At 38.7% G+C, this 1,153,433-nt stretch overlaps 10 protein-coding genes and 1 long non-coding RNA gene across 24 annotated transcripts; 4 read left to right on the top strand and 7 right to left on the bottom strand.

Moving 5' to 3' along the window:
* Window positions 1-63,816: 63,816 nt before the first annotated feature.
* TRMT44 (tRNA methyltransferase 44 homolog) lies at window positions 63,817-79,810 on the bottom strand. The gene is made up of 11 exons (XM_056489531.1): window positions 79,408-79,810; window positions 77,990-78,107; window positions 76,928-77,147; window positions 75,791-75,859; window positions 73,541-73,648; window positions 72,059-72,130; window positions 69,363-69,469; window positions 68,572-68,755; window positions 67,582-67,972; window positions 66,669-66,785; window positions 63,817-64,265 (listed from the first exon to the last, which is right to left on the bottom strand). Exons 1-11 carry the CDS (start codon window positions 79,808-79,810, stop codon window positions 64,033-64,035), a joined length of 2,022 nt encoding a protein of 673 aa, XP_056345506.1. The 3' UTR covers window positions 63,817-64,032.
* ACOX3 (acyl-CoA oxidase 3, pristanoyl) lies at window positions 79,810-112,382 on the top strand. Its single transcript, XM_056489530.1, has 18 exons — window positions 79,810-79,894; window positions 81,995-82,172; window positions 83,605-83,838; window positions 84,560-84,631; window positions 85,333-85,422; window positions 85,884-86,027; window positions 86,830-86,918; window positions 97,772-97,868; window positions 98,276-98,458; window positions 99,700-99,822; window positions 101,404-101,524; window positions 102,003-102,122; window positions 103,292-103,405; window positions 104,803-104,918; window positions 107,389-107,563; window positions 108,035-108,102; window positions 108,790-108,876; window positions 111,961-112,382. Exons 2-18 carry the CDS (start codon window positions 82,005-82,007, stop codon window positions 112,078-112,080), a joined length of 2,121 nt encoding a protein of 706 aa, XP_056345505.1. The 5' UTR covers window positions 79,810-79,894; window positions 81,995-82,004; the 3' UTR covers window positions 112,081-112,382.
* Window positions 112,383-164,435: 52,053 nt separating this feature from the next.
* On the bottom strand, window positions 164,436-189,521 carry HTRA3 (HtrA serine peptidase 3). Its single transcript, XM_056489119.1, has 9 exons — window positions 188,735-189,521; window positions 180,758-180,857; window positions 178,889-179,111; window positions 178,043-178,237; window positions 175,469-175,501; window positions 174,698-174,812; window positions 168,381-168,429; window positions 166,643-166,738; window positions 164,436-165,423 (listed from the first exon to the last, which is right to left on the bottom strand). Exons 1-9 carry the CDS (start codon window positions 189,156-189,158, stop codon window positions 165,258-165,260), a joined length of 1,401 nt encoding a protein of 466 aa, XP_056345094.1. The 5' UTR covers window positions 189,159-189,521; the 3' UTR covers window positions 164,436-165,257.
* Window positions 189,522-218,529: 29,008 nt separating this feature from the next.
* SH3TC1 (SH3 domain and tetratricopeptide repeats 1) lies at window positions 218,530-246,200 on the bottom strand. 3 transcript variants are annotated; one of them, XM_056489116.1, is made up of 18 exons: window positions 246,044-246,200; window positions 240,643-240,894; window positions 238,613-238,687; window positions 236,354-236,481; window positions 233,746-233,851; window positions 233,396-233,539; window positions 232,549-232,723; window positions 232,143-232,216; window positions 231,123-231,318; window positions 230,041-230,168; window positions 227,896-227,937; window positions 224,689-226,374; window positions 224,153-224,333; window positions 222,153-222,303; window positions 220,855-220,977; window positions 220,413-220,563; window positions 219,330-219,526; window positions 218,530-219,111 (listed from the first exon to the last, which is right to left on the bottom strand). In XM_056489116.1, the coding sequence occupies exons 2-18, from the start codon at window positions 240,848-240,850 to the stop codon at window positions 218,881-218,883; spliced, it is 3,996 nt and encodes a 1,331-aa protein (XP_056345091.1). In that variant the 5' UTR covers window positions 240,851-240,894; window positions 246,044-246,200; the 3' UTR covers window positions 218,530-218,880. The 3 variants fall into 3 exon arrangements, with proteins under 3 accessions (XP_056345091.1, XP_056345093.1, XP_056345092.1); XM_056489117.1 differs by lacking the exons at window positions 218,530-219,111; window positions 219,330-219,526 and having other exon boundaries at window positions 220,423-220,558; window positions 246,044-246,128; XM_056489118.1 differs by lacking the exons at window positions 233,396-233,539; window positions 233,746-233,851; window positions 236,354-236,481; ... (1 more) ...; window positions 240,643-240,894; window positions 246,044-246,200 and having other exon boundaries at window positions 232,545-232,667.
* An 11,946-nt stretch (window positions 246,201-258,146) lies between these two features.
* On the top strand, window positions 258,147-381,125 carry ABLIM2 (actin binding LIM protein family member 2). Of its 7 annotated transcripts, XM_056489107.1 has the most exons (21): window positions 258,147-258,251; window positions 292,890-293,033; window positions 302,688-302,871; window positions 311,032-311,147; window positions 314,962-315,088; window positions 317,008-317,101; window positions 332,129-332,216; window positions 334,922-334,980; window positions 337,835-337,912; window positions 342,421-342,567; window positions 347,065-347,185; window positions 348,880-348,978; window positions 354,344-354,445; window positions 355,715-355,768; window positions 359,283-359,335; window positions 359,945-360,074; window positions 364,070-364,128; window positions 366,064-366,118; window positions 367,390-367,454; window positions 367,626-367,706; window positions 379,386-381,125. In XM_056489107.1, exons 1-21 carry the CDS (start codon window positions 258,236-258,238, stop codon window positions 379,497-379,499), a joined length of 1,986 nt encoding a protein of 661 aa, XP_056345082.1. In that variant the 5' UTR covers window positions 258,147-258,235; the 3' UTR covers window positions 379,500-381,125. The 7 variants fall into 7 exon arrangements, with proteins under 7 accessions (XP_056345082.1, XP_056345084.1, XP_056345083.1 ...); XM_056489109.1 differs by lacking the exon at window positions 342,421-342,567; XM_056489108.1 differs by lacking the exon at window positions 348,880-348,978.
* A 9,789-nt stretch (window positions 381,126-390,914) lies between these two features.
* AFAP1 (actin filament associated protein 1) lies at window positions 390,915-501,651 on the top strand. Of its 4 annotated transcripts, none has more exons than XM_056490134.1 (18): window positions 390,915-391,103; window positions 437,382-437,510; window positions 442,626-442,723; window positions 456,392-456,500; window positions 461,241-461,452; window positions 464,460-464,639; window positions 473,833-473,925; window positions 475,345-475,429; window positions 478,546-478,695; window positions 481,938-482,149; window positions 483,576-483,721; window positions 487,208-487,325; window positions 488,752-489,009; window positions 490,898-491,012; window positions 492,038-492,202; window positions 492,791-492,981; window positions 493,707-493,868; window positions 498,167-501,651. In XM_056490134.1, the coding sequence occupies exons 2-18, from the start codon at window positions 437,384-437,386 to the stop codon at window positions 498,191-498,193; spliced, it is 2,448 nt and encodes an 815-aa protein (XP_056346109.1). In that variant the 5' UTR covers window positions 390,915-391,103; window positions 437,382-437,383; the 3' UTR covers window positions 498,194-501,651. The 4 variants fall into 4 exon arrangements, with proteins under 4 accessions (XP_056346109.1, XP_056346110.1, XP_056346106.1 ...); XM_056490131.1 differs by lacking the exon at window positions 390,915-391,103 and adding an exon at window positions 391,125-391,851; XM_056490135.1 differs by lacking the exon at window positions 488,752-489,009 and having other exon boundaries at window positions 390,984-391,103.
* LOC130252521 (uncharacterized) lies at window positions 413,955-416,259 on the bottom strand. Its single transcript, XR_008840372.1, has 2 exons — window positions 414,403-416,259; window positions 413,955-414,366 (listed from the first exon to the last, which is right to left on the bottom strand). It is a non-coding gene; the product is annotated as an uncharacterized LOC130252521 (long non-coding RNA).
* A 3,915-nt stretch (window positions 501,652-505,566) lies between the features above and the next one.
* Window positions 505,567-1,029,473, bottom strand: SORCS2 (sortilin related VPS10 domain containing receptor 2). The gene is made up of 28 exons (XM_056490195.1): window positions 1,029,351-1,029,473; window positions 859,671-859,738; window positions 738,916-739,015; window positions 617,264-617,428; window positions 612,514-612,587; window positions 602,747-602,811; window positions 600,214-600,332; window positions 596,877-596,966; window positions 586,802-586,981; window positions 581,446-581,592; window positions 580,032-580,134; window positions 570,921-570,997; window positions 564,987-565,078; window positions 563,464-563,571; window positions 550,289-550,409; window positions 548,875-549,008; window positions 548,138-548,266; window positions 546,312-546,483; window positions 542,555-542,741; window positions 538,617-538,750; window positions 537,357-537,480; window positions 535,524-535,636; window positions 533,825-533,950; window positions 529,112-529,211; window positions 527,551-527,653; window positions 518,549-518,706; window positions 516,337-516,416; window positions 505,567-515,998 (listed from the first exon to the last, which is right to left on the bottom strand). The coding sequence occupies exons 1-28, from the start codon at window positions 1,029,378-1,029,380 to the stop codon at window positions 515,975-515,977; spliced, it is 3,123 nt and encodes a 1,040-aa protein (XP_056346170.1). The 5' UTR covers window positions 1,029,381-1,029,473; the 3' UTR covers window positions 505,567-515,974.
* A 47,943-nt stretch (window positions 1,029,474-1,077,416) lies between these two features.
* On the top strand, window positions 1,077,417-1,083,469 carry GRPEL1 (GrpE like 1, mitochondrial). Its single transcript, XM_056489101.1, has 4 exons — window positions 1,077,417-1,077,550; window positions 1,078,306-1,078,474; window positions 1,079,982-1,080,063; window positions 1,082,555-1,083,469. Exons 1-4 carry the CDS (start codon window positions 1,077,480-1,077,482, stop codon window positions 1,082,899-1,082,901), a joined length of 669 nt encoding a protein of 222 aa, XP_056345076.1. The 5' UTR covers window positions 1,077,417-1,077,479; the 3' UTR covers window positions 1,082,902-1,083,469.
* A 1,809-nt stretch (window positions 1,083,470-1,085,278) lies between these two features.
* On the bottom strand, window positions 1,085,279-1,091,353 carry TADA2B (transcriptional adaptor 2B). The gene is made up of 2 exons (XM_056489100.1): window positions 1,091,034-1,091,353; window positions 1,085,279-1,089,863 (listed from the first exon to the last, which is right to left on the bottom strand). The coding sequence occupies exons 1-2, from the start codon at window positions 1,091,301-1,091,303 to the stop codon at window positions 1,088,871-1,088,873; spliced, it is 1,263 nt and encodes a 420-aa protein (XP_056345075.1). The 5' UTR covers window positions 1,091,304-1,091,353; the 3' UTR covers window positions 1,085,279-1,088,870.
* Window positions 1,091,354-1,092,606: 1,253 nt separating this feature from the next.
* Window positions 1,092,607-1,152,457, bottom strand: TBC1D14 (TBC1 domain family member 14). Of its 3 annotated transcripts, XM_056489931.1 has the most exons (14): window positions 1,152,154-1,152,457; window positions 1,146,157-1,146,889; window positions 1,133,863-1,133,983; window positions 1,119,146-1,119,264; window positions 1,116,472-1,116,554; window positions 1,114,884-1,115,001; window positions 1,113,277-1,113,383; window positions 1,112,360-1,112,440; window positions 1,110,855-1,110,949; window positions 1,109,803-1,109,874; window positions 1,108,411-1,108,539; window positions 1,105,410-1,105,519; window positions 1,097,126-1,097,384; window positions 1,092,607-1,095,896 (listed from the first exon to the last, which is right to left on the bottom strand). In XM_056489931.1, exons 1-14 carry the CDS (start codon window positions 1,152,194-1,152,196, stop codon window positions 1,095,831-1,095,833), a joined length of 2,136 nt encoding a protein of 711 aa, XP_056345906.1. In that variant the 5' UTR covers window positions 1,152,197-1,152,457; the 3' UTR covers window positions 1,092,607-1,095,830. The 3 variants fall into 3 exon arrangements, with proteins under 3 accessions (XP_056345906.1, XP_056345907.1, XP_056345908.1); XM_056489932.1 differs by lacking the exon at window positions 1,109,803-1,109,874 and having other exon boundaries at window positions 1,152,154-1,152,449; XM_056489933.1 differs by lacking the exons at window positions 1,133,863-1,133,983; window positions 1,146,157-1,146,889; window positions 1,152,154-1,152,457 and adding an exon at window positions 1,123,293-1,123,415.
* Window positions 1,152,458-1,153,433: the final 976 nt, after the last annotated feature.

The following is a 1,153,433-nucleotide window of genomic DNA, read 5'->3' as shown; positions in this document are numbered from 1 at the left end:
TCACAAGCACAGAAGCCACCTCTTTGCAGAGGTTGGTGTCACGCTAGCACAGCTGGGCTCCAGGCTGCACCAGCATCTTTTTCTGTGCTCTCTCACCCTGGTGAACACCCCTGAATCTTTCTCAGAACAAGGCATCCTTGACCTGCTTAATTAATTTATCCCCTTTACATCCAGTTTATGTAAAAATTCTCATCTCCCCTTATCTAGCTAATCACTTCATGCAGTCTAAACACTTTGCTAATGTGTCAAAAGGCAGATTTACAGTATATTCTGTACATATATTACATATATTACATATATTACATATATTACATATATTACATATATTCTGTACAAACCTCAACCACTAGTTTAGAAAAGAGAGACACCCAAGCAGCTGAGCACAGACAAAACTAGGGACACCCACTCATCATTCTGTCCTTTTTGCCAAAGAGCTTTGCAGTTTTCTGTGTCACACTCCTCTGTGTCAGTAGATGTGTACAAAAACAACAAATGGTTGGGCTTTGTTCTTTTGCTCCTGAATTTGCACTGTGGCTTCTTGATCTCCACACAGAAAATTTGAGGAGCCTGTTGTGCTCACCAGTCAGTCCTGTGCTTTAATAACTTGTTCCTCTTCAGGTGCAAATTATGGTTTTTGGAAGAGGTGATTTCAATTGCCTCCAGCTGCTCTCATGCCCACTCCAGGCACATCCAGCCCCTGCCTGCTCCCACACACCCTTCAACCACCTCTCACACTGTGTCTGGCAGGGCAAAGGGGGCTCAAGCATGACTCACAGCCTAATGGAGTAGTTCTAGCCTCAAGAAAACCCTGATGTGTGTTTGGGGGTGTAGTGAATTTATCACTAGAGAAACCAAAGTAGCATTCCAGGTGCCAAATCCACCCTCCAACTGCTGGCAGTCACATAAACATATATTTTTTTGTGCCTTCTGAAGTACTAGTACGTTTACCAATGTGTACAAAATATTATTCCACACCTTATGAAAAACTCAGGATGTTTTAAAATAAATTTTTCCCTAAAGAGGCAACAAAGAACAGCTAATTAGGAGAAAATTTTTCTTTTGTGGTGTTACTCATAGTAGCCTTAGAGTGCTTCATAGACATGTAAGAATTACAGTGCAAATAATTATTTTCCAAATGATAGATGACATCAACCAGTTCCTTTTGTTTCTCCAGATGACTTAGAGCTTTCATTCCATATTTGTACTTTTTCTACTCAGAAATAGAGCAGCTTTGTTTAAATGAATAGTGCCAGTAATTTTTGTTACTTGTTACCCGAGGATCCATGCAGATCCTGTGCATTCAGTATTAGCTCCAAGCAGAGATGGAACATTAGCTGCACCTATTGAAGAACCTAATTGAAGAACCATGTTATATTATTTACTGTTCAAAATTATATATAGATATGGTTCATGATTCAATTTTTTTAGCTATAACAAAGTCTGCTGCATTAGATTCAAAATGATTATCTTAAGCTCCTTAATTATGACTTGAAGAGCATAACTGCCAAAATCTGCCAGCAAAAAACAGTCATAATCTATATAGTGACTTGTGAATTAAATGCTTTGTCAACAAAAGCCAATATCATGTCATTAAAAGTGCTGCTGAATTAGAGATGGAAGTTACTATTCAGCAGGAACTCATAGCAACAAAACACGTGTGTGTCTTTCTCTGGCTTTATCATTGATTTCAGGAGTGAATTTTGCATGGTTTGCTAGCTTCCCTATCTATTTGCAGAGGTTTTGGAAATTAGCTGAAGCTCTTAAAGTTCCTATTAATGGAACTGAGCATACAGGAACTACTGATTTAATGAAGTGATAAAATTTATGTTCAGTATTTTTCAGCAAAATAGATTAAGGAACAAAAAGTGCAGCAATTCAGTAGTTTAAATTGAAAGAAAGAATTGAATCCTATATCTAAGAAGAAACTTATGTGTCACATTACCCTTCTGCTTTAAGCCTCTTTCCTGACTCCTTGACTTTCTTTTAAAATAGTAGCTGTCAGGACATCATCACTCAAGGAAGGTTCTTGTTAATCTGACAGTCATTATAATCTGCTCACATTTCAGAGCTGCACAGTTTATTGTGCCAGATTATATTTTATTTTAATTCCTATATGCTCACTCGTAACAACAGGTCCCTCAAAATGGCTGTATATATTTCTAATTTTTACAGTGCTGGCAGTCTTTTGGCACAGGCTAGTTAAAACCAAGAAATACAACCTAAGAACTCACATGACCTAATTATTGCTGACTCAAAGCAGAAAAAATCTTGAAGCTGACAAGTCAACCTGATCTGAAAACTGACAACCATGTAGACCAGCTCAGGTAGTTTTGTGGCAATCATACCAATGAATTGTCTCTAGGGCTAAATATTAATTGTTTGTGAAGTGGTTTAGAAGTCAATACCACATTCATCACATTAAATCTGGAGGATTTAACTATTCTTTGAAAACTATCTTATAATGAAACATTATAGCTCTTGTAACTAAGTCTAAGCACTGTGATACTGCTGGAGTAATACCAAATAAATCACTGTTAGTCTGAGCTCAATACATTAAAAAAAAAGTATTTTGTCCTAGCAATATGAAAAAGTCATAGGATGTTATAATGGATTTCACTATAAAGAATTGAAATGGGATTTAATACTTGACTTACATGTGAATTCATTTTTTAGCAGCTGCAAAAGCTCATTTCTGCCATTTGGTTGTAACACATTCACTGTACTCCCTCAATTATTTGACTTCCCACAGTTTCTAGGTCATCACTGCTGAGGCAGAAGTGCAACCAGGATGGAATCTGCCCAAAGTTTTAGAGCTTCTGTGGGATATTTGGGAGCAACAGTGTTGGAGCTGGACCTAAGTCTTTAACACAGGTCTATGGGCCATCCTGGAGACAGGGCCAAACCTAGGACTAAAGACAGATCCACCTACAGCAGAACTCAGGTCAGGGCCAAGTCTAAGCCTAAATGAGATCCCTGGGTCCATGGTCAGGGGCTGGGGAGAGGTCCTAGGTGGGGCTGGTCAGGCCATTAGGGCCATTCCTACTCTTGGGGCAACAGGAAGAATTTATGAAGAATTGTGTGTCTGGGTAGTAAACCTGGAAAAAAAGGTAAGGCATACCTTGTGGAGATCTCAAATGAGCAAGAAGGACTCAGAGGGGATGCCAAAATCCATGAAAGAAAGATGACACATAAGGTCATCAAGTAAAAAAAAAAAAAGGGGGTTAAAAATCCCCAACAGTACAGCTAAAAACTAAAGAATGGAGTTGGATATGCAAACTGCCCCAGGGAGGAAAGCAAGACTAATGGTGCAATGCAGAGGTAAGGCTGAAACACTCAAGAGAAGCTCAGACATGAGCAGATTTGAGCTGTGAAACCATGCTCTCTCTCTCTCTCTCTCTCTCAAAGTCTGCAGGTTTCTTGTCTCTCTTCTCACTTTGTTGTTGGGAGTCTAGTGGTGTGTCATATTGTCTCTCCAGAGATGGTCCCCAAATAAGCTACCAAAACAGCACTCTCATGTGACAGAGAGCAGAGCAGTAATTGTATAGACTGCAATTTGTGATGACTGAGGTGAAGGTCAATTTTATATTTTTAAGTTTTCACCTTTTCTTTTTTTTTTAGAACAAAAATCAGCCTTTATTAAAATGGAAAGATGAAATGTATTCAATGGTTATGAAAATCTAACACTTAGTTTGCTGTGCCACTCATTCTGGTTATCTTCATCCCATGAGTCCATGGTTTATGATACATGGATAATTACATGATGAAACAAACCATCCTTTTACCCACATCATGCTCCATCAACACATTCGTGGGTCATTTCTGCTGACTGCTCCCTACTGCTCTGCTCATTTGTTAGATGGCAAAAGGCATGAGAGGAATGTTATTCCTTTGGTCAAAGGAAAGTAAATTTGTCCCCAGCAGTTGTTCTCAGATATGCTGAGCAAGTCAATCCTGCCTTTTGCCTTAAGCTTGTTTTTACATTTGGGGCCTATGCTCTCTATCAGTAATCTGGAAATAAGAGAATGATGTTGCTGCAGGAGATGTACAAGATGGTTTGGGGTTTTTGCTGGGGTTTGGATTTTTTTTTTCAAGGATGCTTTTTTTCCTTCCCAATGCAGATTCAGTCACAAATCACAGAATATGCTGAGCTGGAAGGGACCCACAAGAAAAACTGAAGCTTACTGATGAGCACTAACTGTGTTCTATCCAGATTCAAGAAGGAATCTGGGGGAAAAGCATCTTTATGTGTTTTATCTGACTAACACTCATTAAAGAAAAGCTATTCACCAGGACCTGAACTGAGAATGCACAGGCAATTTTGTTCTGCTGAGTGTCTGACTCCACTATCTACATAATGTTACTCTGACCATTTATTTGGCTTTATGATGTACCTGATGTGCTCTTCTAGGCACTTACAATAGGATTAATGTACCTCTATCTGAAGCTGGTGAGCCCTTCAAATATACTTATTAAGGTTAACAAGATGGCTTATTTGAATTAAAATTTCATGAACAAAGGAATGCTATTCAGACCTCACATTATATAACAGTTATCTTCTTCCAAATACTTTCAGAAATGTATCTAACTGTGGAACATTTTTAGAGAACCTTGCTGCTTCTAAAAAACATTAAGAAGTTTTCAAAGTTTGTAAATGGAATTTGAGCTCAATAAGCCCTCTCATTTTAAAAGGTTCAGTAAAAAGTAGAAGGCTGCAGGATTGAGAACTACATTTTTGTCTTGCAAAGACTTCCTTCCCATTGACTTGTGATGAGTCTGAGTTGCCTGTCAAATTAATATACACTTCCTACATGGACTTCATTAATCTGCACAGAATAGATAGTCCATCAATATTAAAAGTACCTTAACAAGGAGAGGGGGTGGACAGGGAGCAGGGTTGTGTCTCATCAATTGCTGTGTAGTGGGTCAACATCAATAAATGATTATGGCAAGGAACAGGCCATTTGTACAGCAGGGCTGTTCCTAAACCCATTAATTTAGGGAGTAAGAATGAAATGCAATTTTTTTATTACTTATCCTTATCTCTACTTGGTTTAATTTTACTTTTCTCTCTCCATCTATTCTCCTCTGCCCTCCTCAGCAGTTGTCATTTCTGTCTGGAAAATATATGTGCTGGAGATTCAGCTTTTGACATTCTCTTTTCTCTTTTTTTCCTCTCTTTTCCTTTTCCTTCACAATACTTTTTATCTTTGCTTTGTAATACACTTCAGCTTCACTTTTACTTTGGTTTTTTACACCCTCCTTTGCAGCTTCTTCCCTCCCTTTGCAGATTTTTCCCTCCCTCTTTTGCAGTTTCCTCCATCCCTTATGTATTTTTCCTCCCTTGTTTCTGATTAAATAATCATTGTACTTTTATAAAATACAGGTGATTTACTTATTTTTTGAAAGATCTGACTGATGTATAATTTTGGTCTGATTTTTAGGTTGTAGTAAATCAGCAAAATTTTTTCATCACATTTGAATTCTCTAAGTTTTCCTTTTATTTTTCTTTTTTTTTTTTTTTTCCCTGGATCTATCTAGATATGTCCATTAAAAAAAAAAAAAAAAAAAAAAAACGAAACACAACAGCTATATTTTAGTGCAAATTTTCCATTCTTTGGCCAACGTCCCTCTTGGCTGAACATTTTCAGAAGAGGAAATGATTTTTCTCATTGAACAGTGAGTAACTGTGGGGATGCTATTGTCCCAGCCCAGGGTATCCTGGAATGGAAAGGGAACATGATAAACCTTGCATCAAAAGCAGTTTGCTGTGAACTCCCAAAGACTTAGAAAGGGGAGAAGATTACAACCACCTGAATGCTGATTCATCAGGCTTAATTAGAATCAAACTCTTTAGTACTGAGAGCTGTCTTCAGAAGGGAAAGAGAAAAGAAACCCCATGAGTATTCTCACTTCTTTTTCATAATTTCCCTGGAACTTCCACAGGGCAAAACTGAGCATGATGAAACAAATAATAAAGGCATCCACCCAGTCAGTGAATGTGGAGAGGGAGGAGCATGATTGCTGCCTTGATGGATTAAAAATGCTTGAGATAACAAAAGAGGATGGGAGGTGGGAAGGAAAGTTTCTAAGGACAGGCTTCTATTAACAATTCAAGTTCTTTATTCTTTTCAGAATGAGATTGATCCTGCTATCCAAATTTCAAAGGTAAGGACTATCTCCCCTAGCAGAACAGAAACCAAGCTGTCCAACAAGTGATAATTTTGAAAATGAGCATTTTCCACTGTGCTTTTTCACTTACTTTCTGCCATAAAGGAGAACTAATTGTAGATGAAGGTTGAGTTCACAGAGTGTACATGCATATTTACACTGTGTCTGTGCTGGAAATATGCACTCCAAAGGGGTTCAAGTCTAAGCCCACCAGAGCAGCAAACTGTGTTTCACTGTGTGTGCAAGCCTGGGGAGGGCAGCTCCTTGTGGTGGTGGTTTATTAGAAGATACAGGATGAGCTCTTCAAACCAAACAATACAAAAATCTTTCCAAGCTACTTTTCATTAATTAAATAATACCAGAAATTTTTCAATTTTCTTTTGATACTACCAAAGTTAGACTCTACTAATGCTACTTCATGAGATCCATTTGAAAAAAAAAAAAAAAAAAAAAAAAAAAAAGCTATTTTTTATATCCCATTTCTACACAAAATAAATTGCACTGTGCTTGGTCTCCCTGGTTTCCATATCCACTGTCACAACAGATGGATGGGTGACAGGGCAGATCATGTTCTCCCTTCCAGCTTAGCTGCTGTAGCCCCCTGATCTGAGTGGGCAGCCAGTGTTTGGGACCTTCCTGGGGGTTTCTGTCATTAAATGAGACTAATGACACATGCTCCTATCTCTGATGTCATCTGAGGTGACAAAGCATGCTTGTGTGTACACTTCTGCTTCCCTGCATACAAGAGAAAAACACAGGTTTGCCTCCCACACAGGTTTTTTCCTGATCATTACGAGGTAAGGAGATGCAGGAAGGGAGCAGAGGAGAAGGAGAGGAGAGAAAGTCTTTTGTTCTCTGGGCAAGACTCTCCAGTAAGAGCAGCAACCTGCATGTGCTCACAGCCTGCTGCAAAGCTGTCAGTCCCCAGGGCAGTCTGGCTCCAGCTCTGACAGCAGCACATGGCCAGAGGGCACAGAATAACTCCTTGCTGCACATTAGCTCTGATTTGTGCCCCTTCAACCTCAGCAGATAACAGGTACAGCTTGCTCACATAAAAAGGCAAGTGGTGCCTTTCCCTGCCATCATCATTTCCTACGTGTGATGAAACTTGGCCAGCTAAGTGTGTTCAGCTGGACACTGCTCTTTTGATAAAGGCATTAAAATGTAGCAATTAGTGACAGTCTAGGCTAGAATAAATTCTTGCATGGAGCATTAGGGCAAGGCATAAACTTAAAAAAATTGTGCTCCACACCTGTAACTAGAGCAGAGGAAAAATACCTTGGAAAGATCATGCAATCACTGAAGTTGCTACTTCATGGATCTTTAATACAAGGCACTTAAAACTCTGTGTAAAAAAGGAGTTTTGTGATATTGCAGCCAACAATCTAGTGCTAATATGTAAAATGTTTCCAACACACCCAAGTTTTCCTTTCAGCTGACTTTTTAGGAAATGTTTTTGAACAAGTATTCTATCTGATGTTACATTTTCAGGCTAGACTACAGAGGGATTATCCACTTGTTGTTTTAGCTTCCCCTCAGAGACTTCTGCAATGTTTCATAAATCCAGATGATCAGTACAGGTCCCAGGGAAGGTGTAATTTGGCACAGGGAATATATTCTTAGAAGAGATGGTAGACTTCCAAGATGCTGCTAAGAAAAACGATGTCTGAAAAGCTGTTTAGGTCTGTGGGAGTTGATCTGTCATCTTCTCAGGTTCTTATAAATTGCTGCAGGTGAAAATCACAGTAAAATGTTAAAATTTGTCCAGAGCATCTTAAAAGTCACTTTTAGGAAGTGGCTTAGAAGTTTAAGCTTTTAAATCTGGTAATCACCTGTCAAAAGTTTCTCTAGTCTGACTTCCTTGAATTAATAGAAAAGTCTTTATTTATTTACCAGAAGCAAAAAAGTGCTTACCTTTGGCCACAAAGCTTTGTTGAAATGTTGTCTATGAAATGTAAGACTTGGAAGAGGCTTGCTGGCCTGAGAAGGGATGGTAATGGGTAAATGCTCTGACCTTTATTTAGTGATTAAGTTTGAAACTAAGCATGGAAGGAAAATGCTCTGGTCTCAGGAAAGAAGCAGTGAACACAGGAATTATTTTTCCTTCTTCCAGAATCTGTGCCAGTAACAGGAATTTCTTCAAGCAGTTCCATCACAGCAGATTAGGAGTTTATATTAAATATTCTTGTCTGGGCTGCAAACCAAATCTCATCCTTCTTGCCATTATTTAATATGTTGGCCATCACAGATTAATTTAAGGAATGAAATATTAAGTCAGCTTCTTACTGTCCTTTTGTGATACAAGGCTGTACATTGGTGGAAGGACAAAGATATGATACATGAAACCATAACTTTTGTTTCCAAGTTTCTGTTGTATGTCAGCTTGAACATTGAGGTATCACACTCACCACCCAGTCACAGAAATTCCATGGAGATCCTGCATGTGCAGCAATGTTTTGGGCTTTCCCTGAAGGCTGTGGAAACACACCAGCTGATCCCAGGAAAAGCCTTGAATGTGTGAAATTTTGAAAAAAGGTTTTCTGAACTCTAAAAGGGAGAAAAAAAGAAAAAGAAAAAGCTGAGGAATCTGGGGACTCTGGGAGATATCTCTCTAAGTGGTCTTTATTAATAATAGTTTCATGCTGTGATTATTTGCATACATTTACTGAGTACAGCAGAGCTATTTCCCTTCTTCTGGTTTTGTCCTAGAAAACCATGAAACACTGATGAGAAACAATTTATCTAAAAGCAAGGTGGTTTAATTATGCTTATGCTTTATCTTTAATAGGTAGGTTTAGGATAAGCATTTTTGTTTTGTAGCAACTTTCAATTTCCTTTTCCTTTGCCACAGTAGCAGTTAATTGCTCATGTGCTTGTTACCTGTCATATGAACACACAGCTCTACAGAGGGATGGGAAAGGTTGTGCTCAGAAACAGTCAATGTATTTGGGAGACTCAGCAAAATACCCAGGAGTCTGTTTTTTAAGCTGATTTATGACAACAGGCAGATCCTCATACAGTGGGGAGCAGTAGTGTGCTGATCTCAACACAGCTAATTGGCTTGGTGGGGGCTAAAAATCTGGACCTGTGTGTGTGTGTGTGTGTGTGTGTGTGTGATTCTCTCCTGGTGCTGATGCAATTATCACCACTGTGCTAACTGGGAAAGGTTGTCTTTGTCTCCTACTCTTCTCTCTTTACAGCCCAGTGTCCCTACAGGGCACTGCCTCTTTGCTGTTGTTGAAGGTTTCCATGCTGGGGGGGCCAAGCTGCATTTCTGGCTGGGTGTCACTCACTGGGAGCTCTGATGCCACAGGCTTGGTGGTAACATTGCACAGTGGCACTGGCATTGCTGTATGTGAGGTTAAGAACCTCCAGTGCTGTAGGCACGTTGGGTTATTTTCTAAAATGAGTGAAGCAGTTAATAGTTGCTAAAAGGTTATTTATTGCAGGAGCACATCAGTCTCAAAAGGCACAGTCACAGACATCAAAGTCCATGCTAAGTTTTGGTATAAAGTCCCAAACAGAAGTAGAAGCTGCTCTAGTCAAAGGTCCTGGGAAGCTGATGTTACTGTGGCAGCTCCTATTTTCTTCTTGGGTGTTGACTGATGATGGTGAGCAAAAGCAAAAAGAAAAGCAATGGCAGGAAAAGCAGAAAAGTGATGGCAAAAAGCACTCACAAAAAACCCCAATACAAACTCTTATATAGAATCTTCCCAACAAGCTAAGACACAAACTCCAATCCCCACTCCTTAACCTGTTAGAATTCTAGTTTCTTAACACTCCAGGTTACGTATAGACTATGCATATGACCCATCTTGTTCTATCTGGAAAATGTAAGCAATATTCTTACTATAGCTCTATTATGTCTAAACACTGTCTACAGTTACAATCCTGGAGCCTCTACTGAAAACATCAGCATGTTCTTCAGCCTTCACTAGAACTCACACTTCTACTTTGGTATCTAAACCTTTTACTTACTAAAAGCTTTAGAGCTCATACTGAAACTTACTTATCCTAAAACTTAAACTTAAACCTCTACCTTATGTGTGAGTGGCTTAATGTACTTCAATCCATCCACAGGCTTTAATCCAGTCCCTGCACTCTGATTTCTCTCTGCAGAATTCAGAGACCCCTGACTCACTCACTGCAGCAGCTCAGCCTTGCTCCTTGCCCTGAGCTCCCCTGGCTTGTCCAGCCCAGCCCTCACTGCCAGCCCAGCTGCTGCTGGCACCCAGGCTGGGTTTGTCTCTGCACACCCAGAGGATGCTTCCCCTCCCTGCAGCACGGTGTGCTGGGGAGACAGGAGTGTCTCTGAGCTGTGTTTCCCTGCCAGCCCATCATGCTCTATTGACCTGGCTTGTTCCTTACACAGGGCAGCAGGAAACCAATCCCCGTGCTGCTGCAATAATTTATAACTTTATATGCAGGGTCCATCAGACTAGCACTCCATCTGGGCAGCTCTACATCTTCAGCTGTAAATGTAGGTCAGCTGGCTGCCATTGCAGTATGTTTGCTATCCTTTAGAGCATGGGTCCTCACACACACACTCACTGTGCATTGCATTTGCCCATCCTTTAAAAAAATCTTATTGAGCCAGTGGCTCAGCTGCTTGTGGCTTTAGCAGTCCTACCAGCACTGCAACAGAAAATTCTTCAGTCTAAGTATTGCACACTCATAATGAGGATGTTTTCAATTGTTTCACCTGAGGGTTTTTCTGACATTGTTCTCTTAAGGAGACACTGATCTCAGCCCTATCAGTGAAATTCATTATCAAGTGACATTTGATGTCCATAAATCAAAGCAAGTCCTTCAGCTTTTCTGCTGTGCTCAGAGACTGTCTTCAGATGCAAAACCTAAGATTTGTTCATTCCTGAGTTCTCCACAGCCTATCATCAGACTTTTGGTGCTTACATAAGAAAAGTACTCTAAGAAGCTTGCACAAGCCATTTTGGTTCAGATGAAATGCCTGCTCTTTGCTTTATCGTCTAGATTTCTACATTGCTCAAATAGGGGAGAGAGTGGTTTACATGTGCATGCTTGCAGTCTTTAATCTTAGATATGATGCTTTATATGCAGTGAAACTGTTTTGCATGAATTTCTAAAAAATTGAGGCTTATGCAATCCTGATGTCCCAAAGGATTGTCCAGAAAAGTTAGCATGAACCAGCCAGTGGGGTCACAAATCAGAAGATTTATTTTGAGATAAGCTTTACAGAGAAGGGGAGCTGTGTGGAGTGAACTCTGCATGAGTCTGCAGGGACTGTCCTGCTGCCTGTTGGATCATGACATGGTACAGACAAGGTGGGTGCTGCAGAGCTCACTTCAGCCAAGGCTGGGTCTTCCTGCAGCCCTTAGGGAAATGTCCTGACATTGCCCAGCCCAGAGGCAGGGAACAGTCTGTACTGGGAACTCCTTTTATTCTGGTCAAGAGCTGAGGTGAAAATAAATGGAACAATCAACCCCATGAAGCTCCTGCCTCCCTGGGCTCCCCCAGAATCACACTAAGAATGTCCATCCATAATCTTCCTGACAGCCAACCTGGGTCCACCATGTCACCATCACCAGAAATGCTCTGCCTGTTGTGCCAAGGTTGTTGCCAGGAGCTTGTGTGGCACCCAGGGAAGGAGGGTGTGGAGCTGCAGTGCTCTCAGGGGAGCATCCATCTCCCAGTCAGACCAGGACAGGAGAGGCTGCATTGGGCTGTATTACCTGCCCAACAGTGCATTGGCTGTTTCCATTGGAGGGGCCAAGGAGGGAAGGGACAGGTGTGTGCATGGTTTGGCAACATCTCTGTCACCTCTGGCTGTAAGAGGAGAATTAACAAAGAGTGACCTTCCCTATGACCATGAGCAGCCCCTGCCTCCCTGCAGGGGAGTGAGTGCCCAGGCTCACCCTGAGGCTGTCCATGTCTCCTCTCCCTGACCAACAGGGGACACCCAGCCCATGCTAACCCTGTCACCCGCCCCACTGCAGCTTGGGCTGTCACCAGAAAAAGCTGAAATATCTCTGAAAAATCTCCTTCAGGATGTACAAAATTAAAACCATTATATTGTCTCAAGTACTGATCTATCCAACGTGTCAATATTTATTCATCATAACAAATTTCTAAATTATGCTTTATTTTTCTCTGTTTCCCTCCTATTGACTTTAATCCATTACAAAAAATTTGAGCTGGAGAAGACAGCAGTCTGATGACTTAGACTGAGGGATATATTTGTGAAATACATAGTTTATCTAGAAGCTGGAGAATATCTTTTAGAAAGAAACAATTATTAAGTTAGAGAGACAAATCCTGAGGTGAGTTTCTTCTAAGTTTAACTGTTATCCTGATTAAAGATGCATACATTATTTCTTGTCTGAATGAATTTAACTTCAGCTAGATCTGGCTGTCAGACACTGTTAAAACTTTTCTTCTAAAATAGAAAGTCTTATTGTACCAGGAATATTTCTTTCTCTCTGGATAATTCTAGGCTGTGATCATATTAACCTCCCCTTTGCTAAACTGCTACCTGAGCTATTGTAAACTCACTGAAAGGAGATGAGACTTGCTCCTCAAGCCCTGGTACAAAGCTACCCTGGAATATTTACTACATTTTTGCAAATGAAAAAATACTCATAAAGAGTATTCTGGATTATTTTTTCTTCCTTTTAGAGGCTTTCTTTTCCTCCTCTCACTATCCACATGTCCAATTCCTGTATCTTGGTTGCCCAGGCAACCTCTGCTGGCTGAGCCCTGGGTGCAGGGCTGGGTTTCACTTCTCTGCATGGAGGAGGAGGATGTGAGAGATGTAGGAGCAGGTAACAAGCTTAAGTGGGATAGGAGAGCCCAGTAGATGACTGATGGCACTAATGGGAGCTTTACTTAAAGGTTAAGAGTGCTAATAAATGCAGTTATCCCAATAGTTTAAAAAGTCCTATGACTTGCAGGAAATAGGAGGGGGAGATTTTACATCAGTGCATTTCTAATATCAGATGCAGTGTAATAGCTAAAAGTTATACAAAGACATGAGTGACATTTGATAAGCATGTTGCTGAAACTGAAACTGATACAGCTCTTGCTTTCCTTTGCATTTGGAAAGCATGATCAGAAACTACCACCCAGGCAAAATAAGAGCATTTAAAACATTCTGAAAGTGCCTCAAGACTTCACTTAGATGTAAAAATCACAAACAATAGCTTATATCAAGCCACTTCAGGTGAATCACAGAGGTTCATTTGCCACACTGAATTTGCTTTTCATTGCCTATCAGTAGATATTACTCTACAGCTCCAAACTGACATTTGCTTGCTTTTATAAATGTAGCTGGTCAGGAGACTACTCACTCCAACAGAGGAAAAATTCAAACATTTCAAAAGCCCCAAAAGGATGTTCTCACACTAAAACTTTCTTCTTATGTGGATTTCAGTGTTTCTTAAGCAGGCAGCTTTCCTTTGGCCCAACAGAGTTGAATTACATGTAAATAACTCACCTCCAAGTAGTCAGACTTGGCTCTGGATGCAAATGGGGACTAGGTCAGTTTGTACCCCTGTGTCACTGACTTGGGGTGGTGGCAATGACAGTGAGCTCCTGGTGTTGCAGGCTCCTGGTATGTAGGTAGAGTGTAGACTTTGAATTGTAAGTCTCAAAAGCTTTTGACATTTTGCACCTCCCACTGATAGATGTGGGCATGGCACTTCAAAGATCATTTGTCTCACTGTTTGTTAGAAGAACAGGTGACTTATTCTAACATGGAAGGAAAAAAAATCAGAGTTAAAGTAATTTAAAAATCTCTAATCAATAAAATAGAAGAGATAACAAGCACATTTCTAAAATAAAGCCATGCTGAAGATCATTTTATGGTGTTAAAAATACTACCAAAGCAGGGAAAAAGGGAATCTGCATCAGACCTTATACCACCTGAATTAAAATATTCCTCCTACAAAATAGTTCATTTTCTCAGTACAAAATAATCAAGACTACTTCCACTTTTCTTGAAGGAGCTCACAGACTCAGAAGGTTTTGAGGGATACAGCATTAGAAAGATTCTAGCAAATATTCAGGAACACAAGAATCTTCACACAGCTGGGTTTTTACTGAGAGCTGAATTTCTAAAATGTTTGACCACCAAAAAAATGCTCTGGAAATGTTACTGTGCTGCTACAGCTACCACTGCCAGATCATACAGCAATGAGGATTTATTTATTCTGAGATTCTGTGATTTCTGCTATGAGGAATGATAGGCTATACCTACAGCTGTAAACAGGAATTATCAGAGGAAATGTTCAAGAGGAAAGGAGGAGGATGCAGAAGTACACAGAGCAAGTAAAAAATGCAGATGTTTTTGAAATAAAACCATGGAGGATAGTTACAGATATTATTGCAGCATTGTCAGCCTCAGGGGTATGTACCCTGGGGGAGACTGAGATCAAAAATAGTTCTCTCCCAAATAACAAGTAGGTGCTAGATGGGGAACAAAGACAAAGCAGCTGTGGCAACAAAAAGTCAGCAGAAGAGAGTTTTCAGTGAAAACTTGTATTTCAGCCATCCCAGGCTCAAAGCACAGGCAGCAGCAGCCTCTCTTCAAGGGCAGAGGGGAAGATGCTGCTGTGATCAGGGCTGGTTTGGGGACCACACTGGGAGACCCCAGCCACCCTCATCTCCCCAGGCTCTCACAAACACTGCCCCAGCCTCATTTTTAGGGTGGCATTGTCTCCAGAGATGGATCTGAGACTCTCAGAGGCTGCTCAGGCTCCTGAGGCAGATGAGAAAATCCTGAGCTGCTTTTCCCAAGGACCCAAACTGAAAGTGCCCCAAAAGGCTCCCAGTGCACAGGGAATGTTTGCTCCTCCCAGGAGCTCAGAGACAGCCCCTTCTGTCCAGATTCCTCCTGCCTGCCTCTGTTCCTGTGCCCCTTTGCACCTGCACCCCAGTGATGCAGCTGATCCAGGCCAGGCTGTCTCCCCTCCTTCCACTGCACTTGAATTTGACACACAGCTCTTTTGAGAACCTTTCCCTACAGTCTTTTATCCCATAGGAATGCTGTTTTGGAAAATGAGGAAGATTTCTTTAAGATTGATCTTTCACTGCTAGATTTGGTTAAAATTTCATAGTGATAAAAATTATTTTATTAGAGCTCCCAGAAACCAAAAAAAAATTCATACTGTCTTGGCTCTCGTGAGGAAATGAAAGATTTAGCTTCTGGAAGTTTCAGTGAAAACTAAAGAGAAACTAAACTAAATTAAACTAAACCAAACTAAACTAAAACTAAGCTAAACTAAACTAGAAAAGAAGCTAAAATTAAATTAGGAATGGTCATTAGTGTGTGACTTGCAAAGTTGACCTATTATATGCATTACTGGTTTGCTCCAATATGCTGGAAAAAATCAAAGTTGAGTTGTTTACCCCTTCTTGCTACAAGTCCTTACAATAATAACCAAAGATAATTCACAAGTTTAAATGCAGTTAATGAATTAATTTTAAAAGACCAGATTTTTCATAGTTTCTGATCAGTAACCTTTCAGTCTCAAATTTGGAGGTTGAAGGGGTGAAAGATTTTTACTTCCAATCTTCAGTTTCTCTTTTAACTGTCTTCATTGTAATAGGGAAATTCAGAGGGGGAACAGAGAAAACCAAAATCTAAAATGAAACCAGGAAATTTAATTCTTCTGTAGTTTGGTCTTAATTTTAATTGTAGTGAAAATTCACTTTAAGTGAAAAGAACTGCATCATTTCTAAAGCATTTTAAAAGTTTTGAGTAAAATTTTATTCCATTTTCCTCTGATTAACAGTGTAGTTTGGATTTAATATTTCCTCAACCTTTAGTTGCTATTTGTCCCTTTCTAAATTTTCAGCAGTTACTTGATGATGACAATTTCCTAAGACTTCAGATTGCTGATTACATTTTGAATGATTGGTTGATTAAAAATGAATTTTACAATAATTCCTTTAAAAATTCTTTAACTAGATGCAAAATTGCTCATAATCAAGGCATGCATTTTCCAAAACCTGTCTTTATTAGCAAGGTTTGCAAACTTTCTGATCTGCTGTTCCTCTATAGTTCCCACTATAAATTAAAGGGGGTCCCTCTGTGTTTGAGCTCTTTGGTAGTTAGGCATTTTTCAGGTACTTTTTTTCCTTGCTTTTTATAGCAGAATTTAAGCAGTCAAATTTTCAAGACTACCATTCAACACACTATTTAAAAGTGGTCTTGGTGTTTCTCTGTCAACCTAGACTAGAGTGAAAACCACACAGATGTGTTTGTTCACTCTCAGAACATAAAAGGTCAAAACTGGATGTGATCATCCTCCAAAAACAGGAGGAGAAGAACTGTTTCTATTAAAGGCTAATACTGACAGAGGAATAAACAGATTAAAAGATACCATAAATAGGTTCTGAATGCATTTATGCTGGAAATAGGATGAAATTTCCTAAGTGCTAGAGGAGGAAGAGTCTGGTCTGATCAGTGCCCAAGGAGCAAGATCTGAATTAGTCTGAGGACAGAACAGGTGCAGAATAATCTCTGATATGTTAGAAATTTGTAATTGTAGCACAATAAACGCACAAATGCCTAACAGAAACTATCTGGTATGACTGTGGGAATGGAGTAGTTGATGTGATTATTTCCTTTTTCTGGTTTTATTGTAATCTCAGTCCCAAAAAAGGTAATTTCAGAAGCACCTTAAAACATGTATCTGACTCAGGGTCTGCTTAAAATATTGTCTGGGCCCAGGAGAAAAATCTTCCTTTAAAAGTGGTGGGACTCTATGATGCCTCCCACATCATAAACAAACATTTCTCCTGTTAGTCCCTAGCTGCTGAATTTTATTTTCAGAGGTTACAGAAGTGCTCTCTACAAAGCAACCAACCCATCCATGTGTTTCCCATGAAGGTTCTCCTCTCTGTGCCCAAGCTTTGCCTGGTCAGAAAAGGAAAATCTCCCCAAGCACCTGGAGATCCAGGGAGAGAAATCCCTCTGCTGCTGCAGGATGGTGTGTCTGGAGATCCTCAAGGAATGGCCTGGCTGATGGGATTCATGTGTTCACTGCATTTTGCAAGCCCAGAAAGAAACTCTTGTACAAAGCCAGTCAGAAATGTGAGCTGAAACCTCTGAACTTGCTCAGGTGGGAGGAGAGGGAGGAGTGGTGGGGAAGGGATGGGGAAAAAACAGAATGCAAAGACAGCTTCTATTTATCTTTTGTTTTGGGAGTGCTGGAAACTCTTTGAGGCATTTTAACATCCTAGAAGCAGCTGTGGTTTATGTGCAGAGTGTGGGAACTGGAGTCAGGCTTCGAGACAGAACCATTGCACAGCTGCCTGGGGCACATGCTAAATGTTTATGGACATGCCAGTCTAGAAGCAGTGGCATTTCCAGGTAAAAAATGCAATGAGCATATCCTTATCAAACAGCTCCAGTAATAACCTTTCCTAGCCACCATTGTGCTCGCTTTCTTTTTTTTTTTTTCTTTCATGAATTTTTATGTGACTTGCAGTGTTTTGTCCTCTGGATTGTAAAGGAAAATTGACAGCTATACAATTATAAGCTGAGGAAAGCAGCTCTAAATTTTCATCTTAAAAGAAGTAGAAGATATCTAGAAACACCTCAAGGCATGTTCCTGTGGGGATGTTATTTAAAGACCCATTTTTTAAATCCACTTTCTCAAGATAGAACATCTACACAGAGCTAAAACATAGCAGATCCTTCTGTGATAAGTCTTGATCAGGATTAATGGAAATAGTGAAATTCTGTGTTAATCTAGATTCTTCCCCTTCTCCTTATAATAGTATTTTTTTTCTTCTGTTTTCATTAAATATTCTTTTTTTCCTTCCGGCAGACAAAACAGTAGCACATTCTGCAGACAAAGTGTGGAGGTGTGTTGCCAAGGACAACAGTTTCAGACATAAATTGCTTTTGAACCACAAGCCCTTTCATTGCTCGTTATTGAAGGGCACCTGAGCGCTGTTATGTTAATTGAAGGTTTCAGCCAGCCCCTCTGGGCACAGGGATTGTGTGTTAGCAAACACCAGGTCACAGCCCTTCCACAGGGTGGGGCACCGACTCTCACTGCAGAGAGGTGTGTCCCAGCACAAGTTAAGGTTCAAAACTTTATAAACGAGGAGAAAACTGTTCCTGAAGGAGTAGCTCCTTAAATGCTGCTAAAAGAGAATTAAAGGAAGCTGGCAAAAAAAAAAAAAAAAAAATACAACTAATGATTTCATCTTATTAAGTGTACATAAGAGAAATAAAGCAGAATGCATTGCCCAAGATTGCCCACTTTCCAAATTACAATTTCACAGTGGTTGCCTAGATTCAATCCTTCATCACTATCAATTTGATCTTTGCCTTCTCCTAATGAAGGTGGTGGAGCTTAAATGAGTTTCACATTTGCAGAACTTTGGACTATTTTACAAAAAAAAAAAAAATTCCCTGACAATATGAAAACATCAGTCAATTGGAAAGAAAAGTTATCAAGGCAGAAAGTTCCTTTTGCTTTGCCATCAGCCTTGTCCCTTGACATTGACTGAAGGTGAAAATGAGTCAGGTTCTCAGGGAAAGAGTGTAATTGATGGCTCTATGAAGTTGCACTGACTTCTGCCAACCTGGCTGTTGCTCTTTGTTTTGTTTTTTTAGTAGTCACAAGTGTAATCTGTGTCTGCCTGGATCCAATTACAAACTTTCAGGTACATAAACCACATGGCTTTTGCTCCTTTTATGTTCTCAAAGACACTTTTGATGCTCAATCACTTATAAACATTTTAATATTAATGGTTTAGTCACAGAATTGCTGCAGATTTTCAAACACTAACATCAGAAAGAAGTTTAATTAAATTGTTTAAGTCCATCCATCATTCAGCCCTCAGACCTAAGATGCTATTTTTTGGGAGATAAAAAAAAGGCTGATTGGCTGATAACAACACTGTACATAGAAATATCCAATATCCATAGAAGAGCAGTGCTTCAAAGGAAACCCTTGAATTATGGCAGCAAAGAAGGGATGGCAAAATGCACAATTTTTGAATCTGACACCTAAATTTATGTTTGCTGAGATGTTCCTGTTCTCTTAAACACCTGAGGAAGTTCAGACAGAGATCCCAGCTGGTCTCTCAGCAGCTGATAACCCTCCCCAAGGAGCCAGGGCAGCTCTCCCTGGCTGTGTGGATCTGAGCACCAGCCTCAACACATACACACCACATATTGCTGAGGGCAGCCCCTCTCATAAAGAACACAACTCCCTGGAAATGAGAACTGTGACTGAAAATAGCCCAGAGAAGCAGATCCTCTCTCAAAATGACCCCATCTCTTTTTAACTTGTATTTCCCAAGATCTTGAGAAAGATGTAAGTTTGGCCATCAAGCCTCTTTGAGGTGAGATTGCAGTACATGCTACAGCCACATCCTTGGGTTTCTGTTGTGACATTTAGGGACAGCTGGTTCTCAACAAATATTTTACAATTTTCTTTTTTTGTTGTCTAAACAGATGAATGCAACCATATCATAAAGATACTTAAAATACATTTAGAATAACCATTTCAACTCTGAGGGCAATAAATAACAGGACAAAGACTCTTTGCTCACCTTGCAGACCAGAGACTGGAGGGTGTCTCAGCCCCTGCTGATCTCTCCTTCCTGCAGCATTTGGCCCTTAAGCCCCAGAGCTCCTACACCCCACAAGTGCAGTGCTCTGAGAGCCCCAGGCTTTCAAGCACTCTTCACAAAAGTTACCTGCTCACCCAGGACCAAGTGCTCTGTGATTTAAGGCACAGAGACTCCCAAAACCTTCATTTTTCAGCCTGTGGTAACTGAGTCCCTGAAAGGTTGAGTTCCTGGCCAAATATTCTTTAACAGGAATTTAACCCATCTGTCCAAAGAGCTGATTTAAGGCTCTGGTTACTGGGTTCTATATTGGTGTCTCTGTTTCTCTTATCTTACAGCAAAAGTCAGGAAATCTCAGTGATCAAATATCCAGTCCCTGCCCTCCCCCCAGGATGCAGAGTACAGCAGGTAATTCAAGTTAATAAAAGATAAGGCAAATAGAAATATCTCATGCTTGGTAGATAAGGAAAAATGACTGCAACAGATAGGATAGAAAACAAGGAAAAGAGAATATCCCAACATAGCAATAAGATTTCTAGTGTCAGAATAAGAAAAGGTGCTGGGCTGGTAGATTGTCAGCAGTGTATGTGCATCCAGATGTCTGTGGAGGTCAATTTATTTATCAAAAGGTGAATGAAAACATAAGGTAGAAAAAATTACAGTATTTGAAAGGGTTAGAAAGATAAAAATATATGTATGGGTGTACAAGATTATTGGGGAAAGACTTGCAGAAGTATCATTTGGAAAGGGTTTATAAAGAATAAAAAATACAACAAAAGGTATGCAAAGTTACTTTGTGTTTCTGGAGTATCTTGGATAAAATTGTATAAATTATACAATTACACAAAGTTGTGTAACTTTTTATGTGGCTATTATCAGGACAGCTTACATCTTTCATGTGCACATAGAGAAATCCTATATTTCAAATAATTTTTCAAATGAGCTGTTTGAAAAGGAATTTCAAAATAATAAGAAAGAAAAATGCTTGCATTTATCTCAGCAGAGATGAAATCTGAGGGATTTGAGGGATTTCCCTAATTCACACCAGTGAAAAGGATCACTTGCTGACCCATGCTTAACTCATTTGATGAAGCAGAACTCCCTAAATAAATGGCTCTACAAGGCTGGGTTGACTTAACTATTTAAACAAAGGAGATGAATCATCAATGATACAACTCTAAGTAACAGAAGGTAGGAAACACAGAGATTACTTTTCATAAAAAAAGTCATGGTGACATGGGCATTAGCCAGTCATAGAAGCAAAAGCGTATTCAGTAAAAATTAGACTGTAAAATACAATAAGTGGTCAGAAAGTGAAATCCAGCACTTGTGCATTGGCAAGGACACAGCAGAGAAACAATCTCTTTTCCAGCTCTGTTGCTTGCCAGTTTTCTTTAGCAAACCCTTCAAGCTCAGAACTAACACACATCTTGCATCTCCTCTTCGGTTGTACTAGAAACATGACAGCTTTTATCTGTGAAAATCCATTTCTTCCTTTGTCCTTCCAAGTCCTGTATTTTCACAGTGCTCATCATGGTAAAATATAAGCCCTCCTAAAGTGAGTTAGATCTGTATCACATGAGCTTTTAATATTTCCAAGTAAAACAACATAAATCACTGTGATATTTTAATAAATATCTAAATCTCTTTTTCAGCCATCCCCAGCTTTTGAAGAAAGGTGAGAAGCTTAGAAATAATTGATTTCTGAGGGTTTTATGTAAATAAAAACAAACAAAACACAACAAAAAAAAGTTATAAGTGGTTTTGGTTTTTTAGCAGAACAGCCACAAATACCTTTCTCATCAGCTGAGACAGCTAATGGAGACTACAACAAATTTCCATCTCCTGTACTTGGGGGCTTATTCTTATTTTAATTTATTTAGGAAAATATAAAAGCAAATGTCATGTGGAAATGTGTGGACTTACTCTAAGTGCTCAAGTAAATTTTTTCCTGCTCTTTACCTCTGCATAGTCAAAGCAATGTGAATGCTAGCTAAGCCCATTTTCCTATTTTATGATTCCACTTTTACAACATGGTGCAAATAACCCAAATTTTCCTCCAGGAAAGGAAGCACAGACTCCCACATAAGACTTTCCCCAGTTTCTTCTCCTGGCCCAAAATCAGACTTCACCTCATGAGTCAGAAGTTCTTCACACATTGAACTCTTTGGCATTTGCTTGGAAAGAGACAGCACAAACCAGTCAGGACTGTGGAGGAAAATCCAATGACAAATCCAATGACAACAGTGACAAAATTCCTTTCCTGAGGCCTCTGTTGTGATTGATATTGCCTGGAGCTGTTGTGCTGCATTTTGGGAGCTAATAACTAGTGCTGAATCCAAATCTCTCGTGCAACAAAGGTTTTGTACATCTAGAAGAAAGACTAGCAGCTGTTCCTCATTTTGACCCATTCAGGGACCTGCTTGTCAGAGTCCTGGGGAGGGAAGCTGGGTCCTGGTGATTTGGTTTCTGCTGCTGTTCAAAGGAGCTCAAGGGGATGAAGAAATGTGCCAAAGGAAATCTCACTACATTAAATCAAGGGAAATAAAAAATCTACCTGGGGGGAATAGCCCCATGTACCAAAGCAGGCTGGAGGCCAGGCAGATAGAAAACTCTGCAGAAAAGGGTCTGAGCACAGGGGCTGGTGGGCACCAAGCTGGCCACGAGCCAGCCATGCATCCTCACCCTGCCAGCCCTGGCAACTCTGTAATTGTTTTATGCTGACATATTTTCACATCCTCATGAAACATTTCATGTCACATTTTCCCCAGACTTGGCATGAATCTATCAGGTGTCCCTTCTGCCAGCTGGGTGAGGCAATAGGCTGAGAACAAGAGGGACTTTCACCCATTCTTTTTCACCTCTATGTAACTGGATGTGAGTCTGTGATGCTCCCACACTGGTTAGTTACTCTGTAATGCAGGTCCTAAGCACCACAAGCATATGAATTAGAACATTTGTAAGTACAATAAGCTTGGCAGAGAAATTATAATGATGTGGACTGATCAAAAGATGACTTTCATTGTGCAGCTGAGAATACTGCAATTCAAAAGAAATTAAAGTCTTCAAAGTTGTGGCTGTGCTGCTTAACAGATGGGCTTCTTCAAAGATTCATTATTAATCTAACAGAAACTATAAATACCAGAGTGTGAATTGAACAACCAAACCACACACCTGCTGGTTTAAATCCATCAGGAATATGATCAGATCTCTGCAGCAAGAACAATGGAGGAAAAAAGCCAAATCCCTGTTGGCTAAAGAGAGCAATATCAAGCACCTTGTCTTGATAGGTGAGACACAATTGTTGTTTTCACCATTAAAATGATTACAGTAAATGGGATATAATTAAATTTCATGCCATTTTTAGAAAAAGAAAAACATGAATGAAAACATATTTTTATTCAGAGGTTGTCAATCTTGGGAACAAGGAATCTTTAAAACCTGTGATTATTCTATGCAGAAAAATTTCAGACACTTTTCAGTACTGTTCTTCATCCTCCCTTCCCTGCATAACTCATGCCTCTGCTTCTGGTGCTCAGATCATTTTTAGAAAATGGCTGCTTCTTTTAGGTCTGAGAAAAGCAAAGCTGAAAAGGGAAACCCAGAAAGGCTGTGTAGCAACACAGCATTTCTAGATATACCAAGGGTAGGTAGATGCCAGTTAAAAGGAAAAGTGAATACAATAGGATTCTTCAAATGGCCTCCTGCTTTGGGTTTAGAGGAGCCCATCCTGACTCCTGTGCTGCTGTGCCTGCCCAGCTGTCAGCACCCTCCCCACCTAAATCAGCACCAGCTGCTGCCCTGGCACGTGTTGAAATCTCACCAGCAGTTGTCATTAACCTCAATAAACCTCTGTTCTCAGGAGCACAAAGAGTAAAAGCAGGAGAACAGCCATTTGTATTGGACCTTGCTGTGAATGGACATGGAAGTTTGTGACCAAGAACAAGCTTGGAGCTGATGGGATGCTCCAAAAGCAGGCATGGTGATATTAACTCCCTGCTGGGCTCTTTGCCACTCCCCTGGACAATGAGGGAAGGTCTGTTCATCCTGGTGCAGAATATCCCTTTGGCTGCACAAGAAAGTTTTCAAAATCACTGGGTGTCCCTTGCACTCTGTAGTTACCTACAGAGGAGGTAAGATACCAGCCTGGTGTTGTGCTGAAAAGGCTCCTCCTTGCTTTGAAATGCTAAATCCCCCTGGATAATTCAGCATTTCTAATCTGAGCTGCCATGCATACAGGTGGTTCAAGAAGCTTACTCATCAATGGATGTAAAAGACCACACAGGCATCCTCTGTCACCTGGGCTCTGACTGTCCAGCTGTAAAATACAAATAAATTGTCCTTTTCTCTGAGGTCTTGTAAGGATTGCTCTACTGAAAATATTTATGTACTCAGCTAATATGGAAATATAAATATGGTTAGTAAAAAAATAATATTTATTATTATAAGTAAAATTGCATTTAGATGCTGTGAAGCCTGATTCAGGTGCAGACATTGAAAATTCACAGAATCATAGAACATTTTGGGTTGGATGGGACCCACAAGGATCATCAAGTCCAACTCTTAAATAATTAAACCCATGATCTTGGCATGGATTTAAACCCATGACCTTCATGCTCAAACCACCTGAGATAATCCCAGGGCCTTTTAGAGATTTATATTTGATTTTGTAGCTGGCTGGGAATCAGCTGTCTCTAAACCCTGGGGTGTGGAACCCCAGCCATGGTAGGAGTGCTGTGACTTTTCCCTCCATCTCTACCATGACTGTTCACACTCCCATGGCTCAGGCTGTGCTGCTGCACAGGTTTGGCAGGAATCCTGGAGGAAAACAGAGGCTGCCATTTGACAGGGAAGAGAAGCATGGCAAATTTTTATGTAACTTGTATTTCCACCAAGACATGTCACATCCCAGTTCCTGTCCCCATGATGTGCTTTTTCTGACTGACACCATCATTCTGCTCCCTTGCAGGGAGGAAATGTGCAATAAATAAATAAACATTAGTGAGAAATTTCTAGCTGGGATTTTAATTTTTTTTTTCTTTGAAACAGCTTTTTCACAGCTCCCTATGCTCATGCAGGGTTAAGGTTATCACAAGTGTGGGAAAAAAAGAAAAGAAGTTTTGTGCAAACAGTGTAGGCAGGGAGAGCAAATGAAATTGGCTGTTTGAACTCAAAGCTGCTCATTACTTTGGAGGAGAACAAAATTAAAGACACAAGAGTAAAAGGACCAGAAGTTCCTGAAGCATGCTGTGTACATTTATCCCCCAGAGCCTCCTCCAGCCCAGGTTTTGTTTGGAAGGTGGGCACACACTGCTTTCACTGGAGAGAAAAAGTAAGATGACAAATTGATAAATTAACAATCATCTGAAGTTAAAAATTATTTTACTGAAAAGTAAAGATATATTCCTTTGCTTCACATGAAAATAGACCCATGAACCTGCAGAGATCTAGTCTTCTATGTAAACTGCTTGAGCTCTGGTATGTCAAAAGCCACCACAGTGACTCATTTCAGGCAGTGTTATTCTAGCAATGTACTATTCAATAATATACTTTTTATCTTTTCTTGGTTTTTGAGTGCTCCAAACAATATATACACTACCTGGTGAACAATGCAGACATCATTTTAAGAGAAGCTGAAATTAATGTTTCTTTCTTCCAATTATCTTTTAGCTTTTATTTTTAATAAAACAGTTGTGATTTTTCTCTTGAGGTGCTTCATATATTCTGACAAGAATATTCTCAGACAGAAAGGGGCAAATTCTTTCTTCAGGAGCACATTTAGTAAGGTTCCCAGTTAATTTTTGATTGAGAAGTGGAGAAGTTTTGCTGACAAGAAAAAGAGCCCTCAGTGGCTCTTGGAAATGTGGGAGTACATCACAAGCATAACAATAATCTTTGGAAGTCACACTCAGTCAGCAATACTTGTCTGAACCCAGTACATGTAATTGCTGAACAGGGTAGAGGGACCATTTTATTTTCAGAGTTCCTGGAGAAGCTTAAAATCTCCTCTAAAGTTCATCATTCCTCAGGCTCCTGTGCTTCACAATATTCAGCAGTTGTGTATCCCATAAATCAGCAAGTCTTGATGAGATTTGAAAAGCCCTGGGTGGAGCTTTTGAGAGAGCTGGCTGTGTTCTTTGGTTCTTGCCCCTGCTTCCAGAAGGTAACACACCTTTAAAGACATTACATACCTTTCCACCCACAACATAAATAATAAACACAACCCATGCTAAAATTTCTAACAAAATCAAGGACCAGAAGTTAACAAATGTGAAAAGGCAGGGTCACCAAAGAGTGTCATCTCTGGCTGGCAGCACATTCCTCACAAAGGGCTTCCAGCTCCTTTCCTCCTCCCCAGCCTGAGAGCAGCACCATTCTTTGGCAGACACCTGAGTCCACCTCTGTGCTAGTTTTGTCCATGGTTTTGCTTCACCTGCTCAAAGCCAGCCCAGGCCAGCTTGAAGCAGAAGATGCTCAAGGGACCCCTTTCCACTGAGCTGACACCACCTATTGCCATCTTCAGCTGGGGCAGTTCTTTGCCAGTCTGGTAGCACTTATACATTAAAGAATTACCCCTATTCTGTACTCAGAATTCAATACTCAGAGCAGCCTTAGGCCAGGTCTGCACAGACTGACTGCACATATTTGCAGAACCAGTTTCATTCATTACACCTCACTGTAGAAAATCTGTGCTAGTCTGCAGCATGCACAGAAAAAACTTTTGCTTCCTAGAATCCTTATATAGAAACATCCTCTTGTTTTATATGGTTTAGCTTTTGTTTATGATGCTGAACACAAATTTCCATAATGGCATTGATATATCACTGTCTATAAGCCATTACCATGACTGAGTTATTTATGCCCCTAAATGTTTAGGTATTCCATTTCAACCACAAAGCATTTATCAAACAAAGGCAATCACTGTGAAACAAACTCAGCCTTTTGCTTGTGAAGAATGATCCAAGTATAAGCACGCTCTTCCGACTACACATTAATCTTCTATAAAATAAAAAGTCTGTCCCTTTTTCCAAGCCAGGAGCAGCAAAATGATCTCAGGATGAATTTTTTAACTACTCTGTAGAAAATTGTTCTTTTGAGAAATCCTGGTCAATGTATTTAGTTCCATATGCACATTTCAAAGCATAATAGATTGGTATTAAAGGTACATAACAGCAGCATAAGAAAAATAGTTATTAAAAGAGCAGTAGTTACTTACTTGATAGCAATTTGCCTTCAAAGAGTAATGTATAATCAGTTATTACTTTATGTGCAAAACTCATCCTATTTCTATTTTATTGGTCAAGATAATGTGTTTTAGTTTTTTTAAGGGTTGAATTGTTCATCAAGAGCTTAACAAAGGGCAGAGAATAAGACTGAATTCCCTGGAGCTGGGCCCAGCTTTTGTTCTGGCTGAATAATCTGCAGTCATCCTGCAGATTCTGTGCCAAACTGGACCCTGCAGGCTGATTTTGCTACTAATAATTTCAACATGGTTTGCTTGGACCATCACTTCCAGGCTGTCCTGCACTGCTTACAAATCTACTGCCTGCAGAGGGTGTCCCAGAAAACAGAGACCTCCCAGGTCCATCCCTTTGTGCTAAGGCAAGATCATCCAGATTTAAATCATTCCCCACAGCTTTTGTCCCAACAGTTCTTTAAAAAGTCTCAGTAATAGAAGTCACACCAGCCATGCCACTGGTGACAACACACTTCTCTGATTGCTAACAGCAGTGTTAAACACTGCATTTATACCAAATGCTGAAGTAATTTTGATAAAAGTTAAGAATTTAATACTCCAAATCACTTAAAACTTAATGGCACACTGTTTTAGATGTAGTTCAAAAAGCAATCTTGGCACAGGAATGTTTTTTAGCAATTGCTATTTTATTCAGTATATTTTTCTAGCAGCTAAGTTTGATTGGCCCTGCTCCTAAAACAAACATTTATCCCTTCATGAAAATAATGTGAGGTACTATCTCTGTAGTACAAACCACAATAACTGAGGCTATAAAACATACGTACAGACCTGCACCATAAAGTTCATGGCCAGATTAATCTCTGAGTTGCTGTTTGTCCACACAAAATACTCTTCTACTGATTTGCATATGAGCAACATACACATTTCTGGATTTTATTGTCATCATCTGTTTACTGGCAACTAGGAAATATGAAAGCACTGAATTCAATGAATAAATTATTTGCTGTCAACAGTCCACCAAGCAGCCATTTCTTGTTAGAACTAGAATACCATTGGTTAGCTTCAAAGGAATTCTTTTTCTCTAATTTTTCTTTTTTCTCTTGAGCGGATCAAATTTCTAGAATAAATCAGCTAGAGGAAACAAAACAAAACCAAATAAAAAGCCACAGAAACGATCATCCTGTGGTGTCTTGGGCAAAACAAGGTGTGTCAGCCTAAAAGTAGGCTGGCAATGTTCCTTTGCCAGGTGTGCCCTGGGCCAGCCACTCCAGCTGGCAGCAGGATCCTGATCCCTGCTAAATTCCCCAGCAGGAACAGGGATCCCCAGTAAGGGCTCTCCCCACAGATATTTATACGACAGAAAACCAAAAACAAGGCAGCCTTTGCTGTGACCACTCACATCAGTCCCCAGAGAGCTGCAGAAGTACAAAGCAGCTGATAAAATGAAGACAAAAAGTCAAGAGGCTTTGGAAGCCTAGGAACATTTTGCCTAATAAACAAACAAAGGAAGTTTGTGGTGGGAAGTCACAGGGTAAGAAATGGGGCTGGAAAAAACCACCTCCAATTGCACATGAGCATCAGTGCATCATCAGGGGCAGTGTTTCTTTCAGCTCTGTACAAGCCTGTCATGCTCCAAAGACACAAGTCCTAAGCAATAGGTTGTGACTTCCACTGCCCCAAGAAGACGGTAACAAGTTGGAATTTTTGTCTGAGATGTCCTTAGAAAGCTGAGGACCCAGCAGGCAGTGGTGAATAAATGAAGCTGGGACACCACTTGACAAGAGATGACAGCTTTTCCAGTGCCCAGCTGCAGCACTGATGTCCACCAGACCCAGAAAACCACGTCACCACCAGAGTGTCTTAGGGCTCAGCTACTCAAGCTAAGCTTTGCTAGTTAGATTTAGAGACACAGCCACATAGTCACAGTCAAGGGTGGTTTTAATTGCAATCCAAATCTATTAAGGGTTGTTTAATTGCTATTCATCTCCTGAGCACAGGGAGCTCAGCTAATCCAAACCATTTCAGGGCTTTTTTTGGCTGTGCTGTCTTTGAACAGAAGTAGGGAAGCAAAAAGTATGTGACCTATCTGTGTGGCTCAGCTTGAGACAGTTCCTCCAGACAAGGTACAAGCTAAGGACAATGTTCCTTAAACTGTTCTCACTACTGAAAAGGACCTGGCCTGGCAGATGGATTGGAAACATCTGAACGTTTGAAAATATAGATTATGTGAGACTTTGCTTTTTAATTACTTTTTCCTAAATTTGGCTGGAAAAGGAAGATTTGGGAAGCTATCCAGGCAACAGACTAGGATAGGAAATTTTGGAAGCAAACCACGGAATACAGACATGTGTTGTGCATGTCTTGTTAGCACCATGCCAAATCCAAAGGTCTTCATCAGACTCCTTGGCTCTGAGGGATTAATTAACAGTTGCTGCTAATGAAGAGCTGCATGATAGTATATCCCATATAATAGCATGATATCCCATTTCTCTTGTAGCAATGTGAGCTTATTTCAGTGAGTCCTACTTTGTTTTATATCTACTTTTCAGGAACTGAGAAACATATATGCTTGCTCAAGCTCACAAAGCAATTTTGTTTGTTCTGGTAAAAGAACAAGGATGAAGCAGGCTTACCTGCAAACAATTTCTTTTTCTTTTATCAGTTCCACATTTTCCACGGATTACTTGTCACAATACCAGAAAGGCACAACTTGAAAAAAAAAAGAAGAAAAGAGGAGCCTGACTCAGGCATTGTACTGCTGAGATAACACTGCAGAATTGGGTTCAGGAGAAAATAAAAGCAAGATAACATATCTGGAGTTCAGCTTGCTAAAGTTTAGCTATTATTTTGTGGTCCTAAAATACTTCACACTTTAGATACCTTACAATTAAAAATAATGGAAATGCATTTTAAATGTGTGTTTGACACTGTCAATATAAGTATCAGAGTTGCTCAAGAGTACTTGAAATCTTTTGCAAATATTAGTGGGATAGCATCTTCCTTTTAGTACAATTTTTATATGTGGCTTTTCCAGGTAACATTAAGAATGTTTGCAACCAAAACAGGAAATCAACTTTTTTTTTTTTTTTTTTTAATCTAACAAATACATTTGAGATTTACTTCTCATCTCTTGTTCCATGTTGGGGCAACACAGATCACCTCTTATAGCTTACTCTAAAAAAAATGAGTTAAATTACTTGAATAATGATCTCAAATTTTTAATTCAAAGTAGCTCACATTGACTCTTTAATGTAATTATGATAAAAGGATAAATAAAAGCACACCTCTTGAAAGCTAATTTAATAATTTAAAGCAATTATTTCAGTTTACATATGCATGGAATTAATTTTCTTACACAAAATTTAAAAATAATTTTAAAGCATTAAATTAAAAAGTAGGCTATAAATTATGTTATATAGTTACATTATGCATAAATATAATACTATATTATATAGTGAATTTATATTACAAAATACTGAGGTAGTGATGTTTAAAAACTTGAAAACCGAAGCAAGTATGTTCCCATCCTGATAAATTCATGCTGAATTTAGGTTTTAGCATGGTTCAATGGGTTGAAAAGCAACAAATTAGCCCTAGAAAAATGGGTGGATGTCTTAAAAGAATAAACTATATAGACACACTCCTTGCTCTTCAGATTCCTTTCTGACTTACATTTTGGTGGTGTGCACTGCTCTCAGCCCACCTGAGTGGATGGCAGACTGCAGGTTAACCCTTGCTGTGCCTCTTCCCAAGGAAGGAGCAAAGCAGCCCCTGACAAAGGGAAATGATGTCCTGCAGAGGAGGCTCCAGCAGCTCTGAGTGGGGCAGGAACACCCAGGAATTGAATGAAGTAAAATCCAGAGAGAAGAGGATTCTGGCTGGAAACCTGCCCAGGGATTGTTTAGAGAGGATGAAAAAAAAATAAATTCAATAATTCCCAGAGACATACTGGTACAAAAATCTTTGTGCTATTCAATTCCCACTCAATTTCAAATTTCACTATGCTGAAATTTTAGCATGTCATACTAAATCTGTTTTCTCACTCTCTCTTCTACCCAGCTGTCTCTGGTAGATGCCTGTGAAGTTTTATTTCCACTGAAGGATCTGGTTACCCCCTGCCCTGGCAGGAGCTCAGCTGGGTGAAAAGGTGACATCCCCCAGCTCAGCAATAGCTTCTCACATTCCTCCCTGGGAAACACTGGCACAGTTTCAGATCACTCACTGCAAACTGCTCAGCATACAGCTCCCTAACCTGATTCAGTCACACCCGTCAGGCTCAGTTAAACCAAAATCAAAAACACCCCCCCAGGCCAGGGAGTTGTCAACCCCAGCCCCTTCCACTGTTCCCACCCACCTACCAGAGGTCACCAGAGCTCCCACTTTGACTGATGGATTTGGAGGTTTTTAAATACCAATAATTGCAGAGGGGTGGTTTGTTTTTTTTTAATGCAGCACAGTGAAAAGAAGAAACCAGCTCAAAATAGAAATGAGGGGAGAGGGATGACTTCTGGGCATCCTTGTAGGCAAAGATGGGTGGCAGCTGAAGCCCCTCAGCAAACCTGCCACTGCTTCTGCAGAGCTGCAGCTCCTCTCCTAACCCAGATTGCTGCAGGGAGCTTTGCTTCCAGGGTGCTCAGGGTGATGGGCTTTTCCACTTCTTGAGCTGGCCAAACAGCCAAACACCCCCTTCCAGAAGAAATTTGAATGGTTTTATAGACTGCTCAGATTTCAGGAACACTAGTAATGCATTCTTTCCATATATGGGGGTTTTTTTTCTCTTCACCCAGAAAAAGGGATTTAAAGACTAATACTGAAGATGCAGTGACTATTTTAAAGCAGCCTGGTCAGAACTGTAACAGCTATTTCTGCCTATAAGGTGACATGTTGAGATGATAAAGAAGGAAAGGACTGTAGTTATTATGCAAACACAGAGGAAAGGGACTTGGGGAAGGGAATGAATTATCACCCTGAAATTCAAGGACAAGATAAGATATCCCTAAATCTTAAAAAGTGAAAGCTATTTAAGAAGAATTATGGCTTTGTACTTTTCCCTGGTTTTGCAGTCCCTGTCAATAGTTATATTTTATTTAGTAAAAATCATTTTTCAATTTGCATTTTGTGTATTTGCAGACTGATCTGATGTTACATTCCCCTTTAAAAAAACCCAAAACCACCAAAGGAAGTGCCCACCACCTGTCCTCCCACTACTGGCTAACAAATCTCATTCAGCCTGGGTTATTTTCTTTGTACCTTACAGACTCACTTTTACCACCTCCACTTCTCTCAGTAGCTCCTCAATATTGTCAGGCTACACTGTGTTTATTTAGCTGCTAGCACCAGAAAGGAGGAATCTGACTTAAATCTTTACTGTAGGTTTCTTTGCAATTTAACCCAAAATAGCAATGGGGCATGCTTTTCTAATTAAGACATTAATTTTACCAGGCAAATGTGATTCTCTGATCTGCAAAATAGCTATAAAAGTAGCAAATGCTAGCTGTGTGGTCCATGTTCTGTGCTTGTCAGTCCAAAAGAGAATGGCTCTCATACTTGCCATTCCATTACTGAGCTATTTGCTGCTGCTAACTTTTGTAGAGCCTTTTCCTTCTGCTGGAACCAAGATATGAAAAAAGAGACAAGCAACACTGCCAGCACTGAGCCAGCAGGCAGAGCACATTCCACTGAAAAAAAGAAAAAATCCTACAAAATATGGTTAAAGCAAGACATCTTTCCAAAGCTGGATCTGCACAGAATAAATGCATGGAGTATTTCTGAATAGTTATCCTGGAATAACCTCTTGTGCAGACACCATGGATTCCTCTGCACCAAGAAGAGCAGGCGTGCAGTCAGATTCACAAGCTGTCACAAGCACACAAACCTCAGTCTGCTCTCAGTTTTAAAATATGGCTTCATGTACCAAGGCAGTTTCCAGCTAGTTCAGAACTCCATTCTCCTTCATCCTTAATTCCAGTGCTAATTTTTTACCATCAAACTAATTCACCTACTCTCCCCTGTACCTCCCCCAGCTGCATCCCAGCTCCACTCCATGATGTTTTCCAGATTTTGATTATTTATTTTCAGTTTCTGTTATACCTCAGATGGCAACAGTTTTATTCTTAACTATTATTCCAGACAGAGCCTAAAAGGCAACCAGGTTCAGGCTTACAAAAACAACACAGCCATTTGGGGCTGCACTGCAGAGTGTCCCTAGCTCCAAGCCACTCCTAGAGCCAGCTCTGTACAGTAGTGAAAGTGTGAAACATCCTTTGTTTTTTTAAATTTACCCAAATGAGAAAGACCCCACTATCTTTATGCATATTAAGAAATTGCAAACATACACAACAGAGCCTGTAGAAACTATGATCTCATAATGTAAAGAAAAATCACTGGGAATCCCAAAATCAAAATGACTCCAGGAAATTTATAAAGACTGCAGAGACTGGTTCTTAGATATTTTAATAACCCTTTGTACAAAACTGAGGTAAAACATGGGATAAAGAGATATGGTCATCAAAGGTTCCAGCAAAGAAGCAGCATCTCAGAGAGCTGTTTCTTTTTGTTTAGCTAGGTCACTAAAAACAGTTCTTGTGAATAAGTTGAAGGATTCTCCTTTCTTCTGAGCCAATGAATCCATCAGGAGCTAAAAATTTGGGCAGGACTCTCTAGTTTTCCTGAAGAATTGTCTGAGGCCTGAAGATACATGAGTTTGAAAGAGGCAGGCAGGTTTACAAAGGGTAGGTACCACCAATAAATCCTCTCAGTCTGGGATTTCTAGAACATGTGGCTTCAAGAAATGAAAGCAAGTCGTGGTGCTAAAGGTTTCTGTTGTGCTGCTCTTCCTTTTGACATGATCATTTTGCATCAACTTTCCAACAGTGCCTGTGTTCCTCCCTAACAAGGTAGAAAAATAAACTTTGGTCTACCAGTAAATTGAGCCCAAGCTGTTTCCTTTCCATTATGGCAGGAAAAAAATCCACATTTTCTTCAGAAAGTAGAAAATTTCACCAAAAAAAAGGAAAAAAAAAAACAAAACTAAAAAACCTCAACCAAACAAAAATAAACAAAACTCCAAAAACACACTTCAAATGTGGCCAGGTGGCTCTGTCATGCTGTCATGAAGTGGCTGTGGCTCAGCCTTGGGTATCACTGCAGCATCAATACCTGCACTTGCATTTAGAGATCCCAAAAACACAGCCCTTCTCATCAGGGGTTCGGTCTTACTCCAGGCAGCAGAACTCATTCTGGAGATTTCCTTCCCCTGAATCAGTAAAGAATATCCCAGAATCACTAAGAAGAGTAGCTAGAAAATTGCTACAAGGGCAGAAAGTTTAATAAATCACGCAGCTAAGTCAGGGGGAAAATGTTTACTTCCTCTTACAAGCCATGACAAGCAGGAAAACATGATACTCTCAGAAAAATTGGCTTTGTCCATTCCCACTTTGGCACTCATAGCCCTTCTCTGCTGAAAAGATGTGTTTCTGTGTTATAAACAGGGGTTTTTAAGCTTCTGAAACAAATTGGTCTTGCAGCTCTCACTGCTTGTCGTAATAACCAAAGAAGAATAATTCCTGAGAAAAGTACAAGCTAAATCTTTTAAAAGGAGAAGAAAATGTCCCCTTTGTTGTTGGAAAATGTCAGCCTGATGTGCAACTGAAAAAGTCAAGGCTAAAGATGCTTATTGCCAAGCCACAAAAAAAAAATTACTGAAATTGTGTTTTCTAGTTAGTGTCTCCACAGATGTTTACTTTAGTTTTATAATAAATGAAAAATTAACACAAAAGCTGTAATTCTTCAGTGCTAAATAAAGCATTTCATTGGTATGTCTAATGCATTAGGGTTCTGTTTAATGTAAATAAATGTATCAAAATTTGTCTGTTGCCAACAGCAGCAACAACACACCAAGGGAAAGCTCCTGCTCCCTGTCACTTTACCAAGTCACTTTGCTGCTGCACTGGAATTATTGCTAATTAACAGAGGCATGACTGAGAAGAAAATTAGGCCTCATCTCTAATGTGGATCTCAAACATATTGCTGTTGCTTAACATATAAGTTTAGTTAAGAGAAACTAATTTTCTTCCTCTATACAACCACTCTTGCTAAATACATACTTGTAAATGTCAGGCTCCCTGATGAAGTAAATACAGTGTGAGTCATAAGCTTCTTTAAATGCAATGCCAGCATACTGAAAAAACTGGAAATGGCTTTTAATTTTCCCTTTAATGGCACTGAAGGGTGCATATCTGTGAGATGGCCAAGTCTGACACCTGAGGCAGAAGATCAGATGCAGTTTCTTTCCTATTGTCTGTAAATCACCATCCATCCAGTATTTCTTATTCTACCATATTCCCTTAGCTTTTTTCTTCCCAAAATTCAATAAATCATATAATGAGATTTAATCACAGCTTTCTGTATGAGTTATGAAATAATCATTGTCTGCTACATTATTTTTCCTTGATAACTTTGTTGCATAGTAGAACTCCAGACAATGTCCTTTGCTTCAAATAGCTAATTCTTTATTAACAGAGAAACAACAGCAGCAGCCCATAATAATCCCTTTCATTATGCTCCAACACCCCAGAAAGTCCTTGGTGTTTATTTGCATTTTAAAACTCAGATACAGAATAAGGAGATCTCTCATGAGACTGCCAAGAAATAAAGAAAAAAAAAAAAAAAAAAAAAAAAAAGTGGGGGTAGGAGGGAAGAGGAACAGAAAACATATATTACTGGAGTTTAAACCTGGAGTTTAGTATCATGGACTAGAAGAATTATAAGAATTATTTTCCTCCTGAGATCAAGTTCTAGAGCTGATCCAAAGCACAGTGGACTTCTTGTCTGGACAGGAAAACCTGATTTCCCCAGAGCTGCCTGTTCACCTTCCACAAGGACAAGGAGCTTCTCAGGGCTTGCAGCCTGCCTGGCTGGAGCCACAGCTCTGGCACAGCAGCCCTGCTGGAGAGGCTGAGTCCAGCCAGGCTGCAAACAGGGCAGCTGAAGGGACCAGCCCAGGGGAAGCCAGCTCTGCTTCCTTTGGGTCCTTGCAGGGCAGTCCAGGCAATGGACAGAGCAGTGACCCAAGCAGCTGCAAAACTCTGGGTTTGCATTTCCCTGGGATGTCTGTGTATGATGCTAGACTATTATTCTGACTGGTAAAGACAAGGCATTACTCTGCATCTAGTGGAAGTGTTGCCTAGAAAGAAAGGTAAAACAGGAGCAGACAACTAAATTTTTTTACATGCACTCTCCTAAATTTCATCCCAACTTTCAAGCCATTTACAACTTTGCTGATGTCTTATCTGTCCTTCCAGCTTTGTTTCTGGTTTGTTTTTGCTCCTTTCTCTATCTTTATGTTCCTGTTGTTCCTTTAACAGCTTGGTTTATGCTGGCTCATTCTGCTTCTATCATTGCTATTCTTGTTTGTTTGTTTTTCTCTCAGCTTTCCAATGTTCTGTGTGTCTCTGACTAGTTGCCAGTGAACAGTTGTATTCTGTGCAATTCAGGTGCCTCCTTACATAAGAATCCTCTGTGAAATATTTGTTTCTCCAGTTACACCTGGGAAGCTCAAACTATACACAGTTCTGTTCTAGAGTAAAAGATAGGAAGCTTGAAACATCTATTTTGCTTGAAACAAAAGAGGATTTAAAGAATCACCAAAATTAGCTGGTTTATGGAAATAGTTTGTATGGTCAAGACAACTACATTAGTTGCTGTCTTTCTCCATTGCATCTCAAATGAAACACAACACATTCTTTGGCACTCCACCACCACCTCACAATTATTTTCTGCTACTGTAACTCTGCTACCTTTAACTAAGGTAGCACTGATTCATCCTGCATGGGAGTGAAAGAATGAGGATAAAATGTTCTCTAGATTTACCAGAAGATATTTCCATGGATCTCATTTTGTGGTGACATCAGAAGCCAGCTGTGGCTGGATGGCCATCATGGAGTTAAAATAGATTGACATTTGAAAATAAAAGATGTAAATTACACAGAGATGCTCTTTTAAAAATCTATTTGCTACAGAGACTTGAAAGGTTTTACTGCAGCAACTGAACAGCCTTGAAAGAATCCTGTGCCTGCTCATTTCACAGCTACCATGACACATATGGGGACTCAAATAAAAAGTGACCATGACACACAGCAACATGAAGTTCCAGAACTAAAAGAAGGACTTGTGGAGTGCTCATGTTTCAAAATATAATTTTTGTCAGTCTTGCTAAAGAAATGCATATTTGCAAACTGTGGCCACACATTCTTTACACTCAGTTTGCTAGAACAGCATTTTATCTGTGTATACTTTAATACTGGGAACAGATGGGGCTTCTGCTATGCTAAAAAGGGAGCTGGTGGTTCAACTGTTGTCAGTAGAACTGGGTGCCAGCTCCACTGCTCTGTTTTGGGACTGCTTCTCCACAATTCCAGGCTTCCTCAGTGACAGTGTAGACAGAACTCTGCATTCAGAAGTTCAAGGGGAGCTGCATTCTCCTGGGATAGCCTGTCCCTTTCAACTATTCAATGACAGTTCCTTGTTAGGGGAAATAACCAAAAGGAGCTATTTGAAATAACATTTTCTTACAAAGAAAACAAACAATTTAACAGAGAATGAGAGTGACAAGACTGAAAGCTCATCTATTTGGGAGCAGTAAAGAAAGTCAGTCTGAATTAGTGAAGGCTCTCAACACACAGGTGAGGTACAAGGGGTGAGATGCTGTGAATTTAGAGGCAGACTTTGCATCTTTGTGCCACCCAGAAAATGGAAGATAATTTACCCCTTTTACCCACTTTTTATCTCAGTGTGAGTACACAGACAGCTGCCTCTGGTTTTTAAATTCTGCCTTGCCAAGCAGTAATATCTGGATATGGTGCACACCTACTGCTGTAAAGTGACTACACATTAAACTCCTGTGCCAGGAACTCTGCATTTTAATAGGAATTGAAATGTTATTTCAATTTAGTATAATTAACATTCCTTGTAAGGTGACCAAAGGCTACTTTTTAATTCAATCAGTATTAAGTGCCAGTGGAGCTGGGGTTCTGCTGCTAACAAGCCCTCAGAAATCATCACATACAAGTACTCATAAGAAAAAGCAGGCTGCATGTGCTAGCTGAACTCCCTCATGTTATCTGCTAAATTATGGTGTCCTATTAAAACATTTCATGTTGTTTGACAGTTAACAGAGTTATGTAAGAACCAGATTTGTGAGACATCCTCATACTTCTTTTGCTTAAGTATTTAATTAAGTGCAAACCAGCCATGAAGCCCTGGACTTGTGGATAAATAAAGGTTAAAGAAAGAAAAGTAAATATCAAATGGAAATTAAATGCAATAAAGGGGGGTTTTATTCATTGTGGTATTTTCCCAGGTTAAGCTTTTGTGAATTTCGTAAATGGCATCATCTGTTAACTACTTAAGCCAGATAGCAACTAAGGATATCCTAACAAAATTCTACAAAAATTTACCAGAACTATGAAAAATTGAGTGGTACTGAAATGAAATGGAATTTTCTCCCACACATACTACCTGCATGCACCCTGACAAATGGACTAAGGTGGAGGCCACCAGTGCAGTTGGCATTTTTGGAAGCACATAAGTACTTTAGAAGCAATAGTATAACTGAAAAGTTTCCCTGGTGTTTTCTCAAGCCATAAGAATAGTACTGAAGAGTGCATCCTCCAGAAAGACAGGCTCAGCTCTTCAGATCAAAGAGGTTTGGAAAGCCATCTGCTCAGCACACAACTGTACTATGTCTAATCAGGCACCAAAAACCTTCATGAAATCTCAATTTCCCCACAGGGTGACTTGTCAAGGCCATGCCAGGACACACACCTTGGTGAAACCACCAGCTGCTCATGGGAAGATTGATGGCACAGAAGATACCCACAGTAAGTGGTTCAGAGTGTGCTGTCACTATTATGACTGCCTGGGGATTTTTTAACAAATCAGTTTTGGCTTGGATGAAGTCTGCTTGTCAAAAGCCAAGCTACCCACTGAAACATGACCATCAATTGAACAGGAGCTGCACTCCCAAGAGACATTTCCTTTGCTCTAGAATAGCTCATGGGCAGTCCTGTGACAGGGACATCTGTCTCAGATCCAAACAGACAAATGTTTTCCCTGCTGTTCTGAGGTTCTTCCTTGATTTGAGCATGGTCCTCATGGCAAGGCAGTAGGAATGAGTTGCTCCCAGGTCCAGCCATGCAGGATGGAGGTCTTTGTCCAGGTGTTCTGCTGCCCTGCTGCTCCAGGGAGCTGTGTGCTCACCTCTGCCTGCCCACCCACTTGTGTGATGGGGTCACTCAAAACCAGTTCTGCAAAACTGCTGTTCAAATCATTTTCTTCTCTTTCATTAAAATTAAAATTAAAAGGCAGCAACTCCACAAATATCTTGAGCAGGAGACTTCAGGCACCAGCAGCTGAAGGTTGCTGGCATCAGCCAAGACCTGAAGCAGAGCTGACACCTCCTGTGTCCAAAGATGCCAGCCCAGCCTCCCAGCTCCTCTGCATGAGCTTCTTCCTACTTTCCTTCCTCCTTGCAGGAAGGAAAGATTTACTTAATAGACACAGTCAGTCAACCCTCAGCACCACTCTGCCACACCAATCAAAAGATTTTTTTTCTATATGAGAGTATATTTTTCTGGCTAAATGAATATTTATTTAGATAGCATTAAGTGACACAGCTCAGAAAGTAGAAATGAAGGAACCAGCAAACCTAGAATTTGGTAATTATTGACACAATTTCAAGTTTTTCAGGCCTTAGAAATGTATTTTTTACCTTCTCAGCTTACAGTATGATCTATAGCTTCAGTCAATTACCTTGAGTTTCTGAAACTCAAGCAGGTACTAATTATGTAGTCAAACGCACCATTTTATTGTTGCTATCCATTAATCCATTTAATTATACCATCACTATTCCTTCTTGAGGCTCATCTCCCCCTTTCCTTCCCCAAAGCTACAGAGCTGATTTATAAAAGCCTTTCAGTTCCTATCTGTAGCATACAAAATCCTTTAAAAAGCTAATCTCAGGTTTTGTTTCATTTGACATTAACACATTAAGCCTCTGAGAACTCTCTGTATTGTGCTGTCAGCTCACATTTCTTAGTGTTATAGGACTGAAAAGATGAAAATTAAGTGGCAAGCCTGGGCTCCCTCCACCAGCACTGGTAGGTAACTGGTTCAGTCTCACCTCTTCAGCCCATTTTTGAAGGCAGCTGAACAGACTTTCTCCCTCTATGGGCCCAAATTCCATTTTCTCTGTAGCTGTAACACATCCCTGCTCTGAGGTCCCACCAGCATTGCACTCAACTTGCAGGAACATCCCAGGCTTTCAGTTCAGGCTGTGGGTACCAGCTCACATCAACATCAGCCACATCTCTCCCATGCTGAGGGAAACAGCAGCTTTTAATGCTTCTGTCAGGCTGCAGTGTTGTTTGCTCCCAGCCAGACACAGGACCCAGGCATATTTGCTTTTGTCACTCATGACAACAGCCTGCAGCTGATAAAAGATTGTATTTTCAAGGGGTTTTTTCTTCTGTTCAAACTGCTTTCACAGCATGGACACTCTGTTCCACCCCTCTGCCTGTGCACTGGGCTCTATCATGTGAGACAGGAGGTGGTTTGTGCAGCCCAAGTCCATTTTTGAATCTGATGGTCCATGGCCTGACATCACACACCAGTGAAACAGAGCAAACACGTGCCAGACCCTTCAACTGCTGAAAACAGAATTTTACAGAAACTTTGAGCTTGCACAAACTCCTGTAAGAGATGCAGAACTGTGCAAGAGAGACAAACTTCTTGTGCTTAGTGTTTTCTTGCTGAGGGGGTGGAAGGGATGTCTATGCTCTGTGCTATGTCTATGCTGTGGCATTTCAATACTCATATTGGTTTCCCTGCTCAGCACAAATAAAAAGATAAAATCAGATTAATTTTATTTGAGTACTCAAAACTTCCCCTTGAAAAGCTGCTTACAGAAACCTGAACTAGCATGTAAAAAATAACACAAGTAGAGAAAATAGAAAAATGTATTTAATAATATGCATAATTCTGTATGCATAATGCATACAGCAAATGTATTCAAATGGCATCAATGTTCCTATAATCAGAATATAAATCAAGAATTTTTATGATGGATTGTCCTGTGATTGCTTGAAAGTCAGCCAGTAGCTACAGGGAAGTTAAGAATAACTAATTTACAGTGCATTTCTAAGTAAACTATCCATACCTACACACACACATAAATATTCACACACATGTATATAAAATGCCAAGAAAATACACATTATAAACAGCCTGTGTAACAAACTAACCTGTTTTTAGATATTAACTTGAAAAATCACACAGAGATAATAATCAGTAAGTGCATAATTCCTGTATTGTATTCCTTTGAGACCTTTATTTGTAGAATTTTCAGATGTATAAACACTTGGTCAATGTTTATAATATGCAAGGAACAATAATTTCTACAAATAGTTATGCTAATATCATAAAAATACAGGTAGATCCTGAAAAATGGATCTCAGTATAATCTCCTAATCCAAAACTAATTGTGGTCAAGTCACAGATCACATTAGTGGGTAGGTTGCTTTAACTTACAAAAATAAGCAATCCCTTTTCTACAATGTCTCATGATGAAATGCTTACTCTGCAGGAATTAATGATGCATCAGTGGGCTTAAAATACAAACAGTGTCTAGATTCTAAAACTGCTGTGACTTTTACAGAATTCATTGCAAGAAAAACAGTGTTATGACTAATTCTTGCCAGATGCAGTCCTTTTGTTTACCCAACTTAAACTGAATGGAGGCACTCTGAATATTGATGACTGTGAAAAGGACTTTGCAAACATTTTCATTGCATGAGAACATCACTCATTTCTCTCCTAAGGGATTTTTGGCTTCTTTTCCTATTCTTAAATGTATCTACAGGAAGGAAAAGTGAGTTGTTTCTCTAGAGAATCTCAAGAGGCAGGCGCTGCTATCCTTGGTGACACAGCAGCACCTGAGCCAGGCACCACACAATTCATTCAGAGCTAATGCAGAAAATCAGGCACTTCAGGAACACATTCCCTTTCACCCAGTAGCAGACAGCTTATCCACTCTGCAGAACCCTCCCTTTAAAGTGTTCACTGCTCCCCATTCCTTGGAAAAGGAATTTAGGGGAGCCAGCTCTTATGGTGGTCATTATAAACAGCAATCAGCCCTGGTGGATCCCCAGAACTGCTGCCCAGTTTAATGAACCTGGTTACCCATTTTCATTAGGCTCTTGTAAAGAGCCTAAAAGCTGCTCTTAGCAGCAAACTCTGAGATGCTTTTTGGCCTCTCAGCAGTGGGTGGGAGCCAGAAGGAGCCAGCACTGTCAGGGCAGCCAGTTTGCCACTGTGCCTCATCCTGTGCCCCACAGGATGGACTTGGAGAGTCACCTTTACACACCAGGGCAGCAACATTTTCATTGCCTGGGGAGAAACCAGCAGAAAAGAGGCACAAAAGGCTGTTTACAAGCACACAGAAGAGGGCTGCTCTGGCAGACCTTGGGAAAACAGTTGGGATTGGAGTCTGAGGGAGGAGGAAAAGGCAAAGAAGCACTGAAGGACCCTGATCTCCAGCAGTGAACAGACCTAAGGCAAGCCCCAGCTTTCACATCTGACCAACAAATTATTTGTATTAAGCATGTTTACCTCTAGTATATATTCAATCATTAAAAGCTCTTGATGTGATAAATATTTTGTTTCTGGTACAGCCAGATCTCAAACTACACTAAAACCATTTATTGCTGTTCTTTAATGTTCCTTAAATAACCCTGCATGTTTAATAGTGCCAGTGATTTTAAATATTATGATTACCTGTGACATTTTCAGAGTGTTCCCCTGCTAGGAAAGACTGCCTGGGAGTAGTTAGAGAGCAGCCACCAGGTCCTGTTCATTCAAAGTGGCACAAGTCCAGGAGAAGGGGAATCAACTTGAACCTTTGTACTAGGCTTGGAACAATATTTTGAAAGGAGGTTTATCCTGACATGAACTTCCTTCAAAATGTAGAGTTTCTGATCCCAAGTGAATTAGCTTTGACATTTAATCAAATTCAATTTTTAGGAGAGTTTATACAAGATTTGAATAGACAAATAAAAATATTTTTCTCTCCATACACCCTTACTCAGTCTCACCAAAAATTTATTTCATTTGGCTACAGAGCTGTATCTAACTCCACCAAAGTGTATCAGGCAAAAAGCTAGGACAAGAAGAGCACCTTCTCTTATTTTGAATATATGGCTTCAGCTTGGACTGCAGGACTACATTTTGTCTTTGAGGACAGAGATTTGCATGGCTTCATCTGCATGCACTAGAGCACATTCACTTTTTTGACTCTCTGAAGTAGATGAGAAGTTTCAGAATGGAAAGGCACAAGCTGTACCCTAGAGTTAAAATCTCCAAGTGCTGTAGCACAGATAATTTTATTTTGTATGGCCTTGGAATTGCCATTTTACACAATCTGCAATACAAATTCCCTCTCAAGTTTTCATTCCACCACACTCAGGACACATGGATGCTCTGCACCTGGGTAATGCAGTCCCAGGAGATTCACTGTCACAGTCCCATCACCTCATCCCCACCCAGGCAGGAGGATGTGCTGTGATAAGGCTCTGCTCATCTGTCTGTGGGTGATATTCAAATTCAGCACGATCTGGGACATGATTCAGTGAATTTCTTCCTGGCAGAAGGATGCAGAAAGATCTAAGCCAAAGCCTTTCCCATCACTTCACCTGAATATCTAATGAGAAGGTGGCAGGTGCTGAGAGAGTGAAGCAGCATAAGAAATAAAGTATCTTTCCTTGAAGGAAGACAAACAGAAAAAAAGTTTGTGCTGCTTTTCTGCTTTAAATCCACACAAAGAGGTTTGTAATCTCTGTAAGTTCTGTATCCACTACAGTTAGCAGAAAAAGCCACTAACTACTAAAATACATGGCTTTGGAATATGTTAGGATGTGTGCAAGACACAAGACAGAACAGGGAAATACCTGCCTTGCTCTCCCTCCCCAAGGATCCATTAGAACCACAGTCTGAGCAAGACAGTTCTTTAGTTTGAACTCAGATTGTGCCTCTTAAATTCTGATCAAGAGATCAGAATTATTAACAATTAACTATTAGTTAATATGTTATGTTCTCAGACTTACATCTTGAAAAGATAAATAGATGCTGGAAATCACCAATGATCAAGGCTGAGCATTTTTTCTCCAAGAGAATTCCATCCTAACTGCAGCTTGGGCCAAGATGTTTTAAATATTTAATTTTAGAGACCAGATTTTATGATCTAATCCTCCAGGTATAGGTCCCTTTAAATCTCATTTTAATTAACAGATGGTGATTGAATACACTAGTAAAATATTACTACTAGTAATGTCTTACTGCTCCTTCTTGACTGCACTGAAGCAAATAGATTTTCTGTAGGCTCAGAACCCAGCCCCATGACTCTTTTATAGCTGAACAGAATAATATACAAGAGATAGAGGTCATGCTGACAGGTCTGAGGACAATACTATTTCTTATTGATTTCTTTCATCTAAAAAAAACCCAAAAAAACCTAGTCCACTAGCCAAATGTTTGATCTAGCCAGAATAACACTACAGTAGTTGAATAAATGACCCATAAATTTTCAGTAATTTACACTCATTTTATGTTAAAAGTCCTCATATAAAATTTCATTATCCCATAACTTTTCTGCAGTATGTTGGTTAATGCAAGAAGAGCTCTAGCCAAGTAAAATACAGCTATGTGTTTTTTATTATTCCCCTTCAAATAACCAGGCATAACATTCAGCCCTGATGTAAGAGGGCATATCTTAATCACAGTCATTAGGTCTGTCTTTAGCTCTTGACTTTGAAAGCTAGAAAGATGAAATCTGTTAGATGAAAGAGAATGTCAGTGCTTGATGTATAAGCCTCCTTTCTTTCTCATTCCTTGACCATAAAATTTAAATCCATGGAAAATCAGAACATTTTTCTAGCACTATTATCAAGCTTTTATTCCCCAAGCTTTCACGTGAGAAATTATGAGGCTAATTTCTATTTACTCTAAATCAATATGTTAATTACTCTACAGTCCTTATGTGTCTAACAGAATTAATGAGAAAAAGAAAACACATCTCTCAACCTCTTTATTTTTTCCACACTAAATGTCTGCAGAGTTGTTTAAATGAAACAAAAGGAAGAATAATTTTAGAAATATCGGTTAATGTGCAGAGGTCTCTGAAGTCAGAAAATCTATTCCTTGATTATTTATATATAAACACAGATATATATATATATATATATATATATATATATATATATATATATTTCTCTGGATGAGGATTCAGAGAGATGTGCACAGTGACCCAGCAAAATAAGCTCCTGGTCACAAGACACCAGTATCAATAAAGCTGCAGGAATGTTTCCATTTCCCACATCCTTTTCTGTGGAAGAAGAGAAGAACATTCATGTTGACAATCAGTTCCACAATCACCCAATTGTGAACTCTCAAACTCACATCTTTTAGGATGGTACATCAGCAAAAGGAGGAGCAGAAATCATCTTTATTATTGATTTGCTATGTACCACAGATGACTGCACACACAGACAGGATCAGTCACTGTGCATCAGCTGCAGATCCACCACTGAGCAGGCTCACCATTCTGTTTGCAAATACTGCCTGTTCTCTGATTTTCTCACCTTCTCATGTCATTGGATGATTGTTAAATACAAAGTAGAATGACTCCAAACCATGACCTTCAGACAAAGAACTCTTCATCTCTTTCCTCCAAATTGGAAGCAGATGTGGGTTCAAATATCTCTTTCAAATTAGTCCAGGAAGAGCCTGGACCAGCCTTAAACTCCTGGGAATTTCCTCATGGGGAGGTTTAATGGCTATTCTAAGAGTCCCTTTTTCCTTATGGAAGGAGAAACAAGATTTAAGCAGAAGAACTTAAGCAGGACTTTAGCCAAGATAAAATCTGAATAAATCTGTTGGTTTCTGTCTGGACATCCTAAGAGCTTTTAAATCCATGCTCCACCTGGTCTAAGTTAACTCAGTTGGATTTGAGGCTACACCTATAATAATAAAAAAATAAAAACCAAACCAAGTTTGCCATATTTTCTGATTTTGCTAAACCTTTGGCTTCTCTAGTGCAGCTTTGTCCAATGCTAACTATAAACCTCACAGAAATTGTCCAGGTTGTGAAATAGGTGAGGCCACACTGGGGAGGGGAAAGAGCTGGATGCAAAAGGTGCCATGTCATTTTCCATTCAAGCCACTATCAAGGTCCTTGCACACTTGTTTACTAAAACAAGTGTAGCTAGCCTGTCTTTGCTTGGGTATTTTTCACTGTACTAGTCCCTCTCTACAAGGCAAGAGGTGATCTAGAAATTCAGTCCTGTAAAAGATAAATATCTGCAGCAAACCAGTGTTTACTTTCTCTGTGTTTTCCCTCATGCTATGTAAAATGGGATAAACTTCATTTCTTTTTCCCTTTATTTGTATAAATAGGCACTCTGCACAGAGATGCATACCCAACATGTGGCAATAACCAAGTCATGTAGAAAAACAGGTGAAAAATTATTCTCAGGAATATGGGTATATATTATCTTTAGGTCTTGGGTTTCCATGTGACCTAAACTTATCATTTGCTTTAGATGCAACGAAAAATCCTTGAATATGCATTTATACACAAGAAAAAGGTGGTCAAATAACATGATGCTTTTATATTAGCCCTTTGTTGGATCACATATAAAGGTATGTTTGATAGAATAAACAAGTACTATTGATCACAAGAGAAAAAGAAAGGAGCACTTTACACCCAAGGACATTTGCCAGTGTTACCTTGGATTAGAAAAAACGAATATTCAATATGGGGAAAACAGGTTTCACTGGGAGCACGCCAACAAAACGAAATTAAAACAGCAAGAGTTTCAAGGAAGCTTCAACAAATCACCAAGTGAGAAAAGGCAGCACCTTCTCATCTGTGAGGCTGCCATCTGGTGAAGATTTTTATCCCCTTCCTTTGCCTGTCTTTAAAGCAACAAAAGATTTTGAAATGCTGTCTGAGAAAGCAAAGAGACAGTAATGACTGTCCCTGCACAATGCAAGCTGTGCTTGCAGGAGCACTGCCCAGGACCCTCCTTGCTGAGACAGCAAGGGACCAGCTTCTGGGGAAGGAAGATGTGCAATTTGTGCTCCTGAGCAGTGCCTGGGGACACAACACTGCCTGTTTCACACATTTCTCTGCATATCACTGTGAGGCACAGTAATGGTCAAGTCCTAAACCATGGTTAGAAGCTCAGCTCAATGCTCTTACAAAGGGGAGAGAGCAAGGGAGAGCATGGCATGTCAGGTAAGTAGGAAATCCTATCCTCTGCAGTGACAAAATGGTCCCAGCAGGCAGAAGAAAGTGGGAATTAATAAGTGGGAATGAGTATTATATTGAAACATTACAGGTCTTTTTTCTTTTTTTTTTTTTTTTAACGTTTTAAACATTCTTTCATGAGATTTCTTACTAGTAGATCTAAAATAGACCAAATCAAATTTAGATCTTGTGGAGGAAAAAAGAACTGTAGATTATTTCCTTTCTAATTCCTCAGAGGTAAAACAATATTGAAAATTAACTGTATATTTTTAATATTAAGTAGAAAAACACCAAAAAGGACCGAAAGAACACCTGTAGACAGATGACAGACACCACACTTACTGAACAAAGCAAATTTCAATCCAAGTTTCTGCTCAGACTGAGCATATCAGGTCAGGTCACATCCATGAACACAAAAAGTGCTCTAGACAAAAGGCCACTGTCTCCTCCAGGGGTAAAAGCCTTTCCTGCAAACTTTGCAGCAGTAATCTTGGCTACCTTGAAGGCAATCCCTCTACTGAAACTGAATAACACAAGCAACAGAGTGTTATTTGACACATATAAACCAACATTGCATAGGAGATGCTGGGTGTTAACAATCTGAAACTTTGAATTTGAAGTTGTTAATTATCACAAAGTATTCTTAGCACAAATATTTTTAATCTCTTTTCCTAATTCTGGACTTTATTTTTTTTTTTTTTTCTGCTTAAGTTACTGAAAAAGTCTGTTTATTTTTGATATTGTCATGTCCAGATCTGAAACACAAAGACTTTTGGTCCCAAGAAATCACAAAAAAAGCAAACATATCTTCTCAATCCAAGGGTAAGGAGCCCCTTTTACTAGTGGAGACATATAAAAAAGGCCTTTCTGGCCATAATTCACTGTAAACTCCATTTTTTTTTATTTCTAGTGAAACTGAACAGTTCTAGTGTTAAAATTTGTATCAGCACTAAAGTAACACAACTTCTTTTGCTGACATGCCAAAGAGGAACTTCTGGCTTCAGTCCAGAAGAGCTGCCCTGGCCTCTCTTGATGAATGCCTTTTGGAAGAGCTTGTCTGGTTTAAGCCAAAAAATTGCCTCTCTTGGGAATGCTCTGCTCTATGAAGACTATATCTACATGTGTACCAGCTTCTCAGCTGGAAAATCTATAAAATAATGTCATGGTGTTATAACAATGTACTGTGAGGATAATTTCTCTACTATTTTGAATTTGGGTGAGTACTGCTACAAAAACCATTAGAGAAATTTAATCATAAAATAAATGTGCTTGTTAGTCTGCCATTCAGTGTTTAGTATAAAATTTTTTCCTACCACTGATTTTTCCATTGTCTGGACTATTTATTTTTCCTCTTGTGTTTGACTGTATGGAATCAACTCTTTTCTGTCCTCTGCAGGCATTCTGAATTGCTCTCATTTTCCTGTTTCAGTACTTTTCTCTCTCTTTCAAATTTCAAGGTATCTGCAAATATCATTAACACTGTAGATTTCCCTTTTATTTGTAAAACATGCAGGACAAAAATACATGTACTTGAAGAAGAACACATAAAATAATAACTTCCATGAAAAAAGGAACTCAATTCACAATATAACAATGACTCAAAATATTTCTGGTACTGCACAAGAATCCTGGACATACAGAAACTGTTGAGATGAACACCAGAACTGAGTAGAGTACACAGACCCATTTATTACCTGGCAAGATCTGATCCATGGGTCTGAGCCAAGGATAAACCTAGTCAAGCACATCTTGCTGACATCCACTGGAATTCTGGGGTTATATATTTACCATCTGTTGAAATTATTTTATTACATAAGAATATCCAAAGCTTCTAGGGAGCAGTACATTAAATTTATCAGCACACATGTTCAAAGAATTTAGGGACAGAGATTCTGTAAATAATGAAAGCACATCATTTATTTAGTGAATTAAATGTCATTTGTTGAAGCTGGTTCTTCTATCAAAGCCTATGACTCTTAGATACTAAACTAAGCACTGCAAATCTTATTTTGAAATGGACTTCAAAGGGCCTCTGTCTTGTGTCCCAAACTAGTAAGGCAGAACTAAGAGCACAAAACAAAATTAGTTTCAAATATTTGTTTGAAACTTCTTATATTACTTCAAATATTATTTTACATTTTTGAATCACAAGGTTTATTGTTCCTGCATAATTTGTGTTGTCCTTTGAATCAACAATGGAAGCTGCAATCATAAGGAAATAAAATTAATTTTGGCTTAAAGTAAATTAGAGACAAAGATTATTTTGCCTCTTTTTCCACTACCTTAGCTGCACAAGTCCATTGCATAGTGCTGACTTCTTTTCTCCTGTTGTTAACTAGGTAAACATGATGTAGTATATGGGGTCATTTTGCAAAGAAATAATGGTGCAAAAATGTAAACTAGAATCTGCTCACAAAGCAGGACTGATCTTTGTAAATTGTGGGTGTATTTGACCTTGCTAGATATTTGTGACAGCCTGTCATCTCACTCTGGACAATTAACTCTGAAGCAATTCTAGACACAATGTCATCCGGTGGCAATTAAATAAGATCAAGCAAGTAATAGTGCACATGATAAACTTCATAACATATTTATTGCTATCTAATAAGTACTGTAGAGGAAATAGAACAAAATTCTGAGAAAAAATATCTTGTTCTGACTCTGATACCCTCTTGATGCCCTCTCTTTTTTTTAAGTACTGCTTTATCAATGCTCATTTTAATTATTTCAGAATTATTTCAATTATGATCGAACAAGACAGAAGTGAATGTAATTGCTTTATTGCTTTAAGTTTTAGATGAGCTCTGGAAGCATCTGAATGCACATTCTTTCCTGTTTTCTCCTTGCTCCCTGTGAGGAGGGAGTTACCTGCCAGCCTCACCCAGCAATAAATTAAGGAACCCCCCCTACTGTCACAACAGTTCTGAAAATTGCTTCTTCACCACATTATTCCAGAAAGAGTAAACAGGTGCATATGAGTGAAACAGGATATTTGAATAAGTCACAAAAAAGTGTATGTGTTTCTCAAGTTGAACAAGGTTGCTCTTACAGAATTTATCATCATAAACATCATAATTATTGGCATACAGAAGCATGTCTCCTTGATCCTGGAACACATAGCGCAGACTTTGATCATTCCTTCTCTGCTGTGGTTTCTTGGGACTGGGCTGCTGTGGGCTCTGTGCCTTGGAGAATCTCCATTTCCCGAAGCCAACATGACACTCCATACATGTGTCCATATCCTGGCATGCAAAGGACACAGCCTACCACCCTCAGAGCTTTCTCCTTGTTCTGAACACAGGTGACCTGCTTATGGCTGTTTCTCTTCCTGCTGGGAAGCTTCCATCAAGAATTGCAGCCAGATTAATTTTGTGATTTAAACTCTTCCCTTTCCAGATCTGCAGGAGCTCTGGGTTCATCTTCCCCACGCACATTTCTGCCATGCTCTTCCTTCCCATGTTTGTTTAAGGATTTCCCATTGATGCTCTTTTTTATCTTGATAAGGCACCAGATCTCTTGGTTTAGATAATTCCTTCAGCTGTCTGACAGCTGCAGCTTGAACACAGCTGTCTCTGGGGGCTGTGTTTCCACTCAGCTCCAGGCTGCCCCTCAGCCACCTCTGACAATGCCTCCCTTCTGCCTCTTCCTTCTCAGCCATAAGCTGTTGAATTCCCCTGCCTCTTTCTGGTTACAGTAGGTTCAGCTTTATTTTCTGCCAAGACAAAGAATGAGGTTGCCACTCTTACCAGATGCTCAATCTGTCCTTGAACCAAGGACAAATGCTCTGAATTTCAATCATACACAGGTTGATTTCACTTCTAAGGGGCATGAAAATGTGGACAAAACCAATAATTATATCACCTGCCCACTTCCTGTTCTATCATGGTGATTTAACTAGTGATTTGATGCAAATTGTATTTAATTTGCCTTAGCTACACAAGACAAAGGATTTCATTGAGAGGAGGAGATGTTTTGGTTAAGCTCACATTAAGCAAACACATTAACTACAACCTGAATAGCACTTCATTTAATTTTTTCTTCCATTGAAAACTATTAAAGTAAAAAAGGCCTCATGTGGCAAAAATAATTTCTCCAGATTAGCCTTTTTCAATGATAAAATATTTTGACAACATGCTCAAAATTTTTCTTACACTTCAGTGACAGGCTACAGCTTCCTAATGAGGTAGCTGCCTCTGCTGTATATTTTTAACAAATTCAGAAGATTGTTAATTGGTGCCCATACCTTCAAGAAAAGCAGGTAAGACAGTCAGCATGACTACAAGCCAGTCAATTTAACATGGACAAATTCTCAAATTCTCTATCAGTTCATCAATTAGATATAAATGCTGGTATATTATCACAGCCAAGCATGATGATTTCATAGAAAACAGACATGGACCAAATCTTATTTACTTATTTGATGAGGTCAAAATTTACTTTAAAAAAAGATGTCTGTGAGGATGTATTTAAACTTTTATAAGGCATTTGACTGATACATAACTAACTGAACATTGGATCTAAAAATTAACACTATGCTTTATTAATAAAGCACATAATAAGAGAACTTAAAAGTGACCCACGAACCCCTAGAAATAGTCATGAAAGATAAAACACCATGGAACTCAAGTAATTTTAATATGATCCCTCAGGGTTGGTGCTGGATTTTGGAATATATGACATTTTCATATACGGTTTTGAAATAAGGCTAATGCAATCTTAGAACAATTACAGCTGACAAAAACAGATGGGATGATAAAGAGCAAAGATGGAAGAGTTATATAGAATGATCTGAAGTAATTCAGCATATGAAACAATTAAGCCCACAAAATATTTTAGTAAAATCACATTCACATTATAACCATAGAAAGAAAAGTGCAAATCATGCCTACAGAGGGAAGGGTGTAGTGGCAAAGCAGTGACTTAGAAAGAATCTAGAGTTAAAATGGACAAAAAATGATAAACAGAATTATCTTATCATTAGTCTCAATGCTATAAAGACACAAGGAAGGTTATCATACTCCTTCAGTATATGAACCTGGGATAACTTCAGTGCATTTTTTGGTGGCACTGGCATGGAAATTATGCTTCCAGTTCTGGTGCCCACATTTGGAAAGTCATGGCACAAAACTGAAGAGAGAAAAATGAACAAATTAAAGCCATACTGCCTATCTTTTCAAGAAGAGACCTACAAGGATGCTGAGTCATTCCAGGAAAACCAGGAAGCAGAGGAATACAGGTCAAGTTGAGCACATGCAAATTGGAAACTCAACTAATTTTCAACTGCAAGAGTGATGAAGCACCAAGACCTTCAAATCAAGACAGAGTACATCTTTGGAAGAAAGTCACAGACCTTTTACAGCCCTTGGTTCTATCCATTTATTATAGCTTAATGAACAACCTGTCAAAAGTAATAGGAAACCAGCTTGAAGCTCATTGTCATCTATGACATCTCCCATTGAGCTAAGGACCACAAAAAAACCCTGTGACATTTACAAAGTTTTTAAACCTTTGAAGTAACACTTGAAATTGAAACAGAACGGTTCCCTTCAGCCCAACAAATTCTCTTTCCTGCCTTGGGGCACTTATTTGCAAAGAGCTTTAAGAAAAGATCACAGCATAAATGACACACAGACTCTACTCTGTGTATAACAAAAATAGATTAGGCCAGATCTTCTATTAGCATAAATCACTGAAAACACCTTTTTTTGGCTCAGTCTCACAGGAGAGGAGGAAATTCCAAAAAGCAGGGTCTTGACAGACACGATTTTCAGATAACCTAAAGAAGCATGAACATATTGCTCAAATAATTGCAAGACGATTCAAAAATATTTTGTGATGGTGTTCAAACGGCTTGGAAAGGCTCTCCAGGTTAGAAAGTGTGAAAGAAGCTACAAAAAGTTTTAAAATGTGCATAGGATCTATAAATTCAACCAAAAAATCCAATTCAGTTTACTGCTTCTCACTTCTTTAAAGCTGAGATTACATCAGAAACATCCCACATCTGATGTTTAACTTGCACTTTAAAAAGTGCAGAAGTAAAAATCTTCTCAGCATTCCATTTTGGTCTATTTAATTCTTATATAATGTGTTTACTCCAAGGAAGGATATAAGGAAGATCACTAAAGGTGAAAAACTAGTTTCTCCCTTCAGAAGATAACATTTCTTAGGAGAAATCAGCTGAAGCTTACATATCTTGTCACTAGAATGTTGCTGCAACAGCATTAAGCTATTAAAATGAGTCACTGGCAATTCCAGAGAGCAACATGTAGGCTTGGGGGGAAAAACGAACTACAAAAATTTAATCATGGTATTAAATCAGCTGCGTTGAGGATCCGCACAAGCAGACTAGTGCACAGCCTTGCTGGGAAAGCCATCCATTACAAATCAGGGCAGAAGCTCCCAATCTTGTTTCCCCAGCTGAGTTTTGATAAATGACAGACAGCAGCACAGTCACCACACCAGCCACACTCAGGTGAGTCCCAAAAACCTTCACAGATTTCCAGAAAATCAGCTTCTCTGAGCAGTCTCTAACCTGTTGCTCCTGCCTCTTGGTTGCCATCTCCTCATGGCAAACTGTGGCAGTACATGGAGAAGCCTGGGAGCAAATTTGCCTGTGAATAGTGAGGAAAAGTGGTCTTGAGAATTTCAGTTTTCTCCCCACTGTCTCTTATTAGGCTCTTGTTTACCAACTTATTTTCCTAAATTTCCATAAGCAGCTAGCATAATTTTTGAATTTATTCTTACCATCCTTAATGTCCCCTGCTGGTTTTAGCTGTAGCTGGGCATTGTAATTTATAATTTTGTACCTAAGTACCCAAGCAATGTTTTTGCATTCTTCTTTTGCTGTTTTTCTTTACTGATGTCCACCTTTTCCTAGATCAAACCTTGGAGAAACCTTCCCTCAATTCATTCTCTAAGGGAAATTAAACACATAACCACATAAAGAATGTTGAAACAACAGATCATGCTCAGCAGACAGACATGAATACACAGACAAAAATAGAATCTTGCCTTTGCTGTTTTTTTTTAAAATAGCCCTTTCAAGTCACCTTTACATGAGTTAGCTGCAGGAGCACAGAATTCAAATTAGGGAAAAGCAGCATTGCCAGACTCACTGAGAGCTGAGTCCATCTGCTCCAACATCCTCCATCTGACAAGGGTTAACAGGAGATCTTTCAAAGTCAGACAAGCCCACTAAGGGCAACCACAGGACAACAGGAGCTTTGATAAATCAGCTTCCTCCACCCAGACATATGAAGGGTGCTTTCTTTCTTGAAGCATGTAACTTTTTGTAGTTTTTTTCTTCCTACAGTCTTTTTTATTTTCATCTCCTCTGATACATCAGGAGATTTTCTCATTATCCATTAACCTTTTTTTGATCCTATTAAGCTTCTGGCAGCAATGATATCAAGAGACAGTAAGGTTCAGAGGTTAATTGTGACTTGTATTTAAAAAGTACTTCCTTTTTCCATTTTAACTGTGTTCCTTTTTAAATAATGCTAAAATAGAAAGTGAAAAAAAAATCTATAGCACAGTTTAAAATTAAAATGAAAGGAGAGAGAGTTAAATTATGACACTCAAATAATTCTTTCCTGTAAGCCCTGAGGGAAAACTGATGTAACTGAGAACTTAATGTAAATTGCTACTGTTAAGGTTAGATTAGAAAGAAAATTTTAAAAATAAGTCATTTAATCAGCTCCTCAGCTGGTGTGAATCAGTTCAGTTCTTTGGGAGGTTTCGAGCCTGGAGTGATTTATATCACTTAAAGATCATGCCCTTTGATCTTTAAATATGTAATAATTTTTATGGATCTCCTGCAGCCTTCTTTTTTTAAATCATGGTGTACAGAACCAGACCTTCTACTTCACCTGTGGCCTCATCTCCTTCTTCCTATGCCTCATCCTCTTGTTCATAAAACCCAGAATTAGATTTATCCCTCTTTTGCAGATCCTTATTTAGTTTGTGATCCATCCAAGATCATCACCTAGTGAGTAACTCAACTGGGCTGTATTTTTAATGCTCCCTGCCTACCTACAAACACACCTCCCCCCATGTATTGAGCATCTGAATTTACTAAATTTCATCTCACTGATTTCAAATCATTTATGCAGCTAATCAAGACAATTTTGAATTGTAATTGTGTGTCTCATTTTTCCTTCAGGCACTGCCTCCTGCCAGCCAGAGACTGTCTTTTTTAGCTCCAAACTCAGTTCTGCATCAAAATAACTTAATTCAAGCAATGTAACAAGTAGCCCAGCCCTGGCATACTGCTGACTACAGAGCCACCTTAGGACTTGCTGCACCAAAGCTCAAACCCAAAGACTTCAAGATTTACTTTCCTCTTTCATAATATACATATCACTGCATTGTCTATAATAAACCTACTACATAATGTTTTATTATTTAGCATGGTTGAATTGGATGATCTCAAATGTCTTTTACATTAAATTTAAAATTACCCCAGTTGAAACCAGCACAGTACATCATGTTTACACAACTTTATAATTCTTCATATATTTTCCTGTCTTATTATAAATATCACAGAATCACAGAATAAGCTGAGTTGGAAGGGACCCACGGGGATTATCAAGTTGTACTCCTAGCCCTGCACAGATCCATCTCCAAGAATCACACCATGTTCCCAGGAGTATTGTCCAAACTCTTCTTGAACTCTGTCAGCTTTGGTGCTGTGACCACCTCCCAGGGGAACCTGTTCCACTGCCCAGTCACCCTCTGAGCAAAAAATATGTTGGTGACTGTCATGCCATGTGTCAGTGGTTGCTTATGCATAAGCCTGGATTGATGTGAAGGTTGCTTCCATATGGAGGAAGATTGTATTGCAGCTACACTCCTCTTTTCTGAAAGCAATGGTTTTATACCTTCCATTTGCTTTTGACAGCTAATGAGTCAAAGGAGCATTGCTCAAAGCTGCTTGACTTATGCTAAAAAAAAAAAGCCTTAAAAAGAACTGAGCATACACAGAACTCATCTCTGCCTAAACACCTTCCACTTTTTTAGGGAAAATGCAGAAAAGGTTGACACATTCACTAACAAAAGGTACAGTCTATTTTCAGTGCCAGGCAGCCAGCAAACAGAACTAATCTTGTGGACATATACTATGCAATGCAGGCAGCAATTATTTCTTTCAGAAGGATCCAAGGAATACAAGTGCTATCCTGCTTTTCATCCTCTAAAAACCATTGGTTGTGTTCACCTACTGGGATTTATCTTACCTCCCTTTCTCTTCAACACCCACTTGCAGAAGGATACACAACCTATAGGCTTCTCTGTCAAGAATATATAGTTGATTCACCATTTGACTCCACAGATGTAAACACTGCTATCTGTAAGATGTCACAGTGCTTGGCAGAAATTAATTACTGTGCAAAGAGCAGCAAATTTCTCCTGACCCTACAGATGGTTGGACAATGATCCAGAGAGTAAAGTACTTCAAAGAAGCAGCTGGAGCATAACCTGATTTTTCTTTAGTCAGAAGCATCAGTGCCCTATTTGTAAGAATCGACCACTGATTAAGCTTTGACAAGTCAAAGGAGAAAACACACATAAAAAGCCATTTTTCATCAGGACACACATTTAAGAATAGTATTTGCGGCCAAAGCTGATTGCCTGTTGACAAAATTACAAAACACATCAGGATTTCCCAAAATTAAGCCCACAATCTACTAAGTACAGAGATGCAGTGCTGTGATAGATGAGCAGTGATAGTGAAGGTGCTCAAAGGAACCTGTAACTGATCAAGGCTTGGTCCTGTATCTCAAAAAATAGGCTGTTGTAGGGTCTTAATAAAGGGTCCTTTATTTGGAGGAGAAAAGAGGTGATTTTCCTTTTTTCCATAACACCAGAATATGGCTGTAAATAAAGGAGGCATGGGAGTGGTGGGGCATCCTGTGCAGCTGCAGAGATGGCTCTGCCCTGTGACCAAAGTGTCTGAGTCCAGCTGGGATGCACAGGTAGGGTTCTGTGGACCTGCCTCCAGGTTGACAGTGCTGTGTAATAAATCATCATTGGAACTTTCTTTCATGACCATAAAGTGCTATTTATTTGGCTCAATGTATTTCTTCTTGTTATTAGAGTTAGATGTCTCTACCTAAAGATCATTCTTTGTTAAATTGCTGTCCAGGAAAGTTCCTTCTCTGTTCTCCATTTGCCCAGGAGAGGGTTGCTAGTGCTTGGTTGGCTGCTCTTACAGTAGCCAACATTAACACTATATATTTTCTTTCATTTTCCTCATCATACTAATGCTGCTGAGTCTTTTTATGGACATTTCCAAAGTGTGAGCAGCACTGCCATATGACAGAGTATCATCACAGAAATAAAAAACACATGGTAGTACAAACTGAAGGACCTCCCTTAATCCAAAGAATAAATATTTTCTGAGGAAAGCATCAATGCTTAAAGAGAGAGAGTGCTTCAGTGACTGAGACACCACACAAATCAGCTTTGCAAGCCCTGTGTCAGATGCAAATTGGTGTTAAATATCTGGTGGCAATGAGTGAGAAAGATGACAAGCTCTTTTATTCAGGAACTTGAGCTACAAGTAATTACATGCCTGACACTCATTTTAAGAATGTAACTGGCTGTGTTCAGTTGGCACCTTGCTGATCACCCTTTCTTGTTGAATGCCCATAAGGTACATTTATTATTATTATTTTTACTGAGACACTTCAAGTTGGCTATTCATTTAGTTTTGTAGTATTCTTTTGATGGCACAAGGTTAAAAAACATCTTTAAAACACCTTTTTCTGTAATAATGATTTTACCTCCAAAAGCTGACACAGCAAGGAAAGAAAGAAAAAAAAAAGTGTTCACAAAGGCACTTAACTTCACCATAAAGACACTTCTCCACATAGGGACCCCCACAGACTCTAATTTGTACCAGTATGAAGCATTTTCGTGATTTGTTTTGGCCACTACAGTTACAGAGATTCCAAGAAGCCTTTAAAAATAAAGATTTTGACAGCTCTCTGTTTATCAGGAGGCAATCAGGAATTACAAGCTTACTAGAAGAGGAGAGCTGGCAAAAAACATCATTATTTCCTTCTACTGCAACACCTAGAATACCACAGGCATTTTTAAAAAGTAATGTAACGTTTCAGAGGGAGGAAAAAAAAGATGGAACATTAAATACCCACCTTCTTAATAATAATTTGCATTTCAGTTTGCCAAAAGACGACTTGACTAGTCTCTTTCGTGTGATTAGGGCAATTATCAAAATAATGCCACTTGTGGAATACTTGAGTTACTTCACCTGGTGATATATTCAGATACTCATGTTTATTCAGAAGGAAGATCCTAGAGAGAAGTAAATGCCGGTTCTATTTTAAAGGGAGAAATACAGGAACATTGAAAGAAATATTCAAGGCTCAGCTGTCTATATCACCTAAGGAAACTCAACGCAGCCAACCAGCCCAATTCCCCCGCTGGAGAAGCAGCCCCGGGAGCCGCAGCCCCTGCTGCGCTCTCCGCTGCCTTGTCCCTTTCCCCACCTGCTGGTCACGACGGAAAGCAGCACAGCACCCTGGAACGGGAAAATATCCAACTCACGTCTGTCCTCGCACCCAGCTACTTCCACGGGCCACTGATATAATTGTTCTGCTATTTTTTTTACTGTTAAAATTGAGATTAGAATCTCTGATGAGACATTTGAGTAAAAAACAAATAAACAAAAAAAAAAAAAAAAAAAGAAGAAAATGCAAAATATCCGATCAGTGAAGTTTTTCAGAGAAGACAAGACTTCTTCCACTTGAAAGCATTCCCCATCTGCTTCGTTTCCAGATACAAGAAGGAATATGACTGCTGGGCTGAACTCTGTAACTATGCTCACAGCACTGTCAGATCATAGCTAGCAGGTGATGTGTTCACTGTGGGATTTAAAGTCCCAGAAATAATCTGCCAAAACAAACATTAAATAAAAATAAAACAAAACAAAAAAGTCAAACAAATAAACCAACAAAAACAACAAAACAAACCTAAATTGTTATGTCTATACTGTTCCACAGCACAACAAAGATAAGGATAGCAATGTCTCTGCACCAGATAGATTTTCTCACAATGTACCAAAGGCCAGGGAAAATACACCTTGCTGGTGGAAAGCAAAAGTGCTGCTCCTAGGAAGGCTACACAGTCAAAGGAAAGAAAAAAGTGTGATGTACTGACAAAAGACAGACATCTTGAAAAACCTCTGCTCTCTCAATATTTTGTACCTGAGAAAAGGGCAAACAATTTTCCCTTCCTCTCCCAGCTCCATTTTTTTTTTTTTTTATTAAAACCTTCTAACATGCAACAAAAAGACAAAGCAAAGCAAGAAGGCTGTAATTTCACAACAGTTGTATCTCTGTGGATACCCCACTCATAATGTAAATTATCAGTGAGGGCACTTCCCTTATTGCTTATTCAGGACAGGCTTTCCAGAAGACTGTTTGGGTTTTGTGTGCAGTGTCTGGCCAGCTGTCAGACAAGAAGACTGACTGGCAGCTCGAAGGAGGGTGCTCTCACAGCATGACAGGTGCATCCAGCTTCAGCAGCCAAGTGCTGCTCCCTGGGCATCCACCCACAGCCCCCCATGCCTGAGAAAGGCTGGATATGGCTCTGAGCCAAGCACAGGAGGGCTCACAGAGAAATTAATGCAGGTGATTAATGTACTGATCTCTGAACAAAAATTTGCTGTGATGCTCCTGCCACAAAGGCAACCGAAGCTACACTCACCTATTTAGAGCTGCTAAAACCTGCTACAATAAAATTGCAGAGGAAAGAGAGGAGCTGTGCTGCAATTGCCAAGCAGTTTTCATCTAGCAGTATTGTAACTGCACCCAGTCAGAACTGGCCTGCAGCAGAGTCTAAGAGATGGTAAATGAGCACTAACACCTACACTCAGGTTTGAATGTCAGTGTTCTCTGAAACCTGCTTCCAGCACACAAAACTCCCCATGAAACCACTGCCTTGTGAGCACAGTGCTGCTGCACCAGGCTCCCACAAGAGAAATGTGCCAACACCTCACAGAAAAATTGTAAGATGCTACTCACAGTTCCAGCACTATACAACAGCAGAAAATCTTGATTGTGAAAATTATTCCTTGTGGTTTTGTGTCAGCATTACATTCTGTGTGAATTCCCAGTTAACCACAATTTTTAAATGAAAATACACTTTCAGTGACATAAACAGAAGTAATCAGCAATAACAAAACATATTGTCTGACATCAGTTGATGCCAAATGTTTAGACATTTTAGTGGACACCTGCCTCATTATTTTTTTTAGCTGTCACTTGGTAGGACTGTTACAGTTTTTATATTTCAGCTCTGTTGATTCTCAAATATCTACCATTACTATGTCCTAAGGAAGGCTATTGATTGCACACTCTTGCCTATTTTATACAAATAAAGCTAGATTCCAGCTTATAAAAATATGGTAAGATCTCCAAAGACAAAGTGTTAAGGGGGATGTACACTACCAAGCTTGAGAGTTGGGCATGTGCAAACCTCAAGAAGTTCAACAAGTACAGTCTATTCAAGCTAGCATTTAAAACTTTAAATCTGAACAAACAAGCCCCAAAACCTGTAAGCAGCAGCCTGATTTTATTACCAAGCATAGCTACAAACCTGTATTTACTGTCAGCAAGCTGTAAGACTTCCTCTAGAAATTGCTCTACATCTGGGCTAATAATTGAAGTACTGACAGTAATATTATAAACAGACAATCCAAATAATAAACACAAAGAAAATCTTCTGGTTTGAGATGTATTAAAAAATTAACTGTTCTGAGGCTATACAGATATATTCCACAAGTAAAAATATAGTCTTGGAATTTGCTGTCAGTTTAGGGATGAGCAAATAAACATTGTCCTTTACTGTTTAAGGGCAAAGACAATCACATAGTTCTTTGTTACTTATTTCTTCAGCCTTAATGAAACTGTAGCTAATGTACAGATGGAAAGACAAAATCTCTAAATGGCAGAAGTTTTTATTGACATCTAACTTCTCTTATACTCTCACTTGCATGAGATATCTACACAGCAAGAATTTATCCTCTATAAAATAGGCTTCAAGTAAAGCTGAATTAACTAATGGGTAGTGACTAAAACTTTTTTCCTTAGTGAAAAAACTAAAGAGGATAACAATAGCACCACGTGAACAATAATCATCCTTTGATTACATTCAAGTTCATGCAATTTCCTCTCTTTTCTCAACTCCTGCTGTCTCAAAAAGCAAAACTGTAACAGTAACTACCCTATCAGCTGTGTTCCCTTTCTGTGCAGTCCTGCCTCATGGGAGTTGCAGTTTCTCTGATTTATTTTGTTCTTTCCCTTAGTCCAATAACCTTCACTGAACAACATCCAACATGTCCTTTAGTAGGAAATTCACCTCAGGGTACTTTTTCCTTTCCTGAAATCTGCAAATTCTGTACTGTCTGTAACACAGCACTGATTAGAGCTGAACTCAGGATCTGATACCCAACACAACACTGCAGATGAGAGCTACAGGAAAGGAAATGCACACCAGCTCCTGGCAGTGGAAGGCCAGGTACCTGTACTACTTATCATATTGGACAACCTGGTATCTATGTCAGTGCTCTCACCTCCACATTTCTTCCTTAGTAACTTTTATCTATAATTTTAATCTTGCCCTTTCTCCAGTAGGTTTTGTAATCAAAGTCTTGTCTCAGCAGATCAGAGCAGAGTTTCTATACTATCAATGTACAAACTGAGCCAGAACACAAGTCCTTGTCACAGAGCTTGTACAGCACATATTGAATTTTACAAGTACCTAACAGGTATGAACTATGACACCAGTTCAATGACTGTCACTGAGTAATAACTGGGTTCACTGGTAAGTTGATAGAATCATAGAATTGGTTAGATTGGGAAAGATCTTTAAGGTCATTGAGTCCAACGATTTACCCAGCACTGTCAGGTTCACCACCCGGTGCCTAAATGCCACACCCACACATCTTTAAACACCTCCAGGCATAGTGGAGTGATTCCACCCTTTCCCTGGGCAGCCTGTTGCAATGCTTGACACATCTTTTGGTGAAGACGTTTTTCCCAATATCCAATCTAAAAATCTCCTGGTGCAACTTGAAGCCATTTTCTTTTAACCTGTCACTTGTTACTTGGGAGAAGAGACTGATCCCCACCTGACCACAATCTCCTTTCAGGTTGCAGAGTAATAAGAGCCCTCTGAGCTTCCTTTTCACCAGGGAAAAAACCCCAGTTCCCTGAGTTGCTTCTCACAGGACATGTTCACTAGACCCTTCATCAGCTTCATTATTCTTAGGATGGGCATTTAAAAGTTAAACCTTTTCAAGAAAATAAGAGTCTAACAAAGAAAATCATAATTTGCTCAAGGTACTACGTGTTCCTCTGCTTTGATACTCAGAAACCCCATCATCCCAATATTATTAAACACATTTTCTCTTTTTACTCTCTTACTCCTTACTTTGAAAATAAGAAAAGGAAAGGCCAGTTGGATGAGGCTTTGAGGAATCTGATATAGTGAAAGATGTGCCTGGCCATGGCAGGGGAGTTGGAACTAGATGATCTTTAAGGTTGCTCCCTACGCAACCCAGTCTATGAATTTATGACACCATGGCCTACAAACCCTTAAAAAGCTACACCTGCATCTGAAGACTTTCACAGTAGTTTTCCAGAAAGTTGTTCCTGCAAACCAATTACTTTGAATCAATAAAATGAGCAAGGAAAGGACTAGGAAGGGTATTATACAGTATTACTACATAGTAACATGAAAAGGAAGCTATCCAACATGAAACCTCTCTCATTTCTGACTCCCAAGAGTCACTATGATTTATAAGAAAACCATAAAACCTCCTGTTGAGGAACACACTCAGTGCAGGTAGGAAGGTGAGCAGCTGCAGTGTGAGCTGCAGGTTGGGCTCTGGGTGGTGGGAGCTCCAGGCAAGAGGCTGAGAAATGCCACTCTTTACATAGGAAAGGACCTGGGGACCTGTGGCACCACTGGACACTCATGGATGAGGCAAGAGCTGAGGACACCCAGACTTCATGTGATGGGCCTGAGTGTATAAATGCCCAGGAGTTTCTTTGTACAAGGTCCCTCATCAGAGGGAGCAGCTTGAGCTGTTATTTTGTTGTTGCACCAAGTTTAAATTATTTTAAGGATTGAGATGTGCGACTGTGCTATGGGAATCTCGGGGCCAGGGAGTAAAGGAACCTTGTCTGACTGCATGAGTGTGGGGGTGTAGGGAGTCAGGCAGGGCAGCCATGGCTCACTGGAGCTGCCTGCTTTGAAGGGGCTTCAGTCCCAGCTCAGGTGCTGTGGGTGTGGCTGTCAGAGTGGCACGTGGATGGTGGGACAGAGAAGTTTCCTAACACTCCCTGAAAATGCGGAACAAAACAGGCTCATTTTCAGGGTTTGAAAATACTGCATCATGTACTTTTGAACTGATTAAGTATCATGACGAGTTTCCCAGGAAATTAAGTTTTTTAACTTTTCTACTTATGCAAATGCACGCTAGATAAGCCATGACAAATCCAAAAATATATACATACTTTACTATATCTATTCTCTGTCAATAAAAAAAATAAAGAATTAGAAATACAGAACTTGTAAACCAACTGCAAAATAAGATGCACAAAAATGAGGAAAATCCCTCCATACTGTACAGATGTTCACTCACTAGGCAGTCCCAAAGTCAATCATAGATTCTGTTATGTACATAACCCTAAACACAAGTTGCAACATTTTATTACTGTACATGTTTTTTCTTTTTAATTATCTGAGACTGCCTTAGCTCCTCAGTCCCATGGGCATATGGACAAGCTTCAGAAGGTAAAGAGCAACCATCAGGATGATGAACAAAAAACCAGCAGAGGCGTGTTTTAAATGCTTCAGCTGAAAGGCGCCATTTCACTTCAGGTTTAGTTTTACTTGGTGGTTTCTCTTTTCTCCAGTCACGAATATGAACTTTTCCATTCAGAACTAAGATTTAAAAACAAACAAAAATGCAGCTGTTAGTAGACAGCCATGGCAATTATATTGGGAAAAAACTGCAGTGACTTTCTGTGAATAAAAAGCATTATACAAATGGATCACTCAGGCAAAACCAGATGAGCCATTTGTACAGAAACAGAAAGAAGTACACAACAAACCAAGACAATGTAGACACAGCACAAAGAAGACTTGACTGATTTTCTTGAGAGATGTTTTACTGGAATGCTGAATAGTTTGAGGCACTTTTGCATCATCTTTGTAAAAGTTTGTTAGGTCATTTTAAATATAGCAGTTGGGATCATTTAGACTAAAATTACAAGTTTGAACAAAAGAAATTTCAACTTCAAGAACTGTAATTCTTCCCATGTTTGTAACTTTATGATTCCACATTTAAAATGCGACTACCAGCAAGTATCTTGTACTACTTTCACTGACCCAAAAAAGCATTGCACTGAGGAGATGACAAGCCTAACCCTTCATGTGAACCAACACTGAATTATCATTGGTTAATAAAGATTCAGCACTTTGAGCTTTTCAAATGCATTTGTTTTGTTAGGTCATAAACTGCACATGCACACACTTGTGAATCTGTCAACTCCTTAAACAAGTAAACAAAATAGATGAAAGAAAGTTAGCCAGAGAGGAAGAAATAAACAGACAACAAACAACAGTGAAAATGAAGAGGGAAGAATCTGCCACTTTTAAGTTACCATACTCTATTTTCATATTCTGCTTCAATCACACCTTCTGTATCAGACACTTGTAGCTTGGGATAGTCAACCAATACCATTCTGCATTTGATAATTGCTACCAAAAAAGTAACAAGTCCAGTGAAAGCTGAATATCACACAATCGGCACTGGATGAATTAATGTCTTCAGGCTTCCTTGTGATACAGACAGGTCTGAACTCATACTAAGCCAATCAAGAAGCAATTTCAGCTGAGCATTAAAATCCCTTGCAAAAGATGAAGAAAGATCAGCAGCTATTTATGGTCAAGCATAATTTTTCCCTAGAAAAATCAGTCTTATTGGACAAGATACCTGATCTAAAGAAACCACTACCGATCAGTTATTCTAAGAACCACTTTTTGTTTGGTGTGTGTGTGTACATTCATTTATTTCCATATTTTAAAAGAAAAACAATTCAATAAGGATGACAAAAGAGTTGCAGTCATGTTCTTCTCTGTCCTCCTGGGCAGGAGCAATGTCCATGGAGACCACCAAAAGTTTCTTGTTATGGTGACATGCTACTAAGAGAAGATTCACATGATCTCTCCCCAAGCCCTGGGGAATATCCCTGTGACATAAATTACTGAGATAGAATAGATTAAGTCAGACATTTCTTTATAGGTAATGTGCACGTAGCCTCCAAGCCGATTTAAAATGCTCATTCCATTTACAATGTCACAGCTTGCAAAATGTATTTCACCTATTCCTAATGATAGGGGGCCAAATTCAGACACACAACAAACTCCATGCAACCAAGTCTTTTTAATGGATGGCAATTCAGGAGGATTTTAATAGCCAAGTGTACAGAAATCTTTAGTGGATGCTAAACTTGCTTAAAATGACCACTGGGAACAAACAGGTTGCATACTCAGGATTACTTGCCATGGATTAGTTGATCAATATTTTACAGGAGACTTAGAACTGTTATGACATAACACACTTTGAAGCAGCTTTAATACCGATAAAATCTTGAAGATCTTGTATTACTGCAAAGCTACATTTTAGTTTTGCAAAACTTCACACTGACAAAAAAGCCCCAAACCAATTACATAAAGCATACTGTCACCACACATCACAACAGGGAAAAAAAGCCCCAAGCCCAAAAAACTGCCATCAACAAACCCAGCCAGCCATGGAGACCTGCTACTGAGTTCCCTCTGCTATGCTACCACAAGCTACACAAGCACAAGCTACCACAGCAACATAAACACATTAAGCCTCACAATTATAGGTTCCTAAGGAGGCTAATTTTGTTTCATGTCAGCACTTACACTTTGGGGCTTGGTACAGTCACACTAAGCCTCAGTTAAATGCTTTACTAAAGTTGCTCTGTATTTGACAGCCTCAAAACCAGGAAAAAATAAAAATAAAAGGTCAAAAAATAGCATCAAATTAGCCCCTCAAACTAAAGGTTTGTCTTTTCAGATACATCCAGTGCAGAATATTTTGCTGATAGACGCCTTACCAATCTCATTCATAAGAGCTTTACTAACAATATCTTGGAAAAATGGGCACATACAGACTATTCAGCTTTCCACAAAGATACAAAAAGCAGTTAAAAAAGACATCACCATAGTAATTTTTCAGTTAAGTTTAACTGAAGAGCAGACAGAATAAATGATTAAGGTAAAAAAAAAAATCAAAACTCAAAACTCCTTTACTTTCAAATACTTGATGATTGTTCTTGAGTAGTGTCTGCAAGCCTCCATATTCACTTTTCAGCTTTTTTAAAGTCTCTTTATTCAAGTGTTCTGCCACTTCTCTTAAGGAAAGGCTTTCTGCAAGAAAAAATGGTAGAATTATTAAAAATTTTTATATATAAAACCTTAACACAATTCAGCTTCTATATGAGGTAATGATATGAGCAGAATGTCGGAATTATCTACCAGTACTGCAGCAAACTTTTTCTTACAATATGATATATTGTATATATTTTACATGTATATTGTTTGCAAAACAGCAGCTTTCATTTTACAGGACTGAGGTCAGAATTTCCACTGTAAGACACACTTTTTATTTGCTCTGCTTTTTTTTTTACAGTAGCATGTAACCCTCATTGCAATAAGCACTGCTAATAAGCATGTAGCATGCAACAATATGATAAATTACAGTAAGTAAATAATAAAAACAGATGGAAGAAAATGGAAAGATGGTAGTAGTGAGAACTGACTACTTATACAATTAACAGCAGCTTAACATTCTTTTTGTTCCTAAAACTAAAAATTCCTAATCATGTTGTAACTTAATGGTACTTTGAAGCACTTCTTACAAACTCTTACAGTGTTACAGCTAATTATTATGTTAATATTCTAAACCATAGTATTTTCTCCAAAAAGACTAGAGTTGTGGGTTTAGTTGGGTTTGGTTTAATAAAAATGGATACTTTAATAGTATTTAAGTGTAAACCAGGGAAAAAGCTTACAGCAATTTCAGAAGATTCTTCTATGTGCAATAAAACAGTGGAAAAAAAAGCACCTTTGATTACGACTGCATTGTTCTCAGTGTTTCCTAAAAATCTATTCACAAACAGTTAAATTTGCTGGAAAAGATAGTGTAAAGGAAAGATAACCTCACCTCCTTGATTCCAGGTATTCATATTTCCACCCTGCTTATCAGAACATGATTTTTGGGGGGCTGCATTTAACAGCAAGTTTGCTACATTGAGAACCACTTCATCTACAAAATCCCGAGGGAGAGAAGCACAATTTCTGATTTGTTCTACTTTTTCTCTGGGTTGAAATCCAGGCATCCAAACTGTACCAGCTGTCTCAGTCTCATCTTCAGGAGGTTCTGAGCCTGCTTCTTTACACAGACCACCACAGTGATCCTTGTGGTTAAATCCAACCCTTCTGTCACACGTGGCCACAGCACAGGTCCGACGACTGTTAATAAACTGTGTTATCTGCTTGTCAATCAGAGCACGTTCTGCAGCTGGGTAGGTCCTGCTTTTCCCAATAAAGCTGACCTATTTTAGCAAAAACAGGTAAATCACTAGCAGAGTCTTGTACTTACACCCAGCCCCACAACCTCCACATGTTTATTCAGGCTTCTCAATGCCTATGATAAAATCCAATACCAACTCAATGCTCAGTAACACCTGAGGGGTTTTTAATTCCAGTCTTTGAATATTGGTGCCCCAGAAGAAATCCAGTAAACAAATCATAATCCTAAAAACAAATAGCATAATCACATGCTATAGAATCACACAGCAGAAATATTGTTCCTGACCCTCAGATTATTTAAAGCTGGACTTTTCTTCCTACTCTAAGAACATTTCACTTCAAATTTCATTGGACAAGAAAAACAGCAAAATTAAGTACAAAAAAGTAGGACAGGCAGCTAGAAAAATTAAGGCAAAAATAAGGTTTTTTAAGTTTTCCATCATATAGTGACATTAGAGAAAATCGTGAAAGATTTCATTTTTTCCTGTTTTAGGACTGTACCTATAACATTAAGAGTAGACTTCCCAAGAAAACAATGAGTATTTTCAAAGTCTTTTCAGAGCCTACTGTATCAGATTAAAAAAAAAAAAAAAGACAGAAGCCCTGCAGAGGCCAAAATTACCCTTTTTGTTGACGGAATTCTAAGGCAATCTTCTTCCACATGAAAGCCACATACAAATCCCACTTGGGCAACAAAATCAAGATATTCTCTGTATTGAGTTTTCTTGCTTTGTCTTCGCCTGTATTTTCCATGGAAATCAAAGAAGCAGCATGGCAGCACAAAGTAGCAACATGAATAGGAAGACCTACAAGAAGGATAACAAACTGCTGAACAGTAAGTTGTTTCAAAACACAAAAATTTAACAAACAACCTATCAGATAAAAGTAACAATGGGATTTTTTTATTAAGCAACAGAGCTTCATGCAATAATATTTACATTTTGCCCCCAATTGAACTATTGGTTTAGTCTGAAGTATTAGATGTAGCAACCTACTTTGCAGAAGTAAAATTCTAAATTACTGCTGCTGGCTGTAAAGAGCACAACAGCTCAAGGCAAGGCACAACCATAAGCTGGTATTTACAAAAAAAAAAAAAAAAACCACAACAAAAAAAATAGCTTGACATACAAGGAATAAAAAACAGTTTTGAATTTCAAAAGCAAAATCCTGCACTGAATTCTAAGAGAAAGTAAATACTGCATCTGTGCTTCTCCACAGAAAGAGAAACACTTTGTAAAAATCCTCAACTTGCATCAAAAGTAGCCAGTCTTACAAGAACAACAGGTGTGGAACTTAAGCTGACAGTTTTGACCAAGCCCACATAGGTAATAATGGAGGGGCTGGCTGTTATTTTCCTGCCTGTTTGTTTCTTTAATTCCTTCCATCCCACTCCCCTCCTTCTGCAAAAAATACCTAGCTGCAATTACAGGTATCCATGGTGTCAACTCATCTGAATGGTTTCCTATGAGCCAGTCAGTGTCTGGAAAGAGATGACTGTCACCTGGAATGATACTAGCTTCCTAAAAAACAGAACAACATAGTAAATGAATCCTATTACAGGTTTCTTTGAAGCATTTTATTTAAAGCATTAAGCAATAATATAAAGTAATACCAGCTGACAAATACAAGGTGAATGAGCACCACAGACACCAACGTTCTCCTCAGTTAGCAATTTTTTATCACTACAGAGAAGTAGTTAAGCAACAAACATCCACAAAACATGGGTCACAAAAAAAGTGGAACAACTACTCTGATTAAAATACTTAGCATTTAAATATTAAAATACAAACATATAATATATATTAATATATTAATATAAAAATATAACAAATACACTGAATTATGATTTCTTGCCAATCTCCTTCTGTCACTTGTATGCCTGAACTCAGTTTTTCAGAAAGGCACTTAATTTGCTGTCTTGTAGCCTACACGACTCACACAGCAATTACTCAGAACACAGCTTCATTGTTATTTTCTCCTCCTTCACAGATGCTGCCCAAATCAAATCCTAGTACACAGAACACCACTCTGCACATGCTATCATTCACATACAATAAAACAATAATAAACAAAAGAAATCCCAAATAAAACCAACAGGATGAATTCTTCATACAGGTTAAATTCAAATGTTCTACAATGCCAATAATGTTTGTGCCTCACAAGTAAGTTTTTTCACTTTGAACTAAGTTCAGCAGAGAAAGTACTGAAAGACACTAAGTTGACACTAGAGTAAGTAGACACTCTTCCCTGAAAATGTGTATGAATATTAAAAGAATTATTGGGCAATTTATACAGAAAATATAAGGTTTAAAGAGCTTAAAATTCACATGTACATGCAAAGCAGTATCTGTATAGGAATTAAAGAATAAAATAAAACAAAACCACTTATTAGGGAATTTCAGACTATCCTGGTCACTTTCCAAATCCTTCTTAAGGATCAATATGGTGATTGTTCACTTTAAATTGTTCACTTTAAATACTACAGCTGATTTTTAGATATGTATCAATATTTCTAGATAACGAATGTAACAAGTTGGTCTTTTTTGGCAGGTTACTGGATGTTAAATTACCAAACCTTTGGTAAGTCTTTTCTTAAGGTTGACTAAATACATTACTCATACTTTACATTACAGTTTTGATCATTCAATTTAGGCATAGTAGGAATTATCAATGCCACACTGCCCATTTTGACAGTCACCTGTAACCAAATTTGTATTAACCATGTCTGACAGCAGTTTGGATACACAGAGTGCCACCTGTTACATCCATTTACATTGTTAGTATTGTACCGAACCACACAGGTGGCAACATCCACCCTGCAACTCATGCTGTAAGTAAAGATCAAAACAGAATTAGCTTCAGGGGTAACAACAGGCTGTGAGCAGCTGGTTTTTCCTTCTGTGGCTCCTATGGCTACAGGAGCCTTGCAAAATAATTTCCCTTTACTGTTCACTGTCTAACTCCCACTAGCACAAATCATCACTTTCCTTAGCATATATTTTTATTGTTTCTTTCTGAGCAGAAAAAGGAACATGTAACACAAAGATAAAGAGACAATGCTGTCCAGCATGATCAGATGTGACTTAATACAGTACAAATGGAGCGATGGAGCACCACAGCTTCATGTTTGGGTTGTTTGCTGAAGCTTTTCAGTAAGATCTGCTTGCAGACGGCAGCAAAGGAACACAGTTTTGGCAACCTGTACCCAAAATGGCAGGGTGGCATAGAGAAGGCCACACAACACTGAAATCTGTGATCTCCCATCTGTGAAAACTGATGTTCTTTCCTAATTTAATGTGTTAGCATCCAAAGATATGTTGAATGTACTTTAAACAACACTACTAGAGAACAATCACAGGTGGAAAATTATTTTACTATATTAGGAGCTGACAATTTTTGACAGAACAGAGTAAGAAATTTTAGACCTGCAGAACAAGAAACCAGGAACACCTCACCTCCAAAGAGCACCTGCTCATTGGCACTACATTTTAACGAGTACCAGATTAAGAATGCCTGGAAGCAAAGTGAATGTTCCTGTTCTGAAATTGTTCATAAAAATGCTAACATTAAACTTGAAATATAATCCTTTTTTTGCAGATTTATTTTCCTGTTCATTTTTGAAGGCTATTATTGCAATTATTTAGGTTGGCTCCTGTGAGGTTCAACAACAATTTTGCCCCCAAAACAGAACATAGCACTAAAAGGTCAAAATCACTTTCAAGAAAAAAATCCAAAATTATGACTGGCTTTATTATTTTTTATGAACTAGTGGTGCAAACAAAGCTGCTTAATATTGATCCTCTGGTAAAAAGAAATCTTGTTTCATGGTGTGCATATCTGTACATGTAGTGACAATCATGCTAGTGGTTCTTGGCTGAGATATAAGCCAGTTGCAAATATGCAAGGGTACAATACACTATTTTTGTCATAATTCCCTTTACAACTTACTTCACCCCCAAGAGATATGGGTAGCATCATACCAAACCCATGGGCCCCTTCAGACAACTGTACCCAGTATGCTTCCTTAGACTTGCACCAATACAACCTGAAACAATGAACAAATGAATAAATGGACAAATCAGTAAAACTGACATACATTTCCATAATACCTCTAAATGTGTCTCTGGTCCATACATGTCCCATATTTTTCTTCTCCTCACATCAATTCCTCTGCCTGAATGCTGAAATATTTGAACAACAGAAAGATTCAGTATAAGAACAATTTTTAGCAGAAATTTCAAATAGGTTCAGTAAATGTACATATTAACTTTGATTATTTCATTCATGCTAAATTTTAGACACATAACAAAATCCAGCTTTGCCCTTTCAGGCAGAAGCTGAATACTTTCATTCCCTTTCTTCCCTTTGAAATATGAAGGGAATTACTAGGAAACCTTAAAAATATATCTGGTTCAAAATTTTACCTGGGCACATCTACTGAGACTACTCTTGAAAATCTGTATCTCTACAAATGTAAAAGCAAAGTATCATTTTTTGGTTTGTTTGTTTTTAATATATCAAAACCTTTCACAAGGTGAGTCCTACTGCAGGGACCACAGGGCTCAAAGAAGAATGCTACTCTAAGCAGTCCTTAGAGGAGAACCAGTTTTTAACTACTGAAGACCAAATAGTTTTACCCTGTTTGAATTAAAGGGAAGAGGAAATAGACTGGAAACTAAAGAAGGAAATGAAGAATATGTAGTACTTGAAATTCAAGAACCTTGTGCAGAACTAAGCAAATCAATTACTAAAAAGCCACATAAAACTCTCATACATTATTTTTTGACAGTCAATGTTTGTCAGCACTGAATGAATGAATGACTGACTCACTGAATGAAAAGTCCACACAGAAAACAGCAGCATGTATTACATAAAAGTTTTCTGGCCACACAAGAATAGAAACCTTGTGCTAGGAGAACTTGGAACATTTTCCTACTCCCCCAATGACATCCCTTTATCTAATAAGAGATATTCATTTCCTCTATAAATTTTCCGATGTTCTCCCAAAAGTGGAAAATGCAATTTTCTGAAACAGACAGACCCAACTTAAATGGGTTTTGTTTAGTCTCACTTTTCTTTTGTTGCTATTTCAGAAACTATGCTTCAAGAAACTGAATTATGCTGTTGCCACATTTTTACTCCCACAAGTACAGTATGCTGTTACACATTTTTAATTAAGAAATCTCAGGATTGCTTTCAAAGATATAGAAAAACATTTTCAGAACACCACAAGTAGAATTGAGTTTGAATAAAAATAAGTTCATGAACACATCTTATGAGAGAGAATCTATGGAATAAAAATTGCACATTCCTTTTTGCATAACTAAAATACTCCATTACTTTTTCTTTTTCCTCTTAGTTTCTTAGCTCAGAAAAAATAGCTCTGAATTTAAATGAAATAAGCTAATTAGGATAAATATTTTAATGGTTTCTAATCCTCTGGTAGGATTTTCTGCTAGTAACTAGACAAAAATCCTATTTTAGCAACATGAATTAATTTACTTGGCTATTTGCATACCAGACAAAATGAAAGTATAACAAGAATACTGACACTAGTTTTTAATAAATATTTTAAAAAGTATTCTATTTACCCCTTCATTGTTTAGAATATGAACCAGCAAACCATTTCCACATCCAAGATCCACAAATGACTGTTTCTTGGTCAACCCTTTTTCTTTTCTCTCTTCTTCCCAAATAATCTAAGACAAGAAAACAGAACATATTAGACTTCTGCTCTCAAGTTTCCCTATAAGAAACCATCAAAGGTTATTGGAGATGATAGGAGAGATCTGGAAAAGAAAACTTGAGAGAAAACATTCACTGCACCCACAGGTAAAATAACTTCAGAAAAAAAAAACCAACAAAAGACAAAACACTGTTTATGCAGTAGAACAAGACTTATTTTGCCAAATATCAATAGTTTTCTAAGTGCTAAGCACATCCTCCACTCCATTTTGAGTCATTGGGAGTTGAAATTAATCAGGGCTTTACAACTATGAGCATAAAAGTAAAATAAATTGCTAAAACAACGGCTTCAAGAGAAAAACAGTGGAAAGCAAGGGAAGTATCAAGTAAACTTCATCAGTGTCTCTGCAAGTAAAACCACAGATGCATTTTTATCCACTGTATTAAAGAAAGCATTGATGGCAGAGCTGAAAATAAACCCCAAAATATTCTTTGTAATCACCTGGTGATACAAAGGTACATGTAACATCCCTTTTACTGAACAAAGCAAGTATTACCTAGCAAGTTAACTGCCCCAAATTCTACACCAGCTAAGGGACCCCAAACCTTTTAGCCAAATTCTAGTCCCTGATCTGTACATAAGTAGGTACTTTTTCACAGCTACGTAATCCATAACTAATAAGTGTCTGTTTCTCTGCAGAACATGGATTAACCTTTACAACTTTCTAACTCTTTTTCCTTCAATGAGAAGTTAGAGACCACACATTCATAACTCTGCACCCTGATTTTTCACTATGACTTCCAAAAATCCTGAAGAGTATTTAACTATGAAAACTGGTATTTGTAACATCGTCACTTTTGAATATCAGTTCTGCTAAAGGGAAAGAAGATGAAGATAAACATAGTCTGCTAATCTCATGGATTATGTTTTTAGATTTACCAATCACTGCACTTTGGCTCTAGGCAGTATCCCAGAAATCCTTAATTACCTCCTTCACAGATCCTACCTATTTTCCAATTCCTGCAGAGTTTTTCACAACACAAACTCAACAGCTACGCCCTTGGCCATGCCCCTGGACAGTGGGTGATCTCAACATGATTGCAGAATAAAATGAGGTCACATGTAGATTCCATAAACCCATAATAACACTGGACCTACCTTCCTTAATCACCTGTGTAATGTACTTCTAAATGATGAGTTTCATACACCACCATATTGAACATTTTGCTGCAGGTTAGGTTATTAATGCCATGCTTTAGGTTTTTTTCACATATGGAAGCTGCATATTAAGTGACTTTAATAACTTTCTACTGCTATATTAGCCAAACCATTATCACTGTAAACCAACATTCACCTGTATAAAAATGCTATCACTCCAGAATTTTCTTGTGGCTACACTAAATTCCTAATTTTCAACACTGAATATTAAGTTGGTGGTAAAAGTGGTAAAGATGAGTCTATTACATAGCTCTTTCCACAAGCCAGAATCTAAGACTCTAAGCAGTTAAATACTTATTTATTAAAATAAATTAGTCCTCAATGAGTACTGTAAACGAGCTAACGTACAAATACTGATTTAGTTAAGATGCTACAAGTATAGTTCAATGTAGACATGCTCTTACCACACTCTGAATGGCAAACAAAAGTATTTATGAGCCTGCCTTTTAAAAACCTGAAGTTTCAGGGAACTGCAGGTGGCAAAATTTTCATAGAATCTTAAGTAGGTAGAAAACTTGAGAAAACTGCACCAAGCATTTTTCTGCACTCCTAGCATCTGCAGTTGACCTTAATATACTTGAAGATGGGATTTGAGATGAAATTTTATAAAGAAAAGGCACAGCAGTGAAAAACCATAGGTTTTTATTTATTCATAGTATAAAACGAACAAGTAATAGAAAAATTTATAAAACAATGAATCCTAACCTCCAACTGATCCATCTTATCACTTCTACATTTCTTCTTTTGCCTTTTTCACTTAGAAATAAATATATCTTGTGTATGTAGATTATATATTTCCTGTGACAGAAGACTGCAAATCTTCATCATATCTTCATGAAGAAGTTTTTATTTACCTCCAAATTTATCATCTTTAGAGAGGTTCAATTATCAGGAAGTATAATCTTACAGCATATTATTAGGTAAAGCAGATCCCTACCAGCAAGTAAGTGGCAATGGCAACATCTTCATAAACAAATTTCTCAGGATCTGTAACTTCAGGCCACACCTTCAGGAAAAAAAAAATAGAATGGAAAAATATGTAAAAATTTATTTTCTGCATCATCTGAAATAACCTCAAAAACGCTCAGACACAGCAATTTGTATACTCACTTCAGTAGGTTTCTGGACTTCACAAATTTTGCATTTTAAAGTCATTAAAATATACCCAGAGAAAATAAAGGCTTTTGATTCAACCAAACAATAAAGTTTCTAAGAACATTTTGGCTCCACATATATAGGTCACAAGTAAACAGCTGCATCTGTTCTCTAACAGACCACTGTATCTTTTGCTTAACTTTCTCACAAGAAAAATCTTATCTATACCTCTGCAACAATGAGAACATGAACACTTGGAAATTTCACAAGGGAACAGACCTATAATTACCCTGGCACAGCAGAACATGAAGAACCAAAATCTGAAGTAGGAAGACAGAAAGAGCAAGTATTATTCCCAAGTGTTACTTTGTAAATGAAGAATTGAAACAGACTAAAATACTCATCACCAGCAATTGTACTGACCAACTAAAGGCAGAATTGCTGCCTTACCAAAATCTCTAATCCTCCACTCCTATGTATCTTCATGTTAGTACAAAAATATTAACATTAAAACCTTTCAGCCTTCTCACTGTGTTTTACAAACGCATTTACCATTTTTTTTGCTTGCAGCTGGAACCAAATTTGCAAGAATACAGACATTGCATCATACAGCACTCTGTTGCTGTTCAGGATCTTCAATATAAGAAAAAAAATTACAAAACTGCTCCTTTAACTCAAACACATATTAAGATAATATCCAAAAGTTTTGGAGAAGGAGGTGTTATATTTTTGCCTTCGAAAATGTGGATGACTATTTACTCTGCTAACCTGCTGCTTTCCTTTTTGTCACAAGTGATACATCTTGGAAAATGACTGATTCCTCCAAGGACTAAACTGTTTTTATTCTGCATATATACAAAAAAAAAAAAAAAAAAAAAGCCCCAAACATTAAAAAAAAAAAAGCATACATTATAATTCAATTGTTTCTTTTACTAAAGAAAAGGAAGGATAATATTACTGCACTTACTGCTAAACTTACCTTTACCATCTCTTTGTACTTTTCTTTGAGGTCCTGATAAACCTTGCTGTATTTTGCTACTGAAATGAGTGAGAGTGTACTTTTAAACTCACTGGGCTTTTGCTCCACAGACCATTTAGCCAGTTTGGACAAAAGTTCTTTTCCAAGCCATGCTAGTTTGGCGTACACAATTCCATCTGAAAACCAGTCTTCTGGAAATGGAGCTACAACAGATATAGACCTTAAAAACAAACAAATAATTTAGCATAAATACAATATTTATTATTTCAGCTACCTCAAGGACAGAGAAAACAAAGATTAAGTGGAGAAAATCAGCAGATCAGTGCTATAAAACCAGACTGGGGGATAAGTAAATATGTAGAGAAACAAAAGGAAAATAAACCAGTGAAGTTACTGAATAATGGAACAGTTTCCCCTGAATTTTTTAGCTCATTATCTTTTAATTCAAACACTGTACATAAGAGTCCATGCTGCATTTAACACAATAAAAGAGGACTCCTGTACGATGAGCAGCCTGATTTCACAAGATAGTCAAAGGATAAACAGTGAAAGTCAACTTATGAAATTCCTGAAAAATAACAGGAAATTTTAGGAGAAAAATATACCATTGTCACAACTCATTATTTCATAATCACTAACTTTATTCAGATTTTATTAGAGCTACATCCCCAGATGCTCAGGACAAAACTGAATGGTCTACATTTCAGTGACTGAATCTCAGTGGGTTTACAGCAATTTTTTACTTCAATTTGACCCCCACCCTTACTCACACCCACAGAACCTTTCTCATCCTCCTGATCAGAAGAGGCATTTTTTTTCTAGACCACACATGGGTACAGTCAATGTTTACATTCAAAGGTGAAACAGGCTTGATTCACATTATTGTAAGCATTGTAAATGTTTCTTTTCAGAGAATATCATGGACTCTTATCACACTACTATTGTAATTTACTAACCAAGCAGAAAATCATAAAATTTAAATTGTCTACATACCAATACTAAACCACTGTGTGACTCTTGCATTAACTTACATTTTGCTTCTTCTTTCACTCCCACACTTACCATTCCTCATCTTTTATGTGTTTAAGTTGAATTTGATAAATATTGCACTTTTTAACCAGGTATTTTCCTTCATTGTTTTCTTCCAAAGGCAGAAAGGTCACAGTTCCATTGTAAACATCTGAAAAGATATGCAAATAGGGGTTTATTATTCCATGGGTTACACCACATTACATTTGGTTAGTACCAAAATGAACTTCTGCCTACAAATCAGTGAGGAGAGATGTAAGGCAATAGAGAAAGAACCACAATGCCAGGAATAGATCTGTTTCTTGGTGCTACTGACATCTGAAACTACCAGACTATTTGAATTCTCCAAATCTGGCATTCTATTGCAAGATGCTTCCAAAATATCTAGGGTCAACCAAGAGTATTCATTTTTATCAAACATTACTAGTTTAGTAAAGTAAAAACTAAACAACAAGATTTTCCTAGTATAGGATTTTTGCTTCTCCATATCCCACAGCAAATCCAGAGTCCTGGAAAGCAGGAGTGTATGCAGAATTACTTCCTCTAAAAATTAAAAAATCTTTTTTTATTGTTTACCCAGGGCAGATTCTTCAGAATAACTTATTAAATTCTCAATTTAGAAAATGGTTTTCAAATTATCATAAAAAAAATATTCTTGCAATTAAAAATTTCTGGAATTCTGACTCTTTCCAAAACATTAGTATTGGAATTCAATCCAATATCAACTTTTTTTCCAAAACTTATCTTAAAAACGGTGTCAAGTTCTTATGTAAGTTTCTTTATATTGGCAGGATTTGTTGGAGCGTATTACCATCATACAGTGTAAAAAATCATGTTGAAGCATGACAAAAACAAAACAAAGGAAAAAAATAAAAGCAAAAAGCCCACAAAAAAAAAAAAAAAAAAAAAAAAAAAAAAAAAAAAAAAAAAAAAGAATAAAAGGAAAAAAGGTTGAGCTTCTTTCTTAAGCAATACGAAACATGGAGAAAGTCGATACAAACATTTCCACTTGGCCAGGCAGGTGCCACAGCCACAGCTGCCTTTTACTCTTTTCAATAATTATCTCTGCACTACGAGCAGCGTTTGTGCGTGGGCAGCTCACTCGTGACAGCAGCTCCTGAGTGCCACAGGTCTTTGGCCTCTGTAATTTGTATTTTAACTGCTGAAACTTCAATGCTTCCTAGCGCAACAACAAATGCTAAAAATAAACCCTAAGCACACGATCGGGACACAAGTCCATCTTCATTCCCACAAATATGGGGGGGAAAGCAGCATTTCTCTCCTCTAGAGACAATCTCAGCGGGGACAGGCCCGCGGCACCGCAGCCCCTCACACGCTGCGCTCCGGGCCCGGCCCTCACACGGCCCTCACACGGCCCTCACACGGCCCTCACACGGCCCTCACACCGCTCCCCCGCCGCTCCCCCGCCGCTCCACCGCCGCCCCGCTCACCTTGCACCGCCAGCTCCCGGGCCGGGGCCGCGGCGGGCCGGCCCCGGGGCAGCAGCGCCCTCAGCACGGCGCGGAGCTCGCCGGGCCCGCCCCAGGCCGTGAGGGGCGGCGGCAAAGGCAGAGCCAGCTGGTCCCGCACCTCCCTCCAGAGCCGGCCCAGCTCCGCGGCCCCCGCCGCTCGCCCCTCCTGGCCGCCCCCGCCTGCTCCCACGGCGGCGAAGCATGGGGATATCTGCCCGCCCTCGCCGAGCGGCACCGGCCCCTCCGCCTGCACAGCGGCGCCGCTCAGCCTCCTGTTGGCCACCTGCGGCTTCTCCAGCCACACGCGCACGGCCGCCCAGAAGCCGCCGGGCAGCGCGGCGCCGCCCGGGTCCCGCACGGCCGCCGTCCCCACCGGCCCCATCCGCCGTCCGTGCCGTGCCGGGAGGCGGAGCGCGTCGCAGGCTGCTCCCGTCAGTTCCCGAGGCGGAGACGGCGGCGGCCGCAGGTACGTAGCGGGTCCCCTCGCCCGGCCTGCGGCTCTGCGGCTCCCAGAGACCGCTGCGGTGCCGTCCTGCGGCCGAAAACACGGGGAGCCGCCGGCTCCCAGCAGGGCGTGAGGCTGGAGGGTCGTCACCGCATGGGCAGCTCTGTCTGGGGAGGGTCTGTGCCGCTGGGGCAGCGGGTGCAGAAGAGCTGAAAACGCTTCCTGAGAGCAAACTCCAGACACCGGACAGTCAGCCCGGCCCGGCAGGGGGACATCTCGGTCCCCTTTCTGTAGCAAACAGCAGTACGTTTTGTAGCCTGTTTTTGCCTTGTGTGGGCTGTAGCGGGGCTCGGCCGTGCGCTGAAGCCGCACAGGAGCGTTCGTGCCCTGCCTTTACCTGCTCTGCGCGACTGCCAGCTGCAGAGTGCTCGGAAACGCAGAGCCGTTAGAAAATAAAATAAAATAAACCACTGGTTATGTCGTCTCTTAGCCTTAAGGGTACAGTGTGATTATTCTTTATAGCTACCGAGTGTCTGATCCGTATCATTGTTCCGTAAGGTGAGGCTAGTACCTGCAAACTGACCTTTTCCCTCGTGATCTGTGACCCGTTTTTGGTGCCCGGGTATGAATTTGAATTACTAGCAGGAGCACTTTCCACGGGAAAAGGTTTCCAACTCAGCATTTCGCAGTGAAACTGCAGCAGTTCTTTGCAAATTGAAAACAATGTGGTTTTTACTTCCACCTTCACACACGTTTCAAAATTTCAGACCAAGGCTGAAGTTGCCACTGAAGTTTTAGGGCAGCCCGTTGTTACTTTCCTATTGTAACCACGTGTTTTGATTTCTTAATTAGTTTTGAAACTGTTGACTTGGAGCCAATTATATTAAAACATTATGTGAAGTCAGAGGATTTGTAATGTATTTTAAGTTCAGAACTTTTTTTATAATGAACTCTTGGGTTCTCTTATTTGTGTAATATCACTGATTTACAATGTAAATAAAGTTAGGTGTAATAGCTGCAATATTGCAATGTAATTTTTTTTCTCTTTTATGAGTGGAAAGCCTCCAACTGCTGCCTGATTTACCTGTTTTCCAGTTAGAAGTGTAGTATCTGTTTATTTGGCTGGAGTGTGAAACACCTTCTCGATATCTTTCCCCCCTGCCCCTCTTTCCAAACCTGTTACTCAGTACTGGAGCTGCATCTTCCTAGAACTCATTTGGAAGTCACATGCAGAAACTCTATCCTGCTGTTATCTTCTACTATGTACCGTTCAGACCTAGAGGATGACCTCCATAAAAGTGTAAGGTTGAAAGAAAAGAGAGGTATCAAGGAGACATATTGAGATGATGAGGGGAAAAAGGAGACTGCTGAAGTTCTGTACTTCATTATGTTCGAGGTCTGTTCTGAGTCCTTGGCCAGCCCTGGGCCAGGATGTTCCACTTAAACCTTTGAGCTGCTTCTTTTAGCCAGTGCCATTAAATCTGCTGGATTTTGCACCCTCCAGGCTCTGCAGAGACCTCTTGTCTGGTGGCAGGGATTGCTGGTTGTGCTGTGAGCTCTCCAACACCAGCTTCTGGAACTAGCAGAGGATCAGCCTCTGCTTCTCTGGGCCAGGTTCTAGTGAAAAGCAAGGTTCTCCTCTCCTGAACCAGCTGTACCTACTGACAGGGAAATCCTGCAGGGTCTGAGCAGTTTTGTAGTGCTCTTGCCTGACCCATAGATGCACACAACAAGTTGCAGCAGACTTTGTGGGGCCTTGCTCCATTTGTTGTTTAAGACATGGTATTTTCTCACCTGGGTCTTTTATCATCCCCTTTCTTATCGCATGATATGGTGATAACCAGTGGTGTTCCTGCTTCATATTTAGCTCATATTTTAATAACAAAGGCAATGTAATTAGTTTACATTGGATCAAAGGCATTTTTTCTTACTTTGTACCAAGCCAGTTGAATTAGAAAAAGGAAAGGGCTAGTTTTTAGTTGCCTCTGCAGTGCTGTACTCATACATTTAAACAAGTCAACGGATTTAATTAACAACTCTTTTAATTTCTTTTTATAATTAAAAAAAAGCAGACATCTGTGGTGCTTTAGTTTGCATTTTATTTTTTCTTGTTTGCTGCAGTTAGCTAACAATGGCATCCACACTGAATCAGAAAGAAATGACTGGCAACCAAAATTCATGGGATAGTTTGCTACCAGACTTACCTAAGGGCCCACTTTCCACATATCGTAAGAAAGCTTCTTTCAACTGGAAGGAGATGGCAGTGTTCATAGATGGTGAAGATATCATCCAGCTGAAGGTAAATTTTGCAAGAATTGTAAGCATGTTTTGATTGTAGAGATATCAGTAGAAGTGAGTATGTTGTTTTTTTTTTTAAAGGGAGTATAGTTAATAATAGTCTGTAAATATGGAGCAAGAAGAAATTTGATTTGCAGCCAGTTTTCTGAACAGAGCTGAAATTTTAAGCAATCTACTCTGCTGTATCATAAGACTCATTTAATTACTCAACATCAGTACAGGAGAGACCAGCAGGTGCTACATTTCAGAACCTAACTGCTCATTTCAAACTGAGAAAGAGCTATATTCTACCATATTTCTTTACTGTTTGCATTAAATCACAGATCTCATGGTTTTGCAGGGCACTTATGCAGAGCTAAGGTCAAACCTCTGTCAAACAGTATTTCTGTCATACTTTGACCCAATTTTCTACAAAGTTCTGTGCTTGCATTAGTGCTTATTTGGCATTGTAGTTGGAGATTAGCATGCAAACCTTGCTGAAAGCTAACCCTAGCAAGAAAAGAGATTAATTGCAGCACAAGAGATGGTGAGGAAATGCATGACTTGGAGATATAGGAGGAGAAAGAACCAGCTTTCTGAAGGAGGTGGAGATGGACATGGATTTAAGCTATTCTTGAATCTTCACCATAATTATAGAAATCCTAGGAGGTAGATGAGGGAAATCAAAAAGGCCTGGTTCTGCATCTAAGGGGTATGTGTTAGAGCACAGAAAAAACCACAAGTGCTCTGTGTGTGAGGGAGTTTCAAAGCTTTGTGATCATGTAGAGTTGTTCACACAGAGAAAGGGAATGGCTGCCCTTCAAAGAAAAGCACAGGAAGTGTGGGTTTCTTCCTTCTTGTGTGAAAGACAATTAAGAAGATGTGAATATCTTGAAGACACAGCTCTGGGATAAAAAACCACCATAATATATTATATAATACAAAAAGAATCCAAATTAGTTTAAAAGACGCACATCCCCACATTGAAGGGCTGCATATGATGGTTCCATTAAATGGAGCCTTTTTTAGCTTCCATGTGGGAACAGAGCAGTTGTGGTAGCTTAATGGCTTTACCAGCATGGAATATTTCTAACTGAATGTAAGCCCTGGAGTTTTGCCTTTATCCTCAGACTGGGGGATCTTTGCCCCTTAGATCCTGCCAGCAGCTTCATCTATTGAGATAGTGAAGCCTGCTGCACAAAGCAAGTAAGTTTTATCATACTGTTCTTGTAGATTCAGAATAATCAGTGAGTCACTTCATGGTGAAGGAGATATCATAACATTTAGCTGCATGAGCTGTATATATGACAGACCATTTAAATATATTTTCTAATTCTCTGGAATTTTTGCTTGATAAGTTTATGGCTTCCACCAAATAATTGTAATTTGAGACCCAGTGTTACTCTAGAAGAAAATTAACTGTTTTTGTTAATGTCAGTTTTTTCCCCTTCAAGAACAGGATCTTCTCTGCTCTGGAAAATGATCCTCTCTTTGCACATCATCCTGGAGAAGATTTGTGCCGTGAGAAATACCAGGAGCTGACATTCCTGCGCTCTAAAAGGCTCTTTGAGTATGACTTTCTCACTCAGCAAGAGGCAATGGAGAACCCATTAAAGATTTTTAATGTGGTGCTCTCATTAGGAATGTATGATTGGTCTCTATCTATCCAGCTTTGCTTACATTGTGGTGTAAGTACAGTTCAAGGGCTGTAGTGGTATATGTTTGAATTTAAGTAACTTCTAAAATTGTAATTCTGTTGCTTTATGCCTATTTCATTAAAGCTTGATCTTTTCCTTTCTTTTCAAAAATGGTATTAAGTGTTTAGAAGAGTCAGAGAGGTGTGAGTAATCTTTGTTGTTAACCCCATCTCCACTGGGATGGGTCTCTCACAAAGAATGGTCAACAGAACTGGTCATATTATCAGTGGAATTAATTAATTTATTATTTTGATTATTATTATTATTCTTCACATAGCTGGGGAGCATCTAGCAATTAAGAGTTTTGTTGTGTGAATATCTGTGTAGAGAAATTGAAGGTAGCTTTCAAATCAGCTTTCTTGTTTGATCTTAAGCAGCTACTTTCAGTTCCCAATCTGTTTGCAGTAAAATGAACTAAAATAGTCTTTAAGTTTTCCTTTGGTCAAGGGAACATCACTAAGGACAAGTGGAAAGTATTTTTAAGCTTCAATGAAGGCTTGGAGAGGTTAGAGCTGAGACAAGTTCAGTCATCTGTAAAGGGGCCTTGACAAGATCAAATCCTGACTTGCCTTCCCCAGCTATAGTCTAATTATAGTTTACTATGCAGCCTGCTTTTCTTGGTCTCTTTACTGGACATCACTGTTAAAAATCATGTGCAATTCTTGCTTTTCATCACAGGGCACTGATTTCATTTATTATTCTGTTTTTACAGGTATTTGCAGGTCCAATTATGAGTGCTTCTAAGAGATTTGGACACATTTTGAAACAAATTTATAACATGGAGGTAATCTTTATAAAAATTTGTAAGAAATGGACTCTATTAGAACTGTGTCACTATTTTGAGTTTTGTGTTATTTCTGATCTCTTAATATACCTAAGTACTTCTAAATAGCAAAAGAAAAGACCATGGAGCAGATTCAAGCATTGAGCTCATAAACCACTTCCTAGACATGTTTTAGACTGTCCAAGTTAATATGCAGGCAAAATTAGGGAACTTTCCAAAAAGGCAATGTAGATGACATTACACTAGTTTAGGTTCTGTCCAGAGTCATTGAAGAGTATCCTACTAGGATGCTCTCAACTTTGATGTGTTGCAGTAAAGATTCCATTCTAATGCTATAAAATGGAAAATAATGCCAAAGAAATACCACATGGAGTGCAGTGGGGCCTAAGGACCAAGTACTCTGCAGAATAAATGCAACCTGTCTGATACAGAAGGTGCCAGTCCTAGACAGTTTCTACAGTCTAGGTCATGTGGGCAGCATTCACTGTCTGGCCAGACCCTCTTTGATTTTGCAAGATAAATATTCTGAGTGCACTTAAACTGAGCTTGTTGCTTTTGTTGCTCTTTATTGCTTCCATGTTTTGTTTTGGAGTTTTTTTGCCAAGTTACTCTCCAATAGCTGAATTTGAAATAATTTGAAAGTCTTGCAGTTTTAATTAATGTAATAAAGTGTGAATTGTGCCCTGTATCTCCTTATTTAGATTTTTGGATGCTTTGCTCTGACTGAACTCAGCCACGGAACTAACACCAAAGGCATACGGACTACGGCCACATTTGATCCTAGCTCTCAGGTCAGTCCTTGATGCACCCTGTCAACCAGGCTTCCTTTCCATACAAAACTCTGTGAGAAGGAGTTGGTCCTGCATAAGCTTCACAGCTGAAGCTCTCACAGCTGAAACAGCTCTCTCAGTTCTTTACTGGAACTCACAGCTCAATTTAACCTAAGATCTAGGAAATGCTTCCCATTTCCATTAACCTGCCTTTTTTAACTGCTTAAATGAGCAATTAAAAAAGCTTAGTTTCAGCCTTTACAGTGAGGAAATGAGCTTTTTGAATTCTAAATGTTTTCCTTATTACATGTGTTCTCTCCAAAGTTGAACACAATAAGAGAGATCTCAGATGCTGGAATACAGTACAGAATAAAGTCCTGGCAGTTAATGACTGTTGTCAAAACATTGCCAGGGTGATAATAAAATAGCTATGACCTGATTTTTATTATTTATATAATTTTCTTTTTCGTTCCTGGCTACAGGAATTTGTCATCAATACACCTGACTTTGAAGCTGCAAAGTTCTGGGTTGGTAATATGGGAAAACATGCTACTCATGCAGTTTTGTATGCCCAGCTCTATACTCCTGATGGACAGTGCCAAGGATTGCATTCCTTTATTGTACAGGTAGGCTGGAAATATTGCTAGCATTTTATTCTTTTGGGGAGGAGTGGGTTCAAATTAAAGACTTTGTTATGCTGTTATTTATACCTGACAGTGGATTCTTTATTTAATGCCTTCACAGTTTATTGCAATTGTAACCAGGATACCTTTTTTTTAAATGTTCACTGATTTTATGAAGGTTGTAGAGCTAGTTTTATACTGCCAGTTTACTGCAAAAGCTTCTGAAAATACAAAAGAGCTGAAAAGTCTCCTGATGATCATGGTACTTATATAGTTAGAACTCATCTGTGTTGTATGAAATCCTGAAAGTCTTGCACAGAACGATTTATGTCTACCAATGCTGCAGGCTGATCTGCGTGAAATCTGCAAACTTCTACCACAGAAAAAATTTTATAAGATTAAAGTCATTGGAAAATGTCAGTGCAATAGAAAATTTGCACATAGTTGTAGACTGAACAAAGTTTATTACAGAATTGGGGAATATCTCAAAGCTGATTATTACATAAAAATTCCATTGGTTTCTGCTGTGTCTGTGTACACCTAAAGGAGGTTTCAGTGCTAGTCATCAGTGTTAAGGGATATTTAACACAGTTATGTAATTAGTGTCATCTTCCAAAGTAATTTTTGTTGAAGTATCTATGTCCTGAATGAGAGAATGCATAAGTACAAGTTATATCCAGGATTATGTGCTTGAAAGAAACAGAGAGATCTCTTTATCATTAGTAATAATTTTCAGCCTTTGAAAAATTCAGCCAATAACTTTCATTGTTCCATTACTGGAATGTTTTGTTTCACTTCTCTACAGATTCGAGATACAAAAACTCTCCTACCAATGCCAGGTGTGATGGTAGGTGACATAGGAAAGAAACTTGGGCAGAATGGGTTGGATAATGGGTAAGTCAATACATTTGAAAGAGAAAGCATTCTAAGTTATATCACAATGTAGTGGTACAAAGATCCCCCTGTATCTGTTTTGTCTTTACTCCTGAAGTGTTCTCTATTGGTTTTAAATAGTTGATTTCAAAAAAAAAAAAAAACCAAAAATGCAGACTGAAAGATCTTGAATTCAGTATTTTTTATCTGAATAAACAGCCTTTCAGCCTTTCTCACTCTTTAAATGTGAAGTGCTCCTCGTATTCTGCAAATATCCCCAGGCACTCTTGCAGCTATAGACTCTTCAACAATAATAATGGAAAAAAAATCTAGTAAGTTCTGAGTAAAGAACTTTATCAGCCTCTGCACCCATCTGGGTGTAAGACTTTAATTATTTTTTCTGTTGATTTCCAGCCCACAGGAAGGTTAGTGGTGGTCCCCAGACAAGATTTATTTTCAGTAAATATTTAGATTAATAAGCTCAAAGAGAGAAACTATATATCTTGTTTAAACCATGGGATTTCTAGACTTCACCAAGAAAGAGGCTAGTTATTTTCTTCTGTATTATGTATGTACAGTTGAAATAAATAAAAAGTTCCTGGCTCCATTTCTTAGTCATGGATTCCTAGGGCCTTTCTGTACTAAACAAAGGTGTCTGATGGGGAGGATATAGTCAAGAAACAGAGGTAGATTTCTGCATTAAAACAGTCATGATGTAAAAATCATTTAAACTCTTGCATTAGTTACATAGCTCTGTGTAAAGATATAAACTTTAAACAATAAAGAAGAGTTTCACTTATTTATGCCTCAGATTTTCTTCTCTCTGTTGATTCAGTTCACTACAGGTTTATGTATGTCCTTCAAAACAGACCATTGCAGTAAACATATAAATGCAGTGTAGACTTCTTAAAGTATCCTGGTTTCATATATTATGGCTCTGATTGTCTTTCCAGAAGGTTGTAGGAATGTTATGGTTATTTAGCTCATTATCATCAATTCTCTGTTTCCTGAAGACACAGAAGAAATAAATTTTAAAAACCTGAATCAACCCAAAATTAATTTATAGAGGAAAACTGAGACTTTGGTGGGTTTTTCCTGCTTCTGCATTACAGACTAGTAACCAGCAGATGGCACAGCAGCATGGGCCTGAGTAATCTAAATGTTTTTCCACTTCATATTTTTGTAGAAGTGTTTAAATTCTGGTGTTCATTCTTACATTGTGATATAGATTTATGTGCAAAACAGGACAGAAGAGTATGCTTGTTATATGACCTTAAAATGTACATAATTTTAAATCCAGTTCTCTATTATCTACTGGGAAAAATAAAGTATTTCTTAAAATATTGATAATAATTGAATAATTTGAAATTATAATCCATGAAATACCCTTTAAAGGAGATACCAGTGACTTCCTATCTTATTGTCGGATAGAGTCCCTTATCTTATTTGATATTATATGTCATTTAAAGCAGTGGTAGGGCATTCCTGTTTATTCTATTATATGTTATTTTAAAAAAACTTTTATGATGTTCAAACAGCCATAGGTATAGATCTCTTAAGTATGCATTAAGACAGTCCCTGCATTAGAAACCTTAAGACAGCACTTGGATATTGAGAGAAGGATGAGGGAGCCCAAGGTTACCAATAGATACCTCTCATTTAGCTAAAACTCATTTAGCTAAAAACTGAGTTCCTGAACTACCTCAGCTCCTTTTTTTTTTTTTTTTTTTTTTTTTTTTTTGGAGAGGTCTAAGACTAGAGGCAGGCCAACATTGTTCTCAAGAACCAGGGAACCTGGTTTGTTCTGCAACCTTCCTGCTCACACTGAGATGTCAGAAGTGTCAGGGCTTGTAGATGTCTGCTGTCAGAGGTACCTGAAGGTCAGGCTGGGGACTGGAGGGGCAGTTCTGCATTTGTTTGCAGAGACAACAAGCCATGCCACCCTAGAAAGTGGGCTCTTGGTTGTATGATCTGCAAAATCCCAGGATCCAGAAGGAGGTATTTCACCAGATACTGCCTTGTCAAGGTGTTCTCCTTGGCTGTTTAGCAACCTTACATCCATCATCATTTATCCCAGAGAAAGCATGGACCTGTATGTGGAGAGGAGAAAACATTCCCCTATGCTGTGTCTCCACTACATGCATTGCCAGGTTTTTCTGAATGTGTGTGTGAAGTCGGGTTCAACTAGCCTGAACACTTAGTAAATCAGGTGTTCTTCCATGTAGTTACACTCAGGATATGTGGTCGCAGTGGGGATCAGTCTGACATCTCTGACAGAGATGTTTGATTTTTTTCCTGTGCTTTAAGAAATTTATGCTAATATTTTTCAATATGGATACAGAGAGTTAAGTTCCTGGGCACTAATGAAGGTCATGGGGAAGAAATTCCAGAGCCTCCTTGGAAAACACTATTGATTTATGCTGTGTAAGAAAACAGAGTAGTTGATTATAGTTGTCCATTCTGGCTTTGAAAAACAATTAATCTCTTCTTGTTTGGCTGAAAGCTGGCTTCCTGCTAATGTAGAGTGTGATGTTTTTAGTAAGAGAAAGAATTTCAGACTAATGTGGGAATTTTTGCAGTGTAAATCCATTTCTAAAATTATCTTTCCAAATAATTCTCATAGTTTTGTAATTTGAATGTCCAAAAATCACATGGTGTTTGTAGGTGGTTCACACAGAATCATAGAATCACTACATTGGAAGAGACCTTCAAGGTCATGGAGTCCAACCCATGCCCGAACACCTCAACTAGACTATGGCACCAGTCTTTTTTTAAACATATCCAAGGATGATGGCCCCACCACCTCCCCAGGCAGATCATTCCAGTACTTTATCACTTTCTGTAAAAATTTTTTTCCCAATATCCAGCCTGTATCTCCCCTGGTGCAGCTTGAGACTGTCCTCTTTCTGTCAGTTGCTGCCTGGACAAAGGGACCAACCCCCACCTGGCTACAGCCACCTTTCAGGAAGTTGCAAAGAGTGATAAGGTCACCCCTAAGTCTCCTTTTCTCCAGGCTGAACACCCTCAGCTCCCTCAGCCATTCCTCACAGGGTTTGTGTTCCAAGCCCCTACCAGCCTTGTTCCCTCCTCTGGATGCGCTCAATGTCTCAATGTACTCCCTGAACTGAGGGGACAGAACTGGACACAGCACTCGAGGTGTGTCCTCACCAGTGCTGAGTACAGGGGAGAATGACCTCCCTGCTCCTGCTGGCCATACTGTTCCTGATCCAGGGGCCATTGGCCTTCTTGGCCACCAGGGCACACTCCTGGCTCATGTTCAGTCAGCTGTTGACCAGCACCCCCAGGTCCCTTCCTGCTTGGGCACTGTCCTGCCTCACCATCCCCAGCCTGTGGCACTGCAGGGGGTTATTGTGGCCAAAATGCAGGACTTGGCACTTGGACTTTTTAAAGCTCATCTTGTTGGACTCTGCCCATCCCTCCAACCGTTCCAAGTCTCTTGCAGAGCCCTCCCACCTTCCCACAGATCAACATATGCTCCCAGCTTAGTGTCATCTGCAAATTTACTGATGAAAGACTCAATTCCCTCATCCATGTCATCAATAGAAATATTGAACAGACCCCTGGGGGACACCACTGGTGTCTGAGCCCCAGCTGGATGCAGCACTGTTTACCACCACTCTCTGTGCCCGGCCATCCAGCCAGTTCTTAACCCAGAACAGAGTTCTTCTGTCCAAGCTACAGGCTGCAGCTTTTCCAGGAGTGTGCTGTGGGAGACAGTGTCAAAAGCCTTGCTAAAGTCCAGGTACACAACATCCACAGCCTTTCCTGCATCCACCAGGCAGATTACCTGGTCATATAAGGAGACCAGTTAGGTCAAACAAGACCTGCCCCTCCTGAACCCATGCTGGCTGGTTCAGGTACCCTGGCTATGCTCTAAGTGCTGCATGATAACACTCAGTATAAACTGTTCTATGTGTAACTGTAGCTACCCTGACCCAAAAAAAAAAAAAAAAAAAGACAAAATCACTGTAAAATATTTTTAAATACTTTTCTTTCTCTAGGAAATTTAGAATAATTTGTGTAATCAATGCATAAAGGGGTAAAAATAGAGCTCTCTTTTTTCTTATGGAGAGTTTAGACTGGTTTTGTTAGCAAAGTTAAATCAGACTGCCACCAGGGGATGCAAATGCTTTAGTCTTTATTTTATAATATTAAAATGTCCACCTGTTGCTAGTGCTCTGTCAGTCTGTGAAATATGCAGTTCACTGAGGACCCAAAATGGTACTAGCTGAGGAAAAAAAAGAAAAACTAATGAAAAAATCATTGAGTATCTGAGATTCCAGGGGCTTTTCAGTAAAATGCATGGCAGGCATAAGGAATAGGGGGTGGTGACACACAAGTAAAGCTGGAGCTGACTGTGTGTTGATGTGCATTTCTGTTTCCTTCCTTTGGTATGGGTTTTTTTTGTTGGGGTTTTTGTTTTGGTTTGGGTTTTTTTGGGTGGGCAGGGGAAGGATGTACCTTAGATACTGAAACATTGCCCAAATTACCCATTACTTCCATGCACATCAGTAAATGATTCACATCACACTGAATTGGTGGTGAACCAGTTTCATGTGCAGTTTTAACTACTACCAAATTTCTGCTTTCCCCTCTCCAGAGATGGAAAAGATGCCCAACTGAATCTGCATGAGGAAGAGTGAAAATCAGCTATAATTGTATTTCTGACGTGGTGCTCACCATGCCTGTCTTTGTAAAACGTGTTCTGAGCTCATTAGGCTGTGTCCACTGATAACGTTTGTTGAGCAGATAAAACTTTTTGTAAGGGAAGAACTAGAGAAATGAAACTATCATCTTACCTTAAGTCTTTGTAGGAGAGAAATGGGTCTTTCTGGAGGAGGAATTGTTAGCTGGATCTAATGATAATTGTGGGCTTGGGAAAACTGATAGGGTTTGGTAGCTGTGTAGCCTTTCATGTACAATTAAAATGTGGTCAATCTTTGCACACATACAACACACTAAGATGTTCAGCATGTTCTCTAGCAATCAGTGAGGCCAGGTTGAGTTTTCTGGATATTGAAAAGAAAACAAAATGCCCAAGAATAAATGGGTAAAGGGGATTTATTGGACAGAAAATCAATAAACTGTGTGAAATAATCCCTTCTGGAACGAGATGGTTTAGAAAGCCCTCACTATAATTCTTGTATATTGGCAAAGATGGGATACATCACATGACTTCCAAGCTGTTGCAAATTGCTTTTAAATGGTTAATTCATCATTTGTTTATTTGTTACTATTGCCAATAATACATTATGATTCTGCTACTGCTAGTTTAAGGGCAGAACAAATGGAAGTATAGTCCTTTTTGTCTTCTACTATTTATCTTCTTCATGCTCATTTAGATTTTGCAACTGTCGCAGTTATTTCACTAGGAAGATAGGAGCTATAATACATGGTTGAAGCCTAAATAGTCTTTGGAGCTTCATCTTTCAATCTGAAACAGTAGTTCAGTGAAGATAACATCCATAATCAGCTTCTTTGGTTATTTGCTTCTACTCCCACACTGCCTTTTTCTTTCTGCTGCAATGAACATTTATGAAGCTGTAGGGGACTCAGCTAGGAAACTGGAACTGCCTGAAAACTAATGAAAAAAAAAAGCCCATCAATATTTGCTGTCTTCAGTCAGATAATTTGTCAGGTCTGGTTCACTGCAAGGCCTTATGAGTGGCTGTTTCAGTACAGGAAAAAGAAGAGAGATGTAAGAAATCGAGTGTAAAAATCAGTCCTGCTTCCCAAATAAACAAGCTTGGGCTTGTTTAATATTTTTTATTGACTTACAGCCTCTGACCTAAGTTTCAAACAATTGCAGTAGCAATGAAGTGGTTATAGAAAAAAAAGAAGAATGTTAAAATGTCTCTGCCTGTATTTATGTTATCTGAATATACCATGAATACTTTAGTCCTTGTGAAAAGTGCCACTTCCACAGTTAAAATAGGTATTTTGCAAGCATATCTTGCATGTATACAGTTTTAAGTTAAAGCCATGGTTTTTGCAGCAGTCATTGGCATTTCCCTGCTTTGCCCTGTCACGTAGGTTGTGCAGTCAGGGTTGGACACTGTGGGTGTGTTCAGTGCTGTGTGTGTTACTGGGCCGTGGTCACACTGCTGCAGAGTGCTGCCTTATCCCCCCATTTCTGTCAGGTTCTTGTGCCTCAAAACTCTACAGCCATAGCTGCTGCACACTGAAAGGCACTTGGTGTGGGTGAAAATGGGGAAAGGTAGATTTAGATCTAGTCACACATTTGTTTTGTGACCCACAGAAATACAGCCTCACATCTGCAGTGAACTTCAACCAACCATTTTTGTTCCTTAGCAGGGCTCTGTCAGCTCTCAGCAGCTGCAGGAGTCTGCACATCCAGCTTCTTGCAGAACTGGCACTTGGACTGTAAGAGCTTTAGTGTGAGTGGGTCTTTATGTCCCTGTGAAGTCTATTAGGTTAGGATTAGGAAACCTATAAAATGCTATGTTGTTTTATCATTGCCATTGAGCAATACTGTACAGAGCTGCATTCTTAGATTAGAGCCTCAAATGTAGAAAATAAAACTAAAATACTGCCATGCAGTTTTCCCCAGTTTCACTGTAACTCTTTTCAGCTCAACCTTTCTGTGAGCTTCATTCCAGAATATGTGGCAATTTTCTTTCCTTCTGCAAGTTTTTCATCAAACCTCTGAAATGTTATTCTTCCCAAGGTTTACTGTATCCCATAAACAGCCCTGATATCAACTGACTCACAGCCTTCCAATACCATTCACCTGCTTTCTGTTTCTGGCTGGAAGTCTGATGATTGCACTGTCTCTAATGTAGGCAGTAACAAAAGCTGGCAGAGAAGGCATTTTAGTGAGTCTGAAGTTCACCAAAGCATATTTGAGCTATTTGTACTATAGGTAACAGTTTATTACTATAGTACTGGCAAAAGGAGCTCGTAGCTTTTCCAGCTGTTCCTCTTTTATCAGCGTTACTGCACACCAGATGAATTACTATTGCATGATTTAAAGTCAGTGAGATTAACTTAGTTTGAAATGTTCCCTTAACTATTGGCCAAAGAGCCCAAACAAGAATGCTACTATTGGAATGACACTTCACTCTGCTCAGCTGCTTCTGGTAGAAATCCATGTGATATAGGTTTTTTTAAATCTGTGCTAAAAGATGTGTCTACACATAGCCCTGTGATATCTATTTAAAGTGACAGCTGTCTGTCTGTCCTGCTGAGAGGTCTTAATCTCAGTCACGCTCTTTGCTGTGCTGAAGAGGCCCTAAGTAGGGCAGCTTTCAAACCTCTGCTCTTGTCATCACTGTGTGAAATTTAGCCATTTTCCAAACTTGCTGGTACATGATATCCCCATGACTGTGTATACAGTTCCATTATGGTAAGATATTTCTTCAATTCTTTAAGGAGATTTTTCCCCTTAATGTGTTGACAGCTGTGGGCCAAGTCTGTGCTTTCTAAGCTAATAACCGGTAAAAACGTGATCATTGACTTCATTAAATCTTACTATTTATTTTTAATATGTTCCAATATCAAGTTCCAATTGGCCAGTACGTCTTATAATTCCCAACAGCAAAGTTCTTGGAGAAGAAGCATAACAGCAGTTGGCAGCAATCTCACAAGGTCACTTAACCCACCAGTCCTGTGAGGTTCTGCTTTTATTTTCAACATTTGTGCTTATAGGCAAAATATCTTATTTCTTTACACATGGAATTTTTCTGTTGAATTTTTAATTGCTAGTTCTGCCTCTCTGCTTTGCTTCTTAAAGCTTTTCTCATCTGATATGCATATCCACATATCTTTATATAATGTATCTGCAATGGATAATATCAAGGGAAAAAATTAAACTTTCAAAACCTATTACTTGAATTCATTTTGATTTTAGGAAAATAGGCTATCATATAATGATAGGAAATTCAGTATTCTGGTTCACTAGCTGTGAAAGAATTTATTAAAGAAGGGTGTGCTTGTAGTTTTTAATCATAATAATTTTAGGTCATCTTTTATATGTTATAGAATTAGCTTCCTTATATTTGTGCACGACAGATTATAATAAAACTTTCTTCAAGGTTTTTCACTGTTTCCAACAGAAGACTTAGATTTAACTGTTTGGGATTGTATCACTGCACGTAAAAGTGGGTAAAATAGTTTAGGTCATCTTGGGAACTTTTTTGTATAGCACACATCTGTCACATGTTCATTATGAGTAGGCTTGGAATTCCTAGAAGTAGGCAATTGATATATAGATTTATAAAGTAGTAGCTTTCAATTTGCTTTTTATGAATAATTGAGTTTCAAGAACAAGTCAATATAAAAAAATTTCCTACAACTGCACAACTTTGCTCTGTGAATTGAACTAATCACTACAGTATAAAACAGAACACATAACAGAGGATAATTTGCCATTTTGTTCAGTCATTATCTCCCAGGTAACAAATGACACAACAAAAGGAAGTGTCCTCAAGTTGTACCAAGGGAGGTTTAGGTTAGATACTGGGAAAAATGTCTTCACTGAAAGACTGTTCAGACATTGAGACAGGCTGCCCAGGGAAAAGAGGTGGAATCATCATCCCTGGAAGTGTTCAGAAGATGTGTGGATGTCGTACCTGGGGATATGGTTTAGTGGTGAACATGGTGCTGCTGTGGTAGAGGTTGTACTCTGATACTGGAGGTGTTTTCCATCCTAGTGACTCTATGAATGCTGCCATGAAATCTTACCATTAATCACATGCAGGGCTAAGCTTGTTCCAGATATGTATTTGCAGAGCGAAAGCCAAAGAATTGGAGCCCTTTGAAATACTGTCCTAATATGTGCCCCAAAGATTGTATCTCTCTGTTAGGTCAGCTCTTCCTTTAGTCTGACTTATAATTCCAGTTTTTATCACCCATTCAATAGCTTTTAAAAATAATATTTCATTGATTTCTTCCATGCCTCCCTTCCTTTTTGAGAGGGATCCTCATAAACGTCCATGGAGCTCCCTTGCTTTCATCTGATTTTTACTTCAAATTCTCATTTGCTCTAATGGCTTGTAAAAAGTGCAATTGATGAGCTGCTGATGTGCTGTGACTGGCAGGCATCTTGTCAGGAAAATATTCTTCAGTAATTAGTGTCTGCTTCACTGTTTGAGCATATTTGTAGCTTCCTGCCTTTTGCTTGCATTGTAAGGTCCTAGGGGGAAGCACCTTCTTGGAATTCTATGGATGGACAGCAGCTGTGAAAAAAAGATGGTAAACTAGAAACGTAAACCTTGCCACACACACTCTTCTGTAATTAAAGTAATGATTAATAATAATTAACAAGTTCAAGTTCTTTCTAAGATGCATGCTGTTGCTTAAAAATATTGGTTGTTGTACAGTTTTAGTTGTGATTCTGTTTGGGGTATAGGGAGCAGGGAATGTGAATTTAGCCAGAAGATCTTTCTAAAAAGAGATTTTTTATTTTCAGTGTTATGAAAAAAAAATATTAACATAGATGGAAATCAGATTTTTGGAAAATCTATATTTGTTTCTATTACAAAGTAGTGTAGTCTCACTGAAATTGGCATTTAACAAAGCACTTATTAGCCCTGTTGAGGCAGCTGGTTCTTGGTTAGGATAGCACACCTTTCTCCATGTCTAAGTCTGAAAATACTGTGTATCTCTAAGGCTGAATAAATTCAGTATTCAGATATGTTTCCTTGGAAACAACTCATAATTTAAAAGCACATGCAGCAATGCAGCCCTTATGTAATTTATTAATGTGAAAAATCTGGCTCTCACGAGCTATATTAAATAGATCAGCCTTTATTGGCAGGAAAAAGGAATTTTCTTTGATTAAAAATACAGCCTTTCAAGTTCTATTAGATAGATATTCGTGAGTGGGGTTGATACTGCTGCTATTGTGCCAAATTGTGTTGCCCATTTGGGTGAAACAGTTCAATCCCTTTCTTCCTGAAGAATATGAATACTCAGGGCATTCTCTCTATCTTAAGACCTTCCCTCTTTATTGCTGCTAGAGTGCTGCAATTTAAAAGGGTTAGCCTGCTCTTCCTTTTCTTTCAGGGAACAGAATTCCTAATTTGATTTTAAACAAAGGAAAATTTTCTTTTCAGTACTTTTGTGCTTTTCATAGCACTATTTCAGCTATGTCCTTATTTGTATTGCAGTAGAATGAGTGATCCTCACAGATCTATATTTTAGACTCATAAAAATATATAGTGTCTCTATTCCAAAGCAGTCTCCAGACTGGACTAAACAGCACCTCAGTTATGAATATAATGACCTCTGCAGAATTGTTTGAGGCAGGGAATTATTTGGAATCAGAATGACCTAGTCCCATTCTAGGCAGCAGAAGGAAGTTGTTCATCTTCTCAAGCTTTTTGACAGCTAAGATACCAACCTAGGCAACCTAAGTCATTCAGTTCAGCTTTCTGAGGTGCCAGTGAAAGTACCTGTCAAACTGCCTGTGTGCAAGGTCTCTAATAAGTAACTTGTCCCTTCCCTCAACCAGAATATCATTGCTCATCCTTCCATTACTTTTTTGTACTTCTTTCCTTACAAAGCTGCTGAAATGGTCTCCTAGAATCAATGAAGTGGTTTTTTGGTTTTGTAAACATAATCTTTTTAAAGCAAAAAATAAAAAATCAGAAGTCGTAAAAAATAATTTCTCTTCTTGAATTTGTTGTACTGCTCTGAGTCTGAAAGTCTTTGTTGGCCCAGGCATACTTCCCTAAAATTGCCTACATGGCTTGGCAGGCACTGTTTTCAGTTCACTGACATGCCTGAGATAATTTTGCAATCTATTCTTCTTATGACCTTTTTTCTGTAATATAAACACCTCAGAGTATGTAGACATCGATTTTATACTGTTTGTGTGCTTGTTTAAACAGATTTGCCATGTTCCACAATGTCAGAATACCAAAAGAAAACATACTGAATATAGCTGGAGATGTCACAGCTGAGGGGAAGTACTCAAGTTCTATCAAGGTAGGAAACAAGGTCTTTTTCATTAAATATATAAAGATATATGTAGGTTGAGAGACAGAGTAATGTGCCTCTTCTGTCAGGAAGTACTGAATGCCTGAACTTAAGAAGGCTATTGATAGTTTCATATGAGGTATGAATGTTGTTTTTTTAATTGCATTTTAGAGATGTCTCAACTCACACTGCTGACTTTACTGATCTTCATGCTCTTTGCATGACCCCAGTGATCCGAAGAGTTTAGAGTTTGACTGTGTTCAAGCAAGGCTGCTCTGAGTTTTGCCTGAATTCCTCATCTGGACGAGTCAAGAAACAAAATAAGCTTCCGGTCATACTACCAAGTTGCATCTTCATGGGGGTAAAATGAAATGTTAGCCTCATTAGCACTCATTCTGTGCTTTCTATTCATTCAGGAGGTTAAAGAACGTTTCAGTGCAGCTCTGGGATCCTTGTCCTCTGGCAGAATTATGATCACAGGAATTTCCATGACCAATTTAAAGCTTGCCTTGGCAGTAGCCATTCGCTTCTCAGCAGCTCGCCGTCAGTTCGGACCAACTGAGGATGAAGAAATACCTGTCCTTGAGTACCAAACACAGGTAAATACTTTAGAATTCCATCTACAGACTTCTAGATGATGAAACTCACATTCAGAGCTACTGCAGATCATGGTAGTGACCCTGAAGTTAGTGAAATTAAAGTTGTCTGTGTCACCTGAAGCGTCATTCTAGTAAAGCTGTGGGGGTTCATTCCAACTCAAAACCTTCTCCTGGCATGGCCAGGCTTTTAACACAAGTTCTTGGAACAGCAAAACCAAAAAAAGAAGACATTTGTCTTCTAAAATAGTAACCTTTTAAGAGAAAATCTGTTTTACTGCACATGTGAAAGTACTGCAGTGTAGAAAGTAGCATTTGTTTCAAAATATCACTGCTTCTTTTGTTGCTACACTAAGTTTCTCATTTGTAGCCTCTATGCTTTAAAAGTACAGAACTCAGTGACATTCATTGTGTAGAAGTCTCAAGCTAATACTGATTTAAGGGGATTATAACCAAGATTTACCTGCAGTTTATGCAGATGAAAAACAGTTTTTGCTCTGAAAAAAATAGATAAAATGTATATAGAATAACTGGGGAAAAAGGAAAACTCAGATCTGTTGAATGACCAAGAAGTGCTGAAAACAGACCTGCCCAGTTGAATTGTGGGTGCCTTTTTCCAGGTTGACACTTGTCTTGCAATGTTGAAAGATTTCATAAGATTCTGCAAATTGGTGGTAGATGCCTTCCTTCCACCATTTCAGAATAAGCCAGGATCTGCTTTCTACTATTTGAGTCTCTCAATTTTCCCCACTTTTGGCTTGTTCTGTGGGTTCTGCTTGCTGAAACTCTCATTCTCTTTTTCCTTTACCACAAAGACTTTCAAGCAGTTCTTCTTTTCCTTCATGAGCCCCATGAAATGGTTACAACCTCTGTCGTGTTTGTGCTGAAGCAGCTTATGAATCATGATTGCCCCTGGCATGCCAGACATTTTATAAACACATGGCAAAAATATGTCTTTAGTCCCCAAACCTTCAGTGAACTTTTTCCCTGGTTAAACAGAATGCTTATCACAAATTCATTAAATGTGAGAACTAAAACAATGCAACCATAACTTGTATAGAGAGAACAATAACCAGCTGTAACATAATTAAATGTAATTAAATTACATTTTAGGTGGTTATTGTTCTCTTCTCCATTAAGCAGATTTCCATTTTGAACACAGTAAAAATCGAGTTGGTTCAATATAATAACTATTTAAAACATCTATAAATTTGTGATCAATTTATTTCTTTTTTTTTTTCCAGCAATGGCGTCTTTTACCTTATCTGGCTGCTGCATATGCCTTAGATTATTTCTCAAAGTCCGTGTTTGAGAACTTTGTAGAGTTTTTTGCAGGTGTGTTGACAAAGCAAAGGAATCAGAGACAGGTGAGATGTTTACATATTTCCTCTTCACTGAGTTCTTACTGTAATAAACTGTAAACTGTTAAGTGGAAGACCTATTTAGAAGGCTTAGACTCTCTTACAATCAAGAATGATAGAGCAATGTCTCAGAAATATGAGGCATATGAAGTACTGATGAAAGTAACATTTAGAAAAGCATTGAAATTAGTTTTGATGGAGTTATTAAAGATTTATTGATTTCTGTAGGATTGAAGGTTATGTTCTCTTGCATATTTTTTTAATCATAAATATATTATGATGGTGTAAATTTAGCTTATAACTGTTGTAAATGATTCTATAGGGAGCACATATCAAAGATTTTCTGAAAATATACTAATCTTAATTCCTGCACAGACTCTTTGAGTGTGGCTTGAGTTTGCAATTCAAATTTATGAATTAAAATGAATACTTTTAGTGAAAAAAGTTGACTTTTGAGTCTTAATGCTGAATTTTTCATCCACAATCAGCCCACTGAAAGTCATGCCTTTACAGAGGAAATAGTTTATTCTATCAGTCTCTGTGGACTGATTCTTAATCAAATTAACTTCAGTATTGTGTTTTTACAGCATATGAATTTTATAATTTTTATAATTTTTGGCAATAAAATTTTTAGGGCCTGCATGTTGGTTGTGTATTGCTCAGGTCCTCAAGCTTTTTTTTATCTGAAGTAAAGCTCATGAAATAATTTTTAATAATGACAGGATATTTTAATTTTTCCTCTCTACACAAAACATGGAAGAATCTATTTGATCGTTTTACCTTACACATCTTCTCTGGGGATCTGCAGTGCAGTCACTAATCTTAGGGAAAACAGTGGCTATCAAGAAAAAGTCATGATAGGAAAGAATCTCATTATTGAAAATTTTAAGAACGTAATCCTTATGGATTCCTTTTGTTCTACAAGATCATTGACCAACAACACCATTTAGGGAGGTGCTGTTAATCAAGCTTTGGTTGTATCAAGCCCCTGTCTCCAGAAACCAGAATTCCAAATGCATTGGCAAAGGAAGGTCAACAGAGTTAGTGTAAATGCAGGCTACTGTGATTCTCTGGAGTCTCTGAGGATGTACATAAAAGTTTTCCTGCTCTTTGCAAAACTGATGGTTAAAAGATCAGTGAAAACTGTGTAAGGCAATAAATATATCCTATTGCTGGCTGGAGAGAGATATTGCTTATGTCACAGAGGGGATAGAAGCTTTTGTCTGGACAGGCCACCCTCAACCACCTCCTTCTCCATTTTTGGGAGGGAAAGCTTGGCAGGTGAACTCACTCAATGCTGTGCCAGCTGGTACAGCTGAGCTGAGATGCACCCATGTGCCCATTATCTGGCACATTTATTTCTGTCTCATAAAAGAAAGTTGGTGCTGAAGGTTCCTCAGTTGTGGCAGTGTTTCTCTATAGCACCAAAGAATAGGCTTTGCACTTACATTGGCCTCCAAGTTGTGTGCTTATATTGCCAGTTGCTGTTTATTATAAAGCAGTACATGTATCTATGGTTTTAGCTGGTCACCAGCTTAATTTCTCTAGAAGAAGTTATTCCCCATTTATAATTTGTTTTTCACAAAGGCTGATTTGGGACGTGAGATTCATGCTTTGTCTGCTGCCAGCAAACCGCTGACGTCTTGGACTGCTCAGCAGGCAGCCCAGGAGTGCCGAGAGGCTTGTGGAGGGCATGGTTACCTTGCCAGTAAGTTACACACACTGCATGCACTGATCAGAAAGAGAATGGTTTTTTGTGTATTCTTTGACTGCTGTTGTGCTATGATTTCTGAATTTTAGCTATGTGTTTTGAAAGTATTTTATCTTCATATCCATATTTTTAAATCTTATTTCGTACCTGAAGTCACAAAAAAACCTCCCTGAACCCATACAGGATCTGCACCAGTATTTGAACAGACTGTACAAGTAGTTCAGTCTCAGTTTCAAATATAAAGATGCAGACTTTATAGACGAAAATTTCTCCTGTAAGTTTAATGCCACACTTTTCTAAAATCTTTGCTGTACAAGGTAATCAGTGAATTTTCAAGCTCATCTCTTTGTAACAATAGTTTTACATACAGGAATGGATAGCTCTCTTGCATTTTGTCCCAGAATAATTATTTAATCTGTGTCAGCTTCTACTAATATGTTTCAATATATTAAACTGTGCACTTGTTCTTCTGAAGTGAATCGTCTGGGTGAAATCCGAAATGACAATGATCCAAACTGCACGTATGAGGGAGATAACAATGTCCTGCTTCAGCAAACCAGCAACTACTTAATGAGCTGGATGGATTGCATAAGAGGTTTGTTTTCATTATGGAATCTTATCCTGCACCCAACAATGTGTAGCTAATGGAATTAGGAGGTAATTTCATACTGAAAGCATTGACAGTCATTTAATACTTTTGTGGAGCATAAATAATGTGCTGCAGACTCCATCATACAGTACATTCACAATACAGAAATATTTACTGCAAGAAATATTCTTCTGTCTTGCTAGATGTTTTGCCATCCCTAATCAGGTTAAGCCATATCTTGCTCCCTGAGATGTGCACTTTAGTTTGATGAAATTACCTCAATATTGCATCCAGGTCTGGGGTCCTAAGCAAAAGAAAGTTGCGGACCCATTAGAGAGGGTCTAGAGGAGGCCACGTCTGCTGTGAAGACAGGCTGGGTATCTTTAGCCTAGAGAAGAGAAGGTTAGTTATGGTCTTCCAGTACTTATAAAAAAGTACTTATAAAAAATTTTTACATTACTTTTTTTTTTTTTTTTTTTTTTTTTTTTTTTTTTTAAAAAAAACTTTTTCCAGATAGTCATGAGGCAAAAGGGAATGGCTTTAAACCAAAAGATGAGAGATTTAGATTAGATGTTCAGAAGAAATTTTCTCTGCAAGGGTGGTGAGACACTGGCACAAGTTGACCAGTTGCAGATGCCCCATCCATGGAACTGTTCAACACCAGGCTGGATAGGGCTTGGAGCAACCTGGTCTAGTGGAAGATATCCTTGTCCAGGGTGGGAGGGTTAGAACAAGATCATGTTTAAGTTCCCTTCCAGCCCAAACCATTCTGTAATTTTGTCACTCTGTATTGGTAAAGTCATCATTAGTCTGTTTATTGTACTTGGAACAGTTCATATCACCTGACTTGGTAGCAATATCCATCACCACATCTTGTAGTTCTCTAGATTTTGTTTTAGTTTTCCAGCAATGAGTTCCACTAGCATCTTACAGAGCTGGAAAACTCAGCAGTTGGAGTTGAATCTTATGGGGAATAATTATAGGCAGTGATGTCAGGTTTTTCCACACTTGTCCACCAGTCCTCTTTTGGCTGGACTAGGCCATAATAAAATAAGTATTATGGCCTAATTGCATCTGGCCTGTCAAGTGTATGCATGGCTTTGTAATAGGCTTTTAGTTCCAAAAAGTCTGATTTCTTTTCTCATAAATCATTTTTATTTTCTCTGGTATTTCAGATAAAGCTCCTTTTGAATCCCCTTTGGGAACAATAAACTTTTTGCAAGACTACCATCATATCCTTGGCTGGAAATTCACAGCCATTAGTGTTGAAGATTGTATGGACTCCTCAGGTAGGCTTCTACTGCTATTAAACTGATTATAGAATTTTAAATTCTTTTCCGAAGGAAAGGATCCAGAGATCTGAGATTCAGCCTCTGCTACTTATTAGATATTTGTCATATTTGCTGACATTTTTGTATTACATGCATTTTTCTTTCATAAGAGCGTAGTTTGCATTTCAAAATACATTCAATTTTCCCAAAATACATTTCTGAAATGGAGGATAGCATCAGATATTATTTTTTTCTTCTGCTCCTCTAAAATAACATCTCTCAGGTAGGATTTTTCTCTACTGTATTGCTGTTTTCCAGTACAAAAGGGATTGATTGCCACTACCTTCTATCACTAAAATAGCTTCTTTTAGAAAACCATACAAGGGATTTACAAGTATGTTGAAAAGGCATGAAGTTCATCTGCTTGTGACAGTTGCTTTTAGTTGTATGGAGAAAAATGAGTAATGGTGGAAAAAGAGTTCCCTGTAGTTTTCCTGCTTTACTCAGCTATAATCAAGTCAAGTGTGACATTAGATGCTGTTCCCATTTGTGCATCACTGTGAGCCCAGATTGGCTGTTGTACACAAGTTAAAAAGAATACCAACACATAATGAGAGAGCAACAGCACATATTCTGTCCTCTCATGTGATACCTACTGAACCAGCTCATAATTTAAAAAACACCTGAATCTCTTTATTGATCCATTCTGTTAGAAACTGGACTGTTAATTTAGGCAGCATGTAAACACCTCCTGTATCCTGAGGTATGCTCTACATTAAACCTTTAGCTAAGAGACAAACAAGCAGGATTCATGCAAGGACTTTATGCTGAGTAACTTCTTACCTTAATAGTCCTAGGCTGCTCTTAGAAATATGATACAATTATGTACAAAAATAGTAATTTAAATGTGATTACATTCAGCCACCAGTGAAAACAATGTTACAAGTCACATGCTTCCAGTAATTGTGGACTGTCTTCTGTTCTTGTATTCTCAGAAGAGACTTCATACTTTGCAGGTAGAAGTCTTAATGTGGAAAAAAAACAAACAAAGAAAAACAAAACAAAACAAAAAAAAAAACCAAAACCCCCCCAAAAAAAACTAAACTAAAAAAATTATTCAAGTAAGAAGTCTAAACTGAACTGTGAATATACCTTGTCTCCCAGCTTGGGGTCAGTTTGAAGTAGGGTATGGCCAGACATGGTTATATCTTCACTGTACACTCACAATCTGACAGTTCTCCCCAGATATTTATTGCATCTACATTAATGGACAAAGTGGCATGTCAATGGATTGATTAATTAATGCTTTCACTTTTCATCTCAAGTAGCACAATCTGGACTGCAGTAGAATTTTCACATGACTTCTTGCATCATAAGTGTAAATGTTAAGAATTTTCCTTTTTTATTTTTCACAGTTCCTTTAGCAGCTTATAAATGGCTGGTTTGCTACCTGCTGCGAGAAAGTGACTTAAAAATGAATAAGGAGAAGCAGGCTGGACGAAGTGACTTTGAGGCAAAAAACAACTGTCAGGTAATGCTCATTAATCTTTCATATTTTATTTATTTATTTTCATCCAAGTCTGTCAGTTTCTGTTAGTTTTATCTTCTTGTGCCATAAAGAACAATTTCCTGAACCATAAAGCAGCAAGTCAAATAACTAATAAAACTTAATACCTGACCATGTGCATTGCATAGAACATGATAGCATGAGGACAGTTACCATCAGCAGAAGTCTTCCAGGATATATTTAGGATATATTTCCCTTCATAAAAGTTGCAGGCATGTGCTGTGTGATATCTGCAATTTTGATAGCACAGCTTCTGAAGACTAAATCTGTGAGTATTAAATACATGGCAGCATCTGATTATTGCTTCTCCATCTGTGCTTGTGGCCAAATACATAGCATAGGAAAGAATCTTGCTCTGGCAGGTAGGTAAGCTAGATGACCTAATGGGTCTTTTTCATCTCTAATTCCTATAGTGCAAAGTACTCATGAAAGATACCAGACTGACAGCATTGGAACCTGAAAAGGAAACATTGACAATTTACATATAGCAGATCCACTCTCTCACCAGAGAGCTTTAACAGCTAGGAATGGCTTAACTCCAAATTTCAGTATTTATTCTCAAGCTCACCAGATTCCTCTGCTACCTCCATGAGAAAAATTGGCTCACATGCCAAGAATGAACACTTGTAATTTTTCACTGAGAAAGGTCTGCTCCCTGAAGATGGTCAGTGTCATTTACCTTACCTGCAAAGCAAAAAAAAGCAGGAAGGAATAGTCAACAGTTGACTCTGCACCTAGAAAGACCCAGTATGGCTTCAACATGGGATGATCTGTGTGAAACCACTGGTAGAGGGGAGAAAATCTTTCCTAATTTTACCCTAGAAGCAGCTTATTAGAGAAACTTACAGGGTCAAATCCAGAATGGGAATTGCCAGAAACTCTAGCCTGATTGCCTGTCAGCCAGATTTTGGTGAAGATGGTGCTGGGGCCAGTGCATTAGAGAGAATGGTGAGCTAAGTATGAAGATTGTCTTTTCTATTATATTTTAAACTCAAAGAGGTTCAAGCACACAACTGCTTTTGAGACAGGCATTGATATACTTTAGGTCATTAGTTCTTCTTTTCTCCCTATAATTCATCCTCAGGACAGCAGGATATTTTATTTTAAATGTCATGCCTCAAAAACATCTGAAAATTATTTACAAGCTGTGCTTTGAAGACATGTACATACTTGATTTAAAACTTTCTGGGCATGAAGAAACACTTTCTGTCAGCCCAGTGGTTGACTAATACAAAATATTTGTTCATGCTATGGGGGATCTGGAAGAGATTCCTAGCCTATCCCTAGGTTATTTTGGTGCGAGCGCTGGTAAAGAGGAAAGTAGAATTAGAGAGGAGAATAACAGGAAAATACTGTTTCGTTTGTGATGTTAAGACTTATTTCATTCTGGCTAGGGAATTAGCATATCTAAAAAAAACTTCTAGTAAGGAGGCAGTCCTCCATAATTCTGCAGAGAATAGATGATGTCTATTTTGCTGTTCATATATGTATCTGTGTGCCACTGGGCAGCTGCTGTTGAGAGAGACAGTGATCTTAGGAATATGCCTTTTTTACATGCTGCAGTTGATCTAAATGAAAGGATAATGCAAGCATTTGAAAGAAAAAAATTAAAACTAATCAAGTAATTCTACATGAAAAAAAATTAAACACCCAAACCTTAACAAAACAAACTAAAACTAAACATGAATTACATCATTGCAACAAGTCAGGCAGGACAGCAATGGCAGCATATTCCCCTTCTGTTCACCAGCTAGAATGTTGTCAGTCAGCAATCTATTCCAGAGGAGCAGGTATAGCAAAGTCAAAATATATAATTGTAGACAAATGCTTCTATATAAATACATACAATCACTTAAGGTTTTATACTCTGCAGTAACAGTAACTGGTGTCTTGTCTTTCTCATCAGATAGTTGGCAAGGACTAGTTGCATAGTTCCTTCAAAACATACTGCAATCTATTGCAATCCATCAACAGAATCCACTTCTGGTGCCATGATCAGATTTTTATTATTTGAAGGGATTGTAATAATTTTTCAATAGGAAGATTTTTATTCTCTGATCATATTAAATAAATATAAACCTACCTTTTTCTTCTTAGATTCATGTAGGTTTCTTGACAATCCTAAAATCAGCAGACCTGATTTTACATTGTCTTCTCTCTGATGTAGATTCTTGATCCCATAAAGCCTGGGTGAAACTGCCAAATTACACTGGTAATAGGCATTCAGTCTTCTAAGAGGCATTTCAAAACTAACCTTTGCACAGATGTTGTGGAAAGTGTTTTCTCCTATTGTTTCTTAGAATTTCTCAAGCTGTGTCATCACACCTAAATCAGCAGAACTCCACTAGCTTCACCAGAGCAGTGCCATTCTGCTCAGGCTGAGGAGTGTATCTTTGTATTTTGTTACTCAGTGTCCTTGCTCCTGTCTCCTAAGGTGTACTACTGCCGGTCCCTGGCCATTGCTTTTATTGAGCAAACAGCCTTACAGCGCTACCACGACTACACCCACAGCCCCAGCGTCCCGGCGGCTCTGCAGCCAGTGCTGAGGAACCTCAGTGCTCTCTATGGGCTCTGGTCCTTGAGTAAACACCTGGCTGTGCTCTACCAAGGTGAGATCAGATCCCTGAGTGTGCTGTGCATGTCACTTTATAAAGTCCTGCCTTGGCCAGGGCAGGGAATCCTAACAACAATTTATGTTACTGTGTTTTCTTATTGCTTGTTTAATACAAAACAATCATTCTCGACCAAATTTTCTGGAGCAGGAATCTGCAGTGAAAAATTAACCCAAAAGGCTCTCTTACCTCAGAGGTGGTGGAGAGATCACAGGTTTTGCTGTGATCCAGTGCTTGTGTGAGAGATTGAGGGATAGGCAGCAAGACACTGTAGTGTAGCTCATTACTGCAGAAGGTTCTGCATATCTTAGATTAAGAGTTTTGCAGTTAGCTCATTAATGAAAGACTGTCAGTTCAATTATACAGCTGCATCTACTTAGTCTTGACTGCTCAACTCATGAACTTGGCAAAAAGTTTGTATCAGTTTAATCTTCTCTGTTATAAGCTTCTCTGTGAATTTTTTTAAAGGTGGCTATGCTTCAGGTGAACAGCCTGGAAAGTTTATTCAGGATGCTATTTTGGAGCTCTGCTACAGGGTAAGCCTGTTTATTGTGATTAAATATCTACTATATAAATACTAAAAAAGAGATACATGGTTTATAGTCATCAGATTACTCTGTACTTCAAGGGGTAAGTCAGCAGGATATTATGTTAATGGTTTCTGAATAATTTTCTGTAAAGTTTAGCAACTCGTTGCCCCTGAATCTAGTCTTACTTTATTTATCAATAACTGGAAAACACTGCGTCCTACCAAATAACACCACAACACTTGTGGCCTTGCAGTCTTCATTGGAAAGCCAGTGAAATATTTCAATCCAGTTGTTTTTATTTCATTATTGAGCTAGTTTGTGATTTTTTTTTCCTTATCACAAAAGCTTTCCAAACTACAACATATTCTTTACAGGTCAGGAAAATTTCAAAGAAAATTCTGGTCATTATGTTTTTAAAGTGCAAAAATATATGTATTTATTTGTGTAGACAGGACCATATTGGTTAAAATGTGTTTAAAACCCCCTTGGTAAAGGAGGAAAATATTTGAAATACAGTCTCTTGTGGCAGTACCCTGGGAGTGAAAAAAATCAAAATAAAACTAGCTACTTATTGTGGATTTCTCTTAAATTACCAAAGCTGGTGCTTTATAAAAATATTTTTTATACTTCTCTGTAGTTCAGCTGTAGATAACTACAGAAGTTGTCAAATGCATGTCTTTTGGTTTTAAACAGTTGAAAGATGATGCAGTTGCCTTGGTTGATGTCTTTGCTCCTCCCGACTTCATTCTCAATTCTGCCATTGGTAAAGCAAGTGGAGAGGTAAGAAAACCCATTCTAAAATTTGTAAGTTTAATCATGAAGAATATTATTGCCTGCAATTAGCCTTAACATATTCAAGGCATTTCATGAGTACAAAAGAAAAGAAAGACAAATTTTCAGTGGAAAATACTACCAGAGTTAAATTGATGTCAGCAGAAAATGAACTTTTCATTTACTGGAGATAAGCTTCAATGGGAAACTTGTACAGTAATTGTACAGTAAGTTGTAGTTTGCTGTTATGGACATCTGTGCACTGAACCAAAAAAGGGCTGAGAGAAATTTTTTGGTGTAGTTACACAAAGCAAGAGTTAAGAGCATAAAAAGGGCCATACTGGATTCAGTTCACAGAATACTCTGTGACTGACAGGGATGGATGGCCAAAGAGAACACTGTGAAACAGATGAAACAGCAAGATGTTCTTTTCCTGATGTCTCAGCTGTTGGCAGTTTAAGAAATTTCTCATGCCATAGATTCTGTTTGTTTCATTCTGTTTAGTAGCCACAGATGTGTCTATTCTCCATTTTTTCCATCCATTTTCAAATTCAGCTGTCGTTTGGCTTATATCACACCATCATTTCTACAATTTAATCATGACTATTGTGAGAAAATACTTCCTAGTCCCAGTCCATATCTATTTACTGTCTGTGGGAGCCTTTTCATTCCTCTGACAGACCTAGTTTTCCTTCTCTGTGTTTTTTCTGCTCCTGTCATATCCTTTCTGAAGTGGCATAACCAGACCTACAAGCAGGACTTGGGATGTGGGTGCACCATGGAGTTGGCTATAACAGCTCCTGATCCCTCCCTGCCTTTTTCTGACATATTTCAAGATCTGTATTTTATTCCTAAGTCTGAGCAAACCAAAATTCTCGCTTAGTTGGCCAAGCCTACTCACCAGGGCCAAGCTGGGATAACTGTTCTGTAGAGACCAGTCACAGTAGAGTAGTCAAGGTTGGGGTGGATGGACACTGCAGACCATCCCTGGAGCCTGGGGAGCCTGCCAGGATGTTTGACAGGAATGCTGCATCACACTCCGTGGTTTTCAGTACTTCCCGTGACTTCTTGTCTGAAGCTGCTCCTTGTTCCCATGGTGATCCAGCAATACAGAGGGCAGGACAGATGTTTCCAGGCTGACCTAACACAATGATTACTCTGTTAGCACAGTCTTTGCAAATGAGGCAGAAAGGGTGGCTGTACCTCTCCAGCCATCTCCTAGAGGGTTGTAATCATCACTGGAAACTTTGTTTTTGAGGATTAAATTAATGCAAGAGGTCATGGCAGGGAACCTCCAGAGGTAACTCTTCAGAGAAGGAACTTAGTTTGTTAGAATGAGTATCTGTATTGGCCAAAAGCCCGTTTTAGCACATTTTTCTGTCTCTAGCAGAAGCTGTGAGCAGATGCTATAGACAGAAATATAAAATATGGTACAAGTACACAGTGATCCATTCCTAGAATAGTATCCCCTTTCTAGCAGTCACCTGGAAATTTCTCATCAGAAGCTGATAAAGCTGTCATGATGGATTTGGCTGGCTCCTCATTGGGTAGCTCTTAGCTCTTGCAAGTGCAGAAGTCACAGACTTATTAATATTAGATACTAATATTAGGAGTATAATATGTGAGAAATGCACGTAGGAATCTAAACACTTCCTCATATACTTAATTTTTATATAAATTCATTGAAGCATTGAGAAAATAATTTTAACCAGTCCTATTCAACCCATATTCTGTAGAATTCTGTAGGAAGGTTTTGTGAACTGCCTGTAAGTCTGTGGTTTTCAAATTGTGTAAATATTTTCAACTGAAGTTCAAAAAAGGCTGCCAATCCCTCAAAGAAAATACTTACTAAAGCTCCTTGTCTCCTGGCTGTCTGCATTTAATTCTCTATTCATTGCTATCTTTGCACCTTCTAAGAACCAGTGCAAACATTTTAGTAAGAATTAGAGTATTGTAAAGAATAGATTATCCAAGTATAACAAAAAGGTGAATTTAATTCAGGATAAGTTGTGTTGTGCAGGGGAGTGCCTTGCACCATAAGCCACAGATCATAGCTGGAGCTGAGGAAAAGTTTCAGATTTTTTTATAAGCAGCTTTAAGCCCTAAAAGAAGAATTCAGATTCTCTTTAAAAGGAATTTCAATGGTGTGGACATAATTTCTCCATAAAAGTTTTGACCATCTCAGCCTAAGTCTGTGAAGGTATTGCCACATTTATTTCAGGATTAATTAAAAATATTTAGAAAATATTTAATCAAAATTAAATTGAAATGCATAGTTAAAATTAACCCATGTGATCAAGCTAAAATATATGCAATATTAAATATATTATATTTCAATATATATTTAAGTGAGCACAGATAATTAGGACCACAGCACCTTTTGATGAAGAATAAAGGCATTTCACTTTGCCTCACTGACTGCTTTCAAAGTACATTAATATTTTGTTACACTGCACTCTCTTACTGCTGAAAATATGTTCTTTCTTTCCTGATTCTACTATAAAGTTATTTAAAGTTTCACACTTTTGTTAATTATGAATTGACACATATTGCTAAAATAATAATTTTGCAAAATTTGCTTCTTTTTAACTTTTCCACAAAAAATTGCAAATTGGCAAAATGACAAATAAACAATCTGCTCTTGAGAGAAGGATTTCTTATGCTCAACCAAAGAGTTCATGCTGGGAGAGAAGTTCTGTTACTTTGCAGAAGTGTGTTCAAGCAGAGATAACAGCAGCCATCCTTGAGTGCTTTCAGACAGTCCTCAGGTTTGGACAGAACAAAGATTAGCTTAATGTAATCTTGTTTCCAATTTTCTACCTTTGATAGTACAACTCCAGTCGAATTGAAAAAGAGAAATAATAAAGGTTACTGGTTTTCTGCTCTTATGCCAAGTATGGTCTAATGTTTACAGTACTTTGAAATTTTGTGTTTATTCTTCTGTTTGTTCTTGCCTGTACATAATTATTCACAGTTGCTGTCTAGAAATTTAATCAAAATCTCATTTCAGCCAGTAAGTTAACTTAATAATTTATCTTGCAGATATTTTGTTTCTTCTCTATGCATTAACCCTTTTTTACTATTATTTTGCAGTTATATAAAAATATCTGGGGAGAGATCCTTCAAGGCAACAAAGCCCTGAACAGAGCTTCATGGTGGGCAGAATTTTGCATTAATAAACCTGTTATAGGCAGGCTGAGGTCAAGATTGTAAACCAAACAACTTTTAAGAACCTGGATGGGCCTGAGATGGATACCTTGTTATAAACATCAGGAGGAAATGAGCCCACATGTCTAACGCTGAAAATGGAAGAGATTTTCATTGAGAGGTGCCAAGTTTTAAAATAACTTTGAAATCAAGTCCAGCTTGATCTGAGGGACTGTTAACATAATAATGACAAGAGCAAGAGCAACACATCTGCACACTATACATATTTACTCAATTAAATTTTTAAAATATGAAGATTTATTATAATCGCCGCTTTGCGAAGTTTATATTAAAAAAATTCCAATTAGTTTCTTGTCATTGCTTCTATATTACAGAAGGTAAATAATTTTAAAATATTTTTCCCCAGGGATTATGAATAAGCTGATAAAAGAGAAAAAAATTAGGCCTGGACAAAACCTGTATTAACTATGATTATGGTGGGAGAATATTGGGGGAGCATTTTTCCATCTGCTCTACTATCCTCAGATTGCAGAGAACCAACCTATACTGCCTTTGAGGGGAAAAAAAAAAAAGAAAAGGAAGAGGTAAGGAAAAGCAAAAAAGCAATCATTTCAGTATTAACAAAGGCAGGTGTCCATCCCTGGAGGCACAGGATGCCTTTGGGACCTTGCTAGCTGCCCCTGTTCTGAGGAACCAAGCAGTGAGTGACCTGGCAATATGAAAAGATGGCTCTGATTAGTGGCACACCCTGTGTTGTCTTAGCTCAGAGGTGGGAAGTTGGAAACAATCACACTGTTAGCTTTTAGCTGAAAGGAATGTTCTTTTAGTAAAGATAACTTCTTAGCCAGACTGAGAGCAGTCTTAAACGTTAATAATTTTACCACCACAAGTTCAAGGTCAATTAAAAACGATTACCCTCAACACACTTCAGTTAAAAAAAAGAAAAACAAAAAAAACCCCTGAAATTCAATGGCTATTGTTTATAGTCCCGTTGGAAAAATGGATAAAAGCTGAAAAGTTAAACTGTATTTTTTTCCTTAATTTCTTTTTCTTCACCAGAGATAGTCAGTGTTGCCTGGGGTTTTTCTGCCTTTATTCTTTTTTCTTTCCTAATGAGGTAGCATAACTCAAGATGTCCCTATAGGAGTTCTTTTTCTTGCAATTGAACTGTAGGAAAATTTAACCTTCTTTTCTAAAAAAAACCCAACCCAGTATAAAGTATTTATTTTCTTTGAACTGTTTTGCTTCTTTTAATAAAGCCCAATAGGTGGCATCGTCCTATGGGAAAAAATAGATCAGTACAGCTGAACACCTACCATTAGATGTTATGGAGTCATGGGGCCTCATTATTATCTTTAGGAATTTTCCATATCAATAGGGAATCCAATGAGTGTCTCTGAAGGAAAGAGGCAGGGCTCTATGCCCAGTATCCAGTGTGAACACCAGGGACTTTGGCAGTGGAAAAGGCAAATGGGGAAGAGATGCTGCATTAAATGCAGCAGCATTGATCTGTCAGGCCCCATTTTGCACTATCAGTGTTGGTCAGGAGCATTATTTCACAGTAATACATGTGTGATTGATTTCACCATCACCTCTGATTTGGTCTTTTCTTGCCTCCTTCCCCACAGCTGGGAAACAGCTGTGTGTAAATCTTGCATATGAACCATGTCTGTTTATGAGGCCTTGGTAGCTCAGAAGAAAACACAAAGGTGTTTGGCATAGAGCTTAAGCCACCATCATCCCAATAAAAAAACCACAGCAAAACTGTGTCACAGTAGCACAGACCTGGAGACCTGATGAGCCACAAGGATACTCACCAAACACATGACAGGATAAACAGACACCCTGTAAAAATATATCCCTTAGCCTTAGTTCCTGCTAATCTTACTTATTATGACTATGCCAGCAGTAGCCAAACTCCATGATAAAAGCTGAGCCTTCTCTGCTGATAAGGACAATACAAACTGGCAGGAAAAAGTGCTGTTTGTTCTGAAAAGCTTCTAACTTCACCTAGAGCAAGCACAGCAGAGGCTGCACCAGCAAGGACAAGATTATGGGCATGCAAAGTGGGATACTCAGTTAAATAGCACAGTTATGGACCCTAAATACGAAATGTCACACAGCCTGCAGTGAGCTTAGAGCTTCGTGGGACCCTTGGATATCTGGTTGATGGCTGGAGCCACAGACCTGAGCACCAAAGCTGAAATAAGTAGAAGCACTGTGAGGCCTTGGGCATTTACTCTAAATGATTCCTGCATCCCCAGCCACTGGGTGCTGGTGGCTGCTCACCAGGGCTGTGTGCAGGCTCAGTGCAGGTGTTCAGCAGCTGTCAGGCTCACATGCTGCAGCAAAGGCTGTCACTCTTTACTCTCACACCCAGTACAAAGCTATGGTGCAGCAAAGGCAGCCTCATTCTATGGGCCAAAGCCACTCTGCACTCAACATTATCAAAAGGAGTATTTTCTGTATGAATAAATACATAAATGTGATCAGCTTCTTTAATCAGGTATGACTATGGATTCCTGACCTTTTAACCAAATCTGTGTAATCAAATGAGCAAATACATCCTTTTCCTCTGAAGTCAACAGCCAGAGGTTCCAGAGTTCTCCTACATCCAGCTCCTCAGAGCAGCAGAATTTGTAACTTTGAACTTGCAGAACTGCAGCATGGAAAGAGAGACATGTCATGAAATTTGGCATCCAATTATCTCCTAAATCAAGGGGCAATAATTCAACAACTACCACAAGATGTCATTATTATATGCAGTTTCTTCCTCTTTGTAGAACATTAAATAAAATAGGCCTCTGGCATAACAGAGAAGTAATTTCCCTCCCACTTCAAATGCCAAATAAAGTTGGATGTGTCATTTCATCTTGGTTGGGGAGCTGGGTCAAAGTCAGTCAAATAGCTTCAGTCCAAAACAATTTAGCCTCAGAAATCTGTCCTTTTAAGCTGCCATGTGAAGGCACCAGAAAGCTGAATCCAAGTAGGTCTGAAAGAGCCCTAGCACTGCTTCCCCTGTGCCCTGTGCTCTGCTTTTCTCCTGGAGAGTGGCAGTTTTCTGCTTTGTGACTGTCAAACCATCTACCTGCCCAGGGTATTTCAATCCATCTATTTCTTCTATGGTAAAATATTTCTGCTGATGTGACTCAAAAGCAAAAAGGTTCTAACAGAAAGAATGAAATTGTTTATGTGCATTAGAACACTGAATGCACACACCTCCCTTGCTGGTGGGCAAGATAAATACATGAATATTTCCCATCACCTTTTTAGGAGTGGTAATTTCAGGAGGAATGCTTTGTGGGGCAGGTGGAAGCCCTGCCATGCTTTACATCTGCAATTCCATGGATGTGGATTCAGAGGTGCTTGTTTTCTGCAGGAATAGATGGACTCATATGCTGCTATTTCTGTCACAAATTGATTTATCACATATTCTGCAGGGATGCAAGTTCCTCTTGTGTTTGTTCATGTATTTTCTTTACTGGCTCAGTGTGTTTTCAAGTGCTAGTGGTGATTTCATACCAGCCCGTGCTACCAGCAGGACCAGTCTCTGTTCCAGCCATATGGGCATCCCAGAGGCCTGTGTGTCCTCTGGCAGCACCCTACCTTCACAGGCCTCAAGTGATTTGTTATTCCCCCCTCTCATTAGCCTGAGATCAGAGTGAGATCAGTTTAACTCGCTTCAGTGGCCTGAGCAGCCCCTGGGCAGAGGGGAGCTGGCTGCATGAGACACCCATGTGATGGCATCATCAGAGGGCTCAGCTGCACCCCAGCAGGCTCCCACACCACTGGCACTGGCAATCAAACAGAAAGCTTCCTTCTTCTCCAAGCAAGTCACAGGTTTATGGAACACAAGCAGAGCATTTCACTTCAGTTCCTTTCAAGGCAGAGAGAGAGGTAAATGCTGAGAACAGCAGTTCTGCTGACTACCTTGCCTTGTTTTTTCTCAAATGTTTGCAGCCTGGTTGTGTTTGTTCAGCACTGCCACAGCATGAATCTCTCTTGAATAAATTCAAGTTCCATCAAGAATGTCTTCATTGTGTTTGTCAAATAATAGACTAGTAAGTATGTAGCTAGAAAATTCCCAGTGTATTTCCTGAAGACAATTTTTAACATTTTTTTGTTTGGTCAGCTTTAGTGTAGAACATCTGAGATTTGCATCAGTCTCCAAAGACCCAGCATCACTGGGCATTAGCTGACTTCACTTGCCCATGTTCTTCCATCCTCCTGCGCTTCCCAACTCATTTCACTTTTCATCTCTCTACTCAGGGCTTCGCTAAATAATTTTTTTTTTCCAAATTATAAAATAATCATTGTTATTCATCCTTTTAAGCAAAGGATATTTTTAAACTACATGTTCTTGGGTAGAAAAAATGCCTCAATTCATAATGTCAGGTTTTTTTGGAAGGGCAGTTGCCTTGCAGCATATTTGCCATGGAGAGATAACCAGGAGTTAGAAAACAACCTGTGGAAGGACCAGCATGGATCTGGAGTTTGTCCCATGGCTGGGACTGGGATGTGACTCATGCTTTGTGATCCATGGGCCAGGACAGGTTCCAGGGCATGCAGAGGAAAGCCACCATGCTGCCCCTGCATTGTGCAGCATATACTGCACTTACCACCTCCTTACCTCTCCACAGGGCTTTTTGGGACAGCCTGGCTGAGAGTGAAACCTCTTTTAACAGTGTGATTTTGTTCTTTTTTTTTTTTTTTTTTAATTTAAGAATCAAAACAAGAATCTATAGAGAGACATCATTTCCTTTTGCAAAAGTATGAGCTTCAATGACAAAATTGTTTATAAAGAGGCAGAAGAAGTATTCAACAAGTGGTTCTGCACTGAGTTTTATTTAATGTTCTTATCACTGGGATGTGATGAAACACTTTCCAATCCCTCAGTAACCCAGAAAGCTGTTAAGAAACACATGCTATGGTAAGCACTAAAACCAGCAGTGCCATGTAACAAAAGATGGTGAAGACTTGACTGGCCTAAGCATACTCACTTCTCTTATATTTAACAGTATCAAAGAAATTCCACCAGAATTGAAAACCAGATAGAGTTTTCTGTTCTACCAAGATTTTAAAAGGAAGAAAAGTGGCAAAATTGATTCTATAACAAACAAACTTATGGAAAACCTGAAGGGGGATTAAGTTAGTAAAATAATTAGCATTTAGTAATACACAAAATATTAATCAGAAATTTTACAGAAAATACAGTGTGTCAGACAAACATGACTTCATTCCAGGTATTCTCAAACTCTGATTTTTCCATATATGTGATGTGCAACATAAACATTTAACTCTAACACACCATATTTAGTGTCTCATGACACTGAGTTGAAAAAATCAGCATTCTCTCTATCAGTAAAAACACTTGAATTGTATTAGGAGCTTCTTGTCTGACAAGATCTCAGGGAGCCATCAGTGCAGAAATCATTCTCTGTGCTTTAGGGATGTTGTTAAGGATAATCCTAGACCTGCCACTGCTTATTATTTTCCCCAGTGATCTGGAAGTAATTTTAAAATCTCTTCTATTAAAATGTTCAGAATTGGTGGACTGGTAAATTGGGTGAAAACAGATACAATCTGAAATGCTTAATAAGTTTAAACCAGACTGGTTTCACTGACCCAAGTATGCAACATCTCCTTCAATAATGTAGGGATAAACAGAGATTTTGTCATCCTAGGCCAGACAGAGCTGAGAGAAGATGAGTGGTTTTTTTCTGGTTGCTCTCATTAAGGACTGACCTCAACTGATGTACTTGGGAGAGAATTGAAATTTTTCTAAATGCCACAGGAGTGTCACAGGAAGACTGAGACAATGGGAGATCATTATAACCTTAATATGATCAGAGAATTGATTCTTGTCCAGTCCTCCTGTTAGAAAAGCCAGCTCCAAATGCCAGCCTGCCTAGAAAATGGAAACTGTGTTGTGTGTGACTATTCATCTGTGCTTGCAGAAACTATATGCCAAAGTCCTGCTTTCCTTACAGGGCACAAAGTAACAGAAAGGAGCAAAAATACTGAATTAAAAGCTAGAGAAGAGTGGTACAACAGGAAACTGAGCAAACTCAATGTTTAGCACATCAAAGAGGAGCTTTAAATTTGGAGCAATTGCAGTATTATAGGCTTCTCCAAAGTGGAGCAAAATGTTGTATGTCAAAACAAATATAATTTGTGCCTGATCACTGAGGAGAGGTTTAAGGGTATGGTTTACTTTGAAGGAGGGTTTGTGCATATACACATTATTTGGAATGACCAAACCATGGTCTATGGTTTTCTTACATGCTGTATCAAGATCCTTTAAATCAGAACAGCTGGTGCCATATGAACTGCCCTCCAAAAACATACTTGACTGAGTGTCATTAAATAATGATTTTTTTTCTAAGCCCACACAAACACTTGGCTTTTTCCATCCAGTTTATCAATGATGAGTGTTTGCAAAGTCCAGAACTGAGCACTGGCTGTGTTTCACTAGTGTGAGGGAGAAGCCAGGAAAAACATATCTCCTGGGGAGTATTCCCAGCTGTAAATTTATTTTTGACACATATAGGATGGAATGGGGTTTCTGTGCTTGTTTTGATCTCCTTACAAATTCTTATTAAAGGGATGTCTTCCAGCCCTGCAGAACTGTGTATCTTGTTCCAGTCCTAAATCTGTGGGTGAGTCCTGCAGCCAGAAGTGTGGGGCAGTGGGACAAACACACAAGTGCCTCAGACACTCAGCAAGCAGCAGCCCAGTTCTTTGCTCAGTACACAAATATTTGCATGGCTGAGCTGTGCTCCACAGCAGATGAAAACCATGTATTTTTTCACAGTTGCACTCAGTGTTGCTCATGCAAGGCACAGCCCATGGGCACAGATCCAGCCTCTCTTTGCTCTCCCTGCTGGGCTCTGTTCCCTGTGGCCTGTGCAGCCACCAGGTGATCCTTTGGAGGTGGTGCAGGGCTGTCCTGCTGGGTTCTGCTGCAGCACAAGGAACAGATTCTCAGCCTGCACAACCCATTGTGGTTACACAGACAACATGTCTTCAGGGATTGTCCCTCTATCTTTTAGGATCACTTTTTCATTTGGGTTTAATTTTGGTTCTTTTGATGGAGAGGGAGAATTCAAGAAAATTTTACCTTTCTGATGACCAGGTTGTCTGTTTTGACAATAAGGAAGGCAATAGGCATGGAATTGCTTAGCTATGTTATGGTTTCTCCACCTCAGTGTCCAAATTTCTGGTGTCTTCTCATTACACTTCAGCTGTGAGGACAGTTCAACAGCAAAAGTTGGAGCATTTGCAGTTTTATTTCTGTTGCCAGGCTCCCTGTTCTTTGTGGGAGGATTCCATATGCAACCAGATATGATTTTCCTCTGTGTTAAGAAATAGTCCTGGCAGTAAACTCTTTGAGTCATCTTTCTGTTTGCTTGACTTCTCCCATAATAATATTATTCAAAACTTGATTCACTTACTAATCTCACAAGACAGGATTTTAGATGTTTAAAGAAAAAAAATCTTTTCTTGTGGCTTTTTTTTTTTTTTTCATTTTGACCTAAGAAAGGCTCATGCTGTATTTCGCTTTAATTGGGTAGAGTGTAAAAAAATTCTACAGAAAGGCACATTTCTTAGAAGGTCAATCTGTGCCATGATTGATTACAGCTTGTTTTAATAGGGAGGAATATGGCAGCATCATCATTAGTAGTGAGGTGTGTCTCACCACTTCTCAGAACCATCATTTCACCCCTGAACTTGCAGAGAGATTCCCTTGTGTATTCAAATTCCCACTCAGGGATGCAACCAAGAAAAACAATTAGGAGGTCCAGTAAAGACTCACTCATAGATGTTCCCACATCACAGGAACTGAAACAGCTCTAGTGCCAGGTCAAGTGCTGTTCTTCAAGGCAAGATTAATGGTTGCAGTGTTAGTCCTGAAATCTCACACTTTCTTCAACACAGATCCAATGTCAAATTGTAATTTACTTCCTGGAGCAGGCAGGCATGGATCTTGTTTTAGAAATCTAATACTTTTTCATCACATGTTTTTGTAGATTCTTGGTGGACTTGTAAAGCATGAGAGAGGAAATCACAGCCCAGGGTCCCACCATCCTAAGTGCTGTTCACAAATAGATCTCCATAACACTGCAATTTAAAGAGAAGACAAGAAATTATGCACTTTGAACAGATCAATATGTCAGTACTGGCTAGCACTACATGCAGCAATCTCAATGCTCCATTTGCCATTTTTAGCCAAAATTTTCTGAGGCCTTCCTAATTTGGAAAAGAAGCTTACATGAAAAATGGTAGCCAGTGCTCAGCATCCAGAATAGCATCGTGGAGTCTGGAGCAAATATCCCATCAGTGATTAAAAGGTTTCAAATTTAGGATTACACTATGATGAGTCCTGAGAGTGAAGACCAAGGGTTTACACTTAATGTGGGAATGAACTCAGTGGAGAGACAAAGAAAACAAGGGACAGTGCCAAGCCCTGTGCTAAAAGAAAATGCAAATAATGTCTTGTATTTGGCATGGAAATGATAAGGACAGATGTGTGTTTTCCAAGGACAGAGAAAAAGGAATAATGGGTGCATACTTCTATAAGTATGTTTTTCTCTTTGAGAGGGAAGTCAATAGCTTTTTACAGAGAACTCTGAAGATTTTTAAAGTCTCAAGATAGTTTGGACATAAGAACAAGACTGGCTGATGGTGAGCTTTCATCCACACTGGAAATCTCTCCCTAAACCACTGCTTTAAGTAATTACATCTGTTAAAATTTTTATTCAGTTATTTTGCTTCCATATGTATCTAGGCAACACCTGGAATAATATTATTTTCTAAAAACTTCTAAAACCCAGTGGTTCATTGCAATATGTTGCAGTGTTTCCATGTACAGATTTCATACACAGACACTTATTTACAAAACTCAACCCACACATGTGTGTTCAGAAGCAAAAATAAACAATTTTAAGCAGGCTTATGGAAATCATTGTCTTTCTGGGTGCTACTTCTTTCTGTCAAAATTCAGCCAGAAATAAATGTCTAAATCTAGGCTAGCATGTATGTTTTTATAAGAGTCATAACATTATCACAGTAATCATCTCCTTATGAAAGTGTAAAGAATGGCAAAGAGACAATAAGGAGCTATTTGTAATTTAGTATATTAATTAGAATCATAATAAAAGTTAATAAGATCATTATATCAAGAGTTACACTATAAAGTGCAGGGGAAGGAATTCTCTTATTATAGTCAAGAATTACAGCAGAACTATGAGCATATTTTACATTCTAAGTTCATACAAAAAGAATAATTCAGTAAATCTAATTTTTGTAATGAAGTTACAGTTATATTTTGGACTCACATAGGGGAATTCCTGCTATTTTATCAAATGCATCTTACAGAAGATATTACCACTTTAATTACCTCAAGATGTTTAGAGACATATCCTCTTAATTAAAAATCAGAGGACCTAATGGCAGTGGTATGCCTAAGAGCCCAGGGAAATCATTTGTTGATCTGTGGTTGCTATGGGGCTGTTGAGAGCTATAGATTGTCTGTGGATTAACATATAGCTATGTAAACTATAAATGGTTAGAAAAGCTTGATGGTTTCATGCAAACTCCATGTCAACACATACACTCTCTCTGATTACTGAGGCAATAAAATGTGTTTTAAATTATTTCACTGTACTGTTTCCACACTTCAAAGGCAAATTCTGTCTTAGCCCATTCCTTGAATTTGAGACCTATGCAAACTCTGACATGTCTCATGCAGGTTATGGTGTCTGTCCATGGCACAGCAAGTAAGTCAGTGGTTAAACCACACAAAAAAAAATCCAAAAACCAACATTGAATAGTCTAGAGTAAGCAGTGGTCTCTGAGCCAGAGGGTTTCAGCTCATGAAGCTGAAAGAAGACGCAGCAGGCAGTGCTCTGTGCACCCCACGCTGCCTCCCCAGCACCAGGGGTGTGCAGGAACCTGTGGGCAGAAAACCCAGGGCAACAGCTCCTCCAAAGGGTCCCCTAGCTGGGCCAGGCAGGGACAGGCCACACTGCTGAGTCACCTGGACTTGCAGTTTGGGAAGTGCTGCTTTGGTTAGAAACGTCGTGAGGTGCCTGAGAAAAAGTGATGAATTCTGTCAAAGATCACAGGTGTGGCTCAAACCTGAGCAGCACTTTGTGAGAGTCACAGGGGAGCACTGAGAGGATGAGCTGTGGTCTAGCCTGGCTCCAAGCCTAAGCCTAAGGCATGGCCTGAGCCCAGCTGCCCAGCCCTGGGGTGTGACAGCACCTGCCCTTCCAGCGGTGCAGACAAGCAACATCTGTCTGCAACATCTGTGTCCCTGCACAAACACAGCTCACCAGCACTGCCAAACTGCCACAGCAGCCTGGGATTCAAGAGCAGGACTTATGCTGAAAGCAGAGCAAGAGTGTACAAGAAAAACCTTTTTATTTACAACAACGTGTGACCAGAAGTATATTTATAATTGCTCTAAATTGTTTACACAGCAAAGTAACAACTGCAACTGACACAGCTGTTTCCTCCTACTACCAAATTCCATTTTTTTTTTTTCCTTTTCACTATTTCAACATTTCGGTTATTTTGGTGAAATACATTTTACCATATTATTTTGATGAAATACAGTTTGCCATATTGCTTTACTGTCCCCCTTGTTTTGCTTCAAGATTTAAAAACCCTGTGAAATGGCTTAAGTCATGTGGATGAATTGGCACATGCACCATGCATCTTCCTCAACAGGGATTTACAGACGGAATGCATCCTTTCCAGGAAGCTCTGCAGAGCACAGGAAGAAAGCTCTGGTTAGAGCTGCCACTTCACAAAACCAAGCAATGTCCTCCAACAGCATTGCACCAGAGGCTCTGTGTGATGAAGCAAAGTCCTGCCTTTCCTATCACCTCTCTTAAAAATATTCCTATCTCCAGGAAACAACATCTCAGGAAGAGCCATCCCTCTGTTGCCAGCTGGCATTTTTGACTCAGTAGAAGAGCCAGAAGACAGACACAAAGGCTGAAAATCAAGATTTTTGGTCAGTGCTCAGTTTAGGTCCAATTTGGGCAGTTATTGTGGGTTTGTTTCTTTTTTAATTTCCCACAAAGAATTCTTCAGAAAATTAGCTGCAGAAACAATGTTGCATTCTATTCCATAAACTGTATTCCAGAATCCTCCTACTCCTTTGAGTGCTGTGTCACAGGATCTCAAAGGTGTTACATGCAGGTGAAATGTGGACATGAGAAAATGTTCAGCCTCTTTCTTCTCTCTTCCCTTCATCACATGCTCCCATTTTTCTGCAATCTCATCTTCCTCTCCCACAGCAATATAGAGGGCAGAGTTGTATCCATCATTGTCAGTGGTCCACAGGCTTATGCAGTTTAGCTCTAGTCTTTCTTGCAGCAAGGTTTCTTCTGCTGGAGCCTTAATCTACCCTGCCACACCCGACCTAAACCTTTAAATTCCCAGCACAAGTCATTTGTATGCAAAGTGACATAATGAGGTGGCCCTGTGGGAGAGCTGTGCCTCAGAGCAGGTGACAAGCACACCTATGAGCCTGCCTAGTCACAGGGGGACCAAGAAATATCATCATGTGATGATGAAAGGACATCACAGAAGGTTTGCAATGCTGCACTGAGGTTTTGGGAGATGCACTGACAGATCTCTGAGTGAGTGAGTGTGTCAGCCTGGATTCCTGTACTGAACCTGTATTTTGTATCAGGAGTGCTCATGCCTGATCTATATGAAATAGAAAAGAAAGAAATTCAGTCCCCATAGGGCTAGCAGATGCCACAAAACCATTGGGTGGCAGGTAGTCACACTCTTCAGCTACTAGCCCAGAGGCTTGAGTATGTCACAGCAAGTACAACACACTTGACATCATCTTGCTTTATTTTCTATCAAAACAAGTCCTCTTTCAAGATGATGTGATGCTCTCAACCTCTCTTCTGTGCCTCTAAGCAAAGCCCAGAGTTCCCACAGGTTGTCTCTCATCCCACAACATTTTCTGTTTCCCCTATTTTCTTCTGCTCCACGATGTTCCCTATTCTCCTCCCCACAAACACTGTCTGACATTCACTCTGTTCTTGTGCCACTCTGAGTGCCACTGTGCTTTTTGGCACAAATTTTGAATTAAATTAACATACTGGGAATCCTCCTTTGACTCAAGTGCTTTTACAGCCAGAGGCTCCTCTTTATCCTTTCCTGGCTCTGGGGTTTTTCCAGTGGGACAATTAACATTGCCACAGGTGCCCTTGAGTCAGAGGGTATGAGGTGGCCAGTGCCCTTCTCCACTGGCAGGTGACATTAAGCAGCTCAGCTCTTCCCTGGGCACTGTGTTTGATATGGTTTCCCCAAAGCCCTAAAGACATCAGTATCATCACCCTGTACACATAAATAAATAATAATGCAACCTGTGAAAAAGCCATTGCAATTTTTCTTTCTACTTCCACCCACTGTGAGCAGCTAGCAAAGAAAGGACCTCCCAAATGTCCTTCTGCTAGCACTGAGAAACCCTTATCCTCTTACAGATCTTCCTCATATTAGAAGTTCTGCAGGTGTGTTGATCTGAATTATGTACTCACGTTCAAAAAGTACAGACACAAGTTAGGTGTCAGTTCTGAATGGCAGTGGAATAATTACCATCACAAGAGGGTTTTTCAGCCTCTTAAAGAAGCTGATGACTTGGGCTAAGAGTACATCAATTGATAGTTTCTATGGCAAGATGCTTTTTTATCCAAGATAAAGGTCAAGCACATCTGGAAGATATAATAGCTGCGTCCTATAGAGACAAAATCAACTATCTTGCTGCCAAAATCTACTATAAACAAGCACAAAGGGCCAATCTGCTGATTTTCCCAGCTGTCACTGGTTTATTTAAGGGGCTTAGCCAGTTTTCAATTGTTGTTCTGTTAAGAAAAAATTAAATCTGTTGTGTAAGTTCTGTGTCAAATTACCATTGCTGCATGCTATGGTTCCTTAAGTTTTGAAAAGCTATTTCTTTTCTACTTATCTGCTTGGACTGTACATAATTATTAAATGGTCCCTAAAATTTTTAGCTTTTTTACATAAAAAAAAAATTAAACTTATTTTCATAAAATAATTATAACAAGAAATCTGCTTAGAGTGGGACAACCATTTGCTGTCCCAACCCAAATTGTCTGATGCACCTTTTAAATGTGCCAATATTAATTTTTACTTTATTTTTGAAGTGCTAAACGAACTCACTGTAATCAGATTACTTAAAACTGCATGGGATATCTGTGGGTGGAAAATGCAAGAGCTCAAGTACAAGCAGATGTATATATTGTAAGCAAGAGAGGTGCAGGACTTGGTGATAGGAGACATGCTGCAGGCAGGTGCATCTAGAGCCCTGCTCCTCTCTGAGTCCAATTTGGGATGGTGACGAGCATCAGGAGAGTGCAGAGCCCACAGCCCCCTCTGTGGGTAAGGCTGAGCCTTTATAAGCACACTGCAGCAAAGAGGTGCCTGATTCAGAGAAGGCAAGGACAGCATCGAGCTCCCTTCTCAGCATCACCTGCCCTTCCCTGGGAAGAGCCTTCCCCACTTGCTGCTGATTGAAACAAGCTGAAATCAGGCCTGGATGCATCCCGAGGTGTCAGAAGGAAAGCTGCACCCAAAAGTAGAAGTTTAGGCTTGGTACATGGCTCCCAGCTCCTTCTGTGCTCCACAAAGCCCCCAGCACAAAAACTGCTGAGATGTCCTTGGCTGCAGCTGAGGAGGAGTGTGGACATCTGCAGCTCATCCTCAGTGACCAGGGAAACCACCACTGCAGTGCTGTCAGCTCACATTCCCCACACTGGGTACTCCTGTGTCTACAAGGAAAGTTACTCTGATACTGGGCTGTCTGTATCATTAACCACCTTAATTGCTGCTTCAGAGCTTAAATTAGCAGACATATTTAATGCAGAGAAGTATTAAAATGGCTGGGCTTGTAGCAGCTGGATTGGATGGACAGGCAGGAGGTGAAGCATCAGAGGTTGTTTTTTGTCTTTACTGCTGGAATCAGAGGAAGTGGAAACTGCCGTTGCTGTTGCTTCTTTTGCACAAGCAATCTTCCTTAGAGAGCTAAAGTAAGAATAGAGATAAAGAAGTAGAGAATTGAGGAGTCAAATAAATTTTTACTTCTAATTTACTCCACTAATTAAAGGTAGACACAACATTTGGTGATAAATCTACCACAATGAGTTTGTTAGGGATTTTTGCCAGGGATTCACAGCACTTGGCTGTGCAGTGGCTGCCTTCAAACTGACTTGCTCATGGTCTCAGGTAAGTTTCAAAGTGCTGTCTTCTTAATTTAGACCTTAATGGACTTCTCTTTATCTGCAGACTTAATTGTTTGACCAGCCTTGTAGATATAATGAAAGCATGATCACACTGAGATTAGATAGATAGATAGATAGATAGATAGATAGATAGATAGATAGATAGATAGATAAGGAACTTTTCTACCAAGTACTGGTCAATGCCCCTCTAGTTTTGGTTACACTTTGCTGAAGCAGGATAAATTTGACAGTGTATGTACAGTATATTTATAAAAATCTTTTTCTACTCTTCTCCTTTTTTTATAGACTGGGTCAAGTTAAACATTTGTGAAAAAGATGATTCAGCTCCTTTATTTATGTGGAGCTTTTGCAGCTCACCAGAGGTGGAGGACAATTAAATGCTTGCTTTATGAGGTCATTCATGAAGGATGATTTGTTTTCCTGGGAACCCTGTGCTGTTAGAGGTGATAAGGTCTGGAGAAACTCCAGGACAAAGGGAGAGACTGCTCCAGCACATAATGGGAGAGGCTCTGATGAGTCAGCACCTCTGAGACCACAGAAAACCCAGACCACAACCAGGATGCTGACAGGGACCTGTCCGAGGAGCAGGTGCACGTTAGTCAGCATCTACCAGGAATATTCACAAATGCAGTCCCCAGTGCACTTCTCTGGGCACAACCCCAGCTCTTGAAAAACTTGAAAATGCTGATTCTGGGACTGGAACATGTAGGTCTTCCTCAAAAACAAGTATAAGAAAAACTTGGGCTCAGTCTGCAAGCTGAGCATTGGCCAAAGGGTGCTGAATACATCGAGGTGGAGAGAGACAAGTAGGAGAAACAGAAGATTTGATCTCAGATTTTTCTCTGTAGGAAGTACCTGTGTGATACAACCTGTGATACTTCATCAAGTGATGAGCTGAGCATTCCCCACCCAGACATACATTCATCAGGGGATTGGTGTCTGAACCAGCCTCCCCTGGCCTTAGATACCTATTGAAGGTGCAGCTGAGGTGATCATCTGGAATTCCCTTATAATCACTGGATAGAAACTGGGTCTTGCAGGGTACAGTTCATAGCAGCTGTTTCAGAGGTCTGTGGTGGGGTGAGATGAACCACATTTTCTGCAGACACTAAAATGTAATTTGTTTCCAGACTAGAATATTTGTTAGGGCACATATCTGTAGCTTATTTCACATGTCCCCAGATCTGCTGCATTTGCACCCAACCAGCTCTGGTGAGATCCAGAAAAAAGCCTGTGGGTCTCTACATACAGCCTTCCAGCCATCACAGGGAGAAAGAAGAGTATCCCACTGATGGAGTGATGGCCCCTCTTCTCCTGACTGACAAAAACTATCACCATGAGTAAGAGAGTGAGAAAGAGGACAAGAACCATGACATTTTAGATTAGGAAACTTCTTGTGTCTCAGGAAATGAAACTAGCCAACAACCAAGATTGTTTGGATGGGGGATATTTATTTAATTAAATCCTACATTGGGTATTAGACACATCAGTCAAACTGCAAGCTCTGTAGGAAACATCCTGTTTATCCAGAGTCTAACACAAGAGGGATGAAGCAATGCTGCTCCTCTTTAAGTGGTGGTAGCACCAGGGGAATGGCCCCAGGAGCTGCAGGGGAGAGCTGCCTGTCCCTGCCACCCAGCCCTGCCACTGCTCTGGCAGCTCAGCCCCATGCCCAGCACTGTCTCATTATTTGTAGGAATTTAATGGGTGGGTGAAAATAGGAGAGAAAAATTTAGGAAGAATGAATAAAAATCAAAATCATACTTTGACCTTTCCCTTGGACAACAACCACAACAAAAAGATTTAAGCAGGAATTTTTCAAAATTTAGCAAACCATGGCAGATTGGCTTATTCTTAAGAAGTGCTGAAAGGAGAAATCTCTATTCTATAGAAATACTCTTAAATTCACTGGAGTCATCAGAGATGGCAAAAGGTAAAGGACTGTCTTAATAGAGTGCAAAGGTGCCTCAATTTAAGAGCTGGAAAAATAGACAGTGCTCCAGATGGGAAAGTGATTGAAAACCATTATTTGTTTATATTTATTTACTCAATTTCATGGTGTCCTTGGTTGCCCAGAGGAGCTACTGAGAGTAGTTTCTACTGTGCTGTTGGTCAGAGTTATGTTACACACACTTTTAGAAATTCAGCTGCCTGCCACTAATGAATTGCTCAGTGTAGCTCGAGGGTAGTGATGCAATTAGCAAAAGTAAGCCAAATCTGTCCCAGGTGAAACTCTACTGATGTCAGTGGCTTTATTTGGGATGATGTGCTTATTCCAGTGTGTGCAGGGACAGTATGTAAAAACAAGAATCTTGAAAAAGGACTTAGATGGATTTCATTTGTCTCTTCTGACAGCAATCCTGCATTACATTGAATAAAAAGCCCAAACACAACATTTGCATTGAGGCAGCAGTGCATTTCTGTGGGCCAGCTCACAGGCTCAGTGCATTAATGCAGAAACCTGATCCAGAGGGTGACATCCCTGCCCATGGTGGGGGGTGGGATAAGATGATCTTTAAGATCCCTCCCAAACTAAATCGAGATTTATAAATCTGTGATTCTAGGTTTAGTAATTATTTTATATTTGTAATAGTGTCCTTTAAAACTCTTCACAGAAACATGTAAAATAACAGTTCTTCCATTCCCTGATGACATGTTGCCTTTTCAAATTTGCAAAAGTAAAAGAAGTACTTGAAGTCCTTATTTTACTCCTTATCCCTGGCTGCTCAGGAGTGAATTTGCTTCAGAGGACACCACAGTAAGTGCATGGCAGACAAAATAAGGGTGAATTGTGCCTTCACTTCCCTCCTGATTAGAACACTGTGAAACACATAGCAATAACCTTTCCTTGGCCAAAAGGCTTTTTAAATCTGTTCCACCAATTAAAGATATGTTTTGCTGCAATGACGTTGCCAGGGTTTCATGGCTGCTGCCCTGATAACTGAGAAACAAAATAAAGACCAAAACTGAAGGCACAAAGCAGCTATTCCACCCAGGTTGTACAGGAAATCTGTGTCACAGTTCCCAAATCATTCTGATTCAGGGTTACTCAATTATTTTTTCTGGACTTTGCTGGAAAATTCTGGACTCTGCTGTCCCCTTGGTAGAAAGCAAAGCCTTGATGCAGGTCTCCCCAGCCAGAAAACTCTCCAACTGGCCTGCATGAGCATGGGAGACATCCACATCTGTGACTGACAAAATCTCAGTGAATCATGCTCCTGCTCAAGATTTTGTCCAGAAATCATCAGCCCTGGTTGTTGTCCTAAATAAAGAGCCATCCTTCCTCCTGTTGCTTTCAAAACAATGAGGGCAAATCTATGACTAGCAGAATAGTCCACTTGGTAGTAACATAAAGAGCACAACCTACAGTCCTCAGTCTTATTATCTCTGGAAAAAAGTGGTTTTTTAATGGGTCTGCTTAAGAGTGACCTCTTAAATGATCTCTGCTAGTGGGTTGTAGCAACAGTTCCCCAGCTGTGCTGTTATTCATAAGTAACCATAGAAATTAAAGTGCTGCCAAGTATGTGCTCTTTGTTTTTTTCTAAGGGCTGAAAGATGATGCAGTGATGTCTTTGCCCCTCCTGACTGAATTCTGAACTCACCCCCTGGCAGCCCTGATGGAGAGGTGAGGATGAGACTTGCTGTTATTGGAAAGCTCTGTCACCAGAGAGCTCAGACAGCAATGCCACTTCTGCCACTGGGATGCTGGTGCATTTTCAAAAGGCCTGCAGCTAGAAATAGGATGTGGTGGGAAGTTATATCCTGTTATTCAGTAATTGCTGGTTTTAATGAAAAATATTTTTTTGTTTGTTTCTACTGAGATTGAACTGAAGCAGTGTTGGTATCTTCAGCCAAATAATTTGTTTTGGAAAGAAAAGGTTGTCTAAAATCTCTTCTACAGGGACACTTTCAAGTTATTTATTGGCCCACATTGATCTTTGAGTTTTTCTGAGTAATTCTGTTCCTCCAATAGGATTCTCTGTCTCTGAACTGGCATCTAGGCTTTTTCAGTATCCACTAGAGTGGCATACTTCCAATGGGCAGTACTAATCCTGTATTACAATGGGATTAATCCTCTTTCTCCCAGTCTTAGAGGGATACAATTAGCTGAGACCTGAATCCTGTTTTATAGGCAGCTGCAGCTAGGTGACAGGAGGATTCTCATTGTTTTACTGCCCATTTACTGGGAAATTTAAGGACTAATAAACCTTGGTGTTTTGTTTTTTTTACCCTGGTTCCTTTTCTGCCACGCCTTGCACTGCCCACAGCAGCCAGGTGTCCATGGGCAGTGACAGCCCAATGTGCCTTTGCTCTTCATTGACTGGACAACATCTGCCCCTCAGGAAAGGAGACTGCTTCCCACTTGTCCAGGAGAATTTAGAGAACTTCCACAGTGTGGTGCAGTGATTTCTTCAAGAGCTTTTCTAGGGGGAAATCACAGAAGAGGACATTCCAGCCTGGCATGGCATCAATGAATTTTGCACAGCAGACTCAGCTGTCTCTGAGCACTTCTGGCTTGGCATCACTGTGGGAGGAAATAACTCATGTCTCTCTACAAATAGAGTGGAAGAATCACCACCCCAGACCTATTAATCAAAATTAAACAAAGCTAATAAATTTGGCAAAAAATGTTATTTCCCTCTGTCACCCATTGAGGGGTTCACTACTGCCCAGTTTGATTTCATCACAGGAACTTTGTCTAAGGGAAAAAAAATCTGATTTTAAAATTTGACTTGTACTTGCCAGATATTCCATGCTGGTGTGTACCAAAAATGTTGGATCATCGAAATGCTTGCAGTCTGGAAAAAAAGAAATAAAACCACTTCATGTTGGTTCAAATAAGGAAATCATACAAATACTATAAAGACAGAATTGCCAGCTCCAGAGTCCAAATTAATTTAGAAGCCTATATTTAGCTCCTACTATTTCTGTTTCAATTATAAAACATTTCTTGTTAAGTACACACCATCATCTCAAATGCTACACTCAGTGCAGTTACTTGGAGCCCCATAATTCATCTCTATTTTTAGTTTGCTCACAAATGAAGGAGAGGCAAAGGACAGCAAGTAAATGATTTAGGCTGGTGTTTTGACAGGACCCTCACAGCTGCTGCTCTAGGAATTGCTCTGGAAAAAATCCAATCTTGCCCAACTCCTGTTAAACAACTTCTCTCATAAAGTGTCAGTTTTTAAGCAACCCTTTCCCTGCTTTTGGAAAGAGCAGGAGAAAAGGGTACATGAATCCTCAATAAAGCAGAAGGACTGGATTTTCAAAGTGTACAAATGGTATAAATGTTGCTTTGTGGCTATGGAAGGGAGAATGAAAAGGATCACACCTTGAAAGAGAGGGATGCTTAATTTAAATGCCAGGCCTGGATATTACTAGGGGAATTAGGCTGTTGGAATTTTTTATCCGAATTATTTGGATTTTCTTGAAAGATTTGTAATTCCCTAATTGCACATTCAAAACAAAAGTGTTTCCATCTTCTAATAAATGCTAAATTTCTTTCCAGAGTCCATTCAAAATGTTCAGCATCTGTTCCATATGCCCTGCTGTCTGCCACAGAGCATTCCAAATTTGCCTCTAGCCCAGATTCAGGAAGTGAAAAAGGGAGAGGAAATGCAGAAACATGATTCAGTCCCACTTGTAGTAAATAACAATAGAGGGATTTATTTCATTTTAAATAGAAAAAAAATCAACATTTTTATCAGGTTGTAGAAAAAAAATAATCAGACTGATAGAAAATCTGGATGGACAGTGGAGATGTGGGCTCAGGCTGTCATGTTCCCTCAGGTCCATGCCAGGATCAGGGTCAGGTCTCAGCAAACCCACTGGACACTGTTGGGGAATGTCTGTCACATGCATGGTGCTTTTCCAAGCTCAGGGGGAGTTAGACTAAGCCAACACCAATTTGGCTGAATGAGAATTGGCTTACTTGCTTGGTATAATTAAATGGGCTCTCACAGGACAAAGTTAGGAAAAAGGGAAATTTAAACTGGAATACAACTTATAGCATGAACAAAATAGGAGGTGAAGCCATGCCATAAGGAAAGAGGCTGTTTCTTGTGTCCAAAGTCTTTTAAAACTGGACCACACAAAATCCTAAGTACTTCTCCCAGGAGCAACCATCCACTGGTGGGAAGGTGGAAGGGATGAGGTAATATAAGATAGATATTAAACCCCTCTTTGAGGTACAAAAAGGGAGAGATATATCCTCAATACAGAGAAAAATACAGGCAGAGGGGTTAAAGGCTAACTCCAAAGGAGTCAGCTATAGTTGAATAGTAATATAAGTTTTTAAGTGTAATGTGGAAAAGTCTCATTCAGCTGCTGTCAATCCTGGAACAAGCTACATTTTACTGGTAGGTCACTTTCTCTGTAAAGCCTTCACTTGCACATCCATGCTTGCCTCAACACAATGCCACAAGGCAAAGCCCAGCCAGGAGCCCTCCTAGGCTGAAGGAATAATGGAATATCCCCAAAACAATTAAAAAATACATAAATAAATAAAAAAGGAGAGGGAGAAAGAGAGAGAGAGAGAGAGAGAGAGAAATCACCCAACCTCTTTCATATTTTGGCTCAATTTGTAATCATTAGAATATGACCTAAAAGGCCAGTTTTACCTCTGCCTACTCCTTCTTTCACTCCAACTATTCTTTGAATGTCATCTCTGAGTTGAGCCTTTGAAAAGTGAGTGTCTGTGCTAGGACACAAGCCCAGATGATCCCCTGGGTGGGATGACAGCTGCTCCCAGTGTCCTGGGTGCAGAGCTGTCCTGGACCAAGGACACAAAGGTGTTCCAGTGGACACAAGGCTGTTAATAACAGGGTGATGCCTGCACAGCTGGGTCCCCAGAGGCTGGACCCCAGCCCTTCAGAGACAGGCTATGCCATGCTTCCTCCTTACTGTGGCCAAATTTTGGTGAATTCATTAGGAAATCTGCAATTTCTGCCTCAAATTAGCTACTCTATCAAGAGCTACAGGCAGGAGCAGACACAGCATTGTCACATGTCCAAACTCAGTTCCAAACATTAAACTAGTTAATTATACTGAAGCCTGTTTACACAAGCTGACTGGAAGGTAGAATATAAATGTTAATGTCTTCATGTTTATATAAGGGTAATATCAGTTTCTTCATGCATGGAAGAACAGTTTGAAAATTACAACACAGAATAAAAAATTAGCGCAAGTGTGAGGATTTTTAAAATTAAATATTTATATCAGGAGGTTACCCAATTTGATTAGAAGGATTTTAGAAAGTAGAATTGGCTTGAAATTGCTGCATGTCAAACAGCTACTCTCTCAAACTAAATTAATGAATAAAATGTGAAGTCACTCTGTGACACAAATATGGTTCAACATGACCCATAAAGAAAATGGCTCAATTATTCTCTTCAATGCTAGAGGATATTTAAATATAGAACTATTTTTAAAACATTGAAAACAAAGAGAAGTTTGACACTGGAGCATTTTGCATAGCAATAGCTTTGCAGCAGTATATCTCATAAAAACAGCAGGAAAATGAGAAGACTTTCTATGAAACATCAAAGACAGTGTTAAGAAAAGCAACTCACAAGAAAAAAGAAGGAACAAGGGAAAACAAAACTGACAACTTTCTTGTGACCACAAGCTTTGATTAAATGCTGAATTTGCACTTGCAAAGACATTTGTTTTGCAAAGTATAAAATTTACTGCCTGTTCTGAGCTGCCTGTGTCTTGTTTTATCAGTGGTCAAATAGCATCTGATGCTGCTGATCCCTTGGAAGATATTTGTTTCACACACCCAGTGATGTCTAGTTGGTTCCTTCTCCTAGGAGAGATGAGTATTCATTTGTTGCAGCAAATTCCCAAAAACCTACAGTGAGCTGGAAATCATCCTAACTCAACTGTGTCTTCTCAGAATGACGTGTACAGACTGGCTGCAGCAAGATGAACTGAAAATACATAACCTCATTTAGTGCTGGTGGTCCCAAATGTCCTTGGGACAATTCTCTAGTGATTTTTATTCTCCTTAAACTGATATCACACTTTCATGCCATCTCAGAGTGTGAAGTTTGAGCAATATAATGAATCATGGAAGCTGAGGCATTGCAAATACACACTTACTAAGATGTTGGAGAGACATCCCATGATAAATAACAAAGAAGAATCTACAGACTTTAATGAACTTTGGGTCAAGCCTTAAAAAGCACTGACTTCTCCAATAACCAGCAAATTAAAAACAATTAATTGGATTCACATCTAACTTATATCCATTTCTTAGAACAGAAACAAGATCATTTTCTAGTTAAGAGAAAAATTTCCACTGCTTTAGAAGATGCATTTCTTTACCAATAAACACATTCCCAGCCAATTTCCCCTAACAATTAATGGATCATCTGAGTTGAGAGTAATGTCATGGATGGACAGGCAACCAGCTCAATCAATAGATTGTTCAGAAATGTCTGTGTTGTATCTTTTGGCTGTGTATTTTTAATTATTTTGACATGAAACTTTTGCTTCTGGTTCTAAATTAACTCTGTGTGTTAGTACAGAAGTTACTACCTGGTTTACAGTGCTCTCCCATGGGATGGTGGTCACCAAGAGCCCACGTGTGAGGTGGCCAGTCCATGTCCAGGTTGTGATCAGAGGGCTGGAGCATGTCTCCTGTGAAGACAGTCAGAGATTTGGAGTTGTTCAGCCCAGAGAGGAGAACTTAGGGCAGCTCCCAGTGCCTCAAGGGATCAAGGAGAGCTGGAGAGGGGCTTTTGGCAAGGGCTTGTAGTGATGGACAAATGGGGATGGCTTTAAACTGAAAGAGGGGATTGGATTGGATTGGATTGGATTGGATTGGATTGGATTGGATTGGATTGGATTGGATTGGATTGGATTGGATTGATTGGGTTGGGTTGGGTTGATTGGATTGGGTTGGATTGGATTGGATAAAAGGAAGAAATTCTTCATTGTGAGGGTGGTGAGACACTGGGACAGGTTTCCCAGAGAGGCTGTGGACTGCCCATCCCTGGATATGTTCATGACCAGGCTGGATGGGGCTCTGAACAACCTGATCTGGTAGGAGGTGTCACTGTCCATGGCAGGGGATTGGAACTAGATGAAACCGAAATAAGAAAGGCCTTGACTGAAGTTTGATGATGTTGTCATCTTTCTTCTAAAGTACTACAACATCAAGGATTCATCAAAGCATGGAAACATTGGTGTTATCCAAAACCAGCCCAAACAATACATTTCTAAGCTCTCCTGTCAGAAAACCAACATCAAACACTTGGCATGCTTGAGACAACTGGTTTTTGAAAGACACTGCACAAAAGCCCCAAATGTTTCCAGTGTCTCTGTTGGAAGTACAACATCTCTTTTAAATATGTTCACTTAAGGATTATTCCCCAAACATAGAGGAGTAATTTACAATTTGTTTACAAAAGAGGGTCAGATCTCTAAACATCAAGGCTGGTGCCATTTTGGTGTGCTCTGAAGAGTTGAAGGGCTTGGGTTTGCCTGTACAAGAGGCTTCAACTGCAGCTGGTGATGGTATAAACACAGTTGTGCTTATATACATATGCTTATACTTGTGTAGCTGATTTTGGCCAGGCAAGGAATTATACTGGTAAAAAAGTATTTATTAATATACATTCATGACTGTATCCAAAGCAGCATAATGCCAGCATATATACACTGGAAAAATAATAATACTCTTAAACAATTCCAGCTACACAACTATAAGCACTGCCTGACTTCTCAAATGGATTTATCCTTCTTCAGAACACTTACTATAAGGATGAAACATATAAAAGTGGATTGCAGTCTCTTTCCTGCAGAAAATGTAGTGTATGGTCGATTTGACATCTTGAAATAACATTAAGCGAACCAAGAAACCTGAAAGTTGGATTTGGCATGTGACATATTTGTAAATCAGCTTTCCATTGCATCAAATCCTCCATTATTTTTAATAATGAAATCGGTGTTGCAGCTTTAGCTAAGTAAAACATTCACTTAACACCACTGAATCTTTCAAATGATTATTCAGGGCAGGAGCTGGTCTGTTATGCTCCTTATGCTGTGCTTGGAAGCCAAGGAAGGTCTCAAAGGAGGGTAAGTCAGTAAGAGCCTTCCCAGAGGACTCTGGAGGTTTTAGCAGCTATTCTGCAGAGTAGGTGCCATCAGGTGTATGCATCTAGGAGAATTCCCAGGGCAGAGCACACAGAAAGCTCCATCTCACTCTTGCTTGCTTGTTCTACTCTCAGAAGTATTTTTACAGATAAAGGTGATTCCACAACTCTTTTAATTATCTGCAAGGATTTAAAATTGTATAAAAGTCAAGTGTACATATGTAGTCTAAACCTTTACTTACCAGTTTGGAGGGTTATTTTCTAAGGGTTCTTGGCAAATTAGGAAACTCCTGCTGCAGCTGTGAGTACTTTTTATTTAAACATCTGAAATTCCACAGCTATCAGCACATTAGCTTGAGCTTCAGTGACTCGTAAATCTTTCTCAGCATCTTATTTCATGAGGTCTAGTTCAAGCATTAGATGGAAATTGCATTTTTCAGAGACCATATTTGAGTGCATTACTGAAAGAGAAGCAAATGGATTTTTATTTTAGCAGTAGTCCAGGTAGATACTGGAGAGTGTTCAAAAAATCACGAATCTGGTTTGAGCTAGACAGCAGGTTTTTAATAGAAATAAAAGGCAGAGATATTTTTTACCATTAGAAATGACATGAAACATCAGGGATATCTGGAGATCTGAGACAAGAACACAGTGTCTGAAAATGCAGACTTGAAGGCAGGCACAGCCTTGACACAGCAGCTACCTTGCCAAAAGCTGGTGACAAGGGACCCACCCACCCCAAGAATGCTGTTTCGATTCCATTTCTTCAGCCTCTCTCTGAGCACACCCTGCAGACAATGGCAGGGCTGCTTGCAGTGTAATGAAGCTATCAAGTGCAACCTGAGCCTGCAAAGAGCTTTTTAAACATCCATCTAGGACTGGCCTGTGACACAGGTAATGGTACACCTAGTTAAGAAACAAGAAAACTCTTTTGATGAGGTTCCAGATGGTTTTCACGTGTTTGCCACCCAGGCATCCACCTTTCATCATCCTTAAAGCCATGGCCTATTTGTGCTGCTGAGAGACCCAATATTTCTCTGCATCACAAGATACTGTGTGGGTACTTTAACTCAGACTAGCATAGCACCTGTACTGGTGGTTAAGAGCTCCTGCTCAGTCCTGCTCCATGATCTAAAACTTCCCAAATTTTAGAGAGCCTAGGACAGATATGCTGCTTTCCATTCCATCATTATTCTATGGACTGCTTGTCACATCCCTGAAAATGCAAGGGCTTCATACCCTTACTTAAGACCTGGTATGACTTTTGCCTTGAATGAGGCCCCATCTTAACCCAGCACTTTTCTCACAGAGTGAAGATGCAAATCTCCCTCAGTGCCAAACATCCACATGGTTGCAGAGTCATGCAGGCAGAGGAGCCTCGTTTGTATTGCCCATAAACTGGGCACAGTGCCTTGCCAGTGAAAACAGAGAGAATTTTCACCACTTTCCTCCACCACCCAGTGATTATACAACAGCTTCTGCACAGTGAAATTATCCATTGAGAAACCTCAAGAGGACAAAGTCAGCCTGGGCACCAACAGCCCCATGGTCTGGATCCCCTGCTGGCAGACCAGTGAGCACTCAGAAATGCACTTATTCTTCTGTGGAAGGTGCTCACTAAAGACTGAGGGGAGCTACAGACAGGAGAGGCTTCACTGACCTGTATGAAAGGTCTCAGCAAATACATCTGGACCAACTAGACATGGGGAAAATTTTTGTGCATGGAGTATCTTCTTCATTGCATTGCCAAAGACTAGAGATTTTACCTCCTTGTCCCAGCTTTTCTCCAGGCAGCACTGGAACATGTCCTGAGAGTGTGTCCCAGGGGACAGGGACATCATGAGGAAGACTGACAAAACCTGTGGAGCTTAGGAACCCTGAGAGGACTTAGATACTGATCTGCTATCAGGATTTTGAAAGAAATCCATATTTCCAACACCAGAAATGTAGACATCTAGACATGTTCACTGATGGGAATTCCATTTCTTTGAAAGGTATGAAAAAATTCAAGGATCTATGTTTTGGATTTAAGTACCTTAAGCTCCTTTGCAGATCTTGGCCTTTCTTTTTTATCTCTGACACTGATGTCATTCATGGCTTGTGCATTGCTACAGAGCAAGCGACATAACAGTCTACTACAGTCAGTCAATAAAAATCCAAATAGAGCTGCAAAAAGCAAAAGGCTCCTTTTTTTAAAACCCTAAACAGGAATTGTGTGTTGTTTAATGGACTACCTGCAGTGTAGGGAATTGCTTTGGGCCAGGTAGAAATGGGGTTCAGAAGTCCCGAGTATAGTCAAAGCAAATAGTTTCCAGACAGTGACAAGGTTCCCAGGATTAATAACACAGGTGATGTAGTGCAAATAGGCAGCCTGCAGAGACACCAGTCCTCCACTCCTGCTTCCTGAAAATCAGCTCTGGAGATTTTATTGTCTGTGTGACTGCTCTTTTCCAGCAAATTCCCAGGCAGATGCTGCTGTCAGCACATTGTGTTTTCAGAATTGCCAATAAAAAGTCAGATGTGTGGCACAGGCTGTGTGACTGCAGAATGGTAGCTCCTCAAAGTCTGCATTTCCACCAGGAACATGCACCCAGTCAGCACCAGCCAGGTAAGCTGTAGCACTGACAGCACAGAAAAGCCCAGCACATCAGTTACATCAGAAGACTGTGACTATTCTCCTACCTCTCTTATATGTTGCAGGTTTTTTCAGCATGTCTACTGAATAGGATTTTTCATGGCAATGCCAGCAAAGGTTTTGGCAGTTGTGTTGTTCTGTCATCTGTTAACACAGTGGGCAGAGCACTCATGCAGCCTGTGGAAAACCTATTTCCAGTTGTTTACTTAGCCTAAAGAATATCAAATTCACATGTCCTAGGAATGGGATCTAAACATTGAACTGTTGGAGGATGACTTCATGCACCCTTCTAGACAGCCAGCTTTCACTGGAGTTATAAAAGATTCACTAGGCCAAGAGATAATCCTTCTTTTTTCAGTTTAAAATATTCCTTTATGAGGGCAGACTTGTGTTCCAGTCCTTGTTGTAAGACCTGGTTAAATATCTTGTCCAATTTCTATGGTTACTGTAGAAATAGGATGCAAAACTCCCAAATGCAGTAAAATTAGAAGAGCGTGTTTGCATCTTTCAGGGAAACCACTAAATTAGAGTGTTGATTTCATTGCTTCTTCTGTCTCATTCATTATTCCTTGATCAAAACTTAATAGTACCCTTGATGAAAAAAAATCTTTTATTCTGACTTTAGTGGGCCACATCCTTATTTCACTTCATTTCTGATTTGCCCACAACATTGGCAGCATAGGAACACACTCTACAATGTGCACTTATTCTTTTGTAAACCAGTTAAAAAAACCAAACCAGCAACTTCAAAAGCACAACTCATGCTAGTTGTCTTCCATCTTCTTTTTGGCAAAACCAAATTCTGAGTCTGAAGAAATTTAGTATCAAGCAATAGTTTTAATGTTCAGCTTAATGTTACACTGAGTTCATCCTCCTTACTCATGCCCCTTGGGCTATCACTCCTCTTGCTGTTTTCATCTTTAATGAACACTTCTAGCAGTTTTCTTCTCTTTATTATTCATAATTTGGCAAAAAAACCCCTTTTTTTGAACTTCCAATGCTTTGTTAAACTAACTCGTTGCCTTTTAATTCAATAATGTTAACTCTTCAAATTCAACATGCATTTCTTTACTGTAATTAAATTATTTAATACCTATCTGAAATTTACATATGAAGCACAAAACCACTTGGTTATGGAACTCTTCAACGTTAAAAGATGGTTTTCACTTCTGGATTTGTGTTAAAATTTCTTCATTGACACCACGATTTCAAAATACCTTTCTCCAGCTCTATATCTCATTCCAAAGAAAATCCAGTAGAGAACATATTTTAACATTTTTCCATATTTAATAGCATTTATTTATCCTGAAAGTACTTCAGTGATGTGACTACTAGGATCATCTGGACTTTTCCTAAATGTGTGGAAAAGTGTTTCCAAACAGTAAATCCTTCCTCTTAACTTTGTCACTTTTTGAGGTAAGTTTTTATCTTCTTCTTCTTTTTTTTTTTTTTTCCAAGAAAATTTACAAAAATTAAAATGTTCTCAGCAAGTAGGACTCAGATAGATTAAGCTAGGCAAGATGTCTTCTCCCTCTTCTGTAGATTTTGGCAAGGTCTGACTTCACTGTTCCTTAGTTTCCATTAACATAATAAATAATGGCTTTAAGTAAAGCTGGGCCTAGCACCAGTTCTTGTAATACTCCTTATGCTCATCTTCCCTTCCAAACTGGAACATTGCCATTATCATTAACCTTGATTTATGGTCTCCTGTCTGCTTGCCAGCCTACTTGAAAGTGTAGTTATCCTACTCCTTTTTAATTCATTTCTGAAATGGGACTCCATGCCATGCTGTTATGAAGTCCAGATTCAGAAAATATTCTGAATTCCAATTGTGTATTAATCCTGCCACTCCATTTAACCAGAGATGTCACTTCCAGGAGAATGCAAAGCCCAAGGAGTGCTAAGAATGAGCATTCCTAGCACCACAAGAATAGGGAAAATAGGACTGGCAGGTTGAAGAGATGACTCTGGATTTCAGGAATTCTCATATCCCTTTTCAGCACAGGAGTACAGACCTTCTGTTTTATCATTATGCCAAGGAGCCAGCAGGAAATTGTCTTTATTCATTTTCCTCAATAATTCAAAAGAATGGACTTCATTCATCTGCATTATTAGAAAAATAATTCTGTTCTATCATTATTCATCTTCTAAATATCTTCAGGAAAGTTGGCATTCTGAGGGGGAACTGATTTAGTGTGATCATCCTTGATGTGTTCAATACAGTTCCATTGTGTTCTAAGGACTAAAACCTGCTCTTTTTCAAAAGTTTTTTTTTTTTAAATAGTGTTAAAATAGTGTTTGTTCTCACTCTGTAATCATCAAAGGGGTAGTTAAGCTTCTCCATTGGCTGAAAATTTGTTTCTCCTTGATTCCTTTCCACCTTTGTCTTTACTGATAAGAGGAGTGGAGGCAACTGAGAATCTGATTCATAGAGGCAGGAATTCTGAATCTAGATAAGGAAAAGCCTCCTCTGCACTGGGCAAACAACCCATTAACCCACAAAAGAACATCTGAGGAGCAATGCAGGGGCAGAAATTATTTCCATCAAATGCAATTCGAAATCTCTCATAATTTCTTAAATATAACAAGGAATGTAAGTAAGAGTAGCAATAAATTATCTAGCCAAACTTTATTTAATGGTATTAATTTCTTCTTCCCTCTGTCCCTGTCAGCACTGTTGAACAGGAAAAGCCCACTGAGAGACTTTTAGGTGGTGTAAAATACAGTCTACAACTTCTTCAGGAAGGAAAATAATTATCAGCAAAGCTTGGAGCTGAAGAATTCATTCATTTTCTAATTTTGATTCTGCAGAATAAACCCCCAACACTGGCAAGAAGTAAAGAGCAATAGTCTCAGTTGCTAACCCCTAGTTTCCATCTCCCTCTAGGGCATCTAAAAGCTCAAAATCTCTTCAGACACACTCTGATACAATAAACTGATGCTTCTGCTGTGACCTTGTAGCTGGTGCTTACAGCTGTGTCTGGGCACTAAGATAACAAAAGCAATATAGCAGCCTGAGGTAGACAAAATACTCCTTTAAAGCAACCAAAATTGTCACACAAAAACATAAAGAAAGGGAAAATGTACATGAGAAAAGACAAGACATTAAGAATTTCTGAGAGGACTGGGGATTAGCTAAAGTTGGTAGAAGAACTTTATATGGTTTCTTTGGACCTGGGGAACAGAGAAGTGGAAGGGTATTTTTACTGATCATAAAGTGTAAAGATGAAGGTGTTGTAGCTATGTGAATTAGGTTATGGGCATTTCAAGATATTTAATTCTCTTTTCTCCACGTTTTGATTCCCCACCCCACCCCCCAAAGAATTCTAGATGTAAAAAAAGAGGAACACAGAAAAAAACAACTTTTTCTGCTAATGAAACCCGTTTTGATCCCTGACATTTCATTCTGTTCCCCATTTTCTTGCCTACTGAGAATTCAACATAAACTTTGGAAGACATTAGTGCACCTATTTGTCTGAAACAACTGTGCTCTTTTCTTCTTTGTTTTAATCCCTTTAACAGCTGCTTTCCAACAACCTAGAAAGAATTTAGGTCTGCTAGATATTAATTATTAGGCTGCTTGCCTACTCCCCCTGCCATGTGTACACCCTGATCCTGTTCTCCATCATAAAAACACAACAAACTGCACTACACACATTACAGTAAAAACAGGGTAGCATTACAGTAAAAACATTTCTGCACACTGAGGTCCTTATCTAGTTACTGCTCAACACTCTCTTGGGGAAATTTGACTTCAGTGGGAGCAGAGATTTCAGGTCATGAACTGCAGAGCACAGAACTCCCACGGAAATTTTACGTAGCAGATCAAGGTAGTGAAGCCCTGCCAGCACAGCCTTGTGGGAATACTGACACCACAACTGGAAAGTGTTGACTTCTGCCTCCACTTAGGATATACTGCAAGATAGAACCTACATTTATATATCAGCTTAAGGCTGTAAAGCCTTTCATGGCACTTCAAGCTTGATAAAAAAAATGTTTGTCACTGTTTTAATATTACTTTTAGTGTGATCTTATTTATAGACCTAGTAGTCAATTTAAGATATCCTAGAGGTGGAGTTGGTAGCACTGCCTACTGTTAAACATTACTAACACTTCCACTTACAAGGCTCTGTGCTCAACAGCATATAGCTTTGCCAGACCTGGATGGTTTGAGCTGCAGTTCTACATGTAGCTCAGAAAATATAGCCTTAGGCTGAATTTTATTGGCAAGTATCAGCCAAAATTGTGCAAAAGTCCAGATTTCTTCAAGAGCAAAACTGAGAAAATTAAATATTTTTTGCAATGTTAAAGACATTTTCTTGGAGGAGCTGGAAGCCTGTGCTACAAGATATGTTGGAAACACAGTGAAAATTATGCTTCCCTACATGAAGCATGTTTTCACTTCTTTCCACCAAATCTGGACAAAGTTTTACAAGATAAACTTCTATGATATCATAGATTAAATGGGCTCAGCAGAAGCTAAAGTTTTAGAAGCTAAACAGCACCAGTTCTGTCCTCAGTGAGCAGCCTTAATCTTCTCTCATCTCCTGTAGTGCTGGTCTCTCAGAGCTGGAAATAGGGCATCTTCCAGATTTCCTCTCTTTGGAGACAGACTTCTTGCTATAGAAACTAGGCAATAAAAATCAAGCTGAAACAAGGACTTGGATGGGAGGAAGCACAGAGGAGAAATGGTCTATTAAGAACTGGAGAAGGGGCAAAGACAGACCAGTGAAGAGAATGACACTCTGAAAATGAGTGAATAAAGATTTAAATATTTTCTGGAGGATGGATAGTGGGCCTGGATTAATTACTTGGAATTAGAGACCCAGAAACATCAATGCAGTCATAGGAACATGCTGGAGAAGGTGAGACATGAAGTGACAAGTTGAGAGTCATAACATACTTTTTTTAGCCTGCAATTGATACCCAGCTCCCTAAGCCTCATCCTCTGCTGTTGCCAGAGAGTAGCTGTGAAACCCATTGGTGATCTAGAATGCATTTTTCTTCTTCACAGCTGGTCCCTATAAATTATGTCAATTTATTTCTGCTATAAATTATTTAACTGCCTGACAGCACCCTGCTGTGCTCAGCAATGATATATGATGAAATACTTCTATTTTTTTACAAGCAATATGAAATCAGGCCTGGTCAGAAATGGGTACTGTGGTTTAAGATGACACTAGCCAGAAATTTGTTTTCCTCTGGTGGTTTAACTTTACCAATGGTTCCAGCATCTCTAAATGAAGCCTAAAAATGTCTCTTCCATAATCAGTGTGAATTCTTCTGAGGTTTTGGTGAAAAATGCTAGGGCATGGCCTAAACCACAATGAAAGAATTTGAATACTTCAAAGCCTAAAAATCTTTATTTGGTACAAAAACATTAAATAGGCAAGTCTTCGTTAATTTATTTGGTATAATGATGATGAGGTGGGTTTGTGAAAAATGCTGCTTGATATCAATGGAAGGCAAATGCTTGTGATCAAATATTGGTTTCTTAAGATTTCAGTGCCTGATTTTAGTTTCTAGATTTGCCTGTGTAATTTCAAAAGATTCTGCATGTGCTGACTCATATAATTCCCTAAAATATGAAATGTTCCTGGGGATCTAAGAAATCCTGATCTAAGAAACTTTCTTCTGGATACCAGGATTAATATGACCCATAGTTTAGTTCAGTGTTCAGTTCTTTATTTTTGAAACCAAGGAAGAAAATTACAAACCTTTCTGGATACTTCTTCTGGATTTGGTATACTGAACCAAAAAAGCACAGATATTTGTTTGTGGTTGGAAAAACCCAAGGTGCTATTGAGGTTCTATTTCACCTACAGGTGAGGTTGGGAAGAGTCAGTCACTGTTTTTTCCAGCTTGGCTTGGCCTCCAACATTGTACAGTCACTCTGTGTCACACCAGTGCCAGCAAAGCTTCCCTTTTCACTCAGCATCAAACACCAAAACCTCAGCTCCATGGAATTAAGTTCTTCCTCTTCCTCAGCAGAAAAGTTGAACAAGTAGGGAATATTTTGTCTTTGCTCTCCAAGGCTTTCTACAGCAAAGCTGAGAGAAAAGTGACTTGTTAGAATTCTGATCAAGCACTGCTGGTTTAGGATTATCTTAGAAAATCTTTTCACCTTTCTGAAATGGAGGAAATCTATGGAGATCAATTTTTCAGAGGAGGAAATGGTTCACAAAGTTAGGAGTCCTCAGGCTTCAGCTTAAAGCAATGGCTGTAAGAGAGATCATATTGGCTGTAGGCCAGACTGAGGAGGTCTGGATTCAGTCCTTGGTTTAAATAGAGCAGATTTAGGCCAATCTCTGACAGCTATAGCCAGTGAGGAACTTAGACCATGACCAGAGGACTTTGGTAGAGAGGTACCAATGCACAAATGTCTCAGGCTAGCTGCTTCCTGCCCTGTGCCTACCTGGGATACAGGCAGAAGCCATTCCTCCAGCTTTGCCCAAAGAATTCCATTTTAGAGAAATTCCTAATCTTGAAGAAGTCAGAATACTATTTATGCATGCAGTATAAGTTTTCCTTCCTAATTCTCTTCAAAAAATTGTCAGTGCAGATTTTATCTGAGCTAGAGTGGACCAAAACACAGGACTGCCTCCCCCACAGCAGCCACAATTTGCATTCTCCTGGCTTTGTTCCCTGCTGGACCTTGGACTCCTGTGGGCTCAGTGGAGAGGGAGAGCTGCAGCTCTGCCAGCCCAGCCCAGAGACCAGAGCACAGCTCTGTGCCATGAGCAGCACAGCTGGGTGCCCCTCACTCAGTGCCTGCCTGGCCAGCTCCTCACCTGGTAAGAGCTTAAAGACTCATAAAACAAGAGAACAACTTTTGTCTTGAGGAGTACTGTTTTTAAAGAAAAGCATGAAGCTTTATTCTTTCAAAAACCAGATGTAAATCTCTAGCCACAGAAGACCCTCTAAACTCTAAAATGTATGGATACATCATTCTGTAGGCTTGAATCCAGAGTCTATGCTCTGGAGAGGGATAGTATTCATAACACATAAAAACCCCAGTCTTAGTTTTTCCTATTGGTAAGCATTAAGCTTCTCCTTGTTTAATACATGTGTTATGTGTTTTCCAAGATGTCCAGCTTCCCCCCTGCTCTTCAAAGGGAGCCTATGTACTTTCATACACAATTATTCTTTGCACTCAGAGGGTGAAGAAGTTAAATATGGTGATGCATCAAAGTTGTCTTAGGAAAACAACCTATAGGCTAGATCCAGATAATTAAATTTCTGGTCTGTGTAAGTAACAAAATTTGGTGTCTGAATTTACTTGGCCTATTTGAAACATCCAGACACCCAAAACTTACCCTCACAATAGAAAAACCATTTATAGTGTGACAAGCAGAATGTTTATAAAACACATTACAGAATCAAAACACTGATTTTTCTGGATACAGAAATGGAGACTTAAAGGCTCTGTCTAACAGAGCCATGGAAAACCACTGCCTGGACTGCTGCACTTTGTGATTCCAAATTAATACTTTTTTCTCCAGCCACTGAAGCCACCAAGCACATTCTGACGAAATCTTGCAACTGATTTGCCAATAGAAGTGGAAGAACTAGCTCAGTCTATACTCACTTCTCCTTAGTGTGAATGGGATTAGAGACAAACATGCACATTGGCATTTTCCAGTTTTTGTCCTAAGTGTTGCTGATGCCTTGCCACAGGAAACAAAATTTCTGTTAGGATTCCCTCAACCACATCAGTTATCACTGAATGATAGAAACATATAACCTGAATCTCCAATTCCCTAAGTCATGGGGGAATATTTTCCTGGTAGAATAATATAGGGACTACATAGTACTGATTATTTGCCCTTTTCCTACCCTATTTAAGGTTACTTTAAAGTACAGAATACTTTGCCACAAAGACCTTTGCTTTTTCTGTGCCATCTGAAGTCTTTTTTTTACCTGTTGGCTATGAGGAAATGCTAACACATTTGGGATTGCTCAGCCTGGAGAAGGCATCAGGGTGAGCTAATTGTGGCTTTCTGATACCTGAAGGAGACCTACAAGGAAGATTGAGAGAAACTACAGGAGCTTGTAGTGACAGGACCAGGGAGAATGGCTTTGAGCTGCAGGAGAGTGGGTTAAGTTATAGTGTTTGGAAGAACTTTTCTGTGAGGGTGGTGAGACACTGAAATACACTGCACAGACAAGCTGTGGATCCCTGGAAACGTTCAAGAAGACTTTAGAGCTTTGAGCAACCAGGTCTAGTGAAAGACATCACTGTCTGTGGCAGGGGGGTTGGAAATAGAAGATCCCTTCCAACTCAAGTCATTCTACAATGCATTCTACCATCTGCCTTTTTGTTCTAAAAACCAACAGATCACCCACTACCACCAAATCCATTTGTAGCACAATCTTTGATCTCATACTTTCAAGAAAGTTACATGTTCCAAAGTATGAAATCTTAATTGCATGGATCAAGAAAGAAAAAGAGGCTTAGACATTTAAGGCCATGTATTTTCGGGCTACCATCAGCTTCAACCTTCTACATTGTTGGCTGTTCTGGGTTGTCTTCAAATCTCACTGTGCTTCAAACCTCTACTTCAAAGCCTTAGTAATCAACTACTTAGACATATTTCAAGAATATATGTCTAATACATGTCATGCCAATAGGCATTAAAAAATATCCAGTTAAAAATTAGAATTGCATCATCACACACTTGAGTTGCACAAGTTAAAATAATTAGCCTTTTGCACTATAGAGAATTGTAGAAGGGGAAGAAAAGATGTCTAACACCTTTAAAATGGTGAAACAACAATTGTTTCACTTCCAATACTTTGAAAGGCAAACAACAGCACTTCAGCTTTGAATATACTGGGTGTTTATAAAAACTATGAACACAAAAAAACTGTCAGATTCTCTTGCATCATTTTCATCTCTCTGTGCTAGTATTGTTTATACACCCATTGGTTTCTCTCCCTGACTCAGACATGCATCATCACTATTTCTGGGAAAATATTATTGACATTTTGTCTTTGGGTGTCTGTTGCTTCTGGGGGAAGGGCAGGGTGAGACTATCTAATGCATGGAATGTAGGTCATAAAAATCTGAGGGCACTCATGATGTTTTTAAACCAGAAAACAGACTTTACTGGAACGGGAAAATAAGAAATTAGATGGCTTCATGTGATTTAATTTTAGATGCTTCACTGAAACACCACAGCTGCTTTGCTGGTAACATCTTTTCTGGAGAAAATGAGCTGAATGTCCTAACAGTGGCTTAGTGCTGGTAGGCAAACCGGGAAAAAATCAGCAATTAAATAGAATTTCTTTTTTCCATCTGCAGAAGTATTGTGGAACTCCACTTTCCTCCAATTCAGCTTGCTCATGCATGGAAGCTGCAAGGTACAAGCTGAAGCTTAGACACTACCTCACCACCTCCAGCCCATCCAAGGCAATTGCTAAAGAGCGTTCACGTTACTGACAAAGGAATTTGGGACAGTTGGAAAACTTCACAAGTTTTTTCCATTCCAATTCTTCACTCTGGGCGGTCCTTACCAGACCCTGCTCTGTGTTTTGGCTCTTCTCTACCCAAGGCTAGCCAGAATAATTTCAGTTATATAACATTTGCCAGAGACTCCTCTATTCTTCAGCTTGTCTCTTTCACCACATGACCCCAGATTTCCAATTTGCCCCTTTCTACTTTATCAAATTCTCTCCTTGATTGTCACTATCTCTGTGGGAATCTCTACAAATATTTAAAACTATTTCATATCCCTAACTCCAACTTCAGAACTCAGAATTTAATACAAAATGCTGCACTCTCCCTTGTCAGAGGTGAAATGGGCACCCAACAAGAGTTACAAAGGGAGATACTCATATCTCAGCCATTGGAATCTTTCTTAGGAAGCTCTCATTTCCCATGGAGTCAGTGGAGAATGCTGTTTTTTCTAACTTGGGTACAAGTACTAGGCATAGGGAATATTTTAATTCTAAATACGTGACAGAGGCTTTAGAAGCATTCATGTATGAAACATAATTTTCTACTATGAAAGCAGAAACGTCTTTTATGGTTCTGCAATCCACCTAAGTTTTTGAGGAACTAGGAGGGGTGATGACTTTCAGGGCATAAAAACACTGCTGTTGATCTGTGTTATTGGTCCTTTTGATATTCTGCTCCCCTCCCTCTGCCCTTACCCAGTGCTGTGTGATGAGCAGGTGCTGGTCACAGCCTGGGCACGATCCTGAGCCCACACCTCACTTGTGCCCTGAAGCTGGCCTGGCATGTTTATTCCCTAGTGGTATTCCAGGTGGTTACTGAGCATCTTGAAGGCTACTGACCCCAGTGATTTCCAAACCAATATTTATGCAAATGGGAGGCACAGGATGTTTAATGTCTGTCTGCTACACTTCTAGTGTAATCACCAGAAACCATGCAAACCTCTATCATTATTTAATAGCCCATTTGAGGATAGCAGAGTGATTCCCCTTTCAACAGTTGTGGCTCAGAAAATGCAAGATTACACTACTTCAGTCACCTCTTGACAGCTTAAAAGAAAGTAAGTTTAAAAGGGCTTTGTGGGGTTGGAAATTCCTGATTGCAGAAGCCCAATCTTAAATGAAACACCATAAAACACTACTAGGGAATAAAAGACATTCTTTCAGCGTTACAGAAAATGCACATTGCAGGTAATTTCTCAGTAAAAGTGCCTACTAGGAATCCTCAATTTTGTCTGCAAATGTAATAAAGTCCAGGAGAGGAAGCAGTGTTGGAGATAAATGATGCAGAAGGATCTCTGCAGTGGCAATGAGAAAAAAGACACAATTTGAAAATATATGATCTTATTCCATCTGATTTTTAACAGTAATGGGAAAGAATTAAGACGAATAAATTTCAAAGTGCCAATTCAAATGTACATATATTGCAGTAGATATAATTAGCCCTCATAAAGACTTGAAGGGAACAGTTGCAAATGGTAGATCAGAGCAGAACTTTATCAAAAAGGAGAAAAAAAAAAAATTGTGTATAAAAATCTCACCTGAAAATAACATATTCACGGCCCAGACATTCTGGATTTTCCTGTAATATCCAAAGCAGAGAAAAAATTTAGATGGATGCACTGGCTGAACATAATAGAACTTCAGATATGAGTGAGGCTGTCAGGGTAAGTTTTCCTGAGTAATTAATCACAGAGAAGGAAAATTCAGAGGTCAATCAATTAGGAATATCTGCACCAAATTGGAGAGACAAGTTAAATCAGATATTTCAATTACTGACATGACTGTATTTCACATGTACTTCATCACTTGGTTTACTATCAATAAGTAAATAAAACTATTAAGGACAGTAGAGAATACAAAATAAACCTTCACTGAAGAAACCAAACAACTTTAAATCCAATTCAGCTAAGGCTTAATACTGAAAAGCATCAGACTGTTAACTTCTTTCCCAGTCATTCAGTTAGAGCCTGAATGGCAATGTTTGAAAATTAACAGACTCCCACAGGAACACAAAATTTCAAAATACAGTACTGTTGCATGTCTTTTTCCACTTGATCTACCTGATATAAAGCTAGTAGAATAAGGACAGATTGCAAATGACTCTGAATTTTTAAAATCTGGATATGTTATTAAATGCAGGCAATAAGCAGTAGTAAGCACACAGGGAAAATTCTACACTTCAAGCCATGATTTTTCTTTTCAATAACATTTTTGCAGGTCTGCTCTTTATATAAACTGTGACTCCTCAAGTTCCATCTGCCCCTTCTGCAATTCTCAGATGACACAGTCTGCAAACCAGATAAGTACCAAAGCCCTCAAATATACATCCCAGTCCTTTGCTTTGAAAAGCAAAGCCTCTTTCAGCTTTTCTGACAAGACCAAGTGAGACAGACACTGCAGCTTCTCAGACCTGAGAAAGGGCTTTTTGAAACAAAGCATATGAGTATAGCAAATATCCAAAATGAGACTGCAGCACATACAGACTGCCTGAAAATTAGGCACAAATCAGACCTGTGACACCTATAGTGGTATTTGTATTACATAGGCAGTATTAGCAACTGGCAGCATCTCGGTTTAAACAATCAATCAGCCATCTCTTTGACTTGGCTCACTATCAGGTGACTTAGTTAAAAAAAGTAAGTCCCTGAAAGACTGAAAAATTCTCAAATTAATAAGATGTTTACAATTAAAACCAATTCACAGCAGATTTTGCCACACAGTAGATAACTTGCCTATCTGTGAATGGCATATGTCACTCCTTGACGGTTTCAGTCAATTATATACTCTCTTTTGAGAAAAATAGGAACAGATTTTTAAAGCTTTATCTCTAGAAACTTTCTGCTTTCCAATGGCTTTATTTGTGAAGGAAACAGAAATCTGCTTTCCACCAGAAAGGAAGGCAGATGGGGTGACAGTATACATCTGAGACTCTAAAAAAAGACTGGAAAAGAAAGATATTGCCTGGTCAGTATTGCAGTTGCCCTCCATTTTTACATTTTTCCTCCATAATAAGTCTGAAAGCCACTGAGAAGATCTCTCCCTGACTGCATGCTCTATCTGTGCTATGGAATGAATACAATCACTAGAGCAGAAAGATTGGACACAGCTCTCATGCTGATCCTAATGAGGTTCCTGGTATAATTTCCATACCCCCTCTAAGCTGCTGCTATAAATAACAATCAATGCAACCTTACATGGCTAAGTCTTGATAAAGTTTCTGATGGTGCCAAAATATCCTATTTCTCTGCTTGCCAGCTGCTTTCAATAAAGTGCCTTCCATCTTATGGAGCTGTGTTTGCATTACCCTCCTCCCCCTGAGCTGCTTACAGTGCTGCTTACAGTTGGGTCAAACTTTTTCCCCTGTCTTGCCCTTTTGCCTCTGTATAAAAAGTAGGCTCGTTATTCTCTGGAGCCACCCACAAAGAAGAAAGGATATGTATATACCACCTCTTTCTGAAAGCATTTCACATTGATTTAAGACTTTCTTCCATTCAGGGCTCACTTGCCCTGCTCTTAGTGAAAGCTCTCTAAAAATGGCCAGTAATTAACAACAAATAAAAAGAAAATTGAGTGGAAAGAAAAGAGCTCTAAAGCTGACAATTATACAGGGAACTTTTTTTCTAGTCCCATCACAGCTGCATTGACATTGGATAGATGCAGAGGGGCAGCTGCAAGTTGAATTTTGGGTGTTTCTCAGGATTGATGGCACTTGAGAAGCATTTCCATATTGCAGTACTAAACTCCTGTATCTAGTCTCAGTTCAGACTTATTTCTGACAGCTTCTCAGACCCCAGTTCTCTTAATTCATTCAAGTTTTTGGGTTTTTCCCTTGAGGCAGGAATCATAAGACACTGAGTAAGAAAATCCAGTTTTCCCAGTTCTTATTTCCAGTACAATTAGATAATGTATTAGTTATAATTCATGAGAGAGATCTGTTCAGAGCTTAAAGGTCAACTGGTCTGAATGGAACTAAATTCTTGCCCTGTGTGGAAAGGAAGAAATAAAAGACATGGAAAAAAACAACCAACAAGGCAACCAAAAAAACCTGAACCTTTCCATAGTATACAAGTTCCAGTAAGTACAAAAGTGAAGCAATTGCTGTCCCTTCTTCCTCTTAGTGAGTAAGCACAAGGCAGAGTGCAGCACCTCTGCTGGATGGGCTGGTCTTGCAGACACTGCTGGGATAACAGTGCCCACACTGGGATAAAGATCAAGGAGGCTGAGGTGGAGATGAGGGTTCCCATACAACCCATGGGGCTGACCCCAGAACTGCTCAGTCCATGACTGACTTGACACCTTCACCTTCTGTGGCTCCTGTTAGAAAATTTCACAGATGAAGTCTTTTACTATTGATGAAGGAGAAATAGTTAAAAAAAAAAAAGTGTATTCCAACACTTTTGCTTGTGCATTAAGCCGTATGCCAGGCAGGCAAAAAATCTCGGACTAAATTCTCGAAGCTTTTGGGAAATCTATCAAACCACAAACCCAGGCTAAGTCAGAGTGAGTGTGTGAGTCAATGCACTTATTTAGAGCTGGGCTACAGGCTGTGCTCACAGAGAGAGGAGTCAGTTGTTGCTCTGAAGCTGTTCCAGTCTGCAGTAGGAAAGGAGACCCAATTCACCATGGTACATGAAGCAGTAAATGTTTAGTTTTTTAAAGGGAATTTGAATTTATTTATGCCCTAGAAAGGAAAATCCTAATAATAGTCTTATCAGAACTATGTCTACTTTATTTGGAACTGGAAAGTAGAGTTGTAAGGGTTATTTTGTGAGATCTGATAACTCTTCCTAAAGGGTAGAATTTTATTACTTGCTATTGAGGATTGGATTAAAGCTATTCTATTGGAGTCTTCTTAAACTTCCATTATTGGTCATACTACCTTCTGTATCACCATAAATGGGTTTAGGAAAGTAACTGGAAAAAGATCTCATCTAATTGCAGAAGTAAGTACAGGCTCAAGATTCAAGGCTGTGATGTTATGGGTTACTTTTTCAGTTTTCAGCCAAAGACTTTAAAAATCATCCTTACAAAAGGCCACCACTAATTGGGAGATTCTCCCAGAGGAACAAAATATCTGCTGCAACAAAACAGTTGCCACAATTTGTAGAGTTAAGAAGATATATCTGTTTCATATTCAATTCCTGTTTGAACAATGAAATAGTTTCAAGAGATGTTATAAGAATTATTTCACTGTGTATTAAAAAATGTGTCTCCAGGATATAAGAGGCAAGGGGCAACACTGAAGTTGAATGTTTCTATCAGTACATCCAGCTCCAAAGTAAATGTTATGAAACTGGCTGTGGTGTGATTAAATTTTATCTTACTGCTGTATCGAAAATATGATTTTGTTAGTTCTGTATTTATACATCAGAGGTAGACTGACAATCTCTCACAATATTTGAGACTGAAACAAGGTTTTCTATTGCATCTTATTCCATTGATACATTGGATCTGGTATTTTGAATTGAAGGCTATTATTTTGATTCTTGAGATACCCCTCAATTAACCTAAAAACATCTAGGCTGTTTCTGTGGATCTGTGTGCTCTGTTTTCTCTTTCAAGTAATTACAGTTACTTGTGGCTTTATATTTCTCACTTCAACAGCAGCAAGGGCCCTCTGTTTAGTCTAAAAGCTTTCACCATGAGTAAATGCTGATTCTCTGTACTCAGCACTGGTGAGGTCACATCTCAGGTTCTGTGTCCAGTTTTGGGCTCCTCACAACCAGAAAGACACTGAGGTGCTGGAGAGTGGCCAGAGAAGGAGCTGGGGAAGGGTTTGGAGCACAAGTGTGATGGAGCAGCTGAGGGAGCTGGGGATGTTCAGTCTGGAGAAGAGAAGGCTCAGGGGGGACCCTGTCACTCACTAAAACCACTGAAAGGAGGTTGTAGCCAGGGGGGTTCAGTCCCTTCTCCCAGATAACCAGTTACAGGACAAGAGGAAAAAGCCTTAAGGGATTCCACAGGATGTTTAGATTGAATATTAGGAACTATTTCATCATGGAAAGGGTTATAAAGCACTGAAAGTGGCAACCCAGAGAGTTACCATCCCTGGAGATACTTTAAAAAAGTGTAGATGTGGCACTCCTGGCCTTGGCAGTGCTGGGTTAGTGGTTGGACTCAATGGTCTTGGAGGATTTTTCCAACCTTAGTGATCCTTTGAATCTATGATTAAAATTTGGGATATGCCTAAGCTTTTCTGAAATTCATCCTGCTCAGGGTAAAACTCTGATTTGAGGACACTTTCTTAGACATTAAACTTACTCTGTTTTATTTAGCTAAGAAGTACAGACCATTACATAATCCCATTATTTTTACCACCTGTGTGCATTCCTTGAGAAGAGCATTAGAGGATAGCAGAGAGTGACTGCATAGTCACATTTTTATTTATTACCACAGTAAGGTCAAGTCAGGTGAGGACAGAATTGAAAAACATAAAATAGAAAAGGATTGCATTGAATAGGAAAGGCCAAGCCAGGCCAGGCAAGGCCAGAACCAGATTGTCCTCCATTTGGTTTGAGACACTGTATCTGTATATTTGATATACATGTATATATGTATATTTGATACACCTGTTTGGTATACCTGTCATTGGATTCTGCAATGTTTCAAAGGAATCTGAACACTTCTAGCTTTGTTTCTTCAGGAGAAGTCAACTTAGTAATTTATACAGTTCCTAAAACTGGCAGTGCATTTTCCATCTGGCCACTTGGCTCAAATCCAGGTCACTCCTTAACATAAATTTATAGCTATTTCGTGACAGATGCAAAAGGGCTTTGTTGCTCTTAGACAAGATCTTAACAACTTGTAACTTACCACAAAACCTTGTTTGTATTTGCAATAAATATGGAAGGGATTGACTTGTGTCTAGATTTACTCCTTGCCTTATTCATACTGCTTCTCAGAGTCATGACTGAAAATAAAGTCCACCAACATGTATCAGATAATGATTTTTTTCCCCCAAAAGTAAAAGTTTATTTTAGGAAAATACTGGTTTCCAACATGAATAAAAGCTTTCTTATTTACCTACATTTCATGATAAGCTAATGAATAAATCTTGCCTCACTACATCTTTCTCCTGGGATTTACAATATTTCATATAGACAATAAAAGTGTAGCTATTCTTGTTAAAAAGTTAGAATTTCTTGGATTTTTCTGTTCATAAATCCTCCTTTTCTTTGCTTGATGTTTCCCCAAGCTTGCCTGCTGCCTTTATTTGGAAAAGTCAAATTGGCAAAAAGCAAAGGCTGGGAGTAGAAAGACAGGAATAAAAATGACAGAGTTTATTTAATTTGACAAGCTGACCTTAGTGGTGAATCACAGAACACACAGCTCTAGTATGAGCCCTAAAGGGTCTTCTGAAGGCTTTAGTAGCAGAAAGGCTGGATGCTTTTTTATATCTTGAGGTATCAAAGAAAATGGAATCAATCTTGTCTTCTATTTTCCCCCTCAAAACTGCCCTTCTCAGAAGCCTTGCCAGTATCCAAATAGCTGCCTGATGAGTTTATACTGTATAAAGTGCACAGATTACTTGACTTATGTTAAAATCACCTCCTGCTATATTATTGCATGCCTAAAAATAGGGAATGTCAGCCAGCCTGTGCAGATTCTGCTTTCAGACAGATTTACAGGGAGGCTGACAGGTAGTATGTAGTTAACCCTCAGCTGCTTTTCATATTCAAACACCCCAACAGCTCCCAGGTATTTCAGCCCTTCCAGAACCAAGCACATTGTTAATGCACAAGGGTGTTTATGGGGATTTTTCCTGTTCCTAGTTGCTGTAATGTTGAGTTAATTTGTTGGTGGCTGATAATGAAGGCAGTCTCCAAAAAATTCCTGATCCTTTCAGAAAAAACATTTGCTGTGGTTGTGCAGGTAAGATCTGTCAACACAGGCAACAATTTTTGCACTTGGAGTTTTTTCTTCCAATCCCTCTAAAAATTGGAGAGCATCCTTGTGCTTGAACTTCTCTGAGTTTTGACACAAGCACCAGTCACTTCCCCTCAGAAGGTAAAAGCAAGGCAGGATTAGTCTTGTTTTGATATATTACCTTTGAGATTTTCTTATGGTATGAAGTATGGCCCTAACTTATTAAGAAATCATCTAATTATCTATTAATGTTATATTTACTGTCTTTTCATTATAAGAGCCTTAATTCCTAAGACAGTGTTCTAGTTGAGACTTGACACACAAAGGAAACATATATAAAAAATCAAAACAAAACAAAACAAACAAAACAAAAGAAAGCCACCAGCACTGCCTCTTTCTGATAAAGGAGAAACAGAGTATGACTTTAAACCAGAAAAACAAAATGTGTTGGAGAACAGAAGGTGACTTATCAGGATTAAAAAATGATTAAAATATAAACCATCAGCTGAAAAATCAGTGCAAATGAAACTTTCTGAAGCTTAGAGACAACACCCTGACTAATTGGGCATGTTGTCTTTAGCCTGCTGAGACACTGAATTCAGACATCTATAAAAGCACATGTTGACATCCATGAGCTAAGATTTCAGTGAGGAGACAGAATGTCAGAGAGGAGCCAGTGTCTATTGAGTCCTGTCTTCTTGCAAACATTGAGTAGTGTTGTTTTAAATCATATACAGACAGAATTTGCAATTTGATAGCATAATCTTATTTTCCTTAGTTTTCAGAATGGTTTGTGTTAGCATTGCTACCAGTTCCATCTAATAGATGCAGGAACTGAAGCAGAGGAGTTAAACAACCAGTCCACCATCAATCACAGTCTGGAATAGATTTAAACTGCAAAATCCCCTTACTTTTCAAGTTAGTTGCAGAAAACTTGCTATCTGTATAAAGTCAGGGCTTATTTACCACAGCCACCTCCTCCCTTGCCCTCTTCCTGCCACGTGATTCTCATTCCTGGGAGATTCTCACTCTTGATCAGATTTTTTTGTGTCTGCTAGCCACAAAATTCATCTGTGATTTCCCAGGTGAATTCTTCTACAGTTTTTATATTCTCCTTTATATTAATTCCTACTTTTCATGTCTTATATTTGCACACACAACATGAATGCATCATGTGTATTTTGGGGTATATATAACCTGGAATTCATTAGAAGTGTGTGCTGTGTCTTCATCTCTCATAAGATCAAGGCTGCTATGAACTTGCTACCTATGGCAGATGAAATGTGCTGGACTGGCAAATTGTGATTACTCATTTGCAAAGATTTGGAGGGATTTTTTAATACTGGACACAAGAGAATTCCAGCATGGACTAGATTTCAGTGTTCACTAATACACTAATCTTGTGCTCAACTTCAAGCCCATGTTTTTTTTCCCAGATTTTAGGATCAGGCCCTGGGTTTCTATGATGTATTTGTGCTGAATCCACAGACAGATTATTTGTTAAGCAGACACAACTCCTGTGCCTGGAACTGAGGAGCAGATGAGTATTAATTTCAGGGATAATTAATCTACCTGTTTTCTCTTTCAGGATTTTAGTTACCTTACACTGTCAATCACTCCCCTGTTTCAAATGAGCCAATATGGTGTCTAGCAAAGCCATTGAGACTTAGCATGGAAAATGAGCAGAGTTATTCTGATTCATTGTTGTAACAGACTATAAACTTCTCCTCTGTTTTTAGAAACATTTACCATAGCAGCTGAAAAATGATTTTTCAAAATACTATTGCTACAGCCATGGGATTAGATTTTGGGTTTAACCCAGAACATCCTCTATGCCACTAACACCCCCTTCTCTATCTCCTAATCTCTGCACACACACAGAAGTAATTTAAATTAGAGTGGCTCAGTTTTTCTTCTGTGTTTTTAGGGCTAACCTATCCTGTGTAGTACATTATAATCACTATGACTTTCTACTTGATAAAGTTGGCACATTAGAGGTGGATAATTATCAGTGAAAACAAGCTGCTGCTACACATCAGAAAGCAGTTAGTCTTAATGTCATGCAGATCTTTCCTATTTTGTTTGAATTTAAATGAAGTAGTTTCTCAAAATGGTGTGATTTTAGCTAAAGATGCTTAATATGGAGCAAAACCCACAATTTAAAACAAGTTACACATAGCTGCCACTAAAAATTTGAAAAATTTCCTTCTTCTTGACAGCTTCTGGACACTCTATGTGCCCTGTGATGCAAAATATTTTATTTTCTTTCTGTCTGACCTGTTGATGTGTTTTTAGGGAGATAAATGAACCTCAAAATGTGCCTCTGTAATTAGAAGCATCGAGATGAACCTGAGGGAAGCCTTTTCTCCAATAAAGATGTTTACATTCTGATGCTTTCTCCCCTAAATCAGGACACAAACCAGTGCTGTGGTGTTAGATACTGCCACACACATATAAATTTTGTCTTATGGCCAGTCTCTAGGATATAAAGTACCACACACAGTGAATCATGTCATCTGTAAGGTATTCATGAAATACCACCTACATCATCTGGAGAATGTGGACCTCAAATGCCATGGGAATGGGGCTGTGTAAAGACAGATTTATAGACAGGAAAGAAACAGCTTTGGTGGTAAAACAGATAGAAAGGCAAGTGTAATTAATGCATTTCAAACACTGATCAGATAACTTAGGTAGGTGACTGTGGTGGGCACGTCATGGGGGAATGAGCTTAACATCTAAACAAGCCAGGAACCAACATTTTGCTGCCTTCAGTAGAAAAACCTACTCCATTGCTCTTGTAGATAAATCTACACAATGCCATGAATAATCACCTGTTACTATATTCAAAAAGTACATTTCTCACCTTGTTACAGAACTTTATGTCTTACCTCTGCTAGACAAGAAAAAAAGTTGAGGTTTTGTTTTTTTCACTCATTCAAAATTAGGATTGAACATAAGCTAGTAATCAAAGGTGAAATTTTCATTATTCTGAATCTGTCTTATGATTATAAGGTTATTTATATTCGTTGAAGGTCATCTCATCTAACTTGGGATTTATACAGTGCAGTCATGTACATCAGTTCAGGTTATCTGAGGCCTCTTCAGAGGAAGGAGGTTTTATTGTAAAGATTTTTAGGATACAACCTTTTGGACTTGTTTTGAATTCTACTTTCTAAGAACAGGGAAGCCACTGTTTCTTTCTCTTGATGTTAAGGAGCATCTAGGCAGGTAGCTCAGATGGAATGACCAGCAGTCCATGTGACACCAACCCTGAGGGGAACTTCTTCCTACAGAAGGAGAACAGAGCAGCTGGCACTACTCTTGTAGTGCTGCACATCTTCTTGACCAACAAAGATGTCAGAAAATCATCATCAAAAGCATTAGCACTATACTCTCTAATTTCATGATCTCTCTTTGACATTTAGGATCTGACTGAGAAGACACATGAAGGCTTTTTGTTTTCTTGTTGTGTGCTGGGTCAGTTGTTAGGGTTTGGTTGTGTTTTTGCTTTTTCCCAAGCTGCTTCTGGGACTGCAAGCAGAAAAGCATCCTGCCCTGCTATTTATAGTAATGGAGGTAAGAATCACTTCAAGAGTGGAGCACAACTTCAGAAGGAGGCAATGGAGAGTCACTGAACTCAGCAGCTGTGCAGCTGCGTCACCAAAACCCAATTATTTTCCTTGGCCACTGCTGCCTTTAAGAACTTGTTTTTTCCTGACTATGCTTCAGTTGGCTGTTTGTGAAGGTCTGGCTGGTGTTTGTTGAAGAAAGAAAGAGCAAGAAGTTGCTTCTGTTATTCTCCAGAGATCTTTATAGGGAAAATGCTGTTTAATATTGACATATTCTCACAGTCTCTGGGGGAGAGAGTAAGGGAGGGGAAGAGGAAGGGGGGATGGGGGGAGCACTGTCTGACCTCTCTCCCCAGAGGATAAACATCAAAGGAGGAAAAAACCCAAATATATATTTGCTTTTTTGTTTTTTGTCTGTGATTGTTGCAGGCTGAAGTTCCTCTCCTGTATCTGTGTTCTGTTCTTCGTGAGCATTAGTTCACTTTTAGCAAATATAATCTGCATTTTTGAATATAAAAATGCAATATAGCATATTTCTATACTGTTTGACAGAAGACAGAGACCAACAAGGTCTCCTAAACAACTCTGCCATAATTGAAAGTAGGTTCTTCTTTCAGCCTCATATTGCAGCCCATGGCATCACCTGCCAAGTTCTTCTACAGAAAAAGTCCACCAAGCTGTTCTGATGACACTAGCACTGGGAAAGCCTGGATAAAAGACCAAATCTACTATTTACAGAACAGCAAATTTGCAAAAATAATCTGCTACTGTTGGAATAAGGATCAGAATAAACACAGACCTGGAGGCTTTCCCTGGGCACATCAATTAAATGAAGATTACAGATAGCCAAGTAAATAAATGGAATAATATTTTTTTTAAAAAAAAGCTAAACAGCCTTTTCCTTCCCTTTTAAAGTTTTCTTCCTACTTCAAAGCAATCCTCAGACCTTAGTCCTGTATGTGGGCACAGAAAGCACACCCATAGTGTCCATACACGCCCTCCCTGGGTAAGCCCTCAGCCTTGTTTATCTACAAACACCAGTTCCTGCCTGGTGGCACCAGAGGCAGCATCACCTATATCCTGCAGTGTCCTGTGGTTAAATAAACTTCTCATCAACCCAGTGCCTTAGTATTTTGCTATGGACTTGAAATGTTCAGCACAGCACTCCAGACTCCAGAGCTTGGGAAGAAAGAAATAAAAATTCCTCCTTCTTCCTTATTTCTGCTAAAACAACAAAGCCTCAAGCAAGAAGCAAGCAGTCAAAACAAATTTTAGAGTGTGAGGCAGCTGTCTGGGATGTATGGAGTTATGGCAGAGCTGGTGCAAAGCCATCAGAGAAGGGCAAACAGAGCAGCTGCTGCAGAGGGCCAAATGCAGAGGTGTACAAGCCCCTGTGGCAGATGCTTTGGCAAGAGCTTTGCACTGAATGAGTGATGCAGAGGCAGTCCCAGGACATGCACAGAAAGGAGGGACTGTTGGCTGGTTATGCAGAATGTGCACAACAGCACTCAGAGAGCAGGTTGTGCAGAAGAGCTGCCTTGCACTGATTTTCTTTGTGAACACTGGAGTTTCCCAGTAATTCATATTTCTGCTGCCTTTTCAAGCCTTTTCAGATCACCACAGTCCAAAATTCCTGGAGTGACAGCAGATACAACTGCTCTGGACAGCACAGCAGCCACAGCCTACAAATCTCGAGCCTGCTATTACACATTGCACATTATGTTACACATATGTAACAAACCCCGAGGCTCATGCACATCTTCAGTCATGTACAGTTCCTTCACAGGTGCTGGATTCCCTTGTTTGCAAATACAAAGTGCCTTTCTTTCCCTCCCAGTGATGTTTTTTAGCTGATACCAGAGTACAAATGTGTTAGAGCACTCATAGAGTGGTGGAGCAGAGAGCTACAATCAGCCATGGGAGCTCTGTGGGGCTCAGGGAAGATGACAAAGTGTGTGGTACACTGACTCATCCTAAAGGCTCTCTCTCCATTACTGGCTCCTTTTGGGGAGAGTCACTGATGTTCTGGGATGAGGGTAGTTGTAAGGTGCATCCCTGCAGAAAGGGGCCTTCGAGTCCTTGGCAGCTGTACAGCAGTCTGGCCCAGTGTCATGCTCATCTAGTTATATAAAAGAAATTAACAGGCATACCTTCTTTTAATTTTTTTCCTCGGGATATGGTTATTTTCTTTCTGTTGTGTGTTGTTTTTTTGTTTCCTGCTCCACCCATAGCTTGTCTTCCAAACAGCCACAATCTCCGTTTATGACTGGTATTTTATTGTGCATGGTGTGTTCTCATTCCTGTTTTGTACCAAATGTTAAGCCTACAGAGTTGTGATTACCTTGCTCAGCCTCACAGTGGGCACACATGAGCAGGAAAGGTGAGAGGGAGCTCCCCCACAGGGCTTAGCTTGGCTAGGGCTGAGCAGCAACCACAGATGACCTTGCTGGGCTGCAGCATACAAGTGCCCTGAAATACTCATGTGTCTTTCTTACAGCAACTGGAGGTCTCTCCTTATTTTGCTGATTAGGCCTTGCAGAAATGATGAGGTCAATGACCAGCTGTAGCTGCCAGTCCAGTTCTTTTGAGAAATCAAGGTCTTTTTTTTCCCCTAAGAGGCACAGCCAGAAATCTTTCTGCTTTCTGGCAGAAAGACTGCCAGAATATTTTGTTTTAAAAAGACACCACCTGCCATTTTACTTCCTTTTATCCAAGAAACAGAGATATCAAGTTTGGGTCATAAACTTAATGCTAACTGCTGGCTTCAGAAGATGCTGACCCTATCTTTGAGTAATTACCCTTTGCAGCTCTGGCTAATGTCAGGGGGACAAGTGGAAATCAATAAAGTCTACTCATATCTCAGCAGACAAGGGTCACACCACAGCTGAAATGACACAGATGCTCCTGCAGCCAAAGGGAATGACAATACTTTCTTTCTAAAGCACCTCAGCTGACCTTTATTTCCTCAGAGGGAGATCTGCTACATGCAGCAGCACTTGCAGACCACTGAATGTGAGGTGCGAGTTCATCAAGGTTTACAGACACAGTTTACAAAAAACTAGGGACTGCTGGTAGAATGCAACATTTTTTGATGAATAAGGAAATAGCATTTCCCTCCCTACACAGTGACTTGATTAAAAGGCCAAGGCATTTGGCAAGCACTAACAACAGTGTTTTCAATTGTTAATACTGCCGTGTCACTTCCAGTCTCTATCCCATATTGCTGTACTAGGAGTTTTGTGCAATTTATTTCAAAATCAAAATTTTTTTAAACTGGAAGACAAAAAGCTTCTTTTACAGGAAAAGCAGCTAATCACTCTCTAGGCTTTCTTAGCAAACAACTTCATGGCCAAGACCTGAAAAATTAGTAACAAACTCAGAAATAATTTCATTTCTTTTGTATTAATCAACGGTTACAAACAGACACCCCTCACAAACTGTAAAATGTTGGTACTAACATGGTACACGTGGATAAACAGGGCTTAACTTTGGCCAAGACAGCATCCTTCTTGCATCCATAGCTACCCTAAGTTCAGAACACAAGTAGGCTTTTTGCAAGTCTTGATGCTAAGGCTGTATCTTAACACAAAAGAATTGGAATAGTCAACAGGTACAACTAAACATCTTTGGTCTGTGGTGTGAAAACAGCTCTTTGTTTAGTGACAGCAGCAGGGTGAAGCCATCACTCAGGCACATCACATTTCTGTGACAGAAAGTAACACTGGTCATTTTTAAGAGGAAGGTACCCCCTCCACCTCTGAACTTTATAGCTTCAGTCCCAGCAAGCAGGGAACAGACTGAGCTTTTCTGCATGTAGGGCACTGCACAATCTGAAGATGCAAGGTTTGTCACACAAGTGAGTTGGTACAACCAGACAGTCTAGGCATGATGGCAACCTCAAGGGAACTGCTCCAAAGATTAATTCCCTTTTGCATCAGTATAACAAAGACATAAGAAACAGGTCTAGAAGGCACAGCTTGATGTGGAAAATGCTCCAGATAGAAACATTCTTCTGACTCTCTAGGAAATGAAGCAATATTCACTAAGGGAGAAGATACTTGTTTGGTCTGGGGTACCTAGGAGATCTGGATTCAGCTCTTAGGAATTTCTCTCCTGGGTTTATTACACAGAAGTCTCACATGCTCTATCTGTAAAACAGGGTTACTGGTGCTTCCTTTCTGCTTCTCATCACATACAGACAGAACTGAGGACAACAGGATCCCAACTTTGAGTATCAAGTGACATCAAAGCACAATTCATAAATATGGAAAAAATACAGTGAAAATAAACGACTTGTCTGCAAAGCATTTCTAAACATAGTCTAAATAAGGGCAGAATAATTATATCATCGGATGCAAAGGGTTTTCATAACATCAGGACCCAATTTTCTGTACGAAAATTTTCTCTTGGGAAAGCCTTTTCCAGTCAGACAGAAGAAGCAGGAAAGATGTATTTGTTTAAAAAGAGGTTTACATCAAGAGATTATTTGTGTAAACTTTAATCTCCTTACAGTAGAAACATACACAGACAAAGCCAAAAGTAGTGTAACAATTTTACAGCAAAGCTTACCAGTAAAAATGCAAAACAATTTTGTATCAAATTCTTAAAAAACTGTGCATTTTCTCAAACTTAACTTTGTTCAGCACATCGTTTTGATTTATATATAAGGCATTAATTCTATAAGAATCATTTACTATATTCCAAAAATCGCATGACCTAGGTGTAACACTCTATAGCCTGACACCATTTTCCTTCCTTTCAATATTTACAGATTTCATCTACCTGCATTGACATGGAGCACAGAAGCACTAAGAACAAATACAAGCTTTGCCAATAATAGGCTCACATTGAAAAAGTGATGGGAAAAAAAAAAAAAAGCGCTCAATCTTAAATTGCAATAGCTTGGGTCTGCTGCAGCCATGACTATAGTTTAAGAATAATTCCCCCATTTATATACTTGCTCACTTCCAGTAGTATTTGGATCTTTCAATATACAGAACTGAATCTGCTCTGCATCTGCAGGTACAGGAAATTGTACCCATTCCTACCAGCTACTCAAAATTTGTTTTTCTCCTTCTCCTCAGAACACAGCTTTTAGTTTCTCTGAAATTTAGATCTTCTATAAATGGCATCTTTGAAGTCATTCTAGCTACTATGTACAGAAATGGCTCAGGCAATTAAGTTAGTCCACCTTGTCATTAGTCAACAGGAAGTATAATTACTGTAGCTGTAAAGGAGGTATCTAGTGTTCCACAATAAGTGAGTTTAATTATGGTGAGAGCTTTCTCAATTCTATTTACATGACAACTTCAGGCTCAATGTTAAATAGCAAGTCATCATTTCCTCTTCGAACTTCAAGTAGTAGAGGTGATTCATTCATCACAGCCTCTTGCAAGTCACTGGAAGTCATCAAAGGACGCCCATTGACTTTCACAATAATATCTCCATCTTGGATCCCTCCTCTGCAAAGACAAGAAAATGGCAGTAAGGATGCATTCCATGCAGAGGAAAAGCACAAAGGCTATTCACCACCTCTTTTGCAAATGCAATCAATTTGTGTTTTAGTCTCCACTGAAGAGAAATTCCAGCGTTCTGTCTGTGAAAGAATAGCAGGTAGCACTTGCTAAATGCAAATAAGGCTCAAGTTATTTCACTGAGGATTTTCTTCTTAAACAACAACAACAAAAAATTTCTTATGTCTTCTACAAAACTACAATTGAGAAACAGAAAAGGCTTTTATCTATTATTGATTCACTTAATACTCAGTCCATTTGCAAGACCATGGTTTTATGCCACCAATACGTATTTCAAGAATTGAAAATTACAACCTCAACATTTCAAAACAAGTGATGTGCACCAGCTAAAGTATTGGGAAATTATTTCTCTTGCTGTTCAAATGTAATCCTGAATAGCTGCATTTATTACTTTCTTGAGATTCCTAAAATAATTTTTTGCAACTATTCTGTAGAACAGCCTCTTCCTTTAAGATTAAGCACTGTCTCAGATAACAGCTCTAACAGTGCCTTATGTGAATGCTATTCTGTTTCTTGCTTAAACTTAATCCAGGTTTCTGTTTATTAATATTCAACATACTTCACAAAACTCCTCAAATTAGTTCATTGTATTTGGGGTGTTCTTTTCATTTGCACACTGTTAGTGTTTCACAATGTCATTAAAGGTTGTAGTGAGGTAGGTGGGAGTCTCTTTTACCAAGAAACGAGTGACAGGACAAAATATGGCCTTAAGTTGTCCAAGGGGAAGTTTAGATTGGATAATAGGAAAAATTCCTTCACAAAAAGGGTTTTCAAACACTGCAAAAGGTTGCCCAGCAAAGTGGTGGTGTCACCATTATGGAGGTATTTAAAAGATGTGTAGAAGTAGGATTTAGGCACAGGGTTTAGTGGTGGCCTTGGCAGTTCTGGGTTCATGGTTGGACTTTATCTTAAGGGTCATTTACAAACTAATCAATCCCATAATTTAAATAGTTCTGAAATGATTCATTTTTGTAAAGGTGAGCAGAATCTTAGCACAAATATTTTAAACCTAAAGGCACAATTTTTAATTGTTTAAATTCAGATCAAACCTGGTATGAGAAAATCCTTGAACATAAAAAGAAGTATTACCTTCTAGTATCTCTTTGGATGTTTATTTGTTGTGAAGAAAATAATGTGCTCTACCTACCTATGAGAAGGTGAGTTTGGAACAACTTCGTGTACATAAATTCCACTTCTGACATCAGGAAAATCAGCATTAGTGTGCTTCAGTTCCTCCACCAAGCTAAAAGAAGAATAAAGTTATACAAAAATTGATTGCACTAAAATAGAATATATTCTTATTTATTTCAGCTTTTTGGGACAAAAAGTGAAAGACTTAATCATTTGCCTGTTGTTTTGTAATGAAAATGTAGGGGATTTGAACTTGGATGTAAAAAAATTACATAGATTTTTAAGAGAGGCAAAACTCCTTACTTGTGCAAAGCATGCTAAACTTAATGGTCTTGTACATCTCCTGCAATAATCTGACTTTGGCTCTTTGCACAGAGGGCCTTGTTCATGAGCACAACAGGAGCACTCTCAGGGACAAAAGGTTTTTCTGCCCAAAGAATTCATGCTGGTGACAGGGCAGAAATTTGCTAACTTTTTTGTTTCTTTTATTTTGCAAGTCATTCTTAATTTGTCTTTATCTAGAACAATAGAGTTTTTGATAACTCCAGAGAGAAGACATATCAGAGCTGGAAACTTCATTTTCCACAGGTTGTCATCAGCAATTTTTTGTGCATCACTTTCTAAAGAAAGAAGACAGGAACCCACTGCAAAATAGAGCCTCTACAAACATCCCCTCGTTTCAGAGATGATGGCATCATTTCAGTGATGACAATTGTGTACAGTATGGGTTAAAATCCATTTCTAGAAAGAAACATTTTAAATAAGGATGGATTACTGAGCTGTCTACCATGAAAAACCTGGAAAGCAAAATGGCTACACAGCTTATCTTCACTTGAATTAAGTACTGAGGAAGCAAACACAACAAGGGAAGTGGTCTTTTTCTGAAAACAGGCCTGCAGACATTTTACATGGCTTCCTTAGATGCTCCAAAAGCAGTAAAATCTCACATAGCGTTCACAATTCTGCAGAGAAACATTCTGAGCTTCTCTCCATCAGTGATGTTATTGCCATTACACTGATTCATTCCAGCTGAGGATCTGACCCTTCAGGGAGGACTGCAGGAGTGTAACTCAAGAAAAAAAGATGGCTTTACTACAGCCCCAGCTGGAAATTGTCTTGCTTAGTTTTGCAGTCTACTGCCACATTGGAAGCATGCCTACTGCTGGGAAAGAACATCAGCATAAGAGCCCTCATTTATTATCCAAGAATAAATCTGGGTAACAGCAAGCCACAAAGTGATGTGAGAGGGAAAATGCAGCAAAGAGCCAGAGGAGGGTGTCCATTTCTGGCTTTGTTAACATGGAGGTACAAAGCTTTAGTTTGGAACTCAAGCAACTCTTTCTAGTTAATGGTTAGGCACCAAACGGCTTCCACTGGCACTGATAAAACACCACCAGAGCCTCCATCAGCTGATCTGTCAGTGGCAGTCACCTGAAAGCACTGTTTTGTTTACATGTCACTTAAAACCTGGTGTAACTCCAGGTGTCCTTGTCAAGAACCAAAATCTGTGTTCAAGCTCCTCCTATTGTCCCTCAACTATCAGCAGGACATCCACCACTATCAGTATTTAGAGAATTTCCATGTATCAGAATATAGATTTCACCTACATCATTTAAATCCCTGCAGATTTCCTATAAGCCAGTGCCCACTTCTGGACCTCTGGAGATTTGTGATGAAAGCTGAATGAAGTCCTGAACCACTACAAACCACCTCTTGTGTGCATGAGCAATCAATCACCTCTCTGAGATACTTACGCAGGTGTTATCGTGAGCATTCTGATGCCAATGAAACGTTTCTTCCCATCTGAAAGGAACACAGAGGATATTTAAGAAACTTAGGCAAACACTGACAAAACTAACTACTCTGATGACCCAAAATACCTGAAAATTAAAACAAAATGTATCAGATTTTAACTAAACAACATCATGCACATCTGTACTAAAGTTTTTTGTTTTTTTTTTTAATTAGCCTTGGTGTACAGAATGACAATCCCTCTCCCTGCAACTAAGGGTAAGAGAGAAAGCTCATTTACACTCTACAAGTTTTTCATTCAGGAAGTTGCTGGATTCAGTCTCACATGAATTCAGTAAATAGGAAATTTTGTAACCAACAACCATTTAATCTGAAACCGGCCAAGACAATTTAAGCATATGATGTTCTTATTAAAATGTAGAAATGGAATCTAAACACATTAAAATTTCCACTTTTCAGAGAAATGGCAATCAAAATACTCACACTGATTATAATGCAAATGGCTTTTTATTTCTACCCCAAAGAATAAAAAGCAAGTTAAAAAAAAAACCCAAAACATGTAGACTTTTGTCAAAATGATCACAAAAGTACTCAGAGGGCTGGAGCACTGCTCTGGGCTCTGTTATGAAGATGGACTGAGGTAGCTGGGGTTGTTCAGCCTAGAGAAGAGAAGGCTCCAGGGACACCTTAATGAGATCTTTCAGTATTTAAAGGGGGCTTATAATAGAGGACAAAGGGTAATGCTTTCAAACTATAAGAGGGTAGATTGGCAGTAGGCATCAGGAAGAATTTTTTATGATGAGATTGGTAACACATTGAAACATGCTGCCCAGAGAAGTGGCAGGTGCCCCAGCTGTCAACATGTGAGGTTGGATGGGGCTGTGAGAGAAACCTGATGTAATGAAAGGTGTCCCTGATCAGTGCACAGAGGTTGGATTAGATGACCTGCAAAGGTCCCTTCCAACAGAAACTATTCTATACTTCTGGGATTCGCCAGGGCTCTGTGGAACTTTTAATGGTGAGGAGTCACTCCTCTAAGAACACCACATTTCTGAAGTTGGCTTTTAGTAAGTCATGATATTGCACAGCTGTGTTCTGAAAAAAAATGCAGTTTGATGACTTCCTGAAGTGAGTGCTGCAGTACTCAGTTACATCCGGCACGAAACAATATTTCCCCAAACTTGTTCCAGCACAATGACTTCACAAGATCTTTGAGTTTCTCCAGGTTCTCATATGAGGAAAAAGGAGATGTACACAGTCTTCTCTAGCTCTTACTCTTTCCAAGAAAAATATTCCCAAGTAGAGGACTTAGTTCTGAATATTATGCATGCCAAATATTCCCATTGGGGTCACTGAAAATGTTGACTACTAAACACTGGATTTACTGCACTCTGAACAATCCTGTATCTGTAACTGTCATCCATACTTTGCCCTGAAATGTTTGGCTCTCCACTATTTAAAAGTAAAATTGCAAGATCAAAATCAGCTATAGTAAGGGTGTCAAGAAGTTAAATTGCTCAGATTTGAAGTCTGAAGAGCTTTGGGCATCACCATGAACTAGCTCATGGTGCTCCTCCAGTTCCCGTGGCAGAAATGCAATTTTTCACTTTTTAAAAATACACAAAAATGATAATCCTCCCACCTGAAAAATAATCCCCTTGTCTAAGCAATGTGGACAGTTAAATAATGAAATTCCCTGAGTTAGGAATGTTTACATGAATGAAAAATGAAAATTAAAGAAGAGACAAAAGAAATTGACTTGGAAGAAACAAAACAGTAAGAATGAAAACCACAGAAGAAATGGCATTAGTGATAAAGGGAATTATTTTCCCAGTGGCTAAAGATTATATATAAACATAAAGCTTTAGAGAAAAAAATAAATCTTGCATCTACAGATTTATTCCTAACCAAAATTCTAATTCTACCTTCAGCTTCAGGCAGATCGAAGTATTATTTCACTCCTGTTCACACACTGAAATCCAAAAAAGCCTTCTTCCCTCTCTCTGCAGTAAGTTTGCCATACTGCAAATAGCAATTCATAACATAAGAGTAGGAGGCTATTGTATAAAGTAAAACTAAAAACTATGAACCATGCATTACTTTAGCAGAGGAGTACACTTTCCTCTCTTTCCCCTCTCCAGATATTTTGTGTAAAGTAAAAAAAATTAAAAAAATAAAAAAATAAATCAGTGCTTTTGTTTTACTAAAGTCCATTCCACTGAATTTAACCCAAGTCAAACACCTTCAACAAAAGCCAAAGTCTTTAGTAACAATGATCAGTGGGAATATAACTTTCCATCTTATTAGAAGTATCAGCAGAGACTGAACAGGCACAGACAAACAGTAGTAGTGTTCCATTCCCAAAGCAGAGGCAAGTGATGCTGGGGCTATGTCACATTGGGAGAACAGTATGTAGCACCTGGAACTGCCACTGTCATATTACATCTGCTCTGTGAAAAGAAAGTCTCAAAATCTGTCATTCTGGAAATTTGTGTAATCACAAGGTAAAAGAAAAAATAATTAGGAGAACTAGAATGAAGTGATGCCATAAATCTAAGAAGCACATCACAAGAGTGAAGTCCCAGCGTAGTTAAAAGAAGGTTCATATATTAGAAGAATCAGATTTTACAAATGTGAAACCATTGTGGCTTAAAGCTGGAGCACAGCACAGAAGAGAAAGACTCAAATCTCATCTCATTTTTTGTAAAAACCAGGCCAGGTTAAGCACTAATTCCAGAGGTACAAAGTAAAGCAAACCAGCCCCCAACCACAAGTTTAAACTTAAATCTGCTTAGTGTTAATAGAAAGTCACAAGCAGCTGACCCCAAGCATCTAGAAGCAGTTCACTATTCACAGAAATTTCTGTTCCACAGTAAGGAAAGCACTTGCCTTGCTGTTGAACTTAATTTATTTTATTTATTTATTTACAATAGAGATACAAACCAATTGAAGGCAGAAATGTTTATGACTTAAACTGTAGCAAAAAGAACTGATAAATCCAAATTAAGGGGTCATGTTCTCAAACTCCTATGGGCTTGAGTAACTCTGGTACAACATTTTACCAAATACAGCTTATTTCAGTGGGGCCATGATATCACCAGGACTTCCAAGTGAAGAAATGGATCCTGCACTTCTTATTCCAGTGCCAGGCAAAACTTCTACTTTTCTGTTAATTCCTTTTGCACCTAGCTCATCTTGCAGATTACATGAGCAGCCCTGAAAGCATTCAAGAAAGATATTCTACTGCCAAGCAGAAAACATGAAAACAGCTCAAGCTTATAATGCTGGACTGTGTGCAGTGTCCCTTTCATATAAACTGCACAGCTGAATTTAATCAGTGCTCTGAATCTATACTCAGCAAGGCTCCTAAGCAACCCTCGAGATTTGTGGTAATTATTAGGAGTAATAATCATTCAAATACAAAGGTAAGCATATTGTTTCAACACAACTAATACAAGGTCCTGGGGATATAAAATGAGGATTCATGTAAATAAGTTGTTGGGTGTGGCCAATGCAGAAGTCACCCATTTCCCCTTGTCCATCTGAAACAAGGTTTATTCACTCTTATGTTTACACTACATTAGAAGCCAAGCTGACATTTTAGGATGGATCTTCTCTTTAATATTTTGTCAAATTGCTGACTTATTACATTCTACTTTAAAGCATCTGTGTCTAAAAGACTTCTTAATTTTACTGTTCTGCTCAAGTCTAAACTAGGAATAGATAGAGCCAAGACCAAAATGGAGAAATTCCTTATAAAAATAACAAAAAAAAAAAATAAAAAAAAAAAAATAATTCAGTCAATGTTAAGTATGTAGTTAACTTCCAGAGGTAAACACAGAATACACAGCTGGTTAACACTGAGATACAGATGGAGACACTTAAGTTCATGCAGCAATTTAAGACTTTTAACTATAAGAGGGCATTAACCTTATTACTAGTAACCTCAAAATCAGCAAAGGCTTTCAGAACATTCAACAGACATCTCCATGAAGGCTGTGGCCAATCTTTGATCAAAAATACATTAAGTGCTATTATATATTACCAATGCATTAGGTAATATAGAATGTATAGATAACATAATCAGTGCAAATTCTTCATTTAAATTACATTCTCTTTTTCCCTGCTCTCCACTCCTGTTATTTAATAGATCAGATATTTGCAGTTATATATAATGAATGAGATTTTAAAAAATATATGCCTTCTTTATAAAACAGTTATCTGATCAACTGAGATTCAAAAGACTAGGGTCCAGCTTATTAAACAATTGAGTATCTACTATGCCAGAATAAATTTGGAAAGAGTGGTGTCCTAAGGGAGTGTTATCTTCAGGCAATATGATATTAAAATAAAAATGGTAATACCTATAAATGTCTTTCTATGACCTAATTGTACCATAAGGGAGGATCCCACTAAAAATACTGAAGCATAACTGGAAGAAAAGAAAACATGATAAAACAACCCTAAAATTCTGCTTACATAAGTTCATTATGCCAAAAAATATCAACTCTACAATAAACTTGAGAACTATTACTAAAGGCCTAAAAAATGCAAACTAAGTCTCAAATATGTGGTGAAAATATCTCCTAGAAACTTTCACTATGCATCAAGGGCTATAAATGACTGTTCTGCCATAGCAAAATAAAACATACTTCAAAGAAACAAAAGCTAAAAAAAATTGAAAAATAAAATAAATAATAAAATTGCCTGTGCCTCAGGATATTTGAAGCAGTGACAATCACACTGACACTAAGAAAATGTGAATCCTTTTGATTAGGGAATTATGTAACATGATTTAAAAAATTTTTGTACAATCATGGTATAAATGTAAATCTTTCAGTTTTTTCTTAGGGTTCTTCCATGGGCAAAGCTTAGCTGGGCTCATCATTCTGCGGAGATAAAGGTGCCTGAAGGAGCAAGGCAACTGATTTCAGTGGTGACATCCCTAAGCTTGACTGACTTTCCAGCCCCAGTTACCAGGAGATGGTGGGCTCTGCATAAGGCTTGAGTTCATGCCTCTAGGCCAGGCCTGCAGGCTGAGCCATTGCTTCTCCCTGGATTGGGAGGAGCAGTCTGGTTCTAAAGAATAACATCACTAATGAAACACCTGTTTGTTTCAGAAACCAGCAGTAAGTTAGAACAGGGAGAATAAATAAGTTTTTTTTGACATGTTGACTGAAGATAAATTACATCAGCTACTTTAAAATGTACTTCTCAGCATATAATTAACAACTTTTTTTTTATCTACTCCTCCCCCTGCCCCCAAATCAACAGTGAAACAATATAATTTGTGGAATTCAGCAAAACACAGAGGGGACCCATCAGGTTTGTGATTCTCATATATACAAGCAGATGCATCACTTAAAAGTGCTGATTAAGGAAAGTTTCTGAAATAACAGTATCTGAAGGCAAGAGTGTATGAAACAACCCTGGCATCAGGAACTGAGTGAACTCAGGAGAAGACAAGATTAATAACAGAAGATTCAAGAGAAGAAGCAGCAGCAGCCAACACTAATGATAAAAGATGAGTAGTAGGGTGTGGACAGATAAATTGGCAAGCAAAAGAGTAAGGAAGGTTTGGCCAGGATGAAGCACTGCTAGATCAACTTTGGCTGTGCAGCCTGTAGTATGACATCTAGAACAGGGTGACAGATGTGGTGCAAGCACATTAAAAAAAAAAGTCTAAAGTACTGCAGTTGTCATTGCCAATATACTTAGATTTATATGCTCTCTGGTGCAGAAGGCTTTCTTTCTTTCTGCCTCTCTCCCACCTTCCCATGCATTTCTTCATGAGTTAGTAACAGCCCTTCTTTCACCAGGGCCTGAGAGTCTGTCACAATATCTGACTGTATAGCACTGACATACATGACCATGATAAAATATAAGTCAGGTTCCATGGACTACACCTCACCTGTGGACAGGTGCTTAAAAAGATTTTTACCTTATTTTCTACAGTATACCTTAATCTTTTTGCTTGGACAATAAATGAAAAAGAAAAAAAAGAGAATAAAACTCCTTAAACAAGTGATTATCTGTTCCCAAGATCATTTGAGACTGTGATGATTCATCTGTGTCCTCACTATTCTCAGAGGCCCTATTTCCCATGTTTATACAGATACTGCCTGCTCTTTGGGGGTGTGAGTAATAAAAAGTCTCTCCCACTTCTGTGAGATTGTTTTCTATTTCCCAGTCTGTGATGCTTTGTAATGGAAAAGGCTGCTTCTCCTTTCAGTAACAGGATCCCAGACCCATGTCTTTTGGCACTTCACATGGATCAGGATAATAATTGGAAGCTGTCACTGTTCCTTGCAGACCTTACCTTTACTTTGTTTGTCCTGTGACTCTGTGAGAAACTGAGTGATACGGTCTGAAGGAATAGCAAAAGAAATTCCAGCTGTGACCTTCAAGGTGTTAATCCCAATCACTTCACCATCCTGTTGAGAGACAACACCCAATTAAATTTGTTCCTAAGTACAGGATTCAGCTCCCTGTCTAGCATTTCTTGTTAAAAGCTGGTGTAAGAAATTTTAGAGTGTTGTAATCACTCAAGAAATAAACACAGCTTATAAGGGAGGATCTGGGCTTTGATTCATGATCCATTTCACATTTAACTGTGGTGGCCAGAGAGATTACAGTACAGTGTGTTCATCCAAGGTCCATCCCACCACTCAGCAAGAGATTCCCTCTGCCAAGTGGGCAGTGAAGTCACTACTGCCAGTACAGCCACAGGCCACTGACCTGCAAAACCAGTGCTGATTTAAAGCAGTCTACTTTGAAAGAGGTGTGTGGGTTAACCAGGTCCCATCTCTGTTGTGCATCACAGGTTTCACAGTGTGAACAAGTGTAACTGCTCCTTCCAGAGCCCATATTCCTCACTGCTATGTAAAATTTTCTGTGCTCAATGGGGAAATGTTTTCCTATGATGTATGAACTAAGACCTAATTTGCATATTCTGAGTTAGCTTCAGGCTATCTGCCTACCATTAGCTAAATGACTGGAAGCTGGAATTACCTATGAATCTTTCCAAAAGAACAGTCTCCCACTAAATTGACACTAGCTCTTGAAACAAAACCAAGTGACATGGACTTACCAGATTAACTAGAGGTCCTCCAGAGTTGCCATACTGTAAAAATGACATAAGGGAACAATAAATTAATACTTTACTGTTGGAAATGCAATTCTCATTACAAACAGTACTTTTTTTGCAAGTAAATGAAAGAGAGGAGGTCATTTCCTAGGCAGCACTGACAGACACAATACCAATTACAGATGATTACAAGTAGGTCTTATCCTACCCCTTCAGCCCTCTCATGATTATAGGTTTTTCTCTTTCCAGAAGCAGGCCCTAAGTTAGGAGCCACTCTAAATAAGCAGACCCTAAGTTTAAGACATTGAATAGCTAAAACTAGTATTTTGATTCTCCTAAAGCCTGTCAGAACAAGGTTTTGAAATAATTAATTGTTATTTAAAGTTATACTTCAGTGACGTGCTCCTACAGTTTTTGTTTCATTCATCACTGTGGTTTGTAACACTGTCAGTCTCTCCTTCTCCACTGGAGCAGAATACAGTGTTTTACATATTTAATCACAGCATATTGCTATGAGGTAGCTACTACATAAGGATTGATTTAGTAACCACAGACACGTATGCCTCTTTAGGGAAAGCATAGAGCAGCTCTGAGAAGCCCAAAATTACCTAATACCTAATGGCCTTTAAAGGAAACATGCAACAGGACCACAGGAAATGAGAGTTGGGGAGGTTGCTTGTCCATCTTCATGCTGGCTCAACAATTTGTTTTTGAGTGAGGCCAGAGTTTTCGAGTAGGTTTGCAAAACAGCCAAGAGCAGCAACTTACCACTCAAAAGAAACAAAAGCTAAGTGATGTATGACAGAAAAGTGAGACACAAACTGTTTATACTTAGATAGCACTGGGCAAACTTTATAGATTCTTAGGAGAATAAAACAGACATTCAAGTTTATAAAACAGCTTCAAAGCTCAAATTTAAACAAATAGATCCATTCCTTATACTGGATCTCTCCAGTTACCAGAGGCTGCATGCTTGAAACCAAGAGAATGATTTTTCAGCCTTGCTTAGCACATCTTTCATTCACTTGTCTTCTGCTTGAAGGAAGTGAAAGACCTTCAGCACATGCAAGATAGCTCCATTTAGAACCTTATGGCACTTTTTTCTCCTGCCCTATGTTACTGCTGTCCCAACATTCCTCAAAAGGCAGCTGCATGCACATTCCTGCAGGAAAGTCTTGGCTGAGCCACAGGAATGCTCTGAACAGACCAACTCTCAAACTCCTCCCATTCTCAGGAGAAAACGAGTGCATTAGCTAAGCACAAAACATTCTTATGCCAGGGACCATCTTCATATTTTGGAGCCTCAGATGGCAAAGCAATTCAAACTTAGTATCATTTTCCTCACCTCATCTGCTATTACTCTTCCTTTGGTCCAGTGTTTTCTGACATTCTCCTATCCTTGTCTAAACCTGCTCATTAGCTTTGGAGGGCAGAAAATGTCTAAGTACATACACAAGGAAGGAGTCTGAACTCAAAAAATGTGTATAGGCAAGAAGTCAAGAATCCCATGCTCTAATTCTGTCTCCACCACCAATTTAGTGTGTGCTCCCAACTAACCCATTTTGCCTAAGTTTTCCTTATTCTCCTTCACAGCTGAAGAGAGTAATTCCAATTAAATATCTGGACAGGTTCAGTTCTGGGGTCATACAAAAGCTTTTTGAAAAAGCTCACTTTTATGTCATATCTTAGCACAAAAAACAATTACCCTCTTTTTTCCTCCCCACACAATTTCTTTCAAGTCTGTGACAATAACCATTTATAAAGCACTTTGTGTGTTAAAACACTCAGTTTTATTTCTTGTTATGTCAAATTTGACATTAAAGTGCAACAAATAAATCCTGAAGATGTTTTGTATCAAAGTGTAACAGATTTAAAGTATAAAATTTCAGGCCATTTCCCACCTCAGATGTGTGCAGTGCTCTTTTTAGGAGCAGTACAAGCTAAACACACACAAAGACTTCACTTAAGCTCGTTGGATCACTCCAAGCTGCTCTGAATGAATATTATTTTAATGTGTTTCTATATAACTTGCAATGCTAGGACCCTTAGCTCCAAACTGTACCTCAAACTTTGTTATTTTACACCTTGATTCTATAACAGCAACAGAACGCCCAGTCCTCTCCTTGTGTTCTTACCTGGGTGTCCTGTCATTAAATTGAAGCACGTACTCTCAGTTTGACTACTCCATCTGGTTCTAATGGATGGAGATGAAAGCAATTTTGGCTCTATTCTACAGTTTCCTTGACCAGAGCAACTCAGCAAGCAGATAGAGAAATGTTTTGATTTATTTCTTGTTGATACAACCATGTTATTGCATGAGATTTACAGAATTAAAAGGGTCTGGCCTATGCAGCATCCTCACAGACAATCTCTAAGGGAGAACTTTTGTTCATCATGCCCTTCACAACACTGCCTGAACACAAATTACAGACTCTGCACAGGCTTTTAAAAAAGAAGAGTTTCACTGGCGTTAAACAAAGCTGCTTGTATTTAGTGGGCTCATCTCTCCGGGCAGGCAGTTCCATGCTGCACATGTGGGGAGGGACTGAAGTGAACTCACACACATCTCATGCTCACATTAATGATGGCATCTGTCTGGATGTAATCCATGTCCGAGTCCCGCAGGCCCAGCTCTTTGCCATCTCGCTGAGCAGTGCTGACAATACCTGTGGTCACAGTGTTCTGCAAGGCAAATGGACTTCCAATTGCCACCACAAATTCTCCTGGCCTCAGATCAGCAGAGTGTCCCAGTAACAATACTGGTAGTTTTTTCTTAAGTAAACACAGAGAGAAAGAAATAACATTAGTTCATACTTGAAAATTATCTGGTTGCAAAGATCAAAAACTAGCAAAAAGTTAGGAACAAACACATTCCATTACATTAAAGAAAGAGCCACTCACTATCCTAAACCCAAAACTTATGCTAGGAAGGTTGCTGCTTTAAACTGTCTTCAAAAACAAACAGCTATCTGTAGTTCCTTGCAAATTCACTAAGGAAAAAAAAGGCATCAAAATTTCCCTGTTTTCCAGCAGATTGCTCCCTCCTGCTAGAAACAGCATACAAACCAATCATTGACCAGTTGTTGACTGCCACTCTCTCTGCACTATGCCCCACCATGCAGTCCATGCAAACTGGTACAAAGCTTAGAAAGATTAGCCTGGGTATTTAGGAAAAGATAGCAAAATTTTGCTACATATTAAATGAGTGCCTTTTTTTTTTTTCTTAGTTTTTTTACAGTTTCTAGCTCAGAAAGTAATTTAATTCCAAGATATGAAAAATTTTCAGGCCTGTATTTCAGTACATTGTTTTCCACAGATATTTCTAAGGAATCCTTAAACACATATTTTAGCCAATCACTTTGTACAAAGTGAAAATAAAATAGAGTTCCCAAATGAAGTAGTTCTTCTGTTTATGTCACTCACCTTAGGGTGAATCTTTATTGTTGCAATGTCAGATTTCTTGTCAATGTCTTTGATGGTTGCTTCATAGGTATCTCCATTCTGGAGCTGGACCTTCAGTTGTTGTCTCCCTGATATTGCATTTGTGCTTGACACCACGTGGGCATTAGTCACAATTAAACCAGAATCAGACATAATAAACCCAGATCCACTGGAAAGGGGGACATTTCGACCAAAGAGAGGGTGCCTGTACAAAAATCAAGTAATTCTGTGTCATAAGGGAAATCAACTTAAGATTATATTAGACATCATTTACCACCTCTCACCCTGAGAATTACATTTTTTTTAAAAATTACATAGAATGAATCCCTTCCTGAAAATGGTGACTGGTTTTAGTCAGTCAAAGAGATAGGAACTGAGATTTACAGACAATCAGCAGTGTCCTTTCCTTTGGTTTCCAAATCTATCTTTATAGACTACCTTGCACAGAGGGTAGGTGATAAAGGAAGGAGAAGGAGCCCATCTGATCCCACTGGTTATCATTCTATACTGGAAGAGAACCGTGACAGGAAAAAATGAACTGATTGTCTAATGGGAAAAGGGGAAGAAGGTGCCTTGCATCTAGACAGTGTCATAAAGGAAGAGATGAGGTCTAAGAGGATCATGAAGCCCAAATGCAGACTGGCTAGAAAAAGCATGTCTGGAAACCAAAAAGACTAGGAATGTGAAAGAAAAAATAAAAACCACTAAAAATGGGTAATAGTGGTGGGAAGCATACTGTAATACAGACAGATAAGATATTATACAAACTGTTCAAGACATTATTAATTTTCTCTGTGAACAGCTGCTGTGATAACCTTAGATTATAAGGGGAACATAAAGTGCCTGTGTAGCAGAAGACAAGAAAAGACCCACAGTCTTTCTTCGAAGACATGGTCCCTGGTTAGGATATTATTTGAAAGTTCTGGGCTATTTAGCAGTGAACAATTGGAGCCAATCCCAGGAAAAATATCAAAATTAGCACCCAGCAAGCTGCTGGGCAAACATTTACTTATAGGAAAACAACAAACAATCTTAACTACATATGCAAAGATCTTAAGCATCTTCAGCTGTAACATCCTCTCAAAGGACCAATCACCACATGCATAAAACTATGTCTTCTGATATACTTGTATACCTTGATTTTGCATATTAAAAAAGCCTACAAAAATTATTATATCTGTGGAAATTGAGAGGACTCCAGGAAGAAAGGTATTCACATGACAGAGGACATGCAATATTTGTAGTAATTGGTTCTGACAGCAGATTGTTCTGAGGACTCATATTTAAACTTCTCAGGTTGTTTTGAGCACTCAGTGTTGATCTTGCCACCTCAGCTGCAGCTTCAGCATCCTGAATATTGGTAGTATTCTGGTCAAGAAATTTAGTGCATCTCTTCCTATCAGAAATAATTTCTGTGCTTATATAGGCTAAATGTCCTCGACATTCTACCTCTTAATGCTCTTCCTGCCAAAATAAAATCATCTCTCATTCAAAGCTGAAAAAGTAACAACAAGCCATTTTTATTCAGCTTACCATCTGAATATATACATATAGAGATATATATATGCATGTATATATTTAAACTGAGATAACAAACACAGTCCAACAAGCAAAACATTTTAGTGAAGGCTGAAGAGACCTCCAAAGATGAGATCTGTTTTAGGGTAGACAATATATATTGCATAGTATTTTAAGCCCATTAGAATAGGTCTACTGAACATGAAAAAAACACTGGAGAAATGGGTTTATGTTTTAGAATATTTTGTGAATGTCACAAATTCAAAAGGAAAGTTAGTACACTGTAGAGCTTTGTTAAACAATGTAACTAAAACAAAGAATTGAGTGTGTTACCTGAGGAAAAGTTCAATGTGCACAACTGCAGGCGCAATCTTTTCTACCACATCAGCTATGAAGTTGAATTTGTATCTCGGGCTGCTGGACTGTAGGTGACCTATACTAGCAGAAAGAATTGTTAAATATGTTAATATGTTAATAAGACAATACATTTTTTTATCAAGTAGGCAAGATGAACCTGCCTTGAATTGGTTTGTTTAGAACAGTTTCCAAACAGTACTGGAAAAGAAATCAAAGTCGTTAGGATTGTTCAAAACTTATCTTGCATTCTGCATGATCCTGAGAAAATTAAACATAAGCATCACTTAGCTATAAGTTATTTTCTTTGGAAGTCTACAAGCTCTGTCTTAAGCATTTTTCTGAGGACAACTACTTGTTATTATCCAAGACATATAGGGTCATAAGGTAGGCCAGGCTGGAAAGAGCCTTAGGAGGGCTCTAAGCTCTACCTCCTGCTCAAAGCTGCATCAGCTACAAAGGGAAAATGAGCTGGAACCTGCAAAACTCCAAGGATGGGCACTCCAGAAACTGCCTGGGGAATCTGTCCCACTGCTTCCCTGTCCCCCATGATGTCTGTTTTTGTTTTCTCAAGTCTGAACTTAAGCTCATGTTCCAGCTCATGCCTCTTGTCTCATCCTCCCATTATGCCCCTCTGTATGGATCCAGCACACAGACAGGCTGCTCTCAGGTGCTCCTGAAGCCCAGTACCTTCAGTTTCTCCTCACTGGAGATATGTCCAGTTCCCCCCAGCCATCCTCACATCCTTCTAAACTCACTCCAGTTTGTCAATGCCTTTCTTGTATTGAGAGATCCAAATCTGAATGCAGTATTCCAGATGTGGTCTAATGAGTGCAGAGTAACACAGCTGCAGAATTTGGGAGCCACAATTAGAACTTCATTTCTAATTTTTTATGTAGACACATCAGAAATCTGCTTTAAATTATAACATTTACACCTAAAACCTGCAAATTCACATTTAAGCTCGGCCCAGCAATAGATTACTAAAACATCTGACAAAAGCCAGTATTTTGCTACATTAAACAGTACTATACACAGCATTCATTAAGAGTGAATATTATAGTGGGAAATTAAGATCTTAAAGTAGAGGAGAGAGGAATAGATAGCACTGCTTGTTCTAAATGTCATATTCTCTGCAGTCCCTGATACACAGAATCAGTTATATCAGCACACATTCAAAGCATATTGTAGGGGAAGTATCACCACACTCAAATAGCAATCTTTCTTGTTCACACCCTGAACTTTAACTATGGGATCTACCAAAGGGAGCAAATGACTTGAAGAAACCAGACCAAGAAGATTAGGAATTTCTTCACAGAAGCCTGCAAGTTCTTTATCCTGTTACTGGACATGAGATTTACTTCTGAATGAAACAAAACCCTGCCTAAATTTAGCAAGCTAGATTTATGTGATTCCAAATAAACAAAAGGAACAGCTTGGCAGGACTAGATTCAGTCTATTATTTCTATGTACATTCTCATGCACTCTGAAAAATCCCTCCAGCCAATTGAATGTGCTTGTTCCAGTGCTTAGTTTAAAAGAGACACCACAAACAAAAATCACAGAGGACAGTCAAATGTAAGCACTGTTATTTGCTTTGCTCACTAGGCCACTGAAGAGTTATCTTACCTTCAGTTCCCAAGCAGCTTGCCTGCTTATGCAGTATATCCTTTGAAGCCTACTGACATGACTTTGAGCACTTGCCTACACAGCAAGTGTTCACTGACAGGATGTAACATTGCCATCACACTGATCTTAACAGACATGACCGTGCATCAGCTGGCAGCTGATGAACTAGCACAGAACTGGGGGAAAACTGGGGATGAATGCAGCCTTTCAGTTGGTGTAAATCAGCATAGCTCTGTGTGAGTCAGGGCAGCTAAAGCCATTTACATCTTCTAAGTGCTCAACTGTTCTGCTCAGGCCAACTGGATACAGCACTGTACATAGTCAAAAAGCACAGGAGCATGGCTGCCAAAAACCTCAGGTGTGGACCACTCCTGAATAGCCACCAGGCAAACATCATGGGTGGCAGTGGCTTTCCAGGTGGGATTTGGTGGAGGCAGACAGAAAGTATCTGAAAGAAGTAGTGGATGAAACATGAAAAAAGGTGAAGAAAATGAAATTCAGCAATACACAGAAGAGACTAAAACTGAAACTATGCTTGTCCTCTTTTCATACCACAGTGAAAATACTTCTCTGTCTGAGAAGAAGCCTGGAACCTCCCTGCTGGGTTTAGAAGACAAGAATGCTCAAACCTGAAAGAAAATCCAAATCTACACCAATATTAAAGGGAAATCTGAAACAAAGGAGGATCAAGAATAACAGACACCCAGGCTTTGACAAAAGGCATGCCTGAAGATCTGGGCAGATCAGAGATGAGCTGTTTTTCCTCTTGTGGTGGGGACCAAACACTGGTGAAAACTGACTTACAAAGATGAGATGCCTTCATAGAACCTGATCTTTCTTGAATCCTTTTCTGCAAGCTGGCAATAATGAGAACCTTTAAACACATTAGATGATGTGCCAGGAACTCAAACTATGGACGTGGAAGATGTAACTGCACTCACATTTGCTCCCATATACAGCACTATTTAAGTGAGTTGAAGTGCTGGTTATTATTAACAGCATTTTAATGCATAATTGCTAAACTGATGGTTTTCACCAGAAGTTCTCAATACACTTCAAAGGGAAGAAGCCTGGGAAGCTGAAGAAGGAGGCAACATCCAACACTGACTATACTGTATAATGTCACCCTGAACACAAGTGTTGTAACTGTAAAGGTAGAACCCACTCTATAATTTGTATTGGTTGCTAAACACTAGCTGCTGCTACTGTCCTTACTAAAAGAGAAAGTTAAATATTTATCTCCCTCCTTCATAGTCCTGCTGCCTTGTGAAGCCCCACACAGCCCTCAGATCTCTGCTGCACTGAGCATGTAACAGCTCTGAGCTCACAGCACCTTTGTGGGTTTTGACCCATTGACTCTCTGAGATTTGTCACATAGTTCTTCAAAGGTCTCTCAATAACATGCATTATTCTCCATGTTATTACTGAGTATTCAAAATCATCTCACACGAAGGAAATCTAATTTATCTTGGCAAAAAGACATAATTTAATCCAATTAACCATCTGTTGCATAACCAAGATTTCAAAGGTGCTGCAACCAGGCTGTACTTGAAATAAAACCCAATTTATGCTGTATAAGTGCTTAGCTATCTATGCACTTCTTTGCCAAAAAAACCTAGATTTCCCCAGTCTGCTCCATAGCCACAAATCAACCAGATTTTCATCAGCCTTGAACTTTAAGCCTATCATTTCAAGTGATTATATCTTCAGGTCTCCAGCTCCCTTTGCAGAACACTCAAAATCCAGATTTCAGGTAAATGCATAAAACTGGAGCTGAAAATTTTCATTTTCTAAAATGTCATCTTATATTTCCAATTTTATGGGCTCCAACTACACTGAATTCAAATGGAAAAATCTAAATCCCTTTCAGGTAGAAGTAGTCTTATTATCAGTTTAAGATTTTTCCTGGACAGTGATGTTATCTACAGCTATGGGTTCATTTAATAGAGGTTTATTTACTTCCTTGCAGAGACAATAGACTCATTCCAATCTCATTAACACTGCTGTAAACCAGGAAAAATGCCAACAAATCTGTAGAGTTAACCTAGTATGAAGAGAACTGGAAAAAAATTCAGCAGAAATAATCATTATAATCCCACTGAAGACAATAAAGCCAGACTAATTTACATTTGCAAAAGACTGAACATTTCTGACTATCTGCCAACTTAGTCCCTGTAGAATTAAATCAAATCACATTCACTGCTTCCTTAAAGACAATACATTGTATTAAAATCCACAATTTTATATTCATTAAGAATTTGTGAGCCTGGGAAACTCATTCTTTTAAGGCTGTTTCCCCATCCCCCTTTTAAAACCAGCTTCAGAAAAGATCTGTGCACTCAGCAAAATTATTATGTCTAAGGGAGGACTGCAACCTGGCAGATCTGATCACCAGGGATAAACACTGTCCCTACTGTGCTTTCATGGAAAGAAATGAAAGACAAATAAAAGATTATAATGTCTCTGCTTAAAAAACAGAAACATCTGCTGGAAACATAGGTTCATGGGCAGCTTTTCTGATGAATTCAGCATTAAGATCAAGTTGCATAGCTGTGCACTGACCATAAAGCCTTGGTGAGTTTAATGCCACATTATGGTTCAGGCAACTTGTTTGTACAATGGATGTCTACTGTGCACAGATGAAAACAATTTGGTGAACCAACACCAAAGTGGCTTTCTTGTGCAATTCAGCAATCACAAGGGCCAGACAGCAACAGACTGGCACAAGCCTTCTAGCACAGCCACCACTCTGGCTTTACAGGCTTGGTATTCCTCCCTTCCAAGTGACCCTCACGAGGAGATGCAATAAAATATCCATTTCCTGTTACCTATCCTTTACAAAGCAGTGAAGGGCTCTACTCTGAATTGTACACCAAATACTGTACACTACCATCCTCACCTTCAGTAACTCAAACCAACTCAGGCATAAGGAAAACAACCAGTGCAGGAATGTGACTGAAGTTTGTATTTCCAGCTAATACCTTGCAGTACATTTCCCTAAATACAGCTGCAGGCAGCTTTAAGGCTTTGATGACAAAAACACCAGCAGGAGACTTCTATTCCTTACTTGGCCAAAAGTAATCATAGACCCAGTTGTTTCTCTGTATCTTCAAGGTTATGTACAGGCACACTCCAGACATCTCACATAGAACTGTGTGCAATGACCCAAATGTTGTCTTAGCAAAATGAACTTTCAGGTTCATATCTTGCAAAGATCTGACTGACTTGGGTGAGTCTTAACATCATGACCCCTTTCTGAGAATGACCTCAGGTTAAGAGTGCAGAGGACAGTAAATGGTGTCAAGTCCAGCCTTAAAGGTTTTCCTATTAAGCTTTTTATTTTCCTTGTTCCATTGACAAAAGAGAACCTGTATTTAAAAAAAAAATAATAATTTTTGCTTCCATATCTTAGGTAAGAAAATACAAATCTTTTGACGTTTAAACTCTTTTCACAGAAGCTATTTGCAAAATAACCTTGCAGGGAATTTAACTGCACTAAGTTGTACTGAGAGATCAAAACCAGTCCTTTGTTCAAGAAACAAGTTGATTGAATGTAGATTGCAGGTGACAAAGTGAATCCTTTGAGATGTTTGACATCTTAGCAGATTGATACGTGGCATTGTTAAAAGCTACACTTGCTGCCCTGAGAAACAGGGCTGTATAAGAATAGATCTTTAATTACAGAGGTTGTCCTCCATAAGTATTTCTTCAGTTACTTACATGCTAGCTTGTAATAGCTTGTCATTACCACAGTAGGTGACAGAAGGCATAAAAAAACCAACTGCTTAGCAATATATTCCCAAACATAAAAGTCTCTAGTGTTGAAAAAAAATTTTTAAAAACCCAGTATTTGTAGCAGGGAGTTTAACTTTGCTCAGGATTTCTGCAGACTGCTCCTATTAGTATTTCTGAGAAGCTCCTGGGCACTGGAATACTGCAGAGCATCAGTTATGGAGCTCCTGAACCTCCATGTAGTACACACCCCATTTAGTCCACTTTGTGTAGGACTTGCAATTTGGCATGGTGCTCTTCAACCTAATCCAGGACTTCAACAAGGAAAAAAATATTCTAAATTCTGACAATTTTTCAATTACTATTCAGTAACCTTGTCTACCTCCTTCCTCCATCCTTTACTACCCATGTTTCATGCATCCCTATTCACCTGACTGCTGTCACTAGGAAACCATGGCTAAGTTTCTCAGTCTGCCTGGGTTTATCACAGCCAGAATCCAACTCAGCATCAACATAAGCAACTGAAAAAGGAGAGAAGTAGACATTTCAGGAGCAACTCTGGGTCTGTGCATGTTCTAAAAAGGGCCCAAATCATACTATGTGAGGCTTCTGTTATTTGAGGTTATTTTAATACAGAGATGGTTAAGTAAAACTGCATTTACTTCATAACGAGCTTATCCCTTCAAACTCTGAGTCATCTGAGGCCAGGCAAGAACAGGAGAAAGAGAAATTTGACAGCAATTTTAAACTGTCAACTTTCTTCCAAGCCTCTCATTACAGCCATTGCACGTTATTGTTTAAACAAAACAAAACAAACAAAAAAAAAAATACCATAATTGAGTTCTATTCCTGGCTCAACCACCAACTCAGTCTGACCTTGGGCAAGACACTCGGTTTCTTTGAGCTTCAGTTTGTGCAGCTGTAGAACTGAATAAAAAAAATTAAATCTTAACAGAGAACCACATGCTTCATCTAAACTGAGGTTTTCTGAGACAAAAAAATAAATCCAAAATAAAGTGAACACTAAAAGAGTTGCTTGGGAAGAAAAAAAAAGCTCCTGTGCCCCACAGCTTCAAATTCCTAAGCCTATTAACATTAGATTTGGGTGGATTCCTTAAAGAAAATGTCATATATACCAAATGCTGAGCACTCAGCCAGCTCTCAGATGCAGGCCAGCTCACACATTTTGGTTAAATATTTTGATTATTTCACGTGGGTCAGTTTCAACCAAGTTTTACGAGTACTAAAGTTAAGAGATGCTGATGTGAAAAGGTACAGGCAAAAAACAACTCGTAACTACAAAATACTGAAGAGATTGAACATTGCAGCTTCAGGCTGGCATCTGGAACAATTTTTGGCTCTGACAAGATACTCTGGAAGGAACTCCAGGAATATCATCTGAATATCCTCCCGCTCTGAACTGGTTTTCCCTTTCCAAAGATCAGGATGTATATGAAGATCCCCTATTCACAGAAAGCCTGCAACAGTAGCCCTTATTCCTTCTGAGTCCTCCAAATCATTTTAGCCATGTTTGCTATGAATAAACAAGATGGTGAGTGATTCACCTGACATAATGAAAACATTAATGCATGTTTTAAAACTCCTCTTCTATGGGAAATGTAGCAGAAGCAAACCCTTAGAACAATGTATCAGTAAGTATATGGAAAGATACTGCCAGTATTAACACTTCCATAAAGAGACACCTTTTAATACTAATAGGAAATTACTAGCATAAGAGATTACTAAACTTCCCGAAGTTAAATCACCAAGCCTGAAGTTGTCATAGCATATCACAGCATCTGAGCAAAAGCCTCAACACTTTACTACAACCGGACCATTTGATAACCCGAGTATCAATATTTTACACTATAAAGGAGGTTCTCAGGCTTTTATGTCCCTACTTTGGGCTCTACAAGACTACAAAACGCTTAGGGGAAGAAAGCAAACCAGGCAGAAGACTATGTTTTAGGTGGTTTATCTAATACTCAGTGTTTTTTCTGCTCTGACAGGCTTTAAGAGGCATTTCCTGATCGGCCTGCCGGGTGAATGCGATAACACCCGGCCGGTGCCGGGGCTCAGGTGCTCAGTTCGCGCTCCGTGCGCCCCGCACGGTGATTATCCCCAGCACCGCCCGTGTGCGGAGCGGTGGCACCGGCAGGACGGTGCCCTGCCTCGGAAAAGCTCTGTCCTGCCCTGCTCTGTCCTGCCCTGCCAGCCCAGCCACCTCTGCCCATCTCGCTCCCATCTGGCGAGCGCGTCCGCCTCTTGCCCCAGCAGCAACCTGCGCCTCACCGGGGCAGCCCCAGCCGCGCTGCCAGGGAAAACCTCCCAAACCCAGCCCAACTCCCAAACCTCCCAAACCCAGCCCAACTCCCAAACCCAGCCCAAGCGCACACCGAGCACGGAGAAGTTCTGCTGCTCGGAAAGCACCTGAGCATCCATTCCGCACACCGCCGGTGTCATTAGCAGCTGGGTGAAGTGCCATGTCCTTGGAGGTTTTCAGGGTCCCTACAGCCACCCAGGCCACTGAAAGTCATGACTTTCTTCACCCTGGAAGCCACCCCCGCCCCGCGGCAGGTCCCACCATGCTCCTACCCGATTCACAGGCTCCCTTCTGGACCTGGGCGACGGCGGGCAGCCCGTGCTGCAGCGCCTTGCGGCTCACCGCCTTCAGCTGGCAGATGTTGTCGTAGGTGCGGCCGTCGCTGCCGCACACCTGGGCGCTCAGCTTGCACTGGCAGACGCCCTTGGCGAAGCGCTTGCCCATGGGGTAGCGGCAGTCGAGGCTGTCCCCGCAGGGCGGGTCCTCCTTGCGGCCGCAGGAGTCCCCCTCGCCCGCGGCGCAGATGAGGCAGCAGCCGCAGCGGTCGGGGACATACCCGCTGGGGCAGCTGGGGCTGGGGCACTTGGAGACATCGCAGCGGGCCGGGCACTTGGCGCGGCCGAGCGGCAGCTCCGCGGCGTGCGGGCCGGCGCTGAGGGACAGCAGCAGCAGCGGGCTCAGCAGCGACACCCGCATCCTCGGCGGGACAGCGGCGGCGGAGCGCGGAGCGAGCCCGCCCGGCCGCGGGGCAGGAGGCGGGAAGGTGCGAGCGCGGCGAGGGGAGGGGAAGGCGGGCTCTGTGCACACTCAGGACAGCGCCCGCTGCCCGGCAGCGCTTCGGCGGGGCAGGCCCGAGGGCAGGCCGCAGCACAGGGCCGCGGAGTCGCGGGCCCTGCCGGACGGGCTCCCGGGGCTCAGCTGGCCGGGCTGAGGCGCCGAGCCATGGCACGGAGCGCCGGGGCAGCGGAGCGGGACGCAGCGGGGAGGCGGAGGCGCGGCAGGTTTTATGTGGGACGGGCCCGCCGCCCCAGCACAGCGGCAGCCGCGGGCGGGCAGGCTCCACCCCGGGCGGGACGGACGGACAGACGGACGGAGCGGGGAGGGTCCGCTCCCCTCATGTGGGCGCTGCGGGGCAGAGCCGCCCCTGTGCTGGTAAATCACCGCCCCGAGCGGGAGAGCCCCGGCGGGAGGCTGAGGATGTGCCCCCATCCCGGGACACGGGGGCTGTGGGGGCCCGGCGTGGCATGAACAAACGTGGATGTGTTACATGTGAGCGCCTGTGACCTCTGGGTGCAGGGCTAGAAAACCATCAGCCGCTTTGCCTTCCCTCGTACGTGCCTTTAATGTCACCGTTAATAAGGCATTGTCGCCACTGCCACCCAAGGCAGTGCAGCATCGAAGTTTGGCCTCTCTTAGTTTGATCTCTGTTGTAAAGTTAAACACGCTCTTGGACACAAATCCCTATTCGCAGGTGTCGGAGCAGAGACCCGAGTAGCTGAACATAGTCCTTGTAGCCACTTTTTCTGCAAGGCATCATGGCATATTGCACTTTCCAGCTGCCAAAGTGGATCTACGGGGCTCCCCACCATCATTTGCTTCAACAAAAGTTTGAAAGTATTTGGAAGTATTGCCAGAGCCTTAATACTTGAGGTTTGGAGGTTTTAAAATCTATTATTAATTACAATGTATTCAGTAAGACTGTCAGGTGGAAGAGAGCATCTGTCGAGCTCTGTCAACTGGTCACCTCCACAGTCTTCATAACATACAGAGAGTAAATCTTGACCATGCATGCCATCTTTATCAAGAAAATACTCACTTTTGTTCTAAGGTAATCACAACCTTTACTAGATATAGCTTTCAAAATAGGTAATCCAAGTATGGGTTGAGCTGGCTTTCAAAAAAGTTAAGCTGACTTCAGAAAAAGTACCTCTGACATAGCTCACCCAGAGACTATAACAAACTTCGAAAGTCTTACTTGCTGCATATGACACATCCAACCTTGGCTTCTGCCTGCAGTTCCCCTTTCCCTCTTTTTCATGCAAGGGATAAAACTCATGAAGTCCTGCAAGGTACTGCCTCAGGCCTTCTGAGGGGATGCTGTGAACTAGGCTTAAGTAGGCACAATTTACTGAGCTGCATCAGGGTCGAAATCACCATACTGTGTTCTAAGGACCTCTTGAATGCAAGAGGCAGCAGCCAGAATCCCCCACTACAGTTAGTGAGTCCCTCTGTTATAGGGACTGAGTTGCCCCAAGCTTGGATTTTCCAAGCAGCAGCAGTCTCACTTATGATAAAAAAGGTATACATCATAGCTAAAGAAGTCTTGTGAAAGATTTTTGCTGTAGCACACATTTTGCCACACTTTGAAAAGTTAAGGTTTACCTAAATGATTTTATAGTGCAATATCTAAAATAAGAAAAATGTCAGTGTGTTGATGTAAACTTGCCCTTTAAGGAAACAAACTAATAAAAGTAAAAAGTGTTTGGCCTGAAGCATGGATCAGAAGGAAACAAGAGCACTGTGTATAGGTTAGGTGAATATTTTTGTTATTTACAATAACAGTTACAAGGAAGAGGTTGGGGAAAATGTTTCAAATTACAAAGTAGTAAATAGTAAATACAAAATAATCTGTGAAGAACTGCTGGTATTAGTGTTGGACTGCAGACTATTCCATCTTTCTGTTGGATTCCTGTTGTTACCTCTGTAGTCACAGTTGGAGACCTCAAACACAATATAAGAAAACAAGGTGAGTATCAAAAGGTAAATACAGCCACCTTAACTGGAGAGAGTTTGGCAAATAGGATGGCTGTAAGGAGTTTCTTTCATAATTAACTTATCAGTCTACATTTTGTTCATTTAGGATTTAAAAAAAAACAAATAAATCTGAAAGGCATTTTCTGCAGACTGATGTCTTGTAGCCAAAATATAACAGATGAAATTATTTCTCTCAGATAAGCATAGGTGTAGTATGGGATACTTTTTCCCTCAAAACTCATTTTTCCAAAAAAAGACAGTGGTGCAGAGAGTAAGGATAGGAATGAAAATGAAACTCTCAACAAGTATTGGGTGTGTTCCTCTTTGGGAATAGTGAGTAAAGTTTCTTGGCTCAATGACACTTGTTGAACACCTTTCACTAGAATTTTAATTAATTCAGAATTCAAATGTGCACTAAAAGCTGTTTCAATGATAACTCATTCATTAACAGTTGTCCAAGACTTGGAAAAATGACTGGGTTCATGGGTTCTGAATCACATCTGTCTGATGGAAATGATGCTGTACTGCAGAACTGGAAGGGAAGGGAGGTGCCTCAAGACAAATCCAAAGCAGTGCAGCAAATGTTACTGGTGACTCAGTGGGTCTCTGTTTTCTCTCTTGAGGGCCAAATTGTTTTTGCAAATCCCAAAGGACAGCAGAGCATGCTGCCACCATGTCCTTAACAGAATATCAAGAGTTAGCTCCAAAACTCACCTACTGCATTCTGAACTCTCCTCTTTTCTTTCTCACAATAGAAAAGAAATTCTTGTTGTCTTTTTATGTAGCTAATTGTCCTTTTGTGCTTGCTTGTTTGCATCTCCTGGCACACATGCAGGGCAGGTCCTGTCTCTTCCTACTTGTACCTGACAGCATATGTGCCATCAGAGCTGTGGATGCTGGGCTCCTCTGTGCTGTGTAGGCTACATAGCCATGATAGAGAAATAGGGTGGCACATGACCTTACACTGAATTAAAAGTTAAATGATACTTTAGTGCTTTTCTGGGGATCTAGATGCTGCTGATAATGGAAGTGCCATTTGAATGATATCTAAATCTAAATCTATGAGCCCATAACCATTAAAATGCATACTTAGTTGCTTGAGTAGAAGAATATTTTCACTCAGTCTTGTCCCAATCCATACTGGATCTCTTTAAATCTCTATGTGTCTCTTAGTTAAAGTTACAAAGCATTCCAATTCACACACAGTCCTAAATCCTATTATTCTAATTCATCTTGGTGTATTCATAAGTCTTGTAAGTTTCTTTGGAGTGAATTTCTATGTTATTCATATTTCTTGTTGTTTCTTTAGTATGGTTAAAGATCAGAAACACTCACTGCTGTTACAACCTAACTATACAAATTGTGTAAGTTAAAGACCCTCTGACCTTGCCATTGAGGTCTCTAAATTAGGAGCACATGTTTAATATTCATCCTCAGTTCCTTGTAGATGTATTTTGAAAAGAAATACAAAGCACACTTTAAACTGGAGTAATAAACACTGTTTATTTATCAGATTGTCTGCATCTCATTTCCTGAACTAAACAGCAAAAGTCTGTTTGTATTCCTGACATTGCAAGTCTCACAAGCTGATCCAAGAGCACATCTGTCAGTTTGTTTTCAAACTGGACACTGCGGAAGAAAAGAAGAGGTGGGAGGAGAAATAAGACTTTCACAAACACATCAGTTCAAACAAAGTGAGAACTTTCTCAGCTGTCTCCATAAGCAAGGCAAGCTGCACCCTGGAAATATACTTCTAAGGAAAATTTATTTCTCTTTCCTCCATCCCCTAATAGTAATTGAAAAGGAGAAGTTATTTTTATTTTTTGTGTTCTGCCTGGAACTGATGCCAATAAATAATCTTAGGAAATGTTAATGAATCCAAAAGTCTATTCAAGAAATGCTCAGAAAGTATACTGAAAGCAAAGTAAAAAATCCAGAGCTTTTTCTCCTCTTACATGTATTCAGCTATTCTGAACTCATTGCATTTGGTGCAGGAGAAAAAAAGGTAGGCTTTTGGCACAGAGGCAGGATGATCTGAAGGAAATGCCACAGCCTGCTCTGTTCTGCACTCCCTTTCCAGCCAAAAGAACAGTTTGTGTTACTCTGTTTAAAGAGAGGAAGTTGACACTGTTAATAACAGAACTGGCCTAGAAATCATAAGCTATAAATTTTGTCAGTCTTTACAGGATTTTTTGTAGCTGTGGAAGGGGGAATTGTATCTCAAACTTTATTGTTAAGTTAGTCTGCAGTCAAAAGATAAGTGTATTTTTGAGCAGGTGTTTGGGAACAAAATAAGAATCTGCTTTTTTATTGGAAAATACAGATTCATAAAAATGAAAGGTCTTCAGAGGAACAAAGCAAGATGACTTGTGTTTTGAAGATCTGTTTGATGTGTGCGGGTGTTTATAAGGAGACAAGGATAGGTCAAAATATGTGTTTGAAGAGGGAAGAATGGAGAAGAAAAGAAAAGACCTCGTTGTTTTTTCCCTCCATGAAATCTAAGTAGCAAAATTTCGGTCTTTTTTCATGTGCTGTAGGAGACAATTTCAATTCTCTGATCTTTCTGGTCAAAAACAGGCTTTGGTGTTTTCGTGTTGCAGGTAAATAGTCTATCTACACTGAAAAATTCAGTTTTCTTATATAGCGTTAGAAACTTCTGGTTTTTTTATAGAAGCAAAAAGATGGAAAAGATCAAACCCACCTAGGAGTGCAGGTTTCCTGCTTTGCAGCCCCCTCTCCTCACTGCACTGTGTGAGCTCAGGTGGCTGCTGAGGGAGCTTGAAGTGGCTCGGCAGACCTAAGGCAGAGTCACTGCTCAGCAGAATGCCAAAGTTTGTAGTTCTCTAAAAGTACTGATCTGTGTGTCCTCACCTCCTGCTGGCCTCCAAAGGGAGAGTGGTGGCACCAGCTACTATCAGTTCAGTACATGAAGAGCTATCTGAAAGAAAGAGGAATCTCCTTGGAATTCTGTTGTCCAAATAGTCGTCAGTCCTTTAAAGTCTATCACAAATTATGTTGGATACTTCTATAGGAACATGTCTTGAGCCCAGCACTGTTGTTATGGTTCCTTCAGCTGAGTGCAAGACAAAAGAATAGAAAAATTGAAATTTACAATTTTTTATTTAAATGGTTTCGGTAAATAAGATGCAATTCAACAAGAGCAACTGCAGAGTACTGCAGTTTGGCACAAGCAATGAGCAATTGAGTAGTGAAACAGATTGAACTGTACTGACTGAACTGTCTCAGTACAGTTCCCCATATAAGTTTGCAAGCCTGTGAGAGACCCCACCACCTAACCTCTCCTGTTTCCTCTTTCCTCACTGCTTCTAAGTTCTCTGTTGGAATTCAGTGTCTAGATTTGTCTTTGCTGCTTAAAATGTAGTACATTAATCAGTTGGAGAAAACCCACAAGAATGAAATCACTAAAATAATTAGAGCTTTAGAAATATGACTTAAAGCTAAGCTTTAAAGACCTGAAATTGTTTAGTCTAGGACAATAAAGACAGAAAAGGGAGTATCCAGATATGTAAAAGATTGCTGAAAGAGAGTAACAAGCTGTTATATGTGTTCACTGGGATGGGTCAAGAAGAAAAAGAATCAATATGTTGCTAGGGAATTTTAGAACTGGTACTACAAAGATTGTCTTCAGTATAAAGTGATTTTTAAATATAAAGAGAGCAAAGGACTGGAACTGACTTTCTGGGCAATATGTGGGATCTCTGTTTTTAAAGACCCTGTTTATAAGAAAGCTTATATATTTATTGTTCAGAAATTACTATAGAAAGAACAGATCCTGTCTTGGATAGGTAGGATCTTGAACTCCCTACTTTATTTCTATAATGCAGATAATCAAATCAGCCTGATTAAAGAGTATATGATTGGAGAGCCATAGTCCTTGAATGAGTTCAGGAAGCCCACTCATATTTTCAAGATCAAAGAAAGAGAGAGACAGATTGGAATTAGAGATGAAGGAGGATTCCACTAAGACTGTTGCAGTACTGTGGTAAAACCACAAGGCAAAACCCAAAGCGAAATACAGTGAGGCTGAAAGTGAAAATGGTTGTACAGCCAGAGCCTGAGGTCTAGGGATGATCAGAGGAAAAAGTGCTGAGGGTGAGGGATCAAAGAGAAATATATAACAGATGGGAGGGTGGGGGAAAGAGAAACATTTCCTCCAGATGACATGTATCATCTCCTGGAAGGATTGGCAAGATTAGAGAATCTTTCCAAGAGGAGGATATATTGAGAATGGAGCTGTACTAACTGTATTATATTAAATTCTATTTAGCAGGTAAGAAAAGACTTCTTGTAGATTAGTTACTTTTTCAGAAATGCAGATTCTATGTATTAACCCAACTTGCTCCTTTTGTACTGTCATTATTGGCATCACTCTCTATTCAGTATATAACTGCATATTTTCTAAAACATCCCAAAATTAACCTTCTGTTTTCCATCTCTTCCCTAATGTCTTTTTTTTCTTGATACCATCCCATTTTATGTGACTGGCTTTTTCCTTGTTGGCAGAGTAACAAGGTTCAGAGGCCTGCAGATTTTATGAATCTTTTTATGGTGGCTTGGCTTTGTGGAAGGATGGTGTGGATGTCACTGGATATCAGCCAATCTTTCTGTGAGAGTGTCTGCAGGGTGGGTGCCAAGAGGGATGGGGATTGGAAGACTGAAACAGAATTTTAGAATTAATTAGAGAAACAAATACAGAATTAATTCTAGAAATCAAAGTTAAAAATTTAAATTTATGAAGAAACCTTTCTTCTCTTTAATTAATGAAAAGACAAATTGTTCCATTTAACTTGGAAAGGGTTAGGGGATTTACCATAAAAATGGTGCTTGCCTAGAGTATGTGATGCTTTTCTCATCATATTTTTCTAATTAAACAATCAGTCCAAAGGAAAATTGCTGAGGAAAGGTGGGTTTAAGAGCCTTTCCGACCTCAAGTTTTCAAACTCCTGAGCCTTTTTTTTCTAGTTACGAATTTAAAAATTAATAACCAATATTTGGGGGCAGTGTGTTTATGGTCTTCTTTTTATAAGCCTGGGAGTTGTGTTCTTGAGCTTCCATCTGTGAAATGAGAACTGGAAAATTGTTTTATTATGGAACAGAAAGTCTCCAATTACTGCAGAAGTTAATATTTGAAGAAAAATACCACATTTTCAAGATTTGCCATAAAATTATAAGACCTGGAAATCTTGGGTTAAGTCAGAGGCCTAAAACTTAAAGGTAAGTAGAACTACTTCTGAGGAATTAAAAAAAAAGCAACAATAAGCACAATGAGTAAAATTATAAAGCAGCCTCAGTTTTCCCTGAAAGATGGAATGATGGCAGAAGAGAGGAGCTAGCAGAGCTCAAAAGCCAGGGTGGGAGGTTGATAGGATGAGAGAAACCATAAAGAGAACATGGGGACAAGTGTGGAGAAGATAAGGTCAGTCCAAAGAGCCAGTGTTCTCTCATTTATGGTGACTAAAAACAGGTGCTTGGAAGAAAGTAAAGAAAGTGACACTTCCCATGGTAGGTGGTGCTGCTGATTTGGAAGCAGCAGTTTTCTCACATCCTGTCTTTACTGTTTTAAACTGGAGCTCTCAGCCCAACCATGTGATTCAGGATAGCTTTGAGCTAAAGGGCCGGTTGCAGAGGTGGTTGTTACACATTCTCACCCAAGCTATGCACATTTTTATTAGCTCAGTCCTGTGAAATAATGGGCCAGAGCAAGTTGAGAAGACAGATGTTACTGTTGGTCCGAGCTGTTTGCCACAGGGTTGCATTTGCTTACCCTGGCACGTTTCTTGTGATGTCAGCACACAGAGAATGTTTCTGCAGATAAAGCAAACAGCAAATGATTTCATGAGCTGGTTTGTGACAGATGTGTGCAGTGTGAAGAAACATTATAGCACAAACTATAGTACTCCTCAAGATTGTGTTATTCCAGCTCATTAATCACTTTTCTCTGGTTTGTCTCCACGGATGACTATCTGTGAAAACTCACCAGTGCTCACGACAAGGCTTTCTGCTTGCCACCCCTCCACATGGAGGCCTATTGAAATTCTGTGTGTCCTTATCAAAGCCCCACTGAAAGACAGATGGGGGCTGTACTTTCACGTCTGCTTCACACTCATCTTCCACTTGGGGCCAAGAGCTGCCTTGTATAGGAAACCTCCCACAATGTTTCATGCTGAAAAATATAATGGGTTTAATCAGTATTCTCACAAATTCTTTTATCAGTGTGCTTGATCCAAATAAGTTAAAACCATCATGGCTTTTTTTGGCGATGACTGGGTAAAAGAAGAATAAATAATAGGCACTCTAAATTAGAGGAATTTGCATAATGAAATTACGGAATCATATTGCTACAGAGAAATTGTAGCATAAAACGTGAGTGTTTTAAGGGTTTTTTTTTTTACGTGAGGGAGGAAAAAAGAAGAGATGCTTGTCTTCTCTCCACTCCAGAGAACCCAAGGGAATGTATATTTACTGCTATCCCCAGGACTTCTCTGTGCTCCTGGCTCAGTCTTTGGAAAATTTTACTAGTCAAGGAGTCATGCATGCCTGTTTCCTCATCCTTTACTTGTCATGGAGCAGCTGCATTTCAGAGTTGTTAGGAAAGAGCAGTGACTACATATGGAAGAGAACAAAATAAATATATCAGTATTTGCAGTTGAGATCAAAATTGAAAATTAACAAGTAATGTGATGTTTGTTGTTGCAAGGGAGAACAGGGATTCAAAAATTCCCTCTCTATTGGTGCACAAACTCATGAACCTTTTCCGCCGACAAATCTTTTAACATTGGACATTTTTGGCAGGTTGAGTTGCAAGGGCAGTTCTTTTATGGTTCTACCAGTTTCTTGGTGTTCAGGAACAGCAGCAGTGAACCACTCAGGTCCCAAATGGAATGTACTTTTGTCCATTCAGTCAGGTCAAAGAGCCTCCAGGTTCCAGTCCCACTCTCCCAAGCCCTTCTTGCTATCCTTAGGGAAGGAAGAAGGCACTGCACCCTTAGTAGGATTAGAATGAGCTTGAGCTTTCCAAGCCAGTAGATGAGGTGATTGGTGTTACACAGTGCTACAAAGACATAAGCAATGGAGAGGGAATGGAATTCCTCACAACCAAGTGGGTGAAAATCCCTGAAACAGGCCAAGTGTGACATTGCCAGGTGAGAGTCACTGCAGTGAAACAAACCCAGGACTGAAATAACTTCTCACTGAGGCATCTGGGTGTAATCCCTGACTGTGCATTGGCCTACACCTTCTCTTTAGAAGATCTGAAGGAGACTAAAATTTCATCATATTTTATATAGCTGTATAAAGATTGGAGAACTCATCCTGAAAACAAGGAAAAGAACTGGGTGCCATTCTCACCCAGAGGGTGAGAGGACCTCCTCCTTGCTCTCCATCTAACTTGTCAATAGCAACAAGTTCTTGAGAGGTTGTCTCATCAGAACTACTTTGTTTAATGTTACCTTTGTCTCTCATCTGGCTTCTCTCTCCTCGTTTCTTCCAGTCATCCCCTGCCTCATTCACCCCCCGCATTTAAAGCGGTGACTCTTACACCAGACATCTGATTTGAATGTGATGAACTTCACTCACATGAACTACATATTTTATCAAGTGGTCGAGTTCCCTTCCCCAAGATTTCCCCAATCTTTTCCCCAAGAGCTTCTCTCAATGCATTCTCCTTCCAACCCATATTTGGATTGGAAATGCAGTCAAGTCTGTCTGTTGTATCCACAGGGTATAACAAACCCAGTGAATTGTGATGAAGTTGTCCCTACATATCACACTTAATTCTTATATAAACCAATCTGCCCTTCCTATTGTTTTTCTCCTGTTAAGTGTTCCCTACCTTTTAATATGTTTCAAAAAAACCTTTTAGATGAAAGCATTTATCCTATTGCTTTTATTAACAAATGGGAAGTCATGTGGTATCAATATTTAGTAAATAAGTATGATTTAGCAACACCAAAATGTTTTTCCCCATTTTTGTAACTCTCTTTTCTTAACATGCACAAAGTGCCAACAATCTGTTTTTCTTTTGTAGTTAATGTTTTCTTCTACAGTCTTTTCGATGGCCACGGTCTAAAAACATCTGCTCACAAACAGGATCACTTGGGATTTTGGTTAGTTTTTTGATTTCCACTACAGTCTTTGGAGTTCAAATTACTCCCACTCACCTGACAGCATCAAAACCAAGCCAGAACAAAAGCCCATCTGCTGTGGGTGAATTTCCCAATGCACAGCTGACAGCAGATTTAGAAGGGAGCTGAACTTGGGGCTAAGTCCAACACAGCTTTTGGTTTGTAGAGCTTGTTTGAATCCAGAGCACATCAGGAGAAATACTGGCACCAAACACTGAGTGAAGAATGCAAAACTAGACCCAAAATGTTCTGGACTTGGTTTTACTAGTGTAATATAACCCATACAGGACACTGAGGTCAGTGACTTTTCCTTTGTGAAGTGTTCAATAAGATCTTTACCACAGGCCACCAAGAGTCAGGTTTATCTTTTTCAGCAGTACAGTATTTTATAATACTGCCTCTTTGAAGCACAATGGTCACTTGGAGGAACACTGCCTTCTGAATCACTTCCACCCTTTCACTGCAGCATCCAGCAGTCCTTTGAGATCACAGCTGCCATCCAGATTTTAGCCACTCTGAGCCTGCATTGCTCTACAAAATATGGAGAGATGATAACCTAAGTTTGTGTAGTGTCTGAGTTGAAAGCACCTCACAATTTCAGAAACCTTTAAATCTGATAAGTAGGCTCTTTACTATGCAGGCAGGCTGAAATTTCCACAATACACAAACTTCCAGAATACAAATAAAGCTTTCAAGACACAACTAGAGAGATCAAACTGAGTTAGCTAGTGAAAAGGTAAAAAATGTATGGGGAACTTAGATGTTATGTTAGAAAGTCCATCTCTTCAGTTTGAATGGTCCCTCTTAGATACAGAAGTCTATGGTTACAATGAAACAGTTTTACACAATTTGCAGGAGATATAGAAAATTATATGATTTGGAGAGCCATTCCAGTTCTCTGGGGAGAGTAAACCCTTATGGATCAACCTGGCAGAAAAATGAAAATTTCAACTCAGTGTTGGTTATCAAACACAATAAAGAGGCTATTTAACTTTTTATTGTTACAGACTTTGAGTTATAGAACAGTAGAATCTTTAGTTCAAGACAAGCAGAAAATTTAGTTCATTTCATGAATATCATGCATTGAATTCAAGGTGCAATTAATTCCATCAAATATGGGTGTCTACTTTCAGGTTAGAGAAATAATTCAATGTATTTTACTGACACATTAACTCCATTGATATTTAGGTTAGCCTGGATATTTGAGTTACATTTAGACATGTCCTTTGCAACTACTTATGGCTCAATCCAGTTGCACATACATGGATCTGCTGCCATCTCAGCTGCATTCTATCTGGCCTGCAAAAGGGCACTGGCACTGCAGAAGAGCATAGCTCTCTCATATACCCCATTTTTCCTGGCAGCCTTGCAAACGTCTTGAATATATTAAAGTGCTGAAAATCACAGTCTGCACTGATACTTTGTTGAATTCAAACCTTGAAGTTAGGGCAGAGGGATCACATGCATTGTGTCTTGTTTCATTTGAGAGTTTGAAAAGTATTTAGTTCATCTTTCAGAAGACACTATCAATTTTTCCCTTGGTTCAGATGGGAATCAGATAAGCTATATATAGTAAAGGTAACAGCTTGGGAGACTGAATAGCCCTCCAAAATGACACTATCCAGACTGCATTTTTTCATTTCAAATAAAAGCGAGGCTGGTCACAATAAAAACTTATGCTCATCGAATGGCTGGTTTTTTTCTTGGTCCTGTAGATAGATATCTACATCCCTGATAAAACTGGTGAAGTTGATACTAGATATGTTTCCAAGACCCAGATTTTATAATACTGCTGAAGCAGTTTGGTTCAGTTAGCGAGCTCCAGAGCTCTGCAGTGGGAAGGTACTTTGTAGTCTCAGTAGAGACTACAGAGTAAAGGCAAAGCAGATCTGGCAATTGCAGATTGGCAGCTGGGGGTTGAGGCTGGGCAGTCACCACAGCAGTCAGAGTGGAGAAACGCTTTACAGTGCGAAGATCTTGTTGTGATGGGTGCTGATGAACATTTTCAAGAATTCCTGCCAGGCACTGAGCATCCACACTGCTTATCAGATTCAAAGAGGTTGGACTGGGGTCTAGAGCATTCCTAAATCATGCTGGACAATCCAGGATATCCACAGCAGTGGAGGTGTTCCTGCTGACTCCAACATCAACAGAAGAGGGACTCAAAGCTGCCAGAACTCTCAGAGCAGAAGCTCTTTACAATAAAAAACAGTGCATTTATGAGCTGACATGCAATACGTATAATTTTCCTGTTAAAACTTCCTTACACATCTAAAGCTTTGCTTCTTGGCCTGCATACAGTTGTCCTGTCCTGCTCAAGCTGGGTATCAAGTTACCTGCTCTCCAGTAAAGCCCATGACCATCCACACTGTCGGTATCTTTATGCCAAATTCTTCTGATAAGTGTGTTTCACTAGGCATTTCATGTACACACAGAGAGCAGTGACCAGCAGGCATCTTATATTAATTCATTTATCCTAAATTCATGCAAAGACTCAAAGAATATGCTTTTAGAAGGAGACCAATATCTCTTTTTCCTGTTGTTTTTCAAATTTGGTTTCCCTTAGAGAGCAAAGAGAACGTGGGGTTTAAGGACTGTTGCTAGCAAACTTGTGTTTCATCTTTTTAGCTAGATATTCCCATTTGAAAATAACATCTGCTCCTTCCCTCTTTCTCAGTAAGACTTTTTAGAAAGAGATTAGATGCAATCATTTTCTAAAATCCCAATATAATGAAACAGCTGAAAGAGAAGCTTAAAAGAAGGCAACTGAAAAAGAAATATATTCCCCAATATGATCATAACTCATAGCTATGTGTTGTGAGAACTCTAACAAGCTAATTCTCCTGGTTTTGGTTTTCAGTCATAGATGAACTAACAGCCTCTCATTTAAGTTACTGCATGGAACCACTGTGAGCTTAAGAAGCATTAGTCATTTTATTTGCATTCAAAGGATTGTGTTTTTTAAAATGTAAGGAGTATCCCTTTCCTTTAGAAAGTAACATAACCTGCATAGCAAGGATTTGCAGAGAGGCAGAAAAATCTGTGTTAGCTAAAAATTGTTTACATAGACTCATTGGGGTTGGGCAAGGATCCTTCTGTGTCATCAATTCCATTCCCCTTCACCAGCACCAAACTGATGATACCAATCAGATTGTGGGATGGAAGAAAGTATCATTTCAGAAACGAAGAACCTAAAATTATTTCAGTGTATGTGTATGAAATTAAGGACCTTGAACTATTCAGATCTCTCTCCTGTACAAAACACAAGCAAGATTTGCATTATTTTTGCCAACTTTATCTTGAATACCCTCAGTATGATAACCATTGATACACATTTTGATTCTAAATATTTGTTGTTTCTTTTCTCACTGCTTCTTTCAAGAAGTCCTTCAGGAAGTAGTTAAAAGCAGATTACATGAGATTTAGCAACCATGCTTTTGCCATGTAGCAAATGTAATAATATAGGGTCTTCAGCTTGTCTGCTTCATTAAGGCCTGTAGCAGTTAATGAAAACTTCTAATTGTGGAAATATGCTTCTATTCAAGGGAAGCCATATGAAAATGAAACAACTTTGTTCACAACAGGCTTCTTTTTTCAAGAACTCATTCAAGTTTTTTGTAGTTTTTACTGCTTCCATTTGGCAATGAGTCAGGCCTCTTCAATGATGAGTTTGAAACCCTCATAGATAGGAGAATATTCTATGCAATAGTAATTCAAAGAAATTACCATGCTACAGAGGAGCATATTGGAAAATTTTGCTGTAGTAGGAATTCTAGTCTTTCATTTTGGTTTTGACCTAGAAATTATCTGACGTGCTATAGACAGATAAATTGTTACCATTTTTTGATTGTATACATAGCTTGAAATAAGCTCAAGTAGCTGGTTTTCAGTATGCTTTCTATTTTTTTTTTATATTAGTCCCATTATCCCTTACTCCAGTGCTATCACTAAAGATTTCATAGAAAGGCAGAGATTATTTAAAAAAAATTGAACTACATTATCCTTAACTCACTGGCAACGATTTTTTTTTTTTTTTTGTTACAGTCTGGGGTTTTTAAAATTTGTTTGTTTAATTATGTAGTTTTTATTATTTAGAAGCTTCTGTATGGTGTCACTTTTTCTGTGGCCTACATTTATCATTAGCTATTGTTTATAACTCTTACTAGTTCTGTCACTTTTTCTATTAGACTATAAAATTTTGGGGAAGAGGATTATGGTCTTCTAGAGACATAACTTTGTCTACACACACGAGAGTATATAGATGTATGTGTGAAGGAATTCATTTTCAGACCTCCTTGGAGCAATTTATGGTTCTTGGTTTATGGCTTTGAGGATATGATCTCTGTGGTGTCTGCTCTGTTACAGTCTGGGTAATACTGATATGGATCCCAGAAGCTGTTTATGTGAGAGGTTAGAAACTCATTTACACAAGTTGTTGTTCTCCCAACCAGCTTAATAGTTCTCTCCTACTTCTCTCCTAGAAAAATGGGACTTGTTTTGCTTTCCCTTAGGCCTCATGACATAGGTCGAGATTTTCCTTGGACAAATACAATCATAACTCAAAATGCCTCATAAATCCACAGAAATTTTCCATTAGTAAGAGATAAATTTACATCAGAAATCTGTTTTTATGAAACCCTCAGACAAAATATTCTTGAAGTCATCTCCCTTTATAGCATGGTAATAGCCATTTTGCCTTGAGGTGAATTTGGAATTATTGAATATTCAATTTGAAATTTAATGAAAAACGTAACTTACTGATCTCACTCTTTTTTCCTCACCAAGTCACTGGTCCTACAGAAAGAGGAAAAATTATGCATGTTTCTAAAATTAAAAATTGTACTAAATATTTTATCTTCCCAGTATTTTATATTCTTTACTTTTTCACCAAAAGGAAAGTAATTTTTAATTAAAAAAATATTTAATAATTTCCAATCCATACTGCTTATACTGATGGGCTGGCTATTCTTAATAACAGAACCAGGGCTACATTTTGCCTGATGGCATATAAGGGCAAACATGAGGGTTGGAAACCACAGCCTTAGTGTTGTCTTTTCAGTCCACTAGTCTCAAGCACAAATATGGCTATCCATTAAAATTAAAGTTGTTCAGCAAGAGTAATCAGAAGATAGCAATTAGGACCAAGGTCTGTTTACAGGCATATTCTGTAAATAACAGCAAATAGAAATAAAAAATGTGTGCTGTCATTTAAAAGAATTCAATTGCTAAATTATGTCTAGCACCTGTGGAAGACAGCAGTCAGCACCCAGCCTATAAATTTAACATTTTTTGTTCACATAAGCAAGTCTCAGTTCTTGCAGACTTGCTTCTGAGCTGTGCCATTACCTCACTGAGGATTTGTGCTCACTGGTGTGTTTGTGTTTGTGTAGCAGTGGAAATTTTTTTTCAGCAAGTATGAGGAAAAAGCCTGCATGTTTTTCAGTTTTGAAAATATTATCCTTGGCAATGAAAGTGATAAACCGAGTGGCTAAAAATGGTGTACTTTCTAGGGTATATTTCTTGGTTTATATCTGAAATAGGACACCAAACTCAATTACAACAAATCTCTCAGGTGACAAAATTAGCACAGTAGCACCTTGCCAATTAACCATGAGAAGGCTCTCATTAATCTGGATTTTTGGAGTTATGGAGTGATACAAATAATTTATTGCACATATTAATGATTTGATACCATGGAATGGTTGTGTGCACCTTTGTAACTTTTGCAGTATTGCTGGAGAAATACTGTAGTCATTGGAAAAGCAGCTGTCTTTTAGTCTTCAGGGTACTTGCTTGAGTTTTCCTCAAATTTTAACCAAAGTGCCCAAAGCTGGAAGGCCAAAATAGGGCAGTCAACAAGTCAATTGGATGTGTAATAGAAGTTTCCAACACTGGGATCTTTTACTTCACACACAGCTAAGACCCAGCAAAAGCAGGTATATGGAAATGACCTCACTGTTTTACAGGTGGGACTTCCTCTTCCAGTAGAAAACCTTTATTCCAATAAGGACCTACTTTTGGAACTGCAAAGCCCACATATGATTATCTGGGGCCTTCAGATAAATACTAAGATTTTCATTAATTGTATCCATCAGGTTGTGGGAAACCACAAAGCCAGAGAAGCCCTGTGTGATTTTACAGTCTTATTGACCTGTTTGAAACATTGTGTTACAACTTCCTTCATTTTGTATTACCCCTTCCCTAAAATTAATAGTGCCTGATGATTAGGGAGGGCAACCTGTTGCTGTTACTCTTTTTAAAAGACTGATTTGTTAAGGAACTTTGAAACTGCTTTCTGGATTGAGCTGTCAATCAAAATTGCAAAGGAATATCTTGTTAACAGATTCTGATGAGACTTAAATTTGAGGTTTGAACTATTCATGATATAGAAACTAAGGTTATATGACAGGAAGAACATCAGTCAAGAGAATCCAATGGCCAAAATTTTAAGTGTCTAGGGGTTTCAGATTGCTTTGAGCAGCTGACAAGCATGAGTTTGTTCTGGACCTTTGGTGTCAGGTGCTGAATATCTGACCATTCATCTGTCTTGATCACACAATAGTTCTTCAAAGTATTTTCATTGAGGGCAGTGGACAGAAAAGCGACATAAGCCAGAAGAAACAAATAACAAGAAAAATTACTGGAAAATATTGTGTCATGCTTCACCCACTATTACATCTGATTCTTCCTGATAAAAATTGTAAAATTTTGCAAGTAGCTTCGTTTTTCAGTTACTATTAGGGAGTCTTACATTCAGCTGAAATAAAAATCTGCATATAAAACAATTCTGCCTATAAAAATGTTTTAGTAGTGGAAATGAATTTCTGAACAGACCAGTAACAGGCAATTGATGTAACATTTCTGTTCTAAATTCTGGGTTTATAGTCCAAGTTGTTAGTGACAGCTGTTCATTGGCCTGCACTCCTCTCCCAGTCTCTTTTCCCAGTGGACAGGCACCCGTAGCAGAATCATCAGACTTGGTAAGTAATTGTTTCTACATCAGCCTGGAGACTAAACTATCCTCCCATAAACTGAGAAAGCCTTTTAGCATCATGTATTTCATACTGTGCCTGTGCTGTGCCTGTACAGATAAAGAAATGATGTCTGTCTCTTTTGCTGTCATATTCATTCACAAGCACTAAGCTTGTCTGAGCACAAGAATAATACAATGGAAAAGTTAAATCTTCCAAAAAGACTTTTTATTGTTTAGCTTGGGTTTACCAAAGCCCATTCAGTCACTGTAGGAAAACATCATTCCTTACTAAGCATCTATCTGGTGTTTTGGTATAACCACCATTCAAAATCTCTCCTGAACTCTTCAAACTGATTAAATCCCATGACACTTACAGCTTTGTCACTGGTCACAAGCACATTAGGACTGACAGTGCTAAAGATATGGCTATGGCCTAAAAAACCTGAAAGAAAACAGGTTCCACTATCTCTTGCTGTAGTGATGTAATCATGGTTTATTCCTACAGGGCACAACCAAGTGAAATAATGCCTTTTTAGTTAGTGGTTGGACAACTAGACATGAAAGAGTCTGAATCACCATGTTTGGCTTTTGTTCACTATAGTCTGGGACGTTTACAGATGGAAGGCTTTTGATCCCTCCAGCTAAAGCTGTTCCTTTTTGTCAAATTAAATCCTGAATGCATGCAAATGCAAAGGATCAGAAGGATCCCTAGAGATCCTAGTGCAACCCTGGTGCCCTGAGGCAGAAATACCTACAGCCAGGACACCAAATATTAAAAAAATATTTATCTAATTTGTTTTTAACAAGTTCAATGAACAAGACCATCAGTTTGTGATAGATCTTGGTATTTTAATGAAGTACTCCTTCTATTATGAAAATATACAGTATAAATTGTTTTCCTTTCCCCTGCAGATGAGAGGAGCCATCCTCTTTGTAAAAGGCTTTTACATTGTCAAGCCTGTTACATCTGCTCTCAGTCTGTTGTAGACTAAACAAACATTGCTCCTTCCACAAAGTTCATATTTTCTAAACTTCTTATCAGTTTTATTGCTCCTCGTTGTACTCTAATTTGTCAACATGTTTCTTGTGCTGAATTGTGCCTAAACTGGATACAGTCCCAAGATCTCACTGGACAGGGAATAAATTTATCTCTTTTGTCCATGACACTTCTACTGATTTGAAGTTTGCCATTTTTGTACTAGAGCCAGAATGTTTATTAATGTCTGACTTGTCACCCATCACAATCCCCCATCCACTTCTGTTACCCAATTAGCTATTCCCCATTCCACATCTATTTTCCTTAACACAGGTCCTTAACACAAGTTTCCTTTCTCAAAGAGATCTAAATTCTGATTCTGCTCTCAGTATTGCATTTAGCCCCTTCCAGTTTGCCATTAAAGGCAAATTATATACATCCAGATTTCGTGATGCTTGAAATCCTTTCCATTTTGATAGTATGAAGTCCCAGCTGCTTGTTTTCAAATTCTTTATAAATCACATATTTACATCATGTACAAGAGTATGTATGAAGTGACACTGTTGAACAAAATTTGTCATTTTTTACTTCACCTCCATCCACTGTCCCATTAAGAACTTATCCTGGGAAAACTCTGACATGTGATCTCAAAGACACTTTACCATCATCTTGGGTACTTGCTACTGCCAATTTTATGCCAGTGGCACATATTATGCCTTTGTTTTATTAAATCCCACTTCTGAGATCCTTGGCTGCTACAGGTTTCTCAAAGTATGAGGATAATGGCAATCCAAGAATTGCAAATTTGTTCTCAAATCTAAGCTGCAGAGACTTTGTGCTTTTCTGCTGGACTCTCCTTAATAACAAAGAATTCCATCCAAGAGTAGGGTCTTAGGATTAAACCAAATATATATGTTCTTTGGAAAAAGATGTGTGAAATAAATTTGTTACAAGATCTTTGCTTTTAATAAGTCCAATTATAAATACATAAACCTACTTCTGAGTCATGATTTAAGCCTCTGCAATAATGAAAATTTATTTGCATGGTGCTTTATTCCAGAGATTTTGTTAATTTGTTTTCATTCATGAAAGATGAATTTAAAGAATGAACATGATTTTAATGTGCAAAGGAGTACAAACCAAATGAAAAATTATACTTAACTCCACCCAGCAAAGAGCTACACCTGCCCTTAGGAGACTGAGAATTTGAAAGAAAGAAAATAGCTTCAGGTTGGTTTCAAATATTCTCTAAAGTTGGATGAATTTAACCCATTTTGTTTTCCACCATTTCTCAGAAGTATTGCCTCAAGATATGAATTATTTCAAGCATTGATATTCTACCATACCCTGTAATACAGGACACAGAAACAAACACCATAGTAAAAATTAACAGATTCTTCTTCCTTATGCCTGAATTCAGATATTTGCCAAGACTGTGAACATATCTGAGACATTCACACTCAGTTCACTGAACCTAAGGATCTGGGGAACTCAAAGGTTGTAACTGTGGTACTTTATGAGGTCTAACAAGTAATTATCTCTGTTTCATGTATCTTCCATAGTGTTCCAATCCTCCTTGTATTGTATCAAAATTAATTCTTCAGGCAACTTAAGCAAAATAAAAATAGGGCTAAAATCTTAACATGAATTGTATCTTTGCAAAAAACTGTAACCTAAAGAATTTCTGATCTGCAGTAAAGTAATAAAGGTACCTAAGAAATGTAAAATAGGCATATTATACAAAATTTTAATTCTGCAGTCTTCCATCTTTTCACAATTCTTTTGGTACTTTTTCATGTATATTTATTATTTTTTTTGATGCATTTAATTTTTACCAAGGACTTCCTATGGGAATGTAGCTAAGGAATTGTTGAATCTTATTGGCATGCAGATCTTCAGTAACTAATTTGAGACTCTTTGCTTAAGCTGTGTTACTGGTAGCTCAGAAGGGAGTTTAATGGCTTTATCTTTAGTTACTATGGCACAACTAATCAATGCAATGACCAAAAAAAAGCACTTTTGAAGATGCAATGAATATATTAACAATTCATTGCAGTCCTGTCCTTGTTCAGTGCACAGATTTAATTTCTCTGTTGTTGTTCTCTGAAAGAACTGGTTGCATAATTTATTCTAGAGATTATGGTTGGGTTTCTTGCAGGGTAAAATCATTAAAAGCAGTGTAGTAACACTGTATTAGATTTAAAAAAAATGCTAAAAAAGAGGATCTACAAATCTCATGAGACTGATTCTGCTATGCTGGAATTCTCCAAACTACTTTGACCATAGAGGAGAATATCCCATATGCACTGGTACTTAAATTAAAACCTAGATGCATATTTAGTTGGATCTTTCCAGAGTATTTTATATTACCTGAGTCATATGGAAAATACATGTGCTTGCCTAATCAAAACATTTTTATTAAGGTGTTTCAGCTTTAAGTTGCAATTTCTGAAATTATGAAAGGATGGGTGAAAATATGGGTTGATACAACTTTTGAGAAATAAAAATCATTCACAGTTTCCCTTATATTTTTCCGCATTTCAGGAAAACTGAAGGCTCTGTTTTAAATTTTCCTGACTCCTCAGTACTGAAAATAAAATGAAGAATTAAAATTATCTTCTCATTAATAGTCTCTCATGCAGTCTAACTGATAGACTAACTGTGGAAGGTTTCTGCACAAGATGAAAAATTAAGGGAGAATCCAAGCAGAAATTGTCAAACTCATATTCTAGAAAAATCATGAAGATATTATCTTCATGGAAGTACAAAGAAAGCAGACAATAACTTGGCTTAGAAATTGTGGAATGGGAGAAGACTCTAATTGCAGAAATATGAATCAGCCACTAAGGGATATTGGATTTTTTTTTTTTTTTAAGAAGATAAAAAAGCTGTAAGGTGTTGAACTCTAGAGAAAGTGAGAGACTGGTTTTAGAGAATGCACTTGTGATCTTCTTCCAAAATCAGACCTCTCTAATGGGTCTTATAAAGCAAATCCTGTAAAATACATCCCACTCTGCAACCCACTTTCCAGTAGAACCTTTAATATTTTGCAGAGCAGTAAAGGAGAGGGGAAGGTCACTGAAAGGACAAACAAGAAGGATGTGTAGGAATATGCCAAAACTTTTACATCCTGTGGAGAAGTGCTCCTCATGGTTTAGTGCAAACACAACGATGAGGAAATCTCTCCCATTCATCCCTGCCCACGTAACCCACTTCTCCAGACTCTCACACGGGAAAACACACTCCAGAGCTGCTCCCAGATGGGAGGAAGCTTCAGCCTCAGCTCACATTCACTGTTTCCATGATTCCATTCAACTTGAGCCCTTCTGCAGGACCTCAGCATTCAGCTTTTATCTCCCATGGCAAGGGAATGTTTGGCTACATATAGACCTTTAGCCAATCTCAAATTCTTAATTTGACCCAGATCTAGGGCTTTAATTTAATGGAGCTTGGCTGATTTATGTGAACTGAGAATGTGGCTTATTGTCCAAATCAGAATTCCATGTCTCAGCAACTGAGTAAAATAAAACCTTAACTTGTGAACACAGAGGTCCAAAGGCAGCAATATAAATATTTTTAAATACTCAAAGTTTATATTAGATTTAACTTGCTATAGACCATATCTAGCATATTTAATATAGGATTCGTTCATAAAAAATAATTTTAAAATAGAACACAATTCAGAAAAGATCAACAAATACATTTGGGCAATCCAGGTGTAGATTTTAAAGGAAAATTGATGAGCACTAAAAAAAACAGCTTGCAAAACTGCAGTTATTAACAAAGAACAAAACCATAGAGAAATGTGCTCAATGCACTGCTTTTAAATTTTACCCCTTGCCAATTAGAAAGAATGTGTCTAACAAAAACCAGCAAAGAACCCTGAATCTGTGTAACTGCTGTGAGTATGGGAGACTGGACATTATGTAGCAGTATCTTCAAATGTACTTCCCGTGGCATTTTTCCTCACTTTAAGTAGAAGATAAGTCTTGTTCATACTTCTCACACTTTTCTCTTACTTTCTCTTGGAAGCCTTTTCAGGGCACAGAGTGTGCACATGGCAGAGCCTGCTCACCCCTGCAAAATGCAAGTAGATGAAGCTTGCTCAGTAGGCATAGAATTTTGGTAGCATGCTTCAAAACATCTTCCCCACACGAGTTAAAATGCTTTAAAAGTTTATGACAGGAATAATTTTTGATAGGAGAAAGCACACTGTTAAAGAAACCTCTGCTTTCCTGGCAAATCATTGTTCCTGGTAACTAAAGCTTAATAGTGAACAGGTAACCAGACTTTGCTTGGTCTAAAATAAACATTGACCAATTAGTACACTTTTCTCTAGACTCATTCTTAGAAATAGGATTGATTATTTTCCAGCATTAACTGGTATGTGGCAGACACCCAGGAACCAGCAAGAGTGCTGAAAAGCCTAGCAGACATAAAAGTAAAAATGATGTCTAAAAAAGGAAAGCAATAGAGCAAACATAATTGTCAAAAGATGCAATAAGGACAACTTTTCTCTGATCTAGTAAAAAAGTGTGCCATCTTTTTAATGACCCAGAAAGTCACAGATGCAACTTTATACATTGATCAAAAGGTAAGCAGAATGTAACAGCAAAGTGATTCTACATAAAAATTCCAATGCAAGAGAAAAAATATGTCAGAAACAAAGACATTCATTACAACTCATTAGTAAAGGACAGAGTTTTAGACTAAGATACTTTTTGACATATACCTCAATTTTCTTGAAATTTCCCGTAGCTGCAAGTATTTCAAGCTTTTAAAAAACCTGAAGTTACCAATAAGTTAAAATAAATGGGATATCTTGGATAATAAAAAAATAAGAATAATCATCTAATTATCATCATTTCATGCTGAACGGTTTATTTACTCAGCTGTATGTTTGCATGTCGGACTGCTGTTATCTCTGGTATGCAGAAAGAACAGAAAAAATAACTTTTATATAGTGTATAATTGACAGACCTACAGCAGAGCATAAAAGAAAAACAGTTTGAAGATCACTTAGTAAGCAATTTACAAGTGTTTTCTCTTGAGTTCAATTCATCAGTATTAGAATGCATGATTTTAACCATGTCTTTATACAACATAAGTCTTGAACAATATGAGACAAAAATTCAAGATTTAAAGGAATTTGCAGTGCATATCACTTTAATCTACCAAGGAAATAGCTACAGATTTATGCCAAGAATTAAAAAGCCAAAAGAAATAGTTTCTAGGGAATAGCTTTATGGATAGTGTGGATGTATTTATTTCACTACCCTGTGTCTCAACAATTTGGGTCTTTCTGTATGGTTAGTACTAATTTTACAGGAAGTTCCACCTAAATATGAGGAAAAACTCCTTTACTGTACAGGTTTCAGAACACTGGAATAGGTTGCTCAAAGAGGATGTGGAGTCTCCCTTGCTGGAGATACTCAAGAACTGTCTGGACACAATCCTGTGCAATGTATTGTCACTTGACTCTGCTTGTGCAGGGAGGTTGGGCCAGATGCCCCACGTCCAACCTCACCCATTCTGCTATTATGTGAATATCAACTCTGAAAACATAAGACAAATCCCGACCACATTTTACTTTTATGATCAGAAATTTAAGTCTAAATTAAGAAGAGAAGACTGAGAAGAGAACTGATCACTGCACACAAATATCTCAAAAGCAGATTCCAGACTCTTTTCAGTGGTGCCCAGTGACAGGACAAGCCACAATGGACATAAAATACAACACAAGAAGTTCCTCCTCAGCATGAGGAAGAACTTCTTGACACTGAGGGAGGCAGAGCACTGGCACAGCTGCCCAGGGAGGTCATGGAGTCTCCCTCTCTGGAGACATTCCAAACCAAAACGTGTTCCTGCGTAACCTGCACTGGGTCACCCTGTCTTGGCAGAGGGCTGGACTGGATGATCTCCAGAGCTCCCTTCCAATCCTACCAACCCTGTGATTCTGTGAATTGGGAGTAAAATTGCCTCAATAAACAATAGATTGTTCAAGGCTGAAGGTATGTTTTAAAGGAATGCAGACTAAAAGTGATTAATTTACACTTGTATTTCAAGGAAACACAGATGCTTTGCTGCATGGCCACTGATGAAAAGCATATCTGGATTTGGAAGGTTTTGTATGTTGTTACATGGATAAGAATTGCTAAAGAGAAATTCTAGAAAAGTGCAGAAAACAACTTGGGGGGTTGGTGTATTAGATCTAAGCCCCCAGTTATCTTAAAGACATCCTCCCCCACCCATTCATGACCAAAGGGCATAGTGTACCAGAACTCCAGAAAAGGAGCCAATATTAGGGTTCATGTCCAGTTTCAGTCACTTCTTAGGTGTTCACTTGCACCTCCTAATAGCCATAACACTCTTGCTCTCCTGCTTTTTAAATTACAAAAAAACACACTGTTGTACTGACACTGGTTTAAATCTTCTTCTTGAGGGAGAGAAAGAAGCATCTGTGTTGTATCTCAAACATGCACCCATGGCATATATCAGCAAAGGCAGGCACAAAAAAAAATGTGTCTTCATCTTAATCAAAATACAAACAGAAAGATAGTGATCCATGATTCTTTGTAAAGTCTTTCCCCAGCTTGGGAATGCATTGGATCTTAAGGAGTTTCTCTCTCCCTCAGTGTATAACCTTACTGATAGAATACAGGTATCTAATACCAGCCCACAGTGTTAAATATACTTCAGGAAAGATTCAGAGAGAGCCAGTGTTGTTTTAAGAAAAGCAAAAATGTTCCATTTATTATGCTCATTCCAACTTCGAGAAAATTAGATATTTTCCATGCAATGGTGAAATTCCCTTCTGTTGACTTGGCAAAGTAAAGCTACTTTGAGCAGATTTTGTACATCTGCTACATCAGGAAAAACACCTGCTGACAATTTTTGAGAGTTTCCCAGCACATAACTCTCTAGAGTAATTCAGCATCTAAATGGCATACAAGTTTCATAATATTGTAAGTCATAGTAATTGTGTTTAATTTGCTTTTTCATGGAAAGATACAAACCATTTAGTATGTCAGTGCTAAAACAATTTAACCTGCCACCCTGTGATTAAAATGCCAGAGCAGGATAGATATTCATGAAATTAAACATTTTTCTTACCTTTATTACCTGAAATGGCCAAATGAAGGCAGCAAATCATTAGGAGCAAAATCTTTAGAGGAATATTTCCAGCAGAGAAGAACACCAGCCAGGCAATTTGTATTAACTGGGAAAGCAGCTACTAACCACTAACATCTTTGGTACAGCTTCAGAAAAAGTTTCTCAGTTCGTTAGATTAGGTATTTTAAATATCACTGCCTAGACTACTGTAGCACCAGGTTCATACAAAGAATTCATGGGGCATTTCTCTTGGCAAAACAAGTAGATGTCAAAAGTTGACCACTTAAAAATAATACGAGGAGTTTTGAGCGTGTGCCTGCATCCAACCTCATTTATTTGGTTTCTTCTTTACCACAGCAGTGTTCCTGTTACAAAATAAACCTGCATAGTACCTCAGAGCAGCCAACTTTCACTAGATTGTTTGTGGATGAATCAGTTAAAGGCATTTCAAAGTAGCTTAGAATGATTATCCTCAATTCTTTTTACTCCCTGCAAATGCTCTTTGGCTTTCTCAGAGTTTATTTCTTTTGCAATAGAGGCTGGCTGGTGAAAGGTCTGTTTTGCTTGCCCTGGTAAAAGGTCTTGAAGTGTTTTAAGCTCATTCGTTTTTGGAAGGTTTATTTGAGTGGGTCATGGGATTGTTAGGGTTATTTTTGCTTTGTTTTAAGACATTTCAGCTGAATGGGAAGGGTAATGGAGAAAGTGGGGTACTTTTGCAAGTTGGTGGACTCCGTTGTTAGGCTGGCAGGAGGGAAGGCACTGATGCGAAGTTAGACATTGCCACCCCGTGGCCAGAGGCGCTCGGCTGCCCAACGCTGGGGCTGGGCAAGGAAAGCCAGGAGTGTTCAGAGCAAATTAGAAAAGCCAACGTGAAGAGGGCTCAACTTCTCCAAGCAGGCCAAAGCCGTAAAAATGGGGACATGTACCCCCAGCATCTATTATTCCAAAGTGAGCTGCTTGTCCATGAGAGGGGACAGGACTGCGCTCCCTTGCACAGGCACACACAGAATATGCAGAGTTTGAAGTGTCCTTTTACTGAACTAGGAGAGAGGCAGAAGACAGCCCCCTAACTGCCTGAGTACAGTACTCTATTTTCCTCTTTGGAAAAATGAGCTTCTACAGGAGGACATCCTTTTCAGTAATTAAGTATTCTGTACCATGGTACCATCACTACGATTTTCTTCTCTGCAATCCCATTTTTAAAATGAATGGGTGATACTTGGGAACATGTCATTCCTGGATGAGAGAGCACCACAAGCATCTGGCTCTGTATCTGACAAAATTCTAGATGTAGAAATGCTCACAGGCACCAGTTCAGGAAGCAGAACATTGTTATTTCAAATCAAGCAGAAATACCTACACTGTGTCAGCTCCTGCAGAGCTTTTAACAGCTCAGTAGCACTTTTTGGCTCATTAAGAGTATCAAAATTTTCTACTGATCAGCTACATAACTCATTCTGGGTGGAAGCCCTCTGAATCTTCATGTGCTTCCTAGGTCTGTTTGTCATTTCTCATTCAAACATCCTATTCCTCACTGTCTTTTCTAACAAACAGACTCTACAGTGGTATGATTTTATACCCTATCTAGGAGGCATCTAGACTCCATGCTGTTCAGCCCTTTTGCTTCATTATGCTGAAAGAATGTTCTACCAGTTATCAGGCCAAAATTGATAATTTACATAACAGTTATGGGAAAATGGTTTTATAATAATCATATTTCCATTAAATTAAGACTTATACCAGGAAGCTCATGAAGTAAGATTCATCTCATGCACCTCTGGATGCTACATGTAGCATGGTGTACATTGCAGACCATTCTCTGATGCTAAAGAGACTAGGGCCACGTAACAGGTGTCTCCTGCAGGGAGGATGAATCCTGATGGGATGAACAAGGCTCAACAGTGCAATCACTTTATCCAGATTCAGTTCCTCACAGAACTTGTCAATTCCAGATTTGCTGTCAAGTGCATTGATTGTATTTGTTATCTCAGAATCATAAAATGATGTTGTGCTCCCTGGAGAAAAAGATGTATTTAAAGATCTAAAGGTTTTGAAGCAGCTTTTAAAAATTAAACATGCCATTTATATATATAGTTCTTTGAAATCCTCTGCCTGTGATGTACTTTAACCACATGCAGTAGCAAAACAGAACTCCCATGTCAACAGAGCAAGGAGAGAACTCAGATCCTGCCTTTCCAAAAACCAGATTGATTTTTATATACTGCTGCTCTACTGAATTCAAGGGAATGGTCAAGAAATTCCATGTACTATACAGTATTAAAGCACAGTTTAAGACTAAAGGGTAAATGAATAACATAGAACTAGATTGCTATGAAAGCAAAAATTCTGTGGAATCAAGGCAACAAGATGAAGTAGCCATGCACTAAAGAAGATAGGCCTTATCAGCAGAATTGAAATCCAGATAAAGTGCAGCTTCTCTTCCCAGAATACAGAGACAGCCTGTGATTGCAGCAGTCAGAATCAGCAAGAGGTTATAAATTTAGCTCCTCTGAAAACCAAATGAAATGGAAAATAGAATGTCAAGCACTGAAAAGCAAGTTAATGAACAGAGAGCACCATCCACAATTGTCACAGCTCTGCAGAGATCATACAGGACTTTTGTTGAGTTTTCAGGTCAAGACAATGAAGAGCATATGGGATAATTAATTTCCCATGCTTAATGGAACAATATGACACCAGCATGAATCTGTCATCCAGTCATTCCTAAGACATCATTACAATAAAGCTTTCAAATTTACAGTGTCAGAAGAGAAAACAAGAAAACAAAATGCTTATTGTGTAGAGTCTTCTAGAAATAGCAAATACAAAGTGTTTAATCTCAAAGGAACAGCACTGAAATGCTACTTCACTTTCTATACCTTGAGCTAAGAGCAGGACCATAATGAGTTACCTTGACCACCTAAGTCATCACACTGCTTCAAGGTAATTAAAAGGTTACAGTTCTCATGATAGTGGCAATTATCTGCTATATAGACCATGGGAAGACCAATTAACAAATGCACTTCCCCTTTCCCTGGAGAGTATCTCAGTTATATCCAGATCTATATATTTACAGACATAGATATATAATACACAGATGATACATATATATATATTAATATATATATGTGTATGTATGTATGTATATATGTATATTCATTGTCTTCCTGCAGGAAATAAGTAAAACTGACAAAAAATTCTAAAGTTCAAAAACACAACAAAAATCAGATACCTGAATGTATATATAAAAAGAATTCAGAGCATCCTTTGAATGACAGATTTTAGGAAAAGTAACATTCTTAGGCAAAAAAAAACCCAAGGCAATGAGATTCAATAGCTATAGAGGTCTGAAAAAAAATGAAGGTGTGTTTTTACCTTTCCCTTGACAATATAAACAAACATAATATGTAGCCAACAGCCCCATCTGGTTTCTGAGACTGTATGTGCAATTTCCAAAAACATCCATACTTCCATTCTTTGCAATATCCCTTAAATATAAAATAAATCAGCAGTTTCTGTAGAGAGTTCTTGAGAGAATGAAAAGGCATAATCTCAAAATGAATCGGAATATGATCTGTCATTTCTACCATAGCTTCAGTACAAAAATGTTCTGAAACACAAAGATTTAGAAGTATCAAAATTAACAATACAAAAAGATTTTCTGGAACGAAAGAGAAATGATAAAGTTTCCTGAAAAGTATTTAGTTCTATGTAACACAGTAGGAAAAGCTGTAATAAGACAATCATTGCAGGCAAGAGTGACAGTTCTGAAAAGGGCCCTTAATCAAATTGTCTTTGAAAACATGGAAGGAGGGCCTTGACATAACCACTGAAATCCACAAAACTACTACTCACATGAGAGCCTTCAGTTCTACAAACCAGTTAGTTCTTATTACAATAGGTATGTAAGTATTCTTGAATTAGAAGATAAATCCTAGCTAGTGCCCATTAGGACTGCAGTAGATAAATTTGACAGAAAATGAGGAGTGGTGTCTGGGGAGCTGGGTCAAACCAATACTCATGCCCATCTAACATGCTTGTGCAAATGCATTTACTTGTCAAAAATAGTAATAAAGCTAGGTCAGGCAAAGAAAGCCACAATTCATATTGAGTGGTTTTTCTTCTTTAACACTTTATTAAATATTTTTCATTGCATCTATGCATTAATCATTTTCCAGTATCCATCAAGGCAGAAAGATATAGCAAAGAAAATTGTAGTTTAAAAAAGAGGCTTAGGTTTTGGTTTTAGTTCACAGACTGATCCTTAAACAACAAGTACAAGATTGTTTCTTAAAGACAATGAAATGTAGTTCACTGTCATATAAAATGGTAAATTAGTCTGGGATGAGGAGCACACAGATAATGAGTCATTGAATGCAGCCTGCATCCTCCTGCAAAGGCAGTGCAGTATTTCCTTAGGTACTTCTGCAGTAGTTGAGCTGAGCTTTCCAAAAATGTTTATGAACTCTTATAACACTGATTAGGAGCTAAATTTATTCTTCTTACATTCAGCTCTGCTGCAAAGGTTCTTGCCTTTTGGTAGAAGAAGAGAGACATTTCCCTATCCACGAGGAAGTTATGGTAGATCACAGCAAGTCTGGTGTAAATCTTCAGTTGAGCTCTTTTATTGCCCAGGTCCATGGCAGCAGCAAGTGCCAAGTGGTAATAGCCAGCTGCATCAAAGGGATCCTGAAATAAGAGGCTCAAAGATAGTACAACCAGTGCAAGAGGACTGCAGAGCTCAGGTTTGTGAGGATCTAGCAAGAATAATACAGATTCTGAGCTCCTGAGGTTTTGCCACTTTACAGTTTACATTCCAAACCACAAAACCAGAAAATGGCAAAATCTGATTCTATGAAATATTACTCAGTGTAAAAATTTGCTAAGAAGTTATTAAAATTTCTTACCTTAAGGTCATAGAATATGATGTCTCCTAAAACTGAGTACACCTTGACATAATAGAGTGTTTCCTCCTCATACTCCAGAGGAGAGGAACAGAGGGACAAGGCCTTTAAATAGAAGTGTTCAGCTAGTTCACAGTGGCCCAAATGGTGATGGATGGCTGCCAGGCGATGGTAAGCTATTCTTTCATTTAGCTGATTTCCTAATGAGATAACATATGAGTCAGGATAAAAACAGAGAGACAAAGTACTCAAAACTATGCTACTTAAAAAAAAAAAAAAAATCTGTATTGAATTTGCTGAGCTTTTATTGAAAAAAAAAACACATTTGCTGAAAAGATACATGGTAAAAACCTGCAATTCAAGAAAAATCCTATGGAATTTCTGAATTTTCTCCCATAGGATTTGACAGTGTCTGGGATTTTAGGAAGTAACTACATTCATCTCTCATGTGTGTATTACAATACACACACACAGTGCATACTTAAAAAGAATACAAATAGATTATTATGAAAGAAACTAAAGAAAGAAAGTTAATGGCAATAAAGACTCCCTTGGCCATCCCAATATATATTTGACATGAAAATTTACTGCAAAAAGATTATTTTCAGACTGATCAAAATGACTTGTCTGTGCTTGTACAGAAGGTTAAGAAGCTTCTTAATCAGTTGAACAGCTCCCAGATTTGAAGAATAGTAATTTTGAAACAAGACCTATAATTTTTGATTTTTCTGTCTTATGTTGGTTCACAATCAAGGCTGTGGGCAAATCTGAAAGTATATGACACTCAAAAGCCTCTTAGGACTACATTATTAATGAGTATTGTATCTTAGCTCTTAGAAGCACACTCAGTTTGGACCTAAAATTCCAGGATTGATTCAGTGCTTTAACAAAGGTTTTCCATTTGATCCTAAGTTGGAAGAGGAAGCAAGAAATTGCTCATTCTTGAATAGAAGCAAAAAATAGCAATTATAGTAGTGTTATGAAATCCTGACAAGAAATGGCTGAATGCAAGGGAGGAAAATTTAGAGTTCTGTTGTGTTTTTAGAGGCATCACTCATACTCAGCTGTAATGGAAATTGTTCTTACCTAAATTTACACTGAGGACAAGGGCTACTCTCGCATATTCCAGACTTTCCTCATAAGCCTTCAGATTCATCAGCAATTCCACCAACTTGTTGCATAATCTGAGTTCAGTGGTTTTGTTGCCAGTCTGAACAGCAAATGGGAGAGCCCTGTCCTGAAACACACAACATCAGCTTAGGAATGGCTGAATGAACACCAAGATGTGCACTGACAGGCTCCCATTTCTATCAAATGAGGTAATTTCTGGTTTCATTTTGCTCTTTGCTTAAAAGTTCTTGCAACCAGAAGAATTTTGAAACAAGTGATATCTACTAACATCATGACAAAGCACACAACAGGTTATAAAGAGTTTGCTGAGAGGTTCAGCTTTTGGTTCAGCATTTGCAGAATATCTGCTATGGTAGGAGGTACATAACTATCAATGCAGCAGAAAAACTGCACAAACCCTGTAGAAAGTCACTGCTTTCTCCTTTTCCCAAGTACCATTGAAAAATATGTCTCCAGCAGCTTCAAACAATTCCATTCCTAAATTTGGATCTCCTGTGCAAAGAGCAGCATCCTGAGCAACCTGAAAAGAAAACAAGGAATGGGGAAGGAAAGAAAGAAATTAAATCTTGTTTACTTCATGGCTACAAAATCATAAGTATTAGCAATTAAAAAAATATTTTTATTATGTTTCCTAATATAATGATGAGAAAGGCTATATTTGATGTGAACATGCTCCTTTTTGGTACCCTGTCTTTGAACAAGCCAGTGGCAGGTGCTGGAGAAGAAACAAAAGCCTGGTTTCCTTTTTCTGGCCCTAGTATCCTGCTATCTTTGTCAGCACATGGCATTCTAAAAACAACAGTGTATTTGATAGCTGCCACATAGTAAATTTGAATTAGATCAAACATATCATAGAAATAAATTGAAATTGCAAGTTAGATATTGCTAACTGCAGATTTAAAAGTCTGTGAACTGATTTCTGTAAATAAATGCAAGGCTACTGTACTATTCATGTATATAAATACATGTCTTCTTAGCAAAAAGGATTTAATGAAAGACAGCATGCAAAGCAAGAATATCAGGATCCTCAGTTATGGACAGAGAAAATAACAATGAAAATGTGCCTTTTACGTAATGCAAGGTTAAGAATCTTGTTCTGGCTTTGTCTACTTTAGTTTTCAAATTGAATTCAGTTAATACAAGTCCTTCTTTCTACTTGGGCACAGAGATGTGTGGGACACGTGCCTCTGCTCTCACAGGTGAATAGACAGCAGCAGCTCCAGCTGGCTCTGTGTCATACTAGGCATGGCCAAAGAAGGAAAGATTCAGATGCTTTTGAAATGCTTCCTAAAGAAGCTACTCTGTTTTCCTGGGAATCTGGCCCAGAAGCCAGCATGCTAAGGTGATTATTCTCTGTTACCAACCAGCATGTAGCATGCATGTGTTACATAATTGCTGCGGTGCTGTAGAGCTGTTTCTTCAATGGTGTTGAGGAAACACTCAGAATTAACAGGAACTAAGAAAGGTCACTGCCCAAAATCCTTCCAGAATCAAGCAACGGATTAAAATGGATTACCAGTGGAAAATGCTGAGACTTTCCCTTCACCTGCCGAGCATTACATGAACAGTGGCACTAAATGATCAGAACATTAATTGGCAAAATATATGGAATTTTTATATCCATTTAACATACTCTTACCATGCCACTGCACAACACTGATACCATGTCCATGCCTGTAAGTGTTGACAACATACCTGAATATAAAGATCCACAAGCTCATTCTGCCTCAGAACATAATATATTTTTCCTGCCCGGAGCCAAGCATATGCCTCCTTCTCTTTTTTCTGGAGATCTATAAATATTCCAAGGCTTCTTTTGGTATATTCCAGAGCTGCCCTGTAGGCCCTGAAACAGGGAAAAGTGTTAATCACAGAAGGGTTCTTCAGAATTGCAAATGGCTTTCTTCATAGCAAGAAATGTTACATTCTGTTTCTCCAATTTATGTCACAATTATAATTTCTCAGCTGTATTACACAAGTAACTAAAGAATTTTTTTTTTTAAACCATCTATGTTTCCTGTTAGATTGTTAACTGTTATAACATTATATAAATATGTCATATATATATATGTATATATAATTATATATATTATTATATTTGTTATTGATACATTTTTCCTGTTATATTTCACATTATTTAAAGATGGTTTATGTGTCCTTCCTCTGCCTCAAACTTGTGCGAAGTAGAAAAGTCTTTCCTCACCTTTAAGTCTTCTATTATTTATGGGTTTTTCCTAAAAATGTCAAAGAAATTGCATTTTTTAACCATCTAGACATCTGACTTAAGTGCCAATCAGACTAAACGGCAATTGTTGAAAAATAAAGGAGAAACTGGGAGGATATTTGTAGGGAGAGGAGAATTGGACATGTGATGTTCTAGGAGCACTTAAATTACCAGATTTATTGAAGTTATGATGCTCTCTACCAGACATATAAACCCCAGATGTCTTAAATCTTTCTCCATCTTGTGCTACACTCCCATCACCTTGACTCAATGCATTTTCTTCTGAGCACAAGACACAACATATTAAAATAGAATGTGACCTGCACAGTTATGGTGTCAGGAGATCTGGGTTTCCCTGTTCCTCAGGGCAGCTAACACAAAGAATACTGAGATGCTGTGGTCTAATACCATATTGAGTTTGTGCTATTTGGTAGCATGCTAAGGTTGTACAGTCAGCATCTGGGAGCCAGGCTCCTGGGATATACAGTTTCCATGTATACAAGCACATGTATACTACAAGCACAAAAAGCAGCAGCTTCTCCAGCTAGTGAAGTTTTTCTGCAAATCCAGGCAGATTGAAATCTTAACCAACTCCTTTGTCTTCAGTCTGAAGACAAGTCCAAAGGATGGTCACCAACTATGCCATTAAAAAGCCCCAACAAAGAAAAATAAATTGGGTGACCTATTAAGCATATTAGGTGCTCAGACTACAAATAGGCATTTGTTCTTTTTCCATGACTGAGAATATTTTTTGCATCCTTACTGAGGCAAGCTTGAAAATACCTGGATCTAAAGTAACTCCTTGAAGTACAGCAAATAAAAAACCAGACAAAGCAGCCTTAAAAACAGACTTTAAACATTCTTAGAGAAAACCAAGTTTCCTCAGCCCTTGCTGGGATAATTTAACTTGTGCAGTTTATTATTTCAATAGATCAGAGCAAAAAACTGGTATTTGGAAAATAAGAGCAATGGAGAAATTGCAGAAAAGTAAAATTATGCAGGTTTGCATATTGGCTTCATACTTATGTAAGTTTTGAAAAAAGCCTTTCCTCAAGAAAGCCAATATGCTTAGAAGCAATTTAATGCCTAACCTGTTTGGAATATGTACTTTACTGTCTTAAAACAAAAGTCTTGCAAAAAACATTGAAAACAAATCTGATGTAGCAGGCATCCAGAGTTGCATAATGTACAATAGGTTTAAAATGTATTTACATGGATTCTAAAAATGAATTGGCTTTTGAAGTAGTGCTAATCCCTGCAGAACATCTTGTCTCTCTTGAGAGATTATAGTTACTTAAAAAGAAACAAGAAAATTCTCCATTAGCACTGGACTTCTCAATTCTGATCAGAGAAGCAGAGAGAGAAAAAAAAAAAAAAATCAGTCACATTCAGCTTTTGCACAAATTGAGATCCTTTGCAGAATGGAAAAGTTAAAATCAGAATGAAAGGAAAGTCATTGAGCATGTCTTACCTTTCTGTTCCTAAAGACAAATAAAGCTGACTAATGGTTTCCAAAATTTGTCCCTCCAGAACTTTGTTGGACATCTTTCTGGCTAAAGATAGTTGATATTCATTGTAGATGACACACTGAGTCTCATTGGGAGCAACTGTACTGTAGAACTGACACAGCAGTTTAATTGCTTGTAGTTGACCTAGGAGAATAGATTGGAAATATGAATATGAATCTCTGTTTTAAAATGAAAATTGATTAATTTAAAAATTATTCATTTTCACCATTTCACAAGTTACAGCACAGACAATGAAAAATATAGAAACCATAACAAGAATATCCCACTGCCTTTTCATTCACCCCCAAAGTTAACAAAGGCTAGAGGTTGCTTCCATTCCCAAAATGGTAAGAGTCACCTTACCTGCATAAGCTGCCTTAGTCATGGTAGAAAGAATAACAAAATAATATATGCATCTTCTAAATACAGATGTAACATACATGCATTGCTTAAATTCCCAAACAGAGTACATTTTGTGACTTATAAAAGATATACTTACTCTCCAGATGACTTGTCTCCATTGCAACTAAAAGAGCCCATTCATAGTAAAATCTGCCTTTCTCTCTTTCAGTTCCACCAACATAATAACATCCCAGCTGAAGGAGGACTTGGATAAAATCTTGACCACAGTCCATAATTGGAAGCTTGGAGAATAGCTTAACTGCCCTGATAAAATAATGTTCTGCCAGCTTGCTGGCTGCTGCATGCAGGCAGAGTACCCCAAAATTAGCCAGGGCTATGGCTTGGTTATGGGTCATCTCAGTCTCTTCTGACAGACACAGTGCTTTGTAGTAGCTCTCAGCAGCTGCTTTGGTGTTGTTTGTCCTTTTCAAAGCAATGGCAAGCATGTTATAAGCAATGCCGAGCTGCTGAGGATTGCTCCATGCAGAGCCTACAACAGCATTTAAAATGGCTAAAGCCACATCATATTGCTTGTAAAGAATGTATAGCCAAGCAAGTGAAATCAAATAGTTGATGGTTTCCTCTGGCTTAGCAGAAGCAGAGTCCAGTGCTTTCATCATGTAAGCAATGGCTTTCCTGTACTGTTTGTGGTGGCTGTACAGCTTTGCTAAGCTGAGATAGATAGTGCTGCACAGTCCTTCCTCCTCATCTGTAAACACAGAAGAAAGTGCTTGTATGAGGTAAGGTGCAATTTGGGATGGGAATATTTGTCTGACTTTTCTCAGGCCGCATAGTTTGGGAGCATTTTTGATGACTAAATCAATCCTTTTCAGGGAATCCATTAAGGTACTGGAGCTCTGGGGAGAGGTGACCTTTATGCAACTTAATACAATGTGTGGCAAACACTTTTCGTGGTAGGACTCTGCCAATTTGAAGTAACAGTTGTTGGATAAGCTGTTTTGTAAGCCCAGGTGATTGAGCAAGAGCTGAAACCTTTCCAAGAACGGCAGTGCCTCTTGGTGCTGCTTGCGTGCACTGCAGTGTTTTGCCAGCAGAAAGCATGCCCTTGCCTCTGCATGTTTGTCCTGGCTCAGAACTGTCCTCTTCAGAGCATACTTCAGTATGTCTGACTCCAGGTCAGCACTGCAAATGTAGTTGGGAATTCCCATGAGAAGAGATGCAGCCTTGTCAAAGATATGAGTACACTTTTCTTTGTTCTTCTGGGTCAAGTAGATGACTGTTAGATTTGTATAAAGAGCAATCACAAAGTACAAATCACTAAACTCTCCAGCTACTGCTCTCAATGCTTCCTCAAAATACACCCGAGCTTGGGAAAACTTCAGCTTTTTGACACTGAGCCTGCCTAAGAGAAAGCACAGCCTTGCTAGTGCCCAGGACAGGCCTGCTTTCTTTGCTGCTTCCCTTGCTAAACTTAAAAAACTAACCAGTTCTTCTTCTTCTGAAAATCCATAAAACATGCTATTGGTGAATGAGTAAGAGAAATCATACAGGCTTTTGAAGTTGCTCTCATACTCTTTCCTATTTAAGAAGAGTAACAATGGCTCAAAGATGTCAGATGCTTGAATATCTTCTTTACATATGTGGAAACAAGGCCCTTCAGGTAGAGGCAATACTTCAGTCTTTGAAGAGCCAGCAGATTCCTTCCCTTCAGCAGCTGCTTCTTCAGCTTGAGTGGCCTCCAAGTTCTTGAAGTTCTTCAGCAATTCTTCTATCTTGCCATTCTTGCTAGTAGATCCTGGGCTAGAAGGTGAGTGTGGGATTTCTGAAATTTAAGAATAAATTACAGATCACAACTTCTTGTATGCATGCACACAAAGACCTTTGATAGACCAACTACAAAATTTTTTAGTGAAGATGCTGTTACAAAAACATTATGTAAACATACCATGATTTCTTAACAGTATATCTAGGAGACAAGGCAAAGGTGTAAAAAGTAGCAAGGAGGATGAAGAAGTGTAGGAGACTGGAGGAGTGGGAATAAACAGAACTTGCCACATTTAAGCAGTTTAGTGATCAGTAAACTTGTCTAGCCAGGCCCTGGGCCTGACCCAACACTAATCCAGATGAAGCTCAGAATTAACTCAAACTGCCTTTTATCTGTGTATACTCAAAAAACACAGTCAGTGTATATTCTCTGTTCTCTCCATGTGTATGTGAACAAGAGACCTGCCAAAAAACACAAATCAGACTAGCTGGTAAGATCTTTAAGGAGATCTAGGAAGATCCAAGGTCTGAAGTGGAGGCTGAGTGAAGGGCCAGGGTCAGGGCATGGATGCTGGTTGGACTCAGTGTGGGGGAAATGGGAATTCAGCCATTCAAGCACAGTAAGGGTATGCCTATGTCCTGGCAGCATGTTAAGGCAGGTCAGCCAGGGCAGGGAGTAGGACTGTGCTGTTTGAGCTGGTAAAGTTTCACACAGGTGCATGCAAAACTGTCCTGTATAATAAGATTTCTCCTATCATTCTCTGCTGGCACAGATTATCTTCCACAAAATTACTAATTTGCAGCAACTGGCAAATGTGGTGTGGCTCTTGATTTAAATTCTCCTAGTGACAACATCACTGAACACCTTACAGATATAATAAAGACAGATATGCCATCAATTCTTACTCCTCCTACTGTTTTCCAGCCCAGTAATAGGGCAGGGATTAGGGCTGAAATATACAGTCAAAGTCAGTTCTTAAGTTTACAGCTGCAGATCAACAGGAGCTTGTTGAAGTTACAGATTTAGAGCTCAATTCCCTTAGAATCGTTTCTGAAACTGCAGCAGAATCATAAATATAAAAATTGTTGTTTAGGAAAATGTAGTACAATATGAATAATGATAGTGACAGCTTTGCAACAAAATGCCAAAGGGAAATAATTCTGCATCCTCAACAAAATATCTCCTTTGGGAAATCTATTTCTGGGACGAAGTTTTCTAGCAGACAAAAAAATCTGCTGGAATTCAAACTCAGCAGTTGCCAGGTGCCCAATAAGCAGTATTCTTATATGTGGAGGGGCTGGGAGGTGATGCATGTGTGTCACATCAGTGAAAGTAAGTCATACAATTTGCAGTTGGATAGCAAATCCCGAGAAAGACATTTAATATCAGTGAAAACTCACAGTGTCTAACAGAAAACCTAGTAAGAAGAGGTTAAAGCAAAATCTCAGAAAGCAAAAAATGAGAGAAGAAAATTAGCATGTGAAAAGACATTAGAAGGCAAATAGCTGGCAAAACCACCAAAAATATCAGAAGTCTCATTAATTTTATGTAAAAAATTGTATGTGTATGAAGTATTACCACATTCATGGGCTTTCTGAAATTCAGGTTCTTCCAATTCATCTGTAAGAAATAAAAAATAAAAAAAAAATCTTATTAGCTACAGTATCTTGCTATTTTTCAGCTTTAAATCTCCTAAAATGAGGGTTTATTTAGTTGATGATTCTTTAGGTCAGAAAAATTTGATACATCCTGGAAATTTAGAAGGAAAGAAGTAATTCTTAGACCCAAAGCTAAGAGGCACTTACCCTCCAGTTAACAGAATTCACTGCTTCTACATGGCTATCATCAAGCAGCTACCTCTGCTCAGAGATGTGGGGAGCATATCACAGTCAGAATTTAAGCCAACCTGTCCTGCAGGGGGGAGGCATTTCTGCTGCATTTAAATACAAGTGGGCAGCAAAGATATGACCATTCTCCACAACCCATTCACAAAATGATATTTTAATATTTTTCATGTCACTCCCTGGGTAATGGGGAAAGGGGTGGGAAGTTGTTTAGCATTGTTTGTGTAGATAAGTGTCAGACTTTTGTAGCCATTCCAATAGCAGGTGGGTAAAAAAAAAAATCACTTAATTTAAAAGATTTATCTTAATTCTGTAGACATTATAACTATAGATCTAGCTTTACATTTAAACATAGCACATCTGTAGAGCATTTAAGAATTGCTATTTTGTATAGCAGATATTCCTCAGTTGTCATGCTGCATTTCAGGAATATTTTCACTGTCTTTCATACCCTTGATGTAGCAGAAGTGGTACTGAGGGTATGAAAGATATATACAAAAGCAGAGGCTCACAGACCTATTTAACATCTATTTAAGCTGGTGGAAAGCTACTTTACCTGCCTCTTAGAATGACCTCTCACTGACTGTTTACTTCTGGATCTCCCTTTTTTAAATGCTTTCCTGACTTTGGTGGATGAAAGCCACAGATGTTTATAGTAGTTATAACTTAATGCTCTAAATATCTAATCAGGGAAGTGCTCATAAGTAAATACTTTTCAGTAGATTGATGTAGAATTGAAAATCCAAGTGGTCAGATCACACAGCAAAGTACCAAGTGAACATCAATTGAGCTGTTTAAGAGAAAAGTGGAAAAGATGGTACTATGAACTGGGGAAGATGCAAAAGAAGGTGCTACTTACAAAGATTAGAGAGGAGATGAAAAATGCACAACCACAAAACCAGCAGTGTCTCCATTAAGCCCATGACATGCATTAGTACCTTGGAGCTTTGAGCTGTTGTTCCCAGATTCTCATTAGAGCACAGGAGGGGAGATGTGGAGGCAATTTGCACATTGCCAGGGCAGGTGTGACATGCCCTAGTTACTGTTCACACTCACACACACGCTCTGAGTGGCAGAATTCAAACCAACACACCCAACCCCAGCCTACACAGCAGCTCCTTTCAACCTGGAGCCCACAGGTCTGTCTCTCAGGGTGGCACTAATGGAGATAAAATTTTGTCAGATATTGAACAAGCATATGCATCACCAACAACCTGTGGTGGAATAAGAAATCACTGCCTCTCTTCAGTTCAGCAAGACTATTACATCACCCTGCCTCACAGTGAGTCTATAAAGGTGGAACCTCAGTTATCCCAATTGTTTATGCACAGCAGAGAGAGAGAACAGCTGTTATCAGAGATGTTTCTACAGCTAGATTTTACTACTTTTCTATACCTTTGAAAATTAAATCAAGCATGAAGAGGTGTGTGTTTGCATTAGCTGTCAATAATTATTATGCTGTGCTGCCTTTCCCAAGATGCAAAGCCAGCAGTGTTTGGGTGAACATACTGCTTTTTATAATGCAGCCATGTGACATTACAATTTATAATTCAGTCATGTAAAAGCTTGGAGATCTGTACTTGGAGAACTCTCAATAAGAGATTTTTTTAAAAGACTGTTGTTTAAATTCCCACAGGAAAAAGAAGAAAAGACAAAAGATTTACAAATCCTCTGCTGGGAGAAGACTTGAAACAGCAGAAAAATAGCAAAGATAATACAAAGAATTTTTTATATGACATATCAAAGATCCAATTGAATACCAACATATTTTGAAATGGGTGTAAATGCTGGGATGTCATTGAAAAAATAATTTTCTAACAGGGGTATAGGAATTACACATGTATCTCGTGCAGTAAAAAGGAATAAAACTCATACTTACCTATTCTATACACAGAGCAAACATCTGTGATGGAGGTCTGTTTCAACAAATGTACTACTTCTTCAAAATTTTTTTCTTTTGAAAAAAATAATAACTCTTCTGCTTCAAGAAAATCCAGATCTTGTGGTCTAGCAAGGAAAGGAGTAATTTTGAAAGTGCCTGAAATCAGATTTGGCTTGAGGAGCTCACTGCATCAGTCAAATATAAACTTGTTAGAGAAACTAATATAAACTTTACATTATAGGTTGTGGTGTACTCAAAATTGGTTTCAGTCAATTTATAAGCATACATATAAACTGGTAGTAACTACCCTTACAGCTAACAGTTTCTGCCATATCAAAGTAAGCTTTTTGTCAGTGTCTTTGTATTTTATGAGAGTATTTGTTAGAAGCATGAGTCTTGAAGGACTTTATGGTATGGATTTTCTAATATAGGCTTTAAGTTACACATGAAATGGACCTGCAAGCAGCATTTAAGAATTCCTTGTTTCAGCGTGCAAACAGTTTAGGCATATGAATAAGAGTAGCCTATTTACATGGTGCCAATGCATGATGAAATACACCCTTTTTAGAAGTTTCAATCTGCATTATTAGCAGTCATTACAAGTAAGTTAAGGCATATAACTGAGGGTACTAGAAAAAAAAAACAAAGCAGTTCTTGGATGCTTTAACATGGATCTTGAGACATCAGCAAGAAAACCTTCTGCAAGGGTAAAGCTGCTTGGATCTTGTGAGCCAAAGAATAGAAACTGAACCAATATAATAAGGCCAGCAACCTCTTTTCCCAAGAAGAAACTCAGCTACAAACTAATAATATTTTGCAACATTTAAAACTTCATACCCCAATTCTTTTGCACTTTTGATTGAATGTGCTATGACAACTTACATTAAAACAACAAAAACCCCCAAATTAAACCAACGAAACAAAAACCCCAAAAGAACCCCAAAACACAAGAAAAACCCCCTAAAACGACAACAACAAAACCCCAAAACCACACCCTGAATTTTATGTTCAGCATTTTAAAGCTGAGACCAAGAGACTAGGTGCTTTTTGTTTATGAGATATAAATATGTATCACTCACTTATTTTTAGATAAGTCCAGTTGAACATGACCTGTCTTTACAAAACCTATTTGGCCAGTAAACACATGTCTTCCAAGAAACCATTCCATGCACTCAATGAAGTAACCAAGGATCTCAATTTTGTCCCCTTCCTGGAAACTCAGCTCTTCCAACACAATACTTTCATAATTCGTCACAGCTAGACAGGATCCCACTGCTGTGCAATAAGGAGATAGATAATATTTGCAGATAAACTCATTTAACAATAGAAATGCACTTAATAGAATAGCAACTCAGCAGAATATATTTAACAAAAGATATTCCTGGAATCTGTGAGTAGAATATCTGCTGTGACAAGATTTAAAGCATTCAAATCTCATTGGTTTGGTTTGATGATTAGATCTGTAAATAGCATGAAAATCCTCATTTCCTGTTAGAAAGCAAAGCTTAAAATATTCTCACAATTCTACCAGATTTTCTCATGGAGCAGCAAAAAGAATTGTTTTAAGTCCTTACTTTCCCTCTTACAAAGGGCTCTGAACTTGGGCTAGAGTGAAGCACTTGAATTGCTTTTGAACCAATTTAAATGATCCCTATGGGATAAATATGGATATATACCAGTCAGTACAGTATTTAAACTGACATCATGGAAGAAAATAAGCCATATTTACTCCCTAACTTCAAATCATCTGTAGAAGTTTTATTTTTCTGGTAGTATGAGATAAAGCAGCCATACATGTGGAAGATCTAGAATTACATTGGTGCATTTTCTGAGGCATCCTCAACTCAATTACTTGGTACTCCTTTGTGTAGTATTTAGAAGGAAAAAGGGGAAAGACAAGACTTTTTAGTTTGACTCTTTAGTGTTTAATCTTAGACAAATTTATACTCTCACTAATTTTACTGTAAACTAATTTTGAAAGCTGTTTCCCCACTCCAATACAATGGACAAAAAGTTATTGAACCTTTAGTCTGTTCTAGCAGCAGCATAGAGTACATTTGAGATTATTCTAATACTGATATTTGAATGAAGTTTCTTACCAACTTTTTTTATGGATTTAGATTCATTTTTAAAGGAAAAATCAATGGGATTAGAGTACCCTTTAAGAAACCATCTGAAAGCAGAAAAAGAAATTGAAGTTAGTGTATAGAACACTTCACTAAATGTTGTGACAGTACCAGTCATATTTAAAATATATATGAAAACTGATCTCTCCCACAATTAGCTTTCAATTCCAGGACTGCCCATACACTTCAGACAAACTTATGTTTAGCTTAATATTATAGTTAAAGTATTATATTAAAGTATTATAGTTAAAGTACTGTTGCTTCAGGAAAACAAACCAAACTGAGAAAGTCATGCTATTTTTGCCTGGCCCAGGTAGAGGCATCTCTAAGCAGACAGATGAGTCAGATGTACATGAAATAGGGAGAGTCAGGTACCTACTGATGGAAAGGCTCCAATGGCTCCAGAGAAGCATTAGACCACAAGGGCCTGTCACTCTCCACAGATCCACCTGTTACATCTTCAGTAAATGCCCCAGCTTCAAAAGAAGTTGTTTCACTATCTGTAACCATCATCTTTCGTATTGTGTTATCAGGATATAAAACAAAAAAAGATCCTAAAACAAAAGCAGTTGAGCAAATGTCACTTTATGTCATGTTTTAGTCTCATATAAACCTTTAAACTGGCTTCAAGAACAGTCATATTCATTTAGAAATAGAAAATATAATCTTTGTCAAGAATTTTCTTGCTGATCATCAGATATTTATACATTTCTGTCTAGTGTCTAGTCTTTGAGTAACAGAATTTAAAAAAAAAAAAGAAAAAAAGAAGATGATGTATTAATGAAGCACAGAGCCTCTGCTGCAGTTCTGCATATTCCTATTACAGAAACAAATCATCCACCTATCCTGTCACCCTGTCTCTGGCAGTACCAGCAGGTGATGCTGTTTAGGAGAAGCACATGAGTCTGGCAGCTGTTTATAATCCTTCTCCTGCACATCTCCAGAGCATGCAATAACATCAAGTGAGTTGGAATGTACATCACTCCCTAATCCTTTTGGTATTCATTTATGTACCAGGTGCACATTAATTTCTTCAATCCCTTCATGATCTCACTGAACCTAATCTGTGTTTGTTCCTTTCTTTTCTCTTTACAATGTGCATTTGGACTGAGTAAATTGAAACTTCAACTTCATTAAGTAATTAAGTAGGTCTTAATGTCTGATTTGGGGATTTTAAATAAAGATGCTTCCCTGAACCCAGCCTTAGCATGTACAATCTTACTTACCTTCCTGTACTAGCAGACTTCTGTACATCAAATTCAATGATTTTTCATTTATACAGACTTGAATGCCTGTGTCTTCCTTCTCTTGGGAATATAGCCAGAAAGACTGGTCTAGGAATAAATTCTCCATGCAATGATTTATAAAACCTAGGAAAAAGAAAATCCAATTTCTTTTCTTTGCCATTTTACAGTGTTACACAATAAAACAAACTTTCAGAGAGTTAGAGACTACTCCATTATTACTTAATGCGCAGTGTATAAGTCACAAAATTGTGTTCAACAATTTCCCAGAAATTGCATGCAGCTGGATACAAATTAACATACTAAACTATTGTATGGTGAAACAACTTTACCCAGTGAATGGTAGGTTAGAAACTTCCATATTTCTTCAAAAGTTTTAAATGTCACCACAATTAAATCTTGATCACTGTGAATAGACAGGAGTCTGGCAGAAAGCTCCTAAAAATCAAAAACAATACTTTATTTACAATTACACCAGATTCAAGCACAATTTTTCACTAGGTAAAACTTAGGCTAAAATACTATGCATTAAGAAGGATTGAAAAAATAATCCAGGATTTTATCTGTATGAGATATCTGTTCTTCAACATACACCTAAAACATGCAGGGAGCCAAATTTTCATCTGACTCTTGCTTAGCAATTGTACCAACAGTTTCAGTGAGGTTAATTTACAGAGGAAATAAAGAGCACACTGAGTGAGACTGAAGGTTTGTCTAGCTCAGAAATGTCTGTGTATAGTCATGCATATCACCATATAGGCAAATGTATACATACAGGCAAGCACATAGTAGTTGTTTCCAAGAATAACCTCTGCACAGAGTGGTTCATAGCTTGGGAACTGCCTTTGCCAGACATGTGGGAATTAATATTAAATAGTGGAAAGGAGCTAGTTTGGGGTTTTTTTAACTAGAAATTTCTCACTTGATCACTGCAAATTTTTAGGTTCTGCAACCTCCTGATGTAGATTACCCTGAGAGCTCTGTACACATACATGATGTAACTTTGAACCTGCTTTCTGGTATTTTCAGTCTTTATCCAGAAGAGATATTGAATAATTCTTTCCCAGTTCACTCTTTTTTGGTTAAAACAAATATACTGAAGTACTATTTTTCTTTTTTTAAATATGTAGTAAGGTCTTTTTATCTCATTTGTACTGGTTCCCATTGCTGGAATAGCATTAAATTACACTTTTAACGAATATAAGCAGTGGTTGTTGTGATAATGATGAATTTTAAACTATTTTAAACTATTCCAGAAATGCTAAAAGGAACAACTACATAAACCTTCAAATAAGTGAAAGAAACACACATTTTGATGAATTCTAGACAGAGAGGGGTAATAGTCTGGTTGCACTCCAGTTTGTAGCTTAAAAACAGGGCTCCCCAGTGATGGAGGCTATTGCCTTTCAGGGAAATACAAAGAACTGTGTAATTTATGAGACAACTATCTGAATCACTATCTCAGAGAATAAATCAAATGTAAAGCTAACAGGTATGAAGTTACTGTACCCTTGCTCCCATCACATTAAAACTGAAATACAGCTTGAAAAAATTGAAGTACTGATCAAAAAATTGATTCTAACTCTAGGCAGCAGGGAAGAAATTCACCTCAAATCTTTTCTATTATCTGAGTAAGATGGATCTGATCCACTGGTTTTATGATTTTTACAGCACAATTTTAAAATATCTCTGAATTAATTCTGTTCAACATCCGTATTTTCAACTCACACAATCTGAACACATCAAAATATAAAATTCCAACCTAGGCTTTTTGACCAAGCATATCTCATCACTGCTTTGATCTTCTGCATGCACCTTCCTACACTAGATTACATATTAATGAGAGCCTGAAATCTATTAATAAATTGCCAACACATGCTAAAGTATGTCAGCCTCAGGGGCTTCATGCACTGCCGAATATTAAAACAACATTCTAACAAAACTTAACATTATCAATCTTGTTTGCTTCAAAACCTTTTCCAATCTCTTTCTAGAAAAGTCACAGATCTAGCCCATTTGTTTGCTCTTTTCCATTGTCTCTCAATCCCATCTTCCTTCCTCCATCTCCCTCTAAACATAATGCAGAGCAGAGAAGTACAGTCTGTCTGCACAGCCACAGAGTCAGCAGCCTGGTGGTGGGGTGGTCACAACACATGAAAGGAAAATGGTGTAGAAACATGGGTCTGTATTAGACAAAACCATACCAAATTAAGATTTCAGTAGTTTTGTTTGCTGGTGAAGGAGGCTGGAACCCATAGCACAGAGAAAAAAAACCAAAAAAATAAAAAAAAAGGCACACCAAAGGTTAAATGGTATGATTCTGATCTTTTCTTCAATAGGGAGGAAGAGACTTTTTGCATTTATGCAAAGAGACTTACGTTTAATCAAAGTAAACTTCATTGGTTGTTGAGGACAGGTTTCCCATACACAAAAAAATTAAAGACACTAATAAAATTTGGCCAACAATTGTATGCTATCTAAAGTTATGGCCATTTAGCCCTAGGAAGTCCAGTGCTTAGGCTATTCTCTTTCAGACTTCCTCTTTGGCTTAGCAGTGAGCTTCCCAGGAAATTAGCATGCCAAGTAACTCCAAGTGTCTAGAAACTGAAAGGATGAGTCAATACAAGGGCAAATTAAAATAAATCAAATCCTTATTATTTCCCTTGATGTAAATGAAAGCAGAAAAAATTTTAAATAAACTCATTTAATTACTTATTAAAGTGGGTTTATTTATTTTACATCAATTTGATGTTCCAGTCTTTTTCAATAGTTCAATATTTATAAAGTCTCTAAATATTTTTGGGCCACAGAAAACTGGTCACTCAAATTCAAGCACCCAGCATGTAGATGGAAATAGGACCCAAATATCTTGCAGACCATTTCAGTGGCACAGGGGGTATAATCTGAATAAACAAAACAATTTCCAAGCAGCTGACTTACACTGAAGACAGTCATCACCTCCTTGCTGTCATTTTCCAGAAGTCGGAGCTGCCCTCTGAGATGTCTTTGGAGCTTGGGATCAGGACATCCACTCTTCCTCTTTACCATTGTTAACTTCAAGGAGATATCTGGAGGAGGATATCCATTTTCATTACTGCAAGCTTTGTGAATCAGATTTGGAGAACCAGAAAATGCCTCAAAATCATAGAATACACATTCAGGTATATTTTTTTCAGCTTCAGAGACAGACACACAGAACACTGATCTACTGCATGGTTCTTTTACATTTTTATTATTCTGTAGACACAGGAGCCTAGCATGAAACAATTTTGAGAGACAACAGATAATTATAGAGAAAGAAAAAAAAAAAAGAAAAAAAGCAAGTAGATTGGTCATTTGTTAATTTAGACAGCTTTGGGCATTGCAAACATGCCCAGGTTTCCAAATAATCCATGCATATCAAAAATCAAAGTAAACTGATACTGTCATCACCAAAAAAAGCCCTGAACAACAACAGACAGTTCAGCATGTTACAACCCTTCATACTAATCTTCAATTGATAGCTATCTGGAATGTCACCCCCATTGCTTCAGAAAGCTTCTATAAATCAAATATTGTAAAAGCTGGTTCTCGGCTGAGCTGGTTGAACAGTACCAACCAAGTCAAATGCTCCAACTAAAGCTCACTTAGATGATTTTCCCAGCACATCTGAAAGCAGCTAGATACCTATTCCCAAGCTCTGGGCATCTGTTCATGAGAACCTTTTACTACAGCTGGGGCTACAGCCCCAGCCAGCTTCTCTCTCATAAAGAGGATCTTTGATAAAGCTGCTTTCATTCCACATTACTTCATTAATTTAGCTCAATAACAGTAAATCATAGGTTTTCAGACTCCCAGATGGGCACATATAAGCCAATAATACCCAGTCAGGAGGAATTCCAATTGCAAAGTATGTAACTAGGTCACACTTTCAGCAATATGGGACTGTTGTGCATACTAAAATATTCCACCTCCTCTGAGTTTCATGTTTTAATCTGGTAAAATAGATGCTTTTCACATTCTAGTTTAATATGCTGTATCTTAATCTGTTTTCAGAGGGCTTTCTATGCATGTCTCCAGGAGTTTTACTATGGCTTGCACCTAAATTACTCATTACTTTAAGGTCAAGAAGGTGGCTCAGAAATATAAACCCATGTTACTGAATTACAAGGCCTCTTTCTTTAAGCTGTGGTCATATAGTCAATTGTCAGTGGAAAGAACATAAGAGAGTCTCTGAATGTTGTTCAGATCACTGCTGGAGCAGAATTATTGACCTTTTCATTCTACCTGAAAACATAAAACATACTGAACTAACTTAATGTATATGTTCATTTTACATAATCAAATTAGTTCTGAGGTATACATGTAATGGTAGACACACAATCTAACTTTTACAGAAGGTTAATGTTAATGAAATAATTATTATATTGAATTAAAACAACAGAAATACTGCTACTTCTGTAAAAAAAATCCTATAATGCCTTATAGAGATGAAATATGGTCTAAAACCCCATTAAAATCTCCTGTCTGCTTCTGTGAGCCCTGACCCACACCTCCAGTTCCAAAGAACCCAAATTCTGTACAGAGCAAGACAAGCAGGTACATAAAGCACTAATAATTTAACTAGAAATAACCATATGCCTGGGAAGGCTGTCTGCCACTGATGTGCTTTGTCAGGTCAAGCCAGAGAGCAGGGAACAGCTCAGTGCTGGTTTTGAGGGCACAAGAAGGGAAATGTGCCAAGACCCTCAATTCACAGTGCCTGCCATGAGCTCTCCAGAGGTGAAGCCTCCTGAGCTCACTTACTGAAGAACTGCACCCAACTGACACTTCACTGAAAATACAGCATTAAAAACAATAAAAACAGGTACTTTGAAATGCCACAAACTTTAAAAGCTAAAAAATTTGAAGGACTGAAAGGGATATGTAAAATAAGCCATGAACTTTTTATTTGCTTAGAGCTCACTCTTTTTTTTTTTTTTAATGAGTATACAACATAGTACATAAATTTTTTCTGGTTTTTATAGCAGTTGCTCCCCCTTTTTATGAGACATTCTTAATAAATCTTATGTACAAGTTGGTCACTTCACAGCTACATTATAAACCTTACAGGAGTAATGACTGCAAATGTTGACATAGTTGAGTTGTCTCAAAAATAAAAAGTAAGCAATGAGAAAAGCATTATAATATAAAGATAGGATGAGAGAAAAAATTCCTTACCAGTTGGAAAATTCTCTGCCTGACTGGGAAGGGTCCTTGAACTGACATTCATGCATTTTTCACTTGGAGAACATTCTATTATGATAAATGAAAGCCATGGTTATGTGCCTTTTCTCAGTCATATAAATCACACTGAAAAAAACCCCAACAAAATACCCCATGCTTTCAAAGCATTTGATGAACCAGATAATTCCTAAGAGAGAATAAATATTTTCTCCCCTTCTTGCTATATAATTCCCAAACCTCACAAAAAGTATCTCAAGAATATTTCTTTGCTCCTGGGGTAGAGAGGGAAGTTAAAGCTTTATAACATCATTTTGATGTGAAATTTCAAGATGGAGAATTGGTGGAAAGGCAGTTCTTCAGGAAACAGAATTCTCATTTGGGAGGGAGCAAGGATCAGATCTAATTGTCTCTTCCCTTGCACCTGTACTGAAAATGGCTCCCACTGATGCTTCAGTGGTATAAATTGCTGTGCTATGTAATAATTAACACATGAAGAAAAATAACTCTTTTCTTTATCTGTTACATGTGTATGTAATACTTGTGAGGGTGTACTGTAAAATCAAATGATTTGAAGTTTCAGAAAAATATCACAAATAAGGTATGTTTTGTATTAATAGTAATCTGCTTTTTCACTTTGCCCATATTTCTTCCTGTCCTTTGTGGAATGATATTTTCATGCTGATAAAACACCCACTGCAACCACTTCCATGTTCTCAAGGCTCCCTGGGCAAATGTCAGTGAAGACAAGGCTTCATATTTCTAAGAATAAAAGCAAGAGAAATAGATTTTAATATGAACTATGTGATGTTTGTTTTTAAATAGAAATTTGATAGTAATCTCACTGCAGTGCAGGCTGACTGTGTTTAGGAAACATTCTAAATTTACATCCCCTAGAGCTTCTGGGGTTAGATTTACCTGTAGTTCTCTTTTTCTGGTTTAATCACAGTTATAAACACAGAAGTTGTCAAAACTTTAAGAACATGCTAACATTTAATAGTTGACAAGGACAATAAATTATTATATGTTTTTGATATGCAAACTATTATCACTATTATTTTGATATTAAAAACTATAACTTCCCTTGAAAGGTAATTATCAAGACATTGACATCCATTTCTGTGACTTTTAGGAAAAGTCAGAGGCTATCAGCAAGCATTTGAATTACTCATCAGATTAATTTAAAATAATAGTTTGCTGGTAAATTTGAGTAAAAGGGTAAGAGTTAGCATAAATACAGTTTGAATATGTTTAAACTATTTAAAGCACTATAACTAGGTTCAAAAACTTAATATGAATTCCTTCTTGATGGTATGTCTTGCATACATCTTGGAAGCTAAAGAGCAAATTTATACTGCCCTGGGATGCTTATACCTGGTCTTTGATGTCAAAAGTGTTGCAGTTGTGAACAGAAAGACATTGTGCAAGTCACAGGATTTTAAATGAAATCGTTTTTTTTCCATGATTGTTTGAAGTATTTTCACATCAAGAAAGCTCTTGAGCTACTGTAAACTAAGAGCCTGGCTGTTGCCACCTACCTATGTCACTCCACTCCTCTACCCAAAAGGTCCTTCTGACTTGCATGATTTTACCCCACAAAGTAGATTCTCTTCTGCACAAAGGCAGTACTACATCTCTGATAAAAAAGAAACTTAAAAAATTTATTAAAATAGAAACTTGGCTTCTGATTCTTACAGATATTGCAAAAAGTGCTAGAAAAAGAACTTATATTTCAGTACCCTGGATATTGGGTTCTGATCATTTTCATCTCCTTTTATTTTATAGTAAGATAATCCATTTGCTGGCCAAGTGAATGTCGGTGTAGATTGTTCAATTATCCAATCTTTTCAGTGTTTCTATGGAGGAAACATAGCCTGTTGTATTTCAAAAAAAGCCCATCTAAGTTCTCTGATTCTGTGAAAAACACATGGCTGTTCTCAGTTTGTTCACCATTTAAAAAGCACAGTAATTCAAGCAAAGGAGAAGTTGGAAGCAGAGGCACCAGGATGTATTGTTGGAGGTCTTACCTGTTTGTTCTTGCAATGTGTCCATCCCAGCTGCATCCCTGAGAGTGCTGATGGCAGCATTGCTCTCCACATGTTTGCAGTCACACCTGCACATTCCCTGCTCTGTTTCTTCCCTCTCCAAGTTCCTGTCTTGCTCTCCCTCCAGAGCAGGGACAATGGTGCTCATGCTGAGCATAGATGTGCCACCTGCCACTGCCAAACTCTCCATAATTTGAAGTTCTTCACAGTGACACAATTAGCATTATCAACAACCTGAAAGGGGAAAAAAAAACAAACCCAATACTTTTTTTAAAAAGCATCAGAAAAGATGATCACATTCAAGAGCCCTCCCTCTCCTGCAGGAGTTATTTTTAATTGCAATATGGATTAGAGAATTTCCTATATGCTTCTGTCAGAAAACTGTTGTGTAACACCCAAATTTATCCCAGAAAAATCTCCTGCAATGAGGTGGCATCACTGCTTTAGGAACAAAGCAATAGACTTGGCTAACAGCAACAATCCAAGGCCTGAAGTGAAATGTACTTGTGCCCACTGCTAATTATTCATTCTTGGCCAGCTGTAAAGCAGAGCCTCCCAGGGATAACATCATTCACATTAACAGAGGAATTGCAGGGGGAAAAACATCATTTTCTAAAGGTGACAAGAATGGAACAAGTACTGCATGCTGAATTCAAACAACAAAGAAGGTTTATATAAATTCAGCTAAAGAATGGATCCTCCACAGGAACCCACTGTTCAGGAAGACATCCAAGGATCCAAGTATTACTTTGCAGCAAAGCAGAAAAATGCAGCCCTACTGAAGCTACAGCCTGAGTCTGGCAGCAAGACTCCACTTGGCATGATCAAGAAGAAGGAACAGAAATGGAAGTAGAGCACAAGGAGCTTCTGCTTCCCTGCTCCCTCCAGTCACTGAGCTGGGGCATCCTGCAATCCCATTTCTTGGGAACAAGCTACTTCAGGGTCAGGAAGATGCAGCCAGACCACCAGCCAAAGCATCCACAAAGGACATGATTCACATAGCCAGAACATGCCCACTGATATTTACACCCTTTTCCTCAGTGGGCTTTCACATGTCTCTAAATGATTTTGCTTTAGCCCTGTCCTTTGGATTTAATCTGAATTCCTCTGTTTACTCCAGCCATACTAATTAACGAGCTACATTGTGATCTTCGGGAAAATTCATCTAATTTGTTTTCCAGCAGAAATTGGTTGAATTTGAAGCTGTAGATTAAAGATGCACTTCTGCTCTGTAAAATCCTCAGACTAATGCCTGGTCACTTAGTATCCACTTGTGATCTGCCTTTAGTCTGGTCAAAAAACATCTTGCTTTTCCATTTACCATCCAATGGGGTGTCCCAAAGTACGTGGATCTGGCTTTTTTCTTCTCAATCCCACCTTCCAACACTTCTTGCCCATCAAGCTTCACATCATAGATCCCTAAACCTGAGCAGACCAAGTACCAACAGCTGCCAGCAGCCTGCCATGGTAGGTAGGGAGGCACAGGACAAGGCAGGATCTGTCTGCACAACTTTCCACTCTTAAGTCATTGAAACCTTTACCCCAAATGAGCACTTCTTGAAAAAACAGTGAACTATATATAGACTGAGGCAAGTTATGCAATTATAGAAAATTAATGAGGTATAGTTACAGGTTGTATGAGCAGCTCAGAGAATTAAATCATAACCATGTCTACCACAAGTTAATGAAGTATGAAGAAATCTAGGCTGGATTTTGCTTTAATGTTTTCATTGTCCCATTTTGCCATTTATCCAAAAGTGCCTTTCAGAGTGCTGAGGCTGACTTTCAAAATATGCTTTTGGTGCTGCATCACAGCTCTCTATTTAAAGCTGTGTGTAAAAATTCATGTATACACCTACAAAACACAGGTGGTAACTCAAACACAAGAAATTTTTATCCCTTCTCTCACAAAAGAACATTTTCATGAACATCTTTGGCTGACACTGAAAAACTGCCTATCAGACCTGATGACCTAGTTATAAATGATTAAAAATACAGGCCCTGCCAAAGGCCAAGCTCACTTTGCCAGGGATTCGTTTTTCTATTTATACAGCTTGTCTTTTCCTTGAAGGAATGACAGTAGGTAACACCATTTTTTCATTACTGCACCAGGATTATATGTAATGCATTCCAATTTTCTCACTTAGAAATTAAATACTTTTCTGCACATATTTTGTAAATAGTATCTCCTGCTGATGAAGATGTAAATATTTTTGTATCAATGACAGTTTAATTCCAAAGGAGGTTGTTTAAATTACATTGTTCTATGAATCCAAAGCCAGTTGTTATTTTTAGATCAGGATTACCCTTAATCCCAGAAATGAAATTCAGTGTTCAGATTATTCTTTTTTTTTTTCCATAAGCTCCTATCCACAAGCAAAATTATCATCCTTCACAAAATTTAGGAAAACAAACATACTCTGACTGGAATTATTAGAATTCCATTGAATTGGAGAAGAGACACTAATAAAATTGTTCATGTCTTCTGCATCATCTTCTGCTGGAAAGGGTAACATATATGCAGGTCTGTGAATGAACTTAGAAAACTTGGTGCTGTAAGAGCAAGTAGGACATCTGAGCAAATCAAAATGGATATAATAAGTTTATTAAGAAGATTCAGTCATAGAGCCTGAGCCAAGGGAAAAAAACCATCAGAATGAATGAAAGAAAAGCAAAACAGGTATGTATGCCCTTTTGTTTTATCTGGGCTCTTCCAAGAAGAAAACAGAAGAAAAACTCAAACCTCAAACATTTTTAGCAGCCTTGTTCTTCTCTACAGATTTCTTTTCCATTTTTAATGTTTGCCTTAACCACCAAATGTCAGCCCATGTGGCTTTGGGTAAGTACTGAGAACAAAATAGTAAATTTCCCTGTAGCTAGGGCTCTCATCTACCTAGGACATTCTGCATTTTTATCTGGTAACTAACTGTATCCTAACTGACACAAATTGGGTCCCAAGAGACAAAGATTTCATAGATATTTACATTACATCTCTGTACTTTTATTATTTGCCTTGAACTATCATGTAAGTACTCAAAGATACATAAGCAAAGTTACAGTATAATTACCCTATTTATTATGCTGATGCTTTCTCAATTATTAAACTTTTCCACCACAAATTAAAGCAGATTTAATGGCACAGAGCAAGAGAAAAACATTCATGCAATATAAAACAGCTTTAGAGAATATTAAACTGCAGTGCTTGAGTCACTCTCATTATTAGAGATTTTTTCATAAACCTATAATGCTAGTAAGTATAATGGTTAGTTGCTAACTTACCATTTGTTGATAGCAACAAATACAAGATTAGGATCTTCAAGACTGAAGATCTAGCACTCACTAAATAAAGTTTGTCATCTCTAACTTGTTCTCACAATCTATATTTATATGTAAATTACATGTACTGACTAAGCATTTTTTTTGTAATTTATATAAAATTATTTTTCTCATGCTCCTCGAGGCTTGACCAAAAAATTCCTATTTGGTGCAGGATGTTGGCCATAAAACTTAATGATCTTCCTATTTTTCTGGACCCAGAGCCAATCTCTACCCAAACTAAAAGCCATGTGGTCAAGGGGGGCACTCCCCAGTGCTCAGGGGATGCTCAGTTTCTGGGGCAGCAGAGAGAGGAGCAGCAGATGCTGGACAGCTCAGCACCTGGGGTGCTCCTGGGTGCACTGGTGTCCCCCTCCCTCCCTGTGGCCCGAGCCCCCTGGACACTGGGAGTGTCCCTGCCAGCTCTGTGTGCTGCCCCACGCCCTGCCCAGGCTTGTGAGGCTCACAAGGTCACTCCACCTTCCCTGCCCCTTCTCAGGGCACAGCAGGCAGGAAAGGACAATATCCAGCTGTTGAACATCAGGTGGAAGTGAGACACTGTTTTTCCTTCTGGAAGTTAAATATAATAATTCCTTTATCATGCTTTTCTGTGTGTTGCTGCTTCCTTTTTGCTGAGTGTTTTCAAAGCCCAGCTAATCAGAAAAAAAACATATAGCTTGAGATTTTCCATGAGGCTGAGGGTTGTTTTTCTTCCCTGCTTTTTATTATTTTAAAAGGTATTGCGAATGACAGGAACACAGATTCGTTCCCATTTAAAGGGTGTTAAATAATAACATTCACTGAACCAGATTCTCTCTCTCCCTCTAAAGTTATATTGTTGAGACTAAGACCTGGTATACAAGAATGGGCTTTATTTAAAGTAGCTGCCTGAAACCTGCATGCAATACAATATATTTTTCATTCATCTTCCTCCCTCTAGGAGCCTCAGGACAATGTACTAATGACTTACTAAAGACCTGTCTTGCAACCATACTGCCCTAAGTTAATCTAGGTCATTTTCCCAAACTGATGCTGGGGTAGTTATTTTATTCCTTCCTTCCAGTTTCAATTAACATATCACATATTCTGTATTAGGCTAAAAACATCTTAAAGCCAGGATCTTTACAAACATTTATCCGTGGAGAGTAAATCACAAACTTGATCTCTATGAAATTCAGTCACAGGCACGAATGTAAGAAAAAAAAAAAAACCCATATAAGGCTCTATAGGCAACAATTTTTATGCATTCCACAGAAAGGTAAGTAAATCTACAATCAGGGTAAACAAACTTAGGAATCTGAGTGCTTTCCAAAAATGGAAGATTGACTCCTTTATCACGGAAGTAACTTCAGGTTAGTTAGCAATTCTTAGTAAACAGTGTTGCAAGAGGTATCATTGTTCCCAGCTGATCTACAAACAAAACAGACCCAGCAGGATTCAGAGATGTAATAGATGCCTTTCAAACTTTAGCCCTCTCTATGACTAATTTTCTTTTTATCTCAGTAGTACTGAAATATATATTCCTTCCTCAACACAGCTCTAAAAAGGCACCTTAAGTCCAAAATTTCCAAGTTTAGATATGGAAAATTGGAGACTAAAATCCTCAATCTCATAACTGCTTAAAAATAAGCATAAATTTTAGGTATGCCTTAAAACAAAAAACAGATCTCTGTTAGAAAACTATAAAAGGCATCTGTGAATCTCAGCACTTCATTCTGAGTGCTAGATGTGACAGAATTTGGCCTGTGGCAGATAATGCAGAGGAATAAAGTAGGAGCTGTTGCTACTGAATTGCAGCTCAGCTGACACCACACTGCCTAGAAGAGGGAAGCAGAGCAGCACAGAAAATCCCAGCAGGTTCTCATAACTGTGACAGATCACATTTACACATATTTTCCAGTGATTTCATTCTGGACACACCAAAGAGCAGAATATTACCGAAATTACCTGTTTAACTGGCTGCAATTCCAACACATTGACAATAGACCCACAGTCAAATACCAGACCACAAGTACCTAAAACAGAGCAAAAGAGGGAGATGTAGGCACAGAGCACAGGACTTTCCTACCTTTTCCAGGTCTGATCCACTGCAACATGCTGGTAAAGAGCAGGCAGATCCCTGCCTTTCCCAGCTCTGCTCAAATCTGACTCCAGCTCAGCTCTTCCTGTTTGACCTTCTTATCTTTCCTGTTGATTGCACAGCCTGGCTTGGATGTGGCCAGTACAAAAAGTTGTCTATTAACCAATACTGTTAATTCCAAAACTTTTTTCTTTTTTTAAAGAAAGAAACATTCCTGAGAATGGAGTTGAGTTCATTATGCAAAGCAGAAAAGTATCAAGGGTGCTGGAAGGTTCATTCACACACTCCAGCTTTTCAAAATTCATTGTGGCATTTTGCATTGGTGGCTAAAAGGCTCCAAGTGACACATCCAGGCCATTGTGTTAAAAAAAACATTATTTAGAAAAAAGTAACAAACAGTCCTTCAGATATAGTACAGGGCTTTGTCACCCCTTTGCTTTTGATTGCAAAATTAGATTTCTTGTTATCATTACAGCTGGAAAAAAATAACAAAAAAATTGTTTGACAAAAATTTACACCAATATGCTCAGAGTTAAATTGCAGAAGTGTATTACCTAGCAGATCTATCATGCACCATGCAGCACTAAATATCAGTTTGGGGAGCTGAGCAAGGCTGTTATGGAATGCAGACAGAGTTTATATTCTGTGTAACAAGGCTGATCCATGTGCCATATCCTAAATTACCCACAAAAGCAGTGGGGTGTGAGGGGATGGGCTGTCCCCACTGCACTGCTGCCCTCCTGCAGCTCTTGCCAGCAGGAGTACCAAAGCCAGACCCTTCAGACTGCCTTAGTCATGACTCCTGCCAGTCTATCTCAAGGAACATGCACTTAAGAGTTGTTTTCAAATCCTAGAAATCAGGTATTAATTATAAATCATGCTCTTATTTACCTTTCTCCACCCCATCACACCACATACACATGAATTATAAATGCTGCTTCACACTGATAGGGAAATCTGTCCCTGCAGTGTACTTGGGGACTCTCCATCTTACCAGAAATTATGAAGTTGGAAGGTACAAAAGCAATCATGCAAACCACAACCAACCAATCATCCCAGAGGGAATTAATTTGATATTGCACTATAATGCAGTACACAAAGCATACCACTTCAGGAGTAATTAATTTATGTAGTAACTATGCCAACAGTAGGAAATACCACATTTCTGTCACCACTTCCCTGACTAATTTTCCACGAGTTTCAAAAATGTCTAAGTCTTTTCATCACATTTATTTTATATGTATATTTTAAGATAATATTTGGTTACATTTTTATTACATCAGTTCTTCACTAGTATTTCTTTTTTTTTATGTGAATCAAAGTAGTTTTAAAAAAAAACCTCAAACAATCATCTAAGCCTATATTTTTACCAATGGATAATAATCTTTTAGTCTCTATTTCTGAGTCCCAAGCATTGTAGAATCTACCACTGTCCCTAAAATCTTAAAAGATACAACTTATTTCTATTTTAGAGTTCTGAAATTAGGAGAAAAGCAACTCACTTCAAGAAACACATAACAAAATAGCACCAACTGAACTCCAGGCTCCTTAGTTCCCATTTCCATACTGTCATGAAATAGTTTGGGTTGGAAGGGACCTTTAAAAGTTGTCACCCAACCCCTCCCTGCAATCTTCAACCATTTCAGAAATCTTCAGCTTCCTCTGTGACTTTACTCTGAAGTCATGTTCCATGGTATTTCATCACACCACAGCCAGTACTTCCATTCTTGGTGGTTTATATGGACATGTATTTTAGGTGGAAACAAGAAAAATAAAGTTTTCAACTTCAATGTAATGACATCAAAAGTTGGCCCTGGACTTCCTGTTTTCTTATTTGAACAGTACTAATCTGCATTACAAAAATCTAGGTGAATAACCTTACTGGACAGCTGCTCTCATGAAATAACTCCAGAGAACAATATATTGCAGCAAACAGGAAAAAAACAGAGGTAGCACAGATTGGTTTCCATAGTGGTAATAACTACATTCTAATTAGTATGAATTGTGCTACCTGTTTCAGGTTTCCTTTTGCTAAAAATAGGCTTCAAAGTTGTTTCTTCCAGTCAGTTCTTTAACTAGTAAAATTACATGAAGACTTGATGATCCTGATTATGTTGGGCTGTCCCTGATCTCTTCAGAATTATTAAAAGAAGCTGACAGGAGGCTGGGGAGGACATTGTGTCACATACAAAACACTTCCTCTAATTGTCTCTCTCAGGAATTGCTTTTCATCATCCTGTTTGTCTGTCCTTCTACAACTGCATGTTTGCTTGACCATTTTTCACTGCAGCAGCTTGTCTTAGGGAAAACAACACATTTTAATATTAAGGACAAGTTATACCTTCCAGTGGAACTATTATTCCATCACAGTTGGGGAAATAGCTATGAAAGAACAGTCCACTGCCAAAGACTAACTCTAACTTGTAAAAACATTGGGTCATAACTCATCTGATTATTCACTGACAAGTCACAGAAGTACCAGTTTTAGGTGAAAAGGGACCTTTCTACACATTTTACTAAAATCCTGTCTGACTTCTTTCATCCCAAGTCCAATATATGTTAACAAGCTTATTGCCCCTTGCTGGAACTGATCATAAAAATATCCTGTTTGTTCCATGTTCTGCTGAAACTGGCATTCTCCACTATTTACATCTAGCATAGTAAATTTGAAACCACACAAGATACTGACTGCTGTCTTGGCTAAATTACTCTGTTAGATCCTCTTTCATCTAGTAATTGAGGAACTCCCCCCTAAAAAGAAATGTAATATTATACAATCTGTATTGCAAAGTCAAAAAAAAAAAAAAAAAAAAAAAAAATCAATTGAGCCTCTAGATGTGGAAAAACATTCAGATTGAAGTACTAACTCACAGTGGTAACATTTTAGCAAACTTACCCAGTTCTATTAATTCTAGCTAGATTATCAGCATGCATGGATATCAGTTGTGTTAGGTTCATGCTATTTGATTACACACAACTTCCACAGACACAGGTTTAGCCACATGTTTCCTTTTGATTAGCATGTTATCTCTCCACAGCAACTGCAACTGCATATAGAGCTAGCTAAAGTGCTTTCTTCTGGTCTCCTGTCATCTTTGCATCTGCCTGCTGGAAACCCAGATAGCTTTACTTCCCCCAGGTCTTGGAAAAAACACCATCCCAGCTCCACAGCCAGGTTCAGAAAGGAAAAACAGAAAACACGAGAAGATAAATACACTGCACCCATCTGCAGGGAAATGCTGTCGCCTTGCAGTCTGCAGGCAAGTGCTGAGTCAGAACATGCAGCTGCTGCACCACTTACCCAGTTCCTGAGCTGTTCACACAGCCCATACACAATGGCTAAGCTTGCTTACAGTTACCAAGTGCTAACAATAGATGTTACTGAGCTTGTTATTGCCAAGCACAAGAAGGACCATGGCACACACCTGACAGAGCTTCCTCCTCTCTTGAAAACACTTATCTGCAGAAAAAAAGTCAACACACCCCTAACCAAGGGAGCCCATATTCAAACCTCAGCAGCAAAAGGAGATCCACTCATGACTGGAGCCACAATTCTGTCTCAGCTACAGCATGGATCCCACAGCAGAGAAGGGGAAAACTTCTAAAAATGTCTCATCAACTTAGAATAAAAATTGCCATTATCACTTACCACTTGGAATCACTAATACTTAGATTAATAATTTAATTTCTATACTTTTCAGCTGAGAAGGATTTATTTTCTGCCCCACAGGAATAACAGCCTCCCCAAATCAAGCACAAACTTTGGAGTTCTCTGTAGCACAGAAAGCATATTACTTCTCAATCACCCCAAACCAAATTCACTGAGAGAATTTGTATTCACAAGCTTCAGCATTGGAAATGAGCTTTCCCTATTTTTCTCTCATCTTGCAAGAGGAATTAAACTCCTCTTATCTACTGGAATTAACAAATCACTTGGCAAATACAGCCTCTAAAACATCCAAGTGTCAAGAAATTAGGAAATACGTGTTAACATGGAAACAATAATTCTGTTAATCTACAAACCTCCAACTATTAAAATGAGAAAAAATATCTGTATTCCAGACACTTTAAACTTAAACTCCCATAGAACACACTTTTTTTTTTTTTTAATGTTTTTTTTACCCTTGACAGGCTAAATCCCCACCTTTCACAGCATTACAGAGGAATTAAAAGAAAAACAGGTACTTCCTTTTATAATTGGGTGAAGTGGTTTTTAATTAAAGGTTAACTATTTTCAGCTGCTTGAAGTTTGCAGGTAGAAAAAAGAATTTATTCTTAAGGAAAACTTCTTATAGGTAGCTAGGATATGATTATATATTATAATCACATATTGAGTTGAGATTATTAGTTATGCTGTTCAAATGGATTTGATATCTCTTTTCCTTCAGAGGACTCTTTTCTCAGGGGCACATGTCCATCAAGATTGGAAGAGATCTTCAAGACCTAGTCCCACATTAAGCATTTAGAAAAAGGCACCACTCAAGGCTTTTCCCTGGAATAAGATTTCTTGCTGAGGTTGTCACAGCTTTTCTGCTGTCCTTTAAAGCAAAGAAAACTATGTCAGTATATCTAAAACTGTTTACTCTGAGTAGAAAGCCACAGCTCCTTGATCTTAAAAAAGAAGGGGGAGGAGCAGAGGCAATGAATATTTAGTTCTGCTTCAATCCCTTCTCCCTTCTGAGGATTTGCATAAATGTGTACTATTTGAAATGTATTTTTATATTTCTATATACATATTCAACTCTTTTCTTTACTAGCATGCCAGAGCACTTCTGGGATGGATTAAAAGACTTTCAAGAAAGAATCATTTACAATCCTTAGCCACACACTGAAAAAATTAATTTGCAGAACTGAAATTTTACCCATCTGTTTGGTGATTCTGCTTAGTGCTAAAAAGTGCAGGGCCATGAAAATTTATTTATAGGAGGTTGAATATATGTGGAATACAGATATCTCCTGAGCTAGTTTTGGCATTGAGAAAGTAAATTTTGACTTCCTTAGGCATTCAAGAAGTGGAGAAAAGATATTTTGATATGGATTCAGTAGAAATGAAGGCTTGCTTTTGGCTTTCCTAATGCTCCATGGAAGAACATGCCTGAAGGAATAACTGGAAGACCAAAACCAATAGATAGCCATCAGGATAGAAACAATCACAGAATTTCAATTTATCATCATATAAGCTCTGTTCCATTCACTCTGTGCAACTTGGTTTAGTGTCAGTAGTTTTCCCTTTGATCAAGGTAACCCAAAATGCTGTCTTCCTATAGTTTGGGATTAGCATTTCCAGCCACCAAAATGTCTACAGCACAGAAAATCCTATAGTGATAGTAATGACTTCAACAAATAACTATAAAAGTCTGACTTCACATAAAACTAGCAAAATAATTGGAATTTTTCCAAATTACTGCTGCCCTCTAGTTGAGACCTGAATAAAGGTTTACATGTCCATTGTTTGCAGCTTTAACTGTAAATCTAAGTTATATTTTCTAGTAGCAACTTTCCTCTCACATTTATCTTTTTAGACCATTTGGCCACAGCTACCAGAACTAAGTATATTAAGAGGTGTTTATAAATATAACAAACACAATATTTTATCCTTAAGTATCCAGCCTTGTATGCTTGAGGATATATTTCTTGTAAGAAGAATAAAATCTTTAAAGGGTATAGTGCAACCATCGATCTTGAGAAATATGAGAAAGATTTTCTCTTTATTGAGACAGTGGAACTTTCATCAATATGGATCTGAAAATCATGAAAACTCTAGATGCTTTCTGTCTGAAATTTGGTATTGGAACCATCTTACAATTCCATTCATGGACATTTGATTAAATGACTGTACATGCACTGACCACCACAGACAATAAAGTGTTAAGGTGTGAATGTGGGGGGAGATGCTATAAAAAGATTCCTACTAAGTTTAAGGCTGTGCAGCTAAACACAAAAATTTTAATAAGCATTAACATATTTTAGACCCACTCCAATAAATGCACAGCATGTTTCATGTTCATTAATTATATTCAGTTATATTTTTTCCACTAATAAAAATAACAAAATAATAAATAATTTAAAAAAGAGTTTCCATTCCTTTTTTTTAATTTTTTTCCTAGTTGACACCTATGCATATGCTATACACAATCCCATGTAAACTTTAAGTTCTCTTTTAGGTAGGGCTTGGTCCAGGCTGTTTCATACTGACTGAGACCTTCCCCTAGTGAAGCCTGGAAAGCAGCACTGATAGCACAGGACAGCTTTGTTACAGCTGGGGTCACAGAGAGAAGTATCAGTCACAGCTGCATTTTCTAGGGCCTGATGTCTCAGGAATGTTCACTGCCAGAGGGGGCTGAAAGCTCCTGAAAACTGTCACACATCTTCCCAGGCAAAGCCTCACTTAGACAGAGAATTTTATCGCCTCAGAAGAGTTTATTTTCTGCTGGCATGAGGCTGTATTGTATATTTTTTTTAAGAACAGTGTTAGATATGCAGTGTAGGGTAAGGAATGAGAAATCAGAACACATCAGCCTGGGCTGCAAAACAGAGTTAAATTGACTCAGGGCCTTGAATTGTAATATCATCTGCTCCAAGGGAGAAGCTGTATCTTCATGTCAGGAGTGGTTTTCCAAGAAGTCACATTTGCAAGGGATCACAATATGCTTAATAAGTGTTCACCTCTCTGCAACAAAAGGGACACATTATCCTTCTTCCTGCCACATTATCCTTCTTCCTGTTTACTACAGAAAGCACAGCATTATGTAAACATTTACACATTTACTGTCATAAGTATTGATATCAGTGGTTGCTCAGACTGTGTGACATTACACTGAAATCCTTGCAGGCTTCATCTGCCATTCCCAAATTAAAATTAAATTTTTGCCAATGTTTTTTGCAAGTGTAGTGACTTTTATATTATTCATGCTTTGTTTTGGCTCTTCCCCAAACCCTTCTCTGCATTTGTATTTCTGCCCATTTCATTGCTGTAACCTTGGATTTTGTCATCCTTGTGTCTGAGTTCTATATGGATGCTCATCATTACCTGTTAGACTTCCTGCCATGTGCAGCAGCCTGAGATATAAAAATTTATTTGTTCTGACCAACTTTCCAAAAGCTGACTGCTGACATGAGAGAACAGTCCTTGATTGTCTCACTGTAACAAAGATTTCTTTCATCCTCAGCCATTGCTCCCTTTGATGTTATTTCATGCTTTCTGTTTTCAAAGTTTGCCTGGGAGTTTCATTTGACCTACTGATCATAATGCATTGAGGTTTGTGATGGGTAATGGATGCCTAAGTTATAGCTGCTGATGCAGTGTTTATATTCTTCCTGCAGTGTGAGAGGAGCTTTGTATAAAAGTTATTACTGACATCTTGATAGTGCAACTCAGACATCTTAATATAGTGCCATGTTATTATTTCATTATGGCTGCTTCACACTAATTCATTATTTATAAACACGTGTGCTTCTGGCTCAGTGAGTAGCTGGCAATTTATTCCCATACCCAGGATCTCATTTTAAGATCCCAGTTTCTGGAACTTCAGACTTGCCTTACATTTTATTTATTATCAATGTCATTCCAATGCAACAAACAGAATAAGGTGGTGAAGAGGTAACTGTTGTCACTGGTTGCAAACACAAGGGTGGCTTATTTTGGCATCTGCCCCATACCAGTAATTCTATGATATAGTAATTTTAATGTTAAAAAGCTCATCACTCGATATGGAATTAGTCATAAAAAAACAGAAGTTCAAGTCTAGTTACAGGACTGTAACCCAGAGAAAGTATCCCAGCCCTGAATTCATAAGAGGTATATGACACAAGAAAAAATAAAAGTATAAATGTTTTTAGCACAGAGATTTTTAGGAAGGCTTCTTCAGACAAAAGAGAATCAGTAAAAAGTAAAAGAGGGGTCATGACAGCATGTCATGTCAGGTTCTTAATCTGTGATACAAAAGAATTTCTATTTTTGAATCAATAGGAAAATGACATATTTCTGTACATTTATAGAATGCGATTGAAGAATAATTTGTCATTTAAAACATAAGCACTTCAATATACGTTACTGTAAATTGCAAGTTTTCTTTTGTCTTCCAGAAGACATAACAGCTGTCGAAAGACAGCAGCTCAGATTGAAAATCAGTCTATAAAGTAGATTTCAGGCTAAAAAAGTAAAAATTACTGTAGATTCTTAGGAGCTTAAATTCAGTTTTCAGGACTATATAATAGAACTTAATGGCATGAAATACAGAGCTGCACAGTAAGATTTACAAAAGCAGGTCTAATTTATGTGATTTTTTTCTGATTTTGATTTTCCATGCGATATCCATTTAGGACAACTTCAGAAGGGTTTCAACAGCTAATAACATAGCTGGCACAAACTAATTGTTATTTTAACTTTCTCTCCAAGTTGGTATTTGATCCAAATCCTTGTGATACTGTATCAGCTTTGAACATGAAGCCAAGGGAAAATTTCACCAGGTTAAATAATTGCTTGGATTTGTAGTTTTGTATAATCTGGATTAGCATGTAAATCACTTCTGGCAACTGGATGGATAATTACTTCTTTTTCCTGACTTTGTTTGTTGTTGTTTTGGTTTGTTTGTTTGTTTGTATATTTGGGTTAGTTTGTTTTGTTGGATTTTTTGGGAAGAGATAAAGGTTCTGGTTCATTCCCAGTGCATAAATTCTAGTTCCTCTCTCTCTTGCTGGACCCTCCATCACTGAAGTGCTTTTAAAATATGACCCCTCTCATATGGCAATGACCTAAAAAACAGTGCAGACAAATAATCCAATAGGAGTAATAATTTTATTGTCCTGGAAGACCATGACAACCCTGAAGTTGGAAACTTCAGAAATATTAGAAACAATCCTTTTGTTCTTGTTTCAGCTGGACCTTTTTTAACAGAAGACACACTATATTGAATTTTTTCTATACATTTACAGTGCTCACTCTTTTTTTCTTTACATGAAAACACATTCCCTTACTTGAGAGAATAAAGAATATATTCCTTTATGTGAGGAAGATGCATTTTTGATAACTGGGATGGTTACAGATTCAGTAGATAGTGAAGATTTTATTTTCCTGACACAGCTAATACAATAGAGCAAGACACAAAGATGTACTTAAGACATACAGTTTAAATACACATGGAGAGTAAAATGCAAAGTTCTTCCATAATGCAGTCCAAATAATATTAGTGGAGAAATTTTAGAAAACACTTCTTAGCTAAAAAGTAAATTTGTCTTGCATAGCATTTTTCAAGCTCCTCTTCCTAAAAAAAATAAAATACCAATGCTCTTAGAAGAATTCAGGATGACACTGAGGACCTGAAGGAAGAAACAGGATATTCAGGTTTGCCAGGCACCAATTAATTCCCAGAAATGACAGAAGTGATGCAAAGTGCTGACAGGTCAAAGGCTGACTTTTCAGCCTTCTTTACAGTAGCTGAATAAGCTGATTGCTTCCAAAAATGAAAATCAAGAGATGATTGCTCACGAGCCTGAGATTGGTAACAAGAGCCTGAACATTACAGTGCTCCAAAAAGTGTATCTGCCCAGTCTCAGGATGGATCCTGGAAGATTTGAGCTATTTCCTCTGTGAGACTGGGTGCTCAGTTTAAATTGTTTAGTAAAAGACTTCTTGGCAACTCTTTCTGGATGGTTTCACTTTGACTGTGAAGCCAAGAGTTTCACCACACTTTTGCTATAAACCCTTTCAAGGCCAGCTTCTCAGAGAAAAAGACAATGTCTTTCTGGAGAGCAAGGATAACATCAAAGCCAACTGAATTCATAATAAACTCTGGCAACTATTTTTGCCAAAGACCACTCATGCACTGAGATGTGACCTCTTCCCAAGGAATGCTTGTATCATCTGTGTCATCATGATACTGAACTATCTCCAAAAGTCATTGAAGCAGAGCTTTTCCTGGCTAAACCTGGAGATCTTTTTTAGACAGGAGACCTTTTAAGTGCTGATTACTCCCTTTTTCATTGGTTGGAGTAATGGGATCTCACCAGAAGCAGACTGATTTTTCCAGTGGTTCATAAGAGCTTTTAATCAAGCTTGTGGCAGGTGGCATTACCCTAAACAAGGGGAAATTTGAAGGCCATGGCCTGTTTCTCACAGTGTTCCCTAAGATATGGCATCATGTGGGCACTTTGGGCATCGGTGTAGCAACCTCGACCTTTAAGTTGTCTCAATTACTTGTAGGGAACACTTCTAAAAACCTCTTATGGCCCTGGGGTTCTCATTGCAATAAATTATGAAAGGCTTAAGCATGCATGCTCCTCTTGCACTGCCACCCAGCTGAAGGGTCAAACTATCTTTTAACAGCCTTCAAGCCCAAGGCAGTTTCCTTTTCATTGCCTCCAATATAGATTGCACACCCACCATGTTCAAGACAAGAGCTCTGTCTAATTTAGCTTTTAATGCAACACTTATGCATAGCCACAGGGTTTGTATCACTAGCATCACTCAGAGATTGCCTTGAACTCATGGTGATTATTATATACAAAGACACTTCATGATTAAAGCCAAAGTTGATAATCAAACAATAAAACTCCAGAACAAATGACAAAAAGTGACAGATAACAGCATGGTACTGAAGTAACAAGTCACCCATTTTAAGGAGTGACTAACCAGAGTAGGAGTGAAGGGTGGAATCTGATAGAGCAGTGCAAATTCATAAATGACACAAAGAAAGTGAACAGGGAATTATATGTTTGTTTTCTCTTATAGTACTAGAATGAGCAGGTATCAAGTAAAACCAGCAAAAGGCAGGCTCAAAAAAACAGCAGATAGTCCTTCACACCAGACAGTTTGGCTGTGAAATTCCCTTCACAGGATGCTGGACAACAAGCTACAACTGGACAAGACAACAGAAGAAAATCCACAGAAGGTTCTTCTAAGCAAAGAACACACATCAGGCTCAGGAAATCCCCTCAGCAGATACTCACTGATGGGGGCTATGGGAATGGGATGTTACTTGTTTGGATTGTCTGATCCTGTATTGCAGGTCCACATTCTTTCCTGGTGGCAGTGATTAGGTCCAGGGGCCATGCACATCAGTACATAAGGTACTGCTATCCCTACACAGGGCCAAGGACCATGAATCTCTATCAAAGTGTGAAGTGTAAGCACTGCTGCAGAGCTCATCTCTCTTCAGTTTCAGGTGTAGGTTGGGAAAGCTGTGTAGGTTTTATGCTTACAACTGTTAATTAAGATATTACTTTTAGGCAACTGTCAGTGGAGTAGAGAGTAATCAACAGACTGATACTAATGCAAATCGAGTCTTCACGTCCCATTTCCTCACGCTGTTACTGTAACCCCAAGCTGCCCTGAGCCCAGTCTGAAATCAGCATCAGAGCAGCTGTGCAGTACAACATGTTTATGCAACCACGCTGGCTGCTTGTGTATTTGTTGAAACAGATGTTTGTTTTTTTTAAAAGAATCCCATTAATTCTCACAGAAATAAAATAGGTTTTCAGGTTGATGAAATACTGAATAAATCGGTACTTAATAAACAAATGGCTTTAACAGTAATTGTGTGTCCTTGTACTTTCCAATCCAAAGGACTGGTTAAAGTTCACCTTATCCAGAAAGCACAGCTTTGCCCTGCTGAACGCCCGGACTTGCTGCCAGCACCTCCGGTGCGGTGCAGCGCTGCCGGGGAGCCTGGGCTGCGCTGAGCACAGCGCAAGCATCCTCCTGGTCACCGCCGGGGCGCTCCGGGGACAAGCGGAGCACCTGTGCTCCTCACCGCCAGCCGAGCACAGCGGGACGGGAAAACGCAGAGGGAGATCCCAGCCGCAGGGCGAGGCAGGCCGGACAGGTGGGAGCGGGCTGCGGCTCCAGCCCAGAGCGGGGGAGAAGTTTCTGCGGGGCGGGGGGAGCGCAGCAGCTCTGCCCGCAGCGGCGGCGGGGCCGGAGCCGCCCCCGGCCGCAGCAAGGCACGGAGGGGGATGTAGTCCGCGGGCGGCGGCGCGGGGCTGCCTACACTTCCCAAGGTGCCGCCGTGCCGAGCCGAGCCGAGCCGGGCCGGGCCGGGCCGGGCCGGGACTGCGGTGCCGGCACCTGCGCGGGGCGGAGCGCGGCCCCGCTGCGCGGCGGGCGGGGCTGGAGCGGGGCTGGAGCGGGGCTGGAGCGGCGCTGGGGACGGGCGGCGGCGGCGGCGCCTCGTCCTGCGCGCCATGAGCACCGGCACAGGTAGGCGGGCGCGGGGGGCGGCCGGGACCCCCGTGTTTTGGGACACCTTTGCCGCTGCCCAGCTCGGGGTAAAAATTGCTCACCTAAAACCACCCGAAAATACGAGAATCTGTGTGCGCGCCTGTCGCGGGGGGAGCTGCCGCAGCCTCGGGCGCTGCCGGGCGGGAGGGGCTGCGGACCCTGCGGACTCTGCGAGCCCCGCAGGACGGACCGGAGCCCCGAGCCCCGGCCGGAGCCCCGCAGATCGGGCCGGACCGGCCGCGGCTCGGCCGCCCCGTGTCCATCCCCCGCTGGTACCCAGCGCTCGGCGGTCTCGCCAGCCCCGCAGCCGGTGGCGTTGGTGGCATCGGTGGCATCATCCCGGGTGGGAGCACACAGATTTTCAGGCGGGGACATTTGGGTTAAAAGCCCGGCCTTTTCTGCTGGTCGAGATACTGTGGTGATAAAGAAGGTGGATATTGAGGATGTGCAGCGGAGCCCAAGCTAGGATTGCCGCCCGGAGGAATACAGTTGCCCAGGGCAATACTAAAGTAATTTATCCTGTGATATATGCAGGATTTGAGAACTGACTTGAAACTGTATTTTTTAGCGATTTCAGTATTCATCTGCGTTGTGTGTCGGCAGAGGGTGGTTACTTCAGAGCACAGCTGATGGCAAAATATTACAGGCAAATGCAGGGCTGTGCACAGAGGAGAGGGGACTGTGGGAGTTGGTTGTGTATTTCGTTTCTGAGGGGAGCTGTAGTGCTAAATATACGCTCTATCACAACAACAGGGAGAGGCTGAATAGCTACAATTATGTGGTGACTGTGTATGTCAACATGCTTAATCATAGCACATCCTCGCACCAGCCAGAGGGAAGCCTGGTGCAAACAGAGAGAACGAGCTCCCGGCTGGGACAGTGAGTGACCTGGGGTCACGCACCTGCTGCAGGTTTCAGCTGAAAACCTAGTCTGGCATTTCCTCCTGTTTGTTGGTGGTGTAAGTGCTTTCATGTGTGCTGCTTGTCCACGTTCTCACACGGTCTGTGGGTGAAACATGTCCTGCCAGCACGTCCATGCTCTCTGTGGAAGAGCCAAGGCAGGTGTGCAGGTGAGAGCACAGCAGGTGTTGCAGGGTGTTTGATAGAAATCCCAAATCTGTCTCTTGTCTTTAATTAGCACTGAGGTAGTTCAGAGGGATGGTAACATCTCCTTTGGCACTGGTGAAATGCCAGTACAGAATCCTTTCCATGGTCGCCTGGCTCTGATTTTGAACTGAAGAACATGAAACTCTGGGAAATGCTTAAATTCTATTGTGGTAGAACTGAGCCTGGTACAGGAAATATTAAAGTCCAAATTTTTCTCTCTGTAATATTTTAGATATCAATTAAATAGATTCTAAAGCTATAAACCCAACAAAGGAGTAAGTGCAGAGGAGACTTGACACAATTCTCTCTCAGTAATTGCTCCAAACACGGTGTAAATTAAATAGCAAAAATGAACAGTGCCAAGATAAAAATAACATCCTGGGAAAAAAGGGAGTGGAAAAAACCCTGAGAGTTCTTATGTCTCATTTAAAAGAATAACTGGCAGTTTTAGGAGTTTTGGTTTTAGGTTTACGGTTAGCTTTGATCTTTCCAGATTTTGATTTTGTGTGTCTGTCTGGGCTGTGTAAACAACCTGCAGTCAATTCTCATGATAAATTAAATGTGAGAAGCCCATATCTACTCAGTAAAATCAATGGAAATTTTCCATTAACACGATGGGACAAGTATTGTACAACAAGTTCAATGCCACGGTTTGTCTAAAATTGCTGTTCCCAAAAGATTTCAACTAAAATTACTATGGAAAGGCTTTAACTTAAAGTTTGCTGTTTACTGTAACAGAAAGATATTTCTGGTTCTGCAAGGAAAACAAGGGTGCAGTGGGGTGTTAAAATCGGCCCCACACAAGATCCAATTAATTTCTGCATAGTTTGGTAATGTAGGAAAAATCCCCGATGTTTTTTTCCTCTTGAGATGGAGCAAACCATGTGGATCTGCCTTATTGCTTCAGAAACTTTTGCTCAGTCTGTGTCCCCTCTTGCACCAAGGCAGCAATGTCTATTTCAAGAGGGTCTCAGGCAGTGCTGTGATACTGCTTTGCCACTTTAACCATAATATTTGCCATTAGACATAGAAATGCTTGTATTTGATAAACATAGTGTAGCTTCTAATATATTGATGTAGGTAATACCATTTGAAACTGTTTAATAGTACATGCATTGAGCCATTGTCCTAATTAATGGACTGAAGACTCATGCTATAATTTTAAATCTAGAAAGCACATGATCATGGTGTAGTACAACACAGCTCAGGTGCATTATTACATATGTTGTAATTAGATTTTTCCACACATGATTTTCTCCAGCTGCCTTCTATATACTTACCACTGATCTTGTCTCAAACTATTTCTAAGAAAGAGCCTATTCATAGTTTTTTGTACTGGGAGATTTACGTGAAACAGTTGTGCTTCTAGGATACTAAAGGTATTTTAAGAGTTTATAATAGGGTTTTCAGTCTAATAATTCAGTTATTTGCCATCTTGAAATCATAGCAAGAAGAACAGAATAGGTTAAGTATTTGAGATTGTGAAAATGAGGTTCTCCTCAATTCTCAGAAATAGGGTAGCATGATGTCTACCATTTAAGTGCAAAAAAGGGAATCACAGAGCTAATTACATACTAGGTGAGTTAGATTAGATTAAATTAAATGTCATGACACAAATTCACACAGCTATTTAGTCTTTAAACTATTATATTAAAGGGACAATTTGGTTGCATGGATCAGAGAGCAGCAAATTGAGTGTCACAGCCCAAATGGGGCAGGAATGTAGTGGCTCTGGTTACAAAAGAGGTTACTCAGTTTGGTCACACAGGGTCCAGCTCAGCTTGGAGATGATTAATTCCTTTTCAAAGTTCACATGCAACTATGCTGATAAGAATCCTCCCTAGAGACAGTAGTTATGATTGTTTCAGACTGTGCTATATTTTATACTTATTTTATACAGCATTTTTCTTTCAGCCCTTCTTTCTGAGCATTGAATTACTAGCAGGAGCACCAGGAGATCAACTTGCTTTGGAGTTTGCCAGCTAATGAATGTGTTCACCTTATAAAATGCAATCCTACATGTTTCAAATTAAACAAAAGCAGAATTACTTAATTTCATTGCCATTTTAGCCAAGTTTCCCTGAAAAAATAAGCAATGACATATATCTCCTGATGGTGTTTTCTTCCTCTGAGGTTGAATTGCAAAGATTCTGTTTATTAGACTGTGAAAAACAGGAAGCTGTATCTTGGGATTAGTTTTGGGGGATTCTTCACAACTCTTAAGAAAATGGTTTCAGCTCAGTGTATGTATATTTTAAATGGCAGCATGTTCTTGGATGGTGGAAACACCCAGCACAGTTAGGAGAGGGTGAAGTAGGTCAGAAGAGATTCTCAGGTGATGTCACATCAGCTGGTAGCTCCTGACTGCAGGACATCCTGTATCCTATTGGACCAAGTGCTGCAGCCCAGCTGTGGAAGGTGGCTAGTTTTGCTTAACAAAATCCAGATATTTGGTTTTCTGAGGGAGGTCTCCTTCTTGCCCACTTGCCTGTTTTAAGTGCAGCTCTGTCCAGTGCTGAGCACCCTTCTGGGCTGTTCACATCTGCAGTACCATGTACTCTGCTTTCAGTTTTACTCCTCAGAACATTATTGCTTGTGTACTTAATCACCAATTATCTTTGACATAAAAACATAGAGGGCTAAGAAATGTAGAGAAGATTGAGAAATACAAGTGTGGCTACTAAGGTAAGAAATTTTATCTCTTCTGTGCATTGGGATGGCCAACATTCAAGGAGAAGTGAAGAAATCCTGATTTTAGTTTTGCTTGATTTGACAAACAATTCTCCTCTACACTACACAAATTAAGGCTTTAGCAGTGGACTGACTGTTAATTGTAAGCTGTCTGCTGCATTTTCCAGTCCTGTAGGGTTTGCTGGTGCCATTAACTCACCTTTGGACCTTGGGTTCTCCAACCAAGCACCCATCAATAATAATGAGTAAAGCATCTTTGTGTTAAAAGGGCTTGTGCTGCATGGGGCTGTAAGAAAGAGAGCTCTGGAAGTGCCAGGATGAAAGGGGGCCCAGGCAGCACAAGCCCAGCATCAGATGGAGGGTGGTTCATGGGCCTTGGAGATTATTGGACAATTTGCTGGCTTGCTCTCTGCATGCTTAAATATAACCTTAAGGCAGACTTTTCTGCATTTAGAATATTCCCTGTGTCAAGATCCATTAGCAGCGTGTCAAGGTCCACAACTGTTACCATCTGAAACACTGGAATGTTTTTTTTCACAGCTTATTAGTTGATCTTCATGCACTGAAATCTAGTGGAGTATTGTTCTGCATGAAGCATGGTTATTTATTTTTCCATTTCCAGATGAGAAATGTGAGATGAATAAAAACTTTGTTCAGTGAATATTTCTGTAGCTTTAGGAGCAATTTTTTTCCCCTTTCTCTGTAAAATCAAATCCTTCTACTGGCATTAGTCAAATTGATCATTAACTGTATTTTGAAGAATCTCCCTGATCTTATAGGAAAAGTTTCTTGGTCTGTAGATGAAAGAAAACAAAGTCTAAATGCAGTTGACCGAGAAAAATACACATTCCTGAATTGCAGGAGATCACTAGTGATGTTTTGAAAATACTTCAATGTTCTTAAATACAGGTTGTTTTCTTTCTACTTAGAAACTGTTATTTTTAGGTTTAAGTAATGCTGTCATTGTGAAACAGTAACAGCTTGCAGTTGCTCCTCATGGTGGCTATGAAGAACAAATGTGTAATCTTGGTTGTTACTGCATAGTAGCTGCTCACAAATACAGCATCCTTGGGAAGTTTTCAAGTACCTCTTCTGTCAGTTCATTTCTAGCAATTTCTAGCATGAGGCACTGTCATACTTCAGAAGAGGATGAAACTTGGTTCTTCCTTTTCCCTTTTGCCAAGTTCATTTGCACTTCAGTGGGAAAAAAAAATCCCTCACCTGTATTGGTTTATGGAGTGGAATAGCAGGGTATGGTGTACAAAAGGAGAGCAATTAGCACTCAGTAGTTGTGTTTCTTCAAGTCTGTTTCAGGCACTGGCAAAATAAGATTGAATTGCTGTGATACTGTTTGTATGGTAAAATTCATGGTGAAGTAAGAGTTAAAGTTTGGTTCATATCATATGAAGAAAAAGCCACAGAACCTGTTCTGCATAAGTGTCAGGCAAGAGTTCTTGTCACTTTAAAAAATAGGTCATTTGCTCCTCCTCCTCCTAAGTATATGACTTAGAGATTATATGACATAGAGTATATGACTTAGGATAAAGGGAATTTCAGAAGTGATTCATAAGGCAGTTTACTAGTTGATATCTAAATATATACTGGGATCTTCTCTGATGAGCAGAGAATGAATGGGCAGCCTTGTATGCAGGGATTCCTTTGGAGAGTTCTTGATCAGAGGCCACTTTGTTTTGTTCTGGACTTAGTTTTATCTCTGTCAAGAGAGTTTACTGAGGTACATTTATAAATCCTAGATTGCTATAAATGTTGTAGTTTAAAATAGTGTGATTGCTCTAAAAGTCATGAAAGTCATACTTTTTACAGTTTCCTTTTTGTTTTTGTCTGCTGTGCTCTATTTACAAGTTCTTCCCCTCTTTTTTCATGTTGGTGTTCTTGGTATTGCAAACTCAGCTGGGACCTGCGAGTCAGACAGGCTTTTTCTGTTCTTTACCTTGTAAGAGCCCGCTGAGGATATTCTATTAAGTTCAGCTGGGAAGCTTGGCTTTGTGAGCCTTGTCGGGTTTTCTGCGGTTTTCCTTTGGCCGTGCAGATAGGCAATCGCTTGGTTACAGTTCAGATGCAGCACAGATACAGAGGATCTAATCGTTAAGGTCACACGTACAATTGTGAACCGACACCAAAGGAAGCCATGGAAATAGTGTTGCCACTCTTACCCTTTGTGGGAGGACGATGGGAATGGAAAGGGGTGTGCAGCCAAATACCGAGGGGCAGGAGGCAGAGGGGAGCAGCTGGGCTGTGTCTGTGCCCCGGCTGGGCTGGCTCTGCACCTCTCCCTGTGGCTGGCACATATGCTCCTGTTCTCCTGCTAACCTGGCTGCCAACTGCAGGGCAGACACCCTGCTGTGCTCTGAGCCTCGGCTTGCTCAGCAGCTCCTGCCCTGCTCAGACCAAGCCCTGTGCTGTGCTGTGTGTGACAGACAGTCCTGGGTGCAGGTGATGGGTGAAGAGTGTGAGAAGGGAGGAGAGTTCTGCACTGACCCCCCCATGACTAACAGTGATGTTAGTGTTGTTCTGTGATGTTCCCACCCACTTGGTGAGTAGAGTGGATCTACCAGGGCTGGTGCAGTGAGCAGGTGGGAGAAGCTGCTGTGCACTCCTGGGAGTGTGGCAGGCAGGGAGAGGGACTGGAGAGCTCTGCTCTGGATCCACCTGGAGAAGAGGAGACAAGATAGAGGGGAGTTGAATTGTGTTTTTCAACCCCCTGACGAGTGGGTGAAGGAGAGGTGAAGCCAAGCTCCTCTCACAAAGGCACAGAAAAAGAGCAAGAAGCAACAGTCAGATGGGGGAGCAGGAGGAGTTTGTGCATGTTTGCAAGGAAAAGTGAAATCCCAGTGGAAGTGTTTGAACCAAGAAGGGTGGCAGAGGGGCTATGAAATCTCCAGCCTCTGAGATTTTCAAAATTTAATAGGCCAGGTTGTTCCAGCACTTGCCAAACTGAAGTTTGACCTGCATTCAGCTGGATCTCTGGGCATCTGGTCCAGAGTTGATGGTGGGTATTTGAAACCATCCTTAACCATAACTGCAGAGCATCTGTTGTGCTGCTACAGAGATCCACAGGCAGATTAATCTTGAATGTTTTTTGTGGCCATTTACCAACCAGTCTTCCTGGACATGTTTTGATGGCTCATTCCTGCCTTGGAAAAATGGAGAAAAACTAGTGTCAGCTGCATGCTATGAGGGTTGGTAAGCTTTCCTGAACCAGACCCCATGGAGAAACAGGGTTTATGTATCACAAATCTGTTGAACAATTGCCTAAAGATGCAGACCTGTGCTGGGGGTTATGTATGTGCAGCTGCAGAACCCCTCCTCAGCTGGGATGTGTGAAAGCCTGACTTCTCCACTGCTGAGACTTTGAGAAATTCTGAGTGCCATCACCCATGGGTGGGATCACTGTGAACTGCAGTGCTTTGTCTCTTTGAAACCAGGGCATTTATTTATGTGCCTTTGTACAGAATTAGGTGCAATCATTTCAGCATCTTTGTTCTAACAGCCACAGCTTTTCATGGTACCAAACTAAGGTAACAACCATCTCACAGATTGCCTAATGTGTTGTCAGTGAGAGCATAACCAAAGCTTTTCTAGCATCTTCTTTATGGCTTCAGTCTGTATGAGCCATGGGACCTTTAGTAATGATAAAACACAATAGATTGTGCTTCAGTTTGCTGACATTTATTGTCATTATTTGAGATCATTAGACTGTACCAGCTTGGATTGAATGCCTGTGTGGCCCAGCAGTTTGTTTCCAGCTGTGCCCATTGTCCTGACCTGGGAACTGAGGATGACAGTGGCTATGTCCATCTTGGTCTTGTATGTTTTTCAAGATGGTACTAAGGGATCATCACCTCAGATGATGACTTTTAGCTTCTTTTTGGTAGTGTGGCCTAAATTTCATTGAATGCAGAAAACCAGCTTAACAAAGTTCTATTTATATCTTATTAGAGCTACCCTCTGATTGGGTAGCTGTAGATTTGGTTGTTATATTATTAATAGGATTTGACCTAAGACTAAAGCCTAGGTCGTTCTGAGAACTCTTAACTTCCATTACTGCTAAACTTTAGGGTTAAATCATCTTTCTGGTCTGAAGTCATGTGATAAATTTTCAGAAAAACTGCTGAAGCAAGAGGCATGTTCTGCATTTCTTTCCATAGATCTATAATTTTAACTTGTGATACGCCTGAGTTTTTTCCCAAGGTCAAAGCTGACTTTTGATGGGAACAGCTCAGGCTGTGTCCTGTGAAGTTTGAGATTGACATTAGGGGAGTGCTGCCAGCTCTGAGGGAATGCTCTGCTGAGCTTTCTGTGTCTTGTCTCTGAAGCACAGAAGGTCTACATAGATCTAGAAGTGTGCCATAGTTGTGCCTATTTTAGAAAGCAGCAAACAGCACGAGCTGCAAATTTAAGTTGGCAGAAGAAGCCTGGCTGTTAAGCTGAAGCTGTCAGAAGCTGCCACAATGTTGGTTGGATGCTTGACTTACCTGTCCTGCTAAGAATTAGAAAGATAAAGCTTCTCAGACCTTTTCTAAATACAAGGGTAAATAGTATTTTTGGAAATTTATAGAAATCCTATATATTGGAGGCAGTCCCAGTTTCCATCCTAGTAATTTTGCTATCATACATGTATTTTATATGGTCAGTAATTATGTATTTATTAGAGTGGTGGATGCTTTCAGTATAGCTGTTTGCACTGTGGGCATCAAAAAGCACAAATATTTCAGTCTGAGTTCCATCTTTAATTCTAGTTACTTGCATAAACTATTTTTAAGACATTGTCTAAGTTATGGGTCAAATTCAGTAGCTAAAACATCTAATCCTCTCCTCCTTCTCTGTAGAAGTGGTTGTTTTCACTCATGTATCCCAACACTGAGTTGCTTGCAAAAGCCAAGTGTGTTCTTTCAAGACAGTGAAAGGTGTTGAACCTGTCACTTCTCCTGGTAGTCCATTTCTGAGCTAGTTATACTGTGTGCTTTTAAAATGTTGTACTGCTTTACATTTTTGCAATAAAAAAATAGTTTTCTTTTTTCCTGAAGTGAACCTGTGACTCTGTTTCAAGGAGTTGCTCATCCATTGTTGCTCAGAGAGACCTTAACAGTGGGTAAACAACAAACCTTGACATTTTAAAGAGATTCCTACCCTTAGCTTGCCTTGTGGCTCTGTGCTGTGGATCTGGAAGGCAAATTATGTCTCTTTGTGCTGGAAGGCAAAGGACTGAAATTTGGATAGCCTCTGTGAAGGGAAATCATTGTAACTGTGCTGTGGAAAAAAATATTATGTGGAGATTATTTCCATTGCATTGATATTATTGGTACCATAAAGAATCAACATGGGTCACAGGCTGCCTGGCATTTCACCTTGGCAGCTCTGTAGCACTGGAGCAGTGGGGAGGGAGCACTTTGGGTGGGCAGTGGGAGCTGCACATCCACAAATCCATGGTACTGACTCATAAAAAAGTCACCCTACGTGTTCCACTCCTTCCTGTCTCTAGGCTGCTTCCAACATGGCTCTTGAATCTCACTGTCTGTGTTAAAATCTCTTTTTATCCATTTATTTCAACTTTTTATTGCATACTTCTCTGTAAGCATCCTGAAATGGTATGGCTTAAAGAAAGCAATAATGGAGTAAATGATTGAAAATTTTAAAATACAAATAATGTAATTATTATGAGAATTGCTGTTATATTATTCCCTGTATTTTTACTGACTGCAGTTCATATAGTTTGTGAATTGTTGGAAGGAGATGTTGTCTCTTGCTTTGTGTTAAGATAAACAGTTGTACTATTTTTAATCCCAAACTAAAAGATAACATCTTTAGGAAAAATTTGCCATATATTGCAGGAACCTCTTTTTTGTGATCTTACCTTTTTTGGCAGAATGTGTCACATTTATGTTCTCTGATGTCAGGTTCTGTTTGGTAGAATTTCGTGATACTATGCTGGTGCCCATATTTTTGTAAATGTATTTAGCTTTCTAAAGTATTTTTTGTCAATTGACTGCAAATCCCTCCCAAGTGAAGGGGATTTTCTTGTGCATGCAGAACTGGGAAGAGATTTGTGACTTGGATAGGATTAGTCAAGACAAGAAGAGTCTGAAATACCAGTCTGAATTAAATGTTCCTTCTGTTAGGTCACTCTGACTTTACATGTGTAAGACTTAATGTATTTTGGGTTATTTTTGGCATTGGCATGAAGGGCTGACATTTGTCTGTAGATGTAAGAAAGGAAAATGAAAGGTTAATTTGTTTGTCATCTTTCTGTAAGTTTTGAAAATAATGTCTGGTCCTTAGCTTGTCCAGTGGCTCAAGGAGGGAGGGAAGAGTTGGGCTTGAGAAAACCAACTGCAACAAAGCCAGTTTCCTGCTGCTGCCTTCATGCCTCTGGCAGCCTAAATATCCCTGCCCTTGATTTTTGTTTCTCTCTGGATCATATCCATGAGGAGTTTTCATTGCAAAAAGAAACCAAGATTGCAGCTGATGTCACCCATCAGATAAAACTTCACATGTAAAATACTTAAAAAAAATTCCTAGAACCTAACCCTGGAAAAAGTTTTTGGTTTTTTTTTTTAAACTTTATTTTTGCATGCTAGGAAAAGGCAGCATGTGCTGGCACCCAAGCTGTGAGTGTGCAGCCCCACCAAGGAATCTGTGCAGCCTGTCCCAGCAGACCCCTGCCAGCAGCTGTCACTGTCACTTGCCAGTTCTTTAAACCTCTTTAAAGGTGGCATAACGTGGCAAAGAGATAACGTGCAGCTTTTTCCTCTAGAGGCAGGCTTAAGTTAGTATTTCCCCAAAGGCCATTGTTATGGATAAGTGCAGCAAAGTGGAAAGGCTCTGGGTTTCTCTCTGCTCACCCATCTCCCTTTCCCAGCTGGGTAAAGGAGCTGGGGTTTGAGGCAACTTTCCAATTTTTCAATTCCTGCAGCTTTCATCAGTTGCAATCACATGGATTCAGTAGGGAATTTAGAAAATATCTGTGACCCATTCCAGGTCACACTGATAGCACATGTCAGCTTCTGTATCCCCAGTGACCTGAGAGCTGAATTGTTGGGATGAAGATTAGTTCAGTTCCAAGGCTGGTACTGAGTCAAGCTTCTTTACTGAGTATGTTTGTCTAGATAAACCTGCTCCAAGCCACACATGGCAATCCTCTTCAAAAGGCATTGGGACAACCAAGTCCATTTTAAAAGAGTGTGACCAAAGTGAGCTGTGTTGATTGTGCCCTCTTGCTCTCTGTTTGGCAGCAGCAGATTCCTGTGTTCCTCTCTGTGTCGGCAGGTTTTGATCATTTCATCATTGCAGAAGTGCCACTGCTGGTATAATTTAATTGTGGGGGGCAGAGCATTTGTATAATGAGAGCTATTCCAAGGAGAGGAGGAGCAGAGGCCACACCAGGGGTGCCTGCTGGGGACCAGCACAGGTTGCTGAACACTCTCCTTCCAGCTTTTTTGTTGTTAGAAGCTTTTGATGCCATTGGCCTTGTTCCAGAGGAGTCTCTCAGTGGGCTGTACCTGCACCATTGTGCAATGGGCCACTGCAGGCTCAGGGAGGAGTGCTTGCCCACCATCAAGCCAGATGAGCCTGCTGTACAGGAAAAGGCAGGCAGGTGTTTCTTTGCAGGGATTCCTCTGTGTATACAGCATTATCCCTTAACTGGGTGTGCAAGCATGGAAGCATGTTTCAGAAGCTGTATTTTAAAAACTGCACTGCACCATTTTGATTTTGCATTGCAGTTTAAGATGTTGGTGAGGATTTTTTCAGAGCTCTGCCTGTAGGAAAGGTCTGTCAGAGCAGTGCCTAACCCAGGTCAACAAGGTAAGGCACTGGCAAACTAAATGTGTCTTACTTGTGCCCAGAGTCTCAAGGAGCCAGAATAGCTAATGCAAGGGATGCTGACTTATCAAAGGGCTGCAGCTACATGCTAGAGGATTATTTTTACTAATACATGCTTGGAGTTTGTCAGGTTAATAAGGCTCTGCAACATCTCTTGTGAATGCACAGAAAAGTTCAGGAGACTTCATATTGCTCCTTCAGTTTGAAATGTGCAGCGTTCATCTTTACAGCTTGGAATTCCTCATTTGTACTGCTCATCATAATGTTTTAAAAATGATTCTAAAATTTATTCCTTAAAAGTTTTTGGGATTAATAATGTTCAGGTTCAAGACTAGCTGTACTATCATGTATAATCCAGTTGAAGCATAAGGAACTATGTATTTTTATACAAAATAAAACTTCATTCTGTAGTTATTAAAATCTACTCTTACCTTAGAATTAAAATTCTGAAGAATATTTTTTGGAAAAGTTTGATTCAAATAAGAATATTTAGATTTCAGATTTTAAAACTATTACTCAGAGATACATTGCAATTATAGTTTTAGTCAGCTTTCTTATGCAGACACAGAAATTAATCAGTTATTCCTTAAACCCTCAGAGCCCCCTCATTTATGAATTATTGTGCTGCAGATTGTTAATGGAATATATTATACTGGAAGTTTTATCTCTGTCTGTCTTATGTAATTTAATGCAATAACTTGTAAATAAAATATCTTAGGACGTTAAATGTTTATTTGTGATAATAGTTTGTTTATTCAGCTTGAGGAAACTGGAGGTGAAGTTAAGAGTAAGTACACTTAAAAGGAAGCAAGTAAACATATTTTAATTACGATTTAAAGTAAAGCAAGCAAATAAGTCTAAAATGGAATGATAAAAGGTTATTGTAGGTTGCTGCAGTGGTACATTAACATACTAAACTATTTAGAGTGTCACACATTTTCCACATCAGAATTAAACAAATAGCAGCTTAATACATTAATTCATTTCAGTGACATCTGCTCTGTCAGTTGCCTAGGGGCTGGAAAACAAAGTATTATAGCAGAAGATACACAGATGGATCCAGCAGCTCAGGATTGCTCCAAGTGATGGACTGGGGCCAGTTCTGGATCCTTGGTACCAGCCGTGTTGGTGAGATGCTTTTGGCCCCTGCCTTGGTTTGGTACAAGATGTTCAGCTGTGGGCATTGTTGCCTCTGCACTGTTTCCCCCACCACATCCATAAAATCAGTGAGTGGAACCAAGAGGCCATTTCTGCTGTTTCCAAGAGGAATATCACTTGCTGTGGTACTATTTTTCTTTTGTCTCCTCTTTTCCTGAATGTTTTTTCCTTTCCTTGGGGCTGTACTGGTGAGTGGAACTGCCCTGTCAGCTCTTCCCAACACCCTGGGAAGGTTACTTCAGCCAAAACTCATGTGATTGGTGTTCTTTCTTCAAAGCAAGGTGTGTATCTCTAGAACTTATAAAAAAATACATACAAATATTTTGTATTTTTAGAAAAAATACTACAGTATCATCGATTTACTAGACAGTATACAAACAGAAACCAAAACCTTGTGCATATCCCTGAGATCTATAAATTAGGCTGTGTACATACACAAGAGCATTAAGGGCAAAATCACAAGCACTGTCATCCATAATCATAAACTGGAAAAGAAATTGGAGCCTCTTTTTTACCATTTGCATGTTTTTTATGTTGTTCGTACTGTAAAGGGATGAGAAGACTTTCCAGAATGTTAAAAACTTTTAACCTTTTTCTGCAACTATGACAACTAGAGCCAAATTAATCTAATAAAAAACTCAAGAACAGATTGCTGCACAGTGACATATCTCTGAGGGATGGTACTTAATTTAAAACAACAAGTATTTCAAGGCTGTGATAGAACTTTGAGGCTTAACAATACTTCTTATATTGCAGTCAAAACTCCCAGAGCTCCCATATGGAAGAGTCAGCCAAAATTCACAGTGCAGCCAGATTAGCAGTGTTAATCACATTGCCTGTTCTTTAAATTGCAAGGAACCTGGGCAGGGTGCAGAGGCTGGAAACTGGATGCCTGTGCAGTAATGCCTGTGATCCTGAGGATATGTTGTTGGGTGGGATTGGTATTTATGGTCTCAACAAAATCTCTACTTCTAAGGCAAATTGTAGTGTTGAATGTGTTACTTTGTAAACTGCCTTGGTTTCTTTCTATGTTTGGTCTGTGCATAGATTTAAAAACTGTTTGGCTGCTCTACCTCTGCTGTGAATTTTTGATGGTGGGTTCACCAAGGTCACTAATATCTAATATTTGGTTTATAGGGTTAGTCTTTGGGTTAGGCTGCTGCAAATCTACATATTTGTTGTGAGTGATAACGCTGTGGGACAATGGATTAATTATGGCATTTGCATCTATAAAAAAGGCATTTATTTAGCCATTTAAACATGAGTGTAATATTAGTTGCTATTGTTTTAGAATCCAGTGGTCTAAAGCTACATGTTCAGAGGAGAAATGTTGACAGCCCCCTCAGTTCCCTTATGGAAGATTCAGATAGAAAAGTTTTCCATTGTTACTTATGATACATGATACTGTGATGGAATGTGGCTGTGTAAAAAAGCCTGGATGGGCAAGATGCTGTGAGTTAAAGGTGCTCAGCAGCACTGAACCCTGGGTCAGCTTTCAAATGATACAAAATATGGGTTTGGAAGGCTAATTTTAGCCACCCTGCTTAAAATTTGTGTCCTCACTGACCTGTGGTGGTGTTCATGTTGGAGGGGGATTTTAGAGAGATCTGCTTTGCTGTTGTGGCAGGTTCTGGCTCTGGGAAGAAGTGGAGCTGGGCTGTGGGCAGGCTGGATGGGCAGAGGCTGGAGGTGCAGGGGGCTCTGCAGGAACCAGGATCCTTTGGGAGCCTGGGGGAGAGCATCAGTGTCCTCATGTCCCACTGCTGGGCTGGAGAGAGGATGGACCCAGCTCTGCTCAGGTGCATGGAGAAGGACAGGAATCAACCCATGGCAGGTTCTGGTTAGGTACAAGAGGAAACAAAATTCCTGAGAGGATTGTAGAGCATTGGAGCAGGGCAGGAGGCAGCCTTACATCCCTGGAGGTTTGAGATTTGGACAGGATGAGGCCCTGGGCAACCTGATCTGGTGGGATCTGTGCAGAGGAGGAGGCTGGACTGAATGACCTCCAGAGGTGCCTTCCAACCAAAATTATTCTGGTTCTAAATTTAGCGCGTGGGAGTGCTAAATTTGACTTTGGCATGATTGAAATTACATTTAAAGCTAAAGCAGGACAGCAAGACAATGCTCCTGGGACTCCTGTGCAGCACTTCCAAAAAACACAGGCTCACACACATTTGCAATGGAAGCTCAGTTATTCTGAAGTACAGAGTTGCATGGTGCCTTCAAAACCAAAGCTGTGCCTCAGAGTGTGTGTGGTGCTTACATGGGCTTTGTAAGAGGTCAGATTTATTTCCAGAGGTCACAAACTGAACAGCTGAATGGATTCGAGGCTCCTAACTCCCATTCTGTGACAGATAATTAAAAGATCTAATCTCTTGTACAGCTGACCTGAGAATAAATTTCTAATAGTCTGTGGATTTGCTGCACAGCAGAGTATGCAGCTTCTCATTATAATTTTATATGTTGTTAGTACAGCTAGGCCAATTTTTGTCTTGATTTAAAGTTGAATTCTGGGACCATTATTTTCTTTTTGAGTGAATGTAAAATATATAAGAAATTCCTAGATCAGAGAGGTATAATCTCAGTAGTATAAAACTGTCTGTAAAATGATAGCAAAACATACTGAGAAAAAGGAGCTCATATTTAAAGACAGAGCAATTTCAAGTTTAAAAAAGCAAACTTTCTTTTATTAAATTTTCTAATTATGTCCATACCTAATCATACAACCAATAAATGGATTTATATGTGCCAAAGTTGAGGTTTAGCATATAAGTATTAAGGCTTTTGAGTAGGTCTGAATGTGTTTGAAAGGTTTGGATCAGTACTTTAAATAAAATTAATTAAATCTTACTGTGTGAGTAGAATAATAAACTTTCAAGTCATTGTTATAATTCAACCTTTGTACAAATGTAATCTCACTGATTGAAAAGAGGACATAAAAAAATAAATGGAAAACTCCATCTCAGTAGGTTTCAGAGTGATAATGATGAGTTTATTTTCTGTCTTTTTCCAATTGCTGGTAATTATTAACAGACCAAATGTGGAAATGGGAACTCTTTCAGTCTGCTGGAGCATCTTTGGGGACTGCTGCTGTAGTGCTGTGGAGTTGGACACTTGGGCTGCTGTCTGGAGCACAGAGAGATGACTTGCAGCAATTTTCCTTTACCCTTACCTGATGCCAAGTGGAGCTCACAGCAGAAATTAACCTAATCAATTTCTAAATAAGTGTTGATTGCACCACCCTAGCAGACTGTCAGTAATGGGGAGGCAGGAATGGGGTGGCAGATTTGACCTGCATTTGGAAAGGAAGTTAAATAAAGGTTTAAAAGAAGCGATTTGTGAAGTGCAGTAGAAAACATTCTTGAATTAGAGGTCCAGGGATTGTGCTGCTTTCTGAAGAGGCCTTGTGTTACTGATGTATTTCTAAATCAAGATAATATTATATTAGGTATAGAAAACCTCCATGACACTATCTTGACAAAAGAATATTTATAAATAAGAAATCCTGTATTTTTAGATGTCAATTGTAGAATGACACAGTATTACTAATTTTTTTCCCAAAATGGTTGGTTAGTCCTTGGGGCAGTTTTTATTATTTTGGTTAAGAGGAAGAATTGACAGCAGATATTCCTTGCAAAATTATATTTTCTCAAGCAAATAATATGAAGAAAGGTCTATTTTGTGTGGATAGCAAGGCCCAAGATCAGGCAGAGATCTCTTGCTGTTTCTCCACTCTACAGAACCTGTTGTTGTTCTACTATTGAAAATAGTAGTTGGTGAGGTTTGTGTTTCTCCTCATCATTTTCTTTCCTCAGTACCACATCTGTGCTGGCCAGCAGTTCCCGTGTATTTGTATGAGGGGTTTTCTATTGTTTTGCAAATCTTCCCCTAAAAGAGGCAGCTTTGTTGTTTTTTCTTTGTTTTTCTTCTTCTTCTTTTGGTTTTCACTTAGCTTGTAAAGTTTTGATATGAGTCTACATTAAAGATACAGTTTGCACATTTATTTAATGTTTGGTTATATCCTGAACTTGTGTAATGAGCATCTGGAAGTAAGAGTTTGTAACATTTTGAAAATAATCAGAAAGAGAATTTCTTCTTCCAGTGCCTAATTTTAAAGCTAGAGATTAAAGATGTTTCATTTTTATTATGCAATACCACACATTGTTAATTTTTGCCCAAGAGAAATGCTTAAACAGTTAAATATTACATTTTTGCTTCGAATAGAATATATTTGCACATTGTTTCATATACAGTGAGTGATTTTGTTTGGGAATTACTAACTCTTCTGATAAAATTTGCATTGCTATTGGCAGTAGCATTTCAGGAAACTGTAGCAAACAATGGAAGGCTGAACTGTTACCTGATCTCTCTGCTTGTATAAAGCTCGTGTTTACATAGAGGGAAGAGCTGAAAACTTGTTCCTTTGAAGATTAGAGCTCCACTGGAGAAGATGCCATGTCAGTCTTAGAGTGCTGTGGAAATATGAAGGTGCATTAAAGCATTGTGGTTATCAGCTCAGTGGTGCAATGCAAGGCAGCAAAACCTGCCTGCCCTGGGCTCCAGCAGGGTGTCAGGCAGGGAACCTGTGACATGGGGGTTCATCAGGCTTGTATGGCTTGGAGCAGAAGTGGAATTCATGGTTCTGTGCCAGACTGAAATTCAGACCAGAGTTTTCAGCTCCGTTTCAGCTCAGCGTGGGAAGAGAACTAAAATTGAGATAGCAGAATTTCTAATGCTTAGTGATACAGCAAATGTTGCTAACAGAGGCACTTTAAGAGTTGGGACTGATTTGTGATTGACAGTTTGAAAAATGTTGTCAGTGAATGAGTCTGGAAGCTAGGTCAGATTAAGGATTTCTGCAAGTCATGGTGGCTAATTGAGTTTTCTGCTTTTGGCACCCAAGGTCTCACTGGTTGGGTGAGCTAGTTGGTTGTCATAGAGAGAAGCATTTCCACAAGATGTCATGTTTTCCACAGCCCCAGTGACAGTTGTAGCTAAAATTACTACAGAGGTAAGGATTGGATTGCATTAAGGAATTATTCCTGTTTCTCTGTTTGTTGAACACATTAGCCCTTACTATGTGCTTTTCCTAGCTCTTATGTAAGAAACTGTATTGCTGGGATAATTCAATTGCATCATATAATTTTTTAATACCCTGTGGAACCCATCAGTCTTTTCATGGAATTGCATATTGTGCTTTGAATATGAAATTAATACTCATTGCTTCCACCTTGGTCAGTGTAACTTTATTAGACTATGTTTTCCTTAGGTACCTCTCAGTGCTACAGTCACATCTGTATTTTAAGAGAGCACCTTGAAAAGCAAAATAACTTTTTGAAATTCAGGCCTGTTTCTACAGAAACACTATTAAAATGAAGAAGTTTTAAAGTCCAGATAATAATAGTGCTTAGCAGTACAGAAAAACAAGTCATACAGAAGAGAATGTTGGTTTCATTCATTACAAAGCAGAATTGTCCTTCATTAATTCATTGAGAGCAGGGCTGTCACTCCAAGTGATAGAAGTGGGATGTGATAGAAAGGGTATCTGAGTCATCATTTGCTTTAGGAGTATTTGGACTGGGAGGAGATTTATCTTTGTTTATCTTCTGTTTTGGAAATAAACACTGGAAATGTGCTGTGGTACCATGGATCACTTGTTGTTTAATGTGTTGCATTAAACTAAAGTTGGGCTTCTCTTTAATGCAAACTTATTTTTCTGTGATGCTCTGGGAGTAGAGCAGTGCCAGACTGTGCTCGGATGCTCCTTTGGTACCTGGTCAGCAGTGGGGAAGGGTGAGCAGAGCTCCCAGCCCTGGGAAATAGCAAGGGAGACACTTCCTCCAACAACATGATGGAAGGAATGTTTGGAGAAACTGTGTGCCCAGGAGAAGGGAGATGCCCAGGAGAAGGATTGAAAGGAAAAAGGAGATGTTAAGGGCAGTCAGGGAGGAGCATTTGTGGGAAAATAGATTAGAAGTAAATGGACCTGGTTGTAAATAGACTGGCCATGGGGTATTGTCCTGCTCTGGGTGAGCCCAGTACCTCATGGCCATAGCTTGTCCTCTGTTCTTAAACTGTGTGGGGGTTTGGTGGGGCTGCACTGGGCTCTTGCTGGCTGTGTGTGGGCAATCCCTGCATCCCATGGTCCCCAGATTTGGCTGTGCACAGTTTGTCCTGCTTCCACATAGACCCAACGTCCTGAAGAGCAGCTGTCAGCACAAAGACCAAACCCATCAGGTGTGGGAAGTGCTTGGGGTGGGAGGGCTGTGGGCTCAAACAGCCTCAGAGCCACAAGAAGGGGATGTGCTGGTGTGCTGTGGCTCAAGCTGGCTCCTTGGGCAGCTGTGTCTGTGCTGGCCCAAGAGCCCAGCCCTGTCTGCAGCGGGATGTGGGTCACAGGGCAGCACCTGCATCACTGCCCTCTTAGGGGCTGTTATTAAAGACTGGAACTGGTGGGATTATTGGCAATTGGAGCAGCTTGCAGTGGATGGAGCTCCTGGTTTCCTTGGGAGGAGGAGGAGGAGGAGTGACCTATATCTGCCCAGGGGCTGCCAGGCTCCACGTTGCAGTGACTTGCCAGGCTTCTCTCTGTTAGAGACAGAGATAAAGGCTTCTCTTGAGACACAGGGAAGTAAAGGGTCTCAGTGTTCACCAGGCCTGGGCTACAATTTTAGATTAATTGTATGTTTTGTGTAGAATGTGAGGAACTAACCAGGTTCAGAGGCTGGATGGGGAATAGTGTGCTTCAGGATCTCCTGACCACACTACTGCTCACTTGACACAATAAAGATACTTCATATTTCAGCCCCTTTGAAATCAAGAGAGAGAGGTTTGTGTGGAATTTGGCATTGGATTTTCATCTGTCCTTCACTGAATTGCATTTCTGTACATTACCTGGGGAAAATGCTGTACAATATGTTTCTTTTTATAATACATGATTTTATCAGATGATGTTGCTGCTTCCCCTTCTGTCTATAAAAGATGAATATAAAGCTTCAGAACAAAATATTTATTTTGAACTTGAACTCATTTGCTGTTTGAATGAGGTAGTGGTTTGCAAATTAAGCAACTCAAAACTTGATCTAAAAGCATGTTGTATAGATACCCCAAAAATGTTCCTGTTGGTAATAGAACTGTGCAAGCTACTTCACTGCAGCTGAGGGCTCTGGGGTCATGTTTGTGTGAATGTAACACATTTCTGCTATGAATGCAGTGTCAAGGAATAATTCATTGCAGGAATTGTGTAGCCTGAGTGTGAAAAGGGCAGCAGCATGCTGGTGTGTCTGATAGGAATGAAGCAGAATTAGATTTGTATGGGTGTAACTGAATCTAAGAAGAAATTCTTACACTGTGACAAAGTCACCAAAGATAGCTAATTTGCACTGTTTGAGATACTGTGACTTTAGCACCAGGACTTCAGTCACATCAATATCTATGTATATTTAAATTAACTCTATGATTGCAATAAAACAAGAGCTAATCCCTTTGTAATGCAAAATTAAGCAGAGCAAGTAAAAGCAGGAGTTCAGTTTTATATTTCAAAGTAATTATTTTAGACATAAAAATGTCTAAAAATTAGTAAATTATATTAATTATTTTAATTAATATAAAATATATATTAAAATATGTTAATAATGATTGGGGGTGATACATTGCAACTTGACTAGCAAAATGAACTACTGCTTTCTGTATTATTTTATCTTGCTTCTGCTTTTTGGTGTTGCTGTAACAAACAGGCATCATTGTTACTATTATTACTCTGTTTGTACCAAGGAATGGAAAGACAAATGAGCCGTGGAAATTCCTTCTATGCTGTTTTTCCCCAGTTGCAAACATTTGCTCATTTCCAAGCCAGGGAATGTGCTTGTCCCCCTCCCCTGTTTGAGGATGCAGATGGAGCAGATGCCAGTGTGAAGAGTGATGCAGAGCAGGGTGCACCCAGCAGGTGCTACAGACCTGGGGGCAGGAAACAGCACCACAGTGACAGCTTCTCAAAAAAAGAATGCCCTAAAGGTGAGGGGACTGGCAGGAATATGGTTTGGGTAACTGGTAGAGGTGCTAGAAGTGATCATCAGGCAGCCAGGGAGTGCAGAACAGTAACAGATATAGAGTCCAGTGATTTTCTTAAAGTTGATTCTTAAGATTTTGGAGCTGCTTACAGTAGAACTAAGCAATAAAGAATATCCATTAATTTAGACATGCTCCAAGAAAAAAAAGAATCTGCTTTGTTTTTGGTATTAAAGTGAGCTCAGAGACATAATTGCATTTCAGATGATGGGAAATTGTAACCTCAGGCAAGCAGGGAAAAGGCTGAACTTTCTGGTTGTGATGAGCCAACTGCTAAGATCAAAACTTGACAGAATTAAGAAATGAATGCTGATGAAATTATTCTACCCAGATCAATAATGGTTTTACTGGTGGGCTTTACTAGGAACAGGGTTAAGTGTAAGAGCATCACATTTCCAATTATGACTTCTTTTTTACTTTCAGAACAGTACTCCACATTGTTGACAAATTCCTCAGTGATTATCAATCAAAATGAATGCATTTAAGTAGGATTTGGATCTGACCTGCTGCTTTGCAGCTACATCCCTTCACAGAGAATGGGATTTGGATAGCAGGCAGAAGAATGTTCTCTGGCATGGTCAGTGTGGGCTGAAGGCAAGGATTAAAGTGCTGGGAGCTGTGTGTGTGTGCAGGACACAGTGCTGCAGATGAGGATGATCTGAAATCCCCACTCCCCTCTGGGGCAGGTTTCTTCTTCAGGGCTTTTCACTTGGGATTTGAGGTCCAGATCCTAAATAGGACTTTCAGTGTCTCTCCCCTTCACAAAGCTGAGCAGAGCTGTCTGTGCAAACACCAGGGTTGGACTTGCAGCTGCTTGGGCCTCTGAGGAAGAGGAATTGGCACCCCTGGTTCTCTATTGGATCTGTTGGTGTAAAACTCACCTTGCCACTCGTTCAGGTGGCCCCAATCTGAAGATGGTAGTCAGCTTTTTTTGCACAGGCTGGTCTCTGCATGGCCATCTCTAAACTGTCCTGGTTGTGCCATCACCATAGCTGGACTGAGCTGCAGGGTTTGTGGAAAGGCATCCCAGGCTGTGGGATGAGTGTATCCAACAAATGTGACAAGGATTCACAAAGGTCTCTATGGTCACAGAGTTGTTCCTGGAAAACAAGGAAGGGAACTCTTCAAATGGAAACTTCTCAGATCTGCTGAGTGACACTGGGTAAAGCACTCAGTACCCACACTCACAAAGGACACAAGCTATGAACAAGCACACACAGCTGTTCCCACCACATGTGGAAGCCAAAGGTGCTTTCCCACAGTCAGCCATGGACAGCTGGGAAGTGAAAAATCAGCTTGCCCTGCCTTTGGATGTGTTGAGGAGTTTCCAGCCTTGCAGCTTTGGGCTTATGTGTGTGGCATTTCAGGCACATGAGTTCTCTTAGACACAGACCCAGGCCTCTTGCCTCTCCAAATGTCCCATTCTGGGGGGGGATGATGGGGGTGGGGTTTTGAATTTTATTTTTTTGTAAGAAACTCTCAAAGTTATATTTATTGATTCTAATTAAAACACATGAGAGGTTGAATCTTTTTTTTTTTCTGGATAGCACCAACCCACATCATCATTTGATAATTTTGTGTGATAGGTAGCTGGTGATTGCAGATTTATGACAATGTGTGCATAACTTCTCAGAAGACAGCAGTGCAGTGAAGGACCTTTAAGTCTGTCTAATTCTTTAGGTAACACTTCTGTTAAATCTCTATTTAAGCACTTGAAATTTCCATTGATTAAAAATCCAGACAGTTTAATTATATATATATGAAACAATGATAAATTAAAATTTAGTAATCTCTTTCTCTCTTTGTGTGCATGAAGCATCAGCCCACACAGAAGAATCCTCCCTTAAAAACCTTCTCTATGCCTTAATTTAGTCCCAAAAGAAATACCCCAAAATTTTCTTGGCATCTATGTAGTGCCTGTCATATTTCTTGCACCACTCATGATCCCCTAAATGTTGAATTCACACTGTAATTTAAATCTTCCTGTATTCAAATATATAAATGAGATTTTCTAACTCTCATGCCTACCACGATTTCTGGCCAGACCAACTGACATTTATTGCCTTGTTCTGCTTCTTTGATTTCCCTCCCATAAAATGCTGGGCTTGGGTTCTAGTTTTTTCCTGGCTGGTTCTTGTTACAGTACCTTTTCTGTTGCAGCCAGGATACCTTCCCTTATTACAATGAATCCCATTATCCCAGCTCACCACTGGGTGTACAGTTTCCCTCTTGCTTTCTGAAGTCCTTTCTGTGACAGGTCCCTTGTAGTGCCTGACCTTTTAGAAATGAATACCTTTTGTTAATTGCTTGCCATATCCTTATTACACGACAGGTTTTCTCTGAGCTAAATTGAAGTCTGTGACCTCTACTTGAGCAGATCTTTCCTTATCTGAGGTGTGGCAATCCCCATGAGTTTCCCAAGGCCAGCAGGGTCCCTGCATGGCAGGTTCTTTCCTGAAGGTGTGTGACCTGCAGGAGCATTGCTGTGGCTCTCATTGTCTCTGCTGCTAACCAGACCTATCCCTTTATCCTCTGGGTCACTTTGCAGACTGAATTCTGGACGTGCTCTCACCTCATCGTGGGGCAGGGTTTGGTTTTTTCAGTTTTTTAAGCATTTTCTTGCACCCTGTTTTTTTGGGTTTGATACACCACTGTTTCCCATTATAAAATCTCTGCTAAAGGTTTGTAGGGTTTCTGTTTGATTTCTGCTCACTATTTTGGGTGCACAGTTTTCTGAAGAATATTAGATGGTGCTTTCATTCCAGTTAGGGGAGCACAGGGGGCTGATGCCAGCTTTGGTCGGGATCTAGGTCTGCCCTAGAGTGGTGCCCCTTGGAAAACAGGAGCTGGCAGTGGGAGAAGTTCTGCTTTCATTCATTCAACTTGCTGGCCAGCAGACAAGGGCTGTCATCATGGATTTCAGGGCTGAAGGAAGCTCTTTATTCCCAGGAGATAGCAAGGAGCAGAGTGGGACTCATGACCCAGTTACCTCTGGAGCAAGCACAGCTGCCTGCTCTCTGACACAGCTCAGAGTGGATTCTCAGCCTGATTTTTCCTGCTTCAGAAATATGCAGGATTCACAGAACCACAGAGGGGTTGAGGTTGGAAGGGACCTCTGGAGTTCATCTAGCCCAAGCTCCCTGCTAAGGCAAGTTGTGTTCTTCAGTGCCTTATACAAAAGCCCACTGTCTCTGACCTGCATGTGTTTCAATTAAACGTGACTGTGCATGTGGCTCATTGCTGTGCAGTTAATGAGAAGTGTATCTCCTGCATGGAGTTGAGAATGGAGCTGTTTGAGAGCCAGAAGTTTAACCTCAGGCTGTTTCTGAGCAGGACAGAGACATGCAGCAGGTCACTGAGGGCAGAGTTGGGTGGTTTTACAAGTCCCAGCAGAAATGGGATTCATGCAAGAGAGGCTGGGCAGAAGGTTGGAAGACATGAGTTTATTTGTAGAGGCATTATTTACCCAACTCATTGACTTTTCCTGCTTGTTTTCACTTCTGCCTTGGGTTTGTCCTTTTTTGTTTCTGTCACAATTGCCTGGGGACATGGGCCATTCAGCACTTGTTCCATCTTCAGACCCAGCTGCTAGGAATACATCAGTTCAGTTAATACATTGTGATAGTTGAAAGGAAACATCTGTTACTTAATATCATTATATATAGAGGTATATTTAATTTTATTGCATTTTTTAGTATAATTGAATATCCTGAGATGGAAAGGACACACAAGGATCCCCAGGAGTCACATTGTGTGCCCAAGAGCATTGTCCAAACTCTTGAACTCTGTCAGGCTTCATGCTGTGACCTCTTCCCTGGAGAGCTGTTCCAGTGCCCAACCACCCCCTGGGTGAAGAACCTTTTTCTAATATCCAACCTAAACCTTCTCTGACACAGCTTCAGGCCATTCCCTGGGATCCTGTCACTGTCACCACAGAGCAGAGCAGTGCTTCTCTTTGAATGTGATCTTATTATCCCCAGTAGAAGATCCAAGTTAACATTTACTTGGATCAAAACTACCAAAAGCAAAAATAAGATGAAGCAGCACTGCAACCAGTTTTAGCAACTTAGAAGAAAATGCATCTAAAAATGTACTGAGAAAATCTGTGAAATATGATGATTGCTTGTATTTTGCAGCATTTTCAAAGTAAAATGCATTAATTAGAGATTATTTATTAAAAGTTAGTATCTTAATCAATATTGAGACTAGACTCTATAGTCCCCATTTGCTGTTAAACAGGCATTTATACAATTGGGTAGAATTGGATGAGCCACTTAAAATCCAGGGACATAGTTTTATAAAATCATAAAGGCTCCTGTGTTTGAGGGGACCATGAAGATTGTTGAGTTCAGCTCCTGACTCCACACAAGGCAACCTAAAATTTAAACCAATATGCCAATCCCAAGCAACATAAGAGCTGCTGCAAGCTAACAGGTATCTGTTGAATATTGCAAAGTCCTTGAATCTCAGGTGGTATTATAACTCTGATTTTTTTTTAAAAATTAGTTAGAAAATGCTTCCATATTTTATAGGGAAGAACAAACTCCATTCTTCTACTTTTAATAATATAATTGTTCCAAAACCTTTTCAGAGACAGACAGTGGAAAAAAGCTCGAAACAGGCTTAGTGAAGTGCAAGAAGAACAGGAGTGGAGGTAGATGTACTGTCACCTTCCTAGAGTCATAGAATTCTATTGGAATATCTCAGACTGGAAGGGACCCATGAGGATCATCAGGTGTAACTCCTTTTTCCTTGCAGGAACTACCTAAAACTAAACTGTAACCAGTCCAGTTACTGCTAACGTTCACTTCAGCTCACACTGGGGAAGAGGGCAGTGAGTACAGGAAAATACTGAGTTAATTAGGAATGGGTCTGAAATATTTTTAAAATGTCCTTTATAACTTGTGGTACCGCAGGTTATAAAGATTTTTCAGCCAACTAATCCATTTCAGAGTGGCCTAAATTGGTTGCAGTCTGGTTGCTGTTTGTGAAGATGTTGGTGACAGCATTGACCTGGGTAATGTAACCTTGGAAAAAGCAAACCTGAAACAGGGGATGGGCGAGAGCACTGCTGGGGCTACCAGGACTTCACTGAGGTTTTAAGAGGAGCCACGTGCCCTGTCCTTTTCTGTGGCCAGGGCAATGTGCTGTCATTGAACAGTGGAGTTGCAGGTGTTTGGTCTGTGTTGAGTTGGGAAATCAGGTTAAAGCTGTGGTTTTGTGGATCATTTGCAGCAGGGGGTCTCTGATCTCTGGGCTGTGCTGCTGTCCCTTGTCACGCTCCCAGTCAGCCCATCGTGCTGCTGAGGTGCAGTGCCTCGTGCTTTGTGCCTGGGAAGCTCATGAGTGGTGATGGAGTTTCTGGGAAACACCACAAAACCCTCTGAGCTCCTCGGGTGAGATTTCTGTTTTGCTGTGTCCGAGTGGTGAGACTGCAGGGGAGGCTCAGGGCTCACACCTCAGACTGTAAATACAGAGCAGTGCACTGTGTGACTGCATTATGATCATACAGCCCTAAAATGCAAGTTTAGCCTGGGAAGCCTGGCAAGAGTGTGTTAGAGTGAAAGCCCTTTCACTTTTCCTGCCCATTAATTTACGTGCCTTCAGAGTGTTGCCATTTAGCAAAGTGCCTTTTGTGTTTCTGCCAAGCTGAAGTAGCCTCTGGGAAAACCTAAGTAGGCCAAATCCTGCAGATATCTGGAGAGCTCTGCCAGGGTGGCTGATGGTGATCCAAGAGTGTGGGGATGGGTTTGGCTTCATGCAGGCAGCACAACAATACTGAACAAAATAAAAAACTGATGCAAGAGTTTCATGTCAAAAGACAGTTGCTGCAAGATAATGCATACAGAATATTTTTTAAAATTGACTAGCTCATAGTTTTGATTCAGAGCCTGGGATCTTCAGATCTGTGCCCTAGGTCTTAGACCATGTCAGCTGAGGGCTATTTAAAGTTATAGAACGTGTCTGGCATGGCCCAGGCCAGTGGTGTACTCACCATATAGATTTCTGAAGTCAGAGTCCTTATAGAAAGGCTCATTCTGTTCCCATGTAGTGCTTTAAATAGCTCAACACATCACTGCTATTCCAGTGGTACACATGCCAGCTCCATATGAGCAATCAGGAGAGGTTTTGGCTGCCAGGTGTCTCACAGTGAGAGCATCTCACTGCTTTACATCATCTCCTCCTGACATCAGTGCTGTGCGCTCCTGCAGCAGGGCAGGGAGTGCTGTGTTTGGGGGATGTCTAGAGGGGTTCCCTGCCACCTCAGCCTGCATTCTGTTTTATGGCAGGGAGTTTGCAGGTTGTAGTCCTTTCAGCCTCTGTCCCCAGGTGCCCAGCAGCACCCTGCAGTGCCTGTGGTGTCACCTGTGCAGGGACACCCCTTGGTGGCACGTCCTGCCTGCGGTCCCTGCTGGGGGTGTCACCCCCTGGATGTGGCAGTGTCACCCCCTGGATGTGGCAGTGTCACCCCCTGCCTGTGGCAGTGTCACCCCCGGCCGTGGCAGTGTCACCCCCGGCTCTAGCAGTGCCACCCCGGCCGTGGCAGTGTCACCCCAGCCGTGGCAGTGTCACCCCCGGCTCTAGCAGTGCCACCCCGGCCGTGGCAGTGTCACCCCCGGCTCTAGCAGTGTCACCCCGGCCGTGGCAGTGTCACCCCCTGCCTGTAGCAGTGTCACCCCAGCCGTGGCAGTGCCACCCCAGCCGTGGCAGTGTCACTTCTGGCTCTAGCAGTGTCACCCCGGCCGTGGCAGTGTCACCCCTGCCTGTGGCAGTGCCACCCCCTGCCTGTGGCAGTGTCACCCCCGGCCGTGGCAGTGTCACCCCCGGCTCTAGCAGTGTCACCCCCGGCTCTAGCAGTGCCACCCCGGCCGTGGCAGTGTCACCCCCTGCCTGTAGCAGTGTCACCCCGGCCGTGGCAGTGTCACCCCAGCCGTGGCAGTGTCACCCCCGGCTCTAGCAGTGCCACCCCGGCCGTGGCAGTGTCACCCCCTGCCTGTAGCAGTGTCACCCCGGCCGTGGCAGTGTCACCCCCGGCTCTAGCAGTGTCACCCCCGGCTCTAGCAGTGTCACCCCCGGCTCTAGCAGTGTCACCCCGGCCGTGGCAGTGTCACCCCCGGCTCTAGCAGTGTCACCCCGGCCGTGGCAGTGTCACCCCAGCCGTGGCAGTGTCACCCCTGGCTCTAGCAGTGTCACCCCCGGCTCTAGCAGTGTCACCCCGGCCGTGGCAGTGCTCCTGCTCCTGCAGGACGCTATTTTTACCGCTGGTGACGCCCGGCTGGCTCTGCTCCCCCTGAGCGGGGTGTGCAGGAGTCATCTGACCCTGCCCGGGCTGGGTGGCACTGCTGGCTCTGGGCTGTGGCACTGAGGATCCTGCTCCCGCTGGCAGCAGAGCTCCTGGGAGATCCCCTCTGGGAGGGACTGCGTGCAGCCATGCCTGAGGATACAGGTACAGGGAGATGACTCCACGTTTTGGTCAGCCTGGACCTAAAATGGCTTGTTTGTCACCTGGGGCTGTGGTAACTAAATCACTGATGCTTCATGAGAGCCACAGCTCTGTGTTTGTGTGCAAACGCAGCAGAGTGGGAAAGATGGTTAAACAGTTATTGTGAATTATGCTTTGTGTTCTTTTAATTATATAAATGATTATTTGGAAATGAGAATGACTCTGGTAGTTAGCGGACAGCTCAATTTGAAAACTTTCCTCATTCTTTTAAATTGAAATTGATTTCAGAGTTTATATTGGACTATAATGGGAAAAAGTCCCTATTTCTTCATGCAGATATCTTGGACTGTTGTTTCTGTATCCTGTCTCACTGCAATCTAGCTAAACCTGTACAAAAATAGCCCTTGCAATGCTGCAGTAGCAGTTACTCCAACTCAGCAGAGATTTTTATGAACTTTCTGTGTTTGAATTCAGTAAATATTTTATTATAATAACAAGGGCAGGAGGTTAGCTTGTGCTAGGTTTGTTTATGTGATGTGAATTTCACACAGAGCATGTGGTGCGATTTGAAGCTCTTGTGTGAGTACTCAGGCTGTGTTGCACCTCTTGTGCATGGTTTATTCACATCCTGCTGGATAACACCTCTCTTTTGCCTCTGGTCCCATAAATTCTGTAACTGGCAGTAAAAGCAGGGGTCACCTCAGTTGGCTGTGTGCCCTGTATCAGCTGTGGGTTTCTGCTTTGATGGTGATGAGTAGGAAGTGCTGGGAAAGGCATGCTTTGGAAAGGCACTGTAGGAGTGGTTGTGTGTATGTAGTAGAAGTAGGTGTACATTTCAAAAAGGAGCACAGTTCTTGAAGCATTTTACTTTGTATTTTTGGACAATGTGGAAGAATTGAGACCTATTAATGTAGAGATTTATTGAATTTGGTGAATATTTTCTCTTACAATGAAGGAACTGAAGAGAGAAGTAACAGTGCTTTGCTGTAGGAGCCACCACAGAGGTCCTGGAAAGAGCAGTGAGCACTTCTGGGGTGTGCCTGGGCCCTCTTGGTGCAGAAAAGCACTTTTGGGAAAGACAGGCAGTGAGTTTGTGTGCTGGCCTCTGTGTGGCCAGCTGGAGGGCTCAAGGAACCACATAATATGGACCTTGACAGCAAAACTTCCTTCCCTTTATCCTCCTGATCTTCTGGTTTCTCGTGGGACATTCAGAAGAACAGGGCATTATAGTGAGAATGCACCATAAAGCAGGGAAACACATTTGTAAAGTCATTTAACACGAGGTGCTAATTGAGAAGCAGGATAAACCAGGTCACCACCAGTTATTTAATTCTGTTCCAGAACATCTAGCACATCCACTCCTCAGGCAGGGCTGGAGCCAAGGACTTGCTCTTCCCCACTGCAGAGTGGGGTTGGCAGGATGGATGGGAAGAGCCTGTGGAGTTCCATTACACAATTATTAATTTTTCATCTTTTCTGTGGAAAGACCCAGTGGGGTCTCAGGACCCTGCAAGGCTCCATGATGAACCCCTGGTTCTAAGGAATAAAAAAAAAAAAAAAAATCAATCCCCTTATCTAAATTAAATGTACAGCTGACACAGCTGATCACTGCATGTATTACTATATTATGTATTTATCCTCACATCAGCAAAGCTCCTCATCACTAGATTTTAAACACAGACACAAGACAGAGAGGGAGCAGGGGCCAGCTCTACAGTAGGAATAAAGCTTCACTGGGATGTTTAGAGGCACTTAAATGCTTCATTCCTTTGTTTTCATCTGGATGTTTTTAAATTCAGCTCTGAGTGTTTTGACTCAGTTGACACAAGAAGGGTTTGTTAAAACAAGAATTTAAACTCCAATCTCTAATTCCAGCAGTACTTGTGTGCGTCTCCTTTAATCCTGCTCCAGGAAGATTGCAAATTTAATTCCCCTCTGGGCTGCTGTGAGCCTCACCCTCCCCAAATCACTTGATACAGCATGTCAGCAATCAATAATGCTGTCCTGTTTCTCAAATACTTAGTGAGTAAATGGCATTTGGGTCTCATATTTATTTATTTTGATTTTTAGTAACCACTTCTAGCTATAGAGACTAAAGGTTTCAGTGTCAACAAAAAGATAATTTGCTGGTAATTCCTTCATGCAGAATAATATCCCTTACCAGTGCTGTGTGGTTTTGATTCAGAGTTGGAATGTGGCCTTTGCCTTTGTTGAAAAAGCTGAACATTATTATGAACTAAACAGCTGATAATTACAGTTTTAAATATTGATGTCTTTTCCTCTCAAAAGTATGTTTTCATCTCCTGAAGCAAAAGCTTATGGATTTATAGAGGAGCCTGTAGTGCTGATAGTTGCTAAAGAAAATGGTTGTGTCTTTTCTGCTGATGGAGGGTTGCTGTTGCAGGCCAGTGGTGCTGTACTTGTATGAGCCTGAAATGAAAGGCTGTCACTTTTTTAACCCAACCTCCAGAACACAATAAAAAAAAAAAAAAAGAAAAACAACCTACAAAAAGGACAGGGAAGGTCCTCCCCACCCCCCAGGCTCTTTATTTTTCCTTTCATTGCTGCCTTTAGGCTCTGGTTCTGCACTATCCTTCCAGGAACCTTGGTGAGGAATTACTGCTTTCCCTACATTGAGAGGTAATTAGGGGAATTGCAAATATTAGGAATAAAATTTCTTTTCACATGACTCTTGTCTCTCCACTCAGATTACACCTTTCTTTTGATCACAGTACTCTTTAAAATGCCTGTGTCACAGAAGGACAGGTTGGATGGGGCTTTGAGCCATGTAATGTAGGGGAAGGTGTCCTGTGGTACATGCATGCAAGTGCACATCTAGAGTAAGTATGGAAGTAAATCTGAGAAGTTTTCCAGCAAACTGTTGCTGGTTAATGTGCCCTACTTGGTCCAGAACCAAGCAGAATTATCTGCTGTGTAGCCTGGTGGAGACAGGCTGAGTCTCGACATCAGAGATGTGTGAGCACTGGACAGTTGGCAAGAAAATTGGCAGGGATGTCCCCAGCAGACAAGTCTTGCACAAAGAAGTCCTGTGGAAACTGCTTGTTCATTCCTTGCCAGGTTTTGTCCTTGTCAAGAAGTGAGGCAGTTGGATCCTTTTAGGGTTTAAGGATTCATGAGGATGCCTCTGCTGCAGCAGAATGTAGTCTGGTGAAAGGCAAATTTAGAGAATCAGGTATTCAATTGTATGGTGGTTTAGAAAAAGTAACTTGAAGTTAAGAAGGAAATTTCTACAAATTGTGATATATTGGAGGCATTTAATTTTTAATGAACTCTTTAATTAGTTAATATCCAATGAGTAGTCTCAGATCATTAAATTCCATCAGTAATTCATTATTTCACTTATTAAATATGTTGATTGTTTCTACTACTTTGGAGACTGATTTTGATACATAAAGACCTAAAGGTAGAATGCTGAAAATTGCCATGTAAACTTATCTCCTTAAATATGGTTTGAAACATAAGTTCAAATGTAAAGTTCCCTAATAGAATAAGTTTCTCAGAATTGTCAGCAGTTGAAATTTCAACCTAAATCATATTATGTGTCAGAGTTTAAAAATATAAACGAATATGTGATTAACTATATTAATTATATTGCTATATTTTATATATATATATTCATAAATATTATTTATACTAATTATGTAATTTTGTTGTGCTAGATGGAAGAGTGTCTTAAACTGTCTTTAAAGGAGCTCTTTGTAAAGATATCAGATGCACTGTATTCCCACTGGGGTTTTGTGTGAAATACTTAGTAGCTTAGTTCTGAACTGAGAGAAAGGAAAAAGAATTACTTCTTTGTCTGCAGTGTGTATTTTAAATATGCTTTGTGTTACTTCAAGATTAATAAGAAAATTCCAAAGGAAATTTCAAAGAAGAATTAAAAAAAAACCCCAAAATATTTTTTGTTGTAATTTCTTTTTTAGCTGATTTTTTTTAATTCTGAACCTTGATTTAGAGACCCAAGAGAAGGAAACGTATGAAGTCCTGCCATGTAACTCTGGACACTGAGTGCCAAATACATTGTGAAAAACAATTTTTTCTGTTTTCTGCCACATTTTCAGTTTGCAGCCATTACCAGAAACCAAAAAAACCCAACTTTGCAACAATTTTCGATGTTTGCTGCTTTGCAAAAAGTGCGGTGCTGGGCTCCCAGGGGCAGGAAAGCAAATAGGAGAGCAGTGTTTTCTCTGGAAATGTGAGGTCCTGTCCCTTTAGGGATGGGGGTGTTTTTGGGGAGTGGCAGTGCTCCTGGGCTGCTCCTGGCCCTGCTCTGCCCTGTGGCTGGAATTCCTAGTTTCCTGATCCATGGGACACACCACAGCATGGGCTGGCAGCTTTCTGCACTGGCCAGGCATGGAGAGATCTCTCTGGAGAGATGCTGCTCTGAAAGGCTGAAACATGGGAAGGGTTGAGGGAGAAGAAAAGTCAATTGTTTAATTGTTCCAATCAGAATTTTATATTTCAAATGCTACTGGTTTAGGCTCAAATATTCTGGCTGTGGTCAGCTCCTTTTAAGTCATTCATGAGTTATATGCTACGAGTTTGATGCTTGTTAGCAAATCTGGAGAGAGCAAACCTTTGTAGCTGCAAATTTTTGGCAGCCACTCTAGTAACTAACTCGGGAAAACACTTTGTTTTGCTTTCTTACAGGGTTGATTCTTTTTCAGGGTGGGTCGTTTGTTTTGGGCAGGTTGCAGTACAGAGAGATTCTTGTGTCAAAAGTAAAGTATTGCAAAGTTCAGAATTTCCTCTGTTTTTGTTTGAGGAATAAATCAGACCCTCATAGTAGCCTCAATGATCTTTTTTATTTTCTCTGTGTAAGTTTGGGCATCCGCCTTTCTATAAACTTCCAGTTGCCTGTCATGCTTATGTTGTTTTTATTGGAGATGTCCTTAATTATAACCAGGCCTTCAGTAATTGCTCCAAAGTTCACAATGCCTTGAGCAGGACATTTTTGACCATCAGAGAACATGTAATTTTAGCAGACAAGACAAAATGCTAGTGGGTGGAGAATAATGCCATGAGAAGCTCAAGCACATGTATCTTCTGGGTAAAAAAAAAAAAAAAACCCAAACCACTTCAGTTCAGGAGTAGAAAGTGCTGTTTTGGGTGAAACTTGCAGCAAGTCCCCTGGCAGAGTGTGTGGGAGGGGAAGCTTAGCATCCATGAAATAGTGACTCCAGCTCAGTGGGTGTGGGAAGCCCTTTTTTGCTTAAGCCTGTTGGTGTATGAGAGGTTGCTCCATCTTGACTGGTTGGTTGGCTGGTGAGTTTGTTTTGTAGCTAAAATTTAAACAAAGTCACTTTGAAATAAGCACTCCAGCCTTTGAGCAAGCATGGCACATGGCAGAAATGTCATTAAATATGTAATTTACTTAGAATGCCTTATGTGCTTTCCTGTTATTAGTTCTTCACACAGGGAAAAAAACAGATCTCTTGAGTTACAGTACAGCTCCTTTATAATTAACTGCCTTGATGTTTCCTCTCTTGACTCCTAAGTACACTGTGATAAAAAATTAATGCCTGTGCTGCAGCAGGATTGCAAGAATAAGGTCAGATCTCACTTGTTCCATATAACACGTCGAGATGCCAACTTATCTCGTGTTATCAACAGCACAATAAATGCAATTTCTAATTTACATCACAAGATGGCAGCAAATTTTAAATTCACTTAATTTTCATTAACCTAGATTAACCTAACCTCTTGAAATTGTGGTTTCCTTACAAAATGACAGAAAACTTTGTTTAATGATCAGTTATGTGTGCTATTTACAGGGATGTTAATGTTTCAGAAGTACTCAAAGCATCTGCAGAACTACATTTCTGCCTTAAAATCAGTTAAAAGAGGCATTTAGTATAAACTTTAAAGATCAGTAGCTTACAGTGTAAGAGTTACCAAGTCCCATTAAAGATATTTTGAATAAAATCTATGGCTTTTATCTATAGTTTTTGATTTCTTGAAGAGAAAATATGACAAAGCATTTTTTTGAAATTCAGGCCAAGGCTCTCAAGACTTGATCATGTGGATTCTTTCCTCTAGAAGGATTTCTGATTTTTTTTTTTTTTAAAGTATGTTCAGTCAAAAGCTTTCAAAGTTATGAAATGTCAGGGTTGGCTTGGCTCAGCTCCTTTTGGCAGATCTTTTCTCCTGTGCTGGCCAATCCCAGAAGTTAAAATTTTAATCTGCTTGACCTGATTTGTCCTAGGTATTAATTATCATTGCTTGTGTATCTTACAGGATATGCATCTATGGCCTTTAAAATGCTCTATTTTCTGATTTTTTTGCAGTTTCACAACCACAGGCTGTACATAGCCAGCTGGAGAAGCCATCCAGTACTGCAATTCTCTGCAATACCTGTGGAAAACCATGCAAAGGAGAAGTTTTGAGAGTTCAGAACAAATACTTCCATATTAAATGCTTTGTTTGCAAAGGTAAGTGTGACTGCTGCTTCCATGAGTAGAGCATTAGCAATGGTGTGTGACTTAATGATCCTGCAAACTTCACAAGCATGTTTTACAGTCCAATACTTGCCTGAAAGGATTTACTGTGAATCTTTACTCCTTACTGTAAGTTTATAAACATCTAAGTCCCAAAACTGGAGTTTGTTTTCAATGGATATAAAGCTGCTTATATCCATATTGGAGTTTACTATAGAGTTGGGATGGAAGAAGAGCAGTTTGGGAGGAGTGCAGGGCTAAGAGAGAATTAACATTTGCAAAGAAACTCAGAGGTTCTCTGTGTTCCAGCTCTGTAATTTATGCCCTGGCTGAGCCATGGCCACATCTGCTCAGGCTCTCTTGTGTTGGACTGTGGTCTTTAAATTCCAGTGTGACCCTCTGTGCTTTTCTACTCTTTGGGAATGACTTGGTTTGCTCCAGGTTGGTGCCTGGTGGTCTAATATTGTCACATGAATAGCAAAAGGATGGTCAAAAGAAAAGGGAATTATTTGATGCAGCACCCATTCTGTAGATACTTGCTTATTTGAAAACCTGTCTGGAAGCTGCAAATATCTAATTTGCTTTAAATGTACAAGCACATAAATGGTAACTGATGTTTATTGAACATTATTAATAAACTGATGTTTATTAACCAGTGTTTCAAATGACATTTATTAATCCTTGTAGCTCAGTCTAGAAACATGAGCATGTCTCTAGTTCCAGATGTGTTGCTGTAACTATTTCTACTCCTCTTTAGAGGAAATACTGGAAAGAGAACTGTCACTATCTGTTAGCTATACTGATATTTTTTGAAATCCCACAGGATTAAGTACATACTATCAATAACTGAGGCAATCTTTAATGAGTTAGGCAGACAGGACTTAATGTTCAGCTCAATAATTGTGTCCTTTTCAAAATTGCACAGCAAGCAAAATAAGCATACTGCACTTTCTTACACAGCAAAAAATAATTTGGTCATCTATTCAGAAGATATTAGTATTTTGAGCAGAGCACAGCCCATACATGCATCTTTTAAGTTCTTTTAAAGCCAACCGTTCCTACAGCAAATTTCACTATTAAATCAGTTTGTCAGACCTAACTCAGGAAAAGAGCAGCTGATCTTTTATTCAGGAGTCTTGTCTCTTTCAGGAAGCCTTAGTAGCATTCTGGTATTTGCTTCATGTTATTATCTTGATGAAATCCAAGCCCCCTTTATTTTTAACAGATTTGCTCTGAGAAAAGACAAATCCTACAGAGGTAGTAAGACAGAATGATACATCCAGTTTTTGGTTTATAGGCCACCTCCATTTCAGTGATGCCAGATCACCATCAAGTGCAGCACGTGGTCACTGAACAGATTCATTATCCCAAATTTAGGCAATGCAGAGGGATTTTTCTCACCCCCATGAAGAGGAGGATGATGAATGCACTGTAGAAGCTGCATTGCCCCATCTGAAGAGATAAAGAGGAGTTTGTTGTGGCAGATCCTGAATAAAATGAGGGTAAAATCACAGTGTTAACTAGGTAGCAGGGAAGCATCTGTCAGGCACTGTCAGTCTCTCAGCTGGCACAGGAGTGTCACAGAGGTGCTGCTTGGTGTCAGGGCCCTTGGACTCCTCCTTACTAAACATTTTGCTAAGTGCTGGGTTTGCACACAGGGATGGTTTGAGGGTTTTCTCTCATTATTTAAATGCCATAATTTCTTTTATCATCTCTCAAGGGTTTCAATCAATTTTCTGGCATTCTTCTGGTATCTGTTTTTGCTTTGTTTCTGGATTTTATTTGTTACTTAAGTAGCATAAATTGCTTTATAATATGGATTTGCCATGTTGTTACATGAGAAGAGCTTTGGAACAGAACAGAGCACTGAATATGCATTTCATTAGCTATATAAAAGGAGAAAAATCAGGTTAGGCAAATGTGATTTAGATTTTTAAATTAATGGATGAAGGAATACAGGTAGTGTGTTAGAATTTAGCAAAAAATGATATTCAGTTCTGATCAGTCAGTCAATTTGCTTTCAGCCTTGGAGGAGAGTTTTGTGCCATGACCCTGCTGTGCATGGGCAGAGTGATGATTCTGGGAGTGTATTTATCTTCCTGTTCATTCCTCCCTGTGGTGCATTTATTTTGATGCTACTCAGCAATGCAGTTTGTCCTGCATTGTCCTGCTCATCCCCCAAAGATAGCACGTGGAAAGGGGCTGTGTGTGCTGTGTCAGTGCAGTGCAGGATGGCCAGGACAGATAATCCCATGTGTGGGCTGGCTGCATTGCCCTGCTGAGATGCCTGGTTCACTGCCTGTGTTAAATCATCTTGTAGCCTGCATCAGAAAGCATTTAATATTCATAGAGCTGCAGGAAATTTTGGTCCCTCTCTCACAATGCATGGCTGTACAGTGATGGAAAATGCAAACTGACAAAGAGCCCATGGATAAGAATGAGAAATGACCATGGTGTGGTGTCTAGAGGTATTTGAGGTCTGTTTGAATGACCTCATCAGTGACAGATGATATTACACTGGAAGAAGTCACACCTTTTTGAATACATGTGAAATTTGAAACTATTTCTTCAGTAGTTTTGGATAAATTATGAGGGTCAAATACATTGAATTGTCTTTTTTTTTTTTTTTTTTTTTTTTTGGTCAGGTAGAAAGGTAGTTTTGTGTATTGCCATACTGCTGTCTGATTATTCAACTATATAGATGACTTTTGTATGAAAATTTAATTACATAATCAAGAAAGGTTAGTATAAAGTCACAAATTCCCATGCAATTCTTCTTTCATTCCCCAGATAATGATTCTAAACAAGTCAGAGTGAATAAGTCATTTATTATTCAACACTAAGAGACACAGCCAGATAAAAAATTTTACAGCAGTACTGAGAGCATCTGCTAGTTTTGCTCAGTATCAAAGTTTAATAGGACCTATGAAGGTAAATAAGCATTATAAATAAGGTTTATACTGATATATATTTGTACATGTTATTTCCTGTTTAGCTGCACATCTAATCTGCTAATAAAATGCCATCTAACCTCACTTCAAATTTTTACTTAATTTTAAATTTAAAATATATACCATTTTAATCAGGCTTTATAAAAGTACTGTTACAATGAATCAGATGTGTTTGATATAACAAGGCAAAGTTTCATTAGGCTTCAAGCGCTGATATTCCCATGTTTGCTAATTCTTTTTTTTATTTGTTACCACTGTAATAAAAGCACTAAGGAAAATTATGAAAGTGATACAATATTAATGACTTAGACTGCCAAAATAAAAAAAAAAAGTGTTGAATATAAGCTATTCTAAGGGTCTTTCAGGTCAGGACTGTATTTAATGGAGTGGATGGTATTAAACAAATATTAACTTAGAACTTGTTTACAACAGTGTGATTTAGTAGACCCAACAGAGACAGGTGAACATAGAATTGTAGATAGGAGGCATGTATGTGCTGTAATTATATTGTCTTGGGCAGCCTCTTAGATCTTTGATAAGGATAGAAATTACCCAGTTTTACTGGTATTTGGCAAGTATTTAATTTTCTGTCTTTTGATAGTATCCTGACATTTCAAAAGTGGCAGTGACCAATTTCAATGAGAGAATCCATACCATCTAAAAAGTATTCTCTAAACACTCTAAGTACATATGTGAGAACTGTAACTCACATCTGTGTCCTTTCCTGGTTTGTCTTGAAAGGAAACAAACTTCCAGTCTGAGCCATGGAGGTGAAAAGGAGACCCATGTGCTTCATTTACCCCTAATCAAAATTCTGCAGATTGCTGTCTTGCTGTGGGTGCAGCACATGCAGTCTTCCCTGCTGGCACAGCTAGCAGTTGCAAATATATTTTCCCCCCCATTAATTTTCATGTTTTTTAAAATTAATCTGCTAGAATTTATCACATCTTCATCTTAGAATGGGATGTGTGCCTTTGGGGATCAGAATTTCTGTGACCCTGCAGTGTCCTGGGAATTGGGAAGAAGCCCAGCTCTGGATATATCACTTCTATACCATTTTTTCAATAGAACATGCAGCAGAACCCAGAGCTGTATCATTTATCAGGAAATCCTGTTAATGGGAGGGGCTAAGACAAAATATTTTTTAAAGTGGAATAACTTGGCAATCGGATTTATTTCTTTTATTAGATCAAATGTATCTGCTAGGATATAAATATGTTCAAAGCTACACTGAGCAATCTGAGGGACTCACATTTGGACATAGCTACAGGGTTTCACCTTTCAGAATGGGAGTCATTTACGGGAAGCTCATTTGCAAATTTCCGAGTCCCAGATTTTTTGCCAGGCAGTAGCAATTTCTGGTATTTGTGGTGTCATGGGCACTGGGGATTAGTGCAGGGACTCTGATTCATCAGGAACTCTCAGCAATGTGTCCCACACTTCCTGAGTCCTTCAGGAGTTTGCAATCCCAGATCAGTATAACAGGAAAAACTGCTTCCAATGTAATGCTCACCAAGGCTGCAGAGAGTAGTAGGTTTAGGGCTGCCTTATCAGCTTGCCTCAGTTAACTTGTAATTTTTATTTCATTGAAATGATGATGATAATAATAATCACTTTTACCAGTGCAAAAGTAATTTAATGTAGCAGCCAAATGGTTCTATGTTGGAGTTTTAAAACCTGAACTGTAAAATTTTTAAACACTAATTTTTTAAGAAAAACCTCAATATTTAAAGCATGAACAAATTTTGGTCAGTTAATTTGCTTGCACTATTACAAAGTAATGGATAATGTTCCTTTTTTATAATCATGTTCGTGTTGCAACCTTTCCTTGCATTCATTGAGAATTTTCTGCAGCCCCTCATGTCCTGGCCATATACCCATCACATCAGCACTCTAGCAACGTGGCATGTATTTCAACAGAGTCTGATGAATCCTTTTTTAAGAGTATCTTTTGCAAATTTCATAAATATATAATATTAGTAAAGCATGGTGAAATGGACAGGGAGGAATCATGGTTATGAGTACTGGTAAAGGAATATCTTAATTATTAGCTAATTAACCACCAAAGGAAGCCAAACTTATGTTGCTTCTGTTTTCCAATTTTTTTACTCCTTATTTGCATTCTTCTGGTCCATAGAATGAGAAGGTATAGTAGAAAGCTAAGTGCTCATTAGAGGATAGGATTTTCAAATTTGTGTAAGATTTGCAGGCAGTAATACTATTCATATAAAGAAGTTTTGAATGTACATAATTTCAGCTCACATTAGATAAGGTCACAGTGTTGTTATTATTAACAAAAGTCTGTAAATGTTTTTAATTACTCAAGTTCTCTTTTTGGATAAGTTTTCCCTGTGCCAAAAAAGCCAGTGCAGTGATGCCTTTGTGCAGGGGACTTCCAGACTATGTGATGCTCTTTCCCTTGAGTACACAGCAGGGATACAGCAGCACTCTGTAGGAGCTACTGGGCATTTCAGTGCACTCAGGTGATGTGATGCCTGCACTGAGACCCAGAGAGAGTTGTTGCATAAAATTCATCACTGCCACAGTGGTGTTATTCCACCTCCCACTTTCTGCAACTCATTAACACAAGACCATCTGCCATATCTGTGAATAGAGCAGGGACTTAATTTGCAAACCTGGAACTGGCACCCAAAGCACTGTAAAAAAAAAATCTGAAAATATTTGGTGGTGTTGCTTTGCATGTTGGGGTTTTTTTGGGTTGTGGGTTTTATTTTATTTTATTGTTTTTAAAAACCTGTTTTAATTAGTCTGGCAAATGACAGCAGTATTTTATCATAAACACTTAAGATGCCATTAGGTTGCAAATGGGTTAAAGCACATTACTCTGTTCCTTAAATTTCCTTAGCATACTTGTAAATTTTAAATAACCAGACTGAGTCCTTAAAGCAAGGAATTAATATAAATGAGACATGTTTTCATGGAGATTATTTTGAAACAGCCCCATACTTAATGCTGTGAGGACCTTGCTCACCTCTAAGACTATGGGAGAGCTTTGATAGGGCAGTAATCACTGTCTCTAAGCTATTGGGTAACTATGGTCTCCAGAAGGAAAATGGAAATATACTTTCCAATGAAAAATTACTTCATGTGAAGTTTCCATTTATTATAGGAATCAAGATACATAGTGTGCAGGAAAGTTCCCAAGGTCTCCTTCATTTTAATGGGTACATTCTGATGTTTTGTCAATCTCTTAAGAGCATTCTGAATCTCAAAGGGCTTTCCTGCACTGAAGTGTTTACTTCACAAATTTATTTATGGGCATCATGGCCAGTGTAGCCTGGGAGCTTGTGTAGGTGCACTGTATTCTGTATCCTTTATAGCTTTATCAGTGCTACATATGCATGTCAGGTGTTGCAGGATATGAGATATCCCCACAGTTCTCTGTATCTTTTCTGCTCCCAAAAGTTGCTGGTTTTCTTCCATCAGCCCTGTCTGCCTTCCTGCATTTCCTGGTTGGAAGCTGGAGAAGAGGCCAGCAGGGCTGTCCAAGACTTTTCTGGGGCTGCCTGCTGCTTTTGTTTGCCCTGGATAATAACAAAATGAGGTGTCACTCAAGTCCTTGAGATTATAGATGGTGTTTTTGATATTATTGCTAATACACTGCCAATGACTGACAGGCTTGAGTATTCCTGATTTCACAGATGTTTTTGGAAAGGCAGTTGATATGATCACTCGTGCATAGGTGGTGATTGGATTGTGTGGTTTATATACCCCACTGCAAGGTTCCTTCTGTCTCACTGCTGCTCACCTATCAACTGAAGGTTCAGGTGTGAATTAACTAAGAGATGATATTCCCATGCCAATACTTGTATGGCCAACAAACTTGGAGCTGGGAAAGAATTTCCTAAAAGCTTTGTGAAAAGTTATCTGGGCTTATCAGACCACAGTCACAGCCATCTGCTGGAAATGAGCTTGGACTGCTTCAGATTAATTGCAGTTCAGTTTGAACTTAAGTCAAAGCTGTAGCAGTGGAAGTTTGCCAGGTGGTTGTGGTTCCTGCTCACAGGCATAGTGGCCAGGAGAAATGTTCCACATATAATTATGAGCTTTTGGAGAGTGGGATCCCAGACTTCATCAATGGTGCATGAAGACATACAATTTAGCAGAGTACTACGTGTCATTCTTGGGATCTTAGTCAGCCAGCAGCATCCATCTTATGGATGGAGAAAAATACCAGAAATGGACATAAAACCACAGTGCTGAGCAAGAAAAACTTTATTTAACTTACATCAGGAAGGAAATGGGAGGGGAAAGTACAGACTTGTTACATGCAGTTGTGTGTAAGCAAACCACTTGATTGTCTGGCACGTTGGCAGCAGAGCAGCACTGTTGGGATGGCAAGAGCTGCAGTGCATGCTGCTGCAGCCTGCTGTAATCTGCAGCAGCACAGCAAGTGTAGCATCCCCCAGGCAGCTCAGGACACAGCTGGCTTTTAGGCCCCAGCATGCAGCCAAAAAATTTATCTACCTTCAGAAGGCTCATTTGCCAGCACAGAAAATAGATGCATTTTATATTTGTACCCTGTAAATGGAATACTGATGGCATACAGTAGTGGAATAGCAACATGCTGAAAGTGCATTGAATAATTGATTTACTGCTACTTATTTTTTAAAAATCATAGAATAATGGAAGGGACACTTAAAGGTCATCTAGTCCAAACCCCCCTGGAATGAGCAGTGACATTTTCAAGTAAATCAGGTTGTTCAGGGGCCTGTCCAATCTGACCTAAAGTTTTTCCAGAGATGGACCATCTACCACCTCTCTGGACAGCCTGTTCCAGTGTCTTGCCAGCCTCACTGTAAAAATTATTCCATGTATCCTTTCTAAATTTCAACTCTCTTAGTTTAAAACCATTACCATTACACACTGCATAAATTTCAGTGCTTCACATGCTGTTACAGCATCATACTAGGGGAAAAAGTAGTAGTAGAGAAACCCATTTCATCTATATATGAATTATTTTTGTGTCAGATAACTGCAAACCATCTTGAAAAGTGGAATTATCCATCTGTAAGTATGTATCTGTGTATCTCAGCACCCTGAGATACCCACCCCTAAAAATGATGTGGATATTGTCCCTCTCAAGTACTAGCTTGCTACTAAATACCATAAGAAGAAGAGCCAAACACTTACTTATTCACTACTTACAAATTCATCCTGAAGCTTATAACTGCTCAGAAAAAGCCTGTGAGATAGAGAACATATACAGTGTATAATCCATGTTGTCCATGACACATGCAATAAAATTGGAGCTATTTTGAATTATAGGAAAGATCAGAACCCATAGTTTTTCAGTTCTTGACCATGCACTAATACAATTCTAGCATGATTATTGTTTTCTGACTCAGCAGTCAGGGCAATCTCCAGGGACAATGATGGGAACAGAAATCCCACACAGGGATGAGCCCACAGAGGGTTCAAAGAGGGCCTTGAGCCCAGATCTCCTGAGCTACAGTTAACAAAGACTATAAAAAAGAGAGAGTGATTGGATGTCATTTTGAATGAATGATCTGGATCATCTGCTTTCTTGGGGTTTCTGAGCTGTATGTGTCACTTTGGGCACCTCTGTTGGACTCTTTTCTTGTAGCTCAGGTGCAAGATGACTGATTGTGACACTGCAAACAGCCTTGGGTGAGAGTTGACACACTTTGTTTAGAAACCACAGTGCCTGTGGACTCTCAGGTACCTAAGTGTAAATCTCAGTCTTGAATTTTAGAAGCGTGGATACTTCTTCTATTTTGGGGTTGAGGCACTGAGCAACTCTGCAATGTTTTGTACATGCAACCCAAATTTAATAAGCAACATTCCCACTCCTTTTCTGTGGGCTGTATGTGAGTAGTGACACTGCTGTGGTTCAGCAGTTTGACTGTAAACACCATTTGCTGATGGGAACACATTCCTACATGAGCATCCCCAGGAGCAGAAGTATGTAGTAACAAGTGTGGTGCTGTGATCTGCAGTAGAGTAGTGAACACAGCAGCAAAGTCACCACTTTGAAGTCCAGTTCTTTTTTAAATCAAGTTTTCAAAGATCCTGATCAGTGTGGATGGTGGTCATGCTCTACATATCTGCTATTTCTGTATGACTTCTCCAGGCCATTATCCAGGCTATTTATCTATTTTGCCAGGAGCAGATGAATCTGGAGATGCCTCCTGATGTTCATCAGGTAAACATGAGAGCTGATTTAGGCTGATTTAACTTGTGAAAACTTGCAGGAGTTGCCATGACCATCAGCCCCTTTAGGGCTGATGATATTTTCCCAGGAGGAATATCAAACACTTGTAACCTGTCAGAGATGTTTCTTTGTGACACTGGTGCTTTACATTTATATCCTTTGTATGTTTCTTCTAACCTGTTAAATACGTTGGATGTTGTATATGGTAACCCCGAATTCAACTCCTACAGATTTTAACTTTGTACTCACAGCTGCTGCACTGAGGTTGACATTTTTACATTAAGTAAGTCCAGGTTATTTATTAGTGTCCAAAACACATGACTGGTGTAATTTACTGTAAGAGTAGTGTCTTTCAGATGCACATCTGTTCTGTGAGCATAAGCCCATGCACTGAAGTGCTTAAATGCTCCACAGGAACCAGTCAGACCACAGGTGGAAAATCAGCCTAATCTTAGAGCATTTGTTTCTTGCCTTCTGAGTCTGCCTTTTCTCTTTCTGCAGCTTGTGGATGTGACCTGGCTCAAGGAGGATTTTTTGTGAGGCAGGGAGACTACATCTGTACTTTGGACTACCAGAGACTCTATGGCACACGATGCTTCAGTTGTGATGAATTCATTGAGGGAGAAGTGGTCTCAGCACTGGGCAAAACCTATCACCCAGACTGTTTTGTGTGTGCTGTCTGCAGGTAGGTTTTCTACTTGAAGAATCTGTTTAAATTGCAGCTCTGTGAAATTATTTATGCTGCAAATACCATGTGTGATGAAGATGTGGTAAAGTTTTTAAAAATTAAGTTCCTGATACAATAATATATATAAAAAATAAAATCAGAGATATTCCCTGACTTTTTGTGTAACTAAATAGTTGCATTAAATGCTATTTTACTGTTTCTCATTGTTCAGTAGAGAGACCCCAATCTGCTTCTGTTGCTTTTCTTGGAAGGACACACAAATTCATATTGTCTTCATCAGAGCCAGCTAATGCCCTGCTGACTAGCAGGATTCAATTAGTGTCTCCCAGGGGGGTTGTAACACTGATTTGTGGTGCAGAGCAGCAGAAGAATCCTGTCATGTGTTTATATGCTTTAAATCAGCTTCAATTACCCCTGTCATTGGAAGCCAGACATAACCTGTGTTTTTTATGGGGAAGAGTGTCCTATTTAAACATCATCAGTATTTATTTTATTCAGTGATGTCCTCAGTAAAAATAAGGTTGGTAGACTATAAGGACATGTTTAAAACAAAAGAAGGAATGTTTTTTGTTCATTAAAAAAACAGTAATAATAAATGGGGGAGAAGGTGTTAAGCTCTCTACCTTAATATTTTCCTTGGTGGGAAGAGTCAGGAGAACCATTTGTGTCCTCATTTCTTACAGATAGGCAGAAACCTTAAATACTGGGCCAAAGCATACTGTCAGTAGTTGGTGGATGATGCCAACTGTATTTGGCATTACCTTTTACAGCCAGACTTCAGTGTGGGTGCTGTGTTAGAAATCTAACCTCCAGAATGGTGTGAATTTGAGAGGTGGTGACTGCCTGCTGGTGGGGCTGATCCTGCTCTCATGGAAAGAAACCAAGCCAGGCTCTTACATCTTACTGGCAGCAGAAGGCATTTTGCACTCATGACACATTTCTCCAGAATGCTGCAGAATGGTTAAATTCTTTTAAATGAGCACTTCTTCCACCCCTATTTCTGTAGCTGCTGAAGTAACACTTCTAAGCTGTTTCTACATTGCATAGTAAACCAGTGTCAGTAGCAACTCATTTTTCCCCCTTATTTTCAGAGAAGATAAGGTTTGAATAGAAACAAGTGGGAAGTGTGTGGTAGCATCAGTGAAAAGCCTAGCTAGCAGGAGCAGTGGGGAAAAGTCAGCACTCCAAGCCCAGTTTGGATTTACTGTCATTACTGCTGTTGGGTGCCACATAGCCCTGTGTCACAGGGAGCTGTGTTACCTGTGCCCTCTCTACTGCCTTTGTAACCTGCTGCCCTCCTCTGTGAAACAGCTGGAGTGTCAGAATTCCAGCTCATCCCTGGGCATCACTTGGGAGTCAGATGCTGACACAAGCTAAAGTCTGAAAAAAAATCAGTATTCTGAGAAAATGTGGTAAAATTACAATATATTGTGCCATCCTATTTTATTGTTTCTCTATGTCTTGTGTTAACCAAGTGACTCTTAAAAAAATCAGGTTTCAATTGTGTTTGCTCTGCTGGAATAAAGATAGAGGGCTTAATCCCTTCTTCTTCCACTGCTGTTCATAGTCTAGTGAAACCTTTTTTCTGCTGTTGTGTTTTGTGATGATAATGGCTACAACTAGGAATGAGTGAAAGAATAACAATAGATTGAAAACTTGTGGATTAAATGCTTACTCTTCTTACAGCTTCAGTAATTGGAAGTAGCTCTGTTCTCCAGAGAGCTACCAAAGACATTTCCTTCAGAAACTTCATGTGTTTGTAAAAGTGGAATAGAAAGAGGGAGAAAATTGAGGCTGACTGTAGTAATAGAAGCTTAGTTTTATTAAAATTGTGCACATACTTCTTACATGGCTCTCATAGTCAGGACAGTTTGGCTCTTATTTAGGATGGGAAAGGGCAAGACATTGAGTTTTTCAGAAAGAAATGAGTTGTCATACCTGTGGTAATACTCTGGAAGTGGAATTTTCAGGAGATGTCTTAGTGTTTGGATTAGTCACATAGATTTAGTAAGCATTTATAAGATGTATGGTCTGTCTAATGTGGTACCTAGAGTATGATTTCTGTTACTTGTGGGCTGTGTGTTCACTGAATATCAAAAAACTGGAATTTGATTTTGTGGTATTATTGAAATTAGTAAAGTTGGAGGGGTTGGTGTTAATGTGCCCAGTTGGAGGAGTGTATGATATAGTTACCCCTTTAGTTTCAGTATTCTTATACTTAAAAGTTTGAAAGAAACTGTGACATGTAAATGGTAAAGAGAGGACAACTTGACCCTTAGGTGGAGGATAGATTTGCACATTCATCCTAGATTAATAAGGAAACAGGTTTGTGTTTGCTTTGCAGAATTTTTATATTTAAGTTCTTCTGAGCTCAGGAAGTTTTCTTTTGAAACAGCATCTTGACAGAAATGGAATATGTGCCATGTAGATGTGAATAGTATGTGGAGGGGAAAGAGGCAGATACATATTCCTCAAGGGGCTGCCTGCCAAACCCAGCTATAAAACCTTTTTCAACCCATTTGTATTTTTACTGTCTTCAAGAAGGTAATTCACTTTGGCCAGGCAGTTGAATATAAAAGATCAGAAAGCTGAAATCCTTTTTTTTTGCTCAACAGAAGATTGTGTAGTCCTACATATATAACACTACTGCTTCTGGAAAGAACTGAGAGTCATCTTGCACTGAACACTGCTAGGTATTGCAGAAACCTAGGGTGTTGAGCCCAAGATTCTGAAATCGGCCTGAGTGCTCTTGGCATTTTGATTCTAAACCAAATATGTTTATCACTATGTGGTCCTTCTTGGCCAAAGGGGTGGTGGTGTGCTGCTCCTCAGGTTAGGTCTGCTGCTCTTCAGAGGGAGGGTTTGGGGCACAAGTCCTGTGAGGAGCAGCTGAGAGTACTGGGGTTGTTTATCTGAAGAAAAGGAGGCTCAGGGGCACTTACCTACTGCTCTCTAAACTGCCTGAAAAGAGGGGTAGTGAGCTGGGGTTGGTTTCTTCTCCCAGATATCCAGTGATAAGACAAGGGGAAATATCTTTATCTTTATGCTGTGCTGAAAGAGGTTCAGATTGGATATTAGGAAAATCTTTGCTGAGAAGGGAGTTAAGCATTGGAACAGGGTGCCCAGGGAAGTGATAAGGTCACCATCTCTGGCAGTGTTCATGAAATCAGTAGACATGGCACTATGTGACATGAGCATGGTGGTGTTTGGTCAAAGATTGGACTTGATGATCTTGGAGGCCTTTTACAAATTAGTGATTCTAGGATTCTTTTGTTCTATATGGAGCATCCCCATAGCCCTAGAATAATGTAGGATGGAAGGGAATCTGTGGTGCTCCTGTGGTCCAGCCCCTGGCTCAAAGTAAGTCCAGTTTGTAGACAGATGATGGCATTCCTTCAACATATCTCCAGGGAGATCCAGCAGACTCTCTGAACAGTGTGTTCCAGCATTCAGCAAGCTCGTGGTAATTTTTTTTCCTTATATTGAGTTGACATTTCCCATGTTCCAGCTTATGCCTGCTTCCTCTAGTCCTTTCACTCTTTCCCTCTGAGAAGAGCATGGCTCCCATTTTGTGTAAATGCCATCAGGTGGTTTTAGACAGCAGTGTGATCTCCCCTGAGCAGGTGCATGTCCTGCAGCCCCTGCTGCCCGTGTGTGCCGTGCTGCAGCTCTGACCTGGCCACCTTCCCTCATCTCCCTCCAGTAAATCCTGTCCTGAGGAGCCCAGGGAGGTGCCTGCTGCAGTCTCAGAGGATGAGCAGCAGGGAAGATCACATCCCTGGCTCTGCTGGCTGCACTGGTGCCTCCCAGGGTGTGGCTGCTCAGTTCTGCTGGCCCATGTCCCACATAGTGTCCACTGGCACCTCCACACCTTCTTAAGCTTTCCAGCTGGTTAACCCCTGTGGGGCACTGCTGCATGGGCTGTTCCTCAGTGCTTGCAGGATTTAGCACTTTCCCTTGCTGGAATTTGTGTAGATAGCACTCAATGTCCACTTGTATCATCATTTTAATCCACAAGGATTCATCCCTATGGAGCACCTTGAGGGATGTGATTGTACCAGGCTCAAGTTAGAGCACAATTTGATCCTCCTGGTCCTTAGGCTGCAGTCTGACATTACACCTGACCTGGTGTAACAGCAGCCAGCTGCTGAAATGAATAGCTTTGCTCTCTCCCCAACCTGACTACAGGTTTCTGTTAAATTTCATATATCAAATTTTGTTGACTGTCAGCCACAGAGTAGGATCAGCAATTTAAAGAATAGATGGCCATCCATCTGCTCTGGAAAAAAAAAAAAAAAAAAAGAATGTTTTCTTTTGTCCCTCCCAGAAAGCTTGAATGACTTGCCCACAGCTCCATAGATTGAGGTGTAGTGCAGAGGGAGACAAGACCAGGACCTGACCTTTTGGTATCAGCACATGGTTACCCTGGAATAGGCTGATGGTGATTTGATGTTTTACAATATAGATTGGTCACCTCCAGATTTTTTTTTGGGTTTGCAAATATTGTAGGCAGGTGGATAAAACAAAATTTCTTGGGAGATGAATCATAGATGTATTAAAATTCTGCAAGTCATTTGAGAGAGCTGCTTTAAAAATGCTTCTAATTCTCATTTTAAAAATAGATTATCCAACTGTGAAAATCTCACTGAATATTTATTAAAGGATAAGTAGCTAATTAAAACCCTGTCCTGGTTTTTGCAATACCTAGCAGTGTTCAGTGGGTGACTGGTGGTGAGATATCATTGTATTTGAAGGCAGATATGCTGCTCTTAGCCTAAAGTTCTATATATAGTTCTGCTCACAACTTGGAGAGCTCAGAAACTGACACCTTGTTAATTGACTGCTACCACCTTCTGTTGTGCCTTCACTCATACTGGCACTGAAATGCTTGAGCAGAGCTGCTTGTGAGAGGGAGAGGTCAGCTGGTGCAGCAACACTGACAAATGTCTTGGGTATGAATTCCCAGTGAACAAGACAGCAAAACAAACCTTGAGACTTATTTATGGGTTTAGAAGACCTGTAAAGGAAGGACACACATGTCTGTACCTTGGGGGGGACAGCTCCAAGGAATATCTCTCTGGGGTTTTTTTAGAGCAAGATGTCTTGCATATTTGGAGAAGAATAAAGAATTGTTGCCCTCTCCCATTGGAATGGAAAGACATGATGATCAGCTACTGAACTCTTAGAAAATAAACAAAGTACAGGGTTTTTATGGGCTACTCCCTATGTGCCCTCCCATCTAAGGAGGCTCTGTGATTGCTGTGGTGCCTGTGAGCTTTGGCATGTTGGGAGTTGTCATCTGCCTGGTTCTGTCTTTGTGCCATAAGAGGTCTGTAATCCTGGTCTTCTCTTCTGGTTCTGACAGATTTCCTTTTAGATGGTCTGATTGCTTAGACAGTGATGAGATGAGCCAATTGGAAGTGGGTGGTCCCTGCTTCTCCTTTTGCTGCTGATTGGTGCATCTGTTCTGGGCTCAGGTGGAAGTTCAGCTGGACCTTTATTAGGTACAAATACCTAATAAATGCCTAATATAAATACCTAATATAAATAATATATTCCTAATATAAATACCTTCCTGAGTCAGGTAGATATATTTACCTTACCCCTCCCCACTGCTCCTCATATACTACATACAAGGCTGTTCAGTAGTCACAGTCATTCCTTGGAGCAGTGAATTGTGCACAGCTCCAGCATGTCACCATGCCCAGGATTATTAATGGTGCAAAGGCTGCAGTTTCACTGAGACATCTCATGAGAGCCCAGCTGGGTCATGAGTTGAGCCCAGCCTTGTTTCCTGTAGAGACTGTGGCCAAACACAGCTGAAGGTACTGTCCTGCCCAGGGCATGAACTGTGCATAGGAGTGAAAGATGCCAGGGTGGTTGTGTGGCACTGAGGGTGGTTCTGTGATGCATCAGTGGAGCAGGGTGCTGGTTTTGTGGAGCTTTATTTTGGAGCAGATTACCAGTGGTTATAATATGTCTGTGTGTCTCTAAATCAGGATGAGATGTCTTCCTGAAAACATGCAGGACATCAATTACAAGTTCTTGTCTCAGTTCTGGAATGGTTGAAATCCCTTGGCTTGTGACTTTCCAGGTCAATTAGTGGTGCTAAGTTCTAGGCTTGCTTTTGTAATATTTTGCTAAAATGAAAACATTATTAAATGATTTCTTTCACATTTGCAGTAGAAAGCCAGGATAGCGTTTAAATAGTATCACTCCACTTTCGAGACATTTTTGGTAGTTAGTCACTATATAGAAGTGTATCACATTTACTGATTTTCATTTAAATATATGTATTATGTATATGTAAATATATGTATTATGTATATATGTATATGTATATAAATATATGTATATGTATATTATTCATTTGAATAAACTTTGGGTTGGTCCAGATGACCTTCAGAGATTCTTTCCAACCTCAACTCTTCTGTGAGTTCATAAAACTATTTTAATTTTCTACGTATTTGAAGTGTCTCTGACTTCAAAAAGTATCAAAATCTGTTGCAGATGACAGTTATGACCTAAAAAGATAGCATTGGGAGTTTTTTGAATATAACACAGGAGTTTGCTGCTGCTGCATTGCTGCTAGACAGGACAGGTTTGCTCACTGGAGTGCAGCTCCATCACAGCCTGTCTGCCACACTAGAGACAGTTGTCTTCTGGTTAGGTTATTGAGTAAATTTCATGGTACAATATCCTCTTTGAAACAGATGGAAATTTATATTTCCATCTGGATCTATACTAATATGGTGTTGGACCTCATTGTACCAGAGTCATGCACTGATCATTTAGTTGGATCAGAGAGTAAAGCAGTATTAAAAGCTATTTTCATAAATTATTTTTCTGTATCATAACTTTAGGTAAGTGATAAGGTAGGAACATTTTGGGCTATAAAAACCTGGGAAAGTAAAAAAAAAAAAAAAAAGTGAATTCATTATCAGATATCAAAAAAGATAATATTGACACCCCGTGTATCCTCATGATTTTTTAAATTATCACCAATGGTCTGGAATGGATGGCAGTGTTGAACATTTACTATGCTGGTTCAGAAACAAAGGACAGCATTGCTTTTGTTCTTTTTCCAAGTAATAAAAAATTCTTTTAAATGTAATTCAAGTGTAGAATAAACTTATTTTAATCAATTTAGGGAGAAAAATGATGTTTAAGTTTAGCACAAAGTATCTGTGTAGCTTTTGTAGTGGAGACAACCTTGCAATTGGTATGAATTTGATAGCATTTGTGGGAGAATGCCATGCAGAGTTTTAATGACATGTTGATGCAATAGTGTGATCAGATGGACTGCACCATGAGGCAGAGGGTGTGTGTTGTGTTTGGGCCCCATTAAGCCATATTTTGATAGCTTGGATAGGGATTTAGTTGGACATGAGCTTTGGGTGGAGTGAAATGTGCTCTAAATCCCCACCATCCTTGCTGCATATCAAGTGATTTGTCCATCTGGCTCCCTTAGAGAAAAAGGCTCAGTGGTTTCTGTGCCCAGACAAGGAAGGCACAGCAGAGAGCTTTTGTTTTAAGAACATTGATAAGAGGGAAAGATTTAATCAAGTGTAAGGAGAGATGTTGTTGGGTAGGGAAAGCAAGTAATGTAGACACTGTGGGTTTTATAACTGGGATAGGTTTTTCCCTTTGAGAATTCACTAACATTTGCTTTCTGAGCACAAAGATTAAGAGAGACTTTGATGTGGTAAAAAGTTGTGAGGACAAGTGCTGGTTTTTAATGTATAGAAGTCATCACTCTCATGCGGCTATTTAACAACATAAAAGCAGCTGCATTTGCCTCTACTTAACTCCCTGTAATGCCAATTTTATTTTCCTTCTGTAACTGATCCTGTTAGTGATGAACTCTGGCTGATACTACATTTCTTAGATACACAACAATTTGGACTCGGGTGCTCACTGTGTTTTTGTATCTTTAGATATTATTTTTTTCCCTGAGAAGCTGTAACCATTTGCATTTGAAGTTGCCTGTTTGATGCATCCCTTTGATACTTAAGCCTGTGAGTGACTGGAAAACTGAATGAGAACTGGGCAGGCAGAGGACAAGAAGCCAGAGTATAATCAGTTCCTTTATGGAAAGATATTTAATTCTGATAAAGGCATGAGACTGTAACCAGTTTGCTTTTGTTTCTGTTGCAGGTTGCCTTTCCCCGCGGGTGACCGGGTAACTTTCAATGGGAAGGAATGCATCTGCCAGAAATGTTCCCTGCCCCCGTCCAGCAGCACCGGCTCCTTCCCTGTGCAGAACCTGCGGAGTAAGTACAGAGTTCTGCTCTTCCCAGTCCTTGCTTCTTAGTCTGCACAGGTTTAAAAAACAGAATTTTACACTGGTATTTACACCTGGAACTCTGCTGCATAAGAGGTGTCGTAAAATAGCCACGTGAAAAAGTTATAAGGTGGTTTTTCAAGAAAGTCTGATATTAAATAAAAACAAAGATGGTGCCATTGTAGGATTAACAATACATTGAACCTCTCAAAAATTTGATTAAAATGAACTAAATCAAATTATTTGGAGAAAAACATAATATAGATGTTAATATTTTTTAGGCTTTAGTCCAAGTCCAGCCGAAATAAAATCCAGTGTGAGATTTAATGATTTGTAAGTGTTCCAGTATTGCTTCAGAAAATACCAGTGGCAGGATTGCATGGCTGAATACTACACAGGAAGGGGTTAATTGTGTGAAATGTCACAGGGGGACATTCACCTTTTCCTCAGGCTGTTGTACACTATCAGAAGATACAAACACTCTGGGAAAGAAATGTGGTCTTTTTCCACCAACCTTTTTGCAGTAGATCGTAGAGAGGTGGTGTTGCTCTGTGCTCTGTTCCTCTGCACTTTTGCTCATGAAGTGCTGCCATGCTTTAGGAGTCCACCACTGCTGTAATTAAACAGCAGCAGCAATTCCATGAAACAGCAAAGACAGAAAAACATTTAATATTACATCAAGCTGGATTCAGCATAGCTGGGGAAGGGCCCCATGGGTTGCACATCTTCCTGCATGAGGAATCTAACCCAGAGAAATCTCTCATTTTTTATTCTGTTTTCTTTTTCCCCACATTTCTTCACAGAAGTTTTCACCATCTCGTTTCTACACTTCACCAGCAAAGGCTGCTGTGTGATGCTCTGTGAGATGCTCCACTGCTTCCTCTTGCTAATGCCATTCTCTCTTGGGGGCAGCTTGGTCCCCTCTGTTAGGTGCTTTCTGTTGTCACTTATTCCAGAGATGGATCCTCCTTGGCCATCTTTGCTGTCTCCTTGTCATATGTGAAAAGTGCCTTTGGCTATAATGGACATTATTTGCCTGGTTGGGTACTGACAGAACAAATTCATTTGATTATCTGTGATACAGAATCCTTTAATGTATTTACATTTCCTTTCTCTGTGCCCACGCAGACTGTGGAGAGTTTTTCTTGTCACTGCACTTCCCCAGCTCTCTCGTGTCACTGCACTGAGCCTTCCCAGAGCAGAGGTACCTGCAAACCTCAGCAAACCACTTGTCTCAGAGGGAAACAGCACTGGGAGCACATCTTTGAGGCAAAGCCTGACCTTGGAAAATTAAAGTTTATTATCTTTTCCCCGAATTACATAGAGCAGTGAATGGTGTATCTCCTGAAAACAGCTGTCTTGGAAAAAACCTTAATGCTTTAAGCAAATGACTCTTGTTAGTGTGCACAAAAACATATGCTTCAGGCAAGCTCTTTCAAGGAAAGAGTGTACATTGACCCATTGGGCTTGTTCCTGTCTCAGAAGTGTCTGATGTGTACCATGTGTGCTGTTGCTGTTTATCTCAGCAGTGCTCTCAGAACATCTCTTGGGGGCTCACTGAGCTCCCAACATCACTGCCCCCCCTCTGACATGTGCTTCTATTTTCATCCTCCCCTTTTGCTTCTCACCTCCTTCGTGCATTCCATTTGGAAGAAATGAAGAATTTAAAATACTTGCTTTCTGCCTGAGTCCTTGAATTTCTTATTATATAAGTACCCACCTCTTTTTTTGTTTGGTTTTATAAAACAGTAGCTCTGAAAACCTCTTGTGACTGTTGATTTTGAGAGAGCACTCAAGAAAAAATGTCAACATGTAGCAGCAAATTGATGTGTTCTGCAGAGTTATTGCTTGAAATTAGTTGAGTCACCAAAGGATGCTCCATCCAAGATAGGAAGACAAGGACACTGCATTAGTAGGCACTGTTGGCATAGCAACCACAATATTTGTTTGTAATTATCTGGCACTTTACAGAGAAAACAGCAGTTGGGAATAAAAAAAAAAGCAGCTCAAAAATGGTGCATTTCTGCCCACCCAGGCTTAAACCAGATGAAAGGTGAATGACATCTGAGCACATGATGTTGCATTCAGTTTGTGAAATAAACCCTCAAGCAATGAGATTAAATTAGATTTCCAGATGAATCCCCAGTACAGGGGAGATCACAAACAAATTTCTGACTGCAGTTAAACAACAGATACTGGAGAATACTGCAGGGACTGAAACCAGGCACACACCCAAATGTTCTTTTTTATTAGCAAAACTCAAATGTTCTGATCTGTAGAGCACAAGCTTTTGTGCTAGGCTTGTTTCCACGTATTGGTGCTGGAGAGGGTAACATTAAAGAGACACATTATTGCTCCCTCAATACATTCCAGATCACTAAAGGAAAATAAAAACTGTGCTTTATCATTGTGTGCTCAGATGTGAAACATTTATAATTTCACTTACACTGTCTCATTAGGGTCATGTAACCAACTAAATACAGTCTTAAATCAGAAAGTTTTTAAGAGGACTGTTTAAATGTTTTAATGAGTTCCTAGGTTGAGAGTTCTTTCTTAATAGCTAGGTAAATCTTTCTAATGTTTTTGCATAGCTTTCTCTTCTATGTAAGACATTGTTATGTTTTTTTTTCTCTCTTCACCTTTCTGAATGGTTAAATGTCTTTCAGGTATTGTCTTTTCTCTAGAAAATTGTTGGTATACCTGAAGAATTCCTAAAAATGCTATATATTTTTCCACATGAGATGGAAGATGTTTTATGAAGGATTAGAAGGATTACTGAGATATTGGTATTAGAATCAATTTATCAGTGGCATTTATCCCTTTTTTTCCACATATTCTGACTATTTAAACATTTAGTAGGAAAATCATACATAGGCAGGAAATCTGTAGAGTGAAGAGTGGATGAGAGATGGAGCTTGTAGGGTATTAGAGGGTTCACTCAGGATTTAGAGAACCAGATCCAAATCCCATGTCAATGTAACATCTCTAAAGAGAGCACTCACTGGTGGACTGTTCACATGGAAACTGAGTGTAGGTTTGGCATTTACTAGCCTAGTCAAAATCTTCCATTGTTTAAAAAAAGGCAACCAAACCCCCAGTCCTGTTCTCAGTTACTCCTTCTGGGGATTATAGTTAGTTCACCTACAGCCTGTTCAACCATCACAGACTCACCTCTGTAACCCACTTATTGCATGTTTTACCTGCATTTTTTGTTAGCACCACTTGGAGCTTTACATAAGTGAATTTTTATAGAGAATAAATACATAGTCTGCCATCACTTTCACATATTGAAATGTCACTAATGTCTCTTAAGTATTGGAGTGTTCTTACTGGTTACAGGAAATTTCGTGTCAGAATTTCAGCTTGAGTTTTTTCATGGTTGCAAAAAGAATTTTGAAATAAGTAGAGCTTGCAGATCCAAAGGCAAAGGCCAATGTGAAGAATCAGTTATTTATTTTACTCTTTGTTTTTTTATTTCTTTTATTGGGCTGACTTGTGATGCTTGAAAAATTAATCAGCAAAACTTGGGTTTTTTTAAACACAGTATAAATTAATTAAAATAAAGCCTAAGTCACTAGAAAACTGAAGTCATCAGCTTTTTTTCTTTGAATGATGCATGTCTTGCAGCAATGTCAGAGGTTCCTAAGGGCAGCAGCCCTTGCCATCCACCAGTGAGCAGTGAGTGAGCTATGGAGCCCTTGAGAGCTGATACTGGGACACTGATGGAGCTTGTTCTGCCATAACCAACTGCTGCATGACCACCTGAAGAATAGGATTCACTCATTTGGGTTTTTCTCTTGCAGATTGTGGGGGCTGTGGTTCAGAAATAAAAAATGGTCAGTCCTTGGTTGCCTTGGACAAGCACTGGCATTTGGGCTGTTTTAAGTGCAATACATGTGGCAAGCTACTGAATGCAGAGTATATCAGCAAGTAAGTAGAACAGTATTTTCACCTCTTTTCAGCATTCTTTTAATGCAAAATAATTAATTTATCATTGCATACCCTTTTATGTTTATATATATATGTTCTGAGGTATATAAGATATTAGAGATTATTGTCTAAATTATTATCTGGATTGTATTTAAAAATGGTATGGAGAAAAGTAGAAGTCACGTTTTTCCATTTACCTGGACTGGGAATTGACAAAGTAGCAGCAGGTGGAATGTGTTTCCAAGACCCAAAGGTATGCTCTTTTTACCTGTGGTTTTGCTCTCTGTGATGCTGTAAAGTCAACAAGCAGGTACTGTCTTTTCTGTATATGTTACATAAGAAGAAATGTCAGCCAGAAATCCATTAAAGATGTAAATACCATTCTTTTGTGCTGCTCCAGACCCTCATGCTGTCAGGTTGGGACTGAAAGTGATGCCAGCACTAAGGAGCAGCACAAAGTATGCACACAGACCACATCCCATGTCATCACCTTCATCAGGCCAGTGACATGCAGGTCTTTCACTGGCCAAAGCACCTGGGATTAATTTCTGCTTCAGAGAAGTGTGTTATGTTGAAATTTTCTTAAGCAGCAAAGTAATTCCATCACCAGTGCCCAGAGATGATGACATTTCAGATCCTGAACTGACTTTCAACAATTCTTTGGATTTCCATTAACACAAATACAACATTTAATTTCACATGCTGGAAAAAAATGTTTATTAACAGAGTGTTCTTAAATAAGGTTTTGCATTGTCTCAATGTCGTGCTAGTGTGCTGTATTTCAGTACAGTGCTTTTTTTTGCTTTTTATTTAATATGACCCCTCCCATAAAATGTAAAGATTAATTATTACAAAATCTTCTTTATAAAAAAGCTAAATGCCAAACAAAATAACTGAAGAAAAGAAACATCCTGCCTTTCATTAATTAATTACTGTGATAACTTATAGGTTAGTCTCTAAGAAATCCAACTTCCATGCTATAAAATTATTTTCTATGTTTCTCCAGGGAAATGTCTGATAAAATTATGTCTCTGCTAATAAATCTGTCTGATCATGGTACAACAAATGAAACATATTTAACTGTGTTTAACTTGAACTTTGAAACACAAGAGAAGTCTCCAGTTTCTCCTTGGAGCAATTTGTTTTTATTCATCAGTTTAATGGTCTACATGTACAACTTAGTAAAATATAAAATTAACAGATTCTTCTCAAGACAATAGGGTATTTTATGGTCTTGATGTTTTAAAATAAAAACTGAGACTCCAGATTTTTTTCTTCATATTTTCAAATTGTGTCTTAACTCAATGGTGGGGATGAATTAGCTGGACACATTATGCATGAACACACTGCTGCTCAGGCTGAGTTCTTGCAGTCATTGCTGGCCTCTGTGGAGCACATTCCCAAGATGTTTGATCCATGACTGTCTTTAAGCAAGTCCAGTCAAGAGTGCCAGTAGATTTAAATGTTTATCAAAACTTGGTTTACAGACAAGGTATTTGAGAAATTACGCTCTGCAGGCTCAGCTAAAGGATTAGGTCATACATATATTGGATAATACATCAATTGGAGGAATTAGAAGATAAGAGGGGAAGAGTAATGTGTAGAAATAACTGTCTTCCACAGAGGAGAAAACATGTGAAACAAGTGAATGGGTAATAGGATTAAACAGTTGGTGTGAGGGTCACAGAGGCTGAGTGTAGTTATAAGGCTGTTACATGGATGAGTTTAGCAGCAGAGGAGAAAAGTGGTCCAATGCAGCTGTTTGTTACTATTCAGCTTTTTACAATATTAATAAAAATGAGATACTTGGGGGGCAGGAAAGCCCATAAATACCCTATAAAGTGTTGAAACACTGACAAATTTTAGATGCATTGTCTCCTAGTAAAGCAACACCTGTGCAGCCTGTTGTTCTTCCCTAGGGATGGGGTTCCGTACTGCGAATCGGACTATCACGCCAAGTTTGGGATCAGGTGTGACAACTGTGAAAAGTACATCACAGGAAGAGTGCTGGAGGTAAGGAAAGCCTGTATTCAAACACATCTCCAAACAAAAAAAGTAGCTCTTTGGGTTTAGTCCTCTACTCACAAATGAGTGTTAATGCAACAGCTAATACCAGGAACTTTTTCTGTAATTAGATTTTGTGTTTCTTCTGTTAATGATTTGGTAATACACAAACTCCCTAAATGGATATTTATGGTACTGGAAAATGTTCAGGCAGCAGGAGTAATAAATGAACGTGTTATCAGGCACATTTTAAAACTTGCACTAAATTCATTTGTAATTTCTGCTTTTTTATGTTCCCCAAAGATAGAATGAAGTTGTTGAAAAGTAAAATGAATGATTTGAACTGTTTTTGCACCCATAAATGAACCATGTGGCAGAGATTATTTTGTGCTTGTTGTTCTAAGAAGCAGGAGGTTGTTTAGTGGAGGTGTATGTTTATACATTATGCAAAAATTCCCATATAACTGACCCAGTGTCACAAAATGAATATATTCCTTTGATCTGAATAAGATTTATCCTTGGATCTAAGTGTATTGTTACCCTATCAGTGTCATCAATTATCTGCTTTTTCTTTCTGCTTTTCCCTGTGAAGTTCAAGCAGTGCTGGAGTTAGGGAGAGTTGCTCAGTTCACTCTCTTCATCAGCTGAGAAAGCCTGGAGAAGTCCCAAAGGGCTTCCACCAGAGAAAGGTCTGCTTGGAGTCACACAAAGACTGCCCAAGTGGTGGACAGTTACAACTTGTTAGGAACTGATGAGCAAGTATCCATACTAGATGGGAATCTGTATTGGATGGGATGATATGATGTTAACATAGGCATGAGAAACTTCCATTAACAAATGTTTTTACAGATCTCTCTGAAAAGAGATTTCTAAAAGGGAATTTGTAAGAATATAAAGACAGCTTTCTCACTTTTTTTTGCACACAATTGTCTCAGCTGGAAGAGACAAAACAAAAGAAGACATCTTAAAACCTTCAAAAATGTAAAAGGTGACCAGTGGAAGCTGTTACGTGTTTTCAGAGATGTTAACCATTGACACTGAATGAAAAGGAGTAAAAGGGGGTGAGATTTGAAAGTGATGGTAATTAGGAGAGGTGAATGCAGAGAGAAGAGTTAAAGCTGTGGCAAATTTGGAGTGCACTTACTCAGAGCAGTTTACAAGGAATGATTAATACTGAGATAGGAGAAGAACAGAAGCTCCAGTTTCTGTACTGACTCTTGGATTCACAGTATTGTGTCTTTCTGTCCTGGTTCTTGCCTTGAAATATGTGCAAGAATGCTCTTTTTATGTGGTAATATTTTACCTGCAGTCTGGTTAAACAATAGCGTGTGGTGTGATTAAGAACTGGATCCTTGCTGTCTCTATGGGTAATAAAAAGAAAATAAATGTTAAAAGTATGCACAGTAACAGTACCAAGTGTGATTTATGGGACCTGGGAGCACATGTGACTGTGGTTGATTCTCCTGACTGCTTGGTGAGAGTGTACTGAATAGGAAGACAGTTCCTTGTTTTTATTGTAGATGGGCCAGTAACAAACTTGGGAAAAGCTAATTTTTGAAAGCTGTTGTAAGAATTTTACCATGAGAGGTTACATATGATGGTTTTGGTCAGTGTGTGTGTGTGTCCCTCTCCTGTCCTTTCCCCAGAGTTGCTCTAAGCAGCACTACAGCTCTGTAGCACTGATTCTCATCCTGCTTTGGTACTGGCTCAGGCTGGAGGCTGCTTTCATTGGTCTGTGGCAATTAACTGTGGAAAAAATACTGATGCAAGATTCCAAAACATTTAAAAAAATAGATGAGGAGAATGGACTTTCACCATCTGTAAAAGCACAGGTTATATCATTGTGAAGCAGGAAACATAGGTTGATGTTAGGATGGAGCAGGACATGGATTTGAATGGTTACAATGACATTTAATGTCTGGACACTTGTTGGAACAAGTGCACAAGTTGGAACAAACCTGGAAATTTTATGATTTGTAAACTTTTTTTCCTATGGAGTTGTACAAAGCATTTGTTGATTTGTGTGCAAGAAAGCTAATGAAGCTTGAACACGGGTGCATGTCACATGTCCTGGCATTCTGCTGTCACAGGAGATCCTGTTCCTCAGGACATCTCCCATCCCCTCTGTTTTTCCATGACATATCTCTGGAGCTTTCTGTAGTTCTCACTGCCTGTTTACAAGCAGTGGCTCACATTGTGAGCCTTCTTGCACAGGATCAGCCTGGATTTCCATGAGTCTTTGGAACTCTGTGAGGGATCACTTAAAGCAGCCATTGAGTTTCTGTGTGGACCATGGAGAGCAGCTGGATGAGGGGGCAGTGCACACACCTTGTGTAGGAAGCCAAGCAAAGTCCTGGGCTGAGCAAACAGGTTGGAAAGGATGCAGAGAATGTGTCTGTAGCTAATGTGGTTAAGGCATTTGTTGTTTGTGTTTTTGTTCAAAAGGCTTGAGCTGGGGCTGATCTTTTCCTCTCTCTGGTCTTGGTATTGTGCTCAATGCCTGTTTGTCACCAGCAGGCTCATAGATATTTTGTGTATCTCCTGGTCAGGAGCACAAAAAAAATACAGGGTTGTCATGCCTGTTCTTTTGTTGTAGGGCATATTATTATTTATGGAACTATCTGGAATACTGACACGTTTTCCAAAACATCAGTATTGTTTTTTACCACCTTAAGTATTATCTGGAGAAACACAGAAATAATAGGGCAAATTGCTCCTAAAGTGGGGGGAAATCTTGACAGCAAGACTTATTAGGCAGAGGAATACTCTCCCAAGGGAGCTGCTGGAAACTATCACTTAGAAAGTCTTGTAACAAGATTGGACAAGACACTGGAGAATCTATGTTAGGGAGCAGTTCTGCAATGACAAAGGGAGGGACTGTATGACCTAACAGGATTTTTTCCATCTCTGATTTTTATGATAATGTCAGGAGGACAGCTGCTTCCACAGTTGTTCTGTGCCCAGATTTTATAATATTGTCTCCCTTTCCAACACTTGTTCATTTTAAGTGTTTATTCAGCAGAAAGGAAGAGAGAGTCAACCAGTGTGACTTACTGATAAGTTATAAAAATATGGCTGTTTTTGTAGGTTGTCAGCCAAATACAATGAAGATTTAGTTACCTGAATTCTTCTCTCAGCCCATTTTCTGGGGGCCAGATTCATTCCTTGTAGTAAATGGGCTTAAACACAAGATATCTTTGTTTATAATTCCTTTCTAGTTCCTTTCTTCCTCTCCAGTCCACCTTGGCTTGCACCCACTCTCCCAGGGAACTTGTACTGGAAAAACTGTACAAGGGGCTGAGCAGTTCATTTATGGAGATGATAAATTTTATTACTTTTAAAAGCAATGATTTTTCTGCTTGGTTTGTTTGTTTTTTGTTTTATCACTGCCCACCAGTGCATTTATGGACAAGATTTGCTTTGTTTGTGATGCATACAGAATACTCTTAAATACAAATCAGTCCTCTCCTAGAAGTTGTGTTATGTTATCCCTGACCATGTACATGTATATTGATAAACCTGCCAGCTTAAGGGAAGAGCAAGAGTTTACTTTCATAGTTTGACTTAAAATGCACTGTGAAAACCTTTAGGGAGAGAAGGGGTTTACTTCAGTGCTTGTGCTGTATATCTGCTGCCAATCCTGCAATAGTTATGATCATGCAATAACACACATTTTAAAATAACAAGCCATTGATTTTTATGACCAGCCATTTCCCTTTTGTCATGTTGCAATCTATTTCTCTGCACTTAGCACTAAAAATGTTTTTCTCCGTTTTTTTTTCTATTACAAGCAGTAATTTATTAGTTAAAATTTAAACTTGTGCTATTCAGCATATATCATAAAGAAGTTATTGTTTGTTTTTTTTTAACTGTATTTCTGATGATAATTCAGAGCCTGCTTTAAACCCCTTTCATTCAAGAAAAAACTTTCCATTTGTTTCCTCATTTTTAATCAGTCATATAGCTGCTTTTTGCTGGGGGAGGCAGAGATGTGTTGTCTGTCTCCCAGTCCTTCCCACACAGCAGGTTGTGTAAAAGGTTTAGAAAGCTGTTGAGGTGCATGACAAAACTGTGACAGCCAATGACTCCTCTTGTCCTCTCCTGGAAGGCATGTCTGGGTTTCCTTAACATCTGACACTTAGAAATATCATCTCAATTCCAGCATCTCTCTGTTTTAAAGTGGTAAGATTGATTTTTAGATTTTTTTAAGTGTTGTCCCTTTTAACTGATGAACTCTAAGGAGAATTTATAGAGAATAGTCTTAGTTCTTCTCAACTTTTATTTTACAAAACTGAGTGAACCCAGTTCTCCTCTGCTCACGAAGTCAGCTCCAGCTTTTCTGGTGGTGCTGGCAGACCTTTCACAGTGGGTTTCCAGCTGGAACCACCTTCTCAGCATGGAGAAGCAGAGAGCACCTCATCACTATCTTGTGCACTGATAGCAACCCCTTCCACCTTTTCTAGATAAAGTACTGTCCTGGTTTATCCCACACTGGTGCAGTTTTTTTCTGTGAGTTCTTTAACACTGACAGCCCATAGCAAGGTAGTACTTTGAGGGGAGGGGTTCTCTTCATCTGCTGTTTCAGCTGGTGCTTCCCTACATTGTTAGAGGAAGCCTCCACATCCAAAGATAACCTTCTGGGGATGTTTTAATGTAGGCTGTGAGGGGGTCATGTTTACTTGGATATGCAACTGCATCCCATCAGTGGCCAAAATACCCCTCAGGGGTATTTTCAGAACTCCACTTTATCTACAACTGTCCCATGATTCACAGCTACATGACTCTGGTGTAAATGTGTCTTAAAAGTGCTGTTGAAAATCACTTAGAGCAGTTGGAACCATCTTTATGTTTAGTATCTGACACCCTAACATAGCAGCACTCAGTTTATGTGGGGGAAGAAAGTTACCATTTTATTAGTTTTCATGTATGTGTAAATGTCTAGAAATCCTAATCAATATGTATGTTTAAAATCTATTAATCAACCATATGTTAGTTTGAAATAAGGGAACAAATGCATGTACTAGCCATGAATGAGACTAGAAATGTCAGTCAGTTATGTCAATTAAATGTCACTTATACCTCAGTGACTTATTAATTAAAACATGAATCATATTTTTCATGGTTTGTTTTTGGCTTTGCCCTAGGGTTGAGCTGATTCTGTTTGCAGCCATATCTACTGTGTAAATCGATTGCCTTTCCCTTTGCAAGAGCCTCAGTGTAGCAGAGACGATACTAATTCTTTGCAGCAGGGAGTACAAATTTCTGCCTGCAGTGTGGAAGAATGGTTCATTCTGCAATGCCTGTTACCCTGCTGATCATTAACAACAGGACCTACTGATGTGTGAAAGGACCTTGAGCAGCTTATTAAATAGGCATTAATAGAGGAACATGCAATAAAGGGGCTCTGTCTGCACGGGCAGAGGGTTCCCTGTGCATGGGCAGCCTCGGGAGGGCTCTCAGAGGATCCAGTGTCAGTGCTGCCTTCCTTAGAAACTGCTCTCTACACCAGGTTTCTCCCTACAGCAGAGAAGAAAGAAAACTGTTGGAAAGACACATCCAAATAAATCAGCGTTAGCTTTTGCAAAAGGAGACCATCTAAGGTAGGAAACATTAAGCAGCACTTGCAATGCATAATGTTTGCTGGGGTGCAAGGCATTCTGAAGCTTGGGAATGGTTGTTGCCACTTCCATTTATCTGGGGCTGCTGGCTTGCAAAGGCAGGTTAATCATCAGTGCATTGTATCTGAATTTGGCTAGGTAAGTGTTGACAGATGACCTAGACTTTCTGCTTTAAAACAGGCATCATTAAAAATACTATCAGCAAGCAAATAAATAGTAATGCAAATGCTTTTCTTCCTTATCTTTTAGTTTTTTCTGTAGCCCAGTTATGTTGGTCTAGATTAATTTAACTCATCTTTCTCCCACTTTCAGCCTTTCCGTTTTTAGCCACTTCTTCTCTCCAGAAATACTGAGCTATGTCTATCTGTATTTATTATCTGAACTGCTAAAAACTCAGAAATTGTTCGTGTATCAGGAGAAAACTATACACTAAACCAAACTCTTTGTATAGCTTTTACCCTGTAAATAATTTGCTAGGTTTATTGAAGAGCACTGAGTATCATTTGATGATAGCTTAAGACTTATATTTTTACCAAAGTAAGGGGTTCTGCAAACTATTTCTGAATAACATCCAAAAGTTTGGGATTTGCAGGAAACTGGTTGATAAAGAAGAATGACTATTGCAGGTTTTTTGAGGATTTTTTTTCATTCTTTTCTCAGCTGCTTACTTGCTTTTTTTTGTTGAGAATTCCTCCCACATGTGTGGGGAAAGTCCTCAGTAGTGCTGCTGTGAGTTTGTGCTTGTGTGGGTTTGTATGTGTTAGTTTTAGTGCATAGTTTGTTTTTTGAGCCTGGCAGTGTTATGGTGTCCATTGCCTTTCCTCATGCAAAAATGTACTACAAGTTAACTGTCTTAAATTACCTGAATTGACTGACTTAGGGGTCAGAGGAGTGATTCCAGGAGTCACCCTGGTACCTCTGAGCCTCAGACCCCAGCACACACTCTGCCAGCGACACTCCCTCTCTAAGCCATGTGTTGCTGTGATGATGCATCAATACCCAGTGCTATTTGCCAGCATTTGTGTGTTCTTACAAAGTGAAAAATTGCCCCATCATGGATGTCTTCAGTCCCTCCTCCAATTATTTGGTGTGTTGTTTTGTTCCTGGTGGTTCTCTGATCCACACCAGGGAGATGCTGCAGCTCTGCAAAGCCCCAGACCTCCCCTGACCCAGCCAGCAGCACAAGCCCCTGCCTCCAGCTCTGTCCTGTAGCCATGGCAGTGCTGCAGCAGCAAGTTGCTTTTGTTGATAAAGTGTCTCCAGGATGCTCTGGCCCATGTGAAAACAGTTCAGTGTGTCTGCTAATAGCAGGAGAGCAGCCTGTGACTCATTTCTTGTAGGTTTAGGATTTTTTCATCCTAGTAGCCTTCAACATTTTTTGTACTTTTTCAAATTTCTTCTCCCTCCTCTACAAGTAAGAACTTCTGAATGGTACATTGATCTGGAAGTATGTGGATTAGATTTGAAAGTAGAAACTTCCTACTTTCAGGAAGGATTATTGGTGTCAGTTCTGCATGTGACAGCAGCATTTCCACTCCCAGGTAAATCTAGTGATCCAGAACAGCAGTCCTTACTCAGGCACAGAGTGAGAGACAGCTTCTGTTCTTATGTGTTTACAGCCCAGATCCCCACATTCAGCTTGAAAAGAGCTGTGCTGGCTTCCTCTGATAAATCAGGCAGTTTCTCCAGGGCTGATCAGTGTTGCTTGAGCTTCATTCTTCCCATCTGAAATGGGTGTGCTAAATACACAGCTGCAAAGTTGAAAATTAAGGGGAATATGTCTGCAAGTCATCTTTCTCCTTCTGCACTCCCTCTCTCCTATCATGAGCTGGCATAAGTGAGAGCCAGCTGCAGCTTGTCTTGGCCCCTAGGTGGGTTTTAAAGAGTAGGAAAGGAAAGAGGAAAAGAAATAAAGATTTGTTGAGCAGATGGAAAACAGAAGCCTCTTCCAGTCTCAGTAGGTGGCAAGAAAAATTGCAAAGCTGAGAAGAAAAAGACAAAAGAGGCAGATCACTTGCTCCATAACAGAAACAACTGAGTGCAAAATCAGTGGTGTTAGGTATGACAGACCATTTTGCTTTACAAGAACATTTACCAAATTCCGTAGAAAAAAATGCACTTTGGTCCTTTTCCAGATTTTACCTGATTGTGGCAGGGCTGAATTCTCTCCTGAGCCAGAACTTGTTTGCAGATGTCACAGAATGAGATTACAGTTGCAATAGTGCTATTTTTCCTTCTTTTATTTTTTTTTCTCTTAAAAATGAAAACCCTTATGGTTTTTAAATTACTTTTATTTTATTTTCTCCCACAACCATTAGAAACTTCTTCTTTGAGAGTCCAGTATTATAGTAAGTTGTTATCATTCTGAGATGAATGTTCTTGTTGGTACATTTGATCTGCACCTTATACCTGGAAGAATAAGAAATGTGGGAAGCAATTAAAATGACTCAGAGGTGGGTGGGAATTCTCAAGGCTCTGGAAAGCACAGCAGGATGAGCCAGAACCAAAACAACATGAAATAACTGTACATGTGAGATTGCTAGAGCTGTAGGTAATGCTGCAGGTGTGTGTAGTGAACATTTCATGTGACTGTTTCTTGGCGTGCAGTAGGATGATTAATGAATCCAGTAAGGAGAAGATGAGGAGAATGATTGATACAAAGCATTACACTGCATTTACAGTGGTGTAAATCCTGATGAAAAGGGTTCATTTGCCTTGGCAGGCTGTTGGAGTGAGTCACTGGTGAGTCAGGTCCACTGTGACTAAGAGAATTAGTGAGAGTTTTTCTCTACAGAATTCTGTCTTTAACTTCTGGCTCTCACACTTATTTCTCCTCAACACTGTTGTATGACATAAACAGTAGATATTTTGCCAAATACCTCTGCCTTGACAATGCTGGCTGTCCCTTCAAACCCAGTAGATGATATGACAGCTGTTTACTAACTTAACCATTACTGTATACAACTATTCCTGAGTAATTCTTCAAGTCCTTCTGTTGCATATGCAAAACTCTGGCTTTCCTAGAAATGTGAGTGGAGATTTTATGTGATTCCACTTAAAGCTGGTAACTGAGCAGAGTGTTCTATTCCAAGCACAAAGGTTATTCTCTGAATAGCATCACTCCAATTTGAATATACCCCTTAGAATTTATTTTATGGAAGCCAGTATAGTCCCTGCAACATGGCACAGTGTGGATGCAGTGGCAGAGTTATCAGTGTGTTCATCCATTGGCAACACTTGATGGTGCAGTGCTGTGTACCTTCTTCATGGTACTCCTGAGAAAAGGCAAGACAAACATCTTAGCCCTAGATTTTACACAGCCTTTTGGATTGAATTGTGCCATGTGGGTTGAAGCACTGGCCAAGAGCAGGAGGATTGTATTAACACGTGGGAATAAGCAAGAACAACCCCTGATTGGGTTTGCCTAATTGGTGGAATAACTTGATAGGAAAAGTTTTCTAGGCCAGTTCTGTGCTGTTAGGTCAGAGAGTTATTAGATAACATCTAATGTAGTTCTGGAAGCAGGAATTAAAACCTTATCCCAGCCAAAGTCAGGGAACTGCATTTACTTACAGAAATTGTTAATCTGCCTTTATAAATCAATGTAGTGACTGATTGGGCTTTTTAACAACAAAGTGCTGCATCTCATTCAAAAACTTTATTAAATTTCATAAAGGTAAATGTGTGGAGTTCCTTTTTATACCTGTGCTTCATTAGCAGTTTCCTGTACATTCCTGGCACATAAGAAAAGGCACAGTTCATTCACATAATGGCTTAATATCTCAGTAAAAACAATCATTTGGGGAATGAATGAAGAAGTATAAACAGAATGAATTAAATATCCACTAAAGGAGTTCAGTGATTTTCTACCTTTTTTATTTATATACTCTGAAAAAAATATTCCCACTGAAAGTACATGCTCCTCAATGTTGAGTGTAAAATGATAGGTAATGAAGCAGATATGAAATGATAGATAATGGGAGCAGAACAGAGCCAGCAGATTTTAAGGAGGTCTCCCACAGAGTGCAAGAACTAGCAATGTGAATTTGGTAGAGGACAGTCATGATAGTTGAGGGGTGGAGCATATATCCTGAGGAGATGCTCAGGGAGCTGAACTTGTTCAGCCCAGGAAAATGATGGCTTTAATGGGAATTAATTGTAGTGTTCCCATACCTTGAGGATGTGGACAAAATGACCTTACTGAGGCACATGGTGGGAGGGCAGGAGACAACTGTCACAGATTTAAAGAAGAGAGGTTCTGACTGGATATAAAAGGAAAAAAAAAATCACTAAGAATAACTAAGAATAGCTACTATCCATCGGAGGAATATTCTCAGAGGTTGTTCAGTCTCCATCCTTTGAAGGTTTACATATTCAACTGAAAAAATTCCTGGGCAGAATTTGCTATCAACCCTGCTTTGAGCAGGAGGTTGGATTAGATGAAGTATTCTATCATCCTGTGGTCACTTCCTGGCTTTAAACTGAATTATATTTCTGTTGCCTGTACTATGAAGTTTACCTGAAGGACGATCAGTGCCCTTTAATGAGCAAATGGGAATGTCCATGTGAATGGACATTACTCATGAAATGGAGACAAAATATATACAAAAGAGAATAATTTATTGTCTAATCAAAGTTTTACACTTTCACCCATCCCTACATTCACTAAATGTTTTTCCCCTTCCCATCCCATATAAATAGTAATTTCCCTCCAGTTCAAAAGCAGCAGCAGTCAAGTCATATGTCTTCTATAAGATCTTCAATACTTCAGTTTGAGAAGCTGCCTGGTGGGATGGCTCATTGACTGTCAGTGGTTTTGTGCTTTATTCTGTTTCTCTTTGCTTGGGCAGGTGGTTGTCTGGTGATGACACAACTCTCCAACAAATTTGTTCCATGTGAAAAGCTTTTAACTAAGAATGCTTTATTCTGTGGGCTTTGTTTGTGGGTCAGGCAGCTGCACCATGCCTTGGCAAACCCACCAGCTCAGTGTTTTGTAGTCTGTTTTTCATTATTTCTATTCAGGGTAGGGTACAGTTAGGACTTGGTTTGGGGATTTTAGAGTATGAGGTTGGCAGGATTTGTTGTCTGCTTCAATAGACAACACTTAATGGTAGTGAGGAACTATTATAGCAACTATATTGTATTATACACTCAAAATGGAAAATGTGCTTTGATATGCATTGCAGCAGTCTAACCTTTTGTCACTTCCACAAACTCTTTACTCCCAGCAATAAAATATATCAATTACCCCTATGCCATTTGATAATAAGATTGATATTTTTATTATTATTATTTATTGTTTTTGCAGGAAAAAGTTTACTGATAGCTTTTAAGTCGCAGGAAAATAATGAGATAGTTGTAAGTTTATTCAGTATATTAAATGATTTTCTGTACTTTCTGTCTTCCCTTTACTAACTACTTCATTGAGTAGTGCAGTGAGATAGGATGTGCTTAGACTTCAGTGATGAACCAGACATAGAAGTCTTGATTCTTCATTCCAGGACTCAGCTCACACTCTGAGCTTTAGGCTGCTCAGTTTCTCCTGTGCCAATCCCTCAGCAATTGTCACTCATCAACTGCAGTAAAAAATTGTATCAATCACACTTCTAGAAACAGCACGGGAGACCAGACAAGCAATGTCATTGTGATAGAGTTACACTTATTGTGCATATCATCTTTTATATATTCTACCATTTCATCAGTTATGGCAGCCATAGCCAGAAAATGAGCAGAGTTTTTTGCTGAGCTGTCTGCAGTAATGTAATATATTTTTCCTGGGTGATGACAGCTAATTTAAAACTCAAACTTAGCTAGTTAAGGTTATTCCTTTTGGTATGAATTACTCTAGTTTTGCTAGCACTGCATGTTTTCCAAGCCTGGTGATCAAACTGCTCTGAAAACTTTCGAATAACACCCCTTACTGTTTTCAAATTGTGCTTTGAACGATTTAATTCACATTTGCCACATCAGCTTTATTCTCTTTCAAGCCCTCAAGTCATGAGAAATGAGAAGAGCTGGTTGTATGTTCTTTGTTGCAGAGCTGTCTGGTCCTGCTGTAAGTGAAGCATGGGTTTGTCTGTTGTGCTGTGGGACAGGTTGAACACTGTGATGGTCCCTGTGCTCAGGGCAGGCAGTGCAGGAGGTCCATGGCTCCCCTGGTAAAACATTCCTGATCAGCCCAGAAGGATCTTCCTTCTCTGCAGAGGAGACTTCACATTCAAAGGGGTCCCTTTATAACTAAAGGGAAAGAATTAGCTCATAGCACTTAGTCTCAGAGTGTTGAGGACTGTTTGACTCCATTTAAATTGCACTCTTGGAGTGCAGCTTGGTGATGGTGGAAAGCTGGTTCATCGTCAGCTGAAGAAAAATTAAATTGTTGGTAATGTACTATATTACTAAGGACACACTTTGCAGTTTTGAGGTAGTCTCAGCTGAAAATTAGTGTTCAAATTGATCTTCACAATAATGCTATCTTCACATCTGGATTCCTGGGCACAAAGACCTGGTGCAGTCTTGAAGCAAATGTAGGATATTGAGGAGGTTTTTTAGAACCTGTCACTTCAACTGTAAGACATCTCTCAGAGATGAATGTCACTTCTTCTGTGCTGTGTGTGTTGGTATTTTATTAAACACTGAGACAACAATCTGGCAAACTGAGCTTTCAAACTGTGCAAAGAAGTAACCATATGGTTAGGAATTTGTGAACTACCTCACATCAATATAAGGAAGAAGAGAAAAAATGATGAGGCCTTTATTACAGCTACCAAAACCATACAGTATTTTCTGCCCTGAGCTTGTAAAATAGCTGGGTTCTACTGGAACCAGTTGTTCATCTATGACATTAAGCCCCTGAAACTGAGGGGACAGGAGAAAGGAGCACTGATGAAAACCTCCTTGGCATTTACTCAAGGGACTTTATGATTCAGACTCAGGTCCTAGGTTTGAATGTAATTTATGCTATCTAATCAGAGTAGCTGCATATACATGTCAATAAATAGTATTAATTAATTCCTGCATCAGCTGCCTAGCCTCAGGTTCAGCTAGCACCTCTCATTTAGAAATATGGTGTAGTCTTCTTAAAATACTTCCAAGTGATGAAGTGCCTGCTATGTCTTGTCTTCAGTGCTTTGATTAGAAGAAAAAAAAAAAAGTAAATAAAAAAAAATAAAAGGAGCAACAAAAACCATTGTCAGCACTTAGACTTATATGGAAATTTTTGAATTTGTGCCATTTTAATTCAGAGATAATTATGCAAAATCCATTTGGGCTCTCCTGGTGTGATCATCAGCAACAGGATCACTACACTTTTCTCTCCTAATTTTTCTATTACAGGTGTGTGTATATCATAAAAGAGGTCTTTCTGTGCCATTCTATACCTAGTTGATGTTCCTGACTATGCAAGTGAATTCACTAAGTGAACTAAAATAATATATTTGATTGTACTGTTAAATTTAGGGAAATAGACTTTGTTCTGTGATGCATCCAGGTTATCTGAGAATCTGTCCTGGCAGTTTATTTTAGCAAAGAAGTAATTGAATTCTCTTAGAGAATGTTAGTCAGGGAATTGTATCATCTGTGCTAAATGAGTTGAATTATTGAGCCTATGCATTCCATTAGCAATGCTTGTGCACTTCCAAGGGAAATTATATTTCTTTTCAATTTGGTATGCCAGACATAAGTTTATCTGGTGATAACTAAATACTTTTCTGTGCTTGAGCACCTGCACTAAGGGAAGCAATTTTAAACCTGAAGTTTAAGCTCAATACTAATACTTTGTGGTCTGGTTCTTTAAAGGTATCATCACAGATAGTAGTGACCATCTTCCATGTCTGAAATGGCAAAGATCACTCTGAAATCTGCACAAATGATAACATAAAAAGAGTGAACTGGAGCAGAGCTGTTTTCAAAATGGCAATCCTGATGGGATGTGTTGCTCTTTATTGTCAATCTGGAGTGCTGCCACAGGTTTTCAGGAATGAATCAAGTTAACACTGATGCAGTAAAACCAGAGATGCTTTAACCTAGATTTACTGCATTCCTATAACTGGTATTGTGAATGGCAAAATAGCTGCCATACACAGGTTACATTCTTTACTATAAATGCATCTGAAAACTTTGAAACTTAGTGAATAGGAAAGAGTTAGGAAAGTCATCTTTGTAGCAACAGGGCTAAATTTCTAGATTGATGGAAGGGGATTTACAGTGCAGTGCTGTGAGAGCCTGTTTACATGCTGAAGGCAGTGGGCAATAGTTGATAGCAGTTTCTTAAAGGTAGCCACAATCCTAGTAGCACTTTCAATGTTTTTGAGGTAAGCAAGTTATGAGACATTTTCCATGGACCAAAGTTGGCATATTTTTAACTTCAGGAGAATTTCTACTGAAGTCAGGCTTTGCTTAAATTAAGCCTAGTTTACTTTAGCTCTAAGCTGTAGAGTTACTTGGTGTCCTGGCTTTTGTTCCTGGTGGAAATGTCATTGACCTTGAGCCATTTGAACCACGGGCAGTTCTGTCTAGCATGGAGGAGTGTGGGGTCAAAGAGGAGAAAGGAGATGCCAAGACCTGGCTTTCAGTTCCATAGGGATTTTGAGGAGTGAGGAGTGCTGGGACCATGTGCAAGGGCTGTCTTTGGGATGTTGAACTCTGTTTTTTGAGTGCCAGCTGAAAGATGGGGTGGCAGTGCAGTTTGGAGGGTCTGGCCCCTGTTGTTCACTCAGGAGAGCACAACTCCACAAGTGCCCTTTTTGTCATGGCCCAAGCCAAAAGAGCAGGTAATTGAGAATTTAAATATATGAAAATTGGTGAGTTACTAAGCAGTTCTGAGCAAATTGAGGGCTCAGTCCTGTTCCCATTCCAGTCACTGATTTAACACAAATTATGTGTATTAATCTCTGAACAGATGACAAAACTCTTGGCCTATCCATGCAAGGGTGTCAGTGCACAGTACCCCAGACTGCCTGCTCTGGATTTACAGCCCCATAGGCAGGCTGCACACATTCCTCTTGGAAACTCTTCAGTACAAGTTACCTGCAGGACACTCTCAAAGCTGCAAACATGGTTTGCACAGAATGGTTTTAGGATTATTTATTCAGTTGACACATGATGAACATATGGTTGAGTTGCAAATCTGTGCTCAAGGTAAGTCCTAAGCTACCCTGCACTTGGTTTACAGGGAAAATGTGTTCATTGCATAAATTTATTTCTATCCTGTAAATAGAGACTTAGCTATTGCACATAAACTTTGTGTAGGCAAGACCATAATTACATTTTAAAGCATTGTCTAGAATGAAAAATTAGCACTGTGGTTGTAGGAGACTGTTGAACTAATTGTTATTAACTAATTATTTGTATTCAAGAGAATGAAAGAAAAACTGCTAAATTGATCAATATACTTAATCATCTGTACCTTCTTTCCAAACAGGCAGGAGAAAAGCATTATCACCCAACCTGTGCACGATGTGTCAGGTGCAATCAGATGTTTGCAGAAGGAGAAGAAATGTATCTTCAAGGTAAATTAAACAAACAAAAAATAAACACTTGGCTCTCTTGCCCACACCAGCTTGCCCACGCCATAGACTTGCACAGGAGAAATTCAGTGTTACAGAAGGACTTGTGCAATAAAGTATGCAATGGGAAGAAGTGTCATTTAATATAAATATGACCTGAAATCTTCATATGTTGTAACTTCTAGCTCTACTAAACTGATCAAAGAAAGCTGCTTACACAGTTAAATACAGGGAAAAACATGAGAGAAAATAAAAGCTGTTGCATATGTCTTTGTCTGGCAGTATCTTTTCAAAGGAGAACAGAAAAGAGAAACTCAGTAGGATGTGGGAACAGCAAGACTGGTGTATTATCCTAAAATCACATGCCTGCCCAGGTCTGTGTTTACAACTTTGCAATTGTCCATGGTTTTCTATAAGTATACTTTTAAATTTTTCCTTAAGCTGGAAAAGTTAGACTTTATTTAAAAAACAACAGTGGTCTCAGTAAGATCTAATTATGGTTTAGTACTTTATTTTAAATGACAATTTTATTGTCACTTTGGTTTGCAACAAGAACTAGTTCATTAAAGGACATACTGATACTTGTCTGTGCTCATGAATTTTCCCTCAGGAGCCAAAAAGTCTGCAGTTCTGGTTGAAAAGGATCTTAGCAGTTCTAAAATCCCATATGAAATCAGTGCTTTAAAAAGTACATCAAACTACAGATTTGTTTCTTGATTTCAACCCTTCTGAAACATGTTTGCCAGTCAGTCTTCTTTTTAAGTTCCATTTTTTGTAAGAGTGGACATTTGTTAGGTGCTGTTCTGATTATTAGTTCAAATAATAGCAAGGTATGCTCGGGTTTTATGGATTTGGATCCATCTTACTGTATTTTCTGATGCATGGAATGTTTACACCAGATTACTATCATACCCTTTTTCTCTTCACATGGAGAGCAGTTTCCATTAGAACCTGGATTTATTGCCATGAAAGATCTATGATCAGTTATTTGGACTGCCTAACTCGTAAAATACTAGAAAATGTTGGAGCCCAGAGTTTTATAATGTGTTCTTCATCCTCTTAATAAACTACTGTAAAGTTGCTTTAGGTGTTGCATGTTCCTTAGCAGAAATCTTCATTGATCATCCAACAGACAGCTTTTGGGTGAAAGGACTTTCTTTTCTACAGTATGAAAAAGTTTTCCACACAGTGTTGCTTGGCTATAGACAGGAATAGTTAAAAACAAAGCAACAAAAAAAAAAAAAAAAAAAAAAAAAAAAAAAAAAAAAAAAAAAAAAAAAAAGTGATCTAAATACTTAAATCCATTGGGACAATTTGAAGCAGTTTATGGGGCAAATGGGGCAAGCTCAGATCCCTTGTAAGTGGAAAACAACTTAGCATTAAATTTAGAGGTGCTATAAAAATGTTCCTTAGTCATTCAGTAACAAAAAAAAAATCATTACCTTAGTAAACTTAATTTATTTGGTCTGTACTTAAAGGTACTCTTTTACTGCAACAGTCTGGGTTCATTTGGGTTATTTTTGTGAAATAAATTCTAATGATCTCCATCTGTCTTCTGGGAAATAGACTTTCTGTTTCTATCTTTTTTCCAAAATCCACTAGTTAGAAAACTATCAAACTGCTGTGAAAACAAAGCATTTCCAATAACTCTTCTTGATACTCTCCACCCAGTATAAACATTAAATATTTATCATGCAAAGGTTCTCAGATTCCAGTTTATTCAGGCAGAAGTTGCAGTGCACTCACATTGTTTAACTCTGGAGCTTTTATCTGTGGCATGTCTGAGCTCAGAATGGCATAAACATAAAGATTCCTTCTTACTATTAAAACTTGCAAATAATTATTTTATTTTACATCATTATGCACATTCCACTTCTACTGGACGCTATTTTGAACATCATGTTCAACTTTTTGAAATAATTTTTTTCCTTTGTGACTAGTGCAAAACTATTCAAGTTTGTATCTCACACTCATTGTTCACTTGTATCTTGTCAAGATCCTCATTTCAATACCTGTGTGCAACAGAGGATTGGTCATTCAGTATCTCCTGCTTCCTCCAGGATGGACATTCCCCTGATTTATGCAGTTCCTTAGTAGCTGACTTAGAAGAGACAAAATATGAGAACTGCAAGATTGGAACAGTGAATAAATGGTAGACAGGCTGGATTTTTAGCTAGGGTTACATGGTACAGTACTATTCCATCCCACTATGGTGTGCTACTGTGTATGACCCAAACCTGAATATTGCAAAAATATGTATCATAAGAGTGCAGAAAATTCTAACTCTATATAAAGAAATAAAATTGCCATGAAACAGGTTGCCCAGAGAAGTGGTGGAAACTCCATCCTTGGAGAAAGGCCCTGCTGGACACAGCCCTGCTGTAGTGCCCTGCCCTGAGCAGGAGGTTGGACTGGTGGAGCTCCAGAGATCCCACATCCCACTTCTCAGGACTCAGATTTTGATGTTGGTCTGCCATACTGAAGTACAAGTAGCTTTCTGAAGCCTTTCAAATGCCTGTGATCAGGCTCACTGGTACTGAGGGGTTGTGATCTTGACCTCTGAAAGTATCCTGCACTAGCAGGGGAAGTAGTCAGAAACCTATGTCCTATAAAACCTTGTAGGAGGGTTTTATAAAGTTCTTATTTTGAACTTTTTAAGGTTCTTATCATGGAACTGTGTTAAGCAGAACTTTAAATTTACTTTACAGGAACATCCATTTGGCATCCAGTTTGTAGACAGGCTGCAAAGGCTGAAGAAAAAAACAAGGTAAAAAACTGTATTTTTACCCAGTGTTATTTGATTGACATATTCTCTTTCAGGTTTTTATGCAGCAGCAGGCATGGATGGAAGGGTTTGGAAATTTTTCACTGCTGTAATTTTAAATTTTAAATGATGGGAATCTAGTTGGCTAATGAAATGTAATCATGTAATATAAATATTCTGCTTTTAATCAGTGATTAAAGCTTCAGGTTAAGGATAATGTTGACCTAAGAGTTATATATATATAAGCTGAATAAGGAAAAATGTGAACATATGAATAAGAGGAAAAAGTTAAAAATTAACTTCTGTCTGATTATGGTGTTATCAGTTCATGACCTCTTCTTTTTTTCATGTGGCTCTGAACTTAAAAGATCAGAGGACTTTCACTATATTGTTTTTACAAGAAAGAAATCTCCTTGGAGTTTCCATTTTATTATTTGTTTCTAAAATGTTGGCAAGCCAGCCACAATTGAATTTAATCTCTGGCTTTAAGTATCTCCTTAAGTTGGATGATTGTGCACCTCTCTGTGTGCAAGGGGAAAAGAGGGGAATTCTGGCAACTTGAATAATTACAAGATTAGCAGATAAATAAACTGTCCCTAGGACATGAAGAATTAATGATCCTTCTGAAGTGGTGGGAATGAGTTACAACTGTCTCATTTAATGCAGAGGCCAAGTGTGGGTTTTTCACTTCTGATGTTCTCTGATGCTCCAAGTGGTACCCTTGGTGTCCTTGTTCAGAAAAGCTCTGCTTTGGTTCAAGGCTTGGAGGAAGGCACATGGGACAAGTCAGAACAGCAGGCAGCATCCATAAAAAGCTTGTTAAATCTGGTGTGTTAGAAAGTCCAACTTTGACTAAATTACAGTTTGAAAAAGATAAAATTTGTTTGGTCTTTACCCTAAAGGATCTTGGCTGTAGTTTTTGTGCCCATGTGTTTGGGAAGTGATTGCTCTGATGTTCTTTATGACAAGCTCTGAATATCAAATAATTTTCCTGAGCCTAGCAGTTTTTCTTTTCCTTTGAGTTTTTCATATTTTCTGATCTTTATATTCATTAATGAAAAAATCAAACCAGAAGGAAGGATGCCATTTCAAAGAGAGTAATAATGAACTTTTCAACATAACTTGCAAAGCCTGGAATGGATCTACTGCCTGAGAAATTTGCTGTTCGACCTTGCAGTTTGTTGTTTTTAAGTTATCTTCCTATATATAGATATATGAACAGCATGTAATTAAAGTAGGTGATAAAGGCAAAAGGAGAAAGTGGCAGCATGCTCCAAAACTTTGGAGATGGAGTAGAGGGGAAAAAGAAGTTGTGAAAGAGAGTGACAGCATAAAGAAAGATGATGGGAGAGTGAGATTTTAAGCAGAAGGGAGGAAACTGGAAAAGACAGGAGAAATCAAAGCAACAAGGGAAAGTAAGTTTTATATAAAGGCATATAGGGAAATGAGGTAAGTGGAAGAAAAAGAAAAATGTATAGTACAGAAAATGCACTAACAGAGGCAATAGAGTCAACAAAAGGTGTGAGGTTTTATTGAAAAAGCTGGGAGATGATGTGGAGCAGGCATGGATGGGGATGCTAAAAGGGGTAATGGATCATGAAGAGAATAAAGAGCATGAGTGAGATGTGGGATGGCTCATATCCAATTCTTTAGCCATCAGTATCCTCCAAGTCCTTCTTCTCCCTTCACCACCCAGTTTGTGGAGGTGGCATTGGAGATTGCCCCGACCCATGTGCAGGACCTTGCACTTGGCCTTGTTGAATTTTGAGAGGTTTGCATGGCCCCACTTCCCAAGCCTCTAGGATCCCTCTGGATGGCATCCCTTCCCTCCAGCTGGGTGTCATCTGCAGGTTTGCCAGGATGTGCTCAATTCCACTCTCTGGGTCATGGGTGCTCCCAGTACAGACCCTTGGAGAACACCACTTGGTACTGGTTTCCACTTGGGCAGTTCAAAGCAGTTACTGAAAACGTGCAAGGCTCATACTGGGAATGCAGTAACCAAGGGAATGCCCTGATGCTCTTGCAAGGGGGGACAGGAAGAAATGACTCACCCCTTGTCTGCCCTTGGAAAGACCCAGAGCTTGAAGGGAACCTCTGGATGTCATCTTGTCCAGCCCCTCTGCTCAAACTCAGCTGCCTGGGGCCAGACCCCCGTGACCACTTTCAGGACACAGAAAGAAGCTCTGAAGCTTTATCTGGGAATCCTGAGTGTAATCCAAAACTGGCTTTAACAGGGTTCAAAGCATTGGAATAGCATAATTTTCTAAAGTTATTTTTCTCTTTTGCATTGAGTAGGGACCTCATGAAAAAGAAATATGGTTTGTACATTACATCAGTGTATTGGTGACACTTTTATGTCATTTACACAAGTTCTGGAAAACTGAAAAGTGCAGAAGAAGTGTTTAATTAAACTGTCTGTCTTAAATGATCATTCCCCAGGTCCTTTTCCATGTTGTGTTGCTGTGAGTGATTGGCTTGGCAGACACAATGTAGAGTGGTTTGACAGCATAACCTTGCAGTAAAAATATTGTCACTGTATCCTCTTGTCACTTGACCTGTCTCTGATAGTGGCCCAAGGCTGTCCTGGCAACCCAGAAATGCTCTGGGCCATTTTGTTCTGAAGAGCAGGGATAAGAAAGCCATGTGTGAAACAATTCTTGGATTTTTAAAAGGTTAAATTTATTGTCTGCAAGTGTTCTTTTATTTTTAACTCCATGTTTTGAGCTCTCTATAATATGTTACTTTTGAGTGGTAAAGACTGATTAAATTAAATGTTTAGTTTGCTTTTCTTGAAATAGCAGTTATATTATCTTTGACTCTCCTGTATTTCCTATCTATTTCACTTCTCCTGCCATAGGAAACTAGAACTTCCTCTGAGAGTATTATTTCTGTACCTGCTTCAAGTACATCAGGTTCCCCAAGCCGTGTGATCTATGTGAGTATTTCCCAGTGAAATTTGTCCTGTGGGATGTGGAAAACCTTGTGCTTCCTCCTACAATTTAGCACATTATATGGAAAGTTAGTGTCTCCAAACCGCTGCAGCTGGTGATTCCTCTAAAATGGAATTATTTTCTCACGTTTAAAATACTTGAATACTGCATTTTCTGTAACAGAATTGTGGCATTTTCCTCCTATTTTTTGTGGAGTATTTTTAGCACTTACTTACACTAGAGCTAGAGCTGGCTTATACCAAAGCATGCAGAATACCACATTTCTTTCTGAAAAGAAAGGTTTAAGTAAACAGTACAGCCCACAGGTAGATTACAAGCTTAGATTTGAACACAACTTGTTTAAATTGAGCTCCTGAACCTGCATCTGATTGCTTATGAAAACACTAATGTGTGTGATTGCAGGGCTCTGCCCTTGCCAAATGCCAGTCCCTCACTCAGAGGACCTTTGATGTGTTCATAGTTTATTAAGTGCTCTGGAAAGCTCATTGAGAGAATTTAAAATAACAAGTATAATAAATTCTTAGGAATTTATTTTTTTAATACAAGATCAAAAATTGCTGTAGTGCAGTTTTCATGGCCAAATTCTCAAGGTTACCAGCAACAGATAAAAAATGTAAGTGTGGTATAATCTATACAGATACCTCTTGCAGGACTTCAGCATTTCCAGGGCTTTTCTTTCTCCTGGCCAAGTATCCCTCAGGTAGGCAGGGCATCCTCATCAGTTAGAGCCATGTACTGAGAAAATTGCTGGAGATGCAATTGACTTCCAGAGAGGTTATTATACAAATATTAAGGGCTTTTATCTCCTACACTGAGACAAGCAAAAGGGTGCTTTGGATCCAAACTTGGTTTTTTTCCTCAAATAAAAGTTAAATACAATATTCACTTTATCTGAGTAAGATTGAACAAGTGCCCCTTCTCTCAATGCTTATCAGTGATTCTCAGTGCTGGTGAATACCAGTGGTCTATTAGCAGCCAGGAAATGTCATTATGAAGACAGTTCATTGTGCTGGGAGCCTATTATCATGTAAGCACTTTCCTTGGCCAGATGAGCTCTTTTTTCTCAGGCATGCACCATCTCATTGTGTTTTTAAGCATGTGAATTCTCTTAAGATTTATATATTTTTGGAGACATTTGTCTAACTGCAGGTACTGTTTTTATTGATGTTTGTGGTTACAACTTTAAATCCACTTCACTGGCTGTTAAGTCAAGGACAAACCTCAATTCTCCATTTCTGTTTTTGTTTGTTTATTTGTTTTAAAGGCTATAACTAAATCAGGACACAACTCTGATGTTGGTACTGCAATATACAAAGTTGTCTAGCAAATGAGTCAGTCAGAAAAAAAGATTCCCCAGGGGAGTGCAAGTTCTTGTTCTATCTGTCCCATCTCTCTGTGCATAATTATGAAAACTTGATTTTAGTTGATTGATTAAATGCTATTTTGGCTTTCACAAACAGGAAAATAAAGAATTCAAAACATGTTACTGACTTCTATATTGTCACAGTGGTCCCTTGGCTATCTGTTTTTACATGTGTTTTCTGTTTACAGAGATGTTATGACATACAGACATGCTCAAGATTTGTCTTGAGGGCCTTTGTGGTTGGTTTTGCCAGACCTAAATTCTTGCTGCCACTGAAAGGAAGGTCCCACCCACGTGTGGCCCTGTTCCTCTCTGGCCATGTCTTCCCATCTCCTCTTTGCTGCAAATAATAGTGTGTACACAGAGATATGCAGTCAAATTTGAGGCTGAGCTAAACAATAACCCAGGAAAAACCTCCAGACAACCAAAGAGGCAAAAAGAAAAAAAAAATCCCAACTGTCCACATGACCTCTAATGGTGATGTAGGAGGCAGAGCAGGGTGGGATGGTGCACACAGGGCAGCAGCTTTCAGCAGTAGCAGAGATTCAGATCATGAAACCCATGGTAAAATCACACCTTACCAGCTGGTGAGCTCTGTGAAGTACTTAATGTACAGAAGAGTTTGGAGAAAACAGTTCAGTCTTGGGAACTGTGAGCTGATGGGGCTTACACTGCCAGAGCCATCCAGAGCAATGCTGGACATCATCATGGACTCCACCCCATGGCAGGGCAGGTGTGGTCACACAGGGAAAGGGGAAGAAAGGTTTGTTTTACATAACTGTGAATGTGCTTCATACAGATGGTTTACTAAAGCCATACCACTTCTTCCTCATCTACTGATGACAGACTTTGGTGTCTTCTTGCAGAGAGAGGGCACAGGCCAGTGCCTTTGAAGGTGATGGGCATCTTTTCATGACCTGTTGGGATGACTTCATATCCAGACTGAAATTTGCCCCAGTGCTGGCAACCCTTCAGAGTCCCTAATTAAGAATTTGTTGATTTCTTAATTATGCCATTAAATAAGGTTTAAAAATACTTTATACTTTGCTTAATTTTATTAAGACATGACTAGGTGTTCCAAACTAATATATCTGACTGGAAGGCTTACATTAGTTTACATAGCTGTGCTATATGTGCTCTCATACAAGGAACAGAAATCACACTATATTTTTATACAGATCACATTCACAATTACAGGATTGTAAAATTACATATTCCAAATGAAATAGATACTCTATACTTAAAGCATGGTTTTACCAGAGTCCAAAATACCAAATTACTGAAGAAATGGCTTGAAGCCTCTCAGATGTAATTTGAGTTTTCCTGAGCAGATTTGAACTCCATTCACATAATTGAATGTAGGTGAAACAAATAAAATAAAAATACAGTGTAGCCTCAATATTTGGAGAATTGAGTGCTTAGAAAGCAACTCTATCCCTAAGGTGTTTCTTCATCCAAATTTGCCCACACTGTTATATCTAAACTGAAAGGAATTACAAAACAAGATAAGCTTTACTCCTCTGAAAGATCTGAAATCTAAGGGGAAGTTGCACATCTAGATGGAAAGCCAAAATGAATGTAATTCACATTTAAATATTCCCATTTCTGAACTGCTTTGGATTCACTAGTATAATGGCCAAAAGCCTGGGTACCTTAACTGAAATCACAGCCTCTGGCCTTCCCTGTAGGTGTAATGCTGCCCAAAGTATTTCTGGGACAGATGGCACAGCCAGATTCTTTACCTTTGCATTACCTGTCTCTGCATCAGAGCTCTCCTCTGGCTTCTCAGTAGGGACAGATTTATTTTCATTAAGGGACTATTTCATTGCTCTTTAGCTTCTTAAACGAACTGCAAACAAAGTCAGATCTTTAGAGTGCTGGAGTCACATGCTTGGTTAAAACACATATTTTCGTTAGTTTTGAGGATGGGAATATGTGATGGTTATGGCAGCTTGTTCTACTTTCTTATTGAAGAGTAATCTTCCTTCTTTTCCTGTAGTTTATGTTTGCATAAATCCGTGCATTGTTTTAGAAAAAGGGATAACTGAATGTTGTCAGACTTAATTATTCCTGGATTATTAACCTGATAGAAAACTCCCCTGGAAAACCTATTGAACTTTTCTTAGCTCATACTAAGTGTCCTGGTTTGAAAAACAGAATTACTGCACATGTAAATTCTGGATGCTTTTGTACTTTTGTGGAAAACATTATTGCAGTTTTATAGTTGATCATACTGAGATTTTCAGAGCACAGCAAGAGTCACTCATCATTTTGTTGCCAACAAAGAGCTTATCATTCTGCAGAACTTGAAGTGGGAACAAGACAATTATAGACAATTATACTGCCCCTTTCTCCACTCTGAATGTGGCCAACTTGTCATCATATCTACAGCATAGTATGTGCTGGATACAGTTTTGGTGCAATTATCCTAAGGATAATCTGTGCAAATGTGGCAGCTTGATAATAAATTAGGCTTTTGGAATATGTGTAGTAGGAGGAAAACAGGGACCAGCACAGTGTCCTTTTCCTCTCCTGATTGTGTGAGTCTCATGGGAGGATTTGAACTTTGAGTGACATCTGTGATCTTCCACCGTGGTGCAAATCCATCATCTGCTGGTTTGTACCCCATAATTAAGGGCTGTGTAGACATAGTCAGGAAAGGAGGTGAAGCTGTGGGACATGACTGAATGGGAAAGATCAAAGAGGTGATTGATGCTTTTCAGCATCTGGAGAGTATATGCTGAAATACATATTTGATTATTCACTACTGCTTACAGCAGGGGAATTCTGCACACCAAAACCACTTCAAAATTCAGTGTGTTTTGCCTGAAAAAGACTACAGGATCTGTTTCCTATATCTATTTGTGCATCCAAAGGAGTAAGTGGGGTATAACCAGGGAAATGGAATGATGCCATGCTCTTCCTGTTAGCCAAATGCCAGTGACAAGGTAGAAACAGCAGTAATATTTGGCATTATGTAGTAAATACAAGAGATTTAAATGTTCACAAACACAAAAAGTTGGTTTATTATGGTTATGACTTTCCTACCTACATTTACCTTTCCTTGTCTGATTGCATCCTGCTCATATTCTTTCTTATTCTCACTGCTTTCTTTCCTCCTTTTCTTAGGCAAAGCTTGGAGATGAAATTCTTGACTACAGGGACTTGGCTGCTCTTCCTAAAAATAAAGCCATCTATAACATTGACCGCCCAGATATGATCTCCTATTCTCCATATATCAGTTACTCTTCAGATGACAGGCATAGTTATGGGGAGGTACTGAAACATGGGTATTTTTTTTTACTATGAGTTTCAGGTTTTATGTGCATCATTGTACATGTTGCCAAAAACTATTACCATGTGCATAACTTTTTTTAAAAAAAATGTAACTTTTATAGCTCTAGTTAATTGAGTCAATGTCATCCATTCATTCACAACGCCTTCCAAAAAAGAAAAAAAAACAAGAACAACCAAACCCAAGATGTTCATTTCTGTTCATTTCATTTTTTAGTTTGTAGAAATTTAAGAATTGCTTTCTGTGATCATTTTTTAAATAGATGACATGTAATTAAAATGTTTTCCATGGGAGCAGTTCTGCATGCAGAACGAAACAGGAGCCATTGTTAATTATAATGCAAAAATGAGAAGCAAAGCCAAATGTCTTACTCTTTTTTTTTTTTAAATCAAAGTGTACCATGTTATTTTGGTAACACAACAATGATTTCACTTTCCTGTATACAAATTTCTTTCAAGTGTCCCTTACTTAACTTCATCCTTGTGTCATGCATGAACTTCAGCCTTTTCATATGCAGAGCTGATATGATACAGTTTGTGCTAATGAAATCTAATTTGCTATAATACTAACATACTAATAACTAGTACTAATTCTGGGCTTTGTGAAACATACTTTTATATAACTCCTGTCATGCAAGTTAGCTTTCCTTCTCTGAACATACCTACATTTCATTTGACTTTCTTATTGCTTTTATAATTTTAGCTAATTTTTTACAAATGAAGCCTTTACTGTGTGCTTGATATGATCAAGATACATACAATCCAGCATGGAAGTCTGCTTTGTTTCCTCCAGGTGTAAGTGAATGGGCACAAATAAATGCTGTAATTAATAGTCATGATATTTATAATAGCCCTAGTCATGCTATCCCTTGCACCTTTTACACTTAATCAGTACCACTGAGGTCTCAGTGCCACTGTCAGGTGAAGTGCAGTGCATATGGAAGGTTTTGCAGACTTTCTTCCAATCCCTCTCTGCACAGTGCTGAACCATGGTAGTTCCATTGTAAGGTATTGAAAAATAATCAAATTGTATTTGGTAAAGGATTTGAATGTATTCAGGTTTCTGATTTCACCAAATCAAAAGCTGCTGCCTCACCCTGAACCTGAGGAGCACAATCACTTCCTTTCTATGTCAAAATTTGTTGGTGCTGATGATGGTTGTGGCCCTCCTCGAGTGCCTGGTGACATCCACACCTGGCAGAGGTGCACAGACCAAACATGGACTGTGTTTGCAATCCAACATGTGCATTTCCCAGTGCACCAAATATTTATTATCCTAGATGTTACCAGGGGAAAAAAATCCTGTCTCCCAAATTTCAGCATCCTGGTTTCTTACCTGCAGCTGCAATACTTTCAGTCGATTTTTCTCAATTAACCAAACATACTGTTTGATTTGGAAAGGAGAATGAGCAATAGGTTGTCAAATTACATGATGTTTAATTGAAAATAAATAGTGCAGAAATTTTTCTTTCCCATAAAATGGTCAGCTCTGGTCCTGATTTTGGAGGTTGTTCAATGCAGATTTAATTATGGCCTGTGTGTAATTTCAGGCAGTTGCTTTAACTAGAAGTTCCCTCCTCTGTGGCACAGGACTGGTCTCACCACACTGCAAGATTTTGTAGTAGAGAAATCACTCAAAGACTAATATGAAATTATTTCTATATTAGTCCTTTTGTACTTAATTAAAAACAGATAATAAGAAAAATTGCCCTAACTTAATTGACAGGTGTTTTTCCTAACTGTATCATGTGTTATACATGGATAGTGATATTTTAAAAGTAATTCTTCTCACAAGTAACATCATGCATGAATTTGTATCACTAATTTGTTGTGTGTTGCTGTTTGCAGTCACCTCAGTTGCTCTCTCCAACACCTACTGAGGTAATCCCCAATGCCTTTGTTCTCCTATTCTGACCCATTTTGTGATGCATAATCCTGGTCATATTGATAACCAGCAGTGTCTGAACTGTGGGGTTCACCCCTTGCCTCTACAGTGCATGGGGTTTATAATTTATGGTTTTCAGTGTTACTTGTGTTCAATACGTGCTCTGCTTCTGGATTGTCATCTGTATACATCTGTCTCCACTGTCATCCATGTTTCTCCTTTCCAAAATAAAGGTTGTATGGTGGTCACTTCTTCAAGCTCTACTAAATAAATTATATTGGGAAATATGATTTATGTTCACATTTAAAGCTGTGAGCTGATCCGAATTAATGCTCATAGATTTCACTTCTTTTTTTCTTCTCATTTTTTTATTTCACAAATAGTTAAGCTACTTATACTATTTGTGCACACCTACTGTTTAATCATTTGCACATACCTGAACTTCTAGGTCTGTGTATTTTGATGTGCATTAATTATTAATGAATAATAGTCATTGTTCAAGAAACATCTCTTTGGAAGCAGTGAAAGCATATAATGTATTGTCCCATACAGTAACTCAATTATATATCATGGGTCTGGCTAATTTCTCCATTATCTCCATTTTATGTATTGCAAAATTTTGGTAATTATGGAGAATTAAGGATTGTAAATAATTTTAAGAACTGGTTAACAGAGAAGTTAACCCTTGGAGATGTAATTTATTTGACAGTTTAAAAATAAAAGTGTGTTTTATGTAATATTTGGTTACATGAACTAGGCTGTTCCTTGCAGAGACACAAGATACACAAAGGTAAGGTCTGAAACAATATGAAAATTTGATGTTTTGGAAGATCATAATCATATCCTTTAAATTCAGTTACCAAACTGCCAATATTAGGTTCCAAAAGTGATTCTGGTGTGGAGGTTGGGACTGCCATGCTTTGTGTATACTCCCATGTTATCCAGCTTCTCTGTGCTTGCTGTCTCTTTTTAAAGAGTTCATGATCAGGTGCTTGGGCATCATCATCTGCAAACTTGTCACCAGTTTGGTTGCAGGGATTTTTTGGAGGAGAGTTCCACTGTGTCTTACAATTGTACACATCACAGACCATTAGCTGACACTCATGTGATGTTTAAATGTTATTACAAGGCTTTGTAAAGCCATTGCAATACTGCTTGTAATTCTCTTCAGGAAGGTAGAGTGAGTATTACACAATGTAGGTACATTGGGAAGGAAACATCTCGAGCTGGACATGGAGGGGTTGGTGGCAGGATGCAGAACACTGCACACTTGGGAAGGCATGGCTTGTTCTTTGCTTTTTGTATCATTACTTCTGAACTTGATACTCAAGCAGTAATGCTGCTGGCCACTATACTAAACTGATTTTCCACTTCTGAAATTGCAGCTGGTGGGTCTGGGGTAACGTTGAAGGGACAGAGCATATCTTGTCCACAGGAAAAACCTCATGATAATGAGGAGGATATTGTATGTCTCTGTAGAGTGAAGGATAGTCCCAGAGAAGCCAAATTCATCTAAAGATGAATGTATGGACATAATTAAGTTGTTCTGATAGGAATTTGGGAGATGATGGTAGGGCTTAGTCAGATGTACAGTTTGTTTAAATGATGAATGATCCAGTGGAAACCACACAGATGCCTAAAGGCATCCCCAAATTCATGATAAGTGACTGACACTTGATACACTATAGCATATCTTCATGCTTTTCTACTGGAATAGGAAAGGGAAAGCATTTTTGAGAATGACTTTACATCAAAGAGCATCTGCAGGTTACATTGATTCATTCTAATACGAAGTTGTTAACTCAAGCCAATTCTCATGTGTCTTCGAAAAGGGGAAATTTGTATTTTCCTTTATAGCTAGTTTACACGAAGTTACTTCCCCATCTATTTAACTCAGTAGTGCTTTTACTGTTAAGAAGACCCTTGCAAATTGCACTTGTAGTTTAACAAGCTGTTGAAAATTAAAGGCTTAGAATGTGTGTACGTGGTTTAACTGGTTGAAGCCAAGGATTCAGTGGGAATTTGATTGTATTACTGACTCTGCACAATGGTGCAGTATTAATGCTAGTGCTACAGGAGTGTTAATATTGGGTTTCTCAGGGTAATGACCATGTTATAGTGTGGCACACTGGGCACTTTATGCACAGTGAGTTTCATGATGTAGTGAAACCAGCAAATGCTGATTTTTGTGTTGTCTGTAACCATTACACATCTGTTCATATGGGTACAAAGTCACCGTAATACTGTCATGCTGACCTGAGCTCATCTTCCACCTACTTTTATTTGTTCAGGAAATTACACTGTCCTGAAACAACACTTTCACAGTCCTTTTCAAATTAAATTGTAATTTTAAATTTATGTATGTGCTGACTTTCCTGGCAACATGACCGTTCTCTGGTGCTTGGCAGAGCACTTTCAGTCACACTGGGGGTGGAGGTGCTGAAAGCCAACTCATTTCATTGGGATTGCATGGAATCTTAGGGCAGCATGGACTCCCATCCACACAGCACAGGAACACACGAGATGGCGAATTCTGCCTGTTTGAGAAGTTACTTCTCTTCCCTAATGATGTGTATTTCCTCTCTTCCTCTAAGGGTGACCAGGATGACAGATCTTTCAAGCAGTACAGGACATCGAGTCCCAGCTCTGCTGGCTCCCTGGGCTATGGTCGGTACACCCCCACCTCCCATTCTCCTCAGCACTACAGCAGGCCAGGTAATCCAAAAGCAGCCTTGCTTATTCTCCAGATTTTTCCATTCTTTTGTTATGTTGTAAGTGGAATTGACTCCAGCAGACAGGATTTTAAGGTGGAATAGCAGTTCATTGCAGTGATTTATTTATGGTGAACAGTGAGTTCCGTGGGGAGAAAGAAAACAAATGCTTCAGGAGTGTGCAGCCAAGAAAACAAAACAAGGCATTTCAGAAAAATTGATTTTATGTAGACACAAGATAGGAGGGTTTAAGGAAATTAATCCTGGTCTCATCCTGCTGAAGATACACATTCAATCCACAGCTCTTGCAAGGGGTGGCACAGTAGCAGTGAATGCACAGAAAGCCGAGAGGGTGATGGAGTCACTTCGTGTTGTGTTCTTGTACCACACATTGTGGTTCATGTACCCTCTCCACAGTGCAAGAGCTGGAGGAATGATTGATTCTGAGGGCCTGATTTTGAAGGCCAAGTTGCTTTAGTTGAGAAGTTTAACAGTGTTTTTTGCAGCTTTGGGCTGTAGTAGCAGCTGTGTTGGTGCTCTTGTCACACAGACAGGAGGAATCATCTCCTTTTGACCTTTGCATGGGAATGCTTTACAAAACCTCATTCATATTTGGGCTCTGTACAGAGTTTTATCCTTGGAAATAATCAGTGGAATTGCTCAAAATTAATTGTATTTTTTTTCTCTACTCCATAGTTCAGGTGAAGAACACAGAGCATTTGTATTATTTTTTTGTTGTCTTTTAATTTTATATGGGATACATTATAATTCTAAACTAGTTTTGAAATTTGTGAGTTCTTAATCTTTCTGGGGAAATGAAGATCTTAGAGGTAACAGAAACAGTTTTTACAGGAATTGAATATTTGTACTATACAAAGTCTGACAAAATGGAAATGAGGTGGAGTGTAAAAAAATCTATTAGAGTGACATTAATCTCTGCTGAAGGTCTGGTAGCTGTCATGCCTGATCTTAGTAGCACAATGTTAAAGCAAGGAGGAAAGACAATTCCAAAGGAATTCCAAATAAATTCTAATGCTTTAAAATTCAGAAGATAATCTTCATAATCGCCATTTTTAATAATTGCCACTTGTCCTCCAAACTGTGTTATCAGGACATTATTGCAGCAAAGCAGAGATGACTTGAGAATATTTTTCAAGGTACTTAATTGCATGTCTAACTTTCAGAGCTCAAATAACTTCAGGATGTTTCTTCAAATACTTAAATTAGCTGTGCACTGGAGTGCCCTGGTGCATTGTGAATTAATCCTGCCAGTGTGCAGCGCCGACAGTGAGAACTGGACCCAGTTCTCTGCAGAGATAAGGCTCTTCCCATTTCATTTCATTAAATCCATTATGAGCATTTCTCATTCCCTCTTGCAGCTTTTTAATATGCAGGTTTTCCCCTGAGTGCAGCCATGCTTTTTGTGGTGCCTTTTCTGGAATATTTTCTGATGCATTTTTGGGTGATGCCCTTTCTGTCTGCAGACAGCCCCTGTCCCTTGGCCAACCCCAGAGCCTGGCCACTGGCATGTTTGCAGCAATAACCAGAGAAAGATGAAGACTTAAATGTAAACTGTATATTTTCTAAGCATCAGGAGGAAAATGTTCCTGAAAAAAAATAAAAGGATGGCATTGTAATTTGTGGCTTTCAGTAAGTGAACTAAATAGTTTATTTTCACTTACTCTCTGTTGCCCCCAGCTGGTACTCACAGTCTTGGTACCAGTAGCTGCATCTCCCTGCCCCAACACCCAAGCCTTACATCTACATTCAGACATCATTACATCCCTTTCTTCAAAGGTAAGGTCCAAGAATGCAAAACCGTGCTGTGATAATGTAGATTTATTCAGCTGTGTTTCACTTTTATGTCTGTGCAAGCATGGCTTCCACTTGGATAAAATTGTCTTAATTTTGTGCAAGTGCTTCCTTGATGTACTGTGTAAGTTTTACAAACTGAGTGGGTATGAGGTGTTTTATTTTTGCTTTTTCAGTGACTGTTCAGTGTCTTTCAGAGGGGTAGAGGGAAGAAATTAGTTTTCATAATGAAACTGAAGAAGGAAAATATTTGGAAGTCTTAGTTCTGAAATACCTTTACCCATTTTGTTGATGCTAAATAGTATAATAAGCTTACACATTCGATACAACACAGGGTGATCAGTTTCTAACCTTGCAACCTACATTTAGACATTCTTTGTATTATTTGTAGCATTGCTAAAAGTTATGACAGCTGGTTACATCAGTGCAGCTGCACTGACTGTCAATTCATCTGTGCCATATCTTATAAACAGTAACTAAATCTGTTCTCCTTGCAATTAGTTTTTTTGCAGTGGATTTTAACTTCTAGCAGCCTTCATGCTGTGGATGAGACAGTGCTGAAAGAATGCCAAGAACTTTGAGGCAAAGGCTTTTTTCTCACCAGTTGGTTAAATGTCTGAGAGAGAAGGCATTCACCTATCACATTTGTCTTCCCTGAGTCTGTCTTCTCTGGTAACAATATGAGCTGTGAGGCCACATGAATGGCAAACACTTGCAGTGCCTTTTCCTTGACTATCATATACTCTGATATAAAGTAAAACTGTTGTTCTTGAGGTTGTAACCAGTAAAGAAAAGGGAATGACCTTCTGCAGGAGCCAAACTTGCACATTCAAATGAATAGCAGGTACTCAGTGCCTTTGAAATAATAAATATTGCATCTTTGTTGGGCCCTGATGCTGCCCAATATCAGCTGAATTTCACTGGGATAAACAGGAACAGAATCAAGCTTGAGACATCCAAATATGATCCTTGAGAGAAAATTTTGGAGGAAAGAGTGATGAGATTAAACTGTTCATTGTTTTAGAGGCTACCTGCAAAACTCCTTTCCATGACCAGAAGCAATCTGCCTCCCACACACTTCTTGAAAGGTTGGCAAAATCCCTGATATTCTCTGAGGCACTGCTTGAACTGGTTTTTAATCTGTCCACCTATTTTTGGATGGTATTATCCAACCTGATGTACTAAGAGGAACTTCCTTGGTGTGCTGCAGCACAAGATTTCAGTGTATGGAAAGCTGCTTCTCAAAGTTGCTTGGCAGCACTCCTGGGTAATTGAGTTTCTGCTCAGTGCTACCTGCTGTTTCTCAGAGCAGCACCAATTATTAAGTGCTGCTGTTTGTGCCCAAATAATTATTAGTAATGTGATCAAAAATATGGTATTTTGCAATTCTGCAGCCCTTTTTTATTAAGGAGCTAAAATATTTTTCAGGCAGTACCTTGCAATGTTTCTGTGAAACAGGTGAACCTTTTTATACTTTTCCTAAGTAGGTAATCCTGAGCCCTGCCAAGATTGAATAGATTATTCACTGGTTTACACTGAGTTAATGTCTCTGTTCCAAATGAGTCAAAAGATTTGCTTCATCCTCTTCAAGGTCTCTAAATTCCAGAGTTCCAGAATGTGGTTTTTTCCTTATCTTAAGGAGCCTTTTGATGGTGGATGTGCTCTTTTTTTTCTCTTCTAAGTGGTTAGTGTGGGAAGAGTGGGATTGTAGCAATAGTTGGTTTGTGTTTCAGACCAACCTTCATGTTGCCACTTCAGTTTTAAGGGAGTGAAATCCTGCTTATTTTATATATATATATATATATATTTGTAAGATCCAAAAATAATATACTGCTTTTACTATACTAGAAGTAATCTTTTAAAAACAGCACTCCACATATGTCATAAAAGAAATTTATTTATGCTTCCAGTAGACAGATACATTACTACCCTAGGGAAATTAAGACAAGCAAAATCTCCTTTTGATTTCACTGAGGTTGCCTCATATTCTTCCTGAGAATGACAGGGTCCATAATTTTTTCCAGTGACAAATATGATTACTAAGTTCCTGTTCTTCCATCAGTGTTCTGCAGTCTAGCTCCCATGAAATGTAACAGGATGAGCTGTGATTTATCATGAAGGAAAATGATTTGGCTGTGCTCTTTTAAGTCCTCAAATAAGTCCTGTGACAACCTCACTTAAAGAAAGCTTCACAGTTCATGCCACAGTGATATTCTGTGATATTCCAAGCACCTGTGCTTGGTGTAGTAGTTCCTCTTGAGGTGATGGAGTCTTGGAGTGTGCTTAGCTCTGCTGAAAAAATGTTTGCTTAAAACATGGAAATTATCTTGCCTTTCTAGTGCAGTAGCACAGCTTCCAAAGCCCCTTTTTTTTCTTTGAAAACTTGAAAAGAATTAGTCATCAAACTTCAAAAAACTTTCTATAAATAGTGCACCATGGGCAGAGATATTAAAGGGTCCAGTTTTGTGAGTAGGATTGAACAGCTCCCTCATTCAGCCAGTAACATCTTCAGTCCAGTCCAGTTTATTTTTCAGTCCTGAATTTAGACAGCTCTTACTGTAACTTATTATAAAATGTCCCATCCTCACAGATAAGATAAAAGCTGAATAAATAGGAGATAAGAGCAATATTACACTTTTCCTGACAGTCCCTTGAAAATGGAGCGTGGTCTGAGCCCTGGTCAGTTGGCTCTGTGCACACAGGGTTAAAAGTACACAGCCTGCCCTGTCAGCAGCCAGAAAACACAAGGAAGCTTTTGTGGTTTACACTCAAGTTCAAAGCAAGCCTTCCCAGATTCTTTCCAAGTTAAACAACATCCAGGGAAGAGTTCAAGATTCTGGTTTTTGGCTCTTCACTGATCAGCAGAGAAGATCACAGCCTGTGGCTGCTTATGGCAGAAGGCAAACCCAAAAGTTTGAAAAATTGCTCTTCTCTGGTAGTTGTCTTTTCTGTGAGAATTTATTTGAAGTTCTTCTTCAGTCTATACTGGGCAAACCTAAGAGAAAGAGATAGTTTATTGGCAAAGTCTAATTTTAGAGTTTTAAATTATAGCCTAGCTTAAGCAGCTGTCTTGTAGTTCCTACTCATTAACTTTCTACATGGGTCTTCAGTTTGCTTTATTATTAAACAATTATTTTTGTATGCAAAATGTGAAATACAGCTACTCACATGTTTGTCCAAATCAATGGCAGAATTAAAGTTCAATTGTGCATCAGTTTGTATGAGGAGGGTCCAAGAAGAACCAAGAAGAACCTTTTCCATCATTTCATCCTTAATTCTTCCATTTTCAGCAAGTTAGGGGTGATGGCTTTGCAAACTGCTCCACACAGATGATCCTTGCACTGGGCAATTTTTAAATTCCCTGTCCCCTGTTGCACTTACATCTTCTGTTCCTACAAGTTTGTTCCTCTTAATTAATGCTTCATTCTGATTCCTTGCTGACACTCTATCACTTAAGAATGACTTTCTGTGTGTGTACAATACCAGCACCTTGGGTCACTGCTCAATGTGATTATTCATTCAGATCATATATGAGTAGACATTTTAATAATATGCTAATTTTTAAATAAATGAGGAATTAATGCACTGTGGAAACACCTTGAGAACTTTCATTTTCTGTTTAAATTAGAAAATTCCAATAACAATATCTTACTTGAGTGAAGGACATTACAAAATTTTAAAGAATTTGGGAGGTGTAAGGGACATTATTTTAAGTAAGGGGCATTACTAGTAAGTATCTACCAGTAACATTGAGGCTTCTTCTATTTAATAGGGATGGGCAGGAATCTGGGCAGCAAGCAGCAAAGAAAGAGGGAATTCATAAATTTTCCTTCCAAGAGCAAAGTGGGAATCAAGAAACTGAATAACTGTGTAGTTTCTTGTCTGAGGACTACTTGCCTGCAAGATTGGGTGATGCACCAGATCCTTAGTAATTCCATAATTTTTTCTTAACATTTTGGAAGGACCATAGGCTACCAGCACCTGTAGCTGGGATTTCAATCTCCCAACCTCCCAGATTACACTTTTTCAACAAGAAATCACTGTACTGAGTGGTCGCAGCTGAATAGCTTTTGAGTTTTAACTTTTCATCTACTGTGAGCACTGCAGACACAAAATTGAGGATGGATTAGTTAGTGTTTTGTCATGGGATAACACAGCACTCTCTTCTGGCCTCGTCTGTCCTGTCTCTGCTCCTGCTGAGCTCGGTGGCACTGTCCCCTTGGCCTCAGTGGGGCATGGCAAGGCTGGCTGTGGTGGCAGTGGGGTGGCCAAGCTCCCACTGCTTCCAGCAGAGCCCTCCATGGGCATGGCCTCCACAGCTCTGGGGACCCAGGAGCTCTGTGGTTATCAGAAATCCCTTTCATGAGGGCAGAACTCAGTTGCAGGTCTAATCCCCTGAGCTGCTGCACTTTCTTTACCCTGAGAAACTTGCTACAACTTCATCGTTACCAGCCATTAAATTTGTGCTTCATCCATACTACAGCAATAACAGCAAATTAACCATCATTTGATGTAAGAATAAATGTCATGTTTGCTTCCAGTTGCTTAACAGTGCTGTAAACTAAAAGGATTTTACAAGTCCCAAAAAAGTAGAGCTTTACTTTTTTGTTTGCCTAGCAGTACTATAATGCCATAGAGGGTGCTTCAGGGAAATAAGCCAAAAGGAGATGAATGGCACCTAATAAACATTTGACAAAACAAGTGGAAAAGTGAATATGGAAAAATCCTATGTATATCTTGAAATATGGTGAAGTGACTATGGCATTATAGATCCATGACTTGATAATCCAACCTTGTTTGCATAAAAATGCTGTGGCATGTTACCTGTGGGAAAAGTTTGCAATTGAAAGCCAAATTTCAACATCTCTTTTTGTCACTGATATATGCAGGATTTTTTGACTTAACCATAATGTTTATATTTTGGTCTAGTCCTGCTTTGAGATAATTTAAACACTACTGAATTATGTATTAATAGTTCTAGAGGCAGGCTACGAGCCATAGCATTAAACTTTTAAAACACTTGAACAGTGGATTATTCAGTTAAGGCTATGCAAAACACATTGCAAGATTCTGGATGTTCTTATCCTTTGATTTTCTTTTTTAAAGTATCATTAAAGGAGAAGTTTTCACTTCAAAGTAGGGCATCTTAATCTGATATCTATCAGTAATTTTTGATGAGGTGTTTGGAGTCTGAGTCAATATATTATGCTGAAAAATAATGGGTTTTTCAAAAACATATATTTAAAATTGTTGGATTAACAAGTCATTCTGAACAAGCTTTTATGCTTGAAATACTCTACTTTGCTTTCCATTTTTCTTTTATCTGCTTTCTTTGCTCTTCCCCTTGGAGGCAGTGAAAGTGGTCGGAGCACTCCAAGCTTATCCATGTATTCTGACAGCAAATCTTCACCTTCTGTCTATCAGCAGGCTCCTAGGCATTTCCATATTCCAGGTAGGCATTAACTGCTTAGCTTTTGATCTTCAATTTCTGGCACCTGCTTATTCTCTTCTGAATGTGATGTTTTTGGGGTTTTTTTGGGTGAATTTTGAAGTGCAGAAAGAAAAAAATGTCTGCTGAGTGAATATCTGTTGTTAAACTTAATCTCTGAAATAAAAGAGATCTGTGTGCTCATGAACCTGTATGTTAAAAATATTGCTTTACAGAAGGCACAGAATGAAAGATGTTCCCAAGAGCACAAAGTTACATCAGCACTGGGTTAGTGGCTGAACTAGATGATCTTAGAGGTCTTTTTCAGCCTTAATGATTCTAAGATCCTATGATTTATGGTGCCATAACTGCATAGATGTATTGAATTTGTGTGCAGGAGGAATCACTGAAGGGGTTCTTGTTGTTTGTTTGTTTTTCCTATCAGTCTATTATCTGAATTTAAGTGATATTAACATAAAATTTAAAAGAAGCTGGAAGACTTCAGAACTGCAGGAGCATTGTGGCTATTTTTATTTATGTACTCTACTGTTTTCAAGTTCAGTCAACAAGTACATTAAACTCACATGCACACTGCTTAGCTTTTTAATTTCTAAACACATCTACCTCTTCACTGTAATTGTTTATTCACATTTAGCTTCTGTAGTTAATATTTCTGTAAACAGACCACAATTAGGAATTGTATCTGCTTGGCTCCATAGTACTGAGTAAATCTGATATCTGTAAAATGTGATATGGGAACCCTAGACTGTGGCTCTGAGGGCTTCCAGAAAATTCCTGGAAGGTCAAGTTAGCTATACAATTCAAAGAAAAGACAAATTATAGGATTTCCTAAAAGTACAGTTTGTATTTCCATTATAAAGATTCTTACCTGAACACATACAATTTATTTGTAAATAGTGTGTGACAGTCTGTTGTACTCCTATATGAATGTTAAATAGTAGCAAGTGTGCCAGTTTCTTTTCTTGTCTATGAAGTATGTTCTGGTAGTGCAGATGAAACCACCTACATCTCACCAAATGGATGCCACTCAAATTGTCTTGGAGCATTTTGAGGGACTTGGGGGATTATGCTGCATAGGTAGGTATAAAGGTTTTCAGCATAGGATGGATAAAGTTCCATTCTCTTTTAATAACCAGTGAATGGCAAACCACTGAATGAATGCATAGTCTTTGCTGAAGTTCTTGCATTGGAATTGTTGAGGAGACAAGAACAGCATGGTCTGAACTGCTTGCTTACTCTTTCATTCTTTCCTTTCTCTTTCCTCTTCCTCAGACACTGGTGCAAAAGATAACATCTATAGGAAACCTCCTATCTACAAACAGCATGGTACAGTCTGCTTTTCTCTCTTGCACTTTTATCTATGTGTCATTGCAAAAAAAATGTGTATTTACTCCCAAATTCGTTTATTGTAGTCTTTGCATTTCATTATGTACCTATAACCTCAAATAGAAAAGGAAAAAAAAGTAACATGAAAATGAAAAAGCATTTTGTATAACATGATGTCCAAGGAAGCAGTAAGTTCTCCAGAACTGGGATACTGATATTTTGATATGTTGTGATGATGCAGAGCTGACAATAAGAGCCACATAAAATACTGTGCCCTGACTGCTGTTCCATGGCCTGTTTGCCCTCTCCTGCCCCTCTGTGCCTGCTCCTCAAGATAAATCATTATACACAGCTTCTCAGGCTGAGCAAAAAAAAAAAAAAAAAAAGACAATAAAAAGTGTTGAATATTGTAATGGTGTTTGGAAAAATCATGAACAAATGCAAAGTAACAATTATCTAGTGTAAACATAGTTTCACTCACTTACAGAAGCTGATAATAGGACTCTGATATCCTGTATCCTGGCTGTGTAATTTAATTTTATAGATATTTTTGCTTTGCAAAGAGGATTCTAAGCAACAGCTTTATATTTGCAGGCTGGGCATTTTTATATCAGCTTGCTGTCTGCTGAAGTCTGGATTATGTCAGTTTTGCACTGCTGTATGGAGTTGTCCTAATCACTGAAGTGAGCAGAGAATTAAACTAGCAAGTCAGCAATCTCAATAGATTAACAAGAATATATGTTTTAAACTTCCTTTTCTGGGTTATAGATGTTCTGAAAGATTGTGTTGGAAATACTTTTTTTACCCTTCCAGAGGGCAAAACATAATTTACTCTAATTAAAAAAAAAAAAACAAAACAACAAAACAAAACAAAACAAACAAACAAACAAACAAAAAAACCCCACAAAATCCAGAAACAACAACAACAAAAATCAATAAACTTTCCTTCCAATAAAAATAATATAAATTAAAATCAAATTTAAAAAGATTTATCTTTTGTTCTGGAAGGACTCCCAGCTAAAGCATGAACACATGAGCAGCTGATGATTCAGCTCCTCAAGCTAATGGGACACTGAACTAATTCATGCTGAAAAGGAGCCAGAGAACATTCCTTTGTTGAAGAGACCAAGTTTGAACAAACAACACAAAAATGTTCTTTAAAACAAGAAGTGGAAGAAACTCTTTCAAAACATTTGGCTTTAAAAGGTTTTTGTTACATCACAGGTTTAGTTACAGATTTGCTGTAGCTACAGCTTCTGTGTTTCTGTTATAAACAACCAACTTCAGAATGAGAAAAAGGTGGTGGAAAAATGGGACATGCAAGAGATCAGGCTCAGAACTAGAGTTGGAAAGAGTGTTGGAGCCTGCATGGTTGTGTGTGTATTGATTGTGTTTTAGAAATATTTGAACATCATTTAGAGTTACTAAAAAGTTTGGAAATCACATTGGGATTCATGGCAGAACCAAGTATCCCTTGTAGAGGTGAAGCTAATGCTCACTCCTGAGGAAATTCAGGGCACTTGGATTTATCTGCCAGCAGTGTCTTACATGAAACCTCTTGGGAACTTGGGAGGGGCTGGCCTTCATGGCCCTCACTGATTTTGGTTGTAAATCCTCTGCATCTCTGTGAAGTCAGATGCTCTTAAGATCTTGTAGAACTTTTGAAATTTCAGAATAGAAATCATGAATCAAGCATGACATTTTTTACTTTGAAAGCATCAATGTCTTGAAACAAAAATAAAATTTCCAAAAAAGCATCAGATCCTCTATTGGTTTCTGATTTAATGAGAGCAAAATCTGTACACATAACCTGGAATAGCTTGTTGACTCACAGTTTGAAGTGTGCTCCCAAAATATCTGTGAACCAGGTTTAGGTCCTTCCTGTAGTGTAGGGCTTTTATTCATCATCTGTCATATTTGAGTATTCCTTCCTATTTATTCATCAGAGAAGCAGCTTGCCATCTTGGGAAAATACCCTTGTCAGGATGCTATGAGCTAACTGTGAAAATCTTGTGGTTTTTCATAATGCTGTTCATATTTTCTAACCCAGCTTTTTTTAATTTTTTTTATTTTCCCCCACACTAAATTGAAGGAGCAGGGTGGGAAGCAGCCAAACCCTCTACACTTCCAGATTTTCACCTCTGACTTACAGATATTTTCCTTATGGCAATTTGTCATTTTTTCTACCACCTCCTCAGCAGCACCAGTTAAGGTCTGGATGTAAACCATGTGATGGCACCAGAAATTGCATCAGAATAACTCTGAAATGTTTTTGGTGGTGCCTTTCACCTGTGTTGTTTAGATGCAGGGCAGATCTGCAGACGTGGTTGCTGTGGAACTGGAGAGGGCAGAGTTTTTCCCAACTTGCTGGGAGTTTTGCAGCACTTCTAATGGTGCAATTTAATCTCTTCTCCATCTCTGAGAATCTCATCTGAGCCTTAACTTTTGAATTATTAACTCTTTCTCTTAATAATAATTATGTTTTCTGTCTACATTGCATTGCACAGGGCCATTTTTCTCAGGCTTTGCAGAAAACCCCCTTTTACATTCATTTCTCATGGGCTTAAAGTTATGCTGTATCCTTACGTTATTCCAGTTTTGCACCATTAAAACTCTTCCCCAGACTACCTAGAGGGATACAAAGGCAAGTAGGGCTCAAATTTTAAGAATTTACCTGAAATTGTGATATTTGGCACAAAACTTTCTGTAAGATTCTCAAGTGTAACTCAATATCTGGAACAATACCCTGGAAAATAAAAGACAAGGAAAAAGGCATTTGAAGGTTGAGAACTATGTAATGAGCTTTTAGGTTTTCAGTTTTTTCTTCTCAGCAAGTTGGAAAGTTACAAGGAAATAACCCAATGGCAAAATATCAGAAGCTTTTTTGGGGAAACACTCTTTAGAAGGACAATATGGGCAGAAGAAGAAAATACAGTCATAAAAACCGGTTGGTTAAGAATTTTGAATTTTAGAATCTGACACAATCTCTCTTGCAGATTTTATGTAACTTGGCAATGCCAAGTTTGTTCATAATTTTCTTTACCATGATTGTCTGCCCTTTTTGTGAACCCAGGAGATCCAGGTGTGCTGACTACAAAATACCTCTGTGACTTATTTGTATTTTCATGGTCATTGTTACACAGAAGGGGGAAATGGCTTCCCTGTGAGAGGTGGCCATAGAAATTTGTCTCTGGGTTATGATGTACAATTCTTTTTCCCACCAATCATTCCCCAAAAATTTCTTCCTGAAAATGCAGGTTCAAAATCCAGCAGGAATACATCCTCTAAATTCACTCTCTACGTGAAGGATGAGTATTACTGTAATTATTCAAAATTATTTTAATTAATTCTGTGAAGCCATAGCTATACACATCAAATTTTCTGTCAAACTTTATTTTTTAAAATTGATTTTCTATCCCTCTTAAAAATATTTGGAACATAACTACAGTCAAAACAGAAGACAAAAAATAAGATGTACTCTGTTCAAATTTTTAAAATTTACTTAATCTTACAGCAGCAAGAAGATCAGAAGGGGAGGATGGAAGCTTGGATCAGGACAATAAGAAGGTAATGATCAGAAAGAACAAAAGGAAGTATTGATCATTCTTGAAGTTACTGGTCTTTAAAACACGTTAATATGTAAAGGTGTTCTTTTAAATAATTGAAATAATCATTACTACTTTTAGGTCTTTCCAAAAAGACACAGAAAAGCTTAATCTCTCACCCAGAAGGTTTAGAATGTACATTCTACAGTAAAGAGAAATAGGGATATTGAGATTAATAGCAATAAACTCATGGATTTTCCCTCAGTGTCAATATCTACCCTGGTGATTCAGCTAATCCTGCAGACTGAGGGTGCATATTAACCTAGAAGAAAAATGTCAGGAGTAGATTAACTATAAGAAAATTACATAGGGCATCTTCTAAAGTGGGGCAGCTTGATGAACAGAGAAACTACCCTCAGCCCAGCTAAAAATTGAAAGTTTCTTTCATTCTGGTGATGTCTGAGTCACATAATCACACACCAATATCATAATAATCATATAGTCAGCTTTCATAATTTGATAAAGGCCGGTACAAGCTGCAGTGAGCAGGAGCAGACAAGCAGTTCACAAGGTGGGAGAGCTGCCTTCAGGTGTTAAATCCTGTATCTATAACAGCTTTTCCCCCCTGCAGCTGAAGACCAGCTGGCTGATTCTGAAGGGGGAGCTGGACCCCAGGGCCAACTCGCCGGACTCGGAGACGCGGTCGCTGTCGCTGGCTGCGGGCAGCGAGCGGGCGCAGGAGGGCACGGCCGGCTTCTCCCGTGAGTGCTGCCAGCACGGAGGTGGCCCTGCTCAGCCCCTGCCGTGCTTTGAAACCCACAGCTGCCTCTGTGCCTCACCTCTGCCTTGACTGCACCCATTTGTCACTTTGCTCTGCCGTGGCTTTGATGATGACACTATTTATAGTTTCATGTTGGTGAAGGAAGCACTTAGCCTGTGTAAATGAGCTGCTGTCTCTTTGGAGAGCAGAGATTCCTTACCACAAAAACCCTCTCCTCATAAAAGTGCCCATTTATTATATGATACCTATTTCTTGTAGACAGGATGGCAGTATCAATTTCATTTGTGCTAATTAGTCCTTGACACAAACTATGTATTTTGAATGTTGATGGAGCCATTTCATCTCTATCATGATATGCATAAAGATTTCATTGGTCCAGAGATTAACTTAAGCTTTTTTTTTTTGGTTAACACTCACAGTTATAAGGTCACAGAAATATTCCAGGTGGGAAAGGGAATAATTTTGTAACTGAATACTGGCCTGGAGATCATATGCCCTTGCTAGCTGTCAGTACCAAAAGCATGTTCTACACATTTCATATTACACATTTCAGCAAGTCAGAAGCATCAGTATTGGGCCTGAATTTTACTTATAAGTTACATATGTGACAAAAAATAGTTTAATGAATTTTAAGAGGTAACTTGCTCTCCCTGCCTCCTCCACTTTACACCATGCAGCAGTAGCAGGTCATCCAGGGTAAACAAGTTGGGGAAGCAGTTTTCCAAAAGAATGCGCCCAATGCAAGGCGTGTTGGGCAGCAGGGCTAGGATGTCAGTCTTGTGGGCATGGTAATGTGATAGTTGGCTCCATCAACTTGTATTAAGGAAATTATGGCTTAGCTATGCAAGGAAGAGGGAAAACAGATGCTACAAAGTCTGTCACAAGGCTGTAACAAGATAAAGAAGAAAACTTATTTTAGATCATCAGTCTCACTGGTCTAGCTGAAAGGGATTTGATAACTTAATCCTCACTAGAAATCACAAACATGTGCACAAGGTGTATTGCAGGATTCCCTGTGCAGGGGAAACCAAGTCTGAGCACCTCACACACTTAACATCTGTAAATCATTGCCCAGGAATGAGCACCTAAACCTTTCATTGTCATACACATATGGGGTAGGTCTGGAAGCTTTATAGAGTAGATCTGATGCTCTCCTACACATTTGGAGAGACCAGTCCTTAAGTGCAGATTTTAAGCAGGGAGAAATACATTGCAGTCCAAGAGCTGTTCTACAGGAACATCATATGGTGCTCATGTCTTCCCCTGAGAATGTTGCTATAACTGTCACTTAGCTATACTAGCATTTCTTTCATATTTTTTATTATCTTGGGAATGTGGAACTGTTAAAACTAGAAATGCAATAGATAATTCACACCTCTGTGTTAGGGTCAGTATCACATTTGTGCCAATATAGGTTCTATAGTTCATTTTCCATTGCTTTTTAGCAGCATTTCTCTGTCTCTCATGAAAGTTGACTCCATTACCCCATTAGCAGCTACATAGAAATGACATTGAGGAAGTTTTGTCTTCCTGAAATTTACACTTTTTTTTTTCTTTATGCTTTTATTCACTTACCTGACTGTTTTAATACCTGTGGACATCCTAAGTAATTCCTTCTCTATTCAGTGTTTCCCTATTTAGTTCTGAATATTTATAGTCTGTCATATGGCCCCCATTGGCCACAGAAAAGTGGCATCTCTACCTCTTGCACTGATGCTTGAGAACTCTGGATTTCAGTCCCATCCCTGTTGCATAGTCAGTGACTATCAAAGAAAATAAATTTGTTAGGTGTAGGTTTGGTGCCAGGTGGTTGCATGCAGAGTGGAGGGAGTTATCAGGCTGTGAATTGGTAGTGGTGTTTCCAGATATACTGAGCAAAAAGCCCTGCATTTTTCTGCCCAGCCTCTGAGCAAACCAGACAGGGGTTGTTTTGCTCTAGAAGACTTTTTGCCACATGACATTACTTAAAAGCCCAGAAGACAAGAAACAACACAGCACATGAGTGTGAGGCTTGTGCATGTGTGTTTGGGAAAGCAGACAAGTAGGAAGGCGTGTAACCCTTGCTGTCCATGATGCTGAGGGGCAGCTTCAGACTGGGGTGAGTGTCATAGTGGTGAAAGCAGGAGCTGTACCCCTGCAGATGTGGCTGATGGCCAGGCAGTGCTGATTACACAGGGAGGTTGCAGGGGTCAGTGCTGTGAGGTTTGGGCTGTTCAGGCTGTGCTCTGCACTCTGGTTCTCCAAGGTGGCCTCGTGAGCACAGCTCAGCCTGGTGGGGCTCCAGGGCAGCTCCACACCTGGCTGGGTGTCTCTGCTGCCAGAATGTCCTTACCTTGGGCATTGTTCCTCAGTGACTGAGTATTATTTAGTGACAGAACAAAACTCACACCCATCTTCTCTGTGGCCAAAAGGCTAAGAGATCAGTCTCCACACTGATGTCCAACATAGCAGCTTTTCCAGGCAGGAGCAGAGGACAGCTTTGCTGCAGATACAGCATTCTGCTGCACAGGTGTTACACTCTGCTCTCTGGTGGCACTACCATTCACATAACAGACAATTATAAGATTTTTATTTTGGTTTTTTTTCCTCTCTTAAGTGCAAAAACTACAGTTGCCTGTTTGTAATGGTAGGAGGTATTTGGCTTGCTATTCAATATGATCTTACTGCTCCCTGTTTAAGTACCTTAAGTCCTTTGAATTTTTTTTCCATCACCACAGTGATTCACTGGCCTGCCCTTACTCCATTAGCTTTTCATCCTTGCTCAGTACTCCACTCTCTGTTCCATGGATGAAGTACTCCTTCAGTGCTCGAGCCCTACCTGGGTTGTCTTTCACCTTTGCTGAGTGCTGAGTCCTGACACAGTGCAACTCTCAGTGATCCCATTTCTTCTTTCCTTGTTCTCTTTTTATTTGGATAGCTGGAGAAACTTTTGCTATTTGTTTTAATATCATTTTCAGTGTTTAACTCAGCTTGACTTCTGGCAGTTTTCAGTTTATCTCAGCACATTTTGAGCTCTCTTCTGATCCATCTTTTGTTTTTTCTTTCTCTGTGTTTATTCCTAATAATCTCCTTAGGGTATTTATTAATCCAGTGGGGTCTGGATTCCCTTCCTGCATTCTTCTTTGGACACATACTGCTAACAATTTGGACAGAAAGAAGTATTGTATATTCAGTTCTTTTACCTACCTGACTTCTGTAACATTTTGCATCAGTTTTACAGAATTTCCTATAGTGGAATGAGAAATGTTTGTTATACATGTGCTTGTTCTTCTACTGTTTAACTTTTAAACTTTTTTACTAGAGTCCTAATACTAAAATTAAGGCATTTATGTTGTGCCATAATGACCACACACAGTTTCATCACTGTATTACATCATTTATTCATGGTAACACCACTTTGCCAGTTTTCTTTATCTTAAAACTTTCTTTCACTTGGTTGTATATACTCTGACTGATTTACTTTATCCTCTGATACATCTTCATTTTTGCTTTTTTCCAAGTTTTACAGAAAGAAAAAAAAAGGTTTTTATTTTTTTTAAGTGGTAGGGTATCAACCCATCTTATTTAAGAAAATAAACCATAACCCAGAACTCATATAGCACATTCAGAAGTGATGTTCTAAATCCCTTTAATCCAAATTTCAGGTCATGATTTAACACCAAGTTGAAAGGCAGAGATTTCACAAACTCTCAAATCACAAGCTTTGCATCACATAGGTGCAGCAGGCTTCCATAAGTCCCACAACTCCCTCCACGTTGTGCCCCTGGCATGCTGCTGTTTCTAGATATTGTTACACATGTTCTTGTGCCTGAAATATGGAGAAAAGATGAGCATAGGTCAGTTATATTCATCTCATTGATAGAATATTTGCATTGATCTTGTAATTGCTGTTTCTGGATGTTTTCTTGGATTCCCTGTTTTAGTGGGCTGCAATAGATTTGCAAAAAATATAGCTGGATATTATGTCTTTTACAGGATTTCCATATTCTAAGTCTGCTTCTCTACCTGGCTATGGAAAGAATGGCTTACACCAGGTAGGTACACATTTAAACACATTCTCCAGGAAATCAGGTCTCATAAACAGACAACTCAGTAACTAGTTGAAAATCTGCACAGTAATAACACTTCAAAGGTGTTTTGGCTGCCAGCCCTGTCTGACAGATTTATTTCCTATGAGTTAGTTTGTCTCTCTGAAAGGGTAAGACTGACTGAGGCTTCTCCTTTTAATTATGTGCATTGTGAGCATTGGGAATCTTACCAAGATCTAAAATGTAAGGCTGCACTTATTAATTATAGGATAGCTTGAATTAATGATGGAGACAGGCCTATAATTAGGCAAGTAATGATCTTAGAGCAAAGGTGGAACAGCTCACATCCATTGTATTCCTTGAACTGTCTCTGTTTTTTTCAGTATGAATGTGTGTCAGTGTGTGGTATGTGTATTCACACACAGCCATTGTAATTTTAAGGCAGGGAGGTGTCAATGAATATTGAATGACAAGCAGCAATCTAGAAAGATGATCAGAAGAGACTAGGAATTATTTTTTAATCCTTTTTTGCAACTTTTATTAGTCTTTAATATAAAGGAAGCTTTGAAAATGTGGCCTCTCTCTCTCTCTGGCATCTAGCATTATGGATTCTCAGTTCATGGCTTATACTATAAGGTGAAAAACCACTATGGTTTATAGTCATGAGCTGTCAATACATAGATGCATGTGCACCTTATGAAGAATTGATTTGTGTCCAAATTGCATGGAGAGGATCTCCTTCAAATTCCCTGCTTTCTCCAAAGGAAGATGTGAAACCTGCAAAACCACATGAGGAAGATTAAACTTCCCCAGGGACAAGAGTCAAACTGAGAGTCATATGGAAGGACCTACAAGAAAGAAATTGTCAAGGAGTAGCTAAATGGATTTTTTGGTAGCTGCTGAAACGTCCACCCCTTTTGAGTTAATATTACAGGACTATTTATGCCTGTGTTGCTTCAACACCTGTTTTCTTGAATTCTTCTCTGAAGAAAGGAATGACACTGGTTTCTTGAATTCTTCTCTGAAGAAAGGAATGACACTGAAATTTTATCTCATAATATTTAGGACTTTTCAATGGTCCATATAAAAATAATCCCACCTATGAGTCAAGAGAGGTTTTTCTGACTTTCCAGAATAGGTGTTGCCAGTAACCTGAAGTGAACAAGACACTGATTTGTGCCCAGCCACTGCACTGGTGAGGCACCAAAACCAGAGATGAGGATGCCTTGCAATGTGATGGGAAAGCAGCAGATGGCAGCATCTGTACCATATAAAGAATCCTAAACCTGTATAAGAGTTGAAAAGGTTGCTCATGGTCAAATCCTAGAGGCCAAAATTCCTCTCAAAATGGATGTCCTCTGTTTGGATTGTAGATTCATACCAGCTTTTGTGGTTTGTTATTTTTAATCAAACATCCTAGTGCTGCATAAATAAAACCCCAAAAGCAAACAACAGGGAGCCTTGCAGGTTATTGTGGGCATAGATGTGCACACCATTGATACAATAGTGGGCAAAAATGAGACTTGGGGGAAAAAAAAATCATGTAATAGTGCTTTTCTGATTTCCTGTACTGTTTTTCATCATAGCATTTGTCAGCAAAGGAAGAAGACAGTGGTTCAAACAAAGCACATATGGCACATGTAGATGTCTCCCTGGTCAGTGGCATCAGCAGTGTGAAGCAGAAGGCAGAAGGAGAAAAGTTGCAGTGCAGCAGAAGTGATTTGTGATGATGGCAGTAACACATCAGCATCACAGAAAAGTGACAGTTTCAGTGTTACCTTGCTAACTTGAGCAATTAGGTCAACTTTGAATGAGACTTATTTCTTTTTCTCTCATGCAAGGTTCTATTTTGGTTCTGTGTCTTTCTTTTTTCTCTCAACAATGTTCAGAGTGGGGTTTTGTGTATTTTGCTGCTACATTGCTTCTTTCTTTCTCTGTCAGCCTGAAACTATGGGCCAATATGAAACGGACCAGGAGGCAAGCTGGGGGATGAAAGGTACATGATTTTTGCAATATAATTTCCATTCCCCTTGTTTTTTCACCCTTTGAGGATTTTAATTAACATATTGCCATAAATGTTACTCTTCTGAGCTTTTCCTGTAGTTCACATAATAATGACAGCTCAGTATTGTGTTTATCACAGAGAATCTTCTTTTTCCTTAGCCCAACCTAAAGGCCTGATAGAAGTCTTGCATCATAGGGTGGTGCAACCAGGCTGAGTCAATAGCAGGATCCTTGATATGTGGCAACAGCCTTGTGGTGTTGGTCTCATATCAGGGATATTTAAGATAATCATTCCTTCATGTCTGGTTGGAAAAAGTCCATTGTGCTTCCTGCTTGTGCTACAGTGTGTTTAAAATGTGCAGAGTTCAAAAAGCAGAATTTATTTGAGTGTTGTCTTTTAGTGCAGTTTTAAGTGAACTGTGCACTTAATATGGAACTTGGTTTGGAATTTTCAAAAGAGCTGAAAAATTTTTTTAACTCATTTTAAAAAATCTTTCTATAATGCTTCACTTCAAGACTCTGTGTTGATAAAAGTCTTTGTCTCTATGTTTGAATAGGTTAAAGTACAGGTTTTGAAAAGTAGATTCAATCTCTGATTTAATTTCAGACCATAAAGAGGTCTCTGAAAACATTTTGCCTATCCTGGTTGCATTTAATCACCGTTGGGAATAGATAGTATTGTGGTAGTCATATAGTCATACACTGACCTAACTTGAATTCCCTTGTGCTAGTGTAGATCCAGGAGTCATTGTTACCACATCCCCAAATAATCTTTTTTCCCTATTGTTATTCCACTGCAGTCAGCCCAAGTGCAGGGTGTCAGCATCTTGTAATATCATATTATCTCGGTGGTTTTCATATGTGTTTCCAAACTGACATGCCTTTAATAATCCATATATTTTATATTTTAACTATTTTCAGTAAAGAACAATAAGGGCAGGAGTTTTGGATGACAGACTGACTTAACTCTGCCTCCTGTAAAAAGAGATACCCAATTTTGCCAGCCATACTCACCGTGTAACCCAATGGCATCAGGAGATGGATTTTCTGTAATAAGGACAATTTCTTTGGTAATAGACAGTGTTATAGGCATTCAAGGCATGGGGGTCAAATTCTTACTATGCATGCAGTTATTCAACATCTACTGAGAAGAGAGAAATGCAGTAGCATAGCACATTTGTGATGTACCTAAATGTTCATTATGATGACACCAAAAGACAGCTATAAATTCTAAACTGTCAACCTGTTCTCATTCTTTTGCAGAATACAAGGTAAGAAGGGCTTTTCCAACACTGGAAGAACAATCAGATTCAGCACTTCCTAGCAAGGTTACATGGGTTCCTTTCTTTTATTTTATTTTGTTAATTTTTGTCCCAGTGAAATATTTATCAAATCAGGATGCAAGTATGTACCATTTTTTAGTAAGTTCCCCACACCACCATTTCCATGCCTCAGAACTGGATTCAGCTGGAGTTCACATGCTCTTGTCTTTTTAACAGATTTATCCTTATGAAACACTTATTGTAACAAACCGAGTCCGTGTGAAATTGCCTAAGGATGTGGACAGGACCAGGCTGGAGGTAGGAATGATATTTGCTTGACATTTCTCCTGTTTGGTTACTATCCTGGATATCCCTCTGCCTCAGTAATATCAACAGAGAAGAGAGGAATAACATTTTGTATTATATATATATTTTTTAAAGTCAGTATGTAGGTAATTTAACTAAAAAATTGTCAGAAACCTGGAAATTGCTTGACCAAATGGTGTTTTACAAAGATACTGATGAAACACATCAGTTTTGGGTGATTTTCCAGTGTATTGGAAGTTCAGGTGAGTAATGGGAAAATGTGGAGTTTGTTTTGGTCTGAATTCATATAACAAACATCCTCATAGAATAACCTAAGTGTTACAAAACCACTCCATTTATCCAGAAAATACATGGACCTATGTTTGGTCCATTGTCTTATTTAGCCTCTCCTTTGGCTGTGTGATCTGTGGTCACTCTCCTACAGCTTTGCTGTACCATCCACATCTCAGATAGAGAAATGCAGGTATAATTTATCATAAGAGGAAGCTGAGTTTCCAAAGATCAAATCCTGAAGTTGATGTTCAAGCAAAATTCCCATGGTTGATTTTTTTGACTGATCAATGATAGGACTGAATAAAGACTCACCTTAACTAACCTATCTTTCTGTGAACTACTATTAAGAAGAAGAGATAGTTCAATAAAAAAATATGTGATAACAATATTGGACTTTCAGGGAGATTTATATTTTAATAAATTTACTGTATTTTGAAGATGATAATATGACAAGAAAAGAAGAAAGAAAAATTACTTTTAAAACAAGAGAAGAAAAATTTTGAAGGAGCAGAAAGTTTCTCATTAAAGATTAGTTTTTGAAAACAATTAATTTCCCAAATTTGCATACATGTTTTGAAATTGGTGCTGTGCTCTTAAATACTTGAATGTGCTTGTCACTTGATTTCCCAACAAGTGGTGTAGATTTGATTGTCAGGAAAAGAGAGCCTCAATTATGTGCTGTTTAAGTGTGGTTTATAGCAAGGCATGATAGCAATACTGAAAAGCATGATGAGTCTGGAAAAAGGAGCAGGGAGTTGGAGGGATGCTCCTCTGGACATATCCTGTAAAGGACTCTTTCATATGTACACGTGTGTATATGTGTGTTAAAGAATAGAGTCTTTGTTTAAACACAGCAGACTGGTCTGAATAGCAAGTGCAGCTCTAAATTGCTTTTTTAAGACAACTTGTAGTTTGCTTTGGATGGATCTTGCCTGCCCTGGCTGCCATTATCTGTATCTCATACACCATCCTCAGCTGGGATTGCTGTTTGTTTAACTTTGGAGCTGTTCAGTCTGCCTCACACCAGGTGCAGCACAGGGCCTGTTGGCTCAAGGAGCCCAACCACTTCAAAGAACTCAACAGAGGTTTGCAAAAAAAGAACAATAAACAAGATATGCTCCAAACCTGCACCAGAAAAGCAGTGAGGCAAATCCTGCTGATTGCTGCACTATGCTAAACACATGTCTGTAGGAACAATTCTTTATAGGCTGCCTTATATTTAATACAGATTGGTAGTTTTTTAAACAATTGAATTAGCAGAGTTTTAATAGCACTTTAACTACTGTAAGAACAGAGGCAGCTGCTCATCCACACATTCAAACCATATGCAGCATTGAGTGGCAGGCACAAAGCATTGCCTTCCCTGTCAGCCTCTTCCCCTCTTTCCTGACCCTTTCTGCATTACAGAATTCCTGGAAATAAGTAGCTTTGCATAGAAAGCAGCTTATCATTATTTCCCTTTTGTGGCAGAAGTAGAAGATAGTAACCTAATTATTGACTTGTGCACTCAGCAGATTTCAGGCTTGGCAGGACCCAGGACTCAGGGAGCCCAGGATTGTGTGGGTTTATAGGTTTGCACAGAATCAGACCAGGCTTAGAAATGTGGATACAGACAATTGTCTCTTAGTACAGGGCCCACTTAACATATCTTGGTATCTTCAAGCTTTTGAGGACAGCACTGGGAATACTGAAAGCAAGTACTAAGGTTATATTCCACTCTTTCTTGAGGTCCATTTCACACTTGCTAGAGGGTGTGTTCAGTGCTTGGGATCCATAAGAGGCAAGTGTTCTTTCCAATCTGAGTTGGTTTCCAGCTGATGTTCTGTTTCCATCCTGCACATCCAATACTTGTGAAAGGGCTGGATTTTACCTATGGGAATGGCAGCAGTGCTAAGTCCATGTATTATCCAGACTGTAGAGTGATATATCTAGGAAAATCTCCTAAGAAAAAATCCATGTTCTAATACACCAGTTTTATTCTGATTATTTCTGTGTGCTGGAACCCCACCTTGCTGTTGCTGCTGTAAATCAGAGCAATCTCCTGGGTGTGATGGCTGTGGCCAGGGCACAGGTGATGCCAGTGAAAGGAGACCTAGACCTTTATTTAACAGCTATCTCACAATTTGACTTGAAGCATCCTCCTCTTTGTGAAACAGTTTGTTGTGAACTTTGTGTGATCCATCAGAGATGTCATGGAAGGGGCACTATTGTTTGTCTATGATTCACTCTTCCAAGGAAAGTCTCTTATATTGAGTGTTCCTCATGAAAAGTGAACTCAAGTCAATGGTATTAGCTCCTGGGGTCAAACTAAGGGAGGCTACAGTGAAACCTTGGCTAATGTTCAGGACCACAGGAGGGTGGGGGTTTAATGGGTGGCAATGTTTTCCTAACTTGACTCCCATTGTGAGTATTTTTTAGATTACACTGTTGTGCAAGAAATTTATTTTAAGGATTATAAAAAATATTTTCCTGTAAAAATGCGTATTTTTCTAAGCTCAAGGAGTATCTAGAGATTAGGAAGGCTCAACTGGTAATAGATGCATTCAAATAATAGTCATTCTTTCCTCAAAAGTACATGTAGCTAAGTGTAAAAACACTCAGCATGTTTTTGTTTTCTTGTCTTAACTCAGCAGTGAGACAGTACCCAGCTCCTTGTGCTCTTCCAAGGAGATGTTTATGCCAACAGTGAACTAATACATGCAGCACCAAGAACTGGTTATAATGAGCAGCCTGCTGGTTTTTAAATATATTACTGGCAGTTTGGTTTTTGAATAAATAGTCTGGATCTCACTTTTGTATAAGCTGATTAGAAATGCAAGGAATTTACAGTAGATAAGGATTTGGCCAAGGAATATTTTTAGGAGTTTCTCTCTACCACAGTGCTGTTTATTGTAACATTAGATGAACAGAGCAGCATTCCCATGAGCTATTCTAACAGGAAATGGTGGAGAACAAGTTCATTCACATAACACTGCAGAACAGCAAAGCAGTAACACAGGGGTGGATTTTACAACCTGGTGTAGAAGAGGAATTGCACCCTCACCATGTTGCAGATAACATGAACTCAAGGGAACTGCAGCTGAGGCTCAGGTGAGCAGAGTCTCTGTTCAGAGACCTGGCCAGGCTGCAGGGATGGTTGACAGACACTTGAAATTCACTGAAGATAAATCCACGTTCTTGCACTTGTGACCAAGAAATGCTATTCATCAGAACAAGATGGGGGAGCAGCTCTGAGGAGAAGTACCTGGTGATGCTGATGGAAAACAAGCTGAAAATGAGTCAGCAGCTCACCTTCCTAGTGAAGGGCTTGTAGGGCAGAACATTCCCTTCCCTGAATGTGGCACTGGAAAGCCAAGAGGCAGCAGGCACAAGTTGCAGGAAAGGAAACTACAATTGGATATGAGGGGAGTGTTCCTCACTGGAAGAGCAGTGCAGTGAACAGGTTGCCCAAGAGGCTGTAGAGTGTCTCTCCCTGCAGGTATGCAGAACACAGCTGGACAAGGTCTCAGGAACATGGTCTGTTTTATCTTTATGGTCTTCATGGTCTTTAGAACTGGCCCTGCTTTGAAGACCTCTGTAAGTCTCTAATTTGCCTAGATTGGTATATTCTGTGAAGATACAGTATAATTACAAAACATGACTATTTGGTGAGTTTGCTGCAATAGCATTTAAAAAAAATATAGACAATTTAGATTATCTTGGAACTTTTTATCAGGTTTGGTTTTTTTTAAATGCAATAGTTAAAATATAAATGTCCTGGTCCAAAGTTCCCTGTTTTGGACAACTTAAGTTCTGAGTTTTTAGGACTAAGACATCACCTTTGGATGGTACACATTGGCACATTCCTTACCTGCTGCTTCTCAAAGGAAGTTGGGCTTACAGACACTTTCAAACATTTTGAAACCTCTTTTAAGTACTTGAATACTTTTATCATTTGAGCCCTGGGCTCCTAACAGCATGCACTTGATACCTTTATCTTAGGTTTGATATTGTTTGCCTCTTTTTCAGTCACAGCAGTGTGCTTCAGGGCTTGCACATTCAAATTGATAGCTCATGCCCAACTGCATAGATTTATATTTTTTCTTCTAATGCAGCTGCTTTTATCACAGAGTATAAGATTTCTTTTCTGGTCACGGACTAGAAGTTTTGAAAGCCAATATAGTTAGAATCTTCCATTTGGAAACCATGTTTTAGTGTTTTCATTTGATTTCCTTATCTAAATGTATCTCAGTTTTTCTAGCTGTTTCTTTTGAATGTCAAGGCTTAAAAGCATTATCCATTCATGCCTATCAAATGCAGTAGAAAGTAAATTATTCTACTTTTTGTTTGAGCCTGTTCATTCTTTGTTTAACCGAGACGAGGAAAAAGTACTCAGGAATGTCAAGTAGCAAACTTTAATTTGCTACCTTGTTCTCTTCTAAACAGAAATGAGAGATTTAAACATGGGTGTGGTCTTATTTGAACAGAGCACTCACTTAAGTCAAACATGCTTTTCCTCCTGGAACTGCTTGTCTGGATTTGCTTTAGGGATGACATTTTTTCCACTATTTTTCATTCAACAATCACCCTGGGTTCCAGCCATTTGGGCTCCAACCATTTTAGGACTTGTTTCCAGTAACTGAGCCTGAATTTTTAAGAGCCCAAGCTCCTGGATGTCATTCATACAAGTAGCATGGTGTGTCCCAGCTCCTCTGGAGCTCAGATGGGGGAAAGGAGAGCAAAACTGGAATGCTGTGTGTTGTACAGTTTGCAGTCTGGGGCTGGGCTTGAGGCTACAGGCTCACTTCACAATAAAACTCATAACCTGGGGTGGAAAAGTGTGGGTCACTGACTTCAGCAGAACTACTTCACACTGTTTAACTTGAAAAATACATGTGTGGTGTTTCTCATTCCAGGCATGTGCTTGTGTTGTGATCAGTGAAGCATGTTTATATCAGATTTCAAAGCTTTTTACAAAAGGAGCCATTATAAAGTGGAAATATGCATTAGAATTGATATGATATGATGTGAAAAGTAATTTCTGTGTGAGTGGAAACACTGTAGGAGTGAACAGAGATTAGATGAGGAATATTTGTATTACAGGTGCACTAAATCCAAACTAAGGGAAACTAGAAAAATCTGCTTTAAGAATAAGGGTTTTTGTGCCTAAAATAAATGAACTTTTTGAAACTCATAATCTTCTTTATATTTTTATAATTTATTATTGATTCAAAGTTTTGTTTTTGTGTATGAATTATTTTCTTAATTATACAGAAATTTTTATCAGCTGTCAGCTGGAGGCAATGACTTATGTCAATGTCAGTAAAGAAAAAGCTTGTTTGAATGACAGGATGGTGACACAGATTATCATCAGAGATGTTCTGTGTGTATGTTACTTAGATAACATATTCATATACCTGAGAGAAATACATCATCCCAGCTTTTTGTACCTTTATGGATGACTCAGCTGGGAAAAACATTGACTGTACAATCTTCCTGCTGAAGATTTTCTGTGTGCCTTGTGGTATTTCCCAGGAGGTTAGATTGTACTGGTAGTGCTGAGTGGAATGCAGCTTCTCTGAGAGACTTCATGGTACCCTGAAATGCTGGGTGAGATGCAGGCACAGATGCAGGAGCCTTGCAGGGGTGCTTGGGGTGATCTGGGCATGGGGAAGGGTCTCAGACTCCTTTCCTCATTGCTTCTATTCCACTGCTTTCCCTGGGGACCTTTCTGGGGACCCACATTGCTGTGTGGAGGGGGATTTACAGCTCCTGCAAGGCTTGGCTGCACCAGGGCTCTAACTATTTGTGTTGCTACTAATTGTCCTTATCTGGGCTAACTGCAGGTGCCTGCTGCCTTATCCTCTGATCAGCAGAGCTGCCCTAGTCATCTTTTAAGTTCATTAGGTTGCAATTCATGCCATTTCTTAACTTTCCCTCCCCAATCACATAATTACTTAATAGTTTCAAATATTTATTGAGCATGAAGCTTAATTAGGCTGTAGATGAGCATAACATTCAATACTCCCTTGGGAATGTGGCACATGGCTAATTACAGCTTTGTAATTAGCCATGCAGCAGGCTTAGAAGGAACCTTTGAAAAGCCTGCTGAGCCCCAGCAGTGCAACAGAAAGAGGGGTGAAGAGTGCAAACATTGTGAAAGCAAAATGAGGATTCAAAAGTCAATAGAAAAAAAATTTCCAGCAAATTTTGATGGGCCATCTGAGAGTTTTATTTGGGCTAACCTTGAGAGGCATGAGAGAAGGGAGTGGAAGGGCAGTGAAGAAGAGACAAACTGGAGAGGGGAAGAGGCTATTATTTTCTAAGTGTTGAGATACTTCCACAATCCTGAATCTTACTACAGGAAAAGATTGTATCTCAGCAGCAAAGCTTGTGCACCAACTTGAAGAGCTAAGGTTTGGTTATTTACATGAACACTCACCTGAATAAACCTTAAAAAGGTGAATAAGCCTTTCTCAATAAGTGTCCTTGTTTATTCTGAGTATTTCTCATACTGAAATCTCTGAAGAAGATCCTGTAGCTTTTATTTCTGTATTTTGTGGATCAGAAGTTAGAAGTGTTGCAGGACTTTGAATAAAACAAATTGAAGTAGACAGCTGCTTATAATTACACTCTATAAAACTTAATGCACAGTAGTGCCTCAGAGAGACTGGCTGAAAGAGTCACTACAGATTCAAGCAAAGACAGTGTAGTGCTCAGCTGTCATTTCCCATGAATATAACAAAACAAAGAGCAAAAGAGAAACAAACCTGAGGTTTTAAATTCCTCTGGGAATTAGGACCTTGATTTTTCTGGTCTGCAACTCATCACGTGCTGCCACCCACTGAGTTCTTTCATAGGTTCAGTATTGACTCATGAGGAAGTGGGATATCCTTTGAGTCTCCTACATCAGCAGGTTTTCAGGTGAGGACTCCCATCCAGTTACTGACTCAGGACAGAAATGCTTGTGAAGCACCCCCTGGTCACCATGAGCTGCAGGTGGACTGCAGCTTTATCTTCTGTGACTTATTTGTACTAATGCCATGTTCCTAAGTGTTGGTTTTGGCTGGGGTCATTTTCTTCACAGTGGCTGCTATGGGGCTGTGTTTTGGATTTGTACTGAACACAGGTTGATAATATAGAGATGTTTTTGTTATTGCTGAGCAGAGCTTACACAGAGCCAAGGCCTTTTCTGCTTTTCACACTCCACTCTGGCAGGGAAATTGGAGATAAATGGAAGGCTGGGAGGAGACACAGCCAGGACAGGTGACCCAAACTGACCAAAAGGATGTTCCAGACCATGTGACATCATGCTCAGTACATAAGTGAAGGGTAGGGGAACATTTGGAGGTTTTTGTCTTCCTGAGTAACTGCTCTGCATGATGGGCCCTGCTCTCCTGGAGATGGCTGAGCACCTCCCTGCCCATGTGCAGCACAGAATTAATTCCTTGCTTTGCTTTGCTTGTGTGTGTGGCTTTATCTTTCCTATTAAACTATCTTTATCTCAACACATGAGTTTTCCAGCTTTCACCCTTCCAATTCTTTCCTTGATCCCACTAGTGGGGGAGTGAGTGAATGGCTGTGTGAGTTGCCAATTGGGGTGAAACCACGACACTGTGTATTAGTTTTGAGCATCTCTGAGTTTCATGGAACACTAAATTATTCATGGAGACAGGAAATCTCATTGAATTTAATAAAGATTATAACTCTATTTATAATTGTTGCTGGCTTTTTAGCAGGCCACAGAAATAGAGACAAGCCTCATTAATTTATAGTGAAAAGCACCACTTCTTTCTGAGATAACACTGTGGAGCAAGTATTTGAATGTGCAATTAATTACTTTTGTTCTGAGAGTAAAAAATGAGGTCATGTCTGTTCTGCTCATTTTGATGTTCATGTTTCATAGAGGATGATGATTTTCTGTTCTAGTGGTTCTGTTCTAGTTGGAGAGGTTTAGCTCAGCCCTTGCTTAGTTCTGTATATCCGAGTAAAAGCCTCAGATTAATACAAATAAAAATTTATCAAAACAACATGATGCCATAGTCCTTTCTGTTGTGGCAATATGAGACTTAATTTTATCACAAATGCTGATATTCTGATGCTGTGAAGTCCAGTATAGCAGTCATTGTGAAGAATCATCTTTAAACTGCTTCCCTTATCTTTTAGCAAGGTTTTCAGGTAGCATCATGCTAACATCATTATGTAGCTTCCAAAATGACCTTATTTACATACACTGAGTTCAGAGTGTGGGCAGGACAGGACCTTGGTAGGTCCTCTCTACTCTCCTCAGTGTCTGCAACGTGCCCAACCTTGCTGTTGATGCAGAGCAGAGGAGATTGAGTTAAGCTGCCTGAATGTGGCCAAACTGTCACAAAGGGAATTAGGAATCACTTACTAGCACACTGTAAAACACACAGACTTCCTATGTAAACAAGGCCAACTCTAGTTGAAAAAAGGAATTAATGTTGCTTTTACTAGTGAGTTTGGCCATTCCTTCCTTTAATGGCCCAGTGATGCATTATTAACATAGCTGGATATTTTGAGGTGATCCTTTACTGAAAAAAAGAAAAAGGAATCATGTTCTTGGCCTTGTAAAGCATAGCTTCACACATATTCTCTCACACCTCAAGATAAATATCTTTCATATTCCCTGCTCACAATTTTTGATTTGCTTTCTTTTGTTTGACTAATGAGGTAAGGTAATGCTTCAGTTAAGACAAATTAATATTCCAATATTCTGAGAAGAAAGGTGAATCAGGCCAGGATTTCCTACTGGTGCATTTTTTTTTTGCCTTTAGATTGGTGAAGAGCTCTAGGTTTTAAAGCTTTAAGGAAAGCTGTTAGGAAAGTCCAACAATAGTGCAGGTAAAATTTGGCATCACATACACATGGAAAAGTGTGACCAAAAACTCCTGACAATGGTGTATTCCCCTGGAGTTTAGACCCTTCATGTACTTGTTGGTATTACCATGTTTTACCTTAGTCATCATTTGGCTGAGCTTAGACATACTTAAGCCTTGTAGTCTTTCCTCATAAATCAAACTGCAACCCATGATTACTTCCATTGCTTTAATCTGAAGCTTTGCCATTTGATGACATCTTTCTGGGACCAAGGTTTTATTCCAAATTTGAAGACAGAATTCATTACTACTTCTAGGGTCAGTCCCAAATCTAGAGCCCATGGTGCTTAAGAAGGGTATGGTGAAAGCTTCTAAGATGTAGGGACAACAGCAGAAAATGTGTTGCACTGGGGACAGGCTGCCATTCTCAGAGTTCAGACCAAAAGGAAAATGTTCCCTTCTACCAGAATTATTTTTGCATGTGGATAAAGCATTGATGGAGTAAGGAACTGCTAATATGGGAAGTCAGTTTGTTAGTCCTTGAGATGAGGGCATATGTGGAAGAAAATTAAAAGCAAAGAAACCCTCTAATTGAATGGATGTGGAAATAAGTGAGCTCATGCTTTCCCATCTCAGTCACTTTGTCCCTGGACTGGAAACTGTCAACTCCTTTTGGACCAGACAGCACCAAATGAGACCTTCTGTGAGGAGGAAAAAACTGGTGCTGCTATAATACAAAACTTAGGTGTAGGAAATAGAAGATGAGTGTATGCAAAGAACAAAGGTGGTGTCATCTGAGCACAGGGAGAGGAGCACAGTGCACAACTAATTCATTCTGGCTTGGATAGCTGCATGTGGATTGAAAGCTCACTAAGCCTGAGGCAAAGCAAAAGGATAAATGGCAAAGCACAGCATTGGAGAGGGAAGGGGCAATTGCACAGCTTGTGCTGAGATGGGTGGCAAGCTTCCTTAGGAGGGGGAGATGTAGCAAAGGTTTGGCACCCTGGAGGAAAAGGGTGATTTAGGGATCCTTGAGTTTTCCGCCACTGACCTTCAGTACTGGAACAGATCTAATGAGATTGCAGCAGTTTCTCACAGTACATGGTGTAAATTACCTCAGGAAAAGAAAAATGGTGAAAACATAGTCCTTTTAATGTTTTATGTAATTTTCTATGGTTTTGGAAGTGGCTTTACCTGCAAGGGTATATAGGCTTTCTCCTTTTCTCTTTGAGTAACAACTACAGTTTGCCACTGCTTTCTCCTGAGTGAGGAGATGTCATCAGTCTTACCCACAATCTAGAAAGTAAAATAAAATAAAATACTCCACACTTTGCTCATTCAGACTTCTTTTTCAATCCTACAGCCTACAGACATGTTCCTTGCTGTGGGAAGTTGCTGAAGTTAAACTTAATTTCATTTATCCACTGGATTACCAGGAAAATATTCTTTAAAAACCAAAGCACAGAGAAGTTACTTTTTCTTTCTGAGCCCAATTAAATTTTGTCAATGAGAAGTTGTTTCTAAAATGCATTGTCAGGTGTTGCTCATTTTCCTGTGAAAAATGATCTCCTTTGCTAAATATGCATGGTCTCTTTGTTCCATGTTACTAGCAGCTCCTATGGTGGGTTGCTGTCAAATGAAAAGTGAAGGCTCAGTTCCAAGATCTTAGTCACTGTTGTTCTGAATATGTGGAATCTCAAGGGAAAAAAAAAACCAAGGCTGTCCTTTCCTAAGAAACAAGGACCCATGATAACCATTCAAAGTAATTATACATAATGACTTCCTAAAATTTCTTTAGTTTTCTTGAGTAAATTACAATAAAAAGATGAAGTCTTTGTTAATAAATGGAAAGTAAAATTTACTTCCAAATTCATTCAGGTGTTCACCTTTTCTACCTTTTCTGTGTGGATGCTAATAATTGCTAGGGACTTGTTATCCTTCCTCCTTCCAATTCTTTATGTTAGATTTCTTCTCTTTTCCTCAATCTCTATTTTCTTTTAATATTAAAGTCTGAAAACATCAAATAGAAGCATATTTCTTGACATTTAAAAACCCCCTACTTTATCCAGCTTGAACTTCTGACTAGAGTCTCTCCCCATGGATAAGCACATTTTGGATTTCAGAATTTAGCAGTATGATCTCTGCTGTGTTACAAGATTGCTATTAGTGGACCAGTGTGGTGTCCACTGCTGTCATTAAAGATCAAGGCATAACAAATCCAACTCTAAAATTAAATTGTTATCAATCTCTTTAAAGTCCTGGAATAATTTTAATTTGTCTGATTGTGCTCTGTCATCAGGAACCCTGAATAAACATACTTTTCCCCAAAAACCATAGCTTCTGCTCAGTTGAATATTGAAAATATTGCTGTTTTTCAAAAGTCACTACTGCCATCAATAATTTAATTTCCCAGCTACTCTGAGCTCATTTGGTTTCGATGCAATCTTTTCCAGAAACAATTTTGGAATTTAAATGCAAACCCTAATGCATTATTTTGTGGTGTGTTTTAAAACTTAGGGCAGAAATATTCCTGTGCACAGACAAGCTTAATGATATCTTTTGTATTTTCATTTTCAAGAGGCATTTGTCCCCTGAAGAGTTCCAGGAAGTCTTCAAAATGAGTATTGAGGAATTTGATCGTCTGGCACTTTGGAAGCGGAATGACCTGAAGAAAAAGGCCCTGCTTTTCTAAACCCTCCCAGATGAAATATGTGCTTAATCAAAACAAAAATAGTCTTGCCAGAACTATCACATGCACTTGCTGTTGAACCATTGTCCAGCTTCATTGTGTTAGTATGTGTTGGGGAAACAAGACAGATTAGATGGTAATATGTTGGGATACAGACAATTTGCTAATCTTGCATTTCCAGCTGGTTTTGTCAGTAACTCCTGGTCCTACCCACTTTACAATGAGCAAAAAATCTAGCTTTAAATTTATTGTTGCTTGCATTTGTTGCTTGATGCAAATGGAAATTCTGAAAGGAAGAGAAGAAAGTGTAGCTGTACACAGGAAATGCATCCAATATTTTGTTCCATTCAGTTTTATAATACAATTTTTACAAAATCAAGTAAGTAATTATTATAGAAATTTTCCAGCGTGGGATCAGATGCTATTGAAAATATGGTAAAAGCCAAAGAAAAGCATATCTGCAAGCAATTATTGCAATTGTTTATCTGTGGTACTTTTTAAGAATGAAAGCAGAAATATGGAAGCACCTTAATTCTACTTCTTATATTTAAACACAGCGTACTCTTTAAAAGATCATATTTGTCTAGAAGGTAACTTGCTATCTTTAATTACAACACCAGAGTTTTTATTTTGTTAAGAATATATTGTGACATAAAATGGTTATAATTACTAAAATGTATACAGACCTACTAAGATTTAGTTCCATTCATCAGGAAAACTGAAGCCTTATACAAAACTGGTTTAAGAGTGTATTGTGCCAGTTGACTGTGGTTTCCTGCTAGTTTGGGGTGTTTGAAGAATGGGTTTTTTTACATTTAATGCTGATAAAATACCATGTAATCTTAATTACTATGTAGATAGATATATCTATCTATAAAATAATTCTTTTCATTAATATATGTCCTAAGTGAAGGCATTCTTACTTTCTCAGCTTTACACAGTAAGCCATGATGGCATTTGATAGATGTGGAAATGGAACAGTTCAGCATAAAATGTAACAAAAAAAGCTTGGTGTGCTCTATCAGTAATACAGACAATTAGAATCAAATACATAAAACCCTCATGCATTACTATTTGCATGTTTCTGTACAAGTCAATTTGAAAAAAAAACAAACTATGTGATACCGGTGCAGTACCTTGAAACTATCTTAAATAACAAGCAAAGCTAACAAAATCTAAGCATTTGATATAAGTGTTAGACCTTAATATCTCTTCCAGCTGAAAGACTGCATTAAATTTAATAGTTTCATTTGGTCAGAGGTATGGTTGCTGACAAAGAATGTTTTAAAGTGAGTTGCTAGTTTTGTGTGATACTAAATGAGCATTACAAAAAGTACATTTTCCAGCCATGTGTCAGTATTCTGCATTTTTACTGCCTTGGATGTTTGTACTCACCTCCTACTTCACTATGTCTTTTTGCATTTCCCTAAGGTAACTGGTTAATATATGCACTACAACACACTATTTCAACTGACCCAGCATTGGAAAAATCATAGCATTGAACATGCCTTCTTCCAACTAACTTTCAAAGTCCATGCTGTTGGAAATAAATATTTTCTCATGACCTAAATGTTTTGTCTGATGATACAAATGTTTAAAAAAATTCATTAAAAGAAAGACATAACTGAATGACTTTGCTAATGTGTGTATAATTTTTTAGATCATATTGCTGCTCTGGATAAGGTCTTCCTGTGATATTAATGTAAATAATGTCTAATTTGCATTAAATTTGCTCACTGAGGAGAGCATTGAGTGTACCTTTGAATGTAAAGTTACTGTAAAGTTGGTCTTGATTTAAACAATCCACCAAGCAGCTGTCACATCTCACCAGGCAAAGGTTCCTTCCCTGGTGATGTGCAGAGCCTTCAGCCTGTGTAGAGAACCATTAACCAGTTTCAAATGAGAGCTCCTGATCCCATCTGGACAACATCCATGATGCTCTTCAGCCTCAGAAGATCTTGTTGCACTATTTTGTGAAAACTGGCAGCCCATTGAAATGGGCCAATCCTAAATGTGACCAGCAGGGTCCATTGCAACCATGAAAAACTAAATCCAGGAGAACAATTGGTTGTAGAACTATTATGAGGAAGTTTGGTGTTGGCAATGACCACTCTTGTCATCCACACATTTCTGGGACATCACATTGCTTACAGGCATCTTCTCAGCACCTAAAAACTAAAAAGGTTGATCAAAGAAATCCATGTATCAGTGCAGATCAGGTTCAGCATGGATTTTCATAAATAATTTGAAAATATCTTAACCACAGCAGCTTCCGTACTGGTGTGGGGTTCAACCTGTGCTGTAAGGAAAAACTGCATTACTGAGCACCACAGACAATCAACAGCTCTGTGCTGCTCTCCTGCTTTCACTAGCAAAAAGTGAGGATGATGAGCTCATGTGAGCTGTTTGAACCATTTACACTGTTTTCAGACATTTCATCTGTTAAAATGTCAAGCCTTAAAAAGTGTCTCTTGAAGGTCCTTGTCCTACCTCAGCTAAATCAGGTACAACTCTTGTTTTGCATACCTCAATCTAGACTTTTTAGCTCACGAGCATCAGTTCTTATCTCAATGCCCAATTCTATTAGGAGTTGTACCCCTTCCTCTTTCTGTATTTGCTAACAAATTCCTTTGTCATTCTGTGCTTCCTTTTATGGTCAGTGAAGAGAAAAAACTCTTAATTCACATCCTAATTTTCAAAATGTGAAATGAATTTCCCTTATCATATTCTTGTCCACTGAATAAAAAGAAAGCAGTCCCTCTGCAGAAGTACACATTGCAGGCTATCTAATCTTGGATGAAATGAATTCTATGTCTACAGTCTGTTGGGGGAAATAAGCCAGTTTTTACCAAGTCAGTGGAATAACAGTCTTAAAACTACTGGCAGTTCCTAGACCATGTTACCAAATCACTTTCAAGCTATCAGGAAAGTACTTTGAGTTGCACAGATCTCAGAAAACTCCCTAACACAGTAATTTTTTGTGCTCATTATACTATTCACTAAACAGGCATGCATTCAATGCCAAACACACAAAAATGTTTTAGAAGACAGTCAGTTTATCAACTTACGTTCCTACTACTAGCCAAAACCAAAAAGGAATTTTGGCTTCCATACACAAAACCTTTGCTGACTTTAGATGAACAAGTACTCTTGTGTGTCCTTATTTCATTTCCATGAAAGTATGAAATGGTCTGTAGATGTCTGTTCTGTGCAAAGGTGGCACAGCTCAGTAAGCTGTTTGTTTTTTCATGTGATACATGCCAATGTATCACTCTATATTTAAAGCATCTGTGTCATGCTATGTGCAGTGACTTATTCATTTATGCTCTCCAGCCTAACTAAATTCACATTTATGGTATCATATTGTGTGCTGGATTTGGCACCAGCCAAATATACCAGTGTAAAAGGGCCATAAAATGAGTAGCATTGTAATTTACTTCACTACAAAGTTTTCTGTACATCATCTAAACTCCATAAAACAGACCATTGTATACCAGGGAAGACAAATTTCTAAAATCTGTCATGCTTTCACCATTTAAAAATTGCAAATTGAAATTTTAGTCATGTAGTTTTCTTTTAGGAACTTTGAGTGTCTAATTAAAGTGGGTAGACTGAGATATGCATAGAAATATTCAGGTCTATTTTAATAGGGTTCCATATGCTAATCTTATATGGTATTACGAAATGGAAAAGGCATTCAGAGTAATGAGATAAGACTTTGCCAGAATGTTCCATCTGATAGTGTGGTCTGGTGCTGGCAGTAAAAAACTGAGTCTTGACTCATAGGCTGTTTTTCAGATAATGCTCTTTAGAGTTATTAAGTTACTATTCTATAGTCTTGCTTTCAAGGACATTTTCAGCATTTTCATAAGTATGGACGTGGCTATGCAGCTCAAAAGGATCAATACAGCTCTTGGAGAAACTTATTTTGATACGTAAACAAGAAGCAGGGGAATTCTGTCAGTGAATTCATTTTCATTCTTGGATCTGAGCTGCATGTCTCAGCTTCTCATGCCAACCCTATGTAGGACCTAATCCTCACCTCATGTATTCTAAAGAAGAAGTCTGAAAGTGAGCAATGAAAGAGCCAGCATTTCATCATCACAGTCTTTGAGACAAAGGAATATGTGGGGTTTTGTGGTTGCTGAAGGAATATCTGACCAACTCCAGATAGGAAATCAGGCATGCCAGGTTACCATTATAGCTGCCTGAGAAGACTGGACATTTTTGTCTACCCTTCTGGTATTTCTTTTCCTTATGGTTCAGGGGAGAGCTCTGAAACCTGTAATTGCAGAAACAAGAAAATACATAGTTGTGAGACAGTACCTGGAATCTAATAACCCTCTGAAACAAGGCTAATATTACATGGGCAAAAAAGATATAGTTCAGACCAAGAGAGACCAGAGGCCTGATCTTACATTGTGCATTTTGATTTTGAGGAACTATCTATTTGACATTTCCCAAGTGTGACCAAGACAGACCAATTATTTTACTAACCTTTTCACACACCTGCAGGAAAATGCTGTTCTGTTATTTGCAGATGAGCTAGATGAGATCCCAGGCACTTCTGTCTGGCACTCAACTCTGGAGCATGAGCTTAAGAGTGTCCTTACATTCATATTCTCCTGCCCCTTGATTTGTGTGTGAGGAAAAGGACAGGGTTATTTTATAAGCTTCCTAAGACCTCAGCTGACATTTGACCAATGTGATTACATGATAGGTCTCAGTTGTGGCTGCCATTTTTCATGTATCTTGAGTATCTGAAAACAAAACAAAACAAAACAAAAAAAAAACAAAAAAAACCCAAAAAAAACAAACAAAAAAAAAAAAAAAAAGATGACTGTTATTAATATAACAATGACAGATGTGACTCTCTTGTACATGTAAATTTATACAGGATACTTGCATCCCTTCTTCATATCCAGGCTGCCTCTGAGGAATGGCTAAATCTTTAAAAGCTCATAGGAGGTGCTGGCTCAGGCTTTTTGAGTTTTTGTATTCCTTCTCACTTTTTGTAGTTTGTGAAAAACCATATTAGAGAAGGTGGTACTCAGTAAAAGTGCATGGCCATGAATAGCAATATCTCAGTGGTTTAACTCCCAGGTAATGAAGCACCCACAGCAAATTGCAGTTTGTTGTGTTATTGCAGCAGGTTATTATTCCTTCTTCACAACCACCATCTCTGTGAGTTCCAGCTCAGAGAAGTTAGTTTTAAATGCTGCTGCTTTTCATGGTTAGGACATTGTTCCTTCCCCTCGGTGTGACATCTGTGCACACAGGGACGAGTGAGTTTGTGTGAGTTCCGTGTGTGCAGTGCTTGGACAGACTCTGCAGCACACAAGCAGCTGGGACCTGCCAGTCGGGACAAGCAGTGATCAGGAGGAAACCAAAACCAGGCAAAAGCAACGGGTCCCACACAGGTAAATGTATCATAATTTGGGTTCAGTGTCCCAGCTATTATGTATTCGTCTTTTGTTACAAGTCTGGTTACTGCTGATTTCTGGTTTTGAATCTGGTTACATTTGTGTCACGGATGATTTGCTGTTAACCTGTTTCTTTCATTTGCTATGATACATTCTTTTATTACATCCTCGAAGTCATCTCTCCACTAAAAATTGCAATGTTTTTTATTTCTTGTAGATTAAAACCTTTCTTTGCCCTTGGTAGTTCTGCTAATTTCTCTCAGCCCATTGTACCTTGTGTTCAGGAGTGGTCTGACAGAATAAAAGTTTCCTATTTGCCATGTTATGTCAAGCACATTAACTTTTCTTTTTTCTTTTTTTTGGTGGGGGAGGTGTGGAAGAAGAAAACTAAGAATGTCTGACTTTTATTACAAATCTACATTATGCTGATGCCTTGCTTGACCTAAGCTCACTCTTGCAAATTGCTGGAGGTTTTTTCCACCCAAGTGGACATGATTCTGAAATCTGACATGAGTCATTATTATTTCTCACACTACTACTATAATTTTTTTTCTATTAACTGATAATTAAGAAGGCACCGTAATTGATAGCAAATTAAACAACTGAGGTTGTTAATGGTCTGTCTGAACTCCCTTTCAGTTCTCTGACCTGTAATAATTCACTTGAGGAGCAGGGTTAAAATGCTTCATGTCACTTGGCATTTTGCTAGTCACACTTTAAAAAAAATTCTCTTAATTTATGGATGTGGAGCATAAACACTCTGAGCTCCCCATTTTTTCCCAATTTTGTACTGGACATTTTTCATCTGACAATTAATTTTTGACAGATGGAAGTGCCAAGATGACTGTATGAGTTGCTGTATAAGAATCAAATTCTTCAAATTGCATTTTTTTGTCTTAATCCCTTTTTTGAGTATGATAACTGATTATTTTTATAGTGCAATAAAAATAATATAATTGAATCAAAGACTACTGAAATAATTTACTCCATTTTAAATGGCACAGGAGACAATATAAGTACAGAATAGAAGCTAAAATTTATCTTCCAATAAGATTCCATTTTTGGCCCAGTGGTCCTTGAACTTAAAGAAAGCAGGGGCAAGGAGGCAAGAATTAGAGGAAATCTGCCCCTATTGTATTAAACTTTAATATAAAATTGGAATTTATAAGAAGTAAAATTACAAGAACAGGATTTTTTTTCAATTTAGTAATACCCAAAGGCAGAGCTACTTTTTAGTGATTCTGAGGGTTTAATATGCATTTAATAAAAGGATGTTAGCATAGTATTTTGAAAATGTCAGTAACTAAATGCTAGTCCCACTGAAATCACTGGCATTCGTACCTGCACCAGAAAAGGTCAAGTTACACAGAATTTCTTCCAAAACTGAAATCAAAAGGAAAGATTGTTTGCTTATGTTTAGTTCAAACAGAAGAATATAAATGGAAAGTAACTATTTTTACCTGCACATTAAGATTCTGTAAAATGTATATTATTATTTTTTATATATTCCTTCCTTTGCCCTGATTCAAAACCAATAACCTAATTTAAGGTATTTACATCCCTTTGAATTTACTTGCAGATGGATTTGTTACACAGATGACCTGTCTATGTGGAGAATAAGGAGAGGCCTGTGTGTTACAGAAAAGCAGCACATTCCTTGTTCTTGAAGTTTCTATAATGCACACTTTTTCAATTTTTTTTTTTGCACAAAGGTGAATGGCATATCTGCTGTGTAAGTCCTTTTGGGACATATATGCACTCAGCACTATAAGATTCCTGAAACAAGTTTTTCAAGTGTGTCTAAAATATAATTATTTTTTCCCCAGTGAACCTGGAAATTATATGGGACCCAAGAAGGAATAACTCATGATACTCTAAAAAAAAAAAGAAAATATGCTGAATATTAGGTTCTTAATAACAATATGTTCTTCTGCAACAGTATGACAGTATACAATAAGAAAGGGAAAAAGACCCTATCTTTATCAAGAGCTTTTTTCTATTTGTAAAATACATTTATTCCTAGTCTGTAAATGCCTCAGTGTGTGAGACAACTGCAGAAACAGTGATGTTTTCCTTACTGAAAAATTGCAAAGTAACAGCAGAATATTTCTGTTCTAAAAATCCATAACTTGCCTCCTGCTTTTGAAATCCTGCCATCAATATGTTTTGCTGACAGCCCAGACTGCACAGTATTTTTGCCTGCTTTTCCCTCTTCCTGAGACCATCCATGATGGGAGGGCAAGAGGTGGGACACACCAGTGGCAGTGTGGGGTCTCACATGAAGTCAACATTTTGCCAATACTAGGCTTTTTTTGTCTGCTCAACCCTGCTTCCTAAGAAAAAAACAATCCAAAGAGGCAAATTATTTTACAGTCTTTCTGATAACAGTATCAGAAGTATCAACAACATACAGGCTTTACCTTACTGCTGTGATTTCACTTTAAGGTCCTGAAATAAAGGAACATAATCTTGTACAGGAGCCTTGAAAGGTGAATGGTCTTCTTGAAAAGTATTGAGCAGACTTTCAGGGAATACCAGTCATCACTTATAGCATCCAATATGTTTTCTTACACTTTTTTTCTCAATAGGATGTTGCTGAGTTTTTGGGGCCTCTTAAACTAGTGAGTTGTCAGGTTATGTACTCAGTCCAAGGCAGATTTGAAGTGGAATTGAGTGTATCTTTAAAAACTGACCCATACTTCTAAATGCCTAAAGTACTGTTTTCCTGCCTTTTTACATTACTTAAGTGAGCCAAATCCAAATTGCTTGGAGTACCTTACAAGACATAAATCACAACAAATGGTTGGAGATTTTTTTTCTCATGCCTGTGTTTCTCAGATTTCATCCAATGTTGATTTTCCAGAGGAAAAAATATCTTAAATAGGCATAAATACCTCATTTAAGCACATCCTAAAGATAATAAATATGGTCTGTCATTGTCATGACTTTTCTGTTTCAACACACTACAGATTATCTGATGGTTAAAGTCCCAGTCTTGTAAACAACTCTATTTGGATACTTTACTGCTGGGACTATTTGATTATTTTATTTTTCTTGGGTCTGATTATTTTCTTCTCTTTTGTGATAAGCAGTGCTGAGAAGATTACAAGAAGATAAGGGAACTCTATGACTAATCTTCACCAAGTCCTGCCTGAAGCTTGTGAAGATTATTTCTACAGTAATGAAGTTACCCTTGATAGGGTGAAACTGTATAGTGAATTATTGGGAATAAAGACAGTTTGGAACACTGCATGAATATTTTGTCTTAAAGCTAAAAAGTGCTTTTTCAAGCTGGAGGACATGTATTTCAAATAGGGACATTGGCTCTCTGCTACTTTGTGTTAAAAGATTATTAGTTTAAGAAGTTTATTGGATGCAAAGTATGATGTACAGTTACTGTGGACCACAGATTTCCTAACAATGATGTGACTTCAGTTTCCATGCAAGCAATTCTTTAGGAATCACTTGATTTATTTTGATGATAATGTGTTCTAGGTGAATTATATGCTGTTCTTTTTAATTGTATAAAATAGAATTTGTATTTAAGAAGTGCCCTTAGAGATTAATGGGAAGAAATTCAATGAATCACTAAGTTGTATTTTACAGCTGAAGTAGCTTATGGAATGCATATGTACAAACTAAAAAGTGGGGGAGTAAGGCCATTTTGAAATGTAGCATTGTGAAAACTAAGAATTCAAATAAGAAAAGAGTCCTTTTGAGCCCTTCAGCCTGAGAGAGGGTTTTTCCATGAGGAACAGCTTGTGCTGTCTGATGATTGTCTTCATGATAGACAGCCCATTATTTGGTCCCTGTGGAGTTACCACCACAAGACATGAAGTCTTTACCAATCTCTCCAACAGCCTAAGGACAAACCCTTAGGTTATCTCACTTTCATATCTGACAGAGGGCATAAAGTGCTTATTTTCTTGCTGGTCTTGTGATAATTCTCTCTCATCTGTGTTTCTCTGCTGATCAGCTTCCTAACTTCTTCAGGACATTTATGTGGAAGAAATACTCTGAAGTGTTGCTAGAACCAAGAGCCCTGTTTACAGACCACAGCATGTCTTAGGGCAGGCAGAGACTGAAGTGTTACTTAATGTGATGTGTGCATTAAAATTTAAAAAAACCCAAAAAAACTAGAGGCAGTAAAGCCAGCAAATACTGGAAGTGCTCACTGCAAGCATACAAGTCAATGGTACTGTCAGATTACACTGCATGTGCTACAGAAGCCAAGGGCTGTGCTTGTACAGTGAAGTACTGGATTGTTCTCCCTAGAGATCATATTTTACAGGTCATGATACAAATTAAGTAGCTCAAAGAGAGCAATAGCTGCAAGCAATTGAACCATGGAGAAGAGGAGCTATGGTTTAATTTTTTCAAGACTGGCTAAGCACTTTACTATTGCCTGAAAAATCACTACTTCTAAGTACTTCAGAGCTCTCCCTGCCAACTCCCAAGAAGCAGAATACAAAAAAGGCAGGTAGAAGCAGGCTGCTGCTGTAATAGCTCATCCAGTGGGCAAGTCCTTCCCTGCCCATACCCAAAGGCATACAAGAAAGAGAACAGCTGAAAGCGAGATTCTAGGCTAAGTAACACTTGTTGAAAAGATTAGGCTGTGAATTTAGCTCTCCTGTTTTAGGCTACAGAGATCTCATGCATATCCTAAGTGGCCACACAGTGTACATGCTGACTAAATAGAATTTTCCCTGGTCAAACCTGTTACATTTAGTATCACCATCTTGGAATAACTGAGGATGATGAAACATCAGGACAGAAGAGCATATTAAATCTGGCCAGAACAAACCAAATTTTATTAATCAAAATTTAAGGTGCTTAACAAGTTGTACAGTCTGTGGTACAAAGTCAGCTACAAGCTTGTACAGAATTATGCACTTACATGTCCAATGTTCCCTAAATATTTCTCACAAGAGCACACTTGTGCATCCAACTGTTAGAGCTGAAGTTAAAGGAGTTGTGACACCCAGCTGGACTAAAGACAAAGTTGCCTTAACTAATGGTTTTCCTTTAGTGACATTCTTCTGTGACCTCAGATTTCCAGTTTCTCTATGGAAAGGGAGGAAAATAATTTAATTTCTCGAAGTTGGAACATGTTTACCCAGGTTGTCCCTAAGCAAACTTGCCCTGGTGCAGCAATTTTGCTACAAACTGAAGTCTGCAGGTTTAATCAATATAAACCTTAGTCTCACCTTGATTTAGATCTGGCTTGTATCAAGCTAAACTAAAATGATGGCACCAGGTGTTAATCCTTGTTGGGTTTGTGCATTATTTTACATGATTTCAACAAAAGAGGTTAAATTTTAGATAAATGCAGACATGCTCATTATGCCCCAAGATATTCCTCCACGGCTCAGTGCCCAGATCACAGCATCTCCTGGGCAGGACTGGGAGGGCATGGGCTGCACTGAGGCTCCTGCTGTGATATAGCAGTATTACCAGGGGAACAAGCCTCCGACTCCAGGGAGGCTTTTCTTTCATCTGGGGCAAGAAGCCCAGGTTGCATCTGCCTCGCAAGGAGCACGTGGGCTCACCTGCCCCATCCTGCCCGGGGGCTGCTGCGCACACCTGCCCCATCCTGCCCGGGGGATGCTGTGCACACCTGCCCCATCCTGGGGGTTGCTGCACACACCTGCCCCATCCTGGGGGATGCTGTGCACACCTGCCCCATCCTGGGGGTTGCTGCACACACCTGCCCCATCCTGCCCGGGGGCTGCTGCGCACACCTGCCCCATCCTGCCCGGGGGATGCTGCGCACACCTGCCCCATCCTGCCCGGGGGATGCTGTGCACACCTGCCCCATCCTGGGGGATGCTGTGCACACCTGCCCCATCCTGCCCCTGCCCGGGGGATGCTGTGCACACCTGCCCCATCCTGCCCGTGCTCCGGGGCTCCGCAGCCCCCCCGCCTTTGTTCCGCTGGCTCCGCCTCGGCGCTGTCCCCTCCCCGCGGGGCGGGCCCGGCGGCGGTGGGAGCGGAGGGCTGCTCCCCTCCCTCCCGGCTGCTCCCCTCCCTCCCGGCTGCTCCCCTCCCTCCCGGCTGCTCCCGCCCCGCCGTCCCTCCGGCCGGCGCTGGCTGCGCTCCGCGGCAGAGCGGGTGCGGGGGGAGCCGCGGGAGGAGCCGCGCTCTGCCGCTTTGTGCCGGCAGCCGCCGCAGCACGGCCGCAAAGGTAGGAGGGCTCCGGGCCCGCCGCTCCCCGCCCGGCCCGGCAGCATCCCCGCCGGGCTCCGCGGGCGGAGAGGAGCGCAGGAGGGAAGGAGAGGAAGGGGAAGGGTTGGATGCAGAAATGGGCTTTTCCAGCTGCTGCTCTGCTGCTGCTCCGGGCAGCACCGTGCTAGGAACGCTGTGGGCTTACCGAAGGCGAAAGAAAAAAAAAAAAAAAAAAAAAAAAAGGTCTGGCTCGTTTTCTTGGCTGGGAGCAGCACATGGAAAGAGCTGGGAGGGATCCCGGTTGTCGGGCGCTGGCGGCTCCTGCCCGGGCTTTGGAAGGGCAGCAGCCGGGCTGGGATCCTCCGGCACTGCCCTCCCTCCGCCATCCCCAAACTCGCATCCCCTCCCGGGAGCGGCACCGGCCCGGCAGCCGCCCGCTGCTTTGTGCCGCCTGAGCTTCCTCATTCTCTGGGTGGGCAGCGGTGGTCTCCCGGCAGGCTTGGCCACTTGGTCCTGTTTCATCATAGCCGAGAGATTGCATCATGTTTCAGTCCTGGAGTCGGTCAGGGCAGAGGGAACAGAACCATCCTTCCAGAGCCATCCCTTGGCTTCCCGGGCCGACCGCTCGTTGATTTCCTGTGGAACGGAGGTTCGAGCTGAGAGCAGCCTGCCATTGGAGGCTGGGGGGGACAGGTCACAGCGACGTGGTTCGATTTCTTCCACTGAGAGGTTTTTTTGGAAACTCAAGTTCGTCGGTTTTACGCGCGGTATGTCTTGTGTAGGGGAAACTTGCCAAAGATTTGGGCGGTAGGAAAATAATGGGCGGCAAAAGAGCCAGAAGCGGGAGTCGCTCCACAGCCCGAGCGCTCTGGGGTGGCAGGAGCTGAGTGGACTCAGGCATCCCTCGGCATTCACCTGCCCTAAGGGACAGTGCAGCTGAGAAAATGCACACTCCGAAAGGCAAGACAAGGCTCATGCGAGAAACAGAGAAGTATTTAGCTTATCTCTCCTCCGGATCCTTTATGATCAGCTGGATGCAAACACTTGGTGTGCCTGTGCCTGTTCTGTTTATTGTATTACTGAAGTTTGTGGCCGAGATCCAGCTATAAAATGATAAATCTCAAAGCCAAAGAGATCCAATTAAATAATGTACTTCAGTCCAGGGCTTCTTAAGACGACAGATTCTGCTGCTCTTTGTGCAGCTCTTTGTTTTGTTCCATAGGGAAAAAAATGTCATGGCACGGCTTGGTTCAATTCTCAAAGGTATCCATAACAATTAATGATTATTCCATAACTAGTGTCTTGCCCTTGTATGTGCTCTGCTACTGTTTCCTCCAGGTGTTACAGGGCCACTCTTTTCGTTCATGGAAATAATAGTGTTATGAACCTTTTTTGTGTGCCTTTCTGAGAATGGTCGGTGCAGGGGCACAAGGGAGCAGCTTGGCAGCCAGATGGATCTATCCATCAGTGCTCTCCTGTATGGGCACTTGGTGCCCTTCCATCATCCCTCGTGCCTCCTGGTGGTTTCCATGGGAAGAACTGCACAATTACTTACTTGTTTTGAACAAACCCTTTTTCCTTTTAGAACTGGCATAAAAGAAGAGCAAATTCTACATTAGAGCCAGAGGGAGAGCATCCTGTCTTTCTGGGGCTACAGGGCACCACATGGGTTTAAGAAGAATTTGAAATGGATTTGAAAAAGAAGGATCTCCAGTTTTCTTTGTGTCTCAGCCACTGATTGCAGTCACAAGCCGGCAAACAGAACAATGAGCAGATACTGCCTTTGGTGAAACGTGGCACTGTTTGGTGTTTCCTAGGAAATTTGTCATCCAAAGTGTTATGTTGTGTTCCTGTGTCTTGGGTAGATTTTTAGATGAAGGGATTTGGAAGGTCTGCAGGGTTAAAATTGCAGTATTGAAGCAGTGCCAATGAGGAGAGGGTAAAATGCAAGACTTCAATAGATCAGCCACTCACACTATTTTAAAATTTTGCAGTCTTAGTGAAGAATGATTTTCCTTTTCCTCTCCTAAAGCTCTCAGAGTTGGATAGATACTGTCTGAGACATAAAAGCCAAAATCAAATATTGAAGTCTCAGTGCGACAGGCTGTATTTGGTACACGTGTGACTAATTGTACTATTCCTTTCAGTGGTGCAGAGACAACTTGCTGTAAGACCAGGAATTGTGTTGCCCTGCTGCTTGCTGCCATCTCCCTTGTGACATTGCCTCAGGACAAAGAGCCAGCGTTCAGGGCTGCTTGATGCTATCTGGAGTCCACCGATTTAATTTCCATCCATTTTCAGAAGTTTTGTGCCTGATAGGTCAGTCAGTGGAGTGTGGTATCCAGGAGCCTGCCTGGTTAACTGCTTTGTTCAAGGCTGTGCTCTTTGTTTCCTGAGGAGGAGGAAGGATGTACTTTATATTCATTTGCAGGAGATCTGCTGAGCTGGGAGAGTGGGATGCAAGGACTTGCATCCAAACTCCTGTACAGTTTAGTCCACTCTGTGCTGTTATGGGTTAGTCACAGTAAAGCAAACTCTGGCAATTTTTCAAAAAAATTATGCATCCCTTCCAGCTATGCAGTTGTACTGGTTTTAGATGTGAATGACACCTAGCTACTGGTATGGATCTGACTTCCCTGACTCATCACTTCGTTGACAAATAGTGTTTCATATGGTATAGAAACTGTCTGTCTGGGCTGGGCGGGTGACTGTGTTACACACTCAGTAGGAATTATTCCAAATTAATATACTTCTAATGTAAAGTGTTCTTAGGATCACAGTTGAATTCTTAATAGTCAAACCCAACAAGAGTAATAGAAATGTGGAAGTCAGCCAGAGGACTGCAGGTCCTGTGAACTCTGAGCTTTTAGTGAAGGACTGAAAAAGCCAGATCTTGAAAGTACTCCTCTATCTATAAGGGTTGTCTAGGAGGAATTAGTTTTAGGAATTAGTTTTCCTACTATGAAGCAACCTAAGCTGACCTTAGAGCAAGTTAAGTTTTCAAGGCCATACCAGAAGTCTTTTTGGGGAGTGTCTGCATGAAGTGATACTGAGAACAGTCTGTCAACACACTGTGAGCAGGTAGAAAGACATGTAGCTGCAGTGGCACGGGGTGACCCTGAGCTCAGTGCAGGGGTTACACCTGCAAGACTGTCTCACTGCACCAACCTGTCCATGCACGCTTGAAAATCTCCCTTTTGTAGTGCATCAGTGCTATAAAACACTATGTGTAGATTAAATTGCTCTTATATTAAATGATCTTTAAGGTCCCTCCCACCCCAAACTGTTCTATAATACTCTGTGGTCAGAAGTGAACTCTTGACTCTCCAGGTCATAAAAGACTTGCTGCTGTGAGTAATGGTAATGGATATTATTGCAGGAACATAACTTAGGTTTGTACAGTGGGGGATATTGAATAGCAAGTAACAGTCTTTTGGGACATAATCTCTATTTTCCAGAGATATGGCAACAAATTAAATCAGAATGGCAGAATTGCTATCAGTTTGCCCTTTGCCATGCCAGCAAAAAGTCATTCATGAGTTAGTGTGTGTAGTCAGATTTGGCTGCCAAAGGTGCTGAGCACCCTTAACACAGCAATGTCCAGATGAGCTGCTGGTGGTTGCCTCTCTTAGAGTATGCCTTGGAGAATACAGGAGGCTGTGAAAAGGATAAATCAATATCTATTGTATATTTTGCCAGTGTTCATCAAGAAATCTAGGAAAGAAAGTCCTAAGAGGATTTTTTTAATCAGTTGGATCTTGTATAGATACTGTGCTTTACATGTATTGTTTTAAAAATTGATGGTGTATGTTTGGCAGTAAAAGGAGCAAACTGATAGACCTGCCTTTTCTAAATCTCTTTCCTAAACTGAAAAAGAAAAAAAAAATTACTGTATTGCTCCTTTTATGGTGACATAGTGGTGGGATTTTTTGACTGTCTAGGGGATTTCTGCTGCCAACATCTCTCTGCCATTATGTAGTTTTGAGCTGAGTGATAAAGACTGTCTTTCTCTAAGACAGATGTTGGTAATGGCCTTGTTGTGCCAAAATCTTTGTGAGTACAAAATGCTGAATAAAAATATTTCCATCCACTAATAGTGAGTGCCAGAAAAGAGTACACAAGTGGTTTCAAATTTAATCTGCAATGTAGCTGATGTCTCAAAGATAAAAACATCTCTCCCCCAAGAAATACAGCACTGTATGTGAGGTAATTGCTATGAGTTACACTGAATATATATTATTCATTAGGGGACTGTCATTATATCATGCTTGTGAATTCCCCAAAGTCTCTTATCAGTGTCCTCATCACATCTCAACGTTTATGGAAAAGAGGATTTTGGTGTCCCACTTGACTGACTGGTGCTCTGGCTTGCTAGTAGCCACTTCTAGTGAACATGCTTGCCTTGTTCATTTAAAATGAAAAGACTTTGGGAAGGGAGTTGAGTTCATATATTCCCATTATCAGAGATAGCACTCCTTCACAGGGAATATGTAGTGATATGTTATGTCAGTTTTGCAGAAGAGCAAATAATAAAAACTCTTTCACATGCAGCTATCATGCTAAACTACTCTGCACTCTCTTCAAGGTATAAAGGCTCAATATTTGGCCGGTTGCTGTGGGTAGGTTTTTAGGTTGTTTTTTTTTTGGTCTGTTAAAGGATGTTTAAGTATCTCTTTGAAACTTATCTGCTCTCTCATCGGTTACACATGCTTATGGCATGCCTGTTAGAAATGGAAAGAGAGGGGAAGGCGAGGTAAGGATGGAATTTCCCTGTTATTGGCAATTAGCAGATCGAGATTTTATTCTCCTCTACCATTTTTTGCCAGGAGCAGCTGCAAAGAGAGAATGAGAATTACATTGTGACCTTCACAGCACTTCCTAGTGCCGTCATCAATCAGATCTGGCAGGAGCTTTATCACATCTATCAGTGTGGCTCATAAGCCACATGCTGTCTAGTCTGGGGGGAGAAACAAACAAACAATGGGAGCTACTGTAGGGTTTGTTTAAAATAAACAACCAGGAGTGAGCTTTTCCCATATGTGCCAGCTTTGTAGGGAGATTTCTGGTTTTGCCATGTGCTGTTGGGCTGATTAATAAAACATGATGATTGAAAAGCAGTGGAAGAGATTTTCACTACATTTCAATGGCACTGGCAACTCATTCACAAGCAATTGCAGCTTTAGTCTTTCTCAGGTGATGCTCTTCAGTCCCATTCTAATCCTCAGCATTATTTTTACAAAGGAATTCATGCAGTTAGATTAATTTGGGAGTTTTCTACACAGGTAAATGTTAAAGAATAAATAAGCATTTTCAGACTTCTCTGATTCTTAACATTATTAACACCCTGTTGATTGGTTGGTTTTCCCTATTGACCTTGGTCTGATTATGGAGTTTGCTAAAATTTAAAACATTTTGTGTCCTTACACTTTTTTATTGTTACACTAAGTGCACTGCCATTTTCAAATTCCTTTGCTCTCTGTTTCTTGCCACCTGCAATAGATAAAACTTGCTTTCCTTTCCTGGGCTCAGTACAGTGACATTTTGACAGGTTGTCACTTCATGCCTGACTTGCTTGCAGGCACAATTCTTTCCTGACAGGTAGATGGGAGAGCAAGAAGCAGTGGTGCCAGGCAGAATTGTTACTGTATGTATATTCTAGCTGCCTTCATGGTTATATGTTTGTGTGGATATGTGATATATACAAATGAATATATATCTTGCAAGTGGTTAACTTTTTTCTTTTGCCTTTACTCAGAGTTAGGATTGAATGCTCAAGAGATGGATTTCTTGTTCGGACTTGGTTGTTTATTAAATCTTGCCTAAAATACAGAGAGTTTTGCAACACTTCTAGCTATCAAGCTAAAAGTGAGAAAATGGAGGTGCATTTAGTTAGTTATAAGGGTTTTTAAAGGCTAACTATTTAATTAAGAGCTAACATCTATATTATTTATACTTTTGACTTAATAACCAAACACATGTGACCTGCACTATGGTACTAACTATCCAATCCAAAAACTACTACCTGAAATCATGAAGAAGAAGGAACCAGAAGGAAGGAAGAAACAATGCCTAAGAACGTCCAGCTTGTCCTCATACTTATTTTTATATTCTAAAACCCCAAATTCAAAACCTTTTACCATGTGAAATTACACACTTCTATTCTAATTACACACCATTGATTCTAACTCCATCACACAAATTTGGAAGCCTTTTCCAAAGCCTCAAGTGAAAAGCAGTGTTCTCCTGGGGGTCAGTGTCAGAAAGCACAGAAAGCCCAAAATTCCAGGTTTCTGGTTCCAACATATGTAGATAGATAAATAAAGGGTGTGTATATGTGTAGGTGATATGTTAGAGCTACCTTTGTCACACAGGTTTTCTGAGAAGAATGGCTAATTGCTAATTAATAAATAAATGCTCTGTTATACTTTTGAGTAAAAGATTAAGGCCTTGAGCTTCAAACTGTTAATGTTGATGGCCAACAGCAGGGTGTGATCTGTAATTTCTGTGTTTTTTAATCAGCCAGTTCTTGGCTGAAGCCATCCTTGTACCAGGTCTGGGCAGGGAAGTCTGAAATGCCATATGAAATGAGCAATAGCATGTGCCAGGAAAATGGGCATAAAATGTGACATACATTTAGCAAAAGGTTATCTACTCTGTCAGGAAAAAAGAATCATGTGAGCTGGCTAGGTGGTGATGGAAATAATGACTTTTGTGTTTTTCCTCAGTGTGTTCTGTCAGTTTGACAGGCTCTGGAGCCCCAGCTGCTGCACTGGCACTAGGCAGGGCAGAGGCTGCATTGCTCAGTCCCTCCCAAAACTCTACTGCCTCTTCTGGTTCCAGCAACTGGGCACCACAGCTGCACAAACACTTGGCAGAGAGTTTGAAGAGTCCAAAGCCATCAGCAGGGCCATTTCAGCAGCAGGATGAGGAGGAGAGGGAAAGCTGCCAGCAGGAATTGGTCTGGGATGCTGAGTCCTGTGTCATTGTTTGGGGGCTCCTGCTTCAGGAGGATGCAGCAAACCAGCTGGCTGCCTGCTGTGGGTCAGACCAAACAAAAAGACATGGTTTCAGCCCTGAAAAAAAGGTGGGCTGTAATGAGGGAGTAAAAAAATGGCAGGAGCTGAAAATAGGAGGTGATGCAGAAGGCAGAGGGATGGGTTAAGGAGCAGGGTTTGCTGAGTGTCACTGGGCAGTGATGGTTGGGAGCTGAGCTGCAGAGGGGCCACTGTGCTGCTGTTCTACTGCTGCATCTTAGCATAGATCAAACAGAAAGAAATTGCCTCTTGGAGAGTGGGATTTATTCATGTAATGCAGTCCATGCTATGGAATAGAGTGAAATACTGGATTTGTCACTGGCTGTAAGAGATCAGGCTGAAGAAAGTAAATACCTGAAAACATTAGGAAGCTCAGTGATTCTCAGCTCTGTTAATACATAGCATTATCAAAAGAATACCCTTTGGAAAATTAAAAGATCTGGCTCTTGGAAGGGGGAAAAAGCATTCACACTTCTGAGAATATACAGAACTCTTCTTGCCTGATCCCCCTTGTCTGCACCATGTGTTTGTCATTAGGACCATGAAAAGTCTCCTTAGAGGGGGAATGATGGGTGCATGGTGGGTCCTGCAGGAAGAACCAGGAGAGCTGAGATGAGACAAGGGGCTAGGTCAGGCCACAGCATTTTGTTTTGAGCTTAACAGGAATGAAATCCACCCTGAAGAGTCTTGGGGAAAATTCTGGATGAGAGCCAGTATGAATAATGCTGAGTGCAGATGGGTGGGACCCCACCTGGTTACAAAAACAATTCTATTTCCAAGGTTAGCAATTTCTGCTGATAAAGGGGATATTTAACAAGTTAGGTTTCTTTTAAAAGGAAAAAAAAAAAACCAATTGGAGACCTTAAAAAAACAAACTCAAATCAAAAGTCTAAAAGTCTCTCACTTCAGAAATTAATGAAAACAAGCCCCCAAACATGCAGACAGCTGAAAGCACACACCAAGAACCTCAGATAAACAAAACAAGTGTCCTCTGGGGAAAGGAAGAGTTGTTCCTTCTCTGGGAAAGTTTGTCTGTTCCTGTGGCTTGTGAACTTTTCATCTTCTCTGGGGCTTTCTGCTGTCCTTGCTTTGCTTTTTTCAGCTTCTTGGTCTTCTTTCCCTGGAGCCCAGAAAAGTGCTTATGTGAGCACCAGACTTCAAGTAAATGGATGACAAGTGCTGTTCCTCAGGGGGTGGTTTTGGGACCAGTCTGGTTTGACTTTTTGCCAGTGACATGGGCAGTGGGACTGGGTGCAACTCAGCATGCAGTAGCCTCTACTGCAGCTTGTGGCCATCAGGACACCTTTCCCCTTGTGACAGCCCCATCCTGGACATTATTCCAGAGCTAATCTGAGTAAACTGTATTCAACAAGCCTCAAAAATGCAACAGTTAATTTTAATCTGACTCAAGTGTCTATTAGTCTCCAATTGACTACTGCTCCTGTCTGTCTCTGCAATGACTGAGCCTCACAGCCTCTCATCACTGCAGTTTCCTTCCCATCCCTTTGGATCTTCCTCTTTATTGTTGTTTGCAAAACACTGAGTCTGAATTTTGCATGTGGAAAATCTTGCTGAGAGCTGTCCCCCCTTTGACCTCATTTTTTCAGATCTCTCATTTTTCTGTCCTCTTGCTTATAGTTCAACTATGTAACTTTTAAAAGTGGTCTGAGTGTAAAAAATAAATTGTAGTGAAGGCTTGTCTGTAAACAGTAGCTCTCTCTACAAGCCAAGGGCAAAGAGATATGTGTGTAGAAGGCCCAACTGACTGACTGTCCCAGAGAAACAACTAAAATACTGATTGGATTTAAAGGAAAGCAGAAGTTGTCTTGAAGAGGTATGATGTTTGGGGATTTCTAGACTTCCTCAACCCTTTTTAAATCCTTCAAAAAATTTTTTTTCTACCACAATAACATCTTTTAAGCATTATGGAACTAGTTCTGCTGTTCTTGCACTTGGGATTCCTGTCTGGTTTATGGTCAGCACATCTACAGGCTCCAGGATATAAGTGCAAACTCTGATTGCCCTGAAGTTTATTGTACTTTATGGGAACAAAGAGTGAAATCCATCTTGGAGATTTGGGGTCATTTGGGCTTCAGGTTTCCTGACATACCAGCTCTTACTAAAAACCCAGCTGTTCTGGGGTTTTCTGCCGGCTTTAAAGAAAAACCAAATTAAGAAAAAGTACTCTGCCAAATAGGGATCAAACCTTAGCTTAGTTTGAGTGTGCTTTAAGTAGTCTCAGTCTTTGCATTGACACTAGTTAAGTTCTTTTGCTTCAGGGAGGTAACTTGGAAGCAGAATTTGTGAATGAGTCTGGCTTTTTCCTGCACATTGCTGTAGGGAAGGGCTGTTTCCTACCCAGCTCGAAGTGTTTCCCTCTGTGAGACAGGATCTGAACAACCCAGAGCAAGACCTACATCTAAATAATGTGACAGCAAAGATACATGGAATGATGCTGCTTCCCAAGGTGTGGCTGCAGGGTGGTTCTTGGCCAGGAGGTGTCACCTGGACTGAGGTGCCCAGAGACAGCACTGCAGGAACATGCCCTTCTCAAGCTATGGTTTGAGCTATGTACAGAGAGCATAAGACACACAGCCCTTCTAGCAAGTTGTCATCAGTGACTTATAAAGCACTCAGTACCTTAGAGCAGCTCTTTATATGTTAATAACTCATTAAAATCTAATGACTTCATGAAATTGGACTAGCAGTAGGAACTGGAAATGGCAGATGTTCAGGGTGTGAAGGGAAGGAGAGAACTGACAGGCTGAAAGAAATGCATAATAAAGTTGTAAGGATTTTTGGTCACCTCTCATCAGCCCTGCTAGTGCCTCAGCACTCCTGAGATTTCAGTACTAACCCACAATCTTCACTAATGAAGTGCAAGGAAGGGACAGAAACATGTAAGAATCCTTTAGCATCTTTTCCATTTATTTGTGTTGCCACCCCTATTTTTTAAGCTTTCTTTTTAACTCTTGCAATACTACTGAGTTTAGGAACACTGCTAAATTCTGGGATAAACAAGCTTTTATCTACTTTACTTGGAAACCTTTAGGACATAGTGCCAGGTTTTACATCCCTAAGACCTTTGAACTGTGGTTTGCAAGGATTACCTCACCTGCCCCTTGTGCCAAGCAGTCTGCAAACATCTCACCTGCTGCTTCACACTCCTTGCTCTGCTGTTTGCTGTTTGCTGACCATCCTGGATCAGTTCATTTCATGCCAAAACAATCCTTCCCCTATTCAGTCCAGCTGCACACAGTGCACAGGAGCAACAAAAATTATGTGTGTGATTCCAGAGGGCTCTTAGCAGCTCTAGGAGGGGTGGAGTGAGGCATGGCTCTGTGTGTACCATGGCACTTCACTGAGTTGTTTTGTTACAATCAGTAATAAAGAGCATTTTTGTATAGTTCAGTAATATAAAAGTAATATTGAGCAACTGCACCTTGTGATGAGAGTTGCCAGGGTGTAACTACATGAAAGCAGACAAAGGGCATGGCAAGAAGGTTTTTTGTTTGGATTGGAGAAATCATTATTAGAGGCATAATTCTCCAAAATTGTAGTTGTTGGTCTGTCTGAAGTCAGCCTGCCTAGGAAAATATTTAATTCCTTTTGCCACTGTTTCTTTATTAAAGTGAGAATTTCTTCCTGGTGAGATTTTTGTAAGGAGGAAATTTCACATACACCAGTGGAAGTTGTCCAAAGCAGAAGGGGAAAATGCCGTTTCAAACTGTTAAGTACAGAATTAATAAAGGCCATCTGGAAAAATAAGTGTTCATTGGTTGCTGATTTTGCATGTAAAGTGCATTTTCTTATGGAATTATTATTTATACTGTAGTAAACCCAAATCAGAATTGAATAATTTTATTCAGTTTTTAATTTGGCATTATAACCAGGTGATGGCCTCTTCTTTCCTATGCTTAAGAATTAACTTTCTTGTCTGCAGTTAACTCTTTGTCTGCCTGTAGGAAAGTGAATTTTTGTCATTGACTGATATCAGAAAGATCAGGGGCTTGGGGCCCTGATAGTTGGGCTGCTGGGAAACACTGAACACCAGCAGAGAGCACTTTGAGTGGAGAGGATTGAGAATTTTCATTGTCTGTTGCCATTATCTTGTTTTACACTTCTTGTCAGCCAGCTTGTTACTAGTAACAAAGATTACTAGAATCTGGGCTTTTGAAAATCCCATTATTTTCCTTTCTTTATCTGATCACACCATAGAATTATGTCACTGAATTCAAATTCTGACAGTGGTAGACTTTGTGTCCTGGATGATTAAACATTTTGCCAGCATAAAGTTTCTAAATTAAGGATCAGAGGGCTGCATCCTATCTGCTCAGTGTGAGGGCTAAGAAACAGCATTATTAAGCTAGCTAGCAAAACAACTATAAAATGTGTATTAAGACTAGCAAGTGGATTAATTTAGGTAGTTTCCTATTGCCCTAGCTTCTTTATCTCCCCAGAGGGTTCTTTTCTGTCTTCATATATGCATCCATTTTCAGGATCTCTCAAAGCAAGAACTGTGTATTTTGGATAAATAATGTGCCACTGCTCTTTTTCTATTATTATAGTTATTATAGGATTTTTACTTGTTAGGTCAGATCAGTTTAATTTTCCATATTAAAAATAGTAACTTCTGAAGGGAAGATTTAGAATGATGTATTCATTGTGACTGATAGCTGCTTTACCAAATGATCATCTATCAGCATCTACTCATACAGGGCTCTTGGCAGCATAGAATGACCTTAATCTAGCTCCAAGTCCAAAGATGACAATATATCTGCTGGACTTGAAAAATATTAAACTGGTTTGTCTGCACACTTCACTTGAAAATATCCTGCCCCAAAACAACCATATTTGTTATTGTTTATGCTTGTTTTTAAGCAGCAGCCTGCCCCACACTGGAGGTATTTTGGATCCACATCTGAATGGTACCCTATCCTCTCTTTTGCCATCCTGTTTTTTTAGCCTTGCCTTACTCTTTGATTGAGTACCTGTGTTTGCTGTTAATTTTCATGTGTGATGAGTTTTGGATAGGGTCAGTATCCTGACAAATTGCTTTAGAAGACAAATGGTGAGCAATGTCCCCATTGTAAGAAATGGGACCAAGGTGCTCCATCATGGAGATTTTCAGCCCCTCAATACAGAATCTTGCTGATGGGAACTTGTTTGGGTCTTCTTTCTTATCAGAAGATCAAGAGCAGAAATTATGTAGAGGATTTCATTTCAATCACTGTCCTTCAAAGATAGAATGCAACTTGACATGTGCAGCCAAAGGCAAAGTGAAACAGAAGGCAACCAACTTGGACATTGATTAAAGACATGAATGACTGCAAATAGTAATAAGGTTTGTGAAATAAGATGCTTATCTAAATCAGGTGTAGAAGAGCAGTAGTGGGATGCAGAGGGGTGGTAAAAGGATATTTAACTGCATTATTCAGTGCACTCTGGGGCTGGAACTAAACTGCTGTGGCTGGACTGGTGTTGGTTAGGAAAAGCAAAGGCACTGAGTACAGTGCAAGCCCTGCTTATCTGTGGGACTTGAGGGATAGGCATGCTGTTTGTTAAAAGCATTTTCATTATGTTTGTGGTGGCCTGTCCTGTTTGCTGTTCTTGATAGATGGGTGTCAGCTATGAGCCAAAAGTGCTTGCTCTCTGTCCTCCCTTTTCTTAGGACAGGGGGATGAAATCTTTCATATAAACATCACATCTGTTATGTTTTTCATACCAGTTTTGAGGCATGGAGAAAAAGACCATGATGAGTCTGTGACAGGAGGAAGCCAAAGTGAAATGAGAATGTATTTTTAATGAAGCTATGTTACATTTACTGATTTTGAAGATTAGCATTTGGAAATGTGCTTCTTAACTGAGGATAAACAGTTTGTTTTAATCTATTCACATCTAAATTAGGACTCAACTATTGGTACTTGCAAGCACTAAGAAAAGCACTCACTCAGACCATCTGCTGAGAAAAGGGGAGTATGAAGCTAAGTGTCATCATATGTTCACAAGTCTTGCCTGTCCCTGGTGCTTGTAACAGCAGCCTCATGTGAGTGCTGAGTGAGGCTGAAACTGAGGAGGCTCTCTGGGATCTCCACTGTGGCTCTGTGGTGCCAGTTAATGGGTTCTTCAGAAAATGCAATATAGATATTTCTCCCACTTCTGTTCTCAGCAAAAATGGTTAAGCACGGTTAAAAGATGACATGAAAATGATAAATAATAACAGCACAATTAAATACATGTGAGTATAACATATCACTAAACAACTGTCTCTATATATTTAAATATGCTACTGTAATGAGAAAGCTCTTTTTCACTTTCATTTTAGTAAACATGGGATCAGATTTCCAAATGAGAGGCATGAAAGCTGATAGGCACTTAGAGTGGGATGCATTCTGCCTGACCTGAGCCACACATGGCAGAGCAGGTCTGCAGCTGAGCTCCTTCCCAGTAGACCTTCTGTACAATCAGGGGATACAAATTGGCTTCTCTAGGATGTAATTAATCTGATCTGTTCTAGACATCTATTTTAGGAAGCCTAAATTTCTCCATTGACTGTGCATTGAGCCTAGGGCAACTAGCTGAGATACAGATGAGTGCTTTGTAAGCACTGGCATTTAGTCAGAGCAATGTCACTGCTAAAGCTCAAATGGCCTGCCTCAGCTTTCAACCCTATAAAATGAGTCATTCTTCTGAATTAAAGGAATTTATTCAGGAGGCTTAAAGCAAGATGATAATTCTTTTCATTTGCATATATAAGTGTACTCCTACTTTGGGTTTAGTTAGTGCTTACAAAAAGGTCTGTCACAACATCTTCTCATGGCTCTTTCAGGGCTTTGATGGCTTATGGTATTCAGGGAGAACATATTTGGAAAGAGACTGGAAATGCAGGAAGGATGACAGAGACAGATTCTCAGTAAATGAGGTTTATAATATAAAATTCTTAGTGGTGTTCTTCTGGGCATTGCTGTATAATTTTAGTTTTATAACTAGATTTATGAGTAGTTTGCCATATTGGTCACATATAAAATTATTTGCATACCAAATGTGAGTTCATTCAGCTGTGAGATTTTTATTTAGGCTGCTGCTCTCTGTGCCTAACTAATTAAGATGTCATGCATTTGAGTAACTGAGGTTCTTAATCTTCAATAAGCTAAAAATAATTAGTTCTATTGCCACAGTTTAAAATTTTAAAACAACAAAAAAAAGTGCCATCAAAATAAAACATGTTCTCAAGACAGGGAAAGAAATTGTGTAGTGGCTTGGAAGCCATCACATGGGAAACTACAGATAGTATTTGGGAAAATTTTTTCCTTATCTTTGAAAAAAGTGCACACTATAGCTCATAACTTCAGGGAAGTTGAAGTATCTGGATTTAACTAGTAATTTACTAATCAGTTTAAAGATGAATCTTACATTTAAACAATATCAGGGATTTGGGATTTTGATAAGAAGCTCAGGGAGGATCCCAGTGGCTTGGATTTATTTCCAAAACCTGATTCTTTTTATAAGTATATTTCAAGTTTGGCCAGGAAGTATAGATATAGATAATTAAGAAATATGCCTTTTTCCAACAGAAATCTATATACAAAATACTGTATTGTAAGGTGATCTCCTTAAAGGCTGCTTTTTAATCAAACTCAATTGTTTTGGGTTTTTTATTATATGCTATATTATATTACATATTGAATACATTTAATATAGTTATCATTCTGAGGTAGTGTAATAGAGCAATAATTTCCATAGAATGCAGAAGAGCTTTAAATAGAGATGGCTGGAAACTGTAAACCTGCAGCAGCACTCAAATGACTCCAGTGGGAAATGAACACCTATAAAAATGGGTTTGCCCATGGGATGCAATCAGGCAGAGGTCATCACACGTGTGTTTGCATTGAGTCCAGTGGAGAAGTTCAGAGATTTAAACATGTCTGTTGCCATGCCAAAAGTCCCCGTGGAACTGCAGACCTCTGAAGATGCAGAGCACCTTGTGAAGCTCCTTCATTTACCCCTAAGGCAGACAGTGCACACAACCCATGCTCTCTGTTTCTTTGTTGATATTTGTTGACTGGTATCAGCCTTTGTCTGACTCCTTGTTGCTGTTTAACTCTTAAAAGTAGTTCAAAGACTTAGTAAGCTGAAGCTGTTTTTGTAAGGAATGTAGTTCTTCATCAGTGCTGCAGGCTGAATAATTGCTGTGTGGCTGCATGTTGCTTGCATGGTAGGTGACCTCCCAGAAAGATTCATTAGTGTTTGGAATGTGATGATTATTCCTGTATTGTTTTCCCTAAATAGTTTTTGTTGAAAGAAAGAGATAAGTTAAATATTATTAGAAGTTGGAGAGGTAGAGTGTATTTTAGAAAGTGCTTTCATAAACACATGACATTCACTCAGTGCAGACCACCACGTGGATGCTGTTTAATTTAGGCAAGTGTCCATTCATGTGTTCTTTACAAGGGCCTGTGATACACTGAGCAGCTGGAGTTTTTGTTAGCTTTCTATATTAACCAGAAAGGCAAGGTAGAACTAAATGAGAGCATCAAGCCTTGGTGAATACTTCTGTGCTTTCTTCAAAACTGTGTTCAGGATCCTTAGCAAAATACCACAAGGTGCTGCAGGCATTGGTAGGAAGAGATTGGTTTTAAATACATTTACACAGCTCTCCTTACATTTCTGTCCAGTGAACTGCTGATTTCTTTGACAGTTAAAGACCTTAAATGCAACCAAATGTAAAGGACTGGGCAGGCATTAAGGATTTTAAGTGCAAGGAGCAGCCCTCTGGGATGCCTCCCTTTCAGTATTTATCTTGATTTAGAAGAAATTGGTTTGAGCTAGTCACCATATAGCACATAGGTACTTACACCTCTTCACAAGGATACTAACAAATGCAACATTGGATAGGATTTCTTGACTTAAAACTGATTTGTAGCTAGTCTTCTCCCCTGCAAAGTAGTGAGGTCTGACCTAATCTAGTGAAATGTATTGAAAGTGTAGTTCTGGAGTAAAACCACATAGTGTTCAACAAGTCTACATTGAGAGACCTCTCAGTTGCAAAATGGTGTCAACTTCTAAATTTTTTAATTCAAGCAATCTCATTTGCTGATCCCAAATATATCTGGAGAAAATTGACCCCAGCTTTTTAAAATATGAATTGCTGGTGCCCATCACTCCTTTTGTTGCTATTCTGATATTCTACAGAATATGCTTGTATTTATCTATCTTGCCATGTATATGTATATAAATATCTAAGTATACACCAGTTGTTCTTTGTGGGTCAGTGGAGGATGTTTTAGAGAAGCCATGAAAAGGACACTCAAATCTGTGTCTACCTCACCCCTAGCACTGAGGTTCCTGTGTGACACAGACCCCTGGGTCTTTGCAGGGGATCTGATGCTTCTCTGATTAATTTAGGGAAGCTTGACCAATTTCCTGAGTCCTGGTGAGGATCTTCAGCTTTTCCTGGGCTGTTGGATTTTGCTGTAGAAACAGAAGCACTAAGTAAACTAGGTAGTGCTTCCAGTTGCTGAACTGGTTTAGCTGAGTGCAAGTTGTGGGGTAGAAAAGACAAAGGTACTTAAACTGTGTTATGGACAGCAGGTCGTATATATGAATATATATAAATACAATAAATGTATTTATACATTTATTGTATATTATATATACAATATATAGAAATACAATACATGTAATCTGTTGTAGGGGAATTCTGAAAGCCTGAAGGAGAGATTTCTTCCTATTGCTCCAGATGCATTTCCATTTTTCCCATAAACTGGAAACACCAAAACTTTCTACCTTTCCATACTCCATCCTTAAAGAGGATGGATTCTTTCTGAACTGAGTGTTGGGGTTTATTGTTTCTTTGTGGGTTTGTTTTGGGGCTTTTTTGTAGTTTTGTTTTGTTTTGTTATTTTTTTTTCTGTTGTTGTTTTTGGGGTTTTTTTTTGTGATGGTGTGGGTTAGGGTTGGTTTTGATTTTTGTTTAATACTTTCATTTGCCATGCTGTTTGTGGATTTCAAAACCTTGCCAGAAGGTATTTTTAAAACTGGTCACTCCTCTTGGTTGTCACGTCAGCACAAATCAAAATACTTGACAGCTATTTTTCCAATGAACTTTATTAAATTCGTTAATGAGCTTTATTAAATTAATCTTACAGTGTAAGGCTTTGTATATAGTCTGCTTCTGTAAGGGTTGAATAATATGCTTGGATCTTTTTTCTAGGAAAAGAGACTGTAGAATTGAGAATTGTAATGTATTCAATTTCACCTGGAGAACAATATTCTGAAGGTTAAAATACATCAAAAAGCTAAACTGTTCCCTTTGGAATGTTAGATGAGGATAGCTGTGTCCATTCCTCTGTTACAACTTTTATGTATCCAGTTGCACTCTCTTCTGTTTAATTATCAGGTAGGAGCACAAATCAAAAAATATAAAAAGGAAAGGGTAGTTAGGATATCCAATTGATTCATTATTTATGTAAGAAAATATAGTCTCTACTGATGCTGTATTTATTGACCTTAAACCAAATTTCTGAAGGCAAAATAAACAATGTCCCTAATGTAAAACATGAAAGACTACAGGACTGTTTAATTCTCGCAGAATTATTCAGAATGAACTTTCCCTCTCTTTGCATGGTTGCCTTTAGTCTTTAAAAGCACAGTGCAGCATTGTTACCAGAGAAAATAATCTTTCCTCAGAGATGCAGGATAACACCCCTGCCAGGAATGCACTGCCCCAGGGGGAGAAAGCTAAAGGTGAGCCTGCTTGCAGCTTTTGCTTTCATTTGAACAGAATCATAACATTTAGGCTATTGGTGACATTGCCTCTGATAATTCCAGCAGGTTAGAGCATCTGAGTCTGTTTCACATGTAACACACAGAAGTATTTTGCATTTGTTTTTAATAATTGCCATTTTTTCCTTTGGGTGTTTTATTACAACATGTTCTATGGAGCCCCAAATTTCTCTGTCTAAATCACACATGCTGCATGAAGCTGAGCATACTGCATAAAAAAAACAGCCTTGTTTTTGCTCCCACAGAGCTACTGAGTCCTTCAGATAAACAAGGGAAGCCCCACAGGAATAGGGGCTGTTCTCTGAGGAGCTGGGGGTGAGCTGCAGCCTTCCTGCCATACCCTGAGTGCCTGACCCAGGGGACAGAGATGTTTGATCCCAGCCCTTGTCCTCTGGTTGCTGTCATGCTTTTACCCATATCTATATCTATATCTATATCTATATCATCTATATCTATATCTATATCTATATCTATATCTATCTATATATATCTATATCTATATCTATATCTATATCTATATCTATATCTATATCTATATCTATATCTATATCTATATCTATATCTATCTATATCTATATCTATATCTATATCTATCTATATCTATATCTATCATCTATCTATCTATCTATCTGTATGTATGTATATGTAGGTATATATATATATATGTATGTACATCTTTATACACACATATGTCTAGGACTAGACCATGTGCAGTGTTACCATTGTGTGACATCTACACCAGAGATGTTTCACAGTGATTTTAAGTCTAAATGTAGGCTGCTGCTTACTACAAGATATGATGCAGCTCTTGGATTGTCCCTTCCTTGCTCTTGCCCTGCAGACACTCCAGCAGAAGCTCTCACTGGCACATGGTGAGCTGGCTCTATTCCCTCCTCTGGCTCACCCATGGCCCAGAAATGCTAATTTTGTCCCAAAGGAAATCATGGAAATGAGGGATCAGGGATGACATCAGTCCCTCTCAGCAGCAGCCTGGGTTAACTTTAACTTTTTGTAAAACCACAGCTTTCAGGAAAGGCAGGGATGGAAAAAAAAAAGAAAGCCAGAAATGACCATCTGATTTGAAATACCTACTTTCATACTTGTGTGTGTTTCTTTCACTTGTACAGACTGCACTGAAAGTCATCTCAGTATCCCAGAAAGTGACTGTCCTGTTATTGTTTTCTCAGTGTTGGTGACTCATTTCAAGGAGAACATCCAGCCTGGCCTAAGGGATTGCAAGTTCTCTAATCAGGAAATAGTTAAGATGAAAGCACCCTTTGAGCATCTTGGAGAAGGGAAGGGGGGAAGTAGAGAGAACATCACCAGGAGTTTTTTATTTATATTCAATTGTACATCTTGTCCTCTCACAGAGTATATGATTTATCTCATGCCAGTCTAAAAAGAGAAGTAGAAGAATACCTTTGGAATTTAAACTCTTAATAATGTCAGAATTGTCCTGACTTTTCCAGATTTTTTATTATTTTTATTATATTTACATGCTACAGCAACTCTCTAAATTAAACTGCTACTCCTTGACATGCATCAAAGAGATTCCTTAAGAGCTTGATTTTCTTTCCACTTTAATATAACACAACATGACTAGATCTCAATCTTTAATGAAGATCACTTATTTCCTGTGAAAAATGATAAACTAAGAACAAAGAAAATTAGTATCTTAGGACAAGCTCTGCACAGGCTTCTTTACTGCTAAGCTTGTCAAACACTTGGTTAGGAGCTCTGGTGTGCCCTTCTTGGCCAGCTGCAGTTAATTCATGGCTGAGCTACTTGTGATTCAGCTGCTGAGTTCCTTGGCATTTAAATACTAACAAGAAGCAGGGATCTTTTGCATTAACATGACTCTTCTGCCACAATGGCTCAGCAGATGAAATAAGACTGGTTCACTTCCATGCCTGGGGAGGAGGGGGAGGGATGTCCTTGGCAGCAGTGCCATGGTATGTGCAGGTCCTAAGAGATCTGTGCCATTCTGTTGGGATGAGCTGACTGTGAAGGGTCTGTGTAGGGTCTCTTCCTTCTGCCTTTTCTTCTCCTGCCTGAACTTAAGTAACAATTCAGGACTGACAGAAGGGAGCCAATAATCCATCATTTCTGCTCCATAATTAGACTTTGTCGTGTGTCCACTTCTTTACAGCCTCCTAATTTGTCATATTAGCAGAGCTGTTTCCTCATCACAACTTTTTTTTATCATGAAAGGATAAGGTCAGCTGAGCTATATCTGTATTGTCACTGCTAATACTTCAGGCAGACACAGAGCTATTTCTCTGATTAAAGTGATGTTCAGCAATATCAGGAGAGGTTGGGTTGTGTCACGTTTTCCACCTGTGCTGACACTTACCCAAACAGTACTTGAGCAGAAGCATGGCAAGTCCAGTCTGAAAGTTCTTCCTGGACTCCTGAGCACTTCATTTGTATCATCCCCTTGCAAATCCTTCCCTTTCCATCATTCTGCTTCTCATAAAATTGAATTTTAGTACATGGAGGAGGAGTTGGCAAGCCTTCTCCAGAATCTTGGCATGTGGGAAGGGGTCTCCAAGCCTGGAGCAAAGCAGTTTGTTCAGGCAGCCACCAGCTGGGATGTTTGCAGCTTTTTGTCATCTTGTCTCATGCCCAGATGACAGAAAGGTTTATTATTTTAGGCAATTAGGGTGAATGTTCCCCACTTGTTTTTCATCTTTGGTATGATAAATTTGGTGATGAAACCCTGAAGAATTTTTTAATGGTGTTTTTTTTTTTTCCTTATGCAGAGGCTGAAGGCTAATAACATTATAAAATGTCATCCCTGCCCTCCCTTACCCATGTTTAATAGAAATAATTTAAAGTAAAAGCATTACCTTTCATGTTGTTGCATTACCTACAGCAAGAATCAAATAACTCTATGCACTGTAAGGTGTGAGATGTGGTGGCCAAGGCTGAAGGACTGATGGCAAGCCTCTGGCAGGGTAACAGGCAAACACTTTACTGGGAATATTGTCTGGAAAAGATATCAAATAATCCTCAGGGCCCAAATAATCTTGAGAAGCCTCATCTAGAGCAGTGTCTCATGAGGGGCACTGTACTTGAGAGATAATTTGGACCAGAAAAGAGATTTCAGTAGAAAAGGAATATTCAAAAGTTCTGAGGATACAACCTGTGAGAGGTTGGGGAAGGGATTTCAGTTGTTTAGCAGAGAGAAAAAGGAGGAGAGACATCATGATAGTCTTTGGGTGTGTTAAGGCTGCAGTAAAGAGAAAATCAGTGTGTTCCACATATATTCTGTGGGTACAACCAGAGAGGATGTAAGACTCAGAAAAGATTAATAATGCATGTTAGAAGCACTCCTTCTTATGTTATCAGACTGAAGGTTGGGTTTGATTGCCAGGTGAAAGTTTGGACTGATTTCCATAAGGAATGAGAAAGCTGGTCTCACCTAGGATGAGGATGATGCATCACTTCCTCAATGTTACTTTCAGCCATATTCTTTGATTGAACACAAACTATTTATGTTGTGTGCATTCTCATATTTTTTAACTCTTTCCCACGTAGAAGATTGATCTTTCCTCATGCTGATGCTTAATAATGCCTAAACAAAGTAAACTTAAACAGTAAAGGACATTTTTCATGAGGGTAGCTTGGATTTCCTGGCTGCTCTCTTCAGTGACCTGACAGCTTCTGTTTCTCCATCTTAAATACATTATGATGGTCATACAGTAAGTAACTAATGAAAAATAGTTTTGACCTCTTGGAAGCTTTAAATGCTAAAATACCATTTCTTCACTTATCATATTCATAGTTCTTTTCAAATCTTGGTTTCATGTTCACCCAAAGCTGCTCTTCCATAAAATTCTTTTTTTGGAATTGTTCTGTTCTTTTTCTTCTTTTATTGTGTTGAAATTCAATTTTACAGTTGTATCAAAATTGACATGTACTTCACCTATTCACCCTTGAAAGCAGCTGCAGGATTGCTTGCTTTGTGACCTCTTCTCTTCAGCAATACCTTCTCTTTTCTCTCCCTCCCCTTTGCCTCTCAAATGGCCAGAATTTGAAAACCATCTGCTGTCAGGCTGGGAGGTGCTTGCTGTTTTATTCCAGTTTGTAGCTGCTGGCACTTTTCTCTCCATGGCTGTCCTGAGTCAGCTCCACACTCCTGAGACCCAGCCTGGGAGAACTTGCAGAAGTCAGTCTGCTCAGAGTGGTGTGGAAGTCTGAGCTTGTTAAAGCCTGAGTCTTCAGGAGGAAAATGCCCAAGTGAGTGTTTAAAGGAGGGAGTGTTGGAGAGGCTCTGGCTGAGCAGACATCTCCTTCTGGCTTTGTGGTCTGTCCCTCCTCCCCCTGCTTCTGTTGTCTCATCCTGCTTCCTCTGATGGCTGCTGCCTTAGAAGTGGCTTTAGCACAAAAAGGGTTTGCTTTGAAGTACTGTGGAAATACCATTTCTAAGAAAATATGACCAGCAAAACCCCAGCTTTCTTTTTCAGCTACCTGGTTAGAGCACAGCACCAATATCTGTGTTTCTCCTCTTCTGGTGTAATATGAAAACTTTCAGTGACTTTTATGGTTCAATTGCTTTTGGCAAACTTGGGTTCTCCATCTTAAACCCACGCACTTGTATAAACATAACTGGCTTCAAGCTGTGTCAAATATAATCACTTAGCTACAAAAACAAAAACACCCAGTTATAATGGCTAAGATTCCACTTTTTATAAACATTTTAGACTGAAAATTAGAATTTGGAGTGGCAGTCACACCCTACTTGCTAGTATTTTTCCCTTTTTGGTTCTCCCATTCATTTTTCCCTATTGTCATGCTCTTTCTATTTGCTAAAAGCACATTTTTTCTGCTCTGAGCCCCACAGAAATATATTCTGCCTAAATTGTGTCTTAAAAAAACCACAGAGACACATGACAATGGGAAATGCAAAGCAAAAGCTGAAATATGACACCACCATTGCTTAGGGAGAGGAATACTGAATATTAAGTGAAATCCTGAAGTTTCTTGCACTGCTCCCTAAAAGCAGCTTGATATGGGTGGTGAGCATTAAAAACCAAACTATGTTGTGGAAGGAATAGAGTCAGCAAAACAATTCAAAGAATGTTGTTTCTGTTTGAGAGTAAATATTTGTTCTACATTACAGTCAAATAGGAAAAAAGAAACTAAAAAATCATTTTAAAAAAATCAGTGTGCTGGCAAAAACAAAGCCACAAGTGGTGGGGCAAAAGAGATTGCAGGGTTTATTTTGAAGAGGATCTTGGGATATTTTTTAGCAACACCTCCCTCCCACACAGTGCTCCAAAGCAATGGATCACTTTTGGCTTTGTTTGAAAGTTACAAATACTAACAAAAAAAAAAAAAAAAAACCAAAAAAAAACTCCCTCTGCTTTTTTGAAAACTGAGAGCAAAAGCATGGAAGTGCTGTTCTGTACAAAGGAGGTCAAAACAGCCCTCACTCCCCCAGCACTACCCAAACTTGAACTCTCTGGAAGACTCTTCCTGAAATTCAGAAAACACAGTTCCACTTTACATGAACATCACAAGCTGTAATAAGAATTCAACTTGTTTTATACTTGTCTGTAATTCCAGCCTTAAGTTTAAACAAAAAACCCCAACCAAACAAACAAAGAACCAAACAAACAGAAACAAAAACCCAACAACTCTGCCAAACAAATATTAAGCCTTGTGTTACCTTCCACTAAGCTGCAGCTCTGGGACTGCTGAGGCTCCAGAAGGGCAGATGAGCATGAATTAGCTGCTGATCCTTTTGCAGGCTTCACTCCTACACTTCCCCAGGTATTATTGTCTAGTTCCCTTCCCAAACACACTTCCCAAAACCCTCTGAGTGGAGCTTGGAGCTGCTTTCAGGGTAGGCAGGGGCAGGTAAGGGAAGAGCTGAGTGGGACATTGGTGTGAGCTGCTGTTCTTGCTGCTTCCCAGCAGGATGGGGCTGGGCTACAGAGGAGTTGTTACTCTGCCTGTGCATTCCCAGAATTTCCTCTGTGTGCCTGAAGGCAGACTGTGAACCTATGGAGATAAACTCCCAGAATCTCTTGCAAAGCTTATCTGGAAAGGCAGGAATTATCTTATGTGTACATGATAGAGATCCCACACCTGAACTGGGTTAGTCTGCTGAGCACCTGCAGCAAAAGACATGTTTTGTCAAATATTTAAGTGTGAGTATCATGATGGTTGCTTGGTTGATTATATGGACTATATTAACTACTGAACAGCTTGTAAATACTTGCTAGGCTGTAAAACTCAGAGAAAACTGAAATGTTCAGAATAAGCTTCAAAAAAACCCTTGAGAATCTTCTATAGCTCTTTGTACAACCTGGGTATAAATTCAGCTGTAACTTACATTATTGTCTTCTCAAATGATAGAACTAGTCCAAATTTAATAGTAATACAGCTGAATTGTTGAGAATTCCAGAGGTTTGTGTTCTCTGTGGTCCAATTTGCTCTGTTGACAAAGAGAAAAGTGTGTGGTTAATATTACTAGAGAAAGTACACACTTTTATTGATGGAACTGCTTTCATTTACTTGGTTTTGGAATACATGGGTTTACTTAGGGAAAAGCCAGATGCAGATGATTAGATGAAAGGGAAAAGCACCAAAAACAATAGGATGAGACTAAATCTGTGGAGCCACCATAATATATCTGCATATCTGGATTGCTATTTTCTCCTAATGAGTAACAGGACCCGGAAACCCTTTAACACATGTTACATTCACAGTGAATCAGCTCAAGGTTTTACTCATATCCTTTTTATACTTTTATAAAACAAAATTTGGATCTCGTTCCAGCAATTTAGAAATGTTTTATGGCAACTGAGTCAAAGAGTTTGGCAGGTTTTGCAGTTTGGAAGGCCATTGGAATGTTTTGAAAAAGCCATTCTAATGTCTTAGTAATAATGAGGTAAGAGTAATAAATTTTTAATAGCAAAAAGTAGGATTCTAATTTTTATTTGAATAGTTAAAGAATATTCACTCTCTAGGATATTCCTGTCGTTTTTGCTTTTCAAATGATAGATTCTCTGTAAGGAAGGAATTGTCCATGGGGAACCTTCTGACTTTTTTCTGTATTTGCATGTAGATGGATGGTTTGATTTGATATAAAGAGATGAACTGCCCTGTTTTGTTAATGGCTTTGTTTAGATAAACTTGTTTAGAAATAATTGCAAAAATTGGTGGTCTCTTTCCTTATAAAATTGCAGAAAAACAGTTACAAATACATCTTGGTTTTCTAATATCAAGCATATTTTTTCAGGGAGGTGACAGAAAGACAATGTAGGATGGAGTTTTGATGTTCAGTATAAGGGCCAAGAAGGTACCTAGTGCTCCCTGGAAATTATGAGAGTGTAATAGCATAAAAAAAAATTACACCCCTCTTTCTTAAATATTTAGATGTCAATGGGAACCACCAAGTCAAAATGTTTAATGGGGTCTACATGATTCTGGCACAAATAATATTTTAAAATATTAATATAAAATAAAAATAGTGATATTTTTATTAAGCTTGCAGCCTAGCAAAATATGTGTGTGGGTTTTTTGGCAGTAAGCATTAACAATTCCTAACAAACAGGAACTTGTCACTGGTGCTGCGCTTTCCCAGGAGGACCAGGTGAGGAATGAAAGAACACACAAGTGCAAAGAGTTGAGGAACTGGTTTCTTGCTGCCACGGTATTGTGTTAGGTATTTTAGGAATATAGTTGGATCTTCTTGTAAATCAGTGTAAAGTAAGGAGTAAATGCATGAAAGTTAACAGAAGGTGGTTAAAATCGTTGTCTTCCAAGTGTTGGTGTGTTAACTCCATGATGTCAGCTGACTTGGCACATGGGAATTTGCACAGGAATTGTTGGATCGTTTTGTTTGTGCAGAAGTTACACTGTCAGTGGTTTGGCTCTGGTGTCCTTCCTGAGAATCAGGCTGTGCTAGGTGTTGCATGTGATGGTTTGAAGAGGCACCTTGGCAGTCTGACCACTTCCATCAGTAATCAGAGCACTTCAGTGTACTGCAGCGCTTGTGAAAAGGTGTCAATGTGTCACAGTTGTCAGAGACCTTAAACAAAGTAAACATAGGCTGTACTGGAAGGGTGTGAGGAACCTGAGACTAAAATGTTGCAATCTGAATTTCCAGCCTCCCCTGTCTGATCAGTGAAGCCGCTGGTTCCTGACCTACAGTGGAATGAAGCTTGAAAACCACCAGGAGCTCAGCAGGGTTATCCCACCTTTGATCAGCTCACAGAGCAGGAGTACACTGGGCTCTTGTCACTGAGGCTCACTCCTGGCTACCAGCAGAGGAACAATCTTTGTGTGGCTCTCTTAGACCTTGAAAATGAGCAAAAACCTTGAGATTTTGATTTTCTTGTTAAGCAGTATCTGTCTGATATGTGTGCCACTGGGACACGTATGGGATGCCTTTGGGGTTTAATACACCTTCCCATGTGCTACTGTGATTAAAATACACTTGTAACACTGGTCTGCAGGGCAGGTGTCCCATCTGCCAGGCTGTTGTGAGCAGCAAATGTGTATGGGCACAGTTATGCAATACAGAGAAGTGGTTTCTCGTTTGTGGTTTTTTAAAATTAAGAGAACTCTGGGGAAAAACAATATTTACTCAGCATATTTGTATTTTGTCATAAACTGTTATTGCCTTTAGTCCAGATATGATGATAAATTATTAATTATTCACCGTTTTGTGCTTTTTTGTGTCTTCACATTGTATGGGTAGCTTGTTTCTCACTGAGGCATTAAGAAGACAATGCATCTGGTAATAGCCAAACTTTCATAAATTTGATACAAATTAAGTTAGGGAAAACAAGAGCAAGCAATCATAGACTATTAGTGTTTAAAGAAAGCTGTACTTTCTTCAAAATTTGTCATTTAAAATATGTATTTGTAGATCATAATCTCTTAATTTTTTGGTTGTATTTTTAGGTTTGATTTCTCCACTTTTGGTGTCATAAAAACAGCAGTTATTTTAACTAGCAGTCACATCATTAACAATCTTTGTAGGTTTTTTATTGTTGTAGCTCATACTTACCAAACTCTTTTTTTTTTCCTCCTAAAAGCTATTTACTCATAAATTATTTACCTGTATAAAATAGTGAATAATGAAATAGTCTGTGTACTTTTCCAGTAGATGCTGAAGAGTAAGAAAGGAAAGTTGGACCACGCAGTCACCACTGGCATCTGTTAGGATTATTATCCTGTATAACAGCTTGCTTTTACTAAGTATCTTTTTGATTGGCCACCAAGCCTTTTCTGGACTTTTAAAATTTGATAGTTGAGTCAAGCATGTAATTTCAAAGATTATAGTAGAAATCTGGACTTGGATTACAATTTTATGTGTGTTTGACTTCATGGCAATTCTAATTTTCAGACTGTTCTTGAAACTAATAAATCTACTATTTAGTTCAGACAGATGCCAAATAAATGGCTTCTGCCAGCCTGGCTAATTTTTTCCTTTTTGCTCTTTGAATACAAAGATAAGTATTCTGTTAGTGTTCATTTGAAGGGACACATTTGAAGTAATTGGATATGTACCTCTATTCATCTTTAGGTTATTAGTTGAAATTCAGCCAACCTCAAAGTCATTAACATGACTGAGGCTGTTTCTAGCTAATGTGAAATGAGCTGGAAGTCTTATCTAATTATTGCTAGGCATCTATAGTAAAATGCTTTTGCTGTAACTAATGCAGAAAATATATCTGTAGTGGGCACAATTAAGTATATAAATAAAAAATAATGTAACTTGGTGATTGGTGTATTTTGCTTAGTATCTTGTAGGAGCAAACCTTAACAGCTGGTAAGGCTGAAGGCTCCCCAGGTGTCATCTACCCTGCAGCAAGTCTCCCCCAAAATCTCTCAGATCAAATTCTATTACTGTTTTGAAACTACGCTTTTCACTTTGAGATATCTTTTTTTCCTGCTTTATTTTTCTTAGCAACTTCATCACTGACAAAAAAAAAAAAAAAAAAAAAAAAAAAAAAAAAAAAAAAAAAAAAAAGGCAGCACTGGCCCTGCAGCACAAAGGGTGCCAGGCCATGGCTGTGTCTTTGTGCATGAAGTGCTCAGAAGGGTCTGTGGGAGAGAGGCTCAGCTTCCAGCAGAGTTGTTTTGTGCTTCAGGAAATGCAGCCTGTGCCATCATCAGGTCTGTAGTTCCAAGGGACAGTGGCCTAATATAAAAGCACTAGCAGGAAGTATTTAATGAAAATCTAGAAGTCACTTCCATGGTGACAGCTCTGAATTTTCTATATCATAAAGATAGCAAAGCATTCTCTTGAAATAAGAGTGACTTGTTGAATGTATAAATGGATTTTGTGATTAAATCTGACTATTGAAAGATTGTATTTTCAACCTCAGAGAAGAACATTAGCAAGAGGGACAAAATGCAGTTGGAAATTGAGTTGCTCCAGAGTAATTTTAAAATTAAAGTCAGCAGCCCTGAATATTACAGCACCTGACTGGATTGTTTTACCAGGGACTGGTTGGATTCATGATGAATGCACCAGATCTGAGGGTTGTGCAGCTGCAGGGTGAGATGTCTCTTACTCAAGAAAAAGGAATCCTTCCTTTTGCACTCATTTGAGGTGCACTCCACTGCTGTCTCAAATCCTTGATGGAGTGAAAAGCCAGAAACCCACAGCAGAAAGTGGGGACAGGGCAGCTCCACCCTGTCCCAGAATCAGACTGGGGTAGGAGCAAGGAATTGCATTTTCTAGCCAGATGTGCCAGAGGAAAGGGATCCAGGTTAACTTTTGTGTTTGTTGTAGGTTCTGCAGGTCTGTCCAGTGACATTTCCCACATGCCTGAAAGCAAGGAGGCATTTTAGGAGTGTTTCTACTATTACAGTTGTCTCTGATATAACGGGGACTTTTTTTCATATGAAATCATATAAAAGCAGTACGTTATGGCATTGACATTGATGTTTTGATGTTTTTGTATTATTTGAAAAATGTTCCAAGCCAAAGGAAAAATGCCCCAAATTAGCTTAGAAAAAATATAGCCCAAAGAAAAAATGGTCTCCTGGATAAAATCCAACTCTGGAAACAGAAAGAATTAGATTGTCATCCTGACTGGCACCAGCTCCTGCACTGCATTTGGCAGATTACTTTGGTCAGATTATAACAGATTAAGTGAAGAGGTTCTGGTTTCCAAACAGGTTAATATATAATGATATTTTAACTGATAATAAGGGCCAATTCTCAAAAGTTCTGAAAACTTTGAAGTTTTATGGATTTTAAAAACAATCAACAAAATTCTTGTGTGGAAATGTATGTAAAATAATGATGTAAAGACACAGACTTAGTGTCTATTTGCAAAATTACTTTAAGGATTTCTAATGCCAGAAATTAATAGGCATTTGAAAAGAATGAAATGCATGACTGTTATAAAGGCACAAAATAGATTAAAATAACAGCAGTGTTCATTTTTTAACCTCCAAAATTAAATATCTTGTGTTCATCATAAATACTACAATTGAGAAGATAGTGCAAGTTACAAAAGCTCTTTTTACTTTGTTTTGAATGCAATTGGAATTTATTTCTGCTTCAGAACAAGAGCTTAGAGGAGAAAAAAAAGAAGTTTCCTATGACAGATGATTTTAATTTACTTCTAATAAATCTGACTTGTATTGTACTCATTCTCCTGAGCTCTTATTGGAAACTGCCTGAGCAGAAAGTTCATTTTTCCTGAAAAGTCACACTTCCTCCTGGATGTGAGTAATAACGTGCATGTTTATTTAGTAATTTATTTTTTTTTAAACTAAATAAAAGACCTCTCCAAATACTCAAGGCTGCCAAGAAGTAGATATTTGCTGGTAATTTTCATGGTAAGTTTCCAGAGCTTCTTTTTCTACCGTACAACACCGTGTTATTCTGAGGTATAATAGAAGGTTCTTGTGCTTTTAAAGCATTGAGAAGCACTGGCTGTAAATGAGAGGACCTCTGGCTCTTATCTCAGTACCTCAGGTTGGTGGGACACTTACATTGTTTCTTGATAAAGGCTCCTGAGCAGGTCTGTGGTTCTCAGAGGGAGGGATCTCTCACTAGTGGTATTTGTTCTGCATATTGAAAATCTTGCCTCTTGCTGTGGCAATTTCTCAGGGTCTTGAGGAGAAGAGAGAGGAAGGGTTGAGGAGGTGCAGAATGCACTGGATCTTCATCCTAGCATTTGATTCTTGCTGAGGAAATGGCCATTTAACCCTTCACAACCTGCTCCTTCTAGTAAAATTGCACCAAGACATAACTCCATCAGTCTGACCTTGGCAGTGATCTGTGTGTTCATATGAACCTTTCACTGGAGGCTCAGTTAACAGGAATGGGATGTTACAAACAGGGAAACTTCAGTTCTGGGATTGGAGCTCCTTTTTTTTCCACCTCTCTTGCTGCCATGGTGAAGCTGGTGGCTCTGGCAACACAGTTAAGCATCTTTTTGTGAAAAGCACATCTGGACAGCTGCACTCCCAGCAGACTATTACATTAATATTCACCAAAATTATGCTTTACCTAAATTCTGCTATAAAGGAGACTTCTATTTTGAGGAATACAGCATATTCTTATACAATGCCAAAATAAATAGGGGGTAGGAGACAGGGATGAAACAGAGCTAATGAAGATTTTCTGCTGAGTGAATGTTTGGACTGTGAACTCTGCAGGGGTTTGGGCTGTGTATACACACTTGTGTTCTGAGGAGGCTGATGTCAACACCAGTGTCCAACAATAAATAAGATTTTGCAAAGAGGATAAATAAGATTGTGAGAAGACAGATAAAGCTGCAGCCTGTCCAAAACCAAAAGGCAGAAGAGAGGCTCATTGTGAGGTGCTGAACCTGTAAGAAAACATGAAGATTCAATGCCCTTGGAAAACAGCATTTTAAAAGACACAAACAATATCATTTTTATCTCCAATGACAAGGCAATAAAAAGCCCCAGAGGAGGTATTCACTTCAGTGCATCTCATGGGCCCATGAGGAGCCAGAAGCATGTCTGCTTGTCTCTGGTTTCTTTCTTCTGGTCCTCTAATTTTGGAGGATCAGAGGTGGGGGGCACAGTATATTATCTGTCTGCTTCCTAGGCTGTCCATGCAGGCTTTGAGCCAGGATTGTTTATTCTGGTATTGAATGGGATGGTATGGAATTCTGGTATTCTGGATGGTATTCTGGTATGGAATGAGATGGTATTGAAGCTTTTTGAGGCAAAACTGTCACCCTGGTGTGTAAGCTTCTCTAGCTTACCCTTCCACAGGTGCCTGTCTCTAACTTACACACTAAGAGGTGTTTGCTGTGCTGTCCTCAGCTGCAAATTCTGCAAATCAGAATGTATGGAGCTTGCAAGACATTCCCTGACAAAATGTTGCTTTCCAAAGTTGATATATATTCTGAAAAATGCCAGCTGACTGTGATGATTGCCAAAGAGCAGTGTTTTTAAGGCACCATTGCTGAACCTAAAATTTATGTCAAGAGCTCAATGAACCCTTTTCTTTTAGCTTTTAATCTGAAGCTCTGCTGACAGCACTGCTCCATTGATCTGCTGCATGGATCACTGAACTGTGGCCTTGCAGAGCAAGCTTTGGGAAGCTGTTAGCAGAGCTCCAAAGAGTGATATTATTAGCTCAACATTTGCTACACTTAAGTAGTGCTCCCAAAGGAGCAGGGTACTGGATGAGTTTTCAGAGTTCTGAATTCACCTCTGTTTTTGCCATTTATTTTTGTAGTGGTCTTGGGCAATTGCTTTTCTCCACAGTCAGTTAGTTGTTGCTCTTTTTACCTTAGAGAAGGATAATTGGTAAAAGTCTTGATGAGACTATGGAGAAAGATCAATCCTCAAGTTCCACTTAGATGTTTGAAACTGGGCTTTTATGCCTTATTTTTTTATCCAGAAAGGGAAGATACCAATACTCAAACCTGAAGCTTCCTAAGCTGGGAGGCTTAATGAATATTCATGCAGTGCTCTGAAGAGTAAGTGCCTAAGAATTTTCCAAATAATAATTACACCTGCTGACTTTTATTTCAAGCCCCCTTCCACCCTTGCTCCTTCATTATTTTAACATACAATCTCTCAAGGGCTGTGGAACTGAGACCATTGGAATTTCATAATGAACATTTCAGAGTTGTGCATGCAGTTTGCTTGAATATGATGATAATTTTCACCTATTGTTTTATTTCTCCATGTTCTTCTTGTTTCAGGCTTTTAGGATGAGCTGTTATAGTGGGATACAGCTTCACTGTAGACTCTGATATAACTTTTTGCTAGTGCCATGGTGTCAGAGGGTGACACTATCCACATATGGCCAGGCTGTGCCCTGCATCTGCAGCCACCAGTGGGGGTGATGTGTTGGCATGGTTGAGTATTTTTATTCTGAATCATTTATTCTTTCTCAGTATGAGAGGTTAAAAAATGAAATCCGAGTAGTTTTAATTAATCCATGCTGCAAATAATCTCTGCCTTGGCTTGCAATCCAGTCCTCTTCCTCCCTGCTCCTGGACTTAGGCAATCCTGCAGGCTAGTGCAAGCCAGGAATGTAGGTCTGGAGTGACCTGTGATTGTCCTTCCAGGCCAGACTCCTGGGGCTGGGGGGTTGGGTGTCCCTCTGAGCCCACACCTCCTGCTTGGCAGTGGCTCAGCATCCCCTGCTCCATGTCAGGATAATGAGGTGAGGGGCCCAGGGCTGAGAGCACTGCCAGGATGGCTGTCAGCCCCTGACTGCTCGCCAGCCATCTGAGCAGCTTTGGCATTGTGCATCCAGGAGGGGCTGGAAATGGAAAGTCATGAATGCTGACATGGTTCTGCCATCATCATCATCATCGTTATTATTATTTATTAACATCTGCACATCTGGTCAGGCCATGGCTTGTGCAGAGGCAGCTCCTGCCAGTGGGATCTGCCTCCATCCACAGGGCTGCAAAGTCAGGGAAACCTGCACAGTTGTGTAGAAACTTCTTAGTAAAATTTAATGTCATTAAAGTTATTAATAGCATAGTAGTTATGTTAGTGATTTGATACATTTAATGATTTAATAATGATAGTTAATTATTTACTATATAGGAGTTTGGGCTTTTTTAAGATTAACAAAATGTTTCTCTTCAATACATCATTAAGAACTTTCCACTGCATTCAGGTCACATGGTTTAGATCCACATTTTCATTACAAAGCCAAAGACAAAAATAGACAACACTGTCAAAAAAGGATAAAATTAGTCACATTATCTTGAGAGGGCCACAGCTTGATTTGGATTTTCAGATGTGCTAAGAGTTAGATTATCTCAGCAGCTGTTGACACTGGGAGAACTTTACCATTAATGGGAATCATTAGACAAAGGATTTTTGGATCTGAGATTGTGTCTCAAACATTTAGTGTTGCACACTCACCATGTATATATTTGGTCTGTAGGGCTAATTTGGTGTTATAGCACAGCAGTTAGATTGACACCAGATTTGTGGATTTAGAGAACTGCAGAACATGAAATTTTTCCCATTTTTGACTGATGTCCCCATGAGGGAAATACCAGGGTGTGCACAGAATTGCCCCAACATGCAGTGTGGTTGGGAGATCAATGTATCCTGTCACTCCTTGTGATTTATCAGGAAACAGGACACAGAGGATGGCATGATTCTTTCATTACCCCAGTATTGCCTGATCATAGGGAAAAAGGGATTTCAAAACAGCCTGAGTTTGTCCCTAGAGCTCCATGAGCTTCATGGAGCATTAATGTAGGTACAGGTATGTCTATGGTCGTGTTCCACCATAAAGTTACTCCAGCATGAGTGGATATTGCTCTTAAAAACTCTCAGACCCTGCTTCAGTCCATCCTGTGGCTGCACAAGCACACATGCCAGCCCAGAGGAGAGGCAGAAGTGAGCCTGGCTCTGGGGAAAGCTGTGGTTTGGGAGAGGTGCCCATGGCTGCTTCTCTGGGTGGCAGTGCCAAGTTCCACTCTGTGAGTCTCTGTGCTGCCTCAGTTTCCCATCTGTGAACCACAGAGTGCTGCTTTGGAGCCCAAAAGGAGGGTAGGAAAATGGAGTGAATAGTCTCCAGTGCCTTGAGAATGAACATTGCTTTCTAAAAGTTGGGATATCTTTGCTCTCCTGTTTCTCTGACTTGAAAAATTGCAAAGGCTTTTTTTAGAATCCATGCCTTCATCATCATCATTTCTTGATTTAGCTATTAGTCAGTTTTCATCACTTTGCCATCTGGAGTGAAAAGAAAGCCTAAGCTGATTCTGCCTTTCTGTGCATTTCTCTTAAGGAAAATTGTGGTTAAAAAAAAAGTTTAATCATGAAAAAACAGATTGAAGAAGCAAAGAAGACAAAAAGCCTTACCCCAAGCACACATTTGCTTCTTTGCTATAAACAGCCTATTTAACTGAGATAAATCTTTCTGTTTTTGTTCAAGGAATGCTGTAAAGGTTCATGGACTGTGAATGACCTATCTTTCTCTTGTTTTTCTTCTCATGTTCCTTCTGTTTCATCAGGACCACCTGGCCTTTTTGAACCACCTTTCTGCCATTTTCAAATGCTCCAAAACAAGGGCTTATTTAAATAATTTATATTTTTCTCCTGGTCTTTTCTGCCTTTTGCCAATTGTCTGTCCTTGTCTTGCTTCTAGGACATGAACAAGGCTGCCTAGCATTATTTTATTGCTAATGTATATATCTGTGCTGAGCCCCTACAAATATGGGAACAGATCTAGAAATGATGGAACATTTTATCCTTTCTAATGTTGTTTGGGTTTGGATTTTTAGTTTTTTTTGGCTTTTTTTCTTTTTTAGTTTTAGAAGTTTATTTGCTATAGCCATGGTTCTCAAACTGTAGCTTGACAAATAAAATGGTTGCAAACATTCATCTTAACAGTTTCTTCATTTTCAAAGCACTTTGACCAGAAGGAAAGTGGTTTGGGCTTTGGTTTTTTGTAGATAGATATATTTTGCTAGAATTCCCTTAAAACCTGCTAAAGTGGATTTGACTGCTTGCTTTCTTATTGTAAATAATTTCTAAATTGAATGATGAAAAATACATGTAGGGCAACATACATTTCACTAGGAGGCTTTTAAAAATGCTCAATTTTTTGATGTTCCTGTAAGAAGTGTCTAATGTGTCTTCCATGGAAAGGAAGTGAACAGATTTCTTTCTCACATTATTGCCCCTGAAGCCTGTGAAATTAATCCTTCTCTAAAATCAGTATGCTGCAATTTATGTGTAGGGAATGTCTCAGACTTTCTCTGGATTAAAGGCCACAGAGCTAATATTTGTATGAGAATTGAAACATCAATATATATGCTTGATTCTTCTCACATTTTGCTTTTCTTCATGCAGTGTAAATCAGATGCAAATAGGAAAGTATTAGGAGTAAAAGATCAAGATGATAAAATGCAATTTCACTTAGCAGCCATGAACAGCACCTAGAAATTGGACTGGGACATATAATTTACACAAGCAAGACCAGTCCTGAGCTTTCTGTACTTTTGCTTGGGAAAGACCTTATGTTCTTTGAAATAGATGTGTACTTTATTAATTTACTTGTTAACTCTGATGAAAATGTATGGGGAAAGAAGGGGAAAGTAAGGGAAGACTAGGAGGAAGATTCAGTCCAGTTTGTTTCAGGGTCTGCAATTTGGTCTGTCTTGATGGAGGACAGATGCTGTCAGATTAGAGGCCACTGTCACCCCATCTCAGTTGCAAAGAGGGTTGCATGAGTAGTCTAATAATGACCTAATGAGGACAGATGCAGCATTAGCTTCTGGCTCAAGCAGCCACTGTATTAATTTTGAAGTGAGCAGCAGCAGCAGCAGCAGATGGTGAGATGAGGCAGGGATGCAAATGCTTGCCATGGACAGCTTTTATCTCTGTGCTTTGGCTGCAGTGGGTGCTGGTCAGTCCAGGGAGGGATCCTCACTGGGCTCAGCTGCCAGACACGGGCTGACACCACTCCTTTGTGCTGTGATGCAATGGGATAGCTTTTATGGAGAGTCAGCACATTTGAGATAATAACCGAGACCAGCAGATGCATCAGTCTGTGGCTTCCTAGTTAGGTTGTGAGTCTGTGAAAAACAGAACACATACACTCAGGAAAATGTGCAAACTTGCTATAAACTCTAATCACTGCTGTGTTGCTTTTTTCCTTGAGGGAGGGTGCTGGGATTTTGCCCTGGAGATGTCAGTGGGAGGACATTTGGCAGTGCATCTTCTTTGTTACTGAGGAATACAGGAAGAGCTAGGAAACACCTTTTGGCAAATGTGGTTAAACAAACCATCCAGGATCTCATCCAGGCAAACAAGGCACTGGATTGATGGCACACCCAGCCTTTGGTGAAGCTCATGTTGATCATGGCATTCTCTCAGCTGTGACTGAAGTTTGGTGAGAGCAAAGGGACGTGCAGTGAACCTCTCAGTCGTAAAATGCAGCTTCCCTGCCCAAGTGATACTGCTGAAGGGCAGAGATAATTTGTGCTTGCTGTGGAGTTTGAATATAGGGTTTTGTTCTGAACCCAATGGTCCATTATTTTGTCTTTATGGTATCCATCAGCTGGCACAAATGAGCAGTCATGAGGAGAGAATATGCTGAGGATGTAGGCAAAGTGCTTTTCTTCTTCCCTCCTATGGCCTGACAGGAAGTTTTTAGATGCTGTAGCAGTGAGGAGCTGGTGTTGCTTGTGCTGTTTGGTCCCATGGCAGCACTTTTCACAAAAAATAAATTATCTCCTTGACCTGAAGAAATGCAGCCAGACTCAGATGAGTGAGAGCCACTGGTAATGGTGACATTTTGGACATATGTCCTCAGAGCTTAGAAATATACTCTGAATGCGGAATAATAATTTTATTTTTTTGTAAATACCACCTCTGTTGGAAAGGGCCAGGTGTGAGGACAGGATGGAGCTGGCACAGCTGGCCAGGCAGTGCCCATGCTGGTGCCAGGATATGTTCTGCCAGCTGCCCTGGTCTCCCATCCTCAGAGCTGCATTCTCCCACTGCTGGCAGGAGGAACAGAGCTCTGACTGTTTGTCTGCTTTACTCCTTTTGCACAGGAATGAAATCAGTGCCTTTTAGATGTTAATAACTAAAACACTTTTTTTTTTTTTTTTTCCTGTCTCTCTGAACTCATCCTGCTGCTTTGGTTAGTGAAACTAATCAGAAGGATTGGGAGTTTTTTTACCATGGGAAAACATTTGCGGGGTCTGACCCAAAGGTAGATAAAAAAACCAGCTGCATGACGAGACATGGTGCAACTGTTGGTCAAGGAGGAATGTGAGGATTATTGCTGAAGGGAATGCTGAAAGAAAGAGGGATTTCATGGGAGAGAGGGAGGCTGCTTGGCAGGGAAGAGAAAGGCTGTTCCAAACATATGGGGCAGTGTGACCAGATGTAAAAAAACCAGATAATGTCCAGAAAACAGAAAATGGTGCAAGCCATGGAGGTAGATTTTCCCTGGGATGTTGTAGGTAAGTCTGTCTAGCACAGTCTGTATTCCAAAGAGGTGCAAGGCTGATGGGATAGAGGAGGAAAGGTGGCTGGAGCAGCCTGAGAGAAAGGTGTTGACAGCAGTTTATTACTGTTTCTTAAACATATGTTTTCTGGTTTCATGATAAATTCAGAGCACAGCCATAGTTAAAATGAAATTCTGTAAAATCCAAGTACTTGCTGCATGTCCAGGGTTGCAGTAAATTAATTGGGCTTTAGTGAAACTGCACAAAGGTGTCAGGTAAAGAACCAAAGTTTTGAATAAGGGTTGTTGTCTTCTTTCTTTGTTTTTTTTTTTGTTTTTTTTTTGTCTTCTGAATATGTCTTGTTTTGTGGGTGATCAGTACTGCAGATGAAAATCACCAGGGAGGGTTGCACAGGGAACCTTGGTCAGTCTCATTTGGCTTGCTGCAGTGATGTGCTGAGTGAAGGAACTGAAAGGAATAATTTACTTCAGGCTGACTGAGCTCAGGTTTTTCTTTCTAATTTATTTTTTTTATTTGTTTCCAAAAACTATAACATTAAAAGTTTATTTAATTTCCTTGTCTTCATAGTAATCATGAAGAAGAACCAGGAGGAAGAATCAGAGAGACATTGGTGTATTTCAGAGAATTAACCTGAGGGGTAGAGGGAATTGAAATTCTCCATTTTAGAATTACAGCTTTCCTACTTTATCACAGCTAGCTGAATCCCCTGTTGAAAGGCATATATTGCTGTTTTCAATGGAGAATATATTTCATGCATTTATGGATCATGTGTGTCATCTGTATCACAGTGTACATCTATTAATAGAAATTTTCAAAAGCCTGACAGAAAAAGCAGAACATGCTTCTCTCCTTGGGGAAAGCATCAGACAGTAATCAATGTATGGCAGAAGTTACTCATTGCATAATGAACCCAGCAGTGAGAGCTGTCTTATAAAAAAATGTTGTAGGACAGGAAAAAAAAGGGGTTCTTTTCCATCTTCACATCCAAATGTGAGAATTTCTGGATCTATTCTTATAAAAAGCAATATTATCTCATTTCTGGCTCTAATTTAGCTGCACACTGGAAGTCTGGAGCTCCAGATTCACAGAATGAAAACTTTCAGTTGTACTGCTCATATGGATGACATGATCAGACTCCAGACTTGAACAATTTATAAGTTTGCTGTTTGACGTGGATAATAAAATTGTTGCTCAATACAGAAATGCCAAATTACAATGTGTGGTTCCTACCATTGCCATATTTGTATTTCTCTGTCATTGTTTTGCTATTCTGTTTCTCCATTCTATTAATTTCCTTAATTTGCTGTCTCACATTTCTTCTGGATTTGTAATTATTCATAACTTTGGAAGAGATTCTACCCTGAGAAGGGATCTGTGTTCAGCTGAGGACCTGAGTGGAGAACTCCCAAGAGGTGCTGCAGTGCTTCTCTTTGTTTTTACTGCCACAGGTCACTTGTTTCTGTGTGTCTCAGCCTTATCTGAGCCCCATTTCCCCTGGGATTTGGAGACAGGCAGAGACTTTCACCTCCTGCCACAGATTTTCTGTCTTCATCATCAGAGAGATGCTTTCCTTTTGTGCAATCTCAGCCTGTCCATTAATTCTGTAGTGGCTGCTTATCTTTTGTGGTCTGGGGAGAGGGAGGAGGTGAGATGATGCAGGAGCCAGCAGGCAGGACCTGGAATCTCTTGTCCTGGTGGGACAATGTCAGCTGATGCTTTCTGAGATGGTTAAATGCAAGAAATTTCATTGTCCTTCTGCAGAAGGGTAATGGGGTCCAAAAAGGAAACTCAACCTGAGTGCCCACAGAGAGGCAGGAGGGTGAGACTTTCTCAGCCTGCTGGGCATCCAGTGAGGCTAAAATCCATGTTCATGTGCTTACAAAGTATGTTACATTTATTTTGGGAACAAAGGAAATCTCATATGGAAAGCATACTTTTAGATAAAGTCTTGAACAACTTTATAAAGTCCACTGCAAGTTTATATAGTTAGTTATCAGCTTTTTTTTTCTTTTCTTTTTGGCCAGCATATTGAGTTCTATGTAATAATTGGTACTTAAATAAAAATATATGTCTTTAAGACTAATATTTTTTCTTCTTTTTTTGGTTCTTTTGTTTAGTTCTTTTATCTCTTATTTCTCCTTTTTTCATTCTTCCTTCTCTGTTTTATTTTTAGGTTTGTTTTTTTCTATGAGTCTGTGAACTTCCTTAGAAGTAGATGTTCCACTCCAAAGTCTGTGGCATTGCTTAAACACTGGTCTGCCCCTTAAAAAATATAAATGCTTAATCCATCCACCCTGTGCTAATGGATACACCCCAGCATTGCTGTCACTCATTGCATGGCTGTAGGATTCATTGATGGAGCAGGATTTTTGGCAGCTTGTTTCTTGTCCAAACATTCCTTAATGCCTTCCCACCTCTCGTTTTGTCACCCAGGTATTGGAGCAGTAGCTTTTGGAACTCTGATAACTTTGTTGGAAATACAGTTTTTTTAAAAGCCAATTCCTTGGGAACTGAAGCAGAGAGAAGAAGGAAAAAGAGGAATACAAGTGGGTTGTGCTGAAGTGATCCCTTGACATTCACTGAGGTTGATATAAATATGCATGAGGCAGTAGGATTTTCTAGGAGATGAGTTTTGCCTCTCTTGCCCCAAGCTATCTGGGAAGAACCTTTGTTACAGGCCAAGGAGTGCCAGATTTTAAACAAAATATGTTTTTTGTCAGTTTTTAGAGAGGTGTAATTGTTTTTATGCTAAAAAACTCTAATGGAAATCCTTATATATGTTTTACTTGCTTCATACTCATTCTTCATCTCTAGGGCTTCATTTTCTGTTTAGGGTTCACCCTTTTTAAACACACTACAATTCTTTACTGTAATGCCATGTATCCCCAAGCTGGTCATCACTTTCTAAAGCAGGATCTAGCATATTTCTCAGGTAGGATCCATCACACCTTGTACATGGTGGTTCTCAGGCCAGCAGAGAAGGGCAACCAAGAGAAAACTCAAGTCTTGTCTCATCACTGGGTGTTCCTCATGCAGCAAGACTTTTCATTTCTTGGGGAAGGAGATTTCAATAAAATTTTCAAACATGTCAACTAGTTTCTGGGAGCATATTTAAAAAAATAAAAACTTTTTCTTCTGCTAAATATGCTTTCACTGCATGCTTACAGATTTTATGTGCTTCTGTGGGAAAATCTTTTCCTGGATAATGGTAAAATAGTCATGAAAGGAGCTTTTTTATTAATTGCTGGATACAGGATATTTGTAACTGTATTATAGGATTGAGTGAAAGTGAGTCAAAGTGATTTTATTTTTTTCTTCATAAAGATTTTTGTCTTCTTTGCTCTGCATTCATTGTAGTGTCCCTGATTTTTATAGCTTTATAAAAAACAGCCATGGTTTCCTCAGCAGTAGTCTGTTATGAGCATTTCATTAAAATATTCAAATTACAGCATCCAAAACTAAGGATAGTGACACTATTTCAAGAGAAATGGATGTAAACATGAAGTTCACATTCTGCTTTTTATTTTAAATGAGAACATATTTCTGGTTTCTATAATGTTGCTTGTGTACCCAAATACCAGTGAGGTTTTTTGAAAGATTGGGAGGGTCTCTGTTTCAAGAAGTTTTTTTATATATAGGTTGAAGATTATCCAATACTACCCATTAATCCAATCAAATTTGTTTGGGGAGGTCAAGTGGGATCACCTCCCATGAAAGTAGGGCTCAAAATGCTGATGTAGATTTTTTGCTTTCCTGGAAGATGTACTTCAGGAAAAGACACATCTCTCCACAAACAGAGGGGTAGCAAGGTGAAAGTCTCTGGCCTGTACTGTATACAAAGTCAGATTAGGTGATTTCTTGTAGTGGGTCTCTGTTCTTGCCTTCCACTTCTACAAATGACAAACAAAACAGAGAACAAAATATCTAAGCACAGAGAAATTTAATTCAGCAATGTTCAAGGAACTGATCAATAGGATCTTCTAAAAAATTTTAGCTCAATTAAAATTCATATTTCTATGATAAATTTGATACTTATGTATTTTCATAAATGCATTTATAGCAGACATGCAAGTATGGAAGTGAAGTTACTCTGTGTGGGAGTTTTGTGCTGTATGGAAAAGTCAATAATTAATAAACATACTTCCTTTCCTCCTTCCTGGGCTTGCATTTATTTTTCTTTAAAAGTTCTTTAGTGTAAATTAGTCAACGGAAAAATCATTTTCAGGTCATTTGTGCTATGGCAAATTTAAGAAATACTGTAATTGCTAGGACTAACCAAAAATAATCTGATCATTTTTCTAATGAGCTCATTCTTGTCATTTCTTCTGGTTTAAGCAACCATGAAATCATGTATGTGGTATGGAACTGCCCCTACGATTTTTTTCTAATCAACTGGAAGTGAAAACTATATTCTTTTAAAAAATAGTTATAGATTAGTACCCATAAACATAGATTTGGAATAATTGCATCATCATGCATTTTTAGTCCCATTTGGTTTTAATTCTGGTTTGGAACAAAGTCTGCAGTGTGATGTAATTGCCTTCCTCTGATTATTTTTTACCTTGGTGTATTCTGTTGCTGGCTTGTGTATGTATGATATAGTTTTTATGCCCTGCCATTTGAAAAACTTACAAACTCCTGAGAGCTGATCTTGGAAAACCTTCTGGACTTATCATTGTTTTTTTATTTGTGCATGGCAATTACAGCAGCCCATTAGGGGCCTATAATTCCTATTGAGCATAGAATGGACTTCTCATGATTTAATATGGAATATGATTCTGCTCCTCAGTCAAGCTAAAATCCTCTTACTGTTGTGATTAGAATCCCTGGGCTCCACCCTGCCTTTCACCACCTGCCACTTACCAGTAATTCCTTTGGCAATGAGAATACAGCCAAAACTGTCAAATAAATTGCCCCTTTTTGAGAGCCTTCTTCTGATTATTATTCTTTCTTTGTGGTGATGTCAGATTTCCAAGGGTAATCTCTCACTGGAAGAGTATGTTTTTCTTTGGGACTTGCTTCACCCGCTCCTTTTGAGTCTCCATTTAAGAAATAATGATTGCTTACTGAAAATATGTAGATTTTTTTTTTTTTTTTTTTTTTTTCTTTTGGTGAGCACATCATCACATTTCTAGGAAGGTGAAAATAAGATTTTTGAATCCAGAAAATCAGTCAAAAATTGACAACAGGGAAACTTGTTTCTTCCCCTGAACATCGAAGTTTATTTGTTTGCCATCTTGGAAAAAAGAGTTTTCAGTACTTTATTTCAATACACTCTGTGACAGTATTTCTGTTCATTATATAAGCAGCAAAAGTACTAGTAGAGGAAAGTATGCTTTTAAGATTTTGTGGAAAGTGTTTCTGGCTAGCTGGGAGTAGTGTTTCCCTTCTTTCCTTTTGGATGTTTGACATCAATACATACATGAAGTGAAATTCAGAACTCTCTTCCATTACACTTTGCTATTTATGATGCTATTAACTCCCACAAAAGAAAATACATCCCTAATTTAATCCTGGTAGAAACAACATCTCCATGTTCACATCTAGCATTTTCTAATGCTGCTGACAATTTCACTCTGTTGTCACACTAAAATTGTGGATCAGCATTCATGGCTGCTTGCTTGGAGTGAGTGCCATACTGACAAAGTTCACACCTGTGAGCTTTGCAAGGCAGGAGGAGCAAGTCTTGCCATGCTCTGTATTCCTTGGTGGTTCCTTGAACCTCAGTGCTGGACAGCAGGCCCAGGAGACATGCAGTGAATGTGAATGTGAATGTGTTGCTAAGGCTCTGTTTTGGCAGGTTTTCAAGTATTGCCTCACTGCTATCAGGTTCATCTTCCCATCCTCTTGGCCATCTCAGCCAAAGCTTTGTTTTTTCAGTCCTCTGCTGGGGCAGTTAAGTTGCTGCCAGTACCTTTGGTGGGCTGGTCATTGTAGGTCAGTGGGAAGGGGTCACCAGGGGCTGCTGCAATGCAGATGTTCTCCAAAGACACAGAGAAAAGCCACACGTTTATGGAGGCAATCAGGAGAGATCTGGGCTGGTGCCAGCTCCCAGAAGTCTCTCCAGCAGTGGTTTCCTATCTCTTGTCTTCTTGCTTCCCTGTCTCCTTCCCTGGTAACTCCCTCTTGCTCTGTTTTCATTTCTCATTGTGCAATCCGTTTATATTAGTTTATAAGATCTTGAGATAAAGGATCTGATAATTTTTAATAACTTAACACAGTTGTGTACACTTTGCATATCAAAGGTATCTGATGCTTTCATCCTTTCTTCTCTTCCTAGTAGAGGAGGTTCTCAGCAAAGAAATGAGGTGACTGTGGCATGCAGTATTCCATGGTGAAGAGGTGAAGGGAGAGCTCCCTTTCAGCCTATTTACAGTCACTTGCCTTTTTAAAGAAATCAGCAAACATGGCATTGCAAAGAAATGTTAGTGCAGTAATATATGCAATTACTAACAGTAATTGCAATTGCTAACAAATACAGCTGTAGAACTACATGAAAAATATACATTTCTTGTACTGCATACTGATTAGGTTTCATGATTGCCTAGATTGTATGCTAATGATATCTTTTGAAAGCATATATCCTATCCAGTAACTATTAAAATATTCATATATTCTGTAACTAAAATGAACAGTATTAATGCATTTTATATTCAAAGCATACTTAAAAGCTAGAGACCACTGTACACAGAATGGAATATACATCTTCTCTCTAAACTGTATAATTTGAGAAAAAAATAAGAGCTGGTTATTTGGGCATTTTTATTTTATTTTTTTGTTATATAGCCTTTTTATTTCCCCTAGAGTCCATGACACTTACCACTTTGCAAATGTGAACCTATGCCTTTGTGCTTCAAAAAGCTCTATGCTGTATGTATGTTGTTGCTTCATAATTTGAACAACTCTGGAAGTAATAGGGTTGTTGTGAAATACTTTGGATTTCTGACAGACTTCTAGAGTGTTTAGACAGTTACAAATGTGATGGCAAAAAAAATTACCATTCTAGCTGTGGAGTGTTTTTCATGAGCTGCATTGTGAAGTGATGCAGACAGTTTTCCTGTCATTTTAAATACCCTCTTTCTGCCAATATATTGTGAAAATCTTTGGGAAGCATAGTTCCTGAAAATGTGGAGAGTTTATGCAATGACAGTGCTACTGCTCAGTTGAATAAAAGAATATCATCACCAAGAATAACTTGGGCAGGATGGAATTATATGTACAAATGAATGGTGTCTTTGAGAAAATTCAGGGTTAAGGGTTTGGAGCACAAGTCTTAAGGAGCAGTATCTAAGGGAGCTGAGACTTCAGACTGGAGAAAATGGGACTCAGGGTGGACATTGTCTACAATTACCTGAGAGGAGGTTGTAGGGAGGTGGTGTCAGTGTTTTCCCCCAAGTAGCAAGTGACAGGACTGGAGGAAATGCTCTCAATTTGCAGCAGGGGATGTTTAGATTGGATATTATGAAAAATTTCTTCCATGAAAAGATGGTCAAACACTGGAACAGGCTGCCCAGCAAAGTGGTGTAGTCACTGTCCTTGATAAACACGTGGATATGGTGCTCAGGGATGTGGTTTAGTGGTGCACTTGACAGTGCTGTGGTTGGACTTGATGATCTTAGAAGTCTCTTACAGCCTAAATGATTCTATGAAAATACTTACCCAAGCACATTTCTTCAGGAATTTCTTGTTAAGAAGTTTTCATGCCCTGGTATTGCTGACTGGCACAACTTCTGTGTTTGCTGCTGGTTTGTTTGCATTGCCAGAGCAGTCAGACTAGGTACAGTCTCCAAATGCATGGGAAAATCCGCATTTCTTGGAGACAAGAATAGGCCAAGAGTCCCTTGCTGGAGTGTAGCTGACATCTGCAGGCTTCCCTGCACTGTGCTGTTGTCAAAGGTGGGATAAAGCAAATGCATCTCACATAAGGGTTGTTTAAACTTCAGACACATTCTCAGAAATGGAAGAAAGGATTCCAGGTTCACTTGGGTAAACAATTGTGTCAGAAAGGTTTTAGGAGTAGGGAAGAGCTGGTAAGGGAGTAAGCAGCAAAGAATGTACCTTTTAGAGGTCTGAAGGGGCTTAGCAGCAGTTGCCCAGTTAGGCCTTGAAAAGGCTATAAAAACAAATATGATTAAGTAGAGAAAAATTTAAGTGGAGGCATTTTGGAATGAGGATACAAAACTATAAATAGAACATCCCCTTAAGCAAAGGGACCAAAGAATCTCAGAATTATGAGAAAACTGAAGCATGAAAATGTGGTTTAGTACCATGGGTTTCCTCATAAACCTGCTGAAGAGATATCATATGATCAGGCTGTAACAAAGGTGTTTTATGTATGGTCTGAACTGCTGCAGTTCTTAGAGTGATGCAAGACTTTAGGGATAACTTGAAAGGAAAAAAATGGAACTCTGCTTATGAAGTTCATTGATAAAAAAAATTAAGAAGCACTGGGAATAGAGAGAAGGAATGTAATTTTTTCTAGAGTGAGATGGAAAGCAAGATCTGGAATAACAGAATAGGATAAAATGTGAAATGTATCACGTGGAATCTGGGGAGCAATAAGAAAATATGTGAGAGAAGAAGAGTACCTTCTCTTTCTTGCCACAGCAAACAGAAGAAAAAAGATGAAGGAAAGATTAATTAAAATACCAGTGGTATCTAGAATCTTTACCAAGCCTTAAATTTGTTCTGCAGTTAGAAAATATTGCTAAAGGGAGGGGAACCAGAGTGGCAGTGGTAGAAAAGCCAGGGGCTACCATTACTGCACATAACTTGTCTGGTGCTGGCTTCATCATGTGGCATGGGAAAATATATGTGTTTCAGTTTGGAAATAAATGTTATAAATGCCAGCAGTGCTTACTAATGTATTATTCTGTTAGTTCTATTAATGTTTAATAATGTTAAAGTCTTTTCTCATCAGGGAGGATGATACACTTTTAAGAAATACTAGAAAATAACTATGAATGTGGATAAATGAGAACTAACTCTTATCTCTATTTCCCAATGGGACTTTTCAGAAAAAGTAATGCTACTTTTTTTCTCTTTCAGCCATGGAAGAGTTAATAGTTGAGCTGCGCCTGTTTCTTGAACTTCTGGACCATGAATATCTAACTTCCACTGTCAGGGAGAAGAAGGCAGTAATAACTAACATTCTCCTGAGGATACAGTCATCAAAAGGTCAGTGCTGGGGTGTGTTTTCTCACTTGCAGAAGGCACAGAATAAGTCTGTGCTCAGTGAAATAACTTTAAGAGCTGAAGACAAGCCCTAAATTGAAGAAAGACAGAAAGACAGGGTGAAGCCAAGGTGCAACTTTCCTGAATGCTTTCCTTTGTGTCCAGCAGTAAAATACAGCAAGAGGTGCACTTAGAGTGTGCTGGGTGCACATGGGTGAACCCAGCCAAAGAGTTATTTCCTAGGTAGAATGTTTTCACTTCTGCTGGTAGAGTGGCTACTTCATTAAATTGTGCCAGTAATGCTGTTTGTGAGTTTTGATGTCAGGGAGTGCTGGCCATAGCACCATTCCATCTGTGTCAGATGCCCTGAATCCATCAAAAGGCTTGATACTGAGCTGGAGTCTGGTGCATAACTGATACAGGAGTGCCAAGCCAGAGATAGGAAATGGTTGTCAGAATGTTTGGATTGCATTTTGCAGTTAGACTCACATTCTTGTTTTCCTCCTATCTAAAACTGTTTTTATTGCACAATTGCTTGTCTCCATCAAGATTATGGACCTAAGTGCAGCAAAAGTGATTCACTGTGTACAGGAACCTTTCCACAGAGATTTAGTGAAGAACATTCCTCACTGTTTTTTCTAGCAGTACCCTTACATTTTTTAGCACACTTGTCTGTATGCTGTGACATCTGGGCTCTAAGACCTGTCTCCTCTACATTAGACAGAAGTACTGCCAGTGTAAACCCCCAGTTTAGATTTTTGAAAAATTTTGAGTATGTTGAAGAAAAATGCCACACTGTGAGCAGCTGTGTTTCTCATGATTTGTTTGTTCTCTGGTGCTAGAAGAATATGGTCTTGCTTGATGGAGTGTTGCTCCCATTTATTAAAGAAATAGTTTTTGCCATGGGATTCAAGTCCAAGGTGATCTTTAAAGTAATGATTGTCCTCTTTTCCATTTCAACATTCTTAAAGACCCACCACTATTTCAATTTCATACTGACAGAACAAGGCAGATACTAATTTCTCATATTGTGGAAGGAGTCTTCATGCTCCATCAAATTACACCAAACTCCCCCAAAAACTTATAGGAGTGAACCTGCAATTTGATATGCTTAGAAACAGCTGTATTTTACTAGGGTTCAAAATAACCTCAGCAATGCTGAGCTGACACGGCATGTTCTCCTTGCAATCTTTAGGACTAGATTTATAAAGACAAACATTTGACTTTTTCTAGAAGTCAGGTGTCATTCTGTTGCCAACTTTGAAAACATTGGGTAAGGTTGTCACATTTTTTCTTTTGGGATTGTGGATGGTGTTCCAGGGTAAAAAACCCTCCATTTTACAGTGCTGAGTATGTTTCTGGGCTCTAGAGCTCATTTATGCTGTTCAGTTGTGGAGTGATCCTTGCATTGGTTTGGCCTGAGCTGACTTGTCTCCTCCATCAGTTCCTAGGCATGATGTGGGAGTTAGCTCTGGCAAAGACCTGCTCCAATGCACTGTTCAAAGTCACTTTGAGGGTGAGAGGCCTTAACTGTGTGAATATCAACTTCTGTGTGCCAGGGCACCTTCCTAGGTGTGCTCAGTCCATGTCTCTACATGTGGTGACCCCAGAACCATGGCTTTCCACTATTCAGCACTTACCATTTAGGTTTCAAAGCCTGTTGCAGGCTCTGTAACAAGATCCATTTAATCCAATTACAGGATCCATCCATCACCAAGATCCCTATAAGGTTCATGTATTAAGTGGTAGGGCTTTGCTCAGTGCAGTTGTTACTGGAACATTTTACTCACCTTTAGTGCCTTTGTTCAAGGAGACCAAATGTAGACATTTCAAAGAAAAGCTGTAAAAGTGATTAAAGGATCCAGAAATATGCCTTCAAATTATCCAAAATGAGGTGTCATAATTAATCTTTATATAGAAAAGGAATGACTGAGAACAAGCTCCTAGACTTACACAACAGTAAGTGCAATGGCTGAATGTTTCAAAGTGGAAATAAAGCACATGTTTTGAGCATTGAAGCTATGAACTAATGGAAGAACTTAGTGAGTTCTGCATGCCATTGCTGGCATCTTATCAAGATGGAATATTTTGCTAAAAGATATGCTCTAGTTCAAACTAGAATTAAGGAAACCCTATAGTTCAGTTAAATAAGAGGTCATAGGACTGTGCTTTATATGTCTGTAAACTCTAGTTTATGTAATTGAATAGGATTTAAGCCAGCATGGCCTCTAAAAAAGCATCCAGTTTCTCTCCCCAGGATACTCATGTATTGTCTCTTCCTTTCTGCTAGCACAAACATTATTTGCTTTTCTTTGCTGGTTTAGTCCTAGCCAGTGTCACTTCCCTGGTCTGGTTCAACCTAAGGCCACACACATGCTTATGCTGGCTCAAAGTTGAGGTTGGTGCAGGGACAGGAACAAGGCAGGGAAGGAGAGGAGCTGCCTCCTTGGGAGCTGTGCCATCACATCCTGGCCTTGAGCATTTGTGAAACTACCCAGGGAGTCATGTACTTTACTGGAGCCTACCCTGCTGCTTTTTTTATCAGTTATAGCATTCAGAACTCCCATCCCTTTGAAACTATTCATCTCTTCATTAAAATTAAAAGCAATAAAAGATGCATAAACCCACAGAGCTCTGTAACTAAGATGAACTATCGTTTGGAGTCTGTTTTTCAAATTGTTGTTTTACTCCACCCACACAACTCCACGAGAGCTCTTGGGTTCTGGCACAGTTTAAGAGGCTTGAGGACTATGCTGAGTTCAAGCTCCTTAGCTGCATTTGCAAAAATCAACAGGGTGAATTCAACAGGATTTTTTGATTGCTGGAGAAAACCATGTAAGATCAATGGAGAATGGTAATGATGGATCTGGGGAACTGGGAACTAGGTGGCTTCATTAGAATGTCTGGAAATTAACAATTTTGTGGGTTTTTTTTTAAAGGTGTGGAAATTATTGTGATGAACTGGTTGGGTTTCAGTAAAATACTTAAAACTGAGTGAGTTCTTACTTGGGGAATTCTTTAGGAATCTTCTGCCTTGTTTTGTTCCATCTCCCTTGAATGCACACTGTGTTCTTCATCTAATATCTCTCAAGCAGAGAGAACTGAGCCAGGCAGATGTGTTCTTCAGGTTGTAGCTGCTTGGCCTCAACCTGCCCTGCATCCAAACCAGTGGTTATTCTGAATAGCTGGCAAAACTATAAACCTTGTTTTTCTTCCTTAGCCTTGGCATGCAGGATTGTAGGTCTGAAGAAAACACTTGGCATTTAATTCTAAAACTCAAACTTTCTTCTAAAAAACAAAGACACAAAGAGTTTATTTTGGATGAAGAACTGTTGCTGGATATAGTGATTTAATGTGACTGTCAACATTGCCTGTTTTCCTTAACAGGACCTGATGCCCTAAACCTGTAGTATTCCTTTTGCAGTGTAAGTTGGTAGAAGAAATTAAATGTTAGAGCAGGTTCTTGTTTAAGCACACATACATGAAAACTGGGGGAAAATTAATTTTACAGAGTCACAAGTATTAATATTTTAATGGAATATTTTTATGGAATATTTTAATATTTTTATGGAATATTTTGGAGTTTTTTTCAGTAAAATTCCCTTTATGTATGCCTTCTGGTTGTTATGGAAAGCATGGGAGACTTGGATATGGATGGCAGTCATGATATGGACTCATCACTCATACTATGTAAAGAGCAACGAGTGAAAGTTATACTGGAAAAAAAAGAAAAAAGGAATGTTTCCCAAGACTAATCACTCTCTTGATTTGTAGGAAGAAAGAAGAATCTGTAGTCTTTAGAGACAGTTTAATAAATTAGTGTTGCATATCAACCAATGACTTCAGAGCCAGTGGGACTGGGATATTATGACAAGAAGTGTTTCATCATTGATTACATTTTTGAGAATTACATGATCTCGACTGAAAGGCATCCATTTGACTATGTAAATATATATTTTAAAAAAGCAGCAAAACACTAGAAACTAAATTCAGTCTAGGGTTAAGCAGGGTACAGTCCATGGACTGAACTTTTGCCAGAACCTTGAGGAGATGCACCCTAAACTTCTTTTGTTATTTAGAAGAATAAATAGTATCCTGTTTCTATGAAGGGAGTTCAACTTGGATTTAAATTACTGTGCCAAAAACACAGAGTGAGTTGATCATGCCTCTTTTCTTCTGTGGGGGAGATGCAACAATGACACAAAGGGCTCTCAAAGCAGCTTTTACATTAATTCTTTTCCCTTTCCAAATTCACCTGGAAAACTACAAGGTTATTAAAATAAAAAATTAATGAGAAGGAAATGGTGGGACAATATGCTCGGTGTGCATTTCTGTTAATGGTGGATGGGCTGGGGCAGTGTGCCTCAGCAGAGCTCCAGGCTGGGCTGTCACAGCATCCTGCACCCCTGGCACTTGGGCTCACACCACAGCTCCATGGGCAGAGGTGCTGGTGGCAGCAGGGAGCCCAGGGAGCATGGGCACTGTGGGCTTGCCAGGGAGCTGTCACCATCACTTCCAGAAAAAGAAGGCAGGCAGGGGCTCTTCTTCTACCCTCTTCTGCATTGTTTGGCATGAAGGATGGTTTGGGGATCATTTCTGCATGATGGCCTTGCCCATCCAAAATGTGCCACGGGAGCAACTGTTGATGATCTCCACTGAAAAAGGCAGCTGGTCACACACTGCCCACAGGCTGTGTTTTAGTCACTGTATGGTGCCACTGGGATGTTTTCAAACATGGTATATTCCCCAAATAAATGTTTTTATCTGGCAGGCACCTGGCAGCGTGTTTGAATGTTGTTCAAGTCTTTGAGTTTGAGATGGATGGGCAGTTCAGAATGATTTCCTGTAATTTTTTTCAGTGTCTGGTATTTGTTGATCCAAACAGCATATATGTCATTATCATATAGAGCAAGTATGTGTTTGCTCTGCTTGATTAAATTCCTGAATTCCCAGCATTCTTCCACTCCTGCCTCAGTGACTGCATTTGGGAGGTGGGCTGTGATCAGAACTGTGTCCCAGATTTCAGTGTGTGACAGTCAGACATGGGATCCACATGTGGAAAAAAGTATCCCATTTGCATCCACCAAGGTATTAAGTGATGTTTGTTGCTCTTCCCAGGTTTAGAAATAAAAGAACATGTCCAGAAGCAAGAAGTTGCCAACAGTTTGCCAGCACCTCCTCAAATGCCTCTGCCAGAAATACCTCAGCAGTGGCTGGTGAGTGTTATCTTTAATTATGTAAATATACACAAGAGAGAATGTATTTATGGTAAGTCCTAACAGAAATGGTTACAAGGGAAAAGAGTCTGCAAGTCCAGGGAAATCATTATTCCTCTCACCTCTGCTTTGGTTGAGGGAATTTGGTTCAGCCTGCAGAAGAAACATAAAAAAATTCTGTGTGGTGAAATAAGCCTGGGAATAGGTCACCTGAAAAGGCTGTGGAGTGGCAATTCTTGGAGATCTTCAAAATTCAGACAAAAGTCTGAGCAGCATAGCCTTACTTTGAAAGATTGATCTGTCCAGTGTTGGAGGCTGGCCTGGCCAAGCCCACAGGTCCCAGACTGTTTCTTACACTTTTTTTTGGTAACATTTCCTGGAGAAAGCCTAAGGAGAAGACTCCTTCCAGTAACTGAAAAATGAAGTGCAGAGTTTTAAAATGAAGGAAGAATACTTTCTATTTTTTGAATCAAGTCTTTAGTGCCTTTCCTGCCCAGTCTCTGGGTAGGAAATTCTCTTCAGATCAAGCAGATGCACTCACTCTTAGAGGTGTTTATAGCAAAGATACTGATTGAGATCTGTAACTCAATCCTCCAGTTGGGAGCAGCTGTCTTGTTAGAGAAAAAAACTGTAAACAAGTTTCAGTGCTTCTCTCATACTGACCTTACAGTAGATATGATGAAGAAAACATTTTCAACATTTTTGTAGAGAAGTGTAAGCATAAGCATGCAGTGGTTTATCCTGTTGAAGGTTGAACTGATAAAGTATCCATCTCTTTATTCTTGTGTGGAAAATTTTGTGCACAATGATAAGGACCATCCATGGAGACCCAGATTCATTGAATCAAGAAGGACAGATGCAGCTCCTGGCCAACCTTTTGTAAAATGCTATGGACTGCAGAAAAAAGTAAAAAAAACCACAACAACATATATTGTATGGAATACCTTCATTTTACTTTCTCTCTAAGCAATGTCAGCTTTAGGTTTGTGACTGTAAATTAATTATGCATATATTTAATGGATGCAAAAGAACTCCTATTAATATGCAGTGAAACTTAGAGAATCCATTTCATGGTTAACAGTGCCAGAAACTGATTATTTTTATTTAATTCAAAATACATACAGCATAAATTAGAAGGGAAAGGGTTCAGAAGAAGCTGGAAAATTATGCAAAATGCATTTGCCTTTGAAATGTAGACTTCAGGTACCACCTTCATAAACTGAAACCAAATTCTTTTCTATTTGTGTGGGTTCAGTTTGGCTCTGAAGATTCAAGTTGTTTTCCTTAGGACGACTCGTCTCCTTTTCCTTTCTCATACACTAATGTGTAAATTCCCCTAAAGTTGGTACAGCTGCAGCAAGTTAAATGGTGTGAAGTATGAATTAGGTCCAGAAGGTCAGCACTGATTTTTTGCAGTTAGTTATTGGATTTTTTAGTAACAAAAATATTTCCCTGAGATACTGTGGGAATTACTATGGAAGTTGACTCAGTTAGAGCTGGCTGGTCTGTGGTGTGGTCTTCCCATGCTGAGCCTGGCAAAGTAGAGTTTGAACATGGCCCTCCCTTGTGATCTGCTGTAACACTGCAGATGTTTTCACCTCAGTGAATTCATCAAGTTTTTCCATAGTGTTAGAAGCTGATTTTTGCCAGTGTTCCTGCAATTCTGTTGCTGCTGTCAGGCAGTGGTGCATTTCACCTCCCTTTCTGGTGTCAGTGCCACTATGACAGGAGCCAGGAGATGTCCCAAGCCTCTCAGTGTCTTGCAATATCCAAATGCAGGTTATGAGTGGTGATATTTTAATATGGTAGCACATTGTATTTTGTGAAAAAGATGACAGACTACTGCTGTCCTGCAAAAGACCAGGAGGAATCAGAAGGGAAAGACAAAACCATCAGCTTTTTGTCCTTTGGACACTATGGTAAGCTCAGACCCCAGTCTGACTTTGAATTCTTCCCCTGAAGTCACACTGATATGATGGAATTGATCATTAGCTGTTTCTTGGAAACCTTTCACTATTAGATATCTCTTTGCTAGACCCTTATTATTGTTACTGATACATTCAGACCTGTCATACTATCTTTCTTTTCATACACAGGACATTAGTGGCCAGGATCTAATTCTCCCATCCATTACTGCTCTTGCATGGGGATTTTCAATCCACCCTGTATCAGTGGAGTCCTAAAAATTTGTAGCTGATGCCAGTCTCTATGAAAACTGTGCATAATCACAGTGTTATAAATACTGAGCTACCTTTCCTAGCCACTTCTCATAGACTGTGAGACATAGACTGTGTTTTCATAGCTGAGTGGAAAAAAATTCCCTGGGCCCAACAGAGGCTGGAATATCCAACTGCTGGTTGCCCTTCTTCACATGGCAAATTGGAAGTCATTCTGTATGGCACCTCTTTTTGACAGCTATTCAGGACAGAAGGTTTTTTCCACTTGCTAAGTAACATCTAGTGATTGTCTCAGCCTCCAGTGAAAACACATTGTGCTGATGGAGCATAGGAATTTACTAAAAGTGGGAATCAATAACTTCAAATAAACTATACACTGTTTTAAAATCTCTGGGTTTAGCCCATCAGTTATTGAGTGTGATGAAAATTAAAGGTTCATTTACACCACTGTTTCTCTTTATGTCACTCAAGGATTTCTGCATTCAAAAATGTTTAGTCTGAATTGGTGTTGAAGTTTCTACTTATGTAAAGATGTGTGGGTGGGAAGGAATTCAATACTCCTTAAAGTAGTGCCAGGAGCCAGAATTATGTGTGGGCAGGTGCTGTGCAAGGTTTCCTTTGTAAATCTGTAAATAGACCTGCATATTTGCTCAGGCCAAATCTATCAGTTTCGTTATTCATCAGCCCATGAACAAAGAGTATAAAATTCATTTTATTAAGAGACAGACTGTTAACAGTTTAAACAAAGTCTCCAGGTATTAAAACACATTAGAGCCTGGAGAGTTTTTCTGGACTCAGTGGGCTTTGAAGAGACAAAGTTGAGGGACAAAGTTGGGCCTTAGGTATTCTTGAATTAAGAAAATCACTAACCACACAATCTTTGAGTAATTCTCTTTTGTATGCATTTCCTTGGCTACATCTGGTCCAGCAGACTTTCTGTCAGGTGTAGAAAGCTCTTATTCCCTCTTGATTCAATCAGCTAAAGGGTGTGCAGCTCTTCTGGGCATCAGGTAAAGTAAATGCTGCAGATAAAGGATGTGAAGGAAGGGCAGCACTGAGTCCCTCTGCAGGGCTGAGTCTCCACTTGTCAGTGCCAGCAGGGATGCAGGACCAGCAGGGATGCAGTGGCAGCAGGGATGCAGTGCCAGCAGGGATGCAGTGCCAGCAGGGATGCAGGACGAGCAGGGATGCAGTGCCAGCAGGGATGCAGGACCAGCAGGGATGCAGGACCAGCAGGGATGCAGTACCAGCAGGGATGCAGGACCAGCAGAGATGCAGTGCCAGATGCAGTGCCAGCAGGGATGCAGTGCCAGCAGGGATGCAGTGCCAGATGCAGTACCAGCAGAGATGCAGTGCCAGATGCAGTACCAGCAGGGATGCAGAGCCAGCAGGGATGCAGTGCCAGATGCAGTACCAGCAGGGATGCAGGACCAGCAGGGATGCAGAGCTAGCAGGGATGCAGAGCTAGCAGGGATGCAGAGCCAGCAGGGATGCAGTGCCAGATGCAGTGCCAGCAGGGATGCAGTACCAGCAGGGATGCAGTACCAGCAGGGATGCAGGACCAGCAGGGATGCAGTGCCAGATGCAGTACCAGCAGGGATGCAGAGCCAGCAGGGATGCAGTGCCAGATGCAGTACCAGCAGGGATGCAGGACCAGCAGGGATGCAGAGCTAGCAGGGATGCAGAGCCAGCAGGGATGCAGAGCCAGCAGGGATGCAGTGCCAGATGCAGGACCAGCAGGGATGCAGGACCAGCAGGGATGCAGAGCTAGCAGGGATGCAGAGCCAGCAGGGATGCAGTGCCAGATGCAGTGCCAGCAGGGATGCAGTACCAGCAGGGATGCAGTGGCAGCAGGGATGCAGTGGCAGCAGGGATGCAGTGCCAGCAGGGATGCAGTGGCAGCAGGGATGCAGTGCCAGATGCAGTACCAGCAGGGATGCAGGACCAGCAGGGATGCAGTGCCAGCAGGGATGCAGAGCCTGCACTCTGAAGCTTTGTTTGGGCCAGCTGCAGAGCAGGGGGTCAGTGTGTTGGAGATGGGCTCCTGTCTGTTCTCCTGAACCTGCTCACTGCCAGGGCTTGTCTTCAGCCTGCCTCATCCACCTCTACACCAACAGCTGCTGCTGTGGCTCTCCCCTGCTCTTGACAGGCACGAGGCAGTGCTCAGGGATGGCTTTGGAGGAATAACAGAGCCAAGGCTCTGTGCATGCTCCAAAGTGCTGCTGGTGGTTTAGCACCTGGGATCCCATCATTGCACTATTATCACCAAGTTGCCTTGAAGCACATTTTCCACTGAGGCAGCAGGATAATATCTAGTGTGTCCCACTGCTCAGATGCCTGAGGATTAATGGCATAAATCATCCTCAGCATGACAGTGACAGAATACTTCCAGCCTCTGAGCATTTGGTTGTCATATTACATCTGACAGTAGGTGATTTCATTGCCCTGTGCTGTCCAACAAAATCAAACACTGACAGCACTCTTAGCTATTTTGCATGGTTTTCATGGTGAAATCGAGTGTATGCTTTGTTTTTCTTGGAATATTGACAATTTAATAATTATTTAACTGCAACAAATGTTCAGCATCATTCCAGAACCCTGCAGATATGAATCAAAAGAATGGGTCATCTTTCTCCAACCCATTCCTGCACAATACACAGTCACTCTGTAGGAGTGCTTCATATAAATGGGTTTCCTATTGAGAAGTGATATGACAGCCTCCCTTTATCTGGCTGCCTGGCAGGTAAACTCTTAGATATTTATTAGAAAATGCTGGAAAGAGACAGTGTCCTTGGAGAAGAAAAATCACCTGGAAATCAAAAGAATTCTGGAGGTGATATATCACCAATTATATTAATCATTCTTTGCATCCAAAAAATACCAGTGTTTTTGCCTCTTCTAAAGTGTGCCTTGAAAAAAGCGCCGTAACAGAAGCAAGGGGTCCATGTGTCAGGTGGACACTTGGGAGTCTCTGCTCATCTACTTTTTCTTCTAACACTGAAGAACAGCTGTTATTCTCTGTTCTTCTTAAAGAGGGTCTTAAGACAGTGTTAATTTTCAGATTCTTTCCTTAAAGAAGAGTCAAAAGCCACAAAAATAAATTTAAAAAATATTCATTTGTTTCATTCAGAGCTGGTTATACCTTCAGCTTGAACAGGTCTGAGCAAGTTCTTCCATAATGAAGGAACAAGTAAAGAGGCCTTTTAAAATTATCAGTGCAGTTACTCTTACTGCAGGCAATGACAAAATATTAACCCTTTGAGAAACCTAACAAAATCTCTTTACTAGCATTTGGGTTTCTTTAACCCACCATTTCAGTTTTAAAGTTGTTCCCCCATCCCAGTGTTCATTGCCAGTCTTTGTGTGTTTAAGTAGGTCACTTTCCTTTCACCATGGTACGTGTGCTTCAGATGTCCTCTGTAATCCCAGTCATATTCCTCTCATGTTTCATTTCATTCCCCTGTGTATAAGAAATGTCTGTATCTGTGGGTTTCATTCTGAGCTATGGTTTAATGCTAGTGAGCAATACCAGGATTTCTCCCGAGCTCCTGCTGTAAGGATCATGTACTTGGATCATAAGTGACCAGAACAGCAATCTTCTGGACACAGAATCAGAACCATTTACATTGGAAAAGACCCTTCAGATCACTGAGTCCAACTGTTTGCCTAAAGCTACCACTAAGCCATGTCCCCATGTGCCACATCTACATGACTTTAAATAGCTCCAGTGGTGGTGGCTTCACTGCTTCCCTGGGCAGCCTGTTTCAGTGCTTGACACCCTCCTAACACCTGAACCTCCCCTGGCTTGACTTGAGACTGTCACATTTGTTCTGTTCATTGTTACTTTGGAGAACAGACTGACCTCACCTGGCTACAATCTCCTTTCAGGTGAGGGATGGGGTCCCTCCTGAGCCTCCTTTTCTCCAGTCTAAACACTCCCACCTCCCTCAGCCTCTAAGACTTGTGTTCCAGACCCTTTTCCAGCTCTGTTACCCTTCTCTGGGCTCACTCCAGCACCTCAGGGTCTTTCTTGTTGTGAGCAGCCCAAAAGGATTTGAGGTGTGACCTCACCAGTGCTGAGAACAGGGTGACAGTCACTGCTCTGGTTCTGCTAGCCACACTATTGCTGATCCAGGCCAGGTGTCATTCCAATGCCATTGACATTCTTGGCCACCTGGGCACACTGGGATTGTGGAATATTACGTGTGATTGCATAAGGAATAAGGATGAAGAAATGTGTACCACCTCTTTTCTGTGTTAGCAGTGTCTTGCAGGACACTCTAGTTGCCATTCCCATTTTCCATGGTTGAGGTTGGTGAATTTCTGCTGATGATTTATTTCACGTTTGCAAATGGTGCCACAGAAAAGTTTTACTTAATGCAATTACCTTCTCAATTAATTTATAGTATATCTTTATAGCAATATACATCACCATATTTCAAAACTTTCCTCATATGTAAGCTGCCAGAATGAGCTGTTCTCAGCTGCCTTTAAGTGGAATTTGCATTTAAACTGAATAAGTTAGTTGAACTTCTTTACCAAGTTCTTTTCTGATCATTGTAAAACTATTTGCCCTTTTGTGTTTTTTAACTAGATACTGATAATCTTTGACCTTCTTATAAGAAAAATTATTAAAATTACTTTTAAGAAATTTATTAAATTACTGGAAAATTATTAAAATTACTTATAAGAAATTTATTAAACAGATCTCATAAGATATTGTCCCACCATTTACTGTAGCATGCTCACACTTCTGACCTCAGGTTTTTAATTTCTTGTTTCCATGCTGTACCTGTCCTTATAACCCCCTCCCTGTGTTGAGAGTTAGGGACCAGATTTTTTTGCTTTCCTGATAATGCCATTAATGTTCTGTGCACAAATACATGGGGAAGGAATTAGGGCAGCAAGCACCAAGTCTCCTCTTGTTTTAATTTGATGCAGTGCTCAGGCCCTTAGACAATATTGTTCCAGTGGAAATGGCATTGCCTACACTTTAATCACTGAACTGCCTTGTCCTCACTGCCATGTCACACACTTGGATGAGTTTATTAACTCCTGTGAAAGAGAAAGGTGATTTTGTTTTTTCTGGGGAATAGAGACACCTCTTTGAGCACAGTCATAGTAAACAACTCTGACTGAGAGCCCCATGCTGCTTAAAATTCAGATTAATCTTTCTCATGTAATATGTATGAAAGTGTTCCCTAGCATTAATTAAAGCCCATTTCATTTCTTTGTATACACAGACCCTTTGCTTGACATTAGTCAAGTCTGTTGTTTTGTCTGAGTGATGGCTGTGTAATAATCTTTTATTATAAATTATGAATGGTACAGAAATACCTTGGTTTTGTTTCTGGCTCATTTGCTTTCTCTTTTAATTATTTTGTTAGATCTTGTGTTCCTTCCATTGAGTCTAGTGTTTGTTTTCATCTCAGTCTTCCACAGAGTTTGGGTGTAACTCTTTCCAGCTATTTGTACCTTCAGTGGTGCATTCTGTGCTCCAGTCTTTTTGTTTTTATTTACTATCTGAAGTGTAATTACATACAGCAGCAAGAACTGAGACAATTTGTGTCTGGACACAGACTGACAGTGCCACCAGAGGTGCAAGAACCTGAGTTTTCTACTTGGTCAATATACTGTGTTTTTCTGTAACTATTTCCTCTTCATTGCCATCTTTGCCTTCCTGTTTCTTAGGTGAAAGGGTTATTCAGGTACCTGAGCAGAAGTGTTGTTATCTCATGAAACAGTAACTCAGCTCTGAGGTAGATGTGTAAATGCTCTCCAGACAATCTTCAGATCACACTGTGGAGCCACAGGACGCCCTGATTCACTCTTTAATGCTAGCAAGTCTGCTCAGATCTCTCAGATCATCAGGCTGTGCTTTCTGAGGCTGTGCTGTGTTTGTAGTCACTGTACATAGTAAGCACTCTCCACTGATACCTCTAATTAGGAGTTCACCCCCAGCCAGCAGACATGCTCTCAGCTGTGCCAGATGTTCCTCCCCTCCCTGGAGGACAGGGTGCCAAGTGTGTGCCTTCTCTTCTTAACCTTAAGCCTGCTCAAGTCCCTGTTCAGGATAAGGAGAAGCTCCACTTGAGCTGACACTCATCCTCTGCCTGGTGATACTTGCACTGCTTTGCCCCTTGCCCTCGTCTGTTCAGCACTGCAGGAGCTGCTGGGTGACTGCTCTGCTGCTCATGGGATTCATATTGCTGGGCCTCCCATCATGTCAAACTCTGGTTGTTGATTTTCCAGAGAATTCCTTCTTTTTTTGCCTGGTAGCACTGGCACTGTAGAGGTGTGTGCTGTAATTACATGGGCAATCAGAGATGGTTGGGTGGGACTACAGCAGCAGCCCATGTGTGGCCCTGTTACCCCCTTCTGGTGGGACTGCAAGGTTACTCCATTCCAAAAAGTCGAGTTTTGTAGCTGTCTGACTGGTTTTGTTGTCTTTTGTGCTCAGAAGCTGGATGGATAAGTTGTTAGACTTCCTTCACATTGTTTGGCTCCTGATTTTGTGGGCTCCAGCTGCTAAGCTCAGAAATAATAACCTTATAATACAAAGCAGCGGTCAAATGAAGAATATTTCTCAGCTTTTCCTTGTGTACACTCAGGCTAATATTGCACAGCTCAATATGATCTTAATGGCCCACAAAGTCAGCAGTTTTCATCTAAATGAATCCAAGGTCCTCAACTGCTGGCAAAAATAGTGATTTCTCTTTAGCACAATTTTGAATTTATTTAAGGGCTGTCATACCAAGTGCATGGCAAGTACTAATACCCACTTTCCAACCCTTACAATATTGCAAAAACAGCCTGATTGAAATGTATGCTCAGTAATTTTGTGAATTGTATTTTACTCAGTTTGTTGGTTCATCTTGCTTCCTGGACATCCATTTTTTCTCATGTGGAGTTTAGGATCATAGATGTGTGTGCTCTCAATCCCCCCATCCAGGCTGAAGATGCTGCAGGGTTGTACAGAGGTCAGGTCTAAGCTTGCTCCAGAGCAAATGACTTGTCCCATGCCAAAGTTTCTTCTTGTCACCCCAGGTTTGCCTGCTGGCTCCTGAGCAGCTTTCTTAGACACCCCCAGTGTGTGACCCCATTTCTGCTCTGCTGTGCTGCCTTCAGCACACAGGGGCTTGTTCCAGCTGCATCATCTGGCTCTGAGTCCAGCTGGATCCAAACTGGGCTTGATGTAATAACACACATGTGAGTGTGGCACTTGAGCTGCTGGCAGTGTTTGCCAGACAGGTTACTGACAGACTCTGCTGTGCACTGGAAATCTCCACATCCTAAATCATTGCATAAAGGAAGAGATTTCTTTCTGTTTTCTACAGAGTGTGAGTCTTCATTGGGGTACAAAGAGATTTTATATCCTCAGGCTCTATACATTGACATTTTCCTTTGTGTTTCAGGCTGTTTTCCTTATTGTCACCAGATTATCAGGTCGAGCATCCTTAAAATAAAAGTTACTGTCTATCTTGCTTAGTACTGAGACAGAAGGGGGAAATAAAGTAGCTTAGGATACTTTAGATACTTTTAAAATACTTTTTAGATACTTTTTAGGTACTTTTAAGATACTTTTAAGATACTTCTAAGATACTTTTAAGATACTTTTTATACTAAATATATGGTGTAGGGTGTTCTTCTTAGCTTAAAGGAAGAAAGAATTTATTTGTGGTCTGTGGAATACAGGCGGGCAGCTGGAGGGGAAGATCATAATACACTATTAAATTAAAATGTCCATATAAGTCTGTTTCAGAGTCCAGTAGGATAACAATTTTTACCATTTTGTTTCTTTCTCTTAACAGTCAATCCTGTAAACTGGAATTGGGCATCCCATGCACAATCCAGTCTCTAATCTCATCAGAGATCTCAGCTCTGTAGTGTAATGATCACCTCATCTGCTTCTTGGTTTTAATTAAAGCATCTCTCAGTTGATCTCAACCCCAGGACCTAACAAATGTCTTCATCAGTACTGTTTCATTATTGCTGTTATTATTCTGGATAACAGCATACTACATCTTTGTCCCTTTTCCCAGATAAAAGTAATGTGAATTTCTTTTCTCAGTTCTTATTCCTGTGACTTAGAGAGGTGTTGGTTTTGAGAGGTTTCTTCTCTGTTGCCTGTCATTAAAATAAAACAAAATCAAAACAAAAAAGGAAAAAAGAGAGAAATTAATGCTAATGCCATCTTTGCAGGTTGCCAGGTTTTTCCTCCTGATGCCGCTCAAGCTAAACATGTTCTAGTGTTCTTTTAGATTTAATCTTTTTACAGAATATGTAAATAATTTTGTGGGGGTTTATGACCTTTTATTTTTTCAGGTAAACTGTTGAAAAGTTATTGAATAAAGACTTAATTCATAGCTTCACAAAATTCTTCCAGTAAAAATTCCTGAGTGGAAAGAATGAAACAATACAACTAGCAGTAGTAATAATACTAAAGAATGATAAATATTAGTAACTAATACCAGAATGCACACATCTATGTTTTTATGGATCTTGGTGGTCAAACTTGTATACTCCATAGCTGCCAAAAGATGTAGTTGTTTATGGTACAGATTTGAATGAGATAGTTTTATTTTGTATTTAGTCAATTGCAGTTTTTTTAAACATTAAAGCAGCTATGCTTCTATCAGAAAGTACTTAATGTTGGATGTTTCTGTTTCTGCCTTTTTAAAAAAATATTTTTTTATAATTGTTTTCAACTTTGTTATGGCAAGCACTGCAAAATGCATTTGAGAGAGGAGGGCCCAGTTAATTCAGCAATGGATTCCATCTGTGTTGACGTTGGCTGCACAGCCCAGCCTGCCCCAGCTGTGTGAAGTGACTGGTGCTCCAGCAGGGTCGAAATCAGACAAGTACCATTTGTGTTTCATTTCCTTTTTTCTTTCTTTCTGAATAACATTTTGTCTAAAAAAAAAAAGATTTTTTTTTTCTCCTGATCTTTTTTGGAATCTCTCATTTGTCCCTAGATAAAATACAGCTTTGAAACCTCAGTGCTGTGTCAAGTCAAAATTGGAATGACTCAGGACATGTATTTCCTGGGTGAATGAAGTTCAATAATGATAGGAATTTCATATATTTTATGCACCTGATGGGAAAAATGGTTAAAGGCTAGACCAAGAAATTTATTTGTCTAATGAAAAGGGTGGTATGAATCTATACTGCCCCAGGAACAAATTGTGACCCTAACTAAAGAGAACAAGGTTCTACCCACTTGTAGAAGGGGAAAAACCAACTCTCTGGGGGCAGTTCCTCCTCCTGTGCTAGCACTTCACACAGAGATGGGATGTGTAGAGCAATTCATAATTGCTGTCAATTTTCCAACAGTAAGGAACATATAATAATTTTTAATGTCCCTTATGCCTGTTGTGCAGCAGCAGCTAAACTTGAAAGACTCATTTATTTTGTTATGATGTTCAGTTTGATTTTTTTCAGCAAAGTTACAGGGTCACTACACTAAAAGCCATATTTTTTCTTTATTTTGCTTCTTTGCTAGCCAGTTTCTCTAGCAAAGCTGCTCTGTGAGGAAATCTCATTTGGTTCACATTGTAGGTAACAGTAATTGCCAACTGTAATTTATAATTGATTGTGACATAAGAAGTTGGCTGTATCATTTGGTAATAGAAGTACTATTATTGTAAATTTCAGTCTGACCAGGAATTTCTGTGTTCAGTGATGAATCAGTTCATTGTCCATGAGAAGGTTTCTGGTTTTACTTGGTGAAGGTAAAGTCAATGCTGGATGAGCTGAAGGGCAGGGTTAGTCACTAGCTCCCTGCCTTCCTGCACACTGGGAGTGCACAAGCTCTTACCTGCAAGGTGGAATAACCTACTTGATACAAATTTAACTACACAGCACTCTAAGGGTGGGACTCATCTTAGGGATGGTGTTAAGAATCAGGGGACTGGCGTAGGTGTGTAATCAGCAATGAGATTTGGAGATGTCTAGCTTTGAAATATTCAAAGATGAATCCAGCCCTGAAAGTGCCCACAGAAGTAATTTCACTGCAGTTAATGGCACATGTTATTAAAGCTCAGGCTCCTCCCAGGTAACTCAGGTCTGCAGCAGAAGGGGAGCATAGTCCTATGGCCTCATCTGTGTGATGTGGAAGGAGGCTCTGCTAGACTGGTCAGCCCACCTGAGTCCAAAAGTGTCTGTGTCTGACCAGTTTCTCACTTCAGTATCTCCATTCATTCCCTTTACAATGAATCAGTCCAGTACAGACCAACACCACTGCATCTCTGTCAGAACATGAAAAAAAAAAAGAAAATTAAAAAAGAAACGCGAACTGAAAAAGTGTTACTGTGGAAATGTGACTCTGCTTGCAAGTTACATTTTTGTAATCATGCAATAAACTATTGGTGCTGAAAAAAGACTTCAGTATTTTCTCTAACACATAAATATGAAACTAAAACCTGTGGCAAATATGAATGGGTTCCATAAAATACAGTTGTTTTGGTACTTGTTAAGGAAATAGAACAGTAAAGTCATATGGAAGAAGTCACAGAGTACTAAATTTACTTTGTTGTTATATCAACATACCAAGAGTTGGTCAGTTTTAAATTTAAAACAGGTATTTAAAAGAAGCATTTTAGAATTTGAATTAATATTTGACATATTTAGTTTATCATGTAATAGTTTCTTGATGTTTCAAACTTTTGTTTGTAGCTCACTTTTCACTATGTAGAAATAGCATTATAAACATTAATATGTATATTAAGAATTGATTAGCCTTGAAAAAACACCTATCATGAAAATATGGTTAAATTTTCTGTTCTTAGTCTCTGCCAGGCTATTTAACTTTTCTAGTGTCCAACCAAACTGCTGTTTGCTGCTGTAATGTGAATTATTTTGTGTGTAAAACACTAATAAATAAGCCTTAACACTGTAAAGTGGTCTATACATAGAAATCTTTTTCTTACATAGATCCATTAGATTTCCAGTTCTTAAATGGAGAAGTATATATTTTCAGCATTTTTACACTTAATGCTGTTGAAGAGAAAAATTCTTTTAATGTAGCTGTTATATTGATTTTGATCCTTAGCAATGGCAAGTAGGATTCTACAGTGTTTATCATCTCCAAAGGACTCAGTTGGAGGATGTGCAAGAAGGTTTTGTTTCCTTATGTTTTCTTAAAGGTCTGGGTGATAATGATAGATTTAAAAATTCATCAGTATGTTATGAAGCATAATTATGTTTCTTTACTGCTTCTAGTCTCAACCTTTAATTATTACTGTTTAATAATAACAACATATGAGGAACTTGAGATTTGAATTTGCTTCTCATCTAAAAGATACTACCTTGCAGAACATTTAATTGAGCCCTCCAGAGCCTTGCCTTTAGAGATAGCTAACATAAGAAATAGTCACAAGAGCAGGATTTATGAAGCTGGCTGCACTGGCACTGATCATGAGCAGATGTTCTGTCCATGTTTAATTGAACACCTTGTTGGTCTGTATTCACTTTTTCCATTTTGTTCATTCAGCCACCAGACAATGGGCCTCCACCACTGCCAACATCCTCCCTTCCTGAAGGCTATTATGAAGAGGCAGTACCACTTAGTCCTGGCAAGGCTCCTGAGTACATCACTTCCAGTGAGTAAGATATTGCCAGGCAGTTTCTGAGCAATTGGTAATTCCAGTGTCCTTCAGCATTTTTAGTTTTTGAGAGCTCCATCTCCGTGGTGATGTGTCATAGGTGTTGCTTTTGGAGTTTGGGTCAGTTCTGGTTATCCTCACTGGCCATGCATTGGATTGATTTGCAGAACTGTTTTGGTGTGCTCAAACCAGGCTCCTTTTACAGAAAACTAAACTTGGTGCTCAGTGAGAAGCACATAAACAGGTCTCAGCAGCTATTGGAGACAGAAAGTCCAAATTAGCCATTGACCTTTTAAACTGCTCTGAACCACAGAGAATGGGGGCATTGGACCAGGAGTCCAGAGTTAAATATTGCCCAGAGTAAATCCCTCTAAAATGATCACACTGTGGATGTGGGGGTCTCAGAAACTGGTACTGACCTGCACATCTGCCTGCTGTGCCTCTATTGCACTGAACTGCTTGCTAAAATAGACAAATAGAAGGGGAAAAAAAAAAAAGGAATTATTGGAAAGATGTGATTTGCAGCATTTCTGATGACACATTGTGGAAAGGGATGGTCACAGCAGCTCCCACAAGCCATGTGTGATGCCCATGACAGTACTTCTGTGACAGTATTTCTGTGACAGTACTTCTGTGACACTCATTCAGGGCAGTAGGCAGAGGGCTGCCTCTGGCTGTCTACCAGAATGTCCTTCTGCAACCAAATGTTCTTTCTCACACCCAAATACTTCCCCAAAGACCTGTGCACTTCAGAGGAGCTGTGCTGAGAGCACCCTGATGAAACACTGAAATGACTGCTCTGCCCTTTAAACAGGGTCAGTCAACAGCATTTATGAACATCTTTTTGCTGCTTTTTTGTTGGCTGGGGTAATTTATTACTTGTGTTGGGCTGATTTATCATTAATCATTATTTTCTATGGTCCAAAGATTAAAGGCATATCTTCCCTTATTTTATAGCCATTTTAATTATTTTAAATTATCTCTCTGTTCTTAAAACATGCGTAGAAGTCACCCTAAAACTAAAATACCATTCATCTGAACACTGCACAAACTGATGTTATCTTATGGCTTTTAATTAACCTGAGAAATTCAAGGTAAGAAGGAGTTTCATGTACTGGAAAGCAGATGAAAGAACATATGGACTTAGAAGAGCAGCAGAATCACTCTTCTCTCCATTTCCTCCCTCAAAATGCTGCAGGGTGGTCCTGCTACACCCTGGAACCCAGTGAGATTCTGACTTGGGTTTTGTCTTTAAACAAGAGCCATGCTCAGGCAGAAAAATGTTAATAGTGCAAATATTAATAGCACTGCTAAAAAACCTGGGGAAAAACAAGACAAAGTATGAAGCTGATTTCTTACTGTACTTAAGCATTTAAATGCATTTTTAAAAATAATGAATGAATTAATAATCCCATAGTTTAAGTATATATATGTATATATATACATACATCCAGACATTTAAAGCTCTGTTAGTGTGAATTAGCACCTCTCTTGGTGAGGTTTTGTTGTACTTTCTTATCTGAACTTTATCATATCTCAAAAATTGTGTGAAAAGAATTCCTCTCTTCACAGGTAATGAAGTTGCTTTTAAATTCAATGTGCAATTAGTAATACATCTTCACTCATGTGAAACATCCACTAAATCCTGTGGTAATTAATATCAGCTACCAAAGCATATTAAAAGATATAACCTTAGCTGACTGGAGTATTTGAGATAGAAAAACAATAGAAAAAAAATGCCTGAAGTAGAAAAAGTGCAGGAATGCATCTATTGAAATAGATGTAATTATTTAAAGTAAATATTCCTATGGAATAATTTTACAATGTCAATAATACCAAAGGGACTTACATACCATGTGCCTTACCTGAAGAAAAATTGCACATGGTCATGAACATGGTCATGAACATGGTCATGAAAATGAAATATCCATAACTTTCCCACTATTGCAAATAATTTGTCCACTGTGATTTTCTCCCCATAACAGTGGAACATTTTTATTAACATGAAGGTGAAAAGCCAATGTCTAAAGAAGTCAGATTAATGAGAAAGTGCAAAACATGCCAAACCTGATAGATCAGCAGCATCAGAACATGTTGTATCAGTGCATCCTTACCCTCTGAGACTTTAACAGACTTAATAAATGCACTGTGTTTTGGAGAGAGAGACCTTTTTCTCCACTTGCTAGTTTGTGTCTCAGAGCCTGGAAACCTTGTTTTGGATGTGATGGAGCAATTTGGAGGTTGAGCAGTAGAGGCAGGATGTGGTGAAGAGGAGCCAAGTTTCATCAGGGCTGATATGAGCATTTCAGGGTGAGCATCCTTCCTGATGTGAGTCACACAAGGAGTTCTTCATCTGGCCAAGAGTCCCACAAACAGAAGGGAGACATGAGGAGTATTTAATGGGCAGGATATGGCAGCAGGTCCCCAAAGATCCCATTAGCCTGGGTCAGGATGGAGTCTCAGAAGCTCCTGTTGGCTTTCAGCCTCCTAGAAACAGAGATTTGGATAAAACTGCAACTGCAGTGCCAGCAGAGTCCCTGTGCTGAGCATACAGCTTATGGCTAGCAGGAAATCTGCACTTGGAATGCTTGCAGGCCACAGAGGAAATACCTGTAGGGTGTTAAACATGCAGAATTTCAGTTTTTCTGTGAAGTCCCAATCAGCACTTTCCACACCTATTTTTTTTCTGGAAACTAGTAGAACTTGCTGTAAAAAAATAAATAATAGGCTTCAATGTTGTGAGGCAAAACTAATGATTTAACCAAGTAAATTTGCTAATAATAAGGCAAGATTTTTGCATGGGCTTATAGTCAGAAGAAAATCAACTTTCCTGTATAGGGCAAAGGGATGACCTGTAATTTTATCCGTGGTGAAACATTCTTTACTCCAATATGAAAAAGTTAAATCATGTTTTCAACAGGGAAGAAAAACAGTGTGTTGAAACAGATTCAATTTTTTCATGCTTTTCATTGATGCACTTAGAAGTATGATAGAAAAGTCTCTGTCATGCAAACTTCCCATCTTCAGATGGGAAAATGACCCATCTCCACTCTCTTAGAATATGCTTGAACATTGTCCTTCCTGTACAGTTAAGTTTCAAATTCATCTGATAAAATTTAACCCCCAGACATTCTTGCATTCAAAATATAGTTTCTTAATGGAAAAATCTCATTAGTAATGATACAGAGAAATCCCACCAGAACAGTGTATCCAGCATATGAGCAGTGAGTTCTTCTGGATTTGAGGGGTTTTTGTTTAGGCTTCTTTGCCTTCTTCAGGGGTAGGAAGGATGAGGCAGCAAGTTCTAGTAGATCTTATATATTCTTTTAAATAAACATGCAAAAATAAATACTCCAGAATAAACATTTCCAAATCTGTCAGTTTAAATATTTATCCGAAGTTTTTCCATCCTCCTCTTGATTTTTGTGAAGCAAGTGAAAAACTGGAGTGTTTTCCCACTGATAATCATCTGAGGCTTTTACCACTTGCCATAGAAGCTGCCCCAAACCAAACACCCTGTAGCAGAATTGACCAGAAAATGGCAATTCAATTTTAAAAATAAGCTTCCAGGGCTTTAAGTTTTACTTTCATTTCATTTTGGAATGAAGGTATATTGTTTCATCCACTTTTATGAAAACAGAAATTGTACTAGATTATCTAATTTTGATTCAGAGATGTATGTTCCATTCTGACTTCACATAGGGGAGGAGCTGATGCAAAATGAGCTTTCCAGCAATCTATATCTTGTCCTCTTCCCAGTCTTTGTAGTTCTCCTCCTACATCTCACATCTTTCCTGATTGCCTAGCTAAAGCAAACAAGAGTTTTCTTCTACCTTCTGGCCTAAAAATATATCAAAGTCTACATTAAATATTTAGATGAAATTTCATCATTTAAAAATATTCCAGTCAGTGTTCCTCCATGTGGGCATGTGCCAGTGGATAACAGGCTTTCTGGTGTTACCTGAAGGGCTTTATGTATTTATACCCACATAACCAAGTAAGTATGTGGGAGAGAGGGATCTGTGATAATGGCAAAATTGTTTGCTAGTTGAGGGTACTGCTAGGTCTGCCTGCATTGTTGAAAATGAAAGGCCTGAAGAAAAATGATTTAATTAAAATGGAAGCTTGCCATTCTATCAGACTTCTACCAGACTTGGAGAAGGATTAAGCAGCTGAGGCTAAGCACAGAACAAAAGGTTTTTGCACAATTCTTTTACCTCCATTCAGAATCTGTAGTTCAGGGGACAGCACTGTCTGTTGAATGCTAATTGTAGCAGTACAGGGGCTGTATTTGGGAATTATATGAAATATTATGGTGGGTTGATACTGCCCCATAAAGTATTCTTCTCCATATGGGGTGTTTGTTTCTTGATGTGATGTACTAAAGCAAGATGAAGATGTTTCTCTTCAGAAACTGCAAAAAATGAAGCTGTTTGTCACATAATTCTTCAAAAATAATGAAACACTACCTGAAACTCTAGCTATGTATTCCCAGCTTATTGTTTTATTAAAATTCACAAGGTGTCTGTATGGGTCTTCTACAAAGTTTCATATTGGCAAAGTATCTTTAATTTAGTTTAATTAATGCATTGATGTTACTGAGCACTGAAACAATAACTTGTTCATGGCTGATTTTCAAAAGCTTTCACTTACAATGAAAAGTCTTGAGGTTTTCTGTTATTTTAATATACTTCATGGCTAAGTGTTTTAACCTAACACTTTTACACTTTTTTTAAGATTATGACTCAGATGCCATGAGCAGCTCTTATGAATCCTACGATGAAGAGGAGGAGGATGGAAAGGGGAAGAAAATGAGACATCAGTGGCCTTCTGAGGAAGCCTCTATGGATCTGGTGAAGGATGCCAAAATCTGTGCCTTCCTTCTTAGAAAAAAACGATTTGGGCAATGGACCAAACTACTGTGTGTTATCAAAGAAAACAAACTACTGGTAACTCTTATTTTTAGCTAGCTGTATTTTCTTTGTACCTTTTAGATGATGTATTTATTTTTACAGGAATCTGATTTTTGGAATATGTTCTGCAAACTGTGGCCAAGTCTGCAGTAACCTTACCAAAGAGTTCAGTCATGATTTACCCAGGAAGCAGAAAAGAACTGAAATTTTAAGTGTATTATTTAGCTACTTAGAACTTTGATTTTTATTTCACTTAAGCTTGAACCCCAGCAGTTCTCTGGTACTGGAAAAAATGTCTGGCCCATTATCTTCTAAAATATTTAATTTGGAAAAAAAAAAAAGTTGCTGAAACTGTAAATCCAATCTTTCATTCCCTGCGGACAAAAAACCTCATAGGGAGCTCTGTGTGTGTGTGAACTGTTGGATCAGACTGCTGGAGAAAAAGTCCCTTGTTGGGCTGAGAATTCACTTGGCAGCATATGCTGTGGTAATGTATACACTTTAAACTAAACCTTTGCCATCTGTTCTGCAGTAATTATGGTGCAGTATTCACATGATGCACAGCTGCATTATAAAAGGGATAGAAACAAGTGGATGTATTTATTCCTTAAGCAAATCTGGTTGTGCTTCTTTCTGATTGGAGCCACCAGTGAAAGATTCCGTGAATTATCCGCTCATAAATGTATTTTTGTTTTCTGAAAAGAGACCTTAATGGGGGGAAACACTTCCTATGTGTCCTTATGAGCAAGCTAATGCTTATATTAATCAATAAGTTGGGGTCACTGGTGTTCCTGCCTTCCTATATGATGCTTCCAACCATTGTCCCTAATTGCATAACTAACAATTACTGCAATATCTCAAATGTTAAAAGCTGGTTAACAGGTCACAGAACATTTTCTGTAGAACCTCTCTGTCCTACAATGGTGCAATGTAGTTTAGGTGTGTTCACTCTCCAGGTACATTTGTGCTCATGGCAGTATAGAAAATAGCACAGTATGAAATGGAGGTAAGAGATTTCTGAAAATACAGTTGGAATGAATTTGCTAGTTTGCAGTAGCTTTCATTTTTGTATCCTGCTGTATTTAAATGTTGAAAAAAAAAAAAAAAGTTCTTTTTGATGCAGCTTTTATTCTATTCTTATAATGCCATTATCCATTATGGACATTTTTTCCCCCATATATCAGTATCATATCAATGTTCAGAACCATCTGATAACAACTTGAAGAAAGAAAAAAAGAGACAGAGAAACAGATTTTTCCCTGAAGTCATACAGCATTTGTTCTACAATTACATTCATTGTTCCATATAAAAATAAGTTATTTTTTATATTTTCATTTCCTTTACCCACATGTGTGGTCCAAAAAGCTTTTTTTTTTCCTTACTGGGATTGTCTTTCAGTAATTCTATAATGGGGATTAAGAAAATAAAAATCACAATAGGAGTCTAACGACCAAGTTACACAAGATTGGTTTATTGTTTGAAGGAGGACTTGGACAGTTAACTTATGAGATATGCAAGTAAAACAAATATGTGTTCTTGGGGATTAGTAATTGCTTGTGTCATAAATGCAGCTGTCATCATAAAACAAAAATGTTTTAATTAGAATTAGGCATTAGAAATAACTTTTAGTAGGAAATTGCTTTTCACTTAAAATCCATTAGGGACTCATTTTTCACCTGAAGTATTTTAATATATACATACTTCAGTTTTAGCAATGTATAATTATAAATAAAATATTTAGGTTAATATAAAAGGAATTACAGGCTGTTTATTGGTTCTTAAAATGAGTAACAATGTCTATTTTCAAGATTTCATAGCTTGAAAATTTAGTGTTTTTTAGATGTTGAAAATTTAAAATGTGTGAACAAATTTCAGAAACTTTAGTACAATGGAATTTGGAGAGGGAAACCTTGTCAGTGATCTACAGAGGCTGGTTTAGAGTTGGCTGTATTTGCTAGCCTAACTTGTAATGTTTATAATATAATTTTATCAGCTACTGTCTTCCTGACAATTGCATCCTGGCATGAGTACTGCTGCAGACATGCAGAAGTTCATGTGTTTTTCTTTATTCATATAAATGCTCATCTATTCTTTGTATGCAGATACTAGTTAGTCTTATTGATTGTCAGAGACTCTTTTATTATCAGATGTCTTTTTAGCCTTAGTGCTTATTTGAGTGAGTGAAAGCCCAGTTTACACAAGTATATAAAATAGCTGGACATTCATATAGAGAGTTAAACATTGTTCTGCAGTCTGGCACTGCTGCAGCTTTGGGAGCCTCAGCTGTACTGATGTGCTGGAAGGTGGGAATGGAGGCTGGGTCTGTAGGACAAGTGATGTAAAGAGGTGATCTCTGTCTTCAGATCACCAGTTCCAGCAGAGAACAGGTCATCAGTGAGCCAGCATGGAATGGCTGCTCATTGACAGCATTTACCAATGAGGGGAAAGAATGTAAGTACATCATTGTAGCCAGGAGCTTACAGAATGAAGTAACATGGAAATTTGTGCAGGGAATATTTGACTGTATTAACTGAAAAAGTGTGATTTTACCCACTTTCTATGATTTTTTTTAAAACTTATCTCAAGAAAATGAACAGTTGAGTAAGGCATCTTTGGAATTGCAGTGTCTAGGCACTGATGTAGATTTGCCTTCATATGCTGGTATGTCACTGGAGGGCAAGGTAAACATCTGGGCTTTAAAATTTTTAAGTTACAAGTTTATTCTGCTGCTGCATGTGAACAGATATCCTAAATCACCCTCTTCCTACCTGAGCAAGGTCAAGGTTGAGTCACTTAATGCTCTCCATATGTTGTACCTGTCCTGCAATAAAAGACATCTATTACTGTCAGTCTGGAAGTAATTTTGCTTTACAGAGTTGATGAGCTTGCTCTGGCTGAACTCTATGGTATGTGGTAAAGGGATGTGTAAAATTTATTCAAAATTTTATGAATTAAAATTATATCATTTCTTAATAATAAGAGCTTTCCCCCAAGGTTCAGAAAGGTAATGTCTAACTCTGGAACTTCCCTTATGTTTATTTAGTGTTACAAAAGCTCCAAGGACCAGCAGCCCCAGATGGAGCTGCTCCTGAATGACTGCAGTATCACCTATATTCCCAAAGACAGCAAAAAGAAGAAGCATGAGCTGAAGATCTCTCACCAAGGAGCAGATGCCCTGGTTCTGGCAGTGCAGAGCAAAGAGCAGGCAGAACAGTGGCTAAAGGTAAGGGGGGTTTCTGACCAGGACTTTTTCTACCCACTAAGTGCTCACATTGCTCAGTTGCTGTTACAAACTGAGACACAGACAGCAGCTTCCACCCAAATCCAGACCACTTAAATCCCATCTAACTTGGGACTGCAGAAATGCAGACTTTAAGTTCAGGCCTTGAAGTAATTCCTCAGGGTTAACCCAGTGCTGCTGCTGTGATGGTTTTCACTACTAATAGCACAATAATCTGGCACAGAGAGGAGAAGTAGCAAATTCCCTTCCATCTTCTTCTCCAGTTCTTTTCAGAAAGATTTGGTGCTTAGGGCACACTGGTGGTGAGTGGAAGGTTCAAATTCCCTCAGGTGGAGGCAGCTGGCACCCATATTATTTTTGGCATGGTGTCACCTTTTTAAAAGGAAGATTCTCTGAGGAGATACTTGTTTGAATTGCTCTGGAAGGAGATAAGTCCTTCAGCTTCCTGAAGGCCATTCAGGTTTCCTAATTCTGGTTTAGCAACATATCATCTGTTATGGTTTGTCCTGGGAATGCAGACTTGTGAGAAAACATGACTTTGTCATCTATTCCTCTCTGTTCAATGTCTGCAAACATGGAAAATCCCAAGGCAAGGGCTGCAGTTACAGATCCTAACCAGATTACCAGTATTTATGTTGGACTTTGCCAGTCTCAAAGGTGGAGGTCAGTGAAGTAGTGTGGGAAACTATCACTGCAGTTGCAGTAGCAACTGTTTTAAGACCTTGAAATCCAGCCTTTTAAATACATGTGTAAGTCTGAATGCATCAGACTCATCAGGCATTCTCCATGCTGTGCTCTGCTCTAGCCTTATATGGTACTTATTTTTCTAAGAATAAATTGTATTTTTCCAAATACAATTGAATTAAACACATAGGAATTTCCTGATGGCAGATAATTTTTCAGCAGAAGAGGGAGACATAAAATGCAGCTTAAGCAGTATAAATTCTGCTGTGGGCTAATGTACTAAATGGAAAATTAATCTGTAATTTCCTATTTTGCAATATACCTTTTGGGGGTTTGTGGTTTATGTGTGTTTGGTTTTGACTGACTTTGTATCCTGGCTTAGAAAATGCTTTCTCTATTGTCATTTTAATGGCAACTAATCCCAGCCATGTATTTGATAGGCTTCTCCTAACATCAGTATCTTGTTCTAAGTTTTAAAGCCATGTAAGTGTCCCACTAGTTCAGCTAGCATTTCAAAACCACTGATTGGAATGAAAAGAAGTTCATCAGTCATGTTCCCTTCCAAGGGAATTCTGCTGTAATTAGATCATAGTAACTGCACCCTGATTTCCTGTGTTGTTCTAAATTCGGGTTTAGTAACACTGAATCCATTGGCATCTATCAGACTTTCTTTCATAAAAATTGATTTATTTTTTAAATTGTGTATAAAGCATCCCCACACAGGCAGTACCAGATTTTTCCATACCCCAGATGCACTCCTGCTGCTTCAAAATGAGAAAAAAGGAGGGATTTTGTGCAGTTGCATGTTCACACAGTTGTATTCTGTGTGTCTGCAGAGCATTTGGAGGCAGTCTGACAGCACTTTATTTAGCTCCTTTGTGCTGCAAAGCTCTCTAATAATGAAATCCTTCAAGTGCATGGCAGAGTTGCTGTACTCACTTCCAAGTCCTCAGTGCTGCTTCAGCTCTTTACTCCTGCAGTACAAATTGCCTATCCCAGAAATTATCTGGGCAGCTCTTGCAACACCTCCAATGTTTTCCAAAAGAAGTATGGTCTTTGGAGAAATAAAATAAGCCTTGCTTTCTGTATTTGTTAAAATGCACCAAAATTTAAGGCTCTTTTTTATTATGTAAGCAATTATGTTTTGATCATTCAAGCCTTACTCAGAATTAGCTTCTGAAAATCATGTGTGGCTTTGTGTAGGACATTCTTTCACAGTGAAAGAGGTCACTGCTTCATCTTGGGAGATTTTAGCTTTCCCAGCCTGTCAGTCAGAGGGCCAGGGTCATTCCCAGTGCTCTATCCCTTACATGTGATTTCTGTGCTTAATAAAATGGGCAGATCCAGGGACTGCCAATGAGAAAGAATCTGCAACCACATTTTTAGAGCAAAGATACTTTTAGGTCAAAGATACTGCATCAGTATGTGCCACTTGAGGCAGGTTATCACCCTGGAGCAATGGGTTCTCATGAATTTAAATGTTAAATATCACATTAAAGCTTTACACTTGATCCTAAAAGGCTCAAAATGTTTTTGGAGGCCAGATTGTCCTTTGAAAGCTAAACCAAATTATTTTTTTCCAATTCATGTATGTAATCAGTACAGAATATATTTATTAAAGGAAAGATACCTATTGGAAGACAAATTCTTAATCGATGCAAAATATTTTAGACCTTTTTTTTGTAAAGATGACACCAAGAAAGCACCAGCTGATAAACATGGTGCAAATTGAAGTCTAGACTGGAAACCACAAAGGGAGTTTCAGATTTACCAGCTAACAACTGCTTGATGAAAACAGATAGCTGATGTCACCAAAGAGCCTGTCAAGATTTCAGAGGAAGGAGCAAAGCTAAATTCAGGCTAGAGCTGAGATCATCTCAGTAATATGGTGGGCAACAAAAAGTGGTGGAATTTTCCAGACTTGAGTCCTGAAATGTTCCCACAAAAATGTACATAAAAAATGTGTGCAGTTACACACTCTGACCCAAAATTGATCTTTTTCCATGTGTGCTTGAGTATACATGCATCTGTGCACCCTTTTGTGGTCAATTGAGCTCTTAAATTTTCCTGTTTGTCTCAGCACATCCAAGAGACTGGTAAAACTGCATTTATTGGTCAGCATCCCTGGGAAATGCTGCATTAGAAATAAAAGGACTAGTAAGACTGTGACCTTACAAGAAGATGCTTGTTCAGGGGCTTCACAGATGAATGTGGTCTGTGTGCAGAACTCTCAGACTAAGCCACAGAAAACTGCATCAATATTAAAAATACATGGGTGCCAAAGAAATTAGGTTGAGGTAACTTGCTGTAGAAGGCTGGTAGAAGAAGGAAATGGTCACAGTGACTGGTCCCAAGGCCTTCTCTTCCACCTAACATTCCTCCTGCAAAAATGTGCTTCTGATTTATCATGCATGACATGTAATCTATCATTCCTGGAGTACTGGCCTTGATTTTCATTTTTCCCTAACATTAGGCACCCTTTTTTAACTTCTCTTCATTTTATGGTGCTCTGCCACTGTGCAGCAATTTCTTCAGCTGAGGGTCTGTAATTGAGCAGTGAATCTTCCAGCCATAGGGAGACATTTCTTCATCTGTCATTCTGACAATGCTCAGTCAGTTCTGAACTTGTGGTAATAAGGGGGATGTTTTGCCCTGAAGAGAGAATAAAATCATGGCTGGGACTTTATGCAGTGATTCAAAGGCCCTGCAGCATTCCTTGTAGGGCTGTTTAGCTGGTTCACCTACCCAGTTTTTCTCTCTGATTAACTGCGTGTTGTCTCTTATGGAAGTCTGTGAAAACATCTCTTTTTTTCACTGCCCTGAACTTGGTGAAGGGAGTCAAATAACTTCTGGCCTCCAGTCTTTATGTGGACAGTTTTCCTGAAGAGTAAACTATTGACAGAGCTGTTCTTTAGCCAGTTTATATCAGCATAAAATTGAGCTTCTAACTGTAAACATTGTGTGTCTGTTTTTGCTTTCTATGGGAATTTCCAGCTAGAGATCTTCAACACTTCAGGCATTGCTTTCTTGGCTTATGTAGTGCTCCCCAAAGAGGTTATTATCTCCATTTTGTAGCTGAGTAGAGTCAAGTGCTGGATGGCCAAGCCTTAAAACTGACTAAAAAAAGGTTTTGGGGATGCATACTTGGTACTAGTGATTTCCATGCTGTGTTTGTTAATTTGTAAGAAACTTAAAAAATGTACTCTGACCCAAGACAGTCAGGCCAGGTTCTTTCTCCACTGCCCATCACCACCAGCAGTGAAGGCTGTGTAAACTGAATTAAACCTCCCCTGTTGTCTCAAACAGATGGTTTAAAATACCTGGTTCAAGACACAGCAAGGTCAGTGAGATTGCATAGGAGCTATTCAGGACCTCACCTGCAGAGGTGATGGACCAAGCTGCACATGGGAGTTCTGTCCAGTCTGCAGGACTCTGCCAGTGGGCAGAGCCAGAGCATCCCAGTCTGGCTGTGAGCCAGGGTCTGTGTGTGTGACCAGCAACATGGAAAACAATACATTATTTAAAAGAACCAGATGTATATGTAAGTTAAAAAAACCCAGCCAAACCACCCATGAATACAGAACCACAAACATCCTACTGTGTTCTCAGTGATAACTTTTTCTGGCTAAAATCACAAATGCTATCTGTCACAGTCAGAGCAGAACCCAGGAGGGCTGGGACTTTGACCATTAGATACTATTCCTCCTGTTTCCTACTCACAGCTTTGGATGGAAAATCATTTAAATCACACCTAGCTCAGACTCAGCCTAAAGTGAGAAGTGATCTCCACAGTACCCAGGATGGGGATGCAGCTCTCCTGGCACCTCTGCCCTGGGAGCAGCAGTGCCTCCTGTCACTCCCAGCCTCTGGGGAGTGCCTCCTCCCTGGGCTCTGCCTCATCCATGGCCATCTGTGCCAATGGGCTTCATGGCAATAATGCAGGAGAAATTATACAGGGCTTGTCTTGGTTAAGTCAGAAAATTATTTCTAAGGGGATGCACAGGCACTAAGGACAGGCTTACTGACTGCTTGTCTGCCAGAATCTCATCATCACTTTGCTCAGACAAATGGCAGTAAGGCAGAAAGATTAATCTTTCCAGACTAAGGGATACCTGAGAATAATGTTTTCCAGTACAGAAGGTAAAGGGGGTTTCTTTTTGGGACTTAAAGTGTAGGCTATGGTGGGAATAATATCTGTCTTTCCTGCCTAAGATTTTCCTCTAGGTAAACTCCTTGGGGCATTTCTTCTCTGTGAAACACTAAGAAGAGTTTTGCTGCTTTCCTAAGGAGGAGGGTATTGACACTAACATATGTCATATGAAAGAGTCCACAAGAGAGAGAAAATGAGGATAGTCATGCCAAAATGACAGAGAGTCCCAGAAAGTCAGTACTCTTCCAGCAGTGAAAAAGGAGTGTTTCAGGAGAGGGAAATGCTGACTTACATCTGGAACCAAACCCTTTTCCCTCTGCTGTGTTGTACTTAAGCAGATTTCAGCTTTGTCATATTCCTATTTCCAGAGTGAAGGGCAGAGCCAGGGGATACAGCCCATCCCATTTCTAGCAATTCCAGTGTTTGCTGAACATGTGGGCAGAGGAGGATGAGTGGGTGGCTGGCTGGCTTTCTGGCCTGATTACATGAAAGAAAGCAAACGTGCAGTCAGGCTGTGAGCTTCCTGCCTTGAACTTGATCATGTTAAAAGTGTGAGTTTCTCCTGTGAGTTCCATAAGAACCCAAGATGTTACAAAATGCTGTAATCCCATCCCTCTGGTGAGGGGGCTGTAGCTTGAGCTCATCCATGGTATCCACCAGGAGAGAGGTCTGCAAGCTCCTCCAGCACAGGACAACTTCTAGTCTTATTCCTTAACAGATGCCAAAGAGATCAGCCATAAGGAACTATCTACAAATGTACTTTTACTCAGAATTTGGTTTCTGTGTAGGGACTGGCTGGCAGGCAGCTGCCTTGCTGGTTTTACCACAGAGCCAGTGCTTTTTATCTGGAGCTTGGAACTTTAAAGTAGCTAGAATAATCTACTTTACTTTTTCTGACTTCACATGTAGAAAGAATAAATGTTGGGCAAGTATTTTGCCTCCAGTTCTGGTGTGTCTTTTAAAATAAGATACAAGAATTATAGAAATTTGTAGGTGAATGCAGGTATGAAGTTTTTTATAGTAAATGTTAGTGTTTCTGTAGTAAGATAGTTTCAAAGAGAGAACTATTCCAGACACACCATGTGGCAGAAATTCCACTGACTTCACCCATGGCTCAGGGCAGGGAATCTTTCCAGCTTCCTACCTGCAAATATTTCCCCTCTGAGCCTTATGTCAGTGCACTCAGTGCTGAGCTCTGATACATATCCTGATCCACCTGGGGATTCCAGGGCTAAAGCCCAGGTCTGGTTAGGAGCAGCTGAGGGAGCTGGGGCTGTTTAACCTGGAGAAAAGGAGGTTCAGGGGGCACCTTTGTGTTCTCTGCAGCTCCCTGAAAGGAGGCTGCACCCAGCTGGGGATGGTCTCTTCTCCCAGGTGACATGTGAGAGAAAAAAACTCAGGTTTCACCAGAGGAGTTTTAGATTGGATATTAGGAAAAATTCCTTCACTGAAAGGAACAAGCTGCCAAGGAAAGTGATGGAGTCAGTCCCTAGAGATATTTAAAACACTGTGTAGATGTGGCACTTAGGGACATGGTTTAGTGGTGGGTGTGGCAGGGGTTACCAGTTGGACTCAATCTTTGGGCTGTTTTCCAACTAAATGATTCTATAATTCTATAAATAAGGAATAATAGTACAGTTCAGATTGCAGAAGCTTTTTCCAGGTCTGCAGTTGAAAGTGGTTCTGAGGTTTGCTAATAGTAATATTGTAATGGTAATTGTGGTACTTAAGATTCTTGCAATGGAATAACAAAAGATTATTTTAAACATATTTATTTTTGAGGCTATCCAAAGAAATACAGGGTCCTCTGTTTTCTGATTACATTTGCTCATACATTTTAAATATTTTAAATAATTATGATCCCAGTTTGATTTTCCTGGCAGATCATACAGTGTTTGTGTACATCTAATGAACAAAGGCATTTGTGGTGAGGAAAAGAGAATTATTTCCTTCCTCTAATGTGTGAGAAAACTTAAGCTATTATTGGAATATTTGCCATTATGAGGTATTCTCAGTGCAGCCTTCCACATGATGCCATTTTATTAAAAATAACACTTTTGGGGATTCCTTTTTTCTTTCTTTTATGGTTTTGGAGCTATTGAGATACATTTATTCATATTTTTACACATTTTATTGCAATGGATAAAAATTTGCTGTACTCCATTCCTCACTCTCACTCACAATTACTTTTTAATGAAAATAGTGATCTTTTGTTTTCATATGGCTCCAGAAGATGGAATATAGAAAAAACTGACGAGAACTTTTGAGTCTTTTGATTGAAATTATGCAAGTTGGCAGTACTGGTGGAATGTTTTATCCTTAAAATTTTGAGCTAAAGCTATATGCATGTGAAAACCAGATTTTTAATGGCAGCTGTCTGCAAATGTAATTACAGAGAGTGCATCCAGGCAACCATTATGTATTAAAGACATTTCATCCTGGTGAGGTGGAGAACAATGAGTTTTGTGCTGTGCCTTGAACTCAATTATATTGCATATTATATATAGAAGGTGATGAGCAAGTCTTTGCCAGTGAACCTTTTGAACCCAAATGAAGTGTTGGACCCTTTAATATGCATTTATTTTAGATCTTTCCACCAACTCCCTTTGGACAATGTGTCATTTTTAAAATCAAAATTTAATTACAACCCAATTAAACACTTCAGCTTCTCCTTAAATATGTGGGGTATGATAAGAACTGGATTTACTTGAGTGCATGACTTAGCACATACTGCTGAGTTAGTGCTGCCAAATCATTTCCCTCTGTTCTGTCTGTAACTTCCATTACAATCTGCCTTTGCCAAAATTAACTAACTGTGTGGTGTGAGCAGATGCTGAAAACATAAGCCATTGAATCAGGGTCATGCAGGAGACAGAAATGAATGTTCCCAGCAACTGTACAGTCACATTTCTCTAGGAAGAAAAGAGCAGTGTATTTACACCAGACTGAGGACCAGCAATTGAGAAAAAACCAAAAAACAAAAACAGACACATTAAAAAATCTTATGATTTTAGGGAAATCAGGGCTTTGTTTAACTCTGAGGTGCAAATGCTCTGCCACAGATACATCTACATTTTGTGTTCCAAAGAACAGCAAGTGCCATGAAATGCTGTTTTTTTTCTGGAACAAAATATAGGGTAGGTCAGATAGTCAGGAAAGGATGCTGAAGTATTCTGAGATTCTAGCTCAGACATAAAAGTATAGGTTCATCTCCCAGCTTTGCTTAGATTTTTTATGTGTCATTGAGTGAGTAATTTCATCATTCTTTTGTTCTTGGGTTCTCCCTCTGTAAAATGGGGCTGGTGCTCTTCCTTCCTTTATGGAGTATAATGCCTGTAATTTATGATGTGCTCCTGAGTAGCATAAGGATCTTTGTAAGCCCATAAACATTTCAGTGGTTTTACTTGCACCCTTAAAGGCAGCTTAAGTGCTGGGAAAGGACTGTTTAGTGCCATCCTTTTCTTTTTAGTAGTTTCCACATCAAAATTGTTCCATTTGGAACTCAGCATGAGTTTAAATTCGAGTCTGTTCTCATCAGCACAAGCAATTTCAGGCTGATAATGGGGTGGTGGAAACCTTGCATAAAAATAAAATAGATAAAAGAGATAAAAACCTTAGTTATGACCAAGGGGGATCATCAAACATCTTTACTCGTGTATTTTGTTTCACTTATGTAATTTCAGGTTTTAAAGTTCTTCAGATTCCATCAAAATATCAGGAAATTCCCTGTTCAAGATTTTTCTTTAACTTTTTAGGAACAGAAAGTGCCATTTCCATTTGCTACAAACATGTTTACAATTACTTTGACCTTTAACTCTTAAGTTAATGTGCAATTATGATAAAAAAATGCCACAAAATTCCACTGTGCAGTATTAACTCTAAGTTGATCAGCACTTCATTAGTTGTCTGATAGAAGGAAAAGAGCATCTGTGTAGTGTATTATACAAAACTCTTGTCTATTGGCTTGAGGTACCTCAGGTCCTGTTTTCTCATGGTTGTCATGAAATTGATTTGGTGGTGTCAGCTGAGTTCATATTGCAAAATTAGCTCATGGAAATGAGCAGTGCTCTTGATTTCTTTACTTAGGAGAGCCTTGGAGCTTAGTGTGTCTAGAAACTGAAACCTTCCACCTCTAGACTTTATGTCTCCTACAGGTCATATATGAAATGACTCAGGAGGGAACATAGAGAAGTTGCTGTAGTGTCAGGCTGCCTGACACCTGCCCACCTAGTAAATGTGTGTGTGATTCTCCTTCCCATCTCCTTTCTCATCCATATGTAATTTCTAATCTCTCTGATTTGTATTTATGAATAATTAATAAGTTTGGCCTTGTCTCCTAAGGTTATCAAAGATGTGTGCAGCAACTGTACAGGAGCTGTAGACTCTGATGGGCCTTTGTCTGGTTCTCCAGTGCACAAAGTGGAGCTGGAAAAGGTAAAGTTACCAAAATGGTGAATGCAAAACTCCTTATGGTACTTAAAGAGACACTGGTAGGCACTGGGTGTTAATTCCTGCTGCCTTGTGTTGCTGTTTCAGACAGTCCCTGTGTTGTGTTGGTTTGTTTGGATATGTGCACACATCCTGCAGTTGAGGTTTCTGCCATGTCAGTGTTTGGCCACAGAAGGGTGCAGATTAATGGGTCTGATTTGTGTGCTGAGATGCAGAGCTGGTCCCCAGCACAAAGAGCAAGCAGGGCTGTCACTCTTGGGGCAGAATAGATGAAGGTTATACCAGGGTTTGAAGGGAAAGTCTCTTATTTTGGGGAGTTTAGTCCTTGAAGAGCTCCCTGGGCACGGTGAGGTCACTGTTTTGGCAGGCACTTCCAAGCATTCCTGTCTCAATAGAGAAACTTGGCTACTCACACGTGGTACTTGGCTACTCCCTGCCTTGACTCAGCAGGATGTGAGAGCAGGAATTTGGGAAGTGAGCAGCTTTGCAGTGATTGATTGGTGCATTACCAACACCAGTTTGAGCTCCTGCTCCATTAATGCATCCATGTGAGCAAATCTCTCTGCAGACCCTGCTTAAAAATCCCACTGACAGAGACTTCCTCACCCAGGTCCTAATGGCAAGTGCCACCCCTCTGGTGGCAGGGCACCTCTACCTGTGCTGTTCCCTTGCTTTGATCCTGGGACTGTTCCAGGACAGCCCAGACTTCTGCTTTCACAGGCAAAAGCTGTTGTGTTTGCAATACTGCACAGTATTGACAAAGTAACTTCAAGTGTTGAAAAATAGGGTTTTTTTCTAAAATGCATGCCATGAATAGGTGTAATTTATCTTGTCATTTGTTCTTTTTTTGTGATAATCAGCATGGCTTCACCACTTCTGAGTGATGTGGTCATCAAAGCTGTGCTGTCATAAGCTCTATCTACTTGGACCCAGACTTCATGCAGAACTCTTGCAGAACAATCAGTGCTAATAATTTATTTCAAAAGCCTTTTTTGCACATATTGAAAGTACTGAAGCACCTTGTAGGAATATACTATTTTCTGATAAATTGCAAATGCATGTATGAAGCATTCTATAAAGATACAGCTTTTACCCTACTCCTATCTGATCCATGTAGTTCTTTATTGCAACATTTATAGTCCAGAATTACATTAAAATATATGGCAAATTATGAATATTTCACTGTTTTTAATACATTTTCAAATATATATTATTTTATTGTTTCTGTGCTTTTCTAAAGCCTCTAAAACTGAAGTTTTTACCATCTCCTAATTCTCTTCCAAGTGGATGAGAGCTTGAAAGTGTGTTTTATTTCGTAGTAATTATATTTTTAAAGGGACTCACGACAATTGATTTTATGAAGGTGCAAACATTGTGTGTCAGCTGATCTCTTTGCCCCTGCAGAAGTTGTCATTTGAGAGGCCAAGCTCAGATGGGGAAGGTGCTGTGGAAAATGGCATCACTACTGTGTGCAATGGTAAAGAACAAGGTATGTCTGGTGTGAGTAATGTGTGCTTTGACAAAGGGAAATACATCACTTTTATCTTTCCAAAAATGTCATGTTTTTGAATGGTTTTATTAGGATTCAATTTAACTTGAAAGCTGAACTATCTCAAGAAGGCTTCCTTAAATTTTGGCAGTAACAGAAAGCATTGTGCAGGTAAAATCAGTATAATTAGTATAGGGAAACAGAATATAGAAATTTTGATTTGGCCTTTTCTGTGTTCAAAAGTAAATTTTTCAAAGCTTGAGCGACCACTAACAGATTTTTTAGTAACTGTGTAGTGGCAATATAAATAGTGTTGTAAACCTTCTAAGCAAAAAAGTTATGATTAAATACTAGATGGAAAGAATCATGCATATTTTTATACATGTTTTATATATGTGTGTGTGTGTGTGTGTGCACAGATACCTTCATATATAAACTATCATACTACATATGATTATATTAAAAAATAAATATATGGTCATGCAATATCAGTGAATTTTTGAGTATATATGAATATAATTTTGCATATGCTACTTTGGAGCTGTATGTTCTGTAGTCCTTATAATCTAACAAAGGTAAATCCCAAATCCAGAGGAAATTCTGGCCAAGTTATATCTAATACACTCAGCCTTAGCTTGCCATGTAGCAGTGTAGCTTGGATGAGGCATTTTTCTGCTGCTGTCAAGTGAAGGGTAACGTGAGCTGCAGTGAGCACAATGTCAATACTGGCCTTGGTGCCAGCACTGTCTCACCTTTTGACTCATTTCCCTTATCTCCTCCCTGGCTCATATTCCAGCATTTCCTGGCTATACAGATCTCTGAACAATATGGAGCAATTTCATGGTTTGTGGTTTCCTGAAAGTCGTGGTACATTTTTACTTTTTTTTTTTTTTTTTTTTTTAACATTTTAAAATCTTCTATTAAGCTTTCATAAAACTTTGAAACCTGTGGAGAATCATCTGTGACCCAAAACCTGTGTTGACCACAATGTCCAGAAGTGGCTCAGGCACCCTGCAGAAGGTGTGATGATGCAGCCCAGCTTAGGTGCCTCGAGGAGGGTCATTTAAAATACCAGTGGCTTTTGAAAACTGACTTCCAATACACAGCAGAAAAAATAATGGGCATTAATGACTGCAAGAAGACTGATGTGTCCTTGATGAAGTTATGCTATGTGTTTTTAAAAAGTCTGGGGAGTGTTGAAGGGAGGCTTCAGAGAGTGATCATCTGCAGCTGGCACCAACCACCAGCCCCTGCTCTCTTAACCAGCTGCTTACTTTGCTGAGGGGAAGGAAATGAGAATAAAAGGCTTTTGTGACAAAAATCACTGGCAGTTGGGCAATTAGTATATTCTTTAGACTGAAAAAGATGAAGTAATGAAGGCCTTTTTTCTGCTGCCTGTCAGTTCTGCAGGAATGTCAAAGGAAGACAGGACAGAAAAAACAAACACTAGAATGGGCTTATTCCACTGTGGGAATGATTCCCTTGGGCTTCTGTCTCACAGAAATGAGATTTTCTGTCTCTGGCTTTTTTCAATTCTTTTCACCTGCCCTTCAGTAGCCACAGCCAGCCTTTGGCTGCTGCTGTGTGGGATGGGATGGGATGGGATGGGATGGGATGGGATGGGATGGGATGGGATGGGATGGGATGGGATGGGATTCCTCCCTCCAGCAAGGGGCCTGCTGCATGTTTAGAGAGCACAGTGTGAGCTGTGAACACCCTTCCCTTGAAAGAGATAATTGGAGCTGGATGTGTTGGAATTGGCTGGGGGCAGCTGTTGGCACTTGCAGAGCTGCTTTCCCCTCAGCCCTGGCAGATTTGTACAGTCTTGGCTACAGATACAATTTCTAAATAATGTTCCATGATTGCTAACAATTAAACTAAATGTGATAAATTATACCATGGTGAGTCCCAAATTGCTTCTCTATTTTCTGGGCATGCTTCTTCCCAGCTCATCATTCGTGCAGTCATTTCTCATGTGAACATTTTGCCCATTTTTTCCCTCGGTTTGTGCAAGTCCATAACCACTAAGTGTTCCCTGTTGCAAAAGGAATTGATATGTTGGGGATAAAGACAGAGCAATTCAATTAATAAATATTTTAAATGAATTGTTCATCAGAATCACATATCAGGGCAAGTTGATGGAATTTTTGCTGCCAGTTAGCAAAGACTTTTGCTGTATTGCTCAAATCCAGTTTAGGCCAATTGAATGTTGTTTCTGAAGTTTATTTTGTTTGTTCTGTTTTGCAAATAAAAGGCCTGTTTTTTTCTGAACCTATTTAATCTTAGAAACTCTTTTTTTAAAAAAAAGGTATTAGGATTTTTATCATGTAGGCACTTTCAAAAACCATATCCACTGTCCTTGCCATATTGCATTCAGCAGCTGAACATGCTTCAGTTCTCACAGTAATAATATTCCTAGTATCAAATGAAGTTGGTGGAAGCACAGACTGGGTGTTAGCAAAATACCTCTTTGCAGGAGATCTTTTTCTTTCCAGTGGTTACAGCTCTTGAATATTCATACCAATCCCACTAATTTCTTAGTAGTTAATTCATAAGAATTGTCTTTCTAAAATGTCCATTGTGATAAGATCTCTTAACCTAACTGTACGTAGAAGTAATTTTGCTAAGCAAGCATATTCTGCCTTTTTTTGTAATTATTGAAGTATTTTGAGAAAAATGTTTAGGAACATTGAAGAAAACAATGAAGAAATGTCTGGCTGGATTTTTTTTGCTGTGTATGTGAGCTAAATTTATATACAGGTACTTCATACATACTCTTAAATTATATGATGGCTGCTGTGGAAAGAGACTTGAAGATTGATTAGATTAAAATTGCAAGATTGATTTTTGTTTTTATTATCCTTCAGAATGCCATGATTTTTATAGCACAGATAATTATATACATTTTATATAAATATATATATATATAATTATATATAATTAGAGAAATATATAATTATATTAGGACATATAATTGTCTCATTGAAATCTGCAACTTTTGTACCAATGTTTGTCTTGCATGGGATATTTTTGTCTGAACTTCTGTTTTTATTCAGGTTCTTGCTATTGGTTGGTGTACCCACACTACTAAATACACACTTCTGCTTTCTTGATAGTGAAGAGGAAAAAAAGTTCAAAAACAGAAGCCAAGGGCACTGTGACTAAAGTAACAGGGAAAAAAATAACGAAGATCATTGGTTTAGGGAAGAAAAAGCCATCAACAGATGAACAGACCTCATCAGCTGAAGAAGATGTTCCAACATGTGGTAAGTGATTTTTTTTTTCCTTGAGTCTTAAATGCACATTGCTATTAAAACTTTATAGCATTCTAGCCTAAGAATTTCTCTAAAATTGCTTTTATTGCAATAATTGTTCCACCAACATTGGAAGGATGCACCCAGACTGCAAGAGGAGTAATCAAGTGTTTGTCATTTGCAAAGAGACTAAAATAATTTGATTTAAAAAAAAAAGGTAATACAGGGTCAGGTATCACTGCTTTTTGCAGAAGTGAGGAGGAAGAGAAATGTGAACAAGAAGCATAAAGAAACAAGTGCTTTTCTCAAAGGAATTGTTATAAAATTAATTTAGGCTGTACTATGAAATAAATTGAGTCTAAAAAGTAGAGGAAGGTTTTTGGAAAGTGGTCAGGTCTTTTTTAGTAGATTGTGGTTAAGGCTTTATGGAATAGCAGACAGCAGTCAACTGGCCTCAACCAAATGATTTGAGTTTAATTATGGGTTCCTAAAGTGGTACATATTGAATAAAATGTAGTAAAAAATTTAAAAGTAAGATGGTAAATAATAAATAGTAAAAGTAAAGTTTAAAAGCAAATAAAAAGTAATCTTTTTAAACTCTTAATTTTGACTATTCCATATGACATCTGTAGTATGCAAGGAAGTGTATAAAAAGTCATGCAGAAAATACTTGTGTTTATATCATTGCTGTGAAGATTTGCTCACAATTTAAGACCTTGTGCCATGTAAGTACTTTGTGTAATGTACTTAGCTGATGTCCTCACAGCTTTGCTGTTTTAATACAATTGCATTGTATTTACATTCTCCAGTTTATCTTTTGGTGCTCCAGTATTAGGTAACACTTCCATACATGAGTAAGATTGAACTCACCCTTCACCCAATCCCTTCTAAAAACAGATTTCCTTGGAAAGCTTTGAAGCAGTTGCACCAGATCCTGAGTTTGGATTTTACCCTTTAATTGACTAGAAAAACTTAGGGAAACCCAGAAGTCTGTGATTAGGGAGCAGTTGTCAGAACTGATGGAGCATGAAGTGTGATGGATGCCTGCCCAAGGTGATGGGAGCAGGTCCCTGGACCACCAGAGAGAACTTCATAGATTACAGGTGGCTTTCAGGCCACATTTTGGGAATCATTCACATAAGAAAACTTTGATTAAGTAAGTGTATGTATATGTGTCTATACATCAGCTAAGTACAGATGTGATTTATTGACAAAAGAACAGCTGGGAAAAGCTGTGTCCAGCCAGATGTATTGTCCAAAGCATCTGGCCTCCATAAGGGCTCAAACATCCAGGCTCTCATACTCTGTTGATTATTCTGCATTATGTGAGACATTAACCACAGCTGTACAATCTAATTCCTCATATTTCTATCATTAGTTTGGGCATGGACATAAATACAGATTCAGCCATTACTGTTTGCCTGCATTTGGCTCTACTCAACACCACTTGCAGATTTTAAAGGAAAATATATAAATGTCTGGGCTTTGGTCATTGCAGGAAGCCTTGGCTAGAAGGAGTTTCTCACCACCAGCAGTTTGGTTCAGTTCAGTGCCCTCTGGGAGGCTGAAAGTTTTTACACTTTAGAAGGCTCTACCTCCCATGAACAAAGGGAAGATCCCAGCAGGGCTGCAGGTGTCACCCAGCTAGAGTGGAAACTAAAATCCACCTACACTGGAGTTATGGCAAAGCTCTTGCCTACATCACTGCTCCTAGACTGCCTGCACTAAGCTGAAGTGCTGATGTCCCAAAAGGGAACACACTAGAGCTTGTGAAGGTTTAAGCACAGATATGTAGGGAAAGTGGGATCCTGCATAGTTCAACTCTGAAGCAGGAAGTTTTGCAAGAGCTTTTTTGAGAGGTGCACTGGGGGCAGAGAGGGAAAACTGTCTGAAAGAAAGGCCTCTCACTCCAAAACAAGCTGTATCTGGATTGCACAGGAAGGTTTTTTTCATTTCTAGGGATTGCAATGCACAGTGATACAGGGTTTTTTTAAAGGAGGAGGGAGGAGAGCTGAAGAGTGTGATTGTCACAAGGAGCCAAAACCAGAGGATTAAGCACATCCTCATTTTTTATAGCACCTTCCAAGATGTGCACAATTCTGATCTGCTATATCCTGTTGGATCACACTTTGACATTGGAACCATAATGTTGGAAGGAAAACCCAGAAAAATGAATAATAAGTCATAGTTTTAATGAAAACCAAAGGGAGAGCTCTCCACCAGGATTAAATGAAAATCATGTCTGAGAGAGAAGACAACTTTTTAACCTCACTTCTGGCTTTTGCAAGATATCATCTATTTCCCTCTTCATAGCCTGTTTGGAAGCAGCAACAGGCTGAATTTATGTATTATTTGTAGTGTGGAAGAAAAAGTAAAAGGTTTTGGTTTGTTTCTTTTCTATTTCCAAACTATACTAAGGCAGAAAAAATGGGCATTGCTTTGATTGTAATGTTTGAGTCTGAAATGATTGTTGCTATGGCACAGAGAAGAAAAACCACAAAACTGTCTATTTAATTATATTATATGCCAAGACACTATTTTGATACAGAGCATGATAAAAGTGGGTGGATTTAAAAGAAATTTTAATGACATTTTAATGTGTAAGAGTACTGTATCATGATTACTTCCTGAATTTTAAATCAATATGAATTTTATTTCTGTTTGCATAGGTAACAGTCTTCTAAGTTCTGGTTTGCAAGTGCTGCAAACCAGATGTGCATTCTTCTTTCCAGATGTAATTAGAACATAGACCATCAACACATAGTAGGACTTTTAAGCACTGCCTTGGGATGTTACACAAGGTAGCTCAATACATACTCATATAACATGAGCTGTGATTTTCCCAGAAAGGTTTGGTCAGCCACAGTTATCAAAGTCATTCCTCACAGAGAGGCAGAAGGAGCACATCAGCTGTGTATGTAAATTGCTTTATCAGTGTCCCTCTCCCATTCTTACTGGGGTCCTGGGGACCTGTGTGCTCCTGCACATCCAGCTGCTGCAGGGGCTGACACAAAACAGCTGTTTGCACGTGAGCTGATCACATATTTATATGCTTTTTCTAGGTTATTGGCACAGTGAAAGTTTTCATTAAAAGAAGTGGGGTAGGGTCATTTACTTGTCTTCCTAAAATCCATCTGGACTTTCTATTAGAAGAGGAACAAGTTACTTAAAGGCTAGCATTACACTGAGAAGTTTCTTTTTCTCTTTTCACAAAAAGCCAGGAGTAAAACGTCTCACACTTCGTTTTATTGCAGGATATCTCAACGTGCTGTCTAACAACCGCTGGCGTGAGCGCTGGTGCAGAGTGAAGGACAACAAGCTCATTTTGCACAAGGACAGGACAGACCTGAAGACACACATTGTTTCCATCCCCCTCCGGGGCTGTGAAGTCATCCTGGGGCTGGATTCGAAGCATCCCCTGACCTTCCGCCTGCTCCGCAACGGGCAGGAGGTGGCTGTGCTCGAGGTACAGCAGCTCTCACTTCTAGCAGCTCCCACAAGCTGAATTAGAGAGGCACTTTCATGCAACCTGTGCCTGTCCATTCTAAAAAAAATATATCTTTGGAGTAATATTGTTGCAGAGATGAACAATAAATATTGGAAGGAGAAAAAAGTAGTGAGTATTGTAGACAAAGAAAGAACTGAGATTAGGTGTAGCTCAGAAATCTTCTCAGTAAAATATTTTGCTCTGCACTGACCTCCCCTTGGCCTGGTCCTAAAATATCCCTGCTCCTTCTCTAAGCCCACAGGAATATAATTACTTTGGGTAAATAACTTGGCAATTATTAAACAATGGTTTACTGTTGATGGGAGCTCTAAAACTCCTAACTTTAATTTATCTGCTATTTATGGGAGCTCCTTTTGCTCAGTCTGTGTCTATATCAATACAGTTAAAATGCAGTGTGCCAGCAGCCTGGTGTGTCTCTTGACTCTCCTCATGTGCACACACTTTGGCCTGTGTTAGGTGGGTTGGGTTTTTTTATAGGGATTTTATTAATCATCTTTTAAAACCTGAAATGAGAAGACACTTAAAGCCAAGTATAATGAGCAAGAGGCAGCCTTCACTTTTAGAGTCAGGACAGGCACTTTGACTATTTTGGGTTTCTGTCTACAGGTCATGTCTCCTGTCCTTGCAACCAAGCTTGTTCTCTGAGAGCAGTTCAGAGAACTTGAAAATCTAGAAAACAGCTCAAGGAACTGTGAAAAGCAATGAAATACATAAAAATAAGAAATTTAGAAACCATTAAAATTGTTAATGACAAATTGTTGCCTTTTCCCTGCTACTTCTATCCAATATTTCTTTTGCTACTGTGTAACTTTTAAATTGGTTATTTGAAGCAAAATATGAAAAAAACTGTAATTAATAGTATTAATGCTTTTGCATGTGTTATCAGGAAGATGAATGCCATCATCTAGACAAATGTAGCAAAATTTTTCAAAAAGTAATGTTAAAATCTCTTAACTATTTTGTTCCCTCTTTCCTCTTGTTCCTGTTTAACAGTTTCTTCTCAGGAATCCTATCTAAAAATCCCCCAGCCTAAGAGAGGAAAATAATTATGTTGAAGCTTTCAATATTCTGAAGTCTAAAATAAGCATTACTTGACTCTAAATCCACTGGCCTTAAACAATTATTTTTTCTTCTTTTTAGTGGATTGCCCACTTTGTATTACATCATAACTGATGAGCACATAGTTTACTTAAAGTGCCCTCCTTCTAGCAAAGCAGATTTAATACAAAATCCTGGAGTTTTTAAGAGTTCAGCAGAATGAAACCAGAACCTCTGGTACAATGTGGTAGCAATTTGTCAGCCAAGAAGAATGTGAATTTTGCAGTGATGCTCAGCCCAGTGGCAGAGCAAAGACCTGACCTGTGTTCATGCCCTCTCCCCACAGGCCTCCTCCTCTGAAGACATGGGCAGATGGATAGGAATTCTGCTGGCAGAAACAGGCTCTTCCACAGACCCTGGAGCTCTGCACTACGACTACATCGACGTGGAGATGACGGCCAGCGTGATCCAGGCTGCGAAACAAACCTTCTGGTGAGAGCTGCTCCCAGTGCTCTGGGAGTTCTGAACCCCATGCCAGCACAGCTTAGCAGAACCCCTTTGCCAGATACTGACCCCCTGAAGTGTTTCAGCACTGCAGCAAGTTAGATGTGTTAAGATTGTGTTGGAATCCTGCTAAGTTCTCTAAAAGATGGAAGGCACTATGCAACTTTACTGAAATCTTTACTAACTTTTTTTTCAGTAAGTCCTGTTATCAAATGGTATATTTTAATCTTCTATTTTGCCTAAAGTCAAAATCTTTCCAGCTATCCCTGGAAGAGAACAAATATTCTGAAATATGCAGCTATGTAATTTACATTTATTGGCTCTATTTGCTATGCATATAGGTATATATACAGCAGGTTATTGATCAATATATGGTGCACATGTGTATAGAAAATTTAAATCCTGGACAGTCACACATAATCAGTGTTTCTTTCTCAAGTTCTTTCTGATTAATTGAAAACTTCATCAAACTCACCCCAGTTCAGTTAATTCCAGGTGTTTAATATAGGAGGTGGAAATTGGGAAAGTGTCTAGAGGGTGCAGCATGGAAACAGTTTAAATTACAAATCAATAAAGTGAATACCCCGTTACTGATCCTGTGCTAAAAGGAGAAATGCATACTTAGTAGATACAGTGATTTACATGTTGAAATCATTTGAGGCATTAAAGCAGTCCTTGTTGGGAAAAGACCATCATTTTTCCTTGGCTAGATGAGGTTTTTAGAAACAGGAGTGAAACAACAGTGGGACAGGGGGATGCCCTGCTGCAGTTGTTCCCCGTGGTCAGAAAGTGGGTGGCCTGAGAAGACAGCTGGCAAAGGCATCATCCCTCATCCCACTGCAAAATGACACTCCCTAGACTAATTTGGAATTTGTCTGTGACTTAATACATTAAAGAATCACACCCCATGTGCCCATCATGACTTTTAACAGATAGAAAATGAAGAGAAAAAAAAAAAAGGAAGAAAGTTTTGGAGTTTTCCAAAAGGAGATTCTATTGCCATTAGCAAGCTGCCAAGAGAAGTTAACAAGGGAGAATGTCCAGCTTTAATCAGTCTGGTTTGAATGACTTCTAATAGAAATCAAAGTGATTCAGTGTTGACATAAGTCAAATTTTGTGAAAACCAAATAATTTTGATAGAATTAAAATGCACTTAGCATGCAGACTTATGTTAATATTTGTTTAGAAGTTAGTAGGGCTCAAAAAGTTTATTCTGTGTTGACATGTATTTTTTGCTTCAGTCAGCATCTAGCAATAACCACATTTAAGAGAAATAGAATGGTAACCTTTTTCCCCCTGAATTCAGTGTGGCTTTCCTTTTCTGCACAAATGTGGTACTAATTGGAGCCAAGTGAAAAAACATATGCAACTAGACCACATGTTAAAAAGTAATGTCATACAACTTGCAAAATAGCAGAATTTCCCTGTCAAGAATTAATTAAAATTCAGTGGGTGTCTTTTAAGAGCCTGTGAGGGCTTGCTGATAAGCAATAGAGTAGCTGTCTGCTGATTTTCAGCTACTGCTAGAAAATGAGGAGAAATTACAATGATACTTAAGTGATAATGAACTGCTACATTTGGCCTTTATAGAATGAATATCAGTATTCCAAATTAAATACAGTTACCATTAAAGCTCAGTCACTTTACATTATTGGTTATTCACTTACAAAGACTGATGCTTTGCAAAACTATTGGCTCCTCATTAACAGTCCCATCAATTTCCTTCATCTAAATCATTAGGTATGGAAGAAAAGCTGAAGAAAAAAGTGCTTCCAGGAAAGTTTCTCCATTTTCCTTCTAGCAGTTTCTGAATACAATTAACTTGCATGGATGCACCTGAAAACGTGATTAATGAGGATTACTGAAATAATTATTATGAATTGTTTGCAACTACTGAGATAAATCTTGCCTTCCTTTGGTAGTGGAAATAGTTACTACAGGTGCATCAGATGCCACTAATGAATATCACAGTTTTCAGATATGGGTATTATATATTGCTGTAATTGGAGCCTCTTAACTAGAAAGAAATAGAGCAGAACCTTCAAACTCAGTTCTTCAGACCAACCAGAAACTCTTATAATGCTCCTCTTTAAGAACAGTAAACAAATGAAGCCCTCTAATAATGTCTAATAAGGTATGAGTTACAATAAATTTAAAAACATCTTTATCATGGAATTTTCCTTGGGCTTTTTGCTGTTAGTTTGTTTGAAGTTAGAAAAGCTGCTTTCTAATGGTTTTTCCATCCCCACACTGCCCTGAAATTTTCACACTGAGCTGGGCAGGTTTGTCCCTCCTGTGAGCCCAGGTTTCCCGTGGCTCAGGTGAGCCTCAGTTCTCCCTCTGAATGAGAAATTCAGTGAACTCCATGTTATTCCAAAGCCAAAAGAAAGCAACTGTTGAAACCACAACATTCCTGAGCTCCTGCCAGCACTACAGAAGACCCTCTCTGCTTTAGCAGTGCTTTATCATATTTTATGAATGTCAGCACAGACACTGAATAGTTCCATTGTTTGGGATGGAAAATATTGTTTTCCCATTCACATACACCTGAAACTGTAGGAAGGGAATTATTTTGGATCTCACTCTGTACCTTATTCAATTCCAGCAGTTCCTACAAAAGAAAACTCACCCTTGGGGTCATTATTGCTGTCAGGCATGACTCTGCCATTTTCTGCATTGTTAGACCTTTGCAAACCTGGTGTAGTTCTTGATATCTCATGTAACTTCTGCAGAATTCCAGTTAAACAAGCAACAATGTTGACTGGGACAGGATAAGGGGGAATAAATTGAAATATATTATATATATGTATATCCCAATTGAAGTTTCCAGAGGACTCAGGTCCACATGTGTAACAGAATGAGAATGAGGATATAGAAGATTTGCATGTACAATTACCTAGAGAGATTTGGGAAGCATAGTGCCATAGCCAGCCAAAATTCCTGATATAAAAAAGAATTCTCAGGTTTTGAGGAAGTAATTATTCAGGAAATTTTGATAAATATGTTAATTTGGATTTCATTGAAATTATGTGTGTTTTTTTTAAATTTTGCTGGATTTTATTCTTTGTTCTCTCATTTCCTAAGTTTGCATACCCCTGGGCATGCATGCACACAAACACCTGCTTCTCCCCAGTGCAGACAACAAGGGAACGTTTCTGGGAGCCTGTCAGGCTGGTGTATAACAGAGACCAGCAGGTTCCTGTGTAAACATGCCACTGAGCAATTACAGCTGTTGCCCTCCCGGCCTTCACACAGTCATATCCCCACTGTAAGAATGGAGAGCAGGAACATATGTTGTGTTACTGGCTGTAGCAGCAATGTGTGAGCAGCAAAGAAAGAAAAAACCGCCCTGCAGAAAGTGAGAAGCTCTTTTCTTCCAAGCTACATAACCAGGCATGGGGAATATATCACTGAATCACCACTTGTGCTGAGGTTTGAGTGCTGGTTGTGATTGTTTTTGCTTTGCATGCTCAGTTTCATGAACAGGCGGGTCGTGTCCAGCAGTCCGTACCGGGGAAGCGCTGCCAACGGCTACGCCTGTCCCAGCGGAATGGCGCTGCATTACGACGACGTGCCCTGCATCAACGGCTCGGTAAGGGCTGCAGCTGCACTCACCAAATGGTCTGCATGTGCTGGATGTGGACACCTGAAAATTATGTTGTCTAAAGGTCCTCACTGGGTAGCTTCCAGATTGACTCATATTTTTTTGATTGGGGGTTGCAAACTGCTCTCACGCCTATAGAATATAAGGGCATGGGACATATTGTTTACATTAACCTGCATCTGAGCCAATCTGCATTTGATGATATGTTGCCAAGTCCTTGAATATAATACTCGCTCAAGGAGGAATTTTTTTACATCACACTGGAAAGGGCAAAATTAAGGACCAGGTACTTTTTGATGTCTGCTGAAAAAACACCAAAACCCAGACAGTTCTCAGTCCCTGCAGGACTGTAGGTGCTGCTTGTCCCAAAGGAGAGCCACAGTGGTCACTTCCATCTTCATAAATTGCAGAGCTGATTATAGGCAGATATGTAATAGGATTTAACATCTAGTGCATGCTAACCAATAGCAATATGGGGTCCTTAGGAAAATTTACATGGGAGCTACAGCCCATGTCAGCTCTTAATTTGGGCTGTTGTATAAAGGCCCCTCTAAGGGCGAACTCAAGAGAAATTAAGGGTTTCAAAGTGTGAAATGGACTGGACATTCAGTCCTCCAGTGTGTCAGTAATGTCCAAAAGATGTTAGAAATCCCCTCCTGGGAACAGTGCATGATCAGTTGTGTGGAGAACAGTCTCTGTGTAGTGCTTAGTTGTGCTCATGCCTTTGTTTGAATAATGTACTACCATGACCAGGATGGGTTAAGGAAGGATATTTAGCAGTCAGGTTGGTTTCTTTTAAGGTTAATCAGATGAATCACTGGAGGCCTATTGTTGAGCTTTCCATTTTTCTAAAAATTAAAAAAAAAAATAAAAATAGTTATTTTAGTTCTTGTAGCTCAGCATAATAAATCTCCGTCGAATCAAATGTGCTAGCATATCAGCAGCTGAATTCGTGGGAAAGACATGTAGCCTGAAGAAATAATTTAAAAAAAAAACCCTAGAAAAAACTTGGCTTCTCATAACTGCTAGGCTGTATTACTTTTAACAGCTCATGTACCAGATGTAATCCTATGGATCCATCTGTGTAAACTGCTAGTATCCCCCTGCTAAGACAGTCTGCCCGTGCCCCCTTGGTGCTCGAGCTACCAGCTGAAGGTGCAGTCCATGAAACAGTGAGGGTGATGGGTTTGCTTAGGCTGTGGAACATGCTCAGGGCTGAGGCTGTGAGCCATGGAATGCAGTGCTTGCTTTCCACACAGTGTCCTCCTCCACTTTCTAAGTAAATGTAAGCAGTGTGTATGCTCACTGAGACTGAGGGCTTGCTGCAGGGCGAAGCATCACTAATGTTTGAATTTCACTTGGGAGGTTGTGCATGGTGCATTGTTCACTAACTGCTGAGGTGTGTGTGTTGCAGTGGGAACCAGAAGATGGCTTTCCTTCCTCTCGTAGCAGGAACATTGGAGAAGAAATGCTTTATGATAACGCAGGCCTGTACGATAACTTGCCGTCCCCCAAAATCTTTGCGCGCTATCCGCCAGCTGACAGGAAAGCCACTAGGTTATCTGCTGACAAACTGTCCTCTAACCATTACAAACACCCTGTCTCATCCAGTCTGTCTTCTGCTCAGTCTGTCACTAATACCTCTGCTGTGGGGAGGGGATCTGGCTCACAGGTACTGTACTGTTTAATACCTAACAAAGCTTTTTATTTGTTGGCTGTTGTGTTTGTCTGTTGTTACCTGAAGGGACTGATAGAGTCCCTTAATGTTAGCACTGAAGTGCCTGCAGTTTAGCTGTGAGCCCACTGCAAATGAAGCAGGTTTGCAAAGTTATAAATTCCAATGTGGAGGTAGTGGTACTTGTGAAAGGCTTTACCCACATGTTCTTGATTACTTCCAAATTGTGAATAACTAGAAAAAAATAAATGTGACCTTCCACACTTAACCTGAATGCATGTCTAGCTACCTTCTGGCTCCTCAGGCAGAGATGTCTTTGAAAAAAACCCCAGAATTGATAGGTGACACATGGCCTGACTGTGACAGCAAATTTGGCTCTTTAGATTTGTACTAACCTATATATCAAGCATACTGTGGTTATATATTTTGAATATGAATATATATGTGAATATGCATATGTATAATAACTTGCTGTTGTATATTTAGTAAATTATGTTGTATATATTCATATATACCATCTTTCTATTGCTGCCTGTTATTTTCTTCCCCATAAAAATATATAAGCCTATGTCTCTGCTGATTTCTGAGGGTGGCTCAGGCTTTTGTACCTCAAACATGAACCTACAGAGCAGATGAAGTCCTGTGAGCTCAGCATGGAAGCAGATGGGCACAACCCATCAGGGGAGCAGAGCAAGCCTTGCTCACAGCCATGCCAGGAACCTTCTGAGAGCCCTTAGCTGGTCTCTAAAAGGTGGCCATTGGCTTAAACCAGTATATCACAGTGTGAATATATCACAGTGATGGGTGGTTTTCCATCTAGTCTGACATGAAACAGTTAAGATAAATGTTTCCCTTGTGTAAGGTACCTGTCATAATGTGTGTTAATGCACTTAACCCTTACCAAAACCCCTTATTGGAATATTAGAATTCAGTGCAGTTGCAGAATTGGAAGGGAACATGAGCAATAAATTACTGCAGCAGCAAGCTTCTTGGTGCACTCCAAATTAATTCCTCAAAAAATTTTGGAAGCAGAAAAACAGAGCATGGCACACATATGCCCTGTGCTTGGCTGGAGCATCCTCCATGGAAACACTATGAGTAGGCAGGACAGGGTTATCTTCCCTGGGTACAGTTCACTGCTGTGAGCCCTCTACATGGAAACCCTTGAACATGAGATATTCTGCTCCTGGGAACCATGTGAGCTTCTCTGGCTATTATGAGAGGTTTTTTTAAGCAAAAAAAGCTTTTAGGTAGTAGCTAGAAGTTGTATAAGGAGAGAATGATACGTTAACTCCTAGCACTTAAAAACATGTAGTAATCATATTTTTAAAAAAAATATAGTCATATAGTAAATAAGGCCATATAATAAATAGAAGGTCATATAGTAAAAGGTCATATAGTAAATAAGGTCATACAGTAAATATGATCATATAGTCAAGGTCATATAGTAAATAAGAAATAGTGTTCAATTTTTGTGTGGCAAACCCTGGTAGGTTTTACTGTGTGAAATTAAATCTGAAAAACTTGTGTTTCAAGAGTCTTTACTGTAAAAAAATTTTCAAAGGTGCTTTTTTTTCTGCCTTACAATGGCTTTCTTAATGCTGTAAGTGCCAGGGTTCTAAACTCATTGGAAACCATGATGGCCCCAGAAACAGGGAGTTCATCCCTTGTTATCTTGTGATTGCTGGCACACTCCTGCTGAGCAGGCAGCCCCCAGAGGCATCTCTGGAGGAAGTGCTGTCTCCAGCCCAATCAATGTGCTCTATTAAGGCTCTCTGATGTAGCAAACAGCTTTCTGTCAAGCTCTGCCCTTGATGAAAGGGTGAAAGTAATGCCAGTGGCACGGGAATAGCTGGAGCCCATTTATCCTTTTGTTTTCAAACAGTTTAAAGGCAAGAAGCCTCCTGTGACTACTAATGGGATCACTGGAAAAGCAAGAACTTTAAATAGCCAGCCAAAGAAATCTGAAACAGTTTCCTGTGTGAAGCGCACTGCATCCAGTGAGTATCTGTCCTCCCTGCCTTCCTCCTGGAGTCAGGAATGGTAAATGTGAAATGTGGACCCATGGCTGCTGCAAAGTCATGAGGACAGCAGGGAAAAGAGAATAATGATTCCTCATTTGGAGCAGAGAGGAATTGCATCTTCCTCTTGGAAAAGGAGGATGAGGAGCTGGTATAGATGTAAGAGAGCTGTGTTGCTCAAAAGTGGACTTACAATGAAGTCTTATTTAAGAAACCATGGATTTAATGGCAACAAGAGAAATTTGTGCAAGACTGGCTTAACAACTCTTTGTCAGGAATGACTTCCTATCATAGAGTATGCCTCCAGATATGTGGCAGACAAAGTGACCTCTTAGCTGACCTATCTTCTTTGAGTCTGCAACTGGAGCAGAGCTATAGAGGGGCCTGTGATATGAATTAGATCACAAACGTATGTGAGCTATCAAATGAAAGCATTTGTATGGGAAATTAAAAAAGAAAGCTGTCAAGAATCAAAGAAGTGTGAATGTCTTTGTATTCTCTTATGTAAGGTGAGAAAAGATGTGCACTTGAAGTAGGAATGAAAGCCAGGCAAAAGGCCAAGCAGTTGGTTTTTCCTCTGACCCTTCCAATTAGAAATGAAGGGTTCATAGCTAGAGAGTAGCCTCCTTTCCAGCTTCTGAACTACAGAGAAAGATGAGGATGTTTTTCAAAACCAGTGTGCTGTAAGGCAACTGGTATTTCTCATTTTCCTCATGTAAATATAAAGAACAAACTCTCTCCCATATCATTGTAGCTGCAGAACTTGGCAGAAATCATGGACTTTGAGAAAGAGCCAATGGAAGAGGAATGCCAAACCTTTTTCTCAAACCATAGAATTATAGAATGGTTTGGGTTGGAAGGGAGCCTTGAAGACCATCCAGTTGCAGCCCCCCTGCCTTGGGGAGCCGTGACATGCTTCAAGTCATGTTTAGTCTCAGGGACTAGTTCAGAGTTGTTTAAACTGTTAGTTTAAACCCTAGTTAACTCCAATCTGACACCTGCAGATGCAGAGCAGTACAAATACGGCAAGAATCGTGTGGAGGCAGATGCAAAGAGATTACAAAGCAAAGAGGAGGAGCTGCTGAAGAAAAAAGAATCCCTGAGGAATAGGCTGGCCCAGCTCCGGAAAGAGAGGAAAGATCTGCGTGCTGCCATTGAAGTCAATGCTGGTAGGAGCTGCTTTCTCTGCTCAGCTCTCACCTGAGAATCAGGCTCAGTTATCCAAACAGCTTTGTATTCTGTGCTGAAGACATGTCACCCTAAACAAGGTTTGGTTTTGATGCTTAGCAGTGCTCTGTAATGTCTGTATTTGCTTCCTGTATAGATACAAAATGTATAAGACAAAAATATATGTGTGTATATACATATGTGTATGTATATACTTATTGTATATATGCATGTGTATATATACACATACCTGAGGAATTACACTGGTGAGAGCTTCACATAAGCAGAACATAGGAATATTTTTTTTCACTACCTAAATATATTTTCATGATATGGAAATTATAAAAAAAAAACCAATACTGATTTGAAACCAGACTAGATATCTAGGAATGTCACTTGATATAAATAAATTAATTTATCCTACTAAACTTTTCACATGAAAAAACTGTTTTATGCAAAATACCTATTATTTTTTTCATGTCACTGATATGTAGAGACCTTGTTTCCTTACTTTTTAGAAAAAAATCATTTCTCTAAGTGTCAATTTAATGTTGTTACTATTGAAATAATAAAATTGCTGTGAATGACAGGCAGGAAGACCCAAGTGATTCTTGAAGACAAGTTAAAGAAGCTGGAAGAGGAGTGTAAGCAGAAGGAGGCTGAGCGTGTAAACCTGGAGCTAGAACTGACTGAGGTGAAGGAGAGCCTTAAGAAAGCCTTGGCTGGGGGCATCACCCTGGGCTTGGCTATTGAACCCAAGTCAGGAACTTCAAGTCCACAGGTATGCAAAGCCATAGAGCATGCAAATCCCAGTACCAAGGGCTGGGAGTGCTCAGCCTTCCCAGCTCCAGCAAAAATGAGCAGGAACTGAGAGTTTTATAATGGTTTATTAAGCCCAAGAAATAAGAGCAGAATTAAATGCCTTGCTGTGTTATTTTCATTTCCTACAGCAGCAGGGAGCAGGTAGACATGGGTATCACAGCAGGATGTGTTAGGATAATGTGCAAAAGGCCAACACCTGGTGCTCAGTGGTTGTAGAAGTGCAAACTGAGACATTGATCCAGCCCAGGGAGATTTAAATGCACCAAGTCATCGTGCAGTGATGGAGACCTGCTTGTGCTGGTCCCCTGTCAGTTGTGTCACACTTGGCAAGGGCTGCATCTCACCTTCAGGGTGGAGCTTGGCAGTCCTGGCTTGTGCTATAGATCTGTGTCTGAAGCAGCAATCACAAAAAGATGAGGGAGGGATACATCAATTCCTCTGGATTATCCATAGTTGTTTAATCAGACCCATAGTTGTTTAACAGAAAAGAAGCTTTAATTTTCATCTCAGAACACACATGCACATTGTTTTGTTTCTTTTGTTCTAATCTCTTTTTCATTTTCTCATCATTATTATGAATATAGTTTCTTTTAAAGAGAGTTCTGCAGCTCTGAATCTAAAGTAGAAAATACTGCACGTGAGTACTTGGAGCAAACTCATTATGGGCTTTTCACTCTTTACTAGTCTCCAATTTTCAAGCACCGAACTTTGGAAAACTCTCCAATCTCCAGCTGTGATACCAGTGATACTGAATGCTCCATCCCTGTGAACAGTGCTGCAGCTCTGAAGAGACCTCCCTCATCAAACAATTCTCCATGTAGAGGCCATGTCCTTCGAAAAGCAAAGGTGAGAGAACTGATGTCTTAATTTTCTTTTTCTGTGCTTTTTCATGCTTTGTTACAAAGTCTTACTTTGCCTTAAGAAGAGAATATCTAAATTATTCATATTACTACATAAATACTGCTGGTTTGGGGAACCTTTTGCAGAATTGGTAAGTATGGGAGACAGATTTGATTCTACTCTGATTCCATGTTTTTCTCTGCTGCTTTATAGATTTAATTTGCAAGGTAAGTTGTCTGTGGTGTAGACAGTCCATGTGTCCACTATTCTGTGTAGCAGAGAAGTGGTTAAAAGAGCAGTTATAGTGAGTGATTAGAAATGGCACAAGATTGGGTGTTTTCCAGCCACTGCAAGAACAGAATAGATGTACATTATAATTATTGACAATGTGTTGTGCAAGTATCTACTCAATGTACATTTAAAGTAAAAGTTGAGTACCAGGCTGAAATTTGCTGTCCTCTTGTATTGTTACAGTTTTCTAATTTTTGTGGTTTAGTTTAACTGGGATTTGAATGACCATTCTTCTGGGCTAAATTTGCTGGCAACATAAGCATGTGGGCAACACATAAGCAAGGGTGACAACAATAGTGTTGGGCCCAAGCTTTTGTTTATTTAGTAGTTCACTGCTAGTTGTAATTATGAACAGCAATAATCATAAACACTTGTTTTTCATGAAGGCTATTTCCCTTTTTCAGTCTTCTGTACTGGGATTTCTTCAAGTAACTTTTGTTACATGTATTCATTGATTATATACATTTCCAGTGTCTGAATATAAGCCTGGAACCTAAATGTTGTGGATACTGAAAAACCAGCATCTCAAAAATTATTTTATTATTAAATTATCATAGCAGAATTATTTTTCCTGATATACAATTTATGAGAGCTTTCTCACCCTTCTTCTACACCCTGTGCATGGATATCAACTGCTTTTTCCTGCCAGTTAGCCTGATTCATTTAAAGCCAACTAAGAATAATTACACTCAGCTAATAGGTTTCAGTTCTAATCAACTTTGAAGTTTACAGCTTGTGTTTCAAACCTGAGGAAGGATTTATGTGCTCTAAAGCTTATCTGCATATTCCAATTATACCCTAATTTGTGCCATAATGATACCATCTCTAACTATACACTTTGTCTTAGATATTAGCTCAGCAATACTCAGTGAATGTGGTCTAGCAGACAACAGTCCATGCAAATGGGAGCCTGGATTTTTGCTGGACGGGCACATAAAATCCAGGCATCTAATCATTACAGCTGGAGAAACCTAAACATTTTTGGTGTAAAGAATACCTTCCTGTAGTACATTTTTTATGCTCAGCATATACCATACAGGAAAACCCTGCTGTGTTGTTTGGTGTCAGTGTGCTTTGGATGGCACAGTAAGCTGGTCAAGCTTTTTGGCAGAGGATATAGGATTAGGCTGATCAAAAAGGATATGGAGCAACTAAGCATATTTTTCCCATGCTGGGAAAAACAACTCAAAGTATCCAATTCAGCTTTAACAGCTTTTTCCTAAAACCTCATGCGCTAAATATGGAGAGTGAAATTTTGCTGAATTGGACAGTGCAGCCCAGGGTGTTCTCAGCCCACTGGCAGCCACAGCTGCCATCAGGTGCACATCTGCCCCTTGGTGGAATTTGGCTCTCAGTTCTTTTGGCCCTTTGCAGTTGAGAGTGAGCCCAGGGCTTGTGGATGTGACTCAGGGAAGGGTGTCACACGTGAGTTTCCCAGAGCAGAGCTTGGCTCTCCACACATGGATGTCAGTACAGCTTGTGGGAGTGAGATGGATCCCATGTCTGTGCCTGCACTTGCATCTCCAGCAGCTGGCACACCTCCCAATGCTGTGAGGGAGTTGTATAAACCTTCAAAATGTCAGAATATGGTTATTTCCCCTAGTATGTATTTGAATGCACTGAATGCCTCCCTTTTTGCCCTTTTCCTTGCACAGAGGATGCTGAGCCTGTCCCCTGCCAGCCTTGTGCTCACAGGCAGTCACACTGTGCTCCCCAGGCTGCAGTGCAGGGAGTGTGCAGGGACAGCTGCTGCTGCTGCACCTGGGACAGCAGGCTTGGAAACTCTGCCACCAAAAGCTTTCTCCTCTCAGATGCACTGACATTAGAAGGAAATACAGAGGGAAGCAGTAAGATCTAGTGTTATACAAAGAACAGCAATTTGGGGATTGGCTGTTTGGAACAATGCTGTGCATACACACATGTATGCATACATACATTTGAATTTTTACCTTTTCTTTTTGCAGGTATCTTTAAAATTTTTTTCCAGAAAGTAATGATGCATATTTTTAAGAAGCCAGGAGGCATTTTAATTGCAGTTTTGTCTAATCTTTACTTGGCTAGAAATGGAGACTCTAATTAAAATACAGAAAGCAATATTCTGCGTCAGTAGTCCTAGAGAAGTAAAAAGATTCAAATATCCTTGCTGCACAGCAATTATTTAAACATTTCACATATTCATTTAAATATCAAATTAGTTTCTAAAACCAAATGGTTATGTGCTGCAAGAAAACTGAAATTAGAATTTCTGATTTGTTTTTGAAACTAGTGGGCTGGTGAATGTCAGCATCTTACATCTTGCTTATGTTCAAGGACTGGAGAAGAAAAGGAACTGTCCCAGTTTCCCAGATCCCAGTCAGGCTGTCAGTGTTGATGTAGACATTCTTTCCTTGGTGTGAACCTGCAGGAGCAGTGGAAAGAAAGAAGTTCCTTTTGCACCTGCAAAAGAAGCTTCTGCTTTCAAGGCTTATTTAACACTTAAAAAAATTCTCCTCCCAGTTGCTTAGCCAAGGATTTCCTTTATAGCTTTGGGAGCATATCCATAGAGAATATACATTTAATAGAGTTTTAAAAGTAATCTGATTTTTACCAGTACTGTGTTTTAACTTTAAAATTACCCTAATTTGAAGAGTAAAACTGAATATTTAAAATACACTGCATTTTAGTAAAAGCACCATTTAAATGAAAAACAAATAAACACAAGTTTAGAAACAAAGTAAATGATTGTCTACCTTGAAACCCAGGGGTTTTTTCCTTACATTGCTAAAGCAGCTATCAAATGTGACCTTTACTGTTATTTTACAACAGCTGAGGAGGTGTCATGGTCATACAGCTGTTCAGCCAAGCCAGTGCTCTTACTGCTTTCAGCAGCAGAAACAGCCATTTATGTGCATAAGTAATGGGTTTCAGTCAGAGCTCTTAAATGTGGTGGAATGAGTGTTAAAGTCAGGAATTCAGGTTGGAAGCCAAGCCAGCAGGCTGCCTGCAGAGTGTCTCTGCAGAGTGGATGGGTCAGGGAGGGATCTGCAGCCCCCAGTGCCTGGCAGGAGCAGCTGGGTGGTTGCTCCTCTGGGATTGCTGGAGCCAGAGGCCACCTGTGGATCTTCAGTAGTTCCTGCTGGCTGTAAGGGTGAGGTTCAGGGAGTGGTACAGGGTGCATGTCCTAAGGTGAGCCCATCCTGCTTCAGCCCTTCTGCTGCTAAGTGCTGTTAGGAAATGCTGTAGGTGTCATTCAGTAGCTGCAGGTTTTGCTGAACTGGGTGTTCAGCTGCTGCAATCTCACAATTTTCACTTATGTGGCAGAAGAAATGTCAATACCTTGCCCTGAGATGTATGACCAAAAGTTTTATATACATGTTTTGCTGTTTCCTTGTCCTCAGCTAACAGGTGGGGAAACTGAGGCACAGAAAGCAATTTCTTTAACTTGCTAGGCAATGGCTCAATTTGGATTATCTATACTATAAGGGAAAGAAATGCAATGCAAACTGACTTGTTTTTCTTAACCTCTCCTGTTAGTCTCTCTGCTAAGTTGCTCTTTTTAGCCATAGAATTATGTTTTTGCCATGAGTTTAATAATAAAAAAAAATGAAGAGCAGTAAAGCAATCACTTGCTGTCAGCTCTGAGAGATATTGAGGGCTTCCTGCTGTCTCACACAAGTCATTTGGAGAGCTCTGTGTGCTTGAATCAGCCTCTCCCTTACTCAGGGAGAGCTGAGTGCTTTGCACCAGCTGTGGGGTGGGAATTGCTCCAGAAGTCCCCTCTGCAGAGTACAAACATGGCTTATTTGCTCTGCACTAGAAAATAGCTTGCTATATATTGTTGTGGAAGGGTGGATGCTGTGCACAGACTATCAGAACATACTTGTTAGCATTCCCTGACTTGTGGGCTGAATCCAGCAAAGTTAATGGAAAAACTGTTATTGATCCCAGTTGTGGCTTAGCAGATATGATGACTACAGTGAAATATCCTGATTTCTTTTAACATTTTCTGTATCTTTTTTTTCCCCCCTTTCCAGGAATGGGAGATGAAAAATGGGACATAAACATAGCAAAGCCACTCACTTTCCATAAAGGCCTTACCTACTACAGACCAAGACATAGGCTGCAAAGGACTCACCTGAAAGGTCACATCAAGTGATGAAACATAGGAAGTTTTGTAACTCTGTTAAGTTAATGGTAGCTTGGAGCTAATTTGCCTGTATTCCCTCTACTGTATTGCTGTGTAACTACGTGTGCCCCTTTTTATTAGCTGTAACTCCTTGTTTCCAACTTCACTGGTAAAGAAAGTGAAAACCAAAAAAACCCCAACCCTAGGAATTAAAAAGGAGCATAAAGTCACAGTTGAAAGTTTACTTTGCTGAGCCAGCAAAGGACCAGGAATGTTAATTATAGTGCATCAGACGGCCGGAACGCTGCTGAAGACTGGTGTGAAATCTTCACTCTTACAGGTCAGACTGCCTCTGAACACTGCCACAGAGCAGGTCCAGCTCCTCTGAACACTGCCACAGAGCAGGTCCAGCTCCTCTGAACACTGCCACAGAGCAGGTCCAACTCCTCAGCAGAGGCTGTGCTGGTATCTGCTCTCATGGCAAAACAAAACTGAGGAAATGAGCAGTGCCTGCTCTGCCCAGGAGCTCTGCAGGGCACGACAACGACTCGTGGGTGAAGCGTTTTTTGGATATTTTTAGACAGATGCTTTTGTCATTGGGAGATAAAAAGCTGCCAAACTTGGAGACAGATGTGTTTTTGTATGTTCTCTTTATTGCTGTTCTGAAGCACCAGTCATTTTCAAAGGTCATGTTCTTGAACTATGACTTGTTCCTGATTTTTTTAAAAGGCAAACAGGTATTTTTAGATACTGCTTCTTTTCTATACATTTTGAAAAAGAAAAAGAAAACAAGTGAAATTAGTCCTCAACAGATAATGGCAACTCAGAATAACTTTTGCAGTCAGTCTTGTTTTGTTTTATATGATATAGTATTGTTAAACTTGAGGTATAGAACACTGCTGTACTTAGTTTCCTTTATCTTTTCAGACCTCAGCTATTATTTTTGAGGAAGATGGACTGAAAAGCTGATAATTTTCAGACTCTTTTATAAACAGTTTAACAAATAATTGGGGATTTTCTCAAACAGGAGCCCATTTCTGTTTAGTAGGAAACAGCCTCTTCCATTTTAGTCTGTAAAATTATAAAAAAATCTGTTTTTCTTTGTCTCCATCCATGTCATTGCCAAGAAATTACATGCAGTAAATTGCCACTGAAGCCCTTCAAAATACCAAGATTGGTTTTAAAAAATCAGGAGGAGGTTGGGGGGAGAATGTGTAATAAGATGGCTTCTTTTTCTCTTTTCTTTTTTTAGGCCTTTGGAGAGCTTTCAGTCATACCCTCAAGATATTTTTCCTCCTCAACTGTGAGGAGTAGAAATTAATTTTAAAAATTACCTCAAAATATGAGTAGTATTTTAATCACAGATATTAGGGCTGGAGTCTTGATAATTACTTAAGACTGCAATTAAAATCACAGAAGTTGGCAAGACAGCAGTTATCAAGGATCACATCCTTCATGGCCAAGCTTGCAGGTAATCTCACCTTTAGGAAGGGTGTGTGCAGCTCCTGGAGGGTACACTGGGATTCTCAGCTGAGCTGGGTGCCAGGGGACTTCTGCAGGAGCCTGTGGGGTTTGAAGGCACAGAACTGTCAAAAATCCCTGACAGCTGCCAGGAGACAGGGCTGTGTCCTGTTCCCAAATGCATTTAGGGCCAGGGATCCCACTGACCTGAGCAGTGCAGAAATGGGGCCCAGCATGAGAAAAGGCTCTTTGCTTGGTACAAAGTGCCACAGGAATGCTGATACAGTAGGAAAGCAAGTGTCAGTGTGGTTTTCACTGAAAACACAATTTTTTAATATTAGTTTAGGTCACTTACTTATTAACTCTCTAACTAGAGGGCACATTCTGTACTGTATGACTATGGACTAAACAGCATCAAATTCCCATAAATAATAGCAGAAACAAATTTGAAGCAAAAGTAAGTTCATTTAGGCTTTTTATTTCAAATTAAGTTATTTATTTGTATATTTCAATAAATATTTAATTTATATCTGTACATATTTATAATGCAAATTAGGCTTCTAGTCAACGTTAGCAATGATGTAACAGTTGCCATTAAGAAGTGGTCCCACATCAAGTAAAGCAGAGTAGTCAAAAGCCAGATCACTTGTCTTGTTTACCCAGTATTGGCATTGTCTCTTTCCACACCCTTATCCCATGGTAAAAAAAAAAAGAAAAATACCTTGGCAAGGGCAGGTTTTAGTCCCTGGCTGAGGCAGATGTGGGTAAATCTCTGCCCAGGCAAACAGAAATGGTGTGGTACAGCTCCCCTCAGCTCTGCTGTAGGTGCAGGTGTCCTTCAGCACCTACAGCATCCTGGGCTCCTTCAGTGCCTGCTGCACAGGGGCTGCCACCCAGAATAAACATCTTTCACTCTTCCTCCAGCAGAGGCTCCACAAAGCCACCCCTGCTTTACTCTATTCTGTATAACAGCCAAGGTTTTGGAAGGAGGAAAACCAAAAAGCTTGGGAAATAGCCTTTCTCTACAGACCACTCAGTGCTGTGAAATGTACTCTGTTGCCTTGAATAGCACTATTGCTGCACAGTTTTTTATAAAGAGCAACAGAGTTTGTATTTTCACCGTTTTTAGATTTCAGGATCACCAGGCAAACTCAGCCATAGAGCAGCATGACTTTTGTTTTAAAGGAAAACTCCTATTTTGAACCATTTCTATGTCTTCTAAGAAAATGTTACTCTTATGCTTCCTCACCAAATGCCTGTTACTGTACCAGGTGCTTTTTAAAAATTGTTTTGTTTGGTATTTTTTAAATGGGTGATGCTTTTTTAAAAAAAACCCAGATCATAACTTTGGGGGATCAAGGGTATTTTTTTTTTAATGAGATGATTGTGGCAATTTGATTTTTCAAATGGAGAATATTAATTTAGTATCAAGTTTTGTTAGACACTTTCAAATTAATTGGCCCAGGGTGTATGTTGTATGATAATGTTCTCATATTAAGAATGTAATTATTTCCTTATTGTATTTTTTAAAAAACAAAATCATATTTAAAAAAAAAAATCTCTGTGAAAAAAAGCATGATAGAAACATGAAAAAAAAGGTTTTGTTTTATTTTTGTTATTGGATATGTTGGCAGTGCCCATTATAATTGACTGTAAATATAGCCTTTCTACTGTATTTCTCAGTGTATTTAAGTTTTTTTGACACACATTCATGGACACTTCTGTTAAAAAAAAAAAAAAAAAACAAAAAAGTCAAAATAGACTCACCTTCAAATGTGTGTCTTAGTAGCTTCAACTAACTTTATGCCTTTCTAGTTTATTCTTCAGAAAGTCTTGCAAAGTGTGAAAAAAGACTGGCACCTGGTAGGTGTGACAGATCCGAGACCATTATTAATAAAGTTACCTGTCAAAAAAAGGATTTGTGTTGTTGTTTCTTGGTGTTTGTCAGTTCCAGAAGCACCTTAGGGTGCTAAGGTGGCACCTCAGCAGGTCTCCTGCAGTACCCTCAGCTGAGAAGCATTCTTCTGTGCCAGTCAGCTGAAAAATGTTTGAACATTAATATGAATTTTTTTTTTTTTTTCCCCATTTAACTGAGCAATGACCTCCTGGAACTTGAATGCAGCCTGAGGACTCTCTTGGCAATGGAAATGTGGAATTTGATGTATTTAGCAGCACTTATCCCTTGCCTTTTGCATCTGCATCAGTTTGCTTAGATGTCAACTCCACTAATAAATTATGCAATATGTAAAACATTAAAAATTATCTCTAAGAAGTGAAAGTGGATTAAAATTAAACTGAGCTGATTATCAGATGAATGTAGCAATTTCTTATAGATGACTGACAGATAAGATTGAGAAGTGTTAAGCTGTAATTACTCCTTGCTGCTTTTCTTAGATTGTGCTCTTGCTCCTGTTACACCACAATTATTACCAAATTTATGAAGTAGAAAGCTTAAATAGAATATACATTTCATTTTCTCAAACTGAGGAAAGCAGTATTCTAAAGTAGTTAATTGGTTTCTTTTCTTTAGTTGCAGCCTCCAAGATCATAATAGAGTTATAATAGGTAGGTCTGTGTACTGTGTATTAACAACAGTTAAACACAAAATATATGAAAACAAACAAAAACTAACCTTAAAACACAACAGGGAAAATAAAAGTAACAAACCTGACATAATCCTGTAGTCTAAAATGCAGCAAGTATCTCTAGGCTCTGCGTGATTCACAAAACTTGCAGAAGCAAATGAAAAAAAAAACAAAAAAAAAAAACCATTACCACCTGCATTGCTGGTGCTGGTGTCTCAGTCATCTACTTTTGGACCTCTACAACATTATCCAGAGTCTGGGCACTGACTGTCATAAATAGATAAACTCTGTGGGTGATGGTACAAGGGGCACAGCAATTCCTCCAGATAAGGAAAAATCCTATTCATATTACCATGTAGTTCAAGGGAAAAACAAGGATGAGGTCATTCCAGTGTGGGAAAAAAAAAAAAAATCATCTTGAGGAGGGCACTGTGTTAATAGGTTATAAAAATGGGGAAACAAAAGAGTCCCTGCCACTAACAGTACAACACTGAGGGCATCAAAATTAATGATCAGGTTCAAAACAACTGCCCAATTCAGCTGCAGAACTTGTCACAGCATTTTATTGATGCTAAAAGCTTATATGGGTCCATAAACAATAAACAAAATTCGTGGCAGAAAGTAATTGCTTAAAGCTATAAACACAAAGCAGAAGAGTCCAGCTCCAGGAAGGCTGGAAGTGTGTTCAGTTTGAGTGTCCTTGTGTGCTTCCCCCTGCTCCTGATTGCTACTGATAAGTGAAACTGTTTTCTTTCACAGAAAAATACTTTTTTATTTTTTTTTCCCCACACCAGCAGTTACAAAAACATTCCCTTCTATAAAGCAGTGTATCATATTCTTTTCAATTTATCTTCTAAAGCAAGCATCTCTCTTTTAAGATCAAGGCAATGCAAAAATTATTCCTTCACAATTTATTAGATAACAAAAAATTTAAATCTTACCAAGGGTATTCTTAGATTTTGTAGAACCAGCAGAGTTACAGCTATGAGGTCCTGAGCTGAACATAAGCTTAATTCCTAATTTTTAACTATTAATTAATTAATTACTAATTTTTAAATAGACTGTTAATTGCCCTCACTGAATTATTCCTAACAATTTTTACTTTCTTACTTTTTTGCATGTACTCCTAATTTTGAAATTTTTTTTGAGACCAGCTTTTGGTCTGATGCTGTAATGGCAAGAATGGATCCTTTTCTCATTTTCAAAATACACTGGGCAGCATTTGGACTATTTTGCTTCAGCTTTTAAAAACCATGAGGGTCAGAGTACAGTAACGTTTTCTCCACAGCAGCTGGATCCATAAGAAAGCAAAACATCTTTCAAGGCATAAATCATAAAAAGAAAGATAAAGAAAATAAAGAAAATAAATCAGCGTCTTAATGGAAAACAGGAAAAATATTGGTTGTTTTTTATGCCTCAGAAGTTTTATTATAGAGACATGACTTATGATGATGTTGAAACCAGTTAAGCTTCAAAATAGGATGACAATTAATATGACTTTGATGATGACAGCGAATGAAACAGAAGTGAAACTATTATTCTTTTATTTCCACGGAAATCAGTTTCTGAAGTAGCCCTTTAGGTTAAGTATTAGCAAATTTTATTTGGTGTCTCATTTATGGGAACAGCTTGGCTGTGTCTGTTCTCACTCCTGACCTTCCAAATCAGGAGCTTTCCTTGGAAAGAACTATTGGAACATCATTAAAAATCAGAGACTTTAGAATTTCTTTGAGTTTTGCTTTTATTTATATCAGAGTACTAAATTTGGAAAATGAGATGTCATTTGAGATTCCACTTTTGTGGAGATGAACTGCAGTTTAAAGTCTCAGCTAGCCACAATACGGGATTAGAGAAGCTAAAATGACAAACTGCAATGTTTCCTAGCTGAGCTGCACAAGCAGGAGAAGCCTCAAGCTTCATTCCAGCCTCACATTTAGCATGGTGTGCCACAGGGTAGGGTCAGAGTGCCCACAGCCTTCCTCCAGCTGCCAGCTCCTTCACAGGCACCATGAGAAAGTGCTGAACCAGGGCAGGCTGAGAAAATTCAGTTTAATCTTGTCTGAGTTATTATTCCTTTTAATTTCCCATCTTTAGATCCTCAAAATATAGCCACTGTGTGAATAAGTAATCCATTTGTAGCCCTATTAAAACTTCATTGCAGTCTATATAGCTAACTAAAAAATCAGTAGATAATAATTCATGTTGCTGCTTTATCCCAGTATGAGGTTTAATAAGACTTGACATGGCACATCCACAACCACAACAATTAGCAACACCTCTGTTCTTCCCTTGTGAGCAACAGGCAGTGGAAAGAACCAAGTTTTTATTGTACCAGTGTCAGACTTTCCATGGGAAGGCACCAAGCTACACAGCAGCAACCACCTCTCAGCAAACCATAAACTCTGTTCCAGCCTGAAATATGAGCTACACCAAAAGCAGCTCATCTCTAAACTCTGAAGCAGGAAGGAATGCCCAATCTATAGGGATGCAAGGGATATTCTGACTTTAGCAATTCAGTGACCTGTGCAAAGACAGAGAGCACTTGCCAGGACCAGTAGGAGTCCAAAGACTGTATGCAGAGTGAAACAAATATTGTACGTAGTAGCTGGGCATGTCCAATGGACACAATTCTGAGGATTTTGGTTTTGCTGGCTAAATATGATTGAATATCGTTTGGAGCTGAGTTTTGAGTCAGGGCCTGATCCTTGCACACAGCTACATCCATCTTAAGGGCTGATTTTGACTTACAGACCCCTCAGTTTTGCAAAGAGAATGCAGCTTCTACAGCACTGGCAACTCCTTAGGAAAAGAGTGGGATAAAGGAAGGACAATTAATAAAAGAAAAGAAGAGTTTGGAATAAAGGCACGGGAACACACACATACCTTTGTTGTGTTGATGGCGCTCTGCCATAGGGAGATAATTCTTGAGCTGGACAGAAATAACTCAGTGACTGCACAGCTTCTGTCTCACCACAGGATGTCACCCAACACCAGCTACACTGCAGCACTCAGCTCCCAGGGAAAAGGAAAAAGAACTTTCCCTTTTTCCTTAGGAATGGAGTCGAGCAGTGTAGGAGGATGGAGTGGAGTGGCTGAAGAGGAGGAGGATGAAGGTTTGCTGCAGCCTTTCAGCTCAGTGTTGCTGAGTAGTTTGCTGCTAAATACACACACACACACACAAACTCTGGCGACTGGTTAAACCATTTCCCCTCCACAAAAAGCTTCCCCCAGTGAAAAGCTTCAAAAGAAAAACAAAGCAATCAAGAGTTTAGAACCAAATTTTATTAAAGAAAAACCTGGAGTGCAGGTTCTCAGGACAAATGCATACCTTTGGATGCAGTGGAGTACACAGGTACGTATACAGTAGTTTGCCTGCTACATGTTTGGAAGCTGAAAGAGACCGTGATAATCTGTACTGCACAGTTCATCACCATTGTTAACAGTTGCCAAAAACTTGCTTGTGGATCGCTAACAGATACTTGGTTATGAGTGTGCACTACATATTGCACAAGACTTTTTGATTAAGCTATTACTTGTGCAATTGAATCACAGTTAAGTGTTACGTCAAGCATATTCAAACATATATTTGTTTCTTTTTCTCAAAAACAGCACATCACTACAAAACTGCCATTAAATGTTACATATTTACAAAAATATACAAATAACACTTTTCCCCATTTATGACAATGCACCAATTATGGATTTATTTCATTCTGCACTTGAGCCCTGTTACTGTATACAAAGAAACCTGCTTAAGGTCAAGGTCACCTGAAACAAAATTAGGAGAAGGCATGTTCTGTTTTCACAAATACTAGAATGTGCAAAGGCAGGAGAGGGCTGTGTGGTCATGTATGTTAAAGGTAGGGGTTATAGAATACTGATGACTGCTAAGAACCCTCATGGAGTGGAATAACTCCTTGGTCAAAAATCCAGTTGGATACAGTGTTAAGATTTGCTGACCAAGCAGTCATAAAGCAGTTTAAAAATTCAGTTCTACCTTGGTTGTAATTACCTTACATCTATCCAAAGAACTCTCATGCTAGCAGTGGGAATAAAAATTATGGTGAAAATCAGTAACCTGTGTAAGCACAGGTGCATTGAGAAGAAGGCTGAATTTAACCTGCAGCTGCTTTTCAAATTCACCGTGTATGAAATTCTGTAACACAAAACTGAGCTGATAATGTCTGTGGAACTGCATGGCCATAAGTTAGGGTAGAATTTGGCCCTGCAATGCCAAATAAATGATGTTCCACATTAACAACAGCATTGTGAATCTTCACAAGGCATATGTCAAGTCCAGTCTTTATTTTATAGACTTTCATATACTTACCAAGACATGCAGCTCTAATTGCCCACAAAATATTATTTAAGCTTGGTTTAATTACAATTTTTTCCCTTTTGTTTTCATGGATAATGCCAACAAAATCTATATTTATCTATCTGTATCTGGTTTAAGAGACTTTGCACCCACTTGTGCTGGAGCAGCCACAGATGCACTGTAAATAAGGCTTCCATCCTTTACTCTTAAAAAGGAAAATTCTCCCATTCCAATTCTCATCTCTCCAAATATTCCTCCAATCTAGGATGAAGTAATATTCCTAGTGCTGCTTCATAAATACAGAGCAATTGCACCAAGTAAATTTTATTTAGGCAAGGAAGGGCAATACCTGATGCCTCCTAAACCCACACTTGCAACACCCTAGGGCATTTAAAACCACCTTCTGTCAAAGAAACCTATCAAAGTTTAATGGAAAGGTAAATCACAGGTGCTGTACACATTTGTAAAAATAAGTGATAAGTAAAACATAAAAAGTGGCAGCTTCCCAAAGCACTCTGCTGGATGATCAAGTTTCCCACCCCCTTCCAATCTGCTATTCCTCTGCAAACTTCTTGTATTCATTTTTCCTCAGCCACATGGAAGAGGATGAAAATGAGTTAATCACCTTTTAACATCAACCCAGTTTATTGGCAGAATGACAATCAGAGAAAAGCAACTCAGAGAAGATTGGGATCAAGAGAGAATTCAAGTACACTTCTCCATTTGGTTATGTTTTCCCTCCAGAGCCTTCTGCAGTGCAGCAAGTGCAACCCATGACTTTACACCCATGAGGAAATAAATCACAGCCTGTCAGTGACAAATGGAAAAAAGGATCTGTACTCAAAGGCCTGGTGTGTATATGAAATGGAGGAACTCTCTGTTCCTAAAATTAAAATTTCTAGTCACATGTTCAGCAAACTCCAGTCACTGGTGTTTACCCTCAGGAATATTACACCAGCTCCATTCATCTTCTTTATACATTATAAAATTACAGCTCATAGAGGCATTCTAGCAAATTACATTTAAGCAGTATAAATGCAAGACACGGGCTCTATAAAATAATTCTTTTCCCTTGTCTCCTAGCTCAGTGCTGTGCTAGGGAGGAACACCATCAGTAAGTGACCCACAATCATCTGGAGCACACGTACAGGCATCTCAGCTCTGAAAGCAATATCTTTTCCATGCACCTCAGGTGAGATGCTGCAAGTCAGATCTGTCTTAAATTATAGCAGAGATGGTGATAATTTTGCATGTTTCTCATGCTGCATCATTTTAGAGCCATGGTTTAAAGTCTCTGCATGCAACCAACAAAATAAAATCGTTGCCATTAAAAATTAAAGTAAGCTTCAAGACTCAAGCTAAACAAAATCAACAACATGTGGTAAAGCCATACACACTGCTAACACTGACTTTCTCCCTGCTTTTCCTTGTCCTGTTTAGTCCTGTGCTCCCTCCCACATCTCTCACATACACTCCCCAAGACAGGCTGAACCCTTCCAGGATACTGCTGAGCTTTTCAGTGGTTTTACTCCCATTAAATTCTCCAAGCTCCTCTGGCATCTTTCTGCCAAATCCATCTGGTGACTTTGCTTAAATTTATATTTTATGGAACTTGAACCCAAGCCATTTTCCCCAGCCTCTAGGAGAGGTTTCATACAGACCCATTCCATAAACCTGTCAAGTCAAATTGCTCCCAACCCACTATTAACAAAAAATTCTCTTTACTTCACCTATTCTTCAGCTTTGGGTTGTAACAATTTCTCTAAAAGGCTGAGTCTGAGCTTGGGTCTCAGCATTTCCCATACTGGAATACAAATGCAGCACAGTGGTCTGGCAAGGTGTCTCTACCCAGCCCTGCTGCAATTCTGTACCTGCCAGAGTCCAAGGCTGGCCAAGCAAGCCAGCCTTTGCTGTGCTCCAGGAAACTCATGGGAACACCATGTCTCAGCCTGTAACCCAGAAAGAGGCAGAGAAAGATATTTGAGAGAAAACAGATAACCATCTCTGCAATTAAATACATAATTTCACTACAGATCATCAGCAAAATCAATATATACACTGGTGAGAGAGGAAATTCTGGTTTTTACTCTTTCAGGGAGTATAACACTCATCCACATCTCCCTCAAACTAGAAGCATGTGCTCTCTGGGATGAACATCTGAGAAAAGTTCTTGAAAAGTAAAAGATAAGAGTTCCAGAAAGATTTAGAGAAAATAACAGCCAAACTGAAGATGAAAGGATTAAAGATACTAAAGTGGAAAAGAAACAGAAAGGATGGACTGCAGTGACAAAAAGCACAGGAAACCTCATCGACTCAGATAATCCAGCAGAGCTTAGAGGAGAGGCAGGAATGGGGAAGAGACTGTGATTCCTCTTGCTACCAGTTGGGACACAGTAGGGTGCATACCCCAATAAAAACACAGACAGAAACATAAAGCAGAACAAAAAGCAAGGAAGAAAAAGTGGACAGTAGAGAAATGTCATCTGGAGAAGTCAGGCAAGGCAGAGCCAGCCACAAACAGAAGCAATAATGAAAGAGAAGAAAAGGGCTACAAACCAAGGGGTGGGGGGGAAAAGGAGGAGAAACACAAAAGAGTAGAAATTTGGGCTTTTTTTTCTATAGTTTCACAAACTACTTGGCAAATATTTGGAAGCATTAAACAATGCAAGTGATTTAATGAACATTGCTACTCAGCATCTCAAAAGATTACCCCAAAGAGAGGAGTGTATTCACAAGTAAATGGAGCCAGTGAATTTGGGATTTCCCTGGGCATCTTGTTTTGAAGATATTCTATAATTTTAACCATTTAAAGGTGCTAATGTGAACCTGAAACATAGAGGTTGTGTATTACAATATTCTCCTTTGGACTAGTTTTACCATTTGCAAACTGCCTATGTGCATGTTGCTGATGTTTGGGATTAGGTTTCTTCTGCACAGTCCTTTCTATTCAAAATCCATAACAAAAATATCTCCAAAGCCACATGGATATAAGCCTCATGTTTCCCTGTATGAGCTATCCTCATTAAAAGTATCTCTTTCACCATTTCAGAAAGATTTCCTTTTAAAACTCTTTTTAATCAATAAGCAGTGTGAATTAATACTTTTTCTAAAAAGTGAATAAGCCAATTCATTTGCTTTGATCTGCAGGAGCAGACACTGCCAGTAAGAACTAAATATAAGTATCAAAAGCTGGCTAAAATTAGCAGCAAATAACATAGAAATATAAGACATGCTTAGAAAGTTATTCAGAATGCCTGGCCTTTCTGGTGATTAATATACTTATTATACCATTAAAAATACATGAGAAAAAGGCATATTATTTAAGCAGTTCCAGGTACTGCTAGTTGTATTATTGCTGCCAAACAAGGCTTTATATCCACTATATTGCAAGTAATCATTGTAAAGATGCAAATTCTACAGAAACTCAGAAATCAAGGCTGATCAAGATAGATGAAGTTTGTGAGAAATGCAAGTGTTGCAAGGAAAAAATATTAAGCAAAATTACTTGTGTAAGGGAAAGAATGCACTTCCTTTCAGGGGCAGTAAATGTTGCTTCTGAAAGAAAATCAATCTGGAAGGAGAGAGAGGCAAAGAGTTTGCAATTAAATTTTTAGATATACTATTAGAAAGTATTTAATGCAAACCATAACAGCTCTTTGATAAGGATTTTTTCACACAGCTATGTCATATTTCAGAGTACATATTTCTAAGCCTTCCACTAATTCTTATGTTAGATACCATCTTACAGAATATTATCTCAGCTACCAGCATATAAACTAGCTGAAAACATTAATGCTGACAAGCTTCACATAAGGTAAAAAAAAGGGATGAAAAGAATGGAAGTCATACATGGCTCCACAATTCATTGTTTAAGTAATTTGCTACTCCATTTAACAGAAGGAAAAAAGCTGGGACTGAAGACTTACAGAAATGAGATCTCATATTAAAAATCATGAAACTAACTTACTATTCATATTGATTTCAATGAAAAAATATTCCAAGAGGATGCATTCTTTAGCCTCCAGAGCAGCCTGAAGTACCACTACAGGTTTTTCTTTCCCCAGTAATATACACCTTATGCAGCATACTTGAAAAGAAGGAACAAATAAGAACTTTGCGTGGCATTCCCATCAGATTTGGGAAATGGGCTGTCCTGGACTGTGTGCACCCCCTCCAGTCTGAGCATGCACAGACAATGCTCCTGAGGTGATCTGTTGGTAGAAGGGTTGGCTTGGGACAGAAGATTAAAAATTACAGAGGGCACAGCTTGACATTTCCCCAAGACTGCAGGGTTAGGCTATTAATTGCAAAAGCTAACCAGGGGTCTGAGTTATTGTCACTTTGATGATTACAGTCTAAAAATAAGTCAAAAAACATTACAGGAATAAAAATGCATTTAAATGGCACTGAGAGGGTAAATGCTAAGACACTGAAAGGAAATACAGAACACGAAATATAAACTTAGCATTAAGAAAATTATCTAAGCAGACCTTACTTATAGTCAATTAAATGCCATTCTAATGAAAGTAGGTTTTGTCAGACTAGTACTGGCTATGTGCCAGTCTCTTGATGAGAGTTGTAGAAGCAATGTGCAACTGGGATTAAAACAGAGAAAATGAGCCAGGAAGCAGCTTTTTGGATGGACTTAAAAGACAAAACAAAATTTTGCAACTCAAAAATCAATATTTATAAAGGTAAATGCTTATAAATTTCATCCTGGTAGAAATCCAATATTTTGATAGGAATTGGCACTTTCATCTAAAATGCTGAAATAAAAATGAATATGGAAACAATACAGTGGTATCAATCAATATACCATAAAACAACTATAATAGCTCCAACTGGCAGGGACTGTGCAATGAAATAAAATGTTTAGTCTCTCTTTTCCCTCGAAGTCTCATTAATGAAAAATTACAAAACTCTTTTAATAGGAAACATAGGAAAAATCCATGACTGAAATTGTCATTGATTCTATCTATTTAGGAACATTGATTTGAAAAAACACTAGAAATTCAAAACTTATCAGAACCTCTGGTTCATCATCAAAAAGCTACTGCAACTGAATGCATGTATTTATTTCTTATAAAGATTTTCTTTTCCCTACACATTTCTTTGAGCATGTATTTGTGTAAGGAGGATGGAAATTACTGCAGTTCCATTCTATTAAAGACACAGCATAGAGTAACAGAGTCTCTCCACTAAAAGAAGATCTCTGGACTGAAAACATAGCTAACCTTGATAATCATGCCAGATGAAACCTGGTTTGCACTAGGAACTATTAATGGCAAAGCACTGATTTGTTTTTGTCTACAGGACAGTTAGTTAATAAATCATCTACTTTATATGAATAAACAGTTTATTCCTCATTACACCAGTCATTGAAAGAAGAAAACTCATCAAGAAGGATATAATTCAATGAGAATATCATAAAAGAGTCCCAAGAAATTGGATGTGAATTGTGGATAACAACATCTTGCCTCAGCCTGATACCTTCTATTTCTTCACAGGCATTTCCACCACCCTTTTCAACAGAGTATAAAAATATACACTGGTTTATATTGCTTATATCATTGAAAAATTAATCAACACTGTGTGCATTTTCCCTAATTGTCCTCTGAGCATTTCTGAGTACTTTATATGGATGGGCTGCTCCAAAATCATATAAAACATTCAATGTCAAAAGAGAAAGCAAAGAAAACAGCTGTAAATCTTGATGGTTCTGTTAGAATGTTTCAGATCATACTGTTTGGAGCACTCTGAAAAGTACAGAATGTTGTTGAAATTGCAAATACTTCAGATTTTAAGAAGGCCAAAAGAGGCCAATGAGGCCAGTGCACTGCCAGTTTTTTTGGATTCAGTATAGTTCAATATCACTGCTGATGAATCTCACTGCACCCATTTTTATAAGGTTTTTGATCAAATAACAATGAAGAGAGGTGAGTTGACAATTCTACTGTAACAGCAAAATCACAGCCAATGTTGCAGTGCTACCACATAACAGTTGCAATAGCAGTGTTTCAATGAAAGTACCTTTTTTTTTCCTTTTTTACTAGAGAAGCACTTTTTTTGGATTATACATTTTTTACATTTATACATAATTGCCGCTGGTTTCAATAGAAAACTGTTAAGAACAGTGATAATTACAAGTAAAACAAAGAGAGTTAAACATAAATTAATAATTTATGCTCACAAAATTCTTAGGCTCTGATGATCCTGAACAAACAGTAATTAATTTAGCCTCACAACACCCCTGTGAGGTAGGTAATTACTATCAGACCTATTTTATAGGTGGGGAAACTGGAGCACGTACAAGGGAAGTAACTTGCTCAAAGTCCGGGTACAGAATCCAGGTATGTGACAGTCATCTTCTGTTTCTTAGCCACAACATCACCCTTCCCCACTGAAAAACTTCACTAAAATATGTACAGATACTGCATGTGTGCATGCACACATGTGTGATTAGCACTTGTGCATAGAAGCAACTCTGTGTTTCTGAACACCCATGTATCAGGATTTTAGATACATATAAAGGATAAAAAGTTTAAAGAAGATAAAAGATAAAAGAAGATATCATGGATGTAGTGCAAGAGATTTGAAAACTAGCACTAGTGAGTCTTTTCATTTACAGATAAACCAAGACACCATGAATGAGAAAATGGTAATAGTACTTTCTCAGTTTTAAAAGAATTCATTTTATAGTTCAAAGGCTTCCTTTATTATCTGCTGGGTATTAGTAATACAGTTATGGCAATACCAACACATCTTTAGAAAACAGTGTTTTCAAGACATGACAAACCAACCTCACAGGAGCACTGCATGAATCAAATTAATAAGCATCAGAAAAAATTATTACAGGCACTACATTGTGCTGTGTTAATTAGAGTATGAAGCAGTTAAATATTCTACCATGTTCCAAAAGACTCCTGTGATCAGAGACACAAATCACCCTGAATTAAATGTATAAAAGTAGCTGTTAAAGCATAAATTAGATGTGTGACCTTTGCCAATCAAACTAACCATGTGAGAACAACCCCAGGCTGGAGCTTCCATCCCATTCCTTGTTCATGAAGCTGGTTTGCCACTCACTTGCCCTCTACAACAAACCTATTTCAGATTTATTTCACAGGAACAAGTAAGATGTTAGCAATGTTATTTTATTCTCTGCTCCAGCTCATTTCCACTAGAAAAAGCAAGAAGAGCTGGTGAGGAGGGAAAGCCCCTGGTGCAATGATCCCAGAGTTTCCAATTCACAGCATGTTTTGTGTATCCACTTATCTTCAAGAAATCCAGACTCAGATACATTTAAGACCTTGGATTTCCACAGTCTGGCATACAACAGTCAGCCAGGGCATTGCTTCTTTGCTAATAAGTTTACATGGCACAATACAACTAAATAGGAAGAAATTTTTGAACGATTTTTGTAATTCGTTTCCTGAGCAGTTTGCAAGTGCTTTTCAGAATCTTCTCTAACTTTTCCACCTAGTTTCTTACTTACAGTAAGTTTATAATCTAAATTTTCTTGTGCTTTACACATACATCCTATGTGGTTCATGAGAGCCTACAGCACTACACTGAATTACTACATCCCAATCTGTTGCATTTGATGATAATATGCTCTGTATTCACAGCTACATGGAAGAATGATTCCAGTGCATACACTGATTTTAAGACAGTTCTTTTCTATTTGACTAGCATTCATTGTTTTCTGCTTGCATATTCTGGACAATGAGCTACCTGTATCCTTCTTAAACAAGGTGGTGTGCGAGCTTGTCACTAGCATCAGTATGACATTCAGTGAGTACAGAGTTCTTTATTCTCTATCAAAGGCAAAAAGTGAAGAGATTATATAGGTTTCTGAGAGAAGCATCCTAATCCCAGGCAGCTGTGACACTCAGGATGCCAGACATTTAAACTCACCACACTACACTTGTTTTCCTAAATTGGTAAAATAAACCAGAGAGAAAAGACAAGAGGAGTGTGGATTCACTGCATTGCCATCTGGGGATGCAGAGGATGAGAGCAGGAAACGCTGACCCAACTGACAAAACTGGGATTAGGAAACAAGGACCTGACTCAAAAGCCTTTCTGCAGGCAGCTCCTCCAGAGCCCTTCCCCTGCCCTCCCTGCAGAAAAGGGCTGAGACACCCTGTGGTGGTGGGAAGGGAACAGGAAGCCCTAAATCCCTTCCCATCATCCCCATGACCCTTTGCATTGCCAAACCAACCCAAGCAGAAAAGGTCAGGCTGGGGTTTGCCCACTCCTGCCAGCAAGGGCAGGTGCCAGGGGAAACCCCAAACAGGGATGCTGTGGGAAGGACAGGCAGTGCTACCCAGCCCCTCCCAGAGCAGAGCTCTGACCCACCCTGCACAGCTGCCCTCATAGGAAGTTTTAAAAAAATAACCATACAAAGAAAGCTGCATAAAAGAGGTATTTACACTCTGGAAATTTAAAAAAGAGACAGGCCACCAGCCTAGGGCTTAAGAGGATAACTCATCTGGCAGCTGCCATCATCCTAGAGGGGCTTGCTCAGGAGAAAAGAAAAGAGCAACTAAAATGACTGTCTGCAAGTGAAGGCACCTGGTCTGGAATAGCATCAAGCTGGTGTTTTTCTTTCACATGTGGTGGGATTGGGGGAGATACTGGTGCTGTCGTTTGTCAGGACTTGCTACACTTACAAGAGCATTATTGTATATTACAAGATATCCTAATTAACATTTTACTTCTTTTAATCCTCAGAAGGGCCTAAGACTAAATTTGTTAGATTGTCTCACACATGTTTAAGTTAAGAGCTTGTCTCAACTAGGAGTGCATTTGTCCCTCACTCAGTCCTTTTCCAGTACAGAAACACTTAACCTCCTAAAAAAATTGTCATTGTGATCAACCAACCATCTCTTCTGGTCTAGTCACTTGTGTAAAAATCACCTTTTTGGGCTGAAGACTCCCAGCCTTCCACTGAATACCTCAATTAAAAATATAATTACAAAGTTCAGTCAATCATTCTGAAAATAAACATAAAGAAATAGAGCATATACAGAAAAGAAACAAGGTGGCATTGAAGGTGCCTAGGGCTACAAATTTTGCTACTACAGTTTGAGTTTCAATCATAATGAGTTCCCAGGCCATAGAGTGAATACAAGACAAGTTATCCTTCACCCTTGGTAACTGATGATGGATGCTTTTTTCCACAGGACTGATAAGAAACCTCCTCTCCATCAGCATTTACAGCCATATTTGCAATTTTGGGACATCACCAGGGAAAAATAAAACGGTACAGAGAAGAGTCTTTCGGTTTTTGTGTTCAGCTGCAAATATCAGCTAACCAGGTAACTGTGCATCTCTCTGGAGTTGATGCTCAAAACCACGCCTGAGTGATTGCCTAGGAAAATACAGAAACAAAAGGCCAGCATTAGTGCATTTCAGGAACTCCACAATAAATCCCCCTTTTATTGCAGAGACAAGTCAATTGCACAAGAGAGTGTCTTTATCAAACAACAGGTCAGGTGAAGGTTGGTGCAACAGCTCCATGTACCTACAGCACACTTTTGCACAAAGCTTTTGCTCATGGTGGTGGTTTTGTGGTGAATTCCTAGGGTTTCTATCCCAGTGACAGCATAAGTTGGTTCTCTTTGTGGCTTATAAAGGTGTAGTTGTCTCGAGGGGTGCAGGTGAGGGAGGAGAATGGAACCTGAGGCGTCCATTCGACATGCCACTGACCTGGGACTGGACACTGACCGGCATCAGCAATAAGGGAACTCTGTAGCTGCTCAAGTTGCCACTTCTCCCAGAAGGAGTCACTGCAAGGTAATGGTGTTGAGGAGTCCCAAGGTGGGGGTTGCGATAAAGTAGGCAACATAAAATATATAGAAAACAAAAAAAGTGGATGGGTGAGTCTGGAAATACTGTACTGTGGAAATTCAAAAGTTATGAGAAGAGAGAGAACAAACAGAAACCCAGGCCTGTAACTCCCTGCTGTGCATGGAGCAGAGGCGGCTCCTGACATCTCCCAAGAGGGAGGGAGACAGCTCACCAGAACCAGAAAGGATCTCCATAGCATAGGAACCTTCTGCAAATAATGTTGTAAACCAGAATTTAATATAAGGCAGGGATTATAACATGCTTCATACTCCAGCCAGATAAAATAGAATATCATTAACAGGAATATTTTCTTGGCAGTAGTGAGCAATACCGGAGCTAGTGGAAAGTATTGCAAATAACAGAACAGTAGAGCGAGCAGGAGTGTCGTTTTATGTATTAAATAACATCTTCTGTCTAAAAGCTGTACAGTAGCTGACAAATATGGATGATTATGATCCACAAAAATGAGCTTTATACACTCTCCTGGAAAGTCTACTGCTGCAGACAACCTGGAAGCACAAATCACCTCGAAATCACATTTACATTCTTATGTCATCAAAACATCATGGTCTTGTACTCTTTAACCAAAAAATAATGCTCTGCTCAGATGGGAAGATTTTTGTTTTCTCTGAGTAACAAGTGCTGGGCAAGCAGAGATTAATTCTAAATGTGTTATAAATCAGGATAGCATTTCTTTATTAGAGCATCCAAAGCTGCCTTCTTTCAAATAAACCATGAGAGATTTTCCTACCCTTAAATAAAGCTATGCTTATGTACATTACTAGAGGTGTTTGAATGCTCCACTTCAATAGACATGTCTGCAAGCATTCAGGTTCTCCTCAAAGGACCCTGGAGATAAGATGACCAAACAAATTTAACACAGACTTTGTTTTTGCAAGTTTGTTTTTGTTTTTTTTTTTTTCTTTTTAATTAACTCTGGTAAATTCAGGAGAGCAACAAAGGTTGTCTTGCAAAATCAGAATGAAAGCAGGGATACTCAAGGTTGTCAAAGAAGAGATAGAAATACACAAAGCAAAGCAAGAGGCTGGATTCTTCCCTTGAGTTCAAAGCTAACTCCTCCAAGAACCTAGAAGCAGCACAAAGTTCAGCAAATGAAAATAAAGACATCGACAACAAACAAAAAAGGTGAAACCCAAGATAAAGAAATCTCTTCTCAGATCAGGTTCTGTCTTGCCCAGGCTACCTTGGGTGCAGCCAAAACGTATCTTCTTCCTTGGGGTTCATTAAGATATTTTAATTGCCTTTCACACCATCAGTCTAGTGCTGCAAATCCCAAAAGCTTTGGATCATCTGATTCATTTTCACAAATTTCCAGAAATGGAACTGGGTGTTTCTAACACTGTCCTACAATTTTCAGACTGTGACCTGAAAGCAGTCTGAAGACAATGTAATATAGATCAGAAGTCCATGTTGCATTAAAACTAACCAGAGGGTGCCAGGATATATATTTCCACCTGAAATCATTTGCACTGAGAGATACTTACAGAAAATTTCCCTCATGGGTTCTTTATAACCACCTCATGAATACTAGAAAATCAACAACTAAATTAAGGAAGACTTATGATACTTTTTATACATGAATAAATTTAATGTTTCTAATCACAAAAACTTTAAATGCCACTGGAATATAAAGGCAAAAAAAAGCCATGGATCCCCCTCCAATCCATCTGAAATCACAGAAGCATTGACTCTACAAATCCTTCCAGCCTGAACTCAATTTTCCACTAATTTAGGGGATTATTGAGTGAACTCAACTGTTGCACATTATATCCCATTCTACCAAATATAACTTATCTCCAAAATTGTCCAAGTCTGTCTCCTGACACTAAACTACTATCTCAGTACTCATGCTCTATATAGCACATCACCCATACATTAGCCTGTATCTCAAGCAAGCCAAAAGAAGGTGATTGAGATAATCCCTTGTTAGTGGTGTTACCACTTACATCTTCTCGAGACTGAACAGAAAATGAAAGAGAACTAAAATGAAAGCAAACATCAATTTAAAATCAACTACTTATGAAAATGTAGAAGCTAAAAACGAAGTTACCTCTTGCGTTACCTAGAGTTTGAGAGTCCAGATCATCATCAATAAACTCCTCACCCTGGATGATGTTCTGGGTGTCCTCACTGTGATTAACAGGGCTTGTCATCTCCTGCTCTTTTTCATTGTGCATCTGGGCGTAGACATTTCTGCCTGGCAGTTTCCTACATGGGACAAGAAGAAAAGTTTTGGGATGGAATTCTTTTGTGTCACACATACACTGGCATCAGAGCAGAGCTCCAGCAGGGCAAAGTTGTTCCAGAACAAAAAATCATTACCAACCCCAACCTTCCTTAATTTTGTGATCACAACCTAAACTTATCCACTCTTTGTTCCCCATCAGGGTTTTATTTAACCACCTTATCAGGATCTTCATACTAACATAATATTTAAGCATCCATTTCTAAGATTAACAGACAATGAGCAACGTTGAAAAAAACTACTAAAGCCACAGAAAACCTGTCTTAATTATTCAAGCAACAAAAGGGCCCAGTGGGTGTTCATTCTTGGTCCCAGGTGCCTTCACATACATGAAGCTGGGCTGCAATCATCATCACATATCCCTGAGCATGTGGGCTGGCATTGAAGTGTGATAGCATCAGATGGCACTCATGGTCAATCAGGGTCAGGGAAAAAAGTCAGGAGAAGTTCAGGAGACAGGGAATGGAAAGGAGCAGAGAGTGAAGAGCCAGGAGGCCAGGACCAAGGGGTAAGGAGTGAGAAGGAAAACAGGCATTGATAAGAGTACAAGACAGGGGAGGTTGGTTAAGGTAAGCAGGCAGCACTGAAGGAGACAGTATAAACTTTGGACTGGGAACTTATGAATTAGACAAACTCTACAAGAGACAATAATTCACTCACTCTGACTGGAATCTAGAGAAACAAAAACCACCTTATTAAATGCCTCTAATGGACAATTAGCACCATGGCTGAGACTAGGAGGCTTACGACTTAATATTGATAAAAGGTTCTTAACTAGATTAATTTAAATTAGACTTTGTAAACTCAAAGGGAAAAAAATCAGGGACTGCTAGCTTTGCAACAGATTTTATGGTTTAAACATTCCTCAAGAGCCATACCCTTTGTGCTGTAGCTGTGTTCACCTGCAGTCTGCCCAGGCACATGAGGACATCCTTTCCCAAGCACCAAGCAGATTAGGGAGCTGCAGGCTCTAAGCTCCATTTCCTGCAGTGCCAGAAGCTGCTTGACAGCTTGAGCAGCATGACAGCAGATCATGGCTGTCAAAGTCTGTGCTTACAGCCAGATTATTACTATGGGCAGACAACAGGAAGAAAAGGAAAAACAGGGTTGAACAGCTGTGGTTTTTGTTGAGCCCCTTTAGACAGTGAGAAAATAGAAAAAGTGACACTAATTTTTAGGCATCTCTCTAAAAGCAACCATCTCCTCCTCCATATTATGGCAGCAGTTTAAAAGCTGGATAAATACACAGATTATTTTCTCTATGCTCTTGAACATCTATTTTAAATGCCATTTCACAAGAAGGTTTCTTTAGCAAGGGGCATCATTTTAGTTTGAGATAAAAAAAAGTTACTGCAACAAACTATTCTGAAGAACAACTTCCATTGCATCAAAGTAATGAAAATAAATGGAAATTACAAAGAAACTAAAGATGAAGACAATCTCCTCCCTTTAATCTGAACAATCCAAAAGATAAATTGAGTCCTATATATCTACACAAACACACATATCTGTATAGATATGTGTATACACACACACACACACACACACACACACAATTATATCTCTAAATAAAAATTAGGTACTTTATCCCATTATTTATAAGCTGTACAAAGCCAAAAGGAAAAGGACAAGGATGGAAAGAAGGTCTGATGACACAATGCTGTGCTATTTATGATCACTAAACAGGTCTGAGGGCTCCTCCAACAGACACATAAAGCCAAGCCCTGCATCACTCTCCTTTCATTATATGGATTATAAAAAGCCATTTTGCAAGAGGGAAGGACATTCCTCATTACCAAAACAAATACATTAGGTAATTAATTTTGATTTTTTTTCTCTAGGGCCAGTAACTCCAGACTGTTTTTTAATGTGTCTGGTAATGAAACTGGTCATGTGGAAAACTATTCTCTCAATCAGACCTGCATCAAACCTGTCAAACTGCTCACTTTCAGTCCACCATCAAATGCCTAAGGGAGACAAAACCCAGAAGAATGTCTCTGTAACACATCTGCAGAATTAGCACATATGTTTCTACAATAATTATAATAACCTTCTCAGAACTATTTCTGACAGTTTAGAGAAGCATCATTGGCATTATCAAAACAATTTTGACATAATAAAAACGTTAAGCATCTCAAACCCATATGGCACATCAGACCTTTGCAGTCAAGTAAAGGGAGAAGAGCTGCTAGTGTGACTGCTGCCTGGACCTGTGTGAAACCAGCTCAACCAAGTGTGGCTTTGGTGTCAATCCTGAGGCTTCAACTCACAGCTCCTGCATGACTTCCTAGTTAGAGATAACCATGAGCATAACACATACTAAACATACTCATGAAGAATGGAGAAACCTCTCAAATTCACAAATAACCATTCAATGTATTGTTGCTGAGAGCATTTCCTTATATTCTAAGAATAAAAAGATGAAAAAAAAAAGTGTGAGCTGTTATTTCTTGCTTGTCTTATCTTGCCCAATTCTGCTAAGTACAGATCCTTTGGGGAAGGTATAAAGCTGAGATACTCAGTACTCCACACTTTCCTTTGCTCCTCACTTGCATGGGAAAGACTGTAACATTGAATGGACTGGAGGAAGGAGAATATCACAGGCCTTGAGAAGATAAGGACTGTAAATATTAGACTTCATATACACTACAGAGATCTCTCTGTGTTTGAGTTTGGTTGAGTTTTTTTCAAGAACCATTTTTAACACACGTGCTGGATATTCTGTTTGCAAGGGACAGCCACACTGTGGGATGAAACAGGCTGTGGATTCTGGAGCCTTGCTAAAGATGGGCCTGATTCTGGCACTTTTGCTTCTCACTGCTCTAACAGGCAGGAAGGAGGCTGCTACTCCTACTTACACAGAGTAAAACTCTAGTGTACCCTGATGTGCTTTGCTTTTCTTCAAGAAGCAGTTGAGTCCAACATAACTGTTTGAAGCAGGCAGAGCAGAAATTCTTGGGTCTACATAAAAGACTACTGTGAAAACATGACAAGACACGAAATTTGACCCAAAAGATTTGTATCAGCAATATGAAAATTGAAAGCACATTTAGAAGAACAGGCAAGGAGATTATGCAATAGTTTCTTTGGGGCTTTACTCTTCATCTGCAAAATGCATGTGCTTAACATCCATCACTGGAGACAATTAGCTCTGCTGAGCAGCACTCCATGGTTTACATTTTCAGCTCTTTTTGTTTTTCCTGTAGCATTTTATTTCCATCATGAAAAAGAAGAAATACTATGCCTGCTTTGAGCACCATAAAAATACAAGCTAGAGAAGTGATTCTGCACAGCACTACTAAAGAATATCACAGCACATGATTTTCACCAGCTCTCCAGGTCCCACTCCTTTTAGAAGATATTCCAGGAAGTACTTTGTTTTCCTTCCTTTATTCACAAATTCTAATCAATTCATACCCCAAACTGTTAGCACTTAAAAATGTTCAGCAGGAAGGAACAGCAGGAGGGGGATGCAATATTGATTCCTACTCATTTATGCTCTAGTTTATTTGGCTTTCAATTCCTTCTTTGTGGAAAAAAATATTCATTTGCCTTTATGAAACTTCATTTATTTTCCAGAGGCTTGATTAAAATTCCTTTTAGTATAAAAAAATAGGAAACATATTCACATGGCAAAGAATATGGAATAATGTAGCATTCTCTTGGAACTTAAATAAAAATAACAACAATAATAAACCATTAAATAGAATACTTTATTGTGGTGTTGACTTTATTATGTTTGGATTAATGTTCAGATGACTGACTTCTTTGTGCTTTAAGGCACTCCTGATATACTTGCCTCTTTACTTTCCAAAATCTTTTCTGCATGCTATTACTTTGATTTCTGAGGATGTTTTTACAAAATATTATGGAACATTAAATTAGTGCCTGGTTTTTTATCACTAAAAGGCATGGATTGGGACTAAGCTTGCTCTCATGGAACATAAAAGTAGTATAAGCAAGGTGAGGAAAAAAGATAGCTTTTCTTCAGAGACTGAAAATGAGATAGTAAGTCAATGAGGCAGAAAGATAACACAGTTCTGCTCCAGATTGTGGAAAACACCCAGGAGGGGGTTCATTTACCAAAATTGGTACTTGATAGTAGCAGGAAAAAAGGAATACACACAAAATGGTATAAATCTGGGTGAAGAGGATTCATGGTGATTTGTGAAAACAATGTATGCAGCTTTAAATATACCAGCAGTAGTTTTGCATAAAAATTAAAAGATGAAGATTTTTATACTCCTTCAGAGAATCAAATTTGCTGCAATTAACCAGGTCAAATACATAAGCCTAAGAGCAAGCTATTTGCTCTGGTTTGGCTACTCTAATATCCTGCTATCATACAGAAATGAAACATAAGAAAATGATGATTTCAGATCTTTCACTAATAGCATGATGATTACATGGCAGCTTTGAAGTGGCTAAAATAAAATTTTCCTTTCCTCCACTTCTCCTGGTGCAGACAGTACTATTTCCCTTCTCTCTACTGTTGCCCAGGATCCCACACCATAAACCTTCTTCTGAAAGGATGAAGAAATCTTTTCTGGATGGCAGCTTGAAAACCACAAAAAATACAAACATTGTTTCAAACTGAACGGAAAAAGTGTGTTTTTACTGAACCAAATCTAGTAAAGATGGTATGGTATAGGAAAAATATGCACAGATCCCAGATCTGCATAAAGAAATAGCCCTGGATTTTTCAAAAATATTTTCCAGATGCTTCATATTGTTGTGGGCAAAAGAAGCAGCTGCAGTCCATTTTACCTGGATGCTTAAACAACTGGAGCATACTAGTGAGCATTGCAATATGTTTGCTTGAGGCACCCTTTGCTTGGTGAGAGCAGAGCAGAGCAAAGGCTCTTTACTTGTGGCTTGCCCAGCACCCACATTGCTGAGAGCACTGCTCCTCCTCAGAGCCACAGCTGGCTCACCTGTGAGGAATGACCCCTTGCTTCTGTTGCCATGCTCAAAATTCCTCCCCTAAACTATCCAAACCAATAGACAAACAAAACAGCTCATTTGTTGAATGCCATTGCACTTAGTTTTAAAAAATCCATCACATTTATAATTTAAAATTTACTTGCCATATACAGAGTAAAAACAGCCCTACTCTGAATTCCTTATCTACTCTGATCACAAAGGATCAAACCCAGTGTTTCTCAAAACATTTTGGTTTCTTCCTTTTATTTTTTTCTTCTTTTGTTTAAAGCAAACATGAGCATGCTTGGGATTGCCAGGAGTCACTTGATGATCTCTGGGGCTTCCAGCACCAGTTTTTCAAGAAGTGGCTGGATACACAAAGAAACCATCAGATAAAGTGGGAGGTGCATGAGGCTGAGGAATGGGGACATGAAATGATAAATACTTGCAATTTTACATGTAAAAACAGAGGGCAGCAGTCTTCCTAGTCAATGCTTAAGTATTTGGGATTAGGGCATATAAAAACAGATGTGACCTAGCTAGACAGCCATGACAGCTCTGGTTATCCAGCAGATCATAACATTTTAGACTTGATCAGAGCAGTGAGCAATTATACCATTTACATATTTTTTATTTAATGGGCATTCCTTGAAGAGGGATGAGGTGGCATTGGTTTGTACTATGCTTATAAAATCAGCCAAAATTCCACTACCTCTACATGAATCTGCCACTGTTTTTCCCCTACCCACCCTTGTCTAATTAAAAGAAATAATCTTGTCTTTTTCTGCATATGAAGCATTGGACAAAAAAATCTTATGCAGGATTGTTATTCTTAGATCACAGCTCTCTCCCAAACTAATTTTGTTAGATTTATTTCTTGTCAAGGACACCAATATTTAGTACTGAATATTGCAGTTTTCAAAAAATGAGGAATTAAATAGGAGCATCAAGTTTCATTACTTATGAAAGATTCATTAAAAAAAGAGGTATTGGATTAGTTTCTGATGTCTTGTCAACACCATCTTTCATTTCCCAGCTCAGTCTGACAAAAATTAGTGTAAATTAGTAACCAAGGTCTTATGACATGCACTTCAGGAATAATTTGGGCAGATGACCATGCTTGGGGACAAGTAGCCTCAGAAAGCTTGGGGCAGCTTGAGCATGTTTTGCCATTTTCTACCAAAGCTGTAGGTCTACACAAAAGCCTGATATTTTCTCTCCTTTTCTCATCACAAGTCCTGAACTCTGTCATTGCAAATAGATGACAGGCACTCCTGTATGAAGCTGTAACCTCTCTGCCAGTCCAGTTACCTGATTTTGCAAGCCAGTTTTTCCATCTTGCATCTTTGCAGGTATCAAACTTAACTTTGAGCCAGAGAAAACAAAGAGAGAGAAAGAGAGAGAGCAGCCCAAGACATGTTCATACAATCTCTTGCAAACCATCTGCTTTGTATGTGCTCCAATGCCAGGTCCTGTACACCCAACCAGTCTAGTGATAAAACTAAGATCAAAAAAATTTCACTGGTGTAGGGAAAAAGGAGTTTTAACTTTTCTATTAAGCTATATGAATGAAGGGAAAGCATCACCAAATATCTTTCATCTACTCTTTATATTTGTAAATCATACATTATAATTAAGGACAGTATTATCTTTTCAACACTTTTCACATCTGTAATTTCTGTTTGGAATTTAATCATAATTTTATCTCCCCAAGTTATCTGAGTTACCATAGGCCAGAGTAATTCTGAAATTATCACCGAAAATTGCACATTTTTTATTGCCTAGGGCATTCTTTCAGCAAATTAATTTTTAATACCCAGGCACATAATATTGAAAAGTTGGCTTCATGCATTATAACTTGCAACTTTTAGTTCTACAAAGGACACTCATTCTTAGCCTCAGCCCCTGTGGACCAGTTTGTAAACTCATGTACTCACTGTACTGACTTTAAAGGGCCTGTACTCCCAACAAGTATTCCATGGGGATCCAGCAATGCATCAACCATCTCCACAAACTCAGGAAAGACTTTTTAAAAGGGATTAAAGATTTTGGTGGGACAGGAGTTTTCACAGGGAGCCCATGAGGAAAAAGTCATTTTTGAAACATAGCACTGATTAGGTACTCAATATTCTTTGAAGAAGAAATTGCAAATGAAGGATGCAACAAAAAAAAAAAGTCAATTTTGAAAAGCTTAGCAGGAATATTTAAAAAGGATTCTGTCAAATATCTCAGAAACAGATAAGATACAGGTTAAAATTGAATACTGCTGCTTGGTCCTTCATCAATGCCAGCAGCAGTTTTTAGGCTACTGACAAACTTTTGAATATATCTCACAATAGTCCTCACTTGCATCTAAATTACCCCCCACCCCCAAATGTAAATGCAAATGATTTTCACAAATTATATACAGAAGTGTGAGAGACATTAAAGCTCACAATTTGGAAATTGTACTATATTTTCCTTCTTAATAAAAGCTCTACTTATAAAGCAATGGTTCATTGGGTATTTTAGAAAGAACTCAAGGAAGATTATGTTTTTATTCCTTTCCTGAATATTTTATACTTCTTCTACCATGCAGTAATTGTGTCTGTTATTTAATTGTTCTCATTTAAGAGCTAATAAAAGATATAAATCAGATAGCTTTTAAAAGATATCACAAGGAAGTTTTATTATCAAAACCATAAACAGAAAATCCTCCATTGTATTGCTATTGAAATAATATAATTACATCACATCAACTACTTTTACGTTTTTCCTCGCTTCAGGCACCTAAAATAGCAAAATGGATTTTTATTCTGTTGTAGACAGTCTGATATAGCATTCTGTGCATTGTCCTTTAAAGCAATCAGTCACTATGAATTCTAAAAAACCTAGGTTCTTGAAGAAAAAGGGGTTTTTCTCTATTGACATAAAAATACTTCAGCTAAACAAACTCTTACTTAATGCTAGCTACATTTACTGCTGTCACAAACTTCATGCTGCTCCTAGTTCAATAAACTTATATTTACTTTAAATAAGAATCACCCTTTTGAAAATGAGGCAAATCATTAAGAATCCTCCCTGAGGAAGGACAACAGGAGATAATGATGATGATGATGATGATGATGATGATGATGATGATGATGATGATGATAATGAGGATGGCTTGTTTCCAGTATGCTCAAACCCAACAGCTTCTGAATGCCCCAGAGATACAGAAATGCCAGTAGGACACACAATGATAGCACTGTCCCACAAACAAGAACAAATTATTTAAATTGCTCAGCAGCTTGGATTAAAATCAATTGCAGACTAAAGACACATTGGACTGTCCAAGGCTAGCATTGTCAGTTTTGAGAATGTGCTCCACACAAGGGCCACTTGTAGAAGTATTCCTCCCCCCACACACACTCTAGTGCCAAATTAACACTAATCTCTTCCTGTCAGTCACTCTCCATGGCATTGCCTCAGCAATTAAAATGTAATGTGTGCAAAGAGAAGCCCCAGAGCATTACAGGCTTTGATAAAACTACTATTTTAAGCAAATCAGCATTGCAGATTCACTCCCTGTCCCAATAGTTTTACCTTATTCATAACTGTTAGCAGTAATGAGAAGGGAATTAATCAGGAATAATATTTTAGTTCAGCTCTGATTCTTGATGCTATTATTTAGACAAACTGAACAAACTCTCCATAGTTGCCATACTGTTGATATTTATCTTGGAACATGGCAAGTGAAACAAGCATCAGTGCAGTACCTTGATGTCTGAAAAGTTCAGAAAAATAAAACTTTCAAAGACTTTCAATTCTTCAAGAAATCTTCTTTACAAATAACAAATTCCCTCTTGCTAATCTATTAATAAATCTAGTTATTAAAATGCATACATTGATTAAAGTTTACTTGCCTTTTGAACTTGTAGAGGATGAAAGCCCCAACTGCAACTAAACAAATAACAAAGAGAACCACAATAGCCCAGTAGCCACTGCCTCCTCCAATCCTCTGGGAGTCTGAAAAACAAATGAAAGAACAGTTTTGTAATTTCCCTTCCACATCATTCACCTTCTTGAGTGCTCTTTTCTACTTAATTGTCAGGTCAAAAACATTGGTCATTATTTTTGCACTCTTCACTCTGTGGCTTCTTCAGGAAGGCAAAACCAAAAAATTAATTGGTGACTTGTTACTGAAGGACAGAGGACCCATTTTAAAAAAAGAAAGGAACAAACACCAAAACCCAAGATCCTGAATATTTAATTATTTGCATACTCAGTGGTTGTTTGGGTTTTTTTCAGGGAATCTGAAGTTATCATAGTAAATGATCACACATTTACTAAGTACATGCTTTGCAAAAGCAGGGATGTATTAATTTCACAGATGGAGAAACTAAGGCTCTGAACAACAAATGGACTCATCAGTCATGCATTGGTAAAGGCTGGAATGAACATGGACTTCTTTCAATCCCTTTTGTCTTGGCAAAGAAATGTCAGCCCTTTACACCAGACAGGATACCACAGTGAGACTGTAACACAATTCTACATTAGCAACTAGATAAAAGAGCTTTGTCTTCTACAGAGAGCTGACAGATAAAATATCACACCAGCATTTACATAAATTGATAGTGTCTGGCTAAAGCTGTTCTCCCACAACACACTGAAATAAATAAGGAAGGATATATTATGGGAGATAATACACAAACAAAAATTACAGGACATTCTCATAAAAGATTTAAGTCAAAGCTGGATTCAAGTCAAAACATCATTTTAATGTCTCTCTGTTCAAAATATACACATATATGCACACTTACTCTCTTCAACCAGTTTCCATCAACAGTGAATCCAGGGAAGCAGGAAATGTACACAACAAATGTCCCCACCCTGTTTCCACTTGTTTTAAACAGAGAAAAAGCATAATTTATCTCAGAACAGGACTAGCAAAGTAGGAGACCCTACAGCAACCTTCCCATTAGTTGACCAGAAGATCAGAGATACATGGCAGAGATGCAGCAAGCCTTGTGTTATACCCAGGTAGTTACAGCAGCAGAGTTAATGGCTGATATATGGCAAAGAAGTTCTAGATCACCAGATCATGAGTTTTTTGAAGTCTGGTTGGCTCATCCTTCAGGACACTATTTTGTACAATGGAGATATTTACTTTATGTGTGGTTACACAGGAAAAACAAGGAGCTTGTGATACAAATTGCAAGGTATGACAAAATAAAAACATCAAAAAAATATTTATTTGGTTGTGACTGTTAATAATGACCAAATAGAGATGTATACATATATATATTTTATATACATATATTTAATCACATATATGTGTGTCAATTTATATGTAACAAGTACCAAGTATATACATACATGTTATATGTATACATCTATATTGACATAAAGATTTTCTCCTTAAATTATCAGAACTTGAACAGGCATCCAAAAGTTGATCTATTGATAGCTTTTTAATATATTTACCTGAACTGGAGTCAGCCAAAGTCACTAAGACCCAGTATCCTCCCCTCAGAAAGAAACTGATGTTGTGTGCATTCAGGGCCTGCTTTATAGCTGCTATTCTCTGAAAATTCAACAGAGAGAATGTCAGTTGTCTTGTACTCTGTTCCACTTTGAGACACCCAATGTTTTAAAAAGGAAAACCTCTGGTTCTTTCACCAAGTGCTGGTGAAACCACTTGTCAATGATGAGCTGAAATCCAAAAGAAATTCAATATGTAAAAACCAAGCAAAACTTCAGAAGGCATATAAGCTGAAAATGTCACAATTTTATAAGCAAATCTTTCTTTTGGATTACCCAAGTCTTTACATTTACCCAGTATGTCACAGACAGTAAGCAATTTGCACACACTATTGGGTTTACCTGGGTCATAACTCACACAATGCATAATCCATATTAAAAACCTCCCATTCTTCTAACCTATCAGAAGAAAACCTGTGATGTCACTTTGGATTTCTTGCCATGAAAAGTAGCTACTATTTAATAATGAACTGCATGTCATAATTTACCTTACCTCCTTACACAGAATGGAATGAATTCCATTTATAGCTAATTTTTAACAATACTCCCAGAAATATATACATTCATCCATGTGGAAAAAAATCAGTATTCCTCCCATTTTCCTCCAGTGGATAGAGCATAGTGAAATATGGTCTCTCATATTTTTATGGAGCAGAACCATTAAATATACCCTCACATCCTAACCCCAGATGACAAATTGTCTGAATTATACTTTCTACTTGCTTGTGTCTTCAACATGGTCAATTTTCTAAAAGATCAAAGATAGTTTTATACTCTATGCCTTATAATTTGGGACACAACTTCCCAGAGGATGCCAAATTAGAAATTTGCTTTATATCCATGAAACATTCACAAGTAACTCCTTTTACAATATTATCAATTACGGCGCTCATCTTTGACAAGCTTTTGAAGTATAATGGATAAAAATCCCTGTAGTCCCCCTCATATTATGGGCAGACACTATACAAAAGTTCAAATATCATCATTCTTTTTGAGGAATACCTAAGTTCTGAAGCTATTGCACTGACTTTATTAAATTTTTTAATGTGGGAATGACTCAATGTAAGGGTGAAGTGAGCATGGCTTCAGTTATTTCACAAGACAATTACAGCAGACAGCTCCTAAGTATTTATCTTGTTGCCCAAAGCCTGAAAAGAAAATGGATATGACAAATCCACTGATTAGGAGGCTTTGAAGTGATGCTTCTATCAATGAAATAAAGTTTCTTTGTATCAATCCAGGTTCATTCATATGTTCATGGTATACAGTGTAAGAGAGACAACTGCTTTAGGTTAATCTGAATTACAGCCAGTAAATCAAATTTCTGAGATTCATAACTTTTGATTCTTTATATTTTCCTGGCAGGTTCGTAAGGAACCCAATATTTGGTGTAGTTTTTGCTTAAGTCATGAAGACTTTTTTGCTATTTAATTCCCCAAAGCTGGCTTGGTACCCAAATCTATATGAACAACATGTCCTCAGGTCAAAAATTTCAATCTCATGTGAATCCAGCCAAAGTTTCTGGCTTATTTATTTCACTGATAGACTGATGTTTTTTTCAGTGCTCATGGCTTTTGTTTTTTTCTCTGCCTCAAAGTATTTATTGGGTGTGGTGCTGCCACCTCTCCAGCATTCTAAAAAACAAAAGTGGCCTTTGAAGCTCCTCTCTAGACTTCTTAAGTTAAGGTTCATATACCAGCATTTGAATTTTCTACCTTCTTTTTCTACATCCTTTACAATGACAATATTTGAAAATGTGGACACAATGGCTCCTGTGTTATAAGATTTAAAAGAATGAAAAATAATGACACTATTCAAACTCACTTACACATCTTGGGTTCTGAGTTTTCCTTTTTGTCAAAGCAACTCACTGGGAATTTTTGTGAAGTAGTTTGTCTGGATAGAAATCTTCCTCAGAGCCCCTGTCTTCCAGATTATAGTTTAATTGCACTTTAATTGACTCCTTCAACTGGACTTATCCCACCTGACATTAGATATGCAATAGATGTGCATAAATTAAGCAACCAAGTCTTCTCTGGAGTCAATAATTAGAATGGAATACTTTTGAAATTTCTCTGTTCTTGAAAGCAGGTTCAATCACAGTCAGCTTTTATTTCTCCCTGCATATACTTGAAACAAAAAGGGCTCTTGTCAGAATGGAATAAAATTTCAGAATTTTCCAAAAGGCTCCTCCTACTGCACTGTCAGCTTACTTACCATCTTTGTTATTGATGGCTACTTTTATCAGTAATGATTCATATTCTACATGACTAGCCTAATAAACAGTATCACATCCCAACACTCCCTGTAAAGCACCAACAAAAACTCCAGCAAGCAGGTGTTTTCTGCCTGAGCAAGAAATAACTGCCTCTAATCTTTCTGAAATAATGTAATATTCCCAAATATAAAAGGTTTTCAGCTGAGAACAAAGAGGTTCTCTTTAAGGAAAGACATTTTATAACTAAGTTAAGGGTATCAGGGACACCTCCTCCCAATGTGCAGAAAACATTGTTCATTGCTGAGTCCTCACAAAAGTGTCACAACACTGACTTTGAGAACTGGTATGAGCAGTGAGACCAAGCACATCCTTCCAGTGATTTATGATAAAATCCTCCAGGATTCTCTTCTAGTAACAGCAGGGAATGTAAGGAATCTTTAAACATATGACAATATGAGTATTTTCTAGTTGACTTACCAGAAGCTATTGCTTCTAAGTTTATTTATATAGAGTATATTTTCAGGATATTTCTCAAGTCACAATTGATTCTGACATAACACATTCTATCAAAATTTTTGCCATTCAAGTCTAAACCAACAAACTTATATGTACTTATCAATATCTAAAACAATGTCCATTAGCAATAATATAAAAACAGAAATGTAGACAGTAGTCATAAGAAGACTGGCTGTACATTTCTACAGCACTGTATTCTATAAAACAACTGGTGTTGAGATGTGAGACTGGTGCACCTGACTCATTATCACTGCACAGCACAGGCTGCTGTAATTGCTCCTGTCTCCCTTGTTTCTGCTCCAGCCCCAGACACCATGGTCTGTCCTGGTTCATCCTAGCAATGTCAGAAATGTACACCTATTCTCTAGATTATACAATTACTTTCCCCTCCCTGTGCTCCTCTAGTTCCAGAAAACTTTTGCAGGCTCCTACTGGAGAACTAATTACAAAACTGTGTCCTGCTACACTACTGTGACATCCCAATAGCCCCACTGAATGGAAGCTTTCCCAAATAATTTCCAGCATGTGATTACTCCTCTTTATGCTTCAAAGTAACTCACAGGATGTTTCATACACAAACATAAAAAAAACCTTGAGACAGCATTTTAACTGATTTTAACTGATACTCTTTAAGCTGCCTTGAAGGACAGCACTAATACAGAAATTGAGATTTAAAGGGAACTAATATGCATAACACTTTACACTGAAGTAAAATGTTTGTACAACCAAAAGAATCTAACACCATTAGTTTCCTTAAATTATTGAACACATCCATTCCCCAGAGGCTCAGAATAAGGAATTTCTTTCAGAAGCTTCACCTTGCTTCTTCAAGAAACGGAAATTTTCAAATAATTTTGAAGTGGTAATATTCCCCTGGCTGAAAGGCTTAGTTCATTAATTGATCTCTACAAAAGAAACAACCTGCTGAAATTAAATATTTCCAGCAACATAATCTGGAATTCAGACTCCCACGAATTCTCACTATGATTACATGAAAGAACAGTAAGGGTTTCTGCCAAAAAGTGGAAAACTTTGTGCATCCACACCACATTCTGTACATTTTCATGTCAGACACCTGTTCAAACACTTGGACAACTTCAACATACTTCTTTGGACCTTCCAAAGGTTCTCATGAACTCCAAACACAATCTATTTGGTTTGTGTTAATATGAAGAGCTTTGTCTTACCTACTTCTCCAGCTGTTTGGAGACTGTGACCTTGTCTTAAAAAGCTGTAAAATGCCCTTCTAAATTAAGGATACCTTACACTGATTCTTTGTAACTGGCAGGACATGAACTGCAAGGAACAGGCACAGAGCTGGGATTTGTTTCTTCTCTATCACAGCAAAAGGACAAATATAATAAATTGTAAGTGCCAAACAGTCTTCTGGTTTTCAACTGCCATGAAGTATTTTGCTATGAAAGAAACAGGATTTGAAAACAACTAGGGAGAAACTAATGTCTGATTTTCAATCCTGTGTTTACTAAATTTGTTTCTTACCAATTGAAAAGGACATTTTCTTACAAGGGCAGAAAATGCTTGATGCTCTGTACACTGTGGGTCAAAGACTAAGGTACTGGGATTGTTTGGACCTGAAATCTTATTTCCTTCTGAAGACAGTGCAGAGACTCTTTGCTATACTGGATCTTCATAGAATGACATGCATCACTGCTGTTTCTGTTTAAAACACAGACCAATATTAAAAATTCTTGAGAAATTAATTCCAGAAAGATTTAGGCCTGTACACTGTCAAACACAGCAGACACAGCTGTAGCATTCACATGTATCTTGTCAGGTGGGAGTGAGATCTTTACACAGGCAGGGATCACCTCTTAATTTCACAGAAAGACAATGAGAGCACAGCCACTTATTGCAAAACAGGAAGAAGACTGGTCTAGGCAGATGTGCCTTGCTCTGGTTACCTTGTCACTGGTTATGCTTCTCTTCTTTTTTGGTTGATTTGCTGGTAGTAGCACATGCAAGTCAGCAGCTGTGGGCAGGCCAGGTTTCACAACTGTCATGAGTGTTTCCTCAGGTATATTGGTCTCCTGTGAAGACAACAAAGGCACACTTTGTGTTTTATATAAAATACATAAATAACTCCACATATGGCTTTTAGACTTCGGTGCTCAGATGCTCAATATTTAAAGGGAATTCCACTAGAAGCTGAAACATGAACAAAGCATATGAACAACACATAAATGTACTGAAATGTGAGCTGCTCTTTGAATATTGAAAGATTTAAGTCTTGTTATTGCATTAAAGTAATTCAGTGGCATCACAAAAAGAAGCAAAACAAAGAGGTTTTCAGGTTTTGTCAAAATTCTGCAATGGCTGAGCACTTCTGAGGTAACATAAAAAAAAAATTCCTAAGTTATTTAGGATCCTTTGTGGGCCACTCAGACACAGGATGGACTTAGAAGTGTGTATTCATTAGAGCTAACTTTAGCTTTTGAAGGTTACTTAAGAAGGTGCTTAATGGACAGAGTGAAGTCTTCCAATGTGAGACTAACACTCAGGTTCAATTCCTGAAATTGTAATGAATACCTTCATACCCTCCTGAAAGACAAGTGTAACTCATTTCATAATAGTTTGGCTTTTAGTCCCAAATTTCTCCATGTTTTGTACAATGCAGCCACACAATTCTAAAAACCATACCCTGGGCCTTTTCCTTAACCTTCCTCAAACAGATGCTGAAACTCCATTAAATTGTTCATATACTTTGGTAAATGTTTTAGTAATTATTAAAATGAGAGAGCTATTTTATAGGGGGAGTCAAATATTTTTTGACTGACACTGTGGAACTCATTATGAAATGAGTTTAAGTAGAAAAAAGCAAGAAATTAATTTGACATTTGATAAAAATCCCAAAAAAATAAAAGCAGGAACTGCTATAAAGTCAAAAAGTTTAGAACCTGATTTGCACAATTGCAAATCCAGGAAAAGCAAAGTGATTTAAAATTCAAATATTTTATAAAAAATATCAAGCTGTATCTCAGTGCTACTGCCCTCATGAAAGCCATGTGTGCACCCTCAGTTGCTGGCAGTGTGTGCCTGAAGAGCCACAGCACTACTGCATAGTTTGTATTTGATTTAACCTACAGGATTCAGCTGTTCCCAAGCCACATTTCTTTTGTGAACATGCTCTAAAAAAACAGCTGTACAAATTGTGTGCCTATATATTATACATAATTTTCAAAGTTACAGAACAAGCACTGTAAATATTTTCTTTCTGCTTTGTTTTTACACAATGATGATGTCTTTTATATTACACATTGCTTAGCTTCTAAATCTCTCACATTTAAGCTACTTAACTCTTCCTGCTTTGGATCAGCAGTGTTTGCTGATATGTCTATCCCTAATCCCAGGGAGCAGTACTTAGTATTAATTGCCAATTAGGCAGTGTTAGACCTAAACTGTCTGTGTCACAACATCTTGGGGACAGCTTGCACTTAAACGTGACACTAGGCTCAAACCTGCTTGAAATATGGCTCATGAGGTTCAATTTATTATTTTGCTCTGCCTCCATTTTAAAATACCTTCTAAATGAGAAGGTATTAACTTAACCATCAGTCTTTATGACTGGTGAGGGAACACATCAGGACCAATCTGAACGAGCACCTTTGCGAGAAGTCGCGTCACAACCCGCCCAATGTCCTCCCTCCACTCCGGGATGTCGGGGTTGTACATGTCCAGATGCTTTGTAAACTTCAGAGGAAGAATATGAAAATGATCTAGGAAAACAAACAGAAACAGCAAGAAATAAACCAGACTGCAAAAGGGGTTTGATGGTTTGATAGAGCTAAAAGTCTCTATTTAGCACTTTTTGCTGCGCAGCGCTGCAGTATCCAGGACCCCTGCTGCTCTCTGTTGTCAGGCACTCAATTTCTTTCTGTATTTTTACCAACATCATCAAAATTCTGCCCAAAGACTACAAAAGGAGGAAGAAAAGGAAATAAAGCAGACTTACTTACATGTTCTGGGGTCAAAATGTTCCCAATAATTTTCCCTAGGTCAATCAGGGAGTATTAAAAAGAAGTCATTTATTTGAAATTATAATGTACCAATGGATTTTGTTCTTGCTGAATCATAAGCATGTGGGGTTTTTTCCACTACATGTTTCTGTTTTCCATATAAAATGAATGTGTTATGCCATAAATTAGATATGAAAGCAAGAATATAACTGTTATGACAAAGACTAAAAACTTCCCTCTTTGAAGAAAAAATAAAACAAAGGTACACCCACAATATTTCTCTGGATATTGTCAAAAAAATCCAAAATACCAGAAATGGGTTGATCCTCAGAAAGTACTGTCTAAAATCTTCCCTTTCTCCCTTCAGGATTATTGGATGAAAACCTAGGGAACTTAATGCAAAGCAGGGATAGAGAACCTTTGAAATGCAAGTCAAACCTGCTTCCCCCAGTATTTCCAACAGAATTTTGTTTTAAGATGGCTTTCTTTTTCAAAAGTTGCTTTATTTTCCTGATGGCCAGCACTTTCATGCTCTTGATATCAGGATTGGCAAAAGGAGCACTGAAATGATAAAGCCATTGATGTAGTCACACTAAGAGGGTTATACTTCTAAAGATTTCTAAAAAAGCTGATGTATTTATAAGTGGCAGCATAAATGTTGTATCCATTTATCTTGGAAAAGGAGAAGGTTCATAAAAGCTCCATTTAGCATAAGTAGGAGTTTTGTCATTATTTCAAATTAGCAAGTGTACTAAAAGCAAAAATAGCAGAATCTTCTTCAGACAATAGAGATGTATCACATCTTGTATTGCATGATATCTGAAGGCTTTTAGCTCTGCATTAAAATAAAAGCTTTTATACTTATCACAATTCCCACATGTGACAGCACAAATACAAATGCAAATAATTTCCCAGCACTGCATTTTCCACAGTATATTATGCCTTGTCACCACATCATAAAACACAAAAAAGCCACACCAGGGTACAGTGTAGAACAAGAGCTGAAGGGTTATTTAATAATTACAGCAGAGCTATATTTGATCCAAAATCTCAGATAAACATCAAGGTAACAGTGACATATTGTGATAAAAGGCAATTATTTGATGTGGTTTTCAATGCTGAGAGCATATACCCAACTAAATTTTCTTTTTTTTCAGAGGTATTTAGACTACCTTACTTACAAATTCTGGGAAACTTACTAGTCACAGGCCAAAATACTACTTGAACACATAACATCTGGGAACCAAAGTAACATTTAAAATAAGTGATGGAAACAAAATGTTTGAGATTGCACCTCCCATACAATCTCACTGTTCAGCTTTGTGGAGTTATTTCGTGACCATTCATGCCTCTAATTATAACAATTAAATCTAGCATTGGATATAATTTTACAATAGGTACACTTGTTGTAGGGCTGGTTTTAGAGGTCCAATAAAAATACATATGAAACAATAAAAAGGAAAAAAGACAAATGTCTCACCAAAAACATGGACAACTTTTGAGTCCTGAAGCATAGAGCTCCCACAGGAAACTTGTACTGTAACTCTGACATCACCTGTCTCAGCAAATGTTGTCACCAGAAAACTCTCCAATGTAAGCAGAGGCTTTGAAAAAACAAAGAACAGTTGAAAACAGAATTTCAGCAAGAGCCATGAGAACAGTGTTGGAAGAGACTTGTTAAAAATACCACCAAAAAAATTTCACATAAAATTTAAATTTTTCAATATTTTATCAAATTAATCAAATATAATTTTCAATATAGAATTTTTCTTTCCCTAAAAGCATCCTGTATAATCAGAATAGTAGCCAGATGAGGAAAATATTTACTTTAGAGTAATTGGTTGAATATTAGGTTTTCAGTTAGGTCCCACTAGAATTAATGGAGTCTGAGGGAGACTCAACAATCTCTACAAGATTATATGAAGCAAGTAATTCACCTCAAAAATGTAGGTTATGTCAGGGTCAAAAGGATTAATGCTGACAGCTTAGAGCACCAGCCCACAGTAACCTCTAAGGTGGAGCTGAGATACTCTGTTCCCTTATCACGTCCTTCAGAATCACAAAACCCTTCACAAGAGCCTCTGCCTGTTCTTGCAATGGCAAAGTCAATAATGATGAACAGATACAGGCTGGGATTATGGTAGACAGCACATTCACAAGAAGGAAGTTCACTGCTCTTATTTGAAGCATTCCTCTGTCACACTTAGTCTGCCTCATAAAGAAAATATTTTACTTATCTGTTACTGAAAAAATTACTTTAAAAGAAATTAACCCAGCTAGACAATAAATATTCCCAATAGAAATACTTGGATATTTAATGCTCTAGGACATTTTTATATAGACTTTGATCCCCAAATGAATAACACTAGATTTTTGAGTGCCCTCAATGCTTTGCCTACCCTTTAAGATAGCACATTTATTTTTGATATGACAGCTATTTTAGACTCCCAGAAAATAGTTATACAATGAAAAAATCAAACCAAAAACCTATTTATTTATTTATTTAGCACTTTAATTTACATCACATTATTAGCTAGGAACTGCATAAATCCAAATTTTATCATTCACCAGTTATGATCCCAAATCCATCCCCTTCTAGTAGCTGGGTTTTTTTCACAGGTAACAAAGTAGAATAAATTGTTGTTTCCCCCCACCAAGAAAACAGTTTAGAAATTGAATGAAAGGGACAAACTTAACTGGAAAGAGATTGAAATAATTTCAGTCAAAACCATTTGTGTACCTGAAGATTGTTTCCTATCCACCAGTAGAAAACTGTCAGATTAGGGTTCTTAGGCAGTATGATGGCTGTCAGGTTCACCTCCTGGTTTCTCCCAATGACTGGAACCACTTCTAAATTTAAAGCCTGGAGCGGAGCTGAACAAAGTTCCAAAAATATCATTGAACAAGAATCCATTTATTAACATCTCCTTCCCCAGAAACCTCCCACCTGTCCACCATAAGGTCCTGAATTTATTTTTCCCTCCCTTCTTTTCTTCCCTCTTTTACATCCGTGTTGAAAGCTATGGACATAATTTTAAATACCCAATTTCAACCAAAAAAACATCCCCCAGATCACCCAAACCCTTCATACAAAATCTTAAAGCAGTAAGACAGATCAACAAAATGCACTTCTCTCATGCCCAATTCACGTCCAATTCTAGAACACATAAGCAAATATTCCAGTCAAAAAGTGTAAAAGGCAATCTCAGCTTTTTTTTCCTTTTTAACTTAGTAACAAAAGATCAAATGAATAGAAATCTAACAAATCTCAAATTGCTAAGGGAAAAGCAGAAAACTGAAAAAGAATGCTGCTGACTACTCATTTTCATTATAAAATATCAGCTGTTAGGCTCACACCACACAAAAAATCTCATTAATGCATGCTTTAAAATAGATGTGTACATCAGGGGAGCATTTATTTGCAAATCAAAATGGATAACCTCTGGACTCCAAAATGTGCCTTAGAGTAAGTTTATTCCTTTCTGAACTACCAAAACCATAAACATTATTATTTGTTTAAAAGAAATGCATCATTACAACAGTTTTATCTGCTTGTAAGTGTTGTGTTTATTAGTGTTTTGCTGTTTCACAGTACAATAACTGTGTTGAAAGAAAATCTTTCCCTCAGAGGTTTCCCAGTATATCTTTATCAGAATGTCTGAAGGTAAAAGCTTTTTAACAGTAAATGTGATAACTAGAATTTCTTAACTTCTTCACCTGCACCAACCACCTGGGATAAAAAACCACTGTATAGCTCAACACTCATTCATTACACAGAATGAATACTAATCCATTTCTGTTCCATTCTAAGTATCTTTTAATTCATTCAAGGTTTTTGCATCTCAGGGCAAACTTATAGGTCTAAAGTATTTCTCTTATTTTGTATCAGGAACTGAGTCATTGCTTGTTCACTTCTAATTCACTTTGACTAAACTGACTGAACTTCTGAGAGCAAGTTGTCCAAACTCCTTTTCCACCTCACTTCACCTGTCTGTGTGGTGCTTCATCCAAATGTAAGGCTCTACTTTCACTCTGCATTTTCTCCAATAACTCTTTAACCACCTACATGAATTCAAGAAATGTTGGATGCTTTACCAAATTATTTCTCCAGTACCTTCCAGAGGAGCAAAAATGCTTCTCCAGTGATGGTGTTTTGAAGAAAATTCAGAAATGTTAGGAATTTAATTAAATTTTTTCTTCCTAGATATAGATCTTCCTTCTGGAAGGATCTGAGAAACAATTTTGCTTTTGCCATAAAGTTGTGTTTCCACAGAGGAAACTGATCACCTTGAGATATGGCTTTGCTCCTGAGGAAGATTAGTTTCTTTTCCAGAACTTTTAGAGGCCAAGTTTTTTTGGTACTTGAATGATGACTGTAATTTTAAGTTTATTGTTTCTACTGCAAATCCTTCTGCTTGTCTCTGTCACTCAATTCCATAATGCATCTGAACAAGCTTCATAGCACCCTTAAGTGTGTACAATTAAGACTGAAGTTAAATGATTTCTATTTAACTAAATTAAAATTTCAGTAGTTTTCAAAGTTCCACACTATAAAGGCCATGGTTCCATGAAAAATAAAATGCATTCAGCATATATATTAATGTATGTAGTTCTTCTTCAGTCCTTTTTATTCTGAGTTCTTGGGCCTTTATAGTTGCCTACTCTCATTTATGCTAATTCTAATTTGTAATTTCTCTTTGAGTTCATTAGAAAGTTGTAGATTGTTTAATCTGCATCAGAAAGCATGATTTGGATGACAGGCCAAAAGTCTTATAATTATCCTGCATTACAGAGTATCCCATAGCAACCTGGCAGGAGTGAAAAATATTTCCTCTACCATTTGCCTCTGAAAAAAATTCCCTGGGAATAATACATCAGTTGGAGAGTGCTGACTCCTGGAAGCAGGATTCTATAGAGATTTCTGCTTTCATGGTATTCCACAGTGAAAAATGTCCCTTAATGGCTATTAGTTTTCACTAAAATGTAGAAATTGCAGTTTAATTAGTGCCAACTAATTTCCTCAAATCTTGCAATTTACCTGAAAAAATTTAAACAGATCAAATCACACGGAAGGCATTTGCCCAAGCAGGCTGTGTAACACACTTCCATGAGTCTGCCAGTCCCTGTGCAGCATCCACAGGCAGGCTCAGGAAGGGATCACATCTGCCCCAGGGCTTTGCTGCCTCTGCACTTCAGCACCCGTCCCCCTAATGCACCAGTCATCTACTTGTGTAGAATAACTGCTTTCTGCAATTTTAAAATCTGCTGCACAGAAGAAAATCAACATTTTTTAGTTTTACTGTCTATCCTAACATAGGCCATATTAAAAGCACACTTTCAGTAAGTCTTCTGCTTTCTATCAGGGCTTGCTACTTCTTGTCATTCTCTGAAGTTATTCTTGTTATTAGAAGTTATTCTTGGAGAGAAGGATGTCACACAGAGTTTTTTCCATTCATTGCTTGTACAGATCTACTATTTCTTTGCCTACTCCACTTCTCAGCACCTAGAAGCTTCTAAAAAGTAACAGTGAAGCCCTAAGTAATTTATCTGAGCTCTCTGGAGTTGTCAAATGATTTAAAAAACAAACACAACAGAGAAAGAGATAATGAAACTGAGGTGTAAAATCTGATTCTGATTCTTTCTGCTTGATATTAACAGGAGGTTGGTCTTCAGCATGAATGTGTTTGGCTTCACCTGCTAATCAAACAAGAACTGGAAACTCTGAACTCAAGGACACTGACTAGCAAAATAAATAAATATCAGCAGTCACTAGAAAAGCTGACATAAAGCAGATGGCTCTGTGCACAACCTGGTATATGGCTCCAGTGATTTCCTCTGCTTTGGGATTAGGATGGAAGACACACCACTCACAACAGAGGGAAACAGACACCTGGAGAATGCAAGATGAGTATCTTTTCCTTTGATGTTACTAGTTTCTGAATTTTTGACACATCTGAAAACAGGCAATAGCTGTCTTGATTCTCAAAGGAAGAGGAAAAATCAGTTCCACTTTTGAGTTCTCCTCTTCATTGCAGTTATGAGATGACTGAGGTACATTAAGCTTGCAATGGTGCATGATATTCCCTGGGCAGTGCTATTCTTTATTTTATATCTGTTTGATTGGGGTTTTTCAGTCTTAATTAAGGAGAGGAAGAGAAGTATAAGTCAAGTAATACTGCCTGCAAACATGAAGTCATATCCAAGCACCACTTAAAACTCTGTGAGAATAAACTACCTAAAATTTAGATTTAGAACCATTGAAATTTCGACTACATTTTAAAATCACACAAGAGCTCATACGTTTCCCAACACGTCTGTTAACCTGCTTTACACTGCAACTGGAAGCTTTACAAAGACACAGTTTGAAGTACTAAATTTTCACTTCTAAGACTGACAAGGGGTTTTGAATCAGGAAGATGGATCAAAACTGAAATTTATACTGAGACATGGTTGTTATTTAAAGGATTAGTAAACCATCCTTCTGCCAAATCCAAACAAAACTAATTCTGACCTCCTACTGGATTAGGTTTACGAGCCTCTGCATTAACAACACACAGGAGGATATTGAAAAAAATTTGCTTTCTCCTAATTGTGACTAGTCACTTTCTTTCCTACTTCACAGCTGACATGAGGTTTTCCCAGAAAGGCACAAGTGGGAAAACCGAGGAGCTGACTCACAGCTGACTTGGACGAAGAGCACGGCCTCGGCGTGGCCGGCCGCGTTGTCAGCGCGCACCGACACGCGGTAGACGCCGGGGCTCTCGTAGCGGTGCCGGATGGGCTCCCCCGTCATCGTCAGGTTCACGTAGATCGCCTTGAAGCCGTCCCCAAGATCCACCTGGTACTTGGTACTCAATACATCACCCTAACAGGAAAACACATCAGGAATATCTGAAGTGGCCACAACCAAAATAGACACGTGTTCATATTCTTTTATGGAATCACAACAGTATTTTCTGCCCCAGCCAGATATCTTGACCCAATTGCAACAGCTGCAGCAAAACCACTACTGCCATGGCAATTACATTAGTGCAACAGATGCTGTGTGCACTAATAGAGATAATACCATGTTTACAGAGCAAGGTGCTACCTTAATATTATATATCCCAGACCACTAACCAAGTTGTATGGCACAGAAACCATCACTCCTCTCTTAATGCAGCTGGACATTATGTAACACAATGATGCAGGGCAGCCCCCGGTTCAAAAGTTATGCTCATGTGATTGTAAGCAACTGAAGATTGCTATTTTAGCAATTTACTACTCATCCCACAAGCTTCTAGCCTTTGCAATTATAAAATAAAATTAATTGGCTTAGACACCTTCCAGCCACACCTTCTTAGTGTTAACCATGTGGCCTTTAAGACCTAAGCTGGGATCTTCACACAGGGGTAGAGCATTATACCAAGCTAAAAGCATGCCAAGAACTAACATGCTCTAGTGCAAAATTAGATGCATGCTTAATGAATCAGATCACTGACCTGAGTTTGGGAAACAGTTTAAAAGTCCAGTCAAATAATTCTGTCATGTCAAACATCTCATGGAATTTTATAATTAATCACACTTCTGCTAAGTGCTCCTTTAAGTGACACTGTATTCCTAAACTCAGGCCTAAAGTACCACAAGACTGATACCACTGTCAAAGGACAAACATGACCATCATTCATGTTATGGCATGGCTGCTCAAGAGACACATCAGGCCTGTGCCACATGAACTGGTGATTTGGATGCAGTCAAAGGAAAATTAATTTTAGCTGTGAGCAGCAACACTTTCTCAATACTACTGGCATCACTGCCTGAGTGAGTTCCCTGCTTCCTTATGTCCAGCAGTGTGGATGCTCCTGCTTGCTTGCAGGATCATGGACATCACAGCCATGCAATTCAGACAGGCTGCAGGACCAGGCTTCATAGAAAAGCCTCTTTGTTGTGAAAACAAGAATTGATTTCAAAAACTTCCCTGTCTCTAGGAAAGGAATATATACACCCAAATGCTGGTCAAGTGACATAGAAGACCGTCAAAGCAGAAAAGGATTGACATTAAAGTACTCAAAAACCACTTAATTTCTCCAAAAGCCACTCTCTGAAATTGCTTTATTTCAAAATTTAATCCTAAAAGGCAGCACTTATGTAATTCTTCTCACAATGACAACGATCAGTGATTGCAATAATCTCCTCACTGGTGAATTACTCAGAGTTGGACACTTCTAAGATTTAGCAGGACAGGTACCCTGTCTTATACTTTTCCAAGAGAGGTTGGACCAGATGATCTTTGAGGTCCCTTCCAACCTGTCAGTCTATATTTCTATGATTCTTTGAAAATCAAAAGAGGTATCATGCCTAGGACCTATGTACCTTTCCATTACAAAAGGAAGGAAAACATACTATTATTTCCTCCTTTTATTAGTTTCCAGTATTTATTTGATTTTTTTCCGTGTTTCATCATATGAAACAACATTGCATGTAATGTAAAAAATACCCTTAATAAGAAACATGTAGGATTATCAAATACCTAAGAACTACATTTCAAGACACATAAAGGACTGTGAAAGCCTCTTCACTATGAATAGTTTTCCCAAATAACATCTTTCCTTTGACAACAGAAGAGTAGAATTTTGCAGAGGAGATAGTATATTATTAAAGTTTAAAGCAAAAGAGATATCTCCTTGCCAGCAATGTGTTGGTAAGTGGAATCTCTTTAGATGACATTAGCTTGCATACAGTTCTTGTGCACTTATGCTAACAAGTATACACACATATTTTTCCCAGATGAGACAGAAACCAGCATTGAAAGACAGCAGAGGAAGGTCTCTTAGTGTTTTATTCTAATAGCTTCTTTGGTGTGCCATCTTCAAAATGCCAAGGTATTTCTATTTCCTAACCAGTAAAGACAGAGAGAATGGAGAGACAGCAAAACACTGACAAAGGGAAAAGGCAGCTAAATCTATAAGGAATTGGGGTTTCCAGTTCCATAAAATATAGGAAATTTTCAGAACATTATTTATTCATATATTTATCCAACAACATTTGGGAAAAATTTTGATCATGATATGTATTTATTTGTTATTATTATTTATAAGGAAAGTTGCAAACTGCCCAAATGCACCAGAAGCCTGTTTCCTTCACTCTCTGATGTCTGGTATTCTTGCACCTAACAACATACATTCTCAGAAACCAGCAAATTAATTTTGCTCACCAGAGAAAGTAATGTGTTTTGGTTTGTTGTAGTAGAGCTGTTTCTTAAACTCAGTAATTGTTATGAATTCTCATTAGACTTTGACATACAGATTAAGTTCTAAACAATGCTCAGGATATTTGAGTTTCAATAATATTCTTAGCCATAGAGGGCACCAAACTGCTACATTTCTTCTAAATCTGTCTTTGTCTTTGATATATGGAGCAAAGACTACACCAAAAAACACAGCAAGGGATTCTCTTAAAAATCCCTTACTTCTGAAGATTTGTGAATAATTTTAAATGTTTTTCATATTGCCACAGAGATTCATGAAAGCTTCAGTAGGAAAAAAGTCAAAATGCCAATCAAAATCATTAGAATCCAAATTATAACCAAATGCTCTAGGCTTACAATAAACATTTCCAAACAAACTCTAAAAGGAGAAGGCAGCAGAACTTGCCACACAAAGTGCTGGGGCACTGCACGCACTGGGACACAGAGCCTGTGAAGCATTAAGCAGCCCAGTGCTCTGCACGTAACCCTCTTGATTCTATTACAGAAACAAATCCCAAGGGCTTGATTTATAGAGCACAGGTTGGCCAGAATGTGTGAACTTTCTTCAAGTTCTTGCAAACCAGTGGGGTTAGCCAGGATTACAAGACTCTGGTAACCTGAGCAGAGCAGTTATAGCCTAATGGTAAAAAACGAGCGTGAGAAAACAAACCCATGGCAAAAAATTCATCCAAAAGTTACTTGCTGCTGTTGGTCAGGGCCTTAGGGCATTGTCTCTCAATAAATAGAAAACCCCCCGTATCTAGTGGCAACACAACATTTATAATAAATATTCTTATGCTCAGCTATTTGTTGATTTTTATAAAGATTTGCCTCATTCCTCTCTGAAAGGCTGATTCTCAAAAATATCCAAACCCGAGTATTAAATGTTCTCTGCATATCTATTCTTCTCTGATACAGCAGCTGAAATTTTCAGTCCAAGAAGACTTTTGTAATCCAGTTACTCTGAGTTTCCAAGAAACCACTGCCTTTTCTGCTAAGGAGACAAATCCTGCTCTGTGGGTAGAATCTGGATGTTCTCTGAGTTTACTGGCTTGTCTCATTCACTTGAAATCAAGTCTCACTATTTAGAAAGCTGTTAATCTTTGTCTCAAGCACAAAATATTCTTCATTCAGCAGCAAAACAGGTAGGAATGAAACTAACCCTAAAATCAGTGACTGAACTTCCATGTAGCCAATGGTCATTACTACCTGCTCTTGTTGGACAATGAAGGTGATATCTTCCCCAGGCCTGACAGCCAGACTTTCTCCTCTGATGCTGATCTGAAGTCCCTTGGGAGCAGTCAATGGACACATATGGTGTGCTAAGTTCTGCTGCAGGTCTACTCCACCTTCACACACATTAGAAACAACTTTCCTGTACCTGCAAAAACAGTAAACAGTGGACACAGTGAATTGGAGGTAAGCAAAAGAATGCCAGCAAAGGCACCAAATACATGTGTGATTTTAGCTACTACATTTTCCTTGGGTTCACAGACAGACAAGACTGCAAATGATTTAAAGCCAATTCACAATGCAAGTACTTTCATTGGAGGCATTGCCTTTACTGGGAGAAACCTGATGAAGAAACAGGAGCATGATGAGAATTTCACTTGAATGCATTGGAAGAGTTGTTTTCCAACTTAGAAACATGCCTGACTAGCCCTCGGGGACCTACACAGTCTGCTGTCCTCTCTGCCATCCCCTTTTCTGGCATCCAAGTCTTCAATGCTCTTGGTTCAAATCCCAAAGATCAGAGAAATTAGACCAAACAGCTTCTGCATTAACCCAGAACTAATTGCTTAACAGCTGCTTTCAAATCTATTCATTCCTTAAAACACTTAAAGCATTTGTTTAATATAACAGTATAAAAGAGTGCAAGGACTCACACTTTTAAAGTGCTAATAATGAAACAGTCGGATGTGTACAGTAATTATTTACAGATTGCTTTCACACAGGTGTGTTATTTTTAAATATCCTTTAAAATCAGAGTCATGTTTCATTCTTTTGAATTCCCATTCTGTATATCACAGCTGTCAGCCACAACCCAAAAGGCAGCATTTCCTCAGAAAGGTAAATATACACAGACTGTGACTCTATTGCCAGATTGGACATTTCAGCATTTGGTTCTCATCTCCACAACTGACTGTGATGGTGTTATGATAAGCCAGAATAGATGCCAGCTGCAAGTTATTCTCAGCACAGACGTCAGACTACATTGTAGTGTATATTCTATGCAGTATTGTTTATAGTTACTAAAGCTTTCCTTTGATTCTGAGTGTCCCATATGATCAGGAAGAGAATCTATTCTCCACAGACTTCCTTACCCTATGGAAGTGAAAAACTTGGAAATTCTGTGAGAATATTGCCAGTTCCTCAAAGTAGTTCATTGGATCCAAACTGAAAATTACTCTGAACCCAAAAACCAAAAAAAATTCTGAAAAGACAGCTCCTCTTCTTCTCAAATGAATTCATTTTTGAACTGCTGTGAGCATGCAAAGTATTATATTTCTTTCATTAGTCTGTAGAAAGCTTCTGTTCATGCTCTAAGTCAGAATCAGAACTTTTCCATTTCCCAGTTTTTATAGTTTGCCTTATTTACATTTCATAGAATCATAGACTGGTTTGGGTTGGCAAAGACCTTAAAGATGATCTTGTTCCAACTCCCCTGTCATGTACAGGGCCACTTTCCATTAGACCAGGTTTCTCAAAGCCCCATCCAATCTGGCCTTCAACACTTCCAGAGATGAGGAATCCACAGCTTCTCTGGGCAACTTGTGACAGTGTCTCAACCCCTCTCACAGCAAAGAATTTTTTCCTAATTATCTAATCTAAACCTTCCCTCCTTCAGTCTAAGCCATTCCCCCTTGTCCTATCACTACATGTCCTTGTATAAAGTCCCTCTCCATCTCTCTTGTAGACTCCATTTAAGTATTTAAATGCCAACTTCTTTGAAACCACATGTGGGGCTGCTGTTTCAAATATTGTCCTCCTCTTTGGAAGCCTCATCAAGCCCTTGAAAGGCAAAATCAGCTTACCCAGTGCTGCTGGTGTATGCCTGCCCCAGCACACAGTCTTCAGGAGGTGCTTCTGGGTTAAACCAAAAGTCAGCAAAGCATTTGCTCGACTCCGACTTCAGAGGTGCAGAGCGCTCAAACCCATAATCACTGAAAAACATCAACACCAAAAGTGGTACTATCCCTGCTTCACTCTGCAATCCAGCTTGGGGTGAATGAAACTACATTTTTCAAAGTCAATATATTTTTCAGTGTTATTCTACTAGATGAACATACAAGTCGATGAAGCCAATTGTGTTCTAATTTCAATGGGAGTTGTGTGAACTTGGGGGAAAAACTGGTTGCAATTACTTTGTCAGTTCTGCAAAATTACCTCCCTTGATAAAAAAATAAAAGGTTTTTTTAAAGGTTTCCTTTGACACCTTTGACACTCAGACAAACTTTTTTTTTTATTCTTTTTTTTTTTAAGTAGAAAGGGTTTGCTTGCCTTTAAAACTAATTCCATGGTAATTTCTCAAGTTTTGATCAATAGAGAAAAACAACAATTTTTTTTTCAGTCAGGTGAAACAAGTACTTAAAAATGGCAACATTTTTAAACAAATGCAGGTGTAAAAGAAACCCATTATTCAATATCAGGTTGCCTATTTGCTAATAGATGACTAAGTAGGAGCAGAGGCAAAAGGAGGAAAATAAACCCATCTCAAACTCTAAGTAAATATTCATTAGCAAGAAGTCAAAAGGCCCACAGAGAGACTCACCATAAGAAATCAGTGTTCACACATTCACAAACTTTGGATGTGAGAGCTGATGTGAAACTTTTGCCTTTGATGCACCATGATGAAATCTTCCTCTTCCGAAAGCTTCTCTGCTGGCCCATGATGCAACGATCACCCTGAATGTCACAGCACAGGACTTAGTGCAAGGGAACCTCCACCACACAGGCCTTGTGCTGTACCAAGAAAGGCTGGTCTTGCTGCCAAGACTATAAACTTGATCAACCCTCTGATCTCAGATATATAGGCATAGAGAGCCCTCACACCAATTGCTGTCTACTAACAGGTCATTATAGAGTTGTAACATAGCCTATATTTCCAGGACACAAATCTGAAGATGCACATGAAAATGCAAGTACAATTTATTTTTCATGAGTGCTCAACCTGTGTACAAAGCTCTGAATGGCCATTTAAAAATTTCATCTGACTGCCAAATTCAGATAGCTGAATTTCTCTAAATCATCATATCTCGTGTTGGTTGTCCACAAGAAGCACCAACCATGCAGACACAGAATGAACTCCCTCCATACACACTCCACTGGTAACTGGGCAGCTGCAAGTACTCTGTCAAAGTCACTTTAGTAATTTCTAATTTCTGAAAGACATTTCAATGCCAGTATCCCAAGATACTGTTATTCTTTAGGCTCAGATCTGCATAACATTCTTTGTATACACACAGCAGTCACAACCACGAGGTGTAAAATTAGGCATGAGAACTAGCAAATGAGAGCTCGAGTAACACTGAGTAGTATGCAAAAAATAAACTGACCCTGGTGGAAGAAGCAGAACATAATAATTAGAATGATTATGAATAAATATGATGGATTCCATTTAATAAAACAAATCCACCTCATATTGGTCTCTTTAATCAGTACACTGTACAGAGAATTTAGCTTCTGAAAAGTGGATTTGGCCAAAGCATGAGGATTAGCACAGCCTTAGTGCATTACTGCAGAAAGGGTATTACCCAAAACAACTGGACTCCATTATGTGATTGGTCCACTGAGATCCTAAACTACTTCTGGAATGGACTTATGGCAATTTATATATGAGTATGGTATGCAGTCAGGAAGTTGGCAGAACACAACTGCATGCTGAAATTGCTTCAATCAATATTTTACACACTTCATTTTATGGAATATACTTCCCAATTCAGCAGGACCACCTCTTACTATGGCAGACCCCCAGATATACTTCCACATTTTTGGGACACAGATCACACAACCAAAGGGAACACAAAATCCTCTCCCACTTTAAACTCTTGTAAAATCAGCATAAGGAAATTAAGCTGGGGATGTAGCATCCAAACTCAATTTGGAAACATTTTCTCAGCACACAACTCTACATGAATCTGAAAGCTATGGAAAAGTTTTGTCAGTTAACATAAAACCATGAATACCTGTAGATTTGTGAGGTCCCAAGACTCGTAGTCTTCATCAGTGCACTCCCTGGGGAAGGATGGTCTGAAGTCCACCTTCACCAGTTCCCAGTCTGAACGGTAGCTGATATGCCCAAAGACTCTGAACAAAAACCAAAAGTAAACTCTTACTGCTAAGAAATACCATACAGCTGAGATTCAAAATTTCAGTCCTATCTTTTCCTATACACAGTCATAGTTCTCTGCTAAAAGGTTCCAGATTAATTTTTCTTCCACTTTTATTCCTCTTCTATGTACAACGAGTCTAGTTAGGAAATAGTAGACAATTGTATGAAACTTTACAATGAAGAGATATAACTCATATATTGAAGGGTTTTTTTTCTGTAGCAAACTATCCAGAAATTTAATGGGAAATAATATTTTCTAATTTAGAATCAAAATTTTTTGTCGATTATCTTGCTGTATGAAACGGACAGAGCTCTGAGATTTTGGCAGGAAATTCAGATCAGGGAGCAGAATCCCAGATCACCAGAGTCACTCATTCCAGCTCTATCACTCATTCCTTATCATTTGCAATTACTTCAGGTGTTTTTGTTGCAGGATTTTGTGCTAATTCCTACAGTCTTCAAATGGCAATGTGCTATTGTCAAACTCACAGCATTATCATGATACTGTATTAATTTCTAAGGAATACACTACATTGTGCTCGAGAACTCAGAGCCTCTTCTTCATATCAGATAATTCAATATATAACAAAACTCAGCCACAAACTGTAGAATTTTTGTGGGGAGAAAAAATTAAAAAAAAAAAAAGAAATCTCATCACTTTAAGAACCAAGCTGTACTTTCGAAGCAGCCAACATTTTCTAAGTCAGAATTTTTATTTCCAAAACAAAATGGGTACGTGTGACATCCAGCAACAAATTAGAAAGGATAAAGACTCTATTTGGGCATAAGGAAAACGTATTTGTGGTTTGTATCAGGCTTATGTGACTTACTTGCCAAAGAATTTAAGGTTAATTTTGAAGCCAACAATTTCTGTGCAGTTCATACTGCACAGAGTTCATATTCCAAGCTTTAGTATCATTCTCCAAAGTAATTAATTCCTTTTGTTTTGCCCTCAGTTTTGTCCAAATCCAGACACAGCAGGAACAGTACAGTTTTACTAAAAGCATTGTGCAATGCCCAGTCATTTCTCTTGCCCTGAATACCAGGTTCAGATTGGAACTGGAGTGGAGCAGAAGTGGTTGATTCTGTACAGCACAGAGGCAATACAAGAAGCATGTTCCCTGGTAAAAGGCTTACAGCTCTGAAATCTAACAAAACGGCTGAAAAATGGTTCACAGAGACAAGATTTCCCTCCTTTCCTTTCTAATGTCTACTTCTCCTCCACAGCAGAGAGATGTAGATATCAAAAGGTTATTGCCCACACTGCTCACATTATAATGTCTGGACAACCCACGCTTACAGGAAACCACACCACCAGCCCTGCAGTTAATTAAACACAAACACATGCATTTACTCATTGCATGTCTTACTCTTTTCTTGTAGGGCTCTGAGATTAAAGGACTTGGATCATCTAATTCCTTTCCTTCTAAAAGCACCCATGGCTCAGAAGTAGAAGCAACACACACAAACTAAAAAATGTGGCTCAGTCCACTGGCTGCATGTGCACATAGGTGTGTGGTCCCACTTCTCTCATTGAGCCTAAGGGTTTGGTTCCTTTTTCTGGTTCAGCTGGATCCTGAGAGCTGCTGTCACCATATAATCTTATTCACTATTGAGTAGTTATATACTCAATAAAATATCTACTTAGGTGGTCTCTTGCTTTTTTCATAATGCCTGTTTCAATATGACTGGGTTTGTTGACAGACATGAAGTGTCTTTTGCATGCAAAATACCTGTACTTCTTTCCTAAAATCTTTGTTTCTCCATACAAGGTACTAACATAAGGCAGACCTCACCATGTGCTTATGCAACCACCTACCTCAGTGACTGCTGCTCCAGACATCACAAAACTCCACAAATTTACTACATTTCTTTTGTTAACTCATTTATTAAAAAATACATTCAAGTGCAAGCAGCCAAGTCCTTTTAAAGCTTCACTCCTGCCTCAAGAAAAGTATTATCTACAGAACAAATGAAATTGTCTCCATTTGTGTTAGCTATCCCAGGCAGATTAGTCAAGGAGAGAGGAAGAAAGGAGATGGTGTTTTGAGTTCAAGGCAGAACAGAATAATGACATTCTCCTGAAAACATAATCTCTGAACTATAATTAATGATCTTTGAAACCTCATGAGGGTGATTCCAAATAACTATGGCAAAGGAAACATGTTGCTTATATATATAAATATGCATACACAACCACACATACACATTTATGTGTGTATATATAACCAGAGATATAAAACAGCAAAACAGAGCTCAGAGAGTTAGGGAATTAATTTTGATATCCACAGAGATATCAAACAAATTATTGAGCTATCCACTTTTAAGCACCTTGGAGATAATTAAAATGATAGCAAACAGCTACTAGGATTTATCAAAACCAAATCATGTCAAACTAATGTAATTTCCTCCTTTTACAGGATAACTGGCTTAGTGGATAAAGGAAAGGAAAAAATGTAGCATATTTTGACCTTTGTTAGAACTGTTACACATTTTTAGCTGACATTGTTCTCAATGTAAAAAAGAATGCATCAGTGCAGATAAAATCACTGTGAAGAGGAATGGAAATACATACTGAATTAAAAGAATCCATTTTCAAAAGGTGGTTATCAAATAAAAAATATTTTGAGATCTGTATCACAAAGATATGATGGTTCCACAGTCAATATTTTCATTAACAGTTGTGGTCAAATAAAAACGACAAAAAATTTTGCAGGTAACACATAAGGAAGGGAGTGGACTTTGATGGAAGCAATATTCAGAAATCAAAATTATTAAATACATCAAAACCAAGAGCAGAAAGTACTCCTTGGGACAAAAGAAACCCAAACCCACATAAAAAGTGGAAACAAAAATGGGGAATAACTTTCAAATATCAAATAAAAGACTTGGGGAATTTTGTGGAATTAAAACAAGAATGCAGTCTTGCTGCAAAATAAGAAAGACTAATTCTAGATTATATTGAAAATAGAAGACATGGAGGTAATTATTTTTACAAACTTGGCACTGGTGAAACCTCTGGAAGAATATTGTGCCTAATTTTGGATGTTATATGCATATTTACAGACCCACTAAAAATTAAGTTGAAGAGGGGCAAAATGACTCATAAGCTGCTTAGAAAATGCAACCAATGAAGAATGATTGAAAGAATTGGGTTTTTCACTGGAATAGATAAAGCTGAGAAGTACAACAAAATATATGCAGAGTCTTGTTATAGAGTAAAGAGCTGTCTTCAAAGAGACCTGGAGGAAGGGCAAGAAAGACGAAGGACAAGGAAAAACTTAAAAGATACAGCCACATGATTCTCTAATTCCTTCTCCTCAGTGCTGGGGAATTTGCATGGGCTCAATTCTGGGCTCCCCTGAGAGAGATGGAACTGGAGGGGGTCCAACAAAAGGCTGTGAAGGTGATGAAGGGGCTGGAGCAGCTCTTGGGAGAGGAGAGGAAGAGACAAGTGGGACTTTCAGCCCAAAGGAAAGGCTTGGGGGAAACTGTCAAAGTCTATAAATTCCTGGAGGGAAGGTACAAAGAAGATTCTTTGCTAGGATTGGAGCCAGGTCTTCACTGGTGCCCAGTGACAGGACCAGAGGCAACAGACTCCAAATGAAACCCAGGAAGTTTTCTCTGAACACCAGAATTCAACATTTCTGCTGTGAGGGTGCACTGTTACAGGTGCCCAGAGAGGTTCTGACTCTCCACCCTTGGAGATATTCAAAAGCCATCTGGGAATAGCTCTGTGTGATTGGCTCTGGGTGGGTCTGTGTGAGCTAATGGGTTTAACCAGATCATCTCCAGAGGTCACTTCTGGCCTCAATGATTCCATGATTCTAGAGTTCTGTTGAAGTAATGATTCAAGATGTTGAAGTTGCTTATTCTGACCCACTAGAGTGAGAAATTAGAAAATATCAGGATTATAGATAGAGATTAGGTAAATATTGCCCAATTCCACACCCTATAATGATAGAAAAACTATTGAAATTACTCTGGAAATTATGCAAAATCTACTAAGATAATATAGCAGCTGTGTACAAACCATACGTACAAACAGCAAAGTCACTGCTTCAGGGGGTGAACTGTAACATTCTCTTCTGTGGATTTTTAGCAAAAGACTGAAATAACATTTCTGCATGTTTGTCCAGCCTCTTGGGAAAATAACCAAAAACAAAACAACAAAAACCAACAACTCCTCCCCCACCCCAACCCATTTCTTCATGGCTGTTCTGATTTTACAGACTGAAGACCACTCTGTGGTCTCACAGAGCACAGCAATGACACCAGTGTTCCAAACATTCTCTGGCTTAAATAAAATCTCAAGATTTAAGAAAGTGTCCCAGCACAGTGACAAATTCCATTAAAAATGCAGACAGATAGCTTTGTAATTCCTGGGGTAAATTTTCCAAGGAATGAGGCATTTTACACACATCCACTTTAGCAAACTATTTGAAAAAAGAGTCTTAATGCTTATTAATGCTATTGCTGCAGTAGCATGTGTTGCAGACACCTTGGACATTCAAAAGTACTGCTAAAGATCACTAGAATAAAAAAGTAGCATTTTTTCAAAGTAACAAAGGCATGTATTATGTAGGATTCAATGGATTAGACAAAAAATATGAGCTACAATAAAGCAATACATAACAGCAATCACAATATAATTGCTCAGGTGCAAAATATATAATATATATGATGAATAAAATCGTATGAATGAAAAAAATTGGAATGGTGCAGCAAGTGTAACTGATGATTAGAAGTTATATATCAAGATGATAGCAATTCATAAGCTACTAAAACCTTCCTCTTGATTAACTATATTTCATTAGAAAGACATCAAATCAATTCTGGTGAAACTATAAAAGATGATGCTGTGATAAATAATTTTGGAAGAAATTCCAATTACCTTGGAAATTAATTTACTTTTATTTGCAAGAATTTAGGATTCATACTTTTAACTTCAGCCTTTCAGTTGCCATAACAACTTTGTACATTTGTTCCTAGTTTATTTATGAGCACATAATTTTTTAATTTGATTGCATCATTTGATAGATAAGACAGTTTAATGCAGTTTTTAGGCTAACTCATTTAAACTATTTGCTATAGGATTGCTGGTTATTTCTGTTCCTGATAAAGCTCATAATCAGGCAGAGTTAATTTAACAGAAATTATATGCAATGATAATCTTTTCCAGTTAATTCTATTCAATAGACAAGACCTATTCAATAGAGACTCCTTGCTCAGATGACAGTAGTGGCTGTGTCATCTCCTGTCTGTGTGTTTTGCTTTACTCATGAATACCTGAGAACAATCAGAGATCTCAGAGTGTTGGGAGTGATCCTGCAGCATCTTCCCACCAAGGTCACAAAGGTCACATGGGGAATTTATTCTGATGTTTAATGTAGCAACTAAAACTGTGCAAGCTTTGCAGTTGTGCTGAGGAGTAGTGATGACAATTGTGTGATGCACAGTTACTTTTGTTTGAAATCAGAAGCCTCTTTAATTCTAGACTCACTGCCTTAACCTTCCAGGTGCTGCACTGGCTTTTGCTCTCCACTACATGGGTTTGCATCAACTCTGATGTTCAAAACAGGGCACTGTGGCAGTGTGTGCACAGTGATGAACTGCCCTATGGGCACACTCTGCTAACTTCATATGCCACTGGGGATGGAGCAGAGCCTCTAGTTTTTTCGAAAGAGGCTTCAAAAGTATAGAGCTATTGACAGTAAAACCAGGATTTGAATCAGGGGCAGTTGAGGGCCCCACATACAGGTGATATGGGCAGTCTCAAGGGCTTTCTCTTGGATAATTGGTCTAAATTCCTCTGCACAGTACCTAAGCAAACTGCCCAAGCATGCACCCAAAATTCTTTACAGATCTAAACTTCAGTAGCTAACAGTGAGTATATTATCAAGCTGGGAAAGGAAAACACACTATCAGAGATGCTAGTTAATTATTTTAACAATTATTTCTGTCTTTTTTAAAATGAAAGCAGTCACCGAGCTTTTTTAAAAAGTTATATTTATACCTTGTTCCATATATGAGATCTCCTTTCCAGTAATACATCATATTAGAAGAAAATAGAATGATCAGTAAACTTACTGTATAGTCAAAATATTATTTAACTCTCAGACCTCTCTGCTAATTTTTATAACACAATTGCAATTTCAGATTTAGTATTCAATCTACCTTAAAGTTCACCAGATACCAAAAGCCATTTACATTAAAAAAACAGCATCTTTCTCAGTTGTCTTCTACATAAAAGGATTAGTTAGAAATCTCTTGTCAATTTATGGTGAGTTCAAAGAGCTGAGTCCTTATCTTCAAGGAGACCTTTACTATAAATGATGACAATATCCCTGAAAAAGCAAATAAATGTGACAATCTTCTTTTTGTTCTGCCTATTGTAGTTCATATTATTACAGTGTCTTTGAACATACAGCAAGACACACCACATCTGTGCAGAAATTACCTAGCTGAGGAGTAAAGTGATGAGATGGTGGCATGGAAGGATGTACTTTAGTATAGCCACTGCCAAAGGGTAGTGCTCTCCTTAACTCACAGGAAAAATGTTATTAATGAAAGATTTTCCAGGGGGATATGGGTTAGCAAAGGCAGTTAGCCATGACTATGTACTACAGTGATATTTAAAGCCTACTGTTTTTAAAAGACAAAATGACAAGTGAATCTTTATTAGATGAGCTTTCCTTCCAACAGTTGTCTTTGCTTCCATTACACCATTGTAAAATCAACAAAACCTAGATAAGTCAGAGGGTTCCTTCTGGTAAAATGGATGAAAGTAATGTGAGATTCAAGCTGAAGTCTGTTACACATCAAGATTATAATTCAGCATATTTTTCTAATTCTCCAAAAGAACATAACAGAGGTCACATTTCAGTGGCCTTCCTAAATTGCAACTACAGAAATGATGAATGCTTCCATGTGCAAAAGTAGACACCTGCCTACATACAGCAACTGCACATAAAAAGTGCTTGTGTATACAGGAGATCATGTGCAAATATGCTGAGACATTTATGATTTAAAATGCCTGAAACTACAAACACATGCATATACTTAATGCACTGAAAAGAAGAGTAGGGTTTCTTGGTTGGGCTGGGTTGCTTTTTCTTTTTTTTTTCTTTTTTTTTTTTTTTTTTTTTTTTTTAGGTTGGGTTTCTTTCGGCTGCCAAAGTGAAAAATGAAAGGAGGAAACAATTTAGTTGAAATTGAACCAAAATATGTTTTTTCATTGTTTCCTGCTCCCATAAGCTAATAATTGCCATTCATTCTTTAGTGCCAAAATATCTTGGTTTTAGCTCTTTTGGGGAAAAGGAACGGAAATGAATGCTCAGGTTCTGAGAAGTGCTAGGGCAAGCAGAATGAGGGTGTTTCCACTTCATTCAGGAGTTCAGTGGCTCCATGATATTTGTGAATTACATCCAATATTTTTTCCCATCTATTTGAAATCTTCCTGTCCAAGAACAACCTCTTAACACGTATGCTGTTTGGAAAACATTGCAGATTTACTGCCTAGCCTAATGTCTTATGCAGAAGTAAATAGAAGACGGACAGTGAACAAAACTGTTTAAAGAGAAACATATGACACTGTAGAGGATAGCTTTTACTTCAACTCTCTATTTTCATCTTATTTGAAGATCAAATTAATCTGGGATACTTGCAAAATTTTATAATTCTTTAGCTAAAACTCTCTCCTACTCTAATATTTAAAATGCAAGTGTAATCACAATTAGAAATTCTTCATTCAGACTTCACCTGGCAGAGCTAAAGTTAATAGTCTACAGTCATCTAAATTGTTGTTCCTTCATTTTAAGAACAAAATATAGTCCAAGGCCCCAGTCAAAAGTAAATAAAGTGTTTTAAAAATGTAGTCATTGACTAAGTTTGTAATGGTTATTTATTTGAAATAGAAACTAAAAATGGAAGCATAGAGGACCAAACCTTCAGGCACTCACTCTGTGACAGGGGCTCAAAATGACACAAAGTCAGTTCTGAAAAAGTCACATCACTCTTTTCCTGTCCTCTTATCCTGCAAATATAGGGACAAGGTGATAACAGATTCATACAGAACATGGATTTCTAACCTTTCAGTTCTCTTATTCAAATATATTAACAGATCTGTCCTAACAATGTATTGAATATGAGCTATAAAGTGACACTGAAAGCATCCTGTTCCTGTGCTTCTGATTACAATATGAAACTGTAAGGAAAGAAATTATAAAACCAAACTTTGCCCACCAAACTTCTTTGGAGGAGAGGGAGAGACCAGGGTAGTGCCAGGTCCTGACTCCAAGGTCACAATTTGGTGGTGAAAATGCAATGCTTTGACTTGCTCTGCTAACATCTGTGTCCACAGAGATGACAGCAAAAGCATCAGGCTTGCTACTAAAGAGAGATCTGTACATCTGCATTAGCTGATATCTAGATTAGATTGGAATAGAAGAAGCAGTTTGCTTTTCCAATGCTTTTCTCGCCACGTTTTCTCTACCTGCTCTATGTTTTCTCATGCAGAGAGCAGAACAACCATTTCACAACTGAGCTATGATTCTCATATATTAACTAGCTGAAGAGAAAACCTAGAATTTGCCTTCAGAAATCAGCTATTCTCCTACATAATGAGGCTTTATCTACCTTTTATAAGTGTTTCAGTATGAGAAAGTCAGTAGAGAAGAATTCAAAACATAGAGAAGTACCTCTACCTAATAAGATACTCAAAGAGAACAGGAAAAGGAGTGTGCTGCCATGTGTGACAATAAGCTCCACAAAGTAAATGTAATGGTGACTATTATTGATTTTGTTAAAAATGAGGTTGACATTCCTAGCAGAACCAACAGTTAAAAAATCCAGACAGCTCTGCCTAATATCTAACAACTGTTAATAATCATCTGGTTTTCAGAAAGTTTAAATTAGACTATCTCCCTCTTTCCATGATCACCCAGGAACCCAAAAGGAGCACAACAATGGGCATTTAAGACAGCAAAACATGTATGTAGGAGTTCTGCAGTTCAGAGATGTCATAAAGTTCCCAGCAGCATCCAAAGCTGTTATTCTATAAGACATTACAAAAAAAATAACCCTCTGGAAAAAAATGAAATTACCCACAAGGAAGATTTTGATTCTACCTGACATAAAGAAAAGCAGTTCTTTTATGAACCCTCTTATTGGCCTTTTAAAAGGAGCCATGGTCTGTGGTACCATGGTTATTGTGCCTACTGGGTTTACACTGCAATCTAAATAACCTGGTTTGGGAAACACTCCCAGAAGCTGAGATGTGATTTAGAAGCAATTTCAACAGGTTTGAAACTTTCATTACATTAACTATTTCTTCTGAAGGGGAACACAAAAATTATTCTTTTTGCACTGAGTTAGGCCGTTATTCAATCCTAATTTTTCTACAATAAAATATTGTACAGTATAACATTGGTTTCCAGTAACTTTCATTGTTACAAATTTAGAACAAAATAAAACCTACTAGTCCATGCACTATTTTGGTGAAAATATATTAGTTGAGAAAATTTCTTAGCAAACCTTATCTATTCATTTAGCAATAAATACTGGATTTGAGCTCCTCATTAGAAGTTGATTTTTACACATATCAAGTTTCCTAAAATTTATGAATACTTTATTGCTTATATTTCCTAAACTCCTAACGAGGTCTCTTTAGAAATGGAAATCTATACACATTAAAAACAGAAGAAGTTTCCTAAAGTTTTTTACTACTAAAAATCCTAAAAATCTTAACTAAGCCTTTTGCAGAGAACAATGGGATAAAATATATTTTCCTTGGCTTTTGTATGAACATATCATAAATACTGCAGGGGATTTCGATGAATGCTTTAGATTAATGTTGACTGACAGATGACAACTGAGATTTATGAAAACTTTTGACAAGTGAACATTTGGCTTTCCTCTCTGTTTTGGAGAAAACACAAAACTTTCTGAAATGAAGACTTGAAGCAAGCAGGTTCACATTTTCCTGTTTCTTCAGTAAAGCTTTCTAGATCACTTCATTTTGGAATGGAAAACAGTTATGAGTGACATTCCTTCGAGGTCACTATTGGGCCTAATGCTGTTTAACACCTTTGCTGGAACATGGACAGTGATCAAACACCAAACTGTGGTGCAGTCAGCACACTGGAGGGAAGGGATGCCATCCAGAGGGACCTTGACAGGCTTGGGAGGCAGGCCTGTGGGAACTTCATGTTCAACAACCCCAAGTGCAAGGTCCTGCACCTGGTTTTGGGTCAATCCCAAGCACAAACACAGGCTGGGTGGAAGAATGAGTTAAAAACGGCCCTGATGAGAAGGAGTGGGGGGTGTTGGTTGCAAAGAAGTTCAACATGAGCCAGCTGTGTGTGCTCACAGCCCAGAAAGCCAAATTTGTCCTGGGCTGCATCCAAATCCCAGGGAAGGGAAGGGATTCAGCCACTCTGTCCACCTCATGAGACCCCACCCATAGTGGGGTCCCCAGCATAAGAAGGATGTGCTGGACCATGTGCAGAGAAGCTGTGGATACTCCATCCCTGGAAGTGTTCAAGGCCAGGCTGGATGGGGCTTTGAGTAACCTGCTCTAGTTGGTGTCCCTGCCCATGAGAGGAGGGGTGGAACTAAATGGCCTCAAAGGTCCCTTCCAACCTAAACCGTTCTGTGATTTTGGATAAATTAGGACAGAACTAGAATTCAAATGCAAGCCACATGCAAGCCTGGTCAATGTCTCAGATACCATGCTGGAGAATGAGAAGTCTCTTACAGGCTGACTTCAGTGGAACCAGGATTTTACCATAACAATTACTTTCAGTGCACGTAAAATATTCTTTGACTCTTTTGTGAGTGTATTCTAGAAACTTTAAATGAAATACCATCTGTTCCTTAATTTTGCTGCACATTTTTTCAGTTATTACCTTCTCACTTCAGATTTATGCTCTCTCTCCTAATTTTGACATTGCACTCTTTATTCAGTCTTTATTCAAGCACATTCCATACCAAAGGAAGAAAATCAAATTCCTGTACTAGTAAAAAATGTTATACTAGGTCCTTGGCAATGGATTCGGGGATTCCTCAAGGTGAAAGGCACTACTAATTTATCTCCATTACCATTTACAAGTTCATCATACCATGTTCTACTTGAAAGAAAATTCTATCTAACAAAATGAATAGAAGGCATAGTTGATTTCTGTTTTTTTTTCCAAGGACTTTATATTTCTCAAAAGCAACAAATCACTGTAGATTAAGTCAAGCACAATACTTAATACAAGAATAAGTTTGCAGGAAAAATGAACTAAGCCAGACAGAATGACAAAAGGTCTTGACATAAAGTCAGACAGGGCACCACTGGGCTGACAGCATCACCCTGAAGGTAAAACAGTCAAAAGCAGCAGGAGGGACAAGGAAGTTGATACAATGGCAACGATGAAACCCACACTGCAGGTTTATTCTCACTGTCTTTGGAATCTGGTAGGAAATTTGCATGTGTCTTCAGGGCCAGTCTGTGCTATTAAATGTTTGATGCCCTCCATGCTCAGTAAAACTAGCTAAAAAGTAAGATCCTACAAGCCTGGCAATACACACTAGAGTCAGACTCTTGATGTGCCTTTAGAAGTAGGTCACATGATGCTTTTGTTGTCAATTTGGGCTCATGCACCAATTATAGCTGCAGCTCTGTGTATTTTAGATAGATTATTTTAGAAAGGCATCATGTATTACAAGAGCTTTTAGCCCATTCAGCCAGATATTTAATCACTTCTTCACAGAATCAGTGTTTTTAATGATACTTAATAAGAAAAAAAAAGCCCAAGCCCAGAGCATGCAGTCACCAAGCATCATTTTATCTGCCAGTAAGTACAGTTTGGAATAAGCTCTTGATCTGTCTGATTTTACTGAAATCAATGGAAATCCTTCATTCAGAGGCATAAGTGTCTCCATGTGGCATATATAATAAATAAAGCTGTATTTGAGAGAAGGGGAAGATGAGGGGATGATACTGTTCTCAGGTCAAAGATGTATAATGGAGGAAAAATGGGGCAGAGGAGAAAGAGAGGAAAAAACCAACAGCCTAAATCCCCCTCTGCACAGTGCATCACTATGAACTTGGCACAACACTCTGAAGTACACTGGGTAGAATTTCTGTTTTGCTGAGGATCCTTTATACACTAGGCTATTAATTTATTTTTCACTGAGGAAAATGCTACTGGTGTATGCCAAAGGCAGCTCTATTTGTAACTTCTAGGAGAAAAAGCTTGTCACAAGCACACTGAGCTCCAATATAAGGAATCACACAAACTTCTGCAATAGGAACACACCCAAGAACCTGTATGCATTGCCCTGTGTGCATTCCCCTTTCTGGCTGCAGGCAGCACATGCCTTTCTCCCTGACTGGACAGGCATTTTTTTTACTCTCAGATACATCCAAAATTCTAGCATTTATCCTACAGATGGAGCAGAATGTGCAGCTCAGATCCAGATGTCCCTGGTCCTTTGGAAAAAGACAGATAAACACGATAAACAATTCTGAGTTGCAGAATTTGGTTATTTTTAACTCTATTCACAGCATCTGCCTCTGTCACTATACAGAATAATAACAAATATTTGATAGCATAGTACACCAAGTACTGCAATGCTATTTACTAAGACAACTCTATAGTTATCTTCACTGTGAAAACAATAGATGTTTAACATTTTTGATGTCTGACTAAAAATCGGTAGAAAACAAAAGAAAACCCAAGAGGAAATAGTTATTTTTTCCCTGCATCTTTCAGATTTGTAAAGTAGTCCTATTATTCCACTCTCCCCAGTGGTAACATTGCAAGATTTCATTTGAACATAATACTTCCTTAAAATCTGAAATAAGTCAGATGATTTCAAAGACAGATTGCATACCAGGGAGGTTCAGACATCAGTGTGCCTGTGAGACTGTGAGAAGCAAAAGCCACTGGTTCAAGGACCATCTCAAGCATGCACAGCTGAAAATCCATGCAAATGCATAAACAGAGAGCCCTGAAAACAGAAGTGAAACCAAAACCTTACGTCATGACCAGTGTCTCATCTCCAGGTTCACTAAGTAGTCCATCCACAAAGACAGAAGTGCTGGTGAAATTATGTGTGCTCCAGGTCTGGCCTTCATCTATGCTGAACCTGTAAAAAAAAGCAGGAAGGGTTTTCATTTACAGCTACTGGTACACAAAGCAGAATGGACTTTAAAAAATCCCACCACTACTAAAGTTTAGGATTTTTGATCACAAAAATGCATAGACAGTGCATGATATTAATGTGATCTTCTCCTCAGCAACTTATCCATGGATTCACATCCTTATGAGAAGGTGGAATAAATTTTCCACAACAATAAAATTCCTCAGGCCAATTAAAAACTGAGCTCTGTTAACAAACTATCTTGCTACCTTGAAGATTCAAAAGCAAGCTAATTCACATTTCATTCTCTCTAGTAGTCTCTGAGCTGTAGACCTGTTAAGCAGAGGCCAAGTGCTAAAGCATGGGAGGTGCACTAGCTGCAGGCATCAGCATGAGCATGGCCCTCAGGGCTGCTACCATCCACTTAAACATTTGCAAAAAATACTGATGAATCAGCAAAACATACTTTAAAATATATTTCAAATGTACATCAAAAACTTGTAAGTCAAAGTCTCTTTTTTTCTGTAGGTTAATGATGGCTTTCACTCCAGATAACCAGGTACAGAGCCTTGCTCCTATTCATATATATAAAACAAAATTCATATATATGCAACACAATTCTACAAAAATGAGCCAATTCACAAGTGATAAAGATTTCTTACAGTTTTTTTATGCTGAAGATTATAGTTCTGTGTGTCATTACACAAGGTTACCATGTGTTGCTGCATGATCATCCTGTCTAAAACTTGATATTTTATAACAAAATTATTTGATAACAAACCTTTTCTGCCAAACTGAGAAGACTATTCCCTGCATTGTTACTATATGAGAGGATCCATGCACACTGCAGTTAATTTGTGCATGAATATCTCAGATGGGCTGTGATTCTGGCACACCAAATTGCACAGCACATAAGCACAAACGGGTCCTTTGCCTGTTGGCTCCCAAACTCTGCATTAAATTGCTCTTGCCAGAGAAATTCAGGGCGATTCTCCAATTTCCCTATGGCCCTTGGAGAGGAAAGAGACTTTACAGTAATAATGAACCCTCCTGACTGCACGTCTAAACCACACACACAGCACAGGCTGAGCATCACTGGCATGTACTGCTGGTGCCAGCCAGAAGCAGATAAACAATTATGCTACTGCAGAGTTCCAGAACAGTCTTTTAAGCAAAAAATGCCTACACTAATGCAAAACAATCTTATTATGATTAATGCATGATGCCATGGTACCTTCAGCACCATGAAGTAATCTTAAAGTAATCATCCAATTGCATTTTGTTGACTCAATGAATGTTAAATTAAGCTGACTCCACCTGTGTTTCATACATGATCAGATTGAAATGCTTATCTTAAACTCTGAACTTTGTCTGAGGTCTTGAATACACAACAGCTTTACTCTAATTGACTGTAGAATTACTTGAGTATTTTCAGAGGGATAGAGGTGTCTTTGATAGCCACAATAACTCCACCATGGTCCAAGTACAAGATGTGGTGCTCTTCTTCAAAGACCTGTAAATAGACAAAGAAAGGCCAGCTAAGCAAATGTACAAAACAGGTGAAATAAAATGAACAAGCAAACAAGAATTAGGAGACTTATGTTTTGTAATGTTCACACTTCAAACTGAAAAGGACATAAAAGTCAGGTTAACTCTTATATTTCTCCCAGCTGTAAAAGAAAAGAAAGTTAAGCAGGTGAATCAGAAAATGTTCAGGTTCAAATCACAGTCAGATTAAACTGCCTAAAGTGATTTTAGCCCAAGCTTACATTTCTCATAGTATGCATTCTGCATTCCTTCCTGTTATATATCACCAAGTGACCCATCACCTTACTTTGCTGTATGCCATATTCTGTGTATCCTGCAGAACAAAATGCTTTGTAGTCTAATTCTAAGAAAAAAATGAAAATACTGCTGTCTGTGACTTTCTCACATACTCCCCAGAACCTACAGAATATGAAATGATTGGTGCAAGCATGTTTCCCACATTTCCAGTGTGAGTGTGATGTCCCTTGGAGGCCACTGTGAGTGTGGAATCAAGATGCATGTAATATTGGTATAATAGCATAAAGAATTAAAAATTTCATAAATTATTTTAATTCCTTTCCTAGAGGTTATCAGCGCTGCTAAAATAAAAGCACAGGTAGACATCTTTCCTGTTTTATATCTAAAATCTGGTTTAAGACAGGATTTACTTATGTTATTAACCTGTGAAAGGTTCATTGAACACAAGACCAAGTGATATGTGAGAATTACACACACTTAGCATTTACAGACAAACATACAGTCTCCTGTATGCTTTGCTTTATTTTGACTTGTAATTAAAAAAATAAATAGTGACAATACTAATTTTTTTTTTTTTTTTTTTTTTTTTTTTGCAAAACTGAATGCTACATTTAGAGGATTTCTCAGCAAGACTGAACCACAGCTGGGGTGAAAGTGTCTTCCAGCACACTCACAATTACTTCAAAAATAGGAAGCATTTAATTTGGGTTGAGAACTCAGTTTTCCTCTCATCTAGTAAGAACATATTTTATGGGAATCCTAGGGCTTCAAGTGTCTGATCAGATTTTCCAGAGTTACCAATTTACAGGCAAGCCCTGATATGAGGCATTTATAGTCTGAGCCACTCATTCACCCAGCTGTGTATTATTTTAGAAGAGAATTCAGTAAAGGACAGACATTAATTTTAGATGCACTTCAAAAGGATGAGATCAGCTGGAGTCAGATAAGCAAGCAGAGTTTTGATCCTCCTCTAAACTTTGTTTGAACTTTCCCTCAAACCAAAATGCAACAGTGTGCTGGGACACCAAGTCTCCCATAGCTTCACCACCAAAGATAAAGGAAGCTGATACCACTTAATGCAAATCAGCCTTTCCCAGAAAAGCAGCATGGTAGGTATTCATGTGCCATTTTAATAACTCTGCTTCAGCACACTATAAAGCACAGAGGACACATTACAGACACATTAATGCTGCTGTTATTTCATGCTCTTCTGGCACACACTTCAATCTTTTTATAAACAAAACGTATGAAAGCTTTATGAAAACAATTTTTCATCTTCAATGCATTGAAAAGAATGAACAGTTTCATGCCTGTTTATCACAAAAGCAAATATTTATCTCTACTTTCTGGAAACAAAGCCAAGACAAACATTTTGTAAAGGATTGAGGCAAAGGTAGTCCCAGTGTGAGAGATGAAGTTCTAGGAAGATGAGTTCACAGCAGGCCATGAATTCTGATATACATCTCTTCACAAACTAAAAAAGGCAATAAATCTATTCTGATCCTTACTAGTGACCAGCCACTACAGAAAAAGATTTTTATAACCTATTTCTGTAATTTTTTGTGCACATTTTATGCTTTATAATCACAATGTCAGCTTCTATTCTATCCTCTTCCTTCTGTTCTAAATGCTTTTCTTCCTATGTCTGTCCCAACAACTTCAGCATCTATTTCAGGTCAGAATAGCTTTGGAAGAAATTGACACAGCTTCATGAAATTAGTGAGAGCAGATTTAAGTGGTCCTAGAGAAATATATGCCATACAATTTCACTTCGCAATACAGAAGCTGTAAAAATAAATAAAAATTCCTGAGATTATTTTTTTTCATCAAGTGATATCCATTACTAAATTCAAATCTGACAACAGAAGCTTTTCTACACAGAATGAGCTAGTTGGACCTTTTTAGGGCTGGAAGGCTGGAATTGCATCTTTTTGTTGTGCTTAGAAGTGTTACCATCTATCTCCTAAGATGCCTGCAGGAAAACATGTATTCTCACTTAACTGAAGGTTTTCCAAGTCGCTTTGATACACAAGGATTTGACACAGATAAATAATATTCCAACAAAAAAACCACCAGACTAAAGCTCCAGAGATCTAGATTTAGCTCCTAGACATCCAAAAGGCTTTCTGTGTAACCTCATTAGCTTAACTGAACATTTTGTTGCTGCAAGAGCTCCTCTGGTAGCAGATCAAATGTGAAAGCTTTATTGTGGCTGACTTTTTTCTTTTATTTATGTCTTTTTTTTTTGAAAGCCAGACCTTCCTCTTACTCTTTTCTGTACAAATACTTTGCTGTATTTCAAGTACAGTGTTGTAACAGATGCTGTTGAAATAACAATGGCAACCAGAATTGTGAACAGAAATCAGTACGAAAACAAAATAAAAACACTCATATGTATACATTAGGTAATCATTAACACTTAAGAGCATTCTAATATTTAATGTTCATTAATACCTTTTATTGTATTGCTTTCCTAGTATAATAGACAGAGAAATCTTTCAAATAAACATGAGCTCACCTCAGGCTACATCTTCATGGTCCACCTGGCACTCAAGTTAATGGTTAGATTTAGTGTCTAAAGTGTCTTTTCTAACTTTGATGATTCTATGATTCTAAGCCCCTATATTTCATGATAATGGCAGGTGAAATTCCTTTCTTCTACAGTCCAGTTCATGGCATGGATGTTTAAACTACTTGCCAATCAGCTCCTAAAGCACTGCTATTTACAGTGCAGTGTTGTAGAGTACATAGACACAATTTTCAGTTTTCCTCAAACAAAGAGAGATGGTTTCAAGATATACCAACAAGCAGCTCAGCCATGCAACAGAAAGCTAGAAGAACAACTGGAACCAGCACAAGTGGCATTGTGGTTATTTATAATAACAATTCTTAGTTTTGCTTTTTGTGTGAGGTGGCACAGGCAGGAATAGGAACAACCACAAATCCACAGATGAAATACCATAATAAATTTATTCTCATTCCCTGGCCAACTGGGGGAGCCCTGAAGCATCACCTGGGCAGAGACATACAAATGGGGCTGCAGAGACTGAAGAGCTCAGTCCATGCCAGAGGATCACCCAGCCTACTGTATTGCAGGGCTTTGCACAGGCATCATTTACCACTTTGCTTTGGTCTGCAGCAGCAGGGCAGGGATCTCAAGCATGTTTGATAATGTGCCTCTATCACAGGCCTATGTTATCTAAACACAGGTGCTCGACTTGTCCAACATAGAAGACAAAAAAATTAATAATATGATATATGTGGGTTTTGACAGCTGAACTGCACATCACTTGACTATGTTTACAGTCCTCCTCACCAACCTTCTGATTTTTTTCCCCAAACATTTCCTTTAATCAGAATTTACTTAATTTCAAAACCTCTTACTTAGGCATTAATTGCTACCTATGAACTCTGGCTGTGTTTATAGGTAAGTCTTCCTGAACCCTTATGTGACCACACCAAATGCAAGCTGTGGAAGGTTTGATGCTGTCTCAGAGCACACCATTTAATTACAGGATATTTGACCTTCCCACTGTCCTATAATCCACAGTCCTATGAACCAACATTGCTATTATTTCAAGAAAGGTTTCATTAGTTCCTTGCACTACATTTTCCCCTAAATCTCTTATGTTTGCTTTTCTTCATTCTGTCTCTATCCACAAGCACAGCCTGCTCCTCTTCTCCTGTGTAAACAGCTCAGCAGCATCATGTGAGCTTGTGAGAAAGGTGCCAGGCCCTCATTAGTGACAACCACAAAGTCTCCAAGGCAGAGACTTAAACCCAAAGTGTTGTGCCAAAGCACAGGATTTCACCAGCTCACAAGACCTGCAATTTACTGAATTATCTAAATTCCTCTATCACCTGACTGAAGCCTTCTCTTTTGTTGTAAGAACTCCAGCAGAGAAAGGAACTGTGCTGATGTCCTCTGCAAGAATCCTTTAATTGTGAACAGGGAGGCCATAAAATACATAAAATAATCACTTCATTTCGACCACAAATATTAGAATTGAGTAGGCTCTTTCAAGGCCTTCATAGGAGTTTTAATTAAAATAAAGCTAGCAATGTTGTTTGCCTTTTTGACTGTCACAATGAGGGATCAGTTTGTGGTTGATTTTACAGCATAATCAGGCACCTTAGAGTCAAGTTGCAACACATATAATTTACCTGTGTGTCTCTACAAATATAAAGCAGTGAAAACACAAATTTGATCTCATTCCTCTTTTCTTCTTATTTTTCACCCCTGAAAAACTATAAGACTTTGGCAAATGCTGACAAGAAATTATGAGAGTCCTCTAAGAAGTATTAAACAACACAGTACCCACTCCAAATCCTGTAAGGCTTTTGCATTTAAACCTATTTATTGTATGCTAGATTTCAAGATGGAATTTGGTATAAAATTTTATCTTTTAAACATCAAAGGACATTATCATTAGAAAAATAGCCCATTTAATTTTTAAAGTGCTTGGTGGAGTACTAATGGCATCCTACCACAGGAAAAAAAGAAACTGTATTTTTCTCTTTTAACCTCAGATTCCCCAAGCTCAGAAACATTACTGAGAACATTTCCACACTTAATGGTTTTAAGAAAAAAATAAAATTTTATTTCAGCTGAACACTACAACACTATTTTAGCCGAAATTATATTATTTTTTTAAAACCCTTTGGCCCTTTGAGGATGTTTTTTTTTTATCCTGGATATAAATCATAATCTATATGATATTGTGTATTGTTGCTATATATATATATACAGAGAAAGAAAATATCTCTATTTGGTTTGCACAGTAAGGTTTTGGTAGCAAGTTATTCTATTTGGGTGGCTTCTTTGAGACACTTCTAGAGAAGCTTTCCCACATCCTACAGCCAACACCAGGCAGCTTCAAGATGCCCTGCAGCCCTGCAGACACCAAGGTCAGTGCAGAAGGAGGGGCAGGAGATGCTCCAAGTGCCAGAGCAGAGATTCCCCTGCAGCCCCCAGTGCAGCCCATGGAGAGGCAGCTGTGCCCCTGCAGCCCATGGATGTCCAGGATGGAGCAGAGATGCCCCTGCACTGTTCTCTTTTTAATACTTTGGTATTTTTGGTCCCTGAATTTACTAAATCACTCCAAAAGATGCTAAAAATTATTATTTTTGCAAATCTCTTTTCACTGTCTGTTTCAATGAAGAGAAATTTTCTGCTTAAGTAAAAGCTTTCAGACTATGAAGCAGAAGAATTTTTGCCGTTCTACCTAAGCCATGTCTTTTAGGTCAGATTGTTTGTACTGCAAGATCTAGTGCAGGTCTACTTCACCATTAGCATAGGAAGATTACCTAAATTATTAAAAAACCTAAACAGACACTACTTTTTTGCATAAGATACTTATAAGATCTTTAAAGAGACCAAAATATTTTAACTTCAGCAGCCTGATCAATTTGAGTTTTAGAAAATCACCTTCTTAATCTCTTAGTTTCCAAGCAAACTGAAGATAATAATAACATCTCCTTCAAAAGAGTACCTAAAGATTAGTTAAGCATTACATAATCCATCACATTAAAATTATTTCCAGGTCCCTTTGATGATTCATGCCTCCTACCTGACGCCATGTCTTCCCACAGTCAGATGTTATGTACATCTCTTCTTTATACTCAACCAGCTGGGACCCCAGGTTACCTGTCACAAAAAAGGAGAAAACAAGGGTTGCATCCACATGAGCAAGAGAGATTGGACCTAGTCCTGATGCCAGTCCGAGAAAGAAGTTTCCAGGTCAGAACAAGAACTAAACACTTTTGAACAGGCTTACTTCATTTCTGGTAGAACCACCAAAATCCTCTAAAAACACATATGTACAATTTCAGAGTCTTCCTTTCCATTGCTAGGTTTTCTATAGGTAGAAGCAATGAGGCTTTATTCTAATACCAAATGCAGAAGTCAGACCAATGTTTTAGTTCTGTTGCTGCATGCTGAAAAATTATTATGAAACAACATGCATTTAAGTTGTAAGTATAAAACATCCATAAACTCAGAAGCTTTAATCTTAACCTTAATCATACTTTGTGAAGTTACTCATATTGAACCCAAACTGTTAAAATGAAATATTTAATCTTTAAGACTTGATGAAGCTCTAGCTAGACTAGAATCTGGTGAAACATGCAACATGAAAAGAGGGGACAGGGATTTTTAAAAAGAGCAAATACAAAAGAATTGAAAGCAGAATTATTTGATTTACCTAAATACTAACCAGAAAGTTACTGAACATTTTGGCAAATAGCACTGAGGAGAATTCAGGTCCCAGCAAAGTCAACAGAAGTGATGAACTTGGGGAAGATGATAGCAGATGCAGAGATCTCCATATTTTAACATGCAGTATTTCAAACAGCAAATTATTAAGCCACCAGGCAGCTTAGTGTTCTAGGGGAGAATCATTCATTGCACAATATTCCTTTTAAATGATATCCTCCTGGGAGATTTTGACTTAAATATATGGTTTACATGTTTTCACAGTAGAAATAAGATGAAAATTATCAGATCCTCTTAAGCAGAAGAGACAGTGAAAGAAAACACTTGAGATTAGAATAGCACTATGAAATTTCACTTGTGCTTTATATAAATAGCTGGTTTTTAACCACTAAACCAGATCTGTTTATGCAGAGAGGTTTATGCTGAAATGTTCCCAAGAGGAGCAACAGCACCCACTGCCCAAAATACACACTCTATTTGGACCATCAAGGTTGCAAGTGCTCCACTCTTTAAAAGGAAACTCTACATCATTTAACCCTAAATACATCCTGGATGGGATTGGAATATTTACATTGAATCAGGGAATTTATAGGAGTCAGTTAATTCCTTTACATTGCATGTAACAGTTCAGAAGATGCCACTTCCTATTCTTGGGCTTTTCTTGGGTTTTCATCTTTCCATTTCATCTCATTTATCAGATAATTCAGCAAGATTTAGTTGGTCATAGAATCATAGAATATGTTGAGTTGGAAGGGACCCATTGAGATCAGTGAATCCAATTCCTGGCCCTGCACAGGACACCCCAAGAGTCACACCCTGTGCCTGAGAGCATTGTCCAAATGCTTCCTGAGCTCTGTCAGGCTGGTGCTGAGACCCTTTCCCTGGGAAGCTGTGCCAGTGCCCAGCCACCCTCTGGGTGAAGAACATTTTCCTGACATCCAACCTACACCTCCCATGAATATAACCAAATTAAATAGTTCCGAAAGGAAAGCTTCACACATGAATTTGGTTATACTTTCTCCCAAAATACAGCTTTATGATTAATCTGATCACTAGAAGGAAATATGAATGAGAAATCACCTTCTCAGGGCTGAAGAAAGGGAAGAAAGATTTGATTAACTGTGTATACAAAATACATTTCTTTTGCTATTCTCTCCTCTGTTATACTTTTCACTGCTATATCACCCATGAATGGATATGTTCTTGTGCTTCTACAGGTAATCACAGAATATTTTCTATAGGACAGCTGAAAACAGAAATATTTATTTGTTTCCTAGAATTTAATATACTGCTGTCAGTCTACACTCTTCTTTACACAGAGAACTTTAATGAATGCAGTGTTAGTTCTGCTCCTGAATAAATGCTGTTTACTCCTTTTCACCACTTACTGAGTTCTACTTGAGTAGGTCTTTATTTTGAGCATTGCTAGGGATCTGCACTTTAAAGAATTCAGCGGTAAATTGCCTTGGTAATGGAAAATTAGTCTGTAAACTAAACAGCATTTACTTGTGCTTCATTAAAAAGCCTTTTCTATCCAGCTGATTTAGTAATGATATTCACAACAGTGTTGTAATTGCATCTCTGTCAAGAGACAGACATGACTTCTAATTCTGATTTTACCTTTATTGTCTTTTCTTGGTAAAAGAGCAAAAGGAGTTGGTGGGCTCAGTTATAATTCCAGAGACTTTTCATTCTGCCTAAAACACAACTGATGCCAGCAGGAACAGAATCTGGGACACTGTTTAGGGAAACAGGACTTCAGTGATGTTTGACCTTTGAAAACAGTCCATGCATGGGCCAAGGGTGGAAGCCCAGAAGTGGCACATGCAGGACCTGCTGATTGCTGACACAATGTTTAATTGTCTCATTACTGAAGGCTGTAATTTTCATTACTTCCAGATATTTTGGGACACACAATTATATGACATAATTTTGCAAACTTTGTAAAATGAAGTCTTCAAACATAAAAAAAAAAAAAATAAAACACCTTTCTGTAAGGAAGAATAAAACTTATCAGTGCAGTTGGAGTTTGCTCTGTGGGTCCTGCAGACCATGACTTGCTGAAAAAGAGCATCAGTGGATTCAGAAAGTAAAAGCAAGTGAGGCCAAAAGAAAGGAAGCTGCAGCACCAGGGGAGGCAGGCAGGCTCCTGCAATGTGCAGTGGGAAGCACCCATGCAACCAAATCTGAGATGTGACAGACAGAAGGAAATTTCCACAGGAACACATAGTGATGCACAAGGTTTATAAGCCACAGAAAAGCCACTCTGAAAGCTGTTAGCCTGACAAAGCAGAACTGGAACAAAACCAAATCCTTCAAAGATCTAAGTGAACTCCCCCTACTTTTACTAGTAAACCTTTCTATTCAACATGTGATACAAGTGTTATGAGTTTTCTCTAATTAAATAGTTACATTGTTTTAGCTTTATTCTTCAATATGCTAATAAAAAAATAACTTCAAAAATTTGGAGCATTTTGTTCTTCTTGAAATTTAAAATAAGGTGCATAATTTTAGGCTCCAGCTACCTTGCAGAGTGTTGTGTCCTGGATAAGGCAGCTAATTTAACACAGTGTGTGTAATGGCACCCCATAAACCCCTTTACAGCAGCTCCAATTGGCATCAAATGAAATGCAAAACACCCTGACATTAATAACACTGCAAACAAACAACTACAAAGCCACAGCAGCACTCAAAGCACTGAACCTTTCCATGACATATCTGAGGAACATTATAAAACATATTTGTGGTTAAGTGTGGCAGCCAATAACATGTGAGCACAACTGATATTGTGATGAAGTGACACAAGAAGGTGAGAAAAAAACAAGTATGCTCAGCCCAAGACTGGAAGCCAACAATGTTAAAGCACCATTCCCACCATGTCCTGAAGTGTTTGGACTATACCATACCCCCCAAATATCAGTGTAATACTTTGGTGGGCCACACCAAAATCTGTTCTTATTACAGCTGTAAATATCTGCAGTAACTCCTCAGGTGTGCCACTACAGAACAACAGAAACTTTTCTATCATTTTAGTGGGTCTGTGTTAGATCTCAAAATCTGTCTGGGGGAACAAGTAAATGTAATTTAATACACTGAAGGCAACTCAAGTTCATACTAAAAAAAGTTACTGCAACTGGAAGGGTAATCAGCTGCAGGCATTTGGTGTTTGGGCTGTGGTACAGTTAATTTTCTTCACAGCACCTGGTACAGGGCTGTATTTTGGACTTGTACTGAAAAGGGTGTTAATGACAATACAAAGACTTTTTTCAGTTCTGCTGGGCAGTGCTTACACAGAGTCAAGGCATTTTCTGCTCCTCACCCCACTCCACCAGTGAGGAGGCAGGGGCTGCACAAGGAATTGGAAATGGGCACAGCTAGGACAACTGACCCTGGGGGTATTCCAGGCCCTATGTCACATGGTTCAGCAATAAACTGGGGGAGAGGTTGGTGCAGGGGCAGTGCTCAGGGACAGGCTGGCACCAGGTGGTTGGAGGTGAGCAACTGTTTTAATTTCATTCATTTCATCACTTCTCTTCCTTGGGTTTCATTTCTCTCTGTCCATTTTATTTTCATTAAAATTATTATTATTATTGTTATCATCATCATAATCATCATCGTTATTATTATCATTATTATTATTATATTTCAGTTATTAAGCTGTTCTTATCTCAGTCCATGAATTTCCTTGCCTTTACCCTCAAATTTCTTCCCCCCATCCTTCTGGAGGGAAAGTGAGCAAGGAGATATGTGATGCTGAGCTGCTGGCTGGACTTAAACCATGCCAAGGCTATATTAGCCACAGTTACAAATGGTACCATTCTAACATGACTTCTGATCTGAGTGCCCTGAAAACTCCTATGACACATGACACAGAGTGTTTGCCATCCAGTGTCATGAAGTTTTGTTGGTAATACAGAAATTTCTAGGGTTTTTTTACAATATTTTGTATTCTTTTTGTAACTAAATGCCTAGGAGATTATAATACACCTGAATTGTCCTTAAACACTCTGCCAAAGGTTTTTGTCATCAACACAGCCAGGATACTGTGCTAGATGGACTCAGCCTGAGTCAGTTTTGCTCTGCTTCTATTTAAGGAGCAAAGGAAAACGTTTTGACATGCATTTTCGCTTTTTGATTAAGAATAGCCATTTTTCAATTCCATTACTTGCATTCTTAGAAACCTTTTCAAACTGTGTTTTGGGATACATGAAATCTTCTTCTGTTTCTTCACTTGTCCTGAGTAAAGCCTGATTTTAAGTAACTGCATAAAATCACATGTTCCATCCTTGCAAGAGTGTCAGTACCAAAAACTGGGATACAGAGGCACTAACTACTGTTCAACACACTTCTCCAAGCTTTCTGAAACTCTGCAGGTGACAGTTTAGCAGCTGGTAGCACAGGGATGTAAAAGAAAGCAATGTTTTCCAGTGATGTCTGGTGGCCAGCAAAGTTCTCTGGAAAGGTGGCATAGCTGTGAGAAACACAGCTCTCAATACAAGTCTCCAGAGTTGGGCATTTTGGCAGGTTCTTCCTGGGTCACAAAATATATGGAAGACTACTTAATTTAAAATTTACCATCAATTTATATGTTTTAAGTGCTAGTTATCGCTGTGTTTACCCATATTTTTGTGACTTTGGACATGTTTACAGTAAAAATAAATAATCCCCATATGCAAAGCTTAGATAATCCTTCTAATATGGAAAATCTTTTCCAGTCACTTAAATTTAGCATACAGGCAAACACCTACTCCAAAAAGAGAGATGTGCCTTGCCTGGATTACTGGTAATTAATACAGTTGTAACATGTCTTTGGGCCATGCACAATAAGTTAAAATTTCATGGTTTGCAGTCTTGTAGTCACAGTATAGAACAAATATATATACAACCAATTTGTATTTAAATCTCCCAGACAAACAGTTTTGCCTGGCAAGCTGAAGACATGCTCAGATGAGGGAGTGGGGAATGAGAAGTGAGGAATATAAACCAAAATTTAGAGGAATTTCAGGATGTTTGCTCCATAATGTACTAGGAAACACTCAATCATCTCCCTGTTCCCTTATCCTTTTTTTTATAAAGGCATCCTAGTATGCTGCTTCTGTGAAAAATGACAGACATTCATCACAATGTGTGCAATTATATTTGGTCCTGATATGACAAAAAGTAAACAGAACTTTTCCAACACTTCCTCAATTTGTTTGAATGTGTAGAATTTACTGCTTGCTTGATTTGCCATCTGGATTGAAAGCTAAAGAGGCAATTATTGTAAACTAGCACCTGAAAAAGCTACACTTCTCTAAACATTTTTCATAGAAAAGTCCTTAGCAAGTTTATAGTAAAAATTTACACATCAATTGACACACATTTCATAGCTGATGCTGTGAGAAATAGAAGTTGTTGCCAAGATTAAAATGCACAAAAATCAAATGTAAATGCAAAATCCTATTGCATTTCTTAAAGAGAGCAAAGCAGTTATTTAAAACACCACTTTTGTATGCAGCTAGAAAATTTAATATTCTGTCTGAACAATTTATAAATAGGCATAAGTTAAAAATATGCATTCCTGAGAACTATTTATGCAAGTTTAACAGACTGGGATTTTTATTTGTAAACATTTGTTTAAAAGGATGCAATTTTAACATCTTATTAAAGATGTTAAATTTTCCCAATTTTCTAGGTGTTAATGCAGTTCACCATATAATTATTCCTTTTTAAAATTAAAACAATATTCAGTAGTCTCTGATCTCTGATTTTTCCGGCATTTTCCATATCAAAATTGTACTTAACCCCTAGAATAGCTTTTCCATTACCACAAGCAACTGTGTTGGATAAGCTTCCTAGAAAGAAGCCAAAATTCACTTTTTAAAGGGATTTTTTTTTTTTTTTAAATTTTGATCAATAGGGTCCTTATGCTTAGAAATCATATTTCTAGTTCTTTTGCACTTGTTTACATCACTTGTTTCTACCCCGTGGTTACAATTCCAGGAAAAAAAACCAAACATATTCTATATAGTCCTTTAGTTTTTCAGCTAATGGGGGTTTTCTTGCAAATATTCTCTATTTCCCTCAAGTGCCAAAGAGGCCTTATTAGCACCTGCTCACTGGTCCTGAAAATTGATTATCAGAATTGTACACAGTCGTATTCATAATGTCACTGTACAATATTTTGCTAGAGTATTAATATTTCCCTCTCTCTGTTCCCAATTATTTACCTATTTCATCCTGAGAATAATTTTACTTTTTACAGCACAAGGCACTGATGATTCCTAGACATGCTCTGATCAACTGACATTCATGGATCTTTATCCTCTTCAGTCATTTCCAGAGGATGTGCTCTCCCTAAGTCTAACAGTAAAATTCCAATAGTGTGTGATGTGGCCCAAATAATCTGATTCCTGGATGTACTAAGAACCTAATACTTATGTTGATTTGTATAGGATTATCAGTTTCAAGGATCAGGCCAAAGGAAATTCAAGTTCACTCTATGTAAAGTATTTCTGATAAGAAGTGTAAGTTTACAAGGGTATCAGGTTTGTCAGATAAGACTCAACACATGCACTGAATCCAGATGACCTGGGCATCCAAATAATGTAAATGCAAGTCAAAATCTGAGTTGATTCAGGTCATCTTTTGGCAAGGTGATATAGTTGCTCTACAGAATTTTTAAAGTTCCAAAATAGACATCTTTGCTCTCATTTCAGCTACAGAAGCTTTTCTTCTACCAGAAAAAGGACACACTGCACTCTCTTGGACAAATTTTTCCCACTTTCACACCACCCCTCCCAGTTTTTAGGTCTCTAAAAGCAAGGTGGCTTGCAACTGAGCAAGGGTGCCTTCTACCATCCCCATTACATTGCTGGTTGCTCCACAAGCAAGACTAATTTAACATTTTAGTTCGGTGCTTCATGATATCAGGATGTTATCAAAACCACTCCCTCCTGATCACATTGAGGAAAGCTGTTGACAAGTTCTCTACCTGGCAGAGTAAGACAATGTCACAGTGGTACAATGTCACCCCATTCTAGAAAGGAATTGAGGGCAAAACACTCTTCTACAATCTGCCCTCCCTAATGTCATCTCAGAGAACAGTACACTTAAAAAAATCTACAAACCCCAAACAAAAAAAAACAACCCAACATCCCAACAAATAGGTGTTCAACACATCAGAGTCTAGTGCAAAGAGAAAGAAAAATTAAATAGGAATAATCAACTAATTAAATCTCACTGCTTAATTTACTACAGGAAGGCATTTAAGTATGATATGATGAGGCTAAAATAGAGAGTGTATGTTTTGAGTGCTTTCATGAAAAAATGAGACATTTGAAATGGAAGATTTTTTTGAAACATTTGAATTCTTAAAGATTGACCTGAAGACATATTAGGAATCTGTCTGCAAGGGCACTGCATAAATTCTTAGTCTCATTTGTACCAATAAAAACCTAGCAGCATTTCAGCAGGTAGGTTGTCTCCAGTAAAATACTTTAAACTCTCTTTGAATTACAGAAAAACTTGAAGTCTTCAATTATATTGAACATTACCATACTGGCAGCTGTCCTTCTCTTTAAACAGCAAATATTCTCACCTTGACATTCTCAGGAAACTTTCAACTTAGTCTCTGTTTGTCAGAGACTAGTGTAAGATAAAGTAGAAGCCATTATTCATTAAAAACAGATATACTTTTATGAAAAGAGAAGCCTACATGTGTGTATTTCACCTGAACATTAACCATAACATAGGAATAGGAATAAAATATAATATTTTTAAAAGCTTTTAGAATCATAAACATTTAGACAATTTTGAAACAAAGAAACAGAAATTAAATAAAATTAATAGATGGATTACAAAGATACAAATCAAAACTGAATTATGTGAATATTTTTCTTGATGAGTGCTCAACACTGCAATGAAATTTCCTTTATTAAATTCCACTTCATAGTGACATGACTCCATATGTAAGTTATAATGGAGAAGCCACACCCAGCATTGTTCCCAACACAGCCACGCATTTGCCTCTTTTAATCCATCTCTTTAGGCAGAAAGGAATTGATAAAAATTACAAGACAAATTATCTATATCCAGCTGAAAGAACAAAGGTTTGATCACTGTTTTACTGGGTTATTCATGATGCCGAAGGGCCTAAAAATTATTTCCAGAGAAAAAGAAAGCAGGACCTGTCCTTCAGCCACCACCACACCTCCCCAGCACCCTAATGGGGAAGGAGGTACTGCAGAGCACAGCAGAGCATGGTGTGCCCAGGTGACTGATCCAGCTCTGCCTGAGAAGACACAGCTCTGGGCCTTCCACCAATTTATATTGAATTGTTTGATCAAAAGATTCCATAAAGGATTATCCTTCAGGAAAGCCTTATTGTGGCAAAGTTTGTAGCATGGCATTCTCACCAATCCAAAGACTAGATCTTCAAAGAACCCCTGCCACATTTCATGCCTTAAAAAGCAAGTCATGCACTCACCTGCCCCCATGATGAGCCCTGGAGCAGTGTCCTTGGTGTGCACTGTGCCTGACACATAGGGATTGTCTGCCCACCGCAGATGGAGGTGAAGGAAACAGTCAGGCTTGGGGGGAAGAGACAGAGGACACGTGTAAAAATCAGTTATGCTCCAACAGTAAGTGAAAGCCCAGACTAGGAGCAGCTTCTGCAATGTATGTCTTCATAAAGAAAAAGAATGGCTGCTTCCCATGGAGCCAAATTCCAGCCTGAAGTATCAGTCCTCACTTTATAACAAGAATCTCTGGTGATGTCTGCATAATGTGCCACTAACTCAACAAAAAGATTTCCAAACTCAGAAGTCAGCATTATTATATAAACCCCCTTCTGACAGAGGTAAATCTTAAAATTATGATTAAAAACAACTCTTTGGGCTCAAATGCCTTTTTTAGTAAGAAAAAGTGGCATGAATAATAGCATAATGACTTCAGGACACATCATGCCTCCTTGCTAAGCAGCTTACTGCCTCTTGGCCTTGGTGCAGTGCACTCCAAGGTCATATTGCTCACAGCAATGTGACCAGGAGCTTTACCAGGAGCCAGCTGCCAGCACCACCAGGGAGCTGCTGCCACTGCAATCACCCCACTCATCTCAGACTGATCTGCACCAGACCCTGCAGGTGGAACCCTGCAGCACAGCCAGGAACTCTTCAAAAGGGAGCCAGCAGCTCCAGCCTTCCACTTCTGCATGTGGAGAGGGAGTAAAGGGAGCCCTTCCATTTCTGGCAGTGGCAGGACTACAAGCATTTATTTTGCCCACCAATGCAGAGCTCTGAGTCCCCAGGAGCAGAGGGTCAGTGAGAAAAATACAAGGTTTTCAGTACATCCTTGCAAATAACTAAATACTATGGGCACTTGGGACATCTAAACAAACAGAAATAATATCTTACAAAGAGAAAGGAATAGTTTATGCAAGCTACTGTGGTATTTATTTTCAAGCAACTGTCAGAGGTTCCCTTTAACAGGGAACCAAGGGTTACCTTGGTTTATTAGGAAACAAAAATACAAAGAGATGGAAAGAGAAAAATTATTGGTAATCTCTGTTTTATGATGTGCCCCATATATCCAGACACAAATGACTGTCATGATTATTCTGAACTGGGTTGTGTGGTTGACACACAAGAAATGTGTCCTTTTTGTGTCAGAGTGATCTCAAATACAAAATGCAGTGCACAGAAAGCCCTGACTACCCACTCTGTACAATGACTGGACTAAGAGCCTGTGGAACCAGAGTTCATGCAATGCAAGTACATTTGCCTGCTAGTTTGGCTGGCAAACTCAGCATAAAGCTCTTGGGCTGCTGGAACTACTGCACATCCTACCATGCAAATAACTCTTGCAGACTTTAGAGGGAGGATACACCAAAAGGAGCCACTTACAGGTTTGCAGTTGGTTGGTTTGCCATTCATATCAATGTCTGGAGGGGTTAGGAAATCCCAGTCACGGCCTTTGTTGTAGGTTATCAGAGTTGTAACTTTCCCATCAATTTTCTGGTTGGCCAAAAAGACTCCTTTTACACCTCTGACCTGAAACATAGAGAAGAAAATGTAGTATCCAGCACATACACATTTTTTTCAACAAGGATTATCCCTGATTAACTGTTCTTTTGTGGCTCTGAACTGTGTATCTCAGGTAGTTTCTCCTGGAAACTAAAAGGAAAGTGGATGATACATTAAAAAAAATATGAGGAAGGCAAAAAGATAAGAGGAAAGGGAGAAAGGGGGAAGGCAAGGACAATTACAAACTGATTTTTATTTCTAAATGTATTTGAAAATGATATGCAGTTCTCTCCATGTCAAAAGGCTAATCAAATTACATGTTTAATATAGCAAAACATAATAGTTTATATAGCAAAATATAAAAATCATGATAGCATGGCCTCACCATTAAAATTTCCCATCTGCATTTCTTTAAATATGAACATCTTTAAAATGCTATTCTACAAATTGTGTAAGCAATTTTAAATAACCATCTAACTTCTACACTGAATTTCTATGCCCATATCATATAAATATCACAAATAGACTACAATCACACAAGACAGTATTATATCTTTTAAAATAACACTGGATTGGGAAGCACTTTTGTCCTTCACAGGAAATAAATACAGATGGATCATCTGAGGAAGAAACACTGAGGGCTGAATCACCCTCTCAAGCATCTGAAATTATTCCAGACTCCTGTTAGCCACCCTGCACCTGTTTAACCTCTAGAGAGAAAATAATAACAAAAAAATTACCCTTTTCTCTTGGGCTGTTATTTTATTTCATTTGTATTAGAAAATTATTACAACTCAAAATGTTAAAGTTAATGGGTATAATTTTAGAAGCAAACTGACAGTAATTATACATTAATATGTTTAGTTCTAGCCCTAACATTTATGTTATTAACATATTACTGTATATTCCACCTAAGGGCATGAGATGAGATCTTCTATCAAAAGTGAATGTTTCCTTAAGAGTGCTCTTGTTTCCATTGCCATTATTTATGAGACTTTCTGAATTTTTGAAAAATTCTGGATAACATATATAAACTGATAAACATTTCCAGCACAGTACAGCTTGCTCATCTCCTTGGGTGCTGACTCTTAACAAAACTGAACCATTCATTACAAATGAATGCACAAGACAATCAGATCTGTGAATGATCAGGAATATTTGCCTCCTGATAACAATGCACTTCTGAACTTTTATTTTTCAAATGAAATATTTACTGTTCCCTTCTTTTTCCAACTCCCATTTATTAACTCAATATAACATTCATTTAGCAGAAGTCTGCACTGAAGGTGAAAAGAAGGCATCCCCACCAGCAGCCTACAGATTTGATACTCACTGTTTATAAATATGGGAAGGATTTGATCCAAATCTACAGAGAATTAGAATGTTCTGCTGGTTATGGTAACAGCCTTGGAAATATATATATAAGTTTATATTAAAAAAACCCAACTGTATAAACATTTAAATACTCTCTCACAAGGTTCTTCTCCTATGCATATATGGTTGGGTTACTTATCCAGGATGCTGAAAGCTCAGAATCACCTCCAAGTCAAACATGCCATAAAAGTTAAATAATTTGCATTGCAGGTGAGAAAAGGAAAGGAAGGGAAAAAATTATGAACCTGCTTTCTTTAGTTTCAAAGTGTTTTAATCTTGCTGTGGATTTTTTACATAGTCTACCAGCTCAGCCATGAAAAGCCTGGCAGTTCAAATATTTACGTGGGAAGGCAGATTTGGGGTAAAATTTCTGTGTGTGCCTTTCTTCCAGTGAACACAATATTAAATATTTAAACAATAATTAGATCTGGGACTGCAATTGAGGTTTCCCTCTTCATTTTTGGATGGCAAAACCAGTGTTGCATCTTGATTATTTTTCTTTCTCTTTCCTCTTCCTACCTCCTTGTTTAATGAATATTTAATAATTTAATAATTCCATATAATCATCAAATGGGAGTCAGGCTAAAACTTTTCTCCACTCCCATCTCTAATCTAACCAAGCTCTAGGGTAACTTCTCCTCTGCAGAATATGGGACATAAGTGTTTGAATCTCTCAAACATTGAAAGGTTATGAAAACATTTTTTCCAGAGTCTCAGTTAACTTCTCTCACTGATGCTTTAAAAGATAAAACCCGACCAGCACTTCACAGCAGTTGTATTTTGAATGAAAAGCATAAATCCTGCTTGAAATAATAAATAGGTTTCAGGCATCTATCTTCAGAAAAGTTCAGAAATATCATGTTTGGAGTGATGCATTAGCCTAAAACCCAATAACTAACACAAAATTATGGTGTGTAAAAAAATGGCATCTTTAAAACATCCCACCCCTGCTGTAGCATTTTCCATTTCATTTATCCTGTGGCCTATACAAATACACACCTGACTCTGTAAATACTGGAAATCAAGTGTGTCAAATCTACCTCCTGGTTTAGACTGTGATGCCAAGGCACCCAAATTCTTCTGTACATTCTATTCCTTGACTTAGCTCCCTAATCTAAAATCGCAAGATAAGTATCTTTCCATCAAGAAAGGAAAAGATTCACATTAATAATAAGTTGCTATGGAAAAGAAGACATTTCAACATTGTGCAGTGCTCAGTTACTTTGATGAACAGTCCAGGAGCCACTCAAGGCAGCTGAACATGAGGAAATTCAAAGTACCCTTCTGCTGATTTTTTTGAACTTTGAGCTTAGTTCTCAGAGTACCTATTTTCTTAAACAGCTCAGGGCATAGCTATTCCCCAGTACACTTAGAAAAGCACTTTGTACCTTCTAAAATTATTTTCTGAGATTTTTCTGCTGTGACTTATTAATTACTCCTTGTTACATTTCTAATATTCCATCCCAACAATATTCTGTTTAGTTGTAGCAAGAAGCAAGTTCAGATGGTCCCACAGTGTTTATTAGCAGCAGTCGTAGAAATTAGAAAAATGTAGAAATTACTGCTATATAATATATGTTTGTGACTAAGATTTAAGTATGTACAATTTGGTGCTTGGGGGAAAAAGACATGAAGAAAGTGTACTGCAACTTGTGTAACTCATCTACATAAGGAGTCACAGCAGAAAGCAATGTAGAGGTATTGCATTAATATAACCATTCTGCAAATATGCCCATGTCAGATTTGTGACTCCTTCACACTGGCAGCACTTGATGCAATCTCAAGGACATGCTGCTTATATACAGCCACATCATTCAAGGGCATGCTCCTTTTGGATAGTCATTTAGTACTTAACCTTTATTTTTTTCTCTGCTTTAAATAAATATTTGGAAATTGTTCCCTTTTACATTGCAACTTGAGAAGAAATACAGTGTGAAAAAAGATAAAGCATATAAAAGAAAATGAATACAGACAGGCAGACACCTATTAAAAATTTTATAGCAGATGTACAAGTAAAAGATGAAGTGCAGTCAGCAGAAGATAACAAAGATGAACATTACAAATTTTAAGGAGAATTATGCACTGACAGAAAGAGAAATTTTCCACCACAGAGGACTCTGTTGTACTGAAGGTTCACCTTCCCAAAATGGGATACTTGCATTAAAATATCCAACAAAGAAAACCCAGATTAGACCAAAAAAATCCCATCTTCAAGGGCTGCAATATATGTTTCATTTATTAGCAATTCTATACTGAGTAAACAACCCACACTTTATGAGTACGTGGTCCCATTTTAGTAAACAAGATGAGCACTAATTATTTATCATGCAAGTTATCTGGAAACCATCAGTGCTCTCCCATAAAGCAACTCAATTTCAAAAGCAGCTTTAAAAATTGAATTGTATGGTTCCATGTGTATTTTCCTTATCATGTGTACATTTCATTTTTGATATAACCCTACAGATTGATCCAGCACACAATGAACTACTATTGCATTATCTAATATGCCCTTGGTAACATTGGGAAATTATGAAACAATCAGTGTAACTGAATTAAGTTAATAATTCTTGTAGACAAAATCATAGCCAGAGGCAGCATCTCTGTACAACTTATCTGAAATTACATACTACAGGTGATGCAAGGAGTAGAGATTGCACCTGCCTGCCTTTTAGCTTTGCTTGATCACAGGGGTGACCAAGAGTAAAATGCTGCAAACTAATGCTGTCAATAAATCACCCTGTGGGAACGTGGCTACACACAATGTGTACCTTCACCCATTAGGAAGCCTCATTTCTAAAAAAGTAGAGTCTAGAAAATAATCACTGGTAATGAGAGACCTTTTTGTTTTACTAGAGCCATTTAAAAAGAAAAAGCTAAAGAAAGATGGAGGAGATAAGGAGGAAGAAAACGCCATCATTTTTCCCCACCAAGAAGTGTCTAATTACAGCCAGTTAACAGGTCTGTCAGTGTGTGCCTTGTACCCAGAATTACTGCAAACCTTTGCCAAAGAATTCTGGTGCACCTTTAAAGTTTTGGATTGTTTTTTTTTTTAACACCAGGCAAATTACAGTGTAATGGGACAAACTGAGTCAGACCAAAGCTCTGCCAGTTTAATGTTCTGATAATGGCCAGAAAGAACAGAAACAGAGCAAACGTACACCTTATTACATTGAAATTCACTACATTGAAATTCCATTCCCTAAACAGGAATGGAACTGATAACAGTCTGTGATACTCTTCCAAAACACTATAACTTTTTATTTTGCCAAGTGCACTGATGTTAAAACACAAGATAGATTTGTTTACAGCCGAGTTTGTCTCACAGAAAATGCTGTTGGCACAAGACATGTACTGAAAGCAAGTAGGATTGCTGTCCAATATCTAATTTTGTTGGCTCTTAGCCTTTCAGAGCTGACAAAACCTAGCACATGGCTTGCAGGATTACTACTTAAAACTCTACTGGCTAAAAGATGTCGTGCTCTTAAGTCAGGAAATGCACCACTGAGTCACCTAGAAGAAAAAAGCTGTGCATAGACTGCTGCATAACTTTTTACTTCAATAATAAATTGTGCTTCAAAATTCACTTTTCAATACCTTAAAAAAAAAAACTTAGCAAGTTTTGGATTTGCACATCCATAGAACCCCATCCCAAGTACTTAGTTAGAGTGAACAACACATTAGTAGGGCAAGAGGGAAACATATAAGTAGTAACAATGTGCTACAAATAAGACAAAAATCCTAGACTTTTTACTTTTTTTAAATATAACTGTGAAAATACATTAATTTAAAATTAATTATACGGATCATTTTTAAAAATAGCCCTTCACACAGGCCACACATAATGGAAAATATAAAGATCTACCTCCAGAATGTCTATCAGGACATTCTCTTCTGGCTGCTTCGTGCTCCGGACGTTCTCCAGCAGGATGGAGTAATAAACACCTTGTGGGTCAGACTGGTACAGGTTGTATGTGTCTGTCTGGTACCACTCCTGTACAGCCACAAACACCTGGTTTTCATCTGTACTGATTATCTGTAAATCCTGCAGGAACATAAGATACATAATGACTAATTTTTTACATAATTTCTGTTTTACAAACAGTACATCGTTCAGGAGAGTTTAATACTGGGGGAGGGGAAACATCTAAATGTCTAAAAACAATAATCTCCCAACATAATACTAATCAGCATGCTACATCCCACTGCTACAAGGTGTTTCCTCACTGCCTTCTGACAGTGCAAACCACCTTAGAGAAGAAAAAAATAATAAATTTGCAATAGCTGAATCTGCTTCGATTTTAGCAGGAAATGACTTCTTGAAAGGAAAAATAAGGAAAGAAAAAAAAAACAAAAACCAAGTGACTGACTTTCCAAGATCTGGATAAGAGTCAATGGAAGACTGAAACAACACTAACAAAGGTAACATAAAAAAATAATCTTTAAGTAATAGAGAAATGAAAATTAGGTAAAAAAATAGCATAGCACAAAGAGAATCAGATATAATGTACAGCAGTTCACACAGGAATTAGCACTTATCATGCACACAGCTCATGTATTATAGTAGATTACATTAATTTGTCTATCTATGTCTACAGAACCACTTAGATATTCAACAGTGGTAACAGTATTCAACAATAGCAGTGTTCAGAATTCATTTCCCAAGAATTTCAGGCATGGCTATTGCTACAGCTTGCTTTCAGTTTTCCCAGCTTCTTCACTCCAAATGTCTCAGACAAATAAAGCACAGCTGGGGAAAATAATTTAACACTAATATTAAACAGAAGAAATAAATCAGGAAGGAGCAACACAACTAAGCTTAGGAAAGAGAATAAAGAGACATGAGTTTGCAACACGATGTGACAGCACAAAGGCAGATGTTGGGCTATGTAAGAAATGACAGCAAGTCACAGAGACTGAAAGCTTGTAAACTCTTCATGACCTTTGCACTTAACTGGGATACTGTATTCAGTCCTGGTCACCTTATTACTGGAAAAGTACTAAGGAAATGGAGTGAATATTAAACAAAGCTACAAGAATGTCAAGAGAATATAAATTTAGGATGAATTGTCTTAAACAACAACAACAACAACAAAAAAAAAAAAAAAAAAAAAAAAAAGAAAGAAATCAAGAAAACTATGTTTTAGAACTCAAGGAGACAAATAAACTGAATTTGTAAGAATCCAGTTAAGACTGAGGAAAGTGTGAGTGACAGAACAACACTCAGTACTCAGCAAAGCATGGCAGTCACACTGTAGGCAATATGCAGTGGCTGAGGCACTTAGATTAAAAAAAGATATGTGTAGAAGTAAAATAATGCAATGAAAAGATTTTTAATATGAACAGAGGAAGGTTATTAAATACTAATAATGAAGTTAAATTTAAAGTATTTTTGCACATGTGACATCTCAACACAAATGAATCCAAGTGAAATTTCCTATCAATGACAGCTCAATCCTGTTTCCAAAGAACATTTTCATTTGAACTTAGTAGTAAAGTAGATTTTTGTCTAGCATCCCAGGAACAGGTTTTTTTTTTGGTACTGACAATTACTCCAAAGCAGAGAGTCTGGCAGAAATGCCAGCAAAACACACAGCAACTGATCACAACAGTTCTTTTAAAAGCCTCTTTAGTGTACAGAATGTTTCATCTCCTGCCTTAACCCAGGGCAACATGAGGCTTGGTAGCCCACATTATACCACATGGAAAGTTCCCACGACTGTCTGATAATAAGGATGGAAGAGAAGCAGAATTAAAAGGAATAAAGAAACTTTTTTTTTTTTAATGTGAAAACCTCTAGAAAACCATTAATCTTCCAGGAAGCCAGGAGCTTACTGCAAAATTGGCATCTGCATTATTACAATAAAACATTTCTACAGTGCCACAGACAAATGCAAAACTGCAGGGAATGTAGGCAAGGCACTTTCCATGCCCCAGTGCTCTCCCACTCCATGTTTTCCCTGGTGAGGTGGCAGTGGTAGCAGGGGTGGCCCTTGGAGGCACAGGTAAGAGCTGAGGATGGGCTCAGCTCTGGATTTCCCATCCCAGGGTGGAGTAGGAGCAGCTGAGCCATCAGAAGCAAAGAGCCAAAACATGCAGTGCACAAGGACAGGGAGATTAATTTGGGGCAGGGGTCAGGTGAGGGAAAGAAGGGTTGGATGCAAATGTTTGCTCAGCAAATGAGAATTCACTTTTCTATTGGCAGTGGCTGTTACTAATAAAGATGTTTGTTCACTCAGGCTGCTGGTTGGCAACTTTGCTGAGGCAAGAGCTTAGCAGATCCTGGTCTTAGCAAGTGAAATTACCCTTGCACTGCCTTGAACTTTGTTCCTTCCTTTAAGGATTTACACTTTCAGATTTCCAGTTCAGACTTACAGCTATTTTCCTTTCACAGTGATTTCTTTCCCTTCAAGAAACAAATCAGTCCTTCTGTTATACGACCTTGCAACAGCCCTGTGCAGCATTTCCTGCCCAGTGCTTTCTGATACAATCCTTTGGGAAAAGCAATTGACAATGTCAGGAAAACTGCAAATTTCATGCCCAATTCTTCAACTCATCTTTCAAAATCCTGCATGATACAAACTGCTGAAAATCTAGTTAAAAAGGTAAATGTTCATGTCACTCTTGTAGTATTCCTATACTGAAAGGTGAATTTAAAAAGAAGAAATTAATTGCCAAATGCAGGGGATGGGTTGTCAGGAGGACAAGTTCATTCCTTCATCCCACCTACCACTGCTCAAGAGGTGAGAAGCTCATGGAGAGGAGACATCAGCAAATATTGCCAGACAGAACCTACTGTCTGTCACCTAAGAGTTAATAAGAAGGATGCCTGAGGAAAAAAAAATCTTGATGGAGGGAATGCACGTTTTTACTGCTTTATCTAATTCATGGACACACATATAACATAGGCTGTAACCTCAGCAGATCCTATAAGAAAAGCATTTATTCTTTTATGATTTCACGCTTGGACTACAGCAATTGCCTTCTTGCTGGTCCTCCTGCTTTATCTCTCTCTACATCCTGCAGGCTACTCAAAGTGCCATTGATCATCTCATTTTTCTGTAATTATGCCATTCACACACAATTTATTCAAATTAATTTATAAAAACCTTTATTGATGCTAGAGATCTGCAGGGTTTGGAACATTTTTTATTGTCTCTATTCAGATTTTTGGTATATCAAGGCTGTATTTTCATATTCACTCAGTATTTAAGATCTTGTGGCTTTCTTTCACTTCCATGCTTAAATGGGAGTCCATGCCCTTCCAGATGTCCCAAGGCAGAACTTTCTCCCCAGTTTGCCATAGCCACCATGCTGTTTCCTCTGTGGTGTGCTCATTTTTCCATGGACATCCTTCTCTTATCTCTGCTACTTTACTTTTTCCCTCTCAAGTCTGCCATGCCTGCTCTGTTCTATCTCTTGCTGACTCAAGTATCCATGCTCTTGCTATTTTCACTTTCCTCTTTCTCTCTTTGTTTTTGCAAAGCTCACCACTGTCAGTTAGTATCAGCCCTAGACTGTGATTCCCAAATACCAGCACTCTCCCTTTATCTCCTCTTCCTAGGTTGTAAGTTTTTGCACAGTTCTGAGGTTCTATGAGCCCCATGAGGTTTCTCTGTTCAGTTTACTAAGGTGCTCCTTGTGCCCTGTATTTTGCAGATTCCTTTGTTACAATTTTTCCTTCATCCTTCCCTCTTCACTGGGACATGTTACACCACACTAAACACAGAAATCTGTATATTTATCACTAAAAATCTGTGAAACTACTCATAGGTCCAAGGCAGTGAACCAGCCCATGGAATTAGAATTATGGACAGCTGGAGATCTGTGGAATCAGAATTACTTTTCTATAAAAAGTGCTAAATGAATCCTGATCAAAGACTTCATATTAAAATTTGGCATGATTGAGTTAGGCATGCAGTGAGAGGTCATGTCACTCCTGCTCTCTCAGAGACTTGTAAGCTGCTATGTTTGCACTACATCAATAACAGAAAACATAATTAGCAAACAAATAACACAAAAACAGTTTCAAAGTGACATCCAAAATAATTAGGCATTTACAGAAGGCCAACTTGTGCCAAAAAGATGAGCACCACTTCAAAGAAACTCCATATGACATGGACAGACAGAGTCTGATAAATAAATGAGTCTGAGGGTGCTCACAAGGCATTGAAAGAAGTGTGCAAGTTCAGCCACGACCTGGAACACAAGCATCCAAAAACTTTTCCAGCAAGTACAGACACAATCAATTATTTCTTCTTGAAAGAACTGCTTAAGAATTATTTCTTTACTTCTAACACAGAGATAACAACGTGATCAGTCTTTCCATAATTAATTACCTGCTTTTAATGTAGTCAAGTCTTTTATCACATAAAGCTGAATGAACACCCAATCAAAAGTTGGTCCAAACAGCCCAAAGCTATTAAACAGTTGGGATATGGGGGGGAGGGGAGGAGTTGTGGATAGCAGGAAAGAAGGAAAGAAGTTTAAAGGAGAAAGGGAAGAGAAATGAGTTGTTTGCATTTTATACAGTCACATGACATCTACATTCAGTAACTGATGAGCCTATAAGTCTACAAATACTTTACAGAATTTTATACTCAAGAAATGTTCAGTATGGTTTACCCTGTGATAAGAAACTCTGACACAAATAAGTACAATTACAGCTTGAAGATAGAAGGCTATAAAAGATGACATAGATTGTAGAGCCTGTCTGTGCTCGTTTTTCTACAATGTACTGATGGCACAGAAAGTATAATTCAGTGAAAATACTGTAGTATATTGATACACAGGCAGGACTGTGCTGCTTCAGTCCATAAGGCATATAAAAGAGAACCTCAAAATTCTTGGATTTCAAATCTTCCAATTTTTGGTCATATGCCAGAATTTTGCCCCTTTGCAATCTTTCAGTGCTGTGGTTGAGCAAAATGTTAACAAGAAATAAGGAATGTATTAAACAGAGAATTGTGAGGAGTAAATGTATCAGTAGTGGAACAGATGTAAGCACTCAAGGCTCTGTAGTCTGTCCTGACCTCCAGATGTACCACATTTATACCCCTGTAATCTCACAGGCACAATCAAGGTAACTGGATGGCACATATCCCAAAGATAATCCTCCTAATCTTCCTTGCCTGGCCGAGTTAAAAAAGTTCATGGAGAGAAATCAATAAGTTGCACAGCGAAGAAAAGAACAGTTCCTTGAATCCTCCTCAGATGGATTTGTGCAAGCAGCAGGTCAGACAGCTGCTATAGCTCAGGTTCACTGGCTGCTGTGGGAAAGGAGTATTTCCCCTGCATCAAATGCCACTGCTACCTGCATTTCTACTTTGTTCCCTTTTTTCCTTTGCTCAACAGCCACTTCAGCCTTTCCAGAAGAATGGGGCTGCAGCTGAAATTGCTCTTCTGCCTGGTGCAGGGGAACAACCTCAGCCAAAGCATCCCAGGGTGGTGAGTGGCAGAGGTGCTGAAGGGCCTTCCCAAGTGGAACAACAATTATTGGGAGACTAAGAGCCTTGCTAAATGAACTGTCATAGACTCCACAGTTTGCAATGCACCCATTAGGCAGCCAAATCCTTAGAGAACATCACATGAAAGGGCTGCAGGAACCTTCCATCATTTTTGCTGCAAATGGATAGGCCCATTTAAGGATCATTTTATTTCTATTATTGAATGATATAGACAATTTCAGAAGTCTATTGTTAAAACAGTGATGTATATTCAGACTCAGGCAAGGAAGAGGTGGGCATTCTTTGAGGTGAATTGGTCATAATCAAACAAAAAGAATGCATGTATCTGATAAAAGATGTCTATAGGAGATTCATATTACCATGACTAAAGTACAGACTTCAACCTATTTCTAAGGCAATGGGATTTTTATTTCTTTTGGTTTTTTTTTTTTTGCTCCTCCCCTATACATCCATGTATCTTGGTTACCTGAAAGTTTTACATTATTGCCTATTTCACAAGATTGAAAACACGTACAGAGATTGAAAAAGATGAAAGAAGCATTTTCCACACCATATCTTTTCAGAACTAAACTTTCCCAATTGCAGCAGGATACAACAGACAATAGAGCTCTTGCATCATTAGGATTTTGTAGGAAGCATGAATGCATGCAGAATCAATCAATGCCTTGTATCAGTTCTTAAAAGGAGACCATTGTCAATGGAATTTATTTAAGAGAGATGGGAAGAGGATGCAGAATAATTAAATTATTCCAAATTGCAGTAGTAAAATTGCTGTAATTTGTAGCAGTTTCCTTGGCTTAGTAAAAAATTTAGTTAATTTTTTTTGCTTAAACTCTCAGAATGAACTAGTTCCCAGTCTGTTACCCACATCAAAGCATGACTCAAATACCTGAATAAGGATCAGATCCAATGTACTCCTCCCTCTCTCCCTCTCCAGATTGCATTCTCAAGGCAAGGGCAATCAGAGCTGCAGGAAGTTTGTGCAATACACAAACACTGTGTGCTGACAGTCTGGATGAGACTTCAGCCTCTGCCCCTGGGCAGACTTGCCCTCCCAGCAGTGGCAGCTGAGCCTCTGCTCCAGGATGAGAACAGCCCAAGGGGGATTGCTGGTTCCCCCAGGACACTGCTGGATGCAAAACCAGCCAAGCTGACACTCAAATGCAGTCTTGCTGCTCTTGACTTGATTTTGGTATTTGCTTCCTAAGAGTTCCTAACTTTTGATTTAATTTTAGCACCACTGAACAAGCAATCTTGCTAAAATGGAATATAGTATAAAAAACAGTTCAATCTTAAAACAACAGTTTGAAAACAACAGTTTGAAAATTCCTCTTTTGTTTTGGAGGAGTATACAAACAACCTCTGATATGGTCTCATCAGCCTTTGCTACCTCCCTTCTTGGCAGCAGCCAGCACTTGTCAAATGCAGGAGACAGCTGTGGGATTCCAGGCAATGTCAGTATCAAAACCAGTGTTTAAAAAAAAATAAGGAAAAAATCTCTCAACAGCACAGAAAAAAGGTTTAAAAAATTATCTGAATCCTGATGGCCCCCAATGGCTCCTCTGTCTATACACACACAGAGCTATGATGTGTTACAAAAAGGTGATCTCAGTGGCACTGTGGAGCTGGAGCCCAGAAATTTAACAGAGGTAAAGCTTGGCTGGAAGCTGCCTTTAGCAGCCTTTCATTCACAAGTAAGGAGGACTGTAGATAAGTCCAAAGACATATTATTCTTTTCTAGGTTTCTCTTTGGGGATGCATTTGGACTAATACAAGCACAAATGCAAATGCAAACAATATTAAAAAAAAAAAAAAAAAAAAAAAAAGATAATACCTCCTTTGCAGATTTCCAGCCTTTTCATATTGAAAGGAAAATGAGACATCAAAAACATTTTCTAACTATTCAGTTAGAAATAGTTAACTATTCCAACTCATTCTATCTCTACATGCAAAATCATCATGAAAGGAATCTATGCAGCAAGAGTAACATCTGAAGACCCAGTCCTGCTCCCTAAGGCTACAGGCTGCATTTTGGCACAGCTCTCCTGATGTTGTATGACACATCCTTGACCAGTCTGCAGCAACTTTTGACTTGGCTACAGATTTCCTTCCCTGCATACAATCACTCTTCAAAAATTCTGTCCAGAGACCACTTGGAAAGAGATTTTTTTGACACCTCATTTCATACTATTGAGAAAAAAATGAAATATAGCCTGTTATAGTCATGCTTCATCTCTTGGTTAGGCAAAATCTAATATTTAAAACTCTCTGAGACTGAGATCTTTCAAAAGCTATTGGTTTTAATCAATCTTAAAAAAAATCCTTTCAAAAATTCATCCATTCTGTTTATCTCCTACCACCATAATAGAAGCAATTCCACAGTCACATGTTCTAGATGTCCTTTTAATGTTCCAGGTTCTTTGCTGATATCCTGTGCCTTTCCAAAGTTCCATGATCCAATTCTATTGCACTTGGATGATTCTCACTGAAATACTGTGCAGTGAAAAATTTCAGAGCTATGTTCTTATTTGCTTCAGTATGTAAAATTTCTGTTGTGAGGATACCAAATCATCAAAAAAAAAAAAAAAAAAAAGTATCTTTCTCAGAAAAGGTTAAAATCTTTCATATTCACCACTATTCTAATGTTCTAAAGCTATGTCTGGCTTCCAGGCCCTGTTACTGAAATTTTCAGTTTTGTGCAGATACCAAAGAAACTTCTGGAAGCATTGTCAAAATGCTGAAGAGATAATATTTACTTCATTCCTCTTGTTGGGTATTGCCTGAACTAGGAAGAGTACAAAAACATCCCTTTCAAAATGACACAGTCAACCTGCTCCTAGATAGAATCTATCCAAAATAAAACAATTAACTTCTAATTTGTTTATTCAGTCAGGCCTGGGGTAATCCACTTAGCAAGAAAAAAAAAGAAAAACAAAAGCCATATTTTCCAAGGCAAAGAATTGAGCATGCAGCACTATTTCAAACAATCCAGACTCCATATGACAGAAATACCAGAGAATTGTGACTGACACTTTATGAATGTGTCAGAAGCTCCTTGTTTACTCTCTGCTTCCCTGCCTTGCTCCTTAGTTGCTTATTTGTGTCCCAGTGCAGGGTCCAATGGATTGCAGTCCCTTGAGGTCCCCATGTTTGGCATATTTTAACATTCAAAAGCTGGATATTCTCCTGCTGTTTTCCTGACTACAATTCCCCCCAAGAAAGCATAAAGGTTGCCTTGAAGGTTTGAAAAACATGGAAATAATTTTGTGGAAGGATTGGTCTATATACCTGTCTTTGACTGTACATTTCTTGACAAGATAGAGAGATAGAGATAGGTAGACAGATTAGATAGATGATAGATAGATAGATAGATAGATAGATAGATAGATAGATAGATAGATAGATATTTCTGTAGTGCTACTAAAAGCATATCCGAGTTACAGATTCCTGTTCAACTAATACCTGAGGATTTGATCTGAGATTCTGGTAATATGTTGAACATTTAAAATGAGAAGTCTTCAGATCACCACTTATACTCACATAAAAAAAAAAAAAAAAAAAAAGTCTAAGATAAAAACCCCTGATATTAGCGTGCTTGCTTTATAACAATAACAGCAAGAGGAAATAAATTGCACCCTAATGTCCTTCATTAGATGAGCAATGAATTAAACCAGTGAAATTCAAGACATACAAAGAAAACAAGTTCTCTGCTAAGTGAAAGAATCACAGAGAATCACATCAAAAAGTAGGAACCTGTAAGGCCAGAGCTGGTTATTGAGGGTTTTATCCAGCTGGGTCCTTCAAACTTCCAAGTTATTTTTCTTCAGGACTGCAGAAACCTTCTAACTGTAAAGTTAGGAAACACACTGTGTGCAGCACAAAAAATTCAACTGCATCAGTTAGACCATATTCAAATTTCTGTGCTTAATTGCTGATTTACTATGGAAATACAGAAACCCTATAACTGAGAAAATATCACTAGAAAGACTAAAGAAACCTCTCACCAAATCTTGCAATTTCATTGAGCAATCAAAGTCCACACTGGGATTTTTTAATGAAGTAGAGCACCACCAAGTAGCAAAATTCTCTTATATTAGTATTCATGCTTATACCAGAAAACAACATGTGGAATTAAAATCTAATTGATTCTTGAAAGAACACTTGCTCTGTATTATTCCATTGCCTTTGGGTGCACAGACTGCCTCATGGAAGCAAAGCTCAAAAACTGCTGCAGTAACTGATGACAAACCAGCTGTTGTACATTATTCCTCTCTACTATGAGTTAATGAGTATCACATTAATGGAATAAAAATAAAAGCAGTATTCAAAATAAAAATAAAGATTCAAAAATCCTTACAAGGAGAAATTATGAACTCCGAATCATGAGGTTTGAAAAAGAGCAGAACAAAACTAGTGTAGGTAGAAAGAGAAGATGACAAATGCAAAAAGAGAAAGAAAAGCATGCACACTTACTTTTGGCAATGCATATTTTGGCAACTTCATCTGCACAAAGCCATTCCGACGGTACGACACGTAATACTTGGTCCGGTTTGCTGATGTTGTCTACACAAAGGAGAAACAGAACTCTGTGACAGCTTATGTTAAATTTAAAGAACCTGAGATGGAAGACTCTTTTGCTTTTAACCTTTAACTGAAATATGTAGTCATTACTTTTAATGAAAAGTTCCAAAGTACCAAAAGGAATATTCCAAATAAACATCAGTGAAAATAGTCAACTCTCAACATCTCTGGATTTTCTAATCAGAAATGTAACACCAACGTTGGCATAACTCCAACTAAACCTTTGAGCACCACTGGAACATATCAGTAAATAAAAGTTAGCCTTTAGTAATATTTCACTTTTTTTTCACATTGACACTCAACTTCTTTCTTTGACTTGGGAAATTAATTTTAAATCCTACCCAATCCCCCTATTTTTGTGCTAAATTTTTATGTTTAAAAAGGGAACCTGCGTTGAAAAACAGCCTATCTTAAAAAATGAAAACTTGCTTGAGCTTGGTAAAAATAAAGTTGATGTATGAAAGCAGGTCCACCTGCCTGAATATTTTAAAGGTAACAAAGTATTTAATACTGCATGCATTTTTTGTGGTATAAAGAATGTGATGCCTTTAGGAATGTGATTTGTTAAATGATGATGGATCAAACCAAAAACCTCATCATTAGTTTAACTAGTGCTAAATGGCAGTCTTACCCATCTGTTCACAGCCCTTTTTTTAAATGCATGTTGTAACATCATTCATTTTAAATGACTGGAGATGATGCAAGGCAGAGGAAAATTGGAGTTGAAGCACCTAGTCATGTCAAGCCTCACTGGTATTAAAGGCTGGTCTGTGCTTAAGAACAGCATTGAAACTTTAATCCTCCCACTAAAATCACCTCTGAAACTGTCTGACTGTCAGTGCAAACTGGGAAAAAAATGAGTCTTAGAACGTTTCTAATCTTTGTGGATATAGATATACTAAGAAATGTGGCTGAGATCTTCCTCCAAGATGGCAAAAATCTACAAAATAGACTTGGGCCAGGATTAGCAGTGCAGACCTGCAGCACTCTGATTCACACCTGCACAGCTCAGGGAATATGGACAATGCTAGGGGCAGGGAGACAATCCAAACTCTCCTCTCTTTTTGCACAGAGGATTCTGTCCTGTTCTCTTTCTGAAAGGCATTGCTGTGATATCATGAGGAGCCTCTGGTCTGTACTTTAGTGCAGTGATAAAATAATTTCTACATGGTTTCAAAAGTATGCTGTTTCTCAGGTGTGCTGCTGCTGTATGGTTTCACTGGAAAGGTTTCACTGGAACAGGTGAATGCTGTCCTGCCTCACACCTCTGGGGTGGCTGTGCTTCAGATGTGGTTACAGGATCCCAGAGTCACCTTCTATCCTCCAGTAATACAGATATGGCTAACTGCAAAACAATTTAGCAATAAGATATGCATTACATATGGTGGTTTACTGCAGAGAAGTCCAAAATAAAAAGACTAGAGATGTTTCCTCTTCATGTGGAACACAGGAACATCTCTGGCACTGACATGTCTCAGATCTACAGAGATCAAATTACCAAAGGCATCATTGAGTAGCAACTGTCTATTACTTATTACTTATATTTCCACTTCCATTTTGTGTTTGCTCATGTCTGTCATGAAAGGGAGTAACAGCTCAGGATGCAGTGGCACACAACATCCAGCAAAGCAAAATGTTTGATGAGGAAGCAGCCAGTGTTTTGCTGAGCACAGCAGTCTGGAAGTTTGCATGGTGAGAAGCAGTTCTCAGCATCTACACACCATTAAATGGATTTTAGACTGTGCCTGGGGGGAATCACATATAATAACAGCCTTGAGCAAAATGCATGCCATGAGTGCTAGATCTGATCTGAAAAATGCCTGCTTTAGTCCAAAAGTTCTTTCCCAACGCCATTGTTTGCATTTTAGTTTTGGGTTTTAGTTTTAATTTTAGTTTTAGGTTTCAGTTTTGGGGGTTTTTGGGTTCTTTTTTGTTTTTGGAGGTTTTTTTGTTGTTGCTGTTGTATTTGTTTGTTTGCTTGTTTTGTTTTTTATTTTGGTTGGTGTGTGGTTTTTTGTTGGTCTTTTTTGTTTTGTTTTGTTTTGGTTTTTTTTTTTGTTTTTTTGGGTTGGTTGGTTGGGTTTTTTGTTTGGCTTTTTTTTTAGTACTAATTCTTCTAAGCCATGTGGGTCCTTAAAACCACTATGCCGAACAAGAGGAGAACAGATCCTTTGTGACCCCATTAATTTACAGGTTCTTGTGGAAGAAACAAGCTCAAGGGGGGAGAGTTGGAAAGGAGCCAATCTGAGGTGCTGGTGGGGAGGAGTATCCATTGCCATGAAATAGCTTTCCTGCAAAAGTCAATAAATAGATAAGCCTTGCAGCAAAAAAATCTCATCAAAGTAATGGAAAAATGATAGCCAAGCACTAAGGAAAGCACAAGCAACTTCCCTAGTAAAATCTAATAAAACAAAGAGGACATAACTGCTCCTTGAGAAGTTTGCAGCTCTGATAGATTCAAACCTTAACCAGTGCCAAGCACATAAAACAATACTTAAAAGTGTGCCTGAGCTGTACTGGTGCCATATGGCTGACAAAGTTCCAGCCCATATTTCTGCAGGCAGGTCTTGTAGTTTGGGAATTAAACTACCCCAGTGTAATTTGGACCACCGTGAGCTGCAGACGCGGCGCTTGGGGACATGGTTCAGTGACAGACTTGGCAGTGTTAGGTTCATGGCTGGACTCGATTTTAAGGGTCTTTTCTAAACTAAATCATTCTAGAATTCCATGCAAACTTGCTCCAAGCTGCCCAGCTATGGCCATTTGACCCTTTTGCTTCCTAAGCATGTTAGCAGTTCTTTCCAGGCAAAACCTCTTCAGAGGAGAATCTGTATGAAGAAGTTGTGCAACTACTGTGTCAGTGGTTATCCTTGGACACTTTTGCCAGGGAATATTTTTGTATTTTGTCCTGGAAAGGACCTAGAAGAGTTTATAATCACAGGAACACAAGGTTTGCATTTCACCTAATGCACAAGAGTATTTATAAAAAGTAACATAATCCACTAGAAAATTTTCATATAGTTAAAGGGCAACTGGTTGCACAAACTGAAGATGACTATTTTTTAAATTTCATTTTTGTTTGGACTAATAAAGGAATGTTTTTTTCCATGTAAAAAATTCATAAATCATCATTCATTAATTCCTCCCTGCTCCTTACAGTGTTGCTGCACTATTTAGAACTTTATTTTTGAATTTGGAAATGAGTTGTCTCTCCCAAAAATGGCAGTACCTGTAGAAATATGTAGTCATCCTGCACAGTCAGGGAATCCCGATCAGTGCTGCCAGCAAATGGGACTGTCATTGTCTTATCAGAACAATTTTGAATCTGGCAAGTGATGTAGCGATAACCTGAGGGAAGAGAGACAGAAACATATGACAGGGCTATCAAGGGAAAAAGAAGCAAGCAATATTAAATGCTACTCATGTAGGGAAAAGGCTGCCTTTGCCGGGTGAGTTAGTTGTAGAATTATTATATTAAACTCTCATGTAAGACTTTTTCAATCTCCAGCATACTGAGAATATATTAACTGCTTACAGTTCAGATCATTCCCTGGAGGCAGCCTGTTATTATCCAAATTTTGCTGGTCCAGAGAGATTAGGGGTTAGATGAATGAGCCATTCATGGGCGGGGATAATAGAAGGACCCTCTTTTCTCACTTACCTATGCACAGAGCTGAATTATTCACTTGGAGAAATGGCAGCCTGACACAACATAACTGAAGTCAATAGATCAACCCCAGTATAAAATTGTGATGAATGAGAAAAGAATCAGGCTCCATTTAATAGACAGCGTGCAGAATTTTAAAGTCTATTTTCAAAGGTCTGTAAGAATATTCAGACACACTATTAGCACACTACTGGAGCTGGTCTGCTGGGGCAGGATTTCTATATTCAGAGTTAATACCTTGCTGAAAAAGCCTAGACTGATTTATAATCAGAGGAGGCTATGGCCTTTCTCTTCCTCTCCAGTTAGCAAGGACTATCTTCTCTTCCTGAGTTCTTAGAACAGCACCACTGCATCCTTGATACAATCTGCTCTTATCAGAGAGAGCAGAGCCAACAATCACTATCTTACACCAGCTGTGATTTAAAGACCTTCCCTGGGATTCTTAAAGACTTTCCCTAAGCTCTTGTACAGCTCAACCTTTGTCACAAGCTTCTGAGCACAAAGTAGTTGAGTGACTTGCCCAAGCACAGCGAGGAAAATGTTATTTACACAATCTTGTGCCCAGATCACAAATGCTTCCCACACTTCAAATACAGAGTGAGAGAGCAAATAATGTACCCCCATGTCCTTCACTACTTTTGCAGTGTGAAGGGAAATGCATCCCACATTTAATGACTTTTTATTAGAGAAGGACAAACCAGCACACTGGATGCAATTATTTGTTTTAAAATCTGGATCTGATTAAGAGGCAGTTAAAGTCAATCCAAGCTCCCCTGCTTATGTCCAAATCATCACCACAAGGACAAGGTGCAGCAATGGACCATCTAAAGTCTTGCAGGTGTTCACAGTGCAAAACACAAAAATTACAGTTCTTTGTCATATGGACAGTGCAAAGATGCTGTTTCCACTAAAATCAATGGCTATGCTTGTATTCACAATAATTGCATAAAGCCAGTTTGTTGAGAATCTAGCACGGAAATATTTCATAAGAATTTTTCTTTCTCTGCTGTTTCTGTTAAATAATAAAAATAAAATAAAATTTTAAAAACCCCACAAAAACGCCAGAAACTCACGCCACAAAAAAAAACAAAACAAAAAAAACAACAAAAAAAAAAAAACACAAACAAAACCAAAACACCCAACCAAACAAAAAAAAAAAAAAAAAAACAAAAAAAAAACCAATAACCAACCACACTTCCCTCCAAAAAAGCCACCCGAAACCAAAACTAAGCAAATTAAAGAAAAAAACCACACAAAATCCTCACCAACAAAAAAAAAAAACCATTTGCATTCAGGTCCTGAAGAATCCTCTTACATTATCTCTAAAGAAAGCAGCTGATGGAGCTGTCACCATGTCTCATAAATCTCAGTGCTAAAAGATTTAGACTTTTTTCATCCAGCTTTTAACATGGTAACTTTGATTTTTTTAATAGGGCTGAAATGAAGAAAAGCTATGGGAAGAGGGCAAGTCAAACTGTGCATTCTTTATTACTCACTTTTAAGATTGCACAGGAACTTAGATCATCTGATCCAAGGAATTAACTTATCATTCAGGAGTATGATTGGTAACAAGAAGCTATACAAGCTTTTGGAATCCTGGTGACTCTTCAAGCACAATTTGACAACTAATCTGCTTTTCCATTTATTTTCCTTTTGAAGTTTCTAAGTATACTGGATACTGCAACATGAGGAAATTCTGAGAGAGGGTGGTTGGTGCACTAGACCTGACACATCCAATGATTCACATTAAAGACACTTACCCAGCACTAACACTGCATTGCCAGTTTTATTTGCAAATCAGGAAAAACTGTTCAATGTTAAATGCCAGGATAAATTGCACTATTAGTGGACACTATTAACAGAGCATAGCATCTTGATGTCAATTCCTCTTGAAGTGAAAAACAAGTGGATTTTAAATTACACTGTATTTTTATATAACAGGACAGTTTTGCTGACTACAAATAAACAGAGAAAGAATCTGACTTACACACTTTCTCTTCTGACTAGTTTTAAAAACAATCCAAAAAGTACCTCTAAACCAAAGGGAAATGACTATATACTAGGGTATCAACTGACAACATTTTCATTTGCATACCTCCACTGGGGTCCTGGATTTCCATATGAACTAAATCAAGGTCCCCATCAACTCCAGCAACAGCCCTGAGAACATAATAAAATCAAGTTATGTTGAGCTAGTGACAGAATAGCAATTATGTGGCTGGGACTAAAGAGAGGATTTCATATTAACCAGATTTGGAATTCTAGCTGGGAATAAAAAAACCCCATTCATAATGTTCTATTACTAACATCTATAAGGAAATTATTTTTTCTCTACTTTACATTATGTTTTTTTTAAATTTCTTTAGAAAAAATGCATACAAATAGAATCAATTGAAAAATAATAGAAATATACATTAAATTAGAAAAAACCCTTCAAAATCATAAATTGTGTGTACACACAGAGATATGCAGACACTCACATGCACTGGCAAGCACTATAACATCTTTTTATAATTATGTTTAACATTTGAGACTACATGGCAGATTTAATGTTAAAAAAAAGAGTTAGATTCCTTTCTTATTAGAAATATCTTAAACTTGACACAAGGTTTCCATAACAAATTGATATATCTTTGGTTAGCATATTCAAGAAATGAGTACATTCTGCTTTGACAAAGAAAGTGAAGAATAATGTTGAGAAAAATATCCTGAGAAGGTAATTCAGTCAGAGTTGATCAAGGCACAGTTTACTCTGTAAAGGTGTAATGGAAATACAGGATGGTTTTCTCCCAATATCTCTCATGTCAAATATGCTCAGCCAAAAGATGAGTTTTCTACCCTCAGGGCTTCCATCCCAGCCTGGGAAGGGCAGCCCCAGCTGTGCTTTTTTCTGGCCCTTCTCTTGTCATTAGTCAGGCAGATTCTGCAGAGAAAGCTTTGAGCTGGCACTTGTGCTGTCACAACGTGAAGCTGAGTCTGGCCCCACTCCCACATCACTTTCCTCAAGGCCCTTCACTGGCAGGGCAAGGGTCCATGGAGTCAGAAAATGTGAGCTGAAGACACACAGAGGAGATACATTGAGTGATAAAGTACAGATGGATGCAGATATTAAAAAGGCCCATTAAGATACTTAAGAGAAAATGATCATTTTGATACAATTATTCACAATCAAATGCAATAAAGCTATACTTTGGACTGAAATTACATCATTGTTTAATGATTTTAGTAGCAGTGATTTATGAGGAGTGGTTAAAACTCAGACTCAGTAATTGGTGGCTCCTCAGGAACACAGGCCAGGGGGAAGAAACTGGATGATTTCCACTGCTGTATAACAACCAGAAATAATAACATATGCTGTTTTTCCCTAATAAGATAAATGATCAGTCCAAAATAGGAAAGGGAGAGGAAGGGATGAGCCCCCTCCAAGCCATAATATGTCAGAGAAACTTATGGTAGGATTTATTTAATTTTTTTTTTTTTTTTTTTTTTTTAGCAAATGCATGGAAAAATCTTGTATTTATTGAATCTCAAACATAAACTATTTTAACATTTTGGAGGAAATACATTAGGTTAGAGAAGAATTTAGATCCACTGAGGTCTGATGAGAATATATATTTGTGCAGAGGGAAGGGATCTGTGAACTTTTGTGCTGTGCATGCTGTTATCTATGTTTCTAGAAAGCCACAATACAAAATCATACCTCTTATAACTCTGTAGTCAGCAATTTGGAGGAAGAAAATGTTTGCTGAATATTTTACTTTTAGTGTTGTACCTCAGGCAGCTGAACCAAAAAACTTTAGGGTTGTATTTTCTGAGCCTGACATGTGAATAAGCATCAATAATGCAAAGAAAGGTTTTGGGTACTTCTGAAATTACTTCTTGTATCTATAATTTATCACACATGATTTCATAAGCACAGTTTGAGGTATTTGTCAATATCTTTACCTTCTCATCTTTTAGCAGCTCAGAATTACAATGATCTCACTTCCATCATGCTCCTCCCAACAGTGGCAACTGACACATGTAGACTAATTTTGTTTCCAGTGTAATTTTTCAGTGAAAGAAGATATAATTGATCTGTTTGAATGAAACTGCAGAATGAAACTTTCCTACTCAGACTACTTGTCTCCTTTAGACTTTTATTAATTATAATTATTTATTAATTACAAATTAAGCAGAATATTTCAAAAATATTGTGTTTTTCAATACTCTAATTGTACTGATAACTCTAGCAGCAGACACTATTCAATCAATAAAGATGTTACACCCTCAAAGTCTATTTTTGAATGTCAATTACAGAGAAGAGTTTCTGAACTCCAAAGTCCCTTTACCCAGCTTTACAAACACTTAGGAATAGTCCTTTCTTCTTTTATTGAAAAGAAGACCAAATCTCTTACAGCTGCTAAGAAAATCTCCAGAAGAGTGTATAACTAATATAGAGAATTTGAAGCTATATCCCTGAAGAATAAACTAATCTCATTTCAGTGGATTCCTCTGCCAACAGTACTTAAAAGATAATACTGTTATTTCACTTGTGCTTAAACAATGAACCAGAGGAAAAGTCGTGTGAGACTCTGCAGGCTAAACACAGAGCAGGGCCCTCTGCCCAGCTTCTGAAAATAAAATGCAAACAGGGTGATACAGGAACACAGACCCTATGTGGTCCTCTGAAAAGGAAAGTTCAGTTGCATATTTTTCATATTGAGGGAGAAATGCAAGACAAAGTTGGGGTTTTTTTGCATTTCCATCTACAAACTCACTACTACCAGAACATAAGTGCATTGTACCAGTGTGAGCATTGTGTCCACACATCCATTCACAAGGACAGTTTATTGTTCCCCAGCTGGCTTTAGGACAGGACCTCTTCTGTCTTATAAAACACAGGTGCAATGGACCCTGATAATCTGTCAGCTTCTCCCTTTTTGGCTGACATTTCAGAATAAATTTTAATATTTTTTTCCCTCCAAATAGAACAAGCACTTTCATAGGAACTCCCTGTTTTTCTCAATTGCAGTAGTGGTTGTTTTTTGGTTTGATTAAAATTCCCCCATTCCTCTCAGAGTACTTTGCAATGACAATGTTCACACCTCAGCAGTCTGGGACTGTCTGTTTATTTAGTAGTTTTACTTAGGTAAATTCAGTGCTTTTTGGTTGCTTTTTAATGTTTTACATTCAACCATGAGTTTTCCAATGAAATTCAGACTAACTTTCAGATCAGACATGTCTTTCTCTAGAAAAAGAAATATTTCTTGACCAAGTGCAACACAGCAACACTTCAGATCTCATAACAGGGTGGTTACAACACTTCAGAACTAAAACAGCCCAACTTGGTAGGGGTGTAAATACAAGCAGCCTTCTTCCCTTTCCTGTGAACACAAGCTCCCATTATCTCCCTTGTGCTTGTCTGACACCCTGTTGAGCCACTTGGGAAAAATAGTTCTGCAGAATGTAAATTTAGATTTTTTTTTGGAGGGATTAGTTTTCTTATGCATATGAGTTTTTACACTTTACAGAAATTCTCCCAAAAGATTAGCTCTTGTATGACCTAATTCTTCATAATTTTTGCATTAGTGCTTTACCAGGTAATTTTACTGAGCTAACAGCATTACATCAGCATGGAAATGGTGCAATGGAGGTGATTGAAAAGCCCTTTGCATTTGCCTTAGTATGTGTATAAATGTTTATTTCATGACACAACCATTAGATATTTTGTAGTTTTAAATAGAAATACTTAAATTCTAAGAATTTAGGATTTTCTGTTAAGTTTTATGGGAGACCTTTGGTATTTTTTTAATTAAAAATTTTCTTTTATACAGGTCTTCTTCCCTAAATGTCCCAATATTTTCTTCCTTCTAGTTCACCATTAGGAAAACACCAATACTCACCTGAAATTTCACAGTTATGCAATATTTATTATTATTATAATGAATACATGATTCAATTAATTACCACTGACATGTAACAGTACACATCTCAAAATGTGAATCATAAGCATCAGTCCCTTCTATGATAATTATGATTCAATTTTACTTCAAGCAAGAAACCCTTTGTTTCCAGTAGTCCAGGCTCATTTTGTAGGGGAGCAATTGTCTGGAAACACTAATGAAATACAGTCTGCTCTGGACATATGTCTTCCCTACCTCCAGTGGATCCCTTCATTGTTAAACATTTGATGCAGTTCATTTAGGCAAATATTAATGAAGAGACAAATTCAAACAGGATGTCTGAAAACAAAACTAATCAAGACAAACATGCTTGCTGATGTGCAGGAGCCTCCAATCAAAAGGCATTTGAAAACTTGCTGGGTTCCTCAATCTGCCCCTCTCACAATCTCAGAATATAAAGTTTATCCAAAAAGTAACATGTTCCCCATTTATTTATTCATTATTTATTAAATATTTATTATTATTATTAAAATTATTATTTATTACTGACTGATTTCTAGCAATTGCCTTAAGGGCACTGCCATGCTTAGAAAGCTGGTCAAAAACATGCAAATGTTTTCACTGAGTAGTTTAAAATGGCACTGACTCTTGGCAAGCTGGTAACTCAGGAAAAATTATGATTTGATTCATACAACCTAAAATATATTTGCTTATGACTGATTTGTGTTTCAGGCTTGCTGCCTTCACATCCACTTCAAAAGACACACCTTTAATGATTCAGCCATGCCTTACACAGCCAATGTGTGCTGTTACTTGTTTACTCCCTATGCCTAAATGTTTTTAACAAAAATGGTTTTCCTGCCATGTTTGTCCAAACACAAGAGCTGCAGTGGTTTGTCCCTGCCTTGGGTTCACCTTGGCCACAAGTCAAGCTATTCTCCCACTGCTCACAAGCTATTCTCTCACTGCCCCATCTTAGCAGGACAGGAGAAAATTTAATGAAAAGCTCAAGAGTGGAGATAAAGACAAGGAGGTCACTCATGAATTCCTGTTACAGGTGAAACCGACTCGGGGAAGAGTAATTTAATTTATTGCTAATGAATATGAGAGTAGGATAATGCCTCTCCATGGGCTGCACTGGGGCTGCAGGGGTGGCTCTGCTATGGCACCTGGAGCATCCCTTCCCCCTCCTCCTGCCCTGACCTTGGTGTCTGCAGGGCTGTTCCTCTCACACCTGTTGCACACTTTAATCCTTTCTTTAATCTGTTATCCCAGAGGCACCACCAGCATCACTCACAGGCTCAGTTTGGCCAGTGGAGGGTTTTCCTTGGAGCTGGCTCTGTCTGACATCCCACAGAAGCCCTGAATGCTCCTGCTACCAAACCTTGCCACATAAACCAGTCACACACATCATCACACAGAAACAGAAACAAAACCTTTTTCAAGTGATTTAGTCAAACATAACTGCCCATACAGATTCTTGGCTTTACACACAAGTAAAAAATTCAATGACAAAGGCTCAATGAAATCTCTTTGCATTTCTCTCCTTCAGGACATAACATGGCTGAAATCCTCTCTTTCACCTGACACTTGAATAGCCAGCCACCCACTCCATTTGACATAAATGGGTACAGCAGTGACTGAGTATCTGTATAGAATTTCATGATGAGACCAGAACTCTGTCCCCCGAGAACAACTGCTTCATCAAAATAACTCACCATTTTTTATTTTTATGTTCTAACCTCTCAAGAAAATGGAAACCTGCAGCTAAACATAAGAGCAGCAGATACCCATAGCATAGAATCCACTTATCTGAGTGAGTCAAGGATAAAGAATTCCTGAGGCTCTAGATAGTCACAAAAGAAATGTGTTGGGCCTAATTCTCTGGTAATTACCAATTCATTTCTTACTGTCCCAGGGTATATTTGTGCTGGTGTCGACAGCTGATTCACAATCTATTCTTTTCTAATGTATTACTAAGACCTATTTTGAGAAATCAAAAGGATTTCTCAATGCTGCATAAGCCTTGGGGATTGAGAGGAATAGCAGCAGACCTAGAGGAATCCCAAACTCCACTACTCTTTCTTCCTATCAAGGATTACTACATAATACAGCACTTTTTAAAATGGGCTTCATACACAAAAGCAGTTATATACCATGTAATGGGTGGGTGTTTGATGTTTGGCTCATATCTTTGCATTCCATGCTACAAATGCACCAAGAACTAAATAAAGCATTTATAAAGGATGGGTGTTATAACATCTCTTAAGCAGAAATCAGCACACTGGGGCAAATGCAGTTTGTAGGAGAAGTAAAACTGGTCACAGCAAGCAAAGTTTCTTAATTTTACAGAAAAAGAAGTTGTTCAAAATTAAAAAAAAAAACAAAACTAATTAGTATTTATACAGAAATAAAATATTTACCTTCTATATGTTGACACAATTTTCTTTAATTACAGTGTGACTAAGTATTTTACTTTTTTGTTAGTTTCAAATCTGCCTCTCATGCTTTTGCTTTACAGCTCTTTTGGTTTCAGAATGGGGTAGAATAAATAATTTCAGTTGGAAGGCACCAACAACAATTCTCCAGTCCCATTCCCTGACCTATTTATCACTGACCAAAATTTAAAGCAAGTACTTGATGGCATTGACCCAATATCTCTTAAACACTGACAGGCATTTAGGCAATGCCATCAACCACTTGCTTTAAATTTTGGCACTGAAGCATCAACCAGCTCTCTGGAGAAGACAAACTCTTATGAAGGCTTAGTCAGCTCTCCTTTCTAAAAGAATAAATGAAACAAATAGGAAAATCATCCAGAATGGTGTAAGAAAAAATCACACTCTATCACAGAAGAAAGAACATATTCTCTGCTTCTAAATTAGAGATGGTTGCATACACTTTCCACTGTTGCCAATAATATTTTCATTTGTCCCACTATCATGAAAGATAGAATTCCACACATAAAATCTAAAAATATATTTAAGGGAGGATCGAGAACACTTGGAAAGCAAATAAACCCTAGAAGATGATATTAATATGACTTATAAATCTATAGTACATATCTGAACATAAATGTTTAAAATACTCAGTCTCTACTGACCTTCCCTTAATATAAATACATAACACATTCCATTAAATTAATTGTATTTAGATTTTCATTGAGCAAAACAAAAAAAAAAAAAAAAAAAAAGCTTTTTCATGAAATGCATGAAGATCTGGCTGCTTCTGGAGGCACAGAAAAAATTGTGTTTTACAAGGCACAGGAAAATATTATGACTGATAACATTTGTAGTTACCAGACTGAAATAAAAATCTTAGGCTATATTATTAACCTCAGTGGCAAAGCTCAAATTGAAATCAAAGAGGAAACATCTGCTAAAGATCTGCCCAGTGAAATGTTCTTGGCACAACCAGCCATGATCAGCAAGAGACATGCCCTCATTTATCAGATGTACAATTAGTTTGACACAATGTTTTTAACACATCAGATGTACAATGACAGGAAAACAACACTAAACTCAGTGTCCTTACAGTCAAACCATTACAAAGCCCAATTCCTATATCTGTTGAAAAAGACACAAACTCTTGTTTTCTTGATATCTAGCACTCAGATAATCTGGGTGATAAAGGCCATAAAAACTGGAAAGTCTCACATGACAGACAAACTCCCACTGGAAAGCCATCATGTCCAACCTTCCACTCACAGCTCACTCTTTATATATTGCAAATTTCCATGTGACATAGAAGTAAAATATATATCTTTATTCTATGTAAGTTTATGAGAAGGATAATTTGGTAGTGATGCACTAAACATCTGCTTCCAAACCCTTGCTCTTGCTGGCTGATATAGTTTTTGAGAGAAATCACTCCATGCTATATATAGAAAAGAGGAAAGCAATCCCCTAGAAAACATTTCTACCAGTTATAAATGTACAGACTCTTCAACCTTATAATTCTTATTTGTGAGCAATGTGACATTTGTGAACAACCATGACTTTGAAGTACTACTTTGGAGTTATTCCTATCAAATGATAGAAGGAAACATAAGGATTCTGAAACACAGCAAAATACAGACTTAATGTTAAACATGCCCTTGCTGACTTTAATCCTTACATACAGAAAACAGTGACAGAATATTTGGGTTGGAGGAAAACTGACACACATTTCAGTGGTTTTCTGTATTTTTCATAATTTAAGTGTGCTGTCAGATGAGAAAAAACTCCTATAAACAGGCTGTGAGAGAGAGGCTGTCACTCTTATTTCTTACCTGTTAGTGACTTGGTGATTTCAGACTTCATGCATTTTAATGTGTTTTTATTAAAGACAGTAACCACATGCCCTCATGATTTACACCTCCTATAATCTTGCTGAGGAAGAACTGGTTTTAAGGCAGACACGACATTTCTGACACACAATGCTACTTAAAAACAATTATACCTTTCCACAGGGTACTTAAAAGACCTGCAAAGTGAATGGCTTATGAAACTCCACCTGCTGTGCAGAAATAAAGTGTTCAATTAGCTGTTCAAAACTGTACTTTGCAGGAGAAGGTAAGCAGGAAGTGTCTGCTCAACTCAACTCTTTCAGCAGATAAAGCTGAGGCAAACTGGAATAAATCAGATGAATGTTCTATAACCATAGGCTACTTTTCTAAAATTATGGGCAGTAAGTTGCACTGAAAATGAGGCACTCGGAAGTGTGAAAACCTTGTGTGTTGTGCCCAGGGCCAATGAGAGCCACAGGGCAGCAGGGCAGGTTATGTCTTGTGCTGCCAGTCCTTCCAGACAGGGTTTGAACTGTCCATGTTCCTGTCCATGGGCACATCACAACCTCCCCCCTGGCTGCAGAGCAGCACAGGAGCCACCACGCCCTGGGACTCACCAGAGGATGCTCTGGGCAGTGGCCAGTGTATCTGTGGGTACCATAACACCTCCATGTGCTTTGGGACCACAAGTTAAGGCAGGTTTTGTTTTGTTGCTTTGTTTTACCCCAAGTATGGCCAGGATGAGTATTTATTTCAACACAGGAGTGAAACAAGTTGGTGTAAAACTGAGAGGGTCACAGATGAAACCAAGATCAGGTATCCATTGCAATACTGGCACTACCCCCAGCAAACCACAAAATACCACCAAAAGCCAGATATGTTTCCATAGACATATGGAAAATTATACTTTGCACAACTGGCAGAGATTAGAGTTCATGTAGAGGTTAAAAAGCATTTAGGGAACACAAGTGTCTAGTGTAGTATGATTTAAACCTGTAATAAAAATACATACATACATATTGAAATTAAATGTGAAAGGTGGAAGTGAGTGTGAAACTGACCAATTTAAAAAATAAAATTAATTAAATACTATCAAACGTTTAATTTTGGTTTTAAAGATGCTATACCATTTTCAAAATAATTTTATTTGTTAAAATAAGAAAAATTAATTTACTTTTCAAACATTTTTCAACCTATTTAAATCACTTCTTAAATCCTTTGTGAGACACATACACAATATGAGATGCCTGCACAATACTTGAGCTGAAAATAAAATAATTAGACATATGTCCTCAATAAAATCAGAATTTTCACCAGTTTCCTTAGTAGTGCAAGTGTATATATACTCCACTTAGTAGGTATGATCCAGCCTCTCTTAAAAAATTTTATAGATCTTCCTCTGCAAAAAGACTCCTTTCTAAAGATCAATTTCACTAGTAAAATGGAAGGTGATTTCACTCAACATTGCAGCTTTCTTTAAATTTTGGGGTCCATAGATCCAGACCTATAACCCTTCCATGAGCTGCTACTCAGTACGATCCCTGGCATTAGTATGAGTTGGCAATAGAGGATACAGAAACATTGCCATCCTCTGCAAAGGATGCCAAGGCTCAGACAGTCCCCATCCATACCTCTGTCAACATCTTTTTGGATTAGAATGACACTCATTCACTGCTCATTTTATTATTTCAAAAACAACAGACTCCTTACCAAAAAAAATGATCTTTGGAAACTCGTTCCTGCAGAAGGTTCCATTTTTTCCCCAAGTCAACAGATACATATATCTAGAAAAGGAGAAAAAAAGATGATAGGAAACTGATAATACAGCATATCTTCAAAGAGAGGCCCTGTATCACTATTAAAAGACAGAGTATATGCAAATTAAAAGGGAAAAAACCAACCAAACAAACCCAAAAACACATTACCAGGAGCTCAGGACCTTGTTTTCAGAGTAACAGCCTTTCATAGAGAAATGATTTCAAAAAAGCATCCATAATAAAGAAAATTCTACAATGACTTTTTGTTTACTGTGAAAACACAATTCATTTGGGGTCAGATTATTTTTTACCTCAGCATGGTTACACAAGAGGGATGGTAAAAGGGCACTTCTTCCTATTCCTATTCATTGACCAAAGAAGCACAAATTTTTCCTTTATGCTTCAAGCCTTAATGCCATCAAAACTACTTAGTCAGGAAGTCAATGGATTTAAAACTCTGCTAAAATAGGACCAAAATATATTAGAGAAATGCTTAAGAGATTTGATGAGAGATGCACTTTTGGGCTTGCTCCACAGACACTGATTTGTAATCCTTGAGCAGTGGTCCTTCAGCACAGAGGCAGAAGATGGCCTGGAGGAGGATTCCAGCTCCACCTTCTCTATGAACAGTTCCCCTCTGGTAAAAAAACAAATGCTAATGATATGGATGGATATCAAGAGTGTAGATTAAAGATGCTTTTCCCCAGAATAACGTGGGATCTAAAACAGCTCTTAATCTCCTTCCTTGAGCATTTGTTTGCAAAATGTGTTTCCTCTAGTTAAAATAGGAAGTTCTATCAGACTTCTAAAAAGACAGATTTAAAGCCCCCTGCTGTCTGCAAGCATTTCTTATTTGATCCAATTTACATGAGATGGGTTTTCTCTTGATATCTCTAATAAGGGGGATAAAAAGGCAAGTAAAAAAACAGTAAAACTGTTCTCTTCTCTGACGTAGAAGTCAGCAATTCAGTAACAGTGTTCTGGGGGAAAGTATCTTATAAGGAGTAATAAGGAACGTTTATCTTTTAAAATGACAGGTTCAATGACCAAAGATAAAAACCCCCACAGTTATGTATGATATTTTACTATAGAAAACAGCAATATTAATACATAAAGGTTGAGGTGATGCAGCATAAACTCTGTGGGTAAATTTACTGAAGTTTTAATTAGAGATAGAAGAGGATTAGAGATAGAAGAGTGTAGTTTCTCTGCACTTCACAATGACTGGGCTTCCTTCCATTGCACACTTGATTAAAGTAAATAGACCACAGGGTAGGAAACTACAACAAGGACTCAGACTGCTTGCTGTAGTATTGACCCAGTCCATGCACTGATAGAAATGATCAGGGATCAAAAACTCTTCATCCTCACAGCCAAATAATGGCACTGCAGAGCCAGGCTCCTGATTTGCCTGCTAAATTTCTGGTATTAGTTTTATGTGGCTTAGGATTTGCTGCAACCAGGGTATTTTATAACATCCTGCTCTGAGCAACCTCCTCAGGGGATGGATGTGGCTGTGCAGGGTGAAGAACCTGAGCTGCTTACTGCTTCAAACACTTGTCACCACAGGCATTGCAGAAAAGATAACCATTGGGTTTATCATTTCCTGAAAAGTCCCTGCTCATTGAGTAACCTCCCTCAGCAGACTGCTTAAATCTGGGAGAGGTGATCACTGAATGCACTATCCTCACCCTGCTGTCTAAGTGCAAAGAAAGAAAAGAATTCAGAAGTTTTTGGCAAAAGGGAAAAGAACTGTTTAGGAAAAGGGACAACACTGGCTCATGAACAAAGGGGTATATTTTTGTCAGCAATGAATTTCAGAAGAAAATGAAAGATTCTCACCCTTAGAACAGTGATGCTTGTACAAGAGAAGCCAAAGGCCAAACCAAATCCAGCCCTCTCCCTCAAACCCAAACTACCTGCTCACACACACATTTAAGATCAAAGCCTGGGAGTTTATGAGTGAACAGTTTGGCTTTCTGCAGGGGGAAGAAGCTCCTGCAACCTTACAGCAAGGGAGAGTGAAGTAGGACTAATAAGGCATATTCAAACTGAAATGAAATTTTAACTGACACAGTATTTGAAACAGATAAAAAATAACACATAACTAACTTATATACACATTGAACTTTCTGCAATAAAAAACCACAAGTGACCCATATGTATTCTGTTTTTCAACAAGCATATATGATAAAACTATTAAATGAGATTAGATAGGATGTGAAGACAGTTATTTTAGTGGACAGCTAAAACCTCTGGCTGAAGCAAACAGATCTAAAAGATCTCATAATTCCACCTATTCTCACTTGTGCAATGTGTGGAAAACCTTTTTAAAAAATATTGAAAAAATTTTTGTTTTGCCATTATTTCATCCTTTCTGCTTCCAAATGAACAATTAAAATCTATTGCACCCTTGAAATTTTTTTTTTAAAAAATCCGGTAGTATTTATGTAGGCTCAGCAAATAGATGATTGTTATTCATTATAACTGAGGAGTAGCCAGAAAAAGAGCATATAGATTTGAGGCAGTAAATGGATTAATCCAACCACAGTGACTGGATTTGCATTCATTTATAGTGTCAGCTAGAGGCTAGAGATTTTTTTTTAACAGAATCTAGGGTTCTAAATGAAAGAACAGTGCATATTTTGCAATATGAAATCAGCTCTAAATCTAATCAATAGTTGTGAAAAAGGCCATGATGCTCCAGAAGACAAAGAAGCCTTGCTGGCTGATATTTATGAAGGACCTAATTCCTTGCCTTCCCTGCAGTCTCCAAAGTGCCTTTGTAAAAAATCTTTTGAGTAACCAGAGCTAATAGTGTCTCCTGAGTTTCAGACTGTGTTACATTCTGATACTACTTTCTTTTAGGGAAGGTAAAGTTACTTAACTTTACCCAGAGTGTACTGACTCCTCAGGGCAATTTCAGATCAACATTATCTCTCAAGATCATTGATTTTAGTACAGTGACCTTTTCTTGTGTCAAGTTGCAATTTTGATTTTCAACTCCTTTCTCTGCCAACATCACTTTATCTTCCTCTCCCTGCTAGGCCAAATATATCAGATTTCATACAAAACATAAGCAGGTTACTGACCCAGTTATAGTCAAAGGCATCCTTCATTCCCACATAACATAAGGTAAAGATGTAGGACTTGTCAAGGAAGTCTTCATGGTTGACTCTTTCTAGTGTCATTGAAAGCCTGAGAAAAGTCCATCAGATTACCCAACCTTTCCAGCTACTCCTGCTGAACTATTCCTTACCAAACCTTTTTTTGTTTGTTTTTTTTTTTAGGGCTTTTTTTTTTTTTTTTTTTTTTTTTTTTGGTCCAGTCACACTTTAAGCATGGTAAATAGTAGCATCACTCCTTTTGGGAGATTATCCAAGTATAAAATGCCTGATAGTCTTCCTAACATGCTTAATTCATCAAAACACACACCAACTGCTTCACTTTGTACTTCTACCTCCTGTTCTCTTCTGACAAATATGTTTACCCACTTGTAGTGGGCTGTACAACTTGTTCAGTACACTTTGGACCCTTACACTTCATGATTCTGCTCTTCTGTAACTATAGAAATTCAGTAATTATCTACTATCAGGAAAAAAAGTAAAATATATATATATTTTCATAACAAAGGCTTTTCATTACTTCAGGCTTCCCTGAAGTATTTCATTTATATAACATGCATTCAAATTAGTTTTAATTGTGTTAGGATTTCAAATCAAAGCTAAGTAAAATATTTAGTGTAATTTGTGACTTAGTTTGGTTTGCTATGTTTTTTATTCTAGTTCCACCCTTATTTGTAAACTCCTGTAAACATGAATTACTTTGGGATCAGCTGTTACCATATATTCAAAAACATGTCCAAAAGGGTGACTTGATACAGCATCACTGGAATCAGTGCAGTGTTTGGCTGCAATATGTGCAACTTCTCTGACTTATCTCACCACCAAAATGTACATTTTCTGTGAGGTATGATAAGAGTAGAATGGACTGGAGTTTACCAACTTAGGTTTAAAACAGGAGGGTTAAGGCTGTTACCAGGACCAGAATGACAGGGAGTTTGCAGCTGCAGTTTTGGCACTGTGAAAAGGAGATGAGCTACAGACTTACAGATGGTGTGCACACTCATCAGTGCTTAGCCCAACCTACTCAGAAAACTGACTTCACAGTTTAACCAGAAGAAATCTGAAAGAGGGTAAAAATTTACAAATATGAACAGCTCCTGAATCTGAGTATAAAACTGTCATAAAGGAGATAATTATTCTACATTTCTACAAAGACACTGATTCCACAAATCTTATTCTGCTATATGAGTGTGCAACTTATTTTGCATGAGCTTATTTTATATCCTGTGAACAGCCTTTGGATGCAATATTTCTACTTCATTAACTTTCTACTGCACTATCAATTGTTTATGGTCACTTTCTAGGGAGGAGCATGTTTCATTATTATTATACTGTATTATGCAGAAGGATAAATTTTCCCAATATCCATATAAACTGAAAATGCCAGGATTGAAACTAACATGATCACAAAGATTTGGACATGAATAAAACAAATATTTAAATAAATCTCAAAACCACTATAAGATTCCCTTCTGGGCAATTGGTATTTCATAAATCCCAGGATGTCAGAATTGCTTTATATAATCTTAATAGAGTAATTCTTAAATTTCAAAGAAATGCAATCTCTTCAAGCCTTACCTTGCCTTCCTTGGTATAAGCAAGTACTTTATCTTCTTCTTTTGGGTGAAAAAGGAGAGTTTCCACAAAGAAAGCAATGGGCTGTTTCTGGAAAGTGGCTCCTTCATCTGTGCTTATGAAAAGGCTTTGGTCACGGTCATTGTGGGAAGAACTTACAAGAATTATCTAAAAGACAAAAACAACAGCACACCTTCAGAAGCCTGATTTCTCTATAACAGACAACACAGCCTTAGTTTTGTGCTGTGTGTGTAAAAGTTAGATTTGTACACACCTTGCCTTACGTACCAAAATTCTGCAGACAAGAACCTCAAGTCATCTAAGGGATGAGAATTGCAAGATTATATTAATCTTCCCTGACCAAACCTGTGAATGTTGGATTCTTTAACTTCTCCTGCATTCACACCAAACTGCCTATGCTCCTCATCTCTGCTCAGAATGACTGCCTTGGGTTTTGGTGCTTGTACAAGGTTCATGAGACCACATGATAAAATTTCCAGACCAAGAAAAAAAATAAAATACTAGTAATGACTTATTTTAACATGTCCACATAAATTCATCTCTTTATCTAGTGAGGCTACTAAATATAAAAATAATCATTGCCATAGCAGAATGACTGAAGAGAAACAAATCCTTTATAGCATCTCTCCATTGTTTCACCATTCTCCTCTTTCTGACATATTTTGAATAAAAAGGCAATTCACTTTGATGCAGAAGAATATGCCAATAAATTATAAATTATTTCCTTTTCAGGTCCAGACAATGCCTTGACTCGAGATAATATCTTGAGCTGTCTCTTTGTGTGACTTTTATGTCAAGCTTTAACAAACAAAGAAATTCTCCCCACATATTTTAGTCAGAATTTCACTCATTTCAACTTCTTCACCTTTTGCTACCATCAAGGTTCTAAAACTGGCAATGTGAGGACCCACTTTGATTGTTTTTCCAGATCAAAAGGGTCCAGTTGGCATTCAAAAACATGCCTTTATCAACTGATAGCCTGCAAACAAACTGGATTTTTAAAGTCCAGCTGGGCTCTCTGTAGCTCATGCTTCAAAAACAATTTAAAAAAATCCTTAATTCAAAATGTATTTAGAATATTCAGCAAATGCTGCAAAAAACCATCACAGAATACTGATCACTGTGATACAGTGACTGTAAATTGCTTACAGAGATAAACGGCAATGAGTTATGCAAATAGAATTATAATAATGTGAATGCAGAGAAGGAAAAAAACCAGTATAATTTTTATGTAGTCACTTTTTTAGAGCAGAGCTGAAGTTAAAATTTTGAAACTTCTAATAAATTATACAGTTATGACAGCTGGGCTGAGCTTTTACTGCAATTGGTCTTGGGGGGAAAACCATAAATTCAACATTTATAGATGCTCCAATTTGACAAGTAACTTAAGCATGAGCACTTGTCCTTGAAGTACATACACAGTGGCACTAATTTCAAGGGCTTTCAAATGGGGCACTTATTGAAGTGCATTGTTGAACAAGAGAGACAACTGCAGATACTTCAGGGTTCATGGTCCAGTGCTGAAATCCCACACTAAAGCATTTATTAAAGCAAATCTACTCCGTTAGCTTCGTGACTAGGTCAGTAAGAAGAGCAAAATAATAATCCATTACATTGTTATATCTTGTATTTTTTAATGCTATAATTTACCTAAGAGTAGGAAACTGATATTTTTATTCAAAAGCCTCTGCAAATGACACCTTCACAAAAGCCTTCTCTTTTTTCCATGTATCCAATGGCTTTCTGTCTCTTGGGAAGTGCTTCAAATAGTGTCTATTTAATTCATTACTATCTACAGTCCACCAGCAGCTGCTGGTGTCCTAGATACAGCATTCAAAGATTCTTGCAACACACTCATTTTTTGGGTTTTCTGCAGCTGGCATGGCATGGACCTAAAATTGAATGTGGCTGCCATGTGCTGTTCCTGCATCTCAAGGGGGAGTGAAGAAGCATTTATGCCCAGCACAGAGATTTGTACTTTCTTGCCAGGCTCCCATCTGTGACTTAGGCTTGCAATATATATTTTCTCTTGGAAATAAATAAATTCAAACTATTTTCCTGCTGAAAGACGTATATAGTGCTCATTCCTGTTGCTCCATGACCAGAAAATGGAGAGAAGGACCTGGTCCCCACAAAAGGCATGAAGTGCATTTGTACAGAACAGTAATCTCTGGACTATAGCAATACTGTCTTAATATTGTCTTGTTTTTTTTGTTTTGGTTTGGGTTTTTTTTTTGTTTTGCTTTTTTGTTTGTTTTTTTCTGACCCTATAAATCTTACACTTCCAAAAATACCACAATTATGGCTTCAAAATAATAAAGGACTGAAATTATAAAATAGGGAGAGGTTTTCACTGTTAATGAGGCTTAAATATAGGCATGCCTGAGTTTCATAATGTGGACTCAACAACACTGAAATCACAAGAAAAATGCTTGTTACAATGTAATGCAAACTCACTGTGATATTTGTTAATTCTGTCCTTCAAATTATTATGTATCTTTTGGAGTTAAATCTATTTTTTAAAATAGCCTAAAGATTGTAGACTTGTAAGCATATGGCAGGGTTGCTAACTATTCTTTTATTCACACACACATCATATTTCATTTAAATAAATATTTTTGAATTTCACTCAGTGTTGTGATTTATATTTCAATAATTTAAACTGATCATTATGTGCCAGACATACAGATTCCCTCCCCACAGCTAACACACCGGGTGCTCAGACTCGCCTGCTGGCTAACACAAGTCATTTAGGAAAACGCTCCAGAGTAAATATTGTATCCACACTAGATGCTTTCCATAACGAGTTTTATTTACTTTGTAAGCAGAACAAGTAGCAAAATCCTCCTGCAAGCAACTGATGAAGGGATGCAACTGGGACACACTATCTGGAGAGCCAACTAGCAGTGATGGTTGAGGGTTTTTATAAACTGCTACTAAAATAAACTGCTTCCTTGAATAACTGTATTTAAAAACCAGAACAGATTTTAAACACAGATACGTCTGAGCTCCTTTTAAACATTTTACATATAATTTCTCACTCCTGTGAGCTCCTTCTAAATTTTTTTTTACTAAATTGTAATTTTATATTATGCTGTTTATCTCAGATCCCAGTACTTAAATCTCCATCTACCTAAATAAACCACAATAACACATGTATACAGTTAGGTCAGATGTAAGTCTGCAACTTCCAGTAGCTACAGAGACGTTAAAAAATATTTCAAGGAGATAAACCATGCTATGGATTATAAAGAAAAATAGTAAAAATATTATCTCTTATAGATGAACAAAGGGAAAAGGAAAAGTAAAATCTAATAAAAAAAAGAAAAATACTACACCATGCCAATATAGGAATTAAACCATTACAAAACTAAAGAAAAGCCATGCTTTTCCTCATTTCAGGAAAAGTCAGTGAGGCAGGAGTTAACAGAAAAACCAAATAAATCTGAAAATAACATAATTAAATCCACTTGTTTAATCTCTCTTTCAAGACTGATTGGCCAATATGCATGTCTAACCATTCCTGCTATGAGTGGAATCACAATCTGAGCCCCAAAGGATGAAAAGATTCTGATGGCTTAGGCTACAATTCTTTGTGTATCAGACTTTTTCTTTCACTGTTACCATGAAGATTTGGAATAATCATAGTGATTACTTGGGAGTCTTAACTGTAGATTTGGCAGCAATTCAAAGCTATGCTGCAATTTCAAGTGGCAATAAACAGAGGATATTAACATGCATCATTTGCACTGTGTCTGAAATATAACCCCCTCCCCTCAGTTTAAGTCCAATCAAAATTTAAACTCAAGACAAATTTGATCTTAATCAGCACTTTCTCTAAAACAAGGCAATTTTCTAACATATTACAATTGTGCTGTCTCTTTCAGCTTCAGCAACTGATCTTAATTTTAATTGTAGCTTTTATTTTCCTTTCTATTTCCTTAGTATTACAAAGGAAAAAAAAAGCAAAAATGTCCATGATGAATAAACTTTTACACTCACAGCATTTGACTTGCTATAGGAGATTTCTGCAGTAAGTGGTGAGAGAGATGAGACACATTATTTTTTAATTCTATAATCCCCCATAAGGTCAGAAATCAAGACACTCCTTAGCACTCTATACTGACCCTGAAGGAAGAAACCTCCTTTGGGCAGAGTAAGAAATGAAAAGAATATAGAGACTCTTCATTTAAGCTCAGAGCAGACATGCACTGAGAGGCCAAGCATGGCCAGGAAGAACCTCAGCCACCCCCAACAGGCTGAACTCCCTGGACATAGAGGATTCACCTCTGGGGACACAATCCTAAAGAATGCTGGACCCACTCCAGGAAAAAAAACCCTTAATGATGTGAACTTACAAGACATCCATACTGAGGTCAAATAATTGCAGAGAACAATTCCAGGGAGGGGTCATCAACAACTACTCTGAACAACCATCTTCCCAGCATCTCATCACCCTCACACTAAAGAACTTTTTCCAATATCCAATTTAAATCTGCCCTCCTTCACATTAAAGCCATTAAGAATGTGCAGTGCTAATGCCTAGGTGGAGGTGCTTAGCTAAACTGGAGACAAGGCTGCTGAGCTCAGGGCATCACCTGGTGACACCATCACAGAAACCTCTGTGCCTACACAGTTCTGAAAATAAATGTCTTTGTGCCAGTATTCACAGAGCTGCACAGCACTGCAGTCGTGCCCTCAACATTTTTAAGACTAACTAGCTCATCTATTTTTCTTTGGTTTACAATTTATGTTATTCATGTGCCATTAGATACACTTGGCTGAGAGAGAGATTACTAAAGCACCTGGTCCCACTTGTAAATGAGATGTTGCTTCTCAGGCAGCATCCATAAAACACACAAAGTGGACTGCAAAGGGTTATGATTTTTATTTTGGATGGTATGTGAGACCTGATAACTCAAGAGAGGCTAAGTGAAAGTGAACTATAGTTTTTTTACTCTCAGAGTGGTGAAAAACAATAACTAAAAAATCAACCCAAGGTAATTCCAAGCAGAAAGTAAACTAAAATGTCTCCCAGATAGCAACTTAATCTTGTAGATTTTCCCTGGAAGTTGCATTACAAAATCACTCCACACAAATGTAGGTTATAAGTGCATCTAATAAGTCTGCTCTGTATCCAACTGAATTGGGTGGAATACATATGGAAAGGAATTAACATACACCCCAGAACAGTATTTTACTTTTTATATTAAGCATTCACAGCTTCCTCTAGAATTGTTACTTTCTCTTGAAGAATCCCTTTTAAGTCACACAGAAGCATTTCAAAACAGCAACTAGTCTCTAGGAAAACCACCATAAGGGAAGGGAAAATGGGAATATTAAGGATGATTTCTGAGAATTATTTGCTACACTGATCACATAATCTCAGGACACAATCAAAGGCCACCTGAAGCAATCCTGGTGGAGCTAGTGGAAAGCATGTATCACAGTTTCTTCTCCCCTGGGTTGTGGTCAGCTCATTAATCATTTGGAGTATCACAACGGAAGGTGGAATATTTTTTATCTAGTATCAGCAACATATCAGGCACTTTAGGATGTGGAATGAATATTTAGAGGTCAGAATCTTAAAAAAAAGCTGTTTAGCAACTGGAACAGTTGATAACACATAAGACATACTGAAGAGGCAGTGAACATCACAGCTAGCACCTTAACAGAAAAATGTGTTTGGAGTAACTGGACAGAGAACAGCTGGCTTACACTGCACCTAGGCAAGCCTGAAATAATATAATCAGATCATAAAAGAAAATAGTTTTGAAATAGTTGGTTTCCTTTAGGGCATTCACCACCGTGAAATCAAGTTTAAGGTGCTTACATATCATAATAATGAATGCCCAGAGAAACAGCTACAGATGTTCTGATTGGTGTTGATGAACAGACTGAAAATTCTGCCCTGTTGGCAACCCATATCTTCCTAAATCAGCCAGATCTTTTCAACTGAACACCTCAAAGGGTGATGATGCCACTATCAAGGGGATACCAGTTACAGCTCAATTCATCAGTCTCCTCACTTAGAGAAGGGTAGGACACACAAGCTGATCTTTTACTGATTCCTCCACAGGAACAAACCTCATGCATCTATAACCTGCTAGAACTAAAACATCATTGCCACTTGACTAGGATGACAGTGTGAATTTTCATGAGAAATGCTCTCTTCAAAATCATTTCAGAGCAGGACTTCATGCTGCCAGCCTGAGAATTCAAAAAACCTTACACACTTTAAGCAAATTAAGAATTCCTGTGATATACTAAGAAAGGCACGAATATGCCAAAGAGAACAGTAAAAACAGAAGAGTCCTTTAATCTTCCTGCAAAGCTCAATATTAGCCTGGCTATTGCTAATTCTTCAGCAAAAGTGATCATTGGAAGCACCCCTTGCACACTCCTACATCTAAAGTGAGCAAAACAATGTTGAGATGCTTTGAGGGGTGGTCCCCATATTGGTTTATTCACGTATTCACAACTTCCATGTCATCCACTATACCAAGAACTAAATCAGATGATCTTTTCCAGTATGCTCTAAATCAGTGGTTGGAGTGGGGAATAGCACTGGGGAGGGCATAGCACCAATTCTTGTCACAGCAGGGGAATGTTCCCTAACCTGGTTTTATATTGCCCATAAAATAAGAACATTTTCTGTGTCTCATAAAAAAAAAAAAAAACAAAAAAAAAAAAAAAAAAAAAAAAACAAAACTAGTTGTATTAAAAGCAGAAATGGGCAAATTTCACTCTCCCCCACCAATATTTCCATAAACATTAGTATTTACAGGACAAAACAGGCACACACTGATCTTTTTAGCTTAGGCATTCACAGAGTAATCTAATTCAAGAAGTTATTTTGTAGACCTCCAACTAAACTGCAAATATTTTCTGCCTGAACACATCACAGGGCAAAAATATAAACAATGCTTTCCAAACAGGATAATGGATGCACAACAAATGACTGCATATGTGATTTGATCTAAATTAATGAAGGAACAGCTCAAACAGTTCCTAGCCACCAGTCATTAATTTGTCAACAGCAAAATCTGCACTAAGCTCAAAGAGAAATTACATGGATGGTAATTAGTGACAGGGACAAAACATGAAGGAAAGAAAGGCAGTTGTGGTGGCTAAAATTATCACTCATATAGGATTGATCAGGACCTCATCATCTTCTGTAATAGATAAACACTTTTCTGTCTTAAAAACACTAAACGTGTGCCTTTTGCTCTTTTATTATGAATCTCAGCTCTATTATAAGGCTCTATAAGAAATTTCTGGCAAGACTACGAAAAGGAGCTCTCAAAACATTGCTCTGGGGAATCTCACTTTGCACAATTTTCCCCTTCCAATCCCAAATATTCAGCATGTGTTTTCCCAAGCAAAAGTCTTCCCATAATGCACCTGAGACATCCCTAACATCAGCTGAGCATCAACTTCAAGCACATCCATTCCTCTCTTCAAGCTTTACAGAGCACTTCTTATGGAGATCAAGGTATTTAATGACTCTGTCACACGTTATAAAGAATAAGTAGCATTTTCCAAACTTGTAGGTGAGAAGTGTGTGTGTGTGTGTGTGTGTATGTGAATACACACATTTGCAAACACAAACAAGGTCAGGAAACCAGATGGCCACTTCCAAAGCTGCTGAAGCTGCTGACTCTAATCACTGAGAACTTTGAAAGGCTCAGTGACTGGGAGAAGCTCCTGAAGCCTGGAAAACCAGAAACATCATCTACAAAGTGCTTCAGATGTGTCTCAAATGTATTTTGCTGTTGCCCATTTCCATATCTAAAGGGGTAGCTGGCACTAGGAAATGAGCTGATAAAGTCCTTATCCTTCAGGTAGCACCTGATTCCTTTTGAAAAGTGTAGGCACTCCCTGAAAGGAGATCTGGGTATAGTTAAAGATTGAACAGCTCTTCTCCCCTAGACCATGAGGGAAAACACAAACCTGGGGGAAAGGCTGCTCTGAGCAAGTCTAGGTCACAACAGATTATGTGGGTTTGAAGGAGAATAGGACACAGAGAAAAAAGGGAGAGCAGCAGAGGCAAGTGCTGGAAAAACAGTAATTATTTTTCACTTGAATTTGGCCATATCTCCATTATGTAGGCTACAAAGCTTAATTATAAAAGCTCTTGCTATTGAAATATTTCTCCTTATCTTTGATATCCTGTCCAAATGGACTGGAAAAAGCCCCTTGAAAAGCAGAAAGAAAATGTCTTTTAAAGTAATTTTTGGTCCCATTAGGGTGAATCTCATTAATAGAAAAAGGACTTCACTGAAGAATAGAGCTTTTATATTCAGTAGCATACAGTACTGCTGTGCCTGATTTTAGCAGCACAGCAGATAATAAACCTTTCTCCACTGGGGCTTAGATTTTCACAGTTGTAAAATACCCATTTGATATTGAGGTAGGGTTTCAGTAAATACAAATACCTGGTAGTGGTTGTTCTAGTTTTCTCTGGGTGTAGACTGGTGCTTTTGGAAGAGGATGTTTAAAATACATTTTCTGTTGAAAAGCATAATTTTTTTCCATAACTGAAATGTACTGCTGAACACTTAAATCAGATTTATGAGCATGATCCCTAGAGCCCATGAGGAACTCTGGGGGAGAGAACAGCTCCCTTTGGGGATGCTGCACATAGTTAGAAAATATTTGTTGGGATAGAGATACTGCCTTTGTTCATGAGTTGTTAGAGCACTCTGTGTCATTGCAGGAACAAGTCCTGGCCTCATCCCAGTTGAATGCTGCAATTACTCAACCTTAGACAATTCTGTACATATTCTCACACATATGAGAGAGAAAAGGCTGCACATCACCCAAACCGGACCAGAAGTAGAAATAACATGCTCTTGCTCATTTGCTACATTGGAAAAATTCAGGGCAAGTGTTATTGTTTATATTTTTGTTCCTGAGAATGTTATTTGGACTCTTTTCCACTATACATTTTAATAAGTCATTTAAAAGTGAATACAAACGTTAATAAATGAACGCACAAACATTTCTACTAATACCCTTTTCTTCCTTTTACTAATATTTAATACTCTTTAAAAGCTTACAGTTAAACTAGGCATTTGTTTTTTTGTTATTTTGTTTGGTTTTAACATAGTATTTTACTGGAAATGGGAAGTTGAGAAGCTTGGCTCCTAGCAGTGTGTTTAGAGACAGAAAGCAGCTAGGAAGATTTCAGGAGCTTTCTCTTTTGCCAAGAACATTGCTAGAGACTCAGCTACAAATTATAGCTGATATGGAAAAAGAAAATCCAGGCAGCACTTGTTATTTTCCTTTCTAAGACAAGCAGCTACACAGAGCTCTAAAAACATGAGACCAAGGTTAGTCTTGGAGTTCCAATTCTGATCCCAGTCAGATGGAACTCTGCAAACTGACCATTTTGCAGACCCTGGGACTGATGCCATCTAAAGCAGAATCCAAACAAAACATCAGCCTTATCACTGCTTTGGCACTTACAAGATTTTCCAGGGGCTCTTGTGGCTGTAGCATGAACATCTTATGAGACTTTACATTTATCACAGTTTTTCTACATTCCCCATCAATATCAACAAGATGGGAATAAAAATACATGTCCTTTGAGTGGTGTTAAAAGATGAGTTCCTGCAGTGTTTGGAAGATAACTTCCCAACACAGCTGAGTGTCCCTGCTGGACCTCCTGTTTAGGAGCAGAGAAAATGCTGTGATCACAAAACTAAAAGTTTGCTGCTCTTGGAGAAGCATTTATGACATTTGGAAGAAGGTTGTCCTTTGAAAGAGGGGGCATGCAACTCAGGAGGACAACAAGGACATCATGAGGTTATGCAGGGAGAAAACCAGAAGGGCCAAAGCCCAGCTAGAACTTAATCTGCCTAATGTAATACAAGCCAGAAAAAAAAGTAAAAATGCTTTTGGTGGCTTTTCTTATGTGTTTTGTTTTGGGTTTTTTGTTGTGGTTGTTGGGTTTTTTTCCCTGTTTGCATTAGCCCTGTAAATGACACTGCACTTTCTTATGTATATAAAATCCTTTCCAGTATAACTTGTCCAGCACATCTTGTTCTTCACTTCTATGCTTTAAGCCATTGCAGTCCAGGACCACAGATAAAAAATGTAAGAATACTTACAGACTTTTTATTGATTGTGTTTGAGATAATGCTTCTAAAAACTTGTAAGCACCATCAAATCACCATAATACAACACAATTAACTGGGTGGAGGCCAGTGTGAGCAAGCCATAAAGGATGAGACATAAAAAATGAAACACTGGGATATATAAAGAGCCTCTTTCACATAATTAAAAGTTAATTAAAACTCACAGTATAATGTATATCCAGAAAAAATGGCCTTTTGTCATTTCTTCAAGTCCATTTCTTGAAAGAAGCACTCATCTGAGACTGCAACCCATTCCAGAAAAGTAAATAGAAATCACAAAATAATCAACAGCCTGTCCCAGGTGGCATACTAATTTACTGAGGGTTCTTGATAATTGATTGCAAGTTAAACAGTTCAGTGACAGGCAGGGAAAAAAAGGGGGGGAAAAAATCCTTATTTATTCTCTTGCCTGACAGTGTCTCACACTCAAATCTACCTCGCTTCATCAGCTTGCTCCTAGGCATTTCTTTGAGAGAATTAATAAGTGGACAAGAAAAAGTTTGTAGAGAAATAGACTATAAATTATTTATTGTTACTGAAAATAAAAGGGCTTATAGAACTCAGAAGGCATCAAAGATGAAATATTTACCAAAAAAAAAAAAACCCACACAAAAAAAATGCCCCAACCTCCCCTCAGAAAAATGAAATAAAAAAATAATCCCACCCAACAAACCTTCACAAAAACCAAGAGAGAAGTTAAGCCTCATTCAAGATGAAAGATTGCCCAGGTGGATGGATGGCTAATTTCCCCAAATTGCCTCTGAACCTTCGTGATCTGTGAAATAATTTGCCTTTGATAACTAAACAATATACTGTATGTTTACACAAAGGATGCTAATAAAAATGTTTCAGGAAGAATAACCAAACTTTCTCTGAGTTTTAACTGTATAAATCCAGGTGGTGATTTGGCATGCAGAAATTATACCAATGTTAGAATTCAGAAACAAAGCAGCTAGAAGACCCCACCATCTAAAATGTCCTCAGCATGCCTGTAGTCCTAGCTAGGTTTTCAAAGGGCTTCAGCACATCCATTTCTCTGTCAGACTGATTAAAAGCTGCCCAGGGCAAGCCTTTCTCCCTGCTTCCCATCTGGACAGTGCCAAGCTCAATCATACCTTTGCCTAAATAAATACAATAAATAAATAAAAGTAAATAAATACAGCTGCAAAAACTAGACTGGTCACACCCAGTGCTAAGAGCAGCTGAGAGTTTTTTTGAAGTGATTTTTTTTTTTTAACCCCAAATGAGAACTTGATGATTTTTAAAGAAACAACAATTATTTATGGCAAATTAATTCAAATGAGCTGCACACTGTCCTCATTTCCACTGTCATATTCTGAAAGCAGCTCCACTAATTTTGTTCACTGTACTACTGCTGATATACTAGTGGTGTGATTTGCAAACTGACCAGCATCAGAAATTCCCAACTGCAGCATCTTTTATGCTTTTCACAATTTTTAGAGAATTTAAATCTATGCCTACAGAGAAGCCTGGGTCAGTTTAGCCTCCTATTCTGAGCATCTTTTCCAAGGTTTATCACTAGGAAGAGTTTTCAGTATCCTGGAGCTACAAATGTGAACTTTACAAACAGCATGGCCGTGGGTATTAATGAAAGGCTCACTGTGATTTGGGCTGTTGGAGTACTGCAGACAAGGAGAAAGAGAGCAAAAGGGAGCAACACAGGTTCATGCCCCAAGAACCTGAAGTGGCACCATGCTAACAGACAATAATCACTGCAAGCAATTGAGAAGCTGAACTGCTCCCCTGGAAAACATGGTGTGACTGAGAAATGTCAGATTGCCAACAGCTAGTTGAAACAGGATGAAACAAGAAGTTGAAGTTATGCATTTGGAGTGGCCTATATAATTTCTGAGGAACATTAAATTCTTTCTCTCAACAACAACATGCCCAACCTGTCAAACCTCAGGTAAGATGTGTTCATCTGGATGCCATCTCTCTCAGTGACACTGAGGTCCCTCTGCTGAACAGGGCACAGCATTCCATAGAAATCCAACCAGTCTGGGCAGCTACAGCATGATGACAATATTGTTCTAGTACAAAACAATTGTTTACTTCTTTCTTATCCATATTCAAATTTACAGTGAGTGAGTATTTTTAGTCTTTCAGTTTTGAGAATTCAATTTGTGAATTCAGATTTAGGCCATAGATTCTTACAGAGCATGGAACATACACCTACTGCAGATAGACACTTTGCAGGAGCTGGCACCTTAAGGTTCAATGTAGAACAGATTTGGTTTCCAACTAAAACTTGTTCTAGAATAAAGCAATTTTCCACTGAAAAAAAATAAAATCTGTCTTATATTGAGACACTTTTCAGAAACAGGCAAAAGCTAAATTCTGCAGCCTACCCCCTGTTCACACTGTAACTCATTAACCAGAGGTTGGTTATCTCTGGTTTCTACCAGTAAAATGAACATGAACAGTCTTTACATGTCTGCAGAGCTTTGGAAATATTCACGAGATACAGATCATGTTACAATATTCATTTCAAGTTTATATTGTCACTGGTGTCCAAGATTTACCATGCTCAGGCTGGAAATTTCTATACTTTGTTCCTCCAACCCCAGATATATCTTTTGATTTCCCTCCATTATTCATGTCTAAGTGAAACTGCAAGTTGACAAACTATTGCTGAAGGAGAAGGAGAAGAAGGAGAATGAGCAGTGTAGGTTATGAGTAATTTAAATATGCATCTCCATCAAAAGTTGCAGTTAAAGTGATTTCCTGCTGCCCTCTATCTTTAGCATATCTGGGCCTCCCAGGGAAGCATTTGATTGTCTGCAGTTCTCATTAGGTAGCTTGATAGCAATGGGTGATCCTGTGATACTATAAATCCCCATGAAAAATGGTTTGGCTTTATGTCAATATTCTGTCTACACTTGTCTTCAGAATTTAGGAATGACTTAAGATTTTTTTTTTTTAATCTATTCCCAAATCCTCTGCTATTTTTAATCAAAACAGTCAACTGTGACCTTTGTTAATTCATACTCACTATGCCAAATATAAAGGGAAAAAGCACCTTCAAAAGTTTCAGGGTACTTTTTGCAGTGTAGTTATGGTAAAAAACCAATTTGTTGTGGATGGTGTAACATAATGGAAGCTGACAAGGTACAATAACTGTTTCCCAGAGCACACTGCACTCTGCAAACACAGATCCAGAGGCAAAAACCACACAGCTTTTCCTGAACAGAAGATTTGTAATAAAATTACATGCTCACAAAGCCTTCCATCTCAACACAAGACCCTAAAGCTATGCCAACTCTTCTGGATGTTGAGATGAGTCTCTGCAGCCTCTCTGCTGAAGGATACACTCAAGAAAAGGAGCAGTAAAGATGCCTGCCCTGCTCATACACCAGAATATTAGGATAAATTGCTTTATTGGTAGTTTAAACAAGATTCACCAGGATATGATCCTTGGAGCCCAACAAAGAGGTGCTGTGATGGACAGGCAGCAAAACAAGGCATTAGAGATCCCAGGCTGTATTTGATATTCTCTCAGTAATTCAGTGTAAGCCTTGGGGGAGTGTTTACCTCACCTCTCTGTGCTTTGCAATACCCATCAACATAATGTAGGTAAATGCTTATGTGCATTGCAGGATTAATGTGGTGAAATAAAAATATGCCTTAATATTAAACTTTCCTTTGCTTTAAATACTCCAGAATATATCTACTTACACTTCTCAAAAAAATAACTACATAGGTTTCATCCTCTGTGGGTTCATTCTCATTTTCTCTGCTGGAATTTTCACCATTTAATGTAAAACTTCTTTTGCAATGTGCATAGTATAGATCAAAACAGTAATCACTGAACAAGAAAACAAAAACTATTGTGAAGAAAAATAAATATCTGTGCTGTTCAAAGCAGTCTCAAAAGCAGATTTTCCATAAAGTAAGTGAATCTTCTATTCATGCAACTTCATAGCTCCCTGTAGAAATGACAGAGCCAAATATGAAGATTGTTAAAGCTGCTGAAGCTCTAAATCTTTACCCTGAGAAATAAAATCTCTTCCTATAATATCTGTTTTAATCACATTTGCCAATATAAAAATTGTGGCTAAAACAATGAAGTCCAGATGTATTTTGACCTTTCAGAAAAACAGAGTTGGAGATCTAAATAGCCTTTCTTCAATTTAATATCAGGAGGTGTTTTAGGGAAATAACTAATCATTCCTTATGTAAGGTGAGGCTGCAGAATCAGATCTGCCATGACTATCTGTTGAACTAAAACAATTTCTGATGAGTGTCTTGTTATTCAGAGGTGTAAGAAAGGCCTTTGAGCTGGTTTATCCTCCATAGGACACCAGCACTCTGTGGTTTTCATATTATCAAGAAGTACTCAATTCAGTGTGAAAGTTAACACTTTTACTAGTACTCCATTTCCCCCATCCTACCTGTTCTGACTGAAAGTTAGCCAATAATCCTATTTTTAGTTCTAGTAATTCACTCTTCAGATTCTCACCACTCTGAAGAAAGACCTGAATCACAATGCTCACCATTATATTATAAAATATGAATGGATTGTACTTGAATTACTCAATAAAAAGGAATGAAAAATTATGTCAAATCATGCTGACTGTAAGTTGGTCTAAACCTTTCTTTGACTCAGGAAAAGGTCAATCTATCAGCACTGAGAGCTTCTGGGTGCTGAGTTCTGTGTCAGTGTATTGGAATTAATGAAATACAGACTGGATACAGATTCTTAAAAATATTTTTCAAGGAAACATTTGTGCACAGTCTTGATCTGATGTTTTATTAAAACATACACACTTCTGTAGTCTGCAGAGTACAGAACTTTAAGTGTCCCTTGCAGATGGAAGAGAAAACTTGGAGGTTGCTGGCAGTTGTTAGCATTCCCTTAGACCAAACCCCAAAAAAAGATTTGTGTTCTGCAAAGACAGTCTTCCTCATTGAATTAGGGAGTAAAAGGAAAGCAGAACTACAATACCCATGGAACCCCATGGAAATAAATTAATAAATACAGAATTTACAACCATTGCTGAATTATCAGAATAGTTTTCTTCCCAAAATCCTTTAAATTCTGAATAGCAATTTGGAAAACAATAAGTATATAACATAGATTTCCACCTGAAATTTTAATCTTATAAAAAGAAAAATGGATAAAATGAACAAAAAATCAAGTATGAGTCTTACATCAGAGCAGTTCTAGTATGTTCCAATACAAGACTGAATATATACCATTGCAGAGAAAAATGCCAAATAATCCTAAGATTTAAATTATTTTCTTTCTATTTACAGAGCAAATGTATTTATTTACTAGAGTAATTTTAAGAATCTTTGAAGAACAGTATTTGGCTGCTTGAAAAATATTAAAAAGTCATTAAACTGTGGCATTTGTACAATTCATGTAGACAAAAACTGCAGGAAATCTTAAAAGTCATGCTGCCTTCTGAATAATCACTGGGAATACCAGCATTACTAACACCACATCACTAGCTACTCCTCAGTCACAAACAGCTGTAATTAACAAATGATTGGAAAATGTGAAAATGTATCCTCATACTGGGCTACCAAAATTATTTTTATCACCTCAAGAGATGCATAAAAAAAGACATGTCAGTAACAGACAAAATTTTCCTTCCCAATTCATACTCTATATATAAACCACTCCATTTTCACCAAACTGGACCTCTATTTACCTTGCTTTCAGTAATAATTATAGATACAGTCAGTCTTGCATGAGAACAATGCAGGTACATTTTCCCTTGTTCATCATCTCTTTACTCTCAGTCTTGCTTATTTAATTACATTTACATTAGAACTTGCTACATTTTACAGGGACAAACCATTTTACATTTCAGTTGTGGCTCTCAGTAATTCAGCTCCCTGCTGTCCAGACACATTTATTTCTTTATTCTCATTAGAGTGCTGAATTAACACATACTCCAACATTCAACAAGGAGCAGCATTTTAGGTGCCTTGATCTAACACTACTGAATCATTGACATGACATTGCTTCCTGAATCAAAAAGTCTTCCTTGTCAAAAGCAATCTCCAGCTCCTACACCTTTCTGCTGATGCTCTTCTTTTCTCTCCCTGCTCTTGTACCAGTCTTGATTTCCCCTGGAGAGATACTCATCTTTTTTCAATCCCACTTGGCTTTGTCCTTCCCTGTTAGGTACTAACAGAACACTTCTGCTCCTTCTAACTTTGATTGTCAAATGTATCAGCTGTCTGCTCAGAAATACTCACAATTAAAAGCAGTGAGATGCTGTATAGAAGTATTTGAAAGGAAGGTGTGCAGAGGATGGAGCCAGACTCTGCTCAGTGGTTCCAACCACTAGGTCAAGAGGCAGTGGGGAGGAACTGATGCACAAGAAGTTCCACCTGAAAAATGGGAAGAACTTCTTTGCTGTGTGGGTGACCAAACACTGGAACAGGTTGTCCAGAGACCATGTGGAGTCTCTCCCTCACTGGAGATACTTCAGAACCATCTGGACACAAACCTGTTCCATGTGCTGTAGGATGACCCTGTTGAGCAGGGAGGTTGGACCAGATGACCCTCTGTGGTCCCTTCCAACCCCACCCATACTGTGATTCTGTGATCCTGTCCCAGAAGGCTAAAATACAACAAATGTATCTGAAGGACTTCTGAATACTTCTATAACTCTTTACAAACCACAGAGGCTCAGAAATGTGAACACAGAGAAGGAAAGAGATTCTATCATTGCTAATGTAAAATGCAAATAGACTGAAAGACAAAGGAAAAATATTACCATTATTCTCCATGTTGTGAACTGATGGAGAAAAATAAAGATCAGTTTTAAAAACCTCTTACCTTCTACTACAGCATGTAAACAAAGACATGGCTTTGAAAAACACTGAGAAAAAAGCAATTCCTTTTGTGACACCATTAATTTTCCCATTATGTCAAAACTTGTTACTCTAAGCCCTTGAAAATCTGGCCTTTTGCTTAGGCACTAAGCAATTTAGATAGTTCTTATCCTTGCCTACCATCCACCAAATCTGTTCCCAAAGGGATTCTATGACTGTGAGGTCTGTTGCAGAGCTGGGTATTAATGCAATGCATTTTCTGTTTCACTCAAGAACTTGATGCCACATATTTCTTAGTTTCATATATGTATATATTTTATGGCAGCAAAATGCCTGTTCTCAACATGTGTCATGAATACCAAGCACCTGTAGTATAGTGACATTACTCCAGAACACCACCCTATTCTTATGAGTAACAACTCATCCTTTCCATCAGGTGAGAAAAAATAGTAACAGTTTCTGGTCTCAGATTACAGCTGTGATGTGGCTGATGGGAGAATATTCTGTTTAATGGAACGACCTGTGTTACCTTTTGTTAGGGAACTGTCAACTGTGAAAGGCTTCATTAAAAAGAGAGAACAAATGAGCAAGACAGAAAAGCCCTTTAAGAAAGTTGGGCTGTCAGATTTTCTCCAATGAAAGTAACAGTTCTTTTCACACTGCTGTGTGAACTGAATTATATTTGACATTTACTCCAACTCAAACCTACGTAAAAGTTACACAGTCAATCAACATTCATTAGAGTCAAGCAGATTTATTAAAGTGTTTTTCTCTTCCCTTCTTCACACCCCCACCTTTACAGATCCTCCATCAGTAACTTTCCAATACAGCATCATCCAAGACAGTCAACTTTCTGCTGAGCTCTGTGCATGGCAGATTCTAGCTTAGAAGGTGGTGTGTACCTATAAAACTTCAGAGATAAGTTAAATTGAGAGGCAGGTATCACTGCTGATGCACAGCTGACAGATGAGCATCACTGCCCTTTACAGGACCTGTCCAAAGCTTTGTGATGGCAACCCTCTGCTATCAGATATTTGCCACCAGGGGTTTCAAAAGAGTTCAAAAGCTGTAACATTTGAAATTCCTACTCTGCCTCCCCAGCCTCTACCTCTTAATCAGGTTTTGATAAGCCATCACTTGTACAGCAGGTTGTGAACTTACAGATTAGACAACAGAACACACTCAGCTGTGCTCAAAGCATGACAGTGCTGGTCTCAGTGCAGTGAACTGGGGTTGCAATGTGATAGCATTAAGCTGTGCTCCTGCTCAAATGCAGGGCGTGCTTCAGAAGGCCAGGTAACTGAAAACCTTTTATCTCTGAGACATAAAAAAGACAATAAAACCCTATTAAAAATATGAAAATTCTGCTGCGTGTCTTAATATTAACTCTGAGCACCTGAAAGTGCTGAAATACATCTATTATGAGACTTTCATTTGTTGGAGGAATTGATCTAAAAGGCAGCCTGCAACACATATGTAAACAGCTGAGTCAGTCATGCATTAAACTATTGACACCAAACAATTTTAAGCACTCATTTACTATAAAATGGCAGAGCAACTGCTGTATTTTTATAAAAACCTCACAGCTCCATACCTTTTAAGTCTAGAAAAGGCCACTACGACAGTCTCTCATGGGAGAAACACTGCTGAAACTGCATGTGATAGTACTGTAAATTTCAAGCATCATTTTCAGACTAGCATAATTTTGCTGGGTTGCTGGATTTTCCCCAGATCTCTGCTAATTACCTCTTTAATATTATGCTGCCTATATTGTCATATAATAAAACCCATGATCTAAACCTTCAAAATGGGAAAACTTTATTTCCTAGAAAGGGTGCACTACACATGTCCCATTTTGCATATAGTTCATCCCAAAAAGCAGAACAATCCAAAGATCAAGAGGGGCTGGTGAGAGTCATACTAACACCATCCTACTCAACATCATATCATGCAAATCTGCCATGGGGGGTGTATGAATACTTCAGCTGTTATCAGAAGATATTGGGACACCATCAGTATCCAAGTAGTCTCCATTTATCTCTACATTAATGGAATCCTATTTCAGCTGAAGAAAGGTCATCAGCTGTCAGGGAGTATTAACCATATTAGGAATTGCAGAGGCAGTGGTGGCAAATAAATTGGGCTCTTGGAGTATGCTGTATTTTTTGCCTGAAGCTTATTTTCAAGAAATTTTTCAGTGCCATCAATTACATCAACAAAGTAAAACACCAGACTTGAAATACCCACTCTTTAAAATAAAGAAACAAAAATTCCAGTTTACACAGTTCCTTCCTTTAGCCTGTCTCAGAAAATGAACTCGGCGCAACCAAAACATTCTCTCTGGCTTTAGGACAACAGCTGGGAGAAAAAAACCACAGAAAGATCACAAATATATATGGCTGTCAGTTTTCCATCTGAGCTGTTCACTAAACAACTTATCTTGGTTGAAATCCAAAAATGTTCCATTAATTTTAATGGAATGACTTTGGAATTAAAGTAGCATGGAGCACAATTTGCACAATTGGCTCCTTGATGACAGTTATTTGCAGAAGGGAAGCTGTTTCATGTAATCAGTCTGAACACCTGCTTTTGTAATCAGCCTGTGGAATCAGAGAGACTACATGATTACTACCAAACATTGTGCAGATACATTCTGGGAGAATTCATTGCTATTTCACAATTTTAATCAAGGTGGCAGAAAAAAAACCACTAAAGAAATGAAAATAAGGTTCCATCTCAGCAGCTATTAAGAGGATGGAAGAGAAGCATGAATTTTGCCTGAAGCCTGTTTCTGAAATAGATTTAAAACTTTTAAATCAAATTTTTCCACCAGAATTCCAGAGAAAAATTCATCATTTGATAAGCTCCATGTAGGGTTTGACATCACCCTGCAATCCACTGAGAACATCCTTAATTTTAACACCGTGTTATAGTAGCAAGGGGAAAAAGTAATTGGCAGTGGGCAAGATATCCCCTCATATTATACATGATACATATATGTATATACATATATCTACAATATATACATGAATATATACAATATTCATATTGTACCGTATTATATATGGTAAAATTATGTATTGTACCATATATAATATGGCACAATATGAACTACTAGTGTGGATGATGAAAATTAAGACACCAACCTCTTCTCAGTGAGATCTGTTATGAGGCTCCACCATAGAATAGAAACCTTTACCAGAAAAAGTCATGAAAAGTATAACTTTGGCACACCCTGTACCAAGTCACCGGGCATTTGTACAATTTTTGTTCTTATTTTTAATTTCTAATTATGCTGTAAAATAGTTCTCTGCAAAGGCCACACTCAGTAAAGTATATCTGACACCAAATAAGCTGAAAAATAACATATATTCAGAAATCTTGCAGATAGTGAACTTCACACTGGATTTGCACAATAACTAATTCAGAAGAAAGCAACTGGACTGCCTAGCATGCAAATGCTTCATATTCATAAACAGACTGAAAAATCACTGAAAAAAAAATCTGCTGTCTATTATCCTGATACACAGCAGCAATAATAGACAGAAGCAACTGAGATACCTGACTGTAAGGACTCAATCATAACACCATTATGAATATTTTCAATATAAGGAACTTAAACATTGAATTCAGTACCCAATCTATTAAAAAAGAATATTTGCATCTTGAACCTATTGTATGATTCAAATCCCAAGAATTGCAAGTTTCTTCTAGCAGTGTAAAAATATCTCCATGTGATGGTTGAGCCAAATTATTTTGCTTGGAAAATTAAGCAAGTACAAGTCTTGAAGATTGCTGATGTATAGCATAGGGAAGTTTTTCAGTAAAAATTCTCTTCAAAAATAATGGTTATCTTCAGATTTTTTAAAAATCCTCTAGTTATAAAGAAAACACAAGAGTATTCTAATGTTTTTTTCAGTTTGATTATGGACTATGTCATGGAAATGTTATTTTTCTGCACTTTTTCATGTAAAAACACCTCCAAAATCCAAAACTAAGCAAATGACAGTTCTCCAAAGGACAGATAAGCTTCCAGCAATTGAATTCAGCCCAGAAAGACTCAAGTGCTCATGCTTCCAGTGCTGCCTGCACTATCTACAATCTATCATCTCTCTCAGCTACCTGGGGACTGAAGAGTTTTTGTAATCACAAACTTGCTAACTCTATTATACTAATGGACATACTGTCAAGCAGGCTCTTGAAACATTAAGATGAATGACCATTTTGTCAGTGACAGAGTAACCATAATTAATGACTTAATTTTTAAAAAGTTCCATGCATAATTACACATGCAGGTAGAAGCAGATATGGGACTGCATCTCAGGTGTTTACTGAAGCAACCACTGAATTTTTACCATCACTATGGACACAGGTTAGAGTTTTGTGCTTATAGAGATCTATGGACTTTCATACATACATGTTCCAAACATATGAATAAAGCCACTCAAGACTGTTGCTGGAAACAAAGTATAGTCTTCTGGTTTTGTGTTTTGAAGAATAGCTAAGAAATCAAGTGAGATTAGAATAGAAAATTTCAATGCACATTTGATAGGATACTGATTTGATGTTTATAAAAATATATTTCATGTAATATATCTCACCTAACAGAAAAATAGATGCACAAATTTCAAGAAGAAATAAAGATACAACACATTTTCCTTAGTATTTACAACAGAATCTCTTGACTTCTTCTACCAAAGCACTTCTGTGCTGACTACCAGCCCATGTAATCTGGAATGCTGAAACCACATATCATGGCTAGCTGGAAAGAAACACACAATGTGTCACCATTTAATCAGGTTGACTAAGCACAATTCTATTTGTTTGTTCAGCCATACACATACCTGCTCACATTTGTGTCTGGCTGTGCTTGCAGTGAGCTCTCAGCATCACAATATGTCTTTTTTACATCACTAAAAGAAACTAAATCTTTACGTGCTACCTCAGTATTTATTCCCTCCACATTTCTATGGTTTCCTACTATCTTTAGCAGAGCTTGCTGGAACTCAAAAACAGAAAGAAATCATGAAAACATTAATTTTTCTTGCTGCCAGACCTTCTGTCTGATCTAGTGCTAGAGAATCCCTTCTCTACATTCACTCACAGTGAGAGACCTTGTGCTGTATGAGCAGAACCAATGAATCCAGCAGGTTTATTCCTGCAGCTAGATGCTAATGTACGTGACAAGTGAAGTAACTGAAATTTGGCTCCAGCATGCTGTTTGTTTACAATAAAACCCCACTTGTTTTCACAGATGTGTTTATTCACCTCCTAAAATTCCAGCACTCCTGTCCCAGAGATACAGACCAGAAATGCTGGAGCTGTAATTGCCAAAACTTACACTGAAGTTGCTTGTGCAGTCTTGGCTCAGCATCTCAGGTATTTACCACAATTTGTCTTTAAGCATGTGTTCCCTTCCTTCTTGCATATAGTCACACTTACCAAAAGATCAATACCTAATGTTCAAAGACCATTTACTACCTAATATCAAAATAATCAAGTAGCAGATATGGAAAACAAAAATTCAGTCTAAATTTTGCCTAAGCAGTCAAAAGTATAAGCAACTGAAAGTCCCACATTAGAAAATACTAGGGAACTTTAATGACAACCAAAAATACTTGGATCATCCCCTTGACAACACATGCAACATGATCCTATAGTTTTGCTATCTGTGCATTTTATTTTCTATTGCCATGGTATCTGCTGGCAATAATGCATTGCTATTAATGTGTTATGAAAGATGTCTGATATGATTTTCTTCAAACCTCTGCTATCTTGTCTGTAACTCATATTAGCAGGAGGTTTATTAAGATCTATTGCTCAGTGTTTTAAACTATACAACTCTTAGCTCCATCAGCCTGCAGAGAACCCAGGGAGAGAATTCTTACTTTGTACCACCAAAATCCTTTACCAACTTCTTCGCTTTCACTTAACAGAAGAGTAAATTTTTGGCTGCTCTTCCCATCTTTACAGACTATGACATATTTCTCTTTTCACATCAACTGGCTTTATTTCAGCCTTATTTCATGTCTTCCCTATCAGCCTTTTTGACAAACATGTTAGGGTCAGATTACATTTTCAATAAGAAGAACTGGAGTTTAATTTATTATCACATTTTAAAAGTTCTTTGTCTATCATTGCTATCAATATGATGTCATCTCAAGGTTTTTTTTGATTGCTTAGTATATGAACTGTTGGACACTCTGTACACAACAAACTTCACATTTGGTGAAGTTGAATTTGGAGAAGACCTATTTCTTCTTTTGCTCCTGTTTGAGTGCTCTTGCCCTAAGTTGTGTCCAAAGGGAGGAGGAGCTTTCTGCCCTCTGCTTATATTTGTTCTTTATCATATTCTTGATGCAGGGCTGGAGGTTTAGGCAGGAAACACTGTGATACTTCCTGCACATTTTTTACTTCAGTGGATTTCAGCTCTTCTTGTGTTTTAAGTCACCAGAAGCCTTTAAAATACAAGCCTCAAGTAATCCAGTTAAATATTGGGAAAGTGCTACATAAGCATTAAATGCAATTGCTAGTATCTTCCAGGGGCTCCAAACAGCTCAGATCATTCCTACCATAATACAGCTTGGCTGCCACACAGGGCTGTATTATTCATCTCTGGAGGGAGATGTGTCCAGTCGACTTTATCCACTGCCAAATATGTTTATTTATTACAGCACTTCAGTACATTCCCTAAGCTCTTCTGTTCAATAGCTTGTGGAAGAGGCAGGATTAAAAGAATGCTTCTCAGCATCTTCGGCTATCTTTAAATTTTTCTTCAAAGACATGTAGACAGAAGCTACCCCATGGCTTTTAGAAGCAGAGATGATGAGTGATCCTCCTTGGCTGTAAAGTATACCTTGCAGCTGTCCCTGATTTTTACTTCTAAAGTTCACTACCCTCCTTGATCTCAATTGTAACTTCCCTGAAAAGCTGAGGCAAGGAAATGTCAGGTAATAAAACAAGGCAACAACCTTTCAGAAACAAAATTCTCTTTTTTAAAAAAATCCACCACAAAAAGGAAGGACTTCATGGTGTAGTGCAAAATTTAACAGTATGTCTGCTTCCAGGCAAAACCACATTTATAATTTGTTTAAACAAGGAATTTTTCTGATGCTACAGATTATTAAGGTACTCTCTACATGGAAGGGTCAGAGAAAGCAAGAAGCCAGGTGACTTTAAAGGTACTCACTAAGTGAAAATTAATGTGAAGCTTTTTTCCTCTTTTAGCATCCTTATAGGGACTGTTCTATCAGCCAAGAATACTAACAGGTTTTGCTATTCTAAACACATAATCACCATGTGAAAGCACAAGTTTCCTCTGAATATTCTCTAAGCTCTCTCCCATCTTCATCATCCTTCCTTCTTGGCTTCCTCCCCTGAAAGGAATTCTTCAGATTCAAAGGTGGCATATTATGACTGAGAACCCAAATGCAATGGGGCTGCATTTGTTCAACTTAGGAAATCAACCACCTTTTCAAAGAACTTACCCAAAAGTATCTTATTCCACGATGTGACCTGACTCATACAGCTGGTCTTTTGACAAACAATCAAATTTTTGCAAGTCTAGAATAGCTTAGGTAAGACAAAATCCACATGCTAGCATCATTAACCTAGATGAAGGTGAAAAAAGCACCAAAATGGAAGCATTCACCTGGAATCCCTAATATTTAGCATAATCCAACAATATCTTACCTATACATTTTTTCAAAGAGAGTTACTTCTTTCCCAAAGATGCAGTTAATTCTTATTAAGGAACAGAGGATCATACTCACATGGTACAAGGAGTGTGAAACAATTGCCTACTTAGAGGCTAGTGCTCATTAAATTTTTTGGAAGGCTTATTTTAGACAAGTAAATTTATTGGATAAGGAAGATTAAAGAGGCTATTGCTTTTCAATTACCACAAGACACAGCAGTATATTTGTGCTTCATGACACAGTCCTCGTTGTGTAGATATGTAACTTGCCTCAACCTTTCACCCTCCCTTCTGTCCATCTATACTTGGAACAGCTGCATCTAAATTCAGCATATTCACTGGGTAGGGATTACCTCACATTTTCTATGCACTGCACAAACATTAACTCATTAACCTTCATAATAGCCATGGGAGATTCATCTGAAACCTATTCAAATCCCAGTGGAGAATATGGGAATATTCAGCTTTGAATCAGGCTCACGTAAAAGTAAAGAAAAACATAAGATTCTGTTTAACTTAAGACTTTATAACAACCCAAATTCAGTCAAGGTCAGTTTCATCCTCTGGATTGTTTACGGATGTTCCAACTCCTCTGGCTGTTTAAAACATTCCTGTTACTTCTGGTTCTGCTTACAACAGCCAGAGTGTTACAGCAAATCTCACAGGAAGGACAAAATGTTCAAGGCTCCTTAAGGTTTCATCTAACCATTTTTAATATTTTTAAAACAATGCTTATGCTCTGAGAAATGAAGATTTAATCAAAATCATTACTGAACGGACCAGGGTGCTTGGTTTGATTGCAGCATGTTTTAAGTTGATTATTGTCACAGAGCACAGAGTAAGCACAGGATATAATATTTTTCTAAGGTATCTTAAGCAGACCTTTTTCATTGATACATATTCTTATAAGCAATTTAGTCACCTTAAAAATTATCCTAGCTATGGTTAATTAAGATGAGCAATAGAAAAATCAAACAGTGTGATTCAGTGCTATTTCTACTGTGATTACTTAATGAAGTTTTAAAAACTCAAAATGAACCTAATATTTAATTATTAGGACTTAATATAAAGGCTTTTTTCTTTAAAGCTATGATGAGTTAATTACTTGTAAAAGGAATAATATAACTGGAAGTGTTCAAGGCAAGTTTGAATGGGTCTTTCTGCCACGTGGTCTACTGGAAGGTTCCCCTGCCTATGGTAAAGGGGTTGAAATAAGATGATCTGAAAGGCCCTTTCTAACTTCTAACTCAAACTATTCCAGTGGCAGAAATCCTTAACATAAAAATACTCTAAAAACTCTGTTAAACAACAGCCTGTTCTTAAAGGGCACAAAGACATTGATTATGCTTGCTAAGGCATATCACTTAGTGCCAAATATAGTTAAATTTTTCAGGTTCAGTTTGAAAATTCAGCATTTATTTCCTAAACAACTGCCACAAACTTCAAAAATCATGAAGGACCCAACCCATCCTGAAATGGAGTATTGTGACTCTTTCCTTTAAATAATAGTACATAGAAAAAAGGAAAACTTCAGTTAGTATGTGCATTAAACTAAGTAGTATTGTACCTCCCCAAAGGTTTTTTTGGAATTCATGAACCATAATAACAGGGCTGAGAGAACCTGAGCCCAGGTTCCAAAAGAAAAGGTTCTCTTGAAAACTCTTCCAGCCACCTGGTAGCTGAAATGCTTTACAACGTTCTAGCAGAACTTAAAATCAAACAGAGCCCTCAAGTAAACATAATCCATGTTATCTAGGGTTTCCCTGCCAAAAATTCAATTATGTAAAACAAACTTTCAACTAGAGGCCAGGTTTGAAAAAGAAACAAATATTTGGAGGAACATAAAACACCTTTGCAAGAAGAGCAAAAGAAAAGCTTGTCTGTTTCTGCACATTCTTCCTACTACTCTCTTTTATTGCAACAATTCCTCATCCCCTTCTCATTCAGTGATGACTGTTTTGGTATATTTTGAAATTTCTTCAGTACACAGTTGTACAACAGGTAAGGGGCTTAGGCAGGAGAACACTGCTGTAAAAAACCTTCTGTTGAAAGATATGTATTTCTGACTCATTGGAAAGAAGTGCTCACTAGAAGGAGCACAAAAAGCTGACCATAAAGTATAATAGGATTTATTGAAAAACTCATAGACATCATTTGCAAGCCAAACACTGTATCACAAATATCAATAAAGGCAACTTTCAACCCTGAGCAGTTGGTAAAATTGATTTGATTAGTACTTGAATAAGTAGATTGATGTTCCCCTGCAAATCCTGGTTTAAGATTTTATTTTCACATATTGCCATGAAGAAAATTATTAATTTGTCTATAACAGAACTTTGGCAGATCAGATGACCTTGACTCACAGTGTAAGATGCTGTCCTGGCACAAACACAGGATTGCAATTTTAGACAACAGTTTTGACTTTAAGCTACAGAATTATGGAACCTCCCAGGGATAGGAGGTTCTACTTGATTTAATTTACTTTATTTTGACTTTTCTTGTGCATCCAAGTTTGTCAAGGAGTGAACTAGATGGTTGCTGCATTATCTGACAACTGCAGCTACATGGTATATGGGCATTGCAAAGAATTTCAGCTGGATAATTTTTTTTTTATGATAAAATTTCACTATACGAAGTTCTTAGGACTTTTCATCTACTAGAAATCCAAAACACCATGCACAGCTTTATATTCTCCTTCAGATCTTCTCAATTAATATGGTACACACTTGAGAGGCTTATCTTTTACAGAGAAGCACATTATGCAGCCTCAAGAAATTTGCTAATACTTTTAAGTCACAATGGTCAAACTATCATGAGACACAAAAGCAACAGACTAATAATACAGAATCCCAAAGTAACAGGCTAAATGGAAAGCATTTATGCTAAGCTACCATTTATATAATATATTTTTTTTATCACTAGTGTAGTTGATACAAAATAGGATACTATAATAATGGCAAAGCCCCCAACCCTTTAGGGTTGGTAATTTTCATCTTAGCCTGGGCTTGATTTGTGCTTAAGCTAAAAAGAAGAAATCAGTTCTGGATTCCATTTTCACTTTCCTGTTCAATGACACACATGACATTGAGGTTTTTTCCTCATCTGGTTTTAGCTGGAAAAAGAAGATCACAAAGCAATACAAATTATACCAGATGAGCCCAAGGCACCCTACATGTGCTTCACATTTCAAAGGTTAAATAATTTAGATCATACAACTAATGAGAAAAAAAAATTTTGCAAACTGTTTAGGTGGGCTTAAGTTTGCTTAAGTCTGAAAACAGACAAGACAGCAGACAGGAGAGCAAATGAACACGAGTTACCAAGGCTACAGTCCTCAGAAGAGTTAAGGAGAAGATGGAATACTGCTTCTTTCAAAGAGGAGTAATTGTTTTATATTAGTGAGACTATAAAAGTTACTCATTAAAAAGCAAAATGCACTATAGCCAAAATGAAGATTACAGGAAGGGATAAAAGCGAATGTTTAATTTTTATACCAACTTCTAGTGCCTGACTTTGATTTATCATTATTGTTTACTTCTTTATTTCTTCAAATATCAGTGGCAATACTGAAGTGAATATTTGAAGAAATGCTGAAGCAGGATTTCACTGGGGTAACAAAATATGATTAATGTGTAAACAGTTTTCTTACTTAAAAGTGAGTCTCACTATGGCTGAAAAAAACCACTTACAAAAAATCTGTCTGGAAACTGGTCACCTACTAGGTGGATTCAAAGCAGGAAAGTAGGCCTAGTGCAATGAGGAATTACAGAAATATGATGGAGAAGGAAGCAATCCCACAACTAAAAATGGCCATTTTGTTCACAGAGATTTAGCCCCAAACAGATTGCATGGAGCCCTTTACTGCAGACAAATAAACAGAAATCTGGCTGAACATTTATACTTTCACTTCCTTGGCAAGAAAATACAACAGCTATATGCACCTTGCAATAAATACTGCCCCATTTCCTGAAGCAGCTGCCTCTGGCCACCGAGCAGATCTTATTAAACCCTTTCTCCCCTCTCTCCCAGCAAGGCTGCAATTTCAGCAGCACAAACTGCACCCCAGTGAGTGCCCATCCTGCTCCAGGAGCTGGCACTGTCTGGGGCTGACTCTGCCAGGGAATCACAATGAAGCCTCTTCACTTTCCTGTCTATTACACTGCTCTGTAAAGATGATGATGATGGTGATAATACCTTCCTAATCACAAAAATAAAGGGGAATGATAAGGGCTATTAATGATTTATACAACATGATGCTATAATGGGGAGCAACATTTAAGGGTAAAGTGTATTTCAGTTATGTCAGCTACAAAAAATAGATGACAAAAGCATATTAGAGCTTGCAGCAACAGTTTTTGCAAATTATTGGTGGAGAGAGAATGAGGAAACTGGCCTTCCAATATTCAAAACTAATGAGACTCAATTTAGGCCTTTTACATAATCTACTTATGAGAGCAAAGAAAATCCCCACCCTATCTGATAGATATATACTGGGATAAATTTCCCAGAGAGATTTGCCTCAATCATGAAAGTAAGCAGAATGTTAAGACTTTGATGTGAAGATGGAGGCTTAAGAAGAAAATCACTCTACAAATTAAAAACCATGCCTTCTAAAATAAAGCTGGAAAAATTTCTAAAATCAATACAGAATGAATGATTGATAATGGTGTCTCAGACCAGAACCTAGCCAATGCTTTTCCTGGGCACAATTATTATAAGCTTTTGAAACTGCTTATAAGCTCTGAATTAACTTAATTTGAAGCAATGTGCTAGTTCAACTTTTTTTTTTTCCAAAAAAATATTACACACATAAGGATGTACCTGTGGACAACTGCGGTTAAGTGAATCAGTCCCTTATGTGCAAGCATTAGAAGAAATTTATGAGTGTTTTTATAATATTTTCTTGCACCATAAATATCTTTGCTAATCAGATACTACTTCACCATGTTTTACAAAACCAAACCCACCAGCTCCATCAAGCTCATAATGAAGCCACTGCTCTTTCTTGGCTATTTAACAAAATAAGTTTCTACAATTTTCAGCAAATCAAACGAACCTGAAACACATTATTTAATTAACTCTACACATTGTAAGGTCCAAACAGAGGATGATACATTAGAAATATATTATGATTTAGAAAACCTTTGTTCATGAAGTGACCTGAATGAAGTCAACCTCAGTGATTTTTCTTGAAAATCCCTTGAATTATGTATTTCATGCAAACTCAGGTAAATTGAGCAGTTTTCAGTTCTACTATATGGATCTATGGGGTTTTTTTTTCCCCTACTGGAACACCACATGAAAGTTGTTTGTTGTTACACTTCAGAACCAAAAACTAAGAGTAATTAATGTAAGTGATGTAGAACTAAAATCACTGAGCTGGCTCAGCTCAGCTATAGCTGCTAAGCAGTTGTTATGTTATCTCACCTGTAAAGTGTTATCTGTACACATACACATCTTTTCTCCATGCCATCCCTGCATGTCCTTGCACATCAGCCTGTACCCTTTGCTACTGACCAACACCTCCACAGGAAAGCAAAAAGACCATAGGAAATTTTTATTCGTTACTGTTGAAGTTTTAGCTGATTAAGGTAAAGGATGACATGATTTGACCTCCCATTAAGAAATGTGAGCAAGTGTTGCTTTTCCAGACAAATTATCAATAACATTTTAATTAAGGTTTGATTGAGCCAAAGCAATTATCACATGGCAGCAGGTAGTGAGCAGTGGAGACCTGGGGGTATCATTCTTTCCCTGCAAGGGCTGGAAGAAGACAGGGTAATTACTATTGGCGAGGCTAATCTTCCAGTCTTCTAACCTCAGGCATGCTCAGAGAGACAAATCCCACTCAGCATTGCTTGTCGACAAATTGCTCATTTACATGAACACGTTTTCTCGCCAACATACGCTATTGTAGTAGATTTCCCAAAGATGGCAGCAGGCCAGACACTCACTTAGCAGCCAATGCTCATGTCTTTTGCATAAACATATGTGCTTTTCTAGCCTTTACATAGAAGTCTGGAGACTAAACCTCACCAAGGGCAAGTGGAGCTGTGGGTCAAACTCTGCTGACGAGGGTCCCTGCCTTTGAAGTCGCTCCCTATTACCACAACACCGCACAGCTAGAGTGCTTTTTTCACCCCTGGACATTTCCTGTCCCCCCAAGGAAACTTTGAAGGCTTTTGGAAATAAAATTACTGTTAGACAGACCATACACAATTTTTTTACCTACTGGTTTAGCTGTCCAAAGGCGTTACTTCAACACTGCATCTACATTATCCACACAAAGCAGTAACCCGTGGCGTGCCCTGCCCAGGTTGTTTCAACACAGGCTTACATTTGTTCTCCAGACACCAAAGCCAAGCTGGGGTACTATTTCATTCACACCTTTTATTCACATGCAGATGTCTTATTTATTACTGTGCACCCCCTTTCCCCAAAGATCAGACTGACTCTGTTCGCAAGGGATGGGAGCACCCTGCCAAGATGCTTATCTGCAGTGAGACTAATGCAGATTAGTGCTTTAACAATTACTGATAACAGCGACTGCCCACCCAGTTCCTGGATATTTCTGTGGTCTTCGACTTGGATCTTTTCTGTCTGAACTTGTTCTGTGCTTTGCAAGGAAACATGGTATTGGGAAAATAAAATAAAATAAAATTAGGAAAAAAACCATCCCTGTATCTACCTCTTATTAGCTATATTAATTTTTCCTCTTTTTTCGTTCTTATTTAATTTTTTTTAACTAAGCTAACTCAATACTGCAGTATAAACCAAGTGGATAAACAAAAATACTGATAGAATGTAGACAGATTTTTTAGCAAGTGACCTCTGTCATGTCCTTCAAACATTTTGCAGGCTATCCCTGCTGATGAACAGCTATCACATCTCACAAGGCTCCATCATACAAGAAATAGGATATCTAATTATTCTGCATCTATCACTGGAATGATCTAAGCTTGGTCTAAGAAATAACTACCATGACATCTCATTTAATAGGAGATATATTTAAAAGATGATCTTTATAAAACAGATTTCCTTGTAAAAACATCAAACCAAAACAAAACACAGAAACCAAAAAAGAAAACAAAACATTTCTGTACATCCAGTTTAATATTCTGCATCTTCTCAATTATTTCACAAGGAAATTTGCAAATGAATTTGCAAATTGTGATTACATTCTTCCAAAGGCTAAAATTCCAATCCTCATATGTGGTCTTTTCTGCTTTGCTAAGTACATTTCTCTAAATGTTCCTGACTCTCACTGCAGGTCAGGGGAAATATTGTTAGTATTTATCATTTGCACAGTGTCAGAAAGAAACAGTAATGCACTTCCTACAGACAGATGGATGCTATTCTGAAGGGCATAAAATCAAAGTAGGTAAAGAAATAAAAAGAGAATGGATAAAAGCATTCCTAAGCTCAGTACACATTTTGTTGTCTCAACTATATTTGCTTTTCCTTCCACATTTCTTTGCAAATAAAGTCATAGCCTGATAAAAGGTGGGCAGCAATGTGTACAAACCCTGCAATATACACTCCTCTCTGGTATCATCCATGCTGAGACTAAATGGTGGAACAGTATCCCAGTGAATATCTGAATACATTTCCAGGCTGCCTCCTGCCTCAAAACCCCTTCTCTTTTATTTCTTACATGACTAAGAATTTTACCTACACTTTAGACTATAAAACCAAAAAAAAAATCACTGAATTAGTTTTTGCTTCCAAAAAAGAATTATAGAAATTCATCATGGTGAGCAGTGTAACAAGACTTTGAATACAGCTAGTCCTGCAAGGAGCAAGGACTAGGGCTCAACATCCTTATGGGTCCATTTCAACTTGGGACATACTCTGAGACTCAACAAGTGAAAATGGAAAAACTACCTAAATGAAAACTGCATTTATTAAACTTCACCTGACAGTTCAATCCCTTTTGTCCTTGAAAAGTTGAGTTAAATCTTAAAGATGACAGCTGTAGATTTCCCTCCAAGGGGTTTCAGAGCTTTTCTCTCAATATATTCATCCTGCATTTGCAGGGCTGATACAAAGATTACACTTTCTCATATTTGTTGCCAGATACCAATAACATGGATTCTAGTAAGTCTAAGGATTTTGTCTGAAAGTTTTCACTCTGTGTCCCAGTTCCTTACAGAGACCCTGATGTTCCTTACAGTCTCCTCCCAGCCAGGGAGGAAGGGATAACACATTGGCTGTTCATAAACCTTGGGCTGTTACCTCCCTGTTTATCTATTTTCGGGAATAGTTCTGAATTTTGACATTACATTACTGCACTAATGAATTCAGAGGAAACCTCCACAATAGATATCAAGTGAGAATTGAAAAACTGCTGCCAGGTTCCCAAGCTGGCCAAGGAAAATACCCTGGGAGGTGCTTCAAGGGCACCACTGCCCCCAGGTCTGCAGAACCACAGGTCAGTGGGGCAGCATCCTGCACTGTGGCCTTAGTGCAAACCTGTTTGAAATACCTGATAACATCTCCTCTGGCCTGAATGTTGCAAACAGTGCTGCTTCATGGGCTGCATAATTCAAAACCATGGGGAATTGTATTCTCTCCAAAACCAAGCATCATCTCCTCCTTGACAGGCACAGGTAGATGGCATTAGTTACCACACAGCTGCTGGAGCTCTTCATTTGCCAGCATGGCTGGAATTAACCTTCCCACAAACACATTGCTGCTGCCATGGGAACCCACCCTGGACATGAAGACAGCTCCATTCTGTGCTGGATATCCCAAGGAAAAGTTACACAGTTGTGTTTCTGACAACTACACTGTCACAAGGGCTGTCAGAGCAGTTGTGAGCATCAGCACCTTGGCAAGAGAAGGGACAGCAGCTCCAGAGGAAAGTCATGACTGATCTAGTGAAATTAAGGCCACAAGGGGTGCCAGGAAGCCCAGAAAGCCATGTCACACCAGTTCAAACCTCCTTTCCTCCCACTTCTCCAGAGTAAGCAATCACTACATTATAAAATAAATAAAAATCTCAAAGCAGGAGGAAAGAGCGCAGGAGAGCACTCTCCTGCATTTCCACATATAAATGATATAATACTAAACAACAAATTAAAAACAAACTAACAAAAGAATTAGCACTTTAACCTAATCTACAATAGGCACAGAAACTCAATAACACTATTTATTTTTAAAATTAATGCAGTAGACTTATCTGAGAAAACAAGAAACATAAAATCTAAACAGAATAGCACCTTACTAGATAATATTTAGTTTGCACACAACAATTTACATTGTAATAATGCCCTACTTTCTTCTCAGAAAGGATTTCTAAAGACCAACATAATGAGATTTACAATTTATTGTATTTGTAATTGTACATTACCATATGAATCTCCAGCATTATTTAAATTTGTCAAATAATTTTTATTAGTAGCCTAGGAAGCCTTTAATTCAATATTAATTTACATTTGTCAAATAAAGAACTAAAATATATTTTGAGTTGAATTATCTTTTCTTTCTTAAAAAATTGAGTTTTTATATTCACTAATTTTCAGAATTCAGTGCCCATTACATCTTTAGATCATTAACTCCTTTGGATCTTAATACACTATTAATGAAATAAGAAGAAAAAACCCAATCCATTTGTTGATATGAGAAGGACTTTCTAACATAAAACATTCTATTGCAATGTAAAAGTACTACTGATGTGTTCCTCAGGTTTCCACAGACATATTTCACCTGTCCATATATAGGGAGACAAAAAAGCACCCAGGCATCCAAAACTCAAAACAGGCAAAATTTAAGCAAAGTCCAAACATGAGAGCTACAAAATAATTTTCACTGTAACACCTCCCATATCTAGTAGTCCCTGAGAACTTCTGTTTTCTCCTGGGGAAAAAAATAATCCAGCTCTGTCTGTAAATGCACACCAGCTCCAGCTAAGACTCACAAAGTCAGGCATCTATGGGTCTAAAATTTGTATCTGTTAATCTGGGAGATGTACTTAGCCCATGCCAAGCATGGACAGCAAGAAGCTCAAAAAGGCAGAAAACTAAGAGCAGAAGACAGTGGCATTGCTCGCATTTTCCTAACAGCATGTGATGGCTGAGCACTCTGACTGGGAAGTGCAAGACTACTACATCTTCACCTGAAAACTACTGATTTATTGTTGTAGAAGAATAGGAATATAAAATCATAAAGCAGAGTCAGACAGAAGCTGCAGTGTGATTTCTGAGCTGTGCTCTCTCCCAACAGACAAATGCCTGTGCCAGGAACACTCCAGTCAGACCACAGACACATTTTTGCAGACTGTCTTTGTTCACATTTTCCTGACAAATAGCACACAGGCAATTCCAGGCTTCAACAGCATTAAGCACAATTCAGTTTTGTAATGGCAACACCAATAGTTGGGAACTGCAGAAGGGGCAGGAGCAGGTTATCAGCATTTCAAGGGCAGCAGCAGCTGGAGGGGACTGTGTGTGGATGGCAAACAGCAGGATGGAGGTTCTGGGATCTGCCTGATTTGGGGGAGCTGGCTCTGAGGAACCAGGGATCACAGCTATTTGAGCTGCAGGTGGTTAAAGATCTCTTTCTTTCTCCTCCCCCAAACCATGTTCCTTCAGGGATCTCACTCTCTGCCCTTACTTCCCCATGACTCTGCTGACAGTCTGCAGCTGCTGCTGCACCTTTGCATCACCTCCTGCAGCCCCAGGCAGCTGGCTCCTGCTTTCAGCTGGCCAGACAGTCCAGCACAGCCCACATCTTGCACACCTGACAGTCCTCATCCGTTTTATAGAGGAAGGTGGGACTGTGGGCTCCATTCCTGGAGCTGCATGTTCAAAGAACAGCTGCAATGATGTTCAGCAGTATTGCAAATCTGGGAGAGCCCATGCCACCTTCAGACCTGCTGGGTGATACAAAAGGCTTTGAGGGAATGAAGGTGAGGATGCCTCACTGCCCTTTTAGGGCATTCAGAACTTGTTTAAGTTAAAATGAAAATTGCTTTTCTGCTCTTTTTTGCGTTTCTTCTGCTAGGGACCTGCTCCCATTTTTACAGCACTCAATAGGTAGAACTGTAATGACAACAGTTTCTTTGAACAGGCTGTTTGCTATTGACCTCAACAATGGTGCATCAGGCCTCTCTCAAGCAAACACATACATTAATTTTTGCCCTTCTCAGTACAGAAAAACCAGCTACAGCAAAGAGTTGAGTCTCTGTGACAAAAATGAAACTGGAAGAAAATATATGCTATTTTCATGTTCAAAAATACATGAAACACCCAAACCCATGATGAGTGCCATCACCTTGATTACCAAAAGATGTCCTTTCCTTTTAATTATTTTCATGCTTCTGAAGGCTTGAGTACAAAGCCTGTCACAGCTGAGTTTTTCACAGTTGGAAATATTTCTATATGTCCACTGTGTTTACATATTAAGCACTGTTAATGTCCTCTACCACTAAGTAACTTCTCCAGTTTAAAATCAAAACATCATCATCAATTTTTGCTTTCCTCAAGGCACTGCTGTAATGGTAATCCAAGAGGGGAGGCAGAGCCTGTATTTCAGAGATCCTCCACTATGGAAGTGCTTGAAAGGCACTTAGCTACTTCTTACAACTCTTTTATCACTTTGAGTGCTGAGCAATCTTTTCCCGATTACTCCTGAAATAAAAGTGCTGGAAAGCCCCTCTGTTTAATGTTCAAAGTTACCATTTGACCACTGTAACTTTTCAAATTGCAGCAGTTTTTCTTATGGAATTTCTATGTGCTCTTGCCACCATGCAATCAGATACTTAAAGCAGATATTAGAAAGCCTAATGAAAATTAGACACTGGACAATGAACTTTTCTGGGTTACCTTAGACAACTTTTCCTTGTGATTCTTCCAATTAATTTGGGGAAGAAAGAAATCCCCAAAAAACCAACAAAACTGCCAAACATTTTTCCCCCCTCAAAACCCCCAGACACAAATTAAAAAAAAAACAACAAAAACAACAACAAAGACCAACAAAAATAAACAAAATCCAAAAAGCTTGCACACAACTGCATAAAATTATCTCAGATCTTGAAGAAAATTGGAGGTGATGTCATCTGAGCTCACCTTGCAACACCATCCTCCTACAGGGCTGAGCACATTGCTGAAATTTGGATTTTATAAATTATGCATACTGCACCCTGCTAGAAGATACAAATGCAATCCTTAGAAACCAGAATTTCCAACTAGCTAAATCACTATATTTCTTTAAACTTACATTCTGAACTTAGAAATTTCAATTAGTGCAAACTATGGTGTACAAATAAGCTGAGTACAGGAAAATATCCTAGTTTTCACCTTTGACTGTACTGAATTCATGAACTTGCCAGTGAAACATCACTAGCAATAGATGTTTGCTTATCAAAAAGAAATCAATCTAATTAAGAATTTACTGACCTAACACTGCAGTGCTTTTTGAAAACCATGTGTGCAGTGTCTTTTTAAAAGGTGCAGCAAGAATTTAGGACATCATAATATAACCCACAGTTTCTCAGTCCAGGACTTGAAAATGTGTCCTACTTCTGGAAATATTTTTGCTGCTATTTTTTTTTTCCTGTGTGTTCCCCACTTCTTCATCACTTGGGTTTTAAAAATTTATTGCTTATTTTCTATTCCTCCAAATGCCATTTTCTATCACTCCCTGCTGTCTTCCTCTGCACTTGTCTGGAGCTCAGAATTGAAATGGATTATCTGAACTCAGCACTGTCTCCAGCAGAGTCACCATGATGACAATATTCAAGGAAATAAAAACATCTCAGTCACTGATTAGTCAGAGAAAAGGGCCAGACAAGACAGGTGGGGAGGAAAGGGAGATGAGCCCATGATTATTTAAACCTCCCAAGTGAGTCACGATGAATAAAACCCTGAGCCCAGCTGAAAATAGGAACTCAGGAATCAGGAATTATATACCTCAGCAAACATATTGACAGTGTTTCCCATAGAAATATTTCACCTTGAAGCACAACAGAGTTGCAAAGGGACTGTTTCTGAGTTGTATTTTAGAATATCTCACTGAAAAATACACAGCAACACACCTTCACAATTCACCTGTTTGTCTTAATTTACTAAGATAAACCACAACACGAAGGCATTTTGGTTTCTACTGTTGTGTAAAAATGATGGAGACTATTTCTAAAACCAACCACAATCAGGTAGCAATAGACTCCTCAACCTTGTCTGGAAAGAAAGCTTTTGGACAAAGTTATAGGCTGCATCCCTTTTCTCTAAAGGAATGTCAATGCTGTGCACTGCAATGATGAAGGGGAAAAAGGAAAAATAAGAATCTGTCAGGCACTGAGAGGGAGCAGAACTGATTTGGTATCAATTCAAAAAGCCAACTAACAAAACACAAAATTTCTTGGTACAGATGTATAGCGTAGTACTAGACTTTGTCCCAAAATAGACAATTTCCAGACAGAACAGCCTAACAGTTCCAGGAAATCATTTTAATAAGCATTTTCTTGTTTGGTTGTCACTTAAAATTATAGATATGCTGAGTTACAGAAATCTCTATAATAAAATTATATTTCCACATTAAAATAAGTTATTTTAAAGCCTAAACAAAATGCCTGCAATGAGCAGGAAATATCCCTTACTGAAGAATAGCTGCTATTATTACTGTTTCATCCTATAGCTGATGTCTTATAGTCTTTATATGTACTATCCAAAGTACTTCTACAATTTAGATATTATATGCCTCATAAATCACAACATTTTAGTAATTTTTTTTCTGATTTCATAATCTAATATTGTAATACTGCTCAGAGCATCTTGCAAACAGCCTGTTTTGCCTACAGACTCCAGACAAGCTCTCTTCAGCTCACTGCTGACAGTCTGAGATCTGTATTCTACAAAGACATTCAATGAGGCCTAAGATTTACTAATTTATGAACTTCCCTTAAAAAGCAGCACAACAGCAGTTACAGCTTACTCCAAACTGTTTCAAGTTTGAGGGATCTGGACTGATGGGCCAAGGCCAATTTTAGGGGGTTCAACAAGGCCAAGTGGTCACTCCTGCCCTTGGATCACAACCCCAGGCAGCACTGCAGGCTGGGCCAGAGTGGATGGAAGGGGCACAGCAGAAAAGGACCTGGGGGTCTGGTTGACAACAGCTGAGCATGAGCCAGGTGTGCCCAGGTGGTCTAGAAGGCCACTGGCACCTGGCCTGGATCAGCAATAGTGTGGCCAGCAGCACCAGGACAGTGATCATCAGTCTCTTCCCCAGGTAACCAGGGGCAGGACAAGAGGACATGGCCTCAAAATGCACCAGGGAAGGTCTGGGCTGGATATGAGGAAAAGTTGCTTCAATGAAAGGGTTATCAAGCATTGGAACAGGTTGCCCAGGGAAGAGGGGGAATCATGTCCCTGCAAGTGTTTGAATGTGTAGATGTGGTGCTTAGGGACGTGGTTTAGTGGTGAACCTGGCAGTGGTAGGTTTATAGCTGGATAAAGGTAGGTTTCAGATGGCTTATGGATTATTTTAGAGTCTTTTCTTGCCCTAATGATTCTATAATTCCATGATTCTAGGTCTCATACTCTTCACTAATCATAAGTCACTCCCTCTACCGTAAAATGGTCTGAGTTTGACTTGATAACTTGGTGAATTCCAGTGGTCAAAAGCCGTCTTCCTTCAAAAAAGAGACAGCTTTGTCACACTTCATAAGGGTATTCTTTTTTTTTTAATACAAAGCATAAAAATGGTAGGGAAGCCTCCTCTTCTTTTCTTGATATCTTACTGAGTGGATGTCACTTAATTTAATTCTTTGGATAGCTTTTTCTCTTAGGCACAAGCATTTTCTTATGAAATTTCCTTTATGTCTGTTATCTCCTGGGATATTCTGCTCTTACCATTCACTTAATATCACTTTTCTTAACCTTTACAAATGAAAAAGGTACTCCCAATGGTGTGAAAAGCATTGGATTGGGATGACAGTAAAGACTGGTGTTCAATACCATTCACAAATTAACAGGCAACTAATAAATCACAACAGTATTACAATAGTTTGCAGGAGAAATATCCCTGCTTTGGGTGATCAATATGAAGAAACACAAATGAATAGCAGAAAATGACCAAAACTTGATGGATTGACAGGCCTGTTCTAGAATAAGGAAAGAAAAAGGAAAGTTAAGCCCAAAGGAAGAGATCAAGTCCAACACCTAGGGGTGAGAGTGACAGCCATGCTATTGCACAATCAAGTCTTAACATTATTGTTGGCTTAGAAAAGATTCAGAAGAAGATACTTTCTAAAAGTGGAAATTCAGACAAATTTTCAGCCATCTATCTAAGAGTTGGTGAAATCTGAAAGAAAACAAATGAAGAGTAAGAGAGAATCCACCATTGGAACCAGAAAAACCAAGACTGAAAACACAACTTTCAGTCAGTTCTAAAGAACTGGAGACAAAGTTTGGGAAAATGTGCAGCAATAGTGACACAGATGGCTTCAAACAAAGATCATGTTCCAACTGCTAATTCAGATGCAAAACATAGGACAAGGCAGATGTAACTGCCAAGATATCAAGAAAAGTTTATGATTTTCAAGTTCTCTATTTTTCCACATCTACTGAAGGTTTTCATTCTGCTAACAAAGTTTACTGTCATTTTTTGGTCTAACTTTGCCAATTTAATTTTAATAAGAATTTGAGACATCAATATTAATTTAGTTTTCCCAGAGCTATTTTTATTATTTGGGGAATCACTGATTCACAAATTTCTAATGGAAAGGGTCATCACAACTCCTAGCCTGGAATCAGCACAGTAAGGACTATGTGATACCACTTACTATTCACAAGTTCAGCTAGTATTTGTCTACACTATTTTTTACATTATAGAATAAATCAGTAGTTTCACACCAGGTGCCTCAAGAGGTGAAAGTCACAGCCCATCAAAATTTGCATGCAGTATGAAGTTTAAATTGCCTGGCCAAGCATTTCTGGAAAATACCTCCTCTTACCATATACATAAATTGTAGTCACACCACAGTCACATGATATCTTGGTGTTTCTTTGGAAAAACAAATGAGACTCCACTACTTAAAATTCTTTAAAATATATATTCAAAACTGCCCCAAATAAGCAGCCTTCAGTATAAGAATTACCTAATTTGTCACAATTTGGATTTCTTTACTATGCTGCAAAAGGATCCAGCTCTGCATGAACTCATGAGCTGCAAAGTGAACCACAGGTAACTGAAAACTGTCATCTAAATGACAAATCCATTAGATGCTACCAGAGATTACTTGTGATTTTTATTCATTTGAGAGGGCTACCTCTACAGTTAAAGAAAAAATGCTGGTACCTCTCTGACTGTCTTAGTCAAATGAAAAAAAGATATGAAAATCTCTCCTGGCTGTGAAAGAAAAAAAAAAATAATTGATTTGGTTTGAGGAGAAGGGCATATTGGGTACAACCTTTAATTGCTGGCATTAAATGCTGATAAGGTTTTAGAGCACTGCTGTTTGCTGAGAAGCCATCCCCAGGATGCATACTGCATCTGTGAATGAGGGTATATGCACAGAAATCCCCATAACAACTCACAGAATTCACTTCAAAATTAACTGGAGAATGTTAACCTGGCAGGACTGAATCATTTAATTCTCACCTGCCTTCTGAGCTGGTGCTGGACATTGCAAGCACACAGGTGGCACATCTCCAGCACCTTTTCTCCTCCCTGCAGCTCCCACAGCCCCAGAGCTGCAGCTGTCACACACCCACCGCTCACTTGCCTAATCAGTTCTTATTTTCCTGATAAATGATTTGGCTGTGCTCAGGTTCTGATTCTTCCTGCTGTTCCCATCTGTCTTCTCTCAGCCCTCTTCCCTTATCAAAGGCCCAACAGAAAATCTATCAGCAGCCAAATGTGAAAATATCCCTCCAGCATAGTGATACATTTTCCCATTCTTCTAATCCATCTGTAAAAATGGTTGATGTTCAGTATGATATGGCTTGAACCCAGATGAAGATATAAGGGTTGATATCAGGATATTAACCTGATATATTAACTTATCATCATGGATCCAGATTCCATATCAAAAATCAAATCAAATCACATAGCATCCAAATTCCTGCATATCTTTTGCAGATATGATGTCATACAAGCTGTGTTATTCTCATGCCCATAAGGAATTGAAACTCCTTTGACTTCTCTCCAACACACTCCTTTTAATTGAAGCTGTACTTTCTGCCAGTGGGAAAGCTGTTGAGAGGAGAGGAAATAAAATACCTGTCAATATGTCTGAAAGAAGACAACATTAATATAAGCCATAAGCATAAGACTGCAGTCTGGTATTTTTAAGTACATGCCACAGAAGGATCATTTAACATACACTGGCCTCAGAGAACTGCCTTTTTAAACTTACTTTTTCATTTTTAAAAAGGAACAAGATGCAGAAGTCACAGTAAAAAATACTTCAGTTGAGGAGATTGATTCCCACCTGTAACACTGCTCATGTAAGGCAAAGTTATGATAAGCATTATCAGATTTTGTCCACTCTGCAGAAGAAGATTCTTAATGATCTTATGATGAATCTAACTAAGCTACATTTAGTAATTTTTATATTTAGTTAATTTTTATGTTTAACTGCCACATATCAAGTACTAAAAACTGAATTATGCATGTTTATTAAAAAATATTAAAGAAGAGAAGAAAATCTACATTGAGGAAAATTTTAAAAATTCTGAGAAGACTATGGATGCATATTTCTAAATACTACTGCCAATTAAAAATATATATTTTTCTGAAGTAAAAAGGCACCAAAATAATCTTTTATCTAAAATTTAATCTATACAATAAAACTTTCAGAAGACCTTCTCTTATTTATCCTGAGAACAGTGACAGCAAGAATGGATACAGATGTCACAATATCCTCTAAAATACTCACATGTAAAAGCACATGGAGCCAGATGAGAAAGCAGCACATACTATAAAAATCTATCATGCATGTGCAAATACAATGGGGATTTGAGTGTCAAATCTCACAGTGGTAGAATTCATCAAAGAAAGAATTAATTTTGTGTCTTCTTTGAATAGTGGACAAGGATTTTCTTCAAAGCTTTCTGTGAACTTGACTTGTAAGAAGTCACCTTTAATCTTAAAAGTCACAAGAAAAAGGTGCAATTCTAGAGATTCTATTGCTACTAGAGTGAATTATTTCACCAACTGACCATTTTTATTAACAAAATTGAATATTAAGACAACTTGCCCTAAACCTAAGTAATAATGAGATCTAAGGATTCCAGGTTTCTCATTACAAGGAGGATATCTCAAGGCTTTGTGTTGAAACAATGAACTGAATGAGATCTTCTACTGCAGCTGCAGTTGTTCTCCAGTAGAAAACAAAATCTGATGTCACTGCAATGAGAGTGATAATTCCTTGTTACCACAGAAGAAAACCTGTGATAAGATAAAGGGATTTCCCTGTAGCATAGGATAAATCTGTCTGAACAATGAAAGATCATCCCTGCTTATCCTGAAGTACACAAATTCAGTGAAATTTGCATTATAAATGTGACTGTAAAATATCATAGTAGATGACATTTTCCTTCAGAGATTTTTCACAGCTATTTACTGGTCCCTCACTCCAAACCCCATATGGGAGATGAAAGTCAAGCTGAACTGCTCAGAAGTTTGTCACAACCAGAAATACCGTGTCATGTATGAAATAATTTTATATTTATTCAAACACACAGTACTCAACACTGTCTTTACTAAGATGCCAAAACACCTGCTTTGAATGGATTTTTAGAAGTGCAGCTTTTTCCAGGTCAGTAAATAACCTGACATATAAACAGAAACATTAATGAGTTTCTCATGAATATAGTAAAATTTAGTGTGATGCAGTGTTAGAGTGATGCTGTAAATGGGATGCTTTAGCCTGGAGGAGAGAAGGCTCAGGGAGATCTTATCAGTGGAGGGTGCAAAGAAGTTGGAGCCAGGATATTTACAGTGGTGCCCAGTGACATAACCAGAGGCAGTGAGCACACACTGAGACATGGGAGTTTCCTCTGAACATCAGGAAATACCTTCTTGCTGAGTGTGACCAAGTGCTCTCACCTTGCCTGAGCAACAAAAATTTATATTTGCCAAAGTCTCGGTGTATTTATCCTAGATTAATTCCAGTGCCTTGAAATGTCACCACTGGAGGATAGTGCAGGGGAAGCTCAAGTACATACTAGAGATCCATTCAAAACCAGGAAGTCAGTGAAGCAGCCCCCATTCAGCTCTTTCTTGCCTTTGAGTCATTTCTGAACAGCCCAGGTTGTACCAGCAATTCCTTCACAGCTTATGATGCACACAGCACTAGCTAAGCTAGTGACAAATTGAATTCTGAAGTATGCATTTGGAAGATAAGAAATGTGAGAAGTTCTTTCTGGGTTTTAAAACTAAGTCTGTTTTGGATTAGAAGAAAAAAACCTGAGAATTTGGTTCTATACTAATATTTAAGTAGGCTAATAGCAAATATTCTGGCTAATACTGAAATTAGTGAGGTTTTCCTACTGTGATGCCTTTTTCTTTTTTATTCACTGCTTTAAGCTGTTTTACAAACCTGCTAAAACTACAGCTTTGAATGGCTTTAATAACATAGGAGCTATTGATTTTTGCACCAAGAGCTGATGAATGTCCTTTTTCCACTTCAGGAGAAGAGGGATGACAGCTCTTCCATCTGTTGGGACTGAGAACCTTTGTCACTGAAAAACAGCTAGGCCTTTTTTCCTCCTAAGGGAGAAAATCCAAAAAAAAAATTGGCCATGTAGATGTTCTTTAATAGACAGTGCTTAAATTGAGTCAAAGCAACATGGGCTGCTTTCTGTAGAGGGTTTGTTTGTGTCCCAGGCATCAGAGCCAAGGGAGATGGCAGCATTATTTGCTGAATGTTGCTGTTACTGCAAGATAAATACAGCAATTCTTCTTTTTATCTGTGAAGTGCCTTTCAGATAAACAGTCTGACCTGAAGTAAAGCCCTTTGCTGTTTAAAAACAAAACCAGAAAAGATCTGTTTTCCCAACAAAAGCAGGACAAAGCAGAGATGGCTTTGGACTTGATGCTTAAGACCAGCATCTAATGCCATCCCAAGCAGGGTTACATTAGCAAGAGGAAAGAAAAATCAAACAATTTAAAAGGAAGTTCAAGAAAAATGCCACTGAAGCAACTATGAGACATAGAAACAAGACAATAACAAGGCTGAAATTTGCAGGACCTTTGCTGTCAGGTTCTGCAAAATCAAAGACTGTAACAAGCCCTGGCTGAGAAGCAGAGCCCAGTGGGGCCATTAGGACTGGGTTAGGGCTGAACTACAACTCTCCAGTGGAAATGTTGTGCTCTGAGCTGCTGAGTGCTGAAACAGCATTTCAGGAGGATAATAATCTGGAGGAAAATTTGTTCTCTATTTCACCTCTGAAAACTAGAATGTAGAAATGCTTTTGCACATAAGAATGAGAGACCCAGGGATTAAGTTTGCTCCTCTTCCAAGTTCAATGCATATTTAACTACATTACATCCTAGTACTTCCACCTACCACAAATGTTCAAATACATTGTTTTAAAAATATGTTGTTTCCAAGAATCCAACATAAAAATAATATTACAAAATGCATGGTATGCATCTATTGCCTTAGGTCAAAGAGCTCTCCCTGCTCCCTCTGTATTTCCTCAATACCAAGTACAAATACTTGCTCCTGAAACCTCAAACAGTGGAAGCCTCACATTATCTCCAGGCTACCTGTTTCAAGGCTTCACCCTCCTTATTGTTAGAAATTTTTTTCTGATGTATAACCTAAATCTTCCTTGCTGCAATTCGAGCCTGTTTCTCACTGATCTCCCTACAAAAGACCATGAATGCATTCTCTGCCTCTTTGCAAGAGCCTTTTATATATTTGAAAGCTGTATCACGACATCTTAGTCCTACCTTCTCTGTATTAAAAAAATATATCATAAAATCCAATTCCTTCAACCTTTTCTTATAAGGGTTTTGTTTTTCTTAACAGACTTCAGAGGGCTCTTGGTTTTTTGCTGAGCTCTCCTAAATTGGTCCATATCCTTTTTGACCTTAGGAGAATCAAGGAGAACTAAAGAATTCCTTCTGATGTTTAACACAATATTCCTGTGTTCCTGTCACACACTCCAGATGGTGTTTGACACCATTGACAAGAGATTGTTTACCTAAGTTCAAGGTAAAATTGACTATTAGTGCACACTTTTTCTTGTATGGCTGATTCCTAAGGAATCATTACCCAGCCTCTGCTTGTACAGATAATTATTCTGATCTAAATATAGAAGCTTAAATCTGTCCTTTCAACATAGCTACACTTATTTTATTTTTCCTATAGTGTTTCAGTAACAGAATGGCTAAAATTGTTTTATATTCCCAGGATTCAGACTTTGTCTTCTAAACATCCTTGTATGTTTTATAATGTTTTTGTCATGACCTGAAGACAAAAACAACCTGAAGACTGAATAAGCAGCATCTGTCCTTCATTTAAAGGATTTAATGAAAATATAGAATACCAATTTGGCTCCTGAAAAGTTCCATTTGATTTATCTGTCCATTCTGACAGATTTTCTAATGCATAAGTGTATAGACATCTACAGCTTCTCACCTATCTATCAGAACTGTTAAGCTGTCAGAATAGAGAAGTGAATTTATGGCACTTTTTTCTTTTCTTGATGAATCTTGGTTTCTTGATTACAGTTATTAAGCATAATTATAATCTTCCAGTTGCTTACAATAAAATTATTTATTTCTTCCAATGCTTTTCTAAAAATTTAGTTAAATTGACAATCTTGTAATGCCAAGATTCTTCCTCCTTCCCTTCTTTCACAGATGGCATTGTGTTTGCCCTTTTCAATCAGGTTTTGCTTAAAAACTATCATGCCATTGAAGACCAGCTAGTTTCAGAAAAAACCTGGAGTATTTCTTGCCTATATGCCTACAAAGCCTCAGCCTGGTAGGGGTTCTCAAAGTATGAGTAACATTTACCACCAGCATAAAGACCTGCACAAAATGCAGCAGTGGCAGAGTAGAAGTTTGAAATCCAACATTTTCCTCTGCCTGGAAAGATTCAAATCCATGTCTCTTATCAATGCAGCTCTAGATATGAAATGACCTCTTGGGAGGGCCCAGCAGGGAGGAACAGGGATTATTCAGCCCTTCTTACAACACCACTCCTGTATTTTATAGCAGTCTTTGCTTAGTGCAGAAGCTGAGTCACAAGGATCCACATCACCCCTCTGTATTCCTCCTCTCTCACTTGTGCCTTACAGGGCACAAGGGGACAGTTTCAGCAGGACAGGAGAGCCAGAGCCCATCATGCTGATGGTCACTTTCACCTCCTAAGCAAATATTCCACTAACACAGGACATTAATAACTTCAGAAGTCCCTTCCAAACTACGGTTTGGAAACTTTCCAAACTACTGCCATCTTCCAAGAGTGTTAGTATCTAATAAGGTTCCACACATGATGTGTCTGTCCAAATTACTATAACTAACAATATTTAAAAACAATTCATTATCAATCATTATACAGAGATATTCTAAAAGTCAATCCTAATGCTTAGCAAATCCCTTTAGAACAGTATTTTCTCTTTCACCCCAATGTATTGAATTCATTTACATCAGCAAAACTGAAATCACCTTGTTAGAAAAACAGTGATTGAGGCCATGCACTTAGAAGTACTGGCATAGTCTGTGTGCCTGCAAATATCACTGCAAGAATGCTTACTCACTCCTTATATTTACTATAAGAAAGATACAATATTAATTTCCTAATACATACCTCAATGTAACCATACATGCAAAGCAGTGACCACATTAAGAAAGCATAGCCTGAGAAGCAGTTAAATGTCAAAAAAACCACATAATCCCTTCCTCCAACAAAAATATCTTTTAATGATATCCTTCAATCATACTTTTAATTTGCTTCCTAACAGTGACAAAAAAACCTCACTACATTTAGCACATTACAAATTTCTGATCATTATAATCATCTTCTATGCTGGATTGCTTTAAATGTTAAAAGGAAAAAACAAACAAACAGAAAACTAACCAACCAAACAAAAAAACCACAACCAAAACTAGAAGATTACACTTATCAAAACAAAAGTATATGGAAGCTATTCATTATTCCTTAGTTTAGGTAGACAGAAATAGTACAGGTAGAGCAAGGTAAGTAGGAAACATAAACATAGAAATGTATTGTAGCTAAGCTAGAAAATAATAGAAACTACTTTATTATAAGGTACAAACCATCAGCAAGTGCTTATAAAAGATGCTTGCAAAAGACATGATCATTGTTATTACAGAACCACATAATAAGGGAATGCCTGTGAGTGTTCCTCTTATACATATGGGATCTAGCAGCAAAGAAAATGAATACAAATAAAGCAATAAGAATCCTCTCCAGACTTTGGTTTAGCCCTGCATGGCCTCCTTTGTCATTCCAGCTGATCAATTGGTTTCTAGTGTTAGCAAGAGCTTATCTTGCTAATATTTGCATGTTTGCAGGCTTATTTAAACTGTAAATCTTTGAAGCAAAAAGCTGACAAGTTTCCTGGAAGAAACCACAACATATAAATAGATACATAGTTCAGAAATCCAGGATAATTGTACGGTCTTCAGGCTGTTTTATCCATTCCTTTTCGAAGTCTATTCTAAAAACTTTTAGCTTCAATTCAACAAAAAATAAGTTTCCTCTTAAATTAATGGATTAGGCTGAGAACACCTCCAAAATACAACCAAAATTAAGTGTAGAGTAGGAACATGTCTTGTTCTGAAACTCAGGCACAGAGCAGCACCTCTGATCACAGAAAAAGACCTAAAACTAAAAAAAACATTGTCTCCATAATTTAATGGAAGAAGAAATGACAACATCTGTTTTGCAGAAAACAGAAATGCCTGCACTGCAATTCCCCTAAAATGCTGAAGTTTGTTTAAAATGCTTAAGTTATGTCAGGTTCACCACACTTTCATTAATAACACACAGTTATTTGTGGGGAAAATAAGAGATCTTGGGAATAGAAAAGCAGAGAAATCCTTGTTTATGGATATTCTGAAGCTGTGGAAGGCTGGCAGTGGCTCCAGCCAACTGATGGGACCTGGGAGCACAGCTGGAGGGAGCTGGTGACTCGATGCTCTGCCAGAGAAACCTTAGTGCCCTGCAAATCTCATTCCAATTAATTGTGCACAAGCAGAACCAATGGAAGCTCTTCCCTAAGGGTAGATCTTGACCAACTGGTTTTATACCCACTTGACTACTAAAAGTCTAAAACTCACCAGAGTCAAAAGTTCAAAGCAAACTGATTTTTCTGTGAATTTTAAGCAAACACTGACAAGACTTGCATCAACTTCGTATCAAAACAGAACTCCAGCTGCACAAAAAGATCCAAGACAAGCCTTCAACTCAAAGACTTTATGTTCTCCTGTCAGAAAGGAGGAGAAACAACAGACTATGTACAAGAGGTTACACAGCTACAACTCCAACTCCCACTGAAAGGAGAAAGTCACTGACTTCAGTTAGGGGCAGTAACCCACTAGAGAACAACTAAATGCCTCTGGTACAAGTGTCATGTATTTGTGAGCAGATAAAACTGACCGACAGATTTCTTGAATTTAGATTCCTGAATCTTTCAAAAGGATATTTTACATTCCTACAGTCTTGACCTCCTTCTTTTTGGAAAGAACATCTGAGCCTTTTCCATTCCATCCACAAGTACCAGACAATCTTCTCCCAAATGGTATTACTGGTATCAATATAACTAAATATTGGCAAATAATTTTCTGTCAAGTTTACCAGTTCTGTTTGGAAGAGAACAGTCCAAAAGCTTGCCCAGCTTTTTGCAGCTTTATGGTCAGTGCAATTAAGCATTGATCAGCTGCCAATATATCTGCCTCCTTTGTAAACCTTGGAAAGCACAGAGAAGCCCAAGGCAAAGTAGGTTTTCATGTTCTAATTTCCTGTTTCTGTACTTGAACCATATCAGTTCTGCAACTTAGATCTTTGAAGCATCAATGCAAAAACTATCACCAGAACTCATCAACCAGTTAATGAGTGAATTGAGTTGAACACAAATATTTTGACAGGTAGATAAATAGATGAAATGTCCAATTTTACTAATTTCTGCTAGGAAATTAGAACACATGGTATAATATCCCAGCTTCTCTAGCAACATCATTTTTACAGTCTCATAAGTGTGTCTAAGGGGAAAAAAATATATCATCTACAGTCTGACTAACCAGAATTTTTCCTTTCTTCTTCTTATGAATAATGTTGAAAACACTACAATAAATTCAATGTCAGAATCTATTAAAAACTCCTTGCTAGAAGAGGCTTGATTTTCATGGGAAAAAAATCCATACAGATCTGACTTCTTAATGGTTTATTAAAAATTAATTCATGCCAAGAGCACATTAAATGTTCATCTTATTAAAGAAAATATAATGATTTCAGTGGAGATAAAATAAGAAATAGATGTTAAAACATATTAATGGGATTAATCTTAAGAACTTATTGTCTAGAAACACCACAAATGAAATGCTAACATGATAACTAAACTATTTAAAATATTCTCCACAGCTAGTTTTAAGTTAAAGAAATTTTGAAAGCATTTATTTTTCTGACACTTGATCACTTTGGAACAACAATTTTGATATGATATAAATAAATTGTTGGCAAGTTTTTGCTTAACCTCACAGTGCAGTGCTCCTACAAGAAATACAATTCCTTTAATGAAGTTGACACTATGTTATTAAGGAGATTTGGGTTCCAGTCCTGTGTCTCTTTTGTGAATGTAAGTAAATGATGTTCTTAAACTAATAGTAGCTCCCTAAAAGAGTGATTAAGGAAAAGATTTTGCAAAATGTAAGGCTCTCAAATAAAATTAGCATGCATATAGGGATGTATGTCAAGGTAGTGTATTAGGACATATATACAGATGTTAAAATCCTTCTATCAGAAGCAATATAGGGTATAAAAAAAAGTAACCAAAAGGGACAACATTCTTTTAAGAACAATATTCAAATATGTGCTAAATTAATATTACAAATAATATTTGTTTTCTCATTGTTACACAGAGGTAAAAATTGCCTCATCACAGAATTTTTATTCTGATATTTTCAAATCATCAAATAAATTCTAATATTCCTACTTAAATGATGAAACATCAGTCAGTACAAGAAAAAGTTTATGGTTGGGTAGAGGAGTTCCAATGCTGAAATACAGGTTCTAGGCAGCTGTGATATGAAATAGCTTTAAAGTTTCATATAAAAATCTGCAATTTTCTGAAACAAATATATTTTCATTTGCATGGACTCTTTCACCCAATACATTAGATGGAAATATCACACCTCAGGGGATAAAATGGGCGCAGAAAATAAAATCTTTTTCAATTGCAATCATCAAGAAAAATAGCAAATGCCCTGCCTTGAACTCAGCCACAATTTATTTTAAACTTTAGCAAAACTGAGGCATTCCCCACTCATGACAACATCATTACATTTTCCAGGTACCTCTGCCTGTTTAATCACATTTTAAGCTTTTTTCCTGATCTTCTGCTTCACTATTTTCCACCTGCTTACAGTACTCCTCAGGTTGTTGTCATCTGCAGATTTAATAAGCACATTCTTGACACAAAGGCTTTACTTTTTGACAGTGAAATATTAATAACATTCCCCTATTATAGCTTTCTCAACAGTTTTTTATCCAACTACAATAATTTCTTCTGTTGAAGTCAAAACATGACGCCCACTGCCTGTCCTTTACCCTGTTATTCTACACGAGATGAACATTAAATTGGTTTGACACATTTTGTTCTTGGCAAATGTATGTTTACTTTCCTTTATCTCCTTTATTTTTCTAGGTGCTTACAGGTACCTCGAGTGACTTCTTTCAGCATTTTTCCAGTAATTGAAGTAAAGTATTTAAAAAACCTCACTGAATAGCTGAAGTCCTGAGTAGAATAGATGTATCAGCTATTAATTCAAAATAAATAACACTTTTAAAAGCTTGATTGAAATTTCATGGAACCTAAAATACCTAGGCTTCTTAATACCAGAATATTTTCTTCTTAGAAATACAGTTGTGATATTTCAAGAGTTGAGAGAAAATGACCTTATTCAAATATTTCATTTATTTAAGCATAATAAAAACATAACACTCAAAAACTTACCCAGTGTTCAGTGACACAGGTTTCAGCATGCTGTAGCCAATAATTTTTGAATTCATTAATGGATTTATTTCACTGAGTTTTATATTACTGTAGTTTTTACAAATCACAGGACAGTCTTTGAAGCTCTAGTACAAAAGACAAGGGAGATCACGTGCATTTTCTGCCCTACAGCAGACCCAACAGCTGTTCCATGGCTTTGAACAAAGGTAAGAAGCAGCTCAGGTGATGTTTTATATCAGCTTTAACCACTTAACAGAGATAATGCTCACCTTGCTTTATTTAAAAGATCTCCAAATGTGCTGTACAAAACAGATGCCAGCAGAATTTTGTTACTATAAAATGTGGTGAGACAGGTCACTTCTTCCACATTACTTAAAAAAAAAGCAAAACACCACAAACACCCATTCCTTACATATTTAAGAAACAAAACTTCTTTTTTTTTTCCTAGGGACATCATGAGAAGGAACAGACAGTTTTCAATTTCCTACCTTAGGATCTCCTTGCTTAGCAAGCCCTGACTGCCTGCTTGACAGAGAATGTTTAACACACTCTACTGCAATTTACTGCAAGGCACCTCATACTATATTGACCAAAATCCTGTTGCAAATTCTTTTCCCATTACAATCCCACCACATCTTCAGTCGAAGAAAAAAAAAATAATTCTGGCAAACCCGCTCGACTAGACTGACCCTGAAAGTTTAACACTATTGAATGGCATAACTGCTTATCCACAACTGGAATTTCCCTTAGTCTTCAATGTCTTCACTGTGAGAAAAAGATCCTGCAAGCATGACCTTCCTGTTCACTTCAGTATCATTTTTATGTATGCAAAGATCTGGTTTATTTTCTGTTGACCATGACTTATGTTTTGAATTGATATGTGACATGCTTAAGTCACACTGTTTACTACAGACTTACAACTGCAAATAAAAGCTGATAGGTGACTGTCTTCAGTGTAAAACCAGGCAAAGGAGATTATATTTTTAGCAGAAATATCCCTATTTGCAACAAAATTGTGTTTTCCAGGCAAAGTGCTTTAGGAGGATGCATTTCCCTTTCACAGCACGAGGATTTGATGCTGTGATGGGTATATTAATACCAAGCTGCCAGAAGTGCTTAGTAATCCCCTGTGGGTGCAATCAGCCCTGCTCACACTCCCTTCATCCAAAACAGGATGGAGTGAAAAGAGTATTACCCATTATCCTGCAGAGTAGGAGAGAGAACAGCTTTAATGGAACCAAAGAGCTGAAGGAGTCTGGGATGTGTCAGAAACCTGCCCAACCCAGCAAAGGCTGTGACATAAGGCAGTTCAGAGAGAGAGGCAGTAATAGACACTTTCTGATATCCAAGATCTCTGCATCCCCACATAAAAATAAATAATTAAAAATAGCAGGATCAAAAGATGAGCCAAAGAACTACCTAGGAAGCTCCAATGTTAACAAGGAGAATCCTACATCTTGAGAAGAGGATTGTCTATAAATTCCTGAAATAGTCTGAAGCTAAGGCATCTGAGCAAGGGCTTTGTGGCTCCCTCCACTTGAGATCCAGGTGCCAGAGGCAGGACTTGCACCTAAAAGCCACATCCAACTGAGGGTGACAAGTGTCCACTGTGCCCTGTAGGTTAACATATATAGCCAGGAATGGAAAAGGTGGGGTCAGAATCTTTCCTTGGGTAGAAGAAAATTCAACCTGTCAGGCACCTCAGAGAAGAAAGTTTTCCAACTAATTCCAAGTGCTTTCCCAAACTTGGAGAAAATTTTCTGCATATCTCTCCAGGTTGAGAGAGAATAGATGAGTGTTTACATCCCATGGGCAAATTATCTGTAAATATGTTTGATGAACAACTGCTTCTCTCTTTCCATTCATTATTGAGGTAGGATCCTGAACACCTCAGGGCATTTCAATTAAGCATCTAGAATTTACTGGGAGGAGAACAAGTCAGAGTGCCCGTCCACAGCCTACAGCAGAGTCTGGTGAGGATGCATTTCCTGGCTGCACATTAGAGGGCAGAGTATTTGCAGGCAGTGAGCTGTCCCTATGGCCTCACACTCAGTGGGAGTGGGAGAAAGTGGGTTATGCACCCTGCTTAGTTTATGCACTGTACATTACACAGCCTCCCAAGGCAAACAGAAAATGCCAGAGCAGGGCTCTGAAGTCTGGTGTCAGTCCCCTGACATCTGGAGCAGCTTGCAAAGGAGACACAAGTCACACCACATTCCTATTACCCACTTGTGACTGAGGTGCATGAAGGAGAACAAAGTGGAAGAATTACACTGCAGCCCTTACCTTTTATTAAAGGATAACCAAAAAACCCTCTCCACACACAAAACCTGGATCACACTCTGTATTGCAATCTGACAAACATTTCGTTCGTGGAACACCATGTGTCCAAAAAAACCCCAGAAATCTATTAAATAAATGTACTCATCTCATAGCTGCAAATGTTCAATGCATTTTTTTTTCTGGAAAACATTACAAAAAGTGCCACAGATCATCTTCATCTGTTTCCAGCTGTGATCTAATGCTTTAGAGGGATGCATAAAACCTCATGCACCTGGAGATTAGGAGATTTCTGTAACTCCAGTTGATCAGCTTGCAAAACCAAAGCTCAACATTTTACATAATTTGTACTTTATATTTAAAGTGTGCATGAAGGCTTCACATTCAATAAATTTTACTGTACTCATTTTCACATTAAAAATATTTCCCACATTATTTTCAGATCAGTTGTTATGAATTAAGCCTTTCTAAGGGGTGGAAAGGATGAATCTTGCAAAGCAAGTTTGGTTTTGCTGCTGTCCTCAAGGATTCCCCCCACCCCTTGTGTCTATTTAATAGTTTAAGTCTCTTTACTGAGACTAGAGAGTACCACAACAATATTAATGATTTTTAAATGAAAGAATCAAATGGCTTGCAAATAAAATATAATTAAATTTCAAATATTGAGTGGAGGGAGGGAAACTATTTTTCAATAATATTCTCACACTCTTTATTTTTAATGCATGATTGGTGAAATACCACCTTATGGAATCTGATGGCAAAACTCGCACCTTTGATGAGAAATATATTGGAAGGAGGCAATAGAAGGGAGAAAAATAGCTGCATTTCTCTAAGCCTGGTGCCTGCTGCTGGAATGTTGTGGTGGAATGAGGTTATGCAGAAAGAAACAGGGATGTGTTAGAGCTAAATGCAATGCTCAGAAAACACAAAAGAAACTGGAATGTTAATGAACCAGAGAGCACAGTTAGAATGCAGAATTAATTTTTAGTCAAGTCAAGTGAAGCCTGAAATTTGCTATTGGATTCTGCTACTTGTTGTCTGTAGTTTGTTAAGTTCTGAGGCTTGCTTGCTTTTTTCTCACTCTACTGGGATTTAGCATTTAAGAATAAACAAAACTTAAGTATATGAGTCACACTAATGACCCAGGAGTAGAAGGCTTTAGAATTGCTGTTTCTCGGCCAGCTGAGGTCAATTATACTCTTAATCCTTTTGTAATAAATAAATAAACAAACAGAAAGAAAAGAAAGTTCTTTAACTTGAAAAACCAGAGGGTTGACATGATGGATGACAAGAAGTTCCATGTGATTCCAGACAAGAAACACACTTGTACAGTTCCTCACAAAACTCCAATTTTGGCCCCAAAAGCATAGTGGAGCATTCAACAGTACCTGTCTCACTTTTACAGTGGCACTGCTGGACAGCTTGCTCATGCTAATTTATTTATCTTTTCTTAGCAGCACCAGCATATTATCTGTTATCAGCACTAATTCCCCTTTTCATGACCCTGGGCTCGCTCATAGATGTTTCCACAAAGGTACTGAGATTCTGAATCGAAAGACTGGCTTCTGCAGGGACATGTAGCCCTTGGAAGCATCAATGTTTTATACCACTGCCACCTTGATTTGCAACTTAACAGATGTTCTCTGTCACTTCTCTAATAACTTCTGTGATCTTCTAGCACCCTGGATGCATGGGGGTAGGTCCCCTCCTCATGGAACTCATTCTCTCCTCTTCCTCTCCTCTTCCTCTTCCTCTTCCTCTTCTCTTCTCTTCTCTTCTCTTCTCTTCTCTTCTCTTCTCTTCTCTTCTCTTCTCTTCTCTTCTCTTCTCTTCTCTTCTCTTCTCTTCTCTTCTCTTCTCTTCTCTTCTCTTCTCTTCTCTTCTCTTCTCTTCTCTTCTCTTCTCTTCTCTTCTCTTCTCTTCTCTTCTCTTCTCTTCTCTTCTCTTCTCTTCTCTTCTCTTCTCTTCTCTTCTCTTCTCTTCTCTTCTCTTCCTTTCCTGCCTGGCACATCCCTGCAGCTCCTTTACAGGACTGGCAGCTGATATGCAAACCCAGCATAGCTCAACTGCCTGGAGTTCAGCTGCTTTTGCTGCAGCCCTACAATCTGTGCCAGGTTCTGCCAGGCATGCAGATCCATTTATTTTGTGACCATGTCTTCAAGCAGACATCTCTTCTCTTCTGTCTTACCCACTGTGTGTGTGCCCAGTGTGCTGGTCCTGCTCTGATATCCTTGCTGAACTTGTGCAGTAGGACTCTGAAATTTAAAATCTAGTAACCTTAGCTTTTCATCTCCATTCCCAATAATTTCCACTCATTGTGTAAATGTTTGCTGTCAAATATGATTCACATTTAAATTAATGGAATGTTCAAATGAAAAACATGAGTTGCCCGTGTTGAGTGGTACTTGATAATACAGCTCATTTGCACCACTCACTCCTACTGATTGGAACAATAGGAAGGCAAATCAACTAAAAAACACTGGGGAACTAACCTCAGTGTGGAGAACTGAGCTGGCATTTGGACAAAAGAAAATGATTTGGCAGTGGAAGTAAATCCTTCACTGATTATTCAGGACTACAGGTACTCTTAATTTCACTAATAGGTCTTGTTTTATATTCTTAGCAGAGAACCATGTAACAATTACTAGGTGGAGAAGCTAAGAATGGAAACAGGATAATTTAGGATCAGTTTTCATAGTGATTTCTTCCATGTTTTAATATTTTTTTCGAAAATAATTGTGAAAAAAAAATATTGGCAACAACCTCTTTCAACTAAATATTTAATGCATATTGCTTTTGGAACAAAAGAGAAATAATGGGAAACTTAAGTCCTGCGCTGGGCCTCCTTTATCTGTAAACTTTTATTGAATCTCCATGTTTGCAAACAATAAATAATAATAATAAAATGGAGCATTTTTATAGCTGTTTTAATCCATAAACTCCAAGGTACTCTTTAGTACGCTTGTCCAACTATAGCCAATAATTTTCCCCTGTTGACTGGTGTGGAATGCTCAATGCAAGTGTAGTCCATTAAAAGGGAAATGAGGAGAAAGATGTTAGTGCCTGTGACTGGGAGTAATAATTCTTCAGTTTTATTTCCAGCTCAGACACTGACTCACAGAATGACCCTGGGCAAGTCACCAAGATGAAGAGAGAAAAAGAAAACAAAGTTTCTACCTTTGATTTAACCACTAATATGAAGACTGAATTTCCTAACTGTCCACTATCTGGAAATTCTCTTTGTATAAAAGTCTTGTCCTAATCCTTTTTCCAGTAGTTGACCCATCTGAAATTCAATTTTCATGAGAAATTGAACTGGTTTAACTTGAATCAATTTCAAATTGATCTCATTAATTTGTTATAAATCTCAACTGTATACATGCTTAACCCAACTAAACTCTCACTTAAGTAAGAGGCTTATTTAGTAAAATACTTATTTTATTAAATAAAATTCCAAGTCAGCAATTTTAGAGCTTCTGGATAAGGAGATGGCACTGTTTATCCTGGCTCATACTCAGCCTTCCTCTAAGGCACCTTTCTTTCCTGCACCTGCATTTTGTAGGCACTGTGTGTCATGACCCTCCTCCCATATTATTCAATTCTGTTCAATATATTACATTGTCAAACCATTATTGTGGATTCCTTTTACTACCTTTAGCTCAACTTTCACCATTCTATGACTGCTGAGAAATCTGCTTCCAATTCTAGCCAGCCAATCTTGTTTTGCAAATGTCTTTGGGGAAAAAAACCCAACAAACCATCACACTCAGACAATATTCTAACCAGTAACACCGGTCTGACAAGATTAGTCTTGAGTAATTTACTCTCACAAGAACAGAGAAAACTTATCAGCAATATATGGGTTTTAGATCAAACTGTGAACTACAGGTTTTCTCAATACAAGGAGAACCAGAATAAACCCATATGCTAATATGTGATGTTGCTGCAAATCTTTTCTATGGATCACTAATAAAAGCCAACAGAATATCAATGGCACCTTATTGAAATTATCTCCCACACTCTGAGATATAGCAGAGGGCCTCATGTGTGTGTAACACATTTAAAAGGGAATTCTCGTTAATGAGTGTAAACATTTTAGCACCAAATAGATTCTAAATATCAATATCACATAGATTCCAGATAGCCACAAATAGAACCTTCCTGATGTTCAGAATATAAGAGAAATTAAGTCACATTTATAAATATTTTAACAGTCTGCATCAATGTACTGCAGTAGGAGAAAAATTTCATGTGCTGATTAGTGAGTACTGCTATACACCCTGTTTTGAGAATCACCAACTTGTGCTTTTCTTTCAGATCTTCTCACTATCCTCAGATTATCTGTATAACAAAGTAATTTGTTAATTGGCATGGCACTATCCCCAGTAAAATCAATGCTTTTACTGCATTAATTTTGAGGTCAGTAGAGCCTTCCAAGACATTTAATTTCTTCAATGGAAATTCTTGAGAGTTAGTTTGTCAAACTGCAGAAAGAAAACAAATAATACAGAAATATATGAATTGAACATTTCTGCCAACAGGATAAAGAAACTGCTTAAAACTACCAGCAGCAAAGAAACACCAGTACTAAAGAGAGAATAAAACTGAATGTCCAGTGACTCAGCAGAGGGATCAAGAGGGAATGAATATCTGGAATTATGTTAAATGGAGAACAAGATTTTACTTCTACGTCTCTCCATTTTTGTGGGTGAAAATATGCCCTTTTTCTGCAAATTCATGAATCAAAATAAAATGTGTAAACTTTAGGCTGTGGAAGGCTAGAAGAAATTTTCTAAACAGAAAAAAGAAATAGCAGAGGACAGAAAATGGTGATCAGAAAGGTATGAACACCACAAAGGAGAAGCAACAGTAGTAGGGACAGATGAGAGGAGAGAGGCTTGAGATAAAAGAACAGAAAAACTGAAGAGAATTCTCTTCCACAAACTCAAAAGCCTTCATAATCTGTTCATTGAGCAGCTTTATGATGGGAAGCAAAGTAGCATATAAATAATTGAACACCTTTGTGAATAAAAAAATTGAAAAAAACCCTCATCTGTTAGATCTTTCACAGAAAAAAACACAAGCTCATAACATCACAAAAGCATGTTGACAAGAACTTCACCAGGAAGAAAAGCATTGCTTTATAATACTTAATATTCATAAAATCACAGAATACTTCAGCCTTTCTGATACATACATACAGCAGTTTCAAAAATAATAACTATCATCAGATTCTCTATCTTTGTAGAAAACAAGTGAATGCTTTTCACCAAATTTGAACCCTCTCCATCGTGTTGGTTTGATCCTGAACACAGCAACACTTTATGTGCTTTTTAAGAGAGAGGAGGAAAGATCAAAGGAAATATCTGAAACATTAGGAGTAACACTGGGCAATAAGAACAAAAATGAAGTTCAGTGCTTGTAGCTATGCTTTGCAACAACACAGGCACAGAGGCTACAAACATTTTTTCTAAATGAAACACAAATGCCAAGAGGGTGTCTCAGGTCTGTATTATGCTACTACTATGTTATTATTAGACTGTCATCACACTAAACCTATAGTAGCTATATTTGATTTGCTTTTTTATTATATGTTGCACATTGCTCAGGTGGGAACTGGGTAATACTACTACTTTCCTGTAGCTTCTGTGGTATAAACTTGAAATATTTTGTATGGTACCATAGGAATTTAAAATCCTAACACAAGCAACCGTGTGAGTCTTGGCTCCTGACCTTGCATCCATTCTTTCCTAAGAAAAGACTTTCCAGTGGCTTGCATGCACCTAGGGACTGTAAATGAAAGTAATTTAATATAAAATACCCCAAAATTTTACATTTATTGCAGGTTTTAGCTCTTGCAGTCATATTTATGAAGATACTGAAAGCATTTAAATACAAATACGTGCTTAAAATGAGCTCCAGCAGTGCCCACAATGGTTAAGCTAAACTTTGTTTTAATCACCAAGTTGTTTAAACATTTATGCAAATTGTACAAGAAGTCTGCCTGCTTCCTCTGGTCCCTTAATTTCTTTATAAACCTTAATCAGGGTCTGCAGTTTTATTCACATGACCTTAAAGCTTTGTGAAATCTTAAACACATAAGAGATCTGTGCAGAAGGGAGCCAGATCTTATTGCAGAATTTCTATTGAACTATTTATTTGATTCCCTGTGAATTCCATGACAGGGAGGAAAAGGAAAAGAAAAAAAAAAAAAGAAAAAAAAAAAAAGAAATCATTGCTGCAGTTTGTCCCTACAACATTATCTCAGCTTAGTCCAAGATTGACAAGACACCTCATTATACAAGCCAGCATGTGTACAAACTGCATAGGGACACAGAGATGACATTTATAAGCTCTGTGTGAAATTTTCCATGTGAAGCCCAAGGGACAAGCCTACGTTGTTTCCCATGGTTTGGAACGAATTTAGTTAATTTTTAAGCCAGCATTGGGTCAGGTTGTATGGCAGATTACCTTTTCCTTTCTAATCTAGGTAGCATCTGGTTAATAAACAATTCAAATACACTGGGGATATGGTAAATCACTGAGAAAGAAACATGGATATAGAAGTGCTCTAATTTATTTAGAGAAAGTTCTCTTAAGGTGAGAAAGTGGTAATTAGCCCTGCAGCACAGAATCATCAGCATCTACACTTGAGGAGCTGTAAAAAAAAAAATCAGCCCAAAAACTGAAAACTGTCTAAAAGACAGTCCCTACTGCATGGCTCACTGGGGTCCAGACCTAAATGGAACAAGAGAGAGAAACCAAACATACCTGAGAATGCAGCATTCCAGTCAGAGCTCTCTGTCTAATTGAACTACTTCCAAACACCTTTTCCTCTGCTCCTTTCCCTGTCCAGCAATAATTCCAATGCCAGAGTGATTTAAAAGATTTCTGCTCGACTTACACCTGCTGTGAGATATCCATTGCCACTTCACACTACCTTTTATTTATTTTCTTTCCTATTTTGGTTTTTTAATAAACTGAAATTTGGAAGTTACATTGGAAGTAATCTGATTTCACCCCAGCAATCTAGAAAGACATAAAAACCTCATTTCTCTCTAATGAAGCAAACACCTTGAAAGGGCAACTTTTAGCAGTAATCTTAGACATTTATTTTAGGACAGGATGCATAATATTTATACTGCTAACAACAACCCAGAAATGTTCCAACCTTTAACATCTGATATTGAGAATTCCAATGTTCATGGACTATTAGCTCTAGAAACAGATGTTAAAGCCCTAATTGATATTAAGATCAAGTTTACCTTGTTTTTTTAACCAGAAGATATAAAGCTCTTCCACCATTTTGTAGACATCCAGATGGCTGAAAATATTCTCAAAGGCCACACAATTAATTGCAGTATATGGTTTATAACAGAGAGCAGATAGTCACTTTATGCATGCACAGCTAATTCTGAATGCCTTGAAACACCATCATATTCTCATTTAATGAACCTCTTTCCTAATGTTGCTAGTTTGTGATGTTTCCCTTAGGAAAGCAATGAAAAAAAATTATCTCCCTTGCAGATAAAACCAAAGGTAGTAAAGGAAAGCTCTGGTCATCCATTTCAAAGAGAGTAAACAATAATTTTGAAATTTTCATTAATGTCACCATATCTATATCTATATAATAATAATATATCTATAATATATCTATAATATATCTATAATATATCTATAACATATATATAATTATTTATGCTGATTCTTGAGACTTAACTATTAAAGAAAGTAAAGGGGTTTTTTTATGATACTTTCACTCCTAGGATTTTTTTTTAATATTATTGGTTTTATTTTTTAAAGGAATATAATATAAGTTTAGAGCTACAATCACTGGTACTCCATTGGTGACAACAGAAATATGTTTCATTGACTTGCATTCAGTTTGTACCCCTTGGCACACTGGGCACTAAGAAGACACAGTAATATTCTGCTTCCTCTTTTAATTTTCATTAATATAATTTATATTTTGAAATAGTGTCAAAAGCATAAAAAAGCATGTGCTCTGCCAGTCCAGTGGCTGGTGAACTGGACCAAAGGAATACTAAAACATATCCATGAAGCAGGCACATAGTATCCAAAGGCTTCAATATTAAGTTTCCCAAAAGACCCTGTGAAAAACTCTGTGCCAAGGTTCAGTTCAACAGCAATTAGTAATAGTACAGATGTAAATTTTAAACATTTTATAGATTTATAGATTTATATGCATACAAACACACTCACAAGCTGATTGTAGATGACTCCTGATTGCCTGTTAACCAGAATTGATCCACTGTTAATATGTGCCTATACTTTAATACAGGAAAAACTTGGTCAAGTATCCTCATTAGTTAGGGAGTTAGGTTTCATGCAGAGTTGTAACCCTACCTTATAACCCTCTTTCTCTCCTCCTTCATCTAAGCACAGTTTCTCCTCAGAAACCTGAAGAGCAGCAATGAACCTGGCTGTGCTCAGTGCTTGCACAAACCAAGTTCAGTCTAAATACGTATCCACCCTTTGTTCATTTCTCAGCTACAAAATAACTATCATATCTTACAGAGTGATTATATTTAACATCCATCACTTGGGATGTAAATGCAGAAATACTTTAATTTTTTTTGCATTTTGTTAAATTAAATTATCATTCTTCATGTAGTAATGACATAGGTTTAGTACTTAACAATGGAGCATAATAGACAAAAGTACACCAAATATATACTGTGAGAATGGATAAATTGAGATTATTATTATTATTATCTTCATCATCGTCATCATCATCACCATTATTGCCTTTGAAAATATGCATCTGGTGGCAAGAAGGTTAAAATCCTTCAAGCAGAAATTCCCACTAAGTTTAACACATATGCATTATGGTCTGGAAAGACAAGGCTGATTATCAGGGGAGATAACCAGCATTACATCCATTGGAATCCTAAGAAACAAGACCTCTGCAGGACCCTTGCAGATCCAGGCTTTATTTACTGTGCATCCACCCCACAAAAGAATTTAAGGAATTTAACACAAGGCCCCAGTTGACAGGTTTGTAATGCACAGAGATAAAGAGCTATTGTGCTGGATGGGTTTTCAATGGAAGGCCCCATTATACTTTTTATCAACAGTATGAAAACATACAAGAAAGAAATATGGCCAGAATTGCTGGAGAGACCCCAGAAAAGCATCTGGGAGGGGCTGTGACAAGGAGGAAACTAGAATCACTCAGACAAAAAAAAATCTGCACTACTACAACTTTTGTTCTACTTCTTCTGTTTTAAATTTAAGATTAAGAGAGTATGCCAAGAAATACATATGGGCTCTGGTCTACAGTACCCTGGAAAAGGCCACTAAATTTTACCCAGCCACAAGAAAATCCTCTTTGGGTTGGTTTAGGAGAGCATAATTATATTGCTTATTCCAATGCCACAAAAAAAAAAAAAAAAAAAGAATGCTTTTCTTTAAAAAAAAAGAATGCTAAAAGAAATTAACACACTTCATCAGTGAGTATCTGATAATTTGTAAAGTCTCTGTTTTAAATTTGTTTTATGAAAAAAAAAAACTGAATACAAAGATCATTGTTGAAATTAGGGGGAAGAGGGATAAAATTAATTTCAACAAATGGTTCCTGAGATGCTTGGGGGCACAGTTACCCATGGTACACATATACAGTATCCAACAGAGACTTTACAGGTGCTCTCCAGATTTTACTGCAAGTCTGTGAAAAATAATAGTCCTCTCAAGGACATCCATTTTCTCAGGGTTTAATAAAATAAATCTAAAAGATGAATGGCCTTTTTTCAAACCAGTCTCAAAATTACAGGGATTCACCAGTATGGCAGTCTCTTTGAAAGTAAGAGAAAGCAGCTATAAAGAGTTTCATCTCCTGATTTGATGATGTTTTTATACCCTTCACATCAAAACAGAGCAGCTGGTATGCACTAATGAACACAGCCCATGGCTCCCAGCTTTAAACTCCCTCTTGCTCATTCTGAGTTCCACTCTAACCCAATCTGACACTCACAGCAGCAGCAGCTTCTTGGAAATTTTGGGTTGGTAACAACGTTAAGGTTTGGACCACAGTAAACTGCACTGAGAAAGGGGAGAGACATGCACACAGCCAGAATGTCAATCCTGATTAGGAAGCAAAAAACCCCATGGTTTAGTTCCAGGCAGCTCCTTGCTCCTTCCCACCATCTCTAATGAGAGTTCTGTTCCATACATATTTGTCATACCCATCTGGAAATGGTCTACACATTCCTTTTCCCCATGAAGAACAAAATGAATGCAGAAATCTGCCTGTTGCCTCCTCACACCAACCTTCTGCAGCCCAAACCCATCCCAGGTTAAGTGAGAATCAGGGAATCACACAGCAGAATGCAATGCCACCAAGAGGAGGGGGCACTGAGGCAAGAACAGGAATTCCAGATCTCCTTGGTCAAAAAAAAAAGCACTGAGGCACTTGAAAGGATTCAAGGAGCCCCTCAATGGCATGTCTGAGTTAAAACAATCCTTGTGCTTTCAGAAAACTTGATTTTAACTCAGAGAAATGGGACTTCACACAATCCTAGAATCACAGAATTGCTGAGGTTGGAAAAGACCTTTCACATCATCAAGTCCAGGCATCAACATAGCATCACCATCATTCATCATTAAATTATCAGATTATCAAGCAGCATATCCACATGCTCCATTAGCACTTTCAGGAATGTGCCTCCAACACTTCCCCTGGGCAGTCTGCTCCAATGCTTTATAACCCTTTCCATGATTTCCCCCCCTAATATCTATTCCAAACCCTGTGTAACAGACCAAAGCAGACACAGAAGCAGACTGCATTGCTACATTCCATCCCACGGCTGGAACAATAACAGGAGCTCACAGATTTGCTAGCTGCTTAAGTAAAAAACCCTCACTGATATTTGCAACAGATATTTAATGACCTATAAGCAGAACTAAATCTAAAACATTATATTGACCACTAGACACAAGATGGAAGTGACTGAAATAGGGTTGATAGATTTGAAATTTAGGAAGAAAAAATACATCTCCCTTTAATTCACTTCCTCTTCCTTTGGTTATTCGTATAAGAGTAATGAATTCTCATTCTCTTCCTTAGAGGCTCTATCAATAACATTGCAGACAAACCCAATTAGCATTTAAAGGCTGCAACCTGCTTGAATTGCTTTGAGATTCCTTTGAGCTCATCTCCCAGTCAGACAATATACTGAAACTGATTTAGCCCACTCTTTTTGAAATATCACTGCTATTTTGCTCTTAATATATCACAAACAAAAATATGCCTTCATTCTGACAGAAGGCCACAATGGATTTTGCATAAAGTTGAATAAATGAGAGCAGATGATAACCAAGCAAGATCCAATCTCATGGTTTCAAACAGTATATCTATTTTGCATAAACAAATTAACTGTTGAAAAAAAAAATCCTCAAAACCATTTACTTTATACTTGGTTCAAAAGTGGTGAAATCTGAAATCATTCCAAAGCCAGGCTGGTCCAGGAGTTCTGAAATTACTTTGAAAACACTCAAAGCTACTCTCATATTTTCATAGCTGTAGATGCTTCACTTGTTCCCATATATCTATCTCCAGTCCTTTTTTCCAAGGCTGGTGAAACACTAGCCTCAGTGCCATCTTAGGGAAATGACTGCATGGGTTAATTATACAATATCTGAAAAAAAGTCTTGTCTTCCACCAGTTTTTTATTTCCCCCCTTCCACTTTCAATCAGCATTCCCTTGTTCTTCTATTCAAGCTTTAAAAATAAAATATAAATTCACATCCTGGTTTTCTTTACTGTAATCACTACTTTGGCTAATTTTACTGTTTCACTCTTATTCATCTCTCCTTATAAGTCCAAGGCATTTCAGTCTCTTCATATGATACATTTTCTCCATAAACACCTCATCCTCATCTTCTCTCTAAATCCCTCTCTGCCTGTCTCCAGTGCCTTTCTGATGCAGCAATTGGAACCAAACAGAATCTGAGGGCAAAACACTGATTTTTCTTGGGTTTTTAATAAAATCATAGTCATAGTGTTCTCAGCATTTTCCCCTCCCTCATTGTCACAACTTTTGAATATTTTTTCATTCCTTGGCAGCTGTTGCACATAGAAGCCTGAATGTAGCTACCTACACTGATGCCAAGATCTATTTCTGACTGGATGCTGTCAAGTTAGAGCATAAAATTAATTTCTAAATTTAAACATCTGCATGAATATTTAGAGCTGTAATAGTTACCCAAGCATCTCTAAATAATGAAGAGAAATAGGCACTTTAAGGCACAAATTCAGATATGCATTCTATGAATTGAACTGCATCCTAAAAATGCAGTTTCTTCCACCAATTACAATTAACTAAGATATGGACATCTACACTTAGGCCTGAATCCTACCCAATTAACCATATTTTATTTTTACAATTCCATACATTCATCTTTTTAAATACAGGGGGAAAAAAAAGTAACAAAAAAGCCTAAGAAAGAAAAAAGTAACAACCATAATTCATAATTTTAATAATTTTAGCAGATTTTCCTCCCTGGCCTGGAGGCAGTTTTGCAATGTGATCATTACCAAACCAAAGAAATAGAGGACTACCAGAATGGGTCAACAGTGCTTATCTTGATAACAATATTTCAAAATCAATGTTGTTCCATTCAAAATTCTCACAGCTTCGTCACATTTTCCTGAAGAATTGTCAAACAATTTCCTCTTTCTTTTCTTAGGAAAAAATCTTCCATTTCATCTGACAACTTCCAGCTTGCATTACAGAGCTGGATTCTCTGCTACTTTGTTGAGTTGGTTTCATGGTCAGATTTCAGGACAGCACACAAGACACTCAGTGTGCAAACTAAATCAACCAAGAGTTTCTCTGAGACAATGCTAGTTAAGAATTCCCTTCTCTACTTCTTTGAAATTTATGTTATTGTAGAGAACTGAAGTTGGGGATGGAAGCAGAGGAAGAAAATAGGGAAGAAAGCAAGAACTTGGAGCTTAAAAAAAAAAGAAAAAGAAAAGTGGAATTTTTCCCAGTAGAAGTTACTCTGTTGGTGTGCCACATACAAGAATCTGGGATTTATATTCCTCAAAAATAGCAGACAATGTTTTCTGCAAAAAAAACCCAAAAAAACCAAAACAACATCTTAGAAAAGTCATGAAAAGAAGTGAAATTTGAAGTCAAATTCCAACAGCATCATTGTCCTTTTGTGCAAATGTTGAAAGCTAGAGGAAGATTTTGTTTCCTAATGGTAATGACAGCAGCTGTGCTCCAGAGCTGTCCTGGGCTTTCATTTTGCTTACTTGTTTTCCAATAAAGTGCTATTGATTCCCAGTCAGGTGGTACAAAAGGGCTGTATAAAATAGTCTGTGAGAAAATTACCACAATGTCTTTACTCACCTTCCACCCTCTCCTTCAACTCCATTTAAACAAAGGAGACTTAACGATTCCCCTGCTTGATGCTTTGGAGAATAGGAATGTGCACTTAAAACAGCAACTGCTGTTTGCTTACTGAATCTTTTATCTTAAATGCAGACTCTTTAAGAATATGTTGAGCTGATTTTAAGAACTACAAAAAATTTAGAAGCTCTTTATGTATAATGAGACATCAAAGTTTGATGGGAAATACGGTTTTGCAATAAAATTTCATCCTTTCTCATTTGCATTTCAAATAAACCATTAATATCTTACAAAAGGACTGAGAACTGAGATAAAACATGCTTTACACTTTGATATGTTAGCTGTTGTTCACCCCTGTGGCTTCAACTTTTTCTGCTACTAGATTTACTACAACTTCACACCTTTTTTTTTTTAATGTAGCCTTATGCCATCACCAGTACCCGAAGCTGAAAAAGCTGCATTGACATGGGTTTCTAACCACCACAAAAACCTACAGTACAGATGGATTATGGCTTCAAAAGCTTTCAAAAGGGACTTGCAGCTTTTCTCTTTATCCCCATTTATTGTCCACAGCCCCCTTTGCAGCAGGAATCATCTGCTGCTGAACTCCCAATCTGCCTCTTGCTACAACCTTCTGTAACATGAAAACAAACCTAAGAGAAAGATTTTTAAAATATCCCATGAATGTCCTAAATGATTAGCCTGAGTTTCTTCAGCTAATACTGCCAAGTTGCAGTTGTATATAATCTAGGAATGCTACCAGGAAGGAGAGGAAAAGAGAGGTCAGTGGTGCTTGTTCCCACCAACACCACACGCTGTAAGAAATCCAAGCAAGTTTGTATCCACAGGGTCCCAAAGCAGCAGCTGAAAGCTCAGGGCACTAAAGATGCATCTGAACAACATCAGGATCCAGAAAACATCTTTTTATTGCCTACCTGACTTGTTTCAAAAAAGGATTTTTAGAGTACAAAGATTGTGGATATTCTGGAGATAGCCTGCCTTTGATTCAGTGAGAGGTCATTTTTGGTTTGTGTGCAGCATGGATAGATTCCTGTGAGAGAGACACACACCTTAGAAATGCCACTAAACAGACAAAAATGACAAATGCAGTCACACTTACACCCACATTTCCCAAGTGAATAACCTCTGCTCTCCACTAAAAAAGCACAACCTGACTCTCCCCATGAGAATACAGATCCCTAACACCACTGCCAGAATTTCTGCCAGCACACTTCCATCCAAAGCCTCTTTTATCAGAAAATTATCAGCCAGAAGGAGAATGTGGATTGCAGAGAGCCTTGGCATGCCAGGTACTAGGGGAGACCAAGATTTTTAAACTGAAAACCACCAGAGCTGTTCACAGAGTATCATCTGATGTTAAAGCTGGTCTCTTTTACTTCTAACTGGGTCTTTTCCATCATATTTTCCTCCTCAAAGCATACATCTGGTAAGATCTTGCCTGGTCTTCCTTTCAAAAGAAAATACTTTGGAAAGTTTAAGACAAGTTTACTTAGCCTGTTTTGAGTATTCAAGCATAAGGATAGAAAACTGTGGTGTCTTTATGAAAAAAAAACAACAGTTCTGCACTTTTCTGCACACTCATCAATCTAACCCTCATATTTTATCTCTAGTTTACTCGTTTTGGGTGTTGACAATATGCTCTGCACTTCATGAGAAGTAATCCCTGCCCTAAAGAATGTGGGTGATCTGCAGTTTAAAATCACAGGTAGTCCCCACTGAATAAAAAGAAGATTATTCATGTCTGTAAAGTTCCATTTATACAAAAAGGAAACATATTTAAAGCTTAAAGGAAGGCTGAAAATCATCCTCCCCACCCAAAACCAACCCAGCCAACCATCAAAAGCCACTAGAAACAGGAGAGAATGGAGTGAAGAGAGGAAAATCAAAGAGTGCTTCCCACCCCTAAAGAACTCCCTGAGAACAAATCTGTACCACTGTTCAATTACTCTGTAGCTCACTTAGCCCCAAATGCTGATGTTAACAGGACTGTTCATATGTATAGGATTTTCCAGCTGAGCTCAGGTATTTTCAGCAAAACATAAAAGAATTCCTATGGTTGAGAAGCAGGTTTTATTTAAAATTAGAATAAAATTCTAATAAAATTAGAATAAAAATTGATATTTAACACTTTCATATTGTTGGCATTGTACATAATCTAAGTCCTGATGCTTGTAATACACAGCAGCTCTATGGTTTTCTGCACACCAAAAAACAAACAAACAACCAACCAAACAAAAAGAACAGATTAAAATTACATGTTGTGAGTAGAGATTAAAGAAATTATTCTGAGATCACAAAGGCCACCTTTGGATCAACATTACTCTCTTATCTCTTATCTAAGCATTTTAGGTAAAAGGTTTGCATCTGCTTTTGGAAACTGTTTACCAAGTCAAATATATATCAGAACCACATGAAAATTCAGACTATCTGTCATCATGTTTCCAGATGAAATATGTGTCTGCTCTCCAGTTCCAATGGGCTTTGCATCTATGTGATGCTATTCCTAATCATGAATTACTGATTCTCTGAATTAGAGAGATTTAGAAGTTGATGAACAAAAATATTCTAAGACTAGAACCTTTCCTTTATTTTCAAATAAAAGAAAAAAATTCCTTTATTTTCAAATATTTAAAGAAAAAATATTAGAAACTGTCCTTAATAAAATTCCCAATGCATTTTCCTGCTTTCTCATTAAAAATAAAATTAAATTTAAAAAGCCAACACCTTACAATATCATAGTCACTTTTTTTCAACCTCTTGTGTGTTAATGATATTAATTCAACATACATTTGAAAGTAGCTTTATTAAGCAAATTTCTGCATTTTTCACTATTAGCTATTACAGGCAACTTAATGCCTCTCAACTCTCCTAACAGACATAAAAGACTTTGCAGAGAGACTAACATGGCTTAAGTATCATCCAGGGAGATTTTTTGAATTATGGTTCCATCTGAATTCAAACAAAGGGATTTTATAGCCAGCACTGTCAGCCTGGAGAGATGTTGCTAAATTCAAGTTAGGGAGAAAAAATGAAAATCAATATTATTATAAATTATATGTTTTCCAGAAGTTTCCAGTAACTGAGAGACGTATCTTGAGAGACAGATACTCATTTGTTTGTAGACCAAGTCTCTGAGCCACAGGGGTGATACTGATAAAACACATATGTGTGTCAATACTTGAATGAGGAGTCACTAAAAAGGTTACAAGTGCAGCAATTCTAATCCAATTATACAGGCTAAAAAGTCCATAAAATCTATATCAAAAGCTAAAGTCTAAAACTTATTTCCATTCCACAGTGACAGATGAAAGTGATTTCATCCTTAGCGGTATCTACTGAGTGATACATTTTTTGCTATCATTTAATAGTCTAGTTATTTAAAATCAATACTCCCACTCATGCTGTCATTCTTCTCCTCCTGTCCCATTCAGGACTGTGGAAGCAAAGAATTCCCATATGTAATTATAAATCCATTTAAAACAAAATATTGAACCATGTTTTCAAATCTTCTTCCTACTACATGGCATTTTCAATGTAATTACTTCTAAAACTTCCACAGCTGAATTTAGTTTCCTTATAGAAAAGGCTTGGAAATGCAGAAGGGAAAAGGCTAGAAATGCAGAAGAGGATGAAAACCTGTATTGAATTTCAGCATAATTATCAACATGCTCCTCTAGTCACATCCTCAAGGGAAGACACCTACTTGCCAAAGCAGAGTAAACAACCCTGCTTTTTCAGATGCATAAAAGTTTGTCTAACCAACAGCCCTGACAGGGATCCCTGAGCCATTCCTGTAAGCAGAAGCTTGATGAAAAGACACTCCTACCTATCATGCCAGCACAGACACATTGATTGCAGGAGTAAAAAAGCTAAACTTGTGTATATTTGGTTTTCCTTGGGTCTGTGTTAATGTTTATTTGTAGTTTTAAATTACTGTTGTTATTATTATTTCTTTTTTTAATCCATTCTGTATTCTGAATGTAAAGACTGAGGCATATGGAATGGAATTCAACTCCTGTTGCTACACTGAAAAGAGCAGAGGAACAAGGGTGCACCTAATGTAAATGACATAAAATAGTGAAAAATACCACCTCCTCCTAGAGACTGTACACTGAGCAAAACCTCCAGCTTGATACTGAGAGAAGACTGGAATTGTCAGCTTGCCCCAAAATTAAAAGTGTTTCACTTTGTATGGACATAAGTGACATAGGTAGTTTTAGGGGGTTATTTTAAGCTGGAGGAAGGAGTGTAGGAATTGTTATTTACTGCACTCTATGATCAGCTACACACTAGGTTAAAGAGCATGACACCTACTAGCTTAAAGCCAGACTGGACAAGGACATACACTAATACTTGTTCATTGGGTCAGCAAGAAGAGATTTAGAGAGGCAAGGGGCAGTGGTAGGACCTGTCTCTAGATCCCCTCCCACAAATCATCTCGGAAGGCAAAGTCCTGAACCTGGTCCTGCCTTTCACAAGTAACTTTATAACTACTGATCACTAAGTAGAAACTCTCCTAGGGGAATGGAGATTTCTCTGAAAAATCACGAGCTCTGGCTTGGATTCCCTCTAGTTAAAGCAGTGCTATGATCCTGGTTTTACAATGCCTGGACTCACAGGGATACAGGAATGACCCTACAGCAGCCACAGCTTTGCAGCACTCACAGTACACATTCAAGGTGTGCTAAATACAGTAAAATACTGTAAATACTGCTGCAGTATTTGCCTGGGAGGCTGAGCAGTGAGTGCAGCTGCCTGATCCCCACAGCCTCGGGCAGGAGCCAGGACACCCCACTCAGCTGAGCCTGACAGCTCTGGGCTCTCCTGGCAGTGAAACACCAGCACCTGAACCCCACCAGTGAAGATGGCCTTCCAGGGCTTGCAGCTCACTCAGTGACATTCTCAGGATTATTCTCCTGCACTTTGAGTCCATCAAACTTGTACTTAGATGGTAAATTTTGAGCTAGGCTTAGGCAAAAATGGTGAGTGCGCTGTAAGAGGCAACAAAGGAATGAGCAGCTGGGGAGAGATGGGTGTCACATTCACAGAGAAGAATGTATCCACATCTATCTGCTGAAAGAAATGAGAAGATTTAGAAAGTGATGAGAAAGTTTAGCACCCAATATCATGTTCATCCATTGAATCCATCTCTTAACAAAGGCAATATATAGAAAACATCACATGAAAAAGCTGTAAGGGAATTCCATTTGAAGGTTGAGAAAGAGCATGTTGGATCATTTCAGGAGCATCCAGACGTATTCTTGTACATCTCATTCTGAACAGAATAATTTACTGTGTGATACATGCATCATACTACTAAAGCAGTTTTTAATTAAGAATATTCAGTTATAGAAGAGCAAATATTCAGTAGTAATCTATTCAGAGAACAATACGAAACTTTAAAATATACTGGGTGAATTTATCATTTAATAGTTTCAAAAAATAATACTGTCACAGGAAGCACTGGCCAGTGGAAGATGTAGATGCTTAACAGGGCTTTTGCAATTTTATGCTCTTCAGATATTCATATGATTACCACACTAGTGATGACAGAGGGTTCACATCAATGTCTTTTCTTCATGACAGGACAGGAATAGATTCTGAGAAAAACTACAATAAAAACGTAAATCTCTGCTCCAAGATTTTTGCCCTACAGTTTTTCTATACTGCAATCTTCCACCAATTCACAGTTCACTACTTTTCAAAACAAGAGTGTGCAGCTTTATGTTTAAGAGCATAAGTGAACTTTTCTTCCATGAATTTCTTAATCCATTTTTAAATCATTGCAAATGTTTGGCATCCACAGACTCCTGTCCCAACAGTGAAACACACAAAGCAGCTGTAGAAGAAGGAAAGTAGGACCACCAGAAAACCCAGACTATGAAATCAAATCTTTCTCTTTCACATATTAGTTGGTTTCTCAAAAACACCTCTGACACATTTCTGATATTCAGAATCCCCTCGATACAAATTTTATTCCTTATTTTTATTATTTAACATTGTTTCTAATGATTAATTTGAACATTGGGCTTATTGGTTAGTTTCACTGATCACACATTTTCCCTCTCCTTCCCCTCCAATTTTGAGGCATATTACACACTTTCTAGTGCTCTGGTAGCACATCAGATTTCAGCAACTGGTACAAGGCAGAGCTATTTCATCCCTAAATTCTTTTCCTCTCCTAGGTAATTACCATCAGCCTCTGGCAATACATTTTAATATCTTCTCTGCTGTCACTTCAGACGTTCCCTGTGAGCAGGAGTGACGGTAGGAGGACCCCTTGACTCAATGCAGACTGTAGAAATTTATTCCACTGTCTTTATTATTAAAATTATTATTATTTCAAATTTACACCTGAGACAATCAAACCAATTGATTATTTTCACTGTGCAACTCTGAAGTGGTGAACAAGGTGCTAACCTTCCTTTGATGGTTATAAAGTCAGAGTAATTGTTATTTTTAAGTGCTCTCACTCTAAGATGTGATTTTATTGCAAGAAGAACATTATGCAGTACAGTACAGGAGAAATCAAATAATTATCCTGAATAGCAATTAAGTTTTTCACAAGCTCAAGTTGAAAATCTATTGCATCCATGCTAAGTTAAAAGCATTAAAGAAATTGGTCCAAACTTTCATATCAACCAAGGAGTATTATTTAAAAAGATTAAACAACCAGATTTGACTTTTGCAAAGGTGTTTCCATAAAGAACAAAGTCTAATTTAGAAGATCAAGCAAACAAAAAAAAAAAAAGACCAAAAAAAAAAAAAAAAAAACCAAACAAAAAAAAAAAAAAACAACCTCACAATTTAACCTTACTTCTGTTAAAATATTTATGTTCTTTCCAGATTTTTGCCCCAGAAATCCAATGGCCTATGGAATCCTTTACTTCCTTCTGCAGATTTAACTATATAAATTTCTCTAACAATATTACTGTAAAGCCATGTTATTTTATAGAGGGGCATTTGTTTTCTTTATGCTTTTGTAAAGCCAAACACTTTCACTGGCAGGACTGCAGCTTCCCATATAAAATGTTTATACCCTTTAAAAAACACTTTATCACATTAGTAAACTTAAATTGGAGCTGTCAGATTTCTCCAAAGTATCCTGAGGAATCTGTCAGCAGCATGGCCATGTGCATAAATTCTGGCATTTCTTTTCACAGTATATCAAAAACTAGACGGATGAACGATCTGAAACTGTTATGTGTGTGCTGCTGTCTGAAAGAGTTGAGCTGTTTGGTTTAATGCCAGACAAATGTTCTTCCAGCTGCACTTATATGACATAATCATGATGTACAGTCAATGGTCACATTTATGGTCTGCACTGTAACACCTCTGGATATGTGAAAGCAGCAGGCAGCACACTGCCCACTTGAGCTCCTGTTCTAAAAGCCAAATTTCAGACAAACACAGTTCACAACAGACACAGCCCTTTTCTAACTCACAGCTCTGCATCAGCCCTCAGCAAGGAGATGCTCAGACTTGGTTGGGAGGTTGGCCTTGTCACAAGCCCTTGCTACCAAATATGATTTCAGGGAACCATGCCTGCTTTTACTTCTAGAATAGAATAAATAGCAATATATGGTCAGCAAAATGCACTCAAATACAACAAACATCTACTGCAATCTCAAATATCTTGTTGACCAAGTTCAGCAGAAAGGAGGCCAAGTGCATCATCTCAAGTACAAGGTAATGCAGCCAAAATGGAAATGTTAATAAAAAAACAAAAAGGGGAAACAAAATTAGCTATACATTATAAAGATTTAAGGGAATTTTCTCTTCTTACAGAGAATTTTGATGAAAGAATCAATACTTCATATACACAGGAGATACGTGAGTAGAGTAACAGAAATCAGCAAACTGTTGTGAGGTTACCAAGTACTGTCTATTTAAACCAGGTTTAGGCTTTTCACACTCAGATTGCACTGTTTATCTGTCCTCTCTTCATCTCACTTTTACTAAAAGAAACTGATTCAGCCACTTTAAAATTGTCTAGCTGTGGAGGAAAGTGCTCTAAGCTGAACTAATTTCTGTTGCCTTTCTTCTTTTTCTTAAAAAAACCAAACCAACCAACTAACCAACCAACCAAGAAATCCCTCTGTTTTCTCCCTGTATGAAAATTACAAAAAAGATTATTACCAAGGTTTCAATTCTTGTAGCTGCTGGCTAAGAGTGGAGAAGTCTTTGGGAAAAGAAAAATACAATTGAGAATCACATCCTTAGATATCTTAACTACTATCATACTGAAGTATGTCAAATACATTCTTCTGTATTAAAAAAACTTAAAACTGAATTGTCTGACTATCAGTGTTACTTAACTTAATAAGCATTTCCATACAGCTTTAGTATCTTTAAAAACACTAAGCAAATGAGCAGTTGAGAGAACTGTGACAAAATCTCAGACAATCAGGGGAAACATTTGGAGCTGAAATTATTTCTCCAACACTAACAGGAGATAGTACCCATAAAAAGCTCTTTTGTTGTCCTTGGGATCTTTATAGCAATTATTGCTCATATTTAAATTGCAAAATAGAACACTGACCCTTCAATTTAAATGGTAGCCAGACATCCCCTATGTCATCCCAAATCCTGGGTCCAAACATGTGAACCAATATGTATGCAGACTGCCATGGTTTCTTTCCCAAATAATGTACAACCACATAATGACTATGGATTATTTGTACAATTGTGTGTAGTGATTAAAATACATATTTCACACACCTATTCACAATATCAATAAGCAAGGAAGTGCATGATGCAGTAAATGAATATTTGTTAAATTGAAATTAATTAGAGAACATGCAAAATTGGCACTTATTCAGCCTTTATATATAAAATGAAGGACACATATTTTGTACTTTCATGTCAAACTTATTTTGAATATACTTTTATTGTCCCTGACAGAAGAGAAAGCCCTCTAGTAATCCTTCAAGAACTATTTTCTTGCAGCAAGATAATATTAATAAATACAACCATGATGAAAAGTCTACAAAACACATATTAAATGTTGAATTGTATTTACAGAACGTAAATTTGAACACGGTCTAATTTGCACCCATTTAACCTGAATTTCCCTGACCTAATAAAAAATTCAAGCAACCTCTATTATTATTCTACAGTAGCAAAAGCAACCCATTGCTCATTAAGGTGCGAGTTTATACTCAAAGACACAGTAAAAATGGAGTCCTTTGCTCTCTTTACTCTGTAAAGGCTCCTCAGTCATGGAATGTGCAGTCTCTCATAACTGCTCTGCAGTTAGGGTATGGCAGCAGAAACATCAGCTGTGAACATCCCCTCACAGCATCTTCTGAATCCTTGAAAAACAACAATTAAGCAAAATACAGGCAGAGCTATTAACAACTTTTGACTTGCCCCTAGGCTAGGTATGAGTTGCCTCTTTCTGACCTGTCTTTTTGTAATAGCTACCACATTTTGACTAAGACTTCATTACACAGAAACTGACAATCAGAAGGCCATGTTGTTTTGGTTTTTTTAAATGAAAGCTGACACATGGAAAAAAATGGATCTCATCAAACCTGCTTTTTCAATTTTTACATAAAATATGCTTCATCAAGTACTCAGCTCAGATCTATCTCCAAAACTGAAAAACAAGTTTTGAGATGTACTTACATTTAATAATTTTCCAGGATATGATAATTGTTAGACTACAGTTCTGCAAGGAATCAGCAAGTTCATATTTAACTTTATATCCCTAAACTAATTCCAAATATCTTATTTGTGTTGTAAAACAAGTCATCTATGACTATGCAGGAAATACATGAAGCTGTAAAACCTAATTTAAAACTACTCTAATGCCTTGGTCCTTTCAGAATATCATTGTGCCTGTGCAACAGCAAACTAAACAAATCCTTTGGTTTGAAGAACATCCTGACATAAATTTTAATGCTCTTGAATATTCTTTGTCATCTGCAATAATAAATTGAGAGCCAGTGCTCAAGGAAATAAAAAACTCATCTGAAAGGCTGCCATTGGCATAAGAGACTTCTAATTGAAACATTAAAGCTTTCAGATGTGAAAAAGTCTGAGGTTTTTAGAGAGGAAACACTTTTGTATTATAGTTATTTAAAGATATAGACATAGATATAGATGATCTAGATAGATAGATATAGATAGATATAGATATAGATAGATATAGATATAGATATAGATAGATATAGATATAGATTAGATATAGATATAGATATAGATATAGATATAGATATAGATATAGATATAGATATAGATATAGATAGATATAGATATAGATATAGATTAGATATATATATAGATAGATATAGATATAGATGATATAGATATATGATATAGATATATACACCTCTCTTCACCTACAGTCAAGGTCACATAGCTCTCACTGCTCATTACAGAGAAAACTTGGGTTCTAACTCCAGTCCTCCAATTCATAGTATCACAGAACCTTTAAGGAGGGAAAAGACCTCCAAGACCTTTGAGTACAACCTTTGACTGATCAGAATTTGTCAGCTGAGGCACTAAGTGTCACACCCAGTCCTTTCCTGAGCAGCTCCAGGGATGGTGATTCCAGAGCTGAGGAACACATTCAGTGCTCCAGCAGCTGCAGTGTGAGCTGCAGGCTGAGTCCCAGCCAAGAGGCCATGAAATGCCACCCTTTGCAAAACAAAGGGCCCAGGGACCTGTGGCACCAGCCAGGAACTGGACATTTAGGGCAGGAGCCAAGGACTCACAACATTTTTTGCTTAGACTGTGAGAGTTCTTTGTTCCTTGGAGGCACCAGCTCAAGCTATTATTTTGTTATTGCACCAAGATTGAATTATTTTAACAACTGAGACATCTGAGTCTGTGCTATGGGAATCCTGGTCTGGCTGGGTGAGTGGGCTCTGTCCCAGCACAGGTGGTGTGGGTGTGGCTGCCAGAGTGGCTCCTGGATGGTTGGATAGGGAAGTTTCCTAAACACAGCCATCTCCCTGGGCAGTTCAGTTCCAGGTCTTCATTACACAAAATACAGCCTCAGGCAAACAATACTAGGGGTATTCAGGCCATCTCAGAGTACACTGGGGTCATAAGAAACATAAATTTTTAAATAATTAATGTGTTTACATATAAGAAATGTCTAGACAACATAGATGAATAGGACTCCACCAGTATTAATTAAGACAGATAAAAAAGGATGTTATAATTGGAAGAAGCAAGCGAGACAACAAATAGTAGTAGTTGTTCTTATTTATTCACATGAATATGTAGATTATCTTTGTTCCTCCAGTGACTGCACTGCCTGGTTTATGCTTCCCTTTGTTATCCATTTCTAAGGCACTGCTGTGGAATTGGGCAGCACTTTCATTCAAAACCTCAAATACATAACTTGCAGATTTTATAAGAAATATGTTGTACTGTTCCTATCCTCCAAAACATGATTTTCTCATACTAACTCCAGCTACCTTCAGTGTAAAGGTAATAGTGTCAGGTCAATGAACAGAGAGGGCATTGTTTTCTGATTCCATATTTTTCTACACTGCTTTAATAAATGTAACACTACTATGATAACAAAGAGCTTGTATTTGGAACATACTTTTAAGATTAGCCATATTTTCAGGATTCTTTGTAAACAGAGCTTCTTCCTTTGAAGATGGATTTGAAAACATTGATAGTGTTTATCCCAGAAGGGAAATAAACAAGAAGATTCATAATTAATGTATCAAAAATAATGAGTTATATGGAGAGGGAACTTTAGCTTTCTGTCTCATGACAGAAGAGTCATTTCAGAAAATTTATTAGTGGTGTACTTTAAAAAAAGGAAACGTTAACTCTTTCCTCTTCACTCCTTGTTATGAGATATTGTTATCCTAAACAAATTTCCCTTTGAGACAGGATATTAAACTAAGCAGATCACATCTATCTACTATAGATTCCCATCTATGAACATTGGTTTCTTAGCACACAAATATTCTAATAAAGAAGTTCAATAACAACTATAGTCCATGCACACATTTAGCTGGGGATTAGATTCCAAATTCAGCTATTACAGTTTATTGAGCTAACAAATATTGCCTGGCCCATGGCAACCATCAGTGTATGCAGTCTTAGACCACAAAAACACAAATGAATGCACTACAGCTTAGTACACAGTGAGGGGCTGCTAAAGATAATTTACATGACTTTTTCAGACAATACGTGATTGTTCCTTTGAGGCATTAACACCAAATTCATCCCTCCCAACTGTAGACATCCAAGGGTCATACTTAACCTGTGTGTATGACATGGTTTGTGGTCCTTCTACAGTGAGTGAAGAGACTCACTCTGGGCTATTCACATCCTAGTGGGGAGGAAATGCACCCTCCATAAGCCAGGCCCCTCCACAGGGCAAGACTAAGATGGAACATAGGAAGGTAAATCAAAGATCGCTATGCAGGTTTTGGAATTAAGCTGGAGCCCAACGTACTAATTTCACCTTTCCCAACTTTTTTCTCCATTATTAAAATAAACCAATAAAAAACTGAAAGCTGGAGCTCCAGTGGCTCCATGTTTCTACAAGGCATAAGCCTTTTTCTTGTATAAGCTGTTGGCTAATGCTTTGGCCAAAGTCCCTCCCTCCTGCTCTTGAGTGAGGAATCGATTGTGTAAGGATCCCTCTTCTTCAGCACAGACTTGTGTGGCTTGACTTGGATAGCTAGTGAGCCTTGTTTAAACAAAGGTAGTTATTTTCCACAAAAGCATTTGGATGATTTGGTCTGCCACCTCAGCTGCCTTCTGGCAAAACCTCCAATGCAAGGGTTGAACAACTCAGGGATTATACCATCTCAGCCCACTACAGGTATTTCTTGAAGGTCATCTGACCCAAGGTGAGACAGAATTCACAGAGCAAAGTATTGCTCCTTCTAGGAGGATAGGACTCAACCTCAGATTACAGACACACTGTGAACTGGCAGCATCGCTGTTAAAAGCTGTTAATAATTCATTGCCAGCCCCTGGAGAAGAACAAATTAAAAATGCTGCTTGAAATATCATCTTTGTTGGCAATACTGGTTTAAAAAAAAAACAACTTCTTTTCCCTATTCACTGCATGCAAACACACAAAGAAAATGGCCTTCTTTAAAAGAAAACAGTTGCTGACATTTTACATTCCTGATTTTACTTTATTTACAGAGGATTCTGATTCTGTCTATTGGGAAATGACATTTTCCTTCAGATAACAAAATGAAAATATATAGAAAAATGGTGGAGCTGGCATTTACAGGAAATACAGCCAGAAAATTACAGAGGACAAATAACCACTTGTTTTCTATAATTACACAGAAATATGAATTAGAGATCGCTTTATTGTGGTTTATTTATCATTCTATTTATGACCTCAAGGAAACAATAACAGAATCCTTTTTTTAAATCTATCTTTCAAAGCCACAGTTAACACTGACTACCAGAAATGACATTCCTTGAAATTATAGTCTTAAGAGTTACCATTGTAAGTTTTTAATAAGGTGACTAAAATATTATAACAATGAATATATGAAAGTATAGAATTATCAAAATAACAAATTAATTCTTATCTCTGATCCAGGAATTACCATAGATATTTATTGTAAGATAATGTCAAAATTATCTCATGAATTTATTTATAGCCTTGGAAATATGGACAGAAAGATGAAAAACTAAACTCACAATAGAATTATTCAATCAAATATATTACATTTCACCCAAAAATAGGATATCAGGCTAACAGCATATTCTGGATAGGCAGCACAATTTGACTAAGACTTCGTATTTTTATTCACTACTTCTACAAACTGTCAGCAGTCATAGAAACACAGACTTTATGTTTCCAATGATAGCTGACAGCACAAGTCAAGAAACCAGCTTTCCCTTCCCTACATGCCTGAAGAATTGTAGTATTTATCCACTGCAAAGGCTCACAAAGGCCTGGCAGAGTGAGATTAATATGTTTCTTTATGAAGCAAGCAGTAATGTTTATATCCTTCCTTCTTCTTGAGTAGTGGCTGACTGCAAACCCTTTGTATAATCAGGCTTGATGGGTGTCACTGGAGCACAAAGTAAAACAAATGCAAAAATCACATTTCAGAACAAATGAGGGAATACTAAGTCATTGTGGAAGAACTTAAAAGGATCAGCAATGTTTCTGGTTTTCAATTTACTTTTCCAACAGAGCAGCAGCAGAGCAATGCACACATCTCCACCCATTTGCACTGCAGGACCAACAACACCCACCCTGAAAAGCCAAAATATTGTATTTCCAAATTGTTTACATCAAATACAGAAAAAAACCTTTTCTGTACACTTTCAGATAGAGTCTGAACAGTGAAAGCAACCAGCAAATGACACAGCCTCCTAGGAGGAAAAAACCAGGTGTCCTTTACACACAGGGACTTGGGCACCTCTGTCCCAAGTGACATTTTCATCAGGCTGAGCAAGGCTGCAGCCAGGGTGCAGCAAGGGGAGAGGAACTGCTGGGAGACACAAATCAGCAACAGCCTGAACCTTGGTAATCCCCCAGGAGCAAAGCAAGCCAGGGGACACCACTGGTTATATTCTGCTCTCACCATGAAGTTAGCATGGATTTGGTAACTTTAGAGGAGTTGATGGGGATTGACTCTGGTGTAAGTGCTGAGCACAACATGGTCCCACATCTGCTGCTCTATTTACAAAACAGCACCTCAGATTCCTTCTGAAAATCCACATTTTCTGCAGTTCTGCTGAAAGGGATTAATTTGCTTATACCAACAGTTTCACTATTTTATCAATAGTACTTGAAAGATTTTCAACAACTTAGCTAACAATAGTCTTTAAGAATTGCAGTCCTTTGAGTACTACATCTTTAAAAATAAGGTAATAAGAATGCTGAAAAAAAGTAATCCAGATTCTTCAATACACATTTCTAAATCAACCTAAGGATAGTAAAAATTGACAAAGCTTATGGGTTTCTATGAACATGTGCAGAGCACACAGGCACATGTTTAGATGCAAATCCTCCCTTTCCAAACCATCCAACACTTGTTTCTAAGACCTGGTGGTCCAGAAATGACAGGCCTACAACTGTGTCATTGTTGAGGCATTGAAGAGCTCCTCCAAATACATTTTAAGTTGAATTCCCCCATCAAATCATCTTCAGAGCCCTAGGGAATCAAACTCCCAGTGGGTGGCTCATCTTTATAAAGAAAAGGAAACAGTGACAACCACTTGCTAGGAAATTATTTTTGGTTGTAATTGTAGGGTGGGATTTTCTAAAGCTCTCTTGCCTGGCTTTGCTCCCACAGGCTAAGAAGTGAAGTATGCCATGATCTCCAGCAGGAAGCCAGCAAAACAGCCTTCAAACAGCCAACCTCACCCACAATTACAATTACATATTTTGTAAGCAACTCAAGAAATAGCCAGCTGCTCCAATTAGAGCTTATATAAGTGAAGTAGCGTTCAGGGATCCTTATCTCCCAGAAATTTGTCACCATCTATGATCATACAGATTTTAGGGACAAAAAACCAATACAGAATATCAGGTAGGTAGGGCAAAGTACAGTTAGAAAATACATTTTCTCAAATGTATAATTTTTTTAATGCCACAAAAATGTAAGGAAAAAAATAGCCATAGAAATGCTCTTAGAGCTGAAAAGCCAGCTTTACCATGTAAGGCCTCCAAGCTCAATCTGTTCAGCAAGAGCAAACTGTTCTTACTTAAACAAAGAAAAGATGCAATGAAAGAGAAATGCTCAATTTAAATGCTGTATGTATGTTGGGATATGACAGCTGAAAACTGAAATAAGGACACCTGATGTTGTGAAAATAAACTGATTTTAAGGTCATGGTTTTGTGTTGTTCATGTTAACATGAGATTTAGGAACTGGGACAGAACCTTAGCCCAGCACAGTTTCCTGTGCTAATAGCACCAGTACTCTGGTTCTGCTCTTTACACATCTAGCCTTGCTTTTTTCCACCTCTTTTCAACTGCAGTTCTACTCATTTTTAAATATGATGATTTTTTTTTTTGCTTATGGCTTCCTGCCAAACACTCCTTCTTTCATATTCTTGAGCCCTGGCTTTGTTAGCCTTGTCTATCAGTATGCCCAGAAGATGCTCCCACCCATGCACCTGACAGGCTCTTCCTAACATTTCCTGAAGTATTACAAGCAATGAATTGTCTTTCTTCTTAGTCTGAGGGAATTTTAAGTTTCTCCTCATTCCTTCAGCCTGTCAGTGTGAAGCATTCCTTCCCTGGCATTAAACATTCTGCTGAATGATCCACTGCAATAAGAAGTATTACAAATTTTTGGAAAGTTACTTAAAAACTCAGTAATTTTAAAATATGAAAATTTACCTACAGTTATTCTTTAAGCTTTTTTGGTTTTTTTTTGTCTTAAAGATTTTAATGCCATCTGCAGCAGCTGCTTTTATTAAGACTAGAATTAATGCATTTATATTTTGGAGATAGTGGTCCAGATGCAATTAGGGTTAAGTTAAAATTTGACATGGGAGGCTCCCAAATCCAACACAGTCATGCACTGATGTGCAAAATAACTGCTTTCCAATAGATCTGCCTTCCCATCTTGTGCTACTGAGACTTTGAGGAAGGTTTTTCAAAGGGTATTATTTGAGAAGTGAGAGGTTCTGGCCACTTACAGGTGATCTGGAAAAGGGATGTAGAATGTGGTGGCCAGCTAGGGTGGTACACTGACCACTTTGCTGTGCCCCCCATCTGCTCTTGTTGCCTCAGCAAAATGATTTTTAAGATTTTGTTTTCTTCACATTGAAACTCCTATCAGGTGGCTTGAATTAGCTTTACTACTTTTAATCCCAGAGGAAACGCCCACCAAATACCCCACCATGGAATCCTCTCCATGCTTCCTGAAATGACATGTGCCTTTTACTGAAATCTCTGACACCAATAAATCCTAGTGTTTCTCTCTTATAGAAAAATAGAATATCCTGAGTTGGAAGAGACCCTCAAGGACCATTGAGTCCAGCTCCTGGCTTTGCACAGCACCATCCCCTAGAGCCCAAAAGTATTGCCCAAACACTTCTTGAGCTCTGTCAGCCTGGTGCTGTAACCACTGCTCTGAGGAGCTGGTGCCCAGCCACCCTCTGGGTGCAGCCTATTTACACTTGGCCTTTTCCTTGATCCTAATTCTTCATTTCTGCACATTGGCTCCTATCCAAAATGACAAGAATTTCTGCAACCATCCAGGTAAACATTCTTAATTCTCTTTAAGACCTACTTTTACTCTATGTTAAATATGACTTTGTGTAGCAGATCTGAGATAGTTTAATCCAGTCTGTTTGGTTTTTTTTTTTTTTTTTTGTTTTTTTTTTTTTTTTTCTTTCAGAAGATACTTGAAGATATCTGAGAAAAGAAGCTTAAGACATTACAATATCAGTATACACCTATCTTCTCTTCCTCTAAGATGAGCAGGTTTTCATCCATGCATATAGCAACAACCCTGCCCTGGTCTGACTGCCTAGTTTTTATCAAATGTTTACATTTAGATCCCTTCTGATTTCTTTTGTAACCAGTAGCAATTTGTGACTTCTTAGGGCCTTTACTCCTTCCCCACTCCAGGAGCTCAGATGGTTCAAAATTTGTGTCACAGGGTGGATGTAGGGCAGATCCATGAGATGCTGTCCCACAGACCCAGAGGGGCATCACTGATAGGCTCAGCCACCTCAAGGAAAACTGCAGTAAAGGGATTTTGTCTGAGGCTCTCAGGAAGAATAACAGAACTATGCTTTTATAATCAGCTTGTCCAGTGGTCAGGCTCCACCATGGAAACTCCTAACCCAGTTACCAAACTTAGCCAACTTGAGTATCAGTCATGTGCACGTTTACTGAAGGGAGAAAAATTAATATATTTCAAGTTTAAAAGTTGATTCTTTCATATCACTGTTGCAGAAATTCATATCTTTGCCTGACTTATTACCAAGTAACCTCCTGATATCCAAGGATATCACTCACTCACCTCCCTGTACAAGCCCTGAAGGTTCAGAAATCCCTATTGATCCAACCCTAACTCCCCTGAATTCCTAAGTCAACTGCAGCAGTGGAAACTGTAGCTTGCAGGCCTTACTGCAGAAACCCATCTGTCAAAAGCCTGGTAACACACACAAATGTTTTCTCAAAGAATTGTTAATTTGCCTCCCTGCCATCTGTGGCACTTTGAGGAGTCAAAAGCCAACGCTGCTTGTCTCAATACCCAAATTTCTATTGCTGCTGCTCCTCACAAAGGTTCACCATGGAGATCTGCACATTCTGCAGATCTGAATTTCCCTGGATAATGTGTCTTTTGCTATTTACATTTTCATTAGCCATACTTTAACACAGCAGTTCTGCTCACCCCAGAAGGCTTCTAAGTTCCATACAGGGCCAATGAAGCTTCTACAACAGAGTGACAGCTGACAGCTAAAGAACATACCTAACAATTACAGATTTCAGCAGGTCACATTCTCAGTGAATGAAAAAAATCCACCTTTACTAAAAGAGCCATGGTCTAAATATCCTCATCAAGCAGGTAGCACGCTGGTATTTCCCCTTCAGCAGAAAATACCTGTGTTAAATTGAACAAATGGCAATTAACTTGCTTCAGAAGATGATATTCACACCTGCTACCAAATCTGACTGCTACCACACTGAAATAGGTCTCTGATTATGCATTTCCAAAAGCATGTATTGGCATGCAATGAGGAAGATGCTCAAGTTCTACAAATACATCAGTAATTTTCAGTACACCCTATGCATTAATATTATTAACATATAACTTCATAAAGACTTCCTTTCTTTATTAATCACACTGAGACTTTCATTCAGGGCTAATTCTAAAGGAATTTAGTTACTTCAATCATATCTTGCTGGTCCTATCTTCCTGCCAGAACTACCACCTTTCTCATTATACCCTACTAAAACAATGCCCACCACTGATTTTTACCTAGCTCAAAATGACTGCAAGTGGTTTAGAGTTGCCTTCATCAGGGACCTCCTGCCTATTCATTTTTAGCATTTCTGTTTGAGTGACATTAGACACAAAACTGTTATTGCCCCTATGTCCCATGTCTGCAGGAAAACCTGCCTAATATTAATGCAGCTTTTGTCTTGAGCAGGACACCTCTTGTACTTCAGTAGAGCTTATCTGAGGGAACACACAGCAAACACTTTCATGCCCAAGTAACCAACAGGAAATGGCCACAGACACTGAAGATGTTTAAAATGCTCACATACCTAGTTGCTTATTTTCTATTTCTATTTTCCAAATTAATCCAAACCAAGTTACTATTAGTAGGACTGAAAAGACACTTCAGCAGAGATGGAGCTCAAATCTGTCACATGTGTAAATTATTCTGAATTTAATTTTTTCCTGAGGGTTAACAGTGCACACACAATTCAGAAAGAACACAGCTTTTCCAAAGGCAAAAGACATGGATTGTGAGGAGATCAGCTATTAACAAACTCAAAGTTAGAAAAGATATCCCCAGCTGTGTTCATCTCTAGGCATCCTGTGATCTTGGGACCCCTCTGGTTTGTCTATTTTTTCTGTACTGCTGTACTCTCATTACACCAACTCACAGTCTGCATCACAGTCCCACAGGTTTAGAAGTCACATTTTATTGCTTTGGGAGGTGCTCAACAATCCCCTTGGTGCAAAGAGAGGTACAACAGCAATAGACCTCAGTCACCCATTTAACATATTCTGAAGCAATTCATACCAGGAGACATAAATGACTGAGCAACCAATAATATCTATCTATAGTTTCAAATAATTTTATAATGCATGGTAGAAATGCAGATGGAAATTAGGACTTCCTCATTAGTTTTCATTTGTTGTGTCAGAGATAGAAAAAACTCTGCAAACAAAAGTTTCCTTTTCTAGTATCGATTTAGAAATGCAAACTTAACACAAGATTAGATGCTTAAGGTTCTAACAGCACACACAAAGAGCAAGTCAATAGTGACAATGTAAGGCCAAATTCTATATCTTCTTCACTGGTTATTTCAAAAATCTGTCTCTCAGTGTAGATTTCCTCAGTCTGTAAACAAATCTGGTTATAGCCATATGAATTATATATTTCATCTCTCATTACAACCCTATGACTTCTCATGGTGAGATGTCATTGGCTTTTTCATTAATTTGACAACTAAAATGCACTAAATGCCTACATTTTTAGATTGCTACAGTGAAAGGAAGTGATATCCTCCTCCCTACTAGATTACTAATAATTACTACCAACATTTGTATCATTTCTGGATCTTGCCAACACTATACAAAACCACAGAATTACAGCAGCAGTACTTTGATGTTTTCTTTTTTACAAGTCACAGGACTGAAGAATTATGAGGGGGGAAATACCATTCTTTAAAGAAGAAATTATATACACTTGAAGAATTTCTCCTTTTCAAATCATGAGGAACTAGAGGTACAGTTTAACAAACAAATTTTCCTTTGTCTGCATACATATTTTCTTTAATATTTTGCAAGCTACTTCTTTGTGCAATACACTTGCTCAGTTTGCACCACTCAGTCATTGCAGTGATTCTGAATAAAGGACAAAGGAGTATGAAAAAATGTTTAAAAACTGCAATATTAAATGAGCCATAAACACTGGATTGTTATATACCAGCCCTTGAGTTCAACTTGAGGATTACACAGCACACAGATTTTAATACAATAAATGGTCTAGCAGGAACCAATATGAGCAATACTCATTACTGTGGCTATAAAATCAAATACAGGAGCAAGCTGGAAACACTGGTCACACACCACTCATATAAAATGCATGTCCAAAGGGACAAAATATCAAACCAGTGCCAGGAGACCCAAATTATGATTTCTTTTTCCACATCCTAGTCTCGGTCTGATTTCAGGGAAATCACTTCAGCCAGTGTGAGTTTCAAAATTGAGCACCATAACATTAAGAGAGAGGCAGACAAAAAAATGTCTTTAAAATGGTTTGATTACTACTTAATAGAAAGGTTTGGGGTTTTGTTTGAAATGAAGGGACAGCTGGATCTGTGATTTAGTGCCTGGAGTCAATGAGTGCATGGGTGGGGGACAAACCTGAATTACCTGGAGCAGTGTTTGCCTTGCACTCAATGCAGGGAAGGTAGGTAAGAGCCTCCAAGGTCAGCTCTGCTCTCTCCCTGCTGCCATGGAGGTGGAAGCTGTCAGATTTCCACTGCTCATACTTATGTATTTAAGTGACTTTACTGTGGCCATGGCTGAAATATCAGTCCTGGTTGCTGCTCATTTAAGTAGCTGTTTGCTAACTGAAAGCTTAAAAATCCAATGACCTTTTGTAGTTGCAGCAATGTGTGTGTTATCCTGCCAATATCTACTCTCTCATGAGCTCCACACTCATTAGTTGACATTAAGCATGATTGCCATAAAGGTGATGTAGCTGAGCTTTAAATGGTACCTGCATTGTCCTATGGATATTTATTCCATGGCTACTCTGTAATTAAAGGCTTTAGCAAACCCTTTGGGAAATTCACTTACAAAACAGACTTAAAGAAATGTGAATTGTTCTAAATTACTGTATTTTCACACAGCAATTCAGTAGGCTGCCAGAAAATGCAGCCAAAAATCTTAAACAATTTTTAGACTGGGAAAAGAGATTAGCAACAGCCAGTTCACACAACTACTGTGTTATTTTCAGAGAGCATTAAAAGACACTGACCTAAAGACCAATTACTCTTCTTCCTCACAGACACATGAATGTCTTGAATCCCATAATATGGAAAACACAGCTCATGATGGCTGAACAATATATTAGATCCAAAAAAATTCTGCAGAATGCACTTTTGTGCAGCAAAAGAGAATGAAGTTTGTATTTTCCACTCAACCAAAATGCTGTCACTTGACAGCTAAGAGACAAAGCTAAGCTCAGCCAATAACTCTTTTTGATATGATATCTGGGTAAGAGGTAAGCCTGCTTCTCACCCTTTCATAGCTAATTCTTGCCATTCTAAGAGTGGCTAAAATAAATCCACAGCAAATCAACCAAATATAAACATGAGACATCACATAAAGACAGATCACCTGAAGTCTACAAAGCTTTTCTGTATAAATCAGCTTATTGCTTCAGGCCTTCATTTTAAAAGCAGTGAGAGACAGGTTAAACATGGTGCTGAAGGATGCAGGCACACAGTACATTACAGATCCATTACAACCTTTCTTAAAGATAGTCCAAGGAAGTGCAGTAAACTCAGTAATTTCAGTGAACTGTGTTGCACAGATTTAAAAGATTTATTTCTTTCATCCATTGACATTCATTTTTTGTGTAATTAAACTGCTGTCATGGATCAATGAGCACAGATAACAACTAAAAGTAGCACAAGAGCATCCACCAGCAATCTTTTTCATTAAGTACATAACCAAACACTATGTGTTAGGCTGCAACATAAAATGCATCTAAAGAATCTCATTTTGTTTGAAAACTGAGGGACAGCCAGAACTTGTGACCTTCTAGAGATGAGGACATGAAATCAAAGCACTTAGGAGCAAACAAGCCACTTCTTATTACTGATATAAGGTTTAAATCTAATATGAGATTTAAATTTAATTTTTAGAGGTGAGCTCCAGAGAAAATATAAACACAGTTAAAATGATAGCTGTTATAATTAGACCCTCAGCAATAATATAATTACAAAGCAAAATAAATTCAACAATAACAACAAAGAAGTAAATATTCCAGATGTGTACAAGCAAATCAATTTTTTACATTTTGACAAGTTGACAGTTCTTTAAAATCATTACATAAGTTAGGAAGTAGATGCAAAGTAATGAGAGAATACAGAGAAAGTAATGTTTGAGTTTATAAATCCAGCCCCTTGATATTTTATTTGTCTTGCTTAAAATATGAGCATTGGTTGAACACAAAAATCTACTTCTGTACTAACAAGGACAAAAAATCCCATCATAATAACAACAAATATTGCTGCTGAATACTTAAGACACAATTTTTTTTTGTCAGGCTAAGAAAGAGATCTTTAAGCTAGTTCCCCTGCCAAATTTTGTAGTCTTTAGGAACCTGAATTTGGACTTTGGCATTCTCTTTGACTTTGGCCCAGTATTAAACCAATTCTTATACAGAACTATCTTATAAAGGTCTGTGTATTAAAAAAAAAAAACAAACCAACAAATCTTCACTTTGTGTACAGATCCCACATGAACAGTCTTTGTGCCTGGAATAGAAACAGTGGAATCACCAGAGAAAGCACAAAGCATCACAGTTACACAGTACAGAAACCAGTGGGTGATGACATCCATTTAATAAAGCTTCTGATTGCTCTATTTCTTCATAAAAGCAAAAGCAATTTCAGCAAAATCTAGAACAGCAATATGTCAGTTTTCAGACAATCCTGGCTAAAAAAGTGCATATTTTATATGAACTAGGATATTTTTTTACATTTGAATACTAGCAGAATTTAAAGGCATTAGCACCATTGGTATTAATAGCCTTTGCATGTTTAAATCCCAGAAAAGGGACCATTTCCCTTAGTTTCATTTCTCAGTGCTTTAACTGCTAAAACTTTCCCCGTTCCATTGTCCCTGAAAGGATATTTGTACCAGGCAAGAGACCAAGTGAGTTTTAGAAATCCCAAGAAGAAGCATCCTATCCAATTACACCATCCAAAGATATTCACACTTTGAATGACTCAGAAGGCCAGACAAGGTTAGGACAATGATCTACCATTGGCTGATTAACAGCCCCACTTCACACCTGCAAGCATTCTCTCCACACACAGTGGCAGAAATGATTATTCCATCTTTCAGGATGATTGGAAGCTTCATATTCCAGGTGTAAAAAGAGTATCAGTCCTCAATATATATTACATTTCTTATTAGCATAAAAATACTATTCTGCTTTTCTGAAAAGGAGAACTGTAGCTGACAGGGTAATCCCAAAGAGAAATACAATTATTGTGTTGGTCTTCTCTTCCTTAACAGTTGCTCATTAAGGGCCTTGATGCAAGTGAAAATGGTGTCAGCATTTCCCCTTAATGCAAAGCAGTAGCTTTCCTGTGATTATTTTGACATTTCCAGCCAAACAAAAAGCATTTCAAAGTCTGCATTGTCTGTAGGGCATACAGGGAGTGGACAACCTGTTTATTCTTGCACATTTGCTTTCAAGGTTTATCACTTGGTCCATGTACAAGGAGAGGGGGGAAAAAGCAATCACAAAGGGAATACAAGAGAGGGGCACATCTGCTGATGTATGCTGTTAGCAAAATGCACACTTGGAAAAGAGGGGGATACATGCAATATGGAGCATTGACCCCATCATCTTCCTCACATCCAAAACAGGGCTCAGTCTGGAGAGAAGATTGCCACTCCTAGATGGGAAGATCTGGTTCTGTTCCCTTTGTGTATTATATATAGATTACAGACAGTATCTCCCACAGTGTAACATGCCCTGGTCACCTCCACAACTCTCCATGGAGGTAATTTAAAGGAATTTTTTGTGACCTTACACTGACCAACTTTCTGCAATCAAAACAACACCTGCAACTGAAAGCCAAACGTGCAGTGGTTCCCACCTCAAAGCTGCCACACTGAGCTGTGCAGGGGAAGACAAAGAAAGCCTCCCATGTGCTGTGTCCTGCAGCTGCCTTGCATCCCTGGGCAGCCCAGACCAGCCTGCTAACCTGGCTGAGTGTTTCTCTATAGAGTGTTTGAAAATTTTACCTAAATTCTCTGCTGGGAAGTAACAAGCTGACAGTAGCAATCAGCAACAAGTACATGTGCACTGGTTTTCCTGCCACAGGACCTCACATGCTGGCTTAACCCTTAAAGGCAAGCATTTATGGAGAAAGCAGCAAAAGGCTGCCCCAAGCTTAGTGTCTCTAGTCAAACCTATTTTTATGTTTCACCACCCTTTTCAGCATGTTTCCTGCTCTTACCCTGTCCTGCTCCTTTCTGCTGCCCTTGATGCTTTCAAGACTTAGACAAGGAAATTGTAATCAAATATATAAAGCTGTCTTCTGCCACTAATGCCAAAGAATACCATATACCATGCAATTCTTCCTCTAGAGCCTTATTCAATATGAAAAAAGGAAATAAAATCCAATCCAATTTATTATTTTTTAGAAGAGTTTTCAAGCCTATCTATATAATTTTATAGAATGAACAGAATTTATCTAATGCATTACAGTTATTCCACAGGGAGAGAGAAAAGGGTAAAGCAAACCAAGACATTAAACAAAATAACTCTGGCAGGATATGCTTAAATCTCACCCTACAACTCCTCCCACACAGAAGGAAACACACAGCCACCAAAGTAAACACACATTACCACATTATTAATACAATTATAAAACTAATAATTTTAAGAAAACATATGGTTTTTTGAACCTAATTTAAATAGAAAAAATCTATTATTTCTACTGGGTTACAGTCTTGAAGTGACTATTGTGTTTATTATAAGATACTCTAATCTTACTTTCCTAACAAGGATATCTTACTCCAATTAGACAGTGGTGGATGCCAGCTAATCCACACCTCTAAGCCCACAGAAGTGTCACTTGAGACAAAAACCTCAAAGGCAGCAAGTCAACAAGTGACTCCATTAGTGCTACCAAACAGACCCAGACACATTTGACACAAAACTTTGCCACAGCAGCATCCTCACCAGCATCCCCAGCTCTCCTGGGGTGCAGCTCTCATTGCCACCACTCCTCTCTAGACCTACAAGTCCCCAAATGATCTGGCAGATGGCCCCACTTTATTTTGCTGCACAAAATGGGTGCCTCCTGTACATCATCTGCTGACAGCTCAAAAAAGATGTACCACTCTCCTTCTTCCTAATTAACTTGGGCTAAACTATAGGCTAGTGCAGAAAAAAAGATTCAGTGTGGGAATGATTACTAACATAGAACAAAGAAATGAATATCTGTACTCAGATTTATAAAATCAGCCTAACTTTTAACAAACAATTTCTTCTTAAAGAAGGAAAGAAGCTCTATGACAATGTAGCTATTGTACCTCCTCTCTAGTTAATGTGCTGCAAAGACCTACACACATACTTTGCTTCAGCAAAACAACTAGCTGCTCCATCTATTCCTTCAGTCTCCAGTTTAGCTTCATTGCCTCTCTCACACTTCTGGCACTGACTTAACTGGTCTCTTTAGTCCTCACAAGTGCATTAACAAAGCTTCCCATCAAAGTATCACCCAAAGTACTATTATTAGCTTATCTCTAATATAGCACAGAAATTGAGAATGGCTGCTGATAGAAAAAGCCTATGTAGATGTTACTTGTCTGACAGCTTCAGGCTTATTTTCAACATGTTAAATAACTCAAAAATTACTCAGGCAGCTATTCACTGACATCAACCCCTGCACAGCTGAGTAAGTAATGTTAAGGCCCTGTAAATGGAAGGAAATCCTATTATGAATGCCAGAAGGGGCATCAGTCTTTTCTTCCAAGCCACTGCTCCCTGTGAATAAGGGGAGCAGCACTAAGAACCAAACACAAAGCCTGATTTCCAGCAGTTACAGTAAAGCAATACATTATTCCAAGGTGGGGACACTCAGAGAAAAGCTCCAAAAGGACTCTGGAACTGCTGAAATATTGACACTTTCAGAGACAAATCTTCAACATTAGAATCTCTGCAGTGCTAAAAACTTCATGGAGGCTGTGCTGAGTAAACAACACCTGTCTGCTCTGCTTCTTGCAGTTTATGGCTTTTTAAATTTCCTTTTGCCACTTTCTTCATTCAGGTCCTAAAGACCCCAACACCCCCAGCCAGCCCACAGTCAGGCAGGCAAGAAGCTGGGCTCTACAGCCTTGCTCTTGGGGAGGAAAGGAGGGACAGGGCAGGGAAAAGGGAGCAAATAGATACACAAAGAGAAACTATTAGTCACTACAAAATGTCCTGCCAGGGAACGCTTGGGAAATCCTGTTATTGAGGTGCACATAAGCGTAAGCAGATCCTTTCTGTCACTTCAGAGGAAAAAGGGGTGAGCATGAAGGAGGTCTTACAGAAGGGAATATCTGTGCAGAAATGGCAGCTAGTCTGGCCTAACCAGAAAACAGTATCTCAACCTCAATGCCAAAGCCTCTCCCCATTCAGAGCAAGGAAATCAAATTCCATTCTCGTTTTATCTTGGCACAGATCTTTTGCTTCATCCTCTGAATTACACAGTTTCTGTGATTAGGACCCAGGGCCATTATTTTTGGCCTTTAAAAAAAAAGACAGCACTAAGCTGAGAGTAACTATGTCTGGTACAAATACAAGTTGAGCAATGGGCAAGTTTTAATTCAGACACATTAATCAAAGAAAATAAAGCAATGTAAAAGCATCTGGCAACACACAAATTAGTAAGACTAAATGTCTCACTTCTCACAGTAATTGTTTCTTGGGTTGATAAAGGAGGCTTTTCTCCTCTCAACTGGAAGGTTTGCATTTTCCTCCCTCATTTGAATCCCTCTAAGGTATTGCTATAATGAACACTTCTCCTGGAGACTTCTGGATAGATTCAGCATGTTTTGGCTGTGATTTCCATGTGACAACTACTGAATTTCATCACATGAGCACCACTGCAACACCTGTTGGACTGAAGCACAGTTCAGTAATGCATTAAAAATGAGAATGTTGCATCTTGTCTCCTCTGTGGGCTCTGTCCCAGGTGGGCAGAGGTCAGCCCTATAATACATCACTTACCTGTAGGCCACCAAACTGGCCTTTATATTATTTTCAACATGAACTACCCATATATCCCAGGGAGAGCTGTATCTCTTTGTGGATTCACTTGGAAAATAAATAAAATAAGTACCTTCAGATGATTATGTTTCACAATGACATCTATTTGTCTGTCCCAACCAGCCTGGCAGAAGCTTTTCCTCCTTACATAAATGATAAAATACTGACTGCCTGTTCTCTTAAAATGACTCTACCCTTGGCCCTTAATACACAAATCTTATTCTTCCAGTGCTCACACACAGCTTGAGCTTTCTTTCATTTAGTTAAAATGAAGAGTATTTAATTTCAAGATTATCTGATTCATACTAAATAATTCATGCAACTGAAACTAAATCACAGCCATGGTCTCATTATACATCAAATCTTGGTGCAACTTACATGACATTACATCAGAAAACATCTTTGAGCAAGGGGCACTCAGACTCTCCAATTACTTCCCATTTACCACTAGGGGCCAGCAGTTCACCTGCTGCTGCTACACCAAGGAGTACCTGGACACCTGAAAGAAATTCTGCTCCCTCAATCACCTGCTAAACCACATTAAAATAGACCAGAAATTCATACCCACATATCTTACACATAAGGGATATCTCCCTTTGGTCATAAGAAATACTTTATAGAGGCAGAGAGAATTAATTTAGGTCATTATGAATTTAAAGGAGATACAAGAAAAAAAAAAAAAAATAGAGGCATTACAAGGGAGGAGAATTATGGGGGATTTTTGAGAGGTGGTTATTTTCCATTGAAAGCTATCAGCCCAAGGAAGGGTGCTAATTGTTTTCACTATTTTAATGCTGTCTCTGAGCAGCATATCTATGGCCTGAGACATATAATTTAACATTTGGCTGCCCTTCCCTCTAGCTGTAACAGGCTACCTAGGGAGCAAAGACACAGTGGATTTGATATCTCATTCCAGCACATTCACTTGGAGATATTCCCTTGCTTTGGAAATTGCCAAGCAGTAATCATCTGAAAAAAAGTCTCTGTTTAAACATCCAAAAAAGTAAAGATATTCAAAATGTCTTCAACATATATTTATTTACTTTTACTTTTTTTGAAGACATAGGAGTAAGCGAGAGCTACTAAACAGCACCTATATCATAGAGATATTACATCATGGTGACAAAATTACAATGGAAAAACCTCATCCTACCACAGACATTGCATTAGTGTAGACAATTACCAGAAGATGCAGCTCTGGACAAAAACAGCTTAGCATTCTTTTGGGCTCCTGTGGACTTAAATAGCACCCATCTCCTAGGAATTTTGTAATTTAAAAGTACTACAAGAGAACTACTGAAAGAGATTAAGAGATTAAGGTATTAACTAAAACTTTTATCTGATCTTGAAAACCAACCAACCAACTTCTAGAAGAGATTAATCTGTATAAAGGACAAAGCTTTAGATATAGTTGTCCTTAGTTACAGTTTTCCTAAGGAGCAGACAACCAGGAAAAGATGAGCCCACCAATTTCATTCCCTTACTTCCACCTCTGCAAGCCAGTGTTTAAGACTGCAATGCAGATACTGTTCACACAGGAATGCCTTCAACAAAACAGTTTCTCCTTGAAAACTGGACCTCCTTTAAGCACTTTTGCACTATGCTGCGAAATTCAGTCTCACATGTGTGTTTTTGCCTGCATTAGGGAGGTTCCATAACAGTGATGGCTGATCCCAGCCAGGAAAACCTTGGCATGCTGCACTCTTGGAGAGCTGGGAAGCATCAGAGGTGGTAAAGGTCTCTTCAAGCTCTGAACAAGGATTAAGGCTAAACCTAGATATCTTCCCCACCTCAGAGGAAGCAAAATAGCACAGCATAGGAAAACATGTCTCAGAAAAACCCCAAATACCAGACCCTCTGGCTGATGTGACAAGCAGAGGTCTCCTGAACACAATGTAATTGCACCAGTTTATACCAGCTGTGAGTCTAGCACAGGGGTTTTCTAACTATTAACAGCTGGTATAATTCTGTTAAAACTCCCAGCACAGTTCAGCTGCAGGTCAGTCTGGTTTCAAAGAAAACAAAGATGATAATTTTTGTGAAACAATTGCCTGAAATACAATAAAATACTCATTAGGAAACTCAGGCTGCTTCTACCCTCAAGAGTATTTATGAACCCTTATATTAGGTTCCCCAAATCCTTTCTGCTTGCTGTGTAAAACTAGCCCTGTTTTCCCTGCTGCCTCCACTTTGCATTGCCACAGTAGTGTGCTTGTAGCTTCTCCTCACAGTTTAAGAAGCTGGGAAATGGGTTTGAGGACAACAGACACTCAAGCCCCTGATTATCAAAATTTTTCAAAAAAAACAAAACAAAAAAAAAAAAAAAAAACAAACAAAAAAAAAACAAAAAAAAAACCCATAAGACAAGTCCTGTTCACCCTCACTGAATCCTTCCCTTCTTTTTGAATGGATTTTCCATTGATATCAGGCTTGCACCCCCAGCAAAAGGGATGGTCAAGCCATCATATTTACCAAAACAAATTATGCAAGCTGATGAGAAGAGTTTTCTGCAGCAATACCACTTAAAGTATGGGAGAGGGTGTAGAAGAAAAAGGGCTCAAAATCAAATGTTGTTATCAATGAAAGTTTCTTCATGTCAGTTGAGAATCTGTGTAGCAGAAGAAAACAGAGAGGGAATAGCTGTAATTTCTTAGCAGGAAGCCAAATTGAAGAATAACATATCTCTAACAGAGCTACTTAGAAAGTCCTTCAGTAAGTACTCCTGAGTCCAGTAATTGCAGCATTCTTACAGCAGTAAATAGATTACTAAAAAGCAAGAGCAATCCTGGGGAAAATGTGATTATAGGAATGATAGGTCTCCTCTAACTATTTTGTGTTATTTAGCACATATTTTCCAAGTCGTAGAAGACCTGCATTTTCAAAGAGGAAAATAACTGCTTTACCAAACCCAGGGAGAAAAAGTATTTTGAGAGACTTGCCCATTAACATGGAGCACAGAGGTTTGCAGATATCCAGACAGGCTAGATTAACTACTGCTTTTTCTTGACTGGCATATAGTTTGCTCAAGAGGCCCAACACTCACACTGAGTGTAGAGTTTTAACGTGCACTGGAGACTTAAAACTTCTGAAACTTGAGACTGACATGTCTGTCAATGTAGAAGAAACGAGCAGGTACACAGTTATAGAGGTAATAACACATAATTGTGTTGGAACTCTCAGTTCCAAGCATAGTCTTAGAAACAACAAAAAATATGTTTGTATTCAGAAATAAAAATAAAATCAGTGATAGTAGGTCAGTTAGACACACTATAATTATTGATTTGTAGGTTTAGTATGCTATGTTGAGACAGTCCTATATTTTAAAGTAGCACATTCAGCTTGAAGAATGTGCTCTCTGAAAAATTTCAAAACATTTGTTTCACATTATGGTCACTGCTCTGAAGTCTGCAGTGAAAGGCTCAGATCCTGAAAATCACATTTCTCCTTTTCTGCTGGAGAAAATCCACCAGCTCCCAACAGTGGGGGAGACAAAAGAGATCTGAAGTGATCTGACTCCTTTCATGTGACACATGCAAACTGACAGGTGTGGTTGGATATAACTGCTAGAAAATAAAGTACACTGAGCAATTGCAAACTTGCTCTTTGACTCAGGAAAAGAGAATTGTGTAATCAGTAATTCTGAGTGGTATTGATTGAGGCAGCAGTGTTGCCTCTTCAGGAACCTGATGGAAATGCCAACCCAAAGGCCACCAGTAGGTGCTCTGCAGTTTATGGGGAGAGCTGAAAGGGGTGACCAGATGTTCTGTACAGAACATACTTTGTCTACAGGCATAGTGCAGATTCTCACATCTTGTCTGCTTTAAAAAGACTTCACAAAAAATAAAGTCCTATCCATTGATATCCTGTGAGCACAGCCAAACACCCAGCAGCTCATGCACAAACAGTGAGGATTTATTCCTAGGAAACTACACATTGAGAACACTCTCAGTTAACTGGAAGGCAAGCAGCACTCTGCAAGCAATCCCTGATGCTGTCATACACAAAGTGTGACCCACTTCAATGGTGTCTACCTTCCTCTGTGTATTTTTCCATGAAAAATTGTTTTCCAGCACCTCACATGCAATTTCACCATGATTTACACAAATTTGTCTAACTGCACCTGAAGTGAAAGGTATAAACCAGTTTACCTACACAGACATTTTGTAAACAAAATTAGATTGAAAAGGTGAAAAAAAAACCCCATCAATAAACAGCAAATGATGCAATGTGTAGAAAAAGAAAAGAATCTGCAGAAGAATGGGTGGCACACTTTCTCTTTTATCAGTGAACTTGCTACAAAAGGAGCTGGCAAACCTTTTGCCTAAAGGGAAACCATAACTAATGGCATCTGCCACAAGAGCTGATGAGCATTTACTGAACTGCAAACCACAGCTTCAGACACCCTTAACTCCCACACAACAGATCACCTCTCAGGTTCAGCTGGTCTCCAGTGTGCTGCTAGACTTCAAAACAGGAGGGTTGTTAAGTGAAAAGTGACAAAGAACCAATAGCAATATACATAATGCAACCAAACCAAGTGAACTTGGGTCATCTTGCTTACAACAGCAAGGCTTTCCATCCCTGGAGAAACAGGGATGCTCTCAGCCTAACAAGGCAGAGATTCTTGTCTCACTCAGGCTCCAGGGACATGACAGGAGCAATCTTTTTGTCCCATCAGAGCAGGATGGGGGAGGAAATGCTACAACCTTGAAAGATCTAGTTCAGATACTTACAAAAGGGAAAGGATGTCAAGAAAATTATAAATAAATGTTTAAAATGGGTATTCTGGCCAACTGGAGGATTGAACCAACATATTTTTGTACAGTGAGCTGTGTGAAACTGGTAACTTCAAGACTGAGAGGATCTATTTTAAGGAATTATACTGCAGATTGCACAGCATTTTCCTTTCTCATGGTGTCTTTGACTCTGCAGTATATAACCAGATTATATACATAAATGGGCTGACTCACACCACTCATATGGAAAAAGAGTTTTACGTAGATTTGAATTTAAGTCAAAAAACTTAAAAATAAAAAACATTAAGTAAATCATACTCTCTGACTGGAAGGCCCATGAAATTGAATTCTGAATGTGTGGGGCTCTCAGTCACCCCAGAATCCCAGCAGACCACAGGAGGTCTCCACCCCAGACCCCTGCTCAAGCTGAGCAGCCTGGGGGCTGAATTATGAGGTTAGTACAACAGCTAACTTGGGTTGAAAATATTGTGAAAAATTTGGGGGTGAGACGGAAGAAGAGGCTCACAGATACCCCGTGGGGAAGCCACAGTCAAGGCTGACCCCCCTCCCCAGTGCAGCCCCATCACCATCACGTGCCTGGCAATCTCTGCCTCGCTGGCCACGGGACTCCCCTTGGCTCTGAGCTCCCCATCCCACAGAGAGCAGCTGCCCCACCCTGCACCCTCTGACATCAAAAACTGAAGCTGGAATAAATTGAATAGACTTCTTCAAGCCAAAGCTGTCACTCTGTGTGTGAAAATAAAAATAACACTCTAGAATTTCAGAATTAATAGGAAGATTGAAAAGATGACAGTTTAACTATGATAAGCAATCAAGTAGCTTCCCTAAACCCATATGCAAATGCAGTAACAAGGGCTATTTTTTCAGGTATAAGACAAGGTTCAAAGTGAAAGAACTGCTTTAAAATATTTTAAAAGATATTTTAAAAAAAGGGTACTAGATCATATAAAGCATTTTGAATCATGGAAATAGCTTCAAGCTACTTGAGTTTACTTCACCAACATCAAACAATGCATGCTGGAATGTAGAACCACATCTCTAATTTCTGCTCCAAATTAGTAATTTATCAATAGGTAATGAAATAAACCTTTATTCTGCAGGTTGGTTTGGTTACATTACCAGGTCAGTAAAAAACAGGTAGATATGTTCAAGGTATTCTGGGGCAAGGTATCTAGTCTACTTATAAATGGAATTTATGAATCACATAACAAAAAAAAAACCAAAAAAAAAACCAAAAAAAAAAAAAAACAAAACACAAAAAAACCCAAAACAAAACAAAACATAAAAAAACCCAAAAATTGTATAGTTATTTTTTAGAAACATATTTCAATTATTTAACAAATATCATGTACGCAGAAAAACAGTTGCCCTTGCATAACAGGCAGTTTTAATGAGTCTATTTCCATAAAAATGCTTGATTTCCAGCTTCAACCCACTCCAGTGCCCTCCTTCAACTCCCTTGCTAGGCATCTGATTAAAACAAGTATCGTGAAAAATATTCACAATTTTATTCATTTGAGTTTTATTCCAGGACTATTCTCTGCTATCACTCTTGGCTGTTTCCCATGAAATGCTCTAGGGTGTCCACTGCTGATGAGCACACAGGCACACACCTCATATCCCACACTCCTTTTCAAAGAACATGGATTGATTTATGGATTGTGGCATTACGGTCTAATATCACTGACAAAATCTCCTACTTTCTATTGCAATGAGAGAAAACAGAGTCACCTTCACAACAGAGATTATTATTTGTGACTTTCACAAGAGATGGAGGTTTCATTTCTCTACTCCCTGACTTTCAAATTGGCCATTCACAGTACACAAAGGTAAACACACCCAACCTTACACTCTCACCAAAACTGCATCCCTACAGAGCAGGGGCTCCTAGAGCATGAGCAGAGCAGCCAGCCTCCTCCACAGCCTCCTGGGGGACAAGCCTCTCCTGCAGGAAGGCTGCTGCACCAGACTATTTGGAAGACAAACAGAAAAAACATCAGGACTCATTTCACTTTAGTTCCTTGGCTGTTTTTCCCATTCAGTCATTTGGGGGTTATAACTTTGTCTTTGTAAGAAGAGTTCCTTGAAGGCCAGCCTGCTGCACTCCCTTTTTAGGAGGGAGGGAGAGGGAGAAGATCCATCTCTGGAGCTCTGTGCTGGCCTAAAATCATATTTAAATTCACTGACTGGGAAATGAGGCTCTGGGACAGATCCCCAGCACATATGTATCCCTCCAATACAAACCAGCTGCTGTGTCCCCTTTGTGTGGTCTAAACCTGGACATCTTCCCTGTTTTGGTGGTGCTTTCCATAACAGTAGCTTAAATCCAACTCTTACTATTGGCAGAATTTCAAACCCCTTCACACTACATTTGCCTGAGTTTAAAAAGCACTGAACCATGCAGTGAAGATATAGCCCAAATTTCAAGCTCTTCCAGAAGAGCTTCCAGCTGACCAGGAAAGTAGCAAGAGTATAATACTTCTTTAATTCCTTGAGAAAAAAACAACAGTGCTTTTTCTCAATCATTACTGTGGTCATTACATATACTACTGTATTTCAAGACTTAACATTGCTCTGGTTCACAAGCAATAAAAGAGGGAGAAGAAAGGCAGTGGCTCTGCCAGGTCTGCTCTTGGGATGGTTTGGTTTCTTTTTGGAAGTGTGCAATTGCTGTCAGGGCAATACGGAATTTCTGTGCAAGGTGTTGCTTCAGGAAAAACCACAGTGGTTTTAGTCCTTTTATCTCAGCAGAGGTCACCCTGAAAGCTGCATTGAAGAAACAAAACAAAAGCACATCTGATGTAATGTGCCTGACTACTGAGAAGGAAAAGCCCGACAAGCTTGAAACAAAGCCTCCAGCAAAAGATTTCTGTGTGCCCTGTGACACACACAGCCATCAGCTATTTATATTTTTTTTTAAAAAAAAGAGCTAAGAGAAGGCTTCAGATAACTGCATTTTGCTGTAAAACAGAGACTTGATTTTCTTGGGAAAAAAAAGCTATTCCTCATTTATAAATTAAGATATGGAGAGGTTCCTCTCCCACTCCTCTGCTAAAGACTAATTTTTGCACATTCCATTTATTCCCCAGTTCCCAAACACAATTGTGCAAATGCTTAACCTTAAGCACTGCACTGAAGTCAACAGCACCATCCCCTAGTGCCAACATGAACAGCTTAAACTCCAGCTGTAACAGAACACAGAAACCAATCTGAAATCTGAAATTCTTCAGATGTGATGAAACAGTGACCAATGCTCTGCAGGGCAAGGGGACTGTTGAGGCTGTTCTAATGTTCATCTTGGAGATACAAAATGACACAGCAGCAGAACAGGGAAAGAGCCCAGGATTTGTAGCTTCTCTTTGTTTCAGACTGAATCTTTAATTTCTCAGACCCATATGCTAATGGGTAGTTTGTTAAGCTGTTTCAGTCCTGATCAAGACATTTGAATATGAATCTTACTTTAGATGGTTGCTGAAGCTTGAATTAAGCTTGACAAGTAGCACAGAAAAACAAGCACAGAAAAAGAAATACGTATTACATCCTTAAACTTAATCCTTACTGATTTTACAGGACACATGAAGAGAAGAAACCCTAATTAAAAAGACTTGCATAGATTCTATATAAGCAGTATATGTCTAACAACTAAACTCCCTTAAAAAAATTTTTTAGCCCAATTATTAAATTTCCATAACAACACATTCTCCAGTCTCTGTGTACAAGCTGAATGTACTGAGCTACCTGACACCAAAATTTGACTTTCTGAGGCAATGAACAGCAGTCATTTCTAGTGAAGATCATGGGAAGAAATGCTGCCATTGGATCATCTCCCTGGAGCTCCTAGAGCCTCACTTCTTTTTCCATGGCTTTCTAACACAAGCCTAGAATAAGGATACATCTTTCCCAAATAATAAAGCTTGGTCTGAGGAGGCAGTGGGCAAGGGCTGTTAAGTAGGACCCTCTAATTAGCAGTGGTTATAAGACAGAACATTATTACTCAATGCAATGATGTATCACAGCAACAGTGTACCAGAAGGCTTGAAATATTCAAATATAAAGCAACTTACATTATTGATGATGTTCACTTTCCTAAGCAAGCAAAGATTTTGAAAATTTAATTTACAGTCATTTCAAAAATATTGTTTTCCAATAGGCAGGCCAAAACTTCCAACTTAGTACTGCATTTTAGCACAAACACTTGTTAAATCTAAACAAACACCAGCAACTCTTATTTTTTTCTTTTACTGAAAAACCAATTGTTTGCTGTGGGAAAAACACAAGTAAGGAACATATTTAAATTCCTATTAAAAAAAAAAAATGTGCAGAGAATTTTTACTTTCATAGAAAAATGTGGACAAATGGGCTATTCCTTGCAAAGATTTATAGAGCAGCTAGAGACTGTTGTCACACCAGACCTAAAACAATTTTACCATACTTAAGAGGCTCAAGAATGCTTTTATTTGAGCACAGGACTTTCCTAAACATAATGCAGCTCTGCTAACAGCCACCAGCCCTCAAGTGGAAGCCCTTGGAGAGGTATTGCCCTGAAAGCCATTTATCTTTTAGTTCAATTTGCAAGCAAACACCAACACAGAGAGCCATTAGAGAACAAGTGCTCTCTGGATGCTGAAAATCAATGGAAGAAAATTAAAAATCAACAAAGCTCTCACATACAGCCTCTTAAATGAAATGGCCTGTGATCCAGTCAATCCTAGTTAAGAGGAGAGTAAAATAAAATCTTAATCAAGGATGAGCTTTAGTGACACATCATATTTATATTGTATATCATGTACTTCCAACTATAATCTGTGTCATAAGAATATAATCTGGTAATAAACTCATAGTGCATAGAACAATTAAGAAACTATTTTCAACACTCCAGTTCTAATGCCAGACTAAAGGTTGACGCTTCAAGAAGATTGATGATAAATGAAGTGGCGCAAGAAATATAGCAGAAGTTTTATACAATATTTTGATAAATGCCCCTTCACTTATATCCTCAAGAGTAAACTCAGCTCGTTTACATTTTATCAAACTTGGGTTTGATCCTGTAGCAGCACTGGGAGGAACACACTGCCTGTGACACTCCTCCATGTTGCTTACAGCCATGGAGAAATCAAAAAAACAACGAAGTAAAAAAATTCAGAAGATTTCTTTATGCTGTTTTACCTACTAATCACTGTCACCCATGAACCAGTCAAACCACTGCTCCTGAGAATGTGATCAGGTATTAATATAAAGATGCCAAAAGGACTCAATGTCATGTAAATTAACCCTCTCTGTTCATTGCAATAAACATGCATGTTTGCCAACAAAATAGAAGATCATTCATCAAGGCAATTATTAGCCACCCTAATGTGACAATTTCCCATGGATGTAATAGGTATAGCACAACATAGTAGTTTTGTCCTATATGTACTGAAATAATCTTTACTGGTTGAATTAATTTTCTCTTTTATTTCTGAATAATGAGAAGGTCAGTGTTCCTACTTTTGGTGATAATTCCTCAACATGGCAAGCAAAGAGAAGACAAAAGAACTTACTTAGATCCTTTCTAATTTCCATTATAAATACAATCTCTGTGAGGAATGAGGAATCTGGAGGTAAAAAATAAATAGAATTGAGAGACCTTACACCCAAGGCATCTCTCCATTTCATTACAGCCTGTTCAGCAAATAGAACCAGTAATTCCAAATTAATGCAAAGGATAGGGCAGGAAATTAAGCACTAAATAGTTTTGCCTGAGAACAAGCAAAATGTAAAGATCAGGTGTCCATGTTATCCACCCTTGTGCTGCAATTGCTCCTAGGTGGGTGTGCAAGAGTAATGCACAGCACCATGGTAAGGATTGCTTGGTACCAGGTGGACAAGGTGAAGCAATGAAGCTGTTAATTATTCCAGAAGATCAGAACAGTTTGAGCCTTTGATATGGTCATGGATTTCTCTGTTAATTTATGTATCATGGTCCCAGCTGAGGCTCTTGGAGTGGATCATCCATAGTTGTGGAACCACTCTGTGTTTTCACCTTCAGCCTGACAAATCTGGGCAGAATCTGGTTTCACTTTCCCTGTTCTTCCAGAGAAGTGCTCATCTGTGAAACTCCTTTTTCTCAGCATAATGGAATTACAGATCCAACCAGAGCACATAACTATTCCACAGACTTCACTGTTACCTCTTTTGTTTGGTCTGTTTTTTGAGCAAATGAAATCCCTCCTCTTTGCCTAAGACTGGTGATGAAATTGCCTGACCTTCTAGAAACACAAAGACTTTGAAAACCTTTTCACACACCTTTCATCTTTATCTTGTACAAGGACTGTTTTTCAAAGGCTTTGCAAGCTGCTGGGTGCAAAAAGCCTTTAATGATTACCATATTTCCCTTGTTTATCAGTGGGAGTGTGCTAAAAATGTGGGCATCATTGATGTCTGCTACCAGAAAATGCAAACTTTAAAGTGACCAAATGGCCACATATCTTATAATCATGAAGACAGATGGAATGGCATATCTGAGCACAAACATAACAAATTGACTACATAAATCTGCAGAATTGACATTTTAAGATAATTGTTTGGCAGTCAAAGTATTTTCAAAAATAATAAAAATGAAAATTTGCAATTTACTCTTCCATAATAAAGATAGTTTTCACGGGTGACTAACTCAGGAAGTCTTAGATGACAGATTCAGTAATTTTTAATAGGTAAGGGAATAGAAGCTAAAATACAAACTGTACTTTAACTTTTTGTTTTCACTTCTGAGGTTAAAATTTCACGGTAGCTGGGTGACAGAGAGAATAGATTCAGGACGTCTTTCTTTATTGTAAAGCTCAAGAAAGTTTGTAAGAAATCACAGTAGATTTTCTCTGATTATAAAAGGGAAAGATAAAATGGCAGCTGCCAAAACCTTGACTTCGTTGCTTGCTCTTCCCTAGCAAGGCTCATTTGATTGCAACTTGACTCATCAGATGTTGTTTTAACACCTCTTGAGATGCACAAAGTTGATGTCTATGCTCCCCTGAAGACAAGAACATATTTTTCAAGGCTCTAGGCTGCCAGCTGCACTGCAGTGAAGCATATGCTGTCCTGTTACTTCAGATAACAAACAGCTTCTCTTTTGCTCAGGGAATCAGCCACAGAAATAAATTATTTTGTCTCCTGAGACTTTTGAAATGAGTGAGGTCTCTGCAAACAGGCATCAACTGCATTGTGTTTGCTGGGTAATATACTTCTAACACAGGGCTAGATTATTCCAACCCAGGTATGATAATTCAGCTGCCTTTTGTAAGCAGCAGCTGAGGTAATTAGTTGTGACTCTGCTACTCCAAACAGCATTCCTCATGGAAAGACTGTAAATATTGCATACCCACCATTACATGTGATGAACCAACATTGACAACAGACTGTATTCTGAAATGGTCAGTAAGTAACCTCATTCCCATGAGAGAACTCCATTTAGGAAGATATATTTAGATTGAGAAAGTATATCCAAGATTACAAAGAGGTCTGGTGACATTGTTTCAGAAACGTTGAGTACTGACATCAGTCATCAGCTCAACCCCTTTGTGGCACTACTGCTCATACTCTCATTCCCCAGGCATGGAGAGCATTTCATCCAGATAATGGGTTCTTCACACAGAACTACTCCCACAGCAACCAACATCACATATTTAATTTGGAAGCCACTCATCACCGTGGTGGACTCAATCCCCTCATCCAGACCATTAACATCTTTATCAGTGATGTGGATGGGGATAGAATTATAGAATCACTAGAACACCAGGTTGGTCAGGACCCTAGAATCATCTGATCCAACTAGTCTTGGCAAAAGAGTGCACTCCCAGTAAATTCACAGATACCACCAAGTAGGCAGGAGTGTTTAATCTGCTGGAGGGCAGGAAGGGTCTGCAGAGGAATCTGGACAGTCTGGATTGATGGGCCAAGGTCAACTCCACGAGGTTTAACAAGGGGAAAGTGCCAGGTCCTGCCCTCATGACCCCTTCATGTGAGTCATGCCCCTGGTACTTAGGGACATGGGTTAGTGGTGGCACTGGCAGTGCCAGGCTTATGGTTGTTCTTGATAATCTTGAAGGTCTTTTCCAATATAAATAATTCTGTGATTTTATTGTACCCCAGTATGAACTGGGGATTCATACCCTGGAACTACATAGAGGTTTGAAGAAAATAATGCCAGGACATTTCTTTGTCCAAAGCAAAGAGATAAGACATTCCAAAAGCAGAGCACAGATTTCAGGTGATTCTTGACCAAAACTGCACCTGATGTGCAACTTTTTATCCAACTCATAGAACTCCCTCAAGTTTCAGTGCAGCAGTCATTAGCAGTGTCCATGCAAAGCTGCCCAGCCATACAGGCTGAGCTGAATGCTGCTGCTCCTGGGGTGAGGGTGACAGGTCCCCTTCAGGTCAATCTGCAACTGGAAGGTTGGGAGGACCAAAAGAGAATTGGAATGGAAATAAGCTGGAATGGAAAGATAGAGGAAGAAACACCTGGGAAACACTTATTTTGGAACTTTCACAAAAGCAAAGTGGGGAGAGACATGCCATTTCCATCAGCCCACCACTCCCAGAAGCTGACTAGAGTCACAAGGAATAAAAGCAAACCAGGTCACAGTGATGCCAGACCTCCCCAGGTTACTATTCCAGTTCTTGCTATCTGAAGAATCAATACTCAAAACACGTGAAAGGCCAGATTGCAGCACTGTGCACTGCTAAACAACAACCATAGATGAAAGGTCATCAAACTGCAGTACCTCTGATTACCATATAATATACTAAAACAGAGCTGGGCAAGCCTAAATTGAAGGTTTCTTCATGATGTTTACAATTCCTTAAGAAATTAAAATAAGCTGGAAATTGCAAGGGGGATGTACAATAGCATCTTAGTGTGCAGCAAAAAAGTAATCAACTGGATTAAAAAGTAAACTAAAAATTTACTTTGCATTCTTACATTATTCTTAATTTTCCTAAGAGCTACTAAAAATGCCTACAGCCTTGAGAATAGACCCTTTTTTGAGGTTTCTGGTAAAAGCCACAGTAGATGTCACTGCCAGTTTACAGCTGTTATGTTTTCTGGGTAATTTTGTTAGCTGAAGCTGCAGGAAGGTAGAAATGGGGACTGGCATTCTGTCACTATATAATTTGCTGATTTTTAAATAAACTAATCTGCTATCATGAAAACTTAGACTTTGTCTCTTTTGTTCCTGGGTAATATTTAACTTACATTTCTAACATGGCTTAAACACTGTGGTGGGTGACAGAGTTGTGTTAAGGAACAGCCAAGTGTCCAACCTCAAACACTGACAAGCTGCAGTGGTTTCTTTAGACAGAGAGTGTACAAGAGAGATGGTAAAAAACCACCACAAACAAAATATAGTGTGCTATCAAAATGTTCAAAAGAGATAAATAACTGGCAATTACCTAAATCATGGACCACTGAACACAAGAGAGAAAACCAGAGAAGTGTCACCTGTAGACTACGAGCACCAGCCTAATGAATTTGCCTCTTAAGATCTCAGTTTAAATAAAGGAGGGAAAGAGGATAATGCCCTTACTAATGAATCGAAAAAAATGAAAAATACATAAGTAAAGCAGTATCCCTTATGGCTTGGAGGTAAACTCAGAGTTATAAATACTATATAAGTCAAAAATTCACCAGCTATCAGAGTAAAAAAATGTGTAAGGTTCTGGCACTTACCAGGCTATTAAAATGTCAGGGCACTTTCAGAAAAAAATAAATTTTGTCCTGAAAATGCTGAAGTGGCAAAGGCAATGTTTACAATGCACGCTTTAATTCTGACTAGTCTCCCAAGCCAAATGCTAATTTTAATTAGGAGAATTTATTACTTTTATAAGTAAACCTTGACATAATTTTAAAGTACTACATTTAAAAGGGTGACGACTTAAACAAAATATTCCACTTTATCTCATTGGTTTTCCTTATCTTAGCTCCATCACCACTTTTCCCAGCATTTTATTTTAATTTGTAAGTCAAGACATATATATTTTTTTAAGAACTTTTCAGTGTCTTGGTAAAAATTTCCAATCTTATCCTAGTACAGCCATGTGGTAATGGTACTTTACATGGTAAATGGTTTTTAGAAGATAAGTGTTAATAAAAATTGAATTCTGTGAACTGTGCAGAAACACAGGGCAATGTTTTCTAACCAGAGCATCAGAATTAAGGTCCTAGATGTGAATTCAGCTCTCTTGTTCATTTCTGACTATAACTTTTTAAAGACAAAGTTCAATTGCCTCAAATGCTTTAGAAAAGCTTTAAAACTTTCATTATCTTCACAGAATAGCTTCCTACAAAGGTAAGAAATTTGACTCAAAAGTCACATCTTTAGTCTCAGAGGTATTTTATCCTAGATAACAGATAGATTAATATTTTATCTAATTTATTCTATTTCATCTACTTGATCCCTCTTAAAGCTAATTATGATCTTACAATTGAAGATACTTCCTAAATTTCAGTCTTTGATTGTGGAAATAATAAGCTTTCTGCGTTTTTTTGGTCACCAAAATATACTTTCAGATATTTGACTACTGATATTTATGATATTGATAGACCTTCAGAAGCCCAAACTACCCAGTAAATTTGTAATAATGCATATTATTTAATTAATCTAATATATTTTTTTTTTTGTGATGGAAAAGACTAGTTTTAAGACTAGCCCTCAAGTTGAGAGACAGGCTTAGATGTGTGGCATATTATTAAATTTCTCTAATTTCTTTCCCATGCAAGTAATTTACATCTTCCTGTTTCCACATCTGTAAAAGGGAAATCTTATAACCTCTCCAGAATTCCCAAAGTTATTAACAGGAGACGCCAAGTCATCCACATGCACATAAAATTCTGAGATCTTATGGCAGAGTACAGCACACAAATGGTTTTAATATGGCCTTGCAATATACCAAGGAATACATCAGTACCTCCTGAGTGGAATTTCAGCCCAGAACAGACACTTTTATAGACTTTGTCAGCCTAAGTCAAGTGAAAAGTTACAGCTGGACCTCACAATAATATACAGCATGTGAGAGTTTCAGAGGAGCCTTTGCTTTGCAGTCCCAAAACCCAGCACAAACCCTGCATCCCTGAGACTTACATAGCAAATATATAAAAAGAATAATACAGACCCAGAGCTCCTGCTCCTGTTGCAGAACAGAGAAGCATTTCTGAAATCTTCAGTAGTAGCAGGTAAGAGAACCATTGCCTTTGCTGGAGCCCACAGAAAGAACAAAGTGTGAGACACTTTTATTCTCATGGAAAGACTGGAACCTTTGACCAAACCCCACTAATTTATGCCAGCCAGCACAGCATCCCAAACAAACTGTAAAAGCATTTAAAGTGATGCAATCTGTAAAAAAAAAAAAATCAGTCCATGGGTATGGCTGAATGAAAAAACCAGGACATATACCAGCACTAAAAAACTACTCTAGTGCATTTACTATTTTAAATTGATATGAGATGTTTTATTATTCCCATGGATCCCAGGCCAATTCCTGTAGTCATAGTTACACTGAAAGCACAGCTTTTACACAACTTGCATTTGTCCATTTTTGGCACCGAATTTTACAAGATAAACACCTGCAATCCCACAGTGCTACCTGACACACTTCCATCCCAGGCTCTCCCTGCACAAAGCTGTTCCTTCTAGAAGAGAATGAGAGCATCTTAATCAAATCTGAAAGCCCTTTCAAGATCCAGACTAATTTTGTTTAGAGGACTGAGAATAAAATAATATATCTGTAAACTGCAGATCCAGAAATTGCAGCAAAAATTAATCCTGTTCTCTTTGGGTCAAAAAGCTGACTTTCATCATTTCAGTGAGAATAAAAGTATTACCACCACATCCAAAATATTACCTATGTACTGAACCAACTATGACTGATAAATGCTAAACAATCTTTAAAACATAGGAACATATTTATAACAATTATTTTTAGCATGCTGCAAATCTTAAAATGCTGTTGAATACTGCAGGGGTGTGACACAAAAAAATACCTGTGCATTTGTCTTGAAATGGGTTCATAAGAATATTTAGCACTAATTTAGGGATCATAGGTGATCTAGAGACTCCAGTATTATGGTCTTAAGTTTACAAACAAGGAAACTAAGCCAGACTAATTCTGTACTTTCTGAAAAACCTTACCTTGCAATCTGATCTCAGGTAGGCTGTCAAATCATGTCATGTCACAGTGGTTTTGCACCAGGCAAATGCCATTACAGGGTATGAGGCAATAGGAAGTCAGGCTTCAGGGAGGCTGAGCTTGCTCAAGGTCATAGAAACTGATGTCAGGTCTCCTGGCTAACAGCTCCCTGATTGAATCACCCTGCCACCATTGTTGGAGAGATCTGTTTTATGAATTAATTAATATTATTTTTCTTTAGTAATTGTAACCATACAAGAAAAAGCTTTAATTTGGTCGACAATCCGTGTGTGAGGTGTAGGAAGAAGTAATGCTGAGAAACAGAAGAAAGAAAAGTAGAAAGAGTTTCAGAAAGAGATTAGGAAATGTAAAAGCAGAAAGAGGTGATGAAAGGTTACAATAAAACCACACAAAAAATGGTGAAGAGAGAAATATCTGCTAGTCACAAACTTAAGCAAGCTTGCAGAAGATCCCTCCTCAAAACCAAACAGGCAATATCAAGGACAATCACCATTCATTCCATGGCAATCTTCTGCTATGAAGGAATGGCAGCAACCTTGTGCATTACTCCCACAGATGGAAAAAATCTGTTTCTAGGACAAGTCCCAGAGAGACCACATCAAGAAGGCTTCAGGGGTGGCTTAGTTGAATGTGAAATTCCAGATTCCAGGAGGAAGAATCCTTCTCTGATAGAAACAAATAGTGTGAAAAAACAAAAAAAAATAAAAATAAAAAAATTAAAATCCTGTTTTATCTTTGCCTGAATTTTTGCTGACTGTGCTCAAGCACATGGGTGCAGGCTGCATTAGAAGATATTTGCCACATAGGTCCTGCTTTTTCAGTAGACTGCTGCTGCAGGGTGCTGGTGCTACTGGGAGTCAGGGCTCATTTCAGAATTAGGAACAGGTAAGCAGACAGTTACATTCATCCCATCTAGCAAATGCCACAAAGAGAGTGGAATAAACAAAGTCACTGGAACACTTAATTTCCACAATAGTTTACAAGTCCTGTTTGTGCCATGACAGGCAGATTGCAGAAGTTGGCTGGTTTAACATCAGTTTTACTCCTGGCAGACCAGGGGGCAGCAGCCCCAGTGATTCTCAGGGGGTGAGCACACTGCCAGCCCTGCAAAATGGCCATGGCCACCATTCAAACCCTGCTCATTTCCACTGTGCTCCCATACCAGCTCTGGGGGAAATGTCCTGCTGCATCTCTGCTACTGAGAGAGCCAGAGCTGTGTGGTCAGCACAAGGGAAGTCGAACAGTGGCAGTGAAGAGAAGCAGGATTTGACACATCAGAAGATTGGACAATGCTTGCATAGCATGAAGAGTGGAAACTGGGACTCATCCACCATTTCATCATTGGGGAAATGAGAAGGAAATACACAGGTCTCCAGGACGTGTAGACGATCATCAGCAAGCATGATGAATATTGAATATTGAATATTGAATATTGAATATTGAATATTGAATATTGAATATTGAATATTGAATATTGAATAAAGGTGTAGTTGCAAACACACTACACCAATATTTTCTTGGGGATGTCTGGGGAATACATCTACTGTACACTGTCCTTGCAGACCTCCTGAATGGTACTCATCTCTTGTCCAATACAGTTTAGCAGTTTTCATATAATCTACTTAACATGGACCTACTGGCTCCTTCTGTTAGACTCTGAGTTAAGATGAAAGTTAAGATGAAATTCCCTCCCTTCTGCAACATCAAGAACATGATATAGCCTCTTGGCATGTTGTGATACTCAGTAAATAATTAGACAGAAGTAATCTCAACATACAGGACAATTGCAATTGATACAAATAATCTAAATCAGCCACAGAAAACTCTCATCTTTCCTATGCCAGTTCAACAGAAACCTGACTGTTCTAGAGACTTACCTGTATCCATTTCATCCAAGCAGATTTGGCAACCAACCAAATAGCTATTGAGTACAGTAAGAGGTTTGTTACCAATCCTTTTCCATTATCTCTTTTCAGTTATCTTTTCTCTTTTCTCCTGTTTTCTGTCTTGCTAAGTAAGATTCAGCACCACTAATGCAGCACATCTTCCTTTCTTGTTTTACCTGTGACAAAATTCATGCAGATTGAGTAACTCTCTATTCACTCTCCATATGGACACCATCCCATATATTATGATTTGCCTCCCTGTTATATTCAATGCTGCAAGTTCCATATTGCATCAGAAAATATTCCAGGATGATATTTGCCTGGAAATGTACATCCTTAAAAAAACAGATGTGCATGATCCTCATAACTATTGAAAAAAAACTGTTGTAGCTTTTGCTAGGACACAGGAAATTCTCTGCCATGCTGGAGAAAAGCCTAATTCAGGTCTCATTTAGGAGACCTCTACCCCCTCTATATTTTTCTTTGTCATTTGGCTCAAATATAGAATTGGGCCTAAGAATCTACATTTTAAAATAATGAGCTTGGAAATAACAACCTGGTCTAAATTTTGCAAAACTACCCTTACTTTTAGACATAGCAAATCAAAATCTCAGATCTCAAATGCCCCTGGCAGGGAATATTGCACATTCCCATTCCCCCTGAGCAGCCACCCCTGGGCAGCACATCCTCCCTCAGGTGCTGAGGGCAGCTTCAGACCTGCTTTCTGCTGCATGCTCCTGATTGACTGCTCCTATTTCTCTCAGCAATGACCCCTGCTCATCATAATAGCAAATAAAACCTTGCTGAAAATACGATGCTTGGAATCCTTCTCTTTCCAGAATTACTGGGAGGGAAATAGATGTCTCTCAAGTGCAGAATCATGTGCACAATGGTCTCTTAACAGTTGCTCGGAGGTCTTTTCCATTTTCACATAAATCTTTTTTATGTTGTACTCCCACTGACTAGTCATTTTATTTTTGGCTTCACTACAGTAAACTTAATTTAACATTACGTCTTTTTGGTAGTTGTTGGTGTGCTTTTATGACTAATGAGTTTTAGACAGGACATTCATAAAAACAGAACAAAAGCATTTATAATGAGCATACAGTAAAGACAGGCCTATTTTTCCTCAGAATCATTGTATGCATGAGCACAAAAGAATGCAAAAGTTGCACATTAGGCTACAAAATCACAGTGGAAGGTCAGTCTCAAAAACTTCAATTGAGATCTCAAATGAATTCTAGGATAGAATAATAACACAGAATGTCTGTTCAAGCATGCAGCCATTTAGCTCACACACCTTCTACCTTAAAGAGCAATTATCCTACATGCTGGGGAAAACCTACATGCTGGTCATGGCATTCTACTGTTCACTTGTACTGTTAGTCAGGTTTGTTGGCTTGGCTGTTTCTTGTGGATTGTTTTTCTCTCTTTTTTTTTTTAATATGAAGTGTAGCCTTAAATGTACTTCAGGTGCTGGACTATTCATTGGTTCAGGTGCTGGACTATTTATTGGTTCCAAGAGAGGAGAATTGACAGGAAAAGTTTCAGAGGCAGCTTCAGCTTGCATGGTTCAATGTTTTAGTAGACATGCATTCAAAAAGGTATTTAAAGACAAGCCTGTTGCGATCAACAAGAGCTGGGGATTCCTTCTAGCTCTGCACATACAAGAATAGGATGGAGAAATGCACAAAAATACTTTGATGGAAACAAAACTAGATTAAATTATTCTCTGTCACACTACATAAGAAAATGCATTCATAATCTACTGGTTAGGAGAAAGGGTATTCTCAAATAGAACAGCTCCTACCTTCCACTTATTGAGAGGATTGCAAAGAGTTGGAATATGACAATGACATGGGAGTTACAGATTTTTTATGCAGTCATGTTTACATACAAAATGTGAAAAAGCTCTGTTTTCTCAACCATAGCAGAAATCACCCCAGCTGGAAAGCTATGGCTCCTACCCTCCATTTAGCCAGTAAATAACTTAAATACTTCTTCAATAGTCAGATCCCAAGCCATTGTTTTACCCACAACTTTAATTTTCAACAGTTCCAATCTGTTTCTCAAAGCTTTATCCTATTTTTTGCACATATACATAGTCACACCCCATCAAACAGCATCCATCAATCCTCCCCATGTATGTCATGGGTTTGGTGGTGCTGGATGAACCTTTGCTGTGGACTGTGACTTCAGCTAACAGCTCAGTGGAAGTTCTGACTGAGTTCCACTTGCATTTAGCAGCTTCTTGGTTGTCAACAAAGCAACTGCTCATCAGTTGTGTGTGAATAAAATTTGGGATTTCTGCCCAGGACTGTCTCTCACAGCAATCTACCAACTATCAAAGTGTGGGTGGGGAAAAGAAAAAGAGTCAATTATTGGGCATATTTCTGGTACTATCTGGAATATCTGAAGACAAATTGAACAGTCATGGACTTAAGTCCTAAGCAAAATGATGCAGTCAGGTCACATTAGTGCTCTGATGGTGCATCACTGGAATAAAACTGAATGGTGACACTGCTTATAAGGAGAACACATCATGGTAGAAATCTCAACATACAAACTCATTCTGTAATTTCACAGGGAAATGTTCCTGAAGTAACTACTGAACTTATTGAAAGGAATATTCCTCAGCTGACTACCAGTAAAAGTGTAAGATAATTCTGCTCTCTATATTTGCAGATGTTCTGGCATGGTCTCTAAGGAAACTGATACTCAAGTAGAATTATTCCTTACAAGTAAATGTAGTCATATTGCATTTTGACAAATTCCATAACCAATTGTTCTGCTCTGAAAGACAAATGTCAAAATGATGTAGAACAGCATTTCCCTTTAAGTGTTTACAAACATTGCTTAAGCCAATTGCATCTTGGGAAATGCTTTTATAGCTCTGGCAAATACTCTTTTGCAAACTGTAATTCATACTACTTAAATTATCAAGAGTTAAAATAGTGCATAAGAAAGCCTATATCTTTATTACTATCTTAAGTGTTCTGCCTTGTCTGGGAAGCAAGAATACATGTTTGTCACATTTGGAAAAACATGCAGCTATTGGTTATTGTGACAGCTGGGAAATGTAAGTGTTCAACCCGTTTAACTAATAAGTTAGTGTATGAAAAATCAACATTTATTTTCTCTTAATATCAAAAGCCTGAATATAAACTGCTTAGCTGCCTGTTTTCCAAAATCATATAAAAGGAAGGATGGATGCACCAATTGCATTAGCATGAATTAAAATTAAAATATGCACAGAATGTGAGGGGGAAAAAATCATTGTGTTCATTCAACTCCTGCCCAGCAACACCACATAAAATCAAATATGTAATTTCTACATCCAACAGCATATATGGCCCCCAAATATTAAATATTTTATTGATAATTTAGCTTAGTGAAACTGGATTCTGCTAACTTTTGTCTTCTGTAGAAAGAATTTACTTTGTGCACCTGGCTCCCGATTGACACTATGGAAACCCTAATCCCATGCTCTATAAACCATGTACATCACACCTCTGAGTCACAATTAAAATGTTGGTTTGGAAAACAGAGAACACAAAGCAAACTGTTTCCTGCACATGGCACCTGATGGGTTTCCTGCACCATTTGACTTTATCAGGGTGTGCTAATTACTGAAAAGGAGATAATCACATAAATTCTGTTGTTTAAAGTGCACGGACATCCCTTATCACTGCACAACACTTCATGGCTGCATAGGGAAAGGCTATTTTATAACACAGATCAATGAAAAAAGTGCTTCAAACAGAGAAGGCAGCATCAGAGAGCTTACACAGCAGACCCCTCTTCACTACTCTACAGGTTTCCAAAACCATATCATAGTCTTTAGTTGCTGGTTTATACTACACTAAAACCAGACAGAATGCAAACCAAATATTAATGCATCCTTAGGAAGCACGAACTCTCAATTAGAGTGTGACCTTGTCTAGTACTCTGCTGTTTCATAGCATTCAGGGTGATGATCTATGATCCTACTTGGTCATTCTCAGGTAGGTGAAAATGTTTTTTACTTGTGCAGCTAGCTGACTGCAATTCAACTCAGCCTTACAAACAATACAGCCACAGTTCACACCTCCATTCCACGATTTCATCAGAAAGGTCCATTCAGAGCAACAAACAAAGCCCTCTAAAGCTCTACCCTCAGAGATTTGCCATCATTTCTTGTTAAAACTAGGTTTCATAGCTTGAGTCCTCTGGTAACTGCAGCAACACGATTTCTGCATTAGAGTTCTGCTGCCTGTAGCCAGAAAAAGACACAGAATGAATGAATTTACCCCAACTGTCAAAAGATTGTCTAGACATGACCTTGATACCCCTTCCTGATTCTTAACTCAGCCTTTGAACAGTGTTCATCACAACTTGTCCATAGAAGGCTAAGAGGGAAATCAAATGTGCCACTTTTTGAATTAATATAGTGGGGTTTATAAATTATTTTCATACTTCCTCCAGCTAATTCAGTCCCCAATTGAATTCCTATATTCCTATGTTTTACCTTATAATCTTGTGGGGGACTTTATATAGTCCCTTTTCCACATTGTACTATGTGAAAAGGACGTTGTATTTTTTGCATCTGCTAACACACTTCTTCATCAACTGCATTATTTTCAATACATCTTAAGAAAATGCTAACTAGAGTAATTCACTAAAAATTTCCAGTACAATTTCACATTTCCTGTATAAAGCTCACTTAGAAGTCCACTGGTCTGTCTGGTATAATTGTAGCTCACAGAGTGGAGGCAAGTTGAGTGAAAGTCTAAGCCACTCCAGGAGCTGGTACAGTGGAAGCCATGAACTGCAAAAACTATGTCAGCCCAAGAAATAAACTGGAGCCTTCTAGCACATATTTCATGTAATAGCATTTCAAAACAAATAAATGAATAATCTCCCACTTCATGTTTGTTTCGTGGCCCATTAGAGCTCTAGTCACAGCACCCAAATCAAAGAAGGCAGAGGCTGGGACTGGGAAAATGAAGAACTTGCCATGGTAGGAGAAGAACAGGTTTGAGACCATCTAAGGAACCTGAATCTGCACAAGTCCATGAGTCTTGATGAGAGGAATCCACAGGCCCTGAGGGAACTGGTGGATGAAGTGAGCCAATGGCAGTGTGGTACTTAATTGCCAGCTAGGATCAAACCATGACCCATCTCTTTGTATGTCTTTGCAGGACAGTTACAGAGACCTCCACAAGATAATTCAGCCTTACTCTCATAAGAACAAAGAATTATGATTTTAACAGCATGAACTGCCTGGAGATACCCACATTTGCCCCTTGATTGCAGAGGAAGAGATCTTGAGCAGACACCTAATTCTACAGAACTTAAATCAGGCATGGTTAACACTCTGATGACACTGAGGTGGGAATGATGAGCTTTATATGTCCAGTATCTGTTCTTCCACAAATGAAGACTATAATGGCTAAATGAAATTAAATCATAGAAAACTTTAATATACAAAGTATTAAAAAACCTTATAAATGTATTTTATCTTTGCCTTCATGTATTTTCCCAGTCACCAAATGCTAGTGGTAGCATGGGACTACTTATGCTTTAAAGTGCATGCTCAGGTCCAATATACACAGTCAGCACTCCAGTTTCCATTTTCAGCACATTTTAAAAGACGTGAACTAGCTGAAGAAAACTCACACCACAATGATCTGAAGTCTGGTAACATCAAGAAGCAGTGAGACCTCTGCTCAGCTCAGAAAAGGTAGTCAGAATTCTAAATATTCTATTCCACCCCAGTGCAACTGTGCTGAAATAGACAAACAGGGAGATATGTTCCTCCATCATCCCAAATAACTTGTGGGAGATCAACTTAGTCTTAATGCCCTAATCAAAGATGCAGCACCCAAAATTTCCTATAACCAACAAAAGCTCTTAAAACATGGAGACTTTCCTCTTACCTTCCACAGGTGACTGAAAAATCTCCCAAAAGTCTGAAGCCATTGGCTAAAGCATGCAACCCCATTGCTTTCATCATTTTTGTGCTACATATGCATGTATGTATATTTGAATGTATTAATATATCTCCCTCTGGCATCATCTAAAGGCCCTAGGAATCCTTTCTGCTCTGCTGGTTTTTTTTTTTTGTTGTTTGTGTACTAATAAACAGCATTTTCATAGAAGCAAATATCTTCATAAAAATAGTATATTTATGTTGACTCAAAGGCACTTTCTGTATCAGATGGATTTCAATATGATATTAGTTTAGCATGGGCAGTGCTAAAGCAGGGTTTGTGTCTCAAAGAACTTGTGAAATTCAGTAGAATATAGATTTTGCTTAGACAGGATGAACATCTTGTGATGTGTGAACACTTGTGTGTCATTTAGGCTGAAAAGTTAGCAGCTGTTTATTTTTTCACACAACTGGCACAAACATATTGTCAGTGAACCCCTGTGCTTGGGCAGGCTTTGATATTGTAGCTGACTGAGCTGGCAAAGATCCTCCATGGAGCTCTCATCCATCTCCTCCTTCTAGCTTTTATTCCAGAAACTGAGATGGATAAAGATTTTTGGTTTTATTCTTTTGGACTTAAAACAATCAGTAATTGTATATCTGAGATACACAATCCGAAGAACTTAGTGCTTGTTGGCAGTTCCACCTCCAGAAACAAAAAATAATTTCTGGCTTTGCAGTAGATTAAAAACAGATTACCAATCTCAGACAGCACAGCTTGGGCACAAAATTCCAGCGACAATTTCAAGAGAAATACAATATGTACTTAATCATTGAGGCAGCCTCAATGAGTTCCACTGATTTTTGATTAAGCAAAACAGGCAGAAAAACACAGCAAACATTGTTCTTCCAATCAGTGGCCTCTACCTGAAATAGTGTTTCTGTATTACACTGGATGTAAAAGGCCCTTATCAAGAGAAAATTCTTATTTCAGGAAAGACCCGCTGTGCTTGTGTTTCCCATTGTACTTTACAATTCTTGCCATTTAAATCACAGGCACTTTGGAGACACAGAAGGGCTGTTACTGTGGTTTTCCCCATAATCACTGCTCCTGTTGCTTCTAATGTAACAGCCATTGTAAATACACTCAGTGGGTCAATTTCGCTCTCACTTATAAAGTCCACTTAACCTTCCCAGGTTCCAGGAAAAGCATTTTGGTTTTTAGTAATGATGCAGGAACATTTCCTAAGAAAGCTTCAAGGAGAGGGGTTTTAAAATCTATTTAATTGAGGTTCTATACAGGATAAACATAATTATCAAGGACAGCCTGTCCAATCCCTATACTTTATATTAAGGAATGTGCAAAGAACCTTGTGCATTAAGCATGAAGAGTTTCAAACTCTTTATTAGAGTTATCTGTTAGTCCCAGAATCCAATAGGATGTCTGAATACCTACAGAATTTCCTTTTTCATTTGCTTGGAAAACACTAAGAGTGCTCGATTTACAGAAGCCATATGAGTCAATGACCTCATAAGGTTCCCATGTCCATCAAGGTACTTGCTTTTCTGTCTGTACTATTCAGGAACAATAAATATCCCACTTCTGTATGTCACAAGTGCACCAAAGGTGATTCACCATCATGAAGTTTTCTATATTCTGAGAACCTGTAAAACACACTTCAAACAGTCACAGAATCTCACCTGCACTACAAAAATGTTTTTTTGCCACATACCTTCTTTTTGTTGGTGGAACAAATGTAGAAATTGTCAATAACAGTGGCAATCCCAGGCTGTAGATTCAACTTTGTGTATAATGTCCCAAAATCTGAAGACCTGAAAGAAATCAAACATCTGTAAGTGCTCTCTTCTAAAGGCCTCAGCATTGAAACTCTGCAAAGAAAACTTCTCTCTGTGCACCAACTGTTCATTTTCAATCTTCTCTGCCATCCTTTTATTCTTTTCAGTGCTTATTTTAACTACTAAAAGAAACCCACTGCTATTAAGAAAACTAGGTTCTAGGTTTGAAAAAAAATTGGGTAGTTCTGTCTGTACTTTGAAGTTCTCTGCAGTGCTAGTTTAATTTTTTCTGTAACAGAAAAAAGTGACAGAAGTCTGACATGTATACCTTTCCATCACCACCCACAAGGTGGAAAAAAAGAGTTATTAAGAGCACAGGCTCATTGGCAAGTACTTAACAGCACCTCCTCAGCTATGCAGAAAAAGAAGAGTTGACTTCAGAGCTTGCTGCTGCCTAAGAGAAGAATTTGGCCCGAGATCCGGAGGACTCACATTAGACCTCTGAATAAAGGTACCACATCCACTCCCCCAGCTCTTTTTCAGAAGATCATTAAATTTTGAATAATAAAAAACCAGTCAGTATGTGGCCATCAGTATGTCACACACATGTCTCCATGAGTATTTCAAATGTGGGCACTCTGCAGAATTTGTTCCATATTTCTGAAAAGCCAGTACTGAAAAATGACATCCATGCTCTGCAGTTGTATTGCCAGTGTCAATTATAAAAAGAACAGACAAATAAAATGTTAGTAGAAAGAAAAGTTAGAGAAATTCAAAGCGAGTCACATCCAAATTTAAATCACTTTGGATGAAGCCTTGCTTGTTCTGTTTAGGATCAAATTGTACCATATGCCCTCTCCATATTTACAGTTACCCATTTTGCATTTGCAAAGGACTCAGACACATCTAAGGCACATGCCCCTCCTTCACCAAGAAACACTCCCCAGGAAGAGAGTTGGTGTGAGGACTTCCCTCTATGTGCCCTTTTCTCTCCCTGGAATAACAAACAGGGCTGAAGGTGCCCTGCCCAGGAACTCATCATTCAAACTGGGAGCACTCAAAAGCTCTCATGTCCAAGAGAACCAAGACAAGACTGTCCCTCCCAGTGTGACACTGCACTGCCTGTGCAGGGACCTCTGCCCTACAGCCCCTTTCCACCTTGTTCATTGTTCTCAGCAGGCTCTGCTGCCTCATGCTCCTCACCCAGGGCACTGCTGGGGTTTGTAGGAGCAAGACTGAGTACAATGAGAGAACAGTGAGAACCCAAACCCCTCACTGAGTGGGCACATGCTGAGAAGTAGCCACTGCCTAAGGTCTCCTCCAAGCCATGTGCAGTGGGTTATTCCCTGAAGGCTGGTGCCCACAGAGGGCTCCCACCAGCATCTCCCCTATGTCCCAGTGCCAGAACATCACTAAAGTTGGAAGGTGTGTTGTGTGAAGCCAGAGGCACCTCCTGCTTTCACCAATCCATCACCAATCCAACTTTCCACAAGAAAAGGAATAGAGGATTCTGTATACAGGAACTTTCAGCTGCTGCCATGGAGCAGCTTTCTATGTCTTTGGCATCACCAAGCACAGTGGGCTTGTGATATGCCTGGAACTGGTCCTAATGAATACCAAGAAAGGTTCATGTTTACCTTATTTTTCTACCTTTCCACCAGTTAAAAAACCCAGCTGGTGATGAGACTATGACACTCAGGCCATCCTCACAGACTAAAGGTGAGAGTTTAAGCATTTAATAGGTTATCTGAATAGATTTCATCTGGGTTTTTCCCCCTCACAATGTTGCTTTCTCTGCAGATTTACAGCAATGCATTAGATAATTAACTAAATCATAGCAATTCAATTTTGATAAATAAATATGTAGATATCAAACACATTCAACTGCAGTGTACAACTGAGCATTCAGCACAGAACTAATTAAAATTCTAAGGGGAATAGAATAGACAGTGCTAAACCTAATTTGCCAGTGGTATTTGACAGAAAGAAATTAAAGCAAAGACTTAAAATACCAACTTCAGACAGATGTACTGAAACCATGCAGAACAAGTATGCATGATGGAAATATAACCTAGTCTATTCTTTTGAGGGAACAATACCAGGTCGGTGGCTAGCCCAGTAATAACATCCTGAAATAATTCTCTGAACCTTAAAGATGATTCAATTTACTTTGAAGAGGCAGTTCCAGGATTAATACAATGGGACCACTGGAGAGTGACACCATGTGAGGGACACCATGGCAACTGTGTCAATATGTGAAAAGAGTACAGGCAGGAAGCCCAAAAAAGATAAGTAAGTTCCAAGATAAAAAGTTCCAGTCCAAAACTTTCCCTTCTCATTCTCATGACTTACAGAAAGAACTGCAAAGAAAGAACAAGGTTTTAACAAGAAGAGAGCACTAAGATAACTATGGTATTTTCAGACAAATGTAATAAAACTATACAGTCAAAAATCTTTTCTTTATTTTTTTTTTTTCAGGTAAAAATTAGCAGTCTCAAGGGGAAAAAAAAAATCCAGTTCAAGCCTGAGAAAATAAGCAACTGTGCCTTCCAAAAAGTACAACATGCCTAATCAGGAAGACCATGACTGGAAGAAGATCTGTGGATCCATGGAGAAATGTATTCTGACTTCCCAATCTTTTTTACTATAGTCCAGACTTGAGAGAGCCCAGGAATGTCAGCTGTGCTTTGAGATATTCATACACAAGAGGACATAGCTCAAGGACATCATTCAAAGGAGACACTGTGCAAAATAATTGGTTTTCCAAATGTACTATAATCCAGAGAAAGCAGGCCACCTTGACTTTTTCTCCTAAGATATAACTTCCAAGTTTTGACTCTGCATATATAAAGAACTAACATTTTTTTGCATGCATCTAGAACAATATCCTTTAATTGCACCACTGAGCTACAGACAGGGTGAGGAGGATGAATTCTATGATCTCAGTGCATGCCTATTTCAATATATATTTCAAAATGTACTTTGTACAAAACTAAGGAGAGGAGTCCTTTACAGTTCTCCAGTATTAGTGAGATTTTTTTCCTGTTAGGAATCAAACTCATGCTGTGTCAAGAGTGTTAAGGAGATGGAAAAGGCCCACGTGACTAATCTGTTTTTATTAGGATAAACATATTCACTTTCCTCCCTAAAAATCATGAAAAGATATTTCAAGTTATAATGGAAAAAGGATATACATGTACCTGATGAGAAGAGTAAAACTTCCTCCTATATCATGGATTATTTGAAGTGGCAGCCCAACAGCAGAACTCCATAAACCAGAGCAAGAAGTGTACAGACTGCCTTTGTAAAAAAGTGTCTGAGCTGCAATTCTAAATGATCTGGACACAGTTAATTAGAATTTTGGCTTTATGTGAGACATTGCAGCAGAAACAGCAAGCTCTACACAGGCTGCTTCCTGCTGCTGTGTATCCACCTGTGCACTACAGGCTACAGATTACAAGGATGTTTCTTCACTGAGCAAAACTCAGTGGAGAATTCACAAGAAACACGTCTTCCAGAACTCAGGTGATAGAACCATTGGATGGTGAGACAACATGATTACTCACATACTGATGCAGACATCACACAACCTGAGCCTGACAGCTTATGGCTGAGTAGGAGCTTCTTTGGAAGCAATGTACATATTTTTGCTGAAATATGTGCTAGTCTTCTATTTTATTATTTTTTTTCTTTATGGAAAAAAATCAGTTCTCACTGTAAGAACAGCATGTTCAGATAAGAGTCCTCAAAATCATACAAGGATATTACAGCACAGACATAATTAGGTCTTTTTAGCTTAATATTGTGAGCTCAAAAAAACAGTTGGGAAAACTTCCAAGTGGTACAGAAATGTACCCTGACGAAATAAAACTCCCAAAGCCCCACAGCTCTATGTAAATTTGGGTCTCATCCTCAAAAATGTAACTTTTTTAGATTTGACCTAAAATAAATCTATGTCTAACATAATTTGGAACTGTACCTAAACATTGGATCTGGATATCTTCCAACAAAAATATGGAGAAAGAAGAAGAAATTCAGCATATACCATAAGAGACATGAACCAAATGTTTGCCTTTCTGAACTTCACTATCATTATACAGCTCTCCCCTGGTGACTCACACCTATGATTCAACATTGCTCATTGTTAGTTGTTTTCCCAGGTTATATTTACAAGTAGATATTTAAAAATATATAAGAAAAATTTAAAACAATATAGTAAGATGTTAATGAAGATTCTTAGAGATGCAAATCGAATTCCCAAATCAAATTAAATACTCAAAGAACACATCAACTGCCAAAAAAAAAAAAAAAAAAGCTTCCTTCCTTTCTTTTTATTTTTTTTTTTTTTAATGAAGAGACACTAGAAAGAGAATGGTTGGAGCACTTAACACACATGTTCATCAGATTTCCTCCACTTTTTCTTCTTGAAGACTTACACAAGATTCATTCTAGTCAAATGAGTCATATTGCATAAGATCCATTAACTTAAAATCCTGGAAGACAACAATGAAGAGATTTCAAATGACTCATGGGTTACTAAACTGGTGAAACAAAAAAAAAATAATTCTTTGAAAGAAAAGAATACAGAAGATCTGCTGGCTTAGATAATTAGTAAATTGTTGAAAAAATATTCAATTGAGATGCACATTAGAGAATCAAGGAAGAGTGGATCTAAACATAAAACTCTCTCAATTGCTTCCCACTTAATTTTCTCCAGACTCTATTGCAAATGTTGTCTTCCCACCTTCCCCTCCTTTCAGTCAGCAGAACAGTCCAAGATTTACAGTGTGAGCTTTAAAATGCAGGAGAAATTACATTAGGTTCTTGGTCAGTAGGATTTCCTTTGTGCTCTGGTCCCTCACCTGAATAATAGAGACAGCACAGTTGACTATGCCTCAAATGTCTGTAAGGAAAATAGATAACTACAGCAGAGTAATGAAGAACTGGCTGATGGAGTATCTAAAACAGATACATCAGAGCTCCCAACAACAAATACCAGAACAAACCTACTGAAAGGGAAGAAACCAGAGGAACATCATTAAAGAAGTGGAAAACTAACTCATCTTCTTCACTTAAACAGCACACAGGCCTTCAAGTGCTTTTACACGTCCAATGTGGAAATTGCAGAGGCTCTGGTTAGCCTCATAAAATCCTTTCAAACAGAACCAAAAACCTCCAAAACTCCAAAGCATTTCTTCAGAGTACAAACACATTGCAACATTGATTCCAACACCCAACTCATATATTGAGGAATTAATGCAGATGAAAGCTTCTTCAAAGGCTGTAGAAGAGTAGGACTTCTAGCAATCCAATTAACACCCAGCAATCCAATTAACAGATTACTAATCAGCTATCAGCTTTGCTGGAGTTCTTTTTGGAAATACATCTCTCTTTACTTTCCAGGAAATTGAGCCCTTTGGAAATTACATGTTTTGACTCCCAAAACCAAAAATACAGAAATGCTTCTTCCTTAATCCAGTTTTACACTAAAGAATCAATGGTGTAGGCAAGAGGTAATATATAAATATTTTAGCAACTCCAATTTAGGCAATAGATTATTTACCTTCTTTTCCCAAAAACACTAGAGATGAACATGTCCCATTTCCATTTATCAATTACTGATATAATATACTGATCACATATCTGATAACAGATCTTTTTAACAGCTCTTGGTAATCCCAATTGGCTTTTTAGTTGAACTGACCTATTCTGTAATGTTCTGCTGTGTACAGGACATGGTGCCACTTTGCATTTATACAGTTATAGAGACTCCTTCCAATAATTACAGGTATTAATGTCCATATATATTTGACTGCAAATTGCTGACTTAAAAAATTCCACAGGGAAAAAAAACAATAACCCGAAAGACTGCATTTCCATCAAGTGAAGACTCAAGGAGGATCACAAACATCACATATTCTAGAAATGGGCTTTAATTCAAAGCATTAAACATACCAAATCAACTGGCCACAGTGGAGGGAAAGCCAGTGCTCAGTAGCCAACAATAAAAGCCAGGATTACCATGGCAGGTGACTTCAGGGAGTCAAATCTCTCCCCAGGAGCTCTGGCTGCTGATGCCACAGTGAGGAATAAGACATGACCCTATTTTGCAACGTGCACAGCCGGGTGCTCTGACACCACACGGTACCAAACCTGACTGGGTACCCCCTGACTGGCACATCAGCCTCCAATCTCCTACCCTGTTGCAATTAGAAAGTGTTGTGAAGTCCATGTTTTCCAGAAACTGTCTGGACCCAATGCTTCGCACAAGGACAGCAACCATTCACTTTTTTTCCTGAGAGAACATGGACAGTGATAGAGCTCTGTACAGATGGGGGTTTTACTCAATGGAGATACCTGCATTATACAATATGTACTCACATACTGTTTTTTCCCTTACTAGTATCTTCTGTCATGCATTTATCAGGTGCTGGTTTTGGTTAATTGCTTCATCTCACAATGCACACACACACATGCTCAAATTCCTATAGTGAGCAGCATTGTGTCTTTAGTGCCTACTATATATCTTTCTGTGCTGTATTTAAGCATTCCTACTCTGCACATCTCACCATATACCACCACAGTTATCTTTTGCAGCCCTTCATTAGTCCTTCAATATACCACAAACATCCTGCTCATTAGCCTATAATCACTCTGCTTATCAGTTACATTTTCAAGCTCCTCATTACTTTGCTGCACAGCTCCAACAATTAGCTTTTATATTCTACAGGCTGGCAAAACATCACATTAGCTTCTATTAGCTGCAGCCATCTCCTTCCCTCTCAGAAAGTGTTAGCTTAGGTCAGACACCTATTCTGAAGCTACTGTCTGGGTGCATTAATTCCATCACCAGCACGCAGCACTTGCTGACAGAACGTCGTGGAAGGTACAGCCTGTAGCCACGCTAGCAGTACACAGATACTCGTGATGAACCCACTCAGCCATGAAACAAGCAGTGTCACAGTGACAAAGCAGACAAGACACCACCAGCAAGACAGGGTTATGTCTTACTTTTGCAAAAAGCAAAAGCTCTGGGTTATTTCTTCCTTAGCTTTGCAGCTGTGGAAGAGCTGGGGCATGCGCTGGATCACGCTGCCCTCAAAGGACACAGGGGTACATTAAGGGCAAATTAAAAATTCCCCCAGTCATTTGTTCCTGTTAAAAACAAACCCATTGAAATAATTCACAGTCAAATTAATGGTTTTGAAGTCTTGCTTTTGGATAATTTCAGTAATGCTGTTTACAGTCCCTTCCCACAACCAGTTCCAGTGACTTACATGAGGGAGTAGAAAACAAGAATTTGTGGGAAAAAAAGAAAAGATCAATTTCTTACCACACTTTCTTCACTGACTTCAATGTATTGTGTAACTAACAGTTAATATGCAAGCATTTATCCCCAGAAACAGCCCTGTGTAGATTCAGTTTCAGCAGCTACAAGTCCAGCACTCAGCAAGGAATGGAGTGTATCATGGAGCATTTGGGAGGTTTGCTACTGAGAGACTTATTTAATTAACCATGCAATTACTACCTACAAAACAAATTACTTCCTACGTAATGCTAACTTCCTTTCATCTATTTAGACAACCATCTTTGAAAAAAAAGGTTGGGTTTAGTTTTGGTGGGGTATTTTTTATTTAGGGTTTTTTTAGTTTAGAAAAAGAAGTCTTTGTTGCTAAAATGCAGTTTTCCAGAATTATGCTTACTAACTATATTGTCAGAAGTGGAAACATACATATATCACTTCCAGTATGATTTCTCTTTTATGAGTGTTGTGAGGGAAAATGAGTAATTACAAAGGAATTATTTCTTATCTCACATACTTGTGTTCTTTGGGGAAAGGAGATGGTTCAAAAATATTTTCTTGAGGTTTGCAAGGAACATTAAAATTTTCCACCATGGAAAAATGCTAGGCATTTCCCATAGCCCAGGCTTTTTATTTAAACCACTAAACACAGCTGAAATATTTCTGAAACAACTTTATTTTTCAGTCAGGCAGCTTATTGGAAGGCAAGAAACATGTTGGGATATATGAGAGAATTTGGCCTCGTGCTTTTTTGACCAGAACAGCAAATTTTCTTGTAATCACTGGATAGAACTGGTTGGAATAGGAGCATTTACAAAATTTAGAAGGACCTGATAATAATGTAATAAATTGCATGTGCACATTCACATGCAATTATTTATTCCTCTAGCAATGGGCTCTGCCAACTATAAGAGTCTTCTACTCACTCCTCAGTAAGCAGAACTCTTCTTTAACTCCAATTGTAGCAGTTTTAGCTTTTGCTGCTGAAGTTCTGACCTCCATTTTATGATTGCTGTGGGGGAGGTGAGAGAGAAAATGAACTATATGGCCAGGTGCAGCACTTTATAAAAAGGTAAATGAAGTCAATGTTTTGTCAGTAATTTGACTGTAGCATTCTTCACCTGAAGCCAAATTATTGGCAAAACTAAGGGAATAACTGGACATTTTTAAAAATAATAAAAATTCTAAACAATAAGTAAATACAGAAAAACAGACTCTGGAAATGTTTTAGAGACTGACTGTTGCCTGTTGTGAGTTTTCTGGCATGTTCTCTGAAACTGCAAGTGCACATCCGGGAGGGAGGCTGGGCAGAGCTCAGATGCAGCTCAAGTTCATCCAAGGTGTCAGTTCCCATGTCCCCAGTGTCAAATGAGTGATTATTTCAAGTTATTACAATTGCACCAGAACAAAACCTTTACAAGGAATTTTAAAGCATTGTTTTGAATTCCTCTCCTTCAAAAACAATCAAAACAATCATCTGCCTCACCCATGTCCTCCTGTAAACAAGATTGCCAGGATGTGTCTGAATCATGTAAACACTCAGATGGTTAAACAAAATCAGATTTTCCTAACAGCATTTAAAATCACTGTGTGTCTGTGCTGCCTGGGCTGCAGAACACAGTGGGAAGCCTGCAGGCAGGGATGGGAGAGGCACATCTCAGGGTGCTGCAGCAACCAGGGACACCAGGGGATTCAGAGATTCACAACCAACCACTTCAGCAAGATTTGTTTTTGTTATTTGCTAATGACCCCAACCATAAACTCCTAACAGCCTTCTACAGTTGCTGAAGGGGTTTTATTTACTTATTTATTTATTTTGTTTAGAGCTTTCAGCAGCCCAATTTCCCTTCCAGTCACTCTCCTGTAACTGCAGTGACACCTGTGGGGGGCTGAGCCCATCAGCTCCAGCTTGGCCTGTTGTTGAACTTGGCAAGCCAGCAGCACATAAAGCCCCAGCAGATGTTTCTGCTTTAATAGCAGCTCTTTCAAACCCTTGGCCAGACATAAATCCAAAATAGATCCAGAAAAGAGACAAACTGTGCCACCATCATGGCTCTTAAAATTAGGAGGCAGAACTAGCCTTTTCTGCAGGACTCTGAGAGACCATTAGCAGCAGAAGGTGTTGGGAAGTGTTCCCATAAATTATGCTGACAGGTTAAGAGGGCCAGCCACAGCAAATGCAGCACATTTTGCACTGTGTCATGGCTTGCTAGGAAACAGAATCCTAAGACAAATACACGCATTTACACAGGAGTTTCCAAACTAACATCACACTTCATAGCAACAAGTACAGGAAGCAGCCAATTTAATGGCCATTAACACCTCCACATGGAGCTATGGCACTTCCAGGCCATGTTAATGAACATTCCAAAAATAAAACAGTAATGTAATCCTTGGTGGAAGGGATCTTCTGAATACTTGCCTTGCTGGATCTATTTTCTTAAAAGAAAGCTGCACTAAGAGTATATTCACAGCTGCTACTGTGCTTTGTGGGAGAGGAGGGTGATATATCCCAGGGTGACATGCTAATACATCCGTTCACTTGGTGATTAACTGCCCCTAACAGAAGCCTGGTCCAATATAAATTATTGGCATGTAATTTCAAATGCAACTTAGAACAACCCCCACAGAATAATTCTCAGCATTCAAAACAACTCAAAGCACTGAAGGAGCTGAAACCTTCTACCACATTCTTGTCTGACATTAATGGAGAGTAGGAAGAGAAAAAAGTGACCCAGTGTCTGAAGGGAGTTGTTTTGTAGGAATGAAGGTTATTACCTGTTCTCCTGCTTCCCCTACCATCTACTACTCAAGCTCAGATGGAGCTGCCAGCTGTGGATGCAGCTCTGGGGCTGTCTGGGCTCTCTCACTGAGGCTGGGACAGCAGGAGATGGGCTCCTTCCTTGCACGAGCCTTGTGGTGGCTGAAGGTCACCAAGGACACAGCTGCAGATGGAGGCCAGGAAATTTCACAGTGTCCAAGAAGGTGGGAAAGACATCCATGGGATGATGGTAGAAAGTTTATAGAAACTGTGAGGAGTGGCTGATATATCAGTGGCTGAGATACAGCTGCAGTAATGTGGCCTCTCAGAATAGGCACATATTAGAGTACCCAGCAAAGAGCCACAAAGATGATTAGAAACTGGAGAACCCTTTAGGCAAGGCTGAGAGAGACTTTATCAATGCATATAAATAATTGATGTGATCATGTAAAGATGGAGCCAGACTCTTCTTGGCAGTACTCAGTGACAAGCCAAGAGGCAATAGACACAAACTGTAATACATTAAAACATAAGAAAATTTTTTCTCCTTTTTTTTTTTTTTTTGTTTTTTTTTTTGTTTTTTTTTGGTTTTTTTGTTTTGTTTTGTTTTGTTTTGTTTTGTTTTGTTTTGTTTTGTTTTGTTTTTTTGTGTTTTTTTTTTTTTTTTTTGCCATGAGGGTGGCTGAGCAGTGGAACAGGCTGCCCAAGGGACTTGTGGTTTCTCCATCCTTGGAGATACTCAAAAGTCAACTGGACAAGATCTAGATTACTGTGCTATGATCAAGGGGGCTGGATTCAGTGATGTTAAAGAGCTCCCTTCCAACATCATTTAACTTGTGATTTGGCTGTTAAAAAAGTTAAATTACATAACTTGACTTTGTTGAAGATACTGTGCATCAAAAGTAATTTTGTATAGACAACCAACACAGTCAAAGTATCACCAAATCATAGAGGGAAACAATGCATATTTTCTAGGGTATCCCCAACTTCACAAACTAAAATCAAAAACTTTGTTAGTTTAAGTTCAGCAGAACTGAACTGTGCTTGGAGTGTGCTTGTTCCAAAGAAGTTCCTAACTAGCAGCACTGCTGGCTAAGCCAACAAAATAAACTTTCACATTTACTGATAAGAAAAGTGCTTACAACACAGAGCCTGCACAATCTTTGGATGTGAAATCTGAAATTATAGTTGTTTCCAAATTCCACATTTGAAGTCTGAAAAGTGGCACAAAAGCATTTTATCTAAATGTCATTTTGCAGTCATATACCTCAGTCTTGTTCAACTGCCCAAAGTAGCCAAGCAAATGAAAAGTAAAAAAAAAGGATTGGTCCAAGGAAAGCTTATTTTTCCTTTTCTGCTGTTGTTGGTTCCACGCTAAACCCCCACTTTGGGGAATTTAACCTATGAAAACTTTGGCTTTTGGTACATGCAGTCAAGCCTCCAGGTCACAGGGAAAGTTCAGCATGACACAACCACTCTACAAATAAAGGCACAGATCCTAAATTCTAGCCACTAGTTCCACCAGACATGTTTTATTAAATACTTTTTACACATAACTTGGAAACCAGCTTTATCTTACACCAGTAAATTAAAACCCAACATGCCAGCATTTGGGAAGAGACCAAGACACATTTGCTGTTCTTATTTCCAAATAATATCTACTCCAGGGCAGTTTTTTCAAAGAAATCCAGATTCCAGCTATCACTGGAGAAAACAACAGTAAGTGGTCGGAAGGAGTCACTCAATGCCTACTATCCTACATTTGTGAAAAATCCCATGGAAAACCACACAGTGCCATCTGCTCTCCTTCTCATAAAATCACAGAATCACTTAGGTTGGAAAAGACCTCTAAGGATTATCAACCAATGAACCATTAACCCAGCACTGCCAAATTCACCACACAAGATGCATTTACATATATAAATATGTATAAATTTAAATGCAATATAAATATGTGTAAATTTATATGTAAATGTATCTTGTGTGCAGACTGGATCAGACTGGATCTCCAGGTATGAATTGTTTTCTTTTTACTGAGACGAACTCTCACTATAATCATGAGATAATGACTAAATGAAAAATCTTCACTATAGATCTTAAAGACACATATATCATTCCTTGATTGTTGAATGCACCTGAAGTTCTTTATGACACAGGCATTTTATATTTTCTCTGATTTTTAATATCCTTGCTTATAACAATGAGATATTCAAGTCACAATTGTGTTGTTTCTATATATTTTCTTAGTAGGTAAAGGGAATTCCTTCTTGCAGAGCCATCTGTCTAACTTTAGATTGTGTCCTACTATTAAAGTGGGACACTGGCTGTATTTAACATTACCATTTATTAACCCATCTCTACATCTAACCCTGTAGAAAAAGTGCTACAGAAAATTTAGGGAAATTAAAGATAGTGGCACCAAGCTTAAAAATGCCAAAATCCTTCAGCATATTGAAAGACAAAAATGACTTAACTTCTGAGCATGTATTTGTCAAATGCATTGTCAGTGAATGCAATAACTGAAATATTTTTTTAATGTCCTTAAATTACCATCCTTGAATTATTAACACTAAAACATGATAATTCCTAAATTAAATTTAACCATCTTGCTTATTTTAGTTACTTAAATGTGTTCAGTACACATTTAAGTTTAGTTACTTAAAAAGTTCAGACCACTTTAACATAATAGATTTTTTCTTTTTCTAATTTTCAGAAGTAATAAACTGTGGAAGAGGTTCTCCTACAGGAGACATCCATATTTCCAGGTCATATGTGATGCTTGTTCATCATTAGCTACTATTCCAAGGATACCAAAATGGACATCATGCACATATAGTTTCCAAGACACACTTTTGTCATGTTCTGATCTCTTTTCTTTATTAAGAATTTGCTAGTAAAACTGATTGATAGGTATTCTTATTGTACGAGGAGGATGCGTCATTCAACTCTTTGACCTTGTCTTCACACTAACAGTCAAGTGTCTTTGAGATGTGTTTACTTCAGAATTTACAAGAGCTCTAAAGACAGGATGTCAGCACATCTCAGGTTTGGAAAGATCTAATAACAGTGAATGAGTTTGGACAGTAGGGTCATCTGTAATGTACTTTAAGAAAGAGAGACAAATTTCATTATTCCACTTCATAGTTAGAGACAAGTAAAACCATTCTTAAATTATGCTGTGATTTTTTAATGACCTGGTTGTTTTGGTTTTTTTTTGGACTGAGGAACATGAGACCAAGATAGGCCACCTTAAGATGAAGACAGATGCAAAACACTTTCCAGAAACAGTTACAGAATCTAAAAAGGGGTTTTTTTTACTTTTTACTGAGCAAGTTTCTGAGCAAGTTTGAGAAGCAGCCTCAAAGCTGGTTTGCTCTTTCATCATGATGTACAATGTATAGAACTGAATTTTTCCTTCTGTCACTAACATGGACCCAGCATTCCTGCACTTCAGAGTCACAAAAATGAGACAGCTTGATTTAAGGAGTATGATGGAGGATGGAAATATTTTCCAGTGGTAATACTTTCCTTCCTTCATTAACATTATCACATTAAAAAATTACATATGGCAATAATTTTCTTTTGTGTTTCCTAAATATCTGCATTGTTGCGTAACTGTCTCAGAAGGAAAATTGTTCTTTTGCTCCAATTTAGAGCAGAGTGCTAATGATGCCAAGGTTATGGCTTTGACCCTGTGTGGGCCATTCACTTAGAGTTGAACTCAATGATCCTTTTGGCCCCCTTCCAGGTCAGAATATTCTGTGTGTGAATATAGTTGCACTCTCTTTATTTACCTGCTTGGAAATCCATCTCTACTACTGCACGAGATTACTAAGAATAATGCAAAATCTGACAATCAGATGACCCATAAAATCCCACAGAAATTGTCCTCACTATAAGCACTGTGTCTTCAGGAACTGACTAATCTAGCATAACAAGGAGCAGTCACATCACATCCCTATTTGTACTGGCCACGTATGGGCTATCAGCAGCCAGGTTTGGATTGCACTCTGATCAGTGCTTAAAGCTGAAAATTGTTTTTTGTTATAGTTTTTTGATCTGTCTCAGATTCTCCTAATATTTTACATATTTTACATAAATAAATATGCATTTAATACAACTGAGCTTCAGATGCTTCATATTCCCTCAAATATTACAAAAGATCGGAGTAACTTCTGGATTTGCCTCAGTAAAGCATAAAATTGAACAAACTTGATACTTGTAGCTTCTAAGACACAAAAGGATGTAAATGTGAAGGATATTACCATGCAATCAAAGGAAGTTGTAAATAATTATAAAAAGAAGTAAAATAAGAAGTAGCTTTAAGTCACTTATTCTGTTAAGAATGCAAATTATAAGTAAGGGGTATTAGCTGATGATTGATAAGAAACTTCAAGTGATCCCAAACCTTTAAGTCATTCACACTGATATTCAAAATGTAATTACTTTCAAACCACAAAGTAGAGTTGGATTAATGGAACAAATACTTTAGGAGTAATCCATGAGTCATGCCTACTTATTATTATGAGGTTTGGATTACTTATCATTTCAGCTCTGTGGCTTTACTAAATAACAACAATAAGTAACACCACATTCAGACTCTCACATCTTTACACACATACTGTCAAGTATAAAAGGAAAGAAAAGAAGAACATTTAAGATATATATTCAATGAAAAGTCTAAGAAAATACAGCTTGGGTTATGCACATAGTAGGTAGATTTTCCAGGCTTTAGTTTTATGCTTTGCAGCTGTCTCTTCAAATCTTTAGGTACAGATTTTGGGGAAAAAAACAACCCTTATCTTTTTAGTAAATGTGTAAAAAGGCAGAGAAGAATGTGGGAGGGAATTAGTTCCACTGTTCCTCAATCCCTCAAGTTACACAAAGGCAGAGTATAATGGAATAGGAAGAGAGAGGCATCTCCATGCCTTGTAGTGAATAAGCTGCAAGGCACACAATTACTAGAGATGCCTGTGACTTCATCATCAGAAGAGCTGAGGTCCTGAGGAGGGAAACATGATCAGTTATCCCCTATGCCCACCCTACCCCTACTTGTTACTTCCCTCCAGCTCCTCCCCCACCACTTCAAAGTCGAGGAACAGAAAAGCAAAATTTGTCTTTGGAGATGGCTGACCTTTAGTAACTGCATTTCCAATTATTATCACAGCACTAATTGCACATACAATCTTTCTTTTCTACCTCTCTTTTCTTTGCTTTCCCCATGATAATAGCATTGGTTTTTTCTGCTTTTTCTTCCCATTTCATTCTTAGCTTTTGGTAGTGATTACACAAGACTCAGTGTGCAGCACAGCAAGGAGAGAGAAATGCATTAGTCCTTACTTTGAGAACTGGACATACTAGGCACAGATTTAATCTAAATTGCCAGTACAGCATCACTAACAGTACTGATAGCAATGACAGGCATCCTTGGACACAGTCAAGAAGGCCTATTTGCATTTGCTTTGGAATTTTCTATTATCTTCTCTTTTAGTATAAGAACACTTGGTGTCAATTTACTGTCCTGTCTCAGAAAAGAGAAGACAAATTCTTTAAATATCAGGTATGCTGTCTGCAGGCAACTGGTTGCAAAAATGTTAAATACAGGGATCACTGTGAGAATATTTCAAATATCACTGTACACTGTAAATTGAAAACAACACAACTGCAATGCAGTTCCACAGCTCAGCTGTGAAGCACTGGCCCATGGGCTTGCAGACCCCACTTGGCACTCTTACCACCCTAGTTTCCATTCTAATTGAGAAAAGGTAAAACTGAACATGGTGGGATAATTTGCATTTCCTGAAAAGGATAAATATTCTGCAAAGATGAATACAGGAAGGGAAGAGATGCTAGGAGCCAGAAAACAGTCCCTCCTTTAAAACCTCCTTTAAAAAGGAAGCTACCTATGTAAATCACTTGGAATTGAGCTTTGTGATTTCTATGTATATGGACACTAAATTCATCTCAATACACCAATATATCACAGATCACTGCATTATGTTATTCAGACAAATTACTCTACTGTTTGCTATGTATCAGTGATAGTTGCTTCAGAATATCTGTAAAGTAATTCTTTACCTGTAACTTATTTGGTATAAAATGAAATGTTTCCTTATGGCCTGTCAGAGCTCAGGTAAGTTTAGTTTTCCCTGATCACCTTGAGACTTGGAGAATCAGAGTTCTGCCCTTAGCCTATGTGATTATAAATTCTGACTGCCATCCTCAAGAGTTTTGCTAAAATAGTTAGAATCTATTGATTTGGAAAATCCTTTTGCCATTTGCAGAGGTCTATTTGTAGAAGATGAACAAAAGACATGTCTAGACAGGACTGAAATAAATTAATTCTCAAATATGAGCTAATATTCACAGAAAAACAATATTCTGTTGCTTGACTCAAGCAGGATTAAATTAGGTCTGAGGCTTCCTTGATGTCCTGTATCCCAGAATAAGACTTGACTCCCCAGGCTGCTGCCATGTGCTTCCTGTTTGGAACCAAACTCAACTGCAATCTCAAACACACTCAAATACAGAGGAGACTTCTGAGGGAAAATTAAATGCCACAACCATCCCCTGGGTTGTACCTTCACTGATTCCATGATGGTATTGGCTTGTCAGCTCTTCCTCACTGTGGGAGTAATGTTACCATACTGTCCCTCAAATTGCATCCACAGAACAAAACAGTGCCAGCTCCTAACCTCAGAACAAACACCTGCAGACAGAAGCAGAGGGCCTACACTGGGTCCAGTCTGCTCCTAGAAAACAACTGGTTTAGAAAAAGAGTGGAAAATGGAATTCAGTCCACATGCCATGAAGTACATGGTAACAATTCCCATCAGGGCTGATTCTGTTTGTATGCCACACTGAGACTACCAAATCCACCCAGGAGCTTGTCAGAACTTGCAGAAGACAAAATCAAATGAGAGCTGCCCTTCTCAGTCATGGAGATTTTTCACAGGAGCCAGAGCCCCCAGTCACCTTGTGGTCAAGAGCAAAACCACTTGTTCATCCACAGACAAGGAAATATTCCAGCATTATCCTTCCATTTCTCTGCCACTATCCCTGCTGATGCAGAGCAACAACACTTTCTAATTTAACAATTCATTCTTTAAAGAGTCCTTCATAATATAAATGTTAATTTCCTACTGCCATTCACTACAGACAAGCATTTATAAGTACATGGTTTCATCCTGAAATCTGTTTGTCCAAGTGGTTAAAAATCATTTCAATTGAGAACATGTTCCCATCCAAAGCAAAAGTCATTTCCATAATCAAAATCACTGTTTCTCCTCCCCAACTTGATTCCATCTCAACAGAAGTGTGCAGGGGAGCAGTTCAAGAGGTTTTTTAGTTCACTTCATGTTGTATCCTTGAAGGAGTCACTCAATTATTCTTTGTACTGCATGTGCCTTCAGTAATGCTCTCTTGCCTAAGCACTCCCCAGGCACACTGCTCCTCTCTGGAACTAATAGTGACTGAACAGAAGTATAAGAGGTAATTTCACTGAACAGAACTGTAAAACAAAAGTGATTTCTGTTGCATGGAGATGCAGAACCATCACTGTACCTGTCCCAACAAACCTACTCACAGAAAAAGTGCTTCTTTAGCTGGTCTGCACTCCTGCCTTTTTGACAGCATTTTGCCACTAGAAAACATCCCACTTTCAATATTAACCTTGGAATTACTTGGTTAATTTGTTTTGGAATACTTCAGCTTTCACAAAGATTTTATTTCACTGTGGGAAATTAGAAATGCCATCATTCAGTACCACAAACATTTCTTAGCTCCTCTTCTTCACCTACATCTGATGAGTAATCATATTTGTCTGAAAATGTATGCATGTGGAAAGGCTGTACCACAGAACAGCCATATAAACCAGCCTCCAGCTAAGGTCCTGCAGGTACTGCCATGGACACTGCTCACATCCTCCAGTAATGACTACTAATGGGCTACTCTGAACAGCAAAGACATCAATGGATTTGCTTTTGTAAAAAATGGATGTTGAATCCAGCAATAAAGGGATCTGATTCCAGAGTTCTGCCTTTATTGTGGAGCTAACATCTGTGTACAATACCAAATTCCTTTACAACTTGGCCCATGCCACAGCATTGAGAACCAGATGATTTTTAAGGTCCCTTCCAACCCAAGCCATTCTATGACTCTATGAACTTTTCATGAGAATCCAGGAGAGCTAACAGAGCTAACTATTTTCTGTATTTGACAGCATAAATGCATGAGGTAATGCTGCAACTCGAAACAAACAAATCTGGTAGAAATTATTCCTTCTTCCAGATCTGAAAGATTCTTCAGATAACAAAGAGGACTGAAAATGCATTAGGGCAGAAATGTGAACATATTCAAAGTATGAAAATCTAAAGGAACCTTCTTGATTTGAGCACAAATCATAATTAGCAGTCAAATTCCAATTTCTTGTCGCAGTGCCTAAAATATTAAATTTTTGAATACAATAATATTTTTTGTATACAAATACTGTAAAAATAACTTTCTACTCAGAAAAAGTGCTTCAGACCTCAGTCCTTCCATTACTGAACAGTGGATCTAAACACACATTTCCAGCATGCCTGTAATCCACATTGAAACACCTCTCAGGATTAAAAACATGTTTTCTCTATGAAAAATGAAACATCCTGGGGGCAGGCAGAACAGCTGCCAACTGTTGGATTACTGGTGAACCACTCACTTCTGGAGAGGATTCCTTCAGGTGTCCCATCCAGCTCAAACAGCCCAGGGCACCCTGCCTGCTCTGCCATGCCCATCTCCACCTTAGCAGAGGCAGTTCCAGGGATACAAGAAACTGAATCCTTCACCTCCCTCAAATTCCCATCAGCTCCTGCTTGGCTTGGCTTGGCTTGCAGCTATTCCTGTCTCTGATAAAGATGTCACACTACTTTTCAATCTCAGTTTATGGCACTTTACACAGCAGTATCATGCCACAGCATAGAGTAACAATGAGACTGAAGGCATGGAGGCAACTTTTGCTTTGTTGCACCATTGCTCTGGAATTTGGTAACAAACCCCAACACCACACAGGGCAATGTGCCTGTGGAGTCCATTAACTTTCTTGTGCTTTCCAAATTACCACTTTCAGAAGGTCACAAGAGTTGCCAGTATAACTCTGACACTTTTTTTAAAAAGCCAAAACACTAACAATATGTTTCATTTACCACCAAGATGTCAGAGCACATAAAAGTGTTTATTTTAGGCATAGTTATAAAAGAAGTTTTTCAGAAGGAAGACACAATTTACCACATACCAAAAGGATAAGAACATCTGATTTTAGCCTACCAAAGATACATTAAATAATTATTGATCAACATAATAGTATTGATCTGCCTAACTTAAGAAACTCTTATCTTGTAAATTTAAGCAATATTACATGTAGGTGAAATTTTTCAGGCTTTAAGTACACAAAGCAGTAAGTAGTACTAAAGCCTAAAATTTAATGTCTGATAATATCAATTTTCCATTAGAATCAAAGCAAACAAACAAACCCACAGAGAAATCCAGACATCAGGGCTGCAAGTTTCTTCAAAAGACACCAACTTAATTTTCGTCACTACCAAGGCAGGTAAATTATATTTTATCCCTATATTTATTAACCTCCAGTAATGAAGACTTTAAAACTTTCTCAGGCAAATAATGCAAATGATATATCACTATAATTTTTCCCTATTTTCTAACTCATGTTTTCTTTGCTGACATGTAAGCCTACTATTCACCATCTAGCATTATGCATTTAGAGTCTGCATCCTCTTTGCTGGTATTTTTAATTCTATTTGATTAACACATTGCCTGCTGACTGCTATTCTCTAAAATAAGACCCCCACATTCTTCTGGTCTTTGTCACAGGTCAATTGTTAGACCCTCCTTCAGCCCTGATGCTCTTCAGGCTCACTCCCATCTGATGCCCTACAAAGCCAAATTTACCAGAAGAAATAATCTGTGTCTTTTACACATAAATTAAGACATACATCTATTCCAGTGTGAGGTTTGACTTTTCTGCATCACAAGGACAGTACTGAAGTTCAGTTTGTGAATTTTAAAATTCAAGCTTTATTTCTGTAAAATTTCCACTTAATTGGTAGCTGTGTCAATTCCTGCTGAAGTGTGACAATTTGCCCTTACACCTATTAATTAATCTCCTCTCATTTTCCCATCATTTCATAATGGAATTCCAGTTTTGTCTTCTAACAACACTTAGAAACCTTTCAGATTCCAAGATATACTAATTTAATATATACACTGTCTAGTCCATCACCAGATCAGTAATAAAAATTGACCCCAAACACAGAGTTGTCTAGAGAACCTCCTTCATCTTACTTTTCTGTTTTTCCAGTAAAGCTGACTGGAAGGAAGTCTTTAGACCAGCTCTCCACCTTCTCTGTAGCAGCTTCATTCAATTATTCACCCCTAGTTACTGGATTGCTTTTCATGCGACCATCAAAATCTTTGGACAAAAATAAAGAACTGGATACTCTAAAATTACTTCATGGAAAGTGACCAGTTAAAGCAATAAAATGTACATGCCTTTTACTGAACTCACACTGATAATCCGACTATCCTACATGCCAGATTCCCATCAACTTCAGAGCTCAGAATTGGAATATTAACAATTCACATCAGAATTCTGGCACTGTACTTACAAGTGAGATGTAGCATACAACAGCAAATGAGATAATTTACTGTAGTTCTTTGCATGCTACCCAAAGAAAGAAAAATTAAAAACCACAGCAAGAGAGGATAAAATACTGTTTTTAGACACTAACTTGAGTAGGCCTTGTGACTAGTACTATGTTTGGTGCAGAAATCAGACAGTGGATTATAGAGCTGTCATTTGTAACAAGTATAATCCCCTATAGTTCAAAGTCAGGAGATTTCAGATTTGGGACTGCAGAGAAATCCAGATCTATATGCATGACAACCCTGTGCCCCCAGCCAAAAGAATTATAGTGTTGGACATTCAGAGCATTTTTGAACATGATCTGGATGCAATAGAGTATCTACTTGTGCTAGACTTCCACTGCTCACTGCTCAAATACATAACTTTTCTTGTGCTGACTATATTCAAAAGAATTACTCACAGTAATTTATATATATCAATTCTTGTAGGATGGGTAAAAGAAGAAACAGCAAGGAATTTTGAAAAAATAAAAGAGAGCAGGTATAGTATATCCTAAAACTAAATAGCATAACCTAATATGAAGACAGACCTGAAGAGCTGAATCCATACAGCTTGGGAAACAATGAGTTGCAGAAGACTTTGTCAGAGCAAATTTAACAATGACAATTGTTTAACAAAAGGAAACAGTCTCCAATATCAATGTTTAGGTTTCATTGTGTGCAAAATAATCAAGCTTCTCCATTCTTAAGGCACAGGTGGTTTACACAGCATTGAAAAGGCATTTCCTCTCAATTTGACTTTACTGGGAGAAAATTTCCCATGTTTCCCCAGTTCCAGCAGCCTTTGCTTAAATGAGAAAGTTTAATCAATTCTAAATACTTCTTCAGCTTACATCTCCTCTACATCTGAGTGAGGCTTGGGGTATTTGTCTCACAATTAAATGGAAAGAAAGAACTTTTTAATATGACATGACAGAAATTTAAAAGTGATTTCTAAAAAGGTGCTTCATAATACAAATCCAGGTAAAGACAACATTATTTCTTCCTCTCTAATTCTTTAAGGGTGTGTCTGTGACAAAGCAAACGTAGAACATGTTTGAACAGTATTGCATTATACTTGATAATATTCTACTATATCCAAAAATCCAAACTACTAGAAAGCATTAATATGAAGCAAATTTAATACATGAGAGAAGGAAACATATCTGCAGTGCACCTTGTGCTAATCTTCTCACATGACACAACAATGCTCAGATCAACACCTGCTGGCAAGTAAAATATCATATATGTTTACCTACACACACATAAATATGTATGTGCTGGTATACATTTTTATTAACAATTTGGAATTGGGTAAGTCTATCCATACACATTTATATTACTGAGATTGTGTAATTTCCTCTACTAACATTTCATAATCTTTCTCACCTTAAAATGATTCCCTTCACATCTGGGCAGGAAACCATTTTCTTGTCATATAAAATTTTTGAGATTCCATATTGCTATGGTTTGACTTAGAATGAAAATAAGGGTAAAAGAACAGCAAAACAAAAGCCTTTTGTCAATATATCCACTAGTCCTGTGGGATCCCTTGGTTAAACTTCTTGACCCTGCACTGCCTACAGGACCACACTGCTTTTTCTGGGATAGGTGTTTGTCCATGTGTGGCTCCCTCTCTTCACCAAAGAATTTCCAGCCATAAACTAGAAATTAATTAATTAATTAATTAAAGGATTCTTGGAGAAACCAGTACAGGTCTGTAAAGAGCTTTATTTCCATAAATGTAAGTGTACATTACAAAAAAAAAAAAAAAAAAAAAAAAAAAAGACCACCAGCCACTTTCAGACTGACCCTCATTTTATGATTTTATGCTCTTACTGGAAGCTGGTGAAAGCACAGAATCAGAAGAGAGTACACACAGTTTATCCCAGAGTGACTGTTGGCATAGTGGAAGTAAAGCCAAATGGGAATGAGTGTGTAACTCAATATTCTGTGTCAATCCTATTCACAGCAACTGCGTGATAAGAAATAAATAAATATAGTTTTAGTTCAATTAGTAAAATATTTGAGTTTTAATATAGTCCTTTTTAACTTGTGTATTTATTGTTAGCTTCCAAACCTGTAAAATCTTTATTTATGAGCTTTTTTATTTTAATCACCCTAGCCATCTGTATCACATCTGTTACTTGCTAGTATACAGTAATTAACTTAAATGTGGACTGGTACTATCCTGAATCAACAGATATCAAAGCACCTGCTTTGATAAGAGTCACATACCTCCTTATCAGCTGTAATAGTTGCTCAGGTTAGAGTTAGATTTACTATCCAACCTCTAGACATATGCGATCTATCTCTACATAGTAATTTAAAATTTAAAATTTAACTCGCTGACTCCAAGAAAGCCTTGATTTTTTTAATGTTCTCCATTTCAGTTACAAAATAGTCTCTCTTAAGGAGACATCTCATAAAAAGACAGATACTCTGATATTATTATTTATTTGGTTTTAAACACAAAAGCCTAAATGTTTCACATTCACTCAATTAGAAATCCTGTCTCAAGTTTTTCTGCTGAGTATGGGGAAAGGCATAGATCTCTGTGGTCTCTGCAGGAGAGAGTACATTTAATGTATCTATTATAAAAGTTCTCAGAATCTTAATTGATTAGGTTTTTAAATACTCATCATGATCATGCTGAATCCACATAACTTCCATTCCAAAATTTGCAGGCAGCCTTGAATTGGTCACACGACTACAGCCATTAGACTTCCCAGCCAACTGGATCTGTCTTTAATTGCATCCTCAGTACAAGTCACTTTTGACAATCCTGTTACATTTTAAACAAGACATAACACAACCCATCATGAATCCCTGGATAATTACATTTTGTTACCTCAGAGGTCTGTGGCTCCTATAATTAATTGCATTCCTTTTAAAGTCAGCCTAGAAGAGAATGGCTTTCTGCCAAGAAAGTTTTTAAAATGCTCAAAGACTCATTCCGAGGAACAGCAGGTGCTCTTTGTTTTTATTTCTCAGTGTGCTCATGCCAGAGAAGCAGGGCATTCAATTGCCATGTGTCCACAACCTAATGTTCCCTCCATCTCCATAAAAGAGAGAGATTATTGCACCATTCAGAGCAATACTCCAATAAACACAGTAAGGATTGGACTATTAGGAAGGCTGTTTTGGGAAGTTGTTCTCTTGGGGAAACACGGTTCATAGGTGCCTGTGAAAAAGGTCTAATACAGTATTTGTGCATAAACCTTTCATCACATGTGTTACATCCTCAGTGAGGGTGCTCAGCCTGTTAGTTCTCAGAACACAAAGCATTTCAATCCACCTTCCCTGGGCAGCAGGGAGCTCATTAGTACCACCAGCTCACCATCTGTCTCTGAAGGAGGAAGAGACGGAATTAATGTATGATGGAGCAGACAGGAAAAAAAAAGGCAAACAAAAAAATGGTTGGGAAGCAGCAGGATGTCATCCAGAATGGCATAGAATGTTTCCTTTGAAATAATTTCTTCTTGCCTGCACAAAACACAGAAAACAGTTTGGGCATGGCTGTGAAATGTTCACAAAAGCATTTGTAAAGACTGAAATTTTGGTAATTTTAAATACAGTGCTGTTCAAAAATCCTCAGGAGATCTTCATTAAACACAGCTATCCACAGAAAAATCCTGTGAAACCTCCCCTGTGCTGCAATGTCTGAAGCCCAGGGGCAGCCAGCAGCTGAAATGAGGCTTTTCTGCTTTGAGGCATAATGAGAGGAAAGGTAATGAAAGCAAGCAGCTCCTGGAACAGACTGAGGCACATCCTGAAGCACAGCCCGTGTGTGGGGTCAGTGGCAGAGGGGAACAATCATTTATAGATGGAAAGGGTCACACCTTGCCCCCAAAATAAAAGCTGCAACCACCCAACTGTGAAACAATGTCCTTCCCACGTCAAGTCAGTACAAGTCACTGGAAAGCAAGAAGAGGTCAGGGAAGGAAAAACTGGGGATGGGATAAAGCCACACATGGTCACAGCTAAACCAGAACTGAAATCCCAAATTATAAAGTCCAGGCTCAGCCTGAAAGTCATTCATGAAGTGAATCCTGTACCATCAGATCCTTCTGGAATTTTGAGAGAAATATTCAGAAAAAGAATACATCTTACTGAAAAATCAGGAGTGGCTACACAAAGCATTCAGGGCTTTAAAACAGTGACATAAGTTTGATCAGCCTTTTAACTGATCCCACAGCAACTTCCCAGATGTACAAAGATGAACAGCTCAGATATTAAATGTCCACACTCTGAACCTCTTTCAATTCTGTTTTCTTTGCCTGTTAACTTCTTTGTCAAGGAAAAGATACTACAAGCCACTTAAAAGCTGTGGAAAAAAATCCAGCCAAATAACACAGGTCAGAGAGTGGCAGACAGTGGCATTTACATTGACATACCTAAGCAACTGCTTTTATTTTCAGAATGACTGAGAAGTTGCCAACAGGTATTGTCAGACAGCACCACTTTTTGGAAAACCAACATGTTGAACTACGAGCACTACAATTAGCTTTCAGGTTTTTAAATTTATTTATTTCATAGTTGTGTTCTGCTAAAAGGGAAAAAATGTCTAGCTGTGAATGCCAAAAAATGGTAATGGTGTGACCTCAGTTTTCTGCTGATCATGAACTATGCGGCACTTGTCCAATAAACATAATAGAGTGGGAAAACGAGTAACTGAGTTCTTGAAAAAACAGAGTGAGTATGTCATCAGCACACAGAGTAAATGCACTTTGTGCTACTTTCTGGGTCACAGACACTCTCACAGACCACAATATTCTTCTCCTGACTATCTCATATACTTCTGTGGGTCTGACCTACCTTGACAGCACATCTTTGTCATATTTGCAACTTCAAAAGATGAATGCAGTGACAAAAGCAGCCCACTATAGTAGCACATTGATGAAACCAAATCTTACATCTGAAGAAAAACATGTTAATTACCCTAATTCAGCTCTGTTTTACAATGTGTTTAGTTGGACTAGGTCTCTGATTTTCATTGGAACTGCCCCAGAAATGCAACCAAAGAACCTTTTTTATCATCAGAATAACAAAGAGGTGAGTCCAGTTCATAGCACAAGAGCTCTTACACTTCCTTGAAAAAGTGTCATCCAGGTTAGTTATGAAAAACATTTTTATTTCTGAAGTTCTAGTGCTAGTGATGAGCAGATTATTTGTTTGCATTATATTATTTTCTGCTTCTCAGGGACAATGGTGGAGAAATGGATGGAGGCATGTAAACTCTTGGATGCAAATCCCTGCCATGGATGAAAATTCAGAAATACTGATCCCAAGACAGTGAGACAAGACACAACTGCTCATACTGGTTTTGTAAACCATTAATATATTGCTAACTTATCTGAAATATTTTTCCAAAAGAAGGTACTCTCCACTTAACTGGAATTGTTTCAAAGTAGAATCCCTTTTTTTTCTTTGCTTAGTTCTTGTGTTGAAGAATTTTTCAAAGGTTTTTATTTATTTATAATCTAGGTAGGCCTCCTAAAGGGCTGGAATCTTGTTTGTTTTAACAAATTGCAATCATAATTAATAAATGCACTAAACCTGCTGTCAACCTAACTGATGAGGAAAATTTGACTGGATCCTAGCAGGGAAGGATTTTTCCCTGCTGTGTCTTTGTTAAAAGAAAAAAAAAAAAAAATCTACTTTTGGTTCAGAACAGGGGTAGTAAAATTAGAGAAATTATGTTGAAACACTTTAATACTCCAAAGAAGTTTTAAAAGCATAAAATTTTAATTTTAAATTTAAAGCAAAATTTAAGTCATGACTGGAATTGAATTAAGCCCTTGGAGATCATTAAAATGGTAATTTGAAAACAGGAGATGATTGTCCTATTTTTATCTACTGCTCCTCTATGAAGCAAAACTGCTGCTTGATCTGGTGTGCTGATAGCCCATCATATTCTTGTTAGTGTGTCTTTGTCATGGACATCTACAGGCTTTTCCCAGAACTCTCTAATACTTGTGAGTTTTATGGAGAAGACAGAGAATTATCTCCAATTTGATTACTCTGTGCCCTGAACTTTGTTCATGGGGCAAATGCACGGTAACCCCAGGCACTTTGGTGAGGGTTACAAGAAATATCATAAAACTATCATACAACTACTCATTTATAGGGTGAATAATAAGGAAAACACAAGTGAAAAGGAAATACAGCATGAAAACCCAACACATCTTAAAAGATGTCAAAAGTCCTATGCACTAAAAGCCCACCACCAACATTGTTGGGATTTTCACCAAACACAGTGCAATAACTAGTCATTAATAGATAATCACACTGAACTTCTAGGATTCTAAATTATGAGGACAGCACATATGTGTTAAATATTTAATTGGAAATAACCAATTACATTAATTAGGGGGACTTTAGGCTGCTGTTCCAGTGGTAATTGTATTTGTCAGGACAGAGGGAGATATACCCCACAATGTCAGTATAATAATCTTCAGAAGAGTAAGTACTGATTAAATTTAACTGTGGTTATCTAATTGTGGCTAGAAGAATTATGGTGTCATTTTCAGTGCAGATGATAAGTAAATGAAGAATATGTCTGTGATAAAAAAATAAAAACAATAAAGCTATTAGGTTCCATGTGACGTTTTAGGAGCTTGCCTGGAGAACTCCCTCAAGTCAAGCTGGGGATACTCTTAAAACCAGTGAATCATAACAACTTCCAGCACACTTTCCTTCTCTGGTGACCTTGCACTCCATGGACACCAAGGTCCATGAAACCACCACAACTCTTAACTTCTCTAATATGTTGTTACGTAAAAGACTCAGATGACAATTTACTGTTTTCCATTCCGACTTTTTTTCACCCTTCTTAGCACCAAGCCTGTCTGGTTTCATTTGTCATTAATGATGCTTAGCTCAGGACCACAGAAATTAAACTCTTGAAGGACTCAGTTCACCTGGAATTTCCATGATTAAAGATAAAGGAAAACCAGAGCAAGTTTCTGATTTCCCAGTCACACTCCAAAAGACAAACTATTTATTGCCCAAGTTCATATGAAAATTATAGGGTCCAAAGTATCTGACTTTCTAACAGAAAGGTGGCCAAGCAGTGTGATATCCTCATACATCCCAGAATACAAGTATTAAACAGTGTTCAGTAGAAAGGTTCTGCTGAGTTTCTGCCCATATTTTTCAGTATAGTCTATCCCTGCTAAGAATAAGTCTCTGCTGCAGTAACCCAGAAAGTGGAGCTCATACTCTGCTCTAGCCCTACAGCCTGCCATCCCATAGAACATTTACTCAGGCTTGTGTTAAATCCCTTTGCTCAGATACTACATTCACAAATGAAACAGGGTAGTGGAAACACAATAGATGTGACAGGAGCACAGATGTGATGGAGCATAAAAACAGAAAAAAAAAATTAGTATTCCCCCCATAAGAACAAGAAGCATATATAGCACCTATATGTAAGAAAGGAATAAAATTTTAAGAAAAAATTACTCCACTCTGTATAAGGTTTTAAAGGTTGTTGCAAGCTGGAGAAAATCCACTTTGAAATTTCCTATTTTATTAACTTTCTCAACAGCTTTAAGCATTTTTTCAGTATAATTTTATGGCTAATAAATTATCATTATTTTGAATTGTCTGAAAATCACGAATCAATTTAGTCACAAAGCAGATCTGTTTGATTAAATGTTCTTGTTCCTTACTGCCTCAGTCTTGCAATTTTCCCCATTTGCTTCCTTTATTTCTTTGCCTCTCCCCACATCACCCTGTTGTACTGCCTTTAATATAAAAGATGGCCTTCATTCTCATGTACTATTTAAATTCATCATGTCTGACCTCTTCAAATGCAATGAATGCATAATTAATTTTCATTATAAATTTAGAATACTTCCTCTCTTCTTGCCAGTTCAAGCTTCCTCTACCTTTCAACAGCTATCTTGTTTTATTTTATATTCCTTATGAAATTCTTTCATGCTGTCTTCCTTTCAAATTTCACTTCACAAACAATTTGACTCTGGTGCACACAGCAGGAACCTGCTCAGAGCCTGATGCAAGAATCACCAGTTAAAGAATGGGTGTTTGGTCCACCACTAGGACACAGACTGTACTCATATGACTGGAAAAACAGCTGTGTGCATCATCCACCCCAGAAAGAGAGGTTTTGGGATTAATATGCAGAGTCCTTACTGTTAATAACAAGTATTTAAGAAATAGATACAGCACAGATCTATAAGTGCACACTTATTTCACTCATTAAATTCTGTGATTACTTCAGCATTTTTCTCTTTTTCAGAGCCTTTAGGAACGCTCTTACTTTCACATTTGCACAGATTTCTAAAACCCTGGTAGACAGGCTTTGTTTGGATATTGCTTCTCCTCTTAAAAGAGAGTAACAATTCTATTTCACTAAATACTGCCAGTAGCAGCTTTAGCTGACAATGGGTAAGTAACACAAATTCATGGAGTCAGGGTGATCAGCCAGAGACTACAGGAAAGGAAAGCAGCTTGCTCAGGCTGGATTTCAGCACCTTCCATGTCAAGGGGACTACCACTTAAGGGAACTTCCTTGCAACTTTACAGCACTAAAAATTAAGAACTTTGCTGAGCAACCATCAGGCTTATCTAATTGACCAGAACAGTTTTGAAATGTACTTCGAGCTGAACAAATAGACTTGTGAAACTGCAGCACTCAGAATGTTTTTCCATGAAGGACATTGAGATGGAAGAGTTATTTCCACTTGGCATTCCCAGTTTCTAGGAAAAGCATACAGTACACTTCCTGTGTATGATTTGACTAAACCAAATTTGGGGTTTTTTTAATGACAACTGCATTAACTTTAGTTCCTGGATTTCTTTTTTCTGTAAAACAGTCTTCAAAGAAAGGAAAAAAACAAAAAACTTAAGAAGAGGTGACTAGTCATCACTGAAACATCAGATCTCCAAAAAGGTGGAAGGTGTGAGAAATCAGCAGTGTGGTACTTGGCTGCTGCCTGGGTTAAACCATGACACATGTATCACTGCTCCTATCTGCTATACTTGGATTTAAATAAGCTGTAATAGGGAACTAAACATTACTAAAAATAATCAAATGGCACAAATTCCAGAAATTTAACTAATGCATTGGAGATTATTAAAAAAAAAAAAAAAAAGGAAAGATGGTTATATTATACAGAGTATTCCATAGAATGAATGGACATAATGCCCATCAAAAACCACCATAAACAAAAGAGCCCTTGAAAAAGATACCAGTTCCTTGGAAAACCATGGTCTTGGAAAGGAGCTAACACACTATGTAGACTATGACTACATGCCAGCAGCACACTTATATCATTTTCCTGGTTCTATGGAGAGATGGTGAAAAGGGCATTTACTCTATGGTCAGATATTGATACAACCATCCTGGAAATTATCCTGGAGAGAAGGAGGAGAAAGGGAAATGCTTGAGTGGAAAGAAGATTTATTGGATAATTTAATATGATTTTCTCATCACTAAATTCTATTTTTTTTTCTGTTCCTAATCACCTTTCTTCTACCTCATTAAATCCAATTTCACTTCATCTTATCTTTCTTTACTCTCTAATTTCATAGACCATCATGTAATTCCTCTCTTGCCAAACAGCATACTTTTTTTGCATCAGTCTTTCCTCATCTACTTTTCCCCACCTTATCATTTAGCTGCCTCATTTCTTCCTGCTCATTATCTCTCTTGCCATAAACTTGTCACTGCTGTACTAGTGTTCATCCTGTCTTTCTGCATCCTTATGTTTCTCTACTTTGCTTGATTTCTTTCTTTTGGCCAATTTGTTGCCTAAGCCATTTTAAATTTCTTCATTTTTCTTGCTTCTAGAAACATAGATAGATAGATAGATAGATAGATAGATAGATAGATAGATAGATAGATAAAACATCAGCTATACAATCACTGAATTGTATTATAGGGAATTGCATCCATGCTCCTGCACACATTGTTAACTGTACTGAGGGTTAACCAGATAGGAATAAAAATAAATTTAGTACTTCTACTTGTTTGGACTGATCTGTATTTTACTCATGCCCTGGAACGACATTCTTTATTTTAGTAATTCTGCACATTTTCTGATTTTACACATAATGAGTAGGACTAGTTGAGCATTATGTAATCTTGGAAAGATTCAACAATGTACTTGGAGCAGCATTCAGTCTTGTCTGCATTGGAAAGACTGAATCTTATCAAACAACATTTCAACACCATATTTTGTAATTTGTCCCCCATATATTCTTGATGAAAGAAAAATATATATACACACAGACAAAACTCCTCCTTAGGCACGTTTCACATATCTCAAGGTTTTAATGGAAAATATGGGAAAAAAAATTCAATGCCAGCATCAGTAATTGGTTTTATCACCTCCAAAAGAGTCCCCAGTCTATCATGATAGTAGATATTTTCAATGAGTCAATTATCATCTAAGGCAAAGAAGGGGACTGGGACACCCCTCAAAAGGGCAAGGCCCCAAATAATCAGACACTGTGGGAGGTTTGATTCATTTTTGTAATAAATGCACCAGTCTGTAGGAAGCCAGCTTGGCTCAGGTGTTTGCATTCCATTACCAGAGGCACAGTATCATGGCAGTGAGCAAATCAAAATCCTCACAGAAAAGGGAGCATGGAAATGCATGCAGAAAAACTCACAAATTACCTGGATAAGTATCAGCCTCATGACATTTGGGTCATGCATCATGAAGGGAGGGCTTTATAAAAGGCAAGAAGCAGCCCTGTCAAAGGGCCCAGGTCAGGGATGTGGGGCAGACACAAGGGATTCTTCTGGTCAGTATGATCAGGATTGAGGTGCAGTTTCAAATCCGTCTTTGACCAGTTTGAAGTCAGGTATCATGTCCATCCACCATGTACTGCAGTGATTCCCCTCTCAAAAAACAGAAGTACAGATGCATTTGTGCAATGTGATGCTGAAGTCACACCTTTGATTGCCCTCAGCTGTCCCTGAAGGAAGCCAGCTCCCAGGAGGTAACATCCATCACCCTCCAGTCTGCAAGCTCTTCAGGAAACTGTATTTGAGCAATCATCCCCAGTGGTCCTAATTTTTATGAATAAGGGAAAAGATGTTCAGGGGACAACATTAGCAGCAGTTATTAAGGAACAGATATTGGGTGTCCTGTGATTTAAAACAAAAAAGAACCTAGGAATATCTAATCATCAGATGAACAACAGAATATTTTTAGAGTACAAGCAGTGATGTCTGGAGCTGGATATTCTCAGTTTACCTTTGGCAAAAGGCTAAAATATAAAATATTAATGGCCATATATTGTGTTCATATGTGTTCATATATTAACATAGAACAGTTCAAACTGTAGCCATCTATATTTACAAACAGAAATTGGCATGAAATATTTGAATGTACCAGTCTCAGAATAAACCCTGCACGTCCTATGCAAGGAGACCCCAATAAGATCTAATTCTTCTTTGATCCTTGTGATAAAACAACTGGGTAGGCAGAGCATGACTGGAGACAGTTACAGAAGGGTGCAAGACAAAATCATCTGCATAGATGTAAAACTGTTTCAAGAACAGAGTAATAGGTGAAGGTAAAATAAAAGTTAGTTGTTGGAGAGGATGAAACTGAGGAATCTTGCAAATATGAATGCTCAGATTCTGGGAATATAGAAACCATGGATGAAATTGAAATGAAAGCCACGTTTGAGATACCAAGCCCTAGTTACTGAATAACCAGGTATACAATGGGATGGCTCACCGAAGCCAATCCACTCTTAACTAAACAATGCTTTTGGCCAGAGGGCAAGGCCAAAAGACACAAAAGACTGACCTGCACCCAAAGATTAGATCTTAGAGTTTAGAATGTCACATGCTATGCTAATGTAAGATTTCCTATAGGCTGTATGTAAATGCTATAGAATTAGTATTTTGTATTAGATTGGTTTTTAGGAATTAGAATATTCATGATGGAAGTGGATTTATTGTGTTACAAACGGGAAGTCGCTCTCTTTTCTTTTCCTCTTCTCTTCCTCTCTTTACCCTCCTTCTTCTCTCTTTCTCTCCCCCTTTTTATCTCTTTAATCTGCACGTGGCTGTGCCGGGCAGCTCCTTGCAGACTCCCTTATAATAAACTGCAACTGTAGCTTTTAGCATTTACAGAGCGTCTGAGTCTTGTCCCTGGCGTCCACCCTGATACAAAGAATCCAGGAGTCTCTCGCAGTTAGTCAAATTCCTAAGTTCAAAAACACTATCTGAATAAATGAGGTTCTGGGACTGGCAAGTCATTCCCACTGATCTTTTTTTCCAGCTAAAAAGTGCTCTATCTGCTTATCTTATTATTTATACTACCATCTATACTAATTATTATTATACTACCATCCTTGTTAACAGACCATCTCTTTAAAATCAACCCTCAAATTCCCTGGTTCTTGGGGACCATATGTAAATTGAAGGTGCAGAAAAAAACCACAAACCAAATGAATTCCAGATTGTTTTGTTTGGTATTTTCCAGTCAAGGGTCTTAATGCTATGTTTTACCATGTTTAACAATGTATGGCTCCATTGGAATTGACTTAACTAATGAGATGTCAAAAATATATTTGGTTGCATTTATCTAAGTTAGTAAGAAACTCAAAATTCCTTTAATGACAAACTAATGTATTTTCATTTGCTGTCAAAGATTCTTTGATGTTATTCTATAAGTGAATGCATCTGTTGAATTAAAATTCTTGTGCAAAGCTACATTCATCATTTGCTTTAGAAAATAACCTCTCAACCATAAAACTGGTTCATCTGGACATTAAAATGCAGAACACCAAGAACAGAAATAGGAAAAAGAAATCATTTAGATACAAAGATTCAGTAGTAAAACCTGATTCACTGCTATGTTAAAACATACTTGTGCTCCACTTTATTTTTAGCTTTTTTATCACTAGCTGCTAATACAGTGAACTCAAAAATAAAGATTCATTATACTAGAATAATATACATCAAGAAAAGCAATATATTTCCACATATCTCTGCTCCTGATTTTATCTATATAATGAAGAAAACTTTTGTATTTCAGGGCATAAGCACATGTGGAAATGAACATACACATGGCATCAGTCAGTTCACTGACAGCTTCTCTAAGGAATGGGTTTTGTCTGGGGACAGACACTAGACTGAGTGCTCTCAGAGAAATTCTTAAATTCTACCTCATGGGACATTGAATTGTGATTGTACAGACAAGAAAAAAAAAAATACATCCATTAAATGAATGCAACATCTTTGCTTCAACCTTGGAAAATATTTTGGACTTAGGGCTTGATATGACTAGCCCATATTCAAAACATTATATGAAAGTCCTCTAAGTTTACCAGGCCTGGGAACTGACAGCCAATGAGTGAAAATACAGAAGCAAATGGGTTCTCATTTGTCACAAGCAGAAGACGATGACAGAATTTTAAAAACACCATTTTAATATTTTACCATGCAATTTAGATTTCTTCAAGAATGCAGAAACTTTAAAGCCTTCTATAGAGGAAATGTTAATTAGTGTAAAGTGATAACTTGTCACTGCTTATTTCTAAAAACATGTGAGCAAAATACCAATGGAGAGAAGGGGAGGGATGAAATTTCCATTCTGCAAGATGTATGATGAATCTACTCTCTTTTCAGGTCATGTTTTTTCTCCTTCTAAAGCTTCATTCACAGTTGTTCCTATTCTCCTTTTCTCTCAAAGCCGTTTTTTAGCCACAATTTTGTATGTCTCTGGTGCATCAACATTTTAATAACAGTAGAAGGCTCATATTTGCTGTTTTCATTCATTCTGTGCAATATCTTATTATTCAAAAATAGTCATCAATCCCTTTGGGCCTGCTCACAGTCTTAACAGAGAGTAGAGCTGTAAGTATTTAAGTGTCTGAAACTGTCAATTTATTTGAAGAAAACGGATGATAAAACACATAATCTATGCCATTTGAGGCTCCTTATTTTCCATTAAGAATTTACATGATTACTGAAACAAGCCAATCTTCCCTAAACCAAGGGTAATTAAAACCACAAAATCTGCAAGGAATACCAATCTTAAAGACAGGCTTAGATTAATCAAGTCCTTGAAGAGATGGGAGGCAAGATGGCAGAACTGAAGACAATGGTGTTTCCTAAAAGTTGAAGTATTTTGTGATATGAATCTTAATAACCCTGTAGTGTGTCTCATGGACAAGATTATTCTCCTACAAGTGGAGAGCTGGAAGTAGAAAAGCAATAATGCTCCTGCTATGGAGGAAAGTTCTGGGCTCAGCAGGTCCTAATTCATTTGAGCATAGCTCTGTAGTCCCAAATTGCTTCATTTCTCCATTCTCCAGCTTTTTGGCTGTAAATGAGGGTAAAATTTTTGGTTTTCCCAAACAAACTCCTCTTGACCCAAAGAGAATACAGAATCAGAGTTGCACACAGACACACACACACAATGCTTGCACACACCTACATGCTCTGGCAGTGAGGACTCCTTCTCCACAGAGAAGCATTCCATGTCAGTGTACCAAGAAATATTAACTAACAGGCATTGACTGGGCACGTGGGAACCAACATTGTTTTCACAGCTAACAAAACTATTTTTGTCAGATGATAGTTCTACTCCACTAGACAACCAAAAGAATATTAAATTAACATATTGCCTCTACTCTCTCCCTCTCAAATTGCATTCTCCTACTTTACCTGTACAGAAAATAGTGTGCTTGATTATAAAAGGATAATATTTTGTGTTACCACACTTGGCAAAAATAATCAAAATCTTACACATTGAAATATTACACAAAAAGAAAATGAAATATTAAAAAGGCCAACACATCTTTTTTCATGTTTGTTTTGCAGATGTAATTTTTTGAGAATTTTTCTACTTAGTGGATTTCAACGAGTGGCATTTCTGCTTATTCATGTGTCAGTTTATGCTCTTTTCCTGTCTTCAAAACCAATTAGTTTATGTAACAAAATTTCTCATCCCTGCAGAGATTAAGATTTCAGCATAAAGTCTTATGGAATGAAGAACAGCACAAATATTCAGAGGTCAAGTCTTATTTAAAGTTCTAACATTAAAAATCATGCTAACATTTTCAAGTAACCAGACTTTGTAACTCTTAAGCAACAATGGGAATATATTTTCAACTTCCTAGGAAGCTCCTATCTTTATCAACATTTAACTTTTTTTAATGTCACAAGTTGTCTTACGCCATTAATCAAATTGATAGTGGAGACTTGAATTTCCCATTAAAGTCAAAAGTAGTAACTACACACTGTGAAGAAATTTTAGATTACATGTCAGTCAATCTCTGAAGCAAACACAACACATCAGTCCCTGCATTTCATTTCTAAACCAATCAAAATGTCTGTTCTAAAATCAAGATTTAGGAGTCGTGCCAACAGTATATTTTACTAAGATGCTTCTGCTGAGAAAATACCCTGTTTGTTTCCATTGGGCTGAGAACATAAGTAACTGTAAGGTAGGTTTTAAATGGTTAAAAAGGGGAATCATGTTTCACAAAGGTACAAATTAAGAGAACATAGCAGCTAAACACGCCATCTATTAGTCAATAACAATATGACTCCTTTAGTGACAGGAACATGTCAGAGCTGCAAGCAAAAGAAAGAAGACAGGAATCCTGCCCCAAGGCAGCTATAATCACACATGAGACAGGCACAGAAGACATTGCAGAGCTGAAGACAACTTTATCTTAAACTGTAAATCATTTTAAGAAGATCTAAAATGATTTGTATGACCTATCAATATCCATCACACATAGGAGATGAATTCTCAGAAAAGGGTATGTATGAACAGAGCTTATTTCCCCACTGAATGGGGAAAATCTTCCACGTGTAAATAAGAGATCAAAGTTTAGACTGGAAAAAAAAAAACAACCCCAAAAATAAATGATTTAATATGAGGAGCATGCTAAGGAAATAGAAGGTGAGAAAATCAGAAATGTAAACAGCATCAGAAAGCAGCATAAAAATGGATGACATTAGTTTCGCCAGCAAAGAGATCCAGGAAAAAAGAAAGTGAGCAGTGGGGAGGGCAGCAGGATGGATAAAAAACAGAAAGGCAAAGGGCACATCCACAGAAATGAAAATAAGGTAAAGAAGTTCTAGTTTGGAGGACAGAACAATAATTTTATACAAGAAACTACAGTAAAAAAAAAATCCCAGAGTCTAAAGGAAGATACTTAAAAAGAAACTCTTTTTGTATAGAGGTCCTTTCCCTCAGTATTTATTGCCTCAACATAAGACATATCTGTAAATATTGATCCATAGGTATGCTGGGTAATTGAAACTTTAATTTACAATTATTGCTCCTTTTATTAGAAAGGTCACTTAATCCATGTCAGCTTCTGCTTTCTCTGACATTATTTACACTTGTTTTCAACAGCTGGAGAATATTTTCTGTATGTAGCATACAGAGTAGATTAAGATTAATGGTACACAACCATAATAAATTAAAAACAATGAACAGAGTTGTGTACAGGCTATATTTGCATTTTTATCAAAATCTTCTATTTCATACAGAAATGCATATAAGTCTAGTGAGAAAATGAGTAAGTACCTATTAAACTCGCACATAGAGCAGCTATTGACTGTGTAAGGCTGCTAAAACTATGAAAAAGTTTATTTCATATATGAGAGTACTATTTGCTAAGGGAGAATTATATTAGTTGGATCACTGGCCAGAATAAATTCAACCAATTAATCTATTCTAAAGATACTTTTCAATGTCACATCTTTTCTGTTTCTCTATAAGGTACTGATCTTTCCTGAAAAAAGGAAACTGGGCTGGCAGGACCCTTGCCCTGATCACAGCAGCAATTGTTCTGTTCTTTCTTGGGCAAAATCAGGACATCCTGAGCAAAGAAAAAAAGAAGACACATTTTGAAGAGAAAGGCTGCTTAGAGTTTGTTCACCTCCAGATTTATTAGGAAACAGAGGATGTGGCCAATGCCCTTCTAGTGATCTTACAATTTACTGAAATAGATCAGATCATGTGCAAATCCTTAAAAAGTAGAGTTATTCTAAAGAAAAGCAAACTTGAGGCCAAGCAAACAGATACCAAGCCCTACCCCAGTTTACTGCTAAAGAATGCACACAAAATCTCCAGCTACAAAAGGGAGCTCAAGAAACAGTATAGGGCACAAACCAGCTGAGCTAGAAACTGCAAAAATGCCCAAATTAAAAAGGCATTCATATTCCAATATGCTTCTCTAAAACATGTTTTCTGATATTTCAGTTTTATATTAAACTCATACTATTAACAGACCCTATGCAGGTCTATGCCCTCCTTTTTGGGTGTTAACTGGAGAAACTCCTGAAGTGACTTACTCTTGAAGAGTTGAGCAGGGATACTTTAAACTTTTTTTCCTCTTCCCAAAGGAAAGAGATTACAAAAGCTACGGACTTTTTTGACAGTCACCTGGGGTTGCATGTAAATTCCAGCCCAAAACTCTGTTTTCCTAATTACAGCAATGAGATATCCAGTGTCTTTTGGAATGAATGATATTCTAAAGTCAAAAATGAAAAAAGAGGGATCTGATTAAAATCCTAAGAGTAGAAAAAGATGCTGAACAGACGAGTACAACTTAAGTAAGTCAGCATTCCAAAAACAAAAACGTGGGTGAAGTTATTTAATAAAAGTGAGAAGAATTTAAGGTGTCTAACAAGATAATGGTTTCACTTGAATTTGAGAAGAAGGGATGAAAATTCACTGTAGATTGACTTCAGGTGCTTCAGATTAGGACTTTATGAGTTTTAAGAAAAAGTCAGATGGAGCCCAGGTACAGAATATAGCAATGGGCATTACATGGCACACTGGCTGTAGTAAAGCAAGGAAAACTTATCAGTTATTTCTTTTGTAAAGGTCCTCCAGAAACTCCTCTGTATCTGGGTTTTACCCACAACATTGTTCTTAACTTTAGAAATTCCAGCTGCAGTTGAATTTCATGCAGGTCAACCCCATTTCTATTCTGAATGGGTATCTTAGGGCAATAGTCCTCTGCCAAAAAAAAAAACAGGTTTTGGCCAATATTGCCAACTTCTTCCTACTTATTTAAATTAATTAGCAGGAGTAAAAAAAATGAAAACATGGCCTTGAATAACTTGGACCATTTCATGTTTAGAAACTTCCTGTGCCTGCAATGTCTTTCTACACCACCACAACCCATGAGATCCTTCACCATTCTGAAAGTCAGGTGGAACTGTGGCTGGACAGAGAGCCACAGGAACACAGTGCACGTTTGCAAACCCTACAGAGTCCATGCACAGGCACTTTTTCTCTCAGAAGCTGTTGCAATGAAGATCCACATTGAAGACTGGATAATTTTACAACTACAATTCTCAGCCACTTGTGAGCTGCCTGATTCAGTTACACTGAGAGCATTTGGCTTATTAAAGCAACTGTACAAAGTGCTGTGTAAGAAGCTTAACTCTCATTCCATTTCCATCACACTGTATTGCACAAGCTCTACAGGCCTTGCAGTGAATCATGCTGAGATCCTCAAAGGGGTGCAGTTAAAAATTCAGAACCTTAGATGTTTTAGTAAAAAAGGCAGATTACCTAAAATGCTGTTAATGAATCTAAAATATGAAATAAATAAATATGCTTCACAAGTAAAATTAAAAGGATAGGAGAAATATTCTACTATTTGTAAGGACATGTCAGTGAAAATACTGCATATCTGGCTGCCAAACAACCAAGGTACTGAATTCTTGCTTGATCTCTCAATGGATAAAAGAATAAAATTATGTCTTAAATGATCCTACAAGGAGGACATTGATAATAAAGGGAGGCTTGAAAATGTGTGCTACACTGAGATGTGTAATTAGAACTTCTAATTCTAGCAAGACTTACATCAACAGATGGCTTAAAACCTTAATCCTTTTATCATTTTATGGCATCGATAGCAGACATCTGGAAGAACCAATGGAGGTGGGAAAACAGGCAGAGAGTTCACTGATGAATTAAAGCCTTTCTTCATCATAGTGAGACACAACAGAAGGAATTTGATAAATTATTACTACTGTATATACACATATTTAACTGAATTATAACTGAAGATACGTTCATAAGAAAGTAATTCTTCTCTGAGTGGCAATCCCATGTCTGTGAAATTATTTTCTGAAACCTTTTCCCATCTGGGGTTATACAGGGGTTTTACATCCCCTGTATAAATTAGAGCTCTTGTCTGTTGCACAGACTTTTGACCACCCACATTTCATGGACTTTTCCCTTCTCTCCAAGGCAGAGTGAATGTGATTTATGTTTTCATTGTTTAAAAGACAGATATGATTTTAGTTCAATTTATGTATTCATTTGAAACTTGAGTGTTGTGACTCTAAACCCATGTGCAAATTAGATTAAGGCAAGCAGACTCCTGTAGAGAACAATCATTTTTCCATTCAGAAACTATAGTCAAAAATCAGTTTATATATTTTAAAAGGACCCAAAATTCTAAAGGTCCATTCCAGTCCTTTCCTAACACTCTACAACAGTTTTCTCAGTTCTTTGCTTTCTAGCTCCCAATTTTATGCATCCTATAGTTATCATTCCTTTTCTTGAAAAGAAATACAAATTCAATAGAATGAACAATATTAACTGAAACTGTTGAATGTGACAAAGTTGAAGTGTCATCATAGGTGACAAATGAATCTCTCCAGACAGAAATTTTTCTTACTAAGAGCTGAGAAGCAGAATCTTGTCTTCCAACCACACAATGATTAGACCTTCTCTCTCCAAACAATGTCAGGGTTTTAATGTGAGAGAAGTATGATAAAGAAGCTGATGATATGTGCTACTTAAAATACAATAGAAAATAACCTTAAAGCAAACTAAGTTTTGCATCAACATGATTCCTATTGAAACTTATAAGGAATCTCATTTAGGTTTCTAAAAAGGACAGAAATATTATAGACTTCAACACATTTTAAAAACTGCATCTCCCACAGTTTCAGCAGCCAAACAAACTAAACAAATGGGAACATCCATAAATGAGAATAAGTGGAATAAGTGCAAGCGAAAACAAATTAATCAATTATCAAAGCCTTAGCAATATAACAATTGATAGAAACTCTTTTGAAATTTCATTCAAATTATAGGGAAATGTCAATGTTTCTTACTAAATTATTATAACAGCAGAATGGAGACACCAGAAGTTTATATTTAAATTTTCTACAGTTTGAATTTTTTGAAAAAATTTCTTAATGCCTCACATTTTTGAAGCTTGTTAGGATAATTACAGATTCAAAAGCAAATTTATAGGCCATGTTTCTTATCCTTTGATAGTGTTTCCTCTTACTGTCCTAGTGCAGAGGTACTTCCTTTCAGCATCTCTCTCATATTCTTTAAGTTATTCCTAATTACCATACTTCTTGGTATGTCACTGTGGGAATTCAATCTTCATAATAAGAGATATGAGAACTTAGGACTCTGAATTATGTCTGCAAATTTACATTCATCTCAACTTCTCTTTAACATCTGATTCAAGGTGAATAATTTATTATTAATTTAATTAATTTAAAAAAGACATAAAAGAAAATAATAAAAAACCCAGAAACAGTTGAAGAGCAGGGGGGTTATTTTGACTTTTACATATGATATAGTGAGAAAAAAGTGGTGCAGTTACCAGATTTCAGACAGGTACTTTCTTAATAACAGGCCTTGAGACACTTTATAAGGAGCCTCTGTTGAAAAGTTTCATCAGGATTTTACACAAGTTTCTGCAAAGGGCATCTCTTGTTATTGTTCTAAATACTTCTACTAAAATCCCTAAAACTGGCCAGCAATAAGGAGACATGAGATCCTACTGTACAGCTGCCAAAATTAAACTGGGAACCTCCTGGAGCTGTGAAAAAAAGCTTTATGCTTCACTTTATCCCACAAGACCAAGGTCTGAAATTAAAGGTCAGATCCATTATTTCACATCAGTGCTAAAGGCAGGAGAATTTATTCACTACAGAATTAAAGATTAACCAGATGCTTCACCAGGCATATGACTGTCATAACTTAGCAGACATTATGAGAAAGTAGAAATCTGAGAGCACCCTGTAAAACTTGATGCTATCTCCAGTCTTTTGCTGGGCTCCAGAAGGAGGCTGGAGGAGCTGAAACACCAAAGATGCTTTTGCCTTTGCATTTTGAAAGCCAACTTTTTCTCATCACCCACCTTTGCCTGCAGTTGCTGTAGTAAATCAAACTTCAGGACAAGGAGAACAAGCAGGGCTCATATACAGATTTTGACAAGTGGCAAAGCACCACAAAAAACTAAAATTACTTCTTGTATATGTAGGATCAATAAATAAAATTAACTCCCCATATTTTCCCTCCTTCTCTCACCTAGATGTGCAAATAGAGCAGTAAAATATTTCATGTTGTCTAAAAACGTTATACTTCAGGTGTTGTTTACCTCTCTTTTTTTTGTTTCTCTTTGGCTACTAGATCCATAAAGCCTAAATACTTGGCAACTTAGCTGCTGCCCAGACTTCTCATAATATTTCCATCTCTAGACTCCTGTGGGCTAGACACTGAAACAGTGACATCAATGTGATCTAACTGATGTTAAAACCCAGTAAGATTATTCTGTACACAGTCATCTCAGCCTATTTTCACATGGGTTGCCTATAAAATCCAGCCCTAGTCTTTGCTTGGTGTAAAGGCCAAAATTTTAGAAAACACAATCTAATGCAATTTTATGAACTGAAAGGACAAGCTCCTTCCTGTTAACATTGTTCCCAGGCTCTAACAAGAGCATCATTTCACATCACTGCTCTCTCCTGCATTCAAATGTGTCAAATCCACTGAGGCCAGACTTTACTTTGGTTGCCTTATTAAAAACTCCAAGTTACTCTACCAGACTAAACAGGATGAGGCTAAATTTGCATCAGGTTCACTGAAAGCATAATCCAGACCTTTAAGATTTTACTCAAAAATCCAGTCAATTTATATTTTGGGAAATGGACTCCACACTAAGGTCTTAGCAAAGGAGAGACAGCCTTGCAGTGTGTGACTTGCAATTGCCTTCAGTTCTTGTTGCACCTGTCTTCACTTGCTCTGGAAAAGTGATGTATTTGCTTTCTGCTCCAATGGATGAGCAGAGCTGCTTCATCCATAACAGTGTCATTACATTTCCAGCTCTTAGACTCTTCATGGATACTCCCTCAGGGGCTGCATTTTGTTGCAGAGCATGACCCATTTCCATAATCTGTTCTTTCCACTGCTGTCTCTCCAAATGGGATATGTTCTTCTTTTCTCTGGGAATCTGCAGCAGCTCTCCCATGCATATCCAAAATATTCCTTCTCTCTTACAAGCTCCATCACTGGCTCACTCATAATGACATACAAGCACCATAATTGTACCAAATACAAAGGACTTTTGTGACAGTAAGAGGTGTCCCTAGTGATCCAAGGCTGACTCAGCCTTAGATGCAAATGTGCAGACTGCAAAATGATGATAAATTGATTCTGTACCAATGAATGCACATCAGGCACCTTAATAATCTGTTTTCAAAGGCAATCACTTAGGTATTCTGTTCATTTTTAGAGACAAACTATTAAATCAAGTAAGAAAGCATTTTTCCCTTCTCAAAAATATGTCAGAAAACATTATGGTTTCTCCTCTGCTCATGAGAAGTAAGGTCCATGCACACAAATGTGATTTAACAGAGCGCCCTGGGCAATTCCTCTCATTTTAGAGCCCAGTTTGGCTTTTCTCCCCTGTAGTGCTATCAGTCCCTGCCCAAGCAGCCCAGCAGCTCTTGAAGGTCCTGTGAGCAGGGAACAGCACCCACATGCAGGGCACAGACCCCAGCTTGCCTCACCAACATGGGATTACAGAAACATTTTGGTCTGGAAACCAGAGCATGAAGGTTTAACATGGCAGTTTTACTCACAGCTTCTTCTCTTACACAGAACTGGACATCAGTCTTTGTGACACCAAAAGCAGGGTCTATCTGATGTTTAATTTCTCCTCTCAATTTATCTTCCAGCTCATTAATCCGTTTCCCAGCAACCTGTCCCCACTTTCTATTCTTACAGGCGATTCTTCTCTGAGCTCCTGCTGGGAGGCATCCATCTTTCAAAGCAGCCAAGCTTTAATTCCTTCTTGTCTTGCTTGAGCTGCATCAATCCTTCTTTTTTTTCTGTCCTGAAAATTCAAGACTTGTTCTCAGATTAAGAAAATGATGCTGGAAATGGGAGAGCTACCCTGAGTAATGGACATGCTTTCTTAGAGAAAAAGCTTTCAAGTACCTAGAAAAGGAACACCCCATATTCTAGTACAGAAATTATAACATCTCAATAAACAGAGACTTATTTAGCATGGCAGTTCTTCAGAGAACAGTGCAAGTGTCTTCAGCAAAGCACCTTCTAGAATACAAGACCTAAAACCAATTTGAAATTACCACATCTAACACTGATATATATATTATCAAGTTCCTACACTTGATACTTCTCATTTATCCAGAAAACAACTAAGCAATTGAGATGCTATTACTTTCAATTCCCACCACACTGATGGCAGTGTATATAAATAAATGGAAACCTCTTTTTAGAGCATTTGCATATACAGCCAATGCACACCTGCAGCCTGACTTCTGTGCTGTTGTTTGCTTTGCTTATGCTAACAGTGGAAAATATTTCTAACACAAAGTGCTCCAGGTCACTTTTTGTACCTGATGCAGAGATAATAAGAGGTTTTTTCATAAGAGCTCCTTTACTTTCAGTCCTAGCTCAATTAAGAGATGTGTTTTCTTAGTAAGTTTCTCTTCTCTGTCCTTGTATTCTTGCACACTTAAGGATTGCTGCAATTAGCCAAGCCAGCCCTACTGCTGTAGGAATGATTGTAGGGAAGGTAGGTGATGTGACCTCTGGTTGCTGCAGTGCAGGTACACCTGTTGACACATTTTGCTCTCTCACTTTTGTGCTACTACCTGTATTTGTATTGTTTAGGCAGGCACATGCCATATATTTGGAGAAACTTTTATCAGTAACAAAAAGGGTATGTGTGTTGTTCTGTTTGGATTTTTTAATTTAGGGGATTCTTCCTGTTTTTTTGTGGGTTTTTTTTGTTTTGGTTTGGTTTTTTTTTTTTTTTTTGTTTGTTTGTTTTTTTGGGTTTTTTTTTGGGGTTTTTTTTTTTTTTGTTTTTTTGTTTTTTTTCTTGTTGGCAGTTACTCCAATATAGGGCTATGCCTACAAAGAAAAGATGGCTTGGAGAAGAGTTAGCAGGTATGATGAGTAAGGGAAAAGATTGAATTCCCTCTCCTTTGTTATTACTACTTTAGGGTTTGAGGCATGAAGTAATTCCCTTAGGTGGACCAATATATTTGACCAGAAGTAGTTCAAATAATAGAGATAGCAAGGAAAGCTCCACTGAAGAACACAGAGAAAAATTATTGGAGACAATACACCTGGTGAAACTCTACAAAGGCAGAGAGATGGTGGATGTTGAAATCCACAGGAGACATCATATTGAAAATTGAAAAAAAAAACAGAAGAGGAATGAGAAGCAATAGCCTAGCTTGAACCTTCTCATATTTCTTCTATACTCCAAGGCCTGGACCAATTCCATTTTTATTATTGTTGTTCCTATTTCATCAAAGCCTCTGACCCCACTAGAGGTGCTCTGGCTTTTCCTGTTCTCAGGCTTGCATCATCCTTCCACGTTTTCTATACAGACATCCTGAAGCCCTGCTACCATTGAAATCCATCTACATTTTTGGCAAATAAACTTGGTGGTCATTTCAGAAGTACCACAGGCATGTCTGTGTCTCATGTGCCAGAGCCACTGGGAACTGCCAGGCTGCAGGAATAAATAAAAACAGCTCGAGTGTGTGCTGGAACAGGAGCTGCAGAAACCCTGCTCAGAGACACCCCTGAAGGCACTGCAGGCTCTGAAGTGTACTGGAGATGAGGCTGGACCTAAGGCTGGCCTCCAGGCTGCTCCTGCACAGCAAGAAGGATGTAACTTCCCTGTACAAATGCCTCCTGCTGTGGATATGGCATCACACAGTTCTAAAGCAAAATCTTCTGCACGCCCAGGCACTATAAAGGGATGCAGTTTCTTTAGATATTGCAGAGCCCTAGTCAGCCTTCCACTGTTGGGGGACATTATTAATGACTATTACAAAGACAGAAAATGAGGCAAGACTTTTTCCCCCTTATATTTAGGTTAAATTATAATCCACAGAGGATATTGGGCATTCACTGCCATGTTTACAAATACAAACTAGAAAAATGTTAACATCATCTACATTAGAGAATACCTTTTTCCACACTTAAGTAGCATTAGATGATTCTCTGACCTTGGGTTATGAACAGCTCCTTGCCAGTTTCATTTGTAACACTGTTACTATGAAAAAGTAGTGCCTGGGGAATTTTAGGGCATGAAATCCCTCCAATACTCCTTAAAAGTTGCAAGGTCATAATTATAACAAAGATGGATGTCCCTGTTTTTATTCATTTATCACAATGGTCCTCTTGAGCAGATTTCTTTGCTGGAATGGCAACAAGAAAAAAAATTAACAGGCAAACCAAAGACCTCAGGAGTTTGACAGAGTACAGGATTCAGCAGCCTGAAACAGCACAGACTGAGCAGGCATGCTGGAGAACAAGTCTGGTTTAGTGTTTGATGGAATGACTATCACAAGACCCCTCTCTTAATCTTTTCTTTTCTTACTTGTCTTCCTTTTACTGTTTGTTATAAACCTTTCTGTGCTCGATATTCAGTCACTCTCTTTTGTTCTCCCAAGGTTTTTTGGTTTTGGGTTTTTTTGTATAATGTGGAATCAACTTACTCTCATACAATCTGCAAAGAAATTCAACAAAGCCTGCAATTCAAGCTGTGAGTTTTTGAAAAAACACAGAATCAAATATCAGCAACACAACTGTGTGCCCACACCTATTACATCCTGTGACAGCATCATAGGTTTATTACAGAGCAACTATCATCCATTGTAGCCGTGGAGACTGGCTTTCAGCTGTAAGCCTCATAAAATATTGTCTTAGAAATAAGAGTTAAAGAACTCATCTACCTTTCTACTACAACATAACAAGTGGTTTCCTTCACACATACATTATGTTCCCTCAAAATGATAAAATATATGTGACAACTTCAGCATATCTAATTACTAGATCACAAATAAATACATTTCCAACTGACAGATAAAATATACTGGAGGCATGAAATATTTCTGTCAATAACTGATGTAAAGGCTTGAAGGACACTATGTAGCAACTAAACCACATATTAATCATATTTATTTGCTTACATGTCACCAATGTATTTCTTAGCACCACCAGCTGAACTGCTGTCATTTATTTAATCAAAATCTATTTCTGGCCCATATGAAAATCTGTGGCTCATAAACATGAAGTACATCTTGAGACTATGTCCCTTTCCAAATTTTTGATATTTATTTAGGATCAAGTCCAGACTTTATTAAGTCTTGGAAAGAGTCTTATTTAGTTTTAAAGTGCTTGTTTAACTCCCTGGGCATTCTGCACTGCCTCAGTGCATGGCTGCTATGGCTGAAGGCCCTGGCCCAAGATCAAGACAAAAGTGTGAAGATTTCCATTACTATCTCCTGCATGAGACAACAGGGAGCCATCACACTCCAATCAGACTCATGAGAAACTCTCAGTGCTATGTTTCAAAGCATAACTGCATATTTAAAAGAGAATGAAAGATAAGCCTTGACAGAGGTTTATGTATTTCGTTGTCATTAAGTGTAATGTAAGAGTATGTGATAATGAAGAACTGCCTGGATCCCTTAAATCCCAGGCATCTCTAGAATAAGTTTATTCCATCTGATTTTTACAATTAAAAGAAATTACAGAAAGGAGAACCAAAACATTATCCAGCTCAAAGTACAAATATGCTGAATTAGCAAAGTCAAGAGTTAATTGTTACTGGCTGATGGAGCCTCTGCCCACACTGGCAGAGAGCAAGTGATGGAAAAACTCTCAGTATATTAACAAACAAATTCTGAACTCATTTAAGATGATAAATGCATTTTTTTCTTTGGTGCTGATATCTGAGATATTGCTACTTAACTTTCTTAGATCATAAAGTAAGCCATAGAACAATACTCAGATATTTACTATAAGCAATCCCCCACCTTGAGTTTCTGAATAAAACATGGAAAATTATTTACATACTCTCATAGGCTTTCAGACTGTGGTCTCAAACCTGCTTATGGGTCAGTCACAGAGCTTCAATAGCTGAAAACCACATTAAATGCTTATTTCTAATTTTAAAAAAAATGTTAATAAGGCAGCCCAAGTCAGATGCAAAGGAAAACACCTTGGAAATACAATTTAAAGTATTACAGCAATATTTAACAATATTATACTGACTCATGTTCTCTCTTAAATAGCCCCAGTGAAAGCAAGAGGATGACTCTTTTAATATAAGGTTCAAGTAATATGGTTTTCAGGTTAATAAAAGAAACATATTCTTCTAGGTATCCTCTTATAATGATGAAGTTGAAAAGAGATTAAATGACTGCGAAAGGCTTTTTTCCCCTTTTCCAAAATTCATATTCCTCTTTTCAATTTCACTTTGAGTTACACATTTCATACATTCAGTTCATGAATGTGAATGTAATCTTACACTATGGATCATGGCCCCTCTGGAGCAGGGACAAAGAAGCCAAAAGAAGATTGAGAATTGCTAGGCAGCAGTTATGTGCAAGAACTCAGTTCTTCCAAGGTGGAGAAATGAGAGCAGGCTGTGATAAATGACTACACATGGTTTCACATGCTGGGAAAGTGCTCATCTAATGCAATTGTTTACAACAGCTCAGATCCTCCAAAACATTTATGTGAGCCAGTAATTACAGATGCATCCCAGCCTTCATGTGGTAGAGGAAGTAAGCCCTTGTCAACTAAGGGGGTCACTTAAAAATAAGTACACCAAAAAGAGGTCAGGAATTTCAGCTTAAAAATGCCAAGTATTCAGATCAAATACTCTGGAAGTCTACAACAGGAATTATTCCTGAGCTGTACACAATGATTCAGATTTCTGTAAGCACAAGTGACAGGGGCTGCAGCCAAGGAAGCTAGGCTGCAATTACACACTCACCAGCAGTACTGACTACAGCAGCTTAACTCATCTTCCTCAGCCCCAGCCACTTATTCCTGCCCTTGCATGGCAGACTACTGTGCTTGAGAAGGTGTTTGTGTGCCCATCTCATGACTAGAAAAGGAAAACTGGTCAAAGTGTAAAACAATTCCATTAGAAAAATAGCAGTGATTGCTATTACAAGGGCTGTGGCAGCACATATTGAGAATCAATGAGACAGCTGAGAGAAGACACTGATTAAGTTATGCTGCTACCACAAGGTTGTTCAGCAGCTACATCCATCCAGGAAGAGCTGCCACATCTCCCTAAAAAGCTCTACTACATCTTGTGCCAGTGTCCTGGGTGCCAAACTTTTGGGAATATAAGAAAAAGAGAAAAAAACAAAGATTCCACTGGTCTTCTTGACCACAAGGGCACTTCTGGCTCATGAACAACTTGCTATCCACCATAAAACCCAGGTCCTTCTTGGCAGAGCTGCCTTTCAGCAGGTCAGCCTCCAGCCTGTGCCTGGGGTTATTCCTCCCAGGTGCAGGACCCTGGTTTGCCCTTGCTGAATTTCAGAAGGTTCCTCTCTGCCCATCTCTCCAGCCTGTCAAGGTTCCTGTGAAGGGCTGCCCAGCCCTCTGGGGTACTGGCCATTCCTCCCAGCCTTGTGTCATCACCCAACTTGCTGAGGAAACATCTTCCCTTCAGCCAAGTAACTGACAATCAAGTAAAAAATACTGGGCACAGTATAGACCCCTGGGGGACATCTATGCCCTGTGCCACTGATCACAACCCTTTGGGATCTGCCACTCAGCCAGTTTTCAATCCATCCCACTCTCTAGTCACCCAACCCACACTTCTGGAATTTGCCTATAAAGACTTGATGAGAGACAGTCTGAAAAGCCTTGCTGAAGTCAAGGTACACATTATCCACTGCTCTCCCTTCATCCCTCCAGGTAGTTTTTAGAGGCAAAATACCCTGTAAAGAGAAAATTTCAACTCTCCCTGGCAGAATGTACACATAACAGATATAATTTTCTACTTACTGCAGTTTCAATACTGGAAAACAGGTCTGTGACTGTGATCTTCATCCCAGTGTATTCTCTCTCCCTGGATGGGTTGATTATTGCTTGGTCTCACAGTTGTGTTCCAAAAATTAAGAGGACACACATCACTTTTCCCAGCAGGAAGTTATTTATCGGTATAAGAAAAAGGGGCTTTTCAGACAGGACATTCCCTTTAAATTGTTTCTTGGAAGCAGGCAACAAAGCATATAGTTTGTGTATTTTGCCCAGAGGACAAGGCAGTGTCCTGGTGATGAGCCAGGTGTGAGCTCCAGCCCCACCAGGCTCGTGCTGGAGTCCAGACCATGGAGCACATGGCCAGACAGGCACAGCTGGTGTGGAGCAGAGCTGGAGACAGCTGCACCCATGGGGGGGCTCAGGCCATGATAATCCCAGCTTGGTCATGGCCACCAAAGCCCATCAGTGCCTTCAGGGCACACAGTTCCAGGAGGATTGAATTGGTTTGGCAGTCAGTTTGATTTTGAATTTAGAAACAATGTAAATGAAGGAGATCATGCCTAAGATCTTCTGAATGCTTTCCTGAGCTGTGTTCTTAACATCCATCTAACCTCAGGAATCCATTTGCTTTGCTTTTATAATATATTATTTTGTTTTCTTACAGAATATGCTAATATTAGTTATTGTCAGTTGATTATTAACATAATTGGTACAAAATTTCAAAGACTTTGCTCTGAAAATAACCCTTATGTCCATAGGCCTTTAAAACATAATCATGGGGTATTAGGTAAATACTCCCTCTAATCAGAGGAAAAATCTTGATTAATATAATTTCACATTTGAAAGTCCATGTTCAACTGCCCTTGATAGACTCTCCAAATAACACTGAATCAGTTACACTCCACAGAGACTACAGAATTGGGCCCAATGGCAAAAAAACAGAAAATAACTTTGCCATAAGTACATTAGCCAGTTTGCTGTCACCTAATTATACCAGTTTGCCAAATAATCCTCATCACAAATCTATGCATTAACAGTAAGTATTTTTATCATCACCAAACACAAAGAATTAAAAAAAAAAAAAAAAAAAAAAAGAGGAATTCTAGTATGCTGGGAGCTGCATGCCACCACATAAATACTAAGGAAATCTTTGAAGTGTTCTTTTGGGGTTTTTTATGTTGCTCTCTGTTTTACTTCTGACATCTCTGAATACTTTAAAGCTTCACCTCTTTTTCTTGTGCAACTTTCTGTGCTTTTTCTCTAGTTGCCAAATCATGATAAAGCCAAGATAAACTTTTGTGCTAAAATTCAGTGTTGATGTGCTTGCTCTTCATGACACCGACCTGAAGTTTCCCAGGAACTATTTGTAGAACAGATCTCAGTTGTTCCAAATGTGAATAGCTCTTTATGCTCCATCCCACTTCTTTTTGTTAGTATGGTTTTTCATCTTACAGCTGAGACCAGACTTTTGTGTACTTGTCAACACTTTTTCAAAGTTTTAAGCTATCCACACCTCTTTCAGGCACAATAATTGAGACACAAGTTACTTCTTGGAATGTTTAACCTTTGCTGACAATCAATACCACAAAAATTATTTGTATTCAGTTTACTACTGTCATAAAATAAATTAAATGTGATGGACATATGGTTATTTTGAAGCAATGTGTTTTAAATGAACTCCTAAGAAGTAATGTTGTACACTAGCCAATCAAATACTTTGCTATAACTCCAGATACTTTATTAATTCTGAATTATAGCCCTCCTTCCTAAACCTTCTTTCAGATCTCATGTCCTTAATATACAATGAAGAGCACTTATGGGAACTGGAAATAGAGAGTTCATAGTTATGGCTGCAATCCATTTCTTTATTAGAAATCAAAATCAGCCCATCAGTCAAAGAAATACCATTTCCTATGACAGGTCATGAGGGACAGGATAGAATTTTTCTACTACTTTTGAAACCCATGATCAGATAGGCTCCTTAGTTGAGAAATGCTAAAATCAGAGATAGCTACCAAGATCAGAGTGATGTTTCAATTTGCAGATAGAGGAATTACAAGTGCCTTGCCCAGTTGAAATCTAACATTCAGGACCAAAGCCTGCTGCTCTTTCCCCTCAGAATATAGTATTAGAGATACTTCATCTCTGAAGTCAGGTAAATTACATGCTGTGAGACTTTTTTTAAATGTATAGTCTAACATTTAAATCTATAAAGAGTGGCTGAATTAAAAAATACAAACTAACATAGAAATAAACTAATATGGAATGTCAGTATGACTGTGAGTCCATGTCCTTCATTATCTGTATCATCCAACCTGAGGCAGACAGCAGAGAAGAGGATGATGGTCTGGACACAAAGCCTTGCAGTGTAGGCAATTATGCTATTGAATATGAAGTCAAAATAACAAATTGCTCGTTAAATAATTTTAAGTGATACTTTCCTAGAATATTCTTGTAACAAGATTCAATGTGCCTGTCAAAATTTCATGTCTCCAGTCCTACAGACTGTGGCAAGCAGATTAATAACTGAAAGCATAATGCACTATTATCCTTCACTGTTATCCTTCACTGACAAATGATGAGGTCCCAGATACATAATTTTTTTAAATCTTGGATTTAAATGAAACCACTCCAAATTTTACAATATAATAATGAATGAAACTACTCCAAATTTTACCCTTGACAATCTGTGAAAGACTGTGCCTATGTTGTTACATGTTGCTTCTGGTTTAGTTCTTTGAACATTACTATTATAAGTATGGGAAGAGATGAAAGTTTCTGGTATTAACCTGTATTTGCCTGTTTCAGCAGGCCTAACTTATTTTCTTTGAACTGAATGGCATTCTATAATTATATTTTCCTACACTGACAAATTTCAACCTTGGAATCCAGGCACATAGACAGGACTGGATTGCAGAATGCACTCCTGCAAGGTGTTTGTGTTTGCTCTCATTTCAGTTTAAGCCATGTATTTATTTCAATTTAGCTGAAGCTGCATAGGGACACACTGAAGGTAAACTAAGTTTAGACATGAAAGCAAGAATACAGATATATGTGCTGAAAACTTGTGAGCAGTAGCAGCTGTACTCAGGGCCCTGGAATAAACCTATCTAAAAGGGAGACAAAAATCTCATCTCACATTTGTGATGGACTAAGAGCACAGATTCCACTGATGAAGATGAGCTGATGAGCTGAACCTGTAACACTGCCAACATTCAGAGCAGGTTAAAGTCTTCTTAAAACATAAGCCCTTTGCCCCCATTTAATTAAGGAAGACTGTGCTAAGACCTTATGTTAATAGTCTTATACCACCAAAATCAAACAGCTGAACTATTCAAGATCACCTCACTTGACATTTGTTTGCACAAACAATTTGGCACATGCTTATGAACAATGGATGCTTCTGTGGAGGCAGGATCATTCATTAACAGAGCATGGACTGAATTATTCATAGAAAATAAATTATTTAGTACCAATGCTTTAACGTACTGCATGCCAGTTTGGGCACTTATTACAAAAAGGGCATTAATAAATTAGAGAAAATCTGAGGTAGGCAAGCAAAACAATGAACAGGTTGTAAAGATAAAGCCCAGAGGCGAGGGAGTGAAAATGCTTTGTTTATACCTGGCAGGAAAGGTGAAAGTACACTTTTCAAGAATAATTCCTTCTGGCAAGGGATTATTATTTTGAATCTAAAAATGGTCAATATTAGACCCTCAGAAGAAAGCTAGAAAGTTTTTTAAAAATTACTGATAATGTAAACCTGAAGTTAAGAGAAACGGAAGCAGTAACAAAATTGTTAATGACTTAGAAATACAGAGACATGGTGAGACAGGTATTTTGGATATCCTACTACACTTCACAGAGGAATTCAAGCTACAAAGCCTAGGTTACAATTAAAAAAAAAAAAAAAAAGAAAGAAAAAGGAAAAGGAAAGTAAAAAAATAAGGAAGAATAACCTCAGTAATCATCTGCCACAAGACACTGGGGAGAAGAATCTAAGTGACAAAAGTCTGAAAGGAACAGATCAGACAGTCTGAATCAGTGCCATCCTCAATAAAAGGAGACATGTTGTGAAAGGAGGGGAAAAGCTGGCCACAAAAGGCATTAGAGGGATTCACTCTACACAAAGACTCGTCTGTGCAGCATACAGAACACACTGTCAGGTAGCAGCAGGATTTCATGGGTGGGGGAGGTGTAAAACATGGTATTGGAAAATGTACTGGGGCATAAAAACACCAATAGGGCTCAGTGAGAGAGGGGTGGGAGGGCAGCTGGGCAATCACCAGGCCACATTCACTTCTTTTGTAATAAACATTTTGTTCTGCATACTTTCATGCCTTGTATAGTCAGAAATTACAAAACCTGAACCTCTCTCTCAGCCCCCTTTTACCTGGCTGTAATAATTATTTTCACCAAAAGCTTTGGGAGAAAATAAAATTGTATTTATAAAACAGATATGAATTCTTGAGATTACTTTAAGTTCAATACCTCTGTTAAGACTCTAGCATCAACCATAAAATATCACTTTCAACAGTGTTACCTTAGCCCATCCTTATCATCTGACAATGAATTTTAGTTTGGGTTTTATGGAGTGCTTTCCCTTTCCTCTTTCAGATAAAAATTGAGCTACACTGAGTTTGTATCATTCTAATATTAAAACAGTCCAAGCAAAAAGCAGCAATAATGTTTTGTTGTCTCTTCAAGGTTGGACTTGAATGTTGCTCTTCCCCCAACCTTCATTTACATCAGGAGAAAGTGCCCCACCAGCACAGAGCATCTTGCTATCTGAACAGTGTAAAGAGTGAATGAGTAATTAAATTAACACATCCAAAATTTGCTAGAGCAGAACAAGAAATGTAACAATATACAGTAAGCCTGTTAGTTGGGTGTCTTGTTACAAAGTAAGTAGGGCTGAAAAAACCATTAGAAACACTTTGATAATCCTCAGATTGGCTCAAATTTTCCAGTTGGAGAAAGATCTTTCCCTATTAAAATGGCCCCAAATATGCATTAGAGCTTTGGAGCTGTGAAAAGAAATATCCTGAGGCTTCCAGAGCTTCACAGAAACACTGTACTTACAAATGTTCCAAATATATCAGCTTGGTGACAATGCTCGAGCCCTTTGCCTGGCAGGATGAATTGCTACTGCCAGAAACAATTACAAAAGGAATTTTCAAAACATTCCAAACCATTCTGTATCAGCTGGTTAAGGGAACTTTCTAAAGAAGACACACAGAAAGGCTGGGAGCTAGAAATCACTGTTTTTTTCTAGAGACTGGTAAAAATGTTAACATTGATATTTGTATCATGCTCTAAATTTCTAATGTTAAGTGAAATTGATAAAAAATATCTTGTACCCAAAATTTTACAGTGCCGCTGTTGCTTTCTGTGGTTGAACTGTTCAATATCCTCAAGTCCTTGAGCCAAATGTCAGCTGTGGTATATACAAACAGCAAGTCACCCCTTTCTATGAAACATGAGTTACAGTTTGAAGAGTAAAGGACTCTGACATAGGCAGGGGAAAAAAGCAACTTTCTAGTTGTTTGAGGTCTGGACTAGTCATCCCAGAGACTGCAGCCAAGCCAGGGACTATAATTTAGACATTTTGCAAAGACTTAAGCATGATACAGTCAATTCATAAAACCACAAACATACCCACTCTAAATTAGTCCAGTTTTCTCAATACAAGAGCTACTGAAATATTTTCTTTGGTGCAGGCAAGAACCTCATCTGTTAATTCTGCAGACTGTACTTTTGCCCTAGGAAAGGTTTGTAGACCATATGAAAGGGAAGTGCAATGACTGTGACCATGACAGGCCCTGCACCAACAGTTTATGCTCTGACACTAACAGTGCTTTTCCACCTTCTTTGCTTCTCCATCCAAAGCTGAAAAAGGGCTAAGACCCCATATGGATATGCAGAGGCATTGCCTCACAATGGCCTGAAGTTTTAGCGATCATGACTCATTTACTATTCTAACATTTTTCTGTTGTAAAAACATTCCAGAAAATTTACTCTCCCTATTTCTACTCTCTCCATTCAGCTTCCTCTTGTACAGAAATTTCACAAATGTTTCTTTTCTCTGCATATGGAGAAGTTGAATAACATTAACATCTGCAGCTTTACAGATTTTTAAATCAGATTTTTATAATCTCAAATATTACAACCTGGTAAAAGAAAAAAAAAAATTGGCCTTGTTCATTAGTAAAACAAAAGAGACTCCACAGATCTTCAAACAGCAATCTACAAAATCTTACTGTTATTAAAGGTCTCACATTAAACCTGCTCTACTGACAAATATTGCTTGACAAGGAACAAGTTCAGCTCATTTGGAGACCAGTGTTGCCTAGAGCTTGCCATCAACCTGACTTAAGCACCACAGTAATCCTCCCATTTGTTACACACTGGTCATAGCCTAATTTACCTAAAGAAAAAAAATCAGAAAATTGCATTTCAATTTCATACATTTTCAAAGTAAGTAACTAGTAAAGCCATAATCATGCATTTTCCCACTTGTAATGCTTCCAGTCAATGAGACTGTGGACCCAAGCAGTGCTGATTGCCCAACACCTTTCTACACACACAATCCCCTGCAGCAGTGCCACTCATTCCCAGTGCAGCAAGAGTGTAACCAATTTCATGCCAGAGCTGGAAAAATCAGTATGCACAAAGTGTTGGTTCCCTACTGAAAAATTAATTAGTGCTATTTGTATGCATCACTCAACTTTTTGTAACAGTGAACAAGAACTGCATAGCTATTCCCTAAATTTTGCTCTAACTTTTTTTTGCACTGTTTTAAAATTCAATAAGCACAAATCACTGGTGTCTTATACAGCTAAACAACAAATTGCTTTGCTATGACTCCTACATTTATTTACTTAATGGAGACACTTATAATGCAAAGTCCTTTGAATACCAATGCTTGTTCCCATAGGTGCTCTCTCCTAATTTTAAGGGTTGTAAAAGAAGTATAACAAAAGAGAAAAAAAAAATTACACTGTACTCTAAATTCCTCTAGTTTCTATATACCATGCCTGTAATTTCAGAATTTGCATTTCAAGAATGAATATGGCTTAACATCTCACACAAAACACCAGACCCCACGTAAAGATGTTGAGACAATTGATCTCTATGCATTTAAGTGGGATTTCAATCTGGGATCATCTGGCTTAAAGAGAAGACTGCTACTAACACTGACTGAGAAAACTCTGCACAAAGCAGCAGTATTCTTATTTCACATGTATTAAAAAAAAAATCCTGCCTCACTTAGCACTATTAACATTCACAGCATTATAAGTAGTGAAATAAAATCCTAAATAGCCAAAATACGCAGCCTTACCAAGTTTCTCGCAAGCACACAAAACTCCCAGCAGTGAGGCATTTCAATAACAAAATTTAAATACAATACCTGGAAGTACTATGCATGATTGACTGTTATGTTAACACAACTGTAAGACATGAGTTATTTATTTAAGCCTTTAGTAATCCTGCATCATATCACTGATGGGCTTATCCTATTCCAAATCAATCTTAAATGCTTAAGTCTTTCAGGTGGGCTAATGTTACCTCTCAGTCTTCATTGCAGTGAGAATGAAGGGCAAAGTAAATTATTAATGGAGCATTTCATTAGTTATTTTCATCACAAACTGTGAATAGGAGTTTCCATTTGACTGCCCAATCCCAGCCCACTTGGAAGGAGATGATATTGGCTGGACTGGTTGGGACACGTGGTGAGAGGCAATTCACATGCAATGTGTTTGTGGAGACAAAGCCATCGACCAGGAAAGCAACAGCCACCATTCTTCTACCACCTACTATCTAAAGGCCAAAGTGTCAGCAAAATGGATAGTCAAGAATTTCCAGTATCTATGTTTTTTCAAATGTACCACTAAGAAAATGCTGCAAACATAATCACACACAAAGCAGGTTTAGCTGCCTAGACAAAGGATACTGCAGTCTTCTAGAGCAATCTCTAGTATGACATAATATACACACAAAACCCCCAAAAATTAAAACTCCCCAGATCTGTGAAATTCTGAATAGACCAGCTTAAAAGTTTCTTCCATGAAGGCAGCTGGCAAAGCAAGTACTCCTGAAGTTAAATATTTACTTAACACTACATTTAAAATATGCTAATGGCTGAACTGATAACAATATTTTGTAACAAACTAATTCACTACCTGATAGTCGTGTCTTTTCTGGACCTTAAGCTCAGCTAAGCTTTTGGAAGCTAAAAAGTTAAGAGTTAAGCCAAACCTCTGAAAAAGTTAATAATTCTACTCTTGTTAGAGCAAAATACCAGAAATAATCTGCCAGTGTTCCAGATACAGTCAGTATTAAAGCAATCAAATCAAAATCTAAAATTAAGTATGTTAGGATTAATCTGTGGTCCCATATGATTGTGGTGGCATTTGCAATTACCAAGAATTAATACTGAGTTAGGTATTGGACTAATTCTAGAGGGTTTATGGTTTGGGTTACCTCCTCAGCCCCTCAGTGCTACAAACTTTGACAGTAACTTCAGGAAGAGAAGGAAAGTATGTGCTACATTCTATGTGTAAAGCTCCAAGTGCTATTTACCAGCAAAAACTGATGAATGGCTCTTCTGGGAAAAGGGCTCAAATCTCAGCTCACATTTAAATGGCACTTAAACTCTGTTTTCACTGGCTTCTGGTCCAAACTGCCCAACTGCAAAACTGGAGATCTGCTATTTTGAGGACTTACTGCCCAAACTCCTCCCATCTGCTACCAATCATTACAAACAGCAGCAGTAAAACCCAGGGGAACATCTGGAACAGTCTTATGGGCAGAAATACCTAATGAGTATCTCCAGCACTATAGCAACCTTAGCTGGATTCATTTCAAAGTGACTTTTATCAGCAAAGACTAGACACAGCTAATTAGGAAATATTAATTCAGGCTTATTATTTTTTCACAAAAGAGGGCTAAGCAAATTCAACTGTATTCAGCTGAGCTGTGAAGCTTGTTTAAAATCTATACAGAGGACAAAATCCCAGTAATAATTTCATAAAGACTAAAGCAAAGTGATACTTACTCCTTCTGGAATAGGAACTAGCAGAGCATCATTATAATTTTGAAAAAAGCCCAGATGAAACGTTATTACCTGATCAAGAAGTATCTGCTGAGGGGTACAGAAATGCTTCCAAAGAGATCAAAATAAAGCACATGAAATTCAAACAAATAGCTATAAAACAGAGACCCAAATCAGAGGGGATCCTGTGCCACTTTACAGCCAAATACATCACAGATGATGTGCTAAAGCATTATTTCACCTTTTCTTTTCTGTCAACCATTATATTAAAATACCACTGCAGCAAATGATACACCAGTCTTAACGAGTACCTAACGTGGTTGGCAATAATGCTGTCCCAAACAGGCTGTTCTTCACCCTTCCAGCCACCTTTGACAAACTGCACTGCTGTCCTACTGCCCCATAATACAGCTTGCTGATGCCTTCAGTAGATGCTCAGGCTGTCCCTAGCCCTGCTCCCCTGCCCCAGGCCATGGCTCCCACACTAGTACCAAAGCCCCGGGCAAGAGGAGTGAGTCAGAGAGAGAAAGTGCTGCAAAAACACCTTTCTGCCACCTCCTCCTGTGCCCAAGGCTGTGAGCCAGCCTGTGCCCTGCCTGCTCTCCCTGCAGCCACACCAACACCAGCCCCTGACACAGGGATGGGTGGCCTCTGCCTGGGGGAGGAGAGGAAAGGAGCTGCCCCTTTCTGTACCAGAGGAGTTTCTGACCATTAAATTGTGCAACTCCAAGCCTTAAGTTATCAGTTGGACATAATGAGGACTGAGAGACCCACCCAGCACACAACCACAATACCCCATGCCTTGCACTTGGCTGGTCACCTAAAAATAAATTTCAAGCTGTTCACAGTGGGGTTTTTCACCTTTTGAAAACCACAGAGCAGTGTGAAGGCAGTGCTGCTGTGTGGCATGTCCATGCAGATGCTCTGTCCTCTAGGATAGAAGCTGTGTAACATATTATGCTCAGAGACAACTGATTGCACATTCATGACCACCCTTTCATAGGCAGCTCCATAAAATACATATGCATGTAACAAAGCAAAATACCCACATTCATTGCACAAGCAACATTATATTCAAAGTCAGACTTCTTTTTCAGAAAGATTAATTTTAATGAACTTACAAATAAAACCAATGAAAGCCAGACAAATTGAAGAGATTAAAGTGTAAGATCAAGATAGGCTAGAGAAATTGTGCTGTGAATAATTAATCAGAAATCAAAAGTCTTCTGAAGCCAATTATTTTCCTAGGATTCTTTCAATTGTGAATATCCAGTGTGGAATGACCTATGCCTTTTCCATTTATGCTTCTCTAAAGCACATTACAGGTACTACTAGCAATATCAAAGATGCCCCTAATTCAGGATTAAATTCCTTGTGGCAGCAGGGATTGGGGATGGTGGGGTTGCTTCCAATTGATAAATCTTACAATTAACTCTTTTGGAGAGATTTTCTGCCATGAAAAATCCATTATTTTTTAAATGCCCACAAAATGACCTGTATCTTGGGACATTCCATCAGTTCTCAATTACAGGATGGCAGAGGCTGAATGAAAGAACTTTTTCCAAGCAGAAGGATCATAGAATGGTGTTGGTTAGAAGGGTCCTTAAAGAAAACCCAGTTCCAAACCCCCTGCCCTGGGAAGGGACATCTTCCACTGCACCAGGCTGCTCAAAGCCCCATCCAACCCAGCCTTGGATCTCCCAGGGATGGACAATGCTGGAAGGCTCCTAATTCCAGCAGTACAGAAGGGTATTACACACTCCCATGCAAGTACATGAATTTTTATTGCAAATATGAACAATTGTGCTCAGGTTCTCAACAGCAAATTTGGAACACCAGCCTTTTTTGCATTGCATTTTTTTTTTTTTTTTACAGCACACATTTACTTAAGCAATTACTGTCTGCTGTCTTCTGTGTACTAAGCATTTGGACTGCTTTTTTACCTCTTCAGTACATCTTCAGAAACAAGGTCTCAGCAGAATCTTCTCTCTTTTAATTGCCTAGTTTGATGCTTTCGTTTTTTCAAAGTGATCCCTGTGTTCTTTAAATATTTAAGGAGGGTACAACCCCTTCATCTTTTGAAAAGGCCAGATTGTCATCCAAAATGCTTTGTTCCAGTTTGAAGCTCCATTGAACTTGCAGCAAAAAGTCCAGGAAACTGTCCTGATCTCTCATGAAGTTGCCCCCCTGCCTCTTTCCTTCACTGACAGTGTGACTTCCCACCCCTCCTTCCAATGCCCCTTTTACACATCAGAAGCTCTGTTAAGCAAATTATTCATCCCTCCTGAAGACCCCCTACTGCCATTTACACTATACTAAAAAAAAAACAAAAACACTCACCAAAACCCCACTAAACTGCCAAAAAACAACAAAACCCCTAAAACTTTCTTTTCTAATAATTTGGTTTTTTTTTTTCTGTCCAACATGCTGTGCTTGCATGTGATAGCAACCCCTTTAACCAACTGCTTTCTCCAGTGGTTCTTTTCAGCCTTTATGCTCTCCAAGGAGGTTTCTCTGCTGTATGAACAAAGCACACAGCCCCAACAAAACACATGGGCTAAATACTGAAATGTAGAAAGATGCATTAAGCTGGGCTCTTTTTTTCTGTTGCTTTGTTTAATTTCTGACACTAGGGGATCTCAGTGGAGGACTGCCCTGAAATGCCTTACAGAGTATGGTAAGGATGCAGGTGAAGCTATTTGATGATGAAAAATATCAAAGGAATTCAAGTTAGAAAGGGCAGCAAAAAAAAAGACAGAAAAAGACACAAGGACATACAGAAAAAGTATATTTAAGAAGAAAATACAAAGGCAGAACAGGCAAAGAGATGAGAACAGGAAATGCAAATACTAATCTTAACAAATCACTGAACATTAGAAAAAATATGTTCATAAGCTAAAAGCCTATCCAAATACTTAGAAAGGTCAGTACAACTTGGTTCATCATGTTTTAGCTATGGGTCAAAGCTCACATCCTGTATATCCAGGTTATCTGGTCACTTCTCCTGAGCTGGAAATATACAGGTGAAATTGAATGTTGTACAACACGTGAAACAAACTGCATCAGTGAACCTACAGGCAAAAAAAGCTGCTGTGAAATGCACGATTAGGAAAGCAGTGTATGGAACTCATTTACTTAATGTTTAAAGAATTGCTGTAGGATCTACCACTGTTTTCTTTATTTTATTAAAGTACCTCCCTCTTGAGTGATCAGTAACTTAGATCCAGTCTTGGCTGGTGAAGAAGCTTACAGCCACAGCAAGTAAGCTTTAGCTAAATACATAAAGTGGAGTTTGTTTTGCCTTACAGATATAGGGCAAGCATGGGAGAATCTGATGATTTCACAGCATGACAACACTTTTCTCTCAGCAATTCACAAAGCTGCTATCATCAAATCACAAAACTACAGCCTTCACAGGTTTCTTTGATTGTTTTCCTGTAATTAAAACACAGATTGCATGATATGTTTTCTACACTGTGAAAAAAAACACTTTTACCTGTAGTATAGCTTCTGAAGGTTTATATCATTGCCAAAGCTGTTTTTTTTTCAGGTGTTTCCTGAGGAAAAGGATAAAAATTCTCACCTTTCTGCCTCTTACAAGGTTCCTCTCTGAAAACACTTCACAGAGAGCAAGCCCAGCTTGCACCCACTCCCCTTAACAGCAGACCTCGGGATGCAGCTTGGGAGAAAAGGCAGAGAACAGACAAGGAAAACAAGGTAAGAAAGAAAAAGGGAGGAAAAGAGCAGCTTCAGAAAAGAGCTGGCTGGGTGCACAGCCTTTCAAGGCCACCAGCCCTGTGGGAAGCAGGTTCAAGGGAGAACCTTGCTCCTGGAACCCTCCTGGGCACTGGCTGGCTCAGGTGCTTCCCACTGTTCCCCCAGCTCATCACCTACCCAGCACTCTACCACCTGCAGCCTCAACAAGCAGCTCTCAGGCAAAATTAGGGATAAAGGGTAAAATTAGGGATAAAAGAAAAGACTATATCATGTGTTCTACCTGTCAGTCCCTGTCCAAAGGAATTACATACACACATAAAAAACATGTGAGAGACAAAACTCATCATGAGTAATACAATCTTTCACAGGTGCTGGAAAGTCTTTTGCTTGCAATGACCAAAACCAGCTTTACCTCTCCTCCACCCCTTTTTCACCCCTTTCCTTTAGCAATTCTCATGCAATTCTTAAGCCTGGTTAGAATCACTCACCTCTGTGCACATGAACTGTCACATGAACTGAACATGAGTGATATGAACTGTCCAGAAGCTAAGGCACAATGTATATCTGCTAGTTGGCTGCTGGCTTTGGATAGGAGAACATATTGCCAAGAGTTTCCCCTGCAACTGCATCATTTAGCACTGACAGTGGCTGAGAAGCTGCTAACACTTTCAGAAGCTTCCAGACCCTATTCACAAATCTCATGGTGACAGGTCTGAGAGACAGAGGCTGTAGTCTCAGGACCAACTGCTAGACTCAGGATTTCAGCAACCACCTCCTCTGGAAGTGCTGCTCAAGACAAAACCAATTAGAATTAATAACAGAGACAGGTAGGGAAATCCTGAGGGAGACATCCCTTAAAGCTAAGGCTTTGCTTGAGCTAAATCCAGATGAAACAAATCAGTGAGGGATGTACTTGTAGTTAGTTATTGTCATGATTAATATTGAAGTTAAGTATGATGTCATTATCTTTTGCTCCCTTAGTGTACTTAGAGACCACAGACTGGAATAGAAAGGCACAAAATATCCTGCCTACCCCAGATATACAGAATTTTTAAATGTCCAATGATAGAGGTATTTAGGTAGCAATACTGGCAAAACAAATGCAATATTTACCAAAAAAATTCCCTTTTATATAAGTTTTCTGATGAAAACAGACCACCTGTCATGGGAAAGAAGCTACCAGGACATGAGTCCATTTTTTAAAAAATGGGTTAAAATGTGAAATATGAAAAATTTTCAAACATTATAAGGGAATCCATTAATTCAATCAGAGATGCCACATTTCAGAGGCATTGCCAAAACAGGAGTACCCCACCTAAGGATGCCCAGGAAGCCAGAAGCAGAGAGCAATGACTCAGAAAGCTGACCAAACCCTACAAGGGGTCTTGGCAACAACTACTTGAAGATATCCAAACTCATTTGTCAACCTTTATCACTCATTAATGGGTGACTCAACTGGAGAAAAAAAGATGAAAAGTGCAGATGGGCAGCGCTCAACATCTGAATAATGGATCATTTCCATTAAGTTGTAAAAAGAATGTAAAATTGCATGGTGATCTATTAATCTAATTTAGTGATGGATAACTAAAATTATGAATATGGATTATATATTTTAATGAATGTTACATTTAATGAGCATGAACATTGGTGAGTGTGAACATCAGTGAATGAATAGCAAGGCTTAAAAAGTTTCAGATCTGACAAATAGAACTAGAACTCTTTCTAGCATGCTTATTATCAGTATCTTGAGATTAAACAAGATCTATTGGAGCATGTAATTGTTGACAGATAAAGAGATCTTAAGTCATGTAAGCAGTTTCCTCTTGCTTGGTGAATATATTTTAGAATCCACATTGAATGGCATGGAAATGTCTTCCCTGCAGCTAATCTGAACTGACAGTCCTGTCCATTTACCAATGGAAAGAACAATGAAAAATACAAGGGTGGCTCAAATTTTAAGATAAGCCAATAATAGTTATGAAAGGAAAGCTCAGGAAAAGCACCAAAGTTGAGACTCAGAGTCCTACTAGAAGACAATCAGATGCCAGGCTGTCCATGCCCCAAGTAAACAAAACTGGAACAGACACACCAATCCAGCCACCAAGCTTGCCCAGAGCTGCTGGTTACCACATCTCACCTCCTCCACAGTATCCCAAGCTGCTCATATCCAAATTCAAGGATGTTATTTTTCATGAAGATTCTTCCCAGTAAAGTCCTACTAGTCCTCTACCCATTTTGTAGCAAACACAAAACTTCACATCAGAATCAGTCTGCCTACCAGAGTTCAGGCTTGAGCCTATCCAAGTGTCCTCTTTCCTTCTTTTTCCTCTTTGCAGTCTTATATAGCTGTTGCACTAGTGTCAGCAAGTGAAACACATCATTCTCCTTCTCAAAATACCTTTTGAAGCAGTGTTAAATAGATAACATTTATAGATAATATCTAGACAGTTTGATGATTGTAAATTGCAAAGATATTATTACACTTATTATTTTACTTCAGATATTTATCCTTCACTCCTTCACTTCGTTATTCTCACTAGTTCTTTGGCATCATGATGGTTGCAAACTTACAAGATGGAGATATGAAATCAATGACATGAAGTTATACAATGGAAAATGCTTCTCTGAAAAAGAAAGATCTTAAGGCAAAAGGTGAAAAACTATTCCCTGTTTCAGACAGAGCACACCAGAAACAACATCTTGAGTGGAGCCTCTTGTGGAGCCAGAGCCTAGAATCCAGATTTCTTGGCTTTCAGTAACAGATCTCATCACTTGACCTCCTCCTGCAGTACCTTTTTATAGCAGTAGACATGCTCAGGGTAATTCTTTGGTTTGCTACCACTGAGCTTTTCAGCCCATCCTTCCTGTAAACATTCCCCACGCATTTTGATCTAAAGTCCCTTTTTCCTATCAGCTACCTCATTCTGCCTAAAAGAGGTTAGTTATAAAAAAAAGCAGGACTTGGCTAAATACTGTGACAGCTCCAGCTTTCCTTAGTTTTCCAATTTTGTTAATTCAGCCACAGAGCTCAATATGCAATGATAACTTCAATGCAGTTCTTCTTTTCACATATCAGTGAGTACTCTTCTCAAGAAGATAATTTCCATTTTCTTTAGCACAACTGAGGTTTGTTTCTTTTTCATTTTCCCACCCTAGGAAGAACAGTCTGCCCTGAGCCTCACTGGTAAGCAATTAAAATCTGGAAGCTAGCCAGCCTCTGTGGTACTGTGAATTCATTTCCCAAGTACACATGTAATTCTTGGAGCTGAAGTTGAGACAATAAAATGTGTAAAACTTGACTATATTATGACTCCTCACTCAATGACAAAGCCCCTTTCATACAAAGAAATTGGAGCAAATCAGTCAATAATAAGGAAGTGCAGGCACTAATTATTTTATTACAAATGTGGAAATTATGCATAATTTAATTTTTGGAAATTAAATGTTCTTCTGATAGAAAAATCATTTTTTCAGGCGTGAAATCATTAGCACTCCAGTTGTCTTTAATATTTCTCAATAATATACTTATTCTCACCACTAAAGCTGAGCAATATTGCAACTATCTGGACTTCAAAAGCTCACATTCTGTTTGCAACTATCAATTTGATCCTCTCCAGATACTGCAGGAAAGTCAAAAAAAAACAGTGACTGAGGGGAAAGGACATTGTAAAAACAATGTTTTAAAGGTAGCATAGCCCAGTAAATGCAATTAGTGAATCTTTGCCCTGTATATTGACTGAAATGCAGAGAAGCAGCAATAGACTTGCTGGAGGGTTCACAGGAAGGTCATGGCCACAGATGTCAGTGCCCCAGACCAGCCACATTTCACTGGAAGGAGAACTGACTTCAGCAACTGATCCCTGTGGATTGAACGTGGATTTGGGAAAGCTTCAGGTTTCGGGCTGGAAACAAGAAAAAGGGCAGGGGGTGGGGGAGAGGAGGAGACTCATCAGCCAAACCATATTACATTTCCCACTGTACTCCCACAGCTCAGGCCTTGAAAGAAGTTAATCCTAACAAATCCATGTTATAAAATTTTTTCACCTAATTCATACAATCATTTTATTGTTTGTGTATGTGTACCTATCCCTCACAAAGATTTAAATTGTGGTGTGCCTTACATATATTGGAAGATTAACAAAGCTGCTACAGCATGTGGCTTGTTGGAATCAAAGGGAACAGATTTGTTCCAATGTCCCATAACTGTTTTAAAATAAATTCAGTGATTTCACCTGAAATCCTATATGGTGTTCTATGCTATATAGTCTTGATTATGACATTAACGTTAAAGGTCAGTCAAAGTTTATTTTCTATCCTTTGATAAGTGGAAGATTTTTCTGGTGAACCCTTTATATGCCAGAATTTAGCAGTGTATTATCCAGGTTCTACAGTAAATGCAAGTGTGTTTCTGGAATGTGGTGTAGGTCCATTATGGAGCAAAGGAAAACTTAGGATCTGAAAAAATCTTCACACACTTATATAGCAGTGCACAAGGGTAAAAATATTAAAACCAGTCGTTCATTAAATGCTCAGTAATTTTATTAACCTAATACAAAAATAACTAAGAAGGAATTAATATTCATTCACCAGTGTCTGCATCCTAATTAAGAAAGACTTCTGAATTAACCAATGTATTCTTTTGGGCCAAGGTTCAGCAAAACATAAAAGTACAAGTTTAAATCCATTTCTAGCTGAATAAGTCTGCTTTATCCTTAATCCAAAGGGCTAAATCCATTTATTAAAGAGCTAAAAGGGGTTTGGGAACAGAAATTATATAGAGTGATACCAGTTTTCCCTCAAAAATAGTGACTTAAAAGGCTTTAAAGGCTGAAATATTATTTTACAAAGATAAAATTTGGGGAAACATGATAAGCATGCTGTATAAAGAAAGCACATGCTACAGAGGGCTGATGTAACACTTTATTTAAGGCAGTACCATGCATTAATGCTACTAACTAAAGGTATTCTGAATGAAACAAAAAATGTATCAAACCTGATCAAGCAAAACAATCATTCTTGAGCAACCGATGCATAGATTTCCCTGTCACATCATAAAGAAATCAAGTAGAGAAAAATGGTATTTAGTTCATGGAATGATATTTAGAGAAATAGGAATTTCTAGAGTTACTGGCAAGTTTTCCATCACATTTATAAAACCTTATTGAACCCAATTTTTCAGTGTCTCAACCAGTTCAGACACCAAAGAAACCTCTCACCTCTTTTCTTGAAGCATTTAGTACTCAGATGTTGTACACTGGACTAAATGCATCATTGGTCCCCTAGTAACTATGTGCTGCTTGAAAACCAAAATACAGATTCTCTTATATCAGCAAGACAAAGTAATTTGGTTACCTGACAGTATACTTGCACTGCTACAAAAATCACCCCTTTACATTCTCTTCTTCTGCTTATCCACAGTTTTTATCTGTTGCTCTTAAATAATTGACTTTTCTTCCCAGGCATACCTCTAAAAGTTTGTTTGTTTGTTTGTTTTAAATGTTTTGTTCTTTTGCCCATTAAAGAACAGCTGCCATTCACAGACCACAAATGTACAACAGTCTCCAAGTGATACAAAGATCAGTGGTCAGGAGGACAGGTGTGTTCAACTGAATGTTTGGATTTTTGTCATGCCTTGCAACTAGCATTAATTACTTCTCCTGAAGTAGATCTGACAGCTTTACTCAGAATACATTCAATCTATAAAATTTCATGCAGCACTGCAGAGTGAATACTGATTTTGAAAATCCTCATACCAACAACTCATGTCTCATTAGCTCAAGTCAGCTCAGAACCACTTACGGTATGTTTAATAGATTCATTTCATAAGGTGCCTAACCCCACATCACTAAATATATTTTTATTATTCCATTTATTTTTTAAATTCAGTATTTTTTTTCTTTTACAAAGCATCACAGCAGTGCAAAGTAATAGAACTTTTCCAGAATCACTAACAGCAAAATAAAAAGATTAGGGCTAGCACAGGTCTGAGAACCTGAAGAGCAGGGTAGGCTATTTTCTCCACAGGGGCTATAGGATTGTCTTTGTTTCCAGCTACGTCACTATAAAATGAAATGCAATGAACTTGTGAACAATTTATGTTAGAAACCAATACAGCATCAGACTCCCCTCAATACTGAGGGCAGAAGATCCTACAGCCAGTGGGGTTATCTTCCAAAACACAAAAAGCCATCAATATTATTTTAATATAGCACAGACCATGGGAAGGATTGCAATCATCTTTTTATTTGAGCAAAAATTGAGAATAAGATGGCCTGTACTAAATGAAAAAGGAATCTTTAGACACATAATCTCTTCATTAGAGCTATTTCCTTTTTAATATAGAATTTCTTTTCTTCTGATATGAAGCTTAATTTATAAGCTGTTATTTAAGAAACTGATATAAAGACATCAAACTAAGCTATACACTTGGTTTACAATAAAATGTTAATTACTGAAATTGTAACAGTAATTTAAACTTCCTTTTCTTTTTTTTGTTCTAAATGTAGATAGTTTCTCAGAAAAAACGCTATAGTAGCATAATTTTGGTTATGTAAATAAAGAATTTTTATATTCAAGGAATAAGCTTGACTCAGTTAGAAGTGTCTACTTTCATATGGCTGATACCTGTTCAAATATGCTTTATTCTACACAGTCTAATGATTTGAGTCTCCTCACAGATGCAAAAATTTAATTGTTCTATATTTCCATATCACTTGTGTGAGCCCTGTTTGGTAGTACTTGGTACCTTTGCAACTGAACAGTTAAAAACTAATCTGCATGAACTTCTGCTTTTTGTATTACCATACTGAAAATACCATAATGAAGACAAGCATCCTTATTTAGCACTGTTGCAAATATGACTTCTACTCTTCCAAAAAGAAACACCAGAAAAAGTTATGAGAATTGAACAAAAATAGTACATAATTCCATAAGTATTCACTCATAAAAACTACCCATCTATCCTATTCCCCTTGTTCCTATAAAGGAATTCCCATGCAGTGAAAAACATTTGCCTGTGTTCGATTGATTTCAGTTCTTGGAGATCAGGAGTCACAGGTTATACATTCCTAGGGCAAATGACTCAATGTCTTTAACTTCTTTTGTATGAAAAATGGGGCTATGAATACTTCCTTTAGGAAGGCTTATTAATTCTTTGTGAAATGCTCTGAGTTTTTCCAGTTAAAAACATTTAATAATTACAATCCAGAGAGAGTAGTGTTACAGTGTAAAAATTGCATGTTAGTACTAGAAATGAAAATTATTATTATTTGGACAACAAGGATAATATAATGAAGATTTCAATTACATCTTTTAAAAAGTTTTGTGAATAGCTTGAAGAAACTAGGCAACTATCATTTATGATCTCTTGGCTTCCTAAGTTGCTTTAAACCTAAATTCTCTTAAACATTTAGTCAATAATTGACTGTTCTCAAACTGAGCTCAAACTGCAGAATCAAAGCCAACAATGTCCCAGACCTCCACCAAAATCAAAGCTTAGTGTCAGGAAAACACATACTGGGCTAATTCAAAGCATGCTTTGTTTTTGATCCTCTTTTGGATATTTTTCAGTCTCAATTTTGTCCATTAGGCAAATTACTGAGGCAATCAGAAGGTAGTTGCCCTTAGTGAACTATTTGTAAAAACCCACTACCTTTTGGACCTTTTGAAAAGCTCCAGAAGCCTGTCATACTAGAGGTAATCTTCAGGCTTAATGTCTTCCAGTCCTGAAGAGGTTATTTAAATCTGGCTGGACAGCCCCTTCTTTAGACTCTGCAGGAGCAGAGATGTTTCAGAGCTCACCTTCTACCTGATCTTCAAGGACCACCCTTATGCCAATGCAACCCTGCTGCCACAGGACCATGAAGAAGAATATTCCTAAGTGCACCTGAGCACAATCCTGAACAGAAGACATGGAAAACCAGACACACAGTAAGTAATTGCCCTGTGATCAGGCAAAAACCCTAGCAAAAGTTTTCATTTTAATTTTCTTCCCCCTGGTTTAAGAAAAACACCCTCTATATGCATAAAAAAATATGAACAGGGGTAAGTACATCACAAAACATCCACAACATCTCACAGAGTGATATTTAAGCATGTGTACACACCAGATTTCAGGAGGAACATTGACAGGTGAGGTTAAAACCAGCTGTATGAGTCAACATAAAAAAGAACATTTTCCCACTGCTGATTGTAATTAATACATCATTATTCTTCCAAGGGAACATTTTTCAATCTCAAATTCTAGATTTCACCCTTTTTTTTTAGCCTTTTTAGTTTTTTTTCTAATTCTGCATGATGACAGCAGGGACAATTGAATTGTTAAGTTTTCTCATGTTACTGTATAATGACTAAAGCTTTTTTGCTTGTGTTTAAAAGAAAAGTAACCAACAACACATCAATAAAACCCTCACTCTCTTGGGCAGAGACCAAGCCCACACAATTACAGCCTTAGTCAAATAAGTCTTTAAAAGAAGGAATCCAAATGTAAATACTTCCATTAGCAGAACTTTCTTCTCTGCTGTCTGCAAAACTACTTCACATCTTCAGTCAAGGAATTTAACAGGTAGTTCAGCTGTCCTAAAATATTATCTTCTTCTGCAGTAATGCATGGAAAATGAAGATCATCTCCAGTACACTGCATAACTCAAAAGCCAATAAAATATCTGCAAAAAAATTGATCCAGAAGCTGTATCAGAACATCTTTGCTTCTGGAGTGATATATTGAAACCAAGAAGTGACAAAGGCACATGATAAATCAATTCATAATCCTGCTACACACAGCACTAGAAACATAATCCATACTGTGCTGGTGAGATTTCACTAGAGCTCAGAGGTGATGAACATATTTCACCTCTGCAGAGCTTCTTTACCCATCCCTATGGGCACAAAATGTCATCTGCAGGTTCCAGAGCCTGACCTCACCCACATGCCCCAGAACTAACAAATGGTCATACTTGAACAAGACATGCTGGTTTCACTCTCTTCACTGCAGAGCTTCAGAGCAACCTGTTGTATAATTCTGGAATAATCAGCCAGAAATTCTACAACTCAAATTCATTCTTTACCATCTGAATTAAATTCTTCATTAGCCTATCATGACACTGATGTTCAGTTTTCAAAATCACACATGAAACTTTGCCTAAAAGCTATACATACAGATAGTCATGTTTTCTTTGAAAGTGTGAGTAAATCACCTTTTCAATTACTTTACAGGTCTCCTCTAACCTATCATGTCTGTGGACAGTTTTTGCCTTATCTTTTCTTGTAAAGGTCAGGAAATGAAGAGAATAATTTGCATTTTTTTTTTCATATTATTGATGAGGAGGACACTCCAAAGCCTTGGCTTCAAATCCAGACAAAGAAGCGTTTGTCAACACTTGGTTTGACCAAAACTTGGTTTGATCAGCAGTTGCAAAAACTAACAGAAATTATATTTAAAAACTATTATAGCAGTTTTCAACTGTGGCTTAGTCATCTACAGCATCTGCAGTCACTCCCTGTTATAGTGTGTTTGTGTTCAAGGTTTAGTTCACATGCATTTGTACATCCTGCTAGTGGGATTTTAGACATACTTAAATGAATTAGGCATTCTCCTCTTTAAATATTTTACCTACAAAGTAAAACCTGCCAGATCCATTTAATACCATGTACATTATGAGGAAGATTAAATGCATCAAATATAAGTATTCACTGATCAATAGCTTCTTTCCCCTCTCCCCCTCAAATATCTTCAGCACCTCCCCATCCAAGTTGGAGCTATCTACTATCTCTATAAGTTGCATGTTGAATAATAGCTGATTCATGTACATCACCAGAGATTACAGTAACCAGCAGAAAACCCATTATCTAATTCAACAATCACCATTAAATTCTGCAGCAAGCCATGCCTTTTCTAGATAATGAGACTAAACGCTACTTTAATGTTCCTCACAGTCTATTTTACTGAAGATTTGTAGAGCATTTATGAAGTTTTCCCTGCTGAGTTCTGAACTTGCCAAGACCAAAATCAGGAGCAAAGATGGAAATAAAAGAGAGGCAGTTTAACATACGTACAAGTCAGTCCACACTAACTCTTCCTTTCTTAGACAAACAGTATTTGCTCTACTTGGAAAATACAAAACAACTTCTAAAATGAGGTATACAAGAGGTTTTGTTCTTTGCTATTGAACTTGACCCAGAGAAGAACTTCAAATACACCGCTATGAAAACCTGTTTTGTTCTGGTGCACACAAAATTCTCTGATTGTCTAATGAGGAATTAAAACTTGGCATTAGACACTAAAAAGGAGGATAGATGATTGACGATGCAGCAAGAGTATAGAAGATGAGACAGTGCTGAAGAAGAGAATGAAAAGGGAAGGGGTGCCATCAAACAATCATGATTACTATAGTAATTTGCTGCTAAAGCACATCAGTTCGTTATTATCTGTACTTCTGGACCCATGAATCAATAAACACAGTATAGTAGGAGACATTATAAGTTAATGGACAAGTTTTATCACTCTGAGGGTCAACAATTAAAACATTTCTCAGTTTTGTTCATGGAGAACATGAGAACAGAGGCTGTTCAGTTCAGAGTAGCTCAGCCCTGAGCTGGCACAGAGAAATGGGCCCAGCAGCAGCTTTGCACTATCCCTGACCACATTGTTTGCTGCATTTAAAATCACTATTATCATTTAAGGAATGTAGTATCATTAAAAAAAAAAAGAACAGGCTAGAATAGGACAGGATAGGATTGGATAGAAGACCAAGATAATTTAGAATAACGCATAGAGAACAACATATTTCTTGACTAATTTACCATAGGAGTCCATTTACTTATAGAACAGCTGTTTTTCAGTTAATTTACACCACAACAGAAGATAAAAATTCTTTTAAAAACACCAAGACAAGCAAGGGACCTTCCTTTCTGATTCTCTATTTTCACAATTTTCAAAAAATTGTTTTCATAAAAAAAAAGAAACACTCTGTGAGGTAGAAGCAGCAGCAGTTACAGAGTGATAACATTCTTTCCACATTTCAGATCAGGGAGAATGGGTTCCTACAGAACAATGGCACAACATTAGTTTTCCTTGTTACATTTCAGCTGTTAATTTTAGAAGCATTTGCTCAGCATCACCCACATGCAAATAGCCAGTCACACCACTTAATGAGAATACTTTTCTCTCTGGGTCACAAGCACGCACGCATTTGAGTGTGTGCTTTAGACCAGAAGAAAACAAACCTGTTGCACTGTAATTCAACCTGGAATAAATGCAATCAATCACTATTTCCCTCATGTTCTGAAGCAAAAATACAGCTTGGCTCTTTCACCAATTTCTAGAAGAGCTGGAATCAGCAAACTGACTAGTTTGGGTAAGCAGCCAAATGTGGATAGTGAAGGCTGGTGGAACCAAAGGGCTTTTTACATTTAAGAATGGTTAGAAAAGCCTGAAAAAGAGGGTTGACATCTCATAGGAAAATTCAGAGAATATTTAACCACCATTCCATAGGAGTCAAGTTCTTTACTTGTACCACTATTCTTACTTCTACAAAAGAAAAAAAAAAATCTGTGATGAGATGTTGTTTAACGAAGAAGACCAATATATTTCAGATATTTATTTCTGAAATGCCAGAGATTTTCAGCTGTGCACCAAATTTTCACCACTAGGTAAATTCAAGCTGTCTCCCAGGCAATACTTCATGAGCTCACTATACTATAAGCTGCATTCACTTGTCCAGCTCATGAATAAAATATTATGATATAGTGTGGACCTACTAGTGCAGTATCTTTAAATATTAAAAAACTTTAAACTCCTCTCTAGAGAAAAATATTACCTCTGCTTCCACAAAATGGATAAAGAGTCTAGTCTTAAATCAAAGCAAATAATTGGAAGAGTTGGGAACAAAGTACTTGGGGTACAACTGTGTGAGCCAAGCCTTTGTCATGAAAGAAAAGATAAATCCTCTTGAAAAACATGATTTGGAGGATGAGCTTTCACTGAAGTAGTACAACAAAATTCACATGCAGAGAAGATGATGATAGCAAGGTAGGTTATAAAAAAAGGTGGAAAGTTTTCCAAAAGATAGGCTCATAGCAGGGGCAGCAGATTCCTATGCCAGTGAGTAATCCTGGATGTGCACTGAACAAACTTCAACCTTACTTGCTCTTTGCAGGTCATCTTCCTCAGTATTTCATCAGCAAAGAACTCCTGAATAACTGCTGTAATCCTGATGCAACCTGTGGTTCCATGAATTTGAAACTTTGCTGACAGAGGCAAGAGATGGCTCAGAATCTCTAATCTGTGTGTCTTCATACTCTGTCCTAAGCATCCTATGTCAGTCCTTGCTAGTGAGAAGACACTAGGCTTCAAAAACCCACATGCTGAACATTTTCCAGTTTTGACAAGAATTAGGTTTCTTCAATCAATTACAATTTTTGTGACTTACTTTGGTAAAAATAAACTTCCTATGAAAATTAGCATGATTCAAACAATGACTAATTCTCTTGCACACTGCTGGCACAAAACTGCACTCACCTTAATTTCTGCTATATAATACCATTTAGGTATTACAACCAGTTAGGGACAGTCTCATGAGGACAAAAATTCTGTTATTAGGAACAAGACTATGGTCCAGAAAAAATGCTGAGAATAATTTAAGACACCTTTCCAGATCAAAATTGACAGGGCTGTGATCATATCTGCAGTTATTCAATATTACCTTCTGCAAGAGTAGCACTAGCTGTATGGCAAATGACTCTGAAAAAGACACATCTCCTGATTTTGAAATTTCTTTTTCCTGGGAAAAGGTTACCTTGAGACATAAGAGCAATTTCTGCAGCACAGAAAGTATTTGTTCCATGGTTATCATTACCTGCATCAGGACTGTGGCATATAACTCTTTAACTCTTGGGAAATGAACACACTACCATGGTAAGTGCTATGTGTTTGTACAAAAACACTAAATAACAAGCCAAAACATCAATTTAAAAACAAGTGTTCAAGGTCATCATCTGACTTTGTTCAACTTAACCTCTGGCTGAATTTTCTAACTGAGCTCTGCCTCCCAGCAGAGCTGACAGCATGCATGGGTACTCCTGAAACAGAACCATTTATGCAAAGCTATGGAATGTAAAAGCCTCTATTCCCAACCCAGGTGATCCTGTGCTCTTACATGCCCAGCTCCACTCCTAGGCAATATCCTCCTGGAATTCCTCACCACCACCTTCCCATCTCCCTCATTCTCTGCTTGCTTCAACAGCTGCTACCAAAGGCAGCTACTACTGAGCTATGCAAAACACACATTTATTGTTTCTGTTTGTTTGTTTTGAGGTTTTGGGGGTTTTTATTGTGGAAGCCTACAAGTGGGAGCCCACCTCAATGTGCATACTGCACTACAGCATTTTATCTTCCCCTCCCAGGATGCATCCAGCCACTGACACCAAACTTCAACGTTTGTACTCTGGTTTCACAGCAAGCAATTTCCCAGACAGAGTTCTCTCCTAGACTGATCCATTAAGGAATTCCACATCTGTCTGCATTGCTCAAGTAGCCACTGCATTCATAACTAAGTGGGGGAAAGGAAAAGAATCTTCCCAAACTTCAACACATTTGCTTTGCAAGGCCAGCATGCTCACACTACTCAAGGGCCTCCTTTAGGACTCCTTGCTCTAATAGAAACAGGGATGACATCCTAAGAGTTAAACAAGCAGAATTTTTGGAGAATAGGTGGTGTTAAATTCTGTTAAATACAAAACATAATTTCTGTTTTGTCTGTACATTAAAATGCAAAGTTTTCCATTAAATGCTTGGCTTACTTGTAGGAGATTGTTTAGACTTAATCCAGTAAAAGGGAATTATTTACCAGCACACACATGCAGGTTGTGGACTATGCTGGAGGGTGTTTTTAGTCCTTGCATGGTTGCCATGTTGCCTTGTATTGTTTAGTCCCTGGTCTGTTTGCCATGATGAGAACACATACTGAAGCAATAATGCTGACCCCTTCATCAACTACATTAAACAACTAACTTTGTCACCTGAAATGATGTAAAACCATGTAGCCAAATCTCAAAGAAATCAAAATAAATAGCAGCCACCTCTTGGAGCTCATTTTTGCACACAATTGTGTGCACTTCAGAATTCTGCCTAGAATTCAGATATACGAATTTCCACTTCATCTGTGTCGAATTCTTATTTTGTCACAGATAATATGTGTGCATTCACTAGAACATTCATATGTTACCAACCCACAAATCTAAGATAAAAAATAATGCATGACCCTCAGCAACACAGGGACTTGCAACGAAGTTGCTGGCATGGCATTGATAGAGAAATAGATCAACTTCAAGCAAGTTTTCTCACTGTGAACCCATTTTTCCATAGCTACATTTCTTTTCAAAACTAGCTGTTTATAGCATATTGACCTTTTTTTCACTACAAGCAGGCTTTGTGTGAAGGGGAGGAGGCAGAGAAAAGAGCAGAGAAAAACAGAAGCAGATCACAGGTCATTGTAAGAACAGGTTTTATTCTCAGATTTGAAGAAAAGTGAGTATCAGCATCAATTTTAAAAGATTAGTTGTATCAGAGGGAGGCCTCAAAAGGTAGTGATTTTCCAGATACATTCTTCCTATTTGTAAGACATCAAAGGACAAAGCCCAACTTTTGTCTTTCTATTTTCACCTTTACTTTTATTTCCTTTTTAAGTAAAAGCTCTCAGTGACAATGCTGGAACATCAGAAAGATAGAGTCATAATAAAAATCTATAACTATATATGGGCATGTATAATGATAACTTGCAATGATATGACACTGACTTCATCCTTTAGGGTCTGAATCACAAGAACATTAATTTCTTTTTATAAATGGAACAGAGAGGGAGAAGGGAAAGCAGCATCAGAAAGCTAATAAGAAAGAAAATGTGTCAGTTTTACTCAGTAAACTTAATTGCATTAACACATGTAAATAATGCTACACAAAATGCCCAAATAAGGCAGAAAATGCTGAGCTGTACTTCTGACAAGGATTTCCTTGAGGCAAAAGTTTTCATGCAGAAGAACATCTTCTTCTTTCACTATTACTGCTGCCTTACAAGGGGCTTTCCAAAAAAAAGAAATTTTCTTTGGGTGCTGTATTTAGCCAATGGTTTCTGCACCAGGAGGTAAAGGTCTTCTGTGAGCTCAAACACTGAACTCAGGGCTGCAGCTCCCATCTCACATCCCCCAGAGGACTGGCTTTCACCTGACTCTCCACACATCACACCAACTCTCCAAGGCTGACCTGAGCATCACTGGAAATTTTCTTCTGAAAATAATCAGTTATTTATAATGTACTCCAAACACCAAATAGAATTTCCTCCATTAAATATTCATATCAGATATGTTTTCAGTTGTAAGAAATGAATGCTATTTTAAAGGCCCTAAGTCCACAGAATGTAAGTTTAAAGAATATAAACATTTTACAAACTGACTAGTACTTCTATTGCTCTCAAGGCCTGTGACAAATGTATGATGCATCTGACAATCTTTACTTTTTACAGCTATTGATTTAGAATTAATTTAGAATTACTACAGATTTAATTATATGCTAAACAGTCAATGCTAAAAAGCAACACATATCTGACTTCAGAAACAACTTGGGTCAAATTAGAGTTGGATATTCAATTAGTCTGAGCTTCTTGATGCTTGTGTATATTTCTATGTTCCATGTCTACTGAACTGAAGTCATGAATGTGTGACTTGATTATTTAACAGTATTGTGAGTGTGCAAAGTATGAAAACCCTAGAGAAATAATTATAATACAGAAAAACCCAAATCCACTAGCACATTATGGAGTAAGTAGAAAAGAAGAAAAGCACTCTGAAGCTCTTCTTTTTGCAGAACAAACAAAGTACCCAGGCCTTCATACAGGCAAGGGATATAAATATCTTGAGCTAGAACATTCAGGCTTGAGGAGCTTATTAGACCCTTGAACCAGAACTATTCAGTTTGCAGAATTGGAGCTAAAGCATCCTGAACTGAACTTGTAACTTCCACAACACAACAGAGTAATTTGACAATAAATAACTCATGGTACATAGAAGCATAATGAGGCAAACTCTTTGAAGAGATCACAGTCTCTCTGTTTAAACTTAATCCCATTTCAGACCTGTAATATAGCTATAAAATACAGTAATGCTTCTTGCAAAAATTTCAAAAAAATTAAAAATTTAAAAATATATATTTTTAAAATTTCATTATGATTTTCCTCTTTTCTTAAATAAAGATTAGTTAAAGCAGTACATCTCTCCTGTTTTTCCAATAGCCAGGCATTTCCAAAGCAGGCCAGAGAGCCATTAAAGCATTTCCAGGTGGGCAGCAGGTGTATTGAATAACCTTCTTTGCACTCAATGCAGCACTGGCAGTAACAGCAGCAGCCCTCTGCTATTTATAAAGAAGAGGAGAAATCAGAGATTTTTAGGAAGAAAATACCCTACACTCCCCCTCAGTTATATCTTTATATCTGATCTATAAATTACATCTGCTAAAAATGCCAAAGGGAGATTAACAATAATCTTGTTTAGGGTAGAAGAGAATGGCAGCTCAAGTTTGTGAGTGCCCACCCCAGCCCTGCAAATGGAAAATAACCTTCCTGCATGCAAGCACCACCTGCTGAGAGAAAAAGGCCTCAATTCAAAGATAAGAGTCAGGGGTTTACTGCAATTTATGGGAAACTCTTGTAGGACATTGAAAAATAAAATTTTACAGTGAACTAAAATGACTTGGTCTGCATTTACTTCCATATTTTATTTTATAATATATTTGATTAACCTGGATGGCTTTGAATATTTAAATAGCAACATGGATGAGGTTTTGCACTGAAAATGGAGAAAGACATTATAAATCCTGTCAGGAAAGACTATAGGGAAAGCAGAAAATTTGACAGATGGAGAGGAAATACTGCAAGGTTTAGGTACATGAGGAAGCTGTCTGAGTTTGAAAAATCAAGCATATTATTTAGTTAATTATTCCACATGCTAATCTAGGCAATGAAACTACTAACTAAACTTCAAAGAGCTGGTATCCACACCCATATCATTTGATTGTTTTTTTAATTTTTTTTTTTTTTTAATTCTGGCTTCGCAGTGAAATAAATATTTACCCTCCTTAATGACTATTCTTGGAGTCAGGCTTTAAAAACAAGATAAGCAAAGAGCTGCTGGTTTGCACTTCTAACAACTAAAAGAAATTACTGAAGAAAGAGAAGCTTGATTTGTTTTGGTTTCTTTGTTGCTGTTGTTAGATTTAGGGGGTTTTATGTTCCTTGGTGATAGGGGTGATGCTTTGTTTTGGGGTTTTCTTTAGAAAAGCTTAGCCACAGGACTAGATTTAACCAAGGGATAAAACACAACATATTAAGAATTGCACAAAGAGTTGTAGAAAGTGACCCAATTTTCCATCCATGCACATGCACTCCTACACCAAAGCACTCACAGGCCAACCCAAACTTTTTGTCATTTTCACAGAGAACACAGGAGGCAGGGGCAAAAGCTTCTCCTGAGCTCTAACAGACAAGGAAGGAGATAAAAATCAATCAGATTTAGAATCATGCAGCTCCTTTCCATTCTACTCCCATGTCTCAGATGCTGAATTTTACTACTGACTTTGAGTCTCAGGCTTACTTCAAATATATGATTGAGGCAAGAAATGAAACAGCACAGGAGGTATTCTGTGCTTGGGGCTGCAAGAATAAAGACAACTGGTGAGTACATTTTACATTCAAGCTTCCAGGAATCTAGTTTTAATTTTTTTTCTTCTTCCTTACTTGTATAGCAAAAATGACCCTCTCTGGCAAATCAGAAACTCACTCTTAATAAAATGTGAAACACTATATAGAGCTGTTTTGCCTATTTCTGTAGGTTTCCACACCACTGAGGCAGGCATTGTTTCCTAAACCAGTTTTTTTACTGAGTTAATTAGAATAAATAAGTTTTCCATTTTTTTTCCTCATCTCTTTGGTGCCAACAAGCTCTTTAGGGAATTCCTAGCTGGGTTTTATCAATTAGCTAATCAATCACTTTTCTATTAGAGACACAAACATTGAAGATACAATTGAAGTACAAGGTTATTTAGTTTTCACACATTCAGTGGCAGCTACAAAACAAAGCAGCCAGCAAAGTGATTAAAGTGATTAAAGTGATTTAAAAGGGTCAAATAAACCATAAAGAACATTCCTAATTGTATTCATAATGAAGTTATCTTTACCACAGCAGTCAGAGCAGCTGAGGATGCTCTGAGATCTGCAGAGTACTAATGAGCAAGAGAATAAAACACAGGACTCAGAGTCAAAATCTGAGGAGGTGCATGAGATGTATAGAAAATACTGGAGTAAACAGGTCCTGAAGGACACAGTTATGCTCAGGACATCAAGTCTGCAGTGTCTTAAGGCTCTGCATTTCAAATTCCAGATTTTATCCCCAGTCCCTCTCTTGGGGCTAACAGCAACGTACAGATATGTGAGACACTTCTAATTGAAACAGATGTTAAATATATGTACTCAGATACTGGAAACAGCCCTGCTGGGAAGTTACAGGATTGTTTGCAAGATGAGGTTCATGTGCACATGAGCTTCCCTTGTGCCCTCTACTTTCCACTGTCAACCCCAGTTCTTATGCAGCTAAAAAAATCTCAACAGATGTCCTTTGTCTGAGGAGATTTCCTCATCAGCCTCACAAAACCTCCTGTCCACACACCTTTGTCCCCATGGCAGCACCCTGAGCCTACCTGAGCTCACTGGACAATAGAGGAGATGGACAGAAGAGCCATCAGAGCCCCATCATGAACAGAGCCTGTTCCAGGATGGCCACACTGTCTGTCTTGGGCTCACACCAGGCATCAACACTTCTGGGTGGCTGCTTTCCCTCTGCAGAATTTCCTAAATGTAAATCTAAATCTATGGGGCTACAAAGCTCTTTGCTGCCTAAAGACCAAACACTAATGAGGGCAGGAATGGGTACCAGAACAGCATGTGGAAGATGCCATAGGCAGCCAATACAGTTTAATAAACCCAAAACTATCCCTCCTCAAACACTGGGGCAGTAGGAGTCAAAGCAATACTCCTGCAGTTGTCACACAGAAGGGACAGCAAGCAGGAGATGTAGCATGTGGCATAACAGCTCACACACCACAGGGCCTGGATGAAAAGTTTCACTGTACTACTGTGCAAATACCACTGAGTATTGTTAAAAGTATGTCATATTTGCAGACACTGGCTGCTGGAATTTGCCAGTGGCACTGAGTCTCTGCACTGACACAGCTTTCCATGGGCTCTGCACCAGCTCATTTGTTCAGCTCTGATGAGAAAAGTAAAGGAAGTCCTAGCAAAGTCAAACATTTGACTTCATACATTCACAAAATCAACATATAAGAATCTCAAAACCTTCATCCACAATCTGTTTCACATATCTGAATGAGAAACATTAAAAAAAATAAGCTCAACATCAGACTGCAATATTCATGATGATGACTTCACTGTGCTTACCTTGAGCAAGACATCTTCATGAAACTAAATTCTATTTAAAGATTCAAGCATGTATTTTACAGGAGATTTGAAAACTCTGAATAATCATTTCTCAAAAATTTAAAACAATAATTGGCATTAAAACTGAAAATAAAAAAAAATATTATCTTGTAAGTTTTTACAAAATACAAGGATGTCTTTACAAGTAAAAGCTTCTAAATTCCCAAAAGTCATAATTTCTCAGATGGGCAAAACATAGGCCATGAAAGAATCATGCTTAAAATGAGATATGGAACTAGGAATGAAAACAGAAAAGAAACTAGAATATATAAAATATATATGAGAATAAAAGTTAGCATGTGGATGTATAAGGCTGAAGAAAGGTAAGTGAAAGAGCACCAAAAAACGAGTGGCAAGAAAGAAACAGCAGATCTGCAAGAAGTGAGTGGTAAAACTGCAAAGGATGATGTCAAGTACATAAAGTACACAAAAATGCTCTATTTCTTCCTGTTCTGTATCAGAATGAAGCAGGAGGACACATTCACCTCATGCAAAGTTGTGGATGGAATAGGAAGTCTGCCATATGCAATAAAAAAGGATGTTAAGCAATGTCTGCTAAAATTAAACAATGTTCAAATCAGAAGTGGATAACACATACCCCTAAGTGCTAAAAGGGCATGTTGAAGAGCTTCCCTGAATTGCTAATATTATTTTTAAACAAATCTTCGAAAAATGGGGAAATTCCAAAGAAAAAGAACTGCTGAAGGAGACCTAATATTTCAACAAGGATAAAGGAGATGGGCCACAGACCTTGAGAATAGTAATTTAGCATTCAGTAAAAGGAGCGATTAATTTGAAATTTCATCAACAAAGAATTAGAGGCTAAAAATCTAATTAATGTCAATCAGTTAGTTTAATGGAAGGCTGGTCTTGTAAAACAAACCTATTGTTTTTTTGTGAAGAGATAACAGGTCTGCTTGACAAAGGCAATTGTATGCTATAGTGCACTTGATTTCTCCATGGCATTTGACTTAGTACAACATGACAACTCAATTAAAAAATGATGATGTGGAATTAACAGAGTGTACTTCAGCTGGATTCAGTTGTAGTAAACTCACAGGTCTCAAAACGTTCTTGATAACCAACAACTCCTCCTCTAGTGGAACGACAAGGAATTCATTCTTCATCTGATGTTATTTTCATAAAAAATGTAAAATGTCCTGTGTTCACAGCAGTAGGTGAGACAGCTTCTCAGGGTTAGGGAAGAAAATGGGGTGCCTGAGAAATAAACTGGGTTCCTGCCTACATGGAGAACCTAACAAATTCATTTTAATAGAATCAAATGCAAGATAACAAAAGGGGATTTCAGAACAGAGTTTTTATGTGCTGAATGGAAAGTCCAGAATTGTATTTGACTTGCCTACTTAGGGAACTTCGTTTAGATGTTTGTCAAAGTTTTTAAAACAAGAGCCTATGCTTCCTGTGCTACAGAATTACAGAAAAGAAATAGATACTTCTAGAGTTGTATGGCTGAAGGTCATCAGCTGGTCACTGCCATGAGAACCACCCACTCTGGAAACTTGGAGAAACTCTTCAGAGGAAGTGAGATTTTTTAAAAAATAAGCCAAAGGAAAAAGAAGAATGAGATATTCAGGAAAATCTCTTTAAACACTTTCTACTATGTTCTTGAGGGAGAAAAATATCTATATAAAGCTTAGACATACAAATCATCCCCATTTTATATTACTTGTGAGCCCTCTGACAGAATACCAGCATAACATCCACAGTTTAAGAAACATGTGGAAATACTGGAAAACATTAAAAGGAGGGCCACAAAAATTACTCCAGTCTAGAAAACATGATTTATGATCTGAGACTTAAGGAGTGCAACATACTCAGATCATCAAAGAGAATGTTATAAGCTGACTTCACCACACAGGTATTTTCACACATAAAAGCCATCTGATAACAGGATGGAAATAGTTAATCGTGCAGACAATGGCATAACTAACTTCCAGTCACTGGATCTCATTAGAAAGTTAAACCTTGAAAGAAGCATTTGATTACTTCCACAGACAGGAAAATCAAATGGAAATATTTTACCAGGGGATTCTGCATTGCTTGAAGTCTTTAAAATAAAATTTTGCCATCTTCTAGAGTATATCTATCTTCTCTTTTTTTTTTTTTTTTTTCCCCTGCAAAAATTCTCTGCAGTAAGCACGCTTTGGACTGAACAGGAGAGATCATGCTTTGACTTTCAGGGGCAGAAAGACTATAAAAGCAAGATTACAAACCCTTTTCTTGCTCATTTCTCTTCATTCACAGGTTCTTGCCTTCATTCACAGAGTTTCCTTTCTCTGCAAAGAGTCAGATTGAATTCTCTCCTCCATTAAGAAGGTGATTTTACTGAAATACCATATTCTAGGGCTTCCAAAATCACCCACTGAGGTCAGAAACATCTCCCTTTCATGCAGCTAACTAGACCTACTCCAAAGGCAGAAGAGAAAGGACTCTATTTAGTTTATTCTACTTTATTAGAGATGAAACACAATCAAAACTTAAAACTAGGAAAAGGATGCTATGAACTTTCTTTTCTGATGAACTCATGTAATCATACCTAATAAATTCCCTGTCATTCCAAGAGTATCACATATTGGGAGATTTTGTCATCTCTCCTGCTCTCTGGAATAGTCTCCAAAAGGCAAAAGGGCTTTAATCTGAATAAAGGGGTATTTGAGTTAAAGAAAAAAAACAAAACTATTATTTTCTCTAAAGAAAAGTGGTTCCTTTGGGCCTGAAACTCTGTGAAGTAAAGGGTTATATCTTCCAGTTTTCACAGTGATTGTCAGCATGCCAAGACATAAAATGAAAACAGGTAACGAGTAGCCCTGGTGGAGATCAGAATTGCACTGAGATTATGACAATTACAAAGAGAGAATAAACATCCAGAAAGATAGGATTGCAGTGAGCACTTTGCCTGGGATTTGAGAAACACAGTGTATGTGTCTGTCAGTGAAACAAGCTGAGTAGCCAGCCCAGGGAGTCACATTCCCAGAGCCACAATTGACCCTGAAGCCTCATGTTTCCTAAATGCATAAAGCCTGTCACTGAGAGTCTCTGTATATGCCTAGAGAAAACTCCTAGAAAAATCTGAGAGCATCACGTATGGACCTTATAGCAGAGCTAAAACCAGGATTTATGCCTCAACTAAGATTGTCCATCTATTCTGTGTTCCAGAATACATGGCACAAAGTCTGCATTTTGTTCTTACCTGATTAGTCTTCACTATTCAGGGCTAGACACAATCCTGTGACACACCAAAAAAAAACATCAATGAAAACTCCAGGCAAAGAAAACCTTAGTCATCACATGCAAAGAAATCTTTCAAAAGAAACAACAAAGAAAAATTGTGAATGTTTCTAAGACTAATAAACCATTATGAGCAAGAGTGACATATACAACAGGTGGCTAATGCTGTTATTTGGTGACTTCCAGAACCATCTGCTTACTCAACAGGATGCTAATGCTCTGAATTACAGGGAGATATTCTTCATTGCATTTGCACTAAAAAAATTATACAGCAACTGTTATTGATGGTCTCCATTATGATTGGATGTCCACAAGTCTCAGACATAGTCCCTCATCTGTCCACAGTATCATATCACCCATCTGGCATCTTCCAATATTTTCACCATGCCACCAAGGTGTGCATAACACAGTCTGAACTATAAAGTAAATTGAGAAAGGAAGTAGCCTATTGCTAAATACTTACTCCTGAAAAGCAGATCACCTAAGCTTGAGTGGCCTTTAAAGACAAGACATCCCAAGGCAAAATGATCCCCAAGAGCCTACTACAGCCTCCCTGGGCTGCAAGGCCCTGCTCCTCATGTCCCTGGGGAGCATTGTGTAGAAAGGAAAACACTCCCTGCTCCTCAACTTCCTGAAATCATTGCACTAGAACTGAAGTGTAACATGCATATGGCTTTCCTTCTTTACACCGGAATATGTCTTTTTTTTCCTCAAGTAAATAATTTTCTTAAGTTCAAAAAAAGCACCAGAATGTTTTTATCTTTATCACAGTTAGAAAACACAGCCCAGCTGCCACAGCCATTCTTCTCTCTCCAAGTGTTTGAGCACAGCTCACACACAGTTTCTTCCAGTCAATAAATGTTTGTATGGCAGAGACAGACACTTGACTTTCTTATCTGTTTGGTCTCCAAAAAACAAGGTTTCTTGCCAAACTCACTGGGCCTTGATTTAGTCCTGCTTTAGGAAGAAAATCAGGTGGAGAAAGGCAGAGAAGGATCATGGACTCAGGCAACAAAACCTTCCAAAAGCAAATAAAGTCATCTGTGTTGTTACTGTAAAGTGTCTATAGAGCTGCCAACAACAGTTGATGCAAGAAAGATTATTTTTAATATCAGAACTGTTTCTAAGAGAATGTATAGATCAAATCTAATGCAGCACCATCTGGATTTGGGTCTAGACAACATGCCTGACATTTTACAGTACTCATCAGCACCACAGTTAAGTGCTGCTGACAGGGACTGTGGAAAGTGAACTGGGCAGGCAAGTTAGGCTGGAAACTTTAAACTCCTGGGGTCTGTTTAAGGCAGGTTCTGAATCCATCTCCAGATCATCATGCCATTGTCTGCAATGGCTTTAACATCTCTCCTGCCACAAGCTGACAGCCTTCACTAACTGAGGTAGAAGGGAAAGCAAAGCAAGCAGCCAATTCACACGAACATTGCTAAATAAATAAATAAACAAACAGAACTTGTTGTACTGAGCAGAAACACATGGTGAGGATTTGCAGCTCTCATACATTGCAGATTCTTTAAGTCCTATTTAACACGAAGAGAAAAAAGAAAACAAACCAACAATAGCCCCTCAGAATATCCAGATGTTTCTGGAAAGGCCAACATTGCTTCTCATTTCATTGCATATGTTATTCCATCATACAGAAATTATACAACACATTTCATATTACCTTTTCAGGTCAGCAGTTTTTCAAGCTTAGTGGGCTCAGAGCCTTTAGCAGCCCTGCAATTTTTTCAGTTTGGCTTCCTCCAAAGATGGGCCACCATCCAAAAAACCCAACTTCTACCTCAGGGCTGATCTCCCATTCTGCATTTCCAGTCCCCATTTCTGATTTTGTCCCAAGGCAGGCCAAGTGAGAGGAAGAAAAAAAAAGTCCAGGTTTAAGTTAAATATTCAAAAGACATTCTGTGGTTTCTTTAATTTAATTTGCAGTTTTCCTAAAGGAAGTCCATTTCAGACTTTTCTTTCAGGACAGGTAATTCACTCCAACACCTGTGAGAGAACAAAAGGACTAAATCTCAGGAATTAATTCAGAGGACACCAGAGTCACTAACACTAAATAAGACTCTTTTACAACACAGTGTTGCCACCAGTTCCATCACAATGCTCTGGAATATTAATTCCCATGGGGCAAGACTGCAGGTGTCCAACTCCCTGACTGGGATTAGGATCAGCTGTCACTGCAGAGCAAGTCACAGGAGGAGGAAGCTCCCAAAAAAAATCATCCTTCTCTTCCAAAAAGCACTGACCTTTCCATCTCCAGCTCCTCCAGAAGGAGACATGAAAGATGCCCAGCCTCCTCCATAACCAGCTGAGTATTTTTTGCAGTGGCATGACATAAGATAGACAATAGAACCCTTTTGGTTCTGCCATGCTCAGCTCCAACCCACATCTTCAATGGCCATTCTGTCAGAGCAGGGAGAAACAAATGCATGGGCAATCTCTAATGATTGGTGCAATCTACTTGTCCATTTCCTACTATTACAAGATCAAACAGAAACCTCAGCCTGGATGCATTACAGTCTCATTAAGCCCTAAAGCCAGAATGGAACAAACCATTGCTCACAAATTCATTTACTCTTGAAATTCAAGCCAGTCAGTCAGGACAGGAAGGACAAGAAAATTACAGCCTTTTGTAGTGAGTAAATTACAGACAAATGGGTTTACAGGGCAGATGATCTCAGTTTTTAAATTTAGACTCAACTAAAACAACTTCACTGGAAAAAGAGGTTTCATATTTTCCTTTAATGCATGGAGTATACATTTGCTGATGTACACAAGTAAACTAAAATGAGTTATTATAAGGTTAGAATAAATAAGGCCACAGCCTCCCCAAGCCCTCCCCTGCCTACAAACCAAGTAAACAGAATGATGGCATTTAGGAAAGAATGCAAACTGAGCAAGTAATTGCATTTAATAATTACATAGATCAGTGGGAAATGGCACAAGAGAACAGGATTTAGAAGGATATCTTGAATAGCCTACCCCCATTTGGATTTTGTTAAGCAGACTGTATAAAACCTAATATTAAATTTATTAGTATAAGAATGTTTAGACTGTTTTGCAAGCTAGGACCAGTCTCAGAAGGAGACATGCTCATCACCCATGACAGACATAAAAATATAGCTAATTATTTCCACCACAAGCATTACTTTTTTTAAATCAAAAGAACCAAAAGATGCAAACTGTTAGAAAGTGCTGCTATTAAACAATTGCTATTCCATTCCATCTCTTCCCATTCAGCATTGGGAAGTAAGAATATTCAAGTGCCATTGCCTAAGATCAGTACCAAACAATGAGAAGTTAAAATCTCTTGAGGCATCATTTTTAATTAATAACATACATTGTATTAATACATTAAGTACAAACATGGTATTTTGTCTTTAAATAAAGAATTAATTTTAAACTTAATTTTTGTTCTATGAATAGAAAAAGAACTTACATGTACATAAAATCTGTTTGGAAGTAACATTAACTGGTAAAGAATATGTATTAAAACTCACATATACAGTTTTAACTTCACTTTTTAAATATTTAAAACAATTGACCTTTATAAATATGGACTGTACTGTAAATGGGAATACTAAAATTATGGGGTTTATAATTTTTATGGGTTCTGCATTTGGGACTGCAGGTGGTATTTGCATGCAACCCACCAGCTGTCACAGGGAAGAGCACTGCTCTCAATCTGGAACATCAGACTTGCCAGATGAATGAAGGAAAACAAGATTCTGCCCCAAATCTGCTTGAGCAAAACCCTACCCGTGTGATCCTTACAGTTTTCAGGGAATCCAACAGCATGAATTCAACTGCTTCTTCTCAATCTACGGACTTTTTGCATGTTTTAAAACATGTATTTGTGAATTCAGACTTGTATTCTAAAATGCAGCTTTACCTCAGCACTCAATAATTTCAGATGTTACCCAGCTTCAGTTCCATTCTTTGGGTTAGTATAAATGCTGCTTTTCCATATTTAAAGTGGTTTGAGAAAAGACAATTTAAACTCACTGTAGGATTTGCTTTGCTCCTAAGTGCTCTATATTGATTGCCCTAAAATCCCTGATGTTCTTGTTTTGCTGTTTGGTTTATTTCCTTCTGATGCTGCACAGGGATCTTGAATCATTTTTCAACAAGCTTCCTATAGTGTGAAGCAAGGATAACTGGAGGGGAACTCCTCATGCCCATGCTGAGTATGCAGTTCTGACATCCTGCATGGTGTGAAGAGCTCTCACATGGACCCTGCATTCCCACAGAGTGCTCAGTGCCACGATCCATGAGGTTTAAAACTTAGAGGTTTAACTTTGCAGTCCCCATCTGTGTGACAGCCCCACACCAGCACATGGTGCAAGGTCTGTTTGGGGCCAGGAAGGGGCATGGCAGCAGGTAAAGGAGCCTGGAACATGAGCTGTAGTTGGAAATACCTGCACCAGAACTCAGCACACCTTGACACACAGAGAAAGGGAATCCTGTTCTAGGAACAGGCAATGGGAATTATCTTTTTTCTCATACTGTGAGGTCTTATGACAAATCATCCTGAGATTTCAGATATTTTGTTTTCCTTTAAGTGGCATTTCTTTTCAGACAGCTAATCACAAAAAAAAAAAAATCCCAGCTTTCCTTTTTTTCTTTTATTTAAAGCAATGCAAAAGAAAATTTCTGTTCATTGTTAACATAGAAAAGAAAAAACCTTTAAAATACCAGCCTGAAAGACAAAGCCAGAAGACAAGCAAAAATAATTCAAAGTTTATTAACTCAAACCTGTTTCTGGATTCTTAATGTACAGGATTGACATTGCCTAAAGTCCTCTATGACCTCCAGTATTTAGGTCATGTTCTATTCTTGTTTGCAAATATAATTAATTAAAAATATATACTTCACTAGTGAGTCAGAAGATTTCACTTATTTTTAATACCACTTGAATTATTATTCCCCATTCTTGAAATGTGATTCTCAATCTAATTTTCATGTTGACTCTAACAACTGATTTTTCTAAATAGTCCAGATTTCCATTAACAAAAGTTATAAGAATCCTGTATTGCATATGATAAAATAATTTTACATATTTATGATGTTGAAGTTACATGAGTAAAACTGGAGTCTGAGATTTCATTGCTAACTAATACAATATGCAGTGTTCTGCTTCCAAGAAAATTTGCATTATGACCTGACATTGCTTTTTATATACATGCAATTCTGGTAACTCATGAGGGAATGGGAAGCACTCACCAAAATTTGCTATTTAATGAGCATGGACCACTGGTTCTCACTGAAGATTAATATCCAAATTTTCATCACATTTGAGTGCCTGATTAAATTCACTGATTTGTTCTGATCCTCTAGAGAGAGGAGATCCAAATGCAAAGTCTGAATCTAGATTTACTCCATTTCCTTCCTCAAATCATATCTCTGGGAAATATTACCAAGGGAAGTACAAATAGACTGCAAGCAACCACAAAAGTGTCTGCAAAGGAAGAACTGCCTGAAATAATTCACATGCTCCCACTATAAATTTATCAATCAACATATATTTATCTAACCAAGATATCCATGCAATTTTATAATAAAACATAATAGTCAAATGAAAAATAATTAAAAAAAACATAATTCTGGATTCTGTGTGTTAAAGCAGGCATTGGAAGGTCTTGAATGGAATGAAAGCCAAGTGGACAATATTGCAAATGGGACTTGAAATGAAAAGACTTTAAAGAATCACACATGGACACACACCAAGAAATTGTGCAGGTCCTGCACATGACTTCTTTAGCTTTAAAGGCAGTTTTTTCTAATAGCAAGAGATTTTATATTTTCCAGGGAGGCTTTAAAAGTAATTACTGTCTGTGTGTTCTTTGTCCATAACTCTTTAGTGGCAGCCAGCAGAATTTCATTTTCTTCCCTTATTTCAGTAATAAATTTATTTTAACTCTCTTTTGCCCTGACACAAATGCAGTATTTTGTCAAGTTCAAGTCTAAGAAACAGAAGACTTAAGCAAGGCAAAACCCCAGAATCTTTAGAGGTTGTCAAACCTGACAATATGCAATACTTCTCTGGGTTCAAGCCCATGTTCTGAACATGTCTCAGTTCTTAAACACCACATTTTTAAGGCCATGGTATCATGTCTCTGATTTTCAGGAATAAGAAAGGATGCTCACAAATTGTATGTGGATCCCAGGTTAATTCTTCATCTTGGATAGATCACTACTCAGAAAGAACAAGCACTACAGGAACTTCTATTAAAAACACATTCAAACAAAAAATGGTTTTTTTTTGTTTGAATTAAAAAAAAAAAGCTTCAATGGCTTTATAGTTCCTTAATTAATTTTTAAATTGTACATACATAAACACCAATAGGTATTTATATTTATATATCTTTTTTCAATGATGAACCAAACAGGCCATTCACTTCTTACTGTAACAACTTTCTGTGGAATAAGAACTTTACATGTCGTTCCTTTACACGTCATTTACATGTACTATAAAGGACATAAAGCCAGAATGTATCAAATTCTGAATACACAACAAGTCAATCTATGGAGCATAAAAATTCCACTTCCTAAAGAAAAGCATTTTTCTTTCCATCCAGTACTGCACTGCCAATGGTAGGAAATATTTCATTCTGCTTACAACTTGCACCCTGAGTTCCTGGGTCACTTGTGACTGGCAGTGCCAGATATCTTGGTTACTGCATGGCTTGGGACAAGAGATACTCTTAGAAAAAATACTATGGAAAGAAAGAGGCAGAAGTAATCTCCTCTGTTGTAGCAGGAAAGAGGAAACGGATGATTCCCTGGGGTTTCTTTCAGTGTGAGAACATTCTGCAGCTTTACAACATTTACTTGAAAATCACTATTACTCTGCAGATTAGACTCACATGAAAGTTAGTAAATGGCAACATGCCAGAGCACTCAGCTGAGTGCTCCTGTCAACCAGGGGATCCCTCCAGCACTCAGGAAAAATCTTGAACTATAAGAATCCAAAGACTTAACAGCTCGCATCCTCCACTCTGGGATCTCAGTTTTATGTCCTTAACTTCTCAGCCCAAGTCCCTGAGTGCAGTAAGTACAAAAACACAAACACCCCCTCCCCCCTTACACCATGCCCAGATGAACCCTTAGAAAACAGAAATGAAAGTAAAATTCATCAGATCTGATGGAGGCAGACACATCTTCAAAGGCATGGACTCAATTGGATTATAAGATTGGCTTATTTTAGTTGGTTGGAAAATGCTAAAAGAGCAGATGGACTTATTAATACCTGTGTGCATCTGTGTGCAAAAACCTGCACCTAAAAAAGAGAAAACCAAATAATAATTTCTAGATGCTGTCAGTGTTTCTTTTCACCCAGGTATTCCTAAGTCACATCCATCACTTTTCAACAAGGTAGAGATATTAAACCACCTTATTTGGTACCAGTGCAACATGTCTTCTTACAGACTGTGGATAACATTAAATACTCCAGCAAGATCCAGGAAATCAATATGAATGACCTGGAAAAGTCAGACTCACAAAAGCTAGGGACACAATTAGCACTAATTGTCAATCACTCATTAGGTGGTAGTGGCTCAACAAGCAGCAGCCATGGAGCTGCACCCTCCCTCTGCCAAAGATGGAGCTTCCCACAGCATGGAGCTGAGAAGTGCCTCCTACCATCACCTTCACTGAGCCCCTTCTGAACATAAAAGCTGGCCCTTACTTCCCAACACTGTGATTCATATTTTAAAAGCACAAGGTGTTTCTTAAATATTTATCCTTTAGATACCATCAGATATTTCTAGAACGCAGTAAGATGGAGTTCCCAGCCATAAATCATCTTCAAAATAATAGTAAAGTATATATGTGAATGAAATTAATAAATTCTGGAGTGGCCCATGAAAATGCAGATCTGATTTGCACTTCCATATTATTTCCCTCATCACTTCATATATGCACTTACATGGCCAGACTAAAACCAACCTATCTTCACCTAATATGTTGATGAAATTTTGCTGTTGTCAAAAAACAAACAAACAAACAAACAAAACAAACCTCTCCCAAAATCCAGTTTCATTCAAAAGCCAAATGTTTGGAGCCAGCTTCTGAAATTCTTGTTTAGGGCACTGTTGTAAGCAACTAAGCTGGAAGGATGCAAACATCTAATGGTTCACCTCAGTGGTTTGATCCCTCTCATACACACTTAATAAGGGTTACCTTTATTACAAGGAGAAGAAACAGCACCAAAAGAATTCATTGTTATAACATAAGCAGGTGTATAAGGTGAATACCCAGCCCCATAGATGTGTTAGCAATAATCTCTCACCTCAGTTTGCACAGCTGCTGGTGGTGAAATTGCCCAATGCAAAGGTCACAGGAGGCTGCACCAAAATCTCCAGCAGACACTTCCAGTCAACACACCTGTGATTCTATGATCCTGCTCCTACAGCCCACTTACCCCTCCCTGTGAGCTTTAAACTGTGCCTAATTAAGCCTCAGAGGCTAGACCACAAACAAACAAATCTGTTTCTACTGCCTACAAAGGAAAGATTCATCTGATGTGAAACTTCTGTGCCATGCCATCTCCCCTTAAACCCCTACACTGGGCCAGGGAGACACCTTTAGCTCAGCTCCATCCTGGCCCCTGCTGCCTCCACTGTGCTCCTTGGCACATGGACAGAGAAGTCTCTCTCTCATCTGGTAGGAAGTCCAGGCCACCAAGATTCCCAGGCTAAAAATGTAACACTGGCAGTTTCAAACATCTAAAACTGCACACAATTCTTTCCAAGGGAAGGCAGCAATAAGAAGAGAAAATTGAGAATTGCACATGCAGTTCTGGTTTTGAAGAGAGAAAGAAATTCAGAAATTTCACTCCTCTGTATACATCATCTCTGCAATTTACCCAGGTAACACAGTTATCCTCTGGTGACCACATTCTTCATCCAGGTTCCATTTCCAAAGGTGGGAATCCTACCAGTGGCCTGCTCAGCCAAGGTGACATCAGATTCCATGCAAGTGGGCAATTCCAGCTGCAATCCTGATTTGGGCCAGATCTTCCCCTCCAGAAGGGTTTACAAAAGGCACCTGATATATTGTACATGAAATACAGTGAACCTCTTTTTGACCACTAAAGCTCTATATCTTAACTTGAAACAAATCCAAGACAAAGGAAAAAAAATCTCCAATGTTATCACCCCTCTAAGAAGGACCTAGAGAGATATGGGTCATTTGTTCAAATAATCTCATATTGAAGAATGGCTTAAGAGTCCAAAAGCCTGAGGGGTATTGCAAGAATGAATTTTACTTTTGAGGGAAGACATCAAACCCAAACATTTCTGTGGCAGACATGCCAGCATATCCTTTTGGATCCCTTTGAGTATATTTTCTGCTTTTTGGATTTGAAATCTTGAAGCAATACAACAAGCTCTCATTTTTTAATTAATTTTCCTGTAGGCAAGGCTGAAGAATGAATATCAGTCAGTGTCTCTGAAGGGGAAGCTAGCACAAAACCCTGCTAATAGGCCCATTGACCTAACATTCACAGACTTTACCATTCCTAAAATATTTCCCACAAGTCCAGGCAGCAACAAATAACAGGTTTTCATGTTCTTAGTCATGGTACATAATCATGGAATATACAATCAACTTCTCTTTGAAAAGGTTGACTGCTATTACTTTTCAAAATTAATTTAGGTATTGTATTCTCCTGTCTGCAGTGCCAGAGTATGCACTGCATATTCTAATAGGACAAAATAGAAATGCTGCACAGCTGCTAATGGTTATTCAAACTCTATTTGGGCTGACTTTTTTTTAAGATAGAAATGTTCTCTTAATTGAAGGTGTGTTTGCTGAGAGAAAATAATTGTCCTGAAGGCAAAACTGCCTTCTCTCAAAGGAAAGAAACTCAAGTGGAGTAACAGGATGCATATCAGAACAACCAAATGTAGAAGACTTCATGAAAAGTGCAATTCCTTCTGATACTAGATTCATATTCTTGCCAGCCACATTTTACATTCTATCAAAGATTGGAGAAAGGAACTCTAAATGACAGTTTTTAGAAATGAATGGCTGGCCTGCTTTACACCAATTCCTTCCCCTATCCTGCTGCTTTTGGAAGATCTCATAGGCAATACATTGAAAACTAAGTATCAGTGATTTCAAATCCAAGAACTTTACGAAAGTTTCATCTAATAAGGAAATGTTTTCTAGTAATAGCAAACTATTAATGTTGCATGCTGCAATTATATAATGATAGGTATATTGCCTGCCACTCTAGAAGAGAATCTACATAAAGAAAAGCATAAGGTTTATTTTCAATTTATACTTACAAGAATAACTTTTTAATTTGGTTTGGTTGTTACTTAGTTAGCAAGCCTGGCCTCTACTTCAAGTGTTTTCCAAAATGCTAAAATACTCATACTGTTTTGTTTTGACTTAATTTTTAATTTAGCTCTCTACTTAAAAAAAAAAAAAAAAAAAAAAAAAAAGAAAATTAATTACATTCTGTCCTCGGCTGTGTAGTTAATATATGTTGTTTGCATTTGAAATCCACAGGACTCTCAGTGCTTTCAAATCAGTGAATTCAGAAAGGATTAAGTCACACTGTTTTTCCCATCAAAAAGTCACTATGATATCCAGATGCAAAACTATGATTCTAAAAGCAGACATGAGAAGATGTTGACAGTAATTGCTCTTGTATCACTTTGGTTTTCTTTCCATTGAAATGTACAGCTCAGAAATTCATGCCTCTCTCAGCCTCTCTATGTGATCACATGCACACACACATCAAAAAAACCCCACATTTAAATAAAATGATAGATCAATATCAAGGTATATAAAGGTAATCATATTCCCAGAAAATAAGGAAAGATAGAAGGAGTTCTTGGTTGGTTGGGGTTTTTTGGTTTGAGGTTTTTTTCTTCTTTTTTGCTTTCTCTATAGATGAAAACAACAGCAGAGAAAGAACAGGAACTGAAGGTACAAATGTTAAACTTCAGGAAAATACTTGCAATATGCACACAAATTAAATATATGTAAATATTCACCTTTTAATGATCAAACTTCAAAGTTGCAGACCAGGACTTCATTAAGACACTATTTTAGTCACCCTGCCAAGAAAACTTGCCAGCTGATAGAGCTCACCTCTACCCTTCCCAAGCTTTCTAGTTTGTCTCAAGAAAGCCTTAAATGTTCACCTCCATTATTGGGACACAGAAGAAATCCCTTTGTCCTGAAGGTTCTCAGCATGCCACTCAAAGTATTTTATGTAGTCAAGTCTCAAAAGGAAAATACATTTCCTAAGTTCCTCCTCCAAAAGCAATCCAAATGGTGAAGTGTAACAACAGGAAGAGAGTACTTAAATGACAAACTATTTTAATTTAAAAATTAAAACTTCCCTGTGCTCTGTACAGAACATTATTTACAAGAACTACTTAGGTAATAGATTTCTTCAGGTGGAATTAATATTTTCATTAGCAATTAAGTCATTTTACACCCTAAGGATAACAAGGAAATTATCAAACACATTGTCAGAAACTAAATGCATAGTTTGTAAAAGATACAATTCATATAATTAATTGAACAAATCATGATGTTTTCTTCAAGTAAAGATGGGTATTTAATCATATTTTTAGTAGTATAAATATACTGATATGCCTATATCAGTCAAGTTATATTCCACAGTAATATCTCATGCAATTAATAAATATAATTATTTCCCTGCCATGAAAAATATAAAAGATTATTTAAATCATCCAAGGGATGGCTGTAATTTTTTATCTCTTGCTGATTAAATCCCATTTTTCAATATTCAATAAGGGTTACAGTGCATGTTACACTGCCTTCCTACTTATATTTTCCCATGTGTTAATTTTCTTTTCTGAAATCAGTTCAGAAACCCCTGCTGCCATTCTGTTCAACCAAGGTGCCACACTAAGCTGTCTCTTTACACAAGAAAAGAAAATCTCCCTGCCCATCTAACAAAGCTGGCCAGGAATTAGTTGAGGAGGACTGTAGTGTCCATTTCTTTTGGACACTTCTTCTCCAAAGGAAAAGAAATGAACAAGGCAGGATGTGATGGCAACATCCTTATTCCGTCAAAAAAACAACATTCCTATTGTTGTTCCTATTCCTAACAAGAGAACTGGAGAGAGCTGGTACCTACTGACTCCTCCTCCTTTCCCAATGGGACTCTTTTGATCCAGATTCATCCCACTTAACATTCACCTTACAGAAATCAGTGGACAGACAAAGGCAACTGCCATGGTGAGGTCACCACCTCTATCTTCCCAATCATCCTCTGGAGACCCAAACTCATCTCCATTAGCAACACATACATCCTCAGGCAACCACCTACTTAATTTAGGCATTTAAATTAATATGAATATCTGAGGCTCTCAGGCACTTGATGAATTGAGAATCGAGCTTCTTTTAAAAAATAAAAGCTTCTTTTCCACAAGGAAAAGAGGGAAATGGAGTTATTTACAATTGTGCTCATTAAAACTTAAGTATCTGTATTTTCCTTGTTTTCCTCTTTGTTTCTAGTAGCACTGCTAAATATTTTAGATAGTTTCTGCTTGGCAGAACAAATGGTTTCAAACCCTTACTAATAAGTTCCTCAATTCCAAATTACTCATGACTGTAAGAAAAGTAGCAAAAAGGGCAATTTAAAATTTATAGCCATCTTAATATTGTGTACAGTCTTGGCAAAAACACACAGACAAACCTAAAAAGCATTTAAGTAACTGTGGTCCACATGCCAAACACAGTAAAGGCACTTCCAGGGAATTATTATTTCTGTTTAGCTTCAGCTGTCTGTAGTTGTGGGGCTTTTTGACACAGGCAAAGAGGAATTCAGCCAGAAATCTGAAACCTGTTACATTTAGGAACACATTTATGTGTAGTAACTAGGTGACCAGTGACTTCATAGGAATATCTAAACCTATTTAAAATTTGGGAAAACAGCTGAATGGGTATTTTTACTCCCTGTTTAATTTGCACACCACAGGACAGACTAAAAAAAAAATAAAAATAACTAAATAAATAAATAAATAAAATAGACAGTTGCTCTCCAAGAGACCCTATACATTTCTCAGTCTCCTAGAATACCACATAGATTAAATCTTGCATGCTATTGCAGACATATATTATTGCATAGTATTGTAAGAGCCATATAATGTCTTTCTATAGCTTTAAGGAAATGCACTCAAAAGCAAATCTTTGAAAGCAAGAAGATGGATGACCACAGCAGCTTTGGGTGGCTGAGATCCTGCAACTACTGAAAGCTGATCATTTCCATGTAACATCAAGGCAGGATTTCTCCTCCCTCTCCAGGGAATGCCAGTGTTCCCTGGCTGCCAGAGCACAACAGGGAGTGGTACAGAAGCAACTGAAAAGCAGTTTAAAATGCTGGTTCAAACCCAATTTCCTTTCACACCTCCCAAATATACACACTTCTAATTAACACAGCAATCACATATTAATAATAAATAGAAGAATACAGTCCCCACAGCACAACAGAAAAAGCACCGAGAAGATTATTCCTATGTCTACATGTTAAAAGGGTTAAATGTGCCAAAAACAGGAAAGAAAAGAAATTTTATTTTAAATTGCTGCTCTTTTCTCTTCATTGGAAAATGAAAGCATCTCAGTATTCCCCAATCAAACCAATGATAAAAGTTCATTATGAAATCCAGCTAGATCCTAACTTGTAAAGCTTTTCTATGTTCAATTTTTTGTCAATACATGTAAAGTACATGCCCATGAGAAGGAAAAAAAATCATAATACACAGCTAGAAATTAGAGTTTTAAATGAGGAATTTAACATGTGCCTTCATTAAATACTTTGCCCTCTACATTTCACTAAGTCTGCTCTTTTCCAGTTTTAAATCCATATGCCTTACAGCAATACTGTTAGTGAATTTAGATTCACTTGGTTTTAATCTGGAACAAGTATTAGAGCCTCTAACCTGACCTGCTGCATAAAACTGGCCAGAACATTTTGCTCAAGTACAGCTACATGAGAGGACAGCCACTCATCTGCTCAATGCATGTCTTTCTAAAAGTCTCCCAGCCTTAGATGAATCTATCACTCACACTGACTGGTTTGTTTTGGCATACAATTATGCTTCTAATTAAAAATGTGTGCCTGAATTCTAATTTGAATTTGTCTTGCTTCAATTCCCAGCCATTGCTTTTATTCATGCCTTTTTCTTGTTAGAGTTTAGAGCTCTCCAGTCCTTGCTGTTTCCTCTGCTGGAGAGGACACTGGATTTCTCCTCATTGGGCTACATGGTGCCTATAGAAACACACAAACACAGGATATCACATCCTCATTACCTCTACAGAGTCCAAAACTGTGCATGTCAAAGTTGAAATGTGTCCAGGATAACAGGGTTAAGTCCTCTCTTTTTATAAAGACTGCTTTGCTGACAACAAAAGATAATGATTGTATTTAGCACCTTATCAAAGAAACAGCACTGACACAAATTTTCATCATTCAAGCACTATGAGTCACTGGATGCCCACTTCCTTCTCCCTGCTACACTTAGCACATAGCTCCAGGTTTCAGCTTGCCAGGATTAAGGCTCCACTTCAGTGATACTCCCCTAAATACACCCAGTCATGTCGACATACACAAGCTGACAAAGTGATGACAGAAGCATTAATAGTTTTAGGTGGCATGCAGCATTTATTTGCACATTTGTTTTTCTGCAAAGAAAGAAAGTATGAATTACTCTCCTAGGATTTTCCCCCACATCTCTTTTACAAATTTTCCCCTCCTACTATCCTCTCCTTTTCCTGAGACACAGAACAGACCAGATGAAAGAAATTTAGGGACAGGAGGACAAGGCTTCCTCCTTTTCTTTTCTTGACAGCTCTGATATAAAGACTTGTTCTTTTAACAGGCTCCTTAACAAGGAAAGGACCCTGTGTTGTACAGGAAGGTCATAGGCAGAGTTTTACTACTGTGAAAACAAAAGCTCTTATCTTTAAAATATATGGAATAATATTTGGCAAGGTTTGGAAGCTTAATGAAATTCCTAGGAAATGTGATCCATAATTACCTTCTTAATAAATGCAATTCTTGATCATTTTTCTTAGAAATGCTGATCTCCTGTTATTAACATTTCTGCTTGTATTTTAAAATACCCTGAAAAAATGGGTGGCAGAAGATGAAGAGAGATCTCAGGTGTCAGATGACAGGTGTCTCCCTGTAAAGTGGAAGGCATAAGCAAGAGGCACAGACAGCAAAGAAGGGACTCCCAAACATCACTGCTTAAATCAATGTCAGGCAGGATCTACTATAGGCACAAGCAGTGGTGAACTAAACTCTTTCCAGCCACTAAAATTAACAAATAATGATGTTCTGGAGGTAATGCCCACAAAGCATTAAAGAGCAGTTTTATTTTAAATAATGCAAGTGATGGCAAATGCATGGAGCTTTAATTGTAAAGCCAGCAGAAAGTGTTGGCTGCCTGGTGGATGTAGTGTGGGAAGCTGCTGCAGACATGCAAAGTCTGTTTTATTCATGTGTACTAATCTCTGTTTTGATTCACCAGAAAAGTCAAAGCCTTTGCATGCTGGTTAGTTTCAACTTAGTTTTATATCAAATATGTACAACTCAAAAGAAAAACAAGCCAGATGACAAATGTACAAAAAACACATGGCCAAGGATTTTACAAAGGCTTCCCAGAATTTTCCCAGGGAAGCCACTGGAGTGAGGGAGAAAGACAAAAATTCTTTTGAGTTAATGACCCTCTTCCCTAAAAAGAAAAATTTCTGTTTTTTTTTTTTTTGGCATCTCTAATGTGCAAACCCACAGTCATAGGAAAAGAAGAAAATAAAAGAATTCCAAAAAATTATATTGATAATAAAGACATTGTATATAAATTAGTATTTAGCATCATTTGCTTTCTTTTTTTTTTTCTTATTTAACAGAAATAATAATGCTGAAAAGTAATTCTACTTACTTTCTTACTTACATTTGAAATCAACATTGTTAGACACATGATGAGAAATCAAATTAAGAAAAGACATCTAGAAAAAGCATTCAAAGGCACAAAAGAACTCACATTTTGGAAAACACATCTTTTGAAGAAGGAAGGCAAACACTGTAGCATTAACCCAAGAATAGGAAAGAGATTGGTAAAACTGAAACTACAGATAATTGTAAGCAGTCAGAAAAAAAAATTCCATTTAAACAAGCATGAAAAAAGTAGAAAAGCATACTAAAGGATAAATAAAGTCAGTGTCCTTCTATATATAAAGGCTAGGTATTAAAGAAACAAAGGAGAAATACAGAAAAAATCCAGAATAACTAGCAAGGGTACTGTCCATCAGAAAAATCTGAAAGCTAAATCTAATAAATGAGTTCAGTGTAGGAAATAACATGGAATCCCCATGGACTGGAAGCTCATCCCACAGAGGGCTGGGAGCACAGCATGCAGCATTTAGCATATCACCACTGGGCTGGGAGCTGTGAGATTTGCTCCACACACTCAATGAACACCAGATCAGGAAACACAGAAGTAAAGGGAGATTTCAACGACCCCATGTAGATTGCTTAAATGTTATATCAGGGCACAGAGCCAAGAGTAAATTTTCAGAGCCTGCTTCATGAGCAGCAATGCAGGAAACTGAGGGGAAGCAACTCTTCACTGGGTCTCAGCAGGGCTGTCAGTGAGTCACTGCAACCATGAGCAGCATGGACGTAGATTCAACATCTGTGCATAAGTAAGAAAGCCAAAATATCCACAAGGAGAGGGTTCTTGCACAAACAGGAGGAAGCTTGGATTAAAAAAACAAACAAACAAACAAAAAAATCCACACCAAAAAACTGAAAGAATGAATGCAAAAGATAAAATTTGGGAAACATCTTTTTAAAGGTATGAGATTGAATTTCAGTGCAAGTGCATGCTACCTAAAGCAGACCAAAGAAAACTAAAGGCAGGATTGAAAAGATGAAAAGAAACACGACTCAAAGAAGGACACGCAGCTTTAATGAGTGAATTTGACCTGCTGAAGATAATGGGGAAAAACATCCTTGGAAGGATAACCCCATAATGCAACAGGCCAAAATAAAAACCTTTGAAACACAACTTGCAAAAGTTTAGACTGTAACAATAAATCTGTCAACTTCCCAAAAGACGTGAAGTCTGCCACAGCAATCTGTGGAACCGATACTTGAGCAAGGTGAGAAAAGAACAGAGACAAAGCCAGAGCAGAGAAAGCAAATTAATGCTTTGCATCCCTCTTCATCCCAAAGCTGCTTTGAAAGGTTCCCATGTCAGAACTCTTCTTTGCTGTCATTGTATTAAAAAATGTCTCATATTAAAAAATATCAGTGAAAGAAATTTTACACAAATCAACTCTACTCATCTGCCCAGACCAGATGGTATTCATCCACATGTTCTAAAGGAGCTCGGGGATGAAATCACTAAGCCATTAACTGCAGTGTCTTCTCATTTAAAATAATGTTTGTATTAGAGAAATGAACATTGCAAATATGGGTTTCAGTTTTTTAAAGATCTCCAATAGTAATTCAGAGAGGCACTTCAGGGCACTAAAGTCTGTAAAATAGTAAAAATTATTCCATCTCTGTAATTTGACAGAGAAATAAAAGGTACTGAGTGAGAGTCCACATGACTTTAGGAAGGCAATGCATGACTCATTAATGTCCTAATTTTTTTGAAAGAATCAATGAATATATAAAAAGTTAAACTCAACCAAATTGTCTTCTCTAAGTCTTTCAGAAATATCCCCTACAAAATGTGCTCAAGAAGCTGCATTGCTAGAGGACAGGAGGACAGGTCTTCACTTGGAGGAATAATAAATCAGGAAGCATTAGGTTCGATTAATTTTTTGCTATTGAAAAAGGTCTTCAAAGGAGTCCCACAAGGTTCTTCATCAGTCCTATTAATGTATCATAATTACAGAAATGAGGCAGATGGTGACAAAAGTATGCTGATAACACCATATATTCAAAGCAGTACAACAAAGACAAGTAAATATCAAGAAAGACAGTAAATATGAAAGTTTGTAGATGAACCTCATGATGCTGAGTGACTGGTTATTAAAATAGCAAAATACATTCACAGTACATAAACTAAAAGGGAAGTTCTGGCATTACATACAAAATGAAGGCTTTTGAACAAACCCTGAAGGTATTTGAGTTATATGATCCAGGGTACCATGAAAACACCAACCTGCTATTCAGCAGTGATTCAAAAAACACAACCTCAGAAATATTTAGAAAAGCAACAGGTTTTTTCTAAAGGTTTGGAAACCTCCACTACAGCACTGTATTAACCCCTTCACTGTGCCCTTACCTTCAACATGTTCAACTCTGCTGTACTTAATTCAAACAAGGACACAAGGGAAGCATGAGAAATACACCTAAGACAAACAAGGGCAAGCAGACAAGTGAAATGACTCCTCTTCAAGGATCAGAAACTGTAGTGTCCACAAAATCTAAAGCTTACAAGATAAAGTGAACCACGTGTTTCCTCAAAACCTGTAGTTGTGGGGGAAAAAATGTGAAAAAAGTGCCCAAACATTTTTCAACATGCCAAGGAGAGTGTTCATGCAAGAATGAATGTCTCCCCTATCTTCAAGAAAGGCTAAAAGCAGGTTCTGGTGAGCTCTCAGCACCTCTACCTCACCTTCATCCCTGACTGACAGACAGAGAGCCAGGAGTGTTCATCCTGATCAAGGAAACACTCAGGGGCCCCTTATTCACAAGAATAAACACATGATTGGGAGATTTAAGGAAGCTGAGACAAACTTTTTTCTGTGGTTGTCCAATGATGGAAAATTAATGTAAATACCTAGAAAAAGACCTTTGAATGTGAAGAGGGTCAAACACTGGCACAGGTTGCTGGCACAGACAGGTTTAGATTCTCCATCCTTGAAACTGTTCAAAAACCTGCTGAGCACGGTCCTGGCTTGGCAATGCTTTGAGAAGGGCCTTGGAATAGTTGATCTTGAGAGATTCCTTCCACCCTTAATTATTATGTAATTCTGTTAAACTCCACTACAGACTTCTGTCCTTTTCTTGCAGTTCAATTTGCTATGAATTGGCAAAGACAAAGAACTGCCCAGCACAGTACTCTGTTGTGACCTATGCTCATTCTCATCTTCTGAATAATTTTCAGGAAACAATTATTATTTAAAATATGCAAAGTGTATCATTTTAAGATGGAATCAATTTATGTTCAGGAAGACTACTCAATGTGACTAATATTTTCCAAAGGTTAAAAAAAGAAATAAAAAGGACAGCACACACAACTCAGCTTTCTTCTTGCATGGAAGAATAAACAGTAGAGCAATTCACAAATTAAAGCATAAACCTAATATTTGCTTTCTTTCACCTCATCTGATTAGAGCCATTAAATTTGCATCATCCTTAGCTGTGTGATTATTATCACAGAAAGCTTAGCCAGTTCAATTCAATTCTCACATTACAAAAGCTTTCCAGGGAGAGAGTCTCCTTTTCATATAACTTCCCCAGGATATAAATGGAGGTTATGTTGTTTGAAGAATCTATTTTTACTCCTAATCTCTTTCTAAAGGTGCTTGGAACTGACTTGTAAGAACCTTCTTATCCCAAACCAAAGAATACAGGACAGAAAATTATGAATGTGAAGCTGAGAACAACTTTAATATTGTTTTGCACTACATCATCCTGACTTTTATGATACTCAATAAATTTAATGTCACTTTTCCTCACTCCTCATCTGATACAAAAAAACAGGAGGAAAAAATTAATGGCAAGGAGGGGAATATGTAAATGAAGAAGTCCTAAAACAATAACCTCCTAAATAGCTTCCTCTGCATGTACAAGGTATTTATAGGAGATGTCTGCAAAACCATATTCTCCAACCAAGATTTCATCTTGATTTATTTTTCCTCTTCCTACCCATTTATTTTAAATTATAATAATATTCAATCCATCTAAATTTAATAGAGCAATTCAGAACAAAACTTGAATAATTTTTCAAATTATACAAGACTGCTTACCCAGCACGGATGCCATGCAAATTGACCATTAAAATCTACCAAAAACACACAATCTTCAATGAGAGAAATGCCCCACATCCAAGCTAACACCATTGCATAACATCTCCATTTAAAGCTAAACAAAACCCTCATTTGCATGATTCAGTAGCACTATAAATTAGCAAGTCATCCATTCTCCCTCTGAGTACCGACCCCTTTTCCTAATGAGTACATGGGTAATTTGACTATTTCAAATTGTTAAATGCTACCAATCCAAGGCATTGGGTATTTTGTCTTTTTTTCAGAATTGTTCCTCTAAGCAGAACTGACACATAAGAGACACGGAAGATTCACTCATTTAATGTTTTTATTCATGTAGTTTTGCTGATAACCTTTCAATCTGAACTACCTTGTTTCCTTTTAATTAATGCTCACTGGGGGAAACATTTCCATTCAAAGTGTGAATAGAATACGTGGATGAGAAGCAAAGAAAACAGGAATAATATCCTTGCCTCTGCTCTCAGAAGGAAATGCCAAAGCCTGAGTGTGCCCAGGTACCCAAAGGCACACAGCCCTGGTCTGGACACCCACACTTTGCTAAGACACTCGAGTTAATCAGGCTCTCAGTGAACACCCAGGCACGAGTCTGGATGCTTTTTCCTCCCTCCCTGTTGCACAAAGGTAAGGATGCCTTTTGACTTCAGACAGCCTTTAAAAGAATTGGCTAACAACATTTACAGTTTCCAAACTTAATATTTATGACACTAAACTTTTAAGAAGATAAAACTGAGCATTGTGCTGATGGCCAAAGCTCCAGTCTGAATCATCCATATCCCCAGAGAAGGTCATATTTCACAGTTGCATTTGTATCAGTTTCTTGGTCCTTCTGAAGCAGCTCCCTGCTGGAACACAAATCAACATAGATTCTTTTGGGGCTTCTGACCCTTTTAAGAGCTTGGCTGAGCAATCAGATGGAGATGACCAACTCTTCCAATGCATAGTTGGTGCAATTAATTTATAAACGGGATGAAATTTATAAACTAAGTTAATGTTTTTTAAAAGCATTATTGACAAGTCAGAATGTTATAAAGCTTTTTGTAAAGAACTGTGACAATGTCTTCCACGTACTGATTTTCTTACTTGCCTTACTACTCTTTGACCAACCTTCCCTTCACTTGATCTGTAGAAAAGCAACTGGAGAATGAACACACCCATCCAACTGAGCAGTTACTACCTCCCTTTCTTTTTTAAAGAAACTCACCAAAAATAATTTACAGAGAAATCCGGCTAAGGAGCAAGATGTCAGAAAGGTATTTTTTCTCAAACCAGGTAAGATGGGCAATATCAGAAAGAGAAAACAAAGGAATAGGCACAAGCATCTCTTCCCTGAAGCCCACTGTTTACAGCCAGGGTCGAGCAGAGCAAACATCAAGCCCTCCTGTAAATTGAACCTTATATTTAAACAGCCCTTTACTTACCTATGATAAGCTGCATATCTGAAGGCTGTGCATCCCTCACAGCTGGCCATTTTCTCCAGCTTCCAAACACTCCCACAACTCTCTCTTTTTCTACACGCCTTGATGTACTTGTCATTTATAGAAATGTTTGGCTAATTCATTTAGCACTTGAACAAAGACAATGATCAACTTAACTAACAGCTTTGGTGAGTCTTAAAATACTCTCAGTGAGTCACATGATGATTTGAAAATAAAATGAGACCACCAGAAGCCACACCTCATGTGTACCCTGCCACTGACCAAATTCTGAGCAGTGGCCCCACAAAACTGGAGGCAATCAGTTTTCTTACACTTGCATTTGGATGTTCACATCTATCAGCAGAGCTGGGACTGATCCACTTGCTTGTTTTCAATATGGAGCTAAGCCCAGGTGTTGTGAGCAAACTGTGAAAGAAACTATTGCCTTGCTGCAGCCACCTGCCATTCAGCTGTCCAGGCAGGACTGAGTTAAGCCTGGTTAACTTCATGGGGGAGAGGGACCCAGTTCAACTCTGGGACTCTTGCCATTTGCTATCAAATGCAGAAGGAAACCAGGAGCCAAGAACCTACTCAAGCCACTTGGCTCCATTGTTCCTCCTTCTGCCCATTACACTAAGTGACAAAGTAAGTAATAAGGTATGAGGCTCAACAAAGATCCTTGCTTGTGACAGACCAAAGAATAGATCAGGGAGATGAAAATAAGCAGATCAGCATTTTTCTCCATTTTAATGCCCAACTGATTCAGTCATTGTCAATTGCATAAAGGAAGCCAAAGGCCTTTCAAGCTTATAGTTTTTATTCAGATTAATCTAAACTATACATATTAAATATTGCCTTTCTCCCACCCCAAGGAAAATCCCCCCATTTCTGCCTAGTTGAGAACTCTTTATGATGCAAAAAACCAAAATTGCTGAACAAACTGTCAAGATGAGAAAATTCCTGCTGTTGAATTTAAGTTTAACCCCTTTCCTGCTGCAGGACTTCATCTGTGGAACACATACTCCAGCAATCAAACAAAAGCCTCCTCAGAGGGACCAAGCAGAGGGACAAAGAAGTGGGAACAGATGATTACTATTTCCAGAAGAAATAACAAAAGGCATGCACTGGACAGATGTTCAGTCTAAAGACTCCACAATTGGTGCAATTTAAGGACCTGACTTGTAACCTAAACAAATTGATGGAGCCCCAGTGGTTCCAAAGGTGATGGAGTGCTTTATGCCAATTTGGCTACTTTATTCTCGTGTCTCCCATGCATTTGTACCCTAAAACACAATTTGTTTTCCAGGACAGAAGATGGAGGGCCACACAGGTTAGCTTGGCCCCAAGGGTAAGATCACACAGTTCACTTCTTCTGGAGTGGCTGCTTCCTGGTAATCAACCTGTGACTTGCTGAAGGGGAAATCTTGTTTATTGTGAGTTTAGCAGCACCAACAGCTGCTACTTCTCATGGGAATTTTACAGAGTGCAGAGGAATATTAAACAGTGAATTTATAACACAATGTGGAGTTCCAAAATGAAACCTGGAACAACCCCTATGTGATCTAGGCTCATCCCAACATTTTCTTTGCAATGTGTAACACAGTCATTGACTTTGCTCCACTACCTGCAAGAGAACAGACCAGAGCCTTTTCATAAATACCATTCCCCATTAGCCAGCCAAATAGAACATACACATTCAAAGAAAGACAGAATCAAACACATAAAAGTTTTGCCCTTTTTTCTTTCATTTCTCTCCTAACAAAACACTATGACACAACATGTTCAAGGGGAAAAACTTTCAACAGAACAAGTGCAACCTGACTCCCTTACCCATCCCCTGCTCTGAATGTTCTCATGACAAAGACTGTTTCACTATTTTGCTACATGAATTGAAGCAAAACCATCAGCTTTTCTCAAAGGTTCTGGGGTGGCTACTGTATATTTGAACTTTCAAAGTTAATGTTGAATTTTATTCCATTTCCTTTGAATTATATTCAGTTAACCTAAATTCATCACATAGTCCACAAAAGAGTCCAGCTTTGATGGGAAGATGCCAAGAGACAAGAAATCCACCACACTGCACCTCTTAAAATTACTTTTTGGCTTATTATCACCTTTTAAAGCAATCAGCAGATTTTACTCCAGAGATTTCAGGTGTCTACATTGACCCTTGAAGCACTGTCAATTAACAAGATACATATACAATAGAATAGGCTAAGCTAAAGAGGATTCACAATTATCCTAAATCCAAATCCAATAGCAATAAAAACTACTGTATGAAGTCCACCCTTGAATAAGACTTTAGATTTACCTACATCCCAAAAGCCCTCAAAAAATTCTGCTTTGCACTTTTCAATATTCTCATTTAACACTCTTCGAAGTGAAGGATCATTAAAACATAAATTCTCCTTCCTTTCCTTACAAAACCTAATGTTTCTGGCACATTAATGTTTACCTGTAGTAGAGAAATCTTCAAAAGAAAAGAAAAAACTTTAATCTGCCATTCGTCTGACTGATGCTTTATTTAGAAGAGCCTATGTTACAACCAATTACAGCACATCCTGCCTAATTACATGGGAGTTGCTCTACAACAAAATACAATTCTATTACTAGAAATAATGGCCTTGGCTTTGGTTTGTGGATTACAGCAGCTGCAGCCAAGAGATGTCATAAATAATGTACCAGCAACTAAATCAAAACCTATCAAGAATTCACAGTGCATAACAAAAGTGAGGACAAAAAGTTAATGCTGGCATCCCCACTGCTCTTACACTGAGTGGTTCACTGCAAACAAGACCAATGTTATCTTTCTGTACAGGTAATGAAGTGACTTGGGTGTCTAAGCAATTTCTAAAGAATTGAATTTCCCCTGCTAATGATTTCAGCATTTCACACTTATTTTTGCATTCAGATAAATAAGGTAACTATTCAAAACAATTCACCATAGAACTGTCTATTTTATATTGGGAGAGCAGCAGAAAGGAACTTCCAGAAAACAGATAATCCCAGTTCTGCAAATGGAATTTAAAAAAAAAAAAAACCAATCTGTGTCACTTCATGGAGAAAAAGGGATCAGAATGTGAAGCCAGTCCAGTGGAGGGTCATTAAGATGCTGGGAACTGGAGCACATGATGTACAAGGAATGGCTGAGGGAGCTGGGTTAGGTCATCCTAGGAAATGAGGCTAATGGAGAATCTCATTTCACTCTTTCAGCATCTAAAGAGAAGTTTTAAGAGAGACAGGGTCAGGGTAGACAGTGAAAAGGCAATAGATGGCAAGCACAAGCTGCAAGATGGGAAGTGCCAGCTGACATAATCCCTTGCAATGACAGCAGCAAAGCAGTGCCCAGCAAAGCTGTGAGATTTCCAACCTGGACATTTTTCAGAACTAGGCAGGATGAGGCCATGAGTGACCTGATTAACTTCTTTAGCAACTCCTGCTTTGAGAAGGGGTTGTACATGATGCCCATTGTGCTCCCATTCAAACAAAATCTTTCTCTGCATGGACACAATGCAGTAGAAACTTGCAAGTAAAGCAGTGGTATGTGACCAACTCAATATATGAAAACTTATGTCCTATTCCCAGCCCTAACAAACATGCTAAAGAAAAAATAAATACTGATTTTTATTATAATAACAGCACTGTGTATCTATTCCAAACATGAAATTGAAAAATAAATAAATAAATTCTAAGAACTCAAGCATTTGGGTGCACCAAGACTTCCAGTTAATATGGAAATCAAATATAATTTGATATTTAAATATTCACTCATATTTATTCATTGATGTACCCTACAAATGTTTACATGCCTTTTGAGAAGCTAAGTCTTATCACTTTGAAGATGTTGGAACTCCAACCCTGCTTTTCCCATACCAGGGCACATCAAGAGATCCCCTCTAACTGGACCTGTTAAAGTGATGCTGTGATAGGTCATGGTGTCTTATGAAGCATATTTGTAACATACTTTTCTGGTCTTTACATAATTAACTTTGCTTTCTTTTTCAATTTTATTTAAAAATGATTCTTAGATGCTTTTCACTCTGGAACACCAACAGGTTCATATATTCACAGAGGCCACATGGAAAGATGAGGCATGGGAGTTTTCCCTCTGGGCTTCCACACTGTGCCAGAACGTGCTGCACTTTCACAGTGCAGAGCTTTAATCTCTCACTGGTGCATCCTCCCCACTAGCACTGGGCAGTCTGAATTGTACTGAAAGCAGCACCAAAATAGCATCAAAAGCTTCAGTATCATGCACCTGAATTCATCATACATACATAATTCCATCACATGTATACTTTACTTGCAAATATTTCTAAGTGGGGATAAAAAGTAAAATACTATTATTTTTCTAATTTTACATGTCAGGCTGAAGAAAACTAAATATTAATGAAACTTGAGAGAGCAGTATATAGCATAGAAACTGCATAGGGGTAGGGTAAAGGGAGAGAAATCTCAAACTGTAGTCAGAATACTTCAGAACAGCACAACTTGATTTTTACATTCTATCCCAAAGAAACATTGCAAAATTGGGGACTGGATATCATATGCTAAGAATTAAGATAAAACAATGATAAGTTTCCAAATTCTTGGAGGAGAGTAAAATTTAAAATAATTTCACATTGAAGTCTTCAGAACAGCCAACAATCTTAAGGAAACATTACAGAAAAGTGTTCTAAATCATACAGAAAGCAGAACCATACATCCTCTCCTGCCAGAAAGGAAAACTTGGAAGCCAGGCTTTTAAAAGGTTGAATGACATAGATGCTTTTGAAACCAATTTTTAAGGTTTTTGATATTAAGAAAACACATTTTACCATATATCTCTTTACTTGTTTCCATAGCTTTTGCCCAGGGGTGGTTGTATTTCACTGATACTGTGATGTCTTTTTATCAAGGGGCATCATTTCAACTGCATGCACACTCTTGAAGAAAAAAGATAACCAAAAGATATATTATGTCTATTTGGTAAAGGGAGCACATACCACATTAAAATAAATAAATAAATAATTAACTCACACAGATGCTTTTCAACAAACAGGTGATGACAAGTATTGCCCTGCTGCTGTCCAAATTGACAATTACAGATCCTATAATGGAAAGCTGGGATAAAATGTATTCACTGGTTATTGAAATATCTACAGTCTGTCAAAGCAACTATGAGGAGAAAGCCCTGCCATCAAAAGGATATCAACTCTGGAACAGCTTCAAAAAAACAGGTTTGGAGCTTTTATGTTAGGCCAAAATATCAAAACTTCTCCAAAGCTTCTCCAGTGTGGACTGAAGCAATCATATCCAGAAGAGACAAACCAGTTCTATGAAAGAAGGAGGGTAACAGCTAGCAAAAAAAGGCTAGAAGAGAAAATCAGTGAGAAAGTGAGATATTCTTTTTGAAGGTTAGCTCAAGCATAGGTATTTCTTGAAACAAAGTAACTTGCAATCTCTATTCTATATGCAATAGAAGAAAAATACACCAAGGGAGAAATAGGGGGAGCAAAAGCAGCAGGGGACAAATTCAACTTACACATAAACGCCCACAAAATAACTTTTTTAAAAAATTAGCTGGAACAGAGATTAAATTGACTAATTGACAAATTATCAGTCATCTTTTCAATGAGAGACTGCATTCTGTATTTCAGAAAGCAAAAAAAAAAAAAAAAAAAAAAAAAATTCAAGACATTTAAATCTTGATGTAAAATGCATTTCATTTTTGTCAACTACCCACACCCTCAAATGCTGCAGCATGTAAGATTATATTTACGCTTAAGAAACTGGCCTGTATCGAGTTTTTAATTGTCCCAATTCTTATCAAATTAAAGCAGAGAAAACTGCCTAACAATATGATGATCTTAATAAATAAGTTATGTGGGAAATATTGCCTTTGTTATTTTCACACTGAAAAATATATTCAATACTGCAGAGATAATGAGAGTATAAAACATTAACATTACATTTTTCTATACCATTCTGCATAATTAACCATGCAGCTGCTCATTCATTCAGTCCCAACAACCAAATTAATTTGCAATCAGTTCACAGTGGATGCTCTGGAGCAGACTGCATGTACTGCAGAAGCAAGTGAGGCTGCTCACATTCCACACTCCACATCAGTGCACAAGTGCTCAACTCTAAGAGATGCAACAGGGGGTTGCAAAATGGTATTTTCAAAGATCAGCTATGAACAGGCACTGTGCCATCAGCTGCCTCATAGGGGAAATAGGGGTATTTTCAGGTGAGTCTCATGGTGAATCCATGCTCTCTGATGGACTCCTGTCCTTCTCAGGCTCAGGCCAAAAACTTTAGGGACACAAACATTAAACATCCATAAAGATTACAGGTCCTTCCTATTATTTGTATTAGTGTAGTACAGCCCCAGCACTGATGGGAATGCCACAATCCATTCTCCAAATTACCTACATTCCCAAGAAACAAAAGGAAAAGCAGAGTAATGGCAGGTTCTCAGAAAAGGTCCCAGAACAGGCTGAAGGTGGAACCAGATGTTTCACTAGTTGCTGAGTGGAACATCACATGTACCTTATCACAAGTCCCCTGAAACCATGACTTCACCCTTTTCAGATTAAAAAAAAAAATCTTATCCCAGTTTTTATACGTCATTCATCATCATGAAAATGCGATGAGCAATGAAGAAGCTGCTTTGATTGTTGTTTCTTACTTATTTCATTTTGCAGAGTGGCAAGGGAAACATTGATACAAATATATAGAGATATATAGAGAGACAGAGAGAGAGGAAGAGATGGTGCCATTCCATCTGCCCCAGGTTATGGGCCTGCACCTCCCTGCTGTGCCAGCCTGCTGACAGTGGGAGCTAATGGATGACAACCCAGCAAAGTACCAAAAAACCTGATGGCTCAACTGTTTTCATATGGACATAGTACAGAGGAATCATGCCACAATAAAAGCTCCAGGATTGCTGTTCTCAGTTTGCTCACATAGAAATGTGGATCACAAGCAACACTTCCCTCTTTTATGCAGGAAGGGAGGGAAAAAGTAAATCACAAGCCCCATGGATGACTAATGCATAGAAAGACAGCATTTCCTGTTCCTCACCTTAAGCCTTTCTGCTGAAGCTGGCAAGAAAGAGGATCATTTTTTGTAGGGAGGCTTATTTAATAAGATACCATGACAAAACTGAGGAAACACCAGTGAAGTAACTTTCCTAAACATCCTGCTGCTACCAGCCTGTATGAGTTTTGGGAAGGAAAGATCAATTCTGTAACCATCAGTCCTGGCCAAACAGAGTCTACTTAAATCAAGAACCTGTGGTATAATTCCCACAAAGTCCGTGGCACTACTTAAAGCAATCAGAAATTCTATTACTTAGGCTCAAGTTACTCAAAGAGAAAAGGATTCTTAAGCCATTTAAAATAAATGGTTATTCTTTCTCAATAAATTGACTCACTCATTATGAGTTATATCTTGCAATGACTTAATTCATTTTCCAGAAGGAGGATTAAGGGGAAAAAAAAAAATCAACCTGTAAAGCAGCAAAATTCTCATGCTCCAAGATGTATTTACCATGTTCAGCAAGCTTCAATAAGCACAAGTGTACTGCAAGAGCCCTTTCCTAACTACATAAATCACAGCTTTCTAACTGGATCTTAACTCACAGGTCATATATTCTCTACATGATCACAAGCTAGTGCAGAAACCTGTTAATATTCAAAATCATCATCACTATTCCAAGTTGTTGAAGACACAGAAAAGTAGTTATGACACAGCACTCTCATCTGTGACCAACAGATATTCAGTAAAGAAATTTGGATAGGCTTATTTGGTAGCTTTTACTTACTCGCAGGATATATTTTTTTCAGTCCATGGTAGATCTCCACTACCCATTAAAAACATCAGTAATCACCTCTTCAATACCTTGCATATTCCAAGGTTTGTCAAGAGATGTTTATTTAATTTCCTTTACCTTCTACATATTTTTCCTCCTGACACCCATAATAAAACATTGCTGGTATGCTGAAACCCACTACATTCACTTTTTAACTACAGTTTTACAGCACATTTTAAATGTCCAAAATAAATTTAAAATAAAGGTTTTCCTGCACAATTCAACTCATAATGGCACACTGTTTAGTATTAGTGAGACAATACAAGTTGCAGCAGACAATGAAAGTATTTGTTATACTGCTAGGTGAATATGGAAATATGATCAAAGAGCTTAAAAAAATCTGTTGTTCAGTAAGAGAAATAAAATTCTAATTGTAAGACTGTCTTTTCAACACTAGTGGCCAAACCCTTTGCTCAGTGGAACAGGTGTAAATAAGGATATAATAGAAGGATATAATAAGGAGCACAAAAGAGCTGCACAGCTATAATTGAGGACACTCTATTTTGATTGCAGAACTTGCATTGCTCATGATGATGCATTAGCTAGAGAAAGCACAGCTAGACATTAGATCCCAAGCTGAGTTCTCTGGGCTAATAATTAGAAAGCCATTTCTTTTTCTTTTTTAACTTGGAAGGAGAAAATTTGGTATGAAAATCACAGACTCAATAACTCCATCCCTTGGGGCCATTTCTACAAAGTCACTTTTCAAAGCAGAGCCACAATGTAAAGTCATCTGGAAGTACAAGTTGTTGCAGAATGTAGTTGCTCATTTATTAAGCAGTACTTAATACCAAAAATTTCACTGGGGCAATGAACTTACATTGGGAGTTGTTGTTTTCCTTTTTAATTTCAGGAAATTGAGTTTCACCTACAAGTCCAAAGATTTTGGAAACAAATGTCCATATTCATTTTGACACCTTCTGTGAGCCACCTGGACTTTCCTGAGCCATATGTTATACACTGTATCCACCTTAAAAGAATCTCCAGCTCTTTGTAGTCTGGATTTTATCTTTAGTGTAGGTCTGTACTCTGTAAATGCCCAAAGCTGCCTGCAGTCACTGTGCCCTGACTGCTCCTGATGGCCAGCAGGTTTGCACAGGAGAGTCTTGCCCTTGAATAGGTGTTCATTGCTGTGGGTGTCTGTGCCAGGACAGGACATTCCTGGCTCCCTGGGGTTTGGCAGGCATGATGCTGTCTGTGAGGCTCTTCCTACTGCTGCCACCTCCACCTGCCCAGACACTGATCTGGACTTCCAACCTCCCACAGTGCTTTGACTTTTCCTCCCCCTCAGGCTGCTGAGTAAGGAGGCTCAGCAGGGATATCCAAAAATATTTAAGGAGGTGGGAAGTCTGTTTCCTCATTTAGTATTTCTTTACCAATAACATGGGGCAGAACAACCCAACACCTCTAAGAACATGGGTACCCAGCATTCAGCAGGCAATGCTGAGAGGATCCAACAGTGCAGTTCCATCCAGTAATGCTGTTTGTTTTGCTGTGGTGAAGCAGTAACATGGTGATGCCATTGGGAACAACGACGATTACACAGCAAGCCACTTTAGCATTTCTGTATCATTACAACTCGGTAATATGCAAGCAAAACTTTATTAGCAATCATCAGCAGCATCTATTATTCATTGCTTTGATAAGTTAAGAAAGGGAAGGCTGCATGCCTACCACCAACAGGACTCTGAGCCTAAGCACAGGGCTGGAAGGTAATTCCATGGTCACATAGAGCTGAGTCACCACTGCATAACCTTCAGCAATATTACCATCTCAGATGTTCCATCTATAAAACTGAACAATAATAATCAACTATATTTCCAATATTATCAGGAATAATTAACTCAGTATTATCATTAATTTAATAGTGGTTACTAATTCAAAGTTAAACTATTTGATTGTAGAATTTATTTAACACATCTTAAGTTGCAGGCATTCAACAGGTGCAAGCAGATATCCAAGGTTGTAAAATATGTACACAAATATATTTGTGCACAAATGAGTCCATAAAGCATATGAAAACACACACACAACCTAAATGGTCAGTTGGTTTCAGCTCTTTCATACTGTAAATAGGCTGGATAAATATGTGTGTGAACTCTGACATGAACAGCTCTAGTATATAAAGTATCTTCTATGTATGCACAACTTGTGACAATAATTTTGAATTTGTATTCTCAGTTTTTTCATTATGCTAATGAGCTCTAACATGACAACCAACCTGTATTCCCAATATGTTTAGAAACTCTAAAAGTAGACCTGAAAACAATCCTCTATTCCTTCTCAAAAAGTTTAGTTTATATTCAAGAGGTAATCAATGCTATCTCTATTTATTTCCCTACCTTGAGTAAAATAATTATACAATTTACACCTTGACAATTACTTAATAAGCAAATTAGGAAAGCATTAGAAATAGCTGACTAAAGAAGCACAGTCTGGTATTTTTTAACTGCATATTTCCATCAAGATTTTGTCTTCACCTCTTCAGTGTAACCAGACATGGCTGTTATAAGGAAAAACCTTGTTAAGAATTTCATTACACAGCATTCTTTTCCCTATTTATTCAACAATGAAAAATTCTAAGGTAATTCAAATTTAAATCTTCTAAGCCTGTAACCTCACTTATGTGGGCAGGCATAAGTTACCTACACAAATTGACAATGCTCTGCAGATGTACAAAAATTCAAGACCAAAATCCACCCACAAATCTTCTTCACATAGAGTCCCCCCACCTAGGCATGTACCTCTGACTGGTATTTTTCACCACCATTTGCATCACTCTTAAAAGTCTGACTGCAGCTCCAAGGTCACTAAGAACAAACACATGTCATTAGACCATACTTTTTCATTCTTTGTTCCACTAAACAAGGAGAAAAAAATTATTTTGAGAGATGGGAGAAAAGGAAAGAGATGAAGTGGAAATATGTTTTAGAAGATGAAAGACACAGTTTCAAGGAACAAAATAATGGATAAACACAAAGGTAGGTTAATATTTACTGACCAGAAAGAGAAATTGGGATATTAACATTAAAAATTACCCTAGTCAGAATTGATCAGTTTATAAAACTAGTTTGTTTATTTTCATGTAGTGAAAATAAAGTGAAAGAAAACTAAGTCACTTAGTGACTTAGACAATATGATTTCTGGTATTATCTAGCCAGGCAAGATAGGAACAAAAACATTTGGCCAATTCAGGAAAAAACTGGAGAGAATTTATTCCCACTAGGACACAGAAAGAGATTAATGGCATTTCTCTGCTGACAAAAAAAAAAAAAAAAAGCCCTGTATTGTTTTTCCCACCTGTTTTACAGCATATTTGTTTGATACAAATAAGAAGAATGCAAAAGAGAATTAAACAAAAAGATTGAAAAATATATACACTATGCATACTGGGCAGGCTGCCAATGTGAATACAACACCCAAAATCCATCAGTAAACATGGGTGAAAACTAGGGAAGCTCCAACCATTTTACACAGGGAGAAACACAGAAGTCCCTTGACTGCAAGGAACTCTTGTTTAATTCAGTTATTTAATTCAGATAGTGAGCTACATCTCAACAGAGAGGGGCAGTGTTTGATACTTTTGCAATAGTTGGCCTGATTTGCACTCTGATCCAAGCACTTTCTAACTCTTCCAGTTTGACAGCTGTGAGTTTCTATGTCACAGCAGGCAGAGGTGGAGGAAGGAGGTGAGCCCAGAGCATACCCAGGCATGGATCACCAAGGCAGTAACCCCTGGCCCAAGCACTCACCTTAAGCACTCACTTCCTTTCAGCTTTTCCATCCTGGTTTTAGAAACCACAGAATCATAGAATGGCTTGGTTTGGGTTGGAAGGGACCTTAAAGACCATCTAGTTCCAGCCCTGCTGTCATGGGCAGTGAACCTTCCACTAGACCAGGTGACTGAAAACCCATCCAGCCTGTCTCATCAACAACAGCCTTCATCCCCATCCCTGGCTCAGCAGGTTTGGGGCATCATTACATCAAGGATTGAGCTCCCAGGGGCTCTCTTGACAAAGTGGGCAGCCCAAGGCACCCTGATGTCCAGACCCTGGCTGGGCTGTGCCCTGTGAAATTGCAAGACATACCCAAGGAGAGTCCCCCATGGCCCCATCCCTGCCACACTAGAGTGGAGCCACGGACACCTGGCACATCCCCAAGGCCTGACACCACTGAGAGCCCTGAGGACATCTGTGCCCAGCCCTTGGGATGGCACCATGACCTGTGCCAGCACCAAAGCATCTGGTACATCTGTTACTTGTAAGTGAAAAGACATGATTCCCAGATGTACATGCTAGTATCGATTTTATTTGAACAGAGCTCACACCAGTTCTTTGCACCAGCTGTCAGCAAGGGCTGGATGACCTTGTTTTAAGCGCTTATGTTCTCCAAAGAAAGAAACAACATCTGAAGCCTAGTTTATGTTTATTTTAAAAGATCAAAGAGTTTATTTTGAAGAATCCAATTGAAAATGCTTAAAAGACTATGATAGATACCCTGAAGTGTGGGTTGGAAAACTTGAAATCCATTGCACATGTTGTATGGGCCAATGACAAATAATAGGAAAGCAGTGTGTGCTTACGCAGTTGGGAGTATCCAAACTGTCGTTTGGTTCTCTTATTTGCACAAGATGTTGGACAAAAATTAAAACAGAAACAAATGTGCAAAAAATTTTGCATCTTGAGAGTTTAAAGGATAGTTACAAATGAATTGTCATAGCCCGAAAAATGCCAATCTTGAGCCAATGCTAAGCAGTCTCCATTTGATCTAACTCTCTTTCCTGAATACCTCTTCCTTACAACTGGAAATTTCTAGAAATACCCTTATTCTGCATGGACCAGAATGAGCACTAGTCAGACACTGGTATGACAAGAAGTTATCACAGAAGCACTGTCACTAATAAACCCCACACAGTTAAAACAATGCCACCTCTTTCAAAATAAGTAACAAGGTTGTTTTACAGCATGTCCCACTCCCTGTTCCCTTACCCAGTCCTTTTCTTGGATTGTCTCTGTAAATGTCCTTACACTCAGCTGAAGTTCAAGTCCCCACATAAGCTCTTGGGACAGCATTAAGTTTACAAGTACCTAAGCCACAAGTTTTAGACAAACTATTTGTTTCTAGACCCAAAGCTTATAAGCTACATTTGAATTTCACATATAACTGCTTAAGTCTCCTGTCATTTATTGCTACTGCTAGAGATAACCAGCAAAATCAGCAGAGCAAATACTGGTGCAGTATCACATTTGTTGATAACAGTGAAATACTTTTGCATTTCAAATATACATGATGGGTCTAACAAAAATTTGTTGTGGAAAATGTATACAGACCCACACATCCAAAAAAAAAAAAAAATTTACAGCACAAAAGACAGCTAAGACCTGAGAAGATAACCAGTATGACTAGTATAGCACAGACTTACCTTAGCCTTGCTTTTGTGCTGATGTACACCTGAACATGCAATCTGTGCACACACAGGCAACAAGCATATGGGTATCTTAATTCACAAGTATTATGGGAATGAGAATCATTTAGAAATTTATTTGGATTACTATTTATTCCCAGTTGTCATAGAATACAATATGACCCACCCTTCTGGTATTTTTCATCCAGACAATCCTAACTGCTTCCCAAGCAGGATTATTTACTAACCTCAATACACTACTCAAACAACAAGAATTCCCAAAAGACACATCCCAACACAGCAAGCATTTCAAACTTTTTACATAAATTTGGTACAGAATTTCTAGGGAAAGGAAAAACATGGCAACTTATAAAGTGGCATCACAAAGGTACCTTATATTCTCCATCATTCTTTCTTTCTACTGCTAAAACTCATTAAAAATTCTAATTCAACTACAGGAAATGCATGTAAGGAAGAGAAGGACTTAGGGCTGATGACAATCTGGATAATCTTACTACAATAGCACCAGTCAGCTACCAACTCAACTCAGTGATGGATCTATTCCAAGAACAATAGAAGAGAAGGTTATGAAAAAAGCAGAGATTTACCTCCACAAAGAGCTCTCCAGAACTTTCCCCATGTCAGTATGATAATACTTGGTAAGGATCAGGATCACCTAAAAGAAAATGAGAATAAATAGATTTAAATATGTAAACTGATGTAAGAAACACAAACAGACACGGGCAGCATAATTTGGGAAATACAAAAGTGAGGCTTCTGAAAATCTGAACAGCATTGCACTTCATTTTTAGCTCTTAAGAGTTTTGCTTTTTAGCCTGGATTTTTCATTTCTCTTTCTAGGAAGAGTCATTTCAGCACTTGAAGTTTTCTGCAAACCTGGTGACTGTGAAAGATTGCCCATTTCACATAAGCAGTGTAGTTGGAACTGTCACATAAATACCATCACCACACAACATTCCCCAAGCAATCTTTATGACTTTCTGATTAGGAAAAAACAATCTGGCTGCTGGTTTAAATTTAGGAGGCAACTCTAGAGAACCAATTATTTTTTTATCCAAAGTGTTAAACAATGGTGATTAATTTTGATTATTCAGATTAAAAAAATCAGGAAAAAAATTAGCTCTGGCTTTCCTTACAAGATCAGCAATGCAACTTTCATTGCTATCACTTTTTCCCCTTCATGAACCAGCTCTGTGCTCAGTAAATTACTCATCTTCATCAGCAAGAGCCAACAAAATACACAAGCAAATTTCACCCACAAAACATCTTCACTCTATGAAAAGAGTCAGCAAGAAAAACTTTCCATCTGCTCAAGACTTGACAAATTCACTGGTCAAATAATGTAAAGCCCTAGTCCACAACCAGTGGAGTCAAGCTCAATATTTGGTTTATGTTTGGATCTTATACAGGGTTCTTTCACTTGCTGCCAGTCCATATTAATGGCTCTTAGAGCCACATGCCATAGCAGCCCCACAGAGGTAGAACAGGCTGTTCCCTACAGCTGGAGGCTTTCCTTAATGTGGGGTCAACCCCAGCCTCCAACAGTCTGCAGCAAGCTGTAATTGAAGAGGCACTGCTCTGCTCCTGACCACCAGATGAAATCTCCAGCAAACAGCAACTGTAGGCATTCACTTTCATTAGTCAGATAATTAATATGCTGATGATACATTTATGCTGCACTCCTTGTATGCTGGAGCTTGTGAGAGAACAGAATTCCAGGCCGAGGAAGTTATTACATGGAAATAATGCAGTGTTTTACAGAACTGAGGTATAATACCAGTCTCACTCAGGGTTAGCCAAACCTAATAAATTCACAACACGTATTCCTGGATGTATATTGATATAAGCAAAAGTGGAAACAATCCATAATTCACAAGTAGTGTTATTCACTCCTATTCTCAAAAGAGTCACAATCTGCCAGATCACTATTTTGGATTTGATTATCTATAAAAATAAAGGTTTGGCTTAAAAAAAGAAAAGAAAAAAAAAATGGAAAAAATAGGTTACTACAAGACTTACAAAACAAAGAGAAAGAACCATTTCCCAAAGGAGAGTGTATCTATGGATGAGATTCCTGGCCACAGCCCAAGCACGTTCCACCAGGTCAGCTATTTATTGTATTGTCAGTCTTAACTACAGCTTTTTCTGGCACTTGCAATTAAAAAAAAAGAAACTTCACTACTGGGAGCATCTATTGGTTCCAATTAGTAAGGAAAAAGTTTGAGACTGTGCTTTTCCAAACAAATATAATTCCTCTTAAGTCACAAAAACTGATCTGGAATTTATTTTTTTTAAGAGATACAAGAATACATAAAAATAAAAAATAAAAAAAAAAAAAGAAAATACCTAAAAATACAAGAGATTATACTTTGCTTCCTTCCATTTATGTAAAAATGGAGGCTGAATCCTGAACTTGGTGAGCCAACTTTTTTCATCCTGTACATCCTAGGACTAGAAATTTTAAAATTCAGATAATTTTTGGCCACAGGTGGTGGGGCCATCGAGCCACAGGCTAAGCCTGATGTTCCATTCCTACATTAAAGTGATTAAAATCACACACAGAAAATCCTGTTGGGTCACCCTCAGTCCACCTGCTTTGAGCACAACCTGTATGAAGAACCTTCCAGAAAAGCTCTTTCTGTATCAGCACCTGTCAGAAGCATTAAAGACTGTCAGGCTCAGTGCTGGCTACCTGCAGTTCATCTGGCCATGCACACACTGAACCAGAGAGCCACTGCTGTTCCACACACTTCAGCTGAAGGGCTTTCTGCAAAAAAACTGCAAAGGAAACTGCAGACTGCAGTGGGAAACAGCCATAAGCAGCCAAGCATCTTCTTGATGCTGCAGAATTGGTGCTTGAAACTGAGTCAGAGCTCTGAAAAATAGATGTCAGTACTTTCCAGCCTGACTGGTAAATTAATGTAAAAATTAAAACACCTTATTTTGCACTTTGGAAACAAAAGCCATAAGAAATTATCTTTGAACTCCTGAACACCATTAGCAGATTCTTGTCACAGCTCAAGAAGCAGGGAGCTGCTGAGGAGCTGACCATCATTTCAACCATGCCAGTGGATTCCATCCCAGTGCCTGAATAATGGAGACCAGCTATTTAACAGATTTTACAGCACAGTCCTTTAGACTGTGGGCATCTTTTCAGGAGTTCTGCAGCTTTTCTGAATTAATAGATAGATCCAAAGAACAGAAGGAATTATCTCACAATGAAAGCATAAAGGTCTTCAGGATCTCTGGATTCTACCCACCATTTTTAAGAGCAGAAGCCTGTTTCACTAATTTCATTTTAATGAGACTCCATAATTATGAGCATTTTACAGGCTGGATTGAAGCCAATGGTTCATACACATGGTTTTCCTAGTGAAAGTGCTTGGGTGGCCTGTGGCTGGGGAGAGGCACAGCAGCAACTGAGCAATGATCAAGGATATGATTCTTAATCAGCTCATACTACCACCAGTCATGGACAGCTAAAATAAATTTAACTTTTTTTCTGTTATTATTTGACAGTTAAAATAAATTTAGGCAATGAAGGAAAAATAGATTTATCAGATTTTTTACTTTAAGATGGATTTATAGGATTATCTAGAAATCTCCATCCAGACTTACAGAGATTTATGAAAACATTTTAAACCATTTGATCTTAAATTTACCCACAATTCTTTGAGTTCACTTCCAGAATATGACAATGGAAGTGACAATGATTAATTATTCTTGTGTGCTAGGGACCTAAAAACACCTGATGGAGCTTCTGGACAAAAATACTGCAAGGGAAAAAAGAAAGTGAAATCTTTCAGCTTTTATCACCAAATTGGTACTCTGTTACCTGATCTTTACCAAAGCCTTTGGAAAAGGCCTCTCCATAAAGCCAGTATTTCTATGTGGCACAGTATGGAAGACAAATCCCTCAGGATTCTAAGAATCAAATGCAATGTGCATTAAAAGTTAGTTTTCTATGGAAGAAATCACTTGCTCCAGTCATTTTCTCTGTGCTGGGCCTTCAGAAATTTCTCTACCTCAGCCTCCCCCTCCTTTTTTTGGGGGGGGAGAGGGGCAGTGGGGTGCACAGATGGAATTTTGATTCTCCCACATCATTCCCCTGCTTCCATAACTTCATTCCTCCCTGTGTGAATCCTCACTGCTGCAGCAGTCACTGCTCAAAACTGTTCTCCAAACAAAGGAGTTGAAGCAGTTCTGACCCAAAATCCTTTCTGGATATAGACCTGTCTTCAGGGGTTTTCAGTGAATGACAGACCAGGAAAATAAATGGAAAATTCCAGATATTATTACCCATGAACAAGGAAAGTTAGAATTATCTATGTTTATCCCCTCTCCTTTTCTGCTGCTCTCCTCTGAAAATGCTTTGCAGCAAGGCTGGGCTGAAAAGAGAACAACTTCACTTTACAAGACACAATGTGCATTTAATCATTTCCTAATAAAATTTTGGCTTTAAGAAGCTCATTTTAATCCTCTATTTTCATCACCATGTCAGCTAAGAGGGCTGAAAAAGCAAAAAGGAATGAATTCTAGATCAATCACTTTTCCTGGTGTTTATATTTTATCTTTCTGCAGAGGATTTGCTAAGATCATTCTCTTTTTGATAAACATCGACTTTTGGAAAACTATTTTATTTTTTTCCCCATGCTCCCTCCATGATGTTTTTTTTCATGGACAATTCTTAACAAAGATCTCTCTTTTTCTATCTACATGCAGATTCTTACAGAAAAATTCTTATTTGACCCTTGAAATTTGTGATTTTAGGTTGGGCTTTTTTGTATGTATGCAGAAGCTTCATAGCAAAAGTCTCATACTTTCAAATGCACAATTACAAGCATTTTCTCAAGTTTTTAGAAAGTGAGAACATGCTGTAAGTACTTCTGGGCAGCCAGAGCTACCAGGAAAATAAACTCCTCAGACAGATTCGAGTTTCTGCAATCTTTTTAACATCTGCTTAATTTAATTCATGTGAATGAACCACTGAAATCTAAAGAAGTGTTTATGAGAGTCACTTGAACCAGCACTTAATACTCTCTATGACTGGAACATTAGCTGCTCTTTTGCTCAAAAACACAGCCTCACTCACCTTTTCAGCTATTTAACTCTTCCACTGTACACCACAACTATTTTGGGGAGATCAAGAGGTTCTAGGCACATCCTATTAATTTTTCACTACCACCCTCTGTAATTCCAGAACTTTTTTGACAACTAATAATCAAAATCCTCCATATCAAATTACAGGCAACCACCTACTGCTCAATCCCTCAAGCCATTTCCACTTTTGCAGCAGCAGGCTCTTCAATCATCATGCTCAGAGCAATGTTAATTTTCACTTTTTTTATTTAAAACAAAGATTCTTATGAGAAAAATAAAATTCAGGAAATTATTAATATGAAAAGGTACATTACTACAGGGCTATTATATGGACAAACTACCATACCACTATTAATAACTACATCATAATTTGATTATGCTGAAAAAGAGAATTTAGGTTTACTCTGTTGCAGTACTATGATGAAAGGTAAAAAAAAGCAAACATTTAAACCATTACTTAGGGTTACTAAGAATTCACTGTATAAGCTTCTACTCCTCTCTGGTAATAAAGTTCATAAAAGCAATACATGATTTAATATGAAATACTTACAGAATTAGATTTCTATTTCTTCCAGCTAAATTGTATTGGGAGACAAGAGGACTTACTGTGCATGAAGTCACTGACTATACCAGTGCATTTGTCTTAAACATTAGTAATAATTCCGTACAGTGAATTAATTCATAATTCAAAGTAAGACACAATAATGGCTCAGTTCCTGTTTCTAAGAGATATTTCCATCCACAAGAGCTGAAAAAGTGCATAGTCTTGAAAGCAGTGGTTGTGATTGCTTCCAGATTCAAAATCCTTTTAAACATAGTACTTCACACATTAACCCTGAAAACATTCATACAAACTTTGAGATATAAAAAATATTTAATCCACTGTCTAGCACAGAACAGGATTATACTCTGTTAGCTCTGTACAAACACAGAACAAAAAAGCCTACTGCCCTCAGAGCCTACAGTGCAGAACACAAGAAGTCTTCAACATCACCGTCATCATCAACTATTCCCAACTCATGCCAGATTTTCAATGCAAGGAAAATTATGTTTATGTGATGCCACTACATGTATATGACACTGTGTATATATGGGCTTGGCTTCTCATTCCTACCTTTAATTCTAAATTCACTGACTGATTTCAATCATATTTAACAGAGAAATAGATACCCATATGGCTGAAGCAGCCATATCAGTTTATACCCCAAGTTCATAGCACAGATGCAGCTAGAACAGCAATAAGCAAAAAAGTACAAAAAATGTAAGAATGGGGAAGGCATCTAAATAAAGATGCTTCCCAAATGTATTTTCCCATCTTCAGTAATTTGCAACTCAGGCAGCTGGGCTGCTAGTGCAGGTGTTAGCAGCTGGAGCTTGGATAAGCACAGGTTTCTATGTGGCACTGCCTGACCCACCACACAAGAACAGAGACTGTTGTTATGTACCTCTTAATGGTCAGTCCCCAAAAATTCAAGCATGTATAGAACTGATCAGCCAATCTGAACTGCTACTACTTCAACATCTTCACATTGCTGCTCCTTTCTAGAACCATTAGATGCAGGTCCAAGACTTCTGGGCATGCTGCAGATGCAGAGCTTGCTTGAGCAAATGGGAGGGAACTCAGTTTGAGGGCCACAGAATTATTAGACTCAAATCTGCAGCTTTGAAAACTGTAATATATTAATGACTTGTTCAATTAAACTTCCTGTTCTTTTTCAAACAGCCCCAAACAATGTCACCTCTGACACAAAAATCTCCAGTTTTCTGTCATTGCCTTTTACTGCAAAACCAGAGCAATTTTTAGGTTTAAATATTTAACATAGCATTTGATTAGTTCCTAAAACCACATTTGCAAACATGCCAAGAGAATAAATTTCTAAAGCATGAAGCAAGACTATTTTTTCCTGTCTCTCTAGTCTCCTAATAGTGATTCTTTTTTAAATACAGACTAGCTTTACTTATCTTCCCTACTAATGTATTCTAAATTGAATTAACAATCCTTCCTGCAGAACCAAACTTATTATGTGAATATTCTTTTTCATTCCCATGAAAATTCAAGAGGAAGCAGAGCTAACATTGAAAGATGGCATATGTAAAACATCTTTAGTCTCTTCCAAATATTTCAGCAATCCAATATTATGGATAAGCTGTTTACCTTGATCATCACTATTATATAGTATTCACTACCAGAAAACAAAATCAGATTTTAAGTGCAGTTTGTGAAATATTCCCAGTTTCTCATGTGGTGCTACTGCCCAATCGTAAAATATAAAAATTGAAAGTGAGCTTCTAATCTGCATCACTAAATTCTTTCTCAAGGCCAGAGCCTTTTTTTAAAAAAGAAAAATATTTACATATAAAAATACCTATGCTTTTTATTTCAGAAATTAAATTATTATGCAAGACATATGGAAATAGCTACAGAGGAGGATACCACAAGCTGGGCAGAGCATTCCTTTGACACAGGGCTGTTGGCAGACATGTTCACATTGGTTGCTCTCCCTCACAGCTGCTCTGTCTTCACCAGAACCACAGGATTAAGTATCATTGTACCAAATAACATCATATTTACTAGAGGTGTCATCAACCTACAATGACCTCAAAATAACATTTAATTATCTCTGAAATGGCTAATGCTGTTCAAATGAGACCTAATTGTCTATCATAAACAAAGCTTTATAAAGACTGTACATGGAAGCCAGGACTTTGATGTTTCATGAAGATCAGCCAGAGAATCACACTGTTTAATATCCTTCTTTATCATGAATAAGGGCTGAAATTTATGTTAACTGAATATTGTAGGTGCCTCAGTTTGTTCTGTAGGAACAAGAAAGATAAACATGGGTATACAGAGTGGAACATGGCCACACTCCTACCTGAAAGGAGCTCTGGCAGAACAAACATGCTAAAGACCAAGGCACTTCTACTGCAGTGACAGAATGAAGCTGATTAATATTTCAGTCAGAAGACAGGAGACAAACCAGAGGCAGATGCAAAACTTGTCTCACACCTATTGTGATGTAGAGCGTGTATGTTGCACTAATCAGCATTTACATGGTCAAGGATACTTTAACTCTGCTTATTCCAAAATCAAAATCAGGCCTGGAAAATTACACAAAAGAAGGAGTGAAGGAGAATAATAAAAATAAAAATAAATAAATAAATAAGAAAATCAGGTTGCCTATAAAACAGGAATAACCCAAAGCAGATCTGGGGCTGATACTCCAGGTGCTGTCTAACAAAAGTCCTCTAGTCCCCAGCTCGACCACCTTCCCAGTGAGGAGTGCCTGGGTGCCTCTCCAAACAAAGGACCACACTCTGCAGTTTCACACAGGGACAGTCAAGGCCCAACACAACTCACTTTTCCTGGGTGGAAGTTGGTCTCTCTCTGACTGCCTTTCGTTTTAACTGCTTCATCTCTACTTATCTTGCTAAAATAACTAATTTCAGAAGTACTAACACTCTGCCCCTAGTGTAATGTGAGAGGGAACCATTCCCACTCAAATGCCAAGCCTGCCTGCTCCCCATGGCCCCATTCACCATCAATTTGGAACACCTCAAATGGCATTAACAGAATTCAGCTACTGTGAAATACTGGGAATGAACCCTTTTGAGAAGAAGGATGAAAGCACATTTATCTTCAGCATTATTCCTGAAGCAGCAGAACTTCATATCCGTGCCAATGGAAAGGGCGTAAAGGAGCTGAGGGAACATCCAAGTGGGTTAGGAGACTATTAGAAAGGGCTTGGGAGCAGTTGGGAAAATTGGTCAGGGGCCAAATACGTCAAAGAAAACATTGGAGCAACTGAGGGAGTGCTGGAAAGTTCTCCACATTCAGTCTGAAGCCAAACCAGGAGATTTCCAATCTGTGAGCAATGAGTTTTTGCCAGCGTTTTGTGTTTCCTCACCCAGGCTCTGCCCTAGGTGTCCATTACTTTAAGAGCCATGGGGACATAAAAAAGCTAAGTGGAATTATATAGCATTATCTGTGATAGGGAACAGCTATTTTACCAGGCAATGCCACATCATTTTGGATCCCTCTTATTGTACAGACACTATGCTTTAGTTTAACCAGTATGAAGCAGAATAACATAATTAGTCATCTTAGAGCCAGGCTTCAAATTAGCCACCCATTCCAATCTCAAATCTCCAGTACATTTCAAATGACCCTCAGATCAAGTAGATACAAGCAGGAAAAGATTGTAGGCCCTGATAAATGAGATCTATATTTCTTTATTTTACTCTAGTAAAGACAGGTATTCAACAGATCCTTTAGAGACAGTTTTTGCATGTCAGCATTTAATCAGTTGTAGCTAGAGTTGCAAAGCAGTTTTAGTAATAAACTCTTAATGTGAAATTCTCCCACTTAAAGATTTATATTTTTCATGGTTGGTCTCTTCCTGTGATCACAGAATGTTTTAGAAATATGCTAAGGACTTCTTTCTTCATGTTATGAGCACTACTCTTTTCTGTCTTCATGGATTTATGGATAGGCACAACAGTTAAGGAGCACAAGAAGTGGAAGGAAAATATTTTTAATTCATGCCTAGAACACTTCTGAACAGTTATCTCTATACTTACACCTTCTTGCAGCTCTTTTCTGTAGAAATGTGGTCATTTCAGTCTTCTTGCACCCCCTTAACATGATGTCTATTTTACAGTTGAAAAATAGAGACAGATGTATCACCCTGGCTTATTCCAGTTTAGGATTGGAAAAGAGAGACCTACCTCTAGACATCAATTTTGCCCATCTAGATGTGAATAGTTCTTTGAAAGTATTTGGCTTCCTAGTGATTTATCATACTGAGGACCTACACTTCCAGCTTGGCCATGTCAGAAAGACTGGATGAATCCCTATCTAAATAAGCTGCAGGAGAAGTCCAGGCAGAGAAGAAAACATCAGATAAAGTGAGAACAAACTGAGAAGCAGGACCAAGACATGTCTAAATTCCATATGCCTAACCCCAAGGATCTTCTTTTCTGATCCATAATGATCCCAAAACAAATTCCCACATCTCCCAAAAAGCTTTCAGGGTCCCAAGACCCTTTCCCTGTCACTGCTACCCACAACACACAGCAGCACACCCACCCTGTGGAGCCAGGTCTGCAGGAGTTATGAGCTTCTGTACCACCAATGCCCTGACATGTAACAGAAACTGGGCAAAGAGGCAACATCTTCAATATGGCAAAAATTCATTTTTTCCACCAAGGAATAAAAGGAAGGAGTTGAAGAAATGTGTAAAATTATATATATCATCTCAGAAGGGGCAGAAGACTAAATTTTTTAACTACTAAAAATCCCCATATTTCATTTCTTCAAAATGGCAGGTATGACCATGATTTTACAACAGAACTTTATACTATCAGACAGCTAAAACTACTGTACAATGTACATGACATTTACTGTTGTCCTTTATTATACTGAGGATCTCTCTGGAACTGCTATTTATTTTCCAATCATTTTTCCTAATGAGTTTGTTCTATATTTGAATTGTAAATGCCTGTCTCTGTTTGTATTTTATTTCTAAAACTTAGAGAACTGTCTTCTCTGTTTACCAGTCAACAGTCTTTTTCTTATGGAAATTAACTTATCTCAAAACAAAGAAAAAAACCTGAACCTTTAAATTCTTGCAAATTATTTTTCTCAACTTAGGGGTTTAATTGATGCCATGACAGAAAGACAGTAATAGCCAGAGCTCAGAAGCCACAGCCCAAAACCAATGGCAGCTTTTCTGGTCAATGTTGTCCAGAAAATGGATGTTTTATTTGCTCCCTCCTCCCACTTCCACATCCATGCATTTACTAAGAGTCTGATGCAAAGTCTAAACCAATTAGAACGTGGATTAAGCCCATTCTAAACACAGGGAAAAAAAATCAGATCTTGAAATTTCTCACATGATGAGAAGGATCCAGTTTTGATGAAACCAGTATTTGCAAGTTCACACAACCTGTGCACAGGAAAAACAACCATGTTGTATTTTCCACAAAATGCATGTCATTGTGCAAATTTATGGCTTTAAATGGCAAGTTATAATGGACATGAGACTACTGAAAGAGAATGGCTAGAGCTAAACTTAACAATGCTTTTTCACCATACAGCATGAACTTACACTGCTGAAGATATCTCTAAATAGCTATTTCTTGAATTAAAAGTTCACTCACAGTGTACAAGAGAAAGTAAGCAGAAGTAAATACTGGAAATCACACCTATTATGTCAATCCCTGATCAACTACATATATTTGCTGTTATTTTTTTAAATACTGTATTTTGCAAGAATTTTATAAGATTAGAAGCCATGGGAAAAATGCATCACCCATATATCTAAAACAATATTCAATTCCTTTCATTTCCCCACTTTGGAACAGAAAATATCTTTTCATCAGCAGCAATTATTTTCCAAACTCTCCCAAGCTCATCATTGTCTTAGACAAGGCAGTAGGCCTATATCATTCAAAAAGAAAATAGAAGGAAAAAGAAGCTTTCAATGCAGCCCAAGAAATAGCTGTAGAAACATATTTTGTAGACACAGTAAAATGAATAAAACATCTGTTCAAGTTCTACTCAGCCACCTCCTGAAGACAGAAGCATGTCAAGACTGACCAAGTCTTGAGGGGGGGAGGAGTAATCCAAAAAGCCTTCTACCTTCCCTGCCAATTTTTCAATGAATTGTCTTTTTCCAAACAGAAGACCAGTGACATTTCTTCAGGAAATAGAGTGTTAAAAATAAAGAAACAATAGTTTATTTAAACTAAAAATTGACTTTTAATAGTCAGTTGTATAAATGGTAACCCAATGAAAATGTTTGTGCATGATATAGGAAAAATACAGAGCAAAGTGACTCAGCCTTCCTTTCTGAGAGACTTAAAATGAGCAAGGATAACACATCACAATAGTTAATTAATACAGCATCCTTATTACTGCTATGTGAAGAGAGAAATTACAAATTTTAAAATTCAGTGCTGGGAGATTTTAGCCCAGGGATTTTCTACCTATGTTCACAAACTGCCCAGCTCAGAGCACTACCCACAGATACCTAAGCAATCTCAGGGGCATTGATTCCACATCAGCAGGGAAAGAAATCACGTCCCCTCCATATTCCTTGGTCCAGAGAAGGTGAAAGCATTCTTTAATCTCTGTGACAACAAACTGACAGCAATGTACCTAAAATGGTATTTTTTGCAGCTTATCTATCCCTTCCCCAAATCACAACACAAGCAGTCTGAAGTGCATTTCTCAGGAAGGAGATATAATATATACAGCTCTTAATCAAGGTACCAATAGGTGATGATCCAAAAAAAATTTTAACAAAAGAAAGAAGAGATCTAGTATGGACATAAAGGTCAGGGGACTACAGTGAAGAAGTAGAAATTATCAGGTATCTGGAAATAATGCAAGTTCTCCATGAATAAAATGAACAGGCAGTAAAAGTGCTATCAGAGAAATGCATCAGCCAGGAAGGGGAAACAGATACTCAAACACATCAGTTCAGTTCTTGGTTTCTATCTTAACCAGAGCAGTGCCTATTTTTTGTGTGAGTTAAGCTATTTGGAGATCTGTCAGTCCCTAAGAAATTTTTCCTCCTAAGTGCCTTAAGAAAAATAGCTTAGAGAAACATGCAGGGTCTCTGATCACAGCTCAGGCAAGTTTTTGTTTTAGTATCCTGGTACCTAGAGTTGTCCCTCCTTCCTTTCTTTTTCTTTTAATTGTTTTATTTTCTCAGAGTAAAGAATACTAACAGTCTGTGGCTGTGTATGACTGGCTAATACCAATACAGAGAGAGATTTGAAATCTTAAGTCCCAACTCCCCAGGCCCAGAAACAGCATTATAAATTAACAAGATTAATATGAAGTGTAATCTGAATTCTGCAAAATGGAATTCTGTCCAAAATGAAGACTAGTTGCTAATTCTTTCTTTCACTTAAAAAGAAAAAAGCAACTTACTCCTCCCACCAGAAATCAATGCATTATAGATACATTTCTCTGGGTCTGTCTTTAATTATTAATTACTTTCCAGCTCTGCAGTGACTCTCATGGTTATTTCACACTGATAGACCAGAGAAAAGAGTCCATCCCACTGCAGCTAGAAGAGAGGTAGGAGGACGGACAAAAGCAAAAAGGAGGGGGAAGGTGGGAATTGGCAAGCTTCCAGGACAGTTTGTTTATTTTACTTTCAAAGATGATGAAAATTTTATTTTCAACACCAAAGGAAAAAGACAGAAATAAAAAATTAAATGACTGCCTCAAGCTAAATGTTTCCTACTCAGAATGCTCAGAATTGAGCTGCAAATCTGTGGAAATCTGTATTTCTGCAACTATAATCTTAATTCCAATAGCGTTCGATACAGTGAAATGTAACAATCTTCACAGCAGGTAATGGCAGATAATGATCACAAAGCCAAATATTTTCTGGCTAAATTCAGAATGAATCCAAGAGGATAAAGCCACAGAGTAAGTGTTTACTAGGGTGTCAGAGAAGGTAATTATTTCCTGAACTAAAAAAGTATTTTTGCTTCCTGGCCATGGTTCCTTTTACTGTAAAGTGAAGGATTTCTGTACTTAGGCACCTCAGAAAGGCATTCTGCAGTCCAGCTTTTAGATTCTCTAAACTGGTAGGTTCTAGATCCTAAGAACTTAGCCTAATACTGCTTATATTTTATGTAAGATCCCCTGATTTCTCCTGAAGGTTTAAGCACCAGAAACATTCTGATTTATTCTAACTGATAATTTGACATTTTGCTCTTACATGGGGATAGGAAGACAAAGACAAAATTCCCATAGTCAAGATTGCCATGACACAGGCATAAGGAGAAGATAGTCTCTCAACAAAGCAATGAGGCAGGAATAATTCTGTACAGTGGAAATGGTTCTCAAAAAGCACAAAACACAATTACATTTCCTAAAAAAGCTCCCTTCATAAAGAGGTGGTAAGCCAGAGATCTGGATATCTGTGTGCATTACCTCCCAGGCTGTGGCTGTCCTCAGCTCCCTAAAGCAACATGAGTTTGTTGAAGGGTGCATGTGGGCAGGTGTGACTGCACCTGGAGCCAAGAACATGTTCAGGAGCAAAAGGGATTTTTTGTGACCTCCTGCAGACTGGTATTCTGTGGTGTCAGGTAATTATCAGGTTGCTTTAGATTTGCAGCCATTATAAACACAAACAACCCTCCAGTGAAAGAATTAAACTGAAGGCATCTCAGATGCTAAATCCAAAGCTAGGAAGGATCACCTGCTCCTCTCTGTCCATTTTCCTCTCCTCCTACACTTCCAGACCCAAATCCATATAACTCAGAAACATATTTGAAGCACATAGCAGAAAATGCAGCTATCTACACTTCAAAAAATACACTGCTCCTACCTCTTCCTCTAGCAATGAGTTCCACATTTATTTTTGCAGCCAAACAAGTAATGATGACTTATTTCTTGAATAAATTTATCTACCTTCAACATTTATCTACAGGATCTTGTCATGTGCTTTTATAGAAGATTAAAAGACCTCTGCTGACAAATATATTCTCCATAAATAAGTACTTACACACAGTAATCACATTTCTTTTTGACCCTTTCTCTTTGATAAGATTAATGACTGGCCTCCCTACAATTCACTTCATAAAGCTGACTTTTCAGCATCTGGATGATTTTTTTTGGGTCCCTTCTCTACCCCTCACCCCTTATCTTCAGAATATATTCTCCAGAATTGAGGACATTTCTGAGGATACCAGATCTCAGCAGCAGCAGTTACCAAAGGCAAAGCCAAGTTAATTTTCTTGCCTGTTCTTGATATACCCTTTATGGCCAGCCCACAAACAGATTACAGGAACTTCACCACAGGTTTCCAGGAACAGTGATCCTGGGATAAGCCAGCATAGTGCTGCTATTGGAAAACTAAGTTAAAGCATTTTGTTCTTTTTTCCCTAAAAGTGAACAATCACTTGGCAAGTATGGCTAATAAAATCAGGCCATGCAAAGGAGGGACTAAATGGATGCATATACATACAAAAATAATCAGCAATTTTGCAAACACCCCACCAGGTTGTCCCCATGAATTCAAGAACTTTCCAAGCCCAGACATTATTCATCTCTCAGACTCCAAAGAGCTGTTTTTAATCTGTCTCCACTTGTTTAGCCTTAGGCTTTGTAGACCTACACCTACACCTCAAGCAATAATTATTCTAACTAGTCTCTGCTTCCCTGGGCTAATTGCCAGCAGAATTCAACTGATTTTCTTCAAAAGAGCAAGTTTATGAAGAAAAAGTATGCAGCTGGAGACAAGGAGAAAAGAAAAATTAAAGCAAGAACATCTTCCAGGTTCAGTTCACAAATACATATCTAGGAGAATATCAACACCAAGAACAAACTTCATCAGCTCTCTTTCCCATCAGTTCAGGTGATGTACTCATTGAGGAAGCTACTCCAAAAACCTTACATTGACTTCAGGGCTGCTAATTCCCAAAGCAGTCTTCCATCCTGAAAGCCTTATATCTTTGCATGTACAGTTTTCCATCTGTCTGTATTTTTTAATTTTCATCTAATCAACCATTTCAGATTATGCTTGCAACAACCTTCATTATTTTAGCAATTTCTGTGCTATCTACAACCTTATCAGCAAATTCATGTCACTATCCATATTGGTGATTGAAAATATGGAAATACTGACTGGCACTGGATTCAGAACTAATGCTTAGAAACTAAGTTAATGAGTTTTCACAAAATTGTGAATTACATCCCCACTGCTTCCCCAAGGGAGATTTTCCTTTTTCTTGGCACTTGCCCTGAACGGACTATTCCAGCTTGTGGAAAACACGCTCTGACTTCTGTAGCTGACAGACCTGCCTTGGATCGTAAACACCCAATATCCTTTTTTCAACACTAAGCCATCATTTGAATTCACAGCTTTTAAGGAAACACCATGTGTTTCAACTGTCATATTTACCCAACACTAAAAAGCCTACTAGGAAAAATAAATTTTATTCTCATAACGCAATGCGTTACATTCCTAATTGCAGAACTGGAAACAGTTAAAAACGGAAACTGTTCACTGCATTACATCATGTTTTGCTCTAAATTGGCTCCAGTGTTCCAGTGAGCAATGTGCCAAAAGACACTCTCACTCATCTCTCTGCAACTTGCTTCTTTGTCACCTCTCCAGGAAAATGAAGCTTTAGAATTTGTACTTCATATCACCACTATAACCAAGCACTCTCTTCTTTCAAACTGGGTTTCTTCCCTACCTGTTTTGGTTGGTTTTTCCCCTCAGAAATGGCATACAATATGCAAAGACAAAGTAACTTATCCTTCCTGGTTTCATTCAGCTTCTCATGACAAGTCTGGCATATAAGCTCTGTCCCCTCACATCCAGGTAGGTGTGGGGATCCTCTCATTGATATTTATCATTCAGTAATTCCCTACAACAGAAACATACACAATCTAGAATACTGTCTATCTTTGGGATCCTGCTGCAACAAAGACTGACAGCCTGGAGTGACTCCAGTAGAGGACCATGATTAGAGAGAATGTGTCACAAAAGGAAAAGTAAGGTGGCTCCATTTGTCCAGTGAAAAGAAGACTAAGGCAGCACCTTCCACTACCTAAAGAGAAGAGAGAGACAAATTCTTCCCAGGGCCTGAGAGCAAGAGAAATAAAGCCACAACCTGGAGGGTAAATTCCAGGAGGATATAAAAAGAAAAATAATTTCACCCTGAGAGTAGCTAGGTACTAGTTCACCCAGTGAGGCTGAGGAATCTCTAACTTCAGTGTTCTCAAATGATTCCTGAACCAGACAGACCCTTAACAGCTTCATCTCACTTTTGACATGAGCCCCACCTTGAGCAGGGAGGTGGGCCAGATGACCTCCAGATGTTCCTCCCACCCTCAATTACTCTGCAATTCCATGTCACACGTGTAGCTTAAATTAATCTCTTGTGCCTTAATATCTTATGTGAATATAATATTTTAAAAGATATGTTGATCAAATTTCTAAGCCCAGAACTTTATAGGAAGCCAAGTATTTTTTAATGTCATAACCATTTTCACCACTTTGTAAGGAAAACAATTTTTTCCATCCTTTTAATAATGGCTTCATAAAAAAAATATTTGAATAATTTATAACTTACCAACTTTCTCCCTGCTGTTGCAGTTAGTTGTTATCACTTTGATAAGCACACAGTAAAAAGTATTGGTTTTCTTAGAAAAAGCAAGTTCAGACAAAAGATTGCTTTAAAAGACTTTATGATTTTTAACTCAGTTTCAAGGCATAAATTGTAGTCAGAGTACAGAGTGCATCACTGGGTTTCAGTCTTTGCTGTTTTCCTATCCTTTTTCATTATCACATTATGGCAACAGTAGCACTACAGCTACATTGGATAATACTAAGTACAAATATACTCACTTACTAATGAGTGTGATTAATGACAGTCTCTTCCTCCACAAAAATTATTTTCTCTAGTATGCCAATAGCTGTACTCAGTTGAAGTTTTATCAGATGATCCCACTGGGGTCCCTTCCAGCCTTACCCCCTTCTGAGAGTCTCTGATTTGGTGCCAGTCATTGGACAGGTTGGTGGCAGAGCTGGGACCAGAGCCAAGGACACCTCCTCGACCACTAGACCATGCAGCCTTCGCACATCTCAACGTTTTTTCCAGTGAGACACTATAACTCATTTGTATGTATGGCTAAATAAATCAATAAATAGCTACAACAAGCTTTAATGTTTTATGATAATAAACATTTATAAATTCAGGAGTATTTGTTATACACTAACAAGTATATTTTAAATTGTGATGCTCAGAGTTGAGCTAATAATTTTCCCCAGAGAAGGGACAAGAAAAACTCTCACTGCTTTTCCAAAACACTGTTATATACTCTCTTTGCAAAGTTGGGGGCACTATATACCAGTGATCCACAAAAGATCTTCCAATACACATTTGAAACATTCTGTAGAATGTTTCAAAGTAATCTTGGTGAAACATTGCACTGAAAGGTAATGCCACATCAGATGCTGTCACTTTGGAGGTAAAACTATATGCTGTTGCAGTATGCCTTTCACTCAAATTCACAACTGAAAAGCAAGGGGAGAAAAGTAGTGGCAGGATGGCTCATTTTGACAAAGTACCCTGTAGCAACCACATCAATTAGGTTTGCATAGATCTCCAAGCGTGAGGCAGTTAATGAAACACTGATCATTTTCCCCAACTCTAACTTAGACATGTTAATTAAAAATTAGAAGAAATCATCATCATATAAAATGAGTTCACAGAGAGAGAGTATAAAAATACCTACCAGGCAGTGCTCTGTACACGAGACTTCTTTTCAACACTAATTAAAATGGATATTTCTGCACACGCAAGTCTACCCAATGAAACGCAAATAATAGTGTGAGTTTAACATTTAATGATTTCTCTGTAAAGGAGAAGACTTTCATTTGGGAATGCTATAATTTACTCTGAGTAAGATCCACTTAATCATCATGTTTACTGCCTTCTTTTTCTGCTCAGATTTCCTTTTTCTAGCCAGTCACGCAATTGGCAATTTAAGCTTTAAATTGTGACCACTTAAGCCTTTATCTATTGCATTTCCCAACCCCTGTATTTATTTTCCTCGTTGCACCACAAACTAGCTAGCTGAAAATCTTCCATAGCTGAGAAAACGAGTCTTTTTACACTACCAAATGAAACAGTGATTCACACAGGTTCACCCTGCAGCAGAGGAATCACCCCCGGCAGCCGGGCACGTTCAGCTCAGCGGCACAAGTGAAAAGAAGCGGGGTTACAGAGAGCTTTGCAGAGGGAGGGGAAGCCAAGCCAAACAGGAATAAGGAGAAGAGGGAAACTACTCCAGAGACACATCCTGAACACAGACAATTCAGATCAAGCTCCTCTGATGGTGGATTTTCAGCCTCAAGGAAGTCTCCTTCACTTAACTCCCCATGACCAGAGAATAGATACAATAATTCTTTGTTTTCCTCACACAGTCCTTGATTCGCTAAAACTTTACAGTCTCCAAGACAAACACTTTCTCTCATGTAAGGAAAGCATTGAGTGGGATCAAACTCTGACATTGACTGAGATGTTAGGGAAATGCACATTTGTTAGCAAAATTAAAGAATGAAACATCAAGCACTCTGTAAATAGCCAAAGCTAGAATTAAAACTCTTTCTCCTGCCTGTCTCCTCCCAGCTAGCCCTGGTTTCCAGTCCATGGAAATCACTTATTACCCAAATCAGCTCTCACGGCTGTGCATTCACAGCAAAGCTGCTGACTTAGAGGAGCCTATTTTTAGCTGGGGTGCCTGGTTTCCCCGAGCGACCAGGGCTGTGGCTGCAAAGCATCTCTTTCACATCTCCTGCACTGAGGTGCAGCAGCCAGAACGGGCAGGGAGCGAGCAGGACCTGCCCTGAGCCAGCAGCACCCTGCCTGACACAACATTACCTCCTCTGAACACATTTCAGAGAAAAATTTAACAGACTGTGAAGATTGAATCTCTACCTGACACTCCTAACAAAATGATCACACAATTATTTTTAATAGATGTATGTGAGCAAATGAGCAAGGGGAGATGAGTCACTTTTTTTTTTAGTCCAGGGATTTCCTTTAAGCCCATCCTGTTACTGCAGCAGAAATGGAGGGATTCTGGGCTAGTAGCCCACTATGAAGAAGAAAGAAGATAATGGTGTATTGTGGAAACCACAACACAGGCTTAATGGCCAAATTGTCATGAATTGCTGTCTTAATCGATGCTGCTAATAAAAAAACAATTAAAAAGCCACTGCAAAAGTATTTTTTACTGTTAAACTGCATACAAACACACAGAAAAGAATTCAGAACCTTTCAGAGCAAGAAGACCCATAGCTTAAGAAAAAAAAAATAAGAGCAGTGCAGCTGCAGCAAGTGGCCACAGCTCACTGCAACAAGTGTGGACTTGTTCAGTTGTGTGAGCAACATTTTCCAAGCCTGAATGGTGACTTTCTCAAATACTCATCATAAACTTAAAATGACCCTTCCCCACCACCCTGTGCAGGGTGCTCGGAAGGGACAGAAATCACGACCTTAGGAAGCACAGAAACACAGACTTCCATTTAACAAGAGGAGTTAAATATATTAGTTGTTCCACAGAAGGAAGTTCACATAGCTCCCTACTGCACAAGACGTTCCCTCAACTAAAAAAGCTCTAAGTGTGCAGAATTCCCAGAATCTAAATCTCTGCCAGCCAACACTCAGACAGCCCAAAGGGGACTCAATTAGGAGGAGCCAAGCCTGTATTTCCAGCACAGAAACCATGATTCAGCAATGCACCCAGGCACATACCAAGTATTCATCAAATTAGGCCTCAACTTTCTAACACTCATTTTCTAAAGGACAACTGTGTTGCTGACCTAGAAAACAGCAATTTGTTCCAACCCAACTTTTAATCCATTCATACAATGGGATAGAGAATGTCATTGATTAGCTGCAATTTAAAGAAAAAATGCATTGCAAAAAGAGGTCTTATTAGTTTATTTTTACATAAAATAAAAATAAACTGACTCTTCTGTAAGAGTCAGTTCTTTGAATGTGACTGAATTTTATTGTAATAAAGAATAGTGCTTTTCTATCGATGCTGGAGTAAGATTTGTTTTGTACAACACAGGAATTTTTAATATGATCTCCTATGTATCTGTAGCACCTTGGAAGCCCCCAATATTCCAAATCTATTTATAGTATTAACATGTAATTGGATAAGCTGTGATATTTTTTCTGTAAGTATCAGTGGTGTCATGGGCTTGTATTTTTAAAAAATTCAATTAAAAAACAACGACAAAGCCAAACACTTCATTTCAGCATCTAATTCTCATGCCACAAGGATGACTGTCTGTTCATGACCAATGAAATTCTGCTTTCAAGAATTTGTCAGTGTCAAAGATAAGGCTCGCAGTTAGGATAAAATTCTTCCTACAAAATCAAAATTGTCTGGTCCGATTTTAATTTTTTTCATTCTCTACAGATTCAGTGTTATAAAAATATCTCCTGTTACATGAATGTGATCACTTATACAGTCCATTGTGGTGCATTGGAATAAGTCCCCTTAGATCCTACATGAATATGTAAAAAACTATACTTTGTTAAAGATGCATTTCTTTTTATGAAACAAATCATTTAACTTTAAACATAAAATGTTGATGGCTTGAAAATAAAGCCTTTAAAAAGTCATTCAGGATACCTATAGATTATATTTTTAAATATGCTTATATAATATTATTTATTTTACTTTGACATCTGGTAAGTAAAAGCCACTGTAGGTCACTAGAAAAAACAGGATAATGCCAGATATGTTAAAGCAAGAATTCTCCCCGTAGGATAGCTTTGCAATAGTACACAGCACCACGAAAAGGTCTTCCTCTATTCATCCTTTAAGACCAATTTATTTCCTTAAGACAATGCTCTGATAGTTGGTGTACTTTCCTTCTAGAAAATGAACTAATTTTGCAAAGAATAAGTCTTGAAATTTACACAAATTATCTGCAGCAGTATGATCCTGATAAGACCATCAATCTCACAGAGGAGACTTCTCAGCAACTTCTTCTTTGGACTGCAAAATTATCATCTGTTGAAACGATGCTTCATGGCAGCTGATCAGGATTTCAAAGTCAGAGTATTAAAGAGTATTTACTAGCTATAAAATATTTAAACAGCTCTTAAAATTGCACAAATAAGTTGCATGAACTGACAATCGGATTTTCCTCATAAATCAGTACATTATGCACTTCTGATATTTTCTTCTTTTGGTGGAAAGACTTATTTCAAAGCATTCCTTTCTTTTACAGAAACATACAGAAACCTATATATCTAACACACTGCTAGACTACAAACATTACCATTAAAACAGCAAATCATGTTGCTAATAATGTGAAAGAAAAATTCATTTTACTGTAATCCCCTTCTTCTGCTGTGGAAAAAATAAAGAAAGAAAGAATCCAAAATAATAGTAAAATGTCCTTTAAAACTCAGAGCTAAGAAAAAAAAGGTATTCAGCACTATGCCTCATTGTGCTTCATCTGCAGTTGGTTTCATTTAGTGCACTGCACACAGGCAATACATGGGTAGCCAGGCTCAGACTGCTTATTTTACAGCTAAAACGAAGATGAGCAGAATCTGATTGCTGGTTAGGAAGAGCTGTGACGCTCACTGTGTTCAAATCTCTCTCACAGTAAGGTTTCCAAAGCAGCTGAGGAAAATAGAACCACTCGTTTTCTTTCAACATTTCACCAGCAGCTTTACATAAATAGCTGTTGAATCCGAGTTGGGCTGTTGTTTGACACTGCTGCAGAGCGACCCCTCGGGCTCCTAAAAAAACACCAAAGCACTGCTTCAGTATTAACTCAGCCTGACAGTTCAAATCTGACAAGCAAATGCTGAAAAGTTAATTTGCTATTGTCAAGCTTTATGTTGGCTCAAGTATTATCCGCCTGCACCACTCCAATCACCCCTATGGATCAGGTAACATCTGTCTCCCAGCATCAGGCACAGAGCCAGCACGGATTTCACGCCCTGCTGCCTGCCTAATTTGACAGTAGTGCTCCAGATCACACTTGGTCTGCTGGATGATAAAGGAGCACCTGGTCTGGGATTAACAATCTTGGAGCTGGACTCTCATTTCTGATTCACACCAGCCTGGGAGAAGCAACAGTCTCCTGGGGAGGAGAGAACAGCGTGACCACCAGCACCTTCCTTCTGTGGGATCACAGAGCCCAGGACCAAAGGGAACAGAGCACACACAGCCATGCCCAGAGTCTGCAGGAAAACCTTCTCCAACAGCTGTGCACCAAGAGAACCTCTGTCACGAGGGTCTGAAGGCTGTCAGAGCTCATTCACTGCTTTGCAACTCCAGCAGTCAGATTTCTCTTACCTAAAGTGGACACAGGGACAAAGAAACAGCCTCACAGCAACTGATCCACAGTGCCCAGCCCCAGATGTGAGTGAACTGCTCCCCAGCCATCCCTGGCTGAGCAGAGGTGTACAGGTGTAATTCTGAAAGACCAGTCTGGGTCACAGTGCTGCAAAATGCAGGGGTATTTCAGAAGCCATCCAGATTATTTGCCATTCAGTGGAAAACACTGAGACACTGTCAGTCTGGGACCTCATTCCTGAATCCAATTAAATGGTATTTTATGCTGATAACAAAGATCCCCAACATCTAAATTTCTTCTTTCTAAAAGTCTCCTAGGCAGGAAAAGCAACACTGAATCAATAACTAACATGAGCCATGAACGTGTGTAATGGGAGAGAGCAGAACCTCCATCGGGGATATAGGAAGCAAAAGTTTGATAAAACTGATTGTTGCCAGTCTTGCTTTCCCTGAGGACCAATTTAATTGCAAAATCTGTTAACATTAGCAATAAGCAGAAAGTTTATAACAAATGAAATTTAAGTTATTCCTTTTTACAGAATATTTTGTGTAAAATCAATTCCACAACAATTCCCCTGCATCTCGCTGCTGAGGTGACTGCCCATGACTTGTCCTCCAACAAGAAGTTTCTGCATCCACCTGATTTCAATGGTACAGCAAGGAGGTGACTGAGCCACATCACTTAATGCAGTGATGAGCTAAGTAGCTTGTTAATATAAAGACTTACTCTTACTATGAAGTTTTTCACATTAGAACTATAAATTTTTTGCTAGCAAGTAAATAAGCGTCACCAAAATCTTCCCCACCTACTTTAAATGAAACACATGCATCATCACTAGAAAAAACCCTCAAGATCATTCTTGTGACTGCCAGACTCAAATCCTCCCTGTTTCAGAGACATACATGAACTAAAAGAGCATCTCCATTCTTTATACAATATACATTATTGCAGAGACCTCTAATACACATTCTGATGCTTATTTATTTTCTTTTTAATTTTTTCAATAAGGGGAAGAAACACTTTTACCAGGATTAGTGTGGTACTATTTTTCTGATGGCTCGTGTTTGTTTTTTTCCCCAACAAAACTAAACAAGAAGCACAACTCGAAATGCTATTATGTAGATAAGATAAAGTTATTAATCAGATGAATACTAACACAAAGAAGTAATAAACTGTAAGTATCAAGAGACCCAAAAAGATGCACCAAATATATAGAGAATACATTAAAAATTGTAGATAAGCTCTAGAATAATGTAGACACAAACCAGAAAATAACAAACTCAAGAAAATTTGAAAACTTTTCTTATACCAAGAAAGACATGTATCAGATATTTTTCACCTGCTAGATAAAGAAGTGTTCTCACTGTCAGGGCACTATTCAACTTGCTGCAAAACAAGCAAATTTGAGTGATTTCCTTTGTGAACCACTAAGGAATCACCGTGCTTTTAAAGCAACATAAAATTAAACCCAGATGTGTGAAGTGTTCAGGGGATGTTAACACATGGTAATGTAGAGGACCTGAACATTTGTGCATTTGTGACAGTCCCATTACTGACCCTATGTCTCAGCAGTGCTCCCTCAGAACCCAGCCTGCCCTAACAGCACTGCCTCTACTTTAGAAGCAAAGGGAAGCAGAAAAGAGCTCCCCAATGAAACACCATGATTCCCTAAAGAGACATCACCATAACCCCCACAGTCAGGTGCTCATTCTGCCTGGTGCCTGAGAAATGCAACTTCTCCACTCTCTGCCCTGCACAATGATTTCTGACAGACACCAGGACTTTATACACTGAAGTAAAACCCAACCCTACACACAAGGGCTGCTGCAGAGGACACAGAAACAATTCATACAGTGACAATCAGCTGCAGTCAGGTCAATGTGACAAAGGTGTAAAATGCTGGCAACTCCATCCTTTGTGCCCAGCCATGGTCAGACTAGTTAAGCTGCCAATTAACTGTCCTGGGTTATGGATGCAGCCCCACACTGAGCACACTAAACTAAGGTTTATTAGCTCAGATGCAGCAACAACTCATCTTTGCAGCTTCTCACCTAGGTTTTGTCTAGAAGCAGAGCAGAGGTATTTCATGTTCACAACTTGAGCTAATTAGACTGTCCAAAATCCTGGGGGCTTAGAATAGTGATTCAATGGTCTTTAAACTGCACTCCAAGCATATTCTGGGTATTATCCACAGCCTACACCAACCTCCCAATACCCTGGATAACAGAGAAATGACTACAACCATGATCTTTTGACTTACAATGCACGGATCTAATCACTATACCAAGTGATGAGAAAGGCCACCTGAGGCCTTTACAGTGCTACAGTTTCTCAGAAGAGTAAATTAGATCAAACTCAGGCACAAATACAACACATGCAGCAATCCTGAGCTTTGCATGGAGAATTCATTTCCATTATCCATCTAGATACAGGCAACAATACTGATCAGACACAGCAATTCCAAAAAAAAAAAAAAGCACGTGTATTCCCATTGCCAGGGCTTTGCTTCCATTTCCAAGGTGCTGCATAAAGCTCCAGTCTCTGTTTAACCCTCTGTCATCCCTTTCTGGCTGATTTTAAGTTATATCAACTGATGGTGTCATCTGAGCTTGTTATATTATTTACTGGCTGCTTAAGCACTTTTTCTTTGATTTCCATTCTGTTTATCCAACAGAGGCCACACTCCTGAAAACAGTATCTGAGCACATTACACATTACTAAGCAGCGATTAAAAAACTATGTAACCTTCTCCAAGATTTCTCTTGGCCAGAATTCTGCATGCCACCAGAAATTTTAAGAGCTTTAATAAAACAGCACAAATCTAATCTGGTCAGCGTTTGCTTTTTAAAAGGCAAGATGAAGCATGCCTGATATAGGCAAAATAAGTTGATGTGCTTTGCAGTGCTCTACATTGCACACAAATATTACACAAAAAAGATACAAATGCCCACAGCCTACCACATGCCATCTCATAATGCACAGGTCCAACTTCCTCCTTCACCAAAGGATTTTCCCCAGTGTAATGGGGAGAGATGCTTCTGTTGACCCTCTGGGTTGCTGCTTTCATCTTAAGTCAGAGACTACTGATGTTAATATCCCTTATTGCTTAAACTTGTAACTGCATCACATCCTCTGCCATGGGTTTATTTGTTTTCCTTCACCTAATATGTCAGTCAATTCAGGAAACCCATCCAGATAAATAATGTTTATTCTGCTGTTAACTTTCTGCTTTATAATATTCTGTTTTGCTTCGTAGCCTGTTAACCCTAGCAATGAAAGCCCCCATTCTGATATGGTTAAAAAAAAACCAACCAAACAAACAACCAAAAAAAAAAAAAAAACAAAAAAAAACAACAACAACAAAAACAAAACCTTAAGTGCCAGGGCATGACCCAGCAACTGAGAATAAAATTTAAGTTATAAAACTATTTTTCTCCTTCCCTCCCTCTCAAATACAACAAAAAGTCCCTGGCCTCAGGATTTTTGCCAGGGGATTATGCCCTTAAAGTCCTTTCAGAATACAGTCAAATCTCAGTCCACTCTCTGATGCTGGGAAACAGCATCACTCATCTATGACAGCATGACAACTCCGGATGTTTCCATCAAGTTGACAAAGATGCATAACTTAAATAAAAATTCATGTTCAAATTATCAACAATTGAAAGTTAATGATGGATCAAATTTGGCAGAACTATTCTGACATGTACCACAATTTGGTCCCAAGCTATAAGATGTGAAATTTAAGTGATAAATGGTTGCTGGAGACCTTCTTAAGATAATTGACATGCTACGGTGCATTAATATTTCTTTCATTAGTATCCATCTGGAGCACTCATTTGTTGGCAGAAGACCAAATGCATTGTGTAGAAAATACCCATACCACAAGAGTCTTCTACTTAAAAGACAAATGGATTGGGAAACCAAATATTAGTCAGTTAATATTAAGAGTCTGATTTTTTACCTTAGTTCTACACTGTCATCTCCATCTATGATACTACCACAGTCTGGATTATTTTTTGTTCTAAGTACTTGGTTTTTGTCTGAAACCAGGTATTTTAATATGAACATGACCTGAGTATCCCCTGCAGATCCTTTCATAGATCAAAAGCACAAAAAATTTTTGAAAGCCAGGCCTTTGTAGCATCATCTAAGTCCATTGATTATTTTCAGAGTAAATCAGTTACAATTATCATCTTTTTCATCTGTTCTAAGAAATGTAATTGTCCTCTTCCCTCTTCCTACTGTACAAGAAGTCTTGTTACAAAAGAGCATGGACTGGAATCACAGGTTCCTGGGGGCTTCATCCAGCCTGATGTTGCAATGATATTATCTCCTCTACATCTTTCCTTATAATGGTTCCATTTCAAAGCCAGCATTCACTCCACATGAGATTCTCATGCTCATTCTCAACAGAGTCAGCATCACCCACCTTTCAGCTCTACTGGCCACTTTTAATTTGTCACAGTGACTTTGACCATAAGATTCTCCCAGTAACTTCTTTCAGCAAGTTGCATTTGTCAGAGTCCTGAGAGCACCAACAGCTTTATTTGGCTTTATTTGCCATGGTCAGCCTCACCTTGGACCCCACCCATGCACCTCTTTGTGCAGAGCCTGCCACCTTTATTTCAGCTCTGCCACAGAGTCCTGGCCTGAGCTATGCCTGGGTGTGCCCATCCCAGCCCCTGATGTTCTGAACTACATTCAGATCTCCTGGCTTTGGACCTGACTCCATACCTCCCCTGCAACTAGGGAAATACTCACTCTACATAATTTTTAATCCAGATCAAACTTAAAAAGCAAAGAAAATTAAAAGGACACAGATTTTCAGACCCTGGTTGACCTGTTCTTTCTACTTTGTTTTACAATATTCTTCCAGTTTTGGAAAGGTGGTTACAGCACACACTGGCAGCTGAGATGGAGAAATAGCACCATCATTCAATTAATGCTAAAAAGCTAATAGAAATACTTTTAAACCAATCATTGGCAAAAAGTCAAATAAGTACAAAAGAGAGAGAAAAGATAAATCCTACGGATTCCCCTGAGCCAAACAAACCTTGAATTCCCAGCATCAATAAAAAGAGCAGAAAAAGAAGAAAGAAATTCAGTTGTCCCCTGTGTCATCATATAGAAGTTAAAAAGCACGAGACCCTTTTCACCCTGCACAATCACAGTTCACTTCTCTTTGAAAAGATCTAAAGATCTTTTGAGAGATGAAAATACATCTATTTTCTGCTATTACAACCACAGGACAGTGATCCTTGTATGGATTTTATGCCCACACACAGGCAGCTGGAAACAGATAGTGATGCGAGCAGCTGCTAACTGGGAAGTGCAGCACAAATAAAAAGTCAACACCCCAGGCTAAGCTTCTGGAGCACCTGTGGTGTTAATGGTACTGCTTTGGGACCCAGCTGCTGCCAACCAGCTCAGTCACAGAAACTTCCATCATAAGGAAAAGGAGCAGGAGAAGCCAAGTTTTTTCTATCACAAATCCAAAACATTATATATGGATTTCAAGGGAATGATAATAGAATAAATCTGGAGTATCCTGGAGAAGATGGTTTTAGCATAGGAGACTTAATTACTTCTACCATAGTAAGAAATTTTTTTTCCCCCAAAAAAATCAGAACTGAACTAATGGCCTGGGAGGAAAAGCTAAACAAGCAGGAAAGTCAAAATGCAAATGAAGATTATGTTAAATGCACATGGGACAGAATTCAGAAGAGTAGGAATGTTGCTGAACAAACAGCATAAATCCACCATACTAGAGAGCCACTCAAGGGACAAAAATCAGAAGAGAGGCTAAATTAGAAAGAAAATGGGGTAGAATAGCACATACATAATTGAGAAAGACATTCATGAAGATCATATTATACATTCCTTCTCAGATATACAATCACCATTGGCAACCTGCTTAATACTGTGAGATCCAAGGATTGACACACATCTATCTTATTCATTTCCAATTTCTCAGTTTTAGCATGTATTACCTCCTAAAATACAAATATATCGCTTGCTTCCCAGTCACATGGATCTCTTTCTGACTTTCCTGAATGTTTTATATACACACGTTCCCCACACAGTTTTTGCCCATCTGGATATCCAGTAATCTCATCTGGAATCTAGACAGTAATGATTTTTTTTCCTGCTGCTTAGAAACTCTAGCAGTCCACCCAGTCCCACAGAGTTTTCAGAATATGATCTATACCAGAAACAGCTTCATCTGTGAGTGATTCCTGAACAGAATAGCATTTAGCAATACAGACCTTTGAACTGAGGCTACTTGGGGCTACACATCTCACAAACCATACCAAATTCTGCATATGCTGATGATCAAGGTTACAGTGGCCATGGCAAACTGTGGGAAGAACAAAATTCAGAGGGACTGAGAGAGCACAATCAAGAAGAATGTTGCATCAACAGACCAACAGGCCAAATGCACACCCATCTCTGATCAGAGCAGCCCTCACAGGGATCCATACAGAAGGGGAAGCAATATAGAGCAGCACAGTGACAACCCTCCAAAAAGACCCTAAATTCAACCATCATACAAACTTTATCATAGGTAGATAAAGGGAATATTAACCAGCTAATATTGTTTTAGGATTTCTTTCTGTTACAAATATCACAGGAAAAGCAAAATGTCTCAGTCAGGGTTCAGTCCCCATTAAGTCACTTATGGAGGCTTGGCCCAACTCAGCTTCTCATACTCGTTTTCAGTAGCATCATGGCTGACAAACTGTTCTTCCTAAGTGTTTAAATTTCACTTGGTTGGGTGCAGCTGTTCTTGATTTGGTCAAGGTGAACAGCCTGTACTTCCCTAGCTTAGTGATCTATAACAAAAAGAAATATAAATTTTATAAGCTTTTGATATAGAACAACGTTCAGTGAGGGTACCAATAAGGCAGCAAGGATCTTCATTAGTCCTGTGGGGGAAAGGCATATATTTATTCTGGTTTCCATCACACAGTGGAAAAAATAGACCAACAGTATAGGAATTCCAGTCCTTGAGTAAGAGCATCTGTAAAATCAAAGAGTGAAATGGGGGGAATGGGTAAAGAAGATTAAAAGGCCTCATGTACCTCTGAAGTACAATAATTTGAGACAGGAAATTGGTATCACTATAGCAACCAACATACTATCATGAATGGCTGAAAGGATCCTTTTAAGCCTACGGGGGGGGAAACTGGATATTTGGGTCATTAAAGGAACATTTTGTTTACCATTAAGCACTTAAAGAAACAAATCAGTCATTTGGTACATTGTATTTCTAATAAATTTTTCCTCAAACTTGGCATTATGCAGTTTTGTTACATCTAATTAGTAAGAATCTGATTACAGACCACAGATGGTGAATTCTTTAAGAGGAATACAAAGAGACTATTTCTAATCAGTCAGCATCTTACTCTGGTAAGTCTGCAGGCACAATGTCCAGATGTAAATAAAATTTAAAGTGCCAAAATATTTCCCATGAGAGAATGACTTGCAGGAACGATCAAGAAACAAAAGCTTGCACTAATAAGACCAAATTTATATGGAACTCCAGTGGGAGAATATGGAAACATGGCTTGGGGTAAAATTAGAGGAAACTGAGAAGTTATACTCACATTCTAACAAAAGTCATAACACTACGGAAATTATAGGATAAAATGCAGCTGCTGCTCCCTGGATGGAATGCATTTGGCAGCTCAAAACCTCTGCCATGATGCTTTCCCATACACAGAATGTGCAACCACAGCACCTGCTAAGGGGGATGGATGGAGGGTGGAGAAGAGCAGAAGCACCACTGCCAGGCTCTTTTGAAATCTTTGCAGGGAGGGGAGTTGGATGGCACTTTGCAGCTGATAATCACACAGTGCCTGGCAGCCAGGGGAGCTGGGGGAAGATTCCCTGCTGCTGAGCCAACTCAGGGCTCTCACATTGCTCACCTCAGATGAACTTGGTTCATTAAAACCTAACTGTAATTCTAACACCTCCAAGGTACAAACCATCTCTCACAGAGCATGCACTCTGAATTTATTGACTATCGACTTTAGGAGCAAAGTGAGAGAATTTTACACCAATCAGAAACAAAGATATGTATGACTAGAGGCACAGGCACTAGAGCTCCACCTAAACAGAGAAAAGAGCAGAAGTAAGTTGAGAATGGGAAAAGTCAGGGAAGCCTCCATCACAATTGCTGGGATCAGTCGATGGGCTGGATCTTTTCTCCCTTATAGGAACTTCTATTGGTTAAGAACCCTACTGTGTAGATGCTGAATATTCTTAATGGGGATTAGAGTTTGCCTGTGTCTTACTTTGAATATGTTTTTGCATTCAGATGATACCACCAGCAATCCTCAAAACTTAACCTGTCACAATTGCATATTTATAAAGTGTTATTCTGTAAATTGTTGGTGTGAGACCTCTTGGGCACCAGTAGTCACCAGCAGTGGTAACAGTCAAATAAGCTGGAGGACCCATTGAGGGGGTCTCCCTTATGCTTTTGAATGTCCCTAAATTGGTCAAACCCCCTCTGGCCCAGCAGCACTGCTCAGGGTAAGGGCTCTATCATGGGACACCAAGAGAATGGCTGGGAACAAGGGACTCAGCTTTCCTGGGGCACCAACAAACCAAAGGACTGAGGGAAGCTGCCCACACTAAGGATCAAGGAAAATGCCCTTCTTATGTGACAGAGGGCAATGGGTCAGAAATTTCTCTTCCAAACCACCAGCAAGAGAGGCAAGAAAAGTATACAATTTGTCCTATCAGTCAAATTCCCAGTCAGCAATGAAAGTCCTATCAGGGGTAAGGAAAATGGCCCTAAACCCAAGAAAACAATGACAAGGCTCTAACAACACTCTGGGAGTTCAGAAGTGTTAGAGAGGGGGGAAAAAAAAGGGGAGGGGGAGAAAATAACTGATTTTCAAATAGTGAGAAAGGATGAAAGCATTCTGAAAGCATATAAAAATAAATAGGAATGCCAGGCAAGACAGTCAGCATGGTTAGTCTGGCTAGCAGTATGAAGATCTGTGTCTCCTCTGTAGTTGTTCTGTACATTCTGCTCTTGATTTAAGTGAAATTATTTACAGGCAAAGATTTCCTGAGAAGTGAACCTACTTAAGTTTGGTACAAGCTTGGTTTGAAGAACTTATAAGTCTAGATAAGCCCATATAAAGTGTATACACAGCAGATTTAACAATACTAGAGGACCCTAGAGCCAGAGTGCCCAACCCATAAACTGAGGCAGCATGGAAAAGAAATTCATGTCACATATGCAGAAATATGCAGTTTTTACTTAGTCAAAAAAATGCCCATTTTCAAACACAGCAGCTTCTGCTGAAATGCCAAGGCAGCCCTTCCATACTGGTTGTGAAAAAGGCACCAAAAGCACAGCAGCTCTTGTGCACTGCATTCACAGACCAGGGAAGCCACCACCTGCATATCCACATGGGGAATATGAAACATCTATGATCCAATTGGCAAAATGAGACAGAAGCACCCAAAGACTGATGACAGGCTTCTTCCTCATTCCACAGCAATTATTCCAGCATGCTAATGGTCTGACAAAACAAAGCTCCCTTCTACAAGACTAATCTCAAAATCAAATATTGAGCCCAGATGCGACATGAAAAAGCAGCATTCACCAGGCCTTCTCAGAATTTTAACCAGCCAAAGAAAGTGCAAAACTGAACAAAAAAAAAATTCTCTAAGATTCTAAACACCAGAATGGGGAGCTAGAGGGAGAACCTTACCAAAATCAAGGAATAATGGAGATTCTTCACAGTAAAGAGCAAAAGAAATTGGTACAAAAATCCAAGTTTATCTAGAATTTTGCCAACTGTACTTCTCTGTGCTTAGCAAATGTAGAAAACTGACAGGATCAGGCAACAGCAGCATTTCCTGATACAGAAAATGTTTTTAATGAGAGAAAATAAAGCTTTACAACTGACAGACACAAGCTGATTAATTTCTTTGTATGCAACCCTTACAATATTTACAGAAGGAAGACTTTAATTACTATAGCAGGGCTTTAAAAATAAACAAACAAACAAAACCCCCAAAAGCAGGGTGGACATTTCAGCTACTGCCAAGAAGATTTTGTATGATGCATTCAGATAAGACTTTTGTGAGCTAAGTTTTGCAGCAATGAAGAAAGCCTGAAACGACGAGGAAGAAAAGAAGACAGAGAGACTCTCTAAGATCAAAAGCTGGGAAAGAATCTGTGAGAAAAAGTGGTTTTGCAAAAATTGCAGCCACAAGACACTTTACACTGTTAAGCTTGCAAAACCCAAGACAGCACTGAAATCATTTTCTACTCTCTTGCTTATGGCATTTTCTTAGAAGACCAAGTATCTTTTATTATCATTTTGACTAATATGACTGCAACTTGATAATAATTCTGGCAGGAACAACACAGAAAGCTGCAGAAAGTACTCAGAATCCATTTCAAAATATGCATTTCTTGGCTAAAATGAGGTGAGAAGGATTTCTCCTTTTACTGTCTAAGTTGGCAGAAAATTCATAAGAGCAATTAGAAATTAAGTGCTTCAATTTTATAATGCTGTTTTGATTATAAAAATAGGACAAGTAATGGAAAACCCAGTATTTTGATCACTACATATTTACCCCAACTGATGCTGTGAATACATCTGAGAGCATGATCATGTGTTTTATGGAGCCTATAAATATTCCTAATCCCTAAGAATTTTAGATTATGCAAATGGTGTTTAACTTGCAAGATCCATAACCACAGAGATAAATGATAATCAAAGTTGTTCCAGCAGAAACCTGCTACAAGACTAAACCTTCCAGCTATTCTTTCTCCTGATCACAGAATCACAGACTAGTTTGGGCTGGCAGAAACCTTAAAGATCATCTCATTCCAACCCCCTTCCATTATACCAGGTTGCCCAGAGCCTTATCCAGACTGACCTTGAACATTTCCAGAAATGGCTTCCATTTACTTTAACAGAACTCTGCATGTTCACTATAGGTAAGTGCAAACTTTAGTGACCAATCAAGCAATAAGAATTTTCTAAAGAAAAAGACTCAAAGAATATTTTTCAAATTTAATCAGCATGCATCCATTTTCACTTCAAATGTCTGAGTCACATTCCATTACTGAAATGAGAATTTTAATAAGGTTACTATTTTGATTCTGTCTCATTAGTTTTATTACTAATTGCAATGATTTATATCTATTGTAAATATTACTAAAAGGCACATACTTCAGGGTTACATTCAGGCCAGACTGTGATTCAAATCCACATTTTATTACATTTAATTGTGTTTCTCTGACACATAGTTCAGCTATCAGATCTTCAGGGGATGTGCTAAGTCTTGAATTACTTGAATAGAGCTGCTATGGAATTTAAGTAAATTCAAGATTCTCCTTTCCCCTGGAAACACAGATATGTCCTATTAGAGTAAAATCAGTCACAGCTGCTTACTCTGTATTGCAAGGTGCAGTGGGAGATGCAGAATCTGTACAAGTCATTAGAAATATGAGATAAGATTTCCATCCCTTTTTTTTTCAGGAGGAGAAGAATTAGGAGGGGAAATTAGCTCAGGGCTTCATGTCTGTGCAGTACCCCTGATTCAGAATTTCACAGCTGAAAGTTCACCATTTTTGCAGCAAGCCTGGCAGAAAGACTTCAAGTTCAAAAGTTAAGAGCCCTTTACAACTGCATTTAGAAGGGAAACTGGGGAAAACAAGGCCAGCCTTAGCAGGACAGTTATTGACAGCATAGACTCTGAGAAGTTCTTGTCAACCCTTCCAACCTGCAGATCAAGACTAACCCAAACCAAAATAGAGTATTTTCCTGTGCAGTAAGATGACAAAGTTACTCTGGTTTGTCCTTGTAATGACTATCTTTCATTTCCAGCAACTGAACTTCTTTGCCCATGAAAATCCTCAAGAGGTGTTGGTCCTCTGATATAAGAAAAAAATCTGTATGGCAATTTCTCAAGATACACTCAGAATATGAAAGCTCTATGGCTTTAAGTAGAAATGTGAAGAAACCAGCAAGAGGGAATAAACAGCCCTTATACTATACCAGGTATATATATATAGGGTTTTCCCCCCCTCAGAAAAGGTACATTAAAACAAAACCAAACCAAACAAAACAACCATACCAAAAACAAACCCACACACACAAAACAAAAAGCAAAAACAAAAAAAAAAAAACTAAAAAACTCTCCCCACAAAATCAACAACACAGCATGCCAGCAACATTTTAATACATGTTTAACACACTTGAACTGTATCTCTATTCAACCTTTATACCAATTTCAAATATTTCTTTCACTACCAGTGGAATACAAAGCTACTGCTGTACAAATTGCTCTTTTACTTCATGGAACATGAAGCCTAATAAAATCCTCCTGGTAAAGTTTTGCCTCCCAATTAAAAAGAGGGATTAGTGCTCTCAAGAGAAAACCAAGAAACATTTTCTTTGAGTTCCAGATCATGAGATTTGTTTTCTTTCTCAAAGGCAGTGGATGGATCAAGGATGACCTTGATTCCTGTTGATAAGAACTTGAGAGGAACTTGCATTAAAGATATTCCCATCAAAGCATCTTACATCACAGCTGAAATGAGAAGCATTGAAGGCCAGCAGGAAAAGCTGTCTCTCCTGGGAAAGGATTTGATCATGGCCAATTGGGATGATAGGAGCAATCAATGTGCACGAGCTGTTTGTATGATTTCAATACTTCTCATTCAAAGGAGTCAAAATTTCCATCCCCTGCGTAGAGGCTGAGTGCACTCTGTATCTAAAAACCAACAGGAGGAGGAAGTCTCATTGGATGTGCAGGAAATACTGTTCAGCCAACCAGTTAAAAAAAAAAAAAGAACACTTCTCTTTAGACTTCCAAAAAAAATTCTCAAAGCTTCCCATTTCACCTAAGTCCTTGCAAATGTTACAGTTCCACATCAATAAAGTGCAATCAGGAATGTTAAGTGATTCTTCCTCTGTGTGTGTATATACATACATATACACACACATTTATATATATAAAGCCTTCCAAGCAAAGAGAAAAACAAAAATCTTTTCAACTCTACACATGCTTTAAAAGGGCCTTAACTACCTAACTTCTCTGTAAAAGTATCTGAGAACTCCAGGCCACGCAATACTAAGAAATGTGTTTAAGTCTATTTTTCTAAGGAATAAAAATATATTTAGGACCTACAGCATGTGATGAGCTAAAAACAAAAACAAAACAAAACACAAAAAAACAACAACAGAAAAAGTCCTGAACAGCTCTTTTGTGTCTGTAAACAAGCAGGCTCTTTGGACCACTGTCCCGTGCTGCCATAGCTTGTGACAGCTTCAAGTCACTGGTGTCTGCTTGCATGAAAGATCTGTTTAAAGAGAGCATTTCAAGAGACTGTAAATCACTGGGTAGGGACAACAGTGTGTTTTTCTCAACACATGACCCAGGCCCCCTTGGGAAGATGTTGGCAAACTACGTCAAGAGAGAGTTTCTATGCAATTGGTGTGGTTTGGACCTCTGCTAATTCCTACTGCCCACATTTCCCCCAGGGCTAACCCCACAAATAGGGACCAGCTTCTGAGCTTAGAGAAGAGAGATTGCATCAAGATGTGCACTGCTGAAACCATGCTCACATTTGGGTTTTTATTTCCTCTGAACATAAGAGGTTTGCAGGATGCTTTCCTCACAAACAGGAAGAGCAAGGCCATGTGCACTGACAATGCATCCTGAGCCAATGAGACCTTCTGCTCCCCAAAGCTGAACTCCTGGAGGCAGGATGAAGCTTTTCAGGGCTAAATTGCTGTGTGGAAAGCCTCTGTCTGCCTGCTGCAGTGAGATGCTGGCAGGCTGTGCAGACAAGCTGGGTCCTTAAGCAGCAGGAGCCACAGTTTTGTGTGGGCACAGGGGACCAGGAAGCTCAGTCAGCCTTGGCACCAAGCCACATTACTATGGCAGAATATTGCAGTGATTTTGTTACCTCCATCAGCCTTCCCTCCAAACACCTACTTTGCCTTTGCTGAGGTGAAGAAACCCTTTTGATTTTCTCATTTTCTGCACTGGGGTTTAGCACAACCCACGAGCATATGGTGAAATTTTACCCTACAACACTCCATAGATGGCTAGTTTGTTTTCAGGAGTGTAAAAGGTGATGTGGTTTTTGTTACAAAACTGCTTTATGCATCTCATCTGCCTGACATGAGAAGTAGCCTGGGCAATTGAGATTACTGCTAATGATGCAGTTACCACCAACACACATATTTCTGTCCTTGCCTTTCCTGGCTTACATATTTTGCTCATTCCTTAACCTAAAGTGCAGCATTTCTAATTCTGTATGGTTATACATAGTGCAATAAGGATGCAACTGGGATATGACCTCTTCAAATAAAGAGGAAATACTGTAATTGTGCCACAGAATTGTACTACCATGAGCACCAGGATGATTTGGCCCTTTGCCTTTTCATCTCTGCAATACAGACAGATCACATTTTGAAGTAAACAGCAATATTTTATAAAAATTATTTTTCTACCCTCATTTCTTTTGCATTCTGAAATTCTTTACCTTTTCCCTACCATATTGGCTGTGATAACCAGTATTATCTGCTGCATCACTTCTGGGAGAACTAGAACAGCAAACCAGCTGCATTTGCAAAGTAAAACCATACCTGCCCAGCCAAAAACCTTCTAGATTTGCATCTTAGTGTTAAAGCTGGATAACAAGACAGTGGTTATCTATTACAGTAGATGAAAAATAGTTGCATCCATCCTAACTGTGCCTGAAATTGTAGATTTTTGTGTTCAAAAATTTTGATCTTTCAAAATAATCATAAGTGCTGCCAACAGATTCAGATGGTAAAAGTATTTTCATGAGAGTAAACTTACTGATCATATTGATCAAAGCAAGCATCTCTGTATTTGAATTTTAGAGTTGTTGTCTCTGCATATGAAAATGCTAAAGAAAAAGCTGCATTGCATCTATCAGAATTTTCAACAGCAATACCAAAACCTGTTGCTTGTGGTTTCTCAGTGAGTCTTAGAGATAGCTGTGCAAGCTTACAGCTTTTCCAGGGAGAGGAGAAGGCATTGAAGACTGGCTTTCTGAAACACAGAAAGGGATGGCAAGCCAGAAGCAGACAGGAGGAGTAATTCAGAATGCTTATTTGCATGCACTGCAAATAGGTTCATGCAGTTTTCCTCGTGCCAGTTGTCTTAAGAGACGGCTCGAGTGAAGTGAAGCCAGCTGTGCCAGGCCTGGCAAGGGCAACCCAGCCAGAGTTCTGTGCCCAGATGTAAAACATAAGACATTGTCTGCAGAAAGTCAGTTTGTAAATAATTCCTAAGGGAGCATCCTAATGCACTGGTGAGCAATGTAAACACACTACACAAACCTACAGCCCATGTTGTGTGCAGACCTATCAAGTAGATGCCAAATCTGGGTTTTCCCTAAAGATATTAGCTGTAATTCTTAGCCTCAGGGCAACCACTTCACACCAGACATAATCATTCAAGCAACAACTGCTAGGGAAGTGGATAAAAAAAAATCTAAAAGGTCTATATGCAAGTTAGTTACTGGTATTATGAGGATCAGATGAGAAAGATCATTTACAAGGCAATTCCCCAACCAGCTGACATATAACAATTATATGAAGTCAACGGACACCAGAGATTGATCTGCAGCGTCAATTTGTGCCAGGGAACTGAGAAGGGGCTGGTGCAGAAGAGTAACCAGCAGCAATTAGTACAGCAGCCTACACAAGATGCTGCCCTGATACCTGTTGGTATCTGGTATACAGACACATGGAGATGCTGAGCATTCCAAGATGCTGCAGAACCACAGTGTGTACTGATACAAGGCCCTGAAGCAATTCTATGCATGAAATTAAACTTCTGAACTATGAATGAAGATTTTTTTTTTTCCTTTACTTATCCAGAAATTAAAGAATAGTCATAATTCATCACCAGCCTTCACAACAAGAAAATATTTACTAGAGATTGAATGAGAAGCCTCTGCTCATTGTATATACACACATTCTTTGAAAACAGTATTTCTAGTACTGCTGTACTAAAAATAAAGCCCACCCCTTGACAACCACATCACAAGACTCAATAGCATATTAACAGAGAAAATTTACTTTTGGGTGAAGTTGAAGGTGGTATCACCCAATGTCCCTCCAAAGCAGTCACCTTTCCTCCTCAGACCTTTAAGCTTGCTTACTAAGTGATCAATTGCTTTCTTTGGTGGTTCACATAAGCTCCATGTATCCTAATCCAGGCATATAATCCAGGATATTATTGCAGTAAACCCAGAAGCACAATTTTAGGCTAAAAACTCCAGCTGAGGCCGCTATTTCCACCAATTTTTGATACCAGATGGAAAAAGATAAAGGCTGAGCAAGGGAAAATAGTGCAAGTGATCAGTAAGGACAGCTGGGGAGACTGAAACACAAGGAGAGCAGCTGAAACCAGCTGAATACATGTCTTTCAGTGTAATACTAACTTGGAAAGAAAAGCACAGTTTAGTATTCTCTCAGCCTCCAGAAGAGAGTGAAAAAGCATTAGATGGTCTTCTGACAACATGAAGTAGAAACAGCCTGAAGAATTAGTGTTGGCTCATCAATATATCTACCAAAGAAGAGCAATGCTGCTGAGCCTGGTATAGCTCAATAGCAGTCTACTGATGTAGTTAACAGTTTTGCTGCTGTTTGTCAGCTTTGTAGGACTGTGTTCTCAGTAAGGTCACCCCAGTCCAGGGAAGTTTCCATAAGACAGCAGAAGGTTTTTTAGGTGAGAGCACCATGCAGACACAGTGCAGATCTCATATCTCCAGTTATTCAGGTAATGGCTACCAGGTGTGTTCTGAGGAAGGTAATTAGAATATTCTTGGTGACTAAAAACATGGAGGTGTTCATACAACAAAAACTATCTCAGGTTTCTCTGAAAATAAAGATATGAACCACAACAGAGGGACACAGGGAGGAAAGTATGGTAACTCCCCAGCATGTTTCATTCACAGCAGTGGGGTAGCAGATATGAAGAACTGGCAGAAAAAACAGAGCTTCAACTCATGGAAGTCTTCAACAAGCTGTTTGCAATCTGCCCATGATCTCTTTGCTCTTTCCCATATAAGTGGGCAGATATACACACCTTCTGCAAGTGTGATGGGCTAAAGTATTTGGATTCCTCTAAGTAATAAATATAATAGAACTTCTAGTTTTGCTTTCAAATGCTTACTTAAAAATGCAGATATATGAACTGGCGAAAAAAGTCTCTGCACCATTAGAGGCTACTGCTCCTTTATCTTCAAGGTCTTTGATGTTGTATTGTTATGGATGAGGAGTTAAAGAATGTTAATTACTACTGATCCATAGCAGCAACTGCTGCTTCTTGAATTCCAATAAACCCTTTGATATCAATGTTTGAATGTTATAGGAGACACTGTCCCACTCAAGCAACTACAAAGACTGGCAAAAGAGGAAACCATGTGTAGATCAGCAGGCAAGTAGGACAATATACTGCAGAGAAAGCTACCATAACTCTTGTCAGCTCTGTCCCTTTTGATCTAGGTCACTTAGGAAAGGCAGAGGCACAACCTCACATCCCCAGAAAAAGGGAAGAGTGGGAATTCTTTGGGGACAAAACAACTGAGAAAGGCATCTGGCACACAGGAATAACTCCATAATGGCAGGCTGCTCAGAGGCAAATGGAAGCAAAGATTTTGGGAACTATTTATAAAACAGATTTCATCAGTGGCTGGGAAAGAAGAAAGAAGTTCTTATCTATATTGATGTGGGAGAAAGGCAGGGCAGAAGAACCTGACTGAGACACATCATCTCTCCATTCTCAGAGGAAAGGGAACTAAGGAGAGTGCTCCATATGTTTAAAAATTAAGAGGCTGAAGTCCCTATTACAAGGATCAAGCAATCAGTTTCCACTTTGATAACTGTTTTAGCCACCACATCCACAATATCTGTAGCTTTTGCCTTTCCTGCCAAAACTCTACTGAGGTATTTTTTCATTCTAACCACGTGTCCAAGTGCCTAGAGGTACTAAAGCAGGACCCCCTGTCCTTCTGGCCCATTTACTTGGGGAAATCTGGTGTGCTGCCCACTCACCACACCTCACCACACCTCAGACAACTTCTGACCCCTAGCTCAAGTCCTACAGAACACAGCAAGTGCACAGCCAGGGCTTCAAGCCAGAGCCACCTCTGGAGAAAGGGCACAGACCTCCCCTCTGGCTGCCTTGTACTTAACTAGCAGAGACCACAGGGGTGTGGGAGCACGACCATCAGCTCAAGGACCTGCTGCTGACTTAGCAGTCTCATGTTCTTCTAAATCCAGCTATAATTTGCACACCTCAAACACCCAGTGGCCCTTTTTTCCTAAGCACCTACTTGCTTTTCTGTCCAAAGTAGCCCAAATCCCCACTATTTATGTGTTCTTCCAATAGGAGCCCTTGAGTTCCACCAACACCCAGCTGTCAAATACCCACACAGCCTGGATGATCTCAATACACTCAGCCAGTCTCACAAACCCATTTTCAGAGCCACCCACCTTCCAATGACTAAGTACCCCATCCACATACAGCTTTCCTGTCAGATGCCTCTCAGCTCTCCCACTTGTTTGCAGGAGAGGTCAGTCAGGGGTTCTATTTCTTGTGCACTTCACAGGGTCTGATGTCTCCTGTCGCTGCCCTACATATATTTTCAGCAAGATTCATTGATGAAAATCCAAATATTTATTATAAATTCGCTTACATATAAACAGATTTTACTTCATGAACCCAGACAGAACAATCTGAATAGTATTTGACAGTAATTTTTTGGCTTTACCTAGCTAAAAAAAAAATCTTTTTTACTGTGGGTGGATGCGGATGTATGTTGAAATGGTGTTTTCCCAAAGTAATCTTAACAAGTATAGCATTACAGCTATTTATATAATTAAATTAAAATTAAAATGGTTGACAGTTTTCCTGTGAGCTCAGTTCTTCCTATGATTAAGATCTTTGCTGGAAGTCAGTAGTTCTATACTAACAAAGTCACAGATGGAAACTGAAGTATAGCACTAAAAAGTATTGATAGTCACTACTATTAGCTCAGATTAAAAAAGCTAACATGCTTTCCCGAAAGTGAACAGGTTTGTTCTCCCAAAGGTGGACAGGTTAATCAACAGCAAGAGTGAATAAAAAAACTGCATGTATTTCAAGATACAGTAATAGGAATCCCCAAAAAAAAAAAAAAAAAAAAAAAAAAAAAATCTCTATATATATATACACACACACATATATATACATATACATATATATAGATATAGCTATATAGATATATAGATATAGATATATATATAGATATATATAGATATATATATATATATAAATAAAATAATATACCCAGGTTGAAGTTTGCTACATAAACCCATTACAGCATTTAATAGATGCTATGCTTCTGCTCACAAAATGTGTTGAAATTATGATTATGGAAATTCAGGTATAGTCGTAATTTTTGCGTGTTTCCATCATAAACTGAGGCTGTGTCCATGACAAACTTCCAACCTTACATTCCATTCTTGGTCAGCAGGACATGGTAATGCTCTTCTCTGCTAAAAAAAATTCATGAAAATATTTAGGCTTGGCTAAAGATATATATCTGTTCAGAGTCTTTTAGTTTACTTCTTTGCTAGCATTATTTATTGATTTATTTACACCTGGATATGGGAGGCAGGGGAACACTTCTCACTATTATTTGTCAGCACCTAGTTTTGGCCTGATAGAAGTCTGCTGTAGCAAAGCTCCTTGTCTATCAACACTGCAGCCCTGCCCTACATGCTACACACAATCCTGTATCCATTTTTCTCAGTTTCTAGTGGCTGTCATTCATTAATTAAAAAGGGCAGAGGAGAAAGCTGATGATACCAAAGAAATCAGAAAAATTCTATGACTTCCAATAAAAGGAAAAAAAAATACATATAAGTGAAGATCCATAAAAACAGGTATGTCCTTATATAAAATGGTCTAAAAAAAAAAAACATTCACCTACAAATACCTTTAGTATCTACAATGGTTAGATTTTCATTTGCTGTAGTACATATCTGCATGCAGGAAGGAATGATGGAAATTCTCAGACAGATTTACTGGTTTGCCTCATGTAAAACTGGTAAGATAAAGAACAACATCTTTGTGTTTAGTATTCTATGATCAGAAGTTGTTCCTAGAACTTTATAGGTGACTGTTTTCATTAACACATAATTGATGTCCCTTCTCAATACACAAATCAGAGACTTTATGGACACCTCTCTCTAGCAAAATCATACTCAGCATTTTCTAAAGTGGCAGACTAGAACCAACCTACTCTGTCATTTAATCAGCAATTAACCTGATTTTAAAATACAGAAAATAATCTCCCACAGAATTCAGTTGAAAGTGCAAGTTACCAGCATTCAGGAGATATAAGTTGTTTCTGTTTAGCAACTGAAATTAATTTAAAAATGTTCAACCTGCTGGGCCCAAACCTTTAGTAAATGACTTGTGACTTCAACAACATCTTCTGTAACATAATTGAGACATTCACTGGTAACAGAGCACTTAACAAGGCACCAGGGGGCCTATATGTAACTGACAATAGGGAAATTTCAATTATTAAGTTGTAACTTCACAAACCTACAAGCAATAAGCTTCTGGACATAAAGACCAGCCAAAAAAAGGCAAGAAGGCAGGGAGAAGATTTCCTGCAAGGGAAGGTATGTGAAGAGATTTTGTTATTAATAAATGGATCATTATTTTAAAGTCAGGACTCCATTTCCTCCTCTGAGCTCATCTATTAGGCTTCACTACAACCAAGTTTTTGTACCACATTCTCTTTTGTACAAAAAGGCAGTTGCCAAAGTAATACCAGCACTAACAATGCACATTTACAGCAGAATGTGGACTGCTGGACTTTGTGGTTTGCAGAGCAGAAATATCAAAGGAAGAAATGTACCTGGCAAAGAATACTGGTGCTACTGATTAACAGCCTCCCCTCCAGAGATCAGCAGACTTCCACAAAGGCTTTCAGAAAGTTGAAAAACACACCTCAAGGCATACAGCAAAAATCAAACCTGTGTCTATCCCCTCAAACTCTTCAGTCTCTGCTGAATTCCTCTCCACACCCACTGATGCAATGCATCACTGATTCTCAATACTGTCATATATACTGTATATTGAAATTCTGATATAACTGGAGGAGGAAATGAACTTGGCCTTAGATTTCCCACAGAAAACAGAAAAACCTTAACTCAAACGTTTGAAGTTGCAGGATAACAGAGATTGTTATTGTTTATTCTCATACACAACGTGAACAGAAATCAGTAATTACATAGTACAATAAAAATGCCAGTCATGGAAAATTTTATTTGGCAACCAGAAAATGCAACTGTACATTTAGGACAAATCCTACCAGACCCAGCACCCAGCAGTGTCATGCTGCATGCTCTTGTTCTCACGGCACAATCCTTCAGGGGTCCTTAGTGAAGCACAGAAGCAATCCTTCGATTGCTTTCTTCCCTTCCAATCCAACAAGAAGTGTTGCCTACACAGAAATACAATACAGGACTAGTATGTATTGCCTAACATCTTTACATATGTTTTCCATCACGCACCTCCTCTTTTAATTTGTTATATAGTGTTCCTAAAGTTCATTAACTAATACTTGTAAAAAGTTTTGAAGATGAACATTAGTAGATAGGGATAACTATTGTTATTATCAAAGAACAAAGCAGAGGTCACCGAGTATCAAGCAGATTTGTTCTGCATGAAAAAAAGCTTTACAAATTCTTTCCCATCTCTAAAAATTCTCCCATATCATGAAAAGATATTGCAGGAAGGACATACTACTTGTCAAGCTCTTCCAATGCTATTTACTGATACCAAAACATAATACCAAATACAGCTGTGGGGAAGAAAACATTTTAAAAAGTTATTTGTCTATTCAAATCTAGCACAAAACTTCTACTGAAAATATACATTTTGAAAATACTGATGGATAGACACAAATCAATCTTATATTGGACTGAGGTTTGCATTTGGTTCTACAAGTCTGTTGATTCTGTTCACAGTAACATGCATACATATCTCTGCCTCTGTAACAAAACAGATTTGCAGTATTTGTCACTTTAGTACAACATTAAAAAAAAATAAAAGTAAAGCAGCACATCTGTTGAGAGAACATACAGGAAAACCTTCATGCTCCTGCAAAGACCCAAACCATCCAAGTGCAGGATGATTTCTCTCTGCAGCAAGACCACATGGATGGGCATGCAAAGAACATCCTAATTTAAGCTGATCTGTAGGCAGGCAGCTCTTCTCCAACATCAAGGACTGAAGATTTATCACAATTCCCTGTCTGTTCTTTAAACAGAGAGTTAAATGATACAGAAACCTGCAGATGCATCTCCTAGCAATGGCAGCTAATTACCATTCAGGCTTGGGCTCCTATCCCAGCTGCTCAAGGATAATTACCCCTAATGAAAGTGGTGGTGCAGTCTTCTTGGCTCTGCTGAGTTGTCTTAGAATAACAGACGGCCAAAGACATTTGGCATTCAGTACACCTTGCCACAGAGGAACACTATTGATCCACGTGCCATGGCATCGCATTCAGACTGAGAAATTCACTTGTGAAAAACATATGATACACTCAAAAGCAGAGGAAAACATCACTTCCCAGGACCAGACAGCTCCTCTGTGCCAAGACTGTCTGAAATGCAGCCTGCCTACAGGGCAGCACAGTTCCTTAACACAAAGCCATCTGAGGTGACAGACAAGTGATGCTCTTGTTTACAGAGCAGTTAGGACAGATGAGGGTGCTAACAGACACAACAAGCTCAGCTGGAGCAGACCCTGGTCTCTTTGGCCACTTTGGTAATTTACTGTTATATTGAACAAAACACTTCTCACCATGGTAAAAACACGTTTTCATCAACAGGGTTTATTCCAGCTCAAATTTCCCTTCAGCTCTCTGGGCAAAACATCCAGTGAGCATCCTGTCAGCAGTCATGTTCCCCAGGGATCAGTGTTGGGCCCAGTCCTGTTCTGATGAACTGGATCAGGGGATTTGAGTGTACCCTCAGCAAATTTGTGGACTACACCAAGTCGGGCTGGAGGGCAGGAAGGCTCTGCAGAGGGATCTGGACAGGCTGGATCAATGGGCTGAGCCAATGGCAGAGGCTCAGCAAGGCCAAGTGCTGGGTCCTGTGCTTGGGTCACACCAGGCAATGCCACAGGCTGGAACAGAGTGTCTGCAAAGCAGTCTGGTGGAAAAGGGCCCGGGGGTGCTGGCTGACAGTGACTGAACATGAGCCAGTGCATGCCCAGAAGGCCAATGACCTTCTGGCCTGGATCCAGAACAGAATGTCCAGCAGGAGCAGGGAAGCCATTCTACCCTTGTACTCAGCAGTGGTGAGAGCACACCTCAAGTTCTGTGTCCAGTTCTGAGCCTCTCACTGCAAGAAAGACACTGAGGGGCTGGAGCGCGTCCAGAGGAGGGCAACAGAGCTGGTGAAGGGTCTGGAGTTCTGCAAGGAGTGGCTGAGGAAGCAGGGGGTGTTTAGTCTGGAGAAAAAGAGACTCAGGGGAGACCTTATTGCTCTTTACAAGTACCTGAAAGGAGGCTGTAGCCAGGTCTCTTGTCCCAGGGAGAGACTTGATCTCTTCTCCCAGGCAGCTATTGAGAAGACAAGAGGTTATAGCCTCAACTGTGCCAGGAGAGGTTCAGATTGGACATCAGGAGGAATTTCTTCATGTTGCTAAACATTGGCATGGACTGTCCAGGGAGGTGGTGGAGTCACTGCCCCTGGGGGTGTCCAAGAAACAACTGTAAGTGGTGTGCACTGCCATGGTTCCTTTGGCAAGGTGGTGATCAGTCAAAGGTTGGACTCTATGATCTCAGAGATCGTTTCCAAACAAAATGATTCCGTGATTCTGTCTTACAGTTTCAGCTCTACAAAATGGTAGCAATATTTCATGGTCAAGATATTTTCATTTGATGGCTTTTCCTTACATGTGCTACACAGCAAATGGCTGCATATATTTGCCTATGGTTTTGAGAAGGAATGATTCTCATTTGGTCTAGCAGAAAGAGAAGAAAAATAATGCTGCTCATCCTCCTTTTCTACACAGCCATAAACAACACAGATTAACCAATGTCAAGGTGCAACTTTGCATGACAGAGCTGGGAAGTGATAGGAAACATTTACAGAACATATTTGCAGGGAGAGAGCAGCCTCAGGAACTGGCAGAGCAGAGGAAATATTATCAAATTTCATCTTGGAGTTTTTAAAAAAAAATTTACCCTTTTTTTTAACCTTATGTGTGTGTATGTGTATATATATATATATATACATACATAATGACTGCAATACCAAGACAGAGCAGAATGACACAGAAATGAAGGTACAGAGAAAAAGGAGAAAGATACACTCTTGACACAATGTGAAGCACAGAGGACTGTCTATAATGTGAATTCATTGTGATTGAGAGATGTGAAAAAAACTGTTCCAAAGGATAGAATAAATAAGGAGTTTCTCTGACAGCAAGCAGACTTTTTGATTTGCCAAGGAGCTGGTCATCAAGATGAAAGCACAGGAACCTAGGAAAAGTGATAGAGAAAAATACATATTGAGAATATGCAAGATTTGGGGAACCTCTACAGCTTATTTTTTTTTAATGTTAAAATCATCAAGTCCTATTGTTATTGAGATGAAATGACACTTCTGCCTTTAAGTATGAGAAAGAAAAGGAAAAAGGAAAGGAATAAGTACTATGATGAACAGCTATGAACATAAAGTCAATAAAAACAATGGTTGAGAGAATATCAAATCAATACACTAATGTTATAAATAATGTTTTGGACATAATACTACTTACTTTTTCCAGTTTGCATATGATAAGCCTCAGTAATGCTGAAATTTATATTTATTTGGCAATTACATATTACTGGCCACTTTCTATCCCTGTCTTTGGAAAAATCAAGTACTTCCTAGCAGTAGAGACTATAGGAGTCACACAGTTTCTTTTGATGCAACACTGCAAGTTTTGCATTCTCCCTGTGTTTGGTTAACAGTTGCATTCAGAGTCTGCTTAGTAAGATGCCTAAGTTGATGCTCCTTAATTCCACAGAATTTGAATACCACATTGCTTACTTACACTTCACAAACACTGAGAAATATAATATGAGACCCCAGAGACTGTAGGTTCCTAGCACAGCTGAATTTTAACATCCTAAGTTGTGAGTACACTTTGTCATTTCCAGGTTTAAAGAACATGTAAGTGATTTGTAATTACAGTTATATAAAAGCCTTCTGTGCCAAGGCCCAGGACAAAAATGGGAAAAAAATCAGAATCATTCTTGGTGCTCCTTCCAGTATCTGAATAATAAGTGATCTGAAAGCAGTGGATGACCTCATGAAGAAGTGGCATGGTTAAATTGCAAAGTGTTTCACTATAAATAGAGCATCTGCAGACAATGCTGTACAACAGAAATTAATTTAAGTCTTAATTCCATAGATCCCTGATATGGCAGGTTTGTCTTTGCTTGAATTTAGGAAATGATGTGAGTGCTATGCCAAATCCCACACCTGTGCTTCAGATGAACACCTTGCGCTTAGAGCACTTCAGGATGTGCACAGACACACACAGCCCTATTTAGAAACAACTTACTCTGCACTGATCTGATAGTACTCACACTTTAGTCTTTTTTTTTCTCTTAACAAAGCTGTCAACTGGCTGATAAAACTTTCTTTGCCATCTCTTGGAGATAACCAGTTTATCTAAGATTCTTCTCAATTACAGCACAAAAGAACTCTTCAAGTCCTCACACATTCACTCCATCCATCTAGCACGAAGCCCCTGCTCTGGTTAGGAAGGAAAGAGGATCTTTACACTTGAAGGTTCTCCACACACGGTGATATGTGACATTGCCACCTAGTTCCCAATAAAGATCACCCACTCCACTGCACTCAATTTGCTCCCCATCAGCTGTAACCAACGTTACTTATTTCCCTACCCTAGGGGAGAGAAAAACAACCTTAACTAAATTGGGGCTGCTGGTAGGAAGCCATGAAGTCCAAATAACAAGGAGACCAAATGATTTTTCTTTTAACCTTGTTCCCTCTCACAGCCCTACCACAAAGCCTGGTGATCAGAGAAGTGAGCTGTAACCTGCAGATCTCTGCACTGTGCAGCTGGCAGTGAATCCTCCCTCAAAGCCCTTACGTAGGTACTTACTGCCTCAGTCACAGCCTCATCTGATCTGAATGGCAAGGGATGAAAATTAAGGGATCAACAGCATTCAAAATTACAGTCTTCTGTGTCAGCTAAGTGTCAGGAAAGGCCATAGCTCCATGCCACTTCAATTAGTTTAATTCCCATTTGGAGTGCATCCACCCTCCATCTCAGTGAACAGCTCTGTTGCCTTGTCTCTCTGCCAGACTACTTGGCCTTCTTATGTGATGATATACATGGAGAAGGATGATTTCTAGGATACAAACCACGAGGTACACAGTTTATTTTATTACAAAAAAAGTCATGGCTTTGTCAAGCATTTGGAACTCCTACACAAGTAGGTTTGTCCTGTTTCATGACAATACCTGCACCTAATTTAACACATCCTTTTAATTATTGCTAAAAATCAAATAAGCAGCACATTATTTCTGTCTCCTGGGAGAGACTGCAATTTACATCTCCAAAAATAATATAATTCACAGCAAAATTGAAGTCCCAATGTGTATAATAATTTTCCAAAACATACCCACCACTGTCAATTAACGAAAGCCTATCTAAACCATTCTCTAATGCACCAGATAATTTCAACACTAAATTAGCCTTTAAAATCCCATAGAATAAATACAATACCTCATCCAAGACAAAGTGATTATCATTTTCATTTCACTCGTTAGACAGTTCCTAATAGGGCCTATTCCCCTAATATATATGTCTGCAACATCCATTAAGGATAATGAGAACAATGCACACAAATCAAGTGGAAGACTGCAATTCATGGTTTCTGGTGGGGACCAGACCATGACCTCCCTTGCCACACAAGTCTAGAATAGTTCAGCTAAGCAGTTCCTCCACACCTTGGCAAATGAAAGCAGGCCAGAATCTTGTCACAGATTCCTAGTATTTGCATAACACTAATGAAATCAAATATTTAAGGAAATAGCTTGAAAGAAACCTTGGAAATCTTCATGCAATACAGAGAAATAAAGGAAAATATTATGACTAGCTGAAGAAAACAGAATACAAACCTACTGCAAGTTTATTTACTAACAGACAGTTGTATTTCTAGATAGGTAAGTATGAGCTACTCCACAGCTGGTGGTGGTGTCATTCTCCTTAGTGCTCTGAGTTGCAGTATCAATTTAAGCCAGCCTAATCTTTTGTAATAGATGCTGTTTCACAAGTTAAAACACACAGCCCCCTGCAACACAGGCACTGGACAAATGCAACCTGTAAGCAGCAGACTCTGCAGTACAATCACAACACCAGTGCTCAGCACTCTGTTAATATTCTAACCCATCCATAGCCCAGAGATACCAAGCAGCAATACAACTGACCAGGTACTCTTTGACTAGACATGGCTTATACAGACTCTTGTTACACTCAGGGAAGGGAAATTATACAAGGAGCAAGAAATCTTCATGTGGTATGGGGGAAATTGTTCTTTTTTGCAGGCTGAGCTACTCATGTCACCTTTCATTTATTTATCATAGAAATTGGTACCAGAACTAGCAGACTGAGATGCAATGTTTCATTTGTGGAGCCATGGTGTTAGCAATGGTTCATTGAGATTATTTCTCATAAACTACCATTAAAGTAATCTTTGTAATTATGTGGAGCAATTAAGCATAAATTAAGTTACCAAAAATGACATTGGGCAAAAACATTTGCATACATTAACTCTGCTGACCCCTGTGACTTTACATGGGGAAGAATCTGGAGCTAACCAAAAATATGCCTTGATGGGCAACTTGGAGCTAGGCAGAAAAAAAAAAAATAATATTTTAATCCTACTTAATTTAAAATACATTTATTAAAGGAATTCATTCTAATCCAGAATATTTTTAAATTATTTACTGAATATCAAAATATCCTGAATTAAAAAAGCCATTTTAAAGCCTTTTCAAATTGAAACAAAGGCATTACTACATATGGGACAAAGTTCTGCTAGAAATGCTGTTGTCCTGTTGCAAACAGCCCCTTCTACTGCACAGCAAGGAAAAGAATTTGGTCCTTTTTTAAAAACTCTGTACAGATTATAAGAAAGTTTATTTTGTTTCCAAATGTTGAGGGTTTACATAGATGTGCCCCCACTGTATTAATATAATCTCTAGACCATCTGTAGAAAAGTGAACACCAGAAGAATCATATCTTTCAGTGTAAAAACTTAATGAATACATAGAATAATTTCTCTGCCTTCCTTGTCTGTGTTTTCCTGTGTCTATGTTGTCTATGTCTTTGTTCAAATGGGATGAGTGCCATTATTTTAGAATACATAGTATTTGAAAAATAAAGAACAAATGCTTTCTAAAAAATTGTGTAAGTTAAGCATTTCTGATATTTCTTTTTTGATACTTTTTATAAGATTCCATTTAAAATACCATATTTAAAATAAACTTCCTGTTTCACTTCAAGAAAAGAGCAGATAAAACTAAAAGTCTATTTAGTTTGGTCAAAAACCAGTACAAGATAAACAACATAGATCTACAAACCAAAAAGCAAATATATGTCTAGTAAGTTAAACATCATAAGCACTAGACAAAAAGCCAAAGTGGTTTCCCCCTTAAAGAGAGAAATATTTTTTGTCCTATACCCCCACAGTCAAGGGAAATCTAACAGATAGTATTAAGCCTATAGTCCTTCCATCTCAAAGATAATAAAAATACTTATCTTTAGTCATCAGCATTTTGTTTAAATCCTCAAATTATTAAGTACTTTTGTACACTTGAAAACATTTGTCAAAAAATAATTATAATCACCAATTATCCTTTTAAGAAATTGCTCTGTATCCACTAGGAAGCCTTTTCTCTTGTCCTGTAAGAACAGCTTCACATGCCCTGTCAAGTTACAGGAATCACATGTAAGTACACACATGTAAGTGGATCTTCCTGCTCCAGGGAGCAATCTACAAAATCCTCACTTACTTGAGCAGGTTTCATGAAATATTTTCATGTCTTTAGGCTCTCTGTTACTCTCATTTTGATTACAACTGTTGTTATGTTTGTGTATTAAATGTACAGGGCTCAGAACACCATCCGAAGAAAACCAGAATATTAATTTTGTTTTATTCAGGAAGAGTTTGTTGTGAGCCATGGAGATTTGCACCCAGAGTTTATCTTGTTGAGAACATTTTGTGTGTTTCAAAAAAACAAAAATGGGTAATAGGTTGATAACAGCATGCAATGCCAATCTGATGACTAGGGAGAAAAGACAGTGTGCTCAGAATCAAACACCATCCCTAGAGGTGTCCCATAGAATGCATAATGTAATTTGGGACAGGCATTGTGATTTCTTCAGCTGTTCTCCACCCCCCCTAAAAAGAACAGGATTGACAGATGTGAACACTTAACACACTTCAGCTTTTCCTTACGACCTCTGATATGGCCACCCCTGTTCTTTATTATTATAAAGAAACTGTGTGTGGACTGAAAATCATTTGTGGTGGCTTAATTCATGGATGGATTCTATTCTATCCTGCTCTGATCTGTTCTATATCCACAAATAGCTGAAGACATTCAACACCTTTTACCTCTCACTGATTTCCCTCCAAGGAGAAGCTACTCAGGAACTGCCAATATAAGGCTCTAGCTTCTCTCTGATTTATTCACTTGCTAGAAAGGCATATCAAGTTTCTAAACACTCAAACACAGGAGTTCCAACAACACAGAGAAAATAAATTCCATCTTTGACCTTTTTAAAACTGCTCTTATAGCATCATTCTCTAAGACTGAATTCATTATTCTACTCAATATATTCCATTCAGTGGCTGCAAGATATTAGCTAGGATTAAAATCAGGTCAGCAGCACTAAGAATATATAGCACTTTACCCTGAAGAATATAAAGGCACCAAAATACCCCAAAGTGGTAATAACTGATCTGTTTGCTCTAGGATTCAGTATTTTCTGTGGCAAGCTGATGGTCCTCTTTCAGTTTTTATGAAGAGTAACAATGAACAGCATTTAAAAGATCAATACTTATAAAAGAACATGATGAGGTCAGGACAGGCTTTAAAGGTGGAAATGACATTACTGTTATTCATGGCATGATAATATCCAGGGCCTCTGGGTATGATATGACATGATAATAACCTGGGCACTACTGTGTTAGTTATTTTACAAAGAATGGGAGGTAAATGGAGCCATGACATGAAAAAATATATTAAATATATAGGTAGATATTGATAGAGAATGGGCCAGAGCTCCAGGGTGAAAGCATCTCACATGAGAATTTGAGTCCATACAATTGATCAATTTATTTACTCATCTGGCCTCCACACTAAACACCTCTTAAATTAGTTTTTTTTTATACTAGTTTCTCCCTTGCAGGTAGTATATCTGTATTTTAGTTGTACATCACACCATCCAGGGAAGTAGGGACATCACTGAGAATAGCTGCACGTAAAACCTAAATCAATGAGGACAGAAATAGAATATTTCCAGTTAGATTCATCTCCAATCAAGGTGGTTGAACTATACAAGATCTGTAACACTTTCTCCCCTTCCCCACCTACTCTCTAAATATGGATATCACATACAGATACCCGAATTACAGATGCATGCCTATCCCAACTCATTATCTGCATATATTACTTGCTATTTCAGCAGAAAATCCTCTATCACAAGCACTATGGCTCTGCTTGCCAATGGAGGCAGATTAAGACCTCCTGACCCGAAGCTCGAGGTTACAGTACGTGCTGAAGAGCGAAATCTGCCTGCGGGCAGCCCAAGCAGCCCGAAGCGCTGGGTGAGAGCATCGTGCCAGCAAAAGCACCAACGCGTCGGTGCCGTCGAGTCCCGCCATCGGTGCGGGCTCCTCTGGGATCGGGGCTGGTTCCTCTGGGATCGGTGCGGGCTCCTCTGGGATCGGGGCTGGTTCCTTTGGGCTCAGTGCAGGTTCCTCTGGGCTCACCGCGGGTTCGTTTGGGATCGGTGCGGGTTCCTCTGGGATCGGCACTGGTTCCTTTGGACTCTGCGCGGGTTCCTCTGGTCTCTGAGCTGGTTCCTTTGGGCTCAGTGCATGTTCCTCTGGGCTCACCGCGGGTTCGTTTGGGATCGGTGCGGGTTCCTCTGGGCTCGGTGCGGGTTCGTTTGGGATCGGTGCGGGTTCCTCTGGGCTCGGTGCGGGTTCGTTTGGGATCGGTGCGGGTTCCTCTGGGCTCCGGGAAGGCGCCGCACCGCCGGCATGTCCCGGCGCCCTCTGCCGGCGGCCCGCCCGCACACGGACTCGCAGCTCGGCTCGGGTCCCGGCTCGGGTCCCGGCTTGGGTCTCGGTTCGGATCCCGGCTCGGTGCCGGCTCGGATCCCGACTCAGGTCCCGGTTCGGATCCCGGCTCAGGTTCCGGCTCGGTCCCGGCTCGGGTCCCTTCCCAGCTCCATCGGTCCGCGCCGCCCCGCAGCCGGAGAGGCCCGTCCTGTTCGTGTTGAAGAATTTCCGTAATCTTCATGGTGCACGTCTGAGGTTATCCAGTGACAGTCATATTATCTTGTGACAGACAGCACGTGTATTTTGGGGACAGCTATACATGTACTGTCCTGCTAAATGTAACAATCGTGCTGACCTTGTTTTCAGCAAATACTCTGGGGCATTTTCCTTGGACTTTCATCAGTGACGGCAACCATCACCAGGGAGGCAGTTTCGTCTAGTGCCCAGGTAAGCCCGCCCTGGAGCCTGGGTTCTGCTGGCTGTGCCCCTGCCCCAGCAGGTGACTGCATTAGTTACATTGCAGTGGCACCTGGCGAGCTCCAGAGCAGGGCAGGGCGGGGACACTCCTCTGGTGTGAACCGCTAGCACAAACCAGGCTTGGCCTCCCTAGGTAATAACATGCAGAAGAAAAATGAAATATATTATAATAGGACACCAGAAGTACTGTCATTAATTTGGGTTCCAGTTTCTCCAACTGAAAAGCACTTTGGAATGTTCACATGAAAGGTGAGCGTGGATTTTTAAACACTGGTATTATATTATGTGGGAGGTTTTTTGACACATTTTCTTCCAGTATCTTTTTTCCCTGTAACAGGTAACACAATCTATTTGTAGACTGTGTTTCCATGATGACAAGATACAGGACTGTGCAATACCTCAATTAAATGTTTGCTTTATAACTAGCACTAAAAAAAACTACATCTGAAACCTTCATCCTTGTTAGTTATCTCACCCACAGTTGCAAATGATCACTTTTAAGTGAGATTCAGAGACAGGACTTCCACATAAGCAGTTTGATACTCAGAGACATTCATTCAGCTAACAGAACAATGAAAACCTCATAAGTTTAAAAAATAAAAATTAAAAAATCACTGCAAGTTTTTCTTTGGATTTCACCCCCTGCAGCAGCTGCTTTTTAGCTATGTATGCCCACAGCTCCCTTCCCTTGCTTGCACACACACAAAACTAGCTCCAACTCGAAAATTCAATCCTCAGTATCAGGCTGTCATCACACTAAAATAAAACTGCTCATTTTTAACCAAAGGAAACTTTTTTATGACTTGCTCCTCCAATAAAGCCATCATCCCATGCTAACGAGGTGCTGTGAGATAGCTCACATGGTCCTGCCGAGGCGCTGCTCCTCGCCCCAGCAGGAGGAGGAGGAGGCTCGACCTGCCTGCTCCTTCCTAGGCAGGGAGATGTCACCTCCTCCTGACCCCATCCTTTGAGCAGAATTAACAGCCTTTCCACTGGAATGCAGTGCTACAGGGAAACACGCCCTGAGGAAACAAGAAGAGCTATCAAATCAGTAAAGCCTTGCAGGATGAGGCCCTGTCTCTATCTTTCCCTGATACTCTTTTCTAGTTCCCAAAAGCTGTGCCACTGCCAAACCTCAAAACTGCAGCTCCCACATCATTGATGTTTACGTGAAGGGGCTTCTGTTTTGTTCAGTGAACTAAAGTGAATACATTTTAAGCCAATTTTAATTAACCACTTATTTGCACTTATGGAAACATGTTCCTAAACACAGGTTGAAGAAAGTTCTGCTGCAGTTTACCTTTTATCAATTTATTCTAAATTCTCTCAATCAAATTCTTAAAAGGTAGCTAAACCTAAAAAGGATAAAATTCAACATTTATCATAACCACAAAGAATAGAATTAAGGGGAGTTAGAGAGGTAAAGTGGCAGCTCCAAATTTCTTACTTTTAAGCTGGTAGAGCTCTCTGCAGAAGACTTTGCATCTTCTGCAAAGCCTGTGTATGCATACACAGATAACATAATGGAGTTTTAATAGGACAGTTTCTATTAAACAAGGTCAATTTTTATTACTATTACAAAGATAATATTATGAAAAAATAGAATATTTGGATGTAATATGTGAAAAACTTAAAACACTGCAATGATATTTAATAGGTCCTGTAACTGTTTCCCATGTGCTACTTTGGCACAGGCTGCATCTTTTCCATCGCTGTGAGACTGGGAATAGCTACCAATATCCCCACTGGGGCTAACATCATATGTGCCAGCCATGCTTAGCACAGACTGGAAATAAGACTCCAAAGATTTTACTAAGGGTTATAAAGAGCTGATAGGCACAGAGCCCACATCAATGAGCAAGTCAGTCCATCTAGCTGATGGACCATGTCTTATAATCATTCACAAGGAATTCTGCTGCCCTGTCTGCTGTTCAGTCACAGAACTACCATCACTGCTGAGCTTGAATTTTGTCATTCCAACAATCTTATCGGAAATAGAGAAATACCCTGAGTCTGCACTGAAGGATTGCTGCTGTAAAGCCCCAGCTCCTCAAAACACCCCTACTCATCCCCTGAACTTTTGCAAGACCAAGTCCATAATTTAGTACAAGTCTAAGGTATCACTTTGATCAACCAACATGCCCTGGAGATGTCTTTTCTCAAACAGGCATGTTGAACTGCTTAAACCTGACCTGCATGTGACTGCAAAAATGCACCTGAGAACTACTGATTTATGGAGCTGACTGAAGAACTACTTCCATTCTAATACAACAGGCAACCACAGCTCTGGAGATACATGCTCTGATGAAATCATTCCCAAATAGGTAAGTATCTCTCACACACACCTCCTTCAGTCCAATATTTTGTGGCTCCCACTGGCCCTCACTTTATTTGGGACCCACATGTGCAACATGTAAATACACTTAATGATAGGGTAATGACAGTTTAATTTCCTCCCCCTGGGATGTCCCAAACTATTTGATGGGAAAGACCAAATTCAGCTGGATGACTTGCAAGTATCCTATTATGAATGTGTTTAAAAATGCCAAGATTAAGAAATGAACGTCCATAATGCAGCCTACGACAAAAAATCACTTTCTGTCACATAATGAAGTTCAATCAACTCAGGTTCTGTGGGACTCAGGGTGCCAACAAGTTTTTAAACATAGATATTTGTTATGTCTAATACAGAGCCTATGCTTTGTGCCTGTTAATAAATGTGTCCTTGTAAAATCCCTGTTAAGTAGAGAAGTAGTGTTATCCTGATTTTTCACAGATGGAAAATGGAGACACAGAGAAATTAAAGGGGAGAGGCTGTCTCTAGGGTACGCATGACGCAGAACAGCCAAATCTTTATAGGTCAAAACTGCCACTTTGAATTGCACCTAGCAACAGATGGGAAGCCAGATTCATTCCATTATGTGTCCTTTTCAGTAAGGAGAGAGAAAATAACCAGTGTAAAAAATATGGCTTATTTTTGCTATTATTGTTTGTTAAGGACTGCTAGAACAGAATGTGCTGTGGAGGAGATGGAAGGGAAATGGTGATTATTGCAAGGGCAACATTTACCTACAAATCTTGTAATCAAGGAATTGCTTTTCACACCAGTCTATTCCCAGCAGCTCTAAAATCTCCCAGATGAGTAAAGACATTTGGTCTCTAGCCCAGTGTTCCCTCAAAGGAAGTAAAGTAAATAGAAAGCCAGCAAAAAGAGAAAAGCCAGGCTTATCAGGCTGTTGCTGCTCTATCTCTTGCTGCCTTCCACAGTTTGCAGGGCACATGAAAACTAGAATAAATACCCATTTACATTTTGCTTATCATCTGACACATTTCACAAAAAAAAAAAAAAAAAGGGAAAGGCATCCACTGAGGGTTTTCTCTTTTTAATTCTGTCTGCTGCTGACAGAAGGGGTGCTTAGAATCAGACAGAAAAGATAAAATGGTTTTAAATATGTATATATTTAAGAGGTTATCTCAAAGGAAAAAATATTTTTCTGCTGTGGTTGGCTGCTATCTTAGCCTTGCTTTAAACATTTATCTGATGAAATCATTGCATTCCTCAAAAGAGACAGTCCTTGAGTCCTCAGATTCTTATGGTTAACAAATAATTAAATAGCCCAAACCCTGCACTTTTAACAGTAAAGTGTCTGACTCATGATGCCTAGTTAAAAACCCAGCAGGTTCAGCATGGCCCCCTGCCTGGTGGGGTAATGCACTCTCACACAGCAGACAGCAGGACGGGATTTTGGCCAGGCACCTCAGCTCAGGAATCCCACAGCATTTCAAGCAGCCCCTACAAACAGGATACAGAGGGATTCACCATGGAGCCATGCTGACAGCCTGGACAAGAGGCATTAGCATTGCAGAAATTAAAGCAAGATGAATTAAGGGCATCAGCTTTTCTTTGGGATTAGCTGATTTTATAGACCTTGGGAAAAGCATCAGCTTTTAAAACTACTTCTAATTTGAAACTGTGTGGTTTGAAAGCCTGTTCTTAAAGCTATGGTGGTGACCTCTGTTCAGACAGCAATACAAATGGAAAACTATTTGCTAATATTTATAGTTCTTTGGCACCCAGGTGTCTCAGAGCATTTTACAGACACTTGTGAGAGGAATTTCTAGAAACTGTAAATCACATGGGTGATGGCAAACAAGAGACAAACAGGTACAGAGGGTTAAATGACTTCCATGAGGTTGGCTGAACATCTGAAAACCTAAGTCAAGTCCTTTACACTCCACTTCCATGTGGTTTTATTTCATAGCAATTGAAAAGTCCTGTCCTGCTTTTATTGTTTCACTGATGTTTTTATTTTAGCATTTTGTGTAGTATAACCTGTCAAAGTACAAACTTCTAAGAGGAGTCACAAGTAATTTGATCATTTCTACATGTACCCAAAATTAGGAGAGAAATTACTTTAAAAATAATTAAATTAGATCAATTCAATCTGGAACAAGTCATGCAAGGGAGGAAAAATACAGCTTGCTATCCCTTTACAAACATTCTGAGCAGTAAATTATGGACAGCTATCAGACTGGTGGAAAACCCAAATGATCAACACGAGATGACCACAATAACATTTTGTATCCAAAGAAACATCTAACTTCAACCTCAGTGTTTGTAAATACAAATCATCACATTAATACATGTGAAGGTCTGCATGTGTTGAAAAAACCAACTGCTGATTTGAAGTGCTAGTAATCTTCCACAATACCTCTTTTCCTTGACAGTATGAAAAAAGAGGCTGGTACAACAGCTGCAACTTGAATTACCTGTGAGGTATTCTTAGATGCATGCTGTCTTCAGAGTGAAAAACATAACCCATTTCTTGTGCTCCAACCTATCCTGGATTTAACATGAGAGAAAACTTAAAAATCTAAAAACTGATGTGAGTGAGATACAAGGTCAGGTATCCTTCAGGAAGGGAAGGAGGGGGACCGAGGAAGGGAGGAGAGGAAGACCTTGAACTTGATTAATTTAATTAAGCATAACCTACCACCTTGCACTTGATGGAGGTGAGCACTGTTAAGCCCACCTAAGAACTGAAAAGTCTTGAAGTTAGAGATCATAGCTCATCTGAAATGGCAGAAAACCTGCCTGCTTGCCCTAGAAGAGGCTTGGCCAAATGCAGTTTGATTTCCTAACGTGCTACCAAGAACAACACAAATTAATTAAAAGGTAATGAAGGAAATGATGCCTTAGATTGTATGGAGATCTCTTGTATCCATTATCTGTCCATTGTGGCAGCCAGGAAGGGATCTACTGGAAAACGTAGAAGAGAAATTGGGGAAAACTTCTCACAGCATCTGGGCTTTTCAAGTGACTGGCCCAACTCTGCCACATCTCACCATGTGGAAACAATCCAGCACCTTTCCAAGTGCCTCTGCCTTGCTTCCCTACAACTGGCAGCAACAATCTGAGGGATGGGGGTGAGGGAGGGAAATTGATATTGACAGAAGGTTTAAAAAGGGCAAGTCATGCCTTGAACACAACTAGTTGAGTGGTTAAATGGGGTAAGATGTACCACCCAGGACGTAAAGGGGATTCTACACTCTGTACTTCAGGCAGGCCAACAGTTCACTGCCAACATGAAGACTGATGATTGTTACAAAGAAAAGCTACAACTGTTGACATTATTCATATCCAAGCTGCACTTGTTCCAAGATTAAAAAGAATATCTCTTGCTGCAAAATGTTCATTATCAGAGATATATGATGTGGCAATAGCACAGGGGTGGAGTTTATAATCCTGCTTTTGTAGCTCAGCCCAGCCAGGGCTCCACACAACTCCAATCCTTCTTGGGAAGAGCTGAGGATGAGCCATGCAGTTGAAGAGTGTACAAAGCAGATCTGTATCAGCTTTCCTTTCCCAAAAGCATCCTCTCTGGGACAAAACATTAAAAGCACCTGTACAACACAGAGTCAGAGACAAGTAATTCTGGATAATCACAAGGCCAAAAATCATATATATTTTGAGTATATCTCCATAACAGTAATTCTAAATACATTGTGGCCATCAGAATATACATCTTCTGACTCACTTTAATTTTGAATACAACTCACTTATCAAGAATTAACATAAAAACAATGAATTCAGGTTGATTTCAATGGTTCTCATCCATCTGCAGTGCTGGAAAGCTATTCAAAATTATTATTATTATTCTATATATCTTGAAGTACTTAATGCAAAAGTTTTATAGTTCAAGTCTATAAATTGTTCATCCCAAACAAATTTTTCATCATTCTTCCCTTGTATAACCTGTCCTTACTTGTAGCTAATTAAAAAGCAGGGTCCCAAATTGCCTGCTCTTGTAATATCATCGTAAGGGGAAAAAAAATTAAAAATTATAAAATTGCTCCAACACTTTTGGAAATTACCTTTTCAAATGCTGCCCAAGTGCAAACATGGACAGAACAGAAATAAATTCAAGTTAAAACAGACAAGCCAGGTCACTAAGAAATAAGCTCTCCTTATATTACTATGTAAACATATAATGGAGAGAATCTAACACTTGGAGATCACAGTAAAAAGCCTAAGAGAGGTGGAATATAGTCAATGATTCCCAGAATTCATCCAAAGAAAGAATGCAACATTTGTTTCCCTGGTGAACAGGTTCTGGAGTTGTCCCGGCTTCAGTCATTAAAAAACTTGCAATAAAAATACATTTTATACCTCTAAAGTTTAAAAGAATCTATGCAAGAATGAACTTTTTCCATGTTTACTCTTATGTAATCAAGTGAAAAATTTCATTTCACTGAAGTTTACTCTGCATGATTTCATCAATGCACAGTAGTAGCAAGTAAATTAAGCATTTGTGTTCTCAGATCTTAATCTTTACGATGTAGTTTTTAAATCTGCCACTTTCCTATTTGGAGGGTAACTAACAACAGAGTGCATTCATTCCGTCCTTTCTCAACCAAGCAAAACACTCACTGGGATTTCCTTTTCAAGCCTGCTAATTGAAAACATTCTGCAGTTTATTAGTCACTATACAGATTATCTGCTGACATGCAAACTCTCACTCATTCCAGACTTGTTAATTAACATGTAATTACTGATCCCACAGAGACTGGACTGCAGGTGTGATGCTCTGGGTCCTGCTCTAATAACCATTCCCCTCAGATGCTGACACAGATGGAATACACAGCAATTGCATTTTCCCAGAACACCATCTCACCCTCCCCAAAAGTGCTTAGCCTCTGTTTCAGTTTTAGTACTTTTTTTTTTTTTTTTTTTTTTTTTTTGGTCTGGGTTTTAATATGTGCAACATCTACCCACAACTTAGCACAGAAAAGCAACAAAAATCTCCCATTAGCCTGGCTCAGCAGGAGCTGGCCCAGGGCAGCTGTTCTGCATGGTGAACTTGAATGGGAAGACCTAGAGGAAAAGAATGGAAGAGGATGAAGGAGGGAAGTACAAGGGGACAGATATTCCCTGTCATTTCTGTGACCACCTAAATTATGATCTCACCTACTGGTGTATTCAATGCAAGGTGACTCTCAGTTAAGTCTCCTATAGAGCACTAATCTCAACATTAAAATACTACCTTCCTAATCAATTACTCTTATATGAAAACTCATGATACCATAACTATTCCCTTCATGTATTCTTTGGATAATGTGATATTCAAGAAGAAAACCTTTTTCAAATCCCTTCCCACTGAATTTCCAATAAGACTTGTAATGTTTCTAAGAGTCTCTGCTCAAGGAAAACAAAATGGTTATCAAATAGTAACACTGAAAGTATAAAGGCACTGCCATGGAAAGTTGGGTCAGATGAAACCACCTACAAGATTTATAATATAATTTATAATATTATAATTATATTATTATAAGATTTATAAGATTATAATTCCTTATTAGCAAGGTTATACTGGTCATGGGATATGGTCAAGAACCAAGTCCAGAAAGAATTTTATTAAGTGAAGTAAAATACTCAGGGATAAGTACTTCCAAATTTAAAACAACTAGGGAACTTTACTGTTAAAAGCATATAGAGTAGGCACATAATTCCATCACTGAAGTCAGAAATAAAACTGCCCTTGACTGCAACCACTGGGAGCAGACTATATTGAAAGTTTTGAAAATGTAATCTTACATATATAGGGATTAAGAACAATTTCTGAATCCCTGGGAGAGAATCTCCAACAAAAACATGATCAGAAATCATGAAAATTACCACCTCCCATGGACCCCCAAAATTTGCTGCGCTGTGGTTCATTATGAACAGAGTATGATCATGACAAGCAAGCTTTTGATACTCTTTCCTTATCTTATTAGAGGAAACAAAAGATTAAACTGTTATAAATAGGAGCCACATTCAGTTTGAAAGCTCAAGTTTAATTTACTGGATTTCAACAACAAAATCTTTGCAACAAGAACACTGTTGTTAAGGTCTGTTAGGACCTTCTGGACCTGCATGGACTCACTTTTCTATGCATTCATTGTCAATTCACAGTTAACTACACTGCTAGTTTATGAACCTTTCCAGAAGGAAATGGATAAGAAAGACAGTACTAGTACAAGTTGGTTAAGAGAGTCACTAAGGAAAGAGACTTTTGGAATTAATAAATCTTTTTCACAAGATACACTGTCTGGAAAGTGGCTGTGCATTTGCATCAGAGGAGAGATCAACTGTCTGAAACAAAAGCATAACCTGTCAAGAGGAGGAACAGGGAAACTCCTGTGTGATAGATGATTCTGAGATTGTCAGATCTGGGTCAAGATATCAAATCAGAGCAGAAGTAGTTACTTTTATTAAACATGACACATTAACAACATAAAGACCAACAATGCCTCAACAGCCGTGGCACTGGTAGAGAAAGATGCAGCAATGTCAGCCTTTCTGTTTTTAGAGCAGCAATATGTTTGTCTTGCAAATGGGCATTAAAGGACACATCTCTACAAGGCACTGGCTTCAAGGGACTTGAAAAAACTAAGCAGTAAGCTAGGTCACTGCTTAGCTATCACATAGCAGTAATCTTCTGAAACCTTGACAATTCCTAGCAAAATCAAGGTTCAGCCAAGCATTTGGTTCACGATGGTCACTGTGCAATCTTCTCTCTACCAAGGATTCAGGAAGGGCCTGTTGAGAAACCTCCCATCAGTGACAGATTTAAAACAGACTCCATGCTGTGTATATTACACAGCTGAATTTGCCAATATAAATGGATACATTATGCAGTGTAGGAAACTTTATGCACTGGAATTTTATGATAATTCCTACCCTGGCTATAAGAAGGACATTTTATGCAACTCAGTGACTAAAGCAGACTGAAGAAAAAACTAAAGCTCTGAAGAAGGAAAATACAAGACAGTTGTTCACAAAGTGATGATAGATGGGGAAAAAACAGGTTTATGTAAGCAGAGATTAAGATGATCTGCTCAGCTTGACAGTAGATGTTTTATCTGTAAACTGTTCCACAAAAGTCAGCTAAGATATTGCCTACAGAACATAAGTTGGAGTAAATCCAGCTCTTTAAGAGTTAATGTAATTCTAGTAGAATAAATTCTGCTTCTGACCCTGTCCATGATACATCAGTCTCCATCATTGTGAAGTGGCCTGACCTCTTCCTCCAAGCAGAATGATGAAAGACAGCTACTAAGGCTACCCACTTTCAGATCTTGGCTTCTAGAAAAGAGGTGGTTTCCCCTCTTTCTGAGTAAGAAAACATGGAAAAGAATTACCAGAAAAGATCATACTCAGCAACATCTATGAAAGGGTTCAAAGGCCTTTTCATACCTGGATAACATTGGAAAGGTTCATCAGGAGAGCCACAGCACTGTACAGTGCCACTGAACAGTTCCAGCCTCTACTTTGCTGCTGAAAAACTAGGACAATAAATGGTAAAAGGAAACACATAGGAGCAATCCTATTTCTCTTTCCATTGCTGACAGTTATTCATAGGCAGGGTCTTGAAAGGGTTCCTTTACACTTCCAGTACAAACATTTACATGGGTTTTTCTCCTACCTCAATTTAGTTTCAGATAATACCCAAATAAGCCCATCAACCTTTTGGAAGGATGACAAGGAGACTGTTTATCAACAAACAGAGTCATATAGTGACACTTGTAGCACATACTCTTAAACCTGTGCTTCCAGGTAGTATCTTGGACCCTTTCTCCTACAGATTGTAATGCTAATACAAAATATATCCCTTGAAAGAGGAGAAAAACTGGTTACAACAGAAAGAAAATGCAAGCACATTTTTGTCTTCTAAAGCAAGGCCAGGGAAGACATGAGCTAGAAGTGAAATACATATGGAGGTTCCTCAAGTAAAAATTACTTGCATAACTGAAAAGAGAACTAAAACTGAGTAAGGGATTGATAAGAAACTACTGGTTGATATTCTGTAATCTCTTCCTTGTTTGTTAACCTCAGAATAAGAAATGTGTTATATTGTTTATGTGGATTTCTTTTCCTGAGAATATATTCAGCCCTGGAAAAGTGAAGAAGTTTCCTCCAGTCTAATATTTCTGCTCAATAATTAATGGAAGAAAGTGAAATCTGGAAATAAATAAAGAATTAAATCAAAGCCTATCCTTTATCCAGTCTGGGGTTGTTATCTAAAGTTGTTCATAAGACAGCATGGTTTGCATTAACAAGCTACTGTTTCAAGCTCAGTGTTTACAGATCACTACAGTACCACAGAAATCTTTCATTATTAAATACACAATTCTGACTCATTGCAAGACTCTTCCCAACTGTGCATGCTCATCAATGCATTCCATGGCAGAGCTCCTTTCGAACTAGCTCAGTACACAGATGTTATTACAATGTACATGAACGTAATGACAGTAACAATGAATTGAAATTTGCATCAAATGCAATCATTAATTTATCATATCCAATTTGACAGTGTACATGCATTATAAAAAATATTGTACTAGGTGAAAGTACAATAAAAGACTTGGTTAATTTTCTAAAAAATATCATTCCAGCTAACTACTTCATCTTGATTTTATGCATCTTAATTTTAAAAACGCATGGAAAGAAGCTTAATCAAAGAAACAGAAAACCTGGGTGCTGTCCTAAATTATTGAAGCCTCAAAAGAGTGCTTTAGATTTCTACTTAATTCTTTCCCAATCACTCAGGCAGTCAGGACACCGGATTTCCAGACGGACAGAGATGACAGAGTGGCAGCCTGCCATCCTTGGGCTATCAAAAAAGCAGGTCCAGCATGCCCAACCACAACCCTCTGAACTCCCTAGAAGGGTGTTCAACAGAAGGGGGCTGGGTTTGGTTCCTGCAGTTGGTGCAGCATCATTGCCACATCTTTTTAAGGCAAAATAAATGCTTGTGCAAGAAGAATTATTCTCAGGTCTTAATGCCTACTTCCTACACCCATCCAATGAGGGAAATACCAGAACTCTACAGCAGCTTGGGTTGTGTTTACTGAAATGACTGAATTCAAGTCAATGGGACAATGCCCACAGTCCTGACATCCTGATTTATTTTCCTTTTTTAAATCAAGCACCAGTGAAAGAACATACTTCAGACTCCTTTCTGACACTGCTGGGAAGCAGGTGAGCTGGGAGCATTGTTTCACCTCGCAGAGAGGAACCCAAGACAAAATATTGGCTTTCAACATCTTTTATCTTTTAGAACAATTCAGAGGAAACATTACACCTGTGAATAACAAGACCACTACCAATTACACAGAGTCTGCATTTTTACCTGCTGACCTGTATTGTACAGACTTCAGTCCCTGAACAATTCTTTCCAAGCCAAGTCACTGGTTTGTTTTGTACAGCTACACAGATGTGATCACATCTGTGAATACCTCTCCAGAAGTCCACCCATTACAGAATGAGACAGTCTTTGAAACAAATTATTTTAAAATATGCAGTAATTGCTCAGAATCGATTACAGATTGAGTTAATATCTTTAAGATAAATTGAAGGCTTCTTATTAATGTAATAGACTATGGATCATATCCTGAGAGTGCTCAAACCAGGCTCACCTATTTTATTAAGAGCCTAAATACATGGCTTGCTTTTTAAAAGTGCTGAACCTTTAGCAACTTGCAATGATTTCAAAGTTCAAGATTTTTGAAAAACAGTAAGGTATATAATTTAAATATCTAAACACAAGCTTACTGGAATTTGCAAAGAAAATTCTAATAAATACCTATGTAATTAATTTGCAGGCCTTGGGCAGTACCACTGGAAGAATCTTAAACATGCTTCATTTACATACTGCTGGCTGTAATCCACTGAGGTATTTTAATGCACAAGGAAAAACACAAACACTTATCCCAACACACTTAATTATCATCTCCAGTTCACCCTACCACAACTCTGATATCTTTATGCACTCTTTCAGCCCACAGCCAGGTAATCCCATGGAGCTCAAACCTCTTACACTGAGATTTAAGGTAGATTATGTTGCTGGGCTTTCACTCTTGTACCTCAGCTGATGCAAAGTCATTTATTAAGCTTTAATAAACTGATTACAAGTCTGAGCCCTAAGTTTCTCCTGAAGATACTGGCAGCTGCTGAGAGTCATGGAGTTACAATCACTTAAGAAGTTACCACTTACCAACCATTCTGTGTAGATACTTATATGAAACATCCCTAGAGGTGGTTTAAATCAATTTAACTTCTAATTAGTCATTCCACACTCAGTTGTGTCTGCACCATATACAATGTAATTTCAAACAGCATCATTGAACACCATGCAGTTGCCCTTAAAATATCTGACTCAGATAGGTTTAATTTCCATAAGTAAACATTCAAATGCAAATTGAAGTGTTGTAACTGTTTTTCAAGGAATAAACAGTTGTGCATGGAAGACTATGAATCCATTTAAACACATCTGTGTCTTTTTACTCATTCTTAAATAAAGTAAATTTTAGACTCTATTTAGAGTATGTTGATAGTAGAGCTCTAAAATACCTGTTTCACATAGTTTTATGGATCTTCAAGGATTATCAGTGATAATAATTATCAAAGTCATACAGAAGCTATTCACATTATTCTTTATATGATATTATTTTGTATATAACTTTATAGGTAAACCTTCATGATACTGATACAGGAGATGAAAGCTAATCTAGCAAGGAAATGTTGAATTAAATTTAAATATCCTTCAGGAATTGCCTATTAATGAATGGCTTTAAAGTTTTTATATAACATGCCATTCCATGATTTCATGGAATCACAGTACAACCTCCTTCAGATATCTTCTGTTAGTGAATTTATATCTATTGTTGTTCCAGAAGGAAAAGACTAAACTTAAGAGAAAATGTAGGCAAATCCATGACCTTCAAAAGAAATGGGAACATCTGCTGGTTTCTTTTATGAGCTGCAAAACTAGAAACATGAAGAGAATTTGGTATGCAGAACTGTCTAATACTCGTATGTAAACCATCAAAACAGAGTGTCAGTGGCTCCTGGCAGCACGCCTCAACAGGATGCTGCAGTGAGTACTGGTAAGAAAAGGTCCATAAGGAAGTAGATGAAAACTGTTTTCAGTTAAGCACCTGTTTAAACAGCAACTATTGCTTTATCAACAAATGGCCAGAGTCAAAGCTGAAGCTCTCTAGCAGCATCCAAAGGCTGCCAAAGGGTAAATGTCAGATTGTCTTTGGTATATTAGAAATTATTACAAAACAAAAATCATTGTCATTTAAAAATCTTACTCAGATGGAAAGGAAAAATGACAGAAGTCTGCACACAATATAAATAATACATGCCCAATTCTTTGCAGAATCAAGGCATAAAGTTACAGATTAAAAAGTCTTTGGATTCTATAGTATTTAAACAAGGTCTTAATAAATCTCAATATTTTTGAGCTTGTACATTGTTGTACCTAATCCTATACCTTTAGGGGCCATAATGATGAACTGCAACTAAGTTTACCGTTTGAAAATTATTTTAAATGTTATATAATCACTAAAGATTATAATACAGCAGCACATATTTCATTATACTCCTTAGATCCTGGTTGACAGGATACCAAACAAAGACTGCCAGCTTTATCAGAAAAAGCAGAACACCTCCTGCATTTTGGCAGAAGATCAGTCCAGAGTTCTTGAAGTACAAAAGTATTTGCAAAGCATCTGCAAGAATCCTGCAGATAGCAGATTAAAAAGCCTCACTTTCTCAATTTCCCAGAATCCAATAAAAATTTTGCATGCTAGTAAAAGAGGAACCAAAATACCTAAATCATTTCTATCTCTCCTCCAGCTCTGTGGACACTTACATCCCTTGTTTGGGTCAGTATTTCATTACTCTATTAAATTAGAATCCAAAAGGTTAACCCAAAATTAGAGGACTTCTAGAATGCATGGAATTATCTGTGATTCCAGAACACATAATATTGGAGAGGATATGACACAGAGCACAAAGAAAAGGAACAGCTTTCTTTGTGCCTGCACAGCCTGTACATGTCACTCCAGTGTATGGAGACCTATGGAAAATGTTATTTTTACAAATTATTTAGGAGCCTTGTTTTGGCACTGTCAGAGTTTGCAAAGTAGATGTCCCAAATTTCTGAACACTTAAACGCAGTTACATGCATTAAAACCCAGAATGTGTGTGTGAGAGCAGGGCACAGGCTGCAGTGGCACCAGCAGCAGGGAGCTGTCATTCCACTGCCTGCTGCAGAACACGTCAGGGAGGCAGGGCACGGGAAAACGAGTCCTGATGACTCTATGTAACACTTCCTTGAAGTGATGGCAAGTTAACACGCAGGTCCAATCAAAGCTTTCAGCATGTGAAAACAAAATCAAAGCAGGGCCCTTGAGGGACTAAATATAGCTCCAAATCTAAACTTTCTGAGATATGTTAAGAAAAAATGAAATGCACAAGAAAATTGACTTATTTTAATACAGAGTCTAAAGCTACATCTGATCTTTGGACACCTGCCTATCAAGCCACATCTTAACCAACTGCCTCCAGTGGTTTACATAATATTTTGCATTTCTCCTTAATATGACTATTACAGTAACTACTTTCAATTTAAATCTGGCATTACAAGCCATAATCTGGTGCTATTTAAAAAATGTATTAAACAGTATTATGTACTAGATGATGCTACACACCCAGAAAGCATTTGCTGGGAAACTGACATCATAGCTTTGCAAACACTGTAGCATGTGCCATGGATAGATGTATGCATTCTTGAGTCCTAGGCAAGCACACACTCTGCCATGGTCCATGTATATGTAAATGGATGAGCATCCACACTGTAAGAGAAAAGGAGAATGTGCATGATCTGCAAGCAAAATAGCAACAGATCAAATCAAGGAAAAGGGAATGAAGAGAGCAATTACATCAGATCTGCAGTGCAGACACATCACTTTACACTTGGAAAGCACCACATTAGGCTGCAACTTCATTCCTTAAAACAGTGAAGAGCAGGTAGAAGAGCTTTGCAACAGAGCCCCCACTGATGTCCCAGCTCTGGCTGCAGCAGAGCAGTGGGGCTGCTCCTCACCACTGAGAGCTCTCCCTCCCTTTCTTTCCCAGCCTGCACCCCTGGGAGCACTCTCCTGCAGGCTGGATTTGCTCTGGCATTGCTTCTGCCAGGCCTGCTCTGCTCTCAGAGGCACCAGGCTGCTGCTGCAGCTGTGGCTGAGGTCTCAGCACATTGTGCACATACCTCCAGATTGATGATAACAACAGTAAGAGGAAGGAGGAAAAGGAAGAGAATAGAAATCAATGACTTACTGTACCAAGAAAGAACCAATTATTCAGCAAATCTGCTCTTGCTAATTCTGTCACACAACCTCATTCATTAAAGTTCCATCATTATTTGAATTAACTGTTGCTGTCACAGCAATAATATTCACAATCAGACACTCACACACTGCAACTACATAGCTTCTATTAGACCCAATTTAGTGATGTCGCCTGCAACTAATGAACTGGTTTGTAGTTTAATTATTGTGCTTACCAGATAATTTATTAGACAGCAATAAAGTTTAGATTTACTTCTCCTGCAATGCTGCTGCATTATTAGATGTATACATGAAGGTGCATTTTGTTCTCGATTACACATGTATAAATCTTGAGAAACTCTACTGAAGTTAAAAGTTATTTTAAATTGACATACAGCTACTTTGCATTTGAAAATCTGTAACGAAACACAGTTTTGTTCCATGTATGTGCATTACTTACAGCACTCCAGGTGGTTACTTTGATAATGATACAGAACATTTTTGTACTGTTGAAATAAATGCCAATCCGTTACAGAAAGTGCTTTTATAATAAGAAATTAAATGAACTAAACATTTAGTGCAAAAAGCAGCATTCAGACAATTCCTGCTATGTAGTCAAAGATGATTAACTAAAAAGGAAAAACTGATCTCAAAAAGGTAATTTAATTTGCCTCAAAAAAACTCAGTGAAATATTAGGATGCAGAAGCTACTGTATAAAAATCTGAGATCAATTGACAGAGCTCGTGGTAAAAAAAAAGATTGATCTTTGCAAGCAGATAAAAATAAATACAAAAAAAAAAATCACAAGGTAAAAGAATGCATTTATCATATTACAAAATTATATAGTTTAGCTTTACATGGGACAAAAAGGCTAGATAGGACCCAAACTTCAAATTTATTAAAGCCTGAACCTGGACAAATTCAGTACTAATAGACATAACTTCTTTAAAAAATTTCTTTAATACAGCATAGTGGTGGAATGTTATAGTTGCTTTGATCACATATAAGCATATAGTAACTCCTTTCCACATACCTACCTTTTAACTAATCACTGGCATTTAGTAATGAAGATTGTGATTCTGCTCATTGGTGAAAGTCGAGCAGGTGAACTATTGTGAAAGGAAAATCCTACATTAGCCTTATAACCATTCTTTTGGATATCTGGCTTGGGAATACCATAGAAAACCTGCTTCACTTCTCTATCAGTTCTCTTTCAGTGAAATGGGGCTTAGAAAACCAACAGTTAAATTACATTGTGGGGAGACTTCCACTCTGTGATTCTTAAATAATTCAGGCCTGTTGAATGGCACACCCAGTTATACAAAACAGATTTGTGTCTTCAGAGATTTTGCAAAATGTGGGCTCTATTCCTAGGGATCCAGGTCTTGAGCAGATGCAGATTATGTAAACCCAAATTACTGAATTTCCCCATGCATATATCCCATTTACACAAGAAGATACTGTTGTTTCCTTTGTCTACTGGTAATATTTGTACACTTAGACTGCAAATTATTTCAATCACAATGGTTTTTTGGTTCATTTCTGTAACAGACAAGGTACTAACTGATGGTGGAACAGGTAGATGCCACTAGTATAAAAAAAATCTAATTGCAGAAACAGTAAAATGAGTTGTTCTGAATGTTGCATGTTATTTAACATTGAGAGAACAGAATAAAATACACTAATTTTAAAACTGTAGTCTTTTAAAAACTTTACACTTGCTTTCCTATGGTTTGCTTTTAGCACTTAACTTCGGTTTTTAATGAAAGAGAATTTTGGCTAGAACACCCCATGAGGTCTCAAAGCCCACAGCAGTTTCCATCATATCAGTAACTTCAACCCAAGCTGTGAAACTTTTGACAGCAGAATGACTTTGAAGTTGCTGGATTTCTGCAGGAAGCATGGTTTTGACCTAAAACTGGAAAATTTTAGAAAGGATAAGATGAAGAACAATCCAAATGGCATCCAACCTGTGCCCCAGTCCTTGAAAGTTGAATTTTATTTCCCAAACATTATCTTTTCTCTGAAACTGGCTTTCTCTTCAAACCACAGTGCCTTCAAATGGTCTCTGTGTCTGCCCACACAGCTGGAAAAGGGCTGACTGCCCTCGAGGTGTTACCTCTACACAGTTTTTTATTCCACAGTATCCTGTATATATTGATGTGGCACTAAAGCCTTGGACAAAACAAAAGGAAAGGAAAATTACAGAAAAGAGAATTCTAAAATAATTGGGGGAGGGCAGGGAGGTAGAAGGAAGTATGTAGGTATGAACACATACACACAAATACACAAAATCAATACAAGTCAATTTACATTTCAAAGCTGTAGCTGATAGGAAACCAAGAAGATTTATGTCCTGAGGTTTTAAGTCAACTGCTCAAGAGCCAGGGGCTCTTTGCCAAGTTAGATCTGAGTTTATATTTCTGATATATACAAAAGCTCAGGAACCAAGCTCACTGGCACATGAAGAAACGTCTGCCACACACACATCTTCTGCCTGCATATTCCCCATGTCAAACTCCTTACCTTTTTAACCAAATTCCCAAAAACCTCCAAGTGAATGCCATTCCTGGATGTCATATAACAGTGAAAGGAGAATTAATAAAAGAATAATAGATGAGAAAGAAAGAGAGAAACAAGTGTGTAAGGAGGAGAATGAAACAGGTTGTTTTCACCTCTCAGTATCACTCAGCCATATAAACACACTGAAAAATGGCAAGGAGGGCACTTGCAGACCAATACATATTGCACTTGGCAAGAAACAGCCAAGTAGTCAAAAAACATATCTCTCTTATCTGTTTTGCATTGGTATATTGATCATCTATGTGAAGTGACCATATTGCTTTAGTAGGCTCCAGTCACCAATGACCTGTGTCAAATTAGTTACAAAAATGCAATGATCAAGGTATTATTGGTTTTTCTTTCCGCACTGAAGTCAAATTGTTGTATTTTCTTTACCTAATTCCTCCACCTCCTGCTAGCTCTTCCTTTAGGCTGCCAACTTATGGCATTTGTCACAGACAGAATGCACACATTTGGAAATAAGATGCCTGGAAAAAGCTGAATAAAGCGGAAAGAGTTGCTCCACTACATCAAAACACTGATACCAACAAATGACATAGGACAAATTAAAAGTGCATAGAAAGAAAGCAGCATCTTCCCATCACTGCCCCATTGGCATGTCCCCTACCAAGTCTCTGAGTTCTTTCAAACCTCTCCTAAGAGCACAGCAAAGATTTAGACAATGACACCCGTCACCTTCGATGCCGCCCTGAGCTCAGTTCCAATTTCCTGCGGCATTCCAGCAGACCTCAGAAATATTAATGCTTACTGCCTCAGGCTAAACCAAATTACAGAATCTCTTGGTTTCAATTTCCTATTCCACCAAAAGTCCCCAGGGCCACAGCTCTCACTGGACTCCCCAGTAGTATCCATATGCAGAGTTAATATTAAGGGACAGTTAAAACCTTTTCATCCATTTTTGACCTACCTGCAGTTTAAGCTTCATACAAAGTAGCAAAACCAAGAAATGCAGTTCCACAAATTAAGTTAAAATTTGTTATCTAAAATATTTTGGTAATACAGAGATATCAATGACAAAAATATGCCAGCTTTCAAGATAAACAGTGAAAACAATTCAAGTAAGAAACTAAGATAAGCTTGCGCAGCTTTGGCTTTTTTGGCACCAATCTGTTGACACACAAGCTGTATTTCAGTTACTTAAATATAAGATATTGGTCACATTTAATACATCATATCATAGCTTTTATATTTCTATTTATCTTTTTATTATTTCTTTTTTTTTTTTTTTTTTTTTTTTTTTTTTTTTTTTTTTTTTTTCCAGAACTGTTGGATTACTGTTGGATTCTTTGTCATCTAAAAGATAAAGCTATTTAGTTATGAACACCTAAAACAGCAGCAGCAGCAAAGACCCTCTGTGGCTACTGCACAAAATCTCTCTCTTGATTTGAGCCATATTGATTTTAACTATTTTAATGATAACTGCTCTCACCAGGAGGTCACATAATAACATTTCTCAGCCTGTAGGGAGAGAATGCAGCTGAACTGATACATCACCACCAATACAGTTTACTGCTTCCCTGCTTTATGCTTTAAGGAAGCATCTTCCTTCACACAGCTCTACCTATTAAATATTGTGCTAAGATGCCACTGATTTGACTGAAAAAATATGCAGCATAAGGCAGGCCTGCACTACAAGACAACTGATTTTAAATGGAGATACTGAAAACCCCTTCAGAGGTTTGGTTGTTTTACTTCAGCCCCTGGTTTTTATTTCCTCATAAAACAGACCAAGTCAAGCACAAAGCAACCATGTAGCCCATTGTATTCTGCATGTTAATTCAGGGGGTTCAATAAAAAAGACCCTGGCAAACAGATTTATCATTACTTCAGCAAATCTGGAAGACCACCACCAAAGGCAGCAGTTCTGTACACAAGTGCAATGTCGTGGATCCAACAGATGTGCATGTGCTTACGAGTCACACAGGGCAATGGCTGGACCAGTCTAAGCAAGAAGAGGGCTGGGTTGTGGTCCCAGCCTATACACCTTTCTAAGCACATTTTTCAACAAGTATCCTTTCCTACCTCTCCTCTGAAACTAGAAACGAGTGTGCTTTTGCAAGTCCTGCCTGTATCATAACCAAAATATATACCCAAAAACACAAACCATAACATTACTTACTGCCAAGCTCTGCACAAACACAGAAACAATGACAGTAGATACATAATGATTGTTATTTTCTACTCATACCCTTCATACTAGACACCTGCCAAAAGTTACTTTATTTGCAAAGCTTAAAATTCTTGAAAGCCAAAAGCACTTTGGAGACTTCCTACTTCTCTGAGTATTGGATTACAATATGTGCATGCAACTGACTGACAAGTGGAAAAACAATACGAAATATTATTTATGCTCACATAAGATCAGAAGCATATACAGGAAATATTTCTGACAATATCAGGACTATTGCTGAATAACCATCCCATGGAATTGGAGTAGAAAGGGAGGGCTCATCTTCAGCTCTTGTACAGAGGTTTAGAGGTATCCTAATCCTTCCCAGAGCAGAAGAAAACATAAGCACTGGAAAGACCTGGAGACAAATGCTGGCTCCAATGATTTCAGACAAGTCAGCATTTCACCCAACATTGAATGTGGGAGATTTATTTTCTGTGCAGTCTGCATCAATGTGTCCAGGTTCTGCCCTTCTTAGCACACCGCAGAACTCTCCCAGCTATACCTAATGCAGGGAGCAATTAATTTCAAAACATTTTAAATTACCATACTTGTTTGTTTGTCTCCATGTCCTTTACCTTTGTCCTACTCATTCCTAGTGAACTAGCTCAGCTGATTAGAGCATGGGGCTAATAATGCCAAGGAACACACAGAACTCACATGGCAGGATTGCTAAACTGTGACTTCAAAAGCTGATTTAATGTCCTTAAGGTACACACTGTGCATACCTAGATTTCAAAAGACTAATGCAATGCAACAAAAAGGTTGATCATAGCAAAAGTTGGAAATTATTCCAAGTGAGGATAACTTGAGCAAGGTGCCAGCCAGAGTTCAGACATCGTGCTGCCACAAGCCCTGGGTTAACATTTACCTCTCTGTGTGTCAGTGCAGCACTAGCTTAAATGAATGGCATCTAAGAGGGTACACAGCTGTGTAAATCTGCACCCTCTGGGCACAGAGTGCTTCCAGCAGCACATACCTGGAGTAAAACAGAGGTGCCCAAAGCACACAGGAGGAATGAGCTATACCTTTGTTTGACCTGAGATACTACTCAGTGCTACTGAAGATCAGAGAGTTCAGGTTTTAGCAAACAAGAAACACATTTGACTTGGAGAACATTATTCAGGATGTCATGGTACTCATTAAGTGTAAATCTACAGTAATTCCATAACAGAAGCTGGAAGAACAAAAGTATAAAAAAGGTGAGTTTTAGAAAAGAATTAGGCAATCTCCCTGGTTTGTTTTGCATGAGCTAATTAACAATAATTGCAATCTGCACTAATGAGGTGGGTGTTACCTAAGTGTAAGCAGCAAAAAAAACAACCTCCTAAGCAATTCCCTGTCTTAACATTAGGTCTTCCTCAAACTTAAAGAAACCTTCCATACCAATTTATTTTAATTACCCATAAGCAGCTGGGGGGAAAAGCACTCACATCTTACTCATTTAAGTCCAAATTTCACAAGTACACGGATGAGTTACAAAGACTTCTGTAACATGGCTCAGGATGGAAATTCTGAGAAGCTGTTGAATCTAATGATACAACAGAGAGATTAAATTTACCTCACAAACCATTCAAATCTGGACAGAGACAGATGGAGGAAGTATTTCAAATGGTAGTATTTCAGAGGGAAAATTTTAAATAGTAAAAGCATGATTACAGTATCAATTTAGAAAATATAAAATCTACTAAAGTCTGACTTCCTTAATCCACAGAGGTCTAAAATGCAACTGCTGAAGGATCAATGCTACAATTTAATTGTGCAGATATTCTGAATTCATATATTACAAATGTTTCTACCCAGCTGCTCTGTACCCCACAAAAAAAGAGATGAGCTTCATTGTCCATCCACAGGACCTGGCTTCAAATCCTGGCTTCAAGTGCTGGCTCCAATTCCACTTCTGAGACCCTGGGAAAACAACTTAACTCCCAATGGCCCAGTACTAATGCTGATTAATTCTCTACAAACCCTCTGATCCATCAGGATTCAATTCACGAATTCTTCTGCAGCATGCAAGTTAACCTGCTACTACTTTCCACTCAGCCACTGGGACTGCAAAAAATTCTCTAATTCTCTGTCTCCTCCCATGAGCAAGTCTTGATCAGGCAGAGAGCCACAGCCTCAGCTCTACCAACAGCCCTGTCCTTGGAAAGACCTGGAACCAAGCAGACAGCATGCTGCCCTGCCTGCTCCATCACCCAGGCACAATTTTGGGCAATCCAGGAGCTGGAGCCAACTGTAGTTAACCATAGCATAAAACAGGCCCCTGTCTTGGTCCAATATTGTTGTATCAATCTCCCTGATTTACAGTGTGAACCTAAAACTGCTTTGCTTCATCCTCTGGACAGCCATGATCTGTGTTATTTAATAAATGGGAACTACATACTCTAGTCTACAAATCTGTAACACTGCCCTGGTTCTTGTCATTGGTTCATTCAAAGTGAGATGGAGCCAAGAAAATTAAGCAAAATTCTTCCCCATCTCCCTGCTTTGTCAGTTACTCTGAATATTAGCTCTGCAGAAGTTCATATAGATAACACAGACAAGTTCAAAACCTGTGCTTTTACCTTCTGCTTGAATTTGTCATGCTTTGGTTTTCAGCCAAATGCTCTTAACATGTCTTTGACAACAGGATTGAAGATCCCTCTACTCTTGAAAATTATTCCCTGTGTGGGTAATTACAGTTGTCACACCATTCAAAAACCTCCTAAATGCTCTCTTTTACCATAATAATTTAACAAATAAAACTAGTCAGGTTTTTATTTTTCAAAGTAGGTGTTTGTAGACAAAAATTGACTTCTCCATATTAAAAACAGGGGGAAAAAATCCCAACATTTTGGAAGAAAGGTTGGGAGATTTTGTTACTTACTTTGATAGAACTTATGGTCTCTTTTTTTTTTTTCTCTGTAGTTGGGTTTTTTCCTCCTTTTTCCCAGATCCTGTCATTTCTTGTAGTCAAATCAAAAAGTAGGAGGCAGACAAATGAAAATGGCATTTAAAATTCAAACACTTAATTATAAATTTAAAACTTTCTCTTGAAATTTTCAAACTTTTAACAGTACAAAAACTCGAAGCATTAAAGGGTTGCTTTTCTTTTTGTTAAAGCAGCTCAGTATCTGGGCAACTTACAGTCTCTCATTAAAATTGTACTCTTAAAATTTAAATATATAAACATATATTTTTGAATGTTGTCCTCTAGTACCCAACCTCTGAAAAGCAAGTTGCCACCTTTTTTTTTTGTCATTTTCCTCCTATTTTCATTGCTTCTGATGTTTCACTGTAAGTTCTTCTGCTGGTTTACAACACAAAGGAAAACATCCAAATGCCTCTGAAGGATAAATGTATACAGAGAAACAATCATGAGTACTATAAATTTATTACTTCTAGCTGTATAACAAGATGACCTTATTTGCAATATATCATATTCATTGGCTGTTACATAGTGTCCTTTTTAAATCTGTTAATTCTGCAGTAATGTCTTAATAATATCGAACTGTGTATATTACAAAGCATATATATTATCTCATGTATTCTCATTACAGCATTTCCTAACTCCTACATCTCCATTTGACAAACATTTAAACAATTTTTGCCTCATATTTTAAAGTATGGCTGACAAATGCAGAAGATGAATGCTTCCAGGAAAACAGGGGAATAGTAATGAGTATACTTCTTCTCTATGACATTGCATTTTTCTGTTTTCATTGTTCACAGTGCTAGTGCAGTGTTGCTAAAGAATGCAGTTACTGATAGATGCAAATCACTAATAATAGTACATTCTTCTTTTCATCTCTTCCCTTAAATCTGAGCATTTTTAAAACAAAATTGTGCTTTAAATATGAGCAGTATCAGAAAGTCAATCTGGAGAAGAAATCTAGGCTATTTTTCCTGTTTCCTCACTCAGAAATATTGCCAAAAGCTTAAATGAATGATTGATTCAATTAATTAATTGATTAAACCACTTTCCTGCTATCAGTAACAGGAATAAGTGAGCTTGGCTTTCCAATCAAAATAAAATTTTAAGAAGAGAAAGTAGAAGGAGGGAATAAATATGAAAGCCCACAAGAAATCACGGAGGTCACCTTCTGAACCACACACTGATTTTTCTGACAACAAACCTACTCTAATCTAGAATAGAGGTTGACAATGATGTTCCTGTGGTCATAATACTCCATTGTATCAGCCAAATTAGTGTTTCTTTTATTCATAATGTCCTTGTGTTTTGCTGTCCAAAGTCACTTAGGTGAATTTACTGAATATATTTTCACAACAGTAGATCAATTGGAAAAGCTTAGGAGCATATAATTATTCCATATCATTGCATTTTACTGCTGTGATAGGACAAACTTATCCAATGGGAGGAAAAAAAGATCCATTTCAGAGCACAGAAGGTTTATTTCTTTCTATTTCTGTCCTTTTTTCCCCTAAATGTCCCTGGCTTTTATACTTTCATAAGTAAAATGATTCACTGCAGGAAATGAAGCGTTAGTGCAGCTTCACGACATTTTGAAGCTACAGCTGTTTCAATAACAAGAGTTTTAGCCCTGAATGTACTAGTAGCACTTGGAGCTGAAAGCATCTATTGAGTGAGGAAGGGCTTGACCCTTTGCTCAGTGACTTCAAAGTTGTGAGTCATATGGCCAGAAAAGAATCCCTGAAGTCTTTAGAAATAACAGTGTAACACAACCATTGTGCTACAAATGGCTTCTGTAAAAAAGCACATCTATCATTATGCACCCAACTACATAAATTAGTCTGAAAAATTTAACCACACTTTTCAAAAGCTAAGTGCAAAGAAATAGAAAGCTGCATGCCTGGACAGCTCAGTGTGCCTGATCCAAGAGGAACTGGTTCAGTCCCACTGCCATCTGCAGCACAGGTGGGCTCTGGGCTGTGCTCTCCTCACTAGAGCATCATTTGCTAACATCTACATAAATTGCTTTGTCCAAGGAGACCAGTTAGGAATCACAATTGCCAACAACTGTACTGGCTTCCATCTTCTTCAGAAAGATTGCTTCATTTACCACTTAGAGAATACTCTGTCTTTACTTCATAACAAACTTTTTTTCATTTTTTTTCTCCTTTTTTCTCACATTTTTTAGTAGAGCTTCCATCTCTCAGGAGCCTCAGCCAGGATCAGTAGGCAGTGAATGAGTCTTTAAAAAGGAAGGAAAGACCTGCAGGTGTTGCTGATCAACTATACAAGAGTAACAGCTACTATGAGCACAATCTCACATCCAATACAATGAAGGTAGAAGGGGGAAAATATATTTTAACTACCAGCATAAAATATAATTAAGATGGAGGCAAGAACTTCTCCATAAACAAAACCAGAGAGAACATATTTAAAAAATAAAAAGAGGTAACTAGGAAAAAAGTTGATAAAATCAATTATTTAGAAAAAATTATTAATATTGGTTCCAGTAAAGGAAGGGGTAAATAATTGGAAAGGAGACAAAACAAAGGAGAAAACTACTGCAAGCAGCAATATCAAAGACAGGAAAACTGCTATGAAACAAAACAAAGGAGACCTTGGGGAAGAAAGTATGGGAATGAATGCTTACTCAACCCAAGAGCTGTGAACATTAGGTGTTGGTCTAAATAGATATTACCAGTGATAATAAATTAATCAAAAAACATGCTTCCATCCTGCTAGTAATCTATGGCTTATGTAACATCTTTATTAGAAATCTAAACAGTTAAAACATATGTCTGTGGGTGGCACAGCATCACTGAGGCTGGACACTGAAATGACCTGGGAAAAAGTTCTAAATCCAAGCAATACAACAAATTCCAGCAAGACAACAAAGGATAGCCACAGTAATGAAATGCACTTTGGAAAGATTCAATGAATTCACAATAAGCCTTGACTCCTCAGGAAAAGACATCACCTCTTTATGGTCATATGGGCAGCTTGATTAAAATCTTTTGCTCACTATTATGGAAAAGATGCACTTTGATCTGTGAACCAAGTTCCTTTCCAGTGGAGGCATTGATTAACTGTATCCTGAAGTACTATAGTTCTAAGAGAACTCAAGTAATTCATGACTCTTCTAAGACACAGAAGAATGAACACTAAAGAATGCAACAGAAACTTTGTCTTCCTTTAGATGGATTTTTTAATTCAACAAATCCACACAAAAAACAAAAAGCAATAAAGCTGAATCTGATGTGAAAAGACTTATTTTTGAAATAAGCCATGAATAATAAAGTGTTCCACAAAAGGACTGGCTTGCCAGATATGCAAGGGCCAGATGAAACTGTCTGATGACAGCCCATCCTTAATTTTCCTGCCTGCAGCAGACTCTAAAGGGTTAAGTTCATGAGAGCTTTTTCCTATTCAAAACTCTGTGCAACCAATTTCCTTACCCAGAACATCTCGTGCATTGTGTTAGAGCACAATGAAAGTATTCAGAAATCTTCTGATTCATTCATTTTCTGTCATTGGTTTTAGGCTGCTGGCTAGGACGGTGTTACTGTGGAATAACACAAGTGCTCTGATTACAATTATTTTGGGTTTTTAATTCACCTCACCTGGACTTAGGGTGACACAAGCTGAAGCAGAATCTGGCCTCTTCCACTTCTCACATCCTTAAAATAAATCCATGAAATATGGCTTCATCACCCTTTTCCTCAAATATAGGAACAATATAGGGTTAGATCATTAATTTCACAGAGTTGCTAAAGCCCAAAGCAATACAATGATTTTGTCCAGCTGAGAGACCAGGTCTATTGTTCTGTAAGGATCTAAAAGGTGATAAAACTTTCCATTCTGGAAGGATACTGCTATCAAAAGTGCATCAGCTTCTTCTGATTTAAACACCCATTTGCATCTGAAAAGATCCTAAATTATATGTGGGCTCCACATGCAATGCTTCACAATAATCAAATAAAAGGGCTAAGAATGAAATGGATGCTTCAGTGCTTCACATGAGTGCTTAGGGTTACTGATACCACAGAGTTACCTATCTGCAATTAAAGATGATCAAGAAAACCACTGCAAGCCCCTATGCCCCCAGAAAAGTTGGGAATATACAACTGCAGGGGCAGGGAAGTGTCTCATGGACAGGCAGCTTGTGGCTCCATCTCAGGCCTCCAATTATGATCTCCTCAATCTTGCTCCTAGGTCAGGTATCCACCTGAAGAATAATCTAAACTGTAGGTTCTGGCTTGGTTTCTTTAGAATATGCCAGGAAAAGAAGAAACTTTCTACAAAAACAAAACTACAGAAGATAGAATTGATTCTTTCCAGGTTTGGATTCAGGCTTATCCAACAAGCCTGGCTTTGTCCCACATCTGTTGGGAAGATGGAAAATTTGCTTACACTTGCCCTCAGGAAGGGCAAGTTGTGTATCAGACAGATTTGTGTCCAAATTGTTTCTCAGACTGCAAAAACCAAAGCTCTAAAAGATTATGGTATCTCCTTGCTGGAAGACAAAAACTATGTTCTTTAATAAAAGATGCTGTTACAGAGAGGATTTTCTGCTACATACACACATCATTCCAATTTTGATGAAAGTCTCATAAATAAAATTAACAAAACTGTCTCTCTCCCTGGCAGGTCATTTTTTATAATACCCAAATTTCTTAACAAGTAGCAATTACCAAGCTGCATTGCCTGTAAGTGCACCCAACAGTCACAGACTACAGGATGACATATTATACCCATGAATACCTCACAATTGAAATACATTTTCCCTATGGGACTACATCACTGCTTGATTTAATTTTTTCTGACATTTGGCCTGGAGCTTCTTTAAAGAAATGAACTTAGGATGGCTTTGCTGACAGCAAAGGACAAACCATGGCTATATACTCAAATCCTACTTAAATCATGCACACTACCCTTTTAAAACACGGATCCTGCATAAATTATAGGACAGTCACTGGGATCTATTAGTCAGAGTTCATCTTCTACTGTTTGAGGATGAGCTATAGGTCCACATAAGCAGTACAAAAGGTCCAGCATAAATCATACAACTGTGAAGGAATAAACAGTTGCACCAGTGACAAATTTATTGATGTGGAAGGAGATATGCCAACTCGTCAGAATCCCTACCAGGGTTTTTTACAGCCTCAGTAGTTCTTACCATGAATCATCCATATTCTGGTTTGGATTGGTTTCTTTTTCCTTTTCCTCCACAATGTTCACTAAAAAAAATGGCATCTAAAAAGATCCAATTTCAAGAGAGAGAGGCAAATGGAGAACCTTACTGCAAAATGAGAGAAAAGCGATAGGTTAGGAATTAGAACACTACAGTGTTTCTAATAAATCTCCTGTCTGAAAAGCAGCCAAAAATGTCTATATTCATTCTCCAATTAGGTTATATATTTCTCTTTAACATTATGAAGCTGTTATTAATGCTATGAAGTTTTGTGCCACTTCAAATCCTAATGTCTATTTTAAGTGACACATTGACAAGTTCAGAGAAGGAAGTGCTCTGGTTTTGATAGAGGCACAATAACACCATCTGTGGAGTATTTGCAATGGTTTCATGAGAGTGTCTCAATCCCGTGCTTCAGAGCCAAACTGTAGCTGTGTGATCTCCATTTCTCTTGGAATCCTTGGTTTCAGTATTGAGGGCAACTGAATATATCATAAGGAGGAAAACGACATAATTTTAACTGTGTAAAGCTCTAAGAAATTACTTGTATTTTAATTAACTTATTGTCTCAAAAATACATAGAAATGTTTCCCAAAGAAAAAAAAGGAGAACTATAGAAAAAGTGAAAATTAAGGCTGAATTAGGCCTGGCCCCAGTCTCATTCCTCCGAGGCCAGTTGTCTCTGAGCTCTGCATCTTCACCTCAGAGTGGTCAACAAAAAATGCTCCTCAATGCAAACCCACCCAAGGCTGGCATTCCACCAAGACATCAAGTATCCCAACAGGAGCCTGTACCCCAACAGGAGCAGAAAGATTTTCATCCATAAGCAGAGTGGACACCCAGGAAGCAGTGAAACACTGTGACAAGTTAAAGCAAGACAAACAGCACTGTTTGTAGATACCATTACACTAGATGCACTCTAGGTTTTGTGACTCTCCTCAGACATTTTGAGGCACTTCATTTAAAGACAAGTTTTTCAGGCATTGTGTTCCACACAATTATCTCTAAACTCAATTTCTTCTCATACTCTTTTATTTTCTTCTCAATCCTCTTTTCTCTTTGCCCTCTAGAGCAGCTTGTCCACCTGCAGCACATAAGAACACAAGCATGGAATAACCCATTTCTGGGTTAAAAATGGTTAGTTAAGGAGTAAAAGTGGTAATAACACTTGACCAGTCCTGGAATACATGAATCTTTGAATAAGCAGCTAAATGCTTAAAAGCAGCTTAGATCTGTCCCATGAATAGCAAAATAGAGAAATTGAACACTTTCAAATGCCCACTATTCACATTTCTCACTCTTTCAAATGCACAGCCTGTTTGTAGAAACCACGGGACAATATGCTCCAGGATTAGGCTTTAAGAATAATCTCTTTCCTTTTTCATGCATCTACAGGATTACCAATGTTCTTGTTATCAGGGTCTTTTGTACCCTGAGAAATCTTTTAGAACATGGAGAAACAATCCTATGCAATTGAGTTCCTGTTTAACACACAAACCTTGGATGAAATGTTCTCACCAAACCCATGAAATTAAATTAATGTAAACTACCACTAGGTAAAGAAATGGAAAGGTTTCTGAGATAGAAAGATTGCCTACATGAGCCATTTTTCACACAGCATTGGTGAATTTTGTATGTTTTGAAAAAAAATTCTCCCCACCTTCAAAAATAAGTGAAAAGGTTTCAATTCAATCTTAGAAAATACTTAATTTTGAAAAGGCAAAAAAATGTCTTTTAAGCAGCTAGGTTTGCACAAAGAACCCAGTCTGAATCATACCTCTCAGAAACAAATGACAATCCCTTCCAGTTTAAATGAACTGAATTATTTTTCAAAAACTTAATTCTTTTTGCTGAGCTCTTACCCTCCATTCTGTCCCTCTGGCACACCTGATCCGTGTCTCCCTTTGCCCATGTTACTCTCAATAATGACGATTTTCGCTCTCCAATATTGGAACTCAAGCTCCTCATCTTTCCCTAGGTTTCTGTGGCTCGAGGCAGTCAAAACTAAGAAGATTATTTTAAGACCCACATTTTTTCCTAGGTAGGTAGCAGATCCTTGGTGTGACCAAAGCAAGTCTTTCAGCTCTCTGCTTCCATCTCATATATTTGTAAGAGGACATCAGGCAAGGACAGTCCATCACAACTCTTCCTGTTCAGTAGAAACATGACCTCATTAAAGGACCCAAGTGATAATATTTCTGTGTCAGATTTATTTCAAACATGATTTGGTTTGCAAAATGGCAAGCAAATTTTTTTCCTTAACATCACTGTAAACCTTTTAAATCACATGTAAGCAGCAGAACAAAACTCTACATTGCTAGGGCAGAATAAGATATTTTAGTGCCAGCTCTGGTCCATTAGATTTTAATTGGCTCCAGCTGGCAGTCCCATAAACTATAACTTTTTTTACCTGCAGCTGAGCAGCTGTCCACACAAAGTGAAGAAAATATTTCCTACCCAGGAAAAAGAAGAAAATACGTAGCCTGTAACTTCTTCCTTACAGTCTACAAATACAGAACTAAGTACACCCAGTGTACCTCATTAAACAGCTCCTTCAGAGTTCCTTTTTATCCAAAATTTAAATAACCTCAAAGCCTTAAATTCTGCAATGTATTTACACAAAGAGAATCAGTCATTCAAACACAATTCTTCAAGCAATCTGTATAACACTGTACGAGTGATAGATTTAATTTAACTCAGAAACTTAACATGAACTCGGAAACAGAACTGATCAGGGTTTTTCAACTCTCAGCCTCTCTTCACCTGCCTGGCTAGATGCACTGTGGGGCAGAGCACCTCACTGCTTCTTGGGGGCAAACTCAACAGGCATTACAGCTCAGACTAGAGAATTCACTGAAGTTTTCCCACTCAGATAAAAAGGATTTAGTCACAGAAACTATGAATTAAATTAGTTCTGCCACTAAAACAATGAAGTACTATTATAGTGAAGTACAGGCAACTGTCCACATACTGCCTATGTATGTGTAGATAAAGAGACAGATACCAATTACTAACAGTTCACAAAAATTATAGCAGCTTCATCAAATTCTTATCTCATGTTAGTAATTCCAGAATAACTAGCAAACCAAAGAGAGATTCTAGATTTTCACTAACAAAGAATAACCAAGATGACAACTCAGTCTGCTAGATTCCAACTGTACTAATTACATTTTCCTTTCCTTTATTTCCCTTTAAGAATGAACAGGGAGGGAAAAACACAACAGGATTTTAGTCTGAGCTGCAAACCAAGCCTTCTCAGCTAAAGAGTCACCTGTATTACTACTAATAGTGTTAGTAACAGTCATGGTACTGTGTCCTGCAATCCACCCCTGGGAGGGGAGGGTGGGAGCTGGGCAAGCCTTTCAGAAACACCACAGCATTCCCCAGGGCCTCTGCTGAGCCCCCTCTCCACCACAGCAGTCACAGAACCATCCTGCTGAGCTCTGCAGGCACTGCCAAATGACCAGCACACAGAGATTTGCAAAAATCCCTCGTTGCCAGCTGATATGTGAAACACCTGTAAGAGGAATGTCACCAACTCCCCTTTAAAATCTTGAAACTCAAATGGCTGTTGTGTTGTCTCCCTGCTGAGCACACGAGCCCCAATCTCCTGCCTCCCCTGCTCCTACTCGTCTCCTGATGCCACAAAGGTCTATTGAACCAGGAAAACCACACTGAAAACATGAACATCTGCAGGGGTGAGCAGGCCTCCAGAGCTTGAAGCCTTAAAGATTTTCCCTGCTTGGGGAGCTCCCAGGAGGATGTGAGGCTCAGCTTCCCACCCTGCTCAGAAAGGAGCAGCCCCACACTGGCATCCCTCCTCCCTACACACGTGCCGGCAATAAAGCAAACAGTCAGAGCTATTTAAAAAATGACTCTAATGATGTAAATTAGACAAACATTAATAAACTCAGCAGGTTATTTCCCTATTGGAAAAACCACCATAGATCAGAACAGCTCTCACATCAGTGATTCATATTGTTATACAAGGCCTGTGTCTGAAAATAAAAGTTCCACATGAGACTTGCATTGAAAACACCTTATCCGTCAGGATCGCCTTTATTATTTCTGAAGTGCAAAGAGGCCAATAAAAGAGCTGTATTAAAACAGGGCCCCTGTTACCAGAGTGCTGTGATTAAATGTTTGACTTACAGTTTGCTTTGTTAAGTAAAGCAAACACCATCAACTTTCCAGCTTTCTGAACTTTTGAGTCATTTTTTAACATTAGGGCTGACCCAAACATGCCCATGTCCTACAAGCCTGGAAACTGCACATAATGCAACCCTGTAGGTTTTATTTTATCCTACTGTAAATTGTTAGCAGCCTGATTCCATAAGGGTTAATTTACCATTAGGGGGATCTCTTAAAGCTAGACAACAGAGAGACTGGAGAATCATCAGTTTTGCTCTTGTTAAAGAAGGTTTATGCCAGACAGTTACTTCTTATTTGAAAAGAAACACACAATCTTATATTAAAATTTAATCAAATAATTTTCAAATTCCTAATATTTTTGGTTAATTATGTCATTTCTGTATGTGAAATAATACATGATTCTCAAAAGAACACTAAGAAACTACAGACTAACAGCCAAAAGACACCAAAGTTAAAGTACTTTCTTCCTGCCTCCATACTGGAGAAAAACTTCAGCATGAAGAGAAGCTCCTCAAACACCTGTAACAGAATCCAGATCAATGGGACTATCAGCATGTCAGTGCTGGGTGAGGCTCCCAAGCACCGACCAGCAGTGGTCTACCCTTCCAAGGCTTCTCCAAATATACTGGCACAGCTAAACTCTGGAGTTTTGATGACTGTTTTAGCATTTGACATCTCTCTTTCCCAGCACTATCTTCTGCAATCTCCTATTATGAATGGTTAATTCTGTGCTAGAAACAAAAAAAATACAGAAGCAGACCAAATTACCACTCCAAACACTGCTTTTAAATCTGATGTCAGCAACCAGCACACAATGCTGAACAGGCCTAGACTCTGTTACTTCACAAACTGGATAACTTTAAACTGCTACAATGAGATCTTTCCTGACTTGATAAAAGAATTTTTGCCTCCTGCTTACTTCACATGTAGACAACTCTATTCAGAAATTTAAATTCAAAAACAGAATCTTACCTTAAGGTCTAGAGGGATGATACAGGCTCAGGTTTTACTGAATGCACTGTCCAAATTTTTCCACCCCAAAGGGAAGAGTGCCTTCATGAGGAGTGTGGGGAACTTTGCACCAGAGATAGATTTTACAAGAGATCAGTTTTTTAAGTCACAAATGAAAACAGTGAATGTTGTTCTGCCTGCAACTTGTAAGTAAAAACTAAGTTTTAGGTAGGTAACTTAGCCATTGTTCCTCACATACAGTTTAGCTGTTCTGTTCCACTGTAGACTGTGAGGCCACAAAGGATTTAAGCATGTCATTTAATCATTCTCCAAAAGACAAGCTGAACAATGTCACATCTTTATCATTGCATATGGCATCACTTACCCTGATAGCTGTAAAAGCAAGAATCACTGTTAGGCATTTAATCCTGTCAGACAGGGATATTAACCTGCTATTTTAGAAGCCACTGCCATCTGATCTGCACTACTGACAATGATGGTTTCTCAAGGAACAATTCCTTCTGCCAAACCATTGAATGGTTCAAACAGCTTTGATGGAAATGGAACTCTAGAGCTGGTTGAGAAAACTTTTGATGCAAATGGAAGTTATTTCTGTAAAGATAGTGTTGGAGGCAAACCAGGCTCTTTAAAACATTCATTAACTTCCTGTAGTACACAGCAAGTTCATCTCTTTCCCTCATTTGCAAGCATACACATATGTTATTCACTTATCTGTGCCTACAAGAATAAAATCAAAGAATGACCTCATGCCACAGTTAATGTCCTAGCAAGGATCTCAACCCCAAAGTACACTTCAAGGGGGAAAAGGTGAATAAACTGAGGATTTTGAGAAACAGATTAGACATTTGCTTGAATAGAACTGAGCTGAGACTAAGCACAACTGCAGGAAGCAACTGGACTCTGGATTGTGGGCAGAATACAGCCAAACCAGCTGGACTCAGTTGACAATGACTCTTTCAGACATGAGATGTTTCATTCATATTTCACACAATGGCTACATGAGTAATGAACAGATGGGTTTGCTATTCTCACCACTTAGTGGAGCAAACAATGACACACTGACAGGTAGGAGAGAGAGGAATTCGAAGCAGGTGTCGTAGTGACACTATGACAGCATACAGTATGTCAAAATGCAGGGTGAAAAATACTTAACTAAAACTTATTTAGAGGCTTCGAAATTAGAAGTATTATTTAGTAGCTCAAGTTTGAAAATTCTTTTTCAAGCTCAAAGGGCAAAAATTATAATAAGCCAGGACATTTTTGAGTGAACTCTGTAACTAATCCATTCAGGCCTATATGTCCTTCTGTACTAATGGCAGAGAGACAAGGATCATTCATATACTTGAGCCCTCCAAGCCTGACTGCTGCAGCACACAGTGCATGGGACTGAAAGCTGGAGAGGTCTAACAGACTCCAGCTGGTGTAACAGGCAGCTGCCCAATTAGTAATGGGTTTGCTGTCTCACAAATACATTGGTGCTCTGGACACTGTACTTGCTGATGAAAGTAAAAAATAAAAAACAAAAAACAAACAAAAAAATTATTTAAAAAAAAAAAAAAAAAGAAAAAAAAGAAAAAAAACCCAAACAAACAAAAAAAAAAAAACACCACAACCACCAGAGTTTTAATCTTCAAATCTATCCTACTACTTGACTCTCAACTGGAAACTCCAGGATTGAGTTTCTGCCATTGTATGATGGTGTGGGACTCGAAGCTGACTTGTCTTGTAAAGCTAACATGAAGAAAATAAAAAACACTGTTTAAAACCACACCAGTTTCTCTTGGATTTAAGTAAAATCATGCCAAATCTCTCTCAGAAGCCAAAATATCTCAATGTCAAATATATTTTGTATTCTTTTTAAGTCTCATGAATTACTTTTTAAAAATAATTCATTAATTTAGGACTGAAAGTTTTTTATATTCTAACAAGGAATGCATATCAGATTTCATTTCTTCCTAAAATATTTTAATAAAATATTAACAATTAAGTATTACTAACAAAATACAAAGTAAATTATTTTTTTTGTTATACTAAAAACAGTGCAGTTTTTGCTGCAACTATCATCATGTGAGTGAAATAAAAAATAGCTTCTCTTCCATGAGGAAATCTTTCTATGTGAGAAGCTTTGCTTGGGAGCAGTACACCCCCTCATATGTCATTTGTTCTTAGGGTTTTACCCATATAACTTATCCCCTTGGGCTTCTTCTCATATTTTTGGACAAACACATTGCTAAAAACAGTATGTTGGGATTGACAGGTCTTCCATTTCCACTGTGTGAATGAATAGCAGCTCCAAGGTTCAACAGCCATGCAAAGCTACTGTTAGTGAGACAGAGCTTGGATCTCATGTCCCTGTTGCTTCCAAGTTTTATGGTACAATAAAAAAGAGCAGCTGTTAACTTGGAAAGATGAGATGTAATTAATGGGAGCTGTAGGCTGCTGGGGTGGAACACACATATCTCCCTGGAATCAGCACACAACCCTGGCTGAGCCCAGTCCACTGGGTGTGGGCTTTGTGCCTGCTCCCAAAGAGAGCATCCCCAGGACTGCAGCTCCTGCTCACAGCCTCTGCACTGACAGGAAACAGACTGCCATCTACTGAGGCAACCCTTCTACTGGCAAACAGGGAGTTAATGCAATGAGGAGGGAATTCATGCTTAAGGCAAGGAGTTTAGAGAATTCCCACAGACATCAGCTGTTCACACTAACAAAGACTTAACAGGGAAAAATAATTTCAAGTAAATCTCTTCCCTTCCTCTCCAGCTACTTTCCCTTCGTCAACAAACTGATTTTCTGATGGGAATTATTCATTCTGTGTATACTTTTGCAACATCTAACCCTGTAATCTCTTTGCTCTGAAGGACAGATATTTCTGTGCCTGCTGTTTTGCTGCACTGAAGAAGTAAAGCAAAAGGTGGAACATCAGAAAAAGAAAACAGAAATGGGGAGTGGAATGTTGCAAGAAGGAAGGCTTTTGAGTGCTCACAGAGTTCACCAAAACATTTATATAAAGCAATCAGTGGAAAACATCAGATAAAAAGCAGTGAAATATATAGTGAATAAAAGAACATTGCCACAAACAGCTCATGCCCACTGACAGAGAAGTGTACCCCTACCATTAGAATAGAGCTTAACAAGCCTGAGCACCTGAAAAGCATCTCAAAGCAAAGATTTCAGAGCAATTGCAAATATTAAGGTTCCTTCTTTCACCAGGTGCTCTTCATGATCAACTATTAATATCCATCAGAGCCAACAATGTTCAAGATCTTGCAGAACCCAGCTCTGATTAAAAGCCTCAAAACAATGCAATGACGTGTGAATTGCTGCCTCAAATTTAACCAGAAAAAAAAAAAAAACAAAACAAAACAAAAGAAAACTAAGAAATAAAATAATTATTTCAGAAGCTGCTGCATGCTTTTGTGTTCTACTAAGTTCCACTAATTTTCCTGGAAACCCAGAGATTTCCTACAGCAAACATAAAGCTGAAACATTCAGTCACGAACGTCTGTATGAAAATAGTTAATTACAGAAATAGCAAGCGCTGCGAATGTTGGATGTCCAGAAGGAAAAGCAGAATTGTGGGTTTATATTAAGAAACTAGGTGGCTTATATAAGCACCTGGTTGTAGAAGAAATAAACTCAAAATTTTGTCCATGTGATTTTTTAAATGTCATCCAGCAAGCTGATCTAAAAGCTGAGATGAGAATTTATGAATTTTTATCCCTAACCAAAAATCTCATCCCATTCTTCTCATGATGGAAATTGAGACAAAGAGGCTAATTATTTTATCATGGAAGAACTCAATTCCATTTAGCCAACTCTGCCCTGATGGAAATAAAACTTTTCTGCTTTACATCTTCCCAGGGCTGTTACAACAAGCATTACCACATAATTTCAGCTGACTGCACCTGTTCTTGACAATATCACTTCCCAACTGTGCAGAGATTTGGAAATGGTTATTAAACACTCATCAAAGAATAAAAACAAAATGGAATGTAAATGGACTGTGCTACACTCCATGGAAGAGAGGCAGCTGGCAGAGCTGCTGCTGTCAGGCTCCACAAGGCATGTCACCCAGCTCCACTGGTGGCTGTAGTGGCACATTCCCACATTCCTGCTCAAATCGATTCTCCATGCACAGCACAAGACATCTTCCTTGGTTCCTTTATAACAGCCTGCTGAATATGGCTGTACTGAGAAGCACCTAAGAAAAATTTAACCTAGCTGGTTTGTTAAACATTATCACTGTTCATCTTTTATCTTATGCTCTTTCAAGTAGGACCACTCATTTTCAAATATTGTTCAAGACAGAAATGCCCGAAATAATTTTCTATACTATAAACCCTCTAGGAATAAACAATCAGGCTCATGGGGAAGTCCATATTTGCTTATTACAGCCAACATATTTGTTTCAATTGTCTCTTGCATAGATACAGAGATGCCACATTCTCCCATCTCCCAAGGAGGTCCTGCCATTGGTTAGCTGCTTTAAAGAGCAGTCTGGGAAGCAGGTACAAACATGATGGATCCCATTCCCACCAGCAAACTGCCACATAGGCAAGTTTGAGAAGGCTCCAATACCCAGCTTGACTTGATTACAAAGCCTTACCTTTACTGTCTTGCTGAAGTCATGCATATTTCCAGCAACTTCAAGCAGTGTCCTGCATGATTTGGAGCTAGACTCTTTGAGAGATTGTATGGACATTTTTCTGCTCAGCTACTATACACTGTTGGTAAATAACTGATTTCTTCACTATCCAAACTGCTGAGCTACAAGTGGAGAGGGTGAGGGAGGAAACCTCAGGAGAACATGTCCGATCTCATTCCTTATCAACGGTTCACTGCTGCCAAATGCAGCCATCAGAGAAAATCCAGCAAACCTTAAACACTTAAAAATGGAAAGACTGAACATCCCCCAGAGAAAAGCTAATGGGATACAGAGCTTTTCACCTCCAGGTCACCAGCTCAAATCTGGCTCCTCTCAGAAGCAACAACACCACCAGGCTGCTCCTCAGCTGGGTGGGAGGATGCTCTCCAAGCAGCCAAGCCCTCACTGCTGCTCAGCAAGTTTTGGGAAGTAATGCATTGCACACCAGTCCTGCTCTGAGAAGAGGCTGTAACTTCTGCATGCAGAATGTCTCACCATCACAGCCACAGCATATTAGTGTTGAGGATGAGGTAGAAATACACTGCCCAGTTTGCTTATTTAAATTTCAGCACTTTCATCTCTTATCACGGTTGACAGCTCCCAGTCCAGTGTTATGTATTAAGGTCTTTTATTAAAGATGTTTTTCTTACTGTTTTTCCTTCATATAAATGGCCTGACAAACTCGTATCAAGCCTCAGAAGGAAGGCAATGGGAAAGAATGCAAATAAAACAGTAGCTAAACTTTTAGGCTACATAATAGTGTTTCTTTCATACAGTAATACTGGGGAACTGCCTCCTACACACTATTATAGATGTCACATATATAAATGGATTAGAGAAATTAGAGAAATGTGTAAGAGTCACAAGGTCTGATTTAATGGGTACTAGAACAGGACTACCAAGACTTGGAACATGTACTAATTCCAACTGAAGTCAAAATTAATATCTCCACCTGCTCTAATGGCACATGGACAGATCTTTTAGCTAGAACTTAGTGAAGCTAGTGGAAAAACAAGTGATAATTTCACTTCCAAATATCCAGATACATGTTTAGAATCATAAAATATAAAGGAAAGGATTTCTGGAGGTCATAAGATCCATGCCCTGATGAAAGCAGGGTCAACTTGCAAGTCAGAGCAGGCTGTTGTGGGCTGTACCAAGCAAAACAGTGAGGATCCCACAACATGTCTGGACAGCTGTTGCAATACTTAACCACCAATGGCTTTCATGGTGAAAAGGTTTTTACTAATATCTAATGATATTTTTATGTTGTTTATAGCAGCAAAGGATCAATAATTTTTCTGAACTGCTGCTAGTCCACCTCAATAGGAAAGAGAGTATCTGATCACATCTGATGATATATTGTATCCTCTCCATTTTTTATCTCCTATTTAACAGGAAAAAATGCAGCAGAAAAAGGGGGGGGGGAAGGAAAAAATCTGCTTTTTGTGACATCTCAGAATCCATGACACTAACTGCTATGATTGTCTCCAACACCAGAAAGGAAAGTCTGTGTAAGCAGTCAACAGGCCCAGCATCAGACTTACAGATGTGAGGCTGTCTCTGGGTAGTCTATTCTCTGGGGCATTATATAAATATATATATATATATATATATGTATATATATATATAATCCCACTAATATCTAGTCTCTGATTTTTTTTTAAATTTTCATTTCATTCCATTTCTGTTATTCAAAAAAAAAAAACCCACAAAAATTATGCCTGAGGAAGTTATTTCCATAATGGCAGAATGTTTCTGGTGACAGTACAGTTTGCTGCAGGTGATGTTATCAAACATAAAATCTCAGCTATATTAACTTCATCACAGTAGTCCCTTGGGATACTTTACTGAAGTGTATTCTTATGATAAAATTCAATTTTAAAAATATACATGGCCAGAGCTATATTTAGCCCTCTGTTCTAAGCAGCATAAGATGCTGTTAGAACTACGCCTCCAATATCTTCAGGAACTTGCTGCTGAGCAGTAATTGCCAGCAGAGCATGAACAAGACAAAATACAATTCTCACAAAGCATTTGATGGAATAAAAAGTGGCATTATTTTCCTCGAACTAGAATCTGTTACAGTATTAATAATTTAGATATTCAAAAGCTTTCAACTAACATTCAGATAACACAGTGGAACATAATGTCAATATTTATAAATATACAAATACATTAAGACAATAGCAACAAGAATTCTCTTCTACTTCTTTGGACTTGTTTTCCATAAAGACATCATGAACTGCAGTTTTCCTTTACTCTTCTCTGACACTAAGATACATGTATTCTCAGACAAATTCAGTGTTACTGGGGGGAGAGGAGGAAATATATAGAGGGAAAAAAGAGTGAAAAAAACCTGCACAGAAATTGTTGAATTTCTGATGAAAGCTTATTTTTTCCAAAATAACTGGTGATTTCACAATGCTTAATTTCACAAGGAATACTGAAAGGATATGACTTTCAGTAAGTGTGGATGATGTTCTCTGTCAGAACTGGATGTTTTCATGAGGCAATAAGACAGACATATGAAGTCATTAGTTTAGTGATTTTTCAAAGGGTAATTTTTTTTCTAGAACACACACCCAGGAGACTGAGCAACCAATACAATACCAAAATCATAGAATAGTTGGGGCTGGAAGGGACCTTCAAAATCATCTAGTTCCAACTTCCCTGCCGTGGGCAGGGGAACCTCCCAGTGCACAGCAGGCTGCTCAAAGCCCCATCCAGCCTGGCCCTGAACACTCTCAGGGATAATACTATCTAATATCTAATATCTAATATCTAATATCTAACCTAAACCTGCTCTCTTTCAGTTAAAAGCCATTTTCCCTTGTCCTGTCACTACATGCCCATGTCAAAAGTCCTTCTATACCTTTCTTGTAGCCCCCTTTAGGTACTGGAAGGTCTTCCTGGAGCCCTCTCTAGGCTGAACCCCAACACTCTCAGCCTGCATTCCCAGCAGAGGCTCCAGCCTTCCTGGGGTCCCCTCTGGACTGGCTCCAGCAGGTCCCTGTCCTTCCTGTGCTGGAGGCCCCAGAGATGGATGCAGCCCTGCAGGAGGGATCCCAGGAGAGCAGAGCAGAGGGGCAGGATCCCCTCCCTGCCCTGCTGCTCCCACTGCTTTGGATGCAGCCCAGGACACATCTGGCTTTCTGGGCTGTGAGTGCACATGGATGGTTCATATTGAGGTTCTCATAAACCAACACACAATAACATCACACACTCATGTAGGACAGGACTTGAATGCAATACCTTACCCAGTGGCAGCTGATGACAGAAGTCAGCAAGACAACACATAATTGTGCCCAGATACCCGAGTTAACAACCTAGAACATACCACTGATATTTAATTACCACCAGTGCTCATAACCTGAGTTTTATGCATCATCTGAAGTGTGCCCTGGGAAATAAGCAAAGTCTCCATTACACATGATTGAGTGAAAAAAAGTAAAGATTTTGGTGATTTGTAGGAATAAAGGCAAAGCACGGGTTAGAACTGCAAAGGTCTACCTAGGAAGGTAATGGGGATACAAAATCTGATTTTTGTCATAAATTACTTTCACCTAGCAAGATCTCTTGCAGAAAAAAAAAAACAACACCCCTTTTCTTTCATCAGTCAAAGCAAGTTTGATGATGTTGCCTCTTGATTTAATGTGGCTCTACCCAGGTATAAAAGGGAATTTCAAAGCTACTCTACTATTTAAAGAAACTCTTACTGCCTTAAATCTTTTAGAGAATATATTGATTGCATTACCAAGAGACCAGAAGCACTTGTTTTTAAAGAATTTCTGTTGTTACCACCTTCACCTGACTGTGATTTTCTATTTTTCATTTTCCTCTGTATTGTGATACTTAGGAACAGTGAATTGTTAGATGCACTCCCATTGTTGAAAAAGGTTTTATTTCTTCATGTCTCTTAAAACACATGTTGAGGCACTCTTTAACATGATTTAAATTGGTTTATGCAAAATATTGTTTAGAAAATAGCTCTAAAAGAGAGGTTATGAAAAGCAGAACAAAACCAAGTTTTTTCCTTTAGCATCTACTGTAATTCATCAATGAGCTGGCTACGTTTTAACTGGACATGACTTTGTCACTGCCTGTCTATTAAAACTCTCTATTGCAACAGTACAAATATAGCACTGAATTTACTCTCATATAAGAGTTGGAGAACAACTAGCAGGAAAAAAAATCAATGGCTTTAAACTGGTTAAAAACATTTTATTTGGTTTCCAGTTTTTAAAATTCATTCTAGACAGGAAATTGGAAGAATCATTATTATTTATTCAGATTTACTCCTAAGACCTAGAGAGGTTGTTGGCCACAAGATCATCCATTTTATGCATGCTAGAGTTAAGGAGGCAGCAAATCAGAGCCTGAGCCCCTTCTCTGACACTGAGCTGAATTACATAGACTGCAAGGTAAAAACAATATGTTCATTTCCTTACCTTTTCCTTGTTAATGTGTCATTCTTCAGTTATTTTTCTCAGTCTATTTTGGCTACAGCCCAGATGACCCATTGTAATTTGCCTGCAAAGTCTCACTCGGAAGGTCTCAGATGTTTGGTTTTACTCAAAGATGTGACTGCATAAAGATTTCACATTTTTATTGCTATTTTTCTTTTACTCTACTGCCCCTGTAGAGTCTCAGTGAAATGTGTTCAGAGGAATAACACGAGCAGGGAATGCTGCTTTCTGCCCCTGCTCGTCCTGCAAATCTAACTCGGTGAACAGAGGAGGAACTGGATTTTATTTTGGCTCACACTTTGTCAGCAGGACTGTTAAGGAAGTTCCACCATTTTCACCTGCACCACCACATTAACAGAAACTTGTTTAACACTGCAGTAGCAAAGAACAAAAGTACAGTAGGAACCCACAGTGCTGCTCTGGCACTCACTTTATCCTCCCGTTCTCTTTGAAGGAAGGATTAAATCCGCAGCTGAAACAAACATCTCTCTTGGAAAAAAAAAAACAAACCCACAATCAAAAAACCCCTCAACATACAGAATCCCTCTTTATTGCCTGTGTTAAATCCAGCTTTTCAATGGCATTACTCTGCTGTAAAATCAAATAGGATCTCCAAATCACAGTAATTCCTCAAAAATGGTGCTTTGATATTTGTCAGCTGCTTATAATTTACTATTACAGTTCAGAAATACACTCTGTTAAATAAGAAGTGGGCAGTTCTGATTTTGCAAACAATAAATCACATGGTAGCAAATACTCTGACCATCTTCAGGCAAAAGACATTTTAGTAGGGTCTTGGGGTTTTGGGGGTTTATCGAGTTTTTAGTTAGGGTTTTTGGTGGGGCTTTTTTCCCTATTGCAAACCATGGTATCAGGAACAGAGCTATTTTTTTTTCAATCTCAGGACAAAAAAAAAAAAAAAAAAAAAAAAAAAAAAAAAAAAAAAAAACCAGGTCTAACTTCTTTTTAATTAAGATGCCAGAATACTATTAATGTTCAAGAAGATACTTGGGATTTTAAAAGTGAATGCAGACCTACTAGCAAATAGATGGAGAAAGTTCTCTTACGAATGGGCAAAAGGACAGGAGAAAAACCCTGAGAACTGTAAAGAGAAGTCACCTGTGAGAAAATGAGTTTAAGTGCTTGTACAGGCAATTAGAGATCAACTAAGCAACCAAGAGCAACTGAATTAGTACCATAATTCTGATACCCTCTTTGACTTTTAGGCATTTACTAGAAGCTTAGGGTTTTTGTGAGCACTTTTTTCCTACAATAAGCCTTAACATCTAGCAGTGTTCAAAATCTATTCATTACCAATGCCAAGAATATGAAAGAACATTACCCAGCACACACAGGCAGGAGCCAATTCATCTAAACTCAGCATGAAAATGTGCTGTTACTATTCAAACCAGAGGGCACAACATCCAGTGAGGCACTGGCTGACTTTTGCTGCTGCAGAGTTGATCAAATTATCAAGTAATATACATCCTGATTTAAAAGAAGGGGGGAAAAAAAGACAGTAAACTGAATTTTAGGATGAATAAAAAAATAATCTTTTTTTTCTGATTTAAGATTACTAATACACCATTGAAAAATAAGGAGAGCATATAGCAAACTAATACAGCCAGTCAAGTCACTGACATCTCACTGGAGATCTCTGTGAGCAGACAGGGCACAGCTAAGGGATGAGCCTCAGGAACATGCACTCACAGGAAGTCACCAGGGCTCAGCTGATTTACTGGTTAAACAACAGCAACACCTATGGTGAGTTTGAGTCCTCTGAAGAACTATGGTGCAAAGAAAAATGAGTCTCAATTCCCAGGAAGCTCAAATCCAGAAGTCATTGGTTAGATACCAGCAAAAGAACATGAAATAGCAAAGGCAGTACCTATCCTTCCCTTGTCTTGACACAAAACTGCTGGACAGACATTCAGAAAGCAAATTATGGCCTGGGGAAAAAAAGTAAATTTTAAATAAATCCCTGGATGACAGAATCTCCAGAAGATAAAAGTCTACAGAGGGTAATTCAGAATCACAACCTGTTTCTTTTTGAAAGAAGTGAACAAGTGTGAAACCTGGCATCAAGTTAGTTCATGAATACATCTTGAACACTGACTGCTGTCTAACCACAGGGCCACAGACATGCAAAGAGATCTCACAGCAAGAGAAAGTTCTCAGATAGATACCAGAACAACTGAAACAGAAAAGAGTGAAAAAATCCTCAACAGTTGCAGATTATTTTCAACCTTGATCGACCAGAAGGTTGTGTGTGATCTGCAGTTTTATGCTGATGGATATTTCATGTAGGGAAGATCCAATCCCACCTCTGCTCTCAGATCCACCAGACACCACAGTACTTTGCTCTGAGGTTATTCAAACTCAATCTCAGCTCTTCAACTGGCCCAGAAGCTACAGCACATCACCCAAGCTCCCTGCAAGTCAGAGAATTCACTTACGCAGCACTTAATCAAAATATATCTTGTATATAAACTTTAATCTAAAGCACTGTTACATCCTTAGGTGTAGGATGATAATCATATAATTTACATTTACATCACACTTACATACATCATACATGCTCCTCTCATCATGCTTTCATTAGGTAATCCTGGTATAAACAGTGTGGCTGGGCAATGTTTTAATCTCTCCTTTTAGTATTTCATTCATCCTTAATAGCCTTTTACCCTGAAGTTTGCTGGAGATTATTTTCTTCTTTTTTTTGCCCATTTTTTTCTGTTCCTCATTACTTGGCAGCCCAAGGGAAGCAGGGTTTGGACTAACTTAGGGACTCCACGGAGGAAGTACAAAATATTAAGACTCATCCAGCCTGGTACCTATTTCATTTAATGTTCACTGGAATATTTATTGGTCAAGGAACTTTGTTAAATATGAGACTATATGCAAGGGCACTTTATCTAAAAAATAAATCTGATCAGGATAAGGACATGAGTTTGGATACACACTACACTTTTAGGGAGTGGTTTTCATAACATGAACATATTTGTCTCCTACAAGCAATTACTTCAATGGCCAAGCAATACAGAAAAGTAAAGAAAGCACTTAAAACAGTGAATCACATTTTGTTTTGCAACTCATTATCAAAAGTTCACTCAAAAAATAAAAGAACAAACAAAGGAAAGAGGTCAGGGGTAGGGTAATCTAGCTGCACTGGAGGAAAATGCCCAAGTGCAATGTTAATCAATGAAGCTTAGTGAATTTTAAGGACAAATGTTAACAGATACTTCTTCATAAAGCAGTCAAAACATGTTTTTGCAGCACCCTCTTCCCTTGACTTTACTCTCTCTTTTTTCCTTTCAGTGAGGGCTATGGAAAATGATTTGGTATAAACAGGGGATTACTTTCCTCTCTCATTGCTCATTCCCCATTTGCTCTGTTTTGACAGCACAGCCCATTATTAAAGCAATAACACAAATACAATTCTGCTTGCTCCAAAGTACACAGCAGCCACAGGTACTTTTACTTACTGAAATGGAAGCAGAAAGGGATGATCAGCAAGCCAGGTCATTTCCAGATTCTATTTGACTCTCAAAAGCCAGAAGAGGCTTTGGAGACAACATATCTTCCTGTGAACTGCTCTGCACCCCTGTACAATGGGTTGGGTCAGATCAGCATGGCTCACTGTGCCAAGCCCCAGGGGCAGGAAAGAAAGGAAAGGGTTGTGGCCCTGCTCTCCTTTCTGTGGACCCAGCACAGGGAATGCAACAACCACGTGCCCATTCCTGGAAGCAGCCTGGTTGTTAATGCTGCTTTTGAAATTTTCTAACTTCATCTTAAGCTCCAGCTGAACTGTAATGCTACTGCTAAGTCCTAGGAATTCATAAAATTACTACATTTTCATCAATCATGTCAAGTTCTCAAATTCTCTCTCCTGCACAAAGTCCAGTCTTGAAAACAATAATCACTTTCATTTCCTAGGTTGAGTACAATTTGTGACAGCTACATAAATCTGTAAGATGTCCACATTGCACTAGATTTACACCACAAGAAATGAGAGCAGAATCCAGCCCTATAGTTTCACTCTTTAAAGTTTTTCTGGTGTTTTTCAACTTGCTCAACTGCTTTTGATTTTGGATTGCCAGTGCCACCAAGATACAGACAAACCAAAAATAAAGTATTTAGCAAAATGTAAATAATAGAAAAATTTCTAAAATCTATGTGGGGTTTCATATCACCTTCTTTTCCTTTCATCCTTATTTGATAAACAGTGTCTACATTAAGGACACAGACTGTATGGTCTAAAAATGTAAGTGAATAATTCTACTGATAACAAAAAGCATTTTCACACAAGGTGAAAAGGATTTGGCTGGGAATCCCTAGTGGAGGAAGAGGCTGAAGGCAAAGAAACCCAAAAGGAGAAACAGAACTCCCCAAGGCTCAGTGTTGCTATGTCAGCATCAATGTGAGCACTACTCTGTTTTATTTTTCAGAGAGATGTGAACTTTAGCTGCATTAGAAGCCAGCTCTACCTACAACTGTTCTTTGACATCTGAGGCCAGATGGTTCCCAAAAAAGGTTTATTCAAGACATTAAAATCCTTACCAAAATGGAATCTGGTAATGCTAGTATTAGGATAATGTGAGAGAAAGTGCAATGGGAAATGGTAAAGAAAAGCAAAGGTGATAAGAATCAGTTCTCTGCTCCATCTATTTGATGTACAGCTGCTGCTTAACCATCACAGGTTCTTTTCTAAAACATTCCTGTAGTATAATTCCTAGTTTTTTTTAATCACTTGGAAGGCCCAATGTAATTGTTCCTCTACAATAAGTACCATTTTGTCTGATTATCACTGATGCTCTGACAACAAGAAAGAAAAAAGCATTAACTCCTGACAGCACAGCACTTAAATAGTTGGCTTCAGTATTTGCTTTCTGTTTCTCTCTTGCCCTCTCCATTTCAATTTTGGTCACTGGCATATTCAGCAACATGCTTTACAAAGTGTCTGTCCCCACTGCTTCCTAACCAAGCTTTTACAGTGTTCATTGCTAATCCAAGAGTTTGCATGAGTCCATAGCACAAGGTCAAGTATAATTATCTTCTCCACTTTTCCCCCACTCCCTCAAGGCAATAATAGCTTCAGGGAATTAAATACAGGATCAAAAATGAGAACTCTGCTCCTATTAATTGACCTGAATTTTCAGAAGCATTAGAAGGGGAATGTCAGGGTCTCAGGTGCAGCAGAATAAAGACATTAGCACCTGCTGTCACATGTGAGGCTTCCTCACTCCATTCATACTCTTTGGAGCTCACACAAATTGCCCAGACAGCATTTCCCTAGTTTTGTGGCAGAGGCTGCAAGAAGCTCAGGCTACGTACCAGATAAAGTTATGCCTAGGTGAGCTTTCATTTAACATGAATTTTTCACTCCAACATTGTTCCAAATACTCTTATTTCATCTTTCTCCACATATGTGCAATTCCTTGTCTTCCTTGCACATCCTTCTCCTTACACAGAAAATCAAAAGTCATCTAAAGTTCACTGAGTACCTTAAAAAAGGCAGAAAGACAAAGCCAATATTCACACTTTCTTATGGTTTAAATAAAGAGAAAATTACAGGAGAAACACAGAGAGAAGAAGTAGGAAGAAATTAAGCAGAGGTCGGATTTTCAAGATTATGAGTTTCCTTGTTTGCTCTGGAAGCAAGTTATGTTCTGCCAGAAGCATGCTATAATCTATTTCACAGTGCTAGGATTAGAATTTAAAGAGTAGCATCATGTATTAAAGACAGCAAGTCATTCTTTTTATAAAAAATGTAGGGACATAAAAACATCTAAAAAAACCCTGCAAGCTAAAATTCAGAAAAACATCATCTATGTTTTCTACAACCATGGAATGTGGTCTCTCTAGGATACCTCCTCAAAGATATCAGCAAATTAGATATATCTATCAAATTTTCTACAGACCTGCTGCTGACATATTCTGCCACAGATCACCTTCTCCTTCTCATCACAGAGGAGGAGCATGCACCCAGCATGTAAACTCAGCATTTTCATAGCACTGGGCTCATCTCCACAGGGACATCATAAAGCCCTGGCACATCACTGTCATCCCTCCACTGGCCACCCTCCTTGGCCCCTGCAGTAAGCTCTGCACATCCTGTGTTTCCACTGCTTGTCTCACTCCAGTCTGCTCAAACAGCCTTTTGTCCTGTCACCTACAACTCTGACACATCCAGCCCTAGAAATGCTGTCTCAGGACCAGCTCAAAAGGTTCCTCTGTCAAATCTTTTAGAGGTTAGCAGTTAACTGTGGCCAGACCCTATTTCCTTCTGCCAACATTCAGGGACTGATTTTTGCCTAGCCAACAATGGGCCACATCATGGTTGTCATCACAACTTTCCATCCCTTCATGAGTTTTGAAATATCTTATTTTGATCAAGATCACAAGCTCCCTGAAACATAATTTCTCATTTACCATTGTGTTTGCACAGTTCTTGGAGCACCATGGTCCAGATCTGACTAAGAGTGCCCAGTACAACCGAGTATAAACACAACCAGTTTTCAGTTCCTGTTCATATTAAGAGTACCACACAAATAAATACCATACAAGTCTTCTTTATAATCAGCAATTGAGCATGTATTTTCTATTATTCTCATGTAACCATTCTGAATGACTCTGTTCATGCTGAAGACAGAATTCCTGCTATCTTACTCTTTTCTGCTTTGGGAGGTTTGTCTCATCCAGGTTTAGGATGATCAGCACTCATCATTCTAAGCAAAAAAAGCATACCACTTCTCTCTCTGATCTCCTGGTAGAGCCTCCACCCAGGTGTCCCCAGGAGTCAGGGAGGAAAAACACAACAGTAAAATCTCAGCTGGAAAGAGCAGACAAAAGGAGTTGCTGCAGAGGGAATGGCACTGCAGAGGGCTGGGATACAGGAGGGGGAGGGAGGTTAGTGCTTTTCTCCCATCTACACTAATAAAACCTTAGCAGAACAGAAGAGATTTTTACTCTTCAGAATCATCAGACTCAACAGATATTTATTTGCAAGACAGATAAATTGCTGGATCAAGCCTGCCAGAACCTGCACAGCCAGGAGCCCAGAGCAGCATCTGCAGAGGGAAGCCTGGGCGTCAGTGTTGCCATCAGCAGCTGTTTTGCACAGCTTTTACTCACAACATGCTTTGCCTGGGATGGGCAATTAGTCCCTTCCCTCAGCAGTCCCCTGGGATACCCAGGGCACTGGTGTGGAAAGAGTTAAGATAAGGAAAGCCATCAAAGCTACAGGGGACTCTTTCAAATTGCTTCTTGTAGGGCAAAACACAAATGTTAAAATACACATTAATTTTCTTCCCATAGCAGGAGCTTTGCAGATATTGACAACTCTCTCAGGATGAAGCTTACACCAGCTGCATTAATTTATACTATTGAGCTATAATGCTTTTAATTTATTTTCTAATTTGCTTCACATCCCCAAATTCCCTAAACTGTTTCTGTCTGTTTAATATGAAGGTTAGCCAAGGCTCCACCAGATAAATCCACCTTAAGGCTATCAGAAACCTTTTGTGAAGCAAAAGCATTCTCCTTCCAAAGAGGCCTTTCTTCTGTTCATGAAAAGACTATTAATAACACAATTATTCCTGTTGAAAGAAAAGGCCATAATTAATAGACTCAAGAGCAAAACATCCATCCTACAGGAAAACAGACCTTCTGTTACTGGAGGCAGTATTTTAAATCCAGAGTATTCCTTTGGATTTAGAAGCTGCTAAATCTAGAGAATAATGGAAAATAATAGAGACTGAAAAATAAAAATAAAAAAAAAAGTTGTAGATTCTATGAACAGCTCAACACTGAAAGCAGAAAATAAGAGGCTACTCTTCCTATTTCCCAGCAGTCAATTAGACTTACCTTTCACACCATGGCTTGAACTGAATGATCTGTATATATATTTTACACATGCTATGCCAAAGCTCAGCATTTTAAGTATATAGGCATATATTTTTAAGGATATAGCTTCTTCAGAAGTATTTCCCTTATTTTCAACCTCATTCTGTTAGCTGGTAGCTGAACAAAATATTAACAAGCTTTCTGTACTGTGCTAGAGGAAAAAGAGTGTGGAGAAGAAGGATAAGATAAATGAAGAGCAGAAAGCAGACTGATACCAGAATTTTTTGAAAGCTAGTGGTCTCCAAACCTTCACAGCTATTGGCTGTCACTCTTGTACCAGTGATAACTTACCCAATCTCAGCTGTGCTTGAGAAGAACAGTTCAAGTCTGCTCCACACCTCACCACCTTATAAAACACATATTTGCTGGAACTGAGCCCCGTTCTGATTTAAAGTGAACCTAATTAAATGGGATGCATGCAGGGAGATAGAGAGACTCATTGACTGGGTGAAGAGTAGGAGCCTGGAGCTGCAGTGATAAAAGTGGAGTACCAGGGGTGTCACCCCAACCAGCTGTAAGTTCATTTCCATTCTGTAATATTTCATTGGCATGACAGCTGCTCGTCTGTCGTGCTTCTAATCAGCTGCAAATGTCTGGGGGGCTGTTGTGTGTCCATTTGTCACCACTGGCTTCTCCTCATTCACACACAGGCACGACAGCAACTCTGCTTTTTTGCCAGGTTAACCACAGTGTGGGTTTGGTGTTTTGCATTTGTTCTGGGGGGTTTTTTTGGAGCGGGGGTTTCCCTTCTCATCCCCTCCCCTCTGTTCCTATATACCTTTGGCACTGGAGAAACGACCTCTGTTCCATTTTCTCCCCTATAATGATTTACCTTTACTCTGTTACCCTGTGCAATGTTTTGGTTATCCCACTTTCTACCATTACTACATGCTCATACTAAAAAATACCAAGTATCACAGTTGAGAAGCTACTGTCCTTTTAACTATGTTGCTGGAGGAAATTTCTTCAGAGTAGACAATGATTCAGCATCTTTCTTTATCAAAATCACACCAGAGTGTTTGGTGCCTCTCTGCCTGAGCCCCCACTAGGGGTAGTGTGCCACCCAACACTTACTGAATTTGAACAGTGCAAAGCCACGTTACAAACACCACCACTCACTCCTAGTAAAATGCATAAACCAGGACAAAACACTTCATGTATGTTGCAAAAATAAAGGTGCTGTTCCTGACAAGTGTGACCTTCAAATGTTCACAGTACAGAGCCAAAATAGGGTATTTTGCTGCCACCTTTAAAATAAAAGATTTCTATTATGTCCTACAGAGTGTCCAAACCCACAGCTTTTGGTGGTGAAACTGCTGTGTCAGTATTGTTAATTGTACAGACACATGCCCACATATAGACTTTTACACAAGTATATTGAAGGATGCTATAGCATATAATATTTTAAAGTAAATTATGTAGCTACCTATTTCATTACTGTACTACAGTACCATCCCATCAAAACCAAATCAACACAGAGCACTGCACAAATAATTCTGGGATAACAGAAACTAAGAAACAATCTGAGAGTTGAGGAGGCCTGACAAATTTGGCTTTGAGTGTATACTTTGTGAGAACTAGTTGTTTAATAATTATAAAGTTTTTTATAAAATCAATGGCTGTAGATATTTTTAGGGTTTCTTACAAAAAACAGTGACTACTGCTCGGTCTGGTCTTGGTTTGGTTGCACAAAAAATTTATGCTTCGCTTGCAAAATCTCATATGACAACAGCTATCATTAAAATCTGCTTATTCTTTGTGTTGTTTCAGGCTTAATGCACATCCTCTAAAGTGACAGGCTGCACAGGCACCCTTCAGGGAAAAATCTGCAGAGTATTATTACATTTGGATAGCCAGGCCTAAGGTGAAAACACTCATCAGTATAAGCTTGTTAGCTAATAAATCTGCTACCATTTACAAAAAGGCTAAAACAGCTCCTTAGAGGAGCTCAAAACATACACCATCAGCTCAGGGGACAGCATCTGTCATAGGAAAAGGGAGGTGAAGCACATTCTGTATTAATTCAGCACACAGTCCCCACAGAATTCCTTGGCAGAAGCTATCCTGCCATCGCCCCAGGGGGAAAATGGCAAAACAAGCCTCCCAGGCTTGTCCTGTGCCCTCCATTTCACACACACGGACACAGATCTGCCATTAACCTCTCCATGCACCTCAACAGCCAGTGGTTGCAACACAAATCCGTGCAGCAGAGCAGCAAACTGCAGTTAAGGAGACTTCCATCTGGCAATTCCATCCTTTGCACTTCCAAACACAAACCTTCAAGCTCTTTTCCCAAAGCTCCTGGCTATCCCTGTTCTCAAGGATATCCACATTTTCCACTTGCTAGTACATGCAAGCCAAGCTTTTATGGCTCGTGAGCTCTCTTTCACAGATCTTTTCAGAATTCTCTTTTATTAGACATCTGTGATATTTGCCACAAGGAGGAAAAGGAGGGGAAACACCCACCTATCTGTCCCTGCTAGATTGATTCCTGTAGATTTCTTCTTTCATGGACCTTAGTGAGTTTATATGCATATAAATAAAGAGAGCACCGTTGTTAACCCTCTATAAAAGAATGAGTCTCTTTTATCTTTCACCCATGGATTGGCAAGACATTCTGATGTCACTAGTTTTCCCACTTCCAATAAGAGTGCAACTGACTGCATTGAGGTCAGAGCTTAGCTCACCTCAGCTACATTTAAGACAAGAGAGCTCCTTCAGCTGGCAAAAAAAGATAGAAAGCAGCACACAGGAGAATGAAAAAATCTTTCATTTTGAATTCTAATTTTTGGTCATTGGAAGCTGCTTCTCTATGGTGATGCTAATTTGTTTTTTAAAAATGAGACTCCCCCCTGGGATGAAAATCTCCTCAGAGGTCTCTGGTCTTTTGTTTCAAATTCCTTGTGAAGTCCTGAGGGTTGAAAATGCGGCTGCTTCTTAATACATTCAATTTTCCATGTGTTAGGGTCAGTAATCCAGTCCCGTGCAGAGCAGGATCTTCCAGTTGGCTCTGAGCTTCCATGACGACAGTGAGCAGGGAGATAAACATTATGGAGACACACAGAGCCCCAACAGCAGTACCTCACAAAAACACTACCCAGCCTGCCTTTCCTTCCCTTCTTTTTTCTTTAAATAAATCATCAGTGAATATGTGCCTTGTGATTATGCTCCTATGAGAAGCCATCTGACAAACCATAATTAAAAGCCATCCGAAAAATCATTCACTGCATTTTTTAACATCTGCTTATAAATCCCTTTCAGATTTTTCTACCTATTTTGGGTGCACAGTGTATGTAAAACAAGGCACATAAAGGGAGAAGCATTCATCTCACGCCACTTTATCTTTGAAGTGCTGATAAGAGGACCTAAAAATGCTAATACATTTGGAAATTCCCCACAGAGCCATAATGAAAAGATTTCTATAAACCTCAGTATTCTGCCAGTGCCTCAAGTGAGAGTATTCTTCAGAAAAGCAGTTTTCTTCTTCAACCATGCTTCATACCTCAGACAACAAGCAAGTAGAAGAGCAACACTTCACAATATCTACATTTGCTCTCCCTTTTTGCATATATGTATTGAGAGTTTATATATTTAAATTCATTTGAATTGTCAGTTGCCATACTACTGGGCAGGGGAGTTAAAAACCAGGAGGTAAATTAACTTCAGCTGTACAGAGCAGTGGCCCAAACCAATACAAATATGAGAGAAAGTGGCTCAATCTAACCTGAGGGCAGCATGTGACTCCCTAGCAACCACCAGCAGCAGATGGGCTTTTCCCTCTCCCTCTCTCTCTTACAAAGGGTAGCAAAGTTGTCTAGCAATTTAAGCTGCTGGGAGACAGGAACCTGGACCACTGAGCAAGATATATATCATCCAAGAAGAATCTGGTTCCTTACGGATTCCTCATGGTTATATCTGTAAAACAGAACATGCTATCCTCCAGTCTTTATGAAATACCAGGAGGTTCCTGGACATAAGGTGGATATACACAGGATTTTTTGGAGGAAAAAAGCACAGGCTGGAGAGGGCTTAATGTTCTAAAGGAAACACAACACTAACAACTACACTTGGATGATAACAAAAACAACAAAAAGCTGGAAATGAAATGGCATTTTTCATCAAGAGATGACAAAGCATTGTGCAATGGATCTCTGCCTCCTTATCTTCAAACAAGGACAAGACAGAAAAGATTTGCCAAGGCCATCCACTAAGTGAAAACTAATACTAGAGAATCTGACTCTGTTATTAGGTACCAACCATCCTAGGAGAAAGGACTTCGTTCATGTGACCATACCTGACTTGGACTTAAATATATTTAATTGCCTTCCTAAAATTCTGATGTGCATAAGGCAGTATTTCAGATTGGCGTGGAAGCTGAATTAATATAAAACAATTTTAAGCACACACACTTTTTGCCCCAAAGGATTTCCTAGTGTTTAAGACACTTTACTTGCAACATCAAGAAAATGAGGTGGCAGAGGGATATATCACCAATGTAACTGCTGTGAAAGTGTTTGAAAGTGATGGATGAAAGGTGTCCAAGAAGTCTAAGACAAACTTACGTCATTGTAGGATTGTGTGATTTTAGTAATAACATACTGGCAGTACATGTGCATAAGCTGCCAGATAAAGAAGTTGTGTTGATTCAACATGAGGTCTTTTATTCACAAAGCCTTTAAATTCAACAGAAGCTAATCCATGAGGAAAGTTTTACTTGTATTTAATGCCATATTTCTGTGCTTATCTTGTACTAGTTGTTTGCTTTACTGTGTTTTGTACCTAAATATTTCTGCCAATCAAAATTTGCTTATATTTACAGGTTTATCTAATTATTTTTCCAAATTAAAGAATTTGAAAAATCAGTACTATGCATAAAATTCAGCACATTTACATGAGACAATTTTGCCTAAACACTGAAGCACTGAAAGACTGAAAAAACTATTTTTAATTCCAGCCTCTGAACTGGGCTTCACCTTTCTAGCTCACAGAGTTCAAGAGCCTTTCCTACAGAACTATTTGGATCAGTATTGTCAAAGCTCTGCTTTGTTTGAGGATGAAGAATAGGGCATAAGGAGATGAAAATTATATTTAAACACTAAAATATAAGTGCTGACTTTGATAACATTGCCCAAGTCCTGCTAGTGTGTGTTCCAAAGCACAATGCACTACACATTTCTATTGTGACAGATACAGCATTTTAGGAACTTTAAGGTCAGGGTAGGCTTGGCACTTGAAAATCTCTAGCCCTGAGTTCCTGCCCCTCTGGTACTCATTACTGACAGGCATAGATACAACAAAGATCTACCTAGAAGTCATTTGGGTGCATAAGAGAAAAAACTGGTTCATAAAAAGAATTTAAAAATTCATTTGTTTCAAGTTCTCTTAATCTATTCTAGGTATATTTTGATATGATATAAATGCCTGAGCAAGGAGATAGGCACACAGGATGTGTGCTGATTCAGGCTTCTGCAGAGCCAGGCTGCATTACCTCTGCTGCATTAAGGCCTTACACAACTGCATAAATGGCCTTGGGATTAGGTCCTATGGGAAGTGAAAACAAAAGTAACATACTTGAGTGCAAACTAAATCAATAAACGTGAAGCTTTTTATTCCTCTCAGTCAAGAGTCAAATGAAAGACAATCAATACAATTATTGTAACTTCTTCCTGAAAAAGCAACAGATAATCTATTCGGCAGAGTCAGACGAGCCCAAAGCACAGTGCAAAAGATCAGCTCTTTTCATTGTGAGAACAGTAAAGGATGCTCAGTGCCTATCTTGCCAGTTCTGCCAAACTCACGGGAAATAGAAACAAATTCCAGATGAGTGCCATTATCATCAGTGGATACTTTCTAAAAGAGAGTATTTCTCCACATCATTTAAATTTGCATGCAAAATGAAAACACTTGTGTGTACAAAGCTCTAAACAGATTTTTTGCAGAGTAAAACTTTAATCAATGACTGTTTTTTGCTGCAGGACAAGAAATGTTCAACAATCCAATTTTTCCATTCACATTCACAACACCTTCGATTTCTTCAGCACCTCTCCATTTTTTTCAATTCGCACCTACAGCCACCCATGCAGAATTCCCTTAGCACCACTGGCAGCTGCACTAACAAGAACTGAGCATCTCACATTATTAGACCTTCTTCTGCTACAGATTCTTTATAGAGACTAAATAGTCTACATGCCAGACACAGCAATGAAATGTAAACAACCTTGGTAGAGAGAGGGAAAAAACAAAGCACAGAAAAGCAACTGAAGAGGAAATTTAGGAGTTTTGAGCAGCCTTTAAAATTGGTGACGAGGATAGTGGCTTTGTAGCAGGGATACTTCTTTTTTGAAGGCATTTTTCTTAGTAGCAGTTTCCCAAGTGCAAGAATCACATATATTTCCCCTACAAAGATCTGTCTTGCTAGTCCCAGCCTACCCAACTGCCCTGACAGCTCTCCAGTACTCAGAGCTGAAAGCATCAATTTAGAAATATCAGCTATGATGTCCCTGCCAGAGAGATTTGCACCTTTCTGTCTTCCTTACAAGTGACTCAGTTTTAGTCTTTAACCTCTCTGTCTAGTACATACAATCATAATGGCAGCAAGAGAATGATTCTTCTGACAGGTTGCCCCAGTATCTTGCTCTTCAGTCCTCCTGCATTACTTTCCAAAAATGTCTTTCTGCTTGCTTCAGATATTATTGTTCTTGTTATGGCCCCTCTATGGTTTCTTTTTGGCTCTATCAAAAGGTAGATTTCCCAAAACCATTTTCTCAAGGAGAAAGTGCTCTCTCTGAGGAGAGCACTTCATCCCAATGGCACAGTTCAAACCAATTCCTCTTCTTCTTTTCACTAGAAGTTGCACAGAACATATTTGGGAAATGTAAATAATGAAAAGCAACAAGGAAAATGCAAAGCTTCCTGACAAAGGAGTTAATTCTGAATTCAGTTATGCATGTACTTGCATTCATTATTCCCAGGTTTTTATAACTCTCAGTAACTTACAATTCTATTTATTAATACAAAGGAGGAAACACTTATCCAGTAGATTCTGATCTTACAGTGAAACATGCATCTCTTGCTTTGATAGAAGATCTTCTACTGACCAGACCATTAAAGAGATTGGAATAGAGATACTTTCTAACATTTTTACTGCCCATATAATGGACTATTGAGGTATTTACAATTCAAAAAGGAAAAAAAAAAAAATAACGGTGAGAGGGAAAATAAGCAGCAGAAGAAGTAAATACCAAGTCCCTTTATGAGGCTAAAAGACTTGCACTTAGTAGCACAGGAAATCTGCAGAAGATAAAGAAATAAGTCTCAGACTCTCAAGTTTCATAGGCACAAGGTAGTCTTCCCTCCCTATGAACAGCACAGCTTCTGTATTTTCAGTAACAAACAAAACAACTACTGTGATCCATCATCTGTGTTAATATCTTAAACCATCACCTCTAAAATCAGCCTGGAGAACTATATTGGTTTGAAGAGCAGTGTAATTAGAAACTCATGTATTATGTTGGACAAGAGTTAAACCTCAGTGGTATAGATCCAAATCCACTGAAATAAAAAAGCACATGAGAGTATTCAGGGAGACTTCACTGCCTTCTTAGCACACAGACATTTTTCATTTCCTCACTATTTTTGCATCAAGATCAGAAGTTTGTAGAATCTCTAATGCTCCAGAATATCATTATTAGAGATAGTCCAGGCTTTGTTTTCATCCTTGTACTATTTTTAAAAGAATATTATTAATGAGGAACAGTGTGTAATTTTGTGCTTGGAAACAGATGAAATCAGAAGTGTGTGTTCCTATGGTGCAATTGGAGCCAACCTGTGAATTAGTCACACAATGCAGCATCAGCTGTTATATTTGTTATAAGAATATTTCTCCCAAGTATTCAACTGGCTGTTTGATTATGGATATGTAACTGAAGGGGTTTATCATGGCCCAAAATTTTAACTTTAGAACCAAACCTCAAAGTCTTTTCTCCAATGCCAGGTTATTTCTGACATACAGTGATTTTTTTGTTTGATTTCTGGTTTGCTGCTTTGTTTTTTGGTTTGTTGTTGCTTTGTTTTTTTTTTTTTTTTTAATAAGCTAAAACAAGGTGATTTAATCATCTATACTTTAGAAATAATGAATAAAATAAAATAAAAATATGCTGGAATCTCATTAAATATAGGAATAGAATTGTGTGTGGAATTTTATTTTGAACTCAGAGTCAAATTCCACAGATGTTCCTTGTTGAACACTTTTCATGGAATAAACCACTACATCTGAACTTCCCTGAAATACAAGAAGCAAGGGAATACAAGAAGAAGGCAGATATCAAATTCACACAAACATTTTCCATTATTTTAAACTGGAGAGGAGTTATGCCTTATGCTATCTTGCTTAATTAATGAAAACACAATTTGAGACAATGAAAAGACACACAATGTCAGCTTGTATTCTAAAATTGATACAACTAAGTAATTAATTACTGCAAATATAATTCTCATCAGAAAACATTTAATTGCTTTTTTCTCTAAAACTTCACTATCTGTAAAGGTCTCAGTGTGGATAGGGGCCTTCCCTACCATGAAGTCATCTTATGCTTTCTATAAACATATATAAGAATCCATCCAAAATGGCAAAAGCAAATAGCATTCCCTAAAGTCACAGACAAAATAGGAAGAGAATGTAGAAAAATTTGTATAATACAGAACTAGAAAATATTTGCCAATATTTTACTGATCAAATTTACCTGTATCAACATATTAACACAGCTGAAAACATTTAAACCACTTCTTAACAGGCTGCATTAACACAGTTTTGGTTGCCCAACCAGCACTTCTATGCTTTGTATTATTTGAAAGATGTTTTAAACTGGAGAGCTCTCACAGAGGATAACAAAATGTCCTCAGTGCTGGAGGAGCTCACCTACAATGAAATTGCAAAGGAAGCAAAACCTATGAGCTGCAGAAAAGAGAAGGAAACATCAATGTAGTTCACAACTAACCAGGTGAAAAGTAAAGAGGAAAGGGAAGGATTTAGATACACCCAAAACTGAGTGCAAAAGGAGAAACCATCTCAATAGCTAGAAAGTGCCTAGTGATCTATCTATAAAAATGACAGCAAATGTGACTCTTGAGATACTTGAAAGTATTGTTCTGTTCTGAAGAGCTTCAAAATAGAATGACACCTTCTTTTCCACAGCATCTGCTCCTTGCAAGATACCTGAATAAAACAAAATATTACTACTTTCATTCCTCATAACCTTGTTCTCACTGCACAGTTCCATCACCTTCAGTGAGTGAGGTCACTGAAGGCATAATCTAAAAAAAGTAGATTTTTCTTTTCTGATGACAGTCAATGAACCTTCTGCCACAAACAGTTTATCTATTACTGGAAATAGATTTAAGCACACACACAGAAAAGGAAGAGACATAACTTAATTCTCACATTTCAAAATTGAGTTTATGGGTCTGGCAGGAAAACAAAAAGCACAGTTTTTCACTGGTAAACTTGAAATATTGACAAGTTGCAGCTATAGAACCCTGGGATGTACCAACAAAGGCATTATTTGAGAGAGCAGTTTAGAACTAAACAGAACTCAAAAGTAAAATACAACATGAGAGCAAAGAGCACCAAGAAATCACAGTGCTCAGACAATATCCTCAATGGTATGAAAGCAGTTACAGCAAGGAGTAAATGAGGAACCAAATTCATGACAACAGGTCCATTCAGTGCAATAACAGCAATCTTCAGGTATGGTATACCTATACATAAGTAAGATGACAGTATTATTATGCATTTTTTCAAAAATTAAAACTTTGCCTTAAGATATTTGCTGGTGCCTGAAAGCAAGAATACCAATTTATAAATAATTTCTAGGATAACATTATAAGCAGGGTATGATTCTTTAAACTTTCTATGGAGACTCGTTGAACTCTTTCTATGGATTCTTTAAACTCTTCCCACAGATCCTGATGATAATATAGTGGAATGCAGGAATTAATAATTAAATATACTGCTACTGCTATTTGGTTTTGCAGTCAAACCTTATGGGCAATCTTTTCTATGTAGATTTGGGGGGTTGGATTGGTTTTTTTGTTTGTGGTTTGGTTTTGGTTGGGTTTTTTGTTTGATTGGTTTTGGGTTTTGTTTTTTTATTCTTACTATTTTTTATTATTGCTACTGATTATCTGATCCCAAAAGAGGAAGCAGGTAGAGAGGAGAATGAAGAGAAATGAATGGGTAGACAATTATACTCCATCAGATGTACTTGAAATCAATCATGATGCAGTGTACTCAGGCTGTTTCCCTGAGTTTTCTGTGTCTATGAAGTGTTCAAGGGGAACCTCAGTAATGATCCAGCTTTCTATATATTGATTTTTAACAGTGTTGTCATTTCAGCCAATAGAACCCAGGAAAAGACTAAAATGTTTTCTTTTATTAGGGAACTAACAAGTGCATGTAGAAATTTCTGCAGAAATAAGGCAAAGAAAAAAAAAGGGATGGTTGCATGTAGAGGGAGGATGATCAGAAAAAGGAAAAGGCAGTATTTCAGGTTTTATTAATGAAGGTTTTAAATGCTGCAAATTTTGCTTGTGGTTTTTGTATATACATAGCATTCTCCAGGTAGATAGTAATTATTAGTGCCATGAGTCAGAATATTCCCATGTCTGTTCACCAGTATAAAGTTCATACACTGGGTTCCAAAAAGGGGCAATAGTATGATTGTTTATGGTTCATCTGTACAATAAAATTAGGGAAGTTTTACTAAATTGAAAATGAGGAAAAAATAGTTTAGTATATTTTTTTCATGAAAGATTTTCTGTAAATATCTCTAACGTTTAATTCATACTCACTAGGTGTTCAGACAACAGAATGTGCCACGGGCAAATAATATGTGTGATAACTAACCTACCTCTTTTTATATTAAAAAAAATTTATACAAAGCATGAACAGTAGTAGGCAAAATTAATTTAAAACATTTTTCTGTTTAAGGTACCATAAGCAACTCTACATTAGGAAGTTAAAGACTTAAAATGTTGCTTTTAAACCACTAGTGGTTTAACACCAAAAGCAATCATTTTTGGGAGAAGAAGATTCCACTTCAGCAACTGAGTTTGTTTTACCATTTGAATAACCAATAAACTCAAATTGCCTTAACATGTCAATCCAACAACTAAAATTGCTCAGGAAGCTCCCCACTCTAGCAAGAGCTTTGCCAGTGCAATGGGTGATATTCTCACGATTTTCAGAGTCTGAAGTTCCAGAATTACAAAACAAATTTCATATTCAGAAGGCTTTCAGGATCAGATCTGCACTTTCAAGTACAAACATTCAGAAACTCTGCACATTTTACCTGTAAGGATTATTGAACTCAACAGTAATATGATTACTAGAGAACACTTGTTACATTGCTATAGCAACTTTATATCTGAAGGGTTAAATGTCAGGATGATCAATGTCAGCCATGTAATCCAAATCTAAACAACACATTTGCTTCATTTGAGTTCCCAAATAAAATTAATTTTGATTTTACACAGGATGACTAGCACCTGGGCACTTCAAGCTCTAATGCAGTGACTCCCTGCACCTTAGCTTCCCCATCTGTAACACAGGGATCAAACCTGCCTTCCTAACTCAGAGGATATGTGGATTAGCCAGGGAGGCTGAAAGCCCTTTGAAGATGAGAAGTGCTCATCACTATTATCCAATGGCACCATTCCAATTACAGCCTCCCATCCTTCTTCCTTTAGAAGGTGTCGAGCACAATATCACACTCCATGCGTCACAAAGATTAAACATGTCTAATATGACAGGCCTAAGATGGACAGGAAATTATCTTAACCAAGTTACATGCAAATATAATTAGTTGTTCACTAATTCATTCCATTTAACCTACAAATGCTGTCAGTCTGCCTTCTGAAAAAAAGGACCCAGAGTTCTGCCATTAAGGGGGTGTTGCTTCTTAAGAGTGTATGTGAAAAAATTTCTTCCTACTACCTCCACCATGTCAGACTGTTATTTCATTTTGGTCTTATAAAGACATTGTGAGATTTTCATATTTCTTGGGTATCTTGGATTCTTTGAAGTTAGTTTTTGTCTTTAGCACTCTAGCCAGCTGCCACACTTCTTATTACTGAATTAATCCTGGTTGTATTTTCATTTCACTGAAGCAATATCTAGAGTAGAGAAGCCACAGGGCAGATTTTAAAGGCATTTAAGCACCTGTAGTAACTGCAGGCTAAGAACAGGTTTGTTTTTAAAATTTCATAAGGCCTGTGTCTGAATATTTAAGTAACTAGATGCTTTTAAAAAACTTCTTTTCTTGAAGCCAGAGAAAAAAACATCTAAACAAGAATTCATGTGTTTTGATATCAGCAGGATGCATCTTCTGAAGAAGTCACAGTCAGCTGATTCTCTAAATTGACTTCCACACTAACAAGTATCACTTCATAACAGAAAAAGAAAAAAAAAAAGGCACTGTCACCCACAAATACATACAGTCCCAGGAAGTCCTGGAGGACAAAGGTGCTCATTTCAGAATTAGGTTTTTTGCCCTAACAAGCACACACTGGGTGTCCTGTTTCCACACAGCCCAGGCAGAGCTGCTGCATCCAGGCTCAGCTCCATGGACACAGGTTTTGGCTGTGCTGGCAGCCCCTGCCCTGCTGGATGCCCCAGTGCCAGCAGCCCCAGCAGCCCCAGCCCTGTCAGCACAGCTCACTCCATACCCTCATTAGCAGCAGAATGGGGCCACAGGCCAAGTGCCCTGCACTGCTCAATGACAGACAGGTAAGCTCCATTTTGCAGCATAATGAAGGAAGTGAAGTAAAATGAGAAGAGCTGCAAAAGCATGTGAATAGGATAAAGAGAACAGTGAATTTTTTCTTTGCTTTTTCTCAAAATTTTCATGTCAGGCTAAGCCAAGATGAAAGAATCAGCAGACAATCCTCAGCTAACCTGCTGGAAGTCGAGTTTTACAGGTTAAATTCAATGAGGGCTTTAGAAACCCACTGTATTCCTTATAGCAATCCAACTTTATTAAAGAGTTTTCAAACATACCATACCTTTGAAAAACAGGTGACAGCACCTCTAGCTTCTGACCTAGATATTTATCTTAACAGAACTAGGATTTACGAAAAGCCCTGCAAAAGGTGCTGGTCTTTCTAATCAGTTTAAGCAATAAAGAATGGGATTTTTAAGGCTCACCTTCCCATGAAACTACAGCCATACTCTTTCATGTGGCTCTGTAGGTCAATACTACAGCACATGCACAGGCAGCCAAGACCCCCATTTACTGCAGCAAGGCACACAAACTCACTGGAGCCTGCTGCCCTTCCAAAAATGGTGAGAAATACAGTATTTTGACTTATTTTAGGCACCCCTGCTACACTGTCAAGGGAATAAATTCCACAGAAATTCCTCCCCATTGATAAGGGCAGCTTGCTAGAGAAATCTGGGCAACAAAGAGATTTCAGTTCTTAGGGAGATGGTTGAATTTTCTGCAGTTAAGACCACTTAGGAGTCATCCTTTTCTGTCAATAATCACTAATTTTTAAAAACTGATTTTTAAAACCAGGTTAAATTCTTCTTTATGATTGTCTAAAGACTCAAAGCATTATGGGTGAAGGGTGAGGGACAGTGTTCACTAGAATTATAATTGCCAAGCCATTTGAAACATATTTTTGCAGAGGAGCACATAGATGCACTTAGAAGTTTGATGTTCAGACACACAATTAATTTTCCATCATCTCATGACAGCAAAGAAAGAGGCTGAGAAATGATTGATAGATTACACCTCAGAGAAACAGAAGGATATCTGTTTGAGTAACTTAACTTCGTCTTGTCAGTTACTTTGCAAGAGATTGACCTTTTTAATTCCCATGTGAACTGAAGTCAGAGCAGAAAAGGCCTGCTGCACACACTGTACTGACAGCTAGAAACACTGTTTTTTCCTTAATACTAGAACACACATTCCTTTATCTTAAATTCCTCAAGGATGGGGCAGTTAGGCTTTGGCCAAAAGAGACACTGCTGGAGCAGCAGCAGCAGCCCTGGGGCTACAGCTGGAGCTGTTTGGCCAAGCCAGAGCATCACTCCTCTGCCTGCATCCTTCACACTGCAGTGTGGCTCAGCGAGGCTGGAGGTCCAATTTTGCAGCCATCCATCTTGATCTGATCGATGAAAGTACAGTCCCCCACAACTGCAAGTCTCAACAGGCAATAGTGAATTCTGATTTAAGTAACTTCCAATTCTGACCACCTGCATCAGTGGCCACATCTCTGTACCAAAGACAGAAAAACACCACAACTCCAAAGGCTGTAAATGGCAGAAGACCAAATATAATAATTTCATATCCATACAGGCTTATTTCTGTTGTTATGTTTTCATTTCCATAATGGCTTTAAATATCTTCTGTATCTCAGATAAATGTGCAAGTTAGACTCCTTGTCTGTATATAGCATTGCATTATAGCTGTGTACACATTCAAAGTAATATTTGCAAATGTCAACAATTTAAAAAAAAAGCAACACAGTCAGCACAAAGTAACCTGAATCTTCCTATTCCCTGAAATACAGGTCAGATAATTTTCTTTAACCATCTGTCCTGGCCTCCTTAAACAAATCATAATGCCTCCACTCATCTCAAGATAAACTTTTGTGGCATTCAAAGCTCTCCTGCACCAAGCAACAGGTGCACATGGATTTTCAATACCATGCTAGCTGCCACCTTTGCTTGGATGCTTAGACAGAGCAGCTGTCTTGATTTAAGATCTCCCCTTCAGCTCAGGCTGAAGAAGCATCAGAAGCAGCATCAGAAACCTGCCAGTATATTTAAAGTTATTCACTGTAATGAAACCATACCAGGAGTCTACTGTCAAAGCATAATTGCCACTGCTGTTCAATCTTGGGACCTCCAGACTGGATTTCTGTATTGACTTTTACATGGAGCAGTTGTGGATCGCTTAAAAGTTGCAAGCAAGGGAGAAAGCAGCCACCAACAAAGAACACAACAATTTGGCTGTAAATCTACCCTGTTAACCCTAAAACAGCTCAGGATCTTGATGCTGAGCTATGAAAGATTAGGTCCAAGCTATTTTTAAGATCATCTTTCTTCCTCAGAGTGTTGTGTTAAAGGAAGCCTCCTAGTTTTAATTAATAATACCAACAGCAGGACATTTTTACTGAAGCAAATTTAACAGTGGCCTATTGTTTCTGTATGGATCTGATACATTTCTATCTGCCTACACTTAGGACAAGGTAGATGACTTTGATGACACACATGGCAAACAGGACTCTGCACAAACACATCTCTGCAATACATGAATGTTTCTTTTTAATTTCAAAAATATTTTAAAGTCTCATCTTAAATCTGCAAATCCTTTAACCAAGCTTCCTCTACAATCCCCTTATTTTCCATGGTCTTGCAGGATAGCTCTGTTCTCAAGAAACAATGCAGCTTTGAGTGAAGCAGCAAGGACCACGTATTTTCTATGGCTGGATGCCAAATATTAAAGTCCTTGTCAAAAGAAATTTGCCAAAGACTGATATTTAACTCCAAACATAAACTACATTTCGGGGTAACCTTTCTCTAGGTGAACCATCGATAAAAATCATCCCCACAAGGAGAAAAAAGCATGTTTCATTCATATCCTTGTGAATGCAGAGAAATAACAGTCTTGATGGGAATGCATACTAATAGTCTTATTTTTTAAAAAATAAAGCTTAATAAACATATTGAGATTCATACCTCAGTAGAAACTAAATTGGATTTCTATATCTTCATCTATAGATCTTTGAAAGTGCTTAGTGTCTGATGTCAGGTGATTCAGTTTTCAGTGCTTTGAAAAATCAAACCGTGTACTTCAAAGCCCAGGGAGGATTTAAGCAGTAATATTGAAAAAAACCCACCCACCCCAAAACCAAACAAACTTGGAAACCTACCTTTCAAATCATATATGACCAAAGAAAGGAAGGGTTGCATGATCTCTGTATATCTTAATCCTAGCATGAGTGTATTTATTTCTACTGCCTTTGATCAATAAGCAATAGAAATCCATGCACCTGGGAAGTTAAAACAGAAATCACAGCCTGACTCAGCAGCTTCTCCTGCACACAAAGCTGTACTTCTACTGCTGAGCTGGGATCACAATTAAGGAAGGACTGTTAAACATGGAAGAAGGCTACACAATCAGGATGAATACATCACTCACAAGAGAATAAGGCAAACAATAGTATTTCCATACTCTGTAATAGTTCATGTGTGTTTCCATGGGTGGCTTGGATTAATTACGTATAGCACAGTAAAAAATATGAACCATGAAAATTGTAATGAACTGGTATCATTTCTGGCCACTTAGTGGCTTTATGCTCTCAGCATTTTTTCCCACACACTGAAAACAAACAAGTACAGGTGCAAGCTCCTTGTAAACGAGAACAAGCAAAGCTTCCATTACAGCTGCTTTATCTCTTGCTGTCTCTGAGATGATACTGCCCTAACTAATCCAACTGCTGTAATAAAAAGGCTGATGCCATCATTTTTCTAATCACTTCAACAAGGTACATAAACACAAAGTGATTATTGCATACACTGTTGCTCTCTTTGCTTGCAGAAAACTGATCAGCCTATTGATTACAGCTTTATATTTACAGTGCAACAATGCAAGTATCTTAAGCTTAGAAAGAAACAGCCTGGCTGTCTGGTTGGGTAGTACTTTATCAGAAACCAGTATCTACATTAATATCTATGATTCACTAAAAAATTCCCCCTTTAAAGAACAGCTATGCACTATCTCCAGTAAGAAGTACAATTCTTTTCTTCTTCACCCAAGACAGCAGCAGCTGCAATTCTAGTCACAGCCCTTACAGATACACCAGCCTTGTCAGCAAACCCAGCAGGGGCATTATGGTAATTACAGAACTCTGTCCATTGAAGAATAGGGTTATTCTGAATGAACAGGCACCACTGAGAGACCTCAATGTTTCCGAACAAAAAGAAAAAAGAGAACTAATGCTTATGCTCTGAAACCAGTATAACAAATACTTTTAATTTTTAGCCATGTGCCTTTGCATTTGGATGGTACCACATCCCAAATGCCATAAACCACGGTCCTGAAATGCTGTGAGAGACAGCTACAGCCTTGCATTAAGTTCAGCCAGTTCCCCAATGTGGAACCAGTCAATAGACATCCCAAAGACCTATTTAAGTAGAAATTGATCATTTAATCTTCAAAAATGTTGTATTTATTTGAGAGTGTTGGCAGAATATATGAGGCATATATTAGAGAACAAAAATGCTGTAAAACTCCTGGTGTAACCAAGAGGCAAAACCAGCAAGTTTATATTTTTTTCATTCTTCTACTTTCTCCTTTGTTCCTCCCAAATAGTTGCTCTTTTGCAAAGTTGACATTGCAGGTGTACAGCACAGGCCTCTGTGCTATCAAGGCATTATGGAGTTAGATGAACTGAGTATTTTAATTTAAGTAATCAAAAATTACTTACTAGAATTGAAGCCAAATAGGAGTAGCTTGGCTTTCCTCCACTATATGCTAGCAACAATATCCCAAGTTTGTTAACATATTGCAAGCTTTTGTATAGGCAAGAGATCACCAGATAAATCAGCTCTTCCCTTTCTGCAGTATACAAATCATGTACTCATTCAATATATACCAAATCCTCCTCAGACATCTTGAAGTTTTCTTTTTAAGAATACACCAGACTACCTAATAAATACGAATGTCTTTCATGAGTGGATTAAATTCCTTGTGAGTTTTATGGAGTCCAGGTACATCACAAAGCAGATTCTTTCAATGAGTTAAGCAAAGCTAGAGAAAACATGAACCTCACTGAAAGATATTCAGCTGTTTGTTTTGCAAAGTTTGCACAGAATTTGTTTAATGTATTTGAAATATTCCTTTTTTGGGAATGGGTTAGTCCTCTAAATTACTTGTTCAAACAATTAATACTTTATATAAATTCTTTTTTTCAATTAACTCTGTCACCTTGCATATGAATGTATAAAAAGAAGACAAAAAATAACATTAATACATACAAAAACCAAACAAAATCTCCTGTTTTGATGAATCACTGCACTATTACTTGCACAATGTAAATTCCTCATTAACAAATTTACATATATAAAAGTCAGTGCTCTCTGCATTAAAAGACTGAATGAGGTTGTCTGTGGAAGGTGTCCTTGCAAGCAGAAATCTCCAGAGTATCCAAAGTGCTGTTGTCACACAAGCCATCAGCGTGGTCCTGAGCAGATGCATCCAGCACACTGCTGCATGGTGAAGCTGCAAAATGAGCATTACTGCAATTCCTCAGGCTCTGAACACAGGCAGAGCCACAACAGCCTGAAGCTGCCAGAACTGTGGCACACGCTGACAGACACTTTAACTGCACCTACACACGGCTGCTTGGATCATCCCTGCTCCTCTAGGCAGCTGTGGATGAGAATGGATAATGTGGTGGGAAGGAATGATGGCTGTGTGTTCACTCAGCAGTGCTCACAGCTGACCCAGAGCAGGGCAAGAACAGCAGCTGAACCTGCCCAGGGGATCGCAGATGAGAGGGACAGAGAAGGAAGGAGGGAAGGTAAGAGCAGCCAAATGGATGATGCATCTAAAGACTATTCCAGACAATAGTACTGAAGCCTATGATCAAATCATTAAGATACTGAAAACTTCATCCTAGAGCTGGAAAAATGTATCAAAGTAACTTGCTTCCAAATGATGAACACCATGAAACTTTAATTAAAGTTATTAGAAGGTGCAAGAGCTTAGCAGAGATACAGATCAGGTCATTTGGTTATTTAAAATGGAGTGATGAAATCTCTTCTATGAGATCAGCTACACATCCCAGATTTGGGGTCAGGAGGCTTTTCATGGGCCAGGCTGATGCAGGAGTGACATATCTGAGTGCCCTTCCATGTACAGGGGGAGCTAATCCCCATCTCCTCTGAGCAATACAAAAAATCCAAATACTAATAGTTTATGCTGATTTAGGAACATACATTTAGATGTGTCTGGGATTTGAAAATTTTGTTTGCTGTGACTTCAAGCATGAGAAAAGAACTCCTCTTTCCAAACCCTAGTAAATCAATAGCTGCCATTAAATATGAAACTATTTCTGAATCTTCATGGTAAATAAAGAACCAATGTCTTATCTAGGCCTCAATATAAAAGGATATCAATTTCTCGAGGTCATATTTTACACTCCTTGCTAGCACACAGTACAATTTATTAGCTTGTGGACCACAAATAATAACTTATTAGTGTAGGCAGAGAAAAATCCACCTCTGCCAGTTAGACCCAGAAGGCACTCAGAAGTTTATTTTCCCCCTGTGTCTTCCATTCTGAAGACTTGGGAAAATGTGAATCCAGCTGATTTCACTGACTTGTCTTCTCCACATAAATAGCAATTTAAAAGACAGAAATGTTAAAAGACTGCTGTCTGTTGAGCTCAATATATTATGTCTGGAGAGAAGGCCATTATGATCTGATAAATTGAAACTGATAAATCTTGGGTTGTATCCATATCATGAGAAAAAAATTAATCATGTGGACTGAAAACCATAATGTTATGTTACATTTGCCTCCTCTCCGGGAATATACCTAGAAATGTAAACGTTTCAGGAAATAATGTGAACTAATCAGTAACTCTTACACTGTGATTGGAAAGGACTACTCTGTCTTCAAAAATGACTATAAACTGTACATCAAAAGAGAAATTAAAGCTCTGAAAGTTTATGTAGCATTTAAATATTGCTGAACTACAAATCTAATGGTTAATTCAAGACAAAAAAAATAACCTATTTCTTCAAGACTGGGAAGTCATAAGGGTCTTGACTAGTTCAAATGTTCAAAAACTACACTGGAAATGTGTCTCTTGAGCTCTACACTTAAAACATCACCTGCTTTGCAGTGCAACAAGGTACAGGGTACAAATTACCTGGGGAAAATGTCCTCTTGCATGTTTTCTAAATCTCTTGTGCATTTGTGTATTAACAGATTCATACCATACAGTCTTTCCTACCCTTTTTATCTCATCCATTAACCCAGAACAAATCATTCTCAGGAATGAAAGTGTTCTCTTTTTCTTTAACTAATAAAAACTAAGTATGATAGATAGCAAATTTTACAGATATTTCATCATAGTGAGCAACCACACAGTGTAACCCATCCAGTGTAGCACTTAAAAATTCAAAATATCAACTATAAATATAGTCAGTAAGCAAACCCTAAGAATTCCCAGAACTAAAGCTCAGAGCTGATATGTGCTTATAACACTGTACAGGAACTGTCAGATGACACCTTCAAGTCAGTGAACTCCATGGACAGTATCATTTTAAAAACAATGCACATTTGGAAGAGATGGACAGAGAATTTGAAAAGGCTTTTCAACCCTAGCTGGCACTCGTCTGGCACAAAATCTTAATTTAACAGATATTGATGTAAACAGAAATCGTTTAACTGAACTATATCTATCTGGGAAGGCAGCTTCTTATTCTTGATGGGAATATCCACAAAATAGCTCTTAATTCCTGAAAGACAGAGAGAAGGTTTCAACTTCTAGATAGCACTTCCCCTATTCACCTCAAATTGTCCCAAGTAATTTAATAGAGAGACAGAGCACAGAAGCAGGACTGGACATTAACTTCTGATTAGAGATGGACATAAATTTTGGAAAACAGCATAGTCAGACCCACAAGACAATCTCCAGGACAAGGACTGTCATTAAAAAAAGGACAGATATGAGCTGGCCAGACATTTGTGTTCTCTCTCCCAAATTCAACAACAAATTCTTCTGGTGATTTTGTTTTGCTGTGCTCTACTATCTCCAAATAAACTTGTTGAGGTGGAGAACAGTATAAAGCAGATGCAAAATGCAAGACAGATGCAAGAGCCAGCAACTGGGGAATAGTTACTGTGGTACTTTAAGGGGGCCTTCAGAAGAGCTGCAGAGGGACTTTTGACAAGGGCATGGAGAGACAGGACAAGGAGGAATTACTTTAAATTGAAAAAGAAATTCTTTATTGTGAGGACAGGTTGCTCAGAGAAGATGTGGATGTGAGATCCATGGAAGTGTTCAAGGCCAGCTGGATGGTGCTTTGGCCAATCTGGTCTAGTGGAAGGTGTATCTGTCCATAAGAGGTGGGTTGTAAGAAGAGAAGGTCTTTAAAATCCCTTCTAACCCAAACCATTCTACAGTCCTGTAATTCTGTCTTTTCAGTATAGTTTTTAATTTTCTCTGCCCCCTCCTGTTTTTCAGGATGAGAAAAAAAACCTTGAACTATCACAACAAATGAAATATTGGTCAACTTTTCAAATGGGTACCCAAAATTGCTATGCCTGCAATGCCTTTCTGCTCATAAGCACACATTAATCTCTTCTCTGCCACCATCAAGAGTTTTATTATCAAAATAAATACTATGGGGGCAAAAAAGGACTCTCATGATGGTCACCTCATCATAGCTACTCTTCTGACTCTTGCTTTAAGTTCAAGTGCCTTTATCCATATCAAGAAAATAGTGAAGCCAAACAGCCTTATAAAACATTTGACTCATCATGGTTTTTAAATAATTTTAAAGCATCAAGTTGAAAAATAGATGCAAAGGTTGAAAAAGTAGCTTTTCTCTTTGAATCCTCACAGAAACATTTGTACCACTGCTTGTGAGAGTGGGACAACCCCAGATTCACTCTCCTGAACTCCTCATCCTGCTGGAGCCTGGAAGAGATACCAGCCTCAGTTTCTGGTATGACTATTCAAATCCCAAAACAGGTAAAACTTTGTTCATTCTGAATATTTGCATTCTCTCAAAATAATCAATTTATGCTTCTATGTTTAAAAATGCAACAAAACAACACTTCAGATGTCTGCTTCAGTGAGCAAACTCTCCAAGTGGAATAAGAATGGGTCCTCCCCTTGGCATGTTTACATCGTTGTAATTAATTCAGGCACTGCATCTCACCAGTTGACAATCTGGTATATCAAATAATTCAATTTCATGGATGGCCCTACATGGAGCAGTTAGATGTACTTTCTGCTGATACACAACTGTGTAACTGATTCTTTCTGCATTGCAAGCAGAAGCACTACAGGAGCAGCAGGGTCTCCAGTGTTCCTCTCCTTGCACACCCATCAGCATGGGGATGACCCCAGCTCTACACAGGTGCTTGAGAATGCTGGGGCAGTGTCCAGGCAACTACAGGACTTGAAGTTACTGAGATGTCCTGTGCAAAGCAAAGCAGGGTTGGTGGTTGAACTTCAACACATGCAAGCCTTGTTCCAAGAAAAACCTCCTTACTGTTCTCCCAAGGTCGTGTAGCAGGAGATCGTGTCTCACAAGAGAGAAAGGTTTTGAGCATTAAGAAATGTGTTGCTGTGGTGATGTTGGTGATTCACACTCAGTCTGTGGCCTTGTACCTAACTACCATGGCCCAGACGTCACACACACATCACATCAGACTCCTGCAGTTACACTGGAATAGATTCCAAGCCAGCAAAGAAAGCACACCCACACTCACCTTTCATGGTAATGCAGTGGGACTTAGTCATGTGCTGAAGTGACTGGTTGACTAAAAATGGATTAAAGCTATGTCTTTAGTCAAATGCATGCTAAAATATTTGGCTGAAGAGGGACATAAATCTGCCTTAAATTCAACTTGCTTTGCTTCCATCATCTGCCTTGATTTGTGGTGGTGGTAATAGTTTTTACAGATTCATAGAAAGAGGAATAAAGATCCTTCTACTTTTATATCTCCCAGGACTATCTGGGACATCTTGGGCTAGAAGAGAATATACCAGTAACACAAACAATAGACCACAAGCAGAGGTTTGCAAAAAGCATTAAAAATAGTTTGCATTATTTTATTTTCAAAACAAAACTTCTCAAACCTAGGAAAGACTTCCATATCACAAAGCAATATTTACTTTGGTTTCCTCAAAATTCGTCAAGCAGATGAATACCATTAGATGGATTTTAGCACAGAAATAAATAAAAATAAGGCTCCAAACACCAAATACTTGACTCTGATCTTAGTCATTCAGGTGTAAATGGGAAGGAACTCTACTGAAGCCACTATAAAAAGAGCACTGTCCTGACCTGAATCTCAGCACACTACTCAAACCACACAAAACGTGGCCTGGAGAATCCAAATTGCAGATTATTAGACAAATATGGTAACAAAGCTGCAATAATTATACTACTGCCCAGCACAATTATGATTTTGTAGACATTAACAATGGCAAGCAATGGCCTGATGCTTGCATGCTAAAATCCAAATGGAGCAACAGAAAGCTAAAAGTGACAAGTTCATTGTATCATTGTCCACACCTCAAAATAAACACATATTGTCATTCTCATGCAGTACATAGACATGATCATCAACTGCAACAGGAATATTTTGAGATATACCCTCCAAAAAAGGTTGCAAAGTGTTCAACAATCACTTTGCCCATAAATTCCCAGTGAAAAGACTTGTTTTGTTTTGTGTGGCTTCTGTATGAGAAGTGTTTGGCAGCACTCTCTATGAACTACCTGGAAGAGCCTGCTCTCAAGCAAAGATTTAAGAACCTTTAAGAAGAAGGAAACAGGCAGGCACAAAACTCTGAGTTTTGATTCTGGACTGTTGCCATTGCTCAACACAGTTTTAATGTTTAGAAACTAATTTATTTCTTTGCATGTGGATTTTACAATGTGTTTCTTACTAGTGGGATCTGTATCTCTCACTCAGACATACATAATACAAAAAAATGTGTATAACTTCTTCCAGGAGTGAAATGCAAATTGCATTTCATACACAACAAATTCCATTATTATACACAGATCTACTGCACAGGACATTTGTGTTTCAGTCATATCATCTGAAAACATTTAGAGAAAGGGGTTTGCATGTGTGTGCTCTCCTTTGTTCCCAAGGAGCTAGCTCACTGCTAAGAAATGCTGATGAAATAGATTTTTATTGATGATTCATCTAACATACTAGGATGTTGCCTGATTCACAGTAATTGAACAATCAATTTCTTGCTTCTTTAATATATTAATTTCTTAAATGCAAAATGTTAACAGCTGATATTTCAAGAAGCTAATGTTCAAACTAAGGCAATGGTGGGATTCTTTAAGAAAATGACCTCTGTTTCAAAAGTCTGGGGATATATATTTAAAAAAGCAGCCAACAAAGTAATAAAATATTTTAAATACAGTTGTTTGAAATTAGATAACATAATTTTATTATCTCCCTTGGAAAAACTGGAATATTCTCACTAATAAAGAATGTGATTTTATTTCAGGCTAAATTTTAGAAGTTTTGATATGCTAGCCAAACCTCCCCTGCATTCTCAGAGCTGTCAGCAGTTTACTTCAATCATAAGTCGTGAAAGAAAAGGATAATACAACACTCACTACACAATAAAGGCAAACCCATCAGCCATTACCATCATCACCTCTGGGTCAGTGTTCATCCTTATGAAAATAGAAGAGAAAATGCCAACATCCAAGTTCTTTTAAACTAGATAGAGAAGTAAGATTAATACAACAGCCTTTTTTTTTTAAGCTCTTCCCAAGAGATTCTACCCACAGCTCTCCATGATGGATCTCAAAAGCATTGTCATGTCTTACACTTTCTGGAATGATGCCAGCAGCTATATTCCTCCAAAAAAACCCATCCTCTTATCAGAGGAGAGCCCTGCACAGAAACAGGCTGACTAGGGGAGTGGGACATTTTAGAGCTCTCCCTTTTCTTCCTCCCCTCTCTGAAATTGCTGCCCAGCTGCAGAGCAGGTACTCCCAAGGCAGAGGATGCAGTGACATCACACAGACAATGACTGGCCTGGCTGCTTCCAGCACACACTGCACCAGCTTCTGTCTTGGAAAGGCTGAGATTCAAAGCTGGTATCTGAAAGAAAAGGTTCTTGTGGCTCTAGTTTCCATGGGCATGAAGATGTCATTGCAAATTCAGCTATTAGAGAAGAGATAAATATCTTCAGGGCAAGCAGTGGTTATACTCTCTGCACTTGCTGGTAATCTATTTAAAAAGGCTCTGCTCCTTCTCATCCATGCTAGGCCATGACCACCTAGCTGCTATCTGAACTCCAGTTTCACACATTTTGAGGAAGAAACTTGTCATCTCAGCTATGCTAGATGAGTCACACATTTTGATACCAGTGGTGCTTAAACCATACCAAAACATCAGGGAGAGCCTCTGCACCAGCAGGGAGAGTACCAGCCCCACCAGAGTGGCACTGAGAAGATGCTGTCTTGCTTTCAGCAGGGGAGCTAGGAAGTAGCTTTCCCTTGTCTTCTGCATTAGCCCCAAGCCTCAACATAATGATAACTGCACTCAGTGCTTATTCCCAGCAACCATGCAGTTATCAGGAGGACATTAAACCTTGGGCAATGCTGTGTGCAAAAAAATACCTCTGCTGTTTGCAAGGTCTCATAGAAGAAGTGATAGTTATGAAAACCTGCTCCTGCTGTCCATTTTTGCTCTTGTGGAGAATCCTGGGTAAATCTTCACCACAGCACGAGCAGGTAGCAGTGAGAAGATAAACCAGAAGTGTGCTGCCATACAAATGGTGCTTAAGCTGCAACCTGCCAAGAGAAGCAGTGTTTTCACACTGTACAGACTACCAAGCATGACAGGAAACCTAAAGAGCCTAGATAGTGCAAACTGCTGCAAACCTCCAAACAATCTTAGCCCAAAATAGAGTATCAGCAATTTAATGGACATTTTCAATGATCAAAGTGATTGACTCAGCACTCTCAGTCGAGGATGGTAGCTGACAATATACACTCCCAATCCTTTGCAATACAAAATAAAACAGAGACATATAACTTTCACAGCAAGTTTTTAATATATGACCACTTGATTGCTTGCAAGCAGCTCTTCATGTGGGGATGCTTCCTCTGGAATCAGAGGGGAATATTTCAATTTAGTCACAAATTTGGTTTGTCAGCCTAGGGAAAAAGAAAAAAAAAAAAAAAAAGATCACTGTAGAATACAGATATCCCCAGAGAGACATACACCAGTAAATCTGGAATTGTTTAAAATCACACTTTAATTTTTCCAGTAAAGCTTTTTACAAGCCAGCCATGTAAAAACAACACTGACTGGACAGCCTGTGAGAAATAAATTATAAGACCTTGAAACATGGTCCTAATGCAGCCAGTGCTCAATTCCCCATAAGTCACACTTTCTTATACAATGAGAGCAATTTCAAAAAAAACTATGGGTAGTCACCAACATTCACAAGAGCTGTGAACTATCCCAAGGCATTATCAGACAAGAAAAACAAAGGTTTGGGAGAAATTTTTTTCAACATTCCTGGCATATTTGTACAACAAAATTTGATTTCATGAAGATACTCCTTATTTACATGACCTATTAAAATTTCATCCTAGTATCACGGAACCAGAGTAATTTTGATGAAACTTAAAAAAAAAAAAAAAAAAGAAAGTCAGATGTTTTTTATGTTTTTTAGAATGGGAAAAATGTGAATTACCCATGCAAGGCAGATAAATTTGATCAAACAGTTGTGTGGCAACCAAATAAATCTGCTGAGCAAAATTTTGCAGAAGGTTTTCTACAGGAGAACAAATTGTTTCCAATCCTATCCTTTCTCCCTCCTGTCCATTTATATTGAGAACTATCCCATTACATTTTATTTGGTAGAAGACAAAAATGTCAAATTATTTTTAAAAATGCTGAAGCAGGACTTTGCAAGTATATTTAGGAATAAATCTCAGAAGACTTGCACTGTCTCAGTATTTTCATGTCAATTTTACTGTATTTGTACTGATTTCATTAAGCATTCTATCTGCCAGAATTTAAATGTAAGCAATTCATAACAGAATATTTTGAAATAAAGTAATGCAACACATTAACTAGAACTTTCAGTTACACCGTACAATTTGTCAAATTGCCAACAGAACAACTCATTTGAAGAGACAGATTGTTGCTTTTTCTTCAGCTGTCACTTGTGTTACTTCACTCCAGCTCCTTTCGCCTGACACTTGGCGCAGAGTTAGTCAATCACACTGACGGCTACCTGATGAGCTCTGATAAAACCCACAAACAAAACAGAGATTCTGGTGACTCATCCATCAGTCTGGAGAGCAACTTGATACCCCAGATAGCAGCTCCAGGAAAGCAACCCCTGCCAGCCACACATGGAGGCAGATATTAATGATGCAATCTAGTCATGGCATCCTTTCCAACACTAGGATATTATGGGCATAAATTACTGGAATTTGCTGGATTTAAAAATACCATGAGATTCTGAATCTGTGGACTTTCAAAGTATTTTTGCAAGCTCTCTCTTCTAAGGGCTTCTTTTAAGTGAAGGCATTTAAAACACACAAAAAACCCAACCAAAAATTCAAACCAAACCAAACAACTTTTCAGAGTATGTAGAAATTCTCTGTACCTGGTCCACACAGCTCTGGAGATCCAACCACACATCTTCCACCAGGGACTCCTGAGATCACAACCAATTTTTGTATCAGTTATGCAACAGTTACAATGCAATATGATCATCTTGTCACTCTCCCTTCTCAGAGGCTCGATTTTCCTGTGTTTAACTTGGCCATACATTTTTATATCCTGTCTAGCATTCCACAGGTGAAGCACAAATAAGGCCTTATAAAATAATGCAGTCACAGAAATAAAAAGTGCATCCAGTGTCTGCTGCTTTCCCTCTGCCTTTCATATGCATCACATACACAGCAATAACCTTCATGCATCTTAAAGCTGCAGCTGCTCACTCATGTGTGAAAATGAACCTCAGACTTCTACCAGTGATGAGGACAGAAGCCTAATGGTTTCATCCAAATTAGCTCTTGAATTGGGTCATATATATTTTAATGAAGTAGAAGCTAACGTGGGGGCTGGATGCTAGATGAGTGCCTGTGATAGCTTTTGTCCTTGGTTTGATTAGTTTGGCAATCACAATCATTTACATGAATGGTGAACACCTTACAGAGGGGGAATCACATCCCAAGGGGGCAGGAGAAAGGAATGTACATTCCATTCATAAAAAGATTTCACTGTGCAAATAGATACTGGATAATTTCATTCTCTATCCCTGTGTTCATCATTGACAAAGCAACTCAGGTGGCTCAGGCAGCACTGCTGCAACCAGGACTGCATCCCTGGCCTGGTGACTGTGAGAAACATGAGGAACTTCAGGGGAAAAGAGATGGATAATTAAAATTTGCCCTGCTTTATCAGCACAGACTTCTCTCAGTGGTTCCACTCTTCCCAAGCAGCACTGCAATTCACTGACTTGGTCACAAAGCACAGATGTGAACAGAGAAGGATGGCACTCAGAGTTATCCAGTTTATAATCTATTATGAATCTAAATGGAATTTGACAAGTATCAGAATGTTAAAAAATTTCATTTGCCCGCAGAATTGATGTGGGCTGCAAGTTTTTCCACTGACTGGTGTGTTTTTAGATATAAACTCAACTTACTCATCTCAGAGCAGAAGAGAGCAGTAATGCAAACCCTGTTACTCCTTTCCAGTCACTTTGGGTTAGCACACCAAGAACTTAATTACCCTTCACTGGCTAATGGAAAGCATCCTTCCACATCTTTCTTTCCCATACTGTACTGAGACAACCAAAACATTTCACCACCACTGAGCAGGAGTAAGCAGGTGATACCAACCCTTTGATTCATCCAATTTTTCAGGCAAGTCTTTTCTTGAATTTTTTTATCTGTTGTAGAGGTGTATCAAAATTATTTATAAAACATATTAATAAAAATGATAGGTCTGTCCTGCCTATGAACTTCATGATCACGCTTCCAAGTAGGAAGCCTGTGGGACTCCTTGCCAAAAGATCTTATGAAAACCATGATTTTTACATGGTGTTCAACGTGAACCAGGCAGGTACATAAGAGACCCATTGACAATTACTGTGTAAATGAACCCTATCAGGTTCAAGAAGTCCCCTGAGCTAAATATTATCTGAGGCTGAGAGAATATTCATAGAAACATAAGACAGGTTTGTCCCCTTCTTACCCCCTGGGTCTACTTAGTGTGGCCACTGTTGGAGACAGGATATTGGGTTAGATTAAGTCTTTGTCTGAACCAGTACAGCTGTTATTATGCAGAAGCAGTAACATCCATAAGAGTTTACTGTGACAGAACAGATGTGAGGAAATGTTCAAGAAAACAGAGGAGCTGAAAAGTAATTTGGCAAGTAATGTTTTGGCAGCAGTACTGGTTTAAACAGCCTCCTTTCTCACTGACCTCACCCACTTATTCCCACCACTCCCTTCTTTGTGCTTGTACAGCTGTTTGTGTAGCCACATCGTGAACCAGGCTAGAAAACCATTTGGATGAGACACCTCTCTTCTTTCCTCCCCCTTTGTCTGTAAGTTATTTTTCAGCCAGATCAGTATGCAGATTTAGCTGTGCTGCAGATTTCACTGCTGCACAGCTGAACAAATAGTTTGCCACGACTACACAAGAAGCAGCACAAATCAGGAACACGTGTCCAGGGCCAGGACATCTTTATTCTCAGCATAAGCAAAGCTTAAGCAGGACCATCACATCACTACCACCAGCCCACAGCCTATGACTCCTTGGGGCAATGAAAGAAGTGTCTCTGCCCAGAGCAAGAGCCCAGCTTGCTACCCAGGCACAGCACCAACAGTGAGGACACTTTGCTTACCTGCTCTAGAAAAGATAAAGTTTCAATACCAAACAGACAGTGAGAGAAGTTGTTTGTACAGACAGTCCCTGCATCATAACTCAGACAAACGTTAAAAGCTCTCCTAGGAGAAATCAGGCCATGTTCAAGTTAAAAATGGGACATGGCCAGGTACCTGTAAATCACCTGAGGATGTTCCTGCTAAGCAGAATTACTGTGTCTCTTAAACAGTAGTTATTGAGTGCATTTGGCTTTATTAGTTCTCTGGGCAATTTCCCGATTAGGAACACCCTGATTAAGTGGAAAACAATACACTGCCTCTGCATTCTCTATAAACAACATATGGTAGTTTACTACCTAGGCACACACAGAAGCTGAGCAGAACACAAAGCAGAGGAGGGACCTGGGTACCACTAATGCTTTCAGAACACAGGCAGTAAATGACAACTTGGTTTCCATCTCCTTGCACAATCCAGTCCGACACCTTTGCCTCACAGTAAACAGGAATAATGCATTAGGAAAAAACAAGGTGCCATGAAAAGCACACACCTCATATACACAGCATTTAAAGGCAGGCAGCTTTCTGCACATTGCTTTCCTGACAGGCTGCCACAATGGGAACCAGCTCCTGCCAGAAGTTGCATTACTTTGATACAGGTGGACCAAAAGAGCAAAATGCAGAATTCAACAGAACTTAAACTAACAGCAGCAGCTGTTAAACAGTGGTGTAAGTGCTGGCAGCCAGATTATGCAGCCTGCATGACTGGAGGGCTCTGACTGCATATACTAAACTCTTCTCAAACTCCATACTAATACACCTGCCTGGAAGCTATTTTCCAGGTCAGCTGGAGGAAGCCAGCAGAGGCTGTGTATGAACAAATTAACAAATGTGACATTACAGGCAGCTTAAACCCTGCACTTCATTATGTTCAAAACACAAACACAAGTCAAACACATACCAAACAAGCATCAATCAAAGTATTGATGTTGTCACTCTATATTCTCTCCTTCTGATAAACTCTTTGAAGGTAAAGGAATTAGGTGTATTCCACCAGAAAGGTCATATAATATGACTGTACAAAACCAAAAGAGAAGAAACAGAATCCAGACAAAAAAAGTTTACTTCTAAGAAGCCTCAAAACTAAATTGACTTCACCTCTCTCAACCCTTCAGATGCAACTGTCTCTGGTAGATTCTCCCAATACATACATACCAGCTAAAATTAGGCTCATAATTGTGACTCATCCAAGTGGCTGCCAATCACTTAGTTAAAAAAAGAAACAATCCCAGCAGTTGTGTACTGCACACAGCCCTGTGCTGCACAAGACACTTGAATCCAAATTGGAGCAAAGCAGTTTCATTGCTTCAGAATGAAAAAATAATGTAGGCAGTGTATTTCTTAACAGTCAAGGTCCTTTCTGATACATTATTTAAAAACCACAAAAAACACAATTGTCTGTGCTGATTCTGCTCAACATCTGGATTTTGAAAGATTGATCAAGTATGTGATAAAACCATTTACTTGAAGAATGTTTTTCTGGAAATCAAAATTATACTGTCTCTGTATTTTTTTCTCCACCCATTAAAAGAAAAACTGTACCATGACAATCAAAATAGACAAAACTTTCAGGGTTAACCCAGCTACAGGAAAAGCACTGTCACACCTCTGCATCAAAGCAAACCAAACCAAGCCTGATTTAACACAGTCTTCTCAGGAGTCCAGGGAATATTTTTTCTGAGCAATTATGTCTCTTTGTTTAAACTGGAATCTTCTGCAGTGAAGATTCTGCACCTTCCAAGACTAGTGAGCAGTCAGCTCATATTTAAGTCACTGGAAGGAAGAGGCAATCAGTACTTTTGGACATAAACTCCCTAAAGAATAAATTATAACAGAAAAAATCCAGCAAGGCTGCCACTACATTTAAAGACAAAATTCCCATTGAATTCAGCCAGACAAAAGTAGGCTTTGATACACGTTCCACACAAATTGGCATCAGGCTTTGGTCTGTCCCCAAAAGGGGCAGAGTTGTGACAGCCCTCACGAAATGGAAGGGAGAGGGATACTAGAATTGAAGACTCTTCTGCCTGCAAACAATACTATATTCACTGGGAACTTCTATTTTAACATGCACACTCTGGAGCATAACTGTAACAAGCTGAAAGCTACAATTTCACGTGCTACCAACAAATCTAGTCCTTAAACCTGTGCCACAGAACCCAGTCCCTTTATATTAATGTATAGCAAAATAGCAAAATTAACGTGGCCTTGCCAGCCTGACCAGAGGAATTTAAAAGGAGAGTTCTACACTTTGATCCCCATGAGATGAAAAGAAGTTAGATCCCAGTGTAGCTGTAAGCTCTTCTGTTCTCTATGCCAGAGTTATGTCATGAAAATGAGATTGGAATGTGGCCCCAAAACTTTATCAAAACACTGGAAATTATGGTTTTTTCTATCAAATGCTCCAACATTCTGCTCCAGCCCATCAAGCCAGCATGCTTATGAATCCAGAGTACCACAAAAGAGCCTTTATCTCATCAGTATGATATTGCACATGTCTCTAAGAAGCAGTTTAACTGCTCATTACAAAACTGCAGTTCATCTGCTTTGGTAGAGGGTGGATTAAACCACGCTGTGTTTAACATCACACTCTTGATATTCAGAAATGTATTAGATTGCTACATTTGCACATGACAACTGCATTATGTTTGGGCAACGGGTCTGAAGAAATCTCCCTCCTTATATTGTAATAATTACTGTCTTTATTTACAAACTAGAAAATATCAGTTACTCATTGATCAAAACACACTGTCCATTAGTCCTTCTGCATTCCTCTTCAGCAAGGTGAGCCTCATTGAGTTACCTGAACAGAGGAGCAAAAAATTACAGTGTGTACGTCAAGGCCGACATTCTCAAACTTGGCTGACTTACACATAGTCCTAAATTCTCATTTAGTTTTTCAGTAATGCTGCACACCCCCACACAACATAACACATAAAGACACAGTGGGAGTCAGCATCTATAAAAATCAGAACAGCCCTATTTACATGCTTAACTACAGATTTGGATGTCTAACTTCAGATTCTAAAAATGTTGGCATAACTGATTTATTTAAGGCTCCAAAGACAGTCAGGCTTAAGGACTGGACATGGAAGCAGAGGACTTCACTTAAGCCTCTGCCTAACCAAAGCCTTCTCAGTGTGCAAACATAGTTATCTGTGAGTAACACAGAACAGAAAAGACAGAGCTCTAGAGAGGTTTTCACAATCTGTGTGAAAATCATGCACAGAAAGCTCTCTTTCTCTCTCTACTGAAGCTTAATAAGCAGGGTCCTGAAATGAATACATCCACTTCCCAAAGACAATTATGTCCAGTTTCTCCAGCCATGAACTTCCAGTGGACACACTACTCCACACACTCCTACAGTGTGCATCCAACACCAGCACCCAAAAGAAAAGAAACTGCAGTTACCATTTAGTATAAATGCTCCATGCTCCATCTAGGGCCAAACCATGGAAAATTCAAAGTGAAGACCACAGCTCTGCCCCCCTACCCCAGAGTGCTTAGCTGAGGTATGTGTGCTGTGGGTCATGTTGGGTTGCTGTGCTCTCAGGGACATTGGCAAGAGCAGCCCTGAGAAAGTGAGTTAAAAGTTGTGCATTTCTGATATGCCACAGAACATCCTCGCTTCTCAGACTTCAAATTGGAACCACATTGTTCCCTAGCACAGTCTAATACTTCCCAGGCTCCAGAAGGTAGGGTGGGGCCCAGTTCCATGGCAAACTATCCAAATCCATCACCCTCTGAAAGTCCTGCAGTTTAATGCTATCATTCAACAGAGATTCAGGAAAAGGAGGGAAGATCTGGGGATAAAAACAACAGCGCAATGCTTAGTTTGGCTGAACAGTCTTTAATACTGCCTATTTCTCATAAGTATGTGCATGTTAATTAAAAATATTTCATAATCTGGTAATGTTTTGCTTGAATGGCTTCTGGCAAGCTCTGTGATATGCTTGAGTTTTTAGGGCATAGCAATGTAAAATACTACAGGTATCAGGTTCAGTACTGAAAGGGTCTGACATTAAAAAGGTCAAACAACATGGCTTTTAAAAGAGAAGATGGGAGGAATTTATCAAGAAGAATCAAGCACTTTTCATATTATTTTAAGGTGGTAACATGAGGTTTATTTCTTCAAGAGATGGGATTGTTTCTCAAGGAACTGAGCCAAATCCAACAAAAAGCTAACAAGACACAGACAATAAAGTACTGCCAGTGAGTTTAACAGATGTTTTTCAGCTCACTTAGTTTAACCTGTCCTTGCCTTTGGCAGAAGACTTTTGATTTTAGCAAGACAACTAGGATTTCATAGCAATTCTGAACAAACATTTTAGAAAGAACACAGAGGAAAAATGTTTATGCATACTCTGTGCAAGATGGACACCAGGTACTTCCCTCACCTTCCTCTGTTTGAAGTGAAGGATAAAATTCACAAAGCAGAGCTGAGCCACTACAAAGTGCCTTCTGAAAACCTTGCCCTTAGTATGTTCCACTGTTTCTCTTTGCACTCCCATGAGGTGGTAATTTATTTTATTAAACCAATAGTTTACACTGGAACTAAAGCAACTTATTGCAGATATTTCTTAATCAGCTTCATCAAGCTCAAGTGAAAAAATATTTAGCTTGTTTAAAGAGTTCCAATATTTGCATTTAGTGGATTATTAAGTAGGAACTAAACATGTTCCTGACATATCTGGGATTTGATTAATAAGAAATTAAAATGCCTACACTAGGTCTTAAAAAATTCAGAGTTGCTGCATTAATAAAGTATTATCATGTAATTAAAGTATGAAGAATACTTTGCTGATTTTAAAATTCCATATCCTATCCTTGTGATGGGTACTCACTAAAACACAAGTTATATATTGCTTCTCTCCTGAAAGGAAGCTGAAATGGGCAGCTGGAATAGTGTAAGAGCTATTTGGTCTGAGCAGCAGAAATGCACAATATTCTCCTGGAAGTTGGAAGTTCCTCCACTGCTAAATGTTTCTTCTGGTGCCAATAAAGGGAGTATGTGTCACAAGGGGAATATCTGCCACTTCAACTCTAATTAAACTTGTTGCTGAGTATGATCCATGTAAAAGTAATTCTTGATCCACTTCAGCTGGTGATTATTTCCCCACAGAAAAATGAAGGACTTTTGTTAGGTAGTGATGAAGGCATGAGATTGAATACTAGCAGAAAAGAGCCACTTGGATGGGAACAGGCATGTTGAAGGTTTTACTCTTTGGAAGCATTTTAAAGAAGGCTACAAGAACTTGCCTCCTTGTAAGATTAATCTCAAAACTCAATAGCACCTTGCCAGGGGTTGAAGTTGCATCTTTCCTATGGCTTTTCCCTTATAACTGGCATTTACCACATTACTTATAACTGCAAAATCATTCCTTCATGTACAACATTTTGCATTTAATTTCTAAGTATATACCTCTGTCTAATGAAAGGCTGGTGGCTTGGTATCTTTTCCAGGCACAGGTGCACAGCCAGCTGTGAGCTAACTGTGCATGGATAGAGCCAGACGAGTTCCAGGCATTCAAACTGGAATTAAAATAAGTATTTAGTGCAATTCAGATGCCTTAGTGTACCACACCTGGTTGATCTAAAGAGACATGTATTTTTCCCAGGTCCAGTATTCCATGTGCATTAATATGGTTATATATTAATTATAATACCAAGGATATGGTACTTGTAGACAGCCAGAGTGGCACTGGGTCAGTACATTAAAAACCTAAGTTGCTAAAAAATAAAGATTCTGGTATAACTACAGCCATGCAAGTACCCATGATACACAACTTTGAGATGTTAGAGATGATCCACAAAGCATGTGAGAAGGAGCTGGTTTTTTCTGGCACAATAGCTCAGATACACTTGTGGGAAAAAGAGGTGAATAAAACTTGTATTTGGAATTGTCTGACTGCTATTGCTTGTGCTAATTGCTTTTAAAAGGATTTTGTTTGATTGTTTAGATAGCATTTTAGGAGAGTAAAATTAAGCACTGAGACAGGTCTTTGAACACTTCAAACATTTCCAGAGAGATTTATGGACAAAATCTTTGGTGATCAAGAACAATCCAAATCCTGAATCAAAACGTTAGCCTACTTAGGGCTTTTCATCTCCTTGAGAAACCATGGTCTCTTGAAAGACTTTGGCAGACCTGGCTGGATACTTTGGTACTTAATATGCAGCAGCAAGAGTGAACAAGCTTGTGAACAGCCATTAAATCACAATCAAGGATAGAGTCTAATCAAGTCTAAAAAGAGCAACATTAGGTTTGAGCATGCAGTTTGTTATCAGCTGAACATATTAAACCATTAAAAGCATTCAAACAGGAATCTGATTAATAATTTCACAGATAGATGATACCACAATTTGAATATGAATACAAGCCACAAACTCACTCTGGATTGAAATGCCTGCATCTCTCAGCTACACAGAGCACCAGATATAATGCAAGACACAAAAGTGATGTTAATAGGAATATTTTACAAAGTGGGCATCAAAATGAGAGATGGAAACAGCTTAAAATTTCAGCTTAAGGGGCTAGCAGGGTCGCACAGGGAACTTTTAAGCTTCAAAATCTACAAAGGGGAAACTCATGAAAATTCCCTATCTCCATCAACTGGCTTCCATTCTCCACAGAAAAAATATATTAATACCAAATAATACCATTGTGCTCATTTTAGGGAGATACAGATAGGCAAACTATGTGTCCACCAGGGGCCATAACAATATACAAAGTAATACTTCAGAGGTGTAATTTGTAAAGTATTCAGAGTCTTTCAAAAGCATTAACTCTGACAACAATATGATGAAGTGCATCTCTCTAGTCCCCTGCACAGAGTGATTAAATGAAGATAGGAAAAAAAAAGGCATCATTATTTCCAAACAGAAACCTTAAGTTAGGCTCCTCAATATTAGCAGATGTAGATTTTCAAAAATGACTCATGAACTAACACTCATCTCCACTTAAAGCAACCTTAACTAGAGCTGATTTTTAGAAAGTATTGTGCTCTCAGTCCTCTCAAATGATCCTTTAAGAAAAAAAAAACTCAAAATGGGTATGCAAAAATCTTCAATATTTAAAGTAATTAAATAGCTGTAAATATATAATTATAATTAATCACTTATAAAACACTTGGTTTAGCTATCTTATTTTTGCTACTAGAAGAGCTAGGTCCTTGGTCTTTGTTAAGAGTGAAAATGCAGAATATCCCTCCTGGAAACAAACCAACAGCCAAGTTCATCATAATACTTGGAGCATAAATTCTAGAGATTTAATTTTATTAATACAAATTTGGAAAGTGTTCTCCAAAGCCCATTTTGTGCAGTGTGTACTGAAAACACAAAACAAAGATGTTCAGCTCCCTGGCTGGGATGCTTAGGCACTCTGGTAAGGAGCAGCAATAACAAATCAGCAGGACAACCAGCATCCCAAAGTCTGCATCCCAGCTTCTCACCAATCTGCCAATCCCAGGAGTGTCAGCTCCTGCTCATGACAGACTGCTTTATGTTACACCACACGAAATGTGAAAGTCAAGTGAGGTATGGCATGGTGTTAACACGGCCTCACTCTGGCATATGTCAGCAGGGAGAGCAGCAGCCCAGTCCCAGCACAGCACACCAGGGCTTTGTGGAGCTCCACTGAACTGTCAGTGCCCATCAGCTCCCTGATCTCCAACACAATCCACTCCTGCTCAAGAAAAGGTAACGAGGCAGCACCAGAGCATTCCTGAATTTAAGAAATGAAAACCAGAAGGATGCACCAAGAGTGAGTGCTCAAAGGAAATGCATTAGTGATGGGACAAAGGGTGACTTTCATACACTCTGACATGTAAGCTGCCAGACACCAAATCAATACACTGTTAAAAATTAATTTGGCTGCAAAAAGTCTTTTTAGCTCACCAGATCTTCACAGATTGAAGGTTTCTACTCTTACATAGAAGGGTCCCCATTAGGGAATACAAAGTAGACAGGTAGTGGAAAACTTTGTTAACAATCCATGGAACTGAGAATATTCAGAGTCCAAAGCCTGACAAAGAGAACAGTTAAGAGAGAAAGAAAAACAGTAGAAAGAAAACATAAATACTGTGAATGCAGTGTGTTCCTGCTTGGTTACACAGTCCTAAGGGGCACCCTGAACACTCCAAGGCAAGGGCAGTGAGAACTGGCAGGAATGTCCAGCACACTGCAGGACTCAGCTCTCTAACACAAACCAGAGCTATTGCTATTACATGATCTTATAACATAATCAAGGCACATGCACATATCCAATGCATGACCAATGCCTGTTGGAAGACAATGCAAAACATTTTTCTTTTGTTTTAACCCAGACCATGATTGGAAAGAGCAGGATCTCAGGTTCCAAACAAGAGTCACGTGAACTGAGTAGTCTTCAAGAAAAACAAGAACTTTCAATTCTACTTTTTGACCTCATCTCAGTGTACTACAATGTACCAAACTTTAGAAAACTTCAAAAACATTACTATGCATTCCAGGGATATAGTGTGTATGTAATTACACTCAATACCAACAGCACCACCACCAGCAGCTGGAGGTTAATAAATTAATTTTCAGGGTAACTACATGTACACAAGGAACCATCACTATTCTTGCTGTTCTCAGTTTACAGAGTCAAAGCAGAAGCTTAAGATCCCAGGGACTGGCCACTTTGATCTGGCTTCTGTTGATCTGAGACTATGGCATCCATCATCAAACACAAAGGAATCTCTATTACTGTGACTAAAAGGATTCCATTTAAGTCATGCTTCTAACCAAAATTCTTAAAAAATTACATATAAATACTTTCAGAAAAAATGGATACACTTTATGGCACAGTCTAAACTCACACTATCCTGCAGTATTTCCACAGGATGGTTGAAATTCATTCCTAATATCTGGTTTAATTCTCCTTGAAGAAGATACAGTCCTAATACATCTACACTGTGGCTCAATTAATGTGGTCAGTCCCTGTGATACCAGGACCAAAGTAACTGCAGATCAAATTCATATTTATTTCTTAATTTGTTGTTTGAGGTTTTTGACTGCAGGTGTTCATAAATTTCACAAGGTGAGAGACCACTGTGGTGAAAGCTAAATGTCAAAAAAGGTAACTAATATTTGGGCTAGCAACATAGACATGAAAGATCTATCCAAAATCACCTCTTCTAGAAAGTCCTGTAACCTTAGCCAGGGATAGTGATAGTGGATCACTTCACTTGACACAAGTATACACAAAACAACTGTATACAATAAATCCACTGCTTTAATCATCTATTATGTACTTTAACCAATGATCCTTCAAGGAAAATAAAAAGTATAAATAAAGCCTACAAGAAGAAGCTGAGGCAGCATCCATGCTCCTATAGCAGCCTGCCTCATCTTGCTTATTCTGCATCTGGCCCCCTTAAACCTCTCTACCAGCAGCAAAACTCAACCAGAATATGCTGAGCTGCTCCTTCCAGCCTCATCTATTACTTGGTGAGGAAGTAGCTGGCACTGAACAGAGCTGGATACTTGTCAAAGAGCAAGTATGCTGAATGCACACAACAGTATATTTGCTTTAATTTCATTCTTATGCATCTCCTTAAATCAGGAGATAGGAAGAACAACCTTTCTGTATTCAAAGTATTCATATTCCTAATCATCATTCTAATAAAATGAAAACAATAAGCTGGTGGAAGACTTTTCTTGCAGTTTATATGTGCTTAGCCACTCTTTTGGTTATTATTCCACCTTTTCTCATTTAAGCACAGGCCACATAAAATCCAAAAAAAATGTATTTTATTTTCATAGGTAGAGCAGGCAACTATTTCATGATACTTCACCAAATAAATTCTTTCTTCTTTTATGCTGTGCAATATTAAAGAAAAGACAATCAGCTGGCTACTGAACCTAAAATTGTTATTGAACTTTTTGAAATTATGCAAAGATAGAAAAATTGAGTTAAGGGGGCAAAAGAAAACCCAGACCATCTTCTCTAATTAATATCTTACTAGATTTTTGGTTTCCTGGCATCTTTGTAGTTTCAGCCTTGTCAGATGGAAAGTATTTGCTTGATAAAATTTTCAGAAATTCTAATTTGCCAGTAAAACAGATTTTTACAGGGAGCAGGAAGAGAAATTAAATTAGATCCTGTTTTCTCCTTTAATCAAATGGATTTTAATTTAAAAAAATAAAAGAAAAGAAAAAAAAAAAAAAAAAAAAAAAGAAAAAAGAAAAGAAAGGCCTGATAAAATATTAGGCCAATTGTATCATTTAGCAAAAACCAACTCATTTCACATGAAAGACACAGTGGTTCAACCCGGGTGTATATGACCCCCTTGGAGATATTGTAATATGACCTTAATCTGCATGACTGAATCCGACTCTTAGGTTTTGCCAAAAATCTGTACACTCATTTGTGAACACAACATCAAGCATTTAATGCCTCATGCATCAGTACAGTAATGAGAAATGCCCTTTCCACTTGGCTGTTAGAAATCTTGTAAACTTCTAAGCAAAATCACTAATATAACAACCTCAAAATATGGCCAGAGACTTTGCTTTCATATAGAAGAAATTAATTCACTCCAGTTCAGATTCCTGTACTGCACTTCTCAGCACAGCACCTGAGCATGCCTGCACCATAAAATGGCAATAACTCTACTGTAGTCACAGAAAGAGAGCTGGATCCCTGGAGAAAACTCTTCACAGTCTCCCTGTTCCACTTCTGTGCCATATGGCCCAACTCACATCACAATTTAATAAAGGCAAGACTATGTGATGCCTTTTGAATCAGACTCTGCATCCAGAACTTTCCCTCTTGCAATAGGATACAATAGGATGAAAACAAATCTGCTTGAAAAAAAGACTTTTGGAAAGAACATGACAGCTCTCAATTCCTTTTTCTCCCCTTTAGCTTTTCCAGGCTTATTCCAGTGAAAGCACAGCATGCCTGGGCCAAATCCAATGAAAAGGTGCTCCTGGAATAATGTCAAAATCCACTTCATGGCAACCCAGGCACAAACCATACTCTTAAAAATACTGTGCTCCCACGATGACTTTGCTAAATACCTCTTCTACCAATAACTAAGTACCACTAAGAGACCTTGAATGTTAGCTAGATAGTGTTATTGGAATCTTGGTTGTAATCAAAGTCTTTTATTTTTCAGAAATGCATTATTAAATGGCCATAATTTCCTACAGGAGCTTTTGAAGCTTTAAATCCATTAGCCCAGCATATACTATCAATGGTAAAAATATTACCTATTCTTCCAACAGACACAGAATGATGGGTTATTCTCATTTCAGTTATCCCAAGGGTCAAATCTTTACCTTGTTTTGTTCTGTTTCCCAGCTACAAAGAGCAAAACATGTCCTTTCAGTCTGGCTGACTTTCATCAGTGATTAAGGGGAGAAAGAGAAAACCTATCAAATCTAAGGGACACACAGCACAAGCCAAAATGTTCCCTCCTCAGTGCTACACTCAGGCTGGATGAGCACTCAGTGTCGTGGCAGACCAGCAGCTTTCACACCACTCTGTCCTGGGGAACTGCCACAAATGAACAATGCCAGGAACTCAAAAAGGACAGAGACAAAGAATCCCTTGCTTCTGGCAAGGTAGCTATTCCTGCTCTTACAGGCAGTTTGGTGCAGAAAAACCACTATCTTCCCAAAGGAGAGATAAGATTGAGCAAGAGTGCAGAAGGCAGCTCAATCTTAAAGAGGCCAGAGGAGGAGGGAGTTGCTGCCCCAGCAGAATATAAGCAAAGAGGGATTACTGTCTTTCTGCAATTTCTATCTTTCTGTCATTTCTGTCTTTTAGCTCACATGTGCCAGTGCTCTCCAATTTTATTTTTGCAGTTTTGAGCGTCACCCAACTATGAGCAATCTTTCTGGAGACAAATAAAAGTGTGGAGACTGTTATTTAACATGTAAAATATACAAAGTGGAATCACACAGAAATAATTTTCCAGCTGGCCTTGTTCTCCCATTCATATGATAGTTTTCATATTCTTCTGGAGTTCTGTGTATTCAAGCTGCCAGAATACAGATGCTGGCCACTGTAACAGAGCAAGCTAACTCAGCACTCATGACTGACCTGCAGAAAAGACATCCTGTGATAGACACAAAGTTACTCCAAAAAAATCCATCAAATATTAGAGAGATTCAAAACATGTTTTCACCTGCACTGTTTATTTTTCCACTAGTTTCCTTGTTGTCATTTCCTTATTTACTGCAGAAAACTGGATCCTGCATAGTTAGGAAAAATGACATCTCTTCCTTTTAATTTATCCCACACAGCACAGACATTCAAGCTGGTGATTCAGCAGAAAGAAGGTCAATGTACTAATGGAATCAATAAACTTAAGTGTGATGAAGTGACTGCCACTTTAATTACTGTATAAACCATAAATCATTTTCAAGCACAAGAAATGTCCTTCTATCAATAAACTATCTGTTTAAGCAATTGTTTAAAAATCAAAGTGTGATCTTGTAAACATTTTGGGATTCAGTTACACTGTACATCTCACTCATAACTTCTGTACATTCCTCATCGCTCATTCCTTATTGACTAAGATTCAGTACAGAGTCAAGACTAACTGAAGGAATATTTTCAATTAGAAGTTGTGGCAATGGTCTCCTGCTCCCCATTTCTTTTCTCTATTCCTTAGTCATAACTGGATGCTGTGACATTTCTCCCAAGAAAAGTGGGAGCATAGAGTCAAACCTGTGCCCACTCCAAGGCACCACTGCTGTGCAGACACAGAGAGGCTCATCTTCACACAAGCTCTCTGCAAGCTGCCATCACTACCAGAAACTCTAAAGGCTGATCTCATGTGTGCTGATACAGACCCATGGCTAAATATTCCTGTTAAGCTCTGCATGCTGCAGGGCCCTGTATGACATGTCTCTCACCAGGAAGCAAATTCACAGGCATTTTTTCTCACCCTGGAAGTTTAAAATATGGTCCCTGATGAAAGGAATTCTTTTCTGCCCAAGCTAACAAAATACCATAGCATGATATAGCATGACCTGCTCTTAACAGTCCTCATTCCCCAGTGAAAGGTATCACCCACTCACTCTCTTCTCTCAAACCCTGAAAGATGCACACTGGCACAGAAAAGCAAGAGCAAGAAAATCCAGAGAGACTATTACTGATTAAGTACTGTATATGCAGTGGCATGAGGATGCCCAGCAACCCTCCAATGCAACAAAAGCTTATCATCCTGCAGACCAGCACAGATATGAGTTATTACACAGAAAGAGATAACCACTGGCAACACTAATTATCTAGCCTGAAGCAGAACATATGTGGGATCACAAACTACTGAAGCATAGATTATTAGACAAGTGGAGCCAATGCTCTCTCTGTAAACTTTTCCTAAAGATCTGCTACAGCTCTGCAGGCAAAATAATGAGCATCAACTCTGCTTTTGGTGAACTCCACTTTCCACATTACAGAACTTCAAAACTCTGTTCAAATTTGGGATTCCTCTGCACTTTGTGCCACAGAAATGCATGATAAGAAACTGCTTTTTCCCTGAAGTTTTATCTGGAGAGATTAAAAGCATCAAAATCAAAATAAAATGTAGATTATCCAAGTCAAGAAAGAGACTGATTTCAGGGCTCAAAAATCCAACCCAGCCACAGTAAAGCCAAAGTGGGAAACTGACCCTGATGACAACAGTATCACTGTTGTCAGTATCATCACAAAACTCCCACATCTCTAAATATACCCACACATTCAACATAAGCCCACACTATCACTATCTCAGAGCTAAACTTCCTGACTCCCAAGAGAGGTGGCAGACTTTAAATTGCAATAGCAACTCCCACTGGCCCAACATACTTTGCTCTTTGTTTCCAGGTCCCAGATTATTTTCAGAGTCTCTGTTATGTATTTATAAATTTTACCTTTGTTTCTTCTTACAACAAAAACACCATGAGCTTCAAAAACTTCCTGACTGCATTAAAAACCAGTCCAAGCAGTAAAAATGTCAAATCCAGAGCAATCTTCAATATTCAGGTAAACTACCTAAATGCCAAATCTTTTACCATCTCTTTTGAAGATCCAAGCAAGACCTCTTGCTTCTGGGATGCTAAGTCTTCCTTTAGCACTCTGGCTTTGTACTGCTCTTAGCTTATGAAGGACTTATATGGACCCTACCAGAGGTAGTTCTCAAGCTACATCTCAAAGTGCTTCTTCACAACACAGGTCCCCCAGGACAGCATACACAACTGCTGATAAAACTGCACTGACCTCTGAAAAAATATTTGGGAAACACAGTTCCATGCCTTCAGCATTTCAGTTTCCTCACAGTTCATAGCAAGCCCTGTAGTTTTCAGTCTTCTCATACCTAAACCAATGCCAGTAGCAGTCTATGAAACCTACTCAGCTTCCAATGTAGAACATGCAAGACAGTGAGGCATTTGCTACACATGAACTGCACCAGAAACTCCACCTAATGTTGTGTGAAGTTACCATAGCAGTCCTGTGTGCAGAGCAGGCACACTCTGCTCACTGGTGTCCCATTTTCCACTGGTTATTCTTCAACAGACTTTTGCTCAACAATTTCTTTGCCCTGTCAGTAGCAATGGCTTGGTAGAAGCACCAGCAATGTTTCTTCTTTGCTCTGTTCAGCAAGATATGCACTTCCAGTTATGTGAAAAATCAGTTTAATTCTTATAGATGTAAAGCTTATTGATAATCTGTTTGCATTTTTTTGGTTTGTTTTTTTTTCTGTTCTCTGAATGTCTTTGCAAGAAATTCTGCAGTTCTGAGGGTTTAACCAATCTTTGGTCTTACTTTAATTCCATGTCTGGTCTTGGTAGCACTTAATTTCATATTGCTCTCAGATGTTTTGAATTCATCAGCAGAAAGGGAACTGTGCAATCATCAGTGTTTTCAAATCACATTTGTCACTTTTTCTTGTAAACACCCTGAAGGAATTTACTTCACTCAATAAATTCCAGATATCTGCCTAGGAAGATGCAGGGACACTTATAGCTGTGGAGTAATAATAATAAAAGTGAGAATCTTGCCTCTGAACTCCTATGTTTAATGCATTAACATCTGCTGAATATTATTACCTGCTTTACTGTAGCATCTATATGCCCTACTCCAAAACCAAAATCTAAGGCACATACTAAGGTACTGCTTCAGAAGCACAGATTTCACATTGGCCACATGGGAAAAGTGACAGACAAAAGGCAACATTCAAGCAAGGCAACAGAGATCATTATTAGTAAACATTTCAATGATTTTCTGTGGAGAAAATAAAGCAGAGGTTAACCTATAAAGTATTTCAAGTGAGACATAAATAAGTATATATACATGTACACAGATTTTCTAATTTTAACAGAACTTGTTTTTACTTGTACACTTTTTTTATACAAAATTTACCTATAAATGTCTATAATTCAGAAATTTATTACAAAGCTCATGTAAGTTGAAAAATTAAGGATGCAGAGAGAGATAGAAAGAAAATCCCAGCAATGCCAGGAGACTAAATAGAAGAAATAAAGAAAAAAGAAACAGATTACAGGAGACCAGGAGACTGCTCTGCAGTAAAAGTGAAGTGAGGTAGAGGTGAAAGGAGATGTGGGAGAACATATGCTGTGTGCCCATATGCCAGAAAGGAAGAACATCCAGGCAACAGCATGCAAAACCCAATGACACCATGCAAGACTTGAAGTAGATGTACTAATTCAAAGCAGTTTGTCATGAGAAGTAAAAGCCACAGAAATACAAAAGTTCTTATTTTTCTAAAATATTCATTTCCTTATACATTATTTTTGTCAGCAAGAAAAATAATTAAATTCACAGAGTTTACCAATAAAATGAACAAAGCTACCTAGAAGGCCACAGTTGGAAGAGTGTGTTCCTGCCAGAGCATCACAGGACTAATGCTGATTAATTGGAAAGAGCCTGGAAGTGCACCATAAAAATGATGAGCAGTCTAGAAAAGCAGCACCAAGTGAGCAACAAGGAAAGGATGACAAAGTTGAGGTTATTAAATCTAAAGACACAATACATAGAAGTCTAATAAAGGCTTTCAGAGATATTAAAGCTTGATGAAAACAGACAGGAAATAAACTTTTCTCCATATGGAGTGGATAGGGAAAGAAGTAAACTGAAGCAAAGCAGATTTAAATCAGACATTAAAGAAAATAGTCTAACTCAGCAGTCCAGATTCTTGTTATCACAATAAATTCTCTCCAGTTCAGTTCTCCACAAACAACTGCAGTAAAACAGCTGTGACAGTTTGTATAAGTCTGTAAATACTCTAGCTGCTTAAGGCAGCACTGCTACCCAAACAGGTACCAAACTGTATATTAAGGAATCTGTTTCACAACATTGATTCAGCAATGAAGCTACTTCCCCAATGTTGATGTTTCTCTACTGCTTTGGCCATGTTTTCTCAGCCCCTTGCCTATGTCAGATCTATCTTGGTTGCATCAGCACAGTGGCTGCAGTGCTGCACCAAGCACCAGTAAACTTAAAAACAACCTTGGGTTTGGAGGGCTTGTTCTAAGAAGGCTAGAACCTGGGAGAATGCAAACTCAACATACTGCAAAGCATCTAAACCCACCAATAAACAGGGGAAACTCAGCCACTCACATAAATGGGACTTGCATGCCATGCCTGATGCTCAGGAGCTGCTTATATCCAAAATCCAGACTGCAAGCTCTTATCAAGCAAAACTGCACTGGGATTATACACCCAGTACAAACTAACATCTTTGATAGCTTTGCACCTCCATCCTTACAGGGCTGTTTCATGTCCTATACAACTCTCCTGAGAACAAATAACTGGCTGTTCAGTAATGAAAGTGGAATGCTACAATGACATAATCTAAAATTAAAATATCAACATGACTTTCTCCTAGACACTCCAAAGTAAATGGTTGCACTTACACTATTTTGCAGTAAATTTCAAAGCAAGTATCTTTTGAAACGAAATGTATTATGACCATTAGCAATTAATAAATTAATACATTAATACATTAAATAAATACATCCACTACAGAATATAAATTAAAATCTCTTTCAAAAATAGAAAGCTATCAAGACAAATACTGAGGTTTATTAGGGCTATAGTTATAAGCAGAAGGTTGGCCAGCATTATCTAAATATTTAACCTTTTGGAGCTCATTGCTAGAGTACAATGGTCAATGTTGTACAACACATGTAATCCCCTCAGGCCTTCCAGAATAGAGTTACAGTGATTACAAAGCAAGTAGGTTAAATTTGTTGTCTAAGTAGCTTAGCAATTGACCCTGAAAGTAACTAAATATGAAGGTCCAGTTAATATTAAAGACACACACATTACATTGCTAATACACCTCTAAGAAGTGGAACAGGAACAAAAAGCATTGCCCCAAATTGCAATGACTGTCATGTGAAAGATTCAGGAATCAAAAGGAGGTCCTATTATAATGAGTTATAAGCTCAGCCTCCTGGACCACAGATACCCCTCGTTATAACTTGAAGATCTCATGTGACAATTATTTTAGCCCAAATAAAACTTCTGCAGCACTTCACTGATTTGTAATTCTTCTTCAGAAGAAGTCATATTCTTTAGCAAACAGTTTAAATACTAATTACTTCTTTGCTGAACCCTGCAGTGAAACTCATCTCTAGAAAGGGTCATGTAAAAGCACTTCCAATATTTCTGCTGCCCAAAGAGCAATGCTGTTCATTCGCTTCAGTGATTTTCTACCCAACAGGTACAACAGTGAAGTAATGAGATTATAAAACTTAATGTGGTGCCATATATATTTTATGACTCTGTAGATCCAGATCAGAGAACATCCAGATTGTTTTTACAGAACTAATGCCAGACACATTTCAAATTATTATGTATGCAATGATTTTAATAAATTTATAACTCTTACCAAACAAAACTTTAAAAAAATATATAGGTGAGAAAAAGAAATTAAAATACCAAACATTCCTTAAGAAAGTTAATGATTTTTAAAATAGATGCTATTATGAGAGAAAATAATACATATCAAAATTAAAAGTGACTTAATAAGAAGCATTTTTCACTAATGCAAATATAAGACATTAAAAATGTATGAAAATGAAAAACCATTCACAATGCTCTACTGTTTGTACAGTACAGCATTTAAAAAGCAATACCAGGGAGGATGTAAAGCCACATAAAAGCTCTGGATAAGGGACTGTAAAATGAGATTCCCTTATATCAGACTAACATCAGAAAAATAACTTCCCTGTGTAGATTGCTACTCTTTCCCTTCTGTTTACCTATGGTAACATGATCACATAAACTTCCAGAATATCCAACAACTTAATGATCTTTGATGTTGCCCTTATAACTGAAGAGGCAGAACGAGACTTCCATATTTGATATTCAGATATAGAAAGATTCAAGTTGCCTGCTCAAGGTTGAAGAGCAAGCCTCTGACAGTCTCACAAATCAAAAGTTCTCCTGAAGCCCAAGAGATTCGAAAACAACTGAACCCACCTTGTTTGCCATTTCTGCAGGAACACATCAAGGTGCAATCCCCTGTAGAGAAATCACAACTCACCTCAAGTATGCTTTTGAGACAGGAACTATGGAAACAGAGGCTTGCCAAAACACTGTTGGCAATCTGAGCAAAAATTTCTTACTTTAGGAACTTACTGAGGAGAAAAATTAGCTTTCATCAGCTCTGGACCAAATAGTTTGAAAAAGGAGCCCAATGTCCAAATATCTTGATTAGAAAGCTGATTAAAGTTTGTTCAACATTGTTCATATCCATCAAACACTATGTTTTTTTTCTTCATTCAATTTCTCCTCCTCAACAGGAAGTTACAGCCAGGTGTAACAACAGAGAATTAGCTCAGTATTGGCCAAGTACAGCAAGGAAAGTTCACAGGAGCACAGTTCTCTTGACAGGAGCATCACAGTTAAAGCCAACATGAGTGGACAGGCTTCCCCAGCCTCACTTAGCCAATATACTATGTTTTACTCATATCAATCTGTGTTTTCAAAGAACAGCAGCTCAAACTTTAAATCTACAAACTATATAGGCAGACTGTTAAACACAAAACGTGTTTCTGTGTGAAAAGAAAGCTGAGAACATACAGACTTGGAAAGCACAAATTTCAACAGATCTTTCATATCGAGTGTGTGCTGGTTTTGACTGGGGTGATTTTCTTCACAGTGGCTGCTATGGGGCTGTGTTTTGGATTTGTACTGAACACAGGTTGATAATATAGAGATGTTTTTGTTATTGCTGAGCTGAGCTTACACAGAGCCAAGGCCTTTTCTGCTTTTCACACTCCACTCTGGCAGGGAAGTTGGAGATAAATGGGAGGCTGGGAGGAGACACAGCCAGGACAGGTGACCCAAACTGACCAAAGGGATGTTCCAGACCATGTGACATCATGCTCAGTGTATAAAGTGAGGTGAAAAAGGAGGAAGGGGAGGGATATTTGGAGTGGTGACCTTTGTCTTTACAAGTCGCTGTTACCATGATAGGTCCTGCTGTCCTGGAGGTGGCTGAACACCTGCCTGCACATGGGAGGCAGGGTATTATTTTATTTTTCTTTGTTTGTGTGTGGCTCTTGCTTTCCAAACAAACTGTCTTTATCTCAACCCACAGGTTCTCCAGCTTTTACCCTTCCAGTTCTCTCCCCAGTCCCACTGGTGAGTGACTGAAGGCTGCATGGGGGTTGGTTACCAGCTGGGATGAAACCAGGACAGTCCCTTTTGTTGCCAAATAAGGCTGTTGTGGTTTAGGAATGATATTCTCCAATTTAGTACTCCCCCTAAAACTATGTGCTGCTCCCTGCCCTCCTCTAATTGGAGGCACTCATTGAGGCAAGAACAATTTGCTGGAAATAGCAGTGAGAAAAAAAGACAGAAAATGAACAATAACAGCAAAAATGTTAATAACAAAAGGTATAAGAAATAATCCATACAGAAAAACTCTCAATAATAGACAATATTAGATGGATCCCTCCACCATGTTTTCTTGACCAGAAGGAATCCCTTCCCCCCAGAATTCCCTTTTCCTCCATTCCAGCAATGACAAATTGCTGTGTCCTAGCCATGCCCCCTCCCAGATACTGCAAAACAAAATAACCCTGTCCTGGCTGGAAGCAGGATGCATGGGAAGGTAGTTTCATACAAGATCACTTATCTGAAGTCCAGTTTAGAACAAGCACAAACTCTTCAGGAGGAGGGGCCAGGATACAGCCTGCTAGTGCTGGTACACGTTACTTTTCTGACCCACCTTTGACAGGACCAGCCTTGCATGCTGCCACCACCCTGAAGAATGACTAGGCCTGTCTAAGACTACATTTCATAGCTAAATCCAGAAACAGCCCACCTAAAGAGCAGATGTAATATTCAATTATTTTGTCCTTGGACTAACAAATTTTCTACAGAACAGGAAATCTACTATTTCCACAGAAAAAGCTGTAGCCTTCCATTCTCACCAGAATATCACCTTGATATTTAAGAAACCAAATCAGCATTCTCAAAGGCTCTGATTTCAGTGCAAGTTGCATGTACTAATTTTATTTAAAATGTCTTCTGGAAACTACTGAACATCCTCTCCTCCAGTTTCTCACAGTATGTGTCAGGTATACACAGGAGTGGCCCAGGAATACATTGCAATATCAAATATGAGTGTGGTTGGGTTTAGTTGTGTTAACACAGCACAGCCATCCCAGCTGAATTTGCCTTGTAGATAAACTATAAGTAGCATTGCTTAGTATGCTTCACAGTTGTCTCTTAACAAGGTTTGAATGAAGGACAGAACAAATGCAAACAAAATTATCCTTACTTCCTATTCTACTTAAATTTTGATAGACTGGAAACTGTCCAAATTCTCCTACTATTTTGTGGTTAAAATAGGAAAATCCAGTCTGCTCCAAATGGAGAACAGTCTAATTAAACACATTTATTGCTAAAAAATTGTCATCTCTGGAGCTGCCTTGAAGCATGATGTAACAACAAATTTGCCTGCTAAGGAAGGATCGTGTATATAAAGACTAAAGTTTGTGACAATAGCAAAGACCCTTCAAGAATGAAAAGTGATAGAAATTGCTGCAAGCTTTGCTTTCTAAATTTCTGATTGTTCTTGAATATGACACAAATAAAATCAATCGAAACTTACTCATTTTTCCAGCATCTGTTAGGATCTCTTAAAAAGTCTGTCCTTGGGGACAATTTGTCACATCACAAAATAATGACATTTGAACCACGACATGCTGACATTATACTATCCTCTTGCCACTATTTGTGACAAACATGGCCCTATGACAACCTTTTGTTAACCTCTCTGATACCATGGACAAATATTTGACCATGTACTACAAATACAATCAATGACACCTTTGGGACCAAAGCAGAGCAAGTCTGTTCCCTTGTGTAAGCCAATGTCAGCATATTTGCTCCTAATTTTACAGTACCAGGAATGCCACAAGTGCTACATGCTCTGATTCTGCAACACAAACTCCCTCCCTCACCTCTGAGCAGGGACAGTCTGACATGCAAGGAGACAGTCCATTGCAATAGTCAAGCTAAATGAAGCAGTAACAGAACTCTTCAGTCAACATCTTTAAGTTGCAATAGGGAAGGATGAATCCAAATTAGCCTTCTAATTATTTTCTCTTTAACTTGACTATTTAAGCAATTACCTAAGTTACACAGTATAATGTACTATAAAATTTTTAGTACTGAATGGACTTGGTTTGATGCACCACTGTTCCTCTACCAAAAAAAAGTGAAGGAAGAAAACTGTATATAATTCTTGGGTTATTACTTGTTTCTATTTACTTTTCTCCATTTTGTAGGCTCTTGCACCTCTTTCTTTCCACTACTGTTAACATTCCGTCACCTCTGAGAGAAAGCCAAGGATCCTTCCATCATGGATGAAATTTAAGTCAATGAAATGGTGCTGCTTCATTCTAGCTGAGAAATACAATCACAGCCTGGGTTCCCAGGAAGTCTATAGATAGAACACTATAATTGAATGTTTTTATTGATATCCTTCAAAATATTTAAAATGGAAAGAGAGCATTAGAAATCTTATTTAAAAACCATGAACTATTTGTAAATAAGAATGAGCAAGGTTTTCAAAATTCACCTGGAGCACTTCTTAAAATCTAAGAAACTTGATCATACCTGTTTAATAAACCTTTTAGGCAACTTAAGAGAAAAGGATTGATTTCCATTTCAAAAGAATCACCAATTTTTACTGAACAAAAACCTAGCTTAACTATGCCATGCAAACTTGGAACAAACAAGCAGAATTTCTTGTATATATCAAAACAACTTTATTATACAGCACACCGGAAGATCAGCTGTTTTAAAGTCAAATGCTGAGACATCAAAGGCATATTTTCATACATGCAAAGGGTGAGACACTTGAATACTCTCAGGTAAACTTCCATAAATTAAAAATGAGACTCACTTGTTGATAAGAACATACACTGTATTGGTAATGTAGCAAAAGAATAATGGCTTGAATTTAAAATTAATCCTGGCTTAGATGAGGTTGTCCATTTAAAGAATATATATTCAACTTCAAATAACCAAGGAAAACATTTGAGATACTTTGCACTTTTTGCATATGACAGCACCATCATCCACAGGTCTAAAAAGATGCTTTAATAAATTCCATAGAAATAAAAAGACATCTAAAACTGCTTTTGCCATGCACCTTTCTTTCCAGAAACAACTTTCACTCAAGAGAAGTAACACTCTTTGAAGTACCCAAATTGGTGAGAAACTTACAATAGAACAAAACCATAATTTTAAAATTGTGTTGATAGATCTACTTGTTACTTTATATATTTTTCTGAATTTAAATACTATGGAAATCAATACAGAATCAATAAATGGTTTTAAAATTCCAAAATGTAGAGAGACATCCACAAAATCTAAATCACTTAGAGAACATACCCCAAAATTTGAACTCATTTAGCTTTATGGAAAGGGTAATAGAAATCCAGTACTAGCAAGCACATAAGCTCATCTTCCCTCTCATTTCATGTTTACAAACAAGGTGCTTCTTGTACCTGAGAAGATTTTACAGTTACCCCTGAGCCACAAATTGCTGTTGGCCAGAAAAGCTGTCTGGTGAAGGATCACAAAATTTTCATCTGAGTCTGAGGCTCCTCCCTAAATATCCACAAGTCTAGCCTGGTGCAGACATTCTCATGTTCTTCTTAGAAGTCATTCCCACAAGACAGTATCAATTTCATGTTAGATAAAAGCACTCTAAATCTGTTCATCTTCTTTCAATCCATGAACCTCAGTGACTACACAGCAAGTGCACTTGCATCAGAGGAATAAGCTATGCCAGAAATCAAGACCTTACATGTTTCTGCTTTTGGCTCCCATGTTTTCAGGGCTCTGATAAAGAGACAGCTTGGATATATGAGATTCAAAGTTGCCTCCTGTGACAACTTCAAACTCATTTGCTGTCTCTGCTTTCCTCAGCTTGTGTTTTCAAAAAAAAACTTCATTCATTTAAATTCCTGCAATAAGTAACAGCTTATAAATATTTCATTTCATTTAAAGGAAAAAGAAATCATTGCCTATCAGCTGGAAAAAGTAATAATGAAGCATACTTGGCAAAGTCCCACTTCAGAATGGCATCACCCAAGTATGAGAATGACATGTGCTAATACCTGAACTTAATCCAGACAATAAAATCCACGGTAATAGACATTTCAGAAGCTGTGTTTTGCTCACAGGACCTCTTTTATATATTAAATCTAACACTGAATAGATTATGATTATTTTTCAATTACACCTGGATGAGCAACCAAGTAATTTTAAATTCTTATTAGATGGGCATGTGCACATCACAGAACTGGAAATGGAAATTTGAGTATTTAATTTCTAGTTATGATTATTTAAAATCACCTGGAAGCTTAACACAGAAGCAGTGTATTTCATAGTATGTCTCCAGTCCAAAACTAACCCTAGGTAAGTTCAAGGGACCTCTTCACAGCTTTTGATTTGAGGCATTATGTGAAATATATTGCTCCTGGGCCAGTTTCAACTAAGATGATGTATTTTGGAGACAGTTGGTTTTTAAACATCTTCTATTGCTATGCTCTAGAGCTACAGATCCTGTCATGAACACAAGGTTTCTTAAGCCATGTCATGCAGTCTGTCCAATTCTACACACAACATGTGACCAAGTGTGAACATCTATTTTCAGTGGAACGGCAACTCCCAAACTGATGACATGTAGTGTCATAACTAACCATGTCTTCCAAGATCTTTTTTTTGAGATGGAATGGGGAAGGTGATGCTATTCCAGCCCTCAGGGGTGAGAAAGGTGATTTAATACTGAGAAGGAAATGAAGGGAGAATAACAAAGGGGACACACAGAGACAAAGGAAGGAGGAAGGAGGAAAGAGACATACAAAAAAAAAAAAAAAAGCAGACAGGAGAGTAACAGAAACAAAGGACAGCTGCAGAACTTGCCTAAAGGGGAGCAAAGTTTCTGACTGACTGATAGTGACTGTGACAATGAGGTTCACTTCATAAATACAAGTCTATTTAGTGGCTACAGAAAATAAAAAACTTGTCTATCTTGTGCAAACCATCCACATACAACAGACTATGGATCAAAGACTATGAACTCTTTATATTATTCCCTGGCACAGAGTCTACACCTTAATGTGAATTTCAGTGCTCTCATCTCAATGGGCTCAACTTCTGAGCTACCAACCCCTGTGAAACATCACACTGGGCTGAGTTCTGCTCCCTCAGGGAAGCCTTGATGTACTTCACAAAGTACAGCAATGCAATAACCAGACTTGCTGGCACTTTCTGCAAACAAGATAAAAAAATTTATATCCTTCTGTAGCTTTACATTCCCATCTTCAGGAACAGTCTCTTCACAGTCATGAACATTAGAGCCAAGATGTAATCCCTCACAAAGGATGGACATTGATTCAAACAGGAAGTGCAGGCACTTCTTTTCATGCAGCTCCAGTGTTCACAAAGCATCCCTTGCCTCAGAAACACACACAAAAGCACCCTGAACTTTCCTGTGTGCTTGGAGACTGATCAAACTAAACCAGGTCCACCCACTGATGAAGAAACTTGTCTTTCATTCAATCCTTATGTTGTAGCAGTTCAGGTCAGCTTAAGAAGTGCCTTTCTGCAGTTAACTAAACCACAAAAATATTGTATATTGATAATTTACCTGCTAACAACCCAGTTCTCACATGAATTAGCTATGGTAGTCTGATATCAGTCATCTCCCTCCCAAGGGTTTTTAAATCAAGAAATGGAACACAGGGCACAAGGTGCTTATATAATAAATTTTTAAAATTCTCTCTTAGGGTTTTCCAGGAGCAATGAGATTATTAAAAGGTTCAAAGCCTTCTAAATGAAGCCCATTTTAGAAAAAAAACCCATCTGGTTTAAAGCAGTTGAAAGAAGAGGAAGAAAGGAAGGAAGGAAAAGAAGATCTTGTTAGTGGCCCTCAGTGCTCTGCCCAGTAGCCCTTGAGAGATGCTGCAGGAAGATGAACATATGTATTTCATTATGAACTGAAAATATGTTCACTGAGCTACATCCTACAACTTTTAAGCAAAGGTGCCAGATTGAGCCTATATGCAGAGAATGTGTTCCTTCTGCATCTTACTTCACAGAAGCTGACAGGGACCAACATCTTAATCAGTGAATCAGAAAGTGGGTTTCACAGAGCTACAGAAATTCTGTCCAGCTGACATGCAACACATTTCTTCACTTTTCTTCTTTACAGTGGCTTTAGACAGTGTTAAATAATAATAATACCTGTGACCCAAGAGAAATTTAGTACATTGATAGTGGGCTGCTTGCTCCAAAAATATGGACACTTTTGCTCTATCCACACATCCTCTTCCCTCCTGCATGTGCTCAGCAGCAGCTTGGTGGATGTCACATACAAGAGATGAAAGAAGAAGCTCTGGATTCTTTCATATTTGTTTTTCCTATCAGGCTGGGAAACTACAAGAAGAAAAGGATCAGATCCCAGCTGACTCTGCTGGGCCTGCCTCATTCAAGGAGAAAGAAAAGCTCAGAACCACTAATAGTAACAGCTGCCCAATTTTCTACCCCAAGCACCAGTACAGTCAAGGGCAACCAGAGAGTTCACTGTCAATCCTCTGTAATCTGTCACTGGTGCTCAGGACACAGCTCTCACCCTACTCCCAGCATAAATGTTTTGCATAGTTTCTGTTCAGCTCATACTTCTCACTCAGAGCAAAGAACATGTTTCAAGACTGCTCTCAAGGCAGCTGAGACCTTTCCACATACTTGCCATTTTGTAGTTGGGTAACAGGCAGAGAAACACAGGAAACCACTGATTTAAAGCCAAACAAATTAGCAAAATAAGAAATGGCCTTTTACATCAAAGGCTGCAACTTTGATGAACTCCTACTGCCTATGAGGAGGCATCTGTGCTTGAGAGAAGAAAGCTTTTTTCTATGCTCTAACCTCATGAAACACTACAATACTGAAGATTCCAAAGCCCTATGCACAGCAATTAAACTAGTGCATGGTACAAGACTAAAATGAGAGAGGCCATAAGCCTGTAAGTACAACCACACAAATACATAGCTGATCCTAAAAATCTGATTTTGACTTCCTTTTCCACTGGAAGATCACTGCAGGTTGAGGTGAGGTGGGCACAAGAGCATTAGTCTTTCTGTGACACCCAACTGCTCCAGCAGTCCAATGTGCTCCAGCATCACCAATCAAGTCTGTGGGAATCTCCAGGCATTTGCTGCCACCAATCTCTCTAGAATTCACCACATGAGCTCTGTGGCAGGCTGATTGTTAGAGCACTGCATATGTGCACAACATCCATTTGGATCCCCATTGACTGGTGGTGCTAATTGAAGTAAAGATCTGTGCACCAAGAAAGTAATCCACTAATCCACCTGCTCCTGGCACATGCTGCTTTTGTTTTTGTTTGGTTTATTTCTGTTTGTACATCTCATCCATGGAGCCCTTCAAAAACCATGCACAGAACAGAGCTGCCCATACAAAAGGGGCTCACAAGTTCCCTCGGGGCTAAACTCTTATCTCCACCTGTGTTAACACTGGTGCCTCCTTAGGTTGAACACCCAAAACAATTGCTGAGAGCATAAAACAAGAGCTGAGAGAAGTGTATTCTGCTCTCCATAAATGGCAAGATTTAATGAGTGCTGCTGCAGATTTAGATGTGTTAGGCTTCACAAACAGCTCCAATCCTCTGAAAAGACCAAGTTACAAGGTATCTTTGTAGCAAACACAGGAAAAATATCTTATTGTACCCCTTGAGGATTTTATGGCAACCTACTACCCCAATACAATCGTGTTTTCAGTGAAGAAACAACTATTTCTTCAGAATCAGTCACATTTACCACTGTGAAACACTGCCAAAAGCTCAAAGAGTGATTCCAACATACTCCTCTCACTCTCCAGTTCCATCCCCTTGGGCATCTGTCTGGCAGTGACAATTGCTGGTGGAGGGAAGCATGGGAATGCATTAATCATAAACAGGCTCTTCTTCACCACCTGAGAAAAGCAACAGCTCAGCTAGGGAGGACAAGCTGTGCACTGGTAAAATTTACAGCTCTTTTCTCAACCATCATCATCATCTTTTATTGGTATTACACAGCACCTAAATGCTACCAACTCAGAGCAGAACCCCAGGACACATCTTGCTCATACACATGCAGGGGGAGGACTCTTTCCCTGGCACTTTCAGTCCAGGGGCCAGAGCAGAGACAGTTACTGTGATAAAAAAAGTGTTTTCACAAAGTGTAGCTTGCCATCTGCTAAAACTTAATGCACTGGCAGCAAACATAGACCTGCTGCTGCACAGGAGTAAGGGCACATCACAGGGGTTGGTGCTCCCAAATATGCTGCTGCAACACTCGTGCAGCTTTACTGAGCCTCCAGTGGCAAAGAAATAAAGTTCATAAAGTGAATGGGGAAAAAAAAAACATTAAATATAGCTACTTCATTAATTAGAACAAACTTTTAACAATGTTACTGCACAGAAATCACAAAAAACAGTTTTATTTGCTGATGACCAAGTTATTTCAGTGATTTTTATGACTTCCCTTAAAAAAAAAACAAAAAAAAAAAAAAAAAAAAAAAAAAAAATCACTATTTACTGTTCTGTGATTTTCTTTTTAGGAAAACAGATAATCATGAGAGCAATTAGAAGGATGCCAGAAATTAACAATAATCTCTGTGTGCAAGTACATTTCTAAAAATGTGCCTCAGATACACAATAGACATGTACTATTATATCTAGGTACTGTCCTATCCAGATGGTGCAACTAAAGAGCTAGCAAAAGTGAGCTATAACAGTAAAACTTGTAAGGTCAAAATAAATGTTATTCAGAGAAATAATTATTAGTCTACAAGAGTAGAAAGAAGTACAAACACTGAGAAACACAGTTCTTTCATTAAACTGCTTAACAAATGTAGAAAAACCATATTAAATACAGGTTAAGTTTCACTGATACTGTTTTTAGCCACATAATCTTCAGACTGTTCAATGAACTTGAAGTGCCACAGTCTAGGCATTTAAATTAAACTGGACTACACAATAAAAGGAGCCCTGATCAGGTATCTCTGGTATATCTGGCCAGGCCTTGGACAGCTCCAGGGATGGGGCACCCACAGCTTCTCCAGGCAACTTTTTCCAGTGTCTCACCACACTCACAGTGGTCAATTTTCTCCTTCCTAAAGAAGTAAAACACAGCAAAGGATCCCACCCATTATTTCTTTAAAAGTAGTTTTGTCATTGGTGATTTGTTCGAGTTTTCAATTATTATTACTGAGATAACAATAGGTTGGGAATGGGAAATTTTGGTAAGGAATGTGAGACTTTGAGAATAAAAATGCTGAAGATGTTGCAGGCTATCAAGTTTCATTCTGAGCTACAGTAAGAAGTCATATACTGCAGAATATTTTCAACCTATACTTTCTGCTTTTACGTAAATGAAGGTGACTTTTCAGAACACAGAAGGATTTTATTTGATTGTACTGCAGATTCCCTCTCCTTTATGTGAACAACCTTTGGTCTTAACTGACACAACCATAAAATATTGTATTTGGATAGGCAAAGGACTTGGCACAAATACTTCTGTAATCTGGGCAGTTTCACTTTTTAAATTCATAAGGCGGTCCATACCTTACAGAGCTTTCCATTTTAGTAGAACAATTACTGTTTTTATGAAAAGCTCATTTTCCCCTTCCATTCTTTCAAAAAAGATCTACTTACTCTATCGAATTTTAATAAAGTCAGAAGGGATGTCCTCAATTCTTTCTCCAAAGATCTATATCAGTAGATTTCTAAGACCAAACTTGGGAAGAATGCATTATTTTCCCACTGTGATATGTGAACTGCTATCCCCAGCCTAAACACATCCCTTAGGATTGCTTCATTTATCATGCATGTGTAATACATCAGCAGTATCAGAGGGAGGATTTCAATCTGGTGTCTCTTTAGAGTGAATTGCTCCATTTCCCTCTTAGATTTAAACTGAGCTTGTCCCAATGTAGGCACAGTAATATTGCTAACAGATAATGCCAGTCAAACCAGCAAACCAGGTAAAACCAGGTATGGCTGCAGGTATGAAGGATTCATGGAGGAGGACTTTGAAGCATGCTTGAAATACACATTCACTAATTAAAGTATGTATCAATTTTAAGTGTCTACTTAGGGGATGAGAAGAGGTGCTATCTTTCTTTCCTCAGCTGGAATTTGCTGAAATGTGGATAGAGCTCAGCAGGCAGCAGTCTGACTTGCAGCCAGATTGTAAGGCTGGTAGAGAGGAAAAACAGCAGCTGGTAGAAGCAAATAGATGAAGTAAGACAGAAACTTTATACTGTTAAAAAAGAAAAAGGAAAAAAAAAAATTAAACTCCTGAGTTACTTCAATCAGATTAAAATCACTCTGTTGCCCACATGGGATTCTGCTGTTCCATTCAAATATGATTATTGGGTTTGGTTTCTGTTTGTTTTTATAATCACACTATCATCTCAAGGAATTCTAAGAAAAACCCTCCCTATGGGAAATCTACTTTTCACTTTGCAATATATCTGCCATTTATCAAAGGTCTGAGCTGTCAGGATTTTTGACCTCATGCTCCTTTTAGTTTCACAAAACGTAGTCTGACTACTCTGCAGAAACAGCACCCAAATCTTACCACAAATTGACTTTAGTCCATGTTTGCATAGGTAACTACATTTACCATTGCAGTAAGGTTGAAGTCAATGCTTTTTATAGTTTTCCTCACAACTGATTGCAAACTGAACAAAAGAAAAAACCCATTAAATAAAATATCTGCCAGAAGAATACATGTAGCGATCACTAACCTCTACAAATCATATGGTGAAACTGTATCAAAAAGAGTAAGTTTCTAAATCAAACAAAGTATCTGTATATCAAATATAGACAAGTCTGGATCAGCTGAAGTTTTTGTGTGTAGCAATATCTGTAGACATGCAGTAAATCTTCCCTTCTGGTATGTGCTGCTTTTTAGGACTAAAACCACTATGTGCATATTTATATTTATTTTCCATAACAAACATATTTATGAGGGGGTCATAATATCAAGTTACTGGACAAATAAGTGCCTGCATGGACTTAATATTTTGACAACAAAAAAACAAAATACTGGCACCATGAAACTGCAGACTTGGAAGTAGCTAGCCAAAGTCCTGTTCACACTACTTTAGCAGTCTGCACACAGCATGAAGAGCAGCCCCTGAATCAAAAGCAAGTGTGAATACGAGTCGCATTCTCCCCCTATTTCTGCTTTGGCTTTGATTTTTTTTATTTTTTTAAATTGGTTGGTATGAATGCAGAATGGGAATTCTTCAAGAGGGTTGAAAAGAATATAGTTTTGCAAACAAAGTTGTTAATCTAGTACCAAAAAAAAAAAAAAAAAAACTCCTGGGATGACTACGGTCTCTCCAAAGGAAATTAGGATTTTTAAAAGCTGTCACGAATTGACTATTTTTGACCCAAATCAGAAAGGCTTGCATATTTTTAATAAATCTGGGCACATGCATATTTAGCTTAAGACACTAGGGCTATTCTTTTAGTGTGCTACCTGTATTTATTCCAATTCTCAGTGTTACTTATCCATTACATGGACGGCAATTACTTGCCCTTCCCACAGTAAATGGTGTGCCATGTCTTCAGTTTATGATATTTTAAGACTGGCAGGAAAATTAGTTCCACTTGCATGAGCCTTTGTTTGAAAGTAAGACCACACAACAGCTTTCTGTGGGCAGAGGGGACAGAGAACAGAAATACTAATTGCAGGAATTCACTAACCAGATACATTCTACTGTGACAACTACTGGCTTTGCAAGACGTGCATTATCAGTGATGGTTTTGACTACACATCCCACTGCAAAGAAAGGTTGGGGACATGCTTCTTGTTTATAAGATTTGCAAATAATTATTAGGCTACAAAATAAAGTAACAAGGACACAAAGTGGGAAGTGATTTGCCTATCTCCTGCTACAGCTCTCTCTTGACAACACAGGGAATTGAACCCTAATCTTCCCAGTGATTCAAGCCCACTTTACAATCCCTCCAACCACACCAGTGTCCTCTGCTTTGCCATCATAGCCACCATTTCTCTAACTCACCAAACTAACAGCATTACAAGAGGAAAATAAGTAAACATCAGACTTCTACAATACAGAAAAGAGGGAAGAGAGAGGATCAATTTAATTTATAGCCTCCCTTCTTTCAAGACATCTGATGCAACCAAAAATCACATGCTCCTACTATTGCAGCACAGGATGATTTACACAATGCAATTATTTTTCTAAAACTCCATATGCACATCAACCTAACCCCTGCCCCTCTCACATTTATGTATTTGCCCTTGATCCACACTTTGCTCTATGGCAGCACTTTCAATGAACTATTCATGCAGGTGAACATCCCTGAGAGACACAGCCACCCCCTCTGCTTTTATAGTTAGTTGTCTCTTCATCGTGGAGCTCAAAGGAATAATCCTATTGCATATTTCTTCTTCATTTATTTTACTAGGTGAGGTGTTTAAGAGGATATGTGGTCATCTGGAGCTCATCACTGTCAAATTTTCAGCCATGCAGCTGTAAAGGGTAAAGAAACTAGTTTAGCTCCTTGGTTTACAAAGTGCTGAGTACCTCCAATGAGGTGCCAAATGTGTGTGGTGACACTTTCAGATTGCTGAGTGCCTCCTGAGGTTTGCAGGGCCTGATCCAAAACCCCATTGTAGGAATGACAGCCCTCCCCTTGGCTGCACTGTGCCTGGGACAGAACAGAGCTTCAAGACTCAAGCCTGTGCTTCCAACACAAGGAAAAATATTCCACAGATTTAAGAACACAGAATAAGGTGGCAGGTTTGAGAAGCACTAGATTGTAGTGTTCCTGCCTCCAAACAACCCAGAGTAATATAAATAAATACACATCTACTTAAACAAACAGACATTCAAGACTACTTAAAATGTGTTTGGGATCAGGTGCTTATTTTCCACTGTTTGAATACAACATACAAACATGCAGCAAAATTCTCTCCAATCCCCTTGAGCCCATTCTGTTTCCTTTGAGCTTATTGTATTTCTTCCACTCCTTAAAAAAAATAAAGAAAAAAAAAAAAGATTCTACGAACTGTCTTTACAAATCATTTTTCTGTGGAAGCCTTTGTTAAAACCAGCTCTTCTTCTGGAAGCATGCAATAAAACAAAGCTAATTAACAAGAAAAGAAGATGAAAAAAATGCTGACAGTCATACTGTAAAACACCCAGTGTAAAGACTGGCTGCTTTCATTTGGGTTAAGGCAGAAAAGTCTTTCATTAACAGGTCATTTGTTCAAACACAGATTTGCTTGACAGTAATCACCTGATAGAAGGCAGAGTAAGTGTCATACTTTGTAAGGAACTCTGCAAAAGTATTTTTATTGAATGTATAAAGAACGTCCAGAACGTCTGCAGGCATTCTGCAATACTGAATTAGTCGATAGCAACTAAGCAAACAAAAAAAGAGCTAAGTTGCAGCAAAGACTGTAAGCACTTTCATTTCTTCTGACAGTTGCCATTTATCTTTGCTTTTGAAGAGACTACGTGGTAGTATTCTAGTAAGTGAGCTGTAGCATACTGTGAAAAAATAATAACATTTTAGCAATACAAGCCCTCTCTGCAGCATCTGTTATTAAATCTTTGCAGAGAGGCGAGGCGAGACCGCTAGTCATAACTGTGGATTAGCAAGGTTCTACTATATTCATTTTAGAGTGCAGAATACTTTGCATGAAAGCTGTTACTTGCCTTCTATGTCAAAAAATGAACTTATGCCAACTTTTTAATACTGAATTCTTCAAGGAAGCTGTCCTAGCAGCCTGCAAGCACTGTCCACAAAAAAAAAGGCAGCAGTCTAATAGCAGAGAAATGGAGGAAGGACAGAATCAGAATAGCTGATGCTGCTGATTTGCAACACTTTCTTTTCACAGAAAATGACCAGCATCTTCCTTCCTTCCTGAGCAAATCAAAAACTGCCTTTGAAAGTGTCAAGCTTTATGATGCTGACTTCAACTCTGACACCTGATTATACAAGAGCATTAACATAAGCGCTCAGCATGCTCCAGGGAGTCACTGCATCCTCATCAGTGGAGCCTTAGCAGCTCCACATTCTGGCTGACTCCCTAGCAAAACAGGCAAAAACCCAGGACTTCAGGTCCTAGAGAAAGGATGATAATTCACATACTTATGAGAAGTATAACACACACACTCTGAACTGAGCCAAGTTTAAGTAAACTTTATACTAAATTCACAAAGTTCAAGCAGAGTCAGAGCTTAGCTGAACTGTAGTTAAAACTCTCAAGAGATTTCCAGAAACACTAAAATCCTCCAGGATAAAGTTCATCTTAAGCTTTCATAACGATATTTTCCTGACTATGAAGTTACACAGACAGCGCAAGGTGCTACTATGTAATATTTACCCACGACGCCCACTGTTATGATATAATGTTTCAGTGAAGAATAAATTAGAAGCAGCAAATCCCTGAAACTACCCGTGTGAATACACAACCATTAACAGATCAATACATAAAGAAGTGAAGACTAACAGAAATTGAAAATTAGTTTAAAAAATTCTAGTGGCACCCACCGTGAGAGTTGCTGTCTAAAATAGATAAACTATAACGGCAAAACACATTGCTTTAACCGTGAAAAGTTGTGAACACTGATGCTCTATGCAGTATCATTGGTCCCAGCACAAGATTTTTATCCACCGACGTGGCTCTAAAAGCCCCCTCAGAAAGCTGCTGCTATTCCGGACCTTTGCGGGATGTCCCCACGCTCCTGCGGCTCCCGGCGGGGCCGTCCCGCTCTCTCACTCCTGCTGCTCACATCACCTCAATCCCAGAACTACGTTTTATTTAATTTTCGGTTTGCTTCGGGTTTTTCTTTCCCCGGCGCTTGAGGAGGCAGAGCGCGGCGCGGGGGAGATTACACGGGGATGACTGAATCGATTAAGCCTCGACAATTTAATCTGGGACTTCATGCGGGGCTGGAGTAGATAATCCCCACACCGCAGTTCGTCCGTGCGTCCCCTTTACCCGGACACCTGGCACAGACCCGGGGGCACGCCGAACACACACGGACACTGCCTCGCCGGTCCGGAGCTAAGCCTCCCTCCTCCTCCTCCTCCTCCTCCTCCTCATCCTCCTCGCAGCGCGGCGCGCACCGCGCACCCGGCGCCTCTGCAAGATGCGCGCTCGCAAACTTTCCAAACTTCTGGGGAAGTGGCGAGGGGTACGCGGGGTCGGCCCGACCGCGGCGGCGCTTCGCCTCCCGGCGGCACCTCACGGTCCGCAGCACCCCGAGCGCTGCCCGCGGGTCTCCCACGCCCCGGGCCGGCCAGCGGGAGGCGGGAGCAGCGCGCTCCGGCCGCACCGAAACCGGCGGAGCGCAGGTTGCCGCTCCCCGCAAGTTGCAAGAGCAAAGCGACGGCAAGGGCAGGGACCCCAGACCCCGCCCGCACTGCCCCTCGCACTCACGCTGCTGTTCTCGCCCGTCCAGTGCACCATCGCCTGGTTGTGAGACGCGTCCCCTTTCAGCACGAAGGAGGTGCTGATGAGGGAGACCTGCTCCCGGCCGGCCGCCAAGGATGCTCTCCTGGAGCGGCCGCTCCCCGCCGCCGCCCCGCCGCCGCGCCGCGGCTCCGGCGGGCTGCGCGCCCCGCGGGTCAGGGCGACGGGGCGCGGGCGGCCGCAGGGCTCCGCGCAGCGCGGCGCGGCGGCGGCGCCCAGCAGCGGCGGCAGCAGCAGCAGCAGCAGCAGCAGCAGCGGCAGCGGCGGCGGCAGCCGGGCAGCCCCGCGCGGAGCGGCAGCGGCGGACACGCGTGGCCCGCCGTGCGCCATGGTGGCTCTCCGGCGTGGTAGTGACAGGCGGGGAGGTGGCGGGGAGGGAGGGAGACACCGCGGCGGAGGGCGGGGGCGGGGGAGGGCTGTAACCGGAGCGGGGCTCAGCAGCAGCGCCGTGCGCGGGGCTGCGCGCCCAGCCGGGGCGGCGCCGCCATCTGCTGGTCCGCGCCGAAACGCCGGGCGGGCTCCGGCTCACGGACACCACACGGACACGACACGGACACGGACACGGACACGGACACGGACACGGACACTCGCGCCCCGCGGGAGTCTCTCGGCGGCGAAGCCTCGCCGCTTGTGAACTTTCACGCAGAGCTCCGGGGAGAGGCTTTCCGAGATCGCCAGAGCAAGATCCACGGAGCCTCTCGGGGCAGGTGCGCTGCAGCCCGAGGGGCGCTGGGGGCGAGCACCCACCGCTGCCTCTTTGGACACCAGGGATGGATGCCTTGGCTCGGCCGGCCGTCCCAGGAGGCTGCGGTAAAACGGTCAGAAGGGCTCTGTGGTCAGAGCTGGGCGCTGAGGAGCTAATGAAGCCGGTGCAAAAATACGATTCTTGTCATTAAGACAAGCACTTCCATAAGGAAAAGGACCCTGTCCATTCTTCTGCCCCTTAGCTCCTAGGAGGCACCAGGCTCGTCACCTGCATTCTCCAGAGAGGACAGAGGGCCGTTGTTGCCCACTGTGGGGACATGTGCCTTGTAATTTGGGATTGATCCATGGCAGCCCCAAGAAATGCTCTCCTGGCATGGTCACAGCCAAGGGGGACTGGCTGGATCTGTGCAGGGTGGCATCACTCAACCAAGAGGTGAAGTGGTGGAAGAAGATTCAGCCACCACAGTTTGAGTGCTCTTCCTGCTTCACTGCATCGTGCTGTGTAACTATGAATAAATTGGGACTTATGAAGCAGTTTGCCTCATGCTGTGAAGAGGGCACACATTAGAAATCCAGAATAACTGAGGTTGGCATGGACCACTGCAGAAGTTCTGGTTCAACCTGCTGCTCAGTCCAGCTGAAGCTGAATCTAACTTCACAATAAGATAAGGATACTCAGGCCTAAATTTAAGAAAACAAGTTTGAAAGACCATTGGAGAAAGTAATGACTCCAGGTACAGGCGCCCAACAGAAGAGATCTGGGCTGATTAAACCCAAGGTGAGTAAAGTTAATAAACCAGCTTTAGCTGTAATCTGCCTTTACCCTAATGGCCTAGAAAATTAGGATTACAAAGGCTTTTCTAGGAAGATTAATAGAAAAAATAGTATCCACTGGTTTAACTGTACCATTTACAGGCCCATGATGACTACCACAGTGACCTAAAGTGACCTGGTTATACCAGACTTGTGTAAAAATTACTTTCAGCAAGCTATATGACTACATATTAGCCGTACACCTTCAGTAACCTGCCCTGTTATTACTGTAATAGCTTGAACTAGAAGGCAGTTTCCAATTCAGGATGACTCTCCATTTCAAAAGAAATGCAGAATAAAATTTAAAATAGTATTTTTTAAAAATCACATGTTTTTTCTGTGCCTCCCAATAAAATCCTCTTTCAGAGTTCCAAGCACAGCCCCACAATCTCAAAACAGCCTCTGTTCAGCCTTCCCCCTTGATCTTCCAGCACAGTGTCTGAACCAAAAGAAGATATTGCCCCTTATCTAGGCATCTCCAGATGCCAGTTATGGAGATTCTGTTCCAAACACCCTGCCAACAAGGGGCCCAGGCAGTGACAGAAACTCAGGCAGGCAGCACCACATGACCCAGGTCACCAGTAGCTGCCTCTGGGACTCTTGAAGGCGCCGTGTATCAAATTCATTTCTAAAGTACATCTTGTGTAACGAGCAAGTTAATTTTTGATCTCAGATCTTGATTCTGGAGACATTATCAAAAGCTCAGAAGGCCCAGGAGAAGCTATAGGGAGCTGTCTAAGGAAGGTAAAACAGGAGCATGAGACAAGACTGACTTTGCATCCACTTAGTTTTCACACAGTGTCTTATCCCTCTGAAACACTACCCTTGTAAAGCAAAAACCACCTGGGTTTAAGTGAGCAGAAAGCTAATTTTCCAAACAAAACCCTCTTGACTCTTGTAAACTGGTCTCAACGACAGCTGTGGTCTAACACCTGTTTGAATCACTGCTGTTCAGGCATGTTCTTTAGGGACACACAAGTTGGGCAGTGATTCAACAGTTCACAGAGGACACACAAGCAGAAAGTGATTCCTGTTGGAATAACGGTTCCATACCAAGTGAGTCACCTTCCACCTTTTGCACCTCTGCACAAAGAGGAACATGAGAAAACACATAATGCCAAATTGTTAAGAAAACATTTTCCAACCTCAACTGTATCAACCAACATGAAGGGGTCATTTGCCTGTTATTAAGAATAAAATAATTTTGATTCTTACATCATGGCATATCTCCTGTGTAACTGTGGTGATTACCCACAGTTTGTAGAATAAGCTAAAATTATTCAGAAGAGATGAAGGCGCCCAAGACCCTTCATGTTAAAACTAGCATGCAAAATCTAATACTTCATCTGAATAAATATGGCTGGACTTTGTCATGCTCATCCCTTTTGCATTCACCACCGTGTTTGACAGGTTGGGCTCCCATGAGTAGCAGCAAAAAGATGGTAACATCCACATTCCTAAGAGTCGAGTTCTCTGTATCCATCAGTTACTGACACTTCCCATAAGGAGACTTAAAAAGGAAAAGAAAACCAAGCAGTTGTTGCAGAACTGATGAAGCCTGGTTTCTTCCAACCTTGCACCTTAACTGCAAGGTCTGCTCAAGTCTTTCCCCACTGTCAGAATATCTTTTCCATGATTTTCACAGGAACCTAGCAAAACCAGTAATAAAGTTCTCTTTATCTGCCCAATCACAAAACTTGCCATCTATTTTTGTGATCATCCCCAATTTGCCAATTTAGTTGAAATTGTCTTAAAGGTTCAGAAGACTCTGATCAAGGTGGATGGATCCACAGACCAATGAACCACTCAATGACAAGGACTAATCAAGCCCTTTATTCTTAGGCAATTTAATTAAATATTTCACCTAAAGAATGCTAAAGCTGAGAGAAATTGATGTAATTCTTATGTATGAATTGTAAGACATGAGAACATGGGGATGAATCATTCAACCTACAACCATACTTGTCACTAATTGAATCCCTTGGTATCAGGCTTTTAAGAGGTCAAGGATTTGATGGAACCCAAAGTAACTTCTCCATTTTCCCTACTTTAGAGATTATCATAACCAAGACAGATGTGTGGGCAACACTGTAAAAATCTTTGCAATATCTCATCTCTGCCACTTAGTGAAAGGCTTTTGCCTGGCTTCTTCAATGGCTGTTGAAGCTGATTTTACATCAACCAGATTAATACATACTTACCAAATACTGCAATCTAATAAAGAATGCATATTTAATATACCAGTAATTCACAATAATAAATGTATCTCTAGACAAGAGATGCTGTAGAAACAATACCTACATGGCATTATTTCACTGTGGTGCACACTTAATGACAGTAGAGTTTCAAAATAAGAGTATCAAGCAGGTTGGATGAGAATGCTAAGGTTTGCAAAACTGGGAAAGAAGCTTCATTATGTAACTCCCATTAATGCATTCAAAGTCCTGCAGCTAAGTCACCTAAGAGATAAAATGATGTCTTTATTTTGTCCAAAGGCAGATGACTGTGTCACAGGTCAGAGCCCAACTGTCTTAGGTAGGTACTGTACAAAAAGAGAAACAAAGGTTGATCCAGCTTCCATTCACAATGTTGATTATGTGAAGGACAATCAAAACAACATACTTCTAGTCCAAAGCATGACAAGAATATTTAATTACTTCTTATTCTGTTGTGAGTACTCTAGGTGAAATGCAAACACAAGAGAACAGAAGTGCTACTGATTTTTATGGGTTTGTTAGCATCAAGGTTGCTCATAAAGAAAGGAAGCTAATTGACAGACTAGAAAACATAATTTTGTCTAGAAAGCCCAAGCAAGCTAAGCAATGTAAGAGACCAACTCTGGTAAGTGAGGAGCTCTCCCAGTTTAAAATCTTGTTTAACTAGAACTTCTTAAGAGTTGCCAAAAGGATGGTTTAGATTTAGTTTAAGGATTCCTAAAACAAAGAGGCTTCCCTAAATGTCTGAATTTTTTTATGTCTCTTATAAACTCTGGCTCAGCAAATACAAAGGTGCAGACAAAAAGACAAATAATCTTTATCACAAACCTGTATTACAAATTTGCATCACAAACATCTAAGCTCCTCTAGTCCCAGAATAGAAAAAGAAAAGGCTTGAAATCCAAGGCAAGTTTTTTCCTGTTAATAGCAGGATTATTAGTTACATTTTTACTGACTATCAATTAACCCACTTTATTTTTACCACATTAATTTCTGATAAAATACTGGAAATATTACAGAAAGCTTCAAATTCTGCTCAGGTAGAAACCAAGATGCAGTGCTAATATTCTTTTTGTTTGCAAATAAAAAATATTGATAACAATTTGTTACATATTTCACCCTCACAGCTACCTTAGGATGATAAATCAAGATGACTGCAGATGCACAATATGGTGGAAAATCACAGAAGAATTATCCATTTAAGCATGCTCCTCATATATTGTTCGCCTCTTTTAAAGGTTGATTTAAATTAATGTATCAAGGTGCATTTAGGACACCTTATTCTATTCATTAGATACAAAACAATTTCCAGTTACCTTGTATTTATGTTGGCCACATCACCATGAGCACTGGGACCTGCAGGTTTTTTGACAAAATGGCCATGCATGAAAGCAACTTAATCTCACATGTTTATCAAAATGCCCAACTCCAAAACAATTTATGATTCATTCTGACCCTATCATTGGATAACAAGTTAATAAAGAGCACAGCCAAACAGCAGAGCTTTTATTTAGCTATGCTTCTGAGGTTCCAAAATTATTTTTATTTGTAAATTGTAACTACAAAACAAAGATCTTTACATAGTCAACAAATGTAGGTGTCTTAGCACTTCTCTCAGTAGTTGCTCCATTTGACAGAATAAAAAATGAAGCAGGTGTCAGGCTGTTTTATTCTCATTAATTCATTGATACATTGCTGTCAGAAACCAGCCCAGATGCCCACAGAAGAAAGCCTAATTAATAGGTAGCATTCCTTGTCACAAAGAAAAAAACCTCTACTTCTGTGGGAAGTTCTGAAGTCAAAAAAGTGAGTAACTACCTTTGTTCTATGAAGAACTGACTAAGCTACAAAGTACATGTTCAATTATCCTGTTCAAATTTGAACAACACAAAAGAGTGGATTTCAGTATAGTGTATTATCTCTGATTATTACAGAGTTCTCTCCAGGTATGGGTATACTAGCTGACATTCACTTATGAGAAAATTTGGAAGAGCTGTAAGTGGTTTAAGGAAAAACTAAATAGCTTCCAATTTTACCAGTATCAAGTTAGCAAACAGCATGTACACAGAAAAAACTGACACAACCACCCCTTGGCCAATACCCTGTAAACAGGCAGTCCCTGATTCAATCAAAAGTAATTGAGCAGCTCAGCACTTTTACTACTGAGTAGGTAAATATACATTATAATTTTGTTTAGTTCTAGCTCATAAAATAAAAGAGAAAACAACTTGTAAAATCACTGTCACTGAGAAAACAGGCTGATAATTAATACCAGCTGTCTTGATGTCCTTAGGTTTTATCTTCCATCAATCAAAAGGAAAAACAACTAACCTGTGCATTTGTTATACCACAAAGCCTAAAATAGTGGCTTAGTCTGAAACAGAAAATAAAAGATGAAGTGCAATGTTGTTGTGGCTATTGTAAGATTATCTGTCTTCAGCCTTCATAATTTCTCATCAACAATAAATGAGCAGAGTTCTGAAAAGATGAGAATTGGATTCATTGTCTACACCTTAAGATCTCACAAGAGAACAAAATGTGTTTTGTTTATGTGGCCAGCTAGACTGTGGGAACCTGTTTTTCCCAGAACAGCTTTGCACTCATGTGTTTTCTGCCCTAAAATTTCATGGAGCTTACTTGGCAAACTATGGAAAGTTGAAAAATATTTGGGAATTTAGATAGTCACAATGTGATGTGAAGGAAGTAATCCTCAGGTTTAGATTCAGCTTCATATTTGTCATTTAATTTTCTTTTATTTCAAATATCATGTTAATGTCCTACCAGCCACTTAAATTCTGACCTAATCTTAGCAGCTCTTTTATCAGTGTCATTTTTTAAACAGTTTGCTATACAGTTGCATTTCTGAGAAACTGGTGTGAGAAAAAATAAATATTAAGCTCACCTAAAATCAAACCATTCTAAATCAGTCTTACTCTTTTGCAAAGTATCCAGAGCTCAAGCTGTAAGATCTGAAGACTTCATAAAGGCACCACTTTTCTAGGAGGAGATGTTCCCATCTGGTAGATGTTTAGTGGGAAGTCAGTATGACATGTTTACAGCTACCTCAGTCCCCTTCTACTCTTCATGGAAAGAGCTTAGCAAAGAATGCAGATGTGAGTGGGATCCAATTTATGGTTAATATGTTTTGACCATAGAGCAAATCCTTTCTACTGCAAGCGTGCAAGTTTAAGTGGGTGTGGGACTGGGACCTAACTGTGTGGTCTTGCATGCCTGTTCCAAGGGATGGGGAGGGCTTTTGCTCTGAGTTTTCCAGGGAGTGTGCTAAATTTTGTCTCATGGCTGAGGTCTGCAGATACAGCACTGGCTGGTTCAAAGCCAAACCAAGAAAAATGAGATGGTTTTCTGCAGAAGACATATTCAGCTAAAGCATCATAGAAAACCACACTATTTTTAAGCTAGGAAATAGATTTACTTAAAGTAACAACCTTCAGGAGAAGGTAACAACCTTCTTTGAACAATTAACAGAACTGCACATGAATTTTATTAAGGTAGTACTTTTTTTCTGAGCTGGCTTATTCTTTTTCACGTCTTTTTTTTTTTCCTAGTTTGCTTGCTATAAAAATCTGTGTGGTCATGGTGAATAGATAGAGATAAGTCTTTCCCCAAAAAAGGAAGTTACTGAAATAATGTAGCACTGTGAAAAATGTGTACTATCAGATGCCAGGGAACCTGACTGCCACACATTTTGGAGAAGATAATTAAAAAAAAAAAAAAAAAAAAAAAAAAAAAAAAAAAAAAAAGCTGTATGAGAAATAGTGGAAATTAAAGTAATAGAACAACAGACAACTGGTGCCAATTCCTCTCCTACAAACTATTGCTTTTGAAAAGCAAAACAGCTGGAGGCAGATGTTTTATGCAAGTAAAAGGCTGGAGGGCTTTGGAATCACGAGCTGGAGAAATACAGAGCACTTCACACTTTCCAAGGCACCCCTTATCGATTCCATTTCTCCACTCAAGCATTTAAGTCACTCTTGCTCTGAATTTGAGCCAGTAAAACAAAAAAAATCCCAGCCATATTTTTAACATCTTAAAAATCTTGTTCTGTGCACCAAGCCAGGTTACTTATATCAAGACACAATATTACTTTTCCCAAAGAAAAGGTACCTTCTGTCATTTTCCTATGAACACAGGATGACCCAACTACTTTAAGAAAAACCAAACCAGTGCATAAATATCATACTGTTTTGAACAGTCCACTACAAATCCCATCATTGGTACCTCATATAAGCACAAAGGATGAAAAGGTAAAGTATTTCTCTGTCTTTTTTTGTTTTCTATGTGATATTTTCTCTCCAGTCCCAAACATATGTGGCCCAATGTGAAGTTTCCTTTCACTCAGAATCTTGAAAGAGTCTAAATGTCTAAAAATGCAGGTAGGCATTTTTGATGGTCTTGGTTCCTAATTTCTAGGAAGAGCAATGGGAGCTATGAGCCCATATGCATCAGAAAATGAATCTGCATTTAGAAATCTGGCATTAGTGGCTGTTTCAGTTTTCTTTGGAATTATCAAAAACAGGGAAGCCTGGCAAACATCTCTGTTTCTTCCATATGCCTGGTACATTGTTCACTTTGAACTTGGCAATAGGTACTCTGTGTGAAGTAAATGAGGGCAAATGTGCATCCATAGCAAACAATTCACTTGCCCAGAGAGGTTGTGGACTCTCCATCCCTGGAAGTGTTCAAGACCAGGCTAAATGGGGCTCTGAGTAACCTGGTGGAAGGCTCTCTGCCCATGACAGCAAGTGGAACTGGGTGATCTTTAAGGTCCCTTCCAATCCAAACCATTATGTGATTCTAATACATACAGCTTATACAGCAGCTTATAGAGTCACAAAGAGGGGTCAAGAACTTCATTTTAATTTCACATTATTTAAGACTTGCCCATGATTTTTCAACATTTTACTTTTTCTTTCATAGTGCTGTTGCAGAAGGGTCTAGCATGATGATTCTCACCATGTTCTTCTGCCTGACTAAACTTGCAAAAACATTTGGTGGTTATCACATTACTGAACTTGAGATGATTGCTTCTGCTTTTGAATTGATACTCAGAATCACAGAATCATAGAATGGTTTGGGTTGGAAGGAATCTTAAAGATCATCTACTTTCGACTAGATGCCATGGGCAGGGAACCTTCCACCAGATCAGATTGCTTAAAGCACTGTTCAGCCTGAATCTGGGACGTAATTTTTATGAAAAAGGAACTTAAGCTAGAATTCTTTTTTTCTACCTTTGGCTGATAAATCTGTATCCCTGAACTATAGAAGACAGAACACAAAATCTGGGGAAAATTACATTTGAAACACCTAACAAAACAAATCTGCCTAGGGCTCATGAAAGAGTGTTTGAAATCTGAATTTGCATCATCTAAACTGTAAAAATTTACAAAGTAACAGAGAATGACTTTTATATACATTTTAGTGACAACACTGCTGCTGAAGTCCCACACCTCATTCTAATTTCAGATATGATTCAGATTGTAGCCAGAGAAGTAGCACATTTATCCACCAAAATACTTAAAATAAATACAATGGTTAAAAAAAAAGCCCAATCAAACAGAATGATCATATCTTTTCTTTCAAGACAACTTGCTCAAGAAAAATGCAGTAAGCCCATGGATTTGCTTCTACTATTGTAAAGATTCTGCAGTTTTAGTCTGCTGTAATCATATATATTCATCCATCCATAAACATAACTACTGTAAGTCTTATTCAAGAAAAGCCATTAAAAATACCTGAATGGTAGAGCAAAAATAGCAGTCTGAAAACAAATAAACCATCCATAGCTATTTTTTATAAGACTGAAATCACCTACACCATACTGTCAAAAATTACTTTTCCCCATGAATTTTAAAACTGTTTTATGTGGCAAAAATAATCACCCTTTGCGCCTATAGAGCAGTGTTTATATGTTTTCCCTTGTTCAGTTTTTGATACAGGAATAAATCATTGTTCCTGCAATTTTCCAGCAGTAGGTTCCAGCTCTTGTAGTTTCAGCCTGCATAGAACTGCATGAAAGGATACAAATCTTCAGATTTGGAAAGAAAGAAAAAAAAAATTTAAAAAATGCTTCTCATGGGGTCTCTGTTGTCAGCAGAAAATATCAGTGAAGAGATTCAGTTGTAGATATCTTGATACAGAATTTTTCTCATCTCCATTTTATTTCTACCACTTTCTTTTCAAAGCACCTTAATTTTCTAGGTTTTCCACCTCAGCTGTATTAGTAGTAATCCCTAGGGATATGAGTATTACTGTGAATCAGGTGCATACTAGATTTTTTTTTTAATTGCCCGAGTATTCTTCCATTTCCAAAACCAGTCTAATTTTTTGTCCAGCTGTGGAGTATTGCATATGGTTCCTAGACTTCATTAGTTTAATCAGTCACCACAGCAGCATTTGATACAATGCTTGTCACTGTTAGGTTATAAATTATGGAAAATATGTTGAATACGTTACTGATTTTGCAATTAAAAAAAAAAAAAAAAAAAAAAAAAGGTAAAGAAAGATCCTTATCAAGGCTCACAAAACAGCAAAGACCATGAGCACATATTTTACTAATTTAATTTAAATCACACAAATGGATCCACTGATTTCACTAGAAATCTTCTTTTGCATCCCTTGAAATATAAATTTAAATTATTATTTAAACTAAATTTAAAATAATTTTAATGAATTTTAGAAGGGTTAAAATGGTGCAAATACTGACTTCATGTCCATTGCATCCACTAAGCATTAGCATTTCAGAGAAGGATTCACTTCATGGTTGTATTTCCCATACTAATGATGCTTCAATATAAGCTATCATATTGGCCATCTGGACCTTTTATTTTCAACTTATTCTACATCCTTATTCATGCTGTGACACCTAAATCAGGTTGAAAACCCATTTTCAGCACAGTTAAAGAGAGAAGACACTTAGTAATCTAAGATTTTTAGGTCCTAGAGGGATGACACCCTAGACATACCTGGATCCCAGGTATGTCATCAGGTCAACAGACCAGCCAAATTAAAGATATTTCTGTGTACGGGTTATACAGAGGGTGCTGATCTAGGACACATCAATGCAACAGAAATATTGCTGCTGCTACTTCTGGCCACCAAACACCTACCAAAGAATAAAAGCAGCCTCTGGCCATTCAGAAGTTAACCACATCTGACATATACATCAAATTTAATAATGTCTTAATAGCTACAGCCATTCACTTATTGCTTCTCCTACCATAATGTTGGGGTTGGACCTTAGATAGTCTTACTGACATGCAAACCAGACCTACAGGGATCTTTGGATGGTGCATGTAAGCCTTAAATAAGCCTTAAATAAGCTCAAGTATAAGAAAATGTTTCAAGAAAGATTCCATTAGAGCCATAAAGCAAATAAGATATGTTTTCTAACATTATTTCCAGCTAGTTAGATATCCTTTCAATCTCTCCAAAAAGTTTAACTCTTTCTTTTCATGGCGTTTATCACTTTGAAGAGTTCTGCCAGTATTCCACATCACTGTCATCCTGTGATTGTGGTTTCCTTAAGTTTTACACATTAAACTAGATTCACATGGGGTTGAAAGAGACAACCCAACTAGCTCTGCTTAAGCTCAGTTGTGCTGGCCCCAGCTATGTTTCCAAGGCTGCTGGGCTTATGCTGAGTTAACCAGCTGAAACTGCACCAAATCCTCCCTGACACACACATCTCGCTGGACACCAGGAAGAGATTCACATCCATGTTTGCTTTTTCCTTAGGGACCTTCTTGGAGTGACAAGTCAGGATCTGACTTTTCTTCATAAAAGGTTTACTGTATAAATGTTCTGTATAATTCTTTATCTTTTTATCTCCTCCAGACTTCCAGAAGATATGTATTAGGCATCTGTGCATCCTGTATTACAAGAGGACCTTGCTTTTCAGCAGCAGAACTTTCATGAGGGTCTGTGCAAGTTGATCAAATTTCTAAAATATTCTGAATCAACATCTTCAAAAAAATAGAGCAACAGTTTTCAGAGTAGTTTTCTTACAAAAACCAGATTTTGCCATGCAGATTGTGAATGAGCATTTACCACTGAATCAATAAATGCACTTACTTCTGTAGTTAGTTTGACCCTGCAATTTTGAGTGCTAAAATAGATTAACCTACAACGAGATAACAAAAGCAAAACAAAACAAAAAAGAGACAGGTGGAAAGTATAAGTGTCTTCCTTAAATAAACAAGAAAGAAGATGATATTTGCAAAGATTTGAGTTGAAAGCTCATTAATGTAAATACAATCTCATGAAATATTGCCAAGGCTTGACCCATTAATGACAACAAGATGAGAACACTGTCGTTGGTTTAATAGGGAGCAAGAGGAGACTATTTAGATGACCATACACCAGTCTACTGCAGCAGGGCCAGACTGCAGGTAATCAAATACCTTCTGCTGTTTTGATGAGCATAAGTAGATCACATCACCTTCTGTGCAATAGCATGCTTTACATTTCTCAGCATAGCATCTGCCTCTTTGATATATGTGTGTCACAAGGGTTTGGGTGGGGAATCCTTGGATAATAATATTTCAGAAGAGCTTTAGTTGGCTCTATTTATTTTCCAAACATGTGCAGGTGTAAGAGGCAGAAAAGTTTGGCTCTTGATGCCACAGTCCTCATCTGCACACCTGCACTTCTGGCTGCTCTTCTCATCAGAATGCTGAGAATTGGTAATGATTAATTTTAGTGTTTAACATGTTCTAGCTCTGTGCATTGACAAAGCTAAACAAAATGAAATAATATACCCATCTGGGTAAAAATAGAGCAAATTACATAAAATTCTTACCCCGTTTGAAATCAACAGAGGTAGTTGTTGCAAACAGTATATGTGTTGAGCTTAGGCTTGGCTATAGACTGAGTGCAGCTGTAGGACTGACCAATACAGAAAGGGCATTCATCTGGCTTGTTGTCTGAACATCATTCTTTCCAAATCCTCAAGGAACCATGTTGGATAAGCTACTTAAAAACAGTCCTCTCCTCACACAAAATTTCAACACAGCATCTGTTATTTTACCATATTCAACAGCAGCAAGGCCATCAATACCCACCAAATCTCTGAAACTCCCACAGGATCCTCCTGTGGTAGGCATGTGATGCACTGATTCACTCACTCAGGATCCCTTGTCATGTGGCTGGACTGTGTTGCTGAGCTTTCTTTTCAGAGCACTTTTTACTGCTAAAGAAACCTGTGAATACTTGTCTAGTTGTAGAAAAGCATTGGGAACACCTTTTTCAGCAATTGTTTCATATAAGAACTGAATTTTTCACTCTGCTCTTTTATTATGTATTTCTAAAAAAATATCAGTAATCATTCTATTGTCACAACACTTTTGATGAATTCACCAGCTATGAATGTTTCCCTCCCAGATTGTATTCCCAAGGACTTCTCCAGGAAGCATTCTCCTTCTAAAGCCAGGCATTTCTTCTAGGCTTAATATTTGTAATTGGGTACTAGATATCCAGCCAAAAAAGTAGCTACAAGAAGCTATCAGGCCAATATGCAAATATTTCTGTGTAAAATGCACTAGACAGAAATACATCATCTCTCCTATTTTGTTGATGACACATGTTCTGTCTCCAGAGGTGATCAGAACACTCCAGACAAGAGCCCAAGGGTATCATACAGACATCAGGGATGGTTTGGGGAGTAGAGAACTCAAGTTTGAGATTCAAGCTAACATGGCAACAAGATCTCATTCTCATCAGTTGAGGAGGTGGCTAAAAGTAAAGAGTCTGAAAAGGAGGAAGAAATGTTAAAGTGAGGTATCAGGAAACATTCCATAAGGTGAGTTGCCAACACTAGGAAGAGAATGCCTCTGGTGACTGCAGAGCCCTGAGCACTTTTTAAAGCACCAGTAGAACAGGACTTTCTGGAGAATAGCTGAGGTACATGACCCTGGTTTGGAGCCAAGAGGTTCACCAGATGGCCATTACCAGCTATATTTCACATGTGCATGGCCTTTATTTTAAACCAGAACACTACAAATGGGAATTCAGCCTTCAAAAGAGCACAAGTACTCAGCAATACCTTTGGCTCAGCTTTTCCTCTGCCACTTTTCCACCAGACATGCCTTTTACTCCTTTCAAGCTACAATCCTTCTTGTATTCCTTGGTCTTCTGGCCCATTTGCATACAGATTTTCAAAGCTCTTCTATGCTTTAGGCTTATATTATCATTTAGTTTTCCAGTCACTCTGCTTGCCAGCTTCTTTACCCTCCATTACCTTGTCTGATAGAATTTAGATTGCTTTTCCAGTATCTACTTCACCGAACCATTTAAAAGTCATTCTTAACCACTCTTGTATTATTTCCACAGCAACTTTCATTTATTATTCTCAAAACTCCTTACATGTTGTACATACAGGCCTAAGATTATGAGGAGAAAAATATATCTTAGGTAGAAGTTTGTTAGCAGTGGAGTATTTTGTAGCTTTTTTAAGCAGATGTTCCAACTATCAATAATAATTTTTTATCATGTCATGAGTACAAAAGACTTCCTGTGCATAAAACCATGAATATTCCTATGATAGGAAGTGCTTGTTATTAACCTTACTGTGTATTTAGCATTTTTATTTAGTATGTTTATTACTGTAGCTGCAGAGACATGGGGGTTTTTGACATCTTCACTTGAAGTAGAGTCTAAGGCACAAGAAAATATCATCTCAACTGTAATTGTTATCACTTGATAAACAAAGTAATGGAGAAGCAGCATATACAGTATATGTGTGTATATATATATATATATATATATATATATATCTGCTTAGAATAGATGTGTGTATATATACTGCACAGAGCAGAATATGGCATATACATGGCAGGTACTGGCATATATAATCTGGGGAGGACTTCTGCACACATAACCTAGGGAGCAGCAGTTACACCAAAGAAGTAGCCAGAGGCAGCTGTGGAGCTCAGAAGTGAAAGGGCTAAAGGAAGTACAGGTCAAATTTGTATCTGCTACAGAACCTGTCATATCCAGTGAAAAGGATTTTGCCATTTGGGTGCTCTGAAAATCCTTAAAAGTAGGAAAGGGTGCATTAGGTGAGATTAAAGGGGTGACTTCTCATCTTCCTGGATGAACTGCACAGCTGGTTGTAGGGTCAATGCCCTGTAGAGACCTTGTAAATGTAATTGACAAGGTATTCAAATATTATTTTCTCCTAGTATGGTGACATTTGTTAAAATGTAAATTGGGAATAGATGCAAACACAGCTATCACTGTTGTGTTTATACTTTACCCAGAGAAGGTGTGGATTTCCCATGCTTAGAAGTGTTCAAGGCTGGGCTGGATGGGCTCTGACCAACCTGTTCTAGTGAAAGGTGTCCCTGCTCCTGGCAGGGGGTGGGGTGGATAAGGTCCTTTCCAACCCAAATCATTCTATGAAATTCTGAGTGCTGTGCTGATCTTGCCATTTCATAAAGGATGTAACACAACCTGAAGCAGGGAATGTGCAAGAATGATTAAAAGTATGAGCAACACCAGGTAGGTCAGACTTCATCTTAGCTGACTAAAGAGGAGTACCATATAGTTCTATGAAATGATTGGTAGGGAGAAAGTAGCTCATGAATTTGGCAGGCAGGCAAAAAACATTTTGAAATAAACATTTCTTAGTATAATTAAACTCTATATGAGAGGTTGTAGAAGCCAGAATTATAAAGAGACAGTAGAGACAGGTAATGGCACATAAAGGCATTTGAGCATCATGATACAGATGGAACATCCAGCCAGATCTGAAAGTCCATGAATTGCCATTTACAGAAAGGCTGCATGGCACCAGGGAAAGATTATTCAGTATTTGCCCTGTTTCCTTTATTTTTCTCCAAACATCTGTTACTGGATATTGAGAGAAAGTGTTCTATTTATAGCTCTCTGCTTTGTTTGTATCATCATTTTAACTTTTTAAATGCAAAGTAGCTAAACTATAAATGCAAACCTACACTCAGATACAAAGCAATAATAACTAAATCATAATAAAGGCATGTAAAATTCGATGACTGAGATGATGCCATTATCAAACTAGCCAGACAACTACCAGAATTTTATCCAAATGCTATTAATTTCATGACCTTTAATTGACTTTTGCAAGATATTAAGCAATTCAGCCATGTGAACATCTGGGACCCAAGAAACTTGGTGCAAAAGCACCAAGCTTGGAGTCTCCCTCTTAAGGCATGTGTTATTTCAGTGAAGGATGTGGTGGAAGATTACTGAATTATAAGAAATAATCATCTAGTCACAGAGGGATTTAGGAAAATGAAATTATTTATTGTCTCAAAAATTGTGAGGGTAGACTGGAGTGTAAGTTCTGGACAAATAGGATTAAAGACATAATGGCAAAAACAGAACTGTGGAAAGAAACCTGTACCTGCTGGATAGATTATTATTATTATTAGTTACTAGACATTTTCAGTGACATTTTTTGGTTAAAATTTATTGCACAGTGATGGTAAAATTCTAGTAATGCTCACCAGTAAAAAGGATCTGCAAACTATTAGGTTTCTAAACATTCCATTTTAGCCTCATGCAGGATGACAACTTCAGTTTTAGAGTTTTTGCTCACACCAATCTCCTCTATATTGCCTACTCTCCTAAAACATTACATGGCACCTACCTGCTCCTTTGTATTATAACAAGGTGCAAAGTCTATTCCAAGTTGATTGTGCAAAGTCTTGTCACCAACAAATAACACCAGGAATTATGGTCTCTATCATATAATTAATATCAATCTGAATAGAAGTAAGGTGTAGTTGCTACCTATTAAAATTCTTGTTCTAAACCATTAAAAACATGTATAACAATTCCATAAAAAAACTGCAGATTCTACTAAAATCAAGTGCCCTCTCATCACAGTTATAATGAGTGTTCTGTTACTGGTTCTATGGTCTGCACATAACTTCCTTTAATTAATTCTCTTTAGTAAAACTTATTATCCTTACAATCTCAACATAGAAAGGATGTTGGAAGCTTTGATTTTACTCTATTTTACTCCTTCTGAAAAATTGCTGTTTTGTTGTTTAAATTACACCACCTGAGTACGAAGTTCAGAATTTTCCATTCACACTTGGACTCTCAGCTTACACTTTAGTTAGGGAGTGCAGTCTATGTTAATAATGAACCAAAACACACTGTTCCAATAAAGCTGAGAAACTGAATTACACAAACTAAGTCCTAACAGTTTGGGATTTTGTCAGGCTGTTCAGCACAAATGGGAAGAGAACACCAAACCCCAGAAAGGACAGCTTTCAAATTTCAGTCAAATGACAAAGTTGTAAAGATTAGGAGCACGGGATGGATAACATTCCATCTCCTTCAAAAAGTCTGTATTAAATATTTACATTCTGAAAGCATCATGACATACCTGATTTCTGTGAGTTTGAAAAAGGACCTAACATAAGGATCTGAGTGTTACATCTAAAAATATGCTCTTAAAATATGTGGGAGGTGATAAGCATAGGATTCTTAGGAAGGCTGAGATATCTGCCTTCAGTTTCCCGCAGTAGAAACTCTACAGATAAATAAATTAGAAAATTTTTTCAATAATTTTAAGGACACTGAGAACCTTTAAAATTTCAACAATTATTTCTTGTATATTCAAAAGGTTGTCTAGTTTAAGCAATTGCAGAAAAAGTGTCAGAAAATACAGTTTTTCCCAGACAAAGTCTTCCAGTTATAAACCACAATCAAAATAAACTATGTTTTAGTGAGGTCCCCTGATTTAAAATATATACTTCAACAACTAGTAGCATTAAGAAAACTCAAGATGGATTGACACTGATGCCTGAACACATTTGAATCAAACAGGTTACACCTCCCTCACCAGCCACCCTGTTCTCAGAAAACATGCAGGAATATTATACTTCTACTCCTTTTCAAATTCTGGTGATTTAAGCATAACTATTGGTGAAAAAAGACCTGGCTGTGTCTTTCCCTAGCAAAGAGGCTGTTATTATTTATTGTCACTAAATGACTCAAAAAAACTTATTGATGCTGCTCAAAGGATAAAGGAAGTTAAAACCACAAGTGGAACATCCATCTGCAAGAACACACCATTGTCTAGAAAAATAGAGTAGAATTAGCTGCAAGAAATAGAAAAGAAAGGAACAGGGGTGAAGAGGTTATTACTAATATGTCAGAATCTGACCCTAAAGGAAGGAGCTTCTTGTTGTGAGAGAGGTTGTGGAGGAAAGTCAGGGCATGGTGCTTCACTCCATTCTCTGTCCCTCCACTTGACAAAGGTACTGTGGGTGCAAGGAAAGCAGCGGACCAGCAGGAGCTAACACTGGTCAGATGTATCCAGCAGCACCCCTTCTTTCACATTATGGCATTCTTCTTAGATCAATTTGTAGCATTCTCTTGACTTTCAAATCTCTGAAAAAAAGCTAATCATATCCAGGAGTTTTAAAATCAGAGGGACAATTCTTGTTGCAATGGCACCTACTGAAATTAAAAGCAGCTTTGTTGGGGGTACACTGTGGAAATACAGCTCCGTGAAACCTTGAGATCTTCACACTCCATGACAAGGAAAAGACAAAAGTAATAAATAACTCATATTCCACAAAAAACAAACAAATAAAACAACCAACAACAACAACAACTAAAAAACACCACCAAAACAAAAAATAACCAAACAAAAAATGCACCCCACCTGAAAATGCACTTAAAATTAAAAAAAAATTGTCCTATAAACTGCAGGTGAACATTTCTTACAACCCCCATTCTTTGATATAAGGGACAGTAATTTCTGTAATTTATAATCACAAAAGAGAAAGTAATAAACAAAATATAAATTTTTAAAAAATCTCCCAATATTTTTACTTCTTTCTTTTAAAAATACTGGTGAATTCTGAGTTCCTTGCAGAATGTATATCAGCAGAAATGAGCATCCTGAAAGCATCAAAGCTGCTCAAGTGCTGCAACATGTCCTTACACAGAAGACCACTGAGTGATGTGAATGCTATGATCAATCTGACAGTTTGCAGACATATTGAGCAGTAGCAAGACTGAATTAGAATTTTAAAATATCTCACTAGAAACTGCAGCTACAGCTTTGCTGTGCAGTGAGCCAATCTAAGACTAACAAAAAAACAAGACAAACAAAACTGTATTAGCTGGCTGATAATGCACCAGCTACAGAAACAATGTAAAGAGAAGAAATGCAGAAAGACAGCTGGATTTTGCTTTTTCAGTATAGTAAATAAAACTTTCAGTCTCATGAAAAATTACCAGTTTTGGCACCTGTTTTTTGCATAATTAATATGTATGTAATTAATTATGAACAGAGTACAAAAGGTGAACAGGGTACCTGAAGTTATGAGCACTGAAAGAACAAATTGTGTTGTATGAGGACTAGCAATGTAGCCAGGTCCCTCTGTGGACTCAAACCCAAAGAAGACTGAGACAAGGGAATGACACTCCTAACCTCAGCAGGTCTCTTTCAGCATCAGTGGTTTAGCACTCCTAAATTTATATATCTGATACAGAGATTCTTATCATTATCCACCTCTGCCATGATGTCCAGATAAAATGAGCTAACATGTAATTAAGTAAAATGGTTAGTTTCTTTACTTACTCTGGCAAAAATGTGCACCCAGATACATGCACATGTGTAGTTTACACATGGAATTGTCACTTCTGTAGAATGTTTTTATGTTTCTCCACTTGAACCTTAGACTGTAGGAGCAGACACTTTGCTATCAGCCTCATGCAGCATTAAACAGAGAAAAGCCCTGGTGCTCTGCAGCTCCTCCAAGACAGACATTATTGATAGTGGTGATCAGGGCCAGAGTCCTGAGCAGCTCAGTAACAAGACAGACTCATGTTGTTCCAGTGCTGTATATCTCAGATGAGTCTTGCATGGACTGACTGCTACAAGGAGAGAACACCAGGGATGAATGCTGAATTTGTAACTAATAATTGATGATCTGTGGAAAGACTTATTATGACAGGTTGTCTCATGTATCAGATGAAGATTATTTTACAATCACAGAAAGTTTATAATAAACTCTCCGATTTTTTAATTGCTGTGATCTTGAAAGTTCTGGAAACAATAATTTTTATTTTTTTCCATCACATCATTCAGCAGTTTAGATAAAATGTGTGCAATTAATAAGATGACAGATGTATACTGCTAGGCAAAAACAATTTTTATTTTATTCTTGTATCTAATATATATGTGCATATACTAGGATCTACTCTCTGTATCAGAAAGCATACTCTCTCTCTGATATGTAACTACCCATATATTGTTAATTTGTATACCCAGTGTATTGTGTCCTTTCACTCTTTGAACACACTGTGCACATTCCTGACATGAAATGAGATTTTCATATCTATACACACATCAGGACTCAAACAAGTAACAGTGTATAACCTATTATCTATAGTAATTTGCAGGAGCAATAGTATTGCTCGGGCACAGACATACTTTTTTTGTCCATTTTAAGTGTTTTGAGGAAAAGGGATGTAATTTTCCTCAGATTTTTCTCATCCTGCACTCTTGAACATATCTCAGCATGTTGCTTATTCATGCTAATTGCAGCTAATGAAGCTACAATTCTCAGGCACTGTTGCTTCCTAATCAGGATGTATTATTCCTGTTGGATCCTTTGCCCATGGCTGTGGTCACCAGTCCATCTTTAGCTAAGTTTGCTGAGGCTGTTAAGGGAATGACATAATTTGTCTGACTCATTGGTCCAAGGAGCATCAACTACTGGAGCCTGTCCAGAGAAGGGCAATGAAGATGCTCAGAGGGCTGGAGCAGCTCTGCTGTGAAGACAGGCTAAGCAAGTTGGGGCTGTTCAGTCTGAAGAGGACAAGGATCCAATGAGACCTTCCAGCACCTTCCAGTACCTAAGGGGGCCTTTAACAGAGCTGGAGAGGCACTTCTGTCAAAGGCATGAAGTGATAGCACAAGGGGAAATGACCTTAGCAGAAGAAGACAATGTTTAGATTAGGTATTAGGAAAAAATCCTTTACTCTGAGGGTGGGGAGACACTGGCACAGGCTGCCCAGAGAATGCCCCAACTCTGAAAGTGTTCAAGGCAACCAGAGTGGATGGGGCTCTGAGCAACCCCGTCTAGTGGAAGGAGTCCCTGCCCATGGCAGGGGTTGAAACAAGATGATCTTTACCACCACAAATTCTGTTCCCATTGGTGAAAATTTTTATTCATTATCATATCAAAATGCCTTAGAACTGAAAGGCATTGCTTGCTTTCACCAGCCCACTCAGTAATCCAACACGTGAGGGTTTTAATCCAGACACAGTTCACTATACATTAATCCTGTCTGAATTAAATAGACACAGATAAATCCTAAATTAATTAGAAGCTTTCAGGAAAGAGACAGGAGTACTACTGTAAACAGATTGAATACAAAAGCTTCTGATCAACACACAACTGCAAATAAAAAGGCAAACTGTGTAGGATTATGGGACAAGGAGGGAAAACATGATTTCTTGAGATTCTCAGACTTATTTTTTGTAATGGATTGATATAAAAAAATTAGCATGCCATCTTATTCTAGTCATAGTATGTCTTCAGCTGAAATAGTGCATTTAATTCTGAGAATCTTACTTTCCTCTATTATCTTTGAAAATAAGTGCTTCAGCAAGATGTCAACAATAAGAGACACATGATGGACATATATAATCAATGGTATAGCCACAGTCAGCCAAGGTTTGGTATACCTTCAATCAGGGAAGCAGTGAAGATAAAAGGCAGAAGCATTTTAAATACAAAAATTGTCAGTTAACCTCTGAAATTCAGCACCATCAGGCATTAATCTTCTTTATATAAGTAGGATGAACACACAGTTTTTATAGCAAGAGTTAAAAAAAAAAACATTTAACTTCATGTTTGGTGGATTTATCACTGACAGCCCTTACAAAAATGCCTCTCCCAGAGGAAGGTCACTGTGTGATTTTAGAAAAGGTTTCTCAAATCTCACTGTGGAACAGGCCATTGTCAGACCTGGGATACCAGACTAGAGATGCAGTATTTTGACATACATGGCAATTCTTGTGCTCATATACTTCAATGCTCACTAAAGTGATAGCTCATTTAGACTAAGGCATTAGTTGTCTTCAGCAACCTGGCAGAAGATAAAACAAATATCAGCAATTTTATCTTTTTTTACCTATTGTCAATCAGTAAGAGGTCCAGAGCTGCATCAGCCTGTTAAGGAGATTATATTTTTTATTTGCTGCAAGACCAGGACAAGATTCACTGATGAGGCTGGACCCTTCTGGTCTTAAATTACTAAATACACATTGTACCATTGTACACAAGCAAAGTGTTTCAGGATTTTTACATTAGGACCACAATCTCCATTCAAGAAAGGCAACATCAGTTATGCTTGAATATCCATCAGTTTGATTCTGCATGCAAGGCACATCCATAGAAAGAGCTCTACACCTTCATGTCTGAGCCCACAGAAAGTGATGCAGTGATGCTTGAAAGCACCTGAGCCACTGGCAAGACATCTGTGCTTATTAAAAGCAAGAAAATAATAAATTCATATTAATTTTTTGTTTGATCATAATTTGAATTTCATATTAGTTATGTTTGTTCAGATTTAGAAGCATCTGTCATCCAAAACCACCAATCTATATTTTATTCATCACAAACCATTTAAATCCATTGTGAAACAATCTGAAGTAACAGAATAGAATTTAAAAGTGTTACAATTCAAAACACAGCTCAGCATTTTCAATCCAAATTAATGGTCTTTTGAGGGCTTTTGTTGTTGTTTCTTCATTATTGTTCATATCCAATGATGAGCTGTTTTTGTTGGCTCAGTTTCCCTAAGGTGGACAGTTTATTTTATGTACTTATAGTTAAAAATACAGAGAAGGTGTTACTAGGAGTAAGGAGAAATAAATACCAAAAAAAGGAAAAGACCATGGACAGTCACAGACTGGTTAACTACCATGGAAGGCTGCAGTGGATGGGATTTCCTGCAGAGTAACTTAGCATTTCAATATGGGGAAGAACATTTCAATTCAGCTTTAACTGCTGAGTAAGCCTTCTGCCACTAAGGAATTACTGAAAACATAATTGTCAGTCTCCTGCCTGTGAATCTTTCTTCTATTTCCCATCTTGTCACAGAAATTTCTATCTTTGAATAGTGAGACTCTCTGAAAAGTAAAGAAAGCTATGCTGTTGCCTTTGAACTACTGACAGTTTGCAACTATGCTGATTGCCACAGATTTTAATGATAATTTGAATTACCATGTAGAAAACCTTAAATAATTATTACTTTTGTTTTGCAATTGTATTCTTTACTTAGTTAATTTTCATTGTTGGCATGCATTGTTATTTTCTCTTTACTGACAAAAATTAAGTAAGAACTTATTTAAGTAATACACAATTGTTAGGACTCTTCAGAGTCTTAGAGTCAGACTCCTGTGAACAGCATTTGTCTTGTTTGTTAAATGTCTGCTTCTTTGTAACTTCTGCCAAAATGAATTATAAATTCATATTAACATAAATTCAAAATAAATTATAAATTCAGGATTATAAATTCTGATTAAACCCAAATACATAACACAGCATTTGAACCTATTTTACGAAAAGTAAAAATCTTCAGTTTGCTGTAAAACTGAAGAAAAATGTCAACTAATATTTTTTCTACAAAAATTCCTAATTGATAAGGAAGGCTTTTCTAATCTAAAATTAGCAAACTAATCTGATTGTCTCTTATTCCTGTTGTCACCAAGTCTTTAATTAGTAGATCTGATCATCCTATCAACAGTTTGAGAGAAAACCAACTTTTTCTGTTCTTTCAGCACAGGTCAATTTCTCAGCTTGGCATTAAATAATTATTGAACTGAACTATCTGAAAATAAGGCAGCATTTTTTGTATCTGCAGAAAAAAAATTAACCTGTATTCTAGTCTCAGTAATTAATGGTTTAAAACACCTACTCAGTGACAGCAGTGGTTTGACTACTAAAAATATTGACAGTATAATAAACCCCTATGGAATAAAAATAACTAAAACGTAACTAGAAGTATTTTTTAATAGTATCATAACTTACTATTTACTCATGTTTTAAATGCAGGAGTTTTTTAATAAGAATTTTCAAAAGAAAATACTTTTAAATTTTTAAAATAATTTAAAATTACTTGGTCTTTATTCTACTTTATCATTGCAAGCCAGCTTGACAAATAACTTAATAGAATTGATTTTTCATTATCACACAGGCCAAGAAAGAGGAAGAAGCACATTTTCACACAGTATTAACATGACCATATTCCTGGGACATTCTGGGAGTCTGAAGCAATAAGATATGAGTGGACCAAAATAATAACAAGCTGGGGAAAAAAGACATGGTGTAAGAGACTAAGGTTCAGCAAAGACAGACCTCAACACAAGAAAATACTTATATATATACATTAAAAAAAAAAGATATTGAAGAAGGAGTAGTTCCAGAAAAGAAAAAAAAATGGAGCAAATTTCAAGGTGGTCAACAGCAAACATCAAGGCATATTTGCCACATGGGCCTTTATCACAGAATTGTCTGAGGAAGGGACCCACAAGGATCATGGAGTCCAGCCCTGAAGTGAACGACCCACACAGGGACTGATGCCACAACCTTGCCATTCTTAGTGCCATGCTCTGCCCAGCTGAGCTGAAATCAGTCAGTGTGTGGAGCACATGGGATGTGCTTTCTGGCTGCTGCACAAAGTGCCAAATGCTCAGGAGCTTTTTCCTGGTGTGCATTCAATTCATACTGGAGACCTTTAAGGTGCTGAGGACAATTCATGGTTTCAGTCATCATTATTGGGATTGGTGCATATTTGGTACTTACCCACAGCAAACCTTGTGGTTTAGTTTCCTCTGAAAGCAACTTAGGTTGTTCAAACTGTGACTGCTCTATGATGCAAAGAAATGCACAGTAACTGCTGACAACTGGGAGATCTGCTTCAAAAATATTCTTCTTTTTCAAGCTGGACTGGCAGTGAATCCACCAATGACACCTTGGAACCTGGACCTTCCTTCCTCCCAGGCTATCAGGCTGGTCCTGCCTCATGGTAGGATGTCATGGCACAGGAAGAAGGGAAGGAACACTGTTTCATGTACAACACCACTCAGAGGCTTAACTCCTAATTTCAACCACTGTGAGATGGGAGCCCTTCACATTGAGGCTGCATATTCCTGTTTTGGAACAGGTAACATTCATTCTGACATTTCCTGAACTGATCTCTTGCACAGTTCCAGAGGAGCAAGGGGATACTAATCTAAAAAAAAAAAAAATCCTCTTTTCTTACATATAGGTAGATGAAGAAACACACAGAAGCAATAAGACAAGCAGCATGCTGCAGGGTGGAAACCAACACCACAAAATATGGGCTACACTTACAGTTAGGTTCCACTTACAAATCATTTTTTAAAGGGTAAATGAGCATAATATTATAAAGATGGTATGGATTTCTGTGTATAAGATTTACATACTAAGGCTGACAATACTATTAAAGATTTAGTCTCTAGTTAAAGGCAATGATAATAAACAACCCACTGGATTGTAATTGCTGATTTTCCTTTTTACCCAACTATCTATGAAGTCTTTTATTAACCCTCTGTATGATCCTGAATATAATTTATGACCACAACATGGATTTCTGTGGTTTTTTGCATCCCATCCACTTGACAATTTCCCTTGGCTAAAAAAAAAAACATTTTAGACAGTGCTTAGAAGCAGGTGTTATCAATAAACTATGTTATCCTGTTGGAAGAAAACCAAAGTTTATTGCAGTTCTCCTCTATATTAAGCACTTTGCCACTTGGGAGGGCAACATTGCTTACAGAAAAAATGTTTCAAAGCAGTTTAAAATTAGTTCCTTCTTTCTGCTATTATAGTTTGCTGGCACTCTTCCTTTCTCTTTTCCTTTCCCTATGTTCCCTTTGGGACAGATGGAGTGAGTAACAGTGAATAAAATGATACAATTAAATTAAATGCAGCAAGCTTCAGCAAGCACAGTTCCTGATCCTGCAAGATGCCAAGTACTCTCAAGTCAAGATAAGGTACTTAGAGCTCTACTCTGAATGAAACAAGCATAAAAGACTCAGTACAAAACTCATTAATATGGAGCAAGCACCAAAGAAGGGCATGTCTTCCTTTACCTACAGGACTACTCCTGAATCACTTAAATGGTCAATTACCCAGGTCATCACTGCAATATCAGTTTCCATTTTTGACTCCCACAGTCCTATGAAAATCAATGACTATACCATTGGAGCATATTGGTTTTCATGCACTTTGATGCTCCCTTTTCCCAAACTGCTGAAGCCAAAAATTGATATTACAGTATGTTCTTTACAGGATGCCTAATAATAAAATATGTTTTTAATGAGCACAGTCACACCCCATTGTTTTATTTATTTTTTCATGAAGCCAAGTAATGATTAGGGAGTGACTGAGGATAACTCCATGGGCCACATTCAAAGCAATGCCTGTTTTTTATGGCATTTACAAAGAATGGCTTTTCACTTTTACACCACCATTCATCTGTGGATTTCAAAGCCCTTGACAGACACCAATACCTCCCAGTGAATCAAACAATTAAAGGGAGACAGAGGAATCACAAACAGTGGAGTGGAACACAGCAGCTGGTTAGCAGCACAGAGCTATGCTTTTCCATGGCAAAGCTTAGAACAGCACTGATGTCTAACTGTCCAATTTGGAACCAATTTAAAAGTCCCCAAACCCATAAAAATTCCTGATTCTTGTGACAAGTTGCACTGAAATTAATTAGACCACTTGCAAAAAACAGGAGTAAGGTGTTATCCTCGTAGAGTGTGAGTATGTCAAGAACACTAAGGCTAGTATTTGTTCTCAAATCAAATTTTTATCAATGCAAATTTCAATCAGCTGGAAGGACAGGCAGGCTTCTAGGTGCCAGAATCATAAGCCTAAGGAAAAAAAATTTACTCAGTCTTCTCTATGCTACAAGTCAATCCATTAGCCCTACACAATTTAAAGAAAACCACTAAATTCTTAAAAATACAGAAACTTTAAAGAGTTATTTAAAAGAAAATGTATTCAGGAATTAGAATTCTTCATACTGCAATTAAATGGACCCATGTCTCCAGCATACAGTTTGAGATCAGTATAGTTCAACTTTTTTTCTGGCTCTTCTATCACTTTATCTCCCTCTCTTTATCACATAAAAATATATTAGTAATAGAAGTCAAACTGAATTTTCCAGTATTATGTGCATAGATACTTCCTTTTCAGCAAACAAAACAATAAAGTCTATTATTACTTAGCTATTTGTCAGGTGTCCCCAGGCAAAATAGTTATCATAATCTATAACAAAATGAACCATTCAAAAAAAGCCTTAATCTAATAGGACTGTTTTCTTTGATACAGACATCAGGTTACTGCTGGCCATCTATTAACCTATTTTGTGTGCAGGATTACACCAGAAATCAGCTTTCCCAGGATTCTCACAGATCAAGAATTTTCTGTCAGAAAATTTGCTATTGGAAGAGACCTTTCCTCACCTATGTATTTAGTCTAGATACTCAATTTCTAGCCTATTAATTTCAGAAGGATTTCAGCTCCTCTCCTGAAGCTCCACTCCAATACTGACCATCATACAAACAGTGTTACCACACACAGCAGTGTGGCTGCACACGAAGGCAGAAGCTGTGCAGTCTCTTCACAGACTTCAGGCATTGTTCCTGGCTCTCCTCCCTTGCACACACTTGAATCCAGTTTCCAAACAACAAAGCTGAGAACAGCAATGTTTGCACCAGACATGTGCTGCCTGGGTGAGCTCTAAATTTTGGGTTGAGACTCACAAAGTCATATAATTAACTTTCACACAACAGTCCATTAAAAGTTCACCACAAATACTGAGTCTCTGTTGCACTTGGCAGGGCCCACTAATGCAGATAGGTACAGTGGGACACCAAAATCCAATGGACTTGCTGGAGGCCACAAAGACAACAAAGCTGAAAATCCCATATCTCCTGTCATCAAATCCTGTGATTTTCTGCAAGACCAACATTACCTTTCTAGTTGCATATAATAACAAATCACTTATAGATCACATCCTGGAACTTCACAAGGAATAACGAGACAAGTGGGGACAGTAACAAAATAAAATTTAAAGCTTTCTGAGTTTCAACATACCTGTTATATGTTCATAGGAGTTATATCAGAGCAAAACTGAGCAAAGAGTAAGTCAATATAAACGTGAAAAGAATATTTTTTTTAGAAATATCATCTCCAGAGTAATTCAAATCATAGCTTTATACTCTCAGTACATAAGAATCCTTGTTTTAATGAGAAGGGTGAATTCTGAAAAATAATTGTTGGGAACTAATATTTTTAAAAGTTTCAGCCCATCCTGAGCTGTCTCAGATGTAGGCTTTCAGTTTGGGAAAGGTAAAGGAATCAGCAAACACAGTTCACACTTTCCTTAGCCAATGGTCAGAAATTGTTGTGGCAGATACTGAGTGTAGGACCAAAAAGAGGCTCTTCAGTCATTTAACTCTGCTGAAAGACCACATCATGTCCTGATGGTACCCATGGCTGCACAGACCAGGAGAAAGCATGGAGTGGGCAGTATGGTTGCTCTGCTGTAGCCTCGTGGGTGGCAACACAACTAGAACTATTCACTGGTTCTGAACTCTTCAACACTTATTCCAGTTGCCTTTGTAAGAAGCTGCAAGGAAACAGCATGATCAGCCATTTCCTTGTTTTGGAAGAGGAAACAAAGGAAGCTGTAGTACTCTGCCAGAGACAATTCTAGTGGCAGCAAAGCTGGCTACAAAGAATCTCAACAGACTATGGCAGCAGCCCACATCAGTTATTCTTCTTAATTATAGCTCATAACTTCTGTGAGCACTTTACATGAGCATTAATTGGAAGTCAAGGGTCCATACCCTCCAGAAATTAACACTACAGAAGACACAAAGTCTTCCACCAAGTAACATAAGGATTTCAGTCTCCAATAAAGCCCTGTGGTTTTATTTTTATTTTGGGAGGAGTAAAGGGAAGGGAGCCAAGATACAAGCAGAGTCTTAGGAGCAAATACAGATTCTTCTCCCCTGTCTTGCCCCATTAATTGTAACAAGATTCTCTAGCCTCTCTCCTCCACATTACTCTAATTCAATCTGTTTCCAGCCACCATTGCTAGCACTTCCATTTATAATACAAGTTAATTTAAGTATCTCTCTGGGAGCAGTACAACACTGAGGACTTTCATTTTCTCTTGCTGTTAAACAACAAATGTAGACAGACAGAAAATCCAGCTATAACATTTTGCATTTTTGCAGTATTGTTCACTTTCAGATGCTGTTTTACTTAGAGGCTTACCCAATATGAGGCCCTGGTGTGCTGTATGCTAAACAGCTAGTTAAAATTCACTTCCTGAGCCAAAAGGTTTGCAGTCTAAATACGGAAAGAATGGCAGAGGAAAACAAACCAGTGGCTTCTGTCCATTATCAAGGCAGCAGTATGGTCAAGTCCAGAAGCCAGCTCAGACTTCCACGTGAGACCATGCTGTTATTCAGGCACTACCTGAGCTCTGTGACACTCCTAAGGATAGATACACCCATGGAAATCAGGAAGAGAGATGACTCAAGGACTAACATAATACCTAAAACATCTTCTCTGAAAGTGCAAAGAATAACTTCCAAACTTCACACTTCTTTCCCATCTCCATTTTACACCTCTCCTACATTTCAGAAGGATGTCATGTCCAGAGGTAAAGACTTCTTATAGAATGGGACAATTATGGAACAGTCAGTTTGAAAAAGACCTCTTAAGATCAACTCTTCCATAAAATATTGTGACTTCCAAAGTGCAACTGGGTTGCCCAAGGACTTAACAAATTTCAGTATCTGCAGGGATGGAGACTCCACAACCTCTCCAGAGGTTCCACTACTTAAACACAAACCCCTTCCAGTAAAATAAAACAACATGACATCTAAAAAATTTGACTAATCCTTTGAATTGCTATGCAGAAACTTGTATCTATTACATCTGGCCCTTCTTCTGTGCATATCTAATTCCATTCTCTCTCCATCTCTCCTAGAGAAGTAGAAGACTGCAGTTAGATCCTCCTTTAGCCTTAACTTCTTCACCATAAAAAAAACACATTGCTCTCAACTTTTCCTTGCCCTGCCTTCATTCTCCTATGCTGCAGTTCTCTAACCATCTTACTCCCTGCAGGACTGCTCCAGTTCATTCCTCTTTCTCTTGCACAGCAGGTCTAAATTGAACACAGGTCTCTACACGGGTTCTTATAAGTAATGAGCAGAAGGGAATAACCACTTGACCTGCTGGCTACAGACTTGACAAGGCTGCCCAATATGCAACTGGCTTTCATTGCTCTGAGCATGTTCCTGCTGACTCATGATCACCTTGCTGCCCACTAGGACCCCCCAGGTGTCTCTGCAGCATCACTTTCTAGACACTTGGCCCCCAGCCTGCACTCATCTGTCTTGGCAGAACACTGCCTTTGCATTGTAAACATCATGAGGACTCTACCAGCCCATTCCTACAATTTGTTGAGGTCCCTCTGTATGGAAGCTCTGCCCCAGTCTAGCATATCAACTGCTCTCCTTCCACACACACAATTTTGCATTATTCATGAACTTGCTGAGCATGCATGTTGCCCCTTTAGGCTGATGTATTGAAACAGGATACCCTGGAGAAGGGGTTAAATCACCATCCCTAGGGGTATATTTAAAGACATGTAGAAGGAACATGGTTTAGTGGTGGATTTGGCAGTGCTGGTTTAACTGTTGGATGTGATAATCTTACAAGTCTTTCCCAAAAAAAAAAGATTCTATAAACCTGTGAAGATGTTGAACAGTATTAGCCCCATTACTGACTGCTGAGGAAGATCACTTGTAGTTACCTGCCAGTTTTATTCCAAACCATACAGGAGCCTCTTTGACCAAATAAACAAATTTTCAAAACTACCCAATTCATGTCTCACCAACTTAGCTACAAAGATGGTGTGGGTGATCACATCAGAAGCCTTGTCAAGGGAAACAACATTCACAGCTATTCCTTTACAACAGAGCATTAATTTCATTCTAGAAAGCAATTAATTGGTCAGGCATCATTTATCCTGGTAAATCAGGGCTGTTTCAAGTTATCTTCTTGCTCTCCAAATAGCTGGGAAGTAGCTTTCAACAGGACTTCCTCCATAAGCTGTTCAAGGACTGAGAGATGCTACCAAGCCTGCAGTTCACATAGTTCCCTTGCTTGCATTTTTGTAGAACCTCACTAATTTAATACACCTGTGGAACAACTGATTGGATGCAAAGTAGAAGCAATTAGAATGAAAAACAGCCCCCTGGAATGTAAAACTACAAAATCCTTACAATGTTTCCTGCGCCTGATGCAGCAGCAGAGGAAGGAAGAATTCAAAATTTCCTGAGCTGACACTTGCTGTGCAGATTTTCCACATGGAATGCTATCTGAAACCAAAGCACACAATTATGGAAACAGAGCTATTAACTGCCAGATCTTTTCCATGGTGTCATATAGGAGGACACTATAATCTAGCATTTATCTGGCTAGAACAGAAACAAGACAAGATATTTCTGCTTATTCAACTTCTCTAGTAGACTTACAGATGCTTCTTTAAAATCTCACTCATGTTCATTAAAAAGTCAGGAAATATATTTAAAATTTCAGACAGGAAAATGGATTCTCATCTCAGAGGATGTTTTTTTTCTTTCAGAAGCCAGCTCCTACTAACCAACAGAATACCTCCTACTGCTTTCAGTATGTTCAGTTAGACTAAGCCATTGACTGCCCTGAGTACATGACTAATATGAAGGAAGAGTAGAGACCAGCATATATTCAATCTGAAGTTGTTCTGAGAGCCAGAAAGAACAATTTTCCTCTAGAAAACAACCTGTAATTCAAAGTTAACAACTATTTGACAATCAAAACCATCTGCATTACATGGAGGGCACTTAAGCACAGTTTAGAGACAGAAATAACTGGAAAACAATATAGTTTTCACCTCAATAAATTACAAATGTTTATTTTAGCATAAGCACAACTTCAGTGAAATATTTTCTGGAAAATATGAAGTACATGAGAAACCCTCTTTCAGACCCAAACTACACTTAGCAGTTGCAAGTGTTTGCCTCTCTATACACTTCTGCCTCAGAATTCACACAGCATTTGACACTTTTGGTTTCTTTGCTACAGATCTTTACTAGGCATTTCAGTCACCTTTAGTTTATGAACCACTTTTTCTCTTAGACTCTTTGCAAGAGTATCAATACTAAAGAATCAAAAAATCAGAAATGGATGGCCAGGGAGTGACTGTTTCACAGGATAATTCATCTTAGTCTAATCTAGATAATTTTTAAAAAATCAGTAACATGTACAAAACGAGACACAATTTAGTACAGAGCATGACATTTTAAATAACATGGGTCACACAGGAGCCAAATATTATTGACTTTCCATGACATTTATTCTTTTCAATGCCCAAGTTGATTTAGACAGTGGGGCTTAATCTTTGTAATGTAGTACCCTTTCTTCCCCACAAATCTCTTTGTGACTTGAATGGGATTAATGAATGCTATTTTGAAGTATTGTGCATTAATATTATGGCATTCTTGTGCTACATATAATCTGGTTAACACCTATGTAGTTTACATCTATTTCTTCGAGCTTCTGAGAGTTTACATGTATATTTTTATGGTACAAAACTAACAAATGAAAAATAAATTTTTAGTAGCTTCTGGATAGCAGGTCTACCCATGCTTCATCAGCATCTACACAGGCTTAACACAAATTCAAGCTGGAGTTCAACTGTACCCTTTTAGTTCAAACCAAAATTGCAGGTTTTGGTAGAAAACTTTATGTTAAAATTTTAAAAAAAAGCAGGTAGAGCTGTTCTTGTGCAGAAGCTAACATCTCAAAAAGTAGAATGATAATACTTGTAAATACTGCCTTAAAATTATGTCTGCTATAGAAAAGTAGGCTGTGTACATACCACATGCCATTACAATTTTTACATGTTAGTTCTAATATAGTTAGCACAAGTTCCTTTCCCTACTGTGGAAAGATCCCTAAGCCCTTTAGATCATAGCTCTGCACAATTTTCAGCTATTTAAAATAAGGCAGAAGTGTTATTAACTCACAGTAAAAGTGCTTTTCATTCCCATTACTCTGGTGTAGGCAACCTGCATCACAAGCCATACTGAAAACTGTAGAACAAAATGAGCAAATCTGTAATGCTGGAAGTCGTTCTACTTCAAAACAAGGCCTGAAGTATCACTGAACAAGTGAAATGGAAGTTCAGGTAATGGTTCACATTTATGGTTGCAGGAAGAGTTATCAATTATTTACAGAGGCTTGTTCCTATCTCCTGCCACAGACAAAGGCTCTCAAACCTTTTCAAGTAGAAGAAACAAGCAAATATTCTTCCTTTCCTTCAGTGCAAAGCTGGATGTCTCAGCTGACTTTTCCAGGAGATGCTTTGAGAGCACCTGCACAATGCAGAGCACTGGACACAGTGCTGCCATTACCAAGGGCTGTAGAGATGACTTGAATTAATAATCATAGAATATGCTGAGTTGGAAGGGACTGACAGAGATCATTGAGTCCAACTCCTGGCCCTGCACAGGACATCCCCAAGAGTCACACTGTGTGCCTGAGAGCATTGACCAAATGCTTCTGGAGCTCTGTCAGGCTGGTGCTGTGACCCTTCCCTGGGGAGCTGTGCCAGTGCCCAGCCACCCTCTGGGGCTTCCAACCAAAACCTCCCCAAGTCAGCTTCATGACATTTCCTCAAGTTCTGTCACGGGTCATGAAAGTGAAGATTGGTACCTGTCCCTCTGCTTCCCCTCCAGGCTGAACAGACCAAGTGCCCTCAGTCACTCCTCACACAAATTCCCCCAAGGCCCTTCACCATCCTCATGGCCCTCTTTCACTCACTACCTAATAGCTCAATGCCTTTTTAATATTGTGGTGCCCAAAACTGCAACTTGACCCAAATTACCATGCCCAGCCAGGCACAGCACTACATTCTTGTCTATGCTATATCTGACCTGAGAATAGACACAGCATTTTGCCTACAAGGCTGCCAACTTTTATAAATACAAATTTCATTAAGGAAATATTCCTGAATTAAATATGACAACTAAAATTTCTGTGGAGAAAGAAAGCCCACAAAACATTTTAAAAAGAAACAAAACTTTAAAAGAAATTTTACATTAGAACTCAAGTTAAGTGGAAGAAAAACAAGCTGACTAAGCTATACAGTCCTCTGTAATGGCTGAATTGCTTTCAAGCAAGCTCTTCATGGCAGCATTTGACATAACTAGGAAGTTCTACATTTTAATTAAACATTCAGGACTTGAATAAATATCAAAAGATGTCTATCTATTTATTTTATATAATTGCTAAAATTCATATGAAAGAGGTAGAATATTAATTTAGGTTTCAGCTTGCTTGCTGTAAAAGTGCTGAGAGACTCAGCTGCCATAACAATCAAGAAGTAATTCCACACAGAGATACTGACAGTGAGCACAATGATTCTTCTGGATTTGTTGTTGTTGTTGTTGTTACATAATTCAGAAAGAGACCTCCATTCTTATTAAACAAAAAGCTGGAAACTTTGCTCACTGAAATTTTTCCACTGCATTTCCAAAATGGAACAAGTACTGTCTAATTCATATGCAAAAGAAATTGTCACTAGACTTCATAAACGTTATGCTGCTTTATAATTTCTTTATTTAAGAAATAGGACAGGGAGAGAAATTTGACAGTGAGTGACCTCAACCCTTGCCTATAACTAATGATTTTAGAACTTAGTTTTTTAGGTGTCTTCCATGGACTACAAAGAATACAACACTACTGGGTCACATATAACATTCTTCTGTTGTAAGATATCACTGGAACCATTAACAAAATTAATTAACACAAAGCCAGATCAGAAACTTGTGAAAAACTGAGTGTGGGTCTGTTAGAAATCAAACAAATCTCTCAGACATAATTTTTGTGGACAAAATAAGAATGTCAAATGTTTTTGCTTCTTATCCAATACATTCCACAGAAATAAAAGAAACTTAGTGGTTTTGTGAAATGTTTTAAGACAACCAGCTTCACATAGGCAAAACAAACTTTAGTTCTAGACACACAGTAAGTCAGAGCACCAAGAGAAAGGTTGGACTTTTGAGAGCCCCCTCACAGGACACAGTAGCAACTTCGATAGGTTACAATATAGCAAAATCTAAGTGGCTTTTCCTGAAAGCAGAAGGGAAGCCTTCTTGCCTTTGAAATCAGGACTGCATTGCATCAGGGAGAGAAGCACACAGGGCACTAGACAAAGTATGGAGGAGAGAGATGCACCAAAACCAGTTTTACAAAGTCCTGTTCTAGTGAATGGGTTATAAGATTTCAGTCTACAAGAATCTGAAAGAAATTTTATATGTTTTATAATATCTCAGGTAAAAGACACTGAACTAGCTAAACTGCTTATCAGTACTTAAAAAAAAATACCCAACATGATTCAAATTAATTAAAACTCTGAAAGTCAAATCTAATGCTGAAATCAATAAGGTGTTCTGTACAGCAACATCTGTGACACATTTGGAGTCCTTATAATAGAGTTCAAGGTGCAATGGAGTTGAAAGTGCTTTGACTTTCACAAAACAATGTAGTGACTAAGTTCTATTTCCTTCTAAAATAATGAACTTCAGTTCTTTAAACAGAGGGGATCAGAAATTTTTCCTTGGAAGTATGGAGCTTTACTGGTCTCTTGTCATTCTGCTAGCAGCACTGTTCTGCAAAGGGTGAATAGAGCTGTTAAATCCGTGTATATATACATGTGACCTTCAGTATGGAGTGTTTTTTCCAGCAACCATGAAGTGTCTACAATTGTGACAAGTTATTTTCTGAGTAATCTTGTGTGTACATATATATCACAGGATGATATAAGATTTCATGTAGTAATCTTACTCTGCTCACTGGAGTTAGGGTGACATATGCTGCTTTGTGATACAGAACGGAGTAAAATTGAGTTTTCTAATATAAGTCCTGACAAAAATAGTAAGTGAAATACCAGTAGTGCCAAAGATGATGGGGCAAACAGAGCCACTATTACGGGCTTTGTAATATCTCAGACACAGTCCTTGATTTTTAGAATTAATTTCACTGGGAAATGGAATGTCTGACAAGACACAGAGGTGATTTTTAAGAGGGCCATTGACAGAAGCAACCTCAATTTAACATATCAGCTGAAAGATAGTGCCTCTTATCATGTAGCTTCTTCTAAAATCACTCTTCAGTGACAGCATCAAATAAGAGTCAAAGTCCCAAGGCAATACAACAACCACCCTATAACTTTCTGCTCCAAAAGCAAATGTACAGTGATAAATTAACACTCTGTCACCAAGGACTTAATGGATGAATAGAAACTCATCAGGAACCACAGGTTATGCAAAAAAAAAAGACACTGGACAAAACTACCACCTATCCAAAAATACTTTCATTTCCTTATCTTCCAAGAAAGAAAGCACCAATGGACTGATTTCACAATGGATGAGGTACATGAGTTTAAGAGATATTATATATCTAGAAAAGTGAATTTTCAAGAATGTCCTAGCAGATAGCTCCCACTGAACTCAGTGAAATTTGGGTAACTAGGAGTGTTCAAAAATGTGCCTAAATATAATAAAATTAAGTAATAAAAGTTAAGTAATAAAATTACTTGATTAGAGCAGCAAGTTAGATGTAACATCATAAATGAAACTGCAGGGGCCAACCCTGTGCCCATCCCTGCATTGAAGCTGATCACATCACTTTACACTCTCTTCTTTTTTTATACTGGATTCAGCTCATCCACTTGGTCACACTCGGATGCAAAGAACTGACAGCAAAAGTTCCAGAAATTTAAGGAAGGAATTTAAAACTTGAACTTGGTTCCTTGTCATCTCTAGTTATAACATTCAGCAGCTTATGTCTGATCTTCTATTGTCTTTGCTTCACAGTCCAAATATCCTACATTTCTGTGCCCTTAGGCTGCTGTACTATCACTAAAGAATCTCCTTCCCAAGACACGTTTCTTTTCACATTTTTAACTCCATATATAATTTCTGTCACCTCAGGAGCAGGAAAATCTCCAAAGCAGTGTTAACATCTTGGTTACCAGCTACTCATGTTTTAAATTAATATTTACAATGTTAATAAAAAATTCATTGTTTACCATGGCAACCTGTATCATATATATGCTACTGATGAGAGTGAGAGAACCATTAAAAATAAATAAAAATAAGCACAGAAATGAACCATATACATTTCTGGAAACATGACACTTCCAAAGAAGGTGAAAAAATCAAATCAGCTCTATTAAAAATCCAGATTTTCAAATCAATGCAAGGGGGACTGGAACCTGAAATGCTGGGAGTCAATTATGAATCTTCATAATGCAGGGAAGCTCCCCAATATGGGTCTGCAGAGTTCTAATAAGGAGAAAAGGAATAATGTCAAAATAGAATTTGGATGTAAAAATCTCAGTTTGATCCTACTTCTCTCTAAACTTTATATTCCTCTATTCCTTTCTGACATACTTATTTTATTAAAATAGAAGCTTTGGAAGAACTCCTATTTTGCCCTATTTTTTTCTTTTTTGTCCCACCTGTCAGTTTGATTTTGTGTTTTTTTTAATAACCACAAAATATTCTGCTGCAACACGAGAAGCTTATTTTAAAAACCAAAGCTTTTCCCACCTTGATTTCAGGAAACTCTGTAGAAAATATCAAGCCTGGACATCTCATAAATTCTAACTCAAGTCTTTTTCTGAAGAAGGCTTCTGCCTAATCATGTCTGCAGTAAAGCTTTACAGATGAAGCATGTGATAAGGAGCAGCATCCTCCCTTGAAACAACAGGAGCTGCCTCCTGCACCTGAAAGCACAGATAAAGTCCCTGTGCTCTCCTGTCTGTGCTGGCTACAATCATATAAGCAGTTGTACAGAAAAGCACAATTTACCTGCACCTGTGTATTCAGGCCAAGAGAAGAAACTCTGCTGGAGTGTAGCCCCTCCTAGAACAGCAACACAATCAGAGCAGGTCACTCTCCTGCCTAGCAGAAATAACTCTGCTGATTTCAGAAAAATTACAGCAAGGATAAATTTAGCTCTGCACAATAAAAATGAGAAATTTACTGCAGCTGAAGAATTGTCTGTACCCTATCTTTTCTGAGTAGACATAAAACATCAGGGGACAAATATTCAGTATGGTTTATTATTTTTGTTGTTATTCTTGACGCCAGTTACTGTCAAAAAATAGAAATACCTTCAGAACAATGAAAAAAATACTCCTATACTTCCTACTCTTCTTTAACTATAGGGAAAAGATATTAAAACATCATGAATTACTATTTTTAATATAGGATTTTTCTGTGAAATGACTTTTTGCCAAATATTAATAAATCAAGAGGAAAGGCTTGGTCTCTTTGCAAAACACAGAATACATTAGGTACAATTTTCTTTTATTGATTTTCAGGGGCATTTACAGAACACAAAGTGCAGTATAAAAAGAATATATCGCTCAAATATATTCACAGGCATGTTCTTTTCATTTCAGAACTTCAGAAAAATAATAGGAGGTCTTCCAACCTGCTGTATGCTGGCTGCCACTTCTCTGTGGCACTTGGGGCAGCATTTATTGTGAAATACAATGGGGTTTATTTTCAATATGGTCCAAGCACCAAACATTTGATCTCCCTTTCTATTCACTTAGAAGAAATGAGTCATCCAAAGCTACAGGAGGATCTTAAGGAGCATACAAAGCCTTCTTAGGCCAATGGTTTGGTTGAAAAGTCCGTGTTCTGATGTTGCCTTAGGGTTCAAAACAAGAAGAACATGCTGGTAAGTATTTAGGAATTCAACATGAGACATAAGGATGCACTCAGGTAACTCAAACCTAGGTTATGGTGACCCTCACATTTCTGGCCAACTCACAAGACAGATCACAAAATGGAAGAGTCAAGACTCAAAACACCTCCTGAAATAGCTGAATAAACCAGAGCCAGAGTCACAAGAAATGCTGTGAAGCAGATGAGAGCAGAGCCAGGGAAAACAGACTGCAGACCAGGAGACGGAGCCAAACCAAGGCCTCAGGATGATTCTGAAAGGCAGACTGGAAAGGGCATAAATAATTTTGCCAAAAGCCAAGCAGACACACAAACACAGGGGATGCATAGGCTGACAAACCCAAATGAAGTAAGGCTGTATACTGATTGCAGGACAGAGAGCAACTTTCTGGGTCTTAAATATCATTGAGAGACCCTTCTTTGGACATGCACAGAGGAGCCTGTACAGCAGCTCTAATGACATGGCTGATATAGGACCTGCAGAACTGTGGCTTACAGGATTTATGCAGATTTATCCACTAGAACTGATATTTAAAAAGTGAAATGGGTGCCTAAAAACAGATATGTAAAGGTATCAGTGTGGGACTAGTGGAAACAGAACAGGACTTACTAAGACTTGTGCACTTCTGGAACAGTGGCTGGAGGCCAGGTGGGGTATGAGCTGTCCACAACAGGGCTGCACAGGTTTAGCACCTAAATCACTTACTTTGTAACTGACATGGTAGGAAAGACACAAAACTCAGCCAGCCTAAATCAGATACAGAAGTTCCACAGTGTTCTCACTGGACAAACAAAATGAAGACTAATGGTCCCCTTATCCTTTTAGCATTTGTATGTCAAAACACTGCTTGGCTTTAAAAATAATACTGTTTCCAGCCTAATACCACTTCTATCTCACATTATATGTCATCTCAGCTTCTGTGCTTCAAGTAGTCCTCCATTCCAGAAATAAATGTAACAAATTTCACATAAAAACATGACTTCAAGTAAAGTAGGAGTGCTTACAGGTCAAATGGAAGATTGTTATAAATTACATTCTAGAAAGTCCCTAAACAAGGTGATATTTCACCACAGGGCAGCACAGGCTTTTCTAGAAGAAAACTGAGGGAGTTCTACAGGAATAAGTTTCTCTAAACCAGAGGTTTATATTTATCTGGGATACCTATTTAGTTAACTAGAATTTCACCTAAATATACAATGAAAATATGTCATGAAAAGCACATAAAGACTAATGAAAACACAATCACTGTAAAATTAAGTCTAGCACAAATTTTCTGGCAATACAAGTGAAGAATATGTCTGAAGACCAAAATATTTATGTGCATAAATAAAGATCAGATACACGATTTTAGCTATTAAATTTGAAAATTTTGCTTATAGCTTTCATAAAATGTATTAGAAGTTTAAATACTGGTATTTCTTTATGACAACTGGATATGTATCATTAACATGGAAATACAAAAGAAAATACAAAAAAAAAGAAGACATCAATAGAATCAGGTAATATTTAGAGTTAGCAGGGTATTAATCTCACTGCAAGATCAGGTTTACCTATTATTTTATGTACTGTTCTGGCTGGGATGTATCTTAGATTCATGGTTAAAATAATGTTAATAACAGACTGGTTTTTAGCTAAGGCTGAACAGTGATTACAGTGTGCCAAGGCCACTTTTGGTTTTCTCTCTGTCCCCCAGCAAACTGGCTGGGGTCAGACAGAAGGCTGGGAGCAGATATGGCTGGGACAGCTGACCCAAGTTATCCAAAAGGTTATTCCATGCCATATGCTTTGCTCAGCAATGAAACTGGGGAGGGAATCTTTCCAAGGCAGTCATGGCTCAGATACTTCAGGTGCTCAGAGCTTTCAGGTGAGCAGTGGTTATTGCCTTTTTCATTTTTACCTTCATTTATTAAACTGCCTTTTTCTTGAGACACAAATTTTTGTTGCTTTTGCCCTTCCAATTCTCTCCCCCATCCCTGCTGTGGGAGGATGTAAGAGAGGGACTGGTGGGTGCTTTGTTGCTAGTCAGGGTCAACCCATCACACTGTATCACCAGAGGAAGACAAATGTATTCTGTCTCTCCCATTCACTGGCTCTGCTGGAGAAGCTGAGACTGACTTTAAGTTATCACTTGACTTTTATCAGCATTTTACACACATTTCGTGATCTGCAGAGCCTTTACAAAGGGTGGTAATATCTGAATATCTGGGTGAATTTGCTTTCAGCCTTTGAACTGGCCCCAGCTGGGAAATTATTCCTTACTTACCATAAGCTGTAACAACGAAATTGCCATTAATGCATAAATGTTTCCTGTGCTATGCTCTTGCTTGACCTTGCTTGTAGCTGTGCTGGCCAACTGCTAACACAATCTACATAGTTTAGCTGGAGTTTATGGAGAACTTGGCTCTGAAACACAGTTATTTGCAATGCAGAGGACCATGAGAACAGATCCTCTGAGTTTGTCATGCTGTCTTCAGGCAGAAAAGTACATCATCTACTTCAAGCTCTCAGAGTTATCTCTGAATTCACAACTTCTTGTTTATCCATATTTTATTCACTTGGGTTTGTACCAAAGTATTAATAATAGTAATGGAAAAACAACCAACAGTCCCAAACAGCTCCTTCTGTCCCAAATAACAGAAAAGCTGTCAGATCAATGTGCAGACAGTTACTAATTTATCCACAGAGCAGTGTAGAGCTGCATGAGATATAAGTTGCCTCGGGTATTTCAGCTTTCCAAAAGCAGCTCAGAGTTAATTAACACGACAATGTACCGAGACACTAAAGCAGGTTTTCCAGCTCAAACAGAATTATTTGGTACCTCCTGACTACTGTCAGCTTTCAATTTATACCAAGTTAGTCTGGGTGGATCTGTTCTACACAGCCAACAACATTGTAAAGATAGCACAAATATACCATTCAGTATATGTGCTTAATGCAGATTGAGGAAGACCAATGCTTCAACAGTTCATAACTGCAAGATTGTATTACAAATATTTTTCCCATGTATTCCCATTTTACTTGAGGTATTCTATGATCATATGATCCTTACTTTCTTCATCTCCAAACTTGCATGTCCCATTCCAAGGAGGAAGCAGATTTTATAGCTGTAACACGACAGTAATTTTATTCATTAAGACTTTGCCAGCCAAAACACTTGGGAAATCATAAACACATTATACACACATGAAAAAAGACACAATAGAAATATATATTTTTTAAAGTGTCAAAATACAAATTAAACAAGAAAAAAATAAGTGGTCTAATAAAAATACAGACATCACCAGTCATATGAAAAGCTATTTCTTTGAAACAGAAGAGCCTGCTTTGTTTGGTAATTATGATGAACTAAAAGAGAAGCCATGGTGGGGCAGGATTCTCCACCTCAATGCTTTCCCAAGCACAGGCATAATTACCACTCAACACCAATATCATGGACAGAACAGGAGGTGCAGGTCACATCATCTCTAGGGATGAACACAGTGCTCTTGAAGCAGCGGTCAGTATCCAAAAGGTGAAGCTGTTCTTGATCACAGTGAGATCTAAAGGGAGGACAGATTCAGCAAAACCCGGGAATGAGTAAGCAGAGATGGAAGCAGCATGTTAAAGAGATTCTTCCACTCTGAGCACAGCAGATGTAGTGATGGAAAGTGAAGAGAAGAAGTTAAAAGAGGAGCAAGGAGAATAAACAACATAAGGACAAAAGCCAGGGACCAGAGATGTGTTGTAGAGGCGATGAGAAACAGCTCATCTGATCTCAGAGAACAGTGCAGAGAGCAGAAGCTGGTAATGGAGTCAGAAGGGAAGACTACATGGTTTCAGCTACAGCAGAGTTCCTATTTAATACCAATAATTTCCTTCTTGCTATTTATTTTATTTTATTTTATTTTATTTTATTTTATTTTATTTTATTTTATTTTATTTTATTTTATTTTATTTTATTTTATTTTATTTTATTTTATTTTATTTTATTTTATTTTATTTTATTTTATTTTATTTTATTTTATTTTATTTTCATCTAGCATAAGAACATTCACAATACTGAACCAGCAACTTTCATCCAATTTCTGATGATTAATAACACATTAACCCCAGGTGACTCATGAATCTGAGGTGACCTTTAAAACAGCAGTGGAAGTACTTTGGATGACAACTGTTAAAAAACTTAAAGCAGCCATGTTCTTGCTCTCTGAACAAGGTGCAAACAATGTAGATGTAATTAAGTGTTTTCCCTCAGTTCTGTCTGTACCTGCCGGGCACAAGATTTACATTCAAATTTTATATCCAAAACCTGGAGATACACCATAGTAACAGAACCCAAATGATTTTGAGGGAAATCTGACAAAAACACACACTTGCCTTAAATGTCATCAGCATAGCTTTAATGATATGAGCTCCTATAACATGGTTGAAGTTGGACCTTCACAGATGCTTGTGGAAAGCAAACAAAGTGTGAAGCATTCATTTTAGGGACAGGTTCAAGTCCAGCTTCAGAGACTGTGATCTTCACACAAAGTACAAAAATGTGTTAGGCAGATTTTATTTATATGAGAAAAATTTGAAAGCTTTCCCTCCCACTACAGCTATTTTTAGCTGAACTCCTTGTCCCCATTCTCGTCAGACTCATCTAGCCAGATTAGGATTAAATGGAGCACAACAGTGGGTCCATGGGAGTGTTCATCCCCTCATTAATTAGGCACAGAAATACAATTAAAAGCTCTTGATGCTTTCTAGAACTGAATAAAAGCAGAAAATATTATTTTTAAAATTTTGCATTATACTTCTTTCATTCATAGCTTTTCAAAACCATAGCACAGCATCAGCAGAATGAGCATTCCCCCTTTGTCAGCCAGCTGGGAGCTCAGGGAACAGCCAATGGGACTGCACTGGGATTCTGAGCCCTACAACATTGTGATGAAACAGAGCTCCATGCACTGGCCCAACCAATCCTGCTATTCAACATCCTGTCAATCATCACAAAAAATACATCATAAGCAAAGGATAAAGTCACACCTGAGCAATAAATAGCCACCTCAGGATTTTATGGTGCTACTGGCAGCCTATTTGCCACCATCTGGCCTGGCAATCCTTCACTGTATAGCACTTGCTTTGACTAATACAAACCACTTGTACACAAGGGCAGCAGAAACAAGCCCACAGCAACTAATTCATCAAACCTTAAAGAAAAATTAAGAGAGGAAAATGTAGAATTGAATGTCAAAGCACCATTCCATTGTTAGCCTATGTGCAGAAATAGAGACCAACAACTGCTGTCCTCTTGGCAAATCTGAAAGTGATCAGAGAGCTGATCTCCCCTTCTGTCCAATTGTTCTGGTCAGTAGAGAGAGGCAACAACTGATTTTTATGAAAAAAAACTTAAGAAAATCCATGACACCACACTCAGAGAACTCAGACAACTCTCCTCTCAATGCTCAATAATTTTGTCTCAAGGTGGAAAGCCACATCAGCATGACAGTAAATTGTTTCTGTGCATTTGAACAGCTTGATTCTGACTGGCAACTAAATAAAGATAGACAATGCCTGATTGACAGAGTTTTTTTCATTTTTACATCTCCAGGAATGCTATAAGGCATACACAAGTGTCCCTAATAACATGAGGGCTAAGAGAACTGTAATAGATAGACAGATTTGTAAATCCTTGGGATACCAGATGACTTATGCATTTTATTACAATAAATTGCCTCTGCAATTGTGGCATGCTGCTTTGGGGAAGGAACACTTCAGTGTCCTCCCAGGAACAGAACTTTTGTTATTCTAAATTGCTCTAATTAGCACTCTTCAGAGCCCTGTGGCTATAGTTATTAGCTTTCCAACACAGCGACAACATTCTCCAGGCAACAAGATGGTTACAAAATACACCCTTCAAATTAGTTAGCAAAAGGCTATGGGAACTCCAAAGTACTCTTTATAATCACAGCAAGATGTATGAATCTGTATTTTCAGCCTAAGGAGGAACCAGGCAGAATGTAAGTATTACACATTCACTCTGGGGAGAGTTTTCTTCAAATGTTTACATTGAAAATGATAAATTCTGAACGTACAGATTAACTATTTTAGTACTGCTCTAATTAAAAGCAAACAAGGTTGTCTCCCTACACATCCCAACCTGCATTTCAGGATTTGAAGTTTCTGAACTCAAGTACTGATTTAATATTTATTGTCCTCCATCTGAAATGGACCCATGGAGTATCTGATTCTGTCTTGATAACCCTTACAGAAGAAAAATTGCTATTATTTTATACATAAGGATCAGTCCCTTAATTTGCCACTAGGCATCTTCCCAGAGCAGAATATAGAATACTGTGGCTATGTGGTCTGATCTGTGATCTTTTCTAAAGGGCAGAGGTACTAATGTTTGTCTTCACTGCTATACAGTTCAGTAACAGTCTTACAGCTGCATTAATATTTTTAAATTTAATTTAGGTATTTCCTGGTTACTGGCCTGAAAGGTCACTGCAAGAATATTTACAGAGATATTTTTAGTGGTTCCCTCCCCACTCCATGCTTGCTCCCACCACAGCTCAATATTTGGTTCAGGCTAGGATATAACATTTGATTGGAGAGGATATGGTAGCCTTTTCCTTTACCCTCAAAACATGGATAATGAAGTTCATATCTGAAACACAAATGTAATGACATTCTGCTTGCTGTTTCAATATCAATAAACTTTGTCTTAGCACTTGGAGACAGAACAAGGCTTGGGGTTTTTTTTTTAGAGAAATAGAAATTTTTAATGCCTTTATTTTTCATTTAAGTTTTCAAGCACAAATCTTACATCTGTGGCATTGTTCATCTTGAAGGATTATTGGTTTTTTACTGTAAGTGCAATATTAATAATAAAACAGAGACTTTATCAGTTGATATTTTGAATTTTCAAAATATCACAGGAATTCCCTTATGCTCACTACACAACTTTCTTGTAAGGTACTGAAAGATTACTGCCCTTAATTGTAGAAATACAGAAATTACGTTAAGTGGCCCAAGACCACAAAGTTAATCACTAGAGGAAGTGGGAATGCTATCCTGACTATTTGATTCTATTACCAGCTCACAAAAACTAGAGGTTAGAGTCACTTTCAAACCACAAACTGAAAAGTAGCAGCTGGTTCATGGAATCACAGAATATTCTGAGTTGGAAGGGGCCCACAAGAATCATTGAGTCCAACTCTTAAGTGAAAGGCCTGTATAGGGATGATGGTTGACTGTTCAGAATTCAGACTAAGCATTACTTGCCCTCAATTCATATTCAAACCCAGTATCTATATGAAGAACTAAAGATCACTTGATATGGAGAAAACTGGATGAGAAAAAATTGTGCTTGTTCCTGAACACTATGACAGCCAACCAGGTCCAGCAACAGATGCTGAATACTCAGCAGCTGAGTTTAAAAACACCCAACTCATGAGCTGACACTGCAATAAAACCAGAACAGCCTGCAATAGCCTGAGTCAAAACAAAAGACATGAAAAAGCCTTGAGTGGGACATAACTTATAGCCAACAACAGCCATGATGTAAACAAGCTCCACTAAACTTTCATGTTCTTCTTCTGAAGCTGCAGATGTTGGTTGCTTAGTCTTGCCCGTCAGCATCTAAGCCAGCTGCAGGTTTTCATGAAAGCTGCTCAATTTACATGACTCACAACAAAATGCATTTCACTGCCCGTTATCTTGAAATGTTATTTGCAGAAGACCAGTGAGATGCCATTTGGGGGAAATGGCTTCTAATACAAGAAGGACATTGTTCCAGACATATTAAGTCTATTATATAACCTGTTATTGAGACACGTTGACAGTGGTGGGTTCTTCTCAACCTTCTGTTATCAATTCTGTGATTTTTGTGATCAATCATTAATCAAGCACAACTTCCAAAGATGGTGGGCAGCAAAGAAATGGAAACAAGCTGAAATAAGAACCTACATTCAAAGATGTGAGGGAAAACAACCAACAAGAAAGATGAGACAGACAGACTGCTCGTCTAGGTTTTGTAAGGAATAATCTTTTCAGGAAGCTTTTTTAAAACATCAGACCCAAAGACCTTATTGCCTTTTCTGTCTCATTTCTTTGTGGCTTTCTGTGGATATTTATGGCTGTGGACATTTATTTATGGCTGTTACTGGTTTTCTCCTTGTTCTCTCTGATTCTTTCTCAATATTATCTTAACAAATTTCCTCAATTATTTCTTTCAGTATTTCTGAGAATGAAGCTTGAAATTAGTGGCTCATCAGCTTTCTGGAAAGCAGATACTGCCTACCACTCCATGCAGACAAGACATGGCACACAGCCTTCCTCTTTGCTGTGTCCTGCACAGCATCTTTACTTTATTTGCCATTGGCAAAATAAGAGTCACTGGGATGTAACCTTGCCGTGGTATGAGGCTCTGCCCTCATGTACCGATTGTCCTGCTTTCTGCACAGGCTGTGCCACAGCCCCAGCTCATTCCAGGCAAACCAAATGCTCAATAAAGCTGTGCTGGAACCTCGGTGCGCTCCGGCAAAGTCCCTCTGTACTGAGAAAGGTCCCACAGGATTCTCATGCAGCAAGCCAAAAACGTCCTCCACACCTTCTTCTTCAGTATAGTTTAATTATTCACTTGAATATAACAGCTACTAAATGTGCATTATGGAATTCGCATCTTTATCCTTCAGCTTTCATTTGGAGAGTGCACAAACGCATGCAGCAATCAGGCTAACAGCTGGTGTTCAGGCATCTGTGCATAATCTAGCACTCAACTTCACTGTTCTACAATAAATATATGACCCTGATTTTTTCTCCCCTCTCTCCTTTAACAAGATACTGACAAAGTACCTGACCCATTGCCCGAGTTCAGCTATCCCAGTATCACGGAGCAGGGCTCCCCTAGCCTCCAGTTGCACAGAACACTTGCACAAACAGGTGGCCAGATCTGCAACTAGTGGATTAGCAACATTATCCCGTTTAATGAGAGCTCATGATTTCATTAAATAAAATTATCGTCTAGCAAGGGCGTACACAGCAGTCAACAGGCAGCGTGTGTGGCCGGACACCTCTGCATGGAGGTGTGCAAATTGCTGATGGCTGCTACAAGGTGTTATTGGTAACTGGATCATCCAGCACTTAAAATGAGCTAAAATCTTCGAACTTTTCAGGTCACAGCTGGAGCAGGAAGGACTCAAACCACACGAGCGACACCAACACGTCATCGCACCGCCCACTGCCGTCACGAGACAAAATGGCCGCCGCGCACGCGCCCCGCCCGCGGCCCCGCCCGCCGCGCGTCACGGAGGGGCGAGGCGCGCGCGCGGCTCTGGGCGCTCCGCCGCGCCCCGGAATAGCCGCCTGTTCACCGGGGCGGCGCGTCCGCGCTGCTGATTGGCCGCCGGCCGCGTCACTCGCGGGCCGCCCGCTCGCTGATTGGCGGGCCCGGGGGGCGGGCCGAGGCGGCCGGCGGGCAGCAAGGCGCCATGGCGGCCGTGGCCCAGTGCGTGCGGGGTGCGCTGCGCCCGCGCCTCCCGCTGCTGAGCGTCGCGCTGAGGTGAGGGGGTCGCGCCGCGCCGGTCGCCCGGCACCGGGAGTTCCCGCCGGAGCGGGAGGAGAGCGGGGCTCGCTCTCGCCGCGCTGGGGTCCCAAGCCTTGGGGAGGGGCCGCCCTCCATCCTGAGCAGCTCTTCGCTGCTCCCCTTCTCCGGGAGAGCGGCCCGGCCCGGCCCGGCCCGGCCCTGCGGGGAGCCTGAGGGCCCAGGCCCGGAGCGCCCATGCGGGGGTACGAGCCCTTGTGTGAGCGCGGCGCTGATCCCGCAGCCTCGGCCTTGGGCGGCTCAGCTCGCTCAGCCTTGGGACGTCAGGCGGGGATGAAGAGTCATTATTGACACGGGCGCCCGTGATTGCCGCTGTACGGCGGGGACAGGCGCGGGTGCCGCTCCAGCGCCGAGCTCTGTTCGCGCCTGTGTGTGCAGGGACACTGTTGCCGGCGATTGCATCACGGAATTTGTTTCTGATAGAGCACCGTGCTGAAAACGTCCCCTTGAAAGTTCTGTGGCTATAAACTGAATGTAGTGGGCCCTTACAAGCTGCTATCTTGTAGTAATTATCTGTTATAGTTTAATGGCCGGAGATATGCTGCTTTTGACAGAGGGTTCTGCACGCAGTATTCACAGGCCTAGAACTGTATGATTTCGTGCTTTGATGTCAAAATTTTGTGGACATTATGTGTCAAAGTGGTATGTCTAGAAAATGCTAATATATTATAAAATAAGCAACAGAATAATAAATGTTCATCTTTTTGCCTTAGAACATCTCCGCGACTGCTTTGTGCAGCAACACAGCAGAAAAATACTGGCCAGAACTTGGAAGAGGACCAGAGTCAGACCCAAAATGAGCAGAAGGTGGAACCCAGCTCTGCTGAGAAACTGCTAGCTGAAGAAAAGGCCAAACTGGAGGAACAACTAAAAGACATTACTGTAAGTGTCTCTGGGTTACTGGGCTGCACAAGTTATAAATCCTGTGCCCCAGAGCCTGCACTGTGGGTTCTCAGTGCACAGGCTGGTTATGTGACTCCTGTTTAGTTGTATAAAATCTACAATGTGGTAATTTCTTTAAACTTAAAAGTACATGTACTACAAGATCTGGGATGCATGCCTGGTCCAAAATTAAGATCTTGGATAATTTCTTTCCTTTTTCTGGATGGAATTGGACCTTCTCAGTTTGAAAATTTGTTACTGAGTTGTACATAGATTTTGCTCAGTGGAGAAGTAATTTCTGGGAGCCATGGAAGAGTGTGAGTGTGTGTGCATTTGTGTGTGTTAAGAGTAGACTTAATGGAAACAGATGCCCACTTTCCAAAGGTCGGAGTTAATGATGCTTAGCTTTATACAATGGTGTACTTAGGCCATGCACTAAGTTCAGAAGTTTCAAACCTTGTCTGAGAGCCCTTCAGACTCGAGGCTGAACATCACATCCCTTCTTGTGGCCTCGTGTATCTTGCATTCTCTCCCATGCACAACTCCGGCAACTGAAGGACGCCCTGAGATGTGGGAGGTGGGCATTAAGCAAAGACATTAATGAGTGTTTTATATAAAATGTCTTTCTGGAGCATTTGAGACTTCACGAGGTAGCCCAGAACCTTCTATAGAACCAGCACCTGCGATCATCTGTGGATTGAGTTTGATTTCTGTTGCCCTTCCCAAAGCTCTACAGGAAAAATGTGAGGTGTCATTTAATGTCTTTCTTTGCTGTTGGCTGCCCAATGCAGCTCTTCAGGCAGCTTGTTGACTATTTTTATTCTGTTTTGAGATTCTTCACTGACACACAAAGCTCAGGCATATTCAGTGTGGAAGCCATTCAGGGTTAGTTAGTGAAGCACTCAGCATGAATTTTTACCTTATTCATTTTATTCTATTTCACGTCTTAGTACATCTGCTGATAAATGACCATATTTCTAGAAATAGACCTAAACTTTACCTAACCAACACAGGAATTAGGCTTCATAGTTTGTAAAGGCTGAGAAAACTGGAAGGCACTCTGTGGTATGTATGGAGAGGGAATAGATGGTTTGAAAGTTGTGTCTGGGTTGAATCTGATTTACTGCATTGTCTATGTACCTCATGACTGATGAAGGATTTCTGGGAGCACACAGCAGAAATACTGGGCTCATAAAACTTTATATATATCTGTAGAGTGAATTTTTTTTTTCTAGCTAATCTGTTGACAAATAAAGAGTATTACCTTCTGATTTCCTTTCCCTCCTTTCTGTCCCTGTGAAGTGAAGCAAACTTTTATCTTGGTAGGAGGAATGGTGTGATAATTGGCATGTTGTTTCAGATTACCCTAAATGGTGGATATAGGCTGTGAAACTGTTTAAAATGCTGCTTTATAATGAATATGCTGAATTATTGTCAGCTGCCTGACTAGGAGGAATAACTTTTGTTACTATAGGAATAACTTCTGTTACTGGTTTTTCTTCTTTAGGACAAGTACAAGCGTGCCTTGGCAGATGCAGAAAACATAAGGCAAAGAAGCCAGAAACTGGTAGAAGAAGCAAAGTTATACGGTCAGTGGAGGTTCCTCTGGTGTTTACTCAGTAAGACCCAGGAAATGCAAAGAGTGGAAAAATGAAGCTGACTGGCCTTGCAGTATTGACAAGTTGTACTTCCCAGTGATTCTGACTACTTGCTTAAAAAATGCATTTGAGGCAGAGAGGTTTGAACAGTTCTTCAACTTGCATCAGAATTGTGGCCATCTCCCCAGCCAAGGGCAAGACTTAAACTGCTGGAGTCAGCAGCTGACATTTTCTTTAAATTTGCTGTCTGATTTCCTACAATGTGTACTGCATTAGTAGATTTTTTTAGTAAGTTCTGCAGCTTGAAGTTTGCCTTTTTCATATATTTTGGTCTCAGATCTGACCAAGAGCTTGGAATATTGGTTTGACTTCTGGTTTGGGTTTTTGGTTCTTTTTGTTCTTTTTTTTTGGGGGGGAGGGGTGTTTTTGGTTGTTTGGGAGTTTTTTTGTGGGTTTATTTGTTTTTTTTGATTGATTGGTGGGTTGGTTTTTTGGGGTGTTTTTTTGGGTTGGTTGAGGTTTTTTATTTTGCTTTTTTGGTTGATTGGGGTTTGGGTTTTTTTTTGGGGGGATTTGGTTTGCTTTGACTTTGGTTCTTATTTGATTTGGGGATATTTTTGTGTGATGTTTTGGGCCGTTTTTTTGCCTTTTATCTGTTGAAGGCGATAGCTTTCAAACAGAAGTAACACCTCTAAATGAATGGATTCTTTTCAGTGCTAGGAATGCACAATCGCTGGCTGTGAGGAGTGCTAGCAGCACATCTCTCTTCAAGAGCCAGGGTAGTAACATCTGATTTAGCTTTTTGACATTTCCAGCACAAATCTGTAAAACAGAAATTGTGTGCAAATGCTGCAGCAGCAGAGTGCTGGTGTTTGACTGCCACTCTGGCTTGAAAAATGAGTTGCTCTTTTTTACCACACCCATACACAGCTGTACAGTTCAGTTCTCAGTACGTAAGTTCTAATTTCTGAGTACAGGGTCTTCAGTTAATGTGTACTGTAAGAAAGAGTACACAGTACTCTTGCATTCTTTCTCATGGATGTTTGAGTGCTTCATCCTGAGGTTGATCTGCAATAAGCATTGTTTCACTAATGTTCTACTTACTGCAAAGGACTTGGAGTCATGTCAGAGCCCAGAGGTGCCACAATAGAAATTAATTTATCTTGAAAACTAGATTACATGTAATCTAAGTTTTATTGCTTGTGCATAACTGCTTGTTCTGTTGGGAAAAGAGAAACTCATTTCTGAGACTTGCATAAATTCTGAGTTGCAGTCAGAGATATTTGCAAATACAATGTACGCGATGAAAAATGGAACCAAACCACCTTCTGAAGAGTTTGGTTACTTGGTTTGATCCAGATAACTAGACAGCTGATTTATCCATTTGGTACAGTCCAGCTCCAACCACAACTCTAGTTTTTAGTTTAAAACCGTGACGGGTTTTTTTTTTTTTCAGATTTTTTAAACTACTTGGATATTGTTAAGTTACTGTTCTGTAAAGAGCTTGAGTCTCTACAGAGTTGTGCAATTGTTAGAGAGACCCTTTCCTGAGAACTAGCTGATCCCCACAGATGTTGTAAGGTGCTTCCATAGTTCTGGGTTGGTTTTTTTTTTTAAACCAAAGACTTGGCCTCTGGTAATGGTCATACCACTTCTTGGTAAGGAAAAAAAACAACCCATCCAAAATGTGAGCTAGAATTTAAAAGGCTGACTCTGGCTGAAAAAAAGGAATCCAAAAATCAAATCAAAACCCAGTGCTGTTTGTCCTTTGCTTACCTCGATGTAGAAATGTGTTATTTGATTCAACTGTTTTGATTTTTTCTTGATTGCTAGTGCCTTAAGTGAGATTAGTCCAGATTCTCTTTAGCATGAGCCAGAAAACAGCTTCAGGACAAGGAGTGTGATTAACTTGGAAATCACTCTGTATTTGCAAGGCACAGCTGCTAACTCTGTAAAAGAGGGTTGCAGTGGGAGGGAGAGGTGCAAGTTCTTTTTGTTCATGTAAGAATCCTTGTTCATCTCTTGAAATCCTCATCAGTCTGATTACATGCTTTGTCTTCTGCAAATCTTTTTATGACATCAGATTAAAGGGTAGGAATAGGGCAACATCATGCTTTGAACATTATAAGATGAGAGGGACAAGAGGAAAAGTCATCTGAAGGTTTTGGTGACTTTGGTAAGAATCTTAATTGTTACTGTTAGATTATTAGCATAACGTAACTCTTTTGAGTTGAAATCATATTTTTCTTCCATAGAAGTAGAGGAGATGGTGTGGATTTCAAGGTATCTGTAATAGTTCTTTATTATCATCCAAAACTGGAATGGATATTTTATCCCAAATGACTACAGTATCACATACCTTCTTAAAAGTGTAAGAGTGGCGATTATTGCTGTAGCTTTTGGGGTTGTGAGTTTGGGGGTTTTTAACACTCGTTTCCCTCAGTGGACTAATCCCATTCTCTCCTCCTTTGTACATTTTCAGGGATCCAGAGCTTCTGTAAGGACTTACTAGAAGTTGCAGACATTTTGGAGAAAGCAACAGAAAGCGTTCCAAAAGAAGAAATCAAGGATGACAATCCTCACTTGAAGAGCCTATACGAAGGTCTTGTCATGACAGAAATGCAGATTCAGAAAGTGTTTAAAAAGCATGGGCTGATGAGAGTGGACCCTGTGGGAGCCAAGTTCGATCCCTACGAGCACGAGGCGCTGTTCCACGCTCCCGTGGAGGGGCAGGAGCCGGGCACCATCGCGCTGGTATCCAAGATCGGCTACAAGCTGCACGGGCGCACGCTGCGGCCCGCCCTGGTGGGCGTGGTGAAAGACGCTTAGCGCTCCGCCTGGAGCTTCACATGCCCTACAACTATTAAACAGCTGGATGGTTTCTCTCTCACACCATGCTTCCCTCGTTCCTCTGCTCCCTGAGAGGTTGAAATGAGTTGGTTGAGGTCTCCCAGTGAAAATTAAGTAACTGATGAAATTCTCCTGCTTAGTGGCCTTCAGCATCACTGTTCCATAAGCTCTTCTTTGGTGTGAACTACAAGAGCCATTAAGCCCTCTGATGCTTTAGATTAGATAATGTTTTTTAAACTATTGCTCCTGAGAAAGTGTATTAAATTGGAAAGAATGAAATGCTCACAAGAATGTCGCAATTTCAAGTTTATCACTGTGTGTACATTGAAACTGCAGATAGTGGTTCCAACGCTTCCTTTGGTTTTGTAGAATCTCACACTGCAGAAGTGGGTGATGTAGTACAAATAACCTGCTCTGTGCAGGCACCCATCAGCTTTTACACACTGATGTGATAAATGCCCTCTTTTGTCTATTCAGAAATAATCTCTCTGAACAACTGAAACCTGTGTGAATTCTGAACTGTAAATAAATGGCAATGGAGATTAGATTTATTTTGTAATTGTTCAACCTTTTTGTCCTGTACTAACATTGAATCAAGAAAACCATCTAATATTTGTATGGCATTGAAGAACCAATAGAATTTATCCTATCTCTGGATTTTTAATTTAATGTATAAATTGGTTTAAACAATTTTTATAGTCTTGTAACTTCCAGCTTTGCAATTGGTTTGTTATGCAAACTGTAGTTACAATCCTGCTGAGAGCCAGAACAGCCAAAGAAGTGAGCTGCTGAGAGTTGGATATATGATTTCTCTTAGGCTTACATAAATAATTGCATGTAAGTGGCTCAAACAAAAGTGTGAGCTTAGTTTCATTATTTCTTACATTTACTCAGCTTGGATCTTAGGTTGCACCAGAACTTTTCCCTTGCCCTAACTCCACCTGCTGCTCCCAATCCTGCAGAATCAGGCTAAAATACAACACGTGATTACCTGAAAGACATTTCACCTGGATAGGAGTGGGTGGAACCTGGCAAATTACACAACAGATAAAGGATCCATCCTCTTGTATCCTGCAAGCCTACAGTATTAACATACAGGACAGAATCTTCAAACTTAGGGAAGTTATCAGGCCCTGTAAAAAGTAAGTACTTCCGAATTTTTTACCATGTTTCTGGTTATTATGGGTTATGGACCTTCTTACCTTAAAGCCAGGTATTGATTATATTTTTTGTGGTTCAAATGCAGAGTTGCCAAGGGCTTACTGAACACTGGACCTACTCATAGTGACAAGTGATTAGTCATTCCTTAAGACATTTTTCCCAGTGCTGGTTTCCCTCGTGGGAATTAAACAGTTAACCAGGAACAGCCTAATTGCATTAAATTGTTTGGAGGTTAGTAATTTTTAGTCCTATTTAAGGATTCATTCTTTCTCAACTTTTAAGAAAATGCTTCAGCTGGGCAGAGGAAAGAGTAATTTCTGATGTGTGAAGACAACTACAATGTTAATTTTTTTAAACTAATTAAGTTCAGGGGAAAAAATGCAAAGACTGAGTTTAAAAATACCGGGGAAAAAAGGGGATTCCATATCCTGAAGTTGAATTTGGAAGTATCTTTGCTCCAACTGGGTTTAAATGTACACCATAGTTGTGTGAAGGAGGATTGAAGAAATGGGTTTTGTTGCACTTTGATTGAGACCTGTTCTCACAACGGATGTAAAAAAAGGGACCAGGTTCCATTTTATATACCTTCTAAGAGCTGTCATGTGTTGTTTTGTCCCCTCCCAATCCCTCTGGATCTAAACTAAGTGTAATAATTATGTCCTTAGTATGTACAGTATAGTATATATGTATAGTTTATCCAATAGGGAGTTAAAGGGACACCTTCTTCCCTAGCAGATGAAGATTTTGTTAATGAGCTTCCCAGTGCTTCACACTAATTGTCATTTTTGGACTCTGATTAATTTATTCGGAGTGTTCTTAAATACAAGGTCCTTTTAAATGTTCAGCACAAGGTTCATCTTCAAAGCTGGTAACTGAGTCTCCCATTAAAGTGGTTCCCCTTCCCTGGCCTGCCCTCAGAGAGGCTTTGGCATGGAGTGGGTCAGTCTGTGGAGAGCTCCAACCACCTGTGCATTCTACCATACCCCAGGAAAGAGCACTGAAGAAATCAAAGAACAGAGGAAAGAAGTTCTGAAATTTGAGCACTCGACAAAGCTACCAGCAGTGCCAGCTATCTCACAGACTACATTTCCACCCATCACATTTAGCTACAATGCATCTCCACTTGTTATTGCAAAGACTTAAGCTATTTTCCTCATTGCCCAAGCTACATTATTGTTCAATCAATCATGGAAAGGAACTTTAATACAAGTTTATTTACCAATACACAATGCAAAAATCTAGTAAAATGCTGTGTGCACAACATCAGCTGGGCTTTGTGTGATTTCAGCACAGGCGTTTGTGTGTCTGGCACAGCTACAAATGTAAACTTCAAATGAATGCAACATTCCCTTTCTTAAGAAGAAAGAAGCTGATGAGCTGAACATGCTCATGGGGTATCTTGCTTCACAGTATTTAATGTGTCATCACTTGGGAGTGACTGGGGCAAAACATTTTCTGAGAAGAGTAAAGAAGGCTCATGAAGCCTTTTCCAGTTGCAAAGGAATTGAATGCAGCAGCCACAGAAGAGAGTAAGAGCAGAGTGCTTAGTTTGGGTGATTTCCAAGGCAGTTCATGGTCACAGACCAGTACAAACCTGCAGCCACTGCTCTCTGCTGGGCCTGCAGGGGGCAGGAGGGGCTGCAGCCAGAACACTGCAGCATCCGAGCCCAGCGCTGGGCAGTGCACACAGATGGGATGGAGGCTGGGACACAGCACAGCCCCTACCCAGAGCACAAGATCAGTATTTTGAACAGCTTAGAGGGTGTTGCTTTTTCATAGGCTTTCATCAATGCTGTTAAGACAGATACTATCATTAGTAATAACTTTAATTAGAAAAGTCAAGAACATTTAGCATGTAAAACACCTTGTCATTAGCAACATGAAGGCTGGGTTATTGTACAGTACAGGAAGCACTTCCAGATCAACACAAAATACAAGTTGAAAGAGCTCTTTGCCATGTCAGCCCCTTCACCATAGAAGAGAAGCAGCATAGCTGTAGTAAATTGCTGGATTAACATTAACTGCATCTCAATTTATAAGCAACCAAACAGAAAACCAGCAGCTCATAACAAAGGAATGCTTAGACTAAATCAGTTCCATGTGAAATACGGAACAGCAGCATCCTCTAGTGCAAGTCACCTTTAAAATTAAAAGCATAGCTGACAATGAGACATTGCTTCTAGGGAAGCCCTTTCCAAGGGACTAGTATTTGCTAAAGCAAACATTTACCACCTTGAGTTAGCTTGCAAGTACAAAATAAATATTGATATCCATATTGCATACATTAAAAATACTTTATTTTACATTCATTTTGATGTTCAATAAGTTATATCTAGCACCAAAGAAACATTTTGGAAAGGTTGAGGAATTAAGAAGCTACGAAGTGTAAATGCAGAATTCACTTCAACATTTAAATGACTCATTGGTGCCTAGATTTTTTCCTAAGTTATTGTTCAGATGGGCTTTATGCTATTGCTTCAGTTTAACTTAGATGTGCCAAAACAGTGTAGAAATATGAAAATCACAGATCTGAGGGGAAAAAACCCAGAAGAACCAAAACCAAAACAATTCTCAAACTCCCAACTGCATGCAGAATTGAGGCTTCAAAACAGCATGTTATAGCAGTAAGGTAACAAGTTACAGGAAGAACCAAATTGCATAACTAGAATGCTCAAAAGAAAGACTGAGCTTCCTTCCCACAGGAGTAGGACAGAAAATAACCAAGGGTTTATACCTTATGAACTTGTGTGCTGCTTGTACATGCATATAGGGTGGAAGTGGTTATTAAAGCTACTCAGCACATTGCAGTTAGCTCACTGCTGCCAAGAAGAGACAGTTTTGTCTCGAGTATGCCACAACAAACCACTTACAGATAGGCCAAAGTATTACATCCCAGAGGACATAGCCCTTACCTTTTTTGAAGGGACATAACATCATAAGCTCAAAAGAAAAAGGCACTCAAGTTTTGGTTTTTTTTCCTTAGAAATGCTGGCTTTGTAATTGTACCCCTTTTATTCTAAACTCACTGGTAACACTAGTTTGGTAATGCTGGATGTATTACATGAAACCCAGTTCTGATCAGAATACCTGTCAAACTGTAGAATTAATACTGGTTTGGGATTTTGTGGTATCCTCACTGACTACAGCCCAAAGTGTCAAAGCAAGGTGACATTTCCAGATCTTGCACTCACATTGAAGCCAGTCAGGTTCCAAGTTTTGGTACACCTGCACTCTAGAAGACCTGCCCAGCCTGCCTCCAGTACAGCTTCCTGCTCCAGACACGGCCAGAATAGAGGCTCATGCACAAGTAACTTTGCATCTTCCTCGTGGAAAGCCCCATTTCTTATTCATTTGATTAAATACCAGCATGGGAATTGAAGGATGAAATGGGCAAAAAAACCTTTTTCTAATCCTCCTTCAACATCTTTCCCTTAATTAATAGATCTTACTAGAACAGTACTGTGAGTCTGACATTTGTGTTTCCCGCTGTGTTACATCCCAGCTGGTGCCTGGCTCCAGCACACTCCAGGCTGCAGCTGTAGGAACTGGAGGAGATCCCTTAAGGTGCACTGTTCTACTTATCAGTAAATTCAGATTCAATGTGCCTGGGCTGGTATGTTTCAAGGTATGTGCAATTAGAACTCTACAGTGGCTGGATTAAGCACTCCAAATTGACACTTTGTGCACTTTGACCAAATCTGCATCAATTGTTATTTTTGTTTTTAAGATCAATCTCAGTAATCAGGCTCCATTTGAGAATCTTGCTCCCTTTCCCTGACTTCTCAATGAAATTCAGGAGGCAGCTACACCTCCTCAGCCCATATGAGCTGAGCAGTTAAGATCCCAAAGGAGGAGGAGCAGGCTCCCCCAACAAGGAAGAAGAGTGATTTTGCTGCCTGAGGCTCTCAGCTTCTGCCAAACACCTCACTGTCTATTCTCTCAAACCCAATTTCTGGCCCAAATCAGGAACCTCATTGTAGCTGACCCCTCCTCTGGAGCAGAGCACCACAGCTGCTGGGGATTCCTGACACTCCAGTACCAAGCAGGAAATGTCAAAGCTTCAGAGGGGCCTGTTTCAGGAAACTCAGGTCAAAGCAATGCCCAGATTAGCCAGGAGCTCTTCAAGAACCCCCCTCCACAGCACAAGTCCCTGGAGGCATCTCACCTACCACATTTCCTTCCTTCCTTCCACTCCCTGCCACGGCTCCCCCCTGCTGCATTCTCGACAGGAACTCTCATCCTGGTGACCCCATGCCTTGGCTGTAGTTACTAAGGAGAATGTTCCAAAAGCTTAGCAATGGTCACAAAAGTCCCTGCTCACCTGCTCCTGAGCACAGGACTTTTGTAAGCTTCACTTTGCTGCCAGCATTATGCCAAAAAAAAAAACAAAACAAAGGGTGAAGAAAGTTTCCAGCAAATGAAACTATCTCCTACCTTCAAAGAAAAGCAAGGATTACACTGATAAACATTTATCCAATAGTATGGACTAGAGAAACTACTCTGGGGCTAACGGACTTGAGTAAGTTCACAAGAAAAAATCTGTTCTAATAATGTACCAAAAGCAGTGAAATCCAATGTAGAAGTTTCACAATTAAGTGTTTTTCATGATCCAAAGCAACAGTCTATTTGAACCACCATGGATCATGATGACTGGGGAGGTTTATGTATTTGCTCTTTTGTGTTTTTAAGCGACATGGTTTCTGTATCTTTGGGGAGGGAAGGAAAAAATAACAGAGTCCTTGAGGCTGTAATGGGCATCTGCTGTGCTTTTTCAGATCAGCTAAATTTCATGAAGCATCCCTGGATATCCAACCACTTTCTGTCAGAAAATTTAAAATCCTTTTCTTCAGTACCTTATCTAAATAACTAGGAAGGCGACTCTTTGAAGGAATTCCCTGTCTTTTTTGGAGATGGTCTTTAATGATGATAGTTTTTACAGTCACATAACGTGCAGGACTCAAGTTCAGAGAGCTGCAGAGCACCTTTTCCCTGTCCGATAAGAGTTCAAAGCCAGGCAGGTTTTCAATGGCAGCAAATTCGCCTTCTTTGCCCTCTTCCTTCCCTCTCTTGGAACTAGCTATGTTCTTGTTCTCCTTCCTCTTTTCCCGTTTGTGCCTGGCCGCCTCGTACTCTGCCGACTCCTCCATTTTGGTGATCCCATTTCTCCGATACCGCTGCAGCTCCCGAATCTTCGCTCGGAGTATCCTCTCCTTGTGCATGTTCTCAAAGAAGTCTTCGAACTCCTTACAAGACATGAACTGGTACAAAGGCCTCAGTTTCAGCCTCAACTCCTTCTCTTCTTTTGTGATCTTTCGTTTGGGAGCTTTCTCCTTGTCTTTTTTATCCTTCCCCAGGAAGGCCGGCACCAAGTTATAGTCTCGCGCGATGTTCTTGCGCCGCTGCCTCTCCTTGAGCTTCCTCACGTACATGTCCACGTGCGCTCTCTTCAGCTCGATCTCCACGTCGTCGTCGTCGTAGTTGACCGAGAGGCCGCTGATGAGCGTCTCGGCGTCCTGGTCGTACTCGATCTCGTAGTCGTCGCGCAGCGGCATGTAGCCCAGCTGCTGCTGCTCCGCCACCGAGATGTCCAGCGGCGGCAGCGGCGTCGTCAGGCTGGGCGACAGCGGCCCGCCGCTGGGACACGTGTGGTCCGTCACCCTGTTGGGAATAGTGTCAGGGATGCAGGCTTTTCCCAGGTTGCCGTGGATATACATGCTCACATAGTGCTCCATCACCTCCTGAGGTGTCCGGGATGCTCCCACGTGAGCAGCCATGTCCTCCTAAACAGAAAAAAAGGAGAAGTGACAAAACGATTCCCATTATGTCTCCCTTTCTCCTTGCTCCTCAAAAGCCAACTCCCAGTACCTGAACTCCTCCAGCAATACTGGCCATATTTCTATCAGCTCTGGATGAGTGTTTACAGTGCATGGAGGCAGGTGATTCCTGAGCACCCACGGCACTCCCACAAAGCCAGCTCACCATGACCAAAGCCAGGATGCTTTTCAAGTCCCAAGTCAACACCAAGAGCACTGTACAATTTGGGTTTTGCTTGTTTATCTCACATTATTAAGGAGCAACATGGAAATAAACAAACAGTATTTACTGTAAGAGTAACAATATTTATTATTTTCTAGTTATTTAAGAACTAAGCAAGCTGCAATGATTGGACATTTTAAAGTTTTTAAAAAGTCTTTATATTTAATGAAGCAAAACATAAGTAACAACAAATCAAATAAATAAAAAATGAATCAAATGGTCCAGCGGAGGGCAATGACTGGGGGACTGGCTGAGGGAGTAGGGCTTGTTCAGCCTCAAGAAGGGACAATTGAGAGGGGACATGACCAATGTCCATCAGTATCTGAAGGGAGGTGTCAGAGGATGGAGCCAGGCTCTGCTCTGTGCTGCCAAGCAAGAGGACAAGAGGCAGCAAGCAGAAACTGATGCACAGAAAGTCCCACACGTACATGAGGAAGAACTTCACTGACTGGGTGAGGGGGCACTGGACAGACTGCCCAGAGCAGCTGTGGAGTCTCCCTCACTGGAAATAGTCAAGAATGGATGCAAGCCTGTGCACTGTGCTCTGGGATGACCCGCTGCAGTCCTTTCCAACCAAACCCATCCTGTGACTGTGAAATGATGCTTTCCTACTGCTGCTTTTTAAAACCAAGTCTGGCTGCGCAGTGACACCGAAGGCGAGCAGCCAGCCCGCAGCCGGACACACTGAAGGCCGAGACCGAGCACGGTAAGAGGCAGCTGCAGGATGTGTGACACGGGCGGCCCGACGGGAGGCAAACGCCGAACTTGGAGCAGCGACAGGTGCGAGCTGCCGGCGCTGCAGCCCCGCTCGGCAGCGCAGGACGCGCCCGGCGCTCTGACAGGGCCGCGGCTCCGCGGGGGAGGATCGCCCCGCCCCTGCCCCTCGCCCCTGCCCCTCGCCCCTCGCCCCTTACCCAGTTGCCGAAGCCGAACTGCTCGATGGCGTCCAGCAGCAGCTGCTCCTCGCGGCTGCTCCAGCCGCCCTCGGCCTCGGCGCCCCAGAGGGTGAAGCGGCCGCCGTCCACCAGCTGGTAGCCGTGCCATCGGCGGTGCGGGCCGATCTCGGCGCCCGCCGAGAAGCACTCGGGGCAGAGCTCGATGTCGGCGCACTCGGTGCAGCGGAAGCGCAGCGGGCTCACCTCGGCCAGGCAGTACACGCAGTACTTCTTCCCCAGTTCCGCCATCTTACCCCGCCCGCGCGCGCGCGCGGCCGCGCCCCCTGCGCCCGCGCCGCCAATGGCAGCGAGCTGGGGGGGCGGGGCCTGGGCCAGCACCGGCCAATGGGGCCGGGGCCGGCGGGCGCGGGGGGGGCAGCGCGAGGGGACGGCTGCGATTGGCAGAGGCGGAGCCGTCTGCCCGTCCCGCGGCCAATGGGGAGCGGCGGCCCCAGCGGAGCGGCCGCGCAGGGACCGCCCGCCAGGGGGCGGGGCCGCGCTCGGGCGGGGGCGGGGCCAGCGGGTGCCTGGCAACGGGGGAAGCGGGGCGGGGCCGGGCCCGCGGGAGGAGCCTCGCACTGTCGCGACATCCCGAACGGAATCACCTCTGCCCGGCAGGGGAGGAGCACAGAAATACAGCCGTTCTTCTTTTAGTTCTACTCCTCCCGGCCCACAGAGAAAACATCAGGCTGAGGCGTGAACTCCAAACGCTTGGCTGCACCTTGACTGCCCGGAGAGAACTGGTCAAGGCTGCATGGACCGAGCGCGTGAAGAGCGAGCTCGGCTCTGTATGAAATCCTGGCACTCAAAAGTAAGGTAGCGGGTGTGCAACTCCTGTAACAGATACAATATAAATATCTTTCAGTACCGAATCGGTGCCAGAGAGCAAATCTGATTTCACGTTCTAGTTGTGCACATCAGGAGGTATTTCAGCGAAGGGAAGGGGGAGGCTGCCCGCTGGATAAACCAGACCCACGGCAGCCAAGGCTGCCTGCGTTCCACACCTTCCCTTGGTGCACAGGCGCTGCCTTCTCTCTCCCCTTTTATTTGGTCCTTCTACCTCTTTTCACTTTAGCAAAAGGAAGCTTCTCTGATTTAAGTTCTGAAGTTATGCTTATATGAGAAGTAAAATTGCCTTGAGCACAAAAATGCTTTGCGATTATGAAACTTGCAATAAACTAAGATTTCTTCTTTTCAAACAAATCCAGAATAAGTATTTAAGCATGCCCGAGTTCTAAGCATGTCACAAAGATGTATTTACAACTATTTTTCATAATACAATTACTAGACCTCAGGCCTAGTCCAGAGAAAAGACATATGAAAAAGGGATAAACCACAGGCACAGTAAGTATCAGATCTTCTAAATGTCTCAGGGAATTTAACAGGTATTTTAAGATGAGAACTTGGAAAGCATCACAAAAAGTACTCTGCCGTCAATCCACAAATGGCCCAAAGTCCTCTTTCTGAATAGACAAAACCTGCTAAAGCCACTCGTGAAGAAAAAGACTAGTATTAGAATTTTTAATATCTGAATTACACTGACAACACTTGATTAAGATAACTTTACATGACTTTATTTAACAAAACCATGTATTTACAGTTGAAAAAAGTTCCAGTTTGATACACATATCTAAACAAAACAAATGTGGTAACTACATAACCCCATTTAAACATGATGTACAGGAGATGTACCAACACTTCTCTATATATCATTCTTGTTTTAAAACATTCAAAAATAAGCTGTTACAAGGTACCTTTTTTCCCAAATGAGATTGTTTACTAAATGAAATAACATTAATGACTGACTGCAGATTGAAGTTGCAAAACTGCTTTATTATAAAGTGCAGATTGTGAAGAATCCCAAAGCTGGTTGGAGTTTTCTGGTTTCTCTGATCTGCTGCACATACAGTGGTACTTTTCATGTATTGCAGCAGTTTTCTTTTTCTTTAAACCCATGAAGAAAAGAATGCTTGATGGGGACATTTGCTCCATTAAAGAAAATATACAACTTTTTACAGATACTTTCAAGTACCTGAACATAAAATTGTCAATTTTTTAATGTAATTCCCTGAATTTCTTAAAGATTTCTGTATTAGCTAATTAAGAGATTTGGTATACTGCAAGAAACTCGAAAAGCTCAGTGGCAAGAAAATTTATGTCATTACTAGTCAGCTCTGTTTTTATCAAAATTCAAGCATTACCTTCAAATAAAGTTATTGAGAAGTTGAAATAATTGCATGTTTAGGCAGGTGATTTTTTTCACATGTATTTTGTTTGAAAACAAACTGTGCAAAGCTCCTTATTGCATTGCTGTTTCTTCATTAAAGAACATACCTTATATACACAAAGAAATCATTTAGAAAATATATACAACTTCTAAGAACAGATCAAATCACAAAACAAAGTAGTTACATTTGCAAGTAACAAACAGTGCACAAGTGTTGCAGCAGGCCTTTTCCCCACAACTATGCCCACTGTCTCTGTTACATTCAACATCTTATTGAGAAGAGAAAAAGAACAGGCTGCAGATGGCTGCCAAGATAGCTAGTAGCTAAAAAATGCATTTTTAACCAGATAAATGAGCCACACTGTAGACTTGCTTTAAAAGAAAATACAAATGTAGTTGCAATGAAGACTTAAATCACAAAGCCAGTTACAGTACCACCTAAACATGTATTGAGTGATCTCTGTGTTGAACAAACCATTTAAAAGCATAGTGCAAATGTTTCAGATGGTAGGCCTCTCGTATTCTTCATGGAAAGGCATTGTTTGTTGTAGCAAAAGAAAAAGTAATATTAAAAAACACTTACTGACCTTCCTGCTTTCTATTGCACTTCAAAGCAATGGAGCATACAAGTACCAGGACAAATTCTGTACAAATTCATATTACCTATCACATCTTAACGTCTATTTTCAGTAAGTGATGACCTAGGTGATGTCTTGAGGAAGAACTGAGATGACTAACAAAAATCCACATCCATTACACCAGCTACACAAAGTGGACAGGGGAAGAGGTCAATGAGGTATTGGACTTGCAGGCTGCATTTGCATTACACATCTTTCAAAGTGATTATGAGTCCTCACTTACCAGGGAATCTTGTTCTCACTCTCAATATTACAATCAAATTATCCCTCATAGAAATAATGTCTGTACCAAAGGACAGTGTTTTCATTATGGCCCACAGTCCTTTTAGACTGTATGTTGAGCTGAGCAGTGTGCAACTATTCTTCTTGTTTTTATTCAGACAATGCCAAAATAATCAGCATCCAGCTGAAGAGCACTGGGAAACCGCTGACCATACAGCTGGAGGATTTAGTAATGCCTGTTCACTCTTAATACAAATATTGCTTCGGTTACATTTCCCTTTTCAACGATCATCATTAGTATAAAATAGGTTTTACACTAAATACACTATGCAATAAACATTCTTGTATATCAGAGGCACTCATGATTTGCCCTTCAACATTCACCTGAATGCAGAGAGGACCTAAGATGTATGAGGGATTTATGTAAGAGCTGCTGCTGTAACTCACTCATGTATTAGAGGTCAGATAGAACGCTCAGAAATGACAGCTTGTACTTATCCTGATGGTGGTCTGCCACATTTCCCAATAAACTTCTTTCACTTGTCATTCTATGGACCAGCTCCACATAACTTTCCCACTGTGAGAGCAGAAGCAGCTTCAGGAGATTCCACAAAACCTATTCTTTTCAGCAGCGACACTGGCAAACATTAACTGCTCCCCTACCACCCTTCCTCCTTAGTTCTGCCAGTGAGCAAGCTGAGTTTAAAGTAGCTACTGAAATTGCTTTTAACCATTTATCAGTTTATCTGCTAAGCCCAGTTTTATCTCCATGACTGGATACATGGCACATGAGGAAGTAGCTGGTAGACAAAAACATCCCAAAACAGCAGTGCCCCAGGAGAGGAACACATGGAAATATGCATTTAGTAGTATGTGACCTCAGCTTCACACAGAGGAAAGAGAGTACAATTGGGAAATGATGCCAGCTTAATACCAGAACCCTCTTGGTGAGTTTGGAATCTAGTCTGATGGATGGAATTTCCTCTATATGCATACAGACTGGAAAAACAAATTTCCAAGGCATCCCAAAGAATAATTAGTTTTGCACTGCTAGTTTTACTTCCCTTCCAAGGTAACTTTCTACTTAATTTTTTCTTATTAAAGAAAGGAACGTAGTTCTACACCTACATGATTTCTTTGGTAAATGGGACCCACAGCCTATAAAATTAGAAGCATTTCTAAAGAAATGGACCTTACATCATTTAAAATTCCAGCACCGGTTATCTAAAATCCAGATCCAGCTACTGTTACAGGTATTGGAAACATATCCTGCCTAAGAAGGAAACAGGAATAGCTGTCAAAGCAACCAACATTGCTGAATGTCCAGTCTTTTCAAACATCTAAGAAAAACAATTTAGAAAACCCCAAACCCTTGATATTATTTTGTTTCACTGCCCTCATCAGAAGTACAGAATGTGTAATGCTCTCTCACAGCATATGCTCATACCACTAAAAGGTTAAGGCTAGGCCTAGGTTTAATTTATAAGGGGTTTATCCCCTAATTTCCTTTCCTCTTTCTTATTTTTTTCACTTCTCCTCGTTTTTCTTCTCTCCCCTTTAAGGCTATTCTACTACTAAATATAACTCTGAACTAACACTTTGATTTGCAGGCTCATACATGTCAAACAGTAATCAATAATTTCGCCACTTTAGCTCTTTTTCTGGGAGTCACTGGAGGCAAATCCAACATTAACGTTTGAGTGAAGGACTTCCTTTTTCCATTTCCCGGTTATCTTTCTGCAGAGCAGCCAGTATCTAGACATTTCAAGAAATGAGAAAGAAGAAAAGCATTAGATTTTAAAAATTACTCAATAATTCATTCTGAAGAGTTTCCAATTATGTCTAAGCAATACTATCTTAACTATGAAATGTAATTAAATTTAGAGCATCACTCCACTGACAAGAGAGCTCTCCCATAAGTCCTTGTGACATGGTGGATAGAAACAGATTTAACAAAGGTTTAAATTCCATCTCCCCCCAATACACACTTTTGAAGCCTGCTATTTGGGGTACTTGGCAGAACAGGACCTCTGTCTCTTCCTCCCCATGAGGGAAGCAGGAGAAGGCTGGGAATTTATTTGAAATGCAATCCTCATGCACACATGATAAGTTCAAGGAAGGTGAGACAACTGAACAACCTGTGGAGCCACTCCTGCTGGGAAGGTTAGAAATCCTCATCTGGAAGACAAAGCTGGCAATCCCCATCATCTACAGGCACTGCTACCCCAGGAAAGAACCAGAAACACTCAGTTGAAGCTGAATTGCCCCAACCAGTATGTTTAACACCGCCTTTCATTTTCTCTGCAAAAAAGTAATTGGATAAAATGGGCAGAGCTCCACTATGGAATGACTCACAAAGTGGGCTGTATTGCTGCTTTGAACAAAGAAGGGAAAAACAAGGGAAAAACTCTCTATCATGAATGGCTGCTACAGCCACTTAATGATTTCCATATTCAGATGACACATCCTTTTTCCTTAAACTGGAATTTAATTGAGATTACGGAGATGAAACGATTTCTGAAATCCCATGCTAAATCCCAATAAAGAAGTCAGAGATGCAACCACTTCTGTAGAGTCCAAAATTACACAGAGATCTTCAAGAAGATTTAAATGACTGTATCATAGTGTCCTGACAAATTGTCTTCTTCCAAAGACTGGATTTCTGCTTTTAAGTATCAAGCAGTAATGTTGCCAGCAGCCTTTGTAATTAATAAATTTTCAAAGTTGTGTGACTTTTTACTTCATAAATTTCACTCAATATTTCAATTCTGAATGTTGACTGAGCTCTCCCTTTCCAGAAGAGATTAAGCTGACGGAATCCACTCATCTCCATGTGTGCTAAAAGCACAAAGTGAGCTACACAGTGCTACTTACCCATACAATCAAACACTAGCTCTGCTAAAACATTCTTCCAGATGTTGCCAAAACCAATTTTCATGAGTGAAGTAAAATCATCAGTTACCAAAGACTGATATCCTCCTTACCTGAGCCCATTTTTTATTTCTACTTTGCATCTGAATGGCAGCAATAGATGTGAAGAATTCTTCCGAAGGCAAGTCCTCTGGTAGCTTTGTTAAAAACTGAGCTATATGAATGAAGTCCATTTTGGTCAAAATATCTTCAAAAAGTTTTAGTATTCCCAGCGCTGTACGGAATAAGAACTCTTCTCCATCACGGCAGAACACATCCCAGACACGACAAGCCAAGTCTAGTGGCAAAGATTTGCTGTACAATGTGAATATCCTGGAATGCAGAACAAAATGTTCAGAGTTACTGGACAAGAAGTCTTGGATGGATACTCACAGAAGTACACACACCAATCATCAGTAAGTTTGAGGCTTCTCAAGTATTTGTAACTGAATATTCCTTTTTATATTTCAGAAGGACTTCTGTTAGTTGCAAAACAATATAAAATTGTACAACCATTAAGGCATGGTCTCCAAGTTTGATTTTTCTAGGATCATACCAGAAGAAACAATATACATGGTTTTACAACAGGCATGCAATGACCACAACTATAATCAAAGGCCTATTTAATCATCACTTCCAAGCTGAGAATTGATGCAGTTTTAGTTGCAAAAATTCAAAAAGCTGAACGTTAAGATAAACTGCAATGGTAATTTTGTGGTTCAGATAAAGGAGATGAGTAAAATCAACTCCTGTGGTCCAGGCTTGATTGACTGACAAAGTAATAACAGCCTAAGTTTTGGAGGAGGGAGCAACTTGAATTCCCTTGAGTGGAGAGAAACAGGCAAGACAGGATGTCCAGAGATAGTAGATTGTGGTATAAGATGGTGGGTCAGTGTGCCTGTACAGATGTGATCCCTGACGAGAAAGGGTAATATCAGAATCAACAGCTTCCTCCCAGTTGCTGAAACTCCATTCTCATTAACTACCATGAGTATATTTCTTCCTTCACCAAAATGCTGACAGCCTTGCAACCAGAAACAAAGTTGCTCCCTCCTCTCTCCTTTATCAAACATCTCGCTGCACAGCAGAGCAGAAGTGCTGCCACCAACTATGACCTAACAGCAAGCAATGAGAATTGAGTTTCCTGGAATCATTTTACAGTGTGTAAGGGGAAAGAGTTACAGTGGGTTTTTTTCTTTCAGAATTCAGAAATAACTTTTTCACAGATGCACTGCACAAAAATCTCTGTAAAACTGCAAAGAATTCTCTCCCCAGCAGAGGTCAGCAAAGGCTCAAACTTCAATCAAACCATCCCACAGCTTTTAACTAAAAGCTCCTTTCCAAGTATGCTGACTTGAACAGCAGTTTTCCTGTGTTTAAAACTACCGTCTATCTCCTCCATTTTTTTTTTATTTGGGAAATTTGGATTCACGATGAAAAGATAAAATGGAACAGATATATACACACACACATATAGAACGTGAAGTAATGTATTTTCACAGCAAAGCCTAATAACCAAAGGTTTTCTGCATTACCTGCTTTTTACTAAATACATTTGCTTGAATGATGTGTCGTTAAGTATATGGCTTCTGTGTGAAGCACCACACTTCAGAAAAAAGGGAAAAGATATTCATTTTATTAACATCCTGAAGAAACTGAACTAATTGTTAACTAACATTTAACATTTGCACAAATTCAGGTGACAAGTGAATTAAAGGTTTATGAACCTAAGGATTTTACTGTTTTACTGTATTTTTACATCTCATTGCAATCCTCTTATAAGAAGTGGAAACGCTCACAATCCTGTTCTCCAAAAAGCTAAATCAGAATTATAAAAATAAATTAACAAAAAGTATTGGTCTGGGATGAAAAACCCATACACTTGTCCATCACACATACATGAAGGTGTAAGAAACATGCAACAAGCTCTCTCTTTGGGTTACTGGCTGATCCTGAACTGCAGACTTCATTTCCATTGTACACTAAATATTCTTGTATAGTCACAGACCGTACAAAGCCATACTGCCACAGAATGCCTACATGGCAGTGTTAAGACTTTCGTCTGGTACACATATACACACAGGAAACAGTAACAGCTTTTCAATTTAAAAGGAACAGTGTAATAGGAAGCAATTCAACTGAGTCCTTTCCTGGTCACCACGTAGCAGGCAAACACCCAGCCAGAAAAATGTCCTTGTTAAAAATAAGTAACAATGCCAACCTTATGGACCATTTTTTTAATTCACAAAAGACATTATTCTATCATGATTCAGACCTAACCTGAATAACCCATTTGTATTAAATCTCCGACTATGCAAAACACTTCTTTTGTATGAAAGGATTTACTCGCATCAAAAAAGCTGTCACATCAAGTCAGATATTTGCCATTGAGCTCTTCATAATTTGGATGGAAGTGCCATTTACAGGAACTTAACAAGGCAATTAACTTTCATTAATATTTGCATGGAATTGATGCATCAAGCCCTAACAGCAGAGACTGGGACCCCTAGAATAAGCAGTGAAAGGTCAGTAGAAATCACTGCTTAGAATTTCATCCCTTCAAACATTTCCTACTGAAAGATATTTTTTATTAGACTGGTCTGAAACTCAGCTGGAATTTATTGCCATAATAAAGCAGCTGCCAGACTGAGGCAGTTCCAGCAGCATCTCTGAGCAGCACTGGCACACTCCTTGCATGACCTGCTGTCACTGTACTGTGGGATGATTTCTGTCTGCTTCTCTCTTACAAGCCACTCATGTCACAGGTGCAGACAACACAGCTAACTCACATAGAGATGTCCAGTGTCAGGGCAAGGCAGGTGCAGGCTCCTGGCCCCTCTCTGTTTGGAAGAGGAAGAAAAGAAGCACCAGCTGCTCCTGCTCCTCCCCACCCGTTTCTGATGAAAGTGTAATTTGCGGTCAATGTGTGAAGTCCTGGCTGGTTTGCTGCTCACAGCAAAAGCGTATGACCATAAAGCCATCAAGAAAGAAAAGCACTGCTATCATGATAATCATAAGCTCCATGCTTCTTCCCTGTGCTTTTTCTTCCCCTCTCTCCTTTTTTCTCTTTTCTTTCTAATTATAAAGTCTATATAAGATATTACATATTGCAAGAGCAATGCAAACAGGTAGGCCAGATTTTGGATTTGCAACACACACACAACACAGATGCAAATCAGATCTTAGGTATTCTTGCACTACACATTCCTTTCCCATGTCTGTAAATTTTAAAATAATTTCTAAAAAAAAAAGTAGAAGTGATCACTTTGTTTCTTATTTGGAAAAAAAGAAAAGTAAACACTATTTAATACAAAATGCTGACTGCAAAAGAGCATTTTCTGGGGGCCATGGAGTATGTTTTTCTCAAAGTAACAGAAAGCAAACTTGTATATACTTAACTGGAAGTGCCAACTAAAAATGGCCATACAAAGAGGCTTGGACATATATCGTAACAAGCACAGAGTGTCAAAAGAAAGTTCATGTTCACTAAGCACAATCACAGTCCATGTTAACTAAAGAACCACTGATCAATCCATCAGTACAAACACAGCCCTTGGCTATAATTATTGCCAAAATCATTTTCCTGAGTGGGGATAAAGAGGTGTTTGTATAGCAGCAGCAGGCCATAAATAGACTGTATGTGTCCTTGGCAAATCCATGTTCTACTCTGTTCACAAGAGCCCGCGGAACATCAGCTGACAAAGTGAGAGGGCAAAACTGGGCTATTCAGATGCATTATTTCCCCTGTTCTTTGTGAACCTGACTGCACTTTGCTCTTTATGGTTTTTTCACACTTGATCCCCTTTATACTCACCAAATAAAGTTAAACCGTGTATCGTTTTCGAATTCTTTCTACAAGATTTATCAGTTGGAGTTCAGGCTTAAAGCACATGGGTCCTTTTTAAATGAGATGCCTTACTTGTGGCAGGTATACCCCAATAATCATGTCCTTTAATTAAACAGTACCTTTAATTAAACTATTAAGTCCTTGGAGTTTTCCCATCATAGAAAGCAGCAGTGGAACTAAACTGGCAGGAGGCTCTCTTCCCTAAGTCTTCTATCAGCTCCAAGAAAACCTGCACAGCGGGGCCCATGTACAACATTTCTTTTTCTTGGAACATATCCCTTCAAAAATGATTTAAACACCAATTTTACTGCTGTTCCCTGCAGCACGGGTGACAGGAAGAAGCACAAAGCAGACTAGCTGTCTCCACTCTAATTGTGGCAGGAGCAGGAGGGTTTCCCAACTGGTCTGTGCAGCACTGGCTACTGGAGCTTCCCAGAGCTGGCACCAGCTGAGATTTACTGCACACATTCCTGCACAGTAACCACACCAGCCACTAGAATAGCAGCAGGCACCCTTTTGGAGCTCAGAACAAATGTTCATTTAAATAAAAAGTAATTAGAGCAAGGCTGTTTCACAGAGATTTTTATCTATAAGCAAAAGGTCTGCCTACTCAAAGCAATGCTGTACCATATTCTTCCATGACTATAAATACACTGCAGCCACACTCTAAGTGGCAATTTAAAGAAAAAAATAAATCTAAATCTGCTTCCCATAGGATCAAAGTATTTTGAAGTACAAAGTTTGTATATGTATGCACGCACACACATATCTTTAAGTAAAATATTTAAGTTTTACATAAATACAATGTGCATTGTCTAACAAAATTACAGATAGAGGGGTATGAGCTGTGTAGTTCAAGTGTGAAAATGTTTAATAAGGTATTGGGCAGGTCTAGCTCAAATAGCCTACATTCCTGTGCAAGATCATTGTTATAACTCTCTAGGGATGCGAAGGAACACAGTAAATTGTCCTTGGAATTAAAATAAACAGCTTGAATATGGATGCAGATAGTCAGCAAGAAATGTTAATTGTCAGTTCACTGATACAAAGACCTTGAGAAGCACCATCCATAGTCACTCCTAATTGAAGTCTCCTTCAAGTGCTCTTAACACCCACAGAGGTTACAAAAGGGGGACCTGATATACCTCAAGACACTTCAATAACACTTCAACACAGACTTCATCATTCAGTTCTTCACTCACAAGTCAGTAATTTTTCTTTTTGGTTTGTTTGGGTTTTGTGTTTTCATGCTCATCATGTAACAGGCTGATGTAATTTCTGGACTGCTATTGGCATTATTGTCCATTAAAAATACAATAACCTGATGATTTCAGTGTTCTCTATCCAGTTACTCTCCCACATGTTTACAGTCATCTTATTCTGATGTTCCTTTTATTCAATTGTTTTCTCCACACACAGGCTTTCACAACACTAAAGAAATATTTCAACATCTTTCCTCTTATCAATGCACCAGCCTCTACTCTCTTTCTTCCCTTTGACCTTATCCTAGTACTTTTTCTATTCTCTGTGCACAGATCTACTTCAGTTTAATATTCTCAGCCTTCAGTCATAAAATCCTTCTCATGATGTTTCTCCCATTAAATGTTGGGAGAAATGAGCCTATTCATTACAACCCCAAACAACTCCCCTACACGTGATGCATTAAAATTTAAACCCAGTGTAACAGCCAAGTCACACAAAGCTGATATTACACCACCCTCTGTGCAACAGGCATATACAAACCATGCAAATCAAGCAAAGGCAGCACAAGAAGTCCATCTGGAGCTGAATCAACCAATGGATGTTAAGGACAACAAGAGGGGCTTTCCTGCATCAGTGGGGGGGAAAAAAAAAAAGACTCGGGAAAACATGAGCCCACTGTTGAACACAGCAAGAAACCCAGTGACAAAGAATATGCAGACAGCTGTGGTACTCACTGCCAACTTCATCTCAGTCTTTACTGAGACTTGCCTTTAGGAATCCCAGGTCCTCCAGACCGGTGGAAAAGCCTAGTATAAGGAAACCCTACCCTAGCTGGAGGAGGATCATATTAGGGAACATTTAAATAAATTTGGCTTATACAGATATGTGGGGAAACTGTCTAGTGTTGTGAGGCCACTCTCAATTATCTTTGAAACATCCCAGTGATCAGGGGAAATTCCTGAGGACCTGAAGGAAAGAAATGCCATCTCTAAGAGATGGGATCCAGGGAACTACAGGCTGGTCAGTTTCACCTCCATCCCTGAGAAAGTAATGTAAGAAGCCATCCTGAGATCATTTCACAACATATTATCGGCAAAAAGGTGATTGCAAGAACTCAGGATGGATTTATGAAAGCAAAATAATGCCCGAACAGACTTGAGAGCTTATCCAGTGGGATGACTGCCTTGGTGGAAGAGGAGAGAGGAATGGACATCGTGTATCTTGATGTCAGCAAGATTTTCAACACTGTATCCTATAAAATCCTTGTTGATGAACCGATGAAGTATGGATTAGATAAACAGATAGTGAGGTGGACTGAAAACTGGCTGGAACTGTCAAGCTGAGAAGGTTTTCATTTAGTGGTATGAAGTATAGCTTTGAGCCAATACACTGGTAGTGCACTCCAGGGTTCGATATCTTCTAAATGTCTTCATTAAGGACCTAGATGATGGGTTAGACTGTACCCACAGCACGATTGCAGGTGGTGTAAAACTGGGAGGGGTGGCTGATACCACTCCACAGCAGCCTTAAGACACTGGAGAAATGGGCCAACAGGAGTCCCATGAAGTTCAGCAAAGGGAAATGCCAAGTCCTGCACGTGGGTAGGAAGTGTATTTGGGAAGCCAAATGGATTCAAAGCAGCTTTGCAGAAAAGAACAGGGAGGTTCTGGTGGACACCAAGCTGAATGAAAGCCAGCAGTGTGCCTTTGCAGCAAGGCTGTTCAAAGATAGTTCACAAATTGCTGGGCTGCAGAAGAAAACACCACTACCAGCATGCCAAGGCAGGTCATCCATCTACTCAGCGCTGACAAGCCAGCTCTGGGCTTCCCAGTACAAGAGAGACATGGATATACTGGAACAAGTCCAGCTCACATGAATGTGATGAGAGGCTTGGACACAGAGGGAGAGGCTGAGCAGGCTGGTACTGTTCAGCTGGAAGAGATGGCTTGGACCTAAATATCTAAAAACATTTGATAGGAGGATGAAAACAAGACAGAACCAGACTTTTCCTGGTTGTATCCAGTAAAGGACAAGAGCCAACAAGCACAAAATTAAATACAGGAAATTCAATTTTAAGCACAGGAAAATAAAAAACTTGTTAACCACCAAGTGTGGTTGAACACTGGAACAGACTTGCCTTAAGAGACTGTGGAGTGCTGTTCCTTGAAGATACTCAAAACCCAACTGGACAAGGTCCTGAGCCAGCTGCTCTAATTGACTGTACTTTAAGCAGTGGGTTTAGACTAGATAATCTCAGAGGAGTGTTCCAACACCTCAGAAATTCTGTGATCCCATGAAAATTAATATATTCAAACTTTGAGCCTGTATTGGACTGATTTATTTAAATGTGTTTTTGTCTAAGAGATCAGCAACATGTTGAGTGCTACCAGCTAGACCAACTAGGACTTAAAGATCAGGGTACTGCTAGAGGTATTCATGTAAAATTGCATGAACATTACAATTATTTTCCAAAAGAACGGCTTTTTAATCCTAGGAAAAAAAAAAATCCCACTCCTACCACTGGGCATTTATTCTTTTACTTAAGGTATATGTCAGATAGCTAAGAACAGAAGAAATTATCAACAATGTAAGGGCAAACCAATTTTTCACAATCTTTCATGTCACCTCAAAACTGATAAAGTCCTGCTGAAAAGAGACTTTTTAACTGTCCCAAACCAAGGTTTGATAGGCATAAATGCAAACACTCAATTTAGAGTGCATAATTCCTGACTGAAACTTGGCAGAAGTGCAAATAAGATCTTTGTCTTTTTTCCTCTCTACAGAAAATGTTCTGATTATACTAGAACTTAAAGGGAAGAGAGTTTCATCTAATAAAAAGATTCTAATTGCCTATCTGCTAAGTGGAATAGCTTTTCTGTAGTTTTATGTTGTATGGACAAATGTTTTAATTAAGTTTTTCCTGATCTGTGCAGGACAAAGTACACATTTCAAATACAAGACTGGCAATATTTTCTGAATAGATGACCCTGGTATGCACCTGCACATGCAACAGACAAATTCTCCCAGATGAATCCAAAAAGGCACTAAATATGGATAAACACTTCTATCCAGCAGTATTGCAAAAAAAGCTTCCAATTTAACACAAGTACAGTAATAAAGGTTAGGCAAATGTTAAACATCACAGAAGTAAGTGGGAATGATTTGGATTGACAAATCAAATACTGAACAAAAAATAAAGCCTTTAACTGAGAAGAATATTAAACCAGATAAGAACATTCTAGTTTCTGTCATTCTGACATGAGAGCTGTATGTCACACAAATTAATAATTATACTTTCAACATCTTACCAATCGATTAGATAGATGTCTGGAGTTAAGTTATTTTTTTTGAAGTGGGCAAATAACTTTGGCAGATTTTCTTCAAAGAACACCTCAAATGCAGCAAAGTAAGTCAACATCTGGGAAAATATAACAGGGAGAAAATAAACAGCTGTGTTATTAACAAGCTTAAATGTATTATCTGTTTTAGGATTAACACTCTTCAAAAATAGGATCAATGAGTTACATGATACCAAAAAGAGCTACGCATTTACATAAAAGGCAGCATCTGCAAGCACTAAGAATTTAAGATCCACTCTATATAGGATTCTCATACTAAACAATGTAACATTTGTGTTGGGTCTTGGCCAGCTTCCTGCTGAAAGAAAAATACCAGCAGGAGGAAAGTTTTTTACTGACTTCTCAAAATAATTCTAATGGAATGGTGTTTTATGCTTGCGGCAGTAATTTAATATTATACTGAATAAAATCCAAGACCCAATGGAACATAATGAAATACAAAACTAAAGTAATGTTAATAGTGCACAGCAACAGTGAAGAGTCCAGCATATTCCAGTCATAAATCACATTCTAATAACAAAGCTATTCTAATAGCCTAATACAAACTAATAACATACATACAATTAGATAAAAGGCATTTCTTTTGCAAAAAGGAAGATATGAGTTTCACACAAAACGGTCAAAGACTGGGACAAAACATCTATGCAAGAGAAACAGTTTGTAACTCTCTGACATCATAAGCCCTGAACTTCACAGCTTTTAACACTAAGACTTCTATCCTATTTTAGAATTAGAGTGTTATTTCATAACAGAGAGCATGTTAAAAATAAATCTTCCCATTTAAGTAGGAGTTAAAATCAAAAGGTTATTTAATCACCTTCCCTAAAACTATAGAGAGAAAAGTTAAGCAAAGTCCTTGAATGATTCAGTAATACAAATCCCATAAAAGCAATGAAGAAAGGCTCTGATTTCTTCAAAGTATGAGCTGCAACAGCATACTTCTCCCCAAAACAGGAGACTTCTGTGTGAAATCCTCTTAAAGGATGAAAAGTTTCTTCTCCACGTTTTTTTAATGTCCTTACATAACTACTTCCCATTTTCTCTGAATGAAGTGACAGATGGTGGAGTATTTTCTTTAACAGTGACAAATAATCACCTGAGCCTGGTAGTCAGTATAAGGCTTTAAGTCAATCAGAGATGGGTATATGCTAGAGAAACAACTGAAGCTACTGAAATCTCAGAACCATCAGTTACTGAGAAACAGTTTCATGTCAAACATGAAATCCAGGAACCCACTTTAAGAGAACTGTATCCCTGAAACAGCTTCCCAGTGTGGATTTTTAAATGCATGAAATCCAAGCACCTATGAGACCTGTGAGTATAATGAAGGAAGCAGGTAATGCATCAGACAGTCCTACTTTCAAAATAATCTGTTGGCACCACTGTAAGACATTTCTACTGAAGTTCCTACTTTCAAAAGTACTGCAGAGGCAGGACCTTACACAAAACTGCTACAGTCATTTCTATTGATAGCAATGTGGGCAGCAGTACCAGTAGTTATTTTGATCAAATGTACATTTAACAAGACATTTCCTTAGTAATAATGAAAAAAAAATATCATTTAATAAAATTAACCAACAAAAGAAGTCAAGATAAACGTGTATAAATTACTACTATTCACACAACTAACTTATGCTGGTATTATTTTTTATTAATTTACTATACAATAAATCAGCATTTGCTTATTAAGCTGACACAAAAAGATGAGGGTAGACTGCAGATTAGTATGCACACCACAGAAAGCAAAGTGTCACTAGTCTCTTTGAAATATTAGATGACATTTTCCTTGTGTTGTTAAATCATGGGTTTGCTTTCATGACATTAATATTTCATGTATCACCATCTCTGCCCTCTGTAAGCACACATTTATCCCATAGTCCCTGTTTGGTCAGGCTAACAGAACTGAACAGCACTATCTGAAAGAATTGCAAACCCCACTAGCTCAGCTAAAAAAATATTTATCTTATTCTGTCCAATTCAATTCTAAAACCATCTTCACAAAAACTGTATTTACACACTGGATGCACGAGCATGTCCTCTTTATCCAAGTACTGTAATGGAGATAGCTGATACTGCTCCTAGCAATGCTGTCTGCCCTGTGGCATATTTTCCCATGGTATTTACAACTGATGAAATTCAGGGACTGAACAGGGAATGCTTTTCCAGCAGGAATACTGATAGGATTTCTAGTGTCTACTTTTTAAACAGTAAAAGTAACTGTTGCCATCATCCATTCCCTTACTTTATTTTCTTGCATTTGAACTCTTAAGAGGCAGATCCTATTTTCATAGTGCTAAGAGGTAAGTGAGAAAGAAAGACAGAATGCCATATGTTTTACACAAAAAAAAACCTTTGAAGTAAATTAAAGCCACATTTGAGGAGACGTGTCTTATTTTGCTGGTGTACTTGCTGACATGGAATTTTAGAGACTCTAGAGAAAAATCAGGCAATCAGCTCCCAGTGAAAACTTGAGGGGTCAGAGGTTTCTTTCTCTGAATAGAAGCCTATGGGACTCAAACACAGCTGCTACAGGAAGATATGGAAAATTTGGTTCTCCGTGCAACAGTCTGTTTTTAGCAACCTATTATCTATGATAAAAAGTACTTTCAATATACTTAATATTAAGGCGTTTTCAGCTTTCAACTGCAGTGCTGAAAACCACCTACAGTAATATTCTCATAACTATCCTCTGAGCATCATAAAATAGCTACTCAACAATTTCATTCATATGTCCTGATCAAAGAGGTTGATATTTGGTTGGGTTTCACTTTTTTTGAGGGATTCGGCATATGTGTGTTGAGTTGTTGGTTTTTTTTGTTTATAAAGTGTGTTGGTTTAAAATAAATTCTGATTTATTTTCCAAGCTGCTGAAATCATTAAGTTTTATTTATTTAAACTTTTTCTATACATTATTCACAGCATGTTGATTACAGGTTTTTTGCATACTTACAAGGCCATGGTCCACACGGAAAAATGCCATCTGACAGGGCTTATTTAAAAGGTTAGAAAAAGCAATGAAGGCATCTGCAGTATCCAAGTTCAAGATCAATACAGCTGCTATGAATGACATGCCTTGCACCTAAAGAAAGGAGAAGTGTTACCCTTTAGCAATAACAGTATTATGGTGCCTGATTTTTTCTAGTGTTCACTAGTGTTTGATGCTCTAACTGAGCTTCTGCATCTTGAGAAATGTTCTGAAAAGCAGGATTTTTTAACCCACATGCCCCTTGATATCACATGTTCAGCGCATGGAAGCTAACAATTCCCATGTCACCTTCTTACAAAGACTCCAAGTTGAACTCTTAAGATAGGCTAGGTTGACAACACTTTCAAATATACAGAATAAAGATTTGTTTGAAGAATAAGGTGTTTCAAAGTAATTCGTTTTTTCCCAGGGATGGGTCATCTAGATCCTTATTTGTGGAAAGCTGGACTTGAACCCTAGGGACAAAGCCTGTACTTTTGTTTTTCAATAAACTACCAGCAGTTAAAGACAACTGCACTGACTCATTTGATAAATAAACCCAGTTTAACATTATACTCTTGTTACACTAACCATAAGATGATGATATTGCTCCCTTTCTCTACAAAGTCTATTGTAGAATCCAGGCAAACCTCTCTCACCCTGAGGGTGCAGTGTTGCCATTGTGAGTCACATGGAGCAAGGTGTGACTGTCATTCCTGCAAACCTGAGGAACAAGCTCCTTCCCAACACAACAAGTTGTTGCTGTGCCCCATGAAGCACAGCAACTGATCTACCCTTTGTCTCACTTCCCAGCAGTCATGTTCAGCAGCTCTGGCCAAGCATTATGTGCTACCTACAAAGTAGGAACGTCTCCTCTCTACACTTGCCTTGTCTAAAACTGGTCCTGAATAAAGAATAAGTCTCTGTATAACCCTGTTCTGCATACAGAGACTAAATGAAATCTACTCAGTCCTCTCATAATCACTACTTCAAACACTATGACTGAGCTTGTGTAGCTCCAATAGGTGTTGCTTTAGAGACTGGTCCAGAAACTCACAATGCTAAGGCACAGAAATACCAATCATTTCAATTCAACAGCAGTCTCAGTAAGATTGATATTAACAATAAGAATATAACTACACCTTGTCTTTGATTCAAATTTTCAAATTATGTACTTTTCAGCAAAAGACTTTTCCAATTACTTAACCTGTAAAAGGCTTAAATCTAGCAAAATAAATGATACACGTGCTGAAACAGAAAAAAGCAGACACAAATCCCACATTTATACTAGTCCAAAAATGACAGATTAATAAAATCCTTCCTTCCCCTAAAAAATATCTCCCTCCCCACCCCTGAAAAAATAAATTCTTCACTTACATAGCCCACATCAGGTCTGTAACAAGTATAGGCTCCTAAAATACTGTGCAAAGTGTCATGGTAAGGACCACCCTATAATTAAACAAGAACAGCACAATACATCTGATTATACAAGCATGTTAAAAAAACCTGCAGTGCTACAGATGGCCTCTATTACTGCTGAGAAAGGACACACTCTTTCCCAATGTAGCTTAGAACAGCTGAACTATTCCAAATAATTTTTATTCTAACAGAATGAAACAACTCTTCAAACTCCATTTATTATAAATACATACAGTTCATCCAATACATTGATTAGATATTAAATACTGATACAACAGGAATGAAAGCCTAAGAGATTCCTTACAGCTCAGCAGCACTTCGGCAATAGTGTCAAGGAGTAGAACAATAATGCAAACCACATAATTGTCTCTGAGACTGGAGGCAAAAGTCAACCAAGAAGAAAAGAGTCAAAACAAAAACATGCCATAACACAGAAAGAGCATATTGAGATGGACACGGACAGCTAAAAAGAATTTCACATTTCTATTAACAGTTGCCATATCTTGCACTGAGTACTGTAACTGACTGAGAATTTCCAAAGGGAGAAATTTTTTGCCTAAAATTGTTGATTTATCACAATCTAAACCTGTGCATAAAAGGACAAAATTCGATTAAACGGAGTCACTAAAGCACACCAAAACCATACAAGTTAAATCAGTTTTGCATCAAACCAAAAAATGCCAACCAGTCCCATTTGTTTGAGATGTTCTCTGTTACTGTGTATTTATAACCAGCAGTGTTGTGGAACACTCACCTACATCACTTCATCAGACAGAAGCCAGCATGAACTAGGTTAGATAAATCACAATGATTACCAGTTTGGGATTTTGTATGCACTTTGATGTTACTCTCCTCTAGATTACTTCTTGTTTTCCAAAATCTCTAGGAACTTCATCCTCTCAACATGTGTGCTCCTTCAAAACTCAACAGCCTGTTCCAACCAAGGAACAGGCCAGATTATGTAAATTTAATTTCCTCAAGATGTCAGGACAAAAGTTAACATTGCTTACTTGTTGGAATATACAGAGACTAGGAAACGTTCTTGAGATATCCAGTTTTATTAACTCCAAGCTTGCTTCTCTGTCAGCTGCAGAAAATCCAGCATCTGCAAAAGCCAAAGTTACTATGTTTATTACAAAGGACTGTGTACACTTGCTCTTGTTTGTATTTTCCAGTAAGGTTTACCCTTGGCACAGTTTATTTATTTTCATGTGAATGCTAGGGAGTAAGGCCACAGACAGAACAATTCCCCAAATTCAGCAGACAGGCTAAGCAGAAAGTACATCCTGACCTAGAGCAGCTCTACAGTGCCCAGTGACCCTCAGGATGTTTTGAGCTCAAGTGGGGAAAAATGCAGGGCAAGCCAGGTCAGGCACTTTTCCTGTATCTGCTGACAAATCATTAGCCAGATAGAAGCCTGTTAACTTGTGACCCCCTCACCTCCAACAAGGCTTCCCAGGATCCTGAAGTAGCTGCCTCTGTGGAAAAGCTGTGGTGGAAGAGGGAAGTCCTAAAGCAGCAGCCTGTGATGGATGGCACCTATCCCTACTACTTTGAAAGCTCTCCTTTCAGATTCATGCTTACTGAGTCTTGTAGATCTTGTTACTGACACTGTAATGCACCCTCCATAACTGAAACAGACCTCATACCAAGTGTATTTTCTATAGCATTAGTCTCCTTTCTGGTATCAAGATGTCATTTTGGTATTCTGTCTGTTCTGTATAGCTGGGAATTACCTACTGCTGTTTACTGTGCAAGCTGTCACTAGGCAATGCTTGTATCAATCACATGAGCATCTACACTCAGAAAATAAAGTACAAGAGGAAACTGGAAACATACTAGATGTTTTCTTATTTAAGATATAAACAATATTAAGGGAACAAGGGAACAATGGGAATTTCCAATCAAAAACATTTTTCTGCTTATAAATGCCAGTATGTATGTTCTCTGTTTTTTTTCTCTGCTCAGCATAATTACCTACTGAAGGCAATTTCAATCATTTGCATGTAGTTTCATAGTCTCTCAAACACAATCGACTCTTCCAATTAATTAGTAAATCTCAAACTAATTCATCTCCAAAAAAAACCTGATGCTCTCTGAAACACACCAATGACTTGAGCTTAAAGCTGCAATAAGGGACTAAAATGCAATTTTCTGCTTTAACTCAAGTTGCAATCCCAAAACTATAGATGCAGAAAAGAATTTTAGTGTTGCAATTCAAATGACATTCCCCAAACTACTATTCATAGCTTTCCTACAAATTTGCACCAAAGTAAGAATACCTAGAAACTGTTTATTAAAAAAATTCAAACAACTGTGTTTTGTACAACACCAGAATTTCATTGAGAAAAATACAGCTATTCCTTGCTTTCACTAAAAGACATTTTCTTTTTACCAGAACACAATTTTATACTGATTTTTTTGTTGTTGTTTAAAATATATGATTTCATTTTAAGGAACTAGTTTACAAAATGTCTTATTCTGTCACAGCATAAAGCATTTACAAAAAGCATACCTTCACATTCTACCTCAGCCCCTCCTGTACTAAGTGATCGCCACTTCTCTTTGGCCCGAGCGAGGCAAATATCATACAGTTCTGAAAAAGAAAAACACAAAACCAAGTCCACTATTTGTGCACACTCATGTCCACTGACCACTCACCACATGGGCAACACTGCCCTAGGCATTAATGGCAGCAGAACTACTAACTGGGCTTTTTAAAGACATGTTCTACTCACCCGTAACTTCATATTAAGTGAAAAGGAAAGGCAATCCAAGTTGCATTTTATGTTCAAATATTTGCTTTTTTTTGCAGAGCACTGATGTTCAAAATTACAGTCTGAATGGATAATTAGGAAAATCTAGCAAATTACATGTAAGAACTATACTCAAGGTAACTAAGCAATGCACAGAAAAGCAGCACAATACAGCAGGACTACAGGCAGTCTACTACATTTCCATGTTGGAATTAATTACATATGTTAATCTTTCAGAGCTGAATTTTTCTATACTCAGAAGTAATAGATTATTTCTATTTTCACAAAATGACTTATTGGGGTCTTTTAGTATCTTAAAAACCTGTTGTCTTTATTCAATCAAAGGAAGCACACTATACACACAGGCATTTAAAAATTAACAAAAATTTTGTGTTTCAAAAACAAAAAAAGCCTAAAAACCAAAACTTGAGTCTTTAATTCTGACCATCTCCATCCAACAAGACACAGTGACAGCAATATTCAGAAACAATTCACAGCAGCAGTCCTAGAACAGCCACAAGATTAAAAGACGCTGTATTTTTGAACAAAACACATCAAAGCAGCACAAGAAAAGCATAATTAGATAACATTTCCTCACACCCACACCACAACAGATACAAGAATGTCCCTATGCTATTTCACTTTGTAAAATATGTCAAAAAAACAGCAGCCTCACCATGGGTGATGTTTAACTCGTTTCCAATTGCCAAGCTCCAGACTTTGCCTCTCACACTCGGTGGAATGCCCTGCCACCACAGCTCTCGGACTTTACGGGAACAACACCTGTTTAAAGTAAAACAGATTTGTCTAAGAAATACTTCATTGCCAGCTGAATTGCAAATATATCCTCCTACCAGTGCTGATGAGATTCAAACCAAAACAAACATCAACAGCCCAAGAAGTCAAATACAATTTATACATACCCATTCTTTAGTACTGTTGTGCTATGAGCTGCAAAGGAAACCTTCCTTCCTTACAATGTAATGGCTTTATATTGACAGAAGCATGGCAATCACAACACACATAATAATCTGCAGCCACACTTGATTAGGAAAAATTATGAGCAAAAAGTAAACAAATGGAAAGGAAGTCCACATCTATGCCATTGCCTATGCTAAAGGCTGGACAGCTCTACACAAGACTAAATACAGGAATAAATTATGGAAATCTACCCTCTGCCCACTGTCATCACCCTGCTGTGCAAAGACATGCAGCTTCCCACCTATCTTTGCAGTTCTGTGCCTCTGGAAAAATGCATGAAGATGTGACAAGGACTAACTTTTAGGTGGGAGCTTAAAACAAATTTTAACAGAAAACAGGCTTTGAAAAGAATGCAGTGGATGTTCAGCAATCTGAGAGCCCAGCAGGAGGAACAACATAGCACCTAAGCACCAATGAAAAGTGCTAAAACCACAACAATCCATTTATCTTTCAGCAGATTCTAAAAACTAAAATGTAAAACAGTGAACACATTGGGGAACTTGTGAATTTATAAACCAATAAAGGAAAAGGTGACCTAATACTAAAGGCAAACACGTAAGTCTACAAATTGTTTAGATTTAGTTTACTATACTTCAGTTTTCCAGAAACACATTTTCCAACAAATTCTGTCCATGCTGTTAATATATATTCTCAGGATAACTGAATTCCATTGTTAAGCAAATTGCAATTCTGAGTGCTGTTGGTTTATAGTCTATGTTGTTGTGGTGGCTGTATTTGGAGCACTGGGGGGGGCTGGTTTTTTTAAGAAGACTAGCAAAGTCCACCAAGGTACTTTTTCAATTGCCTGTCCCATGTCTTTGGAGGAAATCTTCTAGCACTTTATACAAATAACTTTTTCCCTATTTCTTTTTCCAACATCTGATTATCCCAGCATGTATTCCATTCTGGAAAGAGGCTTCATAAACCAGTCCCATACTTTTATCTACATTGATGTTACATTAACAGCTCAAACAGTCAAGGAAAGCCCATTTCTGATAAATGAATGATGTTCAAGTACTATGCCTTATGCTTTTACACTCTCTACCACATCATTCCTCAGTGCTTCAGTTTCTGAGTATCTTGAGTCCTCATTAAAGACGAGTAAGATTTAGCACTGCATTACTTCCAACCACCTTGTAGAAATAAAGATGTTGCTTATTTCTTTTGTAGCTGTTCAAGAATGATTTTCTAACAAAAGTTTCCAAGCTTCCATTTAGAAATTATGCTTCCTAACTTTGCAATTTCTCTTCAGGATATAGACTGCAATTTTTAATTAAAACTCAATATAACATACTGTCTTACATAGTTTCCCAGTTGGGTAAGATTTCATTGTTCCAAGTTAAAACAGCATTGCCAATGCTGTCTTCCAGTTTACAGCGTTCTTCCAGTTGTTTCTTTCTCTTCTGGGCTTCTTTAAGCTCTGCAAAAAAGGAATTTCCTTTTTAAGTTAATAAAACCAGAAACAAAATATTCAGTTAGTCATGGCTCTGCAACATGTAAAGCACATTGTGTTCACCCTAAAGTACAATGAACTGTTCAAAGTATTAAAATTTCCCAAGCACAGCAAGCTGAGCAGTGATTGCAAGTGTGAATAAAGAACAAACTGGAACCATAAGTTTCATTTTCAACAAATGGGACAAAGGGAATTAGATAATATATAATTTCTTGGACTCTTCAAATCTAACCACACTATTAACTTTTAATTAGCACCTCAGGGAGCCAACAGCCTCACCTAGTAGAACAAGTCAGAGTATTTCCTAATAAAGCCCCACCCCTTTTATGGCAGACTCAAAACTACAGACGAAATGAATAAAAATTTTTATTTTGTGTTCATTCTTCTATTACAGTTTAGGTATACTGAAATCACAAAAGGCACATTTTTGATGCTACCTCACATATGCATAATCTAAATGTTAGACATCCCAAATGAAAACCTTCAGTTCACTAACAAGAAAACATATTTCATGTCTAGTTTAGATGTATTTTGCAGTTTGGAATTATCACTCAGTATTTCTTCCTGCATTATCAACTACTGCTTTTTCCACTGGCAAATTTGTTAGACAAATGCAGGCAGTCTCTACAGCACAACATGGGTGTGCATTCATATGCTGCCTGCAGTATGAGGAGGTGCTCACCTGGCAAGCAGAACTCACAGAACAACAGCAGTACAATGAACAAGGTCTTTGCAATAGACACATTCTACCTGATGGATCCACTTTAAAGCCCAACAGAAGCTGTGCCTGAGCAGAACCATAGCAATTGCCTGTTTTCAGCTTTGATACAAGCTCTTTGCAAGCCTGCTGAAATGCAGGCTTTCAATTTTCCTCTAACCAACAAGAGTGTTTACAGTCTTTGATCTCCTGACCTCTAGACAATGTATCGCTCTGCAAAGCTGTTCATCTGGAGTTACTAAGACACTACTGTGAAAAACATCAGGCAAGAAATTATGAGCAAATCCCTAAAAAAGGCTGTAAATTTTAAGTGAGAGATTATCAAATGAACATAACTGCACACATTTTCCTATGTGGAAAATTATGTGTTTATGTACTACAGCCTGAAAAGGCTGTTTCCAGCATGGAACTGACAAATATCCTGCAGTTTTAAGTCCAGTCATCACTAATTTGATCATCAATCTACTTCAATATACTACTAAGTTTTTAAACCCACAAATAGATGCCTCTCATTTAAGAGCTACAGATTAAAAAATTATTTCCTGCTGGATTCTAGGACCATTTTCTTTTCAGCTTGGGGTTGGGCTTTTCAACAATGATGCTTCTTTGAGAGGAGAAACAGATCCCTCACATTACAGAGCAACAGGCTGACACAAGTGCATTCCAGGTTTAGAAATACCCCTATACTTTTCTCCTCTGAAGACAAGAAATTCCATCACCTCTTTTTTTTGCTTGAACCACCATTTCTTCGTACTGTTGCCTGTGTTTCTGAGCCTCTTCTGCTGGTTTTGCAGGAAGATTCCTTAAAAAAACATAGTTACAAGTTAGCATGACTGTCTAAATAAAATTCTAGACACTTCTAAACGAAAAGTACACTCTGCTTCTTGTCAAAATAACCAGTCAAAGAGCAGAACAATAGATCCTTGGAAAGAATCTTTTTTTGCCAGAGTCAGCAGAAGGGAAGAACACTGACCAGCTATGAGTACGCTTATACATAAAATACGCTGAGTAATTTCCTTACATTTGGTAATTTCAGCATATTTATTATTAAACCAACTGAACCCACACGCTGATCTTCATAAAGAGAATATACTGGTATATACAAAGCTGGCCGTTTTTGATTTGAACTGGTAAGATATAGGATTGTACTCTTTTGTACTGTCCACCTTGTCTAACAGTTACATCCACAACTTCTTTACCCACACATAATGACTCCCCAATCCAGCCTTTTCCCTCTGCTCTCTGAAACCTCATGTCTATTTTAAAGACTTAACTCCTTTCCCTCTCTTCTAGAGCAACAAGTGGCACTGGAGTCATCCTCACTATTCTCCACTTATTAATACTAACAAAACATTTTCATTTGTGATTAAGACTCTGCCATACAAATGCATGTGTTCATATGACCTTTCAGCTAATCATATTTGTAAATAACATAACCATACGTATCTCTTACAAGTACAGAACCAGTAAAACACCAAAACAGGAAATGACTAACTATTTTGTTCCTCCGTATTGTAGAACGCTGTATTTTATTCCTAGAACAGTTTTTATTTTTGGTTAATAGAAAAGCTAAGCCAAAATTCACTTTCATGTTCCTGTAAGGTGTCACACTTCAGGCAGTTGACAGCCCCCAACACCATTAATAGTTAGCATGCATTATTATTTATGTAATCACAGTCTGCAATATACACATAACCACAAGATACTGGCCTATGAGTATTTTTCCAAATCAGGATTGTCACTAGAAAAACAAAAGCAAATTTTCATATTGGTGAAATAATGGTTTGTTAACCACAGAGACCAATCTACTCTTTTTCCAGTTTCACTTTGGTAAATCAATCTGCATCTTTTTTTAAATCCAAGTCTTCAGAAATTATTTAAGTTAGAGGAAGTTTGGAAAGGAAAACCAGATTAAATAAGTCAAGTTTTGCTAACTTAAATTCTACCACTCAAAATATTTCCCCTATGTCCTAACATCACCAACATAAATGTGAGATGATGTTTAGTATCTATTAAAATTCAACTAATACTTTTTCCAGTTGGAGCTAGAGGCACTATGGAATATTTACTGATTTCTTACCGTGAAGTTCTACCTAAGCCCTACAAATGAGTGTGAAATCAAGAGCAGGTATTTTGAAAAAAAAAAAAAAAAAAAACAAAAACAACTCCCCAGTTTTCTGTCTGAAGTCTTAAAAAAGAAACTACTCAAAGCCTAATAGGTAAACATAAAAAAAAAATAGTATGCAAACCGTAGATAAACAATTAAAAAAGATTCCTTAGTGAGAGTAAGATGACAGCACTGCTGTCCAGAGCAGTTCTCCCATTAGACGAAAGAAGTGATGTTTCAATTGTCTTTAATTTTAAAAATACTTCTCCACTAGAAGTTACTCACTCTACCAACAGTAGGAAAGAAACCAAAATCTGAACATTTTCCTGTAATGTAACACTAATTCCATCTATCTGAACACTGTACTACTCAGATTATCCCAAAACAGAAGAGATTTTTAACAGACAGGTTTTAAATACAACAGACAAGCTAGTATGTTTTGTTTCCAGTTGTACAAAACAAAGCTTGCCATAACAATTTTCTACATCTCCCAGTATCTTGCCACACAGTCCATCAGCCAAGCCAGAAAGTTGCTTAAGTAATCATAAATAGACTACTTTGATATGAGCATTTTTCATACAGGTTTATTGATGGAAACACAGATCTATGTTATGCCAGTTCTTCACACCAATGTGCAACTCTACTAAAAATGCAGATGTCATGCCCATAAAACCAGATCACATTCATAATCAGAAATTGACTAAGCATGACTGAATTCATGTAATTCAGGAGAAAAACACAGTAAATCAGCTGCTGGTAAATAGCTTTGGAGTCAGTCTGCATATGCAAAAATCCCCGTGCAGTAAAAGGTATGAAACAACTCATCAAGTGCTTGACAACCCTTAAAATGTGATGCTGAACTCACTGCAGAGCAATCACTATACTGTTTCATTATTTATGGAGGTGTGGTCTTTCTCTGTGTAAACAGGACACTGTATTCTTGCTTCTCAATTTCTTTAGCATATATCAGCTTTGTTTTATGCTTAGGCTCTCTCATGGAAAATAAAAATCCCTTAATCATGTTTAGGAGATAGAATTACTCAAAACTAAAGCTCTGCTATCCTAACTAACTACCTTCACTTGCTTTTATTATAAAATAAAATTCCTTCTGTTTGCATAATTTTTCTCATAAGCAACCCAATTTTATATTCACTAGTTTGAAAAAAAAAATCTACTTTAGATTTTAAATAATCTGATGAAGTTAGAGTAAGCAAATATACTGAGCTAGAAAATTTTTGCTAGGTTAATTTTAAAGAGACCTTCACTGTGACTCTTCCAAAACTTACGCTGGTCGGTCCTCCAAAATAAGTGCTGTAGTGGAGAGTGGTTCAAAATCAAGATTCTTCCTCACATTCTGTTTAGGAGAGAGTGGTCTCTGAGCTCGTCCAGTTTTTTCTTCATATTCCTAGAGAAGAAAAAGACAGAGAAGCTTACAGGAGTGGAAAGCACCAAGATGATGTACTTGAGAACTTAAAAAGGGATATAAAAAAAGTCTTCAAGATAATGCTTTCACATCTCAGCCCTACTGCCGTCCCTTTGAAGCTTTTCAACTAGAGCAACATCAACACTGAAAACAATGACAAAATTTTTCTTCAGGAGTGAGTCTTGATAGTTTTTTCCATTCTTTCTATTTGTAAAAACATCTTAAGTTCCTATGACTGACTGCTTTTACAAAGTATTGCTAATAAGGAGTTTACAAACAACAGACACTATATGAGGTACAAAAATATTTAACCTATTAAATAGGACCTATTTAATTTTTTTTTTCACTTACATGATTTTGAAATTAAAGTCAAAAATGACCACAAGCTCCATGTCTTAAAATCTCACTGTAAGATTTCTCCTATGCAAGCTGTTTTCATATGTAACAGCTCAACAATGGGGAGAGAAAAAAATATTAAAATCAGTGTTAGAAAGTCCACCCTTGGTGCAACACCTTACACAATCCTAAATCACGACAGAGCATAACCGTGTCTGTAATCAGACACTGGCACACACTGGAGCAAGACTAGCAAAGAGGCACTGAGATGTCAGGGTGTGGAGCAAGTGCCACATGAAGTGAGGCCAAGAGAACCAGGCTTGCTCAGCCTCCAGAGGAAAAGGCTTTGTAGGGAGGGGAGGTGAGCACTGCGACAAGTTGCCTGAGATGTGACAGAACTCCTGACCCTGAAAGCATTCAAAGCTCATGTGAATGAGCCCTGAGAACCTGATTTAAGTAGACTCTGTCCTGAGAGTTAGCCCCTCAGAGATCCTTCTGCCCTTAATTACTGTATCACCCTGATCTATGGGAGAGGACTAGGAAGTCAGGTACCATTTTATCTTTACTTTTCCTACAAACATTGGTTTAAAAAAAAGTACACTAAAACCATTACCTAATGGGATAAAACTACCTTTACACAACTTCCACCTACTTCAATGCTTGAAGTATTACAGCAAACATCAAGAATGCAAAGTATCAGCAATACACACAGTCAAACAGTCCTATGGAAAATTATATCCACATTACAGTTACTTGTATATTCAACTTTGAAATTATTCTTGCTACTTCCAAAACTCAAAGGCTTTCATGCATAGCTTTTTGATACCATCTCTATTAAAATAAAATTTAGAAAAACACAAATGGACACTATCAATGGACACTATCAATGAACACCATGAAGAATGTTCCAGCCACAGATCTCTTCCTGCTAGCACAAAGAGTTCCTCAGATAGTACTGCGTTCTTTCTCTCAACCTAACCTCTCTATCTCATCCAAACTTCCTTGGGCAATAGATACATTTCCAACACAATGAGGTTCATTCAGCAACTAAAACGGGATCCATCCCTTCCAGAAAGGCCATCTCCAACCACACCTCAAAAAAGGGATGAATGAAAACAAGATACGATGCAATGAATGTGAACCAACACAGCCTTGGTCTTCTACTGTTCTGTGTTGTACAGTTCAATCCTAGTTCAAAGTACTTCTGTAAGACTCATGGGTACAGGTCTGTGCAGCCTTCAGGACAAAGAAAATCCTTATTTTTCTTTGTCTATTAACTGGGCACTGTCTCAAAAATCAATCCTATGATGACTACATTGCTGTAATAGGAAACATGGTCACGAATTTGGAATGTCTGGCTCATTAATACCAGTTAATACTGCTATGCATGACATCAGTTTGAAAACAAGGAAAAGAACCAAGGAAAATGCATTTAAACTACAGACTAGTACTTAGCTTTGTCAAGTAACGGGACAGTGCTCATGCTGACAAAACCATACACTAAAAAAAAAACTCCAAAAAAAATAAGCAAAAAAATGCTGTAAAAAAGGTGTTGAGATAGAGAGCTTATTCAGAAAACACAGGCAGAAGTCTTACACTGGTCACTTGCATCAGCAAACAACGAGAGTGACCAGTGTGTAAGTGCACCATGATAATGGGCTTCAGCTGCACCAGCTGTGGAGTAAATCCACTGTGCTGATAGGAATGAAGCAAATGGCTTTTCTTTCTCCCAGCTTCTATTAGGAGACTGATTTTTTTAAATGAGTAAGGACAAATTAACGAAGTCAAATATTAACCTCTCTTACTCCCTAAAGCATCCCAGAATTTGACATTAAAACATATGCACCCAATGTTTATTATAGTAGAAGTTCCAGAAAAGCTGCTTAATTTTGACTTATGAAAATTATATTCAGGGTCTTCTTTCACTGAAAGCCAACTAGAGAGCAAAATTGCTTTTGAAAAGTGAGAAAAGAATGTCCGCACTAGGCTGCAATGGGAGTTTTTTTCTGTACACCCAAATTGATTTGGAAATCCCTTTCAGCTAAGCACAAAATCCTCCAGACCAGCACTATACATCTCCTTACCAGAATTTCTTGGTTAAGAAAATGCTTTATTTCTAAATATGGATAGCTAGTTACAGTATCAGCACAATTACGCAAACCTCTCAAAAGAGCCAAAGCCCACCCTGCATTTCAGCAAGTATTCACTCATGTTCTACTCAGCACTACCGACAGTAAAAAAGCCAGACCAGCACAAAAATGGGAGTGGCACATTTGATCAGATTACAAGTATGATTCCTTTGTAGCAATTTCATCCTTTTCAATGGTAGCCAAAAAAGAATAGAAATGTCCTCTGGTGATATTACCTACAAGACTAGTTTTTAATTAGGAAAAATTTTAAAAATCCAACCAGATTAAACCTCCTATCCCAGTTCCTCCCAAAAAGTCCACAAAAACCAAATGCCCCAAAATTCACTGAAAACAAAAGCTGATTAAAATTATCTTTTACTCCAGTGAGAAGAGAATGCAATTTCAGAGCACAACATTTGATACAGCAATGAAGCACACTGAAGCCTCCACAAACTCATACTAAGAGTATCTGCTGACTGAGCAAATACAAGTATTTGCACATACAGGCATACTGCAATAGGCTGAGCTACACAATAGCTCATTTTAAGGTTTTTCTTTTAAACCATACTCGAATCTGTCACAGGTACAAATAACTCAGGATCTGTTTAAATGCTATGCTGCCATTAGGGGTTACTAACCTGATATGGTTGCAAGTTAATTTTAGGATCAACTTAGCTGACCGTTTATGATTTAAAATATAGGCTTATCACTGGGATCATTTAGGCTTTCTTCCAGGTTTCACTTTAGCTGTTCACAAGAGCTGCACTACGGTTTGAAGATGTTCTCTAAGAGCATGCTGTAGATAAAGCACTGATTTAAAGAATTCAAACCAAACAAAGAAAACAAAAATGCCTCCCGAAACCAAGTTTAATTCTGGGTGGAAGCTGCCAGCTTTACAGTTAAGATGCAAGAAGCTCTGACTGTGATGATCCTCTCCGATTATTAAAGAAAAACAAGCCAACCTACAAAGGGATCCTCAACAATCTCTACCGAGAGACCCAAATAACCCTCTAGAACACAGGGCAAGCGCTGAAAGACCAACTGCTCTACCCGGGAGAGCGCTGTGTGACTTCCCACACGCCCCGAGCCTCCCCAGGCACGAGCAGCACAGCAGAACTGAACGAACAATAACACAAACTGCTCTATCAAGGTCATCTTGTTTTGGCCCTGCGTGTTTAAAGGCGGCCACTTTCCGACAAAGGCGAACATGAAATATTCATGTTGGGTGCCGGAGCGGCAGACGCCAGGCTCCACGGGCGGCAGCACTGCGGGGCAGGAGGGATGGCCGGCACAGCCGGGGTTCCAGCCCGCAGCCCCCACGCTCCGACACCCCCAACACCCGGCACGGCTGTGCCGCCGCCGCCTTCCAGCCCGGCGGAGTCTCGCCCCGCACAAAGAGGATCCCCTTCCTGGTGATCTCGTTCTCCCCGGACTCGGTGAGGCGACTGAGAAGCGGACGAGGCCGGGTTCACCGACACACGTTCAAGTCCCCGCCCGCCCATGCCGCCTACCCCGACCCCCGCGCCCCGCAGCCGCCCCGCTCACCATGAACGCTGCGGTCCCTCACGGGCGGCGCCGCCGGAGCCCCATTGCCCGCCCCGCAGCGCGGGCCTGGCTCCCGCCGCCCGGGCCCGCACGGCCTCGCGGGCCGCCCGCCCCGCCCGGGCCGCCTCCCGCGGGTGGGTCCGGCCGCGCCCCGCCCCGCCAGCCGCGCTAATCACCCGCGGAGCCGCCGCACACCATCGCTGCTCTCCGCCTCGCCCAGCGCTGCCTGGGCACGCACGGCTCCGCCTGGCACACGAGGCCCGCCTCCCGGTGCAGATCCGGGTCCGTGACCGGCACCCCAAACCTCGCACAAGCTCGTCTCATTAGCCCCAGTCTTTGTCAGCTCAGCATTACGGGCGCTGGTTTAGGACGCAGCTGCGTTCCTCAAACACTGTCATCTCTCTCCGTTGTTTCCCAACTGCCGCGTCCCTGGCTCTCAGCCAGACGTTTGCTTGTGCCGAGTCCCGCTGCTGTGCCTTGCTGAGACAGCCTCGGTACCTGTCCGAAGTGCAAGGGCAGCTAAAACTCATCAACCCCTACATCAGTGCCGAAGGAACAGCAGCAGTGTTGTGCTGAAATACTTCTTACAGCATAGGCATCTTTTCAGTACCACTCATGCTCTGTCCACCTGTGACAGCTCTAAGAGATAGATAAATCTCTCCTACAGTTTGGACAACTTCCACATTACCTCTTGCTAAACATTTTGCCTCAATTCAGAGAGAATATCAACTTAAATCTCCTTTGTCCTATGGCTCTGTTATATAACTCAGTGGAGATACCCAAGTTACTGTGGCTCCATCTTTGGTAGACTTGCATTTTAAAATATTACCTATTGAATGGCAACTGTTGCCATTTTCTCAGCTCTGCACTAAGGATTTCATATTCTTAAGTATCACCGACTGTGATATGCAGCTGCCAGGGTGAAGTGCTCATGATCTTTATCACAGTCTGATCCTCAATTCCAAAATGATCAGCAATGATTGATCTGAAAATAACCAGTCACTTAAGTATTCTGCTTTCAAATGGCGGCTTTGCAGAAGTTAACTAATTTTCTCAGAATTTCTAGGTTATATATCAGCTATTGTTTTCAACCTGTGACTTCACATCTATTTCACAGATGCAACAATATGATGCCAAATACAGAAGAGCTCACTGTTCAAAAGTATCATGGCTTCATTCCCACCGCCACTAATTAGTTACAACACCTGCCATCCAAACATCTCATGTCAGAGCACAAGTCAACACAGCTCATGCAAAACACTACAGGCTCCAGTGCTAACGCTTTATCTCATGAACTGTTATCACACATATCTAAAAACCATTCATGCAAAGTTATAGCTATTAGCACAGGCAAAAAGCAGCTCCTGCAGACGAGCACCCTTGGGTGGGCACTGGTATTCCTGCAGTAGATGTCTGTGCTTTCACACTGAAAATAGAATTATATTGCAGCTCTTCTGCAAAGCGCTGACTGGGAAAGAGGGATGCCTGGTGAGACAGGAAGATCCTGCGAGGTGAAAAGTGAAGTGCTCCCTGCAACTCAAACCACAGCTGGCCACATGTTACAGTTGGTAGCAGTCACTATTTTTAGGTTACGGCATTTACAATAGTACCTGAGACTACTTAAACAGGTTATATGCAAGATTTAACTACACTTTATTTTTTCCACTGGCCTCACTCAGCATATGGAATAAGAAGCAGAATCGCACAAGCAAAAAAACAAAAAAAAAACCAACAAAACCCCTATTTTTTCCCTCGTTTTTAAGTCTTACCACTATCTCAACAAAGCTTCAATGTTCCTTTCCATTGTTTCATGACTGTCTAATGCATGTCCATCTGAAATCTTTCCCCTTTTCTGAAAGAAATAGTTTACCAGACAAATTTCAGCTGGTGCATACCCAGTACTTCACTACTCCCCACCCCCCTTCTGGCCCCTCACACCATTTCTGTGCCGCCATTACACGGTGTAATGTGACTTTCAATATGCTAGACTGGGGAAATGATAACAAAACCACACCTTTTGTTCTGTTCCATTAGTATGATTACTCTGCCAATGCCTACTGTGGGGCAATGTAAACATGAAAGGAAAAGGGAAGGAAAGGATATGCAGCAGGATTTCACCAGATCGTGAAAATTGTGATGATCTTTGGGTTGGGAAGCTAAGATCGGATTCTTCACATGGCACAGGTCCATAAAGTAATAATTTTAATGAAGAGCCTAATATATACAGTAATCAAAGAGAATTTGAGGAGAATTTAAAACTGAAACCTCAGGCAAAGATTAGATTATGAGACTATCCTTCAAAACATAACAGAGAAAATGTACTTCTGAGTTTAGATATTACACTTTCAAACAACTTCTATGGAAGCTTTTTATATAACTTTAAAACCAGTACAGAACTAATCTGAAATGCAATTAATTTATTAGTTACTGATCTAACAACTTGAGAAATCAGAATTGCATGCTTAACCAGTACACTTTAGTGACCTGCCAAGCTCTACAAATAATTAATGATTCAAGAACTATCATCCCTACTTGCTTTACACAGCTCTCTCTCTATGTGTATCCAAATATCTTTAAACCTCTTACATTAAAGAAAAGGCACCTGAGCAGAAGATAGCAATGACATGGCAGAACTTGACTGTAATAACATTGTATGTGTTAAGTTTTATCTTCCACCAGGACATCTTTCTCATCTTTAGTACCACAGTATTCTCCTGCTCCATATTGACAAATTAGGAATGCTTAAGCAATGTAAAAGATAAGACAAGACACTATGGCCAGGCTGCGAGGAAAACCTCACACTATTTGTAGGCATAATTTCAAATGCTCTGAAATTTGCCTCTTTTCCCCTGGGAAGCATCTACTTTTTCTTTCAGATTACAAGGGATACAGAACCTGGGCTGGCAATTGATGTGATCCCCCGCAATCACACTAAAGTTAAATGAATAAAATAATCCATACATCCTACAGAAAGTTACAAGTAAAGCAAAAGAGTAAGAAGACACATACTCTGTTTTGCAGTCCTGTGCTCCAGCCACTGGACTACTATATACATATTTTTATAACATCATATTTTGAGCAACGGAGGCATTAGATTAAGGAACATTTAAAACCTAAGCGTGGACAAGGCCAGGTTAGTTCTTCCAAGAAAGAATAACAGCTTGCTGTTTCGAATTCTGTTGTCTCTGATCATTCAGTGTGCTGTGTATCAGATGGTTCTCACCCCCAGGGTTCACATTTCGTTTGTGCTATATGTAAATAATTAAAGTGGGTATTGGTTATATAGAGTGACATGCTTCATTAAAAAAAAAAAATAAAAGGAAGAAAAATATTTGAAGTACTCAGAGACAAAGCATATCATGAACCATGTTGCTTAAGGACAGCTTTTCACTGTCAAAAGTGGGATATTCAATCAGATTGTGCAGTGTACTGTTACAAGAGTGACTCCAACATGAGTCACAGTAACAACAAAAAAACAATGCCCTCCTGCTTAGAACACTGCAAAGGACACAATTTAATCTGCACATCTGTTAATCAAATGGAAACATCTGCAAGAAATGCCTCCAGCAGGCCAAGCATCTGGGAAATGTCTGAGCAAGAGAATACAAGCTAAATGGTTGTTTTATTTTACTGCTATTTTCTCGTGAGCATCTGCCAGAATAAAACGCTATAAACACCTGCTTTCAGCATATCCCATAAACATTACTTCCAGGGACTGGAATTCCATTGGATATAGACTTCATGTAAAAATATAACTTTACTCAATCTGTATGCCTGCTCACTCATGTCTCCACCTTAATTATCTGTATAGTCTCAGCCTCATATCCTTCAAATAATCTCTCAGCAGCTTTTTCTTCTGACATTTCACATTAGTGCTTATGCTGCAGAAGAAAACTTACCTCTCCTATCTAGTCTCAAATAACACTCTTACTGTGGCTGAAGATCATGTCAGAATTCAGATCATGTCCCCCTCATTCTGAGAGAGACACTAAAATAAAAGGACTCTCTCCATGCCACACCAATCTGATGCTGACACCACTCTGAAATGGCCAAAAAATCCAGGTTAACTCCAGGATATAGAGGAAAGGAGTCACAGGAATGTCAGATTTCATATTGCAAGCTCTCAAAACAGTTGCAAATTCCAATACTTGCAGTATTTACCCTGGAATGCCACCTACTTTGCAACACACAACAACTTGTATTTTATGCTGTTCAGAGACCCTCCCAGCACAGTCACTGTTTTGGTTTGCAAACTGTTGTCTTTGCAGATAAGTACGTGCACATTGTATCTAGTTCCATGACTCCAGCACATACACCAAAGTAGGGCAGGGAAGGGTATTTCACTGGATACTTTTAACCACATTCTACTTCTCCCCTGTTTTCAAATCTCTCTGCTAATTTCTCTTCTGCTCCCTCATCAAGACTTGGATATCTTTAAGGGTCTCTGACCTCTTCCAAGTTTTGATGCTTTGGAAATTACAGAAAAATAAGGAAATAAGTATACTGCATTAGAACCTCTGAGTGTTTTTTTTTCACCTATATTTGCTTCTCTGATCCCTGAAATTACCTTTGAAGCCATTACTAGAGCCAATTTCTTACATACCTAATAAAAGCTTCTTTTGTATTCATACTGTGCACCATGTTCTCTCTCATCACTTGTCCAGACCCTTGTGCATTCTTTAATTTTACAAAAAAAAAAAAAAAAAAAAAAAAAAAAAGCAAATAATTCCTGAATGCAATCATCTTCATAACTTAATGTTGTGACAACTTCAGTCTTGACAAGAAGAGACTGTAGTTTTTTAAAGCTACACACAAATAGAAATATAATATATGAAGGAAAGCAACATACCTTCATAGTGTGGTTTAAAGTGATTTCTATTTTAAGGCTTTAATATTCATGAAGCTGCTTCCACTGAACTTTGTCGTGCTCAAGTGACAACTTCTCAATAGAGCACAAGAAAATCAGGTGAAAGTACTAACAGGCATGACAAATTTGTAGTAAAATCGAGGCAAAAAATAGGACCAGGAGTCCTCAGAGAGAGAAGGATAATGAGAACACAAAATTAGCTAGTCTTCCTTCAGAAAGACATTTCAGAAAAAAGCACCAGTCTGGCTTTTCAAAATCCTTACATCCATATCATCAGGGTTTCCAGTAACACACAGAGCCTCCACTCATTTTGCAGAGCTAAAGAACATCAACTTTATTTGTTGATGCTAATGAGCATGGCAAGAGTTAGTCTTTCAAAACCTGTATCTACCCCCATTCTTTAATTTTAGAAGAAGTTTGAGATGTATAAACTGGAAGAGAGACAAAGAAAACTTTTGGGTCAAGTTTCTTGGAAGTTTGCTTCTGCTTAACACACAATCAGCACAATGAAGTGTAGCAAAGCTTTCTCAATTTTACATGTCAGCAATGGAAATGTTCCAGTCTCCAGTTAGAATAGGCAGTTCCACCACAATATTTAGGGGCTACACACCCATTTTCAAAAATTTACTGCCAGCTTTGCCTCACAGCAATGCTTAGCCAAGTGTTTGTGCAATGCAATAGCCAAAGGCAGGTGGCATTATCTCCAGGCTTGCTCTCTACAGACATCTATTTTCATTTAAAAATCCATGGGGGGAGCATGGGGGGGAATCTGAAAGCCTCCTGTGTGTTACCAGTGGAAGGTTGCTACATGGAAAAAAGCTTACTGACTACACAAAGAAGCAAGTGTGTAAGTATCTTTCTATTAGCACTGGAAGACACACAAATACCAGTTGCTTGATGGATTCTTATTTAACACAAATGAGAACGAATTTTCACTGATGTATCATCTGTCCTGAAAAGTTATAATCTCTGGCTTTGAAATTTTGGGGTTAGAAAGAGTTGTGTACTTGATACCCAAAGGTCAATTCATTTTTACATGAATTTGTGGCTTCCTGAATTTTAAAAATAATCTTATGCTATCAGCATTTATATTCCAGTTAATGCTAAGTATCAACTTGGGCTACAAAGTAACTGTCCCTATTGCAACAATAACTTCAAAGTTACTGCACTTCCCCCCAAAACATACCACCAGCGCTGAAACAGACCTTGCAGCAGAGACCAGCAGCTGACATCCTAACTGTAGTACCAGCTCACTAAGCTTGTACTTCTATTCAGTATCTTTACTCCTGAAAGCAGATACTTATCCTCCAACACTGCCTGCTACACCTCTTCAGGATCCCTTCAGCTTCCAGGGCTTTTGATCCTCACAATTTACTAGGCCTCCTAGAGAGTGAGAAAGCTAAAACAAAAGCTTTCAATCTGGAAAAGCAGGAAAGAACCTCTCACTTCCTTTCAAAAGTATGTTGTAGCTTGTCATAGCTATTTAAACCAATACTCAAAGTTTACTGTTTTCTGTTTGTCTGATGCTTTTAACATACTCTGTACTTTCACATGTTGTTGATGTATAGGAAGTAGTTCCAACAGCATCAAAAGCAGCACTTTGTCAGCTACACTTTGCTAAATTATGATACCTGACTGGGTCATATTAAATGCTTTTATTATTAAAATACTCAGGAATAATCATCCTGACATAGTACTAAATCACCCCTTCATTTACTGTGAATGGAAGCTACTACTCTTGCTGTATCTGTTTAAATATGATACTATTTTTGTTTGAGGCAGGTGATTTTCAGGACAGGACAAGGGCAACACACTCTTTGTAGATTAATACAGCCTACTGGAACTGCTGAATGATCTTTCTAGTACTGCTCTTGTTGGGGAAAAAGAAAAGGACATCATCATTGATTTAACAGGTTTCTTTTCTTATTTTTATTTACCCTCACAAAGTTAGATGCCCTTTACACATGATTACAATAAAATATTTATAACTGGATAAGAAGGAAAGACACTAAAGAGCAGTGCATTAAAGCAAGTTGCAAGTTTTGGGTTGTAATTATTAAGTGAGGAAGTTAGTTACACTTTTATTTCCAGAAATGTAACAATAATAGGGATAGATTAGACTAACCACAGTAACTTTACTTTCTTACACTGCACTTACTTTTTGTTAAAAAAAAAAAGGAACTCTACCACTCTAAATCCTGCCTTTCTGAAGGCTGACAAATAGAAATGAACCCAACAGTGGAGAACACAGGAAGTGACTCATTTACACCGCTGGACTTCCCATGTAGAGCACAAAAAAATGCACTAAACAGTTTCCAGCTTCAAAGTGGCAGTGAAGCCTATGTGCAAACACTCACCCTATTGGCAGCTATAGCCACCAGTGACAGTGACTTACCCAAGCTACCCAAAGACAAACTCAGTATGAACAGAAGACAGTGCTCTATCCAAAGCTGTAGCTCTAGCTCCTGGCAGAACCAGCAGCCGGCCTGAAGCAAGCACTTCCCTTCCAAAGGCCTCGAATGGGCCACGTGAGCACAGTAAAGCCGGGCTCAGGCAGACGCTCAGAAAAGCTGGGGGTGTATTTTTAGCCAGGCCGGCAGCAGCAGAGGCTGCAGATGTGTGATGCGGAACATGGCAGCAGCTCCCCACGCTGCACAGCCTCCAGCCGCGCTGCTCGGGCACATGGAGCTGCACCAGAACCTCCACTCTGGGGACTTGGCTCTTTTTATAACCTGGAGAAAAGGCACTGCTTACAATGGCAGATTTTATCACTGTCTGCCTCAAGAATGCGTTGTAGTAAATTCTTTCCATATTTCTTGCTGGATACTGTTGCTTTGAAACTCTTTCCATCTAACACATCCAAGCCAGAAAATAGACTTCAATAAAATCACTTTACTTCATCAACTAGGATTATAGTTTAAATCAAGTGAAAATTGAATTGAATTATTATTAACCCAACTCATCTTACAAAGTTTTTCCTACAGTAATGTTATAAGCTTTACTGTTCATCCCATAATAAAGCATCACCTGTGAGCCAAGAAAATTATTTTCCTGTTTCAAGAGCTCATTTTCACTTTATCATGTTCTGCGGAGTGATTCTCTTCACTACAACTGATTTTAATTGACTGGAATGTTGATCCTTCACATATAACCATATCTTAATCATTACAGAAAAACATTTGGGAAAACTACAATCCCAAAGTCAAAAATCATGGTTATTTTTAATTACTAATGAACTGCCATTAAAATTTTGAAATATTCCAACATGAAATGTCAGCAAAGGAGATCATAAAATATTTAGACCTGAATTTTTGAGTAAAGGTTGTAACTGAAAGGCCTCAAGTGTTATATGTGCTGAATTCTACCAGTGCTGATACTTAAAAATATGAAGATATTCCATTGAGCTCTTATTGGAATTCATAGTGAAAGCTAAATTGTACAACCCTCATAGGGTCAAAGCACACTTGAACAGGAAAAAACCCTCAAACTTGCTGATTAAAAATGGGTTTTGCTGTTATGGAAAATTAAAATAAATACACTATTAAAAAAAAAAAAAAAAGTAATTTAATTTCACTGGGGAAGAAAGCTGTAACATGTCTTTAGGATACAGCCAAAATCTGGCTTTCCTCTTTCCTCTGGCCTTATTCTTTTAATATACAAAATCTTGACTGGCCACATGCAAACAAGTTCTGTGAAGACAGATCACATGAGGGAGACAACCAAATGATATGCTGGTTCCTCTTCTTGAATTTTAAAAAAAATTTATTTTGAAGAGCATTCACTAACAAAACTAGGGGGAGGGAAGTTGTTGCAAATAAATGGTATTTATAAATGGTATTTACACATACTTCTGTGCTTGCCAAGCTTGAAAAGAGTTTCTAAAAGAAACAGTGGCTGCAAAGCCTAGTTCAGTTCTACAGTCTACTAGGAGAGAATTTAACCATGGTGGTTATTTTTGGTGAGTTGCTGTCATCTGACCTAGTATATTTTCAAACATCAATTGCAAAAGCAGCTGGCATAACCAGTTCTGCTCAAGTAGAATTCCTGAAGAGAACTGATATAAAAATTAATAATGCAAACCTCCATTGCAAATGCACTTCCAGCTTCTACAAGATTACTCTTCCTGACAGCCTTTAAGTTTTGAAACATTTAACTGGATAAAAACTATATAAAAGCTTTCAGTGACCCAGTAAAGCAACCCAGCCTGAGCATATAGCAATATTGCTTCTTCACCAGAAGACTAAAACTCACTTATGTTATCAGCATTAAAAACAGGGCAAGCAACATCTTAGCTGGAGTGATTTTAATTCCTACATTGTCAAAATACAGTGTGATGCTATGTTAGAAATTCACTTGTTGAACAAGTGAGTGCTGTCAGAAGAGTTTTTACAGGGTTTGAGAAAAGGCTCATGTGCTCAAAAAGCCTTCCTGATTATTATTTTGCTGAGGGGTCACCTAAATCAAGCTGTGCTTTTAGATGCTGGTGAGGCTCATTTAGTGACTTACAGAACTACTCATGACTCCAAGTCTCCATGTCAAAAATAACTTCAAAAAAGCACCAAATCATATAGGAAGGATTAGTTATTGTTACCCAAGAGGCATTGGAGACAATTGTTTTAGACTGCAATTTTGCCAGAAATTCACTAATGGTTGGATGCCACACCAGATAATAATTTAATAGTGACTGTTTTGTAACAAATTTAATACAACCATTCAAAGCTGCAATTTAAAAGTTTGGAAGTAAAGGAAAAATATTCATAGTACCAGCAAAAACCACAAAATGTTAACAAATTATTTACTCACTTATTAAAGAAGAGGCACTACAATAAAATACACTGCTAAATGTCAGAGTACTGCACTTATAAAGCCTCTTCAATTTTGTCATCAAAAATCTTTGGTGAACAGTTCAGAACTATTAATTGTGTCAAGACAAGCTATAGATAAAGTCTGAATGGTTGAGTACAGTGACAAGTTCAAAAAGCTGCCTCAATTTCACCTTAACAGCCCAATTACAGCTAAGAACAGTCACATGATGTGGATTTCTAGAATACTTTACCCTGAATTAAGCAGCACAATCCTTCAAATCACCATTTGCATTTCACATAGCAGCTGGTTTTGAAGTTTTACTACATGGTCTCTTTCCATGCAAACATTACTATCCCCACAGTCATTTTAACAAGGAAGTGATAACTGAAATACAGAAAAAGCTCCAAACACATAAAAACGCTACATGCAATCCAAAAATCCTAGATCATGTCAGACAAATCAAAAGAGGCTGTTTTCTCATCACTGAAAGAGCAGGTTATGAACTATTGACCACATGGCTGGATTTCACAAGATTTTCCCCATTGGAAAGGCAAATCATTTGATTCACTAGCCAAGAGCTTGGGTTTATCTGTAGTAGAACCAGTTCTCTGCAATGTTGCTTTCAATAATGTTGAAAAAAAGTGAGTTTCACTTAGGTTTTATATTCTCTTATGACACACTAAGGAAGGCTCTTCACGCCTCACGTACTCAGTGTAACGACCAAGCAGAGCACATTCTTCTGAACAGCACTGTTGTAACACAAGTACAATTTCAACAATAAGCCTTTTCTGGTAAATTGTATGCAACCCAAACAGACTGCACAGTTCTATATACAGATCATAAACTTAACTGGCTTCTTCATTCACCATTCATCTTAACACAGAATTAAACAAATACCTTTTGCATTTTCTTTGGGTCTTTCTGTAAGTTTTCTCCAAGAGGTACTTTGCCAAATAACTTCCATCGCACATCATTTTGTTTTTCAAATCTTGCACTCTGCTTTCTGGTAAACAAATTCCTAAAAAAAAAAAAAAAAAAAAAAAAAGTTTTATTAATAAAAAGGGTTGATTAATTATAATAAAAAGAAAGACAAACATTTGTTAACCTCATGTATCCTAATCATATATTCCCACTCCTCTTGTGGTTATGCTGACAGACAGACACTGCTTCCCAGCTTCAAAAGGTACATCATGCAGTATTATCACCATACCAGGCAATGGACTTTGTTAAATTATAACTTTTAGTAGATAAAAAAGTTCATTTTCCATCTTTCTAAAAGCAGACACCCTTTTTTAGCATTCCTGGAGATCATTATGCCTCACTCTTTAAAAAAAAAAGACTAAGACACAAAACCTTTTGCTGCACAAACATTCTTTACCCACCTGTTATAACACATTGCTACCAAAAATCACAAAAACCTTGGAGACATAGTACACTTTTACTGTATTTGATCTGCTTTCATAAAGATTATTTTTCTAGGAACAATTATAAAGCTAGACATAAAGCCACTGAAAATGAGATTAGGTTTACTGATATTGTTAGTTTTTAATCAATATTGTTTTAAAGCAATTTGCCAGACTTGCATCTTCACACCACAACTACTTCGCTCCAAAACTGGACATGCAGTACAGACCAGTTTTCATGCTTTTGATAGCACTCAGCTCCTCCAAGAGCACAGATATTCTATGACATGCCTGCATTATTAAAGTAACAAATTTTCTTTTGTCCTACTGTCCAGTTTATCACATATTCAAATATGTCCAGGTTAGTTCCATTATTTACTCACCTCAGGCAAGTTTTTCTGGAAACTACCATTTTTTGCTTCCTCATTTAAAATAAAATTTAAAAAAAATCCAGTGAGACAAAAGCATTTTTGCTACTGCAGGCAGCTCCAGCTGGCAGGCATTTTTGCTCAGCAGGCAGGTCCAGCGCCTTCAAACACAGATGCCTCCATTCTGATATTACTGCTTTTTCTTACAGTTACCACCTTAGTACCCTCTCTGTTGGCCATCAAGTACAGATTGTTTCTTACATAGAAAGTGTGGTAGTTTGGGAAATAAAACTATACTGAGCTTCTTATTCTAGAAGAGCTGAATACAAGTCTGCAAAGGGACAACCTAGGCACTTAAAAGTAGCTTTTCCTAGTCACTTCGTATCAGATGCCACAAACAATGTGAAAAACAATTGAGGTTATAACATCAAAGTGTGCTGAAATATATTATAATGTTAACAGTATGCACTGCCATCCTTAAATATGCATATATTTATACAAATTATCACGTGCTTCTGTATCACAAGGGTACAGTTACCTTGAAATTCAAACCAAGAACAGATTATCATATTAAAAGGTAAGAACAAACTGCTTATGTACAGAAATCATGCGAGTCAATTACAACTGATGCCAAAGCTAAGCACTAACTGTACTTCTCCAAACCCCCTCCAGCTATGCAGAGATTGTATGGTAACTAAAGCCAGAGAGGATGGATCTGTATCATTGAGACAGCTACCTGGTAAATAAAATATAAAAGACAGACAGACAAGAGATTAATTTTTATATATATATATTTTTAGTCCATTTAAAATGGAGAAATATCAAGCAAGTTCTAAAATGTATCTAAGAATAAAAAAGCATTACAGAAAAAACACAATAAAACCTACTGCATGCAAATAGGATACACAATGCAAGACAGACTGGCTGCTCTTGCAAGAGGCTTTTCTTCAGGTGGTTACTACTTCAGAAGCAAGCAAATTCCATACTTTAAACCATCTTCAGAGAAAACAAGAACTTCTAGCACAGGGCCACTGGAAGAGCCCTGTAAGGAGACACATCTTTGTGACAGCTCTGTGCACATTCAAATCCTTTTGCAAGTAAAAGGCTTTCACCACATTTTATTAACACTGCAATAACTCAAAAATTAAAGGCAATTTTCTCTCTGTGTCTATCCACATTAGGGGCTGCTAGCACATGTGTACAAACAACAACTCCTTCAGTCTCCTCTGAGTGATTTTAAGGGCAGCAGTAGGTCTTTACCCTCAGAGCAAAATAAAGATGAATTGGAATGATAAATTGTAACAGCTCTCTGTTGTAACTGCCTGCATAAAATAAACTAAATCTGAAAAGCCCATCTCACATACTTCCTCTCAATTCAATTCCACAATCCTAACTATCTTTCCCTTTACAGGCAGTGTCACAATAAATAATCTGTTCTACAGCTTATCTAGCAGATGGCACAGCACTTGTTCAGCTCACTCTTCTCTATCCCTACATTCTAGGGCACCAGGCATCTCTTCGTCCCTTTCTACTATGTCAGGGGTTTTCAGTTTACTTTTAATTAAAAACTATATATATATTGAACTGAAAGCAGCAGGCATGGTCAATATACAAATTTAATTCAGTACTGTCCTTTTCCTCCACCCTCTGCCTGGGCCTAAGTGCCAATGTTTGGTTGGCATCCACACTCTTTACAGACTCCAGAAAGTGTCAAAATCCCCCAAAGGCTTAACATTATCAGCAGCCACAATCAGCAGAATCAGATGTAGAAGACCAAACTACTACCTGTTCTTGCTTTGACTGAGGACACACAGCATTAAACCCTAATCTGCCCCAGACTGAAACACACCAAAGGTAATATATGACAGTATGGCACAAAAGGTGCAGAAGAGATGCCAGCTAATTTGGACCTATTCTGAGAAAAATTAAGAACAAACAAATACACAAACAAAAACAAAACAGAAACACACACACAAAAACCAACCAACCAAACAAACAAAACAACAACAACAACAAGAAAAACCCAAACCAAACAAAAAAGAACTATGGAATGTTCTCTGGTTCAATTTCTATAAAGCTTTCCAATAAATCAGGACAACACCACAGGGTCCTGATAAAGACACTATTTGAGATTCCTGAACTGAAAATAAACCCTTAAAATATGCAAGTGCCTTGGAGGAAGTTTCTGCCATATATATTGCAGAGCAAATAACTCATAACAAAACCTTTCATTTTCCTGCTGCTACAGCACAAAAAGGAATTACTTTCCTCCTATTTTTATACAGCTCCCATTTTCAAGAACAGCACTAAGCCGTTTCACTCCTGAGCAAATTCACTAAGAAAAAATCCACACTAAAAGTAATTTCAGGAGATCTTAGTAATGGAAAATACATGTTAACTAGAAGCAAAACTTCTCTAGTTGAAAAAAAAATAACTAAACTCTAAACAAACACATCTTTACCCTGAAGATGAGCCCAGAAATTCCAGAGTAAAAGATGTCAAAGCTTCATTACAAGTGTTTAAAGATAACAAAAATAAATTTGAGATCTTGAATGTAAAAAGGGCTGACATGCCTTGAAAGAAAAGATTACACACTCATCACAAGTTCAGTCTCACTGTCCTCTTCACAACTATCAGAACACATCATGATGATTTACAACATCTGACATAATGCATGATGTCTGCAGTCTCATTAGTGTGAAGTCATTAAAGTGTCATGGGTTACATCTGCATTCCCTTGGTACGTGCTCACTATTTTACACTTAGTATCTGCAGCTGATTATTTTAGAAAAGCCAAGCACAGAAGCTGATATCAAATTTCAATTAGAAAACTGCTTTTGCACAGTCCCGAAAATACAGTATTTGGCACCAAACAGCTGTTCAACCTTGTTATTTTAATTGAGCTGTAGAGAGGGATCATGTACCTGAAGAGAATTAATTCTATCTCCAAAGTTCTTTGTATGTAAAAATTAACATTCTGTGGTATAGGACAGAGATGGAACAATCTCTAGCTTGAACATACAGATATTGCATCACCACTCTATACTGATCTGCCCAGCTGCCTTTTCTGTGGGAAAAGAGGAAGTTAATATAAGAGGCAAGTTTAGCAGTGTTAGGAAAACCTTATTTTTTAAATAAAACTTAGAAACTATTCCATTTTTGTTCTCTAAGCACTGCTAATATATGTACTGCACATGTGTATATTGCCACTCTTAATGCAGCCTTGTGTCCTGTCATGATCAGGCTGAAGCCTCAATCAAATTTGAAAAACATGGTTCTAAAGATAGTACAATCAATCACATCAATAACAAGTTATTAAGTCAAACTTATCCATATTGCATCTATTAGAACATTTTCAAGCTTCTGCTTTTAAAATGAAGCAGAACGTTTATCTAGTTCTGTCCAGTTCTTTCCAAAACAACAGGAGGTCTGCAATACAACTGCCAGCAATTACTGCCCCTTGAGGAGTGGAGCACAGCAGGTCCACAAATATTCAGCTATTCATTTTTTCCACATTTCAGTAATGCTTTATCCCAAGCAAGGTTAGTCACTTATGTGAAGTCACCTCTTAAGGGGTCATTCCTTTCCACCATGTCCCTCCCATTCAGTATGCAAACCTATCCACTAAAGCAGCAGACACAGTGCTGCCATGGTTTCTGTCGCCCATTTACTCCAAGTCTTGAAGTCAGCTGCAAAGCACCTTTCTGAAAAGTCTCAAAGTCTTTTCAAGCCAGGTGAACTCAACATTGAGCCCATTCAGATATCTCTGAAGTTTGGTACCACCACAGTCATGAAACTGGTTCACTGGCACATGTCATTGAAACAACAGGAAAAAAGGATGGGCTCCCACAGGAGCTGTCAGAGGGTGGAGCTGATCAAGGCAGGCACATGCACACACACAGACACCTGTTGGTGCACACACACCTCTCTGAATTTCCAGGCACCACACAGTACCTTTTTACCAGAATGCCCAAGATACACCAGTTTATTGAAAAAAACATAAGGGTAGAGGAGCTTAGGATTTAGGAATTAATACAACTAGAGCATTTGTATTATTCAGAAAATCTGAATTTCAACTTTACTGATGTGATTTTGCCAGGGCTCCTTAGAAGAAGTTCTGCAGTACTTGAACTACTGGCATGCAGCAGAGAATCACAACTACAAGTAATAGAAAAGTGAGATGGCATATACTGCTCTGTGGTAGACTAACACGGATCTAGCACAGAGATTACATTTTCAAGTAAATGGGCTCCTTACTCTTAAAAAGATAGTGTACAGAAACATGTATGAAAATTGTCTAGAAACAAACCCAGCTCATGCAAACTGATGCAATTTCTTATCTGCATTTAACCAATGCTAATTTGCAAATGCAAGTAAATTTTTTTTACAAGTTTTAAAAATACACACATCATCTCCTGCTCTCAAGATGCATGCTCCAAGTTTTAATTAGTCTTTCAAATAAGGTTATTTTCAGAAGACAAAACAAGTGGAATAGTCATGCAAATTAACTACTGGAAGGACTTACCAGTCTCATGAGCAGAACAGATGCAAAATAAGGACAGTGGAGAAAGCTCAAAAGGTTCAGTTTTGTAGAACAATTTTATCTTGAAAGACAATTTTTCAAATGAGAATCAGACTCGCATGTGTTCTTAAGAAGCAAGAAAGAAACAGAGGCAAGACAAAGTTTATTTCAGCTGCTTTTGAAGGAAGACCCTGAAACTGCCCTGATAACTCTAAATTACACAAGGAGAGAGCACCAAGGTCTTGAGCTCCTTGGCCTATCCAAGGCTAAGTCCATGTATAGACTTTAGATAAGTAAGCAGATATTAATCATAAGAACCAGGTAAACCCACACTGAGCACATAGGCTCTGTAAGAGATGTCTCCACAGACATTGTTCCACAATGCATCCAGAAAACTACATTTAAACAAGACATTTTAAATAACATACAGCAGCTATTAAGCAAAAAATATATTAAGATGAATTTCATTAAATATTTGCTGCAATGTCAGCAAAAATGTCCAGACACCTTATCTGATGTGGTATTAATTCAATTAACACTATCTAGGAAATGTTCCCAACAATAACATCATTTTCACCTCATCCTCCAATGACCTTTTCTATTCTGTACTAACTTTTGCAACTTACCAATAAACAGAAGAAAGATTCCCACCTCTAGATGTTCCTAACTTGCCCACTTAAACAATTTCCAGAGACTGAGAAATCCTGAAAAACCAGAAACATATTCTATCAAAGGAATTTCTGTTACCTGATTAGTGGAGGAACAGGACTGACACATGATGACTGAAGAACTGATGGACTTGAGAAGGCATGGTTGTCAGGAGACCCACCAAAGTCTCCTGAAATGCCCTAAATCTACATTCTCCAAAGGGAAAAGCCAACAGTTGGTATCCATGACCCAGTAACACTGGTTCCTAGAAATAATTCACTAGAGGCAGTTCTTACGTTCCTTCCCCTCAAACCCAGATCACCTCTCAGGCAAGCTATACATCAAAACAACCAACAGAGAGAACATAATCAAAAAAGTTCAAGTACTTCAGCTGTGGTGAAGAACCTCCATAAACAAGTAAGAAGTCATGCTCCAAATAAGATTCCAAAATTACATACAAAAGCAAGGTTTGCAGAATTTTGTCTTTGGGAGATTGCCAAAGGTCAGACTGAAGGAAGAATAATGCTTGCTTTATGGATAAACAAATCAACAGAAATAGAGCCAGACAGCCTACAAGTTGACCTATGAAAGAGGTAACTAATCACAGAACTGTGTTTTATAAATTCCTACCACATTTTATAAAAAAAGTTTTTCAACCACTAACATTCCAGTATGTTCAGTAAGAATAAAAAAACAGTAACACTTTACAGTGTAACAGAGTCACATCTCAAAATTTAGTGATAAGTTAAAGGCAGAACTAAAAACTGTAATTGTAAAGAGTTACATTATCCCACACAAAAAGGGAAAATAAGGATTGCAACTAATTTAGACAGTTTCAGTTCAACACCTAGTGGAGAACAGACCACATGACAAAGTTCAAAACTTCATTCTCTGAAAAAGACAGGAATTCTGAAAACTGTATCATACAATTTGCAACCTTTATCAAAAGGCTGTTACTTTTGTAGAATTCCAACTTTCCACCTCTGGAAGATTTGCTTTGAGAGAATGTTTATTTCAGTAAATTCTGCTGATTTCTTCTGTTTTAACACAGCCGTGGTAGTAAATACAGGTGGGGAGAGGACTTTTAGTCTGTCAGTTCCAGTAGACAGAGTGGCTTTCAAATAAGAACTATCCAAAACCACACTGTGAAGACTGAAGCACCTTTCAGATGAGCACACCTGAAAGCCTCACAGGCTGCTGAAGTACTGCTGCCAGCAGAACCTCAGTGCCCATGCTGCTTCCCACAGCGCTGGAGCAGAAGCCTGTGTGCCCTCCTCTCTTCCCGGCCCTTTTAGCCACCTGTTAGTGACAACAATTTGCTAGAAATGCATGCAGATAAAGTAGCAGAGAAGGACAAAACTGCCACTAAATCATTCTCTTCCCTCCAACAGGGCAGTGAATCCTGCAGGGCCAGGCAACTACAGCCCTTGGGAAGCCAGCCCACAGCAGGGCATGGAAGCAGCCTGTGCTGGGTGGCCATGCAGGTTCCCTCCATCAGAGGCTGAGTTTCTGGAGTTCTTCCCATCAGCTTCTGGACAACTCCACCTGCAGCTCAGTTTGGCTTTATTCATTTGTGGTTAGAAGCAGTGAACTTATATCTGCCCCCACAGCGCCTCTAGCTCTTTCTGTTCCTTCTCCTACAGATTTCAGTCCCATTATCAGCCTGTCTCTTCCTGAACAGCTCTCTAAGAGGCTTCATTGAACAGAAACTTGCATGGAAGAGGAGACAACATCATAACTAATATACCAAATTAGTCAATTGCAATTATTTTCATAATTTTTCTTCTCTCCTGTGGTCAGTGAATTCCCATTTTTTGAGACATGAAAGTGGGAAATCAATGCTACAACGCTCCTTGTCATTCTATCTTCCTTTTAACACCAAAATTGAGAAGTACAATAAGTGGTCCTCTCAATAAAAGCAACAAGCAGCATTATGAAAGGGTCCTACCCATTAACACAGATGACTGACTTTTGCCAACAATGGATCTAATTCCTAAATTCAGAACTACAAATTATGTGTGACCAGTAATCTCAAAACAGGGGTGTACATATGTGATATAAACATATTAAATTTACATGATTTCAGACTTAACACTGATAGTAGTAGCTCCTATTTTGAAATTCAAGACATTATTCTTATCAAATTACAAGTAAGGTCACACATATGTGCTTCTATGCATGGTACAGGATGCCAATTTTGCTTCAGAAGCTTTCTTCCAGAAATGCAGAGATTCTTTGCAAATAGTAAAATGTAATGCTCTTCTGAAAGCCCTTACTTCATGTGTAGTCTCTATGCTCCTCCTAGGCTTCCTGAGATCCAAATACTCAGAACACTTGGACCAAAAACTTCTAGGAGTAGCCTGAAAAGAAAGAAGATCCAGATTCTTGGGAAAACAGACAACACCCATGGCAGTGGACTAAGTAAAGACTTAGGCCACTTGTAATCCATTAAAGTGAAACAAACTTCATGGCTTATTATTTAACTGTACATAGTCCTAACCCCTTTATGTTCACTCTCCATGTAAGCACAAAAATCTTCATGATAAATGAAAAGGGAAACTTCTGATATAAGATCACTACAGTTCTAATTCAACAAAACTGTTTTAAGATCCACACATTTAAAAAGTTTCAGCAGTACTGTACAGAAGTCCAAAGGTAAAACTCATTAACCCACACTACTCTGGGTCTATAGGCAAATAAGCAGACAAGCCACTGACTCTTTAGTCTCCCACCCAGTTATTTGCTCACACTAGTTTTCAAACCAAGTGCCTACATATATTCAAATGAAGGAAGTTAATTCCAACTCATGCTTAGGTGAAAAACCTCTGGGCTTTAAAAGCTGATACAAGTGACACTTGAAAACAACCAACATGTCAGGTGTTTTTATCAACAGTCAGCACTACAGCTACTTTCAGAAGGAGTAATTCATTTTCATGTGCCAACCTGGAGCCTAATGAGAGCACAGCACCTGTGGTGCCTTAAGCTCTTTCATGAGAAAAGCTGTGTGTCAGCAAGAAAGCAGTCTCTTTCTCAATTTGGATCTTCCTGCTCACACCCAAAGATGCATCCAGCAGCCTGAGGAAACAACCAGACCTTATGGATACTCAAATTGCTGTGGACACAAACTGAGCCAGAGAAGCAGTCCAGCAAACTTTCTTCACCATAATGCTCAAGGAGGCAGGGCAGGGCAGGGCACTCCATTTCCAAGTGATCTTGAAGGTGCCAGGACTGAAGGAAATGAGCCAACAGGGTTCACTTTTTCTTTGACCTCTTCTACAACTCATTTTGTAAATGCAGTCTCAAACCAAAACTTCATAACCCACCACAGAACTGACACAGAATATGCAACCTTGTGCACAGTGCACATGCGCACATGTATATGGTCTCAAAAGGAAAGACAAAAGTACAGAGTGCCAAAAAACTTTATATTCCAAAGCAAATACTTCTCTAAGCATTTTCTTGATACTGCGAAAGATTCACCCCTAATTGATATGTAAGTAGCTTAAGCACACGTGACAAGCACTGGAGGCATCTAATTATTGTCAGTATTATCTCTACAGGCAGCCACAAATCTTAACTGACATGCCAAGTTTACTCTGATAAGATCAGAGAAACTAACACATCCTCAGAGGCCAGATGGGGTTCAATTCAAGCACAGGTAACATTTCAAGAAGCAAGGTTTCTCCCTTTCAACAAATATCAAAACCTGGCAAAAAATTAAGCTGAGTCATCTTTGCTCTCAGTGGTTCAAAGCTGTATCTTATTACCCAGAGAAGCCCTCAAAGAGCTAAACCTGTAGATTAAGGATGTCTCCACACTGCAGTCTTACTCCATGACCACCAGGCTGCTGGAAGGCTGTGTACAAAGCACTCAGGTCTCATTACTCCATGTTGTATACATGTGTTCCAGCCATTGATCAAAGCCAAGGCAATTTGACTTTTTCCTGCCATGGCTCTCCCTTGGTTCTCTAAAGTGAAGTTTATGCACTCAACCTGCAAGACTGAATCACAATTTTCAGTACAGAGTGCACTGCTAAGAACACACTCCTTTCTGTGACTTTGTTTATACCCACCACTCCAGCACTTGTAACAAACTGCTTTAGGAAGCTCCCTCTCAGCAAGCTGGTCTTTGACAATACTATTCAAAATGCCCTCTCTTCATCTCACACTGCACACAAACCCCAGTACAGAGTAAGCTGGGTAGGAAGGCCTCCAGAAAACAGCTGCTTTCAAACAAAGCACTGAAAGGTCCAGGTTCATTTACTTCAGTACTGGTTTAAGTTCTGAGGATCCAAGGAGCTCACAGGAACCCCAGGGAAAAGAGAGTTTTCAAACCCATGGATGGCAGATTACAAATATCAACAAAAACTAGCAAAGGCATGTTTTGAACCTTAACAATGCTGACAGCATAAATATAAACAGTACTCCCTGTGGCACAGAATAACCTCTGAGGCTCTCAGCTTGTTCAATATCTGTGAAACTCACCACCAGGTCTCATGACATGAGACAGATGCATTAAATATGGGGGTGTGGTGTGCAAGTACAGACAAAAACTCTTGTTTCCAAAACAGAGCAGGAAGTGGATGGCAAAGGGAAGGATATTCAAGGTCAGGTTACAGACTGAGCACCTGGAACTTCAAAGCCGATCACCTAGTTTGAACTTAATCCTCATATTCTTACAATGACCTCACCTAGTGACCAAGATTATCTGTTCCCCATTTAAAGGCAGTAATGACAGCCTTTGTTTCCTGGCATTCAACGTACCTGCAAAGATTCAGGTTAAAACGTCAGTCTAGTGAATCCTACAGTTTCTGCAACACTGGTAAAACCACCACAGACTACACTAGAACAGAACTTGGACAGATGGCTTTGCTTTGTTGGATGGGAAAAGTTGAGAATTGGTTGAACATCCTACTCTGAGTGGGGTCTAAATGTGCCTGTTTTACTGTGCTCCCTTCCAGGCTAAAGGACAGCATTTGAGTTTGCAGTTGTGCTAACAGAATGGGTAACAAAAGTTTATGCTTTGAAGTGCTGAGAACCTCCTGCTTCAGAATTAAGTCTGGTTCCATGGCAACAAACAGACAAGGGTCCACAAAAACATCAGCATCTCAAACATGACTGATGACTGGAGTTCTGCTGCACAGTACTTCAACCTAAGAATAAAAATCAACAAAGGCTTCAGCCAGCTTAGTAGGTCTAAACAAATTGATTTTCTTAAGTTTTGCAAATAAGGCAGCCTTTCAAAGAACGATTTTTGCCAATTCTTGATGTATTTCATTAGCTTACTTGTTTCATACAAAAAAAATTGCATAATTGCATGAGGAAAAAGATATTAGCTGAAGCCATGCGCAAAACAGGTTATTTAGAGTCAGCTCCACCTGATGCCTAAAATTTCTTCCTAGAACAATTTATCTAAAATATATCAAACTTCAGATGATATAACTTAAAAGTAAGAGACATTATGAAGGCCTTACATAACTCAAAAAAAATAAAAAAAAAACAACCCACCACCAAACAACTCAACCGCCCAAACGCAGATCAGTCCACTTCCTCATTCATTCCTCACTTCCCTGTGGTATCTGCATTTAGAACCTTATTGTTCATACAAAGGACAAATTTAGAAACTGCTTTGGGTAGTCAATGTTAGCATTTCAACAAGTGGGTGACAATGTCAGAAGTTTTCATTCCATACAAAAATTAAGGAAAAGGATATTAAAAAGCCAGTAACTGAGATTTGGAAAGATCAAGAGGTAGTCACACCAAGTATTTGTAAAGTATTTGTACTTTAAGCTTCATACCCTTAGAATGATCAATAAAATATTCCACCTATTCCACTACTAAACTACTTATGAATCCTCAGATGTCAAAAATCTTTAATATAGGTATGGATCCTACCTATATTTATCTATTTATGTGACAAGATTAAAGAACTTGGCCAAAATCACAAAAGATATCACTGGAGAAGCCACTGCTCAGAAGAAAAAAATATCTTGCCCAGAAATCCTTTTACTGTAATACAGAAGAAATCTTCCAAGATTTAAGATTCTTCCATACACTATAAACATAATATGGAGTATGATGGAGAGCCTTCAACCCCAGCAGTATTTGTCTATTTACTCATAACAGAAAAAATACATTAATATTGATCTAAATGAAAACACCAAGCTATTTTATCTTTCAAAGTACGACATTAAACAAGACCTTTCTCCTATAATAATAAACCATTAAAACATATTTTATGGAAACATTACCTGGCAAAGAAGTTTGTAAAAGGTCCCAGTATTTTCCGTTTACTGTCCAAGTCTGTCTCATGACAATACTGCTGGTTCTGGTCATTGCTGTCTCTAGAGGAATTCAGGGTAACATCCGAAAAGTGCGCCTCGTCAGTCTCCAGATTCACAATTGCACTTGAACTGCTTGTGACCACAAAGTCCAAAATGTCTTCATTGCTAACTGATAAAGTTGTTGACAGTTCTGTGCTAAGACTAGACACACTACAAACAGAGATATCATCACTTCGATTTAGAGTCTGTGAGGTTGGACTGTAAAGTTTGACAGTGTCGTACCCAGTCCTGGGGAAAGTGGAGGATTTTCGCACGGCATGCTCGTGCTCAGCAGCCAGCGGATGCGGAGGCACATACGGCGGCAGTGTGCACACGCTCTGAAAAGCCCTGTCAGGCACAAGTTCAGGTTCTGATGGCTTTCTCTTCACATTCAACACACTGCAGTGAACAGGCTCTGGATTTCCTATTTCTAGAGTTGGAATACCAGAATCCACTGATTTAAGGCTATGACAATCTCCCAAAGCACTGGGCAGCAGGCCAGGTCCATACTCAGGCAATGAGATATCTCTCGAGGTCCCAGAGTTCAAGTTTTGAAGGCCTTGGAAACTGCTGCCCACTCTTGCATCCAGAATTCCCACGAAGGTCAAACCATTTAAAGAGTTGGATAAATTTGCATCGGCTGTCTTGGCCCAGCTGGTAACTGGTTAAAAAGAAAGAAAATATTATGAGTTTGCAGGAAGGTTGTGGTTTGTTCTTGACTGTTTGTTTAGCAGGGTTGGCTTTTTTTCATGGTTGTTTCTTTGTTTGTTTTTTTAATGCATTCGATCCTGTCCTAATTTAGGTTTTTAATTAGAAATTATTTGTCTTCTCTTGTATATTATTACTACCCCTTCCCCCAGCATGAATAACCAAGACTATGGCAACTTAGGCTTCAAGAAAATGTCAAGCATGAAAAACTTTTCATAAGCAGTTTGTGTGCCCATGTTTGCTTCTTACATATCTCTTGAGAGTGAGATTACATACTGTAAAACCTGCAGTATTTTAATGATCCCTGGTGATACTGAGGCAAATATATGAAATTTACTTTTTTACAGTCATAAATTCATATTTACTGGTATCAGAGGGCTACAGAACTCATTTCCATACACTTAGACCAGATTTGGAAATGTTCATTTAAACAGAATTTCTCAGCATTCTTCTGGAAACCATAAAACTGATAATAAATTTGTCACAGAAAAGAATGCATAATGTATCATTGTTGCATTAAGCAAGAGATGCAAAATCTGAACAGCTATAAAGCTACCCATATAGTCAATGTTTTGATAATACACACAATGCACTTTATCCAGTAACAATGATATTTGCAAATACATTGCATTTACAGCACTCAGGGACTGTGATCCTTCATCTTTGCCATATCCATCCAAGCTGTCTCCCTAGGGGCTGCCAGCAGGTCAGTTAATCCAGTCAGTGCCCCACTTCCAGTCTGAATCAGAATGACCTGCAAAGCAAGGGCTATCAATAGGAGCTACAGGTTGGATGCACCAAACTCAATGGCAACTTTCACACACCTGGAACACCATCAGGAATACCACCCTGGCTTCCAGAACTGCTGCTGACCCTTTAAACACTATATGGTCATTACTCTGACATCACACATATCTTCTCTTTCCATATGATTAGTTAAATTGTCTACAGCTCTTCTGAAGTTTATAATGCAATTACTCTGCAGCAGTTGGCAGAAAAAATATGCGCATATTGCTTCAATTTCTTCTCTGAAACACTCTGGGATAAATGTGAATGAGTGAAGAACACTCCATCTTGCAAACAGACTGCTTTCTAGACAGATTGTACTTCAGTTTTTGAAGCCTTGGTCTACTGTTTCTGGTCTCCTATTCTCTCTCAAGTACAGCATTTAATTAAAGGTGCCAATTGTTCGTCCTCCCCACATTCTATTTTTAAAAAACAGATACAGACATACCCCAAAAGAAAACCCAAAGTTCTCAATTTCAAATGTCAGTGAAAACGGCTATCTCACAGCAGTTCTAAACCCCTGGCTAATGTCACCTGAGAGCTGCCCAACACCAGAGTCTAACACACAGTCCATTCTTAGGTTTGAGGACACCAGTACAGTTTGGCATTGTGATACCAACAGGCAGCAAGTGAGAGAAAACTCATTTCAAATATATCTTACTAGTCCAAACAGAATTTTTTTCCACAAGTTTTCAGTCATGTGGAGAGTTCAAGAATCCAACTGCACTTTGTATGCTACACTAAATCTTTAACTTACTACCCAAATGGCATTCACTAGCAGATATGAAACTGCAGTTCAAACCACTCCTAAACATAGACAAAATTCAAGGAAAAACAACCCTGGCTATTTAATCTTTTAGACTTCTTCAGAACTTTTTAACAGCCAACTATATGCTACTCATCCAAATCAATCAATGCACCAATTGCTTAATCCTCTGCCTAAGCAAGGGTTCAAGTGCAATTTTTTTGACTAAAAAGCTTGTGAAGATGTGTGAACTCTTTTCTTAAAGAGTTGCTATAGCAACTTTTTTTTCTTTTCATATTTCCATGGTTTGAAAAGTTTACATCCCCTGCAATTAAACTGATGTCTTGAAATAGTTGGCACACCAACTGTGTACATTATGAATTCTCTATTCACTAAATTAAAATTACAAGGGCCAGCAAAAAACCAAACCCTAAAGAGCAATCCTTGAGTGCAGGCAACAAACTATACTGAAGTCAACAGTGATAGTTCAAGTGTACAAATAAGACATAACATGGAACATTAGATTTAATTACCTTTGCATATACTGGAATCTCCTGTTCTCAGACCTTACTTGAATTCACTTGTTTTTCTAAAGTAAGTCTGACTGTTTTTTCTCCCTGTGTTCACCTTTATTCCTTCATATACATTACATTGCTCTTCAAATCCATAGTCCATCCAGCCCCAATGTTACTCTAAAGCATATATACATACACACTTCAGAACAGTATAACCAAGGGGTTTGACTTATAAGAATTCAAACTTATAAATGCATCTAGAAAGTAAAGTCCAGAACACAAAACACAGAAATGTAATCTGTCAGGAACAGCTTTGATGATGTTTGGGTAAACAGTACAAGCATGTTCCCATAATGAATTCCTCCCATGACTGCCTTTACTTCTGCTCAATGATTTTCCCAAGCAGCAGCCAGTCCCTAGCTTAATTGCATTGCTCTTCTCCACCAAGCTTACAAGTGGTAAGCACTCAAGTGACCTTGGCAGAGGCAATAAATACAGCAGCTTAAGAGGCCAAATACTGTAAACAAAAGAATTTTTTTAAAAGTGAAAATAAAATTCCAAGCCGGGTACTGAAGCTATTTTATTTTGACTTGGTATTTTTTCAAGTAAGAAATTTAACAGGAAGAGATCCTTTAAACGGGCAACCAGGAAATGCAGAAGTATACAACACTACAGCTTGCTGGAGCAAATTATGCAACAGCAAGCTACAAAGGTTTTACACAGTTCAGCAAAACTGTGGGAGGCTTTGAAGAGTACCCATCAAGGGCTTTAAGCGAAAACTTGAGATGCAATCAGCTGTCAAGAATGCTTAATTCATTTTGAGTTAAGTTGTTGTAGGATTGTTTTTAAGGATGGAGTGATATTTATACTCTGTTTTAGCTGCCTTGCTGGTAAATGCAAAATCTGACAACTGATGTCAAATATTCTGTCATGTATTCCAATGCTAACTTCTTTCCATAAAGCATTTATTAACATAACGATGTTGAAACATTATCATCTGAGTACAATAAACTATTGAGAAATTGTACGCAATTTTGTCTGCACAAGATTCATAATCCCCATTGTTTATTTAAATATATTACAATCTAAATAAAATCAGTATATGTAAAGTCTTAACATCCTATGTCTTTTAGAGAACATGATCTTGGAAGAGGGAACATCCCACAAGAAATAATAAAGAAAAATACAGCCAAGGTCACAAGTGGGATGAGAAAGCAGGTAGATGTGATTTACTCATTAACACTTCCAACTTTAGTGCTAAGGAGCACCTGATAAAGACAGAAGTTTTGTAGCCAGGTTCAAAATTAACATCAGGACACAACTACTCTCACAAAGGGCAGCTACCCTGCACACAGCTCTGCCACAGAATGCTGTGAATGCTAAAAATTTACATCTAAGCTTGGGAATAAAAAATCACTAATGATTCCTAAACAAAAAGAAAGGCTCTAAACCGCAAGTATCAGAACTTCATGAAAACATCAACATACACTAATTCTGCTTTCAGATCCTCTCCTGGGTAAATTTTTTTCTGACAGGTAGAGTTTTGATCTAAGTAGGGCTGTCCATACGGCCTCACATTCCCCAAATTCTGATCACAGCATGCAAGAAGGCATGTTCTGACAATAACCAGAGGCTTTAAAATAGATTTTGGCTCTGCATATCACTCAACCATACAAAGGGAACAAGTCATATTTGATTATAATTTCTAAGATCTACAATAAAATGTCTTTTTAACACATTTGGTATAAAAGTTAAAAGATAACAGCAATGCCAAACTATTAGAGTAAAATAAAACCAGAAAGATGCTAACTCAAGGTCCATTATTCCTAGTTTGATGGGAGTTATGATGCAATATAGGAAAGCAACAAGAGTAAGGCAACAATTTGCAAAACATGCTTTACATTTTCTTGCCTAGCAGGAATGAGAAGAGGAAAGATTGCATATACAGTCCAGTTCTCAAAGAGTTAACAGCACACATTATCTCTTCAACACTTCTGCCAGCATTTTTTCTTAAGTTTTTAAGAACAAGGCATTTCTTTAATTACAAAGTTGCAGCATTTTTCTTTTCTCTTCTTTTTAAACGATTTTTTTTTTTAATTACCAGTTTATATTCTCCATGCATTTAACAATATTTTTGTTGCATGTACCAAGAAACACATTGCTGTTATCAAGGACAGCTTTGGGTGACCCTGGTGCACAAGAGCATCAAACCCAGTTTTGTTTATGAAAGATTACTTGGTTCTGTTTGTTTACGTGCGTGTTCTAACAGCCACAGCATTGCCAACAGTGAAGAACTCCTGAAGTTACAAAAAGCCTGCCTTTAAACTTAACATGGGACACAGAAATTAAGGCTACCTATATAAGTACTGCCAAAACCTTACCAGCAAAAAGAAAAGAAACTAATGGGGATTTTTATTTTAATTAAATGACTGTTATCTAACTGTCAGCTGATGACCTTTTAGAAGCGTGAGCTTTACAAATCTGGCTTCTGAGCGGAGTGCTCGGAGAGCACTCATAAGTAAGCCATTCACCGCTTTTCGGCTGTTTTCGCTCCGTCAGGCCGGCAATACAAACAAGTTACAGTGCTCTGCTAAAGCCTCTGCTCCAGAAGCGCTTTACGGGGCTTTTACTCTCCCCACACCATTATTACTGAAAACTCTGTAAACCACATTAGCTTAGCAGCAACGTCAGGAGAACTTCAGCTATGTGAGACGCAGTTTTGTTTGGTCTTTAGGAATTGCCTGGGAGATTTCAACTAAAAGAGAGGCAGAGAGATCACAGTTTCTTCCTTCTCACGGGCTGAGCCCGACTCGCTGCGCGAAGGTTTCCGAGCTAGTGGCCTTCGCTTACAAAACAACCGAAAGAAACTGAAACAACAACAAAACACCTTGAGGAAGCAGCGTTCACTCTTCTCTGCGGTCTTTAACCCCCTCGGTTAACATTCCCAAGGCTCAGTCCACCTGCTCCTGGTAACTTTTTAAAGTGGCCAGGGCCGGGCAAGTCAGCAGCCGCAGCCGGCGCGGCTCCCTCAGTGCTGAGGCTGCCCGTGCCCGCCCCGCTCGGCCCCGGGCTCTGCCCCTCACACCAACAGGTACCGCCAACACCCGCAGCCCCGGCAGCGCTGCGCCGCCGCCCGAGCAGGAAGAGCCCCGAGCAGCCCAGACACCTCACCGGGGTAGCGCTGCCCTCCGTCGCTCTCGTCACGCTGGGCCATGCCCGACCCGCCCCACAGCCGCTGCTGCGGGACTAGGAGGCGGCCGGCGGCTGCGGCGGGCGGTCCATGTCGCTGCTCTCCGCTCCCCGCGGAGCAGCGCCGGCTTCAGCGCGGCTGAGGCAGAGCGGCCGCCCCTCGCCGGGCGCCCCCTCGGCGTGGCGCGGGGCCTCCCATGGCGCCGGCGGCGCACACCTGGCTGCGGGACAGGTGCCGGGTTCCTCCGGCGATGCTCCAGCCCCCGCAGCTCAGGCTCCTCCCGCCCCGCCGCCGCTCCCCCTGCTCGGCGCGCCGGGGGAAGCACCGCCCGCCGGGGGCGGGACGCCTGCGCGGAGGCGAGCGAGGGGCGGCCGCTGCTGGGCGCCATTTTGAATCGCCGCAGCGCCCGCGGTGGGTCGGGCGGTGGTGCTCGCTTGGCCCAGCAGCCGGGGCGCCTCGGGAGCGGGGCTGTGGCTGAGGCTGAGGGCGCTGGTTCCGAGGAGCCCCGGAATGGAAGGGAGCGGGGCTGTGGCTGGGGGCGCTCGTTCCGAGGAGCCCTGGAACGGAGGGGAGCGGGGCTGTGGCTGAGGGCGCTGGTTCCGAGGAGCCCCGGGAAGGGAAGGGAGCGGGGCTGTGGCTGAGGGCGCTGGTTCCGAGGAGCCCCGGGAAGGGAAGGGAGCGGGGCTGTGGCTGAGGGCGCTGGTTCCGAGGAGCCCCGGGAACGGAGGGGAGCGGGGCTGTGGCTGAGGGCACTGGTTCCGAGGAGCCCCGGGAACGGAGGGGAGCGGGGCTGTGGCTGAGGGCGCTCGTTCCGAGGAGCCCTGGAACGGAGGGGAGCGGGGCTGTGGCTGAGGGCGCTGGTTCCGAGGAGCCCTGGAACGGAGGGGAGCGGGGCTGTGGCTTGAGGGCGCTGGTTCCGAGGAGCCCTGGAACGGAGGGGAGCGGGGCTGTGGCTGAGGGCGCTGGTTCCAAGGAGCCCCGGGAAGGGAAGAGCGGGGCTGTGGCTGAGGGCGCTGGTTCCGAGGAGCCCTGGAACGGAGGGGAGCGGGGCTGTGGCTGAGGGCGCTGGTTCCGAGGAGCCCTGGAACGGAGGGGAGCGGGGCTGTGGCTGAGGGCGCTCGTTCCGAGCCGCTGGGCGGGAGCCGCTCTTTGGCTGAGGGCGCCGCAGCCCGTCCCGCGTTACTGCCGGCCTGCGGGTGGGCGGGCGGACTGCACCCAGGTTGCCGCTTGCGTTTAGGAGGAAGGCAAAACTTAGTGGGCT

Source organism: Oenanthe melanoleuca, chromosome 4 (genome assembly GCF_029582105.1).
Source record: "Oenanthe melanoleuca isolate GR-GAL-2019-014 chromosome 4, OMel1.0, whole genome shotgun sequence".
Classification (NCBI taxonomy): Eukaryota; Metazoa; Chordata; class Aves; order Passeriformes; family Muscicapidae; genus Oenanthe; species Oenanthe melanoleuca.
The sequence above is the reverse complement of the archived record's forward strand: the minus strand, read 5'-3'. Positions and strand labels throughout refer to the sequence as shown.

Bases quoted from the DNA above. Each gene is read 5' to 3' on its own strand.
- HTRA3 (XM_056489119.1), bottom strand. From the start codon at position 189,158: ATGCGGGTGTCGCTGCTGAGCCCGCTGCTGCTGCTGTCCCTCAGCGCC. The intron at 174,813-175,468 runs GTAAGTCCATGT...GTCTCTCAACAG, and splicing joins GAGGACCTCTAGTTAATCTG to GATGGTGAAGTGATTGGGAT. The intron at 165,424-166,642 runs GTAGGTAGAGCA...TTGTCTTTGCAG, and splicing joins CCAAACTCACCTTCTCATAG to AGGAGGGATCCAAGATGGAG.
- TBC1D14 (XM_056489931.1), bottom strand. From the start codon at position 1,152,196: ATGGCCCAGCGTGACGAGAGCGACGGAGGGCAGCGCTACCCCG. The intron at 1,112,441-1,113,276 runs GTGAGGCTGCTG...TTTCTTTTTCAG, and splicing joins CGAGTTAAACATCACCCATG to AACTGTATGATATTTGCCTC. The intron at 1,108,540-1,109,802 runs GTAAGTGAAGAA...TCCTTTCTTTAG, and splicing joins ACAGACCTGATGTGGGCTAT to GTGCAAGGCATGTCATTCAT.
- SORCS2 (XM_056490195.1), bottom strand. From the start codon at position 1,029,380: ATGGTGCACTGGACGGGCGAGAACAGCAGC. The intron at 580,135-581,445 runs GTAAGTGGCTCC...CTTCCCCCCAAG, and splicing joins AACCAACCAACTGCAAACCT to CCTGACTGTTTCCTTCACCT. The intron at 533,951-535,523 runs GTGCTCGTTCAG...TTGTCTTCACAG, and splicing joins TGACGCGACTTCTCGCAAAG to GAGACCAATATACCTGAGGA.
- TRMT44 (XM_056489531.1), bottom strand. From the start codon at position 79,810: ATGGGGCCGGTGGGGACGGCGGCCGTGCGGGACCCGGGCGGCGCCGCG. The intron at 77,148-77,989 runs GTAAGTGTGGGA...TTTGTTTTTAAG, and splicing joins CACATAAAAGATGAGGAATG to GTCTATATCTGTTGTAGCTC. The intron at 69,470-72,058 runs GTATTATGGAAA...TCTGTTTTTTAG, and splicing joins GACCAGAGACACATTTAGAG to GAAGCTAGTATCATTCCAGG.
- ACOX3 (XM_056489530.1), top strand. From the start codon at position 82,005: ATGGCATCCACACTGAATCAGAAAGAAATGACTGGCAACCAAAATTCA. The intron at 86,919-97,771 runs GTAAGTCAATAC...TTGTTTAAACAG, and splicing joins CAGAATGGGTTGGATAATGG to ATTTGCCATGTTCCACAATG. The intron at 99,823-101,403 runs GTGAGATGTTTA...TTTTTCACAAAG, and splicing joins AGCAAAGGAATCAGAGACAG to GCTGATTTGGGACGTGAGAT.
- ABLIM2 (XM_056489107.1), top strand. The intron at 355,769-359,282 runs GTACAGTCTGCT...TTAATCTTACAG, and splicing joins TCCTATCTACAAACAGCATG to CAGCAAGAAGATCAGAAGGG. The intron at 359,336-359,944 runs GTAATGATCAGA...TCCCCCCTGCAG, and splicing joins TGGATCAGGACAATAAGAAG to CTGAAGACCAGCTGGCTGAT.
- TADA2B (XM_056489100.1), bottom strand. From the start codon at position 1,091,303: ATGGCGGAACTGGGGAAGAAGTACTGCGTGTACTGCCTGGCCGAGGTG. The intron at 1,089,864-1,091,033 runs GTAAGGGGCGAG...TTTTCTGTTTAG, and splicing joins AGTTCGGCTTCGGCAACTGG to GAGGACATGGCTGCTCACGT.
- AFAP1 (XM_056490131.1), top strand. From the start codon at position 391,221: ATGGGCTTTTCCAGCTGCTGCTCTGCTGCTGCTCCGGGCAGCACCGTG. The intron at 473,926-475,344 runs GTAAAGTTACCA...TTGCCCCTGCAG, and splicing joins ACAAAGTGGAGCTGGAAAAG to AAGTTGTCATTTGAGAGGCC. The intron at 475,430-478,545 runs GTATGTCTGGTG...CTTTCTTGATAG, and splicing joins GTGCAATGGTAAAGAACAAG to TGAAGAGGAAAAAAAGTTCA.
- SH3TC1 (XM_056489116.1), bottom strand. From the start codon at position 240,850: ATGGAGAGTTTGGCAGTGGCAGGTGGCACATCTATGCTCAGCATGAGC. The intron at 232,724-233,395 runs GTAAGTAAGATT...CTTTTGTTTTAG, and splicing joins AAGTCTGCTAGTACAGGAAG to GATCTTTTTTTGTTTTATAT. The intron at 232,217-232,548 runs GTAGGTACCTGA...TTCTGCTTTCAG, and splicing joins CCATTGGAGCCTTTCCATCA to ATGGTTTCTTAAAGGGTACT.
- GRPEL1 (XM_056489101.1), top strand. From the start codon at position 1,077,480: ATGGCGGCCGTGGCCCAGTGCGTGCGGGGTGCGCTGCGCCCGCGCCTC. The intron at 1,077,551-1,078,305 runs GTGAGGGGGTCG...TTTTTGCCTTAG, and splicing joins CTGCTGAGCGTCGCGCTGAG to AACATCTCCGCGACTGCTTT. The intron at 1,080,064-1,082,554 runs GTCAGTGGAGGT...GTACATTTTCAG, and splicing joins AGAAGAAGCAAAGTTATACG to GGATCCAGAGCTTCTGTAAG.